General features: G+C 38.7%; 6 protein-coding genes across 11 annotated transcripts; 2 read left to right on the top strand and 4 right to left on the bottom strand.

Annotated features, from left to right (window-relative positions):
• Nucleotides 1-271052: 271052 nt before the first annotated feature.
• Nucleotides 271053-309452, bottom strand: NAF1 (nuclear assembly factor 1 ribonucleoprotein; the record flags this gene model as incomplete). Its single annotated transcript, XM_082838204.1, has 8 exons — nucleotides 309115-309452; nucleotides 306484-306652; nucleotides 293191-293284; nucleotides 289754-289836; nucleotides 284197-284357; nucleotides 281208-281259; nucleotides 277967-278069; nucleotides 271053-271510 (listed from the first exon to the last, which is right to left on the bottom strand). The coding sequence occupies exons 1-8, from the start codon at nucleotides 309366-309368 to the stop codon at nucleotides 271053-271055; spliced, it is 1374 nt and encodes a 457-aa protein (XP_082694330.1). The 5' UTR covers nucleotides 309369-309452.
• A 114964-nt stretch (nucleotides 309453-424416) lies between these two features.
• Nucleotides 424417-425688, bottom strand: NPY1R (neuropeptide Y receptor Y1; the record flags this gene model as incomplete). The annotated part of the gene is made up of 2 exons (XM_082837916.1): nucleotides 424981-425688; nucleotides 424417-424869 (listed from the first exon to the last, which is right to left on the bottom strand). The coding sequence occupies exons 1-2, from the start codon at nucleotides 425677-425679 to the stop codon at nucleotides 424417-424419; spliced, it is 1152 nt and encodes a 383-aa protein (XP_082694042.1). The 5' UTR covers nucleotides 425680-425688.
• A 30207-nt stretch (nucleotides 425689-455895) lies between these two features.
• On the top strand, nucleotides 455896-457266 carry NPY5R (neuropeptide Y receptor Y5; the record flags this gene model as incomplete). The annotated part of the gene is made up of 1 exon (XM_082838203.1): nucleotides 455896-457266. One exon carries the CDS (start codon nucleotides 455896-455898, stop codon nucleotides 457264-457266), a length of 1371 nt encoding a protein of 456 aa, XP_082694329.1.
• Nucleotides 457267-562176: 104910 nt separating this feature from the next.
• On the bottom strand, nucleotides 562177-575872 carry TKTL2 (transketolase like 2; the record flags this gene model as incomplete). The annotated part of the gene is given in 11 exon segments (XM_082838178.1): nucleotides 562177-562356; nucleotides 562360-562659; nucleotides 562661-562931; nucleotides 562933-563117; nucleotides 563119-563207; nucleotides 563210-563387; nucleotides 563389-563636; nucleotides 563639-563780; nucleotides 563782-563822; nucleotides 563825-564013; nucleotides 575755-575872. Coding segments are annotated over 11 exon segments (1941 nt in total).
• Nucleotides 575873-576953: 1081 nt separating this feature from the next.
• TMA16 (translation machinery associated 16 homolog) lies at nucleotides 576954-623707 on the top strand. 3 transcript variants are annotated; one of them, XM_082838702.1, is made up of 9 exons: nucleotides 576954-577072; nucleotides 592447-592559; nucleotides 612486-612523; nucleotides 613696-613780; nucleotides 614924-615072; nucleotides 619014-619056; nucleotides 620556-620800; nucleotides 621583-621661; nucleotides 623633-623707. In XM_082838702.1, the coding sequence occupies exons 1-7, from the start codon at nucleotides 577070-577072 to the stop codon at nucleotides 620734-620736; spliced, it is 612 nt and encodes a 203-aa protein (XP_082694828.1). In that variant the 5' UTR covers nucleotides 576954-577069; the 3' UTR covers nucleotides 620737-620800; nucleotides 621583-621661; nucleotides 623633-623707. The 3 variants fall into 3 exon arrangements, with proteins under 3 accessions (XP_082694828.1, XP_082694829.1, XP_082694827.1); XM_082838703.1 differs by lacking the exon at nucleotides 621583-621661 and adding an exon at nucleotides 621662-621726 and having other exon boundaries at nucleotides 623633-623665; XM_082838701.1 differs by lacking the exon at nucleotides 623633-623707 and having other exon boundaries at nucleotides 621583-621695.
• Nucleotides 623708-625410: 1703 nt separating this feature from the next.
• MARCHF1 (membrane associated ring-CH-type finger 1) lies at nucleotides 625411-1083377 on the bottom strand (the record flags this gene model as incomplete). Of its 4 annotated transcripts, XM_082838692.1 has the most annotated exons (8): nucleotides 1083184-1083255; nucleotides 944412-944560; nucleotides 802810-802860; nucleotides 710198-710277; nucleotides 709176-709919; nucleotides 674742-674922; nucleotides 636031-636178; nucleotides 625411-625712 (listed from the first exon to the last, which is right to left on the bottom strand). In XM_082838692.1, the coding sequence occupies exons 2-8, from the start codon at nucleotides 944520-944522 to the stop codon at nucleotides 625411-625413; spliced, it is 1617 nt and encodes a 538-aa protein (XP_082694818.1). In that variant the 5' UTR covers nucleotides 944523-944560; nucleotides 1083184-1083255. The 4 variants fall into 4 exon arrangements, with proteins under 4 accessions (XP_082694818.1, XP_082694820.1, XP_082694819.1 ...); XM_082838694.1 differs by lacking the exon at nucleotides 709176-709919 and having other exon boundaries at nucleotides 944412-944552; nucleotides 1083184-1083377; XM_082838693.1 differs by lacking the exon at nucleotides 944412-944560 and having other exon boundaries at nucleotides 1083184-1083377.
• Nucleotides 1083378-1153433: the final 70056 nt, after the last annotated feature.

Below are 1153433 nucleotides of genomic sequence, written 5' to 3'. Positions count from 1 at the left end.
AGAACTAGAAAATAAAGTGACTAGAAGAAAAGAAATAATAAATACCAGAGCAGAAGTAAATAATATAAAGGCTAAGAAACAATAGAAAAGATTACTGAAACTAAGAGCTGGTGCTTCAAAAAGTTAAACAAAATTGATAAACCTTTAGCCAGACTCATCAAGAAGAAAAGAGAGAGGGCCCAAATAAATACAATCAGAAATGGAAGAGCAGTTACAACTGACACCACAGAAATTCTAATGATCATAAGAGATTACTATGAACAATTATACTCCAATAAAATGGACAACCTAGAAGAAATGGATAAATTCCTAGAAAATGACATGATTCCCAAGATCAATGGAACAGAATAGAGAGCCCAGAAATGAACCCACACACTTATGGTCAATTAAGCTACAGCAAAGGAGGCAAGAATATATGATAGGGAAAAGACAGCCTCTTCCATAAGTGAAATTAGGAAAACTGGACAGCCACATGCAAAGAATCAAACTGGACTATTTTCTCACAGTAAATGTGAAAATAAACTCAAAATGGATTGAAGACTAAATGTAAGACCCGAAACCGTAAAACTCCTAGAAGAAATCAAACGCAATAGGCTCTTTGACATCAGTCTTAGCAATATTTTTTTTGGATCTGCCTCCTCAGACGAAGGAAACAAAAGCAAAAATAAACAAATGGGACGACATCAAACTAAAAAGCTTTTGTAGAGCAAAGGAAACTACAACAAAATCAAAAGGCAGCCTACTGAATGGGAGAAGATATTTGCAAATGATATATCTGATAAGAAGTTAATATCCTAAGTATACAAAAACATACAATTCAACATCAAAACAAACAGACAAATGACCCAGTTAAAAAATGGGCAGAGGGGCTTCCCTGGTGGCGCAGTGGTTGAGAGTCCACCTGCCGATGCAGGGGACACGGGTTCGTGCCCTGGTTCGGGAGGAACCCACATGCCGCTGAGCGGCTGGGCCCGTGAGCCGTGGCCGCTGAGCCCGCGCGTCCGGAGCCTGTGCTCCGCAACGGGAAAGGCAACAGCAGTGAGAGGCCCGTGTACCATTTAAAAAAAAAAAAAAAACAAACAAAAAAGGGCAGAGGGCCCGAATAGATTTTTTTTTTCCCAAAGGAGACAAAAGATGGCCGACAAGCACATGAAAAAATGCTCAGCAGTGCTAATCATCAGAGAAATACAAATCAAAACCACAATGAAATATCACCTCACACCTGTCAGACGACTACCATCAAAAAGACCATAAAAAGCAAATGTAGGAGAGGATGTGGAAGAAAGGGAACCCTCATACACTGTTCGTGGGGATGTAAATTGATGCAGCCACTGTGGAAGACATACTATTCCTCAAAAATTCAAAAGTAAAACTACCATATGATCCAGCAATTTCACTTATGAGTATCTTTCCAAAGAACAAAAACACTAGTTCAAAAATATATATGTACCTGATGTTCATTGCAGCATTGTTTACAATAGCCAAGTTATGGGAACAACTTTAGGGTCCATAGATAGATGAATAGAAAAGGAAGTGGTAAGTATACAGAATGAAATATTACTCAGCCATGAAAGAAGAATGAAATTTTGTCTTTTGCAACAACATGGCTGGACCTAGAGAATATTAAGCTAGGTTGAAATAAGTCCTACAGAGTAAGACAAATAACATATGATTTTACTCATATGTGGAATCTAAAAAGTAAATGAATGAACAAATATAACTAAATGAACAAATATAACTAAACAGAAACAAACTCATAGATACAGGGAACAAACGAGTCACTGCCAGAGGGAAGAAGAGTGAGGAGATGAATGACAAAATTAAGAGGTAGAAACTTCCAGTTACTAAAAAAAAGTGTCACGGGGATGTAATGTATAGCATAGGAAATACAGTCAATAATATTATAATAATTATGTATGGTGACAGATGATAACTAGACTCATTGTGGTGATCATTTTGAAATGTATAGAACATTGCACCTGTCAGAATGGTTATCCTCAAAAAGACTAGAGATAACAAGTGCTCGAGAGGGTGTGGAGAAAAGGGAACACTTGTGCACTGTGATGGGAATGTCAATTGGTGCAGCCATGACCGAGAACAGTATGGAGGTTCCTCAAAAAAGTAAAAATAGAACTAACATATGACTCAGCACTTCCACTTCTGAGCATTTGACAGAAGAAAACAAAGAACACTAATTACAAAAGGTATACGCATCTCTATGTTCATTGCAGCTCTATTTACAACAGGCAACATGTGGAAGCAACTTAAGTGCCCATCGAGATGAATGGATAAAGGAGATGTGGTGTTCATGTATATATTTGTTATATATATATATTCATATCCACATAATATATATGAATATCACTCAGAATTTTTTAAATGATATTTAAATAGATAAAACGTTGAATCACTATGTTGTACACCTAAGAGTAACATAATATTGTGATTCAATTTTTCTTCAAAAAAAAAGAAAAAAGAATATTTAAGAAAAGGTAGAAGCCAAGACAGACCTCTTAATCTTTGTAAGATTTATGTCAATAAGATTATTATGACCTTCCATTTCAAACTCCAAGGAAGGTACAACTAGTTCTCAGATAGTTCTGGCAGCCCTCGATGATGACACAGTGTGTGTAATGGACAGTGCTTCTATTTTATGAGTAATAAATTGATTATTTTTTTAACATCTTTATTGGAGTACAATTGCTTTACAATGGTGTGTTAGTTTCTGCTTTATAACAAAGTGAATCAGCTATACATATACACATATCCCCTCCCTCTTGCATCTCCCTCCCACCCTCCCTATCCCACCCCTCTAGGTGGTCACAAAGCACTGAGCTGATCTCCCTGTGCTATGCAGCTGCTTCCCACTAAGTATCTATTTTACATTTGCTAGTGTATACATGAACATGCCACTCTCTCACTTCGTCCCAGCTTACCCTTCCCCCTCCCTGTGTCCTCAAGTCCATTCTCTACGTCTGTGTCTTTACTCCTATCCTGCCCCTAGGTTCTTCAGAAACTTTTATTTATTTTTTTTAGATTCCATATATATGTGTTAGCATATAGTATTTGTTTTTCTCTTTCTGACTTACTTCACTCTGTATGACAGACTCTAGGTCCATCCAAATCACTACAAATAACTCAATTTCATTTCTTTTTATGGCTGAGTAATATTCCATTGTATATATGTGCCACATCTTCTTTATCCATTCATCTGCCAATGGACACTTAGGTTACTTCCATGTCCTGGCTATTGTAAATAGAGCTTCAATGAGCATTGTGGTACATGACTCTTTTTGAATTATGGTTTTCTCAGGGTATGTGCCCAGGAGTGGGATTGCTGGATCGTATGGTCGTTCTATGTTTAGTTTTTCAAGGAACCTCCATACTGTTCTCCATAGTGGCTGTATCAATTTACATTCCCACCAACAGTGCAAGATGGTTCCCTTTTCTTCACACTATTTCCAGCGTTTAATAAATCAATTATAATACAAATTCTATATAGCATGTGGTCTACTTTATGGCTAATTTAGATTTAGAAAATCTATTCTTCAAATCAACTCTCCAGTGCTGGCAGTACTATTTTCCTGTTTGAGGAAACTGAGGTACAGAGGCTGTCATTTTTCCAAAGTCAGGGGATTAATAAATGGTATTGCCTGGATTCAAACACAAACTATTTGTCCTCAGAGTAAGTACGTTTAACCACCAGTATTCTCACATCATACTTGCTTTAGCAACTAATAAATAATTTTCAGGACATTTTCTGTAACAACCTCCTGCCAACCTATTCACCACTCCTTCACCAGCTACATTCCTGCCCTGTGTTTCTTGTGTTTTCTACAATTGGTTCATTTATCGCACTATATGAAACTGTTCATAAATTGTCTCCCAAAGGAAACATTAATTCCTTGAGGATTCAGTATTAGGCAACTATTCAAAAACAAATAAATAAAGCTGTTGTACAGAAGATCATACATGAATGTCTAATTAAATAGATGCATGGTTGTATACTTTTATGCTAATGTTCCTTCCAGCTCTACAATCGCACGTTGGTGAAACATTGAAATCACCACAGTAATGTTTTCACCAATTCATCACAGTCCTATCTTTAAAATCAGCTTTTTTTCCCTGTTAATAAGAAAAAATTATTTTTATTGAATTATAATTGATTTAAAATGTTTCAAGTGTACAGCAAAATGATTCAGATAAATGGAAATATGTATATATGTATGCATATATATTCTTTTTCAGATTCTTTTCCATTATGGGTTATTAAAAGATATCAAATATGGTTCTCTGTGCTATACAGTAGGTTCTTGTTGTTTAAGTATTTTATTTTGTTTGTTTATTTATTTTTTAACATCTTTATTGGAGTATAATTGCTTTACAATGATGTGTTAGTTTCTGCTTTATAACAAATTGAATCAGTTATACATATACATATGTCCCCATATCTCTTCCCTCTTGGGTCTCCCTCCCTCCCATCCTCTCTATCCCACCCCTCTACGTGGTCAGAAAGCACCGAGCTGATCTCCCTGTGCTATGTGGCTGCTTCCCACTAACTATTTTACGTTTGGTAGTGTATATATGTCCATGCACTTTCTCACTTTGTCTCAGCTTACGCTTCCCCCTCCCTGTATCCTAAAGTCCATTCTCTAGTAGGTCTGCATCTTCCCGTCTTGCCCCTAGGTTCTTCATGACCTTTTTTTTTTTTTTTTTAAGATTCCAAATATATATGTTAGCATACAGTATTTGTTTTTTCTTTCTGCCATACTTCACTCTGTAGACAGTCTCTAGGTCCATCCACCTCACTACAAATAACCCAGTTCCGTTCCTTTCTATGGCTGAGTAATATTCCATTGTATATATGTGCCACATCTTCTTTATCCATTCATCCGATGATGGACACTTACTTTGCTTCCATGTCCTGGCTATTGTAAATAGAGCTGCACTGAACATTTTGGTACATGACTTTTTGAATTATGGCTTTCTCAGGGTACATGCCCAGTAGTGGGATTGCTGGGTTTTATGGTAGTTCTATTTTTAGTTTTTCCAAGAATCTCCATAGTGGCTGTATCAATTTACATTCCCACCAACAGTGCAAGAGGGTTCCCTTTTCTCCACACCCTCTCCATCATTTCAGTTGTGGGGAGTATGTTGCCTTTTGGGAGGTCTGAAGTCTTCTGCCAGCATTCAGTAGGCATTCTGTAGGAGTTGTTCCACGTGTAGGTGTATTTCTGATGTATTTGTGGGGAGGAAGGTGATCTCCGCATCTTACTCTTCTGCCATTTTGAAGCTCCTCCGTTTACCTATTTTATATATAGTAGTATGTATATGTTAATCCAAAACTCCCAATTTATCCCTTCCCATCCCTTTTCCCCTTTGGTAACCACAAGTGTTTCTGTATGTCTATGGGTCTATTTCTGTTTTGTAAATAAGTTCATTTGTATCACTTTTTTAGATTCCACACATAAGTGATATCATATATTTGTCTTTCTCTGTCTGAATTACTTTACTTAGTATAATCTCTAGGTGCATCCATGTTGCTGCAAATGGCATTATTTCATTCTTTTTATGGCTGAGTTAATACTCCACTGTATATATGCACCACATTTCTTTATCCATTCATCTGTCAATGGACATTTATGTTGCTTCCTGTCTTGGCTATTGTAACTAATACTGCTATGAATATTAGGGTACACCTATCTTTTTGAATTAGAGTTTTCCTCTTTTCTGGATATATGCCCAGGAGTGGGATTGCAGGTTTTTATGGTAGCTCTATTTTTAGTTTTCTAAGGAATATCCATACTGTCCTCCATAGTGGCTGCACCAGTTTACATTCCCACCAAGAGTGTAGGAGAGTCCCTTTTCTCCACACTCTCTCCAGCATTTATTATTTGTAAGCTTTTTGATGATGGCCATTCTGACTGGTGTGACGTGGTATCTCACTGTTGTTTTAATTTCCATTTCTCTAGTAATTAGCTATACTGAGCATCTTTTCACATGCCTTTTGGCCTTCTGTATGTCTTCTTTGGAGAAATGTCTATTTAGGTCTTCTGCCCATTTTTTAATTGGGTTGTTTGTTTTATTTTTTTAATATTAAACTCTATGAGCTGTTTGTGTATTTTGGAAATTAATCCCTTGTCAGTTGCATCATTTGCAAACATTTTCTCCCATTTCACAGGTTGTCTTTACAGTTTGTTTATGGTTTCCTTTGCATGCAAAAACTTTTAAGTTTAATTAAGTCCCATTTATTTATTTTTGTTTTTATTTCCATTAGTCTAGGAGATGGATCCAAAAAAATATTGCTGTGAGTTATGTCAAAGTGTTCTGCCTAGGTTTTCTTCCAGCAGTTTTATAGTATCTATTCTTACATTTAGATCTCTAATCTATTTAAGTTTATTTTTGTGTATGCTGTTAGAAAATGTGCTAATTTCATTTTTTTACATTCTTTTCATTCTGTTCAGTTTTCCCAGCACCGCTTATTGTAGAGGCTGTCTTATCTCCAGTCCATATTCTTGCCTCTTTCTTGTAGATTAATTGACCATAAGCACCTGGGTTTATTTCTTGGCTTTCTATCCTGTTCCATTGATCTATGTGTCTGTTTTTGTGACAGTACCATATTATTTTGATGACTATAGCTTTGTAGTATAGTCTGAGGCCAGGGAGCCTGATCCGCCCATCTCTGTTCTTCTTTCTCAAGAGTGTTTTGACTGTTTGAGTTCTTTTGTGTTTCCATGTGAATTTTAAAACGTTATTGGTAATTTGATAGGGATTTCATTGAATTTGTAGATCACCTTGGGTAGTATAGCCATTTTAACAATACTGATTCTTCCAATCTAAGAACATGGTATATCTTTCCATCTGTTTGTGTCATCTTCAATTTCTTTCATCAGTGTTTTATAGTTTTTGGAGTACAGGTCTTTTGTCTCCTTCGCTTTATTTCTAGGTATTTTATTCTTTTTGATACAAAGGTAAATGTAATCATTTTCTTAATTTCTCTTTCTAATACTTTTGTAGTTAGTAAAATCAGTTTTTAAAAGTATTTTTATATCTGCTTCTATACACTCTTGCACTGAAGTTAGCAGCTTCCATAGGTTTACTGCCACCCCTCACTCAAGCCTCACAAACCTTTCTTGTATACTAAATTACTTATATGAAGCTAGGTTAAATTTCATCATTTGTTGATCACTTTTTTTCTGTTCCCTCCATAAGCACTATCACTTTATAAGAGCAAACATATGTTCTCTCACCTGTGTCTCATTTTGTCCCCATTGATCTCTTTTATTCCAACCATGAACCTGTTTTGTTCCAATTTAACATTTCCTGTCTCATCCCACTACTCGCTCCCTCATCTTTTTTCCTTAATCCTGTCTCCATTGCTCATAAAAGTCTCTTAAAACCATTCCAAAAGACAGAAAGGAATGGTCTGGGACTCGAGAGTTTGTCTAGTTATAAAGTTAAGTGACTAAAAAACTTTTAAATTTAAGATGCTATTTCATATTAATTTAGGAAGAAAGAATAGAAAAATAGGTGGCTCAATTGCTAATGATTGAATATAGTTTTGAGCAATAATGATTATTTTAAATCTTTTTTCTTCTTTAATTAAAATAAGGTGATATAAGCCCTTGCTTCTGGTATTCTGATAAATACTGCTATCACAAATACTACTACTATTACAACCCTTTTTAGGAAGACATAAAAGCTAGTGATACTTCTTTGCCAGAAATTTGAAATAAAAATTTTAGAAATAAAGAAGGCTAAGTAATTCTACCAAATGAGGTTACAGTATATATCACTAAATATTTACTAAAGTTTTAAGAGTATGTAGAATTCATTCATATTTGAGTACTTTAGAAGAAACAGAAGAATCTTCAGCTTGAGGAGAAAGGGATGGCATGGATGGAAAAGGAGGAGAGAGGAAAGGAAGGGAAGGGAAGGAAGGGGAGGGGAGGGGAGGGAATGATGGACAGAAGTTTTGAGAGTAGAAACCTATCAAAGGAACCAAACTCTTCTCTGTGATTTGATTATTCATTTTTCATAGCAAAAGTTGTAATTCTATTCTATCGTTTTTTATAGAATTCCTGCAGCATTAACACTAACTGGGAAAAATTCAGAGAAAAAAGCAATGGGCTTCACAGAGCATTCTACAGCAGTGCACAGGGATATGGGCAACAGGGCTGGATATCAGACTCTAGGCATAAAACCCTTGGCTATTGGGCTTTTAAGGTGCACAAGTAAGGAAACACTAGCTTTTTCCCTGGTGAAATTGAGTACAGAGCACAAGCAATATGATATGGGGGAAAAAAAACTGTGCTTTAGCCCATCATCCCATCTCAGGCTTTACATTTGTTGGGGAAAACAGTCTCTCCGTTAGGCTTATCACAAGCCAGTGTCTGGGGCTCACAGCTGTAGCTCAGTGGCCTGGTAAAACATGTCTGTGTTCACAGTGGAAGAATCACTGGGCTCCATCCAGGTGGGTTGGGGCTTGGATCCAAACGTTGCTGTTGACTTGGACTGACTTTCTGAGGCACAGGGCTCTGGCTATTTCTCTGGAGGTTTTCAGAAAGTCAGGTCTCTTACGGGAGGCCAGCCAGAAGGGAATCGATCTTACATAACTTTCTCTCTCACTATTTTGTTAGTGTTAGAGGAAGCAGCTGCTACCTCATGTTTCTCATTCTGCTTCAATCTACCATTCACACTATTCTTTCAAAGGTAACAGTAAGACACCTCCAGATTGACAAACACATGGTCATCTTTAACTCATTAATAACTTTAATGTTCTGATGTTTATGAAATAGTTCACCCCTGTGCCTTTTTAAAATAAATGTAAACTTTAAAAAAATGCTGACTAAGAATGTATGCCTCTGGTATTCTGTTTCTTCCCTCAAATAGGGACACTGAGGTTTACATTATAAATATTCTTCAAATAAACAGATCTTAAATTTAAAAAAATCAAATTATCTGCTATCTGTTTCAGAAATCAATTTATAATTATTGATTTATTTTCTTTTCCTTAATTACATGATTTGTTTCCCAAATTTTTAATTTGTACATTGATTTTTCATTCTGACAAATTTTATTTTTTATCTTTAAAAAAATTTATGGTATAAGTTACAAGTGTAAAATTCAGTGATTCACAATTTTTAAAGATTATAGTCCATTTATAGTTTTTATACAATATTGGCTATATTCTGTGCATTGTACAATATATCCTTGTAGCTTTTTTTCCCTTGTAACTTATTTTATAACTAATAGTAATCCCCACCCCTATACTTAAATGAAAAAATTATTTTTATAGACAATAGTTAAACATCAATGTATTTTATGATTTAGCTGATCCTGTTAAAGATTGTACATCATACTTCTTTTAGTCTACACCCTGACTTTCAAACAGTTATTATGAGTGGCGTATGCTGTGAGTTCTTAATGTCTGAAGTGACTCACTTGTATCATCAGTTTTGATAAGTGTTTTTATCCTGAGAATACAGGACTAGATTGACAGTAATGGAAGCTTAGAAGGTTGAAAATAGTATTCCACAGTCTTCTGGCATTTATTGTTAATGATGAACATTTTGCTGTCAAGCTTTCTGCTTTTCCTTTACAGAAAATCCTCTCTCTCCCTGTCTCTCTGAAAACTTAAACATTTTCACTTTCTCATTGATGCTAAAATTTTACCATAACCTATTTTTAAAATGTTTTTATTGGAGTACAGTTGATTTATAATGTTATGTTAGTTTCAGGTGTACAACAAAGTGAATGAGTTATACATATACATATATCCACTCCTTATTTAGATTCTTTTCCCATATAGGTCATTACAGAGTATTGAGCAGAGTTCCCTGTGCTATACAGTACGTTCTTATTAGGTATCTATTTTATATATAGTAGTGTGTATATGTCAATCCCAAGCATATATTTATTTTATTTATCCTTCTCTGCATGTAATCTAACAATTTTATTTTATTCAAGTCTGGAAGAGGCTTAGCCATTTGTTTTTTAAAATATTTTTATGTCAATTCTTCTGAATTTTATATAGCTCAGTCAATAGATAGACATTCATATATATTTTATATTTGTGTATGTATACCTTATAGAGATCTATCTATCTACCTATTGTCGATCATCTTTCTGTTTATCTATTTAATTATCATCTATTTGTCTACCTAATAATCAATTTGTTTAGCTTTCTTTTTCTAGGAAAACTATTCATTAAATCTGCGATCTGTGCTTCATAGCTCTCAATGCCCCCCCCCCCCCCCGCCAATTTCTTCCTTGTCTCTTCTTTCCTCTTCTCTGAAATTAAACTATATTTTGAACTTTGACTATGCAGTGGTGATTTTGTTTTCCATAGTAATGATACTGCTTTTACTGCAATATCTACAGCTGGATATTCTGGGGCTTTTTTCTTAGTTCTTTCTGTGACATTTTCAGAGGGTTTCTGTTTTTGTTGTTGTTGCTATTGTTTATAAATATTTATATCTTGTTTAGAAGTATTTTATTAAAGGTGAAAAGTAGTTGATTGACATTTTTGCTTATTACTTTGGGAAATTACTTCTTAAAATCTGCTCATTTTAAATTATTTTTGCATGCTATATTTACATGCTTCTGTTATTGCAAAATGTTTCATAAGTAGCTTTCATTTTTTATTCTGTTAGGTAATTAGAAATCAAGATAACTCTAAACTGGTCTTTGATTTTCACCAAAATAATGTGAGTGAAGTTTACTTGGTTTTTCTCCATGTTTATTTGGGCAACATTAGGCCCCTGTAATATAATCTTGATGGTCAGAAAATAAAATTTATATTCATCTCAGCAACTGATGGAAATAAGAAGCTAGTATTCCTGTTGTAGGTCCTAGCCTGTGCGCAATATTTGTGTTTGGACACCACAGTGCAGCCATGTACCGTGTACAGCTGCAGCAAGATTCGAAAGCAGGCTTTCTATCCATACCGGGGCTCCATTTTGATTTCGAATGGCTCCCCTGATTGGGAAATAACTGGCCACAGTAGTGCAAAGGTTTATAATGTTGAGATGCATGTTTAGTTTTGTTTTCGGTTTAGTGATACTGCATGTACCTTCTTTTGTAAAATCAGTGCGGAAGTGTCTTCAGGAGTATCCACCATTTCTATGGCCGAATCTTTCAACTGACTCTGTACTGCAGTTCTACCCATGTCTGATGTTGCTAGTACTTTTCCTACAACCTTGTAAGTTAGGCTGCAGATTACTATCAATTGTGTATAAAGGGAGCTTCCAACGCATTGGACCCAATATCATTTAGATTTTACCCACAATTCCAGACACATTCCTTACAATTGGGTGAGGTACAGATGATCTGCCAGAATTCCTTAATCTTAAATATCAAAATATTCTACCCTTCTCTCTGGGAGGCAATTGTATCTTGAATTATGATGTTCTATTTCATTTTGCTCTGAATTTTACATACATGGCACAAATTGCCTGCAATTTCTACCAAATGATTGGCATTACACCCTAATTTTAATACTGAGTTTTTCCTCAAGGTAAGTGTAAGTAGCACTTCAAGGCTTCCCCATTCTCTGACGGTGAGTGAGATTGAAGTTGTGTTAATATCCAGAACTATCTCCATCCTTTTACTAAAGTAAATGACTTTCTGTGCCCAAACTTTCCTCTCTCCACATTCTTTTGAGGTTACTTAAGGAGACGCACAATTGTTTGTTTATCCCACTTTGCCCTTACTCAATACCTACAGACTACTAGCGGGGTAGAACTAATTTTCTGTTCTATTGTCTGTATAATATTCACCTTAAATTGTTTAATATTTTCATTTTTACTCAGGACTCTATTTAATCAATAAGTTAGTTGGCAACAAGTTAGTTACTATTCCAAACATGCATTGCTCATCGATGCTGTATATTCACTTACCCTTTCTCAAATATAAATAAAACATTTGTATTTTAAAACTGTACAAACTGTATTTATTGCTTTTATTTAATATTTAGAAAGTGCAATTTCTACTCTCTTATTTTTATATATTCTGAGTTCTTTAAGTCAAGTTTCACAATTAAGGAATTGGTCCCTGATAATATCTGTCTGTCTGTCTCTGTCTCTGTCTCTCTCTCTCTCAAACACACACCCACTCATGAAGTATGTTGTTAACCTTAGTTGCCTCAATCACTAAAATTCCCAGAGCTATGCTACCACCATAACTTTTACCGTTGCTGCCCCCAGCATTCCAGATCTGGAAACCCATCTTGCAGTGGGGTTTTTGCTAGGTATAAGTGTCCTCAATTTAACCTCACAGTAAAGATCTGCTGATCCCAAAGGCACAGGTGTTTCCACCAAGTGAGTTCCCTTCTTCTGTGTGATGTATGACCATGTGAGCCTCACTATGGGGAAGACTGCCTGGGCCCAAGTGTTACAGCTTTCTGGTGGTGGTATGTTTTCAACCCACACACAGTCTGTCATTTTCTTCAAACCCTACCATAGCCCTGAGTTTCTGGGTTGGGTTGGATTCTGAGGTCCCTGTAGTTTTGGTGAGATAAAAATATGCTGGATCAGATTCATTTCATCTTAATGATAATTTCCTTCTCCAAACATCTTTATCAATTCCCATAAAAATGCTTAGTAAAGACCATCTTGTGAAGGTAAGGACTATATGGATTTTGTTATCTCAAGAAATTAACATAGTTTGAGGAGTATTATATATCTGGTTATGCATTTGCTCTCTCAAGCTTATTCCCCAAAACCTTAGCAGCAAGGATCACGTCTTTTATATTAAGCACTGTATTACCTGTTCTCAGTGCAGTGCCTGGGAAGGGTATTCAGTAATGCCGGCTGAATAAATATTTGTCTGACTGGTGGATGCACAGTCAGGCTTCAGGTTGCCAGCCCTCCTACCCTCAACTTCCTTATTAATTCAGAGAGATATATGGGAAATAGAGCAATGGGTGAGGAGACAAAAGTATGCCTTTAAAGAATCTTGAAGCTAGACCTCAGGTTCAGGAAAATACTGTAAAATGTGTCCCTTTTGGTCATTTCAGCCAGTTCGAGAAAAGCATCAAGGGAGAAATCTGGGGAAGATTTTAAGCCTGTTATTATATTACTGCCTTCTCAGGGAACTCTCATTTTCTATCCTTGAATCTAGCTTTATATACTTTGGTTTCTATGATATATATATATATATATATATATATATATATATTCTAAGTTTTCTTCTTATTTCAGACTTTTTTCTTCTCAAGATTGTGTGATAGTTTTTTCCCATGGCACCATTCTCAGACTTCCTTACTTCTTGTACATAATCTCTCAATAACCACCTGCTGAGCATATCACTGGATATCCCTCAAGTACCTAAACATATCTCAAACCAAATGCATTGCATTTTTCCCAAATATTTTTCCTGGTTTCTAATTCAGTAAATAACACTTCGAACTTTTCCCTAACCAAGGAACCTTTCTATTTACCAATCATTCAACCTATTTTTTAGACATAGGGATAAAAGACCCATTTATTTAATATCTACTATATTCCAGGGACTGTGATAGACTCTAAAAATACAGAATCAAATAAAACATAGTTCCTGAACTTATTTAGAGAGAAAAGTAAGTAAACAACTAAGATACAATTGACGAATGCTATGATACATCTATGCATACAGAAATATAGGGCCATGTATGTGCCATCTAAATCTGATTAGACATTCAAAAAAGACTTTAAAAAATTTTAACATCTTTATTGTAGTATAATTACTTTACAATGTTGTGTTACTTTCTGCTTTATAACAAAGTGAGTCAGCTATACATATACATATATCCCCATATCTCCTCCCTCTTGCCTCTCCCTCCCACATTCCCTATCCCACCTCTCTAGGTCATCACAAAGCATGGAGCTGATCTCCCTGTACTATGCGGCTGCTTCCCACTTGCCATCCATTTTACATTTGGTAGTGTATATGTGTCAATGCTACTCTCTCACATCATCCCAGCTTCTCCTTCCCCCTCTGTGTCCTCAAGTCTTTTCTCTATGTCTTCATCTTTATTCCTGCCCTGCCACTAGGTTGATCAGTACCATTTTTGTAGATTCCATATATGTGCGTACTGTATTTGTTTTTCTCTTTCTGACTTACGTCATTCTGTATGACAGATTGTAGGTCCATCCACCTCATTACAAATAACTCAATTTTGTTTCTTTTTATGGCTGAGTAATATTCCATTGTATATATGTGCCACATCTTCTTTATCCATTCATCTGTCGGATGGGTATTTAGGTTGCTTCCATGTCCTGGCTATTGTAAATAGTGCTGCAATGAACACTGTGGTACGTGTATCCAAAAAAGTCTTTTAAATGAGAAGAGTTTTTGAAGGAAATGTAGACGTTTTCTGCATGAGAAAATGTAAGTGCTCTATCTAGTCAAAGAGAAAGTAATGTGTTAAGACATATAAATATGAGCCATAAGAAGTGGAGAGGAGTAAACAATGGAAGGTCTATGGGTGAAAGGATGATGGGCACAAGGAGAATAAGGCTAGGAAGATAGATGGAACTGTTCAACAAAGACTTTATAGACATACTGCTGGAAAAGCATGTGTGTGTGAGTGTGTGTGTGCGCACGTGTGTGTGTTTCAGAATTAGCAGATTATTGGTGAAAAGGAGAGTTTTCTGAAATAATAGCAGTAAAAATAAGAGTTCAGTGGTTTCAAGAATGAATTGAAGGTAAGAATGTGGAGAAATTGAAATTGAACCTACACTGATTTTTCTGGAAGCTTGATTTTCAATGAAGAACATATAGAACAGAATGTAGAGGACATTTATAGTGAGTGCTGTGGAGTAAAGACTAGAAGGCTTTGAAGGCTTTATACGCTGAAGGGAGAGATGGTAGTGACGAAGGAGAGGCAGAAGGTCCACGACAGAAGAGCTGACTTATAAGCAAGGCACCTTGTGGAGGTGGGAGGGGCTGGGCTCTCGAACACTACAGTACCAGCCAGACAGGAGGGGGCGGGAGCCGCCATGCATTTTCCTTAACTGCTGGCCTCAGAAATACCAAGCAGGTTATTCTCAGACTTCTTTAGTTAGCAATGTATACCCTCCTTCACCGAACAGTTTAAAGATACCAACTCCACTCTCTAGGTTGTATTATGAATTATCAAGGACATCACTTGCTCAAAACTTTCCATTGTGCCCCACACTCACCACCAACTTTGTAAAAGGATACATAAGGATTTTTTTCTTTTTTAATTATTTTTTTTATTAACGTAGAGCTGCTTTACAATGTTGTGTTAGTTTCTGCTGTACAGCAAAGTGAATCAGCCATACGTATACATATATCCCCTCTCTTTTAGATTTTGTTCCCATTTAGGTCACCACAGAGCATTGAGTAGAGTTCCCTGTGCTATACAGTAGGTTCACATTAGTTATCTGTTTTATACATAGTCGTGTATATATGCCAATCCCCATTTCCCAGTTCATCCCAACCCTCCCTTCCTCCCTTGGTGTCCATACGTTTGTTCTCTACATCTGTGTCTCTATTTCTGCATTGCAAATAAGTTCATCTGTGCTATTTTTCCAGATTCCACATATATGCAATGATATATGATATTTGTTTTTCTCTTTTTGACTTACTTCACTCTGTATGACAGTCTCTAGGTCCACCCACATCTCTGTAAATGGCACAATTTTGTTCCTTTTTATGGCTGAGCAATATTCCATTGTATATATGTACCACATCTTCTTTATCCATTTATCTCTCAGTGGACATTTAGGTTGCTTCCATGTCCTGGCTATTGTAAATAGTGCTGCAATGAACACTGTGGTACATGTATCTTTTTGAATTATGGTTTTCTCCTGGTATGTGCCCAGTAGTGGGATTGCTGGGTTGTATGGTAGTTCTATTTTTACATTTTTAAGGAAACTCCATACTGTTCTTCATATTGGCTGTACCAATTTACATTCCCACCAACAGTGTAGGAGTTTCCTTCTCTCAACACTCTCTCCAGCATTTATTGTTTGTAGATTTTTTGGTTATGGCCATTCTGACAGGTGTGAGGCAATACCATTTTTTCTTATTTATAAACATTAAGGACAGTAAGTTAGATTCAATTTTCAAAGCAGTTACCTAAAAAGAATTAGGATTCTCTTTCTACACCAGATGGCTAACTGTCTTTGGACTATCTAAAGTCTTGTGCTTTCACTGGAGTGTTAAAAACACTCTGAACTGTAAAATATATTTTTCTGAAAACTATAAACTCTTCAAGAGTCAAAAGAGGACAATAAATGTCTTACAAAAGATAAAAACTCCTTTACAAAAATGATCAGGGAATTCGAAATAAGTTGTAAAACTACTAAAATTCAAATTGAGTTTCACATTTCACTTTTGTCTGAACATTTTATCTGAGATGATTTATAATAGTAGCTGACAAGACAATTAAATAGATATCAGGTACACTAAATGTGTTATGAAGACTGATGTCTTACAGTGACTAACAATGACTTTTATTATTCAATATTATTCATCTCGAATAATTTATAAATTCTAGTCAATCCCATCAAATTCATCTCTGTTCTATTGGAAAGCAAGCTCATCATTGATCTCTCCTTTGAAGGCTTAGACAATTTATATGGCAAATTTAGTGTAATTAAACCAGTTAAAAATTGTTTAGCATGCATTTAAAAAAACATTATTCAAATGAACAGTGCTTAACTGGAGAAACACAGCAAAAGAGACGTTTTATAATCTATCTTTCTAAATAATATATATTTTGTCAATTGCCATTTATAAATACAATGATTTGGATGAGTTTAAAGAAAGATACCAAACATATTTTCATGTGCCTATTGGTCATTTGTATGTCTTCTTTGGGAAAATGTCTATTTAGCTCCTCTGCCCATTTTGTAATCAGGTTTTTTTTTTTTTTTTTTAAGTTGTATGTGTTCTTTATATTTTTTTGGATACTAACCCCTTTCAGATATATTGTTTATAAATATCCTCTCTCATTGAGTAGGCTGCCTTTTCATCTTGTTGATAATTTCTTTCACTTTGTGGAAGCTTTTTAGTTTGATGTAGTCTTATTTGTTTATTTTTGCTTTTGTTTCCCTTGTCTGAAGAGATATATCCAGAAAGATATCACAAAGACTGATGTCAAATAGTTTCATATAGTATAATGCCTATGTTTTTCTTCTGGGAGTTTTACAGTTTGGGGACTTACATTCAAGTCTTTAATCCATTTTGAGTTGGTTTTTTATGTATGGTGTGAGATAGCTCTTTTTGTTTTTTTAACATGTAGCTGTCTAGTTTTCCCAACACCACTTATTGAAGAGATTATTCTTTCTCCATTGTATCTTTTGCTCCTTTATCATAAATTAATTTTCCATTTATGTGTGGGTTTATTTCTGAGCTCTCAATTCTGTTCCATTGATATGTGTGTCTGTTTTTCCTCTAATACCATGCTGTTTTGATTACTATAGCACTGTACTATAGTTTGAAACCAGGGAGTGTGATACTTCCAGCTTTGTTCTTTTTTCTCAGGATTGCTTTGGCTATTTGGGGTAAAATTTTAGAATTTTATGTTCTATTTCTATGAAAAATGTCCTTGGGATTTTCATAGGGCTTGTATTGAATCTGTGGATTACTTTAGCTAACATTTACATTTTATCAATATTAAGTTTTTTGAATTTGTGAGCATGGAATATCTTTCCACTATTTTTGTCTTCTTCAGTTTCTTTCAACAATGTCTTACAGTCTTTAGCATATAGGTCTTTCACCTTCTTGGTTAAATTTATTCCTAGATATTTTATTATTTCTGTTGTGATTGTAAATGGGATTCTTTTCTTAATTTCTCTTCTTGCTAGCTCATTGTTAGTGATTAGAAATTCAATAGATTTTTATATGTTGATATTATACCCATCAATTTTACTGAATTCATTTATTATTTTGAATAGATTTTTGGTGGAATCTTTAGGGATTTCTGTATATAAAATCATGTCATCTGAAAATAATGATAGTTTTACTTCTTCCTTTCAAATTTGGATGCCTTTATTTCTTTTTCTTGCCTAATTGCTCTGGCTAGGACTTCCAATACTGTGTTGAATAAAAGTGGTGAGAGTTGGAATCCTTGTCTTGTTCCTGATTCTAGAGGGACAGCTTTCAGTTTTTCACCATTAAATATGATGTTAGCTGTGATTTGTCATATGTGGTCTTTGTTACATTGAGGTATGTTTCTTCTATACCCATTTTATTGAGAATTTTTATTATAAATAAGTGTGGAATCTTGTGAAATGCTTTTTCGGCATCTCTTGAGATGATCATGTGGCTTTTATCCTTCATTTTGTTAATGTGGTGTATCACCATAATTGATTTGTGGATGTTGAACCACTCTTGCCTCCCTGGGATAAATCCCACTTGATCCTGGTGTATGATCCTTTTAACGTACTGTTTTATTTGGTTTGCTAATATTTTGTTGAGGATTTTCACATCTACATGCATCAAAGATATTAGCCTGTGATTTATATTTTTGTGTTGTCCTTGTCTGGTTTTATATCAGGGTAATGTTGGCCTTGTAAAATGACTTAGGGAGTATTCCTTCCTCTTCAAATTTTTGAAACAGTTTGAGAAGGATAGGTATTAAATCTTACAATGTAGAATTCACTGGTGAAGCTATCTGCTCCTGGACTTTTATTTTGGGGAGGTTTTTGATTATTGTTTCAATCTTTTACTAGTGTTTGGTCCATTTCAGATTTTCTATTTCTTCATGATTCAGTCTTGGAAGGTTGTATGATTCTAAGAATTTGTCTGTTTTTTCTAGGTTGTCCAATTTGTTGGTGTATAGCTGTTCATAACATTCTCTTATAATCCTTTGAATTTCCATGGTACCTGTTGTTACCTCTCCTTTTTTTCTGATTTAATTTATTAGAATCCTCCCTCTCTTTTTAATGAGTCTAGCTAAAAGTTTGTTAATTATGTTTATCTTTTCAAAGAACCAGCTCTTAGTTTTATTGATCTTTTCTATTGTCCTTTTTGTCTCTATTTTATTTACTTCTGCTGTGATACTTATTTTTTCCTTTCATCTAATAACTTTGGGTTTTACATGTTCTTCTTTTTCTAGTCCTTTTAGGTGTGAGGTTAGTTTATTTGAGATTCTTAATTTTTCTTGAGGTAGACCTGTACTGCTATAAATCTCCCACTTAGTACCACTTTTGCTGCATTCCACAGACTTTGCATGTTGTATTTTCATTTGCATTTGTCTTCAGGTAATTTGTGATTTCCCCTTGGACTTCTTTGTTGACCTAATAGTTATTCAGTAGATGTTGCTCAGTGTCCTCATATCTGTGATTCTTTCAACCTTCTTTTTGTAGCTGGTTTCTAGGCTTATACTATTGTGATTGGAAAAGATGCTTATATGATGTCAATCTTCTTAAATTTATTGAGACTTGTTTTTTGTAATTTATTAAGGAAATGAAAATCAAAACCACAATGATATCACCTCAAACCTGTGAGATTGGTTCTTATCAAGAAGGCAAGAAATAACAAGAGTTGGTGAGGATGTGGAGAAAAAGAAACCCTCACTGACTTAGCTTTTCCACTTCTGGGTATTTATCCAAAGATTATGAAAAACATTTGTTTTGAAAAAATATGTGCACCCCTATGTTCACCATGGCATTATTTAAGATAGTCAAGATATGGAAACAACTTAAGCGCTCATCAGTGGATGAATGGAAAAAAGATGTGGTATATCTATACAATAGAGTACTACTTCACCATAGAGAAAAGATGAAATCCTGCCATTTGTGACAACATGCATGGACATAGAGGGGCTTATGCTAAATGAAATAAATCAGACAAAGACAAATACAGCATGATTTCACTCATTTGTGGAATATAAAAAACAAACAAACAAGCAAAAACAAAATAAATAAACCAAACCAAACAAAAGCACAGGGAACAGAGTAGCGGTTACCTGAAGAAAAGGGGTGTTCATCAGGGAGGGGGTGAAATGCATAGGGGGGATCAACTGTAGGGATATAGATGGAGACTAAATTTTTGGTGTATAATGTTGTATACATGAGATTATATAATGTTATAAACTAATGTCACTTCAATAAAAAATAAATTTAAATAAATAAATAAAGATACTGAAGGTATCAAAGTCAAGAGGATTAATTGCTAGTTTGACCAATCGTTGGCCCTTGGCTGTAGGTATTTAGAGGGAGGCCAGGCAAATTATTTTTTAAATTTCATTTTTATCATCAGAGGCAAATTGAATTGAAACTCTATTAATTCTATTTTGTATTAACTATTTCATAGTAATAAAAATTCTAACAATTTTGATTCACTCTACGTTTTTCCCCCAGTTATAACTTAAAGAAGGTGTTTCTTCCCAACCCTATAGAGTTACCTGTTTAAAACCAAAATTCCAGAAGAACTGAAGGCAAAATAGAGTTAAAGAAATGGCAATACATGAAAATTCTAAACAATATGTTATAGAGACTCCAGTCTATGAGACCATGTTTATGTGTACAACATTTTTGTTAAACTCTTTGGATGGAGTTTAAAGCAGAAATTCTTTTGAATTCAACCTTGTGTAATCAGAACTACAATCAATGACTGAATATAAGGGACCTCTTACTTAATTTTTATTACTTAGTTTTGCTTTGATCTGTTTACAAACACTTCAGCCACCATTCAACATCAAGGGAATGGGATGGATAAAAGAATTTTATAATGGTAGAGATTGTGTGTTGATAATGCCTATTCAGACACATAATTGTAAAAGTTACCTTCTTACAGTATAAAATGTGTTAATATAATCTAAATGTATGAAGCCTTCATCTATTGCCACTTTAAAAAATTGCTTTTTAGCAAGTACTCTTCACTTTCTCTTGGATTACCAGGCCATGGCAATGAGTAGGAATTTCGTAAGAGCAACTTCAAAGGAAGTGTCATATTTGTAAAGTAAATTTTTTGACAACGTTTTAATCTCAGAATTATTTGTCATAAGAAGACATATCTTGGGCTATTTTTCAAGCATTTGGGAGCATACTTTATGAAACTTTCAATCTGATTTTTTTTCCAAGGGAGGAAAACAGCAGATTCCTATTAATTCTATGCTATGACTTCTCCTAGAAAATAGCTTCCAATTTCCTACATTTCTATCAATAGAAAAAAATCGTATATAAGTAATATGAGTCCTTATTAAGTTAGAATTTGTTGGTGTATTAGCCACTGAATCAACATAAAAATAAGTTCTTCAGAAAGCTACATCAATTACACAGACATCTAAATAGCCCTTGAGAGATTATCACGCTATTCAATAAATGTCATTCTGTGATAAATTTAGCACTTTGTATTTCTCTTTTAAAGTCCGAAACATTTTTTGGTATAAATTACATACAGAAATCATTTGACCACTTGTGTCGATTGATCATTTATATTTATAGACTCTCCCCTCCTTTTTATTTCTGGAGTATTCATAATGCAGTAAACGTTTTAGAGCTTATTGAAAGTAATAGAAAGACCAAATATAGTATGGACAGATAAAGAGGAACTAAACATAAAGACATAGTATTAGATGAGTCTATAAAAAATCTGAGGAAAACCTTGATTGTCTGATACTCAGATAATCCAAAATAACACATTTTATAAGACAATAATCAATTTTCATAAATCTGTGTTTTTAATATTGAATGTGGCATTGCCTATTTATGTATTAATTATGTTTCTTTCCTCCCTCAACGAGCTATTCTTGTATTCTTCTTCCAGGGTTCCTCTGCAGCCTCATACCTTGCCTCTTGCCTCTAGATACATTAATTAGGAGTCACCCTGAGTTCTGCATTTGGACACACTGTGGACAGCTCTTCATTTGTGTGCCTGTAATTAACTTTGCCTACAAAGTATCATCACCATCACCAAGTCAGCTGGATAAACTTTTGACTCTCCTAATCCATGATTCCTTCACTTACCTCTGGCTTCACCTGATAAAATAGTTAATTCCTTGCCCTCTAACAACTAAGTGCTTTTCTATGACCATATTATATGTAACCCATTGTCTTGCATTTATTTGTTACGCATTTATTTTCCTTACCAAAATAGATAAGGAACTGTGTTTTATTCAGTTTGTGTCTGTACTACCCAGTTTATTGTCTGCATAAATGTTGCTGAGCTAAAATAAAGTATGTCAGACGGAAACAATCTAATTTGTTAATAGTGAATAGAAAAGAATCTTTAAATTCCCAAGAGATAAGTAGTGCCGTACCAGCTCTCTTAAAGCACGTCTTTCTGCCTAAGTGTCCCCTGTTCCTTCCAACCCCACAAGGCTTCAGGGGAGGGACAGGAAAACATATGACAGAGGGCCTTACTCTTTTTCTCTTAGTCATGGATCATCTTAATAATTTTCTCTCTAGAATGTGTGAGCTCTCATAAATCTTCATCATCTAAGAGTTTGAAGTACTCCCTACTTTGTCAACCAGATCACTTGTGAAAGTTACAAAAATGACTCCCTTGTGAATTCACCTAGGATATCATTAGGCCACACTTGACTTGAGTTGATGCGGTAAAGCTCAGTCTGCAGTCCATTTGCCATTCTAGACAAAAGCAAACTACAATCATCCGACTTCCTTTGAAAATGTTGTTTTGATCTTCATCATAGTAAATTCCAAATTTATGTAGCCAGTGCCTTTTTTTTTTTAGAAAAAGACTATCCTGACCAAATCTTGTCACCCATGCTATGCAGTCCAGACCCCAGGTGCAGAAACTGTCTTTAAGCAAACAGGCTAGTTGTGTTTTATCAACAGTTTGCCGCAAAGGCTGCAACAAAACCAGACTGGACAGGCTAGATCCAAGATGGTGGGCAACGTACACTAAGGGTCACCATTTTCCTTGCCGTGTTGATCTCTGTGTTTGTTTCAAAAGCACATGGTGTTTGGCAGAGACGCTTTGCAGCTGTACTTTGAGAGATACACAGTGGTCAACCACCCTGACAAACTCTGACTTGACCACAGGAACGCACCTGCGCAGATGAGACCAGAGTTGCCTTTGCTTCATTGCCACAGTGAGATCTCCACCCCAAGGGGGGATTTGTACTCTGTTAAGCGCAATTAGTTAGTGCCATGTCAAGGGAGCCTGAGGGACTGTGCATGTGCCGGCTGTTCCTGGAAATCTCCACCCTTTTCCCCAATTTCTGATGATGCAACTGCCTCTTACCCCTTAAAGGACCCAACTTTCTTCCCTTAAGGGAGAAGATGCTTTTAGAGCATGAGCTCCCCTTCTCCATTCTCTGGCCATTGAATAAAAGTCTGTCTTGTTTGCACTAAACTCAGTTTCATTACTGGCAGTGTGAATCCAAGTGGGAAAGAGCTTCCTGACCTACCAGGGGGGCTTTGGTTCAGCCAGGACACCAAGAGGATGGCCTCACATCTAATTTGGTAACACTTTTACAAACTTTTGAAAACTGTTTGGAAGTGATATTGGAAATTTATTTCTTTTATTTTAATTCCTCTTTGCCTTTTATTTTTAGAGTATGGATGATTTCATTTATCAGTTAGATAATTTCCTGTTTTATAGTTGGGAACAATTGCCAGTGTTTCATAATCCCATTAAATTTCAGGAACAACCATCATGCTTTAGTTATGACTTTAGCTATCATTCTTTTTTTTTTTAAGAAAGGCTTTATTGGGTCTCATGCTGTAGAACAAAGGAGTGAAAGCAGTGGAATACTACTCAGCCATAAAAAGGAATGAAATAATGTCATTTGCAGCAACATGGATGGACCCAGAGATTATCATACTAAGTGAAGTAAGTCAGAGAAAGATCAATATCATATGATATCACTTATATGTTGAATCTATGATACAAATGAATTTATTTACAAAACAAATAGACACACAGACTTCAAAAACAAACTTACGGTTACCTAAGGGGGATGGCAGGGGGAGGGATAAATTAGGAATTCAGATTAACAGATACACACTACTATATATAAAACAGATAAACAACAAGGACCGACTGTATAGCACAGGGAACTATATTCAAATTGTCTAATAACCTATAATGGAAAAGAATCTGAAAAAAAATATGTATACATATGCATAACTGACTCACTTTGTTGTATACCTGAAACAGTGTAAATCAACTATGCTTCAATACAAAACATAAACCTGAAAAAAATTATAATCCACTATGTTCATACAGAGTCATTAATCAATACTGGACCCCCAAAAATGGGATATAACAAGTAACTTGGTGTGATTCACATGATTCGGTGGTGGGATTCATTTAAATATAATTCCTTCATTCTAATAGTCACAGAAACACACCCCCTTCTCATATTTATTCACACTATTCCTTTCATCTGACATCTTGGACTGATGTCTTAACTGAACTTGCTGAGAGCAAATTGAGAATGATGATGATGACCATCGGGACACAAAGAAAGACAAGGAGGAGGAAGCGCAGCCTCACAGAACCCTTTGCCTTTTACTAAGTGGTTCCACACACAGCTTGCACTCTACTCTCACAGCACCTCAAGAGGTGGCATCATTCTTCCCACTTTCCAGCTCACACAACATAATTTCAGAACGTTTGTGATGCTTTTCTGAGTACGAAGTGCTAGATGCAGAATCTGAATAGAAGTTTGAGCTTTTTTCTCCAAACTCCATGGTTCTTGTTACTTCAGAGTTAAACAATAAATGACTGCTTCATGCCATTCTGAATGCACTTACTTGCAGCCCTCATGACACTTCACCACTAAGTATTTCAGCATCTGCTAAGAATGAAGGTGTTCTCCTACATAGCAAAATTACATGCATCTCTTCAGGGAATTTAACAATAATATAATACAAATACCTAACACAGAGTTCAAATTAAAATTTCTCTAATTGCTCAAGGAATACTCTTTATTGCCTTATCTTCTAAAATCTAGGATCCAACAAGAAGCGCACATTGCCTAATGTTGTTACATTTCTTTAGTCTCCATTAATACAGCACAGGTCTTCAGTTATGTTTGATTTTCATTACATTGTCAATTTTTAAGGGTACAGTCCAGCAGCTCTATTGTATAATCCTTAATTTAAGCTTTCTTTATTTTATCTGATGTTAAATAAAAATTTTAATTAGTAACAAGAGAGTAAAGTTGAATCTCAGACATTCCCTTTTCCACCCAAGAAAATGAAAAAAAGAAAAAAAGTGTTTGTGTGTATGGCAGGGGCCGGAAGGACAGTAAAAACGTTCAGTCTCATACAATAAGTATCACAAATGACAGCCACAGAAATGAGTCCAGAGAGTAAGAGCTGCTCCTACTCTACACCAACTCTGAAAAAAGGAAGAAAAGTCACAATACCCTGTGAATTTCTGATAGTCTCTTCAACTTGTAGAAAAAAAAGACTGTGGATTATTTAAACAGCGTAGAAAAAAAAAAGGTAATTCTAAAAACAGCTGAGCAAGACTATTTTTTAGATGTTTGAACATCAGGAGAAGCAATAAAACAAAATCAGACTCTTGTGGGAAAACATAAAGTAAGGGATGGCTGCTCTTCATCTCTATGTTATTTTATTTTATCCTTAAAATCAGGTGTATTACTTTAGGAAAAATGAAAAAAATCAGAAAAATTTCTAGAGAATTTTGAAAGACACAAAGAGATTAGTATCCATAACTGATATCAACATTTTCTTATACATTCTTCACTTTAATTCTCTTTACTTTCCATCCTCTCTGGAAACGTTTTGTCAGCAGGACCTCCACCCACAATTTCCCTGAAACACAAGTATCCAAATCATTTCCTCTAATTGAATCACTTTATTTTCTACAAATATCGTAAGTTGACTTGAACTATTCTTGTTGCTGAATGACTTTAATTTTCCTTTTGGATCTGTCCTGTTCTTTGCTCCCAATATTGAATCCTGAATTTCTACTAAATCAGGGACGTGAGGTCTGGCCACCATGGTAGTTTGGGGGTGTGGTGGTAGCAGACAGTAAGGAGAAGCTAAAGCCACCAGCTTCATCACCTCCAGACCCCCACTACCCTCCAGCCACTAGGAACCGCCTCTGCTCAGTCTGTATCTCAGAACATGCAGAACTGTTCTTGCAGAGATAATTTGGAGATGGCAGTCTCTAAACTTTTTCACGTTCACGACTTCGCTACTTGAAACAAGCACTAATGATAAACTATCACACACTCTGGAACAGAAGCAGCTCGGAGGGCTCTAACCACACAGCAGAAAGGCAGAGAGGTCAGAAGAGATTTTCTGCAGGTGACTCTCTTGAAGCTGAAACTTAAAGGATGTGCAGCAGTTAGTTAGGAATACAGGCAGGAAAACTCATTCCAGAAAAAGGAATCAGAGGTCAACAGGGCACTTGGCTGGGCTGTAGTGAGACAGGAAGGAAGTGGGCAGGGCACAACCATTAAAAGAATGACACAACTGTTAAGAATACCACAAAAACCGGTTAGAACCCACTGGGCCCAAGATGGCAGAAGATTTGACTTCCATTTGACCTTGAACCTCATTATGTGCTCATTGTAATACATTAGCATATGCTAAATGCACACCCACCAGCACCATGACAGTTCCAAGGCTGACCATAAAAGGCCAAAAAGTGGGTGGTGCTGCAATTCCTGGAAATCCCCGCCCCTTCTCCAAGAGAGTTAGAATATTCCTTCCACTCAGCCTATGCAATTACCCAGCCCATAAAAACTAACCACCCCCTCGGCCTGGGGCAGGTCTCACTTTCTGAGACCACCCCATGCCCTGCGGCCACCTCTCACCTTCTGAGATGGCCCACACTCTCTCCATGGAGTGTGTATCTCCCTTAATAAATCTGCTTTCACTTTACTGTGGCTCACTCTTGAATTCTTTCCTGTGTGAAGCCAAGGACCCTCACCTGGCAGACCATCCCAGAGACTCACCCGAGACCTGAGACATGACCATCTTGCACCCCAGTTTTCCTACAACAGTAGGAGGAAAAAGAAATTGGTAAGAGTGTGGATGGGAGGGCACCAGAGACATGGGTAGCCATCGGGTCCTAAAGGGACTTGTACACTAGGTTAAGGATTTAGGTTCTCTTCTGAAACCAAAGGAAATGTTTGTATCTGCTTTACGGTAAAATCAATGAACTCAGAGGCTCTCTCTAGTAAACATATTTATACCACTGTCAAGGCAGCATAATACAAATCCCATGTTAATTTACCCTTAAGTTACCTAGCATGAGATTACAGATGAGCAAATAACTTTTTTTCTGGCTGCATGCATTTCAATGAAATAGAAAGGCATAGCATTTTTAGTTGTTATTATTTGGGGAGAAACATCCCTTTATCTTGCCAATTTTCTCCAAAATACACCAATATGTTTGTTTGCAATATATTTCCCTAGATGAATGCTGAAAATAAACACCCAAAATTGAAGAGAAACTCTGAGGAACAAGCCAAGTCTGTTTCTGGCACAACCCCTTCTTTCCAGCAAATTTTCTCTCTCACAATCATGGCTACTCCATGTGATATTTTTTCATGCATTTTCTTATTTTGCAATTCTGAATCATGGTATCTAGTGGCCATTGAGAAATATTATACTTTCTGGGAAAAGGTTTAGTTTTGCCTTTCCTAAAGGGGAAAGGCACTCTCAGTTTAATTAATAAGTAAACAAGAGTTCCTTTGATATAAAACCAGAACATAGATGGTGGGTGTTAATGTACTTAGCCATGTGAAGGAACTCCTGTCTCCCTCTGATGCTCACATTTTTGATCTGGCCTTCCAAGAGCCTAAATGTTCTCATGGGCTCACTTAGGTTGGAGAGCTCATCTGGCGCCTTAGAGTTCTCTAGAAAAATGCGCCTAAGAATGCATTAAAATGCTAATTCTTTATTTGTGAATTACAAGCCCAAGGCAATGAAAGTGAGGGAAAAGGAAGTGAGGCCAGGAAAGATGCAAATGAAAGAGAAGTGATGTTTTACAGCACTGGTTACTGCCTCACAAGCTGCTTTACTGACATACCACAGGTGACTCAGCACTTCTGTGCAGCAGTACAAGGAACGTCATTGGAAGGGCTGCAAAAAGATCCACACCTTGAAGGGGGAAAAGAAAAGGGGACTTATCCATTTTTACCCTTCCGTGTTACATTTCTCACTGAACAAGATTCACCCCATGAGTGACTCAACTCTCTTCATCTGACTAACAACTCCAGAAGCCATGTTCCACAAACTCCAGTTTGGTATTTTATGCAAGTCTGGCATTGGAATTATGATTCTACAAGGGACTGGTGCATCAAAGAGAAAGAAAAATGAAGGTGGTGAAGGAAACTGTAAGGATATATGAGCTTTTTGTCCAATAGAGATAGGGTGCTTTGAGGGGATTTAGATAGGAAGACATACACCTATGTAATTTTGTACAGAAAATGCATAAGTCACACTTTATGCGGCAAGATCATACGATAAATGTTATTTTTTTTCTATGCATTTCTTTCCTGATTTTCTTGCATCAATACCCCGAAGGCTGTTTTTCAGCCCTGGCACTCTTCAAGGCAAAAACCAAATATTCAGAGATAAACATTGAAGGAAATTTTCATCTCAATGCCAGGAAAAAGAACCTTGGAAGTATACAAATAAATGCCTTTTTTTTTCTTTTTTTCAGAAACTATCGTAATAGAGAAAAACATCAGAGACTCCATGTTAGATCTGCCCCTTTTACTTTAACCTTTGTGTTCTCTTGCTTTGGCTACAAATTAATCACTAAAGAAATGTCACCTATACCTTACAGTGTACATAGTGGCCCATCTTTGGGAACCCTGCCTCCCACGCCTGAGCCTTAAGCTAAAATACCTGTGTTTAAACTCACAGGAAACACCCTGAACAGGCCCACCTGTGAATGGCTGCAGGAAAGAAGAAATTAACACAGCCCCTCTGGAGTCTGGCCTGAACCAGGAAAGATTTGCAACAACTTATGGCCTTTTTACTTTACCTCCTCACTTCCCTCCCCCTTTTGCTCTATAAAAGAACCTAACATCCAAATACGGGCAAGATGGTTCTTTGGGACACTAGTCCACCATCTTCTCGGTCTGCTGGCTTTCCACATAAAGTGGCTATTCCTTGTCCCAACAACTCGTCTCTTGATTTACTGGACTGTTGTGCTTCGAGCAGTACAAGCTTGGACTTGGTAACACTACTAAATCAGGAACTGTGCAACCTAACAAGATAACCTACATCAGTTTCATAGATGCTGGCAGAAGATGCAAAACCACTGACGGCCCAGCAAGTAATGTCAGCTTCATGTTTGCATCAGTTCCAAGTCCCACAGAGGAGAGGCAGAGCAGCTGAGGTAGATGCTTCTCATGCAGTGGGTTTGCATCACAGCTGCAAACATATAATGGGGCTGCTAGCATATCTGACCAACTCCTGCACTATGGAAGACATCATCTTTATTATCTTGTCCATCTAGCAAGAAGACAGACACTATTTGTCTTCCAAAGCCGATAGCTGTGCTAACATATTTGGGAAAAAAGCGAAAAAATCTACCAGTGCTTCTTACTCAGAAGACGTGGAGAAACAAGAGAGTCATGGTGAAACACCTCTCAACAAAGGGCAGAAAGTTTAATTTGGAAGAAAAGCCCATTTGACCTCAACTATTCTCCAGATCAGGTTTTTGTTTGTTTGTTTGTTTGTTTGTTATAATGTAAGTGTTTAATCTGCATGCCTATGTTTATCCCTCAGCTGTACTGAAAATTGAAGAAAGAAAGTAAAAGGGGCTATTATCTTGCTTCCAAACTCCACCAAAAAAATTACTGTTTAAATCAGATGAAAATGTTGTCAAGTTTATATTTACAAGCAGCTGGTAAGTGTTGTGGATTTTAAAATAAGCCAACTAGTAAATCTTGTATAGATATGAAAAAAATAGCATGTATAAGAAAAAAGTCACATCCTGAGCTTTGTCTTTCTAAAAATGTGGACTTCCTCAAATAAGCAGATAAATGCCAACTTTATCAAGATATAAAATACTCCCTATACATTTGTTTTAATATCTTGGACTCTGACTATACCTTTGACTAATTTGTGGAGATAGAAGAACATTTGTGCTAGGGCAAATCCTATGTTAAAAAAAGAAAAAAAAACTATTCGTTAAATCTTATGTATTGACCTATTTCCTTTTACTCTAAGACCCCATTTTCCAGTGAGAGTCAGTGAGAAAACGTCAGATCTCTAAAATCAAATATCTTTGCTTCTAGGCCACCTAGCTCAGCATGAAAGAAAGCAATAGTTGGTCCATGGGTCTGTCCTCTTTCAGTGCAGCTGTAACTAAGTTCTCTGCACATGGAACTGGAGGATCAGGCCTAGAACGTGACACCTTGGACAAAGCCATCCAGGGCCCAGGGGCTGGGGAAGCCAGCCCTGCTGTCCCTGCCACTGACACATGAGTGCAGTAGCTATGCAGAGTCTATATCTTTACTTTTTATAGTAAAGTGTGGACACTGGCCCAGAGCAAACTTGTCATGTGGCTTCAGGTTTCCTTTGATATCTGTGACCTCATTATTGCGTGTTCTTTATCGACATCCATGAATTCATCTATCAAATGGTTGCCCAGTGATTTTATTCTCTACCCCCAACCCCTCCTCAAAAACTACAGGCAGGAAATATTTTATATGGGTATTTCCATGAATGTGTAAATGACTGACAAGTTTTAGCATGTCAACCTTACATTGGTGCATTTGTATTTGAATAGATGGGAAATTTAAACCAAGGATCAGTCAACAAGTAGCAAAGGTTTAGAGGAGAAAAATAGGAACTGACTCTTACTGAGCTCTTCGTGTGACCTGTATTATCCTAAATGATGTATAAGCTGTGATAACTCCCATCATCCTCCCAACACTTCTGTGAGGGAGGCACTGAAACCACACTCCTCCTCAGCTAGGACTCAAACCCAGCCAAACCTCACATTGTGAATTGAACCCACGATCCCTGACTTAGGAGGGGACTTGAACCCACTTGTCTTTTGATTGAAACTGCTCACCTGGTATCAGGACTTACTGAAGCTCAGTTTCTTTGTCTTGATGCAGAAAGAATTCAGCTTGAGGCAAAGTGATAGGCAAAGGGTGAGTTTATTAGCACAGGATGCTTATGAGAGATACAAGCAGGCAGGCAGGGGAGCGCAGCTCTGGGAACGGGGTTACATTTTTATAATCGGAGAAAAAGGGAGGGGAGAAGACCATCTTCATCCTCATTCTTGGGTAGACGTCAAGGCTTACATCACTAGTTCCTCCTTGAACCCTATATGGTCTAACTAGGATTGTCATGGCATTATTTAAATCACATGTATATTAGCAAAAGGTGGTGACGTATACAAAAATTTGGCATTTCATCTCACGTTTTGCTATAATGTCCCCTTTCACCTAGTTTCTTTCCCCTTTCACCTATATTCCTCTCTTGGCTACATGCAGCAATGCTACTCTTCAGGCACCATTAACTCCCTGACTTCATGTAATAAAATTCAGACCCCATGTCTATTTTCCTTTACTTTAACTACATATGTAGGTTGTTGCTTTGTTACTGGATTCTTTTCTTCAGTGGTCACTAGCTTACAACAGTCTCCCAAACTCCCTTAAAATTCCCTTCCTGTTTTTAATCCCCTAGTGGGATTTCTAACTAACTATTTAATTATCCTACTCTATCCCTATCAATACTACAATAGGTATTCACATTTTCAAATATCAATAGATATGATTCACGTATGAGGAAACCATAGCACAGAGACGTTAAATAATTTGTTGAAGATTCTTTCCACAGATACTTAATGCCTGCACTAGAATTTTCATCCACTTTCCTCAGCATCTGTATACACAATCACTACAATACACTGATGCTGGGGAGGCAGGATGAAGAAAAACGAAAATAAGTTTTGCTGGCTTCTCCAGAAATCATGTCACGTGAGCACCGCATTATCTGTCTACTTCTAATGCCAGCCCAACCAGCTATGTGGGAATACATGAAGGTTTCTGTGTTCGTATTAGGAAACACAGGAAGCCAGTCTTCACGTCCCTTGCTTATACGGACCATCAACCAGCAGCGAGGTGTCAGAACACCCGCAATAAAATCTTCCTACCTTATTAACATGTACTAAAGCTAACTGGAGAATAATTGGATACAATCATGAATTATGAAAGGCATTTACACGTTGAAAGTCATTATTTTAGTTCTCTCGACGGCAGTGATTCCCTCCGAGATTCCTTCCCCTACTTTCTCAAAGAATATTCTCTCATTATTTAGCTGCACTTGGTATAGAATGGAAGTTTGTTCTAAAAATCAACAGTGAAAAATCCCCCGAAAGGATGCACAGTAGCACTGCAAACAAACAGGCTGTGCTATCTGGACCATTTCTATCACACTTATTTTCTAAAAAGTCCCATCATTTTCTGAAATGAAATATGCACTTATTGAGTGAGCAGCTCTTAGAACGTGCCTCTATTGTGGAATTTGTAGAAAAAACATTATTAAAATAACTTAACTGAATGTAAAGGATGTAAGCTATATTTAAAATTTTGACTTGAAGCCTCTCTATATAATTTTTCACTATTCTTTAGCTAGAAGTGAAGGCACCAGAAAAGTAATTATCAGGTAAATACAGAAAAAGCTAATATTGTATAACTAGGAACCAAATCTTTAATATGTTTGTCCACAGAGATAATCAGATTATCTCTGAGAGTATTACTTCTTCACTAAAACAACTGAGGAACTCATGTGATGATAAGTCTTCATAATAACCATTCTGGCATTTCCTTCCTTCTTCATTGTATTCTCATGAAAATAGTGCTTGCATAGATATATATAAATAGTCAAATTTTATGTGTAAGTATTAGACCAAGGGCCAAAACTCTGGCTGATAATCAGAGTCATTTTCAAGTTGTTTTTTGTTTTGTTTTGTTTTTTTTGCGGTACGCGGGCTTCTCACTGTTGCGGCCTCTCCCGTTGCGGAGCACAGGCTCCGGACGCGCAGGCTCAGCGGCCATGGCTCACGGGCCCAGCCGCTCCGCGGCATGTGGGATCTTCCCGGACCGGGGCATGAACCCGTGTCTCCTGCATCGGCAGGCGGACTCTCAACCACTGTGCCACCAGAGAAGCCCTCAAGTTGTTTTAAAATACAGAATCTCAGGATCTGTTCCACTCATGCTGAATCAGAATTCCAGCATTAGGCCCAGAAAAGAACCCTCTGTAGAGGAGTCTGTTGATCAGCAGAATTGGAAGTCTCTCTGTATCTAGGCTGATACACTTAAGAGTAATTGTTTAATTCAATTCATGTTTATACTTCAATTATAAGAATATACATTTACCTCTTTATTGTTATTCCCTAAAAAGACATGCAAAGTTTGCCACTATGATGTCAAATATAAATATAAGTGGCCTTGAGGGCTTCCCTGGTGGCGCAGTGGTTGAGAGTCAGCCTGCCGATGCAGGGGACGTGGGTTCGTGCCCCGGTCCGGGAAGATCCCACATGCCGCAGAGCGGCTGGGCCCGTGAGCAATGGCCGCTGAGCCTGCGCGTGCGGAGCCTGTGCTCCGCAACGGGAGAGGCCACAACAGTGAGAGGCCAGCGTACCACAAAAAAAAAAAAAGAGGCCTTGAATGATAGGGCCCCACGTCTGCCTTATTCACTGTTAGTTATAACTGTAGCAAGGAGCACAGAGCCAAAGACCTAATAGATAATCAATAAAGGCTTGTTTAGAGAATACATTTAGTCAATGCTATTCGATACTCTGGCTTTCTATTACCTAGATATGCCTTGACTCAGTGTGCTGTCCTCATCAAAGGAAAAAATGGAAGGAGTGAGTTAACCATCAATAAAAATATTCATTAGATTTAGTGACAAAGTTCTTTACGCATCTGTAGTATAGCTAGACAGCATCCTGTAATGCTACTTTTCAGAGCTAGCTATATATATCATAGAAACATCACTTGTCGTTATTCTATTAAGTTTGCAGACTTCCAATTTAGGATCTATCAGTATTGTCACTATTGTTTAAAAATGTATTGCTATTGCATTACCTAAAGTGGTCCTGTGATGATCTAGCTGTCTTACTCACTTTCTCTGACTGTTCAATGAGTCATATTATATTTCCTTTCAAAATCTTTCATCTCATTTTTACTAACCAAATGCTTAAATAACTGGCATTATTTATGGAAATGGAAACATGGTGAAAGTGAGTTGAAAGTTAGTATAAACCTAGCCAATTTTATAAGGTACAAATATTTAAGATGAAATCACCACAGTATTATGTCAATAGGAAGAATTATTTCATCTTCTTATTTAATATAGTAGTGTTCTCTCTATGTATATAAATATCTGTATGTATATATGTATATAAATATCTGAGTGTGTTTTATATATATCTTTATAAAAAACACACATATGTATTTACTATATATATATATATATATATACACACACACACACACACACGCCTATGGGCATAATCACATTTTCAAAATAAAAATAATATTTTCTTTCTTTTAACATCCACTCTGAAAGCTCTACAAACTGTTATATCTCTTTATAAACACTGAACCTATTCTTTGACTTGAAAGAATATCTATTCTTGTTTTGCTCTTTGTAACTATCAGCTATAAATCTTAGTGCCCACTTTTCTTTCATTTATCTTAGGTCAATTTACCCTATAACAGCTGGCTTATGGAATCCCACAGAGAATTTCAAAGTTTATTGCATCTGAAATAGAATCATTTTCCAGAACTTCATAGTTACAGATGCAGCTAACCGCTTAGAGTTGCATATAGATTATGGTTTAGATTTGCTTGTGAGGACTGCTCAAGAAACTGGAAGCAAAAGAAATGTCAAAAGCAGATCTAAATGTATTTGGTATGTACAAATTAAGTCCTAATTTAGTCTCTAGACCGTTGATTTGTTCCAGTGATAGAAGCCACAGCATCATCATGCTTTGCTGTTAGCGCAAAAAACATGCTGACGTACGATTTGGTTTTCTATTCTGTCAATTCTTTTTGGGCCACTATTTAACAAAATCCTCCATTAGGAATGAAAGTATAAGTTTTAGCTTGTATTTCTCCATGAAATGTAACTACCCAGTCTAGTTCAGTTTACTTTCGTTTGCTTGTTCTTAAGGTGTATCAATGATTCATTTACAACTAAAAAAAGTGATGTTTGCAGGTTCTACTGTGTGAAATATAAGACTGTAAGCGTCATTCAGCAGGTCATCCAGGCTGATCTAAAAGAGCTGTGAGGGTGAAATGGCCAGCTTTATTGGAAATTGTTCCAAAAGATCAAGAATAATATTCTCAACTGAGCAGCTAAGCCTCCCATGTTTGAAAGAATTAATGATTTAATAATTTGAATGAGTAATACATTTATAGCATGGATGCATCATGTATATCACTGAGACAAAGTAGTGGTGTCATAGATTTTGTGTTTACTTTTACTATTTCTGACATGGCCATAGTGTCACCTGACCCACCTTAGGATGTCAGCAGAGTCAGTAATGGAATTCTCTGGAGTTTAAAGACAAAGACGGTTTTATCTCAGGAAGAGAAAATACTTTTTAGAGGATATATTAAGATGAGAATAAAATTATCGGTGAAATTACATATACTTAGTGATATATAAATTAACAAAAGCCTATTCTCACATGCATTGACCTGTACCTTCCTAAAATTTACCATATTAAACAGACATAGTTTTATTTATCACAAATAAAACTTCTACATTTAAAATCTCTTATTTTGAGATCATTCCCACATTTAGGTGGGTAAAAATTGGAAATTGAGGAACCCTAATGGGAAGGCACCTGTTTTGGTGTTATGTGGTGGTGAATTCCTGGAATAATGTGTGCAAACCACATATAAAAGTTGGAAGTTTGAGCTTCCTGATGGCTACTTAGTAGCAAACAGCCAAAGTCCAGTTCCTCTGTCAGTCATTGTTAGAGAGCACTGACTTTGGAACTTTCTTGTCCTTTAGGTTTCCCCACAATGGACTATCTAGATTTATTAATCCATGGCCCCCTTAGCACAAGCTATCCGTCAAGTTTTCTTTTTCCATCCAATATACCATAATCTGTCACAAGACATTCTAAGGCATAAGTAACACATTCTCATGATTATGATTTTATCAGCACTGACAACAGTGTACAAAACATCCTGTATGGTCTAGTTAGTAAATTTCAGCAGAAGCAACACCATTATTTGGAAAATACTCCTCAAAATAGTTTATACCATGAATCTTTTCATAGCTTACTTGCCTATTAAATTATTTCTTTTTTATCTAAGGCTAAGTAAAACTAAAGACAAAACAGATAAGTCTTTTTCTTTAGATTTGGCATGCATGTAGGATTTAGCCACAAGATATTTTATAATTAAATATATCAAACTAAGTCAACCGCTTCATATTTTAGAAATTTTACTACAAATCTCTTGAACATGACAGCAGTCCATCCACATCTATGATCTGCATAATCCCTAAAGTTAATTACCGAGGGTATACTTATCTTAAAAATGTAATCTTAGAAACGGCACGGTACACTTTAAAATCATGTTAGGTAGTACAAACTATGCAAACCTGACAACTAATAATGTATTATATTTTAATATCACTAAAGATTGCATTTAAAATCTAATAATTCTCTAAAGCAGTTTGAGTTAAATGATCCTTACAAAATGTAGTAACTTTCATTTCAAAAGGAGCTTTTGTACCTTAAGGCTATGAGAGCCCATCTGAAATTAAAGTTGACTAGAGTGAGATAAACTATATAAAATGGAGCAGTGTTAATGTTCACTTAATGCCTGCAGAGGAAAACAACCGCATAATATCTCTATAATGTAGTAAAAGTAATTGCTTGTAGCTTTGTTCAACTTGATTTTTATTTAGACAGTGAGGGATTGATAAAAAAGACTTCGAAGTTTCTCTAAAGCTGATGACAGCTTTAGAGACAAAGGCTAACATTTGGATACCTCTGGCTCAGGAAAAAAAACCAAAAAGACCAAAAAGATTTATTGACTAGAATTTTTTACTACATATCAAATTAGATTTTAAATCATCATATCAAAATGCACAGCTGGATTCCTGGCCCAGAACAACCATCAAAATGAAAACACAGTTTCATTCAGCTAACATCTGTATCAAATCTAGGGACACAGAGTTTTATAATTTACATCTTTATGGATGTAAAATTCCATGCATTTGAATAACTAACATTTCAAAACAGATTTGACTTCCAGTTTTTAAAATAAAGTGAGATGAACTAAGAATTTATATTAAAATGAAATATATTCACCTCCATTGAAAGTGGTGGAAAAAATAGCTACCAATGAAGTAAGAAACAGCTTTTTAGAAGCTGAATGCTGCAACAGGGAAGTGTGACTAATAATTCATAATCTTCAACTGGGTCACTAAGATGCAGTGCCCAGCTAGTATCTGGAAATCCTGAGTGCATTTTTTCCAATTCTCCCCAGAGCTTCTCGCAAACCTTCACCAATACAGCTACGTATGATCCCAACCTCTCGGCATATGACCATTTTCTTGACTTCTGTGAGAAAATATAGTCCATCAGATATGAAACCCCACATCTTTCTCTTCATATCATTCTAATTGGACTTTATCACTTTCTCTTTCCCCTCTGACTTATTAGTCTCTTAAGGGCCAATCACCCTACACATGCCCTCAATTTCTTTATCTCCTGCCAGTGCAGTGGACGTCCTCCACAAATTACTTCTCTTCCCTGTGTATTATCTTCACCATCTTCCTCCAGATTGGTTTCTTAAACTCAGTATGTAGGTATGCTCACATTTTAATATGAGTATCAAAATAATGAACTTTTCTTATGCCTGCATCTCCCTACATCTAGTCCCACGTGTACACCTACCTACCCTTCCATTCGCGGTCGTGGCTCCACGTGGACTAATTCATATAGTTTATATTCTGGGTTCACACTTCCTCACCTCGCCCTTTCATACCTCTATGTTTTGTTTTTAGTCTTTCATCTAAAATTCCTTTGCCAGAGTTATTAGTGAGGCTTGATTGCCAAGTGCAAAATTTGTATAATCCTTTTTTCATGTCACCTTCCTGCATTGAACAAGCCACCGTCTTATCCTTGAAATTCCACTTTCCTCTACCTTCAGCAATTACACTTTCTTCTGGTTTTCCAGCTACTCTTCCAAAAACACTTTCCTAACATCTTCTTTCTCTGACTACCTCTTAAAGGGCAGTGTTCCCCAGGTTTCCACTCTTAACCATTTGGATTCTAATTTAATTCTGTATCTCCTCCACAAGTGATCATATTCACACCCATCGCTTTAACTAAGCTTAATAACTAAAGTTTAACCCCTCACTCAAGTAATTATAAGAGTGATTGCTATGTTCTCTATTGCTAAATATTAGAGATTACTAAAATACTAAAATACCATCAATTAATGCATAAGATGCTTGATTATTCTGTCATCCTCAACTTCCAGGTGACTAGTAAAAACTGAGTGTAATATATACACTTGTGCGTGTGTGTGCATAAAAGTTACATAACTTTAAGGGCAATCTGATGTAAGACAAGCTTGGGTTAAAATCTTAGGTCTGCCATATAGTAGTTGAGTGGAAAGGTCTTGTGATTCTCTTAATGTACAGGTTATATGTCTCCTCCTGTACCGTGTTTTACAACCCTTGGTCACTGTAAACAATGTCAGGTTCAAACTCAAGTATTGCCCTATAGAAAAAGAAAAGAAGGTGGTCCCTAGAGAATTGGTATGGGCTTGGGAAACCACTGACACAGGAGAGCTTTAATTCAGAGGTGGAATAAGAGCCCTCAGATAGGGGAGTATCTTGCTACAGCATGACCATGTAATGGAAATTTGGATATTCAGGTTTCTCAACCTCAACTCTATCTGCCCAGATGTCTCCAGCCAATGTCCTAGGGCCTCATTCATTTCCCATCAGCATCATTACTGTAGTGCAAGAAAGTTGTTAGGATAGAGAGTATAACCTGTGCTGCTACTTTGAGACCCTCACAAAGCCAGGCTGATTCCCAGCTGAATCTACCCTGTGACTACTAGTGACAAGAAATTTCAAAACTTTTATGGAGACTTTTGGTCTTCACCAGTGTTCTTAATTTAGAGTCCTAGTTTTCAATTTGTCTTTGTTTTCCTATATATGTCCTCTAGGGTGTTAAGAAGTAATCAGGTAATTCCACAATCACTGTAAGGTTTTTTGTTACCGTGTGAGTTGAGGAACCCCCAAACCACCCCCTGGTTCAGTGATTTTCAAGGAGCGTTACAGGACTCATAGAGTCATATGAATGCTATGATTTATCACAACTAAAGGTTACAAAGCAAAATCAGCAAAGGGAAAAGCACATTGGGTAAATAAAGTACAGAGGAAACCAGGCACAAGCTCTTAGGAGTCCTTTCCCAGTGGAATCACAGAGGACCTGCTTAATTCCTCCAGCGAGTTTGTGGCAAAACATATACACTATCTCTCAAGGGAGCACATTGGAGACTCAGTTCCCAGGAGTTTTATTGAGGGCTGGTCATGTAGGCACTCGCTGCAAGTACCAAAATTCCAGACTCCCAACTTTTTGTTGTAGGTGTTCAACATAAATCACATTGTTTGGTACATCAAAACATCACACTGTATGCCTTAAATACATACAGTTTTTATTTGTCAATTACTGGGGGGAAACACATTTTAGAAACAGTTTTAGGCACAGAGAGACAATCTGAGTGGTTCTGGGAATGGTAAGAACCCTCCCAAATCCAAATTCCCAGATGACAGCCAAGAGCTTGTCTTGTAAGCAGTCCTTGTGAAGGGTGGGGGTCTCGGGCCTCCTGCAGGGACAGTAACTCAGTGCACGGACCCCTGTTCTCCCAAGACCTTGCTCTCTGAATGCACTTTATCCCACGTTCATCTGGTGATAATTTGAAGAGTCGTGATTTTTTTTCACTTGCTATGAATTACTCATGTCTTATTTTCCCCTGCAATGGGAGTTATCTATGTATTCCTTAAATCTATGACAAACAAAAGTCCAGAATCCCATTTCAAAAACCTTTTTACTAAGACCACTTCCAGTGGCAGTTACTGTATCAATCAGGGGTCCAGCAGAAAACAAACAAAATAATAAAAACTGAGATATATCAAAGGGGAAGTGTTTATAAAGGGCATAATTCCAAAGTCAGAGTAGGGAGACCACACAGAATTATATAGAAACACAGGACCACCATCAGTAGAGAGTCCAACCACCAAGGCACTAGGGGACATTGGAAGGAGAGTTTTCTGAACCCAGGAAGAGAAAGGGTTGCAACCTTAGGAGGAGCAGTGGATATGTTTCTTGGAGATGGTTATGTGATAACTCAGGACAGCTTAATATCTTGTCTAAGACAAAGATGTAGATGTAGAATCATTGAAAGCAATTATACTCCAGTAAAGATGTTAGAAAAAAAAAAAGAAAAGAAAAAAAGAAAACTTACCAAAGAAAAAAGAAGAATCATTGACATTTAGATATAACTAAAGCCATGGAAATGGGTAAGATCTAAATCTGTATACTGCATGTTTTGAGTGGACAAAAGCATAAATTCTGGCATCAGATCAAAGTGCTGATAGATTTGAATCTTCATCCTATAACACACATCAGCTGCATTAGCTTGAATGAGTTTATTAACTCATGTCTAGTATCCTCATTTTTAAAAGGGAATAAGGATAGTGGACACCTTATGGAGATATCGAGAGTCTATCATTAGTTAAAACATACTAAGTGCATAGGATAGCACCTGGCAGAAAAGCATGTGCTCAATAAATGTTAGATTACTATCATCATCATCATTATTATCATCTCCTAAAAGAGTACTGAATGCAAAGAGGTTCAGGACAGAGTTATGAGACGCTTTAAATTTTAACAATCAGGAAAGAAAAATAAAGATTGTGAAGAGAAGCCAGAAAGCATGAAACCAGAAGAGACCCGAAAAGATGTCCACTAGACTTAATAGCATGAAGGTAATTTTTTACCTCAAGGACATCTAAGCAAAACGGTGAGAGTAAAAGTCCAATGATTGTGTTTGAGGAGTTGACAAGAGGTAACCAAATGGAGAGTATACGAACTCTTTCAAGAAGTTACCTGTGAAAGGCAGGTAGCTGGAATGAAAGTGGGAGAGGCAAAAAGTTTAAATACAGATAGGAATATTCTAATAATAATGGAGATATTGAAAATGGGAAAGTGAGAGGGGGTCATGGAAAGATAATTAATAGTCAGTCTCTGGAATAGAAAAATGAGGCTGCACTCAAGTACCAGTAGGGCAACCGGGGAGGGACTATAGATTCAGCTGAAAAGAAATATAACTCCCTCCTTGTAAAGAAGAATAGAGAAAAGAAAAAGTTAATATTTAGGATAATTTATAAACTTGGTTGTTGAAAATGAGGTAACTTCTCTCTAATCATCTTTCTGCTCTCACTAAAAATAGGAGACCAAGATGACTCAGGTTTTAAGTTTGAGAATATTAGGGAGATTTTGTTATAACAAAATACAGAAAATTGAAGTGAGAATCAGACACAGATATTTAGTCGATTATAAAGAGATAATAAGTACAATTCTGACATTAATGATCATTAATTATCATAAATTTTTTGTAGCATCATTTTGTCCTAATATGTAAGATTCTTCAGTTTTGCTTAGCTATTTGTATGAACACATAGATAAAGTGGCCAATTTTATTCATCCACAGTTGCGATTTTTTGGTAAGTGTTAAATAATTACAGAGGACTTAGGAAATATAGGTTTAGGCATTTATTCATGGAATCTAACTTGTATTACAAAGGAAGTGATGTAAGGAAGATTCTGATGGATAGAGAGAAATAAGAAGGGTTGGTAAGCTGGCATTCTCCATGGGCTCAGAAGATGGAGATGACAGATTTAATAAGTTAATAATCTGTAAGCAGAATGTGTTGTATTAAGACAGTGGGATTTCAGGGATAATGTTTGGAGAGGACTAATAGATTTGAGTGATATAAGGTTACTTGGTATGGTCCTGGGGCCAGAGCCCCATTAGCCGACCAAGCTTTCCCATCAATTCAGCCTGCATGGATTTCAGCCCTTGATCACCCACTTGTTGGTGTTTTTGCATAGTTTACACACTGCACAGCCTGCATCCTGGAGTATGGTCAATAGAGGTGAAGTGGGAAGATTACTGTAGTTGAGAAACACTGAGGAACTAGCGTGAGGAATTGGCCATCTATGGATTTCATAGTTCAGAGTGATGACAAGACTTGAAAGTAAAAGGAAGATTTTTTTTTTTTTTCCCGCTACGTGGGCCTCTCACTGTTGTGGCCTCTCCCGTTGCGGAGCACAGGCTCGGGACGCGCAGGAGCACAGGCTCCGGACGCCCAGGCTCAGCAGCCATGGCTCACAGGCCCAGCCGCTCCGCAGCACGTGAGCTCTTCCCGGACCAGGGCACGAACCCGTGTCCCCTGCATCGGCAGGCGGACTCTCAACCACGGCGCCACCAGGGAAGCCCTAAAAGGAAGATTTTAATGTGGGTACCAAAGTATCATGAGGAAAGATGAGTGACTAGATGCTCATCTGTAACATGGGGACTAAGTGGATTCCTCAGATAATATGAGACTTGGTTTTCCTGAGACAAACACCCACACAGAGGTAGCTAGGCCCTTATCTGATGTTTATTCAGTGAACATTTACATAATACTGTATCTCACAAACTGTTCTAACCTCTTCAGAAATATTAACATGTTTAATCCTCATAACAATCTGGTGAGGACACTGTCATTCTTGAAACTGCACTCCTTCAGATAGGACTCGAACCCACAATCCCTGACTTAGGAGGGAACTTGAACAGATTGTCTTTTAACTGAAGTGACTCACCTGGTGTCAGGACTTACTGAAGCTCAGGATCTTTTGTCTCGAGGCAGAAAGAATTCAGCTCGAGGCAAAGTGCTGGGCAAAGAGCAGGTGTATTAGCACAGGACTCTTGTGAGAGGTACAAGCAGACAGGCAGGGGAGCACAGTCCCAACAAAGAGGGCTACATTTTTATAATCAAAGATACATCATTAGTTTCTCCTTTAACTCTATGTGGTCTAACTGGGACTGTCATGGCGCTGTTCAAATCACATGTATGTCAGTAGAAGGGTGGTAACATATACTAAAGCATGGTAATCCACCTCAGGTTTCAGTATAATGCCCCCCTTTCTAGCTTCTTTCCCCTTTCATCTATATCCCTGTCTTGGCTATAGGCAGGAATGCAGTTTTTCTCAGGGTCTGTTATCTTATACACCTCCCAAGGCCAAATGCAGGTCTTGGAACCAGTTTTCTGTGGTAGTGGCCTAAGGAAGTCTGTTTAGTTTCAAAGTGTTCTGATTGTTGCTTAGCTGCCAGATGTTCTGGGCGTTTTCTGGTTGGTGTCTAGCTTATTGTGATCTCCTGAAGTTCCTCTCTATCTATCTTCCCCTAGTGGGATTTCTAGCTGTGTAACTATCTTATTCTATCCCTATCACACTCATTTAACAGATGAAGATATGTAAGCCCCAAAAGTTAGGTAAGTTGTCTAAAGTGATGTAGCTAGTAAATAGCGGAACTGAGATTCAACCCACTTGGTGAGAGAGGGAGAGAGGGAGAGACAGAGAGACAGAGAGAGAGAAGCCACTTCTTAATTAGGCTACAGGGATTGTGGAAGGTAGAGGAGGGTATTTGTGCTTAATATAAATAAACATTGAGTGATCAGAAAGATGGTGAAGAGACAGGTCCAGATAAAGATTACGGGAGAAAAATCAGAAATAAAAGGTTGGCTTCAGAAAAGTAATCTGACGCTGGAGTAGGAGCAAAAAGGAGCAAATGTCACCAAGAAAAATAAAAAATAATGCACTCTAAATTGTGTTTGAACAACCTTTGATAGAAAGTGAAAGTTAAAAGAGACAGGTTTGTGCCATGATCTGAAACAGGGTTTGGAGTTGCTGTGTTTGGTTGGGGCTTTTCCCTCCATGCCACAGGGGCTGATACAAACAATTCCTATTCCAAGACGAGAGTGGCGGCCTTGTGGTCCAGCACACAGGCAGGGAGTCTGGGTGCTGGACTGCAGTTGGAACTAACCACGCCATTGACCGTCCACCCACCACAGCAAAGGGCACTTTCTCGTGGCCCCATTCACCGCCCTCCACAGCAATGTATCTTTGCTAGTGTGTACATTTTGTTCCAGAGAAGTGGGCGGTAAATTTCCATTATTTTCAACACACTGAAAATGATTAAACCACATTGCTTTCTGTTTCTCAAATTTCTGTGTGTTTGGGAGACGGGACTGCCAGGCAGTTGTTGAATAAGGTTCTTAAGAACCTTAATAAGAGCTAAGCCTCAAGCTGTCTCAGTGACTAATCAAATACAAGAGATTACAGGCACCACTGCAGGGACACTCTGCACCAGGCCGATACTTAGTGAAAATTTTCATTTTTCATGAAGAAGGATTCAGACTTCCCACTGCTAATCTCAGATCCAGATTGGTTTTTTTTGTTTTTTGTTTTGTTTTTTAGTAAAGCAATAAAAGTCACTGGGAAAAAAGAGACACCAAGGGAGAATGCATTTATAAAAGAGCTAAAGCAAAACTTAGGACTCACAGAATAAAAGACCCTGGGAATCATCTAATCAGAAAAGTGCAGGGCAGTCATATGACATTTACTCTTTTCATATCCACGGCAGACCTCCAAGAGTAGCCCTAGTGATCTTCCTACTCATCACAAATCTAACCCTAAACAACGAAAAAAGGAGCTTCAGATACACCAGAAAATTAATGTATAGAGCTGGTATACATTTTGACATGAATTTGCCCTCCTCAGTGAGGTATTATCTCTTCACCTAAGAGAAAAGGAAACTGAGAAAAGGAAAAGATGCCAAGTGACCAGTATAAGTCCAAGTAAGTGAGGGAACAAGCCAGACTAGAACTCAGACTTGCCCACTGCCAATCTTGTGCTCTGCAGACCATCCCCAGTTCATCCATGCAGTAGCTGACCTATCTTTTGTTGAGGGAAAGGATATGTGTGTTATATAGGAGTTTACCTAATAAGAGGAACAAATGAAGTATTTCGTGCTGAGTCCCCTGTTCTGTTCATTGATTGACAGAACCCATCGCAGGAATGTAGAGCCAGTAGACTGTTCCACAGGTGAGATATGAGTCTCAGTAGCGTGAGTCCAATACTCTCCTCTAAAGTACCACCTCCAATAATTAAAGGTAGACCTTTTGCTTAGGGTAGAACATTTTTTTATCAGCTTTACTGAGGTACAGCTGATAAAATTATATTAAAGTATACAGCGTGTTGATTTGATACGTGTATACATCGTGAAGGATTCCTACTACTGAGTTAACTGACACGTTTTTGACTATAGTTGATAATACTGTATTTTATAATTAAAATTTTCTAAGAGTATAACATAAATGGTCTCACCAAGAATAAAAGAATAAAAATGGCTAGAGCAATATTGTAAACTTCATAGACTAAGACTTAGAAGATTTCAACAATTAGTTGAAAGCATGGTCTTTGTGAGGGCAGGACATGTATATTTCCTGGTGAGAAAAGAGCAATAAAATGGAAAGGAAAAAATATGGCACTCTGGCATTTTGCTTCATTGTTTCCCCATGCCCAGACCCTACTGTCAAGAATCCCCGTATGCTTATTCCTAGGAGCGTATGGAATGGTACCAAAATGTCTCTTGGGATTGAGACTCTCACAATTGAAGTGACATTAATTTTCTTTCAGAATAGTGTCATGTCAGATTGTGACAATTACAGTGATTTGGCATTCATTTTATGTTAGGACAATGTACGTCTTAACCCACAGCTTTCCCCATTCTTGAGTGTCAGCCTTACAGACAGCGTTATTTTTTTCCCTTTCTCGTTGTCACTCTGAACTGTGCTTAAAATAGACTCTAAAAACAGGATTCTGTCTTTGCCAACTCTCTATTTTCTAGCACGTAATTTGTTCCAAATAAGGTAAATGTTCCCCTGTACCTTAGGAATAACCTAGAGGTAATAAGCTATTCAAACCCTGTAACTGTATCTCCTCAGATTTTCTTCTAATTTTCTTATATTTATATTTTCTTTTTTCTATTCCATTATGTGCATTATGGTTGCAAGAAGTCTCAAATCCTTTGGGATTTAAGGGTGAGGGGGATAAATACTGCCTTCTTTCCAAAAGATTCTTGTCACCCTTAGGCTATCTCTGAATCAGGAATATTTAAAAATAATTGAAATGCCTGCTAATACTTAATTGACAGGTAGGAAAAGATTTTTTAATTACCTACAGTCTTTTGTAAATTTTGAAATTTAAAAATATTTTTTACGTATAACAAAGAGCTTAATAAATTGGACAATATTGAAGACCAGTGAGATTTAAGTTTGAATATAGAGGGTAGAAGCTGTTGATCAGTATAATCTAATGGTCCACATTCTCCTTGTGAACTGCTCATGTCTCTAATACGTTCTCACTCTCAAGTGCTAGCGATCTTTCTGATCTCAATGTATAAGCAAGACCTTTTAATTTTGTACCTAGAGTTTGGAATAAAAGGAAATGGGCCCTCCCTCCCTTGGCTACTTTAGAGTTGATAGGTCATTTATTATTGGAACTGAAATGGTATAAACAATTCTTTTTTCCCTTGTTAACAGCAACTTTCATTGTTAGAGAGAGGAGAGTGAGAGAAGCCTCATTGGTTGACGTCACTTGGTTCATGAAGCCTTCACCTAGAAGTGAAGCTGCTGAACAGACCTTGAGAAGAATCATCTTTTGCTTCAATCTGCTGCTGGATAGGAACTAATCAGAGAGAGAGAGGCGGAAGACGGAGAAGGAGGGCGTCCAGGGCTTTCCCGATCACAAATCTCACCTCCGCTCCAACTCTTTTTATACTTTTCTTGCAAAAATAATCATAGAAATAAGGAGGTGGTGGGGTTTCCAAAAACAAAAATCGTAACCTTCAACCGTCTGGGGAAGGCAAAAATCCCATCCACCGCAGCCCTCAGTTCGAACGTAAAGTTGTAGCGCACACAATCAGGACGTTCCTTAAGAGTGCTCTTAAAAGAACACATGGTGTGTGGCTGGCAGGGACTTGGTGCTCTGGCCGGTGTCAGGCCTGTGCCTCTGAGTTGGGAGAGCCGAGTTCAGGACATTGGTCCACCAGACACCTCCCAGCTCCACATAATATCAAACGGTGAAAGCTCTCCAAGAGATCTCTGTCTAAACGCTAAGACCCACCTCCACTCACCTAAGTGTCCATTGACAGATGAATGGATAAAGAAGATGTGGCACATATATACAATGGAATATTACTCAGCCATAAAAAGAAACGAAATTGAGTTATCTGTAGTAAGGTGGATGGACCTAGAGTCTGTCATAGAGAGTGAAGTAAGTCAGAAAGAGAAAAACAAATACCGTATGCTAATGCACATATATGGAATCTAAAACAACAGTACTAATGGACCTAGTGGCAGGGCAGGAATAAAGACACACATGTAGAGAACGGACTTGAGGACACGGGGAGGGGGAAGGGTAAGCTGGGACCAAGTGAGAGAGTGGCATGGACATATATACACTACCAAATGTAAAATAGATAGCTAGAGGGAAGCAGCCGCATAGCACAGGGAGATCAGCTCAGTGCTTTGCAACCACCTAGAGAGGTGGAATAGGGAGGGTGGGAGGGAGCCGCAAGAGGGAGAGGATATGGGGATATATAGCCAATTCACTTTGTTATACAGCAGCAACTAACACAACAATGTAAAGCAATTATACTCCAATAAAGATGTTAAAAAAAAAAAGGAAATGGGTCATAGAAGGTCACAGAGCATGTCAACCTTTTAATACTTTCCATTAAAATTCCTTTTCCTTTCTCTAATTGTGAAGAAAATTATCCTTGGCTTAAGTTTCTATTTTCCTTCAAAATTCTGATCTCCTACCACCAAAATTCAATTAATTTGTTCAACAACTTTTCCGGTCCTTATTCAGCAAAGCTTTTCTTGGAACTACTATAGCTCTTAAATTTTGTGCAAAGTGCTATCAACTCACAGATAAACCAGCCACTGCGCCGTGTAATGTATCTCAGAGACCAGTGTAGGAAAAACTAACAGTTCAATGTAGAAAGTAGAACATTCAGGTCAGAATTTTTCTTAATGGCCAGAAATTGTAAGTAATCTCAAAAATCACAATTGCAGAAGGAATAATTATAGCATGGCACAGTCACGTACTAGAAAACCGGGCAACAATGAAAATAAAGGAACTGCAGCTACAGCTACATGCAGCAACATGGGTGAATCTTAGAGAAAATGTTAAATGAAAAAAAGCCACAGGAAAAAATTGCATACTATGTAATTCCCCTTTATGTGTATTTCAAAAATTGACAGAACAAAACTATAAATCTTAGGAAGGTAAACCTAAATGTTAAAAGGGCAAAGTCAGGAAACTATGAATCATAAATGTTACAGCAGTGGTAACTTGAGAAAAAAGGAGACTATGAAACTTAAAAGGTTTATAAAGTAACACGCGGAGCCCTTGTTCATGTGTCCAGATGTTTGTTTTATACTAGTTTATGAGGTTGTGCATATTGTTTTATTTTAGGTGTGTGTTATTTTTCAAAATAAAAATATTTTTACCACAGAAAGTGTAACACGTCCTAAAAGATGACATATGTGATTGTTTATTACATGTTTTTCATAATAGAGTGAGTCTATGTTCGGTGTCAGTGGAAACTGCTTTGTTCAGCCTTGGATACACAATGCCCAGCACTTAGCATATGACGTTGAATAAATGAACAAGCAGAAGTATTGGCAGGTGATAAAAATTGTGTGCATCTCAAGGTCTTTCAGTATGCATTGTTCATTATGGATAAAATTATGGAGGGTTTAAAATATTAAATATTTATTATGTTATATATTATAATGTATATTATATATTAAATAATTAGCTTTCTCATTAACTTAATAGTTGAATTGAAGAGAGTGAGTGAAGAGAGAAAAAGTGGCATCACAGCATTGAGAGATAATTCTCTATGGGTCTCTCACATTTCTTCATGTCTTGAAAGCAGAGACACTGCTACCTTTGCTCCAGACTATCTTCTAAGAGATGTTTATCTCCCTCCAGAACCGAGGACAGATTTGCTGACAGCCCACCGTGAAAGATTTGGGTTCCCTAAGCTCGGGATTCCTCTTCTATAATGCAAGCTGCTGCATGTGCAGGCGGTCCCTGGTCCTCTAACCATTGCTTTGTAGACAATGGCACCTGGGTAACCAACAGAAATGTGGAGATTCTGGCTACTGCCTTTGCCATGAGTAATGAACTGTCTTTTGTCTCTAAAACAGGAGCCTTGTGTCTTCCACAGCATCTGTAGAACTGTGGCAGGCTAATTTGTAGAGACAAATCAGCCCCTTCCCAGCTCCTGACACACAGATGTTACCTTAAGGCACTGCAAGGACACTAGAAAGTCCCAATGGAACAGATCAACACCTATAGCTTATTTTGAAAATACATTTTTAATAGGAAATCACCTGAAGTTCTGGCAGTTTATTTTTTTAATTTTTTTAACATCTTTATTGGAGTATAATAGCTTTACAATGGTGTGTTAGTTTCTGCTTTATAACAAAGTGAGTCAGCTATACGTATACATATATCCCCATATCCCCTCCCTTTGCATCTCCCTCCCACCCTCCCTATCCCACCCCTCTAGGTGGTCACAAAGCACTGAGCTGATTTCCCACTAGCTATCTATTTTACGTTTGGTCGTGTATATATGTTTTACGTTTGGTCATGTATATATGTCCATGCCACTCTCTCACTTCGTCCCAGCTTACCCTTCCCCCTCCCCATGTCCTCAAGTCCATTCTCTACGTCTGCATCTTTATTCCTGTCCTGTCCCTAGGTTCTTCAGAACCTTTTTTTTTTTTTTAGATTCCATATATATGTGTTAGCATACAGTATTTGTCTTTTCTTTCTTTCTTACTTCACTTACATATATACAATGGAATATGACTCAGCCATAAAAAAAAAACAAAATTGAGTTATCTGTCGTGAGGTGGATCGACCTAGAGTCTGTCATACAGCGTGGCAGTTTAATGAATAATTGTACTTACTATTTCTAAGGAAGTGTTTCAAGTTGTCATGTTAAAATTGAGCTTCCCTTTACCCCAAACAAACAAGAGTTTTCAGTGAAATAGAATGCTGAAGTGAAAAGGAACAGCAGAAGCATTTCTTCATAGCATTCTTGTTTCTTTATGAAGTGCTAGATCTTTCCCTCACTTATTGGGCCTATTTAACTAACTATTGAAAAAACATTCAAGAGTTTTATTCCTTAAGTGAAGTGCTGAAAAATAATATTGCTCCATGCACCAGATGCTAAAATTGTATTCACAGCTAATGCCTCACAACATACGGCACAGCTGAATGTGACCTACAGCATATTACACAGTCGGGTCTTTGGATATGAAATGTCAGAACCACAGGACACCAAAATGCACACACTTCCACTTTACTTTCTGAAAAGAAAAATGACTTGAAAATGAATACAAATACTACTTAGAAACACCTAAAACTGTCAAACTAACTTCCATGAAAATTATTGATGTTCCCGGTTTCCTCAGTGCCATTAAATACTCAGTATCTAATTAGCTATTGCCAATGGGATTGTCTCTTAATTTTGTTAGATGGCCCATTTGTTTCATGCCATACTTTCATATTAGAAAAGTCACTACAAATTATGACCCTGCTCCCTATTTGCCGAGCTCTTATGCCTTACATGTCTTATGCTCCTTAATCTCTAAGCCTGCATAACACCATTAGGTATTAATACTATGCCAGAGAGATGATCAGGTTAGAGATTAAGAGATTATCACATCCTTAAATCGTATTTTTCAAATTACACTTCTCTGTGTTCATTGTCACTGTTGTGTAGAAAATTGTGCTAGTAATCCCAAGCTCATGGAACTGCCTTCATCTGGGTCAGGAGGGCTTGCTGCCCGCCACGAGCAGATATTTCTGTCAAATACCCATGGTTCTTTATGGACAGGGTAAGAGAGAGATTACATTGTCATTACTGGGAAAGCTACTCAGAAATGCCCCCCAAGTTTGAGATGGTATTGTCACCTCTACTCTCGGGACAGCTCAATTTTTTAAGTCTATGACATGGAGTCCTTTTAACTAACATTTACCCTTCATTTGCAGATATATCATAAATTATTAAATGGTACCATCAGTTTCCTCCTCTGTTTATGGCTTCATCATCATCACAATTGTTATTTATTAAAACAAATGCTGTGACAGACATTTATTTACTGTTGTCTCATTCAACAGTCACAATCAACCTTTGTGGTATTAAGATCCCCATTTTTTAGGCTATAAAACTAAAGCTTAGGGGCTTCCCTGGTGGCGCAGTAGTTGAGAGTCCGCCTGCCGATGCAGGGGACACGGGTTCGTGCCCCGGTCCGGGAGGATCCCACATGCGGAGCGGCTGGGCCGCTGAGCCTGCGCGTCTGGAGCCTGCACATCCGGAGCCTGTGCTCCGCAATGGGAGAGGCCACAATAGTGACAGGCCCGCATAACGCAAAAAAAAAAAAAAAAAAAACTAAACCTTAGAAAGACCAGGCGTTGCTCCTGTTGGGGAAGCTAGTAAAATAGCCTTGTTCAGGCTTCAGAGGCAACAATAGGCCCCTGACTAAACAAAGACCCTGAAAGACCTACATGCCGAGCTGCTAGACTACATGCAGGTCAGCAGAAACGGTGCTAGCAAGTCTTGGGAACCAACAGATAAAGAATGGAATTAGTCACGAAGCTTCCTGGGCCTCAGGAATCTGGCCAGTTCCCAGGGATCAGTAAACATTGTGAGACAACTACAGTATCAAAGCATTTATGATAATAGCCAGAGCTGCATATTGGCACAGCTTGCGGCTTGGCGTTGAAAGCAGGACTCTTTTGAGCGGCACTCTGAAGTCTCACCCGTGGGGTGGACGCACCGCCCGGCACCTTCCCAGCTGGGGCTCCAGATTGCTGTTCCAGGGACTTCCTAGCTGCTGCTTGGATCTGGAAGTAGGTGTCGGCCCAATTCGGTGATGCATGCTCTGTTATATACTCTGTCAATATTCTTATTCCTTTCCTTTTAATGATTGTATATTGAAATTAAGTTAAATCCCCTTCTATTAAAGACTTGATTGAAGCTGTTTATGTGCGTGAGAGAGTGGTTATTTTGCCAGAGAATCCAACGAACCTTACAACCGAAAGCGGGTTTTCGGTAAAACATCTTCCCCAAGGCCATATGTCTGTTTAGTGGATATCAAAGCAGACTGGAATTTAGACATTTTCAACCCCAAGAACTGCTTCCATTTTAGCATATTTCATAGTGGAAGCAATAGGATTAGATGTATATTGGTTCGTTTGTTTATCAAATACTGATAGGGTATGTACTGCATGCCAGACCATGATTTAGGCACTGGTATTTCAGCAGTAAGCAATCCAAACCACGTCCCGGCCTTCCTGGTGTTCACACGTGGGAGACAGATAACGCACTTAAATAAAAGGGTAATTTCAGCTAGTGCGCAGCGCTGTACTTCAGTGATCAATTACTGCATAATGAACCACTCCAACACTAAGGGGCTTAAAACAACAATTATTTTGTGTGTGTGTCACAGATCTGTGTGGAGAGTGGACAGATATGCTGGTCTTAACTGGGATCACCCAGGCTGGCCCCCTGACTCACAATATCTGGGTCTCGGTACCAGCTGTTGTCTGGCCTTATCCAGACAATGTAGTCCCCTCATTATAATCTAGCCTCTACCCCCTGACATAAGAGACAGAGCAAGAGGGGAAAAGCAGAAGGTTGTGATGCTAGCCAGCCGCTTCTGAGGTGTTTCAACCTCTCTTGCAACTCCACTACACCTTTTGTCTTTCTAAGTCCAATTAAAAATTACAATTCCGTGAAAGCTACTTAGTGGGAATTAAGGAAGGAAAGGAACCAGGAGGGACACAGTGCAGCAGCCTGAGAGGTAAAGTCACCCCACATAAAGTGCTACAGATGGGATGCAGGCCGTGGGAAATGGGGATCACAGTTCCACATGCAACAGACCCACCCACAGAGTCAGGGGCCAAGAGTGTAGCCAGAAAAAGATCCCAGCAACGATCATGCAGGTGTAAGCCCGCCCACCTGTGAGGGGCAGGATAACAGCCATGACACAGCTCCATCATTCACCCATTACCCTCGGGACACTCTAGAAGCATGCATGTGGGCAAAGAATCAGGACAGAGGAGCTAGACTGTGGAAGGAAGGGAACAGCAGTCAGTATCTTAAACAACAAAAACAAAAACAAAACCTCCTCCTTACCCTGTAAGAGACAGAGGTGCTCTATTCTCACACGTTTTTCAATACCTCTTCTTCATTCAGGATGTGTGCATACAGACTGCCATAAATTTTTATGACACAGAGAAGGACACTGAATTGTTGAGTTCCCGGCAAAGAAGAATAGGGGTGCTAAATTCTTAATAGAAAATGTCGGAAGAACAATTCTGCAAAAGAATTGTCTTGACAATTGATTTATGCTTAAAATCTTACATGTGTTGGTGAAGTGATAAAAAATGAATTTCATCTCTGAATACAGCTTGATTCACATAGAATTCTAGATAGCTCATATATACTATTTTTTTTCTTTGGTAATTTAAAAAACCTGCTAAAGTCACTCTAATCAGAATCCCCCCAAGCCTCCAACCAACGCAAACATACACACTGAACAAAACAGGGAGGGGAATTTCCTTTAATTTTTGATTAGAAACTGCAGTTGGGTTTGGCAATTCCCTAGGAAACCAAGAACTCATTTTTGCATAATTTTGAATAGACAGTCCTTTTAACAAAAAAAGTGAGGGGTTTCATTAGAGACAACTGTCATTTAACCAGTAAATGTGTATGTACATTTGAGAATGTTAATTAGAAGTATTATATAATCATCTATTTTAGGGATTCATTTACTTTTGGGATTCAGTTTGGTTGCAGGTAAATTTTCATTGGTAAATTTGATTATAAATTGGAAAAGTTTATTTGTAGAAGTAAACAGATATTTCTTAATATCCTCCATGTTCAGTGTGTATACCATCACCAAACACGATATAGTGGGGTAAGCATGAGGTGTTTCATCTCTGCAACAGTTACCGAATCAGGTCCGGCTACTCGCTGTTCAAAAATCAATACTCAAGAGATAAAAATGTCGGTGGAAAGGAAAGTTGCTTTTAATCAGAACGCCAGCAATCTAGGGAGAAGGTGGACTCAGAGTCCCCCAGAAACCACCTCCGAAGATTCTGTTCGGCCATGAAAGTTTTTAAAAGGAAACAGGGAAGTAAACTCCCTTAATCTTTGAGATGGGGGGTCAGTGTCCTCACCATCCCCACTGTGTGCAGGCTTGTTGACTCCTTGCGATTTTTCTTTAGATTCTGTCTTGTTCACACAGCTTGTTCATGAGATTACTGAAGGGGAAGCTGGGGAAGAGATCTTGTCGCCTGTTAATTACTTATTCATTTCTACTTCTTTTTTTTTGCGGTACGCGGGCCTCTCACTGTTGTGGCCTCTCCCGCTGCAGAGCACAGGCTCCGGACGCGCAGGCTCAGCGGCCATGGCTCACGGGCCCAGCCGCTCCGCGGCATGCGGGATCTTCCCGGACCGGGGCACGAACCCGTGTCCCCTGCATCGGCAGGCGGACTCTCAACCACTGCGCCACCAGGGAAGCCCCATTTCTACTTCTTTGACCTATGGAACGAGCTAACAAGTTAGGCAAGGTATTGTGTGATCACAAGATCTGAAAGGTATGCCAGGGCCAGAAATGATTACAGCATGGGAGTGCCTGGCTTAAGTTTAGTGACAAGAAAAAGGGGTCTCATGTAGAGAGCGCTTTCCTGCCAAAGCTGTGTACACAAGCTATTTATAAGCCTTGAAACCTGTTTGCAATTGAATTTACTTAGAAATGCTTAAGAATTTCCATTGCATAATTTTTTGTGTTTTCTAAATTTGTGGAAAGGTATAGAAAAAATTCTGGGATTGTTTCCAAGTGTAGCAGTCAATTATTTTTAATGTTATTGGTTAATAGTAAGCTTTTGGGTGAACATTGCTATGAACATGGAACTGAATTCAGACTATGATTCTGAAAGTTACAGGGTTAAGAAGAACTGGAATTTCAATTCACTTTCCTGATTAAAAATTTATCTTGCAATAGAATTTGTTTGCTTGAGGCCTGGTTTGTATTTCTGAGAGCTCTAAGGCCTTTCCTTCTGCATTTAGGAGTCCTATGGCCAGACCTCTGGTGTGTACTTGTGCTCTCAAGAGAGGGCCTTTCCTCCCTTCCGATGTCAGCATTTCCGGTTTCCTCAATATGATGACAATCTAGAGGCCTGATGGAGGAGGCGTATTTATCCCAGGATATCTGGTGCTGTTTTATTGTTTGTTCATTTGCAGCTTGAGAACAGGCGAGTGAATGGCAAACCAGGGTCTGTAAACGCTATACTATAATATCATCGCTCCCCATCCACATTATTACCAGTCATTTCTATGAGTTTTCTTTGGTTCTTATAATAGGAACTCAGAAGCCAAAACAAATTCTCCTACTTTTCTTCTTGTTATGGTCCAAAGCCATGGCTTCTGCTCACAGTGAGAGCCCTTCATGTTGAGCATGGCTGTCCTCTCCCTGTGATGACTGCTACTGTTGTCATAGTGTGGCGGGGTGGGAAGGGGACTCTGCTTTGGGACACTTGGAGTGGATGGTCCCTTACCATCTGGTGAAATCTTAATCCAGGGTCCATCAGGAACACGATTAAATGGCCTCAATATGTCTCCCAAACTATGTGTCATTCAGTTTGAGCATGGCCTGTGGTATATCAACAGCCCGGGTTAAATGGAAAAGCACCAAGAAGAGACAAGTTCCTTTCTGACTTCTCGTCCTCAAAGCTTGGAGCCCAGTCTCACCTATGGCTCCCCCTTGCTAAGGGAATCTGGAAAAGCAAATGTGAAACCGCACTCCTTCTTGGGTAGCACTCGAACCCAGCCAAAAACCAGACTGGGACTTGAACCCACGATCCCTGACTTAGGAGGAGACTTGAACCCACTGTCTTTTCACTGAAACGGCTCACCTGGTGCCAGGACTTACTGAAGCTCAGATCCTTTTGTCTTGATGCAGAAAGAATGCAGTGTGAGGCAAAGTAATAGGTGAAGAGTGAGTTTATTAGCATAGGATGCTTGTGAGCGGTACAAGCAGGCAGGCAGGGGAGCACAGCCCGGAGAGCAAAGGGGGCTACATTTTATAATCCAAGAAAAAATAGGGAGGGGAGAAGACCACCTTCTTCCTCATTTTGGGGTAGACGTCAAGGCTTACATCATTAGTTTCTCCTTTGACCCTATACGGCTCAACAGGGACTGTCATGGCATTATTTAAATCATATGCATTATATATTAGCAAAGGGACGGTGACATATACTAAAATATGGTAATTCATCTCAGGTTTCAGTATTATGTCCCCTTTCACCTAGTTTCTTTCCTCTTTTCATCTATATTCCCATCTTGGCCACCTGCAGAAATGCTACTCTTCAAAGACCGATAACGCCCTGACTTCATGTAACGAGATTCTTACCCCATGTCTGTTGTCTTGTGCTTTAGCAATCAGAACTTGTGGCTTGAGTGCGCCTGGTGCTTGGATAAACCCGGTCTTCCTTCAAAGTGGAGTAGATTGTTGCTGGGTTACTGGATTCTTTTCTTGAGTGGTCATTAGCTTACAACAGTCTCCCCAACTCCCTTAAAATTCCCCTTCTGTCTTTAATCCCCTGGTGGGATTTCTAAACTAACTAATTACCCTGCTCTATCCCTATCAAATGCAGTTAATGCAGTGAGATCACACAATAGTGAAAATGGTTGAAAGCTACTCATGTCAACATGGATGAGTCTCAAGAATACAGCACTGAGAATAAAAAGAAAGTCTCAGAAATATCCAGAGTACACTTCCTTTTACATGAATTTTCCAAACTAAACAATATATTGGACCAAAGTATGTAGCACTTTAAGTAGAGCAAACAAGTATGTAGCACTTTAAGTATAGCAAAGTAAAAGTATATAGCAAACTAAAAAAATATGTTTAAAATAAACATATGTAAAATACGAAGAAAGCAAGTGGGAGTGATTAACACACAGTTCAGGGTTTGGCTTTTCTCCAGAGACATAAGAGGATGTGCTCAGATCCAGGTTCCCAGTGACCTTAGGGTTACAAGTATCATGCATGCTCTCTGCCTCTATGTTGGGAAAGCCACTTTTCCTTACTCACTTTTCAACTATATGTGTGTATTAATACATTATTTTATATTTATTTATTAATTTATTAAATATATTTATTTATATTCTATACCATATTCCACAGTTTTTAAAAAGGGTAAACATTATAGAAAGTAAATCTGAAATATAATACAAAGGATGAGCAATTAAGCTAATGCAAAATTTGTTTTTAAAAAAGAAAATATTTTAATCCCAAACTCCTAATTTATCCCTTCCGCCTGGTAAACATAAATTTGTTTTCTATGTCTGGGGTCTGTTTTTGTTTTGTAAATAAGTTCATTTGTATCTTTTTGTTTTTTTAGATTCCACATATAAGCAATATCATATGATATTTCTCTTTCTGACTTCACTTAAAATATACACATCACTATATGTAAAATAACCAACAAGGACCTACAGGGAACTATATTTAATATATTATCATAACCTATAAGGGAAAAAGATCTGAAAAAGTATATATGTACATATATGTATATATATAACTGAATCACTTTGCTGTACACCTGAAACTAACACATTTAAATCAACTATATTTCAATAAAATTTTCTTAAAATTAAAAAAGAAAAAGGAAAGAAAGGGAGAGAGAAGTGAGATTTTATTTAATAAATTTATCTTTTACTTATTTATTTTTGGTTGTGTTGGGTCTTCATTTCTTTTTTTTTTCCTTTTTTCGGGTCTGCATTTCTGTGTGTGGGCTTTCTCTAGTTGTGGTGAGCGGGGGCTACTCTTCATCGTGGTGCACGGGCTTCTCATTGCGGTGGCTTCTCTTGTTGCACAGCACGGGCTCTAGACACGCAGGCTTCAGTAGTTGTGGCACATGGGCTCAGTAGTTGTGGCTTGTGAGCTCTAGAGTGCAGGCTCAGCAGCAGTGGCACATGGGGCTTAATTGCTCCACAACATGTGGGATCTTCCCGAACCAGGGCTCAAGCCTGTGTCCCCTACATTGGCAGGCAGACTCTCAACTACTGCACCACCAGGGAAGTCCCAAGAAGTGAGATTCTTAAGAGATTACGCTTGGAAAACAGATTTTAGCCTGTGAGGAAAAAGAACTAGAGCAAAACTTTTTCAACAACTACAAGTCATTTTTTGTTGTTTTTATTGTTCCTGTTGTTATTATTTAGTTTATGCTATGCGTTGTGTTATGGACTGTGTTGTAGATTGCTTTGGGCCTTTTCTCTTTTCCACTAGCTGTATTATATGTCTGCTTGATGTTGCCATTGGGGAAGGTTGGTTTATGTGACCAGTTCTAGAAGCTTATTCCCAAAGTCAAGAAAAACGAATACAACAAAACTGCTGAGTTTCCTGGGCTTTTGATGTGTTAGCTGTACTTTTTATGTTGTCTGTTTTGTCTTGTGCTCTGATTTTTCACTCTTGCTTGTTTGAGGGAATACATAGAGGATAACATGAGTGTGTTTGCAGAATGACCACCACAGTGGAATTTAGCATGCCTTTACATAAAAGGCATCTAACCACACGGGAGAAAGAAAAGAGACTTCTGACATACAACGAAGTGTGTGGGTTTATTACTACTACGAAAAAGTGCCCAAATGTTGACTGCTTACAGGTGAGATAAAGGGGTTGGCAGACTAGATGGGGTAGTTCTGTGGGACTTCTTAGGGAGAAATAAAGAGTCAAAACATCAGGACCTTGAGATTTTATCTCCTGACATACAGAGCTGTGGGATGAAGATCAGAGAAAGACCCTGCGTTTTGTTTTTGTTTTTATGATGCCCTAGTATGAAATCTGTGGTGGGAACCATACTTAAAACATCCTATGTAGAACACAGCCCTAGGTCACATGGATTTATTTCCTTTGTTAAGATGACCTGAATATATCAATGAAATATTTCCCAAACCTGTCAGAAGTATCCTAGTTGTTGTCAGCAGTATTTCAGTTGTAGTTTTGCTCTACCCCTCTCCACCAAGGCCACTGTAAAGACTCCTGCTATCCGTAAACCCCACAGTGCTGGAGGCCTCATGGTCCTAGCAATGTGAGGTGAATGGTATTTACTGGAGTTGTGCAACGTGGTGGCTCTGGGCCCCTGAGCTCTACCTTATAAAGCATAAAGAATGAGATACATCTAGCTAAGCTCGAATCCTATAGAACACTGTGTATCCCACAAAGGGGGATGGGCATGGCTGTGGACTGAACTGTGTCCTCCATCCAAATTCATACGTTGAAGCCCTAACCCCCACGTGACCATGTGAGAGACAGGGCCTTTAACGAGGTGATTAAGGCTAAATGAGGTCATTAGGATGGAGACCCGATCCAAAGGAGCCGGTTTCCTAGTAGAAGAGGAAGAGACGCCAGAGCCCGCTCTCTATCTTTTCATGCATGCTGAAAGAAGAGGCCATGTGAGCACATAGTGAGATGCCCACCTACCAGTCAAGAGAAGGAGCCTCAAAATGAAACCTACCTCGCTGGCACCTTGACCTTGGACTTCCAGCCCCCAGAACTGTGAGAAATAAACCTCTGTCGTTTAAGGCCCCCAGTCAACAGTTTTTGTTACGGCAGCCTGAGCAGGATAATACAGAAACATAAGCTGCAGACTGCAAAATCTGATTAGGGATTTTATTTATGCTTAGAACGCTACCCTTTCTATTCCTCTGCATCTACTCGCAACTTCACAAAATGTATCTTTTGCATCCTTAAAATCCACTTCAGGTGACCTCTCTTCCACAGTGCCTTTCCTGATCTTTCCTTGGATGTCGTCATGCTAACGACTGAAATTAATAGCATGTTTTCACCATTCATAACTTATGTTCCAGTGGTCTGTGTGCGTAATTATGAACATTTATCACTATTCTTGCTATTATCCTGTCGTTAAAACGCAGCTGCTCAGAACATAAACTTTTCTTTCCTTCATATCGAATATGTTGGCAAGTTTTGTCAGCCCTGTGTCAACACATTGCTCAAGACTGACCATGTCGCCTCCGATCCGTCTCCATCTGTTGAATTTTAACTAGCATCGCCTGTCACTCGGACAATGTGAGCAGCCTCCTAAACACTTCTCTTCCTCTGCTCTAGTTTCCTTACAGTTTAATTTTTTCATAGCAGCCACTGTGATCTTTTTAAAATGTAAGTCATATAGCATCACTTATCTGCTTAACCACCAGTGCCGCCATCTTGCTGCAAATCACGGTAAAAAATCAAAGATTGTCCTAACTGGGATACTTTAATCTAGCTTGTTTGGTCATTTCAGAAATGAGGGGCTGAGAGTCTCAGCATAGGCAAGAGGCAAACTGAGTCATGCTCAACATGTTAACTGCAGAACTGTGACTATTCCTGACTCCAATGCTATTCTTTCATCACACCATATGGGGTACACTATTTCCTTTTAGTACAGCAGTCGCCAACATTTTTGGCACCAGGGACCAGTTTTGTGGAAGACAAGTTTTCCATGGACAGGGGTGGGGGGGTGGGGGGGGATGTTTCAGGTGGTAATGCAAGCCATGGGGGTCGATGGGGAGCAGCAGAGGAAGCTTTGCTCAATTACCCACCGCTCACCTCCTGCTGTGCAGCCTGGTTCCTAATAGGCCACAGGCCGCTACTGGTCCCTGGCCCCGCGGTTGGGGACCCCTGTTTTAGTAGGAATAAAAGAAAAGACAATCTTTGAGAAGGCAGAGATTAATAGAAGGAAATGCCTAGCTGAAGTACAGAAATTTATGATGGATAATATCTTTTATTTTGGCTTCCAGAATCTATCTGAAGAGCATGAGTTTCCCCTGTGTGTGTTTTTCATTGCAAATTACTTTATGTTTCATGCAAATTATAGGCATGATTAATAAATTAATATTAAATTCATTTCATCATTCACTCCTCAAATATTATTGCATCTCCTAAGTCCCAGGCATTATTCTAGATGTTGGAGAAAAGCGGTTAACAAAATATACACATATGTGTAAATTCTGTTAATTAAGTAAAGTTATAAAAATTAATTGGTTTGGAATTATTATATGAAAGCAATCAAGATTGAAAAATTAGTGATTACATCTCTGCAATGGACAAAAGGCAGACAATGGACAGAAACTTCAGTAAAGCATAGAGTATGTTAGATCCTAGGAAGTGCTGAAAAGTAAAATCAAATAGGGAAGAACTAGGAATACTTTGGGGGTGGAAAAGGGGGGTAAGTTTAGGTCAAAGATCCAGGAGAGTTTTCTGTGACAAGCCTGTTGTTTGACTACAGACCTAAAAGAAATGAAGGAGTGAGTCACGTGGGTACCTGAGGAGGAGGAGCCAGCAGAGCAGAACCAGTGCAAAGGCCCTGGGGCAGGGGCGTGTCTGCATGCGTGAAGACAGGTTAGTCAGTGCAGCCAGAGCAGACTGAACAACGGGGAGAGGGTGCTAGAGAGAAAAACACCAGGTCATGTGGAAAGTCAGAGGTTGGTTTGGGACTTCAGTTTTTTTCTCTGAGTGGGATGGAAACCCCTGTAGGTCCTGAGCAGAGTGATTGGGTCTGACTTTCCCTTCTCAGGCACAGAGGGAAGCAGGAGCAGCAGAGAGCAGGGGTATGGTTTGAAGACCATTGCAATAACCCAGGCATCTGAAGTGTGGGCATTTCTGAATCACCTCCAGAAGATCCCATCTAATACCGTAGACTGCCCCACTAAAAAACCCTCACCTAATGTCTTCTAGGTAACCAACCAGACTAACACATCCTCCCCGTACCCTTGGAAACAGGGCTCGCCTTAGTCGTCTTACGTTCAGCTACCTGGCAGGTGGGATGCTTGCCAATGATCACTTATCTTCTTCATAAATCTTTTATGCTAAGTTTATTAATTATTATTCATTTATTATGTAATCCAAACAAATACTATGTAAACACGTTAAATGTGTGTACAAAAAGAGAGTCATTGTTTATATGAAAACCAAGTGAAATTCTTTGGGAAAAAATGGATAAAATTAATCTGCTTTAAAAATACTATTGAATTAGGGGAAGAAGTTGATTTTAAAAACTAGGGGAGGGAAAAAAAAATCTAGAAAGATGCTTTACTCAGATTGCTTTGTAAGTCTTTAAGCAGAGTGTCTACTTTTAAGTAAATCAAACTAAGTGCAAATTTTGGTAAATATATTTTATGAGTAATTATTTTTTAATTAAAATAAAATATCTAAGCCTAACTCATTATCTTTAAATGATTCTCTGCTTTAAAGATATGTTTTCAATTATTCACCCTACAATCTCTACTCCTGATAGGTAGAGGGTTTCTATTAGAGTATGTGTAATATCAGGTAATTAAGTAAAACTATAAAAATTAAGTATTTGGAATTTTTATCTGAAAACAATCATAACAAAAAATTAAATAGTGATTGATTCATCTACAAAACATAGAAGCAAGTCTTTGCCATAGACTGTTATGTTACATTCAAATATGCCTTAGCTAACTGGAAATCGAACTTTAAGTCAGAATTTCTATGATTCAGTCTTTCCCCAAAGAATAGAAACTAATGAATATAAAAAATACGTAAAACAAAATCTACCAAATAAAAAAACAAGTAGCTTGTTCCTCACAAATGTCCATAGTGTTTTATGTCAGAATTGTGAATATTCAAATGATACATTTTAAAAACATGTGAAAACTAAGAATTTTTAGAATATAGAAAGGGGTACTTCAGTGGCTAGTTTCAAAGGTTTTGTATTCAGTGTGTTTTATAGTATCACAATACTTGGGGAACATTATGATCTTCCACAGACAATCTTTCTAACTGAGGGGTAATTATGGAAATTGTACAATAAGTGATCCAAATATAACATAAATACTGTACTCCCATCCTTCTCACTTTTCTGGTGAATAGATACACATCTTTGATTGAATCAAATCCACCCTTTAAGCTGGATGCTTCCCTAACTCTGCAGCATTCAAGGCGCTAGTAACCCGGCTACACAGTATCCCTGCTGGATTCAGTCTTCTCCTCAGGACACTTTTTTTTTTTTTTAACATCTTCATTGGAGTATAATTGCTTTACATTGTTGTGTTAGTTTCTGCTGTATAACAAAGTGAATCAGCTATACATATACATATATCCCCATACCTCTTCCCTCTCGCATCTCCCTCCCACCCTCCCTATCCCACCCCTCTAGGTGGTCACAAAGCACCAAGCTGACCTCCCTGTGCTATGCGGCTGCTTCCCACTAGCTATCTATTTTACGTTTGGTAGTGTATATATGTCAATGCCACTCTCACACTTCGCCCCAGCTTACCCTTCCCCCTTCCCTGTGTCCTCAAGTCCATTCTCTATGTCTGCATCTTTATTCCTGTCCTGCCCCTAGGTTCTTCAGAACCTTTTTTTTTTAATTCCATATATATGTGTTAGCATACGGTATTTGTTTTTCTCTTTCTGACTTACTTCACTCTGTATGACAGATGCTACATCCATCCACCTCATTACAAATAGCTCAATTTCATTTCTTTTTATGGCTGAGTAATATTCCATTGTATATATGTACCACATCTTCTTTATAGGTACCACATATAAAGATATATGTACCACATCGATTCATCTGTCGATAGACACTTAGGTTGCTTCCATGTCCTGGCTATTGTAAATAGAGCTGCAATGAACATTTTGGTACATGACTCTTTTTGAATTATGGTTTTCTCAGGGTATATGCCCAGTAGTGGGATTGCTGGGTCCTATGGTAGTTCTATTTGTAGTTTTTAAGGAACCTCCATACTATGGAGGACATTTTTTATATCCAAGAGAGTTATATGAAGAGCGTAAAGAGTTGGCACAGCACACAGCAAATACTAAGCATTTCATCAATAATACCTACAGGGGTAATTTTTTTCCAGTTTTATTTATCTATTTATTTATTACTGCTGTCTTGAATTTAAAGTTTTTAGGGCAGACTGGCAGGCTGGGAAGTCAGGCAGGAGCTGATATTACAGTCTTCTTAGTCTCCAGGAAACCTCAGTATTGCTCTAAAGGCCTCCACTGATGGGATGAGCCTCACCCACACTGTTGAGGTTCATCTCCTTTACGTGAAGTCAGTTGACTATAAATGTGCACCACAACTTCAACATACCTACACTAACGTTTGATTCAACAACTGAATACTATAGCCTACTGAAGTTAACACATGAAACTAACCATCACGTGATGCTAAAGCAGCCATAGACAGTATGTAAACAAATGGATGTGTAGATGTTACTGTGTTCCAGTAAAACCGATTTCGTTTGAATTTCGTGTACTTTTCACATGTCACAAATTATAATTCTTTTATTTCTTCCTGAAACACTTCAAAATATAAAAACCACGTTTAGCTCATGGATAAGCCATACAAAACCAGGTGGTGGGCCATATTTGATCCAGCGGCTATAGTTGACCCCCTGCTCCAGGACAATGTGTTGCATGTGTTAGCTATGTTAATGATCAATATTGTAATTTTATTTTTAATCACATTGAGCAACATTAGGAAAGGTTTCGATAATATGTCCAAACTCAGCGGTGTAATGTACAAATTAGAGCATGGCCTTGGTGTCCAAAATAGACTATACTCTTGAACCAGGACTTGTTAGCTGAGAATTTTAAAGCAATAGTCTAACCTCTTTAAACCTCAGTAAATGTTTTGTACATTTTCCCTATGAACTAAATGATATAAAAAAAAAGAAAAAATTAAAACGGGGTCTATAGACAGAATTAGCACCAAGCAAATGATAGTTACTGTTATCATCACTGCTGGCATTTTTTGGCCTTATTATGGCCAAAACACTGATTATGTAATTATCGGTGTCAGCAATTTAACGACCCTGACAATGCAAGAGAAACATTACTGAGAAAGAAAAGTAGTATTTCATACAGAAGACTTAATCGAGTATGGTCTTAAATTGGCACATAATTTTGTAACTGACCAAACAATATTTTCAAAGTATAAAAGACAAGACCTTTATTGGAAGTGTCTTCATTTTTTACATATATCCACTTGAATTCTCCAAAGTCTCTTAAAATCTAACAAAATCTCAAATACATATATTTTTTCGCCCTTCCCGACCTTTACCTGTCCTCCAGCACTTCCTTGCTTCCACAGGTTTATAATCTTTAGATAGTAATTCCCCACCTCTTGTGCTCACCCCATGCAGTGGGCCAGCTCTTTCCTTGAAAATACCTGCGAGGGGAAAATAAACTACCTTCCACTGGCAGTTTAAAATCAAGTCTCATGTGCACATATTCGTAATAAATGCCTTCTCACATAACTAAATTTTTCTACACACTTAAAGAATCATCTTCTTCATCCATAAATTTGACCATTTCAGCACTCAAAATTTTAGGTGAATAGTGTCCTATATGATATTTGAATAAACTATCATGGGCTTTTAACATCCATTTTTAGTCACTCTCTTATTCACTTGCATTTTTCTGTGTATGAGAGAGTCGTAATTTCCACACATAACCCTCTTAACCTCCTGAGACACTGCACATTGAATTTCTCCTTCTGAAATGAACGACAGTTTGGTACTGACAGCGACACTCCATAATCTGTGTCTTCTACGATGGCCTTGCACTCCAGCAACTGCTATAGACCTCAGCACCTTCTCTGTGCCTCATATCATCTTCCTTCCCATCACACTTGTACCTAAGATAAGATTTACCCCAGGCTTGAAAAAAGTTAACCATGATTCATTAAACAAAGACCTGCTGCTACCAAACCCTGAGTCAAGCTCAACTGAGTTGCCACCTACGAGGATGAACTCAGCTGTCACTCAGCAACCACAGAGTAAAGCACGTGCACTTGTCACCTTTTAAAGGGTCATATCCGAAATTACTGTTTGTTTTCTCTTTCTGGGGCATCTAATACATATGCCATGCTTCTATCAAGCCACAGTCTCACGGAACTGTTACCAGCCCTTGTCTTCAAGTTCTTCCGGGGTCATTTAAAGCACATTTTATGTTACGCTACAAGCGTCAGTCCACCCCAAACAAATACTCTAAAGGTGATGGCAATCATGTCAGATTTAACTGCTCCAGGGGAGGGGGGTGAATGTTTAAGCCCTCTTTTACCTACCAGTATTATTCTATTTACTCGAGTTTGGATAATTGTCATCTCCACCTATCACCTTGCTATCTTTATATTTAAGAGATTAACCAGACTTCCCCAAAGTGCATTTCATATACATCATATAGTCTATACATGCCCCCCATTTGGGGCAAATATTCACACGCTGTTCTAAAATGATGGAATATTAGGAGACAGTGATTCCTTTTTTGCAGTTGACCTTGAACAAACTGGGTTTGGACTGTGCAAGTGCACTTACATGTGGATATTTTCAATAGTAAATACTAGAGTACTACATGGCCCAAAGTATACTTGGATTAACGATCACATTGTTCAACTGCACATATAAATTATTGGGTACTGAATAAATCAAGTGTAACTGAAGAAAAATATAGTTACTTTCACTTCCATTATTTGTTTTTATTGGCAAAATAAAATGTATTTTACTGTGGACACAAATATAATATTAGTTTTTTACTGCTTTATCATTTTTCTATATGTTTTTCTAGCAATTTCCTTAGATTCTCCCCTCAGCCACTCTTTGTTTACTCCTTATGGTCTTTTCATTTTGTCTTAATTTTAATCTGGAATTTTCCGCAGATTTTTAAAAACTCTAAATATTTTGCTTTTCTATTTACCCTATATATTCCTTGCAACCTACAATTTCACATTGATTTAAAATCTTATAGTGTGTATACACATTACTATATATAAAATAACCAATAAGGACCTACTGTGTAGTGCAGGGAACGCTATTGTATACTCTGTAATGACCTATATGGGAAAAGAATCTAAAAAAGAATGGATACATGCATATGTATAACTGATTCACTTTGCTGTACACCTGGAATGAACACGACATTGCAAACCAACTGTATTTCAATAAAAGTTTTTTTTAAAAATCTTATAATAATGAAAACTGCATTATAAACATTATGAAATGTGTTACACACAGAGACACATGTGTTTGATTAACCAAAGAATTATTACTCTATCTAGCCTAAAAATATATTGTAACGATTCGTTTAATCTAGAAAATAAAACAAAACATTTTGGAAACAGACTTCTCCACGATACCAAAGCAAGGATTATTTTTATCAATTTATTTGGACTCACATTATTAAATCAATGCTGATTTTTCCAAAGCAGAGTTGTCAAATTACCCTGATTTAAAGTGAGAATGACACTTAAATGCAGAACCAAAGTTGAGAAACTCCCATAATTTGTGTGCCGCAGAGAAGCCCTCATAATTCAGTTTGGAAATATACGGTGGTGACTGTATGAAATGAATTGTCAAAAGGCAATCTGGGATTCTGCGAAAAATCCATTTAGCTCACATAATATATGAGTTTCATTATTGCCAGGTCTCCCCACCAAGTCAGAAAGCAAAGCAAAGCAAATCCATTTGTTTGTATGTATGCTCCTTCTTAAAATACTAAATGTCATAAACACTTTATAAACATTAATATTTCAATAGAATAAAAGACATTAACTTACATAAACAATTTTCAAATGTTTTGTACTGACTTTGCATATCCCTTGATATACTAACTAAAATGGTGATTATTAAAAGAAGAATCACCAAAAAGTTTCTACCTACCAACATTCTTAAGAGTTAAGAAATGTTATGGATGTAATTGTAGGCTTCTCATTAATTCAGAATATTACCCTCTGAATATTTTTCCTAATATCAGAATATTTTTATACTAAACAAATTCTATTCATGGGCTTTATCTCCAATCATTCTTTAAATGTAAAATATCAAGGTGATTTATTCTTGAAGAGAGGAGACGAGCCTATTACATGTATTAGCTCACCATTTTCTTTAAAGGTAGAGGACTCCCTGATTAGATACTTCAATAGTACAAAAAATTGAAAATAATCACTGAAAGGTATTGATTGAAAATTGCAAACAATTATAGAAAACCAGTGTTTTACTTAGGGGGTTCTCCTATCCCAGGCTTTATGTTTGCAATGAATAAAAGCCCATGCAAATTAGCGTAAAAAATCAATGTAAGCAGATTTTCTGATGATGGCCATTCTGACCAGTGTGAAGTGATACCTCAATGTAGTTTTGATTTGCATTTCTCTAATGATTAGTGATGTTGAGCATCCTTTCATGTGTTTGTTGGCAGTCTGTATATCTTCTTTGGCGAAATGTCTATTGAGGTCTTCTGCCCATTTTTGGATTGGGTTGTTTGGTTTTTTTTGTTATTGAGCTGCATGAGCTGCTTGTAAATCTTGGAGATTAATCATTTGTCAGCTGCTTCATTTGCAAATATTTTCTCCCATTCTGAGGGTTGTCTTCTGATCTTGTTTTATGGTTTCCTTTGCTGTGCAAAAGCTTTTAAATTTCATTAGGTCCCATTTGTTTATTTTTGTTTTAATTTCCATTTCTCTAGGAGGTGGGTCAAAAAGGATCTTGCCAGGACTTGGAAGCAACCTAAGTGTACATCATCAGATGAATGGATAAAGAACATGTGGCACACATATACAATGGAATATTACTCAGCCATAAAAAGAAACAAAATTGAGATATTTATAGTGAGGTGGATGCACCTAGAGTCTGTCAGAGTGAAGTCAGAAAGTGAAAAACAAATACAAATACCGTATGCTAACACATATACATGGAATCTAAGAGTAAAAAAAAAAAAAGGTCATGAAGAACCTAGGGGTAAGACGGGAATAAAGACACAGACTTACTAAAGAATGGACTTGAGGATATAGGGAAGGGGAAGGATAAGCTGGGACAAAGTGAGAGAGAGGCATGGACATATATACACTACCAAATGTAAAACAGATAGCTAGTGGGAAGCAGCCTCATAGCACAGGGAGATCAGCTCGGTGCTTTGTGACTACCTAGAGGGGTGGGATAGGGAGGGTGGGAGGGAGGGAGACGCAAGAGGGAAGAGATATGGGAACATATGTATATGTATAACTGATTCACTTTGCTACAAAGCAGAAACTAACACATCATTGTAAAGCAGTTATACTCCAATAAAGATGTTAAAAATAAATAAATAAATAAATAAATAAAAATAAATATAAGCACGTAACACATAACAGGTGCGTGCAGTGCGCCCTCCTGGCCCCCTTGCTCCACCGGGTCTCAGCACAGCTGCCGTGAGCTGTTCCAGGAACGTTGCCAGCCTCCCAGCTCTGTGTCACAAAGTATCTACTCCCCACAGTGAAGGCAAGTCACCCAGCCTACACAGCAGAACCCAGAGTGCAGGCGATAGGTGCCCCCAGGACAAAGCCCGCCGAGGGACACAGGACTTGCTGGTCATTGCCTTATCTTCCTGGTCTTTAGTGAAGAGCTCTGAAGTATGTATGAGCTCCTCAGAAGGCCCCTGAAGGAAGTAAATGCCATTTGCCACAGTGGGATCCAGCTTACAATCCTCCCTTAACAGCTTTTCCCTTCTTTGTCTCATTCTCCCCTTTAATTCCACTTCCTGGAATCACTCCCCAAATAAGCTACCTGTGTTGAAGGCCATGTTTCAGGCTTTGCTTTCAGTGAAATCTGAGGATTCAGGATGCAGAACTCACTCCCAAATTTCAGCAGGTTCTCATGGGGTTTGAAAGGGCACCAAGAATGTAGTAATCTCTCAAAAGGGTTCTCTCTTATATCCACTGGGGGAAAAAAGCACAAGTTAAAAGTTGAGAATTATGTTTTATTCAGCAGACACGCTGAGGATTCAAGCCCACGACACATCCTCTCAGATGCTCTGAGGGATGGCTCGGAAGAGGTCGGAGCAGCCAGGATATGTAGGGGTTTTTGCAACAAAAACCAGGTGGTGGGAACATCAAAAGCTTACAGTTAATTAAAGAAAACCAGACGTCCCAAGTTAATGTGTTTAGCCCTTTTCTATGTATGGGAAGATGCAAGAGTCTGGGCTCACTGAAATCACTCCTTTGAGATGCACCTCAGCTCTCCGGGGCCCGTATCCTGTGCTTTCCCATCCTGAGTCCTCTCAGGGGGCACTGTTGGGGGCAGCTGAGTGGTTGATGGTCCAGCATCCTCTGTTTACTAATACGGCAGGAAACATTCTTAGTCTACACTTATACCTCCTTTTCTTGAGGGTCTCTCTCTCTCTTCTCTGTCTTTCTTCCTCTCTCTCATTTGTTCCAAAGCTGAGCAGTTTAATTCTCTTTTTGGCTTATCTTCTGTAAATTCATACAATCAAGGTTTCTTCGTCTAGCCCAAGCAGCTTATAAACATGTTGTTTATAAACATGTTGTCGTAAACAAAGACAACTTTGTCCATGAGAAGAATTTTGGTTAACTTTTTTAATTTGTTTATAAATAAGTAGAATTCTTGGGGTAGAAATTGTTTATATTTTTCAGACATGTCTTTATTCCCTTCCTATTCTTATGATAATTCCAGGAAATAAATGTCATATTTTTAAAATTATTTACGTGTGGTTTGATTGTAAGTTCAGTGTTAAGAGCTATTATTTATCATGTATTAAAGAAAAGGAATGTTAAGGATTAAGGATTAATAATACTCAGCCATAAAAGAGAATGAAATAATGCCATTTGCAGCAACATGGATGGACCTAGAGATTGTCATAGCGAGTGCAGTAAGTCAGACAAATACCATATAAGGACAAATACCATATAATATCTTATACGTGGAATCTAAAAAAATGATACAAATGAACTTATGTACAAAACAGCAACAGACTCACAGACGTAGAAAACAAACTTACGGTTACCAAAGGGAAAGGGGGAAGGGATAAATTAGGAGTTTGGGATTAAGACACACACACTACTATATATGAAATAGATAACCAACAAGGTCCTACTGTACAGCACAGGGAACTATACTCAATATCTTGTAATAACTTATAATGAAAAAGAATCTGAAAAATATAAATATAGCCGAATAATTTGGTGTACACTTGAAATAACACAACACTGTAAATTAACTATACTTCAATAAAAAAGTTTCAACTTCAGAAACACTTTTCAAATAATAGGAGATATATTTAGTTGATATATATATATACGAATGTTTGTCATGTTGGAGCACAGTAAGCTGATTTATTTTTCCTTATGGCATTAAATAAAATTTATTTTCCTATGTTTGTACTCTAGAAAAATAGCACCAACAGTTCTTCATTTTTCTTCCCCTAAATACTGCATATCATTTTTGACAGCATTCTTTCTGGACAAGTCAGTAACGTGTTAACAAATTTTTACCTTGGACATTTTTATATACTTAGACTTTTGAATTTTTAACTAGGGGCAATCAATTTTAAGGAAAGATTATTTTAAATTGTTTATTAACTATCAATCATAGCCCCATCCTCCAAAGATCCAATATGGAAAGCCCTCCAGGCATTTAAGGGCCCTGATATGGGGTTTAATTCAGCTGCCAACCATAGGCCACACCAACAGAATGATTCAGTGTGGCATCTTCCATCTGACTACTGGCCCTGGGACCCAGAGTCTAACGTTTACTATCACCACCCGTGCAATGAGTCCTCATACTCTTCGTTTAGTACACAAAACTCCCTGATTGTCAGGGCTTTGATGCCTTCCACGCCATGCTTAGAGACCTAGACTTTGGCCAAATCACTCTCCCTGCTAAGAGGCTTCAACGAGCTCTCTAATTCCAGCTCACTGCTGCCACCTTCTGGTCCTGAATATTAATTTTGACTTCCCCCAACCCACCCATCCCATCTGGGCTTTAGCCCTTAAAATTAGTTTTGTAAAACTCAGATCGAGGGCTTCCCTGGTGGCGCAGTGGTTAACAATCCACCTGACGATGCAGGGGACACGAGTTCGGGCTCTGGTTCAGGAAGATCCCACATCTCGCAAAGCAACTAAGCCTGTGCGCCACAACTACTGAGCCTGTGCTCTACAGCCCGCAAGCCACAACTGCTGAACCCCGTGAACAAGAGTTGACCTGCTCACCGCAATTAGAGAAAGCCTGCACGCATCAAGAAAGACCCAACGCGGCCAAAAATAAATAAAAATTAAATTAAGTAACTTATACTGACCTTAAAAAGAAAAATCGGCTCTGTGCTTTGTGACCCCCTGGAGGGGTGGGATAGGTGGGGTGGGAGGGAGGGAGACGCAAGAGGGAAGAGATATGGGAACATATGTATATGTATAACTGATTCACTTTGTTATAAAGCAGAAACTAACACACCATTGTAAAGCAATTATACCCTAATAAAGATGTTAAAAAAAAAAAAGATTTGATTTTACATTTAAAGCTTGAACCTGTAACAGGGCCACATGCCCCTGATTATCTTGCCAGGTTATATCTAAGGATTATTTTAAGCTTCACTAACTGGCACAATGTAGTCATAACAACACAGCTTTCTTCTTTGTCTCATCTTGATAGGCAACTATTCTGAAGTAAATATTGCTGACTTCATTTCTAGATTACTGTACCTACTGTTCCAGTTAAATTTACATTCTGTACCAAAGACTTAAAATTGGCTGAGTAGTGATGACATGTCAGTAGGACGTTAGAACAATGCAGTTTGATGTGGACAAGCATTTCCTGAACCAAGGGCACCAGCATGGATCTAATATTCCTTGAACGGCTCACAGGCTCAGAGCCAAGGACAGATGTGATGGGGGTGGAAGGCTAGTGAAGGAGTCTAGGCTCAGTCCCCAGCATCCCACTCACTCTGTGAAAGCAGCAGAGTGTTACTGATAGAACCGTGGTTGTTATTACATCAAAAGTGTGGAAAAACATGGAAGGATAAGACCAAAAAGCGTCAATAATGTCAGAAGGATTCTTAAGATTTTCATTCAAGAGTCAAACAGTGAATCTGAGCTAGGGAGAATATTTTCTTCTTTGTGACACAAGTACTGATCCCTTGCAAAATGACGAAAATCCAAGAATACTGTCATATGAACCTTAGGTTCTCTAACAGAACTGCGGACGCAGTTGTGCCCTCTCTATACCAAAAGCAGAGCCTCGGGTCCATCACCGAGGGTGGAAGCCAGGAAGGGACTCATTTCCTTCTCCAGTGAGAGGTCGAGGCTTAGCCCAATCCCAACTACAAAGATCAGGATGTAGGACCGGTGACTACTTTTCAAGGTCAAGAGCAAATTGGTTAAAGCAGGGCTTGTAAACTTCAGTGCCTGGAGGGACTAGGCTGGTAAGCTAATCAAGGAAGCCATTTATACTACGAAATTGAGCTGAAAAATGGTAGTAAAAATGGTAAATGACCTGATGCCTCCATGTTGAAGGAACAATATAGAGTGATGGTCAGTAACTGTCACAAGTGAAAGAAATCATTACCTGAGTGAGCAACCCCAAATCTTGCCATCAAAAAATGTGGGCCTGGTATACTAGAAGTTTTGTGGGTTTTTTTCAACAAAAGTCATCAATTTGACTCTTTAGGTGAATTCTCCTGGAGTTAAATAAGGCAATTTTCTAAACCAGTGTGAGAATCCCAAAGAGCTGTCTGACAACTGGTAACTCTTGGAATAGAGGCTGCTGTGTACATACGTCATCACCTTCCTAGGTTGTGTTCATTTAGTGTTTGTTCTGTGGTTCCACTTGCATTCTTTTAACTTTTGAGCTCTTCTCTCTGAAGGTCTGATGCAAGTTGGTTTAATTCCAGTTTAGAATGGATCACCAGCCTCAGGAAACCTGGGCAGGTGTAAAGGAAGCACTACCTGAAACCAACACAGCTCTTCAGAAAACTGGACTGGGATTTGGGCCAAAGCCTTACAGACCCCATAATTTTCCCCCAAATGCCTCCTTAGCTGAGGCAAAAGTAGTCAGCTGGTAATAAGCCAATGATACCTTCCCGTCAGTCTTTTTTAGTCTTTTTTTCATTTTGCATCTGCAAAATATAATATCTAAATCCTATAAGACCAACAGAAAATTATTATAGACAATTGTTTTCCATACCCTGTGTTGACAGTAATATCTACATATGCCAGATTTATGACATAGACTGTGATTATGACATACTCATGTCAAAACACCATGTACTGCTGGTCTCACACATCTGTGCTTCACCACGGACCATGTTAACTGTCTGTTGGGACACGTTTCTCCACGGACTTCTTGTGTTTCCACATGGCTTGTTAGTGAGGCATTGACTGTCCTTTTTTGTGGATAAACCGTCATGGATAATTGTATAGTGAACAGCCTTGGAAGACAGAGACTGTATCTCCCTCTGGAACAGAGGCTGAGCATACTTCTGCCCATTGTAAGAAATGGGTGTTCCCAAGTTCAACACACTGCAGTGTTGAGCTGACATCCACTGGGCCCATTCACATCACCTCTGTGAGTCTGGAGGCCAAAGAAAACTGACCCAAATATGTTGATATTGATGCTGCTGGCTGTGTCCTGAGTGATGAAAACTGACCCAAATATGTTGAGATTGATGCTGCTGGCTGTGTCCTGATGATAGAGTTCTCTGTGCCTGACCTGAAGTCTTGTGTCTGCTGTCAGCATCCATGATAATGTTGCTGTCCACCTTCACAGCTTCCAAGGAAGGAAGAATCTCAGACACTTCCCAGTGCTGGGCAGTGCCATGCCTGTAGCAGAAGGCTGGCTTGTTATATGCATCTGGCACCCTCCACTTGCCTGACGTGGGATCCTGTTATTGTTCTGCAAGCTAGACATTAGTGTCCTCTGCCCATCTGCCATACTAGAGGACTTTACTTAATGTCATTCTCTATTTTTGTTAACTCTTCACGGCAGTGGCAGATGGCAGGTACTGTGGGTCACTACAGAGGCTGAAAGAGCACATACTTTTCCATTCTTCAGCAAAACTATAGAATAATTTAGTACCCCCAAATACATACTTAACGATAGCTCTCATTTGTTTATAATCCGGATAGCAACTATGTTCTCCTTGCTGCTAATGACCAAGATGAGGTTATCCCAACAAACTTGCCTTTCACTGTTTGCAGAAAACCCAAACGATGTTCTTCTGAATTTTTCTCTGAATCTTCAAGTATCTTGTGTCCTTCTCTGACTTTGCTGTCTTATTTTCTCTTCTAAGTCTTGCAGTTGTTTCTCTATCACTGTCCTTGCATTAACTCAAATATGACACTGAGCCCCTTATCTTGGTTTTCACAGAGGGTAAAATATACCATATGAGATCAATGTCCATGTATAAGATTTATTAAAGATTTGAAGAAAGTTTATGCCACATCAAAGACATAGGGTTTAGGAGATTTTCTTGCCCTTTCTGTTATGGAGTGAACATGTAATACCCACTCCCTAGTCCAGTGAGCGTGGTGCCTATTCTCAATCTGTGTCACCCTTAAGTTCGCACTCTGCTTCTCTCTGGTGTGTTCTGAGCCCCAGGACCCCGAGAGCTGCCACACTAAGGTTCACGTGTCCAGGAGGAGGCAAAGCCAGGGGTCAGAGCGTAGTAGAGAGAGGGAAGATTCTCTCTCTCTCACTCGCTCTCTACCTCACCATCGTCTGGCTGAAGCCACATTCCTCTACCAGGGACCACAGTTCCTGTCCAGCCCTTGTAGGCAGAGGGTGCCAATGGCTTAGTGCCATTGTCCCACCACCTCTGTTGATTCCCTGCCCAAAGTTCTGAAAATAGTCCCTTCACTAAGCCACCAGTAGTTAATTTTTTGAGTGTATCATCTCTTTCCTTCCAGTAATACACCTGATACATCCAAGCACTGAAAACACATTACTTCTAATCCCAGTTTTCCAGGGAAGAAGCTAAAGCTCGAGGGGATTAGTGAATAGCCCAAGCTCACTCAACCCCCAAGGGGAAGATCCAGGATATAATTATGAATGGGTTGTTTCCAAATCCTGCCCTGTTTTTACCATGTCAGGCTCCCTCTCCAACGGTGCTCTGTAATTCAGAGGATTGGTTTCACTCACAGATACGCTATAATAGCAAGCATGCTCTAAAATACTTTTCTAAACATGATCCTACTGCTTCTGCAAACTTCTTGATGTTTACAAGTTGTAACAATGAAAGCTCCATATGAAGTGTCTGAAGTCTTGAAGGATATACACGGCTTATACTGAATAAATAAATAAAGGAACAAATAAGTAAAGAAGCGTTTTAAAAAATATAGTCTAGATGTCATTCAATGATTGCTTCCCCACAGAGGATTTATTTCTCAGCCTGAGTGAAGCAGAATCTAAAGGCAGGATTCTACAAAGCTTTCTCAGTTACTAACCAGAATTTAGATCAAAAACCCTTTATTCATAATTATCTCTGTCCATCACTTTACTAAGAAAAAAAATGGAGAGACAAGTGTAAGATTTAAAGTAAGAAAAACAAGTACTCAAGTGTCAATACAAGATACTCTTGAGGATTATTTTAGGTTTGCTTTTATTAGACCCTGCCAAGGAAGTCTTGGTCAATCCAGAGAAAGACTATCAAGGTTGGTTTCGGGAGGATGAAATCAAGTTTGGTCTCATTAGTTGTTGAGGAACACAGACTAGGTCACTGTTTTCTGCATAACTAGTGAACAAATGGATGTCTTTGCTGGCAGGCTGACAGATACCACAGACGTCTTATGGAAATTTAAATAAATTTAAAGCCAGTTCCTTCTGATCTTCTCAATCATATTCAGTCTATCCCTCCGTGTATTAATGTCTGTGCTTTTCTCTAACTCCTAAGCCTAATTTTGCTTAAAATAATTTTCTTTTAGAAATTCAGTTGATAACTTGGCCATTTTATAAGACACTTTATTATGTCCCTTTTTCTCCTTTGCACATATAGCATGAAAATATTGTTTCCTAACATATTTGGAGGATAAAGCGACTCCCTCTCTTTTGGTGGCAGTGCCAGTTAGATACACATATATACATTCCAATAGATAACAAATACCTGTGAAAATTCACCTGGCTAGAATGATTCAAATAGCATCCCCGGGTTACATATTCAGTTCCCTAGAGATAAGAGTGACTTTTAGATGTTTGTTTTCAATAAATATATTTTTTCAGACATTTTGAGAAAAACAGAATTTTATGGCTAAATAACTGGCTTTTGTTGAATTTTCTGCCACATCTGACAAGAGGTCTGCAAACCAAAATGTTCAACAATAATGAAAGCATGTTCAATAATAAACGGTCAAAAGACATGGTATATACGGGGAGCATAAAAAGGTTATTTCAAGTACCATTAAAGAACCATAAAGTGTCTGTGCCAAGAGCAGCAGGACCAAAAACAAAGAAATTACTGGACTTTTTAAGCACAATCTCAGGAACTCGAGTGAGTGATACCCGGGTCCATCTTGAAGCCCATCTTGCCCTGCCCAGCATCTGTTATTCTGACTTCAAGCAGCTAAGCCTCACAGTGGGGCTCAACAAGGTGGAGATGCATCGGGTCAATGTGACAGGAAGGAAAAGCATTCCTTTTAGAGGAGGGCAACCTCTCTTTTCCAGGTTAGATGCTCCTAACAGGACTAAAGGTCTCACTGTTCCTTCCAAACAAGTACCTACAGACTGTTCTTAATCACTTCTCTGAGCTTCAGTCGTCATCGCTGCTTTCTTGTTAGAGCACAAAACGATCCTTCCCTTTTCTTTCATCCTGTGAGTGGACAGCTATCTGTGTGCCTTTGTACAGGAGAAGGCGAACAACAGTGCCTACCAATGTGCATGTGTGTAGAGATATATTTTTGTGCCAGGTAGATACATAGATGATGGATAGATGGATAGATAGAGAGATAGATGATAGATAGATATGCCCTTCAAAAAATTGAAAATATGAATAGATTTCAATATATTTTCAGAAGCTCTAGTTTATACACAAGTTTTTTTCCCCCAAATTAATATGTATAAGCCGTACCAAAAAGTCCTTCATTTTTATTTTTTTGTTAGGGTCAAATTCATTTTCTACTTCTCAGCTCTCACTTCATTTCTTCCTAGTTATAAGATACATCCTGCAGTTCTTTATTTTTCTTAGGAAATTAAGAACTTTCATATATTTCAAAGTATAAATTTAATCACTGCTATAAAACTGGGAAATCAAGTAAGAGAACAAAACACAGAACATAGCTTTCCTTCAAAAAGTGACATTATGGAATAAACTGTGAAGTATAATTTGTTAAATTATTTCTTTAGATCCCACTGTCACTATAAAAAGAGGTTTACTTCATTTTTTACTAGAGCAAACTGTCAGACTATGGTTACCAGTGGGGAAAGATGGGGGGAGGGATATTTAGGGAGTTTGGGACTGACATGTACACGCTGCTACATTTAAAATGAATAACCAAAAAGGACCTACTGTATAGCACAGGGAACTGTGCTCAATATTATGTAACAACTTAAATGGGAAAATAATTTGGAAAAGAGTAGACACATGTGTATGTATAACTGATTCACTTTGCTGTACACCTGAAACTAACACAACATTGTTAATCAACTATACTCCAATATAAAATAAAAAGTAAAAATTAAACAAAAAAAATCAGATTAGGAGATAAAAGATAAAATAAAAGACATTAGGCAAATGAGTGCTAAAAAATAAAAATGTTGGATCAAAAAAAAAAACCCAAAACAAAACACTGCCAGAATATTTTGCAGGATTCCAAAACAATGTTTAAGAAAAGTCTATGGGAAAAAAAAAATTAAAAAAAAAAAAGAAAAGTCTATGGGGTACTTTACATAGACTTGGTATTCAAAAATTGCTTGTTGCTTTTTATTGCAAGAATGGAAGAAATAATAAACACAAATACACATGTGATTGAAGTTATGGCTTTTCATATAGAAAATGAAAGCCCACACAGACATTTTAAGCTAACTTAATTATTTGAATTCCATCTTGAACAAGGATAATATCCTTTGGGATTCAGTATCACTTCAAAAGTTGAAAAGGTTTCTTAGAATTTTAGAAAGGGACCCTTGAGATCAGCTAGTCTATTGCTTCCTTAGCTACTAAAATTTTGGCTCAGTTGAAATCTTACCCAGAGCCATAAACAAATAAAAATATACCTGACCTATTTGAAGTGGGTTCTGGGGACCTGTAATACTGTCAAATGTCGTCTTCATCACCCTTTCCACAAAACCACCCACAGGAAAGTCTCTCAGAAGATTCAAAAAATAAAACAAAGATGAGCAAAACCCTCCAAATTTAAAAGCTCTGTTTGAAACCCACTGATCTAGACCAGTTTCCTCATATCATGATCTCAGAGAAGAAGATATTGACTTGGCAGAATATAAGTCTAAAACCTTAGCTAATTAATATCGAGGTCAGGGCTTCAGGCTCATTTGTTCAGTCCTTTTTATTTTTATTTAACTAACTTTACTTTCATATTTAAATGCCAATCCTCACTTAATACTCATTTTATGGATTCTCATTTGTTTAAAATATATAGTTAACAATATTGTCCACTGAGAATAAGCATCTTTTCTTAATTTTGTTATACTATAATAAGCGCTGACTTTACATAGTAGGAAAGTTCATTAAGGAGTTAAAAGATAAAGTCAGTAGCAAAATTAATCACAATCTGGGTACCTGTCTTTCATCTTTATCCTTTCCCCTCTCTGACCCTTGATAATAATCTCTCTGGAATAGCTCTCAACCCCTGGACAGCTCCACAATTTCTAAAGAAGACAGTTATCAGGTTGGCAATTTATTTGGAAGTGAGAACAGCCAAGAAAATGTTTTACTCAGATTTCAGTTGTATTATGGAAGGTGTGGAGAGAGGAGTGATGAAGACTAGGGGATGCCAATCCTTAGTGATTCCACTTTCTAATCCTCTGACCTCCTTTCATTATGCAATTTCCATCATTACTCTTCATAGCAGTTCTTGTGGTTCTGTCTTAGTACGTTTTCCTCCCCTACCTTGTGGTCACATAGAGTAAGGAGCCCTTTGATGTTTTCTTCCTCCAATGTCTTATTCAGGTTTTTTATTTTCTTTTTGTGGAAGACTTGGTCTGAATACCTTAATCAACTATTTCCCAAGAAGAGCAAACCAACATTTATCTCTCAATTACTACCCCTTGATGACTGCTCATCAAGGATATCTGCTCCACACAAGGATATCTGCTTCATGGATGGGTGGAGTCATCTATAATTCTAGGAAGAATAGAAAATATTGACATTTTCTGTAAAGAATTTAATATTGATTGAGTGAAAAGATTGCTGGGATGTGTGAAAAAAAAAAATGAGTAAGACATTTCGGTTTGTTTTGGAACAAACAGAAAGGCTTTCCTGCAGCAATGTTGGCAACTCAGAAATGGAGGCACGAGATTCAAAGGCATATTTTACCCAGGGCAGATGATTGACAAACAAAGGATTCAGAAGTGAGAATACCCTTAATGTACAGGTCTACAGTAGTAAGGCAGGAAGGTGGAATTAAAAAAAAGTGACAGGCTATGAATAGGAGGAACTCGAAAGCCAAATATCAAAGAGAAAATTTAATAGTGACAAGTGTATGAGAAATACTGAAGGAAGGAGGAGATTTTTCAAGTCCATAACCCTATAGACAACGCAGAGCCATTTTTAACAAGATACAACAGGAGAGCTGTTCCTGGTGTGACTGAATAGAAAAGATCACTGGAGCAGGAAGCCTGAGGCTCTGTGAAGAAATTTTGATTTTTTTTTTTAATGCTAACAGTTTTTCTTAAAAAATCATAATCATTAATTAATATTTTGGTAAAATTTCAGACCTCTTCTGGTGATGGTTAAATATATAGGCCAACTTGACTAGCCACAGTGTCCCAAGGTTAAATATTATTTCTGGGTATCTAGGATGGTGTTTCAGTGGACTCGGTAAAGTAAGTTGCCCTTCCCAATAGAAGGGAGTATTAGCCAATCCATTGAGGGCCTGCACAGAACAAAAAGCAGAAGAAAAAGGATTGTGCTTTGTTTTTTCCTGCCTCATTAATTTAGCTGGAATACCTCATCTAGCATCTCCAGCCATCAGACTGGGATTCACACCATCAGGTGTCCAGGTCCCAAAGCCTTCAGATCTGGAGTGACTGAATTACACCACCAGCTCTCCTGGGTTCTAATTTGCAGATGGTAGATCGTGGAACTTCTCAGCCTTCGTAATTGTGTGAGCCAATTCCTCATACTCAACTCAATCAATCAATCAATCATCTCCTACCAGTTCTGCTTCTCCTAGAGCACTTGACTAATATACTTCTTGTATATCATAAACCTAATTTTTGAAAGAACTGTATTGCTTCAGTAGATGATTGCTCTTTACTACTCAACCATTTTGACATTTAACCAAAATATTTATGTTTTCACCTTCACCTTAGGGATAAATGGTGTACACAAACATCATGCAGGCATCTGGATCATATAGATATTCTTCCCTCGATGGTTAGTTATTTTCTATCAGTGTTTTGCAAAATGAGGTAAATATATAAGAAATGCATACCTCTTGGGCGAAAGCCTCGGTAATTTTCATTGGTGGATACGCTTTATAAAATTTTATTTTTTATTTATTTAATGTGTATTAGAAAAAAATGACTGGCACCTCAAATCCATAATTTCACTGCTTAGATATTCATGCTTTTAACTAGAAATACCAAGTCTATTTAAATAAAAATATTAAATAAACAATATTACTGTTCAAATACAGTTAAACAAAAATCACAAAAGCAGTAAATGACTGAGTTAAGTTTGGAATAGTGAATTACATACTATTGACTCCTAAAAAGTCATTTTTGCTCTGACCTAGATCTGGCCCAAAATTAAAGTCTTTCTTTAATATATGGAGGAAAAAATGTATTTAGTTCCTCAAGAAAAATACATGCCCAGTGTAGATTATGTGGACTATATTATAAAGAAGATGGTTTAGTATATGAATTTTAACCAGCTACCTTGTGATTCTTCTCTCGTATCTAAAGTTGAAAAATCTCTCTCTCTCTCTCTCTCTCTCTCTCACACACACACACACACACACACACACACACAACAGAAATAGAAGTTTAAAAGCTTCCATGGCAAGAAGAGTAGAAAACTACATCTGGGAGCTGTTATATGTATATAATGCACCTGTCAAGTAACATGTCCAATTTTGAGTAAGGACCAAAGTTAAAAGACAAAATAAATCATCTTACCTCATTTTTAATTCCTCGGGGCAGAAGAAAGAATCTTTCTATTTAACTACATATTACCATACATTTTAGGATAGTGCTTTATCCTTTTCAAACCACTTTATCATATATTATTTCAGAGAAGAGAGTATAGTGGAAGGATAATGAACTTAGACTTTGAAGCAAGATAGCGACATACTTGGTAAAAATTTGTGAACTGAAATTGTTTAGCCTGTTTCCCCATTAGCTCCAAACCAGAGCTAATAGTAAGAACTCCTTATGAATGTTATTGAGAGATTTAAACATTATAACATATAAAGTGTCACATGCGTTTTGTTGATTATTCATATGTTCATTTGTCCCTTCACTGCTTCATTCAATAAATGCTTATTCAGCACATGCAGTGTTCAAGCATTATATTGGTCTTTGGGAATATGTCAGTGAACAATACAGAAAGAAACAATTATTGCCTTTTCGCAGACTGAATTCTAGTGTGGGGAGAGAGAAAATTAAATATCAATAGATTATCATATTGAAGGATAAAAGGTGATAAGTGTTATGGAGACGAGGGGATGGGGAGTGTGAGGGGCACTCGGTCACACTGGTTAATGAGGAAAGGAAACAACAAACAAAACAAAAAGACAACCCACAGAATGGGAGAAAATATTTGCAAATGATAAGACCGATGAGGGATTCATTGACAAAATATACAAACAGCTCATACAGGTCAATATCAAAAACAAACAAGCAAACAAACAACCCAATCAAAAAATGGGCAGAAGACCTAGATAGACATTTCTCCAAAGACATACTGATGACCAACAGGCACATGAAAAGATGCTCAACGTCACTAATTATTAGAGAAATGCAAAGCAAAACTATAATGTGGTATCACCTCACACCAGTCAGAAATGCAATCATCAAAAAGTCTACAAGCAATAAATGCTGGAGATAGTGCGGAGAACAGGGAACCGTCCTATACTGTTGGTGGGAATGTAAAGTGGTACAGCCACTATAAAGAACAGTATGGAGGTTCCTTAAAAACCTAAAAAGAGCGTCACTATATGATCCAGTGATTCCACTCCTGGGCATATATCCAGAGAAAACTATAATTCGAAAAGAACCATGCACCCCTATGTTCATAGCAGAACTAGTTACAGTAGCCAAGACATGGAAGCAACCTAAGTGTCCATCAACAGGTGAATGGATAAAGAAGATGTGGTATATATACACAATGGAATACTATACTATTCAGCCATAAAAAAGAATGAAATAATGCCATTTGCAGCAACATGGATTATCATACTAAGTGGAGTAAGTCAGACAGAGAAAGGCAAATATATGATATCACTTATATGTGGAATCTAAAAAAAAGTGAGACAAATGAACTTATTTACAAAACAGGAATAGTCTCACAAACATAGAAAACAAGCTTATGGTTACCAAGGGGGGAAGGAGGAGAGGAATAAATTAGGAGTTTGGGATTAGAATATACTCATTACTATACATAAAATAGATAAACAACAAGGACATACTGTGTAGCACAGGGAACTATACTCAGTATCTTATAATAACCTCTAATGGAAAAGAATCTAGAAAAGAATATACACATATATATATATGAATGAAACGGAATCACTTTGCTATACACCTGAAACTAACACAACATTGTAAATCAAGTATATTTCAATAAAAATTAAAAAAAAAGAAATGGCTTCACCAAGAACATGAGAATTGAGCAGAAATATCAAAAAGGTTAGAGTAAGCCATGTGGGTTCCATAAGGAGAGTATCTCAGGCAGTGGAAGCACAAGAGCGAAGACCCAAGGGTGAAGGACACCTGGTCTACCTGCAGGCGATGTGAGAGAGATTTGCAGGGCGGAGCAGGAATCCACGGAGAGCCAGCATGAAGAGTCCTACCGAAAGGCCATTGTAAGGACCATGGCTTTTACTTTGAATAAGGTGGGAAACTATTGAACAGTCATGAGCACAAAAGTGATGGGATCTGATCCATATTTTTAAAGGTGGGACGTAGGTAAGGGTGCAAGAAGTGAGACCAATGCAATAACTCAGGTATGAGATGAGGGTGCTTGTACCAGAATGACAACAGGAAAGGTGGCTCACAAAAAAAGATGGAAATCTGAAAATATTTTAGGAATAGTGCAACATAACTTGCTGACAGATTTTATGTGAAGTATGATAGAAAGCAAGAAAAAAAGGAATGACGAATTCTTCTGTATTTGCAAAGAGACTAGCTAAAATTATTATCAGCTTACAATCCCTACTTAAAAGTGAAGGAAACTGAAATCTAAGTAGATTATATACCTACATTGCTTCTCAGTGCAATGTTTATGCCATTTAACCTTAAATCATGAGCACTTGCCCAATCCAAGCATATGAAATCAGAATTTCTGGAAGACAGCTGAGTAACAGCTACCTTCTGCAGTTTACTGTTTTTGCGTGAGACAGTGTAAGATTATCACAGGGTTCGCAGATCTGATAGGAAGCAATTTCACAACGTATAATGCACTTGCTCAATTGCCGAGGCTGAGGAATGACTGTTATGATAAACTGTGAATGAACTAATCCTTTCTGGAATGAAAAGAACAATTCTGGGTGAAAATGCTTTCATTTTTCTCCTCACTTCTTATAAGCTCCTTGGCCATGGGAAGCAAATGAAAAATGCTGTGGAAAAGCTGAGACAACTCTTTTAATTCAGGTGTGTGAATTTTGGTACAAATAGCTCCCTACCCAGCTCCTTCTCCTTGAGAGGATAAAACTTCTCCTCTTATACCAGAAATCAATTTGTCCTAAGAGTCCTTGAATTAAACCTTCACAATAAAAGGAAGTTCAGACATTATTTCATGAGTTTTAGAAGCAATGCAAGCCACACTCTCAGGTCTATGTCAATTGATGTGGCAATAAATTCCCAAGAGCTCTTTCCCATGGTGACCTCTGATTGCAGGCAGCATTCAGAGCTGAAGGATGATGACACACCAGAGTTATAAGCATCCCAGAAGGATATGGGGGTAAGCTGTTGGCAGCAAACTTTGCCCACCTGGTTCAGCTCATGATGAATTGGCTGAACCCACTTCAGGCTTTCTATACTTGAGTTTAGCAGGAAAAATGATACATTGAAGTGAGTTCCAGGAAAACAGCCAGGTCCAAAATTAAAGCAATCCTTTGGACTTATGTCTTGTAAGTTAACCATTAGTGTTTTCCTAACCTGGATTTTTCATATACAACCCTTAGATCATAAGGTCTAAATATACCTATAATTATAGGAAAACCCTATACAGCCTCTGTAAACACTTATATAACCATGGAACACATACCAAGAAGAAGGAATAATTTTTTTGTGGTGAGAATGAGACAGTGGTAGAAAAGTAATGATTGGTTTTTATATGGCATTTATGAAGATCTAGCACATCAACTTATGGCTATGTCTTGTACACATCTGTTTTGTAGACAATCTAGATGGCTGAAAAGCGAACTAGGATTTCCAAGAATAGAAAAAATGAATATAAAACTTAAAGCTGTTTCTAAAACACTACTGAGGATAATCAGATTGCCAGATAAACTACAGGATGCTCAGTTCAACTTGAATTTCAGACAGACAATAGATAATTTTTAGTCTAAATATGTTGTAAGTATTGCAGTTTTTTGTTAAATATTGTATATTTTAGTGTTTAGTTTTACATAGCATGTAGTATTACTTATTGCATATTTTAGTATTTAAGTCTGTCTTAAATATTGCATGAAGCATAGTTAAATGAAAAAATTGTTGATATCTATATGAAATTCAAATTTAACTAAACACACTGTGTTTTTGCCTGCTAAATCTGGCAAACCTAGATGGAAAGAAGGCATTCTGGATAAACCAGCAAGGTTTTTGGGAGAATACGTTTTCCAAGAATTTGGGAAATTGAGTCTCTAATCATCTGTGTGACCTTGAGCTTGTATGAATGTCAGTTTTCAGCTGTCAGTTAAATCATTTAAACTATTACTGGTTTCAATTGCATGATATATTCAAAGCTAAAACGTCCTGTTATATGAAAACGGTCACTCTGAATTATCAAGCCAAATACCACGAGTGACCACTACTTGCGACTTTATCAGGAACCAGGCAAAGCACTATATTTATAGGGTGTTAACCACTTGACCCCTATATAATCTAATAACACAATAACATCGGTGGAATTATGCCCCACTTGACCCCTATATAATCTAATAACACAATAACATCGGTGGAATTATGCCCCATTTTACAGGTGAGAAAAATCTGTTTCAAAGTCTAAACAGCTTGCTTTGAGAACACAAAGCTACTAAGTAAGTGGCAGATCCAGGATTTAAACAGAGATCTCGACCACAGGAATGCTCACACTCGGACACACTGTACTGTCTTCTTTTCAGTGATGCTGAAATCGGATCGGATAACGATTCAGTCTTTTTCATTGCCTTAAATTTATTTTATAGATAGCCAACTTTGGATGTATTTATTGCATGACAAACAAAAACAAAGTTAAAGCAATCATTTTTACCACGTGTATACACAGAAAATGTAGATCAACTGCCATTTTGACAACTTGCCCTGAACTCCTGCAGCCTTTTTCCCTTGGTAGTTTCATTTCCTCAGAGCCCTCACGTCCAAAGAAAATTACCAGCCACTTTGCAGAGCCTAAACTAGCTTCAGTTGACTGGCAAAGCATCTGTTGAAAGACCACAGACTCACATTCTGAGTCAATAAAAATACAGCACATGCTGTGGTGCCCAACTATTTGCAATGTGGCTGGAGAATGGGAAAGGTCAAGTGTGTATTAGGAAATGCAAGCAAATTAGTCCAGTGATAAACCATTAATGGTAAAATAAGTGATATGATGCCAAGTCATTGAAGATTGAAAGCAATTTTTATTCAGTCTTCTAAGCATCATACACAAATGTTGTCTGATGAATTGCCTTGTCTATAAGATGACAGGCAGAATAAGAAACTCTTCCAAAAGTAGCATGCTATCCAAATATACCATAAATTACTTTATAAAGTCATTAAAATGTCAGCACAAGTTTATTAAAATATAATGTTATTTTTAACGTTATGGCCCTTCCTGGAATGAGAAGAATATTCACTGATGAGTAGCAAATGTAATAAGAAAGAAAATCACATTTGAGGTGAATCTGATCCAATTCTGCTGTAAGTAAAATGGAAATGCAGGGAATGAGGCCATGGGTTTCCAGCAGGAGGAAGATGGATGAGAATGATGCTGCTGCTTGTTGAGAGAGGAAAAGAGAGCTTTTAATTCACTCCCTACCACCACATGGTGCTAGTAACCAAGAACAGAATGGACAAAATGGCCATGCCATCCACCTTGGCTCCTGATTAAGGAAGTCTGACTCCCTTAAAAGAATTTCTAATGTGTCAGGAGTATACGGAAACAACAAGGGGGTGTAAATAACCATGAATGGCTTCTCAGGAATGTGGCTGCTCTGCAGGAAACAGTATGAAGGGTCAACAATAGTAAAACTGCAGCTCTGGCAGCACCAGGGACTTGGACACCAGCCTCATCGGGATGGACGAGAACAATCTCATCTTCATGGGAAACGAGAGAACAAGTAGAACAGGAAGAACAGCAGAAGGGTGTGAGTGGGCTTCCCTGGGAGTCTGCCCCCTAACTGAACCCCCAGTCCTACAATGAATGGAACTAGAGCAATGGCAAATCGGTCCTTTGGAGCCGGGCTATAAAAAACTAGGTCTTATCTCAGCCCTAATGCTTTCAGCTGCTGAGGTCTCCACAAGAACTGACTAATGGGCACCCTTGAATGGAGCATTTCAGTCAACAGAAGAAACCCACGTAGGAATCAATGGTATGTGTTATTTGCCTTAAGGTCTAGAGACCTAAAGTCATAATGCATTTTGATGGGGAAATAACATTCCACAGGCTAAGCCAGCTATTTAACCTGTGCTGTCTGACCTAGCAGTGGACAAAATAGTATGAAAAAACAAAACAAACAAGCAAAAAACTAGCAAGAGCCACTAACCACTATGGAATTTCAGTTTAATATCTAAACAAGATTCTGTGCTTCCAGAATTAGACTATTTCCTCTTTTAAAGCCATAAATGAGACACAAGCTGGGCTTAATTCATAATTAATGACTTTCTTTGGCTCCCATTTTAAAGTTAATTATCTACTTATACTGCTATGTTTTTCATAATTATCTCTAAAAATTATTGGACAGTAGTTGCAGAGAACAGAAATTGCTCCAGTTGATATATGCAAGAATTAAATGTCTTGCAAAATTATGAGGAGAAATGAAGAAACAACCTTCAGTCTGAGCTTCCAGAAAGAACTTCCACCATCAGGAAGCCACCCTGTGAATCTGTTACCACAGCTGATCTGCACCAGCAAAACAGACTCCCTGTATCCTGCCTCTCTCCTTGCCTGGTTCCAATTCAAGTCTTAGGAGAGTGTGCATTTGATTGGCATACCTGTCATCAACCACACCGGCAGCAAAGAGATCTGAGAAAAGTACCATCTGCCTCTCTGATCTCTGGCTGATAGTCAGTAGGAATACATGTTGAGCTAAGTAATTCACAAATTTACTGTAACCACCCAATACTTTTACAAATACAAATGCTTTCATGACTTGGCAAGTTCCTAAATGGGTAAACACAATTACATGCCTACTTTATCTGAAATATAAAGGTAACATTGATTTAAAATGCTTTTTTTAGATAATTGAACACACAAAGATCTCACCTAAGAACCTCACTGACAATTGAATGATCAACTGCTGTGATAAATGTAAGACTTGCTGGAAATAAATTTAAAATATACAACATATATCATTTTGTACATATAGACAGGAAGAGAAAGAAAGAACTGAATCATTTGATAACCTTCATGGAAAAAGAACTGATTGACTCATTCTGTTATTAAAATAGACAAGTTCTTAAAGTTATTTAAATACTTCAAGACTAATTCCCAAGTTTGACCTTTCCCATTCTTTCCTGGAAGAAACATAGCAAAACATTCGTAAGGAATTTGGAAATATTTTTTCAAATAGGAGTGAGCCTAGATTCTTATGTGGGAAGAATAAAAGAACCGTACATAGTATTAGGTTGATTGGATACAGTTGTTAGTGTTTTAAACTAAAAATCTGTTTTTCTAGAATTTTGTGCATATACTTCACAAAGTTATTAAAATGTCCTACATAAACCTCAATACATATACCAAACTCTTATGAAAGTGAAACAATGTACTCATAACTTTCTTGTGTTTATTCCATGTGTATATTTTTAGATATTCTCTTAATAATACCAAAAATTTACCTATTAATTGTATTGTTCCTATTACTTTTAACTTTATCTCAATAAATTATTTCATGAGGCTTTTAAAATTAAGTATAATAGACTATTTGTCTTTGTGGATTTAAGATCTGCTATTTTGACATGAAGTAATGTGGAGTTTAACTAAAACTCAAAGGTAACATTAGAGTTGTGCTCAGAAATGTAACACATTAGCCAGGCAGAAATAGTGGGAAAACCACATGGAAAAATCATATGAAAATCATAAGCTACATTGGTACTATAGGATGTGGTGTACTGGACCACCCGTAGTTCATCATGGTACAAGTGTCCAGGGTGTGCAGGGATGTGATGGTGGACCACGCTGGAAAGGCAAACAGGGGGCAGATCGTGGAGGTTTGAATTTGTTCTGCTTACATTTTGAATATTATCATGAAAACAAAGGGAAACACTGAAAACTATTCAACTGAGAGAAAATGTATCATCAGAGGTGTAAACTAACTAGTTTTGTGCTTTCTAAATATCACTGTTTAGCAGTGATGGGATGATTTCAGAGGTGCTAAGGGGAAAACAAGAACAGCAGCTAATTGATTAGATTGGAAATGATAGGGCTTAAAACTAGGAGAGGAACAATAAGATGAAGAATGTCAAAATTCAAGAGATACATAGGAAAAAAAGAGGCAGGACTAGTAAATAATTGTATATGGATGACAAAGATAAGGTAAAATGAGTCTCAAATTTATACATTGATTGAGTAGATGGTGGGGTAATCATTTTGAGATGTCAGATTAGTAGATCATTCTGCTATCCTCACAGATCAGTTTTTTATCTCTCTCTCAAAAAACAAATACCTTTCTACTAATAATTATTAAATTCTAAAAAGTGGGGTAGAGTGAAGAGACTATATTAATTGGTCCCTGTAAAACCCAGGAGTCAACTGGGCTCATACAACCCAAAAATATCTAGGTAAGTTTTATTTGAACATTTATTCCATTTTCTGTGTAAAGTTTATTCCCATACTGTATATATTTATAAATTCCTAGATTTCCAATTGCCCCCATGGTCACCATCGACTTCAGTTTTCTGTCTGCAGAATTCCTTTTTTCTTCTACACATCTTGTTTCTAACACCAACTATACATCAACTTAATTCTGTGCATGGGAGAGGGGAAGAAATATATATATAATTACTATATAAAATATATATATATATTTATTATATAAAAAAATATATATTTACTATGTATATATATCATTACTGAATTTTAGTTATCTTTTATGATTTATATCACAGAAATTTCAAAACTGAATATTCAACATTTCAGTTTTTAAAGGTCTTTCAGTGGCTGAGCCATGTTTCTTGTTCAGTTATTCATTCTCCATCCTTTTCTCCTGCTTTTGTTCCTTCCCTTCCAGGAATAGAAACCCACAAATCAATCCAATTTTGTGAACAAATCAGCTCTCTCCAGCTCATACTCTAAAACCCATGGTCTAATCTCCCTTCCCACATCCAAAGACTGGGACGAGATGAGAAATTACAGTCGTCAAGAGGTTAGTTTCTCATACAAGGGCCACATTTCTTCCTGTTTATTCAATGACTGGAAATGCGTTATGTGTTGGGAGGGAGCATCTCCTCTTCCAGATATTTCTATTGCTTCATTTTTTGCTTTTTACAATACAAAATATACATGTGGAAATTTGTGTGTTATACTAGTCAAGTGCTTTTTTAATTTAGCTTTACAAAAAGCTTCAGAGCAAAGAAGGTGAAGAAATAAATAACTCTTAAATGTGAACAGTTCTAAACTAAAATGGAAGTTCCACAAGAATAGGAAACTTGTTTTACCCTTGTTCACTGCTGTAGCTCCCGTATCCAGAATTCTGCTTGGCATGTGGCAGAAACTTATATATTTGGATGACTGAATACATTATACTTAAAAATAGACCCAACAGCTACTACACCTGGTCTCTCCCCCTACAGCTATCTTATAGTTATCTAAAGGTAAAAAGCTTTTTCATTATGTATAGTGTTCAAATTTAGTGAATGTATTTTATCATATTGTAGGACTCTCTTGGCATTCCTTGTATGGTAAATACTTCTGAATTGAAACAGAGTCTTCTATTTTCCCTGCAGTCATCAGATTACTCAGCATGTCTTCTGAGCTTTGCTAGTGTGACCCTGATATGCTCTTCTCTAGAGGACTCTCATTCTTTGTGGCTCACAGACCAACAGTTCTAGCACTTTTCTCATCCACTTTAACAGCATCAATATGTTTTCAAGCAAGTCCACAGTGCATGCTTCTTTGTGACCAGGAGAATGTTAAATCAAACCATTGCACTAAGCAGAAGGAAGGTGTAAATAAAATATTTACGTAAATAAAATGTCCAAACACAAAATCAGTGAGCCTGCTGCAGCATGGCACTGCCTGCCATCTAACCCACTGACCCACCTACTCTCAAGATGAATGGTTCGACTTTCAGCTTTGTTTACTTGCCCAGGACGGCTGTGAAAAATTGCCACAAACTCTGTGGCTTTAAATAGCATAAACTTATTTCCCCATTAGTTCTGGAAGCCAGAGGTCTGAAATCAAGGTGTCAGCAGGGCCATTTTCCTTCTGAAGTTTCCAGGGGACAAACTGTTCCTTGCCTCTCTCAGGTTCAAGAAGCTCTAGGCATTTCCATGTTTGCCTCTGTGTTCTCACTGCTTCTTTTCTCTCTCTCTTTCTTCCTTGTGTCTCTTATAAGGATACTTGTCATTGGATTTAGCGCCCATCCAGATAACCCATGATGCTTTTCTCATATAAAAATCTTTATCTTGATTACACCTGCAAAGACTACCTCATCACTACTCCCAAGGTGTAACTTTCAGGGTCCCAGCTCAAATTTATGAGATTCTGTATGTATATTTAAATGCATATACATTTATATGCAGGAAGGTTGGCCTGAGTACCTGATCCAGCATTTTCCAACACCAAACATTCACATGTTAATTTATATATTATTATAGAGATTACTAAGACAGCACAATAAAATGATATATTTGTAGATATATTTTATCTACATAAGCTATAAGACATAAGTGGGTGGAATAATAAAATAGTCGGTTTTAAGTTCTCATCTTTGTAAGAGTGTATATAAATGATTAACTGCAGCAATAAGCAAATTATTATATAAAAATTATATATAAAACTGGATGAGGATATTTACATTTGGGAAGACATAAATCATGAAGAAATACTCAGGTTGCAAATTAGAAACTGTCAACTGAGTCATGCATTAATTGGATTTTTCCTGAAACCAGCCCAGATTTCTCTTAATTTGTATTATCCAATAAAACTCTAAATTATGATTAGTCTACAGAGTAGGCAGTCTCTTTCTCAGTCAGCATTGCTTTTACTGTTAGTCAACTTATTTAAATCAATTTTGAACTGAGGGGAAAACACATCAAATTGAAAGGGAACAAATAAAGCATAGCTTCTTTCTTGCAAATGACTGAGATATTAAAAAACCTTCTCTAAGCATGTTATCATTCATTTAAAAGTTTGGACAAAGGTGGAAATGAACGTGCTCCTCAGTGTATTGTATTATTTCATTTGAACTTAGAAATGGCCAAGCTGATGTTTCCAGTTTTCTCCTCCAAAATCACCTTGAGGGAGACCATCCCTCTCGACTTCCCAGTGAAAGAGGAAGAGCTCATTTTGATCATGGATGACAAGGGACTGCTTCAGATATTATCCTGACTTGTTCTGAAGCATCTGTGGCCCTCAGTTCTCTCACCAAAAAAGTAGATGAGATTAAGTGACACCGAAGATGCCTTAAATTATAAGATTCTGTGATATAATTTTTAAACATCACGTGCAAGCCTTAAAGGAATAAGGATTACTAATAAAAAGAAATATATCTGCTATTCTTGAGTTATTTGTAATAAATTATTCAAAAGTCATTTCAGTATGATATGTTTGACATTTGGAAATAATAATGACTGAAAATAACTGAGCTATTAATATGTCCAAGACAAAGAACTTAGTACTTTACATAAATTGTCATATTTAATCTTCATAACATTACTAGTAGGTAGAAATGTAATACTTGTACATGTATAAAAATGTCAGCTTGTGTGTGTGTGTGTGTGTGTGTGTGTGTGTGTGTGCGTGTGTGTGTGTGTGTGTGTGTGTAGAAAGAGAGAGAGGGACAGGGAGAGAGAAAGAAAATCTGAAAATAAAAATAATGTGAACCATGTTTGTTTAATTGCCATATACATCATTTAGTTCTGGGGAAAACATACACACAAAAGTGATCAACTGCAAATATCATTGATTCTTACCACGTACTAAGCCTGGAAGGTGAGAAAATTTTCCCAAGCTTCCTCAACCATTGAAGCAGTGGAGCAGAAAATCAAATGTCGATTTCCCTGGCACAGAAATCAAGTGGCTATATTGTTATGCTATACTGCTTTTTGCTCAGTTTCAAGATGATAGATACTTTACATATACATTTCTGACTGCATTTCCTTTCCTAAATATAAAAACATTAAAAAATCTAGTTAAAAAATAAGGTCAGTAACAGACTGTAGTATATCTGTAAAGTTTAATTTAGTTTTAAGCCAACACTACAAATATAGGTTAAATCAACAAAAACGTAATGCCTACTTTAAGTAAGAAATAAGTCCAATAGCTACTGTTCAAGCTGGTGAAATAATCCAACCTGATCCCAAGAATATCAGCTTCCTCGTCTAAGTGAGTTGTTTCACTGCCTAGGTTTTCTGATTACTTGTTCTCTATATACATTGAACCTAAAACTACGGTTATAGTCTAATTAAGAGCTCTGCATCCTGGCTGGGAAATAAGCAGGAAGGAGCTGCTCACTTTTTTTTTTTTTTTTTTTTTGGAACATGGATGCCAAAAACCTTAGGGTCAAAAATGCTTTTCAGATAGGTCGGTGCCAAATTATCATTTACAAATGGTCTATCCTGAACCATGTTCTAAACAGAAAATTTACACCTCAAACCAGAAATTGAATTGAAATGTATCATCATATAGAGAAAATATATTAGTCAGAAGCAAAATGTGCTACATTGCAAATGTAAATATGTAATATTTTTCCAGTGAAGATATTAAAAGTTACCTTTAATAACATCCAAAAGGAGTGTGTTGCAGTTATATAGTGGTTGTTTTCTTCTCAGCCCCCATCATCACATTGCTCAGGACCGTTTGTTTACAAATGAAATCAAGCTAAAATGAACATCCAGGGTAGACTCAATGGTGTGGAGGGAGGATTTAATTTAGCTTTACAAAAATGTTGTAAAAACTGTTCCCATTTTGCCTTAGAGCATTGTTGCTCATCTCTGCACCACTGACATTTTGGTCTGGATAATTCTTTGTTATGGTGGCCTGTCCTGGTCACTGTGGGATGTTTCGCATCATTCTTGCTTCCGCCCACTGGTTGCTAATTCCAATTCCCCACCCCTAGTTGTGACAAACAGAAGTGTCTCCAGACATTGCCTAATATTCCCTGATTGAGAACCTTGCCTTAGAGGAAAGGGTTAGCGGCTGACTTTTATGAAAAAGAGCAATATATCTAGGTCTGTTATTGATGGCTGGTTAATGAAACTGGGGATCCAACATCTTACAAAGGTCCTTGTTTCTTTTCCCTTTTGCACTTTTATCCCCAACTCATTTCCTCTGTATATGAGGGAGCCATTAAAGATGTTTCCTGATTTTATGAAAACTAATCTTTTCTTATCCCATGGATTTAAAATACCACTCTTTGTGCATATATGTATCTTAAATACTCTTTCCACACTTTGGCCACTGTATGTCTTTTCTCGTTTTCCCTGATTTGTTTCCCCATGGTGACATGTCAAGTAAATGTTTTGAGGAGCTATCTATGTAAAAGATTTTTTTTAATGGTAGGAGGAAATAGAATTATTATAAAAACTACATATTGGGCATGGAGATGGAAACAAGCAGACCAAAGTGTTCTATAGAGTCATATAGATAGCAGATAAAATTAAGGAATACTAGTAATTTGAATATTTTAAAAATCAACTATTTTAATTCATACTATAACTCCAAATTATTCTGAAGAGATCTGACTTTATGTTTGTGGTCAATATAATAGAAAAGAGAAATTTAACTAGGTAGATTTTTTTTCCAGTGCTAATGTGAACATATTTTAAGCACCTTGGGAAACATCATTACTTTGAAGCAAATAATGTTCCACTAAAGGAATAATTTATGAAAGTATCATTTATGATAAAATTAAAAATGACAACATGCAACTCATGATTTAGTGTTAGTAAAATTTTTTAAAATATGTATACTGACTATAAGCGGTAATATCACTGAATTGTAAAATGTTATAAAAATGTGTGCTATGACATTTATATCAATTGTAGAACTCATAGGTTGACTTTTGCATGTATTTGAGAAAAATAAAATGTAGAATGGGCATTCCTTCCCTAGGAACTCAGATTGAATGTGTCATAAACTAGTTTTCCAATATGTTGCAGAACAAACTAACAAAATTGGACCCTACAGACAACTCTAAAGAGTCAAACCATTTTTCAAGACACATCTCCCTCTTACTGACTGAAAATGAAATTTGGAGCTTACCTAACCTTGAAGGCTCCCTTAGGCACCTGAGAATTAGATCCAGGCTTACTCACAGTTGGAGCCGTTCCCAGTGGGTTAAGACACCAACGATTCACATCAATACACGATTTGAATTTTCTGCCTCAGTTGTGTATGCAGGTTGAGCTTTTATAAATGCAATTTTTAAGTGAGCAATGATACGAAAACCCTAATTTATTCAAGAAGGCTTTAGAGCATGGAAATAAATACTATTTATTTTATGTATTACTTTACTTCAAAATATGCTTTTTTTCTCTTTATGTATGTGGGTTGTGTTTCTCAACAGATTACCTTATATACCACTTCACAGTGAAATTAAAGCTGTTAGGCTCAATCATTTAGCTGCCCCCATTCGTCTTTTACCATACAAATAATGCATCATCACCAAATTTTTTCCTTCTCTCAGAATATATAATTTATCTGTCCCATAGCTTCATCCTTTTGCAAGAGTTCCACACATGCTTGCCTCATTCACAAAGAGTGAACACTGATGTGATGGATTTAGTTAATAACGGTGACTCAGTACTGGCTCATCAGTGGTGACACACCATATGAATACCAAAAAGATACTAATCAATCTCTTGGATGTAATTCGCATTTTAAGAAAAATCCACACAACACATTATTTTCAAGTGCACACAGAGTAGTCACTGAGTTATACTATATTTTGACTATAAAATGAATCTCAGTGAAGAGATTCAAAATTAATACAAAATATGTTTTCTAACCACAAGCTATTAAACTGAAATCCATAACAGAAAGATATCTAGAAAGTTCCAAAATGTATGGAAATTAAAGAACACACTTCTAAATAATCCATGAGTGAATAAAGAAATCCCAAGGAAAATTCAAAAACATTTTGAACTTCATAACAATGAAAATGGACTAGATCACAACTTGCAGGAAACAGCTAGAGCAGAGCTTGGAGGGAAATTTATAATTTTAAATGCTTATATTAGAGGAAAACAGCCTAAAATAAATGATTTTTGCCATTCCCACTCTAGGAATCTGGTAAAAGAAAATCAAACCCAAAGTAAGCAGGGGAAACATGTAACAAAGACAAAAATCAGTGAAATTCAAAACAAAACAAAAACTAAAACCAGTAGATAAGTATCAAAGAAACCAGCAGTTAGTTCTTTCAAAAGATTAGCAAATGTTCCTGACCTGAATATAAGTTAAGAAAGATTTTTAAATAATCAGGAAAAGTAATAAACATAATTCTTTGCCTACACTAAGGATGTGTAACATTTGGGGGTCATGAATCCCTTTGTTCCAGTTATCAATGTTCTGCCTCTCAGCTTCTGATTTGGACTTCATTGCCTGCTTTGCAAGAATGGAGCCGGACACTGTACATATTTCTCCTTTGCCAGATGGCACAATAGTAACCTTTGCCAGTAGAGGGTGATGGAGGAAACACTGTCCTGGGTCAGGTGTGCTTGTCTAGGCAAATTCCTTCAGCCCATGCAACTTTCCCAGGAGTTCAGCCCTATAGCCTATGTGGCTTCTGCAGTGTCCAGCAGAGATTTCCTGGCCTCCACCTCAGTGGCTTCCCAGAGGATCCTCACTGCCTTAGCATCTGCCATGAACCGCTGCTTCTCATTACCGTCTTGGAGAATTCTGCAGCAGAGTGCTGTCACACGTGAATGGCTTCCCTAGAACCTAAAGTAGCTTCACAGTGGAGTGTCAACAGCCTACACAGCGTCTTCCAACAGACAGTTTCCCCCAGGATCCCCCTGTACAACTTCACAGTCTCTGAGTTTCATGATCCAGTGTCTTCTCCAGCCATGTCTAGACTTCAACCCTGGCCAAGGATCGAGGGCAGGAAGGAGTCACTTCTTCCTTGGAGCTCTGTCTCAACCGTAGGCTTGGTGGACATTTTCTATTTATAATTTCTTTAGAACTTTATTTACTCCTTACTAGCCAATTCTTTTCTGTCCAATTCCTTCTTATAGTTAATAATTCTTTATATTTAACTTTCCCTGTTTGATGCATCAATTGATCTTGTCTCCTGATCGACCCTTGACTGATACACTTTATGCAGCCTGGTGAAGCCAACAGACCCCATTTCATAGCAATGTTTCAAAATGCATTAACTAAAGTACATGGAAAATAAAAAATATATGAAATATGAAAATCAAATAAAAATATTTAAAAATACTTTTTGTGGTATGGTAATATATGAGCTTCTTAATACTACACTAAAGACATACTGTAATTTCAAAGTTATGAGATGTTTAAATAATATTTCAAAATTCTTTGTCAGCTCTAATGTGACAAGAACATAGCTTTAATTTTTGTTGTGATGAGTTGGAAAAAAAACAGTCCTCCCGTGTTTCTCCTTTACTCTCACGCTACTACCATACTCAATACATTTCTGACACGAGATGTATGGGGTTCTCTGTACATCTGAGACCATCTGACACGAGATGTGTGGGGTTCTCTGTACATCTGAGACTAACTGAGGGCCCTATTATGCAATTAAGTTCTGACACTAACTGGAGTTAATGCAGACCCCACAGGTTAAGGGTTCACTCCTATGAGACTGTCCCCCACTTCATATACCAGTTGCAAGTAGTGGGTTCCCAAGTTGCCCACAATTTCTGCCTGACTTATTTACTAGTCAGAGGTTCCCATGACCTTCCTCCTTGGATTCACTTGCTAGAACAGCTCACAGAACTCAGGGGAGCACTTCATATGTCTACCAGACTATTACATAATAGAGGATATGGATAAAGGATACAGATAAGCAGACAGATGAAGAGATACATAGGGTGAGATCTCAAAGGGTCCTGAGTGCAGGAGCTTCTGTTCCCAGGGACTTGGGGTGAACCACCCTCCCAGTATGTGGTTATGTTCATACCTAGAAGCTCTCTGAACACACACAGTATTGGGATTTTTACAGAGGCTTCATCATGTAAGCATGATCCATCTTAATTCCATTTCCAGCCTCCCTCTTCTCCTCGGAGAATGGGAGCAGAGCTGAAAGTTCCAAGCTTCTAATCATGGCTCGATTTTTCTGGGGACCAGCCCCCAGCCAGGAGCCAGCCAGGAGCACATCCTGAGTCACCTCATTAGAATAAAAAACACCCCTATCACCCAGGAAATTCCAAGAGATTTAAGAGCTCTGTGTCAGGAACCAGTGTCAAAGACCAAATATTAGAACAAAAGATGGTCCTAGTGCTCTTATCACTTAGGAAATTACAAGAGTTTTAGGAGCCCTGTGTCAGGCACTGGGCCTGGAGACCAATATCGATATATATTTCCTATATTTCACATGTGACAAAATCACAAGTAATATTAGCACCACTGTGGTGTGTTACCTATATACGTAAGTAAAGAAAATGCTAATTGCTTATTAGAAGTTAATGGTAATTTATATGTATTTTTTTCACATCCGAACTTAAGGACATGAGTTCTGTACATCGTCTCCTTCTTTAGAACTCTTAAGTAGTAATTGTTTCAATCAACAGTGAGATTTGTGTCTCCAGTAATGATAATTTAAGCCAACGATCATGCCAAAACCAAAAATAAGTTCAGCTAAATATAAAAACCATCTGTGGAAGGGCACTGGACAGTTAATAAGACAGTGAAGAAAGATGGGGTAAAAACTGGGAGGAAAAAAGAAACCCACAGAGGTGAGCCCAATAATTGAGGCTGCATTGCCCTACAATTTTCTGCCAATGATACAAGAGGTACCAACACGGACAAGAAACTGACCACAGTTTTTGACTGGCCTAGGACTCCAGGGGGACAAAATAGGAGTTCAGGGACTTCTAAGAAAGAGATTATAGCAAAATACTGAGGCTTTGGGCTGTGACCCTAAGAGATTAAACCTATGAGTAAGGGTGAACAGGAAGCATAGAATACCCTATTCCTTTATAGGATGAGTCAACTAAATCCCTGATTGGATTAAATTGGTCAGGAATTGCTAGTGTCTAGCTAATGTAGATGCTGGCCAAAAGCAAAATAAAATATTCTCTTTGGGAGAAAAAGATCTTTTGTATACTCTAGGTATCTCTAGAATTTTTCAAAATCTGCACAACTTAGTCCTTTTACCTCACCAACGAGCAAGGTAAACTGACACTTTCACAAAGACAGGCTACCATTTGGGGCTCCTGAGGAAGTAATGCCTTGAATGGAGAAAGGTAGAGCTTCGACAGAAACTGTGGAATTTCTAAGTATAAGTATTTTCATATTAAATACTCTTGTAATCTCTATTTAAAACAGAGAAATGTCTTGATGGATGACGAAAATTAATACAAGAAGGACTGAAAGAAACATATGCAGGAGGAGATAGTATGTATGGAGTTAGGTAGTCATAGAGGTGAGAACACAGATAAGTACATTTGCAAAACACACACACACACACATTTTGGAGAAAGAGAGCAGAATAAATGATGTGAACACAGAAATCAAAGCAAGAGACACCATTGCCATGTGTCACCTTTATGACGTGAAACCCAAGCTAAGGTTCAATAAAAGGAAGAGAATTGGTTGGTAGAGTGACATGGGATAGGCAAGTAGCAAGGGCAGCAATCTGACAGAAGACGAGTTTAGCAGTAAGATGCTTGAGGGCTTTAACAGGAGTGTACATGTAACGCACAAAACGTAGAAAGTCCTGCGTGTGTCCATCCGGATGGCTGAAGGGACCATCCAGTATCATATTAGAATCATATGGTTTCTCCTATAGTGTGTAAACTTTATCATTATTTAATCACCATTTTATTCATATGAGTTAACATATCCCTACCATTCTGACTGACTTCAAAATGTATGAAATAAGAAACATTACCCAACGAAAATAAAGAGCTTTATTTTCAGAAAACTGCATATGTACTCCAACAGGTAGAAGAAATACAACACCCGATATAAAATAATAAATTTGATTTCTTTCTGTGATTCAGAGAGAGCTTTCTTCTCTTCTCCCAAAACAGAAAATCAAATTAAATTGAAGAGAATTCAATTCCCACTAGTTTAGATTCCAGTCTCCTATCTATTCAGTGGGCTAATTACAACTTACGATTTCTGTATTCTTCATAAAAAAAAAGAAAATGAAGCATCCCTCCTTATCTAATGAAAATGCAAGGAGAGATATACAACATCACAAATTTTTAATGAGAATTTGTGGTAACCAGCCCTGTCTTGGCTTATTCTTCAAATAGATACATAAATTTGAATGCCTTTTAAAATTTATTGTGCTGTACTCATGGTGCGCCCTTGGCTGATGGAGAACAGGGGACAATGGGTAAAGGTTTCCTCCTTTTTTTCCTTCGCGAGACAGTTCACAGATACGTTTCACAAGGCTCCTTAGAAGGAAGATCCTACAGGATTAACACCAGTCACCTCGAGGGTGAACAACCTGACTGTGCAATTTTATGTGCCTGTTTTCCTTCCCCATTTAATGTTTCAGTCCCTCAAAACTACTTCCTGGGAGCGCACTCCTAAATGAACTCCTGTCACCAAAGCTCTGCTTTTAGAGGAACGTGCGAGTTCACCTTCAGTGAGGATCCTCCAAGACCTGGTCACAGGCTGCCTGGTCAAGTCTGCACCAGTTCCTTGAATCACTTTAGTAAATGTTCTACAGTTTGTCCACCTTCCAGGCAGGCTTCGTTTACAGCCCCACCAATGTTTCTGCTTAGTTCGTTTACTGTATTCTTTACCTTGGTCCCTTTTTAAAATAAAAACGTAAGTCCCCCCTTTCTCTGCCATTTAAGATTCCCCATTAAAGACACTGGCTCCCTTTACTGATATTGGGTCTGCATCTAACCAGGGAGATGAGCCATCTGACCGGCTGGCTTCCCACACACCACCCAAGAGCAACGCTCTCCCACCATGCTGACTCAAATTGCATCATGCTTACCAGGCTGGTTCTGCTTCCTAAATGATACCCCCTGCTAGGGGCAAACGATAACCTAACTCTTGTTCAAAAGAAAAGCAAGAACAAGACTGAAGACTATTCTTCAGTTTCTTTTCTTTGAAGTCTATTTTAGTTTCTCTTTTTTTTCCCTCTTCTACCCACAATTTTGACATATCACATTAAAAAGGTGATTAAAATAGTTGTATTTAGTTTGAATATCTAAATTTCTAGGTCTCTTCTTAACAGTCACATCTGTTCTATAAAACCCGAGGCCTCAAGATTTTGCCAGGCAAAAATTAAATATGTAACACATCTGTAACAACTGTGACTTGCAAATCTCTTTTGCATACGTAATCTTATTTGATTCTCCCAACGTGATATCCATAAGAGAGATGGTTACAGGCAAGAACATCTCTATTTTACAAATGAAGACATTGAAATTCAGAGAACAGAATTGCATGTGACCACAGTCATCAGGCTGGTAGTAAATACTGAAGACAGGATGTGAACTCAAGTCTTCTGATTTCCTGGTCAAATGCTCTCTCCACATACAAAACAGATGACTGTTCAGCTGGTGAAATCCAATGCTATAGTGGGGTACACAATCCAAACGCACTTCTTCCCCCAAGAAAATGTGGCAAGAAAATATTCATCAGTCACCTTCCTCCCGAAGGAGGGGGGACATGAAACAGAAATGTGGTCAGTTTTGTGACCAATGCTGTCATCTTTGTTGATGGTTAAAGGCAGCATTTTAAAATAATCAGAAGTCAGTATCCTCTCTCCAAGAGCTTTGTTTATTGGCAAGTTTCTATGCTACGCTGGAGGTATAACAGATGCCTGGAGTGTCTGTAATGAACTTTGCATACATCAGTGTGCTTTGTGATTAGAATCGCCTGCAGGTCCTCACAGATGACTTTTGTTCCCTCTTTTTTCTTGATACATTTCACTTTCATGGTGAAAACTTTAATAGTGGCACCCCTACTTGGAGCAGGGTTATCAGCACTCAGTGTTTGACAAGACAGAACAATCAAATTATAATCTGTGATTAAAAAAAAAAGAAAAAGAATGCCATTTGCGGCAACATGGATGGACCTAGAGATTATCATACTAAGTGAAGTAAGTCAAAGACAAATATCATATGATATCACCTGTATGTGGAATCTTTAAAAATGATACAAATGAACTTATTTACAAAACAGGAAGAGTCTCACAGATATAGAAAACAAACTTATGGTTACCGAAGGGAAAGGGTGGGGAGGGATAAATTAGGAATTTGGGATTAAGAGATACACATGACTATATACAAAATAGATAACCAACAAGGACCTACTGAATAGCACAGGAAACTATACTCAATATCTTGTAATAACCTATAATGGAAGGGAATGTAAAAAAAGGAATATATATTTATACACATTCATATACATATGAATATGTATATACGAATATATATAACTAAATCACTTTGTTATACACCTGAAACTAATACAGCATTGTAAATCAACTATATTTCAATAAGACAACAAAAAATATATAATCTTCATAGCAGCTACACAGAGCCCCACTACCCTTGCCTGGGAGGATGGGAAGGAAGGGAATTCAGAGGCTACCAAACACTCTCATTGGCCTGGAATGAACACACACAGATGGATTGGTTTCTATGGCATCACTGAATAATGTGCCTTCAAAGATGAGTGAAATTGAATTGTTTGTTGTTGTTGTTTTTAATATTTATTTTTGGCTGTGTTGGGTCTCGTTTCTGTGCGAGGGCTTTCTCTAGTTGCAGCGAGCAGGGGCCACTCTTCCTCGTGGTGCGCTATCGCGGCCTCTCTTGTTGCGGAGCACAGGCTCCAGGCGCGCAGGCTCAGTACTTGTGGCTCACGGGCCTAGTTGCTCCGCGGCATGTGGGTTCTTCCCAGACCAGGGCTCGAACCCGTTTCCCCTGCATTGGCAGGCAGATTCTCAACCACTGCACCACCACGGAAGCCCTCAAATTGTTTTTTTTAATCAAGAATTTAGCTTTCATGTAATTCCTCAGCTAGAGGAACATTGCAAAATGGAATTCCTAAAATCACCGTGAAAAAAATCCAAGACACATTCTTTTAGTTTCTAAAAATCTGGATGTAATTTTAAAAACTTTTGGTTTCTGGTCAGTTTGATCTCATAGGTTACAAACTAAAAGTCATCTTTAATTTATACACTTAATTCTCCATATCTCAACAGTATAAGACCTATTGATTTATTCTTCAAAATGCCTCAAGACTTTCTATTCTTGCCACCCTCATAGATTGCATCCTTATTTACCCCTGACAGCTAGCTAGAACAGTGCCACGGAGAAGATAAACATTTAAGAAAGAAAGCCTGAACTAATTTTGGAGGTTGTATTTTTAAAAAAACTACATAGTAAGACAAATTGCCAATGGAAAGAATAAAGCCTTAGAGAAAATATAGTTTTACAAGATTAGATTTTTAAATGACATTAACTATAATTGGGAAACACAGGAAAGTGAAATTCTAGAAGGCATTGGTTTTCAAAACAAACCATATTCATCAGTTTTATCACCCTGTTCTGGTAGATACCTTTCACTAGTACTGACCCTCTGCAGTTCTTCAGGTCAGCCCATTGTCAAGCACCAGGGAGACAACGAGGCAGACTGGTGACATACTGGTAACAGGCTGATGACAGGCTGGTTGCTGACTTCTTCCTCAGCAGCAAATGCTCTCTGTTGGGCATTAATTTGAGACTCAAAGATCTGCTCACTTTATAAGTTCAGCCGCAAGTCTGTTCCCCCAGACGTCTTACCTTTGTCTTCGAATATTGCTCATTCCTGACACAATTAATGTTTGGGGTTTTTTTGTTTGTTTGTTTTTTGTTTCTTTTTTTTTTTTTTTTTTTTTTTTTTTGCAGTACGCGGGCCTCTCACTGTTGTGGCCTCTCCCGTTGCGGAGCACAGGCTCCGGATGCGCAGGCTCAGCGGCCATGGCTCACGGGCCCAGCCGCTCCGCGGCATGTGGGATCTTCCTGGACTGGAGCACGAGCCCGTGTCCTCTGCATCGGCAGGCGGACTCTCAACCACTGCGCCACCAGGGAAGCCCTGGTTTTTTTTTTTTTTTTAATCCGACAAGTTTGAAGGTTATTTGTTGTGTCGCAATAGATAATTAATACAAGGAGTAAAGAGATTTCCTTATTAATACTGTAACAGGGAAGAACAAATCTGACTCCATATCGGATCTATTTCTTTTATTTTAACCCTTGTGTTCTATTGCTTCTGCTACAAGTTAATTACTAAAAGCCTACAGCTAGAGGCTAAAGCTTAAAGTATACATAATGGCCCGTCTCTGGAAACCCGGTTTCCCATGCCTGAGCTTAAGCTAATATACCTTTGTTTAGCTCACGGGAAACATCCTGACCAGGCCCACCTATGAATGGCTGCAGGAAGGAAGAAATTAACACATTCCCTCCAGTCTGGCTAGAACAAGGAAATAGTTGCAACTTAACCCCTTTTTTACTTTACCTCCCCATCTACCCCTCGTTGCTCTATAAAAGAAACTAGGGGCTTCCCTGATGGTGCAGTGGTTGATAGTCCGCCTGCCAACGCAGGGGACACAGGTTCGTGCCCCGGTCCGGGAAGATCCCACATGCCGCAGAGCGGCTGGGCCCGTGAGCCATGGCCGTTGAGCCTGCGCGTAAAAAAAGAAACTAGTATCCAAACCTGGGCAAGACGGTTTTTTGGGACACTAGTCCACCATCTTCTCAGTCCGATGGCTTTCTGAATAAAGTCACTCTGCCCTGATGATAATTCATCTCTCCATTTATTGGCCTATTGTGCAGTGAGCAGTGCGAGGTTGGACTCATCTTCAGTCCCCTTACCTGACCCAACATAAACCAACATGTCTATTGGAAGCAACTATTAGCAGAAAAAAGTTCCCTTCCCTCACAGAGGGAGATATAAATCAAACAAATAACTTGGTTAAATGTGGGGTTTTTTGAGATATAATTGACATAAAACATTATATTAGTTTCAGGTTTACAACATAGTGATTCAATAGGGTGAAAATGATCACAGTAAGTCTAGCTAACATCAATCACCATACACAATTACAATTTTCTTCTTGTGATGAGAACTTTTAAGATGTATTATCTTAGCAACTTCCAAATATACAATATAGTATTATTGAGTATAGTCACCATACAGTACATTACATCCCCAGGTCTTATTTTATAACTGAAAGTTTGTACCTTTTGACCCTCTTCACCCACTCTGCCCATCCCTCCTCAAAATAAGTTTATGTTGTTGCTATTTATTGAGCTCATGGCTGAATACGATTCTCTAATTTTTTCTTTGAAATGCTTTAAACATCCTTGACTGAATAAATGTTAGTTTCAGTAAATTAGATCCCTTTAGTCAAAATAATTTATGGAGTGATAATCCACACCCTGATACAAGACACAAAGAAATGTAGAGAACAAGGCATGTTCTAACACACTGTCCAACTTTAACACAGCTAGCAAATGTCAGAGGAAAGAATCGATTCTGCAGTAAAGAAGAGGCAGGAGGAAGTCACCACTCTTCTTAACCACGTAATTTCTGAGGGTCTGGAGGACCTTTGTCATTTGTTTCTGATTACACCTGAGCAAAGAAGAGAGATTTCTTTCTTTAACGTTTGTTTTCAGTTTCTTGTGCTTATGGAAGCGCCAATTAAACCTCTGAAAAACGTTCACCACAGAAAATAACAAAGACTCCTCAGAGCTGCTCTTGTAAAACAAGAAGAAGGATTGCCTATTGTGATTTAGCAAAGGAGACTTAAAGGATACGGGCCTCAGCAGGGCAGCCTGGAGAACTGACTCCTCTCTAGTGGGAAAGGACAATTCTGTGTAGTAAGTCAGAGTTTTCCCTGAAGGATCATTCAGGGAAAAATATGGAATAAACAAACATTTTCTATAAAGGGACTTAATGTAGAAAGCACTCAGCAAATAATAGAAAATAATTTTTTTAATTTAATTTTTTTATGGAAGTATAGTTGATTTACAATGCTGTGCCAATCTCTGCTGTACAGCAAAGTGACTCAGTTATACACAGAGATGTTCTTTTTTTTAATATTCTTTTCCATTATGGTTTATCACAGGATATTGAATATAGTTCCCTGTGCTATACAGTAGGACCTTGTTGTTTATCCATCCTATAAGTAATAGTTTACATCTGCTGATCCCACACTCCCAGTCCTTCCCTCTCCACCCCCTTCCCCCTTGGCAACCACAAGTCTGTTCTCTATGTCTGTGAATCTGTTTCTGTTTTGTAGATAGGTTCATTTGTGCCATATTTGCAAATGATGCAACAGACAAGGGCTTAATCTCCAAAATATAAAAACAGCTCATACAACTCAACAACAAAAAAGCAAACAACCCAATCAAAAACTAGGCAGAAGACCTTAACAGACATTTCTCCAAAGAAGACATACAGATGGCCAGTAGGCACATGAAAAGATGCTCAACATCACTAATTATTAGATAAATGCAAATCAAAACTACAATGAGGTACCACTTCACACAAGTCAGAATGGCCATCATTAAAAAGTCTATGAATAACAAATGCTGGAGAGGGTGTGGAGAAAAGGGAGCCCTCCTACACTGTTGGTGGGAATGTAAGTTGGTACAGCCACTATGGAAAACAGTGGGGAGGTTCCTCAAAAAACTAAAAATAGAACTATCATATGATCCAGCAACAGCCAAAACATGGAACCAAACTATATGTCTATTGACAGATGAATGGATAAAGAAGATATGGTATATGCAGGGAACATGGATGGACCTAGAGACTGTCATACAGAGTGAAGTAAGTCAGAAAGAGAAAAACAAATATCCTATATTAACGCATATATGTGTAATCTGAAAAAATTGGTATAGACGATCTTATTTACAAAGCAGAAATAGAGACACAGAGGTAGAAAACAAACGTATGGATACCAAGGGGGAGAGGGGTGGGTGGGATGAATTGGGAGATTGGGATTGACATATATACACTATTGATACTATGTATAAAATAGATAACTAATGAGAACCTACTGTATAGCACAGGGAACCCTATTCAATGCTCTGTGATTACCTAAATGAGAAGGAAATCCAAAAAAGAGGGGATATATGTATACATATAGCTAATTCACTTTGCTGTACAGTATAAACTAACACAGTATTGTATAGCAACTACACGCCAATAAAAATTTTTTAAAAATAAAGAGACGATGTGTGTATGTATATGCTATGGAATATTAGCCATAAAGAAGAACAAATTAATGTCATTTGCAGCAACATGGATGCAACTATAGATGATCATCCTAAGTGAAGTAAGTCAGAAAAAGAGACAAATACCATAGAAAAGAATTTTATTCAAGGAGTTAATAATAAAACTTCAGAGAAATCACTTAGAAAAGAAAATAATGTCGAGTATGACATTCGGAAATCATCTGTGCCAGTGACATCAGAGAATGGACAACAGCGAAATGGAGCAAGAAATTCCGCACAAACAGATGTGTAACACTAAGTTTCATTTAAAGAGTGATTTGTAACTAAAGGATTTCCACATGTTTTCTCCAATTGTATTCTTATAAAAATACTGTGAGGTAGGATAAGCTGGTAGAATTTTATTACAGATGAGAAAAAGTGAGATCCTGTGAGGCTGAACACCTTGCCTAAGAAAGAATAAATAATATTTCTTGGTATTAGTCCTTTATTAGATTTTTTCTACATTATTTATTATGACACTAAATTCTATTAAACTTCTATTTAAGGGCCTCGTGGAATTATGTCATTTATGACTTTCTTTTCAAACGTGGAATTTAGAAAGAGAAGAATTTAGAAGAAGTGACTGTCATAAAACCTTCTCTAGGAAATTTTAGGCTGTTCTGCAAAGCTTTGCATTACCGCAGGAAGTCAAAAATGGGTTTTCAGAGACATTTTAGAACAAGACCATTGCTTTCAAACAGTTTAATCCCCCATCAGTTTCTCCACCATGCCCTGCATATCTTCTCCATTCTAGCAGTTAAAAAAGAGGCCCAAAGTACAGTAGAAGGGGATATTTTTTAAACAAGAACAGAAAACAAAAACTTCAACGCTAACTTCTCAGAAGAGTGTGACCAAATTCTATACCGACATTTCCAAAGAACATTATACAAAATACTAATCCCTTTTCTCCTTACTAGAATCTTCTTTCTTCTTAAAAATAGACTCATTCATTCTAGTTACAAATATGTTTTATAATGAGTGACTATATCTTTAGATGTGAATTAAACACAGGTGGGTTAATTCATTGTACCATTGGGTTGCCTCTAAGTCTATGCATGTTTCAGTATTAAAAACAGATTTCAGAGTCAGAATAGATTCAGTTCTTGACATTGCTTCGCTACAGACACCAGTAAGCCCTTTCAACTTTTCTTTAGAAAATCTTCTTTCTTCAGATCATTATACAAAACCTACTCCAAAGTAATAATTATATTAAATTGTACTTTCCTCGTGTTTATATGCTTGAGTATAACCATCCTGGATACTACCCTAGGACTTATTCACTATCTTGTCCTTTTACAATTTAACTTTAAAGTAACATCCAGTTTCTTAACCATCCTACTTCAAACAGGTACATATCCCCGCTCAACCAAGAAACTGGTGTACAAGTGTTAATCCTATCTTTGCAAACTCTTGTGTGCAAGAAATGTCACAGTAATCTATTTTTTAATCAAATAAAATAAGGCTCGGAGCCTATCTCTCCCACACTAGTAGGCAATTCAATCCCAGTTCTGAATGCCATCTCTGCCCACTCACCTCCACAGAATGGAGCAGATGGCCTGGCCTAATTTTTGAAATTTGAAACAAAAACTAGAGATGTACACAACACAGACACTGCTGTATTAGCATTCCCCAAACCTAACTTTTCATTTAATAACTGACTCAGTTTATTTGTTTCATGATGCTGGAATCAGAGGCATGCTTAGTTTACTTCAAGTAATATAAAAAAATACACTATTGTATTATTGTAAAAAATACACTAATATATGGTCAATAAAAATCATTTAAAAATAATAAAAGTGCTAGGTTTAATGTTTTTTAGTAGATACGAGCAGGTCATTTTGTCATCCTGGAATGTGAGGATATCCATAGGTCCTTATCTATAGACAGAGATAATCCCATGCCAGTTTTTCTAATGCTCTGTTTCATCCATTGTCTCCTGGCATACAATCAATCTCTCTCTCTCCCTCTCTCCGTCTCTCTGTCTCTCTCTCTCTCTCTCATTCAAACTCTCTAAGAAGATGGATCTAATTGAGTCAGTCACTAACATGGGGTACCACTTCAGTGCAGAGATGTGACAGGTAACCTGACAGACTATTGATACCTTTTGTGTTCACCATGTAAATGACCAACTTTGAACCAGGTACTGATGTTGAGTCCTCTCATTCTTGCTCCACAAAGAAAACTGCAACTTAACAAGTCAGAAATCTCCCATGACTGCTTTGGTTCAAAATGGGTCAAAGAAACTAGAAATTACTTTTAGGCTTCAAAATTGGTCAATGTAAAAACATAACATCACAGAAGTGGAAAAAGCATATTTGAAGATATACTGTATCCTCAGAATGAGTGGCAAAATAGAACCTACTTAAATGGAAAAGGAGAAAAATATGGTAGAAATTAAAACGGACTCATCCTCCAGCTTTCCAGGTCCTCCCAGTGTGGAATCTTATGCAAACTTTCCATAAGGAGGTTGTGACATTTAATATTTCCAGTTTTAGGTTCTCACCTTTAAATTTTATGCATCTTAGGTCCTATTACTAAGACATTCAAACCTTTACTAACCAATCAAAAACCAAAATATAATATAGGATTAATAAATAATTGTGGGGGCTTCCCTGGTGGCGCAGTGGTTGAGAGTCCGCCTGCCGATGCAGGGGATGCAGGTTCGTGCCCCGGTCCAGGAAGATCCCACATGCCGCGGAGTGGCTGGGCCCGTGAGCCATGGCCACTGAGCCTGCGTGTCTGGAGCCTGTGCTCCGCGACGGGAGAGGCCACAACAGTGAGAGGCCCGCGTACCGCAAAAAAATAAAATAAAATAAATAAATAAATAATAATTGTGGCTTAATGGGCTAATAGTCCCATGTTTATTTTTTTTGAGGAATTCAATGACTTAACCCAAATACTGTAATAACATTACACACTGTAATGGAGATTGAAGACATGCTGTGTTGATGGGAGACCATTCCAATCACATAATATCGCTTGAGTTTTAGTATTATTACCTTGTGAGTTGTATGGTGATGTTAATAATGATAATGCTCCCACTTTTTTAGTCAATGGTATAAACACCTTCAATATCACCACAATTACGATATAAATCCAATACTAACACTGCCTATCACCATAAGATTTTAGCTCTGTCAAAACCCTCATATATTATGTTTCCCAATTTTATTTCACAGGGTTAATAGGAAATAAAATATGCTAAAGCACTAAGCACAGTCTCTGGCACATACGATAAATCAGTATGTTAGAAGACTTGGAATCTGAAAACTCTGAGACTGAAAGTAATGAAGTTAATCTACCAAGCTTATAAAGCTAGACAATGGGAAATCTGAAAGGAGAATCAATGTCTCTAAAACATTTGCTGCACAGTTCTTTCTGCTTTACCATGCTGCATTTCATTAGCCCAAAGCTATTACTTCCTGCCTGACTCCTCCATATATTGCAGGATAGTCCTAGTTTGTTTACTAATACTCCTAATTTTTTGAGTACTAAATGTCTTCCATATTGAGAAAAATGATTGCTTTCAAAAATTATACTTCTATTTATTAAATAGCTTTTATCTTTAACCTCGTCAAAGTGAAGCTTTCAAAATGTTTCATGAAAAGATAAACAAACCAGAAATGCAGCACTTCTATTTTAATAAAGTATTACCTTATGAACTTGCTCTTGCTGTGCATAAATTTTAGATAAACATAAGCCCAAAGTTTTGACATTAACTTGATACTTGAGGTCAGTTCAATCAATAGATCAATGACCTTTTTACCTATATGCCGTGGTATATAAGCAAAAGTTAAAGAAAATAGTAAGAGGAAAAATAAGAGATAATAGAGAGTAAGAAAAGAAGTAATTTCTCTCAAGAGAATATTAAAAAAATATTTTGAACTAAATGAAAATGAAAACACTACTTAATGAAATTTGCTGGATGCAGCAAAAACTTTACTTGGAAGTTTATAACATTAAATGCACATGTTAGAAAATAAGAAAGCTCTAAAAAACAAACAAAACAAAAAAAAACACTGAGCTTTCCCTTTAGGAAACTACAGTAATAAGAAGAATTTACCCCTAAATAAGCAGAAGAGAATTTTAAAGCAGAGCAGAAATCAATGAGCTTGAAAAGAGGAAGGCAATAGATAAAATCAAAATAATCAAAAGCTGATTCTCTGAAAAGATCAATAAAGTTGACAAAACTCTCACCAGACTAAGACTATAGAAAAAAAAAAAAGACACAAATTACCAATATCAGAAATCAAAGTGTCTCCATTGACTCCATGAACATGAAAAGGAAAATAACAAAATACTATGAACACCTCTATGCCCACAAATTTGCTAACTTAGATGAAATGGACCGATTCCTTAAAAGGCATGAAGTACCAAACCTCATGCAAGAAGAATGAGCTCTATAGCCATTAAAAATATTGAAGCAATAATTTTTAAATCTTCCAAAAAGGAAAGCAACAGCCCCAGTTGTTTTCACTGGTGAATTCTACCAGACATTTAAGAAAGAAATGAAACATATTCTTACAATTTCTTCCAGAAAATGGAAAGAAGGAATACTATGTAACTACTTGTAAGAGGCCAGCATTAACCTATGCTAAAATCACATAAAGACATTCCACGAAAAGAAGACTACAGACGAATATCACTCATGAACACAGACACAAAAGTCTTCAACAAAATTCCTTTTGATGTATGTTTCTGGTTAGTGTGAACCACAAGGAGATTCTCCCGACATTTTGAAGGGCATAAGGTTAGTGGCTGCCTTTTTATTGCATATGTTAGCTTTGCTGATCTGCTGACTTACCTCACTCGCGTGAAGCAACAGCTAGACCAGATGTGTGGTTCTGCTTTGTGACAAAAGGCCTCTGTATACCCTTGTCATCAAGGACAGAGCAACAGGAAGGCAGACAAGTTTCAGCCCATCCTTGTGGGTATAAGCTCATGCTGGTGGGGTTCCAGCCTGTTCCTGATTTCTCCCTCCCGACCTCCTGCTCAGTGAACTTTAACTTCCAGCTTCAGCCAAGCTGAGACAGTCTTGTAGGAAATAGTTAACTAGTGTCCTCAATGGTGCAAGTCAATTACGTGTGCTATTTATACATTACACATATAAAATACGCTACTGGTTCTATTTCTCTGATTGACTCTCTTTGATATAAGCAGTGATCTCTGATCTCAATATGGGACCAAAGGAATTACCAAAGTTAAAAGGAAATCAAAGTAAGACTCCTTACGAAGTCATTTTTAAATGTTATAAAAATATATATATACATATAGACCATTTACTTTTGGAAGCCAAAGGAAGAAGAAACTTTATATATCAGCAGTGTCAAATGCACCATACAGCTCTAAACATCTGATGATATCTCTTGGATTTAGTAATTATAAAATCATTCAGCACCCTAGTTAAAGGTTCAGTAGACATATAAAAGACATACTGTAATTGATTTGGGGAATATACAGGATGTGAGAACTTGGGTCTAGCAACTATTGACACTTGTTTCAAGAAAAAATTAGAAAATTTAAGTAGTAACTGAAGGGTATTAAAATTAACTTTTGTTTTATAGACTGGAGAGACTTGTGCATGTACAGGCTGAATGGAGAAAGTTAGGTAATATGGAATGTACATGAAAACATGTAGTATAGCAGTATTTCAGTGGAAGTAGGAGAAAATTAAGTCTGGGTATACATGGAGGTTGCCTTTCAACATAATTCATTCTCTGACACTGATGACAAGACATGTCCTAACAAGGGAGAAGAAAAATAAACATCTGCATAGAAGGAAAAGCCTTATCTTCCACCAAAAGTGCCTTTGATGCATAAGAAAGATTCTGGTTGGTTTAAGACCTGCTTCAACACAAGATAAGTCACATTTAGGTTTATCCCTAAAATTTCACATGTGAAATCAGGCGACAACAAATTCTAAGGTCGGTCTAGAAGAGAGAAGAAATTCGCAATAGGGTAACTACCATGAGGGCAAGGACCAGTCACCTCTTTTTCCTACACAAGGTTAATTGTATTTACAAGCCAAAGGGCTTCAGGTCTTCTCTTTCTCCTACCCCTTATACCAGGCAGAAGGCAATGTCACCCTCTAAGAACTTTATCCTTGTCTCTGCATAATTTAATCAGCTGACCTTGTTATTCAAAAGATGTGAGAGTCTGTTAAAGGAAATGTATTCATGCTTCGCACTTAAGAGATACAAAATCACGTCTGACGTTTCCTGGAATATCCTAAGCTGACGGAATATCATCATTCGGTGTTTGGATCCTATAAACGAACCATGAGGCATAGGAACAGGACCCAGAGCATTTAGATAGGTCTGTGGTGCCCTCCAACTGTCCAACACACACATGGACTCAAAAACAAGCCATGTGTTTATCAAAACATTCGTAAAACAATCTGTAACTAGATCTTAATGGTTGCCTGGAGATATTATGGAAATATCACATATCCAAAAAGCCTGATTTTGCTGATTTCTGCTACTGCTGCTAAAGACCTACTTGCTTCTGGGTATAGTTAATTCGTTTTCCCCTCAGATCTACAGCATTTGGGTTTGTAATATAGGGCTTATTTACATAGATAAAGTATAGCTCAACCTTTACATTAATTAACATACCTAGGAAACAATAACATGCTTTATGTAAAAAAAAAAAAAAAGTAAGCTAAAAATTCACAAACAAACAGGTGAGCCTGGAGTCTGAGGGGTTCAATTACTGCATGAAAAAGTCAGTGGTGCTTTCTTAATGGTAAGATCAAATAGACTATATAAAACTTCTTCAGAAAAAGTAGTTTACAATTAACTCCTCAAAACATGAGATACTTCTATCTAATGAACAAAAGAAAAAAGATAAAACTAAAATAAAAGTAAAAATCAAATTAGTATCTTAACAAAACAAACATGCCAGACAGATAAATGTTTTCTGCTTCTCTTTTATTAATTAATTAATTGTTTCTGGCCATGTTTCTTGTCAGATGAATCAATAAGTGGACCTTTTGACTTAATTTATTAGGAATACATAAATTCCTAAAAGATATTAAGTTTTTATTCATTCAATAACATTTCCTGAGCCCCTACAATGATTCTGACATTGAAAATGTACAAATAGGTAAAACACAGAACTCACTGCCCAAACGGGACACCAGAGATACAAAGTAGCAACTAACAGGTTATGCAGTATGGTATATCAAGTCCTCCTTACCACCCACACAGCCACCTTCTACAGCACCAGGATGTTATTCCATGCCTCTCTCTCCATTGTACAATCACTTTCAGAGAGAAGAACTGCCTGTCTGAATACTACACTTATTAGTACACTACCTGGTACGTAGCAACAGTTAATAGATGTATATGGAATGAATTAAATCCTGAAACTTGTGGTTCTGAACAGTTCCACAGAGAGTGACATAGGAATTTCCTTGGAAGAAAAAGGGGGAAATTACATGTTCAAAACTGTGGTAAAATAAAAGTTTGAAGACTACGTGGGAAACCAACTAATCCAACATGAATGACAAGATGAAAGCGTGACTTGGAAGAAATTGGTACCTATTAGGAGGAAGAGATTGGTGAAGTTCAGATGGTGAGCCAGTTGGTGTGCTGTGCTACGGAGTTCAACTTCTTCCTACAGACAACAGGCAGTCACTGAATGTGAGAGTGCTTCTATAAGCAAAGCACATTGTCTATTTGTTTATTATTATGCTATGGGAAAATGGTCAGTATATCTTCACCAAGTTTAGGGGGTAGAGTTAGGATGGTCTATGAAAATATAGACTTTATCCCATACTCAAAATTATGAGAGGAGGGGTACTTCTGAGGGCTTCCCAAATAGAATAGTTTAAAACTGAGTTATGACATGAGCCCCATTATATTCTAATATGGGGAGATATGGCATATCTATCAAGATGTGATAGGGAGGGAGAATTTGCTTCAGATATAAGCCTTAAACTGAAAATCATAAAGACATAGTCCTTAGCAGGCAGTCTAGGTCTTGATCTTACAACAGCTGGTCCCTGAAGCTAGGTTCAAGATAAGATGTTAAAATAAGATCATCAAATATCATGATTCAGATGAAGGAGGAAAGTATGGGCATGCTCTTACCAGGCAAAGCTCAGAAATAAAGGGTCATATACAAAAGATAGAAAGATGGCATAAAGAAGCATTAGCTGAGACTGAAATATGGCGTGGAAAGAAAACACAAAAATCTCCTTTTATTTATACTTTAAAAAAGAACAACAATCAGCAACGCATAGGGCAATTCTATTCCACTCATGGTATATTGACTTAGCCCAAAGCATTATTACCTAAATTTTATTATGCTACCATTCTTCTTTGACAATAAGATCCTTAGCAGGCTTACAAATGGCACACTAAAAGTGAAAACAGGGAACTGAAAAGTCTGAGGTTGATAGTACAAGTGATCACCTAACTACTCTAAATGAAATATTTTTTTTGTGAAACAGAATGTGCAGTACCCAGCACAAGACAGACACCAAATGAATGAAGATCAATGAAAGGAAGTAAAAAAGATTTCAGCAAAACAAAGCAAACTCTCTAATAATGATACATTGGCTTGTAGGTGGGACTGCCTGCTTTCACTCAGGATTTCCCCCAAAGTGAAAATGGTCACGTGAAAGGTGAATGACTTCTTAGTGATGATGCTGCAAAAGAGAGCCGTGTGTCCAGCTCTGAGACTGGTTCTGTCAGCCCCTGTCTCTAGATGTGCAGGGTTTAAATCAATTGTACCAAAATTTTAGGTTAACTGAATATATTTCTCCTTCAGTAATTAAGATTATGGGCCAAGTATATATAAACCAATAAAGACATTTATTATGGTATATTTATTTTTTAATGTATTTGTTCATTCATTCACCTAACAAATTATAAAGTTATCTAGATAATTAACAAATGTTAAATTATTTCTACCATGTGAAGTACATAATACCAGGCATGAAAAGATCAAAATTAACTTCACAGTAGAAAGAAGATACATAAACAAATATCCAAACACAAGTTACATGCAAGTCTTACAAGACACAAAGAAGAGTGCACATTTAGTTCGAAAAGAACATATTTTTGGAGCAGCTGGAATTTTAGCTGGGTCTTAGGGATGTGTATCTTCCAGTGGATCTGGTGGTGAAGCACATGGGAGGAGAGACCAGTAAAAGCAAAGGAAGGAGAGAAATAGTTAATTTTACTGAACATCAGGTACAAGCTGGAAATAAGGTTGAAATGTCATTCCTATCCAGACAAGAGAGTTATTCTAATTCTGGGCTCATAGGTAGTGGAGTTCTCGTTCAGGAGAGGGCCTTGGCTGGACAGCCCTTGTTGTTTTGGGGTTTTTTTTGTTTTTCTGGCCACACCACGCGGTTTGTGAGATCTTAGTTCCCTGACCAGGGATTTAACCTGGGCCCTTGGCATTCAAAGTGCGGAGTCCTAACCACTGGAACGCCAGGGAATTACCAGGACAGCGCTTTTTGAAGGTTAAGATATTTACAGATCGACAGATGAGAAAAGCAGCTTTTGGTTATCTCTTTAGATTCAGGGGAAGAACAGAAAAGCCTGAAGGTCTGACACTAAATGTTATCTTGCCTGCATTATCCCATTTTGCCCTAACCACCTGTGAGGATTCTACTATCCACATGTTACAGAAGAGGGAACTGAGGTTCGGAAATGCTAGATCACTTCCCAGGGATACACAGTCGGTAGTATTCGTCTGAGTCAGGATTTGAATTGATATCTAACTTAAGATTCAGTTTCTTAAGCACTACTCCAAACTTCCAAAAGCAGTAACAGGGCTTCCCTGGTGGCGCAGTGGTTGAGAGTCCGCCTGCCGATGCGGCGGACACGGGCTTGTGCCCCAGTCCGGGAAGATCCCACATGCCGCGGAGCGGCTGGGCCCGTGAGCCATGGCCGCTGAGCCTGCGCATCCGGAGCCTGTGCTCCGCAACGGGAGAGGCCCAACAGTGAGAGGCCCAACAGTGAGAGGCCCGCATAACGCAAAAAAAAAAAAAAAAAAAAAGCAGTAACAGTGAGAATGAAAAGGAGGGTAAAGGTAAGCAAAACATTTCTGAAGGGAATATCCAGAGAACAGCTCTGAATGGTGAGAGGAGGAATTCAGAGAAAAGCATATCAAAAATTGGAGAGTCTCTATGCCAACTGACTAAAAACCTTTCAAAGATAGAAGTGATTTTTTAAATAAACAGTTAGAAATTATCCTTAAGCAGGATGTACATAACTCTAACTTTTGCTTTTCTATAAGCAAAAATTTCTCTAGAGAGACTAGATTTAGCTTAATGAGCATATACTTCTTATTTAATATTTTTATATGAACCCATTTGTAATAAAAACTAGTTCCCAATGGACTGTCCTTATCCAATATCTTAATTAGTTCTCTGCATAGTGAATGTATAATAGAGGCTGACCCTCTCATCTCTGAACTTTAGAGATTCAAACTAAGTACGAAGAATACGACCTGGTGCCTTTGTCAAAAATCTCTCCTAATGGTACAAATGAACCAGTTTGCAAGGCAGAAATAGAGACACAGATGTAGAGAACAAACATATGGACACCAAGGTGGGGGGGGGGAAATGGCGGGGGGTGGTAGTGGTGTGATGGATTGGGAGATTGGGATTGACATGTATACACTGATGTCTATAAAATGGATAACTAATAAGAACCTGGTGTATAAAAAACTAAATAGATAAAATTCAAGAATAAAAAAGAAACTTAAAAACAAAAACCACATGTACCATACTAATGTTAGATGTTAATAATAGCAGAAATTGGGTGTGGGGTTTATGGAAATTCTGCAATTTTTCTGTAAATATAAAACTGTTCTAAAAAATAAACTTAAAAAAATCTTAAACTTAAAAAACTTCATGAACTTAAAAAAAAAATCTCTCCTAGGACAGAGTTTATTAGCTGAGGATTCATAGCCCATGCCCTGACAGCACCCGTATTTTCCAGTCATCCATCAGACAAGTTCACAGGGAAAAAGATTAAGTGGAAAGTTGCGAGCTGTTATTTTTCCCCTGGGGCAAGAGACAGAGCAGGAGACCACAGGAGTAAAGCAGTTGCATGGAAGATATCTGTAACAAATGTTCCTTCACTAAGTCCTCTCCCTCAACATTTGTCTCCCCTCAAAACCAGATAACGCAGCATCTTACTTAAGAACTCAATCATGAAAGGAAGAAGATGTTATGCTGGAACTCAGTACACTTGCAACATTCTATCCCATATGTTCAAATATTTATAATATATAGCCACCACACACACACACTAATGCACAGATTATTGGCATTGTGGTCTCTTCCCACAAGCTCATCAATAGATCTGACACCAGTAGGATCTTATAATAAAACCCAAACTGTTACTTCAGTACACACTGAGGACCTCACTAGAGAATAATATAATAATATCAAATATGTTAACTGTTTTGTCAATATAAATGCAAAAAAGAATGCAATGCATGCTTCTTTTATCAAATGCATAGAATGCAAAAAATCACCAGAAATCCTAGTACCTGAGAACCTGCTGTTAATATAGTTTGGGTCCTTGTTTTTCCTTGTCCTTTAAAAATAAAGACCATGGGGCTTCCCTGGCGGTCCAGAGGTTAAGACTCCGAGCTCCTAATGCAGGGGGCAGGGGTTCAATCCCTAGTTGGGGAGCTAAGATCCCACATGGCAGACCCTAAATAAATAAATAAATAAACAAACAAACAATAAAAATAATTATTAAAAGAAATAAAGACCACAACTCTCTGGAAGACCGTGAAGGTTTTCCTGATGAACCGTGAATATCTTGCCTTCAGAATGAATGAATTATGAGAAATTCCATGAATTTTGCTTTTGCTGTGGCAAAGAGCTCCTTGCTATTAATATACTAAGTGAATTACTAAGAATTACTAAAAGTGAATAGTGGTTAACATTTATTGAGGGCTTTCTACATGTCGGGCATTGTGCACTTGATTGTTAACTAATTTTTCTCACAACAACTGGGAGACAGGCACCATCCCTCCTAGTTTACAGGTGCACAGGAGGCCGGGTCGCCACACCTGCCACACAGCTGTAAGTCATGGAGCCAAGATTCGAACCCACGGAGTCCAACTCTAGAACCCTTAGTATTGCCTCTCAGTGGCACTGAACGCTTTACACACAAACATAGGAAATGCATTTTAGAAAATTTAAGTAAAATGTAAAGACCAAAGAGTTTAAAATTTTTTTCTGACAGTGTTACTGAGTCTAAGATCATACTGCTCACGGTACGACAGGCCAATAATCGAGAGATGAGTTGTTGGGACAAGGAATAGCGACTTTATTCGAAAAGCCCGCAGACCAAGAGGATGGTGGACTCGTGTTCCAAAGAACCATCTTCCCTGAGTTAGAATTCAGGACCCTTTTATACTAAAAGAGGAGGGAGTAAAGTCAAACACTTCCTGGTTCCCATCAGCCTCTGGAGGGGGTGTGTTAATTTCTTCCTCCCTGCAGTCATTCACAAGTGGGCCTGGTCGGGATGTTTCCTGTGAGCTAAACAAAGGTATTTTAGCTTCATGCTCATTACCTGGGAAGCAGGGTTTCCAGAGATGGGCCATATGTATAATTTAAGCTTATAGGCAACATCCCTTCAGTGATTAACTTAGAATACAAAGTTTCTTCCCTATTACAACAATAAAAGTCAGTGTTACCCTATCATACCAGAGAAAGTATCTTGGTGTCACCAATGGATTGGCATGGACACTGGATTCACAGACCCAGATTAAAACTGGTCCTGCTATTTTCTAATCACGTGTAGAAAAAGAGACGTGTGGATACTGGGGGGCAAGTGGGCGTGGAGTATTTTTTAGCCGTTCAACAGGCATATTTCTCCTTCCTGGCACAGAGCAAGGCTACATTTTTCAGCATCCCTCAAGGTTAAGTTTGACCATGTAAAAACTTCTCAGCAACAGGACATGCACAGAAGAGAGGGTGTCACAACAGTGAAGATAGTTAAGGAGAAGCGTGCCTTCTCCACTGTCTTTAACCCAGTCTCGATGTAGTGAGCAGAGAAACCTTGAGAGACACAGTCTGAGGAGAGCAGAGGCATAAAATAGAATAAGCCTGAGCCGTGAACCACTACTTGGAAGAGAGGCCTATAATTCCATGACTGAACCAAACATGGGTCTGCTCGCCTGTGCGGAATAAAGCCAGTCTACTGACACTAGGTTGTGGTGAAGTGTAGCGCAGCATTTATTGCAGGTGCCAAGCAAGGCGTCCAGGACAGCTAGTGCTGAAAAAACCCCAAACTCCCCGATGGGTTTCAGGAGAGCATTTTTAATGGCAGTGTGAGGGAGGGGGTGTGATCAGCTGGTGCACAGTTCTCTGATTGGTTGATGGTGAGGTAACCGGGTGGTGTCACAGGGGTTAACATTGTCAACCCTTAGGTACCAGTAGGTCGGGGGCTACGTGCTCAGGATCATCAGGTGGTTAGTTTCTTCCATTTGGTGTGGGTTTTAGCATCTGTAAAACGACTCAGGAAATGGGCATCCAATACTATTATCTAGGTCCTTCAGAGAGGAGCTACAGCAGAGGGTATGCAGGAGGGGTCTGTCCTGGGAAGGCCCCATAGGGTCCTGCTCGGTTACAATTCAGCAGCACTTGTTATGAATTTAGATGCACGAGAAATAAACATTTATTGTATTTAAGCCATTGCACGTATTGGTTGTTTCTTACAGCAGCCGACATTACCCTAGCTAACACCTCATTCATAAGGTTCTTTATTACAGTCCTGTTAAACATAAACAGTATTGCTGGGGTTTCAGTTCTAGCTCCACCACACATGCTGTGTGATCTTGGAAACTCAGATAAATTCTTTGAGCTTAAATTTCTTCATTTGTTAAAAAAAGAGAGAGAGAGAGAGACTCAAACAAGCTATTTATTCATTTCACAGTGTCCTCTAATTCAATTATATAAACTTTAGCTTATCCACATTAGTAGCATTTCTAAAGAAAAACAAAACCCCTGAGCTTCTGATTAAAATCTGGCGGATCAAACGTTCAACGTCCCTTTCACTCTCTCCCGCCATCTACAAAAATTACTGAAAAAGGAATTTAAAAAGGTTTAAAAAGATTTTAAACCTTTAAAAAGGTTTCTTTTTGAAAGAAACCATAAAGCCACAAAAATACAAATTGAATAGAAAACGAGACAACAATTAAATTTTAATGTCTGAAAAGCAAATGGATGGGTAACTAATCTGTAAGCCAGCAGTGTGGAAATCAGAGACTCAGCCCATCAACACTGTGGAATCTCAGGGACCTAGCACCAGCTACCTCTGGAATGGGACAACGGAAAACAGCGGGACTGGTTAAAGACTCTAGGAGCATTCAGATTCTTAAATATCCTTCCTACTCTGTGTGTCTGAATAAAGTCCTCCACCCCACACGGAGGCAGAAGCCCGAAGAGTTATCTTCCAGAGAGATTAAAACAGAGGATCAGGGACTTCCCTGGTGGCACAGTGCTTAAGAATCCACCTGCCAACGCAGGGGACACGGGTTCGAGCCCTGGTGTAGGAAGATACCACATGCCGCGGAGCAACGAAGCCCATGCGCCACAACTACTGAGCCTGCGCTCTAGAGCCCGCGAGCCACAACTACTGAAGCCTGCGCACCTAGAGCCCGTGCTCCACAACAAAAGAAGCCACCACAGTGAGAAGCCCGCGCACCGCAACGAAGAGTAGCCCCCGCTCGCCGCAACTAGACAAAGCCCGCGCGCAGCAACAGACCCAACACAGACAAAAAAGTTAATTAAAAAATTTAAAAAAGAACAGAGGATCGCAGCACTGGGGACTATCAGCCATAGTTGACAGAAAAACACAAAACGGTCACCAAGTAAACACAGAGACCTCCATGAGCTAGATGCCCAGAACTGATACCCAGAATTCTGGCCAACAGGCTTGTACCAGCTCCCACAGCAGATCAGAGATAAGAATATGACCAGACTGCTGGTGCCAAAATTCTGCCTCTGTACACCGGGGCTGGATTAAATCTCAGAGACAGAGTTTTGGGTGAAGTAGAAAGAAATGGCTTTATTGCTTTGCCAGGCAAAGGGGGCCGCAGTGGGCTAATTCCCTCAAGACTGTGTGTCCCACCCTGAGAGGGCAGTGAGGAGTCTTACAGGGTTCAAGGAGCAGGGAGTGGTCAGCTCATGGACATTCTTCTGATTGGTCGGAGGTGAGGTAATGGGGAGCCAGCGTCATTAACCTTCTGGTTCCAACAGGTCTGGGGTCTACTTGCTTGTGGGCAGCACACAGTTAATTTCTTCCACCTGGTGGGGTTTCAGTATCTGCAAAACAGCTCAAAGCAGCTCAGAATATTATCTATAGTCCTTGAGGAAGAACTAAAGGTCCTTGACTTTGTTTAATGGCTAAAGTATTATTATTTTGTCTCGCTTGACTGTTTTCTTTCTGCATTTTCTCACTTCTCTGTTTAAATGTATTCTTTGACTACAGTTTTTCTACAGACAAGAGGCAGGCAGAGGACATGGTGGGGGGGTCTATTCTGGGAAGGCCTTGTAGGGTCCTGCTCAGTTACACCATGAGAGCAGCATCTAAAGATAATGAAATTGGGAGATAGTCAATGAACCATCCAGTCTGATTACCTTTTGATAAAAACCCAGTCAGGCCTCAATCAGCATTTTACTCTCTCACTCACAAATATAAGCAGAAAATAAAATAGTATCAGATATTTGAAGAAAACCTATAACATATAGAGAACAAAACAAAAACAACTGGAGAAGCAGAAACTAAAGAGGAAGAGGGACATTTCAAATATATATATATATGTATATATAATATACAGTACATATATATCATCTTCAAAAAGATAAGTTATTTAACCACTAAACAAGAAAAATGTGATTTAAGGCAAAAAGTAAGAATTTAGAGAATAAGAAAACAATGCTAGTATTACTTGTGATAGACAAAAAAATTAAAATTCAACAAAAGATTTGGAAAGAAATATAAAGCTTTCTAAGGAAATCTCTCAGAAATGTAATAAAAAGATAAAGAAAGACAAGGAAATTATGAGAGTGATTTTAAAATGGAATAATATTCCAGAAGGTGCCAAAAATGCATTTCAAGAGTTTCAAAATAAGATAACAGCAAAATGAAGAAATCAATAATGAAATAATGCAAGAAACATTTTCAGAACTACTTCAATTTTCAGATAGACAGGGTTCACTAATGGCCCTGCAAATGGATTAAACTAGAACCAAACCAGTAAACATCATTATGAATCTTCAGAACACTAGACCAAAGTGAAAATCTTTAAAATCTCCAAAAAGGAAAATTTAGGTTTTAGAACAAGATTAAAATTAATAATATAATTAGATATAAGAACAACAATAAGAGCTAGGAGGCAGTGGAACACTATCTTCAAAATCTAGGAAAAAATTATTTCCAAATCAGAATTCTACATTAAGCCAATTTACTCACTGAAAGTAATAGCAGAAAGAAGATATTTTCAGACAGGGAAAATCTCAGTAACACTGGCAAAAATACCTATCACGAAGCCTTTCTCAGGACACTCCAGGAAGAAATGCTCTGATAAATGGGGAATTTAAGAAAGAGGAAAGCCTGAAATCCAGGAAACAAAGAAACCAAGAAAAGATAGTGCTGCAGAGACTCCCTAGCATGATGCGGAAGGGATACCTAAAACAATATCTGTGTAGCTGCCTTAAATCAGCTATTTCAGATTAGCATAATCAGAGGTGATAAAGCATTCAATTCAATTCAGTATGAAGTTAAGCTCTGTGTAAAAAAACAAGATGGCTAGAAGAAATTTATATCCCAAACATTAAAGAAAGTTAAGTAAACACGGATCTAACATTCATGGGAGTTTCTTCTGTTTTATTTTAAATGTCAAACCTCTCTTAATGAGTTTCTACCAACATACGTTTTCTTTAATCATCATTAAATCTTAGTAATAAAAACATTGGCATTAGGCCTTTCATTTTCAAATCTAAATAATACTAAATCATCCAGCCTCTCTTCAAACTAAATTTATACAGATATTTCATTAGCAAACAGTTCTATTAATTAAAAGTATGTTTTTGTAATGGAGTTTAAAACTGCTTTTCTGTAACTTCACACATACTGCCCTTTTTCTCTGATCTAAATTGGAATTGCTCCTTTATGTGATGACATCAACTACACAGCTTCCTATCTTATGTTTTCAGATAAGAAAAAAATATAATGCCTAGGGATTAAAATTAGCATCTTAACTTAAAATAATCTCTTTCAGGTTAACACTAATTTAATTCCAATATTACACAAAAACTTTTGTCTAATATACCTCTGTTCCTTACCCCATCCTTTGTGCTGTTATATCTTTATATATTATAAGCCCAGTAACATAGCTTCATAATTACTGTTCTATGAATTATCTTTTAAATCATATAGGAGATGGAAAGAGTTACAAATGAAAATACATTTATACTGCTTTTATATTGACCTATATGGTTGTCTTTAGTCGTGCCCTTTATTTCTTCCTGGGGATTCAAGTCACCATTCACTGTCCCTTCATTTCAGCCTGAAGAACTCCCTTTGCTATTTCTTGTAGGACAGGTCTTCTAGCAGTGTGTTCTCTCGGTTGTTGTTTATCTAGGAATGCCTTAATTTCTCCATTATTGAAAGAGGGTTTTGCTGAAAATAGAATTCTTGGTTGACTGTTTTTTTCCATCACTTTGAAGTTGCCATCCTTCGACCTTCTGGCCTTCATGAGAAGTCACTTGTTGATCTTATTGAAGATTCCTTGTATGTGATAATACTTTTTCTGCAATCAAGATTTTCTTGTCTTTGACTTTTGTCAGTTTGACACTGATGTGAATCGGTGTGGATCTCTTTGAGTTTACTTGAAATTTGTTGAGATTCTTGGACATGTAGATTAATGTTTTTCATCACATTTGGCAAGGTTTTGGCCATTATTTTTTCAAATAATGTTTACGTACCTTTCTCTTCTCTCCTTGTACTATTATCTTTCGTACCATACAAAAAGAAGTACTATTGTATATTATACTCCTTGTATTATTTTTTCTATTTATTGATTGTACTTATTTGGGGAGACATAATTGTTATACTTTCCTTTAATTGTTTAGTCATGGTGCCCTTTAGTTCCCTGAACATGTGTGCAATAGCTGCTTCAAAGTCCTTTTCTACTAAGTACAATATCTGGGTCTCCCAAGAGACATCATCTGCAAGGCTGCCTTTTTTCCTATGTATGTAGCATACTTTCCTATCTCATAATTTTTGGCTGAAAACTGGACATTGTAGATACTATATTACAACAACTCTGGTATCAGTTTCTTTCCTCAACACCAAGGCTTATTTTTGTTACAATTACTGTTGTTTTTCTTGTTACTGCTTATTTTTTTAATGACTGTCCCTAACTCTATAGATTCTCTATTCCCTGTAGTATGTGGCCACTGAGTTCTTAGCTAGCATTTTTTAAGTTCTTGTTTTTATTTTTAAGCCTAGCTTGCTAGGGTTCAGCCCGAGGTCAGTATAATTTGGTAGTCAGACAATGATGAGATAGAAGAATTCTTTAAATGCTTGCCAGCATGTCTATCACCCTTTGTCAAGGGAAGCTGTGTGAGAAGGCATGCCTTCAAATTTTAGGCAGCTTACAAGACAGTCTTATCTTCGACTCTCTGCTCACACGGGGTGTCAAGTTCAGACAGAGGTGAGTGACTGTCCTTTCCCAGGTCCTTCCTGGGCAAAGCCATGCACATGAGTGTAACTTTCTCAATCCCAGGAACATGTTGGAAATTTTCCTTCTTGTGTCTTATCAAACTTCATCAGAATACTGTAGTTCATAGTGGTATGTTACTAATTATTAGTACACAATCTAAATGGCTAGTATTTCAGAACTGATACATTGCTATGTGATCATAACTACGCACACATTATACCCAAATCTCTAATAATATTTAAAATTAGCCAGTGACTAAAACATAAAGCTGAACTGATGGACTACTGTAAAAAAACTATTTAAAAAAAGACCTTAAAGTAGTAAATTTTTACCCAATTAGCTTCTTCATTTTTTTCCCTGATTTAGAAAGATTTTCTGATCTGCTTTCCATCACCTGGCTCTGTTGATCTAAATTGTTGTCTTGAAAATATTTCTGTTTAACATTAATTCATTGTATCTGTTGAAGTTAATTTCTCACATCGTTCTAGAAAAGGCTATGTTCCCAGCAGAGTTTGTCATACAATTTAAATGCTCTGTAATCCAGCTAAAGGACCTAAATTTTCACACCGCTTCTCCTTCTGGCAATATCACATTTGGCTCGAGAATGTCTCATTACTCTAATAGGTCTCTGGTTAGAATGTGGTGAATAGCTGTGCTTGTCCATGTTTTCTGGATCTGGATACAAACACAGACTCAGGAGGATACAGGAAAAATAAATACCATTTCCACCCTACAGTACTAATTCCATCAGAAAATTAAAATTTAATTTCTTCATGAAACATCTACTCAGATTACCTCTTCTTTTGTCATCTGGTTTACCAAAATCTATGTACTGTCTGTCTTCACATAGTGATTTTATGACCTAAATATCAAGAGAAAAAAAGTATCCCTTTGCTAGGGTAAAATTTAGTTTAAGAAATTGAAGTTATTAATGTTAAATTTCACAGTGCTCTTCATTTCAATAGTCCTTGGAGACTGAGCAAATAGATTTCTATACTTCAGATTGTTTAGCGAGGCTTATTATTAATAAATATATTTTATTGAAGACTTCATTTCCCCTCCATCTTTTTCATGTCTTATTTTCAATCTGAACCCCTAACCCCTCTTTCAATGGGATTATAACTATGTTTAGCCCTTGTTGTATTACTGAATATAGAATAGTTATACTGGAATGCAAAGTATTTAAGCAATTCCCTTGCCTTATGCCCAATTTAAAACCATAAGGGAAAACCAAACAACCAACCGAAAAACTTACCTCTTGGGACTCCTTTACATGGATGCATTCTAAAGCTATTCCACAAGTTATTTGGGTGGTGACTATGTGAACAGAAAGATACTATAAAGCTACAGACACTAGATACTTGGATGTATCTAGTGTTTTATTAACCAATTACACTCATTTCAGCAAATGCTGATTGAAAACCTATGAGGTCTAGTTTTCTTGTGGTACTAAGAAAAATAGAAATAACAGAAACATGACCAAAGTGTTTGAACACTGGGCAAAAGAAGAAAAATATGTTCAGTGAAGGAAACACCCACACAGTGATGAATGTGGAAGGAACCTGTGCAGAAGAAGATACAGACAAAACAGGAGATGAAGACCCTTCTGGAGGTTAATGCAAGATGCGATGGATTAGGTAAAGTGAGTCAGACTATAAGTGCTCTTCAAAGATGTGAGGCAAGACAACTTGTTAAGGTATAAAAGTATATTTTGCTTGCATTATTGTTTATGGTTTTCTTTTGCCAATGCATATTAAAAAAGGAAGCCAACCTACTTTGCAATAAAAATTGTCAACCACCTTACTTTCACTCACTCTGTCTGGCACCAAAGGAAAACTTGGATTGTTTCTTAATCAAATGGGTGGGCAGAGGAAGGTCCAGTGATGGTGGTTATTTAATTTTCCACCAGCTGCACGTATGAGCTCAGAGCAGAACACAGAGTTACTGGAATACAATACCTCTGATATTTGCTATGATATTTGCTCTGAAACAAATGTCATATTCACCAGGCAAGATAAGGAGTTTTCTTCTTCAGTAAAATTTACTTAGCCCCCAAGTTATCCAAATATACAAGACAGTTCCATAATGTAGCCAAACATAATAATGACACAAAATCTAATAACTTTTCAATCGCTAGCAATAATCAAATTGTAAATATAATAGGAAAAAATATATCCCATCACAACTTCAACAAAATTATAAAAAAGTAGGAACAAACTCCAAAAACTCTACTGTAAGAAAATTTCACATGGAAAATACAGAAATATATAGAAAATAGAATAAAGATACAGAAAATAAAGATTTAAAGTGCTCATACATTTTTTTAATCTAGTTAAGTTTACTTCTAAGCATTTACCATCCAAATGAACTATGATGTTTATTACAGCTTTGTTTATTATAGTGAAAACTGGAAATATAAATGTAAATCAATAAGAAAATGGTTAAATAAATTATAGTAAATTCTTCAAGATGCATTATTAAGTGTTAAAGTAATTGGAGAATACTATGTATAGTATGATACTATTAGTGTAAAAATAGTAAAAAACAACACTATGCAAAAACTTGTGTGTGTGTGTGCATGTGTGTGTGTGTGTGTGTGTGTGTAAGTAAACCATGGTAAGAAAAATTAAAGAAAACCCAACTGAATAGGGAGATAGTCTTTGTTCACAAATTGGACAACTTGATATTTTAATTAAAAAAATTTTTTTTTAATTATTTTTGACTGCATTCGGTCTGCTTGCTGCAAGTGGGCTTTCTCTAGTTGTGGGGAGTGGGGGCTACTCTTCGTCGCGATGTGCGGACTTCTCATCGCAGCGGCTTCTCGTGTTGAAGAACACAGGCTCTAGGCACGTGGGCTTCAGTAGTTGCAGCACGCAGGCTCAGTAGTTGCAGCACGCAAGCTCTAGAGCACGTGGACTTCAGTAGTTGCAGTGCATGTGCTCAGTAGTTGCAGCTCGCAGGCTCTAGAGCGCAGGCTCAGCAATTGTGGCGTATGGACTTAGCTGCTCCGCAGCATGTGGGATCTACCCAAACCAGGGATCAAACCCATGTCCCCTGCATTAGCAGGCAGATTCTTAACCACTGTGCCACCAGGAAAGTCTCATAACTTGATATCTTAAAGGATGTTAGCTTTCATCAAATTTGTCTTTAGATTCGGATAATTCCATCAATATTTCAAAATGTTTTGTGGAAATGTACAAACTGAATACTAATAAAATGTACATCGGGGGCTTCCCTGGTGGCGCAGTGGTTGAGAGTCCGCCTGCCGACGCAGGGGACACGGGTTCATGCCCCGGTCCGGGAAGATCCCACATGCCGCGGAGCGGCTGGGCCCGTGAGCCATGGCCGCTGAGCCTGCGCGTCCGGAGCCTGTGTTCCGCAACGGGAGAGGCCACAACAGTGAGAGGTCCGCGTACCGCAAAAAAAAGAAAAAAGAAAAAAAAAAAGAAAAAAAAATGTACATCAAAATGTATAGGACCTAGAAAAGCCTACTTGGGCTTCAGATCGGTGAGCAAAAACCAAGACGCAGTCCTGTTTAAGTCAATGCTGTTCAGGGTCTGCCACTTTCAGACAAAGATAACCCATAGAGTGGTTGCATCAGAAGGGCCTCATAAATATCATCAACATCAAATAAACATGTCTCTTCACCGTGACTCTCATAGCCCTAAATTGCCATTCCTTTTCCTTGTAGATAAGTGGTTTTGACCAACCCTTTCCAGTTTCCTTGGTTGGAAAGTTGTCTCGGTTCCAGTATCTGTGACTCATAATTTGAAAATCTTTTCATAGATATAGATGGTGTCCTTCCATTAATCTTCTAAGTACCAGGATGGGTGCTAACACTAGTTTCTCCACTGTTACCCTTTATACTGTAACACAGCGTGATTTCTGATGAAAGCTCTTTGCATCAACAGGCACTAATGTTCTCAGCATGAAATTCTGAGTATAATTTTTTCCCAGTTTGTGTCAGATTCAATTCCTCCAAACTAGTACACAAGATGTACATTTTATCCAGGATCATTTTTAGGTGCTCTTTCATAACAGAATACAGATAAGAGGCTCAAAATATTTAGGTCACATGTCAATCATGTATGTAACAACAAAGCCCACTTCTTTGGTTTATAGATTCAGTGTCCATTCCAGGCAGGAGTGGCATAATTTTACCAAGTTTCAAGGTTACACAGTGAATTTTGAAATATAAACCTTATATTTCTTCAAAGAAGATAAATATATGTTTAATTACATCATGACTTAGAACCAATTCCTGGTTCAACTGTTAGTTCGGCTCTAAGGCTGATCTTTCCATCAGGAACACAGGATAACAGGACAGTGAGTTTGTCCTAGTACACAGGCATATGGGTTCTAGAGCAAGGCTGTACAAGATAGAGTGGAGAATTACATACCTTTGGAGAACAATTCTTGGCATGATACTGGACCTTGGTAGAGGTCATGTCTGACAATGAATATCATGCATCTGAAACATTCTATCTGATTATGCCAGACCCAATAAGTTATAAGGATGAGTGAGTCCAGAAGTAATCTATTACACGGTGGAAGTGGTGTGTCCAAAATCAAGCATGACCCAGACAGAAGGGCTCAAGGAAGCTGCCCAGCTCATACCTACTGCCACATGGGGGATCCATTATGACCAGCTGGCAGAAGATAAAAAGCCCCCCCTTGGTTTACAGATGGGTCTAATTGATATGAGGATGAAAGCTGAGAATGGCAGCAGCACCACTCAGGAAAGGTCTTGAAAGATAACGGGGAGTGAAAAACAACATCCTCAGAACACGCAGAGCTTCAGGTGGTAAACCTGGCCATCTACTTTGTGTAGATGGAGGTCGGGATGCACACAGAGCTCTAGGTCAGGCATTCAGCACTTTTACAGGGGCTTGAAAGGAGACAGATTGCAAAACTGTGGATTAGGAGGTTTGATGCACAGACATGGGGATGAACATATGGGAATGGACACAAAGTGTGAACACCTTTGTACCACATAGTAGCACTCACAGGAGAGTATCTATCAAGACTTGGACAGTCTGTGCCACTGGCCATGCCAGCAAGGGTATGATGGGCACATGAGTTCAATTAATTCTCTGGCCACAGTGGGAGTAATGGAGGCTAAGCATGGGTCCAACAGCACGAGACCCCACTTACCAAGGCTCACCTACCTGCTGCTGCAACTCAATGTCCAACCTGCCAGCAAAAGAGACCAATGCTGGCACACTCAGTGGAACTGCTCATCACAGAGACAGATGAGCCATTTGATGGCAGGATGACTACATCATGCCCCTTTCAACCCGGAAAGAACAAAGCCTTGCTCTAATAGGAACAGATACACATTGTGGAGGAGATTTTTGCACTACTGTCCACACAGTCTCAGCAGGACAACTATCTACCAAGGGTGGATGAAGTGTTTAATTCTCCAGTATTGGGTCCCACATAGCACCAGTTAGATCAGAGGACTTTCTTTACAGCAAAGGAGGTATAGAAGTGGGTCATGACCATGTGACCTAATGGTTTTATCACATATGCACCAACAGAAGCTGTCGGCCTGAAAGATCATTAGAAAGTAGAGTTAACCAGCTTAGAAGCAGTATTCTATGAAGATCAGGCTTCAACCTCCAGGATGCAGTATACACACTGAAGCAAAAACCCTATACAGTATCATACAGGAAGAATACATACATCTGAGAACCAAGGAGTAAAGATAGGAAGGGCTCCACTAATTATGGTTCTTTGTGACACTGGGGGATTTTTGCCTCACATCCCTGCAACTCTAGGCTCTGCATGGCTGGAAGTTCTAGTTCCCAAAGGGTGCAAAGTGTTGCCAAGGAGAAGCAAGAAGAACCCTATTGAGCTATACGCTACGGTTGACACTTGGGCACTCAGGCTCTTTGTGCCCAGAGACCAGCCGGAAAGAAGTTATAATCTTGGTGGGAATAATGGACTGTAATCACCAAGAGGTGGTAGGGCTTCTATTTCCACAGAAGGAGCAGAGAGAAGTACGTGCGGCACCGGGTGATCAATGTGGAGGTCTATTGCTAGCTAGCCGCTTGCCCAGCTGTAATGACACATGAAAAAGGCCAGCAGCTACAACATAAGTTTACGGTAACCAAGGGTCCAGGGCCCTCAGGGATAGTCCAGAACACCATACCACCAAGCAAACAATCAAGACCAGGCACGGTGGTCTATCTGAGGTTAGAGGAATCCACAAGGCGTAGCTGAGGAAGAAGCTGATGAGTATCGGATGGGGTCCCAAAGACCAACTTCGATAGTAGGGGCTGTACTTCATACAGCTAACCTTCCTATTCTGTGCTTCCCTTAAAAAAGAGAGGTCCTCTGGGATCCTGGACTCACTCCTCCGCAAACATCTTTGAGGAAGTCAAGACAACCAGCTTCAGCTTCATCTTTGAGGAAGTCAAGACAACCAGCTTCAGGCACAGAGTGTTGTGAACATGGACATGGACCTTTCCCAGATCCTACTGCAAGAAAAGACTTGAAGTTGCTCCAGCACGTGGTGTGTCAGGAGTTTGCCTCAGTGGCAGAGAGCTGCACAGTCCAAGGACATGATATTCCCGGGGTGGGCCACCTCCAGCGACTGACCACAAAGGAGCTGTGGAGGCCTGGCCATCTCCCTCACTGCGCGATATCAACTCCTCACAACAGTACATACTCCAGAAACCCCTGTGGGATCAGCTGAGGCTGCATTGTACCTGCACCCGTTTGACTTTTCCCTCTGCCCAGTCGTTTCCTCCAAGTCTACTGTACCACGGAGGTCTTTATAATACGGTTTCTATTTCCAGTGTCTACTTTCCACATTTCTCATAATATTTCTTATAGTTTCCTCTTTTTTATAGCCATTTCATATGCAAAAGGCTGAGACCGTCACTTGGTAAACGCCAAGTATCAGAATTTGAGTTCCTGTGTCTTAGCCCGAACTAAGATATAGTCTGTGACTTAACTAGAAAACAAAAAATAAAATAAATTAGGCAACTTCTACTGAAAAAAATCTGACCATACACATCGATGGAAAAAATTTTTTGAAGTATGGTTGATTTACTATATTATATTAGTTTCAGGTGTACAACATAGTGATTCAATATTTTTATAGACTGTACCCCATTTGATGTTTTATAAAATATCACCCATATTCCTTGTGCTGTACAATATATCCTTGTATCTCACTTATTTTATGCAGAGTAGCTTGTACCTCTTAATCCTCTGCTCCTGTCATGGCCCTCCCTATTCCCCTCTCCCCACTGGTAAGTGCTAGTTTGCTCTCTATACCTGTGAATCTGGGAAAATCTCATTATTTTTCTCTGAAACTCCAGCTCTCATTTTAAAGATAAAGAAATCAATACAGTATTCCTCTCGTAGGGATTTTGATTCCCCAGGGCAATATATTTCACTTGTAGTAAACGCAAGAAATTATTCAAAGGCAGCTAGAGTTGAATATCCTCTTGGGAAATCACAATTTCTGATTTTTTACGATCTGTCTATTGTATTTCTGTGTGACTATATTGCGTATACTGTTATATGCCTCTTAGAGTTTTTCTGAAAGGCAAATTTAAGGTAATTAGATTGCCATTCCAGCTTTGCTTTTGATTCTGGGTTATTTACTTTTTATCTTGTAATAATACTAGCATTTCTCAAATGGCTACAGTTAAATCTTTACACATATTTCTTGTTTTCTTCTTCTTGCAAGCATAGTAAAGCACATACATGCTTTATATATAAATTAAGTCATTTCCACAGTTCTAAATTGAATGATGATTCATTCATTCTGTTACAACCAAATTTTCTGAATGCCTACTAGGTCTCAGACTCTTGCTTATGTGTCAGGGACATAAAGTTGAATAAGAGATGGTTATTCCTTTTAGGAATTATTCCCAAAGAAAACATAGTATGAATGATTTCTTAAATAGGCTTTATTCCTCTGCCACCACAGTCTTAAATTCAGTTTGTTAGTATGATGGACTAAGTTGTGAGTCTCCAAAAATTCACATGCCAAAGCCCTAATCTTCAATGTGACTCTATCTGGTCACAGGGCATTTAAAGAGGCAATTAAGGTTAAACGAGCTCATAAGTCTGGGGCCCTAATCCAGTAGGACTGGTGTCCTTATAAGAAGACCAAGAGACACCTGCAGTGCGTGCACACAGAGAAAAAGGCCACGAGAAGACTCAGAGAAGGGGACCATCTGTAAGCCAGGGAAAGAGGCCTTAGGAGAAACCAAACTTGCCAACACCTTGACAGTGGACTTCCAGCCTCCGGAACTGTGAAAACAATAAATTTCTGTTGTTTAAGCCACCCAGTCTGTGGTATTTTGTTATGGCAACCTAGCAGACTAATACAGTCAGATATACCTTTTTGGCCAATTGACCAGGAATTCACTCTTGTGAATTGCAGTGATATGTGGTCACTTTACCTCTAAGAACATCCTCCTTTTAAAGCATTAAAAATGAAACCTGAGCCACACAGTATTTTAACGGAACATTCCTTTCCTGCAGAGCGTCCCTCTCCAGCACAGGCAGCAGTGGGCAGGGGAAGGGGCAGGTCCTTTCTTTGGTTCCTTCTCCACTTGCCCCGATTCTTCTGACTCTTCTTGGGTTGGGAACAGAGGAAGGGCAATGACACAAGGACTAAGGGTGATATTTCCCTTCCTGTGATATCCCAGTCATCAGGGCCCTCTTTCCTGGTATCATAAGAGGTGGTATTGTCTGGCTTCTCAGAGACACTCGGAAACTGCCCTGGGAACCTCCCACTTCCCAGTCACTGACCCTGACGTGTTTATTTATAAAGAGGCCAGGATGGACTTTTCATATCAACCATACCTTTTTGTTTGCTTGAGTGCTCTGTTACCTTAACTGCAAGTAATTACAGTGGCTTTTTCTCCAGTAAAGTAAAATTAGAATTCATGCTTTCCCTTGATCCGCAAGAAGCAAGCGTATATCTACTATCCAGCCTTAGAAATATATATATACATACATATATGATGGATATAAACATATGCATACATAAAACACCATAACTTCTGAAGCCTCCTACACAGCCCTGTCCAGTTCCATTCTCCTGTCTCTCTCCAGAAGGAACATCTGTCTTGACTTTGTGTTTACAATTTTCTTGATTTTTCAGTATAGTTCTATCATCTTTTGTTACCTATGTATGCAACCTCAAATAATAGATTGTTTAATCGTCTGTTCTTAAGCTTTATTTAAGTGGAATGATATGTGTGCATTTATCTTTCCTCTTTTACTCAATAGTGCATTAAGGAAACTCAAATATGTTCAACCTGTAGGTCTAGTTAGTTCCCTTTCCTGATGCTCCATACTCTATCACAGACTATCACAAAACTTTGCGATCTATTCTAGTGTTGACAGACTACTGCCCTTTTCGCATTTGTTGTTTCAATGAACAATGTAGCCATGTACAATTGTGTGCATCCTGAATCTTGCTGAACCACAGGGAATGTATCACCAGCTTCAGGAGGTGATGGAAGTTTTCCAAAGGAACTGCACAAATTTAAACTCCTGTCAGTAGGTAGGGGCATCATTGCTCTACACCCTCAAAAACACTTTGTACTCTCAGACTCTTCCATTTTGGCAGACTGGTCAGTATGAGATAGTCAGTATGGCTTTAATATCCATTTCACTACTTAGTAATGATATTAAAAAAAAACTTCTCACGTGTCTATGGGCCATTTGCTTTCTGAACTACTTATTCATAATGCTTAAGTTTACTATTGGGTTGTTTTTCTTTACCTCATTAATATGTAGAAGTTTTTATATATTTGGGACACCAACCATTTGTCAGTTGTACATAAAGCAAATATTTACTTTGAAGCCTGTCATTTCACTCCTTTTATGGTGTCTTTTGATAGAAGCTCTGTTTTAATGAGCTCATTTACGAATCTTAGCTTTTATGGTTTATACTTTTGTGCATTAAGAATAATTGGTTTTTCTTTGTTATTCAGTGCATAATAATTACTGTCATTATTCTCTTTTTGGTGCTCAAATTATCAAATTTGTCAGGTGGAGACCACTGCCAGATGCGTCTTGTGTCATTTTTTATACTACCTCATTTACGTTTGGGCTCTTTCTGGCATAAGTTGTCTCAGCCGCACTGTGTGCTTTCCTGCCTCAGGCCTGGAATCAGAAAATTCTCTAAGTCCTAGTTCCTTTTTATGAGCAATTATACTGTACTTAGAAACCAAGATCTGGGTAATGGCTATGCTAACTACCACCAAGGTGTCCTTTTAGGCCTTTATTAGTGAAGAAAAAAAAAATTATAAAATATATATTTTAACAAGCATAAGACCTCACTAATATTTCCAATTCAAAATCAAAATCAGAGAGGGTCTTCTTTCTTATATTCTTTTAAATTCACATATCCTTTATCCTGCTGTGAAAAATTCTAATTCCTAATAACTTCAATACATTAGCTTATTTGACAGTATTCTATAATATATACAGAGGACTCTCAAAATCACATTACCAACATTGATATTAACAATACATCCATAAGTACCCCATAAGTAATGTTTAACATATTTCTTGCAGTACTTTTGTCCTGAGACTATATCTTACTAAGGATGTGCAGTCAGAGCAGTTTTTTTCAGACATGACCAAAAATAGTCGTTTTCTCCACATGGTTGTGCTATCAATGTAATACGCATATACACTGGTTTGTATTTCACTTTAGGAGTGACTTTCACCTTTTTTTTAAAAAAATAAATTTACTTATTTATTTATGGCCGTGTTGGATCTTCGTTGCTGCGCGCGGGCTTTCTCTCTAGTTGCTGCGAGTGGGGGCTACTCTTTGTTGGGGTGCGCGGGCTTCTCATAGCGGTAGTTTCTCTTTGTTGCAGAGCATGAGCTGTAGGCACACAGGCTCAGTAGTTGTGGCCCATGGACTTAGTTGCTCCACGGCATGTGGGATCTTCCCGGATCAGGGCTCGAACCCATGTTCCCTGCATTGGCAAGCGGATTCTTAACCACTGCGCCACCAGGGAAGTCCTTCATCCTTTCTGGATACAAATTTATCTTTGAATGTGTAATATTCAAGAGCGAAAATTGCTTAATGCTTGTTTGGGAAAACACTGAGTTGTTCCAATACCATTTACATAATTGAGCATGATGAAAACTTGTCTTTGCTTATACACAGTATCATCAACAGGAAACCTTACCCAGCTGAACCTACTAGAGTAAGAATCCATAAAAGCAGACATACACACAGCTGAAACATCCACCTACTGCTTCAGCTGACAACATGTTGCAAGCCCCATTCATCCACATCTGCTGGGACAACTTTCCTCCAACCCTCCCTCCCCATCTCACAATAATTCACATGCTGCAACCCCTCTGAGGGCCACTTTCACTTGCAAACTTTAGGTCTGTTTCATGATATAGTGCCATGTTTATTGTAACATTTATGTATTTCTTAAACATTTAACGTGTATAACTGTGTTACCACTTTTATTGTATTCCTACCTTTTTTTCTTAATATGTAACTAATGAAGATTTTGAGTATTGTGCCTCAAACCTTGAAACAGAGCAGGACCCTGTGGGGGTCCTTGGTACATATCCTTTCCGTGTCCCCCATTTCCTGTTTGTAGGAAATAGTCTCCATTCAGCCTCCTTGACCTTCCCTGAGTTCCAAAGGGCAGATCAAACAGTTGCTTATCAGGGAAGGGAGGGGATGCAGAGACAAGGGAGAAGCAGCCACAAAACAATAGTGCAGCCTTGGGGCAGGGTGTGTTCTTCCTCAAGGAATATGCATAACAAAATACCTTTGAGTTCTTCTGCAGGGACTAAGGCCCCCATCCAGGTGGAGGGTGGTAACTTCATGCTGAGCACAAGATTCCTGGAGCACCACCCTGTTACCTCACCACCAACCAATCAGAAGAAAGCCACACACCCTGCAGCCCACACCTCAAATTCTGCCTATAAAAACTTCTCCCCCAGAACCATCAGGGAGTTTGGGTTTTTTGAGCATGAGTCTCCCATTCTCCTTGCTTAGCCCTGCAATAAACTTTCTCTGCTCCAAACTCCAGTGTTTCAGTTTGCTTGGCCTCAATGGGCGTGGGGCACACAAACCTGTGTTCAGTAACAACCTCATATTTCCCACAAGCCCTGTGGGATTTATTATGCAATTCTGTATAATACAGTGATTTTTTTGGAATGCATATGACTTATTATAGCAGAACTAACAAGAACACAGGCTCTCATTCCCATCCCCTTTACTCATTCCTATCAACCTCTTGTAGGTAACTTTTTCAGTAGGTCCTGGTCTAGATTCTGGTTTATCCTTCCAGTGTTTCCTTTTGAGAAATGAGCAATTATTAATTAGATAGTGGATAGATGGATAGATATTCTTATTTCCTCTTCTGTCTTACCAAAACTCAGTTGCACTGCTCCTTGAATTTTTTTCACTTAACAATGTGTCATGAACATCACTACCTATAAATCATAGAGATTTTTCTCTCCTTTTTTCACAGCTTCACAGAATTCCAATGTGAGATTGTACCACGGTCCATTGAACCAACCTCCTGTTGATGAATATTTGTGCTATTAATCATTTATTATTCTAATTAATGCTGCAATAAGTAATTTTGTACATATGTCATTTTGTACTTGTGGAGGTAAATCTTCAAGGTAGATGTAGAGAAGTGTGATTTTTGTGATCAAAAATAAAAGTATGTGCGGTGTTGATTATTCATTTTGCATCAGTACCAGTAAAATATGGGAGTGCCTGTTTCTTCATAATCTTGCCCTCACAGTGGGTTGACAAGCCATTTTTGTTTGCCAATATTATATATGAGTATATAACCAACATGTTAATCTACATATGGATCTTTACATTTTTTTAAATCTACTTTTATGTCTCGTGTGTCGTAAAGTACTCCTTGGGCAGGTTTTGCCACTGTTTAAGCTTATTTCTAAGTATTTTGTCCTTCTGTCATTATTGTAAATGCAATCTACTCATATATTTTATTGGTTATTATTAATGCATATGAAGACTATTGCATTTTGTATGTTAATTTTGTATCTTGCTCCCTTGCTGTATTTTCTTATTGTTTGTATAAGTTTTAACGTTGATCCTGTTGAGTTTTCAGGTATCAGTATCAGGTTAATTACAAATTACTCTTCTGTTCCAATTTCCAAACATGAAACAGTTGTCTCTTGTCACTTTGTATTAACCAATACTCTGATACAATGGCAAAGAGTAATAGAGAAAGTAGATATTCCTTTTTTATTCCTGATTTTAGAATTGCCTTTGTTTTTTTCCCATTGGTTTAGCATTAAGATTGAGGTTGTTTCGCTTTGAGATTGAAGCATATCAAGTAAGAAATTATCCATCAGTTCCTATAAATATGTGTTACTGTCAGAAATAGGGACTGAATTTTGTTGAAGGGTTCTTCTGCAACTGTGGAGATGATCATGTGATTTTTCTCCTTAGATGTCTTAATAGGATGAATTGTATTAATGTAATTCTTAATACTGAATTATTCATATACTCCTGGAATAAACCCTACTTAATTGTGATGTATATTTTTTAAAATATGCTGATGGATTCTCTTTTTTAATTTTATTTGCCAGGCTTCAACCAGAGAAAGAGATGCGTGTGCATGTGTGTGTGTGTGTGTGTGTGTGTGTGTGTGTGTGTATACATCCACATACATACATATATATACCTACGCATACATATGTATGTGTACCTAGATAGAGATGGATGAAAAGATAGATAAATATATACATAGATATAGAGAGAAAGATTTATTACAAGAAATTGACTCATACAATTATGGGGGTTGGCTAAGCAAGTCCACTGTATAGGACAGCCAGTCAGGAAGAGGAAATCCTAACCAGACTGGGAGGCTGGACCCTCAGGGCCTGAGCTGTGGGGAGCCTCTGAGCCCAGGGAAGGCCTGATCCCTCTTTCACAAAACTTTCCTGCTTAGATCAGACCCCTCTGGCAGAATTTTCCTTTTTATTACCTTAAAATCACCTGAGTAGGGATTTAAATGATGCAATTCCTTTCAGATGCAAATTCCTTTCACAGCAACACCTAGACTAGTTGGACTGGATAACTGGTAAAAGTGTTTCACTGTAGCCAATCCTAGTAAGGTTCATATTTTTGTTCTAGGGGCAACATTTATACAAATCACTTTCTTTGATGTTCATAGTATTTTTTTCCCTTGATTTGGCTTCTCCTCTCCTTTGACTCCCAACTATTCTCTGCAGAGCCATCAAAGAGGGTATTCTATTCTCTCTATTCTTTCTCGTTTCTCCTTTCAAGTTCTTAATTGTGTTATTTTGCTTTGTCATAGCCATAACATTTGCATACTATATTTCCACCCATACCCCTACCTTTGTTTTAATCTTAGATCTGCTATTAAATGTATTCAGCTCTCCTGGGCCAATTTCCCTAATCATTTTGGGGGCTAATGAAGTTTGTCCTTTAACAGATTCCTCACAAATGGTTTATATGTGCAACAATTCTTAAATTTTATTTACCTGTTTGCAATTTACATTGTCTTTCTGTAGTCTTGAACCATCAAAAAGAGCTTGGCCAGATTTAAAATCCTTGGCTTCTACTTACTTTCTTTGGATTTCTAGAAAATTTTGCTCCACTGTTGCTTTGCTTTGTATGTTGCTAGCGAGAAGTTTCAGCCAAACAGATATTTTTTTCCCATGAAGAAATCTGATATTTTTTTCTTAGATGCCCAGAGAATATTAATAACTTTTTATCATCAAAAATAGTTAAAAGTTGGGGCTTCCCTGGTGGCGCAGTGGTTGAGAGTCCGCCTGCCAATGCAGGGGACGCAGGTTCGTGCCCCGATCCGAGAAGATCCCACGTGCCGCGGAGCGGCTGGGCCCGTGAGCCATGGCCACTGAGCCTACGCGTCCGGAGCCTGTGCTCCACAACAGTAGAGGCCACAACGGTGAGAGGCCCGCGTACCGCAAAAAAAAAAAAAAAAAAAAAAAAAGTTAAAAGTAAAATAAATTATATCCTATCTGGGGCTCATTTGTAAGTGTCACAAAGGATACACTCTGTTTTATTTCTTAGTGACCAGTCTCCCATGCATTTAGGTTCTTAAATTTTTATTAATTATGCATAATTAAAAATCAATTGAGAGCTCTAACACATTTTCACTTACATTAAGTTTGATTTTTTTTAATCTGAATACCAGTCTGATATGGCTATTTGTTTATGTTGGTAACAACCTAGTCCTTTGTAGGGACTAAAATGGGCTTCATTTTAATTAAAATTAAAATGAAAGCTGAAAAGCTTTTGCCCCTTAATTGAGTTTTTAATCTCATCCTAAAGAATTGTCTGGAAGCCATTATGCTTGGAATATAAATACTCTTAGATTCCGGCAGTCAACTATGATTGTGAATTAACCATGCTAATGACACATCCAGCCTTTTTCAAAAGCATAAAAGTTTCCAAGAGATTAGCTTGAATTTTTTTTCTCTTTTAATTATTTCCATTTATGACTAAAGGGTTGGCTAAAGGACTGGCAGGATGTAAAGGAAAATTTTTATTTTAAAAGTAAATCAAAATAAAGCCCTCTTGCTTATTGAACTAAGCTTTGAGGCAAAATAGGCCACTATCTGGTAATTACCAAAGGAAGAGCATGGGAAAAATAATAAATCTTGAAATTAGGAAGGTTTTGAAGCATTTGATTAATGAAGTTCTTTTAAGCAGAATATTTTAAATGTATGCAGCTTACATGAGTATTACTCACTTATATGTACCATCAGTAGGTAAGATGAGAGCTATTTGAAGACATATCAATATATCTTCAGTGTTATCAACTCATTAATCTGAATGCTACCTTAGTATACTTTTTATTCCCAATTTTGAATTCTTATTTTAGAAGGTTTGGTAGATAAGGATGAGTCATCTTTCAGTCATTCGTTTCAGCAAACAGAATGAAAATAGACATTGCTCACTGACCTTAAAGTAGAAAGTCACTAACACCACTCTTCCATCTACACAATTAAAACTGGCGAGATCAAGATGGTGGAGAAGGAGGCCATGGAACTCACCTCCCCCCCAGGAACACATCAAAAATACATTTATGTGTGGAGCAATTCTCACTGAAAAATAACTGGAAACTAACAGAAAGGCTCCAATACAATCAAGGCTGTAAAAAGAGACACATAGAATCAGATAATAAGGGAGGTAACAGGTCAGGACTTGTGTCCCAGGAAGGGTACTCAGAGAGAAGTGATATTACATGGGTGGAGATCCTCCCTGGGGAGTGAGTGGTTTGAGCCACACATTGGGTGCCCCAGCCTTGGGGTCTGACACCAGGAAGACAAGACCCCTGGGTTGATTAGGGGATCAGTGGAGCTAACAGGAGGGCTGTGAGAAACCTGGACTCTGCTCATGAGAAGCACCTACATGCGTGCTTATTGTCAAAACAGGGTGGAGAGGGCAGCTTGAAACTGCAATTGTTTCCGGAAACCACTCCAGCCCTGCTTGCTTCACAATGCAGCTCCACACTGGGGTGAGGGCTGTCACAGCCAAGGAGAAATCTCAGCTGTGAGACACAAAAGCAGCTCAGACCCAAAGTGGCATCTGAGCAGGGTGGGAACAGCCATGACCAGCGCTTACGCAAACAGCATATCAGAAGCAGTCCCAATGTCTGTCTGCAGCCTGCCCCCAGACCCAAGCTAAGTGCCCTCACTAGCCCTTCTTTTCCCAGCACTGCTCCCCTCTGGGACAAGGATGCTGGTACTGGGAGGAGAGAGAGCACACACTTAAAAGGAATGGAACCAGCTCAGACCCGAAACTCAGGGCTTCTGCTTTAGCAACTTGGGACCCAACCCCACCCCCAGTAGGGGGATGCTGGGCACTGAGCAGAGGAGAAGCCCCAGCTCACACCTGGCTCTGGCTCTAGCCCCTCCATCTCCAGCCCCACCTCCTACCAAGGTGATAGCTGCCAGCACATCTGGGAAAAGATGTGGCTTGTGTTCATGTCAGATCCAGCTCTTCCACCAAAGCCACTGGGCACATGCAGTATGTATAGGGATGCTCCTACACAAGGACAGTCCTTTGAGATCGCAATAATAGGTAACTGTTTCACCGAATTTCATAGAGACAGAGAAACTTAAGCAAAATTAGAAGACAAAGGAATTTGTTTCAACAGAAAAAGCAAGGAAAAACCCCTGAAAAAACAACTAGTGAAGCAGAAATAAACAATTTACCAGATCAAGAGCTCAAAGCATTAGTAATAAAAATGCTAACTGAATTAGGGGAAAGAATAAATAAACACAGTGAAAATTTTAACAAGGAACTAGAAAATATAAAAAGAACCAAGTAGAACTTAAGAATAAAATAACAGATATGAAAAACAGCAGACAAGGTGATATAGAAGTCATAAGTGATCTGGAAGATAATCACCCCATCAGAGAAGCAAGAAGGAAAAAGAATGAAACAGTTTAAGAGATCTCTGGTACAACATCAAACCTACCAACATTATTATAAAGGTCCCGGAAGAAGAAGAGAGAGAGAAGAGGGTTGAAAATGCACTTAATGATATTATGGTTGAAAACTTCCCAAACATGAAGAAGGAGACAGATATCCAGGAACAAGAAGCACAGAGGGTTCCAAACAAGTTGAACGCAAACAGACCTACACCAAGACATATAATTAAAACGACAAAAGTTAAAGAGAGAATTCTAAAAGCAGCAGGAGAAAATCAGAGTCACATAGGAGGAAAACCCCATAAGACCATCAGCTGGTTTTTCTGTAGAAACTTTGCAGAACAGAAGGGAGTGGCATGTTATATTCAAAGTTCTGACAGGGAAAAACCTGCAACCTAGGATGCTCTACACAGCAAGATTACCATTGAAAATTGAAGGAGAGATAAAGAACTTCTCAGGCAAGCAAGAACTAAAGGAGTTCATCAATACTAAACATATCCTAAAAGAAATGTTAAAAATCTTCTCTAAGTGGAAAAAAAAAGGCTTTAAGAATGAAGAATCTACCAGAGTATTTGGGCAGTGGCTACATGGTAGTTTACCAACTTATTCAGTACACTGTAGACAACTAGGGACCTTTAAAAATAGTGATGCCTGGTTCCCACACCAGGATATACTGATTTAATTGTTTTGTCATGTGACATAAACATTAGGCATTCTTAAAGCTCCCCAGGCAATTCTAATGTGCTGCAATGTTGGTGAAACTTTAAGCTGCAGTAAGGGTCCAGGTTGGGAGTGGGAGCCATGGGCCATTGGCTACTCTGAAGAATCAGTCATCCTATTCAAGAAAAAATTCACGCTATGGTAGATGGTGATAAGTAGTGTCCTGGAGCAACTCTTACACAATTGCTGAATAGTTTGTAAAAAATGTGCAGATGGAGCCATTTATTGGCCAAGGCATCCAGTGCTGAGATGACCACCTGAAGTTTGGCCAACTGTGCTGATGGCTGAATCCAGTCCTTTATCAGGGATATCCAAGTTCAGGGATGGAAAGCAGCAATATTCCACTGAACGTTGCCTCAGTACATATATGAAGATGATATCATCATAAAGGATAAGAACTCCCCCCATTGTTGTTCACTCAGATGAACCCAAGGGACTCCCCAAGTAAACGATGGGTCTGGGAGAGGGGTGCCCACCTCCAGCTTTGTGCCATCTGGCAAGAGTTTGAAGACAGGGAAGCCACCTCTCCTTCAGATCCAGGTATGGCTCCATTATACTGTAACAAGCTTGTGGGGTGTGCCTTCCATGACCTAAGACATAGGGACAGCTGGGTATGAAGGGTCACAGGGTCAAGGTCTCTAAGATCCTCTATTTCCAGAAGAGGACAGAATGTGGCCAGCAATTGCTGTTCTAATGGCGTACAGTACAGGGCCTAGGAGTATAGTTTCTTGCATCAGAAGCCCATTGGCAATTTGCCAACACAGGTGGTCCAGAGACTCCAAGAGGCAAGAGAGGAAGTTCCTAAAGTCTCTACAGTGCAGGCCTCTCAGAAGGCACTAACAGGAGTGCCCTTTGATTTCAAATTGGACTGATTCTGGAGCCTTTTGTTGGAGGGTGAGCTTATTTCTAAGTTACAGTATCAGGAAGATTAAGTGACAGTTGTAAATAAGGAATAGGTTAACTACATAACCCAACAAAGGCTAAAAGATATTGGACTTGTATCAACATTACTGGTGCTAAGAGCGTCAACAGCTGTTTGTTGTGACAGTGTCAACAATGGAGAAGCCCTCAATTTACCAAATAATTTTCAGTAATTTAAGAGAGGTGGCAGGACCTTTAACTATGTGTGAGGCAATAGCCCATCCCCTTTTTGTAAGCCCGGTTGTGACTATTTGTATGTTTTTTTTTGGTTTTTTTAGTTCAGTATAGTTGATTTACAATGTTTTAGGTGTACATCAAAATGATAGTTTTATATGTGCATTATTTTTTCAGATTATTTTCTATTATAGTTTATTACAAGATATTGAATATAGTTCCCTGTGTTGTACAATAGGTCCTTGTTGTTTATCTATTTTACATATAGTAGTGTATATCTGTTAATCCCAAACTCCCAATTTATCCCTTCCCCACTTTCCCTTTTGGTAACCATAAGTTTGTTTTCTAGGTCTGTGAGTCTATTTGTTTTGTAAAGAAGTTCATTTGTATCTTTTATTTTTTGATTCCACATATCAGTGACATCATATTTTTCTTTCTCTGTCAGACTTACTTTACTTACTATTTTATGATAATCTCTAGATCCATCATGTTGCTGCAAATGGCATTATTTCACTCTTTTTTATTGCTGAGTAATATTCCACTGTGTGTGTGTGTGTGTGTGTACACACACACACACACACACACATCTTCTTTATCCATTCATCTGTTGATGGACATTTAGGTTGCTACCATGTCTTGTTATTGTAAATAGTGCTGCTATAAGCAGTGGAGTGCATGTATCTTTTTGAATTAGAGGTTTTGTCTTTTCCAGATATATGCCCAGGAGTGGGATTGCTGGATTACATGGTAACTGTATTTTTGTTCTCTAAGGAACATCCATACTGATCTCCATAGTGGCTGCACCAATTTACATCCCCACCAACAATGGAGGAGGATTTCCTTTTCTTCACACCCTCTCCAGCATTTACTATTTGCAGATTTTTTGATGATGGCCATTCTGATCAGTGTCAGATGATACCTCATTGTGCTTTTGATTTACATTTCTCTAATAATTAGTGATGTTGAGCATCTTTTCATGTGTTTATTGGTCATCTGTATGTTTTCTTTGGGGAAATGTGTATTTAGGTCTTCTACCCATTTTTTTGAGTTGGGTTGTTTGGTTTTTTTTATATTGAGCCGTATAAGCTATTTGTATATTTTGGAGATAATCCCCTGTTAGTCTCATAGTATGCAAATATTTTCTCTCATTTCATAGATTGTTTTTTCATTTTTTTATGATTTCTTTCACTGTGCAAAAGCTTTTAAATTTAGGGCTTCCCTGGTGGCGCAGTGGTTGAGAGTCCACCTGCCAATGCGGGGGGACACAGGTTTGGGCCCTGGTTCGGGAGGATCCCATATGCCGTGGGGCAAGTGGGCCCATGTGCCACGTCTGCTGAGCCTGCACTCTAGAGCCCGCGAGCCACAACTGCTGAGGCCTGCGCGCTTGCAGCCCATGCTCTGCAGCGAGAGGGGCCACTGCAGTGAGGGGCCTGCGCACTGCAGCGGGGAGTGGCTCCCGCTCGCCACAGCTGGAGGGAGCCCACTAGCAGCAGCGAAGACCCAACAGCCAAAAAATAAATTAACTAAAATAATAAATTAATTAAAAGCTTTTAAATTTAATTAGGTTTCTCTTGTTTATTTTTGCTTTTGTTTTCATTACTCTAGGAGACAGACCAAAAAAAATAATAGTGCTGTGATTTATGTCAAAGAGTGTTCTGCCTATATTTTCCTCTAGGAGTTTTATACTACCCAGTCTTACATTTAGGTCTTAAATCCATTTGGAGTTTATATTTGTATATGGTGTTAGAGAATGTTCTAATTTTGTCCTTTCACATGTAGCTGTTTAGTTTTCCCAGCATCATTTATTAAAGAGATCGTCTTTTCTCCACTGTATATTCTTGTCTCCTTTGTCATAGACTAGTTGACCAGAAGTGTGTGGGTTTATTTCTGGGCTTTCTATCTTGTTCCATTGATCTGTCTGTTTTTGTTCCAGTATCATATTGTTTTGATTACTATAGTTTGTATTATAGTCTGAAGTCAAGGAGTGTGATTCCTCCAGCTCCATTCTTCTTTTTCAAGATTGTTTTTACTATTCGAGGAATAATTCCATTGAAATTTTTACTTATGCAATCATGAAGGAATTGATAAATTAAAATTTCTAAATACCCCAGTCTTTAGCATAAACGGGTTATGCGATACCTTAAATGTATTATAAAAAGCTAGTGTCAGTAATATTAATATGGTGAAAAACAAATATGTATGTATGGAAAGGGAAATATATTTTATAACTAGAACTTCTAAGGTACTATCCAGTGTTTCATAGAAACACATTAATTACTCTACTTCAATCTTACAATAATGGGATACATGAAAAATTAGTATGAGAAGTTTAGTTATCAATATAGAACCTGAACAATCATACTTTATTCCTTCCTACTTGACTTTCTTTTTTTCTTTAATTAATTAATTGATTGATTTTTTTTTTTTTTTTTTTTGGCTGCATTGGGTCTTTGTTGCTGCATGCGAGCTTTCTCTAGTTGTGGTGAGTGGGGGCTACTCTTCGTTGCAGTACATGGGCTTCTCACTGTGGTGCCTTCTCTTGCTGTGGAGCATGGGTTCTAGAACACTTGGCTGTCAATCACAGTTTCATGAGAAATTTTACAAACGTGATGTCATTTTGCCCACACGACAACCACATTACACAGGTATTTACTCCATGACAAGTAAAACTCAGTGTTGCTTTGCCAGACATCACCCAATTAGTAAGAGTCTATGGTAGAAACTGAAGCAAAGACCTCAAATATCAAATTCAGTGCCTTTTCTTCCACACCAAAGTACCATTTCCACTTAGTGCCTACTGGGCAGTCAACACAGAAATGACATATTGATTTGCTTTTGAAAAATAGCTATAGTTTGGATTTTTATAGTTAACAAAAGCACATATATAACACACACCTTCAACCTTTGAGGCAGGAAGCATGTTTTCTAACCCTTTAATTCCTTCACCCACTTAAAACAAATCAACATTTAAAATACCAGTTCTAAAATCCTTTCCTACTTAAGATCCCTATGGAGGGATGTGGGCTCTTCTGTTTACCCTTTGAAAACTTGAGGCCTGATAAATGAATTAATAAAAAGAATAGGTCATAAATAAAAATGACTAAGAATCTATAGGAAAGAAAAAATTCCTCTAGTAAAGACAAATATATAATAAAGGCTAAGGATCAATCACTTAAATAAGCTAGTACAAAGATTAAAACACACAAAAAAATCACAATATCAACTATACCTACAATAATCAGTAAAGGGATAAACATGAAGATGTAAAATACAGTATCAAAAACACAAAATGTGAGTGAGGAGAGTAAAAAGTGTAGCTATTTTAGAATGTGACTGAATTTAAAGGACTACATGTTTAGAAGAAATAGATACAGTTATAGGTCAACATAAATGAACCCACAGTAACCACAAATCAAAAACCTACAACAGCTGCACAAAAACTAAAGAGAAAGGAACACAAACATACCACTAAATAAAATCATCAAACCATAAAGGAAGAAATTAAAAGAAAAAGTGAACACAGAAGAACTACTAAACAACTGAAAAACAAGTAACAAAATGGCAATAAGTACACACCTACCATGAATTACTTTAAATGTCAATGAACTAAATGCTCCAATCAAAAGACATAAGGTGGCTGATTAGATAAAAAAACAAGACCCATCTATATGCTGCTTAAAAGAGACTCACTTCAGAGCTAAAGACAAACATAGGCTGAAAGTGAGGGGATGAAGAATGATATTTCATGCAAATGGAAATAATAAGAAAGCAGGGGAAGCATACTCATATCAGACAAAATGGAGTTTAAAACAAAGTGTATGGACTTCCCTGGTGGTGCAGTGGTTAAGAATCCACCTGCCAATGCAGGGAACATAGCTTTGAGCCCTGTTCCAGGAAGATTTCACATGCTGAGGAGGAACTAAGCCCGTGCGCCACAACTACTGAGCCTGTGCTCTAGAGCCAGTGAGTCACAACTACTGAGCCTGTGTGTCACAACTACTGAGACCCGCACACATAGAGCCTGTGCTCCGCAACAAGAGAAGCCACCGCAATGAGAAGCCCATGCACTGCAACGAAGACCCCTTGCAGTTAAATAAATAAACAGACAAATTTATTTAAAAAAATAAAACAAAGTGTATAACAAAAGACCAATAATGACATTATATAATGATAAAGGGATCAATAAAGAAGAGGATAGTACAATCATTAATATATACACACCTAATACAAGAGCACCTAAATATATAAAGCAAATTTTAACAGACATAACGGGTGAAATTGACAATAATACAATAATAGTTGAGAACTTTAACACCCCACTGACATCAATGAACAGATCACCCAGACAGAAAATCAATAAGGCTACAATGGTATTTAAAAACACAACAGACCAGTTGGACTTAACAGATGTCTTTTCAAGTGCACATGGAATGTTCTCCAGGATAGATCACATGCTAGGCCACAACATAAGTCTCAACAAATTTAAGAAGATAGAAATTATATCAAGCATTAATTCTGACCACAACAGTATAAAACTAGAAATTAATTACAGAAATAAAAATAGGAAAACCACAAACACGTGGAGACTACTAAACAACCAATGGGTCAATGATGAAATCAAAGAAGAAATCAGAAAATAGCTCAAGACAAATGAAAATGAAAACACAAATTTATAAAATCTACAGAATCCAACAAAAGCAGTTCTAAGAGTGAAGTTTATAGCAATATAGGTCTATTTCAAGAAATGAGAAAAATCTCGAATGAACAGTTTAAACTTCCATCAGAAGAAATTTTAAAAGAACAAAGCCTAAAGTCAGCAGAGGGGAGGAAATAATAAAAGTTCAGAGAGGAAATACATAGAGATAAAACAAATAGAAAGATCAATGAAACTCAGACTATTTTAAAAGATAAACAAAATTGAAAAGGCTTTAGCAAGAAGAAAAGAGAGAGGATCTGAATAAACAAAATGAGAAATAAAAAGGAGAATATCAATTGATATCACAGAGATATAAACAATCATAAGTGAATACTATGAACAGTTATATATCAACGAATTGGATAACCTAAAAGAAATGAACAAATTTCTAGAAGAAATAGAAACTTGAACAGATCAATTACTAGAAGTGAAATTGAATTTGTAAAAAAAAAAAAAAACCTCCCAGGAAACAAAAAACAAAAGTCCAGAACCAGTTGGTTCACTGGGGAATTCTACCAAACACATTAAACCCATAAAGAAGAGCAAATATTTATCCTTCTCAAACTATTCCAAAATATTGACAAGGATGGGACACTTCCAAATTCATTCTATGAAGCTACCATTACTCTGATAACAAACCAGACAAAAACACTACAAAAAATATTACAGGCTAATATCTCTAATGAATATGGATACAAAAATCTTCAATAAAATATTAGCAAACTGACTTCAACAATATATAAAAAGAATCATACACTGTGATCAAGTTGGATTTATTCCAGGGATTCAAGGGTGGTTCAATGTGCACAAATAAATTGTTGTAATAAACCACATTAACAAAAGGAAGGATAAAAATCACGTGGTCATCTCAATAGACACAGAAAGAGTATTTGACAAAATTCAACATTCATCCATGATAAAATGCCTCACCAAAGTTGATATACAGGGAACATATCTCAACGTAATAAAAGCCATGTAAGACAAACATGCAGCCAACATAATACTCAATGATGAAAAGCTGAAAGCCTTCCTTCTAAATTCAGGAACAAGACAAGGATGCCCACTCTCACAATTTCTGTTTATGATAGTATTGAAAGTAAGCAACTGAGAAAAAAATAAAATAAAAGGCATCCAAATTGGAAGGGAAGGAGTAAAACTGTCACTATTTGCAGATGATATGATATTATACAGAAAACCTTAAAGTGTCCACCAAAAAGCTATTAGAACTAATAAATGAATTCAGTAAAATTGCAATATACAATATCAATATATAGAAATCTGTTGCTTTCCTAAACACTAATAATGAACTAACCAAAAGAGAAAGCAAGGAAATGTTACAGGACTCAAATCCAGCCTAAACCCAGATTGGGACTTGGACCCACGTGGCTGGGACTCGAATCCGGCCAAAACCCACAGTCTTCCAACTGAGATCACACACCTGGTTTCAGGACTTAATGAAGCTCAGGTTCTTGATGTCTCATCACAGAAAGAATTCAGTGAGAGACAAAGTGATATGTAAGAAGTGGATTTATTTAGAGAGAAACACACTGTGGAGTGTGTGATCTCAGTTGGAAGACTGTGGGTTTTGGTTGGGTTCAAGTCCCAGTCATGTGGGTTCAAGTCCCAATCTGAGGTTCAAGATTTCAGAGAGCGACCCTCAGGGTATTGGAGGAGTGAAAGGGAGCTCAGCCAGTATTTCCCCCACCCACTCAGGCCCCTGGGAGCTTGCTGAGGTGCCAGGTTTGAAGGTCTGCCCTCCGAGGCCCTCTCTGGCCGTGCTGCCTTTTCCATCTGCGGGGTTCCTGAGGCTAGGCCCTGCCTCCTGCCTAAATAGTGCCCCCTCATAAGCTCCACCCCCCCACAGCCAAGGCCTTTTCTGGCCATTCTTTCTTTTTTGTCTTTTCCTTCTTTTTTTTTTTCAAGGTGTGGTTCTGTTTTACCTGGCTGTTGTAGTCTCATTTATATTTTTATTTTTTCTGATAATTTTTTATATTTTTCTAATTTTATTTTATTTTTTATTCTTTGTTATTGTTCTGCTCCTTTCAGTTTGTTCCCTCCCACCCTTTTTTTTTGTGCTGTTGTAGTTCTGCTTTACCTTGTTGTTGTTTCACTTATATTTTTATTTTTTCTGATATACTTTTTACTTTTCTAATTTTATCTTATTTTTTATTCCTTGTTATTGTATTACTCCTTTTTTTTTTTTTTTTTTGCCAGGCTGCACGGCTTCCAGGATGTTGGTTCCCTGGCCAGGGGTCAGGCCTGAGCTCCGATGATGGGAGAGCTGAGTCCAAACCACTGGACTAAAAGAGAATCTCAGACCCCAGGTAACATTAACTGGAGTGAGAGCTCCTGGAGGTCCTCATCACAGCACCAGGACCTGGCTCTACCCAAATGCCTGTAACTTCAGTGCTGGACGCCTAAGGCCAAACAACCAGTAAGGCAGGAACACAGCCCCACCTATCAAAATAAATGAAATGAAGAAAAAAATATTACAGATGAAGGAGCAAGGTAAAAACCTACAAGACCAAATAAATGACAAGGAAATAGAAAACTTACATAAAAAAAAATTCAGAGTAATGATAGTAAAGTGATCCAGAATCTCGGAAATTGAATGGAGGCATAGAGATCAAGAAAATACAAGAAATGTTTAACAAAGACCTAGAAGAACTAAAGAAAAAACAGTGATGAACAACACAATAACTAAAATGAAAAACACATTAGAAGGAATCAATAGCAAAATAACGGAGGCAAAGGAACGAATAAGTGACCTGGAAGATAGAATGGTTCAAATAACTGCCAAGGAGAAGAATAAAGAAAAAAGAATAAAAAGATATGAGGACAGTCTCAGAGGCCTCTGGGACAACATTAAATGCACCAACATTAGAATTATAGGGGACCCAGAAGAAGAAGAGAAAGAGAAAGGGTCTGAGAAAATATTTGAAGAGATTGTAGTGGAAAACTTCCCTAACATGGGAAAGAAAATAGTCAATCAAGTCCAGGGAGCACAGAAAGTCCCATACAGAATAAAAGCTAGGAGAGACACACCAAGACAGATATTAATCAAACTAACAAAAATTAAATTCAAAGAAAAAATATTAAAAGTAGTAAGGGAAAATAAACAAATAACATACAATGGAATCCCCATAAGGTTATCAGATGAATTTTAAGCAGAAACACTGCAAGCCAGAAGGGAGTGTCAGGATATATATAAAGTGATGAAAGGGATAAACCTACAACTAAGATTATGCAACAAGGATATCAGTCAGATTTGGTGGAGAAATAAAAAGCTTTATAGACAAGCAAAAGCTAAGAGAATTCAGCACCACCAAACCAGCTTTACAACAAATGCTAAAAGAACTTCTCTAAGTGGGAAACACCAGAGAAGAAAAAGACCTACAAAAACAAACCCAAAACAATTAAGAAAATAGTAATAGGAACATACATATCGATAATTACCTTGAATGTAAATGTATTAAATGCTCCAACCAAAAGACACAGATTGGCAGATTGGATACAAAAACAAGACCAGTATATATGCTGTCTACAAGAAACTCACTTCAGACCAAGGGACACATACAGACTGAAAGCAAGGGGATGGAAAAAATATTCCATGCAAATGGAAATCAAAGAAAGCTAGAGTAGCAATACTCATATCTTATAAAATAGACTTTAAAATAAAGATTGTTACAAGAAATAAGGAAGGACACTACATAATGATTAAGGGATCAATGCAAGAATAAAATATAACATAAATATTTATGCACCCAACATAGGAGCATCTCAATACATAAGGCAAATGTTAACAGCCATAAAAGGGGAAATTGACAGTAACACAATAATAGTGGGGGACTTTAACACGCAACTTACACCAAAGGACAGATCATTCAAACAGAAAGTAAATAAGGAAACACAAGCTTTAAATGACACAATAGACAGATACATTTAATTGATATTTATAAGACATTCCAGCCAAAAGCAGCAGAATACAATTTCTTCTCAAGTGCACACAGAAGATTCTTGAAGACAGATCACATCTTGAGTCACAAACCAAGCCTCAGAAAATTTAAAAAAATTGAAATTGTATCAAGCATCTTTTCTGACAACAATGCTATGAGATTAGAAATCAATTACAGGAAGAAAAACTGTAAAACACACAAACAAATGGAGGCTAAACCCTGCACTGCTAAATAACCAAGAGATTACTGAAGACACCAAAGAGGAAATTTACATAAACCTAAAAAAAATGACAACAAAATCACAACGACCTAAAACCTATGGGAAGCAGAAAAAGCAGTTCTAAGAAGGAAGTTTATAGAAATCCAATCTCATGTCAAGAAACAAGAAAGATCTCAAATAAACAATCTAATCTTACACCTAACGGAACTAGAGAAAGAATAAAAGAGAAAACCTAAAGTTAGTAAAAGGAAAGAAATCATAAAGAACAGAGCAGAAATAAAGGAAATAGAAACAAAGAAAACAATAGGAAAGATCAATAAAACTAAAAGTTGGTTCTTTGACACGATAAACAAAATTGATAAACCTTTAGCCAGACTCATCAAGAAAAAAAGGGAGAGGACTCAAATCAATAAAATTAGGAATGAAAAAGGAGAAGTTACAACTGACACTGCAGAAATACAAAGGATCATAAGAGACTACTACAAGGAACTATATGCCAATAAAATGGACAACCTGGAAGAAATGGACAAATTCTTGGAAAAGTACAACTTTCCAACTGAATAAGGAAGAATTAGAAAATATAAACAGATCAATCAGAAGTAATGAAATTGAAACTGTGATTAAAAATCTTCCAACAAACAGAAGTCCAGGACCAGATGCCTTCACAGGCAAATTCTATTAAACATTTAGAGAAGAGCTAACATCTATCCTTCTCAAACACTTGAAAAAAATTGCAGAGAGAGGAACACTCCCAAACCCGTCCTACAAGGCCACCATCACCCTGATACCAAAACCAAAGATATCACAAAAAGAGAAAATTATAGACCAATATCAATGATGAACATAGATGCAAAAATTCTCAACAAAATACCAGCAAACAGAATCCAAGAACACATTAACTGGATCATATATCATGATCAATTATCCCAGAGATGAAAGGATTTTTCAATATATGCAAATCAATCAACGTTTCAAAACACAGTATTCACAAATTAAAGAATGAAAACCATATGATCATCTCAATAGATGCTGAAAAAGCTTTTGACAAAATTCAACACCATTTTATGATAAAAACTCTGCAGAAAATGGGCATAGAGGGAACCTACCTCAACATAATAAACGCCTTATACAACAAACCCACAGCAAACATCATTCTCAATGGTGAAGATGAAAGTATTTCCTCTAAGATCAGTAACAAGACAAGGATGTCCATTCTCGTTACTATTATTCAACATAGGTTTGGAAGTCCTAGCCTCAGAAGTCAGAGAAGAAAAAGAAATAAAAAGAATCCAAATTAGAAAGGAGGAAGTAAAACTGTCGCTGTCTGCAGATGACATGATACTATACATAGAAAATCCTAAAGATGTCATCAGAAAACTACTAGAGCTCATCAATGAATTTAGTAAAGTTGTAGGATACAAAATTAATGCACAGAAATCTCTGGCATTCCTATACACTAACAACGAAAGATCAGAAAGAGAAATTAAGGAAACAATCCCATTTACCATTGCAACAATAAGAATAAAATACCCAGGAATAAACCTACCTAAGGAGGCAAAAGACCTGTACTCAGAAAACTATAAAACACTGATAAAAGAAATCAAAGATGACACAGATGGAGAGATAACAATATTCTTGGATTAGAAGAATCAATATTGTCCAAAAGACTGTACTACCCAAAGCAATCTACAGATTCAATGCAATCCTTATCAAATACTGAGGACATTCTTCACAGAATTAGAACAAACAATTTTACAATTTGTATGGAAACAAAAAAGTCCCCGAATAGCCAAAGCAATCTTGAGAAAGAAGGAGCTGGAGGAATCAGGATCTCCAATTTCAGACTAAACTACAAATCTATAGTCATCAAGACAGTATGGTACTGGCACAAAAACAGAAATACAGATCAATGAAATAGGATAGAAAGCAAGAGATACACCCATGCACCTGTTGTCACCTAGTCTATGACAAAGGAGGCAAGAATATACAATGGGGAAAAGACAGCCTCTTCAATAAATGGTGAGGGGAAAACCAGACAGCTACATGTAAAAGAATGAAATTAGAACACTTCCTAACACCATACACAAAAATAAACTCAAAATGGATTAGAGACCTAAATGTAAGAACAGACACTATAAAACTCTTAGAGGAAAACATAGGAAGAACACTCTGATATAAATCACAGCAAGATCTTTATCGATCCACCTCCTAGAGTAATGGAAGTAAAAACAAAAATAAGCAAATAGGACCTCATGAAACTTAAAAGCTTTTGCAAACCAAAGGAAACTACAAACAAGACGAAAAGACAACTCTCAGAATGGGAGAAGATATTTGCAAATGAATCAATGGACAAAAGATTAATCTCAAAATATATAAACAGCTCATGCAGCTCAATATTAAAAAAAAACCAAAAACCGAATCCAAAAGTGGGCAGACCTAAATAGACATTTCTCCAAAGAAGACATACAGATAGCCAAGAAGCACATGAAAAGCTGCTCAACATCGCTAATTATTAGAGAAATGCAAATCAAAACCACAATGAGGTATCACCTCACACCAGTCAGAATGGTCATCATCAGAAAATCTACAAACAATAAACGCTGGAGAGGGTGTGAAGAAAAGGGAACCCTCTTGCTCTGTTGGTAGGAATATAAACTGATACAACCACTATGGAGAACAGTATGGAGGTTCCTTAAAAAACTAAAAATAGAATTACCATATGACCCAACAATCCCACTACTGGGCATATACCCAGAGAAAACCATAATTCAAAAAAACACATGCAAAAAAAAAAAACAAAAAACAAAAAAAACACATGCACCCCAATGTTCATTGCAGCACTATTTACAATAGCCAGGTCATGGAAGCAAGCTAAATGCCCATTTACAGATGAATGGATAAAGAAGATGTGGTACATATATACAATGGAATGTTAGCCATAAAAAGAATGAAATTGGGTCATTTGTAGAGACGTGGATGGATCTAGAGACTGCTATACAGAGTGAAGTCAGAAAGTGAAAAACAAATATTGTATATTAACACATATGTGGAACCTATAAAAATGGTACAGATGAACTGGTTTGCAGGGCATAAATAGAGACACAGATGTAGAGAACAAACGTATGGATACCAAGGGGGGAAAGTGGTGGGGGGATGGTAGTGTGATGAATTGGGAGATTGGGATTGACAGGTAAACACTAATATGTATAATATGGATAACTAATAAGAACCTGCTGTATAAGAAAATAAATAAAATAAAATTCAAAAAAAAATTTATTATATATAAATGTAAACATTTATACATAACAAGTGAAAGCTGACAACACTGCCCATGCATAAGAATATTTCATTAAATATCTACCTTCCTTCTACCCCGTATAATTATGAATGGTATGATATTTAAGGTATTTATAAATAAGTAATAAGGAAACCATAAACAGGACAAAAAGACAACCCTCAGAATGGGAGAAAATATTTGCAAACAAATCAATGGACAAAGGATTAATCTCCAAAATATATAAACAGCTCATGCAGCTCAATATCACAAAAACAAACAACCCAATCAAAAAATGGGCAGAAGATCTAAATAGACATTTCTCCAAAGACATAGAGATGCCCAAGAAACACATGAAAAGATGCTCAACATCATTAATTATTAGAGAAATGCAAATCAAAACCACAATGAGGTATCACCTCACACCAGTCAGAATGGCCATCATCAAAAAGTCTACAAACAATAAATGCTGGAGAGGGTGTGGAGAAAAAGGAACCCTCTTGCACTGTTGGTGGGAATGTAGTTTGATGCAGCCACTATGGAGAACAGTATGGAGGTTCCTTAAACAACTAAAAATAGAACTACCATATGACCCAGAAATCTCACTCCTGGCCATATACCCTGAGAAAACCATAATTCAAAAATCCACATGTACCCCAATGTTCATTGCAGCACTATTTACAATAGCCAGGACATGGAATCAACCTATATGTCCAACAACAGAGGAATGGATAAAGAAGATGGATAAAGATATATGTAATGGAATATTACTCAGCCATAAAAAGGAATGAAATTAGGTCATTTGTAGCGATATGGATGGACCTACAGACTGTCCTACAGAGTGAAGTAAGTCAGAAAGAGAAAAACAGATATCATATATTAACGCATATATGTGAAATCTAGAAAAATGATACAGATGAACCTATTTGTAGGGCAGGAATAGAGACGTAGATGTAGAGAATGGACATGTGGACACAGCAGGCGAAGGGGAGGGTGGGATGAATTGGGAGATTAGGTTTAACATAAATATACTACCGTGTGTAAAATAGATAGCTAGTGGGAAGCTGCTGTACAGCACAGGGAGCTCAGTTTGGTGCTCTATGATGACCTAGATGGGTGGGATGGCGGGGAGGGAGGTCCAAGAGGGAGGAGATATATGTATACGTATAGCTGATTCACTTCATTGTACAGCAGAAACTAACACAACATTGTAAAGCAATTATACTCCAATAAAAAAATTAAATAAATAAGCAACAAGGATATATTGTACAACACAGGGAAATACAGCCAATAATTTATAATAACTTTAAATGGAGTATAATATCAAAATATTGAATCAAATTTTGTACACCTGAAACTAATATGATAACATAACCCAACCATACTTCAATAAACAATTTAAAAGTTTAAAATTAAAAAAATAAAATAAAACACCTGAAGAATCCCTTACATTGATAGTTGATAACCATAAACTCTAAAGTAGTATTAATTTTCTAAGTAATATAAAATATGAATGAAAGGAAAAACATGACATGAGAAGAATGACTTTCAGTAGAAAAAAATTTTAAACTCTAATATTAGTTTTAACAAAAATTTTAGAAGAGGTGTTTTTGCCTTAAATTTCATTGGTTTAACTCATATCTACTTAATCTAATGTATTTTTAATTGAAAATTTTAAATTATTCTAGATACCCCTATGTAAATAACCTGAAACCCATTACAAGGAAATTACATATATAATCTATTTCAGTCATCTTTATCCTAAAGGAATTCATGTAATCCAGTTACAATAATGTTACTGAAAATACCATATGTAATAGTTGCTTGCATGTTGTATGTTTTAGCATTTATGAGGAAATACCTCAGGTCTAGTTGCACTAAATTATCTATAATTAGCACCCAAGAAGATAAACATTACTGGGAAAAATCATGCCCACAAGCTGATTGATTTAGGCTTAAATCTATGCTACAAATTACAAATAAGCACCCATATTTACCCTGTAATCCTACCACACTTCCTTGGTGAGCATAGTTTTATTCTCAAAAATGTCTATTTCATTTGGTATCCTCTCTTCTCATGCTATCAACATCTACTAATGCATCCTCAAATTCAGTTGATTGCTTCACTTCCTTAAGAAAATAAAAATTACCAGTCAGAAACTCAATTATCTCCACACACCAAGTCTATAACAGACCTTAGTAATTTATTGTATCGTCAAATAAAAAACAAATCTGATTTAGATAAGGATAGATCTTATTCAAAAGGAGTATCATAATAAATGGAGGGAACCTATTGTAATGGGGAGAACATGCATACCATGAGAACTGCAAGTGCCCCACGGGTCCAGGAGAAAGAAATTTTCTTTTACGGGAAGTCCCCCAAATACGAACCTTCAAGTTGCAAACTTTCAAAGATGTGAACATGCTTTCGCATGTCCAATCACGTTAGTTCATGTGTCTAGCGTACATTGTCACAAGCGTGCATCCTCTAAAAGTGGTTGTGCTCTTGTGTACTTTACCCTACAGTACTGTATAGAGTACAGTATCTTTATTTCAAGCCCAGTATGTCCAGAAACAACCATAAAAGCAGCAGCATATGGCCAATTGTGTTAGTTGGTTACCTAGACTAACTCTGTTGGACTTATGAAGAAATTGGACTTACGAACGCCCTCTCGGAATGGAACTCGTTTGTATGTAGCGGACCAACTGCATAAGAGCTAGAGACAAGGCTAGAAAGAGCTGGGTGTGGGCTAGTGGGTGGCGTGATTCTAATGGGAAAGTTGATCAGAAAATGTCTCCCCTCATGGTCAACTGATTCTTAGGAGGGGCCATGAAGGAGAGACTGTATGCTACCTTAGGCTGGGTCAAAGGTCAGGGTCATGGGGGATGTAGAGGGGCAAATTTGGTCAGGTCAGTTAATAAGCAGTTTATTTAAGTTGATCAGTGGAGACAAACAGTTCAGCTAATGGTTTATGGAAAAAGAATGGGAATGTGGAAGGTCTTTGTCTGGCCTTATCAGAGATAACTAAAGGGGAGGCGTGAATCTTATCTAAGTCTGAGGGGGAAGGGTAGTTTCTTGCAGTAAGCCATTTCCTGAAACACAAGAGAGGGATTTTGTAACCATTATTGTTTCCCAGGAGCACAGGATTCAGGTAAAGCTTAACTTCGTCAACAGATATTTGCATCTATTAAAACAGAAGTATCTCCAGTTCATTATCTCCATTCCCGTGTGTTCTTCTCTCCATTTCCTTTGTATTTTCTAAACATTTCTTTGATTATCTGCACTCATTTTCATAAATATCTCCCTTCCTAATGAATTGTTTCCAAAAACTCACAATCATGCCTAGGTATATCCAATCTGAAAACAAATCAAGATGAATAAACCGTCTCCTCATTGCTCTTCAGCCCACTGGCTATGTCCATATTTCTCCTCTCCCCTAACTACACAGGCTAGCTATGTTCCTTCCCCTCATCCTCATTTTCCAGCATACTACAATACGGAGCTTGTCCTTCTCCTTAGCCTGAAATCACCAATGACCTCGATGTTACCATTAACAATAGAGATCTTTTTATTTTCACAACTTTCTGTACCTCTCAGCAGGATTGGAAACAGGTAACTATTCCTTTCTTCTTGAAATATTCCTTATCCCACCTTCCAACACAGCACATTTTAATCTAATTTATCCAACTGAGACAAGAAGGGGGCAGGGCACAACCTTTCAAAGAATGACAGCCATTGAGTACATGACATACACTGGTTAGAACCAACTAGGTTGACTTCCAGTATACACTCATCGTAACACATCAGCAAGTTAAATGACACACCCACAGGCGCCATGACAGCTCCAAGGCTGACCATAAAACGCCAAAAAGTGGGTAGTGGCCCAATTCCAGGAAATCCCACCCCTTTCCCAAAACAGTTGGAAAAATCCTCCCACTCACTGGCCTATGAAATTACCCAGCCTTATAAAAACTGACAACTCCATACCCTGGGGCCTCTTGCCTTCTGAGATGGCCCACACTCTGTCTATGGAGTGTGTATCTCCCTGAATAAACCTTCTTTCTATTTACTATGGCTCACTCTTGAACTCTTTACTGCTTGAAGCCAAGAACCCACACTTGGCGGCCATCCCAGGGACTTGCCTGAGACCTGGGATGTGACCATCCTCTCATGCCCCACCACTCTTTCCTGAAACACAACCTCACTGGAAACTTGTTTTCATTCTTCACTGTTGACTCCTTTCCTACACAACTTCCAAATATTAGGATTTTCAGGAATTTTTCAAGACCTCTTCCATTCTCATTCCAATTGCTCCCTCGATGATTTCATCCGTTCCCAAGGCTTTAAATGCCATCTATATCCTACTGATTTCAAAATTAGTACTTTCAACCAAGATGTCTTCCAAGAGCTCTAGACTCACAGACACAAATTCCAAGTTGACATCTCTATTTGGATAGCAGATGTTAAGAGAACTTCTTAAACCATGTGACCTGGTTCTGCTGCTACTTCCACAGATGATGCCACTGTTCTAGGACACCCTGCCAATGTGACCCATTACATCAGACACCCTGCCAATGTGACCCATTACATCAGACACCCTGCCAATATGACCCATTACATCACAAGATGACTTTCAAAACCATTCTAGAGCTTAACTTGTAAGAACATTTCAGGGCTTCCCTGGTGGCGCAGTGGTTGAGAGTCCGCCTGCCGATGCAGGGGATACGGGTTCGTGCTCCGGTCCGGGAAGATCCCACATGCCGCGGAGCGGCTGGGCCCGTGAGCCATGGCCGCTGAGCCTGCGCGTCTGGAGCCTGTGCTCCGCAACGGGAGAGGCCACAACAGTGAGAGGCCCACGTACCGCAAAAAAAAAAAAAAAAAAAGAATATTTCAGATGACAATAAATGGAAGAACATGAAAGAGGACCCTGGTTCTACTGTGTTAATTCCCAGTTGAGAGAAGCACATTACCCTGCTAGATGACACCTGTTGAACTGATTGAGTTCCTACCTGCATGACAGTCAAAATGAATTCTGTGATTCAATTGTCAAATGTATAAAAATGTTTTTCTTCAGAGAGTACAGCGAATTTGTTGAAATTGGGAGAAGGAAGGCCTGCAATCAGCTGACAAAGTTTGCATGGAGTTGCAAACAAAATTTCAGAAAAGATGACTAAGAAACAATGAAAATGCCCAAAGTTCAAAACTAGAAATTCAACTCTTTCTTAGTGTTTCATAAGTCAACACGATCTTTGTGAGACAGAAAATGACTAATTCATATTTGTAGTTTAGAAGCTTGTGTTCCACAAAACCAAGAATTCACACATTTGGGGAACCATCCATGGTTTTTCTATTCCTCGGTGGTGTTGATATTTACCTCTTCTGCCTTATTTCTGGCTATTGGTTCATACTTGCTGTTCTTTCATCAGTCTTTTAATTTAGGAATCTAAGTTGGTCCAGCTTTCTCACTCCTCTCCAATTTTGCATAATTTCCTCTCCTTCTAGGTTTTACTTTAACGAGCTTATAACCTTTGTTCTATTTTTAAAGAGTAAGGAATAGCTGCTGAAAATTGATAGGGTTAAAAAACACTGGTCACTTTGAAGTCTAGCATCTAATCAGAGCTGTTTCAGAGACCAGGTATTAGCTTCCCTGAGGTCTGACAAAGACAATGCCTTGAAAGCCACCACCATTATTGATTAAGCAGCTAGATCCTTTCATTACCTGCTTTTCTTCCCTATTTGAAACTACTTCCTAAAGACTATGGTTGGAAGACACAGGCATGGTAAGTACAAGTTCTCGGTCTCATTACTGGTACCCACAGAAAATGTGAACATTCTAGGCACTTTTCCAGTCCTAAGGTTCACATTGCCTGAGAAATCCTGACCTAACTGACCTCAGACATTTTTTTACTCTGTAGTTATTTATATAATTTTGCTCTGCTTTAAAGAATAAAATTCAGGCCCATTAAAGCCTAGTACAGAAGGCCCTCTATTTTCCAGTTTTGTCTTCCAGTTTTCTTACATGAACCTTTGCTCCCACAGGCTGTTGGAACCCTCCCGCTCTCTCTTTCTTAATTAGCACTTGCTGTTCAGTGATACTCAATGTCCCTTGAAAAGCATAGTATGTTGTTAGTGATTTATTGCTCCAGGTCATCCTTTTCTTTGTTGCTTCGGGAATACAAATTAGATATGCCCTTTTCTCCTGTAACCCAAACCATAACATCAGAATGATTATCCACTAATCAGATGAAACATAAGAAAACAGAAGTATTACTTCTTCTTCAATTTCTGATTAGCCACAAATATAAACCATGCTCTCTGAATTCTATGAATTAATGTCTCACACACATCATCCCCAAAGGGACCTGTATTTTCCTTTCAGAATGGTTGTACTTCTGAAGGCAAGGATCTCTGTCCCCAGCAAAAGCAGAATACTTAACACACATAAGAGCTTCTTAAATTTTTGTGGAACGAATGAATGAAAATGTTGGTATTCATTGTTGCAAGTAACAAATGGAAAAACTAGGATTTACTGGAATGATAACAAATATTTGTAAGGTCTAAGAGAAGGAATGAAGCAAGGCCCAAGGATAGAAGTGGAGTTGGGATTGCTCAGGGAGTCTTTATGCTTAATTTCTACTTCTTTCTTCCAATATGCTTCATTTTACTTTGCCCCTGATTCTTTCTCTCCCTCTCTTCTTTCTCTGTCTCTCCCTTTCCCTCTGATCCAGCTTTTGTTTATCCTATCCACATGACATGATCCCATATCTCTCCAACTGCTTTTTGCAATCTGTATTCAAAAATATAAAAACTGGAGGCTTCCGGGAAGATGGCGGAACAGTAAGACGCGGAGATCACCTTCCTCCCCACAGATACACCAAAAATACATCTACACGTGGAACAACTCCTACAGAACACCTACTGAACGCTGGCAGAAGACCTCAGACCTCCCAAAAGGCAAGAAACCCCCCACATACCTGGGTAGGGCAAAAGAAAAGAGAAAAAACAGAGACAAAAGGATAGGGACGGGACTTGCACCAGTGGGAGGGAGCCGTGAAGGAGGAAGGGTTTCCACATACTAGAAGCCCCTTCGCGGTTGGAGACTGTGGGTGGCGGAGTTGGGGGGAAGCTTCGGAGCCGCGGGGGAGAGTGCAGCAACAGGGTGCAGAGGGCAAAGCAGAGAGATTCCCGCACAGAGGATCAAGGCCGACCAGCGCTCACCAGCCCGAGGCTTGTCTGCTCACCCGCCGGGGCGGGCGGGGCTGGGAGCTGAGGCTCGGGCTACGGTTGGAGCGCAGGGAGAGGGCTGGGGTTGGCGGCGTGAACACGGCCTGAATGGGGCTAGTGTGCCACAGCTAGCCGGGAGGGAGTCTGGGGAAAAGTCTGGAGCTGCCAAAGAGGCAAGAGACTTTTTCTTCCCTCTTTGTTTCCTGGTGCGCGAGGAGAGGGGATTAAGAGCGCTGCTTAAAGGAGTTCCAGAGACGGGCGTGAGCCGCGGCTAAAAGCGCGCACCCTAGAGACGGGCATGAGACGCTCAGGCTGCTGCTACCGCCACCAAGAAGCCTGTGTGCGAGCACAGGTCACTATCCACAACCCCCTTCCAGGGGAGCCTGTGCAGCCCGCCACTGGGGTCACGGGATCCAGGGTCAACTCCTCCGGGAGAACACATGGCACGCCTCACGCTGGTGCAACGTCACGCCAGCCTCTGCCACCGCAGGCCCGCCCCGCACTCTGTGCCGCTCCCTCCTCCCCCTCCCCGGCCTGAGTGAGCCAGAGCCCCCGAATCAGCGGCTCCTTTAACCCAGTCCTGTCTGAGCGAAGAACAGACGCCCTCCAGCGACCTACACACAGAGGCGGGGCCAAATCCAAAGCTGAGCCCCTGGGAGCTGTGAGACCAAAGAAGAGAAAGGGAAATCTCTCCCAGCAGCCTCAGGAGCAGCGGATTAAATGCCCACAATCTACTTGATGTAACCAGCATCTGTGGAATACATGAATAGACAACCAATCATCCCAAATTAAGGAGGTGGACTTTGAGAGCAAGATTTATGATTTTTTTCCCCTTTTCCTCTTTTTGTGAGTGTATATGTGTATGCTTCTGTGTGAGATTTTGTCTGTATAGCTTTGCCTCCACCATTTGTCCTAGGGTTCTATCCGTCCAATTTTTTTTTTGTTTTTTTAAATTTTTCTTTTTTTTCTCTTAATAATTATTTTTTTTATTTTAATAACTTTATTATATTTTATCTTACTTTATTTTATTTTACTTTCCTTCCTTCCCTCCTTCCTTCCTTCCTCCCTCCCTCCCTCCCTCCTTTCTTTCTCTCTTTCTACTTCTACAAATTCTTTCTTTCTACTTTTTCTCCCTTTTATTCTAAGCCGTGTGGATGAAAGGCTCTTGGTGCTGCAGCCAGGAGTCAGTGCTGTGCCTCTGAGGTGGGAGAGCCAACTTCAGGACACTGGTCCACAAGAGACCTCCCAGCTCCACATAATATCAAACAGAGAAAATCTCCCAGAGATCTCCATCTCAACACCAGCACCCAGCTTCACTCAACGACCAGCAAGCTACAGTGCTGGACATCTTATGCCAAACAACTAGCAAGACAGGAACACAACCCCACCCATTAGCAGAGAGGCTGCCTAAAATCATAATAAGTCCACAGACACCCCAAAACACACCACCAGACGTGGACCTGCCCACCAGAAAGACAAGATCCAGCCTCATCCATGAAATCACAGGCACTAGTCCCTTCCACCAGGAAGCCTACACAACCCACTGAACCAACCTTAGCCACTGGGGACAGACACCAAAAACAACGGGAACTACGAACCTGCAGCCTGCAAAAAGGAGACCCCAAACACAGAAAGATAAGCAAAATGAGAAGACAGAAAAACACACAGCAGATGAAGGAGCAAGATAAAAAACCCACCAGACCTAACAAATGAAGAGGAAATAGGCAGTCTACCTGAAAAAGAATTCAGAAAAATGATAGTAAATATGATCCAAAATCTTGGAAATAGAATGGACAAAATGCAAGAAACATTTAACAAGGACGTAGAAGAACTAAAGAAGAAATAAACAACGATGAACAACACAATAAATGAAATGAAAAATACTCTAGATGGGATCAATAGCAGAATAACTGAGGCAGAAGAACGGATAAGTGACCTGGAAGATAAAATAGTGGAAATAACTACTGCAGAGCAGAATAAAGAAAAAAGGATGAAAAGAACTGAGGACAGTCTCAGGGACCTCTGGGACAACATCAAATGCACCAACATTCGAATTATAGGGGTTCCAGAAGAAGAAGAGAAAAAGAAAGGGACTGAGAAAATATTTGAAGACATTATAGTTGAAAACTTCCCTAATATGGGAAAGGAAATAGTTAATCAAGTCCAGGAAGCACACAGAGTCCCATACAGGATAAATCCAAGGAGAAACAGGCCAAGACACATATTAATCAAACTATCAAAAATTAAATACAAAGAAAACATATTAAAAGCAGCAAGGGAAAAACAACAAATAACACACAGGGAATCCCCATAAGGTTAACAGCTGATCTTTCAGCAGAAACTCTGCAAGCCAGAAGGGACTGGCAGGACATATTTAAAGTGATGAAGGAGAAAAACCTGCAACCAAGACTACTCTACCCAGCAAGGATCTCATTCAGATTTGATGGAGAAATTAAAACCTTTACAGACAAGCAAAAGCTGAGAGAGTTCAGCACCACCAAACCACTACAACAACTGCTAAAGGAACTTCTCTAGGCAAGAAACACAAGAAGGAAAAGACCTACAATAACGAACCCAAAACAATTAAGAAAATGGGAATAGGAACATACATATCGATAATTACCTTAAATGTAAATGGACTAAAGGCTCCCACCAAAAGACACAGATTGGCTGAATGGATACAAAAACAAGACCCATATATTTGCTGTCTACAAGAGACCCACTTCAGACCTAGAGACACATACAGACTGAAAGTGAGGGGATGGAAAAAGATATTTCATGCAAATGGAAACCAAAAGAAAGCTGGAGTAGCAATTCTCATATCAGACAAAATAGACTTTAAAATAAAGACTATTAGAAGAGACAAAGAAGGACACTACATAATGATCAAGGGATTGAACCAAGAAGAAGATATAACAATTGTAAATATTTATGCACCCAACATAGGAGCACCTCAATACATAAGGCAAATACTAACAGCCATGAAAGGGGAAATCAACAGTAACACATTCATAGTAGGGGACTTTAACACCCCACTTTCACCAATGGACAGATCATCCAAAACGAAAATAAGGAGACACAAGCTTTAAATGATACATTAAACAAGATGGACTTAATTGATATTTATAGGACACTCCATCCAAAAACAACAGAATACACATTTTTCTCAAGTGCTCATGGAACATTCTCCAGGATAGATCATATCTTGGGTCACAAATCAAGCCTTGGTAAATTTAAGAAAATTGAAATCATATCAAGGATGAAACACATGAAGGAATGCTCAACATCTCTAATCATTAGAGAAATGCAAATCAAAACTACAATGAGGTATCATCTCATACCAGTCAGAATGGCCATCATCAAAAAATCTAGAAACAATAAATGCTGGAGAGGGTGTGGAGAAATGGGAACCCTCTTGTACTGTTGGTGGGAATGTAAATTGATACAGCCACTGTGGAGAACAGTATGGAGGTTCCTTTAAAAACTAAAAATCGAACTACCATATGTCCCAGCAATCCCACAATCAGGCATATACCCTGAGAAAACCATAATTCAAAAGGAGTCATGTACCAAAATGTTCATTGCAGCTCTATTTACAATAGCCCGGAGATGGAAACAACCTAAGTGTCCATCATCGGATGAATGGATAAAGAAGATGTGGCACATATATACAATGGAATATTACTCAGCCGTAAAAAGAAACGAAATTGAGCTCTTTGTAATGAGGTGGATAGACCTAGAGTCTGTCATACAGAGTGAAGTCAGTCAGAAAGAGAAAGACAAATACCGTATGCTAACACATATATATGGAATTTAAGAAAAAAAAATGTCATGAAGAACATAGGGGTAAGACAGGAATAAAGACACAGACCTACTAGAGAATGAACTTGAGGATATGGGGAGGGGGAAGGGTAAGCTGTGACAAAGCGAGAGAGAGGCATGGACATATATACACTACAAAACGTAAGGTAGATAGCTAGTGGGAAGCAGCCGCATAGCACAGGGAGATCAGCTCGGTGCTTTGTGACCCCCTGGAGGGGTGGGATAGGGAGGGTGGGAGGGAGGGAGACGCAAGAGGGAAGAGATATGCGAACATATGTATATGTATAACTGATTCACTTTGTTATAAAGCAGAAACTAACACACCATTTTAAAGCAATTATACTCCAATAAAGATGTAAAATATATATATATATATATATATATATATATATATATAAACTGATCTGCCCCTCTAAGGTCAAGCATCCATCCCAGAAATAATTATGACCAATGGACCAGATGCACATAATACAAATATAGTTAGAATCATGCAGATGGAGGAGGAGAATAGTTAAATTCTAAAAATAGGTAGTAGGCACACAATGAAACAGGTCTAAGAGGAATCTACTATACAATGAATGACATAAATGAGTTGTTAGGGGAAATAAAGGAATAATTTTTATTTAGACTTCAAATATTGATGCCTAGACAATCTCTTAGGATATGCCAAGAAACCAGACTTTCCATTTTTCAAGTATGATTTGAATATTCTAAGGATCCCATCAAATAGTGTCCTTGTTCCTGTTTGATCCCCAGTCTGTCTTTGTGATTACAAGGAACCTCAAAGTCTGTGATATTGTTACCGAACCAAACTTGGGACTGCTCTCCTGTGTGCAGTAAAGCCAATCTACTGGCAATCACAATCACCAGGCTGTGGTGAAGGAAAGTGCGGCATTTATTGTAAGGTGCTATACAAGAGTCCAGGGCACCTAGTGCTCAAAAAAGCCCAAAGAACTTTTAAAGGCCAGGCAAGGGAGGGGAATCCCAGAGCATGTGATCAGCTCGTGCACAGTTCTCTGGTTGATTGATGGTGAGGTAAAATAAACAGTCGGTTAAGTTGTGGCAAAGGCCTGGTTCTGGCCAGACTCCAGAGGGGATGTGTTAATTTCTTCCATTTGCTGGGGGGATCCTGGCATCTGCAAAACCACTTCAGAAAATGTGCATCAGATACTATTATCTAGGTACTTCAGAGAGGGGCTAAAGCAGAGGGTATGCGGGAGGGGGTCTGTTCCAGGGAGGCCCCATAAGGTCCTGCTTGGTTACAATATCATCACTTTCCTGCCACACCGTTTTCAAGGTTAAACTTAAAGACTCTTTCCAGCCAAACAATTCATATTAAAGTTTGGCTTTTCTTCCTTCCCACATGGCTCCAAATCTATAATGTAATGGCTTGAAAACAGTGTTACTCTACCATCTCCTCTGCCCCCCGCTCCCTGTTTCCACCCCTACAACTCCTGATGCTGTATTCTTCTATTTCGCAACCTTGAGAATAAACCTAATTTCACCGTGGAAAATAACAAGCTGCTTTGAAGTACTAGCTGGTTTTGCCCAGCTCTTTGAAATACCTGTCTTTGAAACTCAGGTCATTGTTATTGTCCCAGCTCTTCAGAAACAGTCATATTTAGGCCATTCTAGTTGTTTCACATTAGCAGGAAGGTTTTTGAATGACTTATGAGTGTTTTGGTCCTCTTTTAACCAACGTTTTTGTTCTTCCTTGCTTTCTATGTTATATTTCCTTCCTCCAGGTTCAGCAGCTGTTCATCTCCTGGGAACTTTTATAAAATAGAGTAGCCACCTGGTTTCTGCTGTTTTCCTTGAACCTTTAAATGAATCCATTAGTACTTAAGGCAAGCAAAGTTTTAAGTATTCAATAATTCTCTCACTTTTCATGCTCACGTGTGATCACTATTTTATGGAAATACAATTTACAAAGTTAGCAGTGGATAAAGGTAATGAGGCACCTCCTATATGCCCATTACCTTGCATGCACTTCATGGACATCATCTCGATCCTTCCCAATGCCAACATCATATAGTTAGAAAACTCCTCAATTCAAGGGGGGAAAACTGAAGCTCAAGTAAGTTTCCTAAGGTCATATGACCAGTAAGTGAAGAAAATCATCTTCCAACATAGATCTGGGTCACTCCAAAGCCTGTACAGTTTCTAGAACAATACATTTTCAATAGATTGTACCTTCCCTTCCGTGATTACATGTTCATATATGCTCTGTTCTCTAATGTCCTTGCTAATCTCTTACTCTTATTTTTTTAACAAAGTAATATTAGACCATAAGAACTTACAGACATAAAACGTTGTTGTTTTCTTAAAAATGGGTATATGGGTATCCAATTGCTGCTGTAACAAATTACTAGAAATTTAGTGTCTTAAAACAATAAAAATGTAATATCTTATAGTTCTAGAGGTCAGAATTCCAGAAATGGGTTTCACTGGTTACTATATATAGAATAGATGAACAACAAGGTCCTACTGTATAGCACAGAGAACAATAGTCAATATCCTATGATAAACCATAATAGAAAGAATATTTTAAAAAATGAATGTGTATATATATATATATATATATATAAAACCGAATCACTTTGCTGTACAGCAGAAATTAAGACAAGATTGTAAGTCAACTATACTTAAAATAAAAAAAAACAATAAAACAAAATAAACGCAGTCAGCAGGGTTGTGTTCCTTCTGCAGTCTCTAAGGGAGAATTCATTTTTTGCTTTTTCCAGTTTCAAGGGGCTGCCCACATTCCTTGGCTTGTGGCTTTGCATCACTCTGATTCTGCTTCTATCAGCACTTTTCCTTCTATGACTATTTCTCCTCCCTCCCTCTTTCACTGATAAACCAGGATAGTCTCCCCATCTCAATATCCTTAATCACATCTGTGTAAGGTAACATTCACAGGGTCTAGGTGTTAGAAGATCTTTGGGTAGACCATTATCCCCTCAAACAAAATAGGGTGAGAGCTTTCCTTAATTAAGGCAACAATGTTATGGTAAGAACTATTTCTTAAGTGTGACTGATACACATGATAATGATGTAGCATTTATTGTTGCTTGATATTGGAAAAGAAATTTTTAAAAAATATGTTTAAGCAGTATATTATAATTTTATCTGCTTTTACAGTGAACAAAACTGACTTTTCTTGTAAATCTTCCTTGTTCACTTCTTTCCAAATTTTTTTCTGATCATTTTCCCTAACAAAGGTCGTAGGTTGAATGTGTCCTGTTATCTTGTCCCTCTCCTCTCCAAGAGCAAATAGAGATTAAAGATGAGTTTTAGTGTTATGGAAGCTGGATTGGAGAGACACAACAAAGTTCTGCTGACTAACACTTCCCCAAGTTGGCCGTCTCCAAGCTTTTACAGGGGGCACAGCTGGGCAAATGGAAATCTCCTGCAGAGGCAGCACTGGCACCAATAAACTTACCACATGCAGAAGCAGAAGCAGTGAAGAGCAAATACCATTACAGGCAGACAGGTCCAAAGGGGAAGCCATGAGTCTGGGCCACCAATAAAAAGAGAAAATAAGGAAAGAATAAGGATAGGAGCTATCTCCCTAATGTTCTCAAGAGGATGTGAATGGCAAGTTGGGGAACCATCAGAGACATAAAGAGAGAAGAAAAGATTCCTCTCTGTAAATAACACGTCTTCTATGTCCTCCTACGCACATATGCTTCTAGTCTGAAATTGGGATAAAGAACAGAAAGCCACATACTTCAGAAGGTAAACAGCCCAGACCTTGCTTCAGTCTGAAAGCATTTGCTGTACAGTAACTCATGGGACACACTCTTCTAGGAAATGTGCAAAATATTGTTAAACGATAAGTTGCATATGCTGAGAAGAGTGCGCCAGGTAGCACTATAAAAGCATCAAGAGTACGTAAGATACGCAGAATGGTTTGTACCTGGAAGAACCCAGAGAATGCTAGGCAGAATGAGGTGGAGAAGATGAGAACGAGCAGAGATAACCTTGACTTGGGATGCAGACAATCTGATGCAGGGTGTAGGGGTATCAAAAGGTAGGAAATTAAATAAATGAATGAATGTAAATTATATAAATGAAGAAATTATATAAAGGTGAATTCTTTTGACATACTTTCCTTTAGTTCTTTAAATATATTTAAAATAGCTGATCTAAGTATTTTTTTCTATTAACTCCAACATCTGTGCTTCCTTGGAAACAGTTTCTATTTTTTATTTTTTTTTTCTGTGTGTGGGCCCACTTTCTTTTTTCTTTGTATCTCTCTTATTTTTATTGAAAACTGGAAATTTTAGATAGCATAATGTAAATTCTGAAAATGAGTCCTTCCCTCTCCCCACCTATATGTTGTTGCTGTTTGTTGTTTTTGTTACTTGTTCAGTGAATTTCCTGATCTAATTCTGTAAAAGTCTGCTTTGTCATGTGTGACCACTGGTTAGCTTAGTGGTCATAATGATTGGACAAAGATTTCTTCCAATATCTGAGACCAGTAAGTCTCCTAACCTTTGCCAAAGAGTTCTGTGTGCATGTTGGGGCACCTTTATTGTGAAGCCATGCAGCTGACAATACTGTGTAGCCTTCTTTTTCTGGTTGCACAGAGTCTCAGGATCACAAAACATTGAGTTCCTAGGGCCTTTTCAGGGCTTTCCTGAGTGAACAAAGAGCCCTGGGCATGCACCCAGCTCTATGCATGCATGTGTCCTTCTAGAGTCCCAGGAATACATTGGAGATTTTCCTTCCCTATGGACACCTCCTTCCCCAACTTTTCTTTTTAAGCTTTTTGGTTAGCCTATTGTTTGTCCTAATTGTTCCCCACCTTCTCATGTGGATGTAAAGTTAAACAATTGTCCCTATACAATTCAACAAATATCCCCAGGGAGCAGTTTTTCACACTGGGCAAGCTCCATGTCAGATCACATAAGAACATCTGTGTAGGTGAGCTCTTCCAGGGAGCCACCAGGCAGACCGAGTGAGACTTTGAAGGAGCCCCAACCAGTTCTTCCTCCTCTAGTAGCTGCCAGGTTCCTAGCTTTCACTGTGATGGTGGGCTGTTGGCTTTCAAAGCTACCACAAAGCTTCAGAAAAGAGGATGGGAATATGGCAAGTTAAGACACCACAAATCTCACTCTTCTTGCTGAGATTCAGCCATTTTTTATTGAACAAACACTCTTCGTTTGCTGCAAAATTTGGCTTAATTTCCAGAGCTCTGAGAAAATTGATTCTGACACTTTTTTGGTTTTCTCATTGCTTTAAAGCAGGAGGAAAAATTTAGAGGTCCTTCTCACCCATTTTCACTGATATACCAAAATAAATATATAAAGACTGGGTTTGGAGTGAACTACGAAGGACATGTAGTTAGGTGCATTTTAAAGGCCTTTATTTTATGAAAGAAGGCATTTGCACCAAAATGAGAAGGCTAGAAACATGGAGTGGAGCAACAGATGGCATTAAAAAAGAGTCAGCTTAACAAGTAATTGCCTTGTCCTTGAGAGAAAGGGTGGCAGCTTGGGCCAGGGTGTTGATAGTAGAGCTCAACAGAGGTAGAAATTTTGCAAGACATTCAGGTCCTGCACTGAACATGAGAGAGTGTGGTGGGCAAAATTTTCTCCCCATGATCTTAGCCCCTTGGTGCGACTCACGCTGTTATGTTACTTTACATGGTAAAAGGGATTTTGCAGATGACGTTAAGATTGCTACTCAGCTAACTTTAAAATAGGGAGATTTTCAGATTATCCATGGGTACCCAGTGAAATCACATGGACTCTGAAACGCAGAACAGGAAGATGAAAAGGGAGGTGTGGCAGAAGAGGAAGTCAGAGAGATTCACTGTTAAAAGTTCATATGCCCAACACACAGTGAGGCCAAACAAACTGAAACACTGGAGTTTGGAGCAGAGAAATGTTTATTGCAAGGCCATGCAAGGAGATGAGGTGCCTCATGCCCTAAAAAGCCTCAAGTTCCCTGAAGGGTTTCGGCAAAGCATTTTTAAAGGCCAGGTGAGGGGGGTGTCACAGGGTATGTGATCAGCTTGTGCATGATTCTCTGACTAGCTGATGGTGAGGCAGCAGGGTGGTGTCACAGGGGTTAACATTATTAGTCCTTAGGCTCCGGGAGGCCTGGGGCCATGGTCCTCAAGTAGTGCTACAATTTGGTGGGGGGGTTTCACATCTGCAAAACAACTCAGGAAATTTTCATCAAATACTATTATATAGGTACTTCAGAGAGGAGCTAAAGCAAAGGATATGGGGGAAGGCCTGTCCTTGTAAGACTCCATAGGGTCCAGCTCAGTTACAATTCCCCCCTTTTCTTTGATACTCCTCAATCTTGAGGAGAACAAGTTTTGAACAAGAAAAGAAATAAAGGTTCAGATAGAGAGGTTAATCAGATAGAGAGGTTAATCAGATAGAGAGGTAGATGGCAAGTGTCAATTTTCAGCCGGCAGAGCTCCTTCATGGCCATAAATTTGACCATGGTTTTGTGGGGACTTCATGACCATTTCATCCCACAGTGCTAGGAATGCTTATTCTCAGGTCTGGTGAAGAGTTCATTGGTAGGCCACTCAATGTGCTATCCAGTGGACTAGGTCTTAGTGCCAAAAGTCTCTGGACCTCCTGTTTTACTAGTCTCTTATGGTCCAGGACAATATTCCCTCTTATTGCTTCTCATATCTAGAGTTTCAATATTACAATCATTGATCTCATATGGAACTATATATTATTTTGTCAGAGGCTCAGTCACACATTAGTTAATGCAAGACACAACAAAAAAGGCAATCGGTTATAAGTTGTTGCAAATATCTCCTGGTTTCGGCCAGACTCAGGAGGAGATATGTTAATTTCTTCTTTCTTGCAGCCGTTCACAGGTGGGCTGCGTCAGGATGTTCCCTGTCAGCTGAACAAAGGTATTCTAGTTTAACATTCAAGTGTGGGGGCAGGGTTCCCCAGAAATGGGCCACTATGTACACTTTAAGCTATAGGCAACATCCCTTTAGTGATGAACTTGTAGAAAAAGCAATAGAATACAAAGGTTAAAGTAACAGGTCTAATATGAAGTGAGATTTGTTCTTCCCTATTACAATTCCCAACTGTCAATGTCCATTCCACAGTCTTGCGGGGAAAGGGGCGATGACCGCTCTTAGCTACTTCCTGCTGTATGGGGCCAATGAAGGTTGATTGTGGAAAGGAATTGGTCAGCCTTGTGCAGGGAATATTAAACCCTTTAGCCTTATATCTAATTTGTAATTGGACCTATCTATTAATTTTAACCTTCTGACTCTGTCTTAACTATACTTAGGGAGAAATATTTCCTCACATCTGGATAAACACAGACTGAAAGCCAGTAATATTTTAGGCAAAAAATTACAACCATATTCATCAGTTTACTCAGTCCTATATAATTAATCCTTTTTACTAACAGTTTTATGAAATCAGAGTTTCCATTACATTTTTAAAATATCTTACCTAGTTTAGCAGTATGATTTAAAAGTTATCAGAAACCTTTTTTTGTTAAAACATCCTTTCTATGACTCTTCTTGAAGATGTGGCAGTTTTGCAAAGCCATCAGCTCAACTGCCTATGAATGATAAAAGTCTTCAAAAGGCAAGGGTAAAGATCTGATTGCAATTCTTGGCAAAGAAGCTTATCCAAGTTGTTGTGACATGCAACATTTTAAGGTAACAACTAAAATTATAACATTATACCAAGACATATACAAATTTCCAAAACTTCATATAATTTCTAGGATGTCTATCTTAATAACATTTATTCATACTGTATAATCTGAAGAGGCTTATCACTCATTTGACAATGCTTTCAGTGTGATTTAGCATATCAACCAATTCTAGGCAGTTTAATATATATATATGTATATATTTTTTTTCCCCTGAGGTGTCTCAGGGGCCCTCTGAAGCATCCCAAAGCTAGCTGAAGTCAAAAGAATTTTAATTCAAATTTGATAGAAAGTTCATCAAAAATATCAAAAAGTTTTTTAAAAAACATTTGGTCAGATAGAATATTTAAGAACAAATGCAGGTCAGTTAAAGGCAAGATAGTTCACACAATCTTTATCAAAAGCAGCATTCTAAGTAAACTTGTTCTCTTAGCAAAGAGGAACCAAGTCTGGTCCTGTACCAGTCTACTTTTAATAACAAAATTCATTTACCCAATTAAGTGTAATCTAATCTCATCTCATCATGTAATCTAATCTAATCTCTCTAAGCCTGACCATGCATAAAACTCCTTTTTTTACTCAAAACATATATCCCACTTTCCTACTGTATAGTGAAGTGTATTATTATTTTTAGTAGCTTTAATTATTCAAATTAGAATTCCCAACTCTTGGAAACCTTAATTTCTAGTGAAAACCAAGAAGCAAGTAATAGTTACCAAACTCTGGAGAGACTATTTTAGATAATTTTCAGAACATAATTATTCCTCTAGAGTTTACCTAAAAGTTCTTATCTCGTTTACATTTACTTTAAAGTTTCATCACATTATTTTTCTTCCTGACAAATTTGCAACAGATATAACATGATTTCATTTAACTTCTATTAAACCTAGGTGCAATGAAAGTAATATACTTAATACTGATGACTCTAAAGACATGTCTATATTAATTAGATCAAAAAACTTAAACATTAATACCAGGTATTAATTTAATACTGAATATTTCCCAGTTCACATGAACCTGAAGTTCATTTAGCTTAATTTCTCTTGTATTTAGAATTGTCTGGTTTGTAAGTGCTTACTTTTCTTTAAGCCAATTAAATAGAGCTCATTTACAAATTAACCTCAGCAATGTTATCCAAAGACAAAGATACACACGGCACACAAACAGAGAGACCTCATAGCTCTCATTTCAAAATTTTAGCCGTGAGTCAGGTACAGCAATGTAAAACCCATCAGTTTACAAAAGAGGCTGGATTAAAGTTAGGTTTCTGGCAGATGGAACAGATCAAGCTCACTTGTCTAAATGGCTAAATATTTGCAGAAAAGATACTTAGTATTTCTATTTACCCTTGAAAAGTGAATTTCTAAATTACCCTCTTTTCAAAATTTGCATTTTAAAAGGATGGCAGAGATGAGGATTCCTGAGAAGACCATATAGGACATTTGCATCTCAAAGATACAGGCAAGGGCTTCCCTGGTGGCGCAGTGGTTGAGAGTCCGCCTGCCGCTGCAGGGGACACAGGTTTGTGCCCCGGTCCGGGAAGATCCCACATGCCACGAAGCGGCTGGGCCCGTGAGCCATGGCCGCTGAGCCTGCGCGTCCGGAGCCTGTGCTCCGCAATGGGAGAGGCCACAACAGGGAGAGGCCCGCGTACCGCAAAAAAAAAAAAAAAAAAAAAAAAAAAGATACAGGCAAGTTTCTCTTTGGATGACTTTGTTTCCCTTTTGCTGGTCTCTGAGGGGTCAAAGCCATTGCCATCATTTGGGCCTTTTGCATATTTCTCTGGGTGCATTCAGCCTTTTTGACCATATCCCTATTATTGGAAACCAAATAAGCCAATTGGAACAAATCATTCATTGGACTCTGAGGAACAGCAGTTGCTTTCTGAATTTTGCGCCTGATGTCTGGGGCACGCTGGGTTATGAAACGTATAGCCAAAAGGACCTGTCCCTTGGAGAAGGAGGGATCCACCTTCGTCTACTTCCTAAAAGCCTCCACTAATCTCCCTTGGAAGGCTGAAGGATTTTTGTCCTGTTGCTATTGGACACCTTTTTATAATTAATATGTTTTACTGTAAGTTTCTTCACACACTTACGAAGCTTATGAATCAGAGTTTGGCTGAAGGAATATTCCCAGCAGTTTTGAATGCATCCCCTTTTTGCTTCAGTTCCAAGCAACACAGATTGATTAGATAAGCTCCAGAGGGCCTAGGTAGATCACGTACATCTCAAAGGCAGAGGAAGAGAAATGCAAACTCCTTTTCTAACTACTTATACAAAACCCAGCCATCTCAGGCTATCTTCAAGGAACCTTCTTTCTTCCATTTCCCAAATATCCACCTCAGTTTAAACAAAAAAATACGATAATAGGTATCATCCACTCACATTCACACGCCCCCTTCTCAGCAAAACCAGGAAGAGAAAAAGGGATTTGTACTCAGGTACTGAGAAACTCCTTCAGGTACACACACATACTCTCAAGATAAAAGCAGTCGCAAAAGACCCACTTTGATATAATAGCCAAACCATTAGGGGCCTTTGCCCTCCAGATCTCAGGGATAATTGAGGCATTTTCTTTCATTTAAGGAGCATAACTAAAGATCTCTTAGTTTTGCAAAAGTACCCCAGGAGACTATAAGATGGAACAGGGCTCTGATCATCCGTACTTCATTATTCACGGCCAGTGTTATCAAATATCAAGCAAACAGCAATTTAAGTCTGTCCCTCAGGGTCACAGTTCCCTAGCTCCAAAAAGGAAGCAAATCCTAACCAATGCTCTACTGTAGGCGAAACCAACACAATAGGGAAAGAGCCCTGTTATTCACCAAAAATATCTCAACTGGCCAATGCAAGTACTAACACACATTTGAACAACAAACACATGGTCCCACAAACAAAGAACCAGACGAGGCGTAGCCCAGAAATTCCACCTCCGTTCCCAGACGGAGGTTCCAGAGCAGCCTGTCTCCTGAAAAAGATGGCCCACGAGTAGCTCACCCCAAAATGATACACACAAAACACAAACAACAACTAACCTATGGTCACACAGACAGGAAATCAGAAGAGGTGTAGTCTAGAATTCCGCTTTCACTCCCCAAACGGAAGCCCCACCAAGCCCAGCTCTTGCAGATGAACCGGTTCCCGAATCAGGTAGAGTTCAATAAACAATCCCCCTCTCCAACACGGCACCCCAACCAAAATAATTAGCTTGTCCCATAAAGGGAAAGCCCAAATTGAGGGGGAAATATGTTCCCGGTGTGTACACCAGAGCAACTTATCCTCAAGTGGCTCATTGCCCACAAGGGAAGCAGCCCAAATGGAGTGGAGAGAATGCCCAGCTTGCGCGAGCTGGAGTGACTCACCCAACAACGCTGAATGTGGACCTCAACTCCAGATGTTTGTCGATTCCAAACAGCCTCATGCCATGGCAGCCAGCACCTCTTGGGGACAGTCCGTCTGAGATCTCCAGAGGGAAATGGGCTCCGGCAGTTGCTGGGGGCTCAGGGAAGGGGCTGCCCCAAGCTGGAGTGGACCTGCTATGGGCACGGACTCCTAGGCTGGCTTCGCCAAAATTGTTAATGCAAGTTCATGTGCCTGACGCACAGTGAGGCCAAACAAACTGAAACATCAGAGCTTGGAGCAAAGAAAGGTTTAGTTTATTGCAAGGCCATGCAAAGAGATGAGGTGTCTCATGGCCTGAAAAGCCTCACGCTCCCTGAAGGGCTTTGGTAAAGCATTTTTAAAGGCCAGGTGAGGGAGTCACAGGGTATGTGATCAACTTGTGCACAATTCTCTGATTGGCTGATGGTGAGGCAGCAGGGCATTGTCACAGGGGTTAACATATTCAGTCCTTAGGCTCCAGGAGGCCTGGGGCTATGTGCTTTTGTCATCAAGTAGTTCTTCCATTTGGTGGGGGGTTTTCACATCTGCAAAACAACACAGGAAATTTGCATCAAATACTACTATCTAGGTACTTCAGAGAGGAGCTAAAGCAGAGGATGTGGGGGAAGGCCTGTCCCTGGAAGGCCCCATAGGGTCCTGCTTGGTTACATCACTGCATAACAAGGACTTCATGGGCACCATTTCTGGCCTTAAGAAAGAGAGGTCCATGTATGGGAGAGAAACTCTTGAAAATGAGCAGGACCCTATGGGGCCCTCCTGGATCCAAAAGCCTTTCAGTGTCCCCAATTTCTTGCTTGTAGAACAAAAGGTCTCAGCCTCATAGACCTTCCCTAAGTTCCAAAGGACGGAGTCACAGTTACTAATTAGGGAAGTGAAAGAATGCAGAAATAAATGAGGAGAAGTTGAAAAACAATAGTGCAACAATAAAGCAGGGTCCTGGTTCCTTCTCAAGGAATAGACATAACAAGATCTTTGAGTTCTTCTGCAGGAACTAAGGCCCCCCACCCAGGTGGAGGATGGTAACTTCAGGCAGAGCACAAGATTCCTGGAGCACCGACCTGGTACCTCACCACCAACCAATCAGAGGAAAGTCACATGCCCTGCAGACCTCCCCACAAATTTTGCCTATAAAAACTCTTCCCCAAAAACCACTGGGAAGCTTGGGTCTTTTGAGCATGAGCTGCCCTCTCCTCGCTTAGCTTTTGCAATAAACCTTTCTATGCTCCAAACTCTGATGTTTTAGTTGTTTAGCCTCAGTGTGAGTCAGGCACATGAACTTGGGTTCAACAACAATTCTGCCAACAATTGTGAGCTTAGAAGGGGGCCCTGAGAACCAGATGAGAACCGCAGGCCTGACTGATGCCTTGCTTTTAACTCAATGAGCTCCTGCGCAGCGAATCCACAGGGTACCAGACCTCTGACCCACACAACTGTGAGGTCATAAAATAATGTTTGGTAATGTGATATGGCAGCAACAGAAAACTAACACATTGTTGAAGGAGAGGAGAACAAGGATGAAAGCTTGTTTTGTAGCACATACAACTGCATGGAACTTGGTGCAACTTTCTGAGATAAGAACAGATCAGGGAGCGAGTAACTGAGCCAGGTGAGAAGGAAGGGTCATGAGTTCACTCTTGGACATTTTCAGTTTTCAGTAACTTTGGAAGTTCAGGTGAAAAAAAAAAAGTTAGCCTATTTCTTATACAGGTTTCCAGCTCAGAGAGTAAATCAGGACTAAAAATATGACTTTACTAACATCTAGCTATTAACTGAGGCCAAATGTGTGGATAAAATGGCCTAGACAGAGAGTACAGAATGAGAAGAGACAAGTGATTATATGAAGCTGTGTTGTCTTAGACTTCTAGGTACAGACTAAAACAAGACTCCTCTAATCAAACCTATACATGTGCTCTGTGTTCCGTCATCTATTTTAAGATGGTTTCACAGAACCTGGGGTAAAGTTTGTCTTTCTTGAAGCACTTCAGGGGGCAAGACTAGCTAATATATTCCAAAGCCTCATATTTTCCTAGCATGCCTCCTAAAATGCTCCAATTTAAACAGCAGCTTCAGTAGCAAATATCAAAGATGACCAACTTAGCAGACTGGAAGACTGAAACTCACAGTCTCCCACACTTCCATCAGCTCAGTCAATTCTACATTTTATGATTGAGCATTTAAGCACATATCCCCCTTCTAAGTGCTTAATGTCAAAATTTTTCAGGACTCCTTCATTTGAAAAATGTAGACACTAAACCTCAACTAGCCTAGGCAAAAATGAAAATTTTATTAAGTAGATTTATTCAATAAACAAAAATTTATTGTTTTTAATCAATATATTTATATATTATATTATATTTAGATGTTTACATTTTATATTATATATGTATATATATTTATATATTTACTATATTATATACTTTTATATATTTATATATTATATATTTAATTTTTTATATAACTATAATATATATTTATTATATTATATTATTATAACATATTATATTATATAATAAAATATATTATATATTATACAACAAAATTTATTACATATTATTAAAATATGTCATATATAATTGTATATTGTAATATTAATATATTAATAATATATATTAATAACATTTAATAATATATTAATATATAATATATAATAGAATATATATATTATACTTAATATAATATATTAAATATATTATACATAAATATATGATATGATATATGCTATATATGTATAAGTATGATATAAGTATATATGCTATATATGTATAAGTATATAAGTATGATATAATATATACTATATATATCTTATAATATATACTGTACTATAATTGTAATATAATTGTAATTATTATAAAATTAATTATACTTATTTATATTATAAATAAATTATATCATTTTTATATATATTTATAATTTAACATATATTATATTATTTTATTATAATATATCTATAAATAATATATAGTTATATATAATACACTATAAAAATGTATATTATTGTAATATATATTATATTGTATATTGTAATATTTAATAAAATTAAGTATAATTGTATATTGCTTACAATTATATAAATATAATATATAATGATATATTATTTATAAATATATAAGTACACATAATTTTTTACAATTATAATATATACCATATATATTTAATATGTTATATATAATATATACTTTTATGTATTGTATATTTATTTTATTATTATTTATTTATTTTATCACTACTATTTCATTTTATTATTATGTTTAATTTATTAGTATTTTATTTATATATCTTATGTATTTATTTTATTATTTATAATTGTATAGAAAATATATAATATATAACTTTACATATTATATATCATATTAATATATTAAAAATAATATAAAATATAGATTTTATATTATATTATGTATATATTAAATCTAATATATAATTTTCTATATTATATATAAATATATATATTATTTTTATATAATATATATTTTGTTCATATTGTATATTTATTATATATATTATAGACAGATATATTTATATATATAAAATATTACATTGTATTTTATATATTGTATGCTACTATGTAATATATCATATATATGATATTTATATTATATTATATATTTATATATAATATATCATAATATATTATAATTATGTTATACATATCAATTATATATTTATATATAATGTAAATATATTGTTATATTATATATTCTTATATAATATATAAATGTATTATATCATATTGTATCTGATAATAGATAATATATGATTATATGATGATATATGATGATTATATGATGACATATGACATATGACATATGACTGATGACTGATGACATATGATGACATATGATTATATGATGACATATGATTATATGATGACATATGACATATGATGACATATGATTATATGATGATAATATATAACACATCAGTAACTGCTAAGTGCCAGATATGCAAAGGTAAACAATGAAGACCTGGTCCCCCGCATTCCAAGCTAAGCTTCTCATGGGATGCAGACACCTGGGTAACTTACACAGCCGGAGGAAGAGCTGAAAAACCAAGGCGGGGCTAGGGCAAGGCTGGGGCCAAGGCTTAGAAACCACTGAGGCAAGAAATCACTCTAAGAATACAGTTCCGAGGGCCTGTAATGTAGTAGAGCATTTTCTGTTCATCATCTTATATTTTTCTCACAAGTGTATGATTTAAACAGTTTTAGCTCCATTTTGCAGATTAGGAAACTGAGGCCTCCAGAGATTAATAAATTGTCTAAAGTATTCGAAGTAATAAAACTGAGAGCTAAGATTTTAAGCCAAATCTTATAATCTCAACTTCTATGCTCTTTTCACAATATCATTTTGTTTCCACACCAAAATCCAGGAAAAGGAGGAAATGGTATTTATGTCCAATTTTCAAAAAAAAAATACAAAACATGTGACAACGTTCTCATTCACTCATGCCAATGGGCCAAGTGATTCTATGATTTCCACTTTCCTGTTTGTGACTGTTTCTCCCCACAACTGACTCCATAGCTTTGAATACATCCTACACCTATGTAAAGAATCCAATAGCATGGAAATAATATATGTTCAATCTTCATAGATCTATTCAGACTGAAGTATTCAGCACTGCTTCATCAGTGCAAGTTAAACAAGCTAGCTGCATGTTTAGTTCTGAAAACAACAAGAAAATAAGAGATGTCAGTAGATTTTCAAAGGTAAGTTTCAATTAGAGTATTATATGTAAGCATACTACAATGCTGATACATTTAAAAGTGTTATTAGACCAGACTATATTCAAACAAACCCAACCTGACAGATTTTGTATTGTTTATATAGCACCTCACTGACACGACATTTCTGAAAACAAGACCATTTGAGATGGCTCAGCAGTAAGAATTATAAACCACAACACGTGGATGCTGTTAGCAAACACATTCCTAAAGGGAATAGTGCTTCCAAAGATCATTACTTTTGAGGAAAGCTCATGTTAGAGATATAGTTCAGAAATGCAATTTTTAAAAATTGAAAAAGGATCAACTATATAAATATAAAAAATGTTAGTGGCCATCTTGATCTATGTCTTTCATTTTCTTCTGACAGCAGTGCCAAGCTCAGAAATCCCAGAACCTACCATGAATAAGCAGCAACACTGGCCACGTTAACAACTCCCGGCTTCAGGTTGGCATTTCATCTATAAGCTTGGGGAGAGAGGATTCTTTACTTTCTAGTTCAGTGGCCTAGTTTAACTTCCTTCTTGCTAAAGTGCACGCACCCACACAGATGCATGGGCATGGACACACAAAGGAACAACAAACAATTATTTCAAGCTGTGAAATTCAAATCCCAATTTGTGAGCTATTAACAATGACATTGGATGACTCACTGGATACAAGATAAGATTTATGTAATTTCAAAGAGCAAAATCGTTACCCAAAGTGAAGATGTGATTTTGAATATATTGCTTTTACCTAAGTATATTCTCCTGACAAAAATTTGCATTCTGTTTGATTATCTAAGCTTAACAAATAACTCTACATTCAAAATGAGACAGGAGCTCCAGAGCCTGAGAGATTCTATGTGCTGCAGACACAGAAGGACAAGTGTTACCCAAGTGGCCTCAAGTCCTCCCACTTCCTGAGTTCCTTCTTTTTTTCAAAATAAAGTAGTTTAATGTTTCTTCATCCCAAGTACTCTAAGAAGTGTACCACGGCCCCAATTATTTCTGAAGTTCTGGAAGGAGGTGCTTTAGTTCTTTTTTGTCACCTTTATGCCCAGACATAAATTCCAATGATTACTGAGTGGTTAGACCCCTGCCTACCAACTCACTTCCTATAGCATCTTTCTTCTCTCCCTGTCTCATCCCTTGTTCCTCCTCTCAAATATCCATTAGAATCTTTTGGTGTCACCAACTTTGACTCAAGGCTGTAGCAGAATGATGGGACACTAGCCGAGTACATAAAAGAAAGCAATTTTAAATTTATTACTAGATATCAGTGCCAGTAATGGTATTGGTCCATCACCACCATACAAAACTTCCCTCCAGCTGCCTTTATTCTAATCCTGCTTATTTTTAAATTTTTTTGTTATTATCCAGCTGCCTTTATTCTAATCCTGCTTATTTTTAAATTTTTTGTGTTATTATCTCCTCTAACCAGAACTTTCTCCCATCACATACTCTTCATATTGTCCAGCAAAGAGCTCAAAACTCAAAATTTCTCTTACTGTATTAAGCAATTAAGAACAGGAATTTACTTCTCTCAACTTCCTTGTCTTTCATGCCAAAAAGGTCATTAAAATGTTTCCCTAAACAAAAGATCTGCCACCTGTGATCTCCAACTTAAGACACACACAAACAGAAAACTGAAACTGAAGTTTTCCTTTTGTATAAGATGAAATCCATGGACAGCAAACTCTGTCCCACACATAGTCTCTGAAAGTATAAAGGAAGCTTTGGGAAAATGACTCTTTCGTGTACTGAGAAAATCTGAATCATGATTGGTTGGTTGATTATTTCTTACAACTTAACACAAAATTAAATTAGGGGCATTAGCCTTCTTGATTCTGAACCGGGGCTCCAGAAGAAGTCCAATTGTAAAAATACTTTGGAGTGGATTTACAACAAAAATACAAGGAAGACACCGGATTTATTTGGAGAGAGGACTTCTACCTGTTTGTCCTCTGGTTCCCTCAAATGCCCACCTTTTCACACACACTTTCTGCATTTTGAGGCCAGTTCAGGGCTGCTGGTATGGTGGGTGTTGTACAAAACCAATGAGATTCCTCCCCAAATTAGTCCGGGTGTTGTAGAGTCCCTGCAGCCTGTATCAGCAAGTTCAAGAATAGCAGCCCTTTCTGAATGTTTCCCAAGTTCACCCAAAAATAGCCTTTAACATTTTTTTTTTCAAGAAACTGCCTTATTTTTCTTTAACAGTAGGAAAAAACCAAATTCCTATTTCCTCATTCCATAAAATATACAGCAGTGCTAGAGAAAATGGGGCAAATGAGAACAAAGCATCTCTTTCCATCCTTCCCATCACTTCTTGATGAGTTGCACTAGGCAAGGATGACACTTCAATCTGTTGGGAGCAGCAGCTTTCCGGGCTGGGACCCAAAAAATGTATATTAGATTCCGCCTCCCAGCCTGGGTTATATGAAAGTACACCCTAGGAATGGGTCGTCGATGCATTTCCCTTCATAAGTTGAAGTGCAGAGACTCTAAGTCCAAGAATCCTCTTCACCACCTTCTTAACAAATATCTTTCGGGCCTTTGAAATATTTAGGACTGGAATGCCTCCTTAGCTTCTTTGATTAGTCTTTTCTATTTGCATATTTCTTTATTAACTTTTTACCAATTTACATTTTCTTTTCATTGTTCTCTTTCAATTGCTGATATGGAAAACAAAAGATGTGGGACTTAATTCACTGTAACTTTAAAAATTCAAAGGTTATTTTGGTTGCTATTATACTAGAAAAATTGAATTTTTATTTTAGACTAGGTTCTAGTCAAACCCTTCATTTTATAGAATAGGAAACTGAAATCTAAGAGATTAAGAAGGACTTGCCTAGAGTTTCTCAGTTAGATTTTGTTAAAACTGGAATCCATCTCTCTTATCTCCAGACCAGGGCTTTTTACAATATGCCATGCTGCCTCTGCCCCTATGGTACATTTAATTTGTCACACTCAATAACAACTGATATACTGTATTGGATTAGTTACTATTATTTTATGTTTATTATTATTGTCTAAACTGCTGAATTACAAGTTTCCTGAGGGCACAGTTTATGTCTGATTCCCTGGTATGCCTGGAAGCTAGTATAGGACAGCTGCTGGACACATTTCTGGCATTGTTTACACTTGCTGGGTAATTTTAACACATTTTTTTTCTCCAAGTACCTTTGAAACTGAGTGGGACCTTGTGGGGTTCCGGGGCATGGAAGCCTTTCCTTGTCCTCCATTTCTTGTTTGTAGGAAATAGACTGCAGCCTCCATGACCTTCCCTGAGTCCCAAAGGGCAGATTCGAAAATGTGCTAATTAGGGAAGGGAGGGAACGCAGAGACAAGGGAGGGGCAGCCAAGAAACAATAGTGCAGCCTTGTGGCAGGTCCGGGCTCCTTTTTAAGGGATACACAGAACAATATCTTTGAGCTCTTTACAGATCCTAAAGCCCCCAACAAATGGAGTTAGCGTTCTTCATTCCAGAGAAGACCATCAGAGGACAGATTAAAGAAACCAGAGTTCATCAAGAGACCGCTGAAGCCGGATTAAAAGAGTGCAGGTCCTGCACACACCCTACCAGCACCCCCACCTTGAACCATTGCTATAAAACTCCTCACCAAATCCTCCCAGGTTGGGACACACAGTTTTTCAGGGACATGAGCCCGCTGTGTCCCCCTTTGCATGGCAAATCAATAAAGCTATTTTTTTCTACTTCACCTAAAACTCTGTCTCCGAGATTGGATTCAGCACAGGTGCACAGAGGCTGAGTTTCTGGCATCATTTTGCAAGGCTTCAGTCTTTCTGAATTGAGTGAATGATGTTAAAACAAAGATGAAATTGACTTCAGGAGTGAGTCATGAGTCTTGTTCTATCTCCCCTCTAATGGTAATGTGAGACAGTGTTGCTAGATCAAATGAAGTCTTGAGGGAAGAATTATAATGCTCTAGGTGCTGACATTCCCTGATGGAGGGCACTCCATTAGAGGAACACTCTGGCCTCTTTTCCCTGATCCTTCTCGCCTCTACAAAGGAAGGTAAAGAAACCATCCCACTCAGGACAGGACTTCTGTTTCCACAGCCCCATGGAGAGAGCATTTACACTGTAGTCTACTTGGTAGACTCTTTAGTGAAATATTAGTGAATCTGGCCCTTCTCTAAGGGGTCTGATTTTATGCAGAGAGGTTATTTTTTCCTTTGCTCTCAGCAAAGGAAGCTCACCAGGGCATCGTCCTATAGTTGGAGGGAATAAATTTAATTATAAGGGGCAACATTAGCAAAACCACTTGTCTGCAAATCTAGGCTATATTCACACAGCTTCCTCAGAAATAAAGCTGATACTTTTGGCTCCCATGTCATTTGGTTCCACATTTAGGTGCCAGGAAAGAGGATTTATTTATTTAGTGAGCCCCCTTAAATGTCAAGAATGGTTGCCTCTTTTTGTAAATTGCTTCAAAAGCCTTGTAAGAGGACAGCAGATACATCTTAGCTGTTAGCTGTCTGAATGTCCTAGAAGGTAAACATAGGTGCTCACTGATTGTAGAAAGATAAATGAAGTGTTATCTGCCTTCTGTCTCATTTTTTAGTACAGTAGAAGGCAATAAACTTAACTTTTATATTTCTACTATTTCTGTATTTCTAGCATTACGAAGACGTGTGCAAAACAGTATAGTGATTCATTTTATCCAAGTTAATGTTCTGGTAGAACTGGAAGCTACAGTTTTTCACATGCAGGCTCTTTAAACAGACGGTCAGAAGAAACATTTTGTCCACCTGGGACATTGCTGAACTAATGTGATATAGTGTGTCAAGCTTTGCCAAGTTTGTCACTTGCTACTATAATGTAATGAAAAATCATTGGGTTAATTAATTAGCTGGCATAATTAGTTAGAAACACTCACCAAAAATCAATTTACTTACTTTTAGTGGGAATAGAATGGGTACTAGATACCTCCCAAGAGAAAATGGAAAAATGGACTCTAAGGGTAGACAAAACAGTCAAAATAACATTACCAGGGTACAGGGTACTTTCTCAGTTCCCTTCGCAGGGAGGCCTCTTTCTAAAATTGCAGCCTGATACCCTGACACTTTATATGCCCCTTCTCTGCTTTTCTTTTCTCCTGGGTACTTATCACTGATTAAAATACTATGCATTTTGTTTACCATTTTCCCCCAAAATACACACTCCATGATGACAGGGATCTTTTTCTCACTTCTGTGTCTCCAAATCTTAACAACAATGCCTGACGCATATGAGGCCATCAATAACGTTTGTTAAATGAATGAACAGATACATGAAGGGAAATATTCTGAAGAATTTCTTTAATTTTCTCTTCCTGGCAGTGAAGAAAATTGCCTTTTCTGTTTTTCCCTGCTGCAGCCTTGTCCCTGCGGAGTCCCTTAACTTCACTCCATCACACTTGTCTACATCTTCTCCAATAAAAACAATACAGGCACTTAGAAGAGCATGGTATTTTGTACCTAAAAACATATATTTGTTTTACTTCTAACACTTAGGAGCTGTTTAATGTGAGCCTGTTATCTCACCTGTGAAGTGGGAACACAAATACAAATACATTCACAAAGATGTGGAAAAGATTAACATTGGAGAGTGCTTTGTGAACCTCAAAAACCTATATAAACATTTACAATTACAGGCCAGCTGTCACAGAGCTTTTTCTTCTCCTTCCTGCCAAGTAATATTTATCCTCCGGTCCCACATATATATGTTTTAATTGTAAATGAAAGCATTCCATGAACTCTTTCTTCTGCAATAAACAGAAAAGCAGTCTAGTGGCTTCTATGCTGCTTGTTATAGAGGCAAAGGCCACCATTGTCCATCATTTGTGTGACAGCTGCCACTTATGGACTTCCAACAACCAGATGTAAGCCAATGAGCCAACAGAAAAGGTAACTTATTAAAGGGTCCAACAACCAGAGAGCAAAATATCTGACAAAGCAAACGAAGTACATGCATGGTAAATAACAGCAGAAGTGGTAGGTGATATAATTAGAAGGGCGCTGGAAAGATCTTTCCTCATTTGCTGTGGACTCTGAAATTACAAAATGAGGTATTGATTTCTTTGTTCTAAGACATTTCTCTTCAGAAGTCTTCTATTAGTGAGTCACTGCCACCTGAGAGAGACATAAAAACCAGCATCAATCTTCAATATCTTTGCATAAATTAGGTTTTAGATAGCTAGCTCTCTCATTGGAAGGCGGAGAACAAAAGCCCAGTGGAAGGAGACGCATATTAAGCTAGCTGCAATGCTAGGAAATGAAAGTCCCAGAATAATTCTTAAAAAGAGTATGTTAACCTATAGCAAGGTTTAGCAGATTTCTTCCATAAAGGGTCAGATAGTGAATATTTTAGGCTTTGCAGGTGATTTGGTGTCTACTACAACTACTCAATTCTGACATTGCAGTGCAAGAGCAGCCATAGACAATAAATAAATGAATGGGTGTGGTTGTGTCCCCCCCAAAATTTCATTTACAAAAACAGGCAGTGGGCCAAATTGGCTGGTGAGCCGTAGTTTACCAGCTCCTGGCCTGGAGGTCCAAAAGGGGTGGGCTCTGGTCATCTGTGTCCTGGAATGATGAAGCAAGTGGGATATCAGGAAAACGGAAAAATACAGAATATAAGCATTTCCTAAGGTTTCTTAATGCTGCCAGGGCCTAGTTCTGGCATCAAACTTTATGTGGAATATTAAATCTCACTTCATCCAATCAGAATTCAGTTTAGCAAAGATTACAATCGATTGTCCCCTGTCCTCTTGATGGGTCACACTCACTAAAAGCAGCAGAGAGGAGTGACAAAGAGTGTGATCTGAAGCCAGATTTCCAGCAGCTGAATCCTATTCCGTCATTTTCCACATGTGTGACATTGGGCTTGTAACTTAACCTGTGTGTCCTTGTCTGTAAAGTTGGGGATTGTGATGAAGCCCACTTCACAGGTTTTTTGTTTGTTAGTTTGTTTTTTAACATCTTTATTGGAGTATAATTGCTTTACAATGATGTGTTAGTTTCTGTTTAAAACAAAGTGAATCAGCTATACGTATACATATATCCCCATATCCCCTCCCTCTTGCGTCTCCCTCCCACCCTCCCTATCCCACCCCTCTAGGTGGCCACAAAGCACCGAGCTGACCTTCCTGTGCTATGCAGCTGCTTCCCACTAGCTATCTATTTTACATTTGGTAGTGTATATATGTCCATTCCACTCTCTCACTTCATCCCAGCTCCCCCCTCCCCCCTCCCCGTGTCCTCAATATATGTCCATGCCACACTCTAACTTCATCCCAGCTTACCCTTCCCCCTCCCCATGTCCTCAAGTCCATTCTCTACGTCTGCATCTTTATTCCTCTCCTGCCCCTAGGTTCTTCAGAACCTTTGTTTCTTTTTTTAGATTCCATATATATGTGTTAGCATACAGTATTCGTTTTTCTCTTCTGACTTACTTCACTCTGTATGATAGACTCTAGGTCCATCCACCTCACTACAAATAATTCAATTTCGTTTCTTTTTATGGCTGAGTAATATTCCATTGTATATATGTGCCACATCTTCTTTATCCATTCATCTGTTGATGGACACGTAGGTTGCTTCCATGTCCTGGCTATTGTAAATAGAGCTGCAATGAACATTGTGGTACATGACTCTTTTTGAATTATGGTTTTCTCAGGGTATATGCCCAGCAGTGGGATTGCTGGGTCATATGGTAGTTTTATTTTTAGTTTTCTAAGGAACCTCCATAGTGTTCTCCATAGTGGCTGTATCAATTTACATTCCCACCAACAGTGCAAGAGGGGTCCCTTTTCTCCACACCTTCTCCAGCATTCATTGTTTGTAGACTTTTTGATGATGGCCATTCTGACTGGTGTGAGGTGATACCTCATTGTGGTTTTGATTTGTATTACTCTAATGATTAATGATGATGAGCATCCTTTCATGTGTTTGTTGGCAGTCTGTATATCTTCTTTGGAGAAATGTCCGTTTAGGTCTTCTGCCCATTTTTGGATTGGGTTGTTTGCTTTTTTGAAATTGAGCTACATGAGCTGCTTATAAATTTTGGAGATTAATCTTTGTCAGTTGCTTCATTTGCAAATATTTTCTACCATTCTCAGGGTTGTCTTTTCGTCTTGTTTATGGTTTCCTTTGCTGTGCAAAAGCTTTTAAGTTTCATTAGGTCCCATTTGTTTATTTTTGTTTTTATTTCCATTTCTCTAGGAGGTGGGTCAAAAAGGATCTTGCTGTGATTTATGTCATAGACTGTTCTGCCTCTGTTTTCTTCTAAGGGTTTTATAGTGTCTGGCCTTACATTTAAGTCTTTAATCCATTTTGAGTTTACTTTTGTGTATGATGTTAGGGAGTGTTCTAATTTCATTCTTTTACATGTAGCTGTCCAGTTTTCCCAGCACCACTTATTGAAGAGGCTCTCTTTTCTCCGTATAATCTTGCCTCCTTTATCAAAAATAAGGTGACCATATGTGCGTGGGTTTATCTCTGGGCTTTCTATCCTGTTCCATTGATCTATATTTCTGTTTTTCTGCCAGTACCATACTGTCTTGATTACTGTAGCTTTGTAGTATAGTCTGAATCAGGGAGCCTGATTCCTCCAGATCCGTTTTTCTTTCTCAAGATTGCTTTTGCTATTCGGGGTTTCCATACAATTTGCAAAATTTTTGTTCTAGTTCTGTGAAAAATGCCATTGGTAGTTTGATAAGGATTGCACTGAATCTGTAGATTGCTTTGTTTAGTGTAGTCATTTTCACAATGTTGATTCATCCATTCCAAGAACCTGGTATATCTCTCCATTTGTATCATCTTTAATTTCTTTCATCAGTGTCTTATAGTTTTCTGCATACAGGTCTTTTGTCTCCTTAGGTAGGTTTATTCCTGGGTATTTTATTCTTTTTGTTGCAATGGTAAATGGGAGTGTTTCCTTAATTTCTCTTTCAGATTTTTCATCATTATTCACAGGGTTTTTATGAAGTGTACCTCAGAGTTGGGGAAAGCTCTCAGAATAATGCCTGAAGTATATTAACTGCATTCTGGAGTTTAATTATTGTATTTACTCCTTCTGGGCCAAGAAAGAAGAATGCTTTCCCCTCTACCTATTCCTGAGTTTCAAACATAAATAGATAAATTTTACTGTTAGCTGATGACACATGCTCACTATACTGTTCAGGTGATGGCTGATTGTGGGGAAGAGACTTCTGAGAAACACTGATAGGAATAGACCCGTCTTTCCAGTCTCAGCTCTCACCTGCTTGCCTCTCCTGGGCTGATTGCCAGTGACCACAGCAAGCTGAGTGTTCATGCAGTTTTGGATTTTGTGGGAAGGCTGACAGAGACAAGGGATTGGACCTTTTTCACCCCTGGCCTAGGCTGCTTTCTCAGACCAGGACCAGGATTCCCTGGGTAAGAAATAGAAAGAAAGTGATGGATCCTGAGAAAAGTTTGGCCTGCAGAATCCATGGGTCCATTAGGACATGAGTGTGACTCATACTTTTATTGTCAAAAGGAAAAGAAGGAGCCAAAGTGATCAATGGAGTCCTCCCTACCCCTGAGCTAAGGAGACAAGGATGGAAGCAGGTTTCTCCCAGATGCAAAGCTTCTACTTTGTCAGGGCAGGGGAAGGGGACTATGCCATCTTCTGTTGTTTGCATGACTGTGGTCAGTTGGGATTCTCCATCAGCCAGACACAACCTCAATAAGCCAACAAAAACATACAACAGCCTGTGTGAGGGGACGCAGTAGCCACAGAGAACATTATCAAACAAAAAAGATTTTTGATGTTCTGTACAGAATATTCCATGGAATTGGAATTGGGTAAACAAATAATTTTTTACCCAAGCCAGAATACCTTGAAAATGAACGAGGATCTTAATATTTGTGCTGGGGACACAAACATAAACTGGGACTGTCCCAGGCAAACTGGATGTATCAGCCCCCTAAGTGTGAAGAAAAGACAGAATTCAAGAATGATACAAGTTTTTAGCTTTAACCACTGGATGGGTATGTTGGACATTTTGAAGGGTGAAGGGCTGGAAGAGAGGTGGGTGGAAGTGGCTTAAAACAAGAATCCTACCAGGGCTAGTCTCACGGACATGTGAGCCCTGCCGTCACACAGATACTGTGCACAGAAGGGGATCTCCAAAGCACAGCTGGAGATAAGATGTAAAAAATTAAATAAACTCGCTATTACAGTTGTCTGAAAGTCATCATATAACTAGCAACAGAGTAGTCTGACTGTGAGTCTCAGAAGGTTGAGCAAGAGATTCTCCTTCTGTCTGAATTCAGAATTGGTCTTAGATCTGGGGAAGCAGCTAAGCCTGCAAGTGACCATCAGTCATCCCTATTATTGGGGACAGGCAGGTACCCTAGGGAACAGAAACAGGTATCGATTTGGACGCATGCTCTGCCATCTCACACACACACACACACACACACACACTCATGATGGGGGGGTATGCAAAGAGGAGGGTTTGAAAACACCAAAGATATACTAGATGCTACATGTCACTAAAGATTTTCTACTTAATTTCATTTGGGTAAACGTAGGAATAAGCTTCACGACTGTGATTTGAGGAAATGAAAGTAAATGCTTTTGAAAAATTACCTAAATGTATCATAATATAACTAATTTGTATTTTTAAATTTTTCTTCTTTTTCAGTTTTACTCTTCCTTGTTCCTTTCACTTTTCTTATTCTCTTCCAACTTAGTGTCTTTTCTCTTTGTAAAAAAGTATGTGACATTGAGCTATTTAAAAGTAAATATCATCATTCTTATTTAAAAGGAATATGGTAACCATAATTTCAACTTAATGTTTTTATTAGTCATTTTATAGAGGTCTATTTTTGAGTGAAATGTCAGCAACTGAATATGGATCATAAACAGAGAAAATTGGTCATTATTTCCACTATTTATTTATTTATTTATTTATTTAATTTTTTTTTTTTTTTGCGGTACACGGGCCTCTCACTGTTGGGACCTCTCCCGTTGCGGAGCACAGGCTCCAGACGCGCAGGCTCAGCGGCCATGGCTCATGGGCCCAGCCGCTCCGCGGCATGTGGGATCTTCCCGGACCGGGGCACAAACCCGTGTCCCCTGCATCGGCAGGCGGACTCCCAACCACTGTGCCACCAGGGAAGCCCTATTTCCACAATTTTTAAATAAACCTGTGTTTCTGTAACTGTGATTTCAAGATTAATTTTAAAGGAAAACTATAAATAATCTGTTTAATTTTCTCCCACATCATATAAAATAACAGAAAAAATGTCTTCATTAATCCTGCCCAAACATTCCCTATCTAGTTATTTCTGTCAACAATTCTAAAATTTTATCATAATTAACCCATATTAGCTATGAATTGACTACCACCACAATGCTCGTAAATAGAGCACATCACGTTCATTTCCCTAACTCACTTTTAATGAGTTCTGACCCTCTTTCCTGCCAAATTGGTAAGAATTTTGTGCTCGGTCTTTATTGGGATCGTGTTCTTTCTCCGAGGGCTTACAGAGTAAAGGTCACTGGGCAGACGGCACAGCCCTTGAGAGTGTGAAACTTCGGTGTTTCCCTACCCCCCTTGAGCACAAGTTGTGTGTCTGTGTGTGTGTGTGTTGAAAGGAGGTGCTCTGACACCTCCTCTCTGTGGTTCTTCAAAGTCAGTGGGTGCAGGGCTCTGGCCCCTGACACCACTTATCCTGCTACGAGGCTCGTATATGAACCGACTCACTCTGGTATCCAAGGCAGTCTGAACAATACAAGAACTCTTTGCAAAATGCTCCTCATGTTAACATTTTCACTTTACTGAAAGATGATTTCCTAAGCATCTAAAATCAACAAGCAGCTGAATTTTAAATAACTGCAGCTTTCTAGAATACAATCTCAAAAATCCAGTGGTTCCCCTGGGCTGGGGACTGGTTTCTAAGGTCTGACTCAGCATAACAAGTCTTCTGAGCCACGTGGCTGCTTCTCCTGGGAAGAGGAATCCACCATCTCCCTGGGGTGCTGCACCTTCTAAACGTGGAGTGTTCCCTTTGTGCTCTTCAAAAGACTCGTGATATTACAGCCACCTGGCCACTTCTATAGCGAAGAGAAAGGAAAAAACAGCAAGGAGAGAGCCATTGTCTGAGAAAAACAACTTCTCAGACATGACTCTTGTGTCTATGTATCTTGTGTCTATGTGTAAGCGATATTATACAATATTTGTTTTTCTCTTTTTGACTTACTCCATTCTGTATGACAGTTACTAGGTCCATCCACATCTCTGCAAATGGCACTAATTAGTTCCTTTTTATGGCTGAGTAATATTCCATTGTATATATGTACCACGTCTTTTTTATCCAATCCTCTGCTGATGGACATTTAGGTTGCTTCCGTGTCCTGGTCTACCTACCTATTTTTAATCTTATATCACAATATTCATCATGATGCATGGACTCTAAATCTCCCTGCTCATCCGCCAAAACACCCCACACTCTCTTCCTACTCTTCAGCTTTGCTCTTGTCAGGAATGACCTCACCTGCTCAAATCACATCCTCCTCCAGCCTTTTACAGAAACTCCCAATCACCCAATGAGACATGGTTTCTTAGTGCTCACAACTCCCAAAACTCTGCTTTCAATATATTTCCTTGAGCCTCATTCCTCTAATTGTGTATTTGTGAAGTGAATGAGAATTGTAATTATCAGTGTACCTCATCTCTGTCACTGTATTTTAGTTTCATTTAACTTGCACAACAAGATCTCTGTCTTAGCGTCCTCCAAACACTTGGCACAGTTTTTAACACAATAGGTGAGGAATTGTTTTGAAGGGCTTTTGACCAAAAGTGAAAGGAACATCTTTCTTCTTTTGGGAGAAAAATTAAAATGACGAATAAATTTGCTTTGTAAGTAATATAAAAGGTTGAGAATTCTGAGAGAGATTTTAGTAAAAAAAGGTTCTTTTAGTAATACATTTTTAGCTTCTACTCAAGTTGACAATAGACGGTAACCAGATCTTGCCTCTCTGGTTTCTCACTTAATAGTGAGGTGTTTTAAAGGTCTATGTAAGGATTCAAGAAGGGTTCCATGGGGCAAGCCAGAAGACTGTAGTTCATCATTAAGCACCATGGGAAAAAATCTGGTCATAGCTATTCTCCTGACGACATTTCTCTCTTCTTTTTATTCAGTATGGTTGACAGGAATGACAATCAGAGCCTTTCCTTTCTCAGTTTTGGGCTTTCAGAACACTCTTCCTCTACTCCATAAAAGAGATATAAGGTAGCAAGCATGCAAAAATATCTTAAAACAAATGATGCACAATTATCATATAACAATTGACGATACAAAAATTTAACAAGTATCCTATATTTCTTTAGTTACCCCTTTGCTATTTTAACTTAAATAAGCTATATCATAAGTCATATCATATGACATTTGTCTTCCTCTGTCTGACTGACTTCACTTAATATGATAAAGATCTTGGTTTCTAATACTGTTCTTCAATCAAAGGAACCAAGCCTCTATAAAGAAATGCTGATCTTAGAAATAAGGTAGGAAATATACGAGATGAACCCGAAGAATTCTGTAGTGACGGAAAGTAAGAAAGTGATCAAAAACCCCACAAGGATGGTAGTGTGACAAAGGGACACAGGCACTGACTGAAAGAGTTCCCAATAGCCAGAGCTGGAGAAAGTTGAGCAAAAAACTAAATAAAATAGTCCTGGATTATAACCCAAAGTATAAAATAAATGTCCACGAGTAAGTAATGATATAAATTACTGACTGAATAAATCAATAAATGGGGAAGAAGGGACAAATCTCCCATGTAAAAGAATGTAATGTTCTCCTGCGGAGGTGATCCCACCCAGAGCACGAATGTGGCTCCATCCTCCATAAAGGTATCAGGTTTGCTTTCTGAACTATGCCCAGTTTAACGATTTCAAAATGATGGCAAGAAGCGACATTGAATAAATCACTGAGACTGATTCTTAACTGTCTGTGGACACTTACTCGATAAAGCCTCCCCATCGCACTTGGACAGTTTAAAACCTGTGCTCTGTTTTTACTTACAGAAGGACCTGCTGGAACACTATGCATCCTTCCTGGGCTTATTCCAATAAGTACTGCAAATATACAGTATGATAATTTAATATTTAATATACAATTATGAGGTTTAATTATGAGGTGATACATTAGGTATCACACAGAATTGAGTTCAAAATAATATTGGCTATTGTATATCATGCAGTAAATCCAGCTACTTTCTAGCTTCCTTATCTTTTTACTGTCATTATTTTACTACGGTTTCTCCAATTTGGAGAAATCATTAAGTAATCTTACCAGACACATTTTAACCATGTCTCTTTGCCTGCTCCCAATTCCTTAATGGTAAATGTTTGCTAATCAATAATACATGATATGATGCAGATACAAGCTCAGGTCCTAAACCTCAAATTCAGGTTTATCTTGGGCAGCTGAGATAGATACCTCTGAATAAGACAGTCTGGGTAAAACCATTCTCTTATGAAAATGTTTCTGTATAAACAGCCTGGTTTAGTTATTTAGGCACTTAGAAAAAAAACACCAAAGATGAGTTGCACCTTTTTAATTAGAAACACCTCTTGCCCAGCTGGCCAGTAACTGACTCTGAAGGGAATGACTGCAACCCAGCTCTCGTCCCTGTGAGAACTGCAAGGTCCTGCCACCACAGAATGTCCTGGCCCTGGGAACAGAGCAGGTGTGGCAGATTACAGAGATGCTGCTCTCCAGGCTGGGAGCATGTGGAGGTGCAGAAGAAACCTGCTCTCCACCAGAGGGAACCTGTGGGCCCAGTTTTTCCCCACAGTCACCACCACGTGGCAACACTGGCAGATTTACCTCCACAGATTTCTAGCTCACTCAGACCCTAAGGGTTGGGGCCAAAAGCATGTTAACCCAGTTTAGGGGACAGCTGAGATTTTGTTTGTCAGATTTCACCACTGAAATTTACTCTTCCTTTCTCCCTCTTCCAGACTGTACTTTTTAGAAGAAAGTGTGATAGGGAGCCTTTATTGAGTAAGAGTCAATAGAAAGTTAATCAGTCTCAGCGATTTTTTCAATGTCGTTTCTCGCCATCATTTTGAAATCGTTAAACTGGGCATAGTTCAGAAAGCAAGCCTGACACCTTTATGGAGGACGGAGCCACATTCGTGCTCTGGGTGGGATCACCTCCGCAGGAGAACATTACATTTTCTCTCAAAGACAAAATGCTTGTAGGTTTTGCCTCTTTACTTTGTATTTACTTTTAAAGTTGCACTTGTTCACCTACCAGTGTTTATGAAATCCTATATTTGGGATGTTTTTTCTATAATAAAATGTTATCATTTGTGAATTAAAAAACCCTCAGCTGTGTGATCAAGGTCAAGGTCGACAGTGATAAATCATGGTGTCATGCACCCTTTATTATGTAAATCACGATAATGTGTACACTTATGATGTGATGAAATGGCACTTTACCTCTGTGACCTTCCTCCTAAGAAACCCATAACTCCAACCTAATCATAAGACAAACACCAGACAAATCCTGGTTGGGAGACCTACTACAAAATATCTGAACAGTTCTCATCAAAACTGTCATGATCATCCAAAAAAAAAGGGAAGTCTGAGAAATTCTCACAGCCAAGAGGAACCTGAATAGACATGACAACTAAATGTCATGTGGTATCCTGGAGAAAAAGGATGTTAGGTTAAAACTAAGGATATTGGAATAAAGTGGACTTCAGTTAATGTATCAATACTGGTTCATAAATTATAACAAATGAACCATATGTATGTAAGATACTAATTATAGGGGAAACTGGATGAAGGTGTACAGAAACTCTCTGTACTACGTTTACAATTTTTCTGTACAACTAAAATTGTTCTAAAATAAAAACGTTAATTAAAAAAATACCCTGGCCTGTTTCTGCAGAATTATATAAATATTGCTCATTCTATCTTCAATTATTCCTAGATGTTGTTAAGGTGAGTACAATTTCTTTTTTAACATCTTTATTGGAGTATAATTGCTTTACAATGGTGTGTTAGTTTTTGTTTTATAACAAAGTGAATCAGCTGTACATATACATATATCCCCATATCTCCATTTTTTACAGTATTATGTCTCTGTATTTTATCATCATCCAAAGCAAAATACAGCAAGGGGAACTGATGCCTCCTGGATCAGTACACCCTACAGGTCTAGTAGATAGTGATACACAGACCAATGATGGGAACTTCCAAGGCTCCCAGACTGTGGACTACTCTCACGAGACTATCCAGTGTCACATGAGCAACATCATCCTCCACCTTCAAACTCTCCCCTGTACCACAGGACGTTCTGCTGATGGAACCTCTTGCCAGAAGAGTCCTGGTTTACAATCTGTCAGTGACAAGTAATGGCAGCAGACGTTTTCCTGATTTGTGGGCCCCCTGTCCTTCCAAATATTCTATAGGTATCCAATTCTTTGTATTAAATTTATTCCCATTTCAAATATGTTGAATGGTGATTGTTTTACTAACCAAACACTGACTAATTCAATTTGTTAGTAATTTGGTCGATGTATATAGCTATCTTGTTTTCAGGGTCATTTAATTTCTAAATATACTGCCTCACGACCTAGTACTAATTTATTATATTTCCATACCAAAAAAGATTATTCAATCTGATATACAGGAGACTGATATACAATTGAGATAGCTCATAATTCACTCACTCTTTCAGTCCAAAGATGGTGATTCTGGCCCACATAACTTTTAACCCAATCTCTATGTGATCATTCTGAGTTGTATCATTTACTTTAATAAAGACCTCTGATATACAAGAAAATAGTAAAATCTCAAACCAAGTTAGAATTGTTCCGTATTTTCCCACTGACAGAGATGCATCCAACATGGCACTCAGAGTCCCATGGAGTAAAACTAGGTATTTTTACAAAATCATCTTAAATATATTCCAGAATTCTTGAATTAAGCTAGAAAATAAACTCAGCATAGATGGGTGGTAGACACCTCAACAGTGCTAATAGGTGCAGCGTTCCCAAATAAAACAAACATGTTAGAACAAAAATCCAATCAGTCCATGGCTAGGCTCCCCTGGAAAGCCATGTCTTTATGAGAGACCAGGGTGTGTTTAGTTATCCTGCAGACATCTGTATAAGAAAATAAGTTGTATTCATAAATCCCAGTTCCGAAGTATGCAGAATAGGTAAAGTGTGTGTCAGCTTTTGAGCAATAATAACCATCATCTGAAGAAGGAAGAGAGGGGAGAAGGAAGGATTAAAGAAAGAAAAAGTGAAAAGAAATGTACATAAGGGAGAATAGAAATTGAACAGTTGGAGAGAGGAAAAGAATGAAGGAAATACACAAAGATAGATAAGTAGATAGATAGGCAATATTTTCTTTATCTCTGTAGTAAATTTTTTTCTTAAGAGCATTCTTGACTCAAGCTAAGACCTCACTTACTCTACCTAAGATAAACGTCATTAACTTCATTTCTATAGTACTACATGAATTTCCCAGAAAAGTTTGCCTGCAAAAATTCTAGCATGCAGAATTATTTGGTATGCAAATTATACATTATATATCAATTGTAAGTTATGAGATTGGACGACTGAGAATATACAAGATAAGTTTTGCCACATCCGTGTCTGCTAGAAAATAGGCACTCAGATTTTTGAATACGAATAAACACTTCTGATTGCAACATTAATTAAAATACCTAAATTTATTGTATACTTATTATAACTGAGGCGCTTTAGAATCATTATCTTGTGTAAGTCTTAAAGCTGTCATTTAAGGTAGGTTGTACTGTTACTCCCTTTATACAAGTATGAAACATGATACTAAGAGGTTAAATAACACAAACACACAATCCACACACACACACTTTTTTTGGTCTAAGAAAAGACTATAGAATCTATCTTTGAAAAGATGCAGACTTAAGACAAGCCAAACTGTCCAGCCTGCAAAAAATGGCTACAAAATTAGATGAAATTCCATTAAATGACATTAGACTACTATTATGCTATTCACACCACTGTTCAGTGAAGAACTTACCACTAGAATTCTAGAGAACCAAAAAGAGTTAAACAGCAAATCAGTTAATTTATAACTATAATAAATAACAACTTAGCCTCCAGAGAGGAAAATTTGATTCTACTACTCTTATTTTTTTCTTTCAGTTTGGAATAGTACAATTAAGCTAGACTTCTAAAAGCCATCAAAACCTCCCCCATTCTCTCTTCTGTATTTTTGTAAAAATGGAGTTCTGACTGTTCTTTGGGAGAATTAGAACTTATTGCACAAGTTTCACATATTTCTGAAGCTTGGAATGCGCAGACATAGTTCACATTTACTTCGAAGTATTTTAGTTTTTACCTCTCCCATTTTTTTCCAAGTCCTCTTTTCCAGAATACAAATTACTTATAGCAGCAGACCTGAAGCACCAAGTCTTCTGTTTCATCCTAATTGCTGTGATAATTTGTCCTATTTATTTAGATAAGATGAATCACACGTTAGAAATGTGATGTTTGAGTGTGTGTATAAATTTAGCATGAATCGATGTCCTAGATTTGCTAAGGAAGAGACAATATCCTGAAATTGTCATCCCATCTTATCACAGACTTAACGTTACTTTGACACGTCAAAAATACTGTAGTATCCTAGTCAAGCTTGCCTGAAACCCTCCGCTATTACCATTTAGTTTCTCTCAAGTTAAGTTACTAGGTAAATAGCATGAGTTCCAGTGATCTACCCATGATGTCTTTTCTGGGTTCATCAGAAACTCCCTAGAGCAGAATTTCTGCTAATAGAGAGGTAATCCTAATGGATTTTGAAATCTCTTGAATAAAAAAATCACGGATTCAATCAGAGATTGTCAATACTGTGAAGCCACACAAGGAAGGATGGACATTTAAACTAGGCAATGGAGTCTGAGGAAAGCTGAATAGGAATAAATCCTCTTTTATTTCATCAAAACTCTTATTGGTCTTTGCAGTTGTTGTTCTACTAACAAAAGGAAAAAAGTACAATGCCTTTTAGATTTTTACTGTTTTAAAATGTCCTTAAAAGGAAGCCAAAGATTTTTCCTATATGTTTTCTTTGAAGGGAAAGAAAAATTAACATTAATTCTATCTATACCAGACAGATATCTTTGCAAACAATCGTAGTGCAAGAGGTTTCTGCACCTCGCCATTCACTTTACAACAGAATGTACCTTCTTTTTTTTAAATTAACCTTCCTTTAATTTTTAAATATTGTTCATAATTTTTAAAAATTATATTTTAGTTTTATTTCATCAAAACTCCTTCCTTTTAGTCCTTCATTCCTCCCTCAGAGATGTGTCGTTTCCACCACTCCTGTTTTTTCCTTCATTCCTCCATCTGAGATGCGTCATTTCCACCACTCCTACTGTAGGCAGTGAGGTTAGTGTTAACATCTTAGCTTCTCAGAAAAAGCAAAAATTCTTTCTTATTGTTTTGTTAAAATATAAAGAACTAAACTTTAGACGACTGCCGAATAATAAACATACACTAGTAATATTAAGTCCTTTAGGTATCCTCTGGAGACCCAGAACTAATTTGGAAATCTTTTTCATCTCTGATGTAAAACTTGGCTACTTCAGTTTCCCAGAGAGTTTGGTGCCTAAAAATGGCTGGGGAGAGAAATAAGGCTTGATGCTATGGTCTGCTCTGGAAACGTACTCTGAAACTATCCCAGGGCAACTTCTAACAGGCTGGGGTTGGACATGAGCAATGTTTTCTGAGTTCGAAATAGGAACTGACACACGGTATGAATTATTTAGGCCTTAAGTTAGCAATTTTAGTTGCAGCTGTTGCAAACAACGTCTCCTTTTTTAAAGTCAATTAGGAAACCTAAAAATCAAAGTGTGGTCGGTGTTGATGGAACGCACTAGCACATCTGATTAACCCCTAGTTTTTAGAGAGGTCTAACCTTGTTTCCATTCCACGGGACCGCCTCATCAGTGGGTAACTTTAATGTCAGAGATAAGCAAGGAAAAAAGCACCACAAGCAAGAATGGTGAGGACATGTTAAATTTTTTAAAGTTTGAAGGACTCGCAGGAGGAAATTGACTTAGACATTCTCCATCCTTAGTTTGTAGTCTGGCCAATTTTAACCAGAAAGGACTAAACACCATCAGCCGAGCCCTGCTGGAATACATGTGGTCAAGCATGGGATTCTCACACCATTCCCCAAGGAGTTTGGTCTTTGCAGTTGTTCTATTAACAAAAGGAAAAAAGTACAATGCCTTTTTGCTTTTTGTTATTTTAAAATGTCCTTAAAAGGAAGCCAAAGATTTCTCTCATGTGTTTCCTTTGAAGGGAAAGGGAAATTAACAATTAATATTTATTTTATCTATACCAGACAGATATCTTTGCAAACAATTATGGTGAAAGAGGTTTATGCACCTAGCCATTCACTTAGAAAGTACCTTCTTTGTTTTTTTTTAAGTAACATTCTTTTAAATTTCAGAACTTATTCATAATTTTTAAAAATGATATTTTCACCAATAAAAGTAACTTTGCAGATTTTCTGTATCAGAAACCATTTTTGATAACAATTTACAGCTGGTAAAACTAAAGTAAAACGAGGTCAAATGCCTTGTCCCAAAAGAATACTGAATTAGTTAGTGTCAGAAATAGAAACCAAGTCTCATGATTCTCTATCCAGTATTCCAGCTCACTCTGAAAGTCTGAATTATTAAAAATAGTTTTAGGGAAGAAGTACTCTTATGGGGCCTATACAGTTGAAATAAGACAATTGCCCCTGTGTTTAGCTGCAGTGGAACAAGAATTTGATTATGCATTCCTTCTATAGAAAGGCATTATAAAGCTATTTAAACACTAGCTTCAGGAGGATACATAAAGTTTGTTTTCTTTAATCACAATAGCGATCCCAGTCAAAGCAGCTGCATAATATCTGCAGCGACAATGTGTTATAACTCACAAAATGCATTACCTATAATACGAGGTCACTGACATTTTACAGGTGAGGAAAATGAGGCTAAGAAAAGAAGATTAAATACATTCCCTAAGACAAGCTGCTGGAAAATGACATATTTGTGACTTGGACCTATTGGGAGTTTAAGTCTCATTGTGTGCTCTTACTGAGTAGAATACTCATTTACTTGTTTTATAATGAAGATCACAAGAGCAATAAGACGACTAACTTATAAATGATATAAAAATCATTAAGGCAATTTACACATAGAGATAATGTTTGCAATTTGTCAACGTTTGCTCAATCTATAACAGGATGGCAAAAATTTTTTTTAATTCATTCATACAATGTCAGACTTTAAAAAGTTATAGAAGCAATCATATTTCCAAAGAAAAATAAATTATGAGTGGAGTAACAGTCCACAGGGACATTTAGGGACATTTATTTCAACCGACACTTATTGAGCACTACCATATGCCAGGTAGCAGCCTCACATGACCCTCAGGAGACCTGAGACCCTTACCAGGACTTGGGTCTGTTTTACCTCCTCTGACATGAGGATACACCTAGGTATGGTAACATTGACACAAATTATCACTAGGGAAGCTGGTCCAAATGAGGCATCAAGTCAGAAAGGGACAAATAATTATTAAGTCAAAATTCTAAGGTAAGAGTCTTGGCAGGCTGGCCAGGCTTCGGCAAATTTAAGCAATGTCATAACAGCCTTTTTACCCAATGAGATAGAAGCATGAAGAAGATTAGTTAATTCAAAGTTACTTAAAATAGGTATTATCAAAAGAGAGATATAGGGCTTCCCTGGTGGCGCAGTGGTTGAGAGTCCACCTGCTGATGCAGGGGACACGGGTTCGTGCCCCGGTCCGGGAATATCCCACATGCCGCGGAGAGGCTGGGCCCGTGAGCCACGGCCGCTGAGCCTGCGCATCCGGAGCCTGTGCTCCGCAACGGGAGAGGCCACGGCGGTGAGAGGCCCGCGTACCGCAAAAAAAAAAAAAGGATAACAAATGTCAGCGAGAATGTAGAGAAAAGGGAACCATCATACACTGTTGATAGGAATGAAAATTGGTACAGCCAATATGGAAAATAGTTTGGAGATTTCTCAAAAAAGTTAAAAATAGGACTACTATATCATCCAGCAATCCCACTTCTGAGTATATATTCAAAGGAAATGAAATCACTATCTCAAAGAGATAGCTGCACTTCTGTGAAAATTGAAGCATTATTCACAATAGCCAAGATATGGAAATACCTAAATGTCAATGGGTGGATAAGGAAAATGTGGCGTATTAACAGGCACACTTCGGAGATATTTCAAGTTAAGTTCTGGACCACAGCAATAAAGCAAATATTGCAGTAAAGCAAGTCACATGAATTTTTTAGTTTCCCAGTGCATATAGGAGTTATGTGTACACTACAATGTAGTCTATATATGTAATATTATTCAGTCTTTAAAAGGAAGGTTCACACCAGTCAGAATGGCTATCATCAAAAGGCTACAAATAACAAATGCTGGAGAGGGTGTGGAGAAAAGGGAACCCTCCCGCACTGTTGGTGGGAATGTAAACTGGTGAAGCCACTATGGAGAATGATATGGAGATTCGTTAAAAAACCAAAAATAGAGTTGCCATATAATCCTGCAATCCCAACCTTGGGCACATATCTGAAGAAAATGCAAATTCAAAAAGATGTTCAATGTTCATTGCAGCTCTATTTACAATAGCCAGGACATGGAAGCAACCTAAGTGTCCATCAACAGATGAATGGATAAAGAAGATGTGGCACCTATATACAATGGAATATTAGCCATAAAAACAAACGAAACTGAGTTATGTGTAGTGAGGTGGATGGACCTAGAGACTGTCATATAGAGTGAAGTAAGTCAGAAAGAGAAAAACAAATACTGTATGCTAACACATATATATAGAATCTTAAAAAAAAGGGCTCTGAAGAATCTAGGGGCAGGATAGGAATAAAGATGCAGACATAGAGAATGGACTTGAGAACATGGGGAGGGGGAAGGGTATGCTGGGACGAAGTGAGAGAAGTGGCATGGATATATATACACTACCAAATGTAAAATAGGTAGCTAGTGGGAAACAGCTGCATAGCACAAGTCGATCTGCTCAGTGCTTTGTGTCCACCTATAGGGGTGAGATAGGGAGGGTGGGAGGGATTTGTTAGAGGGAGGACATATGAAGATATATGTACATGCATAGCTGCTTCACTTTGTTATACAGCAGAAACTAACACATCATTGTAAAGCAATTATACTCCAATAAAGATGTTAAAAAAAAGATGTAAAATGTGTCAACAAATATATAAAACACAGGTAGGGGTGTGAGTGAAAAGATAATGCTTTGGAACATGTTCAGATTTAAGTTGCTACCAACTTAAAACAGGCATGTCCTTATATAGGACATCCTATGTGAACGTTACAGTAACCACAGGGAAAAAACATATAGTAAATACACAAAAGAAAATGAGAAAAATATCTAAATATAACACTAAAGAACACAAAGGAAGAAATAAAGAGAAGAGGAAAAGAAGAAAGAGACTTCTAAAACAGCCAGAAAAAATTATCATAATGGCAATAAATACATACCTATCAATAGTTACTTTAAATGTAAATGGATGAAATTTGTTAAAAGACACAGAGTGGCTGAATAGATTTTTAAAAAAAAAAAAAAGAAAAGAAAAAAGACTGATATACATGTTGCCTACAAGAGATTCACTTCAGAAGACAGGATGGACACAGACTGAAAGTAAAGATATGGAGAAAAATATTCCATGCAAATGGAAGTGAAACAAAGTCTGGAGAGGCTATACTCATGTCAGACAAAATACACTTTAAAACAAACACTGTAATAAAATACAGAAAGGTCACTACATATTGATAAAGGGTTCAATCCAGCAAGAAGATATAACATTTATAAATGTATGTGCACCCAACAGAGGAGCACCAAGAGATATAAAATAAATATTAACAAAGTGAAAGACACAAATAGAAAGCAATACAATAATAGTAGGGAACTTTAACATCCCACTTACATCAATGGATAAATTATCCAGACAGAAAACCAATTAGATAATATTAACTTAAATAGCACATTAAACCAAATGAATATATATATGTATATATATAAAGTTCAGTACATTCCATACAAAAGCAGCAGAATACACATTCTTCTCAAGTGTACATGGAACATTCCCCAGGATAGATCCCATGTTAGAGCACAAGTCTCAATAAATTCAAGAAGGTTTCAACAATATTAAGCATCTTCTTTGACCATAAAAGTATAAACTAAAAATCAAGCACAAGAAAAAATGGGAAAAAACACAAAAATGTGGAGATTAAACAACATGCTACTAAAAAACCAATGGGTATCAAAGAAATCAAAGGAAAAATCACAAAAGCATCTAGTGAAAAATAAAAACAGAAATATGAAATACCAAAATCTAGGGGGTGCAGCAAAAGTGGTTCTAAGAGGAAAGTTCATAGCAATACAGGCCTATCTCAAGAAACAAGAAAAATCCCAAATAAACAATCTAACTTTACACCTTAAAAAACTAGAAAAATAAGACAAAGCCCAAAATTAGTAGAAGGGAAGGAAATAATAAAGATCAGAGAGAAAGTATATGAAATATAGAGACTAAAAACAAAAAATAGAAAAGGTCAATGAAACTAAGAGCTGATTCCTTGAAAATACAAACAAAATTGACCAAACTTTAGTAAGATTAATCAAGAAAAAAAATAAAGAGGACTCAAATAAATAAAATCAGAGATGAATAAAAGTTACTATTAACATCACAGAAATACAGAGATCATAAGAAACTGCTGTGAACAATTATACATCAACAAATTGGACAACCTAGGAGAAATGGATAAATTCCTAGACACATTCAATCTTCTACGACTGAATCATAAACAAATAGAAAATCTGAGTAGACTGATTACTAGTAAAAAAAATTGAAACAGTAATTTAAAATCTTCCAACAAACAAAAGCCCAGGACCAGATGGCTTCATTGGTGAATTCTACAAAGCATTCAAAGTAGATTTAATACCTATTCTCAAACTCTTCCAAAAATTTGAAGAGAGTGAAAACCTTCCAGATATATTTATGAAGGCAGCATTACTATGACACCAAAACCAGACAAGGACACCACAAAACAAAAATCTTCAACAAAACATTAGCAATCCAAATCCAACAATACATAAAATGGGTCATACACAATGATCAGGTGGGATTTATTCCAGGAATTGAAGGATGATTGAAAATATGCAAATTATTCAATGTGATACATCACATTAACAAAATGAAGAATACAAATCTTATGAGTATCTCAATAGATGCAGAAAAAGCACTGGACAAAATTCAACCTCCATCTATGATAAAATTTCTCAATAAAGTATGTGTAGAGGGAACATACCTCCAAATAGGCCATATATGACAAACTCACAGATAACATAAAACTCAATGGTGAAAAGCTTTTTCTCTAAGATCAGACACAAGACAAGGATGCCCACACTTGCCACGTTCATTGAACATAGTACTGGAAGTCCTAGCCACAGCAATCAGGAAAGAAAACAAAATAAAAGGAATCTAAATTATAAAGGAAGAAGTAAAATTATCACTATTCTCAGATGACATGATTTTATATATAGAAAACCCTAAAGAGTCCACCAAAAACTGTTAGGATTAATAAAGGAATTCAATAAATTTACAGGATATCAAATCAATACACAGAAATCTGTTGCAGTTCTATACACTAATAATGAACTATCAGAGAAAACAATCCCATTTGCAATTGCATCAAGAAGAATAAAATACCTAGGAATAAATTTAACTAAGGAAGTGAATGACTTGTACACTAAAAACTATAAGGCACTGATGAAAGAAATTGTAGAAGACACAGATAAATGAAAAGATATTCCATGTTCATGGATAGGAAAAATTCATATTGCTAAAATGTTCCTACTACCCAAAGCAATCCAGATTCAATGCAATCTCTATGAAAATTCCAATGGTGTATGTCACAGAACTAGAACAAATAATTCTAAAATTTGTATGGAACCACAAAAGATCCTGAAGAGCCAAAACAATCTGAGAAAGAAGAATAAAGCTGAAGGTATCACAATCCCTGATTTCAAACTATACTACAAAGCTACAGTAATCAAAACAGTATGGTACTAGCATAAAAACAGACACACAGATCAATGGAACAGAATTGAGAGCCTAGAAATAAATCAGCACATATACAGACAATTAATTTAGGACAAAGGAGCAAAAAACATACAATGGAGAAATGATAGTCTCTTTAATAAATGATGTTGGGTTAAGTGAACAGCCACATGCAAAAGAATGAGACTATACCACTATCTTACACCATACACAAGAATTAACTCAAAATAGATTAAAGTTGTAAGTGTAAGACTGGAAACCATAAAACTCCGAGAAGAAAACATAGGCAGTACACTCTTTGACATAAGTCTTAGGAACATTTTTTTGGATCTGTCTCCTCAGGTAAAGGAAATAAAAGCAAAAACAAACAAACAAGACCTAATCAAACTTTAAACATTTTGCACAGTGAAGTAAACCATCAACAAAATGAAAAGATAACCCACTGAATGAGAGAAAATAATTGCAAATGATATGTCTGATAAGGGGTTAATATCCAACATATATACAGAGCTCATACAACACAATATCAAAAAACAACTAGATTTAAAAATGGACAGAGGATCTCAATAGACAATTTTCCAAAGAAGACATACAGATGACCAACAGGCACATGAAAAGATGCTCAACATCGCTAATCATCAGAGAAATGCAAATCAAAACCGCAATGAGATATCACCTCACACCAGTCAGAATGACTATTATCAAAAAGATTAGAAATAACAAATATTGGCCAGGATGTGGAGGAAAGAGAACCCTCGTACACTGTTGGTGGGAATGTCAATTATGCAGCCAACTGTTTAAAACAGTATGGAGATTCCTCAAAAAAATTAAGAATATAATTACCATAGGACCCAGCTACTCTACTTCTGAATATTTAACTGATGAACATGAAAACACTAATTTGAAAAGATATATGCACCCCCATGTTCATTGCATCATTATTTACAATAGCCAAGGTATGGAAACCACCTAAGTGTCCATCAATGGATAAATGAATAAAGAAGATGTGATATATCTTGTGATATAATATATCTTGTGATGTTATATAGATATAGATATACATTATATATATATAATTGATTTCTATTCACCCATAAAAAGAATGAGATCCTGCCATTGTGATAACATGGATGGACCTAGAGCATATTATGCTAAGTGAAATAAGTCAGATGGAGAAAGACCATATGATTTCACTCATATGTGAAATCTAAAAACAAAACGAACACACAAAATAAAGCAAACTCATAGATACAGAGATCAGATTAGTGGTTACCAGAGTTGAAGGGGGTTGGGGGTGGGCAAAATGAGAGAAGGGATCAAATGTATGGTGATGGATGGCAGCTAGACTTGTGATGGTGATCACATTGTGATGTATACAGATGTGAAATTATAATGCTGTTCACCTGAAAGTTATATAGTAAAAAAAAGGAAAGGAACGGAAAGGAAAGGAAAGGAAAGGAAAGGAAAGGAAAGGAAAGGAAAGGAAAGGAAAGGAAAGGAAAGGAATCTGAAGAAAAAATCATCCTGTGGCTAAATGCTTTTTAGGCAATAACCTAGTTTCCCTACACTCAGTCTCTAAGTTAAATTCTCATAGTTATCCTTCTCATGAGCAAGAAATTCACACCTTTCTGGACCACACAGAAGATTTAAAAAATTATTTTCCTTAATCATTCACTTACTAAGTTATTCATTCCAAATATTTTTTAGAACTTGCTAAGTGCATAAAGAATAAATGTGAAGCAGAGGAAGAAAAGCAGGTAAATAATAATTATGCAGCATGCCAAGAACTGTATTAGAGAAATGGGCAAACTGATATGAAGTGTTCTTTTTCTTAAGCTGCTGATGTGTCTCTGAGGTATCATTAAGAGAAGTTGTAGAAGGGATGATGGTGATTAGTCATGTTGTTTATCTCTGTTTCTGAAGGATTTTGTCATTGCATCATTTACTATTCATCAACTTTATTTCTATTCTGTTCCTTTAGTACTATACTCATAAGCTTAATGGATAATTAATTCCTGTACTTGTGTACTTGAGCCAAAGCAACATGCTGTTCTTTAGTTTTTACCCTCAGAGCTCTTCAGGGGCATTTTTAAATCACTAAATAATTCATTGCATAATTCCTCTCTTTGGTTTTGCTCTTTGAACTGAGACACATAGTGATCTATGTATTTCTTCTCTCCTCCCCTTGTACAGCAAGGAGTCACTTATTTTCCTAAGACAAAACATTTTATTTGGAATAAAATCCCATATTCTCTTACTTGGCCCTTTAAGTCATAAATTGTAGCATACTAGTGACTCTGAAAATGAGAGCTGGCATATATATTTTGCATATTTTTTTCAAATTACAAAAAAGAGAGAACAAATTTCTTTCCCCACTTTATTTTTTTTTGGTATATGCAAATGGGATCCTGGGGACTTGCACTGAACAGACCTTAAAAGGACATTTATTTCATTTAACTAAGAGCTTGTCAGGGAATTCAATCCTACAAATCATAAGACCAAAGTGATTGATGAGATGCTAAAAGCGTTGTCACTTTCACTAGAAAATGCTTAAGTTTCTATTTCCTATAGTCTAGATATGAAAATGTAACTCAGATAGAATCGACACTGACACTGAAGGATAAGTCAAAAAAAAATAGAAAAGAAAAGAAAATCTCCTGAGAGTTTGATTGATATGTGAGTTTGTAACCCAATGAACTAAGAGAGATAAATAGCTTGCATTGTTCTCCAGAAATCAGTCACTAGATTTCACTATTTTCTAAAAGGAATGGAAAGGGCAAACCTAACAACAGGAATTCTTACTTCAGTGTAAAGTAAATGATAGAAGCAATTTCTCTTAAATGTTGGTAGAGAACATCTGATTAGAGGGAGAAAGACTAAAATTGATTCAAGGGTGCAAGAGAGCAGGATTGTATTACACTGAGCCATGTTGATGTAATTATGTCATTCCTTTTCCCATCTAGATTGCTACATCAATACAAAAAATGGGAGCTTCGTGAAAAATCTATAGGAGTGTGAAATCAAGATAAAATAATAGCATTATAGATGTGGATCTTTAATTCCACAGAATTGTAATATATTACTGAAAGCTCTTTTTCAATCAAATCAGATATTACAGACCCTTTCAGACCAAACACCTCATTTCACAAGGGAAAAAGGAAACAAGCTAGTAATGATTATGATGATATTAACCAAAATTATTAAAGGATGGTTAACCAAAAATAAGTATTAGTGTTATACTGTAATTAAAAAGTATTGCAGGGCTTCCCTGGTGGCGCAGTGGTTAAGAATCCACCTGCCAATGCAGGGGACATGGGTTCAAGCCCTGGTCCAGGAAGATCCCACATGCCACGGAGCAACTAAGCCCGTGTGCCACAACTACTGAGCCTGAGCTCTAGAACCTGGGTGCCACTACTAAAGCCCTCGTGCCTAGAGCCTGTGCTCCACAACAAGAGAAGCCACCACAGTGAGAAGTCCGCACACTGCAATGAAGAGTAGCCCCAGATCCCTGCAACTAGAGAGAGTCCACGTGCAGCAATGAAGACCCAACACAGCCAAAATAAATAAATAAAATAAATAAATTTATTTTTAAAAATCTATTACAATAATAAGTATTTCCCACATATTCTTCTGGCAACTATTGGCTGATTAGAGTCTCTCAAAATATTAGGGAATTCTAATAGCATTAATTAGATTTTTAACAAATTTTTACAATGCAAATAATTAAATTTCCATGAACAAAAATAGTTTTTAAATATAAGAGGCAAAAGACGTAAGAATATTTTTCCAATATTTCACTGCTAATAAATGTGATTTATATTATAGTGAGATATTTGCCATCTATAAAATCACTTTGCCAATGATGTAAAAGTTACTAGGAGACCACTCTAAAGCTTTGGAGGAATGTAGCATGATAGCAACATGACTCTACCTGATATTTGGTCTATTTTAAAGCCCCAGTGTTGCTGTGAAATTTTATGCACACTATAACAAAAGCAAACAGAGTAGCAGAGAAGTAATATACAATTGTCACAGGTGGGTTTCCAAGAAGCAAACTCTGAAGTGTTTTTGTGTATATGCAGTGTTCATGTGTATTACCATGTAGGTTGTACTCTCAGGATCAACTCTTGGGATGGGAAGAAAATAGTATTTGCAGAGGGAGTAGTTTTGCTGAGGTGCAGTCATAAAAAGGGACACCATGAAGTTGGAAGCTGGGATGACCTTGAGAGGTTTCCTCAACTGAAACAAAGACACTGAGCTTTTATAACCCACTCCCTAGCCCCAGCCTCCATATCAATCCCAGTTTGGATGCAGGCTGCCCCGAGGAAGGGGTGTCATCATGGCCCAGTGATGGGAAAGGCAACGAATTGCGAATGTTAGCAGGAATCCTTCTCCGCAGCTGGGAGAATAGGCTTTACAGTTCTGAGATGGGAGCTGGACAGGGTACCACAGAATCCAACGTGGTAATTCCCCTGATCCGAGGTTTCACTTTCCACAATTTTAGTTACCCATGGTCAAATGGGGTCTGAAAATATTAAAAGGAAAATTCCATAAATAAACAATTCATAAGTTTTAAGTTGTGCACAATTCTTTTCTTTTCTAAAATAAATTATTTTATTTATTTTTATTATTATTATTTTATTTTTGGCTGCATTGTGTCTTTGTTGCTGTGCGCAGGCTTTCTCTAGTTGTGGCGAGCGGGGCCTACTCTTGGTTGCAGTGCGTGGGCTTCTCATTGCAGTGGCTTCTCTCGTTGTGGAGCAGGGCTCTAGGCGCGTGGGCTTCAGTAGTTGTGGCTCGCAGGCTCAGTAGTTGTGGCTCGCAGGCTCTAGAGAGCAGGCTCAGTAGTTGTGGCGCACGGGCTTAGTTGCTCCACGGCATGTGGGATCTTCCCAGACCAGGGCTTGAACCCGTGTCCCCTGCACTGGCAGTTGTGCACAATTCTGAGCAACGTGATGGAATCTCAAGTCATCCAGCTCCATGCCAATGGGAAACCAGGGACATCACATCATCTGGTCCTGACATCCAACCGTCAACATTGTCATGGCTCCATCCAGGATCACCCAAAGCAGATGATCTCCTTCTAATATAGCCTCAGAAGGTCAACAGTAGTAGACTACCCATATCACAATGCTTACATCACTCACCTCACTCATCTCATCACTGAGACATTTTACCATCTCACATCATCACAAGAAGGGTGAGTACAGTATAATACAGTATTTTAAGAGAGAGAGAACATTCACATAACTTTTACTATAGTATTTTGTTATAATTATTCTATTTGATTATTGATTATTGTTGTTGTTAATCTCTTACTGTGCCTAATTTACAAATTAAAGTTTATCATACTTACATATGCATAGAAAAAAAACAGCATATATAGGGTTTGGTTCTATCCATGGTTTCAGGCATCCACTGGGGGTCTTGGAACGTATCCCCTGTGGATAAGGGGGGACTATGGTACTGTCTATCTTTTGGCCACATCAAGCACAACAGCTGAAATTGGGACCACCACTCTTTTTCAATAGTTCAGTGTCATCTTCCCTGATCCATCTGGTTTTTCAGGGCCAGAAACATGAATTAATTGAAGATGTGATGGGGCTGCCTCCCCTGCTGCTTTTGGGTCTTTAAGGGATTAACCTCTGCCACTGCCCTCTAAAAGTGACATTGTTCTGGGTATACTAACTTGGCTGTCTGTGTGGAAGAGGGAAGGAGGTGTAATTCTAAAGATTTCAGTGTAATATTTTTATTCAAAATCTATTATATTACCAAACAAGAAATCAATGGTAGTGACATTATGGTCCACTCCAAAAAGTCCCCATTCCAATTACACATTCTGAGACAAGGAAATGACCACTGGATGTATCCATGGACCCAGTGACAGGGGATCAACAGTGAACTGGACCTCATATGACTCCACTATAAGAAAGAGCCCAAAATGATGATTCATATCTCTGGCATCAGTGGTCGTTCAGATTCTTAAACCAATAATACTAAAAATTGTAACTCATTCTCTCTTCTCAAGTATATGGCTTCAAGAGCAAATAGACATTATCCTTTTGGGGAAAAAGAGGAATCATTACTCTGTACTGTGGGTTCCTTCCCCCCAGTAATCTGGGAGGAAGTTAGCAATTTATGGTATGAAAACCAACTCGGGTACAAAACTTAAGCAACAAGTCATGATATCTTAATTGGGAGGCCTACACACAATCTTCTGGTCATCCATCATTGATCTTTTCTGGTTAAGTAGATGGACAGATATTCTTCTTGGCTGACAGACAATCTATCTGGTCCCTAGAGGTACCATGTACTATTAATTACCTCCAGAACTCTCTGTGGGTTAGGCCTCCCTGGCTACCACTGTGACCTCACCATTCATTGTGATAATTGTACCTGCCTGGCTTCTACATGCCTCTATTATTTCAGAATCCTACCCATGAACCTACTTCAGTGATACCATCAGCCCTGGTTTACAGATGATGGCTATAGCCCAGTTTCTCAATGATACTGATACCCCTCATCATGCCATTCTTTTTGTGAGGGAAGCAGAATGTCCTCAGGTCTTCCCCCAGAAACTCCCAGAGGGTCTCCAGCCCCCTGTAACATACCCACTTTGACATGTGCACTTATCTAAGCTTCTTGACCTTTCTTTCTTATTGCCTCCCTGGCCATTCTCACATTGTTACTTTATTTGGTGTGGGCTAACACTTTCTCCAAGCTTCAAGGTGCATTCCAGAAACACGTTAGCATCATCTCTTGCCCAGTTTGTTAAGTTCTGTATCCCAGAAAAAAATGTTCCCATATTGATAAATTTCTTTATGTTCCATCGACTTTAACCCAAGACATCAGAGTCCATTCCAAATGTCCTCTCCCTGTTCCTGGTAATACTTGGTGAATATGTCCCAAGTCTCCTCTTTTTCCCTCTAACCAAACCCAGCACATTGCCAGTCAGATGACATAGCGACTCAGCCATAGGTACTGGCCTGGTGTCCAGGAGGGAGATGCGGAAGATCCTGAGAACGTCACAAAGTAACTTTGGGGCATTGCCTTCTGCCTCATCTCCAAGGAAGGTGGAGGAAGCATTTGCCTTTAACAGAGAGGAGTGGGCTGTGTCCTCAGCCTCAAAGTTTCAGAAGAAGCTCAGATTGTCCCATCCCATGTCTCAGGATCCCATTCTTTCCCAGCCTACCTAATTTGGAAATTTAACCCTATATGTAGCTGTGATATACTTTTACAAAGTCCTGTGCCTTGTCTCCAGCTGTCTCAGAGAGGCCTCTGTCTTCCATAGTCACCTTTTAATTGACAGCTAACTATTCTCAGCTTTTTATTGTCTCTCTCCAGAGAATCAATCACCCCTAGCAAATATCATCCAATTTAATTTTCCTTATGTTTGCTCTTTCTTCTGTATTTTTAATGTGTTGGATACATAAGTCCCACTAACTTATAGCCTACAACTGGCACATCATCCCAACTTACCACCAGTGAAATTTTAACAATTCCACCACCACCTTGTGCTCAGGGCTGTGTGTCGTCCACAAATACCCACCCTAATAACGTGATAGGGTCCTCACCCACTGACAGTGAGAAAGCTAGTGTGACAACTTCCCAATCTCATGACAGCCTCTGCTTTCCCAGACCATGCCTGGCACCAATGGCTGCAGGATGAGTCCCCAGGAAGCAGGGGGATGAGTGTGCAAGAAACTTACTGTGGAATGAGCACTCTTGGAATCTACAACTCTGGTGAAAGGAGAGGAAGCAGGATTTACCAGAAGAAGTGGGGCAGCTGTCTCAGCCATCTCTGCAGGGAGTGCAGGAGCTGAGGTGATGCCAGAAAATTCCCGATTGTGGTGAGGGCATTTACACTCCACACCAACGTCCCTCTGGAAGTTTCTGGGACCTTAGTCAAGGCAGTTTTCTTCAGCAAAGGGCAAGTCCCAGAAAACACTGACAGCTAAAAGTAGCTGGGCTTTGGCAGTACACTCTGCAGCTGGGGAAGAATCTTTCATCCTTGAAGGGAATCTGGGTTGTACACCACAGCATCCACTTCAGCCAGCATCAAAGTAGGGAATTCAGGAAAAGTAATTATATGATCAAGCCTTGCTGTTACTACTTCTCACTGAAGATGCTTTGGGGAAAAATAATTAATTAAATTCAATACCTGCCTGTTTCTCTTGTATTTTCCATTGTTTTCTCTCCCGCCATCTTTGCCATGGTATCATCGTGTCATTGTCCGCACTCGGCACTACTGCTAGACTCATGTCCCTGAAGCACGGTTATATTTAGGTTCTCGTCCTCCACCAAGACCCTCCCTTTCTCCCAAAGAATCAATAAAATCCACCCTTTAGCACTTGCTCCAACCTAATTACAATTAACCTATCGACTCATACACAAGAAAACATCCTCTCAAACCACATGGTCTATATTATTGTCCCCCTACCCCACCAAGCATCCAATCTGTATTGCCTCTTCCATGTTTTGTTCATACTGATCTACCCTTTTGAAAATCCCTTCCTTCTCCTATTCATCCTTCAAGATGACTCAGGTCAAAATTCACATGGCATTTTAAGGGCAGGCAGTGACCTCTCTTTCCTATGGATTTTGTCACTGGCTCTACCCTAATAATACAGTACCCCTTTAGAAATTCTATACATGTAATCTCTCATCAACAATCATATCATTCTTCTGTTTTGTAGCTTACCTTTTCACAAAATTAAGCCTTTTCTCCCTGTTTAGAGCATAGATAATTGTAGGGCAAAAACTTTGATGTTGTGTGCCTGGGCTCAATAAACCCTAAATGAATGGACATGGGAAAGCACCTGTCACAGGGCAAACACCTGTGCACTTGTTCCTTGAGAACAAAGCCCTCCAAGACTCAGTGTATCCCAAACTTATGTTTTGTCCTGTCCTAGAAACTGTAGCACTTAACATGATGTCAAATTACATTCCATTCCCACTAGGCCTATTTGTACCAACAGTAGATATTGGTGCATTTACCCTGTGAAAAAAGAAAATCATTCTTACATGTTCGAATTCATGCAGGTCCTTCTTTGTGTGAAAAAGAAAGTAAAAACTCACTTGGTACACATATAATAGCTATGAAAGCCTTTTGTAGCACTTTACCAGTTACAGGTGCCAGGTACAACATGCCAAGTGGTAAGTGATTGATCCAATGAATAAAAGACAATCACCAAGCATTTAAGGCAGTGCGCCACTGGGTTTTATGATTATAGCTATTATTCATGTTGAGCACCAAAGTGCTTCAACATTAAGCGTTCATATGGAAGAATTTTTCCCATTCTTGATTGCCAATAAAGTTGTGATTTTAATATTTTTTAAATGATTTTTTTCTAAATTTTTCAAGGATTGGAGCAATTGGGTGGATTGAAACCATATTTCACCATTCAACAGCATTCTTTAAGAGCTGCTGAGATTTCTAATCACTTTATCCCACACAAGAATGTTCAGAGGACCAGAATCTAGCGCAGTGGATCTCAACTTCTGCCCCCAGAGGACACTGGTCAATGTCTGGTGACAATTTAGTTGTCACAGCTCTGACTGTGAGGGAAAAGGGCCAGGAATTCTCATGAAACCAAGCCACGTGTATTGAAAACTTTATAGAAGAGGAAATACTAGAGTTATGAAATTAGAAAAGAAAAATCTTATGTTTTCGGTCTCAAAGTTCAGGAGAATAATTTTGCATACAAATGAAAAACGGGAAAGCAATGAAGCTGAATCCCATACAACGTTCATATTAAAAAATAAGACATAACTTTTGCATAGGATGGCGGAAGAGTAAGACGCGGAGATCACCTTCCTCCCCACAGATACACCAGAAATACATCTACACGTGGAACAACTCCTACAGAACACCTACTGAAGGCTGGCAGAAGACCTCAGACCTCCCCAAAGGCAAGAAACCCCCCACATAACTGGGTAGGGCAAAAGAAAAAAGAGTAAACAGAGACAAAAGGATAGGGACGGGACCTGCACCAGTGGAAGAGAGCCGTGAAGGAGGAAAGGTCTCTACACACTAGGAAGCCCCTTCCCCCCAGTCTCCCCCGCAGAGACTGCGGGTGGCGGAGGGGGGAGCTTCGAAGCCGCGGAGGAGAGCGCAGCAACAGGGGTGCGGAGGGCAAAGTGGAGAGATTCCCGCACAGAGCATCAGGGCCGACCGGCACTCACCAGCCCGAGGCTTGTCTGCTCACCCGCCGGGGCGGGCGGGGCTGCGAGCTGAGGCTCGGGCTTCGGTCGGAGCACAGGGAGAGGACTGGGGTTGGCGGCGTGAACACAGCCTGCAGGGGGCTAGTGCACCACGGTTAGCCGGGAGGGAGTCCGGGGAAAAGTCTGCACCTGCCAAAGAGGCAAGAGACTTTTTCTTACCTCTTTGCTTCCTGGTGCGCGAGGAGAGGGGATTCAGAGCGCTGCTTAAAGGAGCTCCAGAGACGGGTGCGAGCCGCGGCTAACAGCGCGGACCCCAGAGACGGGCAGGAGACGCTAAGGCTGCTGCTGCCGCCCCCAAGAAGCCTGTGTGCGAGCACAGGTCACTCTCCACAACCCCCTTCTGGGGAGCCTGTGCAGCCCCCACTGACAGGGTACCGTTATACAGGGACAACTTCCCCGGGGGAAGGCACGGCGCGCCTCAGGCTGGTGCAACGTCACGCCGGCCGGCGCCTCACGCTGGCGCAACGTCACGCTGGCGCAACGTCACATCGCCTCTGCCGCCGCAGGCCCGCCCCGCACGCCGTGCCCCTCCCTCCACCCCGGCCTGAGTGACCCAGAGCCACTGCATCAGCGGCTCCTTTAACCCCGTCCTGTCTGAGCGAAGAACAGACGCCCTCAGGCGACCTACACGCAGAGGCGGGGCCAAATCCAAAGGTGAAACCCGGGAGCTGTGCAAACAAAGAAGAGAAAGGGAAATCTCTCCCAGCAGCCTCAGGAGCAGCGGATTAAAGTTCCACAATCAATTTGATGTACCCTGCATCCGTGGAATACCTGAATAGACAACGAATCATCCCAAATTGAGGAGGTGGATTTTGAGAGCAAGATTTATGATTTTTTCCCCTTTCCCTCTTTTTGTGAGTGTGTATGTGGATGCTTCCACGTCAGATTTTGTCTGTATAGCTTTGCTTCCACCACTTGTCCTAGGGCTCTATCTGTCCGTTTTTTTTTCCGTAATAATTATTTTTTTATTTTAATAACTTTATTATATTTTATCTTATTTTCTTTTACTTTATCTCCTTTCTTTTTTCCTTCCTTCCCTCCTTCCTTCCTTCCTCCCTCCCTCCTTCCCTCCCTCCTTTCTTTCTTTCTACTTCTACTAATTTTTTCTTTCTACTTTTTCTCCCTTTTATTCTGAGCCGTGTGGATGAAAGGCTCTTGGTGCTGCAGCCAGGAGTCAGTGCTGTGCCTCTGAGGTGGGAGAGCCAACTTCAGGACACTGGTCCACAAGAGACCGCCCAGCTCCACATAATATCAAACCGCAAAAATCTCCCAGAGATCTCCATCTCAACACCAGCACCCAGCTTCACTCAACGACCAGCAAGCTACAGTGCTGGACATCCTATGCCAAACAACTAGCAAGACAGGAACACAACCCCACCCATTAGCAGAGAGGCTGCCTAAAATCATAATAAGTCCACAGACACCCCAAAACACACCACCAGACGGGGACCTGCCCACCAGAAAAACAAGATCCAGCCTCATCCACCAGAACACAGGCACTAGTCCCCTCCACCAGGAAGCCTACACAACACACTGAACCAACCTTAGCCACTGGGGACACACACCAAAACCAACGGGAACTACGAACCTGCAGCCTGCAAAAAGGAGACACCAAATACAGTAAGAAAAGCAAAATGAGAAGACAGAAAAACACACAGCAGATGAAGGAGCAGGATAAAAACCCACCAGACCTAACAAATGAAGAGGAAATAGGCAGTCTACCTGAAAAAGAATTCAGAATAATGATAGTAAAGATGATCCAAAATCTTGGAAATAGAATAGACAAAATGCAAGATATATTTAACAAGGACCTAGAACTAAAGATGAAACAAACAACGATGAACAACACAATAAATGAACTTAAAAATACTCTAGACGGGATCAATAGCAGAATAACTGAGGCAGAAGAATGGATAAGTGACCTGGAAGATAAAATAGTGGAAATAACTACTGCAGAGCAGAATAAAGAAGAAAGAATGAAAAGAACTGAGGACAGTCTCAGACACCTCTGGGACATTAAACACACCAGCTTTCGAATTATAGGGGTTCCAGAAGAAGAAGAGAAAAAGAAAGGGACTGAGAAAATATTTGAAGACATTATAGTTGAAAACTTCCCTAATATGGGAAAGGAAATAGTTAATCAAGTCCAGGAAGCACAGAGAGTTCCATACAGGATAAATCCAAGGAGAAATACACCAGGACACATATTAATCAAACTGTCAAAAATTAAATACAAAGAAAACATATTAAAAGCAGCAAGGGAAAAACAACAAATAACACACAGGGAATCCCCATAAGGTTAACAGCTGATCTTTCAGCAGAAACTCTGCAAGCCAGAAGGGACTGGCAGGACATATTTAAAGTGATGAAGGAGAAGAACCTGCAACCAAGATAACTCTACCCAGCAAGGATCTCATTCAGATTTGATGGAGAAATTAAAACCTTTACAGACAAGCAAAAGCTGAGAGAGTTCAGCACCACCAAACCAGCTCTACAACAACTGCTAAAGGAACTTCTCTAGGCAAGAAACACAAGAGAAGGAAAAGACCTACAATGACGAACACAAAACAATTGAGAAAATTGGAATAGGAACATACATATCGATAATTATCTTAAATGTAAATGGACTAAATGCTCCCACCAAAAGACACAGATTGGCTGAATGGATACCAAAACAAGACCCATATATTTGCTGTCTACAAGAGACACACTTCAGACCTAGAGACACATACAGACTGAAATTAAGGGGATGGGAAAAGATATTTCATGCAAATGGAAACCAAAAGAAAGCTGGAGTAGCAATTCTCATATCAGACAAAATAGACTTTAAAATAAAGGCTATTAGAAGAGACAAAGAAGGACACTACATAATGGTTAAGGGATTGATCCAAGAAGAAGATATAACAATTGTAAATATTTATGCACCCAACATAGGAGCACCTCAATACATAAGGCAAATACTAACAGCCATGAAAGGAGAAATCAACAGTAACACATTCATAGTAGGGGACTTAAACACCCCACTTTCACCCATGGACAGATCATCCAAAATGAAAATAAATAAGGAAACACAAGCTTTAAATGATACATTAAACAAGATGGACTTAATTGATATTTATAGGACATTCCATCCAAAAACAACAGAATACACATTTTTCTCTAGTGCTCATGGAACATTCTCCAGAATAGATCATACCTTGGGTCACAAATCAAGCCTTGGTAAATTTAAGAACATCAAAGTTGTATCAGGTATCTTTTCCGACCACAACACTATGAGACTAGATATCAATTACAGGAAAAGATCTGTAAAAAATACAAACACATGGAGGCTAAACAATACACTACTTAATAATGAAGTGATCACTGAAGAAATCAAAGAGGAAATTTAAAAATACCTAGAAGAAAATGACAATGGAGACACGACAGCCCAAAACCTACGGGATGCAGCAAAAGCAGTTCTAAGAAGGAATTTTATAGCAATACAAGCCTACCTTAAGAAACAGGAAACATCTCGAATAAGCAACATAACCTTGCACCTAAAGCAATTAGAGGAAGAAGAACAAACAAAAACTGCAAAGTTAGCAGAAGGAAAGAAATCATAAAAATCAGATCAGAAATAAATGAAAAAGAAATGAAGGAAACGATAGCAAAGATCAATAAAAATAAAGCTGGTTCTTTGAGAAGATAAGCAAAATTGATAAACCATTAGCCAGACTCATCAAGAAAAAAAGGGAGAAGACTCAAATCAATAGAATTAGAAATGAAAAAGAAGAAGTAACAACTGACACTGCAGAAATACAACAGATCATGAGAGATTACTACAAGCAACTCTATGCCAATAAAATGGACAATCTGGAAGAAATGGACAAATTCTTAGAAAGGCACAACCTGCCAAGACCGAATCAGGAAGAAATAGAAAATTTGAACAGACCAATCACAAGCACTGAAATTGAAACTGTAATTAAAAATCTTCCAACAAACAAAAGCCCAGGACCAGATGGCTTCACAGGCAAATTCTATCAGACACTTAGAGAAGACTTAACACCTATCCTTCTCAAACTCTTCCAAAATATAGCAGAGGGAGGAACACTCCCAAACTCATTCTACGAGGCCACCATCACCTTGATACCAAAACGAAACAAGGATGTCACAAAGAAAGAATACTATAGGCCAATATCACTGATGAACATAGATGCAAAAATCCTCAACAAAGTACTAGCAAACAGAATCCAACAGCACATTAAAAGGATCATACACCATGAACAAGTGGGGTTTATTCCAGGAATGCAAGGATTCTTCAATATACGCAAATCAATCAACGTGATACACCATATTAACAAACTGAAGGAGAAAAACCATATGATCATCTCAATAGATGCAGAGAAAGCTTTCGACAAAATTCATCACCCATTTATGATAAAAACCCTGCAGAAAGTAGGCATAGAGGGAACTTTCCTCAACATAATAAAGGCCATATATGACAAACCCACAGCCAATATCGTCCTCAATGGTGAAAAACTGAAAGCATTTCCACTAAGATCAGGAACAAGACAAGGTTGCCCACTCTTACCACTCTTATTCAACATAGTTTTGGAAGTTTTAGCCACAGCAATCAGAGAAGAAAAGGAAATAAAAGGAATTTAAATCAGAAAAGAAGAAGTAAAGCTGTCACTGTTTGCAGATGACATGATACTATACATAGGGGATCCTAAAGATGCTACCAGAAAACTGCTAGAGCTAATCAATGAATTTGGTAAAGTAGCAGGATACAAAATTAATGCACAGAAATCTCTTGCATTCCTATACACTAATGATGAAAAATCTGAAAGTGAAATCAAGAAAACACTCCCATTTACCATTGCAACAAAAAGAATAAAATATCTAGGAATAAACCTACCTAAGGAGACAAAAGACCTGTATGCAGAAAATTATAAGACACTGATGAAAAAAATTAAAGATGATACAGATAGATGGAGAGATATACTATGTTCTTGGATTGGAAGAATCAACATTGTGAAAATGACTCTACTACCCAAAGCAATCTACAGATTCAATGCAATCCCTATCAAACTACCAGTGGCATTTTTCAGAGAACTAGAACAAAAAATTTCACAATTTGTATGGAAACACAAAAGACCCCGAATAGCCAAAGCAATCTTGAGAACGAAAAACAGAGCTGGAGGAGTCAGGCTCCCTGACTTCAGACTATACTACAAAGCTACAGTAACCAAGACAGTATGGTACTGGCACAAAAACAGAAAGATAGATCAATGGAACTGGATAGAAAGCCCAGAGATAAACCCACACACATCTGGTCACCTTATCTTTGATAAAGGAGGCAGGAATGTTCAGTGGAGAAAGGACAGCATCTTCAATAAGTGATCCTGGGAAAACTGGACAGGTACATGTAAAAGTATGAAATTAGATCACTCCCTAACACCATACACAAAAATAAACTCAAAATCGATCAAAGACCTAAATGTAAGGCCAGACACTATAAAACTCTTAGAGGAAAACATAGGCAGAACACTCTATGACATAAATCACAGCAAGATCCTTTTTGACCCACGTCCTAGAGAAATGGAAATAAAAACAAAAATAAACAAATGGGACCTAATGAAACTTCAAAGCTTTTGCACAGCAAAGGAAACCATAAACAAGACCAAAAGACAACCCTCAGAATGGGAGAAAATATTTGCAAATGAAGCAACTGACAAAGGATTAATCTCCAAAATTTATAAGCAGCTCATGCAGCTTAATAACATAAAAACAAACAACCCAGTCCAAAAATGGCAGAAGACCTAAATAGACATTTCTCTAAAGAAGATATGCGGACTGCCAACAAACACATGAAAGAATGCTCAACATCACTAATCATTAGAGAAATGCAAATCAAAACTACAATGAGATATCTTCTCACACCAGTCAGAATGGCCATCATCAAAAAATGTAGAAACAATAAATGGTGGAGAGGGTGTGGAGAAAAGGGAACCCTCTTGCAGTGTTGGTGGGAATATAAATTGATACAGCCACTGTGGAGAACAGTATGGAGGTTCCTTAAAAAACTACAAATAGAACTAACATATGACCCAGCAATCCCACTACTGGGCATATACCTGAGAAAACCATAATTCCAAAAGAGTCATGTACCAAAATGTTCATTGCAGCTCTATTTACAACAGCCCGGAGATGGAAACAACCTAAGTGTCCATCATCGGATGAATGGATAAAGAAGATGTGGCACATATATACAATGAAATATTTACTCAGCCATAAAAAGAAACGAAATTGAGCTATTTGTAATGAGGTGGATAGACCTAGAGTCTGTCATACAGAGTGAAGTAAGTCAGAAAGAGAGCGACAAATACCGTATGCTAACACATATATATGGAATTTAAGAAAAAAAAATGTCATGAAGTCCTAAGGGTAAGACAGAAATAAAGACCCAGACTTACTAGAGAATGGACTTGAGGATATGGGGAGGGGGAAGGGTAAGCTGTGACAAAGCGAGAGAGGCATGGACATATATACACTACCAAACATAAGGTAGATAGCTAGTGGGAAGCAGCCGCATAGCATAGGGAGATCAGCTCTGTGCTTTGTTACCGCCTGGAGGGGTGTGATAGGGAGGGAGGGAGGGAGGGAGACGCAAGAGGGAAGAGATATGGGAACATATGTATATATATAACTGATTCATTTTGTTGTAAAGCAGACACTAACACACCATTTTAAAGCAATTATACTCCAATAAAGATGTTAAAAAAAATTAAGACAAAAGTGTAAACTAGAGACAACATAAAAACAAATACTAACATACAGTATGCATTAAAAAGTAGAAGAAAAATGGGATGAAACATTTAATGTATAATAAAGAAATGAAGAAAGGAATTAGAAAAAAATGAAAACATTGAAGACAAGCAAAGAATATATATCCGTCTCACAGATATTAGGAAGACCAGAGCAAGGGAAAAATAAAAAGCAAATAATCAAATCAAGGTTAAAATTTCCAAAAGCTTCATGAAATTAGAATTAAAGAAGGTTTGAAACCCCATATTGAAGGAATACAGCAACACATATCTGGAAAAAATCTACATATAATGTAATTAAGAAATAGTCTAGTAAATTATGGTTGTCATAGGAAAGAAATAGAAAAGAAAAATCCTTCACATGAACAGGTAAACAAAGGAGTGAGTTGGAAGGGTGAGAAAATTCAAATTTGATCAATTTCTCAGTAGAAGAAATTATGAACATTTTTAAGATACTTACAAAAAAGGCAATATTCTAAAGGTTTTTTTCCATCTAAATGGCTTTTCAAGTATAAACACTGCAGATAAACTGTCTTCCACATGAAAATTTTCAGGGAATATGTTTCCCATAAATCTTCCAGAAAATGAGTACTTGATAAGTAAAATGATTAAAGAATTATTGACATAAAGCAGTTAATGTTAAATATATATTCATATGTAGAACAGAATAAAATAGGAACAAAAAAGAGTAGAGATTATATAATGGCTATAGCTATATTTAAATTTGAAATAAATTTTAAATAAAATTAATAAAATAAAAAAATTAACATTTGCCGTAATCAAATGGGTGAGTTTTGTGTTGCCATTCTGGGAATGTGTTTTGTGTAATGTAGAAAAAAGCAAAAAATAATTACATCGCATTTTTATAATATCTCCCTTTGGGTCCTTGAGAACCATGATTCCTTGTGGGAGAAATGGAATAAAAGATGTGAACTGACGAGTTATGTACATACTGTGGAGTCTAGCATTTAAATTGGGGATAGCAATTTGAACTCATGATGTATTTTGTCTCCAAAAACATGTATTTTATATCAATGAAAAGCCTTTCCTAGCTCTGTCCACATAGAAGACCTAGGAAAAATAACATATCTGGTGTCAGTTATTGTCTCCGTCAGCCAGATTGAAATGCCATTTCCTAGTAAAATAAAACAAGTCTTTTTAGAAAAATGACTGATTTCAAGTCTGGAATAGAAAATGGACCAAAGGAGCTTAGAAAACCTTATTTTAAATTATACACACTTATGAGATGCTACTGACATGTCATAGTTGCTAAGTGTCTCTGCAGCAGTCTTCTCCAGCCTAAATATCCTAGTGCTGAAGTAGAGAAACCCTGATCTGGAGCAAAGTGCGATTTTCTATTATTTTACTCACGCACCAAATGAAAGGAAATGCATTCTTCCTCTGGGATGAAGACGTACTGTTACTTCAGTTTAAAATTACTTAATTATGTGTACCTGAAGGCAAGAACAGATTTGAGGCAATGATAACAAAGTTTCACCTAAAATTTTGTCTAGGAATTTTTTTTTGCAGGCAAGGCAAATCATGCCACACAGCGATATGGAATTAAAACCTCAGCGAATTTTGCTTTAGTTTCTTTTACTCCAAGGACTTACTTTAATAGTTCCATAATAACTTCCTGCTATCACGGTTGAAGCTACACAGCACATTTTGAAGCCCTTTGCTCTCCCACGGCTGAAATTGTGCAAGACATTGTTATTATTACCATTTGGATCTTTTAAATGTATTCCAACCCAGTGGTGCCTAGAATCTGCCGCACTGTAATTCTTCCTGTGGTTACAACCTGTTCATTGCTCCTTGCAACTTCCATTCACCACCGAGTGCTCTCAGCCTGGCTTTATGCTTTCAGTGTGTTTCAAGTACACAAATGTAGACTGAACATCTGCTCTATTTCTGTAATCCAAGTGTTCTCTGATAAAGTGACAGCTCAGAGCCACTACCATTACATAGCTTCCTAAAAGCCATTCATAAGGCCCTTTCAATAAACAGAGCTACATATTGTTCTTCCAATAAGAAGAGATATTTCTTCTGATCGCTGAACAAAAAAGATAAGCAGAGTCATCGGTTTCTATTATATGTTTCATTAGCAGCAAATTTCCCCAATGTTTATATCAATAAGATTTTCAGAAAGGAAAACAAAAGGAGAAACACAAGCAAAAAATGTGCAGAACGTGACTACACACAATGCTCAGTATTATTTTTAATAATAATTAATGACGGTAGGTAATAAAATATTTCATGATGTGGGGAAATCTTCTTTACTTATATATAAGAAGTTTTTATAAGATAGAAAAATGAGTTCTTGCATTTCTTCTCTGGAGAAAAAAAACAATAAAATAATAATCAAACAATAAATAATGTTAATTTCTTCACAGGTTCTTCATGAGCTCTTATTTCATGCTAAACAGGGTGTCAGAGTGTAGTACATCGGATTTATTCAGAAGAATCTGTTCCTGGTGTGTAGATTGTAGATTGTATGAAACTGACAAGGAAAATGTGACCAGGAAGGAGAGATGAAGCAGTTTTATTTCAACAAACCAAATGACAATATAACCAGATAAAGAAGACAAAATTAAGATAATACCAGCTTCTGGTTGTACAGTTTGATAAATCTCTGGATATTAATGACAACTGAAATGGAGAATGGGATATTGGTCAAAGGTATGCCCATGAATATTAGTAAGAATTTTTTTTTTTTTTTTTTGGTGTTGCTTCTGTTATAATGGTTCAAATTGCTAAAGGAACTTCAGCAAAATCAGAGACCTTGAAATTCCCTATGGAAAGGCTTCCCTGGATCCTATTTATACTGTAGGTTTTAGGTGGTCATGCAAACTACGATAGAGTGTCACCTCTAATGGAAGAGGATTTTTTTTAAATCAATACGCAAAATTTTAATTATTAATCCATTACTCTGTAGATAAACTACCTTGAGAAACTTCCATGATCTCTCTGCTTTCCAGTTTCTTCATATGTGGAAGTACAGATTATTTAACAAACATTTATTGAGTTCCTACTAGGTAGTGTGCATTAACACATAAGAGGAAAGAAGATACAATGTCTTTCCTGCTCTCAAATTATGATGAAATCTATTTGTCATTTTAACATTGCAAGGTGAAGTATTGATTAGAAAATCATCCTGAGGACTTCCCTGATGGCACAGTGGTTAAGAATCCAATCCGCCTGCCGATGCAGGGGACACGTGTTCAATCCCTGGTCTGGTTAGATCCCACACGCTGCGGAGCAGCTAAGCCTGTGCGCCACAGCTACTGTGCTCGCCTGCCACAACTACTGAAGCCCAAGCACCTAGAGCCCATGCTCTGTAACAAGAGAAGCCACCGCAATGAGAGCCCACGCACCACAATGAAGAGTAGCCCCTGCTCTCTGTAACTAGAGAAAGCCCGAGCACAGCAATGAAGACACAACACAGCCAAAAAGGGAATAAATAAATAAATAAATGTATGTAAAAAACAAAAGATAATTATTCTGAAAGCATTAAAACAAAAGTATAAAAAGAAAAGAGAAACTGCCCTAAGGTCGGCAGTGGGGGTCACTTATGTAATTGATTATTAAATTTTTCAAATCGAACACAAACATTCCTACTGGTTTATTTTTTTAAACATGTTTATTGGAGTATAATTGCTTTATATTGGTGTGTTAGTTTCTGCTGTATAAAAAAGTGAATCAGCTATACATATACATATATTCCCCATATCCCCTGCCTCTTGCATCTCCCTCCCACCCTCCCTATCCCACCCCTATAAGGGGTCACAAAGCACAGAGCTGATCTCCCTGTGCTATGCGGCTGCTTCCCACTAGCTATTTTACATTTGGTAGTGTATATATGTCCATGCCACTTCTCTCACTTTGTCCCAGCTTACCCTTCCCCCTCCCCGTGTCCTCAAGTCCATTCTCTATGTCTGTGTCTTTTTTCCCATCCTGCCCCTAGGTTCTTCATAACCATTTCTTTTTTTTAGATTCCATATACATGTGTTAGCATACATTTGTTTTTCTCTTTCTGACTTACTTCACTCTGTATGACAGTCTCTAGGTCCATCCACCTCACTAAATATAACTCAATTTCGTTTCTTTTTATGGCTGAATAATATTCCGTTGTATATACGTGCCACATCTTCTTTATCCATTCATCTGTCAGTGGACACTCAGGTTGCTTCCATGTCCTGGCTATTGTAAATAGAGCTGCAATGAACATTGTGGTACATGACTCTTTTTGAATTATGGTTTTCTCAGGGTATATGCCCAGTAGTGGGATTGCTGGGTTGTATGGTAGTTTTATTTTTAGTTTTTTAAGGAACCTCCATACTGTTCTCCATAGTGGCTGTAGTAATTTACATTTCCATGAACAGTGCAGGAGGGTTCCCTTTTATCCACACGCTCTCCAACATTTATTGTTTGTAGATATTTTTGATGATGGCCATTCTGACCAGTGTGAGGTGATACCTAATTGTAGTTTCGATTTGCATTTCTCTAATGATTAGTGATGCTGAGCATCCTTTCATGTGTTTCTTGGCAATCTGTATGCCTTCTCTGGAGAAATGTCTATTTAGGTCTTCTGCCCGTTTTGGGTTGTTTGTTGTTTTGATATTGAGCTGCATGATCTGCTTGTAAATTCTGGAGATTAATTCTTTGTCAGTTGCTTCATTTGCAAATATTTTCTCCCATTCTGAGGGTTGTCTTTTCGTCTTGTTTATGGTTTTCTTTGCTGTGCCAAAGCTTTAAAGTTTCATTCTGTCCCAGTTGTTTATTTTTGTTTTTATTTCCATTTCTCTAGGACGTGGGTCAAAAAAGATCTTGCAGTGATTTATGTCATAGAGTGTTCTGCCTATGTTTTCCTCTAAGAGTTTTAGAGTGTCTGGCCTTACATTTAGGTCTTTAATCAATTTTGAGTTTACTTTTGTGTATGGTGTTAGGGAGTGTTCTAATTTCATTCTTTTACATGTAGCTGTCCAGTTTTCCCAGCACCACTTAGTGAAGAGCCTGTCTTTATTCCATTGTATAATCTTGCCTCCTTTATCAAAAATAAGGTGACCATATGTGCATGGGTTTAATCTCTGGGCTTTCTATCCTATTGCATTAATCTATCTTTCTGTTTTTGTGCCAGTACCATACTGTCTTGATTACTGTAGCTTTGTAATATAGTGTGAAGTCAGAGAGCCTGATTCCTCCAGCTCCATTTTTCTTTCTGAAGATTGCTTTGGCTATTCGGGGTCTTTTGGGTTCCCATACAAATTGTGAAATTTTTGGTTCTACTTCTGTGAAAAATGCCATAGGGATTGATAGGGATTGCATCAAATCTGTAGATTGCTTTGGTTAGTATAGTCATTTTCACAATGTTGATTCTTCCAATCCAAGAACATGGTATATCTCTCCATCTATTTGTATCATCTTTCATTTCTTTCATCAGTGTCTTATAGTTTTCTGCATACAGGTCTTTTGTCTCCTAAGGTAGGTTTAGTCCTAGGTATTTTATTCTTTTTGTTGCAGTGGTAAATGGGAGTGTTTCTTTAATTTCTCTTTCCAATTTTTCATCATTAGTGTATAGGAATGCAAGAGACTTCTGTACATTAATTTTGTATCCTGCTACTTTACCAAATTCATTGATTAGCTCTAGTAATTTTCTGATAGCCTCTTTAGGATTCTCAATGTATAGTATCATGTCATCTGCAAACAGTGACAGCTTTACTTCTTTTCCGATTTGGATTCCTTTTATGTCTTTTTCTTCTCTGATTCTTGTGGCTAAAACTTCCAAAACTATGTTGAATAATAGTGGTGACAGTGGACAACCTTGTTTTGTTCCTGATCTTAGAGGAAATGGTTTCATTTTTTCACCATTGAGAATGATGTTGGCTGTGGGTTTGTCATATATGGCCTTTATTATGTTGAGGTAAGTTCCCTCTATGCCTACTTTCTGGAGGCTTTTTATCATAAATGGGTGTTGAATTTTGTGAGACGCTTTTTCTGCATCTATTGAGATGATCATATGGTTTTTCTCCTTCGATTTGTTAATATGGTGTATCACATTGATTGATTTGCATACATTGGAGAATCCTTTCATTCCTGGGATAAACCCCACTTGATCATGGTGTATGAGCCTTTTAATGTGCTGTTGGATTCTGTTTGCTAGTATTTTGTTGAGAATTTTTGCATCTATGCTTTCAGTGATATCGGCCTGTAGTTTTCTTTCTTTGTGATATCTTTGTCTGGTTTTGTTATCAGGGTGATGGTGGCTTCATAGAATGAGTTTGGGAGTGTTCCTCCCTCTGCTATATTTTGGAAGAGTTAGAGAAGGATTGGTGTTAGCTCTTCTCTAAATGTTTGATAGAATTTGCCTGTGAAGCCATCTGGTCCTGGGCTTTTGTTTGTTGGAAGATTTTTAATCACAGTTTCAACTTCAGTGCTTGTGATTGGTCTGTTCATATTTTCTATTTCTTCCTGGTTCAGTCTCGGAAGATTGTGCTTTTCTAAGAATGTGACCATTTCTTCCAGGTTGTCCATTTTATTGGCATATAGTTGCTTGTAGTAATCTCTCATGATCTTTTGTATTTCTGAAGTGTCAGTTGTTACTTCTCCTTTTTCATTTCTAATTCTATTGATTTGAGTCTTCTCCCTTTTTTTTGATGAGTCTGGCAGTGGTTTATCAATTTTGTTTATCTTCTCCAAGAACTAGCTTTCAGTTTTATTGATCTTTGCTATAGTTTCCTTCATTTCTCTTTCATTTTTTTCTGATCTGATCTTTATGATTTCTTTCTTTCTGCTAACTTTGGGGTTTTTTGGTTCTTCCTTCTCTAATTGCTTTATGTGTAAGGTCAGGTTGTTTATTTGAGATATTTCTTATTTCTTGAGGTAGGATTGTATTGCTATAAACTTCCCTCTTCCTATTGGTTTATTTATTTATTTATATATATATATATATATATATATTTTTTTTTTTTTTTTTTTTTTTTTTTTTTGCGGTACGCAGGCCTCTCACTGTTGTGGCCTCTCCCACTGCGGAGCACAGGCTCCAGACACGAAGGCTCAGCGGCCATGGCTCACGGGCCCAGCCGCTCTGCCGCATGTGGGACCCTCCTGGACAGGGGCATGAACCCACATTCCCTGCATCAGCCGGCGGGCTCTCAACCACTGTGCCACCAGGGAAGCCCCCTATTGGTTTAATGTTGGCCAGGTTCTAAGTACCTCACCATAAATGCTGTAAAATACCACCTTTCATGTAAACATCATGCAGATATGTAACAGAGCAGCAATGAAGTGAAAGTGGAATGAGCATTGACTAATGAACCTGGACTAATCGTCATGTAACTGAAAGTGGGGTCCAGCTGCTCACTGTTCAAAAGCCATTAAAGGGACAAGATCGGTGGAAAGGAAAGTTTGCTTTATTTTGGATGCCAGTAACCCTCGTGGGTGGGGGAGAATGGACTCTTGTCCAAATGCTGTCACCCACACCCCACTGATAATCAGTGGGCAAGAGCTTTTTTAGGCATAGGGAGGGGACTACATGCAGAAACAGCACAGTCAGCTCTGACAGTCATCTTGAAATTGGTCGTGCAGTGGTCTGTCCAGCATCATCCTGATTAAGTACAGTTAATCTTCAGTTCCAGGGTCGCTTTTTTCCTGTTTCCTTGAGGCCAATTCTCAGAATTGTGGCAGCGTACATCATGGCTATAGTCTGGCCATAATGTAGTTAGCTTTTTCCACCTGGCAGGGGTTTCAGTATCTACAAGACAGCTCACAGGATATGGCTCAGAATATTACCTATAGCCCTTGAGAAGGAACTAAAAGTCCTTGACTTTGCTTACTGACTAAACCATTATTGTTTTGTCCTGTTTGACTGCTTTTCTTTGGTTCTGCATCTTCTCACTTCTCTGATTAAACTTATTCTTTAGCTAAAGTTTTTCTACAGACAAAAGGCAGGCTGAAGACATGGGGGCATAGACCATAGGGCCCTGCTCCGTTTCAACCATGGTTAAAAGGGATCGAGGACAAAGGTGGGGGGCGAATTGGGAAAGGGGAACAAGCGATTGTTGGCTTCTCTCTCTCGCAAGGGTCCACTGCTCCTTTGTCTAAAGTTCATGAGTCACTCTGAGCATTACCTGGCTGTGAGTTGATTGCTGTCCAAAATTTGCCAAAGGCTGGCTTGAGACCTTTGATAACCTTTAAGCAGCCTCTTAAGTACACATTCTTCCAGATTCTACAAGTTCATCCAGACAGATTACCAGACAGTAAACATTCAATTCTGTAACCGAGCAGGACCCTATGAGGCCTTCCCAGAATAGACCCCACCCATCTCCTCTGCCTGCTTTTTGTAGAAAACCTTTAGTCAAAGAATGCATTTGATCAGAGAAGTGAGAAGATGCAGAAAGGAAAACAGTCAAGTAAGACAAAATAATAATAGTTTAGCCATTAAACAAATTAAACAACATTTAGTTCTTCCTCCTGGACTATAGATAATATTCTGAGCCATGTCCTTTGAGCTGTTTTGCAGATACTGAAACTCCCAACAGGTGGAAGAAGTTAACTGTATGCTGCCCACAAACACATAGACCCCAGACCTGTTGGAACTAGAAGGTTGATGCTGCTGACTCCTGATTTCCTCACCACCAACCGATCAGAAGAATGTCCATGAGCTGACCACTCCCTGCTCCTTGAACACTATAATACTCCTCACTACCCCCTCCAGGGGGGACACACAGTCTTAAGTGCATTAGCCTGCCATGGCCCCCTTTGCCTGGCAAAGCAATAAAGATATTCTTTTCTACTTCACCCAAAACTCTGTCTCTGTGTTTCTATTCAGCACCAGCGAACAGAGGCCAAATTTCAGCAACAACAATTCTATTCTCTTCACTCTCTACAAGAGTTCAATCCATGAGTTAAAATATGATATACTCTCAACATACAGAGAATACACATTGATGTAAGAAAGGTCATTTAAAGGTTTTTCTCTATAATCTTTGAAATCGTTCATGTACTATTTTTTTCTCAACAACCCCTAAATCTGGGATTCTCATTGAATATATATTTAACTGTATTTCAGTGAATCCATGACCTCCCCAAAATTTAGTCCAAAAAGTATTGTTTCTCGGACAGATTGGGATGGATCTAGTGCTTTCATCATCTTCCTGAAAGAGTCTGTAATTTCTTAAAAGCATTGTGAACCACTCACTCCCTGCACTTCTTGGAAGTCCTAGATTTAGAGGAAGAATGTTATATTCTAAGCACAATTTGTCCCTAAATAATCTTCCTCATGGTTCAGAGTCATAAATATCACCCTACATTTCTTCCCACAGTGAGAGTAATAGTAGTTTTCATGTTATATATCTATGTCTATGGGGTGTAGTTGAGACAGGAAGAAGCCTCACCACTGATGGTCAAGTTACCATGTAATTACAAGTTGGGACAGATTTCTGGGATACTTGGCTTGGCTATATGAGCAAGAGGTTGGGAGAGACACAGCTGGAATTCCGACTTGATCCACCTTAGTTTAGAGGAAGCAGTACATAGTTATATCCTGATCGCTGATCATGAGTCAAGCTCCAGACCCTATTCAGGAAGGCTGCCATTATTACATTTGCATGTTCCTCCAGCCTCAGAAAGTCAGTCAAGACTACAGCTTTTCTCCTTTGGATCAGCATGACCTTACACCAGACGTCTCCTCAATTTCTTGCCTCAACATCCCAACTTACTCCAAGAATCTTTAGCAAAGAAGCTATTTTCTAACTCCACGGAGTGCCCTTCACTATTAAAGACTAACAGTCCAGTAGGCTCTCCAGAGAAGTTTGGAACTTGCTAAGGTCAGGAGTGGTTTCCACAGGAATGAAGTAGGGCTACATTTGTACTTCATTCTCTTTAAACTTTATTTTTTACTGAAGTATAGTTGATTTACAATGTTGTGTTAGTTTCTGGTGTACAGCAAAGTGGTTCAGTTATACATATACATACATATTCTTTTTCATATTCTTTTCTGTTATGGTTTATTACAGAATATTGAATATAGTTCCCTGTGCTATACAGTAGGACATTATTGTTATGATATATATGGTGTATAGGTGTATACACTATACACACCATAGTGGTGTATACCTGTTAATCCCAAACTCTTAATTTATCCCCCTCCCTTACCCCACTATCCCCTTTGGTAACCATAGGTTTGTTTTCTATGTCTGTGAATCTGTTTCTATTTCATAAGTAATTCCATTTGTGTCACATTTTAGATTCTACATGTAAGCGATATCATACGGTATTTGTCTTTCTCTGTCTGACTTACTCACTTAGTATGATAATCTCGAGGTCCATCCATATTGCTGCAAATGGCATTATTTCATTCTTTTTTATGGCTGAGTAGTATTCCATTGTGTATATAGACCATATCCTCTTTATCCATTCATCTGTCAATGGACATTTAGGTTGCTTCCATGTCTTGTCTATTGTAAATAGTGCTGTGTGCATATTGGGGTGCATATATATATTCATATTATAGTTTTCTCTGCATTTATGCCCAGAAGTGGGATTGCTGGATCATATGGCAATTCTATTTTTAATTTTATGAGGAACCTCTGTACTATTTTCCACAGTGGCTGCACCAATTTACATTCTCACCAACAGTGCAGGAGAGTTTCCTTTTCCCCACACCCTCACCAGCATTTTAAACCTTATATTTTGATATCATTTTGGTTATGAGTTGGATTAATGTCTTATTTCCATTTTCTGTCATGAACAGAAAGTTAAACATGATTTTATTATTATACAACAGGGTTGTCATTTTCCTTGCCCTGATATATAATTAATTACCACCACAAAGAATGGCTCAAGATAAACTATTCCAAATCTCAAATCATTATTTTTAGTAGCAAACCTCCAACATTTTATTAGCTTAAAGCTCACAAGACAGGGAATTTCATGCCCTAGGTATTCTAAATATTCTTGGTGTAGGCCATAGCTATAATGAAATATACCTGGAAAAAATGTTGACACTCATAGAAAACATCACTAATAGATCTTGGCACTAGCTTATATCTACAGTTTAGGTCTTATTCATGTTTATACCAAGTTTACAATAACTTTGAAAATCCTTCTCAAATCACTGGCATAATTTCCAACTTTCCAGGTTTCCTTCCAGATACTAGGATCTTCCAGAGGGCTTACAAATGTTCAAGAATCATTTGCTGATACTTACTTCCTTAATGGAGGAACAAAGGCTCTCCCCTCGAAGCCAGACCCCAAATGGATGGCCCCTCTGCTAGACTTGATTGCTTTTACCATTACTCTGGGTTTGGTGGTCAGACACCATGGTCACTGCTGCTGGTGTTGGGATTCTGAGGAGGAAGACAAAGGAGGAAATTTCACATGTAATACGGGGACCTGAGAGCAAAATTCCTGTCCTAAGCTCTCATAGCTGTTTGAACTCAGGAACATGCTGCTACAATCACTATACACACATTTCTGTCTGGAGGTTGTGCTGCATTCAATAAGCTCAAGTGAACACTAAACTGTGATTTAAAGCAAAGAATATTAAGAGCATCCAAAGAAAGGGTCCACACTGTCATTTATGAAAATACCCTTTCTTATTCTACGCATTTCCCTCACGCTCCACAGATATTCCAATATGTCCTTCCTCAAGCTCTTTTCAAAATCTTTCTCCAGCCTCTGAATTACACAGTTTGTTTTCCTTCCTTTCACCAACTTGGTCTTTCTGTATTTTCTTATATTGATTGACTCAGGCCCTTTGCCAGCAAGATGGACTCCCTTTTTTATGAAAGGAAGAAAGAAAGATGACTCTCAGAAAACTTAGAAATATTTTCTTATCACAAAAATGTATTCAGACCGGGAAATTACTATGAATAACATAGAACTCCATCAGAGAGAGTCCGGTGGAATCTGGGGAAAATCCTGGACCAGTGCCAATTGCCTGCTCTCCTGATGGAAATCTTGTATTTGCTTTTCCCTCTTCATCTGGCAAACGCAAACTTATATAAGGAAAAATCAAGTGTTTCTTTCGATTGAGCTCACAAAGTAGATAAGCCAACTCTGTGTAAGCCTGTCTTTTTCTGTAAATCTTTGTGGGTTCTGTTTTTTTTTTTAATATAGTGAAGATGTGAAGACTACAGACTTTTCAGAACATGTTAAACCAGAAAATAGTGAAGTATGAGATCTCCCACCCTCCTTTCCTTTATCAATTGCAACCCAAGACAAGAGGGAGAGCACAAAATGGAAAAAGAAACTCCATCTTTGAAGGGATGAGGCACCTGTAACCAGAATCCACCCAGGATGGGTTACTGAGGACAGGAAAGCTTTGACCACGGTGAGAGACACATGCAAAGGATTCCAGCAGCTAACATGTCAAACAGGGCACAGGGTTCTCCAAAGTCATGGATGGCCGGAGGGACACAGTCGGTGAGTGACCCCTTTACCCAGAACTACAAGAATGGGACATATGGACTGTCTACAGATGTCCCCTAGATGCTTTCCTATATTCCTCTGACATTACGATGTGTCAGAAGCAACAGCTAAATTTGGAAACGTACAGAAAACACCATCTCTGGAAATGTGCTGGGATGCAGAGAGGTGTGAATGGGAAGGAGCTCTGAAGCTTCTAATTTTCCTCAGCCGAACAGCTGGACGGCTTCCCAGGGAGACAGGAAAGGTTTCTGAGCCCAGACAACAGTGCTGGCTTTCTACTGATCATCCTGTAATAAACTGTTGGTCCAGGGAGAAATCTCCTGTTTGAATGTGATCTTTTTAATGATATAAGAGTTATAATACACACACACACACACACACACACACACATATATATGAAAAAAACAAAAGCAACCTAAATGAGGGCTGAAAAATCAACAGAAAAATGTTGCCCTTAAAGAAATGAAAATGTTGAGTAAAAACATTTCTAAAACCTCAAAAATAGTAATGAAAATATTTCACCTAAAAAGCAGGAGATCAAGACAGAGACAAAATTTTATGAAGAATTGAGAAGACAAAAGAAACGAAAAATGGCGTGTGCAGTTTACGAAAGATGTAGAGGAGAAAATAAAGTGTACCAGGACAGAAATGAAGCCCAAGAAATTTTAATTCAAGAAAATTTTTTGAAATAAAAATGCACTTGAAATGACAGATTGTAAGAAATTATAGATTAAAAGGGTACACAGTGGGTCAGAAAATATCAATACAGAATTTTCAGCTCCACTACAGATACTAGAAAAGTTACTGGCTTTACAAGAAAATAAAAAACTTTTGAAAATCCGGGGGGAAAAAGGCATCATTTCCTTCCCTAAACTCAGAGGGACCTCTCAACTCTCAAAGTAGCATTCATTTCTGGGAGAGAGCACAGGACATACACATCTTCAGAGGGAAAATCATTACCTGGTAGATTACAAGAAAAATTTACCGAGCCAAGCTGTCTTGTCAAAGGCCACTGAAAAATATGTTTAATATATAAAACTCAGGAACTGTGATTCACATGAACTCTTAAAAAATGCATTAGAGGAAAAACTTAAAATGAAAAACAAAGGACCAGAAACACTATGGCAAAAACTGCTGACATGGAGCATTGAATCCATTTAAATACAGGACATAAGCTAAATGATTAGGGGGGGTTACAGTTACAGAGGAGGATTTTAGTGTTATAAACCGTGGCACAGTAGAAATACTACTGTAGCTAATAAAAGTTAAGATGGCAAAGTACATATTACACATAAAGAAGGATGAGTATGCGGCTGGCTTCATCTTTTTATACCTTGAGACCAAAAAAAAAAATAGTTTGAAGCTGATAAGCCAAGTAACAGAGATATACTCAAAGTTATAAAGATTAAATACAAAAAGAAATCATATTAATATTATAAAATCAGGTAAAACAAAAACAAAAATCAGAGGAGGAAACAGAGGTATGGGGGTGTCAAATAATGCTAACTGTATCATCATTCATAGTAATCAATAAGTCATTACTGACTATATAAGAACTAAAATTATGTCAAAAAGTAACAGTAATAAAGGCAACTACTTGAGGAATTAAAATCAGACTACAAAACTTCCAGAGTCTCAAAAGGATAAACACAGGAAGTCAAATAAAGAAAATAAGTATATGCTTATTTCCATCTATAAAGACTAACTGTGGAATGATAAAGAGGGGAACAGTAATAAGATCAGGGGAATGGAAAATATTGGCAAGATTAAATTTTGACCAAGAAATATAATTTAATAAAAATTTTATCATATATTTTTAAAAACTAATAAATTATTTTCAGGGGCAAGATTTTAAATTATGAAGGCATAAACAAAGTCTGTATCAGCTTTGTACAGTGTCATTTAGCCAGTGGAACTAGACACCCTTCTCTGTACAGTTCCAGGCAGACTGGCCCCAAGAAGGATTCCCATGAGCTTGGTAAGACAGAGGTGATGCGGCAGCCCTTAGACTCCGGAGCTGGTCTAGGGCTCCAGGCATGGCTGCAGTTCACACTGACCCAGCTCTTCTGGCTTGTTCTGTTTGCAGGGGTCTGCTGCAAACAGACTCCATGGGAGTTTCTCCATGGGAGTTTCTCTTTCAGATTCTCCAAGTCCAGGACCAGATGCATGTGCAGCTCTAGTGCAAAGAGCCACCAGCTCCTTCTACAGATGGCTACGACATTGAGATTGGAGGTGGTGACAAGTGGTTTCCAGCTGGTCGTCATGAATTCCAGAGCATCCTTGCTCTCTCCCTCTTCACATCCAGCTTATCTTCCTGATTGCTGGCCTCGCTGATTTACAGTAATTTCAGGCCCCATGCAGACTCAGAGGCAATGACCTCCCAGGTCTTCATTAGAAGATCTCACAATTACATGAGGTCAAATGCCTATTCTGCATCACTCACAGTGGTTCTGTGTCTCTGAATGAATCTTAACTGATACAAAAACAGTGGTAACAAAAGTGGTTTCAGGGAAACAGCCTTAGAGATGGGTTCTCTAAACTGGTCACTAGTTTTCTGGAATTGGTTCTCTGGTCTGATCAAATTTAAAGAACCTAGTGAAAGAAAGGAAACTGGTAGACCAGAGGTAAAGGAAACTGGTAGTCCACGGCATGCAGTGGAAAGTTACGTATATCAGCATCTTCAGAAACTTTTTTGTTGTTGTTGTTTGGTTTTTTTTGAAGATATTGGGGGTAGGAGTTTATTAATTTATTATTTTTGCTGTGTTGGGTCTTCGTTTCTGTGCGAGGGCTTTCTCTAGCTGCGGCAAGTGGGGGCCACTCTTCATCGCGGTGCGCGGACCTCTCACTATCGCGGCCTCTCTTGTTGCAGAGCAGAGGTTCCAGAAGCGCAGGCTCAGTAGTTGTGGCTCACGGGCCTAGTTGCTCCGCGGCATGTGGTATCCTCCCAGACCAGGGTTCGAACCCGTGTCCCCTGCATTAGCAGGCAGATTCTCAACCACTGCGCCACCAGGGAAGCCCAGAAACTTTTATTATTAGTAACTATCCATGGCAGGGCTTAGCATAACTGATGGTTCCTATCACTTTAGAAAAAATAAGGAGTTCAGTAGGGTTACTTGCTTGCTTTTAAGGGCACTGGAAAAGAGAGGTGGGCGTTATAGACCTTAAAACTTGACTATTTAAATTCCAAGCTCAAGGTGAAAGTGACCACACACTTTCTATTATCATCCAAAAATAAAAATAAAAACCTCTTATTTCCTGTTTCTGAAGGATGAGATTTTTTTGAAAATGCAGGTTATTGAATTATAATGCAAATTGAATTCGCAAACTCACAGAGGCTCTTAGGCTAAAGTTTGAGCACTGATTAAGGAAGGACTTGGACCCCAAATATCAGAGCAGTTTCACAAAAGATTCCCATGAAGCTAGGAACCCTTGAAACCCTTCATTCTACTGCCTCCTTTGCCAATAAAAGAAACATTTCCATTCCTAAGATTAGTTTTCCCTTGCCAGAGGAAATGTTACAGCCCCCGGCCCAGCAGTTGCCTTAGAAAGGATTACTTACTAAGCCTTTTCTCGAGCTATGCCCACCATCTTTCATTGTTTCTTGACCTACAACCAGACAGGTCTTAGAAGGCACCAGAGGGTAAGGTAAAAGTGTAGCCACTGGAGAGATACAAAATATATCATCACAGGAATTACAGGATTTTGCCATTTTATGTCAGTAGAAATCTGGGGAGCACATAGGAGACTGGATCCCAGTGTTGCTGTGTCTGGAGGAACAAATGTAATGCTGGACCAAGCTGAAATTATTAATATGAGCCCATGAAGGAGGGAATCCAGATTGAATGAGTCAACAAGTGGCTCGGAGTCGCTCTAACATTTTCCTGGATTGATTAACAGAAAACTGGACCCAGTGCTGGACTACATTAAATAGGCTAAAATGCTAGAACTTCCTTGGTACGTTGTAGAGCAATAGTCCTCAGTGTAATTCACAGATGACTGGAAGTGCCTAAGAACCTTATATGAGGCTTGCAGGAGACAAACTAATTTCATAATAATTTAATATATTATTATTATTTTTTTAATAGTGATCTTGGGGTCTTTTTTTTTTTTTGGCTGTGTTGGGTCCTCGTTTCTGTGCGAGGGCTTTCTCTAGTTGTGGCAAGCGGGGACCACTCTTCTTCACGGCGCGCAGGCCTCTCACTATCGCGGCCTCTCTTGCTGCGGAGCACAGGCTCCGGACGCGCAGGCTCAGCAGCCATGGCTCACGGGCCTAGCCGCTCTGCGGCATGTGGGATCTTCCCGGACCGGGTCACGAACCCGTGTCCCCTGCCTTAGTAGGCAGATTCTCAACCACTGCGCCACCAGGGAAGCCCCAATAACTTAATATATTATTTACTTTTCACCATCTTGACATTATACTGATGATGTAAAAAAAATTGTGTATAGAACTGCTGACATCTTACCATGAATCAAAGCAATGGCACTAAACTGTATAATCAGTTATTGTATTCTTACCATCATAAACTCGTAAAAAAAAAAAAAAGAAAAAATAAGGCCAGTTTCACTTAGGACTGTCTTTGATGAAGCAGTAAAAACTGTTAACTTTATAAAATTCCACTAGTTTTGAGTACATACATTTTTAATATTTTGCATAATGAAAAGGCAAGCATGCATAAAAGACTTGAGGTTGGTAGTGATGTTATGAAAAGTTAATTTTTAATATTGTATAGTGGGATGTGTCAATATTTGAAAAATCTTGGGAATTCCCTGGCGGTCCAGTGGTTAGGACTCCAGGGTTCCACTGCCAGGGGCCCAGGTTCCATCCCTGGTTGGAGAACTAAAATCCTTTAAGCCACATGGCATGGCAAATAAAATAAAATAAAATAAGATAAATAAAATAAAATAAAAATAAAATGTAAAATAAAATAAAATAAAAATTCGGAAAATCTGACTAATTCATAGAATCAATGCATGATGCCACAAAATCATGCATGGATAAAAGATACATTCAAATTGCAAGGCAGATGATACATTCAAAGTGCAATGAATTTTAATGTTGCAAAATAGAAAATTTTATTTATATGGTTTCATTGTCACAGTGAAATTAACCTTTAAGAAACTATTATGGGGCAGTTTGGTGCTAAATCAAAGAAGAGTATCTACAGTTATCTGAAAAGGCTGTTAAAATATTCTTCTCTCTTCCAACTAAATATCTACATGGATCAATTCCTTCATACACACCCCCAAAATAAGCTACCTCAAAAAACTGAATACAAAAGCAGATATGAGAATCTAGCTATCTTCATTATTTTCAAAAATATAAAACAATGTCAGTTTTCTCATTATTTTTGTTTGGGAAAATACAGTTTTTTCCGTTATTTATGTCAAAATGTGATCAATTTGTTTCTGTTATTTTAAATAAATTATTGATAAACATTCTTAAAATTTAACAATTTTAATTTTGGTAATCAATAAGCCACATTAAGTAAAGCTCTTTGATTCCTCAATAACTTTTAAGAATATAAAGGGAAACTGAGAGCAAATATTTTGAGAGCTGATGCTATACAGAAAGATTTTAAAGCCTTAGGAAGACTGAAAGAGACTGGAGTAACTTGTCACTTACACATTGTCCATATCTCCTGGAGGATCAAGAGGACATGGCCAGCACTCCATGGGCCGTGACTGGCCACGTAACTGCTGCCCTGCGGGGGGCTCCCTGAATTTCATAGTCATGACAGGATCCTAGGGGGCAGCAGCCAGAGATAAAGTGGGTATTTTACCGTAATGGGAACAGGGTCCAAGCTAGAGTCAGAAGGGATTGATCCAGAGGAATTTTTGGCATGAGCTGATTGGTCATGGAGTCCCTAAAACTGAAACAGACGGGTTTCAGCAAAAGTGTCACTTGACTTGCAGGCCAGAGAAGCTCTAGATCTGGTGAATGTTAAGACTTAATGAGAGTCACCACACAGAGACTGCAGCCCCTCAGGCAAGTCAGGACCTTAGACTGTGGACAGACAGACCCCATGCAAACGAAAGGAGGGGGTGGGTAGGGTTTCCTTGAGGAATGACCCTCCTTCCCTGCTTATAACTGAAGCTATGAATCTTCCAACTGGACCCCCCTAAAGGAACCTGTAACAGTTTTCCAGGATGACTGTGCATTGAGGAAAGTGAAATAAACAGGCTTTTAGGAGATAACTCAACATCGGCTTAAAACAGAAAATCATTAACCATAAAAAAAAAGATGGACAGACTATACTATAGTAAAATTAGTCATTTCCATTCATTAAAAGGCACCATTAATCAAATTAAAATGCAAGTCACAGAGCGGGAAAGATATTTGTGACACATGTAACCAATAAAGGAATCATATCCAGAATATCTTAAGAACTATCAACAGTTAGGAAAAGACTGCCAATGCACATTTTTTAAAAAACTTTGGCAAGAGCCTTGAACAGCCACTGATCAAAGAGGACATCTAGGTGGCCAGTAAGTATATAAAAAGAGAGCAAACTCATTAGCGATCAAGGGAAGTAAACTTAAAATCTCAATGAGATGCCACTGCACATCAACCAGAATAGCTAATTTTTAAAATAAATATGAAAATTTTGGCAAAGATATAGAGAAAGTAGAAATTTCATATATCAGTGGTCAGGGTTCCATAAACCAGTATAAATCCTTTGGAAACTTTGACATTAGCTAATACATTTGCACATATTTATACACTATGACCAACAGAAATGCCTTCACATATGCATCAAAGTGTGCACGAGAATGTTTATGACACTGTTTTCTGTAGTAGTCTATCTGCAGAAGAAGAAATAAATGGTCATATATTTATACAATGAAATACAGTACAGAAATGAAAGTGAACGAAATCCTGCTCCATGCGACAAAATGGATGATGGTACTCAAAAATATAAATGGTGAGGGCTTCCCTGGTGGCGCAGTGGTTGAGAGTCCGCCTGCCGATGCAGGGGACACGGGTTCGTGGCCCGGTCCGGGAAGATCCCACATGCTGCAGAGCGGCTGGGCCCGTGAGCCATGGCCGCTGAGCCTGCGCGTCCAGAGCCTGTGCTCCGCAATGGGAGAGGCCACAACAGTGAGAGGCCCGCGGACCACAAAAAAAAAAAAAAAAAAAAAATATATATATATATATATATATATATATATATATATATATATAAATGGTGAGTAAAAGAAGGTAGACAGCAAAGAATACATAGCACAAGATTCATTATAATAAAACTAATGCAAAGTGTTAGAAGTAAGGATAGTTGTTACCTTTGGAAAGGAGGCTAGAGATCCAGCACCATTTGTTGAAGAGACTGTCTTTTCCCCATTGTGTATTCTTGGTACTCCTACTGAAAATCAGTTCATTGTACACATGAGGATTTACTTCTGGGCTTTGCATTTTGTTCCATTGACCTATATGTCTGTCTTTATGCTAGTACCGTACTGGTACGATGACTCTAGCTTTGTACAGGCAGACCTCATTTTATTGTGCTTCGCTTTATTGTATTTCACAGATACCGTGTTTTTTTCCAAATTACAACCCTGCTTCGAGCAAGTATCTCGGTGCCATTTTTCCAATAGTATTTGCTCACTTTGTGCGCTCACATTTTGGTAATTCTCACAATTTTTCAAACCCTCCACCAGTAAAAAGAGTATGACTCACTGAAGGCTCAGCTGGTGGTTAGCATTCTTTTTAGCAATAAGGTACTTTTTAATTAAGGTATGTACATGGTTCTTTTAGACATAACTGCTATTGCACATTTAGTAGACTACAGTATAGTGCAAACATAACCTTTATACACACTGGAAAACCAAAACATTCTTGTGACTCTCTTCATTGTGATATTTGCTTTATGGCAGTGTTTTGGCACTGAGCCTGCAATATCTCCAGTGCGCCTGCAGAATATTTTAAAAACAGAAAGTGTGATGCCTCCAGCTTTGTTCTTTATCTCAAAATTGCTTTGGCTATTTATAGTCTTTTGTGCTTCCATGTGAATTATAGAATTGTGGGTTTTTTTTTCTATTTCTATTTAAAAATGTCATTGGAATTTTGGTAGAGATGGAATTGAATCTGTGGACTGCTTTGGGTTGTATGGACATTTTAACAATATTAATTCTTCCAATCCATTAACACAGGATATCTTTCCATCTGTTTGTGTCTTATTTAATTTTTCAACACTGTATTATAGTTCTCCATATACAGGTCTTTCACTTCCTCAGTAAGTTTATTCCCAGGTATTTTATTCTTTTTGATGCTATTGTACATGGGATTGTTTTCCTGAGTTCCTTTTCAGACAGCTCATTGTTAGTATGTAGAAACACAACTGATTTTGTATGTTGATCATGTATCCTGCAACTTTTTCAAATTCATTTGTTAGTTCTAACAGTTATTGCAGAATAACTCAGTGAATTTTTCAGTTCAATTATTTGTCCTTCAGCACCACGCTTTCTGTTTAGTACTTTTTAAATATTTTCTATCCCTGTTGAAATTCTCACTTTGTTCATGTGTTTTGCGGTGGGGTTTTGTGAGAGTTATTTTTAATTCTCTGTTAGGTAAATCATGTGACTCCACTTTAATTAGATTTGGTTTCTGGAGACTCATCTTGTTTTTTTGTTTGGAATGCCTTTGCCTGATTCTTCATTTTCCTTGACTCTCTGTTGGTGTCTGTGCGCTGGACAAAGCAGCTCTGATTTCAGTCTCCATTTGTACAGAAGACCCTCACCAGAAAGCCTGGCCAGAGATTTCGGGGGCCTCTACCAACCCTCCCCAGGGAGAAGCAGGCAGATGTGGCTTTTGTCGGCTCTTCTGTACTAAGAAAGGGTGGGGAGCTAAGGCATCTACCAGCCCAAGCTGCTGTTTCCATTCCCCTGGGCCAGCTAGACTGTCCCAGACCCATCAGGGTTCAAGACAGACAAGACAAAAGCCAGTCCTCTGAGTGAGGAGCCCCTTCAGAAAACTTGGGGCACTGGACCAACTCCTCCTCTCCCCGGGGTGAAGCTGGGAGCTAGGTGGCCTCTTCTTGACCATATGGAACTGTGCTGGGTGCAGACTGTCTGGCAGGAAGACATCCCAAATCTTCCTACCAGCTTTGGTGAATCTGGTTTTGCATTCTCCCGGGATGCAGAAGTCTTTTTCAATTAGTTCCTGATTCGTCACAAAAGGAATCTGTCCATGAATTATTGCTGAATTGGTGTGTTTGGGGTGGGGGGGGGAATGAAGGGTCCAGAGACAACTGTCATTCAGTTAATGCCACTGAAATTGACATATTATATGTAATTGTAAAACATGAAAAAATGTGTTTTAAAATCAGGAACAAGACAAGAATACCTGTTGTTCTAGACTGAATTGTGTCTCCACAAAATTCATATGTTGAAGTACCTCAGTACCTCAGAAGGTATTTGAAGATATGATCTTTAGAGAGGTAATTATGTTAAAATGAGGTTATTAGGGTGTCTCTTAATCAACTATGACAGGTGTCCTTATAAGAAGAGGAGATTAGGACACAGGCACACACAGAGGGAAAACCGTATGAAGACACCAGAAGAAGACAGCCTTCTACAAGCCAAGGAGAGAAGCCTTAGAAGAAACCAACACTGCTGACACCTTGATGAAGACTTTTAACCTCCAAAATTGTGAGAAAATACATTTCTGTAGTTTAAGCTGCCTAGTCTGGTATTTTGTTATGGCAGCCACAGCAGACTGATATATCGCTTATCAACAAATATATCCTACATGGCACTGAAGATCCTAAATAATTCAATGATAGGTAGATAGATTGATAGGTAATTAATTAGTTATAAGAATAGAAAAAATTAATTTGTCATTATTTGAAAATTTTATTATTATATACATAAAATTGAAAGGAATCCACCACTAAATTATAAAAATTAATAACTTAAAATTTTACAAAATACAAAAATATACAAAGTCAATATATAAGGTTTGAGGAGGGTGAGGGTATTAGTCCTCTGACAGTCCAACTCCACAGTTTAAGGCTGAAGAATCCCCCCCAGGATTCAATCTCCATTTCTTCCAGAAAAATGAAAGAGAAAAGTGAAACAGCACTTTCTATGCTCAGAGGACAGAATTACTTCTTACTTTATTTTCACTACTCCAAAGAAATCATCTTTCCACTTTATCCTTAAGGACTCAGTAAATTTAAAATACCAAACCTGAGGTTCTGTCTTTTTTATTCAATAAATACTTCCATCAGCTTTTTATTGAGAGGTTAACTACCTATAATCTGAAATTTTGTTAAGTCATGAGAATCTTTTAAGACCATTTAAAGATCTCAAATTTTAAGGCTCTCTTAAAGCAAAAATTCCCCCAAATCTGTTCTCAAAGATCACTGCAGAATAGCTTGGGAATTAATAAATTAATGAACATATTTATTAATTCATTCAGCTAGCTGGGAGAGGCTGGATGATGTCACGTGACAGCTGTACATACACACCAGCACAAACACAGCCCTATATACCCAATCCAGAGCCACGCCAGCTTTTGTGAACCGTCTCCACAGTCATCTCACCCAAGCCCATCTCCCCTGTCTACCCTCCCAGACCACCCCTGCTGAGACGCCACATGCCCTGTTTGAGCACCTAAATTTGTCTCGTGTCTCCTGGGGATCTTTGACTGCTGGCATTCACTGAGAAGAGAAATACTGGAGAAGGAGAGGACTGTTTGAGGGCAAGAGGATAGTTTGGTGCAGTGAGTGCCCAGTGACCACAAAGGCAGATTTATGGCAGAGACTTAGTGGCTTTGGCTAAGCATGACCTTTTCCCACACTACCCTGGCCCCTCCCAAATCTGTATCTTGGGAGGACCCGACCATCATGTAAGTCTATTTTATTAGGTGAGAAAAACGGGCATAGAGCTGCTGAGTTTGTCGGTGAATTGCCTAACCCAGCCCCATAAGATTAAAAAAAACAGAGGAGAGTATTTCTGGATTAACATGTATTTTTAACTTAAAGCCATCTCACCACTGGTGAAGGAAGTGGAATGTCTTGGATTTACTTATATCTGAAAGCAGCAGCTCCTCTTCCTCAGGTAGATGCAGGAAGGGGAAGGGAAGAACAGAGCAGAAAGTTGCTCCACCCCCAGCTGTCAAAGTGGAACCTGGAAGAAAATCTGTCCTGCATCACACCAGGACACGCTTCCCGAAACTGCATCTTTCTGGGCAAAGTGAGTGCTGCGACAAAGGAAACTCTATAAACACCTCTCCTTCTCGGTGCATTGCTGTCATTTAACTGCTTTTATCTTTTTGACAGAGATAGAAGGAAAACATGTTGTAAAATATTTAGATGAAACTGAACTTCATCCTGAATTTAAGGATGAACTTCACTCCTGAAGACCAATGTATGAAAATACATAAATGTGCTACTGGTTCCAATTTTTTAAGAAATTACTTTATAACTTATCAAAGATATACTGATTCTGATTTTTGCCTAGAGTCAAGTAGTACATGACTAAAAGAAAGATGTGATCTCAGAGTCATGGTTTTCCATATTCTCTGTCTTAGCACATGTTGTAAGCTATTTTGAGAGCTCTTCCCTCTCTTTATCAACCTGGAAATCTCCTACTCATCCGTCAAGACACAGCACACATGTCACCTCCTCTGTGCTGCCTTCCCTGCTCTCTCGTTTATTCCTTCACTCTAGCTTATAATTATTTTTACCAAGGCACCCATCTCACTGAATGGAAACCATTCTTTCCTTTCCCCGCCATCCCTGCTAGACAGTGAGATCCTGAAGAGTATAGTTTGTGATTTAGTCATTGTGTTTCCAGTACTGAAAGCACTACCTGGCACATAGATACTCATTAAATATTTATAAAATAAATAAAGGAAAATTCATGGCCACTTATTATGCTTCTGGCTTCTTAATTGCAAATGATAAGGAAACTTAAGGAATATCTTTTCTATTAAAGGGTCATCTGGGGAAAGAATTCCATTAACTAGAGGTCCCATAGCATAGAGCTCACAAAATGTGAAAGTTTACGCCTGAATAAAAATTCAGGAGTATTAGTAGCTTCTGGACTCCTGTTAAGAACTTAGGAGGAAAGAAATGATTTCCATCTTCTGGATCCAGCTGAGCACTAAAGTCCAGTGCCTTTTCGTGAGTTTCAGCAATTTGCTGACAAGATACATAAGTGTTCTAAAGATACTTACCTCCTTTTTATTTTAATCATCTCTAAGCTTTCCTGGCAATCAAAGATAATTATATAAGAAGAAATTCAGCACTTCTGCTTAAGAGTTTCTCTGTAGCTCATTCAACTTGCTCCTTTGGTTTAACAATTCCCTGGATTAATGCACACTGATAAACGCTCTCACTTACCTAACATAGGGAGCTTAAGAACCTAAATGAAAAACATTTCTCTTCTTGTTACAGTAAATAGAATGACTTGCATTGCAAGTTCTACTTTGTACACATACAAAAAGTTCTATTTCTTCTTGTGATTGCTTTTTTTCTAGTCACACATATAAAATGAATCACATAAATGTATATTACCGAAGTAATCTTAAAGTTATTATTGTAAAATACGCAGCAAGATAATAACTCCACTGACAGACTAGAAAGACAATTTTAAATTAATTAATTAATTAATTAATTAATTTACTTTTGGCTGCGTTCGTCTTCCTTGCTGCGCGCGGGCTTTCTCTAGTTGCTGCGAGCAGGGGCTACTCTTTGTTGCGGTGCGCGGGCTTCTTACTGCGGTGGCTTCTCTTGTTGCGGAGCACAGGCTCTAGGCGCATGGGCTCAGTAGTTGTGGCGCACGGGCTTCGTTGCTCTGTGGCATGTGGGATCTTCCCAGACCAGGGCTCGAACCCGTGTCCCCTGCATTGGCAGGCGGATTGTTAACCACTGTGCCACCAGGGAAGCCTGACAATTTTAAAAATTAATTATTTTTCTTCCCAGTAGCAGATCAACAAACAATTTTGAAGAACGTAGCTCACAGACATTTTTATAGTGTAGAGAAGGAACTCCTATCTACATTTAATTTTAGCTAGAGTCAGAAAGAGGAGGAGAAGACAAAATCAGAAGAGATGCTGTAAAGAAAATCTTTTTACCAGGACTGTGGGGAGGACAGAGAGACAGAAGAATAGTGAGGTGCTCATATGTGTGTCCAATTTTAGGTTCTCTAGGGAGAGACAGAGAGAGAGAGACCAAGGAAAGAGAGGGCACTAGGAGGAAGCAGCTGTGTCCGCAGGCTGCCCATCTGCCCATATCTACCTGGGCAAAAGCCATGTCAAAATAAACTTGGCAGTGTGATGAAAACTGCCAACTGCCATATTGATAAACACAGGATTGCTGCAGCTCTCAAGCCACTACAGCTCCCCTAACAGTGAGCCCTGAGGGGATTCAGGATGGAGACAAATGGGCTGCCCACTGCCAAGCTCTCAGCCACTGCAGTTGTCCCCAGTGGTGCACCTGAGGGGACTCAGGACGGGAGAGAACAGGATACTGGTGCCAGAGAGCAGAGGTGTATATCAAAGGAATGACTTTAGTGAGCCTAGACTCTTGCATCTTCCCATAAAAAGAAAAGCTCTTAATTTGAGATGTCTGGTTTTCTTTAACAGTAATCTTTTGATGTTCCGACTACCTGGTCTTTGTTGCAAAAACACCTATGCTCCCTTACCTCTTTGGAGCAGTCCCTCGGAGCTGTCTGAGATGCTGCCCCCCAGCCTTGAGGTCCTCAGCAACTCTGCTGAATAAAACAAAATTCTCAGCTTTTAGGTTATGCTTTTTTTTTTTTTAAGTTACCAACAGCACAGTGTCATCAACTAGATAGAGGAGTTTGATCCCCCCAAATTTCTATTTCCCCTAAAATTCAAATGTTGAAGCCCTAACCCCCAGTGTGGCTGCATGGGGACACAGGACGTTTAAGGAGGGAATTAAGGTTAAATGACGCCCTGTGGGCCTTAATCCAGCAGGGCTGGTGTCCTTTAAGAAGAGGGGGAGACAGCAGAGACCCCGCTGTCTCCCCAGTGTGCACAGAGGAAAGGCCGTGTGAGGACACAGCAAGGTGGCAGCTGGCTGCAAGCCAGGAGGAGAGGTCTCACCAAACACCAAATCTGCCAGCACCCTGGCCTTGACCTTCCAGCCTCCAGAACTATGAGAACATAAATGTTTGCTGTTTAAGCTGCGCAGGTGGTATTTGGTTAAGGCAGCCTGAGCAGATTCATACAGATGCGCTGAAGTTGAGTTTTCCTGAATCATTCAGTACCAGCTTTCAAGACATTTTGCTTGTCAACTAAAAAATTATTCACAACCTAAAAGTTGAGAGTTATGTTTTATGCGGTGGGAATTTTTAGGACTTCAAGCCCGGAAGACAGCATCTTCAGTAACCCTGAGGAAACTGCTCCAAGGAGGCGAGCTGGGGAGCCAGGTTATGTAGGAGCTTTGCAGCAAAGGGCAGGTGGTCTGAACGTCAAAATATTATTGTCAATTAAAGAAAATCAGACATCTCAAGTTAAGGAATTTAGCGCTTTTCTAAGTATGGGAGGATGCAAGAGTCTGGGCTCACTGAAATCATTCCTTTGACGTGCACCTCAGCTATCTTGCTGCTGTAATGGTTGATCTCCATAAAGGATAAGCAGACCTTCTCCAGTTTTCAAAACTAAACCTTTACTAAACCAAGTCAGCATAAACATTCAACAGGCAAGTGCATCATCTTATAGGAGAAGCCTAAGCTCATGAAAAACCTAAGTGAACATTGGTGCCATTCTCATGAAGCTTTGTTTTGTGGTTCTCATTATTTATCCAACACTTCTTTCTGGCTTCAGAGAGACACTGTCCATCGGCATGTTTCAGTTCTGAGACATCCAGACTGCAGCAGCACTGAACCCTGCAACTTCTTTTGGAGGAAACTCCTCCAGTCTCTGTTTCCTGCGGCTGTGACTTCAAAGTCGGGCTCCTCCCCTTTCATCTGGCAGAGGACAGACTATGAAGAAGAGAAATCTCCTTCCCGACTGCCCCTCCCCATGTGTCCCCTTCAGTGTGAGGCAGGGAGAAGGGGAGGGAGAGAAAGGGAATCATCTCAGGTTCTGTTTGGGCACGAAAGGCCAAAGCTGCCCGGCCTGTTCTCCCACCTTTTTTTTTTTTTTTAAACATCTTTATTGGAGTATAATTGCTTTACAATGGTGTGTTAGTTTCTGCTTTATAACAAAGTGAATCAGTTATACATATACATATGTTCCCATATCTCTTCCCTCTTGCATCTCCCTCACTCCCACCCTCCCTATTCCCACCCCTCTAGGTGGTCACAAAGCACTGAGCTGATCTCCCTGTGCTATGCGGCTGCTTCCCACTAGCTATCTACTCCCCGGAAGCTCATGTGCTTTTTTTCTCTTATTCAATATTTCAGTTCACTTGAGTCTTGGTCAAGTGTTGTATTATTAAAACAACAGCTGCAGCACTGCTGCATTTCAATTGAGCCACCCAAGTTATGATTGTCAAAGTTTGAGTTGTTAATACATTGACTTGGAATTTTTCTGATCGTTTCTTAGACATTTGTTTCTTTTGGTTAGAAACAGATTGTCAGCTTGTTTGCAGATTTGGAAAATATCTTCTAGGTAGCTGCTTGGCCCAGCTACTCTGCTTCAACAGTACACTGACTGGGTGATGTCATTAGCTCCTTGGACACCTGTGTAAATGAACATGTGGCTAAGACTGCAGTTTGTGCCATATTTGGTGCACCAAGCATTTTATAAAAATGGGCTTTTAATGAAATTGAATATACCTACTTAGTGAAAAAACAGATGCTATTATAGAGATGTTCATAAAAATATAGTTAATTTTGGACTCTTTCTGTTATATTTCATACATGCGATTTCTTTTTGTTCCTAGTTTTACTGAATATAACAAAACACGGACATACAAAGATAGTGATTTTTTAATGTCTGAAATTACTCATCTGTATTAAAGTAGCAAGAATGAACATTTATATTTGAGACACACCTATCCCAGTCTCTAAGCTCATTAATTTATTAACCAGAGTCATAATGAATGCTCACTGAGAAACAACTTACAATGCATTGGAAATGATAAGCTTCACTTTCTGAAAAACATCAGGGCAGTGGTTCCATGAGAATGCCAGTAGAGTATTTTTCCAACCTCAGTAGTGACATCTGGTGAAATTCTTAGCGATTTAGTATAAACAATCAGGAAAGCTACTATTTGTGCATAAGATAAATCCAACTTAATTATAGCGACGGCTCAATGATTTGTTCAGTGCCTCTTCGGGCATTAGGACGTTTTAAGTTTACAAACAAAACAACAGTGCTTCCCTGGTGGCACAGTGGCTGAGAGTCCGCCTGCCGATGCAGGGGACACGGGTTCGTGCCCCGGTCCGGGAGGATCCCACATGCCGCGGAGCGGCTGGGCCTGTGAGCCATGGCCGCTGAGCCTGCGCGTCCGGAGCCTGTGCTCCGCAACGGGAGAGGCCGCAACAGCGAGAGGCTCGCGTACCGCAACAACAACAACAACAAAGTTTAGACCATCTTGCAGGAATGAAATGACTTCAATTCAGACAAGAGTGACCTCAGTCCAGTCTCAGATCTAGGCATATTCTAAAAACAATCTTTTACCTGAAAGTTCTGTATTGGCTCAACTATTTAAAAAATTGGTTTCCATACTTCTCTACCATTTGCTCCATTAGCCAGAACTGGGCAGAGAATAAAAACCTTTAGTAAACAAAAAGCCCGATGCACAATACTGTTTTTCGGTTTTTGCTTTTTTTGGGGATGCACCCGGCAGCTTGTGGGATCTTAGTTCCCCAAGCAGGGACTGAACCCGGGCCACAGCAGTGAAAGCGCGAGTCCTAAGCACTGGACCACCAGGGAATTCCTGCTTTTTAGGCATTTTTAACTAATCTTCCCAGCATGAAATTCTAATACCTCAGATATACTGTATATCTAATTATAATTATATATATCTAATACATAATTACTGTATGTGTATCTGCTGTGTACAGAAAAAGAAGAAGAGTAAGAATTTTTCACTTTCTAAGAATTAAGTCTTATCTCCTTGGAGACGATATAGCTCCCTTGATAATGCCTGATAAACAGTAATTGAAATATTGGAAATAGGTACTATTTCCTAGATTCTTTATCTATGTTGCAGTGAGCTGTGTGTATATTTCAAAGATTATAGCTCACTTGAGTGTCAGGATTTGGAAAATATTCCTTTCTTCCTGCATACATTCTCTTTGCTTTCATCAGTAGGTTAGTGAGGAGATGACCTCTCTGGGCTTTCTGAGAGGTCACAGTTTCTGAAGTCACTAGACCTTGACCTTGGAGATCTTAGGTCATTCTACTCCATTTTCCTGTAACTGCTTACAGGAAGGGGACGATTGGGTAAGGGTACTGAAGGAGGGGAAGAAATAGATGAAGATACTTAGATAATAGCACATTGTTTATTTCCCAGTAGCTGTTTATTCAAACTCATTATCGAATAGCTTACTCTGTCTCTTTTGAAACTTCCTAACTTAGCACTTGGAAAGCATCTCTTATTTCCCCATTCTCAGTTAATAAAATCCTTTACAATTTCCTAAAAGAGAAAATAATATCCAAATGTTGAGCACTGAATTCAATATGAGAAAGTCAGTCATACTTTAATATAATAATTGTTAAAAGTTACACTAATCTGCATTTTTTTTCATTTAGTCAAAGCTTTCCTCCTTCATATTAGTTGATGAATCAACGAATCTTTATAATTAAGGCAACAGATAAGGCATTTTGTTTATATTTTCCTTTGTTATGCTTCACACTAGTAATAATAAGAAGGAATATGAGATTTTAAAGTGTAATAAGTGTTCTTAAAATGTATTTAATTAAAATAATAGGCAAAAATATACTCTTTGAATTGTTCCTTCATTCATTCATTCAACAAACATTCCCTGTGGATACCACATGCTTGAGGAAACACGTACGTCTAAAGGAGCTGGGGCCCAGTGACCAACCTGCTCGTGTTTGGAGCTCCTTGCTTCTCAGGAGAGAGCCTCACAAGTGGAGGGCTTTGTGTCTTTCCCTTGGGTTACAGCTCCTTAATGAAATTAGGCTCATGCAGAGGAAATAGTTCCCCATTTCCTCCTTTTTCTCCCCAAATCATCACTACATGTTGACAATAACTTCTTTAGAATTCTCCATCTGTACCTCTCACATTCCAAGGTATTTCTGCTTGGGGCAGAAACAAGCTCTTCATTAAAACAGCTCCATGGGACAAGGTTTCGGTGTTGTCCTTTCATCTTCTTTTTGCCCATGTAGAGACTTGACCTTGCAAGGGCTGAGAGAAGACAGCTAGAGGAAATCACTTCTCTCAAATACAATTCAAGAACATGTCCTTCTTCTCCCTCCATTACCTCCTACCCTCATATGCCCCATCCCAATATAAAAGTCACAATTTGCGCCATAAATGAAGTGCTTAAAATAAATTTTATACTTAAAAAGTAATTTCATACTTAAAAAGCTTATACGCCCTGGCTAGATTACTCTAAAATGTTGGCCTACAATTGTTACTTATTCATTCTGGGAAAGGAGAAAAAGAAGTTGAAAGTATTCACTCTGTATTCATTAAAATTCCTTTATTTATGCCGTCTAAAACATTTCAATTTGTCTAGGAAGAAAAAAATCCTCTTATTGTGAGGCTAATGTTTGTTTACAGTATTTTCCTATGAGTGAGTGAAGAAGGGAGGTAACATTTAGGGACCCAGAGAAAGAACACAGGTGTAACGAGGGGACGATGACATAATGACCGACCTCACAGAGCCGAGAAAAACCTGCCACAGCTTGCTCTGTGACAACAGCGAGATCCACTGTTAGAAGGAGAGAGCTTCTCCATGGGGAGTGGAAACCTGACATCAGTTGACACAGAAAGCTGTTGGCCGGGATCACTCGCACACGTGATCTGTTTAGAAGTCACTGGCAGCCTCCGTGAGTGAGTGGCAGGCTCTTAACTGTAACAGGAACTTGCACGGTGAGTGCAAGTTTGGACTCTTCTTTCCCTCCTCTGGAAACCTAAGGTCAAGGAAAAGTGGCATAGATGTGTCTCAACACAGTCCTGCAGATTTCAAGCTGAATTTTAGTTTTGCTTTTGGTTTTTTCTCGTTTTTAAAAAAATTATTTTATTGAAGTATAGTTGATTTACAACATTGCGTTAATTTCTGCTGTACAGCACAGTGACTCAGTTATATATATATATACACACACATTCTTTTTCATATTCTTTTCCATTATGGTTTATCACAGGATACTGAATATAGTTCCGTGTGCTATACAGTAGGACCCTGTTGTTCATCCATTCTATATATAATAGTTTGCACCTGCAAATCCCAAACTCCTCATTCATCTCTCGCTTACCCTCCCCACCTCTGCCTTGGCAACCACAGTCTGTTCTCTCTGCCTGTGAGTCTGTTTCTGTTTAATAGACAAGTTCCTTTGTGTCATATTCTGGAGATGACCATACTAAGTGAAGTAAGTCAGAAACAGAAAAACACATACCATATATCACATCACATATACGTGTTTTTTTTCTCTTTTTGTTTCCATCAAGTTAAACTCTAGTATGGGTATTTTTGAACCCACCACTGATGAGCTCTAACCACTTTATAACACAGATATTTATATTTGTGGTCCCAGGGATCAGGAACCATAATCTCTGATTTAGTTGTATTTAGAAAATGGATTAAAGGCCTGGATGAAAACTGATAGAGCTGCCTGAGTTTGCTTCTCCCTTTTACAATAATTATAATAACTAATTAAGCCCAGGAATTACTCTTCAAAGGCTCCTCAGAAAATACTTTATCTAAGTGGATCTGGCAAAAATCTCTCCTTTCTGGATGTGACTCTAGCCATTGCATATCTACCCTTTGCTGCTTTTCCCAGTGACAGGGGTAGGATATATTCTTCTAGATATGAAGCTGAAAGACTGACAGGCTCCGGACGCGCAGGCTCAGCGGCCACGGCTCACGGGCCCAGCCGCTCCGCGGCATGTGGGATCTTCCCAGACCGGAGCACGAACCTGTGTCCCCTGCATCGGCAGGCGGACTCTCAACCACTGAGCCACCAGGGAAGCCCAAAAGACCGGTCTGATGTTAAACAAATAGATGAGTATCCTTGTCAGCAGCTCTATGCAGGAGGCCCCTTGGTCTTGTCACTAACCTTAAACCAGGCACCCCATGCTCTACTCATTCCAGCCCTAGCACACCTTTCAAATCTTTTGATCACCCAATACCTTGCCTAAACTGTTGGTTCTTTCCATGGATCAAAGAAGTAGAAATGAAGAATAAGTAATTAACAGATCTCTTCCCTAGCTTCCCCTTCAGTAATCTCATGAACAAGCTGTGTGAACAAGAGATCATCTAAAGAAATACCGCAAGGAGTCGACAAGCCTGCACACAGTGAGGGATGGTGAGGACGCTGACCCCCATCTCAATGATTAACTGAAATGACTTCCCTGTTCCCCCTTAAAAGCTTTCATGGCCAAGCAGAACCTTCAGAGATGGTTACTGCGGACACTGAGTCCACCTTCTCCCCAGATGGCCAGTATTCTGATTAAAAGCAACTTTCCTTTCTACCAACATTTCTCTCTCTCTCGTATTGATTTTCGAGAGGCCAGCAGCTGGACCTGAGTTTGGTAACATCCTACTCAATGGAGGCAGGAATGATTATTGGTGGAAAGGGAGGGAGAAGAGTTAATCCCTTTGGTCTTGTCATCAACCCATGTGGAGTATTTAAATCCAGAGAACTACTCCTAGCAAACTGGGAAGTAGGCTACTTCTCTACTTTAACCACCACCCTCCCATCCCCATCCCTGATCATAAAGTAAAATATACAGTCCTTATCGATTTTCCATTTGCTTTGTTTTGCAGCAGGTATCTGAGGCTTGAGCAACTGCAAGGACGGAGTTGTCACCACTGAGAGAGCAGACACTTCTGGTGGAGCAACTGTGGAGTGAGAGCTTAGAACTGAGTGGTGGACATGTTGAGGTATGGATTAGTCATCGGAGTGAAACATCAGGTGGTCTGTGGAGTTCCATCTCTGAGCAAAGTCTGGGGTAGAGATGAGTGTAATTGGAAAACAGAAGTGCACCAAGCACAGAACCCTGTGACCGTGCTCCCTAAGAGGCAGAGCAAAGAGCAAACCAGGAAAGGAGACTGACAGCAATGCCCCTCACGGCACATCTCCAGGGACCTGGGCATATTTTTGTTTAAGTAAATAGTGCCACTTAGACCTGTGGCTGGTCTGAGAAAGTGTGACCAGTGAGGTAGAAAAGCAAGAGAGCTTGACATCCTAGAAGCCAAGCGGAAAAAGTTTCAAAGAGTAGAAAAGTATCAGCCTTCATGAAAATAGTGAAGTATGACAAAGGCTGAGACCAGACCATCGTAGCTGGCATTGTAGGACGCACGGAATGACTGTGACAAGAGTGGTTCTCACCCATTAGTGGGAGCAAAATCCTGATTAGAATAAACTAAAGAGAGTTGGTAGAAGAGGAATTGGGGACTGGGATAATAGATCACTTTTAAAGTCATTTTTTTGCCAAAGAGAGCAGAGAAACAGGGCAGTAACTGGTGAATGGGCCAAAAGAATTATTTTTTTTTCTAATTATAGGATGGGACAAATAATGGAAATTTTTCCAACAAGGAAAGATTGGTGATGTCAGGGGAGAGGAGAGAATTGCTAGAGTGATGTCTTTGAGTAAGCAACAACAGTACACGAATGAAGTGATTGCTTTAAATAAGAGCTCTACCTAGAGGAGGCAGTCATAGGACTTTGGAACAGAAGCAGATTGGTATACGGACATGGCGATATGAATCTGGATCCTTTATGAGGTGTCACAGAATGAGTTCTGGAAGCAAAATTAAGCTGGAGTTTGGAATGCTGAATACTAGGGATCAACACTCACGAAGGGAGAGGGAGGAAACGGGATTGTTTGGAAGAAAATTTCAAAGTACAGTTCATGCCTGGCAAAGCCTTAAACCAACTCCGAAGACAGATTTGGATTTGTCCCTGGTGTCTTTATGCTGCTGCCACCCTCCTCCCTCTAAACTGACATTGGATTTGGGTTCCTCTGAAGGGTCTATGCTTGGGCTCTTGCTAGGAGCTGATTTCAGGCATATATCTGACAGCTCTCCCAACAGCTGGGGTAATGGCGTTTTTCTTGAAGGGGTGATACACCTCTATGTCCAACAAATAGAATCCTTTCCATTTTCTCAGAGCAAAGAGGCAGGCAAAATACCCAGGAGAGGAAGGATAGTGAAATAGCAGGTGGGGGAAGTGGAGGGCTTGGAGATAGAGGAGAGGCATGAAATTGTCACCTAGGTGGAGACTGGTGAACAGTCTAGCGAAATATGGTGCATTTCCAGGCAGCCCTAAGGGTGCATTTTTTGGGGAAGTGCTGAGGAATTTCAAGTGATCCAGACAGCATGGTGGTTTGGTTTTCTCCACTCATGTTCAAGTATAAATGTGCAACTGCAGGAACAGAATGAGAAACAGGAAGAATTTTTCTTTTTAATCAGAGTATAATTGCTTTACAATGTTGTGTTAGTTCCTGCTGTAGAACAAAATGAATCAGCTATACGTATACATATATCCCCATATTCCCTCCCCCTTGCGTCTCCTTCCCACCCCCCATCCCACCCCTCTAGGTCATCACAGAGCACCAAACTGAGCTCCCTGTGCTCTACAGCATGTTCCCACTAGCTACCTATTTTACACATGGTAGTGTATATATGTCAATGCTACTCTCTCAGTTCGTCCCACCCTCTCCTTCCCACCCCACCTCCGCCACGTCCACATGTCTGTTCTCTACGTCTGCATTTCTACTCCTGCTCTGGAAGTAGGTTCATTTGTACCATTTTTCTAGATTCCATATATATGTGCCAATATACAATATTTGTTTTTCTCTTTCTGACTTACTTCACTCTGTATGACAGACTCTAGGTCCATCCACATCACTACAAGTGACCCAATTTCACTCCTTTTTATGGCTGAGTAATATTCCATTGTATATATGTACCACATCTTCTTTATCCATTCATCTGTTGATGGACCCTTATGTTGCTTCCATGTCCTGGCTATTGTAAATAGTGCTGCAATGAACATTGTGGTACATGACTCTTTTTGAATTATGGTTTTCTCAGGGTTCATGCCCAGTAGTGGGATTGCTGGGTCATATGGTAGCTCTATTTTTAGTTTTTTAAGGAACCTCCATACTGTTCTCTAAAGTGGCTGTATCAATTTACATTCCCACCAAAGTGCAAGAGGGTTCCCTTTTCTCCACACCCTCTCCAGCATTTACTGTTTGTAGATTTTTTGATGATGGCCATTCTGACTGGTGTGAGGTGATACCTCATTATGGTTTTGATTTGCATCTCTCTAATGATTAGTGATGTTGAGCATCTTTTCACGTGTTTGTTGGCCATCTGTATGTCTTCTTTGGAGAAATGTCTATTTAGGTCTTTAAAGGAAGGGGAATTGAGAAATCAGTTAATAGGGGCCAGATCACTGAGGGACTTGCAGGCCACTTAAGGACCTTGTCTTTTTTCTCTGAGTGGGATGGGAAGCCATACAAGGGTTGTTTATCTTAATCCTTTTGACTTTGAAGAATAATATACACATATGGATTTGCTTAGAACATAAATGTACAGCCTAATAAATTATCACAAAGCAATCACCCATATAACTGTATCTGGGGTGTGGCCAGAACTGTAGAAGGGCCCCCTTTTGCCCTTTCCCAATTATTATTCTTCCTCACTGTTAATGCATTTACTCTCTTGACATTTATAGTTAATTCCTTTCTTGCTATTTTTTTTTCATTTTTAATATTTGTGCTATCAAAGTATGTATCCCTAAAAACTAAAGGTCAGGTTAACTGGTTTTTACATTTCTTTTTTCATCTTTTCATAAATGGAATCAAACAACATACCTTTTTGTGTCTGGCGGTTTTGCTCTACATTGTTTTTGAGGTTCACTCACAGTGTTCATCTGAGGGTCATTCAGTGTTCAGGCAACCACAGGATCAGACATAGGTTTGGTTTTTGGAAATTCCAACCCTGCAGCTAACAGGAGATAGTTTTGTGAAGGGAGTTGGCACTGTCTGTTTATTTCAGGATAATATAGACGTTTTCTTGGTCCTTACCGAGGTTGCAGGATTAGAATTTAAAGCCCTGGGCTCAACTCTTTTTTTCTCCAATCTCTCCAATCAACGTAGAAGAATCACCTAATGCAAAGTCCTTATTCTTTATTTCCACAGTAATGTTTTCTGTCAGCAGCTACTTGATCAGTTAAATCTTTGTCTTCCCTAGACACCAGCTGTTTAGTTACCACATATCATGGACTACTGTCTGTTGCTCTTGTGTACGGGCATTTTTGTCTTTGTAGAATGTTTTTAGACTTTTCAAACTTACCCAGATTTCACTCCTCGTCACAGTATGCCTGGAGAGAGCTTTGTAAAATGGAGACTGACAACTAAATTTGTTAAGGTGAAGATAATTCCCCTTTCTTTTAGTGTAAGAGTGATTTCCTGTTCATGGTCTAAATTATAAATAAACTCCCTATTGGGCAGAAACAATTGGAAGACATTTTCTAAATGTCTAAGACCATTAAATATTTCTTCTCCTCCTGGCTGTAATTATTTGGAAGTTTTGCCTATAAAGCCATTTGAAATCCAACATTGTTTAGGCCAAATATTTTTAAATTGAATGTATCCACAGATATATTCTTGCAGGTATAAAAATTCTGTAAGACATCAAAGAGGCATTTCTATAGAATGAAATTTTAGTTTCATAATTGTGTCTCCCAACGTGGTCTCTGACTACAGTCTTGGGGATTCACAACTATTTTTTTTTAAGGGTTTGTGCATTATCAAATTTGAAAAAGATTTGTGTTATATGTGCTCCAAAAAAGGGAAAACCTTGAGAGAGACTCTCTTTCCAGCCCCTTTCTTTTTCTCTCTTTAAAAACAGGAGCAAAGCCACGGACCCTCAGTTCTCCTCCTTCCTAGAAAAATGTACATCTCACAGGTTTTTAGTAGGCTCTAGTACACTGCAGGGGGCAGGGCGGTTTGGGGAGGGAGGGAAACCAGGTTAAGAACTACAGAGTCTATACTAAAGAACAGTGGTTTCCTAACCTAATACAACATATTTAATATTACTTCCAGGTCCCAGGATCTTCTAATGAATTGTCTTCTTGGCAAGACCAGGTATCTCTGAGAAATGTGCCCCACCATGAATTTCTTCCAGCTGTTATCTATGACATTGTTTCCAAAATGTGACCTATAGAATAATGGGACAGGGAGATGTTCACTGAAGAAAAATATGTGTAGGAAGTAATGCATTATGGAGTCCATATTTAAGATTGAACCATATGACATTGCCATTTTGTAGGCAATTTCACAGGGGTCAAATGGTATCTGAATGTATTAATAAAGTCAATGCCTACAGTTATTTTTTTCTGCCCTTAAATATTTTTCCACCCATAATTTTGCTGAACAGAAAACTCACGGTGCTGCCAATAAATATACCAGGAATTACAGTTGGTCAAAAAGTAAGCTGGTGTTAAAGAAAATTAATCATTTGCTTTGGATGAATTGGCCACTAGGACAGCTGGCATACCTGGGGCTGACAGTGCCACGTGCTGAGATGGAGTACTGCGTGTGACGCAAGGTCAGGCAGGCATTTGGAGAGCATCCCTCCTGTGTGTCACGGGACAACACGTGAAAGTTTTCAGGAGCTGCCGCAATGGTTGTGCACATCGCAGTGGCTACGGATACTGAGAGCACGTTAGAAGTTCATCTCTACCATCCAAACATTACAGACCACCACCATCTATATATCACATTTTAATAAGGGTTCCACGCCAACAGATTTTATTCCTTTGTATTTATTACTGTTTGGGTCATATCTCTTGTTAGAGATAATGCTTATGCTCAACTTAAATGAAAAGCTTTTACCACGTAAGGTCAGTTTGTTCTCTTTGGGGGCTGGTGTAATGCAGCAACTACGAAATAAGCCAATGTAATACTTATTCCCATTTCATCAACCTTATGAATAGAAATAAAAGGTACTGAACAACTAAACTATGCATATCAATCAGGCTTTTTGTACTAGCCTTCAAATATATATATGAAAGTATACATATAATATATATATATAATTATTCATATTTTTTATTGAATATGTGGAAGAAAATGTTTCCTCATTGGCTATTTTCATTATTTTACCATTTGATACACAACTGTGTACCTCATTTCCAGGACACTCAGTAATTGATCGAGTCTAATCCACCAATGATAACAAGTTAGGTACAGAGTACACAGTCAAAGACGAGATGTAATTTCATTGCTGCTAGTAGCTCAAAACAAGTACTTGGGCCTGATAGGTGGTATTAAGAAGGTATTTCCCAACTATAATTTCAGGCACAGTATAGTAATTGTTTCCATGGGATTTTGCGGGGGATGGAACATAATTGCTACATAAATGTAGGAACTGACTAGGTCACAATGTCAAGGAGAGAATGGCTTTTGGAATACTGGCAATTTATCTGCAGTGAAGGACACAAATGTGTACTGTTTTACCCTGAATGTATTAAATCATAAATATAGTGCAGACTGTATTAAATCATAGTGTATCTGCAACATAACCTGACAATGACTTCTCATAATTATTTTTTTTATTTTCCAGCTTGCATTCTATTAAAAGTATCTAGTTTTAAATAGTTACACCTGAGAGCTTATTATTGGAATCAAACATGCAATGTCAGAACAAAGATTTAATGAACGCAAATTGTGGGAACATACAAAGTAATTCACTCTACGAAACGTTAATCTAGTTTTTAATTCTTTTCTTAAAAAGACCTAGTATTTAGCATACTTATTTTCCCTAGCACACAAATACATAAGTACAAGACTATTTATTCTGATGAGCTTGTGAAGATAGTGTGCTAAGTGTTTTCAGGTACCCCAGCCAAGCAGTGGGGAAGGGCGAGAGGTAAACATGTAACAAATTCTTTCTCTTCCTCTGCTATGTTCCCTGGCCTGGGTCATCATCTGGAGTGGGGAAGGATTGCCTTTTTTCACAATAGAAAAGAAATCAACAACAGACGTTGTGCAAAGTAACTGGTAGAAAGCATTAAGCCAGTTAATTATATTGCCTTCAAATGTTTAAATTCATAATACTGAATGCAAATGCCAATTACTGTTGAAATAGAATATATATGAATGCACAGTATGTCTGAGATTTTCTCCCCAAATCATTAAGAAAAGTTGTCCGTAAAAAATACACTAAGATTTTTCACACCTGGGGATTTTAAATACCACTTCTTTTTTTATCAAATAGTTTAAAATTATAGTAGATTGGAACTCAGATTCTACTCATTTCTTATTCATCACATGTCTTGAAATTTTAATGTACTTAGTTTCACCAACTCCAAGCAAGGAAAAATAGCACAAAGGGAGTGAGGTGGAGGGCAGGCAGTAACAAATCAGAATGCGGGGGAAGAGAAAGAGGGAAAAGGCAGCACCCTGCAGTCCTTAACGCCCACAAGAGTGGAGACCCTGGCACACGGGCCCCTGCCAGTGCATCCAACTAGTACTGATAATAGGGTCTACTAATCAGCTACACAGCAGAGATGGGTACATTTTAGGATTTAACTTTATGACTTGACCACAAGGCTTTTGAGAAATGTGTTTTGCTAAGTTTTGAAACGGTACCTCCTCTTCTAGGTCTAGGCAACCTCAACCCAGTTCTTTCAATATTTATTTCTAATATTGGACAAGTCATCCAATGACCATGGACCTCACTATCTTTTCCATTAAAGAAAAAAAAGAGAAGAGATACTGACCTTAATAAAATAAATATACTAGCCTAGGTCATAATTTTAATTTCATTTTGCCATATTTACAACTGTAGACATGCAAAAACATTATCTATAGTCAATCATGTGAATGTCAATCTACTTTATTATAGGAAAAGACTTACATAAAGAATTCTCTATTTGAGGTGAGAAACGGTGTGAGAAGAACATTAAGTTTTACCTTTAGATCAGCTAGTAGTTGATCTAGGGCCACATGATTTTAAAAGCAGCACTGCAAGATTAACCTTGGGATGATGAAGACTGTAATATTTCTCTCTTCCAAATGAAAGAGACAACTTGGTTCCTCCTCTTAAACTCCAAAGATGCATACAGCTGAAAAAATACAACTCTGAGAACAAAGTGAGATGGCAAGGATACAATTTAAGTAGCCAGTTTTTTTTCTCTCTTCTTCCCTATCAACTCCCCACACCCTCACCACTACCCCAAACAGAACTCCCTTCAGTCCCTGAGTGAAGGGCCGAGAAGCTGGAGTAGATACATGTACCCTGAAATCTACACAGAGTAAATCCTGAGATTCATCACCTGCAGGTACCTGTTAAAAGTGGTTTCCTAGGTCTCATCTCAGGTATACTGAATTTGAATCTGGGGATAAAGTCCAAGAATGTGCACTGTTAACAAACCATCCAAAACTCAAGTGATTTTTGAAGTTTCAAAAGCCTTGAATTAAGTACAGAGAGGAAGGCACGTTGGATCTAAGTGTTTAAGGTAGCAGCTTAACTGAAACCAGAAATCAAATGGTATGGTTCAGCTCTAAGTTTCTTCAGATATTAAATAATTACTGTCAAATATCTACCGACTACTTTTGGACAGAGGTCTAAAGATTTTCTAAATGCCATGGTGATTATAACAGCTTACTGATTTGCTGTAACTGGATGGCAACATCTCACTCTTCCCATTTTTATAAAAAAGTTTTGGGGTTTTCTTAGTGTTCTTAGATATAATCTCACTTAACTCTTACAATATTCCATCAACCAGAAGACAGCGCCATAATCTATGAAGACAACTCCTAAAGAGAAGCTGCAGTAATGTTTCAAGAAAGAATCATAAAGCACAACATGATAAAGCCAAGGTATTACCAGAGCAAGAACCTCTCACCTTATTACCCGGTAACCCTGAAAAGAGTCTCCTCAGCCCATAGGGAGGCGAAGTGGGGTCTCGGTGCAACCAGAGTCCAGGGGCTTGTGATAAATTAGCAGATTACCCCAATGTGCATACAAGTACTATTTTGTAAGAGTGTCAAGGAACGAAAGATTGAAAAACACCAATTTAGTAGAAAGTGCTGGTCTGAGAATCAGAACTAGGTTTAACTCCTTGCCACCTCACTGGCGACCCTGGTGACCTAAATTCCCTGGAGCCCCTAGTCAGGCTGTTCCATACTTATTAAATTAGGACTAGTTCCGGCTATTCCCAAGGCCTCTTCTATCTCTCAAATTCTCTAACTTCCTTACGTTTATGTTTCATGAGTACATGAATCATGTAAAATAATACTCACTGGTCATTTAATTAAAAACTCTAAATTCAGTCTGTCGTTCAATAGATATTTATTAAGTACTTACTCTGTGCCAGGCATCCGAGCATCTGGGAAACAGATATGGAGACACAGTCTCCTAGTGTGGCGGTAAATACATGCCACTGTGAATAATCCTTGTGTCTCTTTACGTGGTTAAACAGTAAAGCCTACTGGATCATGCCCAAATAATGGAAATTTGCATAGATAATGGAAAGCCTGCCTGTGCAAAATAAATAAATATTAACTTTAATTATAGACATGACTGCTGCCAAGACCTAAGGCTTTTCTTCTTTGTACCCTTCACTTGCTTTAAAAACAAAAAAAAAAAAGTTAGGACATTTATGTTTATTAGTAAACGGCATTTACAATGAAAATCAATTTTCAAAGTATAAGTTTATAAAAATAGTTTATTTTAAAGACTCTCAATAGGACTTAACATCTTATTTTCAGATATACCAAAAACATAATCAATATGCTCAGTACGTTTTAATCCATGATGAAAGTTGCTCCAGATCTATTATTATTAGATCTATACATACTGTTTAACTGGGTGGTGTTCAAAGTTTTAATACCACATAATTGGATCCCCCCACCAAGTTTAATGTTAAATTTTCATGAATACAATTTCACAAAGATTACAATATATATCAACTTACAACTGAAGGAACCATTTAGTAATTTACAATGTTTTAAAAATCTAGCTACATAATCTCTTTTAAAAAAATCCTTCCTATATGTGTGTGTGTGTGTGTGTGTGTGTGTGCGTGTGCACGCATGTGTATGTATGTGTATATATATATATATATATATATATATAAAGTCCACATTTCTCAGGAAATGCATACATCCACCTAATAGTAAGGACCAAAATGAGAAGCATTACTATCTCCAGAAGAGGAGGGGGGAGGCAGAGGTGGGGGGGGCGGAGGTGGGGGGAGGGAGTACGGTAGGGGAATTAACGGGTGAGGCGCCACAGCAGGGGCAGCCCAGCCCATGTTTGCAGATGCAGGTGGTGGGGGTGGTGGAGGGGGAGGGAGTGAGAAGTTATGCATGTCAAACCCAGGAGGAGGGAAGGGATACTGTGGCATCATAGGGCCATCCTGTCTCTGGGGTGGAAATCCTGAAGTCTCCTGAGGTACCATGTGCTCTGAGTTATAAAACTGCGGAGGTGGGGGCCTGCCAGGACAAGACCGAGGATATCTGCCCCGGGAAAACCCTCGTGTAAATTCTCTGCTGTGATATCCTTTTGAAGGCTCTGAAGCAGAGCTATGAACATTCCAATTCTGATGTACTTCTGCAAAATCTTCACCTTTGGGGAAAAAAAGCATAAAAACAAAATTAAAATTAACTTTAATACATCAAAAAACACTGTTTAGGGGTTTCCCTGGTGGCGCAGTGGTTGAGAATCTGCCTGCTAATGCAGGGGACATGGGTTCGAGCTCTGGTCTGGGAAGATCCCACATGCCGCGGAACAACTGGACCCGTGAGCCACAACTACTGAGCCTGTGCATCTGGAGCCCGTGCTCCACAAGAAAGGCCGCGAGAGTGAAGAGGCCCACGCACCGCGATGAAGAGTGACCCCCGCTTGCCACAACTAGAGAAAGCCCTCGCACAGAAACGAAGACCCAACACAGCCAAAAATAAAATATAAAAATAAATAAACAAATAAATAAAAGAATAACGCTAGAGGCTTCTATGCCCCTAGTAAAAAAAAAAACCACTGCTTAAAATTTCAATAATGTCTTCTTTAACTTCCAGTATACCTTACAGTAATTGCAATTTTATAAGGCTTAAAATTATCAATTTTAAATGAATCCAAAAGGCCAGAGATCAGGTAAGGGAAAGCAAGACAAAACTTTGAGACAATAACCAGTTGATTTCAGTCAAACATCACAGAGAAAACTGGACAGGAACCTCACTCACATTCTCAAAGGCTGAGTAAGGGGCCTGGCTAGCTCTCCCAACCAGGGTGGTCAGAAGAGGCTGAGCAGGGAGCCAGTTTCCAGCCTCCCCTCAAAGACAGTGGAGACCTCATGGGGAACCTGGACTTGCATCTCCACCAGCAGTAACACAGTGTTCCTCCACTTCCTGTACTTGGGGTGGAGTCAGAGAAAACCTAGGAGAGTCAGGACTTTCATCAGTGCCCAGCATAACAAGGCCATCCCCCATGGTGTCAGGAGCAGTAACGAGGCACTCTTACCCCCACCAGACACAAAAGGAGGCCTGCCCAGAAGCACTCTTACCCCCACCAGACACAAGAGGAGGCATGCCCGTGTGCAGCAGTAATGATTCACCCCCGGCTTCAGATGTCAACAGAAGTTATAAAGAAAAGCTTAACTCCTATCCCCACCTGGTAGTAACAGTAATAACGCAACTTCCCTCCTTTCCCCGCCAGAACAGTTTTAAAAACAAAAACAGCATAATAACTAATATGTCCACGTTTCAATTAAAAACCACTCGTCATACCTAGAAACACAAAGATTTGAAACTCAATGAAAAAGGAAAACTAAGTGAGGCCAACATCAAGAAGACAAAGATGTTAGAATTATCAGAGAAATGTTTTTAAGTAGTCATCATAAAAATACTTCAATAAAAAATTAGGAACACACTGAAACAAGTAAAAAATAGAAAGCCTCAGCAAAAAAAAAAAAAGAAGAAAAATAAATTTCAAAACTGAAAATTTAATAATCAAAATTAAAAACTGAAGGGAGGGCTCAACAGTAGAACGAAGGGACAGAAGAAAGAAGATAGAACAACGAAAAGTATCTAGTCTGAAAAGAAGAAAGGAAATAAACTGGGGAAACAATGAACAGAGAGCTTCAGGGATCTGTGGGACTGTAACAAAATAACTAATATTTACATCTTCAGAATCCTAGAAGGAAAGGAGAAGAAAAATGAGGGAAAAGATATACTTCAAGAAATAATGACTGAACACTTCTCAAATATGGCATAAGACATAAACCCACAGAGTCAAAAAGCGAAATAGATTTCAGTCAGGATAAACCCAAAGAAGTCTACACCAAGAAACATCACAAATTTTTAAAAACTAAAAACAAAGAAAAAACATGAAAGCAGAGGAAGAGAGAAATGATATCTTACCCACATGAAAAAAACAATTTGAATGACAGTAGATGTCTCTTCAGAAACCACGGAGGCCAGAAAGAAGTGGCACAACATTTTTCAAGTGCTGAAAGAAAACTGGCAATCTAGAATTCTATATTCAGTGAAAATATCCTAAGGAAAAAGGGAAATCAAAGACTTTCTCAGACGAAGAAAAGCTACGAATTTATCTCCAGCAGACCTACCCTAATAGAATGACTAAAGCAAGTTCTCTAAACCGAAACAATAAAAGAAAAGACTGTTAAGACATCCGGAAGGAAAGAAGAACACAGTAAGCAAAAACAGGAGTAAATACAGTAGAATTTCCTTCTGTGACTGAGTCTTCTAAATTATGTTTGATGGCTGGAACAAAAATTATAACCGCTAATGTGATTCTTATTGTATACATAGGAAACATTAAAGCAATTTATATTATTAACAAGGGAAAATAAAGGGACGTATAGAAAGGCAAGGTTTCTACACTGCACTCAAACTGGTAAAACGACAACAGCAGATTGTGATAACTTATGTATATAAAATTTAAGACCTAAAGCAACCATTGAAAGAAAACCACACTAACTGATACAATCCACACCACAGATAAATGCAAATGGAATTCTAAAAAATGTTACAGTAACCACAAGCAGGCAGAAAAAAGACAACAGAGAAATAAAAACTAGAGAGAATACAGAAAAACACAGATTTAAAGCCCAAACATATCAATAATTACATTAAATATAAATGGTCTAAATATACCAATTAAAACACAGAAGTTGGCAGAGTGGATTAAAAAACATAACTACAATCTACAAGAAACATTTCAGATGATCCAGTCATGTTGAAAGTAAAAGGATGGAACAAGCTATAATATGCAAACATTAATCAAAAGAAAGAAGGATTAGCTACATTAATATCAGATAAAACAGGCTTCAGAGCAAAGACTGGGACATTTTATAATGATAAAGGGGTTATCTACCAAGAAAATATAGTAATCCTAAATGTGCATGCCCCAACCACATGCTCTCTCTCAACAACTGACAAACCAGTTATACATAAAATCACTAAGGCTAGAGAAAATTTCAATACCACCATCAACTAACAAGATCTAATTGACAGTTATAGAACACTCCACCACACAACAGCAAAATACACATTACTTTCAATTGCCCCAAATCATATTCCTAGATAGACCATATTCCATAAAACTTTTTTTAAAATGTAGAATTGAAATCATACAGATTGCGTTCTCAACCCACAATGGAATCAAAAATAGAAATCAATAACAGAAAAATCTCCAAACAGTTGGAAACTAAATAATACTCTTCTAAATAATCCATTGGTCAAAGAGGACGTCTCAAGGTAAATAAAAACAAACAAAGGAACATTAAGCTAAATCACAATAAATAAAACACACCACTATCTGTGGAACAAGTTTAAGCAGTAAAGTCTTAAATAAATAATATAAGCTCCCACCTCAAGAACCTAGAAAAACCAGAACAAAATAAACCCAAAGCAAGCAGCAGAAGGTTAATGATAAAGAGCTGAAAGAATGAAACTGCAAACAGAAAAACAATAAAGAAAATTAAATGACATAAAGAACTGGCTCTGTGAAAAAGCAACATAATTGGCTATCCTCTAAGCAAAACTGACAAAGAAATAGAAGACACAAATGATCGATATCAGGAAAGACATCAAAAGGATGTTAAGGCAATATTGTAAACAACTCTACACAAATTACTTGACAAATTAGATGAAATGGACCAATTCCTTGAAAAACACAACCTACTATAATCTATCGAATGTGAAAAAGATATCACTATTAAGGAAATTGAACTTGTAATTAAAAGTCTCCCAAAAAAAGATAACTCCAGGTTGAGGTGATTCACTGGAGACTTTTTACCAAACATTTAAACAATTAATAGCAAATCTACAAAATGTTTTCAAGAAAATAATAAAAAAAAAAATTCCCAAGTCATTTTATGAAGCTAGTTGGAAGCTTCTGCTGACATCAAGACCACGTAAAAAAAATGAGAGGGACAGAGAGAGAGAGAGAGAGAGAGAGAGAGAGAGAAAGAGAGAAAGAAAGAGAGAAAGAGAGAAAGAGAGAGGGGGGGAGAGAGAGAGAAAGAAAAAGAAAGAAAGAAAAAGAAAAGAAAAGAAAAGAAAGGAAGGAAGGAAGGAAGGAAGGAAGGAAGAAAGAAAGAGAAAGAAAGACCAATATTCCTCATGAATATAAACATAAAAATCCTTATCAAAATATGAGCAAAATTCAACAACATATACAAACAATTATACACCACAGTTTATTCCCATGACGCTCATTCAATATTCTAAAACCAATGTAATCTACTTTACTAACAAGGTAATGAAAAAGTCATGTGATCTTATCAATCAATGCAGAAAAACAATTGTCAGAATTTAAAATTCTGACAAAATTCATGATTCCTGAAAAAAACATCAGGGGAAAACAACTACACAGAAACTTCCTCAACTTGATAAAGGACATCTACAGTACCCCTATACCTAACATTTTACTTAATGGTGGAAGACTGAATGTTTTCTTCTATGACCACGAACAAAACATATTTACTCAATATAGTGCCAGAAGTTATAGCTAGTAATGGTGAGAAAGAGAGCTAAATATGCATACAGACTGGGGGGGGGGCATTGTTCTTAACTGCCATTGACATAATTGTCTACATTGAAAATCTCAAGGGAGAAACTCCTAGAACTAGTGAGTTCAGCAAGCTCACAATACACAAGCTAAACATAGAAACAGTAATTGTATTTCTGTATTCTAGAAATGAACATGAATTAAAAATGCAACACCATTTACAATGATTCCCCCAAAATGAAATACTCAGGTGTATATCTGACAAAAAAATGTACAGGACTCGCATTCTGAAAACTACATAATGCTGGTGAAAGAAATTAAAGATCTAAATTAATGGTGATGTATATATACCATGTTTGTGGAATGGAAGACTCAATACAGTTAAGATGTCAATTCTCTCCAAACCAACATACAGGTTTAACCCAATTCCTATCAAAATCCTGGCAAGACTTTCTGTCAATATAGGGAAGTTTATTCTAAAATTCATATGGAAAGGCGAAGGAACTAAAATAGCTAAAATAATCTTGAAAACTTTCATAAAAAAAAGAGAGAGAGAAAATCTTTGGGAGGTAGGTCTAGGAAAGAAATTCTCAGACTCTGTAAAAGCAAAGCAGATAAACTGGGCTTCATCAAAATAAAAAATTTTTGTTCTGCAAAAGATCCTTTTATGAGGATGAAAACACAAGCTATAGACTGGAAGAAATTATGTACAAACTTTCATAACTCAAGAGTAAAACACAGACATACAATTAGAAAATGGGCAAAAGACATGAACAAATACATCATTGAAGAGATACACAGATAGCGAATGAGCTCATGGAAAGCTGTTCAATATCATTAGCCATTAGGAAAATGCAAGTTAAAAATCACAATTACATATCATTACATACCTATCAGAATGGCTAAAATAAAAAATAATGACAATATCAAATGCTAGTGAGAATGCAGACAAACTGGGCCACTCACACACTGGTGATAGGAACGTAAAGTGGTAAAGCCACACGAAAAACAGTATGGCAGTTTCGCAAGAAACTAAACATGCAACTACAGTGGACCCTTCAAATAACATGTGTTTGAGCTGCACAGGTCCACTTATAAGCAGATTTTTCTCAATAAATACATACTATACTATCCAGGGTTGGCTGAATCCACAGATGCATAACTGTGGATACAGAGGACCAACTGTAAGTTATACACAGATTTTCAACTACATTGGGGTGTGTGTGTGTCAGTGTCCCTGACCCCAAAGTTGTCCACTTGCAACTGTATCATATAACCCAACTGTACTCTTGGACATTTATCCCAGAGATATGTGAAAATTTGTGTTCACATAAAAATCTGTGCACGAACATATAAAGCATCTTTCTTCATAGAACCCCAAACTGTTAACAATCCAAATGTCTTTCAATGGATGCATGGTTAAACTACCTGTGGTATAGTCACACCACAGAATATTACCCTGGAATGAAAAGAAACTTGATACATACAACAATCTAGATGATTTCCAGAAAACGGTGCTCAGTGACAAAACCCAATCATTAATTTATATAACCATCCTTGACAGGACAAAATATATCACAGAAATGGCACAAAGATCAGTGGCTGTCAGGAGCTGAGGAAGAGGCAGGAGGAGGGAAGTGGATGTGAATATAAAAAGGCAACATGAAGACTTTCTTCTGTGATTGCATTATGTCGATAGGAAATAAAACACCTTGACTTTAGCTTAAGCACCATATCATTTAATTCTAAAAATGGAAGCAAACAGCTTTGTAAAAAAAAAAAGTACTGATGAGCACAAATGATTCTACCAAGGCTTAGTTTGCCTTTTACCCCTAGGAGCCATTTTTACATCCATGAGCCTGAAAAACCACCAATGAATATCCCCTGTGACTCTCCCACCACATCCCATGCTGTGCGTAATGCCTCCAATGCTAGCCAGATGCCAGAGCGTAAACAGAAGACCCCCAGATGTTTCCCTCAGTTTTATTACTGAAGAACTTATATAGACATAAATGAAGATGAAAAAATGACTATATATTACATTTAACTCACCTGGTTCATTAAATTCAGATCTGAATTTTTTCCGGCCTTGAATCTGAGATTTTTTTCTCTGTTTGGCTTCTTTTTCCTTTTCATCATCACTGAAATCTAAGGCCTTCCACAGAAAAATAGATTTACGTCACATGCATTTACCAATTCAATGGTATATATTTAACAGTGACCCTGACAGAAAAGTTACCCTTTTCAATACTTAATATTTACCAGTAATATTCAAATCAGATATGATAGAAAAATAAAATATTTTTTGATAAATGCCTAATGACTCTAACACAGAAGATGAGTACTGAAGATTTTTTTTATATTGTTTTGTTTTGAATGCCTAGAAAGTTTCAGATAGGTAACTTTAAAATGCTGATCTTAAACACCCTTCAGATATGGGCATTCCCTAGCTAGAAATCTGACTTCCAGCTTAGAGTCACGATTCATCATAGTGCCAGCTGCCAAACAATTCGAAAGACAGGAGTAGTTAGGAATAAGCAAATACATAAATTATCAGATCTAATATAAAAATGGAAGTGAATGTTATACCCTTCATTTATTCAAAAATTTACACACACCCATTATATGCCAGGCACTGTTTTAAACACTTTATAGGGATTATTTTAATAATACAATGTGAGGTATAGTAAGGGATATAAATAAATAATAAGGCAAAGTAAGGGTGGGGAAAATCACTAGGATGCCCTTTGGATAGGACCGTAGGAAAAGGCTTTGATAAGCAGATACATGAATGACCCAACTTCCAAGAAGAAATCATTTTAAATTACAAGAGGGAAAATTCAGATGTTACTAAGAATTGGGATCCACTGTTACAACCTACCAAAAACCAAGACCTATTAGCTATGTATAACTTCTATGATTTCTTGGAATTCAGGTATTTTACTATTCTATTAATTTCAGAAAATAATTACTATGTTTCGTTAAAAAATATACAAAAGCAGGGCCACTGTGTATACATGTGTTCCCTAATTAAAAGGAAGAAATAAAATACATATGAAAGTTTCTGTATGGGATTTTCAGTATGGTCTTGCTGAAATATATTCTAGATTGAATCTTCCATGAACAAAGAGTTGATATGCCTCAGAATCTATAATCAAATTCAAAAACATCAACTAATTTTAGTACCCTGAAACACGTGATCTTCTATTACTGATCTTTAATGTGCTAAAATTTTTAAGCTCATGTTAAATTTGGTATTGAGCCAGGCACTCGAAAGTACTGAGATCAGATGGAAGACACTGCTTTCTCTGAAACGGTTCAAATGAGAAAACAGATAAATAAGCCAATAAACAAGTGCTATGACAGTGCTCTGGGATTATGGGGCAAAAGAAAGAGGAAAGAGGGCAAGGAAGACTTGATACGGGAGACCCAGGATGAATCTCTGATCATGAGTCAGCAATGAACAAGGAGAAGGAAGCTTTTGGTGGGTGGGGGATACGTGCAAAGGCACCGTATATTAGAGAAGTACAAATGGTTCTCTAAGGCAAAGCGAAAGCTTCTTACACAGCAAACTTTGAGACGATGAAATTGGAGAAGTTAATAAAGACCCTTATGGGGCCAGTTTAAACAACTGGACATTATCCTAAAAAGCAGGAGGACACCATTGTAAAGCAATGATACTCTAATAAAGATGTTAAGAAAAAAAAAAAAAGCAGGAGGGATGTATTAAAGGATCTTAACTGGCAATAGTTTATTTTAGAGCGACTACTTTGGCAATATTTTGCTACCACCTCACAAAATCAGAGAAAAATTCACATTTTTCTTATTAATTTAAATTTGCATTCAGTGAACACATTTATTCAACTCAAATTATGTATTCACGTTAGAAACGGATGTGGAGATGAATAAGATGTATTCACTATTATGCTCCTTTATCCCAGTTCAGTATTTCCTATTTTCAGGGCATGATTTTTTTTTTAAGTTTAAACCCCACAAATTCCAAATTCTAGTCTACGATTAAGACCAGGCAATAATCCTATACGACAAAATCTGATCATTATGAAATTTAGAATCTCAGAGTTTCTCATATTATGGAAATAGAGACATCCAGTTGACTACCTGGAAAAAACAATTCCCACGAACTATGTTGTAATTTAATTTTAAAATTAACCCAATCAAATCAATTTTATAAACTATTAACAATTCCATAATTAACAACTTTAATGCTTAGGTCTAAAACAACAGGGATGTATTAGAATATATGGATTTCACAAGCAATATGTTTCAAGACCTTTGTGAATCCCCAAATACTTTTAAGATGTCCTGAACATAACTAAGAACATTAAGTGAATCTTCAGGGTCTTAGTGGAAATCACATGTACACATGACACAAATCAGAAAACATAATCCCATGGCAGTGTGGATACTAAACTAGGACTGCTCACTGGTTAAGTGGCTATGTAAGTGGGCACTCCCTGACTGATGCTTCAGCAAAATCAGAAATTAACATAGACCATGAACCTTCAGCACTGTTTGAGAACATCTAAAATGACCAAAATTAAATCTGCAATACCAAGAATTTACAAAACTGAGAAACTTCATCAGAACTACTGAGCACATTTAAAAACTCCCACTTATAATAATTACAATTTTTCTTTTATATTGTATAAATTCACACTATTTTAATAAATGTATACATTCACTGCTGTAATTTTCATATTTTAATAACTTGAAGACTATATATATCAAGCTACTTTGAGACATAAAAATAGTCTTGCTGGCATGGATTTAAGAAAGAAATACAAGAACACTCTTTTTAGGGAGGTAATTATACTGTAAAAAATGGAGAAATAGGTAAGACTGTAATGATTCTGTACCTCCAAAAGAAAGGCAGCTTATTAAAAGCACCATCAATAAATGTGATGGTGTATAATCACGTCCCACATGGTGAACTTACTAAAGAAAAACAATTTTTTTTAATAGTGACAATTCTGCCTTTGCCAGGCCTCAACGGAATTGATAAAAATAGGACATTTTAAGGAAAATGATAAGGTGATAATTATTAAAATGTGACTGAAAATTTTTTTTCCTGAAGTGATCGCAAACGCTGGGCGGTATAAAAGCCATCTGGGACAGGGGAGAGCACATAGGCTGGCAAAAGGCAGTGTGACTGGTGAGCAGCCTTGAGGACCTCCTTCAGGATTTATAAGATTGGATTTACAAGACTGATGGATTTATAAGATTGAGTCCTACCTTCCTCTCAAATACTGTGTAAAAAGACTTATACGTGTACCTCTGGTGGTGGTTCTTGATCATTCTTCCATGATGCATCTGATCCCCTATCCCTAGGGGGGAAAAACAAAGGTCAAAGGGTCAAGGTACTTACTAAGATTTTGTTAAGTGCTTATAACCTAATAGTATGGAAAATAATAAAGTAGAAGACCTAAGCTCAATCTTACTTTGCAATATATATGAAAATAAGAGCAAAGAATAAAGGCTTATTTTTGTGTTCTTTACCTCATTTAAGAAGACGTGGGAAAGGCACACGTAAGTATTAGGAGCGGGGAATCAGAATGAGAAGCCGAGGCTGTGTTGTGCAGGGCAAAGTGGTTCTGCAGTTCCTAAGTAGCTCCAGATGCTCTGACTTTGACTGACAGTTTCATGATACCTGAGCTCAGCTCATAAACTTCCTTCAATAGATGCTTAACCAATACCACAAGGTCAAAATGCTGTTCCAGGTGCCAAGGACACAAAAATGAATACGAGGCATTCCCTTGTCTAAGACTTCACAGGTTCAACAACAGAGATCACAACATGAAATTCTTCTTCCTCGATTTACCTGAGGAATAGCAGCGATCCTCCCTGAGTAACCAAGGCTTGCTCTAAGACTGACTCTCAAGGACGAGAGGGTGAGACAAAGGGCATCTAGTCTGGGAAGGAGGAGGAGCTTCGGAGACCCCAAAGGACAGTATCATCACAAGCATTAACTACTTTTGGTGGAAAGTTTTACACTCTATGACCAACAAAAGCACGAACATCTATTATAAGTACAATTATAATTTCTGAAACCTCATTTTAAATCTTATCTGGTTAATCTTCTTGATTTCCGAGTTTGACAATATTTGTTATTCAATTACATTAAAATATTACAAGGTATTAGGAGTAGATTTTGTCCTCCCTGCTTGAAATCAAATCTCAAAAATAAATGGAAGATTCTCAGGAATTCATTAAAATCATTAATCCATTAATCCACAATCCATTAAAATCAATTTACAGATGTCTGTGGGCTGGCACGACATGAAATCATTAAGTTTGCTCTAAAATTTTAATTCAGAATTTTGACATTATATACGATGTATACCAATGATTTTTCTGCTTTTAATTATCATCTTGCACCCATGCATTTATCACAGCTCCAGGACTCCTTTTTGTATGGATACCATCTGATGGCCTGCGGTGCCCTTAGTGTGGAATCTTAAAGATGTAAATGGTAAAAGCTCCCCAAGTAGGGTATCACCACAGAAAATCAAAATCTACTATAGAAAAGATCAAGCAACATTTCAAACAGCATCGTTAACAAAAGACTAAGTTCATGGGAAGCTAAGATTAAAATAGCCTCACTAGAAGAAGGTAAGCTGGAGAGAAGCTGAACTTCTCCACCTCAAAGGCAAAGGAGTCCCCACGACTGACACAAAAAACGCAGCCTAGAACAGAAGTCTTTGTCAGGCTGGGTTTCTGCAGGGTGGGCTCAATTTCCCAATTCTTTAGTTTCTTGTTCTTTCTTTCTAGGACAAAATTCTTGTTCTTGCAAATCAGTAAAAAGACTGCTTCTAAATCTATCTAAAAACATCTTCAGAAAATATTTTCAACCTATCTATTTTTAGCTAAAATATTTTATCTGTTAAAAGCTAAATATATGGCACATCCAGAGCAACAGCCTAATATTCAAACAGAATGAAATGCTAATTATTTAAGGCATGATTTTAAAACATACTAAAACCTCTATGACTTTGTTGTCTATTTAATTCACCTTTCTTGTCAACATTTAGAAAAACTAACCTTATGCAACCTGAAGAACACCTTAAGTTCCTTCAGATAATCGTGTGGATTCTTAAACATGAGTTTAATCAATTATCAGGAATAAAATGTTCATCTCATTTCAGAGATTATTTCCCATAACTGAAACTCAGACTGGATTTAATATGTAGGTGGTAGAGAGGCCTTCTTGTGGCCTGCAGCTGGGACTGGCACCAGGGTTTGACAAGCACCAGGGTTACTACTCACTGTTAGCTCCTGCAAAAAACCACACCCCTAATGCTTCACCTGTATTTCAAGTTTCCAACTGAAAGACAGGTAGATTTCAAAGGGACTTCTGTGACAAACTGAGTACAAAGTCTTTTCAGATTTAAGATCTACTCTCTGCCAATCCCTTGAGGTCTTTTCTTCTGCCCCTAACTGGGCAATATTTTTATTGGCTCATATTCATTACATCTTTCCAAAGCATTTAACTTATGTTTATAGAAAAAGCTATTCTACTTGAATTTATATGTCACTGGTTTGTGCAAAAATTAATTATGTAATTATAATAAAAAAACTAACTGATATAAACAGCTCTACAGCTAACACCTGGCAACACAATTTACACCTGGCAAATATACAGCTCATCGGTGGGAACAGAAATATTATCAGACACATGCCACAGGCATCATATAGCATATTTCATATAGCATCCAGACAGAAGGGAGACCACTGGTTTGCTGATGAAGTCAACCCTGTTAACCATGGCTTGATACACAACACACATTTTAGTTCTCTCTTCTATTAAGTTTACAATTTATAAGCAACCTGAAATTTACTCATTTGCTTTTTTCTTCTTGAGAATTATAGTTTCATTAAATAGTGAAGCCTATGAATGTAATCCAAAGAAATTTTTATTTAAAATGGAAAAGGTTTTTTTTAAAAAATTATAATACTAATGGTAAAGTAGCATATATATGAAAGGAGGTATATAATGGAAAAAATAATGAATTAAAATTGACAAAAGTATATGGCCCAAACATGCTCTTACTAGTTGATCATGTCATTTTGGGCAAAAGATACAAATGATCTCGACCTATAAAATCTGATAACAACTGTAGCTTTCAGAGATGTTACCAGGAAGACAAATGAACTCTTTGTTTGATAGATACCATTTTAACTACAAGAAACTACATCACTGAGAATTACTCCTAAAACATAAATATTAGATAAGCAAAGAAATAGCATGCCAATAACGTACTTACTGTTTAAGTTTTTCTGTGAATATATACTGGGTGAAGTCTTTCATTGATGGAGCAAAATACATAGTGTCCTTTATTTTAATACTGTTATTCTCAACGTGCTCTGAAGAATTAAACCGTAACACATAAAATGGATGCGCAACAGGTCCAAATATCTCAAATATCTATGAAAGAGAAGACACATAAAGTTCTCCTTTAACTGCAAAATAAAGAAACCCGATAAATGTTTTCAAAGGTAATTGCTGTCAATATAAAACCAATAAAAGTTTAAGTCATTTCTGCGTACTCATAAAGCCTTCACGTTTTGATCATAAATGCATTAGTTTATTCCAGATTTCCTTTCTATGAATCTAAAATAACTGTGACAAGTTTGTTCCTTGCTAAATTTAAATCATTTTGGTGGTACCAATTACCAACTAGACGCAAATAAATTGTTTTTGTTATTGCTCATTTAAGTTATAAAATACAAACAAAAGAATTACAGTTGGTAACGTTTGAGAAATAAAACGCTGTCATTTAAAATCTTATGAAATGGAACTTTTCGATTCTTTTATTTTATTTTATTTTTTGGTACGCGGGCCTCTCACTGTTGTGGCCTCTCCCGTTGCGGAGCACAGCCTCCGGACGCGCAGGCTCAGCGGCCATGGCTCACGGGCTTAGCTGCTCCGCGGCATGTGGGATCTTCCCGGACCGGGGCACGAACCCGTGTCCCCTGCATCGGCAGGCGGACTCTAAACCACTGCGCTTTCGATTCTTTTAGATTCAGTCACTTCTGCCGTTTCCAGAGTTGTTAACATTTTTATAATATTAAATGACAACATTTTTTAATTCAAAAAGTAGTAAAGTAGATTTGAACTTGAAATTGTTTATTTCTCAAAAACCAAAGATACCATACAGCCTTTAACTTTTAGGTAAAGGAACTGCTTTTAGCATATCTATTATTTTATTTTTGAAAATGTTTTATAAATGATGAAAGGGAGCCTCTTGATTTCAAACTCTTCCCAATATAAATGCCTGAGTTTTTAAATATGTTTCTGATAATAAATGTACATTATAGAAACTAGACCATGATCAGTAGCAGTGTAGATTTTTCCAGTCTTTTTCCTATTAAATTTTTTTCTTTTGAGACTATATCACACTTTTGTATATTGCTCCGTTTTAACTATTTTTTTAAATTGAAGCATAGTTAATTTACAATGTGTTCATTTCAGGTGTACATTAAAGTTATTCAGTAATGCACATGTGTGTGTGTGTACTCTTTTTCAGATTCTTTTCCATTAGATTATTACAAGATGTTGAGTACAGTTCCCTGTGCTATACAGTAGGTCCTGGTTGTATATTTTTTATATAGTAGTAGTGTGTATCTGCTAATCCCAAACTCATAATTTATCTCCCCACACCCCATTTTCCCCTTTGGTAACCATAAATTTGTTTTCTATGTCTGCAAGTCTATTTCTGTTTTGTAAATAAGCTCATTTGTATCATTGTTTTAGATTCCACATATAAGTAATATCATACAATAGTTATCTTTCTCTGACTTACTGCACTCACTATGACAATCTCTAGGTCCATCGATGTTGATGCAAATGGCATTATTTCATTCTTTTTCATGGCTGAGTAATATTCCATTCTATATAAATACCACATGTTTATCCAGTCATCTGTCAATGGACATGTAAGTTGCTTCCATGTCCTGGCTACTGTAAATATAGTGCTGCTATGAACACTGGGAAGCATGTATCTTTTACAGTTTTCTCTAGATATGTGCCCAGGAATGGGATTGCTGGATCATATGCTAACTCTACTTTAAGATTACTGAGGAACCTCCATACTGTTCTCCATAGTGGCTGCACCAGTTTACATTCCCACCAGCAGTGTAGGAGGGCTCCCTTTACTCCACACCCTCTCCAGCATTTATTATCTGTAGACTTTCTAGTGATGGCCACTCTGACTGGTGTGAGGTGATACCCCATTGTAGTTTTGACTTGCATTTCTCTGATAATTAGAGATATTGAGCATCTTTTCATGTGCCTGCCTATTAGCCGTCTGTATGTCTTCTTTGGAAAAATGTCTATTTAGGTCTTCTGCTCATTTTTTGATTGGGTTTATTTGTTTTTTTTAAATATTAACCTGTATGAGCTATTTGTTTATTCTGGAAATTAATCCCATCGGTAGCATCATCTGCAAATATTTTTGCCCAGTCTGTAGGTTGTCTTTTCTTTTGTTTATAGTTTCCTCTGCTGAGCAAAAGCTTTTAAGTTTAATTAGGTCTCATGTGCTTATTTCTGCCTTTATTTCCATTACTCTAGGAGACGGATCTAAAAAAATACTGCTGCGATTTATGCCAGAGTGTTCTGCCTATGTTTTCCTTTAGGAGTTCTACAGTATCCTGTCTTACATTTAACTCTTTAATCCATTTTGAGTTTATTTTTGTAATACGGTGTTACAGAATGTTCTAATTTCACTCTTTTACATGTAGCTGTCCAGTTTTCCCAACACCACTTAATGAAGAGACTGTCTTTTCTCCATTGTAATATGCTTGCCTCTTTTGTTGTAAATTAATTGACCGTAAGGTGCATGAGTTTATTTCAGGGTTTTCTATCCTGTTCCATCAATCTATTGCTCTCTTTTAAAACCTAAAGTTTAAGTTTTTTCATGTTAAATGTATTCTTCATAAGCATAATTTCTGTGGCTATTTAACACTCTTTTATACATTTAGCAGAATTTATTTAATTTGTCTTATATTGTAGAACACTGAGACAGCTTCCAATTTGTTCAGTGTAAGAACTGATGCCCCGTAATAAATACCTTTATCTGTAAATCTCTGTACTTCAGATTTCCTGAAAATTGATTTGTAAGGAATGGAATTATTGGAGCCAAAAGCATGATTATTATTAAAACTCTTGATTTAAGCTACTAAACAACTTTCCAAATACCTTAGACCAATTTAAACCAACTGCATTAAAAGTACCTATCTTATTACATCCTCAGTTGCTGATTTTTGATTATTAAAGTTCTCCTTTGTTAAAAAGTAAAACAAAAAATAACAAAAACAAAACCTGCTTGAACAAATGCTCAAAACTAAATGCAAAGAAATTCAAGTTATATAGATATAACAGGTGATATAGGTTGGTCACTTTTTAAAAATCCCCTAATATTAAAGAACTCACATTAAAAATGGAATTCCATTCACTAATTATCAAGAGGAACTAATCATTATTAGGATTAAAGTGCAAAAGTAGAAATTCAAATCTGAGGTTGCCCTCCTTAAATCTGTGGGAAAGGGGGAGGGAGGGAGGTGGAAGGGAAAAAAAAATCAGACCACCTGGGTTGTAAACTCCACTTTGTTCCTTTTTAGCTATTGTGATTTTTGAGTAAATGGGGATAATTCCACTTCCTTACAGAGTTTCAGTGAATTTTAAAATATACACAAAACATTCAACACTGTAGCTAATCATTATTGTTATTGAAGAGGAGAGGGAAAAGGAAGGACGTGCAAAGGTTTAACATTAAACGTAAAACCAATTTAGTGTCTGGATAATATATGCTAAATATCTAAGAGATTCAATTACATTTTCTGATCACTGGTTTGTTTAACTGATACTCTCAACCCTCCACACCTCCACCATTATCTTGGGGATTATTTCAAGGTGCTTAGATTTATAATCAAATATTTTTCAAAGACTTGTCACTTCTTGAATTTACAAAGCTTTCTATGTAAAATTTGGAGAGAGATTTAATTTTTCTTTCTAGACTTATACCACATAGCTAAAGTTAAAGACGTAAATATTATATTTTTATCCGACTTGTTCCAAGGTCAAATGACAGAAGGGCTGAGTATTAATATTATTCAGGACTGAAAATTCAAATGTACTGGGGGATATAAGAAATGTGAGTTTAGAGGTTTTCAAAATTAGTGAAGTGTTGAGTATACTGAAATTGAAATTGTCTAAGTTAGCTATTAAAGAAAAAGGAACTGTCATGAAAATCATAAATAAAAGGAATCATGGAAATGATCAGTTTCAATTCAGTCAAGAAGAGCAGGAAGTGCATTTCCCTTGCCTCTGCTACCTGGCCTCCCCTGAGGAGGCACACCAGCCTGCCTGTGCATGGAGAGTTCCCTCCCCAGCAGTGTCCACCCACTTCCACTCCTCTCTCTCTCTCAACAGCCTCCAAGGTTAAGCCCCTAGAATCTCTCTAACCCCTTACAAAGGCACCAGCAGTAAATAGGGTTTGTTCTGTATTGCAGTACTTCTTCCTCTGAATCAAAAGCACTGCGATTCATACTTGAAACAAAAGTACTAAGCCTAAGTATTTGAAAGGGAGAAAAGCACAGCACCATCCTTCAGTATTAAAAAGTCTTTCTTCTCTTTGCAAACTTTCTCAAGAATTGCCAAAAAGTATTAGCTCTAGACCCCAATTAATTCTGTTGCTGACTGCTTTGCAATCGTAAGAGACTCATTTCTCTTTGGTAAATTAGTCTGGTGACCTAAAAAGTAGGTAGTGCAGGGTGGCAGGACCCTGATAAAAGCCTGATCCCTTTCTAATTTGTGTTAGAATAGAACAGCAGGAAAAGGCATAGAAAGGGAAAGTTATGTGAGTTGATCTAATAATATAGTTCAAAATACATGCTTTTTTCTGATTAAACACAAACTATATCTCTCCGAACAAAAAAAGACACCAACTGTTGCTTATCTAGGAAAAAATAAACCCAGAAAGTTGCTTCTCCAAAGATAGCAGCTGGTTTCTTACCTGTTTGTTTTCAACTCAATACATATTTACTCAGCACATATAATTTACAAAGGACTGTACTACACACAGTGGGGAGTCCCGAGGTGAATATAACTCTGTCCCTGCTGCCAGAAAAAGAACACCTGGTTGGTATTTACAGTCTTCATCTTGGACGGTTTTATGTCCTCTGCTGACCGCTCTGAATTGTTATTTGCAGGGTAAAATGTGGGGTCTTTCCTCCCTCTTAAGGTTGGACATGCAGCATGTGGGGTTGTTCCATTAGCAAGACGTTAAAAGGGACCCAACCTTTCGATGATACACATATTCATAATTCCCCAGAAAGTGCCTACGGTGACACTTTACTGCTATCACTGAAATCTTTTTCCACTTGAAATATTCCACTCTCAGCTTCCACCTGAGAAAGGCAAAGTCTAAAAAGTTTTGAGTCACTATTCAAAGGGCCTCACAAACCAAAGAAGTGTATGAACAACTATGCAGTGGAAAGTCTCCTGCACCTAACTGAGTACCTGGAGGAACTGTATCTTATTCAATACACAGACCCACTGCCTGGCAAACAACCTGACAAACATCAGGAAAAATCTGTATACATGTGTATTTAATGACACAAACAGCAAAGGATAATAAGCAGTATTAAACCAATGTAAAGGCAGACACGAAGTACTGAAGAAAATCGGGAATGTACTAAAATTTGAGAGCTCTAGATTGCTCATGTACTAAAATTAATAAACTTTTTAAGACAGTGAAAGTCAGAAAAACCAATCAACAAAGAAACAGGATAATTAGTAGGATCTGAATATTTTTTACAAACCTTTCCTGCTGCCTGTCGATCACTTTTAAAAACTACAGTCTCCTCATTAACTGGAGGTACGTTAGTCATAGATTCAATTATTACTGAAAATGAAACAAAAAGATTATTTCAAGATTTAATCAGAAGATAATGTAGAATTTAAATGAGAATTTAGGCTTTAATTCCAACATAATTTAAAATGAAATTTAAGGTGGGATAATATACCTCAGTAACTATTTCTCTTGGATAAAAAAACAAAGTCTATTTATTACCAAGTAGCACAGGGAAATAAATTCTACATTATTTTATTTTATATGAAAGCTACAGTTCTAAGAAAAAAATTAAAGTACAAAATCTCACAGAAAATTGGAATCATCCATTAAGACAACAAATTCAAGCTGATCATTTTCTCAAGCAATTTTTACCCTAAAAAGAATAATCTCACATTTAGTCACTAACTCCTGTTTTAGAAGAAATTAGTCTTCTTTCTCACCCTAGAAATTCTTTTCTGCAAAGCACTGATTACTTACTGATATATGAAAAAGTTAGATTTCACAAATATATTTTCCTCTGAACAGCTGAAGTAAGAATGATAGAACTCCCAGTAATTTTTATCATTTCCCTTCTCAAAAGGCAAAAAGCATTATTCCACTGGTCTAGCAGAATCTCCAATTCGTGTAAGTGCCACAAATGTCAAACAACCAATCTACCACAGCAAAGAGGAAAACAAACATACACACCTCAAACAGACACACACACAAACAACAGGTTCTTAGAAAATTAAAGCAACAAACAAGAATACTCTGTCACATTAAACAGATAATGCCATCTCCACTTGGAAAATTAGTGGAAATATTGAAGTATTTCCACTTGAATATCCACTTGAAATATTAGTTCAGATTATTAAAATCCACTCAAAGATTTTCAATTGTATCCCAATTAATTTCAAGAGCTAGTGCTTCTAAGTTCTGAACATGCACATAAGGAACAGATCACAGGTCAACAATTTTTGAGTTAGATCTGCTCCTGGAATAAAGATGACAAGGATAGGTAATAACAGTGAGCAGAATTTATTCTCAGTCTTCTCTCCCTCCCAATCCCCCTCTCAAGGAGTCAAAAATTACATGACAATTAAAAATCACCTAATCCAAAACCCTCATTTTATAGAAAGGTAAGAAAACAGTACTCAAGAGATTAACATGATTACATGGTCAAACCCAGACAGAGCTATCACCACAACCTAGTGGACTAATACTTATTGTACACTCCTTTCTGTAAAAGGTCCAAATAGTGTTAGATGTTTTAAGCTTTCCAAACAGAGTGTGCAACAAGCATTTATTGATACAACAGTAACATGTGCTGTTTGATTCATTACTCTTTATTCCCACCAGGTTGAAAATTTTGTTAGTCTATTAAGATGTGTTATTCAAAACAGTATCTTCGAAAAGCGTTAGTCCATGTGTATCATATAGTTTACATTTCTTTCCCTTGAGAATAAACATTATGACCTAAATTTCTTCTATCTACATCAAGTCCAATAAATTCCTGACTTATTTGTGCATATTAAATACCATAAGATAATTCAAAAACTAGTAAATGTAATGACTCAACAGTGATGTAAAGAGTTTTAATTATGATTTTTGTAAAAAAGTTTCATTTTAATTGGAATTTTCATTAATAAATTAGATAAGAATTAATTTTTAAAATAGTGATATGGACACATAAAAAGATCAAAAAGACAGATTTCCATTTCTACCATTGACTGATCACAAGAGCAAGTGACCTGAATTTTTTTTAAGACCTTATTCTTTTTTTAAAAAATTTATTTATTTATTTTTACTGTGTTGGGTCTTCGTTTCTGTGCAAGGGCTTTCTCTAGTTGTGGCAAGTGGGGGCTACTCTTCATCGCGGTGCACGGGCCTCTCATTATCACGGCCTCTCTTGTTGGGGAGCACAGGCTCCAGACGCGCAGGCTCAGTACTTGTGGCTCATGGGCCTAGTTGCTCCGTGGCATGTGGGATCCTCCCAGACCAGGGTTCAAACCCGTGTCCCCTGCATTAGCAGGCAGATTCTCAACCACTGCACCACCAGGGAAGCCCCGACCTGAATTTTTCTATGCCTCTTAAGTCATAAACTAAGGACTGGTGGACAATTTAGGTCTTTTTCCCAGTTCAAAAATCCTAAAACTTTGGGACTTCCCTGGTGGTCCAGTGGTAGAGAATCCACCTTCCAATGCAGGGGACATGGGTTTGATCCCTGGTCGGGGAACTAAGATCCCACATGCCATGGGGTAACTGGGCCCACGTGCTGCAAATTACAAAGCCCACACGCTCTGGAGCCTGCACGCCACACCAGAGAGAAGCCAGCATGCTGCAACGAAGAGCCCGCGCACCACAACGAAAGATCCTGCACGCCGCAACTAAGACCCAACACAGCCATAAATAAATAAATAAAATATTTTTAAAGAAATCCTATGACTTTGTCAACTCTGAGTCCTATTTTTAGGAGTCTATTACTAGAGATGTAATGGTAGCGACATTAATTTCAAAGTCTCTCCTATATGTACTTCACATCCTGGGGCTAAAAGAAATCTGTTAGAATCTAGTTCCCATGTATTCCAGTGGGTTCATATTTCATGATATTAATATCGGTGTTAAATCACAGAACTTTCTAATTTACATGTTTATAAGATAAAATCAAAGGCAATAGGCAGATTACCAGTCCTCTACCCACCACCCCACAAACAAAAAAAGACATCCACAACCTAATCCCGGAACCTGTGGATGTTACTTTATGTTAAAAAGGAGACCTTGCCGATGTGATTAAGGTTAAGGAGCTTGAAACGGGAGATGATCCTGGATTATGTGGGTAGACCCCATCTAAGGAGTCCTTAAAAGCAGGGAACGTTTTCCAGGCTGCAGTCAGAGGGACACGTGATGAGGAAAGAAGGTCAGAGAGAAGCTACATTATGGGCTTTGAGAATGAAGGGAGGGGGCCATGAGCCAAGGAAGGGGGCAGCCTCTAGATGTTGACAAGGTCAGGAATATGAGGATTCTCCCTCAGAGCCTCCAGAGAGGAACTCAGCCTGATGGACCCCTTGATTTTAGCCAGTGGGCCCCATATCACACTTCTGGCCCACAGAACTGTAAACTAATAAATGTGTTGTTTTAAGCCACTAAATTTGTAGTAATTTAACAGCAATAGAAAATATACCAAATCAAAGAAATTCTGGAGAAGTATGTCAGTAAAAGCACACTTTAAATTTTTATAAAGACACTGTATTTATGTATTACTTGTATAAGCAAAAACTGAATTTATCTGTTCAAACCTAATGACTGTAAAATGAAGTGTTATTACATCTTTCAGAGAAAATTTACCAGTCATAAAGTCTTTGATTTCATTATTAGTACATGCTTGGATACAAATGATAATTTTTATTAATAAAAATATTTACATACCTAATTGTTCAATAATACTTGAAACCATCCCAAGAGGCTTTAATTCAATACCTTCAGGCAGAACAATAGTGAGTTCTTCAACAGTAGGTAGTTCCTGAAATATAAGAAAGCATTAACCTTCCTCCAGCTTCAACAAGTTAACTTTTAAAAAAAGGACGGTTTCCATGTAGAGTGCTACACCCGTTTCTGAGACATAACATTAAGTACTTGTCATCTCTTGGATGTTGTCCTTTTCAGTGTCTGAGCATTTCTCCCCCTTCAACATCTCCCCACCTAAGTGACTCAAGCGATCTAGTGTCTACAGCCTAACCCATAAGAACACAGGCCTGAAGACCATTCTAGATTTTCCTAATCATACTTGAACAAGAAACCGCTCTCCCCCTACCCCCAAAAACTGCTGTTAAGGAATCCAAGGTAAAGAAAAGAGACAACTCACATAGTAACTCCCAGAGACATTCCATTCGAAGAGAAATATTTCCAGTTTCTCCACACAAGGAGAGTTCTCTGAGCTGCCTTAATGTGGTTGGTTAATTAATTTGACTGTGGTTAAACAGCTGAACAGAGAAACAGCTAACTTTTCTGGGGCTGTGTGAAAGAGATGAATTTCTGGCCTCTTCAAGAAAAAGTACAGAATTCCTGGAAACAGAATGTAAGCTTCAGTCCAAAAAGTTGTGAAGGTGTTGCCTGATTATCTTCCCTGTCTAGGTTAAAATCCAAATTTTTTTTTACATCTAAAGATTTCTCTTTTCTGACCCAGCTGTTAACTGAATGTCAGCTGCTACAGAAACTAGATATTGAAGTAGAGATGAAGTTGAAGAGAAATCTAAGAATAAAGCAGACCTTAGGCTTTAAATTAAATAAACAGAGCTTTCTATTCTTCTCCTTTGCTAAATGATCACAACTGATTCTTCGAAGGAAGTTTTTCCTTAAGAAGGGCTTGAAAGTGCAAAGATCTTATTAATGGCATGTTGGGGTTAGTTTGAGAGAAAAAAGGTAACTTTGGGAGAAATGTTAGAAAAGACAGGAAAACCTAAATTATACAGTACATTGCAGATGAGCATATCCTGGGTAATCATTTTCCTCTATGGGAACTCAAATCGAGGTTTTTAACAAAATCACTTAACCAGAGCGAAAGCATAACTTTCTTCTGCGGATGCTATCTTCCGATCAAGGAGTAGTTATGAAAAGCCACATTAAGGGTCTCAGCCAACTCAATGCAGAAGACGTATCTCTGTATGGTTAGCCTGGCCTGTGTTGAAGGAAATGATTGTGTTTTATATGTCGGAATTTTCCTGAGTACTTTTAAGGAGAGGACGACCGCTTGTCATTTTATCATATTAAATATGAAAAGCCTTTTCTTGGCAAAGACCATGGTTTGAAAATGCCCCATGTGTGTATCAGAATAGAGAAGGGGGTTCAGTTGTTAGAACAAACTGCTAAATGTGGCACGGAACAGCCTTGTTTAAGAAGTTCTTAGCTAAAGAAACCCCGTACCCTATGAAATATGAGACTGGAGGACTATAATGCTGGGAGCTGCAGGCAGGAGGCTTTAGTGATAGAGGGCAATGTGACAGGCATCTCACAAGGACTCTGGCTCTGAGAGCAGCACCTCCTACAAGAGGCGAATGGTATCTTCTAATGCAGCAGCACAGTGATGAAATCTGCCCCGCTTTCTCACCAAATTATAGTTAAGGTCTAGAGCAAAAACTTTCATTCCTTCTGGACTGTGATAAAGCCCGCTGGTTAAATAAAGCCAGGACTGTGTAGGTAGAGGAAAGGAAGAAAAGAGGAAATGCTGTTAGATCTTTTATGAAAACCTCTGAACTGGGTAGAAGGGCAGATTGTATGCCGTTAACACTTAGGACACAAAATCAGCACTATTCTCAAATAAATAAATGCTATTTGACCACAAAATGGAAGGCTCCTTGTTTTGTGTGTTCTATTAGGAGGAATTTAAGGCCCATGCAATATAATTATGTTTTGGTACAAACCTAAACTCTGGTACTATTTTGATCTTTTTTAACTTTAAAGTACAGAAGTTATACATGTCCCTTTTTCAAAAAAAAAAATAAAAACTGAAGTAGTATAGGAGGATACGAAATAAAAAGCAAAAATTCCCCCCACCCTATTCCTTTCAACCTTCCAGTTCCTCTCCATAGATAGCTGTTAACAGTCTTTCAAATACACTTACTAGACGGACACAAACTTAACATTTAACTTTGGTATGTTTCATTTAATTAAAGTACCCACATTGTAATATAAGCTATCCTTTTTATCTATTATATCTTCCACATCTTTCTACACCAAAACATAAGTATCTATTTTATTTAAACACTCTTACAGTTCCACTGTATAGATGTCCTAAAATTAGTATACCAATCACCTGATACAACATTTATCTGCAGTTTTAATTTTTATCATTACACAAAATGATACAATGAACGTTCTTTAAAACATATCTTTGTGTAACTCCTATGATAAATTCTTCTAAGTGGAACTGCTATATCCAAAGGTATAAACATTTTTAATTTTGACAGATACTGCTAAATTTCTTTTCAAAAAGGTTACATCAATTCACACGTCCACGAAAAATGTATGAGATTTTCCTACATCCTTGCCATCACTGAGAAGCAAACTTTAAATCTTTGCCCATCTGATAGGTCTAAAACAGTATCTTGCCTTAATTTGATTTTCTTCATTAATCAGGACGACATGTTTCCTGGCTACCTGAGTGTGTTTATGAATTGCCTGTACACTTTATACACATTTCTTTTGGAAGGTTTATCTTTTTATCAATTTATAAGAAAACTTGGGGTTTTAAGAACATTTGCTCTTTATCAACTACGTAGCAAATATCCACTCCCTTACCTCTCACCATGTTTTCTGGCATTTAAGTTGTTTACTAAACTGGCATTTGACTACACCCAATACATCAATCTTTTCATTTTTTTCGATTTTAAAACTCGTGTCACATTTAGAAAGACCTTCCCTATACTAAGATGACTTAAAATTCACTGACACTTTCATCGCTTCTCTAGTTTCAAATTTTAAAATTGTCTGAACACAAGAAAACACCATGCTGAGATTTATGTCTAGTGATTTTCTTGTGTATTCACTGTATTTCCATATTTTCAAAAAAAAATAAGTCCTCCTCCTCCTTTTCAATATTAGTATATCGCATTTTTCACTTTTCAAATGACACTGGTTGGTATGACCACAATACAATTGTGATGATAGTGAGCATGATGTCTGACTATTAGGAATGTTTCAAATGGTAAGCATAATAATGCATTTTGATTGGAACTTTTTATAAGGTTAAGAAAAGTATTCACCTATTCCTATTTGTGTGTGTTTGGTTTTTTAAAATCAGAAATGACTGTTGAACTTTACCAAATGCCCTTTCATCATCTTTTGATATCATCACCACATAATTTACTGTAAGTTGAGCAGGTCAGACTACAGGGTCTAATGGAGTCCAGATGTCCTGCTCTAAGGACATCTATGAGACATCCAGCATGAGGGAGACAAGGGAAGGTAAACAAAGCCAGAATATCTGTAGTGAGGCAGGGACTCACACCTGTGGTCAAAACACAGTCTCGGAGACTCCCTTAACTCCTGTTACTACCCTGTTTCAAACCTATGTACTAACAGAACAAAAAGTTTTGCCTTCAAATGGGGAGGATCTCTGATCTCATGTAGAACCAAAACTTAGAACACAGACACCACACTTTTAATTCCAATTCAGCTACCCCAGTACTCTGTAATGGGGGAATGCATGCATAGTTCTGAGATTCCTAAAAAAGGCCAATGAAGGCATCACACTGCTTCTTGATGGTAAAAGACCCTACCTATAAAAGCGATATGCATGAAGTCTCTATACCAAATGTTCTGCAGAACACAAAAGGTATATAAAGAACCAAATATTATACATATAACTTGTTAAGAGAAAAGTGAAATCAGCCTAGTGCAATTCCAGGTCGAGATCAAGAAGTAAAACCAGCCTTGTACAATTCCAGGTTAAGAGCCTATTCTGGAGCCTTTGAACGTCCAGTTAAGTCAAGCAATATATTTGCTTTGGAAATAGCATTTTGGGGACTGAATCAAGGGAGAAAAGAGATATTAGCTCCTCTTAAACGAGCATACTAGGAGAGGAGAAGGAAAAAGGGGGAGAAAAAAATCTCCCAAACTCCCTCAACAATTCATCCAAGGGATGTGCTTTCCACGAAGATTTTTGGCAGGTTTGAAGGCAGAACTTTAGAAGGTTCAAAGGGAAAGTTTCTGGACTACAATGTCAGACCATTAATACAAGATCTGATCTTGATATGTAGATGTCACAAGTTACCTTATCTACTAATTTAAAGAACTACTAATCTAAAGAACTGCACCACCACCAAGCCTAGTCACTCTTCATCGAATTATCCTGTGGCTTTGCTCTCTTGTAAATACATTACTGTCTAACATACTATTTGTTTACCTGCTTAAAGTCTTTCCCTAACCAGACAATAAATCCATCAACAACTATAGGTACCAGGTCTGCCTTGCTTGTTGCTATAGTGGGAACAATGGCGAGCACATAGTAGGTGCTCAGTAAAATGAACTGGCTTAGCTCATCAGTCCAAGCTAAAAAAAAAATCTCAGAAGAGGTCGCAGACTTTTTCAGTCAGAGCAGAAATTAGATAATGAAAATACAATTCTTAAAATTCAAAAGAGAACCCTAAAGGAATGAAAAGGACCTCAACCCGACCTTCTCAATAACAAAGTAAAAAAGGCAGGCTTCCAATTAAGCTTCACTGCGCAGGACTGATGCACAGATACCTCAGCTTTGCAGTGTCAAACATTACTACAGCCATTAGATTAACACCTGGCCTGCTAATAACACAGAAGCTGCCCTGGTAAGATAATGAACGAATCTGCTCTGTCTCATAATCTCCTTCAAACAAAAATCAAGCACTTTGCTTTTCCAGGAGTGGAGAGAGGATGTGTGTGTGTGACAGAAACGAGGAGAAACACAGACACACTCCAATAACCAAAAACAAGGGGCCAGAACACATATTAAAGTACACTACAGCCTTGACAGTGCAGAGGATATAAAGAATCAGAAATAAGAGGCATAACAATAAACTAAAAAACTGAAGGAAGAGCTGATGAGGGAAATCCGGACCCTTCATCATATAAACAAAATCAAGTGCAATGAAAACAAAAGATTAGAAGGCTATTTACAGCCGCTTAGGAAGATTAACATATGAGCCTAGTTTACCTACAACCCCCATGGAAAGATTAATGAGGGAGTAGAAAAGACTCCTTCTATTCTGCTTATCCAATACAAGACACTAATTACATTTGATTATTTAAATTTAATTAATTAAAAGTAAATAAAATTTGCACTGCAGTCTTCAGTCATACTGGCCACATGCAAGTGCTCTGTAGCTATGGTATGAAGACAGGGTCACTATAGGACATTTCCATCACTGCAGGAAGATCTACTGGACAGCACTGCTTTACACTCTCACACAACCAAAGAGCCCTCCATTACTAAATATATACCCAGGTAAAGGAGGACCAATCTATTTTCGGCCATTAATACAAGTATAATTTTAAGGCCATATTATTAACATCACGCACCATATTAGGTGTGAACACTAACCTGAATACTCCACTGGCAGAAATGAAGGTGTGTGATAAATCCCTGTTGTCATCATTGTTATTTTCCAAAATTAAAAACAAACTAACAACTGTTTTGGATGTACAGTATCTGCAACTAGATATAAATATCTATGCACTCATTTAAATAAAATTAATATTATCTTTATTGATCCAAAAATCAAAGAAAAGTAAAAACAGTTTTTATGGACATATTTATCCAAAATGTTTACATGTAATGACAAATTTAACAACAAAGAGTAGACAAGGAAAGGAAGAAAAGTATTTCACTCGCATCATCAGGCAAAGAAAAAAGTCACAGCATTTGGCAAATGAACTCCTGAAATTCAACATACTAAAGAAATCCAGTCCTCTACTCTGACACACTCTATACCTCCAAGTCAAAGGCTTTACTAAAAGGCAATGTAGGGTTTCTTACAGTAATGTAGGAAAGTGTAAATTAGATGACAGAATCAGCCTTTACCATGACAAATTATCCTATATTATTCAGAAAGGAAATAATCAGGAAGTTCAAATGATCAAATTCCAATGCTGCTAAGCAGGCCTCCACAACAGTAACTAAAAACAGAGCTGCCTGGAATCCACCTGATGCTAGTTCTGAATCTGCTCCTCTCCACTCACTACTTCAGGCTTCTTAGCTATAAATAGTGAGAAACTAAGCAAAAAAAGTTCTGAATAATTCACACAAGTGATTAACAATACAATTTTAAAAAATGTTTAACAGCATGCAATCAAAAAGACAGAACATTAATACAGAAATTACATACCAGACTTGAACAAAGTTACTGATTCTGGAGAACAGATGCTCACAGCTATGGCATTAAAGAAATGCAAGGTCCTAACCACACTTCTCAAGCAGGCGTGAAAGATCAACCACTGTCTATCAGAAGAATATGATTATATTCTGATTCTCAGACATCTTTATGGTCTACATGGTTGCTCAGTTAAACGAAAATTCAAACGAGAAGCACTGAACATTAAAAATCCACCCTATTAAAAATTAAACCGTAGACACACCAGTCAAAAAACAGTGCCTAAAACTTCCAGCACAAAAACGGAAGGAGCTAATGGGTCAAAAATGGCCCTCCGAGAAGACAGTCATACCTTACAATGGTCTTGACTTCCCTAGCTCCATGAAGACTTATCACTGGGGTAGGGGGAAAAAAATCAGTAACTTATGATCTTTTGAGGTAAAATTACCTAAAGAACCTTGATTTGGGTTTTCACTCACAAATACAGAAAAAGGGCAGCAGATAGTGGGAAAGGAATCAAACATTCCAAATGGCAACAAATCCTTTCGGTGCCAGTTTGGGGAGAACTTTAAAAAGTGAGGAAAGTGGAATGAAGTTATCTGACCACTTTCTCATGTTACCCAAGAACAGAGGACATGCACGTGGAGGCCAATTACCTGATGCTATTAGGTGAGCCTTCACTTTTCAGATATGGTTGGAAAGTAGGATCCAATCTCTGGAGTACTGAGAGCCAGGATTGTTAACTTTTTTTTCCTATAACTGGTAAAACATATTGGAAAAAAGAATGGATTAGGTCTCTACACTGTGAGTCAACTAGGACTTCATATAACATTTAGTTGGATTCATCAACTTCTCCACGCAAAGTACTTTTACAACATTCCATGGAACTCAGCTATTCCTTTAGCCATCACCAACAAGCATTAATTTGCCCTCATCAATTACCCTATCATATATGACACTAGATTCACATTAGCCCATTAAATATTTTCACCTAAAAGTTGAAAGTGAACACTTCTTTGAAATGTCTTTATATTCTCTTATCTTCTTTATATTCTCCTTTTGTAGTAAACTACAATGTTCTCATCCTATCTTTCTCTAAAATTATTGTCACAAAAACAAAGCTCATAAGAATACTCTCAAAAGTTAACTGGCATAAATATAAAAGTAAAATAAAATCATAATCCATCTCCATAAGAAAAAACCTTCAATGATGAATATAACCCTAAGCATTATCTTTTATGTTAACTGAGGAGTCCATACCTCACGGAATCTAAGACACTGACTTTATATACCACAAAATTAAAAGCACTGCCAAAAAACTGTGAAGCTAATCACTGCCATCAATTATTAGTCCCAACTTTTCAGAAGTGTGAAAAGGTTAAAAAGTATCCATTTTAGAATTGAAAACACTCCCATGGATGATGAGTGAACAAAGAAACATTTCCTGAGCCCGTACAGCGTTAACCAACACCGGGGACACAACTCCGCTGCGACAGACTTGGTTCTTTCACTGGGAAATTTCCTATTCTGCTCACCTGTCCGTTTCTATGGAGATCCTATCCACCTTTCAATCTAAGGTCAAGCCACGATGTGTTCCCTGACCACTGCACTGCAAGTCATCTCCCCTTCCACTCAATCCTTCAGCTTCCTGTACCTGGTACAATTCACTGGGCATTCAGTCATTAACTCTGTTGTTACTCTGCTTTCAGCCAAGTGTGTATGCTCACTCTCTAGCTGGAGTCTTCTCTACAGACATTTGTCTTTATTCTCTAAAAACAATCACAACTCACTTATTAAATCTACTGGGGATGGAGAAAGCTAATAAATGGAATGTTTCTGTGTAATAATGATCATATACATGTATATACACAGGGTATATATGGATACTCTACTGAATAAATCAGTATTTATTCAGGATTATTTGTGCTTCATACAAACCTTACTGAAAAAACTTTGTGCAATGAAGCACAAAATCTTAATTTTTTAAAAAATCTGAGCACTGTTTTTAAAAAGCACAAGTATTAATGAAAACCTACCTCCTCTCCAGTATATAAGCCATTTCTTAAATATCAGGTATTTTGAGAGTGCTAGTAAGTGCCATCGGTATTCTAAGATATGATATAATAATTCCAGATATACTAAAGTCATAAAAAGCTGAAGTTGAACAAGGCCTGCATTTAGGACAAAACTCATCAACCAAGTTGGGCCCTGAAAACACCACATTCAATCAACAATGATTAACTGTAGAACAAGATGCAATACAATTTCAAGATGGTGGGAAGTCAAAAATGTGAAATAATCCACTGTAACTTCTGACCACTTGAGGTGGCCCACGTATTTCCATATCCTCACGTTAGGATAAGGGTCTGCACTGCCAGAATCAGAAAAAGTGTACTCACCCTAACTACAACTATAAGGGTCAACCTAATTATACTGCATTTGTATGTTACCTATATTATACTGTATATTGTATATATACATACACTGCATTTGTATATTGCCCATATACTGTATATTGTAAATTACATACCATATATTGTGTATATATATGGTATATATACAACATAATATAGGCAGTCTCTAAATTATGAAGGTAAATTTACCAAGAATTGCCTACAAGCATTAAGTTTTTTTCTTGGTCATGTTATATTACATGTATAAATACACATTATCTATATTGCAGTATTATCTATGTTTTATCCCCAAAAGCACTGTGATCATAATTTTAAAATATTATGTAAAAACTTCAGGTTTTCAATAGGTACTAATTTATACAATTCATTTCTGATTAAGACTTTGCAATGTCACAATCCCATGAATGTCCTTATGATTCTAAATTTTAATTACATCATATTTATTTGAAAGAACAGTTAAGAACATAAATTGATGAGAAACTTCTTCAAATACAACCTAATTTTCCAATTCACTGAAACACTGAATAAACCCTATGTGGTTTAATGTAGTTCCAAAACTGTAATATGCATACTGCTTTATATTTACTGTATAGATTACATATTAATATAAACCTTCTCAGCATTAAAGGGTTTATGTTCTAAAAGAATGATTCCACTTGGTTAACTTTGTCATATATTATGTAATTGTGACATTAAGAAAAGAGCCAATTAAGTCTATTCTCCTTTCCAATGCCTCTATGGCTGACCAATCCCTCGTTTTTCCTCTTCCTCTCATCTTTTTTTAAAACAAGTTATAACCACATCTTGTCATCCCAAGAGATTGTTGCAACTGTTTAAATCTAGTGCCACAACTACTGAGCCTGCACTCTAGAGCCCGCGAGCCACTACTGGAGCCCGCGTGCCTAGAGCCTGTGCTCCGCAACAAGAGAAGCCACCGCAATGAGAAGCCCGCGCACCGCAACGAAGAGTAGCCCCCACTCGCCGCAACTAGAGAAAGCCCACACGCAGCAACAAAGACCCAACACAGCCCAAAATAAATAAATTAATTAAAATTTTTTTAAAAAGCAACTGTTTAATTCTAAAAGAACAATCTCGAGGTTACCTCACTGTAGCTCCCACATTCTTACAATGAGAGATCCGCAATAGCTAGTAGGTAGATCACCAGGACCTAACTTTGCAACAATGGAAAAGATTTAAAAAGCTCGACCCAGGAAGGCAACATTCCTGTTTGACAAACAGGCTAAATGGAGGTAAAAATTAAGCTCGGCATGCCTGAACAACAATAGCAAACAGCCTAGCATATGAGATACTTCATAAAGAGGTAGGACATAAAACCGGGCTAAACTGGGCATGTCTATGTTCTAAAGATCTCAATGATCCAGCACAAACTCTGAAACTGGTATTAACTGTTTGGCCCATTTTAATTTATGTATGCCTTTTGGCAAAGACAACACAGAATATTTCTCTCATCTTCTTCAGAAGTTCATTAGGAAATTAAATTAATAGACTACACAGAGCAAACAGTTCCGCTGCACAACCCCTGCTGCCTAAGAAGACACACACCAGTAGACCTGAACAAATGGCACATTCAATACCAGCCAGAGCTAGTTGTAACAAAGGAGGGGATGCTTCCCAGGAAGCGCGGACTGCCGTCTTCTGAAAAAAGACAAATCTAAGCTGTCATAGTCAGGAAAGAATATGGCGCTAATAGCCAGCTCGTGGAGAAGTTTAAAGTAGGAGAGACCAGACGTACAGCCAGGAGCAAGAAGAGAAATGCAGGTGTAAGCGAGAATTAAAAAGACTCTGCAGGCAAACAGAAGAAGTGAGTCAGGAAACAAGAATATGACACTTGGATCGATGAGAGTTCCAAGAAGCGTACAAAAGAAACAGCACGGCCATCCACAAGAGCTAGCTTGGTTCCCGATGGCTTTCCTATCCAAGTAAGTTTCCAACAAATCCCCCTTCTCTTGATGCAATTTGAGGGTCTCTGTTGCCGCCACAAGAGTCCAATGTAAGTCACGTGATTAACTGCTCCCAAGTATTATTACTTCCCTCTTCCCCTCCACAGAAGATAAATACTATTACTGACAGAACAGCAACCCCGTCTGAAGTGTTCTAAGCCTCCCTTTCCTGTGACCGAGAACCCATTCCTTGTGGTTTGCATGGGGTAGAAAACACCCACCCAGCTCCCGCCCTCCTCAAATTCCACACGCTCTCACGCTTCCTTTCTGTCACCTGGCTCTCACACTCACCCTGTGCTTTCTCTTAAGCACACACTTTCCTACACACTCTCCACAAGAAGAGCAGTGCCTAGGTAACTCATGTCCAGGCAATCCGAATACCCATCTCACTAGACTCAATTATTTGTTCAGGCCTGAGTACCGAGCCCCCTGTAAACCAGCACAAGTTCTCTCCATGGCTTTCATACAGGAGTATCAGTGGCCAAGCCACCAGCCCTGCGCAGAAACACCTACAGAGCAACAGAAAAAGAGCAGAGTCCTAAAGATACTGAGTACTTGTAGCCACACCATCCTTGGTGTTCAGGGCCAAGTCATTCTCTTCCCTTGAACTTCAGAGCTAAAGTCCTGAAGGAGTCCTCAGATACTCTTTCAGACCCTAAGTCAAAAAGATTTAGGGCAGACCAGAGAACTCATTCCTGCACCTAGCTCTGGCACCAGAGTGGCTTAAAAGACTAGGAACTTCTAGTACATTTATTTCCTAATCATGAAAATATAAAGTAAACAGCTAGTTAAGAATCCAAAATTTAAAAATAAAGACTATAATTGCCCCTTCCATCCTTCCCAAAGATCCTTCAGAACTGGCACAAAAAGGAACAGAGCAGCACACTATTCCAAGTTTTAAAAGCTAACATACTTTCCTTCCCAGCAAAAACGCAATTTTCTGATATGAGCCAAGCATACACTCACAATTCAACAGCACTTCCAGCAAGTGGCTGTATTTGTCTCTGCTTCATTTACTCTCCCTCTCTCTCTCCAGTAGGTACTATGACAGCAGAAAGGGGATGGGTCTTGTTTACAGCACTTGGCATATGGCAGATGTGCTGTAATAGTTTAAAAGTGGGTGAATGTAAGATGCCTGTTCACTCACGCATTCTACAATCACATATTACCGTTAACTGAGAACCCCACAACCGAAAAGCACTCTGCTGGGCACTAAGGGAACCGCGAAGACCAGGTCTGAACTCAGTCCTCAAGAACGTGGTTCCTGGCCTCTATGGACACAGACCCTTTTTGACTTTCTGATGAAAATACGAGCGCTCTATCCAGAAAAATACCTAAGTATATTGACTAATATTTTGCATTAAATTCCAAGGGAAAAATTCCAGGTCTAGTAAGATAAATAAGAAAATGAAACACATACATAAATCAAAGTACTGTGGTCCTTTATTTGTTGATTCTTATACTCTAAGAGAGAACTTAAATAAAAACGTGATCAAGATACAGGGAAAAGATCAAGTTTCCCAATACTTTCAGAAAATAGTCATAAGTTGGGAGAGGCTTTGTGTAAAAAGACCACTGACAGAGATCAATGTCTATACTAGGGAAATATAAATTAATGATGAATTTGCATACAAATCCAAGGGTTCTCAATGCATGAGGTGTTAAGTGAGACAGGAAATTTCTTACAACGAGAAAAAGGAAATAATATCGAGTGAATACAGTCATGAAAAGGTGCCTGAATGACTCTAGGCTTTAAAATTTTTTTTCAAATCTTGCTTTACTACTTCATTGATTTAAGTATTATATCATTACAGTCAGTGATCATTAAGGTTTTTAAAAGCTTTAATAATAACTAAAGTACACGTGGGAGTGGGGAGAATAAACATGTGGCAATATCCTGTGAAATTCTGAGAAGACTTTCCTCTTGGATCATGAGGTTTCATTCAACCAGACTACCATCAACCTCCTAGTAACAGCTTAGAAGGAAATAAGCACACAAGAGTTAAATTTATAGACCAAACCTAGCAAATGTCAATACCAATCCACAATAAACAAGTTTTTTCCAACTGTAATAATGAAAACACTGCAAAAACTTCAAGTAAATATAAATCCTCAAAAGTGCAACCGACCTAATTTCACTATTTCTCTAAATGCAGTCGATTAAAAAAATAATTTCAATTGCTACTTAGCAAAATTTCCTGAGTTATAGAGCAAAAAAAAAAATCTTTACACTCTTTAGGGAAGATAAAAAATGAAAAGCAGTAAGCCAAACTGGATGCCCAGCACAACTGTCAAATGTTAGCGTTGGCAGCAACCTGAGAAATTATTCAGATCAATACTTTCTTTTACTTAAGAAAGCCAAGGCATGGCAAAGGTATGACCAATAAAAGCTGAGAAAGGTATTCAAATTTATGGAGCAGATATAGGCCAAATGAGATCAATACTGGTACCATAAAATATTTTAGAACATGCAAATTAAGTTCAGTAACAAATCTAAGTACTTACACTTAGAAGTAACTCATCTTTTGTTTTAAGAGGAAAATTCTTATTTTCCTTCTCAACTTGTAAATCATCTTCTCCATCTGACAGCACTGCAGGGAGGGATATACGGGACGAAGATGATGAGGATGATGATGAGGAAGAAGACGAGCTTGAACTATCGGAATCTGTTTCACTGTAGAGAAGAAAAAATTGAAAACAGTACAAAAGCATTATTATGAGGGTCCCAAAATACGATTATTCAACTAGGAAATATCTACCTTACTAGATGTTTATGGCTGCTCAAAAGCTTACTAGATGTCTATGGCTGTTAAAAAGCTTAGCATTTCGAAACTGACTATGGTATTTGGAAAGCAGTCTTTAATCCATTGATCACAAAATCCCTGCTATAACCCAAACCCTCTTATTACAACTGCCTCACGTGTCATGCCACAGTCTGAATATAATTAAGCATGTGACAAATCACTGACAGAAGAGAATTCTGGGAAAGGCACCTCTCTTATTAGTCACCAAGGACAAAATCACAACTAAGCCAAGAGAGTTTCTTCTCAGTCTTCAATTTGGAAACTCCTCAAAGTTACTAACCATGCTGAACACGACTCTCTGAAATCTCCTTTAGCCCTTGACTTCCACAGCAATTCTCAGTGCCAGTAACTCTCCTCTTAAATTGTTTGCTGGTAGCCACTTCAGCTCCTTGTATGTACTGTTTCTAAGAGTCCCATCCTCATGTTCTCTTCTTTCTCTGGTACTCTTTCCATGGATAACCTCATCCACTCCAATGAGCTCAATCATTACCAATGTGCAGATAACTCCCAAATCTTCAGCCTTGATATCCCCAGGCTCCTCTCCTGATCTCTAGCTGCTTACCAGCAACTGTGGTATGAATGACCTATACATGTCTCACAAGTTAAAAGAAAAAAGTGCATTCTCCTTACTAAATCTGCTTCTGTCTTCGAGCTTCTACTTTTATTTCATTGTTTAGTCCTCAATCCAGTCACCAGAGGTAGAAACCTTGGAATCATTTCAAGCTATTGCATTCTCAGTCAATGATAAAACTGGTAAACGTGACCCCTATTCCGCTAGAAAAACCTGAATACAGAGTGTGTATTAGGTGATATTAAGGAATTAGGGTTCATTTTACTATGATTTATAATGACATGGTGGTTATGTAAAAAGTATTTTATCAGAGATGAATAGTAAAGAATTTACAGGTAAGGTGGCATGCTGTCTGATATTTGTTTTAACACTACCAGGTTAAAAAAAATGTTAGAAATGTTAGATAAAACAAAGTTAGCAAAATATTGTAAAGTGTCAAGTTTGGTGATGAGTATATGTTCATTCATTGTATTACTCTCTGTACTTTGTATGAGTTTGAAAACATCCATATTAAAAAGTTCAATTAAGTTTTATCTGTAATCTGATGTTCAAATTTACATGTCCATACCAGAATTGTCCTCTGAACTCTAAACTCATCATCCTACTGCTTACATGACATCTCCAATTTGTTGTGAGGGAAACCTCAAATTAACTGTCCGAAGTTAATACTCCTATTGGTCTACAGCCCCCATCCCAGTAAACAGCACCACCATCCACCCAACTGATGCCTCTCTGACTCGGCCACTACAACATCTACTAGCGACCCTGATCAGGGAGATGTCAAAATATTCAATCCAAACATGGTCACATCGTGGACTAACGGAACATCTTTCCAACTGCTTCCACACTAACCCTGCCCATTCTGCTTTCACTCTTGAGCCCAGTTCAATTCCTTATCCACAGAGCAAAACATCAGAACGTTAACCTGAGCATGTCAATTATCTGCTCAAAAATTCTTCAATAGTTTCTCCACCCATTAGAATTAAAACTTTATCATGGCCAGAGGGTCCGACCGGGTTGGGTTCTCCTATTACTTTCTCAGTGCCTAGCTTGTTCCTTCGTGGTAATTGTCACCAACTCATTGGCTGATTGGTATGTTTACTTTTATTTTTCGTCCCTCTCAGCAGAATGCAGGGCAGGGGCAGTATCTATTTTGTTAACCGCGTCGCACAAGACACAGTCAAACACTTGTAGACGATGTGCAGCGTGGTGTAGTAACGTCACGCCGAAGTCCCCTCCCTCCACAAAACTTTCATATTTAAAAGACACCGCGAGAGAGGGGGGAGGTGGCTCATAAAACCTACGGAAGCCTGCAGTAACACTAAAATAACAATATTTCGCTAATTTCATTAATAATTCCTCACCAGAAAGCTTCTACGAACAAAACTGCCGGGACCCAACTTGTAAACACATAAAATCCTTCACCTGATGCTCCATTTATCTGGCTCCACAAACAAGCGCACACACTAAACTGGATGGGGAAAAGTCGGCTCTGCCCCAAACTATAAGCTATAACCACCAAGGACACGCCACACGACTGGTCACGGAACAACCCTATATCCACAGATTTCCTATACTCTAGCTGAAAACGATATGGTGTACACAAGACCCCCAGACTTGGGGGACGAGGGGCCCTGACGGCGATGCTCAGGCCCCGAGCGCGATCCACAGGGGGCGCGAGGAACGCGCCCCGGCTCCCCGGGCCCTCCCGCTCCCCGAGCCCGCCCCGGGCCTCGCGCCGCGGACCGCCGGGCGCCCGACCTGTCCGAGTCGGAGTCCGAGTCGGAGTCCGACGTCTCCAGGCTGCTCCCTCCGGGATGCGGCTCCGGGAGCGACGGCGGGGCGAGCTGAGGCGGCTGTTCCCCCGCAAGGTCCGGGGCCCCCTCGTCCGCCCCCGGTGCTGCGACCGGAGCGGGGTCCGGAGCCGGCACGGCCAGACCTTGGTCAACCCCGACGCCAGCGCCACCGAATTTCAGAGTTTGCAGCTGAGCGGCGGCGGCCTCCACCACCTCCATGGCGCCGCGCTCGGAGCGCCCGCGCGGGGAGATACACCACCTCGGCGGCGGAGGCGACAACGAAGCGCTGGGCCGCTTCCCGCGCTGCTCCGCTTCCCGCGCTGCTCGGGGAGCTGCACGCGGAACGGCGCGCGGAACCGTCCGGAGACGTGCCCCCGCCGTGCACGCAGCTGCACTTCCGGCAGCGCGTGACGTAGAGAGACGCGACGGCGTTCTCTGGGGCGGGGCGGGGCGGGGCGGGGCGGGGCCGTGCCGGGGCCGGGGCCGGGGGCGGGCGGGGGCGGGCGGGGCCGGGCGGGGCCGGGCGGGGCCGGGCCGGGCCGCAGGCCTTTGCAGCTTGGACCGCGGGGTCCGAAAGCCGCCGAATTTCCTGCGTCTTGGGAAGTGCGTCTCACTCCGCAAAGAGGGATGGAGAGACGTTCCTGCAGCTGCTGCAGGATCTGGGACAATTCCGCGGAGGCGGGGACTGGTAGGAGGGATGACAGGACAGGGAGATGCCTGATGGGCCGAGACCGTACACATCAGAAACTTGAGCCAGGAATCCTTGAGCAGGCACTTCTAGTAGACTTCCTTAAAGTTAAATGGAGTTCCAGCCGTGGATAGACAGCAAGCACGATGACCATCCATCTCAAAACGATTACAACTCTTCCATTTTTTTTTCCTCCAAAGCGCTCCCAATTTAAAGAGAGCACTAATCGTGGAAAAAGTGTTGCTGCTGGTTGATGTTATAGTTGATACCGCTTCGCAGAAAGGGTGGGATGTAATTAAAATGACTAACTTGGCCTGAGAAACCATAATTCTGGGTCATAAGGAAGGCAAGGAAGAAGTTCTTAGGATTGAGGTAGAGATCAGAATTTTCTGGTTTTCTGTTAGGACTTCAACTTGATGCATCCACCCCTCGAGTAATAATAAATAATAATCGTCGTGACCACTGATTAAGCATGCATATGTGCCGAGAACTGTACCAAAGACGTTATCAATTATTCACGGAGTTTTACTGTGTGCCCTCCACAGTACTAGACCTTCATAGAAATTAAGACAAGAATAATGCATAGTCTCTGGAGCTTACAATTTAATTGAAGTGAAAAGGTCAACGCACAGGAGATAACGAGAAAGATACTTGAAATGTGAAAGGAAGTTAAATAAGATTGATTGGCTGTATCATGGAGACCTTCCAAAAAGAGGCAGGAATTTAAACTCGAGATACTATTCTCTAATGCAGTGATTAAGCAGAGCTCAGTGTTCCCAGCTAAATAGACCTGTGTTCAAATCTCAGCTCTACCATTTCCTTGTTGGTGTAACTGACTTTGGGCAAAGAGTCTAACATACCTAAATTTCATTTTCCTTATCTATAAAATAGAGATAAAAATACTATCTCATTTAGTTCATGTGAACATTAATTAAGTTTTTATGCAAGAGAATGGCATGTGTCATACACATTCACAAAACTATTTGATAAATAGAACAACACATGGACATGAATAAAATGATACTTCAGTGATGATCTTGCAGAGATATGCATATTAATTTAAGAAGAAAAGAAATTTGAGTCAGAATACCCTCCAGCCAGCCAAAAAGGTTTTGTATTTTTCCAGGAATTGAGTGATGAAAGTCTGAACAGAGGCTAGAGTCAGTGAAATAGAGTAAAGGAAATCCTCAGCATCAGAAGAAGACTCAAAGTACTCTAAAATGTCTAACAAGGAAACTGGAAGGAAGTTGGTATTACTGATAAAGATGGAGAAGTTGGAACAACATAATGAGTTTGTGATGTTGAGCTTGAGGAAAAACTACACAGTCAATTGAAAAATGCCAGCAGCCCTTTGAAAATGTGAGAATGGAGTTGAATAGAAAGGCTAAGACCAGAAGCATAGGTTTGGGAACAATTCAAATACCTAGTTGTTCACTCCGTGATCATTTACTTACTAGCATGCCTATGCACTGCATCATGAACTGGGCATACAGGAAGGTGAAAAACACAGTCCCTGCCCTTAAGTAGCTAACAGTTTAGTAAAAAAGACAAGTTGGAAGCAAGCCATAAGTACTTTAGTAGAGAAATGTATTATAGTACAAGCATGTACTACAGAAGAGGGATGTACCAAAGGAATACGAAAGAGAGAGAAAGCGATGGGAGAGTGAAGGAAGACTTTTCAACAAGTATGACATTTGAGCTGGACTTTTAAAGAGAACCAGGAATCTAGGAATCTAAGAAAGTAGAAGAACTTCATATTGATGTTGATCTGAAACAAATGAACTGATATTTCTCCAGCAAAGATGGGTTTATTCAGGATCAGCAGAGAATTGCAGTTCTGGGTCTGTAATCATGGCAAACCATATGCATGGCAAGGGAAGGAGACTGCTTTTATAGAGAGGAAAAGGAAGTTGGGAGGGATGTAATAAACAAAGAATCCATGGCTTGGCCAAGAAAGAAGAGGAGTCTTTCTTCTTCCTGCTGGGCTCTGCTGTTGTCACAGGGTGTGAGAGATCCCCCTTCTGGTCTCCCAACTCTATTTAATTGAGTTTTCTGTTTATTACATTTTTTACATTTCCCCCTCTTGATCAAGATCTCTCTCTAAGCATCATTGATCAAGAGTTAGTTTTTCTAGGTTCACTGACTTCTTGTCCCTCAGTGTCAGAAAGGACCTTTCCTGGGTGTAGTGTCTCACATTGGAGGGAAAGTGCACAGATTGGAAACCTGTTAAGATCACATTCAAGTAACAAGGAGGGGTAGGAGGGAGAAGTCCATATGTTTTCAAGAGCATAGGCACTGGAGATCATCTGAAGTGCTAAGTCATCATCAAAGGTCTGGTGACAAACTTCCAACAGCCTTGGTCTGGCTATCTTGAGAAAGCTGTCTCATCAGATGTCATCTGCTTCAGTTGCAGGAAATCTTTACTTTCAGGTCACCAGATGATGCACAGGTCCAGTCAAGTTTCAGCGCTTTCTTTAGGTGTCATGTGAATCCAAGAGTCTATCCCTTGGAGTTTGGTGACACAAGAGTTGGTTAGCAGTACCAGATAGGGGTGTCTCCAGTGAGGGTGGAGAGAGTTCTATGGGAGGTGTCTTTTCCAATAAACAAAATCTCCAGTTTACAAAACATGATGCTTAGGGTCTGTGTCTCTCAAGGGCACACTGTGAAAAGGTTGCTCTACCAAAACATGGTTATTTTTAAGAGAAGCAATTAGGTCTTTGTAATATCGGAGTGTCTCTCCTTTTATCCGTTGTGGGTCAAAAGAAGCAGGAGTCAAGTGCATCGAGCATCTGTGACAAACCTCAAAGCTGAGAGTTTATGAGTTCCAAAAAGGGTGGATCTGAGATTAAAAAGGACCAAGGGCAATGCTTTTGGCCAAGGTATTTCTAGCACCTCTACAGATTTTGCCAGCTGAGTCTTCCGATAATGCATTTAAAGAAGTGCTGCAAAGCTGGCCAAAGAGCACAGACTTGTCAAAGTACCTGGCTGGTACAAGAGGTTCCTCCATCACTATAAAGTTTGAGAGGATTTCCTCAGGTAGGGCTAAAAAGGATTTTAGCTGCAGAAGAGGCAGTAGCCTGTCTGCAAGGGAAGGCTTCAGTGCAGTGTGAAAACACACACACCATGACTAAAACATATTTATATCCATGAGAGGAGGAAGTTATATGAAATCCATTTTCCAGACCTCAGATTGTCCATTAGGTGGTTTAAAATGCCCCCAGAGCAGTATGAACATGCTTCCCCGAGTTGTACTTTGGATAGTGAGACAAGGAGGTAGGCACTCTTTGAAGCCTTGTTAATGTTTCCCCGCCAACACTGATTCATGAAGGCTCTCATTTTGTCAGTAGACTGATGGGTTAAGGCACGTACAGTAGGGAGGAGTAGAAATTTTAGAGTGTCTGCTAGAACCGGCTTGTTATTTGGTCCAAACTTGGGCTTTCTCTTTTATCAAACCAACAATTGTTGAATTTCCAGTCGTGCTTTTCCTTTTCTGAGGCCAATCGCTGGGCTTCTTTAGCCAGTTTTTTAAAATTCTCATTTGGGGAAATATCCCTTTGAATCATGACAGAGGCTTGGCTGCTGGTTGGTCCCTTTAAGGACAGCATTCCTTGAGGAAATGTCAGCAAAGTAATTTCCCATAGCCACCAGACAGTGCAGTTTAGAATGTTCTTAGATCTTAATAATAGCTGAAGTGGCACGTAAAATTATTGCATCCAATAATTCCTGAACATAGGGGCCATTTAAAATTTTATTTCCACTGGAAGCAAGGAAGCCACATTGCTTCCATAACATTCCAAAATCATGAGCTACTCCAAGAGCATATCTGCCATCACTATAAATATTGGCAGGTTTGTCCTTGGCTAAAGTACAAGCCCCTGTAAGAGTGTATAATTTAGGTGATAAGGCCAAAGTATCCAGAGGTAAAGGTATTGCCTCAATAACGTTAAAAGGAGTTGTAATAGCATACATAGCACAATATTTGTTATTGTCACCTTTTAAATAAGAACCATCAGTGAACCATTTGAGGTCAGAGTTACCCACAGGAGTTTTCTGTAGATCATTACAAAGAGCCAGGAGTGGTCTGTCAGCATTAAGCAGTTGAGAGGGATTTTGTCAGTGACGGAGGGAAGAAGAGTATCCAGGTTAAGATTATTACGATGTAAAACGGTTCTGTGAGGGGCAGTTAAAGAGAACTTCATGGGAGTTGAGGCTGCTGACTGAGAAATGTTGAGTGCGATGAGAATTCAGGGGAGATTCTATTGCATGAGGTACAAAAATGGTTAAAGGGAATCCCATGATTTTCTTGGAGATATTAAGCAAAAGGGCAGTTTTCATAATGGCTTTATGACAAGGGGGGTATCCCCATGCCACAGGGTCCAGTTGTAGGCTATAATACCCTATGGGTCGATGGTGGTCCCCATGTTTTTGGGTGAGTACCCCAAGGGTGTTCCCTTCTTTTCATACACAAAATGGAGAAAGGAAATCAGATAATTGGGATGCCCAAGGGCAGGTGGGTTCATCCAACTCTCATTTGAAGTCTTGAAGGCTATGTTGTCAAGTTCTTCCCATAAAATTGGGTCAACGTTGTTATTGTTGAGTAAAACATGTAAAGGCTTGGCCATAAGGAAGAAATTTGGAATCCAATTTTGGCAATAACCAACTATCCTGAGAAAACCTTACAGTTGGTGTTTAGTTTTGGGTTTTTGGAAACTGAGGACACCATGATGTCATGTGGATCTTGTTCTGATATCAGATCCCCTAAGTACCAAATCTGAGTTTGGGAAAACTGCAATCTTTCTTTGGAGACTTTTTGTATCTTTAAGCCTGAAAGCTCTAGGAAGTGGATGCTGTCTCCCTGTGAAGAAGCTTAAGAAGGAGAGCAAAGAAGCAAATCATCCACATACTGCAACAAAGAGAACCTCTAGGGACTTTATATCATCCAGATCAGACTTCAGGATTTGTAAGAAATAAGGACTGTCAGTATAACCTTAAGACATTACTGTCCAGATGAAATATTTTTGTTCTTTTTTGGTTTGTTTGTTTGTCTTTGTTTTTGTTTTTCTGTAGAGCTGTATCACTCAACACATGGATTAGCTTTTTATATTATTAAACATAATTAAGATTAATACCTAAATATGTTGACTGCACACAGATAAATTAGGGAGTGAAGTTATTCACAATGTCAAAAAAACTTATCGGGTTATATAAAAGGATCACGACATCTTAACATCATTCTTACTTTAGGAAAAAAATAATAAAAACACAGTTATTCCAAGTGTTGTGGATTAAGTATTAAGCACAAATTAAGATGAAGCAAATGTGAATCATAAAATCGTAAAAAAGTTATTTCCTTGTTCTTGCTTTTTTCCCCTATTTGATTTTGAACAGGAAGATACATCTCCAGGTACCTTGCAACCTGTTGCTTCTCAGGTACCAAACACTATGCTAATCTATTTATAAACATCATATTTAATCTTTGCAAAGTATTATTATCCTCTTTTCACACACAAAGAAACAGGCTTAGGTAGGTTAATAAACATACCCAAGATCACAGCGCTGGTTGGATGGGAGCTGGCATGTCACCCCAGGTAGGCCTGATTCTACATCTGGACTCTTTTTTCTTTTTCTTTTCTTTTATTGAAATTGATGTTGTGGACAAGGCATGTTGCTTGCCATATTGGTAAACAAAGGGATGTTGTGGCCATCAAGCCATCGGCCACAGCAGGAACCCCAGACTGTGCACCCTGAGGACATTCAGGATGGAGAGAAGCAGGACACTGGCCCTAGATCGTTAAGGTACACATCATAGGAATGATTTCAATGAGCCCAGACTCTTGCTTCTTCCCATACACAGAAAAGCACTAAACTCTTACTTTGAGATGTCTGGTTTTCTTTAATTAACAGTCATCTTTTGATTTCTAGCTACCTGTTTTGGGCTTTTTTGTTTGTTTGTTTTGTGTTTTGTTGTTGTTTTGCTTATTTGATGTTGCTGTTGTTTTTGCAAAAATCCCTATATACCTGGCTCCTGCCTTACCCCTTCAGAACAGTCCCTCAGAGCTATCTGAGAGGGTGTCTTCTGGGCTTACGTCTTCAGTATGTCCACCAAATAAAACATAATTCTCAACTTTTAGGTTGTGCATTTTTGTTTCAGTCGACAATGTATAACTGATTTACAGTATTATATTAGTATCAGGTGTACAGGTGAATATTTCTCTTCCCACGTGAAGGCAAAAAGATATCGGGTAGCTTCATCAACTGGAATATGAAAGAATGCACTGCACGAATCAGTTACAGTGAAGAATTTACTTCTGGTGGGAATGGATGTTAGTATGAGATTAGGAACAACAGGGTGTCAAGGGATAACAATGTCGTTTATTGCTCAGAGGTCCCAGACAAACTTCCATCCTTAGTCCTTAAGTTTTCTTAATAGTGAAATGAGAGTGTGACAGGGGCTAGTACAGGGATAAGAGGCCTTGAGCCCTGTAATCTTCTATTATGGGCTTTATGCCTTACGTCCTTATGGTAAAGGACTCTTTATCCTATAGGATATTGATTAATTCTGGGTAGAGATTTTGAGGTATCTATCTGAATCATGATGGGAGGTGTGCGGTGAATTTTGCTAACATCAGTTGGAGATTTTCCCCAGAAGGAGGTTAGTAGCTGATTCAATAGGAACAAATGGTAAGTGTTTCCAGAATCAGCTCTAGTACCATCAGAGATGGAGCAAATAAAAGGTGTCAAAGGGTCATTTAATTCACTTGGCTGGTTACTTTGATGACTACTGTCAAATTCTAGAATTATTTTCCCCTTTTGGGAGAAAGACATTCCAGCATGATAGTTTTCCAAGAAGCCTAATAAATAGATAGGGTCAGAGTAACAAAGGGGAAAAGGGTGTGTATCTCTCAAAGGGCCTAAACAAAGGGAGCAGGTTCAGAGACAGGAACCTCTTGAGGTTCATTAGAGATCCCCACTATTTGAACTGTTTCAGTATTCTGAGGCAGGGGCTGCTTTATAATAATGGGGTTGAACACCAAGTGTGTGGCTCTGGTGTCACTTAGGACTGGAAGATATTCATCCCCAATCTGGAGAAATGTTTCTCCAAACCAATTAAGAGGGAAGATTGGGAAGACCCCTGTGGTTTCTCAGAGCCTCATTGTTGGGAGTTGGGAGGACGCATGAAAGGCTGGTTAGAGGGCTGAAGGTGCTTAAAGCCCTTAGATTTGTAACAGTCTCTTTTCCTATGTCCTGGCTCTTTGCAATGATAGCAAAAAATAGGAGAATTTTTGTTTCATTCAGGAGCCTCATTTATTGCAGTTGAAAACTAAGATTTTTTGGTGGTCTTCCTTTGAGGTAACACGTCTAGAGTGTAAGAGTGCTGGTTTGGTAGATTAAATCTGAAGTGGATGTAGTTTCACATTTATTACTGGTCCTTTTTACTAGAAATGAAAGGTCCTGGTTCAGCCCAATAATAAACATAGAATTAAAAGCTACTTGGGTGGAACCAATATCTGAAGGAAGACCAGAATTTCCTTTAAAAATAATCTGAAGTCGGGCTTCCCTGGTGGCGCAGTGGTTGAGAGTCCGCCTGCCGATGCAGGGGACATGGGTTCGTACCCCGGTCCGGGAAGATCCCACATGCCGCGGAGCGGCTGGGCCCGTGAGCCATGGTCACGGAGCCTGTGCGTCCGGAGCCTGTGCTCTGCAGCAAGAGGAGCCACAACAGTGAGACGCCCGCATACCGCAAAGAAATAAATAAATAATCTGAAGTCCATAGAATAGTCATGAACAGGTTCATCAGATTTTATGTGCGAGCCTGAATTTTGTTCCAGTTAACAAGCTTTGAAAAAATGTCCTGATGAACACACCTAGCAATTGCTTGAGCCCGATCATATAATAAGTTAGTGGATGGTCTCCTAGGTGTAATTCTAGAGACCTGTCAGGACTTTCCCAATTACTGGTTTTCATCCAATGCGGGTCTGGCCTTCACCAACAAGCATATAAACTAGCTGATGAAAGAGAAACCAGGTTGATACGTCTGAATGGCTATATTAAATTCCTCACTATTTCTGGCAGGGTCTTGGGTTATTTTGGGAAAATCTTTGACTATGGCTCACAGTTCAGCTTTAGTCCAGGGAGTAAAAGAAATCAAGGGTTTAGCCTCTGGATCCTCGGGAGGTTTTTTTTTTTTTTTTTTTTTTTTTTGCGGTACGCGGGCCTCTCACTGTTGTGGCCTCTCCCGCTGCGGAGCACAGGCTCCGGACGCGCAGGCTCAGCGGCCATGGCTCACGGGCCCAGCCGCTCCGCGGCATGTGGGATCTTCCCAGACCAGAGCACGAACCCGTGTCCCCTGCATTGGCAGGTGGACTCTCAACCACTGCGCCACCAGGGAAGCCCAAGTATTAATGTTTTGAGTGATGAGCAGCTGGACCTGATTCGGTAAAAATTTGGTACCTTTATACATTGCAATATGATGGGTTAGCTAACACCTCCATCATCTTACAAAGTTATCATTTCTTTTTTATGATGAAAACATTTAAGATCTTGTCTCTTAACTGCTTTGAATTATATAATACTGTATTGTTAACTATAAAAAGAGCTCTTACTAAGAAACAGGAGGTTCAGCTCTGCCGTTGCTGCTTTACCAGTATCCTTGCTTATTTCTTGCTTGTTTTACTAGCATTACAACTGCTTTACTAGTATCACTGGTTTCTTAGAATAATATTTTAAAGCTGCTTGTACATGTTACGAGAGCTACTTTAGTTAAAACCATCTATCATATATCACATATCGTAAAACCATATGTAAGCCATAAATCCACTTAAGTCACACTTAAAATTCAATGTGTTACCGTATACTTCAAGTAAAGGACAGGGTGCACTCTGCTATGAAGCCCCCTGTCCTGGGGGACCGTCATCCTCCCCTTAGGATGCAAGGCAGAAATAGAGACACAGATGCAGAGAACAAATGTATGGATACCAAGGGGGAAGGGGTGGGGGTGAATGGGAGATTGGGATTGACGTATATACACAACTATGTATAAAATAGATAACTAATGAGACTCTACTGTAGAGCACAGGGAACACTACTCAATGCTCTGTGGTCACCTAAATGGGAAGGAAATCCAAAAAAGAGGGGATGTATGTGTACATATGGCAGATTCACTTTGCTGCACAACAGAAACGAACTCAACATTGTAAAGCAACTATATGCCAATAAAAATTAATTAATTGAAAAAATCATACCTCTCTTATTACAGGGAAATCAGTACTAATCTAAAGACAGAATGAGGATAACAGGGTCAATCCATAGGCAGTATTTATAAAGCTTATTTTTTTCCAAAATTCTTGCAATTAAAAAATAAATATAAAGGGAAGCTCTAAAGATTTATTTATTCCTACTCAGTGGATTGTCAGACGTCCCCCTTTGGGTGAATATACCCAGTCAGTATTCTCTGAGCTTTCTAGATCTGTGATTTGCTATCTGTCAGTACTTTTGGAAAGTTCTTAGTCATTATGACTTTAAATATTTCTTCTGCTCCATTTTTTCTTTCTTCTCTGTTTGGTGTGCCAATTACACATATGTTACACCTTTTGAAATTGTCCCACAGTTCTTTGATATTTTATTCTGTCCTTTTACCCTTTTCTTTGCATTTTGTTGGGAAATTTTCTGTGAACCTATCTCAAGCTCACTGATCTCACATCCAGTCTACTGATGAGCTTATCAAAGGCATTCTTCATTTCTAAGTGTATCTTATTTCTAAAGTTTCCTTTTGATTCTTTCTTAGATTTTCCATCTCTATATTACCCATCTGTTCTTGAATGTTGTCTACCTTTTCCATTAGAGCATTTAACATATTCAGCATAGTATTTTAAATTCCCTGTCCCATAATTTCAACATATGTGTCATATCTAAGCCTGGTTCTGATGCTTGCGTTGCCTCTTCACACTGGTCTTTCTGACTTCTTAGCATGCCTTGTAATATTTTTATTAAAAGCCAGACATGATATATCAGGTAATAAGACAGGTAAACAGTCTTCAGGGTGAGGTTTTATATTAGTCGGGCTAGGAACTCACTTGTGTTTAATGTCTATGTCAGTGCTGTAAGTACCAGAGACTTCAAATTTCTCTAAAATCCTCTTTTTTTTTTTTCTTTCTCCCCTGTTGACTTCAGGCTTTCCTAAGTAGTGGTCCTCCTTAGAGAGAGTCTATGTCTCACAGCTCTTCCAGCCTAATCCACTGTTGTTATATTGGAGCCCCTGATGGTATGTACTAAGGTGTGAGGGAGGGTAAGCATTCTATGACCCTAAAATTAAATCTCAGTCTTTAGGTGGGTCTGTGTTCTTGGAGGGTTACCATCCCAAGAACTTCCCCCTGTATGTGAGACAGAAATTCTAGAGGGGACTACAGTGAAATAAGTGCCCTTCCCCCACTTGGGATAAAGCTCTGCTGAGATATTTTTTCTCTAGAGAGTAGGTCTTTATTATGGAGAACACACTCAGTGTTTTTCACAAGGATTACTCTTTCCTTGCCCCTGTCTGAGCCACAGGGGATTTTTCTCAGCTCTTCATCATGAGAACCAGTTTTGGAAAAAATCTCAGGCATTATCTTTTGAAATATTACTACTGTCTGAATGCCCTCTGTCTTCTCTTTCTGGGACTCCAATTTCACATGTGATAGACCCTTTAACCACGTTACATGTTTCTTGTGCTCACGTATTTTCTATCATTATGTCTTTCATACTTCAGTTTGGATGTTTTCTCTGACCTATATTTTGATTCATTTGTTCTCTTTTGATTCTGTTATACTGGGTGATTTTTCTTTTAATGTCAGACATTTTTATGAAAAAGTATAGATAACTTGAATCTCTGGATGATATTTTCCCACAGAGAGAATTTAATTTTCTTCTACTAAAGTGCTAGGAATCCCAGGTCATCTTAATCTAATCAGGGGTTGAAATGATTCTAATTTGAGCCTTATTTCTGATTCACCCTTGATTCCTAGGGTGGAGCTCTCCAAGGTAGTAGCATAAAATCTGTAATATTTGCTAGGCTTCTTCCTACTTTGTAGTCCCTAAAACCCAGTTTTTTGTTACCAGAACTTCATGGGTCTACCAAAGTCTCAGTTTGCAGCCCACATAATTACGTTTGGAATTGACAATACTGGACTCACCTCTCTGAACTTCAATTCTCTCCAGGATCTTGGTCTCACGAATATTTGCGATTTGGCAGCTTTCCTATGCCTTCAAATAGATTTTATTTCGTTTCATTTTATTTTCGTCCAGAATGTCTTGTTCTTAGGATTAGAATTACTGAAAATACTTTTTTTTTCCAGTAGGACCATAAAGAGTCAAAACATTTATTTTTTGCGTCTGTATCTTAGTGATCTAAAAATTTGGTCTCATAGCAAAGTATCAAATAACGTCTGGTCCAGAAATAGTATATGTCCTTTTTTTTTTTAATGACATATAGCAACTGCAAGCTAGTCTGTGGCATTAAGTACAACTCTCTGGGAATTGTGTGGTTAAGCATGCTCTGTAGGTGACAGTTTTCTCTTGAAGGTTCTGCAGGTAGTTTGTTCCATTTCACAATTACGCAAACTTTGATAATACCCTTGTTGATGGTATATCTTCTAGAGGTCATCCCAGGGGAAAATGAGCAAGCTTTCTGAAGTTGCCTCAAATAGATTTCAAACTCCTAAGAAGGACGTTCCCCACCTTAACTAGTGCCTTTTATGCTTCCTGGACCATGTAAATGTTCAATAAGTGCTTGATATACACATGAGTGAATGAATGCATGAAAACAGGGGGCATTCTCTAGATTTTCAATGTTCTCCTCAAACTTAGCACAATATTGTACATGTGTTCTTACCAACATCAAGTAGGGCAAAGCAATCACCTCTGAAATTCTGGAAATTTTTAATTGGAGAAAAATAGTAAAAAGAACAATATTAAGAAAACAAGTAATACAAGTAACTCAGGTTAGCAAAGAATTAGATTGCCTGTGGTTCAGGCAATTATTTGCCTTCAGTCCTTAAAATAGTTTCCAAAGGTTTGTATATCTTAAATCAGAGCCAGACTCAGTTTATAGTATTTCCACAATAATTTATTCTTTCTCTGGAATTATGATAAGCTATTGCAGTTATTACCTTCATGTAGTTTACATATTGAAAAATGCAAAGATGCACTAAATATGAGTAAATTGGGAAAAGTAGAAATTTGGGAAGCATTTAATAAATTCTAACTATATTTTCAACATGGTAAAATATTCATTAATTAACATGGTACTATTTCTATTGCAATATGTTTTCTTTTATTCATTGCATTCTACCTACTCTTCAAAACTGTCTTAAAAGTGATGAAAATAATAATGGATAATTAAAGAAGAATGTGCATTTTGCTAAATGATATTTAGAGTGGCTGATGGTTTCTGTTTATTTACATTTTGGTAGTTTTTATTTTAAAGCAGGTTTCCTTGATTTATTGTCTTCAATAGCAATATGATGAACTGTTGAACTAGACCAGATAAATTGAAGTATTATAAAGAGTCCTCTTTTTATGACAACAGATCATGGTCCTATCCAAAAAAAAGCAATCTTCCAAATAGATATTACCTGAACATACAGAGTTTAATGTGACAAGTTACACTTTTGCTTGAAAAGCATCATTCAAAGTACTATATTTGTACAGTTGATGTGAGTTCTTTTGGTATCCTCTCAGATAGTTTTATACATAGGAAAGAAACTTCAGAAGTTTACCTTGTGTATACTCAATCTGTCAACTTTACAATTTTAAAACCCTGATACTTTCTTAAGCAATTAATTTCACCTCATAATCTTATTATTCACTTGTAAGACTAGTAAATTTTAATAATCATTTTTAAGAGATCTTTGAATAATATTTGGAACTGCTTAGACAAACACCTTCAACATTTCAAGTTGCATTTACAAGTTTAATGTAGTTTATCTCCTCAAGTACATCAGTTGTCTTCAAATAGATCCTGCATGATTACATAAGCAGCTCTTACAAATCTAATAAATTTGATTAAATAATTAAGTGAATTATTTAACTTCACATAGTAAATTGAAGTAACAAAACTTTCATTCTAATAACCAAATTCTTGTTAAAAATTACTAGTGTAGGGCTTCCCTGGTGGCGCAGTGGTTGGGAGTCCGCCTGCCGATGCAGGGGACACGGGTTCGTGCCCCAGTCCGGGAAGATCCCACATACCACGGAGCGGCTGGGCCCGTGAGCCATGGCCGCTGAGCCTGTGCGTCCAGAGTCTGTGCTCCGCAATGGGAGAGGCCACAACAATGAGAGGCCCACGTACCGCAAAAAAAAAAAAAAAAAAAAAAAATTACTAGTGTAAGAGGTTTCAATGTTTACTTCCCTTCCAAACACCAAACTATTAATTATGCATAGTATTCTGCTTTTCCTAAATCTTTAACTTGTTAATCCATCATATTCCTGTGGTTAACAAAGATACCTATAAGAAAATAAAATCTAACCCAATTCGCTCACTCACTCATTCATTAACTCATTCATTCATTCAACCGTTATTTCCTTAACACCTGTCAGGCACAGTCTAGACACGGTGTATAGCACATTGAATAAACCAGGGGGAAAGCAAGCCTACACTCACATAGTTTAACTTTTAAGAGAGAGAAAAAATAACAAACAGGTAAATTCATCACATAATTTATGGTAGTTAAAAACACCCATTTGGATGGATGGTGGTGTTGACTGCAAAACGATATGAATGTACTTGCTATCACTAAACTATAAACTTCAAAATGGTTAAGTAGTAATTTTTATGTTTTGTGTATTTTGGCACAATAAAAAAATGGGGGAGGGGGAGGGAGGTGATACAGCCAACAGATAAAAATAAACTTGGAAAGGGGACTGAAGCAATTTTAAATAGAATGGCAGACAACTGAGGTTACATAAGATTGCAGATTTTTAAATTATTATTATATAAGTTTCAGGTGTACAACATCTGTATACATTACACAGTGATCATCATCACAAGCATAGTTGCCATCTATCACCATAACATTGAACACTTTCATCCATTTCACTCACCCCCAAACCCCTTTCTCTCTGGTAACCACTAATCTGTTCTCTTTATCTGAGTTTTGTTTTGTTTTATTTTGCTTGTTCATTGGTTTTGTTTTGCTTTGGTTTCCACTCTGAGTGAAATCATACAGTATTGCTTTTTTTACTTCTGGATTATTTTACATAACATAATACCCTCAAGATCCATCTATGTTGTTCTCAAATGGGAACACTTGTACACTATTGGTGGGGTTTTAAATTGGTACAGCTGCTGTACCAAACAGTATGGAGATTTCTCAAAAAATTAAGAATAAAACACCTATATCACTTGTAGGTATTTATCCAGAAACACGGAAACATTAAATCAAAAAGATATAGGCTGAATTCTCTTAGATCTTGTTTAACTGTAAAGCTTTTGATTTCTCTGTTGAATCTGAATGAGATCCTTGCTAGGTAGAGTAAACTTGGTTGTAGCACTTGCCCTTTCAGCACCACCAAACAAGCCTTACAACAAATGCTAAAAGAACTTCTCTAGGTGGGAAACACAAGAAAAGAAAAAGACCTACAAGAACAAACCCAAATAATTAAGAAAATGGCAATAGGAACATACATATCAATAACTGCCTTGAATGTAAATGGATTAAATGCCCCAACCAAAAGACACAGACTGGCTGAATGGATACAAAAACAAGACCCATATATATGCTGCCTACAAGAGATGCACTTTAGACCTAGGCACACATACAGACTGAAAGTGAGGGGATGGAAAAAGATATTCCACACATATGGGAATAACAAGAAAGCTGGAGTACCAATACTCATCTCGGATAAAGGAGACTTTAAAATAAAGACTGTTACAAGAGATAAGGAAAGGCCCTACATAATGATCAAGGGATCAATCCAAGAAGAAGATATAACAATTATAAATATATATGTGCCCAACATAGGAGCACCTCAATACATAAGGCAAATGCTAACAACCATGAAAGGGGAAATCGACAGGAACACAATAATAGTAGGGGACTTTAACACCCCATTACACCAAAGGACAGATCATCCAGACAGAAAATTAATAAGGAAACACAAGCTTTAAATGACACAATAGACCAAAGAGATTTAATTGATATTTATAGGACATTCCATCCAAAAGTGGCAGAATACACTTTCTTCTCAAGTGTACATGGAACATTCTCCAGGATAGATCACATCTTGGGTCACAAATCAAGTCTTGGAAAAATGAAGAAAATTGAAATCGTATCAAGCATCTTTTCTGACCACAACGCTATGAGATTGGAAATCAATTGCAGGAAAAAAACTGTAAAAAAGACACAAACACATAGAGGCTAAACAGTGTGCTCCTAAATAACCAAGAGATCACTGAAGAAATCAAAGAGGAAATAAAAAAATACATAGAAAAAAATGACAATAAAAACATGATGACCCAAAACCTATAGGATGCAGCAAAAGCAGTTCTAAGAGTGAAGTTTATAACAATACAATCTCACCTCAAGAAACAAGAAAAATCTCAGATAAACAATCTAACCTTACACCTAAAGCAACTAGGGAAAGAAGAACAAAGAAAAGTTGGTTCTTTGAGGAGATAAACAAAACCGATAAACCTTTAGCCAGACTCATCAAGAAAAAAAGGGAGAGAACTTAACAAAATTAGAACTGAAAAAGGAGACGTTACAACTGCCACTGCATAAATACAAAGGATCATAAGAGACTACTGCAAGCAACTATATGCCAATAAAATGGACAACCTGGAAGAAATGGACAAATTCTTGGAAAGGTACAACTTTCCAAGACTGAACCAGGAAGAATTAGAAAATATAAACAGACTGATCACAAGTAGTGAAATTGAAACTGTAATTAAAAATCTCCCAACAAACAAAAGTCCAGGACCAGATGGATTCACAGGTGAATTCTATCAAACATTTAGAGAAGAGCTAACACTCATCCTTCTCAAATGCTTCCAAAAAATTGCAGAGGGAGGAACACTCCCAAATTCATGCTCCAAGGCCACCATCACCCTGATACCAAAACTAGACAAAGATATCACAAAAAAGAAAATTACAGACCGATATTACTGATGAACATAGATGCAAAAATCCTCAACAAAATATTAGCAAACAGAATCCAATAGCACATTAAAAGGATCATACATCGTGATCAAGTGGGATTGATCTCAGGAATGCAATGAATATTCAATATACGCAAATCAATCGATGTGATACACCATATTAACAAACTGAAGAATAAAAACCATATGATGATCTCAATAGATGCAGAAAAAGCTTTTGACAGAATTCAACACCCATTTATGATAAAAACTCTCCAGAAAATGGGCACAGAGGGAACTTACCTCAACATAATAAAAGCCATATATGACAAACCCTCAACAAACATCATTCTCAATGGTGAAAAACTGAAAGCAATTCCTCTAAGATCAGGAACAAGACAATGTCCACTGTCGCCACTATTATTAAACATAGTATTAGAAGTCCTAGCCAAGGCAATCAGAGGGAATAAAAGGAAATAAAAGGAATACAAATTGGAAAAGAAGAAGTAAAACTGTCACTGTTTGCAGATGACATGCTACTATACATAGAAAATCCTAAAGATGCCACCAGAAAACTACTAGAGCTAATCAATGAATCAGGTAATGTTGCAGGATACAAAATTAATGCACAGAAATCTCTTGCATTCCTATACACTAACAAAGAAAGATCAGAAAGAGAAATTAAGGAAAAAATCCCATTTAACATCACAAGAAAAAGATTTAAATACCTAGGAATAAACCTACAAAAGGAGGTAAAATATCTGTACTCTGAAAAGTGTAAAACACTATGAAAGAAATCAGAGATGACACAAACAGATGGAGAAATATACCAATATATGATGTTCTTGGATTGGAAGAACTGATATTGTGAAAGTGACTATACTACCCAAAGCAATCTACAGATTCAATGCAATTCCTTTCAAATTACTGATGGCATTCTTCACAGAATTAGAATAAAAATTTTACAATTTGTATGGAAACACAAAAGACCCCAAATAGCAAAAGCAATCTTGACAAAGAAAAATGGAGCTGGAGGAATCAGGCTCCCCAACTTCACACTATATTACAAAGCTACAATAGTCAAGCCAGTATGGTACTGGCATGAAAACAGACATGTAAGTCCATGGTACAGGATAGAAAGCCCAGAGATAAACCAATGCACCTATGGCCACCTAATCTATGGCAAAGAAAATAAAAATATACAATGGAGAAAAGACAGCCTCTTCAATAAGTGGTGCTAGGAAAACTGAACAGCTACATGTAAAAGAATGAAATTAGAACATGTAAAAGAATGAAATTAGAACACTCCCTGTTCTTTGACAGATGAATGGATAAAGAAGATGTGGCATATATATACAATGGAATATTACTCAGCCATAAAAAGGAACGAAATTTGGTCATTTGTAGTGAGGTGGATGGACCTAGAATCTGTCATACAGAGTGAAGTATGTCATAAAGAGAAAAACAAATACCTTATGCTAACACATATACATGGAATCTAAAAAAAAAAAAGAAAAGCTTCTAATTAACCTAGGGGCAGGACTGGAATAAAGATGTAGATGTAGAGAATGGACTTAAGGACAGGGGGAGTGGGAAGGGTAAGCTGGGACAAAGTGAGCGAGTGGCATTGACATATATACACTACCAAATGCAAAATAGATAGCTAGTGGGAAACAGCCACATAGCACAGGGAGATCAGCTCAGTGCTTTGAGCACCAGAGGGATTGGATAGGGAGGGTGGGAGAGCGATGCAAGAGGGAGAGGATATGGAGATATAAGTATATGTATAGCTGATTCGCTTTGTTATATAGCAGAAACTATCAAAACAATGTAAAGCAATTATACTCCAATAAAGATGTTAAAAAAACCCCAAAGTTAGAAGAAGGAAAGAAATCACAAAGATCAGAGATGAAATAGAGATGAAGAAAACAATAGAAAAGATCAATGAAACTAAAAGCTAGTTCTTTGAAAAGATAAACAAGAGTGATAAACCTTTATCCAGACTCATCAAGAAAAAGAGGGAAAGGGCTCAAATCAATAAAATTGGGGGAAAAAAGGAGAAGTTACAATGGACACCACAGAAATACAAAGGATTATAAGGGACTACTTCAAGGAACTACGTGAACTATGTGCCAATAAAATGAACAGCCTAGAAGAAATGGACAAATTATTAGAAAGGTACAATCTCTGAAGAATGAACCAGGAAGAAATAGAAAATATCAATAGACCAATTACAAGTAATGAAATTGAAACTGTGATTAAAAAACTTTCAACAAACCGAAGTCCAGGAACACATGGCTTTACAGGCAAATTCTATCAAACATTTACAGAAGAGGTAACACCTATACTTCTCAAACTATTCCAAAAATATCTCAGAGAAAGGAACACTTCAAAACTCATTCTATGAGGCCCCCATCACCCTGATACCAAAACCAGACAAAGACACCACACAAAAAAGAAAATTACAGGCCAGTACCACTAATGAACATAGATGCAAAAATCCTCAAGAAAATACTATCAAACTGAATCCAACAATACTCTAAAAGGATCATACACCATGATCAAGTGGGATTTACCTCAGGGATGCAAGGATTTTTCAATATCCACAAATCAATCAGTGTGATACACCACATAAACAAATTGAAGAATAAAAGCCATATGATCATCTCAATAAATGCAGAAAAACTTTTGTTAAAATTCAACATCAGTTGATGATAAAAACTCTCTAGAAAGCAGGCATGAAGGGAACATACCTCAACACAGTAAAGGCCATATATGACAAGCCTACAGCTAACATCATACTCAATGGTGAAAAGCTGAAAGCATTTCCTCTAAGATCAGGAACAAGACAAGGATGTCCACTTGTGCCACTTTAATTCAACATACTTTTGGAAGTCCTAGCCACAGCAGTCAGAGAAGAAAAACACTTAAAAGGAATACAAATTGGAAAAGAAGAAGTAAAACTGTCACTATTTGCAGATGACATGATACTATACATAGAAAATTGTAAACATGCTACCAGAAAACTACTGGAGCTCATCAATGAATTTGGTAAAGTTGAAGGATACAAAATTAATACACAGAAATCTCTTGCATTTCTATACACTAATAATGAAAGATCAGAAATAGAAATTAAAGAGACACTCCCATTTACCATCACATCAAAAAGAATAAAATACCTAGGAATAAACATACTGAAGGAGGCAAAATATCTGTACTCCAAAAACTATAAGATGCTGTTGAAAGAAATCACAGATGACACAAACAGATGGACAAATATAACATTTTCTTAGATTGGAAGAATCAATATTGCCAAAATGACTATACTACCCAAGGCAATCTGCAGAGTCAATGCAATCCCTGTCAAATTACTGACAGCTTTTTTCACGGAACTAGAACATAAAATCTTAAAGTTTGTATGGATAAACAGAAGGCCCTGAATAGCCAAAGCAATCTTGAGGAAAAAACAAGAAACAAAGCAAAACAAACAAAAAAAAATCGGAGCTGGAGGAATCAGACTTCCTGACTTCAGACTATATCACAAAGCTATGGACATCAAAACAGTATGGTACTGGCACAAAAACAGACATAGAGATCAATGGAACAGGATAGAAAGCCCAGAGATAAACCCACACACCTATGGTCAATTAATCTACAACAAAGGAGGCAAGACTACACAATGGAGAAAAGATACTCTCTTCAATAAATGGTGCTGGGAAAAATGAACAGCTACCTGTAAAAAAATGAAATTAGAACATTCTTTAATACCATATACAAAAATAAACTCAAAATGGATCAAAGACCAAAATGTCAGACCGGATACTATAAAACTCTTAGAGGAAAATATAGGCAGAACACTCTCTGACATAAATCACAGCACTATCTTTCTCAATGCATCTCCCAGAGTAAGGGAAATAAAAACAAAATAAACAAATGGGACCTAATCAGACTCAAAAGCTTTTGCACAACAAAGGAAACATAAACAAAATGAAAAGACAACCCACAGAATGGGAGAAGATGTCTGCAAACAATGTGACTGACATGGGATTAATCTCCAATATTTTCAAACCTCATGCAGCTCAATTCCAAAAACACAAACAACCCAATCAAAACATAGGCAGAAGACCTAAATTAACATTTCTCCAAAGAAGACATGTAGATGGCCAAGAGGCACAGGAAAATGTGCTCAACATTGCTAATTGTTAGAGAAATGCACATCAAAACTACAGTGAGATGTCACTTCACACCAGCCAGAATGGCCATCATCAAAATGTCTACAAACAATAAACGCTGGAAAGGGTGTGGAGAAAAGGGAACCCTCCTACACTGTTGGTGGGAATGTAAATTGGTGCAGCCACTATGGAGAACAGTATGGAGGATCCTTAAGAAACTAGAAATAGAGCTACCATAGGATCCAGCAATTCCACTCCTGGGCATATATGCAGGAAAAAAACATGGTTCGAAAGGAAACATGCACTCCAATGTTCATTGCAGCACTGTTTACAATAGCCAAGACATGGAATCAACCTAAGTGTCCACTGACAGAGAAATGGATAAAGAAGATGTGGTACAGATATACAATGGAATATTACTCAGCCATTAAGAAGAATGAAATAATGCCATTTGCAGTAACATGGATGGACCTGGAGATTATCATACTAAATGAAGTAAGTCAGACAAAGACAAATATCATATGATATCACTTATATGCAGAATCTAAAAAAAATGATACAAAGAAATTACTTACAAAACAGAAACAGACCCACAGACTTAGAGAACAAACTTATGGTTACCAGTGGGGAAAGATCGGGAGAAGGCATAGTAGGGAGTTTGGGATTGACATGTACACACTGCTATATTTAAACTAGATAACCAACAAGGACCTACTGTATAACACAGGGAACTCTGCCCAGTACTCTGTAATAACCTAACTGGGAAAAGAATTTGAAAAAGAATAGATACATGTATATGTATAACTGAATCACTGTGCTGTACACCTGAAACCAACACAACATTGTTAATTAACTCTACTCCAATATAAAATAAACATTTAAAATAATTACATGGAAGCATTATCAAATTAGTGATGACAAGCCTTCTTAGGTTATATTGAATGGATGAATATTTGTAATATGTGTTATAAAAATTATATGAAATTCCCCCAAATCTGATATGTCCTGGTAAAATGTTATCAATCATAATTCTAGTTATCATTTTAAATTGTTGTATGTCACAAAATAACCAGATTTTCCTGTCAATTGCATTATAATCAGATCTATAACCGTGTCTTTTGTCATTTACAGACAACTATTGTTTTACTCTGATGCTTTTACAAAAAATGGTTCATCTTCAGAAAAGATTCATAGAAAGTACTTTTTGACAAATGTGGGCTTTTGATAACTTTCAGATCATACCACTAAACTAAGTAAGAAATTACAGAACCCTAATAGAAAAATGGGTGGTTCCATAAAACTTCTAATAAAAGATCAAGATCAACAAGAATTAATTACATAGGACTGAATGAACTGATGAATATGATTATAATTTTTAAGACTTTTGTCTGAAATATTACTGCCTTTTCAATAATTTTTTTCAGATATAAGGAAACATCTTCTCTTAAGCTAAGATTTACAGCAATTTTCTGAATTATAACTTTATAAGCAGAATTGAAATATTTATATTTTTCTCCCTGCCTGGTCCCTCCAGAATTTGGAAACTCTTAGTGAGTATTCTTATTTTCATGGCAATATAATTATTTATGTAATTTTGCTAAGAATATGTTCTCCTTGGAACTGGACACAGTTGGAAACATTGGTTATATTACTAAGGCTTTGACCAGCATATCGTATTTTAACAGAGGCAAGCATGGCCTCAGATATGACCAGACAGCTTTAAGGAACTAAGATTGACTTTATGGAGCCATGAAGCCCCTTGAAAAAATAGCCTGGCACCTTGTTTACAGGGTTCCTAGCAGCCTTACCAGGTGAGTAAGGAAGGAAACTCAGGATATTTGGGGGACCTCAGGAAGAGAGGAATTAACCCAAATCTACAGGTATTACAGGTGAGTCTGATGGTAATTCCTTGGCATGGCTTCCTGACCTTGAAATGCTATTCAAAGTTCAATCTGGAGCTTCCTTATGAAAAATTCCAGCAAAGCATATTAAAAGAATCTGTAGGGTCACTTACTATTCTTGCTGGACTTACATAAATAATCAATTCAAGTTTAATGAAACTAAGCTTATTTTGCAAAAAACGTTAGTCTCAATTTATCTTTGTAGAAATTTGGGTGCTTTTAGAGAAAAAAAAATGTTTCAGTAGCACTATACTACACAGTTGTAGATATTAGATTCTAGTTCTGTTAATCATCTTTGAAGTTTTGTTTTTCCACCTGTAAGCTGGACTGGATCCTGAATTCTTCTAGTTTCCTCAAATATTTGACTACAACTCTCCAAACTGATGTATCCATTTTATCCCACTTTTGAAGTAAAATTATTCTTTTCCCGAAACCCTGCAAACTGAAGCTGAACTTGATTTCAACTTAAGAGAGATCACTACCGTAGTCCATGTTTAGACAATCCTTGTGCCTGTTGCTGTGTGGGTCACTCAGAAGTTTACCTGAACACCTGATGACATCATCAGAGACATTCAAACTGCAAAAGGTACTTGGACACTGACATCTAGAAATCTTCTCAACTGGCAGCTCTCAGGACTCACATACTGAGTTTATAATATGCTTCAACCGTTAACCTTTGTTTTTATCTTGTCTCTAGAGAAATTCTTCTTAAGAAGAATATTTAATAAAGACCTGATTTCTCACAACTTAAAGGCCTAGCTTTCAGAGCCCATCTCCACCACCACTTCCTGAAATGAATTTAACTGGAAAGACCTACTGTCAGGACTAAGAGACTGGTTCAGTGGGATGGAACAATCTACCGACTCAGCTTCTGGACTCTGAGACTTCTTGGAGAAGTTTCAAACACGAGACTTCAGGGCAGCACAGTTTGCCACCCCTAATTGTGTCTCTTTGGCAAGAGGATTAATCTAGGCTGTTATTTTCAAGAAACAGAAGACTCAGGACGTTTTTCTTGTCATCTTCCCCTTTTTCTGTCTAAAAAAGAATGATCACCAGAGATAACTGCAGAGAACTTGGCTAGGCAGGTGTGGCGGGGAAGCAGGGCCTAGACATCAGAGTCCACTCTGCGTCCCATTGTGAACTGCATGGCCCAGCAAACATTTGTTTACCAAACTTTTGCTTTCCCATCTCCAGGTGAATTGCCTTCCTCCCCTTTGAAATCCCAAACCACTATCCCCAACATCCTCTTTTATCTTTAGCTGAAGATGGTCCTTAAGGTGAGGATTTCATGTATTTGGGGGAGCTATTCAGTTTTTCTAGGTATCTCCCATGCATACATATTGTTAAACTTTGTTTCGCTTTCTCCTGTCAATCTGTCTCATGTCAATTGATTTCTTAGACCAGCCAGAAGAACCTAAAAGGTAGAGGAAAGTTTCTTTCTCTCTCTCTCGAAAAAAAAATATATATATATATATGTATATCTATCATGTATTTATCTATCTATCTATCTATCATCTGTCCATCACCTATCTATCTATTTATCTTGATATAGTTACATCCTGTTACTCAGTGATGACCAGGCTGCTTTTAACACTTAAATTCAATAAGCTCCTCAGAATAAGAGTCTGTGTCTGATTCATCTGCATGATCTCTCCAGCCTGGTGAAGGTGCATATAAATTTCCCCCACTTCTTTTTCACACATAGTAGCATATAGACCCACTCTGCACTATAATTTGTTTTTGGCTTCTATATAACATCATTTCTTGTAGTGAATTCTATATCAGTATCTAAAGCACTTTCTTATCCCTTTGGCTGATGGTATAACATTCTATGTATTTTTTTCTACCAATCTCCTCTAGATGCATACTTAGGTTTGTCCCTATTGTTTACCATCATAATATACGTGTGGTCATCAAAAAACATTTTATTGTCTTTCCTTTATTTATTAACAGCTAACAGCAGCTGAGTACTTAGAATGATTTTGGTACCATGCGAAGTGTTTGACAGACATGACCTCTTTCAATTCTCATGCTAACTCTCTGAGGGCAGCATTGTTTTCATTACTTCTTCAGAGATGACAAAAATAAGAGGTTGACTAATTTGTCTAAAGTGAGAAAATGAGTAAGTGGAAAATTCAGCATTGGATTGCTAGTCTGTGTGTCTCCAAATATCTGATAACAGAAAATAATTATGTGTTTACTTGATATCCTCTGTGTATGCAACCTGCTAGGGAAATCATGCAGATGAATCAGACACAGACCCACAGTCTGAGGCGTTTATTGTCTGTAAGTGTTAAAAAACAGCCTGATCATTTCAGAGTAAGAGTAATTCAATTAATAATAGCTGATTTCAGTAAAAGTGATTGGTCAGTAGCAAAGATATTCTGTGTATACCAAAATTACAGTTTAAAATCATATTCTCAAGTTCACGTTTTATAATTTTACCTAAAGAGTACCACACTTATAAAGAAGTAATTACAACATTTAATCAAAACTACAAATCTGCTTTTGATATAATCACAGTAGGGTATAAACTTGAGAGCTAAATTTCAAAGATGAACACTTTTTAGAGGTGACCTAGGAAACAGCTCTAAATCATTAATTACTGCTAGAAATAAACTGTCCAACAGAGGAGAAGTTTAAACAAATATTAAGAAAATAAATGGCTTGGGAAGAATTCTGAACATGGCTTGTCTGTTTCTAGGACAGAAGTTAAGCTTCATTTGATTATCAGATTTTGGAAATTTCCATGTCATTTTTTTTTCACTGCCGATTTCCTTCATGTACAAAGAGTAGAAATATCAAAAATGACATATCACAGACATTCCTTCCAAATGTTGGGGTTTGTGTGGGGATGGAAAGTGTTATGAAGAAAACTGCTTTCAAATTTCCAGCTCAGTTTGGAAGGTTAAAAAGGAAAAAAAACAGTTGTAGTAAGAGCAAAAATCATAGTTTGTAGAGAAACATTTACATCTGAAATGTGGTTTTAGCAATTAAATTATTCTTCTCACTCTAGTTCTGCAGCTGCCCTTGAATTTACCCTAAGATATCAATGCTTGGCTGTCATATTTCTTATCTAATGATTCCTGTAATTTGCCTAAATGAAATTTCAAAAATAAGGTAGAATTAGAACATAGGAAAAATTTTAATTTTGGCCTTTGAACCATCAGTTGAAACAGCAGATATGACTATCAAAATGCAGATTCCTTTGCCCCAATCCTGACTTTTAGGACAAAGTATCCTGGAATCTGCATTTTGATAATTCTTGTGCACTCAAGTTTTCCAAATGTAACCGAGCAGGACCCTATGGGGTCTTCCTGGGACAGACCCCTCCTCCCATGTCCTCTGTCTGCCTCTTGTTTGTAGGAATGCTGTAGTCTCTCACGCATCCTTGAGTCACAAAAGCCTGGCTTAAGAATTAGGGATTGAAAGGATGTGAACATGTAGTGACAAAAGTAGCAGTTGGGCCAGGAGAACTGGTAACAGTTTAAACAGTAAATTGGCCATATGGCAGCCACAGAATCTTTAGTTCCTCCCTCAAGTACCTAGGTAATGGTATCTGATGTACATTTCCTGAGCTGTTTTACAGTTGCTAAACCCCCCACCAAATGGAAGGAGTTAACTACTTGATGACTGTGAGCATGTAGTCCCCAGACCTACTGGAGACTGACGTCAAGCTCTGTGACCCTGTCCTGTTACCTCACCATCAACCAATCAGAGAATTGTGTGTGAGCTGATCACACACCCTCTGACTCCCCTCCCTCACCTTGCCTTTAAAACTTCTTCCCTAAAATCCATCAGGGAGTTTTGAGCATGAGACACACTGTTCTCCTTGCATGGCCCTTGCAATAAACCTTTCTCTGCTCCAAACTCTGACATTTTGTCTTGTTTGGCCTCACTCTGCATCAGGCACACGAACTTGGGTTCAACAACAGAACCACTGCATTGAGAGAAATGAAAGGATTGCCTATGACTTCTCCTCACACATTTAGAGACAAGCCAATGGGTAGAAAGTGCACCAACCCAAGAGTCTGGAGAAGTGTGTTCTATACACGACTCTGAAACTTCCTAGCAGACTAACCTTGCATGGGTCACTGAACATCTATGACCCCCCAGAGTCCTCCTGTTCCTTGGGGTGATGGGGGGGTGGTTAAAATAACATATGTGCAGGCTCTTTCTCTCCTGTCATAAAAATGTGTGATATTCATAGTGTTAATCTTCTCAGAATAGGTTAAAGAATAATATGTTTCAAAAATATATACATTTCGGGCTTCCCTGGTGGCGCAGTGGTTGAGAGTCCGCCTGCCAATGCAGGGGACACGGGTTCGTGCCCCGGTCCGGGAGGATCCCACATGCCGCGGAGCGGCTGGGCCCGTGAGCCATGGCCACTGAGCCTGTGCGTCTGGAGCCTGTGCTCCACAATGGGAGAGGCCACAACGGCCCGTACCGCAAAAAAAAAAAAAAAAAAAAAATATATATATATATATACATTTCTATTTCCAACAAAAAAGAAAAGAATAAAAACCAAGGAAGAAATATTTTTAACTATTTGTACATTTATGACAGTATTAAATAAAATTTTCCCTAATTATTATTATTCTTAATTTAATAGCTGTCACTTGTGTTACTTTTTCACATGGAATCAAAAAGCACATTTGCTTCCACTGATTAAAAATAGACAAGTTTCACTGTATAAAGCATTGTCTACTTTTTGATACAATTGCATTTCCGCAAGTTCCTGAAAATCTTTTTTTGTTGTTGAAGCATGTATGCATTGGGGATTATAATATCTTTTGCTTTTTATTTCAGAAAAGAAGCATGACTTATTTTGACATGTGTGACTAATATGATCACAACCCTAGGGAAATTAAATTGTTTTCTGGAGACATCAGTAAGGAATACTGACTGGAACTATTCCTGCCTGACATATGGATTGTAGCACACCAAGGCTACAAACTGTCAGCACGAACAAATACTAAAAGGAATATATTTAGCTAGTTGCTCTAACTGGCCAAGTCACTGATGAGTCAGTAGACTCATTGGCCAGTTGCACAAGCTTCTCACCATTTTGGAACCTCAGGAGCCAGGTGGAAAATGAAGAAACAGGATCAGAAAATGAAGGCACCATCCAGGATCAGGGTTCTGTGATGTACCTGATATCAACATGATCTGAAAATAGGGATGCTGCAGCTAACAATAAAGGGTGGAGAGGAAAATTAGAAAGGAAAAGTCTAAAACTACAGAGAAATGAAAGTAAATTGTAAAGACAAAGTGCTATGTACTGCTATAACTGAAGAGAGAGGGTGAGGGAGAGGAAGGAGGAGAAGAAGAAGAGGAAGAAGAAGAAGAAGGAGGGGGGAGGAGGAGGAGGGGAAGGGGGAGGGGAGGGGGAGGAGGAGGAGGGGAAGGGGGAGGGGAGGGGGAGGAGGAGGAGGGGGAGGGGGAGGAGAAGAAGGAGAATAAGGGGAAGAAGAAGAAGAAGAAAACAGAAAATGCAGCAGAAGGTTTAGTTTAAGGGAAGAATGGCCAGATGGCCTTGTGGTGAAGCATGAAGTCTTCAGAGACAGGCTGCCTCTGTTAGAATCACAGCTCTGCATTTCTAGCTGTGTGACCTTGGGCAAGTGACTTAGCCTCTCTGTGTTTCATATCTGTAAAATGGGAATAGTGCTAAAGAGTGCTCAAAGGTTCATTTTATCACTCAGTGAGAAAGCTCTCAAATGTTAATTTTATCAATGTTATTAAATGGATCATACAGTTAATATTCAAAGTTACCCATGAATAGTATCTGACATACAGGCACTTGGCAAATAAATATTGATTTAGTTATTATTATTTTTAATTTGAAGTCTCAGCTCTTCTAAGTGTTGTTCTGGAAGTTAATCTACTAAAAATTTGAAAACAAATTTTCTTTTGATTTTTTTAATGTACCTAGAATAGGAAGAAAGACATTTTCCCCTTATTAATCTGCTTTATTTTTACTCAGAATTAAATTATACAGATGTTTCAGTATAATTACTATCAACCTTATTCTAAGATTGCATAAATAAAAATCAAAAGACATGTTTTTAAAAATGTCAAAGGCCTATTTTAAAATTCTGATGGGTCGTTGATTATATTATTCCATTTAACTTAGATTTTTAAGGCCAAAATCACAATTCAAACGCTTCTGGGTGGATATATGACATTTAAAAAGTACTAATTAAATGAATCGATGTGAGCTATGCAGACTTGTGATTAACCAGGCAGATTTTAAAAGAAAATAAATGAGACAGTATTGTGAGTCCTACCTTGTAATTTTATGGCTGAAATATCTCATCAGTCTGATTCCGACAGGGGATTCTTAGTGGCCCTAGGAGAAGGATGAGTAGCCCCGTTGCTGCCTGTGGCTGGATTTTATAGATGTGCTGTGCAATTTAGAAGGGAAGCAAGGAGACTCGAGCTTGTTGCCATTTGGTTCACTGTTGCTGCTCTGGTCTGTGAACACTGCAGTAACTGCTCGTACATGTCACAGTATTATTTAACGGCCATGGGCTGAATTCATCAGTATTAAGAGATGAGACTGACAGAAATTCAAAACGTGATCTGTCTGGCATTAAAAGAATACCAAAGGAACATTGGCATGGCACCCACAACTTCTTTCCAAGGACATAATCGAAAGATAGTTGGACAGCCCACACCACCCACAGCTCCCAGGTGGCTAACAAATCAGCGGATCATTACTGAGCAGCAGAGTTCCATGATATTTGCAACAAACTGTCCATGACTATTTTTCAAGTTTAGAAACAACTAGGAATTCATTCTTTGACATATAAAGAAAAGCCTTCATTATTTTCAAAGGAAGAAAGTAATCTAATATGAGGTGAGGATAAAATAATTTCTATTGCTTTGTGCTGCTACAGTTTTTCTCTTACTCCGGGCAAAGCAAATGACTTATTTGGAAATTTAGAGTGTTTGTATTCTACTTTACATAAGTTATATAATTTGATTAATATACCTCTAACCTTAACAGAATTGTGGCTCCACGAATTAATAGGAATTTGTTGCACTTTTGCTAAAGTTAATATATTTCAATCTGTTTACACAAGTAACAGATGTCATAGTTCAAGAGGCACGACTGGTTTTGATACAACAGAATTAAGAGAATGAATTAAATTATTTTAAAGTCACCTAGGCATAATTATATGGGCAAGCAATGGTTGGAATAATCTGTAATGGCTAAATGTTTGGCAACTTAAAAGTTTAAAAGTATATGGTATTACGGAACAAAATTTTTTTTTTGAGGGGGTGGCTGTGTTGAGTCTTCATTACTGTGTGCGGACTTTTCTCTAGTTACTGTGAGCGGGGGCTACTCTTCGTTGTGGTGCACAAGCTTCTCATTGTGGTGGCTTCTCTTGTTGTGGAGCATGGGCTCTAGGCGCATGGGCTTCAGTAGCTGTGGCACATGGGCTCAGTAGTTGTGGCTCACAGGCTCTAGAACGCAGGCTCAGTAGTTGTGTGTGGGCTTAGTTGCTCCGCGGCATGTGGGATCTTCCTGGACCAGGGCTTGGTCCCATGTTCCCTGCATTGCCAGGCAGATTCTTAACCACCACACCACCAGGGAAGCCCCGTGGAACAAAAATTTTTTACATAGATATAAAAGTTGCCCTTCCTCTTTAGGTCCATTCTACATTCTACAATTCAATTGCTTTTTTTAAATAACAGCTTTATTGCAGCATGTATTATGTCAGTACTTCATTCTTTTTTTGTCACCAAATGATTCCTTTGTTGACAAAAATACTGCCATGTAGGTACAGACCACATTTTGTTTATTCATTCATCAGTTGATGGACACTTGGTTTGTTTCCACCATTGGGCTATTGTGAACAGTGCTGCTATGAACATGATGCCCAAGTTTTTGTGTGGCACGTGTTTCTGTTTTCTCAACATATACCTACAAGTGGGTCTTGTTGGATCTTGTGGTAAATCGATGTTTAACATTTTGAGGAACCTGTAAAGTATTTTTCAATATGGTCCCGCTATTTCACACTTCTACCAGCAATGTATGAGGATTCCATTTTTCCACATTCTTATCAACACCTATTATTGTCTTTTTAATTTGAGCCACCCTAGGGTGTGGTGTGGTATCTCATTGTGGTTTTGATTTGCACTTCCTTTGTAATTAATAATGCTGAGTATCTTTTTGTGTACTTATTGGACATTTGTGTATCCTTTTTTTAATGCCTATTCAATTCCTTTGCCAATTTTTAAATTGGTTTGTCTTTTTTAAATTGATTTTTAAAAAACTTTTTTATGTTTCATAGCAAAATTGAGGCGATGACACAGAGGTATGCTATAGATCTATGCCCTGACACAGGCATCACCTCCCCCATTATCAACACCCCCATCAGAGTGGTACATTTGTTAAAACTGATGAACCTACATTGACACATCATAATCACCCAAAGTCCATAGTTTACATTTTAGTTCAGTCTTGGTGTTATATATTCTGTGGGTCTGGACAATAATGACATGTGTTCATCATCATGGTATCATACAGAATATTTTCACTCTCTGAAAACTCACTCTGAAAATTGTCTGTGCTCCACCTATTCATCTCCCACCAACACCACAACGCAACCCCTGGCAACCGCTTATCTTTTTACTGTCTACATAGTTTTGCCTTTTCCAAAATGTCATATAATTGGAATCACACAGTATATATAGCCTTTTCAGATTGGCTTCTTTCACTTAGTGATGTGCATTTAAGGTTGTCCCATGTCTTTTCATGGCTTGATAGCTCATTTATTTTTAGCACTGAATAATATTCTATTTTCTGGATGTAACACAGTCATTTATTCATTTACCTACTGAAGGACATCTTAGTTGCTTCCAAGTTTGGGAAATTATGAAAAAAGCTGTTATAAATACCTATGTGCAGGTTTTCGTGTGGACCTAAGTTTTCAGTCTTCACAATCTATGAAGTAGGTACTCTTATTATCTTCATTTGTCTCTCCATTTTACATAGTTAAAAAGAAATATACACAAATAAGTGATTTATATTGGTAGCTAGGCTCTTAGATGGTCTTCTATAAAACCCTACCTCCTGTTATGAGCATGGTGGGACCTGTGATTTGTTTCTTACCAATAGAGTATGGCCTGGTGTTGGTGTATCACTTCTGTGTTAGGATACATGAGATTGTAAATCTCATCTTGTTACCAAACTCTCCCTATTGATTCTTTCTTGTCCTGGCTTTGGTGAAGTAAAGCTGCCATATAAATAGGCCCATGTCACAAGGAACTAAAGGTGGCCTCCAGCTAACAGCTAGATGCTGGTGTCCTAAGTCCAATAACCTGTAAGGAACTGAATCCTACTAACAATCATGTGAACTTGGAAGTGTGTCTTTCCCCAGTCTAGCCTGATATGAGACCCCAGTGTTGGTTGACACCTTGAATTTCAGCCTTGTGAAATACCCTGGAGCAGGGAACCCAGTCAAGTCCTGCCCAGATTTCCAACCCAGAGGAACTATGGGATAATAAATACATGACTTTTTAAGGTGCTAATTTTGTGGTTATTTGTTATACAGAAATAAATAACTAACACTAGCCCAAGGTCATACATGTAGTAAATTGGTGAGTAAGGATATAAAACTTGGTAGTCAAGCTCTGATTTGGGAAGTTTATGCTGACTGCTGTAATTTTAGAGCTTTTTACATTAGGATTTTTTTCCTATATATCAGTGGTCATTTCTCTAATACTAGTTATACTTATAAAATGTCTCATTATAAAAGTCTAAATTAAGGGGTTAGATCTAGGAGTCAGATGATTCTCTCTGGTGGAGGTACTGGATATCTATTTACATCCATTGATGAATAGAGATTTTGAAGGTTTTCCTGGGTTGGGGGAAGACTTGGACTTCACCCATAACTAGTATTCAGATAAACGCGCGTTTAACAGAGGCTCCAGCAGCTGTCATTGTGCATGGGAGGTGATGGGGTTTCTGATACTGAACTAGCTATAAGACAGGATAGCATCCAGAACAATCACCCACCACTCGGAGGCAGGTTCTAATGGCATCTATGTGCTTTGTGAAGAAGAGGACCCTGTGGGAGTTGAAAGAGCTGCTTCCCTTGACTCCACAAAGCGCTGGCACTTATGCAAACTTACTGTGGGACCCAACTGACCGCAAGACAGAGGATAGGATTTTTCTCACTTGACAAGTGTGTCAAGAGAGTTGCAGCTCCACAGAGCCGAGGCTCAGATAATTCTTCCCCCAGTGGCATCTTCACTGAGCACCCGGTCCCGCTCAGTGGTCCCACTTGTGGTGCAGTGTCTGTGGGCTGCCTGTGCCCGAGGCAGGGGACCCCATCCCAGTGACTTTTGGCAAAGACCAGCAAACAGTACCCATAAATATTTGAGTGGAGGTGGTGATGGGGAACTTGGCAGTCAAGCAGATGAGAGTTTAGGGAATTCAAGTTTAATATAGTTGTAAGGACATTTTCTGTGTAGGCTGATGAAGCTGGGAGAAAATTAACCTATCGAATGCCACAGAACACTCACTCACTTGCCTGTGCATGATGGCGCCTGTGTACAATTGTTGATCATTTTCTGAAGAAAGTTGTTCCTGAATATTTCATGCTGACTTGGAGTTATCTGAAAGTACTAAACAAAACCATGTAAATTATCTTTGAAAATGAAAGTTTTTTACGTCGGTCTCCAGTCACTACTGAGTAAGTGCCTGTTTGCTGAAGAGAGAGAGAGAGACAGAGACAGAGACAGAGAGAGACTTGGGAAGGTTGAGTAGATAAGGAAATATCTCCATTAAGAAGTTTCCAACCCACTGAACCAGACTGAAACTGATGACTTGATCATGATATTTATCAAGTTAATGTGTCTAAAGACTGTAGTCTGTGAAAGATAGTGAAGCAGTTATGCAAATTTATGCATAAAAATATAAATCCCATATGTGCCTAGAGGGAGTGGTTTCCAGCCAAAATGCTAATGATATGAGATAACAATACTCAGCATCTCTACAGATTTTAGTTCACAGAGCTCAAAATGTATTACAAATTTATTATCTGCTAAATGAGAGTAAGTGATGTTATTTTCCTCTGTTATAAATTTCAAAAATGACTACATTTTAATGGACAAAAATATACACATAGTAATAAAATCTTTGAAAGGAAAAACACCAGAAGACACATAAAATCAAATTTTTAGGATATAGAAAATCTCGGTGACCCAACTGAATCGAATACATGAACAAAACTGCATGCAAATTTTAACATTTAAAGATTATTCCATTCCACAGCATTTACATTTTTACCATAGAAGCTATAAAAAAATTTTTAAATAGTGTGAACTGTAGGTTATGTGAACAAAATATAGTGGCTGTCTTAAGGTATTTACAAGCTAATGGAGAGAAGTGAATGAACATCTCTAAACTTAATCAGATGTTATGTGCTAAAAAGTTCTAAGGAGTCACCTTAAGGGAACTGAAAAGGAAATAATTATCTGTGGTTGGCAATGTAAAGGGCAATTGAGCCAGATGCTGGATTATGTATAGCATTTCCCAGGTCTATATTGGAGGAAGTAAATTTGGGGAGAATAAAATAATGTTAACAAACTCCCAGAATGTGAAGTGTGATCAGTGGATGGTGGGGATCAGTGGATGGTGGGGGTGAGACTGAAGAGGGAGGTCAAGGTCAGACAATTTTGCTTTCTTTTACCTATGGAGAAACATAACATTCAGTTTGTTGTTTTTTGTATAAAATAAAATTTGATGACGTTAGAAATTATTATGTTTCACTTCTGTATTATGGGCAGAAAAATAAGCAGGAATAAAATGAAGAATGAGGAAAATAAAGACAAAAGAAAAAGAGAACTAGAAAAATAGAAATAGGAAAACAATTGAGAGGAAACAAGAAACGTAAGGGGAAATTTGTAAATGAAAATGCATTGAACTTCTCCTCTGTATCAGGTATCCCGCATATGGTGACAGCATGTATTGGTTTTCCCACTCAAAACCAGCCCCCTCTTTCCCCACTGTCACAGCCCACCCCTACGACACACATGAAAATTGCCAGATACTCACTTTTCCAAGTACCCTGACAGCTGTGGTTCGAAGGCTAGGACATAAAGAGATATATGAAGAGAAACCAGTCTTTGCTTGGTTGCCGTTGTGTGGGCAATCGGGCCTGGCATTTTGGCAGCCACCAGGCAGGTTCAAATCAAAGGATGACACCTTCAAGATGGTGGAGGAGTAAGACGTGGAGATCACCTTCCTCCCCGCAAATACATCAGAAATACATGGAACAAACCCTACAGAACACCTACTGAACGCTGGCAGAAGACCTCAGATCCCCCAAAAGGCAAGAAACTCCCCAAGTACCTGGGTAGGGCAAAAGAAAACAGAAACAACAGAGACAAAAGAATAGGGATGGGACCTACACCTCTGGGAGGGAGCTGTGAAGGAGGAAAGGTTTCCACACGCTAGGAGCCCCTTCGTGGGTGGAGACTGCGGATGGCGGAGAGGGGGAGCTTCGGGGCCGCGGAGGAGAGCGCAGCCACAGGGGTGCGGAGGGCAAAGCGGAGAGGTTCCCGCACAGAGGATCGGTGCCGACCGGCACTTTGCCCGAGAGGCTTGTCTGCTCACCCGCGGGGCGGGTGGGGCTGGGAGCTGAGCCTCGGGCTACGGTCGGATCCCAGGGAGAGGACTGGGGTTGGCGGCGTGAACACTGCCTGAAGGGGGTTAGTGCGCCACGGCTGGCTGGGAGGGAGTCCGGGGAAAAGTCTGGACCTGCCGAAGAGGCAAGAGACCATTGTTTCAGGGTGTGTGAAGAGAGGGATTAAGAGCACCACCTAAATGAGCTCCAGAGAAATGCGTGAGCCACGGCTATCAGCACAGACCTCAGAGACGGGCATGAGACGCTAAGGCTGCTGCTGCCGCCACCAAGAAGCCTGTGTGCGAGCACAGGTCACTATCCACACCCCGCTTCCTGGGAGCCTGTGCCTCCCACCACTACCAGGTTCCCGGGATCCAGGGACAACTCCCTCTGGAGAACGCATGGCGCGCCTCAGGCTGGTGCAACGTCACGCTGGCCTCTACCGCCGCAGGCCCGCCCCGCATCCGTGCCCCTCCTTCCCCCCAGCCTGAGTGAGCCAGAGCCCCCGAATCCGCTGCTCCTTTCACCCCGTCCTGTCTGAGCGAAGAACAGACACCCTCAGGCGACCTACATGCAGAAGTGGGGCCAAATCCAAAGCTGAGCCCCGGGAGCTGTGCAAACAAAGAAGAGAAAGGGAAATCGCTCCCAGCAGCCTCAGGAGCAGCGGATTAAATCCCCACAATCAACTTGACGTACCTGCATCTGTGGAATACCTGAATAGGCAACGAATCAGCCCAAAATTGAGGCCGTGGGCTTTGGGGGCAACTGTACACTTGGGGTTTGCTTTCTGCATCTAATTTGTATCTGGTTTTATGTTTATCTTAGTTTAGTATTTAGAGTTTATTATCATTGGTAGATTTGTTTATTGATTTGGTTGCTCTCTTCCTTTATAATTTTTTTTCCGTTTTCTGTTTTTGTGAGTGTGTTTGTGTATGCTTCTTTGCATTTTTAAAAATTTATTAAATTTGTTTTTAACAATTTTAAATATTTATTTTAATATTTTTATTTTAAAAATTTAATAATTTAATGATTATTAATTTATTTTTAATAAAATTATTTACTTTTATTTTAGTAACTTTATTTTATTTTTCTTTCTTTCTTTTTTTTGCTCCCTTTTCTTCTGAGAAGTGTGGCTGACATTGTCTTGGTGCTCTGGCTGTGTGTCAAGCCTGAGCCTCTGAAGTGGGAGAGCTGAGTTCAGGACATTGGTCCACCAGAGACCTCCCTGCCCCACTTAATATCAAAAGGCAACAGCTCTCACAGAGATCTCCATCTCAACGTTAAGACCCAACTCCACTCAACAACCAGCAAGCTCCAGTGCTGGACACACTATGCCAAACAACTAGCAAGACAGGAACACAACCCCACCCATTAGCAGAGAGGCTGCCTAAAATCATAATAAGTTCACAGACACCCAAAACACACCACTGGAAGTGGTCCTGCCCAGCAGAAAAACAAGATCCAGCCTCATCCACCAGACCACAGGCACCAGTCCCCTGCACCAGGAAGCCTACACAACCCACTGAACCAACCTTACTCACTGGGGTCAGACACCAAAATCAATGGGAACTACAAACACGCAGCCTGTGAAAAGGAGACCCCAAACACAGTAAGTTAAGCAAAATGAGAAGACACAGAAACACACAGCAGATGAAGGAGCAAGGTAACAACTCACCAGACCAAACAAATGAAGAGGAAATAGTCTAACAGAAAAATAATTCAGAATAATGATAGTAAAATCTTGGAAATAGAATGGAGAAAATACAAGAAATGTTTAACAAGGACCTAGAAGAACTAAAGAGCAAACAATGATGAACAACACAATAAATGAAATTTAAAATTCTCAAGAAGGAACCAATAGCAGAATAACTGAGGCAGAAGAATGGAGAAGTGACCTGGAAGATAAAATAGTGGAAATAACTAATGCACAGCAGAATAAAGAGAAAAGAATGAAAAGAATTCAGGACAATCTCAGAGAACTCTGGGACACAATAACGCAACAACATTTGAATTATAGGGGTCCCAGAGAAGAAGAGGAAAAGAAAGGACTGAGAAAATATTAGAAGAGATTATAGTTGAAAACTTCCCTAATATGGGTAAGGAAATAGTCAATCAAGTCCAGGAGTGCAGAGAGTTCCATTCAGGATAAACCTAAGGAGAAACACGCCAAGACACATATTAAGCTATCAAAAATTAAAAACAAAGAAAAAATATTAAAAGCAACAAGGGTAAAGCAACAAATAACATATAAGGGACACCCCATAATGTTAACAGTTAATTGTACAGCAGAAACTCTGCAAGCCAGAGGGGAGTGGCAGGACATATTTAAAGTGATGAAAGGGAAAAACCTACAACCAAGATTACTCTACCCAGCAGGGATATCATTCAGATTCAATGGAGAAACTAAAACCTTTATAAACAAGCAAAACATAAGAGAATTCAGTACCACCATACCAGCTATACAACAAATGCTAAAGGAACTTCTCTAGGCAGGAAACACAAGAGAAGGAAAAGACCTACAATTACAAACCCAAACAATTAAGAAAGTGGTAACAGGAACATGCATATCGATAATCAGCTTAAATGTAAATGGATTAAAAAATGCTCCAACCAAAAGACATAGACTGGGTGAATGGACACAAAAACAAGACCTGTATATATGCTGTCTACAAGAGATCCACTTCAGACCTACGGACACAAACAGAATGAAAGCAAGGGGATGGAAAAAGATATTCCATGCAAATGGAAATCAAAAGAAAGCTGGAGTACTAATTCTTATATAAGACAAATAGACTTTAAAATAAAGACTATTACGAGAGACAAATAAGGACACTACATAATGATCAAGGGATCAATCCAAGAAGAAGATATAAGAAATGTAAATATTTATGCACCCAACATAGGAGCACCTCAATACATAATGCAAATGCTAACAGCCATAAGAGGGGAAATCGACAGTAACACAATCATAGTAGGGGACTTTAACACCCTGGTTTCCGCAATGGTCAGCTCATCCAAAAAGAAAGTAAATAAGGAAACACACGCTTCAAATGATATATTAAACAAGATAACTTAATTGATATTCATAGGACATTCCATCCAAAACCAAGAGAATACACTTTCTTCTCAAGTGCTCATGAAACATTCTCCAGGATAGATCATATCTTGGGTCACAAAACAAGCCTTGGTAAATTTAAGGAAATTGAAATCATATCAAGTATCTTTTCCGACCAGAACGCTATGAAACTAAATATCAATTACAGGAAAGATTCTGTAAAAAATACAAACTCATGGAGGCTAAACAATACACTACTAAATAATGAAGAGTTCACTGAAGAAATCAAAAGATACCTAGAAACAAATGACAATGAAAACATGATGACCCAAAATCTATGGGACGGAGCAAAAGCAGTTCAAAGAGGGAAGTTTATAGCAATATAATCCTACCTCAAGAAACAAGAAATATCTCAAATAAACAACCTAACATTACACATAATGCAATTAGAGAAAAAAGAACAAAAAACCCCAAGTTAGCAGAAGGAAAGAAATCATAAAAATCAGATCAGAAATAAATGAAAATGAAATGACAGCAAAGATCAATAAAACTAAAAGCTGGTTCTTTGAGAAGGTAAACAAAATTGATAAACCATTAGCCAGTCTCATCAAGAAAAATAGGGAGAAGACTCAAATCATCAGAATTAGAAATGAAAAAGGAGAAGTAACAACTGACACTGCAGAAATGCAAAGGATCATGAGAGATTACTACAAGCAACTATATGCCAATAAAATGGACAACCTGGAAGAAACAGACAAATTCTTAGAAAAGCACAACCTTCTGAGACTGAAACAGGAAGAAATAGAAAATATAAACAGACCAATCACAAGCACTGAAATTGAAACTGTGATTAAAAATCTTCCAACAAACAAAAGCCCAGGAGCAGATGGCTTCACAGGCGAATTCTATCAAACATTTACAGAAGAGCTAACACCTATCCTTCTCAAAATCTTCCAAAATATAGCAGAGGGAGGAACACTCCCAAACTCATTCTATGAGGTCACCATCACCCTGACACCAAAACCAGACAAAGATGTTACAAAAAAAGAAAATTACAAGTCAATATCACTGATGAACACAGAGGCAAAAATCCTCAATGAAATACCAGCAAACAGAATCCAGGAGCACATTAAAATGATCACACAACATGATCAGTGGGGTTTATCCCAGGAGTGCAAGGATTCTTTAATATACGCAAATCAATCAATGTGACACATCATATTAACAAATTGAAGGAGAAAAAACATATGATCATCTCAATAGATGCAGAAAAAGCTTACAACAAGATTCAACACCCATTTATTTAAAAAACCCTCCAGAAAGTAGGCATAGAGGAAAGTTACCCAAACATAATAAAAGCCATATATGAAAAACCCACAGCCAACATCATTCTCAATGGTGAAAAACTAAAACCATTTCCACTAAGATCAGGAACAAGACAAGGTTGCCCACTCTCACCACTATTATTCAACATAGTTTTGGAAGTTTTAGCCAAGGCAATCAGAGAAAAAAAAGGAATAAAAAGAATCCAAATCAGAAAAGAAGAAGTAAAACTGTCACAGTTTGCAGATGACATGATACTATACATAGAGAATCCTAAAGACGCTACCAAAAAACTACTAGAGGTAATCAGTGAATTTGATAAAGTAGCAGGATACAAAGTTAATGCGTGAAATCTCTTGCATTCCTATACACTAACATGGAAAATCTGAAAGAGAAATTAAGGAAACACTCCCATTTACCATTGCAGAAAAAAGAAAAAAATACCTAGAGATAAACCTACCTAAGGACAAAAGACCTGTATGCAGAAAACTATAAGACACCGGTGAAAGAAATTAAAGATGATACAAACAGATGGAGAGATATACCATGTTCTTGGATTGGAAGAATCAACACTGCGAAAATGACTATACTACCCAAAGCAATCTACAGATTCAATGCAATCCCTATCAATCTACCAATGGCATTTTTCACAGGACTAGAACAAAACATGCACAATTTGTATGGAAACACAAAAGACCCCCAAAAGCCAAAGCAATCTTGAGAAAGGTAAAAGGAGCTGGAGGAATCATGCTCCCTGACTTCAGACTATACTACAAAGCTACAGTAATCAAGACAATATGGTACTAGCACAAAAACAGAAATATAGATCAATGGAACAGATAGAAAGCCCAGAGATAAACCCATGCACATATGGTCACCTTATCTTTGATAAAGGAGGCAAGAATATACAATGTAGAAAAGACAGCATCTTCAAGAAATGGTGCTGGGAAAACTGGACAGCTACATGTCAAAGAATGAAATTAGAACACTCCCTAACACCATTCACAAAAATAAACTCAAAATGTATTAAAGACCTAAATGTAAGGCCAGACACTATAAAACTCTTAGAGGAAAACGTAGGCAGAACACTCTATGACATAAATCACAGCAAGATCATTTCTGACCCACCTCCTAGAGAAATGGAAATAAAAACAGAAATAAACAGCTGGGACCTAATGAAACTTAAAAGCTTTTGCACAGCAAAGGAAACCATAAACAAGACAACACTCAGAATGGGAGAAAATATTTGCAAATGAAGCAACTGACAAAGGATTAATCTCCAAAATTTACAAGCAGCTCATGCAGCTCAGTATGAAAATAACAAAGCAACTCAATCCAAAAATGGGCAGAAGACCTAAAGAGACATTTCTCCAAAGAAGATATGCAGATTGCCAACAAACACATGAAAGAATGCTCAACATCAGTAATCATTGGAGAAATGCAAATCAAAACTACAGTGAGGTACCACCCCACACTGGTCAGAATGGCCATCATCAAAATATCTACAAACAGTAAATGCTGGGGAGGGGGTGGATAAAAGGGAACCCTCTTGCATTGTTCATGGGCATGTAAATTGATACAGCTACTATGGAGGACAGTATGGAGGTTCCTTAAAAAACTAATAATAGAACTACCATATGACCCAGCAATCCCACTACTGGGTATATACCCTGAGAAAACCATAATTCTCAAAGAGTCATGCACCACAATGTTCATTGCAGCTCTATTTACAATGTCGAGGACATGGAAGAAACCAAGGTGTCCATCAACAGATGAATGGATAAAGAAGATGTGGCACATATATACAATGGAATATTACACAGCCATAAAATGAAATGAAATTGAGTTATCTGCAGTGAGGTGGATGGACCTAGAGTCTGTCATACAGAGTGAAATAAGTCAGAAATAGAAAAACAAATACCGTATGCTAACACATATATATATGGAATCTAAAAAAAAAAAAAAAAGGTTCTAAAGAACATAGGGCAGGACAGGAATAAATACGCAGACATAGAGAATGGATTTGAGGACTTGGAGATGGGGAATGGTAAGCTTGGACGAAGTGAGAGAGTGGCATGGGCATATATATACTACCAAGTGTAAAATAGATAACTAGTGAGAGGCAGCCAACCTTTCCCGGTACTAGGTTGGCAACCTCGAACAACTTATATTTAATACCTCTATGGCTTAGTTTTTGACCTGCTCTTATGACTATGAAATGAAATTTTTGTGAAGTGCTTAGGAGTGCCTGGCACATGGTAGATGCTGTATAAATCTTCTTAACTCAGTCAAGTAAATACAAAGACACAGGTTGTGTCCAAGGGTTCTGGCTTTTCTGATGTGTAGCTGGTGGACGATCATGCACTCACTGAGCTGAAGAATGGGGCTGAGAATCTTCTGGTTTTGTTTCTAGGAGGTTGGAGGAGTGGATAGGGTCATAGGCCCACAAGTGTTTCATTGCAGAAATGCTAGAGAGATGAAGTTCCAACGTGGTCAAAACACCTGAGAAGGCAGGTAAGATGACCGGAGAAATGAGGTCACTTTTAAAATGCACATCCTGACTATATTCTAAAAAAACAGGTCTTGTGAGGTCTTGTACTAAACAAATTGCTTTGCTATAAACCAGGAACTTCCAGTAAACATTGCCTACTCATCTTTGCACTGAAACAAATAAGATGCTTTAGGCTTGATTTCCCTTCTTCCCAAAAGGTAACTCAGCAATGAGCTAATGTTAATTCAATTACCTTTTATCACTTTGTGACCTTAACTCTTACTATTTTACATGATGAAACAAACGAAAGAAATTCTACCAACAATATAACCAAAATTCCATGAATTCTAAAGACAAAGTCTCCATGTTAATAATGAACTTATCCTTATTTAAAACAAGTGTTAATTTCCCCTTTCCTTCAGATATATAACTACCTTCCACTGTGCAGGACCAGGATTGTAACAGAGTAAATTAAAAAATAATAATATTGTTTTTATACAATATTAATGTATATTATTATTATTAAAAAATAATAAAATTGTATTTCACCTGGGTGCTTGGAAGAAAATTTAACGTTTCATAGAGACATGAAGGAAAGATATATTTGAGGCACAATTATCCAAAATTATAATGTTAAGGGCTATAGAAACCAGCCTGCAATTTCTTAGCACAAATTGCTAAGAATCTTTGTTTTTGTCCAGTTGTTTATTTAGAGCATGTTTTTTTGATAAAAGAGGAAAGATATGTGGGAGCATTGTCTCTGGCAAAATGTTCTGTCTCTACTTCAACAAACACGTTTGGTTAATTGCATGGATCATTGATATGAATATTTTAGAAAGAAAGAAAGTCACATAGGGCTTGGGGAGCTTGTTTTATGTACTGCAATCCTGGAATGGAAAAAAAGAAAGTCCAGTGATAAATTTTAACTGGTAATTGCATAGAAGAGAGTAGAAATTGTTTTAATTGTATAAAGAGTCTAATTCCAGAATTCTGTGAATTTACACAGGATGAGAAAAGAGAAAATTGCATCTTATCTTCCCTTGAGCATAAAATAGATCATCATTGCACAGGCCACTTTATTTACTCCTTATATTTCACATAGATTTTGAAGTCTAACAAGTGTTGTTAAAAATATTATTTTACTTGGTTCTCAAAAGAACCCCATGATGTAGATACAGCAAGGCATTATGGCTATTTTATAAGCGCATAACCAGGAATTAGATGTGAGGTCACATAGCGAATAATAGGAATAGCACACATCTGACATGAAATCTTCTGATTCCAGGACCACAGCTATTTTACTCCACACTGATTTACATATGTGTGTTTTCGTCATTGGATTCAAAAAGCTTGGACATTCTAGGAGAAACCCGAGGGTCTGATTAAATCACCAACAGCTTCACTGACATTTTTGAAAACATCTTAGAACTAAATGTAATGATCCAGAGCCAGTTAAAGTCTTTATCATTCTACTTTTGGATAATCCTTGTTCTTAAAGCATCAAAGATTTTGTTTGCATTTTAATTGACTGTCCAGAAACAGGTACCCACACTGTATATTGTATGAGCCTGTCGTGCAGTTCATGAAACATGGTAGCAAAATATTTCCTTACTAACTGCATAAGTTGAAACACCTGTGCCTCAGGTATGGGCAGGTTACAGGCCTGCCACTTGTAGCCCAAAATCCCAGGGGTGAGACAGTGACTATGCAGGACTGAAGACATTCTTATTTTAGGGTCATTTCAAAATTTGTCTATTGAGAGCAGGGGACATGTCTGGTTCAACATTGCACATCCAAACTGACTACAATGTCTGAGACATAACATGCAGTTAGTAAATATTTGTTGAACAAATGAATAAATGGGTTTAATCATTTTTGGCAGGTCTCTGACACCCATAAAAGACTACACACCCCTTAACATCCAATTCAGCAATCATCCATTCAATCAGTCAAAAGGTATTGTGTACCTTTTACAGGTCAGACTATTCTAAGTGCTGGAGATACATAAGTGAAAAAGCTCATTGAATTTATAGTCTAGTGACAAGAAGCAGAAATAAATAAGACAACATTTAAAATGGTAGTTGGTGATAAGAGCTAAAGAAAAATATACATCAAAAGATGGAGAGAGAAAAATATACATCAAAAGATGGAGAGAGTGTTGGATTGGTTTACATATTACAGTCAGAGTAGGCAAGAACCTCTTTTATCTATGGAAACTTGTTATCTCCATTTCCTGGCTCTAGCCACTAAACTGAATGTCTTGAAATTCACATCATTTTATAACTTGCAGGCTTCTAATGGAATGCTGATTTTTTTCTAGGCCCTTTACACATTCTTAAATGTCATGGAACTTGTCATCAGAGAACTTCCATTTTGAACGTTGTCCCCTAACAATGGCCCAGTATGACATCTGGTGTCCTAACATATCTTAGACAGACTCCTGGTGTTGGGATGATGTCCAGATTAAGCTTAAGAAGCTCACATTCTCAAACAGACAAATCAAACCTTCTGACAATGAAATTCTCAGATTTTATTTTTGAATAATTGTTTCATTCTTTTGAAGAGTTAAAATACTTATAAAAAATTCAGAATTTAAAATTTTGAAGTTTCTCCCTCACCATTATAATTCACAATTATTATTCAGTTTATTGTGTCCCTTCTACTTCCTAAGTATGTTAGCTCAGGCTGCCATAACAAAATACCATAGACTGGGTGGCTTAAATAACAGAAATTAAGAAAGTACAAAGTCATAGTGCCAGCAGAGTCAGGGTCTGGTGAGGACTCTCTATGGGCTGCAGATGGCCCCTCTCGTGTCTTCACGTGACCTTTCCTCAGTACACACACCTGGAGAGAGAGAGAGATCTCCCTTCCTATCCTTGTAAGGCCACCAATCCTATTGGATTTGGATCCAACCTTTATGAACCTCGTTTAACCTTAATTATATCCTAAAAACACTACTTCCAAATACAATTACATTAGAGACTAGGTTTCCAAAATATGAATTTTGTGGGGACACAATTCAGACCATAGCAAAGAGAAAACAATTTCTGAACATACAGTAAGTCCCCTACATAAAAACCTTCAAGTTGCGAACTTTCAAAGATACAATCATGCGTTCACATGTCCAATCACGTAAGTTAGTTCACGTGTCTGGCGTACATTATCACGTGCATGCACTTGCTACAAGTGGTCGTGCTTTTGTGTACTTTATTCTACAGTACTGAGAGTACAGTAGTATAGTATCTTTATTTCAAGCCCAGGATGTCTGGAAGCAAACGTAAAAGCAGTGGTGATGTAGCTGGTACTGCTAAGAAGCCCCAAGTTATAATGATGGAAACATTGTTTTTGAGGCACAGGACCCAAACGTAGAACGGTACACGAAGGTTGTAGCTGCCGTTCAGAATGCAATCCAGTGCTACCGTGTCATCTATGACAAGAAAAACAGAGCTACTACACAGACATCACTGGATCGCTCCATCACTCCCACCTCCACTCCCCCCTCCAGTCAGTAACTCTTCTTGCCTGTTCACTTGATGCCAGCCCCTGTATGCCAGCTGTTGTACTGTATTACTGTACTTTTCAAGGTACTGTACTGTAAGATTAAAAATGTTTTCTTTATTTTTTGTGTTTGTTTCTTATGTGTTATTTGTGTGAAAAGTATTATAAACCTATTACAGTACAGTATTACATAGCCAATTGTGTTAGTTGGGTACCTAGGCTAAATTTGTTGGACTTACAAACAAATTGGACTTATGAACGTGCTCTCACAATGGAACTCATATGTATGTAGAGGACTTATTGTACTATTTTTAAAAGAATGCATACAATTTATTCAACCAATATTTATTGCACCTCTCCTCTGTGCCAAATACTATTCCAGGCATTTAAGTTATATAGATGAACAAAACAAAGATCCCTGCCCTCATGGAATGTATATTTTGTCAGGCAATGTTATAAAATGGATTTTAGTAATCTAAGTTATTTAATACCAGATGATATTTTTAATCTCTTATGGAAGTCTTGCTTGATAATAAATAATTTTTGAAATACCAGCAAAAGGGAAAAATCAGACACCTTGCAAAAAGCCAGACATCGTTAAAAGTACCATACTAGATACGATGATAAAATATAACAAAAATCTGCTAAATATTGAAACTTGAGTCACAGAACTTCACTAAAATAAGCTGAGTTTATGAAGCCATAAGTAAAGAAAAAATGTTTTTTCTTAGTGAAGAACTGAACAGTATTTCAGAGCATTTTTCCAGCAGGCACAAATAGTATTAGAAAGTCTTGGTAGAAACAAGAAATAAATAGCAATGAAACATTACATTTGGAAATCAGTGACCAGCCCAAGAATAACAGTGAAATAGCAAGGAAGCCTTTAAAGTATTACTTATTAGGGATTAAAAACTTTCTAAATGCTTATCTTATTATGTCACACAGACTCTAACAAGGCATTTAATCTGAGAGACATAAAATCAGAAAGTATAAATTTCTTTAGATGTTTTAAAAAATCAAGCTGTATCACTAATTACATAGCATTTAACAAACAATAGTTGACTATATATTTAAACGTCATAATATTGTATCAAATCCATTTCTAAACATGTTTGGTTAAACAAAAGGAAAACTAATTTTGTCAAATGTGTTCATAGCTAATAACGTGATTTAAAATTTTCAGAGTTCAACTGACAGCCAGTCATAACTCTTTACTGGGAGAGCTCCTTCTAAGGCATAAGACATGCTCCTATGTGTCTGAAGATCTAACTCTGCTCAGAAGACCCATAGCACTAGGTGAAACTCATTGGGAAAGGAAGGAAGAAGGAAGGAAAGGAGGGAGGGATGGAGGAAAGAAAAGTAAAGAAAAGGAAGGAAAAAAAAGCTGTAAAGTATCCTCTAAGTCACCTTTCTTTCCCCTATCCCCATGACTTTGACACCACCAAAGCTATTCAAAGACACGTAATATGTGACCAGCTGTACTGAACATTGTGAAAAAAATGTTTTCATATTTTATTATTTCCACATTAAGGACCACTGTAGGGATGGTGGTTTTTGTGGTTTTTATCTCCTCCAATTCTAGCTGGTACAGAATGGTTGTCTTATTTTATTTGGAAGGTTATTAAAGCCTCCCCGTCTTCCTTTCCAACCCACAGCATCTGTTTTTAGAGTAAATTCCAGGGTCTGTAACTTTTCATTATTTAAGGAATTTTTTTTAAGTTATGGTTCATTACATCTTCTGTATTTTCTCTTAAATCCTTCTACATCACACATATTGCAGTCCATCTTCTGAATGGACAAAAAAACTTAAGTGTATTATAAAGGAGAAACTTGGAGCATGCTATGTCAAACTTTGTATTCTTTCAATTATGCATTCTTAAATAAAATTTAAATTGCAGCTGTGAAATGATTGAGAATTTTTGTTCAATGGAATGTACCTTACTTCTGAGACCATTTCTTTCCCCTCAGCTTTATTGAAATATAATTGACATATAAGTTTAAGGTTTACAATATGATGATTTGATATATATTGTGAAATGATTACCATAATAAAATTAACACATCCATCAACTTCCATATTACAAGTTTTTGAAACCATTTAAAATTTTTTCCCCCAATTTTTTATTGAAGTACAGGAAGTCCCCTGCATATGAACAAGCTCCATTCTGAGAGCATGTTTGTAAGTCCAATTTGTTCATAAGTCCAACAAATTTAGCCTAGGTACCCAACTAACACAACCAGCTATATACTGCTGCTTTTATGCTTGCTTCCAGACATCCTGGGCTTGAAATAAAGAATCTGTACTCTAGACAGTCCTGTACAGTAAAGTACACAAGAGCACAACCACTTGTGGAGGATACATGCACGTGACAATGTACGCCAGACATGTGAACTAAGTTGCATGATTTGACATGTGAATGCACACTCGCGTCTTTGAAAGTTCACAACTTGAAGGTTCATATGTAGGAGATTTACAGTATAGTTGATTTACAATGTTTCAGGTGTGCAGCAAAACGATTCAGCTAAATATAAATACATATATATATATATATATATATACACACACACTTTTTCAGATTCTTTTCCGTTATAGGTTATTACAAGATTTTGAATATAATTTCCTGTGCTATAGAGTAGGTCCTTGTTGTTCATCACTTTTATATATAGTAGTGTGTATTTGTTAATCCCAAACTCCTAATTTATTCCCTCACCACCCCACTATCCCCTTTGGTAACCATAAGTTTGTTTTCTATGTCTGTGAGTCTACTTCTCTTTTGTAAATAAGTTCATTTGTATCATTTTTCTAGATTCCACTCTAAGGGATATCATATGATATTTGTCTTTCTCTGTCTGACTTACTTCATTTAGTATGACAATCTCTAGGTCCATCCATGTTGCTGCAAATGGAATTATTTTGTTCTTTTTTATGGATGAGTAATATTCCATTTTATATATATATATATATATATATATATATATATATATATGCCACATATTCTTTATCCAGTCATCTGTTCATAGACATTTAGGTTGCTTCCATGTCCTCACTATTGTAAATAGTGTGGCAATGAACATTGGGATGCATGCATCTTTTTGAATTAGAGTTTTCATCTTTTCCAGATATATGCCCAGGAGTGGGATGGCTGGATCATATGGTAGCTTTATTTTTAGTTTTTTAAGGAACCTCCATAGTGGCTGCACCAATTTATATTCCCACCAACAATGTAGGAAGGTTCCCTTTTCTCCACACCCTCTCCAGGATTTATTGTTTGTAGACTTTTTGATTGTTATTCTGACTGGTGTGAGGTGATACCTCATTGTAGTCTTGATTTGCATTTCTCTAATAATTAGCAACATTGAACATCTTTTCATGTACCTATTGGCTATCAGTATGTTTTCTTTGAAGAAATGTGTATTTAGGTCCTCTGCCCATTTTTTGATTGAGTTTGTTTTTATGATATGAGCTGTATGAACTATTTGTATATTTTGGAAATTAGTTGCCTGATGGTTGCATCATTCACAAATATTTTCACCCAGTCCATAGGTTGTCTTTTTATTTTGTTTATGGTTTCCTTTGCTGTGCAAAAGCTTTTAAGCTTAATTAGGTTCCACTCATTTATTTTTGCTTTCATTTCCATTACTCTAGGAGACAGATCCAAAAAAAATATTGCTGTGATTTACATCAAAGAGTGTTCTGCCTATGTTTTCCTCTAGAATTTTATAGTATCTGGTATTACATTTAGGTGTTTCATCCATTTTGAGTTTATTTTTGTATATGGTGTTAGAGAATGTTCTAATTTCATTCTTTTATAAGTAGCTGTCCAATTTTCCCAGCACCACTTATCGAAGAGACTGTTTTTTCTCCATTGTATATTCTTGTAGATTAACTGACCATAAGTGCATCAGTTTATTTCTGGGCTTTCTATCCTGTTCCACTAATCTATGTGTCTGTTTTTGTGCCAGTACCATACTGTTTTGATGACTTTAGCTTTGTAGTACAGTCTGAAGTCAGTTAGCGTGATCTTCCAGATTCATTCTTCTTTCTCAAGGTTGTTTTGGCTATTTGGGTTCCTTTGTGTTTCCATGCAAATTTTAAAATTATTTGCTCCAGTTCTGTGAAAAATGTCATTGGTATTTCGATAGGGATTGCATTAAATCTGTAGATTGCCTTGGGTAGTATGGTTATTTTTAAAATATTCATTCTTCCAATCCAAGAACAAAGATGCCCACTCTTGCCACTTTTATTCAACATAGTTTTGGAAGTCCTAGCCATAGCAAACAGAGAAGGAAAATAAATAAAAGGAATCCAAATCGGAAAGGAAGAAGTAAAACTGCCACTGTTTTCAGATGACATGATACTATACACAGAAAATCCTAAAGACCCGCCCAGAAAACTACTAGGACTCATAAATGAATTTGTTAAAGTTTCAGGGTACAAAATTAATATACAGAAGTCTTTTGCATTCCTTTCTGTAAAATTTAGTTTTATTGATGTATAGTTGATTTACAATGTTGTGTTAATTTCTGCTGAACAGCAAAGTAACTCAGTTATACACATATATACATCCTTTTTTATGTTCTTTTCCATTATGGTTTATGCCAGGATATTGAATATAGTTCCTTGTGCTATACAGTAGGACCTTGTTGTTTATCCATTCTATATGTAATAGTTTGCATCTACTAACCCCAAATTCCTAGTTCTTTGCTCCCTCAACCCCCTGGTTTGCATTTCTATTTACCAACAATGAAAGATCATAAAGAGAAATTAAGGAAACAATCCTATTAACCATTGAATCAAAAAGAATAAAATACCTAGGAATAAACCTACCTAAGGAGGTGAAAGACCTGTACTCTGAAAACTATAAGAAACTGATGAAAGAAGTTGAAGACAACTCAAACTGATGGAAAGATATACCATGTTCTTGGATTGAAAGTTTTATTTTTTAAATATAAAATTGAATATGAAAATTATGATGCACAAAATTTAACTCAGTTCTATCTTATTAAAAGTAAATCCCTTGGGAATTAGCAACGAGATAAATCACAGCTTCTGAAGTATCTGTTAATCAGTTGCAGTGATATTTTCTAGTGAATGACTATTTCAGTCTCAGATCATGAAAAACTGGCAGAAAACCATGAATGAATTAATAAAGAGAGCCTTCAAAAGAAAATATTGTACTTATTAAAAGTTGAAGTTTCGGGCTGCCCTGGTGGCACAGTGGTTGAAAGTCCGCCTGCCGATGCAGGGGACACGGGTTTGTGCCCTGTTCTGGGAAGATCCCGCGTGTCACGGAGCGGCTGGGCCCGTGAGCCATGGCTGCTGAGCCTGCGCGTCCGGAGCCTGTGCTCTGCAACGGGAGAGGCCACAACAGTGAGAGGCCCCGCGTACAGCAAAAAAAAAAAAAAAAAAAAAAAATTGAAGTTTCACTGAAACTTCAGCCAAGACAGTGCCCAGATTCCTACTCACGTTAGATGACCTTGGCTCCAGAAGTCACGTGCCCTCTGGTGCTAGGGCTAAACCTAATAATGGCTTGTTTGTTGTAGCTCAGAAACAGAATGCTTCTGAATGTGCTGTGTCATCTTCCTTTATAAATTTATTTTGAGTTTACTGTTTAATGGCATTTCCTCAACACATTTTATTTATAGACTAGCAGACCTTATATCTTTTTAATTGAATTGTTTTGCTTATAAGTATCACCCATGCTTTTTCAGTCTACAGGATGTTATTAAACTGCAAACAGTCACTTAAGAGGAGTAGGATGACGTGAGTTTTGTTGCAATCCATGCTTCCTAAATTTCCCTTACACTTTTTCCCAAAATTTTGTTCTTTTTTGCTTACAAAGAATTCCTCCAGGTTCTCATTCCTAAAGCTAATTCACAAACACTGGAAATACTTGGGTGATTGATGGAGTTTAATTTCACCCACGGAGGAAAAAACCAACCTGAAGCAACAGTACTGATGACTGGTGTGGAAGAACCAGTCAGAACATGCAGCAGTCTGGGACGTGCTTAGTGCAGAAAAGAGCAGATGCTCTCTACAGGGAAAAGGGTCACAGCTGCAAAGAGCAAGAACATGCACAAAATAGGGCCTCAGTGTCTGCACTATGAGGGGGAAATATGCTGGCCCATCCAGGACATCTTTGTTCCCACAGGGCAGCAATTTCAATCAGCAGGGTTATTTCTAGATTAAAAAAAAAAGCAGTGAAATGGATAAATTATATACATATTCATTTTTATTTCTGCCTAGTCAATAATAGTTTATTTTCCTGAGAAAAATCAAAGCCAAGGTTTTTCTTCCTCTTATTTGTCTTTGAAGAAAATAGGGGAAGTGAGCAGTGTGTAATTTAGTTGGATTGCTGAATGGAACAATAACCTTCTACCCTGACCATTCTTAGATTCACATTTTATGATATTTATCAACTTAGGCTCATGGTAACGTCTGCCACTCTGTGGAAAGTTAGAGATGGAGTAGTCAATTTGCTTTACAAATATCCCAGGCCACTCTAAGGCAGTTTATCCTACAAACTAAATCTCCAGCTTTTAACAAAATGAAACAATACTGGCAAAATATGGCCCCCAAATAAAATTCCTAAACTTTGACTCTTCCCCTCGTCTCCATTCTTCCCTATATTCGTGTTCCTATTTAAATACTCAACCCATCCAGCAATCCCACTCCTGGGCATATCTCTGGAAAAGACAAAACCTCTAATTCTAAAAGATACGTGCACCCCAATGTTCATAGCAGTACTATTTACAATAGTCGAAATGAGGAAGCCACCTAAATGTCCATTGACAAATGAATGGATAAAGAAGATGTATTTATATACACAGTGGATTATTACTCATCCATAAAAAAATGAAAAATGCCATTTGCAACAACTTGGATGGACCTAGAGATTATCATACTAAGTGAAGTAAGCCAGACAGAGAAAGACAAACATCATATGGTATTGCTTATACATGGAATCTCAAAAAATTATACTGTTACAAATGAAATTATTCACCAAACATAAATAGACTCACAGATATAGAAAACAAACTTATAGTTACCAAAGGGGAAAGGAGGGAGGGATACATTAGGAGTTTGGGATTAACAGATACACATTACTGTATATAAAATAGATAAACAATAAGGATTCACTGTATAGCACAGAGAACTATATTCAATATCTTGTAATAATCTATAATGGAAAAGAATCTGAAAAAGAATACATGTATTAATATATATCAATATATGTATATGTATAACTGAATCACTTTGCTGTATACCTGAAACATTGTAAATCAACTATACTCTAATTAATAAATAAATCAATAAATACTCAACCTAAATACTTCCTCCTTGTAGTCTTCCCAAATTTCCCCAGTCAGGATTATCCCTTTCTCCACAGTGTTCCTACAACACTTTGCATATGTTTCTATTATGATGTTTATTTCATTCTGTCTTAACTCTACCATATTATAAGAAATCTACTCTTACAAAAGTAATCAATGTCTTCTCTGTGATGATACCCTTGGACATCTTCATGCTCATCGAGCTAAGGATATTTCTCAGGACTTGATTTTCATTGTCATTTTCTTTGTTCTCCATTTAACTTACCTGGCTATAGTACCCAACAAATATGCATTTGGAATAAATGATTCTGGGGGCCATTATGTGATAATTCTTTGCACATATATTACATTCAAAATTCAAAATTAGGAGTCCTGAGGTGTAAAATTTCCCTTGGCTAAAGAAGAATATACAAAATAAAGCATTGAATGTCTACTGGAATTTCATAGACAGTCTCCTAAAAGTGCAGCAACTGTAAAACTAATATCAGATTCTAAAAGAACCAAATTGGAAACTCAAACAGTCCTACCCAGCAAATAATTATCTGATCTGTAAGAACAAAAGAAAGAAAGAAAAATGAAGACTTTAAGGGAAGTCAATATTTCCACATAGTCTCATCCTTGTATAATGTTAGTGAAACCATAGAAGCTGCTTTTTCATATTACAGGCAACAGTCTATAACCCTGAGAGGGTGTGCTGAGACAGAAAGAAAGGAAAGAAAGAAAGAAAGGAAGGAAGGAAGGAAGGAAGGAAGGAAGGAAGGAAGGAAGGAAGGAAGGAAGGAAGGCTTCTGATATTGTTCCAATTGGCATAGATATTGACTAAAGGGAGTTTTGGAAGATGTTTTTATTCTATCTCCATGAATATCACAGGTAATGGTTTTACATTTTGATGCCAACAGTATCGTCTGGAAATAATGGTGCTCTATAACTGAATAGTCCATAGGTGATTACAACACAAGTGATTTGCAGAAGTGTGACAGCTAACACATCCTGCAAACCTTGTTATTCTTTCATCAAACGTTTATTGTTTCCTTTGTATCTAGAACTGAGGGCACCAAGTTGCACACAATGCAAACAAACACATATATCCACATGCTCTTAGAAGACATCGTAGCAGAAGTGATTGATTTTGCTTCTAAGTATAGAGGAAAGTCTGGGAAAATAGGAGCAGCCTGACCTGGTTTCAAGAATGATTAGTTTGCCATGTAGGTGGAGATGTAGAGATGGGTGGGGAAAGAGATTTTCCAGACAGAGGGGATGAATACAAAGGCCCAGAGAGGTGAAAGGACAGGTGTAGTCAGAGAGGTCTGACTAGAAAGATTTTGCTGGAGCACAAAGTCCAATGGAAAGAATTGCAATTCAGGGAAGTTTGAGATGTAGGCCAAACATAGAGGGGCTTTGGTTTGAAGCTAAGGAATTGGTCTTCATCCCGCTGGCTAGTGGTTCTCTTCAGTGTGTCAGAGTCACCTGGGGATTTTGTTAAAATGTCCAACCCCTAACACTTCTCATTCAGCAGGTCCAGGGTGTGGTCCAGAAAACCATTTTTAGCAAAAATCCTCAGTGACGCTTTTGAAGGTAGTTTTTGTTTGTACCTTGAGGAAATAGCAACAGTGATTGCAGGAATATGAGGTATTCTAACCAGAAGCATGGCGTTCTGAAGGGTAATTTGGGGTGACGAAGAGGAAACTGGGCACACTTGGTAAGATTGACATCACAATTGTTTGTAAAACACTTGGTCTGGGATTGAGGAGACCTGGAATCCTACTTTAGCTCCATCACTGACTAGATGTGCTTCTTCCAGGCAGTTTTCTAATTTGTCTTTCACTTGCATTTTTCATTAAAGAGTGTAATATTATGAACCCTCCTTCTAAGTACATAAGTAATTAAGCTAAAATTACTTTTTAAATGCTTACACTCCATGCAACTGGAGTGGAAATATTTTTTTAATTGAAGTATATTTGATTTACAATGTTGTGTTAATTTCTGCTGTACAGCTAAGTGATTCAGTTATACATATATATATGCATTCTTTTTCATATTATTTTCCATTATGATTTATCACAAGATATTGAATATAGTTCCCTGTGTTGAATGTAAGTTTTATGATTGTAAACTATGCACATGTTACAGACTGATAAAATCAAGAATCTGACCCTGATTAGAGAATATGCAGTAATAATGGATACCAGCTAACACTTAAATTTGTTTTTTTAAAAAATAATATCATTTCTTTTTACCATTTTAAAAATTTTATTTATTTTTTTAACATTGCTTTACAATGGTGTGTTAGTTTCTACTATATAACACAGTGAATCAGCTATACATATACATATATCCCCATATCTCCTCCCTCTTGAATCTCCCTCCCAACTTCCCTATCCCACCCCTCTAGGTGGACATAAAGCACTGAGCTGATCTCCCTGTGCTATGAGACTCCTTCCCACTAGCTATCTATTTTACATTTGGTAGTGTATATATGTCCATGCCACTTTCTGACTACGTCCCAGCTTACCCTTCCCCCTCCCTGTGTCCTCAAGGCCATTCTCTACGTCTACGACTTTATTCCGGTCCTGCCCCTAGGTTCTTCAGAATCTTTTTTTTTTTTTTTAGATTCCATATATATGTGTTAACATATTGGTATTTGTTTTTCTCTTTCTGACTTACTTCACTCTGTATGACAGTCTCTAGGTCCATCCATCGCACTACAAATAACTCAATTTAATTTCTTTTTATGGCTGAGTAATATTCCATTGTATATATGTGCCATATCTTCTCTATCCATTCATCTGTCGATAGACACTTGGGTTGCTTCCATGTCCTGGCTATTGTAAATGGTGCTACAATGAATATTGTGGTACATGACTCTTTTTGAATTATGGATTTCTCAGGGTATATGCCCAACAGTGGGATTGCTGGGTTGTATGGTAGTTCCCACCAAGAGTGCAAGAGTGATCCCTTTTCTCCACACTCTCTGCAGCATTTATTGCTTGTAGATTTTTTGATGATGGCCATTCTGACTGGTATGAGGTGATACCTCATTGTAGTTTTGATTTGCATTTCTCTAATGATCAGTGATGTTGAGCATCCTTTCATGCGTTTGTTGGCAATCTGTATATCTTCTTTAGAGAAATGTCTGTTTAGGTTTTCTGCCCATTTTTGGATTGATTTGTTTGCTTTTTTGATATTGAGCTGCATGAGCTGTTTATACATTTTGGAGATTAATCCTTTGTCAGCTGATTGGTTTGCAAATATTTTCTCCCATTCTGAGGGTTGCCTTTTCATCTTGTTTATGGTTTCCTTTGCTGTGCAAAAGCTTTTAAGTTTCATTAGGTGCCAGCTGTTTATTTTTATTTCCATTTCTCTACAATGTGGGTCAAAAAGGATCTTGCTGTGATTTATGTCATGGAACGTTCTGCCTATGTTTTCCTCTAAGAGATTTAAAGTGTTTGACCATACATGTAGGTCTTTAATCCATTTTGAGTTTATTTTGGGGTATGGTGTTAGGGAGTGTTTGAATTTCATTCTTCGACATGTAGCTGTCCAGTTTTTCCAGCACCACTTATTGAAGATGCTGTCTTTACTCCATTGTATATTCTTGCCTCATCAAAGATAAGGTGACCAGATGTGCATGGGTTTTTCTCTGGGCTTTCTATCTGTTCCATTGATCTATATTTCTGTTTTTGTGCCAGTACCATACTGTCTAGATTACTGTAGCTTTGTAGTATAGTCTGAAGTCAAAGAGCATAATTCTTCCAACTCCTTTTTTCTTTCTCAAGATTGTTTTGGCTATTCGGGGTCTTTTGTGTTTCCATACAAATTGTGAATTTTTTTGTTCTAATTCTGTAAAAAATGCCATTGGTAGTTTGATAGGGATCGCATTGAATCTGTAGATTGCTTTGGGTAGTAGAGTCATTTTTTACAATGTTGATTCTTCCAACCCAAGAACATGGTATATCTCTCCATCTGTTTGTATCATCTTTACTTTCTTTCATCAGTGTCTTATAGTTTTCTGCATACAGGTCCTTCATCTCCTTAGGTAGGTTTATTCCTAGTTATATTATTCTTTTTGTTTCAGTGGTAAATGGGTGTGTTTCCTTAATATCTATTTCAGATATTTCATCATTAGTGTATAGGAATGTAAGAGATTTCTGTGCATTAATTTTGTATCCTGCTACTTTACCAAATTCACTGTTTAGCTCTAGTAGTATTCTGGTAGCATCTTTAAGATTCTCTATATATAGTATCATGTCATCTGCAAATAGTGAGTTTTACTTCTTCTTTTCCAATTTAGATTCCTTTTATTTCTTTTTCTTCTCTGATTGCTGTGGCTAAAACTTCCAAAACTTTGTTGAACAAAAGTGGTGAGAGTGAGCAACCTTGTCTTGTTCCTGATCTTACTGGAAATGGTTTCAGTTTTTCACCGTTGAGAATGATGTTGGCTGTGACTTTGTCATATATGGTTTTTATTATGTTGAGGTAACTTCCTTCTTTCTGGGGGGTTTTACCATAAATCGGTGTTGAATTTTGTTGTAAGCTTTTTCTGCATCTATTGAGATGGTCATATGGTTCTTCTCCTTTAATTTGTTAATATGGTTTATCACATTGATTGATTTGTATATATTGAAGAATGCTTGCATTCCTGCAATAAATCCCAGTTGATCATGGTGTATGATCCTTTTAATGTGCCATTGGATTCTGTTTTCTAGTATTTTGTTGAGGATATTTGCATCTATGTTCATCAGTGATATTGGCTTGTAGTTTTTTTTTGTGTGACATCTTTGGTTTTGATATCAGGCTGATGGTGGTCTCGTAGAATGAGTTTGGGAGTTCTCCTCCCTCTGTTATATTTCGGAAGAGTTTGAGAAGGATAGGTGTTAGCTCTTCTGCAAATGTTTGATAGAATTCACCTGTGAAGCCATAGTGTCCTAGGCTTTTGTTTGTTGGAAGATTTTTAATCACAGTCTCAATTTCAGTGCTTGTGATTGGCCTGTTTATATTTTCTATTTCTTCCTGGTTCAGTCTCAGAAGGTTGTGCTTTTCTATGAATTTGTCCATTTCTTCTAGGTTCTCCATTTTATTGGCATATAGTTGCTTGTAGTAATCTCTCATGATCCTTTGCATTTCTGCAGTATTAGTTGTTACTTCTCCTTTTTCATTTCTAATTCTATTGATTGAGCCTTCTTCCTTTTTTTCTTGATGAGTGTGGCTAATGGTTTATCAATTTTGTTTATCTTCTCAAAGAATACGCTTTTAGTTTTATTGATCTTTGCTATCATTTCTTTCATTTTGTTTTCATTTATTTCTAATCTGATCTTTATGATTTCTTTCCTTCTGCTAACTTTGGGGTTTTTTGTTCTTCTTTCTCTATTTGCATTAGGTGTAAGTTTAGATTGTTTATTTGAGATGTTTCTTGTTTCTTGAGGTAGGATTGTATTGCTATAAACTTCCCTCTTAGGCTGCTTTTCCTGAACCCCATAGGTTTTGGGTCATCATGTTTTCATTGTCTTTTGTTTCTAGGTATTTTTTGATTTCCTCTTTGATTTCTTCTGTGATCTCTTGGTTATTTCGTAGTGTATGGTGTAGTCTCCACATGTTTGTATTTTTTACAGATTTTTTCCTGTAATTGATATCTAGTCTCACAACGTTGTGTTCAGAAAATATACTTGATACGATTTCAATTTTCTTAAATTTACCAAGGCTTGACTTGTGACCCAAGATATAATCTATCCTGGAGAATGTTCCATGAGCACTTGAGAAAAATGTGTAATCTGCTGCTTTTTTATAGAATGTCCTATAAATATCAATTAAGTCCATTTTTTTAATATTTCATTTAATGCTTGTGTTTCCTTATTTATTTTCCTTTTGGATGATCTGTCCATTGCTGAAAGTGGGATGTTAAATTCCCCTAATATTATTCTTTTACTGTCGATTTCCCCTTTATGGCTCTTAGCATTTGCCTTATGTGTTGAGGTGCTCCTATGTTGGGTGCATAAATATTTACAATTGTTGTATCTTCTTCTTGGGTTGATACCTTGATCATTATATAGTGCCCTTCTTTGTCTCTTGTAATAGTCTTTATTTTAATGTCTATTTTGTCTGATGTGAGAATTGCTCCTCCAGCTTTCTTTTGATTTCCATTTGCATGGAATATCCTTTTCCATCCCCTCATTTTCAGTCTGTATGTTTCCCTAAGTCTGAAGTGGGTCTCTTGTAGACAGCATGTGTATGGGTCTTGTTGTTGTATCCATTCAGCCAGTCTATGTCTTTTGGTTGGTGCATTTAATCCATTTACATTTAAGGTAGTTATTGATATGTATGTTTCTGTTACTATTTTCTTAATTGTTTCAGGTTTGTTATTGTAGCTCTTTTCCTTCTCTTGTGTTTCCTGCCTAGAGAAGTTCCTTTAGCATTTGTTGTAGAGCTGGCCTTGTGGTGCTGAATTCTCTTAGCTGTTGCTTGTCTGTAAAGGATTTAATTTCTCCATTGAATCGGAATGCGATCTTTGCTGGGTAATGTAATCTTGGTTGTAGGTTTTTCCCTTTCATCACTTTAAATATGTCCTGTCACTGCCTTCTGGCTTGCAGAGTTTCTGCTGAAAGATCAGCTGTTGACCTTATGGGGATTCCCTTGTATGTTATTTGTTGCTTTTCCCTTGCTGTTTTTAATATGTTATCTTTTATTTAATTTTTGACAGTTTGATTAATATGTGTCTTGACGTGCTTCTCCTTGGATTTACCCTGTATGGGACTCTCTGTGCTTCCTGGACTTGATTGTCTATTTCCTTACCTATATTAGGGAATTTTTCAACTATAGTCTCTTCAAATATTTTCTCTGTCTTTTTTTTTCTCTTCTTTTTCTGGGACCCCTATTATTCTAATGTTGGTGCATTAATGTTGTCCCAGAGGTCTCTGAGATTGTCCTCAATTCTTTTCATTCTTTTTTCTTTGTTCTGCTGTGCATTAGTTATTTCCACTATTTTATCTTCCAGGTCACTTATCCATTCTTCTGTCTCAGTTATTCTGCTATTGATTCCTTCTAGAGAATTTTTAATTTCATTTATTGTACTGTTCATCATTGTTTGTTTGCTCTTTAGTTCTTCTGGGCCCTTGTTAAACTTTTCTTGTATTTTCTCCATTCTATTTCCAAGATTTAGGATCACTTTTTCTATCATTACTCTGAATTTTTTTCCAGGTAGACTGCCTATTTCCTCTTCATTTGTTTCATCTGGTGGGTTGATACATTCCTCCTTCATCTGCTGTGTATTTCTCTGCCTTCTCATTTTGCTTAATTTATGGTATTTGGGGTCTCCTTGTCACAGGCTGCAGGTTTGTAGCTCTAGTTTTTTTTGGTGTCTGTGGGTAAGGTTGTTCTGTGGGTTGTGTAGACTTCCTGGTGGAGGGGACTTGTGCCTTTGTTCTGGTGGATGAGGCTGGATCTTGCCTTTCTGGTGGGAAGGACCATGTCCTGTGTGTGTTTGGGGGTGTCTGTGAACTTATTATGATTTTAGGCAGCCTCTCTGCTAATGGGTGGTGTTGTGTTCCTGTCTTGCTAGTTGTTTGGCATAGGGTGTCCAGCACTGTAGCTTGCTGGTCGTTGAGTGGAGCTGGGTCTTAGCGTTGAGATGGAGATCTCTGGGAGAACTTTCACTGTTTTTTTTTTTTTTTTTTTTTTTTTCCTAGATTACACAATTTATTTTTTTTTTATTTTTTTTTTAACATCTTTATTGGAGTATAATTGCTTTACAATGGTATGTTAGTTTCAGCTTCACAACAAAATGAATCAGTTATATATATACATATATTCCCATATCTCTTCCCGCTTGCGTCTCCCTCCCTCCCACCCTCCCTATCCCACCCCTCCAGGCGGTCACAAAGCACCTCACTGTTTGATATTACGTGGAGCTGGGAGGTCTCTGGTGGAAAATGTCCTGAACTTGGCTCTCCCACTGCAGAGGCTCAGGCCTCACACATGGTCAGAGCACCAAGACCCTGTCAACCACAAGGCCTGGTACATGGGGAGTTTCTTGCCTTTTGGGAAGTCTGAGGTCTTCTGCCAGGGTTCAGTAGGTGTTCTGTAGGAGTTGTTCCACGTGTAGATGTAGTTTTGATGTATTTGTGGGGAGGAAGGTGATCTTAAATTTGAATATAGGTTCTCAGACCAAAGCAGAAAGTTGTGGTCAGAACTTAAAGTTTTGTCCTCCTAATAACTTCCTTACCATTACTAATTAAAATAGCTAACAGATATTTATGTGCTATTTGCCAGGAACTATTATAAGCACTTTGAATAAACTATCTGATTGATCTTAAAACCCCTATAAATATGAATTTATCTCCAATTTTTTAGTTGGACACTGAGGCACAGAGACATCAAGCAACTTTCCCAAGGTAAATTTAGTTGTTAGAAAGCAGAGCTGGGATTCGTACTGAAGGAGTCCAACTCTATAAACACTTGTAACAACATTTCACTAAATGGGTAAGTCTCTCTTAATTTGGATATGCACATGCAAATAGACTTTGCTGTTGATCACAAGTAATCACTTAGATTTTTACTAATATGTGATGTTCTCTGCCAAGGTAATAATTGTGGGCTGTGAATTATGTAAAATGAAATTACCATCTCTTTATTTTTTGCACAAAAAAATCTATATTCATATATTCCAAACAGTTCATTCAGAAGCCTATTTTAGAAGTGAAAACTTAAATGGATCCATGTGAAATAAAGACCAGGTAGCTCTTCTCATACAAAGGTACTGGAGTTACTGGACTAAAAGTCAGGAAACCTAATTTCTTAAACCAGCTCTGCTACCAAGCAGCTGTGTGCTTTGAAGAAATCGAGTTATCTTTCTTTTCCTTCGTTTTGTTTTTTTTTTCTTTTCTCCCATTATAATGTCACAGGACTGGACTAGGTAGCCTCCAATACCCCTTTTGGCACAAACATTTTATGATTCTGTAATTAGAAATAAAGAGTGTTGCCCATCCCTTGGGTTTAACATGAATAATGGATCACTTCGGATCTGAAAAATATGCCTTTAATCTCATGTGACACCTCAGCCTCTTGGGTATCACAGGAGAGCCAAACCAATCACATTTGGTTGCTTTGCTTCAGTAGTTTATGGCCAGAATTGGTTTGCTTTAGATAACACACTCTTGTGCTGTGTCACTGTTGCTAAGATACAGTTTAGTAACTAAAAGTTATTTTAAATATATATCCTGATATGAGGAGGAAAAAAACATGGAAAATTTTTGACCAAAGATTTAAACTACTTTTTTGAGAGGCTGGAGACAATGCTTTAGATAAATCTTTTAAAGGCCCATTTTCATGTGCATCCTGAAGTTATTTTGCTTTACTCTGAAACTGAGTAAAGAGAGGCTAAGGACGCAGAGCAGGAGAGGTCCATCAACGGTTAGTAACTATGATGAATTGTTTTGCAGCAGTGTTTTGGCCAGTTTGAAAAGACACTGATATTGTTGCGTCATGGTCTGTCTGTAAAGATAATTTTTCCTTGATATTTATGCCTTTATTTTCATCAAAAAAAAAGAGGGATTTGATTGTCATTATCTACAATAGATCAAAAAAGCCCTAATCTTAGAAATCCCTCTTGAAGGCTGAAGGGATTCCAACTGGACAGCCCTGTCCCAAGAGCAGGGGACATGCACGCTCCCTGATAAGAGGTGGTAGGGCCACTTGTTCCCCAAGTGCTGGGCGTGGACAGGCACAAAAGCCGGTGCCTCCAGAACCTCCTCCACATGACCCACAATCCCACCATCAGAGGGGCATGTTTTAGAGCCTCAGCGATCTCATTTTTCAGGGACCCCTTGGATGTGTGAAGGATGGGTGCTGAGGAAGGGGCATGTCACACTGCAGCTTAGGCTTTACAGGGGGATTTCTGTGCAGTCAGCTGTCAACAGGATAAGAGGGCGGTTAGACACGAGGGTCTAGAGGGTACTTTGGTTACCAGGCAAGGGAGAAAAGGAGCTGGCAACATACCGCAGGGTTTCGAAGTCAGATCTTGCCTGCTTTGCCCATTTCACCAAGGGTCAAGCCAGCTTCTCTAGCTTATATTTGGCTCTTTCAATGAGGCCTGTTCCCTCCACCTATTTCATTTGCTTTGTGATTCTAGGCAACATTCTTATCAACCACATCTAAACTACCAGGCTTTGCATAATTCACTCCCAGTCTGAGCAGACCTGTCCTGTCTTTTCAGCCTGTGTATATTCAAGAAATGTAACTTGATCTTAAGCTGGTTCATCAAAAGTCTTTTAGCCTCCAATAAGCTTCTGAGGGGGGATTGAAAGCATAACTCCTGCTCCTAGGCCTTGGTAGGTCTCTGTGACATTGAGTAGTTCCACCCTGAGAAAACAACCTGTCACCCAGCAGCAAACAAGTCAGGAACTCTTCCACAATCTGTCACCAGAAGCACCTCTTTGTTACCACCCCAAGGTCTCTGTTTTCTGTTACCATTACCATTATTACTATTATCATCATTACTATTATTACTACTATTATCATCATTACTATTATTACTACTATTATTATTACTACTATTATTGTTAATACTATGACTATTATCATTATTGCTATTAACATTTTCATGATTACCATTATTACTATGATCATTGCTATTATTACTATTATTATCATTACTACTGTTATTATTTCTATTCTCATTATTACTATTATTAATACTATTACCTTTATCGTTATTACTGTTGTTATTAATACTATTATCATCACTATGATTGCTACTACTATTATCATTATTGCTATTACTATTATCATTATTACTACTATTGCTATTATCATTACTGTTATTGTTACTATTATCATTATTACTATTATTATTGTTTCATGCCCAACTTCTTCACCAGACTCTAAGGCTCTCCAGTCATGGACTGGACACCACATGCCTTAGTACCCTTCCCTCTCCCCACCCCGCTCTCCTTTCCCAACCCCACTCCCCTGCCCAACCCCATCCAGTGTCAGGCTTAGTACTTGGCTCAGGGTTACCTTCTGGTAAACGTCTTCTAAGTAAATGAAAATGATAAGAGCAGCATATCATTTCACTGTTATTTGAAATAATGTCTGAAGGCAAGGGCCGTTCTTAGTATTTTTCTCAGTTTCTTAGAAGGGAAAACAGGGCTGAAACCTTCAATCACAGTTTGGCTGATTCTGTATGTGCTGCTCTGAGTAATAAGGAGCTTAGATCCCATCACAGGAGGTGGAGCTCAAAATGGTAGGTGATGAGTGTTACTCAAACCCACAGGGTTTTACCACCCTTTGCTACCCTGGTTTGGCCCCAAGCTGTCCTTTTTGCTTGTTTCCGTCCCATCTGACTCAGGATCACTCACCCTCTTGTCCTTCTGTGTCTCTCCCTTGTCCAGGTAGTAAAAAAAAAAAAAAAAGAGAGAGAACAGTAAAGAAATTACTCTTCTAGTAAATAAAATGTTAACATGGAAATCACTGACAGCTGGACTGCTTACAAATCGTGTACTTCTCCTATATGTGCCCCTGGGAAAATCCCAGGGGAAAGTGTTGGACTATGGGATTCAGACTGTTTCACAGAAATGGAACTAAAACCAAAACAAGCCGCTCTCACTGCCAAAGAAGAATGTGGAATATAAACCTTGCCAAAAGGGACATTAAAAAAGTAGGAGAACATAATAACAAACTCAGGAGTTCAAACTTACTGTCTTAAAATAATTTTATGATTCTAAAGATGTGGATATGTTATATATAGCCATTTCCTAGAATTTTCAATAAGCCACACTCTATGGGGATGTGTATTTAAAATACAAGGTACTTGCAGTCAGCCGTACCTATGACTGAGAGTTGAGAATTTCCACAACGTACTAGTCTCATAGCCTTGGGTTTCTGAGCTCTTTAGCATCTGTTGAACATGAAATAAAGGACAGTTGTATTCTGTACAATAGAATTAAATGCTAATTGAGCCCTACGTGTGCTGGGCTCGATCCCACTCACATAAACTGCCTCATTTATTCCTCACCGGGACCATCCTTTACACATTTTATGGTGCCATAGCTGAGATACATAAAAGGTAAGTCACTTGTCCAAGGTTACACAGATGGTAAGTAGGAGAACTGAGACTCAAGCCCAAGCTAAGGGCTGAGAACCCACTCTCTTAACTACTATTCTTTCAATCAATATGTTTGCAAAATCTTAGAAATGGAAGACACATTATAAAGAGTCCAGTACAAGCTATCATTTACATGTGAGGAACCTGGGCCTCGGAGATTGGGTCATAGTCACCAGAGAGTGACAGACCCAGGAGAAGGTCTCTGCATCCACATGCGATCCTCACTCTGCATGGAGAAGGATGTCTTACACACAAGAGACACACCATGGGTAGTCTGAGCAGGTTCAAGAGAGCAGACAAAAGAGTATTTGTTTTGAGAAAAGGTTTTTAAATGGTTTAGATATTTTATATAAACTAGTAAAATAAGTTAGACCTGGCCTGCAGGAATTTCATGTCATCTGCAGCATCAGAATAAAAGAGTTGATAAAGCAGAAGGGGTCAGAGAAGAGTGGAAATGAACAGACATAGAGCTGTTTTTTTTTTTTATCTCGATAACTTTATTTATTTATTTTTAACTGGAGTATAATTGCTTTACAATGTTGTGTTAGTTTATGCTGTACAACGAAGTGAATCAGTTATACGTATACATATATCTCCTCCCTTTTGTCTCTCCCTCCCTCCCCACCACCGTCCCACCCCTCTAGGTCATCACAGAGCACCGAGCTGAGCTCCCTGTGCTATACAGCAGGTTCCCAGTCGCTATCTATTTTACACATGGTAGTGTATTTATGTCAAACCTAATCTCCCAATTCATCCCACCCTCCCCTTCCCCCAAGAGAAAAACAAATATCATACATTAATGCATGTATGTGGAATCTAGAAAAATGGTACAGATGAACCTAGTTCCAGGACAGGGATAGAGACGTAGATGTAGAGCTGCTTTTGAGTATTCATTGTATCTCCAAACATGAGAAGGTGTGGCCATTGGATTTTTCATCCTCAATCCATCACATACTTACTAGAACTTTATCTATATATTAAAAAAAAAATGAAAAGCTACAAAAGCCTTTACAGTTTTTCAACGCTTTTTTTCTGTGTGCAGGTTGAGGGATGTGTGTTCATTTTCCTCAGTTACCCCTGGTCTCCTGCTGGATGTGTAAGAACAGTTACGAGGATCTTTCACTAGAGTAGCTCAGGACCATTCACACTGTGTAATTTCTTCCTCACAACTCTTCTGGGACACGTGCAATGGAGATTCAATTGTCTCCTTTAGTCCAAGAGGAAAGTGAGAGCTCAGAGAAGTTAAATGCCATACATGATCTCTTGGAGGACACTTTCATTGCCCACACCTCTATTTCTTTCTCCCAAGTGTTGTGGCCTAAGGCCCAGGAATGTACTGTAATTTACATCTGTATCTATCCCTGTATATTACTTTATAGTGTTTGTTTCCATCTTACTGATGATAAAGATAGAAAAATAATAGAGACAACCGTCATCACAAGTAGAGTTGGAACACACAGTTACTGCAGACCTTGTCACAACAAAGGCTAATCAACGTTATATTTACCCACAGACTCAGAGGCAAACTCAGAGGCAAGCGGTCATTTAATGCCTATAGAAATATGTACTGGCCAGAGATAAATGTTAACAGGAAAGTTTTCAATCACAAGTTTATTAGGTAGGTGTACATCATAAACTAGACTTAACTCAAACCTAATGCACCCTCAGACCTCTGAGCAGCAAGTTATAAGGGAAAGGAAAGAAGATACAAGTATGAATGACATCAGCCCAGCCAATCAGAAGAATTCCCGCAGTACAATATCAGAGGGTCCAGTTTCAGAGCAGTGTCCATTTTCCTCCAGAGATCTGAAGACTTTTTGATAGAAATGCCCTGGTCTGCTTGTTGCTTAAGTAAATAGGCAAACAATTGCTATCTGACATAGTATTAATATTCAGGATTGTGTTGGGCTCTTAAAATAGTCTTTTTTTGGTTTGACATATTAATTATTGAGATATTTTTTGATTGGCATCATTTGCATTATTTAGGGTACAGGCCACGTTGCTTTATTTTTAATTAGGACATCACAAAATATTTAGAGCACTTTATTATGCTCACAGATACTATGGGTCAGGAATTGGGAAAGGACAGAGCAGAGATGGCTTGCTTTGTTCAAAGATGTCCAGTGTCCTGGCTGGGACACCGTGAAGATTCCGTGGTTGATGCAAATGAGTAGGAACAGGAATTGTCTGGAGGCTTCTTTACTGACATGTCTGTACCTGCGCTGGGAGGACTGGAGGGCTGGGAGGACCGGAAGACTCGGCTCAGCTGGGTTGTCAACCAGGCATCTACACAGGACCTCTCCATGGGGCTTGGGCCTAACACAGCAGGGCAGCTGGGTCCCACCAGCATCCTAAGACTGAGCATTCTGGGAGAACTAGGTGGAGGTCACATGGTCTCCTCTTGCCAAGCCTCGGAAGGCACACAGTGTCACTTTTGCCATGCTTCCTCGATTGAAGAAGTCACAAGTCCTTCAGTGGGAGGGGACAGAGACTCCATCTTTTTATGCCATGTTTTAAAAACTGTCACAAGGGCTTCCCTGGTGGTGCAGTGGTTGAGAATCTGCCTGCTAATGCAGGGGACACAGGTTTGAGCCCTGGTCTGGGAGGATCCCACATGCCACAGAGCAACTAGGCCCATGAGCCACAACTACTGAGCCTGCACGTCTGGAGCCTGTGCTCTGCAACAAGAGAGGCCGCGATAGTGAAAGGCCCGTGCACCACAATGAAGAATGGCCCCCGCTTGCCACAACTAGAGAAAGCCCTCGCACGGAAATGAAGACCCAACAGAGCAAAAATAAATAAATAAATTAAAAACTGTCACAAGGTACTTAAATAAATAAACACTCTAAAGGTGAGCATTTGAGAGCTGGGGTTGGCTCTTCTGCATTCAACCTATGGTTTCCAAGGTTTCTCCAATTGTTACCATTTTCTTTCTTTTTTCATTTTAATTTTATCGAAATATAGTTGATTTAGGACATTTTGTTATTTTCAGATGTATAACATAGTAATCTGTTATTTTTATAGATTATACTCCATTTAAAGTTATAAAATATTGGTTATGTTCCCTGTGCTTTACCTTACATTCTTTCTTTTTTATTTTATACCTAGTAGTTTATACCTCTTAATCTCCTACCCCTATCTTGCCCCTTCCCTCAGGCCTCACCCCACTGGTAACCACTAGTTTGTTCTCTATTAGTCTGTTTCCATTTTGTTATAATCATTCTTTTGTTTTATTTTGTTTTTGATTCCACATGTAAGTGATAATAACAGAGTATTTGTCTTTCTCTGGCTGACTTACTTCAATAAGCATAATACCCTTCAGATCCATCCATGTCATTACAAAATTTCACTTTTTTATAGCTGAGTAATATTCCATTGTATATATATGTACCACATTTTGTGGATCCATTCATCTGTTGGTGGGCACTTGTGTTGTTTCCATATCTTGGCTACTGTAAATAATGCTGCTATGAACATTGGAGTACATGTATCTTTTTGAATTAATGTTTTCAAAATTTTTTTTTTTAGTGTTTTCAAATTTTTATGGATATATACCTAGGAGTATAATTGCTGGATCATGTGGTAATTCTATTTTTAACTTTTTGAGGAAACTTCATGTTATTTTCTACACTGGCTGCACCAATTTACATTTCCTCAAACAATGTATTAGGGTTCCCTTTTCTCCACAACCTCACAACATTTTATCATTTGTAGATTTTTTGATGATAGCCATTCTCACAGGTGTGACTGTGATGTGATACCTCGTTGTGATTTTGATTTGCATTATTTCACTGATGATTAGTGATGTTGAGCATCTTTTCATATGCCTGTTGTCTATTTTTGGAATAATGTCTATTCAGATCTTCTGTCCACTTTTTAACCAGGTGTGGGGTTTTATTATATTGAGTTGTGTGAACTGTTTATATATGTTGGCTATTATCAGTCATATCATTTGCAAATATCTTCCCCCATTCAGTAAGTTGTCTTTTCATTTTGTTGATGGTTTCCTTTGCTGTGCAAAAGCTTTTGAGCTTGATTAGGTCCAATTTATTTATTTTAACTTTTGGTTCCCTTGCCTGAGGAGACAGATCCAAAAAACTATTGCTAAGACTTATGTCAAAGAATGTTCTGCCTATGTTCTCTTCTGGGATTTTTATGGTTTTTGGTCTTACATTTAAGTCTCTAATCCATTTTGAGTTTATTTTTGTATACAGTGTGATAACAAGTTCTAACTTTTTTCTTTTACATGTAGCTGTCCAGTTTTCTTAGCACCAGTTATTAAATAGACTCTTTTTTCCATTGTATATTTTGCCTCCTTTGTCACAGAGTAATTAACCATATAAGCATGGGTTTATTTCTGGGCTTTCTATTCTGTTCCATTGATCTCTGTGTCTATTTTTGTATCAGTACCATACTGTTTTGATACTGTAGCCTTGTAAAGTATATAGGCTGAAGTCAGGGAATGTGATACCTCCAGCTTTCTTCCTTTTTCTCAAAATTGCTTTTGCACTTTGGCAGTCTTTTGTGGTTCCATAAAAATTTACAGATTATTTGTTCTAGTTCTGTGAAAAATGTCATGGGTATTTTGATAGGGATTGCATTAAATCTGTATGTTGCATTAGGTAGTATGGACATTTCTACAATACTAATTCTTCCAATCCATGAACATGGGATAGCTTTCCATTTATTTGCATTGTCTTCAACTTCCTTCATAGATGTCTTATAGTTTTCAGAGTATTGGTTTCTCACCTGCTTGGTTAAGTTTATTCCTAGGTATTTTATTATTTTTCATGTGATTATAAATGGGATTTTTTAAATCCAATAAGCCACCCTATGTCTTTTTTTTTAATTTCATAAGTAATAGTTATTTCTTTAAACTTCTTTATGCTTTTATTTTTTATTTATTTTTGAATTTTATTTTATTTATATTTTTTATACAGCAGGGTCTTATTAGTTATCTATTTTATACATATTAGTGTATATATGTCAATCCCAATCTCCCAATTCATCCCACCACCACCCCACTCGCTGCTCCCCCCCCCCCCTTGGTGTCCATACGTTTGTTCTCTACATCTGTGTCTCAATTTCTGCCCTGCAAACCCGTTCATCTTTACCATTTTTCTAGGTTCCACATATATGCCTTAATATACGATAGTTGTTTTCTCTTTCTGACTTACATCACTCGGTATGACAGTCCCTAGGTCCATCCACTTCTCTACAAATGACTCAATTTCATTCCTTTTTATGGCTGAGTAATACTCCATTGTATATATGTACCATATCTTCTTTATCCATTCGTCTGTGGATGGACATTTAGGTTGCTTCCATGACCTGGCTATTGTAAATAGTGCTGCAGTGAATATTGGGGTGCATGTGTCTTCCTGAATTATGGTTTTCTCTGGGTATATGCCCAGTAGTGGGATTGCTGAGTCATACAGTAGTTCTATTTTTAGCTTTTTGAGGAACCTCCATACTGTTCTCCATAAAGGCTGTGTCAATATACATTGCCACCAACAGTGCAAGAGGGTTCCCTTTGCTCCACACCATCAGATTTTCTGATGATACCCATTCTAACTGGCATGAGGTGATACCTCATTGCAGTTTTAATTTGCATTTCTCTAATAATTAGTGACATTGAGCACCTTTTTATGTGCTTCTTGGCCATCTGTATGTCTTCTTTGGAGAAATGTCTATTTAGGTCTTCTGCCCATTTTTGCATTGGGTTGTTTGTTTTTTAATATTGAGCTGCATGAGCTGTTTATATATTTTGGAGATTAATGCTTTGTCAGTTGATTCGTTTGCAAATATTTTCTCCCATTCTGAGGGTTGTCTTTTCATCTTGTTTATAGTTTCCTTTGCTGTGCAAAAGCTTTTAAGTTTCATTAGGTCCCAGCTGTTCATTTTTGTTTTTATTTCCACTACTCTAGGAGGTAGATCAAAAAAAATCTTGCAAAAAAAAAATCTTGCTATGATTTATGTCAAAGAGTGTTCTTCCTATGTTTTCCTCTAAAGTTTTATAGTGTCCAGTCTCACATTTAGGTCTCTAATCCACTTTGAGTTTATCTTTTTGTATGGTATTAGGGAGTGTTCTAATTTCATTCTTTTACATGTATCTGTCCAGTTTTCCCAGCACCACTTACTGAAGAGACTGTCTTTACTCCATTATCTATCCGTGCCTCCTTTGTCATAGATTAGTTGACCATAGGTGCGTAGGTTTATCTCTGAGCCTTCTATCCTGTTCCATTGATCTATATTTCTGTTTTTGTGCCAACACCATATTGTCTTGATTACTGAAGACATTCAGAAGATTACTGAAGTATAGTCTGAAGTCAGGGAGTCTGATGCCTCCAGCTCCGTCTTTTTCCTCTCAAGACTGCTTTGGCTATTCAGGGTCTTTGCTTTCTCCATACAAGATTTTTTGTTCTAGTTCTGTAAAAAATGCCATTGGTAATTTGATAGGGATTGCATTGAATCTGTAGATTGCTTTGGAGAGTATAATCATTTTCACAATACTGATTCTTCCAATCCCAGAACATGGTATATCTCTTCATCTGTTTGTGTCATCTTTAATTTCTTTCAATAGTGTCTTATAGTTTTCTGCATACAGGTCTTTTGTCTCCCTAGGTAGGTTTATTCATAGGTATTTTATTATTTTTGTTGCAGTGGTAAATGGGAGTGTTTTCTTAACTTCTCTTTCAGATTTTTCATCATTAGTGTATAGGAATGCAATAGATTTCTGTGCATTAATTTTGTATCCTGCAACTTTACCAAATTCATTGATTAGCTCTAGTAGTTTTCTGGTGGCATCTTTAGGATTCTCTATGTATAGTATCATGTCATCTGCAAATAGTGACCGTTTTACCTCTTCTTTTCCAATTTCTTTCCTTTCATTTCTTTTTCTTCTCTGATTGCCACGGCTAGGACTTCCAAAACTATGTTGAATAATAGTGGTGAGAGTGGACATCCTTGTCTTGTTCTTGATCTTAGAGGAAATGCTTTCAGGTTTTCACCATTGAGAATGATGTTTGCTGTGCGTTTGTCATATATGGCCTTTATTATGTTGAGGTAGGTTCCCTCTATGCCCACTTTCTGGAGAGTTTTTATCAAAAGCTTTTTCTGCATCTATTGAGATTATCATATGGTTTTTATTCTTCAGTTTGTTAATATGGTGTATCACGTTGAATGATTTGCATATATTGAAGAATCCTTGCATCCCTGGGATAAATCCCACTTGATCATGGTGTATGATCCTTTTAATGTGTTGTTGGATTCTGTTTGCTAGTATTTTGTTGAGGATTTTTGCATCTATATTCATCAGTGATATTGGTCTGTAATTTTCTTTTTTTGTAGTATCTTTGTCTTGTTTTGGTATCAAGATGATGGTGGCCTCATAGAATGAGTTTGGGAGTGTTTCTTCCTCTGCAGTTTTCTGGAAGAGTTTGAGAAGGATGAGTGTTAGCTCTTCTCTAAATGTTTGATAGAATTCACCTGTGAAGCCATCTGGTCCTGGACTTTTGTTTGTTGGAAGATTTTTAATCACAGTTTCAATTTCATTACTTGTGATTTGTCTGTTCATATTTTCTATTTCTTCCTGGTTCAGTCTTGGAAGGTTATACCTTTCTACGAATTTGTCTATTTCTTCTAGGTTGTCCATTTTTTTGGCGTAGAGTTGCTTGTAGTAGTCTCTCACTTTGTATTTCTGCAGTGTCCACTGTAACATCTCCTTTTTCATTTCTAATTTTATTGATTTGAGTCCTCTCCGTATTTTTCTTGATGACTCTGGCTAATGGTTTATCAATTTTGTTTATCTTCTCAAATAAACAGCTTTTAATTTTATTGATCTTTGCTGTTGTTTTCTTTGTTTCTACTTCATTTATTTCTGCTCTGATGTTTATGATTTCTTTCCTTCTGCTAACTTTGGGGGTATTTTTGTTCTTCTTTCTCTAATTGCTTTAGGTGTAAGGTTAGGTTGTTTATTTGAGATTTTTCTTGCTTCTTGAGGTAGGATTGTATTGCTATAACTTCCCTCTTAGAACTGCTTTTGCTGCATCCCATGGGTTTTGGATTGTTGTGTTTTCATTGTCATTTGTCTCTAGGTATTTTTTGATTTTCTCTTTGATGTCTTCAGTGATCTCTAGTTATTTAGTAACATATTGTTTAGCCTCCATGTTTTTGTATTTTTTTACGTTTTTTTCTCTGTAATTTATTTCTAATCTCATAACGTTGTGGTCAGAAAAGATGCTTGATATGATTTCAATTTTCTTAAATGTACTGAGGCTTGATTTGTGACCCATGATGTGATCTATCCTGGGGAATGTTCCATGCACACTTGAGAAGAAAGTATAATCTGCTGTTTTTGGATGGAATGTCCTATAAATATCAATTAAATATATCTGGTCTATTGTGTAATTTAAAGCTTGTGTTTCCTTATTAATTTTCTGTTTGGATGATCTGTCCATTGGTGTAAGTGAGTTGTTAAAGTTCCCCACTATTTTTGTCCTACTGTGTCAATTTCCTCTTTTATAGCTGTTAGCTGTTGCCTTATGTATTGAGGTGCTCCTATGTTGGGTGCCTAAATATTTACAATTGTTGTATCTTCTTCTTGGATTGATCCCTTGATCATTATGTAGTGTCCTTCCTTGTTGCTTGTAACATTCTTTATTTTAAATTCTATTTTATCTGATATGAGTATTGCTACTCCAGCTTTTGATTTCCATTTGCATGGAATATCTTTTTCTATCCCCTCACTTTCAATCTGTATGTGTTCCTAGGTCTGAAGTGGGTCTCTTGTAGACAGCATATATTTGGGTCTTGTTTTTATATCCATTCAGCAAGCCTGCGTCTTTTTGTTGGAGCATTTAATCCATTCACATTTAAGGTAATTATTGATATGTACGTTCCTTTTACCATTTTCTTAATTGTTTTGGGTTTGTTTTTGTAGGTCCTTTTCTTCTCTTGTGTTTCTCACTTAGAGAAGTTCCTGTAACATTTGTTGTAGAGCTGGTTTGGTGGTGCTGAATTATCTTAGCTTTTGGTTGTGTGTAAAGCTTTTGATTTCTGCATCGAATCTGAATGAGATCCTTGCCGGGTAGAGTAATCTTGGTTGTAGATTCTTCCATTTCATCACTTTAAGTATGTCATGCCACTCCCTTCCGGCTTGTAGAGCTTCTGCTGAGAAATCAGCTGTTAACTTTATGGGATTTCTCTTGTATGTTATTTGTCATTTTTCCCTTGCTGCTTTCAATAATTTTTCTTTGTGTTTAATTTTTCCCAGTTTGATTACTATGTGTCTCAGTGTGTTTCTCCTTGGGTTTATCATTTATGGGACTCTCTGCACTTCCTGGACTTGGGGGGCTATTTCCTTTCCCATGTTAGGGAAGTTTTTGACTATAATCTCTTCAAATATTTTCTTGGGTTCTTTCTCTCTCTCTTCTCCTTATGGGATCCCTGTAATGCGAATGTTATTGTGTTTAATGTTGTCCCAGAGGTCTCTTAGGCTGTCTTCATTTCTTTCATTCTTTTTTCTTTATTCTGTTCTGCAGCAGTGAATTCCACTATTCTGTCTTCCAGGTCACTTATCCATTCTTCTGCCTCAGTTATTCTGCTATTGATTCCTTCTAGTGTATTTTTCATTTCAGTTATTGCATTGTTCATTTCTGTTTGTTTGTTCTTTAATTCTTCTAGATCGCTGTTAAACATTTCTTGCATCTTCTCGATCTTTGCCTCCATTCTTTTTCCGAGGTCCTGGATCATACTCACTATAGTTTTTCTAAATTCCTTTTCTGGAAGGTTGCCTATCTCCATGTCATTTAGTTGTTTTTCTGGGGTTACATCTTGTTCCTTCATCTGGTATATAGCCCTCTGCCTTTTCATATTGTCTGTCTCTCTGTGAATGTGATTTTTTCCCCACAGGCTGCAGGATTATAGTTCTTCTTGCTTCTGCTGTCTGCCCTCTCTACCCTATGTCTTTTGATTGAAGCATTTAGTCCATTGACATTTAAAGTGATTATTTATAGGCACGTACTTATTGCTATTTTGTTACTTGTTTTCTGGTTGTTTTTGCAGTTCTTCTTTGTACTTTTCTTCTTCTTTTAGTCTTTTCTCTTATGGTTTAATGATTTTCTTTAATGGTAGGCTTGTAGTTCTTTCTCTCTAGTTTTTGTGTGTCTATTTCAGGCTTTTGATTTGTGGTTACCATGGGGTTTATATATGTTGACCTATAACTATATCTACTTGTTTTAAACATGTAGTCCTTTAAGTTCGATCACATTCTAAAAGATCTACATTTTTTACACTCTCCCACATGTTTTGTGTGTTTGATATCATATTTTACAGCTTCATATCTATCTATCCCTTAACTGTTTATTGTAGGTATAGAAGATTTTACAATTTTTGTCTTTTAACTTTCATACCAGTTTATGTGAGTGGTTGATCCACAGCCTTTTTATATATTTGCCTTTACCCAAGGGATTTTCCCCTTCCTCTAATTTTTTATTTCTTGTTGTAGCCTTTGCTTTTTCACTTAAAGAAGACTCTTTAACACTTCTTGTAGGATCAGTTTAGCATTGATGAATTCCTTTAGTTTTTGCTTGTCTGAGGAGCTCTTTATCTCTCCTTCAATTCTGAATGATAAAATTGCTGGGTAGAGTTTACCCTGTGCTAAGTTATAGATTTTTTTCTTTCAGCATATTAAATGTATCATGACACTTCTATCTAAACTGCAAAGTCTCTGCAGAAAAATCAGCTGATAGCCTTATGGGGGTTCATTTCTATATGGCTTTTTGCTTTACTCTAGCTGTCTTTAAAATTCTCTTCTTAAACTTAACTTCTGTCATTTTAATTATATGTTTTGGTGTGGGTCTGTTTGGGTTCATCTTATCTGGGATGCTCTGTGTTTCCTTTACCTGCATATTTGTTTCTTTCTTCAGGTTTAGGAAGTTTTCAGCCATAATTTCACCGTATACAATTTCTACCCTTTCGTTTTCTCTTCTCCTCTAGGACCCCTATAATGGGAATGTTAGTATGCTTGATATTGTTGCAGAGTTTCCTTAAACTATTCTCATTTTTTACAATTTATTTTTCTTCTTGCTCTTCTGATTGGGTGTTTTCCATTATTCTATATTCCAGATCACTTATGTGTTCTTCTGTATCACCTAACCTGCTATTAATTCCTTCTAAGTTTATTTTTCATTTCAGTTATCTTATTCTTCAGGTCTGATTGATACTTTTTTATATTTTATAGTTCTTTGTTAAAATTCTCACTGTGTTCATCTAATCTTTTCCCACGTTCGGTTACTATTCTTATTACTATTGCTTTGAACTCTTTATCAGGTAAATTATTTCTGTTTCATTAAGGTTTTTTTGCAGGGTTTTTTTTTCCTTTTGTTTGAAACATACTCCTCTGTCTTCTCACTTTGTTTAACTTTCTCTGTCTCTATGAAATTAGGTGAAACAGTTACTTGTCCCTGTCTTGAAGACATGTCTTGTTGTGTAAGAGTGTCCCTATGCAGTCTGTGTGTGCCTAGTAGGTGGGAGAGCTGGATCTGAAGTCAGGAGTGGCTGTGTCTTCCCCTGGGATGTGCTGGCAGCTATCACCTTGGAATGAAGTGGAGATGGAGGGGCTAGAGCCAGAGCCAGGTGTGAGCTGCGGTTTCTCCTCTGCTCAATGGCAGTCACTGCCCTATTGGGGGTAGAGGCAGGGCCCAAGGGGATGGAGCATATGCCCTGGGGGAGCTGGGTTTCTCAAGGGTGTGAAGGCAGTCTCTGCCTTGGTTGGGGATTTGGCTAGGATCCAAGGGCTTGGTGTTGCACTTCATGCTGCTTTTGCTTTTTCCTCCATGTGCATGCCTTGGTTAGAGGTTTGGCTGGGGCTGGAGGGGTTGAAGCTGCACCATTGAGCTGGTTTTGTTCTCTCGCAAGTGTATGCATGCTCTGGCAATGGTTGCCTCCACCCTGGTCAGGGGCAGGGCTGGGGTCTGAGTTGGCTCAGTTTCCTCCAAGTGTGCACCCTCTTGTTGGCAACAGCAGCCTCCGCCGTGGTGGAGAGCAGCATTAGAGCAAGAGGGGCCGGCGGGGGACCCCAGTGCGGGCTGAGGTGTGTGTGCTGGGGTGATCCTGGCAAGCCAGCTAGAGCCCCAGCCAGTTTGCACTCTGCTTCCTCAGCGCTGGGACTGAGAGTGAACAAGCATGTGTCTGCAGTCTTCATGAGTGGAATCTTAGTTTCCTACAGCCCTCTGGTAAGCCTCACTGGTTTTCAAAACAGCCAAGGGGGCTTGTTTTCCTGGCTTTGGACCCCAGACCTGGGGTTCCTAATATGTGGCTCGAACACCTCACTTCCCAGGGAGGATCCCTGAGCCTGTGACATCCCCCTCCTGCTAGGGGTGCAGGTTCTGCCCAAATCACTTCTCTGCCCCTCCTACCAGACTCTGTGAGGATCTTTCTTTACAGCTTTGATTGTAGAAGAGCCATCCTGCTAATCTCCAGGTCAATTTCAGAGAGACTTTTTCTATATGTAGTTGACGTTTTAATGTGTTTATGAGAGCATCCTCCTACTCTGTCATCTTGATCCCACCTCAACTGTCACCATTTTCTAGGCAACAGAAAGGGGAGCAGACAGAGTATCTGTGAGATGACCCGGAAATGGCCTGACTCAGATTCTTTCCTATCCCATCGGCTTGAACACAGTCAGACAGCCTCACATGACTGTAAAACTGCCTGGGAGAATACAATAAGTCCCCTACACGTGAACGAGTTTCATTCCAAAAGTGTGTTGGTAAGTCCAATTTGTTCATAAGTCCAACAAAGTTAGCCTAGGTACTCAACTAACACAGTCGGCTATACAGTACTGTACTGTAATAGGTTTATAATACTTTTCACACAAATAATACATAAAAAACAAACAAACACAAAAAATAGAAAACATTTTTAATCTTACAGTACAGTACCTTGAAAAGTACAGTAGTACAGTACAACAGCTGGCATACAGGGGCTGGCATCGAGTGAACAGGTAAGAAGAGTTACTGACTGGAGGAGGGAGAGGAGGTGGGAGATGGTAGAGCTGAAGGATTGTCAGCAATAGGAGACGGAGGGCAAGCTGCCATTTCACTCATGCCTGACGCTGACAGCACAGGTTCTGGTTCCGTGCTGGATTCAGTTCTATCTACCCTCTTGAAAAAACGATCCAGTGATGTCTGGGTAGTACTGTACCAGCTATATCACTGCTGCTTTTATGCTTGCTTGGACATCCTGGGCTCGAAATAAAGATATTGTACTACTATATTCTATACAGTACTACACAGTAAAGTACACAGAAGCACAACCACTTGCAGAGGATGCACACGTGTGACAATGTACGCCAGACACGTGAACTAACTTATGTGACTGGACATGTGAATGCACGTTTGCATCTCTGAAAGTTCTAAACTTGAAGGTTTGTATGTAGGGAACTTACTGTAGCGTGTATTTTGCAGCTGTGAAGGGATCTGTGTACCCAAGTAAAGACTAGGGGACCCTATTACTAAACATAAAAAGGAGAGAAGGCTACTGGGAGACTGGCCGTCAGTCTGCCCCTCCGTAAGTCCCTCCTCCCCTAGATTCCACATACTTTTTTCTTTCTATTAATACAACTCTCCCTCTCCCCACAAAAGACAAGTCAAATCTCACCCTGTTTCTTCATTCAGCTCACAGTTAGGATTTCTGGGTGATATTCTGTCTTCTCCATCAGATCTGGCTATGGCCCGCCTAGTCTGGCAGACATCAAACAGGAAGATAGCAAAACATGCAGATGCTGAGACCCTGGTGGCTCTGCACAGCTCACCTCTGGCTATTATGTGATAGAGGAATAAATGATCTTTTATTTTAACCCACTGTATTTTTCTCCTTCTGTCACAGCAGCTTAGTTTTTACCCAAACCAATAGAGGATCTATTACAAAATCACTTGAATTTCCTATATTTATTTCAGTTTTATACTTCCCAATGACTTCTCAAACAAGACTATGTATTTTAGCAACTTAAGATTCAGTGAAGTGGAATCTATTTTGCTTAATCTCAGTTATCTTGTTCAATGATCCCAGCAGACTCTATCATACAGAGCACAAAGAGAAGAGCAGATGGCCTGGAAAATGAATCAAAGGGAATTTGGCTCTCACTGTCACTGTCATTGCCACTTCTTTTGCTTTTAAATGAGAAAAATCATTACAGTTTTTGAAAACTTCCCTACAGACTCAGTGAAACCTGGGGATGTTCTGAGGTAAGGATTAGAGGGAAATCCTCTCATCCTTGCCCACTTCTTGTCCAATCCAGTGATGAGGTCACCTGAATATTGGGTGTGGAATAATTAGGTGAGGACTGTGTATGCCTCCGTTGACTTCTGCAGCTCCCACTCAACCCCTGACTCTCTAGGGACAGTTCAGACATGGGAAGTACATGATTTGTGTTGAAATAACTTTCTAGGCCCAAGATGCAGCCATCTCCACCCTGGGTGCCTCATTAGCAAACTGAAACTTAGGTGACTTTCATTTCCCTTTAGATGCTCTTCTTGACCAGAAACACAGTACATCCAGTCAGCAAATCCCCGAATGCCAAGCCAACTGTGAGTTCTATAGTTATTTCCTTGTTTCCTGTTCTTTACCCTATAAAAAGCTCCTGTCTTCTGCCCCTGCAGTGGCCTGGATGCCTGGGGATGGAGACAGTCTGCTTCATGAAGTGTTAAGTAAAGTTTGTTTGTATCACCTGCCTTGTCTCCTTTAATCATTCTTAGCAAAAGTTATGTTTATTTTTTAGAAGAGTTTGTGTTTCTTGTTGCTTTGAAAGCCCTCAAATGTCTATTTTAAAATTCAGAGATCAAAATGATACAGTGAAAATTCAGTTCATCAGATTGCCTGCCTAAGGAATAGTCTTGTAACTAGAGTTTGATAAAATAAAACAAGTTATTTTTCATTTCAAAAATTGTCACAGAAAAAATGTTTATAAATTTATTAGTGAACCAGCATTTCCATACAGAATCTAGCTCCCATGACCCTCGCATTATGGAGGGAGCGTCTATCCAGAGTCTAGTTAGAAAGCACCAAGATTCCTCTCCACGAGCAGGAAAAATCCCAAGAGAAAAAGGCCATCAAGAGCATGGACCAAAGTCTGAGAAGAATACTGAATACTGTTCTCAGAATCTCCTTTAGTTCAATCTCCATGAACCCACACCTCAGTCCTACATCAAGGGAGCTGCAATAAAAATAGACGAAAAAGAAAAAAAAAAAGATCTGGGAAATAAATATCAAGCAAGTGTTTGGGCTTCAAATATGAGATAGGGCCAGTAGCATAGACATTGGCACCCTTCCCACCGGGCAGTGGCACCTGCTGACTGGACATCAGTGGACGTTAGTGACAATGAGGGCTGCCTTAAGATTTCTAGAGGGCCTGAGACTCAAAAGATTATGATAATTCTCCCACATAGACATGAAATAATAATAACTCCAAACTGTTAAGTAAATGTAAGAAAATTTAAATAAATTATGATTTTGCTCTGAAAACTAAATCAATGAATTTTTGAATACCCAATGATTTACAAAAGTTTTCCTGATGCCTATATTTTGTTAGTGCTCTAAGCATGTGCTTGCCCGCCCATTGGGTAAACCAGGCTGGCTTCAATAGCAGTCTCTCTGGAGGGAGAGGGCTGGACATTAGTACTCTTGGCACAGATACCATGTTGTTCAACACAAAGACCCATAAAACACAGAAGGCATCAGTGGAGACAGAGGCACAGCCAGTGCAAGCTGGGCAGGAGAGGAGAAGCCTGGCAGGTACCTCCGGTGGTCAAGAGTACTAGTTTACCCAGCACACTTGGGAACCTGCCTGAGGTCTCCCAGAACTATTCGGGAGGAATTTGTGAGGAGTCTAGAGTTTCTGCAGAGCAGTTAAAAGAAGAGAGGAAAATGGGTTTATAACAATTGTGATTCTATTTTTTACCTCCAGGTTGATGGGATTTGGGTTGCATTCATATTTATACATACATATATATACACACACACATGATATGTATGTGTGATAGAAGATAAAGTATATTGCAATAATTGAATCTTGGTGATACAAAGTCTTGAGGTACCATAATCAGACATCTTTGAGCATTGCTTGTACTACAAATTAGCACAGATGTATAAAAAGAATATGGAGACAATTAGCTTTAATGTGCAAAGTGCCGTAACATGCCCTGAATGTTATTTTCTGTTATATTCTGTTATATTCTGTATATTTCTGTTATATTCAATTTTCTATCATCTCACTTTTGTTCTTATTGCTCAGGGCAGCCAACAATATTTCTGTTCATTGTTAATCACAATTTTAGGGCATGTGCTAAAATTTCAGTTCAATTCAACAATCATATATTGAGCACTTACCACGTGCCAGGTTCAAGGTGCCAGGATCCAGAGATGACGAACACATAAGTCTCTGTCTTCCTCAGCCTCACACTAAGAAGATACACCAAAAAAACACGATGATTAGAGACAGTGTGGTTAAATCTCATCACATATAAATGAGGTAAATAGAAGTGCAGCAGTAAAGTAGCCGCACATGGAGAGAATACTTAATTTAGTTGGGGGATATGGAGTTTTGCTAAGAAAATGTTTCTAAAAGGAGGTAGTAATTGATCTGTTCTGGAGGAAGAACAGAAGTCACCAGGCAGTTAAGTAGGAGCTGGGAACCACAGGGTTATAACAAAATCACAGAACGTTTGGCCTGGTGAGAAACTGAATGTGCTTTGGTGAAATTGAAGCGGAAGCTTCAACGTTTGGACATTTAGGGAGGTTAGCCTGGAAGAGTATCAGACATTTGAACTAATTCTGTAGGTCTGAGGAGCAAGCTAGGAAATGAAGGGAATGAATAGCATAATGGGATCTGCATGTGAGGAACTTCACCCAGTAGCTGTTTGGAAGGTACTAGGAACGGACTAAGATGCTAATCAACACATGGCAAGGTTTCGAGGAAGGCTTTGACACTGAGGTAAGAAGATAGGAAAGACGGGGCTTCCGGGAAGATGGCGGAAGAGTAAGACGCGGAGATCACCTTTCTCCCACAGATACACCAGAAATACATCTACACGTGGAACAACTCCTACAGAACACCTACTGAAGGCTGGCAGAAGACCTCAGACCTCCCAAAAGGCAAGAAAGTCCCCACGTACCTGGGTAGGGCAAAAGAAAAGAGAAAAAACAGAGACAAAAGAATAGGGACGGGACCTGCACCAGTGGGAGGGAGCCGTGAAGGAGGAAAGGTTTCCCACACACTAGGAAGCCCCTTCGCAGGCGGAGACTGCGGGAGGCAGAGCGGGGAAGCTTCGGAGCCGAGGAAGAGACCGCAGCCACAGGGGTGCGGAGGGCAAAGCGGAGAGATTCCCGCATAGAGCATCAGGGCCGACCGGCACTCACCAGCCCGAGAGGCTTGTCTGCTCACCCGCCGGGGCGGGCGGGGCTGGGAGCGGAGGCTCGGGCTTCGGTCGGAGCGCAGGGAGAGGACTGGGGTTGGCGGCGTGAACACAGCCTGCAGGGGTTTAGTGCACCACAGCTAGCCGGGAGGGAGTCCGGGGAAAAGTCTGCACCTGCCGAAGAGGCAAGAGACTTTTCCTTCCCTCTTTGTTTCCTGGTGCGAGAGGAGAGGGGATTAAGACCGCCTCTTAAAGGAGCTCCAGAGACGGGCGCGAGCCGCAGCTAAAAGCGCGGACCCCAGAGACGGGCATGAGACGCTAAGGCTGCTGCTGCCGCCACCAAGAAGCCTGTGTGCGAGCACAGGTCACTCTCCACAACCCCCTTCCGGGGAGCCTGTGCAGCCCACCGCTGACAGGGTCCCGGGATCCAGGGACAACTTTTCCGGGAGAACGCACGGCGCGCCTCAGGCTGCGTCAACTTCACGCCGGCCTCTGCCGCCGCAGGCCCGCCCCTCACGCCGTGCCCCGCCCCCGGCCTGAGTGAGCCAGAGCCCCCGCCTCAGCGGCTCCTTTAACCCCGTCCTGTCTGAGCGAAGAACAGACGCCCTCAGGCGACCTACACGCAGAGGCGGAGCCCAATCCAAAGCTGAGCCCTGGGAGCTGTGCAAACAAAGAAGAGAAAGGGAAATCTCTCCCAGCAGCCTCAGGAGCAGCGGATTAAATCTCCACAATCAACTTGATGTACCCTGCATCTGTGGAATACATGAATAGACAACGAATCAAATCAAATTGAGGAGGTGGACTTTGAGACCAAGATTTATGATTTTTTTCCCCTTTCCCTCTTTTTGTGAGTGTGTATGTGGATGCTTCCACGTCAGATTTTGTCTGTATAGCTTTGCTTCCACCATTTGTCCTAGGGTTCTATCCGTCCGTTTTTGTTTTTTCTTAATAATTCTTTTTATATTTTAATAACTTTATTATATTTTATCTTATCTTCTTTCTTTCTTCTTTTCCTTCCTTCCCTCCTTCCTTCCTTTCTTCCTACTTCCCTCCCTCCCTCCCCCCTTTCTTTCTTTCTACTTCTACTAATTCTTTCTTTCTACTTTTTCTCCCTTTTATTCTGAGCCGTGTGGATGAACGGCTCTTGGTGCTGCAGTCAGGAGTCAGTGCTGTGCCTCTGAGGTGGGAGAGCCAACTTCAGGACACTGGTCCACAAGAGTCCTCCCAGCTCCACACAATATCAAATGGCGAAAATCTCCCAGAGATCTCCATCTCAACACCAGCACCCAGCTTCACTCAACGACCAGCAAGCTACATTGCTGGACACCCTATGCCAAACAACTAGCAAGACAGGAACACAACCCCACCCATTAGCAGAGAGGCTGCCTAAAATCATAATAAGTCCACAGACACCCCAAAACACACCACCAGACGTGGACCTGCCCACCAGAAAGACAAGATCCAGCCTCATCCACCAGAACACAGGCACTAGTCCCCTCCACCAGGAAGCCTACACAACACACTGAACCAACATTAGCCACTGGGGAAAGACACCAAAAACAACAGAACTATGAACCTGCAGCCTGCAAAAAGGAGACCCCAAACACAGTAAGATAAGCAAAATGAGAAGACAGAAAAACACACAGCAGATGAAGGAGCAAGATAAAAACCCACCAGACCTAATAAATGAAGGGGAAATAGGCAGTCTACCTGAAAAAGAATTCAGAATAATGATAGTAAAGATGATCCAAAATCTTGGAAATAGAATGGACAAAATGCAAGAAACATTTAACAAGGACCTAGAAGAACTAAAGATGAAACAAACAACGATGAACAACACAATAAATGAAATGAAAAATACTCTAGATGGGATCAATAGCAGAATAACTGAGGCAGAGGACCGGATAAGTGACCTGGAAGATAAAATAGTGGAAATAACTACTGCAGAGCAGAATAAAGAAAAAAGAATGAAAAGGACTGAGGACAGTCTCAGAGACCTCTGGGACAACATTAAACGCACCAACATTCGAATTATAGGGGTTCCAGAAGAAGAAGAGAAAAAGAAAGGGACTGAGAAAATATTTGAAGAGATTATAGTTGAAAACTTCCCTAATATGGGAAAGGAAATAGTTAATCAAGTCCAGGAAGCACAGAGAGTCCCATACAGGATAAATCCAAGGAGAAACAGGCCAAGACACATATTAATCAAACTGTCAAAAATTAAATACAAAGAAAACATATTAAAAGCAGCAAGGGAAAAACAACAAATAACACACAAGGGTATCCCCATAAAGTTAACAGCTGATCTTTCAGCAGAAACTCTGCAAGCCAGAAGGGACTGGCAGGACATATTTAAAGTGATGAAGGAGAAAAACCTGCAACCAAGATTACTCTACCCAGCCAGGATCTCATTTAGATTTGATGGAGAAATTAAAACCTTTACAGACAAGCAAAAGCTGAGAGAGTTCAGCATCACCAAACCAGCTCTACAACAACTGCTAAAGGAACTTCTCTAGGCAAGAAACACAACAGAATGAAAAGACCTACAATAACGAACCCAAAACAATTAAGAAAATGGGAATAGGAACATACATATCGATAATTACCTTAAATGTAAATGGACTAAGTGCTCCCACCAAAAGACACAGATTGGCTGAATGGATACCAAAACAAGACTCATATATTTGCTGTCTACAAGAGACCCACTTCACACCTACAGACACATACAGACTGAAAGTAAGGGGATGGGAAAAGATATTTCATGCAAATGGAAACCAAAAGAAAGCTGGAGTAGCAATTCTCATATCAGACAAAATAGACTTTAAAATAAAGACTATTAGAAGAGACAAAGAAGGACACTACATAATGATCAAGGGATCGATCCAAGAAGAAGATATAACAATTGTAAATATTTATGCACCCAACATAGGAGCACCTCAATATATAAGGCAAATACTAACAGCCATATAAGGGGAAATGAACAGTAACACATTCATAGTAGGGGACTTTAACACCCCACTTTCACCCATGGACAGATCATCCAAAATGAAAATAAATAAGGAAACACAAGCTTTAAATGATACATTAAACAAGATGGACTTAATTGATATTTATAGGACATTCCATCCAAAAACAACAGAATACACATTTTTTTCAAGTGCTCATGGAACATTCTCCAGGATAGATCATATCTTGGGTCACAAGTCAAGCCTTGGTAAATTTAAGAAAATTGAAATTGTTTCAAGTATCTTTTCCGACCACAATGCTATGAGACTAGATATCAGTTACAGGAAAAGATCTGTTAGAAATACAAACACATGGAGGCTAAACAATACACTACTTAATAACGAAGTGATCACTGAAGAAATCAAAGAGGAAATCAAAAAATACCTAGAAACAAATGACAATGGAGACATGATGACCCAAAATATATGGGATTCAGCAAAAGCAGTTCTAAGAGGGAAGTTTATAGCAATACAATCCTACCTTACGAAACAGGAAACATCTCGAATAAACAACCTAACCTTGCACCTAAAGCAATTAGAGAAAGAAGAACAAAAAAACCCCAAAGTTAGCAGAAGGAAAGAAATCATAATGATCAGATCAGAAATAAAAAGAAATGAAGGAAACAATAGCAAAGAGCAATAAAACTAAAAGCTGGTTCTTTGAGAAGATAAACAAAATTGATAAACCATTAGCCAGACTCATCAAGAAAAAAAGGGAGAAGACTCAAATCAATAGAATTAGAAATGAAAAGGAGAAGTAACAACTGACACTGCAGAAATACAAAAGATCATGAGAGATTACTACAAGCAACTCTATGCCAATAAAATGGACAACCTGGAAGAAATGGACAAATTCTTAGAAATGCACAACCTGCCAAGACTGAATCAGGAAGAAATAGAAAATATGAACAGACCAATCACAAGCACTGAAATTGAAACTGTGATTAAAAATCTTCCAACAAACAAAAGCCCAGGATCAGATGGCTTCACAGGCGAATTCTATCAAACATTTAGAGTAGAGCTAACACCTATCTTTCTCAAACTCTTCCAAAATATAGCAGAGGGAGGAACACTCCTTAACTCATTCTGCAAGGCCACCATCACCTTGATACCAAAACCAGACAAGGATGTCACAAAGAAAGAAAACTACAGGCCAATATCACTGTTGAACATAGATGCAAAAATCCTCAACAAAATACTAGCAAACAGAATCCAACAGCACATTAAAAGAATCATACACCATGATCAAGTGGGGTTTATTCCAGGAATGCAAGGATTCTTCAATATACGCAAATGAATCAATGTGATACACCATATTAACAAATTGAAGGAGAAAAACCATATGATCATCTCAATAGATGCAGAGAAAGCTTTAGACAAAATTCAACACCCATTTATGATAAAAACCCTGCAGAAAGTAGTCATAGAGGGAACTTTCCTCAACATAATAAAGGCCATAAATAAAGGCCACAGCCAACATCGTCCTCGATGGTGAAAAACTGAAAGCATTTCCACTAAGATCAGGAACAAGACAAGGTTGCCCACTCTCGCCACTCTTATTCAACATAGTTTTGGAAGTTTTAGCCACAGCAATCAGAGAAGAAAAGGAAATAAAAGGAATCCAAATTGGAAAAGAAGAAGTAAAGCTGTCACTGTTTGCAGGTGACATGATACTATTCATAGAGAATCCTAAAGATGCTACCAGAAAACTACTAGAGCTAATCAATGAATTTGGTAAAGTGGCAGGATACAAAATGAATGCACAGAAATCTCTGGTATTCCTATACACTAATGATGAAAAATCTGAAAGTGAAATCATGAAAACACTCCCATTTACCATTGTAACAAAAAGAATAAAATATCTAGGAATAAACCTACCTAAGGAGACAAAAGACCTGTATGCAGAAAATTATAAGACACTGATGAAAGAAATTAAAGGTGATACAAATAGATGAGAGATATACCATGTTCTTGGATTGGAAGAATCAACATTGAGAAAATGACTCTACTACCCAAAGCAATCTACAGATTCAATGCAATCCCTATCAAACTACACTGGTTTTTTTCACAGGACTAGGGCAACAAATTTCACAATTTGTATGGAAACACAAAAGACCCTGAATAGACAAAGCAATCTTGAGAATGATAAACGGAGCTGGAGGAATCAGGCACCCTGATTTCAGACTATACTACAAAGCTACAGTAATGAAGACAGTATGGTACTGGCACAAAAACAGAAATATAGCTCAATGGAACAGGATAGAAAGCCCAGAGATAAACCCACACACATATGGTCACCTTATCTTTGATAAAGGAGGCAGGAATGTACAGTGGAGAAAGGACAGCCTCTTCAATAAATGGTGCTGGGAAAACTGGACAGGTACATGTTAAAGTATGAGATTAGATCACTCCCTAACACCATACACAAAAATAAGCTCAAAATGGATTAAAGACCTAAATGTAAGGCCAGAAACTATCACACTCTTAGAGGAAAACATAGGCAGAACACTCAATGACATAAATCACAGCATGATCCTTTCTGACCCACCTCCCAGAGTAATGGAAATAAAAACAAAAATAAACAAATGGGACCTAATGAAACTTCAAAGCTTTTGCACAGCAAAGGAAACCATAAACAAGACCAAAAGACTAACCTCAGAATGGGAGAAAATATTTGCAAATGAAGCAACTGACAAAGGATTAATCTCCAAAATTTATAAGCAGCACATGCAGCTCAATAACGAAAAGACAAACAGCCCAATCCAAAAATGGGCAGAAGACCTAAATAGACATTTCTCCAAAGAAAGACTGCCAATACAGACTGCCAACAAACATATGAAAGAATGTTCAACTTCATTAATCATTAGAGAAATACAAATCAAAACTACAATGAGATATCATCTCACACCAGTCTGAATGGCCGTCATCAAAAAAATCTAGGAACAATAAATGCTGGAGAGGGTGTGGAGAAAAGGGAACCCTCTTGCACTGTTGGTGGGAATGTAAATTGATACAGCCACTGTGGAGAACAGTATGGAGGTTCCTTAAAAAACTAGAAATAGAACTACCATATGACCCAGCAATCCCACTACTGGGCATATACCCTGAGAAAACCATAATTCAAAAAGGGTCATGTACCAAAATGTTCATTGCAGCTCTATTTCCAGTAGCCCAGAGATGGAAACAACCTAAGTGTCCATCATCGGATGAATGGATAAAGAAGATGTGGCACATATATACAATGGAATATTACTCAGCCATAAAAAGAAACGAAATTGAGCTATTTGTAGTGAGGTGGATAGACCTAGAGTCTGTCATACAGAGTGAAGTAAGTCAGAAAGAGAAAGACAAATACCGTATGCTAACACATATATACGGAATTTTAGAAAAAAAAAGTCATGAAGAACCTAGGGGTAAGACAGGAATAAAGACAGACCTACTAGAGAATGGACTTGAGGTTATGGGGAGAGGGAAGGGTAAGCTGTGACAAAGGGAGAGAGAGGCATGGACATACATACACTACAAAACGTAAGGTAGATAGCTAGGGGAAGCAGCCGCATAGCACAGGGAGATCAGCTCGGTCACAAGGTGCTTTGTGACCGCCTGGAGGGGTGGGATAGGGAGGGTGGGAGGGAGGGAGACGTAAGAGGGAAGAGATATGGGAACATATGTATATGTATAACTGATTCACTTTGTTATAAAGCAGAAACTAACACACCATTGTAAAGCAATTATACTCCAATAAAGATGCAAGAAAAAAAAAAGAAGATAGGAAAGACATCTTTCAGAGGTAATCTTTGGGGGAAAGGGGCAAATTAAGATAATACTCATTTTTTTTAGTAACTGGTGGTTCCACTTCCTGATACAAGGAAAACTCAAAAAAAAAGATTTGGATTTGTGTTCAAGGCGAATGCAGGGGTAGCTGTCATGGAATGTGGAATTGCAATGATGTGAGAGGCCCATGTTTAGGTGCCGTGAGGCTCTTACAAAGGGGTCTAAAGAGAAGAAGTCCAGGATGGAGAGAGAGATGTTATAACTGACCTTGTTGTATTTCACATAGATTATCTTAGACGAAACACCTTATCATGCTTTTATAACACGTAATGTAATAAGTTACATGTAAGCAAGGGCCATGTAAATGGGTTCATGATAAAAGAGACAGTTTTATCTAACTCAAAAAGAAACATGTGCCCAATGTTTATAGCAGCACTAGTTACAATATCCAAGACATGGAAGCAACCTAAATGTCCATTGACAGAGGAATGGATAAAGCAGATGTGGTCCATATACAAAATGGAATACTACTGTGCCATAAAAAATGAAATAATGCCATTTGCAGAACATGGATGGACCTAGAGATTATCATATTAAGCAAAGTAAGTCAGACACAGAAAGACAAATATCATATGATATCACATGTGGAATCTAAAAAATTGATACAAATGAACTTATTTACGAAACAGGAATAGACTCACAGACATACAAAACAAAGTTATGGTTACCAAAGGGAATAGTAGGAGGAGGGGAAAGAGATAAATTAGGAGTTGGGGATTAATATATACACACTATTATATATAAAATAGATAAAAAACAAGGACCTTCTGCATAGCACAAGGAACTATACTCAATATCTTATAATAACCCACAGTGGAAAACAATCTAAAAAAGAATATGTACATGTGCATATATGTGTATATACATATATATATACACACATATATAACCAAATCACTTTGCTGTACACTTGAAAATAACACATTGTAAATTAACTATACTTCAATTTTAAAAAATGAGAAAAGTACAGACACAAAGAGATAAAAAAAAAAAAGGAGTCAGTTTTAGAAGTTAAAAATGCAAAGGCAGGGCTTCCCTGGTGGCGCAGTGGTTGAGAGTCCGCCTGCCGATGCAGGGGACACGGGTTCGTGCCCCGGTCCGGGAAGATCCCACATGCCGCGGAGCAGCTGGGCCCGTGAGCCATGGCCGCTGAGCCTGCGCGTCCAGAGCCTGTGCTCCGCAAGGGGAGAGGCCACAACAGTGAGAGGCCCGCCTACCGCAAAAAATAAAAAAATAAATAATAATAAAAAAAAATGCAAAGGTGATGGCTGAGAATGAATCCTCCAATATACGTATAAATATATATAATCCTCCATGTGTAAACACAATATTTTCTTTAAAAAATAGTTTGAATTTTTCTATGCATTTCTCACATTGTTGAAAGGCAGTGTGGGATTGAGGCTAAGGGCATATTTTCTGGAATGAACTGTGTGTTTAACTCCTAGTTCTGCCTCTCCTGAGCTGTGTGATCTTGAATACTTCACCTAACCTCTCTGGGCTTCTGCAATCTCATATAGAATGAAGGTGATAACTTGGAGATAACATACTACACAGGATTTTTGTAAGAACTAAATGGGTTATTACAGGGTATGACTTTTTTTTTTTTTTTTTTTTTTGCGGTACGCGGGCCTCTCCCTGTTGTGGCCTCTCCCGTTGCGCAGCACAGGCTCCGGACGCGCAGGCTCAGCGGCCATGGCTCACGGACCCAGCCGCTCCGCGGCATGTGGGATCTTCCCGGACCGAGGCACGAACCCGTGTCCCCTGCATCGGCAGGCGAACTCTCAACCACTGCGCCACCAGGGAAGCCCTAGGGTATGACTTTTAAAGGAGAGCCTGGCATATGAGAGTGTTCAATAAGCATTGTCTATTATTATCTTAGATGAAAGTATTTGTTGTTATTCTTTCAACATAAATTTACCCAGAATGGTGAAGAATGGTCTCAAACTTCTATTTATATCTGTATCAAACGAACCCAGAGTTGGTACAAGACCTAAGTAGAAATTGTGCTCCTTTCAAAAGGGGTTGGATACAAGGTGAATACACAGGTCTTTCTTCAAAGGAAAATTAAAGCTCATTTAATATTTTTAAAAATATATGTAGTTTGGAGGAAATTTAACTGTTTTACATTGTTTACAATAATCAACCAGTTAATAGCTTCATCATAATAATGCAGATGCAATCCTAGTTTTAGTAAACCGACTGTGCAAAGGACAAAAGGAGGAAATTATAAAAGCTGGAAACCGAAACAAATGCAAGTAATAAGACATAACTGTAAAAAACAGAGGGCTCTATCTTCTGGGGGGCTTTCCTGTGATGATTCTGAGGCACAGCAACCTAGCTTGGAGGGTAGGCTGCCCAAGCAGAGGAAAGGATGCAGGAAGAAACCTGCAGCATCAGACGGAAGGGAAATTTCAGGAAAAGAGAGGATTCAAAAATAAAGTATGTCAAATCAGAAGTTTCAAATCAAAACCAAAGAGTACCCTTGCCCCTTCTCCCCCACCAAAAAAAAAAACTCCCATTTGTGTATCTTCTGTTAAAGGAAAGAAATAAGAGCTGTGCAGAGATGATTAAGAAGCTGTGTCACCCCCTGTTATGTGATGCTCAGTTCAGCTTCTGGACTGTAAAAATGACCTAATTCTTTCTCTTAACTTTCTAGATATTTATACGCCTTCTTCTGAATAGTCAACAATTCTTTCTTCAAGTTTATGTCTTAGATTATAATTTTCTTCATATAGACACTTTGTTGAATATTATGTATAACAAGTGCAACAAAGCAGACTCTGACAGTTTTTCTTCCTTCATACACAGATAGTATGCATTTGGTAATTCATTCCTGAGGAAGCTTTACTAAAAATAGTATGAAAGATAAAAGTGACAAGTTACAGTGTGGAGGATATGGAAGGGTGAAAACTTAAGAGGACACTAAAAGCATATTTCAATCTATTTAATATAGCTTCCTATATAAGACACAACAATTAGATACATCTTTTGCAGAAAACAAAAAAAAAAATTCCACCATGTAGTACACTTAGCTCCCAGAAAACCACCCACAGTTCTCAATTTGGAAATTTATCCTTAGGGTTTTTTGCCAGAAATAATTTATCCTTTTCCATGGTCATGTTTTCAAAGAAATCTTTCTCTTTTTTTCCCTCTACTTTAGAGGCAGTTTAATGCTTATGAGCCCTAGCCCTGACCTAGCCTATGTTCTGATGCATTTTTCCAATGGCAAAATTCAAACTCGGCATTCACTATCTTTGGCCTCACAGAAAATTGGTCCAAGTGGATTCCAGGAATGTTGGCTGAAGAAGACTTCGACACGGAGACAGCCTCTCTGCCAGGTGTATGCCCTCAGGATGACAGACACGGTCTAATTCAGATTCCAAACTTGCAGGAGAGACAAGAGATTAAGAAGAGCTGAGGTCACACATCCATCTCTGGTCCATCCAACTGTGGCCAGGCTTGGGGCTGGAGGGAGAACAGGGTCACATACTAAAAACACAGTAGCTTTCAGGGAAGCATGGCAGTGGGCTGAGGGGAAACTCTAGCATTATCCACTCCAGGTTCTAATCAGGGCCTATTCACCAACAGGATTAAAAGCAATCAGGGCAAGAAATTGTTTGGAAGAGATATCCATGGGATATGATCTTAAAAAAAAAAAAGAAGAAGAGTAGTTGAGTTGATCTCCAGGCTGGAGGGTTTAGTATTGTGACAATGACAAAAGAGAAAACCCAAAGATATCTTGGCTACAACTAGAAAGCTTAATCTTTTTTTAAAAAAAAAACATCTTTATTGCAGTATAATTGCTTTACAATGTTGTGTTCGTTTCTGCAGTATAACAAAGTTAATCAGCTATATGTATACATATAACCCGATATACCCTCTCTCTTGCGGTCTCCCTCCCACCCTCCCTATCCCACCCCTCTAGGTGGTCACAAAGCACGGAGCTGATCTCCCTGTGCTATGTGGCTGCTTCCCACTAGCTATCTATTTTACATTTGGTAGTGTGTATATGTCAGTGCTACTCTCTCACTTCGTCGCAGCTTAGCCTTCTCCCTCCCCGTGTCCTCAAGTCCATTCTCTATGTCTGCGTCCTTATTCCTGTCCTGCCCCTAGGTTCATCAGAACCCTTTTATTTTTTTTTAGCTTGCATATATATATGTTAGCATATGGTATATGTTTTTCTCTTTCTGACTTACTTCATTCTGTATGAGAGTCTCTAGATCCATCCACAGCTCTACAAATGACCCAATTTCGTTCCTTCTCATGGCTGAGTAATATTCCATTGTATATATGTACCACATCTTCTTTATCCATTCATCTGTTGATGGGCATTTAGGTTACTTCCATGTTCTGGCTATTGTAAATAGTGCTGCAATGAACATTGGGGTGCATGTGTCTTTTTGAATTATGGTTTTCCCTGGGTATATGCCCAGTAGTGGGATTGCTGGGGCATATAGTAATTCTCTTTTTAGTTTTTTAAGGAACCTCCATACTGTTCTCCATAGTAGCTGTATCAATTTACATTCCCACCAACAGTGCAAGAGGGTTCCCTTTTCTCCACACCCTCACCAGCACTTGCTGTTTATAGATTTTCTGATGATGCCCTTTCTGACTGGTGTGAGATGATACCTCAGGTTGTCAATTTTTTTGGCATATAGTTACTGGTAGTCATCTCTCATGGTCCTTTGTATTTGTGCAGTGTCAGTTGTTACTTCTTTTTCACTTCTCATTCTGTTGATTTGACTCTTCTCCCTTTTTTTTCTTGATGAGTCTGGTTTACCAATTTTGTTTATCTTCTCAAAGAACCAGCTTTCAGTTTTATTGATCTTTGCTATCGTTTCCTTCATTTCTTTTTCATTTATTTCTTATCTGATCTTTATGACTTCTTTCCTTCTGCTAACTTTCGGGGGTTTTTTGTTCTTCTTTCTCTAATTGCTTTAGCTGTAAGGTTAGGTTGTTCATTTGAGATGTTTCTTGTTTCTTGACTTAGGACTGTATTGCTATAAACTTCCCTCTTAGAACTGCTTTTGCTGAATCCCATAGGTTTTGGGTCATTGTGTTTTCATTGTCATTTGTTTCTAGGTATTTTTTGATTTCCTCCTTGATTTCTTCAGTGATCTCTTGGTTATTTAGTAGTGTATTGTTTAGCCTCCATGTGTCTCTATTTTTTACAGATTTTTTTTCCTGTAATTGATATCTAGTCTCATAGCATTGTGGTAGGAAAAGATACTGATACAATTTCAGTTTTCTTATATTTACCAAGGCTTGATTTGTGACCCAAGATATGATCTATCCTGGAGAATGTTCCATGAGCACCAGAGAAAAATGTGTATTCTGTTGTTTTTGGATGGAATGCCCTATAAGTATCAATTAAGTCCATCTTGTTTAATGTATCATTTAAAGCTTGTGTTTCCTTATTTATTTTCATTTTTGTTGATCTGTCCATTGGTGAAAGTGTGGTGTTAAAGTCCCCTACTCTTATTGTGTTACTGTCAATTTCCCCTTTTATGGCTGTTAGCATTTGCCTTATGTATTGAGGTCCTCCTATGTTGGGTGCATAAATGTTTACAATTGTTATATCTTCTTCTTGGATTGATCCCATCATTATTATGTAGTGTCCTTCTTTGTCTCTCATAATAGTCTTTATTTTAAAGTCTGTTTTGTCTGATATGAGAATTGCTACTCCAGCTTTCTTTTGATTTCCATTTGTACGGAATATGTTTTTCCATGCCTTCACTTTTAGTCTGTATGTGTCCCTAGGTCTGAAGTGGGTCTCTTGTAGACAGCATATATATGGGTCTTGTTTTTTTTATCCATTCAGCCAGTCTATGCCTTTTGGTTGGAGCATTTATTCCATTTACATTTAAGGTAGCTATTGATATGTGTGTTCCTATTACCATTTTCTTAATTGATCAGATCAATACAACATTTCTAAAATATGTCTTCTGTGAGTGAGAAAGCAGGCTTCGTGGCTAATATCCACACCTAGGAAAACCAAGGGAAGATTTGGTTTTACTAATTCAAATCCCCTTAGTGGAAAATAAACAATTCCTGAAAACCTACAAGAGCTAAATACACTTCAGAATGGAAATCTGAAGCACTGCACTTCTTTGTTTGTAAACCTGCTCTTTGGATCCATTGATCTAGGTATTAGAAAAATAACCTGGGTGTATGAGTGGAGAACAGGCATTTGTATATGCCCTTTAAGAAGCAGTTTATGTTAAAGGTATGCAACAAAATTTATAGATCTCAATAAGGTCAAAGGGAGATTGGTTTAAAAGGGTGAGGGGTTATATTTAATTCACTGAATGTGAATGCTTAGCCTTAGATTCAAAAGCTAGGATCAGTGAGAAGGAGAAAAATACTCCCTTCTGAATGGAAAAGAATGCATATAAATGATACACCCTGGGACTGCATTCGTTGAATGTCCTTTTTTAACTGTAGCTAATTTGGGTTGAATGTCTTACTCTACCAAATGATTCAGACAAAGCAGCAAAGACAAATGAAAGCCGTGGATAAGTATTTCCAAGTTGTCCCAGAAAAGAAAACTAGGGTAAGCCAGCCTCCTTAAAATTTTCATATTCAAGACTCCGTTGAGATTTCTGATAAGAGCTATGGACTCTCTTTCTTGAAAATTGTGCTGCACTAAAATATTTACATAGGAGGGGCCAGGGGCTTCTGAATCCCTGGAGATATTTCTGTGGACTTTACCATTTCAAGACCAGCTTGAAACTTCTAGTCATCCATTATTTTCCATTCCCAGTGTCACCATCCTAATTCAAGCCAATTTTATGACACTCCTGTTCTATGTTATTCTCTCCCCTGTGGAGTTCACACTTCCTGTTGAATATATCACTATCCAAAATAAAACTGCAAAGGGTTTTGCCTCAAGTGCAACCCCCTCAGTGTTTTGATCAGAGTTTACCTTATCTCCCTATAAATCCTACTGTTCTACCTGCTTTATTTCTTGTATATACCTAATAGAATTTTTTTCATCTCCATGTTTTTACTTTGAAAGTTATTTTTTGCTTTTAAATGCCTTCATCTGTTTCTCAGCCTATCAAGCTTAAGATTCAACACAAACATCAAACAGTCTTTAAAAAATGTTGCCCTCATAGCTTTCCATACTCTGTTTATAGTCCCATGACATTTAGTTTATGTCCTTCATATGGTATTCGGTACTTATTTATTTATACTACAATCATTTATATATATATGATTTCTCTCCTTTTAAGATAGTCAATATTGGAAACTCAGATCAAGATGGTGGAGTAGGAGGCCATGGAACTCACCTCCCCCCCGCAACACATCAAAAATACATCTACATGTGGAACAATTCTCACTGAAAACTAACTGGAGACTGGCAGGAAGTCTTCTGTACAACCAAGGCTATAAGCAAGACACACACATAATCATGTAGGAAGGGAAGAGAAGAGATCAGGTCGGGACCCGTGCCGCTGGGAGGGGACTCAGAGGAAAAGGGAGATCACATGGGCAGAGAGCCTCCCTGGGGAGAGAGTGGTTCAAGCCACACATTGGGTGTCACAGTCCTGGGGTCTGACACAAGGAAGATGAGCCCCCTTGGCTGGTGGGACTAACAGGAGGGCTGTGGGAAGCCTGGACTCTGCACGTGAGGAGCACAGGCTTGCTTGCTTGCTGCTGAGGGAGGGCAAAGAGGGCAGGCTGAAACCACATGTGGGTGGCTGGCTAGTTTCCCACAACTGCCCCAGCGTGTGCCCCAGCCTGAGCTGAGGGAACGCTCCAGCCCTGCTCGCCCCGCATCACAGCGCCACACTGGAGCGAGGGCTGCCGAGGACAGAACCCCGCTGCAAGACAGAGGTGGCTCAAACCCAAGTGGAGGCTGAGCAGGGGGGGTGACAGCCACTATTGGCGCTTACACAGGCGGCACATCCAGGGCAGACTGCCACACCTCACACCCCAGCCCTTGCCAAACACCCACACCAGTCCCTCGTGTTGCAGTACTGCTCCCCTCTAGGGATGAGGCTGGAGGTCCTGGGAGAGGGGAGAACACACACCTAAAGGGAATGGGCCAGCTTGAACCTGAACCTCAGGGCTTCTGCTTCAACAACTTCGGACCCACCCTCACCCCTGATAGTGTGGTGATGAGCACTGAGCAGAGGAGAAGCCCTGCCTCACAGCTGGCTCTAGCCCCAGCCTCTGCATCTCCAGCCTCACCTCCTACCAAGGCGATAGCTGTCAGCACACCCCGGGAAAAGCTGTGACTTGTGTTCACGTCAGATCCAGCTCTCCCACCAAAACCACTGGGCACATGCAGTCTGTACAGGGATGCTCCTACAGAAGGACACCCATTTAAGACCACCATGGGAAACTATTTTACCTAATTTCACAGAGACAGAGGAAGATAAACAAAATGAGAAGACAGAGGAATTTGTCTCAATTGAAAGAGCAAGAGAAAACTAAAAAAAAAAAAAAAAAACTAATGAAATAAAAATAAGCAGTTTATCAGATAAAGAATTCAAAGCATTAGCAATAAGAGTAATAACTAAATCAGGGAAAAGAATAGATGAATGTAGAATTTTAACAAAGAACTAGAAAATATAAAAAAGAACAAGTCAGAACTGAAGAATGTAATAACTGAAATGAAAAACACACTAGAAGGAATTAATAGCACACTAAGCAATACAGAGGAACACATAAGTGGAAGATAGAATAATGGTGATACTCAATCAGAACAATAAAAAGAAAAACAAATTTAAAAATGAGAATAGTAAAAGTGATCCCTGGGATAACATCAAGCATACCAACATTCACACTGGAGGGGGTCGCAGAAGAAGAGAGAGAGAAAGGGGTTGAAAATATATTTAATGAAATTATTGCTGCCAGTCAATGCTTTGGGTTTGGTATGTGTCTTCTATATCTTTTTTACCCACATTTACTTATTTAATAAAACTTTATTAATACTAATCTTGTGCTTGGTAGCAAAACATACATGGTACTTGCTATCATAGAACATACAGGTAAACAAACAAAACACATACAATAAGCTAACAAAGAAATAATTAATCACAAAATGTAAAATTCTATGAAAGAAAGAAATAGCTTGGCCAAAAATTAACAGAAAGGGACCAATTTAGAATGACCAGGAAAGGCCTCCCCAGGTAAGAGACATTGAATAGAGAGCTGTGGAGGAGCAGGGAGCTGGTCTAACCACAGACTGGGGAAGAACATTTCAGAAGGAAGGAACAGCATGAGCAGAAACCCTAAGATGAGAAAAAGAAAACCTTTGGAATGTTCTAGAAACTGATAGGGTTCATGTGAATAAAGCATAGTGAGAGAGAGGAGGAATGGCACCACATGTCCAGATGTAGTTGTAGAGAAGCAGGGGCTAAGTGTGAGCTTTTTATGTAAAAATGCACACAAGCTCTTATGTGGAGAATAAATTGAAGGTGCCAGAGCAGCAAAAAATCAGGGAAACTCAGAAGGCTGTTCTGAGTACATGTGTTTTGAATGAATAATATCAGGCAAAGTAAAAGAAGAACCCAATGTGGAGGTTTAGGTACCTAAATGGTACCAAAAATGGCCTGAATTAATGAAGAAAATATATTTGACATTTATTTAATTCACTTGTTTATGATGCCTCTATTGGAAATGAGCCTACATTGGATTCCAGATAGTGCTAAAAAATAACAATGTGACAGCAGAAGCAAAAGACCAACTGACACTAACATAAGAGCAATTGATTATGATATTAGTAGGTCATGAAATGATGTGTAATGAGTGTACATTAGTTAACTTCCTCAAGAGTTAGTTTTATTTTAACTTTTTATTTGGAAATAATTATAGATTCATAGGAAGTTGCCTTTCACCAAGTTTTCTCCAATGGCTTATATAATTATTATACTATTTCAAAATTAGGAATTTGATGTTGGTAGAACGTGTGTCTATAGTTCTACATCATAAAATTTCATTTTAAACCCTAGAAAAGAATGCCTTTACTTCTTCATAATTAAGATGCCTTTCCACCTATGCTGTTGGCTGAAATTTTCACAGGATAAAGCTTGTTTTTGAATAATGGGCTTACTTCATGCCCTTGTTGTCATATTTCGCACCACTTAAGGTATTTCCAGCATTAGCTAAATTATATCCTCATCTGTCCAACAGACAGATTTTCTCCTATTTTTATACATAAAGTTGCTGCAAAGAAAAGAAGCATTTGAGAAGTCCACTAAAACATTTTTTTGGGTGCTCTAAAGAATTTATTCAGACAGTATTCTTATATCGTGTATAATAGTTATCAATGGTAAGTAACAACTATTTATAAGCTCTTAAACTCACTTCTGTGTGTCACAATACAATTAATTATGGTAACAGGCCAGGAAAATAGCAGAACTATTTGTGTCACATTTAGATGGCAGTGCTAATTTGACTTAGAAATTACTATATAATATTATAGCCTAAACAGTCATTGACATTAATTTCAGATTATGCTTCAAATTAAGAATAGAAAAATTAAATAGTTATAAAATAATAATTAGAAAACAGGTTAGCACGTCATTTAAGACACGTTTTTTCCAGTTTTACATATGAAACATTTTTTTAATGGTAAAATTAGTCCTGGAGAATGTTTCTATCTGAAGTCAGAACAGGTGTTTCAAATTCTATACACCATCAATTTAAAATTCCCTTTTCCTCCAGCTGCTCTGAGATCTTATCTGCTGCGGGATTGTTCATAGCCCTTTCCTCTGCCACCCCTACTCTTGTGAAAATTCATTTTATTGTAATTGTTGGAAAAAGCAATGCCTGAGTTCCCATCAACACACAGAGAGGGTTACTGACCCTCAACCCGCCTCCACAGCCTGGTGTGAAGGAAGAGCCCATGGCAGCCCTAAACCCAACCCAAACCCAACCCAGCCTCCGTTTACCCATCTCTAAAGTGTAAGTTATAAGTACAAGATCTTCCAAGATACTTTCTCTCTTTAATTCAATAATTCTGTGATGTCTCCAATTCAGGTGGCACATGCAAATTCAATTCCATAGCCAGCATTCCCTCATGTAGGATATTATCAGCAGAAATGCAGTTTCATTTCTTTGAAAGGATACAGTTGATACTCTCGAGGCATCCACGGTAGCTTGGATGATGGGCCAGAGAATCTCTTTGGCTCTGACAGTCTGGCTTGGCCATGGCCTTGACTTTTGTACCCTGTAACCTTCGAGCTGTGCCAGGACACGAGCAGCAACAAATTGAGATTCCACTGCTCAATTGCCGAAAACCTAGGATGATGGTTGATTTGGGCCAGCCTTTCTATTGAATCCCAGCCCACCTCTCACCAGCTGTGTCTCTAGGCAGAGATGTGGATCAGGAAGGAAGGAAGACCAGGGTAGGCCAACCCTGGACAAGCACAGAGATGGTTTTACCCTCTGCCCCATTTCAAACACCTTCTGGACAGAGCTGCTCCTGGACCCAGCAGTGTGATTTCCAGACAGGCAGGGGTCAAAGACCTGAGAGTGGATCCTGCCCTTAAAAGATGAAGTCGAGGGTGGGTAGGAGGACCTCACAGAAGGAGGGCACAAGCTAGGAGTACAAATGAACATGAGAATCATAGAGCTTCAGATTTGGGAAAAGGCTGTAACTAGAACTTAGTCCTTGACCTCCTGCTATCTCCTGACCAGCGGCAGTTGGTATTCTGCTTCAATATCCCCAGTGGTAGGTAATTCACCACCTAGCAATGTAAATGGTTTACTTTTTGCCTACCTCATTCAATCCTTCCCAATTATGGACTGTCTTTAATTTTATCCTATTTTCTTGCACAGTTGTTTGAATGGGAAGTAAAAGGGAGAATGAAAGGAAAAACAATAGCAGCTCTTGCTGAATCTTGGCCTCGTAGTTTGACAGCATCACAGTTTCACTGGTTTTATTTGCAGGAATAATTGCACCTCACAATCCTTAAATTGCTATGGATACGCAATTCTTGGTGAGCATTTCCTTTGGACTGTTTTTGAATTGTATCACTTTAGAGAAAGCTATTTTATATTTCTAAAAGATTTCACATTATTGTGACAAATTTTGAAAAAATTCCAGAACAAGTGGTTTCTTTTTTTTTTTTTTTTTTTGTATCTATTTCAAATACGTGGCTTGACGTGTTCCCCAAGGTCTTGCTTGAAGTGTGAAATTGTTCCTCCAGCTCTGGTAATGCTCCTTAAGTTTCTCATTAGCAAAAGATAGAAAGCATATTGTCTAGAAAAAAATTAACTTTAATAAAAATGGTCAGTCTTAAATGGAACCAGACCACAATGTCTGTACCATATTCCAGATGGTTAATGGGAAGGATTTTATTCTTTCCTCAACTTGGAGTCTTCTTTGCATTATTCTCTATTTCCTTAGATAAGTGCAGATTGTATTTGAAGACAATCAGAACTGTTAAAAGCTAAGCGGCTGCATTTCAGAAGAATAATTTGTGTTTTCTGTCACCCAGTGCCATTGTATTCTGATATCTAATATGCAGTCAGCAAGGATGTGCATTCACCATTCAGCTCTTCAATCTTTGCCCTCCAGAGAGGAGAAGCATTACTCATTTCTCTCCCCATGCACTTCTGGAGCAGGGTTACAACAAGGTTGAAGGGTCTAACTCTTAAGGAATCATCCATCCAGGAAATTAAAGGTATTTCAGGAGGCATTTTTATAAATACTAACCTACACAGTGAGGATTAGCATAAAGTCATATAAAAAAGAGAGCCGACCAGTTAAACATGACTTTTTCTAATAAAAGTTATTCATTTTAAGACATGAGAACAGGGCAGTGCAGAGTTTGAGAGGGAAGGCTCCAGAATCAGACAGTCCTGAGTTTGAATTCTGGTTTCACCATTACTAACTATATGACCCTGAGCAAGTTCTTCATAGTTAAACCTAAGCCTATAATTTTATGCTTAAAGATAAAGCTAACGTGAGACGTCCACCCCATTGAATTCTGTGAGGAGTAAATGAGATAACACACAAGAACATCTCCTGTAGCACCTACCTACCACACAGTAGTGCCTAGTAAGTACAAGCACTGTTACTGTATTATTGCTTAATCCAGGTTCTAGAAATATTTATCATGTCTGCTATATTCCAGATCCGGGGCCAGGTACAAGCACTGTTACTATATTATTGCTTAATCCAGGTTCTAGAAATATTTATCATGTCTGCTATATTCCAGATCCGGGGCCAGGTACTGAGGACACAAGAATTTGAAGTTTGTTCTTTAATTGTTTTCAAGATCTAGTAGAGACAAGCAAAAGGTAAACAAATGACAGGATAACGTAAGAAGTGCAGTGACGAGGGACATGGGAACACAGCTGGGGGTGGGGGGGGTGTTAACTGATAAGACAGCATGAAGCTTTTGACAGGTTTACAGATGAAAGTCTTTCTGTTGGTGCAGAAATGTCTCTGGTTCTTTATCACCCATGCTAGACTCTCCATGGATAAAATTTCTGGGAGTAAATTATGTGCTTCTAAAATCTGCCATCATTACTTGAGGCTGTTAAGGATGCTGTCCGGGCACCATCCTAGCGACTGTCTTCAAGGTGCAGCCTCTGGAATCTTTAAGGTGTGGCCTCTGGAATCAGGCTCCTGGGATTAACTTCCGACTTCCCTGAGCCCTGGTTTGCCATGTGCAAAATTCTCAATCTCTAAGTCTCAGTTTCTTCCCCTGTAGAGTGGGAGCGTAATGTTGCTTACTTTACGAAATTTTGTGAGGATTAAAGGAAATAATATATATAAGGCACTTGACAGATGCCAAGTGACAAGTGGATGTTGACTGCTGCACTTGGTTAAATAAGAGCTAAAAACTGCTCTCATTTCAGAAAAGTCATCATTTTCTGGTTGGTTTGTTAGGACCATGACCCATGAGTCAGAATTAAAAAGGGAGTAGTACATCTCTTCGGCAAAAGGAAAAATCTAGACATGATGGAAAGAACACCCCTATTTGTCTGTAATTTAGTTCTTTTCTATTTCCCTGGATGGTGAAGGGGGAAGGATCCTGGAAGTGTCAAATTAGATAAGGGCTGGTTTCCATTTACATTGCCGTGCTAAGCTCTATTTTCTGTGTGCGTGTTCATAATGTTCTCATTTAATGTGTAAATATGTTTTAGTCCTGACACCGTGTGCTCCTGGTTTTATGACCAAATCTGTTGCCATGCTGCCCATAGTTTTATTTTTTTATACTTTAATAAAAATCCGTTGTTTGATCCTTTTTATCAGACTCTTGTGAAAAGATTCATGTGAGAATCACCCAGTGGTAAATCACAGCCCTTTCCTAAATACCCAGGACAACAAAAAAGAAAGGAAAGGCCTTGGAAGGAAGATATGTTACCCACAGAAGTATTAATACACTCTGGACACAGGAAGTAGTGGGAGTATCATTCATACCAAGGTAAACATGCTGATTAAAATCTCCCTCACCATGCCTCGCCTACAGGAGCCTCATTGTTACTTTCACCAGCAGCAATGCTGTACTGTCACTTTCTGATTTCTAGAGATTATTGTCTAAACTGTGTATTTTAGCTGAAAAAGCAGCCCCAGAATCCCCAACCACTCCCTACCACATGGCAATACAAAGGCAACCCAGTTGATGGGTGCTAATAATTATACATATATATAATATTTCACCAGTAAACCAGGCATAAGATTTATCCTTACCCCAAATTCTAATTATACTCAGATTTGACGGTATTTATGTGAGGTTTTTCTGCTTAAGCAGTCTTTTGAAAGCCATTTCAAAATTGCAAAACAGAACACACATACAGCATAATCGCTCATATAAGGTGTGATTGAAGAGCATAATGAATAATTATAAAGAGAACACCCAGAATGAGAACTGAAATAAGCTGCCCTCCAAGGAGTCCTCTGCCCCACTGTGTGCCTCTGCCGGATCCCGTTCCTTTCCTGCCGTTTGAGGTAACAATTGCCCTGATTTGACAGTAACACTTTAGCTATAGTTTTCCCAAATATGTGTGCATCCCTAAAAATGAGGTTTAGTTTTGTGTTTTTTTGAAATTCATATGAGTGAAATCATACAAAAGGTATGATTTCTTGTCTAGTTTCATTTATTAAATATTATCTGTGGAAGATTTGGAAAGGAAACAGGGTTTATTTAGTTTTGTTGCTAGAAGATATCCTGATCTATGAATATATTATGATTATCCATTCTAATCGGACATTCGGATTGCTTCTAGTTTGGATAATTAAGGGCAGTGATGCTACAGAGAGTTTTTACATCAAATGTATTCTGTTCCACATGGGCAAGAGATTTTACAAGTTCTATCCTAGGGTTAAAACTGTAGGATGATCAGATATGCATTTTTTCAACTTTGCTAGCTAACCCCAAATTGTTTTCCAAAGTGGTTGTACCCAATTACACTCCCGCCAGCAGTGTAAGCAACTCATACCATTCCCATTTTGGCCAACTTTATGGGTGTGTGATGGTATTTTATTGTAGTTTTAATTCACCTTTTCCTGACTACTAATGATATTGAACACTTTTTATATGTTTAGCAACAAACTGAATTCCCTTTTTGTGAATTTCAAATATTTTGTCAATTTTTCTAGAGTTTTTCCTTTTTCTTAACAGTATTTTAAATGAAATATGGATATCAGTACATTGTTGTCCCCCCAGCTTTATTGCGGTATAATTGAAAAATAAAATTGTAAGATATTTAAAGTGTACAGGATGATGATTTGATACATGTATACATTGTGAAAGGATTCCGCATAGAATTAATTCACACATCCATCACCTCACATATTTGCCTTTCTTCTTTTTTTCTTGTCAGAACATTGAAGTTCTCCTTTCTTAGTAAATTTCAGTTATTCGCTACAGTGTTATCAACTATAGTCATTAGATCCTCAGACTTAATTCACCTTAGAACTGGAAGTTTGTGCCCCGTTACTGACCTCTTCCTGAATTTCCTCACGTGAGAACTACACTGAAAGACCTCACTCCCTGCTCTGTAGAAACACTTCTGTCAACAACAACAATAATGATCCTGAATTGGGTACTCGTTTTATATACCCATATATATACTCATTTAGTTAAAAATGTGGACGTCTCCATTGGTGTATTGTCTATGTGTTTTACTGATTTATTTCTGTACCAATATTGTCTTAACTGTTAAATTTTGTGCTTAAGATGTTTTAAGTCATTATAATACAAAAACATATCTAGGGTATTACAGGCTAGTAAAAACCTGGATATCTTTCAGTCAAGTTTCATAATGATTAATGATCAAATTGATGATCAGAATTCCATGTAAGATGTTTAAATGTAGTTAAATTAAGAAGTCATTTTTAAAAGATGATTAATGATTCTTGATGATCTAAGTCTAGTTTGAGAAGATAATTTATAATAAAGAAGCAAATGGAGAAGCAGTGGGTCATAACCAGTGGAGCACATTAGAATAAATTGCAGAAGCTTTCAAAATTCACATATGATTGCTTAGTCCCAAGGAAGTCTGGGATATAAGCCAGACACATGAATTTTAATTTAAAAATATGTGATTCCAATCATCTATCATGTTGATAATTACTCCAGAGTCAAAAAGTTGATTTCAAGTGCCAGGTCCACCATTTACTAGCTTTGTGACCTTAAATATGTTAACTTAAATTTCCAGTTTTTTCACCTATAAAATGAGGGACAGGTGTCCCCCTAAAACCTAAAAAGGCTTTTAAAGACTGGTAGGCATAAATACAACTTATTTCTCTTCCTCTTTTAATCTCGGTTTCCTCATCTGTAAAGTGGAGCTAATAATTATCTAGTGTGAAGAGTTGAAAATATCTAAATAAAGCAAACTATGTAGAAATGGTATATGAACTGCAAAACATTATTTAAATACGAAGTATTTTCATCTAAAAAGTTAACAGGTCAAGGAAGAGCTAGGGAACAAGGGGTAGTGGATTTACTTAATACAAGGTATGAATGCAAATTTTAAGGGATTTAGTGTCAGACTTTAAGCAACACTGAAAATGGCCTTTCGTGTGTCTTCTGAGGCTTCATCTTCTTTTGTGTGTGGCCGTTTGTCGGTTAATATAACAGCAGTGACAGCAGTGGGCAATGTTCCTTCTTTAGCCCTAATATCAAGACAGCCATACTACTGGGTCTCCCTGGTGCAACTCACCTACAGGCTATGCCCCTTGATCTCCACTTAGTTTACTATTATAAAGAGACTTGGACAGCAAATTGGAATGAAATGCCTTTGTCACATAAGTCAAGATAATTAGAAATAATAATAGCTGCATAGCCACAGAGAACCCCAAGATTACCCTAACTAGGAAAATTGCTTCTGTTCCCAAAACTGATTGTTTGAATAAAAAAGAATTTCCACTTAAAGCAAGGAACTTCCCTGGCGGTCCAGTCCAGTGGTTAAGACTCTGCCCTTCCACTGCAGAGGGTATGGGTTTGAAGGTTAAAAAAAAAAAAAAGGAAGAAGCAAATGAATGTGCCCTGAGTGTCACATGTACCTACCCCCTTTAAATTTCCAACTTATACCACAGATGCCCAGATAATACCACATCTTCCTCAATCAACCTAAATGTATTTAATCACCTCCTGATCCCATCAGTGACTGGACTTGGAACCAACATGTTCAAAAGAAGCAGGATTCTTGGATGTGTTAATTATTTTTCCAGTACTATGAACATCAGCTTCATTTACATTTGTCTTTTGATTAATGTTAGCTCCTTTCTCCACTAAAATAATTCTTGTTCTTATTAAATGTTTAAAGATAACTTTTGATTTGAATGCATAAATTTGTATAACATAGGAAAAGCAAAAGAATTCTGATAATTTTGTTGTATGCTCTATTACCTGGCCAAGTGAAGATCCTCCGTAATTCTTGTCACACAGTAGACAGACTCGTGCTGCTAATACTCTTACTCAGGTCCAAGGCTTGATTCAGGTGCCTTCAAGAAACTTCCTTCAGTTTTGAGTTAAGTACCTCCCAGAAAACTGTGACTATACATCTGGGGTTACGCTCACCATCTGCTACATGTTAAAAAGATGCATTTCTGTGTAGGTTTCCCATGGAACTTAACGCCTGTCAAGAGGGAGGACTGTCTTGTTTTACTGCCAGCATCTTCCACAGAACTTGGCTGGTACCATTTGGGCTACTCATTAAGTGTTAGTTGAATGGAACTGAACGGCTACTACCTTTTGCTGAGATCCATTCTTCAACTTCTCAGATAAACTGATAGTGAGATGAGCATATTCTGCTCAACAAAGGTTGAATAAAAATTCTTCACTTTATAGTCTGCTGTTTCTTCCTCACCCAGTCTCCAGCCAAGACCACTGTGTCAAATTGTTCAGACAAAGCTAGCTGGAAAGGGAATATGATGTCCAAACTACAGGAAGCATGAAAAATAAACAAAAGAAGTGTTAAGATGACTTAGAAACCGGGAGCAATTGAAATATTTCCAAAGTGCCAACTTTGTGATGTCCTCAAAAGGAAAATGTGTGAATAAAGCTCTTAACTGAACCCTAGTATACAGCTTCTAGCATTTTAGCTTACTTTATTTTCCCCCTATTTTTCTTATTTGGGTGACTTTTTTCTAATACACTCTAGTAATACTGAGGTTTTTAGAGTCTTAATCATGGCTATTTAATTATAAATTCTCACTTTATTTGAAATGTGATTTTTAAAGTTTTAACACGTTATTTAATTATATTCAGGTGCAATTTTCCCTAACGAGACACTTAAATGGGAAGATGATATTTCCTTGAAAGAATTTGCACTTTTTTTTCAAAATTGTCTTGTGTTCTTTTTTTTTTAATCTATTTTATTGAAGTTCAGTTGATTTACAATGTTGTGTTAGTTTCTGGTGCATATAGCAAAGTGAATCCGTTGTACATATATATATATTCTTCTTCATATTCTTTTCCATTCTGGTTTATTATGGGGTATTGAATATATTTTCCTGTGCTATACAGTAGGACCATATTGTTTATCCATTCCATATATAATAGTTCACATCTGCTAATCCCACACTCCCAGTCCATCCCTCCCCCACCTCCCATCCCACTTGGCAACCACAAGTCTTTTCTCTATGTCTGTGAGTCTGTTTCTGTTTTGTAGATAAGTTCATTTGTGTCATATTTTAGATTCCACATATAAGTGATATCATATGGTATTTGTCTTTCTCTTTCTGAATTGTCTTTTGTTCTTATTTAGCATTAAATATAGGCTAACCATAATATCTTGAGATTGAAAAAAATAAGACTTATTGTATGCAGGTGCTCAAGCTGAAAGTCAAGTATACAACTTTAAAGACTTCCATTTGGCTTTGAGTGGGAAGTATAGTAATTCAGTGTTTAGGTAGGCATGCTGTGGAGTCGCCCAGATGTAGGATTAAATTTGCCTTTTGCAAATTGCTGTGACTTTGGGGGAATGTTCTATAGTCTCTGTGAGCTGCAGCTTTTTCATCTGTAAAATAATAACATTATCCAACTTATAGCTTATTGTGAGGCACTAAATGCTCAATCGGTAACTATTGGTGTAGCCTCTATGAAACAATTAGTCAATTGATAACCCCTTTACTCCATTCAGAATGAGATGGTTTTATTGCATTTGTTATTTGTTGTCATTTTGCATCAGTACTTTCTAACCGAATGTTTTCAAATTCCAAGCCTTTGATTGGAAGACAGATCACAGTCTTCCTTTGAATACTCACTGCAGGTGTTCTCGATTTCCCTGAGCCATACCACAAGCCCTGGCCTCTATGACCCTATGCTTAGTATAACCCACATCAATTCTGAATTCCATTTTGTGTATAGTCTGTTAGTTTGGTCCATTTCCTTTCCTCTCCACAACCTCATTCATACCCAAATATATTTCTAAATATTTTGTTCTGTTCCAAGTTGCAAAATATCCTTTATATAACCTTTAAAAATATCATCTATTTTGAAAACTAGGTGCATTTTCCTCATCAGCTCCCCCACACCCTCCTGCAGTCTACCTCAGCCTTATGTTGGCATCTTCCCCGGTCTGCTCACGTACGGCACAGCCGTCTCTCTTACTTTGCTAAACCATGTCTCTATTTTACATGATACCTCCTCTTAAAGGATTTGTTATCAGTAGAATATTGTATAGCAAACAGTCCCTAACTAGGTCTCCCCTTTCTATTAACTCATTCCTAGATTTAATTAAATGGAATCACATAATTTGGGCACTTATATCTATCTTAGATATTATTTAGTCTAATCTCCTCATTTTGCAAATGAGAGCACTGAGGCCCAGAGAGATCGGTGCACAGAAAGTATTGCCTGTCTTTTCTTTCAATTAAATTAAATTTCATTTAAAATTACCCCTTGAAAGCAAAGATTACATTTTATGCATATCCCATGTGTCTATACAATCTAAGTTGCTTTGGTGCTAATAAAACAATTCAACACTATAAAAGATTTTGATGTAATTTTCATGCCTAATTATCAAAACAATGTGCCTATAACAGGTGATGCTTGTTTCAATGGATAATGGCAACAGCAGAAGGTTACCTGGAACTTTTCCTGAGCCATATTTCTATGGTTGTCCCCTGCCCTCTGTTAGGCCTCTGGATAAACTCTATGCCCATAAAGGGCAGTGTGTTATGTGATAGAACAGAGTTCATGTGCTTGGAAGCTGGACCTATCTGAATCAGAATTTACCACTTGCTACCTCACGGCCTTGGTTAAGTCATAGTACCTCTATGAGCCTTAATGGGAACAATAATACAAACCTGAAGTGGGAATTAGAGATGAATTATAATAAGCCCCCAACAGATAAGTGTTCCATACCTGGCAACTCTTATTATTAAAGTTTATTTGCTATTACCTAGGGGGAATGCATGCAAAGGAGAGATACAGCAGTCTTCAGAATAGTCTTCCAAAAGGAAGGAAGAGAGAAAACAAAACTGATGGGACTAGAGAAAATGTCTGACACGGATGCTCACTCATTTCATTAATTTTTTAAAAGCCATAAAATATTAAGGCTCAAGATGAATACATATATACGTACATAAAGGAGTGGGGACCACAACAACCTGTAAAATACAGTTTAGAAATAAAAACAGAAACAAGAAAAATCAGTCAGTCATACCTTTTCTTTTTTCCCCTTGTTATTTGGGAAAAGCACAATATTTTGCTTGATTGCTTTTACTACTCACTTTTCAACCAGTCATGTGGACCATAGGCAAAATAAGTCAACTGTATTATGTTTTTTAAAAACAATATTTCTTTATTTATTTTGGCTGGGCTTAATAGCTGGGGGTGATGGGTAAAAGGAACTGTGTTCAGTAGGTCTTTAGGGACGCAGTGGTACAGTGTGGGCGGAGAGCAGGTGTTCTACAGTCCTAAGGTTAGGTCTCAGTCTTCGAGTGAGTCTCTGAACTGTGAACTTTACAAGTGCTTCTCAGTTCGTTCTCTCCCCTTGGCAGGGGTAGGGTGCTTACATTCGGCTGGAGTTGGGTATTTCCCTTCTCTAATATGGAAGGCTAGAGGTAGCTGCAGTCGGGTGTTTTCCTTCCCCCAGGCCAGTTAGACTCTGATAAAAATCCAGCAGGTGAGGCTCTGATAAAATAATTCCCCTCAAGGGCAGGCCTTGTTATGAAGCACAGAATGTTCTGGCATATTTTAAAATGGCTCCTTTTCCCCTCCTCCTGCCAGAAGCACAAGAGGATTTTTTTCCAATATTCACGGTGGAAATGCGGTCAAGCTCCTGAAGGGAAAAAACACGAAGTGTGCCCTGCCCCCCACCCAGGACTGGTTCCCTTGGAGTTTTTAACTCTCCCATTTGTCCACTCTAAGCCTCTGCCACTTCACGTATCAGAGTTCAAGGTTTTCTGCCCCAGCACTTATTCCCGTGGAAGCTTCTGCTCCAGTAAGTTGTGAGTCTCTGTATCTGCTTGTCTTTCCAATTTGGGGCCAGCGTTAGTTGAAAACACGTCTAAAAGGTGAATTTTGGGCTTCCCCGGTGGCGCAGTGGTTGAGAGTCCGCCTGCCGATGCAGGGGACACGGGTTCGTGCCCCGGTCCGGGAAGATCCCACATGCCGCGGAGCGGCTGGGCCCCTAAGCGTGCGTCTGGAGCCTGGGCTCTGCAACAGGAGAGGCCACAACAGTGAGAGGCCCGCGTACCGCAAACAAACAAACAACAACAACAAAAAATATATATATGTATTCACATCCATACAATGTGTTGCATGTACACACACACAAATACATTAATAAAGGAATCATTAAATGAAAGAAATTTGAGAAATCTTACTCATTTGCCCTAGAAAGCTATGCTCTCCTTCTCATAGGCTCCAACTCTTAAGTCTGACACTGTTGTTTGATGGCCCACAGGGATAAGTAGACAAAGAAAATAGGGAGACGATGAAAGAATTCATGCTCACTGAGAAACTACATTCCAGAAGAATCCCTGATTGCTGAGAAAGCAATCCCAGCTGTGAGGAAAGACCTAGTAGTGCCCAGGAACTCTCTGAACAAGGCTAGCATTATCCCTGGAGCTTCAGCTTAACTTGGCCTCTTTCCACCACTTTCACTGTTGTGGAGGAATACTTTGTCAAAATACACATTTCCTTGGCTGTCAAATTTTGAAGATATGGTATAATGTGCATGTGTATATCCTTGGAAATTTGTGGACGAGAATATCCAGTTAACAGTGAAGAAATAAAGGTGCTATGAATAATCAAATACTATTTTAAGTGGAATTATCTGAAAAGGGAATTCTTGTAATCATCATGGCCATTTTCCCTCCACTCTTCCACTTCAGTCTTTTCTGCAGCTGAAATCAGAATGAAGGTGAATGGTATTACGTCCTAATAATGTCCCTTGTAAGGAAAGAAAGAGAAATGATCTCCTAAAACTCTGTCATAAGTTCAGCACACTGATGAGCTTGGTGTCACTGGCTAGACCTTAGTTTTGTTCCTGCTGCACCTGCTACGCAGGGAGGGGCTCAAATTTTTCAACTTGAGCTTCGGTTGTCTCTTCTGTAATGTGGTCACATTAGTCATGCATCCTCCCAGGTACTTAAGCCCTTGACATAGTACATGCACAGGTAAGTGTTTTAAAATGCTGGCTATTATCTTCTTCTAAATTTGTATAAGCTACATTATAATTATGCTCTTGTACTAAGCCAACAATTGAGTTTTATTCTAAAGAAAACCCAATGGTTTGTTTGCATTTATTTATTTTTTAAATACATTTATTTATTTATTTATTTTTGGCTGCGTTGGGTCTTCATTGCTGCGCGCGGGCTTTCTCTAGTTGCGGTGAGCGGGGGCTACTCTTCCTTGCAGTGCGTGGGCTTCTCATTGCAGTAGTTGTGGCTCGTGGGCTCTAGAGCGCAGGCTCAGTAGTTGTGCAGGGGCTTAGCTGCTCTGCGCCGTGTGGGATCTTCCCTGACCAGGGATCGAACCCGTGTTCCCTGCATTGGCAGGTGGATTCTTAACCACTGCGCCACCAGGGAAGTCCCGGTTTGTTTGTATTTAACATGCATGTTTATTTCTTCTTGAATCACAGTGGATCTGTTGTCGACCCTAGACTTTACCACTAGTTCATCGACGTCTTTGGATAAAAGAGAAGAATTTGGTATTCAGGTCATTATTTATGAAAAGCTAAGGAATCAGCAGCCTACATGGCTAAATGAAGATTTTAGAAATGGTATCTCAGCAAATGTGCTATCAAGAATGCACCTGCATTTTCAGGCTGTTCTCAAGCAGCAGTTTGTTTCCATAGCACCTAAGTAGAGAAAGACAAAATCTCCCATTCATCCCCCAAAGCAGAAAACACCAGGTAGTTTCAAATTCCAGGTTTTGGTAAGGAAAGATGATGATATTTTCCAATACACATTAAAGGTTGGTTTTAGAAGTCATTCTTAGGCTATAATTTGAACTCATATTAACATTCAATGCAAAAGACTAATACTTGTCTTACAAGACAAATCGTGCAAGTTTCTAAAATCTAAAATGTCATTTTGCTTAGTTTAGAAAGTGACATAATAAAAGAGAAAACACCTCCTTGCTAAAGAGGAACCTAGGAGGAGGAGTCCAAGAAAATGTCAGAATGTAAAGTCAGTACGATCAATAATAAGAGGGAAGGATTTGTGTCATTATTTATTCATTCAATTGTTTAAAAAATTTTAAAAAAAATAAAAACCTTCTAGGTACTTGGCACTTCGCTAAATGCACTGAGACACAGAATCATGTAAAACAGTCTCTGCCTTCATGAAGCTTCAGGAAGCCAAGGAGAGAGGCTGGACCATCAAGGGTTATACCACAGGGTAGAAAATGCTTCATCAGCAAACAGACAGAGGATGCTGCAGAACTTCATGGGAGAGAAGACAAGGGGCTAAAAAAGGAAGAAAAAAAAAAAAAAAAGAAGAAGCTAAAGAGAGTCACAAAAGAGACTATTCAGAAAAAGCAGAAACAATTTTAATAAAGAAAATGTCTGCCCTTCTAAAATCAAACACATTTAATACTATGTATGTATAATACATCAAAGATATGTCTTGTTCTTTAAAATATCTTCCCTCCCAATGATTCTGAGGCTCAATCATGATTACAGGGTACATGAAATGAAGTATATTAACATGACACAACCCCTCAGTACATAGTGCATGATTGGTAAGATTCCACAGGCACACAGTTCACACAAGTTAAGATGAGCTACGTGAGGTGTCCTCAGCTTTCCTGTATTTACCCCTGCTACCCAGGGTGGACATTCTTTCAACACTGTACCTTGGTGTCCTTTGAAAGATGGACATTGAAAGTTAAAAATGAGTTAGTATATAGGCACTGATGTATAGAAAATACACTTTGTGGTTATATATATTGTAAGCTGGAAATAAATGCCTCTGAATTACGTGTGTATTTATGCTAGGAAGCTTGACAAACACTGAACAGTCTGTGAAGAATGGAAAGCCTCTTGACCATCAATTCAAATAAATATAATCCAACCATATGCAGCAATACTAATTTACTTGTTAAACGAACTGCTCTGAAATCATTTGGTTGTCAGGTACCAAAATAGTTTTAAAGTTAGGGAACTGCTGTCCCACTTAATCCTTGTGGGTGGCCCAATTCCCCAAGATATTCACAGCTGAGAAGTATTTTTAAATGTATTTTTTATCTTACGTGATAATCAATTAGGAGCAAATGAAATCCTGTCTTAAACTTTCAAAAAAATGCAAATCACTTTTGAATGACTTCAGACTAGGCATAGAGGACACAGACTCTCTTTTAGCTCACACCCTGAATGCTGCTTTTGCATGCCATCACCTCTGTAACAGGCTGAAGCTTGACGCCTAGCCTTACACAGGACTGCCCAATCTACTGACGATCTCATCGAACAAGGATGGCCCAATCAAGCGAGAGCATCAGGTGTAGTGCTTCTGAAGTCAGTGAACAGTAATACTTTAAAGAAATTTCCTTCTAATAAATACAATATAAAAGCCTTTCTATTCTATGCATAAGTTTACAAAAAAGCACTTCAAAGATGTCTGGTCAAAACCATCACCAGAAGATTCCAAAGCCCACACGTTTTGTTCCAAATATAATTATGACAGCTACTACAAAAGCAGTAAAAAGCAAGACAAGAAAATCTTGATCTTTCTTCAATGATTTCAACCCTATTCCTTGGGAGAACAGGGAATTAAAGTCTTTGCAGGTTGTGCTTGGTTTTAAGCAGATGTCACCTGGGACCAAATGCTACGGCAGGTTCAGATTGTTTCATTATCATCACTGTGGATCTTTTTAAGCATGACTGGGCTTGGTTGCTTCAGAGACGTCTTAGAAACATCCGTGTGAATGGTGGACATGGCGATGGTCTCGTAGTCGTCATCCTGAGACCGGAAATCACAAAAGTTAAAGAAGAACTGCAGGTCTCTCTGGAAGTTTTTGTTCAGGAAGCCATAAAATATGGGGTTGACACAGGTGGAGATCATGGCTGTGAGGTGGCAGAGCAGGAATAACAGATTATGGTTGCACGTAGCAATGATCTGATGATTCCAGTCGAACACAGTGTTGAAGATGGTGAGCGGCAGCCAGCAGACCGCAAACGCCACCACGATGGACAGCAGCATGACGTTGATTCTTTTGGTTTCGCTAGACCTGTACTTACTGTCTCTCATCTTGTCCATCATGTTGTTTCTTCTTTTTAAGCGTATATATATCTACAGGAGGGAAAAAATAAAGAGTTCAAATAGAATCACTCATTGAATGAGGACTCTTGGAGAAAGAAGGTAAAAATGGAAATGGTGGCGGGGGGGTGGGAGTTTTCTTACCTTGAAGTAGCAAATAAATATAAAACAGAGTGGGCCAAAATACTGCAGCACCAAGAGAAGAGTGGTGTAAGACAACCGGTGAGAGTCTGATGGAAATTTATCAAAGCAGACGTACTTGTCCTTGAACGCATCAAGGGTCACATTCTGGAACGGTTCATCCGTCAATACTTGGTAGATCAGGAAGGGCAGAGAAGAAGCCACAGCAAGGACCCAGATGACAGCAATGCCTACGTAAGCATGTCTATTACTTGGTCTCCAGCCCCGTGGATTGATGATCAGCTGATGCCGTTCCACGGCAATGAGGACCAGAGAGAAGATAGACACAGTGATGGAAACACACTGTACGAAAGGGTTCAACTTGCACATTGCCTCACCAAAAACCCAGTGGTCCATCAACGTGTAGACAAACGTGAAGGGGAGACACATGATAGCAACAAGCAAGTCTGAGAAGGAAAGGTTCACAATCAGGATGTTGGTGACATTTCTCAACTCCTTTTGTTTCAAGATGATGATGATCAAGGCCAGGTTTCCAGAGACCCCAAGAATGATCACAGCTCCATAGGCAAGAGCTAACGTGAATATCATGGCCAAGGGCAGATGACAGTCGTCATTTTCGAAAGCCAAAAACTGGGAATTCTTCTCTGAAAAATTATAATAGATTGAATGATTTTCTACCTGGGAAAATAACGTTGAATTCATTTTGACTGGTTTGGCTATTACAGATGACTTTAGACAAATGGACAATATGTTTCCTCAAAGCAGGTCAAAGACTCAACTTATTTTTATTCTCCATATTGGAATCCATTTCTCAAAATTATTCTGAATTCTTCATTCCCTTGAACTGAACAACCTGTAAAGAGAAAATGACCAATTGCATTACTAATTCTATTGACGGCAGTCAAAACGAATTCTGATTCATAGTACTGTTTAAAGGGAAGACACTGAAATAAACAAAATGTATTCTATATATACATCTTCTTTTAAATAGTAGAAACAGTGCAAACAATTTGAAAAAACAACTTTAGTAATACTTTTAACTTGATGTTGCTTTCACATTGAGTTTCAGCAAAATGCAGTGGTCTGTACATTAGTAAGGTGTGTATAAATCTCATGCCCAAAGTCTTACATAAACGACCATCAGCACATTCCTAAACACTGTAGGAATATGAAGGTATTTAAAAAAAAGGACAGATTAAAACATATGAAAAAGATATGACACCAACAAAGGAAAACAAAAAAAAAAATTTACCTAATTCTTCCTCTTACGATAAAAAAGAAAGAATTTATCAAGTTGTAGTAACAGCCCCACCAACACTGAACTGCTCTTTAAGGAGATGATCGATACAGTGAAACATCAAGAAACTCTGTCCTGTGAAGGACTGCTGACGGAAAAGAAGATGTTTAATCCAGAAAAGACTCACTAGGAAGGGTACAAACATCTTCTCACATTGGAATGTGTAGCATGTGGTCCCTGGCTTGTGGCTCAGAATCTTATGTCCTCTCAAGTTAGAAGTAGGACCAAGGGAAGTGGATTACATTAAAAATATTTCACGTCATTATGAGGAACAAAAGTTTAATCAAATGGAATGAACTGCCTGTAAACCAGCAAGTTCTCCACAAGCCACAGTTTGTAAGTACTACTCGAAAGGCTTGGGGAAGTTCTCACATTGTGTGGGAGATTCAACTGGGTAACTCTGAAGCTCTTTCTGACTTTAAGATTCTATAATATTACTAACATGTCAGAAGCTTTCAAAGGATTTCTAAGGTTTTCTTCATGGAAATATCCTCCCTCCCCACTAGACTGCATACAGATACAATGCAGGGATCTAAATTTTAGTCGTACTTTTGATCTTTCACAGCACTTTGTGATAGGAATACTCTTTTCTTACCAACAAAACAAATCACAGACAACAGTCCTGTAGAGCTTAAAAGCGCCTTTAAAAAAAAATCTCTGATTTCCTTTACGTTATTAAGTAAATAGATGAGATGGGGTTTCTTATGTTAATTAACAGGCCATTGTGCTTGCGTTAAGAAACAGAATCGCACTTCTTTCTTCTGTGAGAACAATAAAGAAAATCATGCAGAATTACTTCCATTGAAAAGGAGACAAGAACTTTAATGAACAAAATATGCTTTTGCCTTTTAAGTGATGCCACTATTGAACCTTTCCTTTTTGCTTTTGCTTTCTAGAATATGGGTACTTTTGCTTTCTAGAATATGGGGTGTTTTTATTATAAAACTACAACTTATAAAACTGAAGAATAAAAAGAAAGGTTGCTACCACTTAGTGAGAATGAAGGCATCTGGACTAGGAAAGGTATCAAGTGTGAACGTTACAGAAACGTTCTCCCCTCTTCTTGTCAACAGCCTGGAAAGGCTCCTGAACCTCCCTGGTAACACACTTTTCTCTCAAGAATACCAAAGAGAGAGAATATCTGTGTCTCTCAGTGTCTGAGAACAAACCTGGAGCAAGCAAGCGCTAATCTAAAAATTCTTTGGAAATTTCGCCCTAAAGAATTCAAGAAAATTTCGCATCATACGTCCTAGTCAGGTTGCTGGCAAGATAGTTAACGTCACTGCACAGGTATCTGAGTTTTTCTTCATTAGTAGAACTAGCATGACAGGAAAATGCATCCTCTAACGCCCTACCCACGGCTCCCCCTCTGCACACAGTGCCAGGTGAGACACACAAGGTAGGGACCACTGAGCCTCCTGGACCTGACACTTGAGGACCGCTACTCTGCCTTACACTCCCGGTCTAACAACCCCACGGGGCATGTTCTGTACCAGGTGGGCAGGTCCCTTCACAGTCACCAAGTGCCCTGGCCCGTTTTAGCTTCTGCATCTTCGCCTCTGCAACACCTCATCATGCATCCAAATTCTACCCATCTTTCAAAGCACCATTTAGTCCCTTAGATCCTTAATTGGCTCTTCACAACTGTAATATTGCCTCTTGAAGGTAGGTACTACGTATATTTCATACTACTTTGCGAATATTAGATTTAGAATAAAAGTGTGTTGATGACACAGTAGGTGCACAGATGGAATAATAGGTTCTTGTGTGATTGCTGTTAACATCAATAGCTGAATTCTATTGTCGACTGAAAAAAATCCACAATCTAAAAGCTGAGAGTTATGTTTTATTCGGCGGACTCGCTGAGGACTCAAGCCCGGGAGGCAGCCTCTCAGATGCTCTGAGGGACGGCTCAGAAGAGGTCAGGGCGCAGCCAGGATATACAGGAGTTTTTGCAAGAAAAGGTAGGTAGCTGGAACTTCACAAGATTGCTGTTAATTAAAGCAAACCAGACATCTCAAGTTAATGAATTTAGCACTTTTCTATGTATGGGAAGATACAAGAGTCTGGGCTCCACTGAAATATTATCTGGAGCCAGTATCCTGTTCTCTCCTATCCAGAATCCCCTCAGGTACACCGTCCAGGGTGACTGCAGGGGCTGATGGCTTGATGCCCACAACATCCTTTGTTTACTGATACGGCAGGCGGCAGGGGACATTCTTGTCCACACTATCATAGTCCTTTGACATGCCAAATGGATGTTAATTATAAGAGCCATTTTACTAGGTCAGGTACATGTTGTGTGGGGAGGGGAATGTTCCACTTTGTGCAAAAAAAAAAAAAAAAAGGAATTGTATCTGGAAGAGAATTCATTCATCCAATAAATATTTATTGAACACTATTTTGTGTCAGGCAGGGTTTTAGTGGAGACAACAGTGAGGTTCCCACTGAGTTTCTAGTCTTGTGTGCAGAAGCAGACAAGAAAAAAGAAATCAGTAAAAGAGACAGGACACAAGACGGTAGTAAGTACCATGGAGAAAAATAAAGCAAGGAAGGGGACCTGGGACTGTTTGGGGGGGGCGGGGGCGGGAAGGCCTCTGACTGCCAGAGAAGATGGCGTGTGAGTTAAGACCCGACAGCGAGGAAGGAAGCCAGGCAGATGCCGTAGGGATGCATCCCCTGTGGAAATAGCAAACATGAAATCTTTACGACTGGAGTGTGCTTCGTGTGCTGAACAGATGAGAAGCGAAATAAATGAGGGAGAGACTATAGGGAAGTAGCAGGGAGGGTAAGCAGGGGAGAAACAGACGCTGCAGGGCCTTACTCCGTGGGACAGTCTTCGACTTTTTCTCTGAGAAAGACGAGGACTCCCTGGAGAGTCTTTGGTAAAGGCATGAATTTCTATGACTTGTTTTAAAATTATTGCTCTAGCTGTTGTTTGCAAGGACTTAAGACAGGAGAGAGAAGTAGGGAGATTCATTTAGAGGCTAGTGGAATAATCCAGGTGAGAGATAATGGAGGCACAGACCAAGGTGTTTGCAGTGAAAAGGAAGAAAGAAAGTTTATATCTACCAACTGACTTTGACAAAATTCACTGCATATGGGACTTAACGCAAACACTTATTAAATTATTACAATGTATGGGCTACAAAGTTTTCTTGCAGATGAATTTAGGTTAAATATATTGAAACTCTACTCTGATTCCTTTGAAATTATATTTGCTAGACATACCCTGTGAGAAATAGCAGTTTTCTTACTAAGTAGAAGTTAACTTAGCTATACAGAAAATGCAAACTTCACATTTTCTTAATGTATTTGAAATCAGACTCCTTTGCTAAGTGCATATCATTCCAGTTGGGTAAAACAGTTCTGCATTGGATAAAATGTGTATTTCCAGCCTACCTTAGTATAATCTCAAGGATGAATAATTGTCAGAAAATAATATTGAGAAAGAATTTACATACATCATCTTTGACAAGGAAAATGATTTGATATTTACTATTCCAATATATATTTCTAAAGTAAGGTATGCAACTACAGACACTGCAAAAATGAAAGGTTGCTGCATCTCACTATAGCTGCCATGTGCTTTTAGAGACAAAACAGAGACACTACATACATCCAGTTGGCAAATTAGCCCCCTTCCAAAGGGAAATTTGCTTCTCCGTTCCAATTTGAGCGCTGGCCTTTACTGCCTGCTGTTCTTAGAGCTGTTACTGCCTGAGAATACAGCTCTCTGGTCATAACGTGCTGCAGATAAATTTTGTCATATACTCAGAACCGGCTGCTTAACTCCCTTGTTTTTGGAAAAGAAATCAGCCTTGCTACCTGCATCCTCCCAAAGTTACTGCTAGTTTATTCACATGAGTTACATAATTCTCTGTTCCTTTCCCTTCCAGGAGGGCTTGCTCAACTGACAGCTGCCTTAAAACAGTAAGGAAAGACTAATAAAGCAGTAGTCACCCACCGAAAAGCGCTCAGTCTTTGGTCATGGGTGAGGAACCCGGCCGACAGCTTTCTGCTCTCACCGGGGAAGCAGCCTGCAGTCCAGGGACTGACAGCCGCTGTTGCTGGGACTCCCCTTCAGGCAGAGCCAGGCAAGCTCCGTGCTCCCCGGCCCCCGCCTGTGTGCCACCCGACAAGTTATGCTTTCCCATAGGGTCCTGGTGGGCACGGCAAATCTGAGAACTCTTTATAAAAAAAAAAGGAATGTCAAGACACACTTGCTCGCTCTCCCCTCCCCTCCCCTAGGTTTTTCCTGAGTTACCAAACTCAGGAAATGGGATGTGTTAAATCAAAATTCCGGTCGGCACGCTTATGCGCCCACCCTTTTCATATCGTGTAACAGATGAATTGCCCCAAACTGTCCTCATTCCTAACACTCCCTCCCTCCCCGGCCCCCCCATACACACACATTCGCCACCCATTTGTCAGATGTCTCTACCCATGATGATGAGACTGGCAAAGCAGAAAACATCTACAACAACCAGAACCAAACGAGCACAGCCCAAACTTAGTTGACTCTGGCCCAGCATCAGTCCTTAGAACATTCGCCTCTCTCCAATCTACCTGGAGACCACCGGGCCACTCTTAGGCCACTTCCCTCTCCAGTCCATCCACAATCTCCTACCCAGCCGCGCTCCACCACCACCGGTGTAAAGGAGCTGAAGAGCTGGACGATGGAAACTCGGAAGTAGGGGACAGTACGATGTCTCCTGGGGACGCAGAGCCAGGCTGGAGAGGCCAGCACCGGGGGGCAGGGCTCGACGCAGCCCGCGCGCGGGGCGCCCACGGGGGCCCCGGGCCGCTCCCCGCGCACAAGTGCGGCGCGCAGGGCGAAGGCCGACCCGTGAGCCCTCCTCCCCCGGCCGTCCCAGCCGCGCGTTCCTCCGCAAAAGCTCAGCGCGGCCGCGCCGCAGAGGCTCGGGAAAGATGCCAAAGGTAGCGAAGGAGGGAGGACGACGTCTCACCAGAGCCAGAGGAGGGGGACTCGGACCCCGTAGGGAACCCCCGTAGAGAGGCGTCGGCCCCGCACCGCAGGCGGTCCTGGGTGGCCGGTGGTTTGGAGCACCTCGCGACCCGCCCGCGCGGGGACCGAACCGAAGGCTGCCTGCGCCCCCGCCGCTCCCCAGAGCTCGTTTCGGGACTCGCGTGCCCTTTCTTCCTCTCTCATCCTTCACCCCATCGGTGACAGATTCCTCTAAAGTCAGTCCCTTCAAAGGTGTACTCTTGGAACTTACCCTCTCTGCCGGATCCGTCTTTTAGCCCGATGATTAAAGCGGGAAGGGCGGTCGTGGAAGGGAGCGGAGCGGGAAGGAAAGCTCGCGGGTGTTTCTCCGGCTCAAAGCCTAAAGGTTGGTGGGGAGGGGAAGAGCCGCCCTTGAAGCGGAGCTCCACCTCGTCTCGGCCACGTGACAACCCCCGGGCGGCGCCGCAGACCCCCACACTCCTTCCCGGGAATTCGGGGGGTAGCGCGGGAGCCGCGCGCGCTGTCGGACCGCGCGCCCGGGGCGGTGGTGCGCGCTCTGCGCTCGGCGGGGCCAGGAGGGAGGCGCTGCGCCGGGCTGAAGTCGCGCCCGCGCGCCGTCACTGGCTGTCGGTGCCACCTCGCGGCGGAGGCTGAGCCGGCGGTGCGGGCAGCGGCGCGAAACCCAGCTCCGGGGAAGGGGACGCGAAGCCCACCGCGACTGCGCCGCTCGTGCGTGCCTAGCCTCTCCTGTGACGTCCGGAGGTTTCTCACGCCGGAGCCAGAAGTTTTTCCTTTTTAGCAGTGAACAAAGAGAAGACCTTAAAGAAGCAAAAGTAGCGAATCTCCGATAAGATGGAAGGGGCTTTTTTTTTTAAGTCCTTCTTTCTCTCCGCTAGAAAAATGCGTTGAGGCAGATTTGTTCTCGGCACCGAGCTGCTCCTTTCAGGAAAGCACGAGGAGAGGAACATTTTCTTGCGGGTCAGGAAGAGTCAGTGCCATTTCCTCGGTACTTAATCTGCTACCGTACGGAGCAATATGAAGGAATAAAAGAACAGAATGTACACAGAGCACGTTGACGGTGCAAAGCCATCCTGGTGCCTGATGGTTCAAGCTAATTGCTGATACACTGCCCTCAGGTGTTTTACATACTTCTACTCTACTTCGAAAAGCCAAAGTTGTGCAACACACACACACACACACACACACACACACACACAGAGTGATTACTGATGTAGATGAATACAGCTTCTTCCAAATCAAACTTTCAAGTAATAAAGAGTCTTCCTAATAAAGATACAGGACACTGCCTACGAGATGCATACAAGTTTCATTACATAACAACCATGATGGCAATCTGTCTTCAAACTAAAAGCAAAACAAAATTCTGAGACAAATGGAATTACTTGAACTTCGTTGAAAAATGTTTTATTTTTCTAGTTATTAGACTGAATAAATACTATTTAAAGCTCAGTAGAAACTCTAACTCATTCATTTATATAAATTATGATGTACACAATCTCTGTTGTCCCTCCCCCCACGCCGGGAAAGGTTTCTAAAATATTTGTAATTAGGTATATTTTTATAAAGTTGGAAAGGGATTATGACCAAGAATCGATATATCACAGTCAGGTAATAAATGCACTCTAACAATATATATGAGCATATATATATATTTTTTTGAGCATATATTTTTTAAAAGCCCACTAGTGATTAAGGAATAGTAAAATGGCACATATATTTTCTTTCTTTTTCTTTTTTAAACCAAGGATGAAAATATAAAACATAATTTAGGAATTTCAGTTATTTAAAGAGCAATAACTCCTTTAGGTTTCTATTCACTCTCTGTTTATCCCGTAAGTCACATTCTGTTCATAGAAGCAAATTTACCCCAAGGTCTTCATCATCTAATTGACTCTTTTTAGTCTGCTGCAAGAATTACAAATGAAATAATTTAATTCTCTGAAAAGAATACATTTTTAGGTAAACGTTTTTGCTATATCAGCAAATATTTTGGACTTAAGAATATAATTTGGACTCATTAAAAGACACTTTCCTTTCTGTGTTTTCCAAAAATACTAATAAAAGCATGTCTGCAAGAATACCTGAATTACTGTGGCCATTGTATTTTGTCATCTTATTAATTTTTATAAGGTACCCCCCAAGTCCAATTTACAAAGCTGTATTCTTTTTTTTTTAAATTAATTAATTTATTTTTGGCTGCGTTGGGTCTTCCTTGCTGTGCGTGGCCTTTCTCTAGTTGCGGCGAGCGGGGGCTACTTTTCCTTGTGGTGCGCGGGCTTCTCATTGTGGTGGCTTCTCTTGTTGAGGAGCACGGGCTCTAGGCGCACGGGCTTCAGTAGCTGTGGCGCACGGGCTCAGAGGCTGTGGCTTGCAGACTCTAGAGCGCAGGCTCAGTAGTTGTGGTGCACGAGCTTAGTTGCTCCGCGGCATGTGGGATCTTCCCGGACCAGGGATCGAACCCCTGTCCCCTGCATTGGCAGATGGATTCTTAACTACTGTACCACCAGGGAAGTCCCTAAAGCTGTATTCCTGAGACATTAATAACAAATACCAATCTTTGAAAGATCATTGCTCTCAAAGACTTTTTTTCTGTGTCAAATTTTGTGATATAAAGGGAAGTTTTGAAATGCTGAACAAAAACAGCGAATTTATACAATTCTCTAGGACTATCATTTACTAAAGACTCTTTCCAATGTGTAAACTAGAAAACTTAAGCATAGTATAATAACCAAATACAACATAAGATCCTTGTATAATGTAATCTAATGGAAGATTTGAAATAAACAAAGTAACATGATTTGCTCAGAAAATATGTGTTAAAGAATAATCTGAATTCCTCAGAGGATGTGTTTAAAAGAATATGTGTGTTAAAGATCTTTTTTTTTCTACTCTTAAGTGAACAGTCAGTTGCATACTTTCCTATTTGGGATTCAAGCTAGATAAAACCTCACCTTTGCTAGAGAGAGAGAATTTTTCTGCATCTTGCGTATTTCCTTCTGAAATTTCACAGCAGCCAGAGAATTAAACTAAACACTTATTCTCATGTTCTGATGGGCAATAGGTTTGTTCTGTCATTTAAACAAAGGAATAGGATCTACTCCTTAAATCTCTGTAGATCTTAGTTTTATCATATAAAAAATGGAACAATTTTATGGTCTGGCCCTTTAAATTTCATGATTCAATAATTGGCTAGATAAAATTATTTATCACTGTATTACTGCTGGAATTTATCCGCTGTAATTAACTTACTGGTCTCCTGATGAATTTCTGCTGCAAGGGTTAAAGTTCCTGAAATGCTGTTAGGCCTTGATTCATGAAAATTATCATAAATTATCATTCAGAAAAACCCTGATAGTCATTAACACATGTGAAAACTAAAATGTAGCTGATATTGATTAGGAGGAAATTCCATCAAGGTAGAACTTACTACAAAGTATGTTATTCTAGGAATTAATGAAGTGCCGATTTTCCCCTCTTTCAGTGACTTACCTACGGCGTTTCTTTGAATCTACAATGCCATAGAATGTAAGCTGCAATGTTATTTTATGGACCACCAACAAAGAGAAAATCCTTCCAGTAAAGCAATGACATACAGTCAATTGTAAATGAATCTTAAAGTTAGAGAATTTAAATGTTTGTAAAAGCCCTCATCTTAGGACCAATAAAATACAGTAGGTAAAGAGCTTTGACTAAATTGGTTAGTACAATCAGATAGTCAATACGATCACTTTATTCAACTGTCTTTTTGAGAGAATTAACTTAGCAGAAAAAAGTGACAATTAATTTAGTTAAAATGTTAGTATACAAGTATATAGACAATTCAATTATCTTCCTTGTGTAGAAGACACCAAATACTATTCATGGATTCGCTCTTGATTTAAAATGGGAATGCACTTCAAGAAAGTTCTCATTTGGTTACATAGGCTACAAATTTAGAGCTTTTGTTATACAACTCTGTCAGAACAGATTCCATACGACCAGGATCTTAAAATTACTTAGTAAATATTCAAACATTTTCCTGCAGATTTCATCCTGTTTGACACCCTTTAGACATTCAACAAATGTATCATGTTATGTATTTCTTGCATGGTATAATGGAAAGACCTTTGCTATTATTATTTTTGACTATAATTATTATCACTCCCTTCTTAGGTGTAGGCATAGCTAGCTGGTGAGAAGGGCAAGTATGAATGCCATCACTGACCTTCCTTCATCCATGACAAACATCCTGCCCACCTCCACCCACCTCCACCCCAGCCCTGAAATCTCAGGGTTGACATTAGACCCCATCTCAACATCAGAAGATCAGACTTGGCCCCATGATGTAAAGCTATTTCCCATCCTGAGATGGGACAATATTTCCCAAAGACAGGAGAAAGATTCCTTATGTGCACCTAAATAATATGACAGATGGTCACAGAGGTGGTGAGAAGTGTTGCCGGGTATCACTTTGCTTAGGTAACTATCCCTTATTCATCCCTTTATTTAAGGTCTAGCTGTTGCTTTTCTTTCCCCAGATACATATAAATCTAGAAAGAGGTTATATAGCCAAATATGGTCTGTGGTATAACCCGATCCTTCTCATCCTAAGAGACTGCTTAGCTGTCACTCTCTGCTAGTATAGTATGTTGGTGGAAATTACTCAACTGTGCAGATTATTGCAACTACAAATTCAAACCCTCAGTTGAGCCTTCGATGTCACTCAGAAATTCTCAGGCTTGGATGACTCCCAATTCCTTTCCTCTTAGAAGATATTTCAAATAGCCACCCCTCTCCCCAGCCTCCCACCTCATACCCTCAGCCTCAGTGGACTCCTCCTTCCTTCTGAAGGGAGTAAAAGCCATAGGGTATTTTTTTTTTTTTTACTGAAATATAGTTGATTTACAATGTTATGTTAGTTTCAGGTATACAGCAAAATGATTCAGAGATATATATATATGTTTTCAGAATACTTTCCCTTACAGGTTATTACAAAATGTTGAGCATCATTCCCTGTGCTATATAGTAGGTCCTTGTTGATTATCTGTTTTATCTATTTTATATACAGTAGTATGCATGTGTTAACCCCAAACTCCTAATTTATCCCTAACCCCCTTTCCCCTTTGGGAAATTTGTTTTCTATGTCTGTGGGCCAATTTCTGTTGTGTAAATAGGTTCAGTTGTATCATTCTTTTTTTTAGATTCCACATATAAGTGATATCATATGATATTTGTCTTTCTCTGTGTGGCTTACTTCACTTAGTGTGATAATCTCTAGGTCCATCTGCATTGCAAAAATAGAGCCACCATATGATCCTGCAATCCCACTCCTGGGCATATAACCAGAGAAAAACATAATTTCAAAAGATACATGCATCCCAGTGTGATAGCAGCACTATTTACAATAACCAAGACGTGGAAGCAACCTAAATGTTCACAGACAGATACAAGGATAAAGAAGATGTGGTACATATATGCGGTGGAATACTACTCAGCCGTAAAAAAGAATGAAATAATGCCATTAGCCATAGGATATTTATTCCCTTTCATGTCCCTCAGTTTGGCGACGGATCCTCCAGCCCAGCTGGCCCAGTCTCCAGGCACTGAGTTGCACCAGCCCACTGAGTTTTCCCAGCTGATGCCCCAAATGTCATGTGACAGAGACAAGCCATCGTCGTTGTGCTCTCCTGAGGTGCTGACCCACTCAATCCATGAGCACAGAGTCCATGAGTTTTTGGTTTTCCATTAAGTTCTGGGAAGTTTTTTACACAACGATAACATAACAAAAATACCTGTTTATTTGACAATTCATTTTTCTTGGCCCAACACTGAAAACAAAAACAGCAAGACAAAATTGCTCACTCTTCCTCACTGTAACTCCCTCACCCTTGTCACAGCTTCTCTAGCTGCCTTCTCTCTCCTGGTCGCTCCTCCAAGAATAAGGCACATTCCCTGTCCTCTCATTGCTTCTCATATGGCCCACTGGAACCTGCTTCTGCCAGGGAAAACAATGACTAAACCGGTGGATACAATTCAGACTTTAATTCTTCATGTTGCATTTGACTCTCTTGACCATCCTCTCCTGGAACCTTCTTTTCCTTTGACCTCACTAACTACATTTCAGATGGTTTTCTTTCCTTACTGGCTGTTTCTGTCTTCTTCCCAAGGATCTGCTGTCTCCATCTCCTCCCTAGGTGATTTGCTTCCTAGGATACTGTTATAATCAATCGGCCAGAGGTGGCCCCTGTGTATTAGCCTCAAATGATCCTCATATTGTTTACCTCTTCACAGTTGGCAGGACACAAATGCCAGACTACATCAACCTCAAATTCTCACAAATCTAATTGCTTTATATGCAGTCCAAATAAATATAGTTTTAGTTATTTAGAGCCTACCTACTTTATACATTCTGAGAAACTGCGCCAAACATCTGCTAACCATGGATAAGACAAATCCTGTAGCCATAAAAGATACCTACCTGACGCTGCCCTTCAGAGCTCTCTGACCCAAGTCTCCCCACCTTGCCACTGAGTGGTGTCCCCTAGACGCTAAGACTCCCTCTGTTTTCTCCTCCCTGGGGATTCCCTTGTCCCATCCCCCTTCTGAATGGTAGCTCATACTACTGTCTCTGGAAAGTCTATTTCTGGGAGAAACTTCCCTGTCATGCAAGCCTGTCCAGGACCACCCAAATAAAACTTGTGTGTCCTGCCTTTCGTGATCCTGTCTCTTCCCTGATCAGCCCTGAAATTCCCAAGTTTACCAGAGACCTCATTCTTAATCTTCTCCCTTTTTTCACTTTCAAACATAAACATACCCTCTGCCATCACTGACATGCTTGTACATTTGTAACCTTAAATCTCCATGTAAAGTGAGGACCTCTCCCAGGTTTCCTTGGCAAAGGTGCTTCACAGCTGGTGGACCCGATACAAACCAGTGTCATCATCTCTACCCCTCAAGCCGGAACCTGAGAATCATCCCAGTATTTCCCTCTCTCACACTCTCAAATTCAACTGGTCTCAAATTCATTGGGTCAGTTGGGAATTGGTCACACATTCCCACTGAATTCACAGCATAATATCTCTCAAATGTGTTCTTTTATATCCATCAAGCTCTAGCTAATTCTCTACTCAATGGTCTCTCTGCCACCAACTGCTGTCACGGTCATCCAGTGATGTCACCGCCCAGCTTAAATCATCTAGTTGCTCTCCAGATCCTTCAGGAAAAGTGCAAACAATGTTCTTGTGAACCAACTTTTCAGTAGCATCCTCTACCCATTTCCACATGGACTTCAATCAAACTGAACTACCTGCAGGTCTCTGAATATTACTCTCTATCACCTTCATGTTTCCCCCCACTTCTTACTTGCCCATCCCCTCCATCTGCTGGTTTAACTTTCACCAATTCTTCAAACTTCAGTTCAAGTATCTTCTCAACTACAAAGCCCTCTCTAATGTCTATCTGTCCATCTCCCCAGATCACCCCACAGGCTGAGTTTGTATTTATATTCCTATTTTTATTCCTACTGGTCTCTGAGTTTATTTCTAACACAGAATTTATCACACTATATTGTAGTCAGTTATGTATTTGCACAGCTACACTGGGATCTCTGGAAGGCAGTGATTATTTTTTTTTCACCTCTTAAAGCTTAGAGCCTAGAATAATATCTGGCATATCATAAGATACTAAAAACAGTTTTGTTGAGGGATTGAAGAAAAAGAAATAGGATAGGACTATATAAATTATAAACATCACAAATCAAGCCCATTTGTTCATCTCAAACATTAAAAAATATCTTTAGCACTTGTAGCTATGATGGATTATTGTTATTTTTATACATATGCATAACACATGTACATATTTATACATATTACTATTATACTTCTCTTGATTCTTATACTTTTGGATTTTCTTATGTGTTGAATTCTGCTTTCCCCATTCAGTGTAAGCTTGAGTAATGGACTTCACTGCCTATGAAAATGCATGTAATGTCTAGTAGAGAATATGTCTCATATATTTTTCTACCTGCTGAATAACATACTTTTAAAACGTGAATTACCTATGAGCATAAGAGTAAGAATATGGTAACAGATGCAGTTTTAAGGAGTATATTATTCAACCATATCCGCTTTTGATTCTGAACTTATGCTTTGAACAGTTCTCTAAACATCCTTTTTAAAGACTATTAAAAACAAACTGACATACCAAAAATAAATAAACTGTTTCCCTTTCATTTCCACTTAAATATAGCAAAGCTATATTTAGCTTTATAACTAGATTTAATTTTTTAACCTTGAAAAATTAGCTAAGAAATGGAAATTTATCTTAAGATGATATTGAGGTGGTATTTATCAACTACACTTTTTGTGTGGAGTTTTAACCTACAGAAGGGAAGAATAGATGACCTATGTATGAAATTGTATGATAGAATATTGTGTCTCCAAAGGAATCCATGTTCTCTTCCTTTATATATTTTGTAATAAAAATTTAAAATAATGGAATTAGATATAGAATGATTTGCTTTAAGACACCCACAGCTTTTAAAAAGAATGAATTAAATATCATTATATAGCTACTACTAGCTTCAGGGAAAAGAATGTACACTAATAGTGGGAAACTTTATCAACAATATTTCTTTCTTCTTTTTTCCCCCCTAATATGGAGGGGAAACAAACAATGTTTGTCACCATCAAATTTTTCTGAAGATCCAAAAAAGTTATTTTTCTGCCCACATATCTGTAATATGTGCTTGTTAATGGCATAAAGTCATAGGTTTTCAGAGCTAAAAGGGGGCTCCAGATCTGCTAGTCAAAATATTTTGTTTTACAGACAAAGAAAGTAAGGACTAAAAAAATCAAGTGCTTTGTCTAAAGACACACCATTAATTTGGGATAAAACCTGGCTGCAATCCAGGTGTTTTGACAAACGACCATTATACAAATACGTATGTGATATGTGATTATATAACTATATACGTGGGTATCACACATAAGTGTGTATATATTTTTAACATGAAAAATTACTTTAGAAAAAGAACTGGAATCAGTCACTGCTTTATAGTGAATGCTTTAATCATTAGGGCATGAAAGAGAAAGATAAAAGTTTGCTTAAGTACCACAGTGTTGGTCAGAAGAAGACAATGAAATGTTTATAGTTCTCCCTTAGCACTTAAAAATTATGATTGAATTCCCTGGAAAAAATGACTCTATGCACGCAAATACTTTAGGTTAACTTATTTTTTAGAAATATCTTCTGTTACTTAAAAAATTGCTTGTATTTCACAATTATAAGTTAGTTCCTTGTTTTAAGTCCCGAATATTGATTATATAACAAATTATTATGATTCCAAAGAAATCAATGCAGCAATGAGTATCATAAAAATATTTGTAACACACAGAGATGGCTCTTTCCATACCTTTTAAGAATTAAAGATTTAAATCTATCATGGTAGAAACAACGGACAAAGAAATGTTTACTCTTCGTGAATATAACAAAAATCTTCAGAGGAAAAGAATGCAACAACTAAAATAATATTTTCTTTAGTTTATTCACTCCCACTATAACTAATATTCGAGATCACATATCATTTGAGATTACATCAAAGCACTTTAGTAACTGGCCTCCACAAATGGTAGCTGTTATTAAAATGCAGTAATAACTTTGATAAAAACAACAGACATTCCTCAGAGAAATGTTACCCCAGGCAGTGTCTGGAGAGTGTTTTATTAGTCAATAATTTGTCTTAGGAGTTACCTAGCAATTTTTAGTTTTACCTTTATAGATATGCTTCCTTCCATAATTGATAAAGAACTATGAGAACTGGAAAATAGCCAGTTTAATTTTGTAACACACATAAAACCCAACTTAATTTCCCAAATGAGCATTTTGCAAATAGTGAGAGGGAAAAGTACATAGAGCAGAGGTGGACGTTACTATTTTTGTTCCCGTGGTGGTACTTCCTCTGTTTGAATGTCACTCCATCAACTAGAAACGAAATTATTATGTTCTATAAAGAGTGATGATGAGTCTTGAATCCCTCCTGGGAAATTTGAAGATAAAAGCACAGTTATCTTCTTATTTTCTTCTTTACATAGCATATTGTTGGAATTTTTCAACTTGACAATTTTTTCAAAAAAAAAAAATCCTAACAATGTGTTCACTCCATGTATAGCAAGTGTGTATTTAAAGAAGAAATTCGGACTGCCCTTTTGAGGCTTGCGTGGTTGTGTGTGTGCTGAGAAGAGAAATGGTGGATTAACCAAAATCTTCATCTCAAAAACATGCTGGCCTTTTACTTTTACTCTAATAATGATAGTTACTTCAAACCTAAATGCATATCATCGAAAGAAAAAACCCAAATTGGCAGAAAAGAAAAAAATACAATTCATCTTGTATTTTTAATATACAAAAGCTTGTAGCATAGCCTAGTTGTATTTGTTTTTAGAAGCTAGTGTTAGGGCTCAGAGTGGGCCACCCCAAAATATGCCATTGGCTACTTCGAATTAAAGCTACTTAAGAAATAGGGGCTTCCCTGGTGGCGCAGTGGTTGAGAGTCTGCCTGCCGATGCTGGGGACACGGGTTCGTGCCCCGGTCCGGGAAGATCCCACATGCCGCCGAGCGGCTGGGCCCGTAAGCCATGGCCGCTGAGCCTGCGCGTCCAGAGCCTGTGCTCCACAACGGGAGAGGCCACAACAGTGAGAGGCCCGCGTACCGCAAAAAAGAAAAAAAAAAAAAGAAAGAAAGAAATGACCAGTGCAATAGGGACACTCTGACCCTGCGTTCTGTCTCTCTGAAGGCAGCAAAGAAATATCCCATGTGAAAGGGGCTGTCCGTGCATCTGGAGGTGGAAGGACACCTTCACTACCAGAGATCCGGAATTTGGCAGACAGAGAAGCCTGTATAAACAAAGCGTGTTACTTCTTTACTTTACTACCCCAAGCCCAAACTCTGTTGAGATTCCTTACTAATTAAGCACCCAAAGCCTAAATTCCCTTGTCCTGTCAATTCCTCACAAATTTATTGTTTCTTTGTCTAAAAACTGTAAAAGCTGCCTGCTTTGGCCACCTCTTAGGTCTCATTTCTATCAGACCTCCATGCATATGAATTAAAATTTGTTTATTTTTCTCCTGTTAATCTGTCTTGTGTCCATTTTATTATTAGTCCAGCCACAAGAACTCCGGGAGGGGACAGGGGGAAATTTCCCCCTCCCAAACAATAGTCACAATGGGGTTCGTTTGGAAGTTTTTTAAAGCCAATATGTCCTAGAAGTAGGCGTGTATTGTAACTGTACAGGGTATGGGAGGGTAGAAATTTACGTGGTAGGTGTGGTGCTTTACTGTACAGATGCTGGAGTTAAGAAAGTCTAAGAACCAAGCTTTCTTTTCTCCCCAGGCACTGCTTCTTGACACTTCCATCTTTCCCTTCACCCACTGCAGAATCCCAGGTCCTTCTCAAAATGCCTATTGTGCTAAAACAGCAATGAATGAAATAGGAAGTTTATATACTTGGGTATTTAAAGCTCTTGGATGACTCTGGCTGATACAACAACAATCTATCCAGGTCCCCTGAGTATCAAATACTAAAATTCAGCAGAAAAGGGCCACAGGAATTTTTTCTCTGGCTTCTGGGGTAACAGCTAGCATTTACTGCCCCCAGAAATTAGATTTACAAGTAGTATCACTTCCAAGGGATACAGTCCTCTGTAGTTTAGAGAGGGCTAGTCTCGCAGGATTGCACTCATCACCACACACACGATGCTGTGACTGTCACATAGCCGTCTTTAGTTTTAAAGTGTACAATAAACACACCCCTTCTCAGTCTCGGCTATAAGCCAATCTACTGACACTGGGCTGTGGTGAAGGAAACTGCAGCGTTTACTGCAGGCGCCAAGCAAGGGGAACAGGCAGTTCATGCTCAGAAGACCCCAACTCCCCGATGGCTTTCGGGGAAGGGGTTTCAACGCAGTGTGAAGGAGGGGGCGGCAGGGTGTATGCTCAGCTCATGCACAGTTCTTGGATTGGTTAGCATCAAGGTGAGGTTTCAAGCATCATCAACCTTCTGGTTTCAACCGGTCTAGGGTCTAAGGGCTTGTGCTCAGCAGTTTTCTTCTGGGGATCTGCTTCCTGTGAAAACAACTGAGGAGTGTGTGCGGAGCCTTTATCTGTATCTTTCAGGAAACTGGGAGTTCGGTGATTTTGCTGTGGCTGCTTTATGGTCTAAGTTGTCACCAGTTTCTCCACCCAACAGCTGTTCTTTGTTTCTGCATGTTCACGTTCCCAATCATTAACTCTGGAGCAGCCTTTAGAGATTCAAGGGAGGTTCCAGAGACTAAAGCAAAAGCCTTTTACTTCAAAAGACAGGGACCCAGGGGCTGGTACACGGTTTCATCCCAATCTCTCTTGCCTCTTCTCTCTTCCTGCCTCCCTCTCTCACGCGCGCGCGCGCGCGCGCAAACACACACACACACACACACACACACACACACACTCACACACACTCACACACACAGAAAAGCATTAAGCACCTGACAACTAATAACTAAAAATAAGGCAAACCTGCGCGATACAGATTTGGACGCCCTGGGGATGGAAATCACGTTGAGCAGAAAAGGAGGACAAGTTCTCTTTGCTTGGGACTTTTTTAACCTATGACAACTCTTTTCATCCCAGCCTTCTTTAGCTGCCACGCGCAGCCTGGGAAGCGTGGGCTCGCTCCAGCCTGCCGGGCCCCGGGCCCCACGCCCACGCCTGGTCCCCGCGGCTCCCGCAGAAACCCGTGCCTACTGCGCTCGAGCGCCTCCGCCACCCCGCGTCCCAGCGTCCCCGCAGGTCAGGCGGCCCCCCGCCGCCCTCCGGAAGGTGCGAGAAAGACCAGCGCGCTGCTTTGGTTTGGTTTTTATTATTATTTTTCGAACAAAGAGAAAACCTGGGCCTTGCGGCGTTCCCCGGGCGCCCACGCCGGCCGCGGACCCCGACTTCCCTGCGCGGCCTCGGCGGGCCCGGCCCGGGAGACGGGGTGCTGGGGGCTGCCGCCTCTCCCCGGCCCACGCGAAGGTAGGGAGCGCCCTGGGCGGGCTCGGGGAGCAGTCGTGTGCCCGGGCGGCCCCTACCCCCGTCCCCGCCGCCACCGGGCGCAGGAGCGGCCGCGATCCCGGGAGCCGGGGCGCCCCGAGGTACGGGAAGGGCCGGGGCTGGAAGCGGGGGTCCGGGCGACTTCGGGGCGCGGAGGGAGAGCGGAGGGACCCGGCGGGGCTCCCTGCGGCGCAGGAGCTCCCCGGGTGGGCGCGCGGAGCTGAGCCGGAGGAGAGTGTCGGGGGTCCCGCCGGAGCCGGGGCGGGGAGGACGCAGCCTCCGGGGAGGGCGAGCCCGCGGCGGCCCGGCGGCGTCCGAGGCTGGGGTCCCGGGGCGTCGAGCACCTGCCCCGCCGCCCGCTGATGCCCGGGACCCCGAGGCAGCGCGCCCCGGTCTGCGCTCCGGGAACACATCCCTGCGCCTCGACTTCCGACCCCGGGAATTCATCCCCGAGCTTGCGGACCTTTCGGTTACCTTTTAAAGGGACCGAACGACCGCGTTGGATCGAAGCCCAGAGACTTTATGACAGACCGTGGAAATTGCCTAAGGCGCTCTCAGCGGAATTTGCAGCCCGAATGAAATTTTAAATTTCAGATTTCTCAAGGGAAGAGAAACTAGTGTTAGAAATGGGAAGAGAGGGTGGCTGTGCCTGCGTGTTTATCAGCTGAGCGGAGCAGTATTTCTTTCCGATTTGAATTTTGCCAGATTCTGGCTTTAAAAATAAATCGTGGGAATATTTTAGAACGTGGAATCTCGCCATTGTTCCAGGATCACAGCAAAGTAGGCAATAGTTGATATGTTATCATTGCTGGAGGGGGAAAAAATTACATGGATTTTATTCTTTCGTGTGATTGGCATCTTTTTTGAGATGAAAGATGTGCATTTACATTAAGGCAGGTAAAGAGCCTAACAAAGGGACCTTACTTAAATGTATACGCGCAATCCTTCATTGTCCTCTGAGTTCATGCAGTTCTTTTTGAAGAACTATCTATTCAACATACTTAAAGTCTATTCACGAGATTTCATTTCTGTTGGTGTCACATATAGATCAATTTTTATAAACAATTACAATATAGCAAAGTTGCAATGTCTTTACAAGACATTGCTTTTTTAAAAACAGTCACCACAGTTTAACCAGGAAATTTTTTTTTTCACTTTTACTCTGAGGATTAAAGTTTGGTGTTTCAGCCTAGGAATTCTGAGGGTAGAGGGGTTAAAACTAGATATAAAAGAGAAAAATGAAATCTCGTAATTAGGCACCACAAAGGTTTCACACAGTCAATATCAGATTTCTTCTAAAATAATATTTCATTTTAAAAACATTCTCTATTTCATAATTTCTCTAGTGAGCTGAGCTGAAGTTCACATTTAACATTATTTTTTATTATGTATAAAATATTTATGTTGCATAAAATTGTACAACGTTCATTATGACACTTGTTGCAAAACAGATCATTATTAAAGAGATTTTACATTTCCATTATAGGCTTCCTTATTGTACTTTTCAGGAAAAAAGGACGTGAAGGCCTAAGTTGAAGGAAAGAAATCCTGTGTGCTTTTTCTCCTTTTCTTAAACTTCTGTTGTCATTTCAGCAATCTTCACAGCATTTCTACCATCTCAAGATGGATCTTTTTGAGAAGATTCCATCTCAAGAAACCACTTTTAAGTTCATCCGTAAGAAGCAACTCCTCACCCGTTAAAATTTTATCATGAGATTGCAGCAGTTCAGTCCCATCTTCAGGCTCCATGTCTAATTCTAGTTCTCTTGCTGTTTCCACCACATCTGCAGTTCCTTCCTCCTCTGAAGTCTTGACCTCTCAAAGTCATCCATGAGGGCTGAAATCAACTTCTTCCAAACCCGTGGTCATGCTGATATGTTGACCTGTTCTCATGAATCACAAATATTCTTAATGGCATCTAGAATGGTGAATCCTTTCCAGAAGTTTTTCAATTGACTCTGCCCAAATCCTTCAGAAGAATCGCTGTCTATGGCAGCTCAAGCCTTACAAAAATGTGTTTCTTAAATATTAAGACTTGAAAGTCGAAATTACTCCTTGATCTATGGGCTGCAGAATGGATGTTGTGTTAGCAGGCAAGAAAACAACATTAATCTCTTACATCTTTGTCAGAGTTTTTGGTTGACCAGGTGCACTGTCAACGAGCAGTACTATTTTGAAAGGAATCCTTTTTTCTGAGCAGTAGGTCTCAACAGTGAGCTTAAAATATTCAGTAAACCCTATTGTCAATAGATGTGCTATTATCCAGGCTTTGTTGTTCTATATATAGAGCACAGGTAGAGTAGATTGAGCATAATTCTTAAAGGCCCTAGGATTTTCGGAATAGTAAATGAGCTTTGGCTCAACATAAAGTCACTGGCTGCATTAGCCCCTAACAACAGGATCAGCCTGTCCTTTGAAGCTTTGAAGCCAGTTATCAACTTCTCCCCTCTAGCTATGAAAGTCTTAGATGGCATCTTCCAATATAAGACTGTTTAGTCTACATTGAAAATCTGTTCTTTTGTTATCCACCTTCAGAAATACCTTAGCTAGAGTTTCTGGATAACTTAATGTAGCTTGTATATCAGCACTTGCTGCTTCACCTTGCACTTTTCTGTTATGGAAATGGCTTCTTTCCTTAAATCTCATGAACCTCTGCTAGCGTCAGACTTTTCTTCTACAGCTTCCTCACCTCTCTCAGCCTTCACAGAATTGAAGAGAGTTGGGGTCTGGCTCTGGATGAGGCTTTGGCTTAAGGGAATGTTGTCACTTTGATCTTTTATCCAGACCACTAAAACTTCCTCTGTATCAGCAATAAGGCTGTTGCTCGTTCTTATCACTCATGTATTCACTGGAGTAGCACTTTTAATTTCCTTCAAGAACTGTTCCTTTGCATTCACAACTTGGCTAACTGTTTGGTGCAAGAGGCTTAGCTTTCAGCCTATCTCGGCTTCTGACGTGCCTTGCTTACTGAGCTAAATCATTTCTAGCTTTTGATTTAAAGTGAGAGATGTGAAACTCTTCCTTTCATTTCAACACTTAGAGGCCATTGTAGGATTAACAACTGGCCTGACTGCAATATTGTTTGTCTCGGTGGTGGGGGTGGGGTGGGGAACAGGGAGGCTCAAGGAGAGGGAGAGAGATGGGGGCATGGCCAGTCAGTGGAGCAGTCAGAACACACACAACGTTTACGGGTTAAGTTGTCATCTTACGTGGGGAAGTTTGTGGTGCCCCAAACATTACAATAGTACAATTACAATAGTACAATAGTACATCAGAGATCACTGATCACATATCAACATAACAAATAATAATGAAAAATTTGAAATATCGAGAGAATTACTGAAGTGTGACACAGAGACATGAAGTGAGCAAATGCTGTTAGAAAAATGGTGCTGATATACTTGCTCTACACAGGATTGCCCCAAACCTTCAATTGGTAAAAAACACAATAAGTGAAATAAAGTGAAGAACTATAAAATGAGGCCTGCTTGTAATTTAAAATTGTAAAGTGCTAAATCATCACAGTTGTTTATGTAGGTACTCTTCATTTCATTTTGGGACCATCTGAAAGCTTGTCTACTTTCAGTGGTTCTAGTATATGTATATATGTACAGACATACACACACACACACATATATATATATACACATATATATACATATATACACATATAGTTATACTTTACCCTGAATTTGCCCATATTCCCAGGATGATTCATTTCTGTTATTTTAAAGCTGGAAAAATTAAACTACTTTTCTAAAATTATTAAGTAACAGATATTTACTTAGCATCCACTATGTGCAACATACTCTATTAAGCATCATTAAAATTATGAACATAATTAAAACATTTTTCCTTCTCTCCATTAGAGTCCAGCAGAGAGAACTGACCATGCATTGGAGGCACTCTGAGTTTTAGACTCAAAACCACATTCTTTCTATTACCATCAATTGTGCTGCATATCCTCTTACTTCAAATTGAGAACAGTGGGCTTCTCTGGTGGCGAAGTGGTTGAGAGTCCACCTGCCGATGCAGGGAACACGGGTTCGTGCCCCGGCCCGGGAAGATCCCACATGCCGTGGAGCAACTAGGCCCGTGAGCCATGGCCGCTGAGCCTGCGCGTCTGGAGCCTGTTCTCCGCAGCGGGAGAGGCCACAACAGTGAGAGGCCCGCGTACCGCAAAAACAAAAACAAAACAAAAAATAAACAAATTGGGGACAGTAATATTTTACTCTCGGGAATGTCATCCGATAGTTACATGTCCCAAGAAAGCACAAAACCATTATAGAATCGACTGCCCAGTTTCTACCTTGTCCTTGCCTTGGTCGTAGGGGAGGCAATCAGTAACTACTGATGTATAACAAAAAAGGATTGTTTCCAAAGAGTGAGTCCAGAGAAGAATAAGATATATATATGTATACAAGGATCATGGTAACAAACAGCTTGTACAGATTATGAGTGTAAAGAGGGTTATGAACAAGCGAGATGGAGCCAGGGGGTCATCGGATCTCAGGAAATGAGACAAGAAAGCCAGTCTGGGCTTCCCTGATTAGGAGCTCACTGAGCTGTCCAGGGGAGCAGCAGGAAGGCCATTGACTGGGAATATGATGAGTGGGATGAATCAGTAACCCTGGTGAGTCAATTTGGTACCAGTTATCTTTTTCAACTTGAGGCAACATCAATGTAAATTGTTGGTTAGAGCCTAAGAATAAATCAATAAGATCCTGAGCTTTTGAATTCATTTATCTTTAAAGGAATATATTGATAATTAGCTTTCAGAAATTCAATCAATATAAAATCAGTTATAGAAATTGTGAAAAACTTACACTTCTAAATTTTCTTATAGCACAAAAATGCTTATATCATCCTATTTGAAAATTGCTATATATAAACTTCAAGTTATTTATGATGAATGTGTGTACACAGTAACATTTTCTACTTGGAAATTTATTGGACCAGGACCTATACTTCCCTTATAAATTGAAGATAATAAGGTTTACTATTAATTTAAATATATATGTATTTTTATAGTTTTAAGTATAATTACCCAACTATAGATCTAGAAACAGGTTGATAAACCTACACTGATATGTAGTGAAAATGCCTTTTTAAGATATATATATATATCAGGATCTCTATAACAAGGTATACTCATCAGAATTAACAAACTGTTGCTGTCCTGAGTATGCTGTAGGATATTCTTGTTTAAAAAAATGGAAGTGCTGGGCGTCCCTGGTGGTGCAGTGGTTGAGCGTCTGCCTGCCGATGCAGGAGACACGGGTTCGTGCCTCGTTTCGGGAAGATCCCACATGCCGCGGAGCGGCTGGGCCCATGAGCCATGGCCACTAAGCCTGCGCGTCCGGAGCCTGTGCTCCGCAACGGGAGAGGCCACAACAGTGAGAGGCCCGCGTACCGCAGAAAAAAAAACTGGAAGTGCTTGTTTTTTTTAAAGAGGAGAAAGCATTCCTTTTGCCTCTTCTTGATATATTATAGGCAGTTGTGTACTTCATTAGGCAATACTGTCAAATCTCTAATATATACCACTAAATAAGTAATATCAGCAGAGTCAAGAGGGTGGACTGAGGGGATGCAGAGTTCATGTCTCCGCACAACTAGAGCACCTACCAGGCCCTGGTGGGGGACCACAGACACCTAAGGGGACGGGAGGACCCCCCGAGCGACTGGGTAGGATGAGGTGGGGAGGGAGGGGGGAGGAGAACTTGAGGCAGGATGGGACCGGCACCCTTGAGGGGCAGCTGGGGGAGGGGAGGGGTTCCCACGCCCAGAGGGGAACGGGGGAGACCCTCGGGAGGGCAGAAGATCGGAAGGGCATGCGGCCAGTTCCCCCTGCCCACTTGGGCCCCAGGGAGCTTGCTGAGGTCCAGAGCCTGATCTGCCCACTGGGACCCCTCGAGCCACGTGGGTCCTGTGGGAGTGGGAGGGAGCGGGGAGGAAAAGTAAAGGCCGGATGGAGAGGACTGGTGCCCCTGAGGGGCGGCTAGGGGCAGGACGGGGTTCCCACGCCCAGAAGGGCCCACCCACAGTCAGGGGATGAACGGGGATGGGGGAGACCCTTGGAAGAGCGGAGGAACAGAAGGGAGTGCCTGGGCCCCGGAAAGCCTGCTGAGGTCCCGGGACTAAACCTCTCCCCTCTGAGGCTCACTCCCGCCACGCTGAGCCTAAGCCCCGCCCCCGCACCCCCCACCCAGTGCCTTACCTCGGAACTCTGCAATCCAAAGCACACCTTTCCCAGCAGCCCAGGTCCTGAGCCTGGGCCCTGACCTCCGCCCTAACCCCCCGCCCCCGCCTAAGCTCCACCCCGAACCTAAGCTCCACCCCACACAGCCCAAGCTTTTTCTGGCCTTTTTTTTTTTTTAGGTTGTGGTTCTGTTTTACCTTGTTGTTAATTCGTTTATATTTTTATTTTTTTCTGATAAGTTTTTTATTTTTCTAATTTCATTTTACTCTTTATAATTTGTTACTGTTCTGCTCCTTTGGGCTTGTTCCCCCCATTTTTTTTTTTTTTTTCTGTTGTGGTTCTGTTTTACCTTGGTGTAGTTGTTTCACTTATATTTTTATTTTTCCTAATATATTTTTTATTTTTCTAATTTTATTTTATTTTTTATTCTTTGTTATTGTACTGCTTCTTCTTCTTCTTTTTTTTTTTTCTTTTCTTTTCTTTTGCTGTGCTGCACTTGTGGTAGCTTGGTTCCCAGGCCGAGGATAGGGCCTGAATTCCTGTGATGGGAGCACTGAGTTCAAACTGCTGGACTAACAGAGAACCTCAGATCCCAGGGAATATTAATCAGACTGAGGTCTCCCAGAGGTCCTCATATCGGCACCAACCCGGCTCTGCCCAACTGCTTGTAAATTATAGTGCTGCATGCTTCAGGCCAAACAACCAGTAAGACAGGTAAACAGCCCTACCCATCAAAAAAAAAAAAAAAATGAAACGACAAAAAAATATGTTACAGACAAAGGAGCAAGGTAAAAACCTACAAGAAAAAATAAATGAAGAGGAAATAGGCAACCTACCTGAAAAAGAATTCGGAGTGATGATAGTAAAAATGATACAAAATCTTGGAAATAGAATGGAGGCACGCATTGAGAAAATAAAAGAAATGTTTAACAAGGACCTAGAAGAACTAAAGAACAAACAAAAAGTGATGAACAACACAATAACTGAAGTGAAAAATACACTAGAAGGAATCAATAGTAGAATAACTGAGGGAGAAGAGCAAATAAGTGAGCTGGAATGTAGACTGGTGGAAATAACTGCAGAGGAGCAGAATAAAGAAAAAAGAATGGAAAGAATTGAGGACAGTCTCAGAGACCTCTGGGAAAACATTAAATGCACCAACATTCAAATTATTAGGGTCCCAGAAGAAGAAGAGAAAGAGAAAGGGTCTGAGAAAATATTTGAAGAGATTATAGTCGAAACTTCCCTAACATGGGTTAGGAAATCGCCACCCAAGTCCAGGAAGTGCAGAGAGTCCCATACAGGATAAACCCTAGAAGAAACACACCAAGACACATATTAATCAAACTAACAAAATTTAAATTCAAAGAAAATATATAAAAAGCACCAAGGGAAAAGCAACAAATAACATACAAGGGAATCCCCATAAGGTTATCAGCTGATTTTTCAGCAAAAACTCTTCAGGCCAGAAGGGAGTGGCAGGATATATTTAAAGTGATGAAAGGGAAAAATCTACAACCAAGATTACTCTACCAGCATGCATCTCATTCAGATTTGATGGAGAAATCAAAAGCTTTACAGACAAGCAAAAGCTAGGAGAATTCAGCACCACCAAACCAGCTTTATAACAAATGCTAAAGGAATTTCTCTAGGCAGGAAACACAAAAGAAGAAAAAGACCCACAAAAACAAACACAAATCAATTAAGAAAACGGTAATAGGGACATACATATCAATAATCATCTTCAATGTAGAATGTTTAATGCTCCAACCAAAAGACATAGACTGGCTGAAAGGGTACAAAAACAAGACCCATATATATGCTGTCTACGAGAGACCCACTTCAGACCTAAGGACACATACAGACTGAAAGTGAGGGGATGGTAAAAAATATTCCATGTAAATGGAAATAACAATAAAGCTGGAGTAGTAATACTCATATCAGATAAAATAGACTTTAAGATAAAGACTGTTACAAGAGATAAGGAAAAACCCAAAATTAGTAGAAGGAAAGAAATCATAAAGATCAGAGCAGAAATAAATGAAATAGAAATGAAGAGACAATAGCAAAGATTAATAAAACTAAAAGTTGGTTCTTCAAGAAGATAACCATAATTGATAAACTTTTAGCCAGAATCATCAAGAAAAAAAGAGAAGTCAAATCAATAAAATTAGAAATGAAAAAAGAGAAGTTACAACTGACACCACAGAAATACAAAGGGTCATAAGAGCTACTACAAGCAACTACATGCCAATAAAATGGACAGTCTGGAAGAAATGGACAAATTCTTGGAAAGGTACAACTTTCCAAGACTGAACCAGGAAGAATTAGAAAATACAAACAGACTGATCGCAAGTAATGAAAGTGAAACTGTAATTAAAAATCAACAAACAAAAGTCAAGGACCAGATGGCTTCACAGGGAAATTCTATCAAACATTTAGAGAAGAGATAACACCTAACCTACTCAAACTCTTCCAAAAAATTGCAGAGGGAGGAAGACTCTCAAACTCATTCTACGAGGCCACCATCACCCTGATACGAAAACCAGACAAAGATATCACAAAAAAAAGAAAATTACAGGCCAATATCACTGATGAACATAGATGCAAACTTCCTCAACAAGATACTAGCAAACAGATTCCAACACCACATTAAAAGGATCATACATCATGATCAAGTGGGATTTATCCCAGGGATGCAAGGATTCTTCAATATATAGAAATCAATCAATGTGATACACCACATAAACAAAGAATAAAAACCATATGATCATCTCAATAGATGCAGAAAAAGCTTTTGACAAAAATCAACAAACATTTATGATAAAAACTCTCCAGAAAGTGGGCATAGAGGGAACCTACCTCAACATAATAAAAGCCATACATGACAAACCCACAGCAAACATCATTCTCAACAATGAAAAACTGAAAGTATTTCCTCTAAGATAAGGAACAAGTCAAGGATTTCCACTCTTGCCACTATTATTCAACATACTTTTGGAAGTCTTAGCCACAGCAATCAGAGAAGAAAAAGAAATAAAAGGAATACAAATTGGAAAAAAAGAAGTAAAACTGTCACTATTTGCCGATGACATGATACTATACATAGAAGATCCTAAAGATGTCACCAGAAAACTACTAGAACTAATCAATGAATTTGGTAAGGTTGCAGGAATACAAAATTAATGCACAGAAATCTCTTGCATTCCTATACACTAACAGTGAAAGATCAAAAAGAGAAATTAAGGAAACACTCCCATTTACCACTGCAACAAAAAGAATAAAATACCTGGGAATAAACCTACTTAAGGAAGCAAAAGACGTGTACTCAGAAAACTATAAAACACTGATGACACAAATCAAAGATGACACTAACAGATGGAGATAGATACCATGCTCCTGGATGGAAGAATCAATATTGTGAAAACGACTATACTACCCAAAGCAATCTACAGGTTCAGTGCAATCCCTATCAAATTACCAGTGGCATTTTTCACAGAATTAGAACAAAAAATTTTACAATCTGTGTGGAAACACAAAAGACCCCGAATAGGCAAAACAGTGTTGAGAAAGAAAAATGGAGCTGGAGGAATCAGGCTCCCTGGCTTCAGACTATACTACAAAGCTACAGTAATCAAGACAATATGGTACTGGCACAAAAACAGAAATATAGATCAATGGTACAGGATAGAAAGCCCAGAGATAAACCCACACACCTATGGTCACCTAATCTATGACAAAGAAGGCAAGAATATACAACGGAAAAAAGACAGCCTCTTTAATAAATGGTGCTGTAAGTCAGTAAGTCAGAAAGAGAAAAACAAATATTGTGTCTTAACGCATATATGTGGAATCTTGAAAAATAGTACAGATGAACCTATTTGCAGGGCAGGAATCGAAACACAGAGGTAGAGAACAGACATGTGGACACAGAGCAGGAAGGGGAGAGTGGGATGAATTGGGAGATTAGGTTTGACATAAATACACTTCCATGTGTAAACTAGATAGCTAGTGGGAACCTGCTGTATAGCACAGGGAGCTCAGCTCGGTGCTCTGTGATGACCTGGTTGGGTGGGATGGGGGGGGGTGGGAGGGAGGTCCAAGAGGGAGGGTATATATGTATACATATAGCTGATTCACTTCACTGTACAGCAGAAAGTAACACAACATTGTAAAGCAATTATACTCCAATTAAAAAAAAGTAAAAATAAAAGTAATATCATTGTGGTATTAATATTACATTATTAATTTCCTTGAGGTGAAAAAACTTATTATGGAATGTTATATTAGTATCACTTCTACATTTAACTTTATGCCGTGTTATCTTCCTTAAAAAATATGAATTTATTTAATCTTTTTAATGCTGAAATCTACTTTCAATTTTTAAATTAAAAAATAAACAGGTAAATTTTGTTTTTAAAAACACCAGTAGCCAGCTGCTTAGTGGTTTAATTCATGGTAATCTGCACCTCTCAGAGGACTGAGAATTAGTCATGAAATGATTTTGCCATCCAATTGTGTTCACATAGTCAACAGTACCATGTGATAAACGTTTATTGAGTGCCTACTCTATACATGTTGGTCATGGAATAGTGTTTCTACACTTGAGAAGCTCAAATCTGAAGATTATATGAACTGGATATATTCAGGATATTAGCTTTTTGTTTGAATTTCTCATTTCCCCATAAATATTTATTTTTGTTTGAATTTTTCATTTTCCCACATATATTTATTTAACACTTTCCATGGTGAAGTTACTGTGCCATGTTTTATGGTAGATACCACAGTGAGTAAAACACAGTTTCGCTTTTCCATTGCTTATACATAAATAAGGTATACTGATTTTTATTATAATTGCAGTGCAAAGCAAATTGTGTCATGTAGCATCAGACAGCTATAAACAGAAATACATGGAGGTTCCAAAAGGAGATCACATCCAGTTGAACAGATGAAGGAACACTTTAGGGCAGGTGACTTTTAAGTTTGACCTTGATTGATGTTAAGAGAGGAAGGAATGTTTAAGGTAAGATTGTATGACTACAACATGTATCAGGTACCTTGACTGGAGAACAATATTAATTAGCTATTATAATCTTGAAGTTCTTATCCACATTTGTCTTTTCTGTCCCTTACATTATTTATACATAAATTAAAAAAAAAAAGTTCTGCTATTTTAACACGAGTCAAAACACCATAGAATTGATGATAGATTTACACTTACTGTAATTGTTATTGGTTGACATTTACACTGTACTTGTTGCCAGTTAAAGACTTCCCTAAACTTTTTAGTAAATGAATAAGGTAATGGGAACAAATGGTATAATGTTTCCTTCTCAATGGATTAATTTATAGTAGTCATGGAATTGTTTTTCAAGTTGCTAACTAATGTCTTTTTATTCCAAGCAGGAGAATAATATGGCTTCAGAGCTCAAGGATTATTATAACAAGACACTTGCTGCAGAGAACAATACTGCTGCCACTCGGAATTCTGATTTCCCAGTCTGGGATGACTATAAAAGCAGTGTCGATGACTTGCAGTATTTTCTGATTGGACTCTATACGTTTGTAAGTCTTCTTGGTTTTATGGGGAATCTACTTATTTTAATGGCTCTCATGAGGAAGCGAAATCAGAAGACAACGGTCAACTTCCTCATTGGGAATCTGGCCTTCTCCGATATCTTGGTCGTGCTGTTTTGCTCACCTTTCACACTGACCTCTGTCTTGCTGGATGAGTGGATGTTTGGCAGGGTCATGTGTCATATTATGCCTTTCCTTCAATGTGTGACAGTTCTGGTTTCCACTTTAATTTTAATATCTATCGCCATCGTCAGGTATCATATGATAAAGCATCCTGTATCTAATCATTTAACAGCAAACCATGGCTATTTCCTGATTGCTACTGTCTGGACACTAGGCTTTGCAATGTGTTCTCCCCTCCCAGTGTTTCACAGCCTTGTGGAACTTCAGGAGACATTTGGTTCAGCGTTGCTCAGCAGCAGGTATTTATGTGTCGAGTCATGGCCATCCGATGCATACCGAATTGCTTTCACTATCTCTTTATTGCTCGTTCAGTATATTCTGCCCTTAGTTTGTCTAACTGTAAGTCATACCAGTGTCTGCAGGAGTATAAGCTGTGGATTGTCCAACCAAGAAAACCAACTAGAAGAAAATGAGATGATCAACTTAACTCTCCATCCTTCCAAAAAGAGTGGGCCTCAGGTGAGGGTCTCCAGCAGCCGGAAATGGAGCTATTCGTTCATCAGAAAGCACAGAAGGAGGTACAGCAAGAAGACGGCATGCGTGCTGCCTGCTCCGGCGAGACCTCCTCCAGAGAACCGCTCAAGAAGGCTTCCAGAACACTCGGGCTCTGGGAAAAGTCAGCCCCCTTCATCCCGTAAGTTTATACCAGGGGTCCCCACTTGCTTTGAGGTGAAACCGGAAGAAAACTCAGATGTTCATGAGATGAGAGTAAACTGTTCTATCATGAGATTAAAAAAAAGATCTCGAAGTGTGTTCTACAGACTGACCATCTTGATACTAGTGTTTGCAGTGAGCTGGATGCCTCTGCACCTTTTCCATGTGGTGACCGATTTTAATGATAGCCTGATTTCAAACAGGCATTTCAAGTTGGTGTATTGCATCTGTCACTTGCTAGGCATGATGTCCTGCTGTCTTAATCCAATTCTATATGGATTTCTTAATAATGGGATCAAAGCCGACTTAAGGTCCCTTATACGCTGTCTTCATATGTCATAATTCTCAATGTTTTCCAAGGAAAGTACAAATATGGGGATCATCTAAAATATATTCACAGTGACTGTATATGTATAATCAACAAATTTTGTTAACTTACAGAATTTAATTTATGTGTAAGAGCTCTAGATTTGGATATCAGTTCCTAATATATGGAAGATCATTTTAACATGTTATAATATGATAAATTCATTTAGTTGTATAAAGTCATTGTCAATCCAATCTGTAATTTCATTTTAAAGAGTAGTTATATTACCTTCCATTTCAGCTTGTCCTGTAAACCAATGAATTGTAAGTTCTTGTTTAAAATAAAAGTTATATTTAACCATCTCAGTATTTTTTGTTCAAAATTATAAGCAAAACCATTTCTCCTAAGACATTTAATTTCAGGTATGAGGAACATCTAATAATCTTCATTTTTACTTCACAGATTTCTTAATAGTTAGTTTCTGACAATACAGAAAACTTTAATATGACCAGCAAACCATAACTAAGTGACAGATATATGCCTAAGTCATAAATTAAATGTCAACATTGGGTACAGTTTTAGAACCTCTAAAGGAAAATTTTTATATCCTATTATTGATGATTGGTCAAATTGTCAATTTATTCCCCACTATCCTAGTAATACACAGTTAATTTATCAAATAAAAATAGATTTTAAATCTTTTCTAGACTTATACCATGACATTAAGCTATCAAAGATTGTTTCATATACATCTTTTATATTCTAAAATTTGAAATATAAATGGTATCTATATTTCCAAGTATTAAATAATTGTAAAGAATACTTGAAGTGTCTACAGGGGGAAAAAAAAGTTAGTTAATTTTTTTGGCCAAGATGTAGAATGATTAATATACTTTATGCCATTTCAGTACTGAGGTCTCATATGCTATCTTACTAGATTGAGGTCAGTCTTTTCAACTGGAGCTTTTTATTTGTTTTAGTCAGTTTTTTATAGAACTAAGTCCCTGAAAATAATGAATGTTTTCACATGAGGCTCAGATGTGCAAAATAATAATGCTGTCTTCAGTTCCTTTCTCTGATTTAACCGTCTCCTGTATGGATTCCTGTTCATAAGGGAAAACAACTGAGCAAAACAAGAAACCGTTTAAGTTTTCAAACAGTAGGTAACTCTGGTCGTTGTTTAGTCAATTGAAAGTCCAGACTCTCTACGGGGGCTTTTTTTCGGGCCTCTCCTGCTTCCCTAGGCAAGGCCTACACATAGGGGAAGCAGAAGATGGCGCTGGTCCCCACGTGTCCTCTGCTGACTCCTGCCCAGCTCCAGGTGAGAGGCAACTGTCTTGCCCGGTCTCTCTGTTCCATCAGCTTCTCCGTGTGTTGTAGAATGTATGGTCTGTTCTCAGCAGGGTCCCAGGGTCCAGGCCTGAGGGCTCAGCCCCCGCGTTCTGCACCCCTGCTGATGTAAACTCACTGGCTGTGAGGTCCCTCTGAATCTCCACCACGTTTTCCAGTTTGTCCTGAGCCTGGGCTGTCTGCTCTGTGGGGTCTTGTCCCTGCCAAGGCCGGGGACACTTCAGGAACTTTATCACCAAGAACTCTTCAGAAAGGTATTGTCGACTATAAAGATATTCACAACCTGAGAGTTGAGAGTTCAGTTTTGTTTTTTTTTTTTGCGGTACGCGGGCCTCTCACCGCTGTGGCCTCTCCCGTTGCGGAGCACAGGCTCCGGACGCGCAGGCTCAGCGGCCATGGCTCACGGGCCCAGCCGCTCCGCGGCATGTGGGATCTTCCCGGACCGGGGCACGAACCTGCGTCCCCTGCATCGGCAGGCGGACTCTCAACCACTGCGCCACCAGGGAAGCCCGAGAGTTCAGTTTTATTCGACGGGAAGTTTTAGGACTTCAAGCCCGGGAGGCAGCCTCTCAATAACCCTGAGAGAACCGCTCTCGGGAGACGGTGGGCAAAGAGCGAGGATATAGAGAAGGTTTGCAGCAAAGGGCAAAGGGAGCATAAAAATATTCTTGTTAATTAAAGAAAACCAGAAATCTCAAGTTAAGGAATTTAGCACTTTTCTATATATGGGAACATGCAAGAGTCTGTGCTCACCGAAATCATTCCTTTGAGATGCACCTCAGCTCTCTGGGGCTGTATCCTGTGTTTTCACATCCTGAGTTTCCTCGGGGCTCACAGTGGCTGCAGTCTGTTGGCTGCTACATGGCAGGTATTCTTTCCTTGGGAGTCCCCTCAGGGCTCGCTGTAGGAAGTGGCTGCAATCACTGACGACTGTGACATCTTTTGTTTATTGATATGGCAGGAAATATTCCACATCATTCCAGTATGAATGCTTACTGCTCGGTAGCTCACCTAGAACTGAGGCAGCATGGACTTCCCCAGGCCTTCTCTGCCCAAACGCTACAAGCCACCCTGTCCACAGTGTTGTTCACCTCATGTTGCTGCCAAAGCATCTGCTTTCCAGTTCCTTTCTAGATTTTCAAACATGAAACTAGGTAAAGCCACCACTGCTTTTAGCTTCCCTCTAATCTGCCTGGGGTTATGTGAGTGTCCTCCCCAAGTTTTGATAGGTGAGCAGAAAAAAAAGGGAAGAAACTTGGGTTCACGTTTGCTTTTCTCTTTCTTTCCTTCTTCTTATTCTAAGGGCTTCTGCTGCTTTCTGCCTACTAAGAATGTCCCTTGCTAATAAAATCTTTATTTTTCTCTGCACTACGGCTTACAGTGAAACTGTGTTCAGAATATCAAGGTTTGTTTTTGGAAAAGGAAGCTTTTGTGATTTAAAACCCTTTTCCCCTTTAAATGCTTGGATTTAAGACTATTGTCTCACCCCAGACCCAAACCAAAAAAGTCTAAGTTGAAGAATGACTTCTTATTTAAAAGAAATTTTAAATTTTTCACTAGGGCAGTCGACTTCAAGGTTTAACTTTAGTGGCCAAAGGGGGAAGACCCACCGACAAGGGCGAATATAAACACATAAAGAGGTATTTTATCCTGTTAGAGTAACTTACATTAGCAAATGTACAATAAGTGTCAAACTCCACAGATTTTATGGTTGCTGATAAATGAGTTTAGTTAAACTGGATAAACTAACTTGGGGCTCTTAAACTATTGAACTGAAAGGTAGCCATTTATCTTCCCTAACCAGAAATGACTGAATGTTCTTAATAATTAAGAAGAAGAATAATTAATAATTAATAACTAAGTAAGTAAGTAGAGAAGTTTAAAGGGATTGGTGAATAGAAGTCATTAAGAGGGGGATTAATTGTTTTAGAAGGTTATTATGAATAATAATTTCTTCCATGGATACAGTTGCTCCAAACAGCACAGGTTTGAACTAAGCAGATCCACTTATATGTGGACTTTTTCAGTAAATATATTGCAAAAATTTTTGGAGATCCACTTATATGTAGATGTTTTTCAATAACTATATTGGAAAAAATTTTGTGACAATTTGAATAAAGTCGCAGATGAACTGCACACCCTAGATAGAAATAGTAAAAAAAGAAAAGAAAAAAATTAAGAAAAAGGTGTCATGAATGCATAAAATATATGTAGATACTAGTCTATTTTATCATTTGCTACCATAAAATACACACAAATCTATTATAAAGAGTTAAAATTTATCAAAACCTATGCACACAAACGCAGACTGTACATGGCACTATTCATAGTTGAGAGAAATGTAAACGAAGGTAAAAATGCAGTTTTAAATCATAACTGCATAAAATTAACCATAGTGCATATGTAGCAATCTTGCAGCCACCGTCCTCTTAACCATGTGACACTCATTATCTCCATGTGAGCAGTTCTTTTGTCCAGTAAATTGCATATCACAGTAAAAAGTGATCAGTCACACTTCTCGCATGTTTTTCATCTTGCTTAGTGCAATAGCATAAACCATGAATAACCGTAAACCTCGTAAACCCATAAGAAGTACCACTAGTGTAAATGGAAGTGCTCCCAAGAGGCAGAGAAAAGTCATGACACTATAAGAAAAAGTTGAATTACTTGATATGTACCATAGATGGAGGTCTGCAGCTGTGGTTGCCCACCACTTCAAGATAAATGAATCCAGTTTAAGGACCTTTTAAACAAAGAAAAGGAAATTCATGAGGCTGTTGCTACAGCTATGTCAACAGGCACACAAAACTTGCACTTTTCGTGAAGTATCTTTTTATCTCATGTTAAAATTACAGTTTTTTTGTGTAAAGATTGTAAGATTGCTATAAGAAAGGCACACCTGCGCTTCCCTGGTGGCGCAGTGGTTGGGAGTCCGCCTGCCAATGCAGGGGACACGGGTTCGAGCCGTGGTCCGGGAAGATCCCGCATGCCATGGAACAACCAAGCCCGTGCGCCAGAACGACTGAGCCTGTGCTCTGGAGCCCGCGAGACACAACTATTGAGCCCGCGTGCCACAACTGCTGAGGCCCGCACGCCTGGAGCCCGTGCTCCGCGGCAGGAGAGGCCACTGCTGTGAGAGGCCCATGCACCACAGCAAAGAGTAGCCCCTACTCGCCACAACTAGAGAAAGCCTGCGGGCAGCAACGAAGACCCAATGCAGCCAAAAATAAATAATAACAATAAATAAATAAATAAAAAGAAAGGCACAGCTATAGACTAACATGAAGTCATTGTATGAAAAGTTAAAGCCAAAGGAAGGTGAAGCATCTAAAGCTGGAGGAGTTAATGCCAGGAAAGGATGGCTTGATAATTTTAGAAAGAGGTTTGGCTTTAAAAATGTCAAGATAACAGGAGAAGAAACTTCTGCTGACCAAGAGGCAGCAGATGAGTTCCAAGACATCATTAAGAAAATCACTGAAAAAAAAAAAAAAAAAAAAAAGAAAATCACTGAGGAGAAAGAGTATCTGCCTAAACAGGTTTTTAATGCAGATAACAGTGTCCTAATCTGGAAAAAAAAAATGCCATAAAGGATATTCATTACTAAGGAAGAGAAGTGAGCACGAGGATTTGAGGCAGAAAGGGATAGGCTAAGTCTATTGTTTTGTGCAAATGCATTCAGGTTTATGATCAAGATGCCCCTTATCTATAAAGCTGCTAACTCCTGAGCCTTGAAGGGAAAAGACAAACACCATTTACCCCTCTTTAGGTTGGACGACAAGAAGGCCTGGACAATTAGAACAGTTTTTCTGGATTGGTTCCATTGATGCTTTGTCTCTGAAGTCAGGAAGTAGTTTGTGAGTAAGAGACTGCCTTTTAAAGTTCTTTTTGATATCGGACAATGTCCCTGCCCACCCAGAGTTCCATGGGTTCAACACTGAAGTGGTCTACTTGCCCTCAAACACAGAATCTTTAGTTCAGGCCCTAGATCAGGGGGTGATAAGGACCTTTAAGCCTCATTACACTTGATCCTCTATGGAAAGGATTTTCAATGCTATAGAAGAGAACCGTGATAGAGACAACATTGTGGAAGTCTGGGAGGCTCACACCATGGAAGATGCCGTTATTGTTACAGTAAAAACTGTGAAAGTCCTTGAGCCTGAAGCAATGAACTCCTGCTGGAGGAAACTATATCCAGATGTTGTGCATGACTTCACAGGATTTACGACAGAGCCAAGCAAGGAGATCATGAGAGAGACTGTGGATATGGCAAAAAAAAAAAAAAAAAAAGATAAGGGGGAGGGGTTTCAAGATACGGATCTTGGAGAAATTCACAAGCTAATAGCCACCACACGAGGGGAATTAACAGAGATGACTGGACAGAGATGAGAGCTTGCAAACCAGTGCCAGACTATGAGGAAGAAGATTTGGAAGAAGCGGTGACAGGAAACAAGTCGACGTCAGACGATCTGTCAGAAGAGTTCTGATTATTCTAGACTGCTTTGGACTTCTTTTATGACACGGACCCTTCTATGAAACTAAAGCAAACAGTGGAAGAAGGATTGGAATTTGTATGGAAATGTATTTAGAGAAATGAAAAAGAAAAATGTCAGATGTAAATTATGATGTATTTCTGTAAAGTTCAGCAAGTGTGGCTGCCTTTCCTCCTACCTCCTCTGCCATCCCTGAGACAGCAAAACACTCCCTCCTCCCCTTCCTCCTTCTCATTAGCCTGCTCATCGTGACGATGACGAGGATGAAGACTTTTATGATGATCCTTTTTTTTTTTTTTTTTTTGCGGTATGTGGGCCTCTTACTGTTGTGGCCTCTCTCATTGCGGAGCACAGGCTCCGGACGCGCAGGCTCAGCGGCCATGGCTCATGGGCCCAGCCGCTCCACGGCATGTGGGATCTTCCCGGACCGGGACACGAACCCGCGTCCCCTGCATCGGCAAGCGGACTCTCAACCACTGTGCCACCAGGGAAGCCCGATGATCCACTTCTTTTTACCGAGTGCTAAATAATCATCATGCCGTACAGTTAGTAAACTGACATCTCATATATGTGTGCCTGTCTTTATGTGAAAATCTAGTAACCATATGGCAAGAACTGTGAGACATATCTGTGTCACCACTGTCATCATTGCCTGAGTACTCATCGCATAGAACATCTTATGCAAGACTTGTACTGAAGTGTATAACCTATCCTTACAGAGGCATAAGGTGAGTGATCTTTAATATTAACTTAATCGTGTGTAGCTTTCTTACCATTTTATAACTTTGCTTTCAAAGAATTACATGACTATACAATATGCCTCTCTCATAATTGGAAAAGCTGCATCTCTGCCTGTCGTCACAGGTAAGTGGCTTTTTAAAAAAATGTAACATAGTCTCCAATATATATTATAAATATGACTACTACTGTATGCTATACATTTTTATAAGATTCATTCATTAGTGTGTAGGCTACACTAATGGCTACCATGAAGCAATTGATTACACTAGGCGACCACAAAGCAATCCTATTGCTGCTTCTTCTTTACCAACGCATGAATCCTCATACCTGTAAATAAATAGGAATTTCTTTTTCACATCATCTTTTCATTTTTGATGTCTAGTGTTAGTAGTATGTACAACATCTACACTGTTTTGTATCACATAAGACAATATTGACGTAGGTATTGACAGATGGTTCATCTTGTAAAAAGACAATGTAAACTTATAGTGTCAATAAATACAGTATAGCACTGTAGCTGGATTGATATTTTCTCTTATGACTTTCTTAATAACATTTTCTTTTCTCTAGCTTACTTCATTTGAAGAATACTGTATATAATACATATAATATACAAAATATGTGTTAATTGACTGTTTTATGTTATTCGTAAGGCTTCTAGTCAGCAGCAGGCTATTAATAATTAACTTTTAAGGGAGTCAAAAGTGACATGCAGGTTTTTGACTACGTGGTCGTTGGCACTGCTAGCCCCTACATTGTTCAAGGGTCAACTGTGTGTGTACGTATGGAGAGAGAGACAGAGAGAGAGAGAGAGGGAGGGAGGGAGAGAGAGAGGCATAAAGCATGTATATGTGTATATACATATATAGACATTAAGCATGTGCATGTATGTGTATGTGTGTGTAGAGAGAGAGGGACATTAAGCATTTCCCCTTTTCCTAATACCATATATGTGTATATATACTGTATACACACACATATATATATACTGTACACACACACACACACACACACATATATATATATATACTGTGTAGTATATCTTGACCAGTAAATATATATATTGATATAGATGCTTTAAAAGGCTATAAAGGGCTGTAAAATGGTGATGTTTTAATTCTATCTTCTCTTTTATATGTATGTTAAGTACATTAATGAAAAGATACTCTCCTTTATGCATTCTTTGGTTAACCAATGGTACAGTTTTCTCAGGGAACAAAGGATGAATGTGTGGTACTATCTATTTACTGATTGTCAAAAAGTGATCAATTCATGGATTTAAACACATTTGATGGGTTTTGATTAATTGTTCATCTTCGGCAGGTGGAAGCCTCTTCAAGTTGGCTCTGGGTCTTCTTTTTTTTTTTTTTTTGGTCTAGAATTTATAATTGTTATCCGCGGGAAGGTCAGGTCCAATAGGAGCTATTTATACACATCGGACGTGGGACTCCATTACATGCATTCTAAATCATACATGATAAAGAGAAGACTTGAAAACATTCGAGTTCTCAGCCATGGGATTTCAAATCTCTCTCCCTTTCTCTCAGTCAGTTTACTAAGGGATTGAATGTCAAGAGCTAGGCAGTAAAATATTGGACCTAGATAACCTTGAATGCTTTTACCAACTTTCTTGTACTCCATTTAATTTGCTCATAAGTCAGGCTTATGAGCAAACTGAATGGAGACACAGTTCAATGTAAATTAGACGCATTCTCAAAGAGTTAAAATCCAGAACTTTATGAGAGTGGATATTCAGGAAACAGCTTAGGAAGTAACTTTTTCACATGGTGTGGTGGCCAGAGTCCTCACTACTCTCAAATTTACTATAGAAGTGTTTCTGAGGATAAGTGATTTAAAGAAATCTGTTTCTCTACTCACAGAAGACTTTCACACCAAATGTGTGGGGTTTTCTTGCACACCAGCAAACAATTCTCCACCTCTTGGGACACAGGTTGGGTACCCTACAGTTTAATTCAATTCTGACACTAACTACCTAGAGTCAGTGCAGATCCCGCAGGCAAAGACTTAGTCCCTCAAATTCCCTGCAGATTTAACAATGAGATGGTACGGGTTGATTCCAACCCACCTCTGAAACTTATTTTATGATGTAACTGGAAATAAGAATTCACTTCTTAGCTGAGGGTATTTACAGTAACTACAAAGGGTGAGGGTTGGCTGCCTAAATCCTTTCCATTCTCCCACATCCCAAAAGAAGAGAATTCACTCATTTAATTGTTCACTGCTCAGGTATTTCTCAGTGAAAAGGGTTACCTCAAAAGTGGGAATGTAGGCTCTGCAGCCTCTTGCTGCTATGTGGCAAGTTGACCTTGGTCTTTAAATAGAGTCCCAGAACGGCAAGTCCAGAGATGAAGACAGAAAAGTTGGCAAGTGGGAATGTCCCTGTGGCAGAATTCCAATTTCATATTATTTGGAAACAATCTTCACAGTCTGTATAGTTAAGGTTGAGGCACCTTCCTGGTTTCATCCTAGAACGAGTCCAGCATTACCACAGTGTATTAATATCGCTGAACATGATTTGCTAAGACTTCATTAGACTTGTCAAGCCTATGTTATGCTAGTTCCATTTTATTTTTGTTTCAATAAATATCATGTTTGGCAAAAAATTGTGAAACAAATATTTATCAATATTTTATAGTAATATAAACTATATTATTAATATATTAATTAATTAATTAGTTGTAATACTTTTCATAATGTGCTACCTTAGGTTGTATAAAACCTTACATCCATCTAGACCCAGAACCCTTGAAGACATTGCTTTTTTGCCCTTGAAGGAGTTAATTTTCTACAAACTTTCATATTTTTTCTGGTTTTAGACTATTCAGATTTTCTCTCGATCACATTTTTTAAAAAAGATATCTAGTTTAAAAAATATTCAAATGAATTTATATTTTTTTTTCTTACAATTAAAACTTTTTTTTCTGAGTCTGGTTACACTATCTGCTTACCTAATGTTGTACAGGTACCTTATCTAGTTTATTGTACATCAAACATTCCACAGGATTTTCCATCTTAAAAGACCAAACTCTTGGTTTTGTTTGTTTCCATTGACTTATTTGTTGCTGAAGTCTAGCATTCATATATAAATCATGGGTGTACAGTTCAATTAATTTTCACAAAAGGAGCACATCCATAGGATCACCACTCAGATCAAGTGAGAGTAGCTTTCTGGCACCCAGAAGCTTACCTTATCCTAGTTACAACACCTGCCTTCTCCTCCAAGGTAATCACTCTTCTGACTCCTATTACTGTAGATTACTTTTACCAATTTTTGAACTTTGCAAAATGAAATCATATAGTTTCTCTTTTGTGTCTACTTTTTTGTTCACATTATACATGTGAGATTCATTCATCTCACTGTGTGTATTAGGAGTTTATTTTCAATGTTGTTGTATCTCATTGGTTGACTATAGGGCAATGTATTTATTCATTCTAGAACTGATGGATATTCGGCTTGTTTCCAGTTTGGACTATTCCAAATAGCACTGCTAGGAATATTTTTGCACCTGAATGTATCTTACACATTTTGATTGAGTATATACTCAGGAATAGAATTGCTGGATCTTAGGCTGTACACATGATCAGCTTTGGTTGATATTGCTAAAGAGTTTTCCAAAGTGATTGTACAGGTGTACCTTCCCACCAGCCCTGCAGCATCTGAGAGTTCTATTTGCTCCAGATCATTGCCTGCACTGGGTATTGTCAGACTTTTCATTTTTATGTTTTTATTTTAAATTTTAGCCATTCCTGAAAGTGTCTAGTGTTATTACATTGTAGTTTTAATCTGCAGTCCTTTGATTATTAGTAGAGTAACACATTTTTCATGTGTTACTTGGATATTCTTTTTTGTGAAAAGCGTGTCCAGGTTTTTTCCATTTCTACATTGGGTGGTCTGTCTTTATTTATTGAGTTATTGCTCTTTATACATTCTTCCTATGAATATATACCTTCCTTGTTTTCTCATTTTGTGGTTTGTCTTTTCACGCTTTTATTTAATAGAAGTTCTTAATTTAGTTAATTTGAATTGATCAATCTTCTCCTTTATGGCAAGTTGCTTTTATGGTCTAATTGAGAAATTTTGCCTTAAGGTCACAAAGATCTCATATGTTTTCATCTAAAAGCTTTATTGATTTGCCTTTCACATGTACAACCACAATTCACCTGGAATTATTTTTGAGTATGGCCTGAGATTTATTTTTCCCCATATGGGTATTCCATTGACCCAACACTATTGAAAAGCCCATACTTTCCCCATAGATTTGATAAGAGTTGATGTTTTGTCAGTAAGTTCTTCAGATTTGTTCTTCACCTTGATTAGTCTTTGCCCTTTGTATTTCTATAATAAATTTTAGAACTTCCACACCAGAATACAATAATAAAGTGATATATTTTATTATGTTATTATGAATAATGAGTAGGATTGCAATAGATCTATAAATGAGTTTAGTGGAATTATCATCATTACAATATTAAATTTTCAAATTCATATTTACTTAAGTAGTCTAAATTCTCTCAGCTACGTGTTGTAGCTCTCAGTATAGAAGTTTTGCATGATTTCCTTTAGATTTATTCCTAAGTATTTGGTGTTTTTGAAAGTTATTTTCAGTGTTAATTATAAAATTGTAAACATTTCATTTTTGAACTGTTTATTGCTGGTATATAAAGATATCATTTTTATACTGATTTTCTAACCAGTCAATGTACTAATTTTGCTTATAAATTCTAATGATTTATATGTGGATTATTTTGGATTTTCTAGAGATACCATCATGTTGTCTGCAAATACTGACAGTTTTATTTTTTCCTTTCCCATCCTCATACATTTTGTTTATTGTACTTGACACATGACACTAGCTTGTCCTCCAGTGTAATGTTAATAGATTTGACAATTGCAAGCATCCTTGTCTTTTTGCTAATCTCAGGGGGAAAGTATTCATATTTATTTTCTATGCACACAACCAAACCTATCTTTGGTATGCAAAACCTAAAATTAGGTAAATAAATGACTTGTCATGTCACCCCTGTAACACTACATACAGTGTCTAAGTTATCATTCCAACAAAATACAATATATGTCTTATTCACTTCACCTGAATTTATGAGGTGAAATTTGAGAGGTGGGTATTTTAAACATAATCAGACAGAGGTTTTAATGATTAGTGGCAACTAAACAGGGCAGGATTGAAAAAATAGTGCCAGCATTTGGGAATTTGCTTTCTCTTTGTACGTCAGTGCAGCTCAGTGATTTCACAATTAATATGACATATTAGTTTTAGAGATTTACCAAACAGTTATTTTAACTATGTTACTAGATATCTTATACCTAAAGAAGGATGCAGTCACCATTATTTTTTTTTTCCCCTAGGTTGTTTAGCAGTCAAGTTTGGTGGAAAGGACATAGACTATGGACCAACACAGGTCTGGATCAGTATCTCACAAGAGTCATTCAACTAATGTGTAAACTTGCCCTGAGGACCCCATTTTTCTGAAACTCAGTATCCTGATCTATTAAATAGGGATAAAAGCAATAATATAGGTAAGTGTGAGCAGTAATCAAGATAACATAATAAAGCATCTAGTAATATGCTTGCTACAATGAGTAGGACCTAAATAAAAATTATGTTATTAATGACAAAGGCAATAATATAATACGTCTGAATTACGCAGTATAACATAATGACGAAAACCAGGCTCAGGCTGTGTGTTCACATGGATATGCATTTAAATTTCAGCTGCACCAATGACAAACTGTGTAAATACACAGAATACGTTCACACCTCTGGTGAGTTACTTACATTGTTAGCACCTCTGAAAGTAAGTTTCTGCATCTGTAAAGTAGAAAATGATACTAACCTTACAGAATTAAAATGAAAATTAAAGGAGATTGTGTATAGAAGAAACTTAGAAGAGTTTCTATACATAAGAAGCCTACAATCTATGGTAGCTATTGTCTTATCGCTGCTGTTAAGCATTGTAAAGATTAAATATGTGAGGGTATGGAAAGTTCTGGATAGGGTGCCTGGGCTAGGAAATGATAACACTATTGCAGTCACCTCCACCTCGACCTCCACCTCTACTCTTACAGAAAATTGACTCTGCAATTCCAAACTTCTAAAGGTCAGAATTGAACAAATGAGCACAATGCATGGAGGATGTGTAAAGGACAAAAGAATTCCAGAAAGTGTCTGCAGTCTCTGTACACTCACCTTGATCCTGTGGATTAACTTCTTATTGATAAACTTATATTCTCAAAATGCATTCTGTGGTTGTAGTTGTTACTTTTAAGTCCATATATAGAAACAAGGTCTCATGTGCTTGTCATCACAAAAATACCACTTGGAGTTTTCTACAAAAAGCTGTTCAAAACTGGCTACATGGGTGTCCTCACCAGAACCCAGCAAGACTATGAATTTTACTGTTCAGAAATATGGAAACCCTGGATTTTCTCCTCTTCAGCATCTTTAACCTGCTAGTAATCAGACTGTCCTGACCCTGGTAAGCTTCCCTGCTTCTCATTTAATGATCTGGGACCTTCCTTTCCTGAGGACTAGACACACATGAATGAATTTTACCTGTTAGGACACATTGAATTATTTTTCTAAGAAACCGCTGGGTTCACTACCTGGGCAAGCCACAGAAGATTTCTTCCTCTTTCATGCTGTGAAGCTAAAAGCAGTCTTTTTCACCAGTAAGTTAGAAGAGAACCTACTCTTAAGAGTGACTGAAGGAGAGTGCAAGGACCCTTAAAATAAATAATATACCTCAGAGGATAGAGAAATGGACAGGGAGGTTGGGAGACATAGTTTATTTTTCCAGTCGTACCTAACCATCTGGGTAATCTGACCCAACTTTCTCAACGGAGATATGTCATATTATGTTCTTGCGGTATAATGGCATTAATCAGAAATCTGAAACAAGGGAAAGAGATTAAGATGAACTATAGGGATATTAACACTTGTTGAAATTAAACTGAATTTTAACGTTTGTTGCTCTAGTTAATTGTGACAACAACTTAATGAGATGTTATCCTCATTTTATTTATTTTTTATTGAAGTATAGTTAATTTACAATGTTGTGTTAGTTTCTGCTGTATAGCAAAGTGATCCAGTTTTATATATATATATATATATATATGTATATATATATATATATATATATATACATTCTTTTTTTATATCCTTTTCCATTATGGTTTATCATAGGTTATTGAATATAGTTCCCTGCACTATACAGTAGGACCTTGTTGTTTATCTATTGCATATATAATAGCTTATTATATATAAGCTCATTCCAACCTCTCACTCCACCACTCCCGCATCCCCTCCCCCTTGGCAACCACAAGTCTGTTCTCTATATCTGCGAGTCTGTTTCTTGTTCATGGATAGGTTCATTTGTGTCATATTTTAGATTCCACATATAAGTGATATCATATGATATTTGTCTTTTCTCTTTCTGACTTACTTCACTTAGTATGATAATCTCTAGGTCCATCCATGTTGCTGTAAATGGCATTATTTCATTCTTTTTTATGGCTGAGTAGTATTCCATTTTATATATGTACCACATCTTCTTTATCCATTCATCTGTCATCAGACACTTAGGTTATTTCCATGCCTTGGCTATTGTGAATAGTGCTGCTATGAACATAGGGGTGCATGTATCATTTTGAATTATAGTTTTGTCTGGATATATGCCCAGGAGCAGAATTGCTGGATCATATGATAATTCTATTTTTAGTTTTTTGAGTAACTTCCATACAGTTTTCCATAAAGGCTGCACCAACTTACATTCCCACCAAAAATGTAGGAGGGTTCCCTTTTTTCTAGACTCTCTCCAGCATTTATTGTTTGTGGATTTTTTTGATCATGGCCATTCTGACTGGTGTGAGGTGACACCTCATCATAGTTTTGATTTACATTTCTCTAATAATTAGCAATGTTGAGCATCTTTTCATGTGCCTATTGGCCATCTGTATTTCTTCTTTGGAGTTATTTAGGTGTTCTGCCCATTTTTTGATTGTAGCACAACTTAATGAGATGTTATCCTCATTTTAGAGATGAAGAAGCTGAGACTTAGAAGACTAAATTGCTTACACATGTCAACAGCTGGCTAATAGCAGTGATGGGATTTGAGACTCAGCAGTCTAAGTTCAAGACCCCTGCTCTCTCTTGGTTGCATCCTATGTTTACTTTTTAAGAAAAATCTGGTACCTCCTTGTCCTAAATAAAACAACTGAGTTGATCCCCATCTAATTTACTATTGCATATATAGGGGGGGTAGTTAAACTCCATAAGGATTATGGGCAGGTGGAAAATTATTCACCCCACGGGCAGGGAGAACATGCTGGAAGAGGTACAGCACCCAGACCACAGGGGCCCAGCTCAAGCTCCATGTTGTAAGGGCTGCAGTTCTGCTGGTTTGCTGATTCCTGGGCTCGAGGATATTGACCTCTACTCTCATTTGGAGCCTATGCCTTCTTCATTCTGGAAGCCTTCCTTATTTTGGAGTCTGACACTAACAACCTAAAAACTTTATTGAGATGAGCTGGGTACCAGACTGTAAGCTTACAGCCCATAGCTCTGATTTTATTTGATGCTCACAGAGAGACGATGACCCTTCTTACACGACAGTCTGTGATAGAAGTTTATTACCTTGTAGTCCAGGTAAGACCACTAGGATACATCTATTGCAGGTAGCTTTTTCTTTATGAGGATGGTATTTAAAAATCTTTTTGTTACTTGAAATATAAAGTCCCTGGTATTGGATAGAGAGAAGTGTGGAATACTGTTCAGTCAACATTTATCCCAGTTGTTTGTATCTAGGTGTGAAGATTTTACTCTCTTCTCTTGTCTTTCTGTACTACTCTCATTCTTCATAATGAGCGTGTGTTGTTTACATAACCAATTGAAGGTAAATCCTACCATAATAGTATAAATGGGGTCCACAAAATTCAATTTCTTAAAATGTATGTCATGTTAGTGAAATGGTAAGTTAAAAAACCCCACTTTTTTTCAGTTGGATTGCCTGGTCATAAATGTGCAAAGTAAAGACAGTAAAACCTTTAGTGACCCCAAATGACCTCACCTTGAATTGAGAAAGTCCCACCCCAAATAACCACAAGGCAGTCACTTCCAAGCAACCCCATATGCCAGCCTATCCCCATTTGAGCATGGATGTGGGGTAAGAATGTGCTCTAAATGACAGTCCCGTGATATCCAAATTTGCGTCACAGCAAAATGCTAATGAAGCGTTGTACTGTATTTACTTCCCTAAAATAACAACTTTTAGATGACAGAGGGTAAATGATGTATTAATTCAATTTAGAGTGTCTTTGTTAACTCATATTGTATGCCCTAATCTCTAACTGAAGTAATATTCTGTGTTTTGCCTGGTTTTGTTTGTGATGCAGAACCTATACAACAAAGAGAGCTAAGGGATAATTAAGAAGTAAGTCTAACAGGTTAAGTTGACCTCAGAGGGAGAAGAAGAACGAGAGACAGAAAACTGTACAGGTGGGTTTAGGTGAACATTGGGGGGTTAACCTCTGAAAGTCTCCAGACTACATTATGTATGAAATGGATGAGGCTAGAAAGGTATTGTTGGTTACAAATTAATTGCCATTAGTGCTCTAAGTTACTGGAGTTAAGTGTTAGTTTTCCTTTTTCTTACCCTTGGATTTCTGGACTGTGCCTCTTTGCACTTCACTGAGGAAGGACTGAGATATGTGGACTCAGGCTCATATTTGATTTAAAATTCAACAACAATAAAAAGCACTTCTCTGGTATTAGCCTTGTTTAAAAGAGAAATAAATAAACCTTGTTTAAAAGAGAAATAGTGACACAGTTAGGAGTATCAAACTAGGAAATACCTCTACTCTGCTTTCTTTCAGATCCTTTATCTTATTTGTTCATCTGTTTTGCTAAAATTCCATGATGACTGCAATTCTTCATCAGGAGAGTTAATTCCTTCATTAGAATTTTTGGCTAATTCCAGAGGCTCTGAAATTTCTCTCTTCATCTCTTAGAATAGAGAAGATGTATAAGCTACCCCTCTGTAACTCTAATTGTTGTTTATAATTTGCTGCTGCAATGATCAGCTCAGGACTGAGAAAGCCGTTCAGGTTTAAAGAAAAGGGCAGAAAATGTTGAGCAGACAAGTGACACTAGGGATTACCGACCAGGACTACAAAAGCATGATGTCATCAAGACATGATGGCTGGTCCTTGCATCAGGACAGAGATGCCAGAGGATGGCTTCCCAGATGGTTTTCATAAAAAACTGAAATAAATAAATGAATAAATAATTTACTTATCAGTCTTTTTTAAAATTAATTAATTAATTATATTTTTGGCTGTGTTGTGTCTTTGTTGCTGTATGCTGGCTTTCTCTAGTTGCGGCGAACGGGGGCTTCTCATTGTGGTGGCTTCTCCTGTTGCAGAGCACGGGCTCTAGGCACGTGGACTTCAGCAGTTGTGGCACACGGGCTTAGCTGCTCCACGGCATGTGGGATCTTCCCGGACCAGGGTTCGAAACCTATGTCCCCTGCATTGGCAGGCAGATTCTTAACCACTGTGCCACCAGGGAAGCCCCTTATTGGTCTTTTTAAAAGAAGTACTCTTAATACTGTGTTTCTCTAGAATTATAAACTTTTCTCTCCAAATAATTTCCAAGTACAGATGGCCGTGTGGAAAATTTTGACTGAAAATCTACATTTTCATGTTTGGGAATTGTCATATTTTTGGTTTTTTTAAATTACTTTTTATTGGAGTATAGCTGCTTGACAATGTTGTATTAGTTTCTACTGTACAGCAAAGTGAATCAGCTATACATATACATATATCCCCTCTTTTTTAGACTTCCTTCCCATTCATGTCACCACAGTGCATTAAGTAGAGTTCCCTGTGCTATACAGTATGTTCGCACTGTTTTTAATAGACTAAGCAAAGCTATTTTAATAGATGGTTCTTTCTTTAAGAAAAGTAGAAGTACAGATATATTGAATTTTTTATTCTTTTTTTTTTAATAAAAACTTGACTTGGAGAATATGCAGTTTTCATTAAAAATAAAAATAAATTTCACAGTTCCTTTACTATTGTTAGCAGTTGATTTTCTCGGCAGTGAACTTCATTTTAATGTTTCAGAATAAATATCACATCACCCTTATTACATTATTTTATTATTTTTCTTTTGAGGCAAAAGCATAGGGTTTTGAAAGTGCATACACAAAATGAGTAATATGTCTAACGTTTCAATTAAATATATAATGGCTGAAAATTAAGAATCTATTCAAAAGTTCAAGAGGACATAAATCACTTGCTTATCACAAGACCTCTTATTCACTGTAGGTGTTTTTATCTATTTGGGAAAAGAGAGCAACAGCTGTACTCCATTAGAGGTTTCTTGTTTCTCTTGCACACTTCATTTCAAATTCTTCTTGTGCTTTTACTCTTCTAAAAAGAGTCTTGCTGGCTTTAGTTCACTTTTTAAAGAAAGAGGTCACATATCACCCTAGCAACCTTGTGTGAGGGAAGGGATGTATCTTAAAACATAGTAAAGCAGAGCCAGCACCTGGAAGATTTATTATCGCTAGCCACTTCTTCTTAACTTGTCATGTTGTCCTGGTGAAAAGTGAAGAATGCCAGGTCCTGAAGAAAGGTGCTAGAAGTGTTTCCCAAAAGCACTACATGCAACAGCAAGATCAGCTAATTATTCTCAGAAGAGTACAAGTAGCTACTAGAATAGCGTAAACTATCATTTTATTTAAAAAATGGAGTAACTGTCAAATGACATCAGGATGAATATAAGTAGGCACAGCCTGAGAACTTATAAAACTATGGATGTGACTTAGAAAGAAGTTACAAGTTGAATGATGCTCGTGCAGTCTCAGAGTGCACACATTGTCTCTTTATTAAAGAAAACAAGAGCTCATATAAGGTGGCTATACCTAGACATACTCACAAATAATACAGACATCCGATGCTCGTGCAGTCTCAGAGTGCACACATTGTCTCTTTATTAAAGAAAACAAGAGCTCATATAAGGTGGCTATACCTAGACATACTCACAAATAATACAGACATCCGATGCTAGTGCACCCTCAGAGTGCACACATTGTCTCTTTATTAAAGAAAACAAGAGCTCACATAAGGTGGCTACATATAGACATACTTACAAATAACACTGACATCCGTTCTCCTCTCTCCTGTACTTCATTTTGTGGTACTGTGTCCCAGACATGTGTGAGTTTTCCCATCAGCCAAGCGTTTCCAATCATGGATTAATACTTTTGTTTTTCTTTTTTTTCTTTACCTTTCTTCTGCAATTTCCAGATCAAGGTTAGAGCCAAAAGTGTTTACACACTTCTGCACCAAACATGGAACAAAAAATTAGAAAGACTAAAAAGAGCTATTGATTAAAAAGCAGAAACATTCCTCAGCATTGTATATTATTCCCATTAATATTTTCTTTTTCTCTTTAGCATACAATTTCAGCGTGGTCCAAGAGAAAGAAAAAGAAAAACAAAGAAAATTCCAGGTAGATGAAAGAGGCACTTTGGGCTCGTGATAGCCATATTATTGCAAAGCTGGCAGGCACCTGCTCTCTGGCAGCTCTCTGTAAAATCATCCCAAAGTGATAAATGTCCAATTTTCCCCACACTAAGGAAAAGACTATGTTATAGCAGAATCTCCGCTGAATTCCAACAGCAAATTACTTTTGGCCTAAAGCTAAATGGACTCTTAACCATCATCTTATCTGAATAGTTTCAATAATGATGGAGTAGATTAGAAAAGAGGACTCTCATAGTTTGGTTTATTAAGAGTAAAATTATAGAGTGAGTGCTCATGTCCTTTGCTTCCAGGATGATGTCATTGTGATTTTCATGATGTTACAGGGTAGGAATGTTAGGAGAAAAAGATTTTCACAAGAATCCAAGAACACAATAAATTCGTAAAAATATGCATGGCCTGTGCTCTCTGCAATCTGAAGACCAGTTTCATGTCCTAAGGCTTAGATTCACTGCCCACCTTCCTTCCAACCCAACTGTTTCATCTACCATATGGTGGCGCCTTTCCTGTGTCTAATCCTAGGAATCCCTAAAAGGTAGTAAGTGATGGTTTAAATATTGTCTGCTAACTCTTGTGCATTTCTCAAAGATCTATAAATCCATGCAGGATTTCAGGAGTATAATTTGGAAATACATTTCAAAAACTTTAGAAATGTTTATATTTTTTAATCCAGAAAATTTATTCCAGGAAATTCTAGTAAAGAAATAAACAGGAATGTACACAAAACTAATAATAAGGGCTTCCCTGGTGGCGCAGTGGTTGAGAGTCCGCCTGCCGATGCAGGGGACATGGGTTCGTGCCCCGGTCTGGGAAGATCCCACATGCCGCGGAGCGGCTGGGCCCGTGAGCCATGGCTGCTGAGCCTGCGCGAACGGAGCCTGTGCTCCGCAAAGGGAGAGGCCACAACAGTGAGAGGCCCGCGTACCAAAAAAAAAACCCAAAACTAATAATAAGATATTCACGGAAAGTTGTATATAACTTAAAAATGCAAATGATCAAAATGCCCATTAATAGAAGATTTTTAAAATTAATTTTGGGGAGGAGATGATATCAGCAAAATGGCAAAATAGAAAGCCCTGAACTTTCCTTCCCCCCGACCAACACACAGATTCAAGAACAATATAAGTACCAGTTCCCTTTATGAGGAATCCAGATATGAGTTGAGAGGCTCCTGTAGCCCAGGTGAGTATGAAACCAGCCCCAATCAGAGCTGGTAGGAAATTCTGAGACACTCTCTCACCATAGTCCCTCCCCTTGGCATGGAGTCATAGGATTGGGAGGAAATCCCCCAGTTCCCAGCTTCTCTCTGGGGAAGGAAGGAAAAGACTAGACAACATCAAACATATGGATTTTCCTGGGGGCTGCCCAAGGAACTGGCTTCTGTCGTCTTGCCTGAATCTGAGCACTGACTGGAACTCTCGGAGCTCTCAGATTGGGAGAATAAAGATGGTGATTTGGACCACTGTGCAAGCAGTCACCTTAGCTCCTCCCCACAGCTCAGGGTAGAGTGAGCAGGTGATCAACTCCAAATCCCAGCTTCACCCTTGGAAGGGAAAGAGACCACACATCAAAATTCCCTTTTCAAGGGCTGCCCAGGGGACTGGCTTCTGTCGTGTCTGTCTCGGAGAATTGCCAGGACTTGGTATACTCTAGCCACCAGAGAACCACTGAAAACAAAGATGGCAGTTTGGACCAGCAGGGAAGCATTTCCCATAGCTCCTCTTCCTGGCTCAGCACAGTGAAAGTTGCTGAAAAGCCTCAGATCCTAGCTTCTCCCTGGAGAGGAAAGATTTGGACCATGTGCTCACTATTCTATCTTTTCCAGTGGCTGCCCAAGAGAATGGATTCTGTCTCACCTGTCTTGCAGTGCTGAGGGGACATGGCATACTCCAGATGCCTGGGGATCACTGAGAATAATGGTGCTTTGGACCAGTATGCAATCATCTACCAGAGATCCACCTCCAGCAAGACTCCAAGCTCCTGGCTTTTCTCTGGGGAGGAAAAGAGAAGACTGAAATATACATCCAATATTTAGACTTTTCAGATGACCATCCAAGGCACTGGCTTCAGTCTCTGCTATCTCAGGACCCAGCATACTCTAGATGCCTGGGGGCCACTGAGAACGGAAAAAGAGTTTGGAGAGTGCTGCTGCACCAGAGGATCCACAGTACCGCAGATAAACACAAGAGGAAGAAAGAGAGTACAAACTTTTGGAAATAAGAAATAAATAAACCAGCAAATTCCTCTAGTTGGGAATTTACACACACAGGTCCAGAGAATATACCTACACAGAGAAGGTCTGAGAGGCATCCTGAATCTCTTGCCACGCTGATTGGTGATGGTCCTATCCTGTATGGGACCAGTCCATGAAGACTGGTAGAGGTGTCTGCTTTTTCTAATGCATAGCGGCCAACACAGAGTCAAGGAAAACGAAGAAACAGGGAAATATGGTCCCCAAAATGGAACATGATAAAGCTCCAGTAACCAACCCTAATGAAACAGTGATATAAGAATTACCTGACAGAGAATTCAAAATAACCACTGTAAAGATGCCCAATGAACTCAGGAGAAAAATGTGAACAATGTGAGCATTTCAACAAAGAGATAGAAAATATAAGAAGAACCAAATAGAAACCTTGGAACTGAAGAGTTCAATAACAACTGAAAAATTCACTAGAGGGGTTCAATACAGACTAAATCAAACAGAAGGAAGAATCAGAAGACTTAAAGACAAGTCACTTGAAACAATCCAGTCCAAGGAACAAAAACAACAACAAAAAGAGTTAAAAAGAGAGAAGATATCTTAAGGGTCTTAAGAGATACCATCAGCAGAACAATATACACACTATGGGAGTCTCAGAAATTGAGGAGAGAAAGGGAGGGGGGACTAAAAGATTATTCAAAGAAATAATGACCAGAAAACTCCCAAATTTGGGAAAGGAAATAGACATTCAGATTCAGGAAGCCTAATAGTTCCTATGGACAGAAAGTATTTTTCCATTTATTTGTGTCTTCTTCAATTTTTTTCATCAGTGTTTTACAGTGTTCAGTGTTCAGATTTTTCACTGCCCTGGTTAAATTTATTCCTAAGCTTTTTATGTTTTTGATGCTTTTGTAAATAGGATTATTTTCTTGATTTCTCTTTCCAATAGTTTGTTGTTAGTGTACAGAAACACAAATGATTTTTGTATATTGATTTTGCATCTGCACTGTTAATACATTGGTTTATTAGTTCTACCAGGTTTTTTTTGGTGAAGTGTTTAGGATTTTCCATATATAATATTATGTCCTCTGCAACCAGAGATAATTTTACTTCTTTTCTGATTTTGATGCCTTCATTTCTTCTTCTTGTCTAATTGCTCTGAGTAGGAGTTCTAATACAATGTTCAACAAGAAATGGCAAAAGCTGTTATTCTTATCTTGTTTCTGAACTTAAAGGAAAAGCTTTCATCTTTTCACCACTGAGTATGACATTAGCTGTAGGCTTGTCATATATGGCCTTCATTACGTTGAGTCATGTTCCCTCTATACCCAATTTGTTGAGAGCTTTTATCTTGAAAGGAAGTTAAATTTTGTCAAATGCTTTTTTTCTGTAATTGTTAAGATAATTATGTTTGTTCTTCGTTGTTACCATAGGGTGTCATAATTATTCTTTGCATATGATGAAATGTCCTTGCTGGTGATAAATCCTACTTGATCATGCAGTTAATCCTTTTAATATGCTGTTGAATTCAATTTGCTAGTGTTTCATTGAGAATTTTTTCATCTATGTTCATCAGATGCTTCAGTCTGTAATTTTCTATTCTTGTACTGTCTCTGGTTTTGCTATCAAGGTAATGCTCATCTCATAAAGTGAGCTTGGAAGTGTTCCCTCTTCTACAAATTTTTGAGGAGTTTTAGGAGAACTGGCATTAATTCTACTTTGAATGTTTGGTAGAAGTCACCAGTGAAGCCATCTGGTCCTGAGCTTTTCTTTGTTGGGATGCTTTTGATTACTGCTTCAACCTCCTTACTAGGGATTGGTCTATTTCAGATTTTCAATTTCCTTATGATTCAGTCTTGGTAGGATGTATATTTCTATTAGAATTTTTTTTATTTCTTCTTGGTTATCCAATTTGTTGGTGTATAATTGTTCATAGGACAGAAACAGCAGACTTGAACAACACTATAGATCAATGGACCTAACAGACATATTCAGAACATTCCATGCAACAGCAGCAGATTATACATTCTTCTCAAATGTATACATAATATATTTCCCAAGAAAGATCATATGTTAGGCCACAAAACAATTCTTAACAAATTTAAGAACACTGAAATCATACAAACTATCTTTTCTGAGCACAATGGAATGAAACCAGAAAACAAAAGCAGAATAGATATTGGAAAATTAATGAATATTTGGATATTAAATAATACATTCTTGAACAATAAATGGGTCAAAGAAGACAAAAAAGAGAAATTAAGAAATGTTTTGAGGCAAGCAAAAACACAGCATACTAAAATTTATGAGATGAAACAAAAGCAGTACTAAGATGGAATTTTATAGTAATAAACATCTTTATTATAAAAGAATAAAGATCTCAAACATCCTAACTCATACCTAAACTAAAAAGAAAGAACAAGCTAAATTCAAAGTTAGCAGAAAGAAATAATATGGATTAGAGTAGAAATAATTAAAATAGAAAATGGAAAAACAAGAGGAAAAAATCAACAAAAGTAAGAGTTAATTTCTTGAAAAGATTAACAAAATTTACAAGCCTTTAGAAGACTAAGAAAAGAGAGTAGACTCAAGTAAATGAAATCAGAAACAAATGAGGAGATATTACAACTGATGCCACAGAAATAAAAAGGTCTGTAAGAGACTAGTATTAACAACTATACATCAACAAATTGGATCCTTAGAAATTAGATAAATTCCCAGAAACATACGACCTAACAAGATTGAATGGTGAAGAAATAGAAAATATAAACAAACTAGTAAGGAGATTGAATCAGTAATCAAAAATGCCCCAACAAAGAAAAACCTAGGAATGGATGGCTTTACTGCTGAATTCTATCAAACAGCTAAAGATAATACTAATTCTCAAACTTTTCAAAAAAAATTGGAATTCCTCCCAAATTTATTTCATGAAGCCAGCATTACCTTGACGAAGACACTACAAGAAAAGAAAACTACAGCCTCATTTCCCTGATGAATAAACATGCAGAAGTCCTCAACAAGTTACTAAGAAACTGAATTCAACAACACATTAAAAAGATCACTCATCATGACTAGGTGAGATTTATCCCTGAGATGCAAGAATGCTTCAACATATGAAAATCTGTTAATGTGATACTCCACATTAACAGAACATAAGACAAAAATCATATGATTATCTCAATAGAGGCAGAAAAAGCATTTGAAAAAATTCAATAACCTTTCATGCTAAACTCTCAACAAACTAAGAATAGAAGGATATTACCTTCAATGGTTTTCATATTTTAATATGAAAGACGATTTATGAAAAGTTCACAATCAGTATCATAGTCAATGGTGAAAAAATGAAAGCCTTTTCTTTAAGAACAAAACAAGTATTTCTCCTCTTGCCACTTCTATTTAACATAGTACTGGAAGTCCTGTCTAAAGCCATTAGGAAAAAAATATATATAAATGACATCTAAGGAAGAAATAATATTATTGCTGTTTTAGATGACATGTTCATACCCTAAAGACTTCACATCCAGCAAAACTGTTAGAATTAATAAATGTATTCAGTAAAGTTGCAGGATACAAAATGACATACAAGAATCAGTTACTTTTCTATACACTAACAATGAACTATCAGAAAAAGAAATTAAGAAAAGTCCCATTTATAATAGCATCAAAAATAATAAAATACTTAGGAATAAATTTAAATAAGGAGCAGAAAGACTTATACCCTGAAAACTACAAAATATTGATGAAAGACATTAAAGAAGACACAAATAAATGAAAAGATACCCCATGTTCATGAATTAGAAGACCTAATATTGCTAAAATGCCATGCTACCCAACGTGTTCTACAGATTCAATGCAATTCCTATCAAAATCCCAATGGTATTTTTTATAGAAATTGAAAAAACAATCCTAAACTTTATGTGGAACCACAAAGGACCCCAAATAGCCAAAACAGTCTTTGGAAAATAGAACAAAGCTGGAGACACCACACTTCTTGATTTTAAGATATATTACAAATCTAAGCAATTATAACAGTGTGTTACTGGCATAAAGATAGACACATATAGACCTGTGGAACAGAATGAAGGGCCCAGAAATAAAACTGTGCACATGCAGTCAACTGATCTCTGACAAGAGTGCCAAGAATACGCAATGGAGAAACGATAGTGTCTTCAACAAATGGTGTTGGAAAAACTGGATATCTGCATGCAAAAGAATGAAATTGGACTTTTATACCATACACAGAAAGCAACTCAAAATGGAAGAAAGTCTTACATGTAAGACCTGAAGCTGTAACAGCCTTAGAAGAAAACACAGGAGAAAGCTTCATGACATTGGTCTTGGCAATGATTTCTTGTATATAACATCAAGAGCACAGGCAACAAAAGGAAAAATAGACAAGTGGGACAACATCAAACTAAAAAGCTTTTGCTCAGGAAGGAAAACGATCAGGAGAGTAAAGACTGGGAAGAAATATGGGCACACTGTATGAAATATGAAACTACTTCACAGAGCTTGCCAAATCTAATAAGAGAACATGTGGATGAGATCTGCGGCATCCTCCACTGGGGATGATATATGTTACATCCTGGTCAATGTACTAGTCAGAGTAGGTTTGTGTATATGTATGTATGGCGCTGAGAGTTATATTTGGAGGAATAAAAGGCCCAAATAGAGAAGGAAAAAAGCATAAGAGAGAAATCAAACCAGAGCAATTAAACTTTTTCTATTTCCAAGAGGTAATTGCCTAATACCAGTGAATTAAATTATAAAACTATAAAGAGTAAATTACATGCACTTATTAGGATGGCTAAAACCTGAAGGAGTAACACCAAATGCTGGCAGCCATGTAGAGAGAGAGTAACTCTCATTTATTGCTGGTGGGAATGCAAAATGGTACAGCCACTTTGGAAGACAGTGTGGCAAGTTCTCACAAAACTAAACATATTCTTATCATATGATCCAGCAATCACACTCCTTGATATTTACCCAAATGAGGTGAAAACTTATACCCACACAAAAACTTGCACGTAGATAATTATAACAGCTTTATTCATAATTGCCAACACTTGGAAGCAGCCAAGATGTCCTTCCGTCAGCAAAATGGATAAACTTTGCTACAACCAGACAATGAAATATTATTTAGCACTAAAAAATGAGCTATGAAGTCGTGAAAAGATAGGGAGGAGCCTTAAATGCACATCACTAAGTGAAAGAAGCCAATCTGGAAAGACTAAATACAGTCTGCTTCCAGTTATAAGAGATTCTGGAAAAGGTCAGACAGTAAAATGATCAGTGGTTGCCAGGGTTGGGGTCGGGGAGAGACAGCACAGAGAACGTTTAGGGCCATGAAACTATTCTGCATGATACTATAACAGTAGATATATGTCGCCGTACATTTGCCAAAACCCATAGCGTATAAAACACCAAGAGTGAACCCTAATGTAATGAGGTGTCAGTGAAGGGTCATCAATCATAACAAATGTGTGTTTCTGGCAGGGGATGTCAATGGTGAGGAGTTTGTGTCTGTGTGGGCCCAGGGGGTACAAGGGAAATCTCTGTACCCGCTACTCAGTTCTGCTGAGAATCTAAAATCTATTTATATAGGTATACATGAGTGTTACAGGATGTTGAGAATAAGATGTTAAATCATCAAATTTAAAGGAAAGAACAACATAATCAGAAAGAGGGAACGTCTTCAGATACAGCGACATAGAGAAGAAAGAAAGGAGCAGGAATTTTCCCCAAAAAATGTTCCATAACTGATTGTTATCAAATATTTACTTGCCCTTTGAGGCCAAGTGCGTATTTGTCTGCAGCAGATTTTATGTTGCTGGATCACTGTTGCTCATTGCCTCATCTCCTTTCGTGCGCTCCTGTAGTTTTCCAAGTATTCATCCTGCTTTTAGCTCGGCTTGTCTCATGTCTTTGTACTTGCATTGTCTCTATTCTCCAGCAGAAAAGAAATGGCAAGTGTAAACTCTAAACCCTGAAGATTCGGGGCATGTGGCTCCCAGGAATAAATGCTTCATGACAAAACACCCGTTAACAAGTCTCCAGTCCAAAATCAGTTACAGCTTTAGGTCTCTTAACTCACAAAACAGTATAGAAAACTGACATCCCCTTGAAAGACAAAAGTGCAAACATTACTTATTCTGGAGGCTGCTGCTATAGTCATCTCAAAGGAAAGATACATTTATTTAACAGGCTATTCTTTTCAGAAAGCACTGAAATGCCAGCTGAACAGAGATCCACATGGGATGCTATTCACGACAGACGTAGGGACCGACTTACTTCTCCTTTGCCTCATAAAATAAAGAAAATGAAGATCTGATATTCTACACTGCCTTAGAAAAGTTGCCAAATCCTGATATAAGATATGTAGGCGGGGTATGCTATGAGCTTGGCTAGGGCTTATACTTGTTGTCTTCCTGTCAATGTGCTCCCTGTGCAGTTGGTATTTGTAGAATATTCCGTGCCACCCTCTGTTCTTACGCACTGCCTCTCACTGCCTTGGGACAGCACATACAGAAGGTCAAGAGGCAAGTTGAAACAAGGTGATGGCCATCGGCATCTGGTTGCTGTAGGACTTCTCTGATACTTCAGAGGCCAGCAGTGTAACTAACCCTGTGCCAGCCAGCTAATTCTAGACTAAGGGAAGGATTGGCACAGCCAGTATGAATGCTCCAATTGAGAAGCTATGGTCTAAAGGACAGGGAGGAATAAGGTGTGGCTGAAGAAATATATGAAATCAGAAGAGGAAGTTTTCCAAAGGTGAAGGAAATCACAGCAAGTTGGCATGATGATGGGATGATTCAGGAGGAGGAAAATTACACAGGAGAGGGTGGAAAGTATGTTGAAGCCACATCCTTGAGAAGATGAAATACAGTGAGGTCTAGTGCATAAGCAGAGTGGTGACCCTTAGAGGAAAATTCATCTCTAGAAACAAGAAAAAAGGCAGAAAATATAATGGCCAGGTCATGGCTGGCTACATACCTTGTGGCCCAAGTGAAAAATGAAAATGCAGGGCTCTGGCCAAGGACAGAGAAGTCCATCTCCCCTTACCAGAAGCTGACGGCTCCAGCCCATGGTGAGTAGGCATAGTAGTCAGGGTTCTCCAGAGAGACAGACCCAGTAGGGTGTTTACATGTATGCGTGCACATACATAGAATCATAAAGAGATTTATTTTAAGGGACGGGCTCACATGATTATGGAGTCTGGTAAATTCAAAATCTGTAGAGTAACCCAGCTGAGAGGCTGAAGACCCCTAAACAGCCAATGTTTCAGTTCAAGTCTGAGACGGTTAATTTAAAGTGTCAACTTCACTGGGCTAGGGGATGCTTAGATAGCTGGTGGAACATACTTCTGGGTGTGTCTGTGAGGTGTCTCTGGAAGAGATTAGCATTTGAATCAGTCAACTGAGTAAACAAGAGCGCCTTCGCCAATGTAGGCCAGTAGCATCCCACCCGCTGAGGACTGAATAGAATAAAAAGGCAGAGGAAGGTGAATTCTTCTCTTCTCGAGCTGGGACCCATATCTTCTCCTGCCTGCAGACACTGGACATCGGAGCTGATTCTTGGGCCTTCAGCCCCCTGGGTCTTCAGAACTGTGCTTTGGACCACCGTCTTTCATGGGGCTCCAGCAACATGGGACTTCTCAGCCTCCATAATCATGTGAGCCGATTCCCATAATAAATCTCCTCATATACCTTCGTATATCCTATTCGTTCTGTTCCTCTGGAAAACCCTGACTAATACAAAGTCTGAAGCCCTTCTGCTGGCAGAACTCCCTCTTGCTTGGAGGAAGTCAGTCTTTTGTTCTCGTCAGGACTTCAACTGACAGAAACAGGCCCATCCACATTAAGGCAGGCAATCTACTTTACTCAAAGTCCACCCACTTAAATGTTAATCCCATCTAAAAACATTCTCACAGAAACATCCAGAATGATGTTTGACTGCACCGTGGCCCAGCCAAGTTGACACGTAAATTAAACCATCATATGGGTGACTCCTAAGAGATCAGTCTCCCCGAGCCGTGCTCAGTCTTGGGATCAGGAATGGGATAGAGGGCTCCTGCTTGTTCACCTGCTGAAGGAGCTGCCAGACCAGCCATTGCCTCACTTTACCCCAAGATGTCACAGGTGTGAGCCCAGCCCTGACCCACATTGACCCAATGTCAGGTGTTCTGCCTGGGGCAGAGGCTGATGGTGGATTGCAGACTGCCAGCTCAACACAACTTGCAGCCCTAGCTTGAGGATGGCAGCAGTGGTGGCAGCAGGATGATAGGAGAGCAGGAGGGGTAATGAGAGACTGGGGGCAGGACTGAGAGATCAGGAACCATTTGGAGGAGATAGAAAGGCCATGAGAGTCAGGACCCAGGTTCTGAGCCCCTGAAGTGTGCTCAATTATCCTTTTGAAGTTGACTTACAAAACACAAATTCAAAGATGAAAATTATTAAGAACTACGTCTTAAGACAGGTATCACAGAGCATGAAAGTCCCAGAGCAGGACCCTTCTGAGTGTGGGTCCCTGTGTGACTGCACTGGCCTCACACCCATGAAGGATGTTCTTGCCCAGATGGAGACAGATGAGCAGATGTCTTAGTGGAGTTTGTGGAATTCTTCTGATTACTTTTATTTTCTCAATAAATTAAGGTTTTTGAATTAGAGGCAGAAGGGGGAAGAGATGGTGGTGGTTTCAGGAGAGAGAAGAAATTTCAAAATCATTTAGGGAGAGTAGAAGGAGAGAAAATAAACCAAGAGATGTGAATGGATTGCTGGGCAGCTCCAGGGCCCTACTTGGGTTTAAGTCATGAATTTAGAGAGAGATCAAGTAGTCCTGAGGTGTGATTCTCTCCAGCAACACTCAGATGTGTGGGTGCAGCAGGGAAGAGTTGGATTTAACTCGGGCTGGAATTTTTCCAAGAAGCATGATGAAGCAAAAAAGGGTAAGGAAGTTGAGCTTGTAGGTAAAGAAGCTGTTAGAGTGTTGGAACATAGAAATAAATAAATAGATAAAAATTAGCTAAATAGATAAATAAATGAATAAATTAGTAAATTATTGCTTAGTAAGTTTCAAACATTTTGTGCCTGATAGATTTCTTTCATTATTTCATTTAATTTTCAAAACACTATGTGATATGATATTCACTTATTTTATCCAACAAATTTTTCTGTGCCAAACACTTTTCTGTAGCTATGGCTTATTCATAGAGATGAAGTGTGCACCTATGGAGCAGGAAAATGAAAATAAACATAAATGCATGAACAGGATAATTTCAGGTAGTGGACAGTGCTTTGAAGGCAATAGAATTGGGTGAGAAAGTGGAGCTTGGCTGAGGTTGGAGAGGATATTCAATCAAGTAGTGAGAGAAAGTCTTTCTGAGATGATAACTGACTGAAGCAAGGATAAGAAGGTGCACACACACCACACACACATAAAGCTAATATGAGCAGAGGATCAAGAGGTAAGTCTTGCTGTACAAGAGCAGCTGTAAAGCAGTTAAGCAAGTACATTCACAACTGAGTCTCAGTACAGTCTGTGTAAATGGAGCTCCCTAGAGACGAGCAGGGCACAGCCTGCACACCAACACTAAAGCGAGAGCTCATCTGTTATAGAACCAAACTTACATCCACCTTCCCACATGCAGTATGGCCAATTTACTGACTCCAGGTTGTGGTGAAGGAAAGTGCAGCATTTATTGCAGGTGCCAAGCAAGGGGTCTAGGTAGCTAGTGCTTAAAAGGCCCCCAAATCCCTGAAGGTTTTCAGGGAAAGGTTTTAAACACAGGATAAGGAGTGGGGTTGTGGGGTGTGTGATCAGCTCATGGAAGTTCTTCTGATTGGTTGGTGGTGAGGTAATCGGGAGTCAACATCATCAACCTTCTGGTTCCAATCAGTCTGGGGTCTACATGCTTGTGGGCAGCACACAGTTAACTTCTTCCTCCCGGGGGTTTCAGTATCTGCAAAACAGCTCAGAGGACGTGGCTCAGAATATTATCTACAGCCCTTGAGGAGGAAGTAAAAGTCCTTGACTTTGTTTAATGGCTCAACTATTATTATTTTGTCTTGCTTGACTGTTTTCCTTTCTTTCTGCATTTTCTCACATCTCTGATTAAATTTATTCTTTGGAACTCAGGGAAGGCCTAGGAGGCTAAAGTTTTTTTACAGACAAGAGGCAGGCAGAGGACACTGGGGGATGGCAGGGTCTGTCCCAGGAAGGGCCCATAGGGTCCTGCTCGGTTACACATCCTCGGCTGACTTCTTTCTTCCAATTGAGAACACATGATTGGTACTCATGTCAAAATCACTACAAAATACATATAATGACCATGAAATGCTGATTTCTAGTTCTCTAGGAATTTGAGAAAACCCTTAATCAAGTGAGGTTATGATAATCGCTTCTGCTTCTATCTAGTACCTATTTTCCTTCCTTTGTTGCTGAGCCCCACTGATTCTTGTGGGTGCTTTCCACATTTCTTCTCTCATACCTGTCTGTGCTTGAGTGCCATTTCCTTTTAGAGAAAGCTTATTTAAGTCTCTGCAGAAAATGACTGGTTTATAATCCTGCAACAACACACAGTTCATTTAAAGTACAGTCATTACCTATTGTATTGTTGGTGAGGCTTCCATTTTCTCCACTATGCTCTGCAAATACCTCTTGCCAGCCTTACAGGTGAGCTGTCTGCAAGCAACTCTGACTGGCTGGTTTTCTCTCTTCTAGTGCTTTCTACTCTTTGGCCAGATGCCCCAGTGTTCTCTGTTCGTTCTGTGCTGCTGCCATGAGAAGACATTTTATCCTCCCTTCCATTATGTCAAAGTTTGGCATAGGAGTAATTTTCTGATTGGGTTTGAATTGAAAAGGAATCTCTACTGGGAAAAACATAATAGTTACAATGCAATACAGTTTATATCCTAAATTATATCTTCTCATGGATTTTTCTGGCTAACCATTGAATGGCCATTTTATTGCAGAATGAACTAAGAATCAAAAGGTCTGGACTCCAGTTCTATTGCTGACACTTATTAGCAAGCTACTAAACACTGTTGACTCTCATATCTTCTCTGTAAATAGGTATGGGTCTAGCTTAGAGTGTTACTCTGAACTCCAAAGAGAATGTAGGTGGAAATGATTTGTACATGAGAAAAATGCTTTATAGCCCTAAAGCATTATTGTGCAGATAATTTTTCTGTTTGCTTCCCTATACTACTTTTCTTTTAAGATTATAATTAAGATAGGTCATAAAAGGGTACAAGTGCAATGATATCTCTACATGAAGATAACATTATAGGTTGTTTAAATATAACAGTGTCAGATTCCAGAAAAAAGATTTTGTCCTGGGAAACTCACTGTCTGGGAGACAGGGTTAAAGATATTCACAGTAATTGTGAACATGAATCATGAGAAATTGAATTGCCTTAATGTACTAATGGCTTAAAAGCCTATTAAGTGACCAACACACAGACTTGCACATGGGAAGAACATTATGGCCTTATAAAGTACTGAGGCCACATCCTTGAAAAACACAAAACTGGAAGAGATCCTACTGTCCTTTTTTTCCCTATTTATTGGAGGTTCTCTGAACAAATTAATTCTAAAATTAAAAACTAAAATGAAAAATGGATATGAAGGAAGATATTTAAAGGGTCACAGATATGACAAGAGTTCAAGAAAAATAAAGAAGAGTTGATTTTAGAAGTGAAATGACCCCTTTAAGTAAAATGAAACTCAGAACTTCCAACAGCTGGCATTGATTGGAGAATCAGCAGATTCTGAACCAAGGGGCACCAATTATGTCCTCTTGATTTTTGCCTTCTCTCTTTGGTTCTCTTTGATTCCACTGCCATGAATATGCTGGTTCCCAGAGCTTCCACTTAGCATACAAACACCTTTGCCATGATTCTCAGCCTAAATCTAAATCTGTGGAGCTTTTGTTTAAACTGACATCTGAGTTAAATTTGGAGTCTCAGAAGTAGCTACTCCCACCATGTTTCACATTCTTGACATCACTTGTTACAACCCAAGTACAGACTCCTAATATCTTCCCCAACTCATCTATTATTTCTACTCTGCCTGACAAATCATTTGTTTACATCCTGAGGCTCTTCATGGAATACTTCTTTTGCTGTCTAGAAAATTTTCCTTTCCAAGAATACCACTTTCCCTATAATCATCTCAAGTGGAGGCTCTTCCTCCTCTTAGAGTCAATACACCAAATATACCCAAGGACCAAAGAATGAATTTTTAGCCTGAGTGATATTAGAAGCCAGAGGGTTTTGGACAGAGAGGTGATATGACCTGTTGAATATTTGGGAAACACTCTGGATGTTGTAAGGGGGCAAGAGTGAAAGCACATGGAAGTTATGCCAATAATCTAATTGGTTGATAATGGTGTCTTGGACTAGAATGTTAATGATAGAGGCGATGAAAAGTGGTGAAACACTGAATATTTTTCAAAGTAAAGCTGTCAGTATTTGGTGTTGAATTGGATGAAGATGTGAGAGGAGTCAAGTATGTCTCCAAGTTTTTATGTGCATGTGTGTGTGCAATGTCTGTGTGAGTTCACGTTTAGCTGGATGAAAGAGAGTGTCATTTATTGAGATGGGGAGGACTGCGGTGGGGGGGATTGTTTGGTAGGAGTGTTGGATAGAAATTCAAAGGTGTCACTTTGGATATTTAACTTTGAAATGCCAACTAGACATTCATATAAAAATGTCAAAAAGGCAGCTAAATTTTCAAGTCTGAAATTAAAGGGAGGGTTAGGGCTAAACACATAAATTCAGGACTTTTCTACTCATAGATGATGTAAAGCCATGAGACTGGAGATTATCCAGATAGTGAATAAATACATCTAGGGGGATTAGCAATGTAAGAACTGTACATACGCATGGAGAGGGGATGTGATAAAATGACAAAGGAGACTGAGAAGGAGCTGTTGGTGAAGTAGGAAAACCAAGGGAGAATGGCACTTTGGGGACAAGAGAAAAACTTTCAAGCCAGAGGAAATAAGTAATGCTGACAGAGCTGTATGAAGATGGAATGATAGATATTTTCAGGAAATATTTTCTTGGATTTGAGGAGTGTTCTGTGCAAACAGCTCGTTTCTTGCATTTAATTGAGAATCTTTATAGAATCCTGTCATTGAAGAAAGTCACGTTTTCCCAGCTACCAAAGACCCCATGTTAGATGAAAATCTAAGTATAAACAATAGTCAGCAACAATAGCAAAAATGATAACATAACTGGAAATAAAATAAGAAGAGGACAGGACCTGAATGAAAACAATGTAAAAGCTTTACTGAGAGATTTTATTTTAGGAAGAATAAGACCCCACCCCAAATTGTTTCTGTCCTATTTCTCAAACCCATGAAAAAATGATCTTGCATGGCAAGAGGGACTTTACAGATTTGATCATGCCAAGGATCTTGAGAAGGGGAGATCGTCCTGGATTATCCAGGAGGGCCCAGTGCAATCATAGCACCCTTAAGAGAGGAAGCCAGAGGAGTCAGGGTCAGAGAAGGAGGTATTATGATGGGGACAGAGGTCAGAGAGAAATGGGGCTACTTTGCAAGGAATGCAGGCAGCCTCTAGGACCTGGAAAAAGGTCAGGACATGGTTTTCCCTCTAGTCTTGCAGAAGGAACACAGCCTTGCCAGTCCATTTTAGACTTATGACCTCAAGAACTGTAAAATAAATTTGTATTGGTTTAATCCACCATGTCTTTGGTAATGTGTTGCAACAACTATAGAAAAACAATATAGTATATAGATTTTAAAAGATTTGAACCAATGGGAAGAAACCACTTATCATACATACATAGAGAGAAATCTGTATAGCCTGGAAAGTTTCTTGAAGGACTCTTAATTGGGAAAGTAAGACTTGGAATAAGCTTAGGGAAGAACATTTTACTACATCTTTTATCCTACCATGCTATTGGAATCTCTTTTTGAAAAATTAACTATACACATGTATTACTTTCTATATATTTTTTTTGGAAAATACACAGATCAGATGAAATTAAGCCAATTCACTTTCAGTCACTGCAGAAGGTGATTCCTCTCAACACGGTCAGATTGCCTCTGTCACTGGGATGGACAAGAAGGCTTGAGCAAGAAATATGTGGACAGCTGCTTTGTACTGATGCTCCTAAAGGTAAGCAGTCATGCCTTACACCTTGGCATAGAAATATACAGAACATAGAAGCACAGAAAATAAAAGAACTAAGGTTTTCAAGCTTTTGCCAGATATTCTGCATCCCAAATAATGAGGAATCATCAAATAATAGTGTTCCTTTACACTTAGAAATGGTAATGGCTTTGAAGCAAATTTCATATGCCTACCTCTTAGTATTTACTTTATCCTAGGGAAAAAAAATTGAAATTTGGGGAAAAAGAGAGAATGGTATAAGGGTTTATGAATAATAGCTCAGTGGCTATGATAGAATTGGCATTTTGGTAGAGACCTGCCGTTATTCAGTGTATCGTATTTGCCTGAATGATAAGTGAGTGATTTGGAAAGGGTATAAATGTGGTTGCTTAGCAAGCAACATGCTTTTGCTTAATGCAAATCACTATGATGTAAATCTTTTTTGTAAACCTTCAACATATCCATTTTATTAAAAAATGACACCACTGACCATGATCAAAGCAATAAACTGTGTGTACAACTAAAAATAAGAAGGTTCAATCAACAAGGCTTTCCTATTTGGAGACAATAAAATCATTTACAAAACTAATATTTGCTTATTCTGATAGACGGCTGTTTCTTGCTTTTCTCAACCATAAATTATTCTGATTGCTGCACATTCACTATTAGGATAAACATTGCCATCCTTTCTCAGCAGGCTACACATATATGACATATATTCACTGAAATAAATACACAACTGAAGAGCTGTGAGTTGAGTTTTATTCAGTGGCTTACTGAGGACTATAGCTCAGGAGACAGCCTCTCAGACAGCTCTGAAAAACTGCTCCCAAGAGGCAGGGAAAGTGGCCAATATATATTTTATATATATATGATTTTAGCCAGGGAATACATGCAGTCAAACACATCTCAGTAAAAGTTACTGCTAGTCACAAGGAACTGGTATTTCTTTTAATGATGTTAGTGCTTTTCTGGGTAGAGGAAGGTGCAAGAATCTGGGCTCATTCATTTTTTTTTCCCAAGGTATCTTTAACTTTCTAAGAGGCTGGTTTTTTCCCAAAGCACAGAGTGTCTTATCCTGGTTTTTGTCCTGAATTTTTTTCAGGGTGCACTGGTGGTAAGTGACTGCAATGCTAATGACTTTATCCTTGTAGAACTGGATGGTGAGCAACATTCTTTGTTTTACAATTTCCCCCTTTGGTCACAAATTTGACAGAGGTTTGGGAGGCACTTCATGACCATTTTCTCCCATGGTGCTAGCAAGGCTCATTCCTACATCAGGGGAGGATTTCATTGATTGGCCACTCAACGTGCTATTACTAGACATGGTCATGTTAATGGTAGCATAAAAATCTCTGGACCACCTGTCTTACTAGTTTGTTGTGGTCCAGGAGAAGATTCTCCCTTGTTGCTTCTTCCCATATCTAAACTATTACAACCATTTTAATCTTATACAGAACTAGATATTTCATCAACTGCTTCAAGCTGCTTAGTCATTATTTTTGTCATAGGCTCAGTTACATATTGGGCAATGCAAGGAACAACAATCTTGCAGAATAAGGAGAATACAAGTAATAAAGGTAGTAGCATTAATAAAGTCATAAGTAAGAATTTAAGCCACGACTTCCATTAGGTGCAACCCAGTATATCCTTGGTCATTTGACCCAGCCTGGTCCATGTTAATCTCTATCTTTAACTGTAATGATATATTTCCCTTGTTCATAAGGCATCCAGTCTAATTTCCTAGTGTTATTAGACTGAGTATCCTTGGTATGATTTAATTGTACCCAACATAAGGGGGCCTTTTTTTTTTTTTTACATCTTTATTGGAGTATAATTGCTTTACAATGGTGTGTTAGTTTCTGCTTTTTAACAAAGTGAATCAGTTATACATATACATATGTTCCCATATCTCTTCCCTCTTGCATCTCCCTCCCGCCCACCCTCCCTATCCCACCACTCCAGGCGCTCACAAAGCACCAAGCTGATCTCCCTGTGCTATGCGGCTGCTTCCCGCTAGCTATCTACCTTACGTTTTGTAGTGTATATATGTCCATGCATCTCTCTCTCGCTTTGTCACAGCTTACCATTCCCCCTCCCCATATCCTCAAGTCCATTCTCTAGTAGGTCTGTGTCTTTATTCCTGTCTTACCCCTAGGTTCTTCATGACATTTTTCTCCCCTTAAATTCCATATATATGTGTTAGCATACGGTATTTGTCTTTCTCTTTCTGACTTACTTCACTCTGTATGACAGACTCTAGGTCTATCCACCTCATTACAAATAGCTCAATTTTGTTTCTTTTTATGGCTGAGTAATATTCCATTGTATATATGTGCCACATCTTCTTTATCCATTCATCCGATGATGGACACTTAGGTTGTTTCCATCTCCAGGCTATTGTAAATAGAGCTGCAATGAACATTTTGGTACATGACTCTTTTTGAATTATGGTTTTCTCAGGGTATATGCCCAGTAGTGGGATTGCTGGGTCATATGGTAGTTCTATTTGTAGTTTTTAAAGGAACCTCCATACTGTTCTCCATAGTGGCTGAACCAATTCACATTCCCACCAGCAGTGCAAGAGGGTTCCCTTTTCTCCACACACTCTCCAGCATTTATTGTTTCTAGATTTTTTGATGATGGCCATTCTGACTGGTGTGAGATGATATCTCATTGTAGTTTTGATTTGCATTTCTCTAATGATTAATGATGTTGAGCATTCTTTCATGTGTTTGTTGGCAGTCTGCATATCTTCTTTGGAAAAACGTCTATTTAGGTCTTCTGCCCATTTTTGGAATGGGTTGTTTGATTTTTTGTTATTGAGCTGCATGAGCTGCTTATAAATTTTGGAGATTAATCCTGTGTCAGTTGCTTCATTTGCAAATATTTTCTCCCATTCTGAGGTTTCTTTTTCATTTATATCTGATCTTTATGATTTTTTTTCCTTCTGCTAACTTTGGGGTATTTTTGTTCTTCTTTCTCTAATTGCTTTAGGTGCAAGGTTAGGTTGTTTATTCGAGATGTTTCCTGTTTCTTAAGGTAGGATTGTATTGCTATAAACTTCCCTCTTAGAACGCTTTTGCTGCATCCCATAGATTTTGGGTCGTCGTGTCTTCACTGTCATTTGTTTCTAGGTATTTTTTAATTTCCTCTTTTATTTCTTCAGTGATCACTTCATTATTAAGTAGTGTATTGTTTAGCCTCCATGTGTTTGTATTTTTTACAGATCTTTTCCTGTAATTGATATCTAGTCTCATAGCGTTGTGGTCAGAAAAGATACTTGATACAATTTCAATTTTCTTAAATTTACCAAGGCTTGACTTGTGACCCAAGATATGATCTATCCTGGAGAATGTTCCATGAGCACTTGAGAAAAATGTGTATTCTGTTGGTTTTGGATGGAATGTCCTATAATTATCAATGAAGTCCTTCTTGTTTAATGTATCATTTAAAGCTTGTGTTTCCTTATTTATTTTCATTTTGGATGATCTGTCCATTGGTGAAAGTGGGGTGTTAAAGTCCCCTACTGTGAATGTGTTACTGTCCATTTCCCCTTTTATGGCTGTTAGTATTTGCCTTATATATTGAGGTGCTCCTATGTTGGGTGCATAAATATTTACAATTGTTATATCTTCTTCTTGGATCAATCCCTTGATCATTATGTAGTGTCCTTATTTGTCTCTTCTAATAGTCTTTATTTTAAAGTCTATTTTGTCTGATATGAGAATTGCTACTCCAGCTTTCTTTTGGTTTCCATTTGCATGAAACATCTTTTTCCATCCCCTTACTTTCAGTCTGTATGTGTCTCTAGATTTGAAGTGGGTCTCTTGTAGACAGCAAATATATGGGTCTTGTTTTGGTATCCATTCAGCCAATCTGTGTCTTTTGGTGGGAGCACTTACTCCATTTACATTTAAGGTAATTATCAATATGTATGTTCCTATTCCCATTTTCTTAATTGTTTTGGGTTCGTTATTGTAGGTCTTTTCCTTCTCTTGTGTTTCTTGCCTAGAGAAGTTCCTTTAGCAGTTGTTGTAAAGTTGGTTTGGTGATGCTGAACTCTCTCAGCTTTAGCTTGTCTGTAAAGCTATTAATTTCTCCATCAAATCTGAATGAGATCTTTGCTGGGTAGAGTAATCTTGGTTGCAGCTTTTTCTCCTTCATCACTTTAAATATGTCCTGCCAGTCCCTTCTGGCTTGCAGAGCTTCTGCTGAAAGATCAGCTGTTAACCTTATGGGGATTCCCTTTTGTGTTATTTGTTGTTTTTCCTTTGCTGCTTTTAATATGTTTTCTTTGTATTTAATTTTTGACAGTTTGATTAATATGTGTCTTGGCATATTTCTCCTTGGATTTATCCTGTATGGGAGTCTTTGTGCTTCCTGGACTTGATTAACTATTTCCTTTTCCATATTAGGGAAGTTTTCAACTATAATCTCTTCAAATATTTTCTCAGTCCCTTTCTTTTCCTCTTCTTCTTCTGGAAACCCTATAATTCGAATGTTGGTGCGTTTAATGTTGTCCCAGAGGTCTCTGAGACTGTCCTCAGTTCTTTTCTTTCTTTTTTCTTTATTCTGCTCTGCAGTAGTTATTTCCACTATTTTATCTTCCAGGTCACTTATCCGTTCTTCTGCCTCAGTTATTCTGCTATTGATCCCATCTAGAGTATTTTTGAGTTCATTTATTGTGTTGTTCATCATTGTATGTTTCATCTTTAGTTCTTCTAGGTCCTTGTTAAATGTTTCTTGCATTTTGTCTTTCCTATTTCCAAGGTTTTGGATCATCTTTAGTATCATTATCCTAAATTCTTTTTCACATAGACTGCCTATTTCCTCTTCATTTGTTAGGTCTGGTGGGTTTTTATCTTGCTCCTTCATCTGCTGTGCGTTTTTCTGTCTTCTCATTTTGCTTATCTTACTGTGTTTGGGGTCTCGTTTTCGCAGGCTGCAGATTCGTAGTTCCCGTTGTTTTTGGTGTCTGTCCCCAGTGGCTAAGGTTGGTTCAGTGGGTTGTGTAGGCTTCCTGGTGGAGGGGACTAGTGCCTGTGTTCTCGTGGATGAGGCTGGATCTTGTCTTTCTGGTGGGCAGGTTCCCGTCTGGTGGTGTGTTTTGGGGTGTCTGTGGACTTATTATGATTTTGGGCAGCCTCTCTGCTAATGGGTGGGGTTGTGTTCCTGTCTTGCTAGTTGTTTGGCATAGGGTGTCCAGCACTGTAGCTTGCTGGTCGTTGAGTGAAGCTGGGTGCTGGTGTTGAGATGGAGATCTCTGAGAGATTTTCGCCATTTGCTATTATGTGGAGCTGGGAGGTCTCTTGTGGACCAGTGTCCTGAAGTTGGCTCTCCCACCTCAGAGGCACAGCACTGACTCCTGGCTGCAGCACCAAGAGCCTTTCATCCACACGGCTCAGAATAAAAGGGAGAAAAAGTAGAAAGAAAGAATTAGTAGAAGAAGAAAGAAAGAAAGGAAGAAAGAAAGAAAGAAAGAAAGAAAGAAAGGAGGGAGGGAGGGAGGGAGGAAGGGAGGAAGGAAGGAGGGAAGGAAGGAAAAAAAGAAAGAAGATAAAGTAAAATAAAATAAAATAAGATAAATATAATAAAGTTATTAAAATAAAAAATAATTTTTAAGAAATAAAAGAAAATATTTTAAAAAAAACAACGGACGGATATAACCCTAGGACAAATGGTGGAAACAAAGCTATACAGACAAAATCTCACACAGAAGCATACACATACACACTCACAAAAAGAGGAAAAGGGGAAAAATTCATAAATCTTGGTCTCTAAGTCCACATCCTCAATTTGGGATGATTCTTTGTCTATTCAGGTATTCCACACATGCAGGGTGCATCAAGTTGATTGTGGAGCTTTAATCCGCTGCTCCTGAGGCTGCTGGGAGAGATTTCCCTTTCTCTTCTTTGTTCTCACAGCTCACCGGGGCTCAGCTCTGGATTTGGCCCCGCCTCTGCGTGTAGGTCGCCTCAGGGTGTCTGTTCTTCACTCCTCACTCAGGCAGGGGCGGGGGGGGGGGGAGGGAGGGGCACGGTGTGCGGGGGGGGGGGAGGGAGGGGCACGGTGTGCGGGGGGGGGAGGGAGGGGCACGGTGTGCGGGGGGGGGGGGAAGGGAGGGGCACGGTGTGCGGGGGGGGGAGGGAGGGGCACGGTGTGCGGGGGGGGGGAGGGAGGGGCACGGTGTGCGGGGGGGGGGGAAGGGAGGGGCACGGTGTGCGGGGGGGGGGGAGGGAGGGGCACGGTGTGCGGGGGGGGGGAGGGAGGGGCACGGTGTGCGGGGGGGGGGGAAGGGAGGGGCACGGTGTGCGGGGGGGGGGGGGAGGGAGGGGCACGGTGTGCGGGGGGGGGGGGAGGGAGGGGCACGGTGTGCGGGGCGGGCCTGCGGCGGCAGAGGCCAGCGTGACGTTGCACGAGCGTGTGGCGGCGGCCGGCGTGACGTTGCAGCAGTCTGAGGCGCGCCGTGCGTTCTACCGGGGAAGCTTTTCCTGGATCCCGGGACCCTGGCAGCGGCGGGCTGCACAGGCTCCCCGGAATGGGGGTGTGGAGAGTGACCTGTGCTCGCACACAGGCTTTTTGGTGGCGGCAGCAGCAGCCTTAGCGTCTCATGCCCGTCTCTGGGGTCCGCGCTTTTAGCCGCGGCTCGCGCCCGTCTCTGGAGCTCCTTTAAGCAGCGCTCTGAATCCCCTCTCCTCGCGCACCAGGAAACAAAGAGGTAAGAAAAAGTCTCTTGCCTCTTCGGCAGGTCCAGACTTTTCCCCGGACTCCCTCCCGGCTAACTGTGGTTCACTAACCCCCTGCAGGCTGTGTTCACGCCGCCAACCCCAGTCCTCTCCCTGCGCTCCGACCGAAGCCCGAGCCTCAGCTGCCAGCCCCGCCCGCCCCGGCGGGTGAGCAGACAAGCGTCTCTGGCTGGTGAGTGCCGGTCGGCACAGATCCTGTGTGCGGGAATCTCTCCGCTTTGCCCTCCGCACCCCTGTAGCTGCGCTCTCCTCCGTGGCTCCAAAGCTCCCCCCCCCACCCCGCCGCCACCCGCAGTCTCCGCCCGCGAAGGGGCTCCTAGTGTGTGGGAAACCTTTCCTCCTTCATGGCTCCCTCCCACTGGTGCAGGTCCCGTCCCTGTTCTTTTGCCTCTGTTTATTCTTTTTTCTTTTGCCCTACCCAGGTACGTGGGGGGGTTTCTTCCCTTTTGGGAGGTCTGAGGTCTTCTGCCAGCGTTCAGTAGGTGTTCTGTAGGAGTTGTTCCACGCGTAGATGTATTTCTGGTGTATCTGTGGGGAGGAAGGTGATCTCCGCGTCTTACTCTTCCGCTGTCTTCCCAAACTGTTTTTATGGGGGCCTTTAAACTTAAATAACCATAACCTGGTATTACCCATATAAATCAATCCCATAACTGAAGGATAGTCCCTCCTAATAATCAGGAGGTTATGGTTTTTGACTGAAATTTAGATCGTTGCTCTGATTGAGCTTGAGTACTTTTAAAGAAACTTTATATTTATGGCCAAGGTCAAAGCAAATATTATTGATTGACCAAGTGAGGGACTCCCATCTAGTAATATTAATAGTCACCCCCAAAGAATTGTAACTTCTTTCCTCAAGAATAAATATCGTAAAGGCAATCCAATCAGCACCTTGGAGTGGATAAATCCACCAAAGTAAACCAAAGTACTGCACATAGGTAATCAAGCATAATCCCAAAAATTGGATTGATTTTTAAACTCTGCATAGGATTGTGCCCATTATAGAAAAACATTTAACATGAAAAAGTCCAAGAAATCAAGAAAACACTATAAATAATCATAAGGGGCAGGTCCAGAATCTTAGGATAGCTGTCGACTTCCAATGTCAGATTCTTCCCACCCTGGTTCTGGTGTTATTTCTTCTCTGTTTGAATGTTGTTTTAAGGTGAACTTGAAGTCAACAGTCCTCTCTATAAACCATTCCCTTTCAGGGCCCCTTTTGGAGTGGGAAATATAAATCCAAGAATCAGTTCCCTTCAGTTTTGCTGCCCATGAGCTAGTTTACAGTACCTGATAAGGGTCCTTCTATCTAGGTTGGAGAGAGTCCTTTAAATGATTTCTTTTCCAGTATGCATAATCTCCTGGTTTCATGTCATGGGGCATCTGATCTTCATTCAAAAATAGATTACTGTGATAAGCTTCAGAACAAGCTTAGAATGTCCTTTTAATAATTCAATTAAACCTTACAATAATGCAACATAGTAACATGGAACCATCTGGGAAGTGAGTCTCAGGCAGTAAATACAAAACCTCAAAGACCATTAGCAACACTAGAATTTAATATCCACTGGAATGTATTTTTTTTTCTCTAAAATTACCCTCATTTCTACCAACTATAGCCAAATTGAGACTAATTTGCTTGCAAAATAAGTCTGGTTTCAATAAACTTGGCCTGATTATTTACATAGTGTAAATATGATCACATAGGCCCTTTCAAATTGTTTTGCTGTAACTTTTCATAAGGAATCTCAGGCTGAACTTTTAAAAGACCTCTTAAGGCCCAAAAAAGTCACACCAAGTACTTGCCATCAGATTCACCTGTAATACCTATAAATTTGGGTAAATTCTTCTCTTCTTGAGGTTCAAAATATCTTGAGGTTCCTGTACCTGCCAGGAAGTGGCCTTCTTTATTCACCTGATAATGTTACTGGGAACCCCGTAACAAGGTACCAGGATGTTTTTCCAGTGAGCATTCTGGGTCCATAAAGTCCACCTTAGTTCTTTAAAGCTGTCTGCTCATATCTGAGTCTATGCATATTCTCAATATTGATATTCCAGTCAAAGCCATGGTAATGTAACCAGTGTTTCCAATTATGTTTTGTATAAGGAGAACAGATTCTTTTGAATTTATGCAAATATATATATTGCCATGAAAACAAGAATACTCACGAAGAGTTTCCAAATTCTGGAGGGATCAGGTAGAGAGAAAAGGTAAATGTTTCAATTCTGCTTACAAAGGCATAATTTACCAAAATGCTGTAAGTCATTGATAGCTTAAGGGGAAATGTTTCCCTAAGTCTGGAAAACAAAGATTAAAAACCAGTAGTGTTTTAGACAAAAAGTCATAAAAAATGTCATTCACCCCATGCAACTAATTCTTGTTGATCTTGATCTTCTGTTAACAGTTTTACAAAGCTATCAGATTTTCAATTAGAATTTTTCAATTTTTTTACCCAGCTCAGTGGCATGATCTGAAAGTTATCAGAAATCTGTACTTGTCATAAAGTCCCTTGTATGAAACTTCTTGAAGAAGAAGCACATTTTATAAAAGCATCAGAGTAAAATAATAACTGTCTATAAATAACAAATAACTAGAAAGGTACAGCTAAAGACCTGGTTACAATGCAATTGTCAAAGAAGTTTGGTTATTTAGTGACATAAAATATTTTAAAATAATAACTAGAATTATGACTGATAACATACCAGGACATATTCAAATTTTAGAACTTTCATATAATTTTCAAAACATTTATATTAATAACATTTACCCATACAATATAAACTAATAAGGTTTATTACCACTCATTTAACAATGCTTCACATGTAATTTAACATACCAAATAAGCCTAATTAGTCTAGTATGTCTCTTCGAGATATTTCAGGCCCTCTGAAACATCTCAAAGTTCCCCAGAGGTCAATAGAACTTTATTTAGAATTTGATTTGAAGTAGTTCATCAGAGATTCAAAAGGGTTTAAAACACTTGGTCAAAGGATCCATAGGTCACAGTGAAGCAATACTATTCACTTAACCAAGTCACAATAAAATATTTCAAAGGAAAATGCAGAAAGTTACATCAGGTTACTTAAAAGATAAAGACACTTTACAATCTGTTATCAAAAGCAGATCAAAATTCCCAGAAAACTTTGCCCATTTAACAGAGAAAAGCAAATTCCATTTTTGCACCAGCTTACTTTTAATATTAAAATTCATTCACTCAATTAAATTCATTCCAGTCTTTGCCCATCCTGAGTGTGGTGCTTCAAGGACAAAGGACGACCCTGCCTGAAAAACTTGCAGCATTACACCCCCTACCAGGCTCTTACTCGCTCTCCCTGCCATGTTGCGATAGTTACGAAATTCCTGAGCCCGCCTGGGCGATGCCTACCTGGGGATGGGACCTGTCCCAAATAAGGAAAGGCATCTGCCCAGTCCCACTCCCACCCTATAGAAGGAAGGTATATGTGCCGTGACCAATCAGTAAACGAAATTTTCACCTCGGACCATTCCTTTGTTTTCTGTCTATAAAAACTGATCAATAGCACATGTTCGGGCTCGACTCTCCCAGACTACTAGGAAGTCAGCCTGCTGTTCTGGCAGCCACCCTTCCCACTAATAAATTCTATCTTCTTTACACTCTGCCTTAGGTCTGGAAATTCTTTTCCAACTGGCGTTTGGACCACTGATCACATAAAAAACTCTTTCCTCAGGGTTTCATTTCCACAAATATTCTATAAGTTTCTTTTTTACCTTCAGATTTTGTTCTATGCTTTCTCTCGCTCTTTTAAACTCTCTTTAGGATAAATTTATTTTCTTTTCCCTTAACAAAATGCATTTCCATTCCTTACACCTTCTTTTTTCTTGCATAAAAGATATTTTCCTTATTAATTTCAGTAGTTTTAATTTTAATTACATATACTACTTAGAATTCTCAACTCTCAAAAAATCTTAATTTCTAGTGAAAACTAAGTAAGCCGTTACAAACTGTCTTTTACTTTAGCATTCTGTAGATTGGCAAACTTATAAATACATTTATAATTCCTAAAAATGTGTGCTTTCTTATAGAAAATGTCTCATTGTGGCACCAAACATATTTATTAATAGTCTTAAATATCTTTAACTTCTCTGTACAAGAAAATCTATGTTCAGTAATTAATGTTTTGGTATATTTTATTTGGGAATGATCTAGATAGTCAATAAACTTCCATCATTTAACTTAATTTAGAAAAACTCTAAAGTTTCAAGTTAAAAAAAATATGGAGAAACTATTTTTAAGTAGACATACCATAAAACATAATTATCGTAGAGTTCACCTAAAAACTCTTATTTCATTTACATTTAATTTACTTACGAAAATTTTGTCATATCAAGCTACTTTTTTTGCTGACAGATTTTGTAACAGAGATAACATGAACTTATTTGACTTTTATTAAACCTAAGTACAACGAAAGTATTATACTTAAATGTTGATGACCCTAAAAACATGTCTGTACTAATTAAACCAAACTTTATCTTTAACACTGAATATTAATTTAATACTATTTCCCAGATCATGTGAACCTGAAATCATTAGGGTTATTTTCTTTTATATTTTCTGAGAATTTATATAAGTGCTTAATTTCCTTTAAGCCAATTAAATATATTTATTCATTGTAAATAATTTACAAATTAATTTTGGCAATGTCATCTGAAGGTAGCAACGTATATTTACAATGTTCATACATAGACACACATATATCCAGATAGACTCATACAGGGATCTCATAGTTTCAGTTTAAAACTTAATCATGAATCAGGTATTAAAATATAAAACTCACTGGTTTATAAATACCAGTTGGAATAAGTTAAGTTTATGCTGGAACTTTAAAAGGCCTCTTTTTTTTTTTTTTTTTGTTACTCAGGAATTGGTCTAGATAAGAGTTCTCTGACCTAGTAGAACATTTACATCTCAAAGGCACAGGCAGAGAAATGCAAACTGCTCCTAGAGGGACTTTTGTTCCCTTAGGATCAGAATTTTGAAAAGATGTTTTGTCAAGCTGGCTTTCTCTAACTGCAAATGCAAAACCCAGTTTTGGAATGTCAAAAGATCCCTATCTTGGCCATTTCAGGGTGAGATTTCCTTAGTCCCCAGTTAAATAAGTACTTGCAAGTATAAGTTTGTATGAACATAAATCCAGCAGGGGTATTAGCTGGCGGTTATTTGGTGCCTCTTCTTCTTCTGTTTTGATGGCTTTGTTTCCCATTTCAGGGTCAGTTTTTTGGCGTAAAATTAATATTGAAAACTGTGTGGTGGGCTGGTGTGCTGCTTGTGAGCTTACTTCCTCTAGGTGTCACCCTAGAGTCGTTTCGGCTCTTTTAGGTGTCTCAGTTTCTCCATCTGGCAGTCTAAAACTGCTGTGGGTGCTGGGAGGACTGGATGGCCAATCCTTATGTGTGCATCCCCAGATGAGCGAATTTTTTAATTAATGAGTGGGTTTCCCTATGAGACTGCTGCACAGTATGAGGACTCACTTCCACTACTCCTGTAAGTTTCTCAGTTGCCCAAGAAAGTTGTAGCTGGTTGGAAGGAGTTATATCCCTTACCTTCAGAGCTGAAAGCTCTCGTATGGCATCTTCACTTTTATTCTGACAAAACCCTTGTTACAATAGCCAATTCGAGGAAAGACGTCAGGTCAGCCTTTTACGTAATTACCAGTCCAAACGTCCTCAGTGTCTTTTAATTGAGCAAAGTCTTTCCAATGCTTTTCATCTGGGGAATCCAGGTGCCTCTTCTTAAACTTAAGTTCAAGGAAAACCTACTCCTCATAGAGAGAAGTTTAACAACCATTGAATAAAACTAAGGATCGTCAACCAAGACGGGAGATCCAAGACCAGGAGAGACTCACCCAACTTCATCTGGATTCACCAAGGTGATGGACGGGCACAAGGGCCCTTGCTGGTACCAAGGCTCCAGATCTTTGTAGAGTTCAGGCAAAAGAGAGAAGGATGCTCTTCACGTCACTAGAACTGTCAGCTAAAGGAAATGCACAACTTAAGAGCTGTGAGTTGAGTCTCCTTTAGGGTCTTACTGAGGACTCTAGCCAGGGAGACAGCCTCCCAGATAGCCCAGAGGATCTGCTCCCAAGAGGTAGGGAAGCGACCAGCCTGTATATGGTTTTGCTTAGGGAATACATGCAAACACATTTCAGTAAAAGTTACTGCTAGTCAAAGGATCAGATATCTCAGTTAATTATTTTAGTGCTTTTCTATGTATAGGAAAATGCAAGAATCTGGGTTCATTAATATTTTTTCCTGAGATATTTCTAACTATCTAAAGGGTTGTTTTTTTCCAAGGCATGGAGGGCTTTATCCTGGTTTACATCCTGAATTCATTTCAGGGTGCATTTTTTTGTCAGTGACTGCAGTGGCTAATGATTTAATCCTTGTAGAACCAGATGGTGAACAACATTCTTTGTTTTACACATACTTTGCTGTTGCAGGCCCATGTTTTTCTCTGGTTATCTCACTTTGGTTCCATATCAAATTATATAGGATGGTGCAAGACTTCAGTTTTATTTGAGGACATTAAAAATTTATAACAATTCATCAACCTGTATTCTCTAATCACCATTTCTTACAAAATTCCAAAGACTAACAATAGTTCTAATAAACAAACATAATTTTAGCATTTTACCCTTACACATTAACCTTTTATTCTGAACAAAGAAGTTTCATGATATTTTATAAAATTGACCTAAAAGACTAGACAAACTTATTTTTAAATATGGAGAATTCACTCGAATCAAAAGTACTGTGTGAAAAAAAAAAAAAAAGTACTGTGTGCTTCACTACCCTTTCACAGAATTTAAATATAAAAAATACGCTTTTTGGAAACATGATGTATGTATCACAACCAAAGAATATCTTCTTTTTTTTCCCTATTGACATTAATCTTTATATTTCCAAAAGTTTTCATTTAAAGATAGGAATTTTAAAAGCTATGAAATAGCATTTAAGTGTTATTAGATAATAATAGAATTTAGGAATGCAAATTCAGAAGATAAATATTGCATAAAGATAGTGTTCTGGGTCCTTAACAGAATGCATTTTCTTCTCTTTCTACATTGCTATTCCAAAAGGAAATACATAATTAAATTGGTGCTATGCTCACTTGGCAGGGGTTTTTCCATAATATTCATTTTTCTTTATGAATTTGAGTTTTCAAAAATTTTCAAAAAAAAGCCCTTAGTTCTTTGCCTGTAATTGATGTGCTGCCACCAGGAGGACTGAAGCTGTGCCTTCACTGTAATCCACTGACAGCTCCACCATAAGAATTTTACATGCTTCCCACTCAAGAATATTAATAAGCAAAAACATAAAGCATATAACAGTACCCAAATATATCATTTATTCATAAAACAATACTAAAATATGGAAGTTTCTAAACACACATGATTTCTAATTTAGTATTTTTCTCAATATTACCAATCTTTGCTAATATAATATTAAATTTTCCAGGCAGAAATAAATCTTACTAATGCAGCATTCTGCAAAGGGTGATATTGTCTTGTTCTGCCCACTTTAAACAAACATGATTGACTGCAACAGCCATTGACATGTGTCCCTGTCTCTGTATTTATGAGATGAGAACCCTATGCTGTGTAGAGTATAATTCACAAGCATAATTGAATATCAAACAATACAGAGTGGGACTGACATTATCTAGAATTCTCCACACTAAGCAAATGATAAAAACTCTAACATATAATGACTTTCATTCTGGCCTACCTTTATTTTCTGTTTTGTTCTCATTTTGGCTGATTCCTAGTTTCTGGGTATAATCTGTTCTTTTGGTGGTTCTCAGAAGAAATTGGGAAACTCCAATTTAAATGGAGAGCAGGTGTTACAGTGACCTAGGCACATTCAATAAGCTTTCTGGGACTGAGAGTTCTGTCCTTCAATGTGAAAAGGAGAAAAAAAAAGTCTTGCCACAAAGCTCCAAATATGTGATCTTGAATGAAGCATAACCATTTCCTTTCTTCAGTCAGAGAGACACATTGAAGCTACTTTTTTTTTTTAAGAAAGAAAATGGAAAATTTTATTCAAGCCAAATTTGAGGATTTTATAAAACCCGGGAGGAGCATCTCAGAAAGCTCTGAGAACAATTCTGCCCATTAGAAGTCAAGGCACAGGTATACGAGTTGAGACAAGAGAGCTGTACATTTAATGACGTATTGTTGACAGTTTACACAATCCAGATCTGAGCGTCATCATGGCGGTGGGTCATGTGGCCTCTTACAAGATAAAGATGGAATGTTACCTTTTAAGGAATTGCCTTGTTGATGCGAGGAGAATGCTGCTTTTTTTCATTGAGCAGTTATTTCTGCTGCTGGGGGAGGTTTGCTTGATGCCTAATGCAGATATACAATGCACAATAGTGGTGAGAGACGAGGCCCAAGGGCAGAGGAAATTTTTTATGTTTAAATTTTTCTTGTCTTGCCATAAAATATGAATTTTATTTCACAGTTGCATTTCCTTGATGATATATGATGTGGAACATCTTTTTATGTGCTTATTTGCCATCTGTATACCTTCATTGCTGAGGTGTCTGTTAAATTCCTTGTTCTTTTTATATGTTGGATAACAGTCCTTTATCAGATGGCATTGAAGCTACTTGACCTTTATTTTAACTTCAGATCTTTGTCTTGACTTTTAGTAAAATGTTGTTTCCAATCTATATCATTTTTTTAAATGCAAAATTTTGTTATGCCTCAGTCTTTTTATAAAAAAAAAGCCATATTGATATTTATTAATGAATTCATTTATACATTCTATCAACAAACATTTATTTAATGTCTACTACACGAAAGTATTGTGCTAGACACTAGGGTTATAGAGGATAAGGCTGACCTGGTTCCTTTTCTCATAGAGTTTTTTATTCTAATTATTTATAGACATGAAACAACTCTGCTTTGCCGGCCTCAGTGATTCTCTCTGGTAGAGATTGCCTTCAGCACTTGAGATGCTAAATCTTAACAAGCAGGGGGGAAAAGAAATCCCTTTTTCTCTTAGCATTACTCTTTGTTAAAAGGCTCCCAAAGTAGTGTTGCTTGGGTCCCCAAGTGTCATACAGATACTTCAGTACAGGTAGTCTTCTCTTTGCATGGTTCTGTTACATGCAAATTTCAGTTATCATAATTTTTTAAAATTTATTTATTTATTTATGTATTTTGCGGTACGCGGGCCTCTCACTGCTGTGGCCTCTCCCGTTGCGCAGCACAGGCTCCGGACGCGCAGGCTCAGTGGCCATGGCTCACGGGCCCAGCCGCTCCGCGGCATGTGGGATCTTCCCGGACCGGGGCACGAACCCGTGTCCCCTGCATCGGCAGGTGGACTCTCAACCACTGCGCCACCAGGGAAGCCCAGTTATCATAATTTAAATAAATAGTAGTAGTTCCCCAAAAGCACAGTTCAAGTATCAGTTACCAGGGTATATTAACTTTGAGTAATTGCATAAAATACAAACTTCACTGCCAGCTCTTCAGTCCACAAATTGCTATGTAGCTAGCAGATGTGCATCATGATTAGCAATTGTGATGGATCAATCACATCACTTCTTTCAAAGTCTGTTGGTGTTGGGTCACTGCACATCTGCTATTCACTTGGTGCTCAGACAGCAAAGCATGTAGTTGTGTTGCCTCCTTGCCTCATAGTGATAAACCTACCCGACAGTTTACAAAAGTGAATAATTAAAAGAGGAAATTAGCCAATATAAGAAGAAATAGCTAATTATGGGAATGTTAACACTCCTGCTGTTTGAGGAGCTCTAGGTGTGTAGCCAGTGGGACTGATGAGGGTGAACTTCCCAACAAAAAAGAAGAAAATGGTTGTGAGGAAAAGTACCAGTGAAAGTGATGCTAACAACAAAATTCACAGTAAAGAAACTCTCAGAGATATCTCATGACATTGAAAGCACTAAGGATAAAACATTGAAGTGGATCCATATGTAGAAAGAAATATGAAAACTAGCAAATCACAGAAAAGTAAATGCTTACTTTGTGTCATTATACAATAAGAAGTTATAAAACAAGTAGGAGGCATCACTTTTCAAGCTACTCTGGATAAGTTTCTCCAAAGAAATGAAACATGTTCATTCTCAATGTTTCTAATGCTTTACATTTCAGTGTACCAAATATATAAATAAGTAAATAATCGTTGGCTTTACTATTTTTTATTTTTTTACATTTTTATAACCAATGGTAAAAAAAAATCTTTGATATTTTAACAAAAATATTTAAAGATCACAGAACAATTGTTATTTTTACCATTAATTTAAAAGAATTCTTTGCATGATTTCAGCTTGAAGTTTTTTATGGGCCTGCACTACAGAGAAGTGCAAAGCAGCACCTATCTGTATATATTACATCCCACTCTCTTCATAGGACCCATAATGCATGTGGGGATTTATCCAAGAGTGGTTTAAGTACTGACTGTCAGACTCAGAGCTCATATTCCTCTCCAGTGACTAAGCACCAACAATGCTTCTCAGCTCTTCTGCAAAGATACTTTCATTGGACAATCTCACACTTTGGTAGGTATGACAAAATATGCCTGAAATGTGGAAGGACATACAGTTTAAATTATTTTTCCAGGCAATACCTCAGCTCCTGTATAGACATAGCAGACGATTCTGATAGGCTTATCTCAGCAGGGTCTACACATTTCCAGTCATGACTAAATCCACAGTGGTGGACACTGCCCATCTGAGACTGTGCCTGTTCCATGAGAAAAATGAACATAAAAGAAAAAAAATATTGAAATAACAGAAAGGTGTGTTGGAATCCCAGTGATCATTGCAGAAGTATTCCAATAGTATTTATTTTGAGAAGAGTAGAAATATATATTTATTTTAGGACTTAGGGAAAAATGATCTTGATTTTTTTAATGTAGTATAATTAAATAGAACATACTATCTTTTTTTATATTTTCATATTTTCTCATGAGTCGAATACAAATTTGTATCACACTGAATATTTTTTATCTTCTCAGTCACCACTTGAATAAAGTTTCTCATTTCCCAATGCCAAACCACTGAAAAAAAAGAGAAACTGTAATATCTTTTTATCTACTTTTTTGGGGGTTTATCCTTCATAAAATGGAGGAAAATCGATGTCTTTCTCTTCTCTAGCTAAAATATATTCACGTAATTCAACTTTTGACATTTCCAGAGATATAGCATTAGTCACTGCTTGACTGAGTCCCATTTGCTTGATTTTGAATATGTATCTGGGTATGCAGCCTTGAAAAAGATTACATACAAAACAATTTCCAATTGCGATTTGATAATGGAGGTCACATATTTTAAATTATGAGTTTTGTGGCTCATGGCTATAGTTTGAGAGGCTTGGAAATGAGTTGTGCCAGTTGATGGTTGTGTAAGTGGATAAACAAGGCTGGATGAGCTCGGTAGAGCGCCAAATCACCAGGGAAAGGATAACAAAAACAGCTTCAACCATCCAGCTCCTATTTAGCAGCTAGAAAGAGCATGAGACCTCAGGTTCACTCCCATTAAATACGGGCTACGTCTTTTTTATAGCAAATATTCTTTACCTTTCATCATAGGTAACAAAACGTGAATCCAAATATATGAGCTGTCCTTTAGATCGTCTTTTTAATGCTAATACTCTTCCAGAACTGAAGAGTAAAAAGGATTTTGGATTAAACTGTGAAACAGCAGCTGAAGCACATCAGCTGAAAACAATATGTTGAAAATTCGGAGGCAATATGCAGATTAAATAACTTTGCTCTTTTTAACCAAAATTAAGATAAATTAAAATAAAAATCTTTGTTTAGCCAAATTCATAAAATTCTGCAACTCCCTTTATCAACAACAGTATATAACTTAAATTAGAGGAAGGACTTTGGGACTAGGGAATAAGGAGAAGATGCAAAATCTAGTCTCACTTTTGCCACTAATTAGAATTCTTGGAAATGAAACCAAGTCCCCGCCAAACCAAGTTCCCCTGCCAAGTTTATAGTTAACCTCTCTCTTCAAAACTTTATTCCCTTTCTTGTCCCCTCTCACCTCAGTCCTGTGCTAACTGACCACCAATCGACCAGAGTCAGATGACAACAATTGCTGTTGTCCATAACGTCATTAATATACTAAAATTGCTGCTGGAGATATCACCATTAATCTACAAACTCAGGCTGTTTCTCCAGGACAAGATGAACACAGGTCACAGGGTCATGGACCAACAGACCAGAGGCTCATAAAACGTAGGCATCCTGATTCCTGAAACTACAATTAAGAAATGTCACCGACATGTCACAAGATGATGATTAATCCCAGCTTCTTCATTCTTTCCCTTTAAAACACCCTCAAGTCAAAGACCAAGTGGGAGTGGATCTGAGGCTTGTCTCCCACGCCCTTGCTTGGTGTCCTGCAATGAACCCTTACTTTGCTGAAAAATCCAACTGCCGGCGTTTGGCTTTCTGCACTGCAGGCACACGAGGCCTTGTACTCAGTTACAAAAGGAAAAAAGAAAAAGGAATTCTCTTTCAGTGAGGATTTACTCCGAGTCAGGAAGTCAGACCTTTGGTTCATGCATCTTCTTTAGTTCTCTCAATAATCCTGTGAGAAGGGAATCTTTATCTTTTTGTTACAATGATCAAGCAAAAACGCAGGACTTCCCATAGCAAGCAGGCAGCTAGTAAGGGGCAAACCCAAAATTAAAACTCAGATTCGTTACACTCTAAAATCTGTGCCCTTCCCAATAGGCTAAATCTCATTTCCTCTCAAATAATCTAAAATACAATGGATTCCTTTGTGCCATGAAATCGGTTTCAAATATAAATCAAATTTGAAATTTCTTTTGGCTTTGAGAGCTCCCAAATCCCACTCATGCTCTTCCTACCACATTATGCTGTCAGCAATATTTTATAATCTTAGTTATATTTAAATCATTGCATTTCATATTTTAATTTTTACCCTAAGTAAAAAAGGGCATCAATATTTGCCTCTGAGTAGTAAAAAGGTCAATTGAAATAATGAGCATAAAAGTGTTTCAAAGATATAAAGGTAGTAGACAAACTGAGGTCACGATTATGCTTCCATTATGGAACAACAAAAAATTTGCTTTCCAAACTTAAAAATACCTTAGAAGCATGTACAGCAATATCCTTTATTCAATACCAAGAAAAACCATTAGAAAGACCATATTTATATGGTAAGAAACAGGAAGTCATCTGCTGAGAGTGTAAGGGAAAATACAAATCAAAAATAAGAGGCTTAAAAAAAAAATAGGAGACAGTTCTCCCTGATGAAAATAAGAAAAGAACCCTTCCCTCCCAAAACATTTACTTTAGAAAACCTGCAACTGTGAGTTCTTTCTCTCTCCCTTTGAAATAAATGTGAATCTCTTTAAAGCTAAATAAGCCTCTCGCCAGCTTTATGGCCCAGAAGTGTCTTTCTTAAGGACTAGGAAACATCTCTTTGAAATGTAATCACTCAAGGAGAGAGAGCCCCCATCTCCTGTGTCTGCGGGAGGGAGGAGCCCCAGTTTAGCACTAGCACTTTTTGCTCCCAATTGCAGAACTACGCCCAGTCACAAAAATATGAGACTTTTTTGGGATAAAGCCAATTAGATAGCATAGATGGTCCCCCAACTTCCAAGTGAATTTAGGGTGAACTATGAGACAAATCAAATGCCTTTACTTGAAGACTAATTATTGTTTATTTAGAGAACGTGTGTGTAGTGAGTTGCATCTCCTTCACTACACAAAAAGTGAGATTTCATTCTATCTTTGTAATCCGTTAGCTGATTTCCTGTGATATTTCTCACATTCTTAATGTTTATTCAATAATAAAATTGTTTTCTTTCTTTTATGGAGAGATTTTCTGAATTGGGAAGAGATTTTGTTATTAATTATATTGCCCAATGAGAGAAAATATATCTTCAGAGAATCAGAAGTCCTTAGAAAAACTGAGTCTTGAATGCAGTCAGCAAATGAGAAATACTAGGATAAAAGCAGTGACCATTTATTTCATCAGAGGACATTTGAAAAGGTATATGTGACTGGCTGGTAAGAGGAACCCACACTGAATTTTTTTTTTTGGTATTAGAGAGGTGTGCTTCACGCCCTTTCAGAAGAACACCAATTAGTCCAATTTTCTATAAAAGACTTGATGAAATAAAATTCATATTTTATGCTAAGACTCTTGCCGAGGCTGTTGCCCTAGAATCCTACCCCTGCCCCTCCCTCGAATGGAAGGTCAATTATTCTTATCTAAGTTTGAGGAGGAAGCAGCAAAGAGAAGAAAAACAAGAACTGGTTAGAACCAACTAGGCCCAAGATGGCAGAAGATCTGACTTCCAGTGGACCCTGAGCCTCATTACATGCTCACTGCCATACATTACCTGCTAAATGACACACCCACCAATGCCGTGACAGTTGAGATTGTCATGATGAAACTGAGCAGGACCCGGTGGGGCTCCTGGGCACAAAAGACTTTCTAGGTCCCCTGTTTCTTGTTTGTAAGGAAATGAGCTTCATTCAGCTTCAGTGACCTTCCCTGAGTTCCACAGGGCAGATCGAACAGTTGCTAATCAGGGAAGGGAGGGATGCAGAGACCAGGGAGAAGCAGCCACAAAACAATAGTGCAGCCTTGGGGCAGGGTCTTGGTTCCTGCTCAAGGGATATACACAATATCTTTTAGCTGTTTTGCAGATACTGAAACTCCCACCAGGTGGGAGAAGTTAACTGTATGCTGCCCACAAGCACATAGACCCCAGACCTGTTGGAACCAGGTTCGTGATGCTGACTCCCAATTACTTCACCACCAACCAATCAGAAGGATGTCCACGAGCTGACCACGCCCTGCTTCTCGAACACTATAAGACTCCTCACTACCCCGTCCAGGTCAGGACACACAGTTTTGAGGGCACTAACCCACTGTGTCCCCCTTTGCCTGGCAAAGCAATAAAGTTATCCTTTTCTACTTCACCCAAAACTCTGTCCCCGAGATTCAACTCAGTACCGGTGTACAGATGCTGAATTTCGGCTACTATGACAAGAACCAGAAAAGCCCATAGAAGGACTGAAAAGGAGTATTGCATGAGTTCTGGGTCCACACCACAGCCTTGTTCTAGATAACTCACGAATATTCCTACCACTCTTTGCTATTCCCTCCCTTTTACCTCGGTCCTCCTATATATTTGGTGTCTCCACCCGAACTGGGCTGTGAACTAAGTTCCTGCTTCTCCATCCTTTGGCTGTGGAATAAAGCTTGTGCTGTTCTAGTCTCAGCACCAGTTTCATTACTGGCTGTGTGAATCTGAGCAGAAAAAGAACTTCCCTCTCTGAGACAAAGGATCTCTGTCCAGGCTAGGAACCCAGTAGGTCCAATTCGGTAACAAGACAAATATTTAAACAAAATTTTTTTCTTTGCTCTTTCGTGCCTCCTTCCTCCCCTTTAGTGTGTATTGAGCACCTGCATTAACTAGACCTCCTTAGGAGATAACCTTCCTTCCTAATCCTGTAGGAGCCACGATGACCCATGACGCACTCACTTTGTAGATCTGGATGTGTAAACTGTCAATAATACATCATTTAATGTACAGCCGTCTGTCTCAAAAAACTTATATAACTGTGCTTTAACTTCTAATGGGTGCCACAGTTCTCAGAGCTTTCTGAGAGGCTCTTCCCAGATTATAATCCTTAATTTGGCTGGAATTTAAAATTTTCCATTTTTTTTCTTAGATTGACTGATTGATTTTTTCGTTGATAGATTTGAATTGCATTAATAGATGTATTGGGTATGGGAATGTGAAGGGTTACATATTTAAGTACAAAATAGGGAAGAAAAGTGGTGGTTGGCGGATATACTAAACTAAGGCAGTGTTCACCAGTATTCATTCTCTTGTTGGGAACGAACAACGTCCAGCCCTTAGGATGTTCTGGGGGAAGAAGTTTTGGAGACGGCACGCCCTGTTTTAAATGTTCACAACATCCATGAGCTTATTTAAAGTTCTGAGATAACTTACAGTTAAGAAATTTGTCTCACTTTATTTGATCTAATTTTCTCTAAATATATTTGACCTTTTGTAATCAGATAGATTAGGGGGTCCCTGGAGGGAGATGACCAGGCATGACTTTCTTGACACAAGAAAAGCCATTTTGACTTAAGCCATTTTGTGAGCTAAGCCTGGTCTCAGTGCTTGCCCTTGGACAGGTCTCAGTAATTAATGATCTTGAGGGAACAAAAGAATGCAGGAATAAACGACTGTTATCAGGCAAGAGAAGTGACAACAGCAAAGATAATACATCAGTTGTAAGACTCTCAGTTCTGTTTCAGTGGCAAAGATTAGCCCAAAGCACTTTCTTGAGCTGTTTTGCAAAATTCAAACCCCTTTGAGCACTCAACCACCAGATGGACTAGAACCTAAGGGATGCTGCTGCCCGCATCAATCAACTAAAACTTCGACCCTGTCGACCTTTGCCCCAATTCCATGCAGCATTCTCCTTTGCTCAAGCCCCTTCATGAATACGCATGTACCCTTAGCTTAACACTTCCCCAGTATCGCTGTTCAGGGCAACACTACTTTGGGAAAGATCCCCAGAGTTCTTACTACAAGGAGTAAATCCTTCCTTCTCCATCTTTAGCTTGGTTGTATCTTTTGGCTCGACACCCACCAAGAGGCAAACCCAGTTTTTAGGGAACTCTTTGAGAACACTTTATAAACTAGTTGTTAATATCCCCAATGAGGTAGTGTTCCACAGAACAGATGTGAGGAGTCACTGAAGATTTTTTTTTTTTTTAATATTGAAACTGACTGCATCAGTGGAACATATTTTGGGAAATGCTGATTGAAGGCCAGCACTGAAAATTCAGATTTTCCAATTCCCATTAATTGGAAGAGAGAAAAGAGACACACATTTGATCAATCACGAAATGATGCTCTAAAGGTGTTTGCTTCAGAGTTTAGCATATGGCAACAGCCACAATTCAAGGCTTTTGGTTAATGGGAATTAACAAACAGAGCTGGAAGCCTCTGTTAATCACTCAGAAAGTAATCTGTCTAAGCAGCTTTGGAAGTGTTTCTTTTCTTGAATTTTTGGATTGTGCCTACTCTAATGGAAATGGATTTCATGTTAATTCTTGGGGGGTAAAGTTGACATGATCCTTTTCTATCATTACAGGAATTATTTTAAATACAATCTGCTGACACAAGCGTTTTCCCAAGTTAAATAGAAAAAAATAAATAAATTCCCTTTGTGCTCTGGTGGTTGTTTCCCTGCAGTGTAGCCTTCAGAGTGAGGACTGAAGGCAACTGCCCATATTCCCTCTGACACTGAGGACTGAAACTGTTACCGAATTAGGTCGTATGGACCCCCTACTTGGACACTAGCCTGGCTGAGACCCCTGCTTTAGTGACAGGGTGACAAGGAAGGTTCTTTTTCCGTTCAGATTCACACAGCCACAAACAAAACTGAAGCTGAGATTGAAGCAGCACAAGCTTATTCAGAGACCAGAGAGTGGAGAAGTGAGAATTTAGCTCACAGATCAACTCCTTGCCTTAATGGCGACAGGGATTTGCTTTTTTTTTTTTTTGAGGTACGCGGGCCTTTCACTGTTGCCTCTCCCGTTGCGGAGCACAGGCTCCGGACGCGCAGGCTCAGCGGCCATGGCTCACGGGCCCAGCCGCTCCGCGGCAAGTGGGATCTTCCCGGACCGGGGCACGAACCCGCGTGCCCTGCATCGGCAGGCGGACTCCCAACCACTGCACCACCAGGGAAGTCCTGAACCACATTTTTGAAGTGGAGGTGTTGTCCCATGAAAAGCTTATTCATTTCCATTACCATGGTGACCCAAGAGGACATGAAATTGCCCGTGTTAATGGTTTCACTTAGGGGTCAATTTTTAGATTAATAGATGTGTTCCTTTTTGTCCCTACTCTTCTTAACATTTACCCATGGTCTTAATATCAAGTTTTAGGGTAGATTGTCTCATTTGTTATCAGGAGGTGACATGTCTAGGAAACTGAAGCAGAGAAAATTGTATGACTCTTGACAAATCTCCCAAAAGTAGTAAGTGAATACAGAAACCATTTCCACCAAGTGCATTTGCCTTGACATTGAAAAATGTGGCAGAGGCTGCCAGGGGTTCGTTAAAATCTGTTGTCCTCTTCTTTCCTGGCATACGACAAGATTTCACTTCCCTGAAGTCAGATTCGGCTACGTGAGCTGGGTTCTACCCCATGAAACATGATTGGAGGTCACACGTGCCTTATTCAGAGAGGGCTCACAAAGTCTCCTGCATGTGCTGGGCCATGTCCCTTTCCCCTCTGACTGACTAGGATGGCAACACCCTGTGTGACCTTGGATGCAACATTTCAAAGGTGGCAGAGAAGCTGTCAACCAGTCAGTGAATGATCACATAAAGAAAAGCACTCTGCTGACCTTGGTATCTGCCTGTACAGTTACAGAGGACAGTAACTGTCTTCTTATTCTCTAAACCACTAATTTTTAGGGGTCTGTTGTTTGCAGCCTAGCCTACCCTAATTCTGACCTCAGTCTTGGTGTGAGAGAAATGTGTCTATGTGTGTCTCATGTAGTCATAATCATAAATTGAGAAGAAATCTAATTATTAGGAACTTAAGTTGGAAGATCCAAAGAAGGGAAATGATACTTTTGCACAAATTGCTTGGCCTTGCATAAAAATTAGAAATAAAGAAAAGTGTATTTTTTGCTTGTATCTTTTGCTTAGCATAAACTAATCTAACATAGATCTCAATTAAAGGATTTAGGAATTTAATCACAGTTTCTCTAAACGGTATCTATACATTTCCATGAAATCTCAGGTTTTTGTCGTTATTTGGAGTTCTCTATTTTCTTACTAATATGGGTCCATCAAAATGTGGCAACTGGCCAATATTTGATTATCATGACTATATCTCACAAAGTTCAACTAACACCATTTTGATGTACTATCAATTCCAAATGAGAATATTTGCCATCAGGTAATAATACTAGTGATAATGATAACGTTTAGAGCAACTGTCTCCACTCATTACGTGCTACGATATAAATTTAATCTTCACACTAGATTTGAGGTTGGTATTATTATCCACATGTTACTGATGAAGAGCTGAGGCTCAGAGAGAGTTAAATAACTTGCCCAAAGCTCTGAAAAAAGCAAGTTGCTGGAACTAGGATCTGGACCCAGGTCTTGACTCAAGCGTTTGTGCTTTTAGTTCCCCACTGTACCATCTTAGAGAGCAGAGTACTCGGCACAGTCACTTTCCGATTTTCCTTGGGTGTTACGTTTTACAGACTATTTCATATACTAGCAGGACACTGAGACAGCTCTGTATTGTAGCTCAGAACTGGGTCCTTAAATCCTTAGCTTTGTAGAATAGCTCTTTCGGATCAAGCACTGAATCACGTAGTTTAAAAACAATGGAAAAAATTGTCTTCAAAACTAAAATAAGTACACCTCTCAAAGTGTTAGAATTGTATAGTAACACCTTTGGTCCTTCTACAAACAACAGCAGACACCACATCTGATATCACACCCATTTTTATTTTTACAAAAACAGTCTGAACCTTAATCTTCAACTCCTTCTTCTAACCTGGGTTTCATAACATAATTTCAAGTATTTATAAGACAGTTCCCCCTGGACGTTATAGAGAAATCTTTAACTCAGCAGCTCATTAAACACAGCACACAATTGCCCTCAGAACTTGACTTCCCATCCTACCTTCCTGTTTATGTCTCCAATAAAGGAATTAATTTCTCAGGGCTTCGGGCTTCCATGTTACTTAGTTTGTACTGTGTGTATAGCACTTACCAAATTCATGAATTGTAACTATTTTTATACAGGATCTACCTGCCCTGACTGCTTGTAATACATGCCATTTTTATGGATAGATCATTTGTTTAGAAGAAATTGACAAGTTCAGTGATTTATTTATTCAGCCACAGATTTACTTTAAGAGATAGTTTCGTTTGAACTAGGTGGGAATTATAGCGTTGTAGTCATCTTTATGCTTCCAAAAAGATCTGTTGTAATGCCCTGATTTTGACTTATCGTGGCAAATACCTGTTGAGTGATAAATCACATATAAATACATTAATACAGAACTTTAGTACTAATAGATAAGATAAATTCTAAAACATGAAAGGGCAATTATCTGAGACTAAAGCACACATGAGTCAATGCCCACTGGGCAGGGGGTAAGTGAAATCCAACTTATGATTCAGAGAAATCTCTACTTATATTATTAAGGTGATGAATAAGCATCTAACAAAAACATAGCTAATGTACACAAAGCTGCAATCTTGGAAACTGTAACATTCTACAAACATGATATTTTGTAACGACAGGAGTTTGGGGAAGTTAATAAAGAACAGTGAAAATAAGAACAATCGAAGAAGAATTTGTCGATGTTTATCCAGAGGTAGGGACGACAGACACTCTGACTTATTTGACAGACGTGAGTATTCAAGTCATTTTTAGAAAAATATTCTCTAAAAAGGAGCAAGGGCAATTCTCCAGACTCAGGTCAGATTACTCACATCCTTTAGCCCACCTCTCTCATCCTATCTTTCATTTACCAGGTACATTCATGTTGAGAATTAGGTATAGCAGTCGGTGGGTTTGAATATTAAGATCACTGAAAGCATAACAGTTATCTTTTATTGTAATAAATTTATTAGTGTGAAAAAAGGCACAGTTTATGTGAAATCCTGATTTTATCACTAAGAAACTATATAATTTTAAGCAAGTTACTTAATCTCTCTGGTTTCCACTTTTCCAAACATCCACAAAGTGAAGACATGGGGCTGATAATGTCCTTTATTGCTTTTAAAAAAATCTGTGATTAGAGAAGTCTGTGTCCTTAAGTACTACCATTACCCCTGCCAGTCGAGATCTCTTCTGGCAAACCACATCTAGGACATCCCAAGGGAAAACTGAACATTTCTTAAGAGGAACTTGCCCTTAAAAGATTTGAACCCATTTGTCTCTTGTTTACATGGACTTAATTTGCTGCTTATAATCAGGGAACATATCTCCTCAACTTAAGTTTTAATTCAAAATATTAATCTATCTGCTTCTAATAACACAGCAAATGTCCATTTGATTTTAAACACAAATGGTGGTTATAAGGAGCTGTTAACAGCTGTGATCTTGTCTCCTTTCCACATACTTCTCTTGAACACAAACCAGGAAGATCCCATTCATTTTGAATGGAGTCAAGAAATCTGGTTCTGAATCTGACTTGGTGTAAAACCCAGCTCTATTCTAGTGCTCCCCTTGAGTTTAGTGTATTCCAGAGTCAGTTTTAGGACTTTTGGATCTATCATACTTTAAAAAAACCCTGAATTTCCGGCAATTCCTAAACTAAGAACCAGATGAAATTGAATTATGCTGTATGGATTTCCCTATTTTTCAGACCACTTCTCAACTAAGTTTGCTGCTATAGACTTCATACCTGAAGAGCTTTCACTAGGCTATTCCATCAATTATCAGAGTAAAATAAGGAACAGCAAGCTTAAATATGAATAAAGGGGAAGCTCAGGGCAATTATAAACAACCTAAAAAGTCCCCTAAAGAGGAAACTTCCTAATCATTGTTTCTCTTTGATGACCAAAGGCAATTTGACTGTTTTCATAAACATTATAACTGGCAAGCACAGTCCTCTGTATCTTTCTCTACTTTTGGCTGAGATCAACGTTACCTTTCATGCTAGTTTACCCCCAAACGTAATAACATCATTATGAATCCAGCAAAATTTAGCCCCTATGTTATGAGCCAAATATGTCTCAACACAGTTGAAAGCCCCCAAATCTGTTAGCTACATATAGCTGGGTTTTCACGAAGCTGTGTAGATGAAAATGGCAAAAGTAAGTAACTTATGGAAGCCATCCATCAACTAAGATTAAGAACTGGCACCATTAAATTATTCCTTTGTTAGTGAAGACTCTTTTAGGGGACACTTAAATTAGAATTTCCTGTAGTGAATCATAGGGAGTGTTTGAACAAAAATGTCTGTGCTTTAATATCCATTCAACACAATTTAAAAACTATTTTTATGAATATGTATTTTGTAAGTACCCTGTATATATATGACTTATGCTAATAATAGCAAATGCTGTTAGAGAATATTGCATCAAAATCAACTTAGAATCATTGCTTCTCTTCCTTCAGTCATAAACTTATACACTTTGAGGGCTCTGCTTTCCACTCTCCTCATAAAGGGACAAGATATAAAGATAAAGAAAGAGATACATAAAGACTTTTCCTTTAGAGTCAGTCCACTTTCTGGGTTACAGACATACTCAAAACTCCACTCTTTGTTTCTCAGTTCTGTAGCGTAGGCCTCAGCTTTGGTGGCAGGGTGAGATAGGGCCAGGGTCAAGGAGGTCTGGTCTCTGCGTTTTCCATCTCCAAAACTCAAGTTTAGGTGCTCACTCCAAGATTCTGAATCACATTACTATGTGCAGATCCCCTGACCACAACATGACTTATAAACTGAATTCCAATTTATTTATTTCAAATGGAGGGGAAGCTAATACTGTCCTGGTCTAATAATTGGAGTCTATTATCTAGAGGTCAGTCCTTCCCTGATAGTTCTGGAAACTAAATGTTAGAGAAAAATGTTGTTTATTGAGCTTATTATTATAACCCATAGAGGCTCCTAAGGCACATCTGCTAAGCTTTGGTTCTCTCATAAATTGACTTTATGGAATTTAGATATTTTCTGTATTTTGGTTATATCTGCACAACCAGGGCCAACTGTCTAGGATCAGAGCCTCTTTCCATTGTCACACACCGACCTCCACTCTCCCCACTGCCTTTTTGATCTTCCTTATCAGTTACTAACATTTCTGTCATTATAACACTCTCTCAAGAACAGGCTAGAGTTTCTAAGATGATACTTTATCTTCAGTTTCCAGGATTTGTGTCTCCCTGGCTTGTTGATTTAATCAATGAACTATCTCACAAGCATGGTCCAGGAAGAGTTAATATTTCTGGGAAGTTTCCTAAAAATAATTAAATCTATGTGTAGTTTTATGGCTCTGGTGTTTTCTACGGGGAGTACATATTTTCTTTTATCCATTTACTTCAGCTTCCATATGTGTTTTTAACCAACACTTTTGATGTTAACAAAATACAAAATAATCTAGATTCATAAATATCTATGTGTAGTATGAAGTAACCATTCTATTATCCAATATTTTAGAAATTTTCACATTAGCATCTAAGAAAAAGACAAGCTTTTTATGTTGTGTTAGATGAAAGAATTACTTTAAGATGAAAATAATTTCAGCAGACTAGTATTATTTCAGTGAAAGATGGGCATGATTTTCTTTCAAAGTGCCTGTATTACATTCTTTCCTATCTATCTCATTTTCCCACCAATTTTAAAACATCATCATAAAGTTTAATAGACATAATATAGAAAGTACAGCAAAAGGACCAAAATATTTAACCTCAACTGCTGTCTTCCTCTACACTATATCAGGAAAAAAAGGACCTATTATTGATTATGTTTAATATATATTTGTATATATTAAATATATATAATATATTAATATATGATATTTAATATAGTTTTAAATTGCATAAAATAAACATGAAGAAAGAGTGGCATGGAGGAAATATCAGAGACTTTGAAATCACACCCCACTAGTTTCCAATAGTAACTTCTGTCCTTACTGGGGTAGCCTTTGACAAATCCCTCATAGCCTTAATACTTGGCTTCCATACAAATAGTGGCTATCTTGATAAGTTGTTCAGGGATTTGAGAGGATATACATAGAATGAAGTAATTCCAATTTATTTGAGATTTGATGAGATTAAATTTTAATAATGTCTAGCATATTATGGGTATTTAATGGGCAGCATCAGTCATTATTGTTGAGAGAAACTTACCTGAAAGCCTATAGACATGCAGACTCTTATTGTAGACCAACAGTCACCAATAAAGACCATGGTTTTGGAAATATAACTGAAAGAGAACAAAGTATTGCAGAAAATAATACTGGATAAAGAGAAATGAAGACCAAAATTTGGAAGTTATATTAACATATGCTTGTGTCATGTTTCTAACTTTTCAAATAACTTGCAGATCAACTGTAAAAAGGAATTTAGTCAGTAGGAACTAAGCTTTCATTTCATATCCAGCATCAAATAATGATGGAGTGTGACTGAAAAGACATATATGGTATAATTCCGGCCATGAATTACTTGCAGATGCACTAGGAGATAATGGAGACTTTTTTCTGAATGGAGACATCTTACACTCTAAGGAGAAAATACAATAAAGAACCAAAATGATGATAAAGATAGTAGATGTGAAAGGAATTCAGGAAAGCACATATCACGGGGTAGCCAGAGAAAGAGGTGGGGAGAAATGGCCATGAAGATAGGTGAGATATGGCTGTGGATAAAGCGGGGGAGGAAAACCCTGAGTGAAACCACTGTGGCAGGAAGGAGCACTGTAGGTGTAGGGAAGATGATAAGATTAAATGTAGGAGAAAGGGGATGAGTGGAGAAGATCAGAGTCAGAATTAACATCATGGAGGAACCAGACGGTGGAGCTTCAGTGTTAATAGGACATGTCTGTTGTAGATCTGATAAGCAGTTAAAAACAACAATCGAATCAGATCTGAGTTCACATGCTTGCTCTGACATTTCTTGGCTGTGTGACTTTTGGAATGCAGACAGACCTCTCTGACCTTCTGTTTCTTCATTTGTCACATGTGGAAAGGAATTCTTAAGTCAGAGGATTGTTGTACATATGATGCCAGTATAAATCTCAGAAGATTTTGGTCCACAAAAACAGTTCTTAAAAGGAGGCCAAGGACCAAAAACTTTAAATCATAAGCCTCATTTCACAAAGCAGACTTGAAAAATCAAGAAAGCAAATTAAAACGGAGAAGGACCCTATGGTCCTTCCCCTCCACATCTTCTGCCTGCCTTTTGCCTATAAAAAAAACTTTAGCCAAACAAAAAGTTTAATCAGAAAAGTGAGAAAATACAGAAAGAAAGAAAAACAGTCCAACAAGACTAAATAATAATGGTTTAGTCATTAAGCATAGTCAAGGGCTTTTAGTTCCTCCTCAAGGGCTATAGATAATATTCTGAGCCACGTCCTGTGAGCTGTCATGTAGAGACTGAAACCCCTGCCAGGTGGAAGAAGTTAACAACATGATGAACAGACTGTAGCCATGACATAAGCTGCCACAATTCTGAAAACTGGCCTCAAGCAAATGGGAAACCGACCCTGGAACTGATGATTAACTGTACTTAGAACAATCAAGATGACACTGATCAGACAACCAATGATCAATTTCAAGATGACTGTCAGAGCTGACTGTGCTGTTTCTGCATGTAGCCCCCTCCATCCGTCTCTTGCAACTGGCTGTGGGGAGGAGGAGGGGAGTCGGCCTTTGAACAGGAGTCCACCCTCCTCCACAGTTGCCGGCATCCAAAACAAAGCAAACTTTCCTTTCCATCAACCTTGCCTCTTTATTGCCTTTTGAGTGGTGAGCAGCCAGACCCCACTTTCAGTTACAAAATGACTCTCAAGAAATTCTTAAAGCTGAGTGATTGTCCCTGGTTCTCTGAACTCTCAGACCTGTGTTCCTTCCATTAAATCACATTTATTTTCCAATTTGCAAAATCCCAAGTATACATGGAGCAACTTAGAAATCACTGAGCTAGTAGGAAATTACATTAAAAATAGTTAAAACTTTTATTATCTATTATTTAATATACTATGATTATATTATACATTATTAATAACGTATATAAGGAGTCACAAACCAAAATAAGGATTTGAGCATTTGAACAGTAAATTAGATAAGAGCATTATTTCAATGTTCCATTTACTGAAGTTGGAAACTGTCCTGGGGTTATGTAAGAAAAATACCTTATTCTTAGGAAATCACACTGAAATATGTAGAGGTAAAGGAAGACAATGATATCTGCAACTTACTCTCAAGAGATTCTGCAAAAAGAATAAATATATATATTAATTCTCTTTCTCCCTCTACAATATATGTGTGTATATGTAAATATATACATAAGTGTAAGTATATATAGTATTTGGGTGTACTAACCTTGCAACTTTTATGTAATTTAAATTTCCAGATAAAGAGTTTAAGAAAAAAAAGCAGGGGAAAGATAAACACAAAATCCAGCCAGTGTGAGCCAGGTAGAGGGATCAGGTCAGGGAGGAGGGCCCAGAGTGCTGTGACGGGTTCATGTTGGCATGGCTGTTCCTCTAGTCACCCTGCTTTTGAGCTACGTATATGTTACCGACACTCTTGTGTGTGTACCATAGTACATGAGAAAGGAGATGAAAGGAAAAATAACTCTCTCTAAAAAATAAGGACTCGATCAAGAAAAATTACAAAATAATTCTGCCTGTAATCTTGTGGAAATGATGTAATGATATATAAGGAATATACTTAGAAAAGCTGAGACAGTTTATGGCAGATAATTGAATATCTGAGAGAGAACTTTCATGCTCCCTGAGCTGTAAACAGACTTTCAAGGTTAAGGATGTAAGGGAACTGAGGAACTCATTTGCTTCACAATGACGAATTTGAAGACCTTGAAAGATACGCTTTGCTCCGCTGAGATTTGCACTGTTCTGAGAAAAATAACTTTCAGGAGTTAAAGGCTTCCATGTTCATCTGATTCTCACATTAAATAAAACACAACAAAACAAAATATAGATTGACCAGCATTCACAGAATGATTACTTTATGAAAAGATCTGTATTAGAAATAAATAAAGGTAAAACCAGCGTGATTTCTACCTTAGGGAACTTATGTCATAAACAGAAACAACTGTGTCATGAGGGAAAACGTGAGATGTCATAAAGGAACAAAGATTCGTGAAGGAATTCTTAGGAGGAAAAAGTATTTGAGGGTTCTAAAAAAGTCAGCGGGTCAAGAAAGGATGATGAAGAGAGTTACTTATGAGTAGAGCTTGAAGGTTGGGTAGGATTGCGTACAGGTACATTTTACCGGAAGAACCATAGCAAGAAGTTCATAGCAAGCAGCAGGGTCAACGTGAGAAAGGTGAAGTTAACACACAGATGGGTGTGTTAACTGGAATTGTCCAGCTGATTTAGAAAAGCCATGGACATCATGTAGACCAGGCTGGAAAGGGGGGTTAGAGCCGGATTTGCCAGGCATTGCCAGTGGGTCGAGTAAGGAGTATTTCCCAAACGTGGTGGGCACATACTGCAGCAGGACAGGCAGACCACTCAATGGTGAGATGCTAAGTGCTCTCCTTCTGCACGACCTGAATAGCCCCTGCTCTACACTGAAGAAACAGATGCCAAGCAGAGGTTCTCCATGGCCCAGTCACACCCACACCCACAACCCAGATGCCTTCAAGTAGGGCTCTCAGCAGGGTCTTTCTGAACTTCCTCATTCCTGGCTTATTGCTCTAGACTCAGAATTAGAGATACGTGTTGTATCTCAAAGTTGTTTTTCAATTTGGTCTTAATTATTCTGTATGAGGCAGACATTATTTAAGATGTTCGTATGAAATTGTAGTTCTTCCTTAAATTTCAGTATAGAAAAAGTTTCTTCTCCAGTTCTCTTTTTCTTTTCTTTTTTTTTTTTTTGGTTTTGTTTTATTTTATTTATTTGTCCATAGGATTTTTATTTCCATTTAAATTCAGGTAAGAGAGTTAAACAAACGTGCCTGCACTACTTTGCCATCTTACCTGGAAGTCACATATCTTCTTCTTTGATTACATGCCACAGGAGACTGAGAAACATTCTTAGTAAGCCTCTGGCTAAAATTTAATTTTATTAGCTCCAGAGCATAAAAGAGAATTTCCTTCTGAGTGTGTTACTGTGTGTGGAATGAAGCATTCCCAGAGTTTCTATGTTAAATCAAGCTTTCCTTTTCCCCTCTGAATCAGGTTAAGGGTTTTGTAATAGATTGCTTGGTTGGTCCAGACAGGAATTGCTCCAACAGTTATAAAGATTAGTTGAACAGCCTTAAGTTATCCAAGTCTTACCGTCACAATCTAGAATACCCTAATTTCCATCAAAAGTGCAGGGCTTAACAGAACATCTCAATTTAAGGTAGCGCTCTCCTTTAAAGAAGAGGAAGTGATATTTCATTAGACCTGGCATCATTTTCCAAGGATTTTGTGATTTCCCCAGTGTGAAAACCTCTTGGTAGAAACCTCAGTAACTGGGTAAAGAGAAAATACTCTGACTAATCAGAATTGCTTAAAGTAAATTTCCTGCTGGAGTAGAACCTGGACACCATTACTAAAACTGTTGCTGAGTTATGATCATAAAATGCTAAGAGGGGCCATACAGATAATCATCTGGTTAAACTTTTGTATTGTAGCTTAAATCAGAGAAATTGAATAAACAGACCAAGGTTGACCAGAGCTAAATTAAAGAGGTAAGATTCAGAGTCAGTTTTCCTAACTATGCTCATTTTACTTCACCATCACAACTCCTGAGAGTAAAAGAATGCACCTACCATTTGAATCTCCTGTTCCCTGGTGAATTCTTAAAAAACACTAAACACCAATTTTTAAAAAATGTTATTGGAGTAGAGTTGATTTACAATGTTGTGCTAATTTCAGATGGACAGCAAAGTGATTCAGCTATACATATATTCATTCTTTTTTAGATTCTTTTCTCATATAGGTCATTACAGAGTATTGAGCAGAGTTCCCTGTGCTGCAGTAGGTCCTTGTTTGTTGTCTATCTTATATAGAGTAGTGTGTATATGTTCATCCCAAGCTCCTGATTTATCCCTCAGCAACGTTTCAAACACTAATTTTTTTTTTCAAACACTAATTTTTTAAAAGCCAAATATTTTTTGAAGTATAGTTGTTTTACAATGTTGTGTTAGTTTCAGGTGTACAGTAAAGTGATTCAGTTATACATATATATATATATTTTTTCAGATTCTATTTCCTTATAGGTTATTCCAAAATATTGGTAGAGTTCCCTGTGCTATACAGTAGGTCCTTGTTGATTATCTATTTTGTATATAGTGGTGTGTATATGTTAATCCCAAACTCCTAATTTATCCCTACCTTCCACCTTGAAAAGCCAAACACTTAAAAACATTTGAAGTAGCCCCCAAACCATGTAAACAATGTGAAACTGGTAACAGTGGCTCTTGCCTCTAACGAAGAGAACTTATTGGCTGGGCAAAGAAGAGATAGGAGGGAAATTTATGTTTATTATATGCTCATTTTATGTCTTTTAAATTGTTTTTTCTTAAGTAATTCTTCACTAAACTAGATAAGTTGAAAGTCTGATAGGGAGAGAAACTTGTGTTTGTAAGGATTAAGGGTGCTAAACTGAAAGGGATGGGCTTGTGATAGTTACATTTATGTGGCAAGCTCACTGGGTGCCCAGATATTTGGCTAAACATATTTCTGGGTGTGTCTGTTAGGGTGTTTCTTGAGGAGGTTAGTATTTCAACTGGTGGACTCTTTAAAGCAGATGCCTTGTCCTATGTGGGTGCCCATAATCCGATCCACTGGATGGAACAGAACAAAAGATGGAGGAAGGGCAAATTCAGGTCTTCTGCTGGCTGTTGAGCTGGGACATGGGTTTCCTCCTGCCCCTGGAGTAAGACTGGCACCACTGGCTCCCCTGGTTCTCAGGCCTTTGCATCTGGACTGACGACACCACCAGCTCTCCTGGGCCTCCAGCTTGCAAGCACACATCGTGGGGCTTCTCAGCCTTCACGATTGTGGAGCTAATTCCTCATGCAAACTCTCTCTCTCTCTCTCTTTCTCTCTCTCTTTCTCTCTCTGTATTTTTCTTTCTCCCTCCCCGTATATATACTCTATTGGTTCTGCTTCTCTGGGAAGCACTGACTAAATAGAGTGTATTTACGATGCCAGCACATTATATGCACGATCTCATCAATCCTCGCAGGAACACTGGAAGATTTCTGTGTTACAAGGTAGAAGAAGTTAGAGCATTGGTCTGTAATCCTTCCTTCCCCCCGTAATTAACTGGGAACAACTCGAGGGAAATGTAAAAAAGGCAGGTGATCCAGTGTAATCTCCTTGTCAGCATGTTAATGGAACCTCTGAGTAAATACACTAAAAATATTTGCCAGGAGGGGATATTTATGTGTAGAATGTTTTTAACAGGATGAGCCTGGTTAAGTATAACATGTAGGAAATAAACCCCAAATCTGTGGTTTTATAGGCATGGCTCTGGGGAAAATGTCACATAAACTGAAACAGAAGTGGAGATGTCCCATGTGCGGTAAACCCGTAGTAGTTGCTTTGAAACCTGTTTTTTTTAAAAAAAAATTTCCAAAGTACAGTTGTTTTACAGTGTTGTGTTAATTTCTTCTGTACAGCAAGTGATTCAGTTGTACATATATATGTATATACGTTTTTAATATCCTTTTCCGTTATGGTTTATCATAGGATATTGAATATAGTTCCCTGTGCTATACAGTAGGACCTTGCTCTGTTTATCTATTCTGTATGTAATAGTTTCCATCTGCTAACCTCAGCCTCCCACTCCATCCTTCCCCAGCCTCTCCCTCTTGGCAACCACGGGTCTGTTCTCTATATCAGTGAGACTGTTTCTGTTTCGTGGGTAAGTTCCTTTGTGCCATGTTTTGGATTCAACCTATCAATGACATCATGATATTTGTCTTTCTCTTTTAGTTCATTTAGTATGATCATCTCTAGTTGCATGAAACCTCTTGTGTCGTCAGGGGTCAGAGAGCATGCGTCTGCTGCAAGAGGCAGGGACTTGAGCCACCTCAGCGTTCTAGAATTTTCTTTGCACTGCCTTGGGTCTGTCTTCCTGCAAAGCCTTTCTCACTTCAGGGCCTCTCAGGAGAAACTTCCTCACTCCTAGGCCACTCTTTAATGATGATTTGCAAGTGGAAATGTTGTTAGAGAGACCTACCTGCAAATGGGCACTCCTCTGGTTGTCTGTGTGAGAGAGAGAAAGGCAGTAGAAAGAGGTGGGGAGAGACTGGAAGGAAATGTATGAATAGGCTCCTAACGAAAGCTGACCGTTAACATCATCGCAAGGTATTACGTGGTCTTTTAAAGTGGAAAAAGAGTCCTATTTACTTGTCCCTGACTTGTGAAATCCAAGTGTTGAATTAAGATAGATACATCATCATCACAATCTCTAGAAGCTATAGTGTGTTCTAGTTATGAGCTTTGCCTCTAGAGCCAGATGGACTAGAGTTGAATCCCTGCTCTGCTACGCATTAGCTATGAGCTTGGCGGGTTACTTCATTCTCGGTGCCTCATTTTTCTCATCTGTGAAATGGGAACAATGTTACTAGTACTTAGCTCATAGGGTTGTTGTAAGGATTAAGTGAGATAATACATAGAAAGGGTTTAGAACAATGCCTGGTACATAGTAAGTGCTATTAGCTATTATTATTATTCTGTTACATCTGAGGTTCAAAAACATCAAACATCTTTCACAAGCTCAGTCAGTGACAGAGTCAGAATTCCAATCTTGCTATGTGCTTCAATGAAATACAATTCTCTCTTGAAAGGTTTTGTAAATATTTTAAAATTAAAACTGTGCTTCACTCTCTGATCCCAGAGCACTTTGCGTGTGTATCTATTTTGCCACTTCATGGAAGGTATTGTGGTTTTGGTTGGTTCTTTTGCAGCCTTCTCTGCCAAACTGTGAATTCGGAGCAGAATTGTGGAGCATACATCTTTGTCTTACCTGCGCCCAGCATAATAAATATTTGGTAAATGAACACTAAATGCAACAAGTAATAATAAATATACTGTCGGGCTTGTAATTTTTTTTTTTTTTTGCGGTACGCGGGTCTCTCACTGTTGTGGCCTCTCCCGTTGCGGAGCACAGGCTCCGACGCGCAGGCTCAGCGGCCATGGCTCACGGGCCCAGCCGCTCCGCGGCATGTGGGATCTTCCCAGATCGGAGCACGAACCCATGTCCCCTGCATGGGCAGGCGAACTCCCAACCACTGCGCCACCAGGGAAGCACCAGGCTTGTAATATCTTTAGGTCTGTAACTTTTTGACTGTTCAAATCATACTACTCAATTTTTTTACTTTATTATATGCAGTCACACTTGATATCTTTGGCAGATCATTTTCAAAAACTTTAATGATACTTAGTGGCAAATAAAAGAAGACATTTCTCAAGTTGTGCTCACTTCCTTGATTCTCACCCTAACATTCCACTTAGCAAATGTCACTATGACTCCCAGAGTAGGGACTCAGATTTATCTCATTCCCTGATCAAAGGGACATATTATGTCATGTCCTATAAGGACATCTTCCCAGCAGTTGAGATCTTGAATGCTTCAGCTATGCTACAATAATTTAATTAAGGCTGTGACTGTCCTCAAAAATAACGAAATAAAAATAAACATGTATAGAAAATGCGTCAAACAAGAAAAAATAAAACGTTAATATAGTTGATCTTATTAGAATTTTTCAAATGTTCTCAAGCTTGCCCACCATGGCAGCTTTCTGTTTTATGTAAATTGTACACACACACACACACACACACACACACACACACACACACAAAACTCAGGTACACCCAAAATTATAGAATTTGAAACTATGAAAAATGAAAGAGTGCTGACTCCCTGATTATTGGAGGAATGAAGTGGGGACCATGTCAGTGAAGACTTACACGTTAGTATGAAATGTTTCAGGGCTGCAGTTTCTTATTCTTGTGACTACTGCAGAACCTTTCTTTTTCTCAAGTCATTCACCAGGTCCACAGATGTAGTAAAGCTATACTAGTGTCTGGAGGCTTGGACACGCAGAATCTATCCCCATGTGACCCTTTCTGCCTGTGAATCTGCTTTCTTGGTTAAACAGTTGCACTTGGCCTACAGTTTCCCACTAACCAGAAAGATGTGCTCATTGGATAATCAAAACATGAGCAGAATTTGTGATTAGAAATGGTAAGCAGGCTCCACAACTAAGTGGAATACACTGATTATTTTAAAGTGAAGCTATAAAGAACGTTTAAAAGCACTACAAACCCAACTCTCAAATGTCTCCCTATTAAGATAAGGCTTGGTATTTTGGCCTAAATTTCTGAGATACCAGGTGCTGGAAGTATTAAAACAAACCAAAATGGGAAAGGACTATGAAAATGAATATAAATATATATGTATAACTGAATCACTTTGCTGTACAGCAGAAGCACACTTTACAACACTGTAAATCACTTTACAGTAAAAGTGCAAATCACTTTACAACACTGTAAATCAACTAGACTTCAATAAAATAAAATTTCTAAAGGCACATTTCAGTCTTTCTCTAGTTAGTCAAACATATATGTTTAGTGTATGTGTGTAACTGTGTAATTGATTATATTATACGTGTATATTAGGACTTATTGAAAATGGGCTATTAAGAAATAAAATCAAGTAAAAAAAATGAAAGACTCTGTCTTATTGGGCCAGTCCTTTGAGAATAAAAATGTCATTGAAGGTAAATTTTCAGCCTCCCATAAGCTTTACAGTGTATAACTCTTTTGTTTTGAATTATGAGGACATAAGCTTGGTTATTATATAAAAATGTAAAGAAAATTTTATCTAATAAAAGCCATAAATGATTAAATCACAACGTGCATTTAGATGGTTTTCACGTAGCAGAATATGTACATCTTATTATGCTAAATTGAATGCAAGCTCCTAGACAACACAGAGATCCCATTGCTTCATAAATATTAAAATTAATCAGGATGATATGTTGAACCTTGAATACATACAGAAGTATCTGTCATGTGTCTATGAATATCTCGGTGTCTAATGTTGAGCACAATGAGAATCTTATAGTTTCTGATAAAGAATTGTCCATAATTAGTTTATTTATTTTTCCATTAGTAGGTGAATGATAAGAAAAAGCGAAGGCAGTTGAAAAAACATTGAACAATAGTAAGTTTCTTCACTCATATTTGACAGTGGGAGAAACACACACATGCACACACGCTGACAAGTCATAAATCTTTTCTTTCTGCCATGTGTGTACAGTGGAGGTTCTTAACCTGCAGTACAAGATCATGCATAGAAATAAAAATTACATTTTTTTGCCTTAACCTCTAATTAAAGTTTGCATTTCCTCCAATTATTAGTGTACAGGAAAAAAAACACCGCCACACCATTAGCAGTACAATAGAAATCAGGTATCACATAATAGTGGTTGCAAATATGTCTGTTACTACTTTGAAATTATTATAGTTATGATGAGTGGTTGCAATTATTATTTAAGCAATAATTTTTTTTTTTTTTGTGGTACGCAGGCCTCTCACTGTTTTGGCCTCTCCCGTCGCAGAGCACAGGCTCCGGACGCGCAGGCTCAGCGGCCATGGCTCACGGGCCCAGCCGCTCCGCGGCATGTGGGATCTTCCCGGACCGGGGCACGAACCCGCGTCCCCTGCATCGGCAGGCGGACTCTCAACCACTGTGCCACCAGGGAAGCCTAATTTAAGCAATAATTTTAGAAGTACACTTATTACTATAGCACACATTTTTTTAAAACATTTTGATTATTGCACTTTAGTACAATTTTTTTCCATTGTACACTTATGAATTTTACTTTATGCACTTAAAAACATTATTCTGAGAAGGAAACCATAGACTTCAACAAAATACAAAGGAGTCTGTGTCAAAAACAGAAAAATGTCCCCTCAAACATCTCATGTCCTAATCCCCAGAATCTGTGTGTGTGTTACCTCACATGTAGAAGGGACTTTGCAATGTGATCGAGGTAAGGGTACTGAGATGGGGAGATTATGCTGGAGTATATATCTAAGTGAGCTCAGTGTAATCGCAGTGTCCTTATAACAGGAAAGCAGGAGTGAAAGTCAGAGAAAGGAGGTGAGAAGCTGTCACCAGAGGTTGCAGTTATGCACTTTGAAGACAGAGGAAAGGCCCCTGAGCCAAAGAATGCAGGCAGCTCCTGGGAGTTGGAAAAGGCGAAGAAAACCAATTCTCTCCAGCCTTCGAAGGAATGAAGCCTGATGACAACTTGACTTTGGCTCAGCGAGACTCATTTTGGACTTCTGACGTCTACAACTGTAAGAATAGAATTGGTGTTGTTTCAAGCCACCACGTTTGTGAGAATTTGTTACAGCAGCAGTGTGACACTAATGCATCATGGCACCAGTCAGGAACTCCTGAGGGTCATGTTGGCCACTTGTTCCACTAGTAATACCCATGTTCCTATGACTTAGGGGAAGTGCTTTCCCTGTTTCATACAGGAACATGGTCTTGGTCAAACAGACTATCACTAAGAACAAGTGCTTTGTTTTCCTGGAAACATTCCAGTATTAAAATATTTTTAAGGTTTTGGCACATTTATGTCGGCCTTACACCAAAAATTAAAAAGTAGACATATTTTGTTTTGTTTTTAAATTCATTCATTTATTTATGACTGTGTTGGGTCTTCGTTGCTGTGTGCAGGCTTTCTCTAGTTGCGGCGAGCGGGGGCTACTCTTTGTTGTGGTGCGCGGGCTTCTCATTACGGTGGCTTCTCTTGTTGTGGAGCATGGGCTCTAGGTGCACAGGCTTCAGTAGTAGTGGCGCGTGGGCTCAGTAGCTGTGGCTCGCAGGCTCTAGAGCACAGGCTCAGTAGTCGTGGCGCGTGGGCTCAGTAGCTGTGGCTCGCAGGCTCTAGAGCACAGGCTCAGTAGTCGTGGCGCACAGGCTTAGTTGCTCCGCAGCATGTGGGATATTCCTGGACCAGGACTCGAACCTGTGTCCCCTTCACTGGCAGGTGGATTCTTAACCACTGTGCCACCAGGGAAGACCTATTTTCTGTTATTTGGGAATAATCATTGCTTTTCAAATCTCAAACTGAATATATGTCAGGCCTACTACTGACACAAATGGCATTCTTTACTCAAAGGCAATTTATTTTTTTTTTACTGAAAGTAATTTTAAAAGCCTTGATAGCCATTTGAATATAATCATAGCAATTTTTTTCAGCTGGGAAAATTCCACAGTGTTTTGATGCTTTATACATTCCACACAGAATTGCAATAACTTACTGAAGACCATGACCTGAACTGCCCTTGCCTCTCTTCAGAACACATTAACCAATACATTGACCATTACCTAAGACTATATAATAAATATAAGTCTGCAGACACCCCCTGGAATGACATATTCCTTGCCCTCATCGCCTTGATATACATGAGATAAATCCATACTGGTTGCTAAAATTTAACATTATTTGTATTTATAGATTATTTTGCATTAAATGATACTGTTTCTTATCCACCTACCAGTATCAAAAAGTCACCTATCTCTTTTACAAAAGCAACTGGAGAAAACAGCATAATTTTGATAATGGAAAGGTCCTTGTTTTATGCGTTAGTGTAGCTCTTTGTGGAAACAGTTCAAAGGCAATTCAATCATTTGTAAACAACATCCTTATAATGCTAGAGCTACTATTGCTTATTTAATTCATTTGAAATCACATTGTTATGATAACTGGTTCCTGGCAGTCAAAGTTTTTTTATACAATATGTTGGAAGGAAATTATTCTTTAATGACATGGGTTAATTGTATGTGTATAAGCTTTGAAATCCTCCCAATAAATCACAGGTTCCGAATTGGCCTAGTGATGTAAACCTTTTTGTATTCAAGGTAATTCTATAGACCCCAAGTTCATGGCATGAATTCTACATAGATAAAAGCTTTATAAATTATATTCCTGTTTGTTTTTAAGTCAGTATGAGAGATCTGGTAGCTTTGGGAAATGTTCAAGTGCTCAAGGCCAGATTTCCTAGTTAGCCCTTAGTTCTTGAGCAAAAGCCTTATTATCGATGAACACATTGACCTTCTTTGCCTAGGAACGCTCACCACTCTTCATACAAATTACGAAAACTCTGCTAAAAAGGTCAAGCATGAGGCATGTCAGTCTGAATCACTGAATAGTGATGCTGAAAGTGATGTTAGAGATTCAGCCAATACATTCAATTTACACTTTAAGAAATGAAAATGTACAGAGGTTAAGAGACTTGTGTGAATGAACATAGTTAGCACAGGCGGATCTAGGAAGGAGGGGTTTCTGCCTTCTGATGCCATATTCATTCCATTAGATCATATTAGTTTATCTTCAGAGCAACTCAGTCTAATGTATTTGACTCAGTATAATTAAACACCTTTATGTGTCAGGAATTGTGCTGCATGATAGAGACAAAAGAATAAAAGATACTACGTACTCTTAAGGAGAAAGGAATATGTAAATAAATAGATGGTATTAATTAGAAATCAGTGCCGTAATAAAAATAGGAGTGCAAAGAAAAAAGAAGTCAGCTCAATTCAGGAGTCAGTGAGGCCTTCACAGAAGAGTTAATTCCTGAAATGACTTTGAAGGTAGGTCAGTTACTTGTCAAACCGAGTGGGAGGGTATTCCCAGGAGAAAGAAAGAGCAAAAGTAAAAGCACGAAAGAACACATCCTTTTCTGTGAGCTTCCCCAGGCCACCGCACACCCAGCAGGAGAAGTTACAAAAGGAAAACAGGAACTTCCTGTGCTCTAGGTGAGACAGCCCCTCCCCAGCCCCCATGACTCAGTCAGCAGGACTTGAGTGGGCACCACAGTGTCTCCTGTTGCGGAGTTAGGAGAGAGACCCACAGAGAGGAGAGTTCCAGGTAAGACTGCCCCTGCCCTGGCATCCACCTCGGTGTTAGAGGAAGTGAACATTACTCGGCATGCTTCTGGCAGGAGGTGCCCTGGCCCCAAATCTCATAGCCTTACTGCCACATTCCGCTTGAGACAGTTAGGGTTGATCATGTCACAAATGTCACGTATTTTATCCCTGATCACCTCACTCACTATACGAAGCCCAAGACTTCCAAATCTACCCTCATCCCTCAGCTTCTCATCCTAATAGAATTCTGTACATTTCCTTCTGGGACTCGTGCTGAGCCTACAGCAAAATCTTCCTTGGCCTCAAGAGTGCCATAGCTAAGTCACACTATGCTGCCACGCAGTTTTGAAAGGTACTCCTCCCTCCCAGTGTGACAGCTTCACATCAAGGCATGCAGGTTGGCTAGAGGGACCCAGTCTGGATTTTAGATTCCCCTGCTTCCTGTGCGTAACCCCTGGGGCAGAATACAACCTACACAGCTGTAAGTGGTGGTTTGGACCTTCCGTCGTTTCTCCGAAAGTCCCCTTTACCCTCTCCCTTTTTTTTAAGATACTGGACACAAACTTTAATAATTATTTTCAACATGCTCCAAAAGATAAAAAACTATATGAGCAAAAACAAAACAAAACAAAACAAAACTATATGAGCAGAAAATTGAACATTACAAATATCAAATGGAAATTCTAGGACTGAAAATAAAAAATGGAAAAAAGTGAATATTCATGGGTAGATTTAACAGCAGATTTTTTTTTAGTTGGACTATAGTTGATTTACAATGCTGTGTTAGTTTCGAGTGTACTGAAGTGAATCAGTCATACATACCTGGAGAAAACCATAATTCAAAAAGATACATGCACCCCAATGTTCATTGCAGCACTATTTACAATAGCTAAGACATGGAAGCAACTTGAATGTCCATCGACAGAGGAATGGATAAAGAAGATGTGGTACATATATACAATATACATATATATATGTATACATGTATACAAGGGTATATTACCTTCTCCCTCTAAGGATTGCTTCTTTTGCATCCCTTTTAGAAGAATCTGTTTTTCTCTCCACTCTCTGTTTAATAATTGCCATAAAGGACTGCAGATGCTCACCAGCCAAAGACCATGAGAAAGAGAAGAATCAGAATTGGGCTTATTACTCGTTGCAAGAGAGACCAATGCCATGGGAAACAATGGGGTATCTCAGTAAGAGAATATTATGATGGGATTGTTATAGGATTGAGTTACGTCATTTTGAAGAGGAACAGAGAAGTGCGTTTAGCTCTGGATTCTATGATTTTTGTATCTTCATTTTTGTCTAGGAGGTAGGTGGATTGGAGTGAGTTAAAGCTGTAATTGATCCTAGAAATAGCAGTCATTCATCTGTGTAGCGCACAGAGGGGAATGCTTGGTTGTTTTCGCTATTTGCAGTGTTCTTCTATTTTCCTAAGATCAGAAATGATTAAGGAATAGTCGGTTTTGCTCACTCTATCACAGTCATTCACAGAGGGACCTTGGCTGACGTGGATGTTCTATGAAGTTGTTTGTATTAAGGAAGAAAGAGCATAGCCTTGCCACGAGCAACAGGTCAGCACACAGCTAACAGTTGTCAGGATTTCTTCTTTGCTTTCTCAGTAGGCATCCTTGTCAGATCTTTTTTTTCCTCCCATAATGGAAATACTTTAATGTTTCATGACTAAGTATGATATGTGCTGTAATTTTTAAGAAGGTTAAGAAAGTTGACTTCTATTCTTACTAAGAATTTTTATCATAGATGGCTGTTAAGCTAACCCATTACAGAACAATGGCTGATGGACAGAAACATAAGACTGACATGAAGGCCTGGATGACTATCTCTAATTTGTCCTATTTCCTAGGCCTCCTTAATCTTCAGACTCTCCATCCTCTAAACCATCCTCAACTTAACATTTTAATCACGTTTCTAAAATATAAATCATCACATTACTTTACATCTTATTCAATATAATTCCCTGCTACTTACATAATAAATTTCAAAATCCTCTCCATAAAAGTGTCTTTGAGTTATGATCCCCTATTTATATCTTTAACTGCACCCCTTGTAATCTCCTCATACACCTTTCAATTTATTTATATCTAAATATTCATTAATTTAACACATATTTGATCAAGTGCCAAGCAGGGTTCTAAGTATGATGAATACAGCAGTGAATGAAATAAATAAAATTCTTTGCCATTACAGACCTTATAACCCCCAGAGAGGGGGAGACTAAAAAATAACATCTATCATATCTCTCTTTAATGTTTCTTGTAGCCAATGTGAAAAACCTTTGAGTACTGGAGAATGACAGTGGATATAATGAGCTTAATGGGACGGTCACACTCCAATTGTTGCTGTCTTTACTGGGGCACATCATCAGAGCCCTTCACACCTCTTACAAATGATTTTCTTTTAACTAAGAAGTGGAGAACTCTAGAAGCAATTGGCTTTTACCTGGAAGGAACAGCAGGACTTCATAGCATTTTACGTCAGAACTATGTCAATTCTGACTCTTTGCTGTCATTTAATAAGCAGAAACGTGGATCACCTCACCATCCTAAGGACATCTTACTGTACTGGTGACATCATGCTAATTGGGCCTGGAAAGAAAACAATGTAAACATCCTACAATAGATACTTTAGTAAGATAGAGAGGATAAATCCCTGGTAAACACAGGAGTCTTTCACCTCATTGAAGTGTCTGGGGAGGAGGTGGTATAAGGGTCTTCAACTTATCACTTTATATCAAATGAAGTACGTGTTTCTACTTGACTAAAAGACCACAATGCTTAGTATCATATTTACTAAATCATCTAAAGACTTGTCAGCTTTCAGTGGAGTCTGGATGAGAAAAGACTCTCCAGACGATACAGGCTGAAGTTTAAGCAGTTCTTCATTTTTGCCTCTACGATCCAACAGATCCAGTGATGATTCAATGCACTACGAAGACCGTGGCTGACTTTGTTAGGAAAATCACAACAAAGTCTCAGAATTCTGGAGGAAAGCCAAGCCATTTTGGGAATGTAATTCTCCTTCAATCCTTCTTGGATTGAACATCTGATCACTGGACACTGGGAGACAGTAAGAACTGAGAAACTCATTATGAGCTGAGCTTTATGAGAGCAACTCAAACTGTAGATTATACACAGTAGCATTTCAGTGTTCACCTAGAATATACTTATCGGAGTATGTCCTGAAAGCTCAAGGAAGTTGCATCAACAGAATGTTCACACTTCTGTTGGTCTTGCTCTTTCCTTATATCCAAGCCTTCATGGGAAGTTCCTATGACCAAGTTTTACTGGAGAGTAAGTAATTGGAGTCTGGCTTACAAATAATTTCGCATGATGTGCTGGCATTAATTAGCAGTGGACAATGGCAGGAAAGTGAAGATATAGAAGATATGAATAACACTATCGACAAGTGTGAACTAATAGACATCTACAGAGTGCTGTACCCAACAATAGAAAATACATTCTTTTCAATTGTACATGCAGGAATCATCTGGTTAGACCATAATAGGGAGGGTTATTCAAAATACCTCAATAGATACCATAAAGCACAAAGAATTAAAATCACATGTGGTATATCTCACACCAGACACGAAAACTATTTTGATAGGGATCAGGTACCAAAGCATTAAACCCAGAGCCATAAGTCTTCTAGAAAACAGGAGATTATCTTTGAGAACCTGGCCTCAGCAAAATTTCTTGGAGAGAACATATAGAGCACTGACCAAAACCTTGAAAATTAATTAATTACATTCCATAAATATTTAAAATTTCTGCTCCTCAAGATACCACTAATAAAATAAATAAACGAGCCACAGACTGAGGAAAAATATTTATAACACATATGACAAATGATTTGTACCCATAAAGAACACCTACAAATCAACAGTAAAAATATGAACATCCCAACTTTTTAAATGAGCCAAAGATTTGGACACTTTGCCACAGAAGATGTATTAATGCTCAATAAACACACGAAAGAATACTTAACATCTTTAGTCTTTGGGAGTTTGCAAATTAAAACCATAAATGAACTACCATCCCATACCCACTAGAGTAACTAAAATCAAAAGGACTAACTTCACTGCCTGTTGGTAAAGATGTGGAACCATTGGTAATGGCTCCTTGGATTTCCTTGGAGAACTAGTGCCCTGCACTCTCAGGCCATGTGTTTCGGGTAGAGTGGAATCTACCTGTACTTTAGGACAGGCAGATCTGAGCCTGGCCAACCAGGATCGCAGGAGATAATCAAGAAATATTACCAGATCTAAGCAGGCTCAACTAAAGTAAGTCGGCCTCGGATCTTTGTAGTTCTTGGGAAAGAAATGTGTTTGGGTTTTTGTTTTGTTTTGGTTTTGGTTTTGGTTTTTGTATTGTCACCAGATCTGGCTGCATATAAACCTGGTACAGTTGGTGGCCATTGTGATCATCATCCTAGGAGCATCTTTGTAAAAAGAAAGCTAACAGAGTTATATGGCACTGTGAGGGAAAGACAGATTATTTAGGTACCAAATCCAGCATGCTCTAACCCTGGACTTGTCAGTTAGGAAAGTCAATAATTCCCTTTTCCCTCAAGTGTATTTGAATTCTATATTTCATTTGCAACGTAAAAAAAAAAAACTTCATTAAAACAGAAATAAACTAGATTTCATATTTTATTTGCCATTAAGCAAAATCAATCTAGAATATATGTTAGAAATCCACCTGTGTATTATATTCTTTTTGATGCAAGATGGGGGATCATTAATTTTTTTTTTTTGCCTTATAATTAAAATACTTCAAAAAGTATAAAATACTTCTTCTAAAATGACATGATATACTATACTATGCTATACCAATTTTAAGCTGAGACTTCACTTCTGGGGAAAAAAAAAATAGTAGTTAAAATGAATGTGCCCACTTGATTAAACTACAAAGGAACCAGCAGTGCCACAAAAAAATGAAAATCCATTATCTAAAATGATTAGGGGCTTCCCTGGTGGCGCAGTGGTTGAGAGTCCGCCTGCCGATTCAGGGGACACGGGTTCGTGCCCCGGTCTGGGAAGATCCCATGTGCCGCGGAGCGGCTGGGCCCGTGAGCCATGGCCGCTGAGCCTGCGCGTCCAGAGCCTGTGCTCCGCAGCGGGAGAGGCCACAACAGTGAGAGGCCCGCGTACCACAAAAAAATAAATAAATAAAATAAAATAAAAATGATTAGGATGGAGAATGAACAGGATATAGTGGTGTGCATTACTTTTCAGGCAGAAAAAGTCAAAGTATAATCAAGTTATTCTATCCACTGGTCAAATGAAATCGCTGGATTTAGAAAAATTCAATTCTAGAAAAGTCTGAAAATGTCTGCAGATGAAAAACTGATATAGGGCCCATGCAGAAATTTTACAGGGAACGTTCATCAAGAAAATATTTCCTTAAAATCATGTAATAGTTGTATTTACAATGTACTATAAATACATTTTCAAAGTAAAAATGCGTGACAGTCAGCCTATCAAATAAGTCAATCAGTCAACTGAGTATAGTCCAAAATCCACAACAATCAGACCTAAAATATAATAAATAAATATAATCCATGATGTTATTTTGAAAAAAATTTAAAGGAGAAAACAAATTAGGCTGAAATTTTAATACTAAAGCACAGTAATAGTCTTCAGTTCATAGTATATCATCCTTGTATACGTATCATCCTTGAATCTGAAATTTCTCTTGTTTGGGTTCTAAATCAGGCATCCATCCCAGAAAATAAAAAAAAATCTTTGAATTAGATTTTAATAATAATACCTGCTTTTGTTAGAAGGTTACTATTATTAAGCACTATGCTATTTCTTTGAATGCATTATTATATTTAATCCTTACAATAACCCCATGTTATAGATTTCATTAAGGTCATTGTAAATCTGAGGAAACTAAAAATTACTAAAGTCAAATCAAAACAAACAAGTAGCACACATGGCATTTGGTCTGTCTCATTTCAGACCCCACATACAAGCCAAATAGCAGAAAACAAAATTTTGAAATCAATTCAGACCCAAAGAGTGAAGTAAATGATTCCTAAATTTAGGAACTACAGAAATAAAGCTATACTGGTTAAAAGAAAGCCCCTTTCTCAAGTTTATGTAACTGGTGTTAGCTCAGTTTTAACAGATTTCTCTCTTGGGAAATGTAATCTGTATATATAAAATCCTTAAAAAATCAAGTGCTGATATTTCTTGCAACTCCTTTGGGAGAAATGAAGCTCAAATCCCAGTTTAAACAGAATTTTTGAAAATCCAGGGGGAGATCAAGATGCAGAGTAGAAGGACATGGAGCTCACCTCCCTCCATGAACACATCAAAAATACTCTACATATGGAATAATTATCACTGAAAACTAATTGGAAACTGGCAGAGGACTCCTGTACAACCAAGGCTGCAAGGAAGATCCACACGTAATAAGGTAGGAAAGAAAGAAAAGTAATCAACTCGAGACCTGTGCCCCTGGGAGGGGACTCAGAAGAGGAGGGGGATGACTGGGGGAGAGATCCTCTCTGGGAAGTGAGCGGTTCAAGCCACATATTGGGTGCCCCAGCCCTGGGGTCTGACACCAAGAAGATGAGTCCACTTAGCTGGTTAGAGAACCAGTGGGACTGACAGCATGGCTAAAAGAAACCTAGACTCCATTTGAGAATAGCACACATGCTCGCTTACTGAAACAAGGCTGAGGAAACAGATTGAAACTGCCTGGGACTCTGGCTAGTTTTCCACAGTCACCCCGGCATGAGCCCCAGTTTGAGCGGAGTGCACACTCTGACCCCACTTGCTTCTTAAAGCAGCAAATTTTTCAGCAGAAACTTTACAGGCCAGAAAGGAGTGGCATGATATATTTAAAGTGCTGAAAGAGAAAAGCTATTTAAAGTGCTGAAAGGGAAAAACCTGCAAACTAGGATACTATACCCAACAAGGTTATCACTCAGAATTGCAGGAGAGATAAAGAACTTCTCAGACAAGCAAAAACTAAAAAAGTTCATAAGTACTAAATTACCCTAGAAGAAATATTAAAGGGTCTTCTCTATGTGGAAAAGAAGTAAGTATCTATAGGCAAGGAAAAATCCCACTAGTAAAGGAAAATATGTAGTAAAGCCTGAGTATCAACCATTTAAATAAGCTGGTATGATGATTAAAAGATTAAAAAGTATAAAATAAACTATAACTACAATAAACAGTGAGTGATGGAATAAACATGAAGATGTAAAATATGACATCAAAAACACAAAATGTGGGTGATGGGATTTTAAAAATGTAGATCTTTTAGACTGTACTTAAATGACTGCCAGTTTAAAATAAGTAGATATAGTTATAGGTCACTATATATGAACCCCATGGTAACCACAAATCAAAAACCTACAATAGATACACAAAAACTAGAGAGAAAGGAATATAAGCACACCACTAAAGAAAATCCACAAACCATAAGGGAAGAAGCCAAAAGAAGAAAAAAAGAATAGGGAAGAAATACAAAAACAACTAGAAAACAAGTAGCAAAATGGCAATAAGTACATATCTATCAATAATCACTTTAAGTGTCAATGGACTAAATACTCCAATCAAAAGGCATAGGGTGGCTGATTGGAAAAAAAAAAAGACCCATCTGTATGCTGCTTACAAGAGACTCACTTCAGAGCTAAAGACATACACAGATTGAAAGTGAGGGGATGGAAAAAGATATATTATGCAAACAGAAATGACAAGAAAAGGAGGGGTAGCAGTACTTATGTCAGACAAAATAGACTTTAAAACAAACTATATAACAAAGACAAAGAAGGTCATTGTATAATTATAAAGGGATCAGTGCAAGAAGGGGTTATAACATTCATTAACATACATGCACCTAATACAAGAGCACCTAAATATATAAAGCAAATATTAACAGACATAAAGGGAGAATTGACAAGAAAACAATCCCATTTAAAATTTTATCAAAAAGAATAAAATACCTAGGAATAAACTTACCAAGGAGTTTAAAGACTTATACTCTGGAAACTATAAAACATTGATGAAGGAAATTGGAGATGATACAAAGAAATGGAAAGATATCCAATGTTCTTGGATTGGAAGAATTAATATTTTTAAAATGTCTATACTACCTAAAGCAATCTACAGATTTAATGCAGTCTCTATCAAAATACCCATGGCATTTTTCACAGATCTAGAACAAATACTTGTAAAATTTATATGGAATCACAAAAGACTCTGAATTGCCAAAGCAATCTTGAGAAAAAAGAACAAAGCTGGAGGTATCATGATCCCTGACTTCAAACTATACCACAAAGCTATAGTAATCAAAACAGCATGGTTAGGGCACAAAAACAGACACACAGATCAATGGAACAGAATAGAAGAGCCCCAAAATTAAATCCACATGCCTATGGTCAACTAATCTACAAAAAAGGAGGCAAGAATAATCAATGGAGAAAAGATAGTCTCTTCAATAGTGGTGTTGGGAAAGCTGGACAGCTACATGTAAAGAATAAAATTGCAACACTCCCTCACACCATATACAAAAATAAACTCAAAATGAATTAAAGACCTAAGTGTAAGACCAGAATTCATAAATCTCCTAGCAGAAAACAAAGGCAGAACACTCTTTGACCTACATCATAGCAATATTTTTGAATATGTCTCCTAAGGCAAAAGAAACGGAAGCAAAAATAAACAATTGGGACCTAATTAAATTTAAAAGCTTTTATATAAGAAAGAAAACCATCAACAAAATGAAAAGACAGCAAATAAGAAGTAGATAAACAATTCAGAGAAGGTGAAGTTTAAACATTGACAAGCATTTGAAACGATCTTCAATGTCTCCAGTAGTAATGGAAATGCGAAATAAAACCATAATGAGATGGTACTTTTAACTCATCAGATTGGCAAAAATTAAGAGTGAAAACATCTCCTGCTGACGATGTTCCAGATAAATAAGAGGGAGACTTGATGAATTGTTTTTGGAAAGTACTCTGTCAATAATGCTAATGTAAAAGGACTCGTAATCTGTGACTCAGCAGCCCCATTTAAAAAAATCTCACCCTCTGAAGTTAAAAAAACACGTTTACATTAAAAAATGTATGTAAAAGCTGTTTTTGTAGCATGGAAGCAACTGAATGTCTACCAGTTGGGGAATGCTGAATAAATTATGTTACACCCATGCCTTGAAGCTGTAAAAAGTGTAAGCTATTTCTATTTCCATTGCCCTGAAGAGATGTTTATAGTATACTGTTAGTGAAAAAAGAAAGTTTGAGAGTATTGGGTAGAAAATAGCTGCATTTTAGTTAAAACCAAATTTTAAAATTTACATGTGTTATATATCCAAATGAGAGTACCCTGGGAAAGGCCATTTGTCTGCGGGTAGAGAAGGGCTGAAGGAATGAGAGGATGTATGTGGGGCTCTTACCACTGGTTACCTCAGGGGGCGAGAAAAGAGATGGGTTGACAAGTGTGAGATCATTCATTTTTTACCAAACTCTGGATGATTTTTCCCATGAAAATAAGTATCCATTATCTTTTGTAGTTTAAAATCTCAAAGACAAAGACTTTTGAAAAATGAAGCAGTAATAATGATATAAGGCTGAGGTCATGTCGAAAAACCCCAACATGATGTGAAGCCATTACGGTGAGTGAAATGTAACTTCAGAGTGAGACACAGAAGAGGCTCCGGGCCCTGCAATGCTGCCCTGTGGCTGGGCCCATGGCAACTGCACAGCATTCAGATTTGACAACCTTGAAGTGGAACTTTGTGTCAGCTCACCTCCAGCTGGAGTCAGTACGAGGCCTCCTCAGCACAGAAGAGAGTTTTGGTTTCCTTAGCAAGAGTCAGAAGCACCTTGAAAGAGAGACAGTTGATGGAGCCAAGTTGTGGAGAGTTACGTCAGGTGGTGATGCGATCAGACACTTGGGAAACGGAGCAGGACCCTATGGTCTATGCCCTCTGTGTCCTCAGCCTTCCTTTTGTCTGTGGAAAAATTTAGCCAAAGAATAAGTTTAATCAGAGAAGTGAGAAAATGCAGAAACAAAGGAAAACCGTCAAAAGAGACCAAATAATAATAGTTTAGTCACTGAGCCTAGTCAAGGACCTTTAGTTCCTTCCCAAGGACTATAGATAATATTCTGAGCCATATCCTGAGAGCTGTGTTGTAGATACTGAAACCGCCGCCAGGTGGAAGAAGTTAACTACATGATGATCAGACTGTAGCCGTGACATAAGCTGCTGCAGTTCCGAGAACTGGCTGCAAGGAAATGGGAGCACACTGACCCTGGAACTGAAGACTAACTGTACTTAAAACAATCAAGGGACTTCCCTGGCGGTCCAGTGGGTAAGACTCCATGCTCTCATTGCAGGGGACCCGGTTCGATCCATGGTCAGGGAAATAGATTCCACATGCGTGCCACAAGGAAGATCCCTAGTGCCCCAACTAACACCTGGAACAGCCAAATAAATAAATATTGAAAAAAAAACCCCAACAATCAAGATGACCCTGATCAGACCAATTTCAAGATGACGGTCAGAGCTGACTGTGCTGTTTCTGCATGTATCCCCCTCCCTCTGTCTATGAAAGTTCTTGCCCACTGATTGTGTGGGTGAGGGAGTCTGCCTGGAGTCAGTCCGCCCTTCCCCCAGGTTACCGGTGTCCGAAATAAAGCAAACTTTCCTTTCCACCAGCCTTGCCTCTCTGTTGGCTTTGGAGTGGCGAGCAGCCGGACCCCACTTTCAGTTACACTGCCTGCAGGGAGAGCCTTAGACAGGGGCTGGGACAGAGCTTCAGGAACGCAAGTCAAGGAGAGGAGGGCTCTTCAATCTTAATCCTTCAACAGTAACAAGTGACACGGACAGAGGGCTTCCTGTTGCCAGACACCATCCAGAGAGCCTTAAACATTTAACTCATTTAATCCTCCAACAACTGAATGAAGTTGGTCCTATTATTATCTTCATTCTCCAGATGAAATAACTGAGGGACAGAGAAATTAATAGCCTACGGTCTTCCAGCAAGTCAGTGGTGGAATGAAATTTAAACCCAGACAGTCTGGCTACTTAGATTCTAAACAACTGGCTTCCTGTGCTTCCTGGAATATGTTAAGTTACTTGATACTTTCAAGTCTAAGGGTTTTTCCCTTTGTGTGGAATATACTCTTTTCCTCATCCAGTATTAACATCTCCTTCCCCAATTTCTTTACTGCCTGACACCTGACACCTCTCATTTTTCACAATACCTTAAGCAATGCTTTCAAACTCTGCATCAGCACATTATAGTATTAGCTTAAAGATGACCAATTTGGACCTACAAAAATGACAGTATCATATGTTTTGATGTAATATCTACCTGTGTTTTATGAATATTACTTATGGATATTTCTTTCCCATTAAGGAGGAACCCACCTCAGAGTCCAAACTTTTTAAAATCACTGTTACTCCAAAGACTATCAGAGTATCTGCCACATACTATATATTTATTAAATGATTACAGAATATAATAGTAAATGATGATGTAAAGAAATTCTGAAATAAAAAGGCAGATGAGATGATGAAAAGGAGATGACAAAGCAAAAGACTTTGAGGACATTAAATCGATGATGCAGAAATCATAATTTAGCTAACTTCTTAAGGATAGGTATCAACATTGCTCATAAAATGTATAATATCTTTCTATTTCACTCTTAGAGTTAAGTCACTCCCAAGTCTGTTGATTAATTGACATATTTCCTATTTCAGTTCCACAGTATATAGTCATGTTGAAGGATACAAGTCCAACAGAAGCAGAAATCCTAAGTGGTTGGGAAATATGTTACCATACAATCTGAGTCAAGTAATTCTTTAAAAATGGAAGATAATGTGGGTCAGTATTATGACTGATTGGAAAGTGCACTTAAGATTAAAGAGATGATAGCAAATGGAAGCTTTCTGCAGAAGTGCTCAGCATGGAGACAGTGCTGTAGAGCACTGTTCTTTCCCCACTGAATACATGTGGGCAGAGAAACAGACTTTGAAAATAAGGGATGTGGCTAAACTACGTAGAAGTTTTAAAGATAAATGTAAGTATAAGCCAACACCAACAGCTATAACCTATTTGTTTTATGAGGGAAGAAATGAATTTTTAAGATATACTAAGTGCAAATCTGCAAAGGGTCTAAAATAAAGATGACTGATATCATGGACATAGGTGACATTATGAGTTCTTGGGATTGGGATTTGTAGATTCTATAGTTCATGAACAAATCTATATGGTCTGTTACAGACTCAGTGGATAACCTAGTCTCATATATCTGAGATCAATACTACCTTATGTCTTCTTCTACTGTTGCTTTCTTTTTTTAAATTCAAATATGATCACTTCTCTCCTCACTACCTCAAAGCTTCTGTGAAGTTCATCCTTTACTACTTCTTAATTCAAAGCCGCTCCTTCCTTGTGTGCTCTGGACTTACTACATTTCTGCCTTCATTTTTAAAATTTTACAGTATTCTTTCTCCATTGATTTCTAAGCTGATCCGTACGTCTGTCTCCTCTAATCTTAAAACCCATGAACCTGTCACCTCTTTAAATACTGTACTACTAGTGGTAAGAATTCTCAAAAGGCTTGTCTTATCTCAGCGGCTTAATTTTCTCACCACTTACTCCCTTCTTACCTATTTTCATCTGGCTTCAACCATCCTCCTCATACTGCATCTGCTCTCTCCAAGGTTTCAGGAAAAAAGAAAGGATCGTTCATGGAGTAGGTCTCAGAGAACATGAGAAGTGATGAGAGCAAAGGAACGAGGTGTAAGTAAGCCCTGGAAAGGGGAGACACAGTCAAATTTATGGGAAATTGCCTGGAGAACAGCATGGAGAGAAGGGCTTAGTCAAGCCACGTCCACAAAGCAGTGATACAGTCAGCCTGTGGTGACACCACATTGGGACACTGCACAGTAGAACGATCTGATCTTCATGAGACCCAGCAGAGGAAAGACCGAAGAGTCAATGACTTGACTGGAAATTCACGAACCACTTTCATGACCAATAAAGAGATGTCATCACCACAGTAATGGAAAGTGTGGTATCTGTACAACAAAGTCTGCATCTGGTAGGGGCTGTGCCTTTCCTGTACAATTTCAGATACTGTGGTTTTGACGACTGAAGGGAGCATAGAAAAGAGAGAAGGGTGAGTGAGGCCCACGAGCAGTGTGTAAACTGGATGAGAGCCAGTGGTCTGAAGGCTCTGTGTGTTTAAGAAGCCTCTACGATTTGCTATCCTGAGGCCAAGAATCCAAGTCCAAAAAATTCTCTCTGTTAGTTTTCACCATAATATCTAAAAACTGGGATGAATTCTTCTTTTCTCCAAGATTCTGTATTTAGTAAGGCTCATTAACTGCCCTTCTGCTCATCCCAGGCCAGTGTTCTCAGAGGCCTTTGTGGGCACTGGTCCTGCAGTGCATCAGAATTTGTTGCTTGGAATAGCTTATCACACCCACCTTGATGACCACCATTCTCAAAGAAGACTCTCCAGGTAAAGGTCTGGCTGCACAGCGTAACCAATTAAAACTTGGTAAGAAGGAGGACAGTTTCTTACAGAAATAACTACCCCAAGATAAGTTGCCACAAAAAAATAGGCATCTCTTATAACTTTTTCAATTCTGGGGAGAAGGGGGTCATGAGAATCAGACATTATTTAAAATTTTTTCACTTTAGTTTACAAAAGCAGAACTTATGAAATCATTTTTGGTTAAGAAATAGCTTCCTTATATATCCAGAAAAATAGGGTTAGGGTTAGGGTTAGAGTTAAAAAAGACAAAATCATAAATATTTCAAAAATGTAACCACAATAAATTTCCCCTCATCAGTTAATTCAGTGATTAATTGCTGCCCTTCTGGATCTGGTTACTAGTCAGAACTAAAACTGAGTTCTGGATATCCTGACTCAGTGTTATGGTCTGAAAGTTGTTGAAATGATGTCTTCTCAGAAGCCTGGACTCAGAGTCTATTCTCTGAATTGTCAACAACAGTCCAAGGGTTTTTTTCTTTTTTAATGTTTATTTATTTATTTATTTTTTGGCTGCATCGTGTCTTAGTCACGGCACGCGGGATCTTCACCGCCTCCTGCAGGATCTTTTCGTTGTGGCGCATGGGCTCTGTAGTTGCGGCGTGGGGGCTTAGTTACCCTGCGGCATTTGGGACCCCATTTCCCCGACCAGGGATCAAACCCGTGTCCCCTGAATTGGAAGGCGGATTCTTAAACACTGGACCACCAGGGAAGTCCCATTCCAAGGTTTTAAGTTACCTAAATATCTTGGAAATTATCCTCAAGCTGACATATGACAAAACATGATTAGTCTTTAAAAAAAGCTAATCAGAAAAATGATTCAATTAAGATGAATAAAATCCAATCTTTTATAATCATAAATATTATGTAACAGTAAAGTTAGCCTATTTGATCAGTAAACCTATTTAAGTTTAGAAAAAGCAAACTCAAATAGAATAAAACATAAGCTTGTTTTATACTTAACCGTGATGAATCAGAAGACATAGCTTTTTTTTTTTTACTAAACTAAAATTATTAAACTGGTCTTGTTTGCCACAGAGTTATCTTAATTATGTTAGCCTGGAATCTCAAAACATTTTTGAGATAGTTTTTGTAGGAAAACACATTTTAGATTTATTCCGACCTTGGACTGGAATAGGATGACCTTTGCGGGCTCGAGTCATTCCTCAGACCAGCAGTTTGTCATGTCTGCCTGGTACGAATGAGTCCCCATTAATTAAAGCCAGTGATCTTGAATTTTTTTCCTCACCTTCTACCAGAAAATTAAGGTTACACCAAATTTTTTGTTATTAATTTAAGGATGTAACTTCTGTCATATATTAATATTGCCTTTTAAATAGAAATTGTTATTTCATGTTTGTAATAAATCCAATGGAATTAGAATGACATATCAAACCTGAAAGGAACAAATTAATTCTGACTAAATGAAGTGGGTTCTCTAAAGTTCAGGGCACCATGCCCTAGATTGTCCTAGATTGCAACAGGGGGACATTTAGCTCTGCATCTGCATTTAATGTGTTCTGCTATCAAGAGAGAAGTTTTTATTTAATTTGTGGAAATTAACATCAAAAATAAAAGAAGTAAAAGTAAATGTAAGGTTTATAACAGATATATTTATTATTGTCTCTTAAATGAACTCTTTAGAGAGTAGAATCCACAATATACCGAATTTAGGTTAATTCAAATCTAGTAAATACATGGTAGAAATGGGCACCATCAGAGATAACAGAAATATTAAAGATGAAAAAGCAGAGAAATGGTCTACCAGTGACAACAAGCAGGAATCTTACCCCCAAAGGAAACAATGCATTCGTCTGTGCATTATCCAGGAATCTTGTCACAAGTCAAAGAAAACATGTCACCTGTGAGTCTAAACAAATAGCGCCAAAAAATTAAACTATATTTTGGTCTATCAGAAATAAACATGGAACTTTTCACATCGTCTGCCTTGAAATCATGCAGAGTATCATTTCATACTATAGACACAAGCGGATGAGAGTCTTTACCTTTTCTTTAATGAGGAGACTGAAAATGCTCTTCATAAAGTTTGAATATTCCATTTCTAAAATTCATAGATAAGGCATAGCGACTTGTCAGGATGTTTTAGGCTGGATGAAATAAAATGCTTCCATCTTCAGTATTTCTTACTGTTGTTTGGTTTTGCTTTCCTGAGATTCTAAGTATCAATGCTTTGACAGTAGCTGAGAGATGGGAGGAAAGAACTTGTCAAAAAAATGTCATCATTGCCACCACTCCAACCTATAATGTATCTTGAATTCAAAACAAACTCGCACGGGTTAAAATAACTTTCTGATTCCGGGATTTACCTTTACCAGAATTACCAGTAAGGCAAGGAAAGGCACAGTAACTCACTGCTGGCTCATGGTGACTTCAGTAATGGAGGCTTTGCCGGAATCAATATTTTGAAATGTTTCATTGTTTGGCCCTTTGAAGATGTCACAGCTGGCAGTGAATGATAGCAGTAAGGATAGGTGAAAAAATGGACTTCTTCTGAAAAGTAGAAGAGAGGCAATTAGGAAAGAGAATACTGGAAGAATCACAGGGGTATTCTCAGGCCGATCAATTTTGGGAACAATGACATGGATTTAAGGATCTGGAAATAGATTTGCTCAAAATTGTCCATGCTTACATACCCACTTGCAAAGTCCTCAGGACCCCCTCCCCGCCCCGCCCAAGGTACATCAGAGTTTGAAGACTGTAAACCTAACTTGCTAAAATTACTTTAATGAGATCTCTTTAACTTCCTAAAGGACCTTTAATAATGTGATCTCTTTAAAAGGGAATATAATCCAGATATATTGATAATTGCATCAAGATGCAATTGAAATTTTGTGAAAATTGACAGCTTGTTTCTAAAATGTATATGGAAATTTAAAGGACCAAGAAGAGCCAAGGCAAACTTGAAAGCAAAAGGTAGAGGAAATAGAGAACTTAAACTATTGAATTAAGACTTATGAAAAGGCAACAATAATTAAGACAGTGTAACAAGGGCACAAGAATAAACAGACCGATGGGTCGGAAACAAATCTATACATGTACAGTTGCCTGATGTTAAAGAAAGATAACAATCTGGTACAGTGAGGAAAAGGATGGGTTTTTTGAAATGATGCTGTGCAATTGTGTCAGTAAGGACAAAACAAACACTGCATCTTGACCCCCAACCTCACACCACACACAACAGTCAATTCCGGTGAAAATGAAAGATAAAAATATAAAGTTTGCAGAATGAAACACAGGAGAATATCTTCAGTAACCTTGGGGAAGGCAAAGATTTTTTAAACACAATACCAAAAGTGCTAACTCAAGAGGACAAACCACTTCTGTTTTGACCACTTCTGTTGGTCAGAAGAATTCTTGAGGGAGTGAAATGCCAGTGCACAGAGTGTGCCCAACAAATGGGTGTATGCAAAATATGTAAAGTGCCCCAAAAAACAACAATATAAAGGCAAACAACCTATAGGCAAAAGAATTGAATAAGCACTTTCATGTGACCAGTGAACATAAGAAGATGCCCAACTTCATTAGTCATTAAGGAGTTGCAAGTTATAACCATGATGCAATGCCACTTAAACAACAAACTCCAAGAAAACTAAAATAAAAAATATAGACAGAATCACAGACATAGAGAACAGACTGTTGGTTGCCGGAGGAGGGGACTGTTGGGGGAGGGATGCAGTGAGAGGCTGGGATTAGCAGATATAAACTTCTATGTATAGAATGGATAAACAACAAGGTCCTACTGTACAGCACAGGGAACTATAGTCAGTAGTCTGTGAGAAACCATATGGAAAAGAATATTAAAAGAAGTATGTATATATATGTATAATCGAATCGTTTTGCTGTACAGCAGTAATTAACACAATATTGTAAATCAACTGTACTTCAGTAAAAAGAAATATAGACAAAACCAGATGTTGACGAGAATGGGATGCAACCTGAGCTTTCATACTCTGATGTGAGTGTATAAATTGGTATAATCACTATGGAGGGGTTGCAAGACTTAGCAAATAAAAATACAGAATACCCATTTATAGAATAATACTTGGTAGTTTATACTAAAGGTGGACATACGTATGGCCAAGTGACAAAGCAATTACTCCTGATTTCTATAACCAATAGAAATAAACCCCTGTGTTCATCATAATACTGTATAGTAATGTTCATAGCAGCACTATTTGTTATAGCCCCAAACTGAAAACAAACCTAATGTTCGTCAGTAATTTAAATGGATAAATACGTTGTGCTATATTCATGATCTGAAATACTATACAGCAGAGAAATTTAATGACCATCGAATTTTTCATATCTACTGGTAGATATGAAAAATTCCATAAACACAATGTCTAGTAAATGAAGCCAGGTACAAAACCGTACACACTGTATTATTCCATTTATATAAAGTTGAAAACCAGGTAAAGGTAATCTATGGATTTAGGAGGTAAAATAATGGTTACTTTGAGGAAGAACTAGGAAACGATCCATGGGAGGGGGCAAGAAAGCAGCTTCTGGAGTGCTGTTATAATTCTGGCTTCAATATGAGTTTAGATGAGTGTTTCCACTTCATGAAAACTCACTGAGCTGTGAGCTTGTGCAGTTTTTTGTGTGAATGATATACATCAAAAGAATCTGTTAGTTTTTAAAATATAGATGTGTATGGAAGGATTTAAAATACATGAAAACAATAGCATTTATGTGAGGGGTGGGTTGGTATAAACAGAGGTAAAGTATTCTAACATCCTTGCATTCCCCAGAAAGAGTAAAACTACCAATGAACCAAACCAACCTATTTCTAATAAATAGACTTGACTTGTACAGCTGGTTGAGTTAGGTGACTTTTTATTGTAATTACTATCTATTATATATTCAGCATTAATCTGTCACCTAGAGAGTAGATGCTATCAGAACAAATAGTTCAGGGAAGGGTGTTTAGTGTAGGTGAAAAGATGAAATAAAAATATACCTTTTAGGGTTCTAGGAATAGATTACCTAGTAATTTTCAGAAGACAGCTAATTTGGGCCAAAGGTAGTTTTCCCATTCCTTCTTTTAAGCCTTCTGTGTATAAGTGGAGCTTTAACGCTCTGGTAAGTGCCCCAGGAGCAGAGCAGCAGACCTCATCCTAAAGGGGCAAACCTATAAGGCCAAGGACAGAAATTCGAGAGACATCGGTTTAGCAGCATCTAGGTGCCGAGGGAAGTTTACATGAATATTTCTCAGGTGTACGGTGGCCCATCTCCTGACAGGGAGGAAAGTCAGGCGTTGGCTTAGCGCAGGCCCAGGTGGTAGAATAAACGTGGGTTTGCTTCCCTCTGCTTCTTACCGTCCCAGAAACTGGTCACACTGATTAAGATGGGACCACACAATTGCTACTTGTTTTATCTTTATAAAATTAGTGTTTATACTGAAGAAAAAAATCTATTTGAATCAGAAACATAATTTGGGGGAGAAATCAAATATAAATGAGATGAAGTATAATGGAATTTAATTTAGGAACAACTTGTTTAGAAACTTGTGTATTTAGAAATTGACAAGGAACATTTTTCTTTCTGGGACTGTTTCCTCATCCGTGAAATGGGGATAATAATAATATACATATTTCAAGATTATTGTGAGAATTATATGAGATACATAACTTTAACTTCAGGCTCCAGGACACGTTAGTTATGTGAACTTAGGCAAGTTATGAACACGTAATCTCTCTGCATTTTAGCTTTTTCATCTGTAAAATGAGAATATAGTAGCACTCATCATTCATATAGATATTTTCTTTTAAACACGTGGTATAAATAGTGTGAGGTACACACACACATGAACATACAGGTCTGTATATGTGTGCGTCAGTTAATTTTCATGCTTAGTCTGCTTTTGAAATACACTAATCTAAGATGATTAATACACTAATAAATGATAAATACACTAATCTATTAAATACACTAATCTATTAAGCAGATGATTGTTAAAATAACTTTTCATTGGGGAAATATATTGTGTCCAAGAAATTTTATGCACATTGTTCTCCCTTTGAAGGTATGAGAGGTAAGAAACTGGAAAACTCAGCAGTTTGCCTTTTGGAGGAAAACACTCCAACTCCAGAGCTCTATGTGATTCTGTGTCTTCCACTCCACAGAGCCCTTCAACCCAACTAAATGGTTGGTCACCTCTCCGTTGGGAATGCCAGTGAGTCTACGGTACAGTCCTCCTGGCAGCGTACCTTCTGATAGATCAGCTTCCTTCTTGGTAGTAGGTGCCCCTGCCAAGCTGGCTTTTGATTTTGAGCTTTACTCCTACCAATGCCCACCTTGGAGCAAACATCCCTCCACGGTGCTTGTAAAAGTGCCTGACAGGGGAGTGGGGACTTGGCTAAGCTTACAACACACTGCATGACTGCCTTTTTGCCTTCATGCAAATAAACACGTGTTTGTTATATTTTGGTCTAACTACCTGTATCCATTCCAGTGTATGACACGGTGATGAAGTTCTCTACATTTCAGAAATATTTGCACAAGTGAAATAAAGTTGCAGGCACAGAGATGCATCCGCTTTACCCACCTTCCAAACTATGGAAACAGAGTCTTCCAGTCAAACAAGAGCTACTTCTCCTCCCACCCTTCTATGGTCTAAAACTCTAGCTGCAAGTTGGAGAGGCTGGGAGAAGGGAAACCTAACCAGGCAGCCACCCACCGTTCCCTGCAGACGGGCACCCTTCCCTGCCAATTGCAGCCCTTTGCTTGGGTAAAGTGAAGCAAAATCTCACTTTTAACGAAGACTAAAGCATTGCTTATAAATTAAGCTGAACATATTGTAGTCTCTGCGTCCAGATTGGATTTTCTTTTTTAACCTCTTTATTGGAGTATAATTGCATAACAATGTTGTGTTAATTTGTGCTGTATAACAAAGTGAATCAGCTATACAGTATACATATATCCCTATATCCCCACCCTCTGTGTCTCCCTCCCACCCTCCCTATCCTACCCCTCTAGGTGGTCACAAAGCACTGAGCTGATCTCCCTGTGCTATGCGGCTGCTTCCCACTAGCTATCTATTTTACATTTGGTAGTGTATATATGTCAATGCTACTCTTTCACTTCGTCCCAGTTTACCCTTCCCCCTTCCCATGTCCTCAAGTCCATTCTCTACCTCTGTATCTTTATTCCTGTCCTGCCCCATACAGATTGGATTTTTATGATTTAAAATAGCCCTAGGGTCGGCTATCCCCTAAGGATGGATGGGAAAGTCAGGGGATCTGTCCAACTTTCCACTTAGAGCCATGCTGAAGACATTTGAAAGGAAGAGAAGGAAACAAAACTAAAGTTTTGTTTTAATTTCATCATAAATCATTTTTATTCGATGTGCTTATAAAAATAATTCAATGTCATATTGAATTTATATTATATAAAAATATTGAGAATGGTATTCTACTTCTTGGTATAACCGGTTTGACTGATGGGACTCAATTTCTGTGTGTACTATCACAAAATGGTTTTATTTTTCCATTAGCTGTCATCATCAGTATTCTTTTGAAAATCCCTCTTTCTCTTTCCATTATATATAAGCATCTTTAATGTTGTCCCTAACTCATAGCACTTTCAGTCATTTTCAGTTATTAAAACAGCTTTATTAGGGAATTCCCTGGTGGTCCAGTGGTTCAGAGTCCAAGCTTCCATTCCAGGGGGCATGGGTTCGATCCCTGGTGGGGGATCTAAGGTCCCACAGGCTACATACGGTGGCCATAAAACACAACTTGGTTATATTTTTAAAATTTAACTACACATCTTTAAAGCTACAATCTTAAGCTCTCCCTTTCTCCCCAGTTCCTTCAGTGGGAGTTGAATAAAAGGGAGGTTTCTTCTCTTACACTTTTCCTCCATCCGACTTCCCAATGGTTTCTCCAAATACATCTTTGTCTCCTCTCGGTTGAAAACCACTAGCCATTCAGCCTATCTACGTAAACACAGCAACATTGGGGCCAACAGACCCTGGATTTAACAGCAAGTAGGTACTCTAAGCAGTGGTGGTCCCTTTCTAGGTGAGATCACGCCTTCCTATTGTTCCCAAATTGCAGGCAGCACACAGAACTGCTCTGATGCGTGTGCCTCTTTACTCCTCAACATGGTGGCCTGTGACAAGCCTGCAACCTCCAATCCTACCAACACTTTATAGTCAAAGATAGAGGTGGCTGTAAAGCCTGAACCTTAAGGGGCCATCCTTATCCCCTCCACCTGGATATGGTCACCCTCATCTGGCTCCAATGCTCTACCCCAGGATGTGCAAACTTCAGTTGTAAGAATCCAGAGAGTAAGTCCTTTGGCTTTGCAGACCATAAAGTGTGTGTCACAACTATGACTGATGTCAACAACTAATGTCAATTCTGCCTAGGTAGCTCCAAAGGCGCCACAGATAATAGGTAAACGAAGGAATATGGCTGTGTTACAATACAATTTTATTCATGGACATTTGAATTTCATACAATTTCCACGTGTCATGAAATACCACCCTTTAAAATTTTTTTTCAACCATTTACAACTGTGAAGTCATTCGTCGCTTGCAGCCACACAAAATCAGAAGGCTAATGGATTTTGCCTGCTGGTGTTCGCTATCCCCTGCTCTTCTCCATCCCTGCATCTCTAAGGTCAGGGAAGCAAGACCATGTCTAAACCAACATCCAGTCTTGCAAGGAAATACTCCTGGGAATTAACCCCAAACCTTGTAAGCAATTCCCTCAGGGAAACTCTCCCCCACCCCCATCAGTGAAAGGACTGGGAAAGTTGGAGGAGATGATAGTTTCTAAGAACAATACACTCCTATCACAACAATGTCTCAGAACCTCCCTTACATATCACCATAGTAATGGCCACCAAAACAGCTCAATACTTCTCATGGGCTCCCCACCACACCCCCGACTGGGCCCTGGAGTATGTAGTAATTCCTGCAGAGTTCAGTAAACTTGGGGATGTTAAATCTCTATCAATACCTCACATTATTGTTACATAATTTAGACATCAGAAACATTGAACAATTTACTTTTTTAAAAAAATTATTTTCCCAAATGGGTCCCTCAATTGACCTTCCAGGTGGCTTAAGAGCCACTGATGTATTTAGATAAAGTAAAATAAAAGTTTAATGTCCTGATTTCTTCTTTTGCTATCTCTAAGAGTCATAGAAATCAGGGAGTAACCTGAGAGCCATTCACCATCTGAATGATCAGTGATAGTCTCGATGACTGATTGCTGGTCTTCGCTAGCAAAAGCATAAGCAAGGCAGCCGTTGTAGTCATAGCTGTCCCTGGAATGTCATCAAGCTTTCCTGATAATCTAGATGACATTCTTCTAGGCAAAACAATGAATAGGAGACCTGAGTTAACCCAGGGACAAGGTGTTCATCCAAATCAAAACTGCATCTTCACAAGCTTTAGTGGTCAAGGATTAGCGTCAGTCAGGACGACTCTCTGATTTCCATGGACACTTACAAGATCTACAGACTGACTCAAAGCTAGAGAATATTCAATACAACACAACTGGATCTGACTCCATCTTACTTGAAGAATTGTAGACACAAGGTAAGAAGTCTCACCTCCTATTTCTTTTCTCTGCACCTGATAGCCATGGATTGACGCCCCATGGAACAACCTTTACAGGAGAGATTAAGGGCTTCCCCACCCTCCTACAAAAAACATTTTTGTTCCTCTCCGAGATTCCATTAGTCATTAAAAAGAAAAACCAAACCCTGATCTGCTGTCATTATTAAAGGTGTGTTTATGCATGTTTGATTGCAAACAGACCACCTTGCACCCCACATTCAAGTTACAAGCCATAAAAGTTGAAGCCCTTTCCTAGTATACACACTCAAGATAGGACAAGTACTTTTGTGCTGGTATTTTATCTATTTATTTTACTCTGTTTCTGCATCAATACTAGGGTTTGAAAGCTTTAAGGATGAAGAACTGTTATTCAGTAGCAACCCACTCACAGACATATTTGATTGATGTTACTAGATGGGAATGACCATATTGGAAGATCTACAGTTAGAGATCACAGGCTCTAAGTGGATTTTTTTGTGTGTCTGTGAGACAAATGAGGTAAATTTTTTGGTGCATTTGTATTTTCTAAATTTCTATAGTAATCCTATAGCAACTGTTCTAATTTTTACAAATAATTTTTAAATCTTAGGAAATAGAGCAATTATCATGATCAGTTTTCAAAAGGAGAAACCAGAACCGGCTCAGAGAAAAAGGACAGACAGCACTACTACCATCCTGAGCAGGCCCCAACGTCTCTGATTCCCCGGTTGGCAATTTCTGGTCTCTGCAATACCTTCTAGAACAATGACCCTGAGACAAATTGGTTATGTCTCCAAAGAATTTAAAGAGGGCACTTAGTGAAGGTAATAAAACTAAGGAGCTAATTTCCTGACAAAAAGTAATTTTAAACTTACTTTTGAACCTTGGGTCCGTGTTTGATTTTCCTGACTGGTACTTTGTTCTTGTATTCCAGCCACATAATCTACGTACTCAAAGCGAAAAGCAAGGGGCCTGCTTCAGCCCACACGTTGTTTTCCAGTGATTTGTCTGCAGCTCGGACCTTTTCCCAGGATTACTGTTGGGGGACATGACTCTTTCTGCTTCCAGTTTAGACAGAAGGTTTTTCCTTATCAGAGAGAAACCAAGTCACACGTACATGGCATAAACTGAATAAAGCTATTGGTTTTTAAATACTTTATTACACTGACTCTAGTGTCCTTAGTAGATGAATATAATCAAGTTAGCAATCTGGTTTGGTCACTGAGAAAATGAAACATTTCTGAAACCTCACGAAACAGTGTAGTGTGCAAACTAGAACTAGTCAGGCTTTCACCTCTTTACAGAACAGTCACTGCAAGCAGCACGGTACATCATAAGAGCTTTCACTGCTGTCCTTCAGCCTCTAAACTGCAGAGGAGAGATGAAGGCAAACTTCCAAGGAAATGCCCAGGGAACTGCAGTCAAACATTATCCAGGAAGCTGCAGGTAGGATGGCATTACATGAAAGCTCCAACTTGCTTCAAAACCTAGGCTACTGAAGTCTACAATGAAATTCACATTTTCTTTACATACAAAGAAATTACACACATTTAAAGAACTGTTACCCTATGTTAATTCCCAACCTGGTCGATTATTTGTAGTCTTATCATCAAACTTCGTATGAGGTCGTTGTTCTGTTTACTATTCTGTTACTTAAACTATTATAACTTGCTTTAATGATTCAGAAATGAGAGTGACATTTGTATATATAGTCACAGTTTGAGAGAAAGGTAGTTGACCTGAATTTCTGAATTAGGAATGAGGCAAGGTGTTAAATGGCTTTGTTTAAAAAACAAAAAAAGGCCCAACACTATAAATGATAGCTTTGTCACTACAAGCATGAATGTAATATAAAGAGACCAGTGTTTTAAAACCAATGTGAACAGACTGACTTTTTAAGAAATCAGCTATTTTAGTTCATTAAAGTGGATTTCACAGCTGCTATGATGTGTCTAGCACTGATTCCAAACATATCCAGCAATTCACTAGGTTTCCCGCTTTTTTTAGGCACTCCTGACACTGCCAGCTGATGAACGTGGATGCCAGGCTCCCCAGAGATGACTGCACATATGGCTTCTCCAATGCCACCTTCTCAGTAGTGATCCTCCACTGTGATAACCCGGCCGCCTGTAGGTTTTGCACTGGATATGATGGTGGCAGCATCCAGGGGGTTAATGGTAAACAGGTCAATGACACAGACAGAAATACCATGTTGAGAAAGAGCATCGGCAGCCGCTAAGGCTTCAGGCAGAGTAACTCCAGCTCCAATAACTGTGACTTTGTCATTAACAATGTGGCGGATGACCGTGGCCCGTCCCATCTCAAAATTTTCTTGTGGGGTATAGATAACTGCAGTTTCTGACCAGCTGGTCTGAACGAAGCACAACCCCTTTGGGGCTGGCAGCCAGATATACAGCATGCTCTGTCGAGACGGCATCGCTTGGATAGAACACAGTGCAATTGGGGATGCTTCGGAACATGTCTAGATCTTCCAGGGCCATGTGGGAGGGGCCATCTTCACCAACGGACACCCTGCAGTGGGAACCACTAAGACTGACCCTGGTTTGAGATATGGCTCCCTTCCGGATCTGATCAAATGCTCTGGTCAAAAAGGCAGCTGAAGTCCTAACAAAAGCAACGGTTCGACCACGTGTGGCACAGGCCAGTTCTGTTCCGCAGTAAAACAATAAGACGCTCAGAGTGATCTTTCTTGAATATCTCAGAAAAGATGGAGTTCTTTGGGTCGCCATGCAGGACAATGGCTCTTTCATGTGCATGGCCCAGTTCAGCTAGAGCCAAACTATATGCTTTCTGAGTAGCTATCTTGTCGCCTGCTTTATAATCAGGTAGGCATGGTCATTTTTATATCTGTGACGCTGACTGGAGGTAAGCCTTCAACAGGGGGTTTGGGTATGAGATTCCTGTTGGTCCGTATCTGACTCTGATGACTTCATTTGCTCTTTCTTTTGGCACCGGCTTTCCATGCCAGTTCTCCGCATCCTCAACGTCTGGAATACGCCGGCCCCTGAAGGTCTTCGCAACTACGGCAGCGGGCTTGCTCTTCACTCGAGTCGCTTGGCAAAACGCGTGGCACAAGGCCTCCACGTCCTGGCCATCCACTCCCTACCCGAGTGTTCCACCCACAGGCTTCGCGGCAACGCCGACAGATGTCTGCGCGGTGCTTTGGGGGCGCCACGCCACTCTGTCCCAAGCGGTTCACGTGGAAGACTGCCACGAGGTTATCCAAACAGTAGTGGGAAGCAGAGCCCTCCGAGGCCTCGCCGTCGCCCAGGAGGCAGAACACCCGGTAGCTGGCTCTGGTCCAGTACTCGCCAGCATAAGCCGTTCCATACGCGGCGCCCAACCCAGCCATCCTGTCGCCACATCGACAGACGACAGTCTGGGGGTGGGATGTCCCCCCGGGGCACAGTGAATTGTCCTCAAGTTCAGCAGGTTAGGTTCACTGGTGCCGCTCGCCTCCGCCCAGGTGGTACAGAGCAGTGGAGCCGCATGGCCCTATGGAGAGGACGAACCTGTCGCTGTCCGGCGGCTCCGGCTCTGTCTGTAGCTCATCGCGTGGAAGAAGAGCACCGACACGACCTCGGCCGCGCTGCACCACGACGTGGGGTGGCCCTGATGGAACGGATGCGCAGGTGGTTGGCCAAGTCCTGCAGGACCAGCACGGTGGTCGCGTCCTCGGGGGGTGGGGTGGGGGGCGGTGTCTGCCACGTTGGCGTCTTCCCCGGTTTCTGAGGAGCGAAAGGGGCGGTGCTAGGACGGTTCCGTCACGTAACAGCGCGCCCCGGCCCCGCCCCCGGGGGAACGAGCGGGGCATTGCCGTCACGTGACCGCTGCCGCGGCTTCGTCAGGTGACGTCGCTCGCTGGGCCCGCCTCCCTGAGGAAACTGCTCGCCAAGCCGCCTTGGGTTCTCTCCCTGCTACGCCTTCTTCTTCCGGTGAGTGGGTTTTTACTACTTTGTCACTGCCATGTTCAACATTATGAAAAGTAATTAAATGTCTTTATACCCTAACTCGTGGTATAAATTCAGAAGGGGGGCATTCTTCTGTCCGTGTGTTATGGGAAGCTGTTTGTTGAAGTCGTGCTTCTTTTCATTCCTCGAAGCCACGTCCGAGGCATTTTCACGGTTCTGTAGCCGAGCATTAATGGGAATTATCCAAAGTCACTTTCAATCTAACCGATATGGCAGCTCTGTGTCAACGAGACTTTTCAGAGCAGCTGAAAATCCTGTCTGTGACTTGCAGATAGAAGTACCAAAAGGTGCAGGAAAGGTCAAATCTAGACCCGCTGAATGGTGGCATATCTAGAACTGCAATTTCCCAAGTATACCCTAAAATACTGTTAGTAATAATAACTTTTAAATAAAATGAATTTATTTGCTTCAGTTATAAAACTAAACTTGTGCCATGGAACACTTCTAGTGGGCAAGGGTTATAGCTTATTGTCTAAAAAAACAAAAGCACAATGACAGCACTATATCCTCTCCCACTCTGCGGTGTTGAGCAGCTTGATTCTTGAGTAATTATAATAATGATTATTAACTTCACATTAAAATCATCACACTGGACACAAAAAACAAGCAAAACGCCTGGACTCCACCTTAGGCAAGCCGAATTTTAATCTATGGAACTAGAAGTCTCGGACCCTATAGTTTTAATGCACCTTTCGATTCTCTGGGAGGAAAATTAAATGGTGTTGCTAAGAGAACTCTCCAAAATGGAGCTGGGAGGCCACTGAAGAAGTGATTCCGAATGGATTCCGAACTTTTGGCCGCTGGTTGTCTTAACACCTGAACACCAGAACACCTGCCCAACGTTCCAGAAACTTAAGATGCTTGTTGGACCCTTACCCTAAGTAACTCTCATAGCCTATCACTTAAGGACAAATATCTCCTTCCTGCATGAGGGTCAGTCATAATTCTTGCCAGACAACTTTAACAACCTTGTGGCTTTTGTCTTTATAAGCCCCTGACTCTTTCTCTTCCCTGCACACTCTCTCAGTTTTACCCCAATCTGTGTCTCCAGAATTGCAATTCCTAAGACCTCAGTAAAGCTCTTTGTTCTTGGCAGCCTTGATACTGATTATTGTTTCACAGTTCTGATGTTTAGTCAAGGTTAAGAATCAGTAATCTGCAGACAGGCTTACACCAGTGGTTCTCAATGTTGGTGGTACTTTAGAATCATCTGAGGAGTTAAAAAAACAAATCTCATGTCCATGCTGCACTCCAAAGCAATTAAATCAGAATTTCTGGGTAAAGGATCTAGGCATCGGTAATTTTTAAAACTCCCCAGATAATCTCAATGTTCAGTTGGGTTGTAAACAACTAACTCAGGGGTCTTGCTACTCTTTATATATCTCTTATATCTCAGAAAAAATTTTAAATATTATTTGCCACTTTAATTGTACCGTTTTTATTTTTAAGAATACATATTAGAATAAACCATAATGGTATGACACTGACAAGATTTTAAGACTTGCTGAAGGAATGTTGGAGTCGGAAAAATTCTTAGAAGGTCATCTTGTATTACTCTGCATGCCCTTTACAAATTAGTGCTTGCTTACTGGATTAAAAAAGGAAGAGAAAATAAAAACATACCAAACTAGGACTGGGAGTACAGATGGAAATTAAAGAAAAAAATATTCGTAGTATCATAATAGCAAACTATTAGGGGCTGACAGGAAGGCAGTGAATATAAACATAGGCAACTCACTATTATTTTGGCTAAGGAGAGCTCTAATAAACCCAAACAGTTGGTAAACGTGATAGTATAAAAATGGTCTATGAGGCAGTGTTTACCTGAAGAAAATGGGAGAAATAAGAGGTACTTAACATTTCTTTTAAAGTTCCCAAATTCTTCCATTCGTTTAAAGTATTGCACAACTATTTCCAAAAGTATTAAACGGAAAGTTCTTAACATTAGTAAAGATCAATTTTTTTTTTTTTTGCGGTACATGGTCCTCTCACTGTTGTGGCCTCTCCCGTTGCGGAGCACAGGCTCTGGACGCGCAGGCTCAGCGGCCATGGCTCACGGGCCCAGCCGCTCCATGGCATGTGGGATCTTCCCGGACCGGGGCACGAACCCATGTCCCCTGCATCGGCAGGCGGACTCTCAACCACTGCGCCACCAGGGAAGCCCCAAGATCAATTCTTTTAAGAAAAGAATGTAGTCTTGAAGATTTAATACCCTAGATAGTGAGTGTGAATTTCCCTCTGTTGTTCTGTGAGACCGTGTGGATTTCTTTTTTAACTACATAAAAAAAGAATGTTTTGTAAATTATCTATAAAATATTTTAAAGTGTTCTGAGATTTTTTTAAACAAAGGAATGGAAATTTATATATAAATTATTAATATTCCTTGTAGGCATTTTAGTCTTTTAAAATATATTTTCAAATATGCAGTTGAAAGTAACCATATAAGTATAAAGTATGCATAATTTGATAATGCAGATCACCCAGTGTGGCCATGAACACAGCTTGGTCAAGTAAATCAGAGACATGACACCACATTCTATTTTCTCCATTTAGAAGAGACTATTACTGACAAAAGGCCAGCCCCCAAGTTTTAAGCCAACATGGCAAAATTTTAATTGTCTTGGAGAAAAGTCCATTACTCATTTTAGAAGTCATTTTGGAAGATAGTCAGAAGTTTTCTGCAAATAGGAAGAAATTATTCATTTGTTAATTTTGGTTTATACACCTAAAGTAGGGATTGGCAAACTCAAGTACCTACTGGAGTAGGGAGTTAAATGCGTAAATGAATGTAGGATATAATGTAAGAGGATTGGAGGGGCCTGTGACAAACTGGAGGATACAAGCCCACCTAAAGGCATTCAACATTGAAAAATTTGTGAACATTTTGTTGGGGGAAGAAGCCGTATCTTCAGGCTGCCAGTTTTTACCCCTGATTTAAGGCATGTTGTAAATAAATAAATATTTTGTTTTACCTTTGTTTAAATTTTTCACTATAATTTTTTCTCATAGTATGAAAAAGAATTTATTGTGTGTGTACTTCAAATGAAAATAAAACCCAGCCAGAGCACTAATACAGATAGCTATGGAGGAAAAAATATAAATAGCAAGAATTGGTAAGTGCAGTTTCTGAGGAAACAAAACACACCTACTGATTACTCAGGAGGTCTACACCAATTTGTGAAAATATACATTTCCACTGTTTGGGAGTGAGTTATATTTAGATCGGGAACACTGATATTTCGCTGATATCTTATCTGAACTGTTGAGTTTTGTTAAAATGGAATTTTATCAATGAAAGACACAAATGATTAATTCATCCTTTTTGTTCCTTTATTTGAATTTGGTTAGTTTAGTGGGCTGAGTATGGAGTGAGTGAGGGTAAGATTCTTGTGTAGGGCAGTAAGTTTCTTGGGGGAAGAAAGGTGCTCTACTTTCTTGAATTATTACTTTGAAATTTATGGCCGATGCTATCACTGATGGTTCTACTTTTTCCATAGTTTATATAGAGTCCTTATTTTTTTTGGTAGGAGAGAGAGGTAGACAGTAATGTATTAAAGAAGGTAGACCTACTTCTTAAAGTGCTTCTCAGATGAAGAAGTCTTGGGAATGTAATGTACAGCATAGTGACTACAGTTCAAAATACTATATTATGTATTTGAAAGTTGCTAGGAGGGTAGATTTTAGATGTTCTCACCACAGACACAAACACACACGCACAAATGATAACTGAGGAGATGGCTGTATTAACTAACCTTATTGTGGTAATCATCTTGCAATATAAATGTGTATCAAATCATCACATTTTATGCCTTAAACTTACACAATATTATAGGTCAATTATACCTCAATAAAGCTGAGAAAAAAAATAAAGTGCTTCTCTGCTAAGTCAGTTATTTCTAAGTCTGCTCCTATTGCCTGTTTTCTCTTCGGACAGTGAGTTACCCTGTTCTGCTTTTTGAAATAGCTAGTAATTTAAAAATTAAATGATGGACATTGTTTGGGGGTGCTATATTTTATTTCATTAAATTCTTTTAAAGGGTGTTGGATTTCATTCTAGCAGACAGCTTGGTGCTTTACATTTTTTGAAGTTTGTTAAGACCGATACAAGGTATGCTTCACTCTGGTGTTACTGCAAAAGCATAACCTCCCCTGGGGTCTCCAATGAAGGTCCCAGGTGTTCAGCAAGGACCCTCTTCTCTTGGCCGGTCAAGTTTCAGTTGTGTCAGTCAGCGCTTTGTGAGCTCTGGGAACTGTTTCATTTACTGCCCTGAAGTTATGCTTTGCCTGGCCTAGTAGAGACCTCCAGAATTCTGCTGTGCTCTGTGTGAGACAGCCTTCCCTGCAGCGCTGTCTGCAAAGTGCCTCCAGGAAGATGATGTGGCTTACCTTGTTTGTTTTTATTCTCTAGGGATCACGGTTCTGCCCTGCCTGTTTTCCAACATATGAACACTATTGCTTTCTATAGTGTCTCTAGTTTTGTTGTTGTTTATGGCTAAAGGGTAAGTCTCATTCTAGTTATCCTATCGTAGTCTCAGAACAGCACTTTAAAATATTTTGAACCATAATACCTTCCATGGGGCATATACTCTCCAGGTAACCTAGGTTTTGTAGAATGGGTATGATTTTGGTTAGTGTAACCTTGATAGGAAGTCAAGAGCAAGATAACAAAGGTAGAAAAAGAGAATTTCTAATCTGACAGGAAGGGAAGATTCATGCTGAGAACAGTGAGGGGAAAGCAGGAAGCCAGATTTTGAAAAGGCCTTGAAATAGAGCCAGGTGGGTTGTTTTTGAGTGTTGTTTTGTTCTCTTGCTTTTGGGTTGAGGGTGAAGTGCAGTGGAACGGGTTTTATCATCTGAACATCTTGATCACGGCAGTGTTTGGGAAAATTGTTCTGATAGTGTTAGGAGAGAGAAAATGAACGTGGGGAAGGCGAGGCTTTGCAATGTTGCCAAAGTCAGACTAGGGAGTTCTTCGTCTTGTTACCTCCATGAAAATCTGTCCTAGTATGAATCTAGGCACCCCAGTCCTCCGGAGAATCCTGGGCAAGGCAAATGAAACTCTGACTACAGAAACGTTGATAGAAAATGCCCCTGCACACATAGCTGTAGTTAGGAACTTTTCTGCTTGCTACACGTATGGTACAAAAGTGTAGCAGAAAATTATAAGACAATTCGTGAATCAGAAACACAAATTATAATAGGGAAAATTACATTTCCAGAGTTTAATTAGTGTCATGGTTTCCTTTGGGACTTATTTATTTCTGTTCCATTTATTATGTTCTTTCTTTCAGATCAATTTCCAAATGGTCTAAGTTCCTGTAAGTTTAACTTGGTGTGTAATAAACAAAAGTTCATTTGTTAACTCCAAAAAATATACATATATAGTTCTGAACATTAAATTTAATGCAAGTAAGTAGAATTACCTGACAAAATTGAGAACAAGAAGTGGAGAAAGCAGTAGGTCTGCGGTAACAAAGGATCACACACTGGGGTTTGGGGGTGGGAGCTAAAACAACAGTGATGATCTCACAGCCATGGAGGCTGGAGGTCCAAAATCGAGGTGTCAGCAAGGTTGTCCTTCTGAGGACCATGAGGAAAGGATCCACTCCTGGCCTCTCTCCTTGGCTCGCAGATGGCTGTCTTCTCCCTGTGGCTCCCTCCCCTCTATGCATGTCTCTATCCAAATCTCCCCTTTTTATAAGGACATCAGTTATTTTGGATTAGGGCCCACCTTAACAAGCTCCTTTTAATTTGACTACTTCAGGAAAGACTATCTCCAAACAAGGTCACGCTCTGAGGTAGGGCTTAGGACTCCAAGGCATCTTTTGGGGGTGGGAGGGGAGCAGTTCAAATGGTAACACTTGTCTTGTGGTCGTATAACTCCAGTATTCACACGGCCTTCTCCTTCATGTGTGTCTATGTCCAAATTTCTTCTTTTTATCAGGACACTAGTCGTACTGAATTAGGGGCCCACCCTTCTCCAGTAATGACCTCATCTTAACTAATTACATCTGCAATGACCCTGTTTCTAAATAAGGTCAAGTTCTGAGGTGCTACAGGCTAGGACTTGTGCACTTGAACCCTAAGCTTGATCACCAGCCCATATGTTTCTGTTTGTATTAACACATCTCTGATGACACCACAGTCTTTGACCATGTTAATCATCAAATTCAGCTTTTCTCAATCTTCCTTTTTTTAATTGGAAAAGTTTTAAAAATATTGCTTTAAAAAATTCAGCCACTAGAGAAGAAGAGTGAAGAGTTATTTTCCGAGCTCCCCCCACCTCAAGCCTCATCTCGTAAACTATTAACAGTTGATTGTTATCCTTGCTGATATTTTCTATACTGTCTTCCTTCCACAGTTTGTTCTAAGTGGGATTTCTTACGCACACTGTCTTATAGCTCACTTTTTCAACTTAACAAGTCTATAAAATTGCCCACATCAGTAAAACTGATATAAATCATTTTTTAAAGCAGCAGCAAATAATCTTGACTTGTTAACTAGAGTAGCGAGAGCTCGAGGATGTGACCACGAGATGGCACTAGCGCACAACCACCTTTATTGGGAGTCACTCCCACAGATTTGCACGGGGGCGGGGAAAGCCTCTCAGCGCTGACCCCTCCCGAAGGCAGGGTGGAGCCACTCTCCTGCAGGGTAGTGGTGTGGGCATCAGAGAGGGGAGACCCTAGGCCCAGGTAGCTCCGACGAGCCGCAGTGGCTTGGGGTCTTTCACAGCCCCAGGGTTGATCTCGCCTACGGGTAGCTTATGCTGGGTGATGTTTCACAGGGTGTGCAAAGCAGGGAGACTCTAAATGGCAAAACATCTGCTCTTTGGAGCTATATTTCAGATAATCGGATGTGTAAAAGTTTGATTTTGGCACCGATCAGGCTTTTGAGTTCCTGGGTCCCAGCCTGCTGTGAGGAAGAAAACACGATACGACTTTATAGGGCATCACCTTTACCTCTTTTGTGTAACAACTAGCTCCCTACTGAAAGACATTTTACGGTTTCTCCGCCGCAAAAAAATTGTCACAGATCGTTCAAAAGAAAACTTACCAACCAATTTACATCATATATGACAAAAGGCTAATTCTATTAATGTAATCAGGATGCCTAACAATAAGTAGGATAAAATGGTAAAGAAGCACAGGCTCCTCGAAAACAACCCTGAAAAATGACAGCAGCAGGAAGGAATTGGCTGTTAGAAGTGAGATTACAACTGTGAACCCCCTAGGAAGATGGGAACTGGTGAGTCATGGTGGGAGGCAGTGGCCTGGGAGGAGGATGTCTGTCTGAGGATCTGGAGAGGTTGTTAACTTGAGCTCTTGTCTCTCTTCCTCACCTTAGGGATGGGGAGTAACACTGGTGTCCCAGTGGTGTGAGGCACTAGCAGAGGAGATGGGGCCCAGCTAAATAAGGAGAGACGGAAACAGGCACAGGACGACAGCTGCCCTCGGGCCCTCAGCCTCCTGCTCTCCTGTCAGCAGAAATACTCTGGTCCCTGGAGTCTGTCCTCTGTGATTTCATCCTCTGTGTTCTCAAACTTTCCAAGACTGACACAGTTGAGGGTGTGACTTTCGGCATGTCCCCAGTACACATTACAGGACAAGAGAGCTGACTCCGTCAGTGAAATGTGATGCTACTGGTTCAAGGAAAATACACACCTGAGGAGTACGACTCCTCGAACAGAAAGTTAAAAAATAATGAAATTGAACAACACATGCCACCTTAAGCAGAGTTATTGGAACAGATGAACCAATAGTTTCAAATGAGTTCAATACATGTTCAAGAGTTGAAGAAGAATATGGTAATAAAGCAAAGTGATAAACTCTTTTAGAAACAAGTGATATATGATATATATCTGTTAAAAGTAAGGTAGTTAAAATGAAGGCACAAGGAATATCTAGCAGGATGATTACATGAAAGAATAAAAGGATAAACTGGGAGATGAAATTAGGAGTAATCCAAGGGGCAGCAGAAATAAAGAGACAGAAAATACAGGAGAAGGGCTAAAAGATTGGGAGAACAGAATTATCAATACCCAGATAATACAAATCCCCAAAAGGAATTGAGAGGCCGTGAGTATCAGGACACATAAGGAAATACCAATACCTAGACACGCGATAGTAAAACTGCAGAAGAGCAAAGGCAAGAGAAATTTTATGAAAAGATTCCACACAAAAAGTAAACCACCCACAAAGGAACAACAATTAGCCTAAAGTGAGACTTCTCAACAGTAAAACTGGATGCAAAAGACAATGGAGTAATAACATTTGTGCTAAAATTTTTTTAACACTTCTTCCTGTGAAGTATAGCCTACAAACATAGAAGTGCATAAACCATAAGTGTGACACATGAAGAAAAATTATAAAGTAAACAGCAAGGTAACCACCACTCAGGTTAAGAATATCGCTGGCCACTTAAGAAAGTATATCTAGAAAATGTAGCTCATTTTGCCTGTTTTTGAACATTATAAATGAACTTTACAAATGAGCTTATACTGTATGTATCCTTTTGTCTATTACTTCTTTTATATTACGATTAAAAATTAATGTTTACCATCACTGTAGTTTGTTAATTTCATTGCTGTATAGAATTTATCACACTTATTTTTCTATTTTTGTTGATAAACAATTAGGTTTTCTCTAGTTTGGGCTATTACAAACAGTACTGTTAGGAATGTTTTCGTATATGTATCCTGAGAGACATGGGCTGGAGTTCCTAGGGTATGTGTCCGGGAATGCCACTGCTGGATTAGAGGATGTACACCTTTCAACTTTTCAGATAATGCCAGAATGGTTTCCCAAAGTGGATAAACAAACAGAAGCTTGCTCTTTGAGGTCAGGAATAAGACAATGATATCTGCTATCACTAGTACCGATCCACATTTTTATCATATTAAAGAGTAGTGTTCTATTCCTATTTACATGTATTTATAAAATCTAAAAAAATCTGTGTTTGTAATTTTAACGTGGGAAGATATCTGAGTAGCATTTTTAGAGATGATGGAAATATTCAAGTTTCCTATTCCTCTGTCAGTTGTATAGGTTGTATTTTTTTTAAGAATTTGGCTATTTTATTTAAATTTATTTGGTCATAATATCCTCTTAATGCTTGCATCATCTGGAGTGATATCACCTGTTTCAATTCCAGTATTGGTTAATTGGGTCTACTCTAAAGTTTTTGAGTGGTCCTGCAGGAATGTATCAATTTTATCATTCTTTAAAAGGAACCAAATTTTTACTTTCCTTTTCTCAATTATGTATTTTTTCAATCTCAATAATTTCTGGTCTTCACTCTCTTCCACCTTCTGTTCTGAATTTCCCTTATTGTTCCTTTCCCGGCCTCTCGGTGCGGATTAGCTCATTAATATTCAGCTGTTCCTCTTTCCTAACATTTATGTTGAGGCGCTAATACATACACTAAAGGACCCGATTGCTGCCTCGGATGTATCTCACAGATCTGGATATGTAGTATTTTTGTTATCATTTCAGCCCCAAATATTTTCCAGTTCCCGTATGATTTCTTCTTTAACTCACGACTTATTTGAAAGTGTAATTCTTAATTTCTAATTATATGGGAATTGTCCAGCTATCTTCTTCTTGTTGATTTCTAGTCTAACTGCACAGTGGTTAGAGAACACATTCTGTAGGATTTCAGTCCTTTCACATTTGTCTGGATTTGCTTTCTGGCCCAAAATATGATAATTTTTGATAACTATTCCATATATGTTGGAAAACACATGTATTCTTGCAAGCACTGGAAGCAGCATTCTATGAGACCCATTAGGTCAAATTGTGTTGGTGGTCTAGTCTTCCAAATCATTGTAAATATTTTATCAGCTTGTTCTATTAATTACTGAAAAAGGTAATTTTCCTCTAAAGCTGTTTGTTTTCTACCATTATTTGAAATTTTATCAGTTTTTCCACTATATACTTGGGGCTATATTACTAGGTGAATATAAGTATATAAATTTAAAATGGAACCTTTTTATCTTTATGAAGTGACCTCTTCTAACTACCATAATACTTTTTGACTTAGTCTATCTTCTATAACATTAATATGTCTGTACTTTTGGTATTTGTTTAGTATACCTCTTTCCATCTTTGACTTTTAATTTTCCTGTTTCCTTATGTTTCAGATGTGTCTCAATAAACAGAACACAGTTGTATGTTTTAAATCCAATGTAAAATATTCATTTTTTAAATTGTAGGCAGTTAGTCCATAATTATTGTTATATGGATTTAAATCTACCACCATATTTTTAAAATTTTCCCTACAGTCCTATGTTTCTTTTTTTTATTTCATTGCTTTGAGTTATCTGAATATTTTATCATTTCATTTTCTCTAGTTTGTATCCTATTCAAAGTCATATACCCTGTTTTCTGTTCTTTTAGTGGTTACCCTAGAAAGTATTCCTGTATTATTATATCAGTATCTTAATGTTAATCAATACTTTACCCCTACACATGCGCGTGCGCGCGCGCGCACACACACACACACACACACACACACACACATGCCTTAGTACGTTTGTGAAAGCACAGGGAAACATCTCTAAAGATATCTCCCAACTCTCTACTGGGTGGCAGGGTGCAGGGGTGTGATATTGGGGGGGAGAAGTAGGAGGCTTCATTCTGCTTTTCACTGTGGTACATGTACACACTAAATTATGACCAAATATTAGTCTTCACTATTGTACTTTATATATATATAGTACATTACTGTACTCTTACTTTGTATAACTCATTCTTGCATTTGCTACAGTGTATTTTGAACATGGTGTCTTGCCCATAATCAATATTATTTAGGGGTTGAATCTGAATGGGGAAAATACAAAATCTTTTATTTTCAAACCCAAATTAAAATGAAAAAAAAATGAAGATACATGGTTTGTTGGATTGTTGGCAATTTGAAATTAAGAATGGGGTAGGAGCAGGTAGGGAATTCTGTGATCGGTAGAGCAATTAGTAACAGCTGAAATAGCCAGAACAAGAATTTAATGCTTACTGGATTTGCAGTAACATAGAACTCAGGATGATGACTTGCAGCGGGCCGGATTTCGGAAACTGGGTCGAGTGGGTGTTAAGTTGGCTTCACAGGAAACGGTTATCGTATAGAAGTAGGGTGCAAATGTTCTGGATTAACCAGAGTTCTCAATAGAGTAGTGCCTCCAGAGTAGATACTACAAGGGTGCCCCCCTTCATAGTGTAGATTCACACAGAATGCGCTTTCACACGCTTAAAAGCCTTGCCCCTAGATTCAGGGATCTTGTGGTCACCCATTCTTGTTTACAATTTAATCTAGTTTTCAGTGGCTACAGTTGTTGATTAAATTCATGCACCTGCACACATATACCCCACTTCTCCCCACCTGTAGCTCCTTGTCATGCCAGGTTTTCTCCTTTCATTCAGGTGACAAGATTCTCTCCTTTACCAAACTCTACTCAGGTTCCTCTGAACTCTTTTTTTTCAACTAGGCCTGGAATTTTGGATTGCCTGTTCGTATCTGATTGTTCAATTTTAGCAGGAAAGTCGGTTTAGCCAGAGTCCCCCATCTTCCACATCTGGTCAACCTCCATGTCTGTAACTCATCAGATTCCGGATCATTCACCATCTTCCAGGTGATGTCTGATCACACCAGCCTGCCTATTTCGAGAGTCCTGTTAGGTTGGTGTAGCCAGAATGCCCCGTTACCCCTAATGTTTCCTCTTAGTAATTTTCCATCCACTACCCGCCACCCTGCTCCTGGGCTATAAATTCCCTCTAGTCCCCGTATATTCCGAGTGGAGCCCGTATCTCTCCCCACTGCGGTGATCCTTATACAGATTAAGGAGGAGCCCCTTGAATAAAGCCTGCCTTACCTTTCCTTCAATTTTTTGCCTTTAACGTAGGTCTCTGCTCAACTCTTAACTTTCAAAAGCGGATTCAGAGACCAGCACGTGTGAAACAGCTTTCCTGCCTACCCTTTCAGCTTTATGTTTTTCAGAACAGTATGGTACTGGAAACAATATTAATTAGGTGTTTTTTTTTCACATGTCGCCTTGGAATATGAGCTGAGCTAGGGCAGGAATATCGTCGGCGTATTCCCAAGGCCTGGCACACAGTAGGAGATCATTCAGTGTTTGCTGAACGAATATATTGTCCACGGAATCCTCCCAAGTACAGATGGAACGAAGACTCACACATCGTGAGAACAACACAGAAAAACCGGGTGGGAAGGAGCCTCGAGTGGGCAGAGGGGGGCTTCACGGGTGAGGAAACAGCCTTGGGGGAACTTCGCTCAGGCGGCCCGGAGGCGCGGAGGGCAGGCCTGCGCCCGGGGGACGCGGCGGCCCTGGGCGTCACCGGCAGCGGGCGGCGTGCGCGAGGCCGGAGCCCGGTGCCGCCACGTCCGAAGGGGCTGCGCGGCCCGGGAGCTGCGCGCCGGGCAGACGCCCGAGACCCCGCGGGGCCGGGCCGCCACCGCCGGGAGCGCCGAGCCCAGGTCGCTGCCTCACGCCCGGCGCCGCCCCGTTCACCCTTAGCCCGGAGCTCCGCCACCCCGCCCACGGCGCCCGGCGAGCACGCGGGGAGCCTGTCTGCGCGGCGGGGGCGTGAGAGTCCGCCACGGCCCACAAAGGTGAGGTCTTGTTTCCGGGGACGTTTTAGGGAAGAACACTCGTCCCTCCCCCTGCCGGTCAGGTGAGCCCGGCTTCTTCCGCTCCTCGTGGATTTGGCCGGAGTCGCCTCGTGAGCTGTTGCCGCCGCCGACTCTGAGGTCTCGCCGTGTGGACTCGGGGGTCCGGAGGTCCCAGGCCGCGAGAACGTCACCATGGTGGGTCCCACCCGTTTCTGGAAGGCTCCGGTTGGCGGCGGGGAGGGCGGGCCGGCGTCGGGCCGCTGGGAGCGGGGTGCGGAGGGAGAACGGTGGGCGGTGCGCGGGCTGCGGTGCAGGCACGGGTTCCGGGCCGGGTCCTGCAGGGGTCTTAGGGCGCCTGCCGCTGCCCCCAGCCCGCGGGGAATCCGCGGGTTTCCGTGTACTCGCTCCTCAGCGGTGTAGGAGCGGGGGGCGGACGGGGCGCGTCGGGGACGGCGTAGTCGCCAGTCCTCGCGGCCGCTCACCACCCCTCAGTGTCCTACTCCCGCCCCAGACCTTGCCTCCACGCCCCTCATCCCCTCCGTCGCACTGACAATTGGTTTTTATTAAAAATGCAGTGGATGCAGAAGAGCGCTTATGTAGCACGTTTAAGTATAAACCGTATAAGGAACTCTCGTTTATCCGTTTTTCACTTTAAGAACACGTCTGTGTTCTCCTTGAACCTTTATTTCCAGGAGCCACTCAGAGGTAAACAGTATCTAAATTATGCTTGCTTGTTTTTATGTTTACTCCTTATGTTTATATTACAAAACTGCTATTTTTTTCCTTTTTGCTTCTGTTGTTGAGAATAATTCTTGAATGGGAACATGTTTTGTAAATAGTCACTTTTCAATTAGTTTCTAACGAAAACAACAGCATAAAAAAGTTTATAATCTGGTAATGAGTTGTGATACTCTGGTCTCAGTGCCATTAGTCCCCTTTCTCTGTCACTTTCCATTTTCTCTTTTTCCTTTTCATTGTATTTTTCTTTTTCATGTCTGTCTACAGTCTTTTTGCTTTAGATTATATATACGTTTGTGTAAATTAAGTCTTTTTATTTATCAGTATGTGCGGTGGCCAGCTGTTTATAATTTTCTTTTCTAGGCTTTCCTAGAAAACCTTGGCTCCCTTGTCTGGACTCCCGATTCTGTTTTATTTGTCTCTGTTTCTGTTTTTATGCCTATAAGCGTAGTAAGTATTAAAGCGATTACCTGCTAGTAAAAACTGGTTTCTGAGAGTTAGTAAAACTAAAGAAAAACATTAATGAAAATCTACCTAGTATACCAGCTTTGGGGATCATGTTACATGTACGTGGTTTAAAAAAAAAAAAGAGTAAAATGTTGTCCGTGAAATGTGTGTTAATTTCCTTTTACTGCTGTGAAAAATTAATACAAATTTAATGGCTTGAAACAACACAGATTCATTCTCTTATATTCCTGGAGATCAGAAGTCCAAAAATGAGCCTTACTGAGCCAGAATCAAGGTGTAGGTGGGGCTGTTTTCCTTCAGGATGCTCTAGTGGAGAATCTCGTCCCTTTTTCCAGTTTCTAGAGGTTGGCTCTTGGCCTTCCTTCTCTTCAAAGCCATCAGTGTAACATCTTCAAATCTGCCTGAAGAGAAGGGCACATCTCTTTCTGTTGACAGTGATCCTTCTGCCTCCCTCTTATAAAGACCTTGCAATTATTTTGGGCCCTTGTGGATAATCCAGGATAATCTCCCCATCTCAGGATCTTCGATGGCATCTGTACAGTCCTTTTTGCCATGTGTGGTAACACATTCATGGGTGTGGGGGAATTAGAGCATGGTCATCTTTGGGAGGGAGGGCATTCTACCTACAACAAAAAGTAGGTCTGCCTCCAACTGTGTTACCTAATTCCCTAGCTCAGTTGAGAAACAACCACTGTTAGAACACAGTTTCTTAGATAATCATTCAGATATTTCATATGAATGTGCCAGTATATATGTCCTCTGACCTCCCTCTTTTTATAGAAGCAGTATGCTAGACACGCTTCTAATGCCCCTTGCTTTTTTTCTTCTACCTGATCTTAGACATCAATCTACGTGAGTACACATAGATCTACCTCTTGCTTTTTTAACAGCTGACATCCTATTTGCTTTTACTGTAATTTATTCACCAGGTCTCTGATGGACACTTAAGCTGTTTCCATCCTTTTGCTATTACAAACACTGCTGCATTGATTATTATTTGTTTTGTACATGTGTAAATATGTCTGTAGACTAAATTAATAGAAGTAGGATTCCTTGATCAAAAGACGTGCAGTTTTTATTTTGAAAAGAACTATCAAATCACCTTCCAGAAGATTGTACCAATTTACATCCTGCTTATTAGTGAGAGTACTAACTCACCCACAGTGTCACTAATGCAGTGTGAATAAATAATTTTTAAAAATCTTTTTTATACATTAAAAATTATAGTTTATTGAGGTTTTAATTTACATTTCTTTTAAGGTAGAGCACACATCTTTTCAAAACCTAAAAGGCATTTATCTATACTCTTTCTTGTGACCTGTTTTTATTTTAGGTTACTAATCTTTTTCTCATTGATTTCATAATGGTGCGTGTTACATTGTAGGTGCTTATTAAATATCTGTTCATCTGAGCTTAGCCCTAGCCCCTTTTCTTATTCTACTGAAGAGACTCTTATCTCTGTGGCTTTAAAGTACCTCCTTTAACCCCACGTTATCCCAAATTTGCATCTTCAGCCCAGACCTGTTTTCTAGGTGCCAGACTCATAACTTTATTTACTTAGTTTACATCTCTACTTAGCAGTCTCCAGGGCATCTTAAACCAGTGGCTGAAAGTGGGTTCTTGATGCCCCCTGTCTCCATGTGCCAATTCCTGTCTTAGTCAGTGGGAGTTCTGACCACTTGGTTGCTTTGTTGCAAACGTGGGAGTCATACTGGACTCTTCCCTTTCCCTCACCGTCCATAGTCAGTTCTGTCATTCTGTCTTCAAAATGCATTTCATACCTTGCCATTTGTCTCCATCTTCACTGTCACCCTGGTTGTGCCACTCAACTGTCATCTTTTTCTTAATGACCTCAATACTTCAGTAGTCTTGCTTCTTACTGTATCTCTGCCCAAATTGTCCTATATACAGCAGCTCACATTATTCTTAAAAAGCCAAGTAGGTCTCAAGTCCTCGGGGAGTCTCTCCCTGATTTCCCAAAGTTAGGTACGCCTATTATATGGTGGCCATTTTCTGGCCAGCACTTACTAAGTTATATAGTTATTCATGAGATAACTAGATTGTAAATTACGTAGTTAGGATATAACTAGACTGTAAGCAAGTCCATGTCTGTTTTTAATCCTGGAACCTCACTGCCTATTTTAATATATGGTAGTGTGTGCTCAGTAAGTTTGTGGGTTTTTGTTTTTTTTGGTCAGTGAACATTAGTATAAGATAGAGGTGTTAAGAGTGGTAGCAGAAGAATGGGAGAAATGGTTAATTCTGACTAGATATCGATGGGTAAGTCAGGAATAACATAAAGTTGAGCCTGATGTTAGATTTTTGCATGAAAGGTAAAGTCGGCATTAGAGAATTATTAAGATATTTTCTTAATGTTAAGGAGAGTATTGTTTGTGAGCCTTTAAAAATTATTTTTATATGAGGTATTTCACACGATTTTAAAGAACTTTTTAAAGTATTTTTTACTCATAGTAGCTCAATGTACAGTATACAGTAAAAATATTCACTTGGGTCAACATCCCACTCTCTTTTCTTTCCTTCCAACTATTATTTTCAACCCAGTAGAACATGTTTGTAGTCTTCAGGGAGCTGCAATGTAGGAGATAAGCACACGTGTGGAATTAAATGACTGGTCAGTGCAGTATGTTAAGTGCTATGGGAGAAACGCTACCCAGAGAGAAAGGATACTGAGATGTGAAATGGTTACATATTTGTGGATGTCTTCACAAATATGTGAACTGGAAATGGTCCTTGAAAATTGAATGGGATTTAACAAGGCTTATGTGGAGAACAGTTAAGTTGCTTTCTGGATGCTCTAACTATGTATTTGTCATTGACACTTGTCGTTGGCATCAAATTTATCTGTTAAGCAAAGGAAATGCCCTAGGGTTCTTCAGGGTAGAGTGCCTGCAAAAAAAATGGTGCAGGTTCTGTTAATTAGTTCATTACATTCCTGTTATGTCTTCGATGTTAAGTGACTTAGTATATCATATTCTAGAATTTATTTTGTGCTTTAGGGTATTTGGAGTTTAAGGTATTATATACTGTAAGCTTTCTCAGTTGTAGGCATGGCTTTACTCCTCTACATTTTTTTTTTTTAAGTATTCATATACCTTTGTGTACCTTTAGTGTGTTTGGTGAAATGGTCATTCTTCTAGGTTTCTAGTTGAATTGGGCAGTCTAAATGACACTTTTGTTTCTAGTTGAGCCTAGATTCTTTGATGGCTTTGATACTATTTTAGGAAAAGTTCCATTTTGTTATTTATGATTTTAACAGGAATATTTAAAGCATATTGCTCCTGAAATACCCCTCTTTGTTGCGGTGTTGTTTGAATAAACTACTTGTGTGTTTCCTTTGTTACTCTGAAGTATGAATCCAAAGACTAGTTTATAATGAATTTCCTGAAGTAATCACTAAAGATTGTATGTAAGAGAGACTTTTAATATCAGTTTTCTTTTTTTTTTTTAACATCTTTATTGGGGTGTAATTGCTTTACAATGGTGTGTTAGTTTCTGCTTTATAACAAAGTGAATCAGTCATACATAAACATATGTTCCCATATCTCTTCCCTCTTGCGTCTCCCTCCCTCCCACCCTCCCTATCCCACCCCTCCAGGCTGTCACAAAGCACTGAGCCAATATCCCTGTGCCATGCGGCTGCTTCCCACTAGCTAGCTACCTTACTACGTTTGTTAGTGTGTATATGCCCATGACTCTCTCTCGCCCTGTCACAGCTCACCCTTCCCCCTCCCCATAACCTCAAGTCCGTTCTCTAGGAGGTCTGCGTCTTTATTCCTGCCTTACCCCTAGGTTCTTCATGACATTTTTTTCCCTTAAATTCCATATATATGTGTTAGCATACGGTATTTGGCTTTTTCTTTCTGACTTACTTCACTCTGTATGACAGACTCTAGGTCTATCCACCTCATTACAAATAGCTCAATTTCGTTTCTTTTTATGGCTGAGTAATATTCCATTGTATATATGTGCCACATCTTCTTTATCCATTTATCCGATGATGGGCACTTAGGTTGTTTCCATCTCCGGGCTATTGTAAATAGAGCTGCAATGAACATTTTGGTACATGACTCTTTTTGAATTTTGGTTTTCTCAGGGTATATGCCCAGCAGTGGGATTGCTGGGTCATATGGTAGTTCTATTTGTAGTTTTTTAAGGAACCTGCATACTGTTCTCCATAGTGGCTGAACCAATTCATATTCCCACCAGCAGTGCAAGAGGGTTCCCTTTTCTCCACACCCTCTCTAGCATTTATTGTTTCTAGATTTTTTGATGATGGCCATTCTGACTGGTGTGAGATGATATCTCATTGTAGTTTTGATTTGCATTTCTCTGATGATTAATGATGTTGAGCATTCTTTCATGTGTTTGTTGGCACTCTGTATATCTTTGGAGAAATGCCTGTTTAGGTCTTCCGCCCATGTTTGGATTGGGTTGTTTGTTTTTTTGTTATTGAGCTGCATGAGCTGCTTGTAAATTTTGGAGATTAATCCTTTGTTGGTTGCTTCATTTGCAAATATTTTCTCCCATTCTGAGGGTTGTCTTTTGGTCTTGTTTATGGTTTCCTTTGCTGTGCAAAAGCTTTGAAGTTTCATTAGGTCCCATTTGTTTATTTTTGTTTTTATTTCCATTACTCTAGGAGGTGGGTCAGAAAGGATCTTGCTGTGATTTATGTCATAGAGTGTTCTGCCTATGTTTTCCTCTAAGAGTTTGATAGTTTCTGGCCTTACATTTAGGTCTTTAATCCATTTTGACCTTATTTTTGTGTATGGTGTTAGGGAGTGATTTAATCTCATACTTTTAAATGTAGCTGTCCAGTTTTCCCAGCACCACTTATTGAAGAGGCTGTCCTTTCTCCACTGTACATTCCTGCCACTTTTATCAAATATAAGGTGTCCATATGTGCGTGGGTTTATCTCTGGGCTTTCTATCCTGTTCCATTGATCTATCTTTCTGTTTTTGTGCCAGTACCATACCGTCTTGATAACTGTAGCTTTGTAGTATAGTCTGAAGTCAGGGAGCCTGATTCCTCCAGTTCCTTTTTTCGTTCTCAAGATTGCTTTGGCTATTCGGGGTCTTTTGTGTTTCCATACAAATTGCAAAATTTTTTGTTCTAGTTCTGTGAAAAATGCCAGTGGTAGTTTGATAGGGATTGCATTGAATCTATAGATTGCTTTGGGTAGTAGAGTCATTTTCTCAATGTTGATTCTTCCAATCCAAGAACATGGTATATCTCTCCATCTATTTGTATCATCTTTAATTTCTTTCATCAGTGTCTTATAATTTTCTGCATACAGGTCTTTTGTCTCCTTAGGTAGGTTTATTCCTAGATATTTTTATTCTTTTTGTTGCAATGGTAAATGGGAGTGTTTTCTTTATTTCACTTTCAGATTTTTCATCATTAGTATATAGGAATGCCAGAGATTTCTGTGCATTAATTTTGTATCCTGCCACTTTACCAAATTCATTGATTAGCTCTAGTAGTTTTCTGGTAGCATCTTCAGGATTCTCTATGTATAGGATCATGTCATCTGCAAACAGTGACAGCTTTACTTCTTCTTTTGCGATTTGGATTCCTTTTATTTCCTTTTCTTCTCTGATTGCTGTGGCTAAAACTTCCAAAACTATGTTGAATAAGAGTGGTGAGAGTGGGCAACCTTGTCTTGTTCCTGATCTTAGTGGAAATGCTTTCAGTTTTTCACCATTGAGGATGATGTTGGCTGTGGGCTTGTCATATATGGCCTTTATTATGTTGAGGAAAGTTCCCTCTATGCCTACTTTCTGCAGGGTTTTTATCATAAATGGGTGTTGAATTTTGTCAAAAGCTTTCTCTGCATCTATTGAGATGATCATATGGTTTTTCTCCTTCAATTTGTTAATATGGTTTATCACATTGATAGATTTGCGTATATTGAAGAATCCTTGCATTCCTGGAATAAACCCCACTTGATCATGGTGTATGATCCTTTTAATGTGCTGTTGGATTCTGTTTGCTAGTATTTTGTTGAGGATTTTTTGCATCTATGTTCATCAGTCATATTGGCCTGTAGTTTTCTTTCTTTGTGACATCCTTGTCTGGTTTTGGTATCAAGGTGATGGTGGCCTCGTAGAAGGAGTTTGGGAGTGTTCCTCCCTCTGCTATATTTTGGAAGAGTTTGAGAAGGATAGGTGTTAGCTCTTCTCTAAATGTTTGATAGAATTCGCCTGTGAAGCCATCTGGTCCTGGGCTTTTGTTTGTTGGAAGATTTTTAATCACAGGTTCAATTTCAGTGCTTGTGATTGGTCTGTTCATATTTTCTATTTCTTCCTGGTTCAGTCTCGGAAGGCTATGCATTTCTAAGAATTTGTCCATTTCTTCCAGATTGTCCATTTTATTGGCATAGAGTTGCTTGTAGTAATCTCTCATGATCTCTTTTATTTCTGCAGTGTCAGTTGTTACCTCTCCTTTTTTATTTCTAATTCTATTGATTTGAGTCTTCTCCCTTTTTTTCTTGATGAGTCTGGCTAGTGGTTTATCTATTTTGTTTATCTTCTCAAAGAACCAGCTTTTAGTTTTATTGATCTTTGCTATTGTTTCCTTCATTTCTTTTTCATTTATTTCTGATCTGATTTTTATGATTTCTTTCCTTCTGCTAGCTTTGGGGTTTTTTTGTTCTTCTTTCTCTAATTGCTTGAGGTGCAAGGTTAGGTTGTTTATTCGAGATGTTTCCTGCTTCTTAAGGTGGGCTTGTATTGCTATAAACTTCCCCCTTAGAACTGCTTTTGCTGCATTCCATAGGTTTTGGGTCGTTGTGTCTCCATTGTCATTTGTTTCTAGGTATTTTTTAATTTCCTCTTTGATTTCTTCAGTGATCACTTCATTATTAAGTAGTGTATTGTTTAGCCTCCATATGTTTGTATTTTTTACAGATCTTTTCCTGTAATTGATATCTAGTCTCATGGCGTTGTGGTCAGAAAAGATACTTGATACAATTTCAATTTTCTTAAATTTACCAAGGCTTGATTTGTGACCCAAGATATGATCGATCCTGGAGAATGTTCCATGAGCACTTGAGAAAAATGTGTATTCTGTTGGTTTTGGATGGAGTGTCCTATAAATATCAATTAAGTCCATCTTGTTTAATGTATCATTTAAAGCTTGTGTTTCCTTATTTATTTTCATTTTGGATGATCTGTCCATGGGTGAAAGTGGGGTGTTTAAATCCCCTACTATGAATGTGTTACTGTCGATTTCCCCTTTTATGGCTGTTAGTATTTGCCTTATGTATTGAGGTGCTCCTATGTTGAGTGCATAAATATTTACAATTGTTATATCTTCTTCTTGGATCGATCCCTTGATCATTATGTAGTGTCTTTCTTTGTCTCTTTTAATAGTCCTTATTTTAAAGTCTATTTTGTCTGATATGAGAATTGCTACTCCAGCTTTCTTTTGGTTTCCATTTGCATGGAATATCTTTTTCCATCCCCTTACTTTCAGTCTGTATGTGTCTCTAGGTCTGAAGTGGGTCTCTTGTAGATGGCATATATAAGGGTCTTGTTTTTGTATCCATTCAGCTAATCTGTGTCTTTTGGTGGGAGCATTTAGTCCATTTACATTTAAGGTAATTATCGATATGTATGTTCCTATTCCCATTTTCTAAATTGTTTTGGGTTTGTTATTATAGATCTTTTCCTTCTCTTGTGTTTCTTGACTAGAGAAGATCCTTTAGCATTTGTTGTAAAGCTGGTTTGGTGGTGCTGAACTCTCTCAGCTTTTGCTTGTCTGTAAAGGTTTTAATTTCTCCATCAAATCTGAATGAGATCCTTGCTGGGTAGAGTAATCTTGGTTGCAGGTTTTTCTCCTTCATCACTTTCAGTATGTCCTGCCACTCCCTTCTGGCTTGTAGGGTTTCTGCTGAGAGATCAGCTGTTAACCTTATGGGGATTCCCTTATGTGTTATTTGTTGTTTTTCCCTTGCTGCTTTTAATATGCTTTCTTTGTATTTAATTTTTGACAGTTTGATTAATATGTGTCTTGGCCTGTTTCTCCTTGGATTTATCCTGTATGGGACTCCTTGTGCTTCCTGGACTTGATTAACTATTTCCTTTCCCATATTAGGGAAGTTTTCAACTATAATGTCTTCAAATATTTTCTCCGTCCCTTTCTTTTTCTCTTCTTCTTCTGGAACCCCTATAATTCGAATGTTGGTGCGTTTAATGTTGTCCCAGAGGTCTCTGAGACTGTCCTCAGTTCTTTTCTTTCTTTTTTCTTTATTCTGCTCTGCAGTAGTTATTTCCACTATTTTATCTTCCAGGTCACTTATCTGTTCTTCTGCCTCAGTTATTCTGCTATTGATCCCATCTAGAGTACTTTTAATTTCATTTATTGTGTTGTTCGTTGTTGCTTGTTTCATCTTTATTTCTTCTAGGTCCTTGTTAACTGTTTCTTGCTTTTTGTCCATTCTATTTCCAAGATTTCGGATCATCCTTACTATCATTATTCTGAATTCTTTTTCAGGTAGACTGGCTATTTCCTCTTCATTTGTTAGGTCTGGTGCATTTTTATCTTGCTCCTTCATCTGCTGTGTGTTTTTCTGTCTTCTCATTTTGCTTATCTTACTGTGTTTGGGGTCTCCTTTTTGCAGACTGCAGGTTCGTAGTTTCCGCTGTTTTTGATGTCTGTCTCCAGTGGCTAAGGTTGGTTCAGTGGGTTGTGTAGGCTTCCTGGTGGAGGGGACTAGTGCCTGTGTTGTGGTGGATGAGGCTGGATCTTGTCTCTCTAGTGGGCAGGTTCACGTCTGGTGGTGTGTTTTGGGGTGTCTGTGGCCTTATTATGATTTTAGGCAGCCTCTCTGCTAATGGGTGGGGTTGTGTTCCTGTTTTGCTAGTTGTTTGGCATACGTTGTCCAGCACTGTGGCTTGCTGGTTGTTGAGTGAAGCTGGGTGCTGGTGTTAAGATGGAGGTCTCTGGGAGATTTTCGCCGTTTGATATTATGTGGAGCTGGGAGGTCTCTTGTTGACCAGTGTCCTGAAGTTGGCTCTCCTACCTCAGAGGCAGAGCCCTGACTCCTGGCTGGAGCACCAAGAGCCTTTCATCCACATGGCTCAGAATAAAAGGGAGAAAAAGTAGAGGGAATTAGTAGAAGTATGAGGAAAGAAAGAAGGAAAGGATGGAAGGAAGGAAGGAAGAAAGAAGCAAAGAAGGAAAGAAGGCAAGAAGGAAAGAATGGAGGGAGGGAGGGAGGAAGGAAGGAGGGAAAGAAGGAAAAAAGACAGAAAGAAAGAAGATACAGTAAAAATAAAAGTATAATAAAGTTATTGAATTTAAAAATTATTATTTAGAAAAAAAAGGGACGGATAGAACCTTAGGACAAATGTTGGAAGCAAAGCTATACAGACAAAGTCTTACACAGAAGCATACACATACACCCTCACTAAAAGAGGTAAAGGGGGAAAAATCATAAGTCTTGCTGTCAGAGACCACCTCCTGAATTTGGGATGATTCGTTGTCTAAGGGAGGGAAGGAAGGAAGGAAGGAAAGAAAGAAAGAATGAAGGTAAAGTATAATAACGTTATTAAAATTAAAATTGATTATTAAGAAAAAATTTAAAAGAAAAAACCATGGACGGATAGAACCCTAGGACAAATGGTGGAAGCGAGACTATACAGACAAGATCTCACACAGAAGCACACACATACACACTCACAAAAAGGGGAATAGGGAAAAAAATCATAGATCTTGCTCCTAAAGTCCACCTCCTCAATTTGGGATGATTAGTTGTCTATTCAGGTGTTCCACAGATGCAGGTACATCAAGTTGATTGTGGAGCTTTAATCCGCTGCTCCTGAGGCTGCTGGGAGAGATTTCCCTTTCTCTTCTTTGTTCTCACAGCTCACCGGGGCTCAGCTTTGGATTTGGCCCCGCCTCTGCGTGTAGGTCTCTGGAGGGCGTCTGTGTTTTGCTCAGACAGAACGGGGTTAAAGGAGCCGCTGATTCGGGGGCTCTGGCGCACTCAGGCCGGCGGGGCGGGAGGGGCACGGAGTGCGGGGCGGGCCTGCGGCGGCAAAGTCCGGCGTGACTTTACACCGGCCTGAAGCGCGGTGTGCGTTCTCCCGGGGAAGTTGTCCCTGGATCCCGGGAACCTGGCCGTGGCGGGCTGCACAGGCTCCGCGGAAGAGGGGTGTGGAGAGTGACCTGTGTTCGCACACAGGTCCCTTGGTGGCGGCAGCAGCAGCCTTAGCGTCTCCCGCCCGTCTCTGGGGTCCGCGCTTTTAGCCGCGGCTCGCGCCCGTCTCTGGGGTCCGCGCTTTTAGCCGCGGCTCGCGCCCATCTTTGGGGTTTGCGCTTTTAGCCGCGGCTCGCTCCCGTCTCTGGCGCTCCTTTAAGCAACGTTCTTAAACCCCTCTCCTCACGCACCAGGAAACAAAGAGGTAAGAAAAAGTCTCTTGCCTCTTCGGCAGGTGCAGACTTTTCCCCGGACTCCCTCCCGGCTAGCCGTGGTGCACTAACCCCTTCAGGCTATGTTCAAGCCGCAACCCCAGTCCTCTCCCTTCGCTCCGTCCGAAACCGAGCCTCAGAGCCTCAGCTCGCAGCCCCGCCCGCCCCGGCGGGTGAGCAGACAAGCCTCTCGGGCTGGTGAGTGCCGGTGGGCACCGATCCTCTGTGCGGGAATCTCCCTGCTTTGCCCTCCGCACCCGTTGCTGTGCTCGCCTCCGCGGCTTCGAAGCTCCCCCTTCCGCCTCCCGCAGTCTCCGCCCGCGAAGGGGCTTCCTAGTGTGTGGAAACTTTTCCTCCTTCACAGCTCCCTCCCACTGGTGCAGGTGCCGTCCCTATTCTTTTGTCTGTTTTTTCTTCTTCTTTTTTTTTCTTTTGCCCTACCCGGGTACGTGGGGAGTTTCTTGCCTTTTGGGAGGTCTGAGGTCTTCTGCCAGCCTTCAGTAGGTGTTCTGTAGGAGTTGTTCCACGTGTAGATGTATTTCTGGTGTATCTGTGGGGAGGAAGTTGATCTCCGCGTCTTACTCTTCCGCCATCTTCAAGGTCCAATATCAGTTTTCTTAACCGGAATATTTCTGTGGTGCCAGAAACTTTTGAAAGCTTCTGTTATTCAGAGTAGTCTGTGATGCTTACGAAAAAAATGTATTTTTGTTGTATCTTTGAGAGTTTAATTTGGTGCTTTTTGAAACATAAAATACTGAGTTTTAATTGAAAATACACCTTAAATCCCTCTCCCCCCAGTTTTGTTATATGTTTACATTCTGTACATTTTTATGAATTGTCAGATGTTTTACAAAATAAATTTGGACAATCCCTGATTGATGGAGATTAATTGCTTTTTAATTAAGAGATACTTAGCTTGAGTAGACCGTAATTAATAGATTAATTTTCATCGATAGGGTTTTACTTCACTTTTCCCCTGTTGAAGTATTTTGTTGGTTATTTTTTAAAGTAATATATTGAAACATAAAATTGTTTTGAAATTTAGTATTTTGTGATACATGTTTCTGTGCCTTATATATTTATAACATGCCTTGAGGCAACCTTTTCATGAATAAATTATAATAAGAAATCATAGTCTACTGTTGAGTCAGAATATAAGTTCAGTTTTTTTGTATTTTCTTTGTACTAAGTCTTGGAGGTTCTTTAACTGAGATCTAAAGCTGTGCAGACATTTTTATACTCCAACGGTATCAGTATTTCTTGTTCTAAAGAAAGTTTTTAAGTCTTTAAAGGAAATTTTTTTTAGACTTGGACATACTGCTGAACCGTTACACAGCTCTGTAACTTAAGTTTTACAGCTTCAGAAACCATCTTTTTTTCTTGAGATTTTTGTGACCCTGTTTCATTTTTTTAAGCATTTTATTTGTTGGAATAAAGATATCTTTTCAAAGAGATCTTTGCTTTATTTTTTGGTCTTGCATTAGTTATCTCTTTAACATGCTATCCCACAATTTATCAACTTAAAACAACAGAATTTATTATCTCATACTTTTTCTGGGTCACAGATCAGGATCCTTACCTGGATCCTCTCCATCAAGGTTTCTCACCAGTTTCAGTCAAGGTATAACCTGAAGCTGTGGTTTCATCTCGGCACAGCTGTGGATGATCCATTTCCCAGCTCACTCACATTTTTCTTGTTGGGATTCAGCTCCTCGTGGACTGTTGGACCAAGGGCCTCTGTTCTTCAGTGCCTGTCCGCCGAGGCCTCTCTCAGTTACTTGTCACAGGGGCCCCTGTGTATGTAGGGCAGCTCACTACAAGCCAGCTGGTCTCCATCAGAGTGAGCCAGAAGAGGGCAAAAGAGAGCGGGCAAGACGGAGCCCGGGTCCTTTCATAACCTAATCTTGGGATTGATAGCTCATCGCTTTTGCCCCAGGCTAGTCAATAACGTAAGCTCACGCTCAGGGAGGGGGTTACAGGTGGGCGCAAACAGACTTGATTTATGTTTGCTGGGCACACTTCATGCACAAAAGTTCCTTCTCACACCTTCCTTTCTCCTTCCTCCCTCCCCGCCACATGTGCAGAGAGACACACAAAAGAATGCACATACTCTTATGATGGTTTCACACTTTATACTCCTATACTTGTAACAGCTTCCAGGGGCATCCTGGGTTTCAGACTTGGAGTTAATCTTCTCTGGTCAGGTTTATCAAGAAGTGAGCAGTAAATATTAAATATTTCAGTAAATATTTGTTGATGAAATGAGTACATGTGTGAGGTGGTCATTTTAACTAATTCTGCCTGGAGAGTTTTACAAAGGAAGTGACTTTGAGTTGCGTCTTGTCAAAGGACAAGTAAGGAAATGGATTTTGCAGGCAGAGGTAGCAACAAGTATAGTCTCCAGATGTAAATAAACAGCAAGGTATATTCTAGAATTGGTGAGAAGTTAGTAAGAATGGGATGAAGGATCTTTGGAAGAATGGGATATAATGCTGGAGAAGTAGGTTGGGGTAGATTGTTTTCCACGTTAAGGATTTAGGGCCTGAGTTAGTGCAGCTCTTTAGCAGGGGAGAAGGACTTTACTAATTAGTGTTCTAGGAAGATAAGCTCTGTCACTTCCAATGAAAAAGAACTAGCAGTGAGAACCTAAAGGCCATCCTAATCATGAAAGATCATGAGACTGAATTAAGACAGTGACAGTAGGTTTGAAGAGAATATTCTAGAAACATGACCTTTTTGAGAATTAGGTATGTTAGCTAATGCCTCTTTTTCTTCTGTAATCCTGTATTTTTTCTGAGAATAAAGATTATATTTACTAACCGCTTATGTAATCCTCCCTTACATATAATATAGATGGAATATGTGTTTTGATTTTCTTTTCCACTTCTCACTGGCTGGAGTGTAGACCTGCTTTTAAGCCATTTTGAACTCTGGATAGATACGAGGTTACAGCCTAAGGATAGTAGGATAACAAGGTGGAAGGAGTTTGGATCTCAGGGCTTTGTGGAACAGAACCTCCAGCTCCTTTTTACATGAGACAGCTAAACTTTATCTGGGTTAAGCCACTACTTTTTGGCTTTCTATTATAGGGAGCCAAACAAAATTCCTAAGTAATATAGGTCAGATATAAGATACAGAATTATGTAGGAATAAAAAGTTACTGAAATACTAGATAACTAGTTTAGAGGACCTAGTTAACTGGCATAAGGCTTGAATGGGATGTGCTAATTTCGAGATGGCTTATATTATTTCCTCTGTTCCTCATCTCCTGTGAGCCCAAGTTTGATTTGCTTTATTCACTGCCCAGCGTTCCACGTGCAGCTTCTGCAGTCGGGCTCGCATTAACATCCTGTGTTCCTTCTGCCCTCTTTCAACTTTCTTAACTTTGATGCAAATTTCCAACCATGAGTCTTCTCACTATCTGCATTCTTTGTATCTGCTTTGAAGCTGGAACAGTTGAAGAACTAGTTCATTGACTCTGTGCCTTTCTTTCTGTTCTTACATTAATGGAGAATAGTTCTGAATACAGTTGACCCTTGAACAATGCAAGGTTAGGGGCACTGATCCTCCATACAGTCAAAAATCTGCATGTAATTTATAGTCGGCCCTCCATATATGCAGTTCCTCCATAACCGTGGATCATGTAGCACTGTAGTATTTACTGTGGGAAAAAAATCAATCTGTGTTTAAGTGGACCCATGCATTTCAAACCGATGTTCAAGGGTCAACTGTATGTATATCATTTCTGTTAGGAGCATGGAAACAAAGACTTTGAGTCTGGCGTTTCTCCTGATTCGTAGTGTAGTATTTCTGACTCACAGTATTTCTGTTATATTACTGTTTAAAAGTTTTATTTATAAAGAAAATTTTTTGAGAGAAGTCATTTATGTATCTGACTGTGTGTGCCATATGTTTCTCTACATTTTAGCCTAAAGCACCAAAGGGAAAAAGTGTAGGACAAGAAAAAAAAGTCATCCATCCATACAGTAGAAAAGCGGCTCAAATTACGAGAGAGGCCCACAAACAAGAAAAAAAGGAAAAGTAAGTGTCTTCATTGTTTGTATTATGCATTGGTGAAAAGCCCTTTTATATATTTATTCCTAATCAGTATTCCTTTCTCTTCCTTTAATAAATGTCTAAGTATGTTCTGTGCACTAAGGTAAAACAGTGAACGAGGATTCAGCTCTTAAAGCTTACCTAAAACAGATATATAAATATAAATGGGTTGTGATGCGGGCAGTGAAGGAAAATTTTAAAGGATTATGGGATACAGAGTGAGGGAGAGGTTCTGTTTTACGTAAGATAGTCGTGGAAGGCTTCTCTGAAGACCTTACATTTGAGCAGAGAGCTGAAAGGTGTGAGGCAGTGAGCCATGCAGACATATATTAGGCAAGTAGGTTAAAGTGCCCATTAGATGTGGAAGACAAGAGATAGAATGGGCAGTTGAGTGTCCTGGGTCTGGGGCTCAGAGGATAGGTTAGGGATGTAGACACAGATTTGGGAGCCATCAGTGTCTAGCTGGAACTCGAAGTCGAGAGACTGGATAAGATCACCTACCAATTAAATGAAGATAAGAGAGAGAGAGGAGCGTCAAGGATTGAGTCCAGAGGCCCCTACCATTCAGAAGTTGGAGAAATGGGGAGGCTCTGACAAGGAAGCCTGAGAAAGAGGGAAAAAAAGATAGCGTTTCAAAGAGAAAACACTGATCAACCTGTGTCATTTGTTGGATTAACGCTGAGAATTGATTTAGTAATTTTATTTAGTAAAATGGAGAGCACTGTATATATATATATTTTCTTGCATTGTTTTCTTAGTTGTTGCTCTGGAAATTTCAATTCACATCTTAAAACTGAAAACAACCTAGTTCAGGTTAATGTCAAGTTAATTTCAATAGTATGGAAAAAACTTGCTCCACTATAGCTCCATGACCCCTTTCTTTGTACTATTATTGTCATATAAGTTACATCTTTATATACCGTAAGCTTATAATTTCATAATTATCATGTTTATGCAGTTATCATAAGTTAGGACAAGAAAAGTGTTACAAACAAAAATACATTTATACTGTCTTTTCTATTTATTTACCTATGTAATTACCTTTTTTCATTGGTGCCTCCTTATTTTTTCATGTGGATTCAAATTACTATTTACTGTCCTTTCATTTTGGCCAGAAGGACTCCCTTTAGTGTTTCTCATAAGGCAGGTCTGAAAATGACAAGATTCTCTCATTTTTGTTTATCTGAGAACGTCTTTAATTTTTCTTTCATTTCTGTAGACTGTGCTTCATTTTGCAGTTCCACTGTGTATAGAATTCTTGGTTCATAGCCTTCCTGTTCAACACTTGGAAGTCACCCCTTGGCCTTTGGCCTCCAGGGTTCTGATTAGGAGTCAGCTGTTAATCTTATTGAGGATCCCTTGTATGTGATGAGTCACTTTCCTCCTGATCTTTCAAGATATCCTCCTTGACTGTCAGTAGTTTGACAATGATAAGCCTAGGTGTGGATCTCTGAGTTCATCCACCATGAAGTTTGTTAAGCTTCTGAGGCATGTAGGTTAATGTTTTTCATCGAATTGGGAAGTTTGGGGCCATTATTTTTTCAAATATCCTTTTGGTCCTCTCTCTCCTCTCCTGTGACTCCCATTATGCATATGTTGTATGTTTCTGAAAGGGTGTCCCCTTTCTGTTGCTCAGATTGGATAATTTCAACTGACTTGTTCTGATATTTGCTTGTCTTTGTCCATAGGTCCAACCCTCTGGACTACCTCAGGAACAGTTTCTATTGTATGCTATTTTTAACCCCTGAGTATGGGCCCTACTTTCCTGTTTGTTCGTGGGTCTCCTAATTTTTTGTACTTTTTTGTTCAAAACTGGACATTTTAAGCAGTTTGACAATCTTGTTAATCAGACATGCCCTACCCCCAGCCTCAGTCAGGTTTGCTGTTGTGTTGTTGCTGTTTGCTTTGTGACTTTCCTGGACTAATTTTGTAAAGCCTTTTTGTTGTGTGTGGCCTTTGCAGTTTCTGTTGAGTTAGTGGTCAGCTAATGTTTGGACAGGGATTTCTTTAATTGCCTTCAACTAATGAGTCAGCCTTTATTGAGGGGCTATGTTAGTCTGTTGGATATGCTTTCAGTGCTCCAGTAGGCAGTTTATAGACTTCATTTCTCATTTGCACAGAGCCTCAGGGTTACCCAGAGGTGAGAGAGTAGGACCTTCTCAGATCCTCCTTTGGTACAAACACAGTCCTGAATGTACATATATCATTCTAGATTCCCAGGAGTATGTTGGAGCTAGCTTTTCAAAGCCCTCTGTGGGCCTTCCATTCCTTAATTTTTCCTTTTAAATTTTTTTGGTCATCCTTTTGTTAGCCCCCAACTGGTAATATCACTCAGGCAGCTGCTGTGTTAGACAGCTGCTGCTGAGATTGTTTCTGAGAAACAACCTGGGGATAGGGCTGCTTCCACAGAGTTAGCTCTGAGTTAGATGACATAAAGTAATTCTGAGAACGGAGCTGTTCAGTCTGCTGCTGGTTGGGTCAGATGGTGACAACTCTCAGGATGAAGCTTTTGGGGAATTCCAAACCCAATCTGTTCTAGTGGCTGCTAGGAGGATGGCTTTTAACAACTACCATAAGTTGCTAGTCTGTTGGTTTTCAAGTCTACTGCAGAGCTGGGAAGAGGGGGATGGGATTAAAACACCACAGAGATTACTCTTCTTACTGAGATTGGGTCGTTTTTCTTGAGTAAATAAATGGACCTTGGATTGTTGTAAGACTGGTTAATTTTTATACTTCTGAAAAGGTTGATTTTGACAAGTTTATCAGTGTTCTCTTGCTTTTATGGAGGAGTAGATTTTTTTAAGTTCTTATTCTGCCATTCTGAAAATTGGCCTATATTCTTGATGTGAAGAATTCATAGGAAAATTTTCTTCTTAGGAAAACTAAATATGTGTATGCTGCCCCTTCTTTTCTCCCCTTCCTATCCCTTAGCCACCCTTCTCTGATCAGCATCCCGCACTGTAATTTGCCTATTTTCCCTCCATCTGTGGGTGCTGAGAGTCCCCAGGAACTGCTATGGGATCAAATTTAAAAATTCCTTAAAATGAAGTTACGAAATCAAAATAGAAATCATCATTTAGATTATTTTAGAATAGCCTTAGCACTTTTTTTGGGGGGGTGGAGTTTGGAATATAAAGAGTACATCTTCATCTTATTTTATTTTTATTTATTTATTGGAGTAAAATTGCTTTACAATGTTGTGTTAGTTTCTGCTGTACAATGAAGTGAATCAACTATATGTATACATGTATCCCCTCCCTCTTGGACCTCCCTCCTCCCCTTCCACCAACATCTAGGTCATCACATAGCACCGAGCTGAGCTCCCTGTGCTATACAGCAGGTTCCACTAGCTATCTGTTTTATAGATGGTAGTGTATTTATGTCAAACCTAATCTCCCAGTTCGTCCCACCCTCCCCTTCCCCCACTGTGTCCACATGTCCATTCTCTATGTCTCTGTCTCTTCTTGCCCTGCAGATAGGTTCACCTGTACCATTTTTCTAGAATCCACACATATGCGTTAATGTATGATATTTGTTTTTCTCTTTCTGGTTTACTTCACTCTCTATGACAGACTCTGGGTCCATCCACATCTCTACAAATGACCCAATTTCATTCCTATTTATGGCTGAGTAATATTCCATTGCATATATGTGCCACATCTTCTTTATCCATTCATGTATCATTGGACATTTAGGTTGTTTCCATGTCCTGGCTATTGTAATTAGTGCTGCAGTGAACATTGGGGTACATGTGTCCTTTTGAATTACCGTTTTCTCAGGGTATATTCCCAGTAGTGGGATTGCCTGGTCATATGGTAGTTCTATTTTTAGTTTTTAAGGAACCTTCATACTATTCTCCATAGTGGCTACATCAATTTACATTCCCACCAACAGTGCAAAAGGGTTCCCTTTTCTCCATACCCTCTCCAGCATTTATTGCTTGCAGAATTTTTGATGATGGCCATTCTGACCGGTGTGAGGTGATACCTCATTATAGTTTTGATTTGCATTTCTCTAAATTAATTAGTGATGTTGAGCATCTTTTCATATGCCTCTTGGCCGTCTGTATGTCTTCTTTGGTGAAATGTCTATTTAGGTCTTCCACCCATGTTTTAATTGGTTTTTTTTTTTTTTTGATATTGAGCTCCGTGAGCTGTTTGTATATTGTGGAGATTAATCCTTTGTCCATTGCTTCATTTGCAAATATTTTTTCCCAGCCTTAGCATTTTAATGAATGCTACATACATTCGCATACTAGCTGATAGAAACCAGCACTTTCATTGTTAAATATTGGTTCCTTGGCCAAGGCCAGTAGGGGTTAGCTGCTTTATAGTGATTTGGCTAGAAGTTTTCTTGAAAAGAATAGTCAAGTGCTGGGCTTCCCTGGTGGCGCAATGGTTGAGAGTCCGCCTGCCGATGCAGGGGACGCGGGTTTGTGCCCCGGTACAGGAGGATCCCACATGCCGTGTAGCGGCTGAGCCCGTGAGCCATGGCCGCTGAGCCTGCGCGTCCGGAGCCTGTGCTCCGCAGCGGGAGAGGCCATAACAGTGAGAGGCCCGCGTACTGCAAAAAAAAACAAAACAAAAAACAAAACAAACAAACAAAAAGAATAGTCAAGTGCTATGATAGTATGCTTGAATTTTCTTTCTTTTTTGTAAGGGAGGGTCTTTTTTTGTAATTAAGGGTTATTAGAATAATATTGTTTTAAAACAGTAGTTTTCAAACATCAGTTATCTATGTATCACTTTCATGAATTGTTTGTTTTTTTAACATGTTTATTGGAGTATAATTGCTTTACATTGTTGTGTTAGTTTCTGCTGTATAATAAAGTGAATCAGCTATACGTATACTTATATCCCCCTGTGCCCTCCCTCTTGCGTCTTCCTCCCACCCTCCCTATACCACCCCTCTAGGTGGTCACAAAGCACTGAGCTGATCTCCCTGTGCTATGTGGCTGCTTCCCACTAGCTATCTGTTTTACATTTGGTAGTGTATATATGTCAATGCTTCTCTCTCACTTCGTCCCAGCTTACCTTTCCCCCTCCCTGTGTCCTTAAGTCCCTTCTCTATGTCTGTGTCTTTATTCCTGTCCTGCCCCTAGGTTCTTCAGAACCATTTTTTTTTACATTCCATATATACGTGTTAGCATATTGTATTTGTTTTTCTCTTTTTCACTTACTTCACTCTGTATGACAGATTCTACGTCCATCCACCTCACTACAAATAACTCGGCTTCATTTCTTTTTATAGCTGAGTAATATTCCATTGTATATATGTGCCACATCTTTATCCATTCAGCTGTCGATGGACACTTAGGTTGCTTCCATGTCCTGGCTATTGTAAATAGAGCTGCAATGAACATTGTGGTACATGACTCTTTTTGAATTATGGTTTTCTCAGGGTATATGCCCAGTAGTGGGATTGCTGGGTCGTATGGTAGTTCTATTTTTAGTTATTTAAGGAACCTCCATACTGTTCTCCATAGTGGCTGTATCAATTTACATTCCTACCAACAGTGCAAGAGGGTTCCCTTATCTCCACACCCTCTCCAGCATTTATTGTTTGTAGATTTTTTGATGATGGTCATTATGACCAGTGTGAGGTGATACCTCCTTGTAGTTTTCATTTGCATTTCTCTAATGATTAGTGATGTTGAGCATCCTTTCATGTGTTTGTTGGCAATCTATATATCTTCTTTGGAGAAATGTCTATTTAGGTCTTCAGCCCATTTTTGGATTGGGTTGTTTGTTATTTTGATATTGAGCTGCATGATCTGCTTGTAAATTTTGGAGATTAATCCTTTGTCAGTTGCTTCATTTGCGAATATTTTCTCCCATTCTGAGGGTTGTCTTCTCGTCTTGTTTAAGGTTTCTTTTGCTGTGCAAAAGCTTTTAAGTTTCATTAGGTCCCATTTTTTAATTTTTGTTTTTATTTCCATTACTCTAGGAGGTGGGTCAAAAAGGATCTTGCTGTAATTTATGTCATAGAGTGTTCTGCCTACGTTTTCCTCTAAGAGGTTTATAGTGTCTGGCCTTACATTTAGGTCTTTAGTCCATTTTGAGTTTATTTTTTGTATGGTGTTAGGGAGTGTTCTATTTTCATTCTTTCACATGTAGCTGTCCAGTTTTCCCAGCACCACTTATTAAAGAGGCTGTCTTTTATCCATTTTATATTCTTGCCTCCTTTATCAAAGATAAGGTGACCATATGTGCATGGGTTTATCTCTGGGCTTTCTCTCCTGTTCTGTTGATCTGTGTTTCTGTTTTTGTGCCAGTACCATACTGTCTTGATTACTCTAGCTTTGTAGTATAGTTTGAAGTCAGGGAGGCTGATTCCTCCAACTGCGTTTTTCTTTCTCAAGATTGCTTTGGCTATTTGGGGTCTTTTGTGTTTCTATACAAATTGTGAAATTTTTTGTTCTAGTTCTGTGAAAAATGCCATTGGTAGTTTGATAGGTATTGCATTGAATCTGCAGATTACTTTGGGTAGTATAGTCATTTTCACAATGTTGATTCTTCCTATCCAAACATGGTATCTCTCTCCATATCATTGTATCATCTTTAATTTCTTTCATCAGTGTTTTATATTTTTCTGCATATAGGTCTTTTGTCTCCTTAGGTAGGTTTATTCCTAGGTATTTTATTATTTTTCTTGCAGTGGTAAATGGGAGTGTTTTCTTAATTTCACTTTCAGATTTTTCATCATTAGTGTATAGGAATGCAAGAGATTTGTGTGTGTTAATTTTGTATCCTGCTACTTGACCAAATTCACTGATTAGTTCTAGTAGTTTCCTGGTAGCATCTTTAGGATTCTCTATGTATAGTATCATGTCATCTGCCAACAGTGACAGTTTTACTTCTTTTCCGATTTTGGATTCCTTTTATTTCTTCTCTGATTGCTGTGGCTAAAACTTCCAAAACTATGTTGAATAATAGTGGTGAGAGTGGGCAACCTTGTCTTGTTCCTGATCTTAGTGGAAATGGTTTCAGTGTTCACCATTGAGAACTATGTTGGCTGTGGGTTTGTCATATATGGCCTTTATTATGTTGAGGTAAGTTCCCTCTATGCCTACTTTCTGGAGGGTTTTTATCATAAATGGGTGTTGAATTTTGTCAAAAGGTTTTTCTGCATCTATTGAGATTATCATATGTTTTTTTTCCTTCAATTTGTTAATATGGTGTATCAAATTGATTGATTTGCGTATACTGAAGAATCCTTGAATTTCTAGGATAAACCCCACTTGATCATGGTGTATGATTCTTTTAATGTGCTGTTGGATTCTGTTTGCTAGTATTTTATTGAGGATTTTTGCATCTATGTTCATCAGTGATATTGGCCTGTAGTTTTCTTTTTTTTGTGACATCTTTGTCTGGTTTTGGTATCGGTGATGGTGGCCTCGTAGAATGAGTTTGGGAGTGTTCCCCCTTTGGCTATATTTTGGAAGAGTTAGAGAAGGATAGGTGTTAGCTCTTCTCTAAACGTTTGATAGAATTCACCTGTGAAGCCATCGGGTCCTGGGCTTTTGTTTGTTGGAAGATTTTTAATCACAGGTTCAATTTCAGTGCTTGTGATTGGTCTGTTTATATTTTCGATTTCTTCCTGGTTCAGCCTCAGAAGGTTGTGCTTTTTTAAGAGTTTGTGCATTTCTTCCAGGTTGTCCATTTTATTGGCATGTAGTTGCTTGTAGTAATCTCTCATGATCCTTTGTATTTCTGCAGTGTCAGTTGTTACTTCTTTTTCATTTCTAATTCTGTTGATTTGAGTTTTCTCCCTTTTTATCTTGATGAGGCTGGCTGATGGTTTGTCAATTTTGTTTGTTTCCACAAAGAACCAACCTTTAGTTTTATTAATATTTGTGGTCGTTTCTTTTCTTTATATCTGATCTGATCTTTATGATTTCTTTCCTTCTGCTAACTTTGGGGTTTTTTTGTTCTTCTTTCTCTAATTGCTTTAGGTGTAAGCTGAGGTTGTTTATTTGAGATTTTTCTTGTTTCTTGAGGTAGGATTGTATTGCTATAAACTTCCCTCTTAGAACTGCTTTGCTACATCCCATAGGTTTTGGGTCGTCGTGTTTTTTCATTGTCATTTGTTTCTAGGTATTTTGTTTGTTTATTTGTTTTGCGCGGCCTCTCACTGTTGTGGCCTCTCCCGTTGGTGGGGCACAGGCTCCGGAGGCGCAGGCTCAGCGGCCATGTCTCACGGGCCCAGCCGCTCTGTGGCATGCGGAATCTTCCCGGACTGGGGCACGAACCCGTGTCCCCTGCATCGACAGGCGGACTCTCAACCACTGTGCCACCAGGGAAGCCTAAATGTTTACAATTGTTACATTTTCTTCTTGGATTGATCCCTTGATCATTATGTAGTGTCCTTTTTTGTCTCTTGTAATAGTCTTTATTTTAAAGTCTATTTTGTCTGATATGAGAATGGCTACTCCAGCTTTCTTTTGATTTCCATTTGCATGGAATATGTTTTACCCATCCCCTCACTTTCAGTCTGTATGTGTCCCTAGATCTGAAGTGGGTCTCTTGTAGACAGCATATATATGGGTCTTGTTTTTGTATCCATTCAGCCAGTCTGTGTCTTTTGGTTGGAGTATTTAATCTGTTTACATTCAAGGTAATTATCGATATGTATGTTCCTAGTACCATTTTCTTAATTGTTTTGGGTTTGTTATTGTAGGTCTTTTCCTTTTTTTTTTCTGCCTAGACAAGTTTCTTTAACATTTGTTGTAAAGCTGGTTTGGTGGTGCTGCATTCTCTTAGCTTTTGCTTGTCAGTAAAGGTTTTAATTTCTCCATCGCATCTGAATGAGACCCTTGCTGGGTAGAGTAATCTTGGTTGTAGGTTTTTCCCTTTCATCACTTTAAATATTTCCTGCCACTCCCTTCTCGCTTGCAGAGTTTCTGCTGAAAGATCAGCTGTTCACCTTATGGGGATTGCTATGTATGTTATTTGTTGTTTTCCCTTGCTGCTTTTAATATTTTTTCTTCGTATTTAATTTTTGATAGTTTGATTAGTGTTTTGGCGTTTCTCTCCTTGCATTTATCCTGTATGGGACTCTCTATGCTTCCTGGACTTGATTGCCTGTTTCCTTTCCCATATTAGGGAAGTTTTCAACTACAATCTCTTCAAATATTTTCTCATTCCCTTTCTTTTTCTCTTCTTCTTCTGGGACCCCTACAATTCGAATGTTGGTGCATTTAATGTTGTCCCAGAGGTCTCTGAGACTGTCTTCAATTCTTTTCATTATTTTTTCTTTATTCTGCTCTGCGGTAGTTAGTTTTACTATTTTATCTTCCAGGTCAGTTATCTGTTCTTTTGCCTCAGTTATTCTGCTGTTGATTCCTTCTAGAGAATTTTTAATTTCATTTATTGTAGTGTTCATCATTATTTGTTTTCTCTTTAGTTCTAGGTCCTTGTTAAACATTTGTTGTATTTTCTCTGTTCTGTTTCCATGATTTTGGATCATCTTTACTATCATTACTCTGAATTCTTTTTCAGGTGGATGCCTGTTTCCTCTTGTTTGGTCTGGTCGGTTTTCACCTTGCTCCTTCATCTGCTGTGTGTTTTTCTGTCTTCTCATTTTGCTTAACTTACTCTGTTTAGGGTCTCCTTTTTGCAGCCTGCAGGTTCGTAGTTCCCATTGTTTTTGGTGTCTGCCCCCAGTGGCCAAGGTTGGTTCAGTTGGTTGTGTAGGCTTCCTTGTGGAGGGGACTGGTGCCTGTGTTCTGGTGGATGAGGCTGTATCTTGTCTTCCTGGTGGTCAGAACCCTGTCTGGTGGTGTGTTTTGGGGTGTCTGTGACCTTATTATGATTTTAGGTAGCCTCTCTGCTAATTGGTGGGGTTGTGTTCCTGTCTTGCTAGTTGTTTGGCATGGGGTGTCCAGCACTGGAGCTTGCTGGTCATTGAGTGGAGCTGGATCTTAGCATTGAGACATAGATCTCTGGGAGAGCTCTCGCCAGTTGATATTATGTGGTGCTGGGAGGTCTCTTGTGGACCAATGTCCTGAGCTTGGCTCCTCCATCTCCGAGGCTCAGGCCTGTCAGCTGGCTGGAGCACCAAGATCCTGTGAGCTACACAGCTTAGAGAAAGGGAGAGAAAAAAAGAAAGAAAGGAAAAAATAAGTAAAATAAATAAAATAAAGTTATTAAAATAAAAAAATAATATTAAAATAATAAAAAGGAGAGCATCGAAATCAATAAACGAGTCCACCAACCATAACAAGTGCTAAAAACTAAACTAAGATAAAGACATAAAAATCAGAAACTGATCAGTCACTTACAGCAAACCCCAAGTCTACAGTTGCTCCCAAAGTCCACCTCCTCAATTTTGGGCTGATTCGTTTTCTATTCAGGTATTCCACAGATGCAAGGTACATCAAGTTGTTGGTGGAAATCTAATCTGCTGCTCCTGGGGCTGCTGGGAGAAATTTCCCTTTCTCTTCGTTGTTTGCACAGCTCCTGGGGTTCAGCTTTGGGTTTGGCCCCGCCTCTGCATTTAAGCCGCCCTCTGGCATCTGTTGTTTGCTCAGACAGGAGGGGTTTAAAGGAGTGGCTGATTCGGGGGCTGGCTCACTCAGGCCTGGGAGAGGGAGGGGCAAGGAATGTGGGGTGAGCCTGTGGCGGCAGAGGCCAGGATGATGTTGCGACAGCCTGAGCTGTGCTGTGTTTTCTCTTGGGGAAGTTGTCCCTGGATCACGGGACCCTGGCCGTGGTAGGCTACAGAGGCTCCCTGGAGGGGAGGTGTGGATAGTGACCTGTGCTTGCACACAGGCTTCTTGTCTGCGGCAGCAATCTTAGTGTCTTATGCCCGTTTCTGGTGTCCACACTGATAGCCGTGGCTGATGCCCATCTCTGGAGGTCATTTAGGCGGTGCTCTGAATCCCCTCTCCTCATGCACCCTGAAACAGTGGTCTCTTGCCTCTTCGGCAGGTGCAGACTTTTCCCCGGACTCCCTCCCGGCTAGCTGTGGTGCACTAACCCCTTCAGGCTATGTTCAAGCCGCCAACCCCAGTCCTCTCCCTGCGCTCCGGCCTCAGCTCCCAGCCCCCGCCCGCCCCGGCGGTGAGCAGACAAGCCTCTCGGGCTGGTGAGTGCCGGTCGGCACCGATCCTCTGCGGGAATCTCTCCGCTTTGCCCTCTGCACCCCTGTTGCTGCGCTCTCCTCCGCGGCTCCGAAGCTCCCCCCTCCGCCTCCCGTAGTCTCCGCCCGCGAAGGGGCTCCTAGTGTGTGGAAACTTTTCCTCCTTCACAGCTCCCTCCCACTGGTGCAGGTCCCGTCCCTATTCTTTTGTCTCTGTGTTTTCTTGTGCCCTACCCAGGTACGTGGGGAGTTTCTTGCCTTTTGGGAGGTCTGAGGTCTTCTTCCAGCGTTCAGTAGGTGTTCTGTAGGAGTTGTTCCACATGCAGATGTATTTTTGATGTATCTGTGGGGAGGAAGGTGATCTCCACGTCTTACTCCTCTGCCATCTTGAAGGTCCTCTCTTTTCTGTATCTTTTTGACATGATATACCACTTACATGATTTTGCTATCACCTATATCAGTATCTCACAAACTTTAGTATACATGAGATGCACCTGTAAGGTGTATTAAAATAGATTTTTGGGCCTCATTCCTAGAGGTTTCCATTCAGAAAGTCTGGGAAAGGGCCAAGATGTTGCATTTCTGACAAGTTTCCAGTAATATTGATGCTGTTGCTGCTGGTTCAGGCATTGATGTGTAGTATTCTTTAATTCTTTAAAAATAATTTTCCCTCAAATATTGTTTTTAAAGGAGACATTTTATCTCTGTTAAAACCAAGTAAATACTATTATCTTCCCTGAGTGGTTTGAGCTTGAGGCATGTTTGCTTATTTTTGGGGGAAAGATTTGGCAAAGGTTGGAAGACTTGTAAAATGAACTGACATTAAACTAAGTTTTCTCCTTAATGTAATCGGAAAGGGTGCAAAGAAAATGACGGGAAAAGTAACTTGCTTACCATTTGATTAAAGATTATTTAATTCTCTGTATATGAACTACCTAAAATTACCTTACATAGTACCAGTGGTATACATGCAGTATTTTCAGAAATAACGCTTTAGAATATGATTAAGTACTTCAGTTCACTGTAAATACTTGTGATGTTTATATGTTGTTATTTATATTCAGGATCTTATGCACTGATTTAATGTTGATTTACAGTCAGCATTACAGAAAAATTACCTAAGGGTAAAGCAGAACAACATGCTAATCTCATATATAAAACTTGTCCTAAAGAAGTTCTGTTGTTGGCCAAGGTTCTATTTTAATAGTACAGAGTTGAACAATATTTAATTTTTTGTGCTTGGTTGATGTTTTAAACAGGCTGAGCTTTCTCTTTTTTCTTAATTTATTTTAAAGAAGTCATCAGTGTAGCAGTCATGGCCCCAGAAGCAAACAAATGTACAGTTTTAATAGTGTCTAACATTTTATGAAACAGGCTTACACTTGTCATGACTAGCAGCATCAGTGACCGTGAGTCCTGTTCAGTTAAGTGGGAGCGTGGTCACAAATAGCATTTTGAAATGCAGCTCATCTCCCTGCCTTAGAGCAGTACTTCCAGCAAGACAGAAATGGAGAATTGCATATTTTCAAAAGATGCCTGGTGACAAGATACTCAGACTGTAGTGGCAGCTGTAAGCAAGATGATAGAAGAGGTACCAACAGGACTTGGCCTTGAACGTCAGGTGCATGTGATGTCTTAGAAAGAAATAGCAGTTAGCAGGTACTGCTTTACTCAGCAGCTTGAAACAAAAACAGTTCCTCTGTCAGGAATCCCAGAGCCACTTAACTGGGTGCTTTGGGCTCAGGGTCTCTCGCAAGGTTACAGTCAAGGTGTTGGCTGGGGCCGCATCATCGCAGGGCTTGATAGGGAGAGGTTTTGCTTCCAGGCTATTTACATGGTGGTCGACAGACCTGTTGTGGCAGCTGTTGGCTGGAGACATCAGTTCCCTACCACGTGAGCTACTCACCACGTGAGCTGCTCACCACGTGGCAGCATGTGTCCTCCAGAGCAAAGGCTCTGAGATAGAGCGAGAGGGAGTGACAGTTCCAGCAAGATGCCTGCAGGGTCCTTCATGACAGCCACCACCGACGGCCTTCAGTGCTGGTGAAGAAGGCGAAGGAAATGGTGGGGCATTGGTGTCACATGGTCTGGATTGGAAGGAGCCCCGAGCCAGGGAGGTGACGTGCCCTTCACCCAGCCCGCGTCCCCAGGGCCGACCCCCAGCTCAGGCTCTGGGACCTGCTGCCAGTCCTCCGCCTTCCCCACCCCGTGGGCCCCCCTGGGCTGGGATCCCCTTTGCCCCTCTCTACAGCTCTCTTCAAGAAGGGCCCTTTGTCCTTCTCCACCCCGTGCCCCGTTCCCACCGTGCTTTGAAGACTGTGCTGGTGAGAAGAGGCCCGGGTGGGAGGCGGTCAGCAGGGTCTTCCAAGCGCCTGTACGCCCTACCGCCCGACACACACAGCTTCCCAGTGAGCGGCTGTGGGGGAAAGAGGTGGGGCTGGCCCAGTTCTTACTCCAGCATCAGCTCCACCTACTGCAGAAGCAGGGGTTAGCCTTGCCCAGCCTTTAGGGACTTTGGTGGGAAAAAGAGCTTTCAAGAGAGGAGGGTGATTTTAGAGAGGGGTGACAGTGAACCCTGGGAGGGTGGGAGGGAAGAGGAGGGGCGGCTGCCTGTCTCCCTCCCCTACCTCCCCCCACCTCGAATGGAGGGCGGAGCAGTTAGAAGGGAGGGAGTCTGTTGCCACTTAGCCTCAGAATAAAGGCGCCGTTTACTGCCTCAGTTTAAAAAAGAAAAGAGAAGACAACGTTTGCAACGTCATTTCTAAGTGACATCCATCACTGTTGCACTATTTTATTTGTTAGAAAAGAGTCATTAGGTCCAGCCACGCTCAGGGAGGAGAGGGGCGTGAGTATCAAACCAGCAAGAATCGGCAGTGGGGACCATCTTGGATATGACCACGTCCTGGTAGTGCCCGCCTGCCGAAGGTACTTGGTGTTACAAGGAGGAAGGGTAGCCAGGCAGCCGGAGGGTCTGGTCTCTGTTCTTTAACAGAGAATCCAGGGTTCTTTGTGCTACTTCCTAAGATTTATTTTTAGGGAGTGAGAGAGGTGGGGGAGGATATTGTTAGGGCGTAGAGCTGCGGGATTTGTCAGGTAGACTCTTAGAGGTGGAGCCTGATTACCTGAAGATACTGCACGCGTGGTAGCAGCACAGAGTAGAGCCAAATGCTCTTCACCTTGAGCATTTGAATGCTCTGGTTTAGGACTGTATGAAATACTGCTTCTATTCCTATTCGTAGAAACTAGTGTGGTTTGAGGACTAGCACATTTCAAGTGGTGCACAGTTTATAGGCAGCAAAGAGTTATTCTGTATCATGCTTTTAGCTTTATTTTATGACTTCTCAGCGTAGTGACATCTTGTTGCTGTGTACTACTCTCATATTCTGTCCCATTGGGTATGTAGCAAAGAACTCTAGATAGCAAATGAAGGTTATTTAATATGGAAAATCAACAGAGAGAAGCTAAGTGTAATGGGTAAGAATCTAGGAAACAGCTGTTTTTGAGAATCAGTCTCAGATTTCTCTTCTTTTCTTCATCCCAGCTCCACCCCACTGTAGTTCAGGCTCCCAGTGCGTTCATTCAGAACTGTAGCAAACTTGACTTCTAACTAGACTCTCTCCTGCGGTATAAATAAGATACGACAAACCAGACCTATTTGAAGCGTACAGCGTCTGGGTTTTGGCAATATGTGGTATAACCACTGTGATCAGTGTACGTATAGTGCATTTTCATCCTCCCCAAAGCTCTTCCCGGTCAAGTCTCAGCTCTCCGCCCCTAGCCTTGGCACCTATTGATTTGCTCTGTATTTTGGTAGATGAGATTTGTCTTCCGTAGTGTTTCATGTAAATGGAATCATACTGTATGTAATTTTTGTGCCAGATGTTTTCAGTTATACCGTTTGTGAAATTTGTTGTCTTTCTCTTTTATTACTGAGTAGTGTTCCGTTGTATGGATATATGCAGTTTTTTAATCCATTTACCTGTTGGTGGTCATTTGGATTGTTTATAGTTTTTGGCTCTTTTCAGGGTCTGCAAACTAAGTGGCCATCCACCTGTTTTTGTAAAAAAAGTTTGTTTTATTGGAAAGCAGCTATGCCCAATCCTTTCACGTTGTTTGCAGCTGCTTTGAGGCCACAGTGGCAGAGATGAGTAGTTATGACAGACCAACCACATGGCCCTCAAAGCCTAGTTCGTTACTAGCTGACATTTAAGCAAAGAGTATCAACCCTGCTGTTACATTTTGATAAAGCTGCCATGAACATTAGGGTATAGGTGTTTCTGTGGACATAAAACATTTTTCTTTCAGTTCTTAGAACTGGGATTGCTGGGTCATACAGAAGATATATGTTTAAGTAAATAAGAAGTTGAGTTTTTAAGAAATTGTTTAAAAGAATGAAGTCATGTGGTAGGGATAATGTTTAAGTATATAAAAAATTATCTGCAGTGATGGTACCATTTTATTTTTTTCCCAGTGATGTGTAAGAGTTACATTCACTCCATTTCCTCTCAAACATGTTGTATTTTCAGTTTTAAGACAGATTTTAGCCAATCTAGTAGGTGTACAGTAGTATCTCAGTGTGGTTTTAATTTGTATTTCTTTATGACTAATGATATATTTTTATGTGCTTTTTGTTCACTTTTATGTCTTTGATGAAAAGTCTGTTAAAATCTTTTTCCTTTTGGTTTTGAATTTTGTCTGTAGTTAGGTAGTAAGAACTATTTGTATATTCTTAATGCAGGTATGTTATTGTTTTGTGAATATTTTCTCCATTCTGTGGCTAAAAAGTTTTTATTAAAAAGGCTTCATTTTAGTTCTCCAGTTTTCTAGTTGTTTTAAGTGGGAGGGTAAATCTGGTCTGCTTTGTTAGGGCAGGGACAGTGGATTTATTTTTCTTCATTGCTGTATCCCTAGTGGCTAGCATAAAGTGTTGCAAAAGCTAGCATCCAAAGGACTTTTCTGAATGAATTAGAATTAAGAATAACAATAATAGGAGGCATATATCACCTAGACCAGTTTTTTTTTTTTTTTTTTTTTTTTTGCAGTACGCGGGCCTCTCACTGTTGTGGCCTCTCCCGTTGCGGAGCACAGGCTCCGGACGCGCAGGCTCAGCGGCCATGGCTCACGGGCCCAGCCGCTCCGCAGCATGTGGGATCTTCCCGGACCGGGGCACGAACCCGTGTTCCCTGCATCGGCAGGCAGACTCTCAACCACTGTGCCACCAGGGAAGCCCTAGACCAGTTTTTTGAGAGTAAATGAGTTCTTTTTCTTTGTTACACTTCTTATCAAATGGATGAAAAGTAAACATTCTTTTGTTCTTGTTGAAGTTTAAAAGGTGATAGTGATGCATTTTGGTCTTGGTGGCAGCACTCAGTCTTCTAGAAGGTCCTCATTATTTTGTGCACAAGTATTCTGCATATTACAAAATATAATCAAGCTTTCTTTTGTGTTCTCAAAACCAATTTGTTTTATAGGTATCATTTAGTCATTGCAGAGCAGGAAAAAAAAATTTTCATTTTATTTTTTTTTTAACATCTTTATTGGGGTATAATTGCTTTACAATGGTGTGTTAGTTTCTGCTTTATAACAAAGTGAATCAGTTATACATATACATATGTTCCCATATCTCTTCCCTCTTGCATCTTCCTCCCTCCCATCCTCCCTATCCCACCCCTCCAGGCGGTCACAAAGCACCGAGCTGATATCCCTGTGCTATGCAGCTGCTTCCCACTAGCTATCTACCTTACATTTGGTAGTGTACATATGTCCATGCCTCTCTCTCGCTTTGTTACAGCTCACCCTTCCCCCTCCCCATATCCTCAAGTCCGTTCTGCAGTAGGTCTGTGTCTTTTATTCCTGTGTTACCCCTAGGTTCTTCATGACATTTTTTTTTCTTAAATTCCATATATATGTGTTAGCATACGGTATTTGTCTTTCTCTTTCTGACTTGCTTCACTCTGTGTGACAGACTCTAGGTCTATCCACCTCATTACAAATAGCTCAATTTCATTTCTTTTTATGGCTGAGTAATATTCCATTGTATATATGTGCTACATCTTCTTTATCCATTCATTCGATGATGGGCACTTAGGTTGTTTCCATCTCCGGGCTATTGTAAATAGAGCTGCAATGAATATTTTGGTACATGACTCTTTTTGAATTATGGTTTTCTCAGGGTATATGCCCAGTAGTGGGATTGCTGGGTCATATGGTAGTTCTATTTGTAGTTTTTTAAGGAACCTGCATACTGTTCTCCATAGTGGCTGTACCAATTCACATTCCCACCAGCAGTGCAGGAGTGTTCCCTTTTCACCACACACTCTCCAGCATGTATTGTTTCTAGATTTTTTGATGATGGCCATTCTGACTGGTGTGAGATGATATCTCATTGTAGTTTTGATTTGCATTTACCTAATGATTAATGATGTTGAGCATTCTTTCATGTGTTTGTTGGCGGTCTGTATATGTTCTTTGGAGAAATGTCTATTTAGGTCTCCTTCCCATTTTTGGATTGGATTGTTTGTTTTTTTGTTATTGAGCTGCATGAGCTGCTTGTAAATTTTGGAAATTAATCCTTTGTCAGTTGCTTCATTTGCAAATATTTTCTCCCATTCTGAGAGTTGTCTTTTGGTCTTGTTTATGGTTTCCTTTGCTGTGCAAAAGCTTTTAAGTTTCATTGGGTCCCATTTGTTTATTTTTGTTTTTATTTCCATTTCTCTAGGAGGTGGGTCAAAAAGGATCTTGCTGTGATTTATGTCATAGAGTGTTCTGCCTATGTTTTCCTCTAAGAGTTTGATAGTTTCTGGCCTTACATTTAGGTCTTTAATCCATTTTGACCTTATTTTTGTGTATGGTGTTAGGGAGTGATCTAATCTCATACTTTTACATGTAGCTGTCCAGTTTTCCCAGCACCACTTATTAAAGAGGCTGTGCTTTCTCCACTGTACATTCCTGCCTCCTTTATCAAAAATAAGGTGACCGTATGTGCGTGGGTTTATCTCTGGGCTTTCTATCCTGTTTCATTGATCTATCTTTCTGTTTTTGTGCCAGTACCATACTGTCTTGATTACTGTAGCCTTGTAGTATAGTCTGAAGTCAGGGAGCCTGATTCCTCCAGCTCCGTTTTTCATTCTCAAGATTGCTTTGGCTATTCGGGGTCTTTTGTGTTTGCATACAAATTGTGAAATTTTTTGTTCTAGTTCTGTGAAAAATGTCAGTGGTAGTTTGATAGGGATGGCATTGAATCTGTAGATTGCTTTGGGTGGTAGAGTCATTTTCACAATGTTGATTCTTCCAATCCAAGAACATGGTATATCTCTCCATCTATTTGTATCATCTTTAATTTCTTTCATCAGTGTCTTATAATTTTCTGCATACAGGTCTTTTGCCTCCTTAGGTAGGTTTATTCCTAGATATTTTATTCTTTGTGTTGCAAAGGTAAATGGGAGTGTTTTCTTAATTTCACTTTCAGATATTTCATCATTAGTGTATAGGAATGCCAGAGATTTCTGTGCATTAATTTTGTATCCTGCAACTTTACCGAATTCATTGATTAGCTCTAGTAGTTTTCTGGTAGCATCTTTAGGATTCTCTATGTATAGTATCATGTCATCTGCAAACAGTGACAGCTTTACTTCTTCTTTTCCGATATGGATTCCTTTTATTTCCTTTTCTTCTCTGATTGCTGTGGCTAAAACTTCCATAACTATATTGAATAAGAGTGGTGAGAGTGGGCAACCTTGTCTTGTTCCTGATCTTAGTGGAAATGCGTTCAGTTTTTCACCATTGAGGATGATGTTGGCTGTGGGTTTGTCATATATGGGCTTTATTATGTTGAGGAAAGTTCCCTCTTTGCCTACTTTCTGCAGGGTTTTTATCATAAATGGGTGTTGAATTTTGTCAAAAGCTTTCTCTGCATCTATTGAGATGATCATATGGTTTTTCTCCTTCAGTTTGTTAATATGGTGTATCACATTGATTGATTTGCGTATATTGAAGAATCCTTGCATTCCTGGAATAAACCCCCCTTGATCATGGTGTATGGTCCTTTTAATGTGCTGTTGGATTCTGTTTGCTAGCATTTTGTTGAGGATTTTTGCATCTATGTTCATCAGTGATATTGGCCTGTAGTTTTCTTTTTTTGTGACATCCTTGTCCGGTTTTGGTATCAAGGTGATGGTGGCCTCAGAGAATGAATTTGGGAGTGTTCCTCCCTCTGCTATATTTTGGAAGAGTTTGAGAAGGATAGGTGTTAGCTCTTCTCTAAATGTTTGATAGAATTCGCCTGTGAAGCCCATCGGGTCCTGGGCTTTTGTTTGTTGGAAGATTTTTAATCACAGGTTCAATTTCAGTGCTTGTGATTGGTCTGTTCATATTTTCTATTTCTTCCTGATTCAGTCTTGGCAGGTTGTGCATTTCTAAGAATTTTGTTCCAGTGATTTAAAAGAGAAGCATGGTATTCAGTGTTTCTTCATTAAAAAAAATTAATTTCGGGACTTCCCTGGTGGCGCAGTGGTTAAGACTCCGTGCTCCCAATGCAGGAGGCCTGGGTTTGGTCCCTGGTCAGGGAACTAGATCCCACATGCATGGCGCAACTAAGAGTTCGCATGCCACCACTGAGGAGCACACGTGCCGCAGCTAAGGAGCCCACCTGCTCCAGCTAAGACCCGGTGCAACCAAATAAATAAACAAAATAATTTTTAAAAATTAATTTCATATGCATAAAAGAATGATCTTTGAATTAAGGTTCTTTGGGTAGTTTTTGTTGCTTTTGACAGATGTTTAAAACTTGCTTTGGAAGTTTTCTGACACATACACACTTTTTCTCCCAAGACTGAAGAATGACAAGGCGTTACGTCTCAAACTTATTGGTAAGTGGATATACTTATTTGAAGTTCTTCTCTATACCTATTTTCTTTTGACTCTCTTAGTAAAATACTATTTTTATCTAAGTGAATTTTCTCTACCAGACTTGATCAAAACAAAATAAAATCGATCAATAAGCTCTGAGAACAGTGTTAATAATATCTAGCTCAGTTTTCTAGAAACTGTTTAGTACCTACCTACCTGTTTTTATCCATCCCCCCCTTCCTGTCTCCCCCTCTCTCTCTCTCTCTCTCAAGTTTAATTCTAGCTCCCTGACCATTAGAATTATGAAGGATTTTGAAAATAACAATTCATATTTAATGATGTGAATATATACATCCTCAGTCTGTATCTCAGTGTCATAGTCTTTTTGTGTGTGTGACAAGTCTGAGATTTCAGAAGAGTGGCTATTAGGCTTTATAACCAAAATGAAAGGTATTTGAACCATGAACTCTAATGCTTTATCAGGCAATAGCGTAGTATTGCTAAACGGTTTGTCAGTAATCCTAGGTAGGGCCATTTCTTGATTTGTAATATTGAGAAATCTAATTGAAAGTGACACCCCGATGGTCAGATTTACTCATAAGGATGAGGTCTGTCAGCTCCGTGATTATAAATGTCAGTCATTCTGCACAGTATAGGGCAGATCTTGTATGCCTAAGATATTTACTAACTTTGAGGCCCTGAACAGGTTACTTAACCTGTCTCTTCTAAATGGAGATAATAATAATAATAATCCTCATAGGATTGTAAAGGTCTTGACATAGTGCCTGCTGCTTATTAAATGTTCAGCAGATGTCATCATCTTCATTAATCTGATCAGACTCTCATTTTTGTTATTTCGGATAAGTTCTATCCTTTGCTTTATAAATACCTAGAACTTCATGTTCTGTTAAGAGTGTTCTTTCCTTTTTTAAATTTTTTGTATCCTTACTGGATAAGAAATATATACAGAAAAGCGTCCCTCCTACCCTTGTCTCTTGCCCCAATTAAAATGTGACAATTTAATTTCTGACAGACTGATTTAGTTAGCTTTGAGCCCACACAAAACTTTATATTTAACTTTGAAATAAATTTTGATACTGTTTTAAACACATTGATGTTGAAAATTATAATGACTACCTCTGCTTGAATGATGACTTGTGGTGTTAAACTGTCTTGGTACTTGTTGTTATAGGTGAAAAACTGCAGTGGTTTCAAAATCATCTTGATCCCAAAAAAGTAGGATATTCAAAGAGAGATGCTTGTGAATTAATTGAAAGGTAAACACTGGGCATGTTATGAGCAAAGGGTCAGTAACAGGAATTCCCCAGCTTGATTCTTCAAGATTCAGAGTTCTATTCGGGATTTATAGATGAGCAAATGAGCTTTGTTATCAAGACTTTGGATTCTTATACTAGCTTAGCCATTTTAGTAGCTTTGTAGCCTTTCTGGGCCTCAGAGTGGTAGTTAACCCAGTTTCTTGGCTTCCTGGAGGAATGTCATCTAAACTGACATCTAAAGATAGGGGTTAGCAGATTGAGGTGAGGTAGTTGGAGCCTCTAGGCAGAGAGAACAAGATCTGAAAGGCCCGGGGTGAGAGCAACGTATTTAGTGATCTGCCAGACATTTAATAAGACTGAAATAATAGGTTCAAGGAGGGAATTGTGACAGGTAGGATAAACAGCCAGCTTTTGAAAGATTTCAGATATCAGTGTAAGAGTTTGGACTTTATCCAAGGACCGTGGGAGACATAGTTACAGCAAGCACCTGATGGTCACATTTTTAAACTTTAGAAAGGTCACAGTTGGAGGAATGAGGAAAATGGACGAGGGGGCAGGCTTTGGCTGGGAGACTGCTGAGAGGCTGATGAAGCAGTCCAGGCAAGAGGTGATGGTGGGAGCAGTGTGGTGAAGAGAAATGAAAGAGTGAAGACCTTTGAAGGAAGCGGAAGTCCCCATCTTTAATGAAGACTTAGATGTGGCGTAAAAGGGAGAGAGGCGAGGAGTCAGGGGGGGCACTCGCATTCCTCACTTGGGCAGCTGGATGAATGGTTGTCCCAGGGGATGGAGCGGGTCGGGAGGGGGCGCCTAGGGGCAGCGCGGAGGCAAGGCCAGGGGTGGCATGTTAAGCCAGATGGAGATGTCCAGGAGGTGGCTGAGTACGTGGATACGGAGTTTGTTTAACAGACACTTTAATGGCAGGCTTTGATGTGGTCACAGGAATTTTGAAAATGGTTAAGTTACCACGAGAAGGTCTGAGGTCTGAGAACTTAAGGAACTCAGAGGAATATAAAAACTTCAGGGACAGGCGAAGGCTGGGGATTATGGTGGGTTTTTTTGGGGGCGGGGGGAGATTATCTTTTAAATGAACTAATATAAGCCAAACAGAGACTCTGTAAGTCAGATCATTTTCTTGTTTTTCAGGTATTTAAATCGGTTCAGCAGTGAGCTGGAGCAGATTGAGTTACACAACAGCATCAAGGCCAGGCGGGGCCGGCGGCACTGCGCCCGAGAGGCGGCCATCAAGCAGACCACGGAGCGAGAGTGGCGGCAGTACAGGGGCTGCGGCCTCGGTAGGAGCGGGAGGGCGGCAGTACGGGGCTTGGTGTGTTCTCAGCGTACCTTCCCTTCTTTCTAGTCATATTTGGCTTTACTTATTCTATTTATTTAGTTTAGTTTGATTTTCTTCCTTTGATTTCCTTTCCTTTTGAGTGTTTGGAATAATTTTTGAATTCATCCTTTTTTTCCTCCTACATTCCCCAAACTGTCAGTGTTGACAGTGACTTATCTTTCTACTGTGACAGTAAGGTTTTCCTCTCCCTTCCAGTGTACTTGATTTGCTTTGCTCTAGAGTTATTACTTGCCCGTCTCCAACCACATCGACGTTTCTTTAGAGTAAGTACTGTGTCCTCTTGTCTTTGTAAGTCTTGTAGTAAAGAGCTATACTTGTTGCAGCATTTCTTGAGAAATTATAGAAATCAAATTTTCTTTCTTAGCACTAGCATTTCTTACAGTTCCTGAAGACAAGTATGTTGTGGGCTTAACAACACTGTCTGAAGAAAGGCGCTTAGGAGGAGAGGAGAGGGCACTTGTAAGGGCTTGCAAAGCCCAAAGTCAGGTGATGACCCAAGGGCTACATGGCCTGCAAATGGTGTTTGATTGGCTTATTAATTGTCAGTATAAAAAAATCTGCCGATTTCACATGAAAAATGTAGATTTCTGGCTTCTCGTAAAACATGCGGTGGTCTGGCAGCATCATCTGCTAGAGCAAAGTAGCGACTGTCCCTTTTAGACTTGAGCATTCAGTGGTTCCAAACCTTCCTTCATTCACATTCCCTGCCTGGTCCCTGTAGGCATTCCTGTGTGGATTTGCTTGGGAAGTACAGTAAATGAAATGCTTAAAGCAACATTAGTTTTTAAATTTTAATAATAACGATAGGGCCCTGAAGCAGATACCCTGTGGGTAACTGTTGTGTTGGTCCCAGCCTGTGCATAGTGATGCTGTGTGCCAGGAAGGTCTGGGGCGGCCTCCACAGGCATTCTCCCCAGTGGAGCCAGTGTTGTGGCTGGACCCCACCCTCGTGGTTCTTACTGTGATTGTAGGGTGCACCTCAGCAAAAACCAGCAGGGAGCTTTGAAAAAAAAAGATTTAGTGCTTAAAAGTCCTGGATGGTACAGGACATGCCTGAGGGCCACACAGCGAGGTCTCCAGTAGAGAAAGAGGGAGGGAACGGGGACCTGGGGCCCTGCCTGCCTTTGTTAGGGTCATAGGCGGGATGCCTGGGGTTTCATGGGTTCACTCTTCATAAAGGTGCCAGCAGGGGGAACGGGGTCACTCAGGTAGTCAGTTATCTGCGTTCCCCGGGGCTTTCTAATAGGGGAACTTCATGGGGGAGGAGCCTGGTCCCTCACCTAGTTGTTTTGCTGGAGCTGCGTCAGTCTGGCCGTAGGTGGATCCATAGAGTTGGATGTCTTCGCAGCATATACCTCGACAGCTGGAAGGTTGGCATCAGGCACTTACCCTCAGTGACACTGTGAGCCCTGAGTAGATGGCAGTTCCTCCACATCATTCCTAAGCAGTGAGTGTCTTCACTGAAAAAACAACAGAATAACTTCAGAACTAGATAGATCTGGACTTAAACCCTTACAGCTTACTATATAACAGGGCAAGTTTCTTCCCACCCACTCCCTGGCCTTGTTACCTTCTATTTAAAAATAGAGGTAAATAGTGCACCTCCTTCCCAGGTTGTTTAAAAGTCAAGAGAGGGGCTTCCCTGGTGGCGCAGTGGTTGAGAGTCCGCCTGCCAATGCAGGGGACACGGGTTCGTGCCCCGGTCCGGGAAGATCCCACAGGCCGCGGAGCGGCTGGGCCCGTGAGCCATGGCCGCTGAGCCTGCGCGTCCGGAGCCTGTGCTCCACGACGGGAGAGGCCACAACGGTGAGAGGCCCACGTACGGCAAAAAAAAAAAAAAGTCAGATGAGATTTCACGTATCAAGTGCCTGACACAGAACCTACTGTAGGAGGTTGAGGGAGAGCTTCGGCCACTGTGTCCTTTTCACCTCAGTTTGTCTATGCTTGTAGTCTCCATTTTCTCATTTTTCCATTTTTATTGGAACCCCTTAATTAAGCTTTTGTAGCCACCACTCAACTAAAAGCCCTTGTCACCAATGACCTTTAAGTTGCTAAGACACATAGTGCCTGTACTGGGCACTCATGTAGTCAACTTTTCTGCAGTGTTCGATACAGACGATCCCTTCATTTCTTGTCACACTTTTTATTTGGGGTAGAGGCCCCTGACCTTCCCTGGTTTTCCTCCACGTTAACTGGCCATGACTTCAGTGTCCTGAGTTGAATCCCTCATAGCCTCACAAACTAAATATTGACCCAGGTCCTTGTCCTTGGGCCTCTTCTCTTTTCTATTTACATGAATTCCTGAGTTGGTGTCATTCAGTCCTGTGGTTTTAAATACCATTTAAATGCTCATAACTTCCAAATTTATATTCTCAATACTTGTCGCTAGAACTCCAGACTTGCATTATCAAACTTGGGTTTCTCAGAGTATCTACTTGAATGTCTTACATGCATCTCCAGCTTATGTCCCAAAGCAGAGTCCAGCTTTTCTCCTAAAACTTGCTTCTCCTGCAAGCTCCGTGTGTCTGTCAGTGATATCACCACTTGCCCCGTCGCTCGTGTCAGAAACCCTGCCGACGGTTTCGCATTCCACACCCAGCTCATCAGCAGGATATACTTAAGAGTCTAATGGCTTGCCCTGCTGCCCCCAGCACCTCTGGCTCGAGCCACCACCATCTCAGCTCTGCCATCATGACAGCCTCCCAGGTGGTCTCTGTGCTCAGTCTGTTCAGCCTACAGCCGCCAGGTTAATCAACAGTAATTGACGGCACACTCCAGGTCAGACATCTGCTGGTGGTGGAGCCAGTGCTAAAACTCAGACCTCGTCTTCCAGTTATGCCACAGTCCTTATTCCAGATGCATGGAATGTATCTGGTGAAAAAACTTTGTCAACTCTATCAAGTTTACAAGCATCTAGAAACATGTGGGCAGATTGTCACCAAATGCTGTGTTGATCAGGTTCAGAGAAGACAAGATAACTGACATCTCTCCCTCTTGCTCCATGGTGGTATAACTGTTCCTGACTCATTTTATTAGAATTTCTTAAAAAAAATAATTGTGCTTAATTTATACCTTTTAAACACCTGACCCCTCGTACTCATACTCTTATTTTCTGAAGCTATTGTAAAAGTCAGTATACAGTCATGTCAAACATTTTTATCTTTTTCATTAATTGATACTGGATTTTATTTAATATTTTATCCATTGGCCAGAATTTTTGCAGCAGTGTTCCAGTTTTTGTTAAACATGCCTCTGTGTTCCATCAACATGGATGACCCATGCATATAGGTTTATGATCCACTTTCTAATCATGTTAAGGAGCTGTCATACACCTAGTTTTCATTTAAAATGGGTTTAAATTTTATTGAACTTTATTGAACATCTGTTGATTATAGTTTATTTGAAAAATTTTTTACATTTTTAATAGTATTTTTTAATATTTAATAATCCTTGCATTCCTCAGACAAACTCTACCTTGCCAAAGCGAACTATATGCTTGAAAAAATTGCACCTTTCACCAAGAAAATATGTAAAACAACTGAGCATGTTGTTGTAGGGGACTGATAGTTAGAATTTGCCAGGCACCTTTACTGTCTAAAAGGACAGAGTTTATTTTGTTGATAGGTTTGTTTTATAGATTCTGTGGTAGAATACATTATTTAATAGTGTTCTTTTTGAATCACCTTCTTATAAAGTAAGTCCTTTATGCTTGCAAAACTTACTTTTCATTATAGCATTATAATCATGCTTCGAAATTTTGTTTTTCTTTGGATGTTCTTTCTGTCTGTCAGTTATTATTGTTTCTGAGATAATAAATGAGGAAACTATAAATGTTATCATAGAAAACATTGCCTAATAGATATAAATTATTTTCTTTTCCAGAGATTCCAGACATTTTAAATGCAGGTAATCTGAAAACTTTTAGGTGAGTCTGTCTCTTTTGTTCTTTGAAGCTGCAAGTAAAATACATAAGAGATAAACTTTCTTCCCTTTTGAGTCTAGACGTTAGAGCTAAAAGAAAATTAGGAGGTTCTTTTTAACCTTTCCTCTTTCATCAGTTGAAGTAAGAATTTTCCTAAGTTTAGCATTTGTTTGAGATGCCTGATGTACACTGAAATGATAATGACCTGGTGCTTTTGCTTTTCAAAATACTTTAAAATTATTTAATATAGTACTTAAAGAACATGATATCCTTGTTCCTCCCTGGTTGTTATTATTTAAAAAGATAAATTGTCAGCAGCAGACTTGTTGGCTGAGTCCTGTCCCCATACTGTTTGCAGCACCCCCTTCTGGAGAAGGTGGCTAGTGGGAAGTGGTATGGGGAAATGGTTAAATCATGAAGAACCAGTTGCCCCAGTGGTCTAATAGTGCTGTGTGACCGAGAGACCAGTGAGTAGGATTTCCTGTTTTCAGTTTTCAAACATGGGTTCTTTGTCTTTAGAACATAATTTTTATTAATCATTTTGATACTAGCTAGACCATGTTGATCAGTCTGAAATTTTAATTGAAATTAGATACATTTAAGTCCATATTATTTGAAACCCTTAAGCTTATTTTATATTTTTATACTTCTGAATTCATAGAAGATATTTAATATTCATAAAATATTCGCTCTAATAGAATTCATTGATCATATTTAAGAAGTGGTTCACTTTGTAGCCTATGTACATGTATTTATAAGTACATGGAGCTTAAGATTGATTATACATTAATTTTTTTTGCCTGTAATGTTAAGTAATCAGATATATAAATGTTCTCTTTATTCCTAAAACAGTGTATGTTCTGCCTCCCCCAGAGAAAGCCAGAAATGAGAAGAAATTAGCCTAGACTGTTAGTATCAGAGTTCAGTTCTCAGAAGAATCTTCACATTGCTCTTAAAGTAATTGAACATAGGATTGTCACAGAAAAGCTGAGGATGAAGAACTAAAAGTTTCCTATTATAACCAAAAAAATTGTTTGATTACTAAAACAATTGTGATTTACCATTGTGTGTGAAAAGAAAAACCTTTTCTGACTGTGCATTTTGGAGATTTTCCAGAATGATGTAGTTCCTACTTCAGAGATTCTTGATACCATATATGTCCTAATAGAGGGAAGTGTTTGGGTTAGGGAGAATAAAAGAATGGAACGGAGTTTGCTTGTAACTTCTGCCTAATATATTCCTGCGTTGCTTTGGAAATTTTGAATTCTCTGTGCAGTTAACCGCTATTGTAGATTAATGAGAAAGTTCAGTTAAGTATGGAAAAAGCAAACCTCCGTACTTGGGCCATTTGTTTTTCTACTGCATTTATATTGTTTCCTTCTAGTGCATTTCAATCTGCTGTAAATTTGTAAACTTTCTTCTGCTTAGTTTTGAATATTGACTTTATTACTTCCCTACCTCACCACCCCTCACCACCCCTCTGCATTCTCTCTTTTGTCTAGGGAATGGGATTTTGATCTGAAGAAATTGCCAAACATTAAAATGAGAAAAATCTGTGCTAATGATGCAGTGCCTAAGAAGTGTAAGAAGAAACCTGTGACAGCTGTAGACAGAGATTTAGGAGAATTGGAACTGAAAGATGAATCAAGTGACACAGATGAGGAAATGACTGCAGTGGCCTAATTGTCTTTACTTGAGTTGAAAATAAATAATTTGAGAACTTCAAGTTACACTTGAATTGATTATGGTAAATAATTCTCTCTACACAACAGTTTGCTGTTTAGCTTATTCTTTTATATGAGAATCCCATTTTCAGTTTCAAAAACAGTGTTATGATTTTAACTTAAAAATAAATGTTGCTTTATGTTTATATAAATATGTTCAGACCCTGCTTAAAAACCCAGACCGTTATAAAATCTTAAGAACTCGGGCTTCCCTGGCGGCGCAGTGGTTAGGAATCCGCATGCCAATGCAGGGGACACGGGTTGGATCTCTGGCCCGGGAGGATCCCACATGCCACAGAGCAGCTAAGCCCATGAGCTACAACTACTGAAGCCCGCGCACCTGGAGCCCATGCTCTGCAACAAGAGAAGCCACGGCAATGAGAAGCCCACGCACCGCAACAAAGAGTAGCCCCTGCTCACCGCAACTAGAGAAAGCCCGCACACAACAATGAAGACCCAGCGCAGCCAAAAATAAAACAAATAAATAAATTTATATATTTAAAAAAAAAAAATCTTAAGAACTCAAGGCTGTTTGAATGTTGCAGATACAAATCTGCAGAAATCCAGGTAAGTTAGGCAAAAAATACAGAAACCACAACAAAGGTTTGGATCACTTGTTTAATATACAAAGTCTGTTTTTCACAGGTAATTATTTTCTTTTCCTTACTTTGTCTTAGTACACATTATTCACAAAACAGTAAATCGTTCATGCAAGAGAATTAGGTAAAACCGAAAAAAGTACAAATGCTCAATCCCCCAAATTGCACACAGTTAAAATAATTTTTCCTTGTTTGTTTTAATGCAGTTTCAAATGGGCTTTCTTCAGATGTGGAGGAAACACTGCAGCCCAGAATAACAGTACTTCCTTTCAACTGTATTGACAGGTAAAATAGCACCTTTGGGCTGACTTAAGGAAAGAAAACTAATTTTCATCTTTCTTCATTAAAGTGTAAGTAAGTCCTACACAATTATCGTATGACAGCTACCATAATGATAATGATCAGTTTTAAGAGCTCTACTTTGTTCCAAAATATTCATTGTCATGGCAAGGAAAGGGAATTGTGTCAGGCAGATGGAAAAACCTTCCTCCCCACCTCTCCTCCATGACAATTAGAATATCTTAGTGATGTCATTGCTCTAATGAGCTAGTTTTCCAGCCCAAATAAGTAGATGTTTTGGGGACCTTTTGCAAAACAAGGTAAGTGTGACTATGTGTCCATCTCTCTGGAACTATAATCACATGTAACAGCAGCTCGGAGTGAGAATAGATAGTTTTAGGGACCTTTTGCAAAACAAGATAAATGTAACTATGTGGCCATCTCTGGGACTATAATCACATGTAACAAGCTCGGAGTGAGATTTAATCTTAGGGCATTTTGAAAGACTCCCGAGTATATATATACCTGTCTTCCTTTTATTTCTCCATTGCTTTATATCCCAAGTCGATGGGAACATTTTTGTTTTGTTTGTTTACATTTTGTTTGTACTTAAGTTTAATTGCCCTTTGGGCTTCACTTTAAAAAAAAAAATACTGGATTTCATTTCTTTACAATTTAATCTTCGATTTTACACAATTAGAGTGACAGTTCTTTAAAAAAATCAACAGCATAAATGTATGTTTTCTGGTATTGATAATACCACAGATTCATGATGATAAAAAGCCAAGGTTTTAGCAGAACTGTAAGTTTATTCTTCAATTTCATTCTTTGTTGCAATTCCATTTTATTTCTTACATAAGCAGGTGAGCATGCTTCAAAAAATTGCCATTCCGGAGAGCAGTTTTCCTTTTGAAGGGCATATCCAGTCCACAGAAGTGTTGTCACAAAGCCAAACCCGGTCCTCGAAAGGACAAGTGTACCACTGCCACACAGAACATAAAGAAAAGAATCGACACTAGGTTTTAAATGCACATAGTTACTTCAGATTGTTTGAACTACCAACAGCCATTACAGGAAAACTTTTAAAGATTTAAATTCAGGAGTTCAGTGTTTAAATTTAAAGAATAGCAGAATAATGTTGACTTTTAATGTGTTAGGGAGCTATGCTATATTCTCATTTCAAGAAAGTCAAAGCCTATTCAAGTTCATTTTGAGAATTTACGTATGGTTTTAAAACACCATGTCATTTTTTATCATTAATACAGTAATGCTTATCCTTACTTTTCATTCTAGAATTTCTTAGTGTTTGGTATGCCCCTTAATAAATTATTTATTAAGCCAATCGTCTTCCACTGTGAAATTATGCACTTAACCTGTATTGCTAAAGTTTGGACAGAATTTAAATGGTATTTATGGTATAATTCAGGTAAATAATCCTTTTCCTTACAGAGCAAACAAAAGAGAAATCAACATTTCTTTGTTTGCTGGTGGCTAGATTTTGTTCCCTCAGGAATATTTGTAAACAACTGTTGCCATTGCTAAACCTCAGGAGAAATGGATTAGTAAAATGCTTAGGAAAATTATCAGAAAAGAATGAATCACATTTAATCCCTCGGGTGAGGTGCCACGGTGAAATCCCCTAAAGCTTCATTATCCGTGAGTGCATTTATCTTAAACCTTGAAAATGGAAATTTAAGGAGTTAATACAAAGTCCAGGTTGTTTAAGCTTCATATATTTTTAATTACACCACTATGTCTTTATTTGTGCAGAAATTTTGGTCCAGTTTAGTTGCCTCAACTTAGTTTTTCCTGTGCCTTCATTCTGCACTCCTACAGCAAGTTTTAAGAAAGATAGGTTTTAAACCTTTTGTTTCCTGCCTGACTGAATACCTTGACGTTTTTCTCATGTATATACAGGAACAAACACATGCCACACACACACAAAGTTGATACTGTTGACCTTTGCTTTATTTCTAGGAACTGGGACTATTTGGACTCAGTGTCAGCCACTACTCATATCGAATCAGACTTCTCTTCAGTAAAAGGTTATTTCTCTTTTCTTTCCCTATGGTAACGTGTGAGTTTTGAAAAAGCCCACTGACAATTACAAAGTGCATCAATGTGATACCCAGATTTGTGCAATACGATACCCATGCTTTGGTTCTATGGCCATCACGGTTGCCTTTTCACAATAATAAATACGACAGCTAGCAAAAATAAATCACCTCATTTTATGTAAGACATCTCTCTTTAACAGGCCACACTATATTTATAATCATTAATCTAGCTCACTGCTATGTCATTCACATTTCAGTTTTACATGAATATGCAAAGAATACAATAATCAACTGAACTGTCAAACCTAAACAATTCAATTTATTACTTAGCACAGAATCTGTTGAATATTTTTGCCTCCCAGCTGAGCAAGGGAAATACTGTCAGCTTTTTAAAATACAGTCTAATGCTTGGTCATAACTACTCATCTGTCAAGTTGACACCTCATAAAAAAAAAGGTACGTCTGTAAATTATTTTCCCTATTATAAGTGCTTCATAGTAGCAAATAAGTTAATTTCAGAACTTACCACAGGCAGATTGCTTTGTAGTTTTGTTTTTTCACCCTTTAGAGAAATGGTAACTTCACCTAACTCTTAACCAAGATATTTAATTTGATTAATTTAGTGCTTTGTAAAAGAGTATTTGTGATACTTTGAATAAAAGTGAATTAAGCTGCTGTTTTGAAAGATTCAATTGTTAAATGAAGCAGATGCTTTGTCTCTAATTTTAGGGCTGCACTAGCCAATAAGTTTAATTCAAATTGAGCTATGCTGTAAACATACTGGATTTTGAAGACTTGGTTCATAAAAAGAGCTGTAAAATAACTCAATACTTTTTTTATATTGATGACATTGAAGTGATAACTTGGGTATATAGTGTTAAATAATATATATTATCAAAATTCATTTCACCTATTTTTACTTTTTCTAATGGGGCTACTAGAAATCTAAATTTGCATATGTGGCCTTCATTTGTGGCTCACATTATATTTCTGTTGGACAACACTGTTTCAGAGGGTCCAGGTGGAGTATACAAGGCTTCTGTGGGTATTTAACAGAGCTAATTAAACCCAAAAATCTCTGAAAATCATGATTTAAACATAATTCCAAGTATTAATATCTTGAAATGTGTATTGCATCTATTTTAAAAACATGCATCTGTCAAAACAACTGGACTCCACTATAGCCATAAAACCTGTTAGCTGTCAAAGTATGAATATCAAAATATGCATCTTCTGAGTTTGCTTCTGATGTGCCTTAGGGATAATGCAGATAATTTCAAGCTTAAAACCAAATGTGTTTGTCATTTCCAGATGAGAGAGTTAACATTACAAGGCCCTAGAAGAAAGACATGTTGCAATTCAAGTCTGTATTCTTGACCTTGCCCTGTTACTGTGAAGACTCATGGGTCTGTCCAGTTAGTCTCTCCTCATTGCCTGAAAGCATTCCTTGCTCCAGCGGTCCTTGTCTCACAAATCGTTCTCCAGCCAACTTTTCACATTTTCTCTTCACACTTGAGACTGCTTCATGGGATCCTGATCATTTGGTGTTTCTTCTCCTTTCTTTTTGAGCAAAGAAAGGACAAATGAGTCAGAAAGAGGAGAGAAGATAATGAGGGTGACTCACTCAGGATCACTTCTGTCACTTGTAGTGGCTGAGGGCCAGGCGATACTCCAGTGACACGCTCCCGGCTGGCCCCATCACACAGGTATGACTTCGGGGGGGCCGCCCTCTGAAGGTGGCAGTGCGTTGGTCCCCGTTTGTAAGGCAGGCACTACTGCCCCGGCGTCCTTGGCATCCGTGTTCACCGTGCAGGAGCAGTTCTTCTCCAGCCTCTTGGCCGTGTCGGGGCAGTTCTGCACAAAGATCACACGGTTGTAGGCCTTCAGCCTGCGCCACAGCTGAACGTAGACCTTGCACTGTACGTACATGAAGACCAAACCTCCCGTGAAGCCGATGGCCACCACAACCAGTTTTGTCCAAAATGGCCATTCAAGGACACCTGTGAAGTAAAAGAGAGAACATTACCACCAAGTCTTTATTGATGGATTTGGTGATTCTTTTCCTATGGTTCCTTCAAAGGATCATGCCAGCCTGTTAATACATAGATCAGGAATATATTCTTAACTAGTAAAAATTATAACCTGTTGCTTAATTGCCTTAAATATTCTCCAGGTATTGCCAAGATTGTACATGAAAAAATTCTCTCCCCTTCCCCTGTAATGATGTCTCTCATCTCTCTTAGCCATCAAGAACCTACTGTGATCATCAGATACTTACTTCGACATTTATTCCTTACAGCTAAATCTTTAAGGAAGTGAAAGAATCAGACTTTAGGATCCTCTTAAGGTAATGTAATAGGTACATGTGTGGGATTGTACCCATGGGTTCCCTCCCCACCCTCATTACCTTTAAAATTAAAAAAAGAGAAAGAAAGAAGCTGCCACATCTCAGAATTCCTGAGTACAGACACGCATAAGATTTAGAATTTTAGTCACTTGTTTTATCAGTCTTACATTTTGTTACTGAGAACCATCTCTTTCTTAGACATCAATCAATATTTTCTCTTAATTTCCATCACCATAACTAGAAATGGACTTTCTTTCACAAAGAGTTTTTAAAACTATGTCACGAGCATTTCTGTAACTACAACAGTATTTACGCCACATATAATTACAAATGTTAAATATATGATGGTCAAGAGACCACCTCTTGCCAACATTAGGATGGTATGGAGGATGTGATAGCTGCCTTCATTCATGTGAGAGACCGTCAAGTAAAAGAGAAGGGTGGGTTGGAAACCACACTTTAGGGAAGTCGGGTTTTACTTACTTGTAACAGTGAATAGAGTTATAAGAAACATCCTGTCTATATTTTGTAAGAGTGACATTTATGAATACTTTATGCTTCTGGAAGCAAACTGGACCCCTGCCCCATTTGCCTCACGTTGAAGGGCTTGCCTTGTTCCTTAATCCTGTCTATGCCTGACTCACTGAGCTGGGGGGACCAGCAGCTTACAACTGGGGGTAGTTGTGTGCCCTGGGCCACTGAGCAGTGTCTGGAGATGCTGATCGTTATACCTGGTGTTGGGCGGGTGCTACTGACTTCTTAGTAAGTCCTGTGATGCTGCTTTGCCAGCATCCCGCATTGTGTAGGACAGCAAGGAGTTAACCTAGTCCAAAATGCCAATAGTGCTGAGGTTGAGAAACCCTGTTGCAGAAGATGATCACGTTTCTTTATTTAGAATTTTTGCTCTCAGCTGTTCAATTGAGCAGTAGTGTCTCCTTGTTTAGAAGGATGTTAACCACAGACAAACTGAAGTGTGTTTTGTCTCCCATTTTTAGGGAAATCCCCATGGATTACATCTCATTTTCCCCTCTGATTCCTAAATGACACTACCACCTGTGACACTACCAGCTGTGCCCTGGAAGTGCCTGGAGATTCTCTCCTTCCAAGCCTCTGCCCATGATATTTCTTCTCTCAGAATTTTGCTTCTCTATTTCTGAATGTCTACCTGTCCCACAAAACCTGACTCAAATAATTTCCAGCTGGGGATAAGCGTTCTCACTCTTCCAGTTTCATGTTATTTTTACACCTGTGGCATGAGTCGCTCTCTGACATAAGTTATTTGTTCTCTGCTGTGCCATAACCTTGACAGTGCAGGATCTACGTCTGGTTGGTCTTTGTTTTCCACGCTGCCTTGCTCAGTGGACATTTTAAGGATGAAGGAAAGCTTTTAATATATATAAAGCTTTGATATATGTCTTTCTCTGTCTGACTTACTTCACTCAGTATGACAACCTCTAGGTCCATCCATGTTGCTGCAAATGGCATTATTTAATTCTTTTTTATGGCTAATATTCTATTGTATATATGTACCACTTCTTTATCCATTCCTCTGTTGACGGACATTTAGGTTGCTTCCATGTCTTGGCTATTGTAAATAGTGCTGCTGTGAACATTGGGGTGCATGTGTTGCTGCTATGAACATTGGGGTGCGTCTTTCTGAATTATAGTTTTCTCTGGATATATGCCCAGCAGTGGGACTGCTGGATCATATGGTAGTTCTATATTTACTTTTTTGAGGATCCTCCATACCGTTCTCCATAATGGTTGTAACAATTTACATTCCCACCAACAGTGCAAGAGGGTTGCTTTTCTTCACACCCTCGCCAGCATTTGTTGTTTGTAGACTTTTTGATGATGGCCATTCTGACTGGTGTGAGGTGATACCTCAGTGTAGTTTTGATTTGCATTTCTCTAATGATCAGTGATGTTGAGCCTTCTTTCATGTGTTTGTTGGCAATCCGTATATCTTCGGAGAAATTTCTATTTAGGTCTGCTGCCAATTTTGGATTGGGTTGTATGTTTTTTTTGATATTGAGCTGAATGAGCTGCTTGTAAAATTTGAAGATTAATCTTTTGTCAGTTGCTTCATTTGCAAATGTTTTCTCCCATTCTGAGGGCTTTTAGTCTTGTTTACAGTTTCCTTTACTGTGCAAAAGCTTTGAAGTTTGATTAGGTCTCATCTGTTTTGTTTCATTTCCATTTGTATAGGAGGTGGGTCAAAAAGGATCTTGCTGTGATTTATGTCATAGAGTGTTCTGCCTATGTTTTCCTCTAAGAGTTTTATACTGTCTGGCCTTATATTTAGGTCTTTAATCCATTTTTGAGTTTTACTTTTGTGAATAGAGTTAGCGAGTGTTCTAATTTCATTCTTTCACACGTAGCTGTCCAGTTTTCCCAGCACCACTTATTGGAGGCTGTATTTTCTGCACTGTATATTCTTGACTCCTTTATCAAAGATAAGGTGACCATATGTGCTTTGGTTTATCTCTGGGCTTTCTATCCGGTTCCATTGACCTACATTTCTGTTTCTGTGCCAGTACCATATTGTCTTGATTACTGTCTTGATTACTGTAGCTTTGTAGTATAGTCTGAAGTCCATGAGCCTGATTCCTCCAGCTCCATTTTTCTTTCTCAAGATTGCTTTGGCTATTCGGGGTCTTTTGTGTTTCCATACAAATTGTGAAATTTTTTATTCTAGTTCTGTGAAAAATGCCAGTGGTAGCTTAATAGGGATTGCGTTGAATCTGTAGATTGCTTTGGGTAGTAGAGTCATTTTCACAGTGTTGATTCTTCCTTTCCAAGAACATGGTATATCTCTCCATCTATTTGTATCATCTTTAATTTCGTTCATCAGTGTCTTGTAGTTTTCTGCATATAGGTTTTTTTTCTCCTTAGGTAGGTTTATTCCTAACTATTTTATTCTTTTTGTTGCAACGGTAAATGGGAGTGTTTCCTTAATTTCTCTTTCAGATTTTTCATCATTAGTGTATAGGAATGCCAGATTTCTGTGCATTAATTTTGTATCCTGCAACTTTACCGAATTCATTGATTAGCTCTAGTAGTTTTCTGGTAGCATCTTTAGGATTCTCTATGTATAGTATCATGTCATCTGCATACAGTGACAGCTTTACTTCTTCTTTTCTGATTTGGATTCCTTTTATTTCCTTTTCTTCTCTGATTGCTGTGGCTAAAACTTCCAAAACTGTGGAATAATAGTGGGGAGAATGGGCGGGCAACCTTGTCTTGTTCCTGATCTTAGTGGAAATGCTTTCAGTTTTTCACCATTGAGAATGAAGTTGGCGGTGGGTTTGTCATATATGGCCTGTATTATGTTGAGGTAAGTTCCCTCTATGCCTTTCTGGAGGGTTTTTTATCATAACTTTGTCTGGTTTTGGTATCAGGGTGATGGTGGACTTGTACAATGAATTTGGGAGTGTTCCTCCCTCTGTCACATTTTGGAAGAGTTTGAGAAGGATAGGTGTTAGCTCTTCTCTAAATATTGGATAGAATTTGCCTGTGAAGCCATCGGGTCCTGGGCTTTTGTTTGTTGGAAGATTTTTAATCACAGTCTCAATTTCAGTGCTTGTGACTGGTCTGTTTATATTTTCTATTTCTTCCAGGTTCAGTATCTGAATGTTGTGCTTTTCTAAGAATTTGTCCATTTCTTCCAGGGTGTCCATTTTACTGCCATATAGTTGCTTGTAGTAATCTCTCATGATCCTTTGTATTTCTGCAGTGTCAGTTGATAAGTCTGGCTAATGGTTTACTAATTTTGTTTATCTTCTCAAAGAACCACTTCTTAGTTTTATTGATCTTTGCTATTATTTCCTTCATTTCTTTTCCATTTATTTCTGATCTGATCTTATGATTTCTTTCCTTCTGCTAACTTTGGGGTTTTTTTGTTTTTCTTTCTCTAATTGCTGTAGGTGTAAGTTTAGGTAGTTTGAGATTTTTCATGTTTCTTGAGGTATGATTGTATTTTTCCTGCATCCCCATAGGTTTTGGGTCATTTTGGTTCCATTGTCATTTCTTTCTTGGTATTTTTTGATTTCCTCTTTGATTTCTTCAGTGATATCTTGCTTATTTAGTAGCGTATTGTTTAGCCTCCATGTGTTTGTATTTTTTACAGATTTTTTTCCCTGTAATTGATGTCTAGTCTCATAGTGTTGTGGTCGGAAAAGATACTTGATACAATTTCAATTTTCTTAAATTTACCAAGGCTTGATTTGTGACCCAAGATATGATCTATCCTGGAGGATGTTCCATGAGCACTTGAGAAAAATGTGTATTCTGTTGTTTTTGGATGGAGTGTCCTATAAATATCAATTAAGTCCTTCTTGTTTAATGCATCATTTAAAGCTTGTGTTTCCTTCTTTACTTTCATTGTGGATGATCTGTCCATTGGTGAAAGTGGGGTGTTAAAGTTCCCTACTATGAATGTGTTACTGTCGATTCCCCTTTGATGGCTGTTGGCATTAGCCTTATATATTGAGGTGCTCCTATGTTGGGTGCATAAATATTTACAATTGTTATATCTTCTTCTTGGATCGATCCCTTGATCATTATGTAGTGTCCTTCTTTGTCTCTTCTAATAGTCTTTATTTTAAAGTCTGTTTTGTCTGATACGAGAATTGCTACTCAGGCTTTCTTTTGATTTCCACTTGCACAGAATATCTTTTTCCATCCCCTCACTTTCAGTCTCTATTTGTCTGTCCCTAGGTTTGAAATGGGTCTCTTGTAGACAGCAAACATATGGGTCTTGTTTTTGTATTCATTCAGCCGATCTGTATCTTTTGGTGTGAGCATTTAGTCCATTTACATTTAAGGTAATTATCAATATGTATGTTCCTATTCCCATTTTCTTAATTGTTTTGGGTTTGTTATTGTAGGTCTTTTCCTTCTTTTGTGTTTCCTGTGGAGAGAAGTTCCTTCAGCATTTGTTGTAAAGCTGGTTTAGTGGCACTGAATTGTCTTAGCTTTTGCTTGTTGGTAAAGGTTTTAATTTCTCCATCGAATCTGAATGAGATCCTTTCTAGGTAATCTTGGTTATAGGTTTTTCCCTTTCATCACTTTAAATATGTCCTGCCACTCCCTTCCCGCTTGCAGACTTTCTGCTGAAGGTCAGCTGTTTACCTTATGGGGATTCCCTTGTATATTATTTGTTGTTTTCCCTTGCTACTTTTAATATCTTTTCTTTGTATTTAATTTTTGATACTTTGATTAATATGTGTCTTGGCGTGTTTCTCCTTGGATTTATCCTGTATGGGACTCTCTGCACTTCCTGGACTTGATTAACTATTTCCTTTACCATATTTCAACTATAATTTCTTCAAATATTTTCTCAGTCCCTTTCTTTTTCTCTTCTTCTTATGTTGGTGTGTTTGATGTTGTCCCAGAGGTCTCTAAGACTGTCCTCAATTCTTTTCATTCTTACAGTAGTTATTTCCACTATTTTATCTTCCAGGTCCCTTATCTGTTTTTCTGCCTCACTTATTCTGCTATTGATTCCTTCTAGAGAATTTTTTTTTTTTTTTGCAGTACGCAGGCCTCTCACTGTTGTGGCCTCTCCTGTTGCACAGCACAGGCTCCAGACACGCAGGCTCAGTGGCTATCGCTCACGGGCCCAGCCACTCCACGGCATGTGGGATCTTCCCAGACCAGGGCATGAACCCGTGTCCCCTGCATTAGCAGGCGGACTCTCAACCACTGTGCCACCAGGGATGCTCCTTCTAGATAATTTTTAATTCACTTATTGTGTTGTTCATCATTGTGTATTTGCTCGTTAATTCTTCTAGGTCCTTGTTAAACGTTTCTTGTATTCTCTCCATTGTATTTCCATGATTTTGGATCATCTTTACTATCATTTCTCTGAATTCTTTTTCAGGTAGACTGCTTACCTCCTCTTCATTTGTTTGGTCTGGTGGGTTTTTACCTTGCTCCTTCATCTGCTATGTTTTTATCTGTCTTCTCGTTTTGCTTAACTTACTCTGTTTAGGGTCTCCTTTTTGCAGGCTGCAGGTTCATAGTTCCCATTGTTTTGGGGTTTGCCCCCAGTGGCTAAGGTTGGTTCAGTGGGTTATGTAGGCTTCCTGGTGGAGGGAACTAGTGCCTGTGTTTCTATTCATGTATTCCACAGATGCAGGTACATCAAGTTGATGGAGATTTAATCCGCTGCTCCTGAGGCTTCTGGGAGAGATTTCCCTTTCTCTTCTTTGTTTGCACAGCTCCTGGGGTTCAGCTTTGGATTTGGACCCACCTTTGCATGTAGGTCGCTGGAGGGCGTCTGTTCTTCGTTCAGACAGGACGGGGTTAAAGGAGCAGCTGATTCGGGGGCTCTGGCTCACTCAGGCTGGGGGAAGGGAGGTGTATGGATGCAGGGTGAGCCTGTGGCAGCAGAGGCTGGCGTGACAGTGTACCAGCCTGAGGCGTGCCGTGTGTTCTCCTGGGGAAGTTGTCCCTGGATCACGGGACCCTGGCAGTGGCGGGCTGCACAGGCTTCTGGGAGGGGAGGTGTGGAGAGTGAGTTGTGCTCGCACACAGGCTTCTTGGTGGTGACAGCAGCAGCCTTAGCGTCTCATGTCTGTCTCTGGTGTCCGCGCTGATAGCCGCAGCTCGCACCCGTGTCTGGAGCTCCTTTAAGCAGCGCTCTTAATCCCCTCTCCTCGCGCACCAGGAAACAAAGAGGTAAGAAAAAGTCTCTTGCCTCTTCAGCAGGTCCAGACATTTTCCCGGACTCCCTCCCGGCTAGCCGTGGCGCAGTAACCCCCTGCAGGCTGTGTTCACGCCGCCACCCCCAGTCCTCTCCAGGCGCTCCGACCGAAGCCTGAGCCTCAGCTCCCAGCCCCGCCCCGCCCACCCCAGCAGGTGAGCAGACAAGCCTCTCGGGCTGGTGAGTGCCTGTCAGCACCAATCTTCTGTGCGGGAATCTCTCCCCGCACCCCTGTTGCCGTTCTCTCCTCCGCAGCTCCAAAGCTCCCCCCACTCCGCCACCCGCAGTCTCCGCCCCGCGAAGGGGCTCCTAACGTGTGGAAACCTTTCCTCCTTCACAGCTCCCTCCCAGAGATGCAGGTCCCGTCCCTATTCTTTTGTCTCTGTTTTCTTTTTTCTTTTCCCTACCCAGGTACGTGGGGAGTTTCTTGCCTTTTGGGAGGTCTGAGGTCTTCTGCCAGTGTTCAGTAGGTGTTCTGTAGGAGTTGTTCCACGTCTAGATGTATTTCTGGTGTATCTGTGGGGAGGAAGGTGATCTCCGCGTCTTACTTTTCAGCCATCTTGAAGGTCTCTCTCTCCTTAACTAGTTTTAATGGTAATTTTTATTGTGAGTAAACATGAATGATACATGTACAATTTGTATAAACACTTTGTTTCTTTTTTTTAAAATAATAATTTAGTATGTGGGGTTTTTTGTTTTGTTTTTTTATAAATTTATTTTTGTCTGCGTTGGGTCTTCGTTGCTGTTCGTGGTCTCTAGTTGTTTCGAGCAGGGGCTACTCTTCGTTCTGGTGCGCAGGCTTCTCATTGCGGTGGCTTCTCTTGTTTCAGAGCACGGGATCTAGGTGCAGGAGCTTCAGTAGTTGTGGCTCACGGCCTCTGGAGTGCAGGCTCAGTAGTTGCGGTGCACAGGCTTAGTTCCGCGGCATGTGGGATCTTCCCGGACCAGGGCTCGAACTCGTGTCCCCTGATTGGCAGGTGGATTCTTACCCACTGCACCACCAGGGAAGCCCTAAACACCTTGTTTCCATTTATCTGATGCAAGGGCAAGTTCATGGTGTTTTTGGTGGTTTTGAAAAATGAATCATAGAAAGTTTGGAGAATATTCAGTCCAATTTAGTCAACAAATGAGAAAAGCAAGCTTCTGAGTGATAATTATTTTGTTGAAGATAACTAGCACATGACCAAGGCAAAAAGAGACCCTGTCCTTCTGATCATTTGCCCAAGTTGGTGTTTACCACTCTGGCGTTGTTAACAAATAGAGCATGTGTAATTACGTTAAAAAGGAATGTTTAAGCAACGTTGCTGAAAAGGCGAGTATTGTATGGATGGCAGGGAAGTGATTTTTAAGACATTCTCAAAGAAATGTTAACAGCCAGTAGGCACGGCACAGCCCTGGATGTTCTCGGAGGCTCACAGGGGAGCGAGACAAAATCAATTTCCTACTCTAGTCCCTTGCTTCTGTGCATTTAAATGGCCCTGCGGCAGCCCTAACATCTATAGTCCCTTTAATAGACAGCATGGGGCTTTGCTGGTGGCGCAGTGGTTAAGAATCTGCCTGCCAATGCAGGGGACACAGGTTTGAGCCCTTGTCCAGGAAGATCCACATGCCGTGGAGCAACTAAGCCCGTGCGCCACAACTACTGACCTGCACTCTGGAGCCTGCGAACCACAACTACTGAGCCCGTGTGCCTAGAGCCCGTGCTCCACAACAAGAGAAGCCACCGCAATGAGAAGCCTGTGCACCACAACGAAGAGTAGCCCCTGCTCACCACAACTAGAAAGTCCGTGTGCAGCAACGGAGACAAAATGCAGCCAAAAATAACTAAACAAATAAAAATAGACAGTATGAACTTTTGTTTTGTTTTCTTGGTCTGTATTTTTGTGATTTGTTTTCAGCACACAGATAAGTACCCTGGAGCATTCATCTAGAATATGTAAAGAAAGGCAGGAGGAGTAATTGTTCTCCCAAATTAGAGTTGGCAACATGGATAACTTAGGGAGTTAAAGTTTCAAGTACCATGTATTTAGTTTTGTTTTCCTGTTATTACAGCTCAGAAGATGCTGTTTTATATTCGACCTCCACTCTGGTTAAAGAAGGCAATTTGTTCCTCCTCAAATGTTTTCAAGAGGGATTTAAAATATTTTGACTTTTAAATTATGCAGTTTTTTTACATTATGCAGTTTTTTCCAAAACTTTAAAAGCCGACTCAGGATCAGCGCCCCCTGTTCCAATGCCAAAGGAAGATTAAAATAATAACTCACACAGATGCCCACACTACCTGAAAATGTGCACTTTGGGAAGTTAGGTGTTAAATACAACTTGAACTTAAGTGCAGAGAGTCTTCTACTAAAAAACTTTTACAGAAGTCACCATGGTCCCATTTGAAATTACCCAGGTCAGGAGCTGTCCCTCTGGTCAGTGACTCTGTAGGAATAACCACGGGGACTGCTTTGTGATAAAGATCTTGCTTCCTATTTCAGAAGCTCTGAACACCGAAGATAAAAGCTATCTCATTTTCACTTGCTTTTAAGAAACTGAAAATAGGGACTTTCCTGGTGGTCCAGTGGTTGAGAATCCGTCTTCCAGTGCATGGGATGCTGGTTCGATCCCTGATCGGGGAACTAAGATCCCACATGCCGCAGGGTAACTAAGCCTGCATGGTGCAGCTACTGAGCCCACACGCTCTGGAGCTCATGTGCCACAACTAGAGAGAAGCCTGCGTGCCGCAATGAAGAGCCCACATGCCGCAACGAAAGATCTCACGTGCTGCAACGAAGACCTGACGCAGCCCAAAATAAATAAATATTTTTAAAAACCTGAAAACCTGGTATGGGCTTCCCTGGTGGCGCAGTGGTTGTGAGTCTGCCTGCCAATGCAGGGGACACGGGTTCGAGCCCTGGTCTGATCCCACATGCCACGGAGCAACTAGGCCCGTGAGCCACAACTACTGAGCCTGCGCATCTGGAGCCTGTGCTCCGCAACGAGAGGCCGTGATGGTGAGACGCCTGCGCACCGTGATGAAGAGTGGCCCCTGCTTGCCACAACTAGAGAAACCCCTCGCACAGAAACGAAGACCCGACACAGCCAAAAAAATAAACAAATGTGGGATTTAAAATAAATAAATAAATAAAATAACATAACTGGAGCAGATTCCGTCGCCAGTACTGGGTGTTGCTCATGCACCCAACATGCTCTGGGAAACATCTTCCCTGCCTGTCTCGGGATCCAAGAGGGAAAGAGAATGGACACATGCTCTTACCATTATCATTGCCTTGCTTGATTTCCTCCGCTGTCCGATCAATCAACACGTACAAAGACCAGACCACACAGGTGATGGCAATGACGTGGAAGGTGACAGAGCAGAATATCTTCCTCCTCTCACTCCTGGTCATCTGCAGTTTCTCCCACTGCAATTACAAATGAATCACACACAACTGAATCCCCAACCCGTAAATGTTGCTCCCCATTTATACCCCAGGCATAAATCATGAATCGAGGGAAAACACTGAAGAGCTGTCATTTAGATGACACTATAATACATAAGTCTTTGTGTTTGAAAAGATCTGAAATCATAACCCGTGGAGTTATAATAACTTAAGCATACATTAAAATGAAAAAAAAATTCCTATTCTCCAAATGAATTAAATTAGGTCATTCCTGGTTTGCTACCCTGTAAGTTCCCTTGTCTGTAACACAAAGGGGCCAGTTTTATACTGTACAATTTTCAGAAATCATTTCCACTCAGGTGTCTGCATATTACTTCTCTGTGGTCCTAGGTTATAAGCAGTAATACATAGTCTCTTCTTGGATTAATACATAACCTGATAGAGTGTTGCATTCTTGAATGTGTCAACTTAACAAGTATTTGAATGGTATCTGTGAGAGAAAGTCAACATCTGTTCACAACTCTTCTAGAAGACAAATTTTATCCTCCTGGCAATGGGAGGTGGTCAGCTGCAACCCCTTCCAGAGCAGCCTTGCTTTTCTGCTGCCACTACTGTCACAACCACTGTCCCCAAGTCACACTCCTCAGAAAGTTGAGGGCTGCCCCCTCAGCCTTCGAAAGGGGGAGGGCCACAGTGTTTATAGTAAGAAGTCAAGGATTACATGAGGGAACATCTCCATTATTTACTTTGAAGTAATAAGCTCTCAAATGAAATTTTTGCTACCAAACAAAATTTTAATGCCTTGACAGTGACACTATCACTTGATTACTGTGTTAGGATTTGATCTTTATTTTTCTTTGCATATTTCTATAGGAAAATCAAACCACTATGATCTTATTAAATCATGGATTATTTCAGTAATCCATGATTCTTTACATTCTTTTTTCTTAAAAATTGAAGTATAGTTGATTTACAATATTGTGTTAGTTTCAGGTGTACAGCAAAGTGTTTTATATATATGTAAATGTATATATATATTCTTTTTCAGATTCTTTTCCATTATAGATTATTACAAGATATAATAGCTCCCTGTGATATATAGTAGGTCCTTGTTATCTGTTTTCTATATAGTAGTGTGTATCTGTTAATCCCAAACTCTTTTTTTTTTTTTAACATCTTTATTGGGGTATAATTGCTTTACAATGGTGTGTTAGTTTCTGCCCCACAACAAAGCGAATCAGTCATACCAAACTCTTAATTTATCCATTCTCCCACCCTATCCCCTTTGGTGACCAAAAGTTTGTTTTCTATTTCTGTGTCTATTTCTGTTTTGTAGATAGGTCCATTTGTATCTTTTTTTAGATTCCACATATAAGTGATATTATATTTGTGTCTGACTTACTTCACTTAGTATGATAATCTTTAGGTCCATCCACGTTGCTGCAAACAGCATTATTTCTGTGGCTGAGTAGTATTCCATTGTGTGTGTGTGTGTGTGTGTGTGTGTGTGTATGATATATCACATCTTCGTTACCCACTCCTCTGTCGATGGACATTTAGGTTGCTTCCATATCTTGGCTAGTAGTGTGAATAGTGCTGCTATGAGTCGTCACATTCTTTACCTGTTATGCTCTTGCTAAAGCAGAATTCTTAGAGTTTCAGAAGACACTCCTTTCCCATCCCACCCCACCATCATGCTCCATGAAGCCCTGGCTCTGCCACCAGCTCTGAGACATGGGTGAAGCCTTCGGTCTTTCCGGGCCCAGGTGCCTCATCTTCCTTAGAGTCAGAGATGTGACAGGTGTGGTGGAGAAGACACTCCTCTCCTTCTCCTGCATTAACAGACGAAGCCTCTGAGGGTTGGCACTGTGCCAGCTGAAGCTACTTTCCCACCTTCCTGGCAGAGGTGACGAGGACTGTTTCCTACCGGTGAGATGTGAGTGGCTATCTCCCGGGATGCTGAGTTTTTGTCTTCCTGACATAGGAATTGCCCCTTCCTCCTTCATTTTCTCTCCTTTGCTATTAATTAGGAATTCCTAATTAATGGTAAAAGCCCCAACAGTCATCGTGCAAACCTTGAGGAAAAGTCTTGAGAATCGGAGAGACCTCAGCCAGTCGGCCACAGCTCACTCCCAGCTGCCTGTCATATGCGAGGGAAAGAAAGCCCCGTCTGACTGAGCCATTATTTCTCAGGCCTCTGCTCCTGGCTGTCAAATGCCATTCCTGATAGGATCAAATGGAAACCTCCTAACTTCCCTTCCGGTCTGAATGTGAAGGTCCTATCACTTCATTTGTGAGAGAGCACAATGCTTAGAGTCTGATCATGACCCTCTAGAAAGCTTCTTAAACATTTTAGAAAAATAAATGTTTTATTTACAAACACTATCCGTTCCTCTCTTGCTGGCCGGTTAGTCATCACAGAGTTTTCCTTACAGAGTCTGTTAGAGCCAACTAACCATTCGTACCTCATCTTGGACTGACTTTTCCAACAAACTATATGTTATATATTATTCTAACTAAATAATGGAAAAATCTGAGTGATGAAGCTATGGGGAAACCAGATGCTTCAATCTAAAATCTATTTTTAATTAATCAATATTGAATTGAGAAGATTTCAGGATGTGCATCTTAGCTTTTATCAAAACTTCACATCATAGGTGTGAAAGATTGATTTTTAAAATTTCATTGTTATTGATTTATGTTAATTTGTGTGATAATAGAACAAAAACATTATTGTTTGGCAATAGCATTTTGTGATTTAATAACTATTTCTTGGATTACCTCAGACTCCAGTATAACCAGATAAAAAGTGCAGGATGGTGCAGAAGGGTAGCTTTACATGTTCAAATTTCATAAACGTTCCAAGCAGATGGCGATACCTTCATACTAAAATATTCATACCAAATCAACCCTCACTTGTAAGTCTGGCTTTGGGAAAAACGCTTAAAAAGTGAATCTTCGGGCTTCCCTGGTGGCGCAGTGGTTGAGAGTCCGCCTGCCGATGCAGGGGACACGGGTTCGTGCCCCGGTCCGGGAAGATCCCACATGCCGCGGAGCGGCTAGGCCTGTGAGCCATGGCCGCCGAGCCTGCGCGTCAGGAGCCTGTGCTCCGCAACGGGAGAGGCCACAGCAGTGAGAGGCCCGCGTACCGCAAAAAAAAAAAAAAAAAAAAGTGAATCTTTTTCAATCTAAGGAGCGTTTTGATGAAGTGGCTGAAACACATTCTTCAAAAGTAATGAGCCTCAAATAGAAAAATATCAGCGGGGCTGACAGGGATGAACCAAACTCCTTTTAGTTCCAGACAATAGCAGCTCTGAAGCTGTCACTTCCTAATCTCAGCAGCGTTTTAAGAGGTGGAGTGTAAAAGGACCAGCAAACGTTGCTATTTTCCTTTACAAATCGTCTCAGGGACCACTCAGGAATTCACCAGACAGCACACGAGTAAACGCGGTACCACAGCGCCCTCCTCCGGACGATCATATCACTGCACACGATACCCAGCACCAGGCATTCACTGAAACGTCATCAATTTCATAAAATGTTCGTCCACATTTTTGTACTTTCAGGTTTATATACAAAGTTTGAATAAGTTTCGCAAGCCCCACAGTGAGAAGTGGATCGAGAAGGCAAAGATAGAAATCTTATTTTAACAAAGTTGTCACGAAAGGGCAAATACTAATTTATTATTTGGGATGCTAAAATTCAACACCATCAGTTCGCAAAAGATTTTGTGATAGCACAGCGCTAATCTGCACAAACGCACATAGCAGCGGGCTTCCCTGCCCAGTTTTATAATGTGTGCTTATGCCCACAGACCACGTGTCCGTTGTGAAACCCCCCCGACCTGTGGAGCATTAAGGGGAGGGAGCCTCCTGGGTGCTCAGTTTTAAGCGGACACGTATCTGCAGGGGGTCTCAGAGGAGCTGGTGGAAGTGAGCAGACGCAGCAGGGCGGGAGGGGAGGCCGCCTTGAGCGCCTGGGCCTCTTTCCTCGCCAGCCCTTGCCCTCCTCGGCCCGCTCGTTCCCTTCACCTGCAACACCAGCTTCACAATCTTAGCGCCTGGGACCTCGCTTCCCTTTACAGGATCCCTGGGTCTCTGGCACCTGTTTTACCGTCCTTAGCCTTAGGTCCCTTATCCAGACCCCTCAACGATAGAATTGAACAGAACTCCGTTATTCAACTTAGAAATATACAATTGGATCGTTCTGAAAAGACTTCCAAATTGGAGCCAAAATTGACGCAGATACTGTTTCTGTGAAATTTGCCGTTTGCTCTAGCGAGATGAAACTGAGGAAGTTTTCTAATTTAAATTACTTGTATTTGCCTTCTGTCCTAAAATATAAATTCAAAAGCACTGCCTAGTGAGAATGCTTTTTAATGTATTTTTTGTTGAAGTATAGTTGAATTACAACGTTGTGTTAATTACTGTGATACAGCAAAGTGACTCAGTTATACATATATACACATTCCTTTTTTAATATTCTTTTCTATTATGGTTTATCACAGAATATTGAATATGGTTCCCTGTGCTATACAGTGGGACCTTGTTGTTTATCTATGGGGCAGAGGTTCTTAAAGAGCTTCCCTAGGAGCATCAGGATCAACATGGGACTTGTCAGTGTGACATTAACGAAAGGAGGAGGCCATTTGGCTGACGTGGCTCAGTGCCTGGGCGCCCACACGAACAAACCAAAATCTAAGCCTCTAGACGTCTCACAATGGACACCAGTCAGAAAGTGTACACGATGCGAGCTGGTCCCTCAACAGAATTACAAATAACCAGGTACACAGACTGCCTGGTTTTCTTGCTAAGAGTCAAAACCTCAAATGTGACATCCATAAATGTTCTGTGGGTCTACCGCAATCTCCTGGAAAAACTCTCCCCCCCCCCCCCCCAGTGTTCTGTTCCCTTTTGGTCCACCAATAATTACTACTTAGCATCGTTTATGCATGGTCCCACGTGAAGGGGTATTATACATTTCTGATTGAATGCAGCTCCTCCATTTCCCGTGGTAACAGGACAAGAGGAAACAGCCTCACGCTGCAGCAGGGTTTGGGACCCACATCCAAAGAACTCGCAAGCAGGAACAGTGCGTGTGGGCATGTGCAGTGAACTGTGAAGTCTCCCGCTGAAATGTAACTATGGGATTGCCAGCTCTGATTGCAGGACATTTGGAGCCTATGTTGATCTGGAGTTGGGGGAGGTAGTCATTGACATGCAGGGCAGGAAAGATAACACTGCAAGCAAGTGGCGGTCTTACTGAAAAGTGGTTTACAAATTTTCCCACAAAGAAGAGGAATACTTGGGAACATGGAATCAGTGGCTTCATTTGCTACCACCCTTGGCATCCGGAACTACTGAGTAATGGGTATTACTTGGACATGGAGGGAATAATAACACACATTCTTCAGCTCTGGGAGTCCTTATACGTAGAAGTAGTTTTCAGCCTTGGCTGTCTAACAGAAGCCTCTGGGCAGGTTAAGGTCCCAGCACACATACAAGACCTCACTGACTCCATCACCGAGAGCACACTTGGTCCGTGGTCCAAGCATGTCTGCTAAAAATGAGGGCTCTGCCACTACGTGCTGTGTGCCCTGGGCTGGGTTACTTAATCCTCTGTCCTTCCATTTCCTTACCTGTAAAATGGTGATAAGAATAGTATCTACAGCAGCCACTATGGAGAAAAGTATGAAGTTTCCTCAAAAAACTAAAAATAGGTTGCCATCTGATCCAGCAATCCCACTCCTGAGAATATAGCTGGAGAAAATGCTAATTCGAAAAGACACATGCACCCTGATGTGCATACCAGCACTATTTACAATAGCCAAGCTATGGAAGCAACCTAAGTGTCCACTGACAGATGAATGGATAAAGAAGATGTGGTACAGATATACAATGGAATTAACCATAAAAAAGAATGAAATTACGCCATTTGCAGCAACATGGATGGACCTAGAGATTATCGTACTAAGCCAGAAAGAAAAAGACAAATATCATGATATATGATTATATGTAGAATCTAAAAAGTGATACAAATGAACTTACTTATAAGACAGAAACCGACTCACAGTCATAGAAAACAGAATTATGGTTACCATATTTTATCTATGAAATCGATAAACAACAATGTCCTACTGTACAGCACAGGGAACAATATTCAATATCCTGTAATAAACCATCATGGAAAAGAATGTGAAAAAGGATACATATGTATATGTATAACTGAATCACTTTGCTGTACACCAGAAACCAGCACAACATTGTAAATCAACTCTACTATACTCCAGTTAAAAAAAGAATAGTACTACAGTACAGGGTCAAGTTTAAGTGAGTTAATGCACATAGTGAGAAGGGTATCAGGCACTCGGAAAGAATTCAACAAACGGTTATCATAACTTGGACCCTGCAGCACCACGGCACCTCAGCCAGTGAGACTCTGGTTGCTTTTTTTTTTTTTTTTTACGGTACGCGGGCCTCTCACTGTTGTGGCCTCTCCCGCTGCGGAGCACAGGCTCCGGACGCGCAGGCTCAGTGGCCATGGCTCGCGGGCCCAGCCGCTCCGCGGCATGTGGGATCTTCCCGGACCGGGGCACGAACCCGTGTCCCCTGCATCGGCAGGCGGACTCCCAACCACTGCGCCACCAGGGAAGCCCACTCTGGTTGCTTTTACCTTCATGTTGATACCATCACTGGGGGATGGGGATGAGTTGGGATTTGGTCATTTTGCAGAATTAAGGCAGTCAAAGCGCCCCACCCCCATCTATTTTCCAAGTACAAATAGATTTTTCTGAATATTGGCTCTCATAGCAGAGAAATACAGTTTGTTTTTGTTGACTGTTTATACAAAGAAGGGCAAGTGAATGAATTACTGTGCATATCCTAGGTGGACTCTCTTGTTGAAAGACTGCACAACAATACACCCTTTATTGTTAGGACTGGAGAATATATCACAGGTTGCAATGTATGTCTCAGTAACTTCTCATTCTTTTTGTCTGGAAATTCAAATCAAAATGTTATGTTAAAGCCACCTAAAGAAATACTGTTTTCGGTGACAGTTTTCACAGAAGGTTAAAGGGACTCAAATATTCCACATAAACTACAGCACTGATGCGAGCGTGCGGTTATAACTGTGTCTTCCCCAAGTAATGTAATCCACGAGAGGCAGCCTGGTGGGAAAGATGCCCCAGGGCTGCTGTTCTGTCTTCGGGATCGTAAAACCCAAGCGGCTACCTGAGAATGGATAAGTAAAGAAATGGCTCTTTTTCCTCAAAGGTAATTCACTTGGATTTCTATACATAATGACTTTTACTGTTTGCTTTTCAAAAACATGTTTTGAGGCCAGCTGACACAACAGGGCTTTACCCAGAGATCTCCCATCTTTTTACAGGATTCACAGTGGTACCTGGAACGGTTCCATTGAGTAGAAAGGTAGGGGGTGTTATAGTAGGGCCAATTCCACTTGTAACAAAAATCCGAGCATTACTGAAATATCATTTTAAAACTTGAGGAAAACGTGCACCTATTTAAAACAATAGCAGTACAAATATATTATACTGACATGCTTGTCACATTCATTTGCAATGGGATAATAAGTTACCATACCAGTGCTGGTTTAGAGAGGCGTCAGCTACCTGATGAGAAACTGCCCAAATGCAAAGACACCAGTAGAATCAGAGGCCAAGGGAACAGAAGACGTTGCGAAGAGCCTGGGTAGCAGGGGGTCTGAGGTGGTGGGAGGGGAGCACATTGGGACATTCAGGTGGAAAAGGCTGGAAGCCCGCTGCTCAGAGAGGCCCTGGAGTGAAGTGACAGGATGCAGACTCGGGTCTGGCACGGTGGATTAGAGCCTGGGCCAGGGAACCTCACCTGTCTGACTTGGGGCGAGGTACTACCTCCTAAGCCCTCGTTTCCTGGATGGTACAACTGGGATGTGAAACTATCCCTTGTAAAGGGTTGTGGTTAGAATTATATGAGCATAATATCCATACACAGTTAGCACTTCGTAAGCCGTCAAGTAAATCAGGGATCTTTAGCTGGTTTATGAAACAAAGTTTCATGCAGTTCACAGATGTTTAATTAGGCCCACAGTGGGCTTTATAAAATTATAATTATTCTTGAATTCCTTGAAATGTAACAAACTCAGTTTGCTTTAGTCTCCACCAGTCTTTGGTTTACACCCTGCCCACCCACTCATCTGTGTCACCTGCTTGGTGCCTGTGGGCAACTGAATTTGTGACTCTGGAAGTGATAGCATCAGTAAGCAAAGTTCTTCAGTGAGATGAAAGCCACAATGTGCAAAACACATCCAGAGCTTTCAGGATCTTGAAAAGAGCTGTCAATCGTAGAAGCCAACACAAGAGGTGTCAGAAGGGCCAGTAGGTTCTAAAGAGATGCCCAGAAGGGAGCAGTCAGGAAGATCCAAGTTATCGTACTGATTTGCTGGAAGAAGTGTATTAGGAAACTGGTGTGTGACAATATTAATCTTACAGGTATAAATGGCCTAAAAATACTGTGGCCAGTAAATCCAAGGTTTCTAAAATCTTTTAATAAAACAGATTAGCCATGTTCAGCCAACTTGATCAGGATTAAATTTTTCCCTATATAATATGTATGTATATTACACATTAAATGTATATCTAAATATATATGAATCTCATGTTCCTTGAAGCAATTTTTCTTCTGAGCCTTTTCTTGATTTCCCACTGTTTCAAGTTCACGAGAGATGGAATTTCCTAAAAGTTTTGAGCAAGGCATTTGTAATACAGAAAGAGTTTGCTGAGTGAAATCATCCACTAGAGGGCGCAAAAATATCACAGATGAAGGGATTATAGCGGAAAATAAAGAAACGGACACAGGCTTATTTTATAGGTGTCCTCTGTAGAGGGAGATATACAATGTGGTTCTGGGGAACATGTGCATTGGAATTGCTATGGTAATAGCTAAAAGGTGATTTCCTAGGCTCTGTCCAGATCCATATCTGGGGGTAGAACCTAGGTATCTGCATTCTTAATAAGCACTCCAAGTGATTTTTATGTGTGTTGAAGTCTGAGAATAACTTCCCTGAGGGGGAAAAGAAACCCAGAGAAATATTTTAAAGAGGAGCTGTAATTTCTAATACTTTTTCATAAGAGTGAAAATATTCCACCCACTCCATATCTGGGTTGACTAACATGTTGTCATGTAAGAACACAAACTACTTAAAGAATTAACAGATGCATTTAAACAAAGTTACTTTAAAAATATTTAACCAGGGGGCTTCCCTGGTGGTGCAGTGGTTGAGAGTCTGCCTGCCAATGCAGGGGACACGGGTTCGTGCCCCGGTCTGGGAAGATCCCACATGCTGCGGAGCGGCTGGGCCTGTGAGCCATGGCCGCTGAGCCTGCGCGTCCGGAGCCTGTGCTCCGCAGCGGGAGAGGCCACAACAGTGAAAGGCCCGCGTACCGCAAAAAAAAAAAAAAAAATTAACCAAACTTGCTTGTCCGTTTTCCCTCAAAGGTTATGGAGAAAATATCATATGGTACATTCTGGAAACACTAAGAGTGTGTTACTGCTTCAGGCATGTTGAACCAGTGGAGAAATCTAGGGTGCTGAGTCCAGGGGATACTTAATTATAGGCTGAGACACAAGAAGAAAACAGGAAGGAAGTTGGGCTACATCTCATAAGATGGCACGCCACCTCTTCCCCACGGAGCCAAGCCCTCGCCTGGGACTCTGGGACTCGCCCTGCTGTCCGCAGTGTTCTCCCCAGAAGCCTGTTTCTCTTTAGTGAGTATCCACAGTGCACACGGGGTCTTCACAGGCCAGGTACCAACTTGTGCTTAAATGATCATAGCCTTGCACTTGAGGAGAAACTGCCTGTGTGCTAAGTAGAACCAGAGACTGGCAAATTAGAAGACTTTAAAAGGACCCAGTTTTGAATTTGTAATTAACAGACACGTTACTATATATAAAATAAACAACAAGGACCTATTGTATAACATAGGGACTATACTCAATATACCTTGTAATAACCTATAATGGAAAAGAATCTGTAAGAAGAACATACATGTATATATATACCTGAATCACTTTGCTGTACACCTGAAACATTGTAAATCAACTCTACTTCAATAAAAAATATATATGTTTAAAAAAGGACACATTTTACCTCCTCATTTTCTAGATGAAGAAACTGAGGCCAAGAGAACTGAATTGATTTACCCAGGGTAATACAGTAAGTTTTAGTAGATTTTTTTCCTAGCTTTATTGGGCGGTAGATTTTTATCATCCAGAAGCTAACTGTTGAAGCATCACAAGGTATCGGGCATTTATTCTAGGTGTCAGGGAGCAAGGGAGCCAAGACTCCTTCTTTTAAGAAGCTTACACTGGTGTCATAATTGTGGATTTTTCTGTATTTGCTGGAACAGGGGACTGTATAATTGTCCATCAATCAGATATAATGGGCTTTTGTTTCATAAGCGCTTCTATCCCTTTCCCAGATGTCTTTTATTGTGTGTTTGTGTTTTCTGTACTTATCTTTCTAAAATATTCCTTTGGGTGGCAACAAAGAAAAAGAGAAGTTTCTCCCCAGAATCGCTATGGTGCAGTAGTGCCAGCCTGATTCTAACGACAGCCCACGGTCAATGCTTATTTTCATGTCTGAACGTTGTATATAACGTAACTGGGTTGAGTTTTTCTGTTGTCTTTGTTTTTGTTACTGTTGTTTTTTACTCTCAGAGTATTTTAGTCAGATAAAAATTTGAAATAAATCAGATAAATAAATATATGGTCTCCTCAGCCTGAATGGCAGCTAATGAAGGTTTAATCTCTCTCAGTATTGATTCACATTTTGCAGATAATAATACAAATAAAACAAAGTGTTTTAGGTAATATATTTTAAAATCAGTTTTATCAGTACTTTGACATCAAGCATAATTAACTGGCTCAATATATTACCTTTGAACTTGTTTTTGGCATTTTATCGACTCATCTTTTGCTAAGAATTTTGTCCTAAAACTGAAGACTTTTTATTAAAGAGTTCTTCAGACTTTTCAGGGGTACAGGCACACCTCAGGTGTTGTGGGTTCAGTTCCAGACTGTCACAATACAGTGAATATCACAAAACAGCGAGTCACACAAGTTTTCTTGTTTGCCAGTACATATCAAAGTAATGTTTACACTATACTGCAGTCTATTAAGTGTGCAATAGCATTATGTCTAAAAAACAATGTTCATACTTTAATTAAAAAATACTTTACGCATAAAAAATGTTAACCATCATCTGAGCCTTCAGTGAGTTTTAATCTTTCTGCAATAGTAACATCAAAGATCACTGATCACAGATCACCACAAAAATATAATAATATTGAAAAAGTGTGAAATATTTCGAGAATTTCCAAAGTGTGACTCAGAGATAGAAAGTGAGCAAATGCTTCTGGAAAAATGTTGCCAGTAGACTTGATGCAGGGTCGGCACAATCCCTCAATTTGTAAAAAATGCAGTACCTGTGAAGTGCAATTAAGTGAAGCACAATAAAATGGTTTGCCTATATATACATTCCCTAAATTTTATGTAAAATGCTGTGTGTATTTCCTTTTTCTGGGGAGAAGTCTGTAATTTGCATTGGATTCTCAAAGAGGTCTGAGACATTTTCTGGATTAAAAGCCCTTGCTTTAAACTGCTCTCCCTTGAATTGGTTTAATAGTACTGGGTACATCCACTTTTTACAAAATAAGGAAGCCCTGGACCGGGGAAGGATGAGAGGTACACAGAATCTCTACAGGCTGGAAATGAAACTTGTGGTCCGGGGACTTGACAAGTTTGGGAAATGAAGAATAACTCTGCAACCACAACTGACCAGGTTTCCTCATCTGCAGAACCTAGAGTGGGTTCCAATCCCAAATGCTGCTTCTCAGCCTTCTGGGTGGTGGGAGAGAATGCGTGATGCTTGCTCGTGTTGTCACGGAGATGCTCATATAAGAGCATCTTTATAAGAAAAGCAACTGTTCCCATCCTACCAGCCCCACATCTAGTTTTCCTCCTTTTTTTTTTTTTTGCGGTACGCGGGGCCTTTCACTGTTGTGGCCTCTCCCGTTACGGAGCACAGGCTCTGGACGCGCAGGCTCAGTGGCCATGGCTCACGGGCCCAGCCGCTCCGCGGCATGTGGGATCTTCCCGGACCGGGGCACGAACCCGTGTCCCCTGCATCGGCAGGCGGACTCTCAACCACTGCGCCACCAGGGAAGCCCTAGTTTTCCTCCATTTTATGAAGAAGTTGCTTTGACTAGGGAAAGCTTTTGGGTGGCTAAGCATCTCCTTTCAGTTTTGAGGACACCAGAATGGTGTGTTCAGGTCCTTGCCAAGGCGTCTGTTTCCTGAAATGATCCCTTAGGTCTGACTGCTGTGTGTGTGGAATTTCTTGGGACACACGTGAAAACTGTTCACATTCTAGAACAGATTCCACTTCCCTTCCTGGAGCTTAAGAGTGAGAAGTGAATATGAAAGAAGCTCTTATTCAAAAGTTCTTATTTAATGGTCTGTCATTCCCCCCCCCCCATCTTTATGGAAATCAAATAAAAATGGGTTGGCCCTGCTTCTTTCTCTATGTCATTCATTCCCAGTTATTAAATTTTTGAAAATAAACACCTTTCTGTGCAGCAGATTCACTATCAATTTCTCTAGCACCACTGAATCCCTGCAAAAGGACACAAATTAAATGGTAAGACAATCTAACATAACTCCAGTAATGTGTTCTTATAAAAGCAATGAGGTGGGGGGCTTCCCTGGTGGCGCAGTGCTTGAGAGTCCGCCTGCCGATGCAGGGGACACGGGTTCGTGCCCCGGTCCGGGAAGATCCCACGTGCCGCGGAACGGCTGGGCCCGTGAGCCATGGCCGCTTAGCCTGCGCGTCCGGAGCCTGTGCTCCGCAACGGGAGAGGCCACAACAGTCAGAGGCCCGCGTACCGGAAACAAAACAAAACAATGAGGTGAAGTTCAGTTATCCCCATTGAAAATGAAGAAGGAAGGTTTAATAGTCCCATTTAAATATTCCCTTGTACCAAAGATCATAAAAGCCTTTTGATGCTTGAGCTGAGTGTGACAAAGGGAAAGAGCACGAGGTGAACTTGGGGTTAGGTGACAATTTAGAGTGGTGTGGGGCAGATTTGTCTGAGGAAACTGCAAAGACTCTGTGTGAGTGCGAGGAAGGGAGACGGGATGCGACCAGGTGATGAAGAGCCTTGAGCACCAACCCAAAGCGTGGGAATCCGCGTCATGGGATTGACGCGGACGCATTAACACGCGGGGAGAAGTAGAAAATGTTCTTCCCGGAAAGAAAATGTTCTTTCCTTCACGGAATCTGTCTGAAAGAGATTTCTCCACGACTAGTTGGAGTGAAAAGCGAGACACACAGGACGTGAGCCTGGGCTGCTCTCTTTTTTTGTGTGTGTTAGTTTCTGCTTTATAACGAAGTGAATCAGCTATACATATACATATATCCCCGTATCTCCTCCCTCTTGCGTCTCCCTCCCTATCCCACCCCTCTAGGTGGTCACAAAGCACCGAGCTGAACTCCCTGTGCTATGCAGCTGCTTCCCACTAGCTATCTATTTTACATTTGGTAGTGTGTATATGTCCATGCCACTCTCTCACTTTGTCCCAGCTTACCCTTCCCCCTTCCCGTGTCCTCAAGTCCATTCTCTAGTAGGTATGGAGGTTCCTTAAAAAACTAAAAATAGAACTACCATACGACCCAGCAATCCCACTCCTGGGCATATACCTGCTCAGGAGGTAATTCAAAAAGATACAAGCACCCCAATGTTCATTGCAGTGTTATTAACTACAGTCAAGACATGGAAGCAACCTAAATGTCCATCAACAGATGAATGGATAAAGAAGATGTGGCACATATATACAATGGAATATTACTCAGCCATAAAAAGAAATGAAATTGAGTTATTTGTAGTGAGGTGGATAGACCTAGAGTCTGTCATACAGAGTGAAGTAAGTCAGAAAGAGAAAAACAAATATCGTATGCTAACACATATATATGGAATCTTAAAAAAAAACAAAATGGTCACGAAGAACCTAGGGGCAAGACAGGAATATGGGCTGCTCTCTTTGAGGGAGACAACGAAGAGCTTGTCTGTCCTTCCGAGGAGGTGTGGGAATGGGGGGATGGAGAGAGTCCGGGAGTGGCTGGGGGAGAGGGCAGAGCCCTGGCTTCATGATGAGATTCCTCTCCTGCTATTGCACTCACCAAATGCTGAGCGTATCTGGGGACAAAAACCTACAAAGTGGCTGATTTCTGAGGTCAGATTTATATGAACAGAAGTGAGATAGCCTGTATGGACAGAGTATGTAAAAATAGGGGAAATAAGCTGCAGGTACCTGCAGAAAGCAGGAGGAAGATGTGGACCATCCCAGACCATGGATTGGAAGCTGGGCCAAGTTTAAGCAAGTTTCCCAAGGGTGAGGTGGAAAGGAGGTTAGGGTTTAGGGTTTAGGGTTTTAGAAAGCCCGTTCTTGTAGCTCTGTGGAGGGTGAACCGGAGAGAGGGTGATGAAGCAGCAGCTCCTGCTACCAGTTTTCTCTCGTCTGGATGGACAGACACGCTAACAGGTGGGTCTTAATATGACTTCTACTTTGGGGAACACTGATGCTCTCATGGGTAAACTCCCCTAACTTCCTGTCTTCAGACTTAATGCATCATACCCTGCTTACTTCCTTTCCTCTTATTTAAGCAGACAAAATGTCCCTCCACGGTCCAAATGAATCATTCCTCATGACCCTTCACCCTGTGATTGTATCTTTTCGTTTATTTTAAACTTCTCTCTCTCTGGATACAGACCCTTTCCCTTCAATATAAAAACCTGCTTTTATGTCTCTCCCAGATTTTATTTTACAGTAGTTTATTATTTTTATGTAACTGCATGTTCATTATAGAAAATGTATAAAATACAGAAAAGTAAATCAGAAATAAAATCATTCATAATCTCATCAGCCATGTGTATCTCAATATTGCGAAGAGGTCAATTCTCTTCCAGTTTCTTTTAATTTTTTTGTGGTACGCGGGCCTCTCACTGTTGTGGCCTCTCCCGTTGCGGAGCACAGGCTCCGGACGCGCAGGCTCAGCGGCCATGGCTCACGGGCCCAGCCGCTCTGCGGCATGTGGGATCTTCCCGGACCGGGGCACAAACCCACGTCCCCTGCATCGGCAGGCGGACTCTCAACCACTGCGCCACCAGGGAAGCCCCCAGTTTCTTTTAAAACTTTGGTTTCAAGAGTGTCACTCTCCTCCACTGGCCCTTTGCACCCCTCTGTCTGCTGCTGCTGTTAATCTTTCTCTGCTGCCTCTTCTTTTCCACCTTCCCCTTTATCTTGGTCTCCAGGGCTCCATCTTCATCCCCATTCTCATCACATTTTCTCACTCTTCACTGACTCATCTGGGTCTGAAGCTTCCACTACCGGAAATGTCCTGATGGCTGTTTCTCTCTGCATCCAGACTCAAGTTCCCTGAGACTTGCCTCCTGTTCTTGGCTGACCACAGGCACCTCAAGCTCATGTGTCCTGCGTGGGCTTCTGATGTTCTGTCCCCGGATTTGCTCATCTGCATGTATATTCTTCCCCAGTGAATAATCAGACTCTCCCCACCCCCACCCTCCGTCACGCAAGGTAGAAAGCTGAGAGCCATCATGGGTGGTTTCCTACACCTCGTCCTTCATCTTCGGTCCCTGCAGTAGCTCAGGAGCTAAACCTCACCACATGCCTTCTCTCCATCCCCTCGGCTACTGCTGTACTGAAACATCTTCTTTCCTAGCTTGCATGTTGTACCTCGTTTGCTCACTCACACGGGCAACGCATCCTCCACACATGGCTGCAGCGCAATCTTGCAAAAGTACAAATATATGAATTCCTTACTTAATGCCCTCAAGTGTCTTCCCATTCCCTTCTGGATAAAACTGAAATTCTTTAGCAAAGCACCCTATATTACCTGACACTTGCTTTCTATTTAACCTCATCTATTATGTCTTAACAAGAATATTAAGAGCTTTATACGGTTAACTTTATTCTCACACCCTTTCTATGATGGACACCTTATTATTCCTCTCATTGTAGCTAAGGATGGGAGATTAAGAAACCTGCCTATGGTCATCCTCGCTGGCAGAGCCAGCTGTTCTCAACTTGTGAATTATTCATACTCTACGCATGTAAATGCACTATTTTCTTGCCTAGAATGTCCTCAGCTCTCTAGATCTCACTGGAAGACACCTAATCACCGCTTATGACCAGTTTCAGTTCCCCCCCTCTCCTAGGAAGCATTTCCTAACCATCCAGCAAACACGATCACCCCTACTCTGAATCATAGAGGCAGTACGGGCTACCTAAAACCATAGACTTGGGCAAAATGTTGATCTAAGTCTGAATCCCAGGTCCACCGTGTAAAAACTGAGACCTTAAACAGTTTATTTAACCTCCGCTGGCCTCTGTTTACTCACTTCTGACACTGTGATTAGAACACCTATTCTGACATGTTTCTTGGGAGGGTTGAAGGAGGTTAGGTATGTAACAAAGCACGCACCACAGGGCTCGGCACCAGGAAGCAACCAGTGAACTCTGGCTGATCACGGCGGCCGCTAACATAATGCAGCTTAGTGTATCATCACTGTAGGTGATCTACACCTCTACCAAATTTACTCAATGGTAATCCAGGAGGAAATTTTCCTTTGGACCTCAGTGACCTGATAATCTACGTATTTGCTGAAATATTTCTATTTGTATACTAAGAATTATTTAATTGACCACATTTCTCTCTTTGGTTTGGCTGCTAAACTACTGGAAGCACACAGCTCTTCCCATGCAAACAGCATACAGACTATGGTACGAATCTTCCTTGTGTTTGCTTTAGGATTTTACTTCACTCACCTTCTTTTCCTACAACCTCCTTATCTTTCGCTTATGTTTTGGAATGTATTTCCGAAAGCAGGCTCAAGTTCTTCGTGCATTGTGATGGGGTGCTAATAATCGTTGAAGGCTGCAATAGGAGAGGGCTGACCTGAGCAACCTGAAAGGCTTTGTAGATGGACCGACAGGTGAATACCTGATCTGTCGAATCACAATAATGGGAAGAAAATAATGCCAATGCTTCAACAGCGGATATGCTAATCTGTACTATTTTGTATATATAAAACTCTTTATTGAAATAAGAATGGCAGCTGAAAGGTGCTGAGGTGTGTTTTATCTAATAAACGTGCACCATGAAAATGCTCTGAGCCAGTAAGACCCATGCGGGAACTTCGTTGCAGCCATATTTGTGTCTCAAAGCTTTGGGAACTGTGAAATGAAAGACGGCTCCCTTTGACGGGATCAACTTTTGAGCAAAAATGTAAGGAGTGGGAAATCATATGACTTTTTGAAAAACTAACTGGAAACCCATGCCAGCAGTATTGCATGAGTGACTAAGAATTACTTCCAATTATTTACATAATTAAATGTAGCCTGTGAGTTGTATTGCCAAGACTAGGTTAAAAATAAAGTCTTCAAATGTGGTACATATGCACATATTCCATTGCATATTCTCCTACTCAGCCATGAAAAAGAATGAAATAATGCCATCTGCAGCAACATGGATGGACCTAGAGATTATCATACTAAGTGAAGTAAGTCAGAAAGAAAAAGACAAATACCATATGATATCATTTATAAGTGGAATCGAAAATATGACATAAATGAACTCATCTATGAAACAGAAACAGATTCATAGACATAGAGAACAGATTTGTGGTTGCCAAGGGGGATGAGAGGTGGGGGAGGGATGGATTGGGAGTTTGGGATTAGCAGATGCAAATTATAAACAACAAGGTCCTTCTGTAGAGCACAGGGAACTATATTCAATATTCTGTGATAAATCATAATGGAAAAGGACATGAAAGAGAATGTATATATATGAATAACTTCATCACTTTGCTGCACACCTGAAACTAACACAACACTGTAAATCAACTATATTTCAATAAAATAAATTTTAAAAGTCTTCGAATCTTTAAACCTCAGTAAGAATAATCTTAACCTAACCCAGTTTTCTTGTCAATAGCGAGCTAGCAAAAATAGTAAAATGACCCCTACTATTCTTCTCTTGAGATTTTCTTTTAAACCAACCTTTCGGGAGCTCAGATCTCTGGGGAGACACCTTCCCCCTTGATGTCAGTGTCTGAATTCAAGCGTGATGCTGTCATAGCTTCCCAGGGAATCGTGGAGTTAGCTCAATTACATGGAAAGAACTCTCAAAACTGGGTCTTGACTCTTAAAAAGGGGGGAAATATACAACAGGTGGGTGTATATTAACCCCAGAAAATACTTTGTCTTTTATGTGATTTAATTTCACAAACCATGAAAAAGCTGTTGACTGCAATCAATTTACATAGAAATTAGTTGAAATATGCCGACATTGTTACCACAGCTCCAAAAATGTAACTGCCTTTAGTAAACAACCTCACATCTGGAACTGCACTGATAGGACACAAATGCTATGGGATTAACGTTAACGCTTTAATATACACATTATCCCTCAAGTCAAATTCTTTCACTGTAATGACACGATATCTTATAAAAAAGTAATAGCTTTGTGCATGCAGGGGATGTATTGACCCTGTATATTATAAGAGATGATTGAGATTTAGGGTTTGCAACACTGGAAATGGTTTTCTAGAGGGCAGAAAGCAGTTAAGTGGGTTGCCTTGACAACATGGGTTAGTTGCATCAAGAAATCCATGGCAATGCAGGAGCTTCTGTTATATCAAGATTGCAAACTATCTCGCAAGTTAGGTTAAAAGAAAACGAATCCCACTGCAAGGCAGTGTTACCTGACCTATGAAATATTAGTTCTCACTTTTTTTTTTTTGCGGTACACGGGCCTTTCACTGTTGTGGCCTCTCCCGCTGCGGAGCACAGGCTCCGGACGCGCAGGCCCAGCGGCCATGGCTCACGGGCCCAGCCGCTCCGTGGCATGTGGGATCTTCCTGGACCGGGGCACGAACCCGTGTCCCCCGCATCGGCAGGCGGACTCTCAACCACTGCGCCACCAGGGAAGCCCAGTTCTCACTTTTTATCATGAAGCTTGTTAGAAAATAGATGAAAAATCTAGGTGGGCAAGATAGGACAGGGGGACGAAAATAGAAAGTACAAGGGTTCTATTAAAGGGTCTTCCCCACTCTCCTTCACACCCCTGCACCCCCAACAGGGCTCCAGGGATCCCTGCATGTCCTCTGAAAGTCAATTCTGCTAAGAAAAGGTGTCTCGCCCCGATTCTGTTCATTTCCCCAGCAGTCTCCCACAAAGCTTCTCTGTGGGGAATATCCCATGTCCATACTGCATATTCATAAATAACGAGCGTAATTAGGATTACCACACAAAGCTGGTTATTAGTGGAAGCGAAAACCGAACCTGTTAACATGCATGCCCTCTAGTCCAATTATCCTGGTAGGGCTGAGGAGAGATTTATCTGCAGAGCATCAAGCCTCAAAGACAAAGCCCGTTACTGAAAACAAGCTTGTTTCTTCCCACCCTCCAGCAAGCAACCCTTTCTGGCCCTGTTCTAAGTACACAGTTTTGATATTCTGCTTCTAAAATCTCCATCAAGCAATTTTGAAGGAGGAGCTTGGGTTTTCCTTTCTTAAATCCTTTTTTAAAAAAGGTAGACAGAACTATGCTTTTCTTTGGTTAAACTGCAGTGTGAGTTTCGCTTTCAACGTAGTCCAAGGCTACGATTCACCTGCTATCATCTGCGATGCGCCCTGAGCATCTGGGCTGCCCTTCCCTTCTGTGTTTCCTGGCTGTAGGCTCATGGAGGGGAATGGGGACCAGAGCGACACATACTAGGAGCAGAGGGACTGCCTCTGTAGTAACAAAGTGGAGAAGAACTAGTCCAGACTCCTGCGAGTTTAGAGAGTACAAACAGGCAGGCGCTGGCAGCTCCCACACCTGCAGGGCCGAGGTAAACCAGCAGAGTGAGCCACTGAGCATGAAAGCCAAGAACGAAGACAAGTTTTCGTTCCAAGGGGCGTTTGTTTTCTTTCTCCTGCAAAATAGACTTCATTTTTTCCAGGTGGATAGACCTGGAAAAAAAGGAAAGGGGCTTCCCAGGTGGCGCAGTGGTTGGGAGTCCGCCTGCCGATGCAGGGGACGCGGGTTCGTGCCCGGGTCTGGGAGGATCCCACGTGCCGCGGAACGGTTGGGCCCGTGAGCCATGGCCGCTGAGCCCGCGCGTCCGGAGCCTGTGCTCTGCAACGGGAGAGGCCACAGCGGTGAGAGGCCCGCGTACCGAGGGAAAAAAAAGAACAAAACAGAACAGGAAGCCCTAACAGGTGGACCCATCCCCTACAGTAAAGTCCAGTGTTATTCACGAGGCTTTTTATGTATCTTGGAGGCAAAACCCATATCCCTTCAAGCCTATGAACAGCCTAGAGGGTGCCAAAGGATGCCAGGGACACTGCTCTTTAGGTGTATCTTTAGAAGTGACAGGTGAATGGGCAGCATCAACAATGACTCACTGGCCAGATACCAGGCAGAAAAATAGGCATGTCATTAGGGAAGTAGGCCAGAGAAGGAGTCCTGGACAGCTTCTGATTCAATCTTAAACGCTAGGATTTCTCAATCAAGATAAGAATATAGGGAACGCAAACAAACGTTAAGCCATAATTTGTGCTCTTAGCTAAGTCCTTTAACCCAATCAGTCGACAAGCCAACCAATGTATCCCCTATGCAAACACTCTTCTAGGACCACGGGAAACAGGAATTTCACCCACGAAGACAGGACTCATCTTTCTCCAATGACCTCTTTCCTCAAGGTATCAATAAACGGCCCACCTGTCCTTTGATCCACTCAGTGTGACCACACATGGGTCAGTCTCACATGGGGACTCTTTGGGTGAAATACATGAGTCTACCTTTGTGGTCACATTGAAGAAAACCCCTCTATTTCAGAGCAGAAAGTAGGCATAACTAAATAAAACCTACAACTGGTGAAAGGCAACGAATATGACACAGAAGGGAATCTTGTCTTCTGGTCCTCACTTTACACACATGTGTAAGATGTGCAATAATCTTTGGGTCTGTGTCTTTCTGCCCCTAAACAAGTAAAAAGATTTCCAATCTCTTTTCTTTAGAGGCCAGGGATTTCAGAGTCCCAGGGGCTACCAGAAGTCAAAGGGGACAGAGAACAGGAAGGCCTCGGAGTCCCCCTTCTGTAACTTTCCTCACTAGTCTAAGCAGAGTATTTCAGCTTGTACCCCTTGTTATTCACTCTTTTCACTCTTAACATTTTAATTTTGGAATAAGTTCAGATTTATAGAAAAGTTTCAAAGATAATAAAGGCTGTATGTACCCCTCACCCAATTTCCCCTAATGTGAGCACCTTACGTTGCTGTCATACATTTGTCAGAGGAAGAAAACAGCACTAGTACATTAATATTAACTCAACTCCAGACTTGTTAGGGTTTCACTGGTTTCCCCACAAATTTTCTTTTAACTTTTAACTAGACACTGTTCCCTGAAGAAAGTTTGGAGACTACTTTTGGAGTTGTGAGCGACAATCTAGTGCCTAAGTGAGGCTTTCTCTCTGATGGCATCAGGATGTCTTAAGTTCCAAGTTAGGAATAAATTCTGCTTACGTGACCCCATGCTACAGAAAGCATGGTCCTACATTGGCATTACCTGGGAGCTGATTAGTTATGCAGAATCTCATGCTCCACCAAAGCTCACTGAACAATCAAAACTTGATATACTTCTTGAGATTTATTTCCATAAATCTATAGGCAAGTTCATTTTAAAGACCATCTAGAATTTCATCATATGACCATCTCCTGCTCTGCCCTATTGCACCCTTCTTTACCCTTATCTAGAGGCAACCACTTAAATGTGGTAGGTGCTGCTTCTTCTTTTCTTCAAATTCATATTTTTAAAAATTTATTTTATTGATGTATAGTTGATTTACAGTGTTGTGTTAATTTCTGCTGTACAGCGAAGTGATTCGGTTATACATATTCATTCTTTTCATATTCTTTTCCATTATGGTTTATCACAGGATATTTGGATTAGTTCCCTGTGCTATACAATAGGACCTTGTTGTTTATCCATTCTATATATACCAGTTTGCATCTGCTGATCCCACACTCCCAATCCATCCCTCCCCTGCCCCCCCTCCCCCTTGGCAACCACAAGTCTGTTCTCTATGTCGCTGAGTCTGTTTCTGTTTCGTAGATAAGTTCATTTGTGTCATATGTTAGATTCCACATATAAGTGATATCATATGATATTTGTCTTTCTCTGACTTCACTTAGTATGATAATCTCTAGGTCCATCCATGTTGCATTATTTCATTGTTTTTTTGGCTGAATAATATTCCATTTTATATATATATATAATATATATACACATATATATGTGTGTGCGTGTGTGTGTATATATATATATATATATATTTTTTTTTTCCTCATCCATTCTTCTGTTGATGGACACTTAGGTTGTTCCCATGTCTTGGCTATTATGAACAATGCTGCTAGGAACATAGGGGTCCATGTATCTTTTTGAATGATAGTTTTCTCAGGGTATATGCCCAGTAGTGGGATCTCTGGGTCGCAGTTCTATTTTTAGTTTTTAAGGAACCTCCATACTGTTCTCCATAGTGGCTGGATCAATTTACATTCCCACCAACAGTGCAGGAGGGTTCCCTTTTCTCCACACCCTCTCCAGCATTCGTTGTTTGTAGCTATTTTAACGATGGCCGTTCTGACTGCTGTGAGGTGCTATAGTAGGTGTTGCCTCTGATATTTACTTCCCTCATTTTCCGTAATATGCTTCTACTGTTATGACAACTCATTGATATTACACATCACCTGTTGACCTCTTATTGTTGTTGTTGAGGATTTACTGCTCAGCCACAGCCCCGCCCACTCATATTCATCCTCCCAGGATAAGTGTAGGGCTAGTTTGATTACATCAATATAAGAAATTATAATTATATAAAATGGTATTCATTAAAGAAATCAAGTGTTACTTGAGAGCAGTGTTTTTCAAAGTGTCATCTGGGAATCCTTTCAAGAGATCAGTGTGGTCAAAACGATTTAATAATAATTCTCAAAGATTTCTGTATGGTGGGATTTTCCAGAAGCTACATGAAGTAGGGCACATTCAGCAGACTGAATACGGAAGCAGACACGAGATTTCAGCTGTCTTCCATTAGACCAGACATTAAAGAGATTAGGCATTAGAGAGATTAGCGAAGTGAGAAACAGTGCAGCTCTTCTCATTGAATACTTTTTGTTTTGGAAATATAATTTTTCATAAAAATATAGTACTTATCTTAACATGAAATGTTTCTTATTATTTTAAAATAATTTAATAAGTGCATATTTGAGCGTTTCTCAGTCTCCGTTCCTAACCTGGTAAATATTGGTAGATATAACCCACATGAACCAAAGCTCTCTGGTGTCTTCCATAGTTTGTAAAAGCGTCTTGAGACCAAAATGTTTGAGAATTGCTGCTCTAGAGAAATAATTCACTTTCTTAATAAATTTCTGTTGCATTTTACAGATAATTCCCTTTTAATTATTTGATTAAAATGTATCTACTTTAATTTTTTTCTATATCCTTCAATGCATCTATCCAAAGCCCCTTAATCTTACTTCTGAAGCAAGTCAGATATCCTACCAAACTGATTTTTCCACTGACCTCTGACCCTGAGGCTTCTATCCTATTCCCCATTCTGAACACGTCACTGTCTTGCTGCACGTATTTCTTTGCCTCCTCTGCACCCTCCCCGGGGGCAGTCCCTTTCTAATAGTTTAGAAATGCTGGGTGCCCAGACCTTGTTCTGAGAGCGTCTTTGCTCCTCTGCTGTGTTGCTTCCTGTGCTTTTCCAATCTTAACTTTTTCCCGTGTCAAGTCCCTTATTTTGCTTAAGGATTCCCTTGAAAAGTTTCCTAAGAGGCCATGGGATATAAATTTTTAGAATCCTTGCATTGTCTGAAAGTCTTTACCCTACTCTTATATTTTGTTGGTATATTTGCTAAGTATTAAAATTGTGGTTGAATATTCCTTTAGAATATGCCAGTACGTACTAAGCCACCTCTTTATCACCAAATTATGGTAATAATTATCACCATAATTCTGATTACAGTGGAATTCATCAGAACCTTCTGAAAGCTTCCTGAATTTACTCTTCATTTTTATTTATTCTTGGTCTTCGGAGTTTCACAGTAGCAAACACTTTTCTAAGTATTTCTTCATTTGTGCTGGATAATCACGCTCTTCATTTTTCAGAAGCACTCTTGCATTCTTTCTTTGATAATTTTCTCTGCCTTTTTGTCTATTCTATGCCTTAAAGAATTGTTTTACTCCTTTTATCCTTTTATTTTAGTTTCTGGAATATTTGTTCAACTTTCTTTTTCAAGTCTTTCATTGAATGCTTTTTATTAGCTACTTGACATCTAAGGGAAAAGTGTTTACTTTTTTTAATTGATGCGTGCCTAAAACATAAATATACAGTTTAACCAGTTAAGATTTCTTTGTCAAGTTCTGATAGTAATGCTATGTCAGCTTCCTGAGAAATGCTGGAAACGTCAGTCTTTCCCTCCCCGCTGGACGTGTTTAAATAACACTGGTGTTACGTAAGTTACAGGCCCTTACATCCTCCAATTTCCACAAACATCAAAATGTTGATAAATGCTGGCCTGTGAGGGGCGGGAATTCTTCAGTTGTCAAGACTTTGGTCGGACTGTTCTTTGAGCTAAACTCAAGGGGTAAGTTGGGAGGTTACTTTCTGCTCTTTCCTCAAAGTCACCTGACAACTCTCTGTGATTCAGAAATTTGAACGAGGAGATGCCCAAAGGGAGGACAGAAGATGTAGGCTGTGAGGAAAGGTGGGCGGTTATTTTTCTTACAGAAACAGATTAATCCCTGAGCTTGGTCTCTTTCAACCCAAGTCCACCCATTAAAGGTATCTGGAATGCTTGGTGACATCAGGGCTTGGACACAGACCTTCCTCAAGAACGGTGTGGCTAAGGCAGAAGGAGACCAGTGCCGGCCAGCCTTCCCCTGCCAGGGCACCCAGAGGAAGAGATACTTATCTAGGCTGTTGGGATCATCTCCCCCAGGTAAGGCAGTTGTACAAATTGGTCTACGAATGTCTCAGGGAACTGTGCCCAAGAAAGACCTGAGACTCCAGACATGTTTCTCGGGCATCATAATGCTAAGAATTCCACTGTGAATGCCAAAGAGGAGGCACCTCTGCTCAGGGTGGCTCAGTGCCAGAGGCTCAGCTGCAGAAGCATCGGGACACCCAGGACAAATGTCTGCAGCAGTGGTGGGTACGGGGTCTCCCCTTCACTGAAATCGTATGGTTTGATGCTCCTGGCAAAGCCTGTTGCTGAGTTTTTGCACTGCTGTTTCTTCTACTTGGCACCCCGGTTCTTGAACCAAATCATTGGTACTAGCTCATCAAAGCGAGGGGTTGAAGTCAAGCACCCAATCTGTGTCTACGATCTTTTAGATCTCACCTTCCTACACTCTCAGCTGTTCCAGGCTAGGCTGTGTGGCTTCAGCGAGGGTGCCATGGCTTTGCTGATCCCTGGGAAATGCCACTGTCAGTCAGGGGGCCACGCCCGAGTCACGCTGTAGTGTCTCCGTCTACCCTGTGTCCTCTTACCTCTTTTATATTTTTGAATTCTAAATAGAATTACATTAAAAAAGGAGGGGAGTTCTACTGCTTTAAACAGCTTTGGAAACCAGTTACAATTTCAAAAGATACTTCTTACTTAAATATTCTAGGACCATAAACAAGGCTGAGAAGTTGAAATTAAAGTCACTTAAAATTTACATACACTAATAGTTAATATTTATTCTCATCATGTTCCAGATGCAGTGCTGAGTGCTTTTCATGTATTATCTCATTCAGACTGCCTAACAACCGTATTGGGTGGTACACACTTTTATTATCTCCATTTTACACATGAGGAAATACAGGCATGGAGAAATTGAGTAACTTGCCCAAAGCTCTAAAGCTACAATGACTGCTTTCAAGGTGCAAACACTGGCAGGCTGACTCCAGAGCTCAAGCCCTAATCATTACACAGTCAGGTAGAAAAAAATAAAAATAACCAGGCTATTGGGTTACTCTGTATCAGAAGTTTTTAAAAGAAATATTTCAATGCATCAATAAAAAGGATTAAGAACTACGTCAGGTGCTCATATGCAAATGACTGCCCAGTACACTTAGCGGTCACCCTTCAGAAAGTAAACACGAAATAAATTTTGGTCAAATATGCCAGGCAAGGCTAATTATTTTCTTGAACATTTTTATGAACTCCTTAAGAGTTTTCAGTATGTTAATGATTTTCCTGCCTTCACCTTGCTTACATTATTAATTTGCTCAGCAAATTCTTTATAGATAAACTAAGTTGCAAACTTAAACCAACATAACTCTTATGTGGATGACTAAACACCCCGAATCACTGAACAAATTACTCAATGCATGTACCCCTATAATCATCCAACGCTTTAGAAATAGTTCTTTGAAGATGTGCATGCTACTCTCTTAATGGCCTTCCAGTGAATTCAATGCTAAATGCTGATTTAGTAAGAATGGAAAAGTGAATTTGCTAGAGCATCGATTGGGTGATGGGAAACTGGGGAAGATAATAACACCGCCACTTTGTGGGACTTTACTGCTGACAAAGGACTTGTACTTACATCATTTTATTCCTCAATACAAACTGAAAAGTTGGCAAAGTAGATATCAATATTATTGCCACCCTTCCTCCTTCCTCCTTCAATTTGATAGATCCCATCTCAGGTCACAGGATGCACCTACAGCCACAGGGTGGCTACACTGGGGGTTTGACTTTCGCTGTCCTGCACACTCAGCCCAGGTTCTTTTCACTGCATCATGCTCTACTCCATTGGGGAGATATCTGCAAAGATAGATAGGCACTTCTACCCTGCAGAGGTCATAGACTCTTGGTCTGGGGGCTGAATCTAGCCTTCAGATCTGTTTTGCTTTGCCCGAATAAATCTTGAGTTTGATTAGTTACGGTTGTTTTTTAAAAATCAGAAGAGATTAAGCTAAATCTAGAATTGTGGCTTCATCTGGAAAAGCAGTTGAATTGGCAACAATCAACTACTGTTGATTTCTCTGTTTAGAGTAGGTATGTCTATTTCAGAGTGCCACAGTCTCTTCTACTCCTTAGCACATGACCGGTATTGCCTTATTTGCCATTTATCCTCCTAAAAACAGGCTGCTTCACTCATTTATCTTACCTGCCTGGCTCCCAATAGAAAGTGAATTCTCTGTGGGACTGAGAAGCTTTCCACAGACATGGGGTAATTTTCCTCAGCCAACTTGGGCACGATTGTCTTTGTGTATCTTCCCAGCTTTGGTTCCTCACTCACTCAACAACCTTTTCATTTAATTTTCTTTATTAAATTGTTCTAATGGAACAGAGAGGTAGTTGTGAAATTGAGGATTCAAAGAAGTCCCATAAACTTCCTTTTGATTATAATGTAATAGCTGGAATTTTATTAACCCTGCCCAAAGTTACTAAAAATATCTCTCATATAGTTTTTAAGTCTACTTCAAAATATTTTTACTAACTCATTTTCAAACTCTCAGCCTTCACCCCTACTTCACAAGAATGTGAATTAGGGGTGTGAATGAGATCAGAGGACTCTTACTTGTTTATCACTATAATCTTACTACCAGGGACAGTGACTGGCACATAGTAGATGCTCAGTAAATGTTTGTTGACTGACTGAATGAAAGTGGGAGTAGTGAATCAGGACTGGGCATTCCTGGAACCCTCTCAGTGTGGTCCTTCAGACACAGTTGGCCCTTATCTATGGCGTGGTCTTATTTATGCAGAGAGTCTAGTAGGAGATTATCAGTCTCTTGGGAGATAAGTCATTTCCTGGAGGCAGAAAAGATCTAGCTCAAAAATTTGTTAGCTTTGCTTATTGGTAGAAATACTTCATCAAAATATCAACTTTTGCAATAAGCTGGCTCTACGTTTACAGAAACACTAGCCTTCAAGAAAACAGAATCTTTCTTAGATTCAACTAACCCTTTAGCCTACACTGGTTTTCTTGGTTGTGCAAAGAGAAGATGACTTTCAGCCCAGCCTGCCTCTTTTCTTAGGGCCAGGAGTCTTCCATGTAGCGGAAGCTTGCTGTCAAGAACCATTTGAATTTGCTTGACTTTTTTTTAGTTCTTAACGACCTGTTTACAACTTGTAAGAAAAAAGAGTGTGGCCTGGACCCTCTAGCTTCCAGTCACCTCCCAGGACACCTCGGGTACTCAGCCGCCCTATACACTCCCCTTTCCTCTCTCTGCTTCTTTCTTTCTCCTCTTCCCTCTCCCTTTCTTCTTCCCTGTCTTCCTTTAGTCATGCTTTTCACTGGCTTTCTTTTTAGAATGTGGAGAGAGTGTGTCTTGTTTTTCCCACCATGATCTGCTCTAAAGGGTAACAAGATTGAGAAAGCATACACGTTACTTCTTCAGGACTTGAACTTGGACTCTGTTACTCAGCATCCTGTCCTATAGAACCTGAGCTACTGTGGGTGTGAAGTTTTTCTTCTGAACATTTAAAATTCATTTAATGCGAGGTCCCTTCCTCCCTCCCTTCCCCCTTCCCTCCCTCCCTCCCTCCCTTCCTTCCTTCCTCTCTCTCTTTCAGATTCCTCACTTTGCTTTTTTGTGAAATCACAGAATTTTATGTTGGAAAAAACTTAAAAGATAATCTTGTCCAGACTCTTCGTTTTACAGATGAAGAAACTGAGGCAAAGGTCAGAGGGATTAAGCTTCAGAACCAGAATTAAAATCTGATCTTCTGGGACTTCCCTGGTGGTCCAGTGGTAAAGAAATCACCTTACGATGCAGGGGATACCGGTTCGATCCCTGGTCAAGGAACTAAAAGATCCCGCATGCCGCGGGGCAACTAAGCCCCATGTGCAACAACTACTGAGCTCCCGCACCTGAATTAGAGCCCACATGCCACAAACTACAGAGCCCACACGCCCTGGAGCCTGCACGCCGCAACTAGAGAAGAGAAAACCCGCGCTCCACAACTACAGAGAAGCCCGCACACCACAACGAAGAGCCCCATGAGCCACAACTAAGACCCAACGCAGTCAAAAATAAATAAAATAGATAAGTGGTAAGTAAATCTTAAAAAGAAGAATCACATATTTCAAAAAATCTGATCTTCTGACGTGTAGCTCTTTCCTTTACTATTTGAATGGATTATTTGTCTTTTTAAATTTACTGTAACTCCTCTCTGTATATTTCAGTTAAAAGAGGATTTAAACGTATGACTCATTCCTGACTGCAGGGGTCTCTGTGTTTTGGGAATGGAGTGTGAGGTCCCCTGGAGGAAGAGCTCTATGATGGAAGCGCTGTTGTCTTCCAGGTCTTCCCTCTCCCCTTTGCTTCAGGTCTCCGTGTGGAGGGACCTCCCTTAGGGGAGAATAGCTTGCCTCTCAGAGAGAACGGGAAAGAGAATGGGGTATGGATTGCCCAACCTCTCTGCCTCCTGACCCACTCTCCCCACTTTTTATAATGTTCAACGCCATACATTTCACAGGGGCAGGTCCTGCCATATCTGGCTGGGGTAAATCAGCCTAATTTGGGGCAAAGCGTTCATATGCAGGGTGACAGCACTGGTATGATGAGGCTGTGGTGTATCTATGTGGGAAGCAAGAATCAGGAGCCACTTGATGGTACCAGGGAGAGAAGAGTAGAAAATTGGAAGGAAGCTGGCTTGTGAAGGATTGGTCCTCTTTTAGAGTGAAATCTTCCAGCCACTGACCTCATGATAATGTTCATAGCATCACACACGCATGTTGATGGACTAGGTGGGGCTCGACACCATCCTCCCAGATAGATCATATCAAAGTCTCCCTCATTTCTCTCTTACTTGTCAATCCAATAGAAAAGGAATTTGACTTGGTTTAAATAGTTTTTCAAAAGGCCATGTTGATTCCCAGTGCCTTATGTTTCAAAATATTAAACCAAAAAATTAGGGAAAATTTTTTCTTATGTTTTATGCCAAGATTTGAGCAATGAATTAAGAAAAAAATCCCAGCCAAGAGAGAAAAATATTTAGTTGGAGGAAAATTTAAATATGAAAGTAATTTGATAATCATTCCACCATCTTAAGAAAAATGAAAGTGAAAGATAAATTTACCTCTTTCTGAGAAAAATAAATACCATATGCTAACACATATATATGGAATCTAAAAAAAAAAAAGGTTCTGATGAACCTAAGGGCAGGACAGGAATAAAGACAGACGCAGACGTAAAGAATGGACTTGAGGACACAGGGAGGGAGAAGGGTAAGCTGGGACGAAATGAGAGAGTGGCATGGACATATACACACTACCAAATGTAAAATAGATAGCTAGTGGGAAGCAGCTGCAGAGCACAGGGAGATCAGCTCGGTGCTTTGTGACCACCTAGAGGGGTGAGATTGGGAGGGTGGGAGGGAGATGCAAGAGGGAGGAGATATGGGGATACATGTATAGCTGATTCACTTTGTTAAACAACACAAACTAACACAACAATGTAAAGCAATTATACTCCAATAAAGATGTTAACAAAATATATACATACCTCTTTCCCATAAAAAATCCTCAGTCATAAGATGATGCTTTGGGGAAAGCTTTATTTGTAACTGTGTGTGTGTGTGTGTGTGTGTGTGTGTGTGCGCGCGCGCGCGCGCACAGATGTGCACCTGCTTTTGCACATTCTAATTTGATGCTTTTAAGCTGTCCATATGGATCACTGCAACACTGATTCCATCATTTTAACCACAGTTTACATTTCAAGTATCAAAATACACAGTATATAAAAGAAGTTCCATTCTGTGTGTCCCTTATCCTTGGCAAAAGGAAAATAGATTCTCCCAAGCGGGGCACTGTGTCCAGTTAAAGACTCCAGTAAAGAATATAATGTAAGTTAAGTGTTTCTTTTCATATCTAGAATACTAACACCAGGTAACGTTCTAACCAACCCGGTTAAGTTATAATGTTCAAAGAGAGAAACTGAACTAAATTAGTATACAATTGGGACTTCTAATAAGGAAGTCCTGAAGAGAAATGTTCCAGCCAACAATGATCATTCAGGAATAGTTTACTTATGTTTACTTAAGTAAACTTAAGTTTACTTATGTCTCCTTTGGGAGACCTGGCAAATCCTGCTGTTTTCCCAGATGTCCAACTGGTAGCTAATACCTTCTTGATTACCCCAGGTTATGGGAAGCATGAGAACAAAAGAGAAGAGACACTTTGCTATGTGTCTATAGTTACTGCAAAAAAACACCCTCTTGATATGATGGTCTCACAATAAAGACCAAATATACGGTGGCTTGCTCTCTCTGAATGACCGTTCCCATTCCCACAGAAAATTCTTGATTCCCACACCACTACCCACCAACTACCATGCTTTTCAAATTTATTACACCTTATTGTAAGTTATTCAGCCTTTCCCATCCTTCTTGCAGGGGACTCTAGGCCCTCTGAGAGCAGGGGTTTTCTATCTGGTTCTCTACTGAGCACCACTGAGACGTGGTAGATCCTACCGGGAGTTGAGTGAATGAGTGAACTGGGCCCATTGGCACCTTTTCAGGACAACCATTCAGAACACAGCTGGCTGCGGCTCTGGGGTCCACTCTGCCTAGGGGGAGGCCTATTTATGGATGCAAGCTTCACAAAAGAAGAAGATCTGCTCCCCAGAGAAGAATATTTCTATTTTGAATCAGTTATTCTATATTATTGAGCCCAGTTGACTACATAGTTGTTTTTCTGTTTTTGAAATTTTACAGACTAATTGACCTACGAGTGTTTCCTCAAAAGACAAAAGGATGAGGCCATGTGATAATTCCCAGGTACCTATTAGAAAAATATGCGAGATGCTTGTATTTTCCATCTCATGATTATCTGACACAGACATGCTGGGACTGTTACCTACTCACCCTGGAATATTATTTTAATCGAAGTATCAACTGTAGTTCAATCGAGAGCATGAGGGTAAGGCAATAAAACAAATAACAGCAACAAAAACCAAGAAAAATGTTTTAGTACAGAAGATAATGCTCCCATTGAACTGAACTCCTTCTCTTTTAATGATCTTCTTTTTGTTATCTGCTGGTTTCCTCACTCTCTCCCTTCCCACAGCAAGCAGTTAGGAGCCTGCCGGCCCCTCCTTCTCACAGAATAAAGCCCCTGGAAGGTAAGAGAAGTGCTAGGCTGGAGACAACGCCACCACTGGACAGTGAGAAATCTGTGTGGAAAACTTCCTGGATCATTTGGAGACTGTGAGTTTGAAAACAGAATCACTTCCTAAGAGTATTCTAAATCACTGAGGGCTCATATAATAATGAAACTGAAACTCGGCAAGAAGATGGTTGAATGAGCATGCACTGCAAATTCCGAGTACGGATGTTCTGCAAGCAGTATAAAGGAAGCTTTGTCTGGCCCTGTACTAGGGCAGAGATTTTCATTGCTTCCAGGCTTACACGTCTGTGAAGAAATGAAACAGCAAACCTGCTCCCAAGAACTGGGCTCTGACTATAAGCGAACAGCCTGGAGACATCAAAAGCTCATTTGCGGAGGGCTTTCTTATCATGTAATCCCAAGTAATTTGAGTCAAACTGAGAATTAAGAAGGATGCTATGGAGAACTCCAAGAACACTAGACCGGTGTCAGCATGACACGCCTGCTAAAACCCTTGCCAATGATCAAAGAGAATCACGCAGAAGTTCATCTAGAACTGACTTCAGCCCTTTATAGACCCAAGTCTATAATTTTGATTTTGTTGTTTTTGTTGTTTAAAGCGAAAAGGCAGTAGCTATGTAGTATGTTGAATAAGGGCTACTGGAGGAGCAGAGGAGTGAAGCACATGCTCTGAGAGCAGGAAGAAAGAGAAACCACAAAAAGCAGATAGAAGGGCTTTCAAAGCACAGTAGGCTGGCAAATGGGAGTGAAGATAAACGGCCGAGGCTGCTGATGTTTTCAGCCTGCAAAATAACTGATGTTTATACAGTGATGTAACTGAGTATTAGGAAAATATATTGGGTGAAACAAGCACGTTTAAAAAAGAAGGTTTTACAAACTATGGTTACCAAAGAGGAAAGGGGGAGGGACAGCTTAGGAGTCTGGGATTAACAGATGCACACTACTGTATATAAAATAGATAATCAACAAGGACCTACTGGATAGCACAGGGAATTATGCTCAATATTTTGTTATAACCTAAAAGGGAAAAGAATCTGAAAAAGTTTTATATATATACAAAACTGAATCACTTTGCTGTGCACCTGAAACTAACACATTGTAAATCAACTATACTTCAATAAAAAAAAAATTTAAAAAGAAGGTTTTAGCAACAATTTTATTTTAGAAAGTTTTAATTTGAAAGATTTCCACTAGATAGTTTAAGTGAAAATTGAAGTTTTGATGCTTAAAGGGCAAGGTTCCCAGTGCTTATGGCAGTGAGATGCCATGCAGCGATCACATGCTATGGAATCAGGAATCTCGGGGTATGAGACAGCAAGTGGCTCATTTGCTCATCTGTAAAATGGGCTTCACGTGCCTACACACAATGGAGCTGTAATGAGATGAAATTAATTGAGAAATACATTCCAAATGCCTGGCACAGAGCAGAAAATTCAGTCTGTGGTGGTTTCATTAGTGAAATTGCAAATCACCCATAATGCTAAGTAAAGGATGCATTTTGAATTTCCTTTCTGTATTATTATGTATGATTATTCAATAGGGTGCTAGAAGCTGCTGACTAGGAATCTGACTGCACCCTGCCTGGTCCAACGTTAAGGCTACGAACTGCAAGAGCTCCAGCTCAGCAGAGAATCAGTAACACCCTTGGGGTGGTTCACCTGCTTTGCTAACTTGCATTGGCTCTTGGCTATTCTGAAAGATGGATGCTACCTCAAGTTAAGGAAAGGAAATAAATAACACAGTAGTTGTTAAATTCAGTTCTTTATTTTCTGAAAATAGGTATTTCAACTAAAGCATTGTAAGTCACTATGGTGGAAATGTAGAAATATAAAAATGCTGTATTGCACAGGGAACTATATTCAATATCCTGTGATAAACCATAATGGAAAAGAATATGAATCAAAATGTATATATATGTATAGCTGAATTACTTTGCTGAACAGCAAAAATTAACGCAACATTGTATATCAACTATCCTCCAATAAAATAAATTTAGAAATATGGAAATGATTATTCCTTTTTATTTAGCATAATAAGTTCTACAGAACTTACATTTATGAACTTACCAATCTTCAACTGTTTTTGATCTATAAAAATAACAAGTGCATATGGTTTGACCTAACTGCTACTAAAGCAAACGTAATTGAATTGATTCACTGCCTCATTTTATTTGCAGAAATGAGACAAGGAACTGATGCATGGATTTGCATATTTTGTATTATCTATTTGTCAAATAGTTTGTGAATGGAAAACCATATAGAGAACTCTTTTAGGGAAGGACACACAGTGTCAGGAGTATTCTCTGTCCTCATTAAGCTTAGCTTTCTGTCCAGCAGCTGGCTTCTGCCATTCAGGAGTGAGATTCAGATCTGAGCCCCATGCAGTTCTTCAGCTTCAGAACAGATTAGTTTCCTCGTCCTGAGACTGCATGCAGTTGCAGACAGCACTTAGTCGTTGCTGCGCTTTCTGTATTTTTGACTTTTCTGGGCCCTGAGAATTATTTCTGATTCTTGGTAACTCAGTAGATTAATGAGACGTCTACTGAGTGTTATAAAAGTAGCTGAGCCACTGACTTAAAGGTGATGAAAACTGCTTTTTCTCAAACAAGGCCTTGCTTTTATTTAGGCTTTAAAGATTTTCTTCTGGAAACATTAGGATACCTTGATGAATTCACTAACTTAGATTTTAGTGTAGTAATAGTAGCAATTAATGAAGTAAGCTTTCACTGGTATCTTTAGAGGCTATTAAGCCCCAAGGTTTGTCAGACTATGAAGATTTGTACCTTTCTACTTCAAGAAACCATTTCATCTCCACAGAATCTCCTGCCTCCACTGGCTAATGATAGAAATTCAGAATCATTAGCTAAATTAATTGTCTCATGTGGTTGGTCTTTAGAATGTTATAAACTGTAATAGAATTACTGAGTTGAGAGCAATTAATTAGATGTACTTTGAATATATTCTAATTAAATGCTATACCTGTCATTCTTAATGACCACTTGAAAACTACCAAAAGAAAACTGTTGATGAATCTCAGTGCCATGAAAATAAACCATCCAGAACCGTTTAAATATGCCTCATGTCTGTACAGTTCACATCACTTCAAAATCTGAAAAGTCATTTCAGATACTGCCATTGACGTATTACCACAGGGCCCCATAATTTTAAGGGAGAAAGTGAAAGTGTGGAATCCTTTTTTTTAGGTTTTTAAAGCCCATAAATCATAGAGGTAGGAATAGCATGTATATTTCTTATGTCTAGGACTGTGTTAGACCATGTTAGACCAGGAGCTGAAAATTCAGATCTGTATACCAGAGCCACAGAGAGATCTGATGCTCAGAGATCACTGAGATCTCATGCTCAAAAGATCTCTCAGGATCAGAAAGAAGGAGGACTGAGAAATGCAGGGCCCTTGAGGGCAAAGAGCTTTACAAAGGGGCCAGCCTCCCGCTAGCTACACTGGTTGTTGTCTTACGGATATGTGGTTCCTGTCAAGCCAGATACAGTGGTTTTCAAACAAATACAGATGTGTGGGATTTTACATGAAATCATCACAGATTCAAATTTTCAGCTCTGTGGGTCAAGTAAAACACATCTGTGGGCTGTTGGCAAGCAGCCTCTGGATTAGATTCTGACATCCTCTGTAGGTATATATGCTATTAAAAATGAAGGATGTTGGGCTTCCCTGGTGGCGCAGTGGCTGAGAGTCCGCCTGCCGATGCAGGGGACGCGGGTTCGCGCCCCGGTCCGGGAAGATCCCACATGCCGCAGAGCGGCTGGGCCCGTGAGCCATGGCCGCTGAGCCTGCGCATCTGGAGCCTGTGCTCCGCAACGGGAGAGGCCACAACAGTGAGAGGCCCGCGTATCGCAAAAAAAAAAAAGAAGGATGTTGACATGCTGCCCTTCATCAGTACTTATGACCAATCAAAGGAAAAGTCTGTGAAAAGAAACTAGGGTATTTCATTAATCAACAGATAGGATGTGCCCACTAGGTTGCTGCAATATATATATTTTAAAATTTTTATTGGAGTATAGTTGCTTTACAATGTTGTGTTAGTTTCTGCTGTGCAGCAAAGTGAATTGGTTATACGTATACATATATCCACTTTTTTGGATATCATTCCCATTTAGGTCATGACAGAGGACTGAGTAGAGTTCCCTGTGCTATACAGTAGGTTCTCATTGGTTATCTATTTTATACATAGTTGTGTATATGTGTCAATCACAATCTCCCAGTTCATCCCACCCCCCCTTCCCCCTTTGGTATCCCTAAGTTTGTTCTCTACGTCTGTGTCTCTATTTCTGCTTTGCAAATAAGTTCATCTGTGCCATTTTTCTAGATTCCACATATAAGCAATATTATACGATATTCGTTTTTATCTTTTTGACTTACTTCACTCTGTATGACAGTCTCTAGGTCTATCCACGTCTCTGCAAATGGCACAATTTTGTTCCTTTTTATGGCTGAGTTTAAGATTAAAAAGATAGATGTATTCGTAGTCTTTCTCTGGTTTGTAAACAGGTTGGTTGAGGAAAAAAAAGAACTTTTGAAAGGATTGTTAACTTATTGGGAATGGAATACTAAGAAAGGATCAAAGCTGTATGTCAGGGGTGATTCTAGAAAAGCTGAAGGTAGAAGACTTTCCAAGGTCCATACAACATCACGTACTGTTTATGATACAAAAATGGGGGAGGGGCACACAGTATGAAGAAGAGAAAATTAGAATATTTTATTATCCTAGATTGTTGTTCTCATATTGAAGTACTATGTTTGAAAAGTTGAAATGAAAATTTTATACAGATGTAGGTTGAAAAAAATGGAGAACTGTACAGATGTTATGAAACAACTGGTACTTCCCTGAGGGGTAAGAAGAGAAATTTACAGAATCACAGAGCACAGTGTGTCATGTAGCGGCTCCAGAGAGCACACAGCATCCTTCAGCAGATAGAGCAAAGGGCAAGGAGGTAGGGTCCGTTTCTATTTCTGGCATCTATTGCTTTGGGACTTGGAGGATCAGAGTGTCACCTTTTGGCACTCAGGTCACCCCACATGTTAAAAAAATCCATAACTCAAAGGTGTTTTATGCACCAGTTTTGACATCTATAAACCACTGGCAGATTTTAAAAATCAAGGCTATCACAAAAGCAGGGACTGTTGTTCTCCCTCTCTGTAATTTACAGAATTCATGAAGATTTGCAATGGCCAGCCACCAATCAGACGTCTATTGGAATATTCTTGTTTGCTTTACATTTCTGCTCACCTTGGAACCCATCACCTTAATTCATTTTTTCTTTGCATGAAATTTAAATGAAAAAGCAGCTCTAGGCAGATTCATTATTTAAGTTGCCGTTTCTGTACTCTCCTTTGGAAATTGAGGCATCCGTATATGTAAGGCTTCAGTTAGGCTAAAAGATAAGTTAACATGCTAAAATCCAGGGTCCCAGCTATCATGCATGAAGTATATAAAGTTCATTGTCTTTGTTTGCATCCTTTACAAGCTATCCTCGGCCAGCATTGATTTAGATACTAACTTTATATTCAACTCAATTCTTACCTTCATTCTTTAGAAAAATATAACACATATGAGAAATCTGAAGATTAAATTTATAGATAAAAATACTTACCTCTCTCTTGCAGCTTGATGCACAATATGGAAAAATAATACATGAAAAAATAAAAATAATACATAAACTATCAAACCAAATCCCCAGATACAGGCAAACACAAAAAAGAGTCCACGCCTTGTAGAAGACATCATTCTCTTCCATTACCTAATGCCTGGCTTTCAAGAAATTAGGTGAGTTCATATTGTTTAATCTATGGGATCTATTATCTAACCTTCTCAGGAAGTGACTTCAGTAAGTATCAATGCAATGTTCTCACAGTTCTCATCAATTCAATTACCTTGACCCACAGGTATATTTTGCACACACACACACACACACACACATATGCACACATGCACACACTTACATAAACACGCGCACACACACATGCAAATGCTTTTCTTTGGCTTTGAAGAGTGAAACAAAAACCACAGGTCCTAGACCCTAAAACAGAAGTAGGGAGGATTATCTGTAAACACTTGGCTGCATTTTACGTATTGAGCCCAACTCAAGATGTGTATTCTTAGCGGATACTAGCATGTTAGCAAAATCTTATTGTGGCAAAGAAATGGGTTTTTAATATGTGTGTGTAACTGAATCACTTTGCTGTACACCTGAAACTAACACAACATTGTACATTTTTACTGAAGTCAACTATACTTCAATTAACAAAATGCCTGCATTGTGGGCTCTCTCACACCAGTCCCAGCGACACCCTACCTTGCGGAGGGGCTTGAGCTTGGTCTCCATGATGAAGTCGTACTTGCACAGCTCACAGCAGCGCGTGTCGGAGCTTTTGATCCACTGGTGGAGGCAGGCCTGGTGCACGAAGCGCAGGGTGCCCGTGCAGCGGCAGGGCGTGATGAGCGGACTCCCCTCATCCCCTTCGCAGTGACAGATCCTGGGGAGGACACAGCAGCCGGGTGAGATCTCTCCCTCAGGGAGCACACGGCATCCTCCTCCCACACATCCCAGGCTGTATTAGAAACTGCAACCTCACTTTCAGACCCATGGACGTCACACTTCGGCTTAATGCTAGAGCTGAATCTATGGCCAATACTAATTTCCTTTCCCTTGCATAGTCGTTGCTGGACTCTTAAGTCATGTTCAAAGGCATTAGACACCAATACATCAAAAATGTGCGATCATTCCTACATGGAAGTCAATTTTAACAGCATAGCTATTGAGCTATGTCCCCACCTTCATCTATTAAAAGTCAATATCCATAGGCACAAGCTTGCTTTCATATACAAAAGTTATGACTTAGTATTCTAAGGAATGCTGGAACCTGGTAACTTCAATGTTTTACTTTGATGGTAGTTTTATGGGGTGTATACTTTACTACGTATGGTATCTTACCAATGTGGAAGAATTCTGAAACATTTTAACATGCTACTATGGAATAAAGTGAATATAGAAAGTCTCAACTAGGAAATATTATGAAGATTTTCCTAGGAAGATGCACACATATTTGGTCAAAACAAAAGGCCTAAACTGTCAATAATCATCGTCACAAAAGTTACTGGTTACAGAAAGTTCAAGTACAGTAAATCCTACTGTTTTAAAATGTTAATTACTACATCTTCCAAGGAACTCCTAGTTCAAGTAGTTTACTGAATTACTATGACTTCTAGTGTCACAGATTCATAGTCTATGAAATCTTCATTATTCTTTTCTTCAAATTAAAAAAAATAATTTGTTTTCCTCACTGGGTAAGTTTTTATACCACCAGGTCACAAATTCAAACCTTAGAACTTCAATAATTCTTATTATATAACCAGCTGTTAGAAGTTGTTACTAAATTTTATTAGAAATATTGCTTGAACTCTGTTAGAAATATGAATGGAATGTTCCCAAAACACCTGTATATTAATTTTTTGGAGCAGAATCACAGTGGTAGGCTGGAAGAATGTTTGAATTGCTGCTACTTTCCTTTCATACCTCTTCTCCCGAAGCATGTTTTAAAGAGTGGATTTTAAAATATATTTATCTAGCTCAGCTGTCTCCCCAGGGGAAATGTGATGGTTGGTCAGATTGTTACTGCAATGAGATACAGGAATTGAAACCCAACCCTCCCCTAACCTCAAAATAAAGAAGTATGACACAGTACACTAGTATCTTGGATCTCTTTTTCTTAAGTAAAGCTCTTTGGGTGGAGTGATAGGATGAGAACACAGGAAAGTTCAAAATCAGTATCTGCCTTTCCCTGGACAGAGTTAGGAGGTATCAGTGTTGGATGTTGCAGCCCATGTCAAAGGCTGGCGTGGTGGGGAAAAACTAAAACTCATCTCAGAGCCTATTCTTTAATATGAAAGCCTGAGATATGTCCTCTCTCCAAACGTGTAGGTCCTAGGATCAGGGCTTAAGTATACTTTATAGCATACCTGTTGCCACTGTTGGTCAGTGGATGCTTGTTGACTAAAGGAATTGTTCACTCAACAAACTGTAACTTATTATAAAAGCAACCAGTGAAAGCATATCTGGGTTTCTATAGCACATCATTTAATTGTAATTTTTTTTTTTGAGTCACTGAAACCTAACGCATTATACATCACGAGCGGCTGAGATTTCTGAAGTCCTTTGAACCTCTTCTCTACCTGTTCCCACACAAAGATACTCCCTTAGATCAGGGGCCAGCACACCGTAACCCGTTTCTTCCTGCTGCATGTTTCAGTAAAGTTTTATTGGACCACACCCACACACGTTTGTTTACGTATTATTTAGAGCTGTGTTTCACTATAACTGTAGACCTAAGAGTTGATGCAGAGGCCATGTGGCCACAAAAACTATCATCTTTACTACCTGGCCCTTTACAGAAAACTCATGTCGTAAACATGGTGATCCTGAGTTAAAGACAATGTCTGACTATTATCAACAATGATGAAAACAAGGTTCAGAAAATAAATCACCCCAAATTCTGCAAGTAACAAAAGCTGAAGTAAAGGTTCCAGAGAGAAAGAAGCACACAATAAAGACGAAAGTCCTTCCTGACCCACCACTGAAGCCCGCTGGTCCACAGCAGTCTGCAGGGACAGGGGGTAAAGTTTCTTGTTTGAAAAAGAAAAATTTGCAGTTAATGCCATCTCATAATTCGTCACCACAAAGGGGGTCAAGTGTTGCCAAGCTGCCCAGATGATTCTGAGGCTCTGAGTTTTTACTAACTTGAAGAAGTAATTCATCATAAGCAGATGTAAACAGGGACCGCGCTGATGACTGAGTTCAGACTGACCACAACAGTTCTCTGCTTGTAGTCAAGACTTCTTAAATCTTACAGATTCTTTTTAAAGAACTTCTCCTGAAACTGTCACCCGAAGCATCACTGGCAATATCACTTTTTCATAAAGTTAAGACTATTTCCCATAGGAAAAATCAAAAGCTTGGTTCATTTCCATTTCACAAGATTTCTTTTTATGTGATTTTAGCATTTTGAATTTTTTCTAAATTATCCAACTCAGGTTGGCTCCTAAAGAGTCTTTTTCGAACTATGCTGATATTGTTCTAAATGAATTTAAAAGTTAAATATCAACTTCAAATATCTGCTAGAAATGAAAATAAAGTGACAGAGCCATTACAGGAAGCATTAAACAATTCTTAAATTGATATACTTCACACAAACCATAACTGCTAAATTATAAATGAAAGCATAGAAATAAAAATATAAACATGCTTTTTTCCAATAGAATAATTGTGTAGAGAAAACGATTTCAATAATAAAATAAAAATGCACTGTAAAATAATCATAATTTTGATGCATTTTTACCTTATGGGAAATCGAGACTCAGGAATTAAGTGATTTTTTAAAAATCACTGATGGTCTACATTGGTGTCTGTCACCTAGCGGCAGGACAAGCTGAATTCACAGATATTACTGGCATTTTAGTATCTTAACTGGCTGCCTACAGTCCAACCACCATGTGTTAGGCTTTCACCATTTATGACGTGAATAAACATCTACTTCCATATAATTTCTAGTTTTCTGTAAAGAGTGGACCACAAAATGCTATTGAGCAAATTAAATTTTAGAAAATGTGTGTGTGTGCGTGTGTTTGCAGCTTCAAGTTCCCCCTTAATGTTTGAGTTTTAAGAAAAGTTGGCTTTTTGTTTTCAGTCATATAGATCTGAAAACGACCTCCACTGCCAGCCCCAGACCCCATCCCTTGCCAAGGCTTCTTGGCTCAGGTAGAACAGTATTTTTTTTTTATGCGTAAGTTTTTTAAAAAAATAATTCATCACTTAAAAAAACCTTTGTGAGGGCCGTAGTGATTATGTAACTTTAGAATTATTTTCATTCATTATTTAATTCATTCACATTTTCTTAGTTCTTGCTACATGCAAAGAAAATCAGACACTAGCATCTGCACGGAGGGTGACTTGAGAGGAAGAGAAGAGAACCTGAAGGCGGGGACACCATTTGGGCAACGATTACAAATATCTAGGTATTAAGAATCTGGAACAATGTGGTAACACTTGGGAGGAGATGGGAGACAGCCTGCAGAGAGTGTCAGGATCCCCGAGGGCCTTGCTTGGTTTCCATGACTACTAGCACATCTACAACATGGGACTCTTCAAGGCAGTCATCCCTGTAACCTTCAGACAGCATTGCAACTCTTTTCCCATATTCCATGCCATTTTTTCCCCTTTCTCTATCCCCTCATTTCCCTACCTACATTTTCTTCCATCCTCCTCTCTAACTAAATAAGCTTTAAACACAGTACTAATGGACACTGCTATGTTTGTAATGGTTTAAATTAGACGTTAATCTTTACTCAAAACCAGTCATCATGCTTCAGAGTTTGGCGCCCATTCTTCACCTTTCAAAGAACCAGTTTGGTTTTATTGATATTTTTCTATTTTTTTAACCTTTATTTTATTTATTTCCTCTCTGATCTTTATTATGTCCTACCTTCTGCTGACTTTAGGGTTTTTTTGTTCTTTTTCTAATTATTTTAGGTGGTAGGTTAGGTTATTTGAGATTTATCTTGTTTTTTGAAGAAGGCCTGTATTGCTATGAACTTCCCTCTAAGAACTGCTTTTGCTGCATCCCATAGATTTTGTATGGTTGTGTTTTGATGTCCATTCTTAGAATTCACTTTCTTAAGCTAAAAAATGATTAGAACACATGTTGGGCAGAAGCCATGTTGAAAGGTAGTAAGCAGTTACAAGAAATTAGTGCTCAAGTAAACAAGGGAGGAGATATAACCACTCTTTTTGAGAAGTATAGCACAGCAATGAAAGGATGGTGGACTAGAGAAAATTTTAGTTTTCACTTTCATTTCATTTTTTTTTAACAGTAAAAGCTGACTGTGTTCATAAGCAGAAGTGAAGGTGCCACAGAGAGGGAGACACTTACAGAAATAATCAGGCAAGAGAATGACCCATTGTTAAATGAAGTTTCTTGAGAAGTCAGGAGAGTGTGGGGAAAGAAAAAATGGTAGAGGAATATCTTTGGACAAGTGCAAGGGTATCCAGGAGGGAAACAGACACCATTTCCCGTGAGCAAGAGGCAGAAGAGAAACGTCAGGTGAAGATGGAAAGGAGGTGGGGGCAGGGAAAGTTCAGCCCCTGGGCCTAGGGGGGTCTTACTATCTTCCCTGATACAGACAACAGGTAACTAAAGAGAAGGCAGGAAGGCACGGGGTTACGGTCTCACAGAGGCTGTAAATAATTAAAGAAAGCCACTGGGAGAATGAGATGGAAAATTAACCAAGCATGTATATCAGAATCGTGGAGCAGCCATGAGGTCCTCGGTGAGATGAGACAGCATGGATTTATGGTGGATGTTCTGGGACTCAGTTTGCTGAGCAGTCAGAGAGGTCCTACAAAGGGTAGCACAACCTCTCTGTCCCGAGATCACTAGGTCAGACTGGAGAAGGATGAGGAGGAGTGAAGGATTCTGGTGCATCAGAGAAGACGGTGTGAAGATAGTTGTCATAAAGTCTAGATGAACTGAGCAGGGAAGCTAGTGAAACCACCTCATGGTCATTGTATTATGAGAAAAGGATGGGTCTGAGAGACCAGAAGACACAGCGATGCAGAAGAACAGATGCTGAAAATAGGAGGAAATGGGACAAAGATTGTCCCTGTGTACAGTATGCATTCATCTCCCTCGTGGATGAATTTGTATCCCTTCTGTTGTATTTTTTCCATTGTCACAGAAAAAATAAAAAATATAGACTTATTTGGTGCTTGAGGTTCACAAGCAAATCCAATCCTGACTCACATCCTTGTTTTCCCCTCCAGTAAACTGGTGAAGTTCTCTGTTTACTCATGTGCAAAATGAGGTCAAAAATAACTCTTAGGGTGTCATGAGAATTAAATAAAAGAGTACATGTCTGGCATATAGCAGGCAATCTCATACTTGTTAATTTTATTATGGCTAATTTGTTAATTGTGTCATGGGATCATGGGATTAATACTATTGCTACTACTATTATTAATGTGGTTTTTCTATGTTACTGCTGCCAATGCACTGGGGCTAACAGCTTTTAGCAGCTAGTTTGTGAAGTCAGTTAAAGCAAGTGCTTGGAAGGCCAAGGTCATGAATTCTGACAGCATCCAGGTGAGTTAGATATGACACCTTTGAATCCCCAGGTTAGTCGAGTCACAAACATGTCTCAAAGAAATCCTGGCATGGGATTGTGTTTAGAGTAAACCTGGGATGGGATTCAGCTTCACTCTTCTGTATGTTGGGTGCTCTCAGACAAGTTTTCAGACAGTTGAGAGGCCCGTGTACCACAAAAAAACCAGAAAAACAACAACAAAAAAAGAAGAGCATGCAGGATGATAGTAGGGACTGAAATAGTGACTACTTATGGAGGACCAGCCCAAAATGTCGGTATTCTGGTACCTGGAAAGATGAGAGATGATGGGGGAGATGATCCTACGATAAGACATAACAGGTGAGTTACCATGTGGAGAACAGTACACAATTCAGCATGTCTAAGTTCATGGGTAAAACTCGTCTACCATAATTTAATATTGTAGGGTACAAGGCTTACCTCTTAAAAGTATGAGTGTACTCATTTTGAGAGAAATAAAAAAAAATACTAAGTCCTACATTTAACATCTTGGAGGGGAAAAAAAAAGCAAGGAAGGGTCATTACATGCCAATTGTCTTTAGATATATGACAGGCTATTGTGTGAAAGGGCAGCTGGTCTTATTCTGAACCATAACTGGATCCAGGGAGTACAAGTTAAAGAATATATACATTGATATATACAGAACTTTCCAAAGATGAACTGAGCTTGCCCAGGAGGGTGTGGATTTCCCACCATGGAAGGTACTCAAGCAACAAACGTTAAGTTGTGTGATTACATGGCAGGCATAGTGTAAAGGAATTCAAGCAAGGAATTCATGTACTTAAACTACATGACCTAAAATTTCTAGTGTTGCGCGTGTTTTCCTTCCTTTCCAACAGACCAATCTCCCTGCTCCAGCCCCTGAAATTTCTTTGTCAGCATTTCCCCTCTGCTTATCCTGGGAGCTTTGTGCTTAACCCTTTGACTTCTCCATTCTATGCTGACTGCTCCAGGGAGGCCATCCTGGACCACAAGTTCAAGCATTGCTCCTAGACTTGTGATTTTAAAATATTCATCTCCAAAATCAACCGTTGCCCCTCCAACAGCAAGAAACCTCAGCTGGTTCTTACTGGTTCCTGCATCTCACCATCTCCAAAATAGCCTCTCTTCCCAAAGAGGCCATTCCATCAACATCAACATCCCGTTCTATTGCTTGCCTTTGTTTTGAGCCTTTCAGGTACTTCGTACTCTAAATTCAAATGATCAATATGCCAAAAATTTTTCTCCCTTAGTGTTTTGGTTTTTTAAAATTATTTTCCTCTTTTCATTCTCACTGCCATTGCTCTGGTAGTTTTGAATTGTCACCAGATACACAAACTGTCTTAAAGCCTTTGCTCCTTCCAAATCATTCTTTAAACATACAGTTATTCAGATCCTCTTAAAATACTGCCATTCTTCAAGAACCCTATCATCAGTCAAATAAAATCCAAATTACTTCACCTGGTTTTCAGCTGACCTTCCATAATGTGGATTTACCTTACCCATCCTGCTGTATTTCCTCTTAATCCCTAACACACAGGCATAGCAGCATGCTACAGAATTTACCAGCTGAGAAGCTATGAGTTTTGCCACAAATAACTTACCACTGTGCCAAGATCTTGATTCCTCTCCATCTAGAGGGCATTTTAAGGGTCTGGGTGTGTTGCCCATTAATCCCAGTTAACTCACAAATGTTATCATGTTCTGTGCATGTCATGATGTAGAAAGTGTTGGGAAATACTGGTGTGGTTTTTAATAGTACAGTCACCATTAGAACCCTAGTTCTGCCGGTACATGTCTGTTACCTCACTTAATCTCTGGTATTTTCAAGTTCCTCACCAATAAAATAGGAAAATAGCAGTGTCTACTTCATAGGATTGTTTATAAGAATTAAGTTAATTAAGTGTCAACTGTTAAATACTGTTTTTTTAAAATTAATGCTCAGATGTTTATTTCCTCAGCCTATTGCGTTCTGTGACTGTGCTTCTGGGAATTTTCTCAAATATGATCCCAAACCCCTGAGACCCTATTTCTTTTTTTTTTTTTTTTTTTTGCGGTACGCGGGCCTCTCATTGTTGTGGCCTCTCCCATTGCGGACCACAGGCTCCGGATGCGCGGGCTCAGCGGCCATGGCTCACGGGCCCAGCCGCTCTGCGGCATGTGGGATCCTCCCGGACCAGGGCACGAACCCGTGTCCCCTGCATCGGCAGGCAGACTCTCAACCACTGCGCCACCAGGGAAGCCCGAGACCCTATTTCTTGATCACACTTCATTTAAATTTAAGCTGCCCTAAGACTCACATCCTTCATGAAACAGACTCTAGATCTTCTTTCCCTACAGTGTTTGAGGTGTCACTGTTCTTAGCACAGATACAGATCCGGTCTTTGCTGTTCATTGTTTCATCTATGCAAGTTCTGCTATTATGAGCCGAATAAATTCTTGTTTATTAATTTTGAGGGTCAGGATCTTCTTTGTATGGAAAGAATAGCAGGATATTAAGAGTAATTTAAGTGATGAGAGTGTTAAAAAGTCAAGGTGAAAATGGCTGATTCCTAGACCGCAAATGGATTGGGAATGCTATACTTTAAACTATCGTTTAAGCATGTACAGACCAAAAGAGATAGCCGAGGTTAGTGAGATGATTTATCAATTCTCAGAAGATGTTACCAACCACCAGTGTTTTGTTTATGTTTCGGGAAAACTCACTTATAATGAAAGTGAGAGATGTATGACCCTTACAAGTACCATGCACTCTTTATTTGCATTTGAGGAACTAAACTGAGGTGTACCAGTTTTACACCCTCTCTGAGCATCAGAGGAAGTCAAGCAAACCGATCTGCTGTAGAAAGGAGAAGTAACTCTTATTTAATAAACAGAGAAGAAGATAGGCAGTATTTAATATTAGTCTTAACGGCAGCTGTTTCCAGCAACTCTTATTGATATGGAGCCAGAATATATCTTTAGAATTAAAAGAAAAAGGCCTTGCAAATCAGGTTTCGAAGATTTCCCTACAGAGATGAAGATAAGTATTATGAGCTACCATTCAGCCTGAGATTTAAAATATTTTGAAAACTTCTATTAAAGGTACAATTATGACACAGGAATAAAAATATTTTGTAGAGAGCTAATTTTTATAATCATAAGATGGGTCATTCTGAATCTACAATCTTTTTCTACAGATGAGTGACAGCTCTTTACACACAAGTGACTTTTTAAAGTGTTTTGTTTTCTCAGAGGAATATTTTCAACTTGAAAAACCTGGTATATACCATGACTTCCTGAGTTTGATTTCATGCCCTAATTTGTCACCACTGACTTGGTCAAAACCTCAGACCATCTGCACAGAGCTGCAGGGAAGGATCAACAACAAAGGCAGAAACATAGCAATGTCCCTGGTTCCTCACTGGGCCCTGGAGCAAATCCAAAGTCACAGCTCATCAGCTGTGTCTTCTTCCCATCGGATACCACACGAGGGAAAACAGTGGAGAACATAGTGATCACTTGTGCCAATGATGGAAGCAGAGGAAGCCAAGGCTTATTTGAGTTCACAGGTACTTGGGTTAGGGGAGCTGCAGTGGCTTGGTAAGATGCTATCTGAATTGCTCCCCTTGCAGCCCTATCAGCTCTGGTGATGGCTCGAACCTATTGATCCCAGGAGTTTAAACCCTGACTGGGATCGAAGGTTGTCATAAGAACTCCCCTATTAGTGGCTAGCCTAGTGATTCAATCTCATAGTAGGCTAGGTCCTCTTGGAGGGCTTTCTGAGACGTCTCCGTGGGTGCATGGAGTACGTGAGATTTCTTCCCGTGTGTTGGCATGTGTAGCCCCAGGAGTCCCAGCCCCAAGTGTACCCAACAACAGGATAGATCTTCCTCATTAGTCTTAGTATCAGCTCAGATGGTCCAAATCCTCCAGGTCAGGAGAGATCAAACGATGGGTTGTGCCCTATGGGATAACCCCTCCTTTGTTAGCCATCACCTTGCTTTCCCATCCACACTCTGTTGGTGGGTTCAGACAGAGCATGGTCTACTTCTGAGTAGAGAAATGGATTTTCCCCAATGGTGCTTACCTTTCAGATCCTACCTTATAATTTTGGTGACATATAGATGAGTTAATAGATAATAAACACTGAATAAATATCCTGAGGTAACGATTCTCTCTACACTCTCACACATCACCAACATTCATTTTATGTCAGCTTTGAGACCTTTCTGCGTGTGTTCGTAAGATGGACAAAACTGAACTAGAGACATTTCTAAGCAGGAATTCTTAAAGTTGTTAGGCTCAGGGTTTCCCTGGTGGCACAGTGGTTAAGAATCCTCCTGCCAATGCAGGGGACACGGGTTCCAGCCCTGGTCTGGGAACAACCCACATGCAGCAGAGCAACTGACCCTGTGCGCCACAACTACTGAGCCTGTGCTATAGAGCCCGTGAGCCGCAAGTACTGAGCCCATGTGCTGCAACCACTGAAGCCCGCGTGCCTAGAGCCCGTGCTCCGCAACACGAGAAGCCACCACGATGAGAAGCCCGCGCACCGCAATGAAGAACAGTCCCCACTCGGCTGCAACTAAGAGAAAGCCTGCGTGCAGCAACGGAGACCCAACACAGCCAAAAATAAATAAATAAATTTATTAAAAAAAAAAGTTGTTAGGCTGTTTTTATTAGCTGCATGCGTTGAAGGGAAAAGGAAAAACAAAAGGACAGATAACACACACTCATTTGCTTTCTGTGTAGATGTAAGCAAAGAAATATATTTGGTCAGATGCAGAATAGGGCTTTTGTACATGCATAATAACAGAGCTATCAGAAAACTTATCATTCTAACTTTTTAGTCCTTTTACTTTTCTGCATGTGGCAGAGATTCTTAATTCAAATTGATTTTGTGATACCGCTTTTTCGTGATTGCTTAGTGTTTGAATCCTCATAACCTCATCCTCAACCATGACTTCTTTCTGTTTTTGTCTATTCATTAATCTTATCTGGTGGAGCATTACTTCAAAGGAAGTCTCAAGTCGCCATACATAACTGACAAAGATAACCAAGAATGCACTGAATGAATTAAAAATATGATTCTGCATATAAATTCTCCTACATAGGCAAGCGAGTATCTTGGCAAAATACTGATGTCTTATAGTAGCTCCAGCCACCTTGAGTGAACACTGGTCATTCTTGATTCATTTATTCACGTATTCCTTTATTTGTTTATTTATTCATGTAATCATTCTCTCACCAAATAATCTGTTGCATGTGTGCAAGGTTATACGAGGTGGTGAGATAAATGCAAAGATGAGCAAAGTCTCAGTCTCTGTCCTTCAAGGAGCTTATACTTTGACACTTTATACATTGGACACCTGCACAACTAGCTGGAACCCAAGTCACCGTGTGATGTATACCATATCAAATGCTGTGCAAGGCGGGGAAAGAGAATGTGTAGATTGGGGTGGGGGGAGGGTGGTCAGAGCCTAATGGAAGATGTTTATAGGAAGTGGAATTGGGGCCTGGGGAGAATTTTTGGCAGATGGAGATGGAAGTTGGTAGAATATTCCAGACATAGAAGATCCTTTCAGTGAATGCCTAGAAGTAGGAATCACTAGGTAATCGGGTCAAGTATGAGGCTAAGGTTGAAAGGAACATGAAAGTTTGGGTAGGATTGCATTGGGATGTCATGCTGACAAATTAAGATTGTGGAGAGCCTAAAATACATTTCCTTCATCCAGCACCAACATTTACACACACACACACACACACACACACACACACACACACACACACAGACACACACACACACACACAGGCATGCACATAAAAAGTTTTAACTATCAATATATTCAGTTGGAGGGGGAACTCAATAAAGAATCGGATTAAGAAAGAAAATTATTAGAAAGATTAATCTGCCTGTGTAACCTCAGAGATTAGACAGAAAAAGAAGAGGATATTACAATCATCAAAATCAACAGTAATAAGAACATGCACTAGTGTAATAGTCGTGACAATGAAAAAAGATAACAGGAGATACTGAATAAGTAAAGTTGGTGGGATGTAGACACGAACTTGGGAAGAGGAACAGGGATGAGCCGTGAGAGGAAAGGACTGACTACATTGACTTCAGGGTTTTAATTAAAACTATGATACAGAGAATGGATCAAAAACAAGGTCCTCCTGTATAGCACAGAGAACTATATTCAGTGTCCTGTGATAAACCATAATGGAAAAGACCATGAAAAAGAATATGTATAACTGAGTCACTGTGCTGTACACCTGAAACTAACACAACATTGTAAATCAACTCCACTCCAATAAAATAAAGAAAAAAGCTTCTCCGGACAGAGGCTCAAGATTAACCGACTTACAGGGCCTCTGAGCATTTGTGTGTCACCACAAGCACCACCTGGAAGTGATAATGTTCATAATTTAATTTTTAACTTAGTTACACTGTATGGGGAGGGTCATTTTGAAAAGCAGAAGGAAGTAGTTCCACACATTCTCATAGATGCAGTTTTCTTGGATTTGAGATATTTCAATGAATAAACATATTCGAAAGATGTTTTTCCACATAGCAACAGAATTACCTATGACAAATAATTATTTCAAATAACAAGCCTATTTGAAATAGACTTTTTTCCAATTAGCAGTAGAACAGCCAAGAGGTTTCTAAATATTAAGCCCAGAATTTTACCTTCTCTCTTCTCTGTGCATTAAAGAAAAAGACACATTCTGCACTGATATCAAGAAACTGGAGGAGAATATTACTGTTGCTCATATTATATGTCAGCTATAAATCATCAGAAACCAAAACAAACTGGGAATTCATCATGAGAGTCATCTCCTCTTTATTTTATTTATCTTGCATTATGTATGGTGCAACACCATGCTTGAGGTTTTCATTTTGCACTTTTCACTTCTGTAGTTTGTGCATGAAAAAGAAATGATCTACTTTACCTTTCATTAAACTCCATGTTGAAGTTATACATTTAAAATTTTTTAATTGTTTCTATCTTCACATAAAGACAGCTGCTTCAAAGACATAACAATAAGGCAGAGATAGCAGGAAAGAGATATGTTACTGCTTTTTATTTTCAAGTTATATTTTAATTTTCAAATAGCATCTTAAGGTGTATGTTCTCTAAGGAAGTACATAGTGAACATAAACTGCTAGTAGCTTCAGTTTGATTTCATACAAATAGTATTTTACTTGAGTCTAACTATAACAGCTTTAACTATTATAGAAGATTACATATCTACTGCATATATACCCACATATACATGTTATAAACGTAAATGTATATGTTTCAGTCCATAAGGAATATTCACATTATATCAATGAACCACACTGATGCAGGGTTTGCTGATCTCCACGCTCGATCCCTTAATGGCATCTGACAAAAAGTAAGGGAATTAAACAGCTGCAAATGGAACAAAAGGCGTCTGCCTTATCGCTGCAACATATCATTGTGATAACTACAGGAAAATTAATCTGCAGCTAACTAACCACTGGCAAAGGTATGAAGAAGCTACATAAGCTAAACTCATTTGTGAGCCTTGTTTCTGCACAGAGTAGAATTTGGGCTAAGATATCTCCCAAGGGATGTTGAAGGCTGTGGCTTCATAGGTGGGAATTCGGGACGAATGCTCTTTTAGCTGAGTGGCCTCAACCTGTGGTTACACTTTGTCACGTTGGTTCACTGTGGGGAAGGTGAGCAGGGGTGGTGAGGAAGAAGAAACATATTCTCTTTTTATCCTATTCTTCAAAGGCTCTTCCTAAGTGAATCTAAGATGATTTTACCTCAGCCTTTTCTCTTCTTCACAAATGATATATTGTATAGACCATGCAAAATGATCAAAAATATATAAGCCATGAATTTTACGATACCTCACTGTATTTCTTGTAAAATCAATAGGCTCTTGCAATGGCACATTTTAAGACTAAAATAAAATGTAAATGGAACACAACAAAGTAAAACCAAGCATGGTATCATTTTAAAAATCATCCTTGCAACAATGTGCAAGTTATTACACACCATCACGGGAAAGTGAAGTGGTTACACAAGAGAGGATTGATCTTGAGCTATTTCTCAAGAAAAAGTGCAGGCTGCCAGTGGACACGGACATTTGCTCCTTTGACATTCTTTTTCCCACAAATTCTGAGTATCTAGGGAGCTCTGGAGCTGGAGAAGCCTCCTTTTAAGTGCTCATCTTAAGGTAGCTCTCTAGTTTCTTGACAGGGCCCTAACCTAACTCTGTCTTCTGCCAAGCCTTGACTGTCAAAGAAAGTGGCACACGTTGCTTACGTGCAGGTAGCCAAGGATGCCATCCACTATGTTGAAATGTTCTCATTATAAGGAAAGAAGTTTTGCTCAGTCCTTCTTTACTAGCAAAAGCTGTGTTGCATCTGAACGCTCGATTTGCTTTTCTGTGAATCCTGTTTCTTTCTTCGCTTTGACCACTGTGCCTCTGAAAATTAAACTGGTAGGAAATCTCCATATATGCGTTTTTGTGGATTTAGTAGTTTTCTACCCTTCTTTTCATGTGTCCTGATTTTCTCAATTTCCTATTTTATCTGTTTTTATCTGTGTACACACACACACACATATACACATGCATACCTATATATACACACACACATATATATACATGAAAAAGGAGTCAAATAATTTAACAAGGACATAGAAAATTTTCTAATACAAACATGCATCATCATCTCCTTTACTTGCTTTGTGTTTTGCTGTCTCTTACGCATGACTTGCACTGGGATCCTTTTCCGTACCCTCCCCAGCACACCATGCTCAACCCATGGGGGCATGAACACACTCTATTACAATTGTCTGTTTTCTCCTCTGCAGCCTCTGCTCCAGTGGTTCTCAAACATAAGCCTGCATCAGACTCACACAGAGGGCCGGGGCCAGTTAAGCTAGGGGCTGGGCCCCCCTCCCAGAGCTTCTGATTCAGTATGTCTAAGTTGGGTCCCAATAGTTTGCATGTCGAACAAATTCCCACTTGATTCTGATGCTATGGGTGCAGGGACTATCTTTGGGAACCATGGATTTAGCTGGGTTTCATTTCCTATCCTGTCATTTGTAAGTGAATTGCAACTAGATGAGAAATTTGAGGTTTCATCAAAGATGAAAACTGTAAAAGACAATTGTATCTTTTATTTCCTCCAATCAAGTTGTCACGTTTGGGAACCCCTGTCCCAAACGGTTTCAGGAGCCAAGAGGAAATTATTTGTACCCGTCGTTCACCCCAGGGTCCATTCTACTGAGTCCAGATCACAGACGTACCACCAAGTGGGCTGCTACCCGAAGTATGATTCTTATGACACACGTGTCTTCTGGAGGTCAATTTGTTCACCCAAGATTGAGCTGGAAATCAGTGATTCTCAGCCCTAACTGTGCACGAGAATCATCTAGGATGCTTTTATAGATGTGCCTGTGCTGAGACATCGCTTCCAGAGGGATCTGGATGAAGCCCTGGCAGCAATATATACATATTTTTTAATTTCCCAAGTGAATCTAATGTGCAGGCCAGACTGAGAGCCACTGGGTGAGTTGAGCTCTCTAGGTCTTTCCAGCTCTACCTGGTAGGATTTTGAGGCTTTCAAGTGCTGAATGGAACCACGACTTCTCAACCATGGGACATTTTGACAGTGTATATGACTTCTATTCCATTCTAGTTATTATTTTTTCTTTCTTTCCTCCTCCTTAATTTTCTCCCTTGGTACTGGCTGAGAGTGTGGCAAAACACCTTAGTTAACACCCTCGGAGAGCTGTGAGCTAGCCTGAACCCCAAATCCCTAAAATAAAGACACCAGAATTTGTTAAGGTGAGGCTCAGAGGGCCAAACAAGAACAAAGTGGTGCAACTTCGGCAGAAAAGAGGGAGGTTTTGATTATTATTTATTAGATAACCATGAAGGAAAGAGGAAAGTTTTTAGTCTAATGTCTAAAGTAAAGGCCATCTCCAAGAAGCTACCCAAACCCAGGACTCCGGGATTATGGCATCTTCAGTCTGCAAAAACATGCAAGCGAGTGGAGGGGAACCAAGAGTCCTCTGGAACAGAGGCGGGAGGAAGGTCATGGTGCTGAGTTTGAGACGCTCAGAGGCCTATGAACGGAAGGCAACTCCCTGGGGCTGCTCCAGAGCCATTTTAATTTCTGAACTGAATAAGACACTGTATTTAAATTTACCTATGTCTGAGGATGGTTGCAGAAGATGTGAAATGAATGTATAACTACTCTGCAACAGTTACAAGGAAGATGAGAACTCAAATATGGTGATTAAGAATGGAGGGAAAAAAAAAAAAGAATGGAGGAAATGCTCAAGCTATGAATACATTCTCAGAGACATATCATGATTTGGTAGCAACAAGCACTGTACCCAATATTCATCAGCATATGTACACAGTGTGCATTTCCTGTTTGCATAAATATATGAATATATAGGTTTAAAAAGGAATTTATGTGACAGAAAGAAGAAAGAGGAGGAGACCTTCAAGATGGCGGAGGAGTAAGACGCGGAGATAACCTTCCTCCCCACAAGTACATCAGAAATACATCTACACGTGGAACAACTCCTACAGAACACCTACTGAACGCTGGCAGAAGACCTCGGACCTCCCCAAAGGCAAGAAAGTCCCCACGTACCTGGAAGGGATTAAGAGCGCTGCTTAAAGGAGCTCCAGAGACGGGCGCCAGCCGCGGCTAAAACCGCGGACCCCAGAGACGGGCATGAGACGCTAAGGCTGCTGCTGCCGCCACCAAGAAGCCTGTGTGCGAGCACAGGTCACTCTCCACACCTCCCCTCTCGGGGAGCCTGTGCAGCCCGCCACTGCCAGGGTTCCGGGATCCAGGGACAACTTCCCCGGGAGAACGCACGGCGCGCCTCACGCCGGCGCAACGTCATGCCGCCTCTGACGCCGCAGGCCCCCCCCCCCCCGCACTCCGCGCCCCCCCCCCCCCCCCCCCCCCCCCGGCCTGAGTGAGCCGGAGTCCCCGCCTCAGCGGCTCCTTTAACCCCGTCCTGTCTGAGCGAAGAACAGACGCCCTCAGGCGACCTACACGCAGAGGCGGAGCCCAATCCAAAGCTGAGCCCCTGGGAGCTGTGCAAACAAAGAAGAGAAAGGGAAATCTCTCCCAGCAGCCTCAGGAGCAGCGGATTAAATCTCCACCATCAAATTGATGTACCTGCATCTGTGGAATACCTGAATAGACAACGAATCATCCCAAATTGAGGAGGTGGACTTTGGGAGCAACTGTAGATTTGGGGTTTGGTTTCTGCATCTAATATGTTTCTGGCTTTATGTTTATCTTTAGTATTTAGAGTTTAATATCATTGGTACATCTGGTTATTAATTTCGTGGCTCTCTTCCTTTATTTTATATATATATATTTTGTTTCCTTTTGCTTTTTTTGTGAGTGTGTATGCTTCTTTGTGTGATTTTGTCTGTATAGCTTTGCTTTTCCCATTTGTCCTAGGGTTCTGTCTGTCCGTTTTTGTTTTTTTTTTTTTTGTATACTTTATAGTGCTTGTTATCATTGGTGGATTTGTTTTTTTGGTTTGGTTGCTCTCTTCTTTCCTTCTTTCTTTTTTAAATTACTTTTTAATTATTTTTAATTTTTAATAATCTTGTCTTTTTATTTTAATAACTTTATTTTCTCTCTTTCTTCCTTCTTTCCTTCCTCCCTCCCTCCCACCCTCCCTCCTCTCTCTCTCTCTCTCTTTTTCTTTCTCCCTTTTCTTCTAAGCCATGTGGTGGACAGAATCTTTGTGCTTCAGCCAGGTGTTAGGCCTGTGCCTCTGATGGGGGAGAGCTGAGTTCAGGACATTGATCCACCACAGTCCTCCAAGTTCCATGTAATATCAAACAGCAAAAGCTCTCCCAGAGATCTCTATCTCAACGCTAAGATCCAGTTCCACTAAATGACCAGCAAGCTGCAGTGCTGGACACCCTATGCCAAACAACTAGCAAGACAGGAACAAAGCCCCACCCATTAGCAGAGAGGCTGCCTAAAACCATAATAAGGTCACAGGCAACCAAAAACACACCACTGGAGGCAGTTCTGCCCACCAGAAAGACAAGATCCAACCTTATCCAACAGAACACAGGCACCAGTCCCCTCCACCAGGAAGCCTACACAACCCACTGAACCAACCTTAGCCACTGGGGGCAGACACCAAAACAACGGGAACTACGAACCTGCAGCCTGCAAATAGGAGACCCCAAACACAGTAAGTTAAGCAAATGAGAAGACAGAGAAACACACAGCAGATGAAGAAGCAAGGCAAAAACCCACCAGACCTAACAAATGAAGAGGAGATAGGCAGTCTACCTGAAAAAGAATTCAGAGTAATGATAGTAAAGATGATCCAAAATCTTGGAAATAGAATGGAGGAAATACAAGAAACATTTCACAAGGGCCTAGAAAAATTAAAGAGCAATCAAACAATGATGAACAACACAATAAATGAAATCTAAAATTCTCTAGAAGGAATCAACAGCAGAATAACTGAGGCAGAAGAATGGATAAGTGATCTGGAAGATAAAATAGTGGAAATAAGTACCACAGGGCAGAAAAAAGAAAAAAGAATGAAAAGAATTGAGGACAGTCTCAGAGACCTCTGGGACAACATTAAATGCACCAACATTCGAATTATAGGGGTCCCAGAAGAAGAAAAGAAAAGGACTGAGAAAATATTTGAAGAGATTATAGTTGAAAATTTCCCTAATATGGGAAGGAAATAGTCAATCAAGTCCAGGAAGCACACAGAGTCCCATACAGGATAAATCCAAGGAGAAACACCCCAAGACACATGTTAATCAAACTGTCAAAAATTAAATACAAAGAAAAAATATTGAAAACAGCAAGAGAACAACAACACACAAGGGAATCCCCATAAGGTTAACGGCTGATCTTTCAGCAGAAACTCTGCAGCCAGAAGGGAGTGGTGGGACATATTTAAACTGATGAAAGGGAAAAGCCTACAACCAAGGTTACTCTACCCAGCAAGGATCTCATTCAGATTCAATGGAGAAATTAAAACCTTTACAGACAAGCAAAAGCTAACAGAATTCACACCAGCGAACCAGCTTTACAAAGATGCTAAAGGAATTTCTCTAGGCAGGAAACACAAGAGAAGGAAAAGACCTACCAAAACAAACCCAAAACAATTAAGAAAATGGTAATAGGAATATACATATCGATAATTACCTTGAATGTAAATGGATTAAATGATCCAACCAAAAGACAGACTGGCTGAATGGATACAAAACCAAGACCTGTATATATGCTGTCTATAAGAGACCCACTTCAGACCTAGGGACACATACAGACTGAAAATGAGGGGATGGAAAAAGATATTCCATGCAAATGGAAATCAAAAGAAAGCCTGAGTAGCAATTCTCTTATCAGACAACATAGCCTTTAAAATAAAGAATATTACAAGATACAAAGAAGGACACTACACAGTGATCAAGGGATCAATCCAAGAAGAAGATATAATAGTAAATATTTATGCACCCAACATAGGAGCACCTCAATACACAGGCAAATGCTAACAGACATAAAAGGGGAAATCGAAAGTAACACAATCATAGTAGGGGAATTTAACTCCCCACTTTCACCAATGGACAGATCATGCAAAATGAAAATAAATAAGGAAATACAAGCTGTAAATGATACATTAAACAAGATGGACTTATCTCATATTTGCAGGACAATGCATCCAGAAATAACAGAATACACTTTCTTCTCAAGTGCTTATGGAACATGCTCCAGGATAGATCATATCTTAGGTCACAAATCAAGCACTGGTAAATTTAAGAAAATTGAAATCGTATCAAGTATCTTTCCAACAACAACGCTATGAGACTAGATATCAATTACAGGTTAAAAACTGTAAAAAATACAACTACATGGAGGTTAAACAACACACTAATAAATAACCAAGAGATAACTGAAGAAATCAAAGAGGAAATAAAAAATACCTAGAAACAAATGACAATGAAAACATGACAACCCAAAACCTATGGCATTCAGCAAAAGCAGTGCTAGGAGAGAAGTTTATAGCAATACAGTCCTACCTCAAGAAACAAGAAAAATCTCACACAAACAACCTAACCTTACAGCTAAAGCAATTAGAGAAAGAAGAACAAAAAACCCCCGAAAGTTAGCAGAAGGAAAGAAATCATAAAGATCACATCAGAAATAAATGAAAAGGAAATGAAGGAAACAATAGCAAAGACCAATAAAACTAAAAGCTGGTTCTCTGAGAAGTTAAACAAAATTGATAAACCATTAGCCAGACTCATCAAGAAAAAAAGGGAGAAGACTCAAATCAACAGAATGAGAAATGAAAACGGAGAAGTAACAACTGACACTGCAGAAATACAAAGGATCATGAGAGATTACTACTAGTAACTCTATGCCAATAAAATGGACAACCTGGAAGAAATGGACAAATTCTTAGAAAAGCACAACCTTCTGAGACTGAACCAGGAAGAAATAGAAAATATAAACAGACCAATCACAAGCACTGAAATTGAGACTGTGGTTAAAGTCTTCCAACAAACAAAAGCCCAGGACCAGATGGCTTCACAGGCGAATTCTATCAAACATTTAGAGAAGAGCTAACACCTATCTTTCTTAAACTCTTTCAAAATATAGCAGAGGGAGGAACACTCCCAAACTCATTCTACGAGGCCACCATCACCCTGAAACCAAAACCAGGCAAAGATGTCACAAAGAAAGAAAACTACTGACCAATATCACTGATGAACAGAGAGGCAAAAATCCTCAACAAAATACTAGCAAACAGAATCCAGCAGCACATTAAAAGGATCATACAGTGTGATCGAGATTCTTCAGTATATGCAAATCAAACAATGTGCTACACCATATTAACAAACTGAAGGAGAAAAACCACATGATCATCTCAATAGATGCAGAAAAAAAAAAACTTTTGACAAAATTCAACACCCATTTATGATATAAACCCTCCAGAAAGTAGGCATAGAGGGAACTTGTCTCAACATAATAAAGGCCATACATGACAAACCCACAGCCAACATCGTTCTCAATGGTGAAAAACTGAAACCATTTCCTCTAAGATCAGGAACAAGACAAGGTTGCCCACTCTCACCACTCTTATTCAACATAGTTTTGGAAGTTTTAGCCGCAGCAGTCAGAGAAGAAAAAGAAACAAAAGGAATCCAAATTGGAAAAAAAGAAGTAAAGTTGTCATTGTTTGCAGATGACATGATACTAGACATACAGAATCTTAAAGATGCTACCAGAAAACTACTAGAGCTAATCAATGAATTTGGTAAAGTAGCAGGATACAAAATAAATGCACAGAAATCTCTGGCATTCCTATACACTAATGATGAAAAATCTGAAAGAGAAATTAAGGAAACACTCCCATTTACCATTGCAACCAAAGGAATAAAATACCTAGGAATAAACCTACCTAAGGAGACAAAAGACCTATATGCAGAAAACTATAAGACACTGATGAAAGAAATTAAAGATGATTCAAACAGATGGAGAGATATACCATGTTCTTGGATTGGAAGAATCAACACTGTGAAAATGACTCTACTACCCAAAGCAATCTACAGATTCAATGCAATCCCTATGAAACCACCAACGGCATTTTTCACAGAACTAGAACAAAAAAATTCACAATTTGGATGGAAACACAAAAGACCCTGAATAGCCAAAGCAAACTTGAGAAAGAAAAACACAGCTGGAAGAATCAGCCTGTCTTCAGACTATACTACAAAGACAGTAATGAAGACAGTATGGTACTGGCACAAAAACAGAAATATAGATCAATGGAACAGGATAGAAAGCCCAGAGATAAACCCACACACATGTGGTCACCTTACTTTTGATACAGGAGGCAAGAATATACAATGGAGAAAAGACAGCCTCTTCAATAAGTGGTGCTGGGAAAACTGGACAGCTACATGTAAAAGAATGAAATTAGATCACTTCCTAACACCATACACAAAACTAAACTTCAAATGGATTAAAGACCTAAATGTAAGGGCAGACACTATAAAACTCTTAGAGGAAAACATAGGCAGAACACTCTATGACATAAATCACAGCAAGATCTTTTTTTGACCCACCTCCTAGAGAACTGGAAATAAAAACAAAAATAAACAAATGGGGCCTAATGAAACTTCAAAGTTTTGCATTGCAAAGGAAAACATAAACAAAAGGACAACCCTCAGAATAGGAGAAAATATTTGCAAATGAAAAAACTGAAAAAGGATTAATCTCTCAAATTTACAAGCAGCCCATGCAGCTCAATATCAAAAAAACAACCCATCCAAAAATGGGCAGAAGACCTAAATAGACATTTCTCCAAAGAAGCTATACAGATTGCCAAAAAACACATGAAAGAATGTGCAACATCACTAATCATTAGAGAAATGCAAATCAAAACTACAATGAGGTATCACCTCACACTGGTGAGAATGGCCATCATCAAAAAATCTACAAACAATAAATGTTGGAGAGGATGTAGAGAAAAGGGAACCCTCTTGCACTGTTGGTGGGAATGTAAATTGATACAGCCACTATGGAGAACAGTATGGAGGTTCCTTAAAAAACTAAAAATAGGGCTTCCCTGGTGGCACAGTGGTTGAGAGTCTGCCTGCCGATGCAGGGGACACGGGTTCGTGCCCCGGTCCGGGAAGATCCCACATGCCGCGGAGCGGCTGGGCCTGTGAGCCATGGCCGCTAAGCCTGCGCGTCCGGAGCCTGTGCTCCACAACGGGAGATGCCACAGCAGTGAGAGGCCCGCGTACCACCAAAAAAAAAAAAAAAAAAAAAAAAAAAACTAAAAATAGAACTACCATACGACCCAGCAATCCCAGTACTGGGCACATACCCTGAGAAAACCATAATTCAAAAAGAGTCACATCCCCCCCTGCAGCAGCCCCTCCAACCCTCATTCTTTAAGCTGAAATCCTACCACTGGGGTACAGGTCTGGGAATAGGCATCTCAGAACACCTGTGCCACCCAGAGTCCATGGTGGGGCAGAGGTCAGCGTGCTCGTGAAGGACGGGGCTCAATGCCTCCAGCACAATGCTGCCACCGCCACCGTCCAGTCCTGGCCATGTGACAGCCCACAGCTGACTGGGCAGCAGGCCTGGGTTGGCTGGCTCAACTCCAGCCAAGGCTGCCTGCATACATTTCTCTGGACATCCTACAGCTAATTTTGTTACAACTGCACAGTGGCTGCTGCCATTTTGTATTAAACATTTCGTGAAGCAAAAGAAAGAAAAAATAGAGTCACATACCACAATGTTCATTGCAGCTCTATTTACAATAGCCAGGACATGGAAGCAAGCTAAGTGTCCATCGACAGATGAATGGATAAAGAAGAAATGGCACATATATGCAATGGAATATTACTCAGCCATAAAAAGAAACGAAATTGGGTTATTTGTAGTGAGGTGGATGGACCTAGAGACTGTCATACAGAGTGAAGTAAGTCAGAAAGATAAAAACAAACACCATATGCTAACACGTATATATGGAATCTAAAAAAGAAAAAAGGTTCTAATGCACCCAAGGGCAGGACAGGAATAAAGACACAGACGTAGAGAATGACTTGAGGACACGGGGAGGGGAGGGTAAGCTGGGATGAAGTGAGAGAATAGCATTGACATATATACACTAGCAAATGTCAAATAGATAGCTAGTGGGAAGCAGCCGCATAGCTGCTTCCCACAGGGAGATCAGCTCGGTGGTTTGTGACCACCTAGAGGGGTGGGACAGGGAGGGTGGGAGGGAGGTACAAGAGGGAGGGGATATGGGGATATATGTATACATACACCTGATTCACTTTGTTATACAGCAGAAACTAACACACCATTTTAAAGCAATTATACTCTAATGAAGATGTCTAAAAAAAAAGGAGAGAGGGTGTTTTTCTTTTTCGCATATTGCCAAACAGATATGAGTTCATTAGAGAAGGGTTATAGTTCAAAATAACTGTAATCCTGAACACATATGGCTCTTAAATTAGAAGTAGATAAACTTGATCTAATCGCTATTCCTTCTCACTCAGTATTTTGCACTTTGCTATGACTGGGCATTTAACAATCTTGGAAATTACCAAAGAAAAGATAAATGTAGCACAGTATAAAGAGCTTTGTAATATGTAGACATTGACTTTTACCTCTGAAGGAGATTTGTACTTCTATGTACCTTTGCCTGAAGCTTTCTGAGGTTGGAAAATTCCGGCTTGATTCAAATCTACTTTAAGACGTTTTTATAAGCAGAAAAAATTCTGTTTTTTTTCCTTTCTAAATGTACTACTTGTTACATCATTTGTCTACAGAATACATATTCTTTCCAAAAATCAGAGTTACTTGGTTAGCCAAATTAGAAGGTAATGAATCAACCCACTTGGTTTTGGTCATGTAAGATAATTTAACAGTCAAGACAAGCAGTATTATTGATGACACTGTCATTTCATTCCTGGAAAGATTATCTCCCAATTCAGAACAATTAGAAAAAAGCCTGCATGTCTTTCAAAGATAGAAAAAAAAAAGATATAAATTGCCACTTCTGCTAGCCTTTCAAGTTTTTTCTTATATGTTTCATGTGTGTGTGTGTATATATATATATCTCAGTGCCTTCATTTATTGTTTTTGTTCATTCAATATACAAATTACTGAGCTAAATGCTGAAATTCTATGTGAAATCACACCAAACATTTATAACATTAAAATGTGGTGTCATCAATGTTTATCTTTTTGAGAACCTTTACTCTGTGAAATAAAGTAGCATCGTGTATATCTGAATTTTTGCTGAGGACTGCAATGAATTCAATTATTCACTTGGAGGAAAGAAATTAGTTTTAAACATTGTATTAGACTAGCAACGCACCTATTTGCAACACACATCCATTTTTCTCATTTTTGATCACATAAATGAAGAGAGGGCCACTTCACCTTTTGCAGCTTGCCTGCTCTAAGTAGCGAGAAGGCAAGAATTGAAAGTGAGACCTTGTGACTCTGTGTCAAGTCACCCCGAGTAACTCATCTCTGGAGGGTCACCAGCAATGTTCATGCCTGTATTTCCTACCAACTCAGCCGTTATTAAAATGAACAGGAGAAAGGTTGTTATTAATTCCTACAAGACTCAACAAAACAAAGGCAAAGGCATAAGGAAGACAATAAATTCGTGAACTTCCTTAAGAGTCTGTTACCTCTTGGAAATGAATGCTTCTCTTTAGGTCACTTCGGATAAACTTTCTCACCTGAATGTTGAAGATGGTGAACAGCTTATCTTTTACTCATGGAATGGATGTTGACAAAGAATGTCAGTTTCATTTTTTTTTACAGAAAAACTAATAGAAGTAATAGAATATGTAACAAAATTTTTAAAAAATCTACTACTGAGTGAATATAAATCTAGGACTAACAAATAGAAAATAGAAGGACACAGGCTATTAACTATTACAAAGAATTGCTTTCACAATTAGAGGCTCTGGAAGGAAAGAGGCTCCCAGGAAATGATATGTCCAAGGAAGAGATAATGTAACCAAGCAGGACCCTACGAGGGCTTCTGGGGATGGACCCCTCCACCATATCCTCTGCTGTAGCTCCTCTCGGAAATACTTGGATAACAGTATCTGATGCACATTTCCTGAGTTGTTTTACAGATGCTAAAACCACCACCAAATGAAAGAAATTAATTACTTGACAACCATGAGCACGTAGCCCCCAGACCTACTGGCACTAAAGATCGATAATGTTAACCCCCGTGACACCACCCAGTTACCTCACCACCAACCAATCAGAGAATTGCACATGAGCTGATCACATACCCTGTGACCCACTCCCTCGCCTTGACTTTAAAAATGCTTTGCTGAAACACACTGAGGAGTTCGGATTTTGAGCACTGGCTGCCCCGGACTCCTTGCTTGGCGTCTGCAATAAACGCTGCACTTTCCTTCATCACAACCCGGTGTCAGTAGATTGGCTTTACTGTGTGCAGGAGAGCAGACCCAAGTTTGGTTCGGTAACAATAGATAATAAGAGTGCTGATATTCAAGGATCCTCAAAGAGCAAACTGGAAAGCAACCTGGATGGTCCATGAATCTATGAACCCAGTCTTCCCAATGACCATCATAATTGCCTAAAAGGGGAAGGTAAAGAGAAGTATGCTTTTTCCTCTAAATACATATTTAGAGAGAAAAACTACTCAGTGAAATGTTATTTTGCTTTAAAAATCTTAATTTGTAAAGCATATTTGTCTTAGTTTTTATATTTCAAAATGTAAATTCAAAATGTAAATGTGAAGTGTGTCCTTGGGGACACATAGGGATAAATACATGAAACTGTGCTAAGTGTGAAACCTGGCTATTTCATGATGTCACTCCTTTAGGTCCCCGTTCAATTGCCCTCCTTTGGTCATATCTGCATTTAAACGACGAGCTGCAGAGGGAAATTGCACTTCCTGCAGCTGTGGCCCCATAAACTCAGTTATGAGTCTCAGCAGCACTTTCAATGTGCTTTTCTCTCTTGTTATTCTTAGCACTGCCAGACTTAGAAAAAATATACAGGATGCCCAGTAAAATTTGAATTTCAGATAAACAACGAATACTTTTTACTGTATGAGTGTGCCCCAGTGACAAACTATTTGTTGTTTATCTGAAATTCAAATTTCCCTAGATGTCTGATCCTGCAAAACTCCCTCATTCCACAAGGCCATAAAAAGAAAATTTTATAATCTGTAGATCTGCATTTGTTCACATCTACCGTTTCCTTGTTCTCTTCTATTGGAAAGACAGACACACCTATTTTCCTCACCACAGTGATCCTTCTATTTTGGGCTCTGGGTCCCATCCTTTTCTACCTTCCCTGTGGGACCTCAATAAATAAGCAATCCCCCCAGTTTCCTGCATCTTCAACTTCTTTGAGCCCAAGGGTTCTCTAAATAAAAAGCACAAACAGGCCCCCCAATTCCTCTCTCCCTCCACCTGGTCTACTCTCTCTTTCCTTCACACAGTCCAGGGTTTCCTCCTGCTCCTTTTCCTTTCCCAGGGCCATTAAATGTTGCTGTTCCATGGGGCTCCCCGTGCCCTTATCCTCTCAGTTTGCAGTTTTCTCTGGGAGATCTTGCCAATCACCACCTATCGGCTCAAGACTCCCTAGTCTTCATCTAAAGTTGCAACGCCACTTCTGACCTCTAGACCTATATATGTCTCTTTGATATCTCTCTTTGGATGTTTGTTTTGTGCCTCAAACTATCATGTCTAAAACTGAACTCCTCTCCTTTTCTGCTTCTCAGTGTGTTCTCTCCACAGTAAATGGTACTAGAATCTACCCAGTTTTCTAAATCAGAAACTTGAGATCAGATCTATAGGTACTTAATCATCAAGTCCTGTTTGATTTACTTTCAAAATACTTTAAAAAATCCATCTACTTCTTTTTATTCTCATGGCCACCATCACCTCTTTCCTGAGACACCGCGCTGGCTTTCTAACCGGGTTCATTCAGCTTCCGTCTTGCCCTTCCTATCTGTTTTCCAAAAGTAGCTTGAGTGTTCTTCCAAAACACAAAAGTGACAGTGTTGTTCTTTTACTTAAAAGTCTACGGAAACTTCCCCTTGTCATTGGAACACTGTCCAAACTCCTAACTGTGGCTGATAAAGACCCCGTGGTTGCCTCCCCACCCCCTCCTCCTGCTTCCCTGAGGGGCTACAGGGAAATCCTTTTCTTCCGAATCACTCATCTCTGCGTGCTCACTTGTATCTCTTTGCTTCTCCTTTGAATTGTTCCTTAATTATTAGTTTCACAGGGAAACCTGCTTTGTTCTACTAGATCAGTATGTTCCTTTGGTTTTGTTTATTCATGTTTTGTTGTTTTTTTTTTACATTTGCCTGTTTGATTATTTGTTTTACCACCTGGAATATAAGTTCATTAGGGATGAGACCATTACTGCATTTTCCACTGTATTTCCAGCTTCTAGCACCTAGCTGTGATACAGAGTAAATTCCCAAGAAATAGTTGCTCAATGTGTGAATGAATAAGTGGGCACACAGATATGATGACAGGGATAAGAAAAAGGTCCATTTTAAGCACAATTTTCTTAGGGGCTCAGGCCTATGATTCAAAAATAATCTAAATCAATTTTCTAAACCTCAGTGCTTTGTCAGAACGCACGATTCTGTTGCTTTTGAAAGGCAGTCTTCTGCTATGAACACTTGGGAGTTTTAGAAATTTTGTCTCTACTTTCCCATACCCAGATCAAAATTATTGCAACAATTAAACAACTCAACATATAGACTATTTTTTATCATTTTCTCATCCAATTTGCCTCAAAATTTTTTCTTAATGAAGGTGAAGGCTAGAGAAAAATAACATAAAGTATACCTTCAAGTTCACCATCCAACCCAAGATAGATCTAAAATATTACCAGGAATTATCATTTACTTTTGGGCTCTTCCTGTTTTAATGAAACCATTGAAAGAATTCAATATTCCCTCTGTCACCCAATTCCCATTATAGTACCCATGTGTTCTGCAAGTCTCCTCTCTTAGGTTTCACTGATTACAAAGCCATTCCAAAAGTTCCGTGTGAGCCACTGCTAAATTCCCAAGTTATTCTGAGTACTGCGTAGGGCACAGAATAGGTGTGAAACATGAGTCCTACCTTCAAGGAGCTTGTTGTGTAGAGAAAAGGGAACCAACACACTTGAAACCACTAAAAAAATGACTGAATACTAAAGACGTGATGTTGAGAATAAAGGTTATGGGAATTGTAAGAGGAAAATGTCACCATGGACCAGAATACTTTGGAAAAGCTTCATGGACGAGGATAAACATGAGAAAGCATATCTAAATATGGGTGTTTGGAGAGGAAGAGAAAGACATTTAGGAAGGAAAGAACTGCATTTGATGGTGGTTGAACACTACTACCGTTTTTTTTTTTAACTGAAGTATAGTTGATTTACAATGTTGTGTTAATTTCTGCTGTTCAGCAGAGTAATTCAGTCATACATATACATATATATATTCTTTTTTATATTCTTTTCCATTATGGTTTATCCCAGAGCATTGAATATAGTTCACTGTGCTGTATAGTAGGACCTTGTACTGCATTTTTTTTGCTTTTTCCTGCTCATAATTCTTTTCCCACTTCTTCTGGTATAGTGCTGTTCTTTTTGGTGTTCACGTGTTCTTTCCCCAATTCGTAAGGTTCTGAAGGGGTTGCCCATAGCCATATTTTAAATCCAACCTTCCCACCCAAGGACTGGGTCCAAGCATAACGACCCATGCCCTGGTGACAGCGATTAGCCCATGGATGTGACCTAAGGCAGGCGAATTCTATTCCTTCTCTGGGATTTCATGTAACTGCTTGAAGAGAACATTTCCCTTTTCTGTTAAGCCACTGCTGGTAAAATGTAAGCCTGCCACCGTCTCTGTCCACAATGTTTCTTCCCTCTGCTGTACAGAGGAAGCTTGTCTGCAGTCAGAGAAAATAAGAACCACAAAGAGAAGGAGAGAGAGTGAGGGAACCACATTGCTTGACTCTCTGGAGGCCCCGAGGGCATCTGTGTACCCGGATTTTCTATTTCTGTGGCTAAGACATCAAGCTCATTTGAACTGGTTTCAGCCAATCTTAACCTGAGAGACGAGTCCTGACCAAAACGGGGGTAAACGGTGGATGTGGAGAGAGAACAGATGTGTAGAGTCATAAAGGGATGGTGGTAATGGGTAAGAAGACCCAGATCAAAGCAGTATCTGGAGGAAGTGGCAGAACTTGGTTGGGACCAGATATACCCAATGAGAAGAAAACATTGTCAAAACTGGAATTCAGGGGATCTGTGAACTCACTGACAGAAGTGGGTATAGATGGGATGAGGAAGTGTGTTTGAAGGGAAACAACAGTCAAACCATACAGCTGAGTTCCTGGTAAAGTTGGGACTTTGTCAGTCTATGGTTTTAGCTTGATGACCTGTCCCACGCTGGTATGACAGCATGAAATACAGGAAAGTGATCTGATTTGGTGTTTTTTGTGTCAGCACTCCGCAGAGGATGACAGAAAACTCTAATTATGCTTCCCAAACTCAGCCTTTCCCACAGAAAGCCCAGGGAGAATCTGTAGCATCGAACAGTGGTTCTCAAAACGTGGTCCCTGGATCAACTGCATCTGTATCACTGGGGAATGTTTTAGAAACGCAAAGTCATGGGCACAACCCCAGAGGAAGGGCATCAGAATCGCTGGGGGTGGGGACAGTGGTCTGCCTTTTACAGGCTCGTGAAGAATATTCTTTACATGGGACTCCACTGCAGGAGAGGTAATCCACCACTTACTGCTATGATTTCACATAGGAAGAATGACTCCCTTCAAAAAATTTATTTTCCCTAAATCTATTCAATCAAAAACTGTATGCTGAGTATGTGCTATCTACCAGGCACTGTTCCAGGCACTTTGGATGCTGCAGGGAGCAAACCTGATACCGTCAAACACAAAAATACATAGATGTTGGCAATTAAAAATTATGCTATGGTAACTGAATCACAATGCTGTCCACCTGAAACTAACACAACATTGTAAATCAACTATAGTCCAATAAAATAAAAAAAAATGATGCTATGGAAGTGAAGGGGACCTGAGTGTCAGTCAGGGAATCACAAAAGTTTCCCTAAAGAAATGACATTTAAGTCAAGAAAGAATGACCAGGAGTTAGCCTGGTGAAGGGCAGAGTAGGTAACGTGAAGGCATCCCAGGCCCTGAAAGGGACAGGCCTGGCTCTTTCAGAGACCTGAAGACAGACCGGCATGAGTAGGTCATTGTTAATGATGCTGTTGAAGCTGGGTAGGCAGGTCAGATAGATCATGCAGGCCCTTGTAAATCCTATTAAAGATTTTGAACTTGCCACTGACAGCAACTAAGAGGCTACTGACAAGTTTCACGCATGAGCTAACATGATTTTTTTTAATGTAAATTTTCTTTAAAAAAAAGGCAAAGCCTTTCCTACTCCACAAGTGTGGGTGTGATAGTATGATGATTTAAATTCCCTCTAAGTTATAGGAAGGTAGTAGAGAAACTTTCTCTGCGCGAGGCTTTGATGAAGGTCAAGAGTGGGTAGAGCGTCCCTGTGGGACTAAATGCCAGGAAGAAAAAAGGAAGAAGGGCTTAGGAGCTTCTGCTTTGTGGTTGTAGCTGAGACTCATCCTGCCTGTCCATGTCAAGCGGCAGGAGTGCGAGTTCATCTTCCTCTATACGCAGGGGACCCTGGTGCTTGGGCTGGGTCCATACAGAGGCTTTTTTCCTACACATGATCTCATATAGAGACTTCATTCACTTTCCAGGCATCTCAGTCACCTCCCTGAGAATGATACCCAAATCTATATGTCCTCCGTGACCTTGAGATTTTCATTTTTAATATCTTGATGCGATTGCCCTGTGCTCATACACGACGCTAATGACCATCGCAAACACGCAGCTGTTTAGTGTTGGTCTGTGTATATAGTTCACTACTGCTTGAAAAATCACACAGACCCAGCCATGACTGCCCTCCTGCATTTCAGTGACGTGACTCACGGTATCTGCTTGACAGTCGACCCTGGGACGGCACCGTCACCACAAATAGCCTGCCTGCAATTAAAGTCATCATGTCTTTCCCTAACCAACTGGCCTCTGACCTCCTCTGCCTCTGTCAGTAACATCGGCTTTTACTACCTCCCAGCTTCCAAGGTCTGGAGTCTTTCCTGACTTCTTTGTCTTCTGCCCTCACCGACTGCAAGCACTAAGATTGCTCCTGATGGCCTGGGGGAGGGGGGGAACCCTGCTCACCTGGGGGGATCCCACTCACCTGGGGGGATGCAAATGCCTGCATGCCATTTGTTCCTCCCTTTCGTTCCCCTTTACCATCCTCATCCTACTCACCCCGAAGTAGGCTGCTTCCACCACATCACCACTCCTCCTCCTCAATCTAGGTCCCTTTCCGGTACATCACTGGTGTCACTGTGACTACTCTTACGAGTTGTTCTTCATCAAGCCTATTTGATTTAGCAAAGGCTGTTCTACATTATTTTTTTACAGTGGAATCTTCTTTTTTTTCCTTAAAGGAATGTTATATAGAACCCCAACCCTCTGGTTAAAGATGGGCTAACGGGAACACAACTGCCTTGAACTGTCCTCGGCAGCCTCTTTGGCACCCAGAGGCTCAGAAAGGCAGTTTGAAAACAGGGGTGCACGGAACAGAGTTAAGCTCCTTGGAAGGATATGCATGTTTTCTTCACAATGTCTTTTTAAAAAATATTCTAGTTATCTATCTATGCAAACCTTCTAACCCAGTCACACAGTTCACAAAGAGTTCCCGGGTGCACAGTGGCATTCCCTAGTCCCTGCCTGGGCCCTGCCTTGAGGGCCTGGATGCAGGCCATGCATCTCTGCCAGGCTAACTTCTCCTTTTCTCAGCCCCAATCCCACCTCTCAAGGGGTTCTTGGATTATGTCAGCTCTCAGCAATTTTTCTTTCTTCAAATTCCTGTAGTATTCCTCTTCTTAAACTTACCCTGTGCTATCTTGAACATTCATCTTTTCGGGTATACATTTGATTTCTTCCACTACAAAACAGGCCACTTAAGGGAAGAATCAAGTCTTCTGTCACTTTATCCTCAGCTCCCAGTATAATATACGGCTCATAGGATTTGCTTAGTGGGTGTATTTTGACGATAACCCACAGTAAGAAATAATAACTATAGGTCCATCGATCTCACTTTCATCAATAGAAGTCTATGTTAAATATTCTGCCTTTGAAAATGTTCCTCCAGACCAGTGCTTTTAACTTCAGACAGCCAGCCACTATGACTTTAATTACAATCATTACTTTTTTCTCCAATTACCTTTAAGCCTACAACTAGCTTTTCTGACTTTCTTTCATTAAATTACTCTGGAAGTAGATTTGGGGAATGACCACAGATGTCTGTGACTGGGGAGTTCTTCATCTAGACTAGAAATAGTGTTTTAGTCCATCCCCAGACATTTTAGCAAAGTCACACTTAAATCATAGTCAAAAGATTACAAGAAACTTACTCGTATTAGTATCTACGTCAAATGGTGTCACTTCTGTTTTAAACCACTTAGCGTGTTTTACAGGGCGCTCTCCACCTCTCTAGCCTCAGCTCCACCACCTCCCCCGCCCCCCCAGCAGCATTCAGCTCTCAGTTCCCTGGAACCCTGCTGGCATGCTGCCTGGATGGCCTTCCCTGCTCTTTCCTTGATCAGTTCCTGTCATGCTTGAGCCTCAGTCAGCTTGTCTCTTCCTTAAGAGAGTCCTTCTCTGATCTCCCAGAATAGGTAAACCTTCCACATTATACGCTCCTACATTCCTTATCACAATTGTAACTAACTGTGAAATAGCTTTCGTGTCTGTTATTCCCATCAGATTGTAAGCTCTAGATGTCAGAGACGCTACAAATCTTATGCACTGTAATAGTTTCAGTGCCTGATGCATTATAAACGCCTGAGTGAATAAATGAACGCACATTTTATGAATGACTATTTCATAAAACTTTCAGAGGAACAAACTATTACAATGTTATTTACATCCAGAGCTTAATCCTCCTTCTCGTCCTGCCCTGAATGTACATAGGAGGTGTTCTCTGGGTCACGTGATTCACACGAAACATACATGTTTTATAAAATAACTTCAACTTTCATAAAAATAAGCCCCCAAAGCCAAGCATTATGCAACAAAAACATCACTTGCTCCCGAACAGAATCCAAGCAACTTAAATGACTGGGTGTAACAGGAAAATCCAAAATATTTGTTTTGTTTAACATTGTCTTATTTGTGCATACTAGCCTGGATAGTTACATCATTCTTTTAAATTTTAGGTTATTTTGAAAATTGTATCCAGTCGGGTAAAAAGTGCAAACAAGCAGCCTCATAGCTATGAATTGTCTACACATTGAAAACTTTTAGTACACAATTATCACCTAAGTTAATGTGGTCTCCTTCCCCGAAGGCCCCAGCAACCCCGCAGACATGTCCGTGACTTGTTTCTGTGCCCTTTCAGTCTCGAATTATCCTGCTGAGTCAGATAACTGGAGAACAAATTAGCACCAACTGCAGAGGAAATTTTTCTGATACAAAAATCTGACCTTAAACCCCCCAAGCCCTGAATATCCTCTGTCAGAGTGCTAACAGTTCACCAGATTTGCACTGAAGAGTCTAAAGTTTCACGCTCTCACTCATGTTTCCTCCACAATTCTTGTCTTACCGAGAGTAGGGATAGGACTCAATTGGTTTGTCAGTTTTTTGACCAGGATAAGTCATTATTCAGTTGAAAGAGGGGGAGGGGAAATCTAACTGTATTCTGGAACAGCATTCAAACCCATGGATACTTGTGCATTGTTCTTCCCAGCCCTTTGCTCGTTTTATCACCCTATATCCAATTGGACAGTATGAATAAAGTATGAATAAAGGTTATAAAGTATGAATAAAGTATGAATAAAGGTTATGTTTTGAGGGTAGGTGACACACACACACACACGTAATTCACAGCAGGAGGAGATATAGTTGGATGTAATCAAGTCTTTCTCTGGAGTGACTGACCTGCATGCTTTTAAATGATCAGACCCATCATGGTAGGTGGCAGGAGGCTTCTGAAGGAATCCTGCAACCTCCACAGGCTTGCCATCTTCTTTAACTGCCAGCATTTCAGTGCTGGAATCTGTCTCTGAAAACATTCTCTTGATTGTTTCATTTTGCCCAGGCCTGTGCAAGAGCCGAGGATCCCCGTGGTGGTACCTGCCTCTGCTCTCCTCATCCTTCCCTGACGGTCTCTTAATGTCAGAGGACCGTCTTGGCAGGGAAACACTGCATCCTTGGTATGTTGTGCCTTTTCCTCTGTGGAGATTTAAAGAGTAGCTCTCACACTCGGTCAGCTCCGGGTGCTTTTTATCTTTGGATCCTAAATGTACTGGATGGATTTCATTAGGAGCGGAAGACTCATCCAAGCTTCCACTTGGTTTCTTATTTCTCCTTCTCCGAGACAGGCGGAATTTCACTTGGGCTCTTCGTTTTGCCTGAATCCAGTGACTCTCATCGGTGGACGATGAATCTGAAGAATCTGTGTCAGTCTCACTCCATCGGTGGCTGGGGATTTGGAGGTGAAAATCCTTTCTTCTCCCTTTCACTTGTTCTTCTGTGTGCTCGTACCTCAGAGCAGCCCTCCTCTTCCTCCTAGGCCTCTGTTTTACTGATTTCTTACCAGACTCCTTCCTAGCAGGGCTCAGCACCACGACAGGGGTGCTTTGCTCAAATGAGGCTTCTGACATGTCATGTAAGATGGCAGATCTAGACAAAGCAGCAGGCGAAGGATGGAGAATGGGAATGGAGAGGAAAGCCATGGGAAAACAGAGAGAGAGAGCGATGAAAATGACAGCACGGACGCAAAGTTGGTAAATAAAGATCAAATGAGGGAAATGCACTAAGGGAGAAAAATTAGGCTGGTATAAATTATCCACGGACAATGTAAGGCAGAGGCAAGAGTCACACAGTCTCAGCAAACACAGCAACAGTACAAAGCACTGGTCTAAAAACACACCAAATGGGATCATTTGCTGGGCACTTACCTGCAGATGTCCTGAGTGGATGGACAGACAGACAACCTTGACTGGCTCCTGGGAGCTGTCCCTGTGGTCGGGCTGCTTGCCTGGAGAAACAAGTTAGATAATTTGGCATCTTGGTTAAGGTAATACATGGTCGATATCTTGCTTTTTTTCCACATATTTAAAAAATTACAACAAATGTGGCTGCCGGTCATGTTGCTCGTAAGGCAGCTCACAGGGTATAGGAAGTCGTAGGGCCGGTTTTGCAAAAGTAAAACTGATTTGAGGAACTTGGAACAGCTGAGATGCTGTACCACTTTGCTGTTTCTTCATTTGTGAGAGAGGAAGATGATTCCAGAAGTTTCTATTCTATTTACTGTAAACTTTTGAGGGGAATGGTTCAATTTGCCTTGGGAACAAATAGGCAACCCTTGAATAGCCTATGATAGAAAGGACACAATGTCTATTATGTGACCAGGATGATAATAATCCGGGAAGCTTCAATAATCAAATAGCCCTTAGATTGCTAGATACTGCCTGGGGTTAACATTGTCACTTTAAGGCCCCATGAGATGATATATTTAAAAACACTTCATAATATTTAAAAGCCTGCAGTGATTATTATTATTTCATCATTGACACTAATAAAATCTATCCATTGCAACATTATTGAACCTTCATATCTTTTAACCTAAGATAAGAGAGCCTGAAATTATGCAGATTGTTGGCACAAATTTGAGTCCATTTCATGAAACTCCTATCTTTGAAACACAACATTTTCTTCACTATTTTGACTTATTTAACTGTTGTATTTACTACAGACAATAATGACAAATCAAAAGCTAGACTGTGTTGAGAATTTACTGTGCGTAAGGCATGGTGCTGTGGTTTATCTACTGTCCCTTTAATGCTTACAATAATCTCACAAAACAGAAATACTAATAACTAACAGTTTTGAGGGAATATTATGTGCCAATCACTGTTCTAAGTAATTTTCATATGTTCATTCATCAATACTCACAAGAAACACATGTGGCGCATACTAGAATTATTTCCATGTTACAGATGAGGAAACTGAGGAATTGGTGCTGCTCTGTGCTAGTAGGTGGTAGAGCAGGGCTTTGGGTTAGAAATCCTGCTCCTCTATCTGCTCTCATTCCCACCTAGAAAGGCACCCCTCTCCTTTACATAGAGGTAACTGAGGGAGTCCCAGGTCCAGATTTAGGCCATTCTGACTGCACAGATGAAGTTGCCACCAAGAAAATAATAGTAAAGGTAGAAAGATTAACCCCAAATTTCAAAGTAGTTCTAAAACTCTCCATATTAAAGATATGTACATAGAAATCAACTACAAGAAAAAACTGCAAAAAAAATTTTAAAAAACACCTAAACATGTGGAGGCTACACAATATGCTACTAAACAACCAAGGTATCACCGAAGAACTCAAAGAGGAAATAAAAAATACCTGGAGACAAATGAATATGGAAACACAATCATCCAAAATCTCTGGGACTCAGCAAAAGCAGTTCTAAGAGGAAAGTTTATAGCAATACAAGCCTACCTCGGGAAACAAGAAAAATCTCAAGTAAACAACTTGGGATTCCCTGGTGGCGCAGTGGTTGAGAGTCCACCTGCCGATGCAGGGGACACGGATTCGTGCCCCGGTCTGGGAAGATCCCACATGCCGCGGAGCGGCTGGGCCCATGAGCCATGGCCACTAAGCCTGCGTGTCCAGAACCTGTGCTCCGCAACGGGAGAGGCCACAACAGTAAGAGGCCCACGTATCGCAAAAAAAAAAAAACAAAAACAAACAAAAAAACCACAACTTATCCTTACACCTAAAGGAACTAGATAAAGAAGAACAAACAAAAGACAAAGTTAGCAGAAGGAAAGATATAATAAAGATCAGAGCAGAAATAAACAAACTAAAGACTAAAAAAAAAAAAAAAAAAAGAAAAAAATAGAAAAGATCAATAAAACTAACAGCTGGTTCTTCGGAAAGATAAGCATAATTGATAAACCTTTAGCCAGACTCATCAAGAAAAAAAGAGAGAGGGCCCAAATCAATAAAATCAGAAATGGAAAAGGTAAATTACAACCAACCCCACAAAAATACAGAAGAGCATAAGAGACTACTATGAACAACTATATGCCATGAAAATGGACAACCTAGAAGAAATGGGCAAATTCTTAGAAATGTACAATCTCCCAAGACTGAACCAGGAAGAAATAGATAATATGCACAGACCGATTACCAGTTATGAAATTGAATCCATAGTTAAAAAACTCCCAACAAACAAAAGTTGAAGATCAGATGGCTTCACAGGTGAATTCTACCAAACATTTAGAGAAGAGTTAATACCTATCCTTCTCAAACTATTCCAAAGAAATTGCAGGGGAGGGAACACTTCCAAATTCTTTCCATGAGTTCAGCCTCACCCCGATACCTAAACCAGACAAAGATATCACACAAAAATGAAAATTCAGGCCAATATCACTGATGAGCACAGATGCAAAAATCCTCAGCAACAATACTAGCAAACTGAATCCAACAGTACATTAAAAGAATCATACACCATGATCAAGTGGGATTTGTCCCACAGATGCAAGGATTTTTCAATATCTGCAAATCAATCAATGTGATACACCACATTAACAAATTGAAGAATAAAAACCATATGATCATATCCATAGATGCAGAAAAGCTTTTGACAAAATTCAACATCCATTTATGACAAAAACTCTCCAGAAAATGGGCATAAATGGGAATATACCTCGACATAATGAAGGCCATATATGACAAACCCACAGCTAACATCACACTCAATGGTGAAAAGCTGAAAGCATTTCCTCTAAGATCAGTAACAAGACAAGGATGTCCATTCTTGTTATGCTTATTTAACATAGTTTTGGAAGTCCTAGCTTCTGCAATCAGAGAAAAAAAAAGGAATCCAAATTGAAAAGAAAGAAGTAATACTGTCACTGTTTGCAGATGACATGATACCATACATAGAAGATCCTAAAGACAACACCAGAAAACTAATAGAGCTAATCAATGAATTCAGTAAAGTTTCAGGATACAAAATTAATACACAGAAATCTGTTGCATTTCTGTATTAATAATGAACTATCAGAAGGAGAAATTAAGGAAACAATCCCATTTACCATCACCTCGAAAAGAATAAAAACTGGAATAAAACTACCTAGGAATAAAGCTACCTAAGGATATAAAAGACCTGTACTTGGAAAACTATAAGACACTGATGAAAGAAATTGAGGACGACACAAACAGATGAAAGATATACCACGTTCATGTACTGGAAGAATTAACATTGTTAAGATGACCATACTACCCAAGGCAATCTACAGATTCAGTGAAACCCCTATCAAAATACCAAGGGTATTTTTCACAGAACAGGAACAAATAACTTTAAAATGTGTGTGGAAACACAAAAGACCCCCTATAGCCAATAATATCTTCAGAAAGAATAGAGCTGGAGGAGTTAGGTTTCCTGACTTCAGACTATACTACAAAGCTACAGTAATCAAAACAGTATGGTACTGGTACAAAAACAGAAAAATAGATCAATGGAATAGAACAGAGAGTCCAGAAATAAACCCATGCACTTATGATCAATTAACCTATGACAAAAGAGTCAAGAATATACAGTGGAGAAAAGACAGTCTCTTCAATAAGTGGTACTGGGAAAACTGGAAGATACATATAAAGAATGAAATTAGAACATTTCCTCACACCATATACAAAAAAAAAAAAAAAAAAACCCTCAAAAAACCCCAAAAAACCCTCAAAATGGATTAAAGGCCCAAACGCAAGACATAAACCATAAAACTCCTAGAGGAAAACATAGACAGAACACTCTTTGACATAAATTGTAACAGTATTTTTTTTTGATGTGTCTCCTAAAGCAAAGGAAATAAAATCAAAAATAAACAAATGGGACCTAATTAAACTCAAAAGCTTTTGCAGAGCAAAGGAAACCATAAGCAAACAAAAAGGCAACCTACTGAATTGGAGAAAATATTTGCAAATGATATGACAGATAAGGGGTTGATATGAAACATATAAACAGCTCATGCAACTCAACATCAAAAAACAAACAACCTGATTATAAAAATGGAAAGAGGACCTGAATAGACATTTTTCTAAAGAGGACATTCAGATGGCCAACAGACACATGAAAAGATGCTCAACATCACTATTCATCACAGAAATGCAAATCAAAACTGCAATGGTATATCACTGCACACATAGCAAGACAACTAACATCAAAAAGAAAACAAAAGGCAAGTTTTGGAGAGGATGTGGAGAAAAGGGAACACTCCTACACATTGCAGCCATTGTGGAAAACTGTATGGAGGTTTCTCAAAACACTAAAAATAGAATTATCACACATGACAGAGCAATTTCACTGTTGGGCATACATCTGAAAAAAACAAAAACACTAATTCTAAAAGATACATGCACCCCAGTGTTCACAGCAGCATTATTTACAATTGCCAAGATATGGAAGCAACCTAAGTGTCCATCAACAGATGAATGGATAAAGACGATAATATTCAATGGAATATTACTCAGTCATAAAAAAAGAAAATTTGCCATTTGCAAAAACATGGATGGACTTGGAGGGTATTATGCTATGTGAAATAAGTCAGACAGAGAAAGATAAATACTGTATGATATCACTTCTATGTAGAATCTGAAAAATAAACTGGTGAATATAACAAAAAAGAAACAGACTCAGATATAGAACACAAACCAGTGGTTACCAGTGGGGAGAGGGAACAGACAAGGGACAAGATAGGGGCAGGGGATTAATAGGTACAAACTGCTATGTATAAAGTAAGTATGCTACAAGGATATATTCCACAATGCAGGGAATACAGCCAATATTTTATGATAACTATAAATGGAGTGTAACTTTTAAAAATTGTGAATCACTATGTTGTACACCTGTAACTTACACAATATTGTACATCAAATATACTTCAATTTACAAAAAGCTAAAAAAAAAAAAAAGAAAGAAAAAGGTAAATGCAGATGATTGTGGGATCCAGAGGAAAAGAAACTAATTCTAACTCAAAAGGTTAGGAAAACTTCAAGAGGAGGTACGGAAGGCTGAATAATACACCCCTTCACCCCAGCCAAGATGTCAACTTCTTAATCCCTGGAATTTGTGAATCTGTATCCTTACATGACAAAAGGGACTTTGCAGAGGTGATTAAAGTTAAGGGCCTTGAGATGGGGAGATGGTCCTGCATTATCCAGGTGGGCCAGGTGTAATCAGGAGGATGCTTCTAAGAGTGAGGCAACAGAGTTAGGGTCAGAGAGAGAAGACATAAGGATGGGAGCAGAGGTTGGAGAGAGGGGGAGATGCTATACTTCTGCATTTGAAGATAGAGGGAGGGGGCTCTGAGTGAAGGAATGCAGGCAGCCTCTAGAAGCTAGAAAAGGCTACAAAATGAGCTCTCCCTAGAGGGTCCAGAAAAAATGCAGTCTTGCTGATATCTGGATTGTAGCCCAGTGAGACCCATGTTTGACTTCTGACCTCTAGAACTGTAAGATGATACGTTTGTGTTAAGGCAAGTTTGTGGTAATTTGTTATAGCGGTCACAGGAAACTAATATAAGAGGTAACATTTTAGCTAAGCTTAAAAGGAAAGAAGGAGTTATTAAAGAAGAGATTAAAAATATTCTAGGCAGAGGAAGCAGTGTCCTGACAGGGGAGGATGGCATCTTCAATGTGTTCTAACAAACTGATTTACATTTGTGCACTTCTTTTTTAAAAACTTATTTTACTGAAGTATAGTTGACTTATAATGTGTCAATTTCTGCTGTACAGCAAAGTGATTCAGATATACATATATATTCTTTTTTATATTCTTTTCCATTATGATTTATTGCAGGGTATGGTATATAGTTCCCCGTGCTATATGGTAGGACCTTGTTGTTTATCCATCCTATAATAGTTTGCATCTGCTAATCCCAAACTCTGAATCCTTCCCTCCTTCACCCCCCTCTCCCCTGTCAACCACCGGTCTGTTCTCTATGTCTGAGTCTGTTTCTGTTTCATAGATAAGTTCATTTGTGTCATATTTGAGATTCCACATATATGTGATATTATATGGTATTTGTCTTTCTCTTTCGGACTTCACTTAGTATGATAATCTCTAGGTCCACCCATGTTGCTGCAAATGGCATTATTTCATTCTTTTTTATGCCTAAGCAATATTCCACTGTATATATGTACCACATCTTCTTGATCCAATCATCTGTCGATGGACATTTAGGTTGTTTCCATGTCTTGGCTACTGTGAATAGTGCTGCTATGAACATAGGGGTGCATGTATCTTTTTGAATTAGCATTTTGCCTGGGTATATGCCCAGGAGTGGGATTGCTGGATCATACAGTAACTCTATTTTTAGATTTTGAAGAACTTCCATACTGTTTTCCCTAGTGGCTGCACCAATTTACATTCTTACCAGCAGCGCAGGAGGGTTCCCTTTTCTCCACACCCTCTCCAGTATTTGTTATTTGTAACATCTGCCCCCTTCTGACTTTTAACTTTGAGTCTTTTCTGTCAACCCATGAACACTGTGTATTTTTAAAGTCTTTGAACATCATCTTTGGACACCAGTCCGTGTTCGATTATCTCCTTCAATATTTGTATTAAAACTCACTTATTTCAAGTTTTCTAATGTAGATCAACTTCATATCTACCCATTGAAAGCATAGCCAGTTTTTGTAAAAATAGAAGCATTTCTGTACTCGACGCAGTGAGCAGTAAGTTTTGTTAGATTGTGTACTGTTTATTTCACGTACACCCATTGAGGTTCATAGGAAGTTGTGCATACAGCAGGCACTGAATAAAAGCCACATGTGTGAAGTTTGCTCTCATTCTGTTTTTAAAAAAGCAATGCACCAAATGTAAAACAGATAGCTAGTGGGCAGCAGCCGCATAGCCCAGGTAGATCAGCTCGGTGCTTTGTGACCACCTAGATGGGTGGGATAGGGAGGGTGGGAGGGAGGTACAAGAGGGAGGGGATATGGGGATATATGTATACATATAGCTGATTCACTTTGTTATACAGCAGAAACTAACACACCATTGTAAAGCAATTATACTCCAATAAAGATGTTAAAAAAATAAAAAGCAATGCAGCCCCAAAATGACCTTCAATCACTGATGATGTGACTATGAATGTGAACCACAATATGATGAGCATCATAATGGGTATCCATGGCTACTTAATGGTGTGTTAAAACCAATTCCACGAAGTTGCACAGGCAAAGGTGCTGCAATAGACATCATCATGATAAAATAAAATTTATAACCTCACAGGTCTGGGCAAATGCATGTTCTGCAATCGGAAGGTGATTTATCAATTAATAATAACACAGAACATTAAAAAACATGCAGCTTTCCTTTGGAGAGAGTTTTGGTCCACCATGACACTAAATCAAATAACATTTATATCTATAACCCTGAAGGATTTTGAAGGGAACTGAAACTGTTCCTTGCTGCCGCTCAAGAGTCTTCAAATAGCTCACATCCGGTGTTAGTCTATACATATTGAGCGGGTAGTTGGGCTACTGCTGGAGCAGATGCTGCCAGTGCCTCCCTGGACCTTCGCCCTACCCTGAGTTCACTTGCCTGTGGACTTGGTCCCCACTTGATTTCTCTGCCTGGGTCTTTCCTGGTACCACGTGCACATGCTGGGCTGCACACAGGCACAGCCTGAAGTGTAGGATAAGTTAACCCCCTGGGGACAGTTCTTGGGTTGGAGTCAGTGGATAAGTGCCCTGGCTTATTCCATCTTCCCAGGGGCAGTTCTGAGAGGTGGCTACCAGAGTTTCTCAAAAGGTCCTGAGCTGGATCAAGGCCCATTTGTTCACAGGTCATCAACACACTCTTTATTGGCATTTCCCCTTTCTCTGTCTTACTTTTTTCATGCCTTGTGTGCTTCCCAGAAAAACTACCTGCACCTGACAAAGACAGCATCTAAATTGACTGGAATCTATTTGACCAGCTGATGGATATGAAATTAATCTTAGCTTGTGTCACTTTTGATTCATTTGCTCAGCAAACATGAATAAAGATCTATCATGTAATCAACACAATGCTGAGTTCTGGGAATAAAGAAATGGATGGCATCCTGACAGGGCTTCTTGTTTAGTGGAGAAGAGGTGTAAGTGAACAGGCAATTTTAATACAGTCTAGAGTATCCTGATAGTATAGTAGTGGGAGTTCCGATGAAGGAAGGGCACCTAATGGAGGGTGGAGCAGAGATTTAAAGGAAGTGTCCCAAAGAAGAGAAAACCTCAACTCAAAAGTGTGGTGTGGGTCATGTGGGTGAGGACCGTCCAGACGGGGAGAAGAGTGTGTCAGAGTAGAGTGGGGAGACCATGGCTTGTTATGGGAACCACAGAGAGTCTGGTAATGGCTGGAGGGAAGGTGGTGAGGAAGATAGGAAGTGATACAAAGTCAGGAAAAAGAAGTAGATGGAGGTTTTATATGCCACATTGAAAAGCGTTGGTTGTATACCCAAATAAATGGAAAGTCACTGAGACAATCAGAAGCAAATGGAAATGATTCAATTTGGGCACCAGAAAGCTCACTTTGCCAGCTGAGCATTGGAAGGTCCAGAACTAACTATAAATAGAGAGAATTAGGATTGTTATATCCAGGATACAGCGGGGAAGGAGGAAAGGAAAAGTTTAAGCAATACCATCCCAACTGGTTGTTTTATTTTTAAATATGATAAAAATCATTTGAAAGATCAGCTGAAAAAAGTAACATGGGGAAATATCTAGGAAAATTCTTTAATAAGAGCTAAGTGAAATCAGAGTACTTTTACCAAATACCAAACATAATGTGAAGATTCAGAAATAAGAATATGTGGGTGGCAAAGATACATCATTAAAATAGAAATTTATTTATCTATATATCTATCTTTCTATACCGTAGTACATAATAAAGTTGCATTTCAACTTTTCGGTTGGAAAAGGCTAGGTTATTAAATAAATAGCATGGGCAGAATTACAGGGGAAGATGGCGGAAGAGTAAGACGCGGAGATCACCTTCCTCCCCACAGATACATCAGAAATACATCTACACATGGAAAAACTCCTACAAAACACCTACTAAACGCTGGCAGAAGACCTCAGACCTCCCAAACGGCAAGAAACTCCCCCACGTACCTGGGTAGGGCAAAAGAAAAAAGAAAACACACAGACAAAGGAATAGGGATGGGAGCTGCGCCAGTGGGAGGGAGCTGTGAAGGAGGAAAGCTTTCCACACATTAGGAGTCCCTTCGCGGGCGGAGACTGCGGGTGTTGGAGGTGGGGAGCTTCGGCGCCACGGAGGAGAACACAGCAACAGGGGTGCGGAGGGCAAAGCGGAGAGATTCCCGCACAGAGGATCTGTGCCGACCGGCACTCACCAGCCAGAGACGCTTGTCTGCTCACCCGCCGGGGCGGGCGGGGGCTGGGAGCTGAGGCTCAGGCTTCGGTCTGAGCGCCTGGAGAGGACTGGGGCTGGCGGCGTGAACACAGCCTGCAGGGGGTTTGTGCGCCACGGCTAGCTGGGAGGGAGTCCAGGGAAAACTCTGGAGCTGCCAAAGAGGCAAGAGACTTTTTCTTACCTCTTTGTTTCCTGGTGCGCGAGGAGAGGGGATTCAGAGCGCTGCTTAAAGGAGCTCCAGAGACGGGCGCGAGCCGCGGCTAAAAGCTCGGACCCCAGAGACGGGCATGAGACGCTAAGGCTGCTGCTGCCGCCACCAAGAAGCCTGTGTGCGAGCACAGGTCACTCTCCACACCCCTCTTCCGGGGAGCCTGTGCAGCCCGCCACTGCCAGGGTCCCGGGATCCAGGGACAACTTCCCTGGGAGAACACACGACGCGCCTTACACTGGTGCAACGTCACGCCGGCTGGCGCCTCACGCCCGTGCAACGTCATGCCGGCCGCCGCCTCACGCTCGTGCAACGTCATGCCCGCCTCTGCCGCCGCAGGCCCGCCCCGCACTCCGTGCCCCTCCCTCCCCACCGGCCTGAGTGAGCCAGAGCCCCCGCCTCAGCGGCTCCTTTAACCCCGTCCTGTCTGAGCGAAGAACAGACGCCCTCAGGCGACCTACACGCAGAGGTGGGGCCAAATCCAAAGCTGAGCCCCGGCAGCTGTGCAAACAAAGAAGAGAAAGGGAAATCTCTCCCAGCAGCCTCAGGAGCAGCGGATTAAATCTCCACAATCAACTTGATGCACCTGCATCTGTGGAATACCTGAATAGACAACGAATCATCCCAAATTGAGGAGGTGGACTTCGAGAGCAAGATTTATGATTTTTTCCCCTTTTCCTCTTTTTGTGTGTGTGTATGTATATGCTACTGTGTCAGATTTTGTCTGTATAGCTTTGCTTCCACTATTTGTCCTAGGGTTCTATCCGTCCGTTTTTTGTTTATAAAATTTTTTTCTTAATTATTTTAATAACATTTTTTTTTTGTTTTTGTTTTTGTTGTTTTTTTGTTTCTGGCGGTACGCGGGCCTCTCACTGTTGTGGCCTCTCCCGCTGTGGAGCACAGGCTCCAGACGCGCAGGCTCAGCGGCCATGGCTCACGGGCCCAGCCGCTTCGCGGCATGTGGGATCTTCCCGGACCGGGGCACGAACCCGTGTCCCCTGCATCGGCACGCGGACTCCCAACTGCTGCACCACCAGGGAAGCCCTTAATAACTTTATTTTATTTTATTTTATTTTATTTAATCTTTCTTTCCCTCCCTCCCTCTCTCTCTCTTTCTTTCTTATTTTTCTCCCTTTTATTCTGAGCCGTGTGGAAGAAAGGCTCTTGGTGCAGCAGCCAGGAGTCAGTGCTCTGCCTCTGAGGAGGGAGAGCCAACTTCAGGACACTGGTCCACAAGAGACCTCCCAGCTTCACATAATATCAAACGGCAAAAATCTCCCAGAGATCTCCATCTCAACACCAGCACCCAGCTTCACTCAACGACCAGCAAGCTAAGGTGCTGGATATCCTATGCCAAACAAATAGCAAGACAGGAACACAACCCCACCCATTAGCAGAGAGGCTGCCTAAAATCATAATAGGTCCACAGACACCCCAAAACACACCACCAGACGTGGACCTGCCCACCAGAAAGACAAGATCCAGCCTCATCCACCAGAACACAGGCACTAGTCCCCTCCACCAGGAAGCCTACACAACCCACTGAACCAACCTTAGCCACTGGGGACAGACACCAAAAACAATGGGAACTACGAACCTGCAGCCTGCAAAAAGGAGACCCCAAACACAGTAAGATAAGCAAAATGAGAAGACAGAAAAACACACAGCAGATGAAGGAGCAAGATAAAAACCCACCAGACCTAACAAATGAAGAGGAAATAGGCAGTCTGCCTGAAAAAGAATTCAGAATAATGATAGTAAAGATGATCCAAAATCTTGGAAATAGAATAGACAAAACGCATGAAACATTTACCAAAGACCTAGAATAACTAAAGATGAAACAAGCAACGATGAACAACACAATAAATGAAATTAAAAATACTCTAGATGGGATCAATAGCAGAATAACTGAGGCAGAAGAATGGATAAGTGACCCGGAAGATAAAATAGTGGAAATAACTACTGCAGAGCAGAATAAACATAAAAGAATGAAAAGAACTGAGGACAGTCTCAGAGACCTCTGGGACAACATTAAACGCACCAACATTCGAATTATAGGGGTTCCAGAAGAAGAAGAGAAAAAGAAAGGGACTGAGAAAATATTTTAAGAGATTATAGTTGAAAACTTCCCTAATATGGGAAAGGAAATAGTTAATCAAGTCCAGGAAGCACAGAGAGTCCCATACAGGATAAATCCAAGGAGAAACAGGCCAAGACACATATTAATCAAACTATCAAAAATTAAATACAAAGAAAGCATATTAAAAGCAGCAAGGGAAAAACAACAAATAACACACAGTGAATCCCCATAAGGTTAACAGCTGATCTTTCAGCAGAAACTCTGCAAGCCAGAAGAGACTGGCAGGACATATTTAAAGTGATGAAGGAGAAAAACCTGCAACCAAGATTACTCTACCCAGCAAGGATCTCATTCAGATTTGATGGAGAAATTAAAACCTTTACAGACAAGCAAAAGCTGAGAGAGTTCAACACCACCAAAACAGCTTTACAACAAATACTAAAGGAACTTCTCTAGGGAAGAAACACAAAAGAAGGAAAAGACCTACAATAACGAACCCAAAACAATTAAGAAAATGGGAATAGGAACGTACATATCGATAATTACCTTAAATGTAAATGGACTAAATGCTCCCACCAAAAGACACAGATTGGCTGAATGGATACAAAAACAAGACACATATATATGCTGTCTACAAGAGACCCACTTCAGACCTAGAGACACATACAGACTGAAGGGGGATGGAAAAAGATATTCCATGCAAATGGAAACCAAAAGAAAGCTACAGTAGCAATTCTCATATCAGACAAAATAGACTTTAAAATAAAGACTATTAGAAGAGACAAAGAAGGACACTACATAATGATCAAGGGATCGATCCAAGAAGAAGATATAACAATTGTAAATATTTTTGCCCCCAACATAGGAGCACCTCAATACATAAGGCAAATACTAACAGCCATAAAAGGGGAAATTGACAGTAACATATACATAGTAGGGGACTTTAACACCCCACTTTCACCAATGGACAGATCATCCAAAGTGAAAATAAATAAGGAAGCACAAGCTTTAAATAATACATTAAACAAGATGGACTTAATTGATATTTATAGGACATTCCATCCAAAACCAACAGAATACACATTATTCTCAAGTGCTCATGGAACATTCTCCAGGAAAGATCATATCTTGGGTCACAAATCAAGCCTTGGTAAATTTAAGAAAATTGTATCAAGTATCTTTTCCGACCACAACGCTATGAGACTAGATATCAATTACAGGAAAAGATCTGTAAAAAATACAAACACATGGAGGCTAAACAATACACTACTTAATAATGAAGTGATCACTGAAGAAATCAAAGAGGAAATAAAAAAATACCTAAAACAAATGATAATGGAGACACAACGACCCAAAACCTATGGGATGCAGCAAAAGCAGTTCTAAGAGGGAAGTTTATAGCAGTACAATTCTACCTTAAAAAACAGGAAACATCTCGAATATACAACCTAACCTTGCACTTAAAGCAATTAGAGAAAGAAGAACAAAAAAACCCCAAAGCTAGCAGAAGGAAAGAAATCATAAAAATCAGATCAGAAATAAATGAAAAAGAAATGAAGGAAACGATAGCAAAGATCAATAAAACTAAAAGCTGGTTCTTTGAGAAGATAAACAAAATTGATAAACCATTAGCCAGACTCATCAAGAAAATAAGGGAGAAGACTCAAATCAATAGAATTAGAAATGAAAAAGGAGAAGTAACAACTGACACTACAGAAATACAAAAGATCATGAGAGATTACTACCAGTAACTCTATACCAATAAAATGGACAACCTGGAAGAAATGGACAAATTCTTAGAAATGCACAACCTGTCAAGACTGAATCAGGAAGAAATAGGAAATATGAACAGACCAATCACAAGCACTGAAATTGAAAATGTGATTAAAAATCTTCCAACAAATAAAAGCCCAGGACCAGATGGCTTCACAGGCGAATTCTATCAAACATTTAGAGAAAAGCTAACACCTATCATTCTCAAACTCTTCCAAAATATAGCAGAGGGAGGAACACTCCTAAACTAATTCTATGAGGCCACCATCACCCTGATACCAAAACCAGACAAGGATGTCACAGAGAAAGAAAACTACAGGCCAATATCACTGATGAATATAGATGCAAAAATCCTCAACAAAAAACTAGCAAACAGAATCCAACAGCACATTAAAAGGATCATACACCATGATCAAGTGGGGTTTATTCCAGGAATGCAAGGATTCTTCAGTATATGCAAATCAATCAACGTGATACACCATATTAACAAATTGAAGGAGAAAAACCATATGATCATCTCAATAGATGCAGAGAAAGCTTTTGACAAAATTCAACACCCATTTATGATAAAAACCCTGCAGAAAGTAGGCATAGAGGGAACTTTCCTCAACATAATAAAGGCCATATATGACAAACCCACAGCCAACATCGTTCTCAATGGTGAAACACTGAAAGCACTTCCACTAAGATCAGGAACAAGACAAGGTTGCCCACTCTCACCACTATTATTCAACATAGTTTTGGAAGTTTTAGCCACAGCAATCAGAGAAGAAAAGGAAATAAAAGGAATCCAAATTGGAAAAGAAGAAGTAAAGCTCTCACTATTTGCAGATGACATGATACTATACATAGAGAATCCTAAAGATGCTACCAGAAAACTACTAGAGCTAATCAATGAATTTGGTAAAGTTGCAGGATACAAAATTAATGCACAGAAATCTCTGGCATTTCTATACACTAATGATGAAAAATCTGAAAGTGAAATCATGAAAACACTCCCATCTATCACTGCACGAAAAAGAATAAAATATCTAGGAATAAACCTACCTAAGGAGACAAAAGACCTGTATGCAGAAAATTATAAGACATTGATGAAAGAAATTAAAGATGATACAAATAGATGGAGAGATATACCATGTCCCTGGATTGGAAGAATCAACATTGTGAAAATGACTCTACTACCCAAAGCAATCTACAGATTCAATGCAATCCCTATCAAACTACCACTGGCATTTTTCACAGAACTAGAACAAAAACTTTCACAATTTGTATGGAAACACGAAAGACCCCGAATAGCCAAAGCAATCTTGAGAACGAAAAACGGAGCTGGAGGAATCAGGCTCCCTGACTTCAGACTATACTATAAAGCTACTGTAATCAAGGCAGTATGGTACTGGCACAAAAACAGAAAGATAGATCAATGGAACAGGATAGAAAGCCCAGAGATAAACCCACGCACATATGGTCAGCTTATCTTTGATAAAGGAGGCAGGAATGTACAGTGGAGAAAGGACAGCCTCTTCATTAAGTGGTACTGGGGAAACTGGACAGGTACATGTAAAAGAATGAAATTAGATCACTCCCTAACACCATACATAAAAATAAGCTCAAAATGGTTTAAAGATCTAAATGTAAGGCCAGAAACTATCAAACTCTTAGAGGAAAAAATAGGCTGAACACTCTATTACATAAATCACAGCAAGATCCTTTTAGACCCGCCTGCTAGAGAAATGGAAATAAAAACAAAAATAAACAAATGGGACCTAATGAAACTTAAAAGCTTTTGCACAGCAAAGGAAACCATAAACAAGACAAAAAGACAACCCTCAGAATGGGAGAAAATATTTGAAAATGAAGCAACTGACACAGGATTAATCTCCAAAATTTATAAGCAGCTCATGCAGCTCAATAACAAAAAAACAAACAACCCAATCCAAAAATGGGCAGAAGACCTAAATAGGCATTTCTCCGAAGAAGATATACAGACTGCCCACAAACACATGAAAGAATGCTCAACATTATTAATCATTAGAGAAATGCAAATCAAAACTACAATGAGATATCATCTCACACCAGTCAGAATGGCCATCATCAAAAAATCTAGAAACAATACATGCTGGAGAGGGTGTGGAGAAAAGGGAACACTCTTGCACTGTTGGTGGTAATGTGAATTGGTACAGCCACTATGGAGAACAGTATGGAGGTTCCTTAAAACACTACAAATAGAACTACCATATGACCCAGCAATCCCACGACTGGGCATATACCCTGAGAAAACCATAATTCAAAAAGAGTCATGTACCAAAATGTTCATTGCAGCTCTATTTACAATAGCCTGGAGATGGAAACAACCTAAGTGTCCATCATCGGATGAATGGATAAAGAAGATGTGGCACATATATACAATGGAACATTACTCAGCCATAAAAGGAAATGAAATTGAGCTATTTGTAATGAGGTGGATGGACCTAGAGTCTGTCATACAGAGTGAAGTAAGTCAGAAAGAGAAAGACAAGTACCGTATCCTAACACATATATATGGAATTTAGGGGAAAAAAAATGTCATGAAGAACCTAGGGGTAAGACAGGAATAAAGACACAGACCTACTAGAGAATGGACTTGAGGATATGGGGAGGGGGAAGGGTAAGCTGTGACAAAGTGAGAGAGTAGCATGGACATATATACACTACCAAACGTAAAATAGATAGGTAGTGGGAAGCAGGCACATAGCACAGGGAGATCAGCTCGGTGCTTTGTGACCAGCTAGAGGGGTGGGATAGGGAGGGTGGGAGAGAGGGAGACGCAAGAGGGAAGCTATATGGGAAAATATGCATATGTATAACTGATTCAGTTTGTTATAAAGCAGAAACTAACACACCATTGTAAAGCAATTATACTCCAATAAAGATGTAAAATAAATAAATAGCATGGGCGAAAAAGACTCTAGTCATTTAAAGCCTGATCCCTTCCTTACCATTTACACTGAAGTTTATGTGAATGAAAGACATAAATGTAGTAAAATAAACAATAAAAGTATGAGAAGGAAACATAACTGATATGATATAATATTGTGGAAGGGAATATCTCTCTTAGGATGATATGGAACAAAAATTTCATACAGGAAAAGACACGTAATCATAATAATTTTAAAAATTGAAACTTCTAATTATAAAAAGGAAGCACATATACCTACACACCCATACTACCCCAGACAAAAGTCAAAGCCATAAATAATGCCATATTTCATAACATATATGATAGCCAAATAGCTAATTTTCCTAGTCTTCAGAGCTCTTCTACAGATCAAGAAAAATAAAATTGATTGCTCTTAGAGGCAAAGGAGTAAAACAGGTAGGTGACAGAGAAGGAATTCCACCTTTGCAGAAGAAATTCCAAAAGCCTTGTGTAAAAAGATGGTCGATCTCAATAAGCAAAGAAATGCTGATTCTGCTAACAATGGCATTCACTTTCACTTATAAGATCAGCACTTTCAAAAAAAATTGATAATACCCAGTGTACCTGAGGTGAGGGGACCAAGCATCGCTATGCATTGCTGAACTAATCATAAACTGGCATGACTAATTTGGAGGGCAATTTGGTAAACTATTAAAATAGAAATTGTCTATGTTACTCAAGTCAGAAATTTTACTCATAGGAATCAACTTTGATAAAATACTTGCACAACTGGCCAAAGATATGTTCATTACAAGAAGAAATTGGAAACAACACAAATGTTGTTATTTAAAATGAAATACATAAGCCATTAAAAGAATGAGATGCACACACATACAAACTCACACACACAGACATTTGAAGGATACATTTTTAAGTGAAAAGCTAAGTTTCAAAATTTTATATAGTGGGACCTCATTTGGGTAAATAACACTTTCATGATGTATGTTATCATATGACTAGGACACATTCAGAGGAGTACACATCCAGCCACCAACAGTGATTATCTTTGTAAGGCAGGATTACAACAAATCTTTATTCTTCAGGTTAAATATATCTATAATATTTAAAATCTTTAATTTTAATAAAAGTGAAAAGAACTTTTAAATCATATTAATGATGATGTGATAAATCATAACTATTAAAATCAAGAATCAAGATTTGTGGGTGTTTTCCTCCAATATTTAAGTGATAAAGTCATTGCTTATTTAGCCTGAGCTCCACTTTGCTCCTTCAATTAAATGGAGTCAAGACAACATCTACATAAAAGGATTGTTAGGAAGAGAACATGAAATCATTGATCAGATAACTGCTTTTTGAGGGTCTAAGAGTTATAATAGGACACGGATTTTGAAACATTAGAAGTTTTTTCTCTCTACATACAACTCAGTGATATCCCCTCTTTCAGAAAGAAGACATGTAACAACAGTCTTAATTCAATGGTTCTCAATCTTGGCTAAAATTTAGAACCACCAGGGAAATTTTAAGAAAAAATACCTCCTTCCTGTGCCTGATTCCAGAATCTCTGAGGAATGGGGATGAGGGCATAGGACCTGACCATCAGTCTTCTTAAAGCTGTGACTCCATGTATATCCGAAGTTAAAGCTTAGGTCAAAGGGGACACTATTCTACCTTAAATTTCATATTAGATTTTTCCCCCTGAGACTCCAGGGGTAATATTCTTGAAATCCTGATTTTTTTGAGAGAGAGAGAGTGAAAATATTTTCTGAATTCCCAAATCAGACTTTTATATATCTAGAAGAGATCTTGGACTTTGGTCATAACTTTACTACAACCTGTAGTGTAGGGAGATAAGGGGAAGGACTTAAAGGAAATTTACAGTTCGCAGGAATAGGAATCACGCTCTGCTTACCACTACTTGTGCTGAAGGGCAGGACAGGGACAGAAGACCAGGGATGACATTCCAGTGTGTCTCCCTCCCCATTTATCCCCCAACAGTACAATTTGGGGAGACGTGTGAGGACAGAGCAGGGTACGTGCCAGGCTCGCCAGGATAGGCTTGGGGGAAAACCTAGAGCGTGACGGCTCTTCCCTTCCCTGGAAAGACTTGTCTTTCAGATCAGCTTCTGGGTGGCCACGGGCGGTGCCTAGCCCGGCACCTGCTCTGGAGGTGGAGTGACTGAGGGTGGGCCTGAGCAGCTCCCCTAGCTCCGCCTGGTGTGGGCCAAGCATCCGGAGGCCTTGTGCTTCTGCGAGTGTGTGAGATGGCCAGCCTGGGGGGTGGTAAGCAAGGGTCACCAGAGTTAAAGCTAACGTGACGTCACACCAGAAGGCACAGAAAAGACTACCCAGGCAAGAGGCCTGGCAAGGGTGGTGAAAACCCAGACTGGCTGGAGGGTCAGCGTCATGCTCGACTGTAATACAGAGCTGGTCACCAGGCCCACCAGCCAGCGGTTGGTGCTTTAGCAACAGGGCTGGTAAAAACCTGTAGGATAAAGGTCTAAACAGAAGCCCCTGCCCCCGTCTATTCCGAAAACTGAAGGGAAAAGAGGAGAAACTTTAAAAGTCTGAATGTGATTAAGCTCTGAATGGGTAGAGACTGAGGTCTTTTTTTGAAAAAAAATCCAACATCTCCCATATCAGAGGTAAAAGGGCTTAAGAGGAAGATAGGGAGACTGAAGTTACTTTCAGAGTCACATGTTTTTTTCCCTATCTTGTGCAAAAATTTACCACACTACACACTGAGGGCCATGTGGGATCCCTAAGAAACTGGGTAGCACACATCCACACCATTGGCTGATTACAAAACCTGGATGTTTTGATAGAAGAAAGTAATCTTGAAGCTGAGTCTATAATCCCGTGAATTAAAACTGGTGCCTAAAAGGGGAAGCAGGCCAGACATAAAGCGTAGAAAAGAGCAGGGTGGCAAGTTGTCTCAGTGCTCCTTTTGGGACACCAAGTCTTGCAAGGAAGCAAACATCTTTTCAAAAGGGGAAAATCAAATCTACCCTTGGCAATTCATACCATTTGGAGAGAGGCTTAGAGCAGGGCTAGATCTGCAGGTCAAAAAGAGAAGCTGCAGCCAGTGGTGCAGAACTTAGCCTGCCCTGAAAGGCCCTGGAAGGCCAGAGAGTGGAGCCGCAGGGGTCTGCAGAGGCCAGACTGAGCCAGCCTGTATGTCCTATTGGAAACAGAGACGGGGCACTGACTGTCAGCAGGGAGGTCATGGCCGGGAATCTCGTTTAAAGCACCAGTTTGTGTTACCCGCCAGTTCTCAAAGGCCATCCACTCCCGTTGATATAGATTAGATCCAAGGTAAGCTTCGGCAGCAGTCAAGACCAGGGACCGGGAGATGATAAGTCTGATTCTGAGAGCAAGGATCGTCTCCTGGGGGATGCATAGGGACCATACTGTGAAGGAGTTGAGGACCCATCCTGGTACCCAGGCAATCTAGTAAGATGCAGGCATTCTGGGAGTGGATGGAGAAGCAGACTCAGACAGGTGTCTCTTGTCCCCTGTATCATACCCCTTCTGTCTACGTCCAATGGCTACAGCCCTGGTGAACACTCCTTGTGAGAGTCAGCTGGTCTCATAGTGACAGTGACCCACCTCAAGTGAGTGCCACATTGTTTGTACTTCCAACTCCTAATTCCATGGGAACCCACTTGGCCTTACATAATCCTCAAGGCAAGGGAGTTCCTAAGTCCAGGAGTAGCCCTCAAAGACACAGGGGCCAGGAGCTTGTGGATAAATGACCCACCCTCCTATCCCTCAGGTAGAAAATTCTGAGAGACATTTTGGATATTTCTCAGGAGTCCCATTAGAATCAGGCCCCCATAAGTGACTTCAAAATGCACCCTTAACTTGACTTTTTGCCTGTCCTTGTTTTCTGCGCCTTAATCCCTCATTTAAGATTTCTGGGATGACTTCTGAAATATACCACCTGCACCAAAAGTCTATTGTCGCCACTACTGCTTTGAGGGGAGCCCAAACTGAGTCATAGCTGGTATCAGAGAGAGTGCTGGAAAGCAGACCCACATAGAATTTAGGAGCCGGGTCACTCATGGCTCGACATAACAGGGAACCCTTTGCTGGTGGCAGGTAGGGCGGTGATAATGCCTAGCAAGCTGTAGCATCGCTATCCCTGGGCTGGCCGAGGTGCAGGTGGTGGAAAGCACGCAGGAGCTCTAGCATTTGTACAGGAAGCACCAATGGTAATTACAAGGACACGTAGTTGCCTGGCTCGGTTTCCCGCCTCGGCAGCTTCTATGAAAGAGAGTGGTCAGTTCAGCTTGGTCAGAGGTGCTTTGTGTATATCCCCAAGGGTAGAGATGGTACCGAGGCAGCCCTCAACCCAGAGGGGACAGCAGCTGGAGGAGAAGTGCACCAGCCCCCAATAATTCAGGTGGTCAATTCTTGGCAATATTCTTTTTTTTGGGAAGTCTTGTACACTAGTTTTATTTTGTTCTGGGAGATTTTAAAAGCAAACAATTCTCTGGATGCCTAAAAGTAATGCCTAGGTTTCTGTTTTTAGGTATTTAAGCTAGACATAGAAAACAAACTTATGGTTACCAAATGGGAAACGGGGGGAGGGATAAATTAAGAGTTTGGAGGCTTCCCTGGTGGCGCAGTGGCTGAGAGTCCACCTGCTGATGCAGGGGACGCGGGTTCGTGCCCTGGTCTGGGAAGATCCCACATGCTGCGGAGCGGCTGGGCCTGTGAGCCATGGCCGCTGAGCCTGCGCGTCCAGAGCCTGTGCTCCGCAACGGGAGAGGCCACAGCAGTGAGAGGCCCACGTACCGCAAAAAAAAAAAGAGTTTGGGATTAGCAGGCACACACTACTATATACAAAATAGATAACCAACAAGGACCTATTGTATAGCACCAGGAACTATACACAATATTTTTTAATAACCTATAAGGGAAAAGAATCTGAAAAAGAATATATATATGTACGTATGAATATATATCTAAATCACTTTGCTGTACACCTGAAACTAACACAACATTGTAAATCAACTATACTTCAATAAAAAAAATGAAGATCAGGCAGGAGTCAGGCAGATAGCAGTCTTTTGAAAAACCACAGCACTTGTCAGATGCATTTGTATAGGTAGTAGTGACAATGGTAATTATCGCAATGGTAATAATCAGAAATAGTAAATAGTAAATATTGGTGATCATTTACTAAACCCTTATAACGTACTTTACTTATATATATCCAACATAATACAACCTTGGAAACTAGGGATTATTATTATTATACACATTTAACAGATGCAAAAACCAAGTCTGAAGAATTTGCAGGATTTAGCGACATGGTTTACGTTTCATAGGAGATCCTAGGGATTCAAACCCATCACTCCACCAGTGGCCTCTTTACACCCTTCTATCGGCTTCTCCCCCTTTTCTGTCTTACTCCCCTTCTCCCTCACTCCTGCTGCCTAGGGAACACTTCCCATACAGGGTACCCACACAAGTCCTTGTCCCGGGTCCTGCTTGTGTGAGAACAACTCAGACTCTGGAGATCTAGGGTGGGCTGTGCATCAGGTAAATGGTTTGGCTGTCGCCTTCACACCCGCTGGCCTGGACCACTTCCCACACTCCTGCTGCTGCGTGTATTCTCCACTGCCCAAGCCCTCTACTTGCAGGTCTGCTGCCCAATCTAAGTCTCTCTGCAAGAAGATCAAGTTCCAGATCCTGGCCCTTCCCTTTCCCTGGTGCAGTTAACTGTCCAGAGAGAAGAAAAATATTCTTCTCATAATTCTCACTGCCTCCCGTTCTTCTCCATTTTGGTCTGTATTCCATGAGCTTTGAGATGTATCTCCTTAAGGGAGATTCCCCAGTCATTTCCTTTGTCTTATCAAAAGGCTTCAATGGTTCTTGACTGTCTAATAAATTAAATACAAAGAGACCAGTTTTGGGGATTTTAGGGCCTTTGGGTTCTGCATCCCATCTACTTTTCTGGTATTAAACATCAGTCAGTCCTTTTCATTCCCAGATTCCAGCAAAACCAAGCTTATTTGTTATTATCAAATATGTCCTGTACTTTTATTACTATGCCTTTCTCCATAGAGAAAAGAGCGAAAGCAAAGGCTTGGAATTTTCCTCAAGGCCCAGTTAATTTTCCCAGCTCTACGCCAGCCATTTCCTTTGAACCCCAAGAGCCCTTCTTCTCTTATGGTATCCACCCTGCTCTAGCATTTATTTTATCAACCATGTTCCTGTCTAACCGTTTCCAAACTGCCATAATGTTCTATGGTTCATCTTCTGTACCAAATTGAGAAAAGAGGCCACATCTTCCTCATTTGGGGGATCTTCACAGTGTCCTCTATGTAGCAGGTATCTAATAAAGAGTTGTGGGGTTGAACTGAACTTGGTAATAGTTGCATTGAGGTGAACTGAGCTTGGGAGTAGCTGGACAGAGTTGAATTGATCTTGGTAAATCCCGTCCTGACTGTGGTGGAGATACAGATGACAATCGCATTACAGTGAACCAAGAAGAAAGGGCTTCCACTCTCTGTAAAAGAGGCATTTCTGCTCTGTAACAAAGTAAATGAACTGAGCCCTAAGTTTTATATATTTCTTGAGATCCCTTCCATGGACTTCGGGGTTAAAAAGTATATCAAATGCAAGATGCATGCTTTGTTTTCTTTCAATGATAGAGATTTCTAATTAGGAAATGACATAACTATACTGTGTAGAGAAGAGAATGTCTTCCAACAATTTTTAAGCAGGCAGGGTCTGTTTAAAAAGAAGACATGGTAATTGAGGATAAAACTGAATTAAAATCTTTTAAATGCGTGGCCCTATTCAGCATCAATGAATTGTTTTAATTAGCTAGTTGGTACATTATGAGAACTTGGTAATTTGTTCATCCCTTCAATAGGTACAGAAAGAAATGTATTTGGGGAGGGAAAAATAACAATTGGCTGGATGAACAAAATAATATGTCCTTTGAAATGAACCATTCGTTGTAATGGATGTTTATTTCAGATGATTACATTGTACAATGCATTCAAATGGGAAAAACAAACAGGAGGCCAGCTGCACTAATTTTATCAAAGTTATTTATATCAGCAGTATAATTAAAGGCAGTAATTTCAAATTAGGTTTTCTGAGAATCCATTTATAGGCAATACAAGACAACTCGTCTCTATGGCATCCAGGCCATGATTGTGCTCTGGGGGCAATGTTAACTATTGCCAGCTGGCCTTGGCATTTTGAAAATTAATTATTGTTTCGAAAGACGCTAAAGCTGTCACTTCCTGCTGCTCTGACCCCCTCAGAGCCACTCCGCTGGGAGAACCCCATGGATAATTTACGGATGTGACAAAGAATGATCATGCATAACCATTTACAAATGGCTTCTCTTATTTAGTAATACATTAATAATACCCTGTCAAGAATGATTCTAGAACTTCCGACGGGAAGTGCTGTTGCAGAAGCTGCTTTTTAAAAAAGCCTCTGTTAATTTCAGCAGTAGTTCATGAGTAGCGTGTTCAAGACTTAAGAATTAGAGGAAATATTAAACTGGCTCTAGGGAGTACAAAATGAAAGACTCCTTTTGGTTGTGAAATGATATTTAATGACTATAAATAAATAAATTTAGAGAATATTTTCATGCAATCTCAGCACTAGGGGGAACTTTATAAAGGTGACCCAATTTAATCCCCACAGGACACTATTTATTCTCTTTATAACATTCTCAGTAGCTGATCACTCAGCCCCTGCTTGGCCAGTAACAAAATTTACTGTCTCCTGAGAAAGCGCCTTGCATTTCTCTAACTATATCATCTGACTGTATCATCCTAGTATCACATTGAAGTCAGTTTCTCTGCAGTTTCCAGCACTAATTCTAGTTTTACCTTCCAAAGCCAAGTAAAAATTGCTTACTCTCTGAGTCTCTCTTCTATATCAGGGCCCTTTAGTACTCACTGATCTTCATATATACCGTATTCTTGCACACCATCCTTGGTCCTCTTATGTAAGTTTAGAGTATACATGTGCAGTTTTATATGTAAGCTTGGAGTATACATTTGGAGCAGTGAGTAATTCATTTTATTGGAAACAGGATGCTGGTGATACATCTTGTAAAGGAAGATTTTAGACAATGATGGGATTTCAATGTCGGGTTAAGTAGTGTTCTACATTATCTGATATGCAATCAGTGAAGGTTCTGATTAGGAGATAAAGATGATGACAACTCTTAAAAAATTAGCCTGTTGAAAACTGAAATTAAAAAAATTCTATTTACAACAGCACCAAAACCATAAAATATCTACAAAGTCATCAATGGAACAGAATAGAGAGTCCAAAAATAGACTCACAAATACGATCAACTGACTTATGTCAAAGGTGCTAAGGCAATTCAATGAAGAAAGGAACATCTTTCAAACAAACGGTGCTGGAACAAATAGGCATCCACATGTAAGAAATGAATCTCAGTCCTTACCTTACAACCGGTTAGAAAATTACTTAAAATGATTTGATAATTTAAAAAAATCTAAAACTATGCCACTCTGAGAAGAAATATATGAGAAAATCTTTGTGACCTAAAAGTAGGGAACGATTTTCTAGATGAGACACAAAAAGCAACAAATCATAAAATAAATTTTTGGTAAATCAGACTTTATATAAACGAAAACTTTTGTTCTCAGAAAGGCATTATAATGAGAGAGAAAATGCAAGGTGTACATTGGATAAAAATATGTAAAGAATTCTTAGACTCTTATAGCTCAAAAATAAACAGACACCCAATAAAGATGGGTTAAAGATTTGAGCAGCTACTTATAAAAAAAGAATATATGAGTTTCCAATAAACATTTGAAAAGGTTCTTCTAAATCATTAGTCATCAGTGAAATGCAAATTAAAGCTACAATGACATACCGTTACATACCCATTAGAAGGGCTACAATTAAAACTACTGACAATATCAAGGACTGGCAGGGATGCAAAGCAACAGGAAGTTTTGTACATTTCTGGAGGAAATGTAAAAAGGAAAATCGTTTGGCAGTCTCATAAAAAGTTAAATATGACCTAGCCATTCTACTTCTATGTATTTACCCCAGAGAAATGAAATCCCATGTCCACTCACACCAAGACTTATATATGAATGTTTATAGCAGCTTTATTCACAACAGGCCCAAACTGTAAACTATCCAAGTCTCCATTAATAGGTGAATGGATAAACAAAATGTGATATATTCATGCCTTAGAATAGTACTGAGTAATAAAAAGGAACAAACTACTGATATACGCAACAACACTGATGAATCTCCAAATAACTATGCTCAGTGAAAGAAGTTAGTTACAAGACTATATACAGTACAGTCTCATTTATAAAATGTCAACTAATCTTTGTGACATAAGCAGACTAGTGGCTGCTAGTGACACAGGTGGAAGGTGGGATGGATGGACTCCAGTGGAGTCTAGAGCCTCTTTGGGGGGTTGATAGAAATATTCTGTATTTTGGCAGGTTCTAAGGTCAAAAGTCTGTGAATTGAACAATTTAAAGGGATGCAGTCTATTGTTCTCTTTGTTTGAGTTAGAACAATCTAAACTTAGTTTAATTAGGCAATATTGTGAAAAATGGATTATGGTGGGAAAAGACAGACTGGATTCCATAGAAGCAAGAATATTTCTATGTTCAAGGTCAGAGATTATTAATGTAGGCTATAGAATATGAGAAGGGGAATGCAGTTAAAAACAGGAAATGACAAAAGAAAGAGGGAAAAAAAGAGAGAAATGAAGAAAAAGTTAAAAATAAGAAAGATGAGTAAAGTTGGAATGAAAAAGAAATTGGAAAGAAAAAAGCTGAGGTCAGAAAAGGAGCAGAGAAATAGGAAAAATAGAACTAAAATAAAATAATAAAAAGGAGGGATGAAAGAGAAAACAAAAAGATATTTATATTTATATATACTACATGTTGTGGAGAGGAGTCTGGCTGTCTACGGTTTTGAAAACTTTATTCACTCTAGCCTTTATTCCACAGTTTTGCAGGAAATCAATTTTTTTTAACTTAGCTGTATTGCTTAGTTATTGTTCTAAACTGGATCTTCTGAGACATGAAGCATTTAAGGCATATCTTAAAAAGAATAAACAGATATGCATGAAGATTCAAATACATAATATAAAATCAACTGCAGGACTTTAAAAGATATGTAGCATGGCTGCTAATTAGTTTGGAGAGGGTTTAAGGAATGGTGTCAAAAAAGGTCAATAATTAAAAAACACTACCTTATGTCTCTTCATATATCTCTTGCTCAAAAATGAATTTAAGGTAATTTACACAAATTAGATAAATACAAACAAAACACAAATACCAAAAGTACAGTTTTAAATATAAGTAAATGTAAAAAATTATTAGAAGAAAACATAGAGGGAAAATTTCATGACATTGGTTTTGGTAATGACTTCTTGGATATGGCATGAAAAGCACAGGAAACAGAGGTAAAAATAGATAAATTGGACTATATCAAAATTAAAAATTCTGGGCACACAATCAACAGAGTGAAAAGGCAGCCTACTGAATGGGAGACAATATTTGCAAATCATATATCATATAAGGGGTTAATATACAGAATATATGACAAACTTCTACAACTCAACAGCCTCAAAAAACAAACAACCCATTTAAAAATGGGCAAAAGACTGATAAACACATGAAGATGCTCAACATAATTAATTATTGGGGAAATGTAAGTCAAAACCACAATGAGATACCACTTCACACCCATTAATTAGGTTGGTCACTATTGAAAAACCAGAAAATAACAAGTGTTGGCAAGGATGTGGAGAAACTAGAATGCTTGTACACTGTTGGTGTGAGTGTAAAATAGCACAGCCACTATGGAAAATCCCATGGCAGCTCCTAAAAAAATTAAAAATAGAATTACAAGTATGATCCAGCAAATTCACTTGTGGGTATGTACACAAAATAACTGAAAGCAGGGTCTTGAAGATATATACGTATGCCCATATTCATAGTAGCATTATCCAAAATAGCCATAATGTGGAAGCAACTCATGTGTCCATCAACAGATGAATAGATAAGCAAAATGTGATCTATATATATATACAAGGAACAGTATTCAGCCTTAAAAAGGAAGGAAATTCGGATACATTTTACAACACAAATGAACCTTGAGAACATTACGATGAGTGAAATAAGCCAGCCACCAAAAGACACATATTGTATGATTCCACTTACATGAGCTACTTAAACGTAGTCAAATTCATAGAGACACAAAGCAGAATGTTACCAGGGGACTGTGGGGCAGGGGAGTATGAGGAGGTGATTAATGGGTACAGAGTTTGAGTTTTGCAAGAGGAAAAGAGCTCTGGATATTGGTTTCACAGCAATGAGAACGCCCTTAACACTACTGAACCGTCCACTTAAAATTGGTTGAGACAGCACATTTTATGTTAGGTGTATTTTAACTACAATTAAAAATTTTAGAAATGTAAAAGAGGAAATGAGAGCAGGAAAGATGAGATACATACCTTTGGGTACACTGGCCAGAGCAGTAACCCCAAGGTGGTCCTAGGTTGTCTAGTCCCTGATACAAAGAATCACATAATTCGTACTTGCCATAGGACAAAAACAAACTGAATCATTAGAAGAAGCACAACTGCTGGTGCTGAGACCAAAAAGAACTCTCACGTTCTGCGTGATCATTTAAGAGAACTAGCAATGAACATTTATGCCCAACAACATTTTTATAATGAATACAGTGATGAATTTCAAACACACGTCCACGATTATTTTCCCAGTGGCATGATGTCAAAGTAGACTGCAGTGTGACAGGAAGAGTTTTACTTTGACACTATGCCATCGGGAAACAATAATGGACGTGTGTTTGAAATTCATTGCTGTGTTCGTTACAAAATATTCTTAGCTCCTTCCGCTACCCCCTCCATTTTTAAATCTTCACTGCTTGTCGTTATCATGCTATTTGGATTGGCAGATAGTGCTACTTAAGGGAGCACAAGAAGTGGAATAGATTACAAAGGAAAAGTCTGAAAAGGAAATAAATAAGATCTAATAAGGAGGTGGAGTAAGGACAGAGTGATAGGGAGCTGAGAACAGCTTTGAGAGTTTTGTGAATAGACAAAGATGAGCCGCTGCTTTAATGAATGAGGACTCGGGGAATGGAGATGAGGAAAGGATCTTTTGGAGTCTTTATTGTATATTCCTTGCCCTGATTCCAACTTTATACCCACCTCTGCCTCTAATCCATAGACCATTCGAAAAAACCCTTATGAAAGAGTTTGTCAGCGCTGTCCGAATTGGAATTGCATTTCTTTTGAATGACATTTTGTGTCGACGCAGAACTTAAATTAGGCGCTAGAAGGCCTAGATTTCTTTAGTTTGTATCCAAGAAAAACAGCCCTACAAGAGAATAAGATATGAGATCTAAAGTCCTCTTTACTATCTGGTTTAATTCAGGAATCAAATTTAGAGCACCTGGAAGAAAAGCTATAGATCAGATAATACGTCACAAATATTATGTATCATAAAGGGTGTTGATGAAGAGTTGAAATGAGTTATATATTCCTAGGCATATGCTTCCACGAAGCTAATCTGTGTGGCTAGTTAAGTGTGGAGTCAAGACAAGGTCAATATATATCTTCTTACATATATTGAGGATCCTATCAAAAATGTGTCTGAATAAATATCTGGCAAACAGTCACAAGCAAATTAGGCAAAGGTTTACACAGAGGCAAGGCCAGGTGCTATCAAAAGAAACATCTGAGGTGCACTCAAGTGCACACACAAAAGGACAGATAAGATCTCACTTGCCAACACCATGGGCCAGAACTACACATAATTTTATCCTGGAAAAATTTTAAAGTGTGTACAATCACATCTTACCATGTCCATACAAAAATATACAGCAAACCACCTGCGATATATTTAGCAGCCTGAGCTATATCACCTTCTATTATAACCACCAAGTTCGCCATCTTGCCAACTTCATGCCTAAGTCACTGCATAAGTTAGATTTTTATACAGGATTATTGACATTTCAAATAAGCAAAGCACATTAATTGGGCCCATTGTCCGTTAAGGCCATTCTTTTTCATTAAAATCATATTATCTGTATCAAAGACAATGTTTACTTTTGTATTTCAAATGCCAAAGGGGTACAAATGGGCAATGAGATAAGAATGTAGAAAAAGACTGTACTATTAGTCTCAGTTTGCATACTTCCTTCATTTATAATTTGTGTTTTTACGGTTTTAACACAAAATCTCATCATCATGTCAACCTATAAGTGCATTCTCTTTGTTATCTCTAAAGTCATTTAGTCATCTTTAGCTTCTGGCATATATGATACATTTGCTTAATGTTATGTCATTCTTGCATTTCTTACAGGTTAATTTCTAAGTAGTGTCTGCTATAAGAAGCTAAAGAATATTTCTTAACATCCAGGTTGTTATTTCATCAAATCTGTCACTTTTCAAGGATAAAATGATAGTTTAACTTTGATTGAGGGAGCATAGGGAAATCAAGTAATACTACTCAGGAGAAGAAAGAGAAGAACTAAAGTTATTATGATTCTTGTAATTTAGTTGTTATGACTGGTAATCATATAAGAAAATGATGGCTGTTTGCAGGAAAAAAAAAAGAGGTTTCTAAGGGAAATGAATTCTTTCAATCTTCATAAATCTGGGTTTTACTGAAGGTCTTGGGATGTATTCCTTCAAGGGTCTACTCTATGTGATTATCACATATTAGACTAGGGGTAGGAAACTACAAGGAAGATATTAATTCCTGAACTTTTTCAGGAGTGAATAAGTATCTTTAAGCTTACTTCAATGGAAAGCAAATATATACATGCTAATGAGGGAGTCCTGGACATGCCCCAAATCTGCCTCTTTTGCATGTTCATTATTCTGAGGTAAAAGTTCTTGAGAAACAGCAGGTGCGAGAAAGGAGCTCTGACCTCCCCTTTACTTCCTGAAAGAAGGAGATGAAATTCCCACATAACAGATGCAGTCCCAGTACCAGGAGGAAACAAACATTCTTACCACCAGAGACAGAGAGTTGAGGCCAAGAGAGATCACCTCAGCAAACAGACCTTGCTATAATTCTTATCTTCCTTGAGTCTCCCCATGCATTTTAGTTACTTTTCCACAATTGCATCTCTTTGTTCCGCCTGGTATATGAGCACTGAGGCCTGGCCGCTTCTTTGGGGCTTCATTTTCCTGTGAGAACTCCCATTACTCGTAAGATTTGATTCAATACAATTTGTGTCTTTTCCTCTTGTTAATCTGTCCCAGCTGGAAACCCCAAGACAGCAGAAGAGAAAGGTCACCTCCCCTACAGTGGGGACATGGCGTCCCTCCTCTTGGGTTTTTGTTGAGAAACATCAATCCAATGGATATATTTAGGAGCCCCCCAAATCCCCAAAGGCAATGCTCTTGGGTGGTCCCTCTCTCTCTCTCTGATTTCCATGTATTTTCTTCTTTTTTCTTGCTCTTCGGTTCTTCCTCTCCAGACTAATGCCAGAGATCTGTGGTACCAAAACCAAAGGTGTTTTTATCTATGTTGGAATTAGGTATTTCCAACTTTGCTACTTTTTGTGGCTGGCTTGGCACTGTGTACAGCAGCTCAGAAGCTGCTGAATGAAGGTCACCAACAGAGACACTGTGTTCCTATTCTTAGGGGAGTCTCCCCCCCTCCAGGCCCACTCCCGCAAGGACAAGCCTGCCCGTTTTCCAGTGGTTGTGTTATCCAGGCTGATCTCCTGATGTGATCACAGATCAGATCACAAAGAGTTAGTAATTTGACTTCTTATGTGGATCAATTGCTCAACGACTTTAACTGAGCTTAGGTGCACAGATCCTCATTGTACGTGGCCGTGCAATGATTGCACTCATTTTGGCCTTTCTCTTGAGGGTAATTTTGAGGGTTGGCTTTCGGTTTCTGTTGTTCTCCAGTTAAGAAAAATAGACAAATTCCTTGCGGTGGCTTCTCTTGTTGCAGAGCTTCAGTAGTTGTGGCACGTGGGCTCAGTAGTTGTGGCACACAGGCTTAGTTGCTCCACGGCGTGTGGGATCTTCCAGGACCATGGATTGAACCCGTGTCCCCTGCGTTGGCAGGAGGATTCTTAACCACTGTGCCACCAGGGAAGTAGTCCCTGACCTTTTAATAGTCAAATTAAATTTCCTGGAGTCCTGGGTCACCTGGATTTATTTTTCCACTGAAGTGTATAGCTGTCACTGTTTGCATAAAAGTCACTTCAGTTCTGCGTGACCCATTCTCATTGGATTGATACATCATTACCTTGCATTCTGGTTGAGTTGATTGCATGTCTGTCTTTCACTAAGGAAACAAATTTGCTAGATCTCTTTGTAAAGTTGTTTCTGTAGCTACCGTTACAATTGGACTGTTTCCTATGCTCTGAAGCAAATGGATGGGTGATTAATGGAAGCTTACTGGATATACTATTTATCTGTCTGGTTTGCTCCTCCAGAACTGCAGATCTGCTAACCTTATTTTGTAGAGCTAGGGTATTATGTTTCTGTGGACTTGTCAAATAATCCTCCTAAAAACACCTCTATCTGTAGAGTGACAAAAGAATTATGTGACTACAATGTATGGAATTATTTAACACCATGATTAGGCAAGAAACTGAAAAGTCTTAGATTAAGAATAAGAAAAAATACGCCTTTTTAAAATGTCTTTATTTATTTTTAATTACATGGTACTTTAGACAGTACCATAAAATGTGAAGAAATTAATCGACAAGTTCACACTTTCTCCTACTTCCTTGCTTGGCTTACATGTATCTAGCTTTTTCTTCCTGAATCCCTTATGATTTGTTTTTGTTTTTTTTTTTTTTTGCGGTACGCGGGCCTCTCACCGTTGTGGCCTCTCCCGTTGCGGAGCACAGGCTCCGGACGCGCAGGCTCAGTGGCCATGGCTCACATGCCCAGCCGCTCCGCGGCATGTGGGATCTTCCCGGACTGGGGCACGAACCCGTGTCCCCTGCATCGGCAGGCGGACTCTCAACCACTGCGCCACCAGGGAAGCCCTGATTTGTTTTTTAATCCTTGTAATTGTGTAACTTCCCCTAAATATATATGTGTGTGTGCGTGTGTGTGTGTGTGTGTGTGTGTGTGTGTCTATTTTTGGCTTAAAACTACCATGTTTAATTCGTTTATGATTCTGTGGGTTGGTGACTTGGGCTGGGCTCATCTGGTTAGTTCTCTGTTGACTTTTGATGGGCTCATTCATGTATCTTTTATTTTTTTATTGAAGTAGAGTTGATTTATAATGTTGTGTTAGTTTCAGGTGTACAGCAAAGTAATTCAGTTATACTTTCCTGTGTCTCCAGCTTGCAGATGGCAGACTTTTCAACCTTTATAATATTTCAAGACAACTCCGCATAATAAATCACTTTCAGTTGGTTTTGTTTCCCTGGAGAACCTTGACTAGCACACAGTGGTGTGTTCTGAATACTCAGCAGTGATTTCAATGATTTACATTTTTTTAGAAATTCTTTCCTTTTTGGGGGCAGATAGGTAAACAACTTTCTGTTTTTCAATATTAGCTTTCAGTTTATATTTTGTTACCATTTTGTTATAACAGAAAGAAAGTGGTCAGAAGGAAAACATGTAGAAGAAAACCACATATATAAATATATATATATTTGCATATATATATATATACATTTAAAATTTTTATTGAAGCATAGTTGATTTATCATGTTTCAGGTGTACAGAAAAGTGATTCAGTTTTATAAAAATATATATATAATTATCAGATTCTTTTTCCTTATAGGTTATTACAAGATATTGAATATAGTTCCCTGTGCTATACAGTAGGTCCTTGTTGTTTGTCTATTTTATATGTATTGATAGTAGTGTGTATCTGTTAATCCCAAATTCCTAATTTATCCCTCCCCTACATATATTTTTTGTAAATAGAGGATGCAGATGGGACTGATGAACAAGGAATGTGTGGAAACTACGATGTTGGTGCATGATGCTCCTCCTATGCTATCTTAAAGTTCAAATGTGCTTTATCTCTCTACAGATTATACAGTGATTTTATAAGTGATACTACCCTTGTTTCTTCAAAAAATTTTTTTTAATTATAAAATTTATAACTTTTAGGTAAAGCCAATAAAAATATTTCTATATTTTCTTTAGTACCACGTTTTCTTAATGTTTTAACCATTTTGGGTAAAATATTGTTTTCTCAGAAATGTCCTTCAAATGTATGTTCTCCACAAATACTGAAGCAAATTCAGAAGGCTGGTTGATAAGTTTTGATCTACAAAAAAGAGTATCACCTAATAAAGTTTTTCTAGTAACATGAAATAAAACTTAGGATTTTCCCCTTTACATTAGGGACCCATTAAAAAAATGAATCATGTAGTTAATAAAACTGTTTCCAAACTCCCTTTAAAGAAAAATTGTTTTTCTGAGTCAAAACGTGAAATTGAGACTAAGTAAATATTTATCTTCATATAGATCTTTGTTTCTAGGTATTAGGCTTGATTGTTAATTAGTGAGACCAATTTTAGATACAATATATTATCCAATGTGCAGAATATTGCCTAAGAATAATATATTTATATATATATATTATTATTATTATATTATATTATGAAACAGTGAGTCCGTGATTTTAAGGCATATCTCCTGTGTCCAAACTTTTGGAGTCTGGTGCATGAAACTAGGCAAGTTAGTCATTTTTGCATCTCTTCTAGTTAATCGCGAAGACTTCATTCACTTTGTCATTTTACAGTCTTTATCAGGCGTCAGCAAACTGGCCCATTGGGCTAAATCCATCTAACTGCTTGTTTTTGTAAATACCATTTTACTGGAACACAAACACACTCATTCATAGACATACAGTCTCTGGCTGCTTTCACACTACAAGGCTGAGTTAAGTAGTTGTGACATACTGTGTGGCTTGCAAAGATGAAAATATTTATTATCTGGTCCTTCATAGAAAAAGGTTCCCGAACCCTGGGCTATAGTAAAGGTAAAAAATAATGGGGAAAAGCCCAGCTGGCCACCTTCAATGCCAGATTAAAAAAAAAAAGCTGGAGAGAAAAGAAAATATGTAATGTTGTGGGGAGAATAAAAATAATGGAGGAGCTAAAAATTATCATGGAGAGAAAAGGGCAGAGACATAGAAAATAATAATGAGCATATATTAAAACTACAACCCTAGTACTAAACAGCAACTCAGAGGAGAATGGATGTGAGAGGGAAAAAGAAGAATGTTTGCGCAAAGTAAAAGAAAACGTATGTTTGGGATGGAAAAAAATTTTCCTCTACCTTTCTAGGCGCTTCCAGCTGATCTGAGAATGAAGTTGACATGAGACAGATTAAGAGGAGAAAATCCAATTTAATTATGTAGGTACAGAGGCCCGTAAGAATATGAGGCCCAAGGACAAGTCAGGCCATTGAGACTTAAATGCCCCCTGAGAGAAGAAGCGGGCAGGGGTTTGAGACTTCAAAGGGGAGGAAGGCAATTCACATGGAGATGGGGAAGCATATGTTTGGTAAAGAAATGTTTGCTGGGCCAGGCAGATCACAGTGGTACACAGAGTGGACTCTGGTCTCTAAGCCCTGTTCCCCTGCCACATCTAGCCATGTTCTCTGCAGATACACCTGGTGATAGTGTTCTCCCTGGACCAGGCCCTCTATCCAAGTCTTTAGGCAGCTAACAGGCCAGTAAAAAGAAAGACTTCCTCAGTCTTCTGTTTCTTAAAAATAATTAGTCTAAAATAATCCACAGGTTAGCACAGGGAAATTTATTCAATATGCTGTGATAAACCATAATGGAAAAGAATATAAAAAATGTATATATATGTATAACTGAATCACTTTGCTGTACAGCAGAAATTAACACAACATTGTAAATCAACTATACTTCAATAAAATAAACTTAAAAAAATAAAATAATCCACACGCCAACGAAATACATTTTGGGATGGCAAATTTGCTCCCCTACACAAGCAAATATAAGTAGAACAATTAAAACAATCTCTTTCTGTCCTTGCCTGTTACGGTCTGAAGTATTGCTACAGATACCATCGTTGGGGAAAAAACATGTAGTAACACAGGGAGTTCAATGCAGCTTTTTTTCCCAATGTGACAATATTTTGAGGCTTTCCTCAAATCATCATGGTTCTTGAGGGCAAACAGTGCTATTGATGTTGAATGCCTAGTACAAGATCCAAGCCACATGTGATGCATTTTTCTAAAACATGCTGAACTTAACTTCATTTCTGGTGAATTACGTACCTGGTTCAGCATATTTCCGAGAATGAGTTTTTCTTTGAGCACAATATGTTCCATTAGACTGGATATTCCATTAAGACGAACGAATTCTCTGAAATAGGCAACTGGAGCCCTCACATCACACAAAAAGAATATTTCCTGGAGCATTTTTGGAATTTAACTACTTGAAGCTTAATTTCCTTTCAACCCAAAGGAACACTTCATGCAACAATGGAAGAGAAAGTTATGGGCAGAGAGTTATAAATCAAAACAAATTGCCCCAAAGAAAAGGATATTGGGGAAAACAGTTGGTGATCATCAATGCTTTTGTTTCCAAATCTCTTAGTCTGAGAGACTGATCTGGTGAAATTTTGAACAGATGTTTTTAGGACTTAAATAGCGTCTGCAACGTAAAAGCTGGGCCTTGCTGGTTTCCTAGTAGCTGAGGTTGCAGAGTCTCACCACACAAAGGTCTCAGAACTCCTCACCTCTTAGCCTGATGCCAGTTTTAAAGCGCATGATGTTAAAACAAACAAACAAACAAACAACCCCCAAACATAGCATTCTTCCTCAAACACAGCTAACTGAAATGCCCCTTATGATACACTGTGGAGTCTCTCCTTGTTTATACCTGGCTCTGTCATTGTGTCTGTGATATAATCGCTTAATGGCTACACTCTCCACCTCAGGAAGACAGAGAGAATATCTCTGTGAGGATAAAGGCAAAATGAGTAGCTGAATAAGTACAATTCACGTGAGATTATTAGAACAGAGAATGCACTCCAATTCACCTTTATGAGAAGGTTTGCACAGGAAGGCGGCAACCAGGAGGGCCTTTACTAAAGATGAGAAATGAACAGTTCTGGGTAGATCTTTGGGGTGCAAGACATGATTAGTGACAAGATACGGGTAGGGATTAAAATTCACATGTTAAGAGTGAAAAGAATGAGTAAGCATAGGAGATATAAAAGGCCGTGGCATAGGACTTCTATAAATATACTGGGTATCATTTTGTGAGGTCACTGAGAAGCATGAAGTGGGGATTAAAAAAAAGTTGTGCTGAAAACTCTGAGATAACTAAACATAATCAAGCATTTAAATCTTTTAAGAGTAGCTGTTAAAGTAAGAAACTAATAAAAAGAAAAGAATTAAAAAGGGAAAACAAAGCCATTTTCTAAGTTTAACGGTAGAAAAAGATAAATATTTATACAATGCAAAAGATTAAAGTATCTAGAAATTATGAGACTCTGGCATGGACTCTGAAGTCAGAGTTTCATTTCTGCTCTCCAATTCACTAACCCTACACCTCCCAAGCCCCATGAAAGTATCCGAATTTCCCCTGGTCTTGTTTCTTCGTCTATAAAATAGCGATAATATTCCTGCATTGTCTGTGTTCTAAAGCTTACATTAAATCCAGTGTAAAGTGTCTAGTACACCTGCTATGTTAGTGCCCTTCTTCCTTAAATATGCTGCTGGGAATTGAACTCCACAGAGGAACAACGCAACGCCAATTAAAATCTTTTCATTCACTTCCGCGTTTACTTAATCTGAAAACAGATATCAAGTTTATTACATGTCAGGCATTTAAACATATTAACTTGATCTTCATAACAACCACATGAAATGGATACTTCTATGGTCCTATTTTACAAAAGAGACATGAAGCAAAGAGAGGTGACACAGTCCACCTAAAGCCACCCAGTATCAGAGCTGGGATTTGCACTCAGGAAGTCTAGTTCCAGAGTCAGTAATCTAATCATCACCTTAAACTGCTTCAATACCTATTTTTCTAATAAATGGATAAATGAATGAATGGCTTGTTTCGACTGCCAATGGGAACCAGCCAGGACTGGTACCTTGGAGTTCCTCGTTATGTTATGAGTTTCTGTTTGTTAGTCTGTGTACTTATAAAATTTCCTCTCAGTGTACCCTACGCATTTGTTGAATTTTCTCAGGACGTTCACGCACAATTCGATCTGGATCTGAGGGTTTAACTGCTTCTGAAACAGACTTTCAACCAGTCCTAGAACTTTCACTCCCACCTTTGTGCCCACCTCCAAAGGCTGGCCTTTTGGGAATTCCTTGCTGGAAAGGCAGTGGTTTCTTAGCCTTTCCCGCTGCAAACTTAGGTGTCAGCTTTCTTAACACTGCTTCTTCAATTCCCACAGCTCTATCTGCTTTTCAAATATCACAAGTTTTTGATGCTCTTTCCTATTTTTTAAACGGTTTTATGCTTTTAAAAGAGTCCATTCGTTTTATTTCAGTGGCAGGCTAAAGAAAAGTAGAGGTACGTAGTTCTGCCATAGCATCTTCAACTGAAAGTTTAGGTCTTGTCTTTAACTCCTTTCTCTTTACACTATTTTCCACATCCAAGCTGTCATCAAGTTCTACTACCTTTTCCTCTTTACTATCTTAATCTACCCACATTTCTCCATTCCCTCTTTTTTTTCTCAATGACTTTATGTATTTATGGCCACACCGAGCAGCTTGCGGGATCTTAGTTCCCCAACCAGGGATCAAACCTGCGCCCCCTGCAGTGGAAACACAGAGTCCTAACTACTGGGCCTCCAGGGAATTCCCCCCTCTTTTTTCAAAACTTAGTTCAAGGCATTCTTTCTTTTTTTTTTTTTTTTAATTGGGGTATAGTTGTTTTACAATGTTGTGTTAGTTCAAGGCATTATTTCTTGATCAAATGACATCAGCAGTCTCCTCATGGGAGCTTCTTCCAATGATACTCCACTTCCCTAAAGAAATTCATGGCTTTTTATTTTGGCTAACGAGGCTTTATGATCTGGCCCCTGGTTATCTTTGCAGTCTCTTCCCTCCCTCTCTCCATCCTCTGCTTTACTCTTTCTGAATTATTTGTGATCTTGTGATTACTATCTAGGAAGCTTTCTCTGATTCTCTTGGGCTGTTTTAGATGCCTCTCAAGTTTCTCCCATAATAGTCTGCACTTACTCCTACCATAGTCCTTTTTCACACCAAACTGACATGGTCTCCCCAAATTTAAACACCTCTATGGCTTCCTACTGTATTCAGAGTAATATTCAAACTCTTTATGGTGGCTGAAGATGTCCCAGGTGACGTGTAACTTTGTGACGTCATCTCCTACAGTGTTCCCTTTACTTGCGCCGGGCCAGCCATGCTCTCTTCCCCTCTGAGGTCCTCCTGGAAGACTGAGTACATTTCCTCTCCCCTCTGGCTGTTATGACTCTCCTCCAACTCCTGGCAGAGTAGGTTCATTCTACTTGGCACTCAGCTTCATCTCAAGGCCCTTAATTGCTGCATCTAAAATAGTCCACTGCTCCTCTTGTCAGCTCACACATAACTTTATCTGCTCTATGGTACCTACCACAAATTTCAGCCATGAGAGCAGGAATCCTGCCTGTGTCTTTCAACGTATTTTTTATTTCTTCTAAATATTTCAGAAGGATCTAGAAATGTTTTACTTTCCAGTTAAGGGAAAGGAACCAGATAACTTCATATGTGTACACGTATTTCCAAGTGGTATTTTCTTTCTTTTTTAATTTTTATTTTTTTATGGAAGTATAGTCGATTTACAATATTATATTTGCTTCAGGTGTATAATATAGTGACTTAATATTTTTACAGATTATACTCCATTTAGAGTTATTACAAAACAATGGCTATATTTCCCTGTGCTGTACAGTATATCACTGTCGCTTATCTATTTTATATCTACTAGTTCGTACCTCTTAATTCCCTACCCCTGTCTTGCCCCTTCCCCATTCCCTCTCCCCAGTAGTAACCATTAGTTTTTTTTGTTTTTTTTTTGCGGTACACGGGCCTCTCACTGTTGTGAACTCAGATACAGACCCATGTGGCCTTGGTCCTCCACCAGCACCATTTGCCAAGGGATCCTGCAGTGGTCACACCCACCTATGCCCCAGTAACAGACTCACTGACCTCAGTCCAAGCTGTGGGCTCCGAGGGGGCCCATGACCCAGCTCCTGCCCTTTCTGCCCCATCCTGGACAGGAGACACTCCTACCCACCCAAGGACCCGCAGGGAGCCATGCCCGTCTGGGCTCTAGGGGCACGCTCTCCTACCTTGTTTCTACTGCAGATCTAGAAACGGCCCTGTACCTTGGCACCAGCCCCTCTCAGCCACGGGCTGGGACCACTCCTGCCTGTACAGGGACCCTCCAAGAGATATGCCATCCATGGCCCTGGAGATAGGCATGCTGACCTTGGTCTGACTGCAGGTCTTGAAGTAGCCCTGCAGTACAGCTCTAGCCTCTCTTAGCCATTGTCTGGGGATGGTCCTGCCCACCCAGGGATCCAGAGGGGGACACGTCCATCTGCGGTGAGCGAATCACTTTTTCAGTACATCCTTATGGATACCAGATTCTAGTCCTGTTCATTGTCTTTGAGGTTTGGTCATTGACCTGTAAACTAGACTGGAATTCTTCTAGTCTCCTTTGACGTCTGGCTATGACTCTACAAGCTTATGTTTCCAATTTTCTCCCATCCTTCTGACTTGAAATTACTCAGAACAAAAACTGCCTTTTTGGGAAAAGAATCTAAAAAAAGAGTGGATATATGTGTATGTATAACTGATTCACTTTGCTGTACACCTGAAACTAACAAACACAACATTGTAAATCAACTCTACTCCAATAAAAATTAAACAAATAATAAAAAAAAAACTGCTCTTTTTCCCAAAGCCTTGAAAGCAGAAGCTGGGCAACTTGATATAAACTCCAGAGAAATCACCACAACAGTTCATGTATGCACAACCATTGTTCCTGCTGCTGTGTGAACCCCTCAGAAAGTTCACTGGAAGACCCAATGACATCACCAGAGGTATCCAAACTGCAAAGGATGCTTTCAGCCCAACATCTTAAAATCTTCGCTACAGGCTGCCCTCCAGACTTAGAAACTTTTTTATAGTCTTCTCCAATCATTAAGTTGTTTTTCTTCTGTCTCCATAGAAATGCCTGTTATTAAATACCTGATTTCTAACACCTTATAGGCCTAACTTTGATAGGAGCCCATCTTCACCATCACCTCCTGAAATGAGACCCAACTGCTTCACTGAACTGACCTATTTTTAAGGACTAAGAGACAGGTTCAGCGAGATGTGCAGCAATCTACCAACTCAACTTCTGGACTGTGAAATTTCTTGGGGAAGTTTCAAAGGCAGGAAATGAAAGGTAGAAGAATATGGCATCCTTAAATATGCCACTTTGGCAAAAGGATTATTTTGAGCTGAAGGCAACTGAGTAGAAGTGGGTATAAGAAAAAAATCCTCTGCCTTCCCCCTATTTGACTAAAATCAGGACATAAATTTGCAAAGCTGTCCCTCTTCCCCCCTCTTCCCTACCATGAAGGACAAAAGCTCATCCCCAGACACAACTTTGTACTTTTATCAAGGGAGAAGGCACCCACTTCAATCTATGTAACAGATCTTACTCTTTTTACTGTGCACCAGTTATGGGGAGTGGTAATCTCCCCATAACTGGCCTCCTCCACAGCTTTTTTTTTTTTTTGGTCTTTCGCTGAAGATGGTATTTAAGTCAGAGTTCTAAGCCACTGCTTTGAGTTACTCATTTTTCCTTGGGATATCCCATGTACACATGAGGTATACATGTTCATAAGCTTCTGTTTCTCTTGCTTAAAAAAAATAAAACCATGAAATGGGTGTGATAACCTAGGAATTGCATATAGAGATGAGAGGGAAGGATTACAACTCTGGGGCACTCTGACATTGAGCTCAGAAAGGTGAAGAGGAACCCCTGAAAGAGACTCAGAAATAGGGACCATTTGGGTGGGAGAAGAGCCTGCAGACAGGGGGCCTTGAAAGTCAAGTAAAAGGAGAAGGCAGTTTGAGAAGGCCAGAGAGGACCACTGTGCTACATGTTCTGAGAAGCCTATTTGCAACATGGAAATCACTGCTGCCCTTGACAGCAAGAGTAGAAGGCCTGACTAGAACACATTCAAGAAAGAGCTGAGATATAGGAATGAAGTCAGCAGCTATAAAGAACTATTAAAAAAAAAAAAAGGAAGGAAAAATGCAAGAGGAAAGAAAAATTAGAGGCAGATGAAGTTTGTGTCAAATGTTGAAGTTCTGCCTTTTGACGATCAGAGATTGTAAAAGCTACTCAAGAACGCTTTGGAGTCTCTCACTTTTTAATTATAAAATGTTGTAGGCATACAAAACAGTATAGAGGCCATTATAATTGAACACCTGTGTACCCCACAGCTTTTTTGTCTGATCTTAAATTGGGGCTTCCCAACATTTTTCATGTGTTGATTTACATATAAAATTACAATAATATTTGTAGAAAGCAGGGTATATAGAGGCAGCCCCTGGACAGACTGGGTTACCTGGCTCAGGATCATGGCAACCCAAGGATCTTCTTGACTGAGGGATCACTGTGTTCGGACAGTACCTGTAGCATCCTCCTTGAGAAATGGCAAGTTAGATAAAGTTGTTTATTGCGTTGTTGGTATCTTGTATACGTTGTAAAGTTTTGTTTTTTTGATTTAGCAAGTACCGAGAGGGATGTATTAAATTTTTAATGTAGATTTCTCTTTCAAATTATTGTACTTTTTATACTTTTAAGACTTACTGGTGCATACACGTTTAGAATTAATGTAACTTTCAGGTGAGTTGTTCCTTTTCTTATATGTTCCTCTTCAGCCTTAATAATTGTTCTTCTCATAAAGTCAATTTTGCCTGATATAAACACCAACTTTCTTTTGCCATTTATTTTCCTGTTATCTATTTTTCTATCTGTTTACTTCCAATCATTGTGTCTCTGACTTTAGACGTGCCTTTTATAAACCCCAAACAGCTGAATTTTGCTCTTTTGAGTCCATCTTACAGTTTCTATCATTAAACATCAAGTTTAACTCATTTATATTAATTTTGATTAGTTACATAGTGAATTCCTATTTATTTCTATTATCTTATATATAATATATATCTTATATTATCTTATGTACTTAATATTTACCATGCTTTTTTTTTTTCCCCTTTGCCCTTTTTCTTTTCTGCTTTGTAATTAAGTTTCCTCTAATCAGGCTTCCCTGGTGGCGCAGTGGTTAAGAATCCGCCTGCCAATGCAGGGGACACCAGTTTGAGCCCTGGTCCAGGAAGATCCCACGTGCCACGGAGCAGCTAAGCCCGTGCGCCACAACTACTGAGCCCGCATGCTACAACTACTGAAGCCTGCAAGCCCAGAGCCCGTGCTCCGCAACAAGAGAAGCCACCACGTTGAGAAGTCCGCGCACCGCAACTAGAGATAGCCCGCACGCAACAGTGAAGACCCAATGCAGCCAAAGATAAATAAATTAAATAAATAGGGCTTCCCTGGTGGCGCAGTGGTTGAGAGTCCGCCTGCCAATGCAGGAGACACGGGTTCATGCCCCGGTCCGGGAAGATCCCACATGCCGCGGAGTGGCTGGGCCCGTGAGCCATGGCCGCTGAGCCTGCGCGTCCGGAGCCTGTGCTCCGCAATGGAAGAGGCCACAATAGTGAGAGGCCTGCGTACCGGAAAAAAATAAATTAATAAATTAATTAATTAAAAAAAATAAAATAAAGTACAATGGTACATCTTAACTATTTTTTAAAAAAAAAGTTTCCTCTAATCATGTATCCCTTTCTTACCTCCTTCCCACCTCCATCTGCATGGGTTTGGAAGTTATACATTCTACTTTTATTTTTTAAGTTTACTCTTAAATTTTTAACATGCATTCTCTGATCTCTTGCTAAATGTTTATCATCCCCATTCATCTTACCAGTTATGGTTCCTCATTTTTCGTTCCACCTTGTTGTTAAAAGCCCTTAAGTTAATCATTATTATTGTTATAGTTCTTTAGCTCTATGCATACATTTCTTAATTTATTCAGTCATCATTTCCTCTTGTATCTCGTGACATTTTGTACCTACTTTCTTCTTGAATAAGTAAATTTTCTAGTTCTTTTGTGAAGATCTGTAGTAAATTCCATCAGAACTTATTATATCCTTTCTCTTCAAAAATAATTTAGCTGAGTATATAATTCTACATTGACAGGGTTTGTGGACTTTTTTTTTTTTTTTTAGCTTTTACATGATAGTATTTCATTTTCTTCTGGATTTTATTCATTTTGTTGGAAAAAAATATGGGATTAGCTTACTTGGAGGTACCTGTCTTTGCTCTATTTTGCTCTTCCCTATTGACTATGGTGTTCTGTATTTACTTTCTGCAGTCTGGATTTTTACGTGACATTGACCTTCTTAAATCTAAGGATTCATGATTTTCATAAATTCCGTAAAATTATTCTTCCCCACTTCTTCTCACTATTATTATGGAATTCCAAGTGTTATAATTTTTCACTCTGATTCTTCCTCTACAGATAAACCACTTTCAGCTCATTGAGACGTTTCTTTTGGAATTTACCTTTGTATTGCTAAACATATTATTATTGATATTATTATTATTATTTCTTAATTTGGATGTTATTTGTTGACTCCCTACTATGGAAATTAAGAAATTTACCTTTCTTACAATTCTCCTCCCGCCATACATCCTTTCCTTCTGTTCCCTTAATATAACTGCATAATCATTTTGGCTATACTGTATAAACACTGAGTCATGTACTACACTTTCTTCTACCACTTGACATGATTCCATTTCAGAAGCCCTTTTCCTGGATCCAAAGTCTTCATTTTTCTAGATGCTTTCCTTTGTTGGCAAGGAATACAGATTTCAGTAGGAATCAGAGAATGGGTTGTAAGTTTGAGATTTTTATTTCTGAAAATATTTTAATCTACCTTGCCATTCAACTGATTGCTTGGTGGGATAAAAAAATTCTAGATTACAAATATTTTCTTTCAAAAAATTGAAGAAATTGTTCCCCTTTTCCCCCTAGAATCTAGTGTAATAATAGAGAATTTAGAGGTCATTCTGTTTTTTGATTCTTCAGACATAATCACTTATTTTTGGATGTGTAGGATACTGTCTTTGTCTCCAGTGCTTTAAATTTTTTAAATCCAATTTATTGGGTACTCAGTTTGTCCACGCAATCTGGAAACATATGCTTTTCAGATTGGGGATGTTTTCTTGAATTATTTCTCTGATGATTTCAACTCACTTTTCTTTCTTTTTACTCTCACATCAGAACTCTTATTATTTGGATGTCGAAGCTCCTTAACTATCTTTTCTATTTTCTTTGTCTTGTTGTGCTTTCTGGAAGTTTTCCTCAAGATTTTCTTCCAAACTTTTAAATTATTTTTTATTTCTCCTCACATATTTGTAATATCAAAGCACTCTTTTCTACTCATTGAATCTTCCTTTTTAAGAGTTAGCTGTCTTGCTTCAAAGACACAATATCCTTCCTCTCTATGGAGTGCTGTGTTAAAAATTTCCTTCTACTCCTTTCATTGGCTCTATTTTCTTCGATCCTTGGACATTGATTCATATTTAAGAATAAGTCACTAAAAAGCTGATTAGAAATTCTATGTGTGCATTTGGGGCTAGTTGACAGATGGTCTTCTCCATAGGGTGATCAGGCTGGACTGTTTTGGGGGGAAATTTCCTCAACTCAATGTCTTCAGCTATTTTCTCTGCTTCCTCAGTTTCTTAAAAAAAAAAAATCTTGCCAATTCTTGCCTTCGGTCATATGGCTGATGCCAGCATTCTGGGACCAAGCACGGTAAGAGGACTCATCACCACTCAATGTGCAGACTTACACTTAAACTGTTTTACAACATTAACTCCACCCTAAGCTGAGCCTGATTCCTAAATGCAGAATCCGTGTGAATTATTTTGTGTCCAAGGTTGGGAGGGGACAGTCATCCAGACACCTGGGGCTGGCGGAAGATCTGCAGGCCTTTCTGATTCTTATACACACTTACAATCCAGTTTCTTTTTATTCAGTCCAATGGGATCCCCGTTTTCAAAGTACCAGTCACCTCTGATTCCTGGAGCTCCACAGCACGAAGCAGTTTTCTTCTTGTTCTTGGAAGCTGGTTTAGTTTTGGCTTTCTCTCTTACAGCCAGCAAGATATTGCTTCCTACTTGCTGAGGTACTCCTCACTTTTCCAACTTCCAATATTTTTGTTATTGTCTCCTTTCTCCTCTCCACAATTTTTTGTCCCTTTGTGTTTAAACTCTAAATAAAATATTTTGACTATAATATTAGTGAAGTTGCAAAAAGAACACATGCAAACATATGTAATCCATCTTTCTGGTTTAAGCAGAATTCCAGTTCTCTCTTAAGCTGTGTCTTATCTTGTTTAATTACTTACTGAGTTTTTAAAAACACATTTACTATATTCTTCAGTTTAGCATTTCTAATATTTTTTCAAACCCATTTTTCTGTGGTTTCATGATATTTTCTTATTTGGGGGTCCTTTTTTATGTCTTTAATAATTTTAAACCTACTAATTTGAAAATTTCTATTTAATTTATTCAAGTACTTGAAATTTGGGGGGATTTAATTCTGTCATTTGTTGGTGCTGCTTACTCTTCCTCAGGTGTCTGTTTCTTTGTGTCTTTTTAAGGTTTGATTGTGAGCTCCTCAGGTTGTCATCTGGGGAAACCTGTTCATCCTTCAAGGAGGACCACCCTTCTGAGGGTTTGTGTTTATTTGCCTGGGGTTAACACTGGCCTGGAACAAAAATGTTTCTTAATTTGGGGGATCCTAGTTCATGCAGATTAGACAAATTTGCGTCCCCAACTGGAATGTAGCACAGATCCATGATTAAATTTCTCAGAGAACATTTTTTTCCTTGTATACACAGAATTCAGGTCAAAAAAAGGACAAGCTTCTTCGTTTTTATCTTTCTGTGTGGGTTGGTTGGATTTGTTTTATTTTCCTGGCAGATACTTTCCCTGAGACAGCTGTATTTTAAAGAGCCCCCCTCCTTTTTTTTTTTTTTTTTGCGGTACGCGGGCCTCTCACTGTTGTGGCCTCTCCCGTTGCGGAGCACGGGCTCCGGACGCGCAGGTTCAGGGGCCATGGCCCACGGGCCTAGCCGCTCCGCGGCATGTGGGATCTTCCCGGACAGGGGCACGAACCCGTGTCCCCTGCATCGGCAGGCGGACCCTCAACCACTGCGCCACCAGGGAAGCCCCCCCTCCCTTTTTTAAAGGTAGGGTTGGGGGGAGTTTAACTCCGCAGCCCCTGCAGGCCAGTGGCCCCGGCTCCTTTCCTGAGTGGGCGTGGCACTCACCACGTGATCACAGTGACCAGCTCCCAGGGCAGCCACCTGTCAGCTCTCAGGCCAGCTTCACTGGCTTATGGCGCCCTCTTCCTTCCTGATTCCTGGAGATTGCTGTCGTCCTCTTGCTCATGCAGATGAGCATGGATAAGGATATTTGCTATTTTTTATCTAGTGTTTCTAAGTTTTAATATTAGGAATTATCTCAGATCATCCTGTCTGCAACACCACGAGTCTCTACTGTTAGTTTTATCTTTGCCAACAATGGGTTTTACAGGCAAGGAAGTGGAAACTTGTGGACTAAATGACCAACCCAGGAGCAAGCAGTAAGTGGCAGAGCCAGGGTCACCTCTCTCCTGGTCAGTGTTCCCTCCAACACACTGTGTCCCTGGATCTCTTCCAAAGCCTTTTGACTTTAACATACACTAAGGTATACAAGTTAACGGTGCCAGACCCCGTTCCAATGTGTGTGTGTGTATGTGGCGGGGGGGTGGCAATTCTCTGACACAAGCTGGGTGCCCTATAACTTGACTCAATTCTGACTCTCTATATATAGCATCAGAGACCACAGGTTAAGGGATTTGTCCCACAAGACTTCCCTCTCTTCAGGTTTCAGATGCCAATCAAAAGTCCAGGTGGCTACCTGTACTTCTGACCAACAGGCTATAAATCAGGGGTTCCTACAACCTCGTCTCTGTCTTCGATTAATTTGCTGGGGTGGCTCACAGAACTCAGGAAACCTGTTTACTCACCACATTACCGATTTATTACAAAGGATATTAAAGCCCGAGGAAGAGCTACTTCGTGCCAGGTCCCAAACAAAGGAGCTTCTGTCCTGGTGGAGTTTGGGGGCCTGAGGTGGTTCATAACAAGTGTTCTAGCTCACCAACCTGGAAGCTCTCTGAATGCCTTCCATCTGGGTTTTTATGGAGGCTTCATTACATAGGCCCGGTTGATTAAATCACTGGCCATCGGTGAATGATTCAACCTCCAGCCCCTTTCCCATCCCCAGAGGCCAGGGGGTGGGATTGAAAGTTCCAACCCTCTGTTCTTGGTTGGTTCCCCTGGCAACAGCCCCCTTCCTTAGGTGCTTTCCAAAGTCACCTCATCAATATAAACTCAGGTGTGGTGGAAAGGGCCTTGTGACGAATATCAAGACACAGTTATAGCTCTTAACACTGAGGAAATTCCAAGGGTCTTAGAAGCTCTGTGACAGAACCAGGGATAAAAACCAAATAGATACTTATTATAAGTCACAACGTCACACAAGCTCATGTTGATATCTATTATCTAACATTCAGAAGAAATAAGTATCAAGTACACAGAAATTAATAGAAGCTAAAAATCCCGAGGCTTTCATACTTATGCTCGTATCTTCCACTCTGCACCTCTTTATCTCTTCTGAAAATCTCTTGCTACTAGATTGTTCTTCAGAACTTTGAGCTAACAACATAGCTAAGGCAAGGCTTCAATGTACTTGCCAAAACAGGGTGGTTAAAAACAAAACAAAACAAAAAAACGACAAAAATACCAAAGAGCTGACCAACGCAGTCAGCTGTGATACACAGATTTGCATTGTTGAACTGGCGATCGAACACTGACAAATAAAGTAAGAGTATTTACACTATCTTAGTTTTCACAGACAATAAAATTCAAGGCACTTGTAATGCTGAAAAGGTCTGGCAAAAATGTTTTCTTTAATAAATCAAAGAGTGAAGAGTTTAAAGCGATGAACTTGTGTATCACCGTCTCCATTTGTCTCTCCCTGGTAAAGAAAGTGAAGTACTCCTGTTCTTAGCAGTCTACAGGCATGTGGAGCACATACTGCTCAGAAAATTCCAAGATGTTTACAAAAGATCAAGTTAATTAAAAGATACTTTCAAACACAGCAATCGACTTCTATTTGTAAACATATAAATTCTGTATTAATGATTTTCTATCTTTTTAAAAAAAAAGCAGTAAGGCTCATTTTTCCAAATTAAATGTTATCAAGGAGTCCTAAATATGAAATAGATTAAAGTAAAGTGTTCTCTTTGAAGAAGGGGAGGAGATCTCCTGCCTCCTGGCTGGTCGGGGCAGAGGCACCTCCAGAAAATTAAGGAGTCCTCAGAAACAGCTATGAATGAACCAAATCCTGGAGGTTTATTAAATCTAAAGATCACGTGTGAAGTTCCTAATCTGATGGAATAAAGACATATTCCATTTGCAGGGTCAGTGTATCGAGCAAGCACAGCAGGTGCAGGGCTTGAGCCCGGTGCTATTTTTAAGGGATCATGAAAATATTTTGATTTTAGTTTCTTTAAAATTAATATAATAAATATAAATGCATAACAATGAACCCAGATTAGATTATATTTGTCTTTATACTAACATGGTCATAAGGAATAATTTTAATTTTTGTTTTGGAGTAAGGGGCCCACCAGAGGCAACAGTGCTTTGGGCCCATGAGTCATAAGGCAGCCTTATGCATCTGCCCCATTAGTTACTGGACAGGATGCTGTGGTCTCAATCCCAACAACTTTGGAACATTCTGCAGAATTAAAGAGGATCGATTCTGTCACAAGTTTTAGTATACAGGAAAATTCACATGTCACTTTTTATGTCATAATATTTAGTAATACAGATGGAAGTAACTATACAGATACAAATTACAATGTATTTAAATTGCCTCAAAGGTTCTGTCAAGAATATAACTGAAATTACGCCATTTGCAGCAACACGGATGGACCTAGAGATTCTCATACTAAGTGAAGTCAGAGAAAGACACATATCATATGATATCACTTATATGTGGAATCTAAAAAAAATGATACAAATGAACTTACTTACAAAAGAGAAGTAGACTCACAGACATAGAAAACAAATTTATGTTTACCAAAGGGGAGGGATAAATTAGGAGTTTGGGATTAGCAAATTATTATATATAAAATAGATAAACAACAAGGACCTACTGTATAGCACAGGGAACAATCTTAAATATCTTGTTAATAACCTATAACATAAAAGAATCTGAAGAAGAATATATATATACATATATATGTATAACTGAATCACTTTGCTATGTACTTGAAACACAACATTGTAAATCAACTATACTTCAATAAAATTTTTTTTAAAAGGAATAAAATACTGCCCCAAATGGAAGCCTGCTCTGGTTGAGAACTTGGTTGGCTGCAGCCTCTTCTAAGAGCTGCAGATGCTCAGGTGACAGGGGAATTTAAAGGAGACATCCAGTCCTACTACCTCAAAGAAATCCTCTTCAAAGTGCATTTTCAGGCAGTAGAGATGACTAATGATGTTCTTCCACTCACACTATAGGTTTCTTTTATTACAACAATTTTTATATGTGTGATAGAAATAGTGTTCCCTGGAAGAATTGCTGGAGAGTGTATAACATTTAAAGAAACAACCCTGTTACATAAGCCAGCTTTGTGCTTGAAGATTATTAAGGTAAAGTGTGAATTCATTCCCTTTAACCATCCTTTTCCCCTTTGTTGTAGCTTTTCTTTCCTCCATGAAAAAAAACCAAAAATGGCCCAAGCTAGGTAGAAAACTCTATCCATTGTCACCGCTGCCTGAGAGAGAATAAATCTGTGTTCTAGAGTCAACTCTCAAAGATACTCTACATTTTGTTATAAGTCTTCCTGAAAACATCTTAAACTGCTTTTCAATAGCTAAATGTTACCAGTTTTCTACTGCATTGGGCACACTGACGTAACCTCTCGGAAGGAGAGATTTCTGATGAACCTGAGGCTCTGTAACCAGGGGGTTTGATGTGAGTGACACGCCCACACCCTTTCGGGCAAACATTCATGTTTATACTGCATGCAAACATTCTCACTAAAATCTCATACAGTAAGTTAACATGTCTTATTTTACTTAATTCATTGTTGATTACTTTATTCCCATTGCTATTCTAATCCCAAGAACAAATATCAATAAATGGTCCAAGTCATGAATATTGCCTCGTCCATCTGATTCTACAGAACAAAATTAACCAGAGCATCAGAACCATTTGTCCACGAGTCTTCTGAAAACCATAAAATACATCATTTGATAGTATTACTTTGTTTGATGAACGTTTTGGCCACTGTAACACACAGCTTTATGATATTATTTTTTTCTATTTTATGAGCTTCATCTTGTAGGTGATTTTGAAACTGATTTTGAAGAAATACTTTAGCATTAAAAAAAGCGTTTTTCACTTTCTTGCTCCTAACCAACTCTTCCTCTTTTTAGTTACACACACACACACAAATTAAACCCTCTCAGGTTTTGCACCAGTGCTGTGTAAATGCGGCAGCAACAGCGTTATTTAATAAATTTATTACCAGGAACTTGTCAAAGAAGCACACATGCAGATTTAGACCACCTGCATCTCCATAAACATGAAGCACTCGTTTAAAATAGTGACTGTCCCTTCTTCCTGAATTGACTGCTATGATTACTCTCAGTGAATGGGTTGACCGTCTTTCCATGGGTCTCCAGTATCAAGTTTATTTTCAGGGAGCAGAGCAATCAGATGACAGATGCCATGTCACAAGATAGAATTTACAGAATTCTCTTCTGGGGCCTGTTTTCAGAGACTTGAAGGTTCTGCTTTGTACTTCCTGTTTCTAACCAGTGTTATATGTTCCCATTTAAAAATACAATTTAAAAACAGTTTAAATTCTGCTTTTAAATTGGCAAATAGAAATGACACTAAAACCACAAAGCCCTGAATTTTTGGAATCCTCATGTTAGACTCTAAGAACTCCAACTTTTTTGAAAGAAGGGAACATTTTTATCTTTTACTGTATCTTATCATTTTACCTTTTATCATTAGTCTCATTTATTTTTTAATATTTTTATCATTATTATCATTTTACCTTTTATCTCATCGCGTTATCCATACACTGCCTTGCCATCTTTAATATTTGGCGACTAAAATAATATGGGGTAAGTCTTCTAAACAAAAAATTGGTTCGACACCATTTTTTTTTAAAGCCAGTTAGTTTGGTGCAAAATACTTTTTAGAAAACCCAGCAGTGTGACTACTTGCAGATGTTCTGACCAAGAACTGTAGGGGGTGAACTGAAGTTGGGCTGCAGGCCTGCTACCACAGACTCGCCAGCAAGAGAAAAGTACTGCACTTTTCAATCATTAACTACGTGTACTTTTCCTCTCTACACTGCAGGCTTGAACAACAACCACAATGCCCCATAATTTGAAGATGTTGAAAATAGCCTTCTACTGATTGGGTCAAAACCTTTACTGACATCAAAACACGCACACTTACTTTCCTTAATCTTCAAGTAAGATTGGAATTATGTAAGAAGCCCCTAGAAGAGTGGAGAATTCCTTAGGAAATCTTTGTTAGTTTTAGAATGTTTTCTAAGGTTATATAGTTGTTGGATGTCCATTATAAGAAATGGACATCAAACAGCTTTGAAATTTGAGGGGAAAGTAATATTCTATGGTCCTGCTTTTTTAAAAAAGCTTATTTTGGAAGGACCTATGTTAGAATGAATGTATGCATGACCCCTATATGCCAAATATTTCCAGTTAGAAACACTGGTGGCACTTTGGTGACTGAACCATCTGATATAAATATATGACCAACTGATGATGAAATTGTTATGTCACTCTGTGTGGTATAAACAACGCTAATCTGGAGAAACTTTGCCATAGTTTTTTTTAGTATGTTCCCAACAAATCCAGAGTTCACAAGTTCACTGCCAAGCTGGATCCTAATCTCAGGGAGGCAGTGATCTAAGTGCAGGTTAGAGAAAATGAGTGAGACATAGTCAGTACCCACCCTCAAGAATGGCCACAGTTTTACAAGTGAAGCAGATATGCAAGCAATTAATGTATACACTGCTTGATGAGGCTCACGCCTCATCAGAGAGTAGCACAGGGAAGTAGCACAGGGAAGTGACTAACTCCAAGAAGGAAGAGGGGAATGATGGAGAAGAATGGACAGAGAAAGGTTAGAGCAATAACAAATGGGGTGGTCTTTAGGGGAGACCAGGACCTGCCAGATACACGTGGGAAAGAAGCCGAATAAGAGGCAAGTGGACAGCACCTTTATTCCCACTGAAACACGGCGTCAGCAGAGCGCTGAGTGGTGAGCTGAAAGAGCAAGGATGGCTTGGGATAATACTTCTGAAGTTCAAAACCAAATCTATCAGAAGCAAGGTTTCTTTATTATTTCTCCTTAATCATTTTCCCAATTGACAGTGCAATGAAGGAATTGTAAAGGACAGTGTGAAACCCCCATATGTGCCCTCCTTTTAGTAGTATAACATGCAGAAAAGTCACCAAAATTAGCTAGAAGTATCACTGAGTTATCACAAAATAGATCAGGTCCGGAGATAGAACATTATGCTCATTTTAGAAGCAGGCTTCAGGCACCCTTTTGGTCACCTACACCTTTTTCCTTCATAAAGAGAATAATTATTTTGTCTTTTATGATATTACCTTCTTTCTTTTAAAGAGTATTTTCAGCATCTATATATGTAGTCCTAATAACTATGATACAGCTTTGCCTGTTTTTAAACTTTATGTAAAGAGGATCGTATAGTATGCATTATGTTCTGACGGGTATCTCAACATTATATTTGAGATTAATTTAATTTTTTGCATGTATAAGCAGTTCATCCATTTTCATTGCTGTACAGTGTTCAATTTTATAAACATGCCATAACTTCTTTTACGATATTTAGAAATTTGGGTTCAGTTTATTTTATTTAGAAATTTGGGTCCAGTTTTCACTATTGAAATTAATGGTGCTAGAAAGATTATTGTATGCATCTTGGTACAAATGTGCACACATTTCTATTGAATATATAAATGAGTGGAAATGCTGGGTCACAATGTATATGAATTTTCAATTTTAGGAGATAATGCCTTAAGTGGTTGTTTCAATTACCTTCCCATCCACTCCCATTGGTCCGTATCCTCTCCAACACTTAGTATTTTCAGTTTTTTAAACTGTAGCCATCCTAATATCTGTGTCACAGTATCTCTTTATGCCTTAAACGTGCATTCCTTTGATTATTCATTAGCTTGGATATCTTTCATACGTTTTTTTAAACTATTTGGATATCTTCTTTTGTGACATGCTTTTAATTGCCATTTTTCTATTGTGCTGTTAGATTGATTTTTTTTCCTCCTTACTGAGTCATAGTTCTTTACATAAATCTTTGTCTGTTATGTGTGTTTAAGATATCATTTCATACTCTGTAGCTTGCCCCTTTACTCCATTAATGATGTCTTTTGATGAGCAGTTTCTTCATTTTACTGCAGTCCAATCAATCTTTTCTTTTATGGCTCGTGCTCTCTGCATCACAGTTTAGAAGACTTTCACTGTTCTGAATTCATTAAGAAATTCTCTCATGTTTCTACATAACTTCTAGAAACCAAGAAAATAAGCCGAAGGACATAGAACGCAAGATCCCCTCCCTGGGTACTCTTGGTGAGAGACTCTTAGAAGTGATTGGGAAGATAGAAAGGAAGACATAACTCCCCAGAGGCTTTTGCAGCTGATGTGTGGGCTGGCCTGAGCTTCACAGTGGCTTTCCAATGACCTTGAGATCCACCCATTTCTCTTCTGCAGATTGTGGTATCTGTGGGAACTTGTGAGAATTTCCTGAGAATTGTAGCAGCTTTTGAAAAGCTTTTGAGAAGTTCTACTTTGTTACTTGTAGCTGAGGGCAGTAATTTTCTGTGGTAGCTTCTCAGTTCTGCGGTCCTCCCTCCCATCTTCCAGGGTGGATGGAAGCCTCCAGGGCTCCCACTAAACGCTCTGTACCTGGAACGCATCCAGTAGCTGCTCTACTTCTGACTGAACCCTGACTTGGCTCTAGTTTTGTTGTCTTGTCTCTTTGTATGCCTGGTTATCTTTTTTGTTGGACATTGTATTCCTAAGAGTGCTTTTTAGAAATAATTTGAGCCAAAGTGAGAATTTAGGTTTGTTCGTATTGGGCACCTAGTGTCACTAGTGATCCAGAATTGCGTTAATTCTGTTCCAGGCACTGAAATGATGTGAAACAAGCTGCAGGTGCTTTGAGGCATGTCTGCTTCCTGCTCACACTTCATCCTAGGGTTGAGCCTTGAAGGGCCACCAAAGTGAGGGACGCTCACCAGGTTCCTGACTGGGTGGGCCCTGGACTCCTACTTTGGCCTCTCAGACTGCCAGCTGCTGGGCCACTTCTGAAATTGTTAAATACCTCTACACATATTTCCCTGTATAGGGAAAGTAGCCCCAAATGCCAAGCTCCCCTCCCTGATTTTTACCCACTTTGGATCTTTGTCTGTTATCTCATCCCTGTCATGTTAATTCTCCAAATTCTTGCACCAAAAAATGATTTTTAAATATTTTTTCAGCTTTTCTAATTGTCTTTGGCGAGAGTAATGATCCAAATTACTTAATTAGTTATAAAGAACAGAAGTCACCTATGGTGACTTAAAGTTTATTTCTTTAAATATCATTCATTAAACACAAATCCTTCATCATGCATAATAATAAATTTCAGTTGAGTTAAAAAGGCTTACATAAAAAACTATAAAAGAAATGGAAAAAGTTATAATCTTAATATGATAAGGGCCTTTCTAAGTCAGACATAAAAACTAGAAACCAGAAAGAACAAAAAGAGAGGGAGAGAAAGAGATTCTACTATATAAAATTTAAATATTTCTGTACTTTAATATTTTTTAATTTTAATATTTTAAAGCAAAGTTATTTGGGGGGACAGGGGTATATGGGAAATCTCTATATCTCCCTTTCAGTTTTGTTGTAACCTAAAACTTCTCTAAAAAATAAAGTCTTTAATGTGAAAAAAATAGCAAAGTTAAAGGACAAGTTATAGACTGAGAATAAGTATTTGATTCATACATAATGACACATTCTTTATGTTATCATCTATTACTCTCTCAATTACACTTTTCTTTTAAATTTTCTTACTTTGTACATTTTCTTTTCTTTTTTTTCTTATCTCAGCTTATTCTCTCTATAGCTTTACATTCATGCTTCAGAGATTTTAAAGACTTGTTGTTACCCATTGAGAATGTGGAATACTTTTTGAAATGATTTATTCATTAATTTAGTGAGTATTTATTGAATGTCCACTCTCAGTCACACAAATGTTTTAGGAGCTGGGGATATAATTGTTAACAAGAAAGACAAATGTTCTTATTCTGATTGTCAATCACTGTAAGGGTTCTATTTTCCTTATGAAACTTGAGGTGTTTCCTTTCTCTTGTCTTATAGTACCTGGCAATTATAAGTGTGTTTTTATTTCTGTTTATTAATCTTCAAACGAGAGGAGGGCCAGGCAGACCTAGTGTGCCAACGGGAAGACCATGAGATTATCTTTGACATCATTCCTTCTGGGTTCACTTGTTTGCTCGTTAAATCCTTTCCGTTGCATTTAGCTGGATGGTTTATGGAGGTTGTTAGCTCATGGCTGTTTTACTCTTTGCAGTTCTCTGTCTTAGCAGTTGGATACATAGATGTTCTCCTAGGCTTACTGCCTAGTCGTATAAATGGATGACTCAAATGAAAAAACAAAATCGTCACTACTTATTGTACCAAGGCTCTTGTGCCTTATCTCTTCCATGATTATAGCCATTTCTCTGTTAACCTGCCTTTTTGTTTTCTGGGAAATACAATTATCAATAAGATGTACTAAAGCTGAGAGTGACTGAGGGTGTTTGAATCAGCACTGGCTACTTCAGAAAGCAGGGGACCCACAGTAGAGGGAGAGCTGCCAAGATTTCGTTAGTAGAGAATTTACATGTTGAATAAGGGTTCAGGTAGAGGCAGAGTCTGATAGTTTTCTTTCAGCAAGGATACAATGTAAATCTTTCACCGTAGCATTTTTCTTTTTTTTTTTTCTAGTGTAGTTCTAGTCTGGTAGTTTTCTGTATGTCTTTGTAGGTACTTTCCTTGTAAGTGTTATAGGGTGGGCCATATTAGGGACTAATCAGATCCCATTTTCCCCCAGGGTTAATCTTTTAGTTCAATTCCTAATGCTACATTTTATCATGTGTATCTTTATTGGTATTTATAAGTAAATGTGTTGGTATTTAAATATACATACATTAGATTTGCAAAGCTCTGAATGGTATATAATCAAGTAGGTCATGACATAATTTCATTCTCTAGACCATTACATACTTACAGAAAATCCTTATAGCAATTTACTTTGAAATGAGACAGGTGCTAATTTTTCTAAAAATTAAAGTGAGAATAGAAACTATTTTTCAAGGACCATCTCAACAGACTTTTAAAACTTTTATGTTTTTTTTTTAATTTACTTTTTTCTTCATTTCAAAAGTAATTAAAGTTTACTGTTCAGATGAAGAAAAGAACATAAAACATGGACGTCTTCTACCACATAATATTATCATGCTTTATAAGTTTGCTTTGCTTACTGTCCAGGGTTATTTTAAAGAGGACTAAGAGTGCAGGCTCAGGAGTCTCATGTCCTGGTTTCAAATCTGTTACCTACTAACTGTGAGCTCCTACTGACTCAGTGCCTTAATGACCTCACCTGTAAAATGCGGACAGTATATCCACTTCCTAGGAGAAATAATTGAGATAATACATGTAAAGCTCTTTAAAATTTCCTGCTGCACATAAAAGCACTTAAAATGCAGCTATTTTCACTTGTAATTTCCTTGTTAAAAATGAGTTAACATTTTGTATGACTTTTTTTTTTTGCGGTATGCGGGCCTCTCACTGTTGTGGCTTCTTCCCGTCACGGAGCACAGGCTCAGCGGCCATGGCTCACGGGCCCAGCTGCTCCGCGGCATGTGGGATCTTCCCGGACCGGGGCACGAACCCGTGTCCCCTGCATCGGCAGGCGGACTCTCAACCACTGCGCCACCAGGGAAGCCCTGTATGACATTTTTTAATAACATAATATGAGCAGCACATAAAATATTGTCCTACAACACAATTCCAATGGCTGCATAATACATATTTTTTGATGTGTCATTAATTAGTTAACGCTTTGTAGTTGATTTGTTTTTAACTTTTTCCTATTATGTACTTTATTAAATAGTTTCCTATCGTTGCTTTAACAAATTACCACAAATTTAGTGGCTTAAAAAACCCAATTTATTATCTTACAGTTCTGGACGTCAGAGTCTAAAATCAAGATGTCGGCAAGGGTGTGCTCTTTAAAGAGGCTCCAGGGGAGGACCCATTTCCTTGCCTTTTCCAGCTTCTAGAAGCACCTGCATTGCTGGGCCCACCCACTTCTTCCCTCTTCAAAGTACATCGCTTCAATCTCTGGCTCTCCTGTTCCATGTTCTCTTCCTGACTTCAACCCTCTTGCCTCCCTCTTCATGAACCTTTGTGATTACACGAGGCCCACTCAGGTAATCTAGGATCATCTTCCCACCTCAAGGTCCTTAATTAAACGACATCTGCAAAATCCGTTTTGCTGTGGAAGGCAACATATTCATGGGTTCCAGGGCTTTGGACATGGACATCTTTGGAGAAACTAACTTGTGCGTACTTCTTCATTATTTCTTAGAATACATTTCTAGACATAAGCTTCTAGTCAAATAACATGTCCATGTAAAAATTCTGCTCAATATTGCCCTATTTAGGATTTAGCAAAAGCCTAATTGAGTGAGCATTATCTAATTAAATGCAAGAATGTCGTATTAATTTACACTCTGACCCAGATTTCATGACAGCTGCATTTTATTTTAATGTTCAGCATTTCAAAATTTCCAAACTTTCTAATCATCTTAACACTAGGCTTTTAGTTGTTCTTTTCTTATTTGTTTAGTCAGTTTTCAATAACAAAATGAGGACTTTTCTTAGTTTTCTATATTGAAATACAACGCTAACAGAACAAAGATATCCTATTAAATAAGATTTGCTTTCCTATCAATCATAAAACATCTATTCCATGAAATGCAGGTGACAAAAATACGTGAGATGTTGCAACATCCGAAAAAGGAAAGAAATAAAGTTGTGATTTCCTAGAGACATCCATAAACATAATATCATAAAAGGCAAAAGTTGTTTTTTTTTTAAGTGCTTGCCATATGCCATAGACTTTGATATATTATATATTACTTTTGGAATCTGTCATGAGTATAATTCATGAATTGCAGTTGGAGAATAAAGATAGCATTGATTCAAATCAAAGAAATATGAGAAAAAAAACCCAGAACTTCTGCGCCTGTTATGATGGTGAGCTAGCATGCGTTCCTAGCCACTCTTTCAAAATCAAACTTGGAAAAACCAAAGATGAGAGTAGAAACATGACTTACAGGCATCACCTGTTAACATACAGCCACCCCGACCTGACCCACCCCTAGGAGACTGCCTGGTGCCTTGACCCGGGAGTGTGGGAAGTGGTGAAGGAGACTTTCAAGTTCCTCTTTGCTTCTCCCCTTCATGCCTTCAGACAATCATTCTTTCCTGTCCCATCCTCAAACTCATCACCAACACCTGGAGGATAGTGAGTTCAGGTGCAATCAGGGCCGAAAAACATAACAGAGCCAAACACGAGCAACAGGGAGACAAAGTCATGGGCAGCCTTGCCTCCTCTAAATCCCCAGGGCAGGCGTCGCACCGAGGAAGGAAGACTCCTCTTCACCCTCCTTGTTTCATCTCGAAAGCTGACACTAAACCCTGACCCATGAGTTTAACCAGAAGAGTGACAGCAGGTGGAGGTTGTCAGCAGGGGTTTGGGTATTGGGGGTTTCTGCTGTCCCTCATCCACGGCCCCAGCTAGTAGCCCTTCCCCAGAGCAAATGCTGCCTTCAGGGAAGCAGGAGCTCATAAATCAAATACTGGACACCTGGTCATACAGCCTTTGTAAAGAAAGGTTTAAATTGAACAGCATATACCATTCAAAGCACAATCATTGTAGTCATAATTTAAAATAAGTATAATATTTATGCTTGAGTAGAAAAGGTAAGACATCAGCAATAAGAAACAAGACAAATGTCATAAAATTGGAAACATTAGATATTAAAATATAATGGTTGAACATGAAAGGATGCTCAACATCACTAATCATTAGAGAGATGCAAATCAAAACCACAATGAGGTATCACCTCACACCGGTCAGAATGGCCATCATCAAAAAATCTACAAACAAAAAATGCTGGAGAGGGTGTGGAGAAAAGGGAACCCTCTTGCACTGTTGGTGGGAATGTAAATTGATACAGCCACTATGGAGAACAGTAGGGAGGTTCCTTAATAAACTAAAAACAGAACTACCATATGATCCAGCAATTCCACTACTGGGCATATACCTGGAGAAAACCATAATTCAAAAAGAGTCATGCACCACAATGTTCATTGCAGCTCTATTTACAATAGCCAGGACATGGAAGCAACCTAAGTGTACATCAACAGATGAATGCATAAAGAAGATGTGGCACATATATACAATGGAATATTACTCAACCATAAAAGGAAATGAAATTGAGTTATGTGTAGTGAGGTGGATGGACCTAGAGTCTGTCATACAGAGTGAAGTAAGTCAGAAAGAGAAAAACAAATACCGTATGCTAACACATATATACGAAAGCTGAAAAAAAAAAGGTTCTGAAGAACCTAGGGGCAGGACAGGAATAAAGATGCAGACTTAGAGAATGGATTTGAGGACACAGGGAGTGGGAAGGGTAAGCTAGGATGAAGTGAGAGAGTGGCTTGGCCATATTTACACTACCAAATATAAAACAGAAGCTAGTGGGAAGCAGCCGCATGGCACAGAGAGATCAGCTTGGTGCTTTGTGACCACCTAGAGGGGTGGGATAGGGAGGGTGCGAGGGAGACGCAAGAGGGAGAGGATATATTATATGTATAGCTGATTCACTTTGTTATAAAGCAGAAACTAACACACCATTGTAAAGCAATTATATTCCAATAAAGATATTTTAAAAAAAAGATGCATCAGAATCGTAAACTGGAAATAAACTTAAAAAAATAATAAAATAAAATATAATGGTTGAAATAAAAAACATAATAGAAGGGATAAATACCAGGGTAGATACAGCTGAAGTATAAATTAGTTCCATAAGATAATATGGAACTTTTCCAGAAGACAGAAAAATGTACATAAAATATAATAATAAATACAAACTTCACAAGATTAAAGAAAGATGGAAGACTTCAGGGTGAAAGGATTTAGGATTCTAAACAAGGGGAAAAGGGAAAACAATTACCTTAATAAATATAATTAAATTTAAGAAATCCAAGACAATGAGAGTGATCCGGAAAACATTTAGAGAGAAAAGCAAAGTTCCATGTTGGAACAAGAATCAGGTTGTCAAACATTTTGATAGCTCACACATAATACAACAAAAATGGAGTAATATTTTTAAAGTATTAAAAAATATCCAGTTGAATAATTCTTCAAACATGAAGACGTAAACATATTCTCATGCATTGAAAATTTCAGAACTTTTGATAATGTCATACAATGAAAACATTCTTGAAGTAAGTACTCAAATAAGAAAAATAAAAAAGAACCCCAAAGATGTTACAAGTATCAGGGAAAGAAGAGGTAGTCAAATTATTCAGTAACATTTAGCGTGTGTGTATGTGTGTGGGTGTGCATGTGAGAGAGAGAGAGACAGGGAGAGAGAGACAGGAAGAGAGAGACACGAGAGAGAGAGAGAGAGAGAGAGAGAGAGAGAGAGAGAGAGAGAGAACAAGCACAAAATCATAGGACCTAGTTAAACTAATAAGTTTATCCATAAAAATTAAAAATTAAGTTCTAGAAAATATTAATAAAATGAGGGCTGGGGAATAACAAATAAGATTTAAAAATGTTTTCTGCAAGTGACACTCCTAAAGCAAAAAGACAAAATCTTTTAAAAGGGAAAATATGAACAACATAAACCTGGGGTAGCAATTTGAAAACCTAACAAAATAAAATTTAAGAAAAAAATATCATGTGAGCACACAAGGATATGCTATACTGGAAAAGAAGAAAAATAGGAAAAGAAGGTGTGATGTTATAAACATATGTGCTCCTATAAGACAGACTCAAAACATATACATCAAAACTTTCCAGGGAGAAACAGGTAAATGAACAAACGACTGTCATTTGAGATTTTACACATCCCTCTCAAAAACTGCAATCAAGTTTATAAAAAATAAGCAATCTGTTCTCCACACAGAACCTAGAATAATTTTTTAAACATGTAAATTAGATTATGTCCTTTTTTTTTTTCCCACAATTCTTCTGTAGCTTCCTGTTATTCTTAGAATAAAATCTAGAGGGTTCTACACATCTCTCACAGCTCATGATTTGTTCCCTCTTATTTCACTATTTTCTCTCCCTTATTTATTACATTTGTGCCCGACTAGCCTTCTATTGGTACTTACTTGGAAGTTGCCAAGCTCCTTCTTGCTCAGGATTCTGGAGTTTATTGCTGGTGCAACAACAGTCTCTCACTTACATCTAGTGATTTTGCACCATTCAGGTGTCTCCTTAAAATATCTCTTTCTTGGCTATCGTAAATAGTGCTGCAATGAACATTGGGGTACATATACAGACTACTATATATAAAATAGATAATCAACAGGGACCTACTGTAGAGCACAGGGATCTCTACTCAATATTCTGTAACAACCTATATGGGAAAAGAATCTGAAAAAGAATAGATATACGTGTATGTATAACAATCACTTTGCTGTGCACCTGAAACTAACACAACATTGTAAATCAACTATACTCCAATATAATTTCTTTAAAAAATCTCTTCCTCAGAGAGGCCTTGCCTATTCATATTGCACTGAAAACAAACAAACAAAAAAACCAAAAACTCTTGCCCTCCCCCAATTCTCCAGGCCCATTATTTCTTCAACATTTCTTACCACCATCCAATAACACAGTATGGCTTCTATCTTGACTTGTGTACTCTTGGTCTGTCCCACTAGAGTGAAAGCTCTGTCGGGGACGTGACTTTTTATCCACCGCACACGCCCACCCTTAGCAGACACGGCACACGCTGTGTGTGATTCACACGCATCACTGAATAGGGCAGCGGGCAGAAGGGAAGGGCAGGGCCTTCGCAAGCCCAGATTTCCAGCTCACCAGTTGTGTCATTTTGGAGCTCTTCTGGCCTCAGTTTCCTCGTCTCAAATAGTTTGTGTGTGTGTGTGTTTACAGAAGTGAGCTAGATCGTAAGGATGAACTCGCTTATGAGTTAATTCATGTGAAAATGCCTAGAAAGGTGTCCAGCTTTTAGCAGATACATCGGAGATGATAATGAAGAAGCTTGGGTTTTCGCCCCTCCTTCCGTAGTTCAATTGCCCTTGATACAGGATTACCTGTACCACTATAAGCTAAAACGGCCACGGCAGAATTCTTTGGGTCTCTGCCCTTCCTTATTCCTTAGAGTAAAACACTAGTGTTACCTTCAGGTCAGAAAACCTCCTTAACTTCATTCTGATGATGTGACAATGTTATCAGGCCTGCCAGATTAGAGCCATCTCCAGCTCTGTATTGTCTCTACGCTCAGGCAAAGGGGATGCTGTGCACGGTGATTAAGTTATACGGAGTCTGCCCTGCCTCTTGCATAGAATTAACTTTGGTATAGCTTCCATTTCATTAGAGAAATGCTTTAAAACAGGTCAAGTGTAACCAAGACAAAATTGAAAATGCATTATTCTATTTTGATAGGCCCTCCAAGCTGATACGTATTTAATGCAATTTTGGAAGGAAGTTCAAATGTCAGGCAGACTCCTTTAAGGAAACAAATGTCTTAAGCCTCACACTCAGTAATTTTAGAATAAACACTCAGTATATCTCTCCTACTATCCTAGAACATTTTCTGGATGGAAAATAAGCCATTTGTGTGAGTTATGTGGAATGCAGCCGACAGCACTACACTGAATACTGTTTTCGATAACGTCTGTCTCTTTGGGACTCACTTTATGCTTTCAGGAATACCTTGAAGTTTTCTATATTTTCTTTCTTTGTATTGGATTCTTGGAATTATCAAAGTTTAATAAAACTTAGGTCTGTGCCTTGCTGCTCTTCCACATATTAACATAATATAATTAAGTCTTATTCATCAGGTTATTCAATCAGCTGGGCAACTACAGTCGCTTTCAACTTTTCACTAAATGCAAAAGCAGCTCCGTTCAGATGGAACCACTTTCTGCAGTTGTCAACACAACTTAAAAAAGGAACATTTTATTTCTACCACTGTCGTGATTTTTCAAAAATGAGTCCATGGACTAATGAGTGGTAGATGTTGGGAATCAGCGCTGGGCATGGTGGTATGGGATCTGGGCAAAGAGAACAAGGTGTGAAGTGGGTCGTGAGTTGTGGCCATGTCATTATCATAGTGTTTGGCTCTTGAAACATTCAAACCAATTGAAAGGGGAGGGGGTGAAATTACTTCCTTTCCTGCCAGCGTGCTTTGGGAGAATATGAAGTGAGAATTTCTGGGCTTAATGTTTACACTTGTGTCATGAGTTTCAAAAATCACTGGATTTTCCAGGAATATGTTTCCAGATTTAAGGACACCCTGAGCTGATCATTTTCTAGAAGAAAATCTGAGTGTATATGCTGATATGTCTGTTTTATTCCCACAGCCCAGATCCCTCTGCCTAGAGCCTGCTGTCATTTAGAAAACCCCAGGATACCTCAACCCTGTCTTCTACCCCTCTGTCCTCCTTAGCGGTAAGCGCAGTCCCTGCCCCACATGTTCATCCTGGGATTAAAGATGGAGACCTGAACAGCATCCTAGGCTTCTCCCTCATCTTGTCCCCAGCCTCCTGAGTCTTCAAGTCCTAACACTTGGCCTATAAAGGACAGCTCACATGTCTCGCCACCTCTGAAACTCCCATGTTTCACTCGGCTCAAATGCAGTTGCTTCGTAACTGATCTCTTGCTTTGTGTCTGTCCTGTTTTGAAACTGATCAACCCTACTGCTGTAGTGCTCTTACTAAAACTTAGATCTTTTAATGTTACTTTCTTGTTTTAAACCTTCCAACGTTTCGCATAACCTTTCATATCAGGCTCCACTCCTGGACCTTGTCCAGGGATCTTGGGTGATCTCGTCCATCCCACTTACCTCCCTAGCTCGGTCTCTGTCATCTATTCAAATGCAACCGCTTGCTCCAAACCACTGGCAGCTCCAGAGCACGCCACCCTCTCCTGTTTCTCCGTGGCTTCCAACACCTTTTAATCTCACTATTGCTTTACCTTTACAAATCAGCTGGAGCTCAACCTACCCCAAAAGCCTCCTTGGATGCCACAGCCTAAATTTGAATTCCTCTTCCTCATGAAGCTGTAATATTCTCCTTGTGTCCTTATCAGAGAACCCAGGACCCTTTTCTAAACTTGAAGGTGGCCAGTGCTCATGTCTTGGTCCAACCTAATAATCTCTCCTCAGTGTTCATCCTCCCTGAACTAAGGACTCTAAGGACTCTGGAGCACCAGCTCTTTCTGAAACAGTCTCCTCGCTGTGTTCTGAGGCTCTGACTCAGGTTTGCTCCTGTCTCTCTGCCACTTCTGTTCTTCCAGGGCACCTTCCTCTGTGGAACAAACGGTGCTCATTGCAACTCTTTTTTCTCACACCTTTACTCCCTGTGATTATCATTTCTTATATTTAGAACCACCATTTCTATGGGATAAACCCTGACTCTATTCTCAATCCAGACCTGTGCTCCAAACATTCCACTATGACTTGAAATTCCTTCATAACACTCATCAGCGTTCACCATTATATATTTACATATCTGTATGCTCTTATAACTGAATAACCCATTACACTGTAGATGCCATGGCTCATCAGTATATTCCCAGTGCCTGATTATATATATATATATATATATATATATACACACACACACACACATATATATACATAAAATCAATAAATACTGGCTAAATAGAGAATAATAACCAGATATTATTGGGCTATGTTAAAGGGGACTGTTTCTCTTCCTGAACTGCATCTAAAAACAAGTAAACAGTATCCCCATATTTTAAAGGGCTGTGCTACTGAATCTATGTAGGGCTTGTTAAGAGATGGCCCCCTCAAACTAGCTCTGTGACACTTCTAGATCATTAATCATCTTCAGGTTAAGATTGAAAGGGGCGAAGGGCTATTCAGTGTGATTGAGAGAATGCTTCCATCCACTTCAAGCCAAGTAAGGAAACCTTGGAGAAGAATTTTCAGACTGGCATGTACAGTTGTGCAGGTTGTATACTGCACCCTAGGGGTGCCATTTGCATCACAGGCATTATAGTTTTGTATAGTTAAAAAAATGTTCAGAGTGGCAGAAGTAAAATATTTTGTTCTAATAAAATTAGTAAATATGACGAGAATTTGATGAGGGAAGTATGATATCTTGAGTAAGTGGTACCTTTCTTTACTTTGCACAAAGGGCACATATGCACTGGTGGTTGGCCCGAGTTTGGTATTTACTGTCTAAATTTTGGAAGCTATAGAGAGTCTGTCTCTCATTTAGAAAAGTTTAAAGATGAGAGACTAACTGAATCTAGGCACTACTGCTGAGTGAGCAGAGAAACCAGCTGGAATAAGATGGAATAAGAATAACTTCTAAGGAGCGTGGGTTCCTGTTTCCTGTGGGCTTAAGTTGTCTTGAAAGAAGTCGGGTCTTCCTTCTAGGACAACGTGACCTTCCTGGAAAAAGTCTGTGTGAATGTGTTCTACTTATGACGGCTGAGTGACATAGTATCCCAAAACTTAGTGGCTTACGATGATGACACGTATTTCTCTTACAAATCTGTAATCTGGACAGGGCTCAGCAGGAATTCCGAGGAGGCTCACTGGCTTACGTGTCCACCACTGGGGCTGGAGCAGCTGAGGCTCCTCGGGCATCTCTCTCTCTCTGTTTGCTGACCATGTGGTCTCTCCAACATGGTGGCCTCAGGGCGGCCAGGATTCTTCCACTGGCATCTCAGACTCTCAAGGAGTGAGTCATGGGAGACAGGTAGCTAGGCAAAAGACACACAGTAGCACTTCTGCTACGTTCAACTGGTTGCAGAAATTACAAAGGTCCACCTACTTTCAAGGGGAGGGAACCTGGGTCTTCCTCTTGGTATTGATGGACAGGTGGGGATGTCATGCTGTAGGAAGAGCACGTGGCATGGGGTATGATGCATTGGCATAGCCAGTAAATGGAGCTCTAGCAGGGTCAGGAGATGCTAGGTACAAAGTCTGTTGTCAACATCAGGGAGAATTCCAGTCTCCAAAAATACCTGCTGTGCCTCAAGAGAGCCAAGATTTGGGCACCTGTCACACCAGCACCTCAACGCCAGAGGACAGAACACCATCATTTGATCTTTCTCCCAGGCTAGAATCTCTCTGTAAGATTCATTTCTCTTTATTTCATCCCTTATTTCTAATTTTTAAAAAGTAACTCATTTCTTTATTTTAAATATCAATCGATCAATATTTCTTCTTTCCCACTGTTGCTAGCTAGCCCAAGTACTCAACAGCTCAGATCCAGTTTATTGTTATGTCTCTAAGCATTGCTTTCTGCTCCGCCAATCTCTCCCACATATGGCTACCAATGTTTCTATTTTTTCTAGCATCATATGAAAAATGTCAACTATACATAAAACCTGAAAGGATTATGCAGTAACACCAGTATACCAAAACACAGATTTCTAAAATTTTGCTAATTGTACTTTATCACATATTTAGCTATTTATACATACCTCTATCCAGTTACAAATCCATCATATTTTTATGATTCATGTCTAAATAAATTGCATGTAAAAGTACACTCTATTGGTAAATAAGTTAGAATGTATACCAGTAACCAACACTCAGTATTTGTGTACAATAATTTTTTAAGGTAAAATTCACATACAGTGAAATGCATATATCATTAATGCACCATGTGACAAGTTTACACAGCACTGTTTTTTAAATGCTATTTTTATGATGCTATTCCCTTTCTCAAGAAACCTAAATGGCTTCCCACCCTCCATCAAAATAAGCCCCCCCAAATCTTCCCTTAATACAACCACATTCGTTCTCCAATTATATTTGCAATCACCTCTCCTCCTTCTGTGCTGTGAGTCCTACACAATCTGGGATGGCCATTCACATTTCTGCGTGTGTCACACTGAAGAAAAGTCGGGAGTCCTGTGGGGTGGTCTGTCACTTGCGACCGTGGATGAGTAACTCCTGGTGTGTAACACGTAGCTTAAAATCCAGGCTCTGCCACCAAATTGTCTTGTGATTTAGGGTAAACTACTTGATTTAGGTCTTAGTTTTCTAATCCTTCAATTGTAATCTAGCTAAAAAGGCTCACACTTATTAGTGATAATACGTGTACAGTACCAACTAGGAGGCTTGACACATAGTAGATGCTCAATAAATAACAGCAGGTGTCCTTAAGGATTCTTAGTAATGTTAATAAGACACAGCAAAGTTCCGACCTCAAGAAACTTAAAACCCAGTCCAGTATTGTGCTAATAACAAAAGAATTTTCAATAGAAAACAATATTTTTCCCTCAGATACATATTTTTTAAATATAATTTTATTATGCATTAAATAGCAAGCAAAGCTTCTCTTTACACTGGGGCAGAAAGTACCTTAAATATACACTCACTGAACTATCTCTATCGTAAGGTCTGATTTTCTGAGTACCCACATTGAAAAACCTTCAGCTCCTGGGTTAAATGTTGAGCTCACAACATTTTTTTATTGCAAACACATAAATTTGCAATAAAAGTTAACTATTATTATTATTGTTTTAATTTGTCCATTTAGAAAAGAAAAAGCAAGTCAAAGATTCAGCTGACATAAGAAAAACGCTTTTTCATACAGGGTATGCCCATGTAGAAAACGAGTCTGCCATTACAATTCACTGTGAAAAACCTAGGAATACAGGACTCAGTTGAAATATTTGTGGAACCGTTAAATAATTATTATAATTTTTATTACTTTTAGCTATTTGTTCAGTTCTCGGAACAAAGGTGTTTTCTCAAAACCAAATGCTCTTCCATTAGAAGTGATGAAATAAAATTCCTATTTTAAGGCAAGACAACAAAAATTTAAACATAAAATTTTTTCCCGGCCTTTGGCCTCCTCCCTCCCCTCTGGTGTGCATTGTACATCTGTGTTATGTGTTCTCCAGACCTCCCCAAAGGCAGAAATACCTGCTCAGCCATAAAGATTCATTTTTCTTCTTCTGACGCCAGCCTTAGAAGATAACATTTCTTTCTCAATCCTGTCAAGGGTTATGATGACCCACCACTCGCCTTGTACATGCAGACATCTTTGGTGAACTTTATGTACAAAGCCAATCTATCATTTCTCTTAAAGATAGTGATTGGTGCAGGACAGACTGGTCAGACCACCTGGGGAGATAGTGGGCCACACCGAATGGAAGATCTTAGCTTAAATACTTACTTATGACCTGATTAATGCTACTCTCTTTACTACTTGTATTCTGCCTACTTTACCTGACTGTTGTTTCTTGCATTACCAAATGTGTGACTGAACCTTGGATAAAAATAATGATGGCTAGGCAACTTTAAACGACTGACCAAATAAGTTCTGTAAGATCAATGACTGTAACAGTGTAATTCTATATATGGGAAGAAGCAACAAGAGGGAGCCGTTTCCTGGACCATAACAGACAAGTAAGACGGGAGGTCCAGGGATTTCTGGTTACGGTTGATAGTAATAGCACGTGGAGTGGTCTATCAACGCAATCTTCGCCTGGTCTGGGAAGGAGCATTCCTAGCACCGTGGGACAAAGTGGTCATGAAATGCCTCCCAAAGAGTCATTGAAATTAAGAATGAAAGGGAGGTGATCATAAGATAAAAAATGTTGCCCACCATTCCTGAGCTTTGCTCTGAATTCCTCCCAGGGTGTACTGTACAAGGACACAAGTTTGCTGAGTAAAAAAATAAAACACTAGTTTACTGTAGTTTGGTCAGCAAAAATGTTATTTCTGAAGACTGAAGGCCTATGGTGAGCCAAAAGGTAATTAATTATTCTATTTTCATTTTTAAAGCTAAAAATCAAAAGAAGACTGAGAATTTCAGTATGTTGCGAGGGGAAGTATGTGTATGAGCTTTGGGTTTAGTGGGTGCAGGGTCCCCTCTTTCTCCCTTTCCCTGGTGGCGGCACAAACGATGTATTCTTATAACTTTTCCCTTTCCTCACTTACGGAAAACAATGCAAGTGGTTATCGAATTTCATTTTAAATTGGTGCTGTTTATACGTCACCATGCCTTCATAGAGCTTAGACTGTAAATTACAACAAAATGAGAATCAAATGAGGGAATAAACCATGCGTCTCTGCAGTAAGTAGTGAGACAGAGATTTGACAATTATCCAGCTAACCTGATCGGCAAAGACAGCCAAATTGGGTAGTTTAAGTCTCAAAGTGGATTTATATGGCCTAGTCAATCCAAACTGACTACGCACATTAATTATATTACCAACACAGCTGCCAACATTCTCCGCACTGTAGGGTACATGGGAAGAGCTCAAAGAAAGGGGTGATGAAGGACACAGGAAGGAAAAAAGTATTACGTGGGGCTTCCCTGGTGGCTCAGTGGTTGAGAGTCCGCCTGCCGATGCAGGGGACACGGGTTCATGCCCCGGGCCGGGAAGATCCCACGTGCCGCGGAGCGGCTGGGCCCGTGAGCCATGGCCGCTGAGCCTGCGCGTCCGGAGCCTGTGCTCCGCAACGGGAGAGGCCACAACAGTGAGAGGCCCCCGTACCGCAAAAAAAAAAAAAAAAAAAAAAAAAAAGTATTAGATGATAGCAAGCAAACAAATCAATGAAACTGAGAAAAGCAAAAATACAGGATTCAACTGTAACCTGCAAAAAAAGAAAAAAAAGCCAAGACCTGCCCAAAAAATTTAAACAATTATTATCTAATAATGTCAGAAATAACAGAGAAGGAGAGAGACACAGAGGAGCAGTGTAATGCCATAGAAAATATGTCAATACAGCACCTTTTGTTTAAGTGGGTTAAAGATGATCAAAAACTTACTTCTTTGGCTTTTAATGACTTAAACAATGCTTCCTTTATTTACTTGTAGTATTTGAACTAGCATGTGTCTAAGTCCTTAAGAGATCAATCTTTATGGTTGCTGGAGCTAAATGCAGCCTATTGTCAGGAGCGGGGAAATCTCAAAATTAAACTATTTCCTGAAATAAAATCATAGGTGAAAAATTCAAGAGGGTATCCATCAAACTACCACGTTAGATAAGATGAATTTAGGTACATTTGGTATAGCTTATTAAACGATCCAAAGTTTAAACATACCCAAAGAAAACAAACACCCATTTGGCTTCAGGTCAATTTTTCTTGCATTGAACTTTTAGTGGAGGAAATCCAGAGGCAGAAAGTTATGATTGCTTATCCCATCTCCTCCCCCCAGCCACCAGAATCTCAGGAAACTATTAATTCATGACCAGTTAGACTCGGAATGTATGCTCCTGTTTCATCAGAGATTCAATAACTGGAATTTATGAGTATCTGCAAAAATTAGAAATACACTGAATGCAATCAGTCTCATTTAAAATAAATCCCTTCCTTTAGAAAAGAAACGACAACTGCAAGGTTGGTTTTTGTTTCTGCTCTGTAGAGCAGAAGGATGAGCAGTGATGTCGGATGATTTCCACCTTGGCAGCACAAAACCACGTGGTCTTCGTTCCCTTTCAGAATTGTTAAGAGAACCGAATACTGGCCCCCTTTTGCTTTATGACCCCATCTGGAAAAACTACTTCCCACATGACCACAGAACCAAGTCACAACCATTACAGCCCTGTCATTTGTCCCCTGGCACCTATTCATGATCAATAGTTCTTGATCTTCAGTATTTCTTGTTACGAGAATATTACATTAAGCCAGGCAAGGCTGAATGGCAGGCATCAGGATTTAAGAGCTTGCAAATTGTTGAATTAAGCATTATCACATATTATATTATCACAGATAATAACTGTCACAGATAACTAAGTATTATCACAGATTGGGCTTATTTTTCTAACTGTGTTGAAACTGTCTAGGCAACATTCACATACCTCGTTCCACAGAGGAGTCTGATGTATTTTCTAGAGCAGCAGAGTCTGTCTGATAGAGTTTTTGGTGACGATGTGAATATTCTGTCCCTATATTGTCCAATATGGTAACCACTGGAACGTGGCCAGCACAACTGAAGAACTTATTTTAAAATTTTATATAATTGCAATTAATTTAAATTTAGGTAGCTACCCATAGCTAATGGCTACCATGCTGCTTAAGAATCAATAACCAGCTACTTACTACTGTAAATTCACCTGGATAGAATATTTTTTTCCATATGTGTCATAAAACAAATCTTTTTCATCTTGCCCCAAAGGACCCAGACTCTTTGAGACTGACTTCCCCCATTACTTGTAGGATGGATGAGAACTGTTTACATCATTAGACAGGTAAATGACACGATATCCTAAATTCATCTCATGAACCTATTAATTTATATTATACTAAAAAAAGAAATTAGAATATTCAAGTACAATATTGAAGAGTTTGCGTTAAATCGAACTGGTCCATTTCTTACATGTTTGGTTGGCCACTGCCAGTGTTACTTAATATCTTGGCACTATTCTCTCATTCTGCTTGTTCTCTCCCACTGAGTGGTTGGCATGACCTATTTTCTGAGTTTTTTAGGAGCCTGTACTTAGCTGGGCATTGGGTCAGGAGATCTGAGCTGTCTACACTCATCATGATATCCAGAGTTCTTCACCTAAGGAGACCAAGGGTACACAGACTAAACGCCAACAGTGATTCCCACTCCCCACTGGTGTCTGATTCCCAGGCCAGCCTGCAGCCTTGTTTCTGAACTTCACCTCCACAAACATAATCCTTATTATCAACTAATTCTGTTTTCAACTAAAATTACTTTGACTCTGGACTTCACTTAAAGTGAGTCAGTCTTCTTACAGGATGTTTAGAGAGTCAATACGATGCAAACGGATTAAACACTGAAAGAAGATGACATCCATCTACTCAGCACTGGGGGAGATAAAATGTTACTGATCCTAACTTCTTAGTAGGTGTTCTGTTCAGGGATTTAATCACTGACAATACTTGAAAGTGGAATTAAAAGCAGACCTTAGAAACTATGAAGCCAACATGGTGAATCCCTTTCACCACCACCATCCACACGTTGGTCACACTAAGGTACATTTAAAAAGTGTCTCCAAGGACGGCCAACCTCACCCCAGATCTCAATGACACTCCTACTCAGACTCAGCTCCCCGCCTGCCAAGGAGCCAGGCTGCACCCCGCTGGCCCCGTGTTGGGGGCGGGGATGGAGGTATCAGCCCCACATTTCCTATTTCAGATGCCAACAAGCTGTGACCGAAGGCACGACAGGGAACACTGACACCACAAAGGAGCATAAACGATGGCTTGAAGGCCTGGACATACCGCCTTCTACGCCCATGCTGCTCCTGCATTAAGAAGCTGCCACTCACTGTGTGAGACCTCTGGGCTGGAATTCTCCTCGAAGCTGGAGACGGTTCCCGGAGGATGATAATAGTCAGTACTTTTCGGTGCAAAGATGGGGAAGTGACCCAGAGCCACAGGGTTGTTTTGCAGACAGAGGAGAAGAGGCTCCTGCTAAGGAGCCTGTCCACACAGACGCTAGATGGACCCCTGTGCCATCTCACCCCGACGACCCACACAACCTCGGGAGCACGGCACCCTGATCTGTGCTTACCAGTGTCTCCCCAAACCTGCTCTTCCCACCCTGCCCAGAAGCCCAGGGAGCATTCCAGATGACTCTGGCCACTGGAGGAAAACTTCTGTGAACTTTGCTTTTGTCTCTGACACGTCTCCTACCTGCCCACTAAATCCTGCCTCAGTGGAACATCTAACCTCCCACCTGGACCGTCAGTTTCTGCCCACCTGGCCTCTGCCTTCAGATCGGCTTGTCTCCAGCCCCAGTGCGCCCTCCAGTGGCGGCACTATTGCTGTGGGGCTGGCTGTCCTGCGCATCCTAGGTGTTCAGCAGCATCCCTGCCCCCCCCACCCCTCCGCGAGATGCCAGGAGCAACCCCCTACCCAGCTGTGACAACCCAAAATATCTCCAGATGTTGCCAGATGTCTCAGGGGCTTTCATCTGGGCTGTACATTCAAATCACTTGGGAAACATCTTAAAAAACACCAATGCCTGGGCTCCACCCTACTTAATTACCTCTTAAGTAAATCAGAAACTAAAAGAAAAAAGTACCTCCAACTCTTCCTATTGTCAGAAGGCTTGACATGGTACGGTTGTTGAAAGAAACAACAACTAAATATAGATTACATAGTTTAGGGATGGAAAAAGGAGAGAGTATATTTCAAGCCCTCTGCTACCTATCGCTTGCCAGAATACACATGAAGCCACAGACATAATTTAATTGGATAACAAAACCCAGCTAGTATTACAGTATCCAAATCACGATCCTTTATCACCTTTGGTGTGGTCATGAGGTCACCTCAACCAATGGTCATGTCAACAGCCTTCCCCAGGCTGGCCCCCAGCACTAGACCACCATACCTTCAAAATGCTTTAGCAGAAGGCAGAGTTCACCTGTTACTACACCCAAAGCTTCCCAAACGTACGGCTTTTCCTACTTCTTGAAATCCAAGAGAGCTACAGAGACCCGTCCTAGAGGAAATTCCGAAAAAACCAACCAACCAACCAAACCAAAGCCAAAATAAACCTTTTAGCTAAAGGTAACAAACCAGAGAAATGTTCAATAATCCCAGAATATATATTTCATAATGGCCGTTACTATAGTAGCTCTAATAGCTTTGAATGTTTAGCATCTAAAATAATTTCTTGCATATAATAACTGGGCATTCTGTAACTATTCAAGGTATGAGTGAAAAATCATAGATGCCGTCCTATTCTGTTTTACAGAAAGTAGTAGGGCAGATCAAGCCAGTTTTAGCAAACAAACAAACGAAGCTCATGATGAGCCAAGAAGACTGAGCGTTCATGTGTTTTTCTCTATAGATGTGTGGAGACATCATTTTCATCTTTGCACATTTTTCGGATGATGAAAACTATATAGTCTCTCCCCAGATGCATAAATATACACACACTCAAGTTAATTTGAAGTAATTTCTTTTTTTTTTCTGGACTTTCTAAAGCATTCTAGACAATTGAGAAATCTGGATCTTCTAAAAACATATTAGATGCCCCAGGGCAGATTATCTGTAGTAAAGAACCGATTCTGTCTTTCCCTCTCTTCCTCTCCCCCACCCTTTCTCTTTCTCTCTTTTTTTCTCTACAATCCTTTACGGACTAATACACTTGAAAATACTATTAAAAATTGCCGTGGGATATGTGTGCTGTAAGAATGTAAAATTGCTAAAAAGTTTCTAAGCTGCTTAGGTCAGATTCCCTAGACGCGGAGCCTGAGACAAGAATTCTTGTCCAAGTGATTTACTAGGGTGGTGTTTTTAGAAGTGGAAAGAGGGGAGCAGTTATAGAACAGGAGCTACAGAGCCAGGCAGAATTTTGTCTTACCTGAACGTTACCTTCAGCTGATCCCATATGGCGGCTCTGACACCCACACTGAACCAAGCATTAATCCCACCTTCAGGCAAGGGGGTCAGTGCTCCCTTCCTTCCAGCAGCCCTTGACCTCGTGGGCAATAAAGTTCTTGCGTGGCCAATGACAGGTCTCTGGGGAGGGAGCAGCTGTGAGTTACATTATCAGCCAGCACTCACAGCAGCTGTGACGGGGTCTGCAGTAGGGATCTGGGTGGGGACTTAACAGCGTCCACTTGAGATGATGCCTTGGACCACTCAGATCCACCTGCGGTTCCCATCAAGTTCACCCCACCGTGACATAGCTTCTCCAGGATTCTGACTGGTTCCACTTTCAGGAAAATCTCAGCAGAGGAGGTTAAGAGGGATGAAATATAGCCCCTGTTGCTGCATTTGGTCCAGAGATCGTGGCTGATAACTCATCATCTTCCTGACTGCACACCCCTTCTAAATTCCTTTCACCTTTGTCAACCGTTCTGTTGGTCTGGGTGGCTTGCCTGAGGGACTGAGCCCTGGTTACTAAGCCCTTATCAGGCTGCAGTTGTTCTACTTGCCCATTTACAGACACAGTGAAAGGAACAGAGATGCTAGTAAATCACATGAGGGGCAAACATATTTCCCCCTGTCCCAATGTTGTATGAAGGTTAAGGATACGGTTAATTGTTCCTGCTAGAATGGTAACAGATTTCTTTACTTGCTGGGATACTAGCTGGAGGCGCTCAAGGTGAGCGGACAGCAGTCATAGCTTTAAGTTTAGTGGGATTCTTACTGTGTCCTCCGGTGGGACTGTGTGCCTTGTGAACCAGCACTTAGAAGCCCACCGAGCCTAAAGTGATGGCTGTGGGAAGCACAAAGTCCACAAATGGATCACTGGAAGTAAGGCAACTGGATCTGTAAGAAACAAGGCACTATTTCATGGGTGCTGGTTTCAAACACGTAATGTATCTTGTGGGATAGTGTCCCATTCTCCCAGGGAGTCTTCTCTAGGCTGATAGCTCGCAGCCATCTTCAAAAGTCTGTATGATTGGGGCTTCCCTGGTGGCACAGTGGTTGAGAGTCCGCCTGCCGATGCAGGGGACATACGGGTTCGTGCCCCGGTCCAGGAAGATCCCACATGCTGCGGAGCGGCTGGGCCCGTGAGCCATGGCCGCTGAGCCTGCGTGTCCGGAGCCTGTGCTCCGCAACGGGAGAGGCCACAACAATGAGAGGCTTGCGTACCGCAAAAAAAAAAAAAAAAAAAAAAAGTCTGTATAATTGCTGTATCAGACTGACAGCATCTGGCAGACAGGGTGTGTGCTGCAGGAGGCCTGTGAATCCCACGGTCACACACACACTGCTGCACCTTTCTGCTTTACACTGAGTCCCTGGGTCTGATGTGATGCTGGCAGAATCCTGCATTGATAGATCAGATGCTGAGTTCGGACTGCTGGCAGTAGCTGGAAGCTGTTACATGAGGGACAGAGCCAGGACTCAGACACTCGCCTCAGGGCATGCAATGTAAGAGGGCACTGAAACACTCAATAATCAAGAGAAAAAAAAAAACTTTAGAACAATATTTTAAAAAATGCAAAAAATCCATGATGAACAAATACCAAAAAATTAAATACAGAGAAAACCAGTAATACAGGATTTTCCCTTTGCCTCCGGCTGCATAGGGCCTGATACAGCACTGATCCTGTTTTTATTTAAAATGTTGATATCCTATTTATAATGGAGTTTTGGCAAGACGCTTGTTTCCTCAAGTACTGCGTTAAAATTTATGTTGATTACTGAGTTTTTTGGCATCCCGTTGCCGTTTGTGTCTGAGCCTAGTGCTCTTCTTACTTCACCCGAGTTCTAACTTTTCAAAAGAGGCAAACCCAGAAGGCCTGTGACGCAATCCAGCCGCTCTCAGGGGCTGGTTGGTTTTCTTGACAAACGGTACTCAATGCGGGGGCTCGACATCAGCCTCTGCTTCTTCATGTCAAGTGTTCATTCAGCAAGGCAGGTGGCTGGATCACCCCTGGTGAAGAGGAGACCATGGCATTGTGCCCACGCAAGGCGTCCTTCTCTGCCGCCAGAGCTATTCCATTTATGGGCTCTGGCACAGCAGTGGGGGAGCTTAGGACAAAGCCTGGCTGAAATCCACTGGATAAGCCATCCTTTCCACCTATTTAGCACCTCTTCTGCAACAGATGCTCTTTGGTGGGTATTAAAGTATGATTTTTTTTTTCTTTGCGGTACGCAGGCCTCTCACTGCTGTGGCCTTTCCCGTTGCAGAGCACAGGCTCCGGACGCGCAGGCTCAGCGGCCATGGCTCACGGGCCCAGCCGCTCTGCGGCATGTGGGATCTTCCCGGACTGGGGCACGAACCCGCGTCCCCTGCATCGGCAGGCAGACTCTCAACCACTGCGCCACCAGGGAAGCCCTAAAGTATGATTTTTAAAAATGCTCACATGTTATGTATCTAGGGTGAAAGGCTAGACTTCACCCACTTGCCTTAGGGAAAATCTCTGAAGAAGGAGGCAGCTGGTGAATTATGTGAAAACACTCAGAGAAGCTGGGAGAAGGTGGCTGGTGTTGGGCATCTGGGTGGGGCATCAATTGCATCCATTATAAACACGTGTACCTTCGCCTATCTTGTGTGTATTGGAACAGTGAGTCATGGACTGGCCTGGTCCAAGGATCACTGCTCTGTGCACCCACAGATTCCACATTAGGAACATACATTCTAAAGCTAACAAAACAAAACAGGCTCTATTCTCTCATTCAGCACATATTTTTTGAGTGTATTTATCAGTCACATTTCTAGGTGCTGAGGAAGCAATACTGAACCAAGAAATGAAGTTCTTGCTCTCATAGACCTTAAACTAAACAAAGAAAATATATAATACTGCAGATTACAACACAATCCTTAAGGAAAATAAAGCAGGAAAGGAGATAGGTCCTCACTGATAAGGTGGCATCTACGTAGAAAAATCGAGAAAGCAAGCCATGTAGACATGTGGGGAATGAGAATTTTGAGCAGCCAGGGCAGAGGCAAATGCCCCGAAGCAGAAGGGTTCAGTGAGTCTGTAGCTGAGTAACCCAGAGGAAGAGCAATAAGAAATACAATTAGAGAGAGACTGCAGGGACAGCTTAGGGATTTCTGTTTTACTCTGGGTGATACAGGAAACGACTGGAGGGTTGAAACAGGAGCAAGACACTATCTGGCATATATTTGAAAAGGATCATATTGGCTGTTTCATGAGAATAGACTTAAAAGGATATAAGGGTGGTCGTTTCCGTCGTGTCACTTAATTTCTAGTCTGTTCCTGCTGAAATATAGTGGGCCAGGCACCCTCACCATCAGAGCAGACCAGCATGTGGTATGAATCTACTTTCCTAGTAACGTGTTCTTTCAATATGCATCATAAATGAGGATCAAAACCAATTTGCATTCACCTGGCATGGACAGCAGTACACATTCCTGGTCCTGCACCAGAGATACGTCACAATATAGACTGAAAGTAACCTTAATTGTCTGACGGTTGTCAAAATCAGTTTAGTCCATTTTGTGATGATATCATGTTAATCAGGTCTAATGAGCAGGAAAGGCCAATAATCTTAAGGCTTTTTTAGGACATGAGGGAGGGACAAAAATTCCACAAACATTCAGGAATTGGCCAAACCAGTGAAAATACTGGGGATCCCATTTTGTTGTGTGTGTCAAGACATTCCCTTCAGACACATTTGGCACCTAATCTTGCTATGAAGAAAGACGCAGAATGCTTGGTAGGATTCTGAGTCTTAGAACAAGACAACACTTTGGAATAATTCTCAGGCCCTTTATCAGATGACTCAGAAGGCTACCACTTCTGAGCGGGGACTAGAATGAGACAAGTTTCTGCAGCAGTGTCAGCTGCGATACAAGCAACCTTGATGCCAAAGCCGTAATAAGTGGCAAGTCCCATACTATTATCATTACCATGGTAACTAGGAATGCCAGGCAGGTTCTCTGTCAAGTCCCAAATGGAGAATTACAGTGAAAACTTCAGGGTTTTGGATCAAGGTCACACCATTGCAAAGTTCTGATAGTATAGAAAGCACCTCCTGGTATGCTAATTGGCTCTAGAAAGACTGGTCAGGACATCAGTGGACCACAGGAATGGAGCTTTCCCTCAAGAGTGACACAAGTTATGTGGTCTGGTAGACAGAGCAGCAGTTCACTCAACAACAGACTTGGCCATCATGAGGAGCTAGGGTGGCTGCTACATAATGAGGAATCCAGATAAGTCTCAAACTTGGGGGATCTGCTGTAGCATTTTTCCATTTATCCAAACACAGGTTTAACTTCAAATCGTTGGTTATATCAAGCACAACCTGTTAAGGGCAAGGTAATCAGAGACACCTCACCAGCAAACTGCCTAGTCTAAAAGAACTGATAATCAAGAATGAGGGATATCAATACATAAGGCAACTGCTAACAGCTATAAAAGAGGAAGTCGACAGTAACAGTAATAGTGGGGGACTTTAACACCTCACTTACACCAATGGCGAGATCATCCAAACAGAAAATTAATAAGGAAACACAAGCTTTAAATGACACAACAGACCAAACAGATTTAACTGATATTTAGAGGATATTCCACCCAAAAACAGCAGATTACACTTTCTTCTCAATGCACATGAACATTCTCCAGGATAGATCACATCTTGAGTCACAAATCAAGCTTCAGTAATTTAAGAAAATTGAAATCATATCAAGCATCTTTTCTGACCACAACACTATCAGATTAGAAATCAATTACAGGGAAAAAACTGTAAAAAACACAAACACATGGAGGCTAAACAATATACTACTAAATAACCAAGAAATCACTGAAGAAATCAAAGAGGAAATCAAAAAATTCTACATCCCATTTTACTTCATCAACCTGTCAAATTTACCCTATCAAGGTATGTAGTCTGAAGGTATGGCTGATTTATAGGTCCCTTATAAGCAAACCAAGATGGATCTCTCACTAACTCAGAACATTAAACGCCTGTTCAGAGATGCAAATACTTGGCTCAGGGTCAGCTGAATGAACTCCCAATACATGTTAAATTGGGGGAACACATTCACCTTGACCTTGCTGGAAAACACACTGGAATCTTAAAGGCAAATCTGGCAAAATAGGAAGAGATGAAGACTTACAGAAGTAGAATCAAGGTATTTATCTGATCAAAAGAAAATACCTATTTAAAATGTACATCCTTAAAAATGTTCGTTGAATAAATTGTGTTGACTATACTATACACCTTTATTTATTGCAGAATAAGCTGGGGCACACAGAGAGGGAAAGGAAACACTTTAGCATTAATACTTCATACACTATGTACTGTCTTTACCTTAACATTGTATATGATATTTCTAGGTAGATACCAACTGAACATTTTAGATGACGCTTTGTCAAGTTAAATGAGGTCTAGGGAATATAATAGGGAATAATGGAAGCTAACTGAAACTTCATTTTAAGGTAGTAGCTTTTGAATTTCTTTTCATAAGTAGATTAGATTTCATGAGCTGCTTCCTACATAGACCAAAAAGCATAAAGTGTTTTGTTTAAAAGAAAATGCTAGATGTTGATTTTAACTGAAAGTACAAGCCTTTCTTTCCTTTTGACAGTTTGCTCTTGAAAGGTTTTTCTTGTGAAATACATAATATACTGTTGCTAGTTGAATGTAATGAGGCCTCACCCTAGAAAAAAGAAAAGAAAAGCCGAATTTGGCTAATTTTGCTTCCCGAGGAGCCTATCTGTGAGCCATATGTGTGTTAAAAGGCAGCAACAAACACGAATATCAAAAGCAGCTTTTCAGAGGAAAAGTAAGTGAGGAAAAAATGAAAACTGGCACGTTTACACTGAGATATTTTGACAATCTCACATACATTGTTTTAAACTTATATAGCTTCTCTGTAGCTTTTAAAGCAGCATTAACATATCCAAGGCACACAAATCCTATTAGAGTAAAAAAAAAAAAAGAGTCACAAGTATATCTTATATTCCTAAAACAAGCTAGAAACATAAACTAATAAAAAACTCAAAGTTGGAATGACCAGAAAACTCAAAGTATAATCGCAACTGAATAATATAGGGTAGAAATACTGAGGTAAAGACTAAGGAGAAAAAGTTTAAATGTTTACTAACAATTCAACATTTGTTATTTATCCCACACTTGGATATTTCGTATTCACAGCAGCAAGATCACTCAGGACTTACACAATCCTGAATATCAAAAATAATAATGTTCCGTTTCTAATGTTCTGTTTACTAAAAACTGTCTCAAGGATCTCAATGGATTCTAAATCCATCTCTATGTTTCCAAGCCGGGAACACTTGTACAATTAAAGAGAATGTATCCTACGACCAATGTTCCATGTCAAAGGTCCCTGAAGACTATTTTGAGTACCTTTCTTCTTCTAATCCATGTTTTCTGGCTTCCATGCCTTGTACTTATATGCCTTTAAACATACTTTCCTTGTATTGGATCAAGTCACACACCTCCTTCAAGTCCCTGTTTATATACAGTTCTTCCCTAGTGCTATCCTGTCACCAGATGGGAGTGGTCATTCCCTGAACTCTAATAGCCTGCGGTCTGTACTCTTTTCACAGCCTGCGGTCTGTACTCTTTTGGCTGGAGCTCCAGAGGGTCCCATGACTATGCTCAAGGGCAGTGATCGCCTAGGACCCCTCATAGGACTGAACTTGTAGCCATATTCCTCCCTACGGTTTATTACAGTGAAAGGACACAAAGCAAAATCAGCAAAGGAAAAAGGCACATGGGGTGAAGTCCAGAGGACATGAGGAGCAGAGTTCCAAACTTCCCCAGGTTTACTCCCAGGGGAGTCATAGACGCGCTTAATTCCTGCAGCTGTGAGTTGTAACAACAGATGAGAAGTGCTGTCTACCAGGGAGACTTGTGAGACACCCAGTGTTCCAACTTTTTACTGGGGGCTGGTCTTATAGGTACCAACTGTCTAGCATGTACCCAAACCCCAGACTCCCAGAAGGAAAGCAGGAATCTGGGATAAACTGGTGTTTTTGCACAATTTAGGCACCATGCGCCATTCTTACCAGTTAGGGTGGTGGTACCCCACTACTGAAATCCCAGGTGCCGACCAAGGGCCAGGCCTTTCTAAAGGTGAGAGGCGCAGGGTTGCTTGCTCTGTTATCTTTTTTGCACATAGTTCTACTTAATATATATTAAATTATAATGTATGTATATATTAAATTACAAGTTATATATCTATGTCATATCTCAACTCCTTCACTGTAAGCTCACTGAGGACTTGGAGGGGATTTTTTCATTACTCCGTCATTCCCAGTATAGAATAAGATTGCTGATGGAGACATTCCACAAATACTAATGACTAGAAGGTCTGATTCATTAAGAAACTGTAGGAAACAGGCAGGAAAGCAGACTCAATGGCATGCAGGACGCTTCTGCTACCCCAGCCTGGATGGAGTCCTCTGAACTGTGACTGCCCTTTATCAAAGGCTCAGGGATGGCACAAACTTGACAACAGTTAAGGAAGATGCCCATTATGAGTTTTAGTGCTACTGACCTAACAGAATTTTTATTGTTAAAAACACATGCACTTTTTAATGAAACAAGAATGTGCAATATTTTTTCAATGAAATTATGTCACATCACAAACGTTTTACTTAATCCTAAATTTAACTTAATCCTGTCCAATCTGTTACTTATTCTTATTCAGCCGAGAAAACAATATTATACTATAACCCGTGTCACAAATTCACTTGCTCACAAAAAGATTACTGAGTACTTACTGTACTGTGAGACATCAGTATTAAGAGCCCCATAATAAGAGCAGCTCATCCTTACACAGTGCTGGGTACTGTGCTAAGTACCCCTCTGAGAGAGATACTGTTTGATACTCTTATTTTACAAATAAAGTTACTAAGGAAGTTACATATGCTCCTAAGCAGTTACTCTGAATCCATACTCTTAATTACTCTATTATGCTGATTATCACACCCTTGAGAAACTTAAGTCTTTTTTGACATAAAAATTATTTTGACAAAGTTAGAGAAAATATACCCCTGTTTTACTTTAATCTCTTTTTTTCTACCACTTTAAATGTTAAGGGACTCGAGGAGACCTTCAAGATGGCAGAGGAGTGAGAGGTGGAGATCACCTTCCTCCCCACAAATACATCCGAAATACATCTACACGTGGAACAGCTTCTATAGAACACCTACTGAACGCTGGCAGAAGACCTCAGACTTGCCAAAAGGCAAGAATCTCCCCATGTACCTGGCCGTGTGGCTGACAGGGTCTTGGTGCTCTGGTTGGGTGTCAGGCCTGTGCCTCTGAGGTGGGAGAGTCGAGTTCAGGACATTGGTCCACCAGACACCTCCCGGCTTCACGTAATATCAAACGGCGAAAGCTCTCCCCAGAGATCTCCATCTCAAAACAAAGACTCAGCTCCACTCAATGACCAGCAAGTAACAGTGCTGGATACCCTACGCCAAACAACTAGCAAGACAGGAACACACACCCATTAGCAGAGAGGCTTCCTAAAACATAATAAGGTCACAGACACGCCAAAACACACCATCGGACACAGTCCTGCCCACCAGAAAGACAAGATCCAGCCTCATCCACCAGAACACAGGAACCAGTCCCCTCCATCAGGAAGCCTACACAACCCACTGAACCAACCGTAGCCACTGGGAGCAGGCACCAAAAACAACAGGAACTACAAACCTGCAGGCTGCGAAAAGGAGACCCCAAACACAGAAAGATAAGCAAAATGAGAAGACAGAAAAACACCAGCAGATGAAGGAGCAAGATAGAAACCCACCAGACCTAACAAATGAAGAGGAAATAGGCAGATCACCTGAAAAAGAATTCAGAGAAATGATAGTAAAGATGATGCAAAATCTTGGAAATAGAATGGAGAAAATACAAGAAACGTTTAACAAGGCTGTAGAAGAATTAAAGAGAAAACAAACAATGATAAACAACACAATAAATGAAATTAAAAATTCTCTAGAAGGAATCATTAGCAGAATAACTGAGGCAGAAAACGGCTAAGTGACCTGGAAGATAAAATAGTGGAAATAACTACTGCAGAGCAGAGTAAAGAAAAAAGAAGAAAAAGAATTGAGGACAGTCTCAGAGACAACTGGGACAACATCAAACACACCAACATTCGAACTATAGGGGTGCCAGAAGAAGGGTAAAAGAAAGAGACAGAAAAGATTTGAAGCAATTATAGTTGAAAACTTCCCTAATATGGGAAAAGAAATAGTTAATCAAGTCCAGGAAGCACAGAGAGTCCCATACAGAATAAATCCAAGGAGAAACATGCCAAGACAAATATTAATCAAACTATCAAAAATTAAATACAAAGAAAAAATATTTAAAGCAGCAACGGAAAAACAACAAATAACATACAAGGGAATCCCCGTAAGGTTAACAGCTGATCTTTCAACAGAAACTCTGCAAGCCAGAAGGGAGTGGTGGGACATACTTAAAGTGATGAAAGGGAAGAACCTACAACCAAGATTACTCTACCCAGCAAGGATCTCATTCAGATTCAACAGCGAAAGTAAAACCTTCACAGACAAGCAAAAGTTAACAGAATTCAGCACCACTAAACCAGCTTTACAACAAATGCTAAAGGAACTTCTCTAGGCAGGAAACACAAGAGAGGGAAAAAACCTACAGTAAAAAACACAAAACAATTAAGAAAATGTAATAGGAACATACATATCGATAACTACCTTAAATGTAAATGGATTAAATGCTCCAACCAAAAGACACAGACTGGCTGAATGGATACAAAAACAAGACCTGTATATATGCTGTCTACAAGACACCCACTTCAGACCTAGGGACACATACAGACTGAAAGTGAGGGGATGGAAAAAGATATTCCATGCAAATGGAAATCAAAAGAAAGCTGGAGTAGCAGTTCTCATATCAGACAAAATAGACTTTAAAATAAAGACTATTACAAGAGACAAGGACACTACAAAATGATCAAGGGATCAATCCAAGAAGAAGATATAGCAATAGGAAATATTTAGGCACCCAACATAGGAGCACCTCAATACCTAAGGCAAATGCTAAGAGCCATAAAAGGGGAAATTGACAGTAACACAATCATAGTAAGGGACTTTAACACCCCACTTTCACCAATGGACAGATCATGCAAAATGAAATTAAATAAGGAAACACAAGCTTTAAATGACACATTATACAAGGTGGATTTAATTAATATTTATAGGACATTCCATCCAAAAGCAACAGAATACAATTTCTTCTCAAGTGCTCATGGAACATTCTCCAGGATAGATCATATCTTGGGTCACAAATCAAGCCTTGGTAAATTTAAGAAAATTGAAAACGTATCACATATGTTTTCTGACCACAGCACTATGAGACTAGATATCAATTACAGGAAAAATTCTGTAAAAAATACAAATACATGGAGGCGAAACAATACATTACTTAACAACCAAGAGATAACTGAAGAAATCAAAGAGGAAATCAAAAAATACCTAGAAACAAATGACAATGAAAACACAATGACCCAAAACCTATGGGATGCAGCAAAAGCCGCTCTAAGAGGGAAGTTTACAGCAACACAAGCCTACCTTAAGAAACAAGAAACATCTCAAATAAACAACCTCAGCTTACACCTAAAGCAATTAGAGAAAGAAGAACAAAAGAACCCCAAAGTTAGCGGAAGGAAAGAAATCATAACAATCAGATCAGAAACAAATGAAAAAGAAATGAAAGAAATGATAGCAAAGATCAGTAAAACTAAAAGCTGCTTCTTTGAGAAGACAAACAAAATTGATAAACCATTAGCCAGACTCATCAAGAAGAAAGGGAGAAGACTCATATCAATAGAATTAGAAATGAAAACGGAGAAGTAACAACTGACACTGCAGAAATACAAAGGATCATGAGAGATTACTGCAAGCAACTCTATGCCAATAAAATGGACAACCTGGAAGAAATGGACAAATTCTTAGAAAAGCACAACCTTCTGAGACTGAACCAGGAAGAAAGAGACAATATAAACAGACCAATCACAAGCACTGTAATTGAGACTCTAATTAAAATCTTCCAATAAACAAAAGCCCAGGATCAGACGGCTTCACAGGAGAATTCTATCTAACATTTAGAGAAGAGCTAACACCCATCCTTCTCAAGCTCTTCCAAAATATGACAGAGGGAGAAAAACTCCAAAACTCATTCTTCGAGGCCACCATCACCCTGATACCTAAACCAAAGATGTCACAAAGAAAGAAAACTACAGGTCAATATCACTGATGAACATAGATGCAAAAATCCTCAACAAAATACTAGCAAACAGAATCCAGCAGCACATGAAAAGGATCATACACCATGAACAAGTGGGGTTTATCCCAGGAATGCAAGGATTCTTCAATATATGCAAATCAATCAATGTGATACACTGTATTAACAAACTGAAGGATAAAAACCATATGATCATCTCAATAGATGCAGAAAAAGCTTTCGACAAAAGTCAACACCCATTTATGATAAAAACCCTCCATAAAGTAGGCATAGAGGGAACTTACCTCGATATAATAAAGGCCATGTATGACAAACCCACAGCCAACATCATTTTCAATGGTGAAAAACTGAAACCATTTCCACTAAGATAAGGAACAAGATAAGGTTGCCCACTAGACCACTATTATTTAACATAGTTTCGGAATTTTTAGCCACAGCAATCAGAGAAGAAAAAGAAATAAAAGGAATCCAAATCGGAAAAGAAGAAGTAAAGCTGTCACTGGTTGCAGATGACATGATCCTACACATAGAGAATCGTAAAGACACTACCAGAAAACTACTAGAGCTAATCACTGAATTTGGTAAAGTAGCAGTATACAAAATTAATCCACAGAAATCTCTTGCACTTCTATACACTAATGATGAAAAATCTGAAAGAGAAATTAAGGAAACACTCCCATTTACCATTGCAACAAAAAGAATAAAATACCTAGGAATAAACCTTCTTAGGGAGACAAAAGACCTGTTTGCAGAAAATTATAAGACACTGATGAAAGAAATTAAAGATGATACAAATAGATGGAGAGATATACCATTTTCCTGGATTGGAAGAATCAACATCGTGAAAATGACTATACTACCCAAAGCAATCTACAGATCACTGCAATCCCTACCAAAGTACCAATGACATTTTTCACAGAACTAGAACAAAAAATTTCACCATCTGGATGGAAACACAAGAGACGCCAGATAGCCAAAGCAATCTTGAGAACGAAAAACGGAGCTGGAGGAATCAGGCTCCCTGACTTCAGACTATACTACAACACAACAGTAGTGAAGACAGTATGGTACTGGCACAAAAACAGAAAGGCAGATCAATGGAGCAGGATAGAAAGCCCAGAGATAAACCCACACACATATGGTCACCTTATCTTTGATAAAGGAGGCAAGAATATACAATGGAGAAAGACAGCCTCTTCAATAAGTGGTACTGGGAAAACTTGCCAGTTACATGTAAAAGAATGAAATTAGAACACTTCCTAACACCATAGACAAAAATAAACTCAAAATGGATTAAAGACCTAAATGTAAGGCCAGACACTTAACGAACTCTTAAAGGAAAACAGACATCAAACTCTTAAAAGAAAACATAGGCAGAACACTCTATGACATAAATCACAGCAAGATCCTTTTTGATCCACCTCCTACAGAAATGGAAATAAAAACAAAAATAAACAAATGGGACCTAATGAAACTTCAAAGCTTTTGCACAGCAAAGGAAACCATAAACAAGACCAAAAGACAACCCTCAGAATGGGAGAAAATATTTGCAAATGAAGCAACTGACAATGGATTAATCGCTAAAGTTTACTAGCTGCTCATGCACCTCAATATCAGAAAAACAAACAATCCAATCCAAAAATGGGCAGAAGACCTAAACAGACATTTCTCCAAAGAAGATATACAGACTGCCAATAAACTCATTAAAGAATGCTCAACATCACTTATCATTAGAGAAATGCAAATCAAAACTACAATGAGATATCATCTCACACCAGTCAGAATGGCCATCATCAAAAAATCTAGAAACAATAAATGCTGGAGAGGGTGTGGAGAAAAGGGAACACTCTTGCACTGTTGGTGGGAATGTAAACTGATACAGCCACTATGGAGAACAGTATGGAGGTTCCTTAAAAAACTACAAATAGAACTACCATATGACCCAGCAATCCCACTACTGGGCATATACCCTGAGAAAACCATAATTCAAAAAGAGTCATGTACCAAAATGTTCATTGCAGCTCTATTTACAATAGCCCGGAGATGGAAACAACCTAAGTTTCCATCATCGGATGAATGGATAAAGATGATGTGGCACATATATACAATGGAATATTACTCAGCCATAAAAAGAAACGAAATTGAGCTATTTGTAATGAGATGGATAGACCTAGAGTCTGTCATACAGAGTGAAGTAAGTCAGAAAGAGAAAGACAAATACCGTATGCTAACACATATATATGGAATTTAAGGAAAAAAATGTCATGAAGAACCTAGGGGTAAGACAGGAATAAAGACACAGACCTACTAAAGAATTGACTTGAGGATATGGGGAGGGGGAAGAGTAAGCTGTGACAAAGTGAGAGAGTGGCATGGACATATATACACTACCGAACGTAAGGCAGATAGCTAGTGGGAAGCAGCCGCATAGCACAGGGAGATCAGCTCGGTGCTTTGTGCCTGCCTGGAGGGGTGGGATAGGGAGGGTGGGAGGGAGGGAGATGCAAGAGGGAAGAGATATGGGAACATATGTATATGTATAACTGATTCACTTTGTTATAAAGCAGAAACTAACACACCATTGTAAAGCAATTATACTCCAATAAAGATGTAAAAAAAAAAAGAATTACCATACAACCCAGCAATCCCACTACTGGGCATATACCCTGAGAAACCATAATTCAAAAAGAGTCATGTACCACAATGTTCACTGCAGCTCTATTTGCAATAGCCAGGACATGGAAGCAACCTAAGTGTCCATCGACAGATGAATGGATAAAGAAGATGTGGCATATATACAGTGGAATATTACTCAGCCATAAAAGGAAACGAAATTGAGTTACTTGTAGTGAGGTGGAGGGATCTAGAGACTGTCATACAGAGTGAAGTAAGTCAGAAAGAGAAAAACAAAACTGTATGCTAACACATATATATATAGAATCTAAAAAAAATGTTTATGAAGAACCTAGGTTCGGGACAGGAATAAAGACACAGATGTAGAGAATGGACTTGAGGACACAGGGAGTGGGAATGGTAAGCTGGGACGAAGTTAGAGAGTGGCATGGACTTATGTGTATTACCAAATGTAAAATAGATAGCTAGTGGAAGCAGCCGCATAGCACAGGGAGATCAGTTTGGTGTTCTGGTCCACCTAGAGGGGTGGGATAGCGAGGGTGGGAGGGAGATGCAAAAGGGAGGGGATATGGGGATATATGTATACGTATAGCTGATTCACTATGTTATACATCAGAAACTAACACACCATTGTAAAGCAATTATACCCCAATAAAGATGGTAAAAATAAAAAAGTTAAAGGACTCAAATATTACTAGAATTTGCCACCTCCTTCTTGGTAAGTTATGTGGTATTAATGAAGAGTTTATCACTTAGTAATTCATTAAAAAGTAGTGAGGGCTCTACAGTGGATTTAGGATTTGTGGCTGTCATTCTGAATATAAGTAAAAGTAGCATTATATTGGCTTAAGTCTAATAAACTTAAGCACACTGAAATCTTTTCACCCCCATGGGTGTGTGATGGTTTGAGTTTTTGTGACTGTACAATTAGAATGACTGTTTAAGGGGAGAGCTTTTCTTTTTTCTCTGAATAGAATGCATTTTATCATTAATTGTCTCCCACACAAGCCTGCAATTAAAATGTATCAAATAAACTGTTTAGTCATAACTGAAAAAAAAAAAAAAGAATGAGTCTAGAACATTTATGATGCAGTTTGGCAAACCGGTTAATAAGACCTGGCAGTTCATGTTCCTAATCTAAGATAAATTACCATCAAAATGGATAACAACCAATATTTATATCTAATAGCTTTTGCAGGTCATCTATAAATAGAATATGGATTAGCAAATACTTGTTAGACTGATGACAGCTCACACTTGTCTTATTGTCCCAAACTTGTATCATCTTTGAATAAAATTTCTTCATACTACTCCTATTTTAAAAGTGTTATCAATAGTCTGTGAATACTGTTAATACAAAAGAAAAAAGTATTTCTGAGAGTAGTAAGATGTACATGAAAGATATACATTAAACAGTAATAAAATCAATAGTTTGCACCAATAAAATCAAGAGTGTTGCTCTTGGAGATGCAAAAACACACACAAAAAATGTATCAGAGCCTGGAAGGCGAATTCATAGAAGGGAAACTACATTTCTGACTTTTTCTTAAAGAATAAATGCAAAGGTAAAAGCTATAAACAAGCTGCATTATGTCAAAGTCAAACAGCAGTTTGGAAACGCAGATACAATTTTACCCCTGGATCACGAAGCAACTGGCATGACAAAGGAGTTGTCAGTACTGCCTACAGGTTTCTAGGTCAACATTAACACTCACATTCAGAAAGATGATGATGCTCTGCAGTTGCAGGCAAGGCTCTCCATGATGTGACGGAGAGGACTGACATTTGAAAGGTATTGTTTTGATTTACAACCACTTAAGAAAACCTTCAATGACTGATACCATCGCCTCATGTCCCAGTGGAGGCAAGTGTGTCTCAGGGCGGTTAAGTGAGTGTCTCGGATCCCATAAGTAGGAAGTGACAGTGATGACTTACACTCACATCCTCTGTCTACACGGCTAGTGCTTTAACCACTGGGCCACATGGGCTCTCAAATATTAGGAAGGCGCCCAGATTGCAATGTGCTTAGAGATGTACAGTTCCAACTACTGAGATACAATTCTCTGTGGGTCTCTTGCATCTCTGCACGTCTTGGAAGCAGAAACATTGACTGCTTTTGTTCTGGACTATCTTACTAAGCTTGTACAGTGGAGAGCATTGCAACACAGTGATGTGGTCTGCCTATGGAGCACCAGACAGGCATCCTTACTGTGTATTAAAAATACGAGAGTTTCCTAAGAGCAGGATTCCATCCCCATACTCAACCCAGTGTGCTGACAGGTGTCAGCTGACCATCTTAACATAGTCTTGTAAGAATCAGCCTCAGGAAACCCACTTAAGAAAATGCTGATAATCTGGCCACTGCTATTTTTCAATGAGTAATAGAAGTCCTTTGTTTGTGAAAACAAGACAAAACAAAACAAAAACTTTTCTAAATTGGAAGTGGGTCTATGTTCTGTAATGCCTATGGTTTATTGCTGTTTTGGGGGCCCCCTCGAAGGAAAATAATACAAAATTACGTTTACAAAATTGAGCTCAGGGCTGTGGTGTTGGCAAGTGAGGGGCCCTGCTGTGGAAGTTCTCGTCATGGTAAATTCAGCTTTGTCAGAATTATATTTTTGGAAGTCATAATTTTCCAATTTCACAAATGGCCCTAGATGATTTTCCACTCCCCAAGTACCAAGTCTATAAACTGCATAGTGCCTCATCTTAGAGAATAGCTCTTAATTTTTGTTTTCTAGGAGAAATTAAAATCTAGAGGATCTCTTCCATGCCATGGGATTTTCAACACCCTCGTGTCTTGCTTGGATTTATAGGCAGTCTAGGGAGTATTTTGGTTTTTTCATCCATCGACTCTATAAAGCAAGTATGACCATACTAGTGTCTTAAATTAAATTGCTTTCTAAAACCTGTCCTGGTTAGATTCCAGCATAGTTGAGCCCATACTCCTGGAAAAACTGAATTCATGGGAATTGTACCATGATGTTGACAGAGTTTCACCTTGGGTGTGTGGTAGCTTTCTGAGCCGAAGTGAGAGAAGAAACATATTTTGAGTGACACTCGGAAAGTAGCAAATTGTCTTTTGCATACAGCACTGAAGACGAAAAATAGCTTCACTCATTTTGCTGTATGAAATCAATCACGGTAAACTCTTAAAATATTTAAGACCATTAACAAGTCATATTTGTGTATGGCTCACAGATAACAATGGCAGGTTAAATGCTAGAAAATATTTACTTGAACTCATAAAATATGTAAATTAATAAACAATTAAGAAAATGAATACAGTTCACCTACTTTTGAAATATTACTTGATCGACTTGCAGATCGCCCTGGGGATTTGTCATTCTGAAAAATAAAATTAGAGACATTGATTAATAACAGCAGTATTCTTTGCTACTGAGAAAAGAAAGCACAGCACAGGCCAACGTGTAGATGTCCTCTGTACTGTCCTAACAGACATAAAAATTGCTTACACAGGATGGTATTTCTTTTACCAAATTTTATTTCTCTAGTATATATCAGTGTCCTTTTGAAAATGTTTCAATTATTATCAGGTTATATATCAGTCTAGGAATATTTATTTCCAGGAAACACTTATTTCTCTAGAAAAACATATGAAGTTCCTTTGAAATAGAATTAGAAATGAAAATATAGTCCATTATTTCCCCTTTTCTTCTTCTACCAGTAAATTCCAGTCCTCAGTGTCAGTAAATATTGCATACTGGGTACATGGTACCTAACATCTAACTCCTGTTCTGCTAAAATACATTTTATCTGTCTGTTCAGTTATTTTATTTTCAAAATTTAAAAAAAAATTAAAGGTAGTTTAAAATTTTAAAACATTTAATCATTTAAATGAAAAATATTGAGAAATTATTTTAAAATTTAAAACTTAATAATAAGTTTTAAAAAATTATACCTCAGTTCTTGCCTCTTAAGGAATTTCTAATTTCAGAGGAAAGAAACATGAAAAAAAGCTTTTGAATAGATACATTTTTTTTTAAGTCATGCAACTGTGAAGTCGAATGGGTCCTTGAAGAGTGGCACTACCTCATTCAAAGCCTGGAGGCCTTCTGTTGCCTGTAAGCCGGGCCAGTCCAGGGCCTTATGGCCAGAGCTGGCGGGAAACTGACCTGACAAATCAGAATGTGTGGTACATATACCAAGAGATCACAGCACACCTTTCCTGCTGTGGAAAAAGTGTTGGAAGAGCCTTTTCCGGAAACCAAAAGTTTAGCACTTTAGGATTCTTTTTAAAAAACATTTCTGAGCATCTGGACTCAACGCCACAATGGATCTGAGTAGACAACTACAGTGCATCTTGACAGGGGTGTTTTTTTTTTTTTTTGCGGTACGCGGGCCTCTCACTGTTGTGGCCTCTCCCCTTGCGGAGGACAGGCTCCAGACGCACAGGCTCAGCGGCCATGGCTCACGGGCCCAAGCCGCTCCGCGGCATGTGGGATCCTCCCGGACCAGGGCACGAACCAGTGTCCCCTGCATCGTCAGGCGGACTCTCAACCACTGCGCCGCCAGGGAAGCCCCGACAGGGGTCATTTTTGAGAACGAAGCTGTTATAACAACCTGTGGGTCTGAAATTGTCCTGTGATGACTGCTCGAGACAGTTTCAGAAACCCAGGGTAAATGTGTTACGGTGGAAACACAGTAGCTGCATTCACTGCAAGCTGTCACTGTCTGGCACAGGCTTGCAGACATTTCAGCTGAACAGCACTTTTTCTTTTACATGCAACATACATCTCATCCAACCACGGACGGCACGGTGGAGCATGTTATTACAGACCGAGACGAGTCACAACTGTACGATTAGTTACACCTCATAACAGCCCCGTGATCCAGCTGGAGATTAATGTGTGTGTTCCCTGAAGACATGTTTCCTTGATTAGCTTCCTCTGGTGATGGAGAGAGGTGCTTTTCTACTGACATTTCAGCTCCTCTTCTAGAGACAAGAAAACAAAACCAATCCATCTTTCCTTCTCAGTGAAATTGAGGATTTTGACACAGGACTGTATAGCACAGAGGTCAATGATACATTAACAGGCTTTGAGAGGAGTTTGGTTGTCCTGATTGTTTTACTATGTTTTCTATTTTTACATGATATTTGAGAACATGATCAAGGAACTAGAATTGAAAACTCTTCAGCAAGAACCAAGAAGTACTATTTGTACAAGAAATTGATCTGGCATCAGATTACTTAATTTTTCCAACCAAACAGGACTTTGTCGTGTTTTGAGATTAAAAACAAGGAGGGCCACGTCCTTCCATAACTGTGAATGAGTTCAGTGTGAGGTCGTAATAAGCAGATAATTCCCATATGCTTCAGCCTCCCCCAATCTAATGGGAGGAGGCCTCTGCTTTATTATTTCGTACTTCAAGAGACCTTTTACGTTGAAATCAGTTAGCTCTATTTCCTCTTAATACAAGGTTAGGCATTGAAGGAAATAAACAAGCTTAGGCAAAGGCTAACTTTTTGCCGTGGCTAAGATCTCTATTATTTCCATTCCAGTTTACACATGGGAACAGAGAGGTTACCCTATTGCTGCAACGGCAGTGATATAAAATGGGGTTTTGACTTGAACTAGACCTGTACCCGTGCACTCGTTCTAGCAGGAGTGTATTTGAGATCCCAGACCTCCAAATTCCTCACTGTGAAATGGGCAGATAATATATTGGGGATTGGATCAAATGAGTTATAGATGAAAACATTTTAGAGATTACAAGTTTATAATATTTCCATTATTATTCACAGGTAGAGGAAACACCCAAAGAGCCCCCTCAAAAATCAGGACAATCATCACAGGTTACTAGACCCATAATTTTAACATAAACACCTCTCTATCCTGCAATTCCACCTCTGCTGTGGATTAGATTCTGGCATATAAAATTCAAGGATGGAAAATCAAATTTCTCTCTACCAAAGGGGATTAAGGAAGTCTGGTCTGCCTTGCTTTTGAAGCAAAGCTCCACAAGCACTTTCCCTCTTGGAACACTTCCAAAGCAATCTGTTCAATTTGCTACTAATTAATTGAATGGCTTGTCCCATTACTATTGCAATGACATATTCTTCTTTGTAGATTAGCCAAATATGGTTGTCATACCTCATTATGATCAGTTTAAATTTTTACCTTAGATTAAATAGAAGCTGTCTCAGAATCTAACATAACTTACTGGTACCCAAATTATAGTGACCTTGTGGGTCACTAAAAGCTGAAACCAACAAGAGTTCCAGACAAGTCCACATGAAAATTATGGGATCGTCAAGCAATAATTTTGATGAGCTATCTTAGTAGAACAATCTTAGCAGATTGTTCACAGTATGCAGAGGGAGAGACTTCTAGTTTCATAAGCACGTTTAAATCTTTTCAAAATTTCTAATTTTGGGTTTGATATGAATGAATCTGCTATTGTTAGTTTTGTTTTGTGATTATTATTATTAATATAATAATTGTTTTTCAAATTTGACCTTACTAAACATGGTTGGATTTTTATTACCAGCAAGAAAAAAATGATTACCAAATGAGGAAATCGTTACTAAGTTGTTTTAATATATTTAATATTGTAATCTAAGGAAAGTGACATAGTTCCTTTAAAAGGGGCTGCTCTGTGTTAAAGAATGCATAATGCAGTGGACTTGTATTTATCTACAGAGGAATACTCTGTATATCCATCGATCAGAAGACGGCAGTAAGGAAGCTTGAAGGAGGGTTTTATTTATTTGTTTGTTATTTTTTATGTAAACTAAAGGAAAAAACAAATTACTTCTGACTTCAGAAATCAGAATAAGACAATCTCACACAGACCACTGCTATGATGCTATTCTGTAGTTTTCCTTCTTTGTCCTCTGCCCCACCCGCTCTCACCCCAGGCTAAAACTCAAGATATTTGAAAGGAGAAAAAAAAAATGAGGCAATTTTGAGGGTCATCTGAAAAATTCTAAGTAGACCATGAAACTATTTCTGTGAGAACAATTAAAGAATTAAAACTTGAAATAGAAGAAAAGTCTTTGAAAGCAATGTGGTTTGTAAACAAAAATAAATGATACAGAGGAACTGAATAATACAATAAAACTCAATTAATAGACGTATTAAAAATCTCATGTCCTTTAAATTAAAAATACTTTAAAAATTTATGTGGCTTCAAATAATACCTCCACAAAAATCTTCAAGTAGAGATTTTATAGGGTACTTCTTTTGATATTGAGTCAGCAAAATTAGAAATAAAAATTTGAAATATTACTAATAAATCTTGATCACCTCAAAACTAACACATTTTAAGATAACGCTTGGTCCAAAGAAATAACTAACTGGAAAATTACAGACAGAAACTCTGGAAAATGTTATACTAAGACCTATGTAACACAACAAAAGCTATATCCAGATAAAAATTTATGACTGTAAAGGCCTTCGTTATTAAAGAACACAGTAACAAAAGAGTGCAGTAAAAAGAAATAATAAAAAAGCTAAAACTCATTAAATGGATATAAATAAGAAGGATAAAGAAATATTTCTTAAAGCAGGTTTTTGAAAATAATTACAAAATAGATGAATTTCCTATAAGACTTATTAAGGAGAACAGAAATATGTAAGAAATAAGAAAGGATAATCAAGGACACAGAAAAGATTAGAAAAATTATAAGAGAATGCTCTATGTAATGGTATTACAACAAATTTGAACACCTAGAGGAAATGGACCACATGCTAGCAAAATAAAGTTGTCAGAATTTATTCAAGAAGAGGAAAATTTGAATAGATAATTAACAAAGAAGAGATTGGGTAAGTAAATAAAAGTCTATATGCCCTGCAAAGGATAAGGGCATGATGATTTCACAATTGAGTTGTATCTTACTTTTAAAGAACACATAATTCTAATTTTATTTACAGTATTCTTGACCATAGGAACATAAACTTCCTTAATCCATATTATTAATTCTGCATAAATTAATCTCCAAATGTGTTAAGACAGTATCCAAAAAGATATAAAGAGGGAAAAGAAAATTATGCTCTGGTCTTATTTTGGACTACTGACACAAAAATTCTTTTAAAATATTAGCATATACCTAATAGTAGTATGTATCTTTGATACACCAGCAGTGTACCAAAAAATGCTGAAGGAATAAAATAAATAGGATTTATTCCTGATACTTCCTTATCAGGAAATCGATCAACAATTCATTAGATTAATACATCAAAAGCAAAAAACTATGATCTTATAGTTAAGATGTTTAACAAACCTCGACAGTGTTACTAGAATGTAAGCTCTGAGTAAAATAAAAATTGAAGGAAATCTTTAAAAGTGATAAAGACAATATCCTAAAAACCATTACCAAATATTATTCTAAACGGTAAAATACTAGAACTATGTTAATTAAAGAAATTCTCTTAGGGCTGCTTGCTCTTGCTCTTATTATGCAACTTAAGAGTTTCTAACAAATTTAACAAGAAAATGAAATATGTGATAGAAAAAATTATTGATAAAGAAGCAATAAACCAATTTTCTCTGATTGATGATATGATATTATAGAAATTCCAACTGCCTCTAGTTATAAAAGAAAACTGCAGTAAATGAGACTTTAGTACAATGGCTAGATACAGGATACATATATCATGGCAGAGTCTACTAAATTTCCTAAAACCCACTATCCCTTCTTCTGTCCTCAGAAAATAGTAATTAGGTATACATCACCCCAGTCACATTACATCTCCCAGCCTTCCTTCCAGTTACAGGTTGCCTATGGCCAAATTCCCTCCAGTGAGACGTGGACAGAGCTAACAACTGTCAGTCTCCTGCTTGTCCCATAAATCTAAACTTTCCTCCATACTCCTTTCTACTGCTCTGTGCTAGGATGGTGTCTATCAGAGCAAGCCAGGAAGCACATATTAAAGATGGTAGAGCTGAATTCCCCTGAGTTCCTGAATGAACACACAGTGAAAAGCCATGTGCCAATCTGGAACACACTAAACCATCACCAGAGAGAAATTAACTTGTATTTCTTCAGGGCCACCACATTTCTGGATTTATTTATATAGCAGTTTAGTCTAGCCTAATGGAAATACTGCAAAATCAATAGTTTTCTCTCTTCTAGTTTTAAATATCCAGAAATGTAAAAATAAAAACCAAATCTATAAAACATTTAAGAATAAATTTAACAAGGAAATCATAAAGTCTTATTAAAAATATAAAGTATAATATCTTCGGAGTATAAATCATGATCTGAACAAATTCTTTGATGACAAGAATATTTCATAAAATATAAATCCTCTACAAGTTACCATATAAATAGAATGTGGTTCCAGTGAAATCTCCAATGGGGTTTATTTCTTCTTTTTGGAAGTACAAAGGAGATAGATAAAATGATCTTAAAGAACATATATAGAAAAAGAAATGCCTGAGAATATTCAAAAAATAATAAAAAAAAAGGACATCTTGTGCTAGGCACTGACCACATTAAGTCAGTGTAATTAAGTCAATATGGTATTGGCATAAGAATTAATTAAAAGTCAGTAAAATCCAGAATAAGAAATCCAAAAATAGGCATAAGAATTTCACATTTAAAAAAACTAGTATTCAAGTTAATATTGAAAGGATAGTTGATATAATAAACGCTTCTGGACAACTGGCTATCCATGTGAAAGAAAAAGTGAAACCCGTATCAAAGAATATATACAGTCAGACTCCATATAAAACAAAGTCTAAAATGTAAAAAATAATAAAGTTTTAAAAATAAGCGTATAAGGCTTCCCTGGTGGCGCAGTGGTTGAGAGTCCACCTGCCGATGCAGGGGACACAGGTTCGTGCCCCGGTCAGGGAGGATCCCACATGACGCGGAGCGGCTGGGCCCGTGAGCCATGGCCGCTGAGCCTGCGCGTCCGGAGCCTGTGCTCCGCGGCGGCAGAGGCCACAGCGGTGAGAGGCCCACGTACCGCAAAAAAAAAAAAAAAAAAAAAAAAGCCTATATTATAAATGCAGTCTTGGAGTGAGGAAGATCTATATAACTAATACAGGAACCAGAAGCTATAAGTTGCTTTTGGTTAGATTATATTGGAAAAAATACAAAAATGAAAGTGAATAAACAATTGAGTTAGAAAAAAGTACAACACAGAAGACTGATAAAGTTCAATTTCTATAATAGTCAAAGAGGTTTTGTCTAGTCACAACAAAAGGTAACAGAAAGAATCCCAATAGAAAAAAAATCAAGCAAAAGATAGGAAAAGAAATGCACAAAAAAGGACTACAGATTGTTAATAAGCGTATGACAACATACTTAAAATCACAAGCAGTCAGGAGAATGCAAATTAAAGTAACAAGACATTGCTTTAACCCATTATGCTGGAAAAATGGAAAAGAGTGATAGCCTCTATTTCTGGTGGGAATAAGAAGAAAGAGTTCTCTCAAAAACTGCTAGCAGGAGTGTGAATTTTTGCAGTATCATTTAAAAAAAACATCTGGCAACATCTGTTAAAATTTAAAATATCATTTTATGCAGTAATCTCACTCCTGGGAATCTATTCCAGAGAAATAAAATCACGGGTACAAAAGGATATGCAAATAAGGACACAATACAGCTCTATTCTTAACTGACAAAAAAATCTTGGCAATAAAGATGTGCCAGTTGTTAATTTAATGTCTGGAACCTTTAAACCCACCCTCCTAAATTCTACCCTGAAGCTGGGACTCTGCGAAGTCACCCAGCTCCCTCTGAAGAAGGAGACTGCAGGGAAACTGGAAGCTTGGGAAAAGAAAACAGGATTTGCTACCTGTTGGCTTCTTATCTGCTTCTTGTGTTTGAGCATTAGTCTAGGAACGATTCTTAACCGTGGCAGCAGCAGTTCCTTCCTGCAGCCACTGCTGAGCCTGTGCAGCTTTTCTCACACCTGCAGAAACAGGTTTTAGATACCAGCACCCGCCAGCTGGCTCCCTCCTCAGAAGTCTGAGTTTCAGTTCCATGGGGCCCCTCTTCCAAGCTTTTAATAATTCCAATTTCTTTCCTTTGTTCACCCAGACCTAGGGGGGACGACTGCTTCCTGCAATTCCAATTTGTAATATATTGCCGTTCTGTTTTTATTTTTTTTCCCCCTTCTCTCTTACTTAGTGATGATTTACAGCCAGGCAATAAATCTTTACAATAAATTCTCTGTGATAAAACAAAAAGTCTGTTTTCTGTCTCCTGACTAGAACCTGACTAACAAGGTAAACAATGCTCATCAGTAGAGAAATGATTAAATAAGTTATAGTGGAGCCACACCTTGGAATATTATACAATAATGAAAAAGGATGAATTGGATCTCTGTCATTTGACCTAAAGGGATTTCCACCAAATAAGACTGAGTGTGAAAAGTAAAACGGGAAGTGGTATAATAGGACTATTTGTAAAATATATAAGGGCGACCCTCCCTAAGTGTCTGTGTGTGCACACATTCGTGTGTAGACATGCACCATTACCCAGCTATGTGAAGATGGAAAAAGTCACAGAAAGATATGCATAAATTTCTGGGGGTGCGGATGGGAGGGCAGACGGAGGAGATAAGGGGGAAAAGTCCTTATAAAGCAAAAGAACATGTGGAAATTGTTTATGTAAAATTATATATGGATGTGATGCACACATAGAAATTATGATCACATATGAAGTTAGGCAAATGGTAATATACATGATATGATAAAGAACAATGCGTAGAGGGTGATTTCATTTCTTTAAAAACTAGTATATAGCTGGAGGGGAAGATGGCGGAAGAGTAAGACTCGGAGATCACCAGATACACCAGAAATACATCTACACGTGGAACAACTCCTACAGAACACCTACTGAACGCTGGCAGAAGACCTCAGACCTCCCAAAAGGCAAGAAACCCCCCACGTACCTGGGTAGGGCAAAAGAAAAAAGAAAATACAGAGACAAAAGAATAGGGACGGGACCTGCACCAGTGGGAGGGAGCTGTATAGAAGTAAAAGTTTCCACACACTAGGAGCCCCTTAGTGGGCAGAGACTGCGGGTGTCGGAGGGGGAAGCTTCGGAGCCGTGGAGGAGAGCGCAGCAACAGTGGTGCGGAGGGCAAAGCGGAGAGATTCCCGCACAGAGGATCGGTGCCGACCGGCACTCACCAGCCCGAGGCTTGTCTGCTCACCTGCCGGAGCGGACGGGGGCTGGGAGCTGAGGCTCGGGCTTCAGTCGGAGCGCAGGGAGAGGGCTGGGGGTGGCGGCGTGAACACAGCCTGAAGGCGGTTAGTGCGCCACGGCTGGCCGGGAGGGAGTCCGGGGAAAAGTCTGGACTTGCCGAAGAGGCAAGACTCTTTTTCTTCCCTCTTTCTTTCCTGGTGCGCGAGGAGAGGGGATTAAGAGCGCTGCTTAAAGGAGCTCCACAGACGGGCGCGAGCCGCGGCTAACAGCGCGGACCCCAGAGACGGGCATGAGACGCTAAGGCTGCTGCTGCCGCCACCAAGAAGCCTGTGGCCGAGCACAGGTCACTCTCCACACCTCCCTTCCGGGGAACCTGTGCAGCCCGCCACTGACAGGGTCCCGGAATCCAGGGTCAACTCCGGGAGAACGCAAGGCGCTCCTCAGGCCGGCGCGACGTGACGCCGGCGCGACGACACGCCGGCGCGACGACACGCCGCAGGCCCGCCCCGCACTCCGTGCCCCACCCCCCCACCCCACCCCCACCCCCCCACCCCACCCCCACCCCCCACCCCCACCCCACCCCCCCCACCCCCCCCCACCCCCACCGCCCCACCCCCCACCCCCCCCACCCCCACCGCCCCACCCCCCACCCCCCCCACCCCCGCGCCCCACCCCCACCCCCCCCACCCCCGCACCCCACCCCCACCCCCGCCCCGGCCTGAGTGAGCCAGAGTCCCAGAAGCAGCTGCTCCTTTAACCCCGTCCTGTCTGAGCGAAGAACAGACGCCCTCCGGCGACCTACACGCAGAGGCGGGGCCAATCCAAAGCTGAGCCCCGGGAGCTGTGCTAACAAAGAAGAGAAAGGGAAATCTCTCCCAGCAGCCTCAGGAGCAGCGGATTAAAGCTCCACAATCAACTTGATGCACCTGCATCTGTGGAATACCTGAATAGACAACCAATCATCCCAAATTGAGGAGGGGGACTTTGAGAGCAAGATTTATTATTTTTTTTTTCCCCTTTTCCTCTTTTTGTGAGTGTGTATTTGTATGCTTCTGTGTGAGATTTTGTCTGTATAGCTTTGCTTCCACCATTTGTCCTAGGGTTCTATCCGTCCGTTTTTTAGTTTGTTTTTATTTCTTTCTTAATAATTATTTTTTATTTTAATAAATATATTATATTTTATCTTACTGTGTCCTTTCTTTTTTTCCTTCCCTCCTTCCTTCCTTCCTCCCCCCATCCTTTCTTTCTTTCTTTCTTTCTTTTACTAATTCTTTCTTTCTACTTTTTCTCCATTTTATTCTGAGCCGTGTGGATGAAAGGCTCTTGGTGCTGCAGCCAAGAGTCAGTGCTGTGCCTCGGAGGTGGGAGAGCCAACTTCAGGACACTGGTCCACAAGAGACCTCCAAACTCCACATAATATCAAACAGCGAAAATCTCCCAAAGACCTCCACCTCAACACCAGCACCCAGCTTCACTAAATGAGCAGCAAGCTACAGTGCTGGACACCCTATGCCAAACAACTAGCAAGACAGGAACACAACCCCACCCATTAGCAGAGAGGCTGCCTAAAATCATAATAAGTCCACAGACAGCCCAAAACACACCACCAGACAAGGACCTACCCACCAGAAAGACAAGATCCAGCCTCATCCACCAGAACACAGGCACTAGTCCCCTCCACCAGGAAGCCTACACAACCCACTGAACCAACCTTAGCCACTGGGGACAGACACCAAAAACAACAGGAACTACGAAACAGCAGCCTGCAAAAAGGAGACCCCAAACACAGTAAGATAAGCAAAATGAGAGGACAGAAAAACACACAGCAGATGAAGGAGCAAGATAAAGACCCACCAGACCTAATAAATGAAGAGGAAATAGGCAGTCTACCTGAAAAAGAATTCAGAATAATGATAGTAAAGCTGATCCAAAATCTTGGAAATACATTGGACAAAATGCAAGAAACATTGAACAAGGACCTAGAAGAACTAAAGATGAAACAAAAAACGATAAACAACACAATATATGAAATTAAAAATACTCTAGATGGGATCAATAGCAGAATAACTGAGGCAGAAGAATGGATAAGTGACCTGGAAGATAAAATATTGGAAATAACTACTGCAGAGCAGAATAAACATAAAAGAATGAAAAGAACTGAGGACAGTCTCAGAGACCTCTGGGACAACATTAAACGCACCAACATTCGAATTATAGGGGTTCCAGAAGAAGAAGAGAAAAAGAAAGGGACTGATAAAATATTTGAAAAGATTATAGTTGAAAAGTTCCCTAATATGGGAAAGGAAATAGTTAATCAAGTCCAGGAAGCACAGAGATTCCATACAGGATAAATCCAAGGAGAAATATGCCAAGACACATATTAATCAAACTGTCAAAAATTAAATACAAAGAAAACATATTAAAAGCAGCAAGGGAAAAACAACAAGTAACACACAAGGGAATCCCCATAAGGTTAACAGCTGATCTTTCAGCAGAAACTCTGCAAGCCAGAAGGGACTGGCAGGACATATTTAAAGTGATGAAGGAGAAAAACCTGCAACCAAGATTATTCTACCCAGCAAGGATCTCATTCAGATTTGATGGAGAAATTAAAACCTTTACAGACAAGCAAAAGCTGAGAGAGTTCAACACCACCTAACCAGCTTAACAACAAGTACTAAAGGAACTTCTCTAGGCAAGAAACACAAGAGAAGGAAAAGACTTACAATAACAAACCCAAAACAATTAAGAAAATGGGAATAGGAACATACATATCGATAACTACCTTAAATGTAAATGAACTAAATGCTCCCACCAGAAGACACAGATTGGCTGAATGGATACAAAAACAAGATCCATATATATGCTGTCTCCAGGAGACCCACTTCAGACCTAGAGACACATACAGACTGAAAGTAAGGGATGGAAAAAGATATTCCATGCAAATGGAAACCAAAAGGAAACTGGAGTATAGGACATTCCATCCAAAAACAACAGAATACACATTTTTCTCAAGTGCTCATGGAACATTTTCCAGGATAGATCATATCTTGGGTCACAAATCAAGCCTTGGTAAATTTAAGAAAATTGAAATTGTATCAATATCTTTTCCGACCACAATGCTATGAGACTAGATATCAATTACAGGATAAGATCTGTAAAAAAATACAAACACATGGAGGCTAAACAATACACTACTTAATAACGAAATGATCACTGAAGAAATCAAAGAGGAAATCAAAAAATACCTAGAAACAAATGACAATGGAGACACAATGACCCCAAACCTATGGGATGCAGCAAAAGCAGTTCTAAGAGGGAAGTTTATAGCAATACAATACTACCTTATGAAACAGGAAACATCTCGAATAAACAACCTAACCTTGCACCTAAAGCAATTAGAGAAAGAAGAACAAAAAAACCCTGAAGTTAGCAGAAGGAAAGAAATCATAATAATCAGATCAGAAATAAATGAAAAAGAAATGAAGGAAACGATAGCAAAGATCAGTAAAACTAAAAGCTGCTTCTTTGAGAAGATAAACAAAATTGATAAACCATTAGCCAGACTCATCAAGAAAAAAAGGGAGAAGACTCAAATCAATAGAATTAGAAATGAAAAAGGAGAAGTAACAACTGACACTGCAGAAATACAAAAGATCATGAGAGATTACTGCAAGCAAATGTATGCCAATAAAATGGACAACCTGGAGGAAATGGACAAATTCTTAGAAATGCACAACCTACGAAGACTGAATCAGGAAGAAACAGAAAATATGAACAGACGAATCACAGGCACTGAAATTGAAACTGTAATTAAAAATCTTCCAACAAACAAAAGCCCAGGACCAGATGGCTTCACCGGCGACTTCTATCAAACATTTAGAGAAGAGGTAACACCTATCCTTCTCAAATTCTTCCAAAATATAGCGGAGGGAGGAACACTCCCAAACTCATTCTACGAGGCCACCATCACCTTGATACCAAAACGAAACAAGGATGTCACAAAGAAAGAAAACTACAGGCCAATATCACAGATGAACACAGATGCAAAAATCCTCAACAAAATACTAGCAAACAGAATCCAACAGCACATGAAAAGGATCATACACCATGACCAAGTGGGGTTTATTCCAGGAATGCAAGGATTCTTCGATATACGCAAAAATCAATCAACATGATACACCATATTAACAAATTGAAGGATAAAAACCAGACGATCATCTCAATAGATGCAGAGAAAGCTTTCAACAAAATTCAACCCCCATTTATGATAAAAACCCTGAAGAAAGTAGGCATAGAGGAAACCTTCCTCAACATGATAAAGGCCATATATGCAAACCCACAGGCAACATCGTCCTCAATGGTGAAAAACTGAAAGCACTTCCACTAAGATCAGGAACAAGACAAGGTTGCCCACTCTTACCACTCTTATTCAACATAGTTTTGGAAGATTTAGCCACAGCAATCAGAGAAGAAAAGGAAATAAAAGGAATCCAATTGGAAAAGAAGAAGTAAAGCTGTCACTGTTTGCAGATGACATGATACTATACATAGAGAATCCTAAAGATGCTACCAGAAAACTACTGGAGCTAATCAATGAATTTGGTAAGGTAGCAGGATACAAAATTAATGCACAGAAATCTCTGGCATTCCTATACACTAATGATGAAAAATCTGAAAGTGAAATCAAGAAAACCCTCGCATTTACCACTGCAACAAAAAGAATAAAATATCTAGGAATAAACCTACCTAAGGAGGCAAAAGACCTGTATGCAGAAAATTATAAGACACTGATGAAAGAAATTAAAGATGATACAAATAGAGGGAGAGATATACCATGTTCTTGGATTGGAAGAATCAATATTGTGAAAATGACTCTACTACCCAAAGCAATCTACAGATTCAATGCAATCCCTATCAAACTACCAATGGCATTTTTCACAGAACCAGAACAAAAAATCTCACAATTTGTATGGAAACACAAAAGACCCCAAATAGCCAAAGCAATCTTGAGAATGAAAAACGGAGCTGGAGGAATCAGGCTCCCTGACTTCAGACTATACTACAAAGCTACAGTAATCAAGGCAGTATGGTACTGGCACAAAAACAGAAAGATAGATCAATGGAACAGGATAGAAAGCCCAGAGATAAACCCACGCACATATGGTCACCTTATCTTTGATAAAGGAGGCAGGAATGTACAGTGGAGAAAGGACAGCCTCTTTAATAAGTGGTGCTGGGAAAACTGGACAGGTACATGTAAAAGTATTAGATTAGATCACTCCCTAACACCATAAGCTCAAAATCGATTAAAGACCTAAATGTAAGGCCAGAAACTATCAAACTCTTAGAGGAAAACATAGGCAGAACACTCTATGACATAAATCATAGCAAAATCCTCTTTGACTCACCTCCTAAAGAAATGCAAATAAAAACAAAAATAACAAATGGGACCTAATGAAACTTCAAAGCTTTTGCACAGCAAAGGAAACCATAAACAAGACCAAAAGACAACCCCCAGAATGGGAGAAAATATTTTCAAATGAAGCAACTGACAAAGGATTAATCCCCAAAATTTATAAGTAGCTCATGCAGCTCAATAACAAAAAAACAAACAACCCAATCCAAAAATGGGCAGAAGACCTAAATAGACATTTCTCCAAAGAAGATATACAGACTGCCAACAAACACATGAAAGAATGCTCAACATCATTAATCATTAGAGAAATGCAAATCAAAACTACAATGAGATATCATCTCACACCAGTCAGAATGGCCATCATCAAAAAATCTAGAAACAATACATGCTGGAGAGGGTGTGGAGAAAAAGGGAACACTCTTGCACTGCTGGTGGGAATGTGAATTGGTACAGCCACTATGGAGAACAGTATGGAGGTTCCTTAAAAAAACTACAAATAGAACTACCATATGACCCAGCAATCCCACTACTGGGCATATACCCTGAGAAAACCATAATTCAAAAAGAGTCATTTACCAAAATGTTCATTGCAGCTCTATTTACAATAGCCTGGAGATGGAAACAACCTAAGTTTCCATCATCGGATGAATGGATAAAGAAGATGTGGCACGTATATACAATGGAATATTACTCAGCCATAAAAAGAAACGAAATTGAGCTATTTGTAATGAGGCAGATAGACTTATAGTCTGTCATACAGAGTGAAGTAAGTCAGAAAAAAACAAATACCGTATGCTAACACATATATATGGAATTTAAGAAAAAGAAAAAAATGTCACGAAGAACCTAGGGGTAAGACAGGAATAAAGACACAGACCTTCTAGAGAATGGACTTGAGGATATGGGGAGGGGGACGGGTAAGCTGTGACAAAGCGCGAGAGAGGCATGGACATATATACACTACCATACGTAAGGTAGATAGCTAGTGGGAAGCAGCCGCATAGCACAGGGAGATCAGCTCGGTGGTTTGCGATCGCCTGGAGGGGTGGGATAGGGAGTGTGGGAGGGAGGGAGACGCAAGAGGAAAGAGATATGGGAACATATGTATATGTATAGCTGATTCACTTTGTTATAAAGCAGAAACTAACACAGCATTGTAAAGCAATTATACTCCAATAAAGATGTAAAAAAAAAAAAAAAACAAAAAACTAGTATATAGAATCTTTCTACATAAAAGCAGTGTCCAGACTTCTGAAAGAAAGACTGTCTCCTGGTGAGGGACTTGGCATTCTGGACAAGTTAGTGCTTGTGATTCCTAGCATGCAAACAAAAGGAGATGAGTTTTTTAAAAAGTTTGCACACTCCAGTGTTTCAAACCAAGTCTTATTTGGATGGAAAGAAAACTAAGATAGAAAAGTGATTATTGGCTAAGTTACCAGAGCACCAGGGAAAAGACTGTGAGGGTTTAATTTCCACATCTTTCCAGTTATGAAAAGACAGAGAATAAGGGGCACAGAATGGCTGCTAAATGCGGGAGGTGATGGCTTCAGTTCAGGGGCTTGTGTGAAAGGTGGTTACTACTATTTTTTTTTTTTGTAATTACTTCTTTTTTAATTGAAGTATAGTTGATGTACAATATTATATGTTAGTGGTGTACAATATAGTAATTCACAATTTTTAAAAGTTATATTCTATTTATAGTTATTATAAAATATTGCATATATCCCCCATGTTGAACAATATATCTTTGTAGCTACCAATTACTTTGTATCTCTTAATCCCCTACCCCTATCTTGCCCTTCCCCTCACACTTCCCCTCAGTGGTAACCACTAGTTTGTTCTCTATATCTGTGAGTCTGCTTCTTTTTTTGTTATATTCACTAGTTTGTTGTACTTTTTAGATTCTACATATAAGTGATGTCATACAGTATTGTTACATTATATAAAGTGAGGTCAGCATAAGCTCTTAGTGTACAGCAGTTGAACTCATAAAACTGAAATGTAAGCGATTTTGTTCATTCCCACAATTCTGTCCTATGTGACTATGTTCACATTAAAAGTGGGAAGCTCACCAACCTCAAGTATTCTAAGAATATACACGTAATTGACAAAACTTCTCAGATTTCATATTGATCCACGTATAAAATTACCTTTGGTCATATTCTTTCTTTCACAATAATATTCCTACTCCACTTTGCCAAAAGGAAAATCCGCCATCAGTTTCCTTAAAGTTTTTAAAAAACATTCTTTATTAATTATTCATTCCCTATTAATTAATTGACTTTTTCTTATAATTCGTTAACATTTCACTGACTTTTAGGCTTTTCTTCCTGCCTTGGAATTTCTGACTTTCAGTAATAAAGACTTCATGTGTTCATTTGAGTTGCAAATGTATTTGCAGGCTTGCTTGCTATCTCGTACTTGTCCCTTGGGATCCACGCCCCACTCTCCACCCTTCTCCGGGCACAGAAGGTGCACCGGCAAGAATTTCATCACAGCCTCCTTTCTTCTCTAACTTGCAGTTTCATTCCACCATTGCAGAGCCCAGTAGGAGATTGTAGGAACAGAGGATAATGAGTTCAGAGGTCTTCGTCCCCTCCCTGAGACCTACCAGAGGCTGGCTGTGTCCCTCAGTTGGAGTCAGGTGGCCCTGTCCACAAAGCCCTCTCTGTCTCTGGTCCAGAGAATACTCCTTCTCCCTGGCTTTTCAAGCCTGTAGGTGGTAACCACCCACTGCTGCTTGCAGCCAGGGGGTACTGACCTATCCCTTGTATTTTCTTATACTGTGCTCACACTTGCTGTAAATAGACTCTTAATTCTCCCCTAATTACCCAACTTGGCAGTGCCATCTCTTTCTCTCTAGACCCTGATGAAGAAAAGTCATCTCTAGTATTCTTTGTCTAGCCTTATTGTTATTATTATTAATAATTTTTGCTTTTTTAGTCAAATTAAGATTTTAGAAGTTTACTCTGGAGGTACAGTCATATTTTATCCACCACAGTCTGCAGCTACTAGGAAATCTATCAAGTAGCTTTCGAGCCACTTTTGGTATAAGAGTTATATTGTTTTCTTCTATGGGTTTCATTTGAGATTGGAGACATGTTTATAAGACAGTATACACATTAGAGACCAAGCATTTAAAATGTGTCACTTGGTCAGATGCTTGCATTAGCATTTTTCATCTTCCATTCTATTGGAAGTGCATTAAAAAAGCACTCTAATGATTAAAACATCTATTTCTTAAGACATTGTCAGGGAGAATTCAGGCTAAGATTTTTTACTAAATTCTGGAACCGGATTAACAAATTCTGAAACCTTCATGGAGCACACACACATATGTTTCGGCAAGTATATGTTTTGGCAATTTTAGGGTCTGTGCAAAGGTTGGCAATTCTTCCTTCTGTACTTGTGGAAAAGCCTCACTTTGTGATGTTGCTACTTCAAGCCTGTTTGTCCCACTCTTGTGCCAGCCTTCCCCTATTTGTGCTCCCCAACTCTATTATGCAACTTTCTCTCTCCTTCCTCCGTCAGTAATTTATAAAGAAATGTGATGAAATTTTATCCCTGGGTATGTACTTTTGGTTTTGTAAAATAGCTGAGGACACATGAGATTTCCCTAGTTGGGCAAATGGGGACAGTGACCTAGACAGGGACCAGAATACAGTCACAGAAAAGGTGATATTGCCCAGGTGTCACACCTTTCCCTCACTGTCATTTATTTATGGTCCATTTTTTTATAACGTCTTTATTGGAGTATAATCGCTTTGCAATGGTGTGTTAGTTTCTGCTGTATAACAAAGTGAATCAGCTATACATATACATATATTCCTCATTATATGATAACATTGGCCCACCAGGAAGTGTGGAGTTACAAAACTTGAGGCAACATTTTATGGGTTATTTTAGGAAAACAGCCTGAAAGTCAAACTTAGTTTGCATGAATGCAAATTCCAGAATGCACGCAAGAGATCACAGCCAAACTGTTTCTAAATCTTTATAGCAGCTTTAAGACAGCCTTTCTGTCTTCATCTTTTTCTATTGCTCACCTTCCATTGCTAGAGTAATCCCTTCAGTAGCTATTTAAAAGACAAGCACAGGGCTTCCCTGGTGGCGCAGTGGTTGAGAGTCCGCCTGCTGATGCAGGGGACATGGGTTCGCACCCCGGTCTGGGAGGATCCCACATGCCGCGGAGCGGCTGGGCCCGTGAGCCATGGCTGCTGGGCCTGCACGTCTGGAGCCTGTGCATAAATGTCCTGAGTGGTATAACATGATAGTTGTTGATTAATTTGTTTTAGTGAGAAGTTTACATTTCAAGCATTTAAAAAATTGGTGATAAATATAGTAGCACAAAAGAAGAAAACACAAAGTATGGTAAAAGAAAACTTAAAAAACGGGAATTTAAGTTGTAATAGTAATGCACTTTCCATTCAATAAGTGGTTTAGAAAATTAATTTCAAAATAAATCCTCAAAATTTTCATAGTCTGTATTTGTGAGGCAGTATAGAACAGCATGTAAGGGCATAGAATCTCAAGTCGGAAATTCCAAAGCTGAAGTTCTGGCTCTATCATTTGCTGATTAGCTGCACAATCTTAGGACACTTACTTAACTCCTCTGTGCCTGTTTCTGTAATTGTAAAAGGTAAGTAACAATGGTACTTATCATTAAATACCTTTACTGTAAGAATTAAATGGGATACTAAATATTTTAGCCTATAACAAGTTAATATGTTTTTCATTTTTATTAAAACTATCATGTTTAGAATGACATTATTTTATTTTTCATGGCTTCCATTGATCTAATAATGCAAAAAATTTTTTTAAATGATGAGAAACATAAGTGATCACTTGTCCTTAACTTTTAATATTTCACTGCATTTTATTGCATAGAATTACACATTTTATCAAATTAATATTTTAAAAGTAACGCTGCACGAAGAAATATGCTAGCATGAGCCATCAGAGCATTCATTACCAAAGGCCAGATCTATGAGGAACCTTTTGAACTTTCTATTTTTACAGATGAAATAGATATGAATGAGTGAAGTAATCTACTCGAGGCCCTGGTTAACTTGTGGCACCTTGGTTTCTGCCATAAATATAGCATTTATTCAGCTGAACTTATTCAATATTCATTATTTCATTCATTTATTCACTCAACAAACACTGACATAAATAATATCAGGTATCAGACACCCAGCTATAACCCTCTGTTGCTTTTTGACAATACAGTGAGTAAAATGCAAATGTAAAGGGCATAAAATAACTAACATTTATAGTGTACGTATACGTATAGTGTACGTATTTTATTGATGTTAAAGAATGTTTACTAAGTGATCTGTGGGGCTATCAACCTGAACTTCACAGAAATAGGAAATGATGAGAAGAGTTTTAAAGACAGTAAGGTCTGTGTGCCCTGTAACCTTCACATAGGAAAGAGAAGACCAGGAAAAATGACTGCCATGTTTCAACTAGTTGTAATCAGCTTGCTACCTATAATAGGAATAGTGCTATAAGACCTTTGGACCTGAGCACGTGAGTTTCCATTACATTAACCTCAATTGGGTGAGCCCTGGGGAATCCAATATAGTCATTTACCTCCCCGTCTTATAGCATAAAGTCATACAGCAGAACCGACATATGTTTATGGGCTTATTTCATAAGTACATTGCTTCTCATTTCAAACACAGACATTAAGAAAGCTGACTGTCATTCAGGATTTGCACCCACACAAGCCTACGGAAACTGAAAACAGCCCTGTCACATCTTCCATTAGAGATGGAATGCCCTTTTAATAATTTCTTTACTTGTTTAACTGCTGTTTTCTTTCTTCCATATCCAAACAGCATAACATGTACCTACTAATTGTGGTTCAGTGAGTTCTTGGCATCACACCCCCAAAAAAGTCAATTACTTTTTATTGCTTCTCCCCCTCTCAGTGCCACCTCCACCTCCATTAACCATGGTAACAGTCTTTTTGCTGACTTCTCCTTTTGCAAACTCCTAAAAGTTGGAGTGCCCCAGGGATTACCTCTTGATTTTCTTCTCTTCTTTACCTATACTTAACCTATTCGGCGAGCTCTTCCGGTTCTACGGGTTTAAGGATAACCAGTAACATGATGGCTCTGAATTCATAACTCCTTGTCCGATCTCTCCTCTGAATTTCAGACTCACCTGCCCAACTTCTTTCTCATCATCTCCAAAAACTTACTTAGCATCTCTATATAGATATAAAATAGGCAACTCAAATTTACTTGTCCGAATCTAAGTCATCCCTACAATGATGCAGGACAAGAACAACTCAGATAACCTAGGGCCCGCTCTAGATAATTGCAGTTGAAAGGAGACACCACTGTCCACACCTTTCATGAAGCCCTTGGTGTTTCACCAAAAGAATAAATTTTAAAACCGAATTTTAATTATGTTCAGAAAAAAGTAGGATAAAGCTCCCTACGGCCCAACACACCACGACACATACACAATCAATTCTCCTCATGGCAATTAAGATTATTCTTTAAAAAGCAAATCAGGCCACTCAGGAATAGGAATCCTGTGAGCACTACTCACTGCAAGTTCTTGATTCAAGACTCAGTAAAAAGACAACAAACAATTTATAAGAAATGCAAAGATTTGAACTCTTAACCAAAGAAGACATACAGATAGCAAGCAAGCACATGAAAGATATGTAACATGATTAGTCCATCATTAGAGAAATAAAAATTAAAACCATAGTGAGCTACCACAAACAAATAATTATTGCGGCCAAAATTTAAAAACAAAACACAGAACAACTGACCAGTATAAGTGTCGGCAGGACATGGAGAAATGGGAGACCTCATCCACTGTTGGTGGGAACGTATAATAGTACAAGTACTTTGGAAAATAATGTGGTAGTTTCTTAAAAAGTTAAATATACATCTACCATATGACTCAGTCATTCTACTCTTAGATGTTTTAACCCAAGAGAAATGAAATCATATGCCCATAGAAACACTTGTACACAAACATTCATAAAAGCCTTATTTGCAATAGCAAAGAAACCTGGAAACAAGCTAAATTTCCTTTAGCAGGTGGAGAAATAAACTGTGGAATATTTATGCAATAGAATATTAGTCATCAATAAAAAGGACTGAATTACTGATGTGACACAAAGTGGATGATTCTTAAAATAACTGTGCTGAGTTAAGAAGCTCGACCATCATCAAAAAATCTACAAACAATAAATACTAGAGAGGGTGTGGAGATAAGGGAACCCTCTTGCAGTGTTGGTGGGAATGCAAATTGATACAGCCACTACGGAGAACAGTAGGGAGGTTCCTTAAAAAACTACAAATAGAACTATCATACGACCCAGCACTCCCACTACTGGGCATATACCCTGAGAAAACCATAATTCAAAAAGATACATGTACCACAATGTTCATTGCAGCACTATTTACAATAGCCAGGACATGGAAGCACCCTAAGTGTCCATCGACAGATGAATGGATAAAGATGTGTCACATATATACAATGGAATATTACCCAGCCATAAAAAGTAACAAAATTGAGTTATTTGTAACGAGGTGATGGATCTAGAGTCTGTCATACAGAGTGAATTAAGTCAGAAAGAGAAAAACAAATACCGGATGCTAACACACATATATGGAAACTAAACAAACGATACTGATGAACCTAGGTGCAGGGCAGGAATAAAGATGCAGACGTAGAGAACAGACTTGAGGACACAGTGGGGAAGGGGAAACTGGGACAAAGTGAGAGAGTGGCATGGACATATAAACACTACCAAATGTAAAATAGATAGCTAGTGGGAAGGTGCTGTATAGCACAAGGAGATCAGTTCAATGCTTTGTGATGACTTAGAGGGGTGGGATAGGGAGGGTGGGAGGGAAACGCAAGAGGGAGGGGATATGCGGATATATGTATATTATAGCTGATTCACTTTGTTGTACAGCAGAAACTAACACAACATTGTAAAGCAATTATACTCCAATAAAGATATTAAAAAAAAGAAGCTGGACAAAAGAAGAGTGCACACTTTTTGTAATATTCCAATTATAGAATGGAATGTCCAAACTCTAGAATATTCAAACTACTCTAGAGATAGAAGAAACATGGGTAGCCTCCTGGAGATGAGAATGGTGGGGAGTGGCAGGATGGAGGAACTGCCCCAGGATACAGGACCTCCTTTGGGAGAAGGTCATGTTCATTACATTGGTTGCAATAATGGTTTCAACAGGTCTATACATATGTCAGAATGTATCCCATTGTACACTTTTAACATTGGCAATTTATAGTATGTCAGTTATACCTCAATAACACTGTAAAAATATATTAAATCAGATCTTACCACTCTTCTGCTCAAAGCCCTATTGCCTTCCCATTGTTTTGGAATAAAATTTGAAGTTCCTACATTGAGTTAAAAGGTTCTACATAATCTGGCCCCTGTAACTCCATCTGGTCTCCCTCCTGGTCCATAATATATCAGACATGCCCCTGATCGGGAGCATTTACTATTCCCTCAACTGCACACGTCTTCCCTACGAATCCTCACAGATGCTTCCTCACTTTCTTTATTCTCTAATCAAATGCCGCCTCCTCAGAGAAGTCTTCTTTGACCAAAGCATTTAGAGGAACCCCTACAAACTCACCACATTCCACTCTTGATCCCATTACCCCAACCCATTTATCTCCCTGGCTATCATAACCACCCAGTATCACATTAAATAACTGTTTATTTATTTATTTTCCCCATTTGAAAGGACAGCTATGGCAATGGAGAACCTGTATGTTTTGTTCTGTGTTAAAACTCCATCACCTGGAACACTAGCTAACATATTATGCACTCAATAAAGATATATTGATGCGATTCCCTAGACAACGCTAAACCTTTCGTTGTATGCTATTGTTCTGAAATAGCCCTTGTCATTTCTTTAAAATTTTCCTTTCCTTTTTTTTGGTCATTCTCATGATATGCTGGAGTAGTTTATGTGCCAGGATTGGAATCAAGGGGGAAAGGGGGGGAGGGATAAATTGGGAGATTAGGATTGACATATATACACTACTAAATATAAAACAGATAACTAATAAGGACCTACTGTATAGCACAGGGAACTCTACTCAATACTTTGTAATGACCTATATGGGAAAAGAATCTAAAAAAGAGTGGATATATGTATATGTATAACTGATTCACTTTGCTGTACAGCAGAAACTAACACAACTTTGTAAATCAACTAGATTCCAATAAAATTTTTTTAAAAATTGTACATACTGCTCCCAACCTACCTTTTCCCAAAGTGAAAAGCATCATGCTGAAATGGGTGGTGATCTGTAAAATGTCTAGGATGTAAAGAAGCCTAAGAAATATAGGGCAAAAAATATGGGCTATTGTAAAGAAACTAAAAGGTGTAAAAATCAATAGTAAATGACACTAAGTTATATCATATCTAAGAAATATAATAAAAAATTCCAAAGTGCTCAACTAGAATGCTTTTATTCTATTACAGTTAACAGTTTTTGTGCCTGTATGAGCAAGAAATTGTTTTTCATTACGAATGAAGTCTTGCATAAGATATACTTTACTTTGTTCATGGTCATTTAACTCTACATCCTTTCTTAGTTTTCTCTCTTAGTACACAAAAGTGAAAGGCTCATAAGTTTATGATGGACGTAACATATTCAGTTGCAGGTGACATAAAAACAAACCATAACTCACACACGTGAAAGGAGAGAAACAAACGTAGGGCTGTGTCTAAACTTCTTTAAACCCCATCCTCATGACTCAGGCACAGAGGCAGAGCCCTCTGTTCATGGAGAGAAAAGGAGGATGTGTCAGGAAGCAACCATTGTTCGACAGGGCCTCTGTCTAAGCATTTGTCAACTGGACAAAGCCTGTGGCCACGCCCCTTCGGTCAAATCACCTTCCAGCACTCACAGCTTTCTCTGTCGCTTCCTCTGGAAGCAGTTTAGGCTTCCTGGTGGTCTGGTAGGCATGCATTGAGGGTGCATGGTAGGGTTCTGTGTTACTCTGAAGTCTGCAGGCTGGTCTGCCATGTAGACCTTGTATACCGAAGTGGTTCAGTTCTTCTTTTTTTTTTTTTTATTGAAGTATAATTGATTTACAATGTTGTGTTAATTTCTGCTGTATAGCAAAGTGATTCAGTTATACATATATGTATAAAATCTTTTTATATTCTTTTTCATTATGTTTTATCTCAGGATACTGAATATACCTTCCTGTGCTATACAGCAGGACCTTGTTGTTTATCCATCCTGTATGTAATAGTTTGCATCTGCTAACCCCAAACTCCCAGTCCAAAGTGGTTCAGTTCTGACTCTCGGTGCTTCAGAAAAGGCTGAAGAAGATCTGAGTCTGTTTTCAAATTGGCCTTAATTAGTAGGGTCAACAGAAAAATTCCAAAGGCATATTTTATATTCAATTCAGGCCCTTGAAGCAAACATGAGTCTTTCTCAGTTGATTTTAGAAACTTCTACCAGAGAACCGAAGCCTTCTTTCGGGCTTTGAAAGAACAAAGCTGAATGCATATGGGCCTGGGGTTTTGTTTCACTCAAGCCTTATCAGATCCCAAAGTATATTTAGCATCAGAGAACTTTTACATATTTTTTAAAGATTATTTTCATCATCTATTATTGCCTTTTAGGTAATATGACACATGAGACTATACACTTTTATGCAACAAAACCTTCTTCAAATTGAAAAGTAATGTATTATCTGTCACCTGGTACTTTCGTATTAGATACCAAAACACGCCCCAAATGTCTTTATGTACGTGATAAAGGGCTACTTTTCTTATTCAAAATGGTATTTTTAGAGAGTGCTTTATGCCAGGTGATTAACATCTCCCAAACTGCAGTTCTCACAAATGCAAAGCAGAACAGAATTTCATTCTTCTGTTCAGGATTTAGCCTGAGAAAAACATTTCACTGCTGTAAACACAAAACCACAGCTGGATAAATGGCAAAAAAAAAAAGCACTCGTGAAACTTTAAAACCTGAAGCATCTTTTTAAATTACAAATTGCTTCAAACATCATATATTTTCCTGATACTCAGGCACAGTAACTAACCTCTACCTCCTCCCTAACGAATTTCTAGTTGAGGTTTCAGTTGCTGCTGAGAATCCATGGATGAAAAAAGGAAAAGAGATCTGTAAGCCCAGGGCTGAAATTTCAGAAGGCTTTTTTCTTTTTGTCAGATTCTTTTCAGATTAGTGATATTTGCCTTATGGAAGAAAACACTAGTCTGTCACAAAAATCAAGCAAATATTCTACAAAATCGAATTTGATAGCATTTTGATTTTCATTTCTTTTCTCGAAAAAAAGTTTACATGTGGAATAAATATTTGTTCGCATCTCAACTAATCTTACAACCCTGTACAACACATTGACTGTAAACAGATTTTATACTCTTCTTCCAAGTGATACATTACAAAGACCCCTGGTAGGGTGGTCACTGAATCAGACTTTATACACTGAAATACGAGGACAACTAGACAAATCATAAAAGGACACAGTAGACTAGTTCATTGAACAAGTGATTATTCACAGATTATGGAGGCTAATTGTTATATATGGGAAAATTCAGGATGATGAAAAGGGCGTGTCTTCTCTTGACATTTATCCAGGCAGAATGACAAAACTGTACATGTGAATGACAGAACGGTAATTTCAAAGTACACCATATCTTTAGTGAAAGAACACTAAATTGAAATGTCATGAACTCAAACCACTGCCCCACTACACACACTTTTAAAAGCCTTTGAGAACACTATTTGGTATTTAACAACTAAAATAGTGTAAGAGATTATCAAATAAAATTCACTAACATGACATTCAGAATAAATTCTCAAGAGGAAAGTTTTCAGTCATTTAAACTTCTTTTATATGCTAATTTTCAGAGATAATATCTATTCACACTTTCATGTTAAGATTAACGTCCATTTTCTTTAAAATACAGTAACAATCATCACTTAAGACTTCAAAGCATCTTGTCCTGTAGTAAAAACTCTATTTTTCTCATTTCTCAGTGGAGTCTAATTCCCTCTGATATGGCATTCCACTCATAGGTCAGAATGCCTGAATGGTGGTAAAAGAAATAATAAATTGTGATTCACTTTCTTCTTGTTGCAATCACTTTTTGCCATTTACTTACCAACATGTAAATTACCTGGTCATTACAGGCAGGCTGCACGATTGACCTGACCTTGATTCACAGTCATTTGAAATGAGAGACTTGATGATTCCACACCAGCTGAGAGAGAGCTCAGTTTTAGCCCCTGATAAAGACCGATAGCGTTGTAAAAACTAGCTAACCTCATCCACTGTCCCCTTCCTGCCAGGTTACTCTGCTCTCACTAACCCCCTGCAATGCAGGGCACCCTTGTTGGTGTTACCTACCATTACATGCTTTGGTCCAGGACAGGTCCTGTTTCACTGATGCAGGCAGAAGATGTAGGACTTGTGGATCAAAGACAAGGACAGTTTGTTACTTGGAGTCAGAGTACCAGCATTTATGCTGGTTGTGTCCATGGCTAATTTACCCTGGACAAAGTGGAGAGAGCCAGGCAGTGTCTACACTCAGCAGGATGTGTAACAGGAGAGCAACCCTGGGCTTTAGGAACCCGAATCACTTGTAATGGCCGGAAAGCATGCCTGCTCGGTGCTTTGGAGGGACACATAGTCTCTCTCTTCCAAGGCTCTTCCTATATAGCATCCTTTCAGAGACGGTACGAACATAGTGCCTCTCCTAGCAAGATGCACAGAAATGCAAGAGACTCATGGAGACTTGTATTCCAACATTAATTTAACTTAATGTAATGCATTTTTGTTGTCTTCCCTGAATAGGTAAAGAGAGAAATGAAGAAACTCTAAGGCAGGTAGTTCACAACAAGCTATGCATCTTGCTACTCAAGAGCAACCAGAAGGGCTTCCCTGGTGGTGCAGTGGTTGAGAATCTGCCTGCTAATGCAGGGGACATGGGTTCGAGCCCTGGTCTGGGAGGATCCCACATGCCGCAGAGCAACTGGGCCCGTGAGCCACAACTACTGAGTCTGCGCGTCTGGAGCCTCTGCTCAACAAGAGAGGTCACGATAGTGAGAGGCCCGCGCACCGCGATGAAGAGTGGCCCCCGCTTGCCACAACTAGAGAAAGCCCTTGCACAGAAATGAAGACCCAATACCGCAAAAATAAATTAATTAATAAACTCCTACCCCCAACATCTAAAAAAAAAAAAAGAGCAACCAGAAGACACACGGTGGCAACTGGAGAAAAGGAGATTCCACGTCATCTACTGCAAAGAAGAGCCTTGCCATTTCTAATAAATGACGCCTGTCAGTAGGGACCTCTCCTTTCTTCCACTTAGACCCTTGTCCTTTTGTGAACTATCTTCTCTATTGTTTTTTCTTCTCTCTGTTACTCTTTTATCTACTACTCTTTATAGGGCAGAGGGTATGATGTAGAGCACACTACCTGGAGGTCAGAAGACTGGCTTCCAAACTCAATTCTTCTACGTATGAGTTATGTGACCTTGGTTAGTCATTCAAAATCACTGAGTCTCAAGTGTTCTGCTATGTAAAACAACACATTTCCATTTCCAGCCCTGTTCTATTACCCCAGTTATTCTTTTATCCGTGGTTTCACAGTTTAATTGCTCAGGATTGTTATTATGTGTGTGTGTATGAGGGAGTAGAGAATAAAAGAGAAGGGGGGAGAGGGAGGGAGGGAGAGGGGGGGAGAGAGAGAGAGAGAGAGAGAGAGAGAGAGAGAGAGAGAGAGAGATTAATTTGCCTTTAATGTCACCCTTAATTTGCTCCCTAAGGAAAACCCAAATCTTCATTTATTAACTTACTTCTTACGCAGTGTATTATGAAGAAACTGTCTGCTAGAAAGTTTTCAAAAAGGATCTATTCTGTCTAGTAACTGTGCATAATATATTACCTTGATCATTCTGATTGATCTTCACAAAAACCCTTGCTGGTGGATATACCTCCTGTCACCTATAGGGGGTGGAATAACGATTTGCGCTGAAAGCAGAGACATGGATTCAGATCCTGAGTCTGCCCTCTTTGAACCAGTGATCTTAGATAAGTTACCTAACTTAACCTTTGTTTTTTCATTAAAACATCTGAATAATAACCTATATTATGAAGCTATTCTGAAGATTATACATTTTTTTGAAATATAGATGATACACAATATTATGTTAGTTTCAGCTGTACTATATAGTGATTAGACATTTGCACACATTATAAAATAATCTCCACAATAAGTCTAGTAACCATCTGTACCCATGGGTTTATGAAATGTTTCACGTAAATTACCCTAATATATATTTGATGTAGATAAATGTAAAAATTTCTTACCTCCCATTAAAAAAATTAGGAAACCTAACATCAGGGTGTTTAAGTGACTTGCACAAGATCACATAGCTGGTTTCCCTCCTATGTCATAGATGTTTCCTGAAGGAAGTCTGTCTCACAGGAGGTCTGGCCTTTAATAGAGGGGACCAGGACTGTGGTATGTTCACTCTGGCTTTAAGCTTCTCTCATCACTCCAGCCATCACCACAGGGCACACTAGGTATTCTGGACTGATATGTTTGAATACTATTTCTACTTACGTCCACATTTTTTTATTATGATCAAATATATAAAATTTACCATTCTAGCCATTTTAAGTGTACAATCCAGTGGCATTAAGCACCTTCACCATGTTGTACAATTCTACTTACCTTTATCTCATCCTGTCGTTTCTATTTTTATATATGCCTGCTATCTATATAATGAATCAACACAGTAGTGCATTCATTTTTTTTTTTTTTTTTTTGCGGTTCGCGGGCCTCCCACTGTTGTGGCCTCTCCCGTTGCCGAGCACAGGCTCCGGACGCGCAGGCTCAGTGGCCATGGCTCACGGGCCCAGCCGCTCCGCGGCATGTGGGATCTTCCTGGACCGGGGCACGAACCCATGTCCCCTGCATCGGCAGGCGGACTCTCAACTACTGCGCCACCAGGGAAGCCCTCATTTTTGAATTATTTTTAAAAATATAGCACACTGAGGGTGTGCTTCCAAAGTTTTCTCATGCGTACATGACCCCAAATCCTGGAGACCACGGCTTACGGAAGTGCTCTTTATGACCCTAGCCCAAATCCACCTGTTGAGCTGTGCTCTCCCTTAGTACTCTCTCTCCTCATTCCTCTTCCTCTGGCTCGCTGGGAACACTGAATGAAGTCAAACAAACATGATAGGCAACCGACCAGTCCTAAAGGGGATTAACTTTCTACTTCTGAAAGATTAGGACCCGTCACATCACCAGGAAAGGTTGGGACAGAGAAAACCTGTGCTTCAATTTCGTTACTGCACGCGGGCTTTTTCTAGTTGCGGCGAGCTACTCTTCATGGCGGTGCGCGGGCTTCTCACTGTGGTGGCTTCTCTTGTTGCGGAGCATGGGCTCTAGGCGCGCCGGCTTCAGTAGTTGTGGCTCGCGGGCTCAGTAGTTGTGACTTGCGGGCTCTAGAGCGCAGGCTCAGTAGTTGTGGCACACGGGCTTTGTTGCTCCGTGGCATGTGGGATCTTCCCAGACCAGGGCTCGAACCCGTATCCCCTGTATTGACAGGCGGATTTTTAACCACTGTGCCATCAGGGAAGCCCTAAATGCCATTTTAAAGCTGACACACGCTTCTACGTATTGGCTGGAATTAGAAGCTTCAAAGGATTGAAACTAGAAAATGGGCATTTGAAGAAACAAAATATTTTCAGAATTTTAACATGACACTTGATGAACTTTTTTTAAATTAAGTTTTATTGGAGTATAGTTGCTTAACAATGTTGTGTTAGCTTCTACTGCACAGTGAAACGAATCAGCCGTACATATACATATACCCCTTCCCTTTTGGATTTCCCTCCCACTTAGGAAAATGGTATAGATGACCTTATTTGTCAAGCAGAAACTGATGAACTTTTTAAGTGAGGCTAATGTAAGAAAAGTATTTACCTATGTAAATGAACAGTCTCTAGATTTGTGAAGTAATACAAATTCACTTTTATGTTTTTGTCATAGATTGCTTACTAATATAAATTAGTAATTCAAAATCAGTCCTCAAATACTTAGAATTATAACTAATCTCAGTGGAGGTTCTTGCTGACTCCTGTGTCCCAACAGATTGAGTAATTTAGACATTAAGGCATGTATTATTGATTCCAGTGACTGTCCTTCTGGGCTTTAGAGGACATGAGACCACTCTATGAATGTAGGCATGAGGGCTGAGGTGGGAGTGACGGTCCCTTTGAGGGAGATGGAATTCTCTCCATCTATCCTGGAGCAGGAAGGATGGAGCCTTGTCCTGGGGTTGAGAAGAATCATTATTATAGTTGGTGAGAGTAAGGAGAGTTTGGTTTTGGATCCTGACGTGAGAGAAGAAGGTCAAATAGGATTCCAGTGAAGGCGAGAGAAATTGGCCCTTGAAACATGGAGGTCGGCTACAAGCAAGGGAGAGAGAAGGCCTCACCTCTGGGAACATTTATGGCCAACAGGCTCCAGGAAAAATATGTGATTTTCAGTTTAAAGTTATATTTTTCTTTCCTTCCCTGATAAGACCAATTGCCAAGCTCTCAGTAATAAGTGCAATATGCATTGCTCTGCTTTGTGGAAAAAGGAGAAGTACTTCTTCCTTTGGTGGCAGCAGACTGAGGAACTCCAGTCTGATCTCCAGTCACCACGCTCCACCCCCTCACTTATTACCCTCCTGATATTTCCAGCAACATCTCTGGGACTGTTATGTGGGCATTAGCTCCAAGGGGATCCCTTATGAGAAACTCTCATTTACTCGATTATTCCTGGAGGGTAATTGCACCGTAGGAATGCAAACAGATGGGAACAGTTCAGATTGTATAGCTCAGTCAGTAGAAATCGGGACTAATAAAGTCAAGGTCAGGAGATTGTTCTCTATGGTAATCAGAGACAGGAAAATAAGATGATATATGAGAGAGAGGTAATATTTAGGCTCTTATCTCTGTGGCTGGTTATGGTAAAGTTAATGTATAAAGAAAAGGACACGAATTACCCCACCTAATTTTGCTTCTGCGTTTAAATAGATTCAGTTATAATAATAAAAAATGGAAAGGTGATACACCTTCTTTCACAGAGTAGTGCTAAACAATTTGCTGAAATTGGTCATCTCTCTTAGACTTAAAAAAATTATAACAAATAAATATACCCTGAATGTGGTGCTGAAAGATGCATTCTGTATCACAGTTCAGACTCTCAAATGTGTGACAGTAAACTGTGGCTGTAGCTGCAGCTTTGGCTGAGTATATGCAATAAATCACCTTAGTTTTAGTGAGAAATACTTCAAATAGAATTATTCCATAAAATATTAGAGTAAAAGCTGACCTCTATTTTCAAATCAATTTCTACTTCATGAGTAGACGCTGGAGCAGTTTTCAAAGTGACTGTACTTAACCCATTCTCCGGGAGCACTGATGGATTTATTAGTATGGGAATATTCTGTTACTACGAGAAGACTCCAAGGACCCACTGGGTGACTTTTCACAGAATTTTATTTGTGTTATCAAACCAAAGTCTTTTTTCCCTATGGTACAAAAGGAAATAGACATCTTACTCTTATCTTACTCTGTTTAGGGTGATGCTTTGCGTATTTCAGGTGCAGAGTTATAATAAAAGTCCACACATTCCAAGAATAACATGGGAAAATAGCATGTTATTCATCTGAGTTCAATAGACTCTCTTTATAATAAGCATTTCCTCAGGTCTTGTCTAGATAAATATCAGTCCCATGTATTGAAATGAGCTTGTATTATAGAGTCAGTTAGAATTTACTGTTACTTAAGCTCTCTGATCATCAGGTGTCTTATCTGTAAAATGTAAAGAAAAATACCTAATTTGTTGGTAAATATTGTGTGAAGGTCAAATTTGTAAGATATAAATGTGCCTAGAATAACACCTGGCAGATGAAGAAGTATATTTGTAGAGCATTTCCCCCCACGGCCGCTTGATCGTGTATGGTTTACATCACAGTTGAAAGGTGAGAGCCCAGCCATAAATTGGCCCTGAAGTAAAATGTAAGGCTCCTTTTATGTATGTGTATGTAGACTGCCTCATTTCACAAAGGACTGAGACAACTTATAAAAATATAGAAAACACAATAAAACTGAAAGTAAAATTGAGCCAGAAAATATATTGATAGACTAAAAAGTATAAAACTGGAGTAAGATAATATACAGATTATGAAAAACAGACATTAAGTTCTACATTTTTCCCACTAAATAAGGCTGAAAACTTGGCTCTGAGTGACCAAAGCCAAAAGAAAAACAAAACCAGTTTCAAACTTCGATTACCTATTTTAAAAACCTAGCAATCTCACACCAGAAATGAAATTTTTCATAATACTTAGCTGCAAAAATTGTTGTATGGCTTATTTTTCAAGGGACATAGTAATGTAGTGGGCGATGTACTCACTCACACACTCAAAAACACAGAGGGAATGGGATCCTGGGAAGATGGCAGAGTAGGAAGCTCCAAGAATCCGCCTCCCCACCTCGACAATTTCACTGGCAGAATCTGTCTGTTGGAATGATTTTGGAACTCTGCAGTCCATTCAAAGCCTAAAATTTCCAAGGGAAAGCTTGGATGGTAAATGATGGTTAATTCTGGTCAATTTCAGCTCTTAGCTCAGTAGCGGCTACCACCTCCCACTGCCTGGCCCTGTGACAGGTGGCTGTGCATGTGGTCCAAAAGCAGTTCGCGGGAGCTAGGGTGGGCAAAAAGGACCTTGTCCTCCAAATATCGGAGATCTGTGCTCTGACTGCCTGTTACTGTTTCTGATCTCAGACATGAGGACAAAGAGGCAGATGGCTACTGTTGCACCCCAAACCCCAACTGTTACACACACTTCCTCCTCCTCCAGCTGAAGGGACTCCCAGGGGATTTAAATGGTTGACATCCTTTCCCACTCCTTTTATTTTTCTCTTTTTTCTCTTGTGGGAGCCAGACAGTAGCGACTAGGACATTCAAAAGCAACTTCATAAATGGGAGAAATTAGAAAGTACTATATGTGCCTAGGGAAAGCAGCAGTCTCAGAAAAGACCTGAGATGACCTTGAGTTCACACTTCAGGCTGATCTGCAGCACAAAGACAGCCTACAACAATAATTTTTAAAAATAAACAAACCCCCAAAATTTCAACAAATCCTGGAGAAGGGGGAGAATCTGATTTCCAGAGTTACCACATTATTAGATTCAAAAGTCCAGTTTTCAACAAAATACCCCAAGGCATACAAAGAAACAGGTAAGTATGGCCCACTCAAAGGAAAAAAATCAACAGAGATTGTCCCAGAAAAAGACTGGATGGCAGATCTACTAGACCAGGACTTTAAAACAACTGTCTTAAAGATGCTCAAAGAGCTGAAAAAGATGTGGAAAGAAAATTATGTATAGATAAAACAGAAACATCAATAAGGAGAAAATCTAAAAGGAAACCAAAAAGTAAATTCTGGAGCTGAAAAGTACAGTAACTGAAATGAAAAATTCACTAGAGGGATTCAAATACAAATTTGAACTGCCAGAGGAAAGCATTAGCAAATTAGAAGTTAGGACAAAGGAAATGATCAAGTTTGAGAAACAGAAAGAAAAAATATTGAAGAAAAGTGAACAGAGCCTAAGGACCTTTTGAGTCCCATCAAGTAGACCAACATATGCATTGTGGGAGCCCCAGAAGAGGCAGAGATAGAAGGGGCACAGGGAAAACTCAAAGAGAGAATGGCTGAAAACTTCTCAGATGTCATGAAATACATGAATACAGGAAGGTCAACAAACTCCAATAAGATGAACTCAAAGAGACCTCCAGGGACACGTTATAATCAAATTTTTGAAGGACAAGGACAAAAAAAAAAGAATCCTGAAATCAGCAAGAGAGAAGAAACTCATCACATACAAGAGTTCCTCAGTAAGACTGTCAGCAGATTTTTCATCAGAAACTTTGGAGACTAGAAGACAAGGGACCAATATATTCAAAGTATACAAAGGAAGATTGTCAACCACAAATTCTATATCTGGAAAAACTGCCCTTCAAAAGTGAGGGAGAAATCAAGACATTGCTAGATAAACAAAAGCTGAGGAAGTTCACTACCATTAGATCTGCCCTGAAAAAATGCTCAAGGGAGTCCTGTAAGTTGAAATAAAAGGATGCTAGACAGCTAACTGAAGCCATATGAAGAAAAAAGATCTCAGTAAAGATAAATGCATGGGCAATTATAAAATCTAGTATTTTATAACAATGGTTACTAATCCAGTTTTTACTTTCTAGATGATTTAAGAGATTAGTACACTAAAAAAAAATTATTGTTTAAAAGCTAGCACTATTATAATTTTGATGTGTAATTCTACAATTTGTTTTCTACATAATTTTTAAAAAACTAATACATGTAAACAATCATTAGTGTAAGTTTTTGGAAACACAATGTATGAAGATATAATATTGTGACAACAACAACTGAAAGGGGTGGGGATGGAGCTAGCTGTAAAGAAACAGAGTTTTTGTATGTTATTGATGTAAAGCTGGTATAAATTCAAATTGGTGTGTTATAACTTCAGGATGTCAAATGTAATTCCACAAAAAATTATTAGAACTAATAAATAAATAAGCAAAATATTAGGATACAAAGTGAACACACAAAACATCAGTTACATTTCTATACACAAACAATGAATAATCCAAAAAGGAAATTAAGAAAATAATTTTGTTTACAGTAGCATCAAAAAGAATAAAATACCTAAGAATTAATTTAACCAAGGAGGTGAAAAATTTGTTCAATGAAAACTCTGAAATGTTACCAAAAGAAATTAAAAAAGACATACAAAATGGAAACACATCCCATGTTCATGAATTGGAAGGCAATATTGTTAAGACATCAATAACTTAATACTTATTGTTTAGATGTCAGTACAAAGTGATTTGCAGATTCAATGCAATCTCTACCAAAATTCTAATTCTGTTTTTTGTAGAAATTGAAAATCCCATACTAAAATTAATATGGAACTCAAGGGGCCTCAAATATCCAAAACAATCTTGAAAAATAAGAACAAACCTGGAGGATTCACACTTCCTAATTTCAAAACTCACCACAAGCTATAATAATCAAAATAGTGTGGTACTTGCATAAAGACAGATATATTAATCAATGGAACAGAACTGAAAACCCAGATATAAACTCTTGCACATATGGTCAAATGATTTTTGACAAAGGTACCAAGATAATTCAATGGAGAAAGGAAAGTCTTTTCAACAAACGGTTCTGGGAAAACAATATCACATGAAAAAGAATAGTTTGACACTTACCTAACACCATACACAAAAATTAACTCAAAATGGATCAAAGACTTAAATGTAAGAGCTAAAAGCATACAATTCTTAGAAAAAAAACACGGAGTAAAAGATTCACAACATTAGATGGGCAATAATTTCTTGGAAGTGACACCAAAGACACAGACAACTGAATAAAAAATACAATTAGACTTGATTAAAAAAATTTTTTAATGTATATCAAAAGCCCTGATCAACAGAGTAAAAGTCAACCCACATAATGGGAGGAAATATTTGTAAATCGCATATCTGATAAGGGATTAATATCCAGAATATATAGAGAAGTCCTAAAACTCAACAACAACAAATCCAATGCAAAAATGGCAAAAGACTTGCATAGAAATTACTCCAAAAAGATATACGCATGGCCAATAAACACATGAAAAGCTGCTCAACATAACTAATCACTACTATTAAAACTACAATGAGATACCACCTAACACCATGATGGATTTTAAAAAAAAGAGAAAATAACAAGTGTTGACAAGGATGTGGAGAAATTGGAATCCTTGTGCACTGTTGGTGGGAATGTAAGATTTTTTTCTAGCTCCTGTGGAAAATAGTATTCCAGTTACTCAAAAAATTAAAAATAGAATTACTATATAATCCAGCACTTTCACTTCCGGGTATATACCCCAAAGCACTGAAAGCAAGGTCTTGAAGATATATTTGTACACTTATCTTCACAGCAGCATCATTCACAATAGCTAAAATGTAGAAGCAGTCCAGGTACGCATTGATAAATGAATGAATAGGGAAACATGGTATTTACCACAGTGGAATACTACTCAGCTAAAAAATGGAAGGAAATTCTGACATATGCTACAACATGGATGAACCCTGAGGACATTAAGTGAAATAGGCGAGACACAAAATCCAAATATTGTGTGATTCCACTTTTATGAGGTACTTAGAGTCGTCAAAATCATAGAGTCAGAAAGCAGAAGAAGGGTTGTTGCTCGGGGCTGGATGGTTGGAGGAATGGGGTGTTATTCTTTATTAGGTATAGAGTTTCAGTTTTACCAGATTCAAGATCTTCTGGAGATGGATGGTGGTGATGGTAGCATAGCATTATGAATCTATTTATGACCACTGAACTGTACACTTAAAGATGGTTAAAGGTGGTAAGTCTTATGCTATGTGCATTTTACCACAATTTAAAAACTGGAAAAAAAATTGTAGGGAAGATCCCTTAATGAGACCATAATGCTAGGTTAACCCATGAACACCCTCTGCTGGAAGGTGGGCGGGCATGCTGACTCCTGGTGTGCAGCTCTTACAAAGCTTTGTACTGACCCTTCACATCTTCTCAGGCATTCTGCTCAAACAGTGCAGCATCTGATCAAAAGTGACATTCTTCAACTGCTCCTCCCAGCAGCAAAAAGCCATGGGAAAACACTCGGGACCTGCTAATGCGGCAGCAAGGAGCATCCCGCGTGCAAGACGCTGCTCTTCTCCCCTGCGGACTTTAGGAATTCCCTTTCCCTGAGAGAAGCTGGGTTGTTTTGAAGCTGGGAAGGTTCTGTAATAGACACCCTCATTTTAAAAAAAAACTAAACTATTTTTTGGAGCAATTTTAGGGCCATAGAAAAACTGAGCAGAAAGGACAGAGATTCCCCATATACTCCTTGATCCTACACATGCACACCTCCCCTACTATCAATACCTGCATCACAGTAGTACAGCTTACAACTGATACAACTGATGAACCTATATTGACACATCATTATCACCCAAAGCCCGTGGTTTACATTAAGGTTCGCTCCTGGTGTTGTACATTCTATACGTTTGTACAAATCTGGAGTGACCTGTATCCACCATGATAGTAACATACAGAGTATTTTTCACTACCCTAAAAATCCTCTGTGCTTTGCATGTTTCAACCATCCATCTTCCTTAACTCCTGGCAACCACTGATCTTCTTACAGTGTCCATAGTTTTGCCTTTTCCAGAATGTCATGTAGCTGGAATCATACACTATGTAGCCTTTTCAGTCTGGCTTCTTTCACTTAGAATTTTGCATTTATTATTTTGCCTCAGGCTCTATTTCTTCAGAAACACAGGCTAAGGCACCTGGCACCCACACCATGCTACTCATAGGCTAGCAAAGTGACTTCACCTCAGCATCCCTCATCCTCATCATGGTACATCAGCAGTGGGGGAGTTTTGTAGACTGAGGCTTCTTACTCAGAGGCACAAAGTAAGAAAGATAAGTAGACCATTAAAATGGTCTTTGACCTTGAGCATATTTTCAAAGCTGGGTGAACTTGATCAACTTTTTCTAATATCATACTCTGCCGAGGTACAGGAAACAAAGTTGAGTCTGCCAATGGCACTGTTTAATAGGAGAGATACATAATTTGAAGCATTAAAGGATTACATTGCCAGTGTCATGAGGGAATAGAAAAATTTCATCTCCTTTCAGGGAACTATAAAGAAAATTGTCTTTCATGAAGCATAGCACTTATAAGAGGGGAAAAGTACTTTCCCCTGCGAATTTGTAACTATAACTACCCTGAATTCACATTATCTGGCTGGACCAAAATACCTCAAGCTGAGAATTTATTTCAAAGTGATCTCAAGCTGGTAGTGCCCTGAGGTACTGGCAGAAGCAAATATAAATTTTCTCTGATGGAACTTAGTTTTAGATCTCAAAACAATTCCCACAGGTAATATTCCAAGATATATGAGCTCACAGTCAAAACTCAAAATACACAAGATGACATGGTATCATATATGAGAACCAGCAAATTAACTGACAGCTGAATTTGACATACAAAGTCTTCAAATTCTGGAAGTATGAAATAAACAATATATTTAAAATGTTTCATAAAATAAATGAAGGAATTAAATATATGACTTAAGAAGAAAAGTCTATTAAAAATTATCCAGGGCTTCCCTGGTGGCGCAGTGGTTGAGAGTCCGCCTGCCGATGCAGGGGACACGGGTTCGTGCCCCGGTCTGGGAAGATCCCACGTGCCGCGGAGCGGCTGGGCCTGTGAACCATGGCCGCTGAGCCTGCACGTCCGGAGCCTGTGCTCCGCAACGGGAGAGGCCACAACAGTGAGAGGTCCGCGTACCGCAAAAAAAAAAAAAAAATTATCCAGCAGATTCCAAGAGAGATCAAATTGAACTTCTAGAAAAAAATGATATATAATAATGTAATAATTTAAATTAAAAACTCTGGGATTGGGTTTAACAATAAACTAGATTTGCTGATAAGATAAATAAATTTTATAGAATATGGCAAAGAAATAAAAATGCAATAGAGAAGTGCAGAGATGAATAACTGAGTGAGAAGGTGTAAGATCTATCTAGCCAGAAAAGACAGATGAGGTATTCTAGTCTTTTACTTCTCCATGTATATTTTAGAATCCTTTTGCTAATTTCTAAAAAAAAAAAAAATGCTTGCTAAGATTATTAAAAGTATTGCATTGCAACTATCATCATATTGAGAAGAACTGGTATTTTTGTGATTTCCTGTCTTTAACCTATGAATGTGGCATATCTATTCACATTTATTTAAGTCATTTTCCCTGCAGGTGTTCATAGTTTTAGGTGTACTGGTACTGTGGATTATTTTGTTGACTTTATTCCCAAGTATTTTATATTTTGAATGCCATTGTAAATAGTATTGATTTTCTATTTCATTTTAAAATTATTTTCATAAATAAAGAGAAATATAATAGATTTTCTCCACCATCTGGTCATTTGTAAATAAAATGATTTGTTTCTTGCTTTCTGATTTTTAAGACTTTTATTTCTTTTTCTTGCTTCTTGCCCTGGCAGGGAGCAATAGTAAAATGCTGAATAGAAGTGATGAGGGTATTCATCCTTGCCTTTTCCACATCTTAGGCAGTTCTGTCTTCACCACTGTGTATAATGTTAGCTATAAGTATTTGTAGATGGTCTTCATTAAATTGGGGGGTCTTTTCTCTATTTCTAGTTTATGGAGAATTTTTATCATGAACAGTTATTAAATTTTGCCAACTGTACCTTCTGAATCTACCGAGTTGATGGTATGATGTGGTTATATATATTCTCAGGGACTGTTTTGTGAAATCAGCCAACAGAAGCACTTAACAGAGGCTAAATCATTAATATATCCAAGTATTGGCTTCTGTCCTTGTCCTTTTCTATTTCATTCCTTTTGTCCCTCATTCTTGCTTCTTGTGAATGAAATGTTTAAGATGATTCTGCTTCCTAGAAATCCCAGGCCCAAACACCTTATACCTATTAAAGACACAATCAATAGTGAAAAATATTCTACAAAGAGAATACAAGACTCAGATGGCTTTACTTATGAGTTCTCTCAAACTTTCAAGGAGAAAATAGTTTCAAGCAAGACAGACTCCTCTGAAAAATAACAAAGGATGCCTCTGCCTCATTTTATGACGTTAGCATAACCTTAATACCCAAACTAGAATATTTAAGAGAAAAAATTAAAAGACAGTCTAGTTCATAAACATAGATGCAAAATTCTAAACAAAATAATAGTAACCAAATCTATGGATATAGAACAAGATAATAAAAATACCAAATTTGTATTTCTCTCTGGTATGTAAGAGTAGACTAAATTTAGAAAGAATTTTTCCATTTTACCACATTACCAAATTTAAAGTGTTTATACTAAAAGATATAGGAAAATGATAAACGTCAGGATCAATTCAAGATAAATATTCTTTGTAAAATAAGAATATAATTGAATTTTCTGTAACTGATGTAAGAACAGATACCAAAAAAAAAAAAAAAAACCAGGGCATATTTATATTATACTTAATGTATAACACTAAAAATATTTTTTTCAAGATTAAGAACAAGACAAGGATATCAGATGCCACCACTTCTATGCAACATTGTCTTGGTGTCTGAGCCATGAAAAAAGGCACAACAAAAGGAAAAAAAAGACAGAAGAGAGGAGAGAAAGAACACCAAATAGCCATTTTTTTCAGGAGATACAATTATAAACAACAAAATTCAAAAGTATCTACAAATAAATAATCATAATGAACTAAAAAAGCCTTTTGAAAATTCCTAGATATAAAATTAATATATGACAATAAAATGCAAATTTATGTACTATCAAAAATTATAGACCAGCTGGAAGAACCCAGAAGGGGAGAGGGCCATTTCTTCCTCCCGAGGACTGGATTCCTTGGATAGCTGGCTGCCATCTGGGGATGATCTTTTGGGAAAATTAATACTTTTGTATGATCCATTTCTACCACCAGGACCTTGCAAAGGCTCAACACCTAAAACCCCACGATTAGAATTTGACTGCTTTGATTTAAGCCTATTAAGAACTCTGCTCCTAGGTAGAATGTAAAATGTCATTTCACACTTACGCAGGGATAAGAATTTGTTTTCAGAAGCATTGAGATGAGGGGGAGAAGATGGGGGGGAAGGAAGCAGCAAGGGAAAGCAAAGATCGCAAGGATAAATCCAGCAATTTGGCTCCTGCCTCATTATCCCCTTTATTTTTTTGTTTTTGTTTTCTTTTCTGGCTGCATGGCTTGCGGGATCTCAGTTTCCAGACCAGGGACTGAATCTGGGCCACGGCAGTGAAAGCCCGGAATCCTAACACTAGACCACCAGGGAACTCCCCTTTTATTTTTAAACTAGTGGTTTTCAACTGGGGTGGTCTCCCACCCCAGGGGAATTTGGCCATGTTTGGAGAAGTTTTGGGTTTTTCCAAATGAGTAGGGCTGTGATGATGATGATACTGGGCATCAAGCAGGTGGAGGCCAGAGATGTGTAACGTCCTATGATGCACAGGAAAGCCCCTCACAACGAACACTATCCAGCCAGTACAACGGGAGCGCTGAGGTTGAGAACTCTGGGCTTAGACTTATCGTCAGACGGCTGGATCCACAAACTACAGTGAGATTGCTCCCTCTCCTGGCTGGCTGACAGCAGGAAGTCATAACCACAGCTAATGAAGCTTCTATCTCTCCTTCAAATACGCTACATCACGGGCTAGCGTTCTTTGTGACTCTGGTTTCCAACAGCAGGTCAAGCCTGTGCCACCAGCTCACCTAAACTTTAGGGCTGGGAAGTACCCACTTCAGCAGATGTTGCATGTTGAGTCCCTGACAACACTGGAACTTCTGTTTTTTTCTGTCAATTTGATTTCCAAACTTAACATCAGCAGTGAACACAACTGTCTGACCCTCTCTCAATTTGAGCAGATCATGCAGAAAGAAAGAAAAAGTGAGGCACAGAGCAAAGATCCAACTTTTCTCCTAAAAGAAAAGGACTCAAGAGGTGAAACGATTTGTTTGGCTGGTCCAAGCACCTTTGGACTATTGAGCATCTGAAAAGGAAAATAAAATCACCCAAATAATCGAGGAAGCAATGCTGTATTTCTATTATAACAAGGGAGCTAGTAAAGAATATAAAGTCTTGGTGAGGGTCAGATTGCACAAGCAAGCTCAATAAATTTGGTGCTAGAGGAGAAATTTCCTAGAGGACATAGAGAACCAGGTAAAGGTGCACACGAGCTCTGTCATTCCAGGGAAGTAAGGGGTATTACAGTTGAATCCAAGTTACTGGGCCTTACCTACTATCAGATATATATTGGTGGCAACCTTATCCTTCCAATGAGTAAGGAGAGAGATTTTACTCTATGATGTAATCTGACCTGACCCATGGATGCAGCCTAAGTAATCCAGATGCTTTTCATTTTAAGGCTACTTGTGACTCCTCAAAGCAACCCAAATACTACTTAACACTTATAGCGACATTGAGCTTACAAATACTTTCACATACAATTTATATTCAGACCATCACAATAGCCCCTAGACAAGAATGAACATTGGGATACAGAGCAAAAAAGGATGCTTTATGCAAAGTCATAGAGCTAGTAAACCTGGAGCCAGAATCCAACCCTATCTGTCTAATTCCTATTCCAGGGCTTTTTCTACTGCACCAAAATAGCTTCTATTCTTAGAGAGATCAGTGGTATAAAAGGAAGTGTACACTGTTGGTAGGAATGTAAATTGATACAGCCACTATGGAGAACAGTATGGAGGTTCCTTAAAAAACTAAAAATAGAACTACCATACGACTCAGCAATCCCCTGAGAAAGCCATACTTCAAAGAGTCATGTACCACAATGTTCATTGCAGCTCTATTTACAATAGCCAGGACATAGAAGCAACCTAAGTGTCCATCGACAGATGAATGGATAAAGAAGATGTGGCACATATATACAATGGAATATTACTCAGCCATAAAAAGAAACAAAATTGAGTTATTTGTAACAAGGTGGATGGACCTAGAGTCTGTCATACAGAGCGAAGTAACTCAGAAAGAGAAAAACAAATACTGTATGCTAACACATATATATGGAATCTTAAAAAAAAAAAAAAAAAGGTTCTGAAGAACCTAGGGGTAAGATGGGAATGAAGACGCAGACCTACTAGAGAATGGACTTGAAGATACACAGAGGGGGAAGGGTAAGCTGGGACGAAGTGAGAGAGTGGCATGGACATATATACACTACCAAACGTAAAATAGATAGCTAGTGGGAAGCAGCCGCATAGCACAGGGTGATCAGCTCGGTGCTTTGTGACCGCCAGGAGGGGTGGGACAGGGAGGGAGATGCAAGAGGGAAGAGATATGGGAACATGTGTGTGTGTGTGTGTGTGTGTGTGTGTGTGTGTGTGTGTGTGTGTGTGTGTGTGTGTGTGTGTGTGTGTGTGTATATATATATATAACTGATTCATTTTGTTGTAAAGCAGAAACTGACACACCATTGTAAAGCAATTATACTCCAAAAAAGATGTTAAGAAAAAAAAAAAGGAAGTCAGTTTAAAAAATTAACAAGAAAAAATGTTTTGGACCCTAATACCAACTTTCATGTGTTCTGAGAATGACACAGTGAAATTTGAGTAAAATATTTAATATCCAGGTGTCTAATATAAACACTGTTTATGTTTAGATATCTAAGGTAAATTTGTTTAGGATTCTGATATTTTGTGATATATCTGAAGAAAAGAATTAGCAGAAATATTTCAAGTGAAAGAGAGCCAGGACGTGGAAAGAAAAAAAATGGAGTTGATGTTTCATTCGTCTTTCAATGCCTTTCATCAGAGACCTGCAGGCCTCAGAAGCCATAGAGGAGAGGAAACGGGCCCCCCATCTTTGTTATAGTGAAGGCTTACATGGATTTAGGAATCACACTTGAGATGAAAGTGGAAATGAAACTCAACTCTTCCTACAATCCAAATCTTTATTAAATCAGTAATGTTTGCAAATTAAGATTTGGGGGGAAGTCATTGTGTCAAGTGGAACACACACAAACTCATTATCAGAGAACTTTCTGAATGAGCGATCACACATGTGCAAACATCAGTGTGAGCAGCTCTCCTCCCAGGGACTGAGAGGGTCTTGGTGTCCCTCCTGGATAATAGACCCCATGTCTGTGTGTGAAGAGACTGAAGCACCATGAAGCTAGGGCGACAAGGGACTTCATCAAAACACTACCTCATAGTAATTTATAGTTACTGCCAAAGAATTTATGAATAAACTGCAGAGAAAACGTGGACATAAGAAGCATTAGCAATGTTGATTGGGTTTAAATCCAGCTTGTCCTTTGGATCCCCTGTCCATTCCTATCTCTGGTCCTTAATAATGGTGTCACGTTTTGCATCCTAGGAATGTCAGTTTAGGGAATGCTAAAGAGAATATTACCTAATAAGACAAGTGCGCTTTTATCTGCTGTTCAGCTCAAGGGCAGCAAAACGTTAAAAAGTGAGAGTTCTTCAAAAAGAATAGACCTATTATAGAAACATGATTTAGTTCAGTCTTGCCTTCATAGCTTGAGAAACAGGCATTTTAAATGAATTAAAGGTTCTGTTGACCAACATGATCATGGACCTTTTAGAATTTATGTTACATTTGTTTGACTAAATGGCCTTTTATTCAAATGACAAAATGAGTCAGTAGTGTAATTACACCAAGAACAAGTATTAACATGCCTTATTATACTCATAAAGCTGTCACTGTTTACAGTAAAAGAGTTTAGGTCCAGCCTATTAAAAGAGTTAAAGTGATATTTCAGAGCAACTGTTCCTGCACTGAAATATATTTATTTAGTTCATGACTTGATTTTTTCATTAGTTACAGAGAAAATGGTATGATGAGATTCTAGAGAAAGAGATGACAAAATATTAATTATAATGATTAATTATAAAGGCCAAAAGAGTTTTATTTATTTTCTTATCTGTATTTTTTCCTCTTTTATTAGTTTTCTTTTCCCATTAGTTTTCTCTTTCAAGACATTTTTATTCAAGAACAGATATTTTCAGGGACTGATTTCTTGGACTGGCAACTTGTTGGGAGATGGAGAAGCCTGGAAGGTAGGGACCCAGCTCGGGGTGCCATCTTGATAATTGCTGCTGGCTTCATAATTCCAAAAATCATATTTATATAAGACTGGGCTGGACGGGGCTGGTGGGGAATCTCTGTCAGTTTTCAATCTGGGCTCTGAGGACCCTCAGGGGTTGCATGTAGAGGAATGTGACAATGTGAGTGGGACTCAAGTTTCCCCATCCCAGCTCTGAGTTCCAATTACTCATTGCTCTGAGGGATAAACCAAGGTCCAGAGAGCTTAGGTGTCTTTTCCATGGTCACCCCAGGAGCTGGAAGAAGACTCCTGATGTCGTGCAGTAAATCACTGAAATTGAAGCACAGGAGCCTGAACTGTGATTTCCATTCCCTCAGTGAGCACGGCAGGTTAACAGACACGTGTGACTGTCATGGGTTAAGGCAGAATGAATGATGCAGTGCTCTCCACCTTGACAGCTTAAAAGACACACCAGACAATCTGAGCTTGGTTTGGACCCCCTAAAACGCCGGCTTTGTATTCTCTCACAGTCTGCAACTTTTCAAACACAGATAGATGCCTCTTGTTTTTTCCTTGGATGTAGAGCATATTATAATAACTTAACTGATGCAAACTAAGGAATGTAGCTCACCATCCAGCTCTACTAGGATTGAATCATTAGCCACTATAGTCGCTGACCTACAGTACACACTGAAAGAAATTCAGGGCAAAGATCTGGATGAAGCACTATCCTCTGCTCTGGGAAAAAAGACAAAGCAGGCTCTCAGATAGTTAGAAATATTATAGGGGAAATTTTTATGAACTTGGATTCTTGCATCTTCCCATACTTAGAAAAGTACTAAATCATTAACTGAAATATCTGTTCCGTGTAACTAGCAGTATCCTTCTACAAAGATGCATGCTTGATACATGAACCACTTTGTCAAAATCAAATATATACTGGCCTGCCTCCCACCTCTTCAGAGCAGCTCCTCAGGGCTATCTGAGAGGCTGGCTCTGGGGCAATAGTCCTCAGTAAGTCCCCAAGTAAAACTGAAACTCACGGCTCTCGCATTGTACACTTTTATCTCAGGCAACGGTCCTGGCAACCATCAAGGGACCCAGAGCAGACTTCTCTCCTTCCCTTGAACTCTATGAAGATCTGGGGCCTTGGTACCAGTAAGGGTCCCTTGTGCCCATCCACCCCCTTGGCAAGTCCAGATGAATTTGTGTGAGTCTCCTCTGGTTTCAGATCTCCTGTTATTGGTTGACAATCTGAGTTTTATTTGGTGGTTGATAAAAAGGCACGTGACTTCTCAGTTGAGACACGGAGGAAGATTTGCTCAGTTGAAAGACATTGAGTGGTTTGGACCGGATGACTTGGTAGGAGGCTGGCCTAATATCTTTCCTCAATTTGACAAATTCTGTTAACAATTTAACAGAATTTGTTAGGATAAAAGTGAACGTATTGTATAAGAGCTCTCTGCTCCAAAGAAAGGTCCTCCCACCTGGCTATGGCTTTCTCAGACACCTGAGAAATTTATGGGAGTGACGGAGGCAAGTCCTCTCTCACTGCGCAGCAGTCTCATAGGTAAACCCCCTCATTAATTAAAAGCTAGCTTCAGGGATGCATAATATAAGAGTTGGTCACTCAGTGCTCCAGAGTCGCAGCTGTTTTCGACTGCTGGAGGGACACATGAAAGAGCTGAAATGACTCTAGCATGACACCTAGAGGAATTAAGCTCACAAACAGCACATCAGCTCACCATACAGTCTCACACAGTTAGTAATTTTATCCCAACAAACCAACGTTAAAATGGGGAAAAATGTTTCTCAAACAGAGAAATGAGGGGTGTCAAAGAGCCAGCCTCCAACTAACACCCCTGCCAGGTTTATGCAGATACAGAACTTATACTTGCAAGGACTTATTTAATTGGGGAAGCTATACTAAAGGAGATCCCAACCTCAAATGGGTCAAACTGGGACTCTTTTTACTTTTGAAAACTTATTTTTGCATATGCAATTAGACGAAGCCAGCTTGATGAAGCATCTTTTCAAAATTCTTACCCTAAGGGATAAAGTCCTTCTTGGAGGAGCTTACATTTTTCTCCCTGTGCCTTTGAGATGTAAATGTCCTAACAGAGCTCTCAGGAGCTCTTATCTTACTCTTATCTAGATCATCTCTAATTCCTGAGACTGAGAAAAAAAAAGACAAAGAAAAAGAGAACTTTTTAAAACTTATCTCAACTGTTATTTATAAACTAGTGAGTTTTAATACCTCATTCACGACTAAGTTTCAAAATGAAGCTAAGAGATCTCTGGCTGTGTCTGTCTATATGTCTGGAGTATGTTATAGATATGGTATGTCTCTACCTCTGGACAGTATTGACAAAATTAATTTGTAAATGAGCTCTATTTTAATTGACTTAAAGAAAATTAAGCACTTACATAAATTCTCAGAAATACAAAAGAAACTAACCCAAATGAATTTCAGGTTCATGTGATTTGAGAAATATTAAATTAATATTTGATATTAAAGTTATTTTAATTTTGTTGGGGTCTTCCCTGTTGGTGCAGTGGTTAAGAATCCACCTGCCAATGCAGGGGACATGGGTTCAAGCCCTGGTCTGGGAAGATCCCACATGCCGTGGAGCAACTAAGCCTGTGCTCCACAACTACTGAGCTTGTGCTCTAGAGCCTGCGAGACACAACTACTGAGCTCACGTGCCACAACTACTGAAGCCTGTGCGCCTAGAGCCCGTGCTCCACAACAAGAGAAGCCACGGCAATGAGAAGCCTGCGCACCGCAACGAAGAGTAGTCCCCACTCATTGCAACTAGAGAAAGCCCGCGTGCAGCAACAAAGACCCAACACAGCCAAAAATAAAATAAATAAGAAAAAATAAATTTAATTTTGTTGGTTTAATTAATACAGACATGTCTTTAGAGTCATCAACATAAGTACTTTTATTGTAACTAGGTTTTCTAGAAGTCAAATAAGACATTACTTTTGTTACAACATTTGTCAGCAAGAAAAATGATAAAATTTTTGTAAGTAAATTAAATATAAATAAGGTAAGAAGTTTCTTTAGGTGACCTCTTTAGGAATAATTATGTTTTATGTTATGTCTACTTAAAATAGTTTCTCCAGATTTCTGGTAACCTGAAACTTCAGAGTTTTGCAAAATTAAGTTAAATGATGAAAGTCTATTGAATACCCAGATCATTCTCAAATAAAATGAGATGCTGAAACATTAATTACTTAACACAGGCTTCCTTTTACGGAGAAACTAAAGATATTTAGGTCTGTTAATAAATATGTTTGGTGTCACACTAAGACATTCTTTGTAAGAAAGCAAGTTTTTAGAAATTATAAACAATGTTTATAGGTTTGCCAATCTACAGAATGCTTATGGAAAATGCAGTTCATAACTGCTTACTTCTTAGTTTTCACTAGAAGTTAAGGTTTTCAAGAGTTGAGATTTCTAATTAACGTATGTTTCAAGTTACCAAAAATCTGCACTGGACTGGTCTAAGGAGAGGACTGCTGACCTCAAAATCACCTTAAAAGAATGCTCAAACAGAGGATAAATGACACCCACACCAAGATAAGAAGAAGACAGCTCTCCTAAGGTGCCAGACCTGAGCTGTATGATCACTTACAGTGTTTTCTTAGACTTTTGCATATGAATCAAATGTTTTTCTATCATGGGCATGATCCTATGCAAATTTTAGAAATCAATCCAATTGTTGGGTTTATCGTCAATTATCTACATACAGTACTTCTGGTTACCTTGGTGGATTTATTCTCTCCAAGGTTCTGACTGGATGGCCCTCAGAAAATTCATTTTAGAGGAAAGAAGTTATAGTTCTATTCAGACCACTGTTGATATTACTAGATGGGATCCCATCACTTGGCTGATCAAAAATACCTTCTCAAACTCAGAACAAAGAGCTGAATCTCAGTCAAAAACCATAACTTCCTGCGTATTAGGAGGAACCTTCCTGCAATTATGTGATGGATTTATATGGATAACACAAGGCTATGGCCATTTGAGTTTAAAGGTCCCTTTATGTTGGGAACAATTAAATCATACTAAGGATAATAAGCCTAGTAACTCTAAGAAACTGGGCTGGGTGCTTTATGAAAAATGCCAATATATTATTATCCTTAAAGATAGCAACTGGTGCAGGCTGGACCAGATGACAAGGGATATACTGGGTTGTACCTAATGGAACTCAACAGCTTTATGGTACCAATTTATGGCCCTGGCTGTTGCCAGGATGGACAGGAAGATGTACCCTAGGATTCCCTTGGACTCAAGGCTACTTGAGTGCAATTTAGATATGACCCCAGCAAAAGAAATCCTTACCAGACCTAGGAATGAGTCTTCCTAAGCCCCATGGGACAAATTGGTCATGAAATACCTCCCAAAACTTGGTTGATATGACCTACAGGGGGCACTGCAAACTAAGGAATGTCATTCACCATCCAGTTCTACAAGGATTGAATTATTAGCCACTGCAGTCTGTGGTCTACAATACACCCTGAAAACAACGATGAGATACTCTGTGTTCTGGGGAATCGAGCAAAATAGACTCTCAGAGAGTTAGAAATATTTCAGAAGAAATTTTTATGAATTTCCTGGACTCTTGCACCTTCCCATACTTAGAAAAGCACTAAAGTCATTAACTGAGATATCTGTTCCTTGTGACTAGCAGTCACCGAGATGTGTGCTTCCTTCTACAGAGATGTGTGCTTGAATACACGTACCCTCCTTCACCAAAATCACATATATACTGGCCTCTCCCCTTACCTCTTAAGAGCAGTTTCTTAGCACTGAAAAGTTGTCTCAGGGCTATAGTTCTCAGTAAGTCCCCCAATAAAACTGACACTCACAGCTCTCACATTGCACATTTTTATTTCAGTCCACAATGATAACAAATTGAAATGTCTTACATGTTGACTTTCACCTATAAATTTTGGAATAAGCAAATAAAAGTTTTTCAAATATTAGGAAAATCCTCTTATTACTAGTGCTTTTAATTACTAGAATCCTAGTTACTAGAGTTACTAGTTACAGCTTGAAAGAACTGAAGTAAACATTCAATCAAATGATACGTTGTATATGTACAAGCTGTTTCATCTTTTCTATGTAATTTTTAACTATCTTTTATGTTTCATTTATATTCACTTTATTTTTCTACGTAAGAAATTATTCATGCTGGTGATTGTTTTCAAGGTGTAAAGGTTTGGAAGGTAGGGGCTTTATTATTCTTACAGCATCAAATATGAGTTGGAATTATTTTATGTTGATGGAGAACAAAAGATGGAAGCAGGTAAGTTCTTTTTCTTATGGTATGAGCTTTCCTTGATGTATGGAAGTATAATTTCAGAAAACACGTGGCTTTCTGGGGGAATTAATAATATAATATACATGCATGGATCATTATTTTATCATGTCAATATTTCCTTTAATTTAATCTCCCGAAAGGTACATGATAATTTGGCTTAGATATATTCAATAATGGTTTATAAGCTTTTTCTTCATTTGGTCAATAAATGATTAAAAGCATTTTAAGGTTAGTGATCTCATGATGTGATCAATCATTCTAAACTACAATCTGCCACCAGGGCTTCTCATTTTGCAAATGACTTCTTGATAATGATCACAAGAAGCACATCTGTATGCTGGTTGAAAAGTTAATTAAAATGTGATTCCATCTGGTAGTCCTGTTGGGAATGTCACTATTCAATTTAATCTACATTGAGCTGAAATGAACTCTGCATAATCAAAAGATATAATGCAGTGGGAGACATGGGAAGTTAGTCAGTCAGTGTTGCACACGTTCATTTAAATCTGTTTTCCTTCTCTTTTGATTCTTTTATTTTTTATAAAAGTTAGAAACCTGGGAAAACAACATTTCCTTATGATTTTCTCATTACGGGCACACTTCCCTTTATGTGAATTTTGTCTAACTGCACACTTATTCTTATTTTCCCCATTGGTTTTTAGTAGTGCTGAGAGAGCTGATGTGAGCGCATCATTCTCTCAAAGCTGCAGACTTCAATCACTCATTCTGTTCTGATGCCATGTGTATTAGGTACCTATTGCTCTTGTAAAAATTTACCACTAACTCAGTGATTTAAAACAACATAAATGTATTAACTTACAGTTCTGGAGATAAGTTCGACATGGGTCTCATGGCTAAAATCAAGCTATAAGTAAGATGGTGTTCCTTCTAGAGGCTCTTGGAGGGACTCTGTTCCTTGCTATCCCAGCTCCTAGAGCCTGCTCACATTCCTTGGCCTGTGGCCCCCTTCTGTCCCCAAAGCCAGCAGTGAATGATCAGGTCTTTCTCATGATGCTATCTCTGATTAGGACTCTTCTGCTTCCCTCTTTCTGTTAAAGAACCCTTGTGATACATGGAGTCCACCCACATTATACATGATAATGTCCCTGTCTTAAAATCAGCTGATTAGTGACCTCAATTCCATCTGCAACTCTTATTCCCTCTTGTCGTGTAACATGACATACTCACAAGTTTTGGGGATTGGGATGTGGACATTTTGGGGAGGCCATTCTTCTATCCTCCACACATTGTAACCAGTTTATTCTAATGCTAATGGTTGGGTAGAGAGTAGAACGATGCCCCTCCTTTCCGCTCAGAGTAATTTGAAATGTTTTCCGGTTTGGCTGATGTTTACCAGTTTGCACATATGCTGACAAGTGTTTCTAGTTATAGATTTTTCCAAGGGATGAAGAACTGGAGATAAAACTTACGTTAAAAGATTCTTTCATTGGGTATTATTGCAATGTAGAATTGAGTTCATATAAAATCCCATTTCTTTTCATGGAAAGGCTGAAGTTTAAAACAAAAAAGATAACTCAGGGGCTTCCCTGGTGGCGCAGTGGTTGGGAGTCCGCCTGCCGATGCAGGGGACACGGGTTCGTGCCCCGGTCTGGGAAGATCCCACATGCCGTGGAGCAGCTGGGCCCGTGAGCCATGGCCGCTGAGCCTATGCGTCCGAAGCCTGTGCTCCGAAACGGGAGAGGCCTCAACAGTGAGAGGCCCACGTACCGCAAAAAAAAAAACCTCAGAAATTCAATTTTTAAAGCCACTAACTTTGTTATTATGGGTTGGCTAATATTCCATCTTATAAATTTATTTTCCATCTTATTTTTCTTTGGAAAGTGTTTATTTTTCATCAGTTAAATGTATTTCTGCTAAACTCAAATAGGTAGGACATTAGACTTTGCTTGTTGAATTTGCAATTTTAATCCAACTCTAAGTTTGAGGCTCCAAAGAAAATGTCTAGCAATTTTCTGCAAATAAAATGTACCCAACAAAATAACCATAAAGGATTACTACTAGGATAGTGATAATGCAAGCATAAAATTATTTGCATCTGGAAGACAATCATTTTAAAACTAAAAAAAATAAGATGTTCTGAGGCTAAGATGTTTAGTCTATCAATCAGTCATATTTTAATAGGCAGAGACATTAGAATATATATTTATATATGAAAAGTTTTGTTAGACAGGTTTATTTTTCATTTTTAAAAACCCATTTTATTAAAGTACGGTTAATGTGTAAAAAGCTGTTCATATTTAAAGTATACAGTTTGATGAGTTTGGGGATAAGTATACACCTGTGAAACCATCACCACCATCAAGGCCATGGACACAACCATCACTTCCCAAAGTTTCCTGCCATCCCCTTTATTATTTATTGTTACTACTATTTTTGGAGGCTGTTTTTTCCCCAGTTTTATTGAGAAATAACTGACCTACATCACTGTATAATTTTAAGGTGTAGCGTGACGGCTTGATTTACACCTATTGTGAAATGATTACCACAATAGGTTCAGCTAACATGCATTGACTCTGTTATACAACACAGATTTGACTTTCCACAATTATGGGAGCTGGTGAAGCAGTTTCTCTCCTTTATGTGTCTGATGCTGAAGCTTAAAGTCTACGGAGCAGGAAGTGGAGGAGGAAAGACAGACGTGAAGAAGAGGAGGGTGTGGGTAAGCTGTAAGCTACAAGCGTGGGTTCAGGCCTAGGAGAACAGAACAGAACCCATTCAGCTCTTGCTGCCTCTGCCCTTGAAGATACTGGTGTCCTGCAGAATCTGAGGCCCTTTGTCATTGAGTCCAGGAGTAGGAGAAGCTAAAGGAAGACCGAGAACGATGTAAGGGCAGCTGCCTAGCCCTGCCTACTCAAGTCCCACAGTCGCCCTTTGCTGCTCATCTTACCTGGAAACACACAGTGCAGGGAGTCTGTGCAACCTTGCCAAGTGGACACATTACAAAGCCACCACACACAGTCTGGGAGCACTTACGTTCTAATAAAATATTCATCTCTGGTGAGTCTCGAACCATAAGAACAACACATAACCTTGCTTTGCCCCTTTCCCTTCTCCACACTCAGTGTGGGTACTGAGTTATTTTATTGAAATACACATTATAGAATATTTTTCTTTGGGATAAAAAACACTGATAAAAACTTTAGATTTATCATTTTTCTTTCTCAGTATATTGTCAGATGTCATTGGTCTTTCAAGTCAAATAATAATTTATTCTATTTCAGAAATGGGAAATAAGGGAATAGGACAGGAATTTAGGTACCCCTTTATATAGTAGAGCAATACTTTTACTAGCTAAATGAAATAGAAAATTGAGGTATTATCTGTGTTATTTCAGGTTTTTCTTTAAAAAGCCTCTCTCACTTGAATTTTATTCTTCCAAAAAATAGCTTGCTTACTTTGTATTATTCAGATGTTTCCATTTATTCATTATTTTATTTCACATTTGTATGTCTGGCCTATATGATTAATACACAGCTTTTTATGAAACCAGCTTTCAGAAAATTCTGTTCTAACTGTGATGAAAAAAAGTATAACCTGGACTTTGTTTTAAAGAAAATGGCAAAAGTAACTATGAATGTGTTGTACATAATCAAAAGAAGAATTTCAACAATTACTTGGATCATGTACAAAGAAAAAATATCTTTTTAATTGGACATTTAAGGAAAAATTGCATTATTTGGGCGACTTTATCTTCAAAATTGTCCTGGTTGTCCAGATCCCATTATGTGCACAGAAAGTTGGACAGAAATATATACCTAGAATATTTATATAATATATAATATATTCACATAATATTTACATATTAGATAAATTATTATAATATATATATTAGATATATGTAATCAAAGTCAATCTAAATGTAAGAATGAAGATTTTTATATTCTAGAATATTTTAGAAGAAAATACGTCCTTTATTATCACTTATTTGATCATTGTAAATATATATTATAAAGATTTAAAATTATACAAATAGCACACTTTAATAATTAAAAAATCTTTAAAAATGTTTCTAGCATATATTTGTTGAATATGTGAAACCCTGGTGCAGCGTTTTATATATAAATATATATATATATTTTATTTAGAGAGTTAATATGTGATCATGTATCTTAGCTGGACATTATGTATTGACTATTTTGGGGTTAATTTTCTTACCAGACACTTCCCTGATGTTCATTACGAATATGATAAGGGCCACAATGAAAACATACATGGCCACTTGATAAGCTTACTCTAGTCTTCTTCATTATAAAATAATCATGTATCTCCCTACTACACATAACAAGGCTCTAATTACATTGAAATGTTCAAGGGATAACATAAATTTTGTTGTCCCTTTGTTGTCCCCTTGAGGCAAAAGGCAGTGCTCTTGGCATCAAATGTGCTTATTGCATTCTGAGCACAATTTTAACATTTTTTTTTTAATACGTGTAGTGAAAGGGAAAGCTTAAGTGAGAAGACCTTATGATTCTTATTTCTTTAGAAATCTGTCAGGATGCAGCTCTTTCCTGCACTTGAACCTCTGCAGTTCATTCTACCCTTAATGATGTCTGAGGACAGAAATCAAAGGAAGCCCTAGGAAAGCCTCTGGTACTCGAGTAGATGAGTTCATGACCCGTGCCTGTCCTCGTTTCCATACCTGCTCCCGCATTATTGTTCACTGAGCATGTGAACACGTATTGCTCACAGGAGCATGTTTATTTGCAGGGCTGCAGCATTCTCGTCCCATCCAGGGGAGAATTAACCCTCCCCTGGCTTAGCATTCGTTAATTTTATTTGCCAAGGCTTGCCCAAACTGAGTTTCTCTGGAGCATTTTTAATCTGTAGACTGTAAAATGCCCTGTGTAATTCATGCAAAATTGTCTGTTATACGTGGATACTCATTTTTCTGGGGAGAGGAATCCAGGTCTTTATAAGACCCTCACTGGGACTCCGACCAACAAAAGTTTAAGAATCACCGCTTTAGAGCATGTCTGAACGACTTCCCCTGAGCATTCTACTGTCTGCTAATAAAGTCTTCACACACTGTGTGGCATTTCACAGTCATACCTTGTTTGGGGACATTTTGTACTGGAGAACAATGAAGGCTCTGATAGTAAGGACTCATAACTCTACTTTTTAACTGAGTCAGACTGTTATACAGGCAGTGAATTATTTAGTGCTAAACATCATGTATTAAGCGTGCAAGTAAATTAGACTCAAGGAAAAAAAAAAGTTAAAATCTGTTTTCAAATGATACCAGCTATAAGGCTAGAGTCACATAACCCCCATTACCCCACCTTTTTTGAAATCTGTCATTTTAATTTTTTTTTTGTCATTTTAAATTTTTCATGAAGAAATAAACACCATTCCAAGTCTATGCCAGTGCAGGCAACTAAGGCCAAAAACACAAGACTCTACTCCTTCACCACAAGGAATAGACCCAATTCATTTTCTTTTCTTTTCTTTTTTGGCCTGAGCCTGAGTCAACCCCCCTGAACCATACATTCATCAAAAGAGTCACTGGGGGCTTCCCAGGTCTATGTATTGTTCTAGCACTTCAGATTGTAATAGATGGTAATACTATTTAGGAAGAAGAAACACCAGGTTGTGGCAATTTACAAGTTGTAAAAGTGAGGGAAAAAGAAGAACCCAGTATTACATCCAGGTTTCTTGCTTTGATAATTGGTGGACAGAAGTGACATTTAATAATATAGGAAGAAGAATATGTTAAAGGGTAGAAAGCAGAAGCTCCTTAAAATATTTTCAGTGGCTAAACTTCTTATTTTATTGCACTAAAAATTGAGGTCTGAGCACAGAGGAAAAATCTGTAAGGTTTCTCTATTTGCTAATTCTTTGGAGAAACAGCGGCACATGTGTCCACAGAAGAGCATGATAGAACTTCACTGCGAGCCATTGAAGGGGTTCAGAATGAGCCTCCCCAAACTGTGCCAATTCAGCAAGTGGATTATTTTGAGCTGAAGACAAGTAAGGCAGGAACAGGAAGAGCTTTTTATCTCCCCCTTAACTACCTAAAAGAATTTAGATAATGGACCTGGCTTAGAGAGAGAGCTAATACCAGAAACAACTTTCATCTGAATGACCTATCTGCCTGGCAGGACAAACATCTAATTAATAAACATCTGCTCTTTTTATCTTCCTGTGAGTTGCCCTCATGCCCTCATCCTCTTTGAAGTCCCCCGCTCCTACCCCTTCCTTAGCTCAGGATTCATGTAGCCTCAACTGCTCAACTTGCCCTTGGGTCTCAAATCTCCGAAGCTCCCATATGTATGTACTTAAATTTGTTTTTCTCCTGTTAATCTGTTTTATAACAATCTAATTAATGTACCAGCCAAAAGAACCTAGAAGGGTAGAGGAAAATTTTTCCTACCCAACACCATTTTTCACTTTGAGAAAATCTATCTTTGTAGTGGAAATCCACAAAGATTAGAGAAATTCCTAAAATGTACCCTTTTCTGAATATTATATGGTCTTAAGGTCTCAAGTTCTCTGTGACAACTACAGTTACCATGTAAATGTGTCAATAGAAGACCCAAGAGGGGTTATGAGATTATAATCTCTAATGGAGATTAGACATAGTGGTGAGTCAGCAACTGAGTATTATTAGTTTCAACCATTTCCCGCTTTGTTGCAGGTTGTCATTATGACACCATAACTGGGACCAATAGTATCAGTACGTTGGAGCTGGTTTGTTTTGGCCCATGAGAGCCAACTGTTAAAGCTTCAGGAATATTGTGAGCAGTTGTTAATCACAGGCATTATTAAGAAGCTAAATTACGTAAAGTCACAACTAAATAAGTTAGACTAAAACAAAAATAATAAACACTCAATGTCACTATTTCTTAAATTTTTACTACATTTTACTATTACCTAACCTCTTGAGGATATTGATGACTATTATAGCTGTATGGTGGAAACACTATATAATGGTGTTTGCTACTGTGCTTCTTTTCTCAACTCTGCATTTAATGAGGTCACATTGGTAGCTTGATCTCAGTCATGGTGAGTGTATACCACTGAAATTGGCAAAAGCTACAAATCAAGGTTTATTGTTTCTTTGATTGTTAGATTTAAGACTGCAGAGAAAATGTTAATAATGGAGATTAAATTTAAAAGTGTGTTTTGTCTGTAGCCATTATAGTTTAAGTAACATAAAAATTTGAGGTTATATTCTTCCAGTATTTGAAGAGTATTCTCCAATTTACCAAAGAAAACATTCATCACTGACCATTGATGAATACATGACCTTCCAACATACAGTTTTCACTTTCATCTTACTGTCAAATAAAACAAAAGCATCAACCAGCATTTTTGTCAGAACAACACTCATCTGTCAATTGCAGCCATAGGTTATCTATGGATAGCACATATCACAGAAAGTAATTAAAGCATTCTATGACCATCAATAGACTACATGGAATTTACAATAAAAGTATTACATATTGTATTATTATTTGTAAACTGTGTGCTACAGAGCTTTCATGTCAGTAAAGTTTGTAATAAATGTATATACGGATAGGTATGCAGATTTTTTTTTTTTTTTTTTTTGGTGAATACCTATTAAACACCACTGTCTCAGACATAGAACCTATGGCTTGACCCCCTTCCTAGTGTACAAATGGCAACATTTGGAACTAGCTGGCTGTATTATGAAATAACTCAATAAATATTCATGGAATATTCCCTAGCTCTGCAGTCATAACTTTAAACTGATATATTAGAAGCAAATGAGATGGGTAATTAAAACTAAGAAAATAATATTATTCATATGAACATTTTATTGACACTATTCTCATATCATATTCTCATATCATATCATATAAAGTTTTCTCAAGTCTAATTGACTTCTCAGATTAGGGGCTAGAAGTGATACCTTCTATTTATATGGAATTTTCAGTTTTCATCTATTTCTACATAATCTCATGGATCCCCATAAAGTTTGTGAATAGACAGGAAAGTGTTACTATCTTAAGAGACACAGCTGAGGATATCACTGTGTGCAGCATAACTTGTGTTCAGCGTGCAGCTATTCCTTGCCACAGCTGAGAACAGAACTTAGGACTTTTGGTGAACTTGCCACTGCCTGGCCACACAGATTCTCCTTTCTTGCATAACTGCTGACTGTGGGCTTGGAGCCTTCTTTCCCTGTGCCAGGTAAGAGAAGTGCAGTGGACCGCAGTGGTAAGAGCAATGGCATTGAAGGAGGTCTGCCATGGATTTCAGAGAAGGAATTTTTCCTCTCTTGTGTTCTGAATCCTGAATGACAGGTCTAAGATTGCTTTTTACCTTAATTTATGTTTTGAGTTTCTTTTTATGATTATCAGTGAGTTCTCACATGAGTATGCAATCATAATGAGTCAAACTTCAGCAACTTCCTGACAAGTTAGAAAACAATAAAATACTCCTAAATGGTATATCACAGGAGATGATATTGTTAAACCAGAGGTGTGGTGACACCTGTATATCATCTAGGCATTCGTCTTGAGATTTCTAGTCTCACTTGGAGAAACTAAAGGAAAAATGTACACAGAAAATGTCATCCAGAGAAAACAAATGTAACCTTGGAGAAACAAAGAAGACCCAGAAGTCTTCTGATGCTTACGTAAATTGGAGAAGAGAATGCTTTTCTGTCTCAATTCTTCTCACCCCACATTTACACTTTATCTGCACTGCTAAAGGTTTGAGAATTTAGCACATAACACTAAAAGTAAAATATAAATGGCTGATCATGGCTTCTCAAGAAATACCTTTACTTGAATGCACAATCTAATTGCAGGTCTATCATGTTTTAAAATGAGTCCCTGGGAAAAGGGACAGAATCCAAAGTTTTGAAACTCCATCTCATCAGGTGAGTCAGTCTTAAGGAGGAAAAAGAGGTAGGGTGGCACCCCATACCTTTTAATAGACTAACACATCGCACCTTTGTTCTATTTCTGAGCAGCTGGGCATTACCCACAGGCTCATTATTAATGTATAGCTGCCAGAATAGGCTCACGATGGTATCTTCCCATCAAGAACCCCCCCTGGGGGGGATTGCTCCCACAGGGGAATACTCCCCTTTGTTAAAAAATAACAACAGGGCTTCCCTGGTGGCGCACTGGTTGGGAGTCCGCCTGCCGATGCAGGGGACATGGGTCCGTGCCCCCGGTCGGGGAGGATCCCACATGCCACGGAGCGGCTGGGCCCGTGAGCCATGGCCGCTGAGCCTGCGCGTCCGGAGCCTGTGCTCTGCAACGGGAGAGGCCCCAACAGTGAGAGGCCCGCGTACCGAAAAAAGAAAACAGCAACAACCAAACCCCAAACGCCTAGAAAAGCAAAACAAACAAACTAGGGCCCAAAGATCTTTTACTTGGTTCTTCTTCACAGAGATGAGACAAAAGAGGCTTTTCAAAACCACTTTTAAATAAGATAAACTACAACTGCATTGATTTCCAAGTGTACATGTTTGACTTCCAATAACCTTAAATCTAAGAGGCAGGTTCAAATTTACCTGACTGGGATTGCTTCTGAATTTCCTACCTCGCTGTGTGTCAGCGTTCCAAAGCAGCTAGTTTATCAGTGCCCCCCTCACAGGTCCTTGAAGAAGCTGCCTTCCCAGCCTTGTCAACCCTGTTCCCCTCTCCTGTCTACCACCTCCCACTGGTAGGCCACCCACCGTACCCTGGGGCCCTGGCTGCGAATGGAAAGGCCTCTCCCCCAAATAAGGGAGAAAACCGTACCTCTGCAGGTTAATTCACTACAATCCTTCACTCAGTCACAGAAACACTGCATGACACAGGTTACATATCTAATAACAGGAAATGCTTTCAAAGGGACAATTAAACATTTGCTTCATTTTTCGAGCTAGATGGATTATTTACCTTTCACTAACAAAAAATCCTCTGTTATTATACAATGTTTCCAAGCCATGGAAACATTGAGAGTTTTCTTAATCTTTTTGCATCTACTATAGAAATGTTGAAACTTTTATCTCTACGTAAAAAAGTTTTCCTCAGGGATTTTTGTAATGTAATACATAGATTGTTATAATCGGTTGTAAATATAATAATTACTATATGCCAAGCATTATGACGTACAATTTTTCATTATCTCATTTAACCCCCATGAAACATCTTCAGGGTACGTGCTGCTGTGTATTTTCAGATAGGGAGACGGAGATGTGGCAAAGTTAAATGTCTCGCCCAAGGGGGTATAGCCTGTCAGTGCTGGATATCCGCCTGATTCTAAGTTTCCTTCCTAGAAATTCCACTCATTCCCACTGGGGAGGAAAAGCAATCTAGACAAGAGGATACTGCTTTTTTAATAACCAGTGAAAATATGAGGAATTCTGATTCTGCCTAGTTATCAGTAGAGAACACAGTGCCTTGTCTTCAGCCCCATTATTGCCATTTTTGACCCAGCGGTGACACCAAACGTTAGGCTGGCCTTTTCCCTGCCCTAATGTTCTGTTCTATCCTTATCTACAGATTGCGTGGTTCTATCTGTTCCTTCAAGTTAACATTAAAAAATTTGCTTCTACTTCTTTTATTTCAGTGAGTATTACTAGACCTCAAAACAGGCTTTTCTTTAAAAAAAAGAAAAAAAGAAAAACTAAACTAAAAATGAAAGAACCTAATTTTATGTGATTTATAAATGTTGCTAAGGCATCATCTCCTTTTACCAAGTAGGAAATTTGGGGTTTTACCTGTTCGGTTTAAATTTTCAGCTTGGGGCTCTCTGTATAGGAATGGCCAGATTTATCTAGAAAGAGTGCATTTATGAAACAAAACAAAACTTCTTCATAAAAAAAAAAAGCTGAAAATGAGCAATCATATTTATTAAAAGATTTAAGGGAAAATTTTAAAAATATGATTCTGAGGTTTGATTTTCTCGATGTCGAAGTTGAACTGAATACTCTCTAGAGTGTCTAGGAGTTTGCACAACCTATGATAATGCTTCCTTGAAGCATTTTGGACTAGATTTTTTCTTACTTTTACTTAAAAAAATTTTTTTTTCACCCTTTGCTTTCACTGTAAGATCTTCTCCCCAGTTGGAGATCTTCACTCTGACTCTTAAAACACAATAAAACTCTCAGACACTCAGACCTGCTTCTCTCCCAAACAGAACAACATTCTCTTTTAAAATACCATTGTATTATTTTAAAAGGACAGATCCCATTTTCTCTTTAAAATAGTCCAAATGTACCAATAAGCAAAACAGGATCTAGGTATCTGAGTTGCATTAACTGATCTCCAGGATGCCTCATTCTTTCCCCACATAAACGCAGAAGACAAATCTCATCTGGTTCTCTCTGCAGAGACACGGACCCTCTTGGCTTGTCTAACTTTCTCTTCCCGCTGTGTCATCAGACAGGCATTCCTCCAAAAAAAATTACAGGTGATATGTGGAATTGGATTTAATTTGGTTAATGTTAGGAAACGTTTAAAAACCCTTTCAACTGCCACATATTCTTAAATTAAAAAGAACATCAGAGAGCTTGGCAAAAGAGTATAAACTTTCAGCTATCAAATGAAGAAGTCTGAGGATCTAATGTGGTGACTCTAGTTGACAACATTGTCTAGCGTAATCGAAATTTGCCAAGAGAAGAGAATGTAAATGTTCCCATCAAAAAAGAAATAAATGAATAAAATATGTGAGGTGATAGATACGTTTATTAGCCCGATAGGGGAACCTTTTCACAATGTTTATCAAATCACCACGATGTACACTTTAAATATCTTACAATTTCATGTGTCATTTATAATGCAATCTGAAATTCTTAAAAGGTAGAACTAGAAAAAAGTCATAAGTATCAGTATAATGTGTTTAAACCTCTCATGTTGAAAAGAACACTATGAACACAACCGCAGTGAGTTACAGAGACACACTGTACTGGCTACATTAAAAAATTATGAATATATCATAAATATGATTCAAACTAGCTACAAGTATGGGTAGTTCTACTGATTTTGAGGGAAAAACAAAACAGGAAAAGTGTTGCTAACAGGGAAGGTCATTCAGTTGCCCTAAATCTAAAAAGTCAGGTGAAAAAGTTTGAAATATTTTATTAATACAATGCTACAATAATTTCATTTCTTTTTTCTTCAGTAACATGTAGGTAATTATTGTTTTGCAAGAGCCTGAATAAATGTCAAAGACGGAGTGAGTCATCTTCAGTACAATGCTTATTATGGAACTATTCAGTGTCACTTTTGCACTTTGTAGTGAGCTTCTGAAAATTCTACAAACCAAATCGAGCCTCCTTTCTTTGGTTTGAGTTTTGACAAACAAGGAGCAAAGCAAAAACTTAAAGTCAGTAATTTTCCTGCCTGTAGAAATAGGATGAAGTTTCCTATACTTTCTTTTTCATTAAGCCATTAGCTCTTCAATTGACATTAAATCTCTGTCTTAAATATCTGGACATCTTGGTGTCTACAACAATCCTGAAAATATTTAGTGTGGATACATTTCTTAAACTATGTGAAAAGTCCAAGTAATAATAAGTCCTGTTTTTCCTCAGTTAGCAAAAGGCCATTGTAGAGAAAAGCAGACCAGGATATTTTAACAAGTGACTTATAGCTATATATAAATGTATATGTTAATTATATATATAGTATATATGTAAAAATATATATATAAGAATTAATAAGAACAAACAAATTTCTGATCTAGCCATGCCTTTATGTCTACCCCTAAGATTAAGGAAAACAAACAGCCAGACAGGCACCAGTTCAGGAGAAGTAAAATGATATTACTATATTATTAATAATATTATTATTTATTAATAACAAAAATGGAATACTTTCCATGGGCCTAGTCCTGTGCTAATCATTGAACTTATTTTATTGCATTTTATCTTCACAAGAAATCTATGAGGTTGGTTCATCCCCTTTTCAAATGAGGTGACTAAGATTTAGAGAATTTACGTTATTTGCCAAAATGGTGCACACAGCTAGAGTCAAACCCATGTCTGTCTACTCTGAAGACCATGTCTAATTCCACTCCTCTGCATTGTTTTTCCAAATAAATGCTAAGTGCCAGACATGAGAATAAATGAGCAGTATTCAGGCCACCTTTAACAGAGTGACTGAACTCTGCTCAGTAAACCATTTCTTCTAGGATGGCCTCTGGATTTGAGAAATTAGCAGTAGCTGGGATAGACTTAAGTTTTTTTCCACTTTTCTTTTTATTGAGATATAGTTGATGTACAATATTATAACTTCCAGTTGTATAATATAGTGATTCACAATTTTTAAAGGTTACACTCTATTTATAGTTATTATAAGATAGTGGCTATATTCCCTGTGCTGTACATTACCTCCTTGTAGCTTATTTTATACATAATAGTTTGTACCTCTTAATTCCCTACCCTTATCTTGCCCTGCCCCCTTTTCTCTCCCCAGTGGTAACCACTAGTTTGTTCTCTATATCTGTGAGTCTGCTTTTGTTTTGTCATATTCATTCATTCATTTTATTTTTTACTTTTATTTTTATTTTTGGCTTGCCATGCAGCTTGCGGGATGTTAGTTCCCCGACCAGGGATTGAATCTGGGCCCTTGACAGTGAAAGCATGGAGTCCTAACCACTGGTCCACCAGGGAATTCCCTGTTTTGTTTTGTTTTGTTACATGTTTATTGGAGTATAATTGCTTTACAATGGTGTGTTAGTTTCTGCTTTATAACAAAGTGAATCAGTTATACATATACATATGATTCCATATCTCTTCCCTCTTGCATCTCCCTCCCTCCCACCCTCCCTATCCCACCCCTCCAGGTGGTCACAAAGCACCGAGCTGATCTCCCTGTGCTATGCGGCTGCTTCCCACTAGCTATCTATTTTACGTTTAGTAGTGTATATATGTCCATGCCACTCTCTCACTTCATCCCAGCTGACCCTTCCCCCTCCCCCTTTTTTTTCAGACTTAATTTTAAATGAGTAATTGCACCTACCACACAGACTATTTCACTGTGTACATATTTAAAATCATGCTTTTAGTGATTTTACCTTACAATTGTGTTTAAAATAGTTAGCTGGAAAGAAAGGATTGTGCCTCATAAGGAGGGCAAAATGAGGAGCTGAAGTTACTCAGATACACACATGGCTTATTTGCTAGATTGCCTTAACAATAAACTTCAACATGAAATATGAATTCAAAGGAGGCATTATTACTGGTGATATAGAAGCATGGTCGTCAGAATACATTTTTCCTCACTGAAAACACACAGTCATCTAATAGTGATGGGGATTTACACAGACCCATAGAAAGTTTCAGAGTCAGATTTTTACTGATCTGTCTCATTTGTGGAGAGAAAAGTGTGACATGCTATTCAGCAGAGATATTTGCCAGAAGCAAAGGACCACTAAACTGGCTGGGAAAAAATGGAGAGGGGTTGGAAACAGTATTTCATGGTTCATGAGAAATGTTGAGGACATAATTTTTTTAAAAAGCACTCTTTTTCACAGCTTTTATCAGACAGTTACAGTCTCTTGAAAAGCAGAAGGACTGCTAAGCCTTATAAAGGCATGAGTATTAACCAGGACTTCACAAATTAAAGTCAATTATTGCAAAGTTCAAACTGAATTAAGCAGGGATTGATTGAAAAACGTTGCACTTAGAAATTAGTGTCTATCTAGATACTTTTAACTAAACAAGTTAAGTCATGCTATAACTTTCATAGCGTATTTTTATGGATATACATTTATTCTATTTTTATAGAAAAAAAAGTGATTGAGTCCTGTGCTAAACATACTTTCAGTTATGTCTTTTCTAGATAAAGCCTAAATCAACAATCTTTGAAATTTAGAGCGGGGCGGGGGGGGGATTTTGCTCCCTGGGGACATTTAGCAAAGTTTGGAGGGACTTTTTGTTGTTATGACTGGGGAGGGGGTGTGCTATTGGCATCGACTGAGTAGAGACCAGAAATGTTATTAACATTCTCCAGTGCACAGGACAGCCACTCACGAAAAGAATTATCCATCCAAAACATCAACAGTGCTGAGGTTGAGAAACCCTGCTTTTGAGTAACATAAGATGCATCTGAGGACCTTATTAAAGATACAAGTTCTTGGGCTCTGCCTCCAGCAGTTCTGATCTCAAGGGTAGACATAGAATTCAGGAATCAGCACCTGGTTGTTTTCCTCAGGTTACATTCCATTCCCCTCTCTCAGGTGACATTTTGAGAAACACCAGACTGAGTATGTAGTTACTTCAATCAAAGTCAATTCAACACTATTTGATGACCATTATCTAACTTATAAGAATGGTGCCTAAGAGGAATTACACATTTCAATAGGGTTAGTCATGTAACTACAAATTTTAGTTGAATTTCTTGAGTTATATCCACAAACAAAGCTACGAGGCATCCCCTGGAAATTGGTTTGAATCTCAAACCCCAACCTAGACCCACAGACGCAATATGCATTTTCATAAGAGCCCTGGCTTTTGTGAAACTTTAAATAAAATAATACATTGGCAGAATTTAAACATAGTGTCTAGCATATTCATTCACTATTAGAGGTGGTGGTGGTGGTGATGGTGGTGATGACAGTATAAATGAGGCAGCAAGGAGAGGTTGAAGACTGAAAACAATTTAATGAAAAGATTCCTAAAAGGAGAGAAGAATAGATGTAGAGTGTATTTGTTTTCTATTTCTGTGTAACACACTGCCACAAACTTAATAGTTTAAAATACCCATTATTATCTCACAGTTCTGCAGGTGTGACTGGGTTTTTTGCTTGGGGTACCACAATGCTGAAACCAGGTACCAGCCTGGCTTGTCTGGACGCTCCAGAGAAGAGTCAACTTCCAAACTCATTCTTCTTATTGGCAAAGTTCAGTTCCTCGTGGTTGTGGGACTGAGGCTCCTGTTCCTTGAAAACTGTCAGCAGGGGTCTTCTCTCAACTTCTAACCACTCACATTCCTTGCCAATGGGACCCTCCATCTTCAAGTCAGCAATAGCTCACTGAACCTTTCTCAGGTTTTGAATCTTTGACTTTCTTTTCTGCCAGGAGCCAGATAAAAATCTCTGCTTTTCTCATGTGATTAGGTTAGGCACCCAGATAAACTCCCTTTCCTAAAGTCAATCATCCCATAAAATAACCTTACCATGAAAATAAAATCCATATATTCACATCCACAGGGATTATGCTGGGGGGGGCAGGGAATCTTGGAGGACAACTCTGCCTGTCACACAGAGTCCCTGCAGTGATGAGCCCCACATGGAAGGGCAACCTCTGTGGCACCAGAAAAAAGAAGGAGATAGGAAGGTGTAATGGTAAACATAAATCTGGCTGTGCTGTGATGTCTGCAGACCTCTATTCTATTTGTCACGTTAGTGTTTAATTTGCTAAAAGTAAATGGGAGCATTTCAGTTTCAAAGCTTTAAGGCGACTGAAAGTTTTAAGATGCTGCTACAGGCGACGGGGGAGAAGTTTAACAGAAAAAAAATGAAAGAAATGCTGCCGGAGAGAGCAGAGATTCCAGCAGGAGGCGGGATGTGCCTCAGAGGAGCAGGGTGCTCTACACAAGGGAGGAGCCGTCATGGGCTGGATGTTTGCTGACGTAACTGGGAGAGAAGGAAGACGCAGACTCCCCTGCACAAGACAGCCCAGAAACCTGTGTCCTCAACGGGAGGCTGGGTACCCCCAAGCCAGGTGATACCCCACATCCTGTGAGCTTCAGGATTTTAAGTAGGGGGACGACAGCACTGAATTAATTTTTTCAGACTTTTCTAAGCCACAGAATGCCACCACTTCAGCCTGCTTCTTGGGGCTCTGGGGCCAGGGCTGGGGTTGCCCAGCTAGGAGTGAAGATCCTCTCGACAGATTCATGGTAATGATGTTCAAACAACATAGAATAGAGGGAGATGACTTTATCTTCCCTCCCACTTCATTACGGGTAAGAGATGGGGGCTGACACCAGCAATGGGTGACACCCCATTTGTCACATGCCTCACAGACTCCTGACCTTGGGGCTGCTCTGGTCCTCCACACCTTGCTTCCTGGCACCTGCTCCTTTGTAGGCGAGCAGAGGGCAAGCTTTCTGTCTTACCCCTCACCGTCAGGCTTCTCTGTTAATGGTGTGCTGTCTCACTTTGGGTTTAGATCCATGTTCTGCTTTTGTTTACTGAATAAAAATTTTAGAAAACATTAAACAGGTTCCCATTATGCGCAGGTAGTCTTATAATGTAATTTAAAAAGTAGGTTTGAGTGTCAGTGGAAAAAAGAATTAAAGAATTCAAATTTATTATGGTTTTATACATAATAATCTCCTTTTTCCCTGGGTTCAAACTTCTGCCAAAATACTTTGCAAAGTGTTGACATTCTACATAAGGTTTTGAAGAAAAGTCTATTTGAGAATTTATCAGTGAGAATAAGACAAAGATTCTACATGTCTGTTTCCCTTAAGACAGGTTCATGAGTTCATTTACAATAAAAAACACTTAAAGCCATGAATGGTGCCTCGAAAACCATATAAAACAGGTCAAGTCACTATTCACAGTAAGTTAGAATCATACCTGGTTTTGCAGCTTTCCCTTAAATCCAAGTATTTTGGGGATTTTGCTTGAGATGACTCAAGATTGCCTACATAAAGCATGAGGACATGGGTATCTTTGGTATCTATCCAAAGTGACCACAGTTGTTGAGATGTGATCCCAAGACAAACATTATTACGGAGGGAGGTAAAGCTGATATTGACAAACGCACTTGCGATAAGGTTTAGGATTGTACTTTCAATAAAGGGTTCATCACGTGTTAGGCATTCTGGTAAGTACTCATTTAATTCTCTCAATTTGACAAGGCAGTTGTTCTTTTCCCCATTTTTAAAAAAAGGAAAGTGAGTCTCAAAAATGTGGGGATATCTCATCATCGTCTAGGAGATTTGGAATTTGTGTCTAAACTTCGCTTTGATTTTTCCCCCCTAAAGAGAAGTCATGTTGTGTCACGTGGCTGTTCCAAAGTCTCTACTGGATTCTCCTCTCTCTCAGTAACATCCCAAACCATTACTGTTTCCCACCAGGTAGGTCCTGAGTTAGCTATTGCTGCATCCCCACCGCCTCCTCACGCCAGCTCTGCTCCAGCTACACTCAGGCAGGCTCCTGCTCTCAGCCTTTACATTGCTGCTCTCTCTCCCCGAATTCTCTTTCCACCAGCATCGGCATGCTTTCCCTGCTTCCTTCTTTCATATTTGTACTCAAATGTCAACTTACCAGACAAACCTTTAATCATTCTCCCCCTCCTTTACTTTATATTTCATCATAGTACTTACTTATGTACTTGTTGACCTGTTTGTTGTCTGTCTCCTTTCTCTCTGCATGAGAATATGGCTTTGTTTTGTTCAGTGCTGTGTCCCTTATTCTTAGAACAAAGCCTGTCATGCAGCAGTCACTCCAATATTGTTGCATGCATATATGAATTATTAATATTTTATAATATCAAAGGAGAACATGCATTATGTGTCCAGGCCCTAAAAGCCTCAAATTCAGCTCAGGAAGGTTTAAGAGGAATTTGTGGCCAACCCTCAGTCCAGCCAGGGCTTTACATAGAGCAGATATAATTTTCAGGGACAGATTAAAGGACTTGATTCACTGATTTAAAGATAATAGTAAGAATGGCAGGCTTAAGACAGATGTTAGAAAAAGTGGTTAGTTTGGGGTGAAGCAGAATATTTCCAAGGAGGAAACGGTGAGTAAATTTATCTGAGTCGAGTATAAAAGAAAAGAGGGGAAAAAAGGGGGAGACCAGGTAGTGGGGTCATTTAGAGCAGCCTGTGATGGACGGTCAAGGAGAGAGAGCTTGCACTCTGTCTAAAGCACTATCAGTGTCTGCAGGTGGTCAAAGTGGTTGTAACGCTGCAGTGAGAATGCAGGTGGAGAACCGCCCTGGAAACATTGCTAACCATGTCCTGGAAAGAGCGCAACTTTTGGCTATATTTCTGCCAGGAGGGCGATATAGATATGAAAGGGCATGGGGGGTGGCGGAGAAAAAAAGAAAACTAGCACTTTATTTAGATCCTACTACAAGTCAGTGTTCAAGCCCATATCTACTTCTCAGCATTCATTCCCCCTGTTCTCTCTTCTTCAGTTTTTGTGGTTGCTGTTTATATAACTGAGATTTGCCAACCTAACAGATGCTGAAAGAAGAAAATTTTAAAAAATGTGTATCCAAGAAAATGCTCAAATGTCCCAGTTGGAGTTAAGCTTTTACTTTATTTGAATATTTAATGCATTTTGCCTTTTGTGATGCTTGACTGTTCTCTCCTGCTTTCCTCTTCACTAGACTATCCATCCACCAGGGACTGACACATTTCTCACATGGCTCTGTATCGCCAAGACTCAGCATATCATTTTATACACAGAAGATATGCAAATTATTTTCTGTGAAAACTAGGTAACATTTTAGAAACAAGACGATCCAAAGAGGTATTACGGAGGCAATTTGCTAATATCATCACTGCTGTAGAGAGGCTGGGTTTGATCACAGAATTTAGACTATCGAAAAAGATTTGAATTGAAAGTATAGATCCTCTGCTAACATGTTGATAACATAGTCATTTGGAGAGATGGGAACAATCTGTGGCAATTTTTCTACCCTCAAGATACACTGCCACTGTACTCTCTTTATGAACTCTTTTGCTCTAGCTTCTTTGGCTTTTTAATTCAACCTCTTTACAAAGGAAATCACGTGTAATTGATATTTAAAGGGACAATGCATAGACTTTCAATCCTTGTGATGGAGGTCAGAGCGTTTTATGATGATCTACCTCTAGGTCAAGACACCGGCTTCTCGGAAGCGTCGGTCGATGGATCTAGTCTAAGTTGCATGCTAACCTCCGTGAGGATGAGGTTGTGCCTTCCCTGAAGATAAATGGCCTTTTCAAATGGCAGCCTTGCAGCTGGAATTTAATGAGAACATAAATGCCACAAAAAGATATTTTCTTTTGCTAATGATGGACCACTCACTCCTTTTTTTTTTTAAATGATGAAAGGCTGTATTCTAAAATTAACAACACAGCACAGAGCTGCGTATCTATTTTTCTCTCAGATGTCTGCATTGCATCATTTTAAGGTCTCTCGTGGCTTCTGTGGATGTTTTGGGGTTTGCTTCAGAACTTCTATTGAAATATATTACATGCTTATTGTGCAAAACTTATATGGGTTATTCTCAATTGATTCTTTAAAAAAATATTTTCTTAAGACCACAGTGATAAACACTGAAAACCGAGAGCTTGGGATCAGCAGAGAGACCATATGTTTTATTCAGGGATTCTGTTTATTTATTTTAGCATGTTTAATTCTCATTTTGTGAAAAATGTTCAAGAGTATTAGGATATCAGGCACAAGAGGGAAGCCTATCCAAACATGCGATGATACTTTTACTTAAAGTTTTCCTTCACCATATTTTGTACCGTTTTACTGTCAGTTTTATTGACTGTAATTTACATACAATATAACCAACTTTAAATGTACAATTTGCTGAGTTTTGACGAACGTATATAGTTGGGTAATGATCATCACAGTAATAATTCTGAATATTTACATCATCTCAAAAGGATCCCATGCTCACTAATGCTTGGCATTGTCAGTCTTCCAAATTTTAGCCATTCTAGTGGGTGTGTCATGGTATCTCACTTTGATTTTAATTTGTATGGCTCTAATGAATAACGATGCTGAGAATATTTTCATGGGCTTGTTTGCCATCTATGTATCTTCTTTGGCGAAGTGTGTGTTCAAATCTTTTGCCCATTTGTGAGGACTATTTGTCTTCTTATATCACTTATTTTAGAAGAACGCAGAAAAGCAAAGAAAGTAACCCAAATTTGGCTTCAAAAGATTGACTTTCACCTGCCATTGCCCCCTCAGGTCTGCCACCCAAGCAACAAGATCTGGTCACTGAACTCCCACAGCCTAGGGACAAGTCTTGAGTAGAATTTTGAGAACTGGAGTCTTGAACAGACAAAATGATAGACTTCTTCATAAGGCTCTTGAAATACACATTAATTTCTCTCCCTAAACCTAATACTGTCTCTAAGAAACCCCACGAGAGTATTTTTCTCTCTCTCTCTCTCTCTTTTTTTTTTTTTTTTTACCATGTTGCATCTGGCTGTGAGGAATCTTTTCAACGCAAAGTTCTGTTTATTAATTTACTGAGACTACTTCAGTGGCTAATTAGGCTATTCCTTACAATTTTGTATACCTCCGATGGGTGTGTCTTCTGGTCGCAGTATGTTAATAATTTCTCATAAGTAAAGCTGGAAATTATATACTGCCTAGAATCAAGAATAGGGCAACCCAATCAACAGCTACTGGGCATTTCTTGAGTATTTAGCTCAGTAACAAGTATAAAGACGATGCTAAAAAATTATAGTTTCTTTTTCACAGGTTGATGTCACAAACCTGACTCCTCTTTACAATGAAACACCGGTAGTTCTGTTAGCTTCTCATTCCAACTTGAAGCATAGAAATGTAGGAGTATTCTAAACGGCAGGTAAAGGTAGGAATTGAACATGAGTTTTTACAAACTTGTTTACACCAACCAAGCTACAATCCAGACAGAAGTGACAAACGATGGCATTTACTTCAAAACATTTAAATGACCCTGGATCCATTTTACCAATGGCAACTTTTCCAAAGGTGTCATTATTCTGAAGTATTCTGCTGGCTTCAGAAAAAGGATTGGAATGTTGCCTTTTTTCTCTGTGCCCTGAAACCACTGTTTCCCTCCATCACCAATCCACCTCACCCCCGCTTCAATATGACTGGTGAAAGGTCCAATTAGAGGAAATTGCATTGGCTCATGGAGTTTTCAGCGGGCAAACTGACTCCACATAGATCATTAGATCAGACATTTCTCTGATTTACCCTTGAGAACAGTTATTCATTCTTATTCACAAATGTAGGGACACGTTGTTAGAATCTAACATTTTGCTAAACAAACTTCTCTCTTTTAATATTCTCTCAAATATTAAAATATACTCACAACCAAAACTAACTTCTAATAAAGGGGTCTGAGTCCTGAAAAGATTATTTGAGAACTTTTCTTATGCCCGTCATCTTTGTTCACAGGTAAGGAATAAATACAGGATGATTCTACCGTGTTTGCTTTTGCCTTCTTAGAATGGGACGCACAGGGAAAGTCACTGAAATGTAAGGTATAAGAGGCATGAATTCTGTCCAAGCAACTAGAATCATGCTCAGTATATATTAGGCACTCAAAAAGTTCTTGGACGCTTAACAGTATCTTGGTGTCTTTTCCTTGTCTCCCACATGACCTATCAAGTTTTTAGAACTCATTTTTCAAGATGAAAAGAAATGTAACCGAGCAGGACCCTCTGAGGCCTTCCCAGGACAGACCCCTCCCCCCATGCCCTCTGCCTGCTTCTTGTTTGTAGCAAAGCTGTAGTCTCCCAGGCCTCCCCTGAGTCACAAAAGCCTGGCTCAAGAATGACTGATTGAAAGGATGTGAACATGCAGTGACAAAAACAGCAGTTGGGCCAGGAAAACTGATAAGAATTTAAATAGTAAATCAGCCATATAGCAGTCACAGAATCTTTAGTTCCTCCCTGAAGGACACAGATAACAGTATCTGGTGCACATTCCTGAGTTGTTTCACAGATGATAAAACCCCCACCAAATGGAAGAAGTTAACTATGTAATGACCATGAGCACGCAGCCCCCAGATCAGCTGTAGCCTAAAGAATAACGTTAACCCCTATGACACCGCTCTGTTACCTCACTGTCAACCAATTCGAGAATCATGTACAAGCTGATCACATACCCTGCAACTCCCCTCCCCAACCTTGCCTTTAAAAATGCTTTCCTGAAACCCATTGGGGAGTTCAGGTGATTTTGAGCATTAGCTGCTCTGAACTCCTTGTCTGGTGCCTACAGTAAAGGCTGCACTTTCCTTCACCACAACCCGGTGTCAATAGATTGGCTTTACTGCGCACGGGCGAGCAGACCCAAGTTTGGTTCGGGAACAGATATTATTGAGGTTCTGCAGATTGCCCTTTACCGAATTGTGACTCTCAGGACGTAGAATTGAGTATAAACCCCGGTGTGAGCAGAATAATGAAAAAGTTAACTGATCAGATAATGGAGTCAGAGTCAGGCTGGGAATTCTAAATCTGCCATTAATTCTCTGTAATTCCCTAGAGAAAGTATTTAGCTTTTTCCAGACGTCATTTCTAATCATAAAAGGAAGCTATAACATCTTACAAGAACTGTTCATGAGGAGACTGTCTGCAGCTCATAAAAATAGGAAGGCTTACGATTCAGTGGTCCTGGACTTAAAGGGGAAGGCAGTGAGGAGGAAAGAATTTCCTTTAGGAAGTGGGGAACTTGGACTTGGATTTTACAAGGCTAGTTGGTTTATGTGAATGGGACACTTGAGAAGATCACATTTGAAAAAAGTGTGCATGGATACTGGGCAATGAGTGGATTGTTGTTTCTGATTTCCAAGCACACCTTCCTCCTTCTGATGAGAGAACCGTCTTTTCCACAAGGAAATTATTTTCTTGTGAGGTCAGTAGCACTGTCTGCATCTCCTACAGTAGCATCCATGTGACCGAGCCCCGGCCAATCAGAGCGCTACACCTCACATCTCCTGACCACAGTTCTTGTCTGAGAAACAGCATGTGATTGAAGCGGGGTGAGTCAGGTCCCTCTTTGGTAGTTTTCTGCCAGAGTCCAAGTGGAAGACACCGTTTTACTAATGGGATCAGCAGGCTGGTGGGATATGAGCTTTGACTGTTGGAAGACATAAGGAAAGGTCAGTTTAAAAGAAGAGAGAAAACGTCTTGACCTAGATTCTGTCAGGCATGGAGCCAGATGTAGTCTTGGACTTTTCTGTCCATGGCCACATTTGCAGGGTGTGGAGGGAGCCTGTAGCATGACTTATCTGGTATCATTTTACGTTCTGTCATTTGGAACGAAAGGAGTCCTGACTGATGCCTTGGGCGGGAAGATGGGCTAAGGTCACTAATGGCCAAGGGGTTCAGGGGGTTCAGCTGAAAGTAGGATTCAAATTTGGCAAGTGATCCGTGTTTGCTAAAGGAGTAGGGAGAGGAAAAATAGGCAGGAGTTGTATTGAGAGTAGTGAATTCCCACAGGCCATCTTGCACAGGTTCAGTGTGTTCTGCAGCAAGAACAAAGGAGAAAAAATAGAAAGGAGAGAGATAATAGGAAAACATTTCTGATACAGGGCCCAAGGCCAAAGGAGACCAAGTTTGGAGTGGTCATATGTGAGTCATACCTATTTATGGTTAGAGATTGCCTTTACAAAGTTAAGATCTCCATCTGACCATTAATCTAACAAAGCCACCTGTGGCATTCCAGAGTCCTTACCCAGGTAAAGTTGGATAAGGTCAGTGCTTACACTCTGAGTCACTATAGACGGTGTTCATCTTAAGACCACTAAAAGTAATAGGTCCCCTCGTATCACAGTAACACTCTACAGCTTCTTTGTGCGTGTGTTCAACTATCTAGAAAAATATATGTATATATCTTAAAAATTAAGGAAAGCCCTCTTCCATGGTTACCTGCAGAAAACTATTACTATTGACTCAAAAGAGAAAAAACAATATGTTCTAAATGAGAACAGAATAGCTTTAGTATTATGACAACCCCTGAAAAAATGGGAATTAAGTAGGAAGTAGCGGAGGCACTCTGATTCAAAGACCTGGTAAACTCTCTGGGATGAGGTCGGTGCTCAGGGCATATATCGTGGTAACAATGAGGCAGGTTGGCATTGTCCGTCAGTATGGCAACGGGCAGCAGATGACAGTCAAGACTGAGTAGGCACTGGAATGTCCTGCAAATGGCCATGGGCAAGCACGCATTTAGTCACAGGGATGGAGAGTGTGAACCCACGGGCGTGCTGTGAAGATAGGCATGTATCTAAGGGCATCAGGGAGAAGGAACAGGAAGTACTAGTACTGGGATTTAGGACTCCAGTCTCCAACAGCCATGCAAGGGAAGTGCGGAATTTGAGTCTCATTGGAACCGAGGTGCCCAGTAGACTATCAATGTAAAGAACTTGGACTGGGAGGAAAATGGTAGAATAGAGACCCTGATTATTAAAATAATAGTGTCAGGCAAAACCAGGGACAAAAGAACAAGGGAGATTACGTTGGTCATTTTAAATGAGATAGAGCAAGATCCAGACGCATGGATGACTTAAATCCCCAAATTAATAAATAATGTTAACAAAACACAATTATCCAATGTATGTCTTGCACTGTGTTGTTATGTAAATGCTTAATTTTCAAAATAAGCCCCAAGTAACCCCAAAATGTAGCACTTTGGCATATTGAGTAATTTAAGCTAGAGGAATTTGAGAAATGGCTTGTGCAGGAAGGACTTTCTGACCTTCTCCTGAAGCAGGTTATGTGAGAGGAGCCGTCCCTATACCTGAGGGAAAGGAGCATCCTTATCTCCAAGATGCAGAGAGGAATCTGAATGAACAGGCCTTGCTCTTTCCTCCAGTTTACTACACTTAGCTCCTACCGCTTTCTGTCCTATCACATTTTTCCATGACTCTCCACTCTTCGTCACACTTTGCCTAGAAATAGTGAGGTTTAACTGCTTCTCTGCGTCTTCATTTCCATATGAGGGCTCCCATGCCACGTACAACTTTAATAAACTTATATTTAATAAATGTGTATGCTTTACTCTCATTAATCTGTCTTGTTTTCAGAGTGGCCCCAGCCAAGAACTTAGAAGGGTAAACAAAAAAGATATTTTTTCCTCCCCTACACCCGTAAGGTCCAATTATTATTACCCTTTCACAGATGATAGAATTGAAGCTCAGACTGAAGTAACCTTAATGGAAACTAGCAAATGGCAAAGTCAAAATTTCTGACCATCAAAGTTCTAAATTTTAGACAGCAGCATCTACTCCACCTAGCTTAAACAGGGAGAGATTTAATGTAAGATATGATGCAGCTCACAGAATCCTCGGAAAGGATGGGGTCCTCGGCTATAGGTCAGGTTTATAAGACGGCTTCCAGAAACACACCATGGAATTGGCCTGACAAGTGAGCTGCAGACTCCCATGAATCAGCATCACATTTCTTCTGCTTTAATGATAAACCTGTCTCACCACAGTACCCAAAAACCACACTGCTTCTGCTGCCACCTGCACCAGTCATATCTCCCAGTTCACTTCTGAAACAAAGTCTGAGGGCATACATCTAAGGGTCAGAACCAAGGTAGGGACCAGGGAAAGTCAAGGGCTAGGGTGTAAAATTTAAGGAGGCACTCATTCTCAGTGCCTCAGTCATGCATGTGCCCGGTAAGCAATGGAGGGTGAGTGCTTCCTTACATTTTGTTAAGTGGGCTCCCTGCTTTCCTTATACAAGCCCAGGGCCCAGACCCCAGTTGTCAGTCTTCATCCTAGCCTCAAGAGAGGTAGGCAAGGTAGACTTTTTAAGAAAAAAGAATTGTTTTCTTTGTCTTGAAAGTTTAGAAATTTTATTGTAAGAAAATATCAAGTTGTGAAGAAGACATTTTACAGAGTTTTGTACCATTTCTTCTCGTATTGTTTGAAGTACAGGAGCGATTGGCTTTTCCAAGACTTCTTGGCTCTATATTTACGAACTCTGTAATCTTTCTGCTTGCCTGCAAACCAGGCAAATCTGGTCCCTTTCTTTAAGGTTTTGCTTATACATAACATGGAGCAGCAATAACACACACCAATATTCTGGCTCTTTACAACTATTTTTCCTAGAACTATGGGCTTGGTTGGCACTAGGTCTGCCTTTCTAGAAACCACAGGTCATAGTGTCATCAAATATTTTACCCTGACAAAACACAGCTTTTAGCTTTCCCGTTTGCAGTGTCTGTGTGCTTGCTGTTTGCAACCTACTGCATGACCATTAAACCAATGCTAAATATTTCAAGTTTTTGTTAAAGCGGCACCTCAATTCAAGATACACATTTCTGTATTATGGTTAATGAAAATATAATGTTCAAACCAGCAGAAGTTGTTTCTCACTCTCTAAAGTGGAGAGTTCCCAATTGAGAGGAAGTACCTTTCCATTAGATCTGTGGGGACCCAGGCAAAGAGAAGGTATTCTGTTTTCAAACACGTGACTTTGAACATTGCTCTAGTCATCACTGTACTAGTCTGCAAATGGTGAACAAGGACACAGAGCCCGTTTCCTGGGAGGTCCAGTGGGTCAGGGTGAGAAGTAACCAACACACTTTTTCTCACATTCTATTGGGGGGAATTTGTTTACATAGCCATCTTTAACTGCAAGGGAGGTTTGGAAATAAAGTCTTGCATGTATGGAGTAAAAAGGAAAGTGATTTTGTGGAAAGCTAGCTATTTCTAAGGTAGTATTAATTGCACAATTTAATTGAATATTATGTAAATTGATTGACTACAATTATAAAAAAAGTTGCTTACATGAAAACTACGCTGTATTTTTGCAGAGGTACAAAAGAAGTTAGGAAATATTTACAAAAACACTGTTGAATAAAGAGTGTATGAAGAAAATATAAAGACTGGATTAAACAATGTTAATATTTAGAAGAATTTACATCTCAGAGTGGTTCTATTTTTTAATAACTATTTTTAAATGGTTGTTTTAATCTAAAGAAACTAAAATGACAAAATTACAAATCATAAGTGGTCTAAGCAAGATGGCAAAGCACTCCAATTCAAAGGAAGTGTGTGTCGTCTAAAACTTAGTGAATGGGGGAGGGGGAAGGGTAAACTGGGATGAAGTGAGAGAGTGGCATGGACATATATACACTACCAAATGTAAAATAGATAGCTAGTGGGAAAGGGCTGCATAGCACAGCGAGATCGGCTCAGTGCTTTGTGTCCACCTAGAGGGGTGGGGTAGGGAGGGTGGGAGAGAGACTCAAGAAGGAGGAGATATGGGGATATATGTATACGTATAGCTGATTCACTTTGTTATACAGCAGAAACTAACATACTATTGTGAAGCAATTATACTCCAATAAAGATGTTAATAAAAACAACTTGGTGAATGATATGCATTTATGGAATTTTATTTTTAAAAATATAAGGTATATACAGATATTTTGTATTGTTACATCTTTAACCAACTTTTTCAATGAATCCACCAAACACTGGTCTTGATTTTGTTGGTGAAGAGGACAGCTACTCTATTTAATATTCATTAATGTTGTTTAGTTTGTAAAATTAATGTTTATGGCCAAAACTTCAGATCTCCTGAAATGTTTTGTCCTATCTTAAGTGACAAAAGATGACAAAAAAGTTTCATTTTGAAAAGTATTACAGTATCAGCTAAGCTATACCCGTAAGAGGACCAAGTTCTTTCAGATGGAGTTATCCTCTCACTTGGGGTGTTGTTTGATACTCTTAGGAGGAAGGTGAAATTATGTGATGGATGGAAGAATATTTTTATTCCTTAACGAATCCTAAGTTTATGGAACTTTTTGGAGCTCCAGGACAAATTTGTTTTGGAGCACCACAGCAATTCAGCCAAGTCACAGACTGAAAACTCAGCTGGTAGGTCTGTTTCTACCTACGCTGCTGACATAAGATCTTTGATAATTTGCTTACAATTTGGCTCTCCATTTCTGGAAAAATAAGAACTGGGAGATAATGCTATTTCATAGGGACTGCTGAAGTCCATAATTGTTAAAGACCTTAACTGCTTAGCAAATAAAGAATGGAATAAGCAATCAATATGTATGTTCTTCTAGTGATTAATTTCAAATGAGGGTTTTTTCCCCCAAACAGCAACTTTTGGTAGAAAAACCTGATTCCCACCAATAGATATTCCACTTTAGATATTCTTGATTTGCATATCTCTCCCCAGCACTCACTGAGAAATTCAAATACTACACGCAAAGATTTCTATCTGATCTGTAGGTCTCTCAACTTCATTCTTGTAAAACACGGCCTGGTCTCAATCAATATCCTTTTGTACCAGCCAAGATATTGACTACAGAGTGGAAAAATGTGTTCACAGCATTAGGACAAGAGAAATACCAGAGGAATAATTAGTCTTAAAAAACTCTAAAATAGTTACATTTGGGTTGCATTGAGTTTGTAGGTCTAGTGCTGCTAGAAATCAGAATCACAGATTAGAGAACTTAGCATGAGGAAAAATTAAGTATTTCAACTTGCAGTTCTCCACATAGGAAAATGACATAAATAGCATTAGTTCTCCAAATATATATTAATTTATAACTTGAAAATTTCTCCACAGTTTCTCATACAGAGGACCACAATTTACTTGCCCTTGTCTATAGTTTGCTCTGATTCAAAGTGTGTCTCAGGTATTTTCTCTAAAGCAGCTGGTATTTCACACCCTGATAATCATAGCTAAGGAGGCTTTTCTAATAGAGGTGTTGTCAAATACTGATCTCAATTTATTCTTCTATTATTCTCATTTAGCTAGAACTGAAACAAAATTAAGACAGTGGCTTTTTTTCTTCATTCTCAAAAAAAAAATTTTACTTACGAAACACAATGTGAAAATACATGGGAGAACAATATTCCATTGCTGTTAGAGGCTATTAATTAAAGAATAAAGGATTCTGCTTTACACTTTGTTAGACGAGGCAGTTAATACTAACATATTTCCACAGTGTCTGTCAAATATCTTCCCACAGTATCTGATTAAAAGTAACACATTTGCCCCCAATTTAATGGATGTCAGAGGAAGAAAAGTCACTGTTAATGGAAGAATAATGCCCCCTACAGAGGTCCACATCCAAATCTCAACACCTATGTGTGTTACCACACATGGTAAAAAGGACTTTGCACCTGTGATTAAATCAAGGATTCTGTGATGATGAGATTATTCTGGATTATCTTGGTGGGCCCAGTATAATCAAATGAGTCCTCTTAGAAGGGAGAAAGGAGGGTCAGAGTCAGGAAAGGAGATATGATAGGAGGACACCAAGGGTGGAGAAAGAGAGGGGGTTGGTGGGGAGGGAGAGAGAGAGATTGGGAGATATGCAAACTTTATGCTGCAGACTTTGAAGACAGAGGAAGTGGCCTGGAGCCAAGGAAAGCAGGTGGCTTCAAGAGGTGGAAAAGGCAAAAATGCGTTTCCCTAGAACCTGCAGGAAGAATTCAGTCCTGCTAGCATCTGGATTTTAGGAGTTCTGACCTCCAAAAATGTAAGATAATAAACTCGTGTTGTTTCAAGCCGCTCAGTCAGTGGTTATTTGTTATAACAGGAAGCTCATACACTCACTCAATCACACCTCTACTTTTTGAATTTCAACATTTATAAATCTCTAATGGAAATTAAATTAAGGGTGTTAAAATTCAGATTATATATTTGGGATAGATTTGAAGATATAGACAATGAAAATTATTCCTAAAATGACACTTCAAACTAATTGTAGCAATTAAGTAGAAATCTTTTCTCTCTCTTATGTGTATGTATATATATATATATATATATATAATTATATATAATATTTAAAATTATACAAATTTTTCACATAAATAATGAATGATAATAAAATAGTAATGGAAATTATTAAATTTTCTTTTTTTTTGCGGTATGTGGGCCTCTCACTGTTGCGGCCTCTCCCGTTGCGGAGCACAGGCTCCGGACGCACAGGCTCAGCGGCCATGGCTCACGGGCCCAGCCGCTCCGCGGCACGTGGGATCCTCCCGGACCAGGGCACGAACCAGTGTCCCCTGCATTGGCAGGCGGACTCTCAACCACTGTGCCACCAGGGAAGCCCCTAAATTTGCTTTTTAAACATTGACAATAAGACGACATTATAGTAAATATATAAAATAAAAAGAGTAAGTAAATATTTAGTGTTCACAAATTCATGAATTTTGCCAATATTCCTGGAAAACTAAATGTTAAACTTATTATACATTAAAAAACTTTTTGGCTTTCTAACAATTTTGGGTTACAAACACAATAAAATGTTAACAAAGATGATAGAGTTCCTGTATTATCTTCTGACATTAACCCAATGCTAACATTTTACCTAAGTATATTTATCAAAATGAATAAATTTACATTGCTCCATTGATACTAACTAAATTTCTGACATTATTCAGATTTCACTAGCTTTTCCACTAATGTCTTTTTCTGTTCCAGGATCTAATCAGGGATACCATATTGCATTTGTTCATCGTGTTTCCTTAGTCTCCTCTGATCTGGGAAATTTTCTCAGTGTTTCCTTGTTTTTCATGATCTTGACACTTTATAAGTACACTAGCTAGGTGTTTTATAGAATGTCCAGCAATTGGGGTTTGTCTTATTTTTTCTTGGGAAAGGAACATCATGGAGGTGAAGGGCCTTTCTGATTGCATCCCGCCAGCAGGGGCGTGCTATCAATATGACCTACTGCTATTGATGTTAACCTTGATCACTTGGTACAGGGTGTCTGCCAAGTTTCTGCAGAGTATTTTTCCCTAAACCCAGACTGCACTCCAGAGGTGGGGAATTCAGCTTCCCCCCCTGCAGGGAGCAGAATCAATGAATCCATGGAAATATGTTAGAAGCCTCACATGATTAATATTTTGGTGGTGATATTTTGAGGCTATGCAAATATTCTGTTTCTCCTCAAAGTTTTTGCCACTAATTTGAGCATTTATTCGTGAATCTTGACAGGAGCAATTCTTACTGGGATGTTCTAATGGTGATATTACATTTCTCTTATTTTTCCCCATTTTTTAATTGGAAAGTTTTGTGCAACAATATGTCTCTTTTCATATATATATTCAGACATTTTTTAACATCAGCAGAGATTCATGGATATTTATTTTATTCTTTGGGTTATAAACTAAAACTATCATTTTAAATTTTGTTGCTCTTTAACCTCATATTTTAAAACATGCAAATACTGTGGCATAGAAATATAAATGATATAAATCCTTTCTGTAAAATATTAAAAATAAATGTAAAGGTATGCGTGTCAGATTCAGCTGAGGAACCTGATAAAATGCAGATCCTTGGCCCTCCCTCCATATACTTGTATCTTTGTATTTGTATATTTAGCAGGTCTGTGGTGGGGTATAACACCGGCATTTTAATAAATATGCCAGGTGATTCTGATATGTACACATGAAAAAGTTTGATATATATTGCTTGAAGTAAACATCAATAATATCACTTGTTTAATATGTGGGAAAAAGTATGTACTTGAGCTTCCTTCTTTCTTTCTACTTGTGAATAAATGGATTTGTAAGAACTTGCTTGGAGGACCTTAAAGGGGAAATGTTTAGAAAAGGTCACGTATTAAGAAAAAGTTTAAGAATGCCATAAGTTCAGTGTTACATCTGCTTTATTTAATATGGTCATGAATTATGTAAGTAAAAGTTATTTCTTTCAAAGTTGAAAATAACATTGACAAGTTCAAGAAGCACCAGTTCAGTAAGAACAACCACACACAAAAAATGTGCATGATAAATATCTACGGTGAGGAGAATTTTCATCTTTTCAAATACTTTATTGATTGCCCTCCATCTTATTGGTTTCATTATAGCACTCGGTAGGTATAAGCAAAGGATGCTTACAAAAGGTGGTCATTCACTCACGGGAACTTTAAAAAGAATTATATGGACTTCCCTCGTGGCCCAGTGGTTAAGAATCCACCTTCCAATGCAAGGGACGGGGGTTCGATCCCTGGTCGGGTAACTAAGAGGGGCAACTAAGCTTGTGTGCTGCAACTAGAGAGAAGCATGCGTGCTACAACTACAGAGCCCACGTGCTCTGAAGCCCACGCACCACAACTAGAGAGAAGCCTGGGTGCTGCAATGAAGAGCCCACGCACCACAACGAAGACCCAGCGCAGCCAAAAAAAAAAGAATTATAAATGGGGTTTGAGTGCTAGCTCTGCCTTTTGCTAGCTATGACAATGGAAAGTTATTTTACCCCTGTAAATCCCAGAGAATACAATAAGATAGTGCATTTAAATTCTGTACCAAAAAACCTGGCACAAACCTAATATTTGGCAAGTTATTATTATTACTATTCCTATTATTCTTGATAACTCAATGTCTTAGATATCTTAGATATATAGAGGTCTATATATATAGATCTTAGATGTCTTAGATATATAAACTTCATTTTTTTAGGACATATCTAACCAAAGACAAATTTGTTAACACGAATTAGAAACATCACAGATGTATTTTTTAGCACTTATGTGCATAAGGTACCTCCCTCAAAGTTCAGTTAATGTGCAAGGACTCTATGTGGTTTGCTAAGACTTACATTAGCTGGTGCTGAAGTTTAATTCCTGTTAAAGTTGTAGACTACACCCACTTCTTAGTCACCTTAAAAAGTTCATTAATACAATGTGAGAATGTATTTCTTACAGTTGGTACTGAAACTATGGAAACATAGCAACAGCTCCTGAAATGTATTTTAGCACATGTGTGTTGATGTATGTAGACCAGGTAAAAAGCCTTAACACATGAGTGTTCATATCTTTCCTCTTGACCCAATTTATAAGGAACAAAGATACCTGCTTTCTGTGTCAGCTCTGGGCTTGAGTTGTTTTGAGAATTTTGATTGGTGGGTGAATCTCAGAGAGAAAGCAAAGAAGCCAGAGAAGCTAACTTGATGTAGCTCATAAAGGTAACAGAAAAAATACGGTGGTGAAGGTTGGCAGAAAGAGAAAGACATGCAGCACGGCATGAGTTTGGAAGGTCATTTTGACATGGAGGTAAAAGTGAAGTATCAAGAAAGGGAGTCCTTGGGGTGGCTTTGGGTTCTTTGAGATCAGAAGGAATGAGAAAAGGAAGGTTTTGAGAAATGTGATGAGTTTTATATTAAATCTCCATTACTCTTCCTTGAGATGGTTAAATAGAAATGTAACATTTTTACTTCTGGGTGTTATGCTTTGAATGAAACACAAGTTAAGATTGACCCATGTAGGGCCTGGGAAGTTAGGTTACAAAATGTCTTATTTCACCTTTAATGTATATAGGCAGAGACCTTTCTCACTGAGAGTGTCATTGACTGAGAGCACGGTGTCTTTCTGTGATCTTGGCATTCTTGGGCCCTGGTGATATTAAAAAATATGAGAAGTAAAGGTATCGTAATTACTTGCTCAGTGTGTTCAATAAGGAAATTTTAAAAGAAGCTTGCAGCTTAACAGTGCTTTATTTTCCTACTGTTTTAATTTTCCCAAAAGGTCAGACAAGCCTTTGTTGTTATTCATGAAATCAAATGTCCGTAGCCCTGAAAAGACAAATGGTAGTGGCTCTTTTAAATTACTTAGTGATGTGGATGAAAACTAACCACTTGATGGAAGATGCTGAAACAACAAAAACCCATGTCCTCCTTCTAACGTAGCTATTCATAGGATGGATATTCATAAGGACTCAGAAAGCAGAATATTTCACCTCTCTACACAAACTTCACTTAGGTACTAATATGTCTCTTCGGTTTACAAAGACCTGAAATAAAAACCACCTGCATCTCACAGTAATATCAGACTCAGCTTATCCTAGAAACTGACAGATTGAAAGAAGAGTTCTTAGAAAAATTGTTAGGGGAACCACTGACTGAAACCGCCCACCCTGGCCAGGCCCAACAGTAACCACTTGCATGAGTTCTTACAACAGGAGGTCCTGGTAAGGAATGTGGAACTCACAAGCTACCACCAACTGGAAGAATTCGGGAAAGGTCAAAAGGAGAGAGAAGACGCCAGCCCATATGTCCTACCAACCTCCCAGAATCCTTTCGCTGGAATCCATCTTGGCTGAGCGATGTGTGCACCACCAGGAAGGATGCTGAGTCAGAATAATTGTCCAGAGACAACTGGAAACTCATCCCATCACCACAAAACTGGAGACCACGAGCCATGTGGCACAGCAGTTCTCCTGGGGTCCCTTACCCTGCTGCTCTCTGCCCGGGCGCCCCTTCCCAATAAAGTCTCTTGCCTTGTCAGCACGTGTGTCTCCTCAGACAATTCATTTCTGAGTGTTAGGGAAGAAAGAGCCCACTCTTGGGACCTGGAAGGGGCCCCCACTTCCTGCAACAAAAGGACTCAGAGACATGATGAGTCTGGACCTCTAACAGCATACATTTTTCATCCACTAACAACAGCACTGCTGACTGGAAACTGAACCTGCAGTGCTGGGGCCTGGGGGTAGGAGAGTGTCTTCTTAGGCAGCAGTGAAATGAGGAGTAGGGGCTGAGAGGGAAGCCACCTTCTCACACTGGGATGAGGGTTGAAAACAGAATTTCTGTAGCGGCTAGTGACCCGGCTGAAGACGCTGTTAGCATGCAAGGAATGTAACTAAGGGGCAAGTTTTTTACGTCAGAAGTCTCATTAACACCTCCTAGCAATGCAAATACCTCATTTTAAGTCTCCTTTAATATATGTTTGAAAAAGGGATGAGAAAATTACTCAGTTATTGATTCTGGTTTAGCATGGAAGGCATTCTGACAATGACTTCAGAATAAGAACATAAAACCACAGTACCTCAAGAGTTCCGCAGGTACAGTGAAGAAAATAACATGGTAAGAGCACATTTACGCACTCCCTGAGCTACAGCATATATGAATGTTTTCTTCTTCTAGCTGAAAATGAACCACCTCTGATTTAGAGACTTATGACAGGTATGTGGCTATGTAGCCATTGTTATATATTTTGTGTACTACTGTTGCATTTATTCCATCACAGGTGGGCTTTCACCATAATGTGTCCCTTGTACAAACCGAGCCCATATATGGTATGATTGAAGTCCCAAAGGATGTCCTAGTGTAATTATTTTGAGGGCTACAGTTTCATTTAAAGGTGTTAACTAAGAATGCCTCCTGCCACATCAGTGAACGAAGCATGTTGCGGCCATCAAGCCACCACATTACAGCCACCCCGACAGCGAGCCCTGAGGGAGCTCAGGATGGAAACAAAGAATGCCTGCCATGTAGCAGTCAGCTGCTGCAGTCACCCCTGTTGGTACCCCCTAAGGAGACTCAGGATGAGAAGCACAGGATACTGGCCCCAGATTCCTGAGGTGCATATCAAAGGAATGATTTCAGTGAGCCCAGACTCTTGCGTCTTCTCATACATAGAAAAGCGCTAAATCCCTTAACATGAGAGAGCTGGTTTTATTGTATTGTATATCATTTTTTATTAACAGTAATCTTTTAATGTTCCGACCACCTGGTTTTGCTGCAAAACACTCCTATATACCCTGGCTGCCTCCCTTCCTCTTCGTAACAGTTTCTCAGAGTTATCTAGGATGCTGTGTCCTGGGGCTTAAGTCCTCAGATTTGTCCACCAAATAAAACATAACTCAACTTTTAGGCTGTGCATTTTTTTTAGCTGACAAAGGTAATTATATATGAGTCATAACACCTTACCATTTTTCGTACTCTGGAAATCATACACATTCATATTAACTTCAGAATAACTTGCCAATCAAAAGTGTTTTTATGTTAGACTATGACATCATACCAGTGTAAACCTCACCCCTGATCAACAAGGGTGGGTATTACGGGACTACAGAATAAGGATTGAGGCCCTGGCTCCTGAACAGGGTCCCCTCCTCTTTACAGAGCAGATCAAGTCACCCAGGCATTCCTTCCTGGCTCCAAAGACCAACACAACTTTTCCAACCTAATCTTGCATCTTCAATTTGTTTCTTTCCTTTGATTTACTCTTCACCGCTAAACTTCTCCTGTGCTTTCTGCTTTCATCGCCCACCAGTCCTTAAAAGCTTCCTCTCTGCGTTTATGCCCATGTCACTCTAGTAGAAATTTTCTTGCGTTCAAATACGGATACCCCTCAACTGCCCAAATAGTAACTGTTTCTGAGAACTTTTCTTGCTGGGAATCAAGAGGGGAAAAAAAAAAAATGTGGTTCTTAAACCATGATGTCACCTTTTTTCTACTATCAAAACACTTCCTTCCACTCGCTGCTTCATAAAGACAGAATCCATGAACAGAATTTTCACTGTTTCATTCCTGCTGTTGCCACCAGTGCTTCTAGGTTAACAGATTATCACAACAAAGCTATTTAAATATCTCCTAAAGTCTACTACAAAGGATCTTCTCTTTGTATAAGTCTTTACATTCTTTTATTTGAGATGAAAAAAAACAATCTCTGCAACAAAATGTAAAGAAAATGATATCCAATTTTCAGTAAACAATATTTAGAGTCTATGGAGAATTTAGCAGTCAGCTTAATTTTAATTTGATGGCTTATAGATATAATTCATGTCTGCTCCTTTGCTCTTCTGATCCAACACAGACATCCTCTTATGTTCAACAAATGCATGCTGATCTTCAAAACCTAATGTTTGCAATGCACATTTCACACAATCTACATCTGTAAATTTGTATTAAAGTATAGATATAATTCTTCCATAGTGACATAACTAAATCCCCATCATATGTATAGCTGAATCCTAACTACTTAATTGGTATCATCTTCTAATGCACATGGCATGCGATTAAAACATTTGAATAACTATTTTAACTGAGAAGTAAAACATAATCAAGTCAATCCTGATTTAGATGCAATTTGCTATACATGGAATTTAGAATTAAACACTAAAAACCACACCACTTAAAACATGTATATTGCAACGCACATACTGGTGTTTCACAAGGTGGTTGTTGTCAGTTACAGAGAAGAGTTAGACTAGGAATCCAGGGAGAAAGCTTGGAGGAAGAAGTGTGCAGCAGTGAAGAGGTCCTGGCCTGGGAATTAGGGCCACCAGCTCTGATAGACCCTGGTTCTATTGCTACATAACTTGATCTTAAGCACAGCAAGGTACTGAAATTTCTGTCTCCTCCTAAAATGGGACTACCGTCCAAGAGTCCTTGGAGAACTGAATGCAATGGTGTGTACAAACAACTCAACTCAATGCCTGACATATAGCAGGTGTTAAGTAGATTTTAGTCTCCCTTTGTTTGAACACCATTTGTCATTTTCGATTAAAAGGCAGTAAAAAAATATTATCCCTAAATGAAAAGTAGAACAGTCAAAAATGTCAACTCAATCTAGGGATGTAAGTTGCCATGGCAATGCAAATATCATCCTACTAGTCTCTCTACTTAGGTAGTAACAGGAATATATTTCACAGATTGAAAATAGCATTTAGAAAAGTCGCAGGTGTGACTGGCATTGGTGGATTTATAAAGTTACTTGCTGGAGAACAGATCCATCCCCAGGCCTGTAATTCTTCCCAAGTAGCTGGAGGAAAAGATATGGACCTCAAGGGAAGAATTTCTCAACCTTTAAGAAATGTCCCCTTCCTCTCCCTTGAAAGATATTTCCTGGCTTTGAAAATAAATTTGATTTTTCTGATAGAAAGAACAGTGTAGAAAGTGTTCAGTCATACTATTAAGTTCACTATGCTATCTTCTCTCTCAGTAATTGTTAAAATAAATGTCATTTATGAAAATTATTGGGGACAGCCTCTGAGAGGGAATTGCTTACGGAAAACCCTTATTCCTTCATTTTAATAACTAACAAATAAAAGCAGCAGCTGTGGTGCAGAGTGCTGACGATTCAGATTGACATTAGTGCATGAAATACATGTTTCCTCTGTCTTTCCCCCCCTTTTTTTGGGTTACTAAAATTATATACTTCCTGCACATTATGTATCTTTCAGGGGATGTAACCTCTGATGCATTTTCAAGTTTTAGTTTCTAAAATATTGCTATTTCTGAAGAGAATTGCTTGACCAAGCACATCAGTTTCAACTATACTTTTTCATAATAAAAGGTATACTTTTTCAAAATTCCTAACACATCAAATAATAAATGCGTAATGGTCAATGAAAAAGTGTAACACAAATGGATATATAATAAAACAGTAATTCTGTAGAAATTCACAAACAGATGCACACATTCGCCGAGAAAGAGACTAGAAGTATAATGATATTCATGATGCTTAACCTGGATCCTGATGATTTTTATTTATTTGTGCATACTTTCTGTATATTCCCAATTTCCTTGATTACACATGCATTCCAGTTATATTAAAATAGAGTTTACTTTAAAAAGTGAATAACAATTATTGAGTTCCATATACAAAATGGTAAATATTCTCATTTTTAGTTGTCAGTTCTGCAGAGCAATGAGCCTCAGATTTATACTGTTAGTTTAAAAAAAATGTTCTGAAAGAGAGTACATAAAAATATATATAAAAAATAACTTGGGTGTTAAATATAATAAAACAGATTTAAGTCCACCAAGATTAAGAAATAGAAAATTCTTTGCCTACTTTAACCACTGCCCTTCATCTTGTTCTTCTTTTCCCAACATGTCTTGATTATTCTTCACCTATTTTCTTTCCATATGTATTTGGGACTTATTTTATCAAGTTGCAGAACAAATTACATTGGAATGGAATTGTATATACAAATTCATAAAAATCTGTTTGTGAAATTGATTTTTTCTATCCAATTATATTTATTTAATCTTTTTTCAGTGTGTTTCAATAAAAGATGCTGCACATTTTTGGTTGGATTAATTTGCAGGTGTTTTAAGAATATTTTCTAACAAATTTTTACTTGTATAGGCATACCTTCGAAATATTGCAGGTTCCATTCCAGACTACCACGATAAAATGAATATCTCAGTAAAGCAAGTTACATTTCCTAGTGCATATAAAAGTTATGTTCACACTACATTGCAATAGCATTATGCCTAAAACATGTACATAACTTAATTAAAAATACTTTATTGCTAAAAAATGTTAACCCTCCTTTGAGCCTTTAGTGAGTCATAATCTTTTTGCTGGTGGAGGGTCTTGCCTTCATGTTGATAGCTGCTGACTAATCAGGGTGGTGGATGCTGAAGACTGGGGTGGCTGGGGCAATTTTTTAAAATAAGACAATGACTCTTCCTTTTAGGAACAGTTTCTCTGTATCACGCATGCAATGCTCTTTGATAGCATTTTACCCACAGTAGAACTTCTTTCCAAATTGGAGTCAATCCTCTCAAACCCTGCCACTTGCTTTATCAACTAGGTTTATGTAATATTTTAAATCATTTATTGTCATTTCAGCAACCTTCACAGCATCTTCACCAGGAGTAGATTCCATCTCAAGAAACCACTTTCTTTGCTCATCCATATGAAGAAACTCCTCATGTGTTAAAATTTTTCCATGAGATTGCAGCCATTCAGTTACATCTTCGGGCTCCATGTCTAATTCTCATTCTCCTGATATTTCCACCACATCTTTGATTAGTCCTGCCACTGAAATCTTAAACCCCTCAAAGTTGTCCTTGAGGGTTGGAATAAACTTCTTCCAAACTCTGGTTAATGGTGATATTTTAACCTCTTCCCATGAACCACAAACATTCTTAATGACATCTAGGATGGGGAATCCTTTCCAGAGGTTTTCAGTTGACTTTGCCCAGATCTAAATAAGGAATCACTTCTATGGCAGCTATAGCCTTATGAAATGTATTTCTTAAATAATAAGACTTGAAATAAAAATTACTCCTTGATCCATAGGCTGCAGAAGGGATGTTGAGTTAACAGGCAAGAAAACAACATTAATCTAGCTGTACATCTCCATCAGAGTCCTTGGGTGACCAGGTGCATTGTCAACGAGCAGTAATATTTTGAAAGGAATCTTTTTTTTTTTTTTTCCTGAGTAGTAGGTCTCAATAGCACACTTAAAATATTCAGTACCAGTACCATACTCTCTTGATTACTGTAGCTTTGTGGTACAGTTTGAGGTCAGGGAGCCTGATTCCTCCAACTCCGTTTTTCTTTCTCAAGATTCCTTTGGCTATTTGGGATCTTTAGTGGTTCCATATGAATTGTAAAATTTTTTGTTCTAATTCTGTGAAGAATGTCATTGGTAGTTTGAGAGGGATTGCACTGAATCTGTTGATTGCTTTGGGTAGTACAGTCATTTTCACAATACTGATTCTTCCAATCTAAGAACATTGTATATTTCTCCATCTGTTTATGTCATTGATTTCTTTCATCAGTGTTACATAGTTTTCAGAGTACAAGTCTTTCACCTCCTTAGGCAGGTTTATGCCTAAGTATTTTATTCTTTTTGTTGCAATGATAAATGGGAGTGTTTCCTTAATTTCTCTTTCTGATTTTTCATTGTTGCTGTATAGGAATGCCAGAGATTTCTGTGCATTAATTTTGTATCCTGCAACTGTACCAAATTCATTGATTAGCTCTAGTAGTTTTCTGGTAGCATCTTTAGGATTCTCTATGTATAGTATCATGTCATCTGCAAACAGTGATAGCTTTACTTCTTCTTTTCCAATTTGTACTCCTTTTAGTTCTTTTTCTTCTCTGATTGCTGTGGCTAGGACTTCCAAAACTATGTTGAATAATAGTGGTGAGAGTGGACATCCTTGTCTTGTTCCTGATCTTAGAGGAAATGCTTTCAGTCTTTCACCATTGAGTATGATGCTTCCTGTGGGTTTGTCATATCTGGCCTTTATTATGTTGAGGTAGGTTCCCTCTATGCCCATTTTCCAGAAAGTTTTTACCATAAATGGGTATTGAGTTTTGTCAAAAGCTTTTTCTGCATCTATTGAGACGATCATATGGTTTTTATTCCTTAATTTGATAATGTGGTGTATCACATTGATTGATTTGCCGATATTGAAGAATCCTTGCATCCCTGGGATAAATCCCACTTGATCATGGTGTATGATCCTTTTAATGTGCTGTTGGATTCTGTTTGCTAGTATTTTGTTCAGGATTTTTTCATCTATGTTCATCAGTGATATTGGTCTATAATTTTCTTTTATTGTAATATCTTTTTCTGGCTTTGGTATCAGGGTGATGGTGGCTTCATGGGATGAATTTGGGAGTGTTTTTCCCACTGCAATTTTTTAGAAGACTTTGAGAAGGATTGGTGTTAACTCTTCTCTAAATGTTTGATAGAATTCGCCTGTGAAGCCATCTGGTCCTGGACTTCTGTTTGTTGGGAGATTTTAAATTATGGTTTCCATTTCATTGCTTGTGATAGGTCTGTTTATATTTTCTAATTCTTCCTGGTTCCGTCTTGGAAAATTGTACCTTTCCAAGAATTTGTCCATTTCTTCATGGTTCTCCATTTTATTGGCATATAGTTGTTTGTAGTAGTCTCCTATAATCCTTTGTATTTCTGCAGTGTCAGTTGTGATTTCTCCTTTTTCATTTCTAATTTTGTTGATTTGCGTCCTCTCCCTTTTTTTCTTGATGAGTCTGGCTAAGGGTTTATCAATTTTGTTTATCTTCTCAAAGAACTAGCTTTTAGTTTTACTGATTTTTGCTATTGTTTTCATTGTTTCTATTTCATTTATTTCTGCTCTGATCTTTATGATTTCTTCCCTTCTACTGACTTTCGGTTTTCTTTGCTCTTCTTTCTCTAGTTGTTTTAAGTGTAGGGTTAGATGGTTTGAGATTTTTCTTGGTTCTTGAGGTGAGATTGACTTGCTATAAACTTCCCTCTTAGAACTGCTTTTGCTGAGTCCCATAGGTTTTGGGTCGTCGTGTTTTCATTGTCATTTGTTTCTATGTATTTTTAAATTTCTTCTTTGATTTCTTCAGTGATCTCTTGGTTATTTAGTAGTGCACTGTTTAGCCTCCATGTATTTGTGCTTTTTCACAGTTTTTGTCCTATAACTGATTTCCAATCTCATAGTGTTGTGGTCAGAAACATAGATCAATGGTACAGGATAGAATGCCCAGAGATAAACCCACACACATATGGGCACCTAATTTATGACAAAGGAGGCAAGAACATACAATGGAGAAAAGACAGCCTCTTCAATAAGTGGTGCTGGGAAAACTGGACAGCTACATGTAAAAGAATGAAATTAGAACACTCCCTAACACCACACAGAAAAATAAACTTCAAATGGATTAAAGACTTCCATGTAAGACCAGACACTATAAAACTCTTAGAGGAAAACATAGGACAAACACTCTTTGACATAAACCACAGCAAGAACTTTTTTGACCCACCTCCTAGAATAACGGAAATAAAAATAAAAATAAACAAATGGGACTTAATTAAACTTAAAAGCTTTTGCACAGCAAAGGAAACGATAAATAAGGCAAAAAGACAACACTCAGAATGGGAGAAAATATTTGCAAATGAAACAACAGACAAAGGATTAATCTCCAAAATATACAAATAGGTCAGGGAGCTAAATATCAGAAAAACAAACAATCCAGCTAAAAAATGGGCAGAAGACCTAAATAGACATTTGACCAAGGAAGACATACAGATGGCCAAAAGGCACATGAAAAGATGCTCAACATCACTAATTATTAGAGAAATGCAAATCAAAACTACAATGAGGTATCACCTCACGCCAGTCAGAATGGCCATTATCAAGAAATCTAGAAACTATAAATGCTGGAAAGGGTGTGAGGAAAAGGGAACCCTCCTGTACTGTTGATGGGAATGTAAATTCATACGACCACTATGGAAAACAGTATGGAGGTTCCTTAAAAAACTAAAAATAGAACTACTGTATGACCCAGCAGTTCCACTACTGGGGATGTACCACAATGTTCATTGCAGCACTATTTACAATAGCCAGGACATGGAACCAACCTAAATGTCCATTGACAGATGAATGGATAAAGACAATGTGGCACATATATACAATGGAATATTACTCAGCTATAAAAGGAAACGAAACTGAGTTATTTGTAGTGAGGTGGATGGACCTGTAGTCTGTCATACAGAGTGAAGTAAATCAGAAAGAGAAAAACAAATACCATATGCTAACGCATATATATGGAATCTAAAGAAAAAAAATGGTACTGATGAACCTAGTTGCAGGGCAGGAATAAAGAGGTAGACATAGAGAACGGACTTGAGGACACGGGCTGGGAGAGCGAACCTGGGGTGAAGTGAGAGCTGCAATGACATATATACACTACCAAATGTAAAACAGTTGGCTGGTGCGAAGCAGCCGCATAGCAGAGAGAGATTGGCTCGGTGCGATGACCTAGAGGGGTGGGGTGGGGTGGGGTGGGGAGGGTGGGAGGGAGGCTCAAGAGGGAGGGGATATGGGGACACGTGTATGCATACGGCTGATTCGCTTTGTTGTGCAACAGAAACTAACACAGTATTGTGAAGCAATTACACTCCAATAAAGATCTATTAAAAAAATATTCAGTAAACCATGTTGTAAAGAGATGTGCTGTCATTCAGGCTTTGTTGTTCCATGTATAGAGCACAGAAAGAGTAGACTAAGCATAATTTTTAACGGTCCTAGGATTTTCAGATGGTAAATGAGCATTTGCTCAACTTAAAAATCACTGGCTGCATTAACCCCTAACAAGAGAGTCAGCCTGTCCTCTGAAGCTTTGAAGCCAGGCATTGACTTCTCCTCTCTAGCTATGAAAGTTCTAGATGGTATCTTCTTCCAGTATAAGATTGTTTTGTCTACATTGAAAATCTGTTGTTTAGTGTAGCCACCTCCATGAATTAGCTAGATCTTCTGGATAACTTGCTGCAGCTTCTATATCTGCACTTGCTTTTTCACCTTGCACTTTCATGTCATGGAGATGGCTTCTTACCTTGAACCTCATGAACCAACCTTTGCTGCCTTCAAACTTTTTTTTGCAGTTTCTTAATCTCTGCCAGCCTTCATAGAATTAAAGAAACCTAGGGGAAGGGGAAGCTGGGATGAAGTGAGAGAGTAGCATTGACATATATACACTATCAAATGTAAAATGGATGGCTAGTGGGAAGCAGCTGCATAGCACAGGGAGATAAACTTGATGCTCTGTCACGACCCTAGAGGGGTGGGATAGGGAGGGTGGGAGGGAGGCTCAGGAGGGCATATGGGGATATATGTATACATATCGCTGATTCACTTTGCTGTACAGCAGAAACTAAGACAACATTGTAAAGCAATTATACTCCAATAAAGATGTTAAAAAAGACTGGAAGGCACACAGGAAGGTAACAATAAATCAGTTCATCCCATTGGAGAATACATAGTAATTGGAGAATTTGCTAAATCTATGTAATTGGAGCAAGATGTGGAAATTTTCTAATTGTTAATAATAAACGGTAATATCTTTTATTTGACCACACACACAAAAGAAAGTTAGGTCCTTGCTCTGGATTAGGCTTTGTCTTAAAGGGATGTTGTGGCTGCTTTGATGTTCTATCCAGACCACTAAAACTTCCTCCATATCAGCAGTAAGGCTGTTTCGCTTTCTTATTATTTGTGTGTTCCCTGGAGGATCAATTTTAATTTCCTTTAAGAACATTTCCTTTGCATTCACAACTTGGCCATTTGGTGCAAGAGGCCCAGCTTTTGGCCTGTTTCAGCTTTCAACATACCTTCCTCATTAAGCTTATTTATTTCTAGCTTCTGCTTTAAAGTGGGAGACATGTGACCCTTTCTTATAAGGTTATTAACTGACCTAATTTCAATATTGTTGTGCCTCTGGAAATAGGCCTGAGAAGAGGGAGAGAGATGGGGGAATGCCTGGTCGATGGAGCAGTCAGAATACACACAACACTTATTTTTATTTTTTTATTGAAGTATGGTTGATGTACAATATTATATTTGTTTCAGATATATAATATAGTGATTTAATATTTTTATAGATTATACTCCATTTAGAGCTGTTACAGAAGAATGGCCATATTTCCCTATACTATATAGTATATCCTTGTTGCTTACCTAGTTTATATGTAGTAGTTTATATCTCCTAATCCCTTACTCATATCTTGTCCCTCCTCCTTCCCTCTCCCCACTGGTAACCACTAGTTTGTTCTCTATATCTGGTGTCTTTTTCTATTTTGTTATATATATTCATTTGTTTTATTTCTTTAAATTCCACATATAAATGATAACATAGAATATTTTTCCTTCTCTAACTTAGTTTACTAAGCATAATACTAATTATGTCTATCCATGTTGTTGCAAATGACAGAATTTCATTCTTTTTTATGGCTAATACACCATTTTACATATATCTCAAAACATCTTTATCCATTCATCTCTTTATGGACACTTAGGTTGCTTCCATATCTTGGCTATTGTAAATAATGCTGCTATGAACCTTAGGGTGCATGTACCTTCTTGAATTAGTGTTTTTAGTTTCTTCAGATATATACCAGGAGTGGAATTGCTGGATCATATGGTAGTTGTATTTTTGAGTTTTTGAGAACACTACATACTGTTTTTCACAGTGGATGCACCAATTTACATTCCCATCAATGGTGCACAAGGGTTCTCTTTTCTCCACACCCTCTTCAGCATTTGTTATTTGTAGATATTTTGATGATAGCCATTCTGACTGGTGTGAGGTGGTAACTCATTGTAGTTTTGATTTGCATTTCTCTGTTGATTAGCAATGCTGAGCACCTTTTCATGTGCCTGATGGTCATCTGTATGTTTTCTTTGGAAAAATGTCTATTCAGGGCTTCTGCCCATTTTTTAATCATATTGTTTAATTATTTTGATTTTGAGTCATATCATTTGCAAATATTTTCTCCCATTCAGGAGGTTGTCTTTTCATTTTGTTGATGGTTTCCTTCACTGTGTAAAAGCTTTTAAGTTTAATTAGGTTCCATTTGTTTATTTTTCTTTTGGTTTCTGTTGCTTTAGGAGACACACTCAAAAAAAATATTGCTACAATTTATGTCAAAGAGTGTTCTGCCTATGTTCTTTTCTAGGAGTTTTATGGTTTCAGGTCTTACATGTAGGTCTTTAATCCATTTTGAGTTTATTTTTCGTATATGGTGTGCTAAAATGTTCTAATCTCATTCTTTTACATGTAGCTGTCCAGTTTTCCCAGAACCACTTAGTGAAGAGACTGTCTTTTCTCCATTGTATATTTTTGCCTCCTTTGTTGTAGATTAATTGAACATAAGTGTGTGGGTTTATTTCTGGACTCTCTATTCTATTAAATTGATCTATGTTTCTGTTTTTGTACCAGTGCTTTGCTGTTTTGATTACTATAACTTTGTTGTATAGTCTGAAGTCAGGGGGTGTGATACCTCCAAGCTTTGTTCTCTTTTCTCAAAATTGTTTTGGCAATTTGGTGTCTTTTATAGTTCCATGTAAATTTTAGCATTGTTTGTTTTAGTTCTGTGAAAAGCGTCATGGGTATTTTGATAGGGATTGCATTAAATCTGTAGACGGCTTTGGGCAGTATGGCCATTTTAACAATGTAATTTTTCCAATACAAGAACATTGGATATCTTTCCATGTTGTTGTATCATTTTCAAATGCCTCCATCAGTGTTTTGTAATTTTCAGAGTATAAGTTTCTTGGTTAAGATTATTTCTAGGTATTTTACCTTTTTGATATGATTTTAAATAATATTTTTTTCACTTTCTTTTTCTGATAGCTCATTATTAGTGTATAGAAAAAACAACAGATTTCTGAACATTAATCTTGTATCCTACAATTTTACAGAATTCATTTATAACACACATGACATTGATTCAGTTTGCCATCTTACATGAGCATGGTTCATGGCACCCCAAAATAATTACAATTGTAACATTGAAGATCATCATAACAAATGTAATAATAATGAAAAAGCTTGAAATATTGCAAGAATAACCAAAACACGACACAGAGACTGAAGTGAGTAAATACTGTTGGAAAAATGGCACTGACAAACCTGCTTAACACAGGGTTGCTGCAAACCTTCAATTTGTAAAAGATGCAATATCTGGGAAGCACAATAAAACAAGGTATGCCTGTACAGAAGTGCAATCTTGTTAAATATTCAGATTATGTTGTTTAGGTCTTTTTTAGCTTTATTGTTTTCTCCCTTCATCTATCATTTACTAATAGAGTATGTTAAAATTTTTCCCTTATAATGATGATTTATCAACTATTCCATGTAATTCTGTCAAGTTATGAAGAATATTTAACATACGTAAATTTATAGTTATCATGTTCTCCTAGGAAATTGAAACTTTTATCAACTGTAGCCAGGCTTTATCTCTAGCAATAAATTTGACTTAAAGTTTAGTTTGTCTGATACTACTACTGCCACACCAGTTTTTGTAGCTTTACATCCACCTTGCTATCTTTTGTCTTTTCCGTGTTAAGTTTTAGGTGCTTCTCTTAAAAATAGTACATCATTATGTTTATGTATGTTTTAATATAGTCTGACATTTTTTCTCTTTTAATTAGTGAGTATATTTCATTTATATCTATTTTGATATTTATTCCCATCACTTTTCTGGACTTATTTTGGATTACTCCTCATTCTATTCTTTTCCTTCACTCTTTGGTAATTACATTCTTTGTTCTTATTTTTTTTTATTAGTTATACAGCTTTTAACATTCCTACTTAATAAAGTATGAAGTATAAGAACACATTTACTTTCCTCCTAAACAATAAATGGCCTAAGAATGTTTTAAATCTGACCACATCTCACACCTTTATGCTAGTCTTATCTAATTCCTTCTATTTAGGATTATTTTTTAATGTCAGAGGCATACCAGCGAGTTTCCTTTCATAATGTTCTATTGGTAGCAAACTCTTTTATTTCTCTTTGTCTTTATTTCACCCCATTCTTGAAATGTAGTTCATATTTGCTGAGTTTATTTTTTTCCTCCAGATATACTGAGGATATTTTTCTACTGCCTGAAGCTTCCATTCTTGCTGTCAGGAAGTCTGTGGTCCTTTCGAAGGGGTCTATCTCTCCTCTGTGGATGCTCTTTAAGCTCTTTCTGTCTTTGGTACTATGCGGCTTCACTGTGATATGGGGTGTGTGTGTGTGTGTGTGTGTGTGTGTGTGTGTGTGTGTGTGTGTGTGTGTGTGTGTGTGTTTATTCCATTTGAGATTATTTGGGCTTCCTGTGATATGGGGTGTGTGTGTGTGTGTGTGTGTGTGTGTGTGTGTGTGTGTGTGTGTGTTTATTCCATTTGAGATTATTTGGGCTTCCTGATCTGGGATTAGTGTTTTTCAACAACTCGTGAAGTTGCCAAATTTATCTCTTCAAATATTGCCACATACCATTTCTCTCTATTTCCTTTCAGAACTCAAGATGGATATATATTAGACATTAGACATATATTAGATATATAGAGATATATATTAGATAGTATTCACACTTTTGATTAAAATCTTTTATAATTTATATTTATAATGCTGCATTTTGGGTATTTGGTTTGATACTCCACTAATTTCTTGAGCTACATTTAATCTGTTTCTAACTTGTCCATGGAGTTTTTAGTCTTAATTATATTTTTAAATTTATAGAGTTTCATTTAACTCTTTTCTAATTCCGTTGATTTTTAAAATCATCTCTCCTTTCTTACACATAATTTCCAGTTTCTCTTTTACTTCTTTTAACATAGGTATTTAATATTCTGTGCCTGGTCATGTCAACTTCTAAATTTTCTGGGCCTTATTCTGTGGTCCTTGTTGCTTCTTACGCACATTCTTGTGAGAGTTTGTGAGTTTGTGAGTTTGTGTTTGATTTTAATCTCAAAGCTCACATGTTTTGGAACTTTTGGAAGTTCCTGGAGGCCTCAGTTGAAGGTGTATTCTTGAAGAGTGGATATGTATTTGCACTTGGGAGCATTACGAAGGTAATATCACTTTACATTTGATTCTCATTTTGAGGGGGTATTTGGACCCCTACATTACATGAGGTCTGGGAGATGGTTACACGTTATCAGGGCAGACTTATTTCCCTGCACTCAACGCCAAATTCTAATCAAGCAAGTTCATTTCCATGTCATATTTATACTCAGGATAGAGCATTTTGGGAAAGAGAAGTAATTGTTGAGTAGCCTTTCCTGTCACGAAGGGAAGGAGAAAACAAAAGAGTAGATAAGTAGAAATAAAAGTAAAATGGACTGTTTAGTTAAACAAGAGAGAGAATTTTAGGGGAACATAAAGAGAGAACAGGGAACAAACTATAAAAATAGTAGAAAAGTCAACAAATCACAAGGATCAGCAGTACTGGTTAAGTACTGAATTACAAAAGGAAAGGAAGGAAAGTGACAAGTACAACATCTAGTATGGACCAGGCACTATATATGCACCTCACCATTTTAGGTCATTTAATCTTCTCAGTGATAGTGTCAGGTAGTACTGCTATCTTAATGGAAGCCCTCTGCTTGATTTTTTATATCTAAAGCTGCACTGTCCAATGCAATAGCAACCAGCCACATGATATTTAAATTTAAAGTAAATAAAATTAAGTATTTGTTTTCCTATTTGTATTAGGCACATTGCACGTGCTTGATAGCTACATGGCTAGCAGCTATCTTCTTGTGTAGTACAGACAGAACATTTCCATCATTACAGAAGTTCTGTGAGATCACACTCATCTAAGTGCCTTCAAAGAGATTCTTAGTGAATGATTGTCTGATGATTCTGACAAAGCATTGTCTCTGGGCACTCCTTAATTTCTAAGTTCTACTGATGAAAGAATGTACATTTTTCTAGCATGCTTGCAAAAATGTTGTATACCCTTCTAAAAGTGAATTAATGTGTGAGAATATTCAAAAAGGCACAAATAAAATAATAGATTTAATTATTTGCTAAATCAGGCAAGTATGAACCAGCATGTATAAAGGTATATAAGCCTAAGTCAACTGAAGCTTAATAATAAAATGTTCCATCAGGGAAAAGATGTTGGGTAAGATGTCTTCAACTTCTCCAAACGCCAGGGAACAAGGCCAGATTTCCCATCAGCAAACAAACAGATAATAACTGAGAAGCTCAAGGTGGCTCTGAAATCAGTGATCTTCCTCTTAAGTTCTGTAGACGAGCCCAGTGCCATGAACTGAAATATTCATGGGAAGAATACCACCTCGGCTATAACTGGCGCTCACAGAACACACTCACTAAACGCTCCCATCTTTCCACTGGAAATCTTAAAGAATCTGCAATACCATCACCATATCACTTGTGAATTAGAGAGAGAACAAAGTTTATACTTTGCTTTTGAAAGAAAGCCAAAAAAAAAAAGAAAAAAAATACAAGCCACCTATACATTCTGGCTAATCTTTTACCCAGAACTTATAAAGGATAAATCCTAATTTTTTTTTGTTTGTTTTTAGTTACAGACAATCCATGAATTTTTGATCATGGAAGGATTTCAAATGGACTGTTAAGAATCGTCCAAAAGTCAACACAGGACGGGCTATAATATTTGAGGCACCACTTTCTGAAGAAAATGTCCCTGGGTATCTACCTACCTACCAGTTTCCTGAAAATCTCTAAATAAACTCTGATTTTTGTTCTATTTTCATGATGCTATGTTTAAATATTTTGAGTTGTGTCACTGAAATAACTGGAATTACCTACAGTGACTTGTTTTCACTTTATTTTTTATTAAGGTATAACATAAATTTGGCGAGATGTACTAATCTTAAGTATACAGCACAATGAAGTGTTATCTTTGTACACACCAACATGTGTAGCCAGATCAAAACACACATCTTCAGCAACGCACGCTTGCTCTTTCCTCTGCCCAGTCAATTCCTCTTCCTAAGAGGTGACTATTAGTTGCACTTCTATCACATTCCATTAATTTTGCCTGTTCTCTAACTTCATACAAATAGAATAACAATGAATACACTTTTTGTGTCTGTTTTCTTTCACTCAACACAAGATCTTGAGAGTCATCCATGGTGTTCATGTGTATGTTCTTCATTCCTAGTTTTAATTGCTGTATTCAGAATATAGTTTCTCAGTTTCAGGATTTTTTACGGGAGTATTTTTAAGAGGATTTCTTTGTAATGGAGAGAAAGTATTTGAAATTGAAAAGCAAAAGTAATTTTGAACATACATTAGATACATTCAATTCTTGAGAGGAAACCATTGACCAAAATTTCCTTTGATTTGCCCAGGGTCTGTACTCTGTAACTTTGAACATAATATTAACAGGATCTTATTTGATTTATAAAAAAGATAAATTATTCTCTTTCCTCTGGTGAGAATAATAAGATGAATCAGTTAAAGAAATCTAGGTGCTTTGCTCCAATTACAGGGAATGCAGTGTTAATATAAAGTCATTGTTCTGATGATTCTAATACTAATTTAGAACTTCTCTTTCACGTACAAAAAATGACTTCTTGCCTCACATTCAAGTGGTAAAGAAAACACTCATTTACTACCTGATTCACCCCATTAAGCCTCATTTTAAGGTGTTTCCTCTGACTCTAGACTTTCATGTCTGTTGAATTCTTGCTAAAACTCCAGCTGGAATTTCTGGAAGAAGTGGTCTTCATAGTTATGCAACATTGGGAAGTAAATCTATTTTGAATATTTTAAAATAATGTTTCCTTGATGTAAAACATGTATTCGAAGAGTCTCCTGAATTCAGGGGTGTCTCTAAACTGTGCATTTTAATTAGATCCGCCAAGTGTTAAATAGCTCTTAACTTTGCAATCACACTCTCCTTAATGTAATACTTGGCATACAGCTCAAGTGCAGTGCCCACTTGAGACTGTTATATTGTTAGTAAAAGGTGGAAGGCATCTCTAATTGAAGCTTAAGTCATTCTCCCAATGTAATGGTCTTTTGTATCTTTCGTTTCAATTCCATGTGGATTGGGGGAGAACATTAAATTCAGTCTTTAATCCCCATTGCAAAGTCACGAATGTATTTTACCAAAATATTTCTATACAAGTATATTCTTATACTTACACAAATATAAGAGATTATCTTGGAAGAGTTGTTTGAAATCACTTGTAAACCAAGCATTGGATTTCTCATTTCTGCAGCTGAAACAGTAGCTTCTTAAGACATGCAGCATGGCAGGCATGGTTTTATTTATTTACTTCCAGTATGACCTTACTTTTCATATTAATGCTTAAAGTGCACTCTGAGTGAGACAAAATCAGCTTTGAGAAGCAGCTCTTGAGCCAAACGACGATCACAGTGGGACGATCTGTTTAAATAACGGCCATTATGGAACCACAAGAGCACTATTCATAACATCGTCACTCACTCCTAAAACTGTATTCCTGTGGGTCCCACAAATTTCTAACTCTAAGCAGCCAACATCCAGAGACACGGTTGACTTTGAAACCAAGAACCGAAATATCTGAAAAGTAACCACATCAAGGACCTTTATTTTTGAGTCACAATCAGTTTTCTGCAGCACTGGCTCTCTAGGTGCCGTCCTCAGATGCGCACTGTCAACATCATCTTGAGAACTTGAGAGGTGCCACCCAGACCTACTCAATCAGAGACCCTAGGGTTGGGGACAAGCTCTCCAGGGGATTCGGAAGCACACCAAAGTTTGCAAGCCACCGTTTAATAGAAATATGCAATGGAATATTACTTAGCCATAAAAAAGAAAGAATGTCATTTGCAGCAACATGGATGGACCTAGAGATTATCATACTAAGTGAAGTAAGTCAGAGAAAGACACATATCATGTGACATCACTTATATGTGAAATCTTAAAAAAATGATACAAACGAACTTATTTACAAAACAGAAACAGACTCACAGACATAGAAAACAAACTTATGGTTACCAAAGGGGAGGAGGGGAGGGATAAATTAGAAGGTTGAGATTAACATATACACACTACTATATGTAAAATAGGTAACCAACAAGAACCTACTCTAACAAGAACTATACTCAATATTTTGTAATAAGCTATAAGGGAAAAGATTTGAAAAGGTATATAATATATATATATATATATGCAAGTATAACTGAATCACTGTGCAGTACACCTGAAACTAACACAGTATTGTAAATCAACTATACTTCAATAAAAAAGAAAGTAGAAAAAATGTTTTAAAAAATCGATGTATATAGTTCGCAAAACAAAATTCTCTATTGTCTATTACTTTGAATTGAATTAAAACTTTTCTATGAAACCTAAAGAAAAAGAAATATTGAACTAAAAGAATATGAGAAGCTCTAAAAGAAAAATGAGAGGTCAGCAATTAAACTTTCAATTAAATTAAGCAAAAAAATCACCAGACTAAATCAACGTAATTAAAACTTTCCTGTTTTCCCACCTCTTGTGAGAAAATAGAAGAGTTTTTATCTCCCAGAGATCTATGACTATAATAAAATAACAGTCCATGCAAAGGTGAATGAGTCATTCATAGAGTAGAAATCCAAAGTTTGTACTAATGCCCACTAGCTGGTGCATTAGAATAATAAAAATGTAGAAATGACTTATTTGCACCTCTATTTTTCTTTGAAGCATTCCTGTCTGATCTGTTCCCTGTCCTGTCTTCATTCTTAGCTGCATGTCTGTCATTGCCTCTTAGTGCCTTGTGTTTCAAATCACTCACTTTAATGATAGAACACAACTCTTTTGGAAATTTCAATGACTCCAATATTGAAATGACTGTAATAAAGTTATGCATTCCGAAGGAGGCTTTGAAAGCTTATTTTTTCACCTTTGGATAATGGCCCAGACAACTGGTTACCTGCATTATCCATGAAGGCAAGAAGGAAATCTGTGAAGATACACACACACACACACACACACTCTTTCTTCAAGATTCAGCAAGTTGGCAAGCTGGTAATTAGTAAACCTAAAAATATGGTTTCTAAAAGACATAAGATCAAACATTCTTAGACTCAAAAGCAGCTACTGCCAAGCAAAATTTGGCATGGTACTTTTGAACCCCCAAAATTAAATTTAGCTTTTCTTACTGCAGGGCAGAAGCAACATGAAAAAAAGTGTTCAATATCAAATTTCAGTTAGATTTTCCTAATTGAAAAATGTGAGGACATGAAGTTCAAGAGATAAGACATGAGGCTCCCAACTTTCTTTATGCTGGTGAGCACGCACGTTTGACAGCTTTGGAGCACATGGCTGCATTCAGAATTCTGGCCTTAGGGCATTCCATGTCAGATTCTGTCAGTTGCTATGGACGGACAGAGTGATTGGTGGTTTAAAGTCACAGCACCAACACAAACTCAGGGGTCACCTGTAGAAGCCCTCCTTCCTTGTCTTTCTCTTATCTTGTTAAAATTCTTTACCCCCATCTTCTGAAGACTCTTTTAGGATTCTTTGTCACCAACGCCTTAAATAATGTGATTCTCCAGAGATCCTCCTAATTCTAGTTTCGTTTTATTCACTTCCTTGGGAACAATCTGCAAACTCGTAAGTGCCTGTCCTAGGGGAGATGCTTGGATTCTCTGCTTATACATGCGCTAGGCTTACGAGGGGGCTCTGCCCTTACCAGTGACAGGCCGGAGCAGGAAAGAATGGGTTCAGTTTAGGAGTTACACGTAAAACCCAACTGTAGGGCAAATAGGCACATAGTTTTTGCCAATCCACTTTATAGGCAATGGATTAACGTGTCAATTGCCATCTATCTGGCATCCTCCTTTCTTTCTCAGTTGGCTTCACATTCTGGGAGAGTGGAAAGAACGGGAGGGATGACAACATGATTAGCAACCCCCTAAACTCCAAAAAGTGAAACAAACTGAAACAGAACATTGAAGGGAACGTCTCAGTCCCACCTCTGAGCTCCAGTCCCTTTCCATCCATCTAGCACCTTCTCGTTTCCTGTTAATTGCAGCATCCTCTTTTTTTTGATAACTACTGCTGTTCCACTCCAGCCATGGGCTCCAGTGGGGACCACTAACCCTAGGACCCTGGTTCTCTGGCCACTGGGGTAGACACATAACCCACGATGTGACAACTGACGTTCTTTCTTAAGAAAGCTTTAGCAGGGGGGGACTTATTCTCTGGTGGCAAAGCTCTGAAGATATAAACAGATGGGCACCATTTCCCCACTGCAAAGAGAAAATGAAACCAGTATGCAGAGAGGAGGAGAGATGGGAGACAGCATCCTGTCTGATTCCAACTGCTCCTATTCCCAGGTACAATGTTTCCCTTCCCAATTTTATAGAATAAACCTGCCCACTTTAGTCCAAAACAGTGTGATCATTCACAATAAAAAAATTCCAGACTAATAAAACATTACTCGACCAACTAAATTTCAGATAGGTTAAGGAAATAAATGTAAAAAAAATACCATAAAATCTAAAAGAAAGCAAAAGAGTATGTCTCATAAATATCAGATGAAAAATTTTTCTCCAAGCTTAAAAATGAAAGATGATACAAAGGAAATGTCAGACAAAATGGAAAAACAAAAATAATAAGCACTTCTGTTTGTCACAATCCTAATCAAAAAACATAATTGGACAGAAGAAACATAGCACGATATTTACTAAAAATTTCAAAAAGTGATTACTCTGTAAAACGGTTATATAAATTGATAAAGGATGGTAACAATGTTCCCAGTATTAAAATGGGTCAGATATATAAAGAGACAAGTCACAAAGAGAAAGCGTAAATGGCTAATAAACATTTAAAAATGTATCACTGATACAAAGAAATGTAAGGTAAATTACAGCTTTCAGTCAAATGTTATATGCTGTGTGTGTGTGTGTGTGTGTGTGTGTGTGTGTTATAATTTAGAGACACACACATACGCATGCTTACATGTGAAATGAGCATTTTTATACACAATTTATGGATATGTATGCTGCTGTTTTGGAAGCAATTCAGTACTTTTTCCCAGCAGCCTTTACAATCTTCATTCCAATTATCATCTTACAACTTCATTTCTAGGAATCTATTACAAGAAAATAATGCAAAATTACCCAAAGAATTCTTATGCCTAAAGATGATTGTGGAAGTGACAAACTAGAAGTAATCCAAATGCATTATAAAAGGGGCACTTTAAATAAAATTTGACATATCCACTTATTATTATTTCACTATTGAAATAATGTTAATGAAGAATTTATAGTAAGATTATAAAAATGGTTCTGCTTCAAGGTAAAGAAGAAAGATATGGTATTATACACATGGAATTATTTCAACTACATTAAACACAGATAAAGAACAAATAGTGGAAATAATATACCCCAAATTTAATAGTCCTTAACTCTGAGTAGTGAAATCATAGGTAATTTTTATTTGCTTCTTTATGATTTTCTTTATTGCACCCAATAAGTATTTACTATTTTTGTTATAAAATTGTTAAATGCAAAGGTTTAACACTTTCCTAGCAGTATTTTTAAAACACTGCTTCTGAATTACAGAATCTGTAATTCAGATTCTGTACTGACGTGATTATTCAGAGTCTCGGGTAATCATAGTAAACTTCAGCCTCTTCCCTGGGATTCTCTCCCCTCAGTCCTACACACATTTCCTGAACTGCTAGCTTCCTGTTGTGCTAGTTTGTGACACAGTATTTTGAGAGAGAGAGAGAAAAATTACTTATATGCAGATACTGAGTGACATTAGCTTCTTCTAACTAGGCAATGTAATTGCAACAAAAACCACAGCTAACCAAAACCCAATTATAACTCCTGCTCACATAAAATAAAACATCCATTTCACTAATCACATCCTGACTGGACCGTCCTTTCTCAATGGCTTCTCCATATAAGCTTTTCTGATTCAAGTACATAATCGGCAAGTTCGCTCCAGCTTGACTGACCTAGTTTAGCAGAAGTTCTGCAGCCTGAATTGGAAATGCTACAGCTGAAAGGAAATTTCAAATATAAGTATCAATTAAAACATCTTTTCCATTTAATTTTGGAAATTAAATACTGGTTAACAGACATGCTTTTATATTTTTTTTAACTTTTTTTTATTGGAGTACAGTTGATTAACAAGGTTTTGTTAGTTTCAGGTGTACAACAAAGTGATTCAGTTATACACATACAAGTATCTATTCTTTTTCAAATTCTCTTCTCAATTAGGTTGTTATAGAATATTGAGCAGAGTTCCCTGTGCTACACAGTAGGTCCTTGTTGGTTATCCTTTTTTTTTTTTTTTTTTTTTTTTGTGGTACGCAGGCCTCTCACTGCTGTGGCCTCTCCCGTTGCGGAGCACAGGCTCTGGACGCACAGGCTCAGCGGCCATGGCTCACGGGCCCAGCTGCATGTGGAGAGTGGCATGTGGGATCTTCCCAGATCGGGGCACGAACCCGCGTCCCCTGCATCGGCAGGTGGACTCTCAACCACTGCGCCACCAGGGAAGCCCGTATCTTTCTTTTAAGATTTTTTTGATGTGGACCATTTTTTAAAGTCTTTATTGAATTTGTTACAATATTGCTTCTGTTTTATGTATTTTTGGTTTTTTGGCCGCAAGGCATCCCAACCAGGGATTGAATCTGCACCCCCTGCATTGGAAAGCGAAGTTTTAACCACGGGACCGCCAGGGAAGTCCCTGGTTATCCATTTAAAATACAGCAGCGTGTATATTAGAGTCAGAGAAATCACTGATATCACTTGAATGAGGCCTAGGAGATGTGAAAACGAGGGACAGGTCACATGGAGATGCATTAAAATCCACTTTTGTATTTAAGAAGAAAATGAGGTACGTTGGCTGGGTGGAGGCCAGATTAGACCGCCTCGTTCATTTCTCACAGAGCCAGGACCTCAAAGCTCCGTACCGTCGCTGCCACTGCATCCCAAATACAGCAGGTCCTCCCTCCTTCTGCCTGTCCCCTTCCCTTCTTGTATCTTTGCAACTGACTCCCAGCTTTCACTCACCATCCCTCCCTGACTTTAATCCTATAAATGATAATTAACACATGATTTAAAATTTAAAATGCTTTGTTACTGTTAAGCCATTTAAGACCTATTCTATGCGAAACCTTAAAAAGGGGTCATGATTTGTGTTAAGACTAGACTAGCTATGGGTTATGCAGAGTAGTTTACTAACCGCAAAAAGAAAAACTTTTTACCAGTGTTTATAAAGTGACAGGTTCAAGAAAAATCCAGCTGAGACCTCAACGTCTAAACCACTCTGCAGTGATATTTGCATTTTATAATGACATCTATAATATTTCACACTTGTATTTATTTCAAAATAGCACTTTAGTAATAAATACCAGTTCTGCCCATCTCTTTGGTACGAAAAAATTTCCCCAAGAACTGAAAATGTTAAATTGCTTGGTTCACTCTCTCTTATTATAAAGTCCTCCATGATTTCAGAATAAGTCAGAGGAAAGGTCACAATTATATTGAAAACCAGGACTGCATGAGGCACATAGCATCTGCTGATATTATTATGTGAAAAAGATATACATATTTTTTCTTTTCTTTCGTTTCCATTACTTTAATACATGTGTGGATATACATATAAGTTATATAAAAATCAAACACACACATATATATGACATACATGATAAGTTATTGGTCAAAATAAAAATATTTTAAAATAAGAATATCACTTAAAAATGTTAAGGACTGACTCCTATTGTATAAATAATGGAGTGATAGAAAGAAGAAAGGCTAGGGATTTTCACTGAGCTCAGTAACTTCTATAAAGCTTCACTTCTTTTTCTGTCTTTGGTAAGGTTTCTTGTAAATGATACCATTTTAAAAGCTCTGAGCAAAAACTCTCAGACTGGGAGACACCTTTAGTTTGAATGCTAGACCCCCAAGACAACCGGGAAAGACTGACATGGAGCCTGACAGCCCACAAGTAAACCATTTACAGTGACTCTCCAGGACTGCCCTCCCAAGTGTGGACTCCACCTTTGATGTGGACAAACTGAGGTTGCCAAGGTTGTATAAAGTGAAGGAAAAAGAGGGGGGTAATGAGAAGAGTCAGTGTTATCGGTCTGAGGAAGCCCCCGCTCTGGGCTGACTAAAGATCTTTAGCAATGTTAAACTCAGAACCATCATGGTGCTTTCCACTATCTGTAATTCAATAGTATTTTTTAAAATTATTAATAATTTTTAAATGATGATAAATACATTTAAGAATACCCAGCAATATTTTGAACTTGCCCGTGAGGTCTTCTTTTTGCATTCAATGTTCTTTTACAAGGTAGTAAATACAAACTTTAACTCAAAAATGATCAGGTTCTGGGTAAAAAGTTAGACGAGCAGGTGCCAGAGATCTGCTGTACACCCTAGTGCCTGTAATTAACAGTCAGGCACTGTGCACTTAAAGTTGTGTTCAGATTAAGTGTTCTTACCGTGAAAAAAAAAAAGAAGAAAAGAAAGCCAGAGGGATACTGGAAACTTTTAGAGGTGGAGGATATATTGCGTACCTTGATTATGGTAAAGGTAACACAAGTGTATACATATGTCCAAACTCACCAAATTTTATATATATATTAATCATGTGCAGTATTTTGTATGCCAATTCTATCTCAATAAATCTTGAAAAAAATCAGATTCTACTGCTTCTCTGGAGCCTGAGCATGTAAAGTCGACAGGTGAATCCATCTCTGCCTCTGGGGCCCACAGTTGTCTGGGTTTACCACGTCCATGTGGTCTCAAATGGTTCAGCATATTTTTCATATGACAATAATTTCCATGATGGTATGAACATTTTTTCTAGGTTAAAATTAAAATTGAAGTTCTTATCCTTAAAAACAGTTGATTCACAGACCAAAATACTGCTTGAATTTAAAATTAGCTAAGTATATTTTTGATTGTTTCATTATTTTTATAAATCTGAAATGTTAATATTTTTAAGAAATGTCTTTGGGGCTTCCCTGGTGGCACAGTGGTTAAGAATCTGCCTGTCAATGCAGGGGACATGGGTTCGAACTCTGGCCCAGGAAGATCCCACATGCCGCGGAGCAACTAAGCCTGTGCGCCATAACTACCGAGCCTGCGCTCTAGAGCCCGTGAGCCACAACTACTGAGCCCATGTGCCACATCTACTGAAGCCCGTGCACCTAGCGACCCTGCTCCGCAACAATAGAAGCCACCGCAATGAGAAGCCCGCGCACCGCAACGAAGAGCAGCCCCTGCTCGCCGCAACTAGAGAAAGCCGCGCGCAGCAACGAAGAACCAAAGCAGCCAAAAATAAATAAATAAAATAAATAAATTTAAGAAATGTCTTTGAATTCTTACCACTAATTAAGTGAATATAAATATGACCTATTGACAATTATAAAGTAATTTCACCCACGGTTAAGAAATCACTTTGAAGCCAACCTCCTTCACCTCATTTCCAAAAATACCCACAAAACCACTGAATTTGCTTGAGTAAATCTTTAAAGCAATAGTGACTCAGGCACTACTGTCAATGTCAAGGAGTGGTGGTATCACTGCTTTTGTGTTTCATCGGTCATCTGTGTTAGCCCAAAGAAGTTTCACTGCAGTAAAGGGCTCTCTTATTGGAAATCAGTCAGTTTGCCTGTTCTTCTTCTCCAGGACACAATAGATGAGACCTTAAGTCTTTCATCGAGTCAAATCTGGAGTCGTTCCTCTCTTGACTTTTTCAAACTCTCAGAATGTGGTTTGTCTAATCTTCAAACTTTGTTCCTTTGCAAAATTATATTAATATTTATACATCAGACGGGCCCAAGTTCTAAGCTTTCAATCCACTCAACAGACTACTTTGGAGAGTCCCAGATTGCCAAAATAAATGTCCTAAATACCTTTAGTCTTCAGAAAACCAAAATGGAGAGGGAGAGGTGTAAATAGCAGAATCAAATTTCTGATGCCTCGGTGGCAACTGTATGTGGGCAGGAAAGAAGAATATAATTCAGTTGTAGGTAAAGGTCAAACCTAGAAAATTTATTAGAAAAGAGCTGACAATCTGAGGCATTGGGGAAACTCTAGTATAATTATCATGATTCCTACTATTCAGTACTTAACAATGGACCAGGCGCTGTGCTTCACTTGGATCACGCCATTTAATCTCCACGACGACTTAGTAACTCAGCTGTGGTTTTCACCCTCATTCACAGATGAGGAAGCTGAGGCTTAGAGATATGAGACCTAGGTCCACAGTGTCTGATTAAAACCTTTTGGAACTAAATGATCTTTGAAATTCAGAAACGTTATCAGTTATTATTGTTTTTAGAAGGTAACATCATACATGAACCATAAATCGTACAACCTCACAATAGCATATAGGTGATATCATATAGGTGATACCAGCAAACGTAGACTCTTCACACACTAAGTGGGATAAGTAAACATTATAAATAGCTCATGTCAGCTCAGGACGCGTAGTACTGTAGTCAGAGCATTGGGATTTCAGAGCTTTGTGGATTTCAGAATTGTGGACTTATCACATGCTGGAAGTTACATGACTGGTCATTGATAGATTTGAGTCTTAAACAGTCAGGCTGATTTCTAAGCCCATACACTTGCCCCTAAGCCACTTTCAGTGGCTTCAAAGAAGAGGAGTCCAAGGACCAGAGTGTTTAAGTAACCCTGGAATTCAAACCCATATTTGTCCAACCCCAACATGTAGACTCTGCTTTCAGACTCTTGGGTCAGTTTTTGTGCATGTTAGTTGATATCTTGCTTCTATTCTGCTTACGTACTTTATTACCATGGTTGGTCACCTGTAAATAAGCATTATTATTCATTCATGGGACTATTCTGCCCTCAGATTTCCTCAGGACAATACACAACATGCATTACTGCTAACCCAACCAAAACGCTATACTAGGGTATTACGTGGATGTGACTTCTACAAAGCTTGTGTAGTCAACTATATTTTTAAAAAGAAATTAAAGAACAAAAGCTGAAATTGCATCACATCTGCCTATATTTTAATACATAAATTACTTTCACTCAATTTTGTTATGTACAAGATTCTGATTATTTTGTTAAGCAGTTTCATTCTAAAATAAACCTATAAAATGACTAAATTACTTGCAAATACCACACATCCTAGAAGCCAATAAGTAACATATTTGAAAAAAATTACTTTCATATGACTAGAAAATTATTTGCTATAACCACATTTTTTGGGGGGGAAGAAAACTTTGCAGTACAATGTAATGTAAATTGAGATGGACTACAAGTCAGAAGACTTATTATTTCTGGTTCAAAAGCTTCTTTGTCATGGGACTTTGGGCAAATCATATATTTTCTTTCTATTTTAGTTTTCTCGTCTGTGCAAAAAACTATCAACAAACACTAAAGGAGTGTGAGATATTGAAATTATATAAACAAGTTAAAATAATTTAAAAATTCTATGATGCCAAAAAATGTATCTCTTTTTAGAAACTCATGATTTATTGTAAAAAAAAAATACATTTGTACAAGTTTGAAATTTTGAAGATTCTTTTCTACTGGTTTTGAAATTAAGTTTATCTATGCTAGAAAATGGTCAACATCATTTCTTAAAAGTTAAGATGGAATGAAAGGGCCATAGTTGTTAACCAGATATATTCACGAACAAAGAATTTTCTTTATTATGTTTGGCTTGTTTGTCCAGAACATAGAGTAGTAAGGGCAATTATTATAATAAAGTTCAACTTGGCATTCTACCTTAAATCTTACATGAACACGTTAAACAAGAGTAAGTTTGGATATTTTACTTTTATTGTAACATGTTCTCACAAGTTTTCCATGTAAGCCAAGGTTTTTAAAACTCCCAAAGATCCTAGTGAACATGTACATATTCATAAATAAAACAGTCTCAGTCTTTATTCCTTTAACACCCAAGTAACCATACTGCAGTTTTGAAAGAAACTTCTTTTGTGGCGGATCTAGAAAACGGTGCTATATTTTCTTACTGATAAATAAAGGAAGAAATTTAACAGGACATCAATTTTGAGTAATGCCTGGTACTGTTGCATTATCCACACGATTGCATGAAATCTTCACAGCACACCTGGATAGGTATTACTAGTCCTAGTGTACAGAGGCTCAGAGAGATGAAATACCTTCATGATGATTCCACGGCTGTCTGATGGAAAAGACAGGAGTCCAACCCTCAAATACCAGGCCTAAGGCCCAGTTTCTCTGCAATCTGCCACAGTCTATCTTTCTGTGCTTTTATAGTTCCACACAGTAAGACTTTTCTTCAAAGATGTCAAAGATTTAGGGCTATCATAATCTTCCAAGACTCAATAATTTAAAATGACCAGTCTATGCAGATTGTATAAGATATGAGAACATTATGTAAGAGACATTCCATACAACTCAGCCATAAAATAGAACATTTTGCCATTTGCAGCAACATGAATGGATCACGAGGGCATTATTCTGAGTGAAATAAGTCAGAGAAAGATAAATACTGTGATATCACTTATATGAGAAACCAAAAATACAACAAACTAGTGAATAAAACAAAAAAGGAAGCAGACTCACAGATATAGAGAACAAACTTGTGATTATCAGTGGGGAGGGGGAGGTACAAACTATTGGGTATAAGATAGGCCAAGGATGTACTATACAACACAGGGAATATAGCCAATACTTTGTAATAACTGTAAATGCAAAGTGACCTTTAAATTGTATAAAAATGATAAATGATTAAAAAAAGAGACATTCCAGAAAAGTACCCAGTTCTTTCTTCCCAGAAAAAACTGTGGGAACTACCAGCCTAACAATTAATGCAGAAATGTGGGGAAATGAGCCAACCAAATGAAAACTAAAATAGCAACCATCTTTTTTTCAATCATATTAACTCCTTCCATCTTCCCTTTCTGTGGCTGGAGAAAAGTAAATATAATCTTCAAGTAATATTATATGTTCAAGGAAAATGCAAATGCACGTATTTACCAGACCAAAGTAGTACACATTTGTCTCTATGGGTTACCAGAAATTACTATTTCATAGCAACCATACTGTACTCAGGGTCGCCTCATTTCTACTAAATGAACAATACAATGGGACTTCTAAAAGGAATGTCTGGAGCTTGAGCAATAACACAGTAAAATTAAGGGGATGTCAGTGGGACTAGATGTTGGTAATTACATGTAAACTGCTGCGACGGTGGTGAAAACGAGCTGAGAAAAGGGAATAAAACCTGAGGCTGATCAATAAGCAGGAGATGACTTCTCATATAGTCCTGTGCACTTGTTGGCAGATAATTACCACAAATTACATTGATCTTCAGAAAAGTACATAGACCACATCAGATGACTGAAATACTACCTTAGTGAGATTTTTTAAAAATATCTTGTGGTTCAGCTAAAACTCTTTACCTTCATACATTTTCCCCTTCTTGACTGGATGTCCTAACCAAAAAGTCTTTAATGATACTATTAATAATAATTTATTTGTCAGTACTATTGTATGATTAATTTTAATACAATTCTACAAAGAAATATTTATTGGATACTGTGTATCAGGCTGTGTTCAAAGAGGAAAAGGTTTATTTAATTCTGGCCACAGCCCACCGAGATAAGTGGTGTTATCTCCACTTACAGATGAGAACACTGCATTTCAGGAAGGGTAAGTGACTTGCACATAGCTGGGAAGTAACAGAGTTGGGGTTTGAAACCAGCAGTCTGGTTTCCAGGCGCAGGCTCAGTGATCGCACTACACAACTTCTATGAGTGCCAGAGCAGTTCCTGTGTGCCAGACACTGGTCATACCCTGCCCACATCACTTCCCTTTACTGGCTCAGAAAGCAAGCTCCCAGTAGCTACGATGCTCTGTATTTTACTAAGGAAACTGAGGTTCAGAGGATTTAACAAATCTGCTCAAGGCCCATAGCTACCAAGCGGTGAAAACAGACTATGACTTAGGTCTTTCTGACCCCAAACCTCTTCCCTGTCTACTCTTCTGTGCCTTGGCTTTGCCAGTTACTTTCTCAGCAAGTTTACATTCGTTGCATGAGATCAAATGCCAGAATGGTTTGGAAATAGTCATAAGACGAAAAACAAGGTCAGCCGTGTCTTTAATAATTAGGACTCACTCAAGATTGCAATAAACCATGTCTGTTACACCACTATTCACTGTGTTACCCTTCAGCTCTGGTTGCTCTCCTGTTTTATGTGTATCATACGTTTCAGAAGCATATCATCTTTCCCTGACGTAAAATTATGCCCTCACCAGTATATCTCTTTACTCTTTAAAAGGAGCTAGTTTTATACAATTGTAAGCCACATTTCATGATCTGTTGCACTCCAGAATATGTCTGTGTCCAATAGAATAGCACCCAAATAGTGTGTATGCTCAGGTGGATTAAAAATACAATTTACATATCCATCAGGATTTGGTGGCATTTCTGTCAAGAATTTACATACATTTTGAAACTACTTGGGAAGGTATCTGCAATGAAATTATTACCCAGATGGTTTACTTTGTTCTATGTTGCTTCATTTACTAATATTTCAATATTTCCTATTTCATTATTATGTTTTAATCTGCTTCCTTTTTAAGGGGAAGATAATAAAAGATTATCTTGTTGATCTTATGGGATTTTGCAAAGTATTTTTTTATCCATGTTTCACGAATCCTAACAGAGGTAAGGGATGCATGTCATAATATGTTTTTAAATCAACGTGAATTAATATTTACTTTTAGCTAGAAAATTATCCTCTGATACTTCTTGATAAAACTGGAACATTTCAAATCAAGTACCATTCCCATATTGCTCTGTTTTCTTTGTCCCAAACTCAGGCTTTAATCTCTCCCCCTTTTCCCAAACCCTGCCATGTCACCCTCTGGAACTGCCATTCCCAAACCTGCAAAGCCCCCCTGTGTCGTCTCCATGTTTTAATTGAATTCTGGTTTGCCTCTGAAGACACTAGTTTTTCAGTGTTGGCTATTTTCTCACCATCCTGTGAACCTCATGGTCAAGAAGAGAAACTGACGTTCTTCTTACTTTCACTTAGAACTCCCAGGCAGCTACTTCTCTTTTTGAAGCCCATGCCATCATGCTCAACACCTCACTCTTAACGTCTGCAGACAATCTGCTCACATTTCTACTTTCATTGAAGATTCAGGCACCAGGCTCACAGTTACTTTCCTGGCCCAGAGCCTGCTATTCATCTGCCTGAGGACGTTCCCCCTAATGATCCAGCATCACCGTGGCCCTTTGACCCCAGTGCGCTTCTCTACCTTGGTGCTTCAGACAGCACGCCAGAGTCACAGCTGAGGCTGGTGGTCACCTCTAACAAATGCACTTCCAAATCCACCTTTATTATTCGACGACACCCACTGCAATCGAATCATTTTTAAACCACTCTTGGACGTCCCAGTCCTTGGTCCTCTTTATGTTCGTTCCTTCTCTCATTATCAAGTTGATACTCTATAGTTTTCTATTTTAATAATACACTTTCTGGTGTCTCCGCCTCTCTCTTTTTTCATCACATTTGATGGTGGAACTACTGGCTGTAATGAAACCCCCGCACATCTGAGTTCTGTGGTTTCCCCAGAGCAGCACAGTGCTGCTTGGGAGAGTTTCACAACAGGACGTATTCAATCCACTATAAATTAATGATCAGCAAACTCAGAAATGCCCTGAAATATCTTCTGTAGACCTTACTCTGTCTCTCTGAAAGCCTCCTCTCCAATTCACCACAACCATTTCAAAATTTTTTGAGTCTCATTATACCTCTGATAACTTTCTACATCTCCAAAATGGCACAAGTCTGTGCAATCAGGAAAAGAAAATATATCTGAATAACATTTTTAAAAAACATAAAACTGACCCTATGTTCCCCTCCAGCTAGTGCCCTCTCTCCTTCACAGCCAAATTCCCCAGAGGAGTTTTCTGCGCCCACTGTCTCCACATTGTCACCCCCACTTACTCTCCAGGCTATGCCAAACAGCTCTTGGTACAGTAAGTGCTGGCATTTACATCGTCCCCTGCGGTCGATACTTTTCACTCTTCTAACCTGCCCTCTCGGCAGCCTTCTAGAATGCTGACCTCAGTGGTCCTTTTGAAGCGTTCTCTTCTATAAACCCCCACATCACAACCCGCTCCGGGTTGTTACGAATCTCCAGCTTTCCTCTCTGTCTCCTTTAGAATTCATCCTTCTCTACCTGGCCATGAACATTAGGATTTCCAGCTCTTCTGGGTCCTTTCATTTTCTCATTTTATTCTTTCTCACTGGGAAAATCATTCATGCTCACAGATTCAATGGTATACAAATATATGGCCACAGTTTGCAGGCCACTCTTTACTCTGCAAATCATTCACTCAAAGCCTACTGACGTCTCATTTCAAACATGCCAACTCATAATGCCTACCATGAATGTTACTATCTTCCTCACAGCCCACCAAACCTGCTCTGTTCCAGTGTTCTTTACTTCTAATAACAGTAACCCAGTCACCAAATTATGCTGGCTGGAAACCGAGGGTGGTTTTGCGTCTCTCTCCCTTCTTTCCACATCCAACCCCTCACTAAATCCCGTAAAGCTGACTTTACAAGCTTCATTCACATCCACTTCCTAGTTTACACAAACCCCACCTCCCATGCATTCTAGTCCATTATCATCATCTGGGTTATTGAAATAATCTCCTTTCTACCCATTTCTATTCTTGTGACACTTCACTCTTTATGCTGCAGGAGGAGCTTAAAATGAAAATATAATGGAATCACACCACTTACCTGCTTAAAATTCCGTGTTGCTCTTAGTATAAAATGAAAGCTCATCGACCCAGCCTGCACTGTCCAACCTGGGCCCACCCCCACCTCTGCACCTTCATCGTGGACCACTCTTGACAATCTCACTGGGCCTCCTGGTCTTCAGATACAGTCTTTGTTTCCATGGGTGCTTGCACACGGTTTCCTTATTCTGGGGCACACTTCCCTCCCTTCTTTGTTTCGTGAGCTCTAATCCTCAGCTCTCAACACATGCCACATCTCCAAGACAGTCTCATTTTCTAATTATATACGCTTTTACCTCAATCACCACTCCTCTCTAGTACTGATCACAATTTCAATTTTACATTTTGTGTGTGTTTGGTAATTTAGTTAATGGCTACTTCTCTAACTAGACCATGAGGTCAAGAACCATGTATGGCCAGTGCTTAGTATAGGAGGTGGCAACAGTAGGCATTCAATGAATATTTGGGGAACAATATTAAATATAAATAATTTCAATTATCCAGGTTGATAAATTTGTGGTAAACTAAATCACTGACACTAAGAGGTAAATCAAAAATATTATGGGCCAAAATTGAGAAGTTCAAAGAAGGTAAACTGAAAATTAATCATGAAAATTTTATCACGCTTAAAAAAAAATGACTGCTTTAGTTAGTTTTTAGGTTCTCCCTAATTTTCATCTCTTTCCTAATTCAATTGAGAAATGACTAGTTCCACAAATCAAGGAAAAGCTGTCCTTTGTAGAATAAAAGACTGCAAAAGTAGAAAATTCCAGCTTCAAATCCTGAACCTCTCATTTATTGCCCTGGAAAAACTACTCAGTTGCAATCCCACTTCAGGAAAGCATCATCTGTGGCTCTGTTGTCACAAAACAGAAGCTCCTTTGGCAGAAGAAAGCACAGAGCAAACTTCCCTCTATAACTTCTCCTCATACAGCCACCGGCAGCAGACATGCAAGGAAATTGGTAGAGTTATGAGATAATGTCATTAGATAAAATTAATAAAAGCATAACTTTGCATGACTTTTTATGCTTTGCAAAGACTTAATTACTTTACATTTAACCTGTTTTTTTTTTTTTCAGCCATGTTCTCAACTTTGAATTTCTTAGATAGAAATCACTTGTTGTTTGATTTCTAAGTAGGGAATCTAAAGGAATATGTAACTATAGAGATTAAAGGCTTGCATTCCTTTTCATGAACATCTATTCTATGCACACATCACATGATTATTTTTCACTAAGGAGGCTCACTCCTTCTTGCTGACCTTCCATTCTGAAAGTCACCTGATCTATAACTATTTCTACTCACTGCAACATGCATACACAACTGGGAAAATACAAAAGTAATTTTTTTTTTTTTTTTTTGCGGTATGCGGGCCTCTCACTGTTGTGGTCTCTCCCGTTGCGGAGCACAGGCTCCGGACGCGCAGGCTCAGCGGCCATGGCTCACGGGCCCAGCCGCTCCGCGGCATGTGGGATCCTCCCGGACCAGGGCACGAACCCGTGTCCCCTGCATCGGCAGGCGGACTCCCAACCACTGCGCCACCAGGGAAGCCCCAAAAGTAATTATTAAAAGCATCATTGCCATCTATTTATTTGCCGATTATTTGAACGGTAAGGCAAAAAAAAGAAGTGCTAGATTTTAAGCCAGTTATTTGAGGTGTGGAGGTGATAGATGTCATTGAGAATAGGATGAAATCTGTGACTCCTTTTTCCGGAAAAGCACTCTTCATGTACAATTTTACATAAAACGTCAGGAGACTTGTAGTGTCCTGAATTCCATTCATGGATCTGAGTGTAGAAGCCCTGTTAAAGACTGTAGACTCTAAGACTGAAACTACTTACAGCCTTCTTCACCTGCTGTTAAATCCACTGTGCTTCCAACACAAATAGTCTCACTGTATGTTCATTAGTCTTATGTCATCTGTACCCATAACACCTACAAAAGTGATAGAATTATAGACCCTCAAAAGTCAGAGGATTAAGGGAATGGACAAAGAATTTCCTTCACATGTCCACTTAGACCTCCAAAGTGTTCTGATGTCTCAAGTTTGTGTCAAAAAACCCATTACAACGCTGAGTGCTTTGCCAGCTGCTCTGTCCATCTCACTAACTCACAGCTACCCAGCAAGAAAGGCATCATTACCCTCCTGTTACAGATGAAGAAACTGAGTGTCAGAGAGTTGAAGACAAGTTGGCCTGGATCCAGCCGCTGATAAATGGCAGAACCGGAATCTACACACAAATCTAATCAATTCTAAACATCTTGTTCTGTCCACTACTTGAATTTTACCTAATGCAAGATAAAAGGTATATATTAGGATAGTAGAGATTTAAGAGGACCATTACTTTTCTAATTTTACAGTAAAATAATGTCCTAACCAAATTCCTAATCAAATATAAACCATTGCTGTTGTTTTGAAAACCACACCAGTGGTCATTAAATTAGTCTTAGATAATTAACTGAGTTGATAGTTTTCTATCCTGATTCAACCATTTCAGCATTATCGCTGCTAGAGCATAAACATTTACAAAGCAGAATGATCAGAAGTAATTAAAGTATGCTGAGATAATGTGACCAGTAGGAAACTAATGATGAGGATGATCAAATAATGTCAAACCTTCAGGAAAATTATATTTCAGTTTCTACACTTAATAAAACGCAATCAATGTACTTTGAGCCAAAAATACATTGAAAATTAAGCTAGAGATTCAACAACAGAAATTGAGAAAAAGAAATTATAGCCAGTGAGGATAATATATTCCCTTCTTATAAAAATTTAAAAATCATAAAATCCCCTTAACCTCAGTCTTTATCTAAAGGAAGAAGTACCTGCATCACAATTTCTGGAAGAGTAGAAATAAAACCAAACTATAACTTGAGGGGATGGGATTACCAAAAAAGCACATTAACAAATGAGCAATTAAGACTTAGTACACAGAATCAGTTTTTGATCATTCCAATAAATATTTAATGTCATCACTCAAAGTTCATATATATATATATACACACACACACACACACACATATGTGTTATATGTATTTATTTTAAAGTCATATAGAGATCCTTCTTGACTTACTGTGTGTTCATCCTGATAAACCCACTGTAAATTGGAGATATTGTAAGTTGAAAACGCATTTACTGCACATAACCTACTGCACATCACAGCTTAGCCCAGCCTACCTTAACCGTGCTGGGATCGCTTACATGAGCTGTGCTGTTTCTGCGTTTCTCTTTGCTCTCCTGGCTTTCCTGCTCTGGGACTCCCACCACCAGCTTCTCTGTGCTATTGATCTCGCACTTTTCTTTTCCATTGGTTCCATCAGATCACTGTACAGAGTCAGTACTGAATTATAAATATGTTCACGGTAGGTACTACAGGCTGTATGATTGGCACAATGAACACCTGTCCTGTTAGGTGTTGAGGGTCTGAAACTTGTTACACCAGTCCCCCCTTATCTGTGGTTTTGATTTCTGGGGTTTCTGTTACCCTCAGTCCACAACCACCTAAAACTATTAAAGGGATAATTCCAGGAAGAAACAATTCATTAGTTTTAAATTGCATGTCGGTCTGAGTAGTGTGATGAAATCTGACTGTCCTTCTCTGTCCCTCCCGGGCCGTGAATCAGCCCTTTGTCCAGCATGTCCTGCCCATTAGTCGCTTAGCAGCCACCTTGTTCATCAGGCTGACTGTCACGGTACTGCAGTTCCTGTGTTCAGGTAACTCTTGCTTTACTTTATAATGCCCCCAAAACGCAAGAGTAGTGATGCTGGCAATTCAGATATTCTCTCACTGTACCTCATTTATAAATTAAACTTCATCACAGGTATGTATGCATAGGAAAAAACAGTATATAGAGGGTTCAGTACTATCTGCGGTTTCAGGGGTCCACTGGGGGTCTTGGTACGTTTCCCCCACGGATAAAGGAGGCTACCGTTTATGAGAAACAGTAACCTTTGACCTCATGTGTTTTGGGTGCTTTATGCTCTCAGTATCTGTATACTCAGAGGTACTTTTCCACTTTTACCAGCACTGAACCTTATTTTGTTGATTTTCATTTGTCATAGGGAGCAGTTGTTAATATAACCTAGAGGTTTTACCACTCAAGAAGGTGCTTTATTATTTCTTTTTGCAATACTTCTCACTTATATAGGATTTTGCCATTAAATTAATGAATTATCTTTGAACACAATCTGTCCTTTCTGAGCTTATAAACTATTCAGTTCTAAAATCTTGAATGCAATATAAATGCCAACATAATACTTCATATTTATTTACACAATTGATCACTTAAATTATTTATTTAATAATTAATTATTCTTCACTAAAACATTTTCCCCTTAAGGTATACTCACTGATTTCAGATTTTCAGTGAAATAATAACTTGAATCAGCTCCTACCAATTCCTCTTTCAGCTCTTCCTGTGATGAATGTGGGTTTATCAAAGCTAGCTATGTCTGGCTATCCAGACAGGATACATGTTCTCCTACACGCTTCCTGTGGAGACTGTGGGACTGGATTGGCTATGGTTATTCAACCTATGAGTAAAACTACTTGTGATCAATGAGCGAAAATAGGGACCAGTAGGTTTTGAGCCAACCTTAAGCATCAAACACTGAAAGGTCTTTGTTTTGTCATGAAACTTTTACAGACATGAAATGATGAAAATGGACTAGTTGAAAAACAGTATGATTTTATGAGATGTTAAAAATAACTGACAAAATGTGTTATTCTCTAGTTAATTAACCTAGTTTAATTTATTTAGATTATTATCTAGTATTTAACAACTTTTGTAGTACCATTTATAATCTGGCTTTGGCAATTTACTTGCATATTATATATCCAACAGCTATAAAGATATCTTAGAAAGCTATTAGTGCCCAAAAAGCATCAGAGAAGTCATTTCTTCTCTCTTTGGTTTAGGAAAAAGGCAACACAAGAAAAATAATCATAATTTATTATTATCTAAAAATTTCACTCAAGATTTTACATTTTCACTATCCTTCCTGATGAAAAAATTTGAAATATTTGATAAAGTGATTCCCCAAATTCATACAGTTAGGAAAATGAATACCCTAAAGTTGTACATAAACATAGGTTTCATTGAACTACAGAATATTCAAGTGGTATTTATTCATTTAATAAATATTCATTGAGAGTCTAGAAGTGTTGTATTAGGCACTAAGGTACAACATTTAGCAAAATCAACATGCACCCTGCTTCACAGAGTTCACAGGGGAATACACAAAATGTAGACAATATATTGATTAAATAATTAGAAAATATAGTCAGTGCTATGAGCAAACAACAGGTATTGCCAGAATAACAAGGGCATCCCTACTTTGAAAGGAGAGAAGGCTGCCATGAAGATCCAATATTTATTGAACTTATCTTTGAACAGAAACAGACTCACAGATATAGAAAACAGACTTGTGGTTGCCAAGGGGGAGGGAGATGGGGGAGGGAGAGATTGGGAGTTTGGGGTCAGCGGGTGCAGACTATTATATAGAGAATAGATAAACAACAAAAGTCCTACTGTATGGCACATGGGACTATATTCAATATCCTATGATGAACCATATGAAAAGAATATGAAAAAGAATGCATATATATGTATAACTGAATCACTTTGCTGTACAGCAGAAATTAACACAACATTGTAAATGAACTGTCCTTCAATAAAATAAATTTTTTGAAAAGATAACAGTATTTATGCTTAGCTCTGTATCTCCATGGGTAATTCAGGGAGTGGCCAGGAAGTGTATGGGGTTGCTCCCAGCAGAGGAACAAAGGAGGCACAACAGAAATAAAATAGTATTAGCAAATCTAACTTATAAATAACAATACTGAGGCATTTCCCACAATTCCCAGAAAGAAAAACTAGGTAAAATTTATGGTTTCCTCACACTTTTCTCTGCAGAATTAATGACTACAGAATATTTTCTACAGTCTAAAGTTATATAAACTTATGTTCCCTTTGCATATAGAAGATATGAATATTTTCATTTTTTAGAATGCAAAAGAGAATCAGTAATAAAAACATATATTTTTTTGCTGTCATTCCCAATGGAAACTAGAAGTATTCATATTATACTCATTCTTATAGCAGCTCAGAGAGGCAGATAGGAATGCATGTCTCCTTTTATCTTAGGTTAGAAATAAGATATGTAGTGGTATAGAACTGTTTACATACAAACCTCTTCTAAGCATGTTGATGCTTTAGGGAACTTCCAAAAATCAGATTTCTCACCAACATATTGACTTTTTCCCCATTGAATTGGGAGAGTCAGGGACAGGGACCTCGACATTAAAGGCATCAAAAACTAGCTGAAGATTACAACACCTGACACTGCTGGAGGAGATTATTCTAATTAATTCCATTATAAAAATAAGAACTTATGTCAAATAATGCCTTTGAAAAAGCTGAGATTATGTTTCTACTTTCATTGACATGATTTATAAATTTGTTGAATACACAGATTGGTTAAAATACTGATTAGTGAATTACTTCTGACATTGAATTAAATGTTTCCTTTTAGACTATAAGTTCATTTAAGGCCTAAGTTCCTTCGCTTCATGAAAGCAAGGCAAGGCCCTCAGGTTAGCCCACACCTGCCACGTGGTGAGTATTCAGTAAGATATGGCTGAACAGAAAAACCCTTTTGCACTAGTTAATCCTCGGTATACTCCAAGGATGTTTTGTAAGTTACAGATAATACTGTTAACTCTTTGTACACTATTAATTGAACTTTATTTTGCAATGTTGCAATATTGAAATGGACTATACAATGAGACATACACCCAATGAAAACAAGACCTTTCTTTTTCTTGGAGACTTTTAAATCAATACAGCTAAACAAGCACAAATCTGAACTGAAATCAGTGTCTGGTGTAAGTGAGTCTATAGAATGCACACCATGGGTGTCGATTCAGTGGATCTGAGAGAGGCACAACTCTGGGTATTGTGCAATCAGCAAACACACACTCATACACACTCATACACACACACAAAGACTCCTCATGTGACCCTCTGGCCATCCTGGTCAAAAACGTTTGCCTTTGGTTTACTCTGAAAGTGTTCTTTCTTTCTTTCACACTTGCTCTTAACTTTATAGAAGCACGTTGAGAGAGTCAAAGGAAACGTAAGAAATAACTGAGTCCTGATATTCCTCTGGTTTTACCTGATTTTACCTTTTATATTATTCTTCTTTTCCTCATTTTACAACAGGACCTAATGCCTCCGACATTATGGAATCTTGTTCTGTGGTGATTTTTCTTATATAAATGTGGCTTCTGCATGAGGCAGCTGAGTGGAGGCACATTTCAAGGGATTTAAATAAACATTTTTAAAGAAACTTTGGTAAAAATGTATTCATTGATGCCTGGAGTTCTTTTTGTAAGGCAAGAAAAGCTGATGTCAAGAGAGGGAGAAATAAAGGGGCATTTACATTAAAAATAGAAAAAAATATGTATTCAGTTTTATATGCACATACACACAAAGCCTCAAAAACAACTTACAAGGAAAAAATTGGTTGGTAAAGCAACTCACTATGGCCAATAAAACACCATGTTAATTTCTCCCTCAGCCCTGAACCCCGGCTGTGAATCTGTGTCATACATTAGGAGAAAAGGGGTCAAAAAATAAGTGCTTGGGTTCTAGATTTGTTTTGGAGACAAATTCATCAGAAACATTTATAACTTCACACTGTGAGTCTCCTGTGAAACAAAAGCAGAAGACAGTCTGGGGATTCCAGGCAGGGAGTACAGAGCTACTTTTATATCTGACTGAAGAACAGAAGCACATCTTATCCTGGTAATGTAATTCTCTACAGAGGAACAAACATACAGGCCCAGGAAGGACACACAAGGAGCACACAGATGGGGCAGGGACCCCCAGGCAGTCAAGCTGAGCAGCTGAATCAACCCTCGAGTCTAGGGGTGCTGCAGACCACCGTGAGAACCCCTTCACACCCAGAAGTGCAAGAGGAAAGGGCCCTCCAAAGAAAGATCCATTTTTATCAGCGTGATTTCTGACCGTCAGATGCATACTTTCTCACTCAGCGCCTAAGAACTCCTTTTACTAAGAGAAACCCAAAAGTTTGTGAAACACCACCATACAGTAACAAGTTAGATGATAAGAATTTTGTCATATTTACTCTGCAATAAAGAGGCAGAGAAAGACTAGAAGACCTGCATCAGTTAACATAAAACCAAAATTCAAGTTGCTTGAATCGCATCTCCTAGAACCTACACTAGACACCATGTGTCACTAGCATATTTGTGACTCTCTCTTATGACTTACACATTTTCATATGTGGCAGTTCAAGTCACCCACTTAAATACTCAGAAATTACCAAATCTCCATACAGCTCTTGCCATGCTTCCCAGGGCCCCCTTCCCTGGATCTCTACGAAGTGCACAAAGGCCCAAAGGAAAGTGCAGAAGGAAGGGAGGCAGCTCTTCTCCTGGACAGGATGGTGACCACATACACACCAGCATTAAAAACCCACACTTCCATTTGTACATGCTGTTTCTGCCAGCATTACTTTTATAAGTGCAGAGCTACTTCATGAATTTAAGGTTTTCCCTACAGATCTGTACTGAGGGGAATGTAAGCATCTATGTTTGCGTGAAAATTAATTAGACAAACAATTGAACTGAAGGCCAGGCTGCACAGGAGATAACCCTCTCACCTATTCCAGCAGACAGGTTAATAACTTGGCCTTGCCTGACTTCCTAATTTTCTGAGACTCATTTTTTTAATAGCAGATAGATTGTATCTAGCCAATCCAGTTTTGGGCTTAGTTTCTAAAACATATTGTGTATAGCCTGGAGCAATGCTGAAATGTCAGGATTTTGTGAGTAAGGTCGAATTGTAAACAGTTGAATTAAAACCTCCAAAAGTTTAATTCAAAATGTGTGCGCTTTCTGGGAACTGTATTCATTTTATAGTTAAGTTCAGTTTCATATCTGCTTTACCGGTTTGGAAGATAAATACAAACTAGATCTAACAATGCCTGATAAACTCCCAAGTTTTCACATATTACCTAGGAATGTTTCTTTTTCTTCTTTTTTTTTTTCTGCTTGTTTTTAAATCCACGTATTTTGTCAGTACCATCATACCATATTGATGGGTCAAGTTGGACTAAAGGAGGAAACCCTATACCTGAAAAAAAGAAAGTACAGCAGGGAGAGGAAACGAACGTCAGGCCGAGAGAGTAGCTGCACGGGAGCTGGAGCTGGAAGGTTGCTGAGGACCCTGGACTGATTCCTTCAACCCGCAGTCCTCCCTCCTTCCACATCTGGAAAAGCCCCAAACTGCTTTCCCCAGATTCCCTTGCAGCTAGGGTTCTCAATGTAAATTAGGTCCATCAATTACATGCCGTCCTGAGATCTGGAAAAGTGGAAACGAGGTCTCCTTTCTGTTGCTTGTGTGGGGTGGCTGTTTTCAGTCCTGAGTGTGAAAATGTTCAGGTGTCCCAACAGCAGCAGTGAAGTACCTGTTATGAGTTTTGGAGATGCTGCGAGGCAGCTGTGATAGTAGAGATAGGGCTCTGGCTCCAGCCTGGTTCCGGACAAACAGTGACTTCTCCCTTATGGGGACAGGAGTGTCGTCGTGGGATTATGTCCAAGAAGCTCAGCCCAAATAGTTTTCAGCCCTTCCAACAACTTAGATCCCATTTAACGATCTTCCTCGCGTCATTTCTGTTTCTGGTACTAAACCCTGACTGATAAAGGGAGTGAGGGCCGGATGCTCTCAACAGAATTTTCTGTTCTTAGAACCAAGGAACTCTTCCTGGCCCAACACCCAGAGTGTTGTGATGCCGGGTTAGAACCACATCTATGGTTCAAAGTCAGTCTATGTACTAAATCCAAATCAAAACAGAATAAAGGAAAAAAGAAAGCCAATGGCCAAAAGAGAGGTTTCAGGGAAAAGAGAAGCAGGGAAGCTAATTCACGCAGAAACATAACAGGCAATGGTCCAAAGGAATTTTTCAGCCCCCAGATTCATCTCTCTCCTTTCTGTACTTACTTTTTTCAGGTATAAAGTTTCCTCCCGCCAGCATTTCTGTGGTCTTTTTTGCAGGGTATGTGGCAACACTTTGGTGTGGCAGAGCTTGGGCCACTAAAGGAATGTGTGGTAGTCAATACAGAGCTTGAATTTGAAGAGCCTCATTCACAGACCACAGTAACGAGCTCTGAGTTTGTGTTACAGGCAAAGCTGAGCATTGATGGCTTCAGAGCACTGGGGTCTATTTAATGTTTTGGAAAGAAAACTTTCAAACAAAGTTCAAAACATATTAGAAACAATAACACTTAGCAACAGAAAGACAACTTAGGAGACTACTGAACTATTACAGGGCAGACATGATGGTGGCATGAACGGAAATGAGGACTGAAAAGACGTTATCAGGTAAAAAAGACATTATCAGGTAAAGAAAAAAGACGTTATCAGGTAAGTTTGATAAAACAGTGAGTGAGGGACAGGAGGTACATGACAGGAAAGGATGCACTTTCTAATTTGCACAAATGGATAAACTGTGACGCATTTTATAAAGACATAGAACAGGCATGGAATTCATGGGAATAAAGAACAAGGTAGGACTCAGCAAGGTCGAAAGTCAGGATTACATGATTCTGCGGCGGGTCTTGTTCCTGATGAGTTGTGTGACCCCGAGTAAATCCCTTAATCTTCAAGGCCCTCTTGTCTGTATAATGGAGGTAAGAACATCTGTCCTCCAGCACACATGAAATTCATATGTGAAGAAAAGGAGCTAATGTGACAGGGACCTGAAGATTAAGTTGTTTTTTCTGATTGTGATTTTTAACTCATTTGGAAAAACTAGAAATGTTTGTAAAAAGTCCCCAACCTTGAAAAATTAAATTTCATTTCCTTCATCTAGCTCAGTTTAAAGTTTGATCCAAAATTGTTTTTAACCTCAGACCAGGAGGACTGGGCTCCTTTTGTATGAAAAAGAATAATGGAGCCCATTATTTTATTTAGAAAGACAACTGAGTAAAGTGGACATGAGTCAGAGATGTCCATGGAAATGGGGACAATTACCATGGAATAATGCACTTCGGTTTATCGTGCACTGCCTTGTGTAACATCAGTCAAAGCTTTCCAGAAGCAGTTAGAAACACACAGTGAACTGCAACCTCACTATTAAGTCCATGTCCACAAGTAAGCAGCAGGCACACACGGGAACCCGGTCTCATTTTTCAGCCATTCTGACAAGCAAAAGGCAATGAACATAAGCCATTTTATGTGTTACAAAATGTGCACCATGTTTTTGTACTTCACTCCTTTGTTTTCGAAGAGAAAGAGTCAATATGTTCTTTACCAAGAACAAAACAAAACAAAAATTTGTAAGTCAGCACCTGAGTTAACATGTTTGACACAGAAACAAAAGTATGTAAAAAAACAACCTTGCTTTAGGTACATCAGAGTTGTAACTTTAAGAGAATAAGGAGCAGGAACTGGTCCCTGATAAAACCTGTCAAATAACCTTACTAATTAGAGAAATTACACAGACTGCTTTGTGTACTCTCAAACAACTTTTGTGTTATATATAACTAAAATAGGACGTGCATGATATATTATGCTTGGTCAATTTGTGTTGAGACAATAAAACTTTTTTTCACATAGTAGATCTTAAGTCAATCTCTATATTTATACCTTGTCCTCATAGGCATCTACTCAGGTCAGGGCAGCTTTCTGGATAGGTAGACTTATGCTGTTGTTAAAAATGCAAATAAATATTCAATACTTATAGTAAATAAAGTCCAGTATAATAACTAGGATAGAATACTTATTATCATTTATAATCAATGTATGGAACAGGTAAGGCCACATCCAGGGTTCTTAGAATCCCAGAGTCAGAAATCTTTATAGACAGGGCAGAGAGATGAGTGATGTAACTCATCCATGGAATTTGGCTGTATATCTCAAACTTGAGGATTTCACATGTGGTTTATGGAAGCATATACAATTACCTTATATAAAGAGTTAATGTAATATAATTAAAGATTCTTTTTCTTTATTATTACCTGGCTTAGTCACAAAGAAAAATTTGCTTCAAACGTCTTCATTTCAGCTTCCCCATCTGTGAGACGGGAAAAGTAACGTAACAATGAGCCTCTTGAAAGAAGAAATAAAAATGGACTGACTTGGCTTGGCACAGTTCCCTTGGATAGGCTGGTGATGAACAACATATGGTGGTCTTAGCCCAGATTGAATGAAATACTTACTTCTTTTTTTAGTGTCAGGAATTAGCATGAAGCTAACTAGAGTGTTTGCAGGAAGAGTTTCCATGTAACGGGAAGGAGCTGGCTTTGTAGGGACCCATCTTCAGATCCATACCTACCTAAAAGTTGTAATTTATCTTCTGATGCACACTGATTCTTAACCCTGCTCTTAGGGCTTCTTAAAAGACACACCCCAGGGCTTCCCTGGTGGCGCAGAGGTTGAGAGTCTGCCTGCCGATGCAGGGGACACGGGTTCGTACCCCGGTCCGGGAAGATCCCACATGCCGCAGAGCGGCTGGGCCCCGTGAGCCATGGCCGCTGGGCCTGCGCGTCCGGAGCCTGTGCTCCGCAACAGGAGAGGCCACAACAGTGAGAGGCCCGCGTACCACACACACACAAAAAAAAGTAAACGAAATTCAGCACTTTAATTTTCACTTGATAAATGGTTTACACAGGGTCATGGAATGCCCCTTCTCGTCCCTCCTTACCACCATCCTCTTCCTATCTCCAACTCTCAGTGTCTACAGGGAACTTGAACTCCCACAGCTGGACCAGCGTCACCTAAGGGGTCTTCTAACACCCTGTCTTTACTCCCTCTCCTATCCTACCTTTGACTTACTCATTTATTTGTTTTCTTCCCTAGATTCTTGAGGGTAAGGACTGTCTTTTTCTTCAGTCCTGTATATTTATTGCACAGCGCTGGGCTTCACACAAAGCCAACTATCAATACAGAGTAGTTAAATGAATAAATGAAGACACGTTATAAGCTGGGTGATAACTGTGATTCAGATAGCTCTGAATCACTCCATTTCCCCCGAGACTTACCCCTATTTTGTTCCATGACAACAGACAGCTCTGGAGTCCCAAACTGAAACTCAACAATGGACAGCCCTGGATGTCAAACAATTCATTCATCAGGCCTTTCAACGACCACAGTGATGAATTAGTAGGGTAGTTACTCTAGGTTAAGCAACATCATATTAAATGATGTGACTATCAAATATTTCAATGAACAAAATACACTCTACTTCATAGAACTCTGGATTCCTGTTCTGCCACTTTTCTAGTCTTCCTGCATCTTCATTTCTCTGTAGGTGTCATTAGCACAGCAGTACTTGCTTTCAGGGTTACCAGGACATTCTGAGATACACATCTAAACTTGTCAGCATAGAACAGGCATTAAAAATACTCTTATTATGTTATTGGTAATTGTGTTTTGAGATATAAATGTATCTGAGCTATAAATGAACTCTATCCTATTTGAGTAAGAAGATTGAGTAAGAAGATTGTTGCACAGAAATAGCTTGGATTCTTCAGGACCACTCTGACATGTTCCACTTATTTCCAGGTACATTTTTTTATTCTGAGGCCCAAACAAGCTGACTTGACAAATATCACGTCAATGTGTCCTGCCTGGTCCCTTGCTATAAAACATGACGACACTCCCACAAAAACCAACACAAGGAAGACAACTTTGCTGTCTGTATCACTTCAGCCTGCTAAGAGTGGAGAGAAAGCAGGCAGGTCAACTCCACACTTGTCTATCTGGGTACACACAAAAATGACCATTGGGTCTCAGAAAGTTAAATCAGTGCATTGGAAAATCAGTACGTTCTAAATACTATACAGACAGTAGAATTAAACAACTATTGAGAATTAAACATTTTTTTGAGGAGTTCACAATTTAATTTATATCTAAATGAAACAGAAAGACATGACACATTTTGAAAAAGAACAGCTCTGAATATGATCTGGTGACTTGCTCTGGAGAGGAAAAGATCTCTTCCTCTGAGGAGCATTTTTAGATCAATCATTACTGTTGTGAATAATCATGTTTTGACACTGTTCAGTAGCTATACAATTAAAGTTAATGCATTACTTTAAGCTGCACGGCGAATGTAACCTTTCTTTGTGATGTGACGTTTGAGGCACCAGTCTCCCCCCCCCCCCCCCCGCCTTGCATTCTTCACTTCAATCTGTTTCCATAAAAACCATTGGGGTATATTTTTAATGATTTACTTCCTTACAAAAATCAAAGCTCTTGAAAGGCACGAGGTCTTTTATGTCATTTCCCTCCTTTGTTTTTTATAGTTATTCTAATAAAAATTTAGATTTCATTCACTATTGCCTTTGGCAGTACTTAGTAAAGGCTTTGTAATAGCAATTAAACGTAATAACTGATAAACAATCAAATAAGAAAGAATCCAAGGGAGGAAGAAAATGAGGTTAAAAAAACCTTGCAAACTCTATCTGCCCTGACTTATTTATTTTCAGAATGTATAAAGGCCATCACACAATGAGCAGCTGGCCCACTTGCTCAGAGACTGAAAGAAATAAGGGTGAACCTATTGCAAATAAGTCAATATGTTTAATGAGAAATTTAATATACTCAAACTCCTCTTTTTATTTACCATTTATTTGGTTCCTAAGAGAGATTATGTTTGTAGGGCAATACCAGTCCATTTGCTATAGGCAGATATATGATTTCCTTCAGCCTGCTAAGACTAAAAATCGACTAAGGGGATAATTGGAAAGCAAGAGAGTAAGGAAGATGACTCTGGTAAACCGTAATCGGTAAATGTGTTTTCTTAATAAGGACGCATTTACATTTCATTGTCTCACGCACTGGGGAAGCTATCTGCAATATTTTAAATTCTTACCAAAGGGGAGCCTTATTCCAACGGAATGTAGCTTTTGTAATCATGATTTCAGTTTCCAAAACTTTATGTATTTTTGTCGTAGAAACCATCTCAGAATTGTTTGGTCTTTCAGACTAGTTCTTCCATATTTTAAGGCATAGGCATTTCTAGTAAGAGGGATTTAATATGAGATATCGTACTGAATAGAATTTTATAAACAAAAAATAATTTTGCTTTCTCTCAGTTCATGCTGTCTGCTCAAGCTGTTTATCCATTCTACAAATTTTATTCCGTTCCTATTCTGTTCAAAACACCAGGGATATAGAGGTAAACAGGACAGATCTTCCCTTTTCGTCTTATATCCTAGTGTAGAAAACAGAAAATAAACCAACATGCATTCATATTTATGTAACTATTTTCAGATTAGGATGAACCTATTAAAAAGAAAAAAGAAAATCAGAATTGGTGTAGAGAGGGAATGGGTGAGGCACAGTTGGATGAAAATCAGGAGTAGCTCCAGTCAAAGTTGCTATGGTAGATGTGCCAAGTCTTGAAGGAAGAAGCTAGCCATGCAAGGATCTAGGAAAAGAAGCTTTTCAGCATATAATCTAGATCTATTAGGAATACACATATACTCCCTGTTCCTATCTCCTTCATTTGCATAATAAGAATCATCTCCATATTACTAATTTATGAAGCAGATTCCTTTTTCCCTCAGTTTTATTTGTTACCATTCTTGCATAAAGATAGTTTGACTTGGATCAAATATTATGGTCATTGATCAAAAGGGTGTATTTTTTCACTCCAATTTAATGATTAAATATTATATATTACATTCAATACACCATACTCTAATCAATTCCATCAACACCATTGCTGAAAGTTACGCATAGAAGGCAAATAATTTAAAACATTTTGTTAATTTTTTTTTTTTTTTTGCGGTACGCGGGCCTCTCAGTCGTGGCCTCTCCCATTGCGGGGCACAGGCTCCGGATGCGTAGGCTCAGCGGCCAAGGCCCACAGGCCCAGCCGCTCTGCGGCATGTGGGATCTTCCCGGACCAGGGCACAAACCCATGTCCCCTGCACCGGCAGGTGGACTCTCAACCACTGTGCCACCAGGGAAGCCCCATTTTGTTAATTTTGAATACAAAATACTTCAACCTACTAGACTTGGATAATATGGCTACTTCCAGTAGCAAATGATATCAACATTACAAATTTTGGCATAGACTAAGGAAAAAGATGTTATATCCATCTGTCTATAGCAAAAGCTCTACCTGACTTTCTTTTATGTTTTCATCTAATTTTGCTCTTTTGTGATATTATCTTTGAAATGGTAGGATCACTTGTAATTAATTAAAGTTACATAAATTCTAGGCATGCATTCATTTTCTGTTTGATATCCAGTCATTGTTCACTAAATCATAAAGAATGGGATCCCAGATGAAGAAGTCTCAAGTTCAGGGGCTGATTTCATCTATATTACACAAATGTCCAAGTGGGCTGGTTTAATATAAACCAAAGAAAATACTAGTAAAGTCTATGAGCAACAAGAACAACAAAAAAGCTGATGATGGTATGGCTTTTCAATTAAGACATACAAAAAGAAGTAAAAATAAAAGTGCATCATTTTAATTTCTGATATTTTCATAAGCTCAATAACTATGGAACTTTAACCTTCAACACAACTGTTCTATTTTGAAAATAAGGTTATGATGTAATTAAACATGAATCTTTTTAGCTGCCTGTTTCATTAATAAATACTTATCAGGCTATGTAAGGAGGTATTTAGTCGTCCAGTAGCTGAAAATTTGATCTCTAAAATGTGTATTATTAAGTTATATTATTCCTAGAAAGAGTTTATAGCAAGTTGGAAAAATCTTGGGATTTAAAATTAGACAGAAATCACAAATTCTGATTTGCCACCGGGGTGAATTCCTTCACCTTTTTGAGATACACTATTTTCACTTATATTATGCCAAAAACACTATCAACTTCTCATAATGGGTGTGGTATATAAATAACCTGGAAATTAGAAGTTCTGAGTCCTTATGATTTGGAGTGAATTACTTAATCTCTTAACAGCATCTCCATTTCACTATGTATTTGAATAATTAAATTGTATTGTGTACATTTCAGCAATATTCCCCAACCTTTTTGGCACCTGGGACCGGTTTCACGGAAGGCAGTTTTTCCACAGACCAGGCGGTGGGATGGTTTTGGGATGATTCAAGGGCATTGATGATTATGGTCTCTGTGCAGTCAAACCACTCTGCTAAGCATAATCTGTATCTGCAGTCGCTCCCCAGTGCTAGCATCACCGCCTCAGCTCCACCTCAGATCATCAGGCATAAGATTCTCATGAGGAGGGCGCAACCTCAATCCCTCTCAGGCACACTTCACAGCAGGGTTCGCGCTCCTATGAGAATCTAATGCAGCTGCTGAGCTGACAGGTGGCAGAGCTCAAGCGGTAATGCAAGCGATGGGGAGCGGCTGTAAATACAGATGAAGCTTCGCTTGCTTGCCCTCCACTCACTCCTGCTATGCAGTCTGGTTCCTAACAGGCCATTGACTGGTGCCGGTCTGTGGCCCGGAGGTTGGGAACTCCTGCATTTCAGAATGGTTGTGAGCTATAATGACACAATGGACATAAAGACTGCTTGAAAATTATAAAGCTTTATAAATATATGTCTTATTACAAATAATTATATACATATATGTGTATATATATATAAAACGTACTTCCCCTTGAAAGCTTTCTTATCTAGTATCTTCAGTCTTTTCTAGAGCAGCAAGTACCTCATCCCAGACCATGTACACAGAAGCCTGGAAAATGTGCCCTGAGCTGATGCATACATGATTGAAAGTGGCAAATCACCTCATCTAACACATAGAGTGACACTTTGTTCTTCTTTTCTACCTAACCATAGTCTATTTTTAGCCTTAAAGAACCATCACTGATTAGAGGAAAGTAATTTTTTCTGGATGACTACCTAAAATGGCATTTTTCGATCTCCCAATTTTGACTTCCATAGATTTTTTTTAAACTCCATTCCTCATAAAATCTTTCACCTTCTTATTTCTATTTCTTATGATATCTTTTGCTCTCATTTTGAATTTAATGTTGAACTCTGATTTGATTCAAGCAATTGCTTAAGGGTATAGTCAGTATAAGGTATTTTTTTGTTTTGTTTTTAACATGTAAACTTGTGTTACAATAAATTTCAAAGGTTTCTTCCCTGCCTGTCATACAAAGGGCTCCCTCACCCCATAGGTTAAAACTATGAAGATGGTTGCTTAATAAGTATCTCTCAAACGCTTCAATGTTCTTACTCAAGGGATTTTAGGCTAAGTAAGCACTTTCTGAATTTAAAAAGCAGGTAATTTGCCTGCATTGTAGATTAAAAAAAAGTGTTATTTTTTTTCCATTAGGTCAGTTATTGAGGATGCAATGGTGATACTGGCCATATTTATACGTCAGTCAATGCAGAGCAGAGAGTAATCTAACAGACACATGTAATCAAGAGATTATAAAGAAAAGGCCCTATTTGTTTTTATGTCACACACTGTAATGTATTATTATCTCCTTTACAATCTTTCTGTTTAACCAAATGTTTAACCAAATAATGACTTTTTCCCCCAACCTGAAAGACAGGAGAGCAGCCCTCGGTTTTAGACTGCTTGGACTGTTGGAATCTCAGCGTCACCAGTCATTACCTAAGTCACTTTCAGCAGGTTTTACATTTCTCTGTAGCTCAGTTTCTTTATCCACAACATAGGGATAATGGTCATGCCCACCTCATCGGATCCTTGTAGCATTACAAACGGGAATGTGTGTGAAATGCTTAGAAACGCCCCTGGCAAACAACCATCATCATATCTTCCTCATCCTCCTTTTTCTCTCCCCCCACCCCATCATCATTAGAGGGGGTACGATTTGTACAGAAAAGCCTCAAATGCTCCAGGTGACAGCAGAGAGTAATAGTTAAATCCTGCGGATATAAAATGGAAAGGCAGGACAAAACTGCTACCACTCAAAGAATGAACGCATTTGTGGTAGAGGCTGGCCAAATGCTCTCCATTTCCCTATTCTGGTCCTATAGGAAGACCTTATTTCCCATCATTCGGACAGATACACTGGGATGTGTCATTGGTTTCAGCCAACAGCATCAGGGTAGTGATGCTTAGCACTTCCAAACCTAAACTGATATCTACATAGTCACCCATTCATACTCCACCCCTTAATTGATAAACTCAGTACCAGGAGGCCTGTGTTTAAGACAGCAGCCCTGGGAGATGGGAGGAGCAGAGATCTCTGCATTCACTGTCTGAGGATCAAATGTCCTGTATCAGACTGAGCCATGAGTGAAAACAAACCTTTATTATGTTAAGCCTATGAAATTTCTGAGTTCGTTAAAGCTTCTATTCTTAATTTTCCATACTGATTACTAAGCTAATATCACTCAGCCCTAAATCCGTTCTCCTGTATTCTACACCGAGAGGCTGGAGCTGGGAGCCTTCAAACCAGATGTCTCCTTTGACATTTACTTCTTGGTCAGGTTCTGCCAACGCTAGTGCTAAAAGAAACCATTAGACAAGAGGAGAGAGAGGACTCTGTTTCTGTTAGCGTTATCCCACAAGACTTAAGTCGGCAGTGGAAGGTGGGTCCAGTTTCTAAGCTTTTTTCACATGCCCTGAACTACGTTTACTGCACCAGCCCCTTCCCCCCACTTGAATATATAAGGATTGAGAAGTGCATCCCCTTCAGGAGTCTGGGTCCTAGATCTTCAGGGTCCTTCCTCTGAGCTCCAACGTTCCTTCATCAGCTGAGAAGCATCCCTCCTCAGAGTTGGGGTGCAGTTCTGAGGGGTCCCTCCGTCAACCTTTTAGGTTTGAGTAGCTCTAGTCTCCTCCCTGTGTGACTCCTCTGTATGGGTGGTTGCTAACTTCTTGAAGTTACCAAACTTGTGTACCTTTCTGACATTTTCAATCTTCCAATAGCAGATTAAATAATTTTTCACATTATATATTGTTAAAATTGCCTATTTCTGTTTTCTTGACTGTACCCCAACTTTTATAACTACCTGAATACAGAAATCAGTTAGCCAGAGTCTGTGCTACCATAAGAAAAGTCTAAAATATGTGGCATTTGTTTAATGTTTAAGCAACAGGGAGGGAGGAAACTGATTACAAAGGTAGAAAGCTATTTATCTGCATGATGTTTGGGCAAAACTATTGGCAAAATCTCTATTTGAATTAACTCAAGAGGCAGACCCTAGGCCTGCTGGGCTGGCAACACTCAAAACAGATTGAAAAACAGAACTTAATAATGTACGTTAAGTACTATCAGCTACATTCATCAAGGTGTTACAGGAGAAATGTGAGCTCAGGAACTAAGCGGTTTGTGTGAAAGCAGATCTGACCAGGAATAGAGAGAATCCGAAAGTTTCAAGGTTTGTTGGACCCAATGCCCGATTTCTTCTAAACCCCAACTGGTAGACCTGCCATTGAAGTGAGTGTTGAGTAACAAAGGTCCAATGAAAAGTTACATTTGAATACAGTGACTCAAGGCTAATATGATTTTCAGAGCTGACACCGAGTGGACCCTCTCAGTTGAACAAAGCATCTCTGGACAAAGAGGTTAAGGATGTGGTCCTCCTGCCTGGTCTTCAAGATACGATCATGCTGAGATAGAGACATGGAGAACGGGAAATCAAGGGCAACCAAGATAGAACTCTGCTAGGCACACGGACTACCGGAAAGCAAAGCGATCAGAGCCCTCAGATTGCAGAGGATCGGTGTACTGAAATACCGTGATTCCAGCAGTATGAGCCTTGAAATTCCTAAGACTTAAAACAACTCTTGGTTCCATAATTTTCCCCAAACAGGAAAATAAAATATTTTAAGGCTATACAAGTTTCATTAGGCACTTTGAATGTGGACAAGGAGAATAACAGAAAAGGAAGAACTTCCCAGAGGGTGTATCCAGAGGCTAGAGGAAAGCAGGGACAAGGGAGATCTCCCAGGGAGCAGGGTCAAAGCCAATTCAAGGATCCTCCCTGACCTAGAGGTCAGGGAGACTTGACAATGTCTGTCCAGCAGGAATACACCACTGGCTTCCATGTACATTTAGTTCTTTCTCTTTCCAAATATGAGTGTTTATTGTGGTTTCCCTTTTCCTACTCCTCTCCTTCATATTGGGTATATATGTATGTTGGGAGCTGGTTGCAAAATTTAAATCGTTTATTTATAGGTGATTGACCATCATCATCATTAGATGAGGACAATGAATAACCAGAGACCATGAATTTGAACTGAATCCAGTGACTGAAAGAATGTTTAGTTATCTCTCTTGGAAAATAATAGCCCTTCTTAATGAAAGAGTGGAAACGTGACATGAATGTTTGGCGACCACAAGAGTGGACTTTGGCAGAGATGTCCTTATCTGCTTTTCCTGCCCACATGGCTTCCTGATATTCACCGGCCTCCCTTGCAGTTCAGATGGGGCTATGAGACTAGGTTGTGGCAAATGGAAGGATGTCTACACACTTCAGGTTGCTCCATAATAGCTCACGCACAATGGACAGCATAGCCTTTTCCTTTCCTCAGTGACCTAAGAGGCCATGTACTTAAGTAGGCAGCATAAAAAGAGGGATGGAGTCTTTGAATAATCAGTGAACCTTTGACAGTGAACCTCCAAGGAGAGCTGCCCAGACACATGAGCTATGACATAAGAAATTTTTTATTTTTCTGAGATTTGGGGGTTAGGTTACAGTGACTGAAGACTATTGCCCTAATACAGCATGCCTTACCTTCAGAAGCCAGGCCTCTAGTAATCCTAGAAGTGACATTTACTAGCTAAGTGACACTGGGAAAGTCACTTAATTTCTCTGGGCCACTACACATTTGTAAAATGAAGCTAATATTAGGTTACCCAAAATTATAAGAGAAAGTCAGGCCAAATGTTGGCTCAAGATTTTTTTAAATGGTTTTGATCTATGGTTCTATGAAACAGTAATTAAGCACTAAAGCCACTCTAATGAGATCACAGAAGTAATATTTTTATTTAAAAAATTTTAGTTATTGCATGGTACCTACAAAATCCAGCTTTATGTATAAATATTGTGCAACATGTGTATTTAAATGGTGTTAACTCATGCCAAGCAGTTTTATTGAAAATGGTAATTTACAAAAGAGCATATGACTGAGATGAAACACTGCAGATAATAATTTCAAAGAATCTATTCCCTAGGACTTTGTCCAATCACATTGCATACTTTCTTCATACCCTCAGCCCTCTCCCTACAGTCTGAGATGATGGAATTACACAGAATTCTCATTTCTATGTTTTATCAATTGAAAGCCTATTCCTTTCCATGGTTTCTCTTGAAATTCACTCTATAATGTTTGCTCAGGACCATTGTTTTTATGTAAAATGATAGAAATTATCAAATAACTCAAAAGTAAAAAAATAAATCTAAAACTTTTGCTTACATTTAATTATATGTTCATCAACTAATAAATTAGGCTAATGAAAGTACGTGTTCTTATAAAACGGTAAAATAGCAATTAAAATACAACTAACATGTCAATTTAAAACTTAGAGATTGAATGGAATTTTCCTTCCTTAAATCAAAATGAAGTATGTTGCAGCCAAAATCTAAACAAAGAACTTATAAAACTCCTTTTGCTAATGAGTTCTCTTTTCCTAATCACTGGGAAATAAAAGCTAGCCAAAGCCGAACATGTAAACTTAACGCAGAAAACAAAATAAGAAAGAGTATATTATTGATCTGGTCTTCAAATCATTTTAGCAATTCACGATTTTATATCAAAATTATAATTTTTTGAATCCTATATATTCTAAAAAAATGCCTTTAAAAAGGATTCAATATAGGAAAATACAGAAGGTAGGATTCTGATTTTTCATTATTTTTGGATAACGGTACTCGTTTTCCTCCAATGATTCCATTACCGAAGTGTAGAATGCAAGGTATAAACTTTAAATATCTCTGTAAGGTCCCTGACATAACAGACGGGCGATGTCCAAAGAAACAAAAAGAAAAAAAAAATTGTTAATCTGAATTAAACTCTAGATTCTATGAAATTAAGATGTTTTTATTACTACCCGTTGATTAAGTGACGTCTATATGAGCAATATAATACATTGCAAAGCAGAGAACTATTGAGGAAGCCCTCCCCGGCCCCCTCCCCATTCCCTCCGCATCCATTCACACAAGCCATTGGAGGTACCACGGCTGCACTCACCAGTGTGGAGGTTTGCGAGGCGTCAGCCCATTCCTCTGAGCCCTCGGGGGTCCGCGTGTTGTTAGGGATCCTGCGAGGGTTACGCGCTATCGCTTCACACCAGCCCAGCATTTTCTCCTTCCTCTTATCCCTTTTCAATTTCTGAAATTCTGAAAATAATTTACATTCCCTGAAACAGGTCACTTGTTTTAGATGTCTGTTTTTGGAAAATGTACATCATTGAAATGAAATAAGCAATTTAATGTAATACCAGTGGAGGCACTTCATTTTAGCCAGGTGTTATAGGGAGGAAAAGAAGAATACGCTGACCATTAATAACCTCAGAACCACAGGCAATGAAAACAGTACACGTCTACTCAAAGAGCCTAACGTTTTACACCTCAATTCGTGACACTTTTAGATGGTGGGAATTCCTTGCATCAGGTTCTAAGTTATTTTCAAAGATCAGTTTCTAACAAGAAGTTCTTACCTTGAGAGCTAAGAACAGACTAGGTTCCTGATATATCTACATATTTCAATATCTAAAATTTGGCATAGCTTTTCAGCTGAATGTCCTACCGATGCAGAATGAATTGAACACAGGCCAGTGATGAACATTACTCATTCTGGCAGTGGCATGATTATCTCTCTCATAAAATTCTGCCAACTAAAGAAGGAGAAATTTTAGGGCAAGCATGGTAAAATTAGTATATGACACCCATCACCAATCTATTAAAATAATAATTTAAAAAATATCCTTGCTATATCATGAATAAAAATATTCCACAACTCTTTCTAGCTTTCCAGAACTTCCCATTTAAGGATTTATTTTGTCTCTGAAAAAGTTATATCAACAATAACTTTTAATGTAATGAAGAAAACATTGTTTCCCTGTAAAGTTTTACAGCCTAGTTTTTCCACTCCACCACCCTCAGTAATTAGAAATAGTTCATTGCAGATCTTTAGTTAAATGCATTACACTGTCAATTAAATATAAAAAATAATGTGGAGTAATTATTTTTCACAGTATCCAAAGCAATTAGCAATCTGGTGGTTTATAACATTTCAGAGGTTCAAAATAGCACATTTCATAGGACTAATAAAAGTAACATTAAGAAAGGCTGCATTAACGGATTGATGAGTTATTACTGTAAATGACAAAATACTCAAGTGAAATGGATCTTAACAATGTAAATAGGAAATTATTTCTAAAAAACTTTCATAAAAATTAAGTCTAAGATACTCAATGGAATGGCCTTTTAAATAAGACTGGCAATCTTATATGAGTGAATCATTCATCTGAGGTGCAGGAAAATGGGGAGGGGAGCTTCAAAACAATTGTGTGAATGAGCAACAAATTATTAATGCTTGCCCTTTCAAACACATTGCTTGAGATTTTATTTGAAAACTCTGATCTGTGTAATGCAAAATCTGCATATCCAACTAATTTGCATTCCACAGAAAGTAAATATTTCCACATTCCTGGTACACAGTATCTTGGTTAGTCATCAGTATTTAACTACGTTTCTTGAAGTGTACTAACAGTAAATGTAAATGAGTATCTTTATTCAAAAGCAGGGAGTGAAATGATACATAACGACCAAAACAGTTTAATCAAGTACAAACAAATGTCCTACTTGTAAGTCATTTGGCAATTAAAAAAAAATTTAACTCCATAATTAAATATATCACTTTAGTGCTTATAATAAAATGTTGAATTCATGCATGAATAAAAAGCATAATAAAGTAGCCCACAAAAATTATATCATCAGTACCCATTCTGAGATATGTTTTTAAAAGCAGTCGACTTCTTATTTCCTATTCAGTTTCTGAGATTAAATAAAGCAGTTTAATTTCATTTGTAGCCTTCTCTTGTGATGGTGGTGGTCATAGCTATATTCCTCCTTATTCAGTCAACATTAATCCTTAAGTATTTCTTGAGCCTCTACTATACTGTAGGTACTGAAGTAGGCATGGAAAAGCCATAAGAGGAAGATTACTTTTATTTTTGATTTGAGTCAGATTCAGTGCAATATTCTGTAGAATTTTAAAATCCAAGCATAACTAGGATCTTCCTGACTCCCTAATTTTTGAATTTGTGAACTTATAAGCTCAACTTCAAGGTGACTGTCTGCCCCTTTTGATCTTAGACGTCCCCCCTGAAGTTTGCTTGTGCAAACCATCTTTCTGAACTGTTTTGTTGAACAAGTCATCATGACAGGGCTATTAAACTTTGGACTACACCTGCTGATGTAGTATAATAAAACGTCAGCTGCATTTTAGTTTTTTTTTTTTTTGCATGTAACAGACATTATCTTAATTCTAGGATGATTAAGTAGGTTAAATAATTCAACCAGTTAAAATACATACTCTTTTTCCCTGAATAATGTGTTAATAATCATCATCAAATATTTACCATGGACACTGTCCTGTCTGTTGTGGGAAAACAGAAAAGAAACATGATGCATGGCTACGGCCTGGAAGACTGGAAAGCTTCTCTTTGAACTTGGACATATTCATAGGAATATTCACAAAGAAAGTTAAATGTGTGAAATGACCAGAGCAATCTAACTAGACAGCATCACTTCACCTTTTATCATATGAATGAAGAATGTGTGAGATTATAATAAAGACCTCTGATGTTTACATGACTACATCTGGACATTCACATCATCTTATAAGAGAAAAGCTTTGTCTAATGACGTGCTCAGTATAATATGCATCCACCCACTTTACTAGCTACTTTTGAGCTGAAGCATCATATCTGAAAAAAAAACCAATGTTTCAGTGGCCTCCAAGGAAGCAGCACAGGTGTAGGTGAGTTGAAAGAGAGGGAGACAGGGAAGAAAGGAGAGCTTCACTGCACCATCCTGTAAATTCTGTGGGGAAGAGACTGTGACAGTTGCTAAAGATAATATCTTCTTCTCTATTATCACAAAACACTCCGACCTTAGGTTACACTTCACAGCGATCTTTTTGGCAACATGGATGACAAAGTAGAAATTCCAGAAATAGTTTAGGTTATAGATTTGAGACAACTGAAGGGTTAATAATGGTGACTGCTGATCCGCTGAAGACCAGTATTCCTCCTACACAGGTCTGGAGTGCTCATCATATTCTGAGGTGTAAGAATATGCTGTCAGTCAGAAGGGTGGGCAAATTATGAGCATTTACAATTAACCCTAATGCACTTTAAACTGTAAGTATCACTAGTAATATATCAGAATGGAAACGTGGTCATTAAGTATTCATGTCAATTACCATCTAACCATTGAACCAAGCTAATATGAGATGCAGCAATGAGCAGCTTATATAATGATCACAGGACACTGAGATTTAACTAAGCTTAATTTTTAATATGATACCCCTAGGAGATATTTAATTTAATAAATAGAAACACAGTGCATTCTCTGTGAACTAAATTGACAACAAATTAAAATTAGGAAGAAAAAAATGCAGGGCAATTGGGTGTATGTCATAGAGAATGGTTACTTTTAATTCAGAAACATTTAGCAAACCCTTCCTTTGTGCCAGACAGTGTGCCTGGAACTATTGGTAAAGGGATCAAAGCGATCTGGAGTTCCAGGTAGGGGGGAAACTGACAAGTCAATCAACTTCTGATAGCAGTGCAATGAGTACTATGAAGACCTTGAGAACAGATGCTTGACTTAATATCAGCTGAAGGAGACCATTGATTTTGGACAACTCTCCAAAGAAAATACAATTACAAGTAACTTACATGAAAATTAAAATTCTTACTACTCCAAAGGCTGCCACAACCAGCTTTGCTACACAACGCTAGGGGGCCTCCTTCCCATTGTAATCCGTGTAAATGGCACTGCGCTCCACGTGAGTGGCGCTCCTGCAGCTATGCTGCCTGGCGGAAAGAAAGCCCAGCCGATCTCTCTAGGTGAGCTTATTAAAATTACCTTACTGTACCCCAAAACTAATGTAATTCAGTTAGTGGGAAGCAGCTGCATGGCACAGGGTGATCAGCTCGGTGCTTTGGATGGGATAAGGAGGGTGGGAGGGAGACGCAGAGGGAGGGGATATGGGGATATATGTGTATGTATAGCTGGTTCACTTTGTTATACAGCAGCAACTAACACACCGTTGTAAAGCAATTATACTCCAATAAAGATGTTAAGAAAAAAAAAGAACATTTTCTTCTCACAGAAAAAAAAATGCAGTTGCCTGCCTCTACTTTGTCTGTCTACCTTCTCAACTCTCTCCTTCCTAAAACATCACCCGCTCCCTGCCACATCCAGTAGAGTATAGTTAAGGGCCTGGTCAAGTCCTTCCCTCTTCACCACATACATGGAACTGAGAAAGTCTCCCCCACCTCCTCATGTACACCACCATCCTCAAACTGGTAACTTGAGGATAGTCCTTGTCTAAGAATTTGAAAGGATTTTTCAAACGAAAATTTTAGAGATTTGACTATCTATTTCCTTAGCTAAGTGTCCTTAAGAAATATGTCTCAACAATGGAACACTTTCCTCACCCCGCCAGAATAAACTTGAAGATTGATCTCCATTATGAAAGAAACAACTTGCAAATAAGAGAAGGAAGGGACAGTTAAGAACATGCTTCCCTTCCTCAGTAGGCTGCAATATCTCTGAGAATTAATGTTTGTTTTTTGAAAAGGTGCGTGTATGTGTGTGTGTGTGTGTGCTCCAAGAGTACTCCCTAGACCCTCAGAAGACTATAACATACATGCCTAAAAGTCACACCAACTGCTACGCTGGATGCCTGCGCTCACACACAACTGTGAGTTGTCCTTGAAGACATGGAGTCCTAACAACCATCAAGAACTGCCTGCTGGGAAGTCTTCAGACCAGATGGTCTTTACACTAGGTAACTATTTATTAAATTCACTGCTATGAAATGGAAGTATGTACTGAGGGCCTTCTGATTTCTATGAGAAGGGTGTGAGGTTTCTCAAATAGACAGAGAGGTTCATAGCTGCCTTCTAAGATGTGGAACACTAACTGATATAGAACCCAATAACTGTTGATAATAAAATAAAGGAGAAAATAAAGAAGAGCTCTCCCCTTTAGAGTAAAGTTAAGAAATGGGAACAACCATAACGTGACTCATAGAAAAGGTTTAAATTCTTAAATGCTTTTTTGCTTGGACTATAGGAAAGATATATTTAGTACATAGTTTTCTTTTTAAAAACTCTCCCTCTACCTTGCAATCCCTTTTAGAAGCAGCCATCTTTCTGTGAAGTCTTATAAGTTACTCTAGCCTTGTGAATGAAGAAATGGCACAGAAAAGGTAGGAGGCTCCTATCCGCCCTCTGTTGGGGCAGGGCAGAGAGAAGGGTTTTGAAGAGACAGTCTTGGTAGCAGTATGAGCCGTAACACTGAGGTCATTAGAAAAGGAGGAAGGGGCAGCTTCCAGGTCAGCAACCTTGGGAAAACTATAATAGCAGGGACTACTCCAGTCTTAATACAGACGCAGATGAAGGGAAGGCCACACACACATTTCCACACTTTAGTGATGGCTAAGAAGCCTCTTTATGAGAGGGTGGTAGTCACTCAACCCTTAGCACATAGGTTGGGCCAATCTTCGAGACATCAAAAGTGAAGTGTGAGGGACTTCTAGTTTCAACACTGACATGTAAAGAATGTAGAAATCATCACTCCCATCCTTACAAAAAGATAAACCTGAACAAACTGAAAATTAATGATATTTCTTGGAACCATCAGAGAATGAAGTTGTAATAAAAAACTACTACCCCCAAATATGGAGAGACAGATGCCTACAGAGGTGCATGGCCAATTTCAGAATACATGCAGAGAAGCTGCTAGAACCATAAACTGGTGTTAGCACACAGTAATTTTGATGTATTATTGGAGGCACAATATGGCCTAGCTTAAGAAGAAGAACTTACTGGAGGCTGCATTCTTAGTGGAGGCCCCAGAGTTTCCTGGGTCTCACCACCAGGAAGCTTACCTCGATCTCATGATGAACAGCTGAGAAAGGTGCCACTGTGGCACTACTAGGGAGAAGGGAAGAGTAACCATCATGAAATGCCCTAGAACACTCCTATACAAAGACCTATTCTGGGCTTCCCTGGTGGCACAGTGGTTGAGAGTCCACCTGCCGATGCAGGGGACGTGGGTTCGTGCCCCGGTCCGGGAGGATCCCACATGCTGTGGAGTGGCTGGGCCCGTGAGCCATGGCCACTGAGCCTGCGTGTCCAGAGCCTGCGCTCCGCAACGGGAGAGGCCTCAACAGTGAGAGGCCCGCGTACCGCAAACAAAACATAAAAAACAAAGACTTATTCTTCAGGGAAAATATCTTAACAGAGTCAAATTAACCTACCTGAGTGAAGGGCACTGTTCCCTCTCCAGGTATTTCTAGGCTTCCTGCCTCATCTAAGGTGGGGAGGGAAGCTAAGAAACACCTGTGAAGGCCATAGCCCAGGAACACAGGCCCACTAAGACTTGGAGATTTAATCATACCATTGTAGAATACTTTCCTTCTACTCTACTTTCCCACCATACCAAAAGGGCTTCAGGATAATACTAGCAGATTATAACCGAAAGCACTGCAAGATACTAACCCTCTTGGAGGAGGAGCACGTAGGGAAGGCTCAAAGCCAACAGACAAACACAGGATGCTAGAAGGATCTGAAGCATCTGGTAGTGACAGCAAACATTAAATACACCCTATTTCTAGCCAGGAAAATAGAAACGCAAAGGGTGTTTACTTCAGTTTCTATTACTTAATACAACATATGTGACTTTCAACAAAAAAAAAAAAATTAGAAAACATACTAAAAAGCAAGAAAAAAGTCTGAAAAGACATAAAAAAGCATCAGAACCAGATTCAGATATGAAAGATACTGGAATTATCAGATAGGGAAATTTAAATATCTATAATTAATGTATTAAGGGTTGTAATGGAAACAGTAGACAACAGACAAGGACAGGTGGGTGGGGTAAGCAGAAAGATGGAAACTCCAAGAAAGAAAAAAAGGGAAATGATAGAAATCGAAACACTGTAATAGAAATGAAGAATGTGTTCGACAGGCTCATCAATAGACTGGAAATGGCCAAGAGAAGTTATCAATGAGCTTGACGACAGAACAGCAGAAACTTCCCAAGAGAAATGCAAAGAGCATGAAGAATGGGGAAAAAAAAAAAAAAAGACCAGGACATCCAAGAACTGTGGGATTATTTCAAAAGATGTAACATATGCATAACTGGAATACCAGAAGAAGAACTAAAGATAACAAAGAAGCAGAAGAAATATTTGCAGGATACAAGGTTGATACATAAAAGTCAACTGCTTTCCTATATACCTGAAGGCCTATATACTGTCAGTGGACAACTGGAATTTGTGAAAATCAATACCATTTTCAATAGCACCAAAAGAAATATTTAGGTATAAATCTAACATAATACTTAAAGAATCTTTGTGGAAAACGACAATATCTTGATTGTAAAAATCAGAGAACATCTAAATAAATGCCAATAAATTCTGTGTTCATGGACGGGAGGACTCAATATTGTTAAGATGTCAATTCTTCCTAACTTGAGCTATAGCACAATCCCAATCAAAATTCCAATAAGCTGTTTTGTAGATATTGACAAACTTATTCTGAAGATTATATGGAGACGCAAAACACCTAAAATAGCCAAGGCAATAGTGAAGAAGAACAAAGCTGAAGGATTCACACTACCCAGCTTCAAAACTTAACATAAAGTTAGAGTAATCAGGTCAGAGTGATATTGGCAAAAGAATGAACATATAAAACAATGGAACAGAATAGAGAGTCCAAAAACACTCAAACAAACTCATAGTTTTTATTAATTCATCTATGGAAAAGAGCAAAGGCAATGCAATGGAGAAAAAATAGTTTTTTCAATGAATGGTTCTGGAAGAACTGGACATCCACATGAAAAAAATCAAATCTAGGCACAGAACCTTACGCATTTCACAAAAAATAATTCGAAGTGGATCATAGACCTAGTTTAAATAAAAACTATAAAACTTCTAGAAGAAAACAAAGGTGAAAATGTGAGTGACTTTGGCTTCAGCAATGAAGTGTTAGATAAAACACTAAAATCATGATCCATGAAAGAAAAACTGATGTTAGAATTTATTAAAATTATAAACTTCTATTCTCTGAAAGACTTAAGAGAATGAAAACTCAAGTCATAAACTTGGAGAAAATATTTGAAAACTGCTTATCAGATAAAGGACTTGTATCCAAAATATACAAAGAGCTCTTAAAAATTAATAAGAAAACAAACAACCCAGTAAAAAATGGCCAAATTATCTGAACAGACACCTCACCAAGAGGATGTACAGATGGCAGATAAGCATATGAAACATGCTCACCATCATATGCATTAGAGAACTGCAAATTAAAACAATGAGATACCACTACATATCTATCAGGATGGCTTTGAACCCAACTGATAACACCAAATGCTGGCCAAGGATGCAAAGCAACAGCAACTCTCATTCATTGCTGGTGGGAATGCAAAATGGTGCAGCCACTTTGGTACTTTCTTACAAAACTAAATATTACCATACAATCAAACAATTGCACTTGTAGCTATTTATCCAACTGATTTGAGAATTTATGTTTCCACAAAAACCTATACACAAGTTTTTCTAGTAGCTTCATTCATCATTGCTAAAAGCTGGAAGCAACTAATATATCCTTCAGTCAGTGAATAGATAAACAAATTGTGGTACATTCATATAATGGTACATTATTCAGAAATAAAAAGAAATGAGCTATTAGGCCATAAAAAGATTCATAAATGAATATTAAAAGCATATTGCCATGTTTAAAGAAGCCAGTCTGAAAAGGGCTACTTTATGTGTGATTCCAGTTATATGACATTCTGGAAAAGACAAAACTATAGGAACAGTAAAATAATCAGTGATAGGGCAGTGAAACTATTCTGTATGACACGGTAATAGATTGTGGGATTGTGACAGTCTATAGAATTTCACAGCACAAAGTGTAAACCTGAAAATGGATGCAAATTAAAACATGTCATTTAAAAGGTTGGGAGATCCCAAGATGGAATGTGAAAAATACAGTCTAAATACGTGACAAATGTATGAAAGGACCTCACCGAAAAGCATGAGGGAAAATGTGCTGACCTAAGTACTTTAGAAATAGTGGAATCTATTAGATTAAAGCAAAAAAATATTGTACATCAGCACTGTGCTCTAGTTCATATAATATTTCCCCACGGAAGTACGGGTTGACAATTCTGACACAGCTTGACAGGTATGCTGGGATTGAACAGCTAAATAAGTGGTTGGCAAGTAAGGAGGGCGAGGTTTCTCAGTGTTGGGAGTGGGAGGTTACAGATAAACAGGGGGAGAGCCTGTGCCCAGCAACAAGAGAAGCCACTGCAATGAGAAGAGAGCACACCGCGGTGAAGAGGAGCCCCTGCTCGACGCAACTCGAGAAAGCCCGTGTGCCGCAATGAAGCAACCAAAAATAAATAAACAAGTAAATAAATATTTAAAAATGAAGAAAAAAGGCCATACGGTTCTAATATTTTATTGTTTAAACTTACCATCTTCATTTCTTTAAGTTCTTAAATAACCAGTAATAATCATGGTAAGTATAAGATTTGTAAGCAAAAATGTTTAATATTAAACATATGGAAGCCTCTTTGTGGATTTCCTTTCATATATGAGGTTAATTGAACATACAGTGTCCATAATACAGTAGAATTTATTTATTTTTAACATTAAAATTATTGCATATGACCTAATCAGAATTACATTTCAGTGTCAAAAATACGATGAGTATGCTATTGTATCCTCAGTCTTATTTTTAGCTTGGACACTTGACCTGACTAATAATTCAGATATCGACTACCCAGATTTTTTTTTAATAGTACAATTACTTGCCACAAACTGATTTTTGAAGTTAGAAATTTTGAAGGGAGTTATTTTTACCTTCTTAGGAGAAATAAATAAATAACTACAAGAGAATGGCAGAAGAGTATGTACTACTTGTTTGGGATTCAAAAGTGACCACATTGATTTTACCCAAATTTCCAAACAAAATAATCACCACTGGGTTGAAAATAGGCTAACTTCCAGCCTCATCTCTCTAGAAATGAGCGAATTTAGTGAAAGAGTGAAATTCATAAAATTGAGTGCAATGCTTTTGAAGGATACATTTCGCTATGTGCATCAGACATGTCCACTTCCTCAAAAATTCTATTTACCAAGAGCAAGAAAAGTGAGATCGTGTAAGAATGAAAAACAAAACAACAAAAAAGGAACTTTGGGTTTCTTGAGTAGCTTTCTGAAGACATTTAAAGGTGTTTGAATAAAATATGGGTTTCCAAAGTTTTCCAGTGTGAAAACATTTTTTTATCTATCTTTTTATCATAAAAATTTAGCAAACCATTGACTTAATACTATTAATATATTTTATTATATATATTATATTATATTATATATATTATATATATATTATAATATAATATATATTACATTATATTAATATAATAGACAGTATATTTTAAGTATATATTTATTAAGAAAAAACATTGCCATGTGAATTTTTTCTGATAATAACTTTGTAATATATCCCAGAGACTTATATTTCACATCTTGAAAGTCATTGAAATGTCTAGGTGTTTTGCTTAAAATTTTCAAATATACAGTTTTTACCATCCTCATTGGGCCTGAAAATATAGATTCCAGGAATACTGCTTTCTTTTCTAATTCTCTTGGTCTTTGAGCTGATTTCAAGATGACTGTGTCACGCATTACTTAAGGGAAGTTTCTGAAAGGCATATGCATTTGTAACAAGTAGCTGGTACTGAACATTTCACATCAAATATTTTAAACATTGTCTCCCTTAAAACCAAAATCTGTCATTTAATGTCAATGAAATTCTGCATGGCTAACATATGAAAAATATATGAGAATATAAATACAGGGATGCCTGGATTTCTAGGTTTATTTTGGGGACTTTCATCATTTATGTAAATGTAGTAAAAATTTCATAAACAGTTTCCTTGTTTTGCACACGCTGTGGGACTGTGGATCTCTATTCCTTCCCTTTCCTACATTACCAGCTGAAATTTCTATTCAATTTTTATAATCAAAGAGAGAGTTTATCTTTTTGACACTGTAACTCTTCGAAAAGAGCTTCATGTTTCTCTCTTTACATGGGCAATTAGGGAACTAGAAGACAACTAACAGTATAATTTAATATTTTCTGATGTTTCTAGTATATATTTTATGTACTTAGTGTAACCCTGATCACTTGTTAATGTTTGAACCTCATCAATGCTCAGGGTTACACTAAGTACGTAAAATGTATACTAGAAACATCAGAAAATATCAAATTATATTGTTAGTTGTCTTCTAGTTCCCTAAATGCCGACATTTTTACCTGATGCTCCAAATATATCTTTGCAGCTCACTCAAACTTCTTTTGCAAGTTATAAAGGTACATTCAGGGCTTCCCTGGTGGCGCAGTGGTTGAGAGTCCGCCTGCCGATGCAGGGGACACGGGTTCGTGCCCTGGTCCGGGAAGATCCCACATGCCGCGGAGCGGCTGGGCCCGTGAGCCACGGCCGCTGGGCCTGCGCGTCCGGAGCCTGCGCTCCGCAACGGGAGAGGCCACAACAGTGAGAGGCCCACGTACCATAAAAAAAAAAAAAAAAGAAAAAAAAGGTACATTCAGAAAAACAGATTTTTAGTTGCAGGTATATACCAAGAATCGTTAAACTTAGTGCTCACTCACAATGAACCTCCTTCTTCCCTTTCTATCTAGTCTCCAAGTGTGATACTTATATAAATGAAGAGGGGCTTCCCTGGTAGCGCAGTGGTTGAGAGTCTGCCTGCCGATGCAGGGGACACGGGTTCGAGCCCTGGTCTGGGAAGATCCCACATGCCGCGGAGCAACTAAGCCCGTGTGCCACAACTACTGAGCCTGCGCTCTAGAGTCCAGGAGCCACAACTACTGAGCCCACGTGCCACAGCTATTGAAGCCCACGCGCCTACAGCCCATGCTCCACAACAAGAGAAGCCACGCAAAGAGAAGACGGCACACTGCAATGAAGAGGAGCCCCTGCTTGACGCAACTCGAAGCAACCAAAAATAAATAAACAGATAATTTTTAAAAATGAAGAAAAAAGGCCATACGGTTCTAATATTTTATTGTTTAAACTTACCATCTTCATTTCTTTAAGTTCTTAAATAACCAGTAATAAACATGGTAAGTATAAGATTTGTAAGCAAAATGTTTAATATTAAACATATGGAAGCCTCTTTGTGGATTTCCTTTCATATATGAGGTTAATTGAACATACAGTGTCCATAATACAGTAGAATTTATTTATTTTTAACATTAAAATTATTGCATATGACCTAATCAGAATTACATTTCAGTGTCAAAAATACGATGAGTATGCTATTGTATACTCAGTCTTATTTTTATCTTGGACACTTGACCTGACTAAGAATTCAGATATCGACTACCAAGATTTTTTTTTAACAGTACAATTATTTGCCACAAACTAATCTTTGCCACTCCCAGAAATTACTTGTCCTTAAATATTCAGTAATATCTGGGTTTTAAATATCACAGTTTAATTGATTATAAACCGATATCCAAAATTCAAAGTGTGAAAGGTATATTAACTTTTAATAAATCACTTTTGAATTTTTTTTTCGGAGAAGCTGATCCTTGTAAGCCTCCTTGTAGCCTCCTTTTCTGTATTCATCTCCCTGCAATGTCTCTTCTCAGCTCTCCTAGTTTTGTCATCAGTCTACACTAGACTACGTCAGCAGTAACCCTGCGATATCTTGCCTGGTTCCTTACCTGCTTCCCTATTTATGAGAACTTGGTGGTTTATTTACTCCACCGTCAGAGAGTCTTTTGCATTTCATGATTATTTGTTCATTCTCTGCCTCCCTACCTATGTTGAGGGTAGTCTGAGAAAGGGGTGAGGGTGTCTTCAAATAAGTCTCTTATATCATTAGGATCAAAACCAAATCATAGCACAAAGCAGATACTCAGTAATGTCAGATGAATATTGAAATAGGAAGAAGAAATGCAGGTTGTCAAAATAAAGAAAATATTTTCCATATGTTAATGAAAAGCAAAAACATTACTCAATGGTGAGCCATCTTTTAATACTGTCCACATACATTATGTATAAGAATGCCATAGGGACTTCCCAGTTGTCAGACTGGTTAAGAATCCGCCTGCCAATGCAGGGGACGCTGGTTTGAGTCCTGGTCGGAGAAGATCCCACATGCCACGGAGCAACTAAGCCTGTGCACCACAACTACTGAGCCTGTGCTCTAGAGCCCACAAGCCACAAGTACTGAAGCCCGCGCACCTAGAGCCCGTGCTCCGCAACAAGAGAAGCCACAGCAATGAGAAGCCCACACACTGCAAGGAAGAGTAGCCCCCGCTCGCCGCAAGTAGAGAAAGCCCGCGCACAGCAATGAAGACCCAATGCAGCCAAAAGTAAAAAAAAAAAAAAAAAAAAAAAAAAATGCCATAAAAATGTAAGTTAGAATTAAAGTCATAAAGAGAGGTCATTTTGTGAGGATATGACAAAAACTACAAACTACTTTTATGACAGATAGGAAGTTGGCACCAAACCAGAGAATATAAGATAGAGAAAACTATTCAACAGTTCATTCTCAAAGGGAAAAATTAAAACTTCATTTGAATACATCAAAAAATTATGTCTATTATATATAGAATGGATAAACAACAAGGTCCTACTGTATAGCACAAGGAACTATATTCAATATCCTGTGATAAAGCATAATAGAAAGAATATGAAGAAGAAGGTATGTATATGTATAGCTGAATCACTTTGCTGTACAGCAGAAATTAACACAACACTGTAAATAAACTATACTTGAATAAAATACATTTAAAAAGATATGAGTTTCTGCAGAGTTCTAATGCCACTAATTTCACCACAAAAGAGAAAAGAACATGCATGTATATACATAAGCAAATGTGTAATTTGGAACTGATTCCATGAGAGCTAATTTTGGGTATGTGAATAGTAAGTTTTAAAACAGAATCTGTGAAGATCCATCTGAAGATAAATTTGACATTTAAAATGTATCCTGCTCCATTGTGGAAAGAAACGTTGAACTGATGATAAAAGAAGAAGGAAACTTTGTTTTTGACACAATAAAAAAAAAAGGGACTTTGGTGGACTTCATATCCCTCCATAGATTGCTTGTGTGATGACAAGCAAGGAGTACTGACCCTAAGAGCCTTTTTTTTTTCCAGAATAGGAAACAGAAAGTTCTAAAATGACACTATGTCCTGCTGCCAGATTCCTGACCACACATTTTTCTGTAACATTTAATAGATCCTCTACAACATGCTAAATAGTTCCTTAAAATTTAATTCACAATGCACAAGAAATGTCTGAAGCTTTAAACAATAGCTTAAAAGGAACAAGGTCACTGTAGCCAAAGAAAAAAGGATATCTACAGAAAAACCCGGGAAGGAATTACATGATTGAGCTGAGGTATCATGCCTTATTTCCCAATCATAATCTAGATCCATGATAGCTTGATTTATGCAGGCCTAACTAGGGCTTCTGAGCAGCCAGGTGTAAATAGCAGATATTCTTTAGGGAATTTACTGTAAAGATGCTTCATGACCTTTGTCGATGGTAAATCCCAATAACAAGAACCACCCAATGGATTTGCTCAGACAAGTTGCATGCAGACTCAATGTGCTCATTCAGGAGGTTGAGAAGCGAAACCCTGACCAGAGATACTGCAGTTCCAGAAAAGGCGTAAGGTCTGCCTCGGGGCCATTCATCTCTTGCTTTCTTTGATCCCAGAATTTGCCACCAAATGAAAACACAAGTTACGCATTATATGTTGCTACTGTTGAAAACTCTCCCCATATAGTTTCTGTCTGACCACCCAAGGGGAACAGAATAATCCTGAAATAGAGCATTTTCCAGCAGTTTATCTATTAAAGAACATTATAAAAGTCTATTTTGTTCAGATAAGAAAACACCAGGGCTATTAAGTAATATGAAACCAACAATTACTCTGTTACACAATATTATGTAGCTATATTTATTAGTTGCCTCATGATTTAGGTGAGTTAATATAACACCTTGTCCAGATTTTATACTGTTAAAGTCAAGACTCTCTTGTCATTACTATATATTGTCCATGCACCAAAATTTCAAGCTGGATTTTAGTCATCAAGCAAGAAGACTGGTGGAAATAATATTGGAAATAGGCATCTTGCAAAATAGTGAACTCTCCCAAGATTGTCTTTGAATATTAGAGAAATCTTAAGCCTAAGAAATGTATTCAGTACATACTCAAATACTGGTCTTGTTCTAGGAATCTGAAACTCAATTTAGTTACTGAGTCAAAGGTCCAACATATAACACTTCAGACTGTTTAACAGTCAATTTTCTGGCTAAACAGAATTTCTATGTGATTCAAGTACAATAATATAAGGGGAAAAAATTCATAATAGAACGAATTATTTTTCAATTATGTATATAGAATTTTTCTAAATTTCTGTATTATATTTAAAATGTCTTGTGATTCCAAATGACTATTGTCATTAAGATGCATCACAAACATGTTCCATTTGAAAAGCTTTGTCATTCAAGCCCATCCTATTTTCTATTACTCTTGTCATTGTGCAAATATATTTATGACATGGACAAAACAGAGCAGAGGTGTTTCATTGCTGCCTAGTACCCAAGTTTTTGGTTTGGCTTGGTGTCGTTTGTTGGCATATTATGAATAGTGTTTTACGTACTGCAGACGGGAAATATTTTTTCAGTTAATTAACTTACATGACAAAGAATCTGAAGTGCACATTTCTTCCTGATTGCTGTCACATTTACCCAACACTACAGTGAGGCAAAGTGGAATGAATTTAAAGAAACTGTCAGTCTAGAGACGTTGCCTTTCTCATCACAGCTCAGAGGAAGACTAAGGTGACTTAAATTTTTTTTAAATCAATGAAACATAAATCATGTGTTTTCATATGTGAGAAACAAAGTACTTTTTTCCCCTTATGTATTATGGTAAGATTCTTATCCCCAGTTATATTTGAAGAGTCAGTACAAAACAGTATTATTTTTTACATGGTATGGTACAATTGGAGGTGTTTAGTGAAAGATCTAATAGGGGGAAAACTTGTTTGGGTAGAGGATAATAACAGGATTAGTATTTGACTGGTGTTATGCCTAATACTATCTATCCCAACATCAAAACCGCACTCCTTAAGCTCCTTCTTGCCCGTGGTGCTGTGTAGGGCTCATTCAGAGAACTTCAGACAGTCTTTGCTCGCTAGAGGGCTTCACAGTAAAAGGTGTAGAAAAGTGAAAGGCAGAATAGAAGAATGAATTGACACGGAAGACACATTTTAAATTTGGTTAATTACATTAAAGTATATGTATGTGACTCCAAGAAACCACACAAAGAAGGTAATAGTCACAGGATGTGCATTTGATATCTCCATTTGAATTATATGAAAACTGTATGCTTCTTCCTTTATTATGTAGTTCTGTACAATACATCTTCATTTGTCAGTATTTGAGACCAGGAATTCCCAGTTAATGACTAATCCAGAATTAAATGTAGGAAAAGTTTATTTTAGACAGCTTATTAAAATGACTAATTTCATGACCTATAATGTCCAAAACAATTGAGTTTTATTAGCCAAGAAGGATATTTGATACTGGAGTTCGTTATTAATTTAGTCAAAAAGCAGCTTAAAGTATTCGAAATGAAGATGCTTAAGAGAAAAAATTTAAGAGAAGTAATCCAATAAAACCAACCATTACATGGAGTTGGATGTTTTACTAGACACAGCAGAACTAAGTTCTAAATATGTCGGTGTAAGCGATATTTAATTCTAATTCAAAATAACCTTAGGTATCCTGCATTCTTCTAGCCAATACTTATGTCATATGTAAAGTGAATAAAACATTCACTGGAGCTGTCTGAGCAAGTCTATCACCTTGAACTGAAACTAAGTTAATCGCCTTCCCAAAGGGAAGACCAAAACAACATTTGATTACAGTGAAATGCCAAAGAACACTTAACTTTTCATTTACATCTACACAAGTAGACCCTTGAAGAATGGTAACTCTGTATCCACAACAGAAGATGAAAGCAGAATCTTTGCCGAGTTGATTGGAAGCTAAAAGCTCTCAGCAAAGAATATACCTGATGTTAAATACTTGATAATCATGCTTTCCTTTTCTGCAATAAGAAAGACGCGTTTCGGGCTTCCCTGGTGGCGTGGTGGTTGAGAGTCCGCCTGCCGATGCAGGGGACACGGGTTCCTACATACTGCGGAGCGGCTGGGCCCGTGAGCCATGGCCGCTGAGCCTGCGTGTCCGGAGCCTGTGCTCCGTGATGGGAGAGGCCACGACAGTGAGAGGCCCGCGTACCGCAAAAAAAAAAAAAAAAAAGAAAGACATGTTTCTTGCTTATACATCAGAAGAGATATCACAATAATGCTATATCTTTAAGTAAAAAAATAAACATGGTCAACTACAAGTTACCTGCATTCAAAAAGTATTTTGGCCAAAATAAATAATTCATCTTTTACTTTCAAAATACTTTCAAGAAAAAAATGTGGAACTCACAGAGACAGAGTAGAATGGTGTTGCCAGGGATTGGGGGTAGGGAAGTGCAGATGTTGGTCAAAGGGCACATATTTTCAGTTATAAGATGAATTAGTCATGAGGATGTAATGTATCACACGGTGACTAGAACTAGTAACACTGTATCATAACACCTGACATTTGCCAAGAGACATGTAACCATCTGCAGTAATGGATTGTGGTAACCGTTTTGCAATGCATACGTGTATCAAATTGTCATCTCATATACTTTAAATATATACAATTTTGTTTGTCTATTGTACCTCAATAAAGCTGTTTAAAAGTTGTTTAAAAAAGATACATTCAAGATATTCTGTACCAGAATACCAGAAATGTGTATATATATGGCCATATGTTGTGATATTTCTCAGCATTTATTTAAAAATAAAAAAGTCATACTGGAAAGACCCAATTCACTGGAAACTTAAAAAAAAATCAACTTCTTAAGGTTCTTTTTCAGGTAGTAGACAATCTTCCTCTTTCTGTCAGACTGACAACATTGAAGCCTAAGTCGTTTCCCTTTAAGCTTCCTATCTACCAGGTCCACAACTCACGCACTGGTGGTGGGGGTTAGGCTGGGGTAGAGGTGACCGAGTTTAAGTGTTCAAATGAAAAGCCTCTTAGAAACTGCTCTGGTCCTTATTTATGTGTCAATCCAGGCTCCCTTGGCCCCTGGGATTGGGGGCCACATCAGAGCCCCTTGGCCTCTGCTGCTACTGCCTCATTCCTTGACATCTCTGGTTGATCTCAGTTCCTTTCAAGACTGAGGCAGGGGTCAGGGCTGGACTTGGGCTTGGCGTCCACCAGGCTCCTTGTGATGGAAGCTGCAGCTGCTCTGACAGCCCCGGTCCCTGGTGCTCTGGATCCCCAGCATCTGCCTTTACTGGCCTGGTGACACCATCCAAAAGTGTGTGGGAATTAATGCCCAGTAGGGAAACTAAGATTAGTGAGAGATAACGTGACAAGAATTCCTTGCCCTTCCTCCCTGCTCAGGGACTGTTCTAAGGCACACTGGTTCTGCGTGTTCTACCTGGACACTTCCTCTGTGCAAGCTGACTGGTCACATTTTCTTGCTAAGCTATGGGAAGGGATAATACAGTATCTTTATGTGTTTTCCCTCCCCCGTGCTGTTCTGCAATTGCACCCCTACTAAAGCATTAGTGTGTAAACCTTGCTTCAGCCTCTTTTTTCTAGACTACCTGGGCTAACACAAGAAATGAAACCTGAATTTTGATGCCAACTCTTATTTTTAAAGAATGTAAAAGAATTAAATTCAATTTAACAAACATTCCCTTCTATATACCAGGCATTGGAAGGCTATACACATGAATACAGTCCAGGTTGAGTCGTTATGGAGATCTTAGTCTAGCAAAAGAGATAAATAGAGGGATTAGAGCAAGAGTCACCAACTGAGTGACATTCAAATATTTAACGACCAGTATGGCATGAGGACTACCAATTACAGCAGATATTATCCTTTTGGATGTTGGATTACCAGAGATGCTAGGGCAACCAGGTGGCCAGAGTTCACTCAGAAAGCTGAGGTCCACATTATTTATCATCTGGAACAGAGGTATTGCACTATTTTAATAGCTGGTCTGGTAGTCTGGTGTGTAGTATCAGTCTGCACACCAAATACTATAAGTCCCAAAGACACATAAGTAAATGGATATCCACGTGACTGAGATTTTATTGTGCAGAAGCATTGGATTACGTACACTCTCAGGAAACTTCTGCACTTTATATAATCAGCTTTATGTTGTCCTCCTTTAAGAAAAGTTTTCTACCCAATCTTCCTGAAATGGATCCAAATGTATAGAAAATAAAAAAAGAACAACATTTTGCACACACCTTGAGGTATGCACTTCAACCACAGAGATATGAAGTATCTTTATATGCAGTAAGATTTATGAATCTCTTCGGAAGTTTTGACTTCGTGTCTACATGATATCTCAATAATCTGCCTCTTCTGTGAGTTTTATCAGTCCAGGATAATTCATAATGGTGGACTGAGCTCTATTTTATCGGTCTTACCTGAAAACATGCATTGGATTTGATTTTGAATGCCTGCACTTCTTTATAACACATCACTGATGCTTTTTTGAAAATTTTTCTTCAGTTAGTCTTCAGTTAAATGTGCTCATACAAATGCTGTTACAAACACGAGTGACGCACTGGGAGGTCCCCCAGTTTTGAGTCTCTTGAAACTCTTTAATTCCAAAGTCATTGATGTGATAAAAAGCAACTCGGCAAGACTCAGCAGTGAAATATGCCAAATTTCAATAAGCTGTCACAATTTCTTCCAAAATTGCCTTAAAGTGGTGAAGATTAAAATCACAATCTGAAAGAAAATTCACTCCCTTAATTACATTCCCCAACACAGCAAGCAACGAGAACTGCTAACATATTCCACAGCATGACCCATCCCGCTCAATGACACGATGAAAATTGGGCTCATGAACTTTCTCTTTCGCTTTGAATAAAATGTTGAAACCTTTATTTGTCCTCCTTGTATGGCAGGTACCAACATGTGAAAACTGAACTCAGTTTTTCCATGTTTAAACCAAACTACAAAATCTTTACTGAACTGCTTTATTAGGGTTTTTATAAATTGTGAAGACTGTGCAAACAATACTACAGTCAGGTTAATTCCTCTCATTCAATAAGCTGCCTGGGGGATGTTGCTTGTTCCCCATCCAGAGCAATGAGTACATGATTCTGACCAGGAGAACTGAGAGGCAATTTATCACACCTTGGAAGGCTGAGTAACCAATTGGTATTTAGAAGAGGGAAGAAAGTAGATTTCAGGCAGAGATAATGGTAGAAAATTAGGGAACACAGAACCATAAAGACATGTGTAGATAAAGAAAAGCAAACTATTAGAATTGGAATTTTAAAAGCCCTTATTAGATAAATTACTGATTAGATATTATTACTGCTTATTAGCCCTTACTAGACACATTCTTCTCATTTTAAAGATGAAGAAATTCCCAGAGAAACTGTCTTGACAACCTCTAGACAGCATAAATTGACACGACACTGGAATACCAAATTTTACAATGTAGCTCTAACCTGTTTCCCCAAATCCAGACTCAACAGTTAACTGCAAATGTATCCACGTCAGTGTCCTGTGTGGATACATTTGATACATACAATGTCCTGTATATTCACAGACACACACAATGGAATATTACCCAGCCATATAAAGAATGAAATAATGCCATTTGCAGCAACATGGATGGACCTGGAGATTATCATACTAAGTGAAGTAAGTCAGACAGATATGGCTTATATGCGGAATCTAAAAAAGATACAAATGAACTTACTTACAAAACAGAAACAGTCTCACAGACTTAGAGAACAAATTTATGGCTACCAAAGGGGAAAGGTTGGGGGCAGGGGTAGATTGAAAGTTTGGAATTGACACCTACACATTGCTATATTTAAAATAGATAACCAACAAACACCTATTGTATAGCACAGGGACCTCTGCTCAGTGTTCCATAATAACCTAAATGGGAAAATAATTTGAAAAAGAATAGATACATGGATATGTATAACTGAATCACTTTGCTGTACACCTGAAACTAACACAACACTGTAAATCAACTACAGTCCAATATAAAATCAAAATTAAAAAAAATATTGAATGTAGTATGTGAAACTACCTGACTTGTTAAAAAAAAAAAAAAGGAATGGCAGGATTACTATGTCTGAAATGGATTTACCTTCTCAAAATTGTTCTGTCACCTAAAACTTCCATTTTTGTTACGACTTCCCATCCCCTCAGGTTCCTAACTAGAAATGTGGATGCCATCCATGGTTACTATCCTCCCCATATGTCTAGTCAGCCCCCAGATTATAAAGACTGATTTCAGAAAGCATCTCAAATCCAGTTCTTCTCTCCGTTTCCTGCTACCGCTGGCTTGATTCCAATTCCTCAGCTCTCCTTTGGGTTATTAAACAGTCTCCTCACTGGTCCCCCTTTTCTGCACATGGGGTGTGAGATGCCAGAAGAGCCTCCAGCTCAGCGGCAGTTTGAAGGGTGTGAAGTATTCTTGTGAAACAGGATGGGGATCAGGGATAGGACTGTACTTATTGGTACAGAAATAATGGTAGTTACTGGTATAGAAGTAATATTAGAAACCATAGAAATACATGGGATTGCCCCAAAACAGGATGGTGAAAAAGGAAGAGGTGAGGATAGAAATACAAAGTGATACCTTTTGCTTTTTCACAGTCTACTGCTGATTATATTCTCCCACCTTCCATGTGGATGTGGAATATTCTTTCATCGATTCACTAGTTAAATCAGAAAATTAACCAGCCAGACTTTCCAAATAATTACAAGAAGAAATATTGATAGTTGAAAAGACTACATAGAGCAAAATGTTAAGCTAATGGTGTTTGATGATTAATCAGATACTTTAAAATAATGTTATGGATTCAATCATAAATTTAATTGTTTCAAATCATTCTTTAATTAGCATCAATTCTTTGAAGTTTTAGGGAGCAGAAAATAGCCCCAAATTATATTTTAAAAACTCTACAGGTTTTGGAATAATAGCTATTATCTGTGCTTAACTCTATGGAGACTGTATTAAGAACTGTACTGTATAAATGATAATGACAGCCTTATATTATAAGCCCCTTTCATCTGTCATCACTTGTGATCTCAAGATCAGTTATTTTCATCGCTACAGAAATGGTTTTGATTAAATGTCTAAGTGACAGAAGCATCAGTGATTTAATCCCAATACGTTCACCATTTATCTTTCTCTTCCTACATGTCCAGGGTTTAGTCCTCTTCTCTCTCTTTAACAATGTTTCTTAACCCTCGTTGCACATCAGAATCAGTCGGAGAGTTTAAAAAAATTACCGTTGCCTCAGTCCCATCCCAGTCGTTTCTATTCAATTAATGTGTATTTGGATGTGGGCGCTGTTTTTTTTTTTTTTTTTTTCTTTTTTTTCTAATGAAAACAGGGCTGAGAATCACTGCTTCTACATTCTCTCCCATTTTCTGGAAAATAATCTATTACATTCTCAAATTTTATCTCACCTCAATGTCTTACTTTCTTCATGTATAGATTAATAAATCTAAGTTCCTCTTCAATATCTCAACTTAACATGTCCGAAGATAAACTCTTGACCACTCCTTTCCGAAATTTGCACTGTCCACCTTCTTACACGCACAATAGCTAAAAAGTATGGGATTTGGATTTTAGTTACACTGCTGCCACCCTGATATCATTGCTTATATTCTTGTCCTCTGACAGCATAGTCTTTACAGAGCAGGCAGAGCAAACTTTTAAAAATGTAAATGATCCAGGTGAACTTATTTACAAAACAGAAATGGACTCACAAACGCAGAAAACAAACTTATGGTGACCAAAGGGGAAAGGGGGCAGGGATAGATTAGAAGTTTGGGATTAACATGTACACACTATATATAGAACAGATAACAAGGACCTACGGTATAGCACAGGGAACTATACTCAATATTTTGTAATAACTTATAAGCGAAAAGTATCTGCACAGCACCAGCTTCTTTACTCTGGTGAGCATTAAAGAGGAAGATGTAAGCAGCAGATGTGGGAGGTATTGGTATTAAAAAAAGGATATTTGCTCACCCACTAGAATCTGTAATTGCTCTGACTTTGACCTGTGCTCGGACAGTGAGTTGATGGAAACTGTGACCTGCTGGTCAATCAAGGAGGCACAGCTTTGGGGCTTCCTGGGTTTTAGGGTATCATCCTGGCCTTCACAAGGCTTTCCTAACTCGGGATCTGGTAGGCCCTCGGTGCCTTTTTGGATTAATTCCGCCCCATGACTTTGTTGTGAAGTTTAGGCAGGACTGGGGCATGTGAGTCCATTTCTCTGGTGGGTGCTGAGGAGGGCCGTAGAGCTTCTTCGTTCACAAAGCTGAAGGACTCTTTCCCTAAGCCATAAAATAGTCTCCTTGGCAGTTTTTGGCTTAGGTAGAATTTAAAAATAAATGATAGATGCCGTCACCTGTGCACCATCTGCAGCTGGCGTTCTGTACCAGCCACCGCAGGCTCACTGGGTAAATTTACTCTGGCTGCTACCTGATGCCCCTTTCCACCACGCGCCGTTCAGGACTGGACTCGGATGGGGATGTGGGCACCTTCACTGCAGTGGCAGCACATAATAAAGAGACTCCCAACACATCTGTGCCCCGAGAAATTACAGCGAACAAAGGACAACCTGGCTCCACAGTAAAACAAGATGAAGCATTCGACTACTAACAGAAAGAAATTTCAGACTCTCACCAAGGAAGAATTTGAGAAGGGGAACTCATTTTTCAGGTGACCCTGAAAGGGCTCGTAGGATTTGGTATAACTTGAGCACATCGTAGCAGAGTCCTGGAGACTGCCTGTGGGCCACACATTGCCTCTGTAGTTTCTCCATCAGAGGGAGGAGTGCAGGGTCCTGGGGCGACTGAGGCGATGAGATGGGATCCCTGCTGGGGACCAGGGTGCCTAGGACACCAGCATGGTTGTCAGGTGGCACAAGCTTACCCATATACCAGCTACAGTTATATAACATTTATATAAATATAACTTTCATGGAAGCATTATTTATAGTTATAGAAAAGTAGAAACAATCTAAATGTCCTTCACGGGATACAATTAAATCAATTTTACATTATAAACAAAGAAGGAGGCTGACACTCATGATGCATCGTTTAAAGTAAAAAAGCGAGTTTCAGGCTAAAGATAGTACCATCCCCTCCATTTAAGAAAAGCGTGTGTATGTGTGTGCATGCGTATGTGTGTGTGTTACATACACATGCAAATATCTAGGATGTTCTATATCAAACTTCAACAACAGTTCCTGGAAAAGTGAACTATGGAGGGAGTGGAGTAACCGAAAAGGACTTCAGATTTTATGTTATCTGCTAAATATTGTTTGAATTTTACAAGGAGTATATGTCATTTTGGTAATTCATAACTAATCTATTAGACAAAGGAGTTGGAGTGGTGTGTGTGTGTGTCTGTGTGTGTGTGCGTTTATAGTTTTTAAAATCAAAAGTTTGAGGATAAAAGCTAGTGGATATAGTTTGAGGGGTACTTGGAGATTTCGCTTGTCCTAACGTTCCCACACACAGTGCTTGAGGCAATGACCATAAGCAGGGCATTTGCAATGGTCGCCCACATGGATAAGGAAAAATTTGCAATACTAAACAATTTACAATCTTCTTAAATGTTATAACAGTACATATATAGTACTAAATACTATAAATACTTAATCAACCAATATTATATGCATATAGTATGTGTATATATAAATGTGTGGATTAAGTTATATATGAAATCTGATGCTGATCAATACATTAGCAAAGAGGTTGATATAGAATTGAAAATACTTTTATTTTTATAAAATTATTTAATAAAATGCCAGAAACTTTTCAGAAAATAAATTTAAAATTTTCACCTTTCAAATAATTTTGCTTTCAGATTTTGAAGTTTATAAATAAAATTTATAATTTACCTTTTAATTATAACAGGTAACTTTGAATATTTAGAAAAAAATTCTTAAGTAATATGAAAATAATTTAAATTTTACATTTACATTAAAGGACATTGTTATTATATTTGAATTTTTGTATTTTGAATACAGTTACATTTTACTCTTTTAATCATTTAGATTATTACTTTTGCTGAAACCCAAATTATATAAAAAATATTGATTGTAACAACATATTTTGCTGAAAGCAAGAAAATAACTTTTTGTGAATAAATACATAATAATATATGAATTAAGAAAGTTTTACAGCATTATTTCACCAAACATTGCTGATCCATTAATGAGGAACATGTAGATGTGAGCAGAAATAGTTAAATTAATATGTCTGTGAATTTTTGTCAATTCATCGTTGTATAAAAATATAGCTTTATATTTCTTAAAAGCAATTTATTGCATAAAGTTGTATTTTTTAATGTAGGGGAAGAGGGTATATTTAATTTAAATGCATTCGCTTGATTTCAAACTGTTAAATATTCCACATATATCCTGAGTTTCCATTTGAGCTCGTGCTCCAAGTAACCCGTTCATGCCCTTGTGAGCGAGCCTCCAGGCTTCCACGCTGACAGATTCACTTGAGGAGGAGGGAAGTATTTGACCGCAGAATGAATTAGACATAAATAGAGATAAAGAAAGAATTGAGGAGACAGGCACACTGACATTATCAGGACAACAGCACAGAGCAGACTTGGGGGAGCTGGAAATCTGCACAGCCTCACGCCCTCATCACCCATCACATCCGAGTGCACATTTACACTCAGAACATACCTGACTCACTCTGTGAAGTACGAGGAATAAGACCCTCCAGGAAACACATAACTGGTGCCCACTCTGTGCCTTTGCTGGGCTCTGGGGGAGAAGTCACATGACAGGCTTCTTGCCCTCAGGGTGTCTCATCTACGAAATAACTGAATGCATAACAAGGGGAGGGGGAAGAGAAATAATAAACCAGTCAACCTGCCTGGGATCAGGGGGAGAAAAGATAAGGAATATGGGAAATATAGGAGCTACTCTACAGGCATCAATGAAAAAGATTTAAGAACAGAAACATATCTATGAACTTTACTTGGGCACATAACACCAATAATAAGAGTCAAAGCCATGTAGATAGACACGATTTATTAAATCTGAACACCACCTCGTGTACACGAGGAAACAAGGCAGTCTAATGTTTCTCTACTGTTATCCCCTCAAGGGAGTGTCATGAAAACAAAATAACTTGATTATGAGTCTACTCCAGTGAAAACATCTATAAAGAAAATCATAAGCTGTCACTTCATGAAGAAAGTTACATGAACAATGAATTGTGGGTACTGTCTGCAGTATCAGATCCTATTTACTGATTTCTTTCTGTTTTCAACAGGTCAAGAGATTTGCTTCTTTTTCAAATTTGCAGAAATATAGTACTTCACAGGGCAGAGATGAAAAAGGAAGTTTTTGGATGTCTGGTTTTGAAACTGATTTTAAAAGAGTCAACCATTAGGGGAAGACTCTGTCAGTGAAATAAACATAGGACTGCATCTCTGGGACTTGCTGGTAATATTAAGCCAGTGAACTCACTTAACCTGTTTTTGCCAGTGCTAAGGTGACACAGTAATGCTTACCTGCACCATGGAGGATGATCAGAAAGTCAGAGCCCAACCAAAGGGGAGAGGTGGGGGGGGGGAGGGATAAATTAAGAGGTTGGGATTAACACATTGCTATATATAAAATAGATAATCTGTTGTTGGACATTTAGGTTGGCTCCATGTCCTGGCCATTGTAAATAGTTCTGCAATGAACACTGTGGTACATGTCTCACAGATGAATGGATAAAGAAGACGTGGCACATACATACAATGGAGTATTACTCAGCCATAATAAGAAACGAAATTGAACTTTTAGTGAGGTGGATGGACCTAGAGTCTGTCATACAGAGTGAAGTAAGTCAGAAAGAGAAAAACAAATACTGTATGCTAACATACATATATGGAATCTAAAAAAAGAAAAAAAATGGTACTGATAAACCTAGTGGCAGGGCAGGAATAAAGAGGTAGACATAGAGAATGGACTTGAGGACACGGGAGGGGGAAGTTGGGGCAAAGTGAGACAGTGGCATGGACATATATACACTACCAAATGTAAAATAGATAGCTAGTGGGAAGCAGCCGCATAGCACAGGGAGATCAGCTCGGTGCTTTGTGACCACCTAGAGGGGTGGGATAGGGAGGGTGGGAGGGAGACGCAAGAGGGAGGGGATATGGGGATATATGTATACATATAGCTGATTCACTTTGTTGTACAACAGAAACTAACACAGCATTGTGAAGCAATTATACTCCAATAAAGATTTATTCAAAAAATAGATAATCAACAAGGACCTACTATATAGCAAAGGGAACTCTACTCAATACTCTGTAATAATCTATATGGGAAAATGATCTGAAAAAGAATAGATATGTGAATATGTATAACTAAATCACTTTACTGTATACCTGAGGCCTAACCCAACATTGTAAATCAACTATACTCCGATATAAAATAAATAATTTTTTAAAAAGTCAGGACCCAAACAGCCTGAGAGCTCCTGGGTCCCATGGAAACTCTTGTCTTCAGGAGGAAACATGCCCTTTTAGTCAGCTAAGCAGCTACAGCATATTAAAGGGATTATGAATGCATAAACAAATCTCTTCAATTTCATCATCTATAGAAATTGTCTAAATTATTGTCTTTCTATTTTGACTTCTGCCTCTTAAGACATAGCCTGTTGAAGACCACTGTTAGCTCACTGTTTTTGGTAAGTTTTCTTTTTCCTCTCACTATTATATTAGATGTTCAATGTTGAAATCACATAAAAATATTGAAAAATAATTTCATGAACACATAGTTTACATTCCAGAGGAGGTGAAATATACATAATTCAGCACCTGGGAGCCAGCTGCGCAGGAAACAAGCCCATTGCTCTTGCCTCATACTGTAACTTCTGGTTGTCCTAGAGGCTTGGGAGTAGCTCCCTTTGCTATCACTGTGCCCTGCCTGTACAGCTCCCCACCATTGGAAACAGACACATATACCTAATGATTAGAAAATAACTTTAAAGGAGACTCAATCAACCCCACATCATTCATACAAACTAAGATGCCCGGAGATGCTGGCATCCGGTTTGACTTTGGTTATGTTGTATCCGCTAGAATCCACTCTGACGTGTGGACATTGGCACCTTTCTGCCTGATCTACTGATTTCACATGAGAATTTGATGCCTGGTGAAGTCTGGTGGGTCAGATCTATTGCTTTCCTCCAAATAATCCATTTTCCTACCATGGCATAGATACCTAATAAACTCTGAAATGCATTTTTATACTTACACTTGAACATGCATAGGTCTGACTTTATAGAAATTTAGGGTGTTTTAAACATAGCCAAAGTCAAAAGTAAAACACATTCAAGATGCTTTGGAAGGATATCTAGCTAAAAATGGGTGACTGCCATATCACAGATAAAAGGCTGGAAATTCGATTAAGAATTTGACTCTTTATTTTTTCATATTAAGCCTTGTTTTTGAATTGAGATTGGAAAAGGAAAGCAGATGTTAACATCTCTTTCCTTCCACTTTACATCACTGAGTATGAACAATGGTAATACGTTCCATTCCACTGATAAATACAAATAAATTCCATGTAATTAACTTATTATTGATACTTATTAAACAACTGAGAATTACATACAGAGGTATTTTTTCCATTTTACGTATGAAGGTTTGAGGGCTCATCATCACCTAGTCATTAAGGTTTCTTAACCATATTCTTTATTGTTTCTTGACTTGCTGAAAGGTTCCAGTAAGCGATCCAACTCTTAATTAAGGAGTCTTAAGATTTGTTATAAAAAATGATCAGATATTGCACTATCTGGTAACAGAGTACTGACTGCCAATATTGGAAATTTTAGAAGGACATTATGGTTGTGATATTTTTTTCCCTGAGGCTTTAAGATAGGGTTGCCAGATAAAATATAAGATGCCTGCTTGAATTTAAATTTTAGATAAACAATGAATATTTTTAGTATAAGCATGCCCTAAATTTTGTGGGGGACATGCTTGTACTAAAAAATTATTTGTTTTCATCAGCTATTCATATTTAACTGACGTATCATGTTCTCATTTGCTAAATCTAGCAACTCTATTTACTGAGCACTGCTAGTAAATATCCAACTTATATACTGCCATACTGAGCTCTTTGCCTGCCCCTGTCTGTGCCTAATCTAGGGACATCTAATAGATTTGTCAAAAACTAGCGAATTGATGTTCATTGATGTTTGGTGTTTTTGAATTGCGAATACCATGATTACTAACCATTTCCTCTGGCAATTACTGTACTGAAATAAAAAACAGCTCCTTATTTATTCAATGAGGGAGAAATACCCGATTTACTAAGTTTCATAAATAGTGTCTGAAAACTGGTTTCTGAATAAAGAGATTGATGGTTGATTGTCACGTGTGCCCAAGTCACCTAGTAGTCCAGGGAAACGTAACTTTGTAGAGTGATCCAGCCTAAGTGGTACCCTGAAAGGCCCCCATAACGTCCCCTGGAACCTGGGGCCCAAATCCCTGCTTAAAGTATTTCTAGAAAGAAAGGAGAAAGCAGTCATATTAAGAAAACTCAATAATTATCAAATAAAGGTATCTCGTGTCACCTGAATATAGAATGTTTTCTTTTCTGTCTTAAAATGAACTGTATTTTATGACCATATTTGAGTATTCCTTCATTTTTCTTAATATTCTAAATAAATAAAATTTTGAAATGGAGGGTCTGAGCCTCTCTTCCCTCTGAGAGGTCATGGGTGCAAATGTGATAAAGCAGCACTGGGGCTGCACCTCTCTCCTATTCCCCTTGTCTCCATGTTTACTAGAGACACCGGTTCCAAGATCTCTTGGTACTGAGAAGGTCACAGGTGTTGCTGGTGTCACCAGGGTTTTGAAACATCAACATCACAGAGCCGACCGATTTTAAATTACCCTGAACACATTTAAAGAGACCTCTTTTATCTTTGTTCCAAAATTGCAATCCTGAAACTTGCAAACTTACATAAACATAGTTATTTGCCAGGAGACAGACCAAGCCAGAAGACAGACATGGTATAAATACACATTTTAGAAAATGGTTAATTATTGAAAAGACACTTTATCTAAAAATCAATATGATGATGAATGCTAAAGCTATTTTACTTTTAAGGACTTTTAAAGATATAATGAGAAAACTTCAAAAAAATTTAGTGACTGTCATTTTAAAGCTAGTGCCCAAATTTCCAGGAGTGTGAATTACTTTCCTCTGCAGTTGGTGACCTTTGGGGATAATTTTGGAAAAGTATTCCATTTAAATCAGTGGGAGTCCACAGTAGAACAAACAAATGAGGCAGTGAGTAGGGCTTAGGTTGAAAAAAACAGGTATGTACACACATGTAACAACAAAGAAAACTAAGCTCTACTAAGCTGTACTAGTCGGTGACTGGCCCAGCATCCTCTCCCATGCTGGTAACACACATCACATCACCCAAGTTCCGGAGGACAGAGCATCCCTCCTGAGGAGGAACGGACAGTGGCTGCCTCACTCAGCCATTTAATTGCAGCATATTTCAACGTCCCTTAGTTTAGACATGCCCTGTTAAATGGATTTCAAGGTTATTTAATCTGGTTTAGTAAATTAACCTTCGTTCATTGGACAAGTGGCTTATAGCTACCTTAAAAGAAACCACAGATTGAAAATAAACAATAAAGTCACACAAGCAAAAAATAATTGTAGAAAGGGATAGCAAGCCCTTCATCAGGCACATTACAGTTACAAAGTAGGGATGATTTAATCAGATCTTAGAGTCACAAAAACAACAGACTTTAGGATTATGATTTGAAACTTGCTTCCCGTCCTCTATCACCGGAGGTGTGCCCGGCTATCTCTGTGCTTTGGACTTTGAAATATTAACTAAATAATTGTATGATATCATCATCATCATAGATAACATTTAAAATATAATAATATAATACATTTTAAATGTATAATTTTTTCACCACTATCTCACTTTTTTAATTTCTATTTTTATGTGTTTTATAGTCTACCGAATGTAATGATCCACCATATAGCTTATTAACAAATATAGCAAAATAAAATATATTTGGAAATGTGTGATAATATTTTTAAAGAATAAAGAGACTCAATAAAAAAAATTTGGAGGCCCCTAGTTTAAGCTATGGTGAGGCAGTTTGTAAAGAAAATAGATGCTAGGTAGGCATTACCAAAAATCACCCAAATCTTGAGATTAATTAAGGTCAGTATAGTAAGCAAAGAAGAGGTTGGGGGTTGGAGATTTTTCTGTTCATATAGAGAAAAACTGTAGAAAATGTAAATGTAATTGAAGGAAGAAAAACCTTTTGTGACTGGAGAGAACCTACATAGGATTTCTCACTTCCAAAGTGAAAGGCAAGTTTCATTTTCCTTGATGAGGGTTTTGAAAGAAGGGGCGTTTAGCAGGAGAAAATCTGAAAGGTCCTTGATGCTAAAAAGTTCAAAGCCCATATCAGGTTTCAGACACAAGGAACCCTCCCCCTGTAAGATGAAGAGGTCTTTTTGAAAGATAAGATGAAAAAGTCAAGGATTATCTAAACTTTTGCTCTGAATCCTCTTCTCACCCAGCCCCAAATTCTCATGCCTAAAAGACTTTTCCATTTCGACACCTTCAAATACCACACTTTCCAACCCCAAATTCTCCCTTGAGTATTTCTACCTGAATTCATTCTTTATTCAACATGTATTTATTGAAGATCCTCCCAAACGTCTGTCCTTAGCAAGAAAACACACTCATCTTTGCACTCTGAGTATTCCTGTCTGTGTGAGAGTCATTTCTCACAGTTAATTGATAAACTGCAGTCTGGTTTCAGTTATCTGATTAATTAGGTCAGAGTCCACTCCTGAGAAATGAATAAAGTATTGGTGTGCGCTCCAGTTCGTTTTCTAAGCTCTTAAGGCTGAGGATCAGACAGACAGTGGAAATGCGTCAAGACACAAGACTTCTGCAGGTTTCTTGGGAGGTAGCCTGAGGCCCTCTCCTTGGAGAGCATAATATTGCTCCGATATCCTCACTGTTTTGTGTCCAGCAAGCACTGTGTTGTTTTTCCTGCGTAACTCCTGCACTACATGCCAGACATTGTGCTAGATGCTGAGGATGAAAGATCATTCATTATGGTCCCTGTGAGCTAGAAAAATGTATCTAAGTAAATCAACATCCCCAGTAAATTGTGTCAACTATTACATATGCTATAATAAATGCTATCAGAGCTCTGAGTTGATGCTTTACCTGAGTTTCAATAACAAGCCAGAGTTAATGAGCAATCAGGGAATGACATGTGTGAGGAAATAGAAAATCTACATATTGGTCTTTGGCTCCCTGGTTCCAGGCGCAGGACTCCAAAAACCCTTGTAACTTCCTAAGTGATAAGAGCATTAGAAGCATCTTTGGTCTGATGAGGCGACTCAGGGTGGGCTCCTGGATGGCTCCTGGAAGGGGGCTGGTCACCAGAAAGACCAAGCCATGATTAGAAGCTTGGAATTTTCGGCCCCATCCTCCATCCTCCAGGGAGGGGAGAAGGGCTGGGACAGAGTTCGTGATCCATCGTGGCTATGTGAAGAAGCGGGCCATAAAAATCCCCATAGTGCAGGTTTCTAGGTGCTTCCAAGTGGCTCAATACATCCACATACTGGGAGGGTGATGTACCCCAAGTACACGGGGACAGAAACTCCCAGGCACGGGACTCTCCCAGACCTGGTCTTATGTGTCTCTTCATTTGGCTCTTCATCTGTATCCTTTGTCATATCCTTTAATAAACTGGTAAATGTACGTGTTGCCCTGAGTTCTGTGTGCTGCTCTAGCAAATTGTTTGAACCAGAAAAATGGGGTTGTAGCCAAGTCAGACAGAAGCTATGGGGAGCCTAGGGACCTACTACTTGTGATTGGCATCTGAAGTGGGATGGGAGCAGTCTTGTGGGACAGAGCCCTCAGCCTGTGGGATCTGATGCTATCTCCAGGTAGAAAGTGTCAGAATTGAGTTAAATCGTAGCACACCCAGCTGTTACCACAGAGAACTGATTGTTGGGGGGAAAACTCCCATACATCTGGCATCGGAAGCGTTGTACACGTGACAGCAGTGTGACAATAAAGCTAAGACCCAAAAAGAGAACTGTAGGCTTTTGCAAAACAAAACGTTAGGAGAAGGAAAAGAATGGAGAAAATAGAGCTATCTGGAATGAAATACCATGTTCTGGGGACACAAGTGGTTTATCATAATTGAGTGTAATATTATGTATATTGCATTAAAATAACAAGTAACATTTATAGAGTCTGTACCATGTGCCACGCACAGTTCTAAGTGCTTTATAAATATTAAACCATTTAATTATTTAATAATCCTATGAGGTAGATATTCTTTTCACCTCTACTTTAAGGATAAAGAACTGAGGTACAGAAAGGTCAAATATCTTGCTCAGATATAGTCTTAGAACCAGGACCGAAACCCAGGGTGTGGCAGTCCAGAGGCTTCACTTTTAACAAAGAGGCTACATAACATGGTGATTTCTTACGTGTCCCTACTTAATTATAAATGTAAGTAGAGCAGGAATTGTGTCTCACCACCATATAGTACAGCCAAACACATTTGACAAATGTATGTTACATGGTGGAAGAGGTTAAGATAATAGATAAAAGCCTGACAAAAGAGATCCTGATTAAACTTCTCAGACCTTAGTCCCAGGACTGCCTGAGTATCTCCTTAGTAACATTTGTTCCTCCCTCACGTGCAATGAGAATCATGTCCTGATCCTATTTCCCTTTTATACTCTATTTTATAGACCAGAAGTCCTGCATTCCCAAGCTGGTGACTCTGAAAACTGTATCACCCTCTTATTACACTTCTGCACATGCCCTTATAAAAAATCCACCTTTTAAGTTATTACTTCCAGACCACTATCTACAGATCAAAAAGAAATCTTAATAATAAATGCCATATACTATTTTTGTGACAGTTTAAATGTAGGAATGTATGCTGTAAGTTCTGATGTTTTTGTGTCAGAATTATTAAGTAAAAATAATTTTCTTTATATTACAAAATATTCAGGGTGTTTTGAAATTTTAAAATGAGCCCCCTCCCCATTTTTATTCTTTATTGTTTCTTTCTTCGTTTTTTGAGTTCCCAATAAAATGCCAGACATAAGGCTTTAGAGCCAGACTGACTGTGATCGAACCCTGACCCTTGACCTCCATTAACTGTGTGACTTTGGGCAAATTACTTGATCTATGTGTGCCTCCGTTTCCTCATCTGTAAAACGGAGTGAAAATGACTTCTTCATTGTGTTGTTGGAGGATTAAATGAATTAATATTATATAAAGCCCTTACAACGGTTTCTGGCAAATAGCAAACACTACTTAAATATTAGTTAGTGTTATGTTCATTTTTAAAGCACAACCAGATTTATCCCTTCTTTCACTCAACAAATATGTGTTAGGAACCTACTATATGCTGGACCTGCTTCTGGCAATGAGAATGTAGCATTGAATTAAAGAGAAAGCATCCCTGTCTTAAGAAGCCTACTTTCTATTGCGGGGACACAGACACTAAACAAATGAGTCAATATAAGTGTGTCAGCTGGTAATAAGTGCTGTGGAGATAAACCAATGCCTAGAAAGCAGGAAAGGGGGTTGGAGAATAGGGGTGTTATTTAATGCAGAGTAGGGAGTAGATATCTGAAGGAAATGAAGAAGGCTATCGCTTCAAGAGGAAGATTATTTCCCTGCAGAACGTATATCAGATTCACTCAGGAAAACAGAAGCCATTCTTTGTATTCCAAGTACGAAGTGTTTTCGTGTAAGTCACTAGAGACTTGCATAAGCTTTGGAAAGGCTAAGGAGGGCAGGTCAGGGAATCTGTTGCCAAAGAGAGTGGCCATCAGTACTGAAGAGCTTTTTATGACTTGAATCTCAAGAACTCCAGAAGCTCTACTGGTAGACTCCAATCCAGAGCCATCTAAGGTAAGAGGTGTTAAGAAATGTGATGCTGAGGAATCCTTAGGAGGGGATAGAAATGATGTGAAGGTAACAACAGACATCCCGGCAAACAGAAGGAAGGGAAAATGCAAAAAGAACATGTCTGATAATGTTCCAGGAAAAGCAAGAAAACCAGTGTGGCCAGAGCAGAGGGAAACTGAGCATGGAATGGACAAGGCTTGGAAAGTAGTAGGGAATGAGCCAAGGAGCAGACATTTAACTTGGCAATAAAAGTTTTGCTCTAGTTACTTTGTTGTGATGAGGGAAGAAGGGCAATTTAGTAAAAACCAATGAAGAGGCACTCGCAGTAATCCGGTAGAAAGATTATGATGGTTTGGGTAAGCAGTGAAGAGAGGTAGCCAGATTCCGGATTTATTTTTAACGGTTTGGATGTAGTTTGAGGGAGGTGAATAGAGGATGACCCTGAGGTTTTGGATCAGAGCAATTAGGACAATGGAGTGGTCATTTCATGAGATGGGAGCAGTATAAAACATTAGGATTTGGGGACTTCCTGGTGGTCCAGTGTTTAAGACTCTGCACTTCCCACTGTAGGGGGAGCAGGTTCGATCCCTGGTCAGGGAGCTAAGATGCTGCATGCCGCTGATGCAGCCAAAAACAAAAACAAAAACAAAAACATTAGGCTTTTGAGAAGGGGGAGATTAGAAATTTTTTTTAACCATATGTAGATTTGCAGTGTTTATTAGACTCCACGAGGAGTGTCAAGAAGAGAGTTAGATACTTGAGTATAGATTTCAGGAGAGAGATCTGGGATGCAGGTATAAATTTGGGAGTAATGAGCATGTAGCTGAGTTTTAAAGCCAAGAGATGGATGAAATCGCTTAGGGTGTAAGTAAAAATAGAGAAGAGGTTTAAGGATTCAGCCCCAGAGGAGTCCACAGTTGATAAATAAGGAGAATGTGCTGAGCCAGTAAAGAAGTCTGAGGAAAAACAGTAGCTAATGAAGTGAGGAGAAGGTTAACCATGAGAGAGTGGGGTGTCCTGGGAACTCGGGGGACAGTTATAAGGAGGAGGAATTAACCACATAGATCAAATGCTCTGTCAGAAGACAACTGAGACTTGACCATTAAATTAGCAAGGTGAAGGTCACTGGTGACCATGACAGTGCAGTTTTGATGAAGAAAGAGAAAGCTTGCTTGAGTGGGCTCAAGAGAGAAAGGGAAGGCATTAACTGAATGCAGAAAATATGGACAATGTGTGAGGATTTTTTTTTTCTGTAAATGGGAATAGAGAAATGGGCTTAGCAGGAATGGTATGTTGGGTTATGAGGTCTTTTGTTGTTGTTTAAGATGGGATTAATGGCATATGCTTGAATGCTGATGGGAATGATGGAGTACAAGGGAAATATTGATGATTTCTGGAAGAATTTCTCCAGTGACTTTGAGTAAGATGGAGGAAATTGTATCTAACACACAAGTTGAGGCATTGCCTCAGCTGAGATCGTGGACTCTTAACTACTCAGCCAAAGGAGGGGAGTGTCAAGTGTACGGGCATGGATCAGTGGGTGGGTAGGTGATGGCGGAAGGGCTTGTGGATTCATGGAAGTTCTCTTCTGGTTGCTTCTATTCTGGTAAGAAACAAAGCAAGGGTATCACTTGAGAGGGAAGATGAGAGAGGAGGCCTCAGGGGTCTCAGGGTGAAGGTATAAAATAGCTGATTAGGTTCATGAGAGAGTGAGTGACCTAGAGAAATAGGGACTGATGATAGTTACTGCTCTATGGGTCTGCTTCTGGTAAGTGGCCAGGAAGTTAAATGGAGGCGTGGGAGGCTTGTTTTTCTTCAGTCACATTCAGGGCACAGCTAAGTGTCCAGAATGGGCAAAGAATTAGATTTAACAAGACTTAGAAGTTTTCCAACCAAATACTAGAAGAAGAAGGGCAAGTAAGATGAATGGTACCTACAAGGGAGTGATTACAATGATGGATCGAGGAATCTAAGTCATGTAAGAAGGACACTGAGAAGCTCACTGGGCTAAAGACAGTGAAAAGTGGTAAGATCAATGGATTCAAGGTCTAAGGGGAGGATATCTAAAGATTGTTGGAGATGGATTCTAGAGACAGTGAGCCAGAAATACAGGCAGGGTGGTCAGAGAGAGATGTACATGGCAATGAGATTAAGAAGCGGGTATAGCTATTGTTAAAGACAAGGTCTAAGCTGCACTGTACAAGACAGTAGCCACATGTGGCTATTTAAGTTAATTAAAATTCAGTAAAATTAGAATTCACTTCCTTAGTCATACCAGCTACATGTCAGTGCTCAATAGCCACAGGTGGCTTCTGGTTACTTGTCTTACTCTGTTCCAGCTGCAATAATAGAGTACCATTCTCTGGGGAGCTTAAACAACAGCTATTTATCTCTCACAGTTTTGGAGGCTGGGAAGTCCAAGATCAAGTGCCAACAGATTCACTGTCTGGTGAGAAATTGCTTCCTGGCTCATGGATGGTCATCTCTTTGCTATATCCTCACATGGCAAAAGGGATGAGGAAGCTCTCTGAGAGCTCCTTTAGGGCATGGGCACTAATTCCATTCATGAGGGTTTCACCCTCATGATCTAATCACCTTCCAAAGGCTCCGCCTCCAAATACCATCACGTTGGAGATTAGGTTCTAACATATAAGTTTTAGGAGACAAACACTCCATCTATAGCATAGGTACAGAACATTCTCACCACTGCAGAAGGTACTATTGAACAGAACTGGTGTAAGATATAGCCATAAGAAGGGATGGCTTAGTTAGGATGGAGGCTAGGATACTGAAGGACAAGGAAATGATACACAAGATCATTGGAAGGATCAAGTATTACAGGAACAAATTTTGAGAGTGATACCAATTCTATACAGAATAGAGAACAATTTTGAAGATCGCTATCCAGGAGCTAACATGTTCAAGGAATAAGGGGGATAGATCAATGGCCTGTAGGTGATTATAACAAATAGAATTGGGCTTCCCTGGTGGCGCAGTGCTTGGGAGTCCGCCTACCGGTGCAGGGGACACAGGTTCGTGCCCCGGTCCGGGAGGATCCCACATGCCGTGGAGGGGCTGGGCCCATGAGCCATGGCCACTGAGCTTGTGCGTCCGGAGCCTGTGCTCCGCAACAGGAGAGGCCACAACAGCTAGAGGCCCGCGTACCACAAAAAAAAACAAAACAAAACAAAAAAAGAGTTATTAGGTAGTACATTACGACAGAATGAGCTTTGATGCTAGTGTTTTTTTTAGGGAAGAAGGAGGCATGGTGATCTGAAAGGAATTAGGAATTGTATCACGTAACAGAAGAGTGAGGGATGGCTTATCAGCAATTCCCTTACCTGCAGCACCAGCTCCCTGCATTACACTCCCTCTGTTTAAATACTCAGAGCATTTTCTACTTTCCTAATTAGACAGATGCACATTCTTAATTATATATTTATTACATGCTTATTATTTACTTTTTAATATTTCACTGCAGTTTTGGTCGATATGTCATATGATAGAATAGGCTTGCTTTTTAATTTTATTTTAAATATATATTTTTTAAATAAAGCAGGTTCTTATTCGTTACCTACCTTATACACATTAGTGTAAATATGTAAATCCCAATCTCCCAATTCATCCCACCACCACCACCACCCTCCCCTGTATTCCCCCATGGTGTCCATATGTTTGTTCTCTACGTCTGTGTCTCTATTTCTGCCTTGCAAACTGGTTCATCTGTACCATTTTTCTAGATTCCACATATATGCGTTAATATACGATATTTGCTCTTCTCTTTCTGAATTTCCTTCACTCTGTATGACCATCTCTAGGTCCATCCATGTCTCTACAAATGACCCAATTTCATTCCTCTTTTATGGCTGAGTAATATTCCATTGTATATATATACCACAACTTCTTTATCCATTCATCTATCAGTGGGCTTTTTTAGGTTGCTTCCATGACCTGGCTATTGTAAATAGTGTTGCAATGAACATTGAGGTGCGTGTGTCTTTTTGAATTATGGTTTTCTCTGGGAATATGCCCAATAGTGGGATTGCTGGGTCATATGGTAATTCTATTTTTAGTTTTTTAAGGAACATCCATACTGTTCTCCATAGTAGTTGTATCAATTTACATTCCCACCAAAAGTGCAAGAGGGTTCCCTTTTCTCCACACCCTGTCCAGCATTTGTTGTTGGTAGATTTTCTGATGATGCGCATTCTAACCGGTGTGAGGTGACACTTCATTGTAGTTTTGATTTGCATTTCTCTAATAAGTAGTGATGTAGAGCAGCTTTTAATGTGCCTCTTGTCCATCTATATGTCTTCTTTGGAGAAATGTCTATTTAGGTCTTCTTCCCAGTTTTTGATAGGGTTGTTTTTTTTTTTTAATATTGAGCTGCATGAGCTGATTATATATTTTGGAGATTAGTCTTTTGTCTGTTGATTCATTTGCAAATATTGTCTGCCATTCTGAGGGTTATCTTTTCATCTTGTTTATGCTTTCCTTTGTTGTGCAAAAGCTTTTGTTTCATTAGGTCCCATTTGTTTATTTTTGTTCTTAGTTTCATTATTCTAGGAGGTGGGTTTTGTTTCATTAGGTCCCATTTGTTTATTTTTATTTTCATTATTCTAGGAGGTGGGTCAAAAAACATCTTGCTGTGATTTATGTCAAAGAGTTTTCTTCCTGTGTTTTCCTCTAAGAGTTTTATAGTGTCCAGTCTTAAATCCATTTTGAGTTTATTTTTGTGTATGGTGTTAGGGAGTGTTCTAATTTCATTCTTTTACATGTAGCTGTCCATTTTTCCCAGCACCACTTACTGAAGAGACTGTCTTTCTCCATTGTTTATCCTTGCTTCCTTTGCCATAGATTAGTGGACCATAGGTGTGTGCGTTTATCTCTGGGCTTTCCATCCTGTTCCATTGATCTATATTTCTGTTTTTGTGCCAGTACCATATTGTCTTGATTACTGTAGCTTTGTAGTATAGTCTGAAGTCTGGGCGTCTGATTCTTCCAGCTCTGTTTTTTTCCCTCAAGAATGCTTTGGCAATTCGGGGTTTTTCTGTCTCCATACAAATTTTAAGATTTTTTGTTCTGGTTCTGTAAAAAAGGCCGCTGGTAATTTGATAAGAATTGCACTGAATCTGTAGATCGCTTTGGGTAATATAGTCATTTTCACAATATTGCTTCTTCCAATCCAAGAACATGGTATATCTCCACATCTGTTTGGGTCATCTTTGATATCTTTCATCAGTGTCTTATAGTATTCCGAATAGAGGTATTTTACCTCCTAGGTAGGTTTATTCCTAGGTATTTTATTCTTTTTGTTTCAACAGTGAAAGGAATTGTTTCCTTAATTTCTCTTTCTGATCTTTCGTTGTTTCTGTATAGGAATGCAAAAGATTTCTGTGCTTTAATTTTATATCCTGAAACTTTACCAGATTCATTGATTAGCTCTAATAGTTTTCTGGTGGCATCTTTAGGATTATCTATGTATATAGTATCATGTCATCTGCAAACAGTGACAGTTTTACTTCTTCTTTTCCAATTTGTATTCCTTTTATTTCTTTTTCTTCTCTGATTGCCATGGCTAGGACTTCCAAAACTATGTTGAATAATAGTGGTGAAAGCGGACATCCTTGTGTTGTTCCTGATCTTAGAGGAAATACTTTCAGTTTTTCACCATTGAGAATGATGTTTGCTGTGCGTTTGTCATATATGGCCTTTGTTATGTTGAGGTAGGTTCCCTCTATGCCCACTTTCTGGAGAGTTTTTATCATAAATGGTGTTGAATTTTGTCTAAAGCTTTTTCTGCATCTATTGAGATGATCATATGGTTTTTCTTCTTCAATTTGTTAATACAGTGTATCACATACATTGATTTGCATATATTGAAGAATCACTGCATCCCTGGGATAAATCCCAGTTGATCATGGTGTATGATCCTTTTAATGTGTTGTTGGATTCTGTTTGCTAGTGTTTTGTTGAGGATTTTTGCATCTATATTCAACAGTGATATTGGTCTTTAATTTTCTTTTTTTGTAGTATCTTTGTCTGGTTTTGGTATCAGGGTGATGGTGGCCTCGAAGAATGAGTTTGGGACTGTTCCTTCCCCTGTAATTTTTTAGAAGAGCTTGAGAAGGATGGGTGTTAGCTCTTCTCTAAATGTTTGATAGTATTCACCTGTGAAGCCATCTGGTCCTTGACCTCTGTTTGTTGGAAGATTTTTAATCACAGTTTCAATTTCATTACTTGTGATTGGTCTGTTCATATTTTCTATTTCTTACTTGTTCATTCTTGGAAGGTTATACCTTTCTAAGAATTTGTCCATTTCTTCTAGGTTGTCCATTTTATTGGCATAGAGTTGTTTGTAGTAGTCTCTTATGATGCTTTGTATTTCTGCATTGCCCATTTTAACTTCTCCTTTTTCATTTCTAATTTTATTGATTTGAGTCCTCTCCCTCTTTTTCTTGATCAGTCTGGCGAAAGGTTTATCAATTTTGTTTATCTTTTCAAAGAATCAGCTTTTAGTTTTATTGATCTTTGCTACTGTTTTATTTCTATTTCATTTATTTCTGCTCTGATCTTTATGATGTCTTTCCTTCTTCTAACTTTGGGTTTGGTTTGTTCTTTTTCTAGTTCCTTTATGTGTATTGTTAGATTGTTTATTTGAGATTTTCCTTGTTTCTTGAGGTAGGGTTGTATTGCTATAAACTTCCCTCTTAGAACTGCTTTTGCTGCATCCCATAGGTTTTGGATCATTGTGTTTTCGTTGTCATTTGTGTCTAGGTATTTTTTGATTTCCTCTTTGATTTCCTCAGTGATCTGTTGGTTATTTAGTAATGTACTGTTTAGCCTCCATGTCTTTGTGTTTTTTACGTGTTTTTTCCCTGTAATTTATTTCTAATCTCATAGTGTTGTGGTTGGAAAAGATGCTTGATATAATTTCAAGTTTCTTAAATTTACCAAGGCTTGATTTGTGACCCAAGATGTGATCTTTCCTAGAGAATTTTCCATCTGTACTTGAGAAGAAAGTGTAATATGCTGTTTTCAGATGGAATGTCCTATAAATATCAGTGAAATCTATCTGGTCTACTTTGTCTTTTAAAGCTTGTGATTCCCTATTAATTTTCTGTCAGGATGATCTGTCCATTGGCGTAAGTGAGGTGCTAAAGTCCCCCACTATTATTGTGTTATTGTCAATTTCCTCTTTTATAGCTGTTAGCATCTGCCTTATGTATTGAGGTGTTCCTATGCTGGGTGCATACATATTTATAATTGTTATGTCTTCTTCTTGGATTGATCCCTTGATCGTTATGTACTGCCATTCCTTGTCTCTTGTAACATTCTTTATTTTAAAGTTTATTTTATCTGATATGAGTATTGCTACTTAAGCTTTCTTTTGATTGCCATTTGCATGGAATCTCTTTTTCCATCCCCTCACTTTCAGGCTGTATGTGTCCCTATGTCTGAAGTGGGTCTCTCGTAGACAGCATATATATGGGTCTTGCTTGGGTATCCATTCAGCAAGCCTGTGTCTTTTGGTTGGAGCATTTAATACATTCACATTTGAGGTAATTATCAATATGTATGTTCCTATTACCATTTTCTTAATTGTTTTGGGTTTTTTTTTTGTAGGTCCTTTTCTTCTCTTTTGTTTCCCACTTAGAGAAGATCCTTTAGCATTTGTTGTGGAGCTGGTTTGGTGGTGCTGAATTCTCTTAGCTTTTGCTTGTCTGTAAAGCTTTTGATTTCTCTTGTCGAATCGGAATGAGATCCTTGCTGGCTAGAGTAAGCTTGGTTGTAGGTTCTTCCCTTTCATCACTTTAAATATATCATGTCACTCCCTTCTGGCTTGTGGAGTTTCTGCTGAGAAATCAGCTGTTAACCTTACGGGCGTTACCTTGCATGTTATTTGTCATTTTTCTCTTGCTGCTTGTAATAATTTTTGTTTGTCTTTAATTTTTGTCAATTTGATTCCTATGTGTCTTGGTGTGTTTCTACTAGCGTTTATCCTGCCTGGGACTCTCTGTGCTTCCTGCACTTGGGTGGCTATTTCCTTTCCCATGTTAGGGAAGTTTTCATCTATAATCTCTTCAAATATTTTCTCAGTCCCTTTCTCTTTCTCTTCTCCTTCTGGGACCCCTATAATGTGAATATTGGTGTGTTTAATGCTGTCCCAGAGGTCTCTTAGGCTGTCCTCATTTCTTTTCATTCTTTTTTCTTTATTCTGTTCCACAGCAGTGAATTCCACCATTCTGTCTTCTAGGTCACTTATCCGTTCTTCTGCCTCAGTTATTCTGCTATTCATTCCTTCTAGTGTACTTTTCACTTCATTTATTGTATTGTTCATCTCTGTTTGTTTGTTCTTTAATTCTTCTAGATCTTTGTTAAACATTTCTTGCATCTTCTTGATCTTGCCTCCATACTTTTTCCACAGTCCTGGATCATTGTTCTGAATTCTTTTACTGGAAGGTTGCCTATCTCCACTTCATGTAGTTGTTTTTCTGGGGTTTTATCTTGTTCCTTCATCTGGTACATAGTCCTCTGCCTTACATTTTGTCTATCTTTCTGTGAATGTGGTTTTCATTCCACTGGCTGCAGGATTGTAGTTCTTCTTGCTTCTGCTGTCTGCCCTCTGGTGGATGAGGCTATCTAAGAGGCTTGTGCAAGCTTCCTGATGGGAGGGACTCATGGTTGGTAGAGCTGGCTGTTGCTCTGGTGGGCAGAGCTCAGGAAAACTTTAATCCCATTGACTGCTGATGGGTGGGGCTGAGTTCCCTCCCTGTTGGTTGTTTGGCCTGAGGTGACCCAGCACTGGATCCCATGGGCTCTATGGTGGGGCTAATGGCGGACTCTGGGAGGGCTCACGCCAAGGAGTACTTCCCAGAACTTCTGCTGCCAGTGTCCTTGTCCCCATGGTGAGGCACAGCCACCCCCTGCCTCTGCAGGAGACCCTCCAACGCTAGCAGGTAGGTCTGGTTCAGTCTCCTGTGGAGTCACTGCTCCTTCCCCCTGGGTCCCCATGCACACACTAGTTTGCGTGTGGCCTCCAAGAGTGGAGTCTCTGTTTCCCCCAGTCCTGTCAAAATCCTGCAATCAAATCCCACTAGCCTTCAAAGTCTGACTCTCTAAGAATTCCTCCTCCCATTGCCGGACACCCAGGTTGGGAAGCCTGAAGTGGAGCTCAGAACCTTCACTCCAGTGGTTGGACTTCTGTGGTATAACTGTTCTCCAGTTTGTGAGTCACCCACCCAGCGGTTATGGGATTTGATTTTATTGTGATTGTGCCCCTTCTACCATTTCACTGCAGCTTCTCCTTTGTCTTTGGATGTGGTGTATATTTTTTGGTGAGTTCCAGTGTCTTCCTGTCGATGATTGTTCAACAGTTAGTTGTGATTCTGGTGCTCTCGCAAGAGGGAGTGAGCGCACGTCCTTCTACTCTGCCATCTTTAACCAATCCTTGCTTTTTAAAATAATTGTGCATTTTTGGATTCATAATATTTAAATTCTGGAAATGTCATTAACCTGGGACAAGCCAGCTCTCTGTTATCACTAGAAAAATTTCTGCTGGATCTCAAACCTGGCCTCCTTTTTTTTTTTGCTTCCTAGTTCAACACCAGGAACAGATTTGTGCCTAATAAATGAATAAATATTCAGAGAATTTTGTCAGGCAAGTTTGAAATATGCTACTCTTGCTTATATTCATTTTATTTTTCTAATTTCATACTATTAGTATAATTAACCTATATCTCAAACACCAGAGACAATACCAAGCTTCAAAGCCCAGGGGACACCATGTGAGGAAAGAAAAGGTCACCAAAATCTTGTCAGGTCACAATTTTGATCGCTCTGTTGTATATGTTTTAGTAATAATTATTTCCATGCTTTATCCTGGCAGCATACAAACAGTAATTAAATTTTCACCCTAAGAAAGTGAGTAACTGTCTTCCCAATTTCTTGCCTAGGTCCCATGAAGATAAATGGCTTCACTAGCTCATATGTTGAATAGTTTTAACACCTGATTGTCTAAGAGGAAAATCTAGAATAAAAGGTGTTAACTAAAGAACACAAAACTGAGATTCCCAATTAAATTACTTGCACATTGTTCCTGCTTTGTGCTTTCTCATTTTTAAAGTTTAAAATAAATTTCCAGTGGATATAGATCCAAAGCATTTATTCCAAAATATGTTTCACAAAGGAGTACTTTTGCCTGTGGAAATTTATGAACTCTCTCAACTCACAACAATGAAACAAAAAACTGGAAAAGCAGTCATCATCGCACAGGACAAGCAGAGGCTGTCCATTGCTCCCCTGAAATGTGTGCCCCGCTCCCTCAGGATGGGACCTCTGCCACCTGAGGACTGGACCTGATCCCCACTGGGAATTAGGGGAGCTTTGATTCCCTTCACCTTCTCAGGGCTAATCCAACCAGAGCCAAAGCAGGCTACGGCAGAAAGCACAGCAAACTGCCCTGCACTTTGTTTCTTCTCCTCTGACATGTATGACTTGATAATCATCCTCCAAGTGGTGATTAATAACACACGCAATGGCAAATAATTACTGTACAAGATCGTGTCCTGCTTTCTACTTCACCATCATCAAATGAAACTGGATGCAATTAACCTGACCCTGTTCAATGAAGCAGTAAAGGGTCTCCACGGATTAAAAAAAACAGAAACTAAAAAAAGAACCCTCAGCCCATTGTCATCTTAACAAGTTAATTTTGAACATGAAGAAAATTTTTTAAAAAATGTCAGATGGCCTCATCTACTCACTGAATTTCACATTTTTAAGTTAACAAGGGAAATAAGGTGGGAAAAGCATGAGTACCAGTTCCTAAGCAGCTCTCTCCCAGACTGGAAACCTTTTACCTGCATCATATAGAACAGTGATTTAAAGCATTTCCTTGTTACATATTCCTTTATTCATTCTTTCTTTCTTTCTTTTATTCATTTACAGCCTGAAACATTAGACAGACATGTAACACATAGAACATATAAGAGTGGAACTGCCAGGGCTTCCCCGGTGGCGCAAGTGGTTGAGAATCCGCCTGCCAATGCAGGGGACACGGGTTCGATCCCTGGTCCTGGAAGATCCCACATGCCGCGGAACAACTAAGCTTGTGTGCCACAACCACTGAGCCTGTGCTCTAGAGCCCGTGAGCCACAACTACTGAGCCCATGTGCCGCAACTACTGAAGCCCACACGCCTAGAGCCCATTCTCCACAATGAGAGAAGCCACTGCAATGAGAAGCCCGCACACCGCAACAAAGAGTAGCCCCCGCTCGCCGCAACTAGAGAAAGCCCATGCGCAGCAACGACGACCCAACACAGCCAAAAATAAATAAATAAATAAATAAGTAAAATAAAATAAAATAAAAAAAGAGTGGAACTGCCATGTTTGAAATGGGACAGAACCTTCAAGTTGCTCACAATCCAACCACAAGGCCCACTGAGGCTCTGTACAGCTTAATTTAAAAAATACTCCTGAAGAAATATGCTGCTTGAGTTGGGAAGGTACAAGTTGCTATAGCTGTTATCATCTAGCAGATATTTGTCATAAAGAATACATGTAGAAGGAAAAAAGACATATTAAGTGAGTTTTTTAAAAAAGAATTATTGACCTGATACTCTATATAGAAAACCCTAAAGATTCCACACAAAAACTATTAGAACTAATAAATGAATTCAGCAAGATACCAGGATATAAGATTAATATATAGAAATCTGTTGCACTTCCTTACATTAACAATGAAATATCAGAAAGAGAAAGTAAAAAATAATCCCATTTAAAATAGTGTCAAAAAAATAAAATACCTAGGAATAAACCTAACCAAGGAAGTGGAAGACCTATATGCTGAAAACTATAAAACTATATAGGAAATGAAAGATGATGCAAAAAAAAGGAAAAATATCCCATGCTCTTGAATTGAAATAATTAATATTGTTAAAATGGATATACTACCCAAAGCAATTTACAGATTTATTGTAATCCCTACAAATCACCCATGACATTTTTCACAGAACTAGAACAAATAACCCTAAAATTTATATGGAATCAGTAAAGATCCAGAATTGCCAAAGCAATCGTGAAGAAAAAGAACAAAGCTGGAGGCCTAACCCTCCCAGACGTCAGACTATACTACAAAGCACAGTAAACGTAACAGCATGGTATTGGCGTGCACACACACACACACACACACACACACACACACACACACACACACAAAAGACACACAGATCAATGGAGAAGAATAGAGAGCCCAGTAATAAACCCACACACCTATGGTCAATTAATCAGCAACAAAGGAGTCAAGAATATACAATGGAGAAAAAAGTCTTTTCAGCAAGTGGTGTTGGGAAAGCTGGACAGCTTCATGTAAATCAATGAACTTAGAACACTCCCTCACACCATATACAAAAGTAAACACAAAATGGTTTAAAGATCTAAATGTAAGACATCATACCATAAAACTCCTAGAGAGAACATAGGCAAAATATTTTCAGACATAAATCATAGCAATATTTTCTTAGATCAGTATCTGAAGGCAAAAGAAATAAAAGCAAAAAATAAACAAATGGGATCTAATAAAATGTAAAAGCTTTTTCACAGCAAAGAAAACCATCAACAAAACAAAAACACAACCTACATAATGGGACAAAATATTTGTGAGCAATGCAACCGACAAGGGCTTAATTTCCAAAACAGGCAAAGTGTTCGTACAACTCAATGTCAGAAAAACAAACAACCCAATCAAAAAATAGGCAGAAGACCTAAATAGATATTTCTCCAAAGAAGACATACAGACAGCCAACAGGCACATGAAAAAATGCTCAATATCGGGGCTTCCCTGGTGGTGCAGTGGTTGAGAGTCCACCTGCCGATGCAGTGGACACCGGTTCGTGCCCCAGTCTGGGACGATCCCACATGCCGCAGAGCGGCTGGGCCCGTGAGCCATGGCCACTGAGCCTGCACGTCCGGAGCCTGTGCTCCACAACGGGAGAGGCCACAACAGTGAGAGGCCCGTGTACCGCAAAAAAAAAAAAAAAAAAAAAAAAAATGCTCAACATCACTAATTATTACAGAAATGCAAATCAAAACTACAATGAGGTATCATCTCACGCTGTTCAGAATGGCCATCATCCGAAAGTCTACAAATAATAAATGCTGGAGAGGGTGTGGAGAAAAGGGAACCTTCCTACACGTTTGATAGGAATGTAAATTGGTGCAGTCACTATGGAGAACAGTATGGAGGTTCCTTAAAAAACTGAAAATAGAGCTACCATGTGACCAAGCAATCCCAGTCCTAGGCATATATCTGGAGAACACCATAATTTGAAAAGATACATGCACCCCAGTGTTCATAGCAGCACTATTCACAATAGTCAAAACATGGAAGCAACCTAAAGGTCCATCAACAGATGAAGGGATAAAGAAGATGTGGTAGACTATATATAGAATGGAATATTACTCAGCCATAAAAAATAATGAAATATTGTCATTTGCAGCAACATGGATAGACCTAGGAAATATCATACGAAGTGAAGTAAGCTAGAGAAAGACAAATATTATATGATATCACTTATATATGGAGTCTAAAGAATAATATCAATGAATCTATATGTGAAACAGAAACAGATTCATAGACATAGAAAACAAATTTATGGTTACCATGGGGAAAGGGACATGGGAGAGGGATAAATTCGGAGTATGGGATTAACAGATACAAACTAATGTACATAAAATGGATAAGCAACAAGAATTTACTGTATAGCACAGGGAACAATATCCACTATCTTATAATAAATTATAATGGAAAATAATCTGAAAAAAATGTATAACTGAATCTCTTTGTTGTTCACTGAAACTAACACGATATTGTAAATCAACTATACTTCAATTAAAAAAACTGAAAAAGGGGAATTAGTCATGTATTATTATTTATTTATTTATTTCACCATAAGGAAACAAAATGATGGTAGAAAAGAGGTAATTTAAGAGAACATTATGTCAAGAACCGTGAACGGTGTATTTGCAAGCTAATTAGTTAGCCACTAATTTCATGGATGCTGGCATAAGACATGAGATTCCAGGATCAGAGGCAAGGACTTTGTTACTCATAGCAACAGCCATATCTGTGCCAGTTCCTTGAACCCAAATTTCCACACACGAATGCAAAGAGGATTTGATGATATCTGTACACACAGTGGATTGCCCAGCAGGAGAGGAACCCTGAACTAGGGTACCCAGATCTTTTACAAAAGGCAGTAAACCCTGGAGGGAGACATTATCTTTACTATAATGGACAGTAAACAAACCTGCCTTTGCTCTGGCTGAAGATACCATTTATACCTTTCAAGGCTGTTTGCTATACAAACATCTTTGAAAAGATAGTTTGGAACAAAGATAGCAAAAATTGCAAAATGTGCAGAAATGCAAGACACCCATGGATAATTGTCTTCCAACTCATTAAGCATGCAAATGGATAGGGAACCTGGGTAAATAATTATCAAACATTTACATAATATTCTCTTCACTTGTTTGAATAGCTAATTGCTATTTCTAAAATTTATATGAGGAAACATTAGGAAACTGTACTGAGCCTTTCACACATAGTTTAACAAATGTGTTTTGCATAAAAGTATGAATAAATAGCAATGATTTTTCTTTTAGGTTAAGATGAAGGGACACTTAGTAGCTTCCCTAAAACATTCACTGAAGTCTCATTACAGAGTGTACGAGTGAACCAGGGAGCCGCCAGATGTCAGGCAGCCAGGAGCCAACATCATCAAAGAAGTGTTCACAGGCAGTGTGGATGATTCAGCCAGAAAAGAAACTGATTACCTACTCGAAATCTGATCACTGGTCAAATGGCATAGGAACACTTGTGATGTTCCTCAATAACTTGGATTAAGGCTGACTTTAATCAAAGTACCTCAAATAAATTGTTTCACCCACTTCCTCATTTTTCTTGCATAATCCTAGAAAACAGCGCAGTGCAAGATGGTGACTCAGTATATATTCATTGAACTGTACACTTTAAATGGGGGAATTATATAATATGTGAAGTATGTCTCAATAAAGCTGCTTTTAAAAAAAAGATGGTGACTCAGAATTACAAGACCGCTGACTCTCAAGTACGAATTAATATTATTTCCTATTAGGGACAGTGGGTTGAAGTCTGTCATCCTTTAGGACTCAGCTAAATGTGAGAGTAAACCTTCCTTCCAGGCTGGATTGGTTCGCCGATTTTCCTCTATGTTACTATAGTACCCTAACTGTAGCAGTTGGCACTTTATATCGTAGTTGTCTATTGTCTAAATCTCCACGTAGTTATATAAGAAAATTTAAAGCAAGAATTGAACCATAATCTTGGCTAAATACCCCAAACATTCAGTACAAAGCTGTTTGGATTTATCATAAATATATGCAGAATCAATGAATGAATGATCAGTTAATGAAGAGATAAGCTTCATTGCCAGCCTCTGTAAGAATGAAGATAAGTACCTACGGAAGGCACTTTAAAATCATCTTGCTGAAAGATAAGAAGTACACTCATTTATATATGCACACATATATGTAGTTTTACCTACGAACAAGCATGTATAACAATGCATTTGCAATAGCTAGAAAGTCTGCAGCACCAAAGTTTTCAGCAATTTAAATGATTAAGTTGTGTTGTGTACTTCTACAATTAGGGTAGCAATTACTTGGAATCGTTCAGCTTCATTATTGCCCCCACTACCTCATTTCTTTAACAGTGCCAATTCAAATCTCCACTAGAAAGGAATAAATCATTTTAGGACAAGCTGCTCTCCTGAGACAGCTCCACTTCCTGGGTGCTTGATGAACTGGCTCAAACAGTGATGGCTGGCCAAGGACAAGCACCGTGTTTGCTGCGTAAAACAAACTACCTCAGCCTACACCTAACACCCGCCACCTGGACCAGAAGAGGGGCTGAATGTACTTCTCTGGTTCCTTGCTCCTGTGGTCAGCCCCTGCCCTTCCGAAGTCTGAGGTGCACGGCGCACAGCGCAGATGGGGGCAGGAAGGACAGCTGATGGGTCTGAGGGTTTCCATCTCCAAGCCTGTTGTCCCGCAAACTGAGAGAAGTCTCCTGATCGATGCTCTTCTGTTCTGACTAGGTTGCACATGGAAGGTGGGTGTAGCGAATTTTGCTTTTTATTTTCTGGTTTACTGACTATAAGTAGAGGCTTTGACTGCATACACTACTGGGGGGATACTCAGTGAGTGCTGAGTTACCACTTGGATGCAGGGAGTGGAGGGACAATGGCCCTCGCCTCCCCCAGAACTAATCCTTGACTCTCCCTTTGGTCATCACTGTTCAGTCATGCAGTACGCACGACACCACCCCCCAACAATAAACACACATGCAACTGCAAACAGGGAAAGAAAAGTTCCCGGCAGAAGTGGCTCAATTACCTCACTAACAGACACTTAGAAATCACTGTTTTGTGAAACAAAAATGATTTTCTATAACCAATTATAAAATATAGTGTGCAAATATTTCCCTCTGATTATACTTATATATTTTCTTTTGATTGTGTCTTCTTGCTTTCTGTTGAATTTATGTTAGATATACATTATGCTAAAAAAGAATCAAGAATAATTTTCTGTTCAAGTTAGGGTTTATTAGCATGTGATTAATTATAACGACAACTATAGTGATGATAAAGTCAAGAACAGAAACTACAGGATTCAGCTGGGACTTGGTTGTTTTGTTTGTTCTATGGCACTAATAGTCAGGAAGGCTGAACTCTGGTTTCAGCTCTACCACGTTGGAATCAATCATGCAGTTCAGATTAATCATTTATTTCTTTGTGCTTCAGTTTTCAGATCTGGAAATGGTCAATATAAGGCATTCCACCCCTTATTGTGTTTAGGATTTCTGAGAATCTAAGGATGGCTGTTCTCTTTTTGGAATTCCTTCCTTATACAGTGTCTTTCCTGGTTTTCCTCCAACTGTCCTGCTATGTCATCCCTTCTTCCAATATGCCTGTAACTTCTCACTATCAGCTGTATAATAAATAGCCTTATTCTTGATCTCTCTCTTCTCCTCTGTCTCTAAACTATTTTAACTACAGTTGGCGTATCAGTCCTCTGGATACCTATCTCTGATCCTGACACCATCCTAATAAAAATAGTTAATTTTCTCAAGTGCATCAAAAAGAGTACTGAACAAGATACGAAATTATTATCTTACCTGTACCATGGTGACTTCCCACGCTCCCACCACAGCCCTGGCACCACTGGATTGGGAGATGGGTGCCACCCATGTTTCCAGATAATTGTCCTGCTTTCCTCTCTGAATGTCCTCAGTCATCAAATGCATATCACCAAACCACACCATCCATATTAATTCAGGTACAACCAATTCACCCTTGGTCTACTCCACTTCATTTCTGGAATATTTGAGCTCTTCTCTCATTGCTCATTCTCTCCACAACTCCTGAACATTGATCAGTTCAAAATCCATGGCGATAACCATTCCAACACAGCGGCCTCTAAGTCCCTTTATCTTATCTTCACCCTCCCAAGGCCAATCGCTACTGAGTCACCACATATGCATACGTACCTTGTCATTACATTACATCCTTAATCTCAAGGTCAGACATCTTACTCTTTTCTCAATAATTCATATCTTTCAACTCTCTGCCTCAAGTATCTGACCCTAACAATTCTTTAACCCCAGTGGGATATATAATTTATTGAACCCACCATCTGGGTGATCTTTGCTAAGTAAATTTGCCTCTTCAAATCTTACTTTTCACACTCAAATGGTCTTTGACAAGGGATCAAAGGCAATATAATGGAGCAAAAGCTGGCTTTTCAACAAATGGTGCAATAGCAACTGGACATCCATGTGCTAACAAATGAATCTCGACACAGACCTTACACCACTCACAGAAATTAACTCAAAATGGAACATAGACCTAAATGTAAAAATAAAACTATAAACTCCTACATGATAACATAGGAGAAAACCTAGTATGGTGATGAATTTTAGATACAACACAAAGCATGATCCATAAAAGAACAGACTGACAATCTTGATGGACTTCATTAAAATTTAAAACTTTCTCTCTGTGAAAGACAATGTCAAGAGAATGACAGGATAAGCCACAGGCTGGGAGAAAACAGTTGCAAAAATCACATCTGGTAAAGGACTGTTACCCCAAATAAACAAAGAACTCTCAAAACTCAACAATAAGAAAACGAAAAACCTGATTAAAAAAATAGGCCAGCACTTCCCTGGTGGTGCAGTGGTTAAGAATCCGCCTGCCAATGCAGGGGACACGGGTTCAATCCCTGGTTGGGGAAGATCCCACATGCCGCAAAGCAACTAAGCCCCTGCACCACAACTACTGAGCCTGCACTCTAGGGCCCGCAAGCCACAACTACTGAGCCCACGTGCCAGAACTACTGAAGCCGCACACATCTACAGCCCGTGCTCTGCAACAAGAGAAGTCACCACAATAAGAAGACCGTGCACCCCAAAGAAGAGTAGCCCCTGCTTGCCGCAACTAGGGAAAGCCCGCGCGCTGCAACAAAGCAGCCAAAAATAATTAATTAATTTAAAAAGTCTCCTATTTCTTTTTTTTTATTTGTATGTGTGTGTGTTTTATTCTATATTAGTTTCTTAAATCAAATAGAAAACAAAAAGTGGAGCTACAAACCTAAGTTAAGATAGTACTAGCTTTTCTCATTGCCCGTCTATCTACTTTTACCAGAGGTCTTTATTTCTTCATAAGGCTTTGAGTTACTGTCCAGGGTCCTTGACTCCAACCTGAAGAACTCCCTGTGGCAGGCAGGTCTGGTGGTTAAGAACTCTCTCGACTCTTGATTAACTGGGAATGTCTTGATTTCTCCCTCATTTTCAAAGGAAAGTTTTGCTAGATATAGATAGGATTCTTGGTTGACGGTTTCTTTCCTTCAACACTTGAAGTACATTGAGCCGTGCCATCTGGCCTCCGAGGCTCCTGATGAGAAATCTGCTCACGACCTTCCTGGCAAATCTTCTCTCAGCTTCATAGACTTTCGTAATGTACCTTATCGTGTCTTATGCAACAGAACATTTTGTATAGTATCGTGAAGTCAGTTAAGTTGTAACATTATTTTGAGACCAGAATTTAAGGAAAAGAAATTGAGTATTTCAAGTGTAGACATTATGAGGTCTTTAAAACTATTACACATTTGCAAACTAGAAATAAAAAGACCACTGAAGTATCCTACAGATTTTAATTTATAACAAAAGTGAATACCAATATCTAATAACACGTACAGAAAAATTTCTTTGGGATCCTTTTTCCGAAGTGTAAAGGGGCCTTGAACTCAAAAAGTGAGAAAAACACTGTGGTTTATCCCCAGCGGTGATGGGTCCATTTCTTGCTCTGACCTCAGAGTGCCCGGCTGTGATGTAATTCATAAGAACCCTAGAAAAGACCCCAGCTGGGCCCAGGTATTTCGTCCTTAGAGCCCAGGAAGCTGCTTTTGGTGACCTGACGGCCTTGGACCCACAGTTAGCTTGTTTCTTCCTTGTTTCTGCCATTTTGTTGATATTTTTTCCTCTTTTCTCTACCCTTTATTTTTCTTTGTTCTTTGCCTTTTTCTCAGTTTTCTTTATTTTTCTCTCTTTATCATTTCTTTTAGTTTTAAATTTGTTCTTCTCAATTTTTTGGTGTTTCCTTTCCGTTTCTTCTGCTTTCCTTTGTTCCTTTGCTCTTTTTCTCATTTTTATCTTAATTTTAGTTAGTATTGCAAGATTAGTACAGTTAGCATAGTCAGTATTGTTGGTATAGTTAGCGTAGTTGGTATAGTTAATACTTCATTAGCATAGGTAGTGTAGTTAGTACTAGTTAGCGCTGTTGGTACAGTTAGCATACTTAGCATTGTTAGTACAGTTAGCATTGTTAGTTAGCATAGTTGGCATTGTTAGTTAATGCTGTCAGTCAGCGTAGTTAGCAGGTCACCATGATGGAGGGCCTCACAGCCAACTCCGCTGACAAGGATGCTCCTATTGATGATTACGAGATCCTCCACACCACTGGTGAAGGCACCTTCGCTAAAGTGAAGCTGGCCCGGCACATTCTGACCGGGACACAGGTGGCTGTCAAGGTCATTAAGAAAAGGCGTCAGAGCTTATCAACTTTCCAGGCACATTTCCGGGAAGTGCGCAGCATGAAGGCTCTGAATCACCCCAATATGGTAAAACTGCTGGGGGTGATTGACACGGAGGAGACATTGTTCCTCGTGATGGAGTACCTCAGTGGGGGGGACATGCTCAGCTATGTAGTGAACCATGGCCGTATGACAGAGGCGGAGGCCCGAGGCCCGTTCCAGCAGCTGGTCTCCGCCCTGCAGCACTGCCACCAGAGGGGCATCGTCACCAGCACCTGAAGCTACCGAAGCTCCTCTTTGATTCTAACATGAATCTAAAACTGACAGACTTTGGCTTCAGCAACAAGTTTGATGCCACTGCCAAACTGGACACGATCTGCGGCACACTCCCGTATGCTGCCCCAGAACTCTTGCTGCGTTGGACGTGTGGAGCCTGGGAGTAGTGCTCTACACCATGGTAACTGCGTGCCGGCCCTTTGTGGGAAACGACTTCCACGAGCTGCGGACGCAAATCCTACAAGGGCAGTACCCCATCCCACCTTACCTGTCTTTGGAGATAAGGGGTCTATTACAAAAAATGATTGCCCTCAACCCCAGTGACAGAAGCACCTTACCTGACCTCATGAGGCACCCATGGGTGAACATGGGCCAGAAGGAGCCACTCCAGCCACCCTGTGAAGAGGACCCAGAGGTGACAATGGTGAGGACTCTGGGCATGACTGGCGATCAGGTCCAGGACCCAGGAACAGGCAGTGTGAGCTCCATGAAACCAATGGTGGGGTCCTCCAGGGACCTCAGTGGCAGTGAACGTGAGCCTTCTTCGAGCCCTGAGTTGTCCACCCTGATAATCAGATGGCTCTACCAGGGAGAAAATCTGCAGCTGCAGGAAGACCAGCAGGCAGGGCAGAACAACAGTGAGCCTGTCTGGCCCCCTCCCAGCCTGCAGTCGACGACTGCCACCCCCAGCCCAGCCCACCAGTGTGGCCCTGGGACATCCCCCTCCACCAGCAGCAGGATTGGAGCCCCAGAGGGAACCAGCTGCCCCCCGGGGGTGTCCAACACTGGAAGGTCCTCCCACGCTGGGCAGCCTGAGAGTATGTCCTCATCCACTCCCTCTGGCCACAGCCAGAAAAAGCAAGGGGTGGCTGGGAGAAACTGGAAGTTTATATTAAAACACCTTTGTTGCAAGCTGCCCTGCAAGAGGCGTCATAATAAAGTGAGCCCATCTGAACCCCGTGGATGACCGAGGCAGGAAGGACAGGCCGCCGCGCTCCCTGGGACCACGGTCCAGTGGAAGATGAGTGTGTTCTCTGCACGGCCTTCAGAAGCATCATATCCAAGACCCTGGCCAGCTCAAAGGATGGTCCGGAGCAGCCCAGGTGACCGAAAGAGAGGCCACCGTGGCTGCAGGTCTGCCCCTCAATCCCCACCTGGGTGAAACTTCAGAGACTGGACTGTCATTCCTGGGGCACATCTCCCCTCCCCCACTCTTCTGTCTTCCGCGTTGGTGGGGGAGGGGGATAGTTCTTGTTCGAAGAACTCCTTGGTTCTTCCAATTCTAGTTAATAAACTTGATGCTCCAGAAAGATGTATCACACTGTGCTTTGCATCGTCCCTGCACAGAATTGGGGCTGTGCATTTTCCAGTTAGACAAGTGTGTAGCCATGCAGTGCCTGGAGTTAATCAGAACAACTAAAGGGAAAAATGACCTAAGAGAATTAGCACAACGACTCCCAGCAGCAACAACTGCTGCACTGCAGGGCAGAAATGCAGGAAGTGTGAAACACCTTCCTGCACTAACATTACCGAACATTTTCAGAAGGGCCGAGGGGAACTTTTGGTCCCTGCAGCCTGTGTTAATTACAACAGAGAGGCCCATGAAAGGATAAGAAGGTCCCGTGAACCAGCCTGTGCACGGTGTGGTAAGGTCCCTGTGCAGCTGAGTTTCATGATGGTCACGCAGCAGTTGGGCTCTCCTCTTCCCCCGTGCGGAGGGGCCCTGATGCATGGGTTTATTTTATTTTTTTGATGTACACCATTTTAAAAGTCTTCATTGAATTTGTTACAATTCCTTCTGTTTTATGTTTTGGTTTCTTTGGCCGCGAGGCACGTGGGATCTTGGTCCCTGACGAGGGATCCAACCCGCACCCCCTGCACTGGAAGGCGATGTCTTCACCACCTGACCACCAGGGAAGTCTCTTTTTTAATTTCATTGTTTTGATGCATGGGTTGGACCACGGGGACTGGACGATTATACTAGATGATCACACTCTCAAAACACTAGATCTGTCAGCGTTACCTGGCTCCCTGGTTCAATAAGCCCTTGAACACACGGGTGACTGGAGCAGGGTCTTCTTCCCAGAGGCCTCTCTCTGGGGACACATGCTCTCGGAGGCAACACCTGCACAGTCCCTTTGGCTCTCGTCCGCTTACAGGTCACTTGCCGACTGCGGAATCCTTCATTCACCGCAAGACACAGAGCACTCAGACCACATGCCCGTGAACCACCTAAGAACAAATACTCGAGGGGCAGTCCCAGATGTTACAGGGCTAGACCCAGCCATCGGCTCTTGGAGGTGCTCACAGAGGGCCTCACTCACTTCCTGCCCGTTGGCCATTACGCACTGGGGTCTCTGAACTCGGGCTCCCAAGTGGCCGCAAGTGGCACAACAATGTATCCAGCGACCAAGCTCCCAGAAAGTCTCCAAAGCCCCACCCATCTATTGCACTTGTAAATACCGCATTTGCCTGGTCTGGAGAGAAGGAGAGGGGAGGATCACCCGGGTCCTCGACGCCAGTGCTCCACTCACACACTTGCTCTCCTTGCTCAGAATTTGGCTTCGCTTGGGACTCAGCCTCCCTCTGCTCTTTCCTCTAGCACTTTAGAAGTAAAAAGAGTTCCCGTGAGTGCATTAATCTTTTGCATAATGTAGTGGAATGGCACTGGATTTCACAGTGATCCCTCGGACCTGTTCATCCTCTCTGCTGTCCATGGACCTTAACCTGCGTGCCAGGCGGCTGGAGGTGATGCCATTGCAGATATAAGACAGTCAGCCAGAGTAGCTTTTCCATGGTCAACATGAGCCAAAACACAGATATTCCTGATGCTAGCCGTGTTTTTCTGGAGTTGAATCATCTTATCCAAACTATTGAGCACCATTGTCACTTATTTCCTGTGACGGCTGCCGCCGCCCAGCCAGCCCAGCTCAAATCACAGCACCGACCACCCAGTCTCCTATTTCTAAAAATAAAGGCCTAAATCCTAAGCAGACACTCACCAGAGAAGATCTACAGATGTCAATGAAGCACATAAAACCAATGCTCCACATCATGTGTCATCAGGGAAATGCAAAGTCAAACAAGACGCCACTATACATCTATGAGAACGGCCAAACCCAGAGCACTGACAGTGAAACCGGAGGTTCAATTCAGGGCACCTGCCTTCATTAATCAAGATCATTTTAAGAGTTGCAGGTCCTCCAAGTGGCACGTAGCCTAAAGAGTGAGATGTTTGCCTGAGCTGTTTTCTAGAAACTTGGGAGTCAGTTAATTAATTCTAGTTTGCCCTGAGCTGGTTAAGACTGGATGGGACCACTGCCCCGCTAGCCAGGCGTGCACTAGTGTCTGCTTGTAACCTCTGCCATGTGCAGAGGCCTGTGGCTTAGTTACACCTGTGCAGAAAGACCATTCCTGCACCTTCTGCCTACCGCCTTTCCCCACGCTCCCCAGGCCTCACGCCGCCCTGCCGCTTTATTCGCTATTCCGTAATCCCAATCCCCTCACCTTCAGGGAGGCAGATCTCGTTCTCCCATCTCCTCGCTCAGCTGCCTTACGAATAAACCCTCTCTTTGCTGCAGACCTCGGGGTCTCACTGTTTTGACTTGCTGTGCATCTGGCAAAAAAAACAACCTGGTTCAGTAACACCACCACCAAATGCTGGCGAGGATGTGCAGCAACAGGAATGCTCATTCACTGCTGGTGGGAATGCAAATGGTGCGGCCACTCTGGAAGAAGCTTGGCCGTTTCTTACAAAACTAAGCATATTCTTATCCTAGGATCCAGCAGTCGTGCTCCCTGTTTATTACCCAAAGGTGTTAAAAACTGATGTTCACACAAAACATGCACACATGTTTACAGCAGCTATATTCATAACTGCCAAAACTTGGAAGCAACCAAGATGTCCCTCAGTAGGTGAATGGGTAAATGAACTGTGGTCCACCTAGGCAATGGAATATTATTCAATGTTAAACAGAAATGAGCTATCAAGCCATGAAGTGACATGGAGAAAACTTTAATGCATCTCACTCGGTGAAAGAAGCCCATCTGAAAAGGCTACACACTGTATGATTCCAATTACATAACATCCTGGAAAAATCAAAAATTATGGAGACAGTAAAAAGATCAGCAGTTGCCAGGGGTTGGAGGCAGGGGGGAAGGATAAATATGTGGAACTCAGGGGTGTTTAGGTCGATGGAAATGCTCTGTATCCATGTCCACATCACGATGGATATGTGCCATTATACATCTGTCCAGACCTGTAGAATGTACACCACCAAACGTGAACCCCAATTTAAACTGTGGAATTTGGGTGATGACATGTCAGCGTAGGTTCATCAGTTATAAGAAATGTGCCCCTCTAGCAGGGGATGGCGACAACAGGGGAAGCTGTACACGTTTGCATGCAGTAGATGGGAACTTTCTGTACCTTCCTTAATTTTGCTGTGAACCCTGAATTGCTCTTAAAAAAATAGTCTTAATAAAAAAACCAAACAGTTATCTTTCTTCTCAGTTGATAATTATTCTATCTTATTGGGCTGTGGTAAAGACTTAATACGAGGTAAGTCAATTGCCTAGCATAAGAGGATTTCAGGGTATTTACTATTAGTAATGGCAGTAGCAATAGTGTGCGTCCTGTTCTTGGTATAATACGGTTATTTGTAATACAGTCCTTGTTGTTTGCCTGTGGCTTTTATTAGATTTACTGCCCCTACCAGCAGGACCAACCTTCTCTCTTTCTGCAGCTCTATAGAGCACCCGAGGCAGCACACTTACTCCACGCAGAGCTTTAATAAGATTTTGACCCTGAGGATATTTTTTCAGAGTTAAAAGTGTTATAGCAAAGCACAGACTAACAAATGGGCAAGAATGACGTTTCTCTTCCGGCTAGAGCAACTGCTGTGTCCTACTTCAAATATTCGGAGGTTTTTGCGAAATTTATGGGAACAACTAAATATCTACAGTCTCCCCTTTTATCCCATCTACAGAAGCAGTCATTTCAGGAACTTCAGAATAAACAACAGGGCAAATACAGCTCTGCCTCAAGTGTTTGGTTCTGTTGTCTGGATGTTCAAAAGCTCTAGCTCTTTAAAATTAATATCAAGTAAATTCCAACACTTGCAGCAAATGGAACTATACCCACATCACTTCAGTGAGAAATTCTGCTGTAATGGTGACGAGCAGAAAATGTTGCCAGTGGGGAAGAAACCCTGCCCGCTGCTATTTTTCATATACTCCACAAAGAGGGGTGATGAAAAGCCTACGGGAAAGGATGCGTCAAAAGCACTGTTACATTTGACAAGGTTCTAAAACTGGTGTTGAGCACACCTTTAACCCGACAGGGCTCTCTCAGTGAGCTCTAGCAGCTGTGATGTCCCTACATTACCATCACAGGAGGCTAATTTTTCAAATCTAATTAAATATTAAGAAGGCAATACACATCTTTTCAAGTGATTTGATGCCCTAATAAGAGACCGTTGATCACACAGACCAGGAGAATGCTATCGCTGGCTCTCAGAGTACCTTAAATGGCACTGAAATGGTGAGTATATCAGACTACAGACATGAAGTGTTTTCTATGAACTGATTGTTGGCCCTTCTGTTAATCAGAAAATCTTTGAAACACAATTTCCATCATAATGTAATGTGCATACATTTGTTCAAACCACCTATTGCATCTTTAATGACTTTTTCATCCCTAAACAAAGAGCTTCAGATAGGAACTCCTCCGTGTGCTGTTCTAGAAAAGCCCAAACTGTCAGATTCCAGATTCCCTGACTGAGACGGAGCAACTAGAGCTTAGTCTTTCTATCAGAAGGAAATAATTATAATGGACTCTCTTTGTTTCTAGAAAACATCCTATTATCCACCACAATAAACATATGATTATTTGATTGTTACCTCTGCAAAAAAGTGCTCTGTTCAGCTCCCAAACATCATATGCCTTAATGCCCTGCTATACTTGCAGCTACACTTTCCAAAGCTATCTGTCGACTCTACCATCACGCCTGCTTTGGGGCTACAGTAAGAGCTGGAGCAAACGTGGGCTGTGGTCCTTCTTCTCCAAACCCTGCCTGTTCCGTCTGCTGAAGGGCTGTCACTGTCCTTACCCACCGCCTTCAACCTGTACACCCGCTGCCTCTCCCCCCTTCACCCTCTGCAGACTGTCCCCAGTGCCCCCGTTTCTAAAACGATCCCTAATAACTACTATGTCTTCAAAATGGATTGAGAAGCCAGAATTCTCAGGTTATTGTCAGTTCAGGCAAATTACATAATCTTGGAAGGCTTGCTTGAAGTCTCTGAAAGATAGTCCCAAATGTTTAACTTTCGTGTTGGAGGTGAAGTCATTTTTGGTTTTTAAATTATCTTTCCTATATTTTCCTTCCCTTATGCATACGTACACACATACACTACCGAAAACCATGCTGAGAAAATAAAATATAAGCTCCTTCAGGGAAGAAACCTAGAGCCTGGGACCAGCTGATATAAATGATAAATAAATATTCTCTACTTTGGAATAGCGACTTGTTACCTGATAACAGACTTTCCCTAATAGCTACAGTGCCAAGGGCTGTATCACCTGATATGAATCTTCTCCAGCTGTGTCCAGCCTCCCCAGCAAACACTCCAGTTCTCTGGCTGGACCTTCCTGATGTCTGAAGGCTGAATATTTGACACACCCACTATCTTGTTCTTCCTTTTTAGCTGATTGCCTTGAACACTCAGCACCTACCCCATTAGAGTAGATATTTCTCATTTTAAGATTACTCTATGTATCTCCTTTCCAAGAATCTTAAACTTTCAATCCTACTACGGTCCTGACATAACCATGATAAAAAGGTTATTCTCAGGAGCTAAGAAACAGAGAAGATTCCAACTTAACTGAACATTTTAGAATTTAGTTAACCTCAGGTTAACTTGAATTTGTTCAGCATGTAATTTGGGGGGAGGTCTATAATTCAAAGAAGTTGTATTAAGATTTCAAGGCTGAATTCTAAAAGGGTGGCATTTGTAAGAATTAGCCATTTTAGCCACATGGAAAAGTTTCATGATTCTTACAAGTGTGACATACATTAAACAAAAAGTAACTGTATCTGGGTCATGCTCTTCAGATGTTCTATATTTGTGCTTTTTGAATAGGACAGATTTGATTTAAGTACAATCATTTCAATTATAAATTAGGCATATTTTATTTAATTCATTACACAGTAAGAAGACATTTTAAAAGCTTATGTAGAATAAAAACCTTGTTATTCTACTGACTGTTGAATATTCTACATAAACTTTATGTTCATTACTAATTGGAGATTTTAGGTTCATTTATTTAAAATAGTAATACAATTTTCAACTACAACAGCAAACTGAACCATTGTATGCTTACCTTCTTCTATTTAAAAGAGTTAAACAGGTATTTCTGAAATCACTGCCGACTAAACCATCCCTAATTCACAGGAAAATCTTGAGATAAGCTGCACCCATTTCCAAGGCTGAAGTAAAACTTCGAGAAGCAGACCCAGAAATGAGTAAACCTCAGCGTCCCGAGCTGAAATGCCCTCATTACTTGTCTGCTCATCAAGGCTGCTGACACTGAATACAGAATGATTGCACTGCCTGCAAAGAGCTTACCTTGTGAAGATCCCACTACTACTGTGAATCAGACAGTCCTACACCCCATTCTGGATGGAGGAACAGTTAATGCATATTCTGGATAGTTTTAAATTTTAAAAAATGTATGTGTGTATGTATGCACTTTTAAACTCATTCTGAATCTCCCAGGGCTGGTTTTTCTGGCTTGGTGTTAACAGATGCATACGACTCCAATACTGTATTTCACACTGCTTAAGGAAAGCAAATTAGAACCTGTTCTGCTATAAAAGCAAAAACATTGTTTCTATTATGCTTCACACAATTTGTTTCTGTATTTTAAGCGATGTCATTAATAAAAATTTTATGTTTCATATTGTAGAGCAAATATGTTAAGTATACTGAACAATGCTTCTTAGGTGCCTCATGTTGATACTACTTTAATAAAGTTACAATCATCCATTTGAGGAGGTAGGTATGTCTAATACTACAGATGAAGAAACTAGGGCATAATGAACATTACTGTACTTTGATTTTGAACCAACAAGTGAAAAAAATTAAATAGTTCTAAATGACAAGACTATTACGATTTTCAATTTCATTCACCAAATATTTATTGAGTGCCCATTAGGGACACTGACTCACATAATTAATGATCTATTTGAACTACCTACTGAATCTTAATCAAACTTAATATGCTCTTTTAATGATTCTTCTCTAAACCTTTTATCTAAAGCTTAATGGCTTGAACTTCTGAAATAGAATATGACTACCCCAATATTGAGTTAACTTCAGTCTGAAGTTTATTTTGCAAATATTTTCAAGGATATATAGCTGAGATATCATAGATAAAGAGGAAATAAAGTATTTAAAGGAGGAATTTCTGATGAAAATAGGGGTAAGGACAGTTCTGCTATGTAAATGATGTCCAGTCAAAATCCCTGAAGAGTTAATTTTTGATTGCCACAGATTCAGGCAACCTGTATTGTTGCTTTACTTGTGAGCATCTTCTGATGGTGATTGTGAGGTGTGAGAAGGCTAAGATGACTTTCAGACTCCTAAGGTAATTGTTTGGGTGGGAAGATCCCCCATTTACCAATGCTTCCTTTCCCATCTGATCTCTGGAAGAGAAACTGGATAATAGCGCGACTGAATGTATTTCTTCTGCTGACAATGTATCCTAGCCATATAATCAGCTGAACCTGTTACCATCCAAACTTTATCATTGGCTCTCCCAACCTGCAAGGAAAGCTCAAAAGTCGTTTTCATACTTTTCCCTGTTAACGTATGTGGCTTAATCATTCGTATTAACTCCATGCATCTCAGACTGATAAAAAATATGGATACTAAATCTCTGTGGTATTTTGTGGAAAGCCTAAGATTTATCCAATGGATACATGAAGTAATATCACTATACTTTACCTCTGAAATTTAGTAGAACAAAGGATAGTTTATTTAGTACAAAACTGTTAGCGGATGTGTAGTAATAGTTTTTTTTTCCATCTTCCACAGGAGGAAATTCTTGCTGACCACTGGCTTATACTCATCTTCTCCACCAACCTCTACCCACAGAGAATTAAGCGTCTCTCCTGGGCCTTAATGTATAACTGGGGAAATAAAGGGGGTATTGAGGGAGATCCTGAGATGTATCTGGGCTCATTAGGATTTACCTTGGAGAGGCTAGAATATTGCTCTGGTTCAAGGTAACAGAAAGAAACGAGGAGAATGGAGATGAGGAGATAAAGAAGAGAGAAGAGAAAGCTTGTTATGTATCTGGCTAGATTCCAAATAACATGTTTCTTCTTTTATCAGCAATAAACCAGGTTTGCATTTTGTTTTGCACCTCAAGCTATGGACAGGAAGCTTAACTTTCTGTTGATGCCTCTCCAGGTCCTGACAACTAAAAAAATACCGCTCACCATCTGATTCTACCAGAATGAAGTCACTAGCCACTGTAGTTGCTGATCTTTAACACACCTTGAAAGTTCAGGGTGAAGATGAGGAATGAGGCCCTCTGTGCTCTGGAAAAGACTGGCAGAACAGGCCTTCAGATAGACAGGTAATTTCAGGAGAAGATTCTATGAACCCAATTTCTTCCATCTTCTTATATCTTCAGAAGCACTAAAGTTGTTAACAGAGACATCTGCTCCTCGAGGCTAGAAGCAACCTTCTCCTGAGCTGTGTGTTTGATCGCATGTACCCCCTTCACCAAAACCACGTATGTACTGACCTCCCGCTACTCTTCAGAACAGTTTCTCAGAGCTACCTGAGAGATTGCTTCCCAGGCTATAGTCCTCAGTAAGCCCCAAATAAAACTGAACTCACAGCTCTCATGTTGCATGTGTTGGTTTAGCCAACAGAGTCCTCAGTGAGAACACTGGTATTTGACAAAGACTATTGAAGGAACACACTGTCTCTTGTATTTGAGAGATCAGGTATCTAAGGCTTGACTTTGATATCAAGTTAAACACACACACACAGACACACACACACACCAAGTTACCAACATACTTTTATTCAGTATTAATTTAATCATTTGCTTTGGTTTTCCTTGAAAATCAATAGATAGAATATTTTTATGAACATTTTTTGCATCTTTTACCACTCCATTGTTCAGATATTATCATCTACTGTCTTTAACTCTTGTTTTTGAATCCATGTGATACATTTCTTTATAGAATGCCAGAAACAATGGAGTTTCTTCAATAACGTACGTATTTTATCTGGTCTGATAGTAAGAATTACACAGCAGTCCTTTTTCCATACTTGCCTTGTTTTTGGAAGCTCACAGCTAAATTTTATGCTTAATCATATGAATTATTTTTTTCTTATACATTTGCATTTCTTATTTATATGACTTTTTAATTTTATATTTCTATTGTAAGATCTTTGTTTTATACCTTTCTTAACAAAATAAACTGTAAATGAAAGGGATACACTTTTCATGTCAGTAAAAGCTGGTTGGCTTAGTGTGTGTGTTTGTGTCATTTTGTTTAGTTGTTTTAAGAAAAAATAGGGTGTATACAGGAGAATGAGTTGTAAGAGCAGTAACAGCTTACAATATAAAACTCAGTAATGCTTTGAATGAACATGTATAGGTTAGGAGATGTAGAGGTTACCTTATTTGTCCGGCAATGTTCCCATCCAAACAAAGCACCCAGATCATAACTGAATAAAACATTTCATTCTAAACCCATCAGGTACAATTTGTATAGAGATCTGAGATCAGAACATTCTGCAATAACTTTAACTTCTAGACTGAATTTTTAATCAAATAAGATAATAATGGTGTATAAGGGAGAACAAAGTTTAGATGAGTTGACAGGCTGGAATGAATTGGAACTGTAATTTCTTATTTGATCTGGTCAGTCTGCCCTGTCCATTTTGGTTCATTTCTATTTAGAAATTAAATCAAACTGAACTATGCCACTTACTAAGAAATTCTTACTCCTAAATAATTTCACCAAGGTTTATTAATTCAGGACAATACATGTTGAAGATCATGCGAGAGCTCTCAGCACCTGGCTCACCCATTATATTCCAACATCAATGCAAGTGAGGTGCCTAGAGAATAAAACAAGGGACCTGGAGATTGGTGTTGGAATACATCCGTTGCATCCCACAACTCAAGCTGGCTACACAACACACTTCTCCAAATGCTACTCAATTCTCAAATTCCCCAGACACTTCTCCAAATGCTGCTACAAGCCGATGTCTACACATGGCACGCGTATGAGAAGACACAGCGTTCATGGCTCATCTCACAGGATGAATTCAGCAATGTGGCTCAGTAATCAAGAGGAAGAAGATCAAAACTCAGCCTACATCTAACCCAAACAAAAGATTTTAATCAGCTAATAATATGAAAGTCTGCAACCGTCTTCTGCACATACCAAAATGAAAATTCACCTTGACATAGTTAATGGGTTTCAGTCAACAATATTAACCATGTACCCATGACATTCAAAATGTTTGTAGCATGCATTAATTAAAGATGTTCTATTGACACCATCAGAGAGAGAGAAAGAGAGTGGGAGAAAGAGATAGAAAGAGTAAGAGACCAAAAATATACTATACTAATTCATATTTTCAGTCCTAGATACTTACAAGCTAGGAGTGATATCATTCACAATGGCAAGATACATCCAGAAACCAGGGATGAGGCTGAAGCATGCTCCTTCCTGGACCACAGAGACTGGAAAAAACTGCACTCTAACGGTAAGAGGAGCAGCTAAACTCCAACTACATCACTCCTTCCAGGCTGGCATAGTGACACTCCAAGGGGAACCAGCTGGCCTATGGTTTCTCCAGTAAGAAAAAAAAAAAACAAAAACCCAAGGTGAACATCCAGCTTCCCCAGCATCGAGGGGCACTTCCTGGGAGGCCTACTTGGGTCTTGCCTCACAGGGATCTCTGAGGAAATTTGTGGGGCTTGATCACCTAGGATCAGATAGAAACGGAGAGGTGGGGCAGGCTTAAGGCAACCAGTGCTCAGATGTTGTCAGACCACATTCCTCCCTGAAGCTGCACCTGAGCGGACACCCCACCAGCAGCTCTGCCCATCTACACAGCAGAGCCAGTCTGGCCAGGGAGCTCAGTGGGCAGTTCTGCTTGATTCATGTCCAGTCAACGGGGCTACACTGGCCATGGAGACTGCTCTACAGTCCCACCAGGGCAGGGAAGCAAATTCAAAGCCTTGCCTACTGCTAAGTATAGCTTCCAGTCCAGCCTGACCAGAGAGCCTGTCCAGAGAACCTGGGCAGCTGTATAGCCCATCCTACACATATTTGCAGCAGCACCAAAGCAGAAATCCCAGCCAACAACTCGGCTCATTTGCAGAGCAGAGCCAGTGGCTCTGACTGGAGCTTGGTGGGAAGTCTAACACCCTGCAGGACATGGAAGCAAATTTGCAGCCTTGTCCAACAGCTGAATATAGACTCCAGTTCCATGCAACTAGGAAGCCTGACCAGAGAATCCTGACAGCTTCAGAGCCCATCTTACAGCTGCACTTGAGCAAGGAACTGAGCCAGCAGCCCACCCAGCTGTTAAGTACAGCTGCTGGCCCTGCATAACCATGGAGCCTGAAAGTGACCCTGGACAGCCTTAGCACCCAGTACGTTGTACAAACCAGCCATGAGGCCCAGACTACACCCCTGCCTTGCAGGACAACCCAGCCAACAACCTTGCCTGATTGCTGAACGCAGCCTGTGACCTTGCCTAGGCAGGGGGCTCAGCCAGTGACTCCATCCAATCGTGGAGCACACTGACAAGGAGCTCTGGACCCTTGTCCAACTGAGGAGATACACAAAAGATTATGATAAAGGAGTCAAAGCATACTGCTACAAGTGGTAATCACATCAAGAGTGCAAGAGAGGAAGCAAGGAACACAGCCAGAAAAAGAAATGAACAAAATGACAATAATAAGTCCTTACCTATCAGCAATTACTTTAAATGTAAGTGGATTAAATTCTCCAATCACAAGACAGAATGGCTGAATAAATCAAAAACAAGATCCTACCATATGCTGCCTACAAGAGACTTACTTCAGCCTGAAGAACACACATAGACTGAGAGTGAAGAGATGCAAAAAATTATTTCAAGCAAATGATAACCAAAAGAAAGCTATATATATATATACATATATATCTCAGGCAAAAGACACTTTAAATTAAAAATGGTCAAAACAGGCAGTCATTATACATTCATTATATATATTAATGAAGAAGATATGACAATTGAAAACCTTCATGCGCCTAACATCAGAGCATGTACATATGTAAAACAAATACTAACAGGGCTAAAAGGAGAAATAAACAGCAGTACAATAATAATTGGAGACTATAGTACCCCGCTCTCAACAATGGATAGATCATCTAGACAGGGACTCAATACAGAAAGAGCAAACCTGAACAACACCATAGATAAATGGACCTAAAAGACATATATGGAGCATTCCATCCAAAAGGAACAAAATACATATTCTTCTCAACAACACATGGAACATTTTTTAGGATATGTTGCATGTTAGGCCACAAAAGAAGTCTCAACAAATTCAAGAGAATAGAAATTATATCAAGTGCCTTTTCTGATCACAATGGAATAAAACTAGAAATAAATAACAGGGGGAAAGCTGCAAAATCCACAAATAAAGGGAAATTAAACAATATACTCCTGAACAACCAAAACGTCAAAGAAGAAATTGAAAGGGGAAATTTAAAATAACTTGAAACAATGAAAATGGAAACACAATATACCAAAACTTATGAGATGCCACAGAAATACAAAGGATTATAAGAGACTACTATGAACAACTATATGCCAACAAATTGGAAAACCTAGAAGAAATGGCTAGATTCCTAGAAACGTGAAACCCATTAAAGCTGAATCATGAAGAAACAGAAACTCTGAACAGACCAACAATGAGTAAGGAGATTGAATCAATCATCAAAACCTCCCAACAAAGGAAAGCTCAGGACCGAATGGTTTCACAGGTAAACTCTACCAAACATTTAAAGAAGAATTAACACCAAATCTTCTCAAACTCATCCAAAAATTGAAGAGGAAGGAACACTTTCAAACTCATTTGATGAGGTCAAAATTACCCTGACACCAAAGCTAGATAAGGACATTACAAGAAACCTATAGACCAGTATCCCTGGTGAATATAAATGCAAAATTTCTCAAAAAGACACTAGCAAACCAAATTCAACAGAGCATTTAAATGATTATATACGATGATTAAGTGGAATTTGTCCCTGGGATGCAAGGTTGGTTCAACACACACAAGTCAATGAGATGATAATTCTCAGTAACAGAATGAAAGGTAAAAAACACATGATCATCTTCATAGATGCAGAAAAAGCACTGACAAAATTCAGCATTCTTTCATGATAAAAACTCTCAACAAATTGGGTATAGAAGAAAAGTACCTCAACACATTAAAGGCCATATATGACAAGCCTACAAATTATATGCAATGGTAAAAGGGTGAAAGCTTTTCCTCTAAGATCAAGAACAAGAAAAGGGTGCCCAGTCTCACCACTCTCACCAAGATAACACTCGAAGTCCTAGCCAGAGCAGTAAGGTAAGAAATAAGAAGGGGGAGAACATGATTAAAAGAGATCATTTCCAGTTACCAAGTTTATTGATTCTATTAGCTTCTTCACCTGAGGTGAAAAAGCCCATTTCTTTAAAAGGTTTCAATTTCTGTAAATGGTTGACATGCTGATGGTCGCTATAGGCACAATGTATCTTTTCTGCAGGCTCTGAACAGAGGTAACATCACTGGGTCAAATTGAAAGGACAGTTGTAAATAGATGACTATGGGGTGTGTTCATGTATCTCTGGGAGTATGAACAGGCCAGGCATACCATAGAAAAAATCCTGTCCTACACAGAGCAAGTGTTCCTAGAATTCATAACTGATCAATACTTTTACATTTTAAATAGATTTCACAGTTTTCTTAGCCAGTAGCAAATATAATATATGGTCACTGTAGAAAATTAGGAAAATATAAAAGAAAAAAATGTAAAAGCCACAATCTAGGGATAACTACTAAGCATTTATATGTGTGTCTGTGTGTATATATATATATATATATAATGTATATATATATATGTATTTGTGTATAGATATTGCATTTATAATTTTATGGGCTTTTATTGATTTAATTGAAATTCATATTAAACCTCTTTTTAAATGGCTGTGCAGTATTTCATCATAGGACTGGATCTCAATTAATTTATTACCAAGGTTGATTTTTTTTATTATCATAAATAATCTATGGTGGGCATCCTTCCATATAAGTTTTGCATTTACATTCCTAGAGGTGGAATTAATGGATTTAAAGCCTATATGTTTCTCTTAAACAGTTTTATTAACACACAGTAAAGATGTAACAGTCTATAGAGAATGTAAAACCAGTGGATCAATAAAGTTTATCTCATTCTGCCAGAATATAACATTAAGAAAATCAATAACACACTTCATTATTTTCTCTTTTTTAACATTATAATTTTTCCCAGTAATGCAGTTTTGTGTGGCACTCTTAGGCTTAAAAATTACTTTTAACAAGTGTTAATTTATACACTATAGTATAATCTCCTTCTTTAAACAGCCCCTTCTGGATTAACCTAATTTAATTTAAACTGCTGCACAATGTAATTAAATTGTGTTCAGGTAGTGGTCACTATGGAAAACTACCAGCAATAAGAGAAACAGTAAATGTTTAAATGTGAGATGATAATAAACTCTTGTAGCACTCCAGGATCCTGATTTCAGAGGCTTAACACTATCTTTTATATGCATAAACATAGCATTTCTCTCATTGCAAGCCCATAAACTGTATCCTACTGTGGTAAATATGAATGACACCTACAATCATGATTAATCCATACTCACACTATAATTACCATGAAACATTACAAATATTTTCAAGGGAGAGAGAAAGCGTTCTATGCCTGTAATTGAAAATGTTTGCCCTCTATAAGAGAGTCGGTTCAACAGTCCAGTGGGAGGGGCATACTTTATAATAAAACACTGAATCTCATTTTTCTTTCATTAAGCAGCATTCAATCAAAAGTTTTATTCAGATTTATGAGCTTAAAATAAAGGCTTATCTCCCATAATCTAATCTATTACACTAGTGATTGAAATCTGACTAGATTTTAAAGAATTAAAGAACTTCAATTTCATAGAAAATAAAATTAGGTAACCCAGCTTAAGTTACTTTAGAGTTTTTTTTTTAACTGTGCCCTGGAAAACCATCAAGTTATCTGCATACATATATTTAAAGGAGAATTATCTGAGGGTTAGCTTGTACTTCATATTAGTGAAACTGAGACATGTTAGTGAATAACTATCCTAAGCCATTAATTCACTGAGAAAAAATTTCACTAGCTACACTTTAAATCTGTTTAACAAATTATCAACCCATTTTCCCATTAGGGTGCAATGGAAATAGAAGTATCTAATCAGATCTTAACTAGAACACTGGATCCTGGCCTACATGAAAAGGCATTTTATAATTTTCTAAGCATTGCAGAACATTTTACATATAAGGACCAAAACCTTCTTTTGTGAAGAAATGTAGAATTCATCAGTTTATATCTGAATTAACCCATAAAAATTTTCTATGAATAACGAAATTAAACATAACCAATTACGTATGATAATTTGGCATTTTAAAGGGGCAAACTAATGGCTAAAAATGAAAGTATCACATATGACTCTCTTCTATACCCAGGAGAGCAAATATTTCCAGAACAGGCCACAAAATAAGTATCTTAGGCCTTGTGGACAATACGTTCTCTTTCATAATGACTCAACTTTGTTGTCTTAGGACAAAACAGCCATAGACCCTGTATAAACAATGTGTTCCAATAAAACTATTTGCAAAATAGTCAAAGGGCTGAAACTGCCATAGTTTGCTGAACTTGGGTCCGTGCCAACAAATGGACTAAATCCTGAGACCACAGCACTGCCAGTGGCTTTAAGTTCCAGCAATATGTTCTCTTCCCTATGTACTGTGACTCCTATAATATACCATCTCGAGTGCTCCAAATTTTACCAAGTTTCCCGAATAGTAATCTTCCAAAGCGCCTGGTGAAAAGTCTCTCCTACAAGAGACAGTTTGAGTAATTAATAATAACTTTGATAAACTCATAGGCCATGTGCTCAAGACTTCTGGCTTGCAATGTTATCGGCCTTTAATAAAAATTTAAATGCAAAATAAAATTTTAAAAGTCAGTAGTACCAGGTACCTGAAAGGTAGTTTATCCAGCATTAGAGAAAAGAGAACGAAGTTATTTCCCTTAGCTGCATGTTTCCATGTGGAGAATTTTTAACGAGAGGACTCAGGTTTGTGCCTCTCTGCTCATCCCTTATCATCAGAGGGTGCAGTGACTGAGCGATCTGTCTGGTGGGTTTGGGAGAAGAAGTTCACACACATGTTTTAGTGCCTCCTGCGTCCCATCTCTTTCTTGGAGCACAAGAAACACACTTCCTGTTCGCTATCTACCCAGCAATGATGGACTTGCTAGGACAGGTTTTGCCCGCCAGGGGGTGGTATGTGTGCCTAGACTGGGCGAGAAGTCAGGTTACTGAGGAGCAAAGACCTGGGAGGCCTTTGACGTCCAGACATCTAAGCCAGGCCATCTACTGACCCAGCTTCCATCAGTAATTACAGCATTTGAATATCCCCATGTAGTGTCAGGAATACGTTTGGCAACAGGCTAAAAAAGAAATGGAGAGAAGAGTTACTACGGGTTACATTGTGTCCTGCCAGAATTCATATGTTGAAGTCCTAACCCCAGTACCTTAGAAGGTGACTGTATTTGGAGAGAGGGCCTTTCAAAAGGTAATTGGGGTAAAGTGAGGTCATATGGGTGGCCCGTAATCCAATACTATTGGTTTCCGTATAGGAAGAGGAAATTTGGACACAGACACACACAGAGGAAGACCATGTGAAGACACAGGGAGAGGATGGCCATCTATAAACCAAGGAGAGAAGCCTCAGAAGAAACCTACCCTGCTAACGCCTTAATTTCAGACTTCTAGCCTCCAGAATTGTGAGAAAATAAATTTCCATTGTTTATACCATCCAGTCTATGGTACTTTGTTATGGCAGCCCTTGCAATCTAATGCAGAGTGGCTTAAGCAAGAGATATGGCTTCTCTTATGACAACAAAATCTTTCGTCTGGAGCTGGTAAACCAGCACTGTGAAGCCCTCAGGAATACAGGTTATCTCCATGTTTCAGATCCAGCCATCACATCTGCATTCCAGCCAAGAGGAAGAAAAATCAGGAGAGAAACCAGGCATCCTTGGTGTAAGAGCATTTCTGCTTACAAACCGTCGGCAGAACGAAGATATATCACCACATGTAGTTGCTGGGAGGGAGACCGTACAATGTGGCCATAAGTTTAGGAAGTCATCTGTGCAGCTCAAAACTCAAGGTTCTCTTACTTAAGGAAAAAAAGAGAAGGGATAGTGACAAAAAGGAACTATATTTCCTTTGGATCCAAACCAACTAAAGAAAGAAATATTACATAATTATCCCCTAAAGAACCAGTAACTTTTAAATGCAGATTTATCCAGAGTATTATAGGTAGCTCCATGGAACAGGGAAGGAAGTGATAATTCAGATTGTCTTCAAAGACAGATCTGAGTGGAAAAAGGCATTTGCACACAAGAAATTATCCTTAAAATCCACGAGAGCTGGCTTTTGAATTGGACTTCAGCAAGGCTAATTTGATGGCTTTGACATTTTCCTGGCTATTACCATTTGCTTAGCTTCAACTCAATTATGTGGTGATCCACATTGATCATTAAGACAGCTAACCATCATTCTTCTTGTCTGTTACACTGGAATAAGCAAAGCAGAACAGAACAAAAACAATCCCGTGGCCTGTCAGTGTAAGATTGGCATTTGCAAAGGTGTCTAGTGGCCCTAACCCTGGTCTAAAATCCATGCACATCAAAAAATAATGCTGCAGGAATAAGAGAAATTATTTAGGAAGTCACTATGGTAATGTCACATGAAACAAAGTGTGTAAAAATACTGTGACAAATAGAAATGTGTAAATTAAAAGACACATTATTATAAAGCAAATCACTCATTAGTTTGAAACAAGTCATTTTTCCTACATAAATGACACATTATGAATGTTAAATTGCTTTTCATTACAGTTTGCAATCAAATATAAGTTTCCTTTGTGGAACAGAGTCTGTTGATAAATGGTATCGGAACAGATTTTTGAGACATTTAGAGATTAAGGCCTTGGGTTTTTTAAATTACAAAGTTATACAAAAGTGGAAGATCTTATTACTTATTTCTCTTTAACTAATCAAAGTGCCCCACGGGGCAGGGCTAGAAGGCCCATATGTTTTCTGCATTTTGTGTGAATTACACACATGCGTAATGATGTTCTACATAAGCTTGACGGCTTGCTATTCAGGTCTCTATTTTTGATGATTATAGGGTTCTTGATTAATGTTTGTGCCCCCAAAGAGGCATTTGCTTCTGCTTTAGTTTGTAATGAAAATAAACACTGCCGTGTACTCAGAGTCTATCCTTTTCTGAGACCCTATTGTGGAAACAGTAACCATCTTTTCCAGTGCTATACTCTCATGCCTAGAACCCTCTTCCTTTATCAAGGAAACTTTCTATTTTCCCTGCATACAAGTCTTGAAATCCCACTACCTCTGTGGAATCTTACATTACTCATGGGAAAGTGCCCGGAAATTCCCTTTGCCTTAGGCCACGATGTGCACTAAAAACTAGGGTATTAACCCACACAACTTGCTAGTCTATATTTAACACTTTCTTTTATAAAGAGGAAGATAATTGAAGAGAAACTGAGCTCTAGTCTGTAATGGCCACACTTTTATTGGATGTGTGAAGCTGTCATAACACCAATTTCACTGTTTTCTGGACACTGGTGCCCTGGTGTCCCTCTGCCTGACATTTCTTACTGTCACTGATTATAACTGTCACCACAGTCTAAGTGCACAAACCCAGCATATCTTGGGTATCAATAAATGCTAATTGATTAGACTTCTGCCTTTCATTCCCCTTATTATACGTTTGTTTCTTTAACATTTGCACAGCGGGTGGTGGCAGGCTATTAACAGCAGACAGAGGCTGGTGACATCAGAGACCATAGCAAGGTGGTCTCCATTCTTGGATTTGTGCTTTGTGCATTCGTAGGAATAAAGATCTTTTTTGGGCAGTTATTATTCAAGTTTTACATAATTTATATAGTACATAGAAATTTTTTATTCTCTATTTAGGAGAGAATGGATACCAAAACTTATGAAAAATTCAACTTAAAAGTGACTTTTTACAACCTCCTTTACATCCTTTAAAATGTTTCTTAACTATGGACTAATGTTCTTTTCTTTTACAGACATTTTCATCAAATCTTTGGTAAAGTACCATTTCATGGAAGTGAGAATCACTTTTTTACAAGGGATATAATCTTGATAAACCTTTAAAAAAGGTTCTCAACTGTAATTCTGCCCTACTATAAATGAAGGGTTTTAAAGCTCTCCAGAAAGAAACTGCTTGACTTTTACAAATGTTTTCAGAAAGCAATGGATGTAAGAGAAGAGAATGCCTGTAAATAGTCATAAAACTTTAATCTTCTCCCTACATACTATTAAATACAGACATGCAATAAAACCATCAGTTATAAAAGGAGATAAATACAATTGTTAAGGTATGTAATTTAAAACATGGCTGCTTTTTCAATATTAAAAAAACCCAGAAAGTAAAAAGAATAGAGTATATGGTTTTATGATGATTAAGATTAAATTCAGAAAAAGAAATTGAGCTTTGTACCTTATTAAGAGTACATTTCAAGCGCATGCTAAAAATTTATAACAGATCACTCAGATATTAGGCCATTAAGAATGCCTAGAAATATTCCCCAAATCAGAACTTATACAGGTATAATATTTTAAACAACATAATAAAATAGAAGTTTATATTACGTTAAAAGTTCTTAAAATAAAACAGGTTCCTTTATTAAAAAAAAAAGGCTTGTTCTTAAAAATACTTTTGATTGAAGAGAAAACAAAGACACAGATTTTTAAGAAAATTATGATATCCAAAAAATTACAAATAAAACTTAAGGGAAGTGATCAGGCTATATTTAGAGTAAATTCTTTTTAAGTTTTTTATTTATAAATATATAAGAATGAATATAAATTAACAGTCATTTCAAAATACTAGGAAAAAGTCTAAAGAAGATATGAGAAAAGAAAGATTGAAAGCAAAATTAATAAGTTAAAAAAACAAGTATTTTTAAATTTTTTTTTAAATAATATTAATAAAAGTAAAATGTATAAATCAGAATGCTGGTTGTTTTGAATAAAAGAATTAAATGTACAACATTCTGGCAAGTATAATAAAACTATCAAATATTTCAAATTATTTTATAAATATAATGTAATTCCAATCAAAGTACCAGCAGTGTTTTATGTTGTTTTTTTTTTCCTTTAAGAAACTGATGAGTTTCTAAAGTTTATGTGGAAAACTAGCAGATAAGAACACCTAAAACTTTGGGGGGAATAAAAGAATGATGAGTGAAGCTGGCAGACGATAAAAGCCTTGCTAAACAAATCTTCCTGTGTTTTGTTCAGACTTGAGTTCTGCTTCACTGTCATTTCTGCTTCATGGAGGTGTGAACTGTTCCTTAGAGCCTGAGTGTACACTGCGTATTATCAGTGAGTCCTTCAGCTGTTATTGCAGGAAAACTATGCTGAATAATTGGAGCTGGTTGGTCTGAGGAACAGCAGGGCTGTGGCAGAGTGGGGCAGGGGAGTAGCTGGAATAAGTCTGGAGAGATAGGCAGGGATCAGATCACCGCAGGGCACCGCAAAACAAGGGAGGTCTTTGTATATCTTGTTCTAAGAGCAGTGGGATGCATGGGTGGGGAGGGTGGCTAAAGGGGAACAGGCTTTGTTTCCTTTAAAGAAAAAAGTACATTTTGCTCTTATGTGAAGATTAAAATGTGAGAGAGCAAGATTAGAAAGGGGGAGTGAAGAGGAAAAGAGAAATAAAGAAAATTCCTAGGTTACTTTGAAATTAAAAAAAAAAAGAAATAGTTGCTTCATTGATAAGATGTGATGAAAATGACACTTTATCTCTGTGATCTTCCTCCCCTAAACCCATAACCCCAGTTTAATTTTTTAAAAAATATCAGGAATAAATCCAATAGAAGAGCACCCTACCAGTACACCTCAAAACTGTCAAGGTCATCAGAAATGAGGAGAGCCTGAGAAACTGTCACAGCCAAGAGATGCCTCCGGAGACCTGACAACTGAATGTGATGTGTATCCCACATGGGATCCAGGAACAGAAAACAGACATCAGATAAAAACAGACAGTAGGTAAAAAGAAAATCTGAATATACGATGGACTTTAGTTAATAATATGTTAATAAATGCTTGTTAATTACAACAAATGTACCATATTAATGTAATATGATTTTAATAATAGGGGAAACAGTGGGAGAGGTATGTGGGAGCCCTCTGTGCTACCTGCTCAATTTTTCTATAAATCTAATACTACTCTAAAAATAAAGTCTGTTAATAAGAAATGAATACATAGTCTATTGAACTGTATTTAGTAAAATAGGGATTGCTCTTAGAATAGTTAGGTGGCCCCTAAAAAGGCAGCTGGTAGGATCTGTGAGCATGGCCTGATTTCCTACTTGACTAGTGGTTAGGTCCAAAAACCTTTTAAGTACTAGGGTATAATTCTTATACTTAATTCTAATACTCCACTGGGGGGTTATAAGAACAGAAATTAATTCTACCACTAGGACAGTCAGGTCTTCCCCCAAGGAACCCTGTCAGAATCTGAGCTAAATCTGTTGTAAACTTCTCAGATAAGCTATGGGGCTCAGAGCCCCTTAAACACCTGGATCAGGTAGGATTACCTGCATCTCTGGAAAAAAATGTGTATCAGTACCTGTAACTGTGGAGCTAGACCAGGGTAGGTAGAAAGCAGAAATCACTTTCTCATTTAATGTTAGTTTCTCACAGTCTTTCAAAAGATGGATCCCCATAAATTGCTCCAGGCACTAATACATTTGTCCCAGACCGAGGGATCTCCTTTACCCCAACCCCTAGATCCAAGGTGAGGAAAACTGGTACCAAAATGAGGAGTTTGTCCACTCTAGCACAACAGAGGTCATTCGAAGAACCATGGCAGGCCAGACTGAGACAAGACAGGGGGCAGGTGCACAGGTGTGTGAGGGCACAGGAGTGCAAGTAAAAGGAATTAAGAGAAAAGGCAGTTCTGAACGTGTGGCTCCAAATGGCCAGAAATATGATCACTGCTTTTCTGATGGTCCCATGAGTCACAGAAACTAGCCCACTAAGTGGGCTAAATTCTCTATGGCCCTATCAGACAAGTCATGCTACAGGTAACTTCTCTGTGCTTTATTTTTTATAGACTTTAATTTTAGAGACATTTTAGGTTCACAGAAAAATGGAACAGAAGGTACAGATTCCTCATATACCTACTGCCACCACACATACACACAGACTCCTGCCATGAAAGTCCTGCACCAGAGGGACACATTCTAACAATTGATGGACCTACACTAATACATCATTATTACCCAAAGGAAGGCCATAGTTTACATTAGGGATCATTCTTGGTGTTGTCCAGTATGTGAGTTTTGACAAATGTGTAATGATACGTACTCACCATTAAAATATCACATAGAATAATTTCATTGCCCTAAAAACCTTCTGTTCTTCACCAGTTCATCTTTCCTCCTCCCCAGCCCCTGGCAACCACTGATCCTTTTTCACTGTCTCCATAGTTTCGCCTTTTCCGAAATATCACATAGCTGGAATCATGCAGTGTGTAGCCTTCTCAGACTGGCTTCTTTCACTTAGGAATATGCATTTGAGGTTATTCCATGTTTTTTTCAGGCCTTGATCGCTCATTTCTTTTTAGCACCAAATAATAACCCATTGGATGTACCACAGTTTATTTATCCATGCACCTTCTGAAGGACATCTTGGTTGCTTCCAAGTTTCAGCAATTATGAATAAAGTTACTATAAACATGTGTGTGTAGGTTTTTGCACAGGCATATGTTTTCAACTCCTTTGGGTACACACCAAGGAGCATGATTACTAGATGTATTGTAAGAGTATATTTAGTTTTACAAGAAACTTCCAAATTGATTTGCAAAGTAACTGTATCATTTTGAATTCCCATCAAGCAGTGAATGAGAGTTCCTGTTGTAAGACATCCTCACCAGTATCTGGTGGAGTCAGTGTTTTGGCCATGCTGATAGGTATCCATTGCTTTAACTTGCAATTTATAATGCTGAACATCTTTTCGTATGTTTATTTGCCATCTATATGTCTTCTTTGGTGAGGTATTGTTTCTTTGGCCCATTTTTAAATCAGGTTTCTCATTTCTTGTATGTTGAATTTTAAGAGTTCTTTATACATTTTGAATACAAGACCTTTATCAGATATGCCTTTTGCAAATGTTTTCTCCTAATCTGTGGCTTGTCTTATCGTTCTCTTCACTGTGTTATATCTTTTATAGGATGGACTCTAAGAGAACACAAGGTGAGGTGGAGAAATATATGAAAGTACTTGTAATCAGCTAAAGTTAAGGAGGCCAAAATGTGAGAATGTTGGGGAAAATCTAGCATGTGTGGTTTGAAAGGTGTGTGGCAATAAAGAATGATGTGAAAAAATTGCATCTTTGGAAATACACCACTTTACTTCGTAACTATGGACTTTTTGTCCATCAAAATATGTCTAACATTTTACTCTTTCAGACAATAAAGAAGTTTATACCTGGAGTCTATTTGTTATTCATTCATTTATTTGTTGTGTGCTTATTTTTGCTAATGTGTGGATTAACTGGGAATTAACTGGTTAGAAATCATCCGTGACGAGCAATGTATTATTTGTTCAAGATAAGCTCTGTGATAAAAAGAAATATACAAGCTGCATCCATTTATATGTGTTTCTCCATCAGTGTGGATTTTGTGCAGGGATGGTGGTAATGGTTTGGCCTTAATAGATACTCTTTCTCCTGTGGTATGAACTCAGGAGAAATTAAGTTATTTCTAACTTTTTTTTTTTGGTTTTTTTTTTTTTCCTATAGGGAGATATGTTGTTGCAAGGTTATAAACATTTCTAAAGCAAAAGGCTACTATTTCCTTTTACCTTAAGAAACTATACTGACACATTGTCCACAAGATGTTATTGATTTCATGAGCAGGAATCCATAGAGTGGCCATGGACTCAAGGATGGTATAACGGATTGGATTTCATTTGAAGAGCAAATGTTAAAGCAGTTTTTGTTGGCTTAAAATCCATTGTGAAAATACTGGGGAAAGATGTTAGAGCTGGCCAGAGCTGATGAAAGAGAAGGGGAAGTCCTTCGAGAAGGTGAGAGTAAGTACTTCCATTAAGAAAACAATTAACAACACACGGGAAAATGGATGCAAACGAATGATTCTCAAAAAAGGAAGTAAAATATGAAATATCTAAAATATTGTACTGAAAATTACAAATTAACGAAAAAGATATTTTACCAATATGATTGGGAAGGATATAAAAATGACAATGTCTTGAACTGGAAAGTTTATGTATGTATTTCTTTTTTCCTGTGTATTTTACTTTATTTTCTCCAATTTTGTATGACAAATAGAAACTATTTACAGTCAGAAATAAATACATTAACTTAATTAAAAAATTAAAAACATACATTTTAAAAGACTTCCATTTTTCCTGTCATTACACCCAAATATGTAGCTCAGTCTAATGAATTGTATATATTGTAGTATTGACATGAATTCTCTTATATCAATGCATTTATTTTCAAAAAAGTTTGCTAAGGTGTTTCAGTAACTCAAAATACCCAGAAATATTTTAACCAGTCCTTTGGACTGAGAACTGACTTTAACACTTCGTCTTAAGGACCCCTCTATTTTAATGGAATTTAATATTAACTGGAAGACATTAGATCTAGCAATCTACAGGAAAACAGATGTCTCACTAAGAAAGAGAGCACAACTCAATTTGAATCCAGCTCCTGTCAAGGAGTGTGATTTTGGTAAGAAATTAAATCTTCATAATTGTATATCTTTACCTTCAAAATGAGGATAATAACTAATATTTCATGGGCTTCTTAGAAAGATTATTAGAAGGACTAATTTAAAATGAGATAACCACATATGTAGGATCTGGAGCAGAGATGGTATTCAAAGGTAGATCCACTTTGCGGCTCCCAGATCAGTGAGGAAATGGTAGATGGTACACTTAGAAATGATAGAAGGTCAAGCTCTGCTTTCTTTACCCAGAATAAACAGCCAGCTGGAAACATGGACTAAACATTGTCCACATGTAAGAACCAGGATACCCATGGATTTGTTCACTTTCTTGCAAGAATTAGTCTGCATAAGAACTCTCCTGGTTGGTCAGGAGATGCTAGAATTGGAAGCATTTTTGCCATAATGTCAAATTTTAATTTTATGTTGAGTGAAATGAATTAGTCTTCTTGCAAAAGTAAGTCTTAAGAATAACGATGCCTCTGTGTTAGAATTTCCAGGACTGATCAGATTTTTAATTAGTGTGATTTGACCAATGTAAGAATCTTATAAACAGAAACTAGGGAACCATCGTACATTGTTGGTGGGGATGTAAATTGGTACAGCCACTATGGAGAACAGTACGGAGGCTCCTTAAAAAACTAAAAATAGAGCTACCATATGATCCTGCAATCCCCACTCCTGGGCATATATCTGCAGAAAAACATGGTCTGAAAGGATACATGCACCCCAATGTTCATTGCAGCACTCTTTACAATAGCCAAGACATGGAAGCCACCTAAATGTCCATCGACAGATGAATGGATAGAGAAAGTGTGGTACATATATACAATGGAATATTATTCGGCCATAAAAAAGAATGAAATAATGCCATTTGCAGCAACATGGATGGACCTAGAGATTGTCATACTGAGTGAACTAAGTCAGAGAAAGACACATATCAAATGATATCACTTGTATGTGGAATCTAAAAAAAAAAAAGATAAAAATAAACTTATTTACAAAACAAACAGACTCACAAACTTAGAGAAGAAACTTATGTTTATCAAGGTGGAAGGGTTGGGGGGAGGGATAGTTAGGGAGTTTAAGACTGACATGTACACACTGCTATATTTAAAATGGATAATCAAGAAGGACCTAATGTGTAGCACAGGGAACTCTGCTCAATATTATATAACAACCTAAATGGGAAAATAATTTGAAAAAGAATAGAGACATGTATATGTATAACTAAATCACTTTGCTGTACACGTGAAACTAACACAACAACTACTCCAATATAAAATAAAAAGTTAAAAAAAAAGAAACTCATAAAATGTACAAAGGATTCAACAAAAAACACCAAACTGGCTACAGTTTAGAAAATAAAAGTTATGAAGTTTTAATAATGTTAAATTTGAAAACAAATATAATTTGAAAAGGTGTAGCAGGTTTGAATCTTGAATTATATCAAAGCACTGTTCTCCAAACAGAATGATGGCAACTGTCTTTGTTTCTAAGGAGAGCAAAGTTAGGCTAAAACGATCGAAGATATCGAATAAGAGATTTAAATGAGAAGAAGAAAACAGCCTGATGAGGATGTTCTTAAACTGCTCATGATGCTATGAATTGTGATGGAATCTGATTCCCCTGTGTATGTTTGGAAATTGAGGAGACCCTCATTCAGCTGCAGTAGCTTAAGGTTAATCTTGCCTGAGGATGACACTAAAAATCTTCTCATGGTATCAGACGTAGGATGTTTATGAGCCTATATTGGGGCTGATTTAAGTCACTGGCTCAAAAGAAAGCAAGTAGATCTAGAAGTTTACACTCATGTTATATTTTTGCCTTCAATACAAGGGTAATGTGTTGTGAATTCTAAAAATGGGAATTATCATGGATGGTGGTGTTCATAAACAAATTGACCATCATTAGAACCCTTTCATGATGATTCAGAATGGTAACAGAGCAAAGTAAGACAATGTAATTGTATTTAATAAGGTAAGAAAGAGTAAGAACACACTTCAGGGAGAATTCTGTGGTGTATTTTTTTCTCAGAATATTACAGCTGTTTTGGATTTAAAAAAGATATAAAGTTGATACCATGATAAAGAAAAAATCAATTTTTGATTTTTCAGAATTGTTTAATTCTTGGGAAAGCCAGGATTAAATTTTGGGAGGGAAAAGGGATTGTTTTTTCTTTCATTCTTCTAAATTAGCCAGTAGACTTTTAAATTGGGAAAAAATTCTCAGGAATCTTGAGCACTTGGAAAGGTACCTTGAACCTCCCACACCATATAAAAAAGAACACAACAACAACACTGGGTTTTTCACTTTAGACCCATTTTCGGTACTAAACAAAATAGAAGTTTCCTCTGGCTATTGTATAGTGAGTTGTGCCGGCCTACAGTACTTTACCAAAATGTCTCTCTAATGTATTCTCATAATGACATTAAATCGATATTTCAGCTAAATAAAGAAGTTCACGAAGAGTAATGAACTTCCTTTTAATGTCAAAAGACACACATCAACAGATATTCTTCACTGAGCAAACAACTCCTCTGCTCCCATTTTATCTCTGTGGAGTTGTTTCTTTCCATGGATACATAAAAGTGCATTTTCTTTCAACAAACTTTTCTTCAGCACTATTTTAGAGAAAAATCTCTCACCAGTAAAGTCAAATTCAGCTCAACCAAGTAAACCATAAGAAAATTTTATCCTAAGGAAAGCTAGAGAAATAGAGGAAATTTTGTCAAAGATGAAGAAATTCTTTAAGGAGCCAAATGTCAGACGTGTGTACCTCTTACAGGACTGGAAGGAAGTCCTTCTGAGAAAAGGTGTTAAAATAAGGATTTGAAGGGCACAGTAATGGTGACCCAGGTTGCTTAACAACACAAGATGAGTCTACTTAATAGAATAACCTCTTGGAAATACATTTTAGATGATCAGTTAAACTCACTTCTAATTGCTTTCTGAAATGACACATATTTTACCTACATATCAACAAAATATTCATTATTCCTTTATGTGTGCACTATAAAATCCCTTTTCAAAATGAATCATTTAAAAAAAAAACACTATAGATATATATGGCCAGCTTCCTTTCAATTCCCTATTGGTATTTCTTAATTTCTCTCTACATGCTTTTTGCTTTCTGCATATTTAGAGCAAGTCAACAATACACTTTGCTTTCAATAATGCAAAGTTCTGTATGGAAAATATTTAGTAGTTCTTTTAAGATTGCTTATTGAAAATTACTTTTTGTTTCTCCAAGCTGAACATTCCAGTTTTTCTTACAAACTATTTATTGCACTTAGAATTAAGCAAAAGAGAGGGAAACTGTCTTACATGCTGTCTCTCCCCAGGATGTCTAAGGTCTACTGCTGAAAAGCCAGCAGATAAATCTATTAAATCAATTTATTTTAATCTATTTAATCTAAACTATTCAAAGATGATGGTGTGTTCTTATATTTCTAGGCTAAAGCAATCTTATTTTTGTATAAGCATTTATGTTGTTGCAATACTAAGCTTTTATAATTATAAACGTGATGTACTGAGATTGTAGAGATTTCATCAAAAACTAAAAGAAAATTTAAATCACCTGCATCTTATAATGTAGACATAAATGCTGTCAACATTTGTGAAGTTTCTTTCCAGTCTTTTCAGAATAGATAGGTAGGAATTTATAGATATGTAGGTAGGTAGATAGATAGATAGATAAGAGGTAAACAGATGGATAGATATTTTATTTTAGAAAACTGGAGTCATACTGCTTATAGAGTTTTCTATCACTTAACATTATATCGTGAGTATTTTGTCCTGTAAATAGATATTCTTAGAATATTTCATTTTTAAAAACAATATATTTTAGTTGTAAAATATATTTAAATCAAGATTCATTAATCCATTCAACAAGTATTTGTTGAGCATCTACTTTGTGCAAAGAACAGTGCTCAACTCATGAAGAATATAGAAGGATTTGCACATCTCCACAGACCTCTCATCTAGATGAAGTGTCATATTCAAGGAGCTATAACACAAGATAGAAAGAACTTAAATGCTATAGTAGAACAATAAGCTTTACAGTTGCAGAGGAGGAAGAAATTCACATCCTCATTTAGAGAGTAATGAAAGGAGTCCTATATTTGAGCTAAGCCTTTGAGGTCAGCTGGACCTTGGACATGCAAGGATGAGAAGAAGGGACGTTCCAAGTGAAGGAGTGCAGGGAAGGGGCAGGAGGGACAGAGCATCTCAGCAAGTGTGACATGATGCATGCAGGTTCGAGGGCACAGACTTCTTACAGAACAAGGGACAGCAACAGAAAACAGTGTAGTAACAAATAAAGGATTTTCCCTTTCTTTACTTAATTTCTGTGGAGGTTTCACTTATTTTACTTAACAAAGCACATTTAGAGCCAAGAAGTTCTCTTACAAGTTCATAAACATAAATTCACTTGATCATTTTGACACAGTGAGGTGGGTATAACATTTCAGATGAGGAAATGGGGGGTAGGTGGAGAAGATGGAAACCTGAAGGGGTGGGGTACACAGCCAGCAGGTCCTAGAACTTGATGTCAAAACCAGAAAGTTCTGCTTCAAAGTCCAATCTCTAAAGCACTTGCTCTGCTGTCTTCCCCCCACCCCATCATTTATAATTAATTCATAATGTAATAAACTTGTGGAAAAAGAAATTGAACAGCAACATAATACATACTTACACAAAGTTATTTCCATAGATACCCCTTTATCTCCATGAGCCAACTGATTTTTGGTCCAGCCCTATGGGTACAGGTATAAAATAACATGACAATGGCTCGTACTCAGGAGTGAAACTCTGCAGAATCTCAAGTTTCAATGAGTTTTCTAACATCCCAGAGGCACAGCTTATTCCCCTGGTCTTGCTCTCCAGTGGACTTCAATTTGGTCTCTCCAGGAAGGACTGAAATCACTGATGAGCTTCTTTAAAGAACTTGTCACAGGAAGTGACCATGTTTGGCCAAAGACTGTCAGTTTTGAAATCTGTTTTTCTATCTACCTGACAATAATTCCTGGCACATACTCCATTCAAGAGAGAGAAGGATAAAGAAGATGTGGTATACACAATGCAACATTACTCAGCCATAAATAAGAATGAAATAATGCCATTTGCAGCAACATGAATGGACCTAGAGATTATCATACTAAGTGAAGTAAATCAGACAAAGACAATACCATATGATATCACTTATATGTGGCATCTAAAAAAATGATACAAGTGAACTTATTTACAAAACAGAAACAGACTCACAGAAACAGAAAACAAACTTATGGTTACCAGAGGGGAAAGCAGGGGGAGGGATACATTAGGAGTTTGGGATCAATAGATACATACCACTGTACATAAAGCAGATAGACCACAAGGTCCTACTGTATAACATAGTGAACTATATATTCAATATCTTGTAGTAACCTATAGTGGAAAAGAATCATCACTTTGCTGAACACCTGAAACATTGTAAATCAACTATACTTCAATTAAAAGTAAAAGTAAAGAGTGGAAAGGAAAAGAGTAATAAAAGAAAATGAGTAGAAGGTTTGTTCATACGTGAAACCATTCAACTCAAAAGCACAGATATGCAGCACTTGCTGGGCACCCCGGGGCCCACACGTTTACTTCTGTACAGAATGTCCTTTCCTCAGACACCTCAATACCTCAGTAACTGAATGTTCCATGAAGGTCCAGGTGGAAATGCTCCCTAGTGAGCACCCCTATACTTACTGTTGAGAAATAGTTATCTGGCAATTGAAATTATTCTTCTAAATCAACCCATTGCTACATTATTTTGTGTATTCAACATGTGAGATGCTTTAAACAATGATAGAGATCAAGTGAGATATATCAAGAATTTTGTTCAAAAGAAATAATTATGAAAATCTGTATCTGTCACCCTTTCAAAGAAGCTTGGAGACTGAGCTTTCAGAAACATGTAACAATTTTCATGGGAAAATAGAAGATAAATATTTGGGTAGAACATATTAGGTAGACAAGATTGAAGTGTGACAGACCTTTACTAGACCAAATCTCTTCGAGTAACTGCTTATTTGGGGGGTTATAGTTTAATTATTAGTTAATAATCTATTACTTGTTAATTGAAACCTAAAACAGAAATTTTGACGTTAATAAGTGCATCTTCGTAATGGAGAAAAATAAAATGTCTAATATAAAAAAGAAAGTTAGTAATTAAAATTTGGAAATACTTCTCCAAAGTTCTTCCTACCCGCAGAAGTATTTAGTTTCAAAGTACTTTTGAGTTTTTTTAGTTGCATTCCAGTACAGAATGCAAATAAAACCAAGTCATATAGAATATGCTTTGTAAACTTTTTAACTGAGGTATCAAAGAACTGTAAAAAACTGGTAAAAATAGTTACATCCATTGAAACTAAAGTTTAGTGTGTGAATTTGGGTATCATACTTGGCCTAAAAACACTTGCACAAAAGAAAAAGAAGAGAAAGAGAAGAGGTTGCTTTGCACTCATGAAACCAGGCAAGCGTTAAGTCTTGGAGAGACCTCTTTTCTAGTTTCAAAGTGAGCATCTAGGAGAGTTTTGTGTATGACTCCATGATTCTGATACTTCATGTTGAATGACCCTAACAAGTTCAAGAAACAGCTTTTCCACCTCTAAAATGCAACAGGTTCAAACCAATCCAAAACACTGATTTTCTGAAGCCCAAGGCTTAGTGAACAAGCTCAGAAGTCGTGACATTTAAAAACTCTGCTGCAAACCACAGAAGGGACCACTGCCTCCACTACACGTGTCCCATGACGCAAGGGGCATCAGGCTTTTCATCTTCAGTGCAAGGAAGTCTTGAAATCTCAGAATGCTGGGGTTGCCAGCTTCTGCCCAGGGCACCATTTTATTTGCTAGTTTAAACAAAGCAACGCAGGGAGGGGTGGCACATTACGTGTGTACTTGGCCAAGTTGGTTCACCCAAGAGACGTGGGGCGGGGGGAGGTGGGAGGGCAGGGAGGGGCAGGAAGCATCAGCATCTCAAAGAGCTTAGAGAGACACCACAGTTTCTTACCACCTGCACGAGGAACGCTAGCACTGGCCACACAGGCAGGTGCCGGGGAAGCACCCCACCAAGAAAGGGAAAGTACAAAGGTGTAAAATGCCTTCTTGGAATTCTTTAAATAAAATCTGTTCATCATCGTTTTTTAATAGAATTGGGAAATGTTAATGACATGATGTAAAATACAATAAAATAATAAAATGAAATGAAATGAAATGAAGTGAAATGAAATGAAACAGGTTCATTGGTTAGTGGGCAGAGTAATTTCAGAATAGACTATATACAAAGTTAAAGCAAATAACATAAAACTGTACTCAAGAAAGAAAGATAGAAGCATTCTTATGGATTCTTGGTAACATCAGAAATGTCCTCTGCAGTTATAGTGTATCCATTTTGGAAGGATTCCAAGATGAACTATGAGATTGAGCTGATTTTTCAGATTAACTTCTCTTTAAATATGGAACATGTGCACTTATGCAAGTGAAGACTCATAAGCAAAAGGCTTTCGTACCAATACTACGACTGAAATTTTTTTTCTTTGCCAAAGGGAATATGAGGAAGGAAAAGTTGTACATTTTCTTTCACTTATCTGCTGAGAGAAAGTTCTCTTTTTCTGATTGCCCACTTCTGAATTAAGCACTTGATGCTTGAATTGTGTACGTATAGTTTGCTCATACTAGAAAAGTCTCAATTAGATGTTCAAGTCCTTGAATGACCTTATGCAAATCTTTTATGTAATTCTTTACAGTAGAGACAACTGAAGCAAATTGCCTTTGCCAACTTCAACCATTCATTCCTTGTGTGTTAATTTACTTTTCCCTCCATGAACATTTACTGTTATCTCTAGGTCGCTCATCTGCTGTGCCCAAGGAATACAAGCACACCAACACAGTGCCTTTGCCCCAAGCCAACACCCCAAGAGCGAGAACAAAACAAAGATAAGAGATAAAGCAGTATGACAAGCGCTGGGAGAAAGTGAAGAGGAAGAAGAGTTAGGTATTGGGGCGGAGGTATCTTCTTAGCCTTTGTGTGAACTTTACAATTTTATAATTCTAAGGCAGCTGATATTTTGAATCAGGTTTTACAGATGAGGAAACTAGGACAAAGAGAATTTAGTTGATTTGAGGTAATCTAACTGGCATCATCACAACTTCAGAAAGATCAGTTGCTATATTCTTGTTTTGTTTTTTTTTGCGGTACACGAGCCTCTCACTGTTGTGGCCTCTCCCGTTGCGGAGCACAGGCTCTGGACGCGCAGGCTCAGCGGCCATGGCTCACGGGCCCAGCCGCTCCGCTGCATGTGGGATCTTCCCGGACTGGGGCACGAACCCGTGTCCCCTGCATCTGCAGGCGGACTCTCAACCACTGTGCCACCAGGGAAGCCCCCAGTTGCTATATTCTTTTTAACTGAAAACTCTGGCTAGAAGTGACATTTCAATTATGCCTGTAGCAGCCTTTGAACAAAAACTTTAAAATCCTGATTTAAGTCATGTATTAATATTATGAAGACTAGCTATGGATAAGTAATATGTCATGTAAGAAAATCAAGAAAAATAGCGCATGCAGAGAGTGGTAAAATCTACTATAAGCATTTTAACTTCCTTTCATTGGGTTTTTAATTTTAATTATGCTTTTAAATATAATTTAAAAAGCGTAATTGCCTTAATATAACTTTTGAAAGTTCATTGATCTAATATTTTCTATACTTTAAGAATTGTCCTCAAGATACCAGTGGGACAAAATAGAAAAATAAGAGAGCTGTATTTCTATTTAAGTAACTTTGTAACCTTTAAATAGGGAGACAACATAACTTATGGTCCAAACTAGAATACTCTTGAGATGGAAAGGGGGCTTTAATAAAAATCATCCCACCACATCAGATGTAAACTGGGGTTAATCTGAACAAGATGGGATGCATGGTCAGGGGTGTAACTGGCTGAATTGTGTCTCCCAATATGTATATGTTGAAGTCCTGACCCCTAGTCATTCAGAATGTGACTGTATTTGGAGATAAGATCTTTAAAGAGGTAATTAATTTAAAAAGTGGTTGTTAGGATGAGCCCTAATCCAATATGACTGGTGTCCTTATAAGAAGAGGAGGTCGGGACACAGATAACACAGGCACAAAGGGACAGCTGTGAGGGGGCAGGCTGGGGAGGTGTCTGTCTATAAATCTAGGAGAGCAATCTCAGGGGAAACTAATTCTCCCAACACCTTGACCTCAGACTTCTAGCCTTCAGAAATAAAATTCTGCTGGTTAAGCCATCAGCCTGTGTTATTTGTCATGGCAGCCCTAGCGCACAAATACAGCGTGCCTATCAGGTACTTCATTGCTTTCTTCATATTCCAAAAGCTAGAAAATAGTTGTTCTCAAACTTGAGGGTACAAAACTATCACTGGGAATGTAATTAAAATGCAGATTTCTGGGCCTCACTTCAGGCCTACTGAATCAAAACATCTGATTATTGCAGGATTATCCAAGGGGAAGGCTCAAGAATGTGATGATTAATTCTAGACAGTCTAGAGCCATATACTCTATGACTCTCATCTTCACAGGAATATTTTCTTACAATTCTGAAAAAGAACAATCCAAATATATTTTAACAGAGCTTAAGGAGAAGATTTTCTCTAATCAAACTTGCACTGTAATTATATTTCTTCTTTATCTAGCTATATTCTTTTTTTCCCAGGTTTATTGAGATATAAATAGCATTCAATATTGTGTAAGCTTAAGGTATACAATGCATTGATTTGATTCACTTATCTGTTGCAAAATGATGACCAGGGTAGGGTTAGCTAATACCTCCATCATGTCACATAAAGCTGTATTGGTTTTGATAATTAAAATTATGGTATAGCAGTTATAAAACTAGATTACTGGGTACAATTCCCAGAATCAGCACTTCCTTCCTACGTATATTCAGACAAGTTGATTAACCTCTCTGAATATTTCATCTATAAAATAGAGATAATAATAGTGCCTTCTTCACAGGATTATTGTCAAAGTTAAATAATTACAGTCATCCCTTGTTATATGAGCAGGTTGGTTCTAGGACCCGCCAGGAAGACCAAAATCCACAGATGCTCATGTCTCATAGTTGGTCCTCCACATCTGCAGCTCTACAGCCTTCGATTCAACCAGCTCTGGATCATGTAGTACTACAGTATTTATTGAAAACAATCCACATATAAGTGGACCCACTCAGTGCAAACCTATGTTTTTCAAAGGTCAACCTGTATATGCAAAGCACTTAAACTAGTGCCTGTACAGAGGAAAAAGAATCAGTGAATAGTAATATAATAATATAGTTGTATGTACATTAAACTTATCAAATATCTCTATCCTTTCTTGCTGCAATAATTTGGGTGTTGAAGTGATCGGATTGATGTAACAACCCTTTTTCAGGTTGTTCATCTTTGCCAATCAGATTGCTTTCTGTTTCTTAGAAGACTGCTCAAAATTCAAGTCAATTCTGGCACCTTCTAATGCTACTCAGATTTATGTCAATATCTCAATGGCAACATATTTCAATATGTTTGGATAAATAAATTGTATGATACCATGATAGATTACAAAATCCGAGAGTTTGGGAGCTGTAATAAATGGTGGAAACAGTCACTTACTCTTCAGACTGGATTTGAGTGACTGCTCAAAGTCACGTGCATTTCTTACAGCGTCAGTGCTAGATCCCAGGTGTCCTGACTAGAACACTGTTGTAAACCTTTAGCATGACTGTATCACTTACTGTTTAACTAGCATACTTTGGAGAGTAAAGGACAATGAGAGTTAAAAACACAATGGGAAAATAGACATAAATTAGGACAGTCCCAGGAAAACCAGAATTACTGCAATGGACTGAATATTTGTGTTCCCCCCAAATCCATATGTTTGAATTCCTAACCCCCAATGGGATGATATTAGTAGGCGAGGCCTTCGGGAAGTTATTATGTAATGAAGATGGAGCCCTCATGAGTAGAGTTAGTGTCCTTCTAAGAAGACACGAGATCTTGCTTCACTCTCTGCTCTCTGCCATGTGAGAACAAAGCCTGCAAATCAGGAGGGCTCTCACAGACCCCGACCATGCTGGCACCCTAATCTTGGACTCCCACCCTCTAGAAGCTTGAGAAATAAGTTTCTGATATTTATAAGCCACACCACCTATGTTAAAGACAGTTATGGTGTATCACCACCATGGTCGAACAGATAAAGTAGAAACGGCAGCAAACATTTTAATAAGCAGAAGTAACATGGGTAATTTGTTAGACAGCGTTACAGAACTGCAAAAACAGAAAGGGAACAGTACAGTTAGACAACAGTTGCCAGAATCAACTATCACTTCCTGGAGTAGGGTGATTAAAGGAAAGATATTGAGAGTTTTAATCCTTAGAAGTTCAGTGGAGGGGCGCCACAGACCTGAGATTCAAATTGTTTGGAGAAAAAGTACCACTGGCTAATACTGGTACCTCAGAAGCCCAAAGAAGGGTCCCAGAAGAGTTGGGACTCAGACCTTTAAAGATGATGTGATGTCTTATGTGACAACTGATTTCACATGTCAACTTGGCGGGGCCACGGTGCAGAGAAATTTGGTCAAATGTTATTCTGGATGTTTCTGTGAACTGTTTGTCTATCTTATGCATGTCACACCATCAAATTTTAGAAGCACATAACTTGTGCGGCTTCACAGGTTCACAGCTGGAAGGAATTTTGCCTCAGGATGAATCATACTTCAAGTCTCACCCGTACCTGATTTAGATGATATTTAAATGTGACTTTGAACTTTAGACTTCAGAGCTGATGCTGGAATAAACTTTAGACTTTGGGGGCTGTTGGGATGGAATGAATGTATTTTCTGTGCAATAAGGACCCAGATTTTAGGGGGCCAGGGAATGCTATGAACTGAATTGTGTTCCCCCAAAATTCATATGTTGAAACCCTAACCCCCAATGTAACTCTAACTGCAGATAGAGTCTTTATGAGACTTCAGGGGAGCAGATGCTACCCCCCTGCTGCTGGGATCTCTGAGTGGGAACATTAAGGCTGGTTCTGGAAATGACTAAGAAGCTTGAGATGTAAACCAACTGCTGCTGATTGAGTGAAACACCATTTGCTAGGATGATACTGACATGAAAGAGATTCTTCCTGCCTTTCCACCTCCCTCCAGGGTCTCTGGTTGGGTGAGCTCACTGGGAATCAGCTGACAAAGGAGAAGGTAGTTTTCAGAATCTCAGGTTCAGCATCTCCAAACAGAATACATAAGAGTGGGTTTGGAACACAATCCATCCCTGGTCTAAATAGTACCAATTTTGTGCTTCTGTATAACAAGTTGCAAATAGATTTCATGTAAATGAAAGAACTCTCACCTGCTCCCTGAAAAGGAAGGTACAAAACCCAAACCATTATGTAACCATCTCTAGAGACAGTAGTTTACACCTCTCTAGAGATTTTCATTACTGCTCTATTTCAGTCACACTGAATATTCTGTAACCTAAAGGCTAAATTTTGGAGTAAACCACCAGCACCAAGTTTTAAGTAAAATAATAAATAAAATAAGGGAGAAGAAAAAAGAAATTAGTGAATACATACATACAAACATATATACACATGTATGCATACTCATATAGCCAAGTACTTAATAAAATATGCATATTGATTGCACTAACAGTTACTAAATGGAGTTATCATTTTGTAACTGGTTATGAAGCTGTAACTGGTTTCTGTACCTTCTTTATTCTACTATCAAGTCCATAGACTTTTTGTCACTGGAAGCAATGACAAGTTTAGGCCAACCTAAATTTTCATTCCTAAAAATCCAAATCCTCAGTGGTCTTGTGCCCTTGGGTGGAGGCATCACAGATCATCTTTCAGGCTTGCTGACATATCAGTGACCCAATTTCTTCTTTGTAATCAGGATCAATCACGTCAGCCAGTGTAATAATCTGCCTTTTGGTTCATGACAGGAGAGGCACAAATTGGCCAGGTGTCAGTCAATTTCTAATTCGGTGAAACCATTGCTGTGTCCCCTGTTGAAATTTTTTTTCCCTTAGGAAATTAAAACCAGCAGTGTCTAAGTTATGGGAAAGAAATGCAAAAATTCTGCAAAAGGGTTATTAAGTGAAATAGTGAGTGATACCACTCATCCTACGCTCCTTGACAATCAGACCCATACGTTCTAGCTAGAGAAAAATGACATGATGTGTTGGTCACCAATTCAAAACATATTACCCATCCTACACAATAAAATTTAGTTTTCTAAGGGTATAATTTCTAAACTGCACTGTAATTAAGTTTTAAATAGACCATTCCAGCATTTGTTCAGGCTGCTTACTTTAAACTGAAGGAGTACATGAAGACCAGATAATTTTATGGGCATGAGCCCACTGGCACACTCCTCTTTGTGTGAAATGAGTATTTTGGTCCTAGGCAATGTCCTAGGAACATAATGAAAGTATGTAAGACCATAGATTTTGGTGCTAGTAGAAGCGTTTTAAACAGGGAAAGCAAATGTATATCCAGAATACAGTCCCATTTTGTAAGGGCAAATTACTGCCTCCCCCTGTTGGAAGGTATTCGGTGTAATCATTCAACAGCGAGGTGGCTGGCTGGTGCCCCTGAGAAAGCTGCCACGTTGGAGCCTGCATTGATCTCTGCAGTTCAAAGGGTTGAGAGCTGAGCTGGGGTGGTGGCCAGATAGGACACTGAAGGGGAGAACAAATCTGACTCCATATTGGATCTGTTTCTTTTACTTTAAGCTTTTTCTATTGTTTTTGCTACAAGTTAAGAATGTTGCCTGGTAGCCTGAAATATACAGGATAGCCCATTCTCAAGGCACTGACCTTTAAAGGTGTAACACTTTTCCATTCATACAGGGATAAAAAGTTGCAGAAGAGAGAATAACATTTGTCTTGCTGGAGGTTTACAGGAACACCATGACTTGACCTACAACCTGACCTGCATGGACAGCTGCAAGAACAAAGGATTCTGACAAACAAGTCTGCAATTTCCGACACTAAGAAGTCTGCAACAACCAACCACACCCCTTCCCCTATTAGTATAAAAGGCTCCTGAATTCTAACCCTGGGAAGATGGTTCCTTGAGCCACTAGTCCATCATCTTCTCAGTCTGCTAGCTTTCTGAATAAATCGCTGTTCCTTGTCCCAACAACTCATCTCTCCGTCTATTGGCCCGTCACGCAGTGAGCAGTATGAGCTTGGACTCAGTAGCAAGAGGAAAAAGAAGGGCAAACACTGTCTTCACTATGGTTGTCAAGACAGGCTTTGTGAAGGAGCTGGGGTTGAGCTGGGTGCTAAATGGAGGCAAATAAGGTAAAGGGAGGAAAAGGATATTGCAAGAAACCACAAGAGTGAAAGAGCATGGACCACGGTTAGGGCACGAACCAGTGCTGCGATGTGACAGCAGTAAGGAAACACAGCCTTCGGGTTAGAAGTAGTTCTGTGTTTTAAACAGCAGTGAAGGACACAGGCTCAGATTGTGTGGGACCCTCCCTGCTCTCCATCTGTGGTCCTGCTACTTAGTTCCGTGGGACCTTTTTGGGTATTTCCCAATCCATACAAAACCGACAACAAAATATACTATTCTAAGTTCTGCCCAAAGGGCAGATTTCCCTTTATCACTGACTTTACAGAGACATTCCTCAGTTTTCTGGTTGCTCCTTGAAGAACAGTTTACCTAAGTAGCTCTGTTTTCTCATTTGTGGAAAGGAGATTCACAGAGCTGTTGCAGTGATTAAAGGATTCAATGAATGTAAAGCACGTAAAACAGTGCTTGGCATATAGCAAATGCTATAAAAGTATTTTTAAATTACTATTTAAGTTTATGATTCAATTTTTAAAAGTGTTAACTTACATTCAGAAATACTTCAGATAAAAAAAAATAAAGTAAAACCTGTCTGCCTCTTTTCATATTATGTTTCTTAAGCCAAAGAACTTTCTTCTGTGTTTACTTTTTGGTCAAAGTCATAAACACAATACATGAAATTCAGTGTGAAGGACTGGTTAAACTAGAAACACTTCCTCAATAAAACTGTTGTATTTGGGGTCATGAACAACAAAACAGCATGTTAAAATATTTATTTTCTATTGCTTTGTATTACAACTTTCATGAGTCATGGCCTGATTTTGTGAAATATCTGTGAAGCTGCAATGTTCCACATCATCTTCACCTTGTAAAAGTGGTCAGATTTACCATGGCCAATTTGGAAGTCATCCTCAAAGTGCAGTACTACAAAGCAGTAAAGTGAAGAAAGTAGTCATGGGTTTTAACAATTTCCTTCATATCCAGGAGTTCTAGAAACATGTCCTCCTGGCTAAGCCAGTTGTCTCTCCGTCTAATTGTAGCTCCTGTTAAGACTCACATCAAGATAATAAGGCGATTGTTCTGTAAGCCTCTTGGGCAGCTTCCTGACCTTGTACTACGTATGGTGCCAGGCAGTGCTCTTGAGAGCCTGAGCTGATGGAATAGGTGTGATATTATCTGGGCAGAGAGATGGTGGCAGATATACCATATAGGGAAAACTGACAGGAAATCCATCCTCACCAGCCATCTTGCAAGCCGGACATTTTTCTACTCTATTTTTTCCTCCTGATGGGGATCAATAGGGGAGCACTCACTACCTCCCCAGATCTATTTTGGAAATTTTTTTTTGATAGAAAATTCTCCCTTATAATAAGTTGAAATCATTTCCTCTCAAATAAGATTTCTCCTTGTTTTCATACGTTAATTCCTTTGGATTCTACACTGCCCACCATTACCACCTTTCTAATGTGGAACTGTGTTTATCATTAAACACAGTTGGAGAACTCTCCTTCAAAAAAAGAACAAAATGGGTATACTGGTTCCTTCAGCATTCTCAGAAAGCAGCTCAGAGTACATCATCATCAACATCATCACAACACTGTTATTATTACTGTTATCATTATTATTTTGGATTAGCCTGGGCACCATCTGTAGGGGACCACTTTATAAGCAACTCAACCAACTCTTGTCAACTAAGAGAAAATAAGTAAGGAGTTCATTGGAATACTACTACATCACTCACAGAATCAAAGCAGCATCTTAACACTTAGATCTCAAGCAGCGCAAGAGCCCTGAGGCTTGAGGGCAACCTTCTCAGGAAGCTGCCACCTTGATGAATCAGCCTCAACCGCCTCCTTCCTACTCTTGTCATTCCTCCCAAAATTCAAATTCTAGGGGGAATGCATCTCACTGGTTGAACTAGTCTTACGTGCCTACATCTAGGCCAGGAGACAGCAGAGCACGGGACCACAACAGTAGGAGAGCTGTGATTTTCCAAAAGAAAATCAAGGTTTTGTTCAGGAGCAAAAAAGAGTTGGAGTCTAGACAAACAAAACTCAACTCATACAGTACCACTAATGGATACGCTGGCATTTGTGTTCTGTAAGTGCTTATAGTGTTTCAAACTGCACCTCTGTCCTTGGGCTGGTTCTAGAGACTTCCTGGGAATTTGACCTTGGGCTTAATTTGGCCACCATCATAGATTTTATGGAATGTTAAATCTTATATTCATCTTATAATTCACCCATTACCATTCATCCAAAATGCCTTCACGACAGTCCTTCATTACAATCTGCCATTTACAAACTCAGCGTAGCAGACACAGGAATACGCTTCCCTTTAAGGAAGGCTTCGTCTCGCTGGGGTGAGCATGGTCCAGCTGTCACCCCCTTTACGGTCCGCTTCTGCAGCAGAAAGCCATCTTGCTGATGGCAGGCCCTGTCAGGGGCCGTTCACACCCAGTGACTGAATAAGCAAGATGGAGGATAAACTCCCAGTGATTCCAGCTGGTCGTGGGACACTCTGACCTGCAGCATCCTCTCCTGAGATCTCAGCCTAGTCGGCCAAAGCAGTGTTGGGTCTGTACTGCAGCTCAAAGTCTTCCTCAACTCAACCCTGCTTCCTCTTACTTTCTTTCCTTTGTGTCACGTGTCCATGTCTAAGAAACATCTTAAACCCTAAACTCCCCTTAACACCTGCTCCAGAAAGTCCAACGTGTAACATTTGTAAACTGAGGCAATACCCATAATGTAACTTGTTCAAAGTCACAATAACTAGAGGCAGAGACATAATTAGAACATGTGTCTCTTGATGGGAAATCCAGTGTTGTTTCTACTCTTCCATTCTGCCTGATGTCAGTCTTCCATGACAATTTGGTTGATTGAGTCTTGCAGGAATTGGTACTAAAATGATTAGATACAGCAGCAAGACAGAAACCATGAAGTCACCTGTATCAATTGACTATCATATCCATGGGACTCCAAGCACAGGGTGCTGGCCCACCCTTCCATCTCCATAAACCAATTTATTTATGGTACAGTCCTAGCGGTACAGGTAAAATACAAAATGATGTTGTCTTACACACATGAACAACACCCACAAAAGCTGAGTCTCAGCTATATGAAATGCCCCTATAATTCCTACGTTAGCCTCTACTCCCAAAGATGTCAGGAAAATAATGTCTCATCTGTTATCTCTAGCTTTACAAAAAACTATGCTTTTCTGTAAATTTTCTTTGAACTCCTGGTTGTAGACCAGCCCTATGTTTTTCTGGGATTCTTTGTCATGAAAACTTTTGAGTTATTCTGGGTCACTAATTGGAGAGTAGGTGTTCCAAGGAGGAAAGAAGGTAGCCAAAAATTTCTACTGTCATGTAAGTTGAGATATTTTATGATAAGCATAATATATGTGATTGTCAATCTGTTTGGGGTTCATTATGGTGGGTAGGTGCAAGCAGTATAATTTTCAAATGGCATCAAAGATCATCACTAATAATGCTTCAAAATTAGCTTGTCTAATAGTTAAGTTACCAGCAAAACCCCCAATAATTTCTGAATTATTGAGCTCATCCCCCCACAGTGCTGCAATCACAGATCTTTACAACAGTTTCAAATTTCATTAGCTCTATATACTAGCTTATTATTGGCAACTCAATATTTTGCATATGAATTTAATGGAAACCGCACTGCCCCTGTGTACACCTAATTCATTTATTGAGTCATCTTGATATTTCAAAGGATAAAATAAAGAAAAACGGGATGAATTCACCAGCATATTATGGAAAGCTGTTAGAATACTCTGCCTTCTGGTCAGTTTAAGAAACAGGCTTTTGTCAGGAAAAGGTTTCTCTCTGCCTTGGAGAGTCCAGGATGGTTCAGCCTTAAAGAAGAGCCCAAAAAGAGTCATCTTTCTAATGCTAAGGGGACAGTTCAGTGTGTCTCACAGCTTCCCTACTTCTTAGGTCTGGGGTATGGAAAATATGTAACTCAGCTCTTCACCCTGTACTTTTAGTACACTTAGGGAAAAAGGAAAAACCTAATCCTATATGGCATCAAATTGATGTTAAATCATTTACACAAAAACCATTAGGTTTTTGGGTTTTTTTAATACATCTTTATTGGAGTATAATTGCTTTACAATAGTGTGTTAGTTTCTGCTTTATAACAAAGTGAATCAGCTATACATATACATATATCCCCATATCTCTTGCCTCTTGTGTCTCCCTCCCTCCCACCCTCCCTATCCCATCCCTCTAGGTGGTCACAAAGCACTGAGCTGATCTCCCTGTGCTATGTGGCTGCTTCCCATTAACTATCTATTTTACATTTAAAAACCACTAGTTTTAAAGTTGACTGTTTACAAAAGCATTACACAGAAAATGGATTCAAGTCATTCATTCATTCATTCATTCAATAAAATTCAATAAATGTATATCAAGCTTCACTCTGAGCAAAAAATAAACAAAATAAACAAAAATCCCCATCATTGCATACTTTTCTTGTGTGCATGTGGGGTGGGGAGACCTTACACTCTACAGTTTTGTCTGTTTGATTGATTTTTAAATATCCTGTATTATTAAGCCTAAATTTTTTTAACCGCCCTTAAAGAACCTTTTAATATGACCCCACTGTGTCCATCCAAAATAGAGTCCGTAATATCCTGCTTTTCTTTTCACACTGTTCTTTTTTATCAACTGCATATCTTAGTCCAGTGTCATTTTCGCCTATCCAGCTCATCAATGTAAAGTGGTTTCCTCCAGAAAAGGTTGCTGATTCCTCTAATCCAAGACAATTATGTTTATCTCCCAATTTCTACTGCAATTTAATTTACTTCAATATCTACCTAATCTCGCCAAATAGATTAGTAGAAAAGGTCATGCTTCTATTATTTTTGTGTTCCCCAAAAGGCTTCAGATTATGCTGAGCACGGTGGACGATGTTAATTAATTTATTTTTAAGTAATCTTTTGAACTTTATCTTTATCTGATTGTGGTCATGCTTTTTAAAATCACAGTAGCATTTTAATCGTCCCTCTCAGTAATTAAAAATGATTACATTTTCCATGATGTTTTCCATGGGATGAATTTGCATTATGTATTAAAATATCCCTTAAATGCCGCTGCGACATTTTGTTGAGATGTTACCTCTATATCGTTAGAAAATTCTACCAAATTCTACAAACATAACGAAAGTCCAGATCTGTATTTAAATACAGGGCACCTATTTACAGAATGTTTAAAATGTAGGCAGCGTTTGCCTTTCAAACATGTTTTTGAAATATGAATAAAAATAGCACATTCATCAAACAGTGAATAATTATTTGAACATTTCTGAATCAGCATGTGCACAAAGAAATGGTATAAATGTGGAACAACACATTTGAAGATTGTGACTTGTGAAAAATCATCACTAAATTCACTTGGAGAAAGGTATTTCACTTTATATGATAATAACTTACTAAAAAGATGGTCTAAAAATTGCAGATTTAAACATTTTTTGGTGACTCTTTTCCAGGTACTCAGAGTAGGAAGATGATGAGCTATGGTCCTTATACCCTTAGTAGCTATGGTGGCCAGAATATTGTTCCCCTACAGATGTCCATGTCTGAATCCCCAAATACTATGACTATGTTACCTTATATGGCAAAGAGGGTTTTCAAGTTATGATTAAGTTAAGAATCTTGAGATAGGAGATTATCTTGGATACCCAGGGGAACCCCTTATAATCACAGGTGGATCAGAGTCAAAAAGGGGAAATGACAATGGATGCAGAGGTCAGAGTGATGTGTTGGCACAAGCCCAGACAGGCATGCAGCTTCTAGAAACTAGAAAAGGCAAAGAAATGGGTTCTTTGCTTTAGTCTCCTGAAGGAACACAGCCTTGTAGACCGATTTTAGATTTCTGACATCCAGACCATAAAATAATAAATTTTTGGTTTGACTTAAGTCACAAAATTTGTGGTAATTTTTTACATTAGAAATAGGAACTAACAGCATAGCTTATATTGCCTTTTAGGTATTAGCTTAGTTTCCTTTTGCATATGCTGAGCCACTTTTAGTTCATAATTATTTATCTTCTTCTTTTTCACATCTGGGTACTAAAAGCTGTTCTGTAGTTATTATAGCTTCTTAGGAGAAAAATAAACATGATTTAACTGTTTCTATTTCTGTTGACTATTATCAAAATTCTAAAGGTATGCAGTAATATTCCCCAATGCAGACATCTTTGCTTCCATCCTTGTAATAGGGAAGAACAAATCTGACTCCATATTGGATCTATTTCTTTTACTTTAAACTTTGTTCTATTGCTTTTGCTACAAGGTAAGAATGTTGCCTATAGCCTGAAATATACAGGATAGCTCATTCTCAAGGCTCTGACCTTTAAAGGTGTAACACTTTACATTCAAATACAGATAAAAAGTTGCAGAACAGAGAATAACATTTGTCTTGTTGGAGGTTTATAGGAACATTGTGACCTGGCTTACATAAACAGTTGCAAGAACAAAGGATTCCAAACAAAGAAGTTTGTAACAATCAACCACACCCACTCCCCTTTTAGTATAAAAGAAGCCTGAATTCTAACTCAGGGAAAATGATTCTTTGGGACCCTTTACCACCATCTTCTGAGGCTGCTGGCTTTCTGAATAAAGTCTTTATTCCTTACCCCAGCAACTTGTCTCTCCATTTATTGGCCTGTCATGCAGTGAGCTCTATGAGCCTGGACTGGGTAACATCCCCAACCATCACTGCTCCCTTTGATTACGTGTTCTGCCTTCTTACCATCTACTTTTCCATATTATGTCCTCTGCTACAGCACATTACTAGTCTACGTAATGTACAAAACCAAAATCTAGCTATAAAATTAAAGGCACAAAACATACAATAGCATTTTAAACTAATAATCAGTGTCCTAAAATGGCAGTACATGGTGCAGTTTACGTTTCAATGGTTCACTAACAATACTCCTATCAAATCAGACAGTATCATTAGCTACACTTTTTTCATATTAAGAAGCAAATTCTTTGAGTTTAAGCTAATTGTAGCTGTCCTAATATAGTACAGAGAACACATTTATTTTCATTAGAAAGAGCAGTCTTCTAAGAGTTTGCTACATGCCTAGTATTTTAGGACTTTAGGGAGCAAAAACTTTAATTCCTTACCTATGTGAAATTTACAATCAAGTCAGGGAAACAACACAAGTTAGTGAAAAAAGTAGTACATGATGAATCGCCAGGTATTTCTGTCATAATGGTACGCATAAAGAAAGATGATCAAAGAGCGTGTTTCTCAGGAAAGACTTTTCTGTAGACAGGACATGAGTTGGACTTAAAATTGTGTGCAGAAGAGGAGAGAAGATATTCCAAGCAGACAAACAACAAGAGTAAGGACACAGAAAAGCCTAAGCACAGGACTGTGACGACTCTGTAGTGTGGAGGAATCGTGGAAAATTAGAATAAACAAGAAGAGAAGTCCACAATTAGTGGAGCAGTCAGCAGCAACTTGGAAACACTGGAAACTTGAGCAAGAAAGCAGAAGTGATGAAAGCATTAAAAAACAATGATTAGCACAATGGGATTAAGACTGTGAAAACCAAACACCAGAAACCCCATGTTTAGGGAGTGTGAATGGATAGGAAGATTTTAATCCTGGAGCCGCCTGGCCCTTCATGGACCTACGACATGTGACACACGCAATTCCCATAGCTCCTGCTGTGATGCTTAACTATTACACATGATTTCTTAGGGTGATCAAAGATATGAATTTAGAGGGTTATTTGTATTTTATGAGTGTGCACGTTTATTAATAGAGCATTTTCAAGAAATTAATCTAAATAAATATTTCTCCTTGACATGAGAGGCAACCTCACCTTGATATCAGCTCCACAGAACACTTTCCAAGGGAGGCAATGAGCCAAGTGACTTTTAATAATTTATAGATTACTGCAGTTATTGAAAAGGCTAAGATCTCATAGTCTTGGCCAGAGTCAAGTCACATGGACTGAACAGATTAGCTTGCAAAAAAATGAAAGCACATAAAAACATTACTTCACTCACTTTGATGGTATTCTGATAAATTCGTTAAACTTCATCTGAAATATTAGATGAAAAGAGGGAAAATTGATCTTCAAATCAAAAAAAAAAGTAGATAAAAAGGATCTTTACTTCTGGAAATAGTCAACTGTATTTGCACTCGTTCTTAACCATATCTGCAATTTTGTCTTTAAATCTATCATCAACTCCTACTCTCCCTCCACTGCCTTTAAATTAACACTTGTCCTGAACTTTCACCCACAAAACAGATAGCTATATAGATGCAAAAAACCATGAACATGAGTGTAACCCTGTGGACAGGTTAGGGATAGTAGAGCTTGAAAAATGTGCCTATTGAAGTGAACAGAATTCATCCTTGTGGAAAATACACGGGCCAAAACTAAAACCAAAGCAAATACCAAGAAGAAAGTAAAGTCCTGCCAAATAGAGAGAAAAACTACATGACTAACTGAAGGTAGTCGTGAAATGAAGGCTCCAAGGGAGTGAGAACTGAAATCTGGGAATTGAGGAGGAGAAAGCAAGAGAAAAAGCAGAAAGATCAAGCAGAAAGGGGACCAGGATAACTGTCAAAAGCAAGTACTGAGGTTCACAGCTTGCTCTCTGGGTCCTGCCTGGGCAGACTGTGTGGAGGAGTCAGTTGAGTTTAAAGCTCTAGGGACAGCTTAGGTCATCCCAGAGTATCATTTAGGAAGGAACAGTTGGACTCATGGCTGTAGCTCCCCAAACATTTGCTGTTTCAAAGAACTATAGCTAAAGGCACCTTAGAATAATATTTTCATAAGCAGACAGTCCCCAGGTTACTACTTCAAAATATGCTACATACAGTGAATTACAGAAGTCAACACTTTTATAAAATATTTCTTGCCTGTTTCCTCATTTTTCATTTCATCCTATAATTTAACATTTATAAAGGATAGAACATTTCTTAATCTTGGAAAATAGCCATTAGTAGCAACAAAAATTCTATTGATCTCTTACCTCTTTAAGACTCCATGAAAATTGCTTAACTTTCTCTAGATAAACATTAGGGCATGAGAACCATAATATTTGCATTTGATCTTCCAAATACAAAGTTATATTTTCCATCTCCTGAATCAAAGTTGAATGCTATCTAATATCATAGAACCTTTCACACATACTTTTATTCTTTCATTATCCTACCCTGTAGTAGATGCCAACACAAGGACATGTGAAATCTCTGGTAGGGTGTAACTTTCTCATATCATTTTTCTAACATTTACTGTAGACTCTTGTGCAAATGTTCTGGACTAATTTCTTCATTGTCTTACCTCAGCTCTTTCGGCTGTGAGGGATTCCTGAACAAAGAATAATTAAAATACCTAAAAAATAAGTGGATATTAAATATGACTGCATTATTAAGAGGAAAATGTAGATTGTGTTTCTCAACACTCTCACCAGCCAACAGTCTGCATAAGGTGCTTAGTTGTATTAATGAAACACTCACCACTCCACCTACATAGTAATTATCACCCAGCTCAAATACTGTGACCAGATATAATGTGCACAGCATCTAAAGAGCTATGTGGCTGTAATCTGCTTTGAGAAAGTACAGAAGGCAATGGTGTATGGAGGACACAACCCCTATGACCTGCCTCCTTTGTCTTTTATTACAGCCCACTGCCAAGTACAACTGCTGGAGATTAGAGGCGCCTTCTGAAATTTTTCTTGGGGACTTGAATTGCCAGGTGAGCAGCAGTGAGTTTACTTTTTGAAAAATTTTATCCAAGAACAGAGACAGAAAAGTAAAAAGAAGAATGTGAACAAATTCTATTTTGGTCAGGCTACTAAGGCTAAAAATTACAAAGGGAAGAGGAAGTTAAATGAAGGGGAGCGAAAGGAAAGACAACGTCACATCCACTGGGAATTTAAAAGTGGTCTCCCATTTGCCTGTTTTTCAGCCTCCAAATACCTCCTCCTTGGCTTTGCACCCCTATAATTGGATCGCCTTCCTCTACCTTCCAACTGCTTGTCAGAGTTCCACTCCGAGGTTGCAAACAAGCATTACATTCTATGTGACACTCTCCCTCATCTTCCTCTAAAAATGTATTGTTTTAGTATATTGTGTGCATTCCTGTTGGGTGAGTCACGCAGCCAGTGTGGTATAGTGCAAAGCTCTCGGGATTTGGAATCAGACTTGGATTAATTCTGCCATTCACTTGCTGAATGACCTGGAAAAGTTATTTAAGCCTCAATTTCTCTCATGTGTCAAATGGCAATGATGCTACTTGCTTCACGAGGGTGTGGTGAAGTTTAAACAAGATGAAGATATAAAATGCTGAATACGGGGGTTAGTACATAGTAGATTCACAATGACTTTTCATTCTCTTTGCTTCTACCTCTTTCTCTTTCAGTCTCTGGTTTTCGTCTAAAATCAGCAAAAACATAAAGCCCATGTCATAGTTAAGGTACCAGGACTCATCAGGTTCCTATGGAATCTATAGTCAGTAGTGAACCACTCTGAATACCCATTCATAGACTCAGTGACTTACATCAGAATCCAGCAAACCAAGCCTGCAGACCAGACCCAGCCCACCAGCTGTTAGGTGAAGCCCTCGAGCTAAGGATGGCTTTTACATTTTTAAAGTGGTTGAAAAAAATCAAAAGAAAGATAAAATTATATGAAATTGAAATTTCAATGTTCACACATGAAGTTTTGTTGGGACAGGTTCACGCTCACTTGTTTACGTGCTGGCTATGGCTCCTCTTATGCGGAGAGGTCAATGTTGAGTAGATAAGAGATTATATGGGCTACAAAACCTCAACTATTTACTACTCAGCCTTCACAGAAAAAGAGAGCTGACCCCTGTCTTAGATTAGTAACAACAGAGAACTGAATCAGAATGATTCATGAGCAAGTGCTCCAGACTTTGATGCGAATTTCCTGAAGGCAAAAATCACTGTAGCTCTAACAGTAGTTTTGTATATAATAAGCCCTAAGTAGACACTTTTAAATATATAAAGAAATAATTAAAGGACACAGGTTCTATGAAAGGTAAATAATTTCTAACTTTCATTTATTAAAATTTCACTTAAAATACACATAGGGAATTATAGTTCTTGCAGAAATCATATAGAATATTAAGATATCATAATTAAATGCCCACGAAATTTAGAATTTTAAAAAAGTCATGTTTAACACAAACCCAAATATTTAAGTGGTAGTTGAAAGAATTTAGCATCTAACATTCCTTATCTAAAAATTTCTTGGAAGGTTGATATAATAAATTTCATTCAGTCATTAAAAATGCATAATCAGAAGGAGTGAAATGTAATGAGGTGACATTTAGAGATGCTTAAAAACAATTTTCCCATTTGTCCCCTGCATGCTCAGGTAAAAATAAAATTCATATTGAAAAAGACCAAGAGTCATGAGCAATATTCTTTCCTTTCTAGAAGAATTTTAGCATGCACATAGTCTTGACAAGTTTTCTTCTTTTAAAAATAAATTATAGCCATGATTTTATTTTTGGCTATCACATTCTTGTTCATAAAAAATTTAAAATCTAATAAGCAGTGTCTTAAATTAGTGCTCCTAAAACCTGAAGTGCACATGAATCACAGGGGATTCTGTTACAGATGCAGGTACTGATTCAGTAGCTCACAGGGGATGCTCATCACACAGTGAGTTGCAAGGTCTAAACAATACTGGCTTCCAACACACACAAAAGAACAGCATAGCCTCGTTTGAAAATTTATAATTTTGTTCTTTTTACCTGGCATAAATTCAGAGTAAAACTCCTTCCTCTGTGGCATGACCTGGAGTTTCCAACAAACTATTATACTGTTTGGGATTTTAAAATGTTAATCCTTTTTAAAAGTCACACCTTGTTCTACATTTAAAAACCAATTCCAGATTGTAGCAACATTCTTTGTGTTCCCCTACTGTCTTCTGTTCTGTCCACATCCATTGTCCTTTTGTTGAGATATAATTGACATATAAAATTATATTAGTTTTAGATGTACAGCATAATGATTGAATATTTGTATGTATTGAGAAATGATCACCACAAGAAGTCTAGTTAACATCCATCACCACAAGTAATTACAATTTTTTTTCTTGTGATGAGAACTCAACTGTAGTCCCCATGCTGTACGTTACATACCCAGGACTTATTTACTTTATATCTGTAAGTTTGTACCTTTTGACCACCTGCAGCCATTTTGCCAACCATCCAAGCCCCACTCTGGCAACCACCAATCTGTTCTGTGAATCTATCAGTTTGGGTTTTTTAAAATATATTCCACGTACAAGTGAGATCATACACTATTTGCCTTTCTCTGTCTGACTTATTTCACTTAGCATAATGCCCTCAAGATCAATCCATGTTGTCACAAATGACAAGATTCCCTCCTTTTTAATGGCTGAATAATACTCCACTGTATACATATACCACTTTTTTTAACCCACTCATCTATTGATAAGCATCTAGGTTGCTTCTATGTCTTGGCTATTGTTAATAATCCTGAAATGAACATGGAGGTGCAGATTATCTTTTAGAGTTAGTGTTTTTATTTCCTTTGGATAAATACCCAGAGGTGGAATTGCTGGATATTTAAGTAGTTCTACTTTTAATTTTTTAAGGAACCTTCGTACTATTTTCCACAGTGGCTGCACCCACCAATTAACGGTCCCACCAATGGTGCACAGGGATTCCCTTTTCTCCACATTCTCGCCAACACTTATTTCTTGTCTTTTTGATGATAGTCATTCTAACACGTGTAAGGTGATATCTCACTGTGGTTTTGATTTGCATTTCCCTGATGATTACCCGTTGAACACATTTTCATGTGCCTGTTGGCCATCTGTATGTCTTCTTTGAGAAAATGTCTACTCAGATCCTCAGCCCATTTTCAATCAGCTGGTTTTCTTGATGTCAAGGTGTACGTGTTCTTTACATACTTTGGATATTAATCAACTTATCATATATATGATTTGCAAGTATTTTCTCTCATCAGGAGGTTGCCTTTTCATTCTGTTGATGGCTACCTTCACCGTGTAGAACGCTTTTAGTTTGATGTAGTCCCACTTATTTATTTTTGCTTTTGTTGCCTTTGCTTTTAGTGTCCCATTATATTTCTTACTTGTAAGGAAAAATATGGGAAATTTGGACAATGGAGGTGCAATGTAGGTATGTTTTTTACTGGTTATTACTAAAATTTACCTATGGAGAAAAGTAACTTCTAAAAATGTTTATGAATGATAGCCTTAGTCTTAAAGTCTTTCCTAATCCTAGTTAAACATTAAGGGAAAATGAAACTTTGAGAAAGACACAGTGTTTTGAATAAAAATCTACTAGACAAGAATAACTCCCCAGAGTGATCCAATGGTCTTATAACAATCACTGTCACCTAATATAGAGAAACATTTTTATAGGCTCCATTAAAAAAAAATTCAGTGGTTCTCATTGCCTATGAGATGAAGCCCACACTTTTTCGCAGAACAGACAAGTCCTTCGGGATCTGAGTTCCCACTGCCCCACCCACCGTCCTACTCTCTCAGCACTCATCCTCTCACTCCATGTGCCAGTCTTATCAGTAACTGTGCTGTGTTCCTCACCTCTGTGCCTTTGCACATGCTGTTCCCTGTCTGAACAACCCAATTTACCCGCAGAAGTCTCACTTATGCTCCTTGAAGACCTGATCTGTTTCCAGTCAGAGTCAGATCCTTCCCCTAACATCCTCCCAATTCCTCTCTACAGCACTTAACGTCATTGCTGGAATTATTTGCTCGCAGTAGATTATGAGCCCCTCTAAGATAAGAATAATCTCATCATGTTTATATTCCAGTCCCGAGAACAGTGTATTATAATAGACATTTAATAAGTGTTCAATGAGCTGACAAATAAATGAAACAGATTTCATTTCTGTATAAAATATATTAGAAATGCCAACCATTCAACTACTTGGACATAGATGTAAAAGTTTGCTCAAAAACTGTCTCAGGGGGCTTCCCTGGTGGCGCAGTGGTTGAGAGTCCGCCTGCCGATGCAGGAGACACGGGTTCATGCCCCAGTCTGGGAAGATCCCACATGCTGTGGAGCGGCTGGGCCCGTGAGCCGTGGCCGCTGAGCCTGTGCGTCCGGAGCCTGTGCTCCGCAATGGGAGAGGCCACAATACCGCAAAAAAAAAAAAAAAAAAAAATTGTCTCAGGTAGAAACAGATATGGGTACATGATGACTAAATCCAAGATTTGATCCTGGGGCATGAAAATAGACATGAATGGAAAAAATGATGAAACTCAAAAAAGTCTGTAGTGAATAGAATAGTATCAATGCTAATTTTCTTAATTTTGACAAAAACAATATATAAAAATTACAATTATGTAAAATATTAAATTAGGGGAGCCTGAATGATGGGTATATATGAACATTCTCTAGCATCTTCATAATTTTTCTGTAAATCTAGAATTATTCCAAAGTAAAAAGTCAAAGAAAAATTCTGCTCAAGTCATAGTGACAAGCCAGAAATCCTCAACTCATTCAGTCATTCAATATTTATTGAAATGCCTACCATATAGTAGGGGCTCAAAGGTATTTGTTGAGTGGACCACTGCTACAGGAATAACACAGCACGTGATCACTCTGGAATTGGAAATCCTACCATTAAAGCCACTGTGGAGGCGGCCAGCGAAGGAAGTCAGTACCATTGCCAGAATGCCCCTGTTCGAGTGGACACACCAGACAATAAGACCTTCAGCCCAGTACTAATTTGTAAGAAGATTTTTATCTTACTTAATTGCTTCTTTAAGCAACAAGTAAAAATAATACCAAGGAGAACATTTTCTGTAAGGGCAACAAAATAAGAAAGATGTCAGTAAAATATACCATATTATTTTAATAGTAAAATTTTAATATATGATACACAAATTATTTTAGATAGTATAATTCCTGTGCTGAAATAACTGACAAATGATTTGGGGCAAAAGGAACAAGTAGATTATGGAATGGCAAAGTGACTTTCTACAGTAAAGATCTATATAAGCATTTAAATAGTATGTTTATCATTCAATTTGAAATAATCCCTGTAAGGTTGTTTCTTCATCAGAAGACTTCAAAACTGCACATACTGTGATGGTTATACATTTAGCCAATAAGTATATAAGTGTTCAGTCCATAAGAATCTCTCCTGCTTACTCATTCCACTTATCCCAGAATGTCTGTCTACATTACATCTATATCATTAGAAACTCAGAAAATAATTTTTATTTTTCTCCAAATATAGAAATTTTATGTAGCTTTTATTACTTAAATAACTATTTTCAACTGTTTAAGAATTATATTAAAGTACATGATAGAATTTCTGCATGTTTTAACAGATGAATTTGAATTTACTAACAGAAACCTCATAGTTAACAGCTGAGAATAGTTTTCCTCTGGAAAAAAATATAGCTGTGTAATTAGACTGTGATACCAAATTCTAAATATTTTATTAAATTGTATAATCGTTAATGTAATGTGACAAATTATTTTCTGAAATTCTGTGTAGATGTTTAGTGACTATAATGAGAAGTTAATCTTAGCAGTGGTTTTAGGATTTCTTTTATTTCAGTTCATGAAACCAAAACCAAATTGGTAGCAAACCCCAGTGGATGGCAGGAAACCATACCATCCACTGATTTCAAATTTTCTTTGAATATATGAAAACTCTTACCCAGAATGCTCTGTTTTGCTGGTAAGTCAACAGCTTGGCTCTTTTCTGCCCTTTCTTTTTTCTTTTCTTTTTTAAGGATACACTTTATTATGTTGTAGGAAAAAAAAAAGTTATGAAAGAGGGAAAGATGATATCAAATTGCCTGAGCATTTATTGAAATGTGTGCCAGATACAGTGTTAGTTTCTCCCACACATAAGCTAAACTCATGCTTTCCTTTATACTGAAACTTGCTCTTTTCCCATTATTCCAATTAAGGAAATAGCTCTTACTTTTCACTGAGTTGCCCAGGCCAAAAAGTTTTAAGTTATTTTGGACTATTTATATCCTTACACCCAACCTCCTTCTTGTAAGTAGATCTACTCTACTTTCACTGTATGTCGTGGATCTGACAGCTTGTTGTACATCCAAAAGCATCATCCACGGTCTGATTTGGATCATCACTTTTCCCAGACTCCTGTAAAAGCTTTCTAATGGGTTCTCTGTTCAATTCATGTTTCTCCAGTTTATTTTCCATACTGCCTTCAGACAGCCTTTTAAAAACTTAAATAATTTCTAATCACACTTAGAATAAAAATCAGAGCCTTACAATAGCTTGAAATATTCTGCACGTCTGGCCGCTGGACGCTTCTCAACTCCATTTTCCTTCACGGTGCTTCAGCCATTCTTGCTAGAACATTCCAGAGCATTCCCACCATAGAATCTTTGCACAGAAGGAGCTTCCTCCAGGCACTGCAGATCTAACTCCCTAATTACCTTCAGATGTTCAAATTTTACCTTTTTCTGACAGCTTTAACCTACTTCATTTAAAATATCAAACTTTCCCTTCCCCAATTGCCTCTCAATCACTTTATCTTTTTTTCTGTTTTTAATAATAGCCCTTACGATGTGACTTAATACATAAGTGTTTGTTAGTTATCTAATCACTAGGAAGTTATAGCTCTGAGGACTGTGTTAGGAACATTCTTAGGGATAACAAAGTTGGCGACTTTGTTTACTCTGTTTACTCCGGTATATCCACTGTCCGGAAGCTTGTAACATAACAGATAGTAAGCATGTAACAGATAATTATTAATTTTGTAAACCAATGAATTAATATATTCTCCTTTGATTCTTATACATTCCTGTAAGTTGTTTTCTTATTCATATAAGATATTGACTATCCTACATATTGAGAAAAACCTGGGATCATACAACATAAAACAGATAAAATTTAGCCTTTCTCAGGAAGAGAGTAATAATTTTAAAACCATATTCTTCACTCTGATTTTTTTTTTTATTTTATGTTATTTTTTATTGCTTAGTGACCTAGGCTGGTCTTTTAAAGTGTACTACAGTCCACAATCAGCTGAAACTATTGAAAAAAAAAGAGAGTTGATTCCTGAAAATGTTGTTTCATTTTACCACACAATCTCCCAGTAGTTTCAGACTATTTTGAATGACCTGTTTTGACCAAGAAAATAGTGAAAGTGACATTCTAGGAGCTCTGATTTTGAGCTTTCAAAAGGATTCACAGATCCTACTTTCACAAAGAGGGAACCCGTCTGCCATGTAACAAAGTCTAGGCCAGCCCATCCCTTGAGAATTAGAAACACGTGGGAAGAGAAAGTCACGTGGAGAAAACTGTGGCCCTCCCACCAACAGCCAGCACCTGGGCCCCAGCGTGAGCATGGGGTCACCTGGGAGTCTCCTTGCCCAGCTGCTCTGCCCTGCACAACACCAGAGAGGGCAGAGAAGAGCTGTCCTTGCCAAACTGGACACAAATTCCTGATGCTTGGAATTGTTGAGCAATGAGCATCATGGTTGTTTTGAGCCAGTAAAACTCAGAGAGGTTCATCCAGTAGCCATATCAGTCTCCTCAGGCTGCCAAATACCACAGCCTGGGGGTTTAAACAATGGAAATTTACTTCCTCACAGTTCTGGGGGCTGAAAGACCAAGATCAAGGTGCTGTCAGAGCTGGTTTCTGGTGGGAGCGGTCTTCCTAGCTTGCAGACGGCTACCTTCTCACTGTGTCCTCACCTGACTTTCCCCACGTGTGTGGAAAGAACACTCTCGGTCTCTTCCTCTTCTGACAAAGACATCAATCCTATTGGATTTGACACCACCCTTATCACCTCATTTAACCCTAATTATCTCCCTACAGGCCCTATCTGCAAATACAGTCACATTGGGGGGCAAGAATACAACTTATGAATTCTGGGGGGACACAATTCAATCCGTAACAGCAGCAATAGAGAACTTATGGCTATAGAATAGTTCTTAAGTAGCAATTAATCCCATAATGACCTTCCATATAATGCCAAGCATGAATAGTCCTAGAGAGGACTAACATATGTGACATTGCTATTTCTTATATTTAAAATAAGCACTAATGCTTTCATTTAAAATGATAAAAGTCAAATATTTCTACCATTGCTATTGTGTGGGACTAGCTGAGTATCATTGATTTTTTTAACCACTAGTTCCCTTAAATGGAAGCAAAAAATAATAATAAAAGAAAGTTACATGGTACCATTCCCTTAAAATTTGTGATGTGCTACCCTTGCCCATAACTGGGACAAACTCTTATCCTATCACAGTTTGCCATCAGCTGAAGCAGCATTAATGATCAAAGTGACACTCAGCCAGCCTGGTCCAGAGCCAGAGACTTGCTTATTCATCTCTTTCTCAGCAAATGACTTTGCTATTCTTTGATCTAATATTTTATATAACTTCTTTTTGACTCCTTTTCACCAAGCTTAAAAAATAAGATTAAAAATACTTTCTCTTAAATACTGTACTTAAAAATACATCCTGAGGCTAACGGTACTAATGCACTGAGGATAACTGTGCTAATTTTCATTAGCACACTTGGAACTCCTTGATGAAAGGCTGTAACTAGCAGAACATATTATCATTTTTTTAGAAGAGAATACTCATCGTTTCTCGATGCTCTAGCGATTCTCATTTTTTCTATTCATTTTACTAATATGGCCCAGATTTCTGGGGACAAAGGGGAAAATTTTAACATTCCTTTTTTACTTTGAAATTAGGAAACATTGTCTGTTAAAATGTTTAAGCTGTCATTTGAACTAATCTGTAAAAATAGAATGTTTTAAAAGTTAATACTAAATATAACTTGTTGGTATCTATGTTAAATTTCATTTCTAAAATGTTTTTATAATATTTTCACCCAAAAAGCCAATCACCTAGGCTTTGCAAAGCTTTCAATTAGGGTAAGCTGCAATTAAAAAACTGACAGTCATCCCTAATCCAGGTGATCTCAGAAACTCAGGTACAAGTTGAAATCATCTGGGACCAGGAATGCTTTCCATCCAATTAAGGAGGCAAAGGTTTTCATTCATTCACCAAATACTTATTGTGCACATTCATTATGGCAGGCCCATGCTAGATGCTGGAAGCAATAAGATGAGGAGAGGGGTGGGGGCAACTTATAGGGAGTGCTCCGGGAAGGCTTCAAGGTGGAGGTGGCTGGATGAGAAAGATAAAGCAAAATGCCATCTGTGGGAATTCACAAGTCCACAGCCCCTAATTAACTGATGTAGAGAATGATTAAAAAATACACTATGACCGTGGCCTAAATTTGAACAGCAGGTAGTATCGTATACTATACTATAGTGTACTATAACCATAGAGAAAAATGTTCTGTTTAGGTATTCAAATCTGAAGAGTTTAAAAGAAAGAAACTGTCTAAGAAATAAAATATAAACATTCCCATTCTCTTTCATTTTAAAACCTTAGATGCTATAGTAATATATTAAAGAAGAGATGTTTTTGGCATTCTGATGAAGAATCGTTTTATAAACATTTTAGTATAAATTTAAACATAAATATCCTTTACTACTTTTTTAGAGAATAAGCAATTTTTAAAGTAATTTTTAATTATTTAGAGCTTAAATTTTTATTTTGCTTCTTTGGTAAAATTTTAATGACTTTCATACAAGGAACAGCATCTGGCTTGATCTCATGAGATACTCTGAGCAAGAGAGTCTGTACATTCATAAAATTATAAGAAAATCCACATTTATTTTCACTTATCAGGACTTCCTAGAGGGCACTGCATTTCTCTACAGAACCTTATATTTCAAAACATCTGGGTCAGAATAGAACCATTATTCTTTGAGGAATAATGACTGTAATGGGCTAAAAGTTCCCCTAAGTACACTAAAATGAATTTATAGGACATTATTGACTTTAAGAAACTTAGATACACACATGCATTGGTTATACATCACCACTTTGAGATTATGATTAGTGTGGTCTGATTACAGACATGAAATTAAAGCCAAGATGCTTCACCAACATAAGGATATATTTTTTTTCTGGGAGGTTGCTGGTAGTTTTATAACCTGAAGAGAAATTTCTTTGTGTATTTCAACAGTCCATACTGGTAACCGATTGAAAACCAAACGCCATGGGACAGAAAATTGACGATATCCACTTTAGATATATCTTACTGTTCTCATTGGTGAATTACCATTTATGGAGGCCAGGTTGGAAGGTCATAAGAGGTGAAGCTGCAAGAAAGAACACTCCAGAGGTCATCCAGGCCGTAGCCACCATTTTCCAGGGTTTGTCAGCAACTTGTGTCAGCGGTTAGTCTCCTGTGTCCTCCCTCCCCTTAAGCTGGGACTTGACCTGTGACCTGTGACTGCTTTGACTCTGAGACCAGGACGCTGGGAGAAGCCCAAGTCACGTGGAGATGTCCTGGACGCAGAGGGAGAGAGGTCACGACCTGTGAGTGAAAAAGTGCTCACTGAATCCATCGTCCTCAGACTTTTGGAGAACTCCGCCCAGCTGCAACTGAGACAGGCTGGGACCTGGGACCTGGGACCCTTTGCTGCAGCGCTTGCACTTGGACAAATATCTCCTCAAGCAACAAAATACAAAGAAACTATAAGGGACTAAAAATAACTGTGTGCATGCACAGTTGGTGCAAATTATGGACAATAAGATACAAAAAGACCGAAAAAACTCAACTGCCACTTCTGAAGAGCCGAAAAGCAGGGTATCTGGAGCAAAGGCAAAAGCACATGCCCCCTGCATTCAGCACCACCAAAGGGGTGGTCAAAACACCTCAGCCACCCCTCTGGCCTGATACCTGGACACACCCCTACCTTCACCCCATATAAGGAACAAGCTCACTCCCTCCTTGGCAAGCAAACAAGCAAGGGAAACTGCTGTTTGTTCTTTCCCCCCTGGTGCAGCAGGGGCTCCAAAAAAGCCTTGCCTGAATTTTTTGTCTGGCCTCTCATCAATTTTTATTGATTAAGGAGGCCAAGAACCCTGGTCAGTAAGACCACGATCAGACTGCACACGCAGAGGAGATCCCAGGCAACAACCTCCCAGCTGAGCCCAGCAAACCCAGAACTATGAGAGAGAATAATACATTGTTGCATCAGGCCACCAAGTTTGGGGTAATTTTTTTACTCAGCAATAAATCATCTGGAGACTTGCCTAGAAACCAGAGCTGGAACACGAAGATGACGACCCACCTCCACTAAATTCTTATGTCCTGACTTTGTCTACAGTCACCTGCCATGTGGGTATCACCATCTCCTCTGAATATCTATAGTATTTATTACCAAAAAATCAACATTTGATACTAAGCAAATACTGCTTTGTATGGTTAGCTGTCTATTTATAACTTCTTTATCTCTAACAAGAAAGCAGAATATAGCTGCTTCTTCATCTTCAGGATGAGCAGAAACAGCAGAACCACATGACCTCCATCTGCAGCAGTTATGTAGAGATTACAATGATATTTTAAAAATTGTTTCATTACCTTTACTTAATAAGCACTGAACGTCAATGACTGCCTACCTGCCATCTGGCTAGGTTATGACAGGGGTTCCACCTAGAGGGCTTGTGAAAACCAGATTGGGGGACTCCATCCCCCAGAGTTTCTGATTCACAAGGTCTGAAATGTGGTCCAAGAATGTGCATCTCTAACAAGTTCCCAAGTGACGCTGACGCTGCAGGTCCCAGGCCACATTTTGAGAACCTCAGGGTTAAGATAATGCCCAGACAGTATTTTCTAGGATTGTTAGTCCCCCCAAATTACAAATCAGGTAAAACTAAGTTTGTCTGCTATGCTTCTCCATTTCTCATCCTGGGCTGCGCCCCTTTGTGATTCCTCTGCTTTACGACCCTCTCCATGGGCAGTGCCTTTAGGTCATCCCTGCCTCTCCATGTAAAGTCCTCCAAACATACAGAACATGCCAAAATTCCCACTGCCTTCTACTTTTGATTCAGAAATACTGCATTAAATGATCAAGTCTGAGCTCATCCTGGGTTGAGATTATACCGGTATATTCTTGTACCAGCAGTGCCCAAGAACACAGTGCCTGATGTATAGAGTTGGTAACCAACTCTATACATCAGGCACTGTTTTGAGGTAAAATTAAATAAAAATTCAATGTACAGTGTGACTTACTGATCATTTTGCCATGGTGCTACATGGCAAGGATTCTATACAAGTTTAAGAATTATGTCTGTGAACTGAAAAGGAATAAAACACCAATATTTGATTTTCAAGTGATTTAAAAAACAATAAAAAAGAATGAAATAATGTCATTTGCAGCAACATGGATGGAACTAGAGATTGTCATACTGAGTGAAGTAAGCCAGACAGAGGAAGACAAATATCATATGATATCACATATGTGGAATTTAAAAAAAAAGGTACAGATGAACTTATTTACAAAATAGAGTCACAGATGTAGAAAACAAACTTATGGTTACCAGGGAGGAATGGGGAGGAGGGATAAATTGGGAGATTGGGATTGACACATACACACTACTATATATAAAAGAGATAACTAATAAGGACCTACTGTATAGCTCAGGGAACTCTACCCAATACTCCGTAATGACCTTTATGGGAGAAGAATCTAAAAAAAGAGTGTATATATGTATATGTATAACTGATTCACTTTGCTGTACACCTGAAACTAGCACAACATTGTAAATCAACTATACTCAATAAAAATTGTTAAAATTAATTAATTAAAAAAACAAACAAAAACCCAAGAAAACAGAGGCAACGACAGACATTTGTTAAGTTCCTGTGTTAACTAGAACCAGGGAGAATGATGAATAGGGCACAATCGCAGCTACTTACAGACTCGGGGAAGACAAGAGGGATGGATGAGATTTTGCTTTAAGCTATGGAGGTTCTAAGCACTCTGGTCAAACATAGAAAAGATCTCTCTTGTTAGAGTGAGGTATTCAGGCACATGCTTGCCACAGCATGTGCCTGAATTTTATATATTCATACTTTACATATTTTTATATTCATACTTTACATATATCGACCCACTGAATCCTCATGATAACCCTGTGTGGTAGAGACTGTTCTTACCAGCATCCCCATTGCACAGATCAGGAAACTGAGTCACAGAGAATACGTTAATAGAACTGAACTTGGGCAGACTGGTCCTAGAGACTGGGGTCCTTGTGACTAGGCTGCAATGCTCTCTTTTAAGGCAATAAGACAGTACAATTCTGGAACAGTTCCAAATGGCAGCATTAAGAACACAGATCTCTCTTCCTTGGCTCCACTCCTACTGTACATGACGTTTTTACCAGAACAGTTGACAGGTTCACCTCTAAAATAGCTCTGAATTTATAAAATCTGTACTATTAGCCTGAAAAGACTATAACACTGTATAGTTAAACCAAGTTGATCCACACCAATTATCCCCAAATGGACAGGTTTAGGCATATGGAAAACCACACAGAGCACATAACAAGGAGTCTGCTTTGTTACTCGTTTTTTAAATGAGTAACTGAATGAGTTATAGTAAAGTTGCATATGTAACAGACTGTGGTCCATTCACTTAATAGGTCCAGTATTTGATACCTAAGAGCGTATGCATTACCTCTATGTATACGTAAGGATACATATATGTGGAAAAGGACATACTTTCATTTGTATTTCTCACAATTTTCAGTGTAATTTATAATATACCAGAGACTGAGATGTTAGACACAATAACGTAAAAATTATAAAATGTAAGTATATTTGGCATTTGAGGTCGTGTGTTATTACTAACAGCTAATGTTATATATGTAGCTCTTGCAAAGTTATGTTGATTTAGTTTCAAGGAGTTGAGATTATTAATATTTCAAAGGTTACAATTTATATCTAATTATACTAAACTTTACTACACTAAGACGAAAACATACAATCATACCATTTATAAATTGGTGTTTCCAATATAATTTCATAAGGTATTATCTTTATAAGTATAGTTATTTTGCATACAAAGAAGGTATTGTTTTATCTTAATTAGGTTATTTAAATTCTGAACCATTAAGGAAAACAGCATTCCGGTATAAAGCATGTTTATCATAGCTACAGGCAGTATCTTTTTACCTAATAATTAGAATGGAAACTGAGTATCCAATTTCCCAGTAGTTAAGCCTAATGACCAAAGCAATTTTTATGCTGATAAACATATAATGAACATCTATGTGACGTTTATTGGGCTAGCATTTAAATGCATTGGGTTCAGCATTTAAAAATGAATGTGAACTCAGTAATTATAAGGGTGATCATGATAATGCCTGGTACATAACAGATACTCAATAAATATTTCTTGAAGAATAGATAAATGAATTAAAGCTAATATTTTAGAACTCTTCTTTAATGCCAGGCACTGTTCTAAATACTTTCATGTATTAAAACATTTAATTTTCCTAACAATCGTACTATTATCACAATTTTCCAGATGAGGAAATGGGCCTTAGGAGGAAATACCCTCCGTGTCACCCAGCTATCATGTAGCACAGCTGAGATTCCAAGCCAGGTTTGTCTGCTCCAGCAGAAAAATCAGCCTTGTACGCAGTGAAGTCTGCTAACAACTGGTGTGATGGTGTTATCACAGACATGCAAAAACATGCTCTGACAGCAAAAAGGAGGTGATTTTTCTGATTCTCTGGAATGGAAAATATTTTACAGCTGAGGGAAAATATTTTCCCTTTTTACCTGGGGAAAAATTCAACCACCAAAGAACAGGAAAAGAACAGCCAGGGTAGAGGGGGAAATGCCAGCATGGCTGTCTATTCAGGCAGTTATCAGTAGATCAATAAGTTCACAGCAATCAGAGTGAAATGACTCTAGTAAGACCTGGAAGGAGAAATGTCTTCGGCATCCAATCATTAAGGGACCTTGTGTACCATGACAAGGAAATTAGATTTATTGCGAAGACAGTAGAAAGTAATCAGAGTCACTTAAGCAGAGGCGTGATATTGTCAAATTATCTTCTACGAAGTTAACCTGTTGACAGAGTCAAGCCTGGTCCTTGACAGAGAGGAGTCAGGAGCAATAAGCGGTGAGAGGAACCAAGAGGAAATAAGTGACCATGATCGGGGATCCATACTTGATCTCACTGTGCTACTGCACTCCTCCTGGCCCATTTGTTTTTCACTTTGAAGACATGCAAATCACTTTGGCAATTTGCATAACTAACACAATCAAAACAGTACCAGAGCCCTGCTTTAAACCACAGCTGCCAGTGTTTTTCCTGCTCTCTCACTTTCTGCCCTACCACCCAGCTAGTTTCCCCAGGCCCCCACGACTTCCTTCAGCCAGTGCAACAGAGAGAGAGACGTTCAAAAGCTAGTGGTGGTCATGTGGGTCAGTGTTCTCCAGAACCAAGAGAAGATAAATATGTGTATATGCATATAAATAGAAAATAATATATATACACACATATATATACAGTGCATTAACACGCTGCACTTTGTATTATATAATATATATCAATCTCTTTATATAATACAGAGAGATTTTGTTTTTTAAGGACTTGGCACATGCAATTATGGAAGCTAGGAAGTCCAACATCTGCAGCACGGACCAGCAGACAGAGATCCAGGAGAGCAGATCTGGCAGATAAGGCTGAAGGCAGTCTACCAGAGAACCTGCTCTTCCTTGAGGAGTCCAATATTTTCATTCTATTCAGGCTTTCGACTGATTGGATGAGCCCCACTCACATTATGAAGAGCAATCTGCTCACCAATTTAAATATTAATCTCATTGAAAAACATCCAATTCAACACATGGAATTAACAATCAAAGTGGTCATTCACATTTCTAGTTGATATGCTATCCATTAAGCATTCGCAAGAGTCCCCCTGGCATGGATGGAAATATCTTTCATCCTACTGGTATTTGCTGCTGTAGGTATTCATTTGCTGCAAGTATTCCCCTGGTGAGAGCATCAAATTCAAGGCTCCTTGGACCCATCTGCACGAGAATCCTTTATTTGCAAATAGCTTCTTGAATGCTCCTTGGACCCTATTCACTATACCTTATGACCCATGAAAAATGCAAGTCTTGTTCTGGTTTTTGAAAGGCATTTTAACGCTCACCTAAAGACACTCCTATTATGGAAACTGGGCAAAAATAAATAAAGTAAGAGGAAAAGTTAGACTTAAATTTCTACCTGGGTATTTCCAAATTTGGCATTTAGAAACATTTTTACTACTTGTTTCAAAGACAATGATTACCACCATGTATTTGTTTTTCTCTGAATACAGAAAAATGTCCATCACTGGCCATGTATTACCATTATTAAATAATACTTGAAGCACTTAAAGCATACAAAGAGCATTAATCAAAAACACCATTACACTTCACCGACATTTGCTGAGCTCTTACTCTATGCCCAGCACTGAATAAAGGCTTTCTGCTTTCCGACAGTTCTGGGGCATCCTTCCCAGTTGGACACACTACTTCATTTGCACTTAAGAGAAGCCTGGGATTGTAGATGCAAACACCCAAATCCTAATATTTGGCAATCATTTCCTCTCTTACTCAGCACGACTCTCGTCCATCTGCCCCTCAGCCAACAAACAGCTCTGAAGTGAAATTAGCCCTGGAAAATAAAATGCAACAAAATAAAAAGTAGACTTCCTGGCTCAGGAATTGTTTATCCAAATCCACCACATCTAGCCACAGTGCATTAATTAGGAGGGCTAAGCTTAATGACTCCCCCTGGCCCACGCAAAGCAGGGAGGAAGATGACTTTGTGGCAGAGCTTGGTCCGCAGGATTCGAGGTCCTGGGAAGAGCCAGGATCCCCAACTGACAAGGGAGAAGCAGCTAGGCACTGCAGCTAGCCATAGGCACAGGGTTGGAATTCATTCTCAGCAGAGACCCAGTGGGGCAGGGTGGGCAGGTGCTCTCCAGAGCGATCACCTGTTTCTCCAAGAGCTTTGACAAGAAAGGAGTTGGGGGCGGTTCCTGAGAGAGAGTCGGAGCCTGCACACTGCCAGAGAAATGGGATCGCACACACACACACACATGCACAGCTGGCGAACTGTTCGTTTGCATGTTCATGTGCTGTGCTGGCTCAATATGTAAGAGTACCATTTCAATTAAAATATAAGAGCAGCACTATGAAATTCAGTATGTTTCCTACGGCATTTTCTACAAGTTAAAGCAAATTTTGTGCTGGAATAAAAATGCTTTAAAATCTGTTCAAAGAGATCTCAGTCAGAGGGGTGACAGATTTCAGGGAAGAAATAATGCTTTCTGGGGAATTGATTCTTGACAATAAAGCTGGTATGTGACAGGATAACAGGAACATGTATTTTAACAGTCTCCTTTTACAGAAACTTAAATTGTATTTAATGTAAAAGTGAAAACGGTTTTCCTCAGACTGGAAGTTCATCTTTCCATTATTTATCTTTTGTGATAAAGTGGCATACATTGAAGTCCATCTGGATGGGCAACAGATCAAAACGAATGACGTGAAACAGAAATATACGCTACATGCAACTTGTTTCTATGATCCAATTTTTCTTAAACTTGATGCCATGTAGCTTATTAATCAATGCATTTATCATTCAGCAAACAGACGTAGATTCGAGTGGAAAATGAAGTGGGAGAGGAAATGAACGGAAATTATTCAGCTCATAACACACATTTGGGGGAAGAATTAAGGAGAACAGCAACAAACAGTCTCAAAATAATCTGAAATGTGTGACCACTATTTAAATAAACAGGACTTATAGTCAAAGAAACAGATTTGTAATTAAATCACTTCACCAGAGTGACACTTGGCAAGGAGAAGGGCAGGAGGGTGATAGGACAGAGCAGGGCCCAGTTGTTCTCACTCATTCCAAGAGCCAGAAAGACAAAGCCTTGGACACAAGACACAACATCATCACTCTGACGGCGTGACACCTTTCCAGGTTCCGTTCATGTCATGTCTTCGTGGCGCTGGGCAGAATAGTAGGTGTACTATGGAGACTTAAAAAACTAAAAATAGAGCTACCATATGATCCTAATCCCACTCTTGGGCACATACCCAGAGAAAACCATAATTGGAAAATGTACTTGCACCCCAATGTTCACTGCACAACTATTTACAAGAGCCAGGACATGGAAGCAACCTAAATGTCCTTCAACAGGGGAATGGATAAAGAAGATGTGGTACATATATACAATGGAATACTACTCAGCCATAAAAAAGAATGAAATAATGTCATTTGCAACAATATGGATGGACCTAGAGATTGTCATACTGAGTGAAGTCAGACAGAGAAAGACAAATATCATATGATATCGCTTATATGTGGAATCTAAAAGAAATGAAACAAATGAACTTATTTACAAAACAGAAATATAGTCATAGATGTAGAAAACAAACTTATGGTTACCAAGGGAGAAAGGAGAGGGTGGGGAAGGATAAATTGGGAGACTGGGATGGACATATACATACTACTATATATAAAATAGACAACCAAAAAGGACCTACTGTATAGCACAGGGAATTCTGCTCAATACTCTGTAATAATCTAAGTGGGAAAAGAATTGGAAAAAAAAACAGATACATGTACATGTATCACTGCATCATTTTGCTGTACAACTGAAACTAACACAGCATTGTTAATCAACTATAGTCCAATATAAAATTAAAAAAGAAATTAAAGTTAAAAATAATTCTGTGGGGTAAACCTACTAGCTTGAAAAGTTATAGTAAGCTGTGGGGCTCTATTTTTACTGCCTTGAGTATCATCTGACTGAGAACAGGGATGCAGTGTGATCCAGGACGACATCAAGCTGCCTGAGTGGAGAATCGCTCATTACTCTGCTCTCCCCTGGGTCCTGGAGGATCCTGGGGCCAATGAGACCACCCAGGAACTACAATGAATCATCCCCTAAGTCCTTCATGACAGATCAATCATGCATGGGGCATGCTTCAAAACACAGCAAAGCAGACTCTGGAGGAAAAAGAACAGGACTGTCTCCCCATTCGGAAGTTGAATCCCCTCTAGAATATTCCCTCCAAATCCTTTTCCTGACTGATTGAACCCCTCAGTGGCTCAGGAGTGCTTCTGCTTCATGAATCAGGACTTCTCTTGTCAGAATGAAACAGCCAGTTCTCAAGATTTATAAGTCCTTATGTATAGCGAAAAAAGATTCCACCTCCTTACAGGACTACTTCTGACCTCCGTAATCATACTTCTCCCACATGATGGATGTGAACTCTATGAGCACCAGGAACTCGTCTGTGTGCAGAACAACTCTATCACCAAGTGCTACATGCTAGCAGATAGTTAAAACTCGATACGTCTTTGTTAGCTGAGTGAGTGAATGAACGACAAATGAATGGAGTCTCAAAGGCTTGAAAGTGCTGTTTCATAGAAAGAACGTTAGAATGTAGAGAACAATGAGTGAGAGCCAGCAAACCTGGATTCTAGTTTTACATCCATCTCAAAACTTGTAATATCTTAAGGCATATTTTGATATGAACACTCTGGTTTTTTTTTTTAATCTGAAAAGAGGAGTTTGGTTACTTTTAATCTAAATTATCATCAGACTCTGACATTGTGTCCTCTTAATTCTAGGTTATGCATTCTAGTACTAGATAGAACATATTTAATCCCTCCCCTAGCTCAACTCTCCAAATACTTGGGAAAAATGTGATTTTATGCATAATATTTATTCTCTAAGACATACATACTCTACATATGCTCCTAAATTTTTATAGAAAAATCGTTTTGAGCCTCTTCACCTCCTTGGGTTGTCCATTTCTTGGAATGCTTTGGTTTGTCAACAGTGCTTTTAAAATGCAACAGCTGGAACTAAACCCAACACTGCCAGCAAGTTGCAAGTTCTGAACAGTACAGACTGAAGGAAGACCATCACGTCACGAGTGCTACACACAGTTTCTTCTTCCCACAAATATTTACTGTAGGGCTGCAATGCACCAGCCCAGCTCTGGGCGCTGTGGCTATAAACAAGGACAGAGACAAAGCACTTCTTCCTTCTGTATCTTATTTTCAAGGAGGAGTAGACAGGTTAGGTAATTTTGGATTGGGATCTATATTAACCAAGTAAATAATACCAAGGAGTGGGACAGAAAGTGGGGTAGGGGGCTGCAGTACTAAGACAAATTCAGACAGGTGGGTAGAGCCAGACATATAAAGAAGTAGGGGGAAAGCATCACAGGTAAATGGAAACGGTAAATCCTACCCCTGAGGCAGAACTGAGCTTCATGTACCCAAAACTGAAGAAAAGCTCGCAGGTACTGGCCAAAGAAAACCCAGGGGACAGTTTTATTACATGTAACCTAATTGTAGTGATTGACAGTTAGGCTAGTTCCAGTTTATCACAGTAGACTTGCCAGACAGGTTGGTCCTGTTAGTGAAAATCCCACAGAACCAAATTTGGTGGAGAGCATGGGGCAAGGAAAGACTTAAAACAGGGCCTTCACCCATGTACGTTTGAAAAAATACACTTTCCATGAGAAAGGTGTGCTGGAGAGCTACTATATTTAAAGGTCTAGGGGCTAGGTGAGAAGATTTGATCTCTTCAGATACTGTCTAACACTGAGTCTTCCAAATACGATATTACATATTTAAGAAGTATGTATGCCTTTTATATTGTCATTCAGAATATTATAAAAAGAGTGAAATATGAATTAGCCAAGGGAAAGAGCCGTGTCAAAAGGATTCTGCAGTTTGTATTTGATATTGTTCAATTGTAAAAAAAATTAAAATACACTCTACTTTTAAGTATTAGATTTATTCATATTGCAAGGGATAGCTGTACTAAAAAAAGTCTTAAATATTAAAAGATCAGCTAGGTATGGAAATCTAAAGGGCTCGATTTAGAAGAATCAGAATTAGTCACTATCAGAGTAACTGTTAACAGTTGTAAAGTTAATTTAGCAGCTGAGATTAACCAATCCAGCAATGGCAGAGATGATTTATTTATATATATATATATATATATATATATATATATATATATATATGTGTGTGTGTGTGTGGTATTAAAATAGGTTGTCATATCCTTTAAAAAAACAATGTGGCAAACACAAAATCTGTATTTAACCTCTTCAGGGACTCTTAGAACAAGCTGTACAAATTTATCAAGTGTAAAGGCAGGCTTTAGAACATAAAGCTTGACCATATATTGGTATTTTGAAGAACCCTAACACCAGCCTTTAAGAGACTGTTAGTGACAGGTGGAAAGATCTCAAGGAGATTTGATCAAGGATGGGAAATTTAGGAAGAAACTGGTATTGGAGGTTGAAATAAAGGGTGAACATTGTTAGTGACAGAAAGTTTGGCAACACTCTCACATATGATGAGAAAGTAGCTGAAGAGGTTTACAGGCTGCATATGACAAGATACCAATGTAGAGACAAATGGAAAGAGAACTCCAGTTTTGAAGCAAAATTTAGAGGAAATATAAGGGAACCAGGCCTTGCTCCTTTTGCTTAGAAATAAACTTATTTTTCTATCCTTAGTCTCTCCCAGCAGAAGAGTTTCAAATTAAGAAAATGCCTCAGTGCAAATCTCAAATCCTGGTTCCTCTCAGGTAAACATCTCTGAGTTAAAACGAATTCAAGGGAATGATTATAAAAATTCTTCAGGGGGACTTCCCTGGTGGTCCAGTAGTTGAGAATCATCCTTCCAATGCCAGGGACACGGGTTCAATCCCTGACTGGGGAATGGAGATCCCACATGCCACAGGGCAACTAAGCCCGTGCGCCATAACTAGAGAGCCCACGCGCCACAACTACTGAGCCCATGCGCCACAACTGGAGAGGAGCCTGCAAAGAAGATCCTGCATGCCACAATTAAGATGCAACACAGCCAAATATATAAATAAATAAGAAGAAATTAAAAAAAAAAAAAACTCTAAGAGCTTAGAAGGATTAGAAGCAGTGCCTTGTAAACCCTTTCCAAGAGAGAAAAGCCCTCTAAGGATCTTCAGAGCATCCCTGGAAAGTTCCCCCTGTTAAACATGGGGATTCTGAGAAGGCTAAGATCCTTGTCTCCAGCTGTCTCACAGGAAGCCAACATAGTTGAGTTGATCTTGAAGAAAATTTTGCATATGGCTTTTGTCTAATTAAATGGATTATAAATCAAAACACAGGAGACCTACAAAATGTTTAAGGAAATTGGTCAGCTTTGACTGAAAAGGACAGAGACAGTCCAAAGTGAAAAGAGGCCTTGGCCATTTTTGGTGAGCAGGAAGCAAGCTTGAGAGGGCTTCTCATCTGAAGTACAGACGGTATCTCATAGCAAAGAAAGAATAAGGAAAAGGGAATAACCAAGCGCTAGGGAGCAGAACCAAGAGCCTCAGGAAACTGCGTCTGGGAGGCAGGAACAAGCCCAGTCAAAGAATGTGCAACAAGTACCCAGATTTCAGAACTATTATGGACCAGGGTCTGCTGTGAGTCTCTTATTTCTTTCTTCGTGAATAGGAGTGTCTAGGGAGGTGATTCAACCTTTAAGTGTTGAGTGTGTAGCAGAGAGACAGTGTGTTTCTTTATTTTAGAATTCATCATATTGAAAACACCCATCCTAGAAGTACTGCACCCAAGAAGCCTCACTTGCACCTAGATAGCTTAGATGACAAGATCCTGGACTTGTTAGTTGATGAGAAAATGGATTGAGACCTGAGAGGGCTTGGGGAAAGGAATAATTGTAGTTTGCACCCTGGAATGCAAAGGAAGGTGTGTAAGTAATTGTGACCACAGGTGAGCTGTGGTGGCTTTAAAACATGAGCTCCAATTTATTTGACACTACTTCCATCAAAAGGTGGGCTTGGGCTTCCCTGGTGGTGCAGTGGTTGGGAGTCCACCTGCCGATGCAGGGGACACGGGTTCGTGCCCCGGTCCGGGAAGATCCCACATGCGGCGGAGCGGCTGGGCCCGTGAGCCATGGCCGCTGAGCCTGCGCGTCCAGAGCCTGTGCTCTGCAACGGGAGAGGCCACAACAGTGAAAGGCCCGCGTACCGCAAAAAAAAAAAAAAAAAAAAAAAAAGGTGGGCTCTATATCCACTGTCCTTGGATCTAGGTAGGAATGTGAGCAGCTGCTTTGACAAACAGGTTACTGCCTAAGAGATGTTGGGTGACTTCTGAGGCTGTAAAATGAAAATCAATGCAGCTTCTGATTTGTTTGTTGGAAAATTCACACTTAGAACTTTGTGTCTCCATGCAAGAAGTCTGGCTACCCTGAAGTACCATGCCTGCCGTGAAGATGCAGAGACATGAAGAGGTCATGTGTAGGTTATTCAGTGGGTGGTCCTAGTCTTCTAATAATCCCAGGTCAGGTGCCCAACATCGGAGTGAATGACCTCTCAGATAATCCCAGTCCCTAGCATTTGAGTCACCTCAGTGTCATAGACTGGGAGTCACAGACTGGAAGTCAGAGCCACGCACAGCAAAGCGTCTCAGTGTGTGCTGTCAAACACCTAACCCACAGAATTCATGGACATTATAAGATGGTTGCTTTAACCCATTAAATTTTGGGGTAATTCATTACACAGAAATAGCAACCAGAGTAGGATCTCATAGAGAAGTTGTGAGTTACCATGGAAAGCACATAAAACTATTCCTATTGGACATGTAGTATTTAACAATATTAGATATAATAACGATGATTGTTATAAATACATTATATATATTATATTAACGTCGAGATTAGAGAAAACTGCCTTTACCCTTATAGCGCATTCATTTAGCAGGCTGGGAAGAGAGATTATCTGTTAAGGCTGATTACCAGAAATTACATACTAAGCCCAGAATTTCTGTAGCTTGAGGCACCTGGGAGAACATGGTCACCTCCTTTGCTGACATCATACAAAGGCAGAGTAACTGACACCTATTAAATATCACCTGTAGTGTTAGCCAGTCCCTGTAAATCAACTCCCAAGGATCTCATATTCTGTTCTCCCAAGTCAAATTCAGCATAGTGGCTTTTTCTTAGGCATTTCTACTCTCCAAGTTATTTCACTGAAGTAGAAAGCACTAATGTCCCTAAAGAATATCAGAAGAAAAAAAAATAAAACTTTTCATAGAGCAATTCACTTAGAATTAAACCAGGCCAGTACCTCAGGTAAATGCTGCAGGTTCAACAGTTGTAATAAAGTCTTCACCCTTCAGTTGAAGACCATTTAAAAGATCTTCAGAACAATTTAAAAGATCTTCAGAACAACGTTACTTTGTTAAGAAGAGTGTTATTTTGATTTAGAAAAATGAAAAAAAAAAAAAGACCATTTCCCTAAGTGCTCAGATATTCACAAGACAATCCTATGCATGTAAACTTTCAACAAACTTTCCCTTTCAGTATCATTGGTTATTTTAGTTTTTCATAGCATGGGCTATTCTACATGATAACTAAAGAGTTGTTAAAACGAAAGGAAATTGAGAGCATCACCCCCATAAAGATGAAGAAAAGTAAAAAGAATTATCAAAGAGATATTTACAATACTTAAATTTAAAGGCCCATGAAATGTTGAGAAATAGTAGCATAAGTAAAGAACACTTGGCAATATGTTCATGGAACAGAAGTGAAAGATAGCATGCATTTTTCTACAAATTCTTTTGACACTAGAAAATTCTTGGTTTAGCAGCTGTGAGATTGACATTCAGACAGTAAAGAAAAGCCATAAGTTAGGTTTCACTTATCTAAGGCAAACAGAGAGTTTAAACACAGAAAGGTCAGAGTGTGGGCAAACTCTGAATAGCAATGAGCTAGCTTTTTATTTTCATTATTTTTTAACATCATCATTATTATGAAAGGCTCAATTTGGGTCTTCATCACTAAGGGAAGATACTAACTAATGGGTCTTATTCACTGCAAATAATAAACTATGTTGATGAAAAATAGGGATTTGATTCCTTTTCCCACTTTTATTTATCAAACACTTAATGGTATTTATTTTGTCTCAATGAATCTTCCTAGCATTTTAGAAATATTAACTCATCTTAATTCTCATAACTTTGTGAGGAACATCTCACATTTGTCACTATTTACATATGAGGAAACTGTGGCACAAAGATGTCAAGTAATATTGCCGAGGTCCCACCACTAAAAGTGGCAAAGCTCACATTTGAACCCAATTAGTTTTCTTCCAGACACGTTTTTAACTACCTTGCTCTGTTGCCTCTCCACATGTAACATGCAAGAGATTTCTTCTAATTCTAAGCCATGACATTTCTATTATGCGCTCACTGGACACCAAACAGAATCCCTGAGTAAGAAGGTAACATTGCCAGTCACCGGCAAATCCTTTACTGTGTTATTGGCTAATGATGAGCAGATATCACTTCGTCCAAAACTTGAATGTACTACAGTAGTCGTTTCATACTAAATGGTCATAGAGAAAGTAGTTTTAGATTAAAACAAAACCATCTTGCTGGAATTTGAATTTTTAAAGCTTTGTAAAATTTACAATAACAAATCTCTTCCATATTTTGTAACTTTATGAAAATTAATTTTGAATAAAACTGGAAAGTAAAACTGCTATGGATCTAAGTCTGCACAACTGGAACACAACTTTCAGCCACCACGAAGCACTCACAGCCCTACACCACTGTGTGGAACTTGTTTAGCATTAAGTGTTTAGGTTTACAGGTAGGAATAATTACTCTCTGTTAAAAAATGTGACCATTTGTGAAAACATAGCCGGTGCCTCACTTAACAAATGTTTGTTCTCTCTGTATCTCACGCCTGAGCTTTCCAGTGCCCTGCAGCACTGCATGTCCAGCGGTTTCCTGGAGCCAGAATTCTTTCCTAAGAAGCTCTGTTTTTGATGTTGACATCAAAAGCACAAATCCTAAAGAATTCCAAGCGCTCCTGTGTATCAGAGCCTGTGTATTCTTTGGCAGCGGCTGGGGGAAGAGAGCCCTCTGCAATTGTCTTCTTTGCCTGCCGCATCCAGATTTGCACCAGATGATGAATGGAGCCATCACGTCAGGAACCCCACACCCAGAAACACTCTGCCTGCTTCTGCCTTTTGTTCTAAGAGCCAAGTCTCATCACCAGTTCCACCCTTGTGTCATGCCTATTTCAATTATTTAACAGGGTTGCAGAGACAGGGGAGAGAATTAGTATTGAATAGATGTCATTTCTCATCCCCACCTGGAGGTTATGAAGGCGGCTGCAAGTGGCTTGAGGTGATTTCGTAGGAATGAGCCGGGGGAAAGCAATGCTCACACCGCCATCCTCCCCCTTCAGCGGTACCTCAAACCTAGAGATTCTAAATCCATCTTGGCATCCTCAGTGCTCCCTTTGTGCTGCAAAGAATCGAGTTAAATGTTGGGTAATCAGCAAGTTCTAAACATCCTGATTAATAAAACATGGGTAGCTACACCTGCTCCTCCCATGATCCTAGACACTTCCGCGTCAAGAATTTTGTTCTACAATCTTTCAAACACAGTGATCACACTGAGTCTCATTAAATCAGCCATAAATTCATAATAATTTCCAAAATCCACACCCGAGGAGTTTTAACAATCTACCTGCCTAACTGAGCCCACAATTTAAAAACTACTGACCAGGGTGTGTCGGCAATTACTTTTTTCATTTAATAGTCAATAAAATGTGTTATTCAGTCTTACTGATTAATGCAATTATCCACAACATCTGTTTTAAACAAGAAAAATTAATGTGAATTATGCTAATTTTGTTTCTGAAAGCAAATAATAATATGGAAATTTCCTGGTTTTCATTATAGAAAAGTCTTTCAATACTACTAGCATGCTCAGTGGAGTTCACGCTAAGCACATGGGACTCTAATACACAATTTAGACTCAGGAGAGTCCTTGGAAAGTGTACTTCTGGAAAAATGAAAAGTGAATTAGCCTTTCTACCCCCTGGCATTCTCCCTGTAGCGTCGGGCTCATTCCTGCTCAAAATGCATTGCACTTGGATAATACAGAGCATTCTGGGTAAATGTGCACAGGTTATTCATAAATTAATGTTTGTGATGGCTTTACCTGGAACCCGGCTCTCTCCAACCTCAGAGGTCGGCTGCTACACTTTGGCAAAGAATCATTTAGGACCCTGTCATGCTGTAAGTGACTTAACATCCAAACAAGAAAATGGCTTAAACAATAAAGAACATATATTGAATCATTTTGTTTGGTTTTGAACAAGGTTTGGTTTCTAGCAAGAATTGACACCATGGCTCAACTGCCATCATGTAGAACGTATGTTTTCTTTCTCTCCTTCTGTCCTGCCTGTTTCCAAGTCAGATTCAGCATCCACAGCATCTCTGGTCCCCTTGAAGTGCCAACCTTTTCCCTCACAATATCCTGGTTACAGACCTGAAGTCCTCATACAAACCATGCAGAAGAAGAGAGCTAGTCTACTCCAGAGGTTTTCAGAAAGAGTAAGGCTTCTCTTCCCAGGAAGTTTACTAAAGGCTCCATGTGTGCTATCGATTCTGATGGAGCTATGTTTCCAGTGCTGAGCCATTTCCTATGACAGAGTATTATGATATACGATTGGTTTAAGCCCATCAAGGCTGTCCTGAGTCACCTGGCTAAACATGGCAGGGCTGGTTCTCTGAGCACTGTTACTAGAAGGCAGAATGAATGATGGGCAGCAGATAGCAGGTGTCCACTGAAGGTGAGTCCCACCCTGCCTTAGCTAAACCTGCCTTTGGGGACAACCGTGTCCCTGGGTGTCCAGAGTGAAGCACGGTCACATGGTTATATTAAAGGAGTAACAGAAGAAAAGAAAAGGCTCTCACTTTTGAAATGAGATCTAGCAAACTTACTTTCTTCTGCGTTTACCAGTAAACATACTTTTTTCTCTAGGGGACAAGCTTGAGATGTTAAGTGAGTTTCTCAAGGTTAAAAGGCTTTGGTGAAGCCAGGACTGCATTTCAGGTACTCTGAATCTCAGTACAGTATCCTCCCTACCAAACTCTTTTGAGCATTATTATTTAGTTTCACCTTATTTTCTAAATTTTAATAAAATTAATTCTAGGTATATTCTATAAATTGGACCCATTTTATATTGCATCTAACCTATGAGTCATGGGCAGCTAACCCTAACAACAAGAAACCCAAACTCCCCCATTCAGAGGTTAGCCGCTTTGAGGGTTACATGAACTCTTTTAAGTTTGGGGATTGTAATTTTGTGCCTTGAAAGAAAAAAATCAGTAAATTCAGTAATAATAGAAAGGACAAAGAAACTGGCAGTCAGAAGGCCCATGTTTTTGTCCCAACTTTACCACTAACTACTCATACGACGTAAGCAAGTTATTCATCCTCTCTGGGTTTCAATTGTGGAATTAAGATAAAGAATTTTTAAGGGACTTTCTGATTCTGGAACCCTTTGATCCACAAATTTTGGTTAAGCAATGGGAAAAGTCTGTGGTACCTTAATTGTAAAGAAACACATAGAATTTGGAACTAGATTTGCCTAATCTCAAATTAGGCTCTGGCCCTGGGATTAAATATGTTATTTAACTTTTATGATTTTTCTATGATTTTTCTAATTCTAAAAATAGAATAAATCTATAATATATCCACTATTTCAAAATGAAGAATATTCCAAAAGCCATATTTTTTTCAATTCGCCAAAGTTCATGAAGGGATTGCCAAGTAAGAGATCAGCCACTACTTGGAGTAAGGAAAGGCATCCCTTTGGGCTATCACTGGAAAGACAAATAGAAGATCTTGAAAGGGGTATCCTAGGAAAAAGGAAGGGAAGTTAAAGATTCTTTAAAAAAAAAAAAAAAGGAAAATTGAAGTAGAGAAATATCATAAAATTGTGAACGCAGGGAAGGAAAATGTACATATAAACAAAGGTTTATTTGTTTTTGTTTTCTTCCCCCCAAAACCCTTCTAAAGCACGGTTGTCATGCATGGTCAGTTTGAGAGTGAGGAAAAGTAGGAAGGAAAGGGTTCCAGCCTTTTCTCCTCTGACGCGGCCCCCATCATCTGAGGAATGATGGAGTGTGCTGATGGAGGCCTGGCAGCATGCAGGGCCAGTAGCAGGAACACTGGGCTTGGTCCCTGGTTTATCTCCACATTTGAAATACAATGGATCTTAGGGACATTTGCTTATAAATTCCACAAGGTCATGAGGAGTATGTGCTACAGGGCAACTAAACACTGGACTTTGTACAATCCTTATAATTTCCTGTTATAGAGTATGAAATTAAAATACCCCTGAGGTCTAAGAATTTGATTATTCCCCTTGTAAGAGACAGATGTCTTATAGGCCCAGATCCCTAGTGTGAATTAATTGCAGCCTAATAAGTGATGTTAATCTATGTAAAACAGAAGGAAAAGACTGGATTAATAGAAAAGTGGCCATTTGGAAAAGCATGCAAATGAGTGTTAAAGAAGCTAAACTGGTCAGTCTCTGTCTTCAGTGAGAGGAGGAGAGCTCTGGACAGGCCTGGAGCTATGGAGCTCATCAGAGGTGTGCTTCCCCCATGGCCTTCTCAACATCCCGGCTTTCTCCAGGTGTAGACGAACTAACCCCACCCCAAACCATCTGACTTCCCTCCTGATTCCATGCTACGAAGGACGGTCTGATTACGAATTTCCTTTCCAGAACTTTCCTGCTTGCAGTCAAGCATTTCATCACTAAAATAAATATCTCCAGGTACAAATTAATAAATATGACCAACTGCATTGTACATACACCTTCTGTAATTTTGATTAGTCCATTCGCTTCGTAAGAGATGGATCATCTCTGGTTGTGCTGATAAAATCTTGTGTCTGAAATGCAAGCCTGAGGCACACTACCCTTTAACTGCCCAAGGACCTCCAGAGCCGATGTCTCTGGAAGATGAATCTGCATCCTTCCCTTGAGCATTAATACAAACTATGTCCAAACTGGATGGATTATGTTATTTTGTGTTTTGCACTTCCAGGGTTAGTTAACTAAATAGATAAATGATTATAATGTTATACCATGCAAAATACGTCAAAATGTATATGCATTATAAAGCTTGGGGTTAGATTTATTATTTTTTAAGATCTTTGTCTATGTATTTTTTACAGCTTAAATCTTCTGGAGTGTAATAAGAGCTACGAAATAGTTTCCAAATTTTCTTTTTTATATGCCCAAAAACAAACAAAAAACTAGATGTAAAGTTAATAGATTAGTATATTTGAAAGACTCTAAGTTTCTAAAAGAACAAATTAAATTGACTCACATTTAAATTAGCAAAGTCTTAATTCTGAAATTAGATGGTTTGCCCCATATGCACATGTATTATTTGGATAACTTTAGCACAGGCAAAATACATTAAGGAAACTTCAAAGGAAGATACGTCTCATTTGTTCAACCATTAGGAAATGTCCCCATGTATACCAGATGTATTGCCTTCCTTTGGAGAGAATCAAGACTTGAAATTACAGAAATCATTGCCCTGAATAGATTCTTTTTGCTTTCCACACACAGGGTATGCTGTTTAATTTATTCAATTTAAATGGCATTCACAACTTTTCTGGACTATCTATTTAGTCCATCAAGACAAACAATTTAATGGCTCATAAGATTTAACAGTATGTTTCAATATACTCTTAAAGAGATATTAATTAACTCCATCCTATAGAAAACTAAGATGTACTTGAACCTGAAATGAACTTCCCTTTATGATGCTCAGAACTGTCTCTTTAAGAAAGTAATATATAAGCTGGGAATTTCCTTTATTTCTCTCATAATTAACCCAATTTTCCTATAGAATGTCCACTGACTCAAACTGTGACATAGTAAGTGTGTTTGCCCCTGAAGAAAACACAGCTGCTCATAAATGGAAACTTTTTCAAAAGACTTTTGAGGATTTCTAAAGATGTGGCTTAACATCAATATCAGGATAAAGATCGTGGCTATTTATATTTGAGGTTGAATGATTTCATTATTATTTCTAACAAGGAAACAACCAAGTGTGATTTATTTAAAAAGTCACATAAGCCACTCCAGCTTTACCTGACTCATTGCCAAGTAGACATGAACAGCAGGAGATTTCTGGTGGTGACATAATGCCAAAGAAGGGGGTGGGAATCAAAACAGTGTTTTCATTTCCAAATATGGTTCAGATGTTGATCATTATGGATATTAAACAAAATTGCCACCCAGTATTCTCATGTGAAGTTTCCTTCCAAATCATCTTAGGATCATGCAAAGAATCTAGATGATGAGTAAATAATGTATAACTTTCATAAATCTTGCTTTTAGCATTTTCATACCCATTTTCAGAATTGATCAGTGTCTCTCACTCCACTCCCCACCCAATAAACTTAAGAGATGGCTCTTTGATTGTCTAACAATCACATCACCAAGTCAAAAGAAAGCCATATCATAGAGAATAGTTCCAGTTAATACTTAGCTGATAAATTTCCTCACTTTGCAGATATTTCATTCTCAGAAACTCCACAAATACGCCATGAGCCTATGGCAGTGCAATGACTGGAGTAAAAGTGTCTGTCACTACATGAGTCAGGCACATCTTCCAACGTTTCCTACAAACTCTAGACACGCCACGATCTGCTTGCTCTTCGATGACATTTTCAAAATCAGTACAAAGAAAGTACAAAGAGGCTACACATGTCTTTTCTCCCTTGAAGGTGATTCGAGTTCATTACTCTCTTCCTCTCAGGCTCTCCTTGACACTCCACTCCCTTTGTTTCCTTCATTTTGGTTTTGTTTCATTGCCCCTTCTGTCCCTACCATCCATTCTTAAGAAAAAAGAATGAACATGCAGAACTAGACATGGGGAAAGTTCATTTTCTACAAAGCTAATGAGTCCTGAGGACTAGACAACAGCTACGTTGAGGGAACAAGAGGATTACAGATTCTAGCATTCTGTCTCAAGATCCCTTTTAGGGGAACGCAACAACATTTATAATATTTTCACCCAATATCCTTGAGTCTGTTCCATCTCCTTAAAAATGCTTTGAAATAAGTTCCCAGCATCTTTCAAGCAGTTTCACTTAGAACAGCCCCGGCTAGATTTCACTGCAAAATACAGCCTAAATGTAATAAGTTGAATATTCTATTTCTCTAGCCCATGTAAGTTTCAAATAATGCTTGAAGAAAAACAATACAAATGAAACAGACATCAAACAAAAGTAATCCACACACACCCCTGAGAATGAATACGGAAGCAGTAGATCGTATGAAGCAGTGAAGTCCCGTCCTAATTCATATTATGTCATCAGCAACACAGCTGTCACAGCTCTTACTTCTCTGTCACTTCGTTAACAAAGTTATTTTCAAACATTCTAGCTTAAAGGGCAGTGGGCAAAATTAGCAGCCGTCAACAGCCCCACTGTCTGAAAATGAATGACAGCAATGTCACAGCCATCCAGGGCAGCCCTGGGAGCCATCCGAGTCCAAAGTGACTCCGTAGGATGTTTAGACAAAGAGAAGTTTTTATCTTTCAAGCAGCAAGTGTCCTCAAGGATTTGGTTCCTTCGTTCAGAAAATAAAGGTTACACTTAATACGTTTCCGTTAGTTACCAATGATTCCCTTCCAATGGACCATCACACACAGAGAGGGGCAGCCCAGCTGCTCTTAAGCCGTGGCCACTCCTGGGGGCACACAGAGCAGTGCTGGCTGCAGCTGGCTTGGCTGTCCTAGTTGATCAAATCAAACCTCCTCTTACCTCGACTTCCTTGTTCTTCTCTTTGTTTCTGCCCATTGAACTTCTCCCATTGCTGGCCGTCTCCCGGGTGGGGATTACGGAAATCTGGTGGAGGGGCATACTGGCAGGGCTGCAGGTGGCCAGTCCCTGACTGGATGCCTTATCTCTTCACTCGCCCTGAGGGGCCCACCTGCACAACTGTTCATATCCTGGCTTTGCCAAGCTCAGTTCTAAACAAAAAGGGGGAAAAGAGTGTTTGAGACACTGTGCAGCAGAAGCCAGGGTCTCTGGCCAAAATGTCAAACACACTGAAAGGGAATGGAAAAGAAATGCAAGAGCAAATAATCCAGGGAGGGTTGCATCTCAAAAGAACGATTTACTGCAAGTCATAACTGCACCGCTTTGTCACTGGAGCATCCCCTCTCCCCTAAGAGCATTGTGGGAGACAATTCAATTTCTATGGTACCTAATAACTGTCATGGAAACCAAGGAAACGTAGGTCTCACAGGCCCTTATTAGCAACCGCTTCCTTTAATGGCACAGACTCCCATATCTGCAGCGGCTGCCACTTCTGTTTTTGTTTCTCCCTGATTCCCCAGGAGCCCGTTGAGCACCCAGAGACACCGCATCCTGCTGACTAGGTAAATAAGCAGAAGGCTGAAAAGCTTAGTGTCCTATTTGGAGCCAAATCTCTTCCTTGAAAGATACGGCTAGCTGGCTGTGCCCTTAATGCACCACGATAATCTGCTTAGGTTAAAGGATCTGCCTTGAAGTGAAGAGAATCCAACGAGGTGTTGAAAAAATAAGAGACAGAGAAAGAGACTGGGAACAAGTGCAAATGTCTTTCTTTGACCGGTTATTAGAGAGAGCTGCCTACTGCCTGCACTTCCTCAGTGAGACACCAGCAACAGGAGTCAGGGCATCCTTACTCTGAGGCTTGGAGCCCCAAACTGCCCATTTCTGCTTTAACTGCAACTCCTGTGCTCCCGGAAATATATCTGTTAGAACCAAGAGTATTTTCTCCTTGCTTTTCCAGGAAGGGAGGAGACTCTGCTAAGGACTTTACTGTCCTCTTTATAGATATACAATTTGGAGAAAATGAATGGTTAATCCAAATTACTGCCCTTCAAATTAAAAAAAAAATCCAGTCTCTCAGTGGAGTGAATTCTCAAAATATATTAACTTTAAAAAAATCCTTTTTCTCCTGTGATCATGCTTTGTTAGATTTGCTATTCTGTTTTTAAAAGGACAGACTTTTCTTTTCTTATTTTAATACACGCAATTTCTATTTTCCAGACGTTATGAGTAAATCAAATCTCTCACTATCTTTTGTGCTTCTTCACCCCCAAAAAAGCAACATTCAGGAAATTTGTATTTACATGTCTTCAGGCACTTATGTGTTCAAATTTGTCCCTAATCACTAGGAGATATTCAAAGTAGTCTCTAGCTGCAATTCACCTCTAACTAGCTTTGTATTCCATAACAATAACGCCATTTCTATACGACATTCCAATTTGCTTAAACTCGGGCAAAGATAAAAAGCGAAAAAGGTAGCATTCTCATTAGCAATTAAGCCAAAGATCAAAGATTGCTAAAACTCTTTAAATGTTTACTGAAATGAACACTTTGATGTACTTGCAAGTTTAATCTATTTTCAGCCTAAATTTGCCCCCTCACAGGAGCCCTGGCTCTCTGGCCACCAGGCTCATCTGGGAGATTTCATAACAGGGGGATGGTATCTGAGACTCACTTTACGATGGACTCAGGTTCAGCCTGTCTGCCGGGAAAATGTGAAGTAGATGCTTCTTTAATATATCACAGAGGATTCTAACATAAACCAAGTTTGAGAATCACCACAGCATATCAATAAAATAACCTTGGAACAATAAGCTATTGCAAGTTTACCTAGTGACAAATGTCTTGCTTTAAAATAGTAAAAAATAGAGTTAGATAGCCCTAAACCTAGTATTTATTCATCATCTGAGGTCACAAAGTGTATCTGTGAAGCTTTAATGAAGGGACTAAAAGCCAAACTCTTCCAAAACTGCCACATCCAAAGTTAAGTAGATAATGCTTAAACATTTCTGTAGCTCAAGGATCACATCTATGACCTGTAATTGTGAGGTTGGTATTTCCTTACTTTAAAAATAACTATTAATCCCTCTATCTAAAAGGACTGTCTTAATTAAGGAAAGGATGTAAACAGAAATCTGTAAATTTAATAGTGTGTGACAAATACTAAAATGTAAATTATGAACCTGTTTAGAAAAGTAGTATCGTCTGTGTTTACATCCATGAGAATTTCCGTAAAAAGCTAAGGCAGCTTTCCAGATAACTTAGACTTAAATACTTTTGTTTAAAATATTCATTGAAGTTACAGGAAAGGAGATTTTTAGCTCGAATTAACTAAACTGGTGTCTTAATCCTTTACCTCATTATGCATGTGCTGTTATCCCTTGTTTGCTCTGAGGTTTTTTAAAAACTCAGATTTGAATTTCAAGTTAATTTTATTTATGTGGTTGAGTCATTTCAATTAGCTTTCTTTTATCTTAAAGTTTAGAATATAAATCAGGAAAAAGATTTACTTTGTCAAGTATTTTACACACTAAACAAGAGTTTAGTTCTTATTAACATAATAAACATGGTTTATCATGTCTTTTCAACTAAATGCTTCATATATAACAGGAATAATTAATAATCAGGATGTTTAATAAACACTTCCCTAGTACTGTATGAGGTACTGCCACAAATTAAGCTTTTAAAATTTTCAAATCAGGGGAAAAAAATGCTTTGAACACTCTGTGGGTTCTAATACTGTGCAGCCTTGGAACACTGGAACCTATACCAGCCAGTGTCAAGGATGCATTTATCTAACACCTTTGCTTAAGCAGCTCCCAGGGTGCTCTCCTAGCTAGAAGCATGAAGTCTCGCTGGGATGACTCTTTATGTAACAATCCAAAGCTAAGAAAAAGGTAATGGAATGCATTTATCCTATGGGAGCACAGTCTATCTCGCACACTAATTAAACCCTACGGGATAAACAAGAAGCAGTGCACTCAACAGCTCAGCACTACCAGACACTGGCCCCCATATCAGAGAAGAGCCCCAGATTCTAGAATCACTAAACTGATTTGTCTCTACATACACAATCAATCCTAAGACATGATCCAGATTTCCAAACTTGATTTTTGTGGATACTACTGACCATAATTATTGTTGAAACCACCCTGGAATATTCTCTCTCTACCTGGATACTATTCCACACACACACCTGAATTGCATTTCTTTTGGCTTCCAACCCCTGGCTCTGGGGACAGTACCCTAATGACTTCCTCTAGCTAATAACTGGGGTTTGCAGTTGATGATTCTAATGCTGGGACCTCCGCCTTTCTGAAGAGGTTCTGATTTGGTGCTTCTCCTTGCTCTCAATAGCCTCGGTTGTCTCTAGTTTAAAAGGAAAACAAAATGAAATATACATCTGATCTTCTACTGTAAGATCTACCTCAGTCTTTGCCAGCTTCAAGAACTAAAAATGACCTCTAAAAGGTTTATTCAGTTTGATTGTAATTAAGCAAGAAAAGAAACACATTATTAGGCAAAGACAAGGAACCAAGTAAACATCTGCTAATGCTTTACTGGAGAAACTGATAATTCAACAAACATTTATTGAGCATCTTCTGTGTTTTCTGAACCATGCTAGGAATTAAGGAGCAGGAGGTAATATATAAAATTATGTGGGACAATCTCAGTAGTCAAGCAATTTGCTGTATCTTTAGGGGGATAGGACTTCCACAGGTAAGTCAGTTTGAAAAATACATGGTACAATACAATCAACATTCAGAACATAATATAGAATATTGAATGTAAGGGTCAAAGAAGGTTTGAGCACCAAGAAATCATTATAGGTCTAAATAGTTCATCTTAAGGAGGAATTGGGGTCCGGGTTGGGGCTTAGTAGAGAGAAGGTGATCAAGTCACTTCAAGTCATAGAGATGAATGTGAGATTGGCAGGTTCAAGTTCAGGACACTATTTTTAAAGCCACAGAAAATTTGTTTCAGGTTATCAAGTTGTTTAAGCCATGTATGGCCATTCGAACGTGACACTGATTGAAACTTGGGAGGAAGAAATCAGGCCAAAGGACTCAAACAGAAAGTCTATGCAAAGCAGTATCAAAGTTATAAGTGCACTGCTAGAGGGCATGGAAGTAATAAAGGTAAGAACTTTAAGAGAATTCTGAAAATGGAAACGACATTCTGAGCTGGGGAAAGGAGATTTCATAACGCATCCCTGTTGAATGGGAGGAAACCTGGATGGAATGACTTTTCGAGGTGCCACTGCACAAGGCACTGGATGGCCACTGTCACAGGTCACCAGGAAGAATGGATGAACAAGATAGCATCCCACAAAGACTTTATGCTAGCTGGTAAAAGAAGGGGAGAAAGGAACTTGGATTGAAAATGCTGTTTTTACTGGGGAAGTGTTGAACCATATGCTTATGTAGAGTTATGTAGGGTTAGGGAAAAACCAAACAAGCAAAATAAGATCAATGGGAATAATGAGAGGAAAAAAAAGGGGGAAAATAATTAAAATGTCTGGTTCTGGGTTTATAAAAAATGTGCAATGTAATGAAGCATTTCTAAAATGGTGTGTTTTTCTGTGTTTTGTCTGATAGTGGGAATTCACTTTGTGATTATATTTGGTATATACAAGCATCTTTTGTAATTAGAAGAACATCCATTTAATGTAGACATTTTATCCCTGAAGATCTTTCAGAAGCAATCAGACGATCAACTTGCAAAACGGAAGACAGGATGATGGCTGGGATGAACTTTCAGAGTCCTCGATTTTATTCTCCGGAAAGCATTGGTCCTAATTTTGGACACATCTATTTTCTGAGGTTGAAGCAGATCACAATGAAGCCAAGGAATTCATTTCAGTCTTTTGGAGAATCAACAGCAGTCCTCACAGCCACATAAAATGTGTGATAATTACAGCAGGTGCTGAAATAGGCAGTTGTGCTAGTTTGTATTTTTATATTATGCTCATGACAAAAGAATATCATCAGAAACAGAATCTCCTTATTAATTTCATAGGACTGACCTTTGCTCCCTTCTAATTTGCTAAGGGAAAGTAAAAAAGGTCATTTCATTCAATTATCTAAAAAAATGACAAGTTAAAAGTAATCAAAATTCTAAGGAACATAAGCATATATAATTATTTACTTAGCTTTGTGGACATAGTTTAGGATTAAATAAAGGCGAGTTTTTAATGTTCTATTTTTTTTTTTCCTGGCCAGACAAATAGAACTAAAATTTTGTTTAAAAAACAAGATTTATTTTGGAAAATAAAGTTAAACAGCCTTGCTCTCCCACCATATAAATCTACAAGTTAGTCTTTGCTAATGTGCTCTATAACTTTCAAAATATTAGTATATCTGGTTGAACAAGGAACAGATAAGAAAAAACAAATCTCTTAGGGCAAATATCTACTTTTTCACATATCTTCAGAAAATGGAAAGCAGTTATCCCAAAGCATGAACTGGCATCTAGACGGGAGACGGAATCACGGTACTGTTCAAGTCACTTGTTGCTCCAGAGCCTTTCCACCCGGGTCTTTGAGGAATGGGGTGGGGGTCATTTTTCACACGGGTAGTGATGTTCTGCCCTCTGTATTCTGGAATGTCACCGTCAGCATCTCCAGGGTCTCAGGAACCCCAGCCTCCTCAGAGCCCAGCAGGAAAGCTACTCTCACACTTACAATGACTTAAAGAAGGAAATAGTAGTTTCTCCTCATTCGTGTCAAAACTCTGACTTAATGCATCAGAAAATTAAAGAGCAAATTTAATTAAGTGCTTCTTGTATGGTTTTAAGATATTAAGCAAAGGACAGTTGGGCCCTGACATTCCTAATCAGGTGTACACACACACACACACACACACACACACACACACACACACATACAAGCACATGCACAAAAACACAAAACAAGTAACATTACTTTCCACTCCTAAATAAAATTTAAGTCCAGATGTAGAGATACACATATCTGCTCAAATATTATTTATTTGAATTCTCTATAAATAAATTTCTCTTACTGGTCTTTATTCAGTGTAAATTGAAAATAGAATCATAGAATTTTATATTTGGAAGTAAAATTGGAAAGCACCCTAGAATTTTATAGATGACTAGATTAAGTCCCAGAAGACTGAATGTTGTCACATATTTGGAGACTAGCTGATGACAGAGAGAATGCAGAACCGTCTCCTGATTCACCTCCCCTTTCACCGTGATGGGGCCCAACCTTATGAGTATAAAGCTTAGATGTGTTTTATTTATTTATTTTTAATTTTTTGAAAATCAAGGGTGTTTATTTGTAATTCCGACATGCACAGACTTAATCAAAATTACATGCTGTCTAAGCTAGAGATTTTTTTTAACATCTTTATTGGAGTATAATTGCTTTACAATGTTGTGTTAGTTTCTGCTGTATAACAAAGTGAATCAGACGTATACATATATCCCCATATCCCCTCCATCCTGCGTCTCCCTCCCACTCTCCCTATCCCACCCCTCTAGATGGTCACAAAGCACTGAGCTATCTCCCTGTGCTATGCGGCTGCTTCCCACTAGCTATCTATTTTACGTTTGGTATTGTATATATGTCCATGCCACTCTCTCACTTCGTCCCAGCTTACCCTTCCCCCTCTCCGTGTCCTCAAGTCCATTCTCTATGTCTGCGTTTTTATTCCTGTCCTGCCCCTAGGTTCTTCAGAACCATTTTTTCTTTTTTTTTTTAGATTCCATATATGTGTGTTAGCATATGGTATTTGTTTTTCTCTTTCTGACTTACTTCACTCTGTATGACAGTCTCTAGGTCCATCCACCTCACTACAAACAACTCAATTTCATTTCTTTTTATGGCTGAGTAATATTCCATTGTGTATATGTGCCACATCTTCTTTATCCATTCATCTGTCGATGGACACTTAGGTTGCTTCCTTGTCCTGGCTATTGTAATAGTGCTGCAATGAACACTGTGGTACATGACTCTTTTTGAATTATGGTTTTCTCAGGGTATGTGCCCAGTAGTGGGATTGCTGGGTCATATGGTAGCTCTATTTTTAGTTTTTTAAGGAACCTCCATACTGTTCTCCATAGTGGCTGTATCAATTTACATTCCCACCAGCAGTGCAAGAGGGTTCCCTTTTCTCCCCACCCTCGCCAGCATTACTGTCTGCAGACTTTTTGATGATGGCCACTCTGACCCGTGTGAGGTGATACCTCATGTGGTTTTGCCTTGCATCTCTCTAATGATTAGTGATGTTGAGCATCCTTTCATGTGTTTGTTGGCAGTCTGTATATTAGAAATGTTTTAAATAAAAACAAGCTATGTGATGAATACATTTATTTATGCACATGATGCATTTATTTTGTCAGTGTTACCTGTTCTGAGACAAATATATTTTATGGTATACTTGTGAATTATATATATCTCCTCTTTGGAAACCTCATTTTACTAAAAGCTTTTAAAAGTTTTCTGGAAGACAGAAAAATATGCTGCCTTCAATAACAAGTTACCACTAATTTCCCAGTTTTCATAGCTTAAGCGTTTGTTTTTCTACTCAAAATAATATAATCTGAGAAATAACTGGGTATAACCCCAATTGAGCAATGTATTTTTACAAGACCATTCAGTGTACAAAACTCTCTCTTGATCTTTCTGAGAACAAAAGTGCTTACTCTAATTTTTTTAAACCAGCATGTATATTCCTTGCAGACTTTTAGACATAAGACATAGAATACCATCAGAACTTAATAATACCTCTTTTCAGTGAGCTACACTACTCCATGTTATGGGTTAAATTATGTCTCCCCAAGAATATATGTCAGAGCCTTGGCCCTCAGAACCTCAGAATATGATTTTATTTGGAGAAAAGGCCTTTCCAGATGTAATACATTTAAAATGAGTCATCAGCTTGGCCTCCAGACCAGTTCAACTGATGTCCTCAAAAAAAGGGAAAATTTGGGCACAGAGATGGAGGGAGATGCCATGTGAAATTTGCAGCTCTGCTACCACAAGCCAGGGTACTGCCAAAAGCCTGGATCCAGCATAGACGCTGCCATAGGGTCCGGAGAAGTAGTCGTCTCAGCTGACACCTTGTTCTTGGACTTTTAGCTTCCAGAATTGTGAGACAATACCTTCTTATTGTTTAAGCCATTCAGTTTTGGTACATTGTTGCGGCAGCCCTAGGAAACTGACTCCTACTGACAGGTCCTTTGAATCATTTTTACTATTAACCTTGTTGCGAAAGTGTATAAGTAATTTTTAATGAGCTACTGAAAATAACTGGGTATAACCCCAGTTGAACAATGTAGTTTAAGAGACCACTGAGTATACAAAACTATCTCTTGATCCTTTTGAGAACAAAGTTGCTTATTCTTATCTTTTATACCAGCATGTTTTTCCTTGCAGAGTTTCAGAAATAAGTAAATGAAAGAAGAAATGAGCTATTCATTAATTGTGAGTAGCTAATGTAATGGTCCCAGAAGAGAAAAAGTGCACTAAATTCACTAAATATTCTCTTTGCATACATTGTGATTTTAAAATTAATGTTATGCTCTAAATTATAATCTAATATGGATGAAAATATTCTGTCAACATTTGAATTTACCATTATAAAAACAATATCATGAATGGAAAATAAGGAACAACTGAAACCTTTACTCCCTTATTGGTTGCTTACATATTTTGTTGATGAATTAATGCAATTTTGGCTAAACATTACCTACTCCATATTCAGACAGCTAAGATAGGTCTGATCTCTTTCTAGAAAAGAGGAAAGGAAGGATATAGTCAAAGGATAAATTCGCATTTCTACATTTCAAATGCTGACTAAAAGAATTAATAAAAGCACTCAGATATCCTTGTTTTTAACTCTAGACAACAGACTCTATTCCTCATCAAATCTAGTGACTTTTTTCTTCAAACTAGAAAAACACTTTCCAGTAAGAGGCAAATAACAGGTGTACAAAAATTAGAAAGCAATTTACTGAAATCTGAGCATCAAGAAAGACATGCTACTCGGATAACTGGGAAAATGGAAATTATATTCCAGGGGGCATCCTGGCTTCCATATCAGGCAGGTGTGCTCAACAGGAAATGGCCCACGTAAGAGGGACAAATAGGGGAGCCTCTGAGGCACGATACATAAGACATGAGGGCTGACAAAGGACCAGGCGAAGGCAGATGGTCCTAGGGATGGAGTCTTAGCAGAAGAGCAGTAACTATTGGGTCCTGAAATGGCATACCTTTTGGGGAAATGAGAGTAACTATTAACAAGAACCAAAACATTAGTCAGATGATAACAATGGGCCTCAAGTCCTGGGGAAACAGCTAAGGATAGAAAGAGGAGACCAAGGATAATGCAGCAAGAGCCACGGGCAGAAAAAAACAGCTTTAAAAGCAGCCTGAGGATGAAGAGTACACACCAGGGTCTGCATTTTGTTTGTTGCCTTATGTGTGGTTACAGGTCCTTGACAGAGCTAGAAAAAAAAGCATGGGAAGGGTGGTAAATGGCTGAACTCAAGTGGCCTGGCCAGCTGGTGTATTCTGAAATAACGGAACACATATTCCTTGCCTTGAATATAGTCTAGCAGTTAGAGGCCCATCTGAGTCAATACAAGAAGGATAAGTATGACAGAGCACTGTGAAAATAAAAACAGGCTATTTTTTCATTCTACAGTTTAGGAACAAACTTTACTGATCAAATAGGAGATACACAACCCCTTACTGGGATGATAAAGGAATACACAAAAAATGTTTTTAGAGGCTGAATCCAGTAAATTCTGAAGTACTTTTTAATTGGGGATTCGGTGACATTAGATCTTGTGTTTATCCTTTGTACCTATGATTGTTCCTTGTATAAAGATAGTAACGTTTCGGGCTTCCCTGGTGGCACAGTGGTTGAGAGTCCGCCTGCCGAAGCAGGGGACACGGGTTCGTGCCCCGGTCCGGGAAGATCCCACATGCGGTGGAGTGGCTGGACCCATGAGCCACGGCCGCTAAGCCTGCGCGTCCGGAGCCTGTGCTCCGCAACGGGAGAGGCCACAACAGTGGGAGGCCCGTGTACCGCAAAAAAAAAAAAAGAAAGACATTCAATAAAAAGATTAAAGGGTGTAAAATGTATGAAATACTATAAAATATTTGAAAATGGACTATTGAATAAATTTTAAATACACAGTATTACTGTAACTACTTTTTAAGAAGAATAAATCAAAAACTTTATCAGATGAACATTGTATCATTTTTATAGGATGCTCTCTACATTCATGATTTGGTCTTCAAAGTCTGATAAATTGAGCATTATAGTAATCATTCAAATACTTTCTTATTTTTAACAGTATTAATAATCATCTAGATTTTTTTTTTTCTTTTTTTTGGCGGTACGCAGGCCTCTCACTGTTGTGGCCTCTCCCGTTGTGGAGCACAGGCTCCGGGCGCGCAGGCTCAGCGGCCATGGCTCACGAGCTCAGACGCTCCGCGGCATGTGGGATCTTCCCGGACCAGGGCACGAACCCGTGTCCCCTGCATCGGCAGGTGGACTCTCAACCACTGCACCACCAGGGAAGCCCCATCTAGATTTTTTAACTTTCAAAGGCAGTAAGATTTTTAAATAGCATTAATTATTAACAGGAGTTCTATGGTAATACTTAAATAAATGAAATAATGCATGTCGACTTCTTAGCATGTGGCCTGTTGTCGAGGAAGCACTAAGTGTTAATCATTCATATTTGATGAAGTTTAATAAATGTTTCAACCACAAAAAATGTACTTATACTTAAAAGAATAATGAAGATTCGTTTTTTAAAGAAATAATTGAGTATGTTCCTTCAAACTCTACCTAAGAAAGGAGTATTCAAACACACAGTAAAACGTAATATTTCATACGTAAAGAGAATTATTTCCAGTGGTTGATTAAACTTAAATATGTATGCTAAGTTGAATTGCACTCTTTAAAAACTAAGAATTATAAGAAAATAGCATACACCTTGTACCTATAGTTTATACAATATAACTTTTCATGATCAGAGGGTTGCAGCAGCTCAGTTCAGTTATTATTAATCTGAATTATTACACTGCAGAAAATACCAATGATGACGATAGTAATTATTTGTTGAACCATCTACTATCTGCCAATTAATGTATCAGGCACTCTACATAGATACGTTACCTAACTTGGCTCTCACCATAAGCTTTCTAGGCAGAATAACTGTCCCATTTAACAGAGAAGGGAACTGAGGTTCTGACAGGTGTATGACTTGCCCAGGTTCCCACATAGAGTCAATGACAGACTTAAGATTAAATATAACTCTGCCTGACATCAAACACTTTTAAAACAACATGTTAATAGAGAGAACGGACTGATGGAATGGAGAACAACTATGATACTGATGTGTGAGTGCTGATCAGATTCACCATGGTACCCTGGTTATGCCATCCTTGTAGTCCACACCACAAAGCCAGTCAATGGATGTTCTTAAAGCTTTAGTAACAGTGACACCCAGCTCAACGCATTCTATCATAACGTCTTTACTTTCATAGTAATAGGCAAACCAATATATCCATCACAAGCTCCTATACTGTTAGGTCATTTCCTCAAGAATGTGGAACCAAGAGTGTACTAAAACAGGTCAAAAATCTAGAAAATTAATTTTAAAAAGGTGGAAAAAATAAACTATTTTTAGGCCAGGTTATACAGAATTGAACTGAAAAGATAAGTGTTTGGCAAGACACTATCTCCTGAAAATTTTCACAGACGGTAGTCACCCTGGATGTCAAATAATCATAAGAAGTACTTAAATTTTAGAAAACAAACTTAATTCGCTCCCCTAAGAGGTCTGCATACACACACAGAGAGAAACCGAACAACTTCATCTAAACTACCAAAAAGAATAAATTGGATTATTTGTGTTGAATATTTACTGATACAATTACTGAGTTGGATGGAATTTAAAAATTATCTTTAGTCCCTGTGGAGTCCACCAAGGAAGAAAGAACACTTGAGTAGAATATTAAGAAGTACTTATTCCCAGACCACACAGTGGACAAATATCTATAATTGGTTTGAAAATAAAATGCAATCTGAACTATAATTCTATTATGAACATTTTGCATAATTTAAAATTTGATATCCTTTCCTTCATAGAAGAACAACTACCGAAGAAATTGTTTACTACTGTATAAAACTGCATCAATATAATGAAGCAATAAAAACATAGATCTCTGTTTAGAATTTTAAAATTAACTGGTGATTTTTCATCTGTTGTAAAAGAGTCTGTAATTGCCCAAGGATCATTTTTCTAAAAATAGCTACAATTAGCAAATTAATAAGACATCAAAGAAAGTAATGACCATTTAGTTCATATTAAAATTACCACATAAAATTTCCATTTAAGAACAGAGAGTTCAATGCATCTACAATCATATTGTTCAACGATCTAATTTTTCTTTTAAAGAAAAGGCTAATATATATTTTATTCCTTAAATTAAAATAAAGACAACCATTTGCTGTTATACGGAGTCTATACGAGATGAATACTAGGAAAACATTTAATTACTTCATCTAAGGCCAGCACACAAAGAGTTAAAAAGCATGTGGTTAGATTATACAATATGTGTGAAGCACAAGATAGATCATGACACATTCTGGGCACTCAAATAATTTAAGTTACAAACACCTAGGAACAGAAAGGAAATCACAGAATAAGGTATACAAGAGGCAAGGTAGATAGGATGAGGAAGGAAGCAACATGAGAATAAAAGTGATGGTGGGGAGATTTCTTTCTCAGTTGTTCTGAGGCTTTCTCTCCCACTGTATATAACTATATACAATTGTAAAGAAATATACAACTGTGGAAATACATTACACGAATGTTTCCAGGCAATAGGCAACACAGATCCATGATTTTTTTAAAAAAGGGAAACAATGAGAAGATTCTTACAATTTTCTGGTTTTCGGCCTGGAGGCAACTTCTGGATTCTGGTATAAAGAAGAACAAAACCAGGGCTTCCCTGGTGGCGCAGTGGTTGAGAGTCTGCCTGCTGATGCAGTGGACACGGGTTCGTGCCCCGGTCCAGGAAGATCCCACATGCCACGGAGCGGCTGGGCCCATGAGCCATGGCCGCTGAGCCTGTGCGTCCGGAGCCTGTGCTCCGAGACGGGAGAGGCCACAGCAGTGAGAGGCCCATGTACTGCAAAAAAAAAAAGAAGAAGAACAAAACCAGAACCTGGTTGTTTATCTTAACTGAGGACATACAGATTGAGATGGAAGCTAATGAAGATGGCTGAAATTTGTGAACCAAAGAATCAGAAAGGACCTCAGAGAAAGAGCTCCAGAAATCTGGAGCTAGATGATGAGAGCTAGAAATGGTATATTTATAAGTAATTATAAAAGACATTTCTTGTCTCATTAAAATTTTTTACTTAAAAATTGATTATTTAAAACATTGCATTGTGTTTGTTATATACATATTATAAAATGTTTTTGGCAAACACCATACTTAATGTTAAATAAGCAAATAAACGAACCAAATGCTTTCTTCCCTGTGATCAGAAACAAGACCAGATGATTCATAATTCCTAGTCAATATTGTCTTTCTTTTTAGAAAACAGGATCAGGTAAGCAGACAAGCTTCAGGAATCTCACAAAAAAGCAACTAGAACTAAGTGAATTAAGACAAATTACAGAATTGAAAGTCCGTATTGCTAAAATCAATTGTATTTGTATATACTGACACAAAAAATGATGAAATATAATTTTCAAACACCATTTACAATAACATCCAAAAACAAGATTACTTAGGGATAAATATGAGATAAAGCATCTGTGTGTGGTGGGGATACATTTGAATCAAATACCACTGGGGTTTCACAGACCCATTAACCTCACCCTAGACCTGAGTCAGTTTACAGACTTGCAGTATACTAACTTGGAGGGAGGTTTCGGTTATTTTGAAAAAATGCAACATGGCAACAAGTATACACTGTAAATCACCCCCCAAGCTTTCTCCAGAGGCAGTTTTGACCATTTATCAAGATGAAAAAGCTCTGGAAAAACAGCTGTATACCTAGACCTTCTGTACAATCTAAGATCCAGGTAAGACTGACTGATTGACGATTGGCCTCACCCTGCAAAGATATGGTGACTGTGGGACTTTGTATTTCTTCTAAGTAGAGAATGCATTTTTTCTGAAATTAATCAAAGGACAAAAACGGAAGCTGATTGGTAAAGAGAGTAGAATCTTGGGGGCATTTCCTCTAATCCACTTGCTTTCACTGTTCTTCCCTGTGTGTGCCCTGAAAGGATGACTTCTGTGGAATATGTCAATCAGGTCCTCCACCCTCTAGATCCCACTTGGGATGCCAAAGTAGGATAATTGTAGCAGGTAGTTAGAAGCAGATTGTTTTTTCTCTTGGGCAGCCCTCTTCCAGGGTTTTAGCGCTTACTGGGTTGTGCTAACATCGTTTGACTCTCTGGCCGTTAACTCTGGTGAAATGGCAACCTGCTGCTGTAGTCTCTGGGTTTCCCCTTCCTTTTCTTATTTCCTTAACCCCTATAAATACTTTGATGTATGGGTCTTCCCTTGAGTCTTTTCAGTTAAAAATTTTTGAATACTAAAATATTTTAATGTTGATAAAGTCCAATTTATCTTTTTTCTTTATTTTTTTTATACGCGGGCCTCTCACCGTTTTGGCCTCTCCCGTTGCGGAGCGCAGGCTCCAGACGCGCAGGCTCAGCGGCCATGGCTCACGGGCCCAGCCGCTCCGCGGCATGTGGGATCTTCCCGGACCGGGGCACGAACCTGTGTCCTCTGCATCGGCAGGCGGACTCTCAACCACTGTGCCACCAGGGAAGCCCAGCAAAGGCATTTTTAATGTTCTTCCTTAAAAGACTTTATTCTTATCATAAATTCTCTGTCAGTGATGAAGTGCTGCTCTATGACAGCCTTGTATAATAGTCTGCCACCTATTTTTGCATCCCCTTCAAGATCAAACTACCTGTTTACAGACACTAACGATTCACCTTAACACAAAAGATTCAGCCTAATCACAAATGACATGCCTGAGTGTCATCATCTTTTAACTACAATCCAACAACTCTATGGAATGTTTACTGAGTGTCCAGAATGGTATTAGGCACTGTGGGGTGTGCAAGAAAGCATGAGGATATAGCACTACAGAGGAGTTCAGACTTATAAAACAGGATCTATTTAGCAATTAAGATAATACAGTACCACACATAAATCTGTGTGGATAATAACTGCAACATAATTTTCAGCATGAATGAATCAGTACGGTATAAGAGGTAATATTTTTTTTTTTTTGCTGAGAAAGTGAGATTGGAGTGTGAATTGAAAATGTTGCAAAGAGAATGTTAGTAGATGGGAGTGAAGGAGATGGTAAGAGAAGACAATTTTGAGTATATGGGAATGCTGTGCTATACTTTATTCTACAAGAAAAAAAATGACGTCAGATATATGCACCCCTAAGTTCACTGCAACATCACTTAAATAGTCAAGATATGGAAGCAATGTAAGTGTCCATCAACGCATGAATGGATAAAGAAGATGTGGTATGTGTGTGTGTATGTATATATTTATATATATATAATGGAATTTTATATAAACCATATATATGTATAATGGAATTTTACTCAGCCATAAAAAGAATGATATCTTGCCATTTGTAACAACGTGGATGGACCTGTATGAGACTCTCATGGGAAGCTGAAAGGGAATAAATGATGGAATCCACGGTGGAGGATGTAAAATTCTCATATTTTGTAGTCAAGAGCCCCAAGTTAATGTCTAATGTTTCTGGAACAAGAAATAGAAGATTCTGTATGTATTTGGAAATGTTTGCATTTCTAACATGAGAATTAGTGATGAAATAAAAGCATTTAATGATAAAAAGTAAAGTTACAAAGCTATCAATAGAAAATGAATCACAGTAATCTCATTTAAAATATTAGAGTGGGGTGGGTAGAAATGATGGGGGCGGGGGTAGAAAACCAGCTACATTTCATCTGTCCTGGTGTGAGTCAAAGGCATTGGCAAGAATTAAAGTATAAGTAATGGAGATCAACAAATGCAGGCACTGAGAAAAGTAAAAGCAAGGATGGTTTTCAGTGACTGCCTTGGAACAAGGGACTGGAGTGGAATATTGCTCCTTTAGAATGTGTGCTTGCTTTATGTCAATTAAAATTCCAATGTATTTAAGTGTACTTCCTGAAAATGGGTGTATTACACCTAAAAAGTGTTCAAATTCAAAGATATTTTATTAAAAGTATATTTCTCAACATCTTATTTACTTTATTTTTACTTTTTTGGGGGGTATAGTTGATTTACAATGTTTTGTTAGTTACAGGTATACAGGAAAGTGATTCAGTTATACATATATAAATCTATCTATGTGTGTGTGTGTGTGTGTGTGTGTGTGTGTGTGTGTGTATATATATATTCTTTTTCAGATTCCCCTCCCCCATAGGTCATTACAAAACATTGAGTACAGTTTTCCTGTGCTATACACTAGGTCCTTGTTGGTTATCTATTTTATATATAGTAGTGTGTATATGTTAATCTCAAACTCCTAATTTATCCCTCCCTGCCTTTCCCCTTCAGTAACCATAAGTTTGTTTTCTATGTCTGTAGGTCTATTGAAGTTCTGTACATAAGTTTATTTGTATCATACTTATATCAGACAAAATATACTTTAAAATAAAGATTGTTATAAGAGACAAAGAAGAACACTACATAATGATCAAGGGATCAATCCAAGAAGGAGATATAACAATTGTAAATATATACGCACCCAACATAGCAGCACCTTAATATATAAGGTAAATCTTATTTACTCAAAAAAAAAAAACAACTGAAATATGTACAAGGAGGCGCAATGATTCCTGTGTGGCAAATATACTCTGAGCTCAAAAACATGCCTTTTAATCTCACCTTATTTTTGCACTTTTCCTAATGTTCCCTTGTTCATTTTTGCAACCAATTTTAACATATTAAAATGTGACTCACTATTCATCAGCTTCATAAAAAAGACTTTCAGAAAACATTCAAAATACCAAGTACAATAGAAAATCTTTCTGAAGCTAAAATGCTCAGAATGATTATACAGTGAAATAAGTTTTCACTGCCCAAATTATTAATTCTTTTGGTATGCAGATACTATTAATGTCATAAAAATATTTACCAATACAAAGAAAGAATAATAACAGTACACTTCAGTTGAGTCCTTATCACAACTTTTTTCTTGTGATGAGATGAAAGATCTACTCTCTTAGCAACTGTAGTTTGCAATACAGTATTATTAGCTGTAGTCACTATGCTGTACATTACATCCTCACGACATTTATTTTATTGCTGGAAGTTTTTTTGGTACATTTTGATCCCCTTCACCCATTCTGCCCACCCCTCATCTCTGGCAAGCACCAATCTGTTCTCTGTATCTATGAGCTCGTTTTTTGTTTGTTTGTGTTTGTTTTTTTTTTTCCATTTCATATATAAGTGAGATCATATAATATTTGTCTTTCTCTGTCTGACTTACTTCACTTAGCATAATGCCCACAAGGTACCCATGTTGTTACAAATGGCAAGATTTCATTCTTTTTATGGCTGAGTAAAATTCCATTATACATATATATAGTTTATATAAAATTCCATTTCCATGTAAATAAATCACCAGGGCTGAAAAGAAAAATACTGGCAAAAATATATTAAATGTTTTTAATGAGAGTACTAAAATCAGACACAGTGGATTCTCTGGTTCTAAGTAAACTTTATATGGATGAAAAAATTAATGGAATTAGATGAAATTAATAGGGTTTTATTACCAAAAAGAGTTGTTAAAAATGATATATGTTTTAGTTTGAATTAATGGTAATGAAGTTCTGGGACCTTAGTTATCTACCTCACCCATGGATAATCTCCCTTAATTACAGTTTCTGAACAATTTGACAGATACCATTAGCTTGTCAATGTTGTGTCTATAATACAGTTTGAGAGGGGTTCGAGAGACTGAAGAAAGCTTCTGTGAATATCTGTGTTTTCTGGTGTTACAAAAGCTGGACGGCAGCATGTAAATCACTGAAGTTAGAACACTTCCTCACATCACGTACAAAAATAAACACAAAATGGCTTAACGAGTTAAATATAAGACAAGTCACCATAAAACTCCTAGAAGAGAACACAGGCAAAACATTCTCTGACATAAATTGTACCAATATTTTCTTAGGTTAGTCTCCCAAGTCAATAGAAATAAAAGCAAAAATAAACAAATGGGACCTAATCAAACTTATAAGCTTTTGCACAGCAAAGGAAACCATAAACAAAATGAAAAGATAGCCTACAGACTGGGAGAAAATATTTGCAAATGATGCAACCAACAATTTCCAAAATATACAAACAGCTTCTACAATTCAATAACAAAAAAACAAACAACCCAATCAAAAAATGGGCAGAAGACCTCAATAGGCATTTCTCCAAAGAAGACATACAGATGGCCAATAGGCACATGAAAAGATGCTCATCATCGCTAATTATTAGAGAAATGCAAATCAAAGCAACAGTGAGGTACCACCTCACACCAGTGAGAATGGCCATCATTAAACAGTCTACAAATAATAAATGCTGGAGAGGGTGTGGAGAAAAGGGAACCCTCCTACACTGCTGATGGGAATGTAAATTGTTGCTTTATGGAGAACAGTATGGAGCTTCTTCAAAAAACTAAAAATAGGGCTTCCCTGGTGACGCAGTGGTTGAGAGTCCGCCTGCTGATGCAGGGGACATGGGTTCGTGCCCTGGTCCGGGAGGATCCCGCATGCCGCGGAGCGGCTGGGCCCGTGAGCCATGGCCACTGAGCCTGTGCATCTGGAGCCTGCGCTCTGCAACGGGAGAGGCCACAACAGTAAGAGGTCCAAATACTGCAAAAAAAAAAAAAACTAACTAAAAACTAAAAATAGATTTGCCATATGATTCAGCAATCCTGCTCTTGGACATATACCCAAACAACTATAATTCAAAAAGATACATGCACCCCTATGTTCATAGCAGCACTATTTACAATGGCTAAGATATGGAAACAATATAAATGTCCAACCACAGAGGAATGGATAAAGAAGATGTGGTATATATGCACAATAAAATACTACTCAGCCATTAAAAAGAATGAAATAATGCCTTTTTGCAGCAACAGCGACTGACCTAGAGATCATCATACTAAGCTAAGTATGTCAGAAAGAGAAAGACAAATACCATATGATATCACTAATATGTGGAACCTAAAATATGGCACAAATGAACATATCTATGAAAGAGAAACAGACTCACAGACATAGAGAACAGACTGTGGTTGCCAAGGGGGTGGGGAGGGAAGGATTGGGAGTTTGGGATTAGCAGATGCAAACTATTATACACAGGATGGATAAACAAGGTCCTACTGTATAGCACAGGGAACTATATTCAATATCCAGTGACAAATCATAATGGAAAAGAATATATATATGGAAAACTGAGTCACTTTGTTGTACAGCAGAAATTACACACAACACTGTAAATCAACTATACTTCGATAAAATTAAAAAACAAATCTGTTTTTTTCTGATTCAGACAGCTAACAAAAGTAACTGTGTGATTTAATTGGAATACAGGGCTTGATTACAATTACAGTTAATGTTAAGAGCTGTGAATATACTACAGAAATGAAAATGTAAAATGATGAGCAATACATGTCAATCACCTTCCAGCTACCCTTCTGGACCCCTTTCCCAGTCCAGTAGGTCTCCTCTCCAGCCTTCCACTGCTGGGCACCACCATATGCTCTCTGGATGTCTAAGTCTCTCTAACCCTTCATATTCATTCCTCACTCTTCCTTCCTGCTCTCCTAACTAGAAAGCTCCCATTTTCCTGTCCAAATTACTCTAAAACCTCATAAATCCTATCATTTTTAACAGACACTAGTTCCGGGCACTAAAGATGAGCCTCATGGATGAACCTATGAATTTCCACCAAAAAAAAAATCTATACAAGTTGTGTGTTTTTATACATGACCTTCATACATCAGTCCATAATTTATGTAAAAGCAAAAGAAGTGAATTTGTATAAAAAAGGATAATAATGTTTCATTACAGAAGAACATAAATTTAACCTCCATAGCTTCCCTGATATTGTGATGCATTAAGAACCACAGTATTTCCTATCTGAATGAAATCTGTCCCATAAAATTGTGAGTGACAAGTACAGACACATTATTAATGTATAATTGTATTACAGAAAAAGAACCTTAAGCATAAACACTTGTGGGAGAGGCAGGGGACTCTGCCATTTCTCCTTCCTTACTTTTCTTCCATGGTCAGTGCAGCACACGTTACATTCTTTCCTCTGTGAATGCATTCTGCAGTGTGTGACGCACAGGGCAAGAAGGCTAGCGGGAGCTAAAATGTAGTCTGTGTTTACTTACCACACTCTGCATTCTGGCACTGGGCTGGACAAAGAAGAGAGAGTCATGTACCAAAATGTTCATTGCAGCTCTATTTACAATAGCCCGGAGATGGAAACAACCTAAGTGCCCGTCATCGGATGAATGGATAAAGAAGATGTGGCACATATATACAATGGAATATTACTCAGCCATAAAAAGAAACGAAATTGAGCTATTTGTAATGAGGTGGATAGACCTAGAGTCTGTCATACAGAGTGAAGTAAGTCAGAAAGAAAAAGACAAATACCGTATGCTAACACATATATATGGAATTTAAGAAAAAAAAATGTCATGAAGAACCTAGGGGTAAAGCAGGAATAAAGACGCAGACCTCCTAGAGAACGGACTTGAGGTTATGGGGAGGGGGAAGGGTGAGCTGTGACAGGGCGAGAGAGAGTCATGGGCATATACACACTAACAAACATAGTAAGGTAGATAGCTAGTGGGAAGCAGCCACATGGCACAGGGATATTGGCTCGGTGCTTTGTGACAGCCTGGAGGGGTGGGATAGGGAGGGTGGGAGGGAGGGAGACGCAACAGGGAAGACATATGGGAACATATGTTTATGTATGACTGATTCACTTTGTTATAAAGCAGAAACTAACACACCATTGTAAAGCAATTATACCCCAATAAAGATGTTAAAAAAAAAAAAAAAAGAGAGATGTCTTTTTATTAGTGCAAAGGACACCTTTCTTCACCAAGCTGGGACTGGCAGGGCTGTGCCTAACTAGAAAAACTGTGTAGCATTAGGGTCCCAGCAGGAAAAAGAAATGGTGTACTCATAGTTTAATTGAAGATAATTTATTGAAGGGAGTATTTACAGAAGTATGTGCAACATGCAGAAAATCTACAAGAGATAGGGACACACACAGGGGGCACAGACAATGGGAATTCATAACAATCCCTAACTATAAAAGGATGAGGTGAATGTCAGTAGATATTGGTAAAAGCAAAAGTGGTGGCAGACGGGCTGCCTGATAGAGGCTAGAACTACAAGTAGGACAATGTCAGAAGGGAGGGAGCTGGAATAATATAAATAGCCAGGCCCATTCTCCTTCCCACCTCCAATCTCTGGCAGGTGTGTCTCACTGCTGAGTCTACCTGCAAGCAGAGGGAAAGAGAGTTGGAATAATGTGGTACATCAAGGTCGGCCTCTCAGGGCACAGAGCAGAGCAAAGAAAGGCAGAGAGCGAGTCTGGAGAGCCAACCAGAATAACCAGCTGAAGATATATCTTTCCAACTCGTCTAATGCCCTAACCATGTTTCTAACTTCTGTAAACTCAATGCTTATCTGTCCTTCATGCATGTACTGGACACACCTTGTTGTAGACAATTCAATAATATGCCTGAGACACTTGCTCTTGGGAACTGTGAGTAATAAACTGTGTTTTCAATAGAATTTATCCCCTGATATGTTGGCCTTACTATACCTCTAGTTTTCTATTACTATAGTATATTTTTTAAACCTAGGTTGATGACCATCTTATTAAAATTTGTACAGGTGCTGTATAAGCTAGAAGTAGTCATGAAAAAAAAAGTGGTCCTTTTTTTCATGTTAGACTTTCTTGATGATTTAATAGTTTCTCTAGCTCTACTCTGAATTCAGGTAGGAGGAGAGACCAACAAAGTATAGAAAATTGCAGGGTAGAATGGTTGTCTTTGGCAAACTCCCATCTCTCTCTTTCCATCTTTCTTATACCCATTGGTCTCAACTTCATCCAGTAACTTCTTCCTGTGTCTAGAGGACTGTTTGCTAATTTATAAGTAATACATTTATTAATCCCATGGCATTGTTAGATGTTTAAAATGATTTGTTATGAGTTGAGATTATGAAATTTTGTATTACCAAATTCATTATCTCCCATTGTATGTTTTCAAGTGATAAATCAATAATTTACATAATTGACTATGAATAAACTAACATAAAATAAAACAATAAAATGTGATTACAGGAGACCTGTAACCTCAAGTAAGATAAAGTAAGATGAAGGAAAACTCATTAATTCAACACATACCTTCAAGTTTATAGTCAATATGGACTTCTAACATATGGAATTTGAGCAGATACATATACACAGATACATATACACTAGATTAGAGAATAAAATAAGCTATTCACCTCCACTCATTCATTCAGAGAAATGGAAATAGCTCTGTATATTTGCTTTACTTTTAAAATTCAAATACAGTGATGTCTGCTAATTTATCTTTTGTTTTTATTGGAGTAAAATTGCTTTACAATGTTGTGTTAGTTTCTGCTGTACAATGAAGTGAATCAGCTATATGTATACATGTATCCCCTCCCTCTTGGACCTCCCTCCCACCCTCCCCATCCCACCCATGTAGGTCATCACAGAGCACCGAGCTGAGCTCCCTGTGCTATACAGCAGGTTCCACTAGCTATCTGTTTTACACATGGTAGTGTATTTATGTCAAACCTAATCTCCCAATTCGTCCTACCCTCCCCATCCCCCGCCATGTCCACATGTCCATTCTCTATGTCTCCATCTCTATTCCTGCCCTGCAAATAGGTTCATCTGTACCATCTTTCTAGATTGCACGTATACGTGTTAGTATACAATATTTGTTTTTCTCTTTCCGGCTCACTTCACTCTGTATGACAGACTCTAGGTCTATCCACATCTCTACAAATGACCCCATTTCATTCCTTTTTATGGAGAACAGTAGGCAGCTTCCTTTAAAAACTAAAAATAGAACTACCATATGACCCAGCAATCCCACTACTGGGCATATACACAAATTTATCTTTTTAAGATGCTTTGAAAAGCAACAGCAGCCACCGGCTAGGTATATAACTTGACTCTCTGTGGAACTTCTGGCATCAAAGTAGCAACTTGTATTGATTGCTCACTTGATAACAGTGACCATTTTCTAAGCTAAGGATAATAGAATATAATAGGAAACTCTGAATTGTTTAAGCTAATATCAATCTGAATTATGCTGAAAGACTACCTCGCTAAAATCGTGTGCATATTTTATCAAATATAAACTCACTACTACCTTTCGTGACAGTGTGCAATTTTATTAGCTCTCAGATACTAAATTTAATTTAAAATCTCATAGGTATATATAATGACAATGTTAAAAGAATCATAACATAATAAACCTATTACCATGTATTATATTATGAAGCCAACCAGCTCCAGCTCTCAGATATCTGTCACACAAGCAGATAGAGAATTTCACGGCAGTACCTAAACATGCAAATCAAATATATCTTATATGGCAAGAAGAGAATCCGGCCATGGGTGCAGCTGTGAAACCTATCCTGGTCACCAGAACCTCCACACCTTGTAGATCTCTGTCAGATCCTCCCTCCTTTCCCCACCAGAGCTCTATAAGCTACATTTTGTGTTGTGACTCTTAGCCTTTCTATTGGAAATCATTGTCTTCTACATGCCTTATCTCTTCTTTGAGCCTGGAAGCCATCTGTGAATGGGATGTATGCCCACCTCCTCAAATGATCTGCCACAACTACTAGCATAGGTATTCCTTGGTTGATGTGTCCTTAGCAATTATTTGTGGAGTGGATGAAGACATTAATCACAGAGCCAAATTAGTACCTATCTTATAACAAAGCGCACTGTATTTTAGATTCGAGTATTTAAATGTACTTTCTTTTCCGTTCTACCAACAACCTGGAGCTGTGGTTCTCACAGTGTGGTTCCAGCACCACCAGCAGCAGGACCTAGGAGTTTATTATAAATGCCAGCTCTGGTTCTGATATATTGAATCAGAAACTCTGAAGGTGGGATCCAGCAACCAATGTTTTCACAAACCTTCTGGGTTACTCTGATGTAGGCTAAGTTTTGAGAACTATTGGTCTAAAGATTCATGGCAGGCTTATAATCTTTCATTTGCTTTTCTTTGTACCTCCCATAGAACAGTAAGTAAGCTTTTTTTAGTTAAGTTTTTATTGGAGTCTAGTTGATTTACAACGTTGTGTTAGTTTCTGCTGTACAGCTAAAGTGAATCAGCTATACATATACACATATCCATGCTCTTCTAGAGTCCATTCTCACATAGGTCATTACAGAGCACCAAATAGAGCCTTAGAATTAAGATGGGAATTGTGTAGGAAAAAAGATGGTCCCATGCCGGGTTTAAATGATCAATCTAGGCTTAGAAAAGGAAAGGCCCCTCCTCACTCCCATGATGCATCATGCCAGCGCTACCATCACTGGTCTCTAGTCACCAACTCTGCTGCAAGGTGGCACAACCAACCATTCTCACTTTATTTCTCTTAATGAGTATTTTCTGAAAGAGTGAAATATGTTCACAACCAACCATTCTCACTTTATTTCTCTTAATGAATATTTTCTGAAAGAGTGAAATATGTTCATCATTCTACCTTTTGTCCTCAGGACTGTTCATCCTGGCCAGGATCCAAGAATGAGACCCCTCTGTCCCTCCAGACAGAATAAGAATTCAAGTACTACTTAAAATGATTGTTCTATGAGAGGAGAGGTTAGCCTCTGAGGGAATGGATGGCAGATAATGGAATCAGGCCTGGGAACGTGGCTCCTAGCCTTCCTCTTCTCTCCTCCTCAAATCACCCTATATCATCGTTTTTTATTTTATAACATATTTCCCTCCGCTAATCCTAAAACAACTCCCCCAGGGCTGTCTGGAAGTAGATGGGGGATGGAACTGAGGTTCTAATGCTCAGCAGATATAAGAAAAGGTGACCTGTCCAGTAATTCAGGAAAATGGAGATTAAAATAAGGACCGTCTAGGAGTTTGGGGGCTTACAGAACTGATGTGGCTCTGACTACACATATCTAAAATCACAGAAGTGGACATCAAAAGAAAAAGGAGTCAATATTACTGTATGATAACTGAAAACAAAAGTCAAAGCACTCCTAAAAATCTCAAAAAAAAACCCTAATTAACCAACTAAAACAAGAAGACAACAAAAAAAGGACCCTTTAAAGAATTTTAAACTTTCTAAATGCATACAACTTTGATTAATTAAAAATTGATATCCTCTTGGCAAATTTTAGGGTTATGTTATTCAAGTTTAGTTTAGTTGTTTTCTTTTTAATGCAGAAATAATTGTATTACACCGATGAAAGTACTGCGGCTTACTTTAAAAAATCGCAAAAAACCAAAACAAATAAACAAACAAAAAAAACCCTAAAAACCTCCACCTCCTGATTTTGTTCTCTGTCATTCTTGTCTCAAATAAAAGCAACCCAAGATAGGTTAACTACATGAGAGTAAGGTACAGCTTCTTTTACCTTAGACGTGGAGCAAAGTACCTGAAACATGTCGAAAACAAGCAAGGGTATGGGTTTACCCTATTCGCAAGGTAACAAGCCAGCCTCCCTCAGTTTCATGGATGCTGGGAGAAAACAAGCAAAAGGCAGTTAATTACTCATAGCAATTGCACTAGCCAAAGTATGATCGTTTTCTTGTACCGGTTCCCTGTGCCCCACTTATCACAGGCTGACACAACAAGAGGGAGGTGACACCTGCATATACAGTGGTTTGCACTACAGGAACGGGATCTCAGGCTTAATCCTAATGTTTTATAACATGCCTTTGCCCCAGAGGGACACATTATCTTTATTACACTGGACAGCCAACACATCTTCCTTCTTTCCCAGAAGAGACACTATTTCTATTTTCCAAGGCTGTTTGATCCACAAATATTCTTGAAAAGATCATCCAGAACAAAAGCTACCTGTGCCTCTGCTCACAAGATGTGCAGAAACACAAAAGACCCATGGGGAATTATCTTCTGACACATAACAGGTGCTCATTTCCAGTCTTCTATTAACTGATGAACATTTGCCCAATTATAAGCACTATTTCATCATATTATCACAGACTAATTATTGGTATATTCTTAAATGGCCAATGTGAATATAATAATTTTCATCTTTCCTACTAAAATAACTCATTAAATGCTTAATGTATCTTTCCCCAATACGAGAAATTGTAGCTTATTGGCAGAAATCACCTCCCTGTCCTGTAATGAGTTTATAATTCAATGTAATAATATTAATAAAACTACAAATATATTGGACCTACTATACATGAATGAACATGAAGAACATTATTTTCAAGACACCACTGCATGTCTATGAATGAGAAGAAAGATAAATTACACAATTAGTGTGAGGATTAGTGAAAATAACTATAGAAATATGATCATCCAGGGCAGAGTGAAGAAGAACAGCCAGTTATTTTGATGAGAACTCACAGAAAAAGTTTTATGGATGAAGTACTTCCAGATCTGTTTATGAGAAAGGAATATTTTGGTGGAAAATAAGAAAATGCATACTAAACATAGATTAATATTTTTATAAGAAGGTTAGAATATGCTATATTAGACTTGAAACCTCAGGACAAAAATCACTGCCACAAACTTAAATTAAATAAATGCATATTCCTCAAGGAAATATAACTTTTCATAAATGTTATTAAATATAATGCATATATTTGAAATAAAAATATTGGCTTCAAGGCATATCCAAATATATATTTTTTAAAACACTCATTTGATGATTTTAATCCCAGTGACATTCATATATATTCAGCCCCAGCCACAGGATGCCCATAACAGCTGAGAATGACATTCAGCTGACAGACAGCAGGGAAACAGAGACCTCAGTCCTACAACCACCTGGCAATCATTATTTCTGTCTTGAATGAGTCTGGAAGCAGACTTTTCTCCAGAACCTCCAGATATGAGCCCAGGCCATCCATACCTTGATTTGAGTCTTGTGGGATCTAGAGCAGAGGACCCAGCTGAGTCCACAGGGACTTCTGACTTCCCAAACCATTAGATAGTAAAAGAATATTGTTTTAAGCCACTAAATCTGTGGTAAGTTGTTATGGCAGCAACAGAAAACAAATACAGTGACATTCTGTAAACATATCCCAACTTAATTTTGCAGGTTTTACCACTGCCCCCTGCCCCATATTTGACCACAGAGATATTCTAATTCTAATCTGTTCTCCACTTTTGTTTCCTGAACATACATATGTTCGTTAACCACTATTATTTTGTTTTTAAGTCTTCCAGAAAGACCTCTGTGGGCCATTTCTGCTGAATAAGATCATATCCATCCTTCAAGGCTTAGCCTAAATCCCAAGTAAAATGATTTTTATCTTTGAGCGTCTGGGCCTAAAGAAATTTCTAATTTGATAAACACCAATGTTCATATTATACAAACCCATTTGTGGGCAGATACTTAGTGCCTTGCACTTGTAACTATATTTTCTCATTTATTCACCTCATTTCCCAGGTGAGATTCGTACCTCCTAAAGGTGAATGATATTATTTTACCCTCTAGTAGCAATCTTCCTTCCCAAGGCAGTGCCCATCACATCCAAAATTCTCTCAGAAGCCTATGGTAGTTAATATATTTTTGGTTCTTTCTACTGAAAAAAGCAAAATCAAAAGACAAAACAATACAAAATCTCAATAGATATGCAATATAACATAAAGTTAATAAAAATTAAACTGTAAGAAAAATAGTCCATGACCTTTTGTTAGATGCCATATTCCCTGGTCACATGAAAAAATATATTATTACTCAGCTCCAATTTTATAAATAGAAACTTAAAAAATCAGCTTAAACACATCTACACTTTTATTTCTGATTTACACTTTAAACCTACTAGGCAATTCCTTCGAATTCAGCACATAAAAACATAAATTTTGATGTTGAATATTGTTAGTCATACCAGACTAACCCAGGAAGCATATCATGACAGTGCACAATGAAAATTCAAGAATCTAATATATAAAATAGTTTATTCTACACAGGGAAAACGTTAAAACTAATGAGACCAAATAAGTGATGGCTGAAAATGTTAGAGAGAATGTAAATTCAACAACAACAAAAACGTAATCAAATTACCTAAAACATAGTCCTTATATTAGCAATACCTTCCAGCTCCTTTTTGAGTGCTTCCACAAAAATGCAAGAGCTGAAAGGAAGACAAAGGTCAAATGACCACCCTTTTGCTGCACATCTTCCTTCACTATGACCTGGTCAGACTGTTTGTCTTAGTGTGTGCTGGCTTTTTAAGGTTCTTTCAGAAACAACAAAGTACATAGCTGATTTGTACTTCTGAAAATTTCACTATGACTCTAGTTTTCTCTGGACATAGATATTATACTGCATCTATGGACCTTCAAAGTTCCTCTTCCTTTTTCACTTCAGTCTTCTGGTCTCATGCCTACCCAATCATGACATTGAAAGCATTTTCCTTAGAGGTTTTGCCTTTGACCTTTTAAAAATGTGCAGATCTCAATTTATCTAGTTTAGCAATTTCCTGAGAACTTTTATCTTAGTTATTTTTCCCACTGCAATAGTCCAATCAATACAAAAAGCTATTGAAAATTCCTTCCAGAATTGATTTTCAGGGTTTTTTCATCTTTTTTGCCTTAAATATGTTAAATCTTATCATCTTTTAGCTGACTTCATAAAAGATTTTACACAGCTTTACTTATTGTTTACCTACCTATAGGGGGGAAAAAGCACAGAAAAAATTCAACTCTATGTAATTGCCTTACACAAAAATTTCTAATCTAATGAAAAAATATGCTAATTATTAAAAGAGAATATTTACTGAATATGAATTAACAGATGGTAAGAACCTAATGTTAGTTATTAGGTTAAAGACACTTTCTGGTTTATTCTTCTCAACAATCTTGGGGAACACATATTTTAATCCATTTTTCACAAATGTTGATACCAGGGATCAGAGAGGTTAATTAACTTGACTAAATTTCCTCAGATATTAAGGATTAGAGCTGTTACTAAACCCATGACTTCTGACACAAGACATAAAGTCTTAACCACTGTGGTATACCACACTCATTTCTGTATGATACATTGAGAACATATCCTTGGCCACATCTGTTCATCCCTTTTTCTAAATGAAATTAACAGAAAATATCGCAAAATAATTACCTCACTTGTTTTTCCTTACAAACTGATGAATTAAAACATAGCAGTTTAGCTCCCGGAAAGGAAATTATACCATCTCATTCTTGTCATATATACTACACACCTGCGTACACACACATATACATCTGAGAAGCCTAATAAAGTTATATCTTTATTGCCACTGTTTCACTGCATCTTTTAAGAGAGGCACATATTTATAGCATGATACAGCCTCTGATGCAAGTATCTATCTAGACCTCTTCCCTGAATTCTGCATGTACATTTTCAAATGCTACTTAATATTTCCACCTGGATACCTGTTAGGCACCTCAAATTGAATATGTTGAAAACTAAAACTCTGACTTTAGCTCCCCTCCAACTCTTGCTCCAACTGCGTTCCACATCTCCATTAACATCACTTCCATCCCCCCAGTAGCTCTGATCAAGGACTTGAGGATATCATTCAGTCTTCTCTCAGTCTTGTGAACTTTACCTTCAAAATACATCAAACATTCGCACTTTCACTACTGCGCTCTGATCTAAGACACCATGATCGCTCATCTCAATTACTGAAATTGTCACCTAACTTCTTTTTTTAAACACCTTTATTGGAGTATAATTGCTTTACAATGGTGTGTTAGTTTCTGCTTTATAACAAAGTGAATCTGTTATACATATACATATGTTCCCATCTCTTCCCTCTTGCGTCTCCCTCCCTCCCACCCCTCTAGGTGGTCACAAAGCACTGAGCTGATCTCCCTGTGCTATGCGGCTGCTTCCCACTAGCTATCTGTTTTACATTTGGTAGTGTATATATGTCCATGCCACTCTCTCACTTTGTCCCAGCTTACCCTTCCCCCTCCCCATATCCTCAAGTCCAGGCTCTAGTAGGTCTGTGTCTTTATTCCCGTCTTACCCCTAGGTTCTTCATGACATATTTTTTTTCTTAGATTCCATATATATGTGTTAGCATACGGTATTTGTTTTTCTCTTTCTGACTTACTTCACTCTGTATGACAGACTCTAGGTCCATCCACTTCACTACAAATAACTCAATTTCGTTTCTTTTTATGGCTGAGTAATATACCAAAATGTTCACTGCAGCTCTATTTACAATAGCCAGGACATGGAAGCAACCTAAGTGTCCATCGACAGATGAATGGATAAAGAAGATGTGGCACATATATAAAATGGAATATTACTCGCCTAACTTCTTGCTGCTCAAAACATGGTCCACGGACCAGCAGGCAGCATCAGCATCACCTGGAAGATGGCTGGACATGCAGGGTCACAGGCCCACTGGACAACTGAAGAAGACTCTGCATTTTAATGATACACCATGTGGTCAGAGGCAAATTAAAATTTGATAAGTACTATTCTAACTCACATCCCTGCTTCCTCCCTTGCCCTTCTATTTGTGTGGCAACCAGAGTAATTCTTTTAAAATCAGAGATTATATCACACTTTTGCTCCACGCTGGAGATCAATTTGCTACCATGTTTCCAAAGATCTTAATATACTCACTCCCTTTAATCCTTTAATTCCATTCCTTAGATTCTATCGTGTATATAATGATGCATCTCACATGTATACATAAAAGTATATATACATTTATGTGTGGAAATGGACTAAATGTTCTTAATTGGATTATAATACATCTTTTGATATCATAATGTGTAGCCACTGATAAAAATGCCTTTAAAAAAATTTTTTTTAATATCTTTATTGGAGTATAATTGCTTTACAATGGTGTCCTAGTTTCTGCTTTATAACAAAGTGAATCAGCTATATGTATACACATATCCCCATATCGCCTCCCTCTTGCATCTCCCTCCCAACCTCCTTATCCCACACCTCTAGGTCACAAAGATAAGCATGTCTTTTATAAAATTTTTAGCCAACTTGAGTTGGCTAAATGTACCTGACATACTTTTAAGAAGGAACAGTAGTTTAGAACACAGTAGGTCTGATACGGTCCATATGTGTTTGTGTGTCTGTATTCATGTAGCAGGTGTTCATGTGTTCATGTAGCAGATAAACCAGAATGTTAATAGAGCTTTTTCCTAGTGGGGAAAAATTTTAAGTTCTTATTCATGCTTTTCTATATATCCTAAATTTGTATTCTTAATCTAATGGGTTACTTTTTGCATGTTGACATTGGGCCAGACCCTCTACCAAGTCTCACATTTTGATGAAATAGGTTATATTATCTTCTCCCTTACCAGAAGAGGTACCCACTACTTACAGAGGAGAGGTAACTTTCCCAAGAACATGCAACTAGTTAGCAGTGGAGCCAGCATTTATCTTAGGTCTATCTGATTCCACAGTTCAGATACTTAATTGCCATGTCATTCAGTAATGTTCAGGGAAAACAAGGCAATGCATTAGGGCTACCGAGGTCTTTAGAGATAATACAAGATTTATAGAGAATTAGCCTGATTCCTTCAAAACAATGGAGCATTTTTGAATACTTTAGAGGACACTTCTACTTTAACAATGTAGCCTTTTCAAAATGTAAGACTTTTCATTTGCATCCGTGGAAAGTGAATATGGCAACAGTGAGATTTCAGATATTAAAATCCTCATCAAGATATATATATACACACATACGTGTATCTGTACATGTATATGCATATAAATATACATATATATATGTGTATATATATATATATGACTCTGACCTACTGATAAATAGCTGAAGTCAAATGACAATGCTTGCTATTTTATTTCCACACACAAAAAAATCCTGGTTACCCATGTTATAAGACAATTCTCTGCGATGTTTCTATACATCTATGACAGCTTTTTTTTTTGTTCTGTATTATCTCTTCAAGGACATTTTCAAAGCACACAGCCCTGGAAGCTGAAGACTGTGTCTCTCTCAAATCAGGATAATAAAGATAATGCCTTCCTCCTGGGCAAAGATTGGATAGGTTTGCTAGAAGCCCCTTATAAGATTAAAGGTTTCCCAAGTTCAGGGTTCAGGGTTCAGGGTTCCTTGGCTGTGACACAGACCTACTATGTGCACAGCACCCACCTGGGCTGCTTCTCGTCACTCCCAGGAAACAGAGAGAAGAAAACACGGATGCTACAGAAGCCCATTCTGCCTGCTGTGCTGCGAATAGCAGCCTTTGGTCTCTGACCCAGTGGCCTGTGTCTTCTGCCAGCATCTAGAAAGTGGCAGGATAACTTGTTATCTTGCAAGTGGGTAAATCTCATGCCAGTTCCTGACAGCAGGATGGGAAATCACAGTAGTCACCAATGGGGGCAAAAACTACTTAGTAGAATCGGACTAGAGGTACTTAAAATTATCCTAGAGTAAAACCATGAAAGGAATCAACTGTAGAACTCTCCTTCCCAACAGTGGTTTTCACACTCAGGTGGCCTCTTTGCTTTTGGCTCTTACAGCTTCTTCATCTTTTCCACTTTTGGAGTTCTTTCAAAAGAGAATGTAATTAAATCTTATTTGATAGTCAAAAATAATAGAATTATTAAATTCTCCAAAATATTTAGCAAATTATTGGGGGAGGAAGCATATTGATTTAGAAATAAATTTGGGATTTATAACATACAGTGTACAGTGAAAAACTTTTCTAAATTCAGTCTGAAGAAAGTCTATTTGAATTCATAAAAAAGGCAGGGTGTCCTTTGATGTTTCTTTCAAAGTTATCAATGACTATGTCTCATGGACTTAGATTAAACCATATGAAATTCTTGACTTTTGAGCATTTTTGACCTATAATATCATTTCAATGGGACAATCCCATACATATGAGTTGAGAAATGAAATTTAGGAGGGAATTCCCTGGCGGTCCAGTGGTTAGGACTCCATGCTTTCACTGCAGGGAGCCCAGGTTCAACCCCTGGTCAGGGAACTAAGATCCTGTAAGCTGCGTGGTACAGCCAAAAAAAAAAAAAAAAAATGAAAATTACGAGTCTGATGATATTTCTCGTTCAATGATGCCATGTTTGAATATAGTAAAAGCCCTGGCACAGTTAGTGACTGGCACACATCATGGTGACAGTGATGCTTGGCAGGGCAACATTTGCATGTGATTAAAAAGGTTCAAACATAATCCATCTCCTGGTTTTCTAGTTTGTCTACAGTAAACTTCTGTTTGACTAGCAATACTTAAATCTCAGGTTTTAAGGCCCAGGACACTTTTCCTCTGAAAATGATGGTTTTCCTAACTGTGCCTAGCCCTTGGGAAGCATTTAAAGTAGTGCTTAACTGTGTTTTCCACATGCTTCTTCCATTAATCTTCTGAAGCAGCCCTGTTTCGGCCCATAAAGAAACAGTTTAAGTACCTTGCCATCCTTCTTTGTTTTACTTTATATTTCTTCTTCTTCTTTTACTAATTCTTTTTTGGGCTTCTACTCTTGAAGATGAAAATAATATTTAAGGGTATCTCACGCAACCTCATTTTCTAATGCAGGAATCGTCTCTTCAGCATCTTAAGTCAACAGTCAGAATATCTTTGAAGAAGTGCAGCGATAAACAACTCACTGTGTCATGAAGAAGGCCACCTTGATTTGAGATGGCCCTAATGGTTAGAAAATTATTCTTTACAGCATCAGGTGATATGAAAGTTGCCGTGACTTTGGATATTATTTATTTATTTATTTATTTATTTATTTCTGGTTTTGTTTTTGGGGTTTTTTTTTTGCGGTACGCGGGCTTCTCACTGTTGTGGCCTCTCCCGTTGCGGAGCACAGGCTCCAGACGCGCAGGCTCAGCGGCCATGGCTCACGGGCCCAGTCGCTATACGGCATGTGGGATCTTCCCAGACCGGGGCACGAACCCGTGTCCCCTGCATCGGCAGGCAGACTCTCAACCAGTGCGCCACCAGGGAAGCCCTGGATATTATTTAATTCAAGCCTCTGTTAAATCTGTTGGGGCTTACGTGATTGGGGGGGTATGAAAAAATAAACAAGTGAGCAAATGAAAAAGGTACAGTAAGTTAGTGAAAACTACAGTGAAGGCAAAAACCCTAGACCATGTGATGAGACACTGGGGAAAGGGAAGCCCCTTGGATTGTGGAGGGTCAAGGGTATCATCCCCCCTGAGCCTTTCTCTCCCAGAACGCAGGCACCAGGTACTAAATTAATATTTATTAGATGAACAAATAAGTAAACTGAAAAGGAGAGGAGTTATAAATAAATGTAGCTTTATACTGAACTTTTAGTCCACTTAAACATTTTTTCTTTTTGGTTTAACACATGTTAAGTAGCATGGATTAGGGAAAAGAATACAGTCCCAGAGTAATGGTCCTCTGGGGACTATTGCTTTGAAACTGGGTTGAATTTATAGTTACTCTATAGGAAAATGCACATATACATATGCATGCAACACTCTCCAGCCCCCGTATTTTACATCCCCATTATCAACTGTGCCAGACAGGGCTTGTAACAAGAAGAACCTGATTTCCTGAAGGCCTCTGAAGGTTAGATTTCAATGTTAGTTTTTTTGTGCAAGAAAACTTGTTCTTCTTTAGTCACATCTGCATTATTGATGCTGCTCATTTTCGTCACCAAGGAAAGGTGCAAACATCCACCTTGCAGAAGTAACCTTCAAAGAATTTGTAATGCATTCAATTGGCTATAGATACCTGCAGCAGAAAAAAAAGGCCAACCACTGCCTGAAAAGCAGCCATCCAGTTAGGGATGTTACTGCAGGACATGCTCTTGGTACCTGGGCCATATCCCCTGTGCCTGTCACCACTTCTGGGGCCACAGGGATACGGATCCCTCTGCTTTCTCTCCCTCAACCAGCATCTCCCATCTCTTTGCTGAAGGGCTCCCCAGTCAACCCTGGCTGAGTGCCACTGGGAGAACAGAAAGTACTTATTTTCCTAGGGGGTATCCCCGAACTGGGGACTGCCCGGTGTGGGCAGACATTTCTTAGCTCTCCTGTGGTCCGGTTAGGACAACTCAACAGGTCTGGCCTACACTGACTCAGAAGCACTCCCAAGTATGTGAGACAAGTTTCCCTTGAGAACTTGTAGACTGTCACTTGGGTGCCTGTACTTCCCACCCCACTTCTCCAGGCTCCTACCACGCTTCTCTGGGAAGACTTCCTAGTGAACCACTTTCACAGGAACTCATGTCAGGGTCTGCCACTGGAAAATTCTACCTATACGTATTAATGGTGTTATCAGTTTCCAATCTGTTCGTTTAGAGTAACTGACTCGGTAGAAGAACTCATAACTGGTGCTGACTTTGGGGGCTTGTAACCAGTGTAGGTGCCCAGGGCTCCATGCTCAGACAGGGATCCCATGACGACATTTGGGGTTCGTACTCTGTGGTCGCCATCTTGAAATTCTTAATAATTTTATCTTTGAGTCTATGTTTTGTTAGCAAGGTACGACGGGACACTGGAGCAGTAGCAGGGTCCTGGGGCCTCTGCTTACCTGTGTCCTGCATCCTGCCCCCTCAACTCCCTGGGGCAGACAGGGTCTCAGCCTCTCCCTTGCTCTCCCACACTGACTCAGCAACTGCAGCCTCTGTGCCCCCATTGGGGCTTGAGTGTGGACTCTGGGAGGGCTGCATGGAGTTGTAGGGTGGGTTGCCAGCACGTGTGAAATTTGGTACTCACCTCAGGAGTATCCTTTTGCCAGGGGAGCATGACATTAAATAGCCAATAAAAACACAATGACATTTAAAGAGAGAGATTGCAGAAGAAAGCAAAAAGCTTTTTTTCCTGCTTTAGAACAAGGCACCCCAAATGTTCATATTGCAGTGGACACCACAAATTAGGTAGCTGGCCCTGATCATACTTTTTTCTTTGTAATAATTATAATAAAGACTGCAGTGCCTTGAAAAAAAGTATTACCTCATTAACAACACAAGAATATCCACTAATTAAGTCAAGCTAAGAAGAATTGCATCCAGCAAATTGCTCTGAATCAATGTGGTAGAAACTGCTAGTTGCTTAACCCAACTCCCATTTCATCCACTCGTTCTTAGTAACAGCTACCTAACTATTTTTATAGACACGTAATTCTATATAATTCAGATTAGATTTTCCTGTCTCCCTTGTATCTGGATACGGTCATGTGACTAAGTTCTGGCCACTGACACCTAAACATATATATGTTGGGGGGACTTCCATGAAAGCTGCCTTATAGCTGAAGGAAATTTTTCTGCCAATTTGTCTTCCATCCTTATTAGAGGTTGAAACTCAGACATGAAACAACCATCTTGGCTAAGGAGACAGCTGTGTGAATAGAAACAATGGGTGAGGATAATAAACTGGAAAGACAGAAGCCTAGATCCTTAATGGAAATGCCATATCTCTCTGGATTGGCTACATCTGTACTTCCTTTATGTAGGCAAACTTAACCTTAGCTGACAAAAAAGGCAATTATTTTCCCTTAAAATGTCTAAAATCTAATCAGTCTCTTGGAGACACATCCACTGAAAGCCCATGTTCATCCATGACAGTAAAAAGGAACTTCACATTTTATGCCATGTCTTAATTTAAAAAACACCTCTTGAAAATGTGGTTATTCAAACCCGTTTCTGACGAAACTGACAACTTTCAGGACAACGGGAAAGATGGATTTGGAGGGGTTGGCATAGTCTTTGATGCAAATATTCACGGATATAGAAACCAGTGAGTCACAATGATGCCTGTGGAACTTCTCTGTTCCCTAAAATTGTAAATTCAGATATGTTGCCAAAAACTGCAGGTGCTCCGTCTATTTAGAGTAACAAGATTTTCTTTCCAGTTGAAGTCTGGCTTGGCATAGACATTCTTCACCATCTGAAGACACTGACGTCCTTAACAGTTTGCAAAAGGGACCCATACAAAAGGAGTTCTTTGTAGATATTTTATGCTTATACATAAGAGCTGCTTGTACTAAGAACATTGCAGGGTTCCTTCCAGTTGTATATTGAAGGAAAGTAACTACCAATTCCTCCATCATCTGCTTCAAAATATTAAAGCAATATCAGGACTGGAGTAAATGATGTCTTGTTATAGAGGCATTGATTTGGCTTCCTTTCTCATAAACCACACTGGTATTTCCAGGGCATATGACTTCACTGAGAGCTTTTCAATTGCATACACATTCTTCCTCTTAGCAACGTGACAGGCAGTTCTGTAGGATACTTCAAGACAAGGCTTTTGTGTTTAGGCAAATTCAAGTTTTGATAAAGTTCTCGCCTTTCAAATTGATACTCCTCATCAAAAATTCCACATGATTTATACGTCTTAAGGATGGATTAAAAAAACATGGTTCTTCGGCTGTCTCGGCATTATATGAATTTACTGGCAAAAAACCCTGGTCATGTAAGAGGCATTGCAGCTTTTGTGCACCATCAAGCTTAGCAATGAAAATGAAATTAAACATGTGAGCTTTGTTGTACTATTTTTATGTTTTCCAATCAAGATTAACCTGATGTAAATAAATGCAGATGTCCACAGTCATCATGGTGGGTACATTTTGGTAGCTCCTAACGAAGGAATCCACTCTGAATGGCACACTATGCGAAACTCACAAATCTGCATTATCTGATGATTTACAATTGTACACTTGTTTTCATGTAATAAAATTTGATAATAAAATTAGACTGTGATTTTTCATAAAGATGGGCAAAATTAAGTAAACAAAATATTTTTGCAACACACTCAACGTGGGAGGTAGGTAAATAACCCCTTTGCTTGCATATCCAGTCTGCCACTTCTTATTGATATAAACATTGTCAAGCTGTTTATCCTCTTTGTGTCTCAGTTTTCTCATGTGTGGAATGAAAATTCTGTCAAAAAGTAAATTAGATAATTTAGTATATAAGTCAATTTGCAAAACCAAATAATTTTAGTTTTTTTTCTGGGTCACATTCTGCTTATAGTGTACTTTTTGTATAAACACAATAAAGGATTTTTAAATCAAGTATGGTCCTTTTTTTATTCCCCAAATATCCATATTTTGATACAAGATCCATAAGTATAATGTAAAATTAAAAGAATTTAACTAAGGACTTGCACTTTAATCTTACTATCTAAACAATGGTTTAGCATAAGCATATATTTTAAAATGTATTGGAGAATTTAATAGAGAGTGACCTCACTGGAGAACAATTTTCTGATACGATTTCAAGTTATATGAACAGAAAGCAGAAGTTCAAATAAGGGAGATAATCATACACTATTCTAATTTTATCAGAGAATATTTTTTATTTTATTTGTAGTCCTGGAATGAGATGTGACACAGTGTACAAAAATATTTTGTGACCAATGGGTATTAAGAATGATTGCACACAAATGCAGAACCATGTCATTTAATAATGAAAAAAGAATGAGGATGTGTACCAGGACAAAGTGGGAACAATCACGAGAGCTTTCGAATATTTAAATGGCTTTCATTTAGAAAATACAGTCCAACATTCTTTATAGCCTCCAAGGGAGAGAACCAAAAAAACTAAGTAGAAGTCTCAAGGAGATAAATTTCCTTCAATAATTTTAATAACTTTCTAAAAGTCTGTAATTTTCTAAAGATGAAATGGATGTTTAGAATGACTACTGGAGATGCTCCTCTCTGCACTTCTCCTAAACCATGTATTTTATCCTTTTCATCTACGCATCACATTCTGATTTGCCATACGTATAAACAGTCTCCTCCCCATTCTACCACTAACAAAAATGTTGAAGAGACAAGTTACCTGACGCTAAAGGGTGGTCCTCTAAGTTACATCAATTTATTAATCAATATTGTTTGACAATGGTTGTTGGATCACTTACAAATTCAACCAACTAACCTATCATTGTGCTCTCTTTCATCCATTTGTTTTGCTAAGTCATCGTAAGAGATTATTATACATCTTGATTATATATACAAGATATATAGTATCTTTCTACATCTACAACAGCCCAACAAGTTATGAGTTGAACAACAGCAACAAAAGACCAAAAAAAGGCTAATTAATCACGTCATTCACATCAGAACCTTGTTGGTTCCCACTTACAATGTTGTTATTTCTACTTGCTCATAAACGATTTTTTAAAAATAATTTCTTTCATAAATTGTCATGCTTTTTGGGCACTTTGCTTCTGAATTCCAACTTTCCCCACTTTCACTACCTTGGTCTTTCATTAATTCTTTCATTCACTATGTTTTCCCAAATAGGAATAACTGGCTCATCTTCAAAACTTCAATCACTGCTTTAGGATGGAATTCATTTTTCCTACAATTTTAATTCGCTTTGGAATATTTCCATTGAAGTAGTCCAATGGGGAAAAAAGATAAGTAAATTTGTAGTCAGGTAGCTTGATTTTGCCACCTGTGACCATTGTATCATCTAGCTCCTCATAATTAGCCTCGCCCCTTTTTATTTCTCTCAAATTCAACAAAAGTTGGAGCCTATTTCACCATGCTTAAATTTTTCTAGGCTTTATTTTGAACTCTGATAATCCAAATATCATTCTTAACATTTCATACTGTACTTTTGCCCTCTCTACATCAGTATAGTCAGAAAAACTGAGTTGTAGCAAATAATGCCTCAAAACATGTAGAACAGATATTTTGAAAGAATTTAGTGTCATGGCATTTAATGTTTAATATATACTTAGGTGATATGTAAAGGCCTTCAGTATTAATGTACCCTATGTGGAGAAAAGGGAACCCTCCTACACTGTTGGTGGCAATGTAAATTGGTACAACCACTATAGAGAACAGCATGGAGGGTCCTTAAAAAACTAAAAATAGAACTACCATATGACCCAGCAATCCCACTCCTGGGCATATATCCAAAGAAAACCATAATTCGAAATGACACATGCAAACCACGGTTCATAGCAGCACTATTTACAATAGCCAAGACATGGAAACAACCTAAATGTCCATCAACAGAGGAACAGATAAAGATGTGGTACATATATACAATGGAATATTACTCAGCCATAAAAAGGAACAAAACTGTGCCATTTGCTGAGATGTGGATGGACCTAGAGACTGTCATACCGAGTGAAGTAAGTCAGAGAGAGAGTAACAAGTACTGTATTTGTACATATAACAAATATCGCCTATATGTGGAATCTAGAAAAATGGTACAGATGAACTTATTTGCAAAACAGAAATAGAGACACAGATGTAGAGCACAAACTTATGGATACCAAGTGGGGGGGAGGGGCAGGTGGGATGAACTGGGAGATTGCGATTGACACATATACACTACTATGTATAAAACAGAAAACTAATGAGACCCTGCTGTGTAGCACAGGGAACTCTACTCAATACTCTTTGGTGACCTAAGTGGGAAAGAAATACAAAAAAGAGGGGATATATGTATACATATAGCTGATTCACTTTGATGTACAGCCAAAACTTACACAACATTGTAAAGCAACTATACTCCAATAAAAAAAAAAATTAATCTACCCTATGAAAGTTGTGGAGGTCACTTTCCACCCAGAGGTCTGAGATGGTACTCATGAACGTGAGAAGGTCCTTAAGTAGAATTTTACTAAAGTGTATATGTATATAAGACTAAAAGGGAGTTCATTTAAAAGACTGATCAGTTGGAGATGTGGGAAAGGTTTCAATGTGTCTTCTTTGCAGAATACAACCACATGCTCTGATTTCTCTGGGATGACCCACGTCCATTCCAGTTGGCGCACCATAATATCTAGTTACTACTCCTTTAACTCTCAGTAGGATCCTGGTTAGATGACAAATTATACATTTATCCTGACTCTATAACAAGGTATTCTTCATTTGGAAGAACTTTTAAGAAGTGCAAAGAGAATTCTATTCCTGTATGTTAATAAGCAAATAAATACCTGTAATGTAGGCAGAGTCACAACGTCCTGTTTATGCCAGACTACATGCCCCAATTCATTCTGTTAGGATATTCAGTGACATGATGGAAGAATCTATTTTGACCTTGATCTTTGAGCTACAAACAAAGCCAAACATCATTCTTCAAATTTAAAAAGTAATAATAAGTAAGCAGCATTTCATGACCCTTTCAGAGTAAACATCTGGGTTTTTATTGTATGTGGTAATTTAATTTGATACTAACTATAAATAACTATTCTCAAAAGAATATACCAGTGTTTTCAAATTTAAAGGAAACAGAAAATAATCATAATTCTTCTCTATCAGTGAGTTGTTTTGTTTTAGACGATATATAAAAGTTTTCACAAATAAAAACTATAAGTAAAAAATCTATATTTTCTCTATTATTCACTTAAAAACAAAAATTAATAGTGATTAAAAACATACTAGTTGGGGGAGACCTTCAAGAAGGCAGAGGAATGAGACATGGAGATCACATTCCTCTCCACAAATATATCAGAAATACATCTGCATGTGGAACAACTCCTACAGAACAACTACTGAACGCTGGCAGAAGACCTCAGACCTCCCAAAAGGCAAGAAACTCCCCACATACCTGGGTAGGGCAAAAGAAAAAAGAAAAAACAGAGACAAAATAATAGGGATGGGCCCTGCACCAGTGGGAGGGAGCCGTGAAGCAGTAAAGGTTTCCACACACTAGGAAGCCCCTTTGCGGGCGGAGACTGCGGGTGGCAGAGGGGGAAGCTTCGGAGACGTGGAGGAGAGTGCAGCCACAGGAGTGCGGAGGGCAAAGCAGAGAGATTCCCGCACAGAGGATCGGTGCCAACCGGCACTCACCAGCCCAAGAGGCTTGTCTGCTCACCCGCCGGGGCGGGCGGGGCTGGGAGCCGAGGCTCGGGCTTCGGTCGGATCACACAGAGAGAACTGGGGTTGGCGGCGTGAACACACACTGAAGGGGGCTAGTGTGCCACAGCTAGTCCGGAGGGAGTCCGGGAAAAGGTCTGGAGCTGCCGAACAGATGAGACTTTTTCTTGCCTCTTTGTTTTCTGGTGTGCGAGGAGAGGGGATTAAGAGCGCTGCTTAAAGGAGCTCCAGAGACGGACGCGAGCCGCGGCTATCAGCGCGGACCCCAGAGACGGGCATGAGACTCTAAGGCTGCTGCTGCTGCCCCCAAGAAGCCTGTGTGCAAGCACAGGTCACTATCCACACCCCCCTTCCCGGGAGCCTGTGCAGCCCGCCACTGCCACGGTCTCGATATCCAGGGGAAACTTCCCCAGGAGAACGCACAGCGCGCGTCAGGTTGGTGCAACGTCACAGCAGCCTCCGCTGCCGCAGGCTCACCCCGCACGCCGTGCCCCTCCCTGCCCCCAGCCTGAGTGAGCCAGAGCTCCCAAATCAGCGGCTCCTTTAACCCCATCCTGTCTTAGCAAAGAACAGACGCCTTCAGGTGACCTACCCACAGAGGCAGGTCCAAATCCAAAGCTGAACCCCAGGAGCTGTGAGAACAAAGAAGAAAAAGGGAAATCTCTCCCAGCAGCCTCAGGAGCAGCGGATTAAATCTCCACAATCAACTTGATGTACCTGCATCTGTGGAATACCTGAATAGACAACGAATCATCCCAAATTGAGGAGGTGGACTTTGGGAGCAACGATATATATAAATTTTTCCGTTTTCTCTTTTTCTGAGTGTGTATGTGTACACTTCTTTGAGTGATTTCTCTGTGTACCTTTGCTTTTACCATTTGTCCTAGGGTTTTGTCTCTTCGTTTTGTTTTTTTTCTTTTTAGTATAGTTTTTAGTGCTTGTTATCATTGGTGGATTTGTTTTTTAGGTTTGGTTGCTCTCTTTTTTTGTTACTTGTAAGTTTTTTTAATAATTATTTTTTATTTTAACAACTATTTTATTTTATTTTATTCTTTCTTTCTTTCCTTTTTTCTCCCTTTTCTTCTGAGCCATGTGGATGACAGGGTCTTGGTGCTCCGGCCAGGTGTCAGGCCTGTGCCTCTGAGGTGGGAGAGCCAAGTTCAGGACACTGGTCCACCAGAGACTTCCCGGCTCCATATAATATCAAACGGTGAAAGTTCTCCCAGAGAGCTCCGTCTCAACGCTAAGACCCAGCTCCACTCAACAAACAGCAAGCTACAGTGCTGGCCACCCTATGCCAAACAACTAGCAAGAAAGGAACAGAACCTCACCCACTGACAGAGAGGCTCCCTAAAATCATAATAAGGTCACAGGCAACCTAAAACACACCACTGGATGTGGTCCTGCCCACCAGAAAGACAATATCCAGCCTCCACCACCAAGACACAGACACCAGTACCCTCCACCAGGAAGCCTACACAACGCACTGGACCAACCTTACCCACTGGGAGCAGACACAAAAAACAATGGGAACCTCGAAACTGCAGGCTGCAAAAAACAGACCATAAACACAGTAAGTAGAGCAAAATGAGAAGACAGAGAAACACACAGCAGATGAAGGAGCAAGGTAACAAGCCACCAGACCAAACAAATGAAAGGAAATAGGCAGTCTGCCTGAAAAAGAATTCAGAGTAATGATAGTAAAGATCCAAAATCTTGGAAATAGAATGCAGAAAATACAAGAAACGTTTAACAATGACATACAAGAACTAAAGAGCAAAGAAACAATTATGAACAACACAATACATGAAACTTAAAATTCTCTAGAAGGAATCAATAGCAGAGTAACTGACACAGAAGAATGGATAAGTGACCTGGAAGATAAAATAGTGGAAATAACTACTGCAGACCAGAATAAAGAAAAAAGAATGAAAAGGACTGAGGACAGTCTTACAGACCTCTGGGACAGCACTAAATGCAACAAATTTCCAATTATAGGGGTCCCATAAGAAGAAGAAGAAAAAGAAAGGGACTGAGAAAATATTTGAAGTGATTATAGTTGAAAACTTCCCTAATATTGGAAAGGAAATAGTTAATAAAGTCCAGAGAGTCCCATACAGGATAAATCCAAGGAGAAACACACCAAAATACATATCAATCAAACTATCAAAAATAAAATACAAAGAAAAACTATTAAAAGCAGCAAGAGAAAAACAACAAATAACATACAAGGGAATCCCCATAAGATTAACAGCTGATCTTCCAGCAGAAACTCTGCAAGCCAAAAGGGAGTGGCAGCACATATTTAAAGTGATGAAAGGGAAAAACCTACAACAAAGATTACCCTACCCAGCAAGGATCTCATTCAGATTTGATGGAGAAATTAAAAACTTTACAGGCAAGCAAAAGCTAAGACATTCAGCACCACCAAATCAGCTACACAACAAATGCTAAAGGAACTTCTCTAGGCAGGAAACACAAGAGAAGGAAAAGACCTACAAAATCAAATGCCAAACAATTAAGAAAATGGTAAAAGGAACATACATATCAATAATTACCTTAAATGTAAATGGATTAAATGCTCTCACCAAAAGACACAGACTGGCTGAATGGATACAACAAGACCCATATATATGCTGTCTACAAGAGACCCACTTCAAACCTACAGACACATACAGACTGAAAGTGAGGGGATGGAAAAAGATATTCCATGCAAATGGAAGTCAAAAGAAAGATGGAGTAGCAATTCTCATATCAGACAAAATAGACTTTAAAATAAACACTATTACAAAAGACAAAGAAGGACACTACATAATGATCAACGGATCAATCCAAGACGAACATATAACAATCGTAAATATTTATGCACCCAACATAGGAGCAACTCAATACATAAGGCAAATGCTATCAACCATAAAAGGGGAAATCAACAGTAACACAATCATAGTACGGGACTTTAACAACCCACTTTAACCAATGGACAGATCATCCAAAATGAAAATAAATAAGGAAACACAAGCTTTAAATAATACATTAAACAAGATGGACTTAATTGATACTTATAGGACATTCCATCCAAAAACAACAGAATACATTTTCTTCCCAAGTGCTCATGGAACATTCTCCAGGATAGATCATAGGTCACAAATCAAGCCTTGGTAAATTTAAGAAAATTGAAATCATATCAAGTATCTTTTCTGACCAAAACTCCATGAGACTATATATCAATTACAGTAAAAAAAAATCTGTAAAAAATACAAATACATGGAGGTTAAACAACACACTACTTAATAACAAAGAGATCACTGAAGAAATCAAAGAGGAATACAAAAAATACCTAGAAACAAATGACAATGAAAACACGACAACCCAAAACCTATGGGATGCAGCAAAAGCAATTCTAAGAGGGAAGTTTATAGCAATACAATCCTACCTCAAGAAACAAGAAACATCTCAAATAAACAACCTAACATTACACCTAAAGCAATTAGAGAAAGAAGAACAAAAAACCCTGAAGTTAGCAGAGGGAAGAAATCATAAAGATCAGATCAGAAAAATATGAAAAATAAATGAAGAAAACAATGGCAAAGATAAATAAAACTAAAAGCTGGTTCTTTGAGAAGATAAACAAAATTGATAAACCATGAGACAGACACATCAAGAAAAAAAGGGAGAAGACTCAAATCGACAGAAATAGAAATGAAAAAGGAGAAGTAACAACTGACACTGCAGAAATACAAAGGATCATGAGAGATTGCTACTAGCAACTACATGCCAATAAAATGGACAACCTGGAAGAAATGGACAAATTGTTAAAAAAGCACAACCTTCCAAAACGGAACCAGGAAGAAATAGAAAATATGAACAGACCAATCACAAGCACTGAAATTGAAACTGTGATTAAAAATCTTCCGAAAACAAAAGCCCAGGACCAGATGGCTTCACAGGCAAATTCTATCAAACATTTAGAGAAGAGCTAACACCTATCTTTCTCAAACTCTTCCAACATATAGCAGAGGGAGGAACACACCCCAACTCATTCTATGTGGCCACCATCACCCTGATACCAAAACCAGACAAAGATGTCACAAAGAAAGAAAACTACAGGCCAATATCACTGATGAATATAGATGCAAAAACCCTTATCAAAATACTAGCAAACAGAATTCAACAGCACATGAAAAGGATAATACACCATGATCAAGTGGGGTTTATCCCACGAATGCAAGAATTCTTCAATATAGTCAAATCATTCAATGTGATACACCAAATTGACAAACTGAAGGATAAAAACCATATGATAACCTCAATAGATGCAGAAAAAGCTTTTGACAAATTCAACACCCATTTATGATAAAAACCCTCCAGCAAGTAGGCATAGAGGGAAGTTAACTCAATGTAATAAAGGCCATATATGACAAACCCACAGCCAACATCGTTCTCAATGGTGAAAAACTGAAACCATTTCCACTAAGATCAGGAAGAAGATAAGGTTGCCCACTCTCACCACTATTATTCAACATAGTTTTGGAAGTTTTAACCACAGCAATCAGAGAACAAAAAGAAATAAAAGTAACCCAAATCAGAAAAGAAGAAGTAAAGCTGTCACTGTTTGCAGATGACATGAAACTATACATAGAGAATCCTAAAGACACTACCAGAAAGCTAGTAAAGCTAATCAATGAATTTAGTAAAATAGCAGGATACAAAACTAATGAACAGAAATATCTTGCATTCGTATACACTAGTGGTGAAAAATCTGAAAGAGAAATTAAGGAAACACTCCCATTTACCACTGCAACAAAAAGAATAAAATACCTAGGAATAAATCTACCTAAGGGGACAAAAGATCTGTATGCAGAAAATTATAAGACACTGATGAAAGAAATTAAAGATGATTCAAACAGATGGAGAGATATACCATGTTCTTGGATTGGAAGAATCAACATTGTGAAAATGACTCTACTACCCAACTCAATCTACAGATTCAATGCAATCCTTATCAAACTACCAATGTCATTTTTCACAGCAAGAGAACAAAAAATTTCACAATTTGTATGGAAACAAAAAAGACCCCGAATAGCTAAAGCAATCTTGAGAAAGAAAAACGGAGCTGGAGAAATCAGAGTCTTTGACTCCAGACTATACTACAAAGCTACAGTAATCAAGACAGTATGGTACTGGCACAAAAACACAAATATAGATCAATGGAACAGGATAGAAATCCCAGATGTAAACCCACGCATGTACGGTCACCTTATTTTTGATACAGGAGGCAAGAATATACAATGGAGAAAAGGCAGCCTCTTCAATAAGTGGTGCTGGGAAAACTGCACAGCTACATGTGAAACAAAGAAATTAGAACATTCCCTAACACCATACACAAAATTAAACTCAAAATGGATTAAAGACCTAAATTTAAGGCCCAACACTATAAAACTCTTAGAGGAAAACATAGGCAGAACACTCTATTACATAAATCACAGCAAGATCCTTTTTTGACCCACCTCCTAGAGAAATGGAAATAAAAACACAAATAAACAAATGGGACTTAATGAAACTTAAAAGCATTTGCACAGCAAAGGAAACCAGAAACAAGACAAAAAGACAAGCATCAGAATGGGAGAATATATTTGCAAATGAAGCAACAGGCAAAGTATTAATCTCCAAAATTTACAAGCAGCTCAATATCAAGAAAACAAACAACCCAATCAAAAAATGGGCAGAAGGGCTTCCCTGGTGGCGCAGTGGTTGAGAGTCTGCTTGCCAATGCAGGGGATACGGGTTCGTGCCCCGGTCCGGGAAGATTCCACATGCCACGGAGCAGCTAGGACCGTGAGCCATGGCTGCTGAGCCTGCGCGTCCAGAACCTGTTGCTCTGCAACGGGAGAGGCCACAACAGTTAGACGCCCACATATCGCGAAAAAAAAAAAAAAATGGGCAGAAGACCTAAATAGAAATTTCTCCAAAGAAGATATATAGACAGCCGACCAACACATGAAAGAATGCTCAACATCACTAATCATTAGAGAAATGCAAATCAAAACTACAATAAGGTATCACGTCACACCAGTCAGAATGGACATCATCAAAAAATCTACAAACAGTAAATGCTGGAGTGGGTGTGGAGAAAAGGGAACCCTCTTGCACTGTTGGTGGGGATGTAAATTGATACAGCCACTATGGAGAACAGTATGGAGGTTCCTTAAAAATGTAAAAATAGAACTACCATACGACCTAGCAATCCCACTACTGGGCATATACCCTGAGAAAGCCATAATTCAAAAAGAGTCATGTACCACAATGTTTATTGCAGCTCTATTTACAATAGCCAGGACATGGAAGCAACCTAAGTGTCCATCAACAGATGAATGGATAAAGAAGATGTGGCACATACATATAGTGGAATATTACTCAGCCATAAAAAGAAACAAAACTGAGTTATTTGTAGTGAGGTGGATGGACCTAGAGTCAGTCATACAGAGTGAAGTAAGTCAGAAAGAGAAAAACAAATACCATATGCTAACATATATACTTGGAATCTAAAAAAAAATGGTTCTGAAGAACCTAGGGGCAGGACATTAATAAAGACACAGACGTAGAGAATGGACTTAAGGACATGGGGAGGGGGAAGGGTAAGCTGGGACGAAGTGAGAGAGTGGCATGGACATATATATACTACCAAATGTAAAATAGATAGCTAGTGGGAAGCAGCCGCAGAGCACACACAGGGCGATCAGCTAACTGCTTTGTGACCACCTAGAGGGGTGGGATAGGGAGGGTGGCAGGGAGACACAAGAGGGAGGAGATATGGGGATACATGTATATGTATAGCTGATTCACTTTGTTACAAAGCAGAAACTAACACACCATTGTAAAGCCATTATACTCCAATAAAGACGTTAAGATAAAACCAGAAACATACTAGTTAAAAACACAGTAAGAAAAAACAAAGTGTTTTTGTCCATCAAGGAATAAAACTATAGTTATTAATCTCACTTGTGTTTAATAAAAGATTGTATTTTATTTTATATGCTTTTAAAAATTAATATTAATAAAGCAAACATAGACAATGACATTTGCCCAAATTAATCCAACTTGTTATAATCAATGCTTAAACTTTTGTTTTGTTCCTTTGAGGTGCTTTGCTGCTTTGATTTCTTTCTATAAGACACCTCCTCAGGTTGTTACTGACAACCCACAGCCCGTGATGGTAAACTTTGCTTTTAAAATTCTCACCCTGCTGTGTGCTTCTGGCCCCTGCTGTAAGTACACACTATACGAAATGAAACTTTCCTCCTTCTTCTTACCAGCTACCTTACTCTGATCTGAAAGAGAAATATTTCATTGTATCTCTTAGGCATTTTTTAGTGCAGCAAGAAAGTGGAATGCATATCAAATAGATAATTCCAATGCTAATAATAGGAGCATGCATTTGTAGATTTTTTTTCAAAAGATACTGAAACCAGAGAGAGGAGTAACAAAAATGATTTTTTGCTCTGCACTTTGAGCTGGTCAAAATCTAGAAATCTAGGAAAAAAAGTAATTTTTGACAAGCAAAAGCCTCGACTTCTTCCCTATTTGATGCTTCGTAAGAGATATGCAGTTAAAGTAACACAGAAACTGCTAAGTTAGGTCATTTTTTTTTCCTATACCAAATATAAAAGCTTAATTATTACGAATGTTTATTCATGTTTTCCTATCAGCAGAATTATTCGCTCCTCAGTGCCTTCACTAAAAACAGATAAACTTTAATTGTTCTCAGTATTCTCATTTCTTTGAAAGGAAATTGAAGCATTATCTCCTTTACAAAAATGGGAGCACTAAAACCATGAAGTTAAGTAAGTTTCTCTAAAAAACACTTTATTAGTGCCCTAGATCCTTGGTTTCATAAGAAAATATTAATTGATAAAAATTATGTATTGAGTACCTATTAATGGAAGTTATTACATTAGGTGATAAAGAAGATACAAACAAGTAAGAGAATTTTGCACATAATTGATCTGGTCAAATAGGATAGGAAAAAAGTTAGCATATGATATCAAATTGGTAATAGTGATATCAAGTACATATAATAAAAGTTCATAGGAAAGAGTTTGTTGGTAACCAGCCTTAACATAGAAGATGAAAACGAGTGAGTTTTGAAGAATTCACATAGAAAGGGAGAAGGAATTCCAGAAAAAAAAAAATAATGTAAATAGTGTCAGGAGCAAAGTTTCTCTGTAGTACAGTGTCTTGTGCAGACATTATGAGTAAGTTATGATGCATGCCTTGAGTTTATGCTTAGCACACAAATGTACACATTAGGACAGAATAAATATGAAAGTCTCTGAATATCAGTTAAATACACTCATATCATCATTGCTATACTGAATGTTGTATCTCCCCAAGATTCATATGTAGACACTTAATCCCCAGTGGGATGGTTTTAGGAAGTAAGGCCTTTGGGAGGTGATTAGGTCATGAGGCTGGTGCCCTTATGAATGGGATAGATGTCCTTACAAGAGAGACCCCAGAGCTCCATTACCCTTTCCACCATACGAGTACATAACGAAAAAAAAAAAAAGTCTGTCTATGAACCAGGAGGAAGATTCTCACCAGACACTGAATCTGTCAGTGGCTTGATCTTGGACTTCCCAGTCTGCAGAACTCTGAGACATAAATTTCTGTTGTTTATAAGCCACCCAGTCTATGGTATTCTGCTACATTTTTAGCCTGAACTAAGACAACCATGTAGAATATTAAATGCCATTGAGTTTGGGTTTTTTTTAACATCTTTATTGGAGTATAATTGCTTTACAGGGGTGTGTTATAGTTTCTGCTTTACAACAAAGTGAATCAGCTATACATAAACATATATCCCCATATCTCCTCCCTCTTGCGTCTCCCTCCCACCCTCCCTATCCACTGAGTTTTGATAAAGGGTAATATAATGAACACACTATTTTAGAAAGTTAAACTTAAGTGAGTAAACAATAATAGCTAGTATTTGCTGAGACCTTGCTATGGATTAATTATTTTGCTAAAATCTTTCCATAAATATTTAATTGCAAAAGCAATTTTTAAAAAATATATAAAATCACAATGCAAATTAAGCATTAGTTCTTAGATGACTTTTTCAATATTAAAAGACTGAATATACAGATGAGCAATGCCAGACCCTATATGGCAACAGACTTCTGATCACACAGGAAGTCCTGGAAGCCAAGCCACAGGTTCTGCAACAATCAGGCCAAACAGCCAAACCTCTGCAGCTGCTGATCCAGAATAGTCAGGACTTAACCAACAATCCACAAGTGATTTTTCTTTTCCCCTGCTTCCAACTGAGGACCAACGAGAGAAAGCTAAATATGCTCCCAAACCAACCACATACACTGCTCAGCTGCTACTTAGCCTGCCTCCAATGTTCCCTTGTCAATAACCTCCCGTCAGAAACCTCCCCTTTCTCCGTAAAGCTTTCCCATGTGCCTGACTGCCTCAGCATCACTGCCATGTGCAGGTGATGATGACTTGATGCCCTGTGCAAACATCCTCCACTGGTTCTCACTGGAGTGGTCCGCATTCATTTCTAGAGTGTGCAACGGGTAAAGATTTCCAGGGGCAAATATAGAAATATGTATCACATCCCTGAAAATGGGTATAAACTTTAATCAATTTGTCTAATTCAGGGAATTCATCCTCAAGAAATTAATACAAAAAAGCAGAAAAATCTATATGAATATTCCTTGCAGCATTATTTATAATATTGAAAAACGTAGAGCCCATCTGTCTAAAAATAGGTATTTGGCTGAAAAAATTGTGATAAACAACAGAATAAAATAGTCATTAAAATAATAAATAAATAGAATAAATAAATAAATAATAGAATAGAATAAATAAACAGATAGAATAAATAAATAGAATAGATAGAATAAATAAATAGAATAGAATAAATAAATAAATAATAGAATAGAATAAATAAATAATAGAATGGAATAGAATAAATAAATAGAATAAAGTAGTCATTAAAAGTATGTAGTAGAGGAGTATTTATAGATGTGAGAAGCTTTCCTCAGTGTTTTTTTTTTTTTTTTGCGGTACGCGGGCCTCTCACTGTTGTGGCCTCTCCCGTTGCGGAGCACAGGCTCCGGACGCGCAGGCTCAGCGGCCATAGCTCACGGGCCCAGCTGCTCCGTGGCATGTGGGATCTTCCCGGACCGGGGCGCGAACCCGTGTCCCCTGCATCGGCAGGCGGACTCTCAACCACTGCGCCACCAGGGAAGCCCCCTCAGTGTGTTTTGAGGTGAAATGAAAACAAGTTATATACAGTATGAACAGCATTATCCTATTATTTTTTAAATCTACCTTCAGTGATTTCTCCTAGATGCTTTAGGCTAAGTACGGTTCATATTTTCTTCATTGCATAAATCTATATATTTGATGGTCATTATAAGAAAAAAATTAATATTTTATCTAATTATAAGAACAAAAAAATGCTACCCTGTTTGGTCCAACCAATTCACCATTTGTAATAGTAACATTATATGTGCTTTATTTTGATGACATCTGCCTCAAAATGTTAAAATAGATTAATAATTATAGAAAGGAAAAAAAAAATCAATGAAAACAGGCTCTGTTCTCTCAGGCTATTCTATTTGAATCAAATAAACCAAAGAAAACAGCAAAAATATTAGATAAATATAAAAACAATAAACTTCTTAATAGCACCACAGAACTGAAAAGATAGTAAGAAATTACTGAGGTAAGTTAAATTGTAAATTATATCCCTATTCTTCAACTCCAAGTGTATCCACCCCTTTGTCACACGGCAACCCTGGACCAATGCCACGCTGGCAAGCACGCTCTAAGCAGGAGCTTGAAAGGTGCTTGTAGCTTTGGATTTTCTCACTTGTATTGGAACTGGGGCCATCATCAGTTAGAGCTCTTGAACCATAACTTGCTTAATACATAATAACCTGAAACCACCTTCACTGACCAAGCTTGCTTTAATTGTTCCTGTTAATTGCATACCTTCTAAGCTTCACGAAGACTCCTTAGCAGCTCCCTACAGACAACTCCTCTGAGCTATAGGGCACTATAGTAACAGTTACTTAAATAAGTTTTTAGGAAGCTGGAGTCAGCTCTTGTTCAGTTCAGGTCCCTGCTGGTTAAGACTAGTTGGGATGGACACCAACCCTCCAGCTGTCAGAGGGTCCAAAACCCCACCCTCAGATCATGCTAATGCTGCCATTTTCTGAACATGCATAAAATAAAGAAGCATGTAACTCAGATATGCTGCCCAGAACACCAATTACTTCACCATTTTCTTACCTCCAATCACCTTCCCCACACCTCAGACCACCCTGTTTCTGTATCACGTAAATATCCTGGGCCTCTTACCTTCAGGGAGGTGCATCTGAGATGTTCTCCCAACCTCTCTTGGCTGCCTCGTGAATAAAGCTTTTCTCTGCTGCAAACCTTGGTGTCTCAGTGTTTGGCTTGCACACCAGGCAAAGCAACCTGGTTCAGTAGCAATACCTTCTGTGGTAGCCACGAGGGACACACCCAGGCCCGTCCTGTACAGTCCCAGGCAGAGGATGAGAGCCATGAGTAACAGCATCAAATCACCCCAGTCCTGCCAGCTGACCCCACGCAACTGAACAAACCCCAGCAAGATCCTCGGAGCCGCCTAGCTGACCACCCCAGATACGTGAGCAATATGTGCCTATTTTTATATATCACTGAAGTACTGTGATTGTTTGTTACACAGCATTATTACAGGAATAGAGAACAGATATCTAAGCCCAAGTCCAGTACAGAACAGAGAGCCCAGAAATAAACCTACACACTTAAGGTCATTAATCTTTGACAAAGGAAGCAAGAAAATACAATGAAGAAAAGACAAAGACAGTCTTTTCAACAAGTGGTATTAGGAAAACTGGACAGCTACGTATAAATGAATGAGATTAGAACACTCCTTCACACCATATTAAAAAAAAAAAAAAAAAAAAGCTCAAAATGGATTGAAGACCAAAAACTCCCAGAAGAAAACATAGGCAGAACACTCTTTGACATAAATCGTAGCAGTATTTTTTTGATCTGTATCCTAAGGCAAAAGAAACAAAAGCAAAAATAAACAAATAGGACCTAATTAAACTTAGAAGTTTTTGCATAGCAAAGGAAACCAATGACAAAATGAAAGACAACCTACTGAATGGGAGAAAATGTTTGCAAATGATATGACCAGTAAAGGGTTAATATCCAAACTATAGAAACAGCTCATAAAACTCAATGTCAAAATAACAAACAAACAAAAAAACCTGATTAAAAAAATGGGCAGAAGACCTGAACATATATTTTTCAAAAGAGGATTACACATGGTCAACAGGCAAATAAATAAATACTCAGCGCTGCTAATTATCAGATAATTGTAAATCAAAACCACAATGAGATATCACCTCACACCTGTTAGAATGGCTACCATCGAAATGTCTACAAGTAATAAATGCTGGAGAGGATGTGGAGAAAGGGGAGCCCTCCTACACTGTTGATGGGAATGTAAACTGGTGCAGCCACTGTGGAAAACAGTATGGAGATTTCTCAAAAAACTGAAAATAGAACTACCATATGATCCAGCAATCCCATTCCTAGGTGTATATTTGAAGTAAATGAAAACACTAATTCAAAAAGATACACCATTGTTCATAGAAGCATTAAATACAATACCCAAGATATAGAAGCAACCCTACTGTCCATTAACAGATGAATGGATAAAGAAAATGTGGTAAATATACAGTGGAATATTAGCCATAAAAAGGAATAAAATTCTGCCATTTGCAACAGTGTGGATGGACCTAGAGGGTATTATGCTTAGTGAAATAAGACAGAAAAAGACAAATTATGTCATCACTTATATGTGGAATATAAAAAAAAATAAAACTATGAATGTATACAAAGCAGAAACACACAGATATTGAGAACAAATTTAGTGGTTACCAGTGGAAAGAGGGAAGGGCGGGGAGGTGCAAGATAAGGGTATGAGATTAAGAGATACAAACTACTACGTATAAAATAAATAAACCACGAGGATGTATTGTATAGCGGAGGGAAATATAGCCATTATTTTGTAGTAACTTTAAATGGAGTATAATCTATTAAAATATATTGAATCACTATGTTGTACACCTGAAACTAATGTAATATCGTAAATCAACTATACTTCAATAAAAAATAAAATCTAAGTGACAGTTGGAACTCAGATGATTAATTGGACACATAACTCCATCTTGTCCTGAGGGTATTTGCCAAATTGAATGAATTTATGCTTTTTTTGTATGTATATATTGCAATATGATTACCACAATGAGGATAGTTAACACATTCATAACCTCACGTAGTTACTTTTTTTGTGTGTATTGTGAAAATTTAAAATCTACTCTCTTAACAACTTTCAAAATACAGTAATATTAATTATAGTCATTGTGCTGTATATGCTTTTATTTTGCTGTATTTACAGGGATTGGGAGAGGCCAGCGCGTGCCCCAAGGTAGGGATGGAGTCTAAGAGGCCATCTCCCTGTCGTAGTGACTGAGGTGTTTGAAAGAGGAAGATCAAATATCTTTTTGACAAAAGACACCTTTTGTCTTAGGACTCAAAGAATCCCAACAATTTTCCAAAAAAATAATAACAATAATAGCAATAATAGGCAGCTCACAAGAAAAAAAAGAGTTAAGTACATTAGGAAATAAGAAATCATGGACAAAACCTATAAGAAACAAAGAGCAAGAAAGGACTTGGAAATACATTAGATATTAGAATTCAAAGAAAACTATGCTTACTGTGGTCCAAGAAATAAAAGACAATATTTAAATTAATACCAGTTAATAGCAAACTATGAGAAATAACCTAGTCTTTCTGCAAAAGAATTATATATGACTTTTAGAAACAAATACTATAGCTGAAGTTAAAAATTCAAGGACTAGCTTATGAGCACATTAGACATGACTATTTTACTTTCTTCGTTAAGAAATGTTTTTGGTATATTTCTGGGTCTAAAATTCTGTGTTGATGCTCAGAAATCACATTTACAATCCCACCAACACTATATCAGTCTGTTTTCCCAAAACCCTTGCCAATTTTATAGATAGTAATTTGTATCCCATTATTACTTTAGTTTGCATTTCTTTTATTTTAAAAATAAAGGTTTGAGCATATTTTAATCCACTTATGGCCTTTTTCATATCTTCCTCTGTAAGGTGCTTATTGATATTTTGTCTCTGTTCCTATTGAATTAGGTACTTGCTTCTTATTCCACTGTAAAATATATTTTATATTACGACATTAACATTCTGTGTTTTACATATGGCAACTATTTTCCCCTTGTTCATTCCTTGTCAAAAAATGGTTCTACTATTTCAGGAAGACCACTATTCTAAGAAACACAGGGGAAAAATCAGTGAACCAAAGAGAAGTTTGTATTTTCAGCCAAATTGAAAATGGAAATCAGATGATCACAATGATTATACTTCTTCACCATAAAGTAATCAACAATTGTAGTGATTGCCAAATCCAGTAATTTTATAGAAATTCTATTCTTTATACTGTTAATAAATATGTTTAATTTTTATTGTAATATAGTTGTCTAGACAGCATGTCTTTTTATTATTAGTAGAGTTCTTTATGAAATGGATACCTAAGAAAATATTACCAGAACTGTGAATAAACCTGGGGCCTCATATAACTTCTAATTTAATAAAACAGTAAGAGTTTCCAACATAGAAATTCAATGAATCTTCTAGTTTAGAAGCTTTGGTAATTACTTATACTCATTTATAAAAGGATTAGTGTGTTTTTTCTTTTTGGTAAATTTTATCTACTTTTCTATGTCTATTCATCTACTTTGCAGTAGTCATAATTTGACCATTTTCAAAATAAAATTTTACAACGCAATTTACACATTTTACAACACAATACTAAAAGAAGTATTCACTCGCATTTTAAGTTGCATATCTTTCCATAATATTAATATTACAAAAGTATTATGGAAAGAGTGAATAATGTTATACACAATATATTAGTACCAGTGTGGTTGTCTATTACATTGGTAGTTCATGATGAGTCATTGCTTAGTATTTATGCCTTACTGAAATCAAATTCTCTTGATTTGGGGCTCTCCCTGTGGCTCGTTTTAATTAATAAAATACAGTTAAATTGACAATGTGCAATTCTCACCCTAAGCCTTAAGATGCCCTTATAGCTTCTGCTTTTGTGGTCTGGGGAGCTCAATGACACCAAGTGAGTACTTTGGCTATCTGGCTGAAGAGGCCATTCGGATATGACACATAAGAGAAGAAGAGGTCCTCAGACTATGTGGAATAAGACAGATTCCTAGGCTTTCTGGCATCGGAGCTGAGCCCAGGCCTTAGCTAACACACCAACTGATTTTAATCACATGACTGACCACTGGCAGTATCAGCAGAAGCATCCCGCTGAACCCTGAGCAAGTTGAAAAATCATGAACACAGTAGTTAATTTATTTAAGCTAATAAATTTTGGAGTGTGGTTGGTTATGCATGATAGATAAAATCTTTATTGTATTTCCGAATATCCAATTACATGTTTTTATTGTATTCTCATTATTTCAAAAATGAGGGAGGGGAAGGTTGAGGGAGAGAGCGGAGCATAGATTTTCACAAGAAGAAATTCTTGAGTCATAAATTATATAAACCTTTCCACAGAATCTCTTCCTTCATTTATCTTTAGGGAACCACAAACTTCTACTAAGGCTTATTCTCCATTATCTTTCATTGACTTCAAAGACTCTTACTTAATAGTAATCTATTATATATTGTTCTGTTTTATTTTGATAACGGTGAAATGTACATTCTTGCAACACATTAGCAGAAGAGTCCAAAGTAAATGATATAAGTTCATTTGTTTAGATTCCACATATAAGCAATATATATTTGTCTTTTTCTGTCTTACTTCCCTTAGTACGATAATCTCTAGGTCCATCCATGCTGCTGCAAATGGCATTATTTCATTCTTTTCAATGGCTGAGCAATATTCCATTATATATATGTACCACATCTTCTTTCTCCATTCACCTGTCCATGGACATTTAGGTTGCTTCCATGTCTTGGGTATTGTAAACAGTGCTGCAATGACCATTGGGGTGCATGTATCCTTTCAAACCATAGTTTTCTCCAGATATATACCCAAGAGTGAGATTGCTGGATCATATGGTAGCTCTATTTTTAGTTTTTTCAGGAACCTTCATACTGTTCTCCATAGTGGCTGTATCAATTTACATTCCCACCAACAGTGCAGGAGGGCTCCCTTTTCCCAACACTCTCTCCAGCATTTACTCTTTGTAGACTTTTTGATGATGGCCCTTATGACTGGTGTGAGGTGATATCTCATTATAGTTTTGATTTGCATGTCTCTAATAATTAGCGATGTCGAGCATCTTTTCATGTGCCTCTTGGCCATCTGTATGTCTTTTTTTGGAGAAATGTCTATTTAGGTCTTCTGCCCATTTTTTGATTGGGTTGTTTGCTTTTCAATATTGAGCTGCATGAGCTGTTTGCAAATTTTAGAGATTAATCCCTTGTTAGTTGCATCGTTTGCAAATATTTTATCCCATTCTGTGGTTTGTCTTTTCATTTTGTTTATGGTTCCCTTTGCTGTGCAATAGCTTTACAGTTTAATTACCTCCCATTTGTTTATTTTTGCTTTTATTTTCATTCTTCTAGGAGATGGATCAAAAGATATTGCTGTGATTTTTGTCACAGAGTGTTCTGCCTATGTTTTCCTCTAAGAATTTTATAGTATCCGGTCATACATTTAGGTCTTTAATCCCTTTTGAGTTTATTTTTGTGTGTGGGGTTAGAGAATGCTTTAATTTCATTCTTTTACATGTAGCTGTCCAGTTTTCCCAGCACCACTTATTGAAAAGACTGCCTTTTTTCCATTGTACAGTCTTGCCTCCTTTATCAGAGATTAATTGACCATAGGTGCGTGGGTTTATTTCTGGGCTTTCTATCTGGTTTCATTGAACTATATTTCTGTTTTTGTGCCAATACCATACAGAAGCAGACTCACAGACATAGAAAACAAACTTATGGTTACCAAAGGGGAAAGGCGTGGGGGAGGGATAAATTGGGAGTTTGCGATTCACATATACACACAACTATTTTTTAAATAGATAACCAAGGACCTACTGTGTAGCACAGGCAGCTCTGCTCAATATTCTGTAATAATCTAAATGGGAAAAGAATTTGAAAAAAGAATAGATACATGTATATGTATAACTGAATCACTTTGCTGTACACCTGAAACTAACACAACACTGTAAATCAACTATAGTCCAATATAAAATAAAAATTTAGAAAGTAAAAGATATAAATATTTCAAAAGCATGAAAAACACAGAATTCCCTAATTTTCTGGAGATTTATAAATGAAATTTGCAGTTACTTTCAAAACCAAGGCAACTCTAAAAGTTACTGAACAAAAGTCAAACCAGTTATTACTGGACAAAGGTCAAACCAGTTATATCTAATTTTGCACATCACGATTTAAGAAAGACACACTAGATAAATTCTTGAAGTTGAGAGATATTATTTACATATTAAACTGCTGAAATCAGGAATGTTACTGATTCAGAAGAGCACATAAATATAATTATGCTAGCAGATTTTGTTCACTGATTTTATTTAAGTTTTTTATGGAAAATGATACTGTTTTAATATGTAAGCACTTTTTGGCATAACTTAGCAAAGAAAGATTTTTGTAAAATAATAATAACTGTTCTGACATGTCCCTAAATAAAAAATAATACTTAAAACTTTTCCTTGCTCTTCTCAGAATCCTAGGATCTCCAGGGGTGTACAGGGATTTAAACATATTCTGTGAGTTCTCCTCTACTCATCACTTAACAGCACAGCAATCTGTCTCTTCTTAGTTTTGTGACAAAAGGGGAAAAAATGCCTTTCCTGTAGGCAAGGTTTCCTAGCTTGATTTGGAAGTCATGAAACACACACACACACACACACACACACACACACACACACACACACACACACACACACACGAATGCAGAATCCAGATCTTGGGTCCTTCTCTTTCCTCATGAGCACCTGGGAAATCTGGTAACTAGACCTTTACCTACAGACATGTTTAACCTTTGGTTTTTCCCATTACGGTTGCATTTTATCCACGGCTCTACTAAAGCCATACTAGAGTAACAGTCAACTTGACTAAAACAAGCGAATGAAGACATCATCTAATAAGGAAACTGTCTCATGCCTTCTGGCTGGTAAGTGTCCACAGGCTTGCTCACTCTGTCCTGTGCATGTCATCCTGTCTACCTCATCAGCAGAGCAGAGCAAGTTATTCATGTATCAGTGTTTTCCAAGTTATGGCAACAGCCCCAGGAGACTACTTTCCCCAAAGCTTCCTCCTCCCCCTATATGCATATGCATATTCCCTGTAAATGTCAAATTCTCCAAAGAACACAAGTTTGCTTTTCTCCAGTGAAGCCTGGCTTCTCATTTCACCTTCAGCCTTCAAGAGTTTCTCTTTTTCACAAGGTATGAAATTATGTATTAACGAAGTAAATTTTCCTCAAGAACACCAGGAACAGATGCTATATTTCTTATTGCCATCAGTTTAAATATATTAATTTATAGACCCCATTACTTTTTAACAAAAAATCTGCAGAATAAGAAGTGAAGCAACAGATGAAAGACCTTTACAGTAATTCTTATCTGTGCCCTCCCCCCCAATTTGGTCTTCAATATGTCTTTGAATTTGTTTACAATATAGAAGATGCCAATTTTACAGGGAATTTTCAAAGAAAAAGCAGAAAGGGAGAGTAAAAATTTCACTTCGTTAAAAAGCTTCACACATTTCCTAGAAAGCAAACATGCAAACGCTATCTATACTTTAACTTAGATAATTATTTTGAGGCCATTCTACAAAAAAAAAAAATCAAGTAACTGGGCATCACATTATTACTTTCATTTGTTTAGAGTAATGGCAAAGAAATGTCTGTGCTAAAAATAGACCAATTCATAAATTGTATCTCATTTTCAAACCCATGAAGCAAGCAATGTGATCGTTTCTGAAATGAGCCAAATTCAGTGCCTTCATCCTGATTTGCAATCCATTTTAAGCAGAGGAGAAACAGGATTGTAATGAAGCACATCCTCACAGATCACTGCTACAAATCAGCACCAGCCGTGTGGAATACTTAAATTAGAATCCACATTAAAAACTCATGTTGCCATTATTCTACCCTGAATCTCAAGTCTCAGAGCCCTTCTTACATGTTGAGATTTCTTTTTTCCTATATTTCACTAGAAAAGATATGTAAATGGTGGCTTTGAAGGGAAGGTCTCCCATTTACTATACTTCGGCCTTCCTTCCCCTCACTTGGAGCACGTGGCATTTTACCTATACTCTGAGGGGACAAATGAAGTCACCAATGTGATGCTCCACTGCCTCTGCTCACAAAACTGAAGGAAAGGAGGAGCTCAGGTGGGTAAGAGATGAGAAATAGTCAAATGAGGTCGGATGCAGCTGAAAGTTTTGTGGTTTTGGTTCCCTTCCTTCCTTCCTTCCTTCCTTCCTCCCTCCCTCCCTCCCTTCCTTCCTTCCTTCGTTTCTTTTTGCAATAATCTGGCTTTCTCTTGGACCGAGTGCCATAAAAAATTAAATCGATATGCCGACGATTCATGTTGGCACGTGCTAAAGGGGCATTTTAGGGGAGAGTGCTGGTGTGATGGCTCCATTCCCGGCTCATAAAGGGGCAAAATGGAATCAGTACCAAGGGCATGAGGGCAGCGACAACAGCCAGGCAAAGGAAATGCCCTGCTTTTATGCAGAAAACAGTATAGATGCAAGAGGCAAACAGATTATTCCAAAAAGAATACACTTTGTGTTTTACTGGAGTGAACTGCACAGCATTCCCCCAAGTCTAAGCTGCATCCGATGATCTGGTACAAAAAGGCACTTGGTTAGATCCCTAAGGAAACAAAACCAAAGTGAGCGAATGTTTCTGGTGGCCTTATTGAATTCTAGCACCACCTAATTCTGCTTCAGTCACATTTTTAAAAATCTGATTCCACATTTTCACAGAAGAATAGACCTAAAAGGACCCCTATGACTAATTTCCAACACTACGATATAAAACATAAAGGCACAAAAACAGAAAAAAATATAGAAATGATTTGTAGTACATTTAATTTCTATTTCCATTAGCCATACTTCTTTCAGATTATTTTAACCTAGGGATGTGATTTTTTTTTAACACGTTTTAGCATCTATGGTGTATTCTCCATTACCCTCTCATAGCAAAATATCTCTGACTTAGCAAAGGGGCTGCTAAAGGGAGCATTTATCATTTACTAAGGACTATGTTAGACACTTGGGTATAAGCTTATCTCGTTGCACTATCACTGCATCATCAGGGAGCTGTGATTTATCCCATTTCACAGGTAAAGAAACTAAGGATCATAAAATAAGGATAAATTAGCTTCTGTCATACAGCCAGTAAGTGAAGTTGAAATTATGTTCTCTCTTATCTAATTTTCTAGGACAAAAAATTTCTGTTTTAGAGATGCTGAACTTGCATTAGTAACTGTAATTTGTTATAATTTATTTAAGGTATGAAATCATGGATTATTATTTATTATTTTTCCCAGCTATACCAATTCAGTTCTTGGCTATAAAGGTATACAATAAATATTTGGTGAATTAAATTGAATTGTATTTCCATACTTTAGATAAGGCACATTTTAGATACCTTATCTTTAAGATGAAGTATTTAAATAAGGAAGAGAGAAGAATTTCCATACTTTAGATAAGAAATACTTTCTTAATTTGGAGAATAACTTAATTATACAAATGCAATAGCTGTTGCAGAAGCTTATTAAAATAAGCAATTATTATTTGCTATTCTAAGCTAGTATTTTACATAAGTCATAAATTTGCCAGCTTCCAAGACTAAGTGTTTATAATTTGCTCTTCTAGTGTTTTATATGAATTATAGATTTGCAGACTTCCAAAATTCAAGTAAGAAATACTTCAAAGTGAGCACCACTTTATCACTGTTTTAATTGGGAGACGTGTTTGTATTTCACAGCTTTTTACTCTAAGATTCAGTTCTTTAGCTATATTGCTTGAACCATTATGAATGTCAAAGAAACAAACCTCAGTGATGATTTTATGAGAATATATAAAATGAAGCAATGCTTCTGCGACAGTAAAAAGGTTAATGATGATTTTTTTAACAAATGAATCAAATATTTATACTTTATATTTTATTGAAGGAATACACTTATTAATAAGACCACAGAGCCCACAGAAGATCTTTCTTTATGCTGTCACTGGCCACCTCCTATTGCTTAATTACATAATCTTAACCTAGGGACCATTTACTAAGTTTTCTCTCCATTTCTCCTTTTAATATACTTCATCTACAAAATCTAATTTGACATATCCAAAAACACAGGATTATTTTTCCAGCAATTGAAATGTTTTCCACGTAGTGGATCTATTATTTGAGGTAGAGAAAAATTTGTATGTCACAATTCTATTTATATAAGTCTTCATATCAATCTAAGATATACTATGATTTCTAATTTATTTAAAATCCCTAATAGGCCAAAAATATTAGTTTTATGAGATTTTTTTGAGGCAATAAATTGCCAAGGTTTACTCCAAGTTAAATTTGCTGTTACATAAAGAGATTTTCAATGCTTTCAAAACCATGTGTTATAGGAGAATCTCTTGTTTATCTCACTACGTACAGGGCCATAATGGAGCTAAGATTAAAAATACAAAATTCTGAATATCCAGATCCAAGAGGATGATATTCTTCAACCCAATGGTACAAAGTCATAATAATAACAAGTCACATTATGCTCTCAACAGAGCACTTTACCTTTTAAACACATCCTATTGTCATTTCATTTGCCAAATTCTGATTGACATTAAGGAACAGACTAAAGAAAGAATATTGTAATTTAAGAGCTTTTGTGCATTAAAAATAATACATAGTTATCAAGAATAAGACTCTTGGGCACTTAAAAAGAAGTTATTACAACTTTCTCAAAGGCAAATGCCATTGATTTTTTTCTTCTTTATATCTGCAACAATTCTGTATTGCAATTCTTTTTTTCTTTTTAACATCTTTATTGGAGTATAATTGCTTTACATTGTTGTGTTAGTTTCTGCTGTATAACAAAGTGAATCAGCTATACATATTCATATATCCCCATATCCCCTCCCTCTTGTGTCTCCCTCCCACCCTTGTCTTGGTGCATGAAAATCATTTCTGTTATGAAGGATAATTATGATTATGCATTCCTCACCACTTTTCTGGGTAAGAATGAGATGAGAGGATAAAATGGGAACAAGGTAAATATTGAAGTGTGAAAAAAAATCTTGCCAAACATCCTTGTTCTAAGAGTTACAGAAAAAGTATTGTATGGGAATGAGTTATTGTATTTTTACAAGGAATTGATGACTTTGGTTAATAAATATAACTAAAAAGAAGGATAAAACAATTAAGAATAAATGATATGCCTTCTGGAAATACAATCTTCCAAAATAATGTTTGGCTGGTTCACTTTAAATCTTGGGATTTATAATATTTTTAAAGGCTGAACACCCCTAGCCCTAAAGGATGAAAATTTACTTTTCTTTTTCTAAATATGCTTCAGATTTACAAGTGTTGGTTAGGTTTGACACACCAAGGCACACTTTTATTTCCTGTAGCTAAGACCACTATATAATTTTTATGAATACTGGCTAAAAATATACATTTGCCATGGAGGTGTATCATGGACCTTATCAAACAATTATCACTTGAAAAACATGCTGTACTGTGATTCTTCTGAACGAAACTTTTGTTTCAAGACATGAAGCCATTTTTTAACGAATATATAGATGGCCAACAATAATCTTAGATTCTTAATGAATATAATACATTTCACATTTAGTCATGCAAAGTTCAACATGCTTTACCACTGTAAATACCAGTTATTAAGATTGATGTTCATTCAGTGTTAATTGCGTATTGCATATTATCTCACTAAACTCTTTTATCTACCCAGTCTACAGATTAAGAACCCAAGTGTTTGGATTAGCAACCACATAGCTAAAAAGAGGCAGAGTTGATATTCAAGTGCAGAAGAATTTATACTCTGTTTTTAATCAGTAAAGCACACAGCACTTTTTTTTTAAGGAACTGACAGATGTTAACTGAAAGTACTAATTAAAAATGTCAATTATCATCAAGAACTCAAAATAATCTCTGTTAATGATTTGCCATCATGGATGTGGACTGAAATCACTGATATAATTTTGGGAAGATGGATGGTGGCTTGAGAAGAGGCAGAAGTATCTGTGAAGTGAATGAAAGGAAATATTAAAACAATAATCACAAAAGGGAAGTTATTAAAATCATAATGGTATGAAAATTAACTTTAAAAACTTCTTTAGAAGGTTTTGTTTTAATGAAGCACCAATCACAATGTGTGGAGCAGAGTATTATATAATAAATAATTATTTAATGAACGAAAGCGAAAATTACTATGTCTTAGCAACCTTAGATGCCCAGTGAGACCGGTGCTGCCACACGACTGTGCCTCAGAAAAGAAGCACAGTTAACTCAGCCAGCTGGATTTGGATGTTTTGGAGACTTACTGACCTTTAATCTATTTTGCTAAAGATTTAAGAATGCTGGAAATGAATCAATAACTGCAAAAGTAGCACATTTCTATGATTAAGTATTTTCCTCTTTCTCTACTACTGCTGGCTAGAACTATTCTCTATTATGTGCAAAAATATATTTCATAAATATTTCAGAGTGATGTTGTGTAAGTCAATTACCATAATCAGACTCTTAAAAAAGTTTGTAGTCTTCTTGTAAAGTAGCTATAATTGTTATGAGTGAGAACGTAAAGAGATAGCAATACAGCCAGGCATCAGGGTGATGGGGGGGTTGGGAGGGTGGGAGAGAGACGCAAGAGGAGGGAGATATGGGAATATATGTATATGTATAGCTGATTCACTTTGTTACACAGCAAAAACTAACACACAACTGTAAAGCAATTATACTCCAATAAAGATGTTAAAAAAAAAAAAAGAAAAGAAATACAGACAGGCAAACTGTATATGAAGAATCAGTGAGAAAAGTAAAATAGATCATGGAGTGAAGGGAGTTACGTAGACTCTCGTGATGCCCATCAATTAGGTCAGTTAGGTTGTACCCGTGGATTAAAGTCAGGGAAACACAAAGAATCAATTAAAATTATACAAGATGGACATTCTCTACTCATAATTTACTCCTAAGCCAATATTATCTTCGTCCCAAGTTTCCAGCTATGTGAACACCAGTCTTGGATAAAATAATTATTTGATCTAGCATAAATCCAAGGGATTTTAGACAAAATGACTCTGTAGTGTCATCAAGGAATAAATCCTCATTGCAGTCCACAACTAAGAGTTTTCTCAGACCCTCCAAACTAAGAGACACAAAACCCAGCTAGGATCTTGGAAAAATGGAAGCGTTTGTTTGACCCTCATCACTCCAGTAATTCCAGAGTTGTTATTACACTTGAAGGAGAGGATGCTGACCCTGGAATACAGAAGAAAGTTAGAGGTGTCGAATTGCGACATGACCTAAAAGGAGTCTTCTAACACATGAAGGGATTTAGAGACAGAGAAAAGCACTTCCCCTCCCTAGAACCATACATCAGGAATCAGAAGCAGGGATAATTAGATGTCAGAAAACATAACCAACTTGGTTAACAGTGCATTTGTGTGTTTCTCCCAATGTACTGAGTCTTTAAGACAGATACTTTCAGAATTTGTTACTTATAGACTGATAACAAATATGTAAGTATTACTCTACTTCAAAATAAGGGAATGGATTAATTGGCCTCTCCTTCAAAGGTTCCTATGAATAAAGCTTGATAATTCTATAGGTTGAAAAGTTAAAATATAATTAATTTCAGTGATTTAATATTTTCCTTATTAAGATTATTGTACATTTATAAATGTTTAAAATTAAAAAGTATTTATAATCTGGAGTTGTAAAGGTTCAGAGGGCATCTGTTTAAAGTCTGCAAATCTAAAAGACAACTTGATAAGATAATCATGAAAGTGGAGAGACAGGGTTTTTTGGAAAAAAGTATGTTTTACACAATAGAGATTCCTTTATTTTAAATTACATCTAAGAAGAGATATATGCTGATATGGAAACAGAATCAACTTATAAATGTATGGGAATTTCTTTTTCTAGAGTCAACATCAAAGACACAGTTTTAAGCTCCATGAAAACACACGTCTGACCTAGAACGACCCTGACAGTGCTCCTAGGATTATATTCCTTACAGCCAATTAAATTCTCCTAACTATAAAAGCTATTGTCCAAGGCAATAGTGCCACTTTCTTGTAAAAAACAGATAACATTCAGTTCACAATGTTTTGTTTTCTTTCTCTTCTTGAGGAAGAACCAAATAAATATGAAAATATCACATTAATATTGTCCATGCAACTAAATATTAGATAACAAATTTCTGGGTATGCATCTTCAACAATCTTCAAGAATTTTAGCAATCAAACATAAATTAGATGTTATCTTCATACTTATATTCATGAAAGGTGGATACATGCTAATTAGATAAAATTTCTGCTAAAATTTTTAAAAGATGTATTTCTGTGCAGAAATAATAAAACTGGTAATTCATATGGAAGCCGAACATTTACTGATAAGAAATATTCTAAAAGTCAACTGATAAAGAGCACAGCATGTTATCACACAACATGCTAAAGTGGAAACACAAGGAGGAAACAGTGTGAATAAAGCACAAAAATCACTAAAAATAATACAAATGAAATCAATGAAATATCATTTTTGTCTTGCAATTTGGTATGAAAATAATTTCAACAAAAATTCCAATACAGCTGAGAATTATTGAAACAAAGGCTCTCATGTGGTATTGATGTAAGCATAAATGGAGTCATACTTTGTGGAAGAAATTTTCTCACTATATAGCAAAGGCTCAGAAATGTTCATATTAAATGACTGAGTCATTCTACTTCTGTGAATTTATTCTAAAGAAATCTAAAATAGAGATTTCTACAAATGACTTTTGTCATTCTGTTTATAAGCATTAAATTTTGAAAATCCATGAAAGAGCATATCTAAGACATAGTAGGAATCCATTAAAATTGATGTTTGTAGAATTTTGGTTGAAAATATAATCTGTTATCTTTTGAATCGCTTTCTCCAGCTTCATATTAACATACTTATGAAAATATTAAAAAGGCAAAGACTCATAACACAGAAAATACATGATAACAACCAATACAGTGGCCAAATCGGGGTGAAATTAACTAACTCGAAGATTGAGAAAATGAGATAGAGAATGAATGGCCAATCATTACTAGGAACCAAAATATCAGGGCAGACACCAAGGTGGCAAAAAACTAATCAGAAAGTATATAAGGTTCACCATTTACCACTGCAACAAAAAGGATAAAATACCTCGGAATAAACCTACGTAAGGAGACTAAAAACCTGTATGCAGAAAACTACAGGACACTGATCAAAGAAATCAAACACGACGTAAACAGATGGAGAGATATACCATGTTCTTGGATTGGAAGAATCAACATTGTGAAAATGACTATACTACCCAAAGCAATCTATAGATTCAATGCAATCCCTATCAAACTACCAATGGCATTTTTCACAGAACTAGAACAAAAAATTTTACAACTTGTATGAAAACACAAAAGACCCCAAATAGCAAAGCAATCTTGAGAAAGAAAAATGGAGCTGGAGGAATCAGGCTCTCTGACTTCAGACTATACTACAAAGCTACAGTAATCAAGACATTATGGTACTGGCACAAAACCACAAATCTAGATCAATGGAATAGGATAGAAAGTCCAGAAATAAACCTATGCACATATGGTCACTTATCTTTGACAAAGGAGTTAAGAATATACAATGGAGAAAAGACAGCCTCTTCAGTAAGTGGTGCTGGGAAAACTGGACAGCTACATGTAAAAGAATGAAATTAGAACACTCCAGAACACCATACACAAAAATAAACTCAAAATGGATTAAAGACCTAAATGTAAGGCCAGGCACTATCAAACTCTTAGAGGAAAACAGGCAGAACAGTCTATGACATAAATCACAGCAAGATCCTTTTTGAGCCTCCTCCTAGAGAAATGGAAATAAAAACAAAAATAAACAAATGGGACCTAATGAAACTCAAAAGCTTTTGCACAGCAAAGGAAACCATAAACAAGATGGAAAGTCAACTCTCAGAATGGGAGAATATATTTGCAAATGAAGCAACTGACAAAGGATTAATCTCCAAAATATACAAACAGCTCATGCAGCTCAATATCAAAAAAACAAACAACCCAATACAAAAATGGACATAAGACTTATATAGAAAAATCTCCAAAGAAGATATACAGATTGCCAACAAATACAGGAAAGGATGCTCAATATCACTAATCATCAGAGAAATGCAAATCAAAACTACAATGAGGTATCACCTCACACCGGTCAGAATGGCCATCATCAAAAAATCTAGAAACAATAAACACTGGAGAGGGTGTGGAGAAAAGGGAACCCTCTTGCACTGTTGGTGGGAATGTAAACTGATACAGCCAATATGGAGAACAGTAGGGAGGTTCCTTAAAAAACTAAAAATAGAACTACCATATGACCCAGCAATCCCACTCGTGGGCATATACCCTGAGAAAACCATGATTCAAAAAGAGCCATGTACCACAATGTTCATTGCAGCTCTATTTACAATAGCCAGGACATGGAAGCAACCTAAGTGTCCATCAACAGATGAATGGATAAAGAAGATATGGCACATATATACAAGGGAATATTACCCAGCCATAAAAAGAAATGAAACTGAGTTATTTGTAGTGAGGTGGATGGACCCAGAGTCTGTCATACAGAGTGAAGTAAGTCAGAAAGAGAAAAACAAATACCGTATGCTAACACATATAAATGGAATCTAAAAGAAAATGGTTCTGATGAACCTAGGGGCAGGAAAGGAATAAAGACGCAGATGTAGAGAATGGACTTGAGAACAT

The sequence above is a fragment of the Leucopleurus acutus genome, assembly GCF_964270905.1.
Source record: "Leucopleurus acutus genome assembly, chromosome: 4".
In the NCBI taxonomy this organism is placed as follows: Eukaryota; Metazoa; Chordata; class Mammalia; order Artiodactyla; family Delphinidae; genus Leucopleurus; species Leucopleurus acutus.
The sequence above is the reverse complement of the archived record's forward strand: the minus strand, read 5'-3'. Positions and strand labels throughout refer to the sequence as shown.

What these genes read in the sequence shown, in the direction of transcription:
- TMA16 (XM_082838702.1), top strand. An exon ending in GTTACGTCTCAAACTTATTG is followed by an intron (nt 612,524 to 613,695) that starts GTAAGTGGATAT and finishes TTGTTGTTATAG; the next exon opens with GTGAAAAACTGCAGTGGTTT. An exon ending in GTACAGGGGCTGCGGCCTCG is followed by an intron (nt 615,073 to 619,013) that starts GTAGGAGCGGGA and finishes TTTCTTTTCCAG; the next exon opens with AGATTCCAGACATTTTAAAT.